The 1,137,157-nt window shown below is 47.0% G+C and overlaps 3 protein-coding genes, 7 long non-coding RNA genes and 1 pseudogene across 15 annotated transcripts; 4 read left to right on the forward strand and 7 right to left on the reverse strand.

Moving 5' to 3' along the window:
- Positions 1 to 3,695: 3,695 nt before the first annotated feature.
- NMNAT3 (nicotinamide nucleotide adenylyltransferase 3) lies at positions 3,696 to 120,068 on the reverse strand. 5 transcript variants are annotated; one of them, XR_011427043.1, is made up of 7 exons: positions 119,733 to 120,018; positions 71,511 to 71,660; positions 16,063 to 16,246; positions 10,775 to 10,857; positions 9,946 to 10,052; positions 8,535 to 8,585; positions 3,696 to 4,853 (listed from the first exon to the last, which is right to left on the reverse strand). XR_011427043.1 is itself a non-coding variant. In XM_070238229.1 (6 exons), the coding sequence occupies exons 2-5, from the start codon at positions 71,617 to 71,619 to the stop codon at positions 9,952 to 9,954; spliced, it is 477 nt and encodes a 158-aa protein (XP_070094330.1). In that variant the 5' UTR covers positions 71,620 to 71,660; positions 119,733 to 120,018; the 3' UTR covers positions 3,696 to 4,853; positions 9,946 to 9,951. The 5 variants fall into 5 exon arrangements, 3 of the variants coding, with proteins under 3 accessions (XP_070094330.1, XP_001917461.1, XP_005601016.1); XR_011427042.1 differs by having other exon boundaries at positions 8,535 to 8,657; XM_070238229.1 differs by lacking the exon at positions 8,535 to 8,585.
- Positions 120,069 to 234,048: 113,980 nt separating this feature from the next.
- LOC111768426 (uncharacterized) lies at positions 234,049 to 242,695 on the forward strand. Its single transcript, XR_011427375.1, has 6 exons — positions 234,049 to 234,901; positions 235,279 to 235,373; positions 235,849 to 236,571; positions 236,919 to 237,066; positions 237,999 to 238,238; positions 241,113 to 242,695. It is a non-coding gene; the product is annotated as an uncharacterized lncRNA (long non-coding RNA).
- On the reverse strand, positions 240,329 to 240,724 carry LOC106781799 (multifunctional methyltransferase subunit TRM112-like protein pseudogene; annotated as a pseudogene).
- Positions 242,696 to 310,656: 67,961 nt separating the features above from the next.
- Positions 310,657 to 863,045, forward strand: CLSTN2 (calsyntenin 2). 2 transcript variants are annotated; one of them, XM_070238231.1, is made up of 18 exons: positions 310,657 to 310,953; positions 524,592 to 524,714; positions 737,256 to 737,451; positions 738,202 to 738,410; positions 744,485 to 744,634; positions 768,956 to 769,141; positions 777,747 to 777,995; positions 785,215 to 785,336; positions 829,875 to 830,037; positions 842,152 to 842,318; positions 850,696 to 850,844; positions 852,831 to 853,048; positions 856,705 to 856,875; positions 857,340 to 857,485; positions 857,613 to 857,736; positions 858,441 to 858,625; positions 860,561 to 860,721; positions 862,830 to 863,045. In XM_070238231.1, exons 1-18 carry the CDS (start codon positions 310,830 to 310,832, stop codon positions 862,873 to 862,875), a joined length of 2,889 nt encoding a protein of 962 aa, XP_070094332.1. In that variant the 5' UTR covers positions 310,657 to 310,829; the 3' UTR covers positions 862,876 to 863,045. The 2 variants fall into 2 exon arrangements, with proteins under 2 accessions (XP_070094332.1, XP_023476786.2); XM_023621018.2 differs by having other exon boundaries at positions 310,692 to 310,953; positions 860,561 to 863,045.
- LOC138918128 (uncharacterized) lies at positions 644,737 to 647,329 on the reverse strand. Its single transcript, XR_011427125.1, has 3 exons — positions 646,964 to 647,329; positions 645,350 to 646,278; positions 644,737 to 644,941 (listed from the first exon to the last, which is right to left on the reverse strand). It is a non-coding gene; the product is annotated as an uncharacterized lncRNA (long non-coding RNA).
- Positions 698,166 to 699,253, forward strand: LOC138918261 (uncharacterized). The gene is made up of 2 exons (XR_011427376.1): positions 698,166 to 698,373; positions 698,830 to 699,253. It is a non-coding gene; the product is annotated as an uncharacterized lncRNA (long non-coding RNA).
- LOC138918085 (uncharacterized) lies at positions 778,617 to 785,908 on the reverse strand. The gene is made up of 3 exons (XR_011427044.1): positions 784,924 to 785,908; positions 784,415 to 784,580; positions 778,617 to 778,726 (listed from the first exon to the last, which is right to left on the reverse strand). It is a non-coding gene; the product is annotated as an uncharacterized lncRNA (long non-coding RNA).
- A 43,279-nt stretch (positions 863,046 to 906,324) lies between the features above and the next one.
- Positions 906,325 to 945,424, reverse strand: LOC111768428 (uncharacterized). Its single transcript, XR_002800796.2, has 5 exons — positions 945,239 to 945,424; positions 932,589 to 932,676; positions 927,636 to 927,769; positions 911,435 to 911,610; positions 906,325 to 909,756 (listed from the first exon to the last, which is right to left on the reverse strand). It is a non-coding gene; the product is annotated as an uncharacterized lncRNA (long non-coding RNA).
- Positions 945,425 to 945,473: 49 nt separating this feature from the next.
- On the forward strand, positions 945,474 to 968,139 carry TRIM42 (tripartite motif containing 42). The gene is made up of 5 exons (XM_001495006.6): positions 945,474 to 946,014; positions 949,800 to 950,497; positions 954,959 to 955,782; positions 958,766 to 958,990; positions 967,875 to 968,139. Exons 1-5 carry the CDS (start codon positions 945,503 to 945,505, stop codon positions 967,959 to 967,961), a joined length of 2,346 nt encoding a protein of 781 aa, XP_001495056.3. The 5' UTR covers positions 945,474 to 945,502; the 3' UTR covers positions 967,962 to 968,139.
- A 15,919-nt stretch (positions 968,140 to 984,058) lies between these two features.
- LOC138918262 (uncharacterized) lies at positions 984,059 to 985,346 on the reverse strand. Its single transcript, XR_011427377.1, has 3 exons — positions 985,248 to 985,346; positions 984,975 to 985,095; positions 984,059 to 984,271 (listed from the first exon to the last, which is right to left on the reverse strand). It is a non-coding gene; the product is annotated as an uncharacterized lncRNA (long non-coding RNA).
- A 16,122-nt stretch (positions 985,347 to 1,001,468) lies between these two features.
- On the reverse strand, positions 1,001,469 to 1,082,618 carry LOC111768429 (uncharacterized). The gene is made up of 4 exons (XR_002800801.2): positions 1,082,529 to 1,082,618; positions 1,048,227 to 1,048,291; positions 1,046,807 to 1,046,839; positions 1,001,469 to 1,001,867 (listed from the first exon to the last, which is right to left on the reverse strand). It is a non-coding gene; the product is annotated as an uncharacterized lncRNA (long non-coding RNA).
- Between the last annotated feature and the right edge of the window lie 54,539 nt (positions 1,082,619 to 1,137,157).

The following is a 1,137,157-nucleotide window of genomic DNA, read 5'->3' on the forward strand; positions in this document are numbered from 1 at the left end:
CCCCAGGTGCATTATTACAGATTGTTTAGTAGTCACACACGCGCGGATCTGTAATGCTGAGTTTTGGTCCAAGAAAATAACTTCATGACTGAAATTGAACACAGTCCCTGCATGGAGACTGTTGCAAAAACGGAAGGCAGGAACGTGGTTACACAGGAAGCATGAGAAGGACGATGAGGAAATCCATATTCACATATTAACCCAATCACCAAACCTTGCCCATCTGCAGCAACGTCGGTTTAAAATGGGAGTTCCCATCACTCTGTCCCAGGTGACCCAGACAGTATTATGAACTAGAATTCCTGTCCTCAGGCTGGATGCGGAGCTCCTCTCACAGGCAGCAGATGCCACCACAGGAGAACCTTGATCTAAGGCTGGAAATTCTATTTACCCAGGAGCCCAAACCACTGTTTTTCTGTTCTTGCAAAATAAACAAAACACTGCGGCAGACGAGATGCAAAGAAGGCCTGAGGGAGTGGGAAGGAATGTGAAGTCAGGCATGCAGGTCAGTGTCAACGCCATAAATCAGGAGCACAGCGGTGATAGAGATTTTCTCTACTGAGACCAAAAAAGGGAGGCTCCATGAATCAATGAGACAAAGCGAGAGTAGAGAAACTGAGAGATATATATAGAAAGTAGGTTCTGTTGTGCCATTTTATTTTAGAAGAGAACAATATAAAGGCTCAGAAAGGGATGTTTTGCCTGGTGGGAGCCACATGATGCAGCCATGAATCAGAGAAATGAAAGCATCTCCTCCAAACCTAGTTGGGCCTGGTGCCCTGAGCCCCTGGAAAGGCTGGACAGGGAGAAGCTGACATGCGAGGACACCTTGTGTGCACGTATAACAAACCCCTTCTTGGGCTGGCCTGGTGGTGTAGTGGTTAAGTTCGCATGCTCTGCTTCGGCAGCCTGGGATTTGCAAGTTCGGATCCTGGGCGCAGACCTAGCACCGCTCATCAGGCCATGCTGTGGCGGCATCCCACATAAATTAGAGGAAGATTGGCACAGATACCAGCTCAGTGACAATCTTCCTCAAGCAAAAAAAGATGGAGATTGGCAACAGATGTTAGCTCAGGGCTAATCTTCCTCACACACACAAATAAAAATAAACAAACCCCTTCTTAAGGAGGTAATGATGTATCTAGCTCATCATGCTGCTCATTTTGCCCTCTCCTGTCTCAGGACCTTTGTACATGCTGTTTATGCTACCTGAAAGCCCAGTTGCCTCCACCCATACCCGTCTTGTGAATTCATCTTTCAGGTCTCAAATCCATTCTCTCTTCCCTGCTGTCTGTCTACACTCTGTTATCAGGGTGAATCCCTGATGTTTTTTGGGGTCTAAACTTTGTACAATTTTGAAGGGCCTTTTTCAGAAAAAGAATAAAAACCATGAATATGAAATGAGCTACCCACATAATTAGGGCCCCTCCAGGGGGCTGGAAAGGCCTGCACAAGTGAGGGACGAGAGCTTAAGCTTCATTAGTTCTGAGTGAACCTACTGCCTCTGGCTCTTGGAGCACATGGTGTATTTGCCATCAGAGCTCTCACCACAGTTCGTAATCATATGGTTAGTTGTGTGAATCTCTGATTCCTTCCATCTCCCACTGGATTGGAAGCTTCTTGAGGGGAGAGACTGTGTCTGTTTTGCTCACATCGTACCCCTACTGTTTAGTCTAGCGCCTGGCACATGAGAAGTCCTCAATAAATATGATTCGAATTAATGAATCCCTGAATTTTGAGTCGTAATAACCATAATCATAAAACTTCTAGCTTCCATGCACTGGGAGTCGCCACCTGCCAGGCTCCGGGTGTCAGTACTGAGGGTGAGGGTATGTTGGGAGCCTCCACCTGTAAAAATTTGGGAGAGAAAGCCACTATGGGTGCTGGAAAGTACAGGGAGACCAAAGTTGGGGGTGCCTCTGAGTGAAGGATGTGGCTTCTAGTTCCTACTGTCCACAGCACTGTGTCCCCCAGAATAAACACGACTTCATAAGTGGTAGGGGACCCCCCAAAACTGGTCCTTAGAAAAGGCGACTATTCTAAAGCTGCTGCTTCTTGATTGTCCCTTTTGGGAAACGGAGAACCCCTTCTCATATACAACCCCCCACAGCCATGTCCTTAAACCGTGGGTCTCGACACCAGTGATTATTTTGCACCCCAAGGACATTTGGGAATGTCTGGGGGCATTTTTGTTGTTACCGTGCAGGTCTACCGCTAGCATCTAATGGATGGAGGGCAGGCGCTCTGCTAAACACCCAACAATGCACAGGGCAGCCTCCTAAACAAAGGAGGATGGGGCTCAGACGTCAATGTTGTCCAGGTTGAGAACGCCTGCCTCAAACCCACAGGCCCCTCTGTATTGCTTTTTCTGGACACTACAGCTGTTTGCAGGGTTTCTGGGTTTTTTTCCTTCTTTGCCTCCACACTCCACACAGAACAGTGGGGCAACACTGCTCAGAGGGTAAGGAGGATATTCACCAGAGTAAATGTGATGTAATTTCATACATTAGGTTGATTAAAAATAAATGAATATTTATTCTAACAGGCACGGTTCTAGGCCAGTGTATTGAATGGCCTGGGAATGTTACTGAAAGGCAGATTCTGAGTCAGCAGGTCTGGAGAGGAGCCTGAGAATCTGCATTTCTAACCACTCCCAGGGGATGCAAACCCTGCTGGCCTGGGACCACGCCTGCAGTACCAAATTTCTAGGCACTTGGGATATATCAGCAAACAAACAAAGACCCCTGTCCTTGGGGAGCTTCCAGTCTGGCTGGAAGTGGACTGGGTCCAAAGAAGGGTGGACAGACTGAAGTCAGAGGCACTCAGAGTCTTAGAAAATCAGAGCTGGAAGAGAATTTAGAGGATGTCTAATCAAACCTCCCTACTATACAGATAGGGAAACCGAGGCTCACATGGAGAAGGGAGCTAGTCAAAGTCACCCAGCTTGCTGTGGCAGCTTTTGGATAAGGCTGTTTGATTCCTATTCCTCTGAATTATCAGGCCTTTAGGGACTTCTTAAGGAGGAGCTCAGTGTGGGGAATGGCCAGCAGCTGTGGAGGTTGCTGGGGGGGGGGGGAGATGTGGGGGGGTGGGAGGTGGAGGTGGGGCAGGGGGACAGAAGTCGGGGGACCTCCCACAGGAAGGTCCCACTACTCTGGACCAGGAAGCGGATTTCCTGCTTCACTGCTCTCCATCATGACACACACGTGAGCCCTGGGATCTATGTGGGGAGATGTCAGATTCCTCCTGACCGACCCTTGTGTTTCTGCACGACTACATCTGCAGCCAGGACCCGCCAGGGTGGAAGGGTGGAGAAGAACATTCTGAAGGTTTCAGTCACTCAGTCAGCATGTGTAAAGAGTAAACTCAAACAGAATTAGGCCAATCAAAACCTCTTCCTAATCAGCAGTGGCATCATAAACCCTGAACACACGCGAAGCTCCCGTCCTCATCCTTCAGGGCCCGCCTGAACAGAGCCATCGACCCAGCACTTCAGACTAGAGACCCGTTTGCATGGTGCTGGAAAGCAATTGCTTCCTCCACTGCTAGTACCTGGGAACATAAACTTTTAAATTCATGCCAGTTCGATTGGAACAGGAGCAAATTTCACGGAATAGCTAGAAAGATGAGCAACAGCCGGTGCAGCAGACATGAATAATATAACAAAGGAGGAAGAAAGAGAAACTTTTCATTAGTACTTTTTGATGTCAATTTATTATTTATCCCTTTGCCAATATTCAAACAGGTAGGCAGTCATAAAACATTCACAAAGATCCTCTAAAACAGTCAGGGCGTCTGTTTTACCTCAGTTCCTTTTTAGAGACCTAGAAATCAGGAGCGCTGGCATTCATAGAGGAGCTGTGTTAAAAATATCTGCTGTATCAAAAATACTGTTTGAGAATCACTACTTAGAAAGACTTTAGTTTAAACTTTATCAACGGCCAGTAGGCAGGCGGCGGTGGCTCATGAGGGAAGACAATGTAAATCGGCAAAGTGCTGCTTCCACATTTTTGACTCAGTATTATTTTGTTTGAAACGAGGCGTTGACAAAGCCCACTGTTCGGTAATTAGCACGCTGTCAAGTCGCTCCCATCAAGCCCCGCAGGCTGCACCTGGTCCTAGTTAAAAATCGCACAGTGGGCAATTCTGATCGGACCCTCAGGGGCCCCTGCCATACGCAGAACCGCTTGCAACAATTTATGAAATAAGGCCTCTGCATCCAGAGGTTCTGAGAGCTCCTGCCTGATCCTGATGACCTGCCGCACCGGTTAACTTCTCTGTCCATCCTCGTGATGTACATACGTGCTCCTCCCAAAAGAAGGAGTCTCTTCCTGGGACAGAAGACGCCTCAGAAGTAAAATCATTGTCGAAATAGAACAAATGAAAAATGGAAAAGCAAAAAAAGGAAGACAAAGCCCTCAACGGCCCTCTCCTCAGGAGGAGCTCGTGGAGGAGGAGTGGCTGGCCTTCGCCCCTGGCCTTTCCCTCATTCCTCTAGGTGTTATTGTCTTTCCAGGAACTGTCCTTGGTATAGAGGTTGTGGTCCTTGATGTAGGCGATGACGGCATCGGGGAGCAGGTACTTCACGCTCTGCCCTTGGCTCAAGGCCCGCCTGATGTACGTGGCACTGATCTCATTCTGCACGGGCTCCCTGGCCAGGTGAATGTTGTGCTGGTACTTTTGCAGGATGGGCAGGCCCAAGATGTAGCGCTCTGCGTCATGACCTGCCCGGCCCACGCACACCAAGCCAAATTTCTCCACTATTTCCTGGATGTGTGCATCCTTCCAGAGGTTGGGGGTCTGGAAGGTCTTGAGGACATCTGCCCCGCAGAGGAGCTTTAGCTCAGGCACAGCTGGAAAAACAAGGGCGGATCCCAGCAAAGTTACAGAAGGGTCATGGCCAGTAAAGATAACATCATCTTCTGTTTGAAAATTACACAAAATTGCTGTTCTTGGAATGTATTGGGAACTCAGTGTCTCTGCGTTCGTGACTTAGAAAGAAAGAGCATGTAAATGAACTTGAATTTACTTCAGAGACATACAGTTACAAGTAATAATCTAATCAATAAATCTTCGTTTAATATTGGCAAAGCGCCAAGTAATACAAGACAGTTTTTTTCCCCCAGTGTTATTTCACAGGTCTGTCTGTGGTTGCTGGATCCCACAGCACAGTGGTCCAAAGGCAGCTGTGCTGGACCCTGAACCCCATGTTCTGATGGAAGGTAAGGTCATGCCCTGGGACCAATAAGGGCAAGTGACTGCCCTTCTCGAAATCTATTTCATCCTGGACACCTAGTCCTTCTGTAAGTAAAATCTCATCATAAAGCTTAATTATAAAGGATCTTTGGATAACCAAAAGGTCTCCAAGACCCCAGCTGCTGACCTTTTCATCTGTTTTCAATAAAACAAAGCTCCAGAAAAACTGATCAATGTGGATAATCCTTTGGTATTTGTTCTAACAGAACGATGATCGTGATGATGAAAGAATACCTAACATTTACTGGGGCTCACGATGAGCACTGTGGCTAAGCGCTTTATGTGTGTCATCTCATTTGATCCTCAGAACAGCTTCATGAGGTAGCTGCTGTTGTCGTGCCCGTTTTGTGTAGGGGGAAACTGAGGCACAGAGAGGCAAGTGACTTGTAGGCAGAGGAGTCAGATTCTGACCTGCCAGCCAGCCTGGGGGGGGGGGGGTTGGTGGGCGGGGGGGTGGGGTGGCATTTGTAACTGCGAGGCTCTGCTGCCTCCTGCTGGCGGGAGCTGTACATGCATCAGAACTGGGAAGCCCTTCCTGGATTTTCCTGGCCCGTTCATGCTCCTGTCCCTTTTGAATGGGCAAAGCTGGATGTGAAAACTGAAGTCCAGGCTAGAAGTGCACAGCAGGATCTCTGGTCCTCCTGGAAGCTGACTGTAGCTTCAGTAAACAGCAAAGGCTGGGCTCCTAGAGCGCTGGCATCTCTTGGTCACCATGAAACCTCAGCTGGGAGGGGCTTCAGGGGTCCCCCCTGCTGGGGAAAAGTCTGATGTAAGTGGGCAGTTTAGGCTCCTCTACTGTGAAACCTTTGAAGGAATCAGGACATAGACCAGAGAGATGAGTTTACAAAGGACAGCTAGACTAGCTGTGGACTGGAGAGCAACAAATTGGAGGTGTCACAGAGAGGTCTGAGTTCCGGCCTCAGCTGGGCACAGTTGGCTATGGGGCTGGAAGCATGATCCTTCCTTCTCTGGGCCTCAGTTTACCCATCCATGAAATGGTGAGCACCATTTTAGTCATTTTAAAGCAGCAGATGTTAATTATAGACACACAGTTTTCAAACACTCTGGGAGCATAATATTGGCATGATGACATGATACTCAGACAGTGATTAATGCGTGGATGCATGAATTCTCCATGGCTAAGAACTAGGACTCTGGAGCCAGACACCTTAGATTCCAGTCCGGGCTCTGCCATTCAACAGCTGGGTGACCTCAACTTTAAAATGAAGATATTAACAGTACTTACCTCACTGGATTATTTTAGGATTGAACGAGTTTATAAATGTAAAGCAGTTAGTATAGTGCTCAGAACAGTAAGTGTGATATGCGTTAACTATCATTCATTCATCCATCCATCCACCTACCCACCTACTTATCCACCAATCCCCAGTGACACATCCATTTGACACTTACAGAGTACCTCCTAAGTGCCTGGCCTTTTAAAGTCAATAAAACTGCATTTAAAAATTATTCAATAACTCACACTTTCTGCTAATTTGAACTAGTCCCATTGCTTACAACATACACGTGGATTTGAATTCTTCTGCATCTATGACGTTTTATTCTAATTTCTTATTATTCAACCATTGTAATATAGCAAGAGACCAGCGTTTGACCTTTCAAAAAATTAGGTGATTCTTATGTGGTCCTCCTATGGGGGAGATTAAATGATGTGCATTTAATTCCAGGGTCTCCTGAGGCCTGGGGCACACGCCCCTGTTCCCACAGGTCAGAGAACAGAGAAGATACTCCCTTCTTCTCCCAGTGGATTTTTGTGGGGACGATTTCCACATATCATCTTTGATATTTGATACTGTTTGATTCATTAACAATGATGGTAAGGAATACAATTCACTCTGAGCCCCTGCCTACAGAGGACAGTGCCCACACCTCCCCTCGTCCCTTAAGTCAAAGGCATGTCTGTGGGGCTGGTGCCTCAGACCCCAGCTGTGGGCAGTCTTGTCATCAGGCCTCAGAGAGGCACGCCCATACCCTTTCAAATCTAGTCACGTCATGGCTACAAAATCTTCAGATCCAGGGACTCTGACCGTCCAAGTCCAAAGTCCATAGTCTGAGGTGTTGAATAAGGGCTGCCAATTTGATTCGTCTTACAGTGATATAAATAGGATGGCATAGGCATTTTGTGGGCAACGTGCTGCCTTTGAATAGCCACAGGCTTTGAAAAGCAGATGAAGCTGAGATTTACACAGAATGTGAGGCAAGTGCCACCAGGACCTTTTTCTTTGAATGTCCAGTTGCTCCAACTCTTTGACATCAAAGAGCACCAACCCTGAGGTCAGTCAGCCTGGGTCTGAGTTCCAGATCTGCTGGGACCCGGGAAGGTTATAGCCAACGGGCTTGTTTCCCCAGCTGTGAAATGGGGATAATAAAACCTCGTCTGGAAGCTATGGAAGTTGAGTGATGGAGCGAATGCAATGCGAATTTCCTACCTAGAGCAGGGTGTGAACACAGCCACACAGGCGACACAGACACACACAGGAGTGTGGGACTGCTGGGTCTAAACAGGAGGACCCCAGAGATGAAGCCAGGTATTGGCATCTGAAGGGCAGCACCCAAATTAACCAGACAAGGCTGCCCCATAACAGTCAGTGTAAAATGGAGTCAGATGAAGTCCTGCTCTGGTTGTACGGAAAGGGGGTCTTCCAGAGGTTGCTGAGCTGTGCTCAGCCCCATCAGCTGAGGGTAGGGATCACCTTCACAAAAGACAAGACACAGCTGGGCTGTTACAGGATGGAGACGTCATCCCAAAGTGTAACACGTGAGCAGCCCAGACGCAGTGACAGCGTGACTCCAGGTGAGTCAAGGAGGCCTGCAAATCAAAGGAAGGAGGGATGGCAGGCTCCAGCAGCCGGGAAGTGCTGGGCTGTGTGGAACCTGCAATCCCAGAGCAGAACAGCACGCAGCAAAGTACGCAGCTCGGCTCACAGCTCCTTCAGAAATGGGTCACTACCAATGCACACATTGTCTCAGCCAAAGCCAAACTTACGATGGGAAAAACTTTCTTTTTTTAATCGGTCTGTTTTTTTTTCTGATTACAAACATGAAATCTGTGTCTATTGTGGAATGTATGGAAAACACATATTTAAAGTAGAAAACAACAACAATTCTGCTTTCTACGAAAACTGGCAATATTTTGGTATACTTCTTAGTCTTTTCTATCGATTTAGACATGCAAATAGATGTGAAAGTACATTTACATATTTTCATATACTTGAGATTATATATACAGTATTGTATCCTGATTTTTCCCCACTTACCTCATAAGTGTTTCTCCATATCACGAAAGCCTTTTGTACAGATTCTTCGTCCTAAGTATACAGTATCATTTACTTACGCATTCCCTTATATTTAAATCTTGAGGTTGCTCTTTTTTCCTGCCCCTATAAAAATTGCTGTGATAAACATCTTTCTGCATAAATCTTTGTCCCAATCTCTAATTATTTCCTCACCCAGGTTCCTGGAGGGGAATATATTGAGCAAAGGGTATGTACATTTTTAAAGCCCCGACATATTTTGGTAAACTGAAAAGCCCACTTTTCATTCAACATAAACTTCCTTTTGTAACAGTTACTTTAGAAGAGAACAAAGTGAGTAGGATTTAGGGTCTGAACAGAGAGAGAGGGGATAGGGACAAACTCCCCACATTATAGGGCTAAGCAGAGGAGGCTAGTAGCCCCTAGAAACAAACCCACAAAGAATGTGGGGTGAGTTCTGGCAGAGGGAGGGGACAGCCCATTGCAGGGAAAGCAGTGGTGCTGGTTTCATGGGGAAGGGGGAGTTCCAAACCGGGCCCCACAGGACAGATAGGTTCTCAACAGGCGAGCCAAGAAGGAAGGGGGAGAGGGGCAGGCCAGGCGAAGAGACAGGGATTCTGGAAGCCCCTGCAGAGAGGGGAAGCACAGGAAGCTGGAGCCTTCACTGGCGCCCCCCGCCTCTCACTGGAGCTCCAGCATCCCCCAACAGCACAGACACTTTGTGCCTTGCTCAGCTGCCCCTCTACCCAGGAATGCCCCCAACCCAGATAACCTATGATCCTATGAGTCTCAGTGCAGGTGTCTCCTCCTCCAGGCAGCCTTCCTCATCCGTGTCTGGACTCACCACCATTCATAGCTTGGCTCCAGCCCAGGTCAGGGGCCGGGGGAGGCTGTCTCTGTTCCTAGCCTGAGCCCAGAGCCTGGCCTGGGGAGACGCTCAGGAGGCGTCTCTAGAACCCTATTAAGAGTGACTGCTGAGCCAGAGATGATTCTGGAAGAAGGCAGAAGGCTGAGAGGTAACATTGCGCTGTGCTCATGACCGGGGGGGCGGTGGGGAGAAGCGCATGCAGGCAACAGAGGAGAGGCAGAGGCCAGAGGAACACAAACACTGTAAGCTGACAACAGGAGACTCCACAACTCTTTCCTTCTCCGAGTCCTACGCTAGTGCTGTTCCCCAAATCGGCCGTAAAGCAGACTGCCTATTAAGCATACCGATTCCAAGGGCCCATTCCCCCTCAGGAGGTCTGGGGCCGCCTTGGGAACTAGTGTTTTTAGTAAGGCTCTCAGGTGATTCTGCCGTGAGTGGTCCTTAGACCAGCATTTGGGGTTTCACTCAGGGTTCGGCGGCATTTTCAAATCTTTTTAGCAGAGCATTTCTGTGTTCTGGGGAGCACTAGTTCTAAGGAATACTTACATGCATTCAGAAGAGTCCCATGATTAAAAGGTGATAATGGCTGCAGGCTATATCCCTTTCCTGTAGAGTCACAACACACTTGAAGGGAGTAAAGGCTCTGAAAAGTCCTGCAGTAACCATTTTAAGTTTGTTTAACCATGACATTCCCGAGCCCTTCTGATCTGCAAATAGCATCCCACCAACCCAAGTTGGGGGAGCCCCCGTGGGAAACCCTGCAGATGGCTCTGATGGAATGTCGGCCCAGTGGGCCCAGTGACTCCCTGCTCCTGTCACATCCTGCCCTCCCATCTCCTGGTGCTCCTGTTGATTTGCACGAGGGGCGTTTAACCCCAGTACCAGGGCCGCCACTGGAGAAGGAAGACACTGAAACTGAAGCTGACAAGGTTCCATCAAACACCAGGAGCTGACAACAGGGCAGAAATCCAGGGTTACACAGTGAAAGGATAATCCAAATCGACTTTAAATTCCCTTAAAAATAGGTTTCCTCTTCTGAGTAAACCACTGCGTAACACTGCTACAAGGATCAGTCTCTTACTAGGGTTATTACGGCACACTTTGTGTTCAAAAGGCAAAGGCTTTGCAAAGAACCCCAGCGTCACTCCCCGGTTCATCCCTGTGTGGCCCTGACTGTAACCCGTGTTGCCAGCACTAGTTACCAGGCAGAAGATCCCACATTAGCAAGGAGTGGTGGCAGATTGTTTAATTTGACCTTTCAACCTGGGACGTGTCACCCCAACCAGGTGGGCCTCAGAATCCTTCTCTGTGCCCAGAGGGTGTCAGAGGGCCACCAGTCCTCTCCTGAGTCCCTGACAGACAAGGTCGCACCCACCTGTGGGGGCCGCGGGGTGAGCCTTGCCTCGGTCCAGGCCTTCCTTCTGGGGCAGAGATCTGAGCAGTTCGCGGTGGTGATGCCTGCATGGTAAACATACGCTCAGGGCGTGTCTATGCGGCCCACCGTCCCCCAAAGCCACCCAGGGGGCTCAGATTTTCGGTCTCAACCTGCTTTGGTCCATTTCAGGTGGCTCAGTCCACAAATATTTTTTGAGGGCTTACCATGTGCTGGGCCCTGGGCGAGGTGCCAGGACAGAAAGCAGAGGTGTTGGGGTCCTCCCAGAGCGCCCTAAGAAGACAGCTCCCTGCCTCCTGCGAGCCAGGGAGAAAGCGGGGAAGAGCATATTTCCACTCTTTCAACATTTTCTTTCAATATCTCACTTAAAAAAAGGTTGAGTAGGGATTAAGGACATGGTTTATTAGAATCAAACAGACCTGAGTTCAAAACACAAATTTTCACTTGTAAAGCAGGGATAAGAACACCTACTTTTTAGACTTTTGTGAAGGTAAATGAGTTGCTACCCAGGAAGCACTGGCTCAGGGCATGGCCCACAGCTGGCTCTCAAAAAACAGGCTTGCTCCTATCATAAGCTAGCATCTGAGAACTCAACCGGGCCATGGCTAAGAGTGTGGCTTGGAGCCAGACTGCATAGGCTGAATCCCAGCTCCCCCACGGGGCAGCTGTGTGACTCTGGGCCGGTGGGTTCAGGTCTCCGTGTGGATGGTTCAGCACCCGCAAAATGAGGAAGAGTGACAGCACCTGCCTCCAGTGGGTGGTTATGAAGATTCAAGGAGTAATGCACACAAAGTGCACTGAAGAGTGCACAGCACGAGCAGATCTCATTATACGTCAGCATTTCCAATATGATTAGACTTACACCCATTTGGCACGCGCGGTTCTTTTAGCAATCTATCTTCTGCAAATCAAGAGGTACCTGCATCTTCTTTTTTTAATCAAACATGGTAATCACTATGCCATGTATCAATCTGATCTTCATCTTCCACCTACTGGATTACGCAGTGACTAGAGCTGTATTTGGGAGGGACCAGTGCCTGGTGGAAACAGCAGGTGCTTTGCAGCCACCGTGGGTGGGTTCAAGTTTAGGTTCTCCTGCTTGTTCGACCTTGGATGAGTCACTAACACTCTCAGCCTCACTGACCTCGTCTGTTTCTTGGTCATGAAAGTTAATGCCTTATACACCGAGTATCACAAGAGCACGAAGGAGAGAGTGCTTCTACCTTCAAATGCTGGGCAAGTGGCTCAGGGCTGATTATTATGGGGAGAAGGGCAGCGGAAAGGTTAAGTCCTAGACTTAGACTGCCTTGGTTGGAATTCTGGTTCTAGCTGCTAGCTGTGGAATCTTGGTGGGCTCCTTGAGCAATCTGCCTCCAGTTTTCTCATCTGTTGCCATCCCAGAGAGCTGCTGCGAGGATTAACTGAAGAGCTTAGCACTGGCCCGTATACAGAAGGCCCAATAAACACCCGCTATTCTTACCATCATTACTCTCAGTCCACCTTCCCCACCTTGCTGTGAACAGGGAGCCCATTTGAGTCATCCTTACATATTCTTAGTGCCGAGGAATTGCTGACCTAAAGCCGGCTGAATTCAGGCACGATGGGAGAATAAACACATTTAATTCTGGCCCGAGGTCCTTCCTGGTGATTTCAGAGACTCAGCGGAGTCTTCAGGGCCCCAGTGGACCCTGTCTGTGTTTCATTATTGTCTTACTGCTTTGGTTTGGGAAGCTCCATCTCTGAGGAGTCACTCCTGGGTTAGTCTAGAATCTCACATCAGACTGAAGGAGGTTTGAGGCTCACCTCCACCTTCCAACTGTAGGCCTTTGAGGATGTTACTGACCCTTTCTGAGCCTCCAATTCCTCATCTGTAAAATGGGGCTAAGCCCCCTACTCCTCAGAGTTGCTGAGCTGAGTAGGTATTATATCCCTCAAAGAGCCTGGCACACATAGTAGGGGATCAAGAAAACGTGGAGATCATCATTTTATTTTACTTACCTTGAGCTCCTAGTTCAAGTTGACTTTACTTTGAATTTTAGCTGGGTCTCTGAACTCTGGTGGCAAATGATCACTCTCAGTGCCAAAGCCATCTTCCTCACAGACCTCCACTCTGCCTTTGTGGCACAGTGGCCACTGCTTCCTCCTGTTGCCTGCCTGACTGGCACCCTGGTGTGCCCAGCCCTGGGCCTGAGGACTGACCCCGAGAGCATGTTCCCTGTGCTCAGTCATCCCACTGTTCTCCAGGGATGTCCCATCAGAGGGTCACTGTGGCAGGAGCAAAGTCAGCCACACTGTGCTCCCACCTGTAGATCACTGGTTTTGAAGACGGCCATAAGCATGGCTTCAGAGTTGAACAGATCAGGGCTCCACCGCCTGCTAATCTGTCGTGTGACTGTGATTATCTTAGCCTCTCTGAACCTCACTTACCTCATCTGTAAAGTGAGGACAACATAAGGTCAAGTTTGCAAAGGGATACATGAGGTGACGATGGTGATGGCCCACATCAAGTGGCATTGTGACCAAGGCCTGCTTCCCACAACATGGGGAAAAGGTGAGTGAAATAAGTTATCAAATGCCCTACAAGCAGGAAAGTTGGCCTAGATTTAAAAAAAAAAATTAGGGTAAAAATCAGCAACCTGATAAGGAGAAAAAGAATGCTCAATAAGTCCCACAGTGAATTTACTTCATGGTGACAGTGAACAAATGTCACTACGAAGTAAATTCACTGTTGACTCTATCAAGAAGCTACTATGTGGAGCAAAGGGTGGGTAGTCTTCTACCATTTTTTACAATCACCTAATTTTACACTTTTAACTAGATTTTCAGTCTTTAAAAAATGCTTTTGGTAGTTTCAGAAAAACACTGTAATCAAACAAAATTCTTTATTTTTTTTGAAGATTGGCCCCTGAGCTAACATCTGTTGCCAATCTTATTTTTTTCTTCTTCTTCTTCTCTCCAGTGCCCTCCAGTACATAGTTGTATATCCTAGCTGTGAGTGCCTCTGGTTGTGCTATGTAGGACGCCGCCTCAGCATGGTCTGATGAGCGGAGCCATGTCCGTGCCCAGGATCCGAACCTGTGAAACCCTGGGCCGCTGCAGCAGAGTGTGCGAACTTAACCACTTGGCCATGGGGCCGACCCCACAAACAAATTTTCTAATGCAACAGATAGACTCTGGAGATGAAGCTCACTCCAGATACTGAAAAAAAATCTTAATCAGCTATCTGATAAAATGATGTTGACTATTTATATCAGTGGATTCTCAATGTTGGCTGCACAAAATAAATCACTGAGGACCTTTTAAAAAATATCCATGCCTAGATGCCACCCCAGACAAATCAAAATCTGGGCGGGGTGGGGTGGGGAGTTGGAGGTGATTTCTACAGAGTTGAGACCACTCGTTTGGATGGATCTTGGTACTAGTCATAGGCACGATTCACAGACTTGGTGACTGAGGCTGTGGCTTCAATCCTGGCCACACATTAAAATCACCCGGGAGCTCTTAAAAATCCTGCTGTCCCACCCAGACCAATGACATACGGTCTCCGGGGTAAGACTCAAGCTCCCCAGGTGATTCAATGTGCAGCTAGGGCTGAAAAGCACTGGACAAAAGGGTATAGTAAAAAAAGGAAAAGACTGTGTTCGGTAAAATCTTAGCTCCCGCCTGCATTTTGCAGCAGAAGCACTAGCAGTACTATGTAGTGCTGTGCTCAGTTCCGATTTCTCCGGAAATGGCTTCTCTGTTTGAGGACAAGTTATGGGCCGGGGTTAGGGATGCAGGGAAGAGAGCGAACAGCATCAGCACCTACCACAAACCAGGTGCTCTGCCTACACCTTCCCATTTAATTCACACAGCACCCCAGTGAAGCAGGTGGTGTCACTTCTACTTTATAGGTGAGGAATTGAGGCTCAGAGAGGCTACCTCACTTACGGCAAGTCACTTAGCTACTAATGTGGACTCCAAAACCTGGGCCCTCAGCCCCGCTGCCTCTTACAGGGTGGAGGCGGCGGGAAGCGTCAGTTTGTTCCTGACTACTGTTAAAGCCAAACGATTTGTCGGCTTATCTGTTGTTTTGTTTCCATTCCCCTCTGTTAGCCTAGATAAATGAGAGCTGACTCTACTGCTTATTCTGAGAGGATGATCTAGGTGAAAATTTATTCCTTATGTTAAAAAAAAGCCAGCCTGTGTCCTAACAATTATTTCCTATTTGCTCTCCTTTCAATTTGGCAACAGCTTCTGAAGTAGCTGCTGAATGCTTCTAGCTGGTTCTTTCCCAAGTAAATAAGAACCAGGATATGTACCTAAATGTTTACTTTTACGAAAAAGGTAAACATTTTTCTCCCAAGTGAATTTGAAGATGCAAAAAATGAAAACCAAAACAGATTATGAACAGGCCTGCCAATTATTCAGCCTTTCCCTTGTGCTTCCTATGCCCTAACGATCCTAGTGCTTCCAAACAGATAAACGACAGCCCACAGTGTGCAATCCCTTCCAGCAGAGCTGGCTGTCATAGTGACAGCCAGGCCACCTCAAGATCCCCTCTGACAGCCAGGACAGGGGACTTCCTGCCTCTCTAGCAAAATCCCCGACACAAGTAAAGCTTCCAGGACACAAGTCAGTGACCCATTGTCCTAACACGCAGGACCTGCTGGGGCTTTTAAACAGCAAATTACTTTCGCTGAATGCTAACAGCGATGCCAAAAGAAAAAAAAAACTCCTGAGCAACTATTTCTAGATTTATAGTCTTTCTTTTTCAATTTTACATAAAAGTCTAGATTTACAGAAGCCAGGATTTGTACCATTAGAAAAGATGGCTTATTAAGTAGACGCAGTTTTCAACCTACTCAGTGAAGACCAAAAAAAAAAAAGCCCCACTTAGTGAATACTCTTATGTGGTTCTGGGTCAGAAAAGTTATTTACACTTTTTAAATCCTTATTAGGTTTTATTGTCCCCATTTTGCAAGTGAGAAGTGTGTCTCAGGGAAGTCAAGTGCCTAAAGTCACACAGCTAAGTGGTGGCACTGCAGCCCGGATGCTACCGTCCTCTAAAACAAGATGGGGCGTTTCCACAAAGTGCCTCCTGTGGGGCAGTGGTTTTCTTGCCCAGGAACTCTCTGAGAATGTGTCTGTTGGCCTCTCTCCTGATAAGGAGTAACACATCTCAAACTTTGGCTGACAGCCCACTCCCCACTCTGTCCCAACCTTTCACCCCATGGGTTCTGCAGACGCATCCCGTGGCCCCGGACATCACAGAGCAGGCCCATCGTTACCTCAGCACCTTCACCGTCTCCAACCACTGCACCTGCTCACTCTCCCAGGGGTCCACCCGGATCCAGTCGGACGTCTGCAAGGCCAGCCGGGCCATGGCCACCCGGTGCCGGGCAGCCACGAGGTCTTTCTTCCCGTACTTGTCATTGACAGGAGAGATGATACCTGCTATCACCTGGTACATTCCTAGGCAAGGGAGAACAGTGGTGTTGCCAAAATGTTCGCCACCTGGCAGCCTAAATTCAGGCAGGTGCTAAAAATCTCTGTGCCTCGTCCTGAGTGGGAGCAGACCCTGGCATTCAATCCTGGGTGGTCCAGCTCCCTTAGGCAAGGCAAAGGCGCTACCTCAGGGACCATTTGCCTCTCCGCCAGAGTCTGCTACAGAAGGCTGTAAGGGTGGAGTCAGGCAAGGCTCCCATATAGCAATGTGGACAGTTAGGGTCAGAATATGTTTAAGGAACATCATGACTGTCCCCTCTGCGGGACTTAACAGGGGCACTATCATTCTCTAATCAGGTATGGGACAATAGTTACATATAGTTTCTTAGAAAAAATAGGGGATTTTGTGGATCAAAGATCGAAGGGATGGGGTTTAGCATGAACCAGGTAGATGGGTGACGGGAAGCAGACTGACTGCAGAGGCCCACTGCCGGCTTTGGAGGAAGGCGCTGCTAAGGGAATGGGAAAAGACGCGGGCTGTGCCGATGAGTGACGCTGCGTGGTGCAGGGACTGGAGAATGGGGCATTTGAAGTTTTAAACTACAGTGACATTGAAGAAGCTACAGAGAACCATCATGGAAAGAGAATGACTGGGACTCAAGACACCTTGGGTGTGAGCTGCAGCCCCATCGCTTACTAGGACGCCTTAGGCAAATTACCCAACTGTTGGAAAAAATAAAATACTCAGCCACTTGAACGTCAGGTTTCCTACTGTAAAATGGGATAATACTTGCTTGGCAGGACCTCGCGGTAAGGATAAAATTAGATAATGTTTGTGTAGTGGGATAATGTTTTAATAGTACATGATATATTAAAAATGTACTATAAAATATAACATGCACATAAAAGGGTATAAAACACATACGGTTTGATGAAGAGTTGTAAAGCCTACCCTGCTTTAATCATCACCTAGGTTAAGATACAGAACACTCTGGAACATCAGAAGTTCTTATCACAATCCCACTCTGACGGAAGTTAATCACTATTCTTATTTTTATAATATTAATTCTCTTGCTTTTCTTTATAGCTTGACCATGTATTTATGCATCCTTAAAAAACGGATTCATTTTGCCTGCTTCTGAAACTTTTATAAATGGAATCATACTGAACTTATTCTTAAGCCTTTTTCACTTTATGTAAGTGAAATTCATGCAGTCCACCCAAGATATTCCACTGGAGGATTATCTACCACGCAACGGATCTATTCTACTGCTGATGGACTTGTTTGACCAGACAATCACAAACGACGCTGCTGGGAACATCCTTGCACAAGTCTCCCTGTGCGCAAAAGCACACGTTATTTCTTAGGACACTCACGTAAGAGTGGCGGCACTGAGTCATGGGCTAGGTGCGTTTGCAGCTTTACTAGATAACGTCAGTTTCTAAGGTGGTTGCAGCTCTTTACCCTCCAACCAGTGGGTGTCTGAGAGTTTCATTTGCTCCACGCCAGGGCATCTGGGGTTACTGTCAGGATTTTCCCACTCTGACAGATGTGTAGTTATATCTCACTGTGGTTTTAATGTTCATTTTTCTGCTTCCTGAGGCTGAGTATTTATTCATATGTACTATTAAACATTCAAGCTTAATTTTTTGTGAAGTGCCTGTTTAAATCTTTTGCCCATATTTTGGGTTGTCTGCCTTTTTATCATTGATTTGTAGAATTCTCTATATATTCCAAATACTAGCCCTTTGTTCACTGGTTATATATGTCATATATATCTTCTCTTACTTTATGGCTTGTCTTATTCTTTTTATGGAATCTTTTGAAAACAAAAGTTCTTAATTTTAACGTAGTTGGGTTATTAGTTTTCTCCTTTATGGCTAGTGCATTTTGTGGTATGAAGACATTTTTCTGTATTATGTCATAAAATGTTTATAGTTTTGTTTTTCACACTTGGGTCTTTGTGCATGATGTGAGTGCTATTATTTTCAAATTGGACAGTCAATTATTCCAGCAACGTTTACCACTCTGCTGTGTGCATTGCCACCCATGTACAACATCAAGTGTCTGCAGGCACGAAACGGTCCCTGCTCTCTGTTCTGTCTTATTGCTCTATTTGCCTGTCCTTGTGCAACATCACACTGCTTTGCTTAGTTTATTGTACATCTTGAATCTACTTAAGAAAACCCTCCCACCTTGTTCTTTTTCACTTATGTTTTGGCAATTCTTCACTTTTTGCATTTTGCATATAATTTTTAGAAAGCTTATCAAGTTCCACAAAAATGAAACCGTCCCCACCAAAAAAAAAACCTGCTGAAATTTTATAGGAATTGAATCTGTAATTCAATTTAGAGAGAACTGACATCTTTACAATATTGAACCTTCTAATTCATGAGCATGGTATATCTCTCCATTTATTTAGGTCTTCTTAAATGTCTCTAAATAAAGTTTTACAATTTCTCTTGTAGAGTACTTACACATATTCTGTAATATTTATTTCTAGATATTTGAGTTTTTTGATGCCACGATAAACGGAATTTTTTAAAAATACTTTTTTTTTCTGTTTGTTGCTGATATGTAGAAATATAATTGATTTAGGTATCCTGAATGTGTATCTGGTAATCCTCCTAAACTCTCTTATTAAGTCTAATAGTTTATCTGCAGAGTCTTTTTACTCTTCTATGTCCAAAATAATACCATCTGAAAATACCGAGAATTTTGCTGCTCCATTTCCAATCCTTATACCTTTTATTTCTTTTTCTTATTGTCTTGTTTAAGACCTCTAGTATGATGCTGTATAGAGATGGCATTAGCAGGCATCTTTGTCTTACTCCCACTGTTAGAGGAAAAGCTTTCACGTTTCATTATTACATACGATGTTCGCTGTGAGTCTTCTGTAGATATCATTTTTCAGTTGTGGGAGAGACAATGCCACGTGTTCTTAAGACCCATTTTTATTTTTCCTCTCTTTAGGCACACACGAAGCTAACAATTCTGTTGCTCTTGAAATTAGGTTGGGTTTATGTGATTTCACTGAGTTATAATCAATGGGACGTGGGTGGAAGTGATGTATGCCCATCTAGCCTTGGCCATAAAAACTCTTGTATGACCTTCCAACTGTTTCATAGTGAATCTGAAAGCTACAATGAAGGTAGCAAAGTCATCAATAGGGCCTGCCAGGAGCCCTGAGACACAACTTGGAAAGAAACTGCCCTGCAGATCTGCTGTACCTACAAGGAATTTATCTGATGAGAGAGAAACTTTATTTAATATGTTAAGCTCCTGAAATTGGGGGATTTGTTATTGCAGCCTAGCCTGATCCTGGAAAACATGTTACTTTAAGAGACATTCCCAGCTATTCCTAGTTTAAGAGCTTTCATCATAAATGAGTTTTATTACATGCTTTTTCTGCAATTCTTGAAATGATTGTGTGATTTTTCTCCTTTAGTCAGTTAACCTAGTGGACTGCATTGATTAACTTTCTAGTCTTTACATTGCATTCCTGAGATAAACTCGATTAGGTCAAGATATATTATCTTTTTAATGTATTGATGGATTCAGTTTGCTAATTTTTTTAAGGAAGGAAGAGAGATCTATAATTTTCTGTTCCCCTAATGTCCTAATCAGGTTCTGGTACCAAGGTTATGCCTCATAAAGAGTGTTGGGGAGAATTCTCTCTTTTTATATGCTCTAAAGTGCTTGGGTAGGATTGAAATAACATTTTTTTCTTAAGTGTTTGGTAGAATTCATCAGTGAAATCTTATAAGGCTCGAGTTTAATTTATGTGAAATTTCTTGACTGCTGATTTAATTTCTTTAATGGTGATAAAACGATCCAGATTTTTATTTCATTATAATTTTTGGCAATTTACTTTTTCTAGGATTTTGTCTATTATATCTAAATTTTGAAATTTATTGGCATAAGGTTGTTCACAATATTCTTTTATCTGTTTAGCGTCTACACCATCTGTAGTGCTGTCCTTTTCATTCCTAATGTTGGTGGTGTCTCTATTATTCTTCCTTGCTCAGTCTTGCTAGAGGTTTGTCATTTTATGAGTTTTTTCAAAGAACCAACTTTTGGCTTTACTGACCTTCTCTGCTAAATGTTTGTTTTCCATATCTCAATTTCTGTTCTTATTTGTATTAATTCCATCCTCCTACCTTCTTGGTGTTATTTTGCTGGTCTTTTTCTAACTTCCTGTGGTGGATGGTCAGCTAACTGATACGCAGCTTGTCTTATTTTCTAATACGAACAGTTCTGGCTATAAATTTCCCTCTAAGCATGTCTTTACATGCATCCCACAGGTTTTTATATGTAGTGTTCTTCATGAACATTCAGTTCAAAATATTTTCTAATTTCCATTATTATGTCTTTTTTGATCCATGACTTATTTAGAACTATTTTTGCTAATTACCAAACATATTGAGATTTTGGTTATCTTTTTGTTATTGATTTCCAGCTTAGTTGCACTGCAGTCAGAGAACATATTCTATATTGATTTCAATCACTTGAAATGTGTTGATATTTGCTTTATGTCCTAGGTTATGGCCAGTTTTGGTAAATGTCCCACGCGTGCTTGAAAAGAACGTGTAATCTGTGATAGCTGGGTGCAATGTTCTGTCCATTTAGTCGAGACTGCTAATTGTTTTTGTTTAAATCTATGTTCTTACTGACTTTTTTGTCTGCCTCTTGTATTAGTTACTGGGAGAGGCATGTTAAATTCTCCCACTATGATTGTGGATGTTTCTATTTTTCATTTTAGTTCTTTCAATTTTTGTTTCACATATTTTAAGAATATGTTATTGCCTACATATTTCGTATTCTTACACATCTTTCTGTGACTTGAGCCTCTTTGTCTCTAGTCATGCTTCCTCACTTCAGGTCTACATGTCTGATATTAATATAGCCTCAACAGCTTTATTTTGGTTGGCATATGCATGGCATATTTTTTTTCCATCTTTTTTCTTTCAACCTTTCTATACTTCTAATCTAGGCAAGTCTTTTGTAAATAGCCTATAGCTGTCTTTAAAAAAATTTTTTGTCAAGTTTGACAATTATTGACTTTTAACTGGAACATTAAGTTTACTGACATTTAATGTGAATGTCGATATATTTAAGTTTCAAGTTACCATCTTATTTTGTATATTTTTTTTGTCACACAAATTTCATGGTTTTTTTCTCTTTTCCTGCCTCTCTTTGGACTTTATTTCGTTTTTTTTTCTCTCAGATTGGAAGTTACATATACAGTCTTATATGCCAAGTAAATCTAGACCTTTAACCTCTTCCTCAACAACATGAGGACTGCAGAACTCTGTAACTTCATTTACCACCTACTGACTTACGTGTCATTGTGGTAGATATTTTAAGTCTGTTTTTCCCTAACACTGTTAGACCTTATTATTCTGTTTTATACAACCAGTACTCATGTAAATTTACCTATATATTTGCCATTTTCTTTGCTTTCCATTTCTTCTTGCATATCAGACCTTCTAGCTAAGAATCACTCTCCTATTGACAGACCATATCCTGTAGAATTTCCTTAAGTTATTCTTGAAAAACATTTTCAAAATATTACCCTCATTCCTGAAAGATATTTTCACTGGGTTTAAAATAATTGATTAGCAATCATTTTTCTTCAGTACTCTCAAGTTACTGTTCCACTGTCTTCCAGCTTCAATTGTTGCTGTTGAGAAGCCATCTGTAATCTAACCTTCATTCTTATGAAGGTCATCTGTATATTTTGGTTGCTTTCAACTTTTTCTTTGTCTACATATGGATTTCTTTTTACTTATCTTGATTTGGAGTCACTGGATCTTTTAAATCTGTGGGTTGATGTCTTTTATTAGATCTGAAAAATTCTTAGTTATTATCTCTTCAGAAATGGCCTCTGCCCCCTTTCCTCTTCCCTTTTCTTCTAGCTCTCTGATTGTATATATGTAGCCTCCATATCTCCTACCTTCTCTTACGGAATTAAAAAAAACCAAAAAGAGAAAAAAAGAAACCCTCTTTTTCTCCACTCCATTTTGGATAATTTCATTTGATCACTATTCCAGTTCACTAGGTCTATATTTTGCTCTAATCTAATTCCAAATCATTCATTGAACTTTTGAGTCTTCTAATCTATGAAGATGTATGTCTCTTCATTTGTTTAGGTCTTTGATTTCTTTCTTAAGCATCTTGTAATTTTCAGGACACAAATTCTACACACGTTTTGTTGATTTATACCTAAGTATTTCACTGTAGATCAACTGTAAATGGCATTATGATTTTAATTCCGGTTTTCACGTTTGTTATTATATAAAATATAGAAATGTATCTATAGTATACAGAAATATGATTGATTTTTGTTTGTTGATCTTTATCTTGCAACTGAACTCACTTATTCTAGGAGCTTTTTTTCCCTTTCTTATAGATTCTTTGAGATTGTCTACATAGACAATCATGTCACATGCAAATAGGGAAAGTTTTATTTCTTCCTTTCCAATTTGTATGCCTTTTATTCCCTGATTTGAGACCTTTCCTTTTTTTTCTAATATAAGCATTTAGTGTTATAAATTTCCTTGTTAGTACTGTTTTAGCTGCATCAATATATTTTTTTTCCTCCCCAAAGCCTCAGCGCATGGTTTTATATCATAGTTGTAAGTGCTTCTAGCCATTCTATGTGAGCCACTGCCACAGCACGGCAACTGACAGATGGGTGGTGTAGTTCTGTGACTAGGCAGTGAACCCAGGCCACCAAAGCAGTGAGCACCTTGAACTTTAACCACTAGGCCATCAGGGCTGGCTCTGTATCAACATATTTTGGTATGTTGTATTTTCTCTTTCATTAGTTCTATGTATTTTTAAAAATTTCCTTGGAGACTTCCTTTTTGACTTATGGATTGTTTAGTTGTTTAATTTCCAAGTGTTTTAGTATTTTCCTATTGTCGTTCTTTTATTGATTTCAGTTTGATTCCATTAGGGTCAGAGACCATAATCTGTATGACTTCAACTCTTTCAAACTTGCTGAGGTTTTTCTTATGGCTCAGAATATGGCCTTTCTTAGTGAGCGCTCCACAGGTGTTTGAAAAAAATGTATATTCTGCTGATCTTGGATGAAGAGTTCTATACATATCAATTAGACCCTGTTGGTTGACTGTGTTGCTAAGTTCTTCTATGTCCTTGCTGATTTTCTGTCAATTGCTGAGAGCTGAGTGTGAAGTCCCCATCTAAAACCGTGAATGTTTCTGTTTTGCCTTTCAGCTCTATCAGTTTTTACTTCATGTATTTTGAGACTTTCTTTTTTGGTGTACACAAATTTAGGATTGTTATGTCTTCTTAGTGGCCCTTCACCGAGCATTTAATTTTGTTTATTTCAGTCATCATTTCTGGAAGTTCTCATTGGTTCTTCATCAAATCTGGTAAGTCACTTATAGTTTCTTTTTGCTTGAAATAAAAGCATAACTTTTAAAATCTGTATCCGACAATGCCAATTTCAAAGTCTGTACAAGTTGTTTTTGTTGTCTGTTGTTTCTGCTAGTGCTTATTCGTATTGTCTTTTTCTTTTGTGCTTCACTATTTGTGACTGCTTGCTGGTCAACACCCATGACTAGTTATTTAGAGAGCTCCCTAGGCCTAAGATAGATACGCCCTCCTCCAGAAAGGCTTCATGTCTGCTTTTGCCAGGCACCTGGAGTTATAGGAGTCCTAGATGATCTTAAATCAAGTTCTTGACTTGAGCTTCTTTGACTAATCCAGGCAAAAGGTTGCAAATCTGAGCAAAGGCTGATGTGTGGCCATTTCTTCTTAGCAATATTTTATCCTTTCCTTTTTCTTCTTCTGCTTGCCTTAGAACCAAGGGACCAAGGCTTCTCTGAAGTCCTCTAGGATTGGGGAAAGGATGTGGATTAAGATCTAGTTCACTCCAGCCCTGAGGGTGTAGCTCCTTTGGAGAGATCCATAACAATTCCTAAGGCTACTTGAGAAGAGTGGTAATGGAGGCTGAGAATTAACAGTCAGGAGGGCTACTGAGGGGAGCTACAGGGTGTGCCACCAAAACCCAGGGACCATGGTGTTGGCAGTACTGGGGAAAGCCCGAGCATGGGCCCAGATGGCAGCGGTAGTGCCTGAGCCCAGAGCAGCTGAGGAGACCTCAACAGTAGAGGCAGAGAGGATAGAGGCCAATGACCAAGGTCAAGGGCAGACCTCTCAGCTACAGGGCATTGAGGGTTGATGCTGCTTTTCAGATGCCAGGATGATAAGCCACCTAAGATGCTTAACTCACTCTTGGGGAAGTAGGCAGGAAAAGATGAACTTGATTAAAAATTGACCTGTAAGAGAATAAACTTTAAAATCGGAAGATATTTACCTTGAAGTGGCAAATTTTTTCACTATTCATGGAAATAGTGGCTTAAGAGAAAGTTGAGTGTTATAGAAAGAAAAGTAAGTTGTATTTCTGCACATCTGAGTCTCATGTTATACATGGAACATGTTAGTTCTTTCTCTTCTCCTCATTACAAAAAATGGGGGCTGGAGGACCAATTTCTGTCAGGTGCCAACTCTCTTGGGCAATTTATGTACATTTAACCTTCACCTTAATCTCTGCTTTACTGGAGGAAGCTGGGGGTGGCAGGCCAGGGGCCCCTCCAGGCAGCTCTGCCGGGTGTCTTGGAGACCCAGGTGTCACCTGTGGTGGTTTAGCTCATCTTGAGAAGCCAGGTCATGCACTGAGACATCAATGCTCTATTATAGCACCCAGGAGAGAAGGTCAATACAAACAACAATTTAAGCTAAAACTCCTCCTTGCCCTCCAAGTGGTCATGAGTTGAAGCCTTGTCCCTTTCCCACAATCCCAGTGTTGCTTCAAGTGACCCCTTCTTCCCCGGGTAGATACAGGTACTTCTCAGGTGATACCACTGCCCCGAGACGCACCTCCATTACAGCACTTGTATGGTAAAATCTGTTCGCCTTTGTCGTTCCCGTGAGACTGACAGCTCCCTAAGGACATGAACCTATCCTTTCACTGGGGGTAACATACCTAGCACATCACTTAGTAGGAAGTACTATCCTTACCTTGGGGTTACCATAGCAACACATGGCTGTGTCTTTAACATGGTGGATAGAATTCCTTGTTCATCTCCACCCCTTTTGGAAGCTCTAAGAAAATGGCAATAAAGGAACAAAAGAAGTATGAAATCACAAGGGCAAAGAGAATGGGAAAGGAGACAACAAGAGCTGGGAAAGGTCAATAAGATTTTGGAAGCTGGAAAGCTGAACAACAGTAAGAGAGCAAAGTCTGCAGGCAGGGAAGGCGGTAAGAGGCAAGTCGCCCAGCACAGCGGAAGCCCAGAGTGGCTCTGGAACTGGAGGAGCCTTTCCAGGTGGGGGTGCCAGGGGGCCTGAACGCAGGAAGGATGGTCAAGAGTTTGTCTAAGGAGCCCCTAGATCCAATTGCCTACCTTATTCTCATCCCGGCAGAAAGCGAGATATCTGCTTTCTGCTGAGGTTAGACCAGAGAGACCCTGGACTCCCAGATACAGGCAGAGCTGTGCGGAGGGCAAGTACCATTCTTAAAGTGGGAGGATTAAGCGTGGCTCCCAGAATACCAGGCTGGACATGTCTCTCTGGGCAACAGACCCACCCAGGAGAAGACTCTTACGGACTCTCCCATTCTGGGTCTTGGACCTCGGGCCTGACCATATGGCCATGAGGCCCACCAGCTTCACCCACACACTCAGAGCTCTCAGCCAGCATTTAGGGCCTGATCTGCAAATATGAGTGGACAGCCTAGGAAGAGACAAATTTTAGAAAGGTGCTGACTATGAAAGACAGAGACCAAAACAACCAGCAGGAGAAAAGGCACTCAGAGGACACACAGGCAATGCAGAGAGTAAAGGAAATTCCAAAAATCTCCAAATAACATAGTCAGAAAGATGACAGCCCACCCATGAAACAAGAATGGGGTGCTTTATAAAGGAACTATCAGAAAACAGCAAGAAGCTCTTAGAAATTAAAAAATATTCACTCATTCAACCACATTCACCAACTGCCTATGACATGCTGGCACTGTGCTAGGTCCTGGGGAAATGCACTGGTGATGAAGCAGACCAATTCTTGTCCTCAGGGAACTTACATTCTGGAGGATGAGAGCAGAATAAAATCAATCATTAGAGGAACTGGAAGACAAATTTGAGGAAATTATATGCCAAAAAGAAGATAAAATTAGAGGCTTGATCCAGGAGGTCCAACATCTAACTAACAGAAAGTCCTGAGGGAGAACAGATGGAGAAAACCATCAAAGAAATAATATAAATATCTTCCTTAACTAGAAGGACATAAATTTTCATAATCAAAGGCTCTCTGAGTACTCAGCACTTTGAACAAAAGAAGGTCCACACACTGGCAAACCATTATAAAACTTCAGACCACCAGGTTTAGTGAGAAGATTCTAGAAGTTTCCAGAGAGAAAACCAGAGGTTGACTACACAGGATGGGAAACAAGATAGCATTGGACTTCCAACAGCAAATCTGCGATCCAGAAGACAGTGGAGTCAAGTCTTTGAAACAGTAAAGGAAAATTATTTCCAACCTAGAATTTTATTTTTAGCCAACCAAACAATCAATTAGAACAGGAGAAAGAAAATTTTTCTATTAAGGGACAGATAGTAAGTAGTTTAGGCTTTGTGGGCCACATATAGTCTTTGTGTCATATATTCCAAAAGCTCATTCTCAGTTCATAGAAAGAATGAAAACAGACTATGGGCAAGATTTGGCCTGTGAGCTATAGATCACTGACCCCTGAATTGGAGTGTGAAATAAAGTTGTGTGCATATATACAAAGTCTCAGAAAATTTATCTCCCAGAGATCCTGTCTCAGAAAGATGCTGGAGGAGGCATTCCACCAAAACAAGAGTAAACCAAAAAAGCAGAAGGCATGGGATCCAAGAAACAAGGGTTCCAAATCAGGAGAGAGGCAAAGGACTCCCCAGGAAAACAGTGAAGGGAGAGCCCAGATGACAGTGGTGTAGCAGATACCTAGAGCTAGCCATCCAGACAGGAGCCAGAGGACTCCGGGAAGGATGTGAGCAGAAACACAATGGAAAAGACAGATGACCTGATGAGCCTGTTTGTACTAAGAAGGGTTTTGGACAATTTGGAACTGAGTTAGTAGCAGGTATAAGGAACTTAAGGAAACAAATAAAAGAAGCGAATCTTAACTCTAGGAAAAACCAGAGTTAATATGAGAGGCAATGGAATCACAGTGTGCTACATGGTTTAATTAAGGCCATTTACACAGACATAACTGTAAACGATAAATATTAATTTAACCCAAAATTATGAGCTAATCAATTTGGGAGTATGTGGTGGAGATGAAGCATGAGTGAGAGGGTAGAGGTGTCAGAGAATGAAATCTTCATTTTCATAATTGGAAACCAACAGATAATATCTAAATCAGAAAAATCAAGAAACAACAGTACAAGCTTACTATTTAGAAACAGGGAGTCAAACACTAGAGAAAACAGCTGAACGAGTCAAATGCCATCGCTGGGGGACCAGGAAGCAGGGGTGGGGAGGGAGGGAACAAAGTTACTATAAGCCTTACAGTAACTCCACTTTTATTACATACATGTTTATAAATATACAAAATAAGTTTAAAAATTAATGCACTTTGTAGAAATACCTCAGTATACTGAAAAGTATAAAGAATAAAAAATTAACAAAGCATATCTAAGAGGTCAATAATGTTTCTATTTTGGTGACTTTTCTTTGTCTTTTTCTTCTATATATTTTTCTGCATATGATGTAAACTCAATTTTTTATCTTCTTGATTTAGATCATGTCATGAGCATTCTTCTTGACCATTAGCACTCTTGAAAATATCATTTGCATAATAATAGAGATTAAAAAAATAATTTTTTTGGACTAGAATCAACATATTGTGACCATCTTTGCAGATCTTTGTTGCAAGTTTTGAATAATTTTTTGAGATAAATTATTAGATAGGAAAACTATCGGCTTGAATATTTTGGGGGCTTTTGCTACATCCTGCACAACTGCTGTTCTGAACCAGAGGAGAGAGCCACCAGCAGGGGCTGAGACCCACGTCACACCGTCCTGGCTGCTACTGGGACTACTCTTTGCCAATTTGTAGGACTTCTTTTGTGGTTTACAATTTGTATTTTAAATTACTTGTGTGATTTTTATTATTTATTAGACATTTATATTTCCCCTTTGTGAACTGCCTGTTCACATTCATTGCTCTTTTGTCTACTGATGTGTACGAGCTCTTTTTACTGAGCATATTGAACGCTGGCCTGTCGAGTCTGTTATCAGCCATATGGAGGGCTCCTGCACCACATCTGGGAGCTTCCGCCAACTCCAGTCTAGCTGCCAGGACTGAGGTGTGGGCCTTCAACCAAGTAAGAGCCCCCACGTGCGTGAAGTAGAACCTCAAGTCTTCGTCTCAGGGATACTGTCTTCTGTCGTTTCTCTGATTGTTATTGCTCCTGTGCTCTGTTCACTTGCATCCTTTCTCTGTTTCAACTCACAATTTTCATATCCTTATCCTTTTCTTGAGTTCTGGAAGAATTTCTTGGACTGGTGTTCTAATTCTCTATTTAATTGCCAGAAATCGCGTGCCCGCTGCCCTGTCTCCACTGAGCACTAATTTGGTGACGATGTGATATTTTTCATTCCAAAAGCCCTTCACTGTCCTCAGAAGGGGCTCCTTGTTCACGACAGCCTGCTCTCCGGCTATTATCACACTCTCCTCATGAAACTCACGGAGAACCAGAGATTTAAAAAGGTTGTCTTCTTAAGTGGAGGGCCACCTGGCCGGAATCTGTGGGCAAAGACCTTCTTTGGAAGTGCAGCGTCTTCTCACATGACCTGTGACTTCTCTCTGACCAGTCAGCCACCTCGGGAAAGCTCTGCCTGCCCAGTATGGCTGCTGGGCAGCCCTGTCAGAGCCTGCGTAGGTTCCTGTTTAACTATTATGTTCACAGCAAAAGGATAAAGGCAACATTTAGGTTTACTGCAATTTTTCTTTGCATCTTAGAAATACACTTGCTTGTGTAGTTCAAGGAGGGAGCTGCAGATCAAAGGAAAGAGCCATTGACAGGGAATTCTCCACTTCCAAGGTTGATCTTTAGTATTTTACTGACTGAAATATATAAGGTAGGAAACCAAATTTACTTTTTTCTACACATACTTAACTGATGGTCCCATTTCCTTTTATTAAATAACCTGCCCCCCTCTTATTTTTTGTTTTTCCCTTACCACATATTCTCTTTTTATGTAGACTTGATGTTTCATCGTACCGTCTAGAGTCAGTATCACACTCATTTAATCACTTTTTTAAAAATTACATTTTAATGTCTGGGAGAGCTTTCTGAGCTCTGGTTAGTCTTCCAGGAGACCCCTGTGAGACTTTTCTCAAGTTAAACAAAGAAAAATAGCCATGGGTAGTATTTCCTCTGGAAAGCCGATCAATAAACATCCATTCCCAGGGGCAGCTGGTCATATTTCCATTTAGTCAAGCTCTCAGCAGAGGGCAGAGTTGCTGCCCTCAGGGTCCTTCACTTCGAGTTCAGGTTAGCCGTGGGGACACGCGTCCTTGGCTGGTGCTCTTGTGAATGGATCTTCTTCTTCCTCATATTTTATTATATGTAACTGCAGTCTATTACAACTGTTACATAGAAAACTCCGTACTTCCACTTGTTTCTTTTGACTCTAGGCTACCTTACTGAACTTATTTGTTCTCATAGTTTTTCCCCTGGATTTTCTAGGGATACAGTAACTCCACCTGCAAATAATGAAAACCGAGTCTCCTCTATATAACTATATTTCTTATTTTTGACTGACGCCATTGGAAAATAACAGTGGTAAGCAGGCATTCTTTTCTGTTTCCTTGCTTCTGTGGGAATGCTTCCGAAGCGTTATGCCATTATGCATCATGCTAGGTAAGTATCCTTATAGTTCTAATTTACTAAGAGCTTAAAAAAAAAATCCCTGAGTAGGTGTTGGATATTCTTGAATGACTTTTAAGTGTGTATCGATATGATGATTTAGGTTTCATAAAAATATACTGCCTTAGTAATGTGATACATTAATAGATATCTTTATGGTATATTGTCCTTGAATACCTGGGATAAATGCTACCTGGTCATGTTGAATTATTCTTTTATTAGAAATTTGATAACCTACTACTTTATATGGGTATTTTGCATCCAAGATAATACTGTTAAACACTCACTGTAATGCCACAATATCCTTATCCAATTTTCTTTGTTCTAGAAAATGGCTACGGTAGATTGAATTATTGGCCCGCCCTACTTCCTCACTCTGCCATTACAGTATTACACACCCACACCTCTGCCGCAGTGTCACAAAGGCAGGATGTACTTCCCCACTTCTTGACTTTGGGCTTGGCCCTGAGACTTGCTTTGGCTAATGGGATATTAGCAGATGCTACATTAACAAAAACTTAAAACTTGCTTGCTTGTGCCATCCCTGTGAGAGAATACAGAAGGTAGCCACTACCCCTTCTATTCTCCTAGATGCCAGAATTATTGGAATACTTCAAACTTATGAGAATTAGATAGCATATGAGCAGTTTGTGGCACTTAGCTACTGCTTGGCAATGGTTATTTCCTCCACTCCCTGGCCTAGTGGGTCAGCAGAGGAGGGAATTGTGGCAGATTGTATTTTCCAAAGATAACCATGTTATCTCCCAGCCTGCATGCTCTTCTAGAACCCAGACACTCTTCCATCGAGAGGGGAAGTCTGTGCCCCTCCCCTGGGACCTAAGTGGGCACTTTTGCTTGTGGTAGAAGTGATACTGAGTGACTTCCAAGGCTGGGTCATAGAAATGCCATGCACTTCTATCTTGTGCTCTGGGGACATTTGGTTTTAGAACCCAACTACTAGGCTGGGAAAGCCCAAACTAGCCTATGCAGAGAGACCCCACAGCACAGCCATGTGTATGTGTTAGGGTCAATGTCAACGTCCCACCTGACATCCCTCCTGATACCCAGCATCAACTACCAGGTTGATGTGATGAAGTGAAGAAGTCTCCAGATGATTCCCGCTCTCAGCTGTCCAGTCACTCCCAGCTAAGTCCCCAAACATCGGGGAGCAGAGACAAGCCATCCGCACTGTGCTGTCCAAATTCCTGACCCACCGAATCTCTGAGTATAACGAAATGGTCAGTTTACAAACTAAGTTTGGGATAGTTTGTTATGCAGTAATAATACTGGGACAGGAACAGAGATTCAGAAAGTTTATAAGATTTTCCCATGTTTACACTACCGGAAAATGACAGGATTGGGATTTGAACCCAGGTCTGCCTGTACTTTTTCTATTGTACTGTACTCATGACTGATGGTGAGGTTTGGAGAGCCCTTAGCCAGCCAGGGTTAAGAAGGGTACCACTGGGTGGCCCCATCTCTGTCTATGTGCAGCCCCAAACCAGGTCCTTCTGGGGTACAACAGAGATTCCGCCCCCTCTAGGCTGACCTGAACAGATGAGACCACCTCCCCCAGCACGACCAGGCTTTAATAAAATGTTACTGCTGCTTAAAATGCTAGCAGCCTCACCAACCATGAAGCAAAGACTTAATAGTGTTCCAAAGTGTCAAGACTTCATTATTTCCACAGAGAATGCTCTGGCACATTGATCAGCATTTTATTAAGAATTACCATACACATTTAAACAAAACTACACTTGTCAAACCAACTGAGAAGAGCATTAGGTAACGCTCAGACTTGGCTGCCCCATCGTGCAGGCTGATCTCTAGTCCTCTTCCTCCCTTCGGCAGACTCCAGATATGGGCTTTTTTGGGGAGAAGCTCAGCATCCCTGCGGGCAGAGGCACAGTCCAACCCTAACCACTTCATGGACCCTTTTGTCCATTTGCTTCTTTCTTTGATTGTTTGGCTGAAAAGAACGCTGGGAAACAAAGTCTTGAAAGGCAGAAATCTTTTCAGAAAAATCAGAAGCAAGTGTTGTTAAAATCAAGTAAACAAAGAAAAGAAGCCAGAGTGATGATAAGCAGGTTGAAAACAAAAAGACCAGGATCTCAACTGGATGGATCTGCACGTTTTTAAAAAGAGGTTATTGTGATTAAACTTGGCCTCCAAGCTAGGTCTGGGAAACATGAGGCTACTGAGGCTTTGAGGCCATTTTGGCATCCTTTTCAAAATTTTCTTCATCAGATTTCAAGCTTATTTGACAAGTTTTGCTTTTTGTTGTTTGTTTCGTCAGCCAGATTGCTCTCAGCTCTCGTGGTCCAGGGGAACCTGAAACCACCTATTTATCGCTCTGCTGGCCACAAGCACCCACCAATTTTGACGGCCACTGTGTGCCTGCATCACAGAAGCCTGGAGCGGAGGGACCAGATCCAGGCATTCCCATCAGCCCAGAGTAGGGTCCTCCGGAACCAGAGTGGGCCGGCTGGAACCGTGGTGGCCTTTACTGAAGTGTAATCAACTTCCCTCCCTCTCTGGGGCCCTCAGAGCATGCGGCTCTTCTGTCTGCCCTGCATTTCCCTCACTTCTTTCTCTGCAAAGAGTCTTTCAACCAGCAAACTCACCCTGCACACTACGAAGCCCACTCTGGTCTCCAGAATCTTTCGATGCCTGTGCTTGTCAGCCTGAGGTTTCTCTTCCTTTCATTTCCAAATGTCCTGCTTGCTTTGTGTGCAACTTCCGAAAAACACAAAGCAGCAATATTTCAAAAGGTTTAAATGTCCCTTCTGCTCCTGGAAGGAAGGACTTTTTCGTCTTCTCTCCTGCTACTTTCTCTACCATTGTTTCTCCAAGTCTCAGGCACCCGGTGCTGGTCACCTGGCGGCGCCTTCTGGTTATCTGAGCGTGGACGAAGCCTCCGATGGGGTGTGGGCGCCCTGGGGTCCTGTGTGCTTTCAGGGTATTAGAACCTCCTTCTTTTGCGTGCTTCTGTTTCCCACCTTCTAACTCCTGGCTCCGTCTCTCTACCCGCTGAATGGAATGACTGTCCTTTCAGAGTAGGTTGGTTTTAAAAGACAACTCCCCAGAACTCCCAAATACTGGGATCTCATGGCTCCTCTCTTTGGGGACCTTGGATCTAGCAGGAACTTCACACAGGAAGAAAGGCAGGGGTTGGGGGAGCAGGTTGTCATCCGGCAGTTCCGGCTTGGTGTGCGGTCCACTGAAGGAGACAGCGGAGAGCAGCTGGAAGCACAGCCATGGGCAGCCTGTGTGTGTGGAATCTGTGCAAAGCAGCCTTGTTTCCCATTAATTAAGAACTAGTCTCAGGCAATCCGTCACTTCAACTGTCCTCTCCAGACAGGCTTACTAGTGGCGGGAACTTGAGGGCGGGCAGGCAGAGGGACACCTGAGCATGAGACTCAGCTCGTGCAAATTACTTAACCTCTTGGTTCCTAGTCTCTTCACCTGAATCAAATGAGCTAATGGAGGCGATGGAGACCAGTTCAGGGCAAACACACGGCCGAAGAGCACCCTAGAAATATCAGTTGAATCTGAATTTCCCCCCACCTCTCCCTTGTTTTCATGACAAACACCATTTCTCTTCATCTAAAGGCAAGAGGGGGCCACACTCATTTACTTAGGCAGCAGCCTGGCGGACTTTAAGCCAGGTAGTGCATCAGCACGTCAATTCTGAAATAAGTATGGTGGGAGCCTTGCCCTCAGGGGCAGCTCAGTCCCGGAGACACAGACAGTGACCATGAGGTGGTGAATGCGGGGCAGAGGTACACTGGGAGCCTGGAAAAGGCTCTGAACAGGTGGGGCAGATTTTCTGGAGGAGGGGACATCTAAGCTGACTCAGGCAGATGGGGATCTATGAAAGGTAAACTCATGTTAATCAAATCAATTCTTTCCTTTAACTGTATTGAAAAGACTTTTTAAAAATCTTCAGAACAACTGAAGCTTGACGACTCCTTGATTCTGCACTATCCCTGCCCATTTCTTGATACATTTTCAATTTACCTTCATGGTAATTTACACTCAAGGAAACTGTCCAAGATCTGCTAAGGGATTCAATAAAATAGGTCATGGAGTTAAATGCTGTGGTGAAACACAGGGCTTAATTTTATGGATAAAATTTAAATTGCTTAGCTGACTTTTTGCATTATTCGTGTTAAAATTAGCGATTACTCAGTGAATAGGAAGGGATCATGGTAGGAATCAGGAACCATCTTCCTAACTCGATAAGCACATGGGGTAGGGGTGTGGACTTTGCCCTCGAGGTTAACAGACCTTGCATTTAGGGAAGAGACCTGAGCAGCCCACCAGCCCACCTCCACCACCCAGGCTGCTCCTGAAACCGCTGCAGCAACAAGGAGCCCGAAACTGGAATTTTTCCTAAGAATGGCATTGGGAGGAATGAGGAGGACAACGTTTTAACATCAGTACTTTTCCTGGTATTTCTCAAAGTGAGGTCTCCATTGATGTCACTGTTAAAATGCGTTATTCCAGGCTGCCCTAGACATGCTCTCTGGCAGTGAGGATTAAGTACTTTAATTTATGCCAAGCATCCCAGGTGATTCTTATGCACCAGTGGAGAACCATGGGTCAACACTGACTGTCGAGGAGGGACCACATCCTTTCAGTTACCCAAAGTTCTTTTATTAATCAGCTCTGGGCTCTACAGTAAACAAGGACCGCTTTTCTATAATGACCAAATTACCAATTTTATGAATATGGGATTAAAAGATAAAGTCAATTATATCCCAATAAAAAAATGTTTAGAAAGAAAGGATATGGGTTTCTTAGGTTGTAAATGTTTTATGAAGTTTAATACAATTTCATTTTTGAGGTTTGTTTCTAATAATACCCTAATTTACATATCTAATATATTCATCGGTCAATTCTGATTATGTAAATTGTAGATGATTTTCTCCATTTGTAATATAAGACATAATTTAGAGTTGCAAAACTAACCTAAAGCTAACCATTCTCTCCAAGCACTAAAACATTAGTCCCTCTGGGGGAACATTTTTCTTAAAAGTTTTATTTTTCTTTTCAAGTGTTGTTTAGATTAGTGTTTCTCTAGCTCTTCTGTGTAATGGTTTACAGGCGCCTACCAGCAACCCCAAAGAAACAGTTCAGTGATCATATCAGCTCGGAAAACACAGGGGAGACAAAGTGAAGCAGGTTCGTTGCAGTTCGCAGATCCTCTGAGGCCCCCTAACGTGGATGTGCAAAGTAACTCCCAAGGAGGACAGATATCTCAGGGTTTACTAAGCTCGTTTAGGTTTCATGGACCATTCTGCTGCATGAGTGTTCAGACCCCACATTGTAAAATACTCAGTTAACTCCACTGGCAAATTCATGAGGGGGATCAGGCTGCTTTCACTGAGATGCACCGCCTGTAAGACCCAGGCCTAGGAAAGTGTTTTACAACTGGCGGTATATATTAGATCACTTGGGAGAAGCTTCCTCAAATACAAACCTCCCACCTCGACATCAGGCTTAAGCACTGATCTGAAGTATGGAATCACAATCTACTTGATTCACCAATAGTGCCACCATCATCAAATCATGATCAGCATTTACGACCAACACCACAATCCCTACCACTACCATCACATTGATAGTGCCACCACCATCGTACAATGACCAACAAGACCACTGCCATCCCATCACCACCACCACCACCACTACATGATGAACAACCAACACCACTGCCATTATTACAGCGTAATCTACACTGCCACCACTGCCACCACTGCAACCAGTACCATCACTGCAGCCACCAGAACTGCTGTCACAGCAGCCACCACCACTGTGCCCACTGTTGCCACCATCTTTCCTATGTCCAGACTGGAGAGGAGATAAAAACACAGTGTTATTATTTCAGGTTGCACTCAAAGGTTGGAAGGCTAGATATAATTGCACATAGTTATCCCTCAATTACCTCTGTGGCTGGAGTAAAAATTGTCACACAGGGCTGCCAGGTCCTGAGTGGGCCCCAGGAAAAGAATCCTAGGTTCAAACAGCACTTCCCCAGATAGCAAGAGCACCAGAGACAGATCGGGGATGATGCTGAGGGTGGCGCAGAGGGTGCCTGCCCGGCCTTCTTCCTCACTGTGGTTCATTCCTTAGACATCTTGGTATTAGAAATGATCACTTTGTGAATGTACTTATTGCTAACAAAAGTATACAAATATATGCAAACTTATATGTATATTCTACACATATGCAAACATGCACAGATAGAAAGATTTTTTTAAACACAAGATGGACTCCCTCAAATAGCATTAAGCTGTGCCCCACTCCAAGTGTCCACAGAGGGTCAGAACCATTGGCAGGAATGCTCTGACTCCTGTACTGGTACTGGGGGAGGTTGCTGGGGCTGAACTTGAAGGCACCCTCAGCTCTAAGAGCCCATCCCCATCATTATCATCATCATCATCATCATCATCATCGTCACCATCATCATTCTCTCCTTATTAAATGCCCAGGAGGCATCAGGCTCTGTGAAGAGTGTTTATAGGGTTTGATCCTCACAACAATCTCAAAAGGTGGTTGCATCATCCCTTCAGGTTTCTTACCTGGCTTGGCCAAGGTTGCACAGGCTGGAAATAATAGCACTGGGATTTGAAAGCAGGTCCATTTGTCTGGATCTGAAGTTTTGCTTGTTTACGTGTTTTGTGCTTATTTTAACTATACCAAGTACCTCTTAGATTAAGAGTCTTCGTTTTTAAAATTAGGGGAAAATAATGCCATTTCATGGGGTTGTTTTGGGGATTAAATAACAGAACGTACGTAAAAACAATTTGTAAAATCTAAGGAGCCCTTCAAATGTAATATTATTACCAGTATTTTGGTTTCATGTGATAAAATTAATGTTTTTACTGTATAACAAATTTGCTTAGTTATTTAGATAATGATTTCATCATAATTATTGGCATCTTTTATAATTTTACATATTTCAACTTTTTATTTTAAAATAATTTTAGACTTAACAAAGTTGCAAAATACTTAAAGACAGTACAAAGAGTTTCCAGACATCCTTCACTCAGCTTCTGCTACTGTTAACATCTCATATAACCATGGCACAATTATCTAAACCAGGAAATTAACATTAACAGCATTCACTAATCTAGAGATCTTATTCATATTTCCCCTATTGTCCCACAATGACCTTTTTTTGGTGTAGGGTCCAATCCAGGAACCCACGTTGCATGTAATTGTCCTGTATCCTGATTGGGGACAGCTCCTCAGTCTTTCATGTCCCGGACACATTAGAAAAGTACTGGCCAGTTAGTTTGTAGAACATCTCTCAGTTTGGCTTGCCTGATGTTGTCTCATGACTGGAACGAGCTTATGCACCTTATGCAAGAATCCCCCAGAAATGATGCTGTGCCCGTCTCAGTGCATCGTGTCAGGGGGTACATGATTCTAGTGATATTAACTTCCATACTTGGTTGAGGTGGTGTGTGCCAGATTTCCCTACTGTGAAGTTTCTATTTTCCCCTGTGTATTTGTAATTAACAAGTATCTTGTGGGAAAATACTTTGAGACTATGCAAATACCAGTTTCCCATCATACTTTCCCCACTAATTTTAGCATTCATTGATGATTCTGGTATGCAACAATCATTACTGTGATGTTTGCCAAATGGTGAGTTTCTATTTCCAACATGCCTTCTACAGGATTAAGCAGAATTCTACTGCAAAGAGGAACTATCCTTTCTCTCACATCTATTCATTCAATCACTTATTTATATCAATATGGACCCATGGAGATTTACTTTATTTTACGGGGTATAATCCATTATCAGTATTTACTTTGTTCCTCAAATTATCTCAGATTTGCCCAATGAAAACTCCTTTATATTGGCTCCTGTGTCTTTTTGACATGATCCTATCATCTATTAAGCACTTCCTTGCTTTCTGGTACCACAAGATATTCAGGCTCATCTTGTGCTTTCCCTTCTCCAGCTCTGTAAACAACCATTTCTCCAAGGAGCTCTGGTTTCTTTTATTGGAGAATGGAATTTAGAAACCAAGAGGCTTGTTGTGGTCTTTGCTACTGGGGTTTTGTGGTTTCTGGGCACCTTCTAGAAGACAGAGCTAGGAAATTATATACATTCACACACGTGTACACACCCCTCTCCACATTTATTTCTGTAACAATCCATCAGTGTATATATTAAAAACCCTGAGTTCATACTGAAACCTCCAGTTCAAATCCAAAACCGCAGAGTTCATTCCAGCCTCCCCTCCTTTCCTTATTTGTAACTCCTTTCTTCAACAATGAGAAACCTAGCTCTATCAGCCACAATAATTAACTCATTTGCATGATCCTAGTATTCACATAAAGTAGTTTCAAGATTGCTCACTTCTACTCATGTGGAAAATAAATTTTCTAACTGGAGAACAGTACTTATGTCACTTTTTGTCTTGAGTCTTGCAGTATCCATCACAATGCTGCTTTCCAAGTCACTGAGCTTGGTTCTTCTCTTTCCCTCTGCCTTCAGTGTGGTTATGTGATCATTTGTAAGAGTTGGACTCATTTGTTACTATTTGCATTTCCCCTTGGTTTCCCCTTGCATCCTGGTTGATGTTAATCATACCCGTTTTTTAGTTTTTTTGGTATGTGATTCCATGGTTCTGAGTCAGACTATAAAAAGAAGTACAGTCCCTCATCCTAGCTTCTACCCCGTTCCCATTCCCCTATTCTTTCCACTCCGTTCCCATCCACCCCCTGGAAGTAATCAATTGCATTAGTTTATAAAATCTATTCTTGAGTCTGTCCTCTCAAGATCTATTTTCCCTATAATTATCAGTGACTCATAAATCTCCCCAAGGTCTCTTTCTCAACAACCTCATCTTTAGAAATATTTATACAGACACATCTCTTCACTTCATTTTAATTAATGCCCTTTGTGCTGTTGGGAACGTTACTTCACTGCTGCTTTATCTGATACTGGCCTGGGTTTTCTGAATGCTCTTTGCATGACTTCTCTTTATGATCCGCTTAGCAAAGAAGCCAAACGCTGGTGCCTGGCTCCAAATGATCTTTGCTTCGCATTTGGAACACAGAGATGGCCACAGGTCCTGGCACATTAACCCTGGAGCTGTCTCCTCAGGGAGTGGAGAGCCCGCCTGACCGGCTGGTGTAGCAGCAGCAGCAGGGGGCAGAGACTGTCCCCCACAGGCCTAGAGCACCAGCTTTGCCTTTTAAGAGACGGGGGCTTTGTCTTTTACTTGCCGGGGAGGTCTCATGCAAAATATGTCACCTCTCCAGGTCTCAAGTTTCCTTGTACTTGTAAAATGGGACTATTGAGACTTACTTACAGGACTGTTCTGAGGATCACACGGCTATTTGAAAACCCATGGCAAGGAGGAGGTCCACTGAAGGACAGTGTCACTTCCTCACCTCACCCTTTCATCCTTACATCAATCAAATATGTGGTTTCAATCTGCTGCCTATCTTCCTCTTTTTGCTGAGGAAGACTGGCCCTGAGCTAACATCCATGCCATCTTCCTCTACTTTATACGTGGGATGCCTACCACAGCACGGCTTTTGCCAAGCGGTGCCATGTCCGCAGCCGGGATCTGAACCGGCGAACCCCAGGCTGCTAAAGCGGAACATGCACACTTAACCCCTGTGCCACCGGGCCGGCCCCTATATATAGTTTTAAGAAATAATGCAGAGCTATCTCATGTGATCTTCACCCAGTTTCCCCCAACAGTAACATCTTGCATCCTACAACTTCACTATATTTGTTAATTATTTCTAATAGTATTTTGGTGGATTCTTTAGGGTTTTCTCTCTGTAAAATCATGTCATGGGCAAATAGTGACAGTTTTACTTCTTCCTTTCCAATCTGGATACCTTTTCTTTCTTTTTGTTGCCTAACTGCCCTGGCTAGGACTTCCAATCCCGTGTTGAATAAGAGTGGTGAGAGTGGGCATCCTTGTCTTGTTCCTGTTCTTCGAGGGACAGCTTTCAGTTGTTCCCCATTGAGCATTTAGCTGTGGGATTGACATATGTGGCCTTCTTATGTTGAGGTACTTTCCTTTTACACCCATTTTATTCAGTTTTTATCATAAATGGATGCTAAATCTTGCCAAATGCTTTCTCTGTATCTGAGATGATCATGTGATTTTTATTCTTCATTTGTTTCATGTGGTATGTCACACTGATTTGCAAATGTTGAACCATCCCTGCATCCCTGGAACAAATTCCACTTGATTGTGGTATATGATCCTTTTAATGTATTGTATTCGATTTGCTAATATTTTGTTGACAATTTTTATATCTGTGTTTATCAGTGATATTGGCCTGTAATTTACCTTTTTTGTGTTCTCCTTGTTTGGTTTTGGTATCAGGGTAATGTTGGCCTCATAAAATGAGTTAGGAAGCATCCCTTCCTCTTCAATTTTTTGGAAGAGTTTGAGAAGGTCAGGCATTAAATCTTCTTTGAATGTTTGGTAGAATTCACCCAAGAAGCCGTCTGGTCCTGGACATTTGTTTTTTGGGAGGTTTTTGATTGCTGTTTCAGTCTCTTTTAGTAGTGATTGGTCTCTTCAGATTCTCTATTTCTTCTTGATTCACTTTTGGGAGGCTGTATGATTCAAAGAATTTATCCATTTCTTCTAGGCTATCCAATCTGTTGGTGTATAGTTTTTCATAGTATTCTCTTACAATCCTTTGCATTTCTGTGGTATCGTATTTTCTCCTATTTCATTTCTGATTTTCTTTCAGCCTTCTCTTTTTTTCTTAGTGAGTCTAGCTAAGGGTTTGCTAATTTTGTTTATCTTTTCAAAGAACCTGCTCTTAGTTTCATTGATCTTTTGTCTTTTTAGTCTCTATTTCATTTATTTCCACTCTGATTTTTATTATTTCCTTCCTTCTACTCACTTTGGGCTTCATTTGTTCTTCTTTTTCTTGTTCTTTTAGGTGTAGTGTTAGATTGTTTATTTGAGATTTTTCTTGTTTTTTGAGGTAGGCCTGTATTGGTATAAACTTCCCTTTAGTACTGCTTTTGCCGCATCCTATAGATTTTGGTATGTTGTGTTTTCATTTTCATTTATCTCCAGGTAATTTTTGACGTCTCCTTTAATTTCTTCATTGATCCAATAGTTGTTCAGTGCATCTTGCAGTATTATAGGACAATATCACAACAGGACACTGAGATTGATATAATCCTCCAATCTTATTCAGATTTCACCATTTCTACATGTACTAGTATGTGTGTCTATTTAGTTCTATGAAGTTTCATCACACCTCTAAGTTTCATGTATCCACTACCACAGTCGAACTACATAACAGATCCTGGACCACAAGGACTCATTGTGTTGTCCTTTTATAACCACACCCACTTCCCTCCTGTCACCTCCAAGTCCCCATCCCTAACCCTTGGCAACCACTAATCCATTCTCACTTATACAGCTTTGTCATTTCAAAAATGGTATATAAATGGAATCATAATATGGAAGCTTTCAGAATTGGCTTTTTTTCACTCAGCATTAATCCCTGGAGATTCACCAATGTTGTGTGTATGTCTAGTTTGTTTCTTTTTATTACTGAGTCTTATTCTATGCATCATAATTTAATTATTCACCCCTTGAAACAATCATCTGGATTGTTTTCAGTTTTTAGCTATTATAAATGAATCTGTAATGAACATCATGTACAGGTTTTCGTGTGAACATAAGTTTTCATTTCTCTGGGGTACATGCCCATGGGTGCAATTGCTGGGTCACATGGGAACTGAATGTTAGTTTTACAAGAAACTGCCAAACTGTTTTCTAGAGTTGTGCCATTTTACGACCCTACCAGCAATTATGAGTGGGCCAGTTTCTCTGCATCCTTTCTAGCATTTAGCGTTGTCATTATTTTCTATTTTATCCATTTTGATAGGTGTGTAGCAATACCATGTTGTGGTTTTAAAGTTGCATTTCCCTAATGGCTAATGCTGTTAAATATCTTTTCAGGTGCTTATTTGCCATCTGTATATCCTATTCAGTGAAATGTCTCTTCTAGTCTCTTGCCCATTTCCTAATTGGACTGTTTATGTTTTTACTAAGTTTTGAGAATTCTTTATATATTCTACATACTAGTCCTTTGTTGGATATGTGGTTTGCAACTTCAGTTCTTTTTGAGGAATGAGACAGGGTAAAACTAAATAAGAAAAAATTAAAGAAAAACGTTCATTTGTTTTCATTTTGTATTTTGTTGGGGGAAAGGAGAGGAGAATGGGAAAAATAGGGAGGACGTGGGAGGCATCTTATAGTCTCTGAGGACATGAGTAATGGTTCCCATTTTCACAGCATTGTGTATATAAGCAGTAGCAAGGTGGGATGGAAGTCAGAGGGCAGGGGGCTCTCCAAGTGTCTGAGGGCCTTTGTATAAAGCACACTATGGGTGAAGTGCTGGCACCCCTAACCTGGTGCAGCTGAGGCTGGTGTGAGAGCCTATGCCATGGGAACTGCCCCTTCAGAGACCCTCCCAGGATCTATTTCATTTAAGCCACATCCCAAGGTAGACATATAAGAGTAAGAAAAATGCTGATCTGTTATTAAATCAGAAAAGCACCTCCTTTTCAAAGAATTTGGAAAGTAACACTTATGTAGCCTCAAACCCTTGAAGCCTCAAGTGATAAGGAAAAAATTATCTTGCTTCCAAACAACTGGTGGAGTAATTCAACATTCTTAAATCTATCTCCTCCAGAAAAAATTTTAAATTAGAAACGTGAAAATGAACAGTTTTCCAGACCAGGCTGGAGAAGTGTCCATGAATACATATTAAAATCACTCTATTTGATTAATAAACGTCCGTGTGAGCCCAAGATTAAAGGAACATGATGAGCTTATATAATATTTACTCACGCTCTCATGGCATCTCCTAAAGCCCAGAAAACCCACCCTGGGGCTGTGACTGCCTTCCATGGAATTAGCATAGCTTCATTTTCCCCCTTATGTCAGATTGTACTGCACCCCCTTATCATGATTCATTTAATTCTCTCCACAGTCACTGTGTAACAGAGAATCAAAATTAAAAATCACAGGGGTAGCAAAAGTGATTGCATCACACTGGACACTGATCAGCCATCTTTATTCAACACAGAAAACTGCTGGTGTAAATGATATTGCAATAAATATGCTTCGATTAAAATGCAAGTCGCTGAAAGGGAAACCTGGGAGCCATAAAATACCTCTCCCCTCCTCAAGGTTGTCCAAAGGGGAAAAAAGGACAAGGCTTTCGACTGGGTTGTTATCTTTACGATGCAATTTAATCTAGGATGCCACAAACATGTGGGGCAGGATCGTTAGGAAATGACATCATAAAGTACCAAGAAAGGCTAAAGAAAACAGGAGAAGCTGTTTTGCCATTTTCTCACTTCCACACAGAGATATGCGAATATTATGTTAATCTGTCGGGTCGTGGCCACAGGAACGGGAGCTCCTTGAAGCTGGTACTGGGTTGGGGCTGCCCAGGATGCAAGTGGAGACACCAAACACGTATTGGATATGTCAGCATGGGCTACACACTTCATGCACAGCACCATTTTTAAGCCTTATACTGAAGAACCTTGTAAGGTTAGGAGATAGTATTCCCATGTTGCAGTTGAGGAAACACAGGTTGGAGGGGTGAAGTAAATTGCTCTGGTCAAGGACTAGTGAGCGGGTTTGACACCAAGGCTGACTTCAAAGCCAGTGCTCTTTCTGTGACCATACAGTCATAGGGAGGGGAGAGTGTCCCCTCTATGGTTCACCATTCTGCATTTCTTTCTCTTGGGGGTTGTGGCATCCAAGGGAAAGAGACCTAGAGATGAGACTCCCAGGGCCCAGGAGCAACCAAGTGAGAGCTAAGTGTGGCTATGTAGCAACCAGGGCTGGGTGGGGTTTGCATGTTGGCAGGTTGCCAGGCATAGGCACAGCCTTCCGGATCCTGCCCAGGCTGGGACACAAACTTGGCCAAGAGCAGATCTGTGCCACTTCCACTCCATGAGTGTAGAAAACCAATGCTCTTCTTTTTGGAGGCATCTATTGAGTCAATTATAGAAAAAGCATAAAGGATAAATTCTGGACTATAGTTTGGGACCCTGCATTCAAACCAGAGCAAAATCAGGGAATAGAGTCTGAAACTGATAGTTTCCAAGCACTTAGAAAAAGTGGTGACCACTCAGAGTTAGCAGGTGTTCACTGAGAATAAGTCATTTCTCTATTCGGTAGAGTTGCCAAATGAGCAGGCAGGTAACAGCCATGAAGGCAGAACCTTAGCCAGGCATTTGACAAGGTCTCACAAGATCATCTTGGCAACGAGGTGGGAAACGCTGGGCTAGGTTGCAGGAGTAGTTGTCCAGAGCTGTGTACTTGCCCCCAAGGCTGGGTCCTGCTCGCTCTGGTGAGGGGGGCCTGAACTCTCCGAGTCAGCCAGTCCTGGCACTTCACAATCCCATGGGCTACCCAGGTCCAGGTTGCTGAAAGTATTCGGCAGTCGCTTTTCCAGAGGCTCCCTGAGGAGCCCTGTGCCAAGGATCCTTCCATGGCCGAGACTTCACCTGGTAGGTACCTGGTAGCTGCCTGGTTGAAGACTTTCAGCAAGTTCCCTTCACCTAAAGTCTACATTATTTACCTGGCATTTCAGACTCCAAGAACTAGCCCAGCCCACTTCCCTACTCTTCACTAGTCCTCTCAGACCCTCTGCTCTCACCAAATCTGTCTCTGGGACTTACACACTCAGGAGGCCTCATAGAAGCCTACTGTTGCATCTCTGCAGCATGCGACAGTGAGAAGAACACTGGCCTTGGGGTCAGAGGCCTGGATTCAGGCCCTAGCACCCCCATGATTAGCTGTGTAAGTGACAATCTCTCCAAGCCTCAGTTTCCCTGTCTATAAAGGTAGGGATAATACCATCTCCTGACAATTGGACATCTTGTGTGTTCTGTCCTTGCACTTATGAAATCTCCTTTAATCCTCTGAGCCCGTGTGATGTTCTCTTGCACATTGCTGTTCTTGTGCTTATAGCATTCCTTCTCATCCCAGCCTCCCCTCATCCCATTTGATTCACCGGTTCTCAAGAGTAGGACTAGAAGCGCTCTCATCTTTGCAAAATCCTTCTATACTTGGAGATTTGCACATTATAAGGCTCTTCTCTCCCCCGTGGTCATTTTCACAAGGTTCCATACTTCCCTGCCGTGACTCAGCTGCCCATCCTCCCAAACTCTCCCACTGCACCCTCCATAATAGCACATTCCCCTGTATCCCCTTCTTCACCGAGGGTTCCTGGTTCTTTCCTTTGCCTCCATCTATTGATCTATAAAACCACGGTCACACTTTGGCCTTACCACTTGGCACATCATGATCCTCTCCATCCTACTGTGGCCATTACCCAGGGCAATTTCCAAGTCCACATGGACAAACGGTCTAACACATTGGTTCTCTGCCTCCTCATCTCCAAAGGTTTCTCTTCTGCACCCTGAAGCCACCTGAGGGTTCCTTTATGCACTAGACGTTGTTACCCCTAAGACTGCTCCAGAGTCCCTGATCCCTGTCCCTTCATCCCTTCGCAGTCTCCTATTTTACCACTTCCGATAAGACTGTGCTTCCACCTCACTAGGGCCTCCAACCCATTCATCCAGCAGATGGGAGCCTGCCCAGCCCATCTACCCTCTCCTGCACTTACTGCTGAGCCACTTGAGATCCCACATCAGTCCTTTCAAGGATGCTCACAGCAATATCTGAAGTTCCATGCCCTCCATACTTCCAGCACATCCAGCTAGCAAACTCCTTCCCTGGTTGAACCCAGTTATCCTCTTTCTCTGTGGTTGCCCTAGAGTAGCCAAAAGCTGCTGGAAAAAGCCAACCCATGGGGCCTCTTGCAGCAGTGACCCCAGATGGACTAGCCACACTGCCCGACAGTCCATCATGAAGTTCTGGCCCATGTGGTGTCCCATAGCACTTCCAACATCTTCTCTCCTCAAACCTCTGAGCTCCTGTCAACCCTCACTCTCAGCTGGGGACCATGCTGCCTAACTGGGGGGACAAGAGAAGCTACACAAGGGAGTGTCCCCATCTCCCTGCTACCAAACATCATTTACCAACATCCAGCCTTGTCCTGCCCATCTGCCCTCCAGTTACAACAGAGCAGCAGCCTGGGGCCAGTCCAGCTACCTGGGCTTGGGCTCCCAGCCCCTCCTGCCCCCACAGGAACACACCAGGGAGGTTGAAAATCAGTTGACTGCAGCCTAAATCTGCCCACTGCAGGCATGTCTTGCTTGGTCCACATATTCTAATTGTTTCTTATTTTTTAATGAACCCATATTTAACATTTTAGAGATTTTTTTAAAAACTTTTTATTTTGATATAACTTTAGGCTTAAGGAAAAGTGGCAAGAATATTACAAAGAATTTTCATCTACACTTCACCCAGATTCCCCAAATGGTAACAATTTACCCTATTTGCCTTCTCCTCCTCTCTCTCTCTACACACACACACAGACACAGACACACAGACACACATATTTTTTCTGAACCAGTTGAGTAAACTGCACATACGATGCCCCTTTATTCCTAAATACTTTTGTATTTCCCCTTAAACAAAAACATTCTTTTACATAACTAAAATAAAATGATCCAAATCAGGAAATTAACATTGATACAATACTATTATCTGACAGACCTAATTCATATTTCACCAATTTTCCCACTGATGTCCATTACAGCAATAATAAATGAGTAATAAATCGATCCATGATCATGGATTCAGCTGTCTTGTCTCTTTAGCTCTTCTTTCATTTGGAATAGCTCTTTACTCTGTCTTTCATGACACTGACATTTTGTACAGGCCAATTGTTTTGTAGACTGTCCCTTGCTTGAGGTTTGTCTCAGGTTTCCTCAGCAGGAGACTCAGGGTGCGCACTTGAGGCAGGAATGACACAGAAGTGATGGTGTGCCCTTCGCAGTGCATCAGATCAGGAGACACACAAGGTCACGTCCCATACTGGTGCTGGTAGCATTGATCATTTGGTTAACGGGGTGTCTGCCAGTTTTTTCTGCTGTAAAGTTATTATTTTTACCTTTCTGATTACTAAGTCTATTGTCAGGAGTTACTTTGAGACTATGTAAATACCCTGTTATTTCAAACCACTAGTTTTAGAACCCATTAATGATTCTTGCATGAATCAATTACTGTATGATTTTCTAACCCCACCATTCCTTCTATGTTTATTAGTTGGCATTCTACTGTAAGAAAGAGCTTTCCCTTCTCTCCCATGTATCTGTTTGTTCATTTAATTAACTAATAAATTGACTGATATCAGCTTAGACTCATGGACTGTCACTTTATTTGATGAGTTATAATCCTTCACCTCATTCATTTTTATGCTCAAATTGCACCAGATTTTACCAGTGGGAACCCCTTCAAGCTGGCTCCTGTGTGCTTTTGATATGTCCTTATTATGTGAGTACTTTCTTAGTTTCTGGTACCACAAGATGTTCCAAGTTCATGCTATACTTTTCCTGCCCCAGCCCCAGAATCAACCATTTTTCCAAGGAGCCCTTTTCCTAAAGAATGGTATTTAGAATCAAGATTAGATGCTAGGTTGTACTCTTGCTACTGGGGCACAGTTATTTCTAGTCCGTCTCAGCAGTCAGGGATAAGATATAGATGTATGTGTGTCTGTACACATACCGACAGACAAGTCTGTGTGTCTACCTGCCTGCCAATTATCGATCTATCATATATCTATCTAATCTTTCTATCTTATCTATCCATGAGTTCACACTTATACCTCCAATTCCAATCTCACATCACTGGGGTATTTCTATGTTCCCTCTGTCCATATTGTAACTCCCTTATCCAAAAGTGAGAAACCTGACTTCCATTACCCACAAGCTATTTACTTATTGCTTAATCCTAGGACACACAGAAAGTAGTTTCAGGATTGCTGGTCCATTACTCTGGGAAAAAGAAACCTACTCACTAGAGTTGAATATTTGCTTACAATTGAATATTTTGTTTTCCATATTTTGCAATTGCAAACAATCCATCAACCAACAATCTTTTATTTTTTTATTTTTATTTTTTTTAAAGATTTTATTTTTTCCTTTTTCTCCCCAAAGCCCCCCAGTACATAGTTGTATATTCTTCGTTGTGGGTCCTTCTAGTTGTGGCATGTGGGACGCTGCCTCAGCGTGGTCTGATGAGCAGTGCCATGTCCGTGCCCAGGATTCGAACCAACGAAACACTGGGCCGCCTGCAGCAGAGCGCACAGACTTAACCACTCGGCCACGGGGCCAGCCCCAACCAACAATCTTTTAAACATGACAATTCGTCTTTGCAGCTTCTCCTGAGAAATCAGAAGCTATGGCTCTTCCCCGCTTTGGACCAGGCACATGTGCTTCCCCTGGGCTGCTGGTCGGCTGGCTGCCTCTGCCTCTCGCTACAAAGAATCCCTCTGCACTCTTCCACATTCACACCCCCTTCACCTGGGGCCTTGTCGTTCCTGGGGGGACTGTCTCTCCTAGTGCCTCCACTTCCCCTTCTCTCATTGCACCTTGGGGCTGTCAATGCCACTGCTTCAAGAAAAGCGTTTTCACGGAGAACCAGCTCCGCAATGCTAAACCGCGATGCTAAACAGATGTGATTTTTCAGTCTTCATTTCCCTTGACCTCTTAGTCACATTAAACGCTGGGACCCCTCGACTTCCCTGTCTTCTGTGACAGAAACTGCTCTGGCTCCTTCCCACTTCCTGGCCACCTTGGGCTCCTTTGCAAGCCCATCTTCCTTTGTGGGGTTGCTAATGCTGCAGCCCCTCAGGGCTTGTCCCTCCCCATAACTCTCTCTCTGAGATCTCACTTACCCCATGGGGATTTTCATTTATTATATACAGGTGACTTGCAATTGTCCCTCTCCAGGCCTGTCTTCTCTGAGCTCTAATCACCACCTTCTCTTAGATGTTGCACAGGTCTCTCAAACTCATGTCTGAATCTACACTCGTCTCCTGCCCAAGTCTGGCCCAGTGCCAGGACTCTCTCTTGCCCTCAGATCCAATCCATTATCAGGTCAACTTTACCTAAAAATTACCTTTCACATCTGTCAACTGCTGTTCATTGCCATGTCACCCTCTTGTCAAAAGTATCACTTCAACTGCCTCCTAACTGGCTTCTTTCCATCCACTCCTTAGTAGGGAGTGGGGGGGGGGGGGGGGAGGGTGAGACGGAGGGACGCAGATCTTCTCACAGCTCTGAGCATGAAAATCACCTTCTTACAAGGCCCTTGTGGTTGCCCCTGCTCTCTCTCTCTCGCCTCGCCTTCCACAACACCTTCCTTTGTTCTCTGCTTTGCAGTCCTGACAACCTGTTCATTCCTCCGTAGCCATGTTCTCTTCCACCACAGGGTCTGCGCACAAGCACTTTCCTATGCCAATAATGCTCTTTCTCTGCATCCCCTGACCCCGGACAACCTCACTTTTAACCTAAAAAGTGCCTCATTATTCTTCTCCAGCTCAGTTCTTCCATTTCCCGAAACACTTCTCCTGGACTCTCTGCCTGTCAAACTGCTCACTGTCCAGAGCGACAGCAGTGGGAACTTCCCCTCAGTGGTACGTGTTCCCTGAGTGACTTTACCTCGGGCAATTTGACTGAGCCTGCCTCCCTGTTATGGATGAATGTCTGTGTTCCTCCCAAACTCATATGTTGAGACCCAACCCTCTGATGCAATGGTATTAGGAGGCGGGGCCTTTGGGAGGTAATTGGGACCAGATGAGGTCATGAGGGTGGAGCTCCATGAATGGGATTAGTGCCCTTCTAAGTGTCACGGGAGAGCTTGCTTCCTCTTTCTACATCTACATGTGAGGACACAATGAGAATTCAGCAGTCTGCAACCCAGAAGAGAGCTCTCACCGGAACCCCATCCTGCTGGTGCCCTCATCTTGGACTTTCAGAAATAAATTTCTGTTGTTTACAAACCATTCAGTCTATTATACTTTCGCTTACAACAGTCTGAACTGATTAAGGTGCTCCCCCAGGAGCACTGGGACCACTTCTGCTCCCATGTTGTCTCTGTATCTAGCACAGCTCCCAGTACAGAAAGGTGCTCAACAAGGAATTTGCTGAATGAATGGAGGCAGCATGGCATGGTGTTTAGAAGCAGAGACTCGGGGACAGACTGCCTCTACTGCTTACTGGCTGTGTGACTTTGGGCAAGTTACTCAACCTCTCTGAGCCTCAGCTTCCCCATCTGTAAAATAGGGAGAGTAAGAGTACCTAAGTCGTAGGGTTGTAATAAAGATTAAATGAGTTCATGTAATGCACTTAGAACATTACCCGGCAAATGGTAAGGATGACGTGTTTGTTAATTACATAAAACAAACAGGTGCTAAATAGCTGTTAACTAAATAAGCATTAATTAAACTGGCAGTTTGATTTTAAAAAAGAAATACAAATGGACTGTTGTTGAAATATAGGCTAATGGCCAAATCATATTGACTAGAAATAATAAACCATTTAAGTAACAGAAAACAAGATTTAAATTTAATTCAACTTCCATCAGTAAGTTTGTGACTACATGTTGGGAAAACAACTACTTACAACTGGGAATACATCCAACATCTTAAGAGAACGCAGGCTAGAATTATGAATATATTCAATGAATGCTTTAGGTATGTCTGATGTTATTGAGTAGTCATATGTTGAGCTGAATCATCTCTGTCGCAAATGAGCAAACCAAGAATAGAAATCCCAAATGACCTTTTCAAAACCACCCACACCCACTACACACATTCATCCATCAAGACTTTGAGACATCTCTCTGTGAGGGCTCTGCACAGCATATGGGGTAAGGCAAGGAAGTGCCTATGATTAAAGGACCCCACTACAAAATACAGAAAACCCACAGACACCACACATTTCTAGCAGCCCATCTCTTATTCCCAAACATTCGTTCAAGTAAAGGAGTGTAAAGGAGTTGCTGGTTCAACATTTTATCCTCTGTGCACGTACAACTTTGTCAGTGTACTAACAATGAAAATCTACAGATCTGAGTTTTCATCTAATGCATAATGTTTTCATTATAAAGGGTGTGCTGTCACAGGACTAAAGATAGTTAAAAGTTTTATATATTACAGTGCCTCTGTCGGTTTTATTATTTCAGGAGAGAAAGGAAGAAGTAAACACAGGAAGGATGGACCACAGCAGTCTGAAGAAGGTAGTCTGTGGGAGGGGAGAGAGTTCAAGACCAAAAAGGGACCAGAGCTACTGCAGAAACCAGGATGACACTATTAATTTCTATTTAAAGGTGCAAAACAAATTGCTTCCCCTTGTTTAATTCAATTTATATGCATGTGATATTGAATTAAAATTGTGAGTTGTTTTAGTGAAAATGCACCAACAGACGGGAGATTTAGTTTTCTTCATGAAAAAAGAAAGTTAGCTGTGGGGCCAGATTTTCATCTGGTCTTAATCGTGAGATGATTCTGATTAAGAGAAAAGGCACTGTTCAAATATTTGTCCCTGGAGAGATAATGGGTCGGGTTATGGCTCAATGCACCGATCTGCTGGCTGTGGGAGGCTGCAGCCAGTGGCTGGGGCTGTGGGTAGGGGAAGATGATGCCCGACTGTGCAGAGAGGGAAAATTCACACCACACCCCCTCACGGTGTGCCCGACTGTGCAGAAAGGGACAATTCATACCACACCCCCTCATGGTGTGCCCGACTGTGCAGAGAGGGAAAATTCACACCACACCCCCTCACGGTGTGCCCGACTGTGCAGAAAGGGACAATTCATACCACACCCCCTCATGGTGTGCCCGACTGTGCAGAGAGGGAAAATTCACACCACACCCCCTCACGGTGTGCCCGACTGTGCAGAGAGGGAAAATTCACACCACACCCCCTCACGGTGGCAAGAAAGTCCCCTTCCCCATGACCTGGGCCCTCCCTGCTGTCTCAGCCTCATCTTTCTCCCATGGCCGAAACATGATTCTCGTCTACCTCGGTGTCTGACCCAAGCTGCTGTCTCTGCCCCTAACGCCCCCTACACTGGCTACATCTTTCACATTCTTCAAGTCTCGGGTGTCACCTCCTCCAAGAAGCTTAACTGCCAGGTTGGACACGTCCCTCCTCTGCACCTCCTGCCACAATCACCCGCTATCATATGCCTCTAGCCACCTACATCATGTACTCCTTTTGGGCAGGGGATACAACTTCATCAACTCTACTTCCAGCAACAGTGCCTGGCCTGGAAAAGATGCAGTATCTGTGGAATGTTGAAAGGTGTCAACTCAACACATAACATTCAAAGATACAGGCAGGAGAATCCATTCTGGACTTTCAAAAATGACCAAGTACTTTCCAAAGAGGAATGACTGAGAATAAAGGCAACAAGGTGTTTGAGGTCTTTGCTGACCAAGGCCCCTCTATCTATTAATACCCTGAGTGATAGAAATCATATATAATATAAATACGTAAGGCATCCATATGAGTCATTATCCATGCATTCTGTGCTTACCATGACCTTTGGGGACCAGGAATATTCTCTGACACCTGGGCCATGCCAGAGCCTTATCACATGGCTGAGGAGAGTCTGCAAGTTCATTAAGTATCTGAAGTCTCCAACATACTGTAGAGATGTAGCTGTCTGTGAGGCCGCACAGTCCACAAAGCAGAGGACAGGCCTTGCCCTCATAAACCTCAGAGCCAAGACGATGCCCATGAAGCCAGGGGCATTTCTGATGAGTCAAGGTTGGCAGGAAAAGTCACTCAGTGGCTAAGAGTCAAGCAGATGTCTTTATCAAGCCAAATAGAAGCTATTTACCCTGGAAAGAACATTATTCCACACACTATTTTTAAGACATACAGGGATCACATTTCTTCTTTCCCTCAAAGATTGATCTTTTTTTTCCCCCATACACTTGCCTTAGGATAAATTGTGTGAAGTGGAATTGGTGGGCCAAGGGTATATACTTTTTTTTTCTAAGAGATAACACAACAGCAATTATTAATCTTAAAAAGTAGGCAATAATTCTGTAATATCATCTAATATCCAGTCAGTCTTCAGATTTTCCCAACTCGCTCATGAATATAAGTTGACTTGCTTGAATCAGGCTTCAAATAAGGACCATACATGGTATCTCGTTTACGTCTCTTAAATCTCTGTCAAATTATACAGTTTCCAATTCTTCTTTTTTTCTTGCTATTTATTTGTTAAAGAAATTGGGTCATTTGTCCTACAGAATTTATCACATTTTATATATAACTGAAGCAACCTTGGTATTTTTTTTTAACTTTGGTATTTTTTATTGAGGTGAAATGAACATACAATAAACCACACGCAGATAAAGAGCACAACTTGGTAAGTTTTCACATGTGTACGCACCTGTGAAACCAACACCACAGTCAAGATAATGAACATAACACACCATCCCCCAAAGTTTCCTTGTGCCCCTTGGTAATCCCTCCCTCCTGCCCCATGCCACTCCCCAACCCCCAAACTACTAACCTGTTTGCTGTCATTGTAGATTAGTTTGCAATTTCTAGAATTTTATATAAATGGAATACATACAGTATACACTATTTTTTGGTCTAGGGTCTTTCACTCAGTATAATTATTTTGAGATTCATCAGTGTTGTTCTTTTTTATTGCTGACTACTATTTCACTGTATGGATAAACCACAATCTGTTTATCTAGTCACATGTTGATGGATGTTTGGATTGATTCCAGGTTGGGCTTATCATAATTAAAGCTGCTCTGAACATTTGTGCAAAAGTCTTTGCATGAACATATGCTTTCATTTCTCTCGGGTAAATACCTAGGAATGGAACAGCTGAATCATGCTCAGTAAACACTTAAGAAACTGCCAAGCTGTTTTCCAAAGCTATTGCACCATTCACATTCCTACCAGCAGTGTATGAGAATTCCAAGTGCTCTACATCTTTGCCCATACTTGGTATGGCCGGTCTCTTTAGTTTTGGCCATTCTAATAGGGATGCAGTACTATCTCCTTGTGGTCTTAATCTGCATTTCCCTTAAGCAACTGAGCATGAACCTTCCATGTGCTTATTTGCTATCTCTTTATCCTCTTTGGTGAAGAGTCTGTTCAAATATTTTGCTCATTTTTATTGGGTTATTTTTTTTAATTACTGAATTGAGAAGTCCTTATATATTCGGGATACAAGTCTTTTTCCAGGTACATGCTTTACAAATCTTTTCTCCTAGTTTGTGACTAGTCTTTTCACTCTCTTAACAGTGTCTTTTGAAAAGCAGAAGCTTTTAATTTTGATGAAGTCTAATATATCTATTTTTTCCTACTTTAAATCATGTTTTTGGTGCCTTATCTAAGAATTCGTTAACCTAAAGTCACAAAGATTGTCTTCAGGAAATCTTATAGTTTTAGTCTACAGGGTGTTTTAATTTGTAGTCTTTGTCTGGCTTTGGTATCATGGTAATGTTGGCCTCATAGAACGAGTGAGGAAATCTTCCCTCCTCTTCAGTATTTTGGAAAAGTTTGAGAATGATTGTTCCTAGTTGTTTAAATGTTTGGTAGAATTCCCCAGTGAAAGCCATCAGGTGCAAGGCTTTTCTTTGTTGGGAGATTCTTGATTACTGATTCAATCTCCTTACTACTTATAGGTCTATTCAGATTTTCTTCACGGTAGTGTTAGCAGATTTTGTGTTTCTAGGAATTTGTCCATTTCATCCAGTTTATCCAATTTGTTGGCATACAACTGTTCATAATACTCTCTTATAATCCTCTTTATTTCTGTAGAATTGGTAGTAATGTTCCCACTTTCATTTCTGATTTTAGTAATTTGAGTCTACTCTTTTTCTTAGTTCATCTAGCAAAAGGTTTGCCAATTTTATTGATCTTTTTGAAGAACGAACTTTTGATTTCATTGATTTTCCTTATTGTTTTTCTATTCTCTTTATCTCTACTCTAATCTTTATTCTTTCTTTCTTTCTGGGTTTAGTTTGTTCTTTTTCTAGTTCCTTAAGTTGTAAAGTTAGGTTTTTGATTTGAGATCTTTGTTTTTTTAATGTAAGCATTTATACCTATAAATTTCCCCCTTAACATCACTTTGTGTGTGCACCATAAGTTTTGGTATGTTGTGTTTTTGTTTTCACTTGTCTCTAAGTATTTTCTAATCTCCCTTGTGATTTCTTCTTTGATCCAATGGTTGTTTTAAAGTGTGTTAATTTCCACAATTTTGTGAATTTTCCAGTTTTGCTTCTGTTGTTGATTTCTAACCTCACCCCATTGTGGATGGAGAAGATACTTTCTATGAAATTTATCTTTTTAAATCTCTTGAGACTTAATTTGTGGCCCAACATATGGTCTACCCTGGAAAATGTCCCATGTGCACTGGAGAACACGTATGCTGCTGTTGTTGGGTAGAGTGTTTCTGTGTATTTTTGTTACATGTAGCTGTCTTATTGTGTTGGTTAAATCTTCTGCTTCCTTACTTATCTTCTATCCAGTAGTTCTATCCATTATTGTGAGGGGAATTTTGAAACCTCCCACTATTATTGTATAAATGTCTATTTCTCTCTTCAGTTCTATCAGTTTTTGCTTCATATATTTTGATGGTCTATCATTAAGTGCAAAAAATGTTTATAATTGTTATATCTTCTTGCTGTATTGAAATTTTTATTGATATACAATGTCCTTCTTTGTCTTTTGTAAACGTTTTTGATTTAAAGTCTATTTTGTCTGTTATTAGTATATAGCCATCCCTACTCTCTTTTGGTTATTATTTGCATGGAACATCTTTTTCCATCCTTTCACTTTCAATCTATTTTTGTCTTTGGATCTAAAGTGAGCCTCTTGTACACACATAGTTGGATCATGTGTTTTTTACCCATTCTGCCTATCTCTGTCTTTTGATTGAAGAGTTTAACCCATTTACATTTAAAGTAATTACTGATAAGGTGGGACTTACTTCTGTCATTGTGCTATTTGTTTTTTATATGCCTTATAGCTTTTTTGTCTCTCATTTCCTCTATTACTATCTTATTTTGTGTTTAGTTGATTTGTTTGTAGTGAAATGTTCAAATTCCTTTCTCATTTCCTTTTGTATATATTCTATACCTATTTTATTTGTGGTTACAGTGGGGATTACATTAATATACAAATGTTATAACACTCTAATTTGAATTGAGACCAGCTTAACTTCAATGACATACAAAAACTCTGCTCTTTTACCGTGCTATCCCACCCCTTTTGGTTGTTGATGTCACAAAATTACATTTTCATACACTGTGTGATCCAAGACATAAACTAATACTCCTTTTAAATGCATTTGTCTCTCAAGTTATGTAGAAAACAAGATTTGAAGTTACAAACCAAAGTCAAAATACTAGCTTTTAGACTAAGTTTTTTGTTCTTTAAATGTATTAGTTTCTTAAATTATGTGGAAAACAAAAAGTTACAAACCATTGCTACAATAATACTAGCCTTTATAAGTGCCCATGTATTTACCTTTATTGAGATCTTTATTTCTTCAAACATGTTTGAGTTACCATCTCGTGTCCTTTCATTTCACCTTGCAGGACTCCCTTGAGTGTTTCTCGCAGGGTTGGTCTAGTGGTAATAAACTCTCCCAGCTTTTATTTGGGAATGTCTTGATATCTCCCTCACTTTTGATGGGCAGTTTTGCTGGACGTAGGATTCTTGGTTGACAGTTTTTTTCTTTTAGCAATTTGAATATACCAGCCCACTGTCTTCTGGCCTCCAAAGTTTCTGATGGGAAATCTGCTGAAAATCTTATTGAGGATCCCTTGTACGTGACGATTCACTTCTCTCTTGCACTTTCAAGATTCTCTCTGTCTTTGCCTTCTCAGTTTGATTATAATGTCTCAGTGTGGCTCTCTTTGAGTTCATCTTTCTTGGAGTTCTTTTGGAGCTTCTTGGTTGTTTATATTTATGTCTATCATCAAATTTGGGAAGTTTTCAGCTGTTATTTCTTCAAATGTTCTCTCTGCCCTTTTCTATCTCTTTTCCTTCTTAGACTCCCACAATGCCTATGCTGGTCTGCTTGATGGTCTCCTATATGTCCCTTAGGCTCTGTTCCCTTTTCTTTACCCTTTCTTCCTTCTATTCCCCAGACTTGATAACTTCCATTGTCCTATCTTCAAGTTAACTGTTTTCTCTGCCTGCTCAAATCTGTCTTTGAATCCCTCTAGTGAATTTTTCATTTCAGTTATAGTACTTTCCAGCTCCAGAAATTCTTTTTGTTTCCTTTTTAAAGAGGTTTTCTATCTCTTTATTGTTATTTCCATTTGGTTCATCCATAGTTTTTTGACTTTCTCCATGCCTCCCTTTATTTAGTTCTTTGAGCATCTTTAAGACAGTTGTTTTAAAGTCTTTGCCTAGTATATCTGCCATCAGGTCTTTCTCGAGGACAGTTTATGTTGATTTATTTTTTCCCTTGAATAGGCCATACTTTCCTATTTCTTTGTATGCCTTGTGATGTTTTTATTGAAAACTAGACATTTGAATCTCCTGATGTGGTAACTCTGGAAGTCAAATTCTCTCCCTTCCCCAGGGTTTGGGTTTTTTTTTTTCTTTTGGTGAGGAAGATTGTCTCTGAGATAACATCTGTGCCAATCTTCCTCTATTTTGTATGTGGGAAACTGCCACAGCATGGTTTGATGAGTGGTGTGTAGGTCTGTGCCTGGGATCCAAACCCACAAACCCCAGGCTGCTAAGTGGAGCACACTAACTTAACCATAACGCCACCAGGCCAGCCCTAGGGTTGCTTTTTTGGTTATTATTTTTACTGTTTCTGTTTTCTGATTGTTGTAAGCTGTGTCTGTGCCAAGGATCAGCTTGAGGTATAAACTTAAGGTCTTTTCAGGTCTTTTCTGTCTTTCCCTGGATATGTGTGGCCACTTTCTAATTTTCCCCATTTTTACCACTGTTTTTGAATGTCCTACTCTTTAGTGTCTGGCTCCCAAAAAGGGAAAAAGGAGGAAAATTAGGGAAGGGTAGAAAGGGTGCTGGTTCTTTAAATCCCCTGGAAGTTACTTTAGCCAGAGGGTGTGCGGCTTGCAACAGTGAGGGGAGGTGCAACAATAATGGCCACCTGCTTCTCTGGCTGCACCTCTGTGATCAGAGGCAGCAACCAGGGATCAGAGCACAGACCTTCAATATTTGGAGGACAGGGTCCTTTTTGCCCAACCTGGTTCCCTCAAGCTGTGCACAAGCTGCTCCAGAAACATGCACAGTTGCCTGCTGAGTGGCTGGGGTTGGGGGATGGGTTGCTGCTACTGTGCTAGGAGCTGAAATTGACCAAAATTAACCACAATTTACCCTCCCAAGTCTTCCCCTGGAAGTTGCAAGCCTTCAATAGACGGAGTTCCAAAATAGTTACATCAGACAGATTCTGTCCTGCAACCATTGTTTAGGTGGGGAGACAGATTCCTGTTGCTTGCTACCCCATCTCCTCAAGATCTTCTGAGGAATGGTCAGGTCACCTATTTCTTCTACTTCTTTTTAAAATATCTATTTATGCTTGAATGAGTCTTTTGAGGGATTTGTCTATCCAATTAAGTTGTCAAATTTAGAGGCATAAAGTTTATAATATTCCCTTATCCTTGTAGTAGTAGTAGAATCTGTAATTATGTCATATCTCCCATTCCTGATAATGGTAATTTGTGTCTTCCCTCTTTTTTTTTTTTTTGGTTTCTGATAGTTTGGCTAGAGGTTTTGTTACTGGCTCTTAGTTAATATCAGCTCTGATCTTGGTTCCCTTACAGTGAACCCAGCATATATGGGTTAAAACCAAAAGCACACATTCCCAGTTCCCTGGGTCTTTAGTTACACTCACATGTAAGTGCTTGTTTATTTAACCCCTGACTCCCTGAGCTTTACAACCAAATAGAAGCTACAAATTGTTAGAGTCCAGATGACCTCACCCTGGACTGTCGCTAAAGTTGTGGCTAATCACAGGAACTTTAAGTTCTTTTACAGAAAAACTAATGTCCAGAGACTATCAAGAAACTGAAGCTTCCCTGGCCTAACTCCTGGGCTTTCTGACACCAGAGTCTACCTTCCACCACGGAGATAAACAGCCAAGGACACTCATCTGAGAAATCCTTTGTCTCCTCTGCTGGCAGCAGCCCCAGACACAGGCTAATAGAAAACGCTGACCAAGAAGGCCACGGAGCCCCTCCCCTACTTAAAATCCCAAATAAAAACCCCTACTCGTTTCTTAATGGGGAGCTAGCAACTCTTAAGGCACTAACCCTTGCTGTGCTCCCTCTGCCTGGCAAAGTAAAGCCTTTCCTTTTCCACTCAGGACTCTGTTCTCATAATTTGGATTGGCTGTGATCAGGATCAGAGACCAAACTTTCAGTAACAGTTTATCAATTTTATTCATTTTCTCAAAGAAACAGCTATTGGTTTAATTGGTTTTCTCTAATGTGATTCTGTTTTCTATTTCGCGTCTGCTTGTAGCTTCACTATTTCCTTTCTAAAGCTACTTTGTGTTTCACTTGTACCTTCACTATTTCCTTTCTAATGCTACTTTGTGTTTCATTTTCTCCTCTATTTGTAATTTCATAAGGTAGGAGCTGAAGTCATTGATTTGAGACCTTTCTTTTTTTTTTTCTAATATGGTGTTTAGTGCTATAAAATTCCCAAGCATGGCTTTAGTGACATCCCAAAATTTTTGATACATTCTGCTTTCATTTTCATTCAGTTCAAAATATTTTCTAATTTCCATTTTGATTTCTTTTGTGACTCAAGGGGTTTTTAGAAGTATATCATTTCATTTCTATATTTGGTGATCACTCAAGATCTTTCCGTTATTGATTTCTCATTTAATTCCACTGTGGTCAGAGAATACACTTTGTATGATTTCAGTTGCTTTATATTTATTGAGACTTCTCTTATGGCCCAGAATATGGTCTATCTTGAAAAATGTTCTCTGTGTCCTTGAAAGGAATGTGTATTCTGCTGATGTTTGGTCACGTGTTCCGTAATGTGAACTAGGTCAAATTGGTTGATAGTGTTGTTCAAGTCTTCTATATCCTTAATAATTTTCTGTGTACTTATTCTATCAACAAGTGAAAAGAGAACTGAAATATCTGACTGTAATTGTAGATTCGTCTATTCTCCTTGCAGTTCTATAAGTTTTTGCTTCTTATGTATTGTGAAATTCTGTTATTATGTGAAAAAAAGGTTTAGGATTATTATTTCCTTTTAAAGGATTGAGCTCTTTATAATTATAAAATGACCTTCTTTATCCCTGATAATATTCTTTCCTCTGAAATCTCCTTTTGCTGATATTACTATAGCTATTTCAGTTTTCTTTTAATTAGTGTTAGCATGGGATAGTTTTCCATTTTACTTTGAAGCTATTTGTGTCTTTACATTTAGTGTGTTTGTTGTAAGCAACATATAGTTGTAGTTGGGTTTTGCTTATTTTATCCAAACTGACAATGTCTGCCTTTAGTAGGAGTTAGACTATTTATATTTAATGCAATTATTGATATGGTCAGCTTTAAGCCTATCATTTTGTTATTTGCTATTTGTCCTATCTATTCTTTGGTTCCCCTTTCCTCTTTTTCTTTCTTCCTTTGGATTAACTGAGTATATTCTGAGTACATTCGGTCTTACCTCCTTTGTATCTTTATTAGCTATAACTGTTTGCTATTTTATATTTTAGTGGTTGAATCAGGGTGTATAATCCATATCTTTAACTTATCACAATCTACCTTTAAGTGATATCACACCACTTCGCGTACAGTATAAGAACCTTACAATAGTATGCTTCCATTTCCCCCCCAAGTCTTTTTTTTTTCAAAATCGCAGTAACATTGGTTTATAACATTCTATAAATTTCAGGTGTACATCATTATATTTTGATTTCTCTGTGGATCACATCACGTTCACCATCCTAGGACTAATTACAATCCATCATCACACATGTGCCTAATCATCCCTTTTGCCCTCCCCCCGCTGCCCATCTGGTAACCAGCAATGTAATCTCTGTCTCTATGTGCTTATTTGCTGTTATTTTTATCTTCTATTTATGAGTGAGATCATACAGTATTTGACATTCTCCTTCTGACTTATTTTGCTTAGCATAATACCCTCAAGGTCTATCCATGTTGTCACAAATGGCCAGATTTCATCCTTTTTTATGGCTGAGTAGTATTCTCTTGTGTATCTATACCACAACTTCTTTAACCATTTGTCTCTTGATGGGCACCTAGGTTGCTTCCAAGTCTTGGCTACTGTGAAGAATGCTGCGATGAACATAGGGGTCCATGTATCTTTATGCATTCATGTTTTCACATTCTTTGGATAAATACCCAGCAGTGGAATAGCTGGATCATACGGCAGTTCTATTCTTAATTTTTTTTTTTTTTTAATATTGGCACCTGAGGGGCCGGCCCAGTGGCATAGCGGTTAAGTGCACACATTCCGCTTCGGCAGCCTGGGGTTCACCAGTTCGGATCTCAGTTGTGGACATGGCACCGCTTGGCATGCCATGCTGTGGTACATGTCCCACATATAAAGTAGAGGAAGATGGGCATGGATGTTAGCTCAGGGCCAGTCTTCCTCAGCAAAAAGAGGAGGATTGGCAGCAGATGTTACCTCAGGGCTAATCTTCCTCAAAAAACAAAAAAGATTGGCACCTGAGCTAACAACTGTTGCCAATCTTTTTTTTATTTTCCTTTCTGCTTTTTCTCCCCAAATCTCCCCAGTACATAGTTGTACATTTCAGTTGTGGGTACTTCTAGTTGGGGCATGTGGGATGCCACCTCAGTGTGGCCTGATGAGCAGCGCCATGTCCACGCCCAGGATCCGAACCAGCGAAACCCTCAGCTGCTGCAGCAGTGTGCGAACTTAACCACTTGGCCACAGGGCTGGCCCCCTATTCTTAATTTTTTGAGGAATCTCCATACTGTTTTCCACAGTGGTTGCACCAGTTTGTACTCCCACTGATACCGACTCTGATATCAGTTCCCCCACATTATACCCAACATATGTGGAGTTCAAACCAAAACACTCATTCCCTGCTTGCTTCCTGGCTTCCTGGCTCCAGAATCTGCTATCCTCCGTGGAGAGAGACACTGCCAAGGACAGCACGAGGATTCATTATCTTCTCCCCACAAAGAGATACAGGCTGGTGGGAAAGCTGCTGACCAGCAAGGTCATGGGCTCCCTCCTCTCTGCAAGTAATCTCAAGGCCATAGACAGGCTGGTGGGAAAGCTCCAACAAGCAAGGCCATATGCTCGCCCCTCCCACCTAAAACTCCAAATAAAAACCCTTCCTTTTAACTTTTTGGGAAGTTTGGGATTTCAGTGTTAACTGCCCTCTCTCCTTGCTCAGCACTGTGCAATAATAAAATTCCTACTTTCTTCAACTACACATGGTGTCAAAGATTGGCTTGTTGTGCAACGGGTAAGTGAATTCACTTCAGGTTCAATATCACCACCAGCAGTATATGAGGGTTCCCTTTTCTCCACATCCTCTCCAACACTTATTTCCTGTCTTGTTAATTATAGCCATTCTGATGGGCATGAGGTGCTATTTCACTGGAGTTTTTATTTGCATTTCCCTGATAATTAGTGATGTTGAACATCTTTTCATGTGCTTTTGGTCACCTGAGTATCTTCTTTAGAGACATGTCTGTTCAGATCTTTTGCCCATTTTTTAATTGGGTTGTTAGTTTTTTTGTTGTTGAGATGTATGAGTTCTTTACATATTTTGGATATTAAACCCTTATCAGATATACGGTTTGCAAATATCTTCTCCCAATCGTTAGGCTGTCTTTTCATTTTGTTGATGGCTTCCGTTGCTGGGCAGAAGTTTTTGAGTTTGATGCAGTCCCATTTATTTATTTTTTCTATTGTTTCCCTTGCTCCATGAGACATGGTACTTAAAAATATGCTGCTAAGACCGATGTTGAACAGCATACCATCTATGTTTTCTTCTAGAAGTTTCATGGTTTCAGGTTGTACCTTCAAGTCTTGAATCCATTTTGAGTTAATTTTTGTGTGTGGCATAAGATAACGGTCTACTTTCATTCTTTTGCATGTGGCTGTCTAGTTTACCAACACCACTTATCGAAGAGACTTTCCTTTCTCCATTGCATGTTCTTGGCTCCCTCGTTGAAAATTAGCTGTCCATAGATGTGCGGGTTTATTTCTGAGCTCTTGATTATGTTCCATTGATCTGTTTGTCTGTTTTTGTGCCAGTACCTGCTGCTTTGGTTACTATGGCTTTGCAGTATATTTTGAAATCAGGGAGTGTGATACCTCCAGCTTTGTTCTTTTTTCTCAGGATTCCTTTAGCTATTTGGGGTCTTTTGTTGTTCCACACAAATTTTAGGATTCTTTGTTCTATTTCTATGAAAAATGTCATTGGAACTTTCATAGGGATTGCACTGAATCTGGAGATTGCTATAGGAAGTATGGACATTTTAACTATGTCGATTCTTCCAATCTAAGAGCATGGACTATCTCTCCATTTCTTTATGTCTTCTTCAATTTCTTCCAAAGTTTTACAGTTTTCAGTGTACAGGTCTTTCACCTCTTTGGTTAAGTTTATTCCTAGGTATTTTATTTTTTTGTTGCAATTATAAACGGGATTTATTATTAATTTCATATTCTTAATTTCTCTTTCTGCTAATTCATCGTTAAAACATAGAAATGCAACTGATTTTTGTATGTTTAGTTTGTATCCTTCAACTTAACTGTATTCATTTATTATTCTAAAAGTTTTCTGGTGGGTTCTTTAGGGTTTTATCATCTGAAAATAGACACAGTTTCACTCCTTCCTTTCCAATGTGGATCCCTTTTATTTCTTTTTCTTGCCTGATTTCTCTAGCTAGGACTTCCAATGCTATGTTAAATAAGAGTGGAGAAAGTAGGCATCCTCGTCTCGTTCCTGTTCTTAGAGGGATAGCTTTCAGTTTTTCTCCATTAGGAATGACGTTAGCTGTGGGTTTGTCATATATGGCCTTTATTATGTTGAGGTACTTTCCTTCTATATTCAATTTAATCAGTGTTTTTATCATAAATGGATGCTCTATCTTGTCAAATGCTTTCCCTGCATCTACTGAGATGATCATGTGATTTTTATTCTTCATTTTGTTAATATGGTGTATCATGTTGACTGATTTGTGGATGTTGAACCATCCCTGCATCCCTGTTATAAATCCCACTTGATCATGGTGTATGATCCTTTTAATGTATTGCTGTATTTAATTTGCCAATAATTTGTTGAGGATTTTTGCATCGATGTTTATCAGTGATATCAGCCTACAACTTTCTTTTTTTGTGTTGTCCTTGTCTGGTTTTGGTCCAGGGTAATGTTGACTTTGTAGAATGAGTTAGGAAGTTTCCCTTCTTCTTCAATTTCTTGGAAGAGTTTGAGAAGGACAGGTATTAAGTCTTCTTTGAATGTTTGCTAGAATTCACCAGGGAAGCCGTCTAGTCCTGGACTTTTATTTCTTGGGAGGTTTTTTTTTTTCTTTTTCCCTGCTTTATCTCCCCAAATCCCCCCGGTACATAGTTGTATATCTTAGTTGCAGGTCCTTCTAGTTGTGGCTTGTGGGATGCCGCCTCAACATGGCCTGACGAGTGGTGCCACGTCTGCACCCAGGATCCGAACTGGCGAAACCCTGGGCCACTGCAGCAGAGTGCACAAACTTGACCACTCGGCCACAGGGCCAGCCCCTTGGGAGGTTTTTGACTACTGTTTCGATCTCCTTACTGGTGATTGGTCTATTCAAATTCTCTATTTCTTCTTAATGCAGTTTTGGAAGGTTGTAGGATTCTAAGAATTTATCCATTTCTTCTAGATTATCCAATTTGTTGGCAGATAGCTTTTTGTAATATTCTCTTATAATTCTTCATATTTCTGAGGTGTCCATTGTAATTTCTCCTCTTTCATTTCTGATTTTATTTATTTGGGTGTTCTGTTTTTCTTGGTGAGTCTAGCTAAAGATCTGTCAATTCAGCTCTTTGTTTCATTGATTTTTTCAGTCTCTATTTCATTTATTTCTGCTCTGATTTTTAATATTTCCTTCCTTCTACTGATTTTCGGCTGGCTTTGTCCTTCTTTTTCCAGTTCCTTTAGGTGTACTGTTAGATTGTTTATTTGAGATTTTTCTTGTTTGTTGAGATATGCCTGTATTGCTATAAACTTTCCTCTTAGAACCACTTTTGCTGTATCCCATAAATTTTGGCATGTTCTATTTTCATTTTCATTTGTCTTCAGGTATTTTTTTATTTCTCCTTTGATTTCTTCATTGACCCAATCGTTGTTCAGTAGCATTTTGTTTAATCTCCAGATATTTGTCAGTTTTCCAATTTTCCTCCTGTAGTTGATTTCTAGTTTCATACTGTTGTGGTCAGAAAAGATGCTTGGTATTATTTCAATCTTCATAAATTTATTAGACTTTGTGGCCTAATACATGATGTATCCTGGAGAATGTTCCATGTGAATTTGAAAAGAATGTGTCTTCTGTGGTTTTTGGATGGAATGTTCTGTATACATCTACTAAGTCCATCTGGTCTAATGTGTCATTTAAGGCCAATGTTTCCTTATTGATCTTCTGTTTGGATGATCTGTCCATTGGTGTAAGTGGTGTGTTAAAGTCCCCTACTATTATTGTGTTACTATTTCTCCTTTTATGTCTGTTAATAATTGCTTTATATATTTAGGTGTTCCTATGTTGGGTACATAGATATTTACAAGTGTTATATCCTCTTGTTAGATTGTTCCCTTTATCACTATGTAGTGTCCTTCTTTGTCTATTGTTACAGTTTTTGTTTCAAAGTCTAATTTTGTCTGATATAAGCAATGCTACCCCAGCTTTCTTTTCATTGCCATTTGTATGAAGTATCTTTTTCCATCTCTCCACTTTCAGTTTGCGGGTGTCTTTAGGTCTAAAGTGTGTCTCTTGGATGCAGCATATATATGGGTCTTGTTTTCTTATCCAATCAGCCACCCTATGTCTTTTGATTGGAGCATTTAGTCTGCTGACATTTAAAGCACTATTGATAAGAATGTACTTATTGCCATTTTGTTACTTTTTTTCTGGGTGTTTTAGTAGTTCTTCTTTGTTCCTTTCTTCTTCTCTTGTTCTCTTCCCTTGTGGTTTGATGGCTTTCTTTAGTACGTTTGGGTTCCTTTCTCTTAAGTTTTTATGTATTTATTATAGGATTCTAGTTCGTGATTACCATGATGTTCATATATAATAACCTATGTATAGAGCAATCTATATTAAGTTGATGATCTCTTAAGTTTGACCTCTTGCTAAAGGTGCTACTCTTTATTCCCCTCCTTCTGCATTTTATGTTTTTGATATTATATCTATCCTCCTTTTTTGTGCATGTGTATCTGTTACCCTCTTATCACGGAAATAGATAATTTTAGCACTTTTGTCATTATACCTTTATACTAGCTTCAGTCGTGGTTGATCTGCTACCTTGACTGTATATTTACTTTTACCAGTGATTTTACTGCTTTTTTGTTTTTGATAATTTTCTCATTCCTATTTGTGGTCTTCTCTTTTCCACTTAAGCAAGTCCCTTTAGCATTTCTTATAGAACTAGTTTTTTGGTGATAAACTCCTTTAATTTTGCTTGTCTGGGAAACTCTTTATCTCTCCTTTCATTCTGAATGATAAGCTCGCCAGGTAGAGTCTTCTTGGCTGTAGGTTTTCCTTTCAGCAATTTAAATATAGTGTGTCACTCCTTTCTAACCTGTAAGGTTTGTGCTGAGAAGTCAGCTGGTAGCCTTTTCTTTGTATGTAACTTGTTGCCTTTCTCTTGTGGCTTTTAGGAATCTCTCTTTATCTTTAATTATTGACATTTTAATTATAGTGTGTCTTGGTGTGGGCCTCTTTGGGTTTATTTCATTGGGTGCTCTCTGTGCTTCCTGTGTCTGGATGTCTGTATCCTTCCTTAGGTTAGGAAAGTTTTCAAGCTATTATTTCTTCAAATAGTTTCTTTGTCCCTTTGTCTCTCTCTCCTCCTTCTGGGACACATATAATATGGATGTTAGCATGCTTGATGTTGTTCCAGAGGTCCCTTAGACTGTCCTCGTTCTTTTTAATTCCTTTTTCTTTTATCTGTGCAGCTTGGCTGACTTCCTCTAGTCTTTCATCCAGCTTGCTGATCCATTCTTCTGTATCATCTACTCTGCTATTGAGTCCCTCTAGTGAATTTTTCATTTCCAATATCATATTCTTCATTTCTGATTGGTTCTTTTTTATATTTTCCAATTCTTTGTTGACGTTCTCACTGAGTTCATTCTTCTCCCAAGATCAGTGAGCATCCTTATGACTCTTAGTTTGTACCCTCTGTCAGGCAGATTGTTCATCTCTGTTTCGGTTAGTTATTTTTTCTGGGGTTTTGTCCTGTTCCCTTACTTGGAACATATTCCTTTGTCTCATTTTGCCTCTTTCTCTGTGCTTATATCTATGTATCAGGTAGGTCAGCTATATCTCCTGATCTTGGAGAGGTGGCTTTATGTAGGAGATGCCTAAGAGGTCCATCAGAGTGCTTCCCTATAATCACCAGTTTCAAATGTTCCAGGAGTGTCCCCTGTGTGGGCTATGTGTGTCATTCTGTTGTGGCAGGGTTGCTGTTGCTGCAGGTGCCTGGTGAGGTGAGGCTGTCCCCCTGGCTGGCTGGTTGTAATGCTAAGGTGTGTGTGGCTGATATGGTCCCTTTATTCACTTTACCTGGTGGGTGGAGCCCCAGCACAGTTGGCTGCAAGGTCTAATAGCACATTTCTGTTGCAGTTTTTCTGTTAAGTGAGTAGACCCCCCAGAGTGGCTGGTTGCTAGGCTCAGGGGCTTACAATTACTGTAGGCCTCTGGTCTGCAAGGCTGTTTGTCAGCTGTCTCAGGACTGCAGCTCAATGGGGCTGGCCCCAGGCATAGGAGCATCCAATTGTTTTAGGCTTTGGAAGGTGGGGTTGATGCCCTATGTGGCTGTTTGAGAAGCACACATATGCTGTAGCTGACAAGCCCTACCACCCACAGGGCCACACACCCGTCAACACAGTCCTGTCCTGTGTGTGCACCCTGACCCACTGAAGTGAACCCAGTTGCCCCACTGCAGAGACCCCATGCACTCCACCAATGCAGGCCCACTCCTTGTACATGCCCTGGCCCCTGAGGCAGACCCATTCGTCTGGCTGCAGAGGTTCCAGGCACCCTGCCTATGTGGGCCCACCAATTGCCTGAGGGCTTGCTGTTGGGTGGGGCCAGTCCCTAAGGTGGGCTAACTGCCCTGGCTGAGCTGGAATAAATTGGTGCTCTAGTGGGTGGGGCAGAACCCTGGGCTAACATTAACAGGTCAGGGGAAGAACTCCAATGGCGTCTGCCAGCGTCTGTGTCAGCATGCCTGTACTAGGTCACAATAATGGCTGCTGCCAATGTCTCAGTCCCTGGGGAGGTCTCACCTCTCACTGAGATGCATCCATAGCTTATCAAGTGCATCTCTTCACGAAAGGACTGTGCACCTTTCTTTCTGGTGATTTTAGATTCTTTTCCAAAATGGGTGAATTTGTGCATGGGCCCTTTAAGAGCAGACATTTTTTTCCCATTATGTCTGATAGCTTTTCTCATGGTATTCCCCGTTGTAGTTAATAGTCAACAAAGCCAGATATTATGACACTTGTCTCAGTTGTACTGAGTCCAAAGGATGCTTACAGTGGTAACGCTTCCCAGCTTAGCTCACCCACTCCTCGAGGGATGGCTGCATACCTTAGGGTTTCCCCTGGCCATGAAGTGCCGCGGTTCATGAAGGTGGTGTTTTTTCTCTCCAGAAAGGAATTTCTGTCTCTTTCACCTCAGTCAGCATTGTCCCTTATTGTAGGGGTTCTTTTTATCCAGTTTTTAGTTCTCTCTCAGGGTTAACTGTTCGAAGAGTAGTTGTAAATTTCTTGTGTCTGTGGGAGGAGGTGAGTTCTGAGTCTGCCCACACTACCACCTTGACACCATCTCTGCTCTGGGTTCTCTCAGCTCCAAGCCTCTGTGCAGTGGCTCCAGCTGCCTGGGACACCTTCTGCTCCTTCCTCCCCCTCCCAGACTTTATGATACTGTTGTCATATATTTTACTTCTACATATGCTGTATACCCGATAATATATTATTATTTTTGTTTAAACCATCTTTTAAAGAAATTTAAATAATAAGAAAAAAGTATATAATTGCCCATGTGGTTACCAGTGCTCTGTATTCCTTTGTGTAGATCCATATTTCCATTTGGTACCACTTTCCTTCTGCTTGAACAATTTTAACATTTCTTGCAGTGCAGGTTAGCTGGTGGTGAAATCTTTTAGCTTTTGTATATCTGAAAATGTCTTTATTTTTCCTTTGTTTTTGAAAGATTTTTTTGCAGATATAGTATCCTAGGCCAGAAGTTTTTTCTTTCAGTACTTTAAAGATTTGTTGCACTGAATTCCCTTTTGCTAAATTCAGTAACAAGAAATCTGCTCTCCTCCTTATCTTCATTCTTCTCTGGCCGCCTTTAAGATTTTCTCTGTATTACTGGTTTTGAGAAATTTGATTATCATAAACCTTGGTTGTGTTTTCTACCTGTTTCTTGTGTTTGGTGTTTGTTGAGCTACTTGGATCTGTTTGTTGAGCTACTTGATGAAATCTGTTTTCATCAAATTTGGAAAAATTTCAGTGATTACTTCTTCAAATATTTTTCCCTGTTCTTCCTCTTGTTTTTCATTTTGGGCTTCCAATTATGAGTAGATTCAGATGCTTTAAATTATCCCATATCTCACTGATATTCTTTTAAAAAATCTTTTTTTCTCTCTGTGTTTCATTTTGGATAGTTTCTATTGTTATATCTTCAAGTTCATTAACCTTCTCTTCTGCAATGTCTGATCTGTTGTTAATTCTAGCCAGTGTATTTTTTGTTTCACATACTATAGTTTTCGTCTCTAGATGTTTGATTTGAATCCTTTCTATATCTTCCATGTCTCTACTTAATTTCTGAACATATGGTACATAATTATAGTTACTATTTTAATGTCCTTGTCTGCTAATTCTAACACCTGTGTCTGTTCCCTCTCTATCCTGCCAGTACTGAACTTTGCCAGTCTTTAATCTTTGACAAACTCATAGGTTAAAACTATTTACTCCCACAAGAGATATTTATTGAGCACTGACTATAAGCCCAGTGACAGATGGTGGCAATTCTGTGGTATTCAAGCAGCCACAGTAGCTGCCTTCATGGTACTTACAACCTTGTGGGATTTATCATGTTTTTATTTACATTTTCACTGATTATTAGTGATGTTGTACATCTCTTACCAAGTTTATTGGCCATTTATATTTCTTCTTTGGTATACTGCCTACTAATGTTCACTGATCAGTTTTAACTGGATTGTTTGGATTTTTCATTCCTTTGTAAGAGCTATTTATTTACTAAGGATAAAAACCCACTTTCACTTTTGAATGATAAAAAAGATTATGTTTTGTAAACAAAGACATTTCCTTTAAAACATACTGATATTTGTATATAATTTCTTTGAAGAAGTGATTTACATGTTACTCAAATACTTTTTCCTATATTAAAAGTAAATAGGGATTGATTCTGGTGTAAAAACAATGCCCTTAAAGGTAAACATTTTTAAACAATACAAAAATACAAAATACACATACGAATACATAAAATATACGTAAATACATAATTACTTTCATATATATCTGACATCAGCATACAAATGACTTATATCCTTTAGAAATAATCATGCAGATTTCAAATGCCATTTTACTCTCTTAATAATGAAATACAAAGTAGAGAAGATGAAACATTCCCAGATTAAACATTTCCAGCTGATTAAATATTTCTGGCAAAGCCATGCCATCTGTATTAGAAATGCCCCATATACAAGCTTGTTAATTTGTAATCGTCTAAGATCTATTCTTTCAAAGGAGAAAATGTCAAAGTCTCCATTACAGGATCTTTGCTTACCCACTGAAGAGTAGCAGGAGTTCTTAAAGGCACCTGGCCATGTAGGTAAATGCTCCTGCAGCACCAGGAGGGATGCCCTGATTGGAATAAGGGTTCTATAAAGTGCCCAGAGTCTTTCTGGCAGTCATGGGCAACACGAGGTGGGCAGAGGGGTGGTGGACCCTGAGAACTGTTCAACTGTATGGCCAGGATATGACTTGGACACATGTCACACGGCTAAGGGATGTTAGCCCTTGGAATATATGACGGAGGAAATGTATGCCACCAGTTATGCTGTAAATTAATAAATTGAGCAGTTTTAGTAAAGTGATGATGACAGCAGCCAGCAAACCCCCATGAGGCCCAACCCACCAGTTCTTCTGTTGGACCTGGGGTCCCGACTTACCTGTCTGGTGCAGGTGGTCTCTGGCCACCTCAAACAAGCGCAGGTGCATGTTGGTGATAGGGTTGAAGGAGCCACAGGCCAGGAGCACCACAGGGATCCGGCTCTTCATCTTGTCAGGCCCATCCACACCTGCTGCAGTGGCCACCCTGCCTTCATGGGGAGAAAAACTCACATCAGGGAGCTGGCACCAAGCCAATTATCCAGATCAGTGTCTCTGAACCACACACACGCCATTACTTCTCACCTGTAACATGACTGAGGTAACAATAACAATAACAATGTTTATGGAGGGCTCACCACAGGCCAGGAACTGTGCCAAGGTATATCCTTGTCTCACCAAATCCTTTCAACTCAACCCTGTCTGGTGACTTATATGGCTCAGGGACCCTTGCAGCTGCAGGGCCAGGACTGGAACCCAGGCAGCCTGGCCCTAGAGACCATATTCTGCTCATCACCTCTACACCCTCCATGTGCTCTGATGGGTCACCTGGGGGTCAAAAGGAGGTATGTAAGACCCCCATAATGTCATCTCTGATAGTGAAAATAGAACTCACAAGGTCCCAGAGTAGACTGGTACTTGTAAAAACTTATTTAAAAATAATTTCAGACATAAAAAATGTTGCAAAACTTGTACAAAGAATTCCTATATACTCTTTACCCAGATTCCCCAAAGGTCAACACTTTACCACAGTTACTTTGTCTTCATTCTCTCTCTCCATACACACACACACATTTGTATATACCTATAAATATTTTTGTCTCAAACATTTGAGAATAAGCTGTAGACATAATACCTCTTTGCCTCTAAATAATTCAGTATGTGTTTTCTAAAAACAAAGACACATTCTCATATAACTGCAGAGCAGTGATTAAAATCAGGAAATTAACATTGTTACAGGACTATTATCTAATTTATAGATCTTTCCTGATTTCACTCATTGTCCTTTATCTGAAACCCAAGCATTTTGAGAGGGTCCAGCCCACCCTCTTGTCACCCTACTCGGTGGCTTTCACCACCAGAGTGAGGTTAATGAAAAGCAGAAAACAGCCTGGGCTCCAGGACAGGCTGGCAGACATGGCTCTCCTGCCTCTGAGACACTGCCTCCTGGAGTTGTGGTGAAGAGCTCCACAGGAGTTAGGTCTTGGCTGGACTCCTAGTTCTACCACTGACTGGCTATGTGATCTGGGGCAAATCATAGTCTCTCTCTCAGCCTCAGTTTCCTCATATGCAAGATGGGGATAATATTACTCTTATAAGGTTGTCAGGAGGATAAATGAACTATGTATGGAAAGTTTCTGGTGCATAAGAAGCATTTAAAAAATAATCACTGTGGCTGTGGTGATGATGATGACAATGATGACAATGATGACAACGCTGCTGCCGCTGCTGACAAGGGAGAAGGAGAAAGGAGCGGGCATTGTGCTTGTGGTTGGCAGCTTCTAAAATGACTCCCGATGGTCTTCACCTCTTAATATTCACCTGTAGACCAACCCCCCAACCCTTGAGTGTGGGCGGGACCGAGTAACTTGCTTCTGATGAACAGAATACAGCAATGGAATGGGATTCCACTTCTGAGAGAAGGTTACGAAAAGAACTCTGGCTTCCCTCTTGTTCCCTCTTTTGCTTTCTCACTTGCTCACTCTGATAAAGTCAGCTGCCCTGTTGCGAGCTGACTCATGGGGAAACCTACAGGGCAAGGAACTAAAGGAGACCTCCAAGAGCCCATGAGGAAACTGAATCCTGCCAAGAACCATGTGAGTGAACGTGGAAGTGGATCTTTCGCCAGTTGAGGCTTCAGATCAGACTGCAGCCCTGTGAACACCTTGATTGCAGCTTTGTAAGAGACTCTGAGCCAGAAGACTCAGTTAAGCTACATCTAGATTCTGACCCACAGAAACTGTGAGATAATAAGTGTGGGTTGTTTTAAGCTGCTAGGTTTTGGAGGAATTTGTAATGCAACAACATAACTTACACAGGGACCAACGGAGGAATGCATTCTCTTCCTTTCTTACTCCTCTTGTTATGGTGGCCTTGGCTGTAACCCTGCAGTTCTGGGGTAAAATGGAGAGTTCTCAGTCACTGGAACCTGGGACCCTCTTTGCATCTAAGGAAACTGTTTTAATCTAGCCCTTGTTGTCTGCTCCTCCAGACTTATATCCAACGACTGCCTGCCTCGTATTTTATACTCTAGCAACAATGAACTACTTGTCAGTGGTTTCTTTGTGAGCTCCTCATGGATTCCTGCTTTAAGATTTTGTACATGCTATTTTGGTTTCTTCCAACTGGAATACCCCCAGGACACTCCAATCTGTTACGACTCAACTCAGGTGATCACATTATTTATGATGTCAATCACTATATCTTGACTGCCTGCTAGGTGCCTGTATCAATTAGGGATGCATTTGACTGCAAGTCTCAGAAGCCTAACCTCAGTGGGTTAAACAAATGGAGTTTGTTTCTCACATTACAAAAAGTCTAGAAATAGGCAGCTGCTGGCACTGGATCACTGGCTCAACAATGACCTACAAGTCTCTCAGCTTTTCCCTCATGGTCACAAGATTGCTGCTGTAGCTAAAGCCATCGTGATTACCATCAAGCCACGAAAGAGAAAGGCACTATACTAGACTGGCATCCCTCTTACTCAAGAAAATAAAAGCTTTTTCAGAAACCGCCCCCCACTGATTTTGCTTCTGTCTCATTGGCCAGGACTAGGTCATATGGCCACTTGCGCTAACAGGGAGGCTGGAAAAGCAAGTATTTAGCTTTGCAGCCTCTCCAGGGGGAAGCAGCAAGGGAAAGGGAGTTGGGACTAGCTAATCCATAGTGTCTGCCACATAGTTGAGGACACAACCATCCAGGAGCTGACAGTGTAGAAGGCTGCCAAGATGGCTTCTCTGACACCTAGCTTGGGTTAGCTGATCTCTGACCTACCTGTAATCAATCACATATCACATTCTATTGGAAAAACCTGCTCTTGTGTCTTTCCTACCCATCAGACAGTAAGCCCCTTAACAGCAGGAGTGCCGTTTTCTTCATCTCTGGATCTCAGCCCCAAGCACAGAGCCTGGCCCAGAGGAGGGCTCGGTGAAGACTGAAAAGGGCTCTGGGTGGCTGGAGAGCGGACCAGAGTCCCAGCAGTGGGAGGGCCTCATGCACCTCCAAACGTAGAGAAGTCATTCTGGATGTATGCTGGGCAACAGTGTGAAGATGAAAGCCTCTGGACCTAGTGGCTGTGGCTTCTCTGAGCTTCCTGAGGTGGCAGGCACACCCTACCGCGTGAGAACAAGGCAGGCTGCCAGCCACTGCTGCTCGCTTCTCCTAGGGAGGTGGAAGATTTGATGAGATATTATTGCAGAGTGCGCTGAGCTATTTGCAAGAGCAGCCTTGTGAAGTATGTAAATGAAGAGGTGGGTTGTTTTTCACAACTATTATGAAGCCTTTCAAAGTTCTATTTCATTTTGAGAAAGTACAGTTTTTTAGAGCCTTTAAAACATGTAACTACAGCATCTCAGGTAACCTGGGGTTTTGCTCCATTTTTCCAAAAGTTCCCAGAAACTGTAAATTTGAACATTCATTTGAATGGTGGCATCAAAGGCAGGGAAGTGTGGTGTTGGGAAGAAGAATAAATGAGATTGAGTAAGTGTCTGTGTTTCCTTTCTTTCCTTGCCGTGGGCACCCAGGGCCACTGTCCACATAGTGCACCACCCTGTCCGAGCCACAGCTCGGTGGGAGGAGGCAGTGATCACACATTTCAGGCTCAGGCATGAGGTCAGTGCGTCTCCATCACTGTATACTCTCACTCACTTCAACTAAACCCAGAGAAACAAGGAGAAGGCTGAAATGGGCTCTCTCCAGGGGTCCACCAGGAGAACAAACCAGGCTTCCATTTGACTGTCAGTCTCATCAGACAGAAGGCCACATGCACGCCATGAAAGTGACTCATGTGCCCCGTCATCTAATAATATCCAGCAAGACAAAGCAAGTGTGGGAAACTTTTGCTACTGGGAAAGGCTTTTCATTAATACTCATTAAATGGAGGTCCATAGAGTGAGTGATAATTGCTGCGGAAGGATTTAATAAGTTGAGAAGACAGCATCCAGCCTTCTTGGAATTTATCACCAAACTGCAGACAAGGCAAACAGTTTCCACCTCTGGCCCTGCCCCCTCCAGCTGACCACCTCCCACTTGACAGTCATCCAGACAGAATTTCATCCGGCTGCTCAGACACAACACACTGCTCCCTTCTCCTTGCTTCTGCAAATGCTGTTCCGACCACCTGGACGCCCTCCTCACCCACGCCTGCAAAGTGTTCTCCTTGGAGTCTTTGCTCAGTGCCACCCTCACCAACCGTGCTAATTGTCCCTGTTACACACTTTATCACTTTCTTCTTTCAGCAACCACAGAGCTGCCACGGCTTTGTTTCCATGTCGCTCTTCCCCAAGGAGAAGATGAACTCCCATATTGTGGCTTCTTATTCATCTGGTCCCCTCACCTCCTGCCTTGTGCCTAGCACAGACACTCAGGAAATGGATGTGGAATGAATGAGAGAACCAGTGACTGTCCTCAACAAGCACCATCCTTTTCAGACGGCTACCTCCTCTCTTTGGTTCTGTCAGAGATATAAACTGACCCTTCTAGCTTCCTAGAGGCACTTAAGACCCCTCCCCAAGACTCCACTCCACCCAGCTCAGACTGAAATCAAACCAGGCATTCCTGCCCTGCTGTGCCACCTTCAGTGCTGTGATCTCATCCACAAGGACATGCTGGCCTCCTGCACACTGACCAAGGTCATCCCTCTGCCCTAGAGGATTACAGGTCCCCAGCTACCGCTTTAACAGGCAAAGGGACTATGCAGATGTGATTAAATTAAGGAACTTGAAATATCCTGAATTATTCAGCTGGGTGCAACTTTATCACGAGGGTCCTAATAAGAGAGAGGCAGGAGGGTCAGATAGATAAAGAAAGACATGAGGACCAAAGCAGCGATCAGAAAGGAGAGAGGATCTGATGCTGCTGGCTTTGAAGATGGAGGAAGGGGCTGTGACCCCCACAGCGCAAGCAGCCTCTAGAAGCAGGAATCGGCAGGAAACAGACTCTCGGCTAGAGCCTGCAGAAGGACTGCAGCTCCCCCGACAGCTTGATTCCAGACTTCAGACCTCCACTACTGTAAAAAGATAAAAGGGTGCTGTTTTAAGCCAATAATTTGTAGCAATTTGTTACAGCAGCTGTAGAAACTCATACACTCCCCTATTTAGGGGCCAGTTCTCTGAAGCGACCTTCAAGCTGGGGCGGGAAGGTGCAGGAACTGAGCCTGTGAGGATGTTAAAGGGTATGCTGGATACAGCAGCCAGCATTGCAAAGGTCCAGAAACCCCACCTAACGTGGGTGATGAACTATGCACGTTAATGTGGCCGTGTGTGGGTATGAGCTGACATATGGGTAGACTACAACGAGGCTGCAGAGGGTGTAAGGATCACACAGGCCCCCAAGGGGTCTAGATTTTATCCTACTGTCAATGAGGAACCTCTGAGGATTTTAAACAGGGGGGTGACTTACTCATATTTCTGTTTAGGAAAGAGCTCTCAAATTCTCTTTGCATCAGGAAGCCCCAGGATGGCCACTCCAAGAATCCTCTGCCTGGTGAGGGTCAGGTGGTCCCTAGCTTTCCAGAGGATGGCCTTTCCTGCTGCCAGCCTTTCACCATTCAATCCCCAGGTAATGGGATGCTGGCCAATGCCCCACAGGTAGTAAATCCTAACTAAGCATGCACCCCTTGGCCCATTTGTCACAGGCCGTGGCAGAGACACAGAACGGAGAGGCAAACGGGAAGGTTAAGTGCCGTCCCTGCAGATGTAATGTGCTAACGCTCATCGCCCAGGAGGCAGGCAATTTACCTTCCCCTGTGGTGAGCGCCTCTAACGGGCTGGCCTGGGAAAATGGCTGAAAACATCCCTGTTTATTATAGACATAAAGCAGATGGCTTCAGGCAGAATGGAAATGGATTCTGCAAACATCTTCCATTACACAGACCTCTTGACCGGACTCCTCATCTTAAAGAAAACAAGAGATGCAGTTTGTATTTGTGGGATTGACGAGCACATTTTTCAGGACCCGGGGAAATCATTTCCATCTGTGTGAGGGCGTCAACTTCTCCAGGGCAATCAACGTTCCTGCGAACTCTGGGCACTTTCCCTTTTCAGCTTTGTTGGCTTCACCCGCTATTGCTATGGGCACACAGTGCTGCTAGGAACAAAAGCAAAGTGAGCCTTCTTTGTCGGTATGAGGACCCTCTGCCAGCCACTCCTTGGAGGAAACAAACATGCCAATTAAGCTCTCGTCCTAACTGTCAGATGCCCAGGAAAGCAGGCAGCCTGGCTCTTCGGTTCTGAGAACTTTCAAAAGACGTGAAGGAGCACAAGGAATGGGACGAGGTCTCTTGTAAGCCCACACTCAGGACTGGGGACTAATTTCGATTCTTCTGGCTTACTGAGTCACTGTCCTAAAAACTTTATACACATCGATGCTGATTCAACGTGCCTGGAAGGGAAGAGTGTGTGCTTGCATTCTGGTGAAGAGTCTAACCAAATTCTCCCCAGCCTCAGTGGGCCACACGGAAATGGAGATAAGTCACATCCACCTAGGGCTGTCATGAGAGTTACTGGAACTGACCCACCTAGCACAGTACCTGGCCCATAGGGGGTTCTCCCAGAAGCATTAGCTCTTGTCTCTTTCCTTTCATTACGTTTGAAACAGAATTCACCATGACCACATTTACTTCCATATGCTTATTTATCTTGTTTGAAAAAGGCCCCACCGTTTTGGAGTCATCCATGATCAAAACCTGGCAGCCCTTAGGAGCACATCAGCATCCTCCTGCCTCTTAGGCAGCTCGCTCTGACTAGCTTGGCCTGGGAGATGTTACTGCAGAAGAATGCTCAAGAGAGAGGCCACTCCCACACACCACTGCCATAGACTTCCATCCAGCTCCAACCGTAACAACCTGGCTCTAAGCAACACTTGTTCCTAGAACTAAGAGTCAATACTGAGAAACAGAGAAACAGGGAGTTTAATGCCATTCTGGTAGAAATACTTCTGATGATGAAGAATAAATATGCCCCAAATCACAGCTGACTTGCCACCTTGAAACAAAGAAGGCAGAAGAGGGGGCGAAGGTGAGGAGCAGCACCTGGGTCTGCTGTGAGGCGCACAAAGCAGCAGATAATTAACATCACAACCTACCAACCATTGTGCTAGTGCCTTGGAGGTACTGGGATAAATAAAACCTGGCCCCTGTCCTCAAGGAGGTTACAATCTAGCAGGAAGAATAAACATCCAGGTCCTCAGGTAGGGCAGATTTTGCTGGCAACCTCTCAATATCCATTCTGCCTTCCTCTTTAGTAACAGAATCTCTGTCTTTAGCTGGGTGTATTGCCACATACCTCAGTCTTTTGCAGCAGAGTGAGGCCATGTGACCAAGGTCTGGCCAGTGATCTATGAATAGAAGTGTTAGGTGACACTTCCAGGAACTCTCTTTAAAAGGGAAAGGCACACCTTTCTCCTCTTCTCCACTCCTGCTGTCTAGAATGTGATGGCTGGAGTATGGCAGCTATATTGGACCCTGAGGACAAGGATCAACTCCAGGTTTGACAGTGAAGAAGCCAAGAGAAAGCAAGACCCTGATGACCCTGAAGCTGTTACACCAGCCCTGGACTGCTGACCTCCAGGTTTCTTTTACCTGAGGGAGACATAATCTTTCATTGTTTTCTACTTTTCTGTAATATGTAGCTAAATCTAATTCTAACTGATATACTGACACCTAATGAATGTTTATTGAATTAGGATATAAAGGGATGAAAAGTGTGAAAACTTTTAGAAGTTTCTATTGCTCCAGTTAAACCTATTTTATATGCAGAAACTCAAATGGATATTGGTTGAAAGGGAAAATACACCTAAGAAAAAAATCTACCGTAACTTAATTTTTTATATGAATTTTTCATGGGAAGAAAATTCCTTACTCAGGACTCTAGAAGGCTGAAATGTGGTGCAGCGAATCTGCTTTTCTGTAGATCACAAAAACCAGGCTCGGCCCTATCTCCTTGCCCCAAAAACAGATTCATTATGGTGCACTGTCGCACTCTGCTTCAAGTGGGCATTTGCCATATGGCTTGGCAGTTTAATGGCTTGCCGATACTTGACAAAAATGAAGCACAATCATTTTGCAAGGAGTTTGTGTTCCTAGATGGGTCTTTTCCAAATAACAGCTGTGCCTCAAAATTGAGTTACTCAATTTGCAATTGTGGACACAATACTCAAACATTTACAAGTGAGCAAAACCTCAAATCGCTTGGGCTATTTCCAGGCTTCAGAGTTGATAAAGTTTTTAGCAACATTATGAGTGTGCAGCTGTCAACAAGCTCAAGCCAGCGTCCCTGAACCACCAGGCCTGGCAGGCAGCAGTGATGTCCTACTTAGCAGCAGGCCACGTGGAGCCGACCATAAACACTCAGGAGAGAAAGAAGCCTCACCCCAAAGGCCACAGACTAAATCCTTATGCCTTTCTCTCCAGTCCCTACCACCTTTGTGTTGATGACATTCAAATTTACAGCTCTGGTCCTGACCTTGCTTATGGGCCTCTACGAGTCCACAAATAGCCACCTGGTACTGGCTTGATAACAAGCCAGACAGACATGGATTCAAAGACAGCTAGCACTTCCTAACTACTGACCTTGAGTGTAGCAGTCGGGAGAGCGCAGGTGAGATGCATTAACAGACACCCCCCGCCCCCAATCTTAGTAGCTTAAAACAACAAAGGTTTATTTCATGTTCCCGTTACGTGCCCATTCCATGTTGGGGGAACTCTGCTCTCACCCCATAAATTGTGTCTGCTGCCTTGGTGGGGCCCCATCCAGGATCCTGATTCCTGATTCCCACCTCAGATGTATCATTGGATTCCTCTGTCCTCTCTCTCCCCGCCTCTGCCCATGCCTAATCCAGGGTGCATGCCCAGGGCCCTGCTCCAGTCCAGCAGTGGGCAAGTAGCCACAGTTAGTGTTGGGAAAGCAGTCTCACCTCCTCTACAGCCCTGGGAGCTTCCCTGTAGGGCAGCAAAATGCAGAACTGTCCATGATCTTGGCAGGGGATAGCACCACAGCCCTTCCAGTGCTCAAACCGCAAAAGTGGCAGCCATGTGGGCTTCCCTCTCCCTTGCCTTGACAGACTGTCAGTTCCACCTCTGCAATATCTTTATTATCCATCTCTCTCTCTCAAATTCCACAGTCATTGCCTTGGATTAGGGCTCATTATTTCTCAATTGGACCTGAATGCACTCTTACCTGTCTGGTCTCCAGTCTCACCTCCTCTGAGCGGACTGTCCTCCACTCAGCTGCCCAAGGGATCTTTTAACATGAACATCCAATTCTCTGCTTGATCTCCTGCCACACAATTGCATTCGGGATAATGCTGAAACTCCTTAGGGTGGCATCCATGGCCCCTTATAATCTGGTCATAACCTGTTTCACCAGCCTCATTTACCTTCCAACCCTCTCCTGGTGTCTCCTCCGTCCAACTGCTTTCCGTTCTATCCTAAAGTCCCCTTGCACTGAATTTGAGGACCAGCCCTAAAATCAAATATAAAAATTCTAACAAAGAAGGCAACTTTGTTTTAGCTTGCTTGTTCATTCATTCACTAAAAAAGAAAACAAGCTGCCACCGCTATCAAGTTCCTCAAGGCAAGTGGAAGATGACAGGGAGATCCTGAAATAGCTGGAAAGGTGGGAAGCTGGCCAGGCTCTCCATGAAGGCAGAACAGACCAGTGAGGCCCAGTGAACCACAGCAGGGGAGATGCAGGCAAGAGACTTGCTGCTCAAGGATAGGTGTTCTCTCGACAATTTCACTGAGCATATCACCAAGTCCACAGCAACCTTTTCCATTACATCTCATGTAATATAACTTACTCCACAATTATAAGCTAAGCAGCCCATCTTCCCTTCTTTATCGAGCTACAAGCAGGCCTGCCACGGTCATGAGCAGATAACTGCAAATGCGAGCAGTGATCTATGAAGCCAGAACAGACCTGAGCCAGGTTTGCAGCTATGATTAATTAAAAATTTTAACCAAGTTCATCCAAGATATATTTAATGTTATACATAATAGCTTTTGAGTTGGCCGGAAATTAGGCCCAAATGGTGGGCAGTTATAGAGAGAAGGGCAGTCCCAAAGATTCTTAAAAAGACAAACTTTTTTTGTTTCTTCCCTCAGCTACTGCTTCAGAACCCACTAGCAGGACTGGCAGAACATGGCCTGTCCATGTCCCCACCAAAGCCCATGCATAGGCTCACATTTCTCATGCACACAAGGATCTGTGCACGAAAACAGTGAAGGGCAAGGGCCACTTCTTCTGGCCTTCAACCAAGCTTGCCAATGCTTGCATTTGGGGGACCTCGAAGAGAAAAAGCTTGGCATTTTCAAGCTCTGTGCCCTTGAACAAGCCCTTCAGTCCTCTATAAAATGAGGATAACCTAACACTCACGCATGGAGGTGCTGTGAAGATGGACTGAAGAGACACATCAGACTACACCTCCTACACAGCTTTAAGAGAAGGAGGACGCTTCCACGGCAGAGTCAGGGAATAGGATTCACGTGTGCTAACCCTGTGTAAAGACACCCCTGTCTGTGACAGATTCACCTGTTCCTGCACGAGGAGGCCAAATGAAGCCACTATTTGTCTGAGGGCACCCAGCCCTGCACAGTACAGGATCAGGGATGTAATGAAGCCAGTGTTCCAGCCCACCGGAGCCTGGGCTGGGGCAGTCTAAGAAGCCCAACATGTCTACCAGCAGGTCAAACACAACAACCCTGCTGACCTGCACCAGGCTCCCTCCTACAAACTCAGGACCAACTGTTGACCTTCTCCCCCACGTATGAATTAAAAAACCAGAAAAGAGGTGAACTTCCTTCTCTGATTTCTGGAGAACTAATGGTATTTATCTGGCACACTTTGGCAGTAGTGACCCATAGTGATCTACGAGGGTGCGTGCCACAGCACGGGGCTCCCGGCAGCTGGAGCAGAGAGGCTGCCCAGAGGCTGAGGCGGGGAGGGTCTGGCCCCAGGGACCAGGCAGAGCCGGGACTCCGGGTCAAGGGGCAGAGCTGGAGGGCAGTCAGGCCGGAGGAACTAGAGAGAGCGTCCCACGCCCGAGGCCGGGGTAAGGCCAGACTCGGGCATCTGGAGTATCAGCTCCAAAATTAAGACAGCGGGTCTTCATCCCACAGGCCTCTAGCTCTGTGAAATCTCCCGCATGGGCCGGTCTCACTACATCAATAAAATAGGAATTTCAGTGCAAAAGAAAACGTAGCCAAAATGAGATGATTTAAGCTCACTGTCCTCCACGAGCAGACGTTCCAGAGGGCGTGTGACGTGGCAGAGAACCTGCTGGTCCTTCCTGCGTCACAGGGATGCCTCTTCCTCCTTGCTAATGAACCCTGATTTCGTTCAGCTTCAGGGACGAGGGCGCAGATCCTGACAGAAACCACAGCTCCCGCCCGCAACGGCGGGCCACCCCCTTTGCCGTGATTGGCCAGGTGTGGGCACGTGACCCGGCCCTGGCCAATGAGATGTGAGAGGAAGCGCCTGGAGGCCTCCAGGAAAAGTTTTCCTGCCCCGTGACAGAGCGGCGATGAAGCTGCCCTCCTTCTGCCCTCCCTGCCCTGGACGCTGTGGGGTAGGGATGTGACGCCTGGGGCTGCACAGCCCTCCTGTCACCACGAAGGGAGGACCCGAGATGAAGGGCAACCCAGGGACGGTCTCATTAAGTCGCTGCATTAGCCTGGGTACTGCCTTTCTCTGGACTTCGTTACCAGAGGTGCTAAAATGTCTTTATCGCTGCGGCTGCTGCTGGCCAGATATTCGGTTACTTGAGGCCCGAAGCATCCACACAGATAGACCTCAGGGGGCCTCGGTGCTTCCGTTGCCCTCACGTGTGTGCACTTCTGTGGGCCAAGCGTGGTTCCGGTGTGTGAAGACAAGCACTTTCTGCAGAAGGTGGTCCCCAACGGCGAGGCAGCATCTTCATCTGGGCTACCGCTGGAGAGAGACTGCGCCTGCGCCCTAGGAAATCCCGCTGGGCGGGCCCTGGCCGGGGCAGGCATGCTGAGCCCCAACGTGGCACTGCACTGGGAGTTTTTTAGGGACTATTTTGAAAACACGATTTTTGGTTGACACTGTGACCTCACGACCTAATCTCAGGGGAGGCTGCCTCCTGAGCCTGTGAACAGAGTCCCTTCAACTGCTGTCACTGTCCCCACGGCACTGCAGGGACCTCTGAGGGCAGAGCTGTGTCGGGGGGACGGCCCCCCGGAGGATACCCTCCTCGGTCCTGCTCTCCCCGGGTGGGCACAGCTGCGCCTCTCCTGCTTTGGTGCTGGTTGCTTGCCTATCTGTGCCTATGGCCCAACACAGCCCGGTGACTAGAGGAAGCCTGAACACAGCCGCACGTCGTCTCTGTGCCTCTGCTCCTGCTGATCCCGCCGCCTGGAACGCCCTCTCTACCCGTTTCTATCCATGAAACTCTGTTTCTCAGAAACCCTGGCACTCAGCACGTATTAGGTCAACAGGGAAGGTCTCCTTAATCAACAACAAAACAACTTGATTAAAAAACAGGCACAGGACTTGCATGGACGCTTCTCCAAAGAAGATATACAAATGGCCCACAAACACATGAAAAGATGAACAACATCACTAGGGAAAGGCAAATCCAAACTATGAGATTCTACCTCACACCCATTAGGATGGCTGCTATCAAAAATACAGAAATAAGTGTTGGAGAGGATGTGGAGCAATTGGAACCCTCGTGCATTGTTGGTGAGAATAGGAAATGGCACAGCCATCGTGGAAAACAGTAAGGCAATTCCTCTAAAAATTAACAATAGAATTTCCATATGATCTGGCAATTTCACTTCTGAGTATATACCTGAAAGTATTGAAGGCAAAGTCTCAAAGAGATATTGGTTCACTCATGTTCATAGCAGCATGACTCACAACAGCTAAAATGTGGAAGTAACCAATCGCCCTCAAGGGGTGAGCAGATAAGCAAAATGTGGTATATACATACAGTAGACTATTATTTGGCCCTCAAAGGAAGGGCCACGTGCTGACACACGCTACAACATGGACCCTGAGGACATTATGTTAAGTGAAATAAGCCAATCAGAAAAAGACAAATACTGCCTATTTCCACTTGTACGAGCTTCCTAGAGCAGTCAAATCATAGAGACCAAAGTAGAAGTGTGGTTGCCAGGGGCTGGGGGGAGGGGGCATGGGGAGTTTGCAGTGGGTATAGTTTCCGTTTTGCAAGATGAAAGCGTTTTGGAGATGGTTGTGTAACTGTGTGAATGTACTTAACACTACTGAATTGCATACTGAAAAGAAGTTAAGATGGTGAATTTTATGTTGTAAGTATTTTACCAGAATTAACATTTTAAAATAAGAGGGCTCCTTTGGTGAGCCTTCTCTGATGCCAGGCTCCCACTGTGCTGCATGGGTCATCAACCTCTGCCTGGATTCCTTGTTTTCTGTTCTATCAGGATTGTTTTGAGACCTACCCAGCTGCCTAAACCAAGAGAATCACAGAGAAACCGAGCCAGAGCCCTGACTGACCTGCTCCTGAAGTCAGTCCCACCTGGTCATTGCAATTTCTTGAGCCAGTAACTCCTCTTTTTAATATTAAGCAAGTGTGAGTTGATGTCCTGTTGCTTGCAACCAAAATCAACCTAATTGATAATACACTTGATCTGAAATATCAGAACACCAAGAATAAAGAAAAGGTGCTAAAGATTTCTAAGGACTAAGAAGAAGAAAGTTCACAGACAAATGAATGAAAATCAGACTGGCGTCTGACCTGTCATTTGCAACATTAGATGCAAAAGATAACCAGCAACGCCTGCAGGCTTCTGAGAGAAGATGACTGAATCTGGAATTCTCTACTGGCTAGGCTCTCAGTTAAGTACCGGGATGGAATGCATACATTTTTAGATATGAATGGGCTCAAAGTTTACCTCTCGGATACTCTTTTTTTGCTGAGGAAGATTCGCCCTGCTAAACATCCATGTCAGGCTTCCTCCATTGTGTACGGGGGTTGCTGCTACAGCATGGCCTCCAACGAGTGGTGTAGGTCTGTGCCTGGGAAGTGAACCCTGGCTGCTGAAGTGGAGCGTTCTGACCTTAACCACTAGGCCACAGGGCTGGCCCCTCAAGTACTGTTTCTTAACAAGTTCTTTGAGGGTGTGTTCCAGCAAAACCAGGAAGAAAACCCACTGAAGTAGAAGACCATGGATCTGACCCATGAGGCTGGTGGAGCCAGGATGAGAATGCACTGGCTGCAGAGCAACGGCCTGGGGCAGAAGAAGAAAAGCTGGGCCTCTGAGAGAAAAGGTAAATGTTGGAGAGGTTGGGTAAACTGAGATTACAGTGAAGCATTTCTCTCTCAAGTATAACCAAAAAAACAAAAAATCCAAGTAAAACAAAAACTATATAACACGGTCCAAAAATAATGTATATTAAAATGTGACAATTTTAAGCCCTTGATGGAATATGATAAAAGCAAGCTCATTTGACCCTGATATTAGAAGTTTCCCTTTGGGTGGTCCAGGGCTACTTGACCCTGGAGTGAACATTTACATGGGTAAAATGATTTAAATGCTATTTAATGGTCAACTTTTACAGTCAGTCTAGTGAAAGGCTCAGAAGGCTTAATTGTGAATACAGAACAGAAGGTTAACACGAACACCCTTGGCAACGTAAGAATACAGCTACCAGAGAGGCAGTGGTTGGGGGAAAGAATGATGGAAAGAAGGGGAGAAGCACCAATATTTTCCTCTTACTTCATGGAGAGTCAAGATACCACAGTTTAGGAACAAGAAACAGATCTGGTTGTGAGTAAGCGATATGGGGAAATAGTGCTTTAAACAAGATAGGACATAAAATTCTCTCCCATAAAATGAAGTGGAAGGTAGGCAGTTCAGGGACAGTACAGCAGCTTTGATGTCATCAATATCCCAGGACCCCTCTAGACTTCTCTGTCATTCTTAGAACATACCTTTCATCGACCCTCAAGACTGTCTCATGGTCACATGATGGCTGCTGCAGCTCCAGCCATCATATCTGTGTTCCAAGTAAGAAGGAGGAAGAGGGGAGAAAGGCAATAGAGGCCTACCTGCTGAATCGGCCTCCTTATAAAGAGCTTTCCTGAAGTCCTACACAGCAACTTCTGCTTACATCTCACTGGCCAGAACACAGTGACATGACTCTCCCTATCACAATGAAAACTGAGAAGTGTAGTTTTTTTAGATGGCGCATTGCTGCTTTCAACAAACTGAGTTTGTTTGTAAAGAAGAAGGGAGGAATGGATATTAAGTAAGCAATTCACCATCTGTGACTCAAGAGATAGAAGTCTATTATCTAAAGTAAAAAGGTAACCAATAAAAGAATAAAAAATAACAGAACCATGAAAAGGAGAGGAAGGAGGAAGGGTAGGGTGCAGAGTATGAATGAGTGAAATCGGTCTTTCATAACGGGCCTCAATGGCTGTCTATCAGGATAGAATTTAGAATTGTGCATTTAACCCCTAAAATAATTTTAAAAGGCTAAAGAGTATACCTTTGGGAGGTAGGCAGGGGAGTAGAGATGGAGCTGAAACTTTTTAGTAAAAGCCCTTCTGAATTAGTTGAATTTTTTAAAAACCCTGTGCACGCAATATTTGGATGACAAAAGTGACAGCGTTTAGCCTATTCCACCGGGAAGCAAAGCATCCCTGGATTTCCCTTCCCCGCGGCAACCTGGCTCGGCGGGGGGCCTTTTGGCGCGCTTTCTAACTCCCCTCGCCGGCTCAGACAGTGCCCCAAACCTGCCATCTTCAGGGCCTTCTTTATTTCACTTTTTTCAATTGATGTGTTATTTTTTAAACTCTAGCCATTCACATTCGAGATTCTTCCTGAGAAGTCAGACAGGCGGATGCATCACCCCCTCTGTTTGCGCCGGGTTTCGGCCCCTCCGCCCACCTTCCGCCTGAAATGAGGCAGCAGCATCTCGCCTGCTCCTTCCCCTGGGCCGCTCCACGGGAGGGCTCCGCGCAGGGAAGCCTGCTCTCTACCTGCCGCTCTGCACTCTCCCCTCGCTGTCCCAAAGCCGCTGTCACATGTTAACCGGCAGGGGCCAAAGGGAGTTCTGCTGAAATGGCCCGTCGTTTGGGCCTTTTTGGACGAAATCCTAGGATGCACACGATAATGCTGAGCGATGCACTTTAATTTATGAGCACGCAGGTCTGCTGTGAAATTGGGGAATGGAAGTGAAACACGTTAGCATTCACACGGCAATGGCAGGGCCACGTCCAACACTGTAACAGGCCTTTCGCAGGGAGGGCGGAGGGTCTGAGGCGCAGCGCTCTCGGTCAGGTAAACGGGTGCACGGGGACCTCACCCTCGGATCTTAACATCCCAAGCACCTGAGAGGCCTGCGTGTCTCCTGGCCTTAGCCCCTAACACTGCCACCCTCTCCCTTGTTTTTAACAGCAGAACGTGTGTATGCACATCTTCTGGACAGATTTAAAAGCCGAATGTCATGGTTTGGATATGGTTTGACCTGCAGGAGGGAAGGCAGAACAGGCTTCTGGACTTGCTTCCGGCCAGGGCATGCAAACCATCATACAGTGAAATCTCTCCCAACAACCAGGGGAAGACGGGTGCGGCTGTCACCTAACGCGCAGCACTTGTACGTGTGGTTCCTGCCACGGCGTCTCCAGTTTAAGGAGCTCCTCAGCCAGAGATTTTCTGTCTGACCCGGACTTTCCAGCTCATTTTTCAATGCACAGAGTGAAATAACATCAATTTCTGCCTTCCTTATGAATGAAAATACATTCTTCCAAAGAGTTCAAAGGAAATATCAAGCGTGCCTCAGGAGTAAGTTAAAGTATTTTGGGAGAGAGGTTGGAAAATCCCATTGTGGGGGCCTGAATAATGTCACCCAAAGAGATGGGGTCGTAGTCCCTGGAACCTGTAGATGTGACCTTATTTGGAGAAAGGGTCTTTGCAGATGTCACTAAGTTAAGGATCTTGAGATGACATTATCCTGGATTGTCCGAGGGCCCTAGATGCCATCACATGAGTCCTTACGAGAGGGAGGGAAGGGGAGATTTGACACATGCAGACAGCCCACGTGAAGATGGAGCAGAGAGAAATTTGGAAATGCTGGCCTTGAAGGTTGGAGTGAGGCAGCCACAAGCCAAGGGCTGCCAGCAGCTCCCAGAAGCTGGAAGAGGCAGGGAACAGATCCCCTCCAGGGCCTCCGAAGGGGATGTGGCCCTCCTGATACCCTAATTTTGGCCCAATGATACTAATTTCAGACTTTTGGCCTCCAGAACTGTGAGAGAGTAAATTTCTATTGTTTGAAACCACGAAGTTTGTGGTAATCTGTTACAGAGCCCTAGAAAATGAACACACCCAAAGAGGTGCAGGAAGGGAGGGTTTCAGTTTGTCCAAAAACCATCCCAAACACTCTGTGGTTCTTTGGATGACACTTGGCAGAACTCAACTTCCTGCCTCCGGCCAGTGGGACATGAGAGGTTGAACGCAGGCCAGTCAGGGCCACAAAGCACAGGTTAAGAAAAGCAGCAGCCACATTCCCAGGTCCTTGGGGACAGCTCTGAGCAATGTCCCCTCCTGAAGCAGGGGGCTGAGCACACAAAGAAAACATGTCTAGTTCTTAAATCAAACATCTGAATAGCTAAGAGGGAAGAGGGGACCGAGGATTTAAGAAATCTCCCATGAGTTCCCCTCATAGCTCAGAGAGGGTTGCGTAGGCACATGTGTGCCCGGGGAGCACATCTTTAAACAAATGCAGTGTAATTATCAATAAACATGGCCAGATGCCTGCAAGCGAACGTTGCAAGGCTGTTCTCTGAAGGTTTGTGTGTAATAGTGAAAAACCAGAGACCTAAATGTCTACCAACAGAGAAATGGTTAAATCCCATATACTACCATGTAGCTATTAAAAGTAACATGTTTCTACATATACTGACATGGGAGGTTATTAAGGAATAAACGTTGGATTAAAAAAGCAAGTTGCAGACAGTATTACAGTATTATTTCATTTGGTTAAACAAAGCTATGTTGTTGTAATATGCAGAAATTATAATATACACACCTCTTTCTGTGTCTACATCCATTGGCTGTGTACACATCAAACAGGAAGTCACGACTTCTCAGGAAAGGGCAAGGCTGCTGAGGGGACAGCAGGAGGAGGGGACAGACTTGGACTTCTTACTGTATACAAATGTGCTTTTCCCCTAAGCATGTACCCTTCTCGTAGTTTTAAGAAAGAAAAGATGAACATGCAATAACGATACACCCCGAGACCCTCGTCTAGTAAAGAGTGGAGACCCTCAGTGACCATGTACTTGGCGAAGGCCTGTGCGGCAGGGTGTCTATGGAGACTGGCTGGGGCTTCTCGAGGTTGCCCGTAAGCCAGCTCACGTGGCAGGGCTGGAGGCAAAAACCCCAGCTTTTATGCCAGGCTCCCTAGTGGGGCTGCCATGTTTTTACTTAAAAAAAGAAACAAAGGCACAGTCACTAGACCAAAGTCCCAGCGCGTGTGTATTCTGTCTCATCCACAGGAGTGGGGGCCAAGTCACTATTCACCAACTCAGTGGTTTCCACCAAAGCCAAGGCAGGGGGGGTCTGTCTTTTGAACACTTTCTCCCGAGAAATTCTGCATGAGGATGTTTCTAAAGGTTGTTCTGCCCCCTGGAAGGGTGGTTTTCTCAGCGGGTGAGCAGACAGCTCCAGTGCTGGCTCTTGGGCGCAGCCCTCCGTGGACAGGAGGCCTTATGCCTTAGAAGAGGGCCCTCCTGGCCTCCCAAAGGACACCCCAACTATGCTCCCCCACATACAAGGGCAGAGCTTGCCGATCATAGAGTCCTGGTTCCTCGTCCACTGGAAACGCTGCTTTCGATTAACGTACCATTGGGCTGATCAACTGTGCACCAAAAAGGTGTTAACACAGCTAGGGGAAATATGTGCGGACCTCACCCCGTTCAACTTGAAGTGTGAGGACAGGCCTGGGAGTGGGTCTCAGGACCCAGAGCAAAGCTGAGATTTCTGAACACAAGAAATGACAGCACAAGTCCCTTTTGGAAACAAGCAGGCGCGTGGGTCACTTCCACCTCAGACACACGCCACGTGAGCTTTGAAGGCGACAGGTCTCCACAAGCACTTCTTAAGGGATGGTCCTTAGTGAGATAACTGCCTTTTTGTGGAATGAAAGGAATTGATCTTTTTTCTCCCCCACATAATATGAAGTTTTATTTTTCAAAATATGTTTCTCCAAGATTTGCTGCAAATCTTCAAAAGTCATGACATTTTATGATTCCATATTACAAACTTCAGGAAAGACTTTCATCTCCTGTATTTTAAAGAAACTGTCCCCAAAACAAAGACTGGGAGCTGGATTTTTCCTTCGGCAGAGGGACTGTTGCATCTTCATCAAAGGCTTATACTTCATCAAAATATTGAACTCTGTTGGTTTTGTGCTTCCATTTGCAGAATGTCAACATCTGGTCCAAACTCCCCATTTTATAGTCGAGGAAACTGAGGACCAGAGAGGTGAAGTTGCTTATTCCAGGTCACGCAGGAAGGTAATAATAAAAGAGCTAGCATCAGAGCTGGGCTGTGAGGCTCCCGTCATACTGCGGCTCTGCCTTATAAACCAAGCTCTTTGCTTATGGAGATTTTTAAGTTTCATCCAAGGAATGCATCATGACATATAAGCCTCATCATTAGGCCTAATGAGCCCAGCACCCTGGGACAAAAGCAGGGGATGCAGAAGATCCATTTGGGGCAGGTAATAAATTGAGAGAAATATGAGGTTGGCAAGGACCTCGAGCGATTGTCTACTCCATTTCCCTTCCTTGAGGCAGAAGTCACTGACTTCATTCCACGGGAGAAGCATCTATCCTGTTTCTACCCTCAGGGAAGATCTCATAACTTCACTAACAAGAAGGAATATCCGATTCCTCTCAACAGCAGGATCCAAGAAATAACCGTCAAAAACCACCACATGGTCTTCTACAGAAAAACCAAAATCTACCTACCACGAGACCTCAGAAGTGATTATTTAAAGTCATCTTCTAATTTAATCCAACACGAACATTTCTACTGTAAAGGAAAACATTTTGGAAAATAAGAGTACAGAGATGTCAAGAAACCTTAACTATGATTTGTGTAAGAATTTGTAAGAATGCAGGAGACTCGCTTGGGCCTGGCTGTATGAACAACGTTGACAGAAATGGTACTACAGAGAGACCTGCAGAGCATAAAACATCCGTAACACGAAGACTTCTGAGTTACAGACTATATAAGGGCTCCCACTCTATGATTTTCATCTCTAAGTTTTGTATAAAGTCCCATTTTTTGCAAAGCAGTTTTTGTATTGGCCTTAGCTTGAGAAAGTACATTTCTAAGTAATCTGAAGGGGAAAAAAATAAAAAAACAAAATAGATTAAAAATTCCACCAATGACTCCACATATATTCAAGCCAAATAATTCGAAAGCCAGGGGTTATTCTGAGAGGAGGAAGCCTGCCTAACATCCATGATACTAAGAGGGGAGCTGATAACCGGTGGCACTTCATCTGAAGACGATAACACCGCCCCAGCGCCAACAGTTTGAATGCCTCTCCACCAGCAACGACGAGATTCCTGGCTCCTGGGAATCAAGGGTGGATGGCAAAGGAAGCTGTGGGAGTTGAGGTGGCCCCAGCCTGTGGCACAGGGAAGGCTGTCCGTGTTGGAAGCTGGCAGGTCTGAGGACAGAGCACACACCAGAGGCCTGGCCTCAGGGTCCTGGGCAAGGCTGCTACATAGCCTCGCTTTATTCCACGCCCACTCTCACCGTCGCCCCAGTGGCCTGTCAAAGTTCCTCATGGCCATGACTCGGCACTGCTGTTCCAGCCACTTCTCTGCGTTCCAAAGCCAGTGTTTCTCTAAATGCTCCCCACTTCCTCCCCAAGGTGTTCAGGAATCGCCCATCTGCTGAGGGTCTGGGGATCCAGGTCCTCTGCTCCTCAGAGAATGCTCTATCTGGGGCCTGCTCCTGGATCTTTGTCCAGCCCTCAGCTTCCACCCAGCTTCAGGCCTCAAAGGGAAAACAGGTCCTCATGTAGAGCCCCGAAAGCTCAGGCTGGGCATGACGCTGGGAGGACAACATCGTGCCTGGGGAAGACTCCCACCCCCTGGGTCTGCCCTGAGCCAGCCAGCACCCAGCCCAGGTGTGGGGTCCCAAAGGAGATTCAGCAGCAGCTCAGCTCAGAGGCAGCCTGTGGCTTGGGAAGAACCATGCAAGCCAACAGCCGTGATCTGACGAAGTGTGGGTACCCACAAAACGCAAGGGGACCCAGAGTAAGGCTAAATGGCTCTGAGGGCACGAGCCAAGGAAAGCTATAGAGTTAGTGTCTGAGTAGGGTAATATCACTGCTAACGACTTATGGGGCCCTGTTGCTAGTTGCTGGACACATATTATATCCATTAGATGCTCTTATGCCTCCTTTGCAGATATGGAAACTGGGGCTCGGAAAAGTGAACTAATTTGTTCAAGGTTACAGGGCAAGGAGGGGCGAGCTGGGATTTGACCCCACATGCTGGCTCTAAAGCTGTCCCTAAGACCTGGGTGTAAACTAGGTGACAACAGCACCTCTCAGTCCTGCCTGGGCTGTGAGCAGACGCATGAGGGCACTTTACGGCTTGGATTCCTAGGTCCCCAACACCACAATGTTTAAGTGGACTGAAAAATTCTCAAAACCAAGTTAAATTCACTTTCATTTTGAAAGCAAAAGTGAAGAGATGCCCCGCAGCCTCTTTCCCTGGGAGAGGGATCGAGATGCAATCAATGGCCACCTCTCCCCTCGGTCTCGAGAGGCGGGGAGTCACTGTGGAACCCAGCACAGCTCTGCTTCTCAGGGAGCATACAGCTTCAGCTTAACTCTAGAAGTCCAGACGCAAATACAGAAAAGAAAAACCAGGGCTGATGCGTTTAACAAGCAAGATGCACGATCACTCAAGAGTAAAAAAATTCAAAGTAAACATGGCTTTCACGATAAGCATCTTACTCCTATTTTATTGAAACCATGGAGGTAGAATGTTAAAGGAACGGATGGATACAGGGAGAAAAAACACCAGATGCTCCAGTTTAAGGAACTGTTGATTCATAAATGTCACCTTATTGGTGTTATTCTGTCATTTTCTATGTCTACTCCATTTTACAAAAATACTTACGCTTGAATTGAAGGTTCCTAAGAGGTCATTCTGCAAATAAAATGAGACACAGAGACGGTTTTCAAAAAAATTCTGGTGCAAAAAAACCTCACACCTCTCAGTGTGTCATGGAATAATGCAAGAGGTAAACGATATTGTTAAAACCTCATAATTAAAAAAAATCTGTTTAATTAAAAAACAATAAAAAACTATAACTGCTTATTTGAGTTGAAACCTTTATTTTCTGAGCCATCAAACAGATCACTTATGAGCAGTTCCTCAGTTACCATTTTCCTAAATCAGAATCCTGTGTGCACTAAGAAAAGGCTGCATCTGAGACCCCCAACCCTTTCTCCTTCTATGGCCACACCCCTGTGTGGGGGCTGCTTTTGGCCTGACCTCTCCCTCCACCCACCTCTTTGCTGGGTTTCTGGCCTCTGTCCAGGGCCTAACATGCTGGCACCCCCATTTACCACCTCCTGGAAATCGACCTGCCATGACACACTGTTTCTCCATGAGAGTGGCTCCTCATCCCCCATTATCAACCCTGTCGATGGCACCTCGGGGTGAAAGCCCGATGCCTCCCTGCCCTCCCAGCACCGAAGCACCTCCCAGGTTGGCCCTTCCTCCTCTGTGTCTGAGACCAACAGGCTTGTTCTTAGCATTCCTGCCTTCAACCTGGTACACAGAAGGTGCTTAATAAATGCTTGCTGAATAAACGAGGGAGGCATCTAGCCAGGAGCCAGCTGCTTCCTTCTTTTCCTGGGAGCTCTTCTGTCCACCTGGAAAGTCCCTATCCCCTCAGTGTCTCCATACCACCTTCTCCAGTTTTCCATCAAGGAATGGTGCCATCACCCAGTAGTCGTGTGCAAGCAATTCTGGGCCCCTTTCTTTTCCTCCCACCACCCTCCTCTAATTCATCCATCACCGAATCCTGTACACTCCACTTCCTAGATCTTTGTCTGATCTCCCTTCCCCTCCATCCCCTCTATAATGCCCAGCTCTGGCCTTCCTTGCGTCTACGGGGCTGCCGCATGGCCTGTCCTGCTCCCCCCTCTCCCGTCCAGCCTCTCCTGAATACACATCTGAGCTGTCCCTCCCCTTCTCCCCTGTCCTCAGGCTGGAACCCAAGCTTGTTGACAAGGTGGAGAGGTGGCCCGTGATGTGGCTTTTGCTGGTCTATACTTCTCAGCTGCTAGCAGTCAGTGCTCAGCCCCAGCCCAGTGGTCACTGGGCACCCAGCCACCAGAGAAGCCCTCTGCCCCAGGCTTGGCTGGCTGGTAAAGCAGAACAAATGGTCAAAGCAGAGAATCATTCAAAAAATGTCAGCATGAACTTCAGCTTTAAATTAAACCCATACAAGTGATTTGATGCAGGGCCAAGGCCTTGATTTTGGAGCAGGGACTGGAGCTTTCACAAACCCCATCCGTCGGCGACAGTTCCTGTCCAGTTTCTTTTTGGTGGAGAGGGTACTGAAAAATGCACAAGCAGCACACGAGGGCAGAGTCTGTCTTGACTTTCCAATTCTCCTGCCTCCACCACGACCAATCTCCACCACCACTTATCTCTTATCTTTCCTAGTCTAGCTCTTCACCAACACCTCAGGGGGTGGCGGGTGGGGAGGGCAGCCACTCTCACCATTTTGAGTCTTTTTTTTTTCAGATTTTATTTTTCCTTTTTCTCCCCAAAGCCCCCCAGTACATAGTTGTGTATTTTAATTGTGGGTCCTTCTAGTTGTGGCATGTGGGATGCCGCCTCAGCATGGCTAGATGAGCAGTGTCATATCCGTGCCCAAGATCCAAACCAGCAAAACCCTGGGCCACCGAAGCAGAGCGCGAGAACTTAACCGCTTGGCTACGGGCTGGCCCCTGCTTTGAGTCTTTTCAAGGCATTCAAATCATCCCTCAAAAAAACCTTTTATACTCATAATCCATCAGTTTCTGTAATATTTAATAGTTATGTCACTTATTAGCAAGTACAGCTGGCACCAAACTGTCATAAAAACAAACACAACTGCCTGGTCCATGTAGCAGGCATGAGCTGGGGCAGGAGAACACGGGCAGGGGCCATAGCCCAGGCCTGGCGGGGGAAGGGAGGGCGTGCATATACGTCACCCACCTCCCCACTGGATTCTGAGCTCCAGATGGAGGGGCTGAAGCTCGCTGCCTTCTTGGTCTCTGTGTCCAGCACAGGCCTGGACCCTGATCTAGGCTGAGGAAACTGCTGAATGGAGAGCTGAGTCTCGCCTCAGACCAGCTCAACCCCCACTCCAGATCAACCAGCAAACCCAGGCTGCCGAGACATCCTCCCCTCCCTACTGGGACTCACTCCCTGCCCGAGTCCCACATGGTGACGTGTTCTAACTCAGACCCAGGGCATGAGGCATTTCAGAGCCAGATGCCAGGGAGCAGAGACACTGTCTAGTGCAGCCTCATGGGTCCCAGCTCAGGAATCTGGGGACAGGCTAGGAGATCTGTCAGGGGCACATGGGGCCTTGTGACCAGCACTTTGCCTCCCACCTCCAGCTTGGACTCCTTTCCTCTCTTGTCCCTGGGTCCCCGGAGCTGGCAGAGCCCTCAGCACACACAGTCCCGTGCTGGCACAGCTCCAGGCTAAGGACGGCTCTGGAACATCCCCGCTTGCCTCACTGTCTAATGGGTGAGAGTCATAGGGCAAGACTCACACCTATCATTCCCCTTTCTCTCCCATGGCCGGGGCACGAGAGGGACCCGATCACCTAAAGAGCGAGCCTTCAGCAAGTTAACACACAGATGAAAATAAAGTCAACTGCAGACCAGGGGGCTGATTTAAATGTAATGCTGAACCCCCCACCCGAGAGCCGGACCCGACTCAGAATAAGGGCGGCGAGGAGAAGCCCAGCAGTGGGCAGATGTCCGGCAGGTGGACCGACTGGATGCTGGGTTACAGAGCAAAGGCATAAATGGAGATGAGCCTGCTTCCTGGGCTCACAAACAATTCCCTAGCAAGACTGACCTCCTTTTCATGCTCAAAGAAGTTGTGTGCCTTTCAACGCTTCCAATAATATCACAAAGATAAGATGCAACACAGTAAAGACGCTGCTGTCCTGATTATGGGACTGAGGCATGCAGAATCTAAGGCAAGCAAAACCAGGATGTCTCTCAGGCCAATTCTACTTTTGACTTGAAAACTGGGCAAGCCCCCTTCTTGGCCCCTCTTACTTAGTTCATCACAAAAATCTACATGGACACAGAGGATCCAAATAAACCGGCTGGCCATGGGATTGATTTTATCAACAACTGTACGTGATAACCGTGCTTTTTCCAACACAAACGTTAAAATCATTCCAAACTCCTTGACTGCCATTAGTAATCCTGTCATTCAGCAAACATCAGTAGCAGGCAGGGTTCCAGGAACCAGTGAGACAGAAGGGAACACCACATTCCTGCCTAGAGGGCTCACCTGTCTGTGCCGGCGGGGCACAGCCAGATAACTGATGTTCCCCAACCAGGATGGTAAGAGCTGGCATATATGGAAACAGAGGGAGCCTGCATGCACAGAAGGGGACCCCCCGTCTAGCCAGGCTGAAGGAGGATTGCAAAGGGGGTATGGAAGTGTTCCAGGATGAAGTTACAGGTGTTTGGGGTTTTGAAGGATGAACAGGAGTTAGGCAGGTAAATGAGTTGGGAAGAGGAAACAATGTTTGCAAAGCTTGGGAATGTGGGAGGCCATGGGGCACATCAGGGCTGCAAGAATCACAGAGTAACCAAGGTTGTAGGGGCAGAGGGTAACGAGGTTCCCAGGTCCAGGTTGCCAAAGGCCTTGTGTTCTATGTTGACAAGGTCAAACCTGATCCTGTATTGGCGGCTGGTGAGTCCTTGCAAGGTCTTACACAGGTGAGTGATCAATCCATGAGTGACTACCTGAGGGTCCCCTGAGCAGCTGACAGCACACAGGGACGCCTTCCTCTATTTGCTGCTCCTGAGGCAACAGCAACTTAAAAGCCTCATTCGCAGGCAGCCTGCCTTGCCTTCCCTAACGCCCTTTCTCTGAGGCCACAGCCTCTCTCAACTGTGTTCTAATTTCAAGAAGTGATAAACATATGCTCATGTTTCCCTTTACAAGTTTTTGATTATCAGCCTGGCATTGTAGCTGCAAATTACCCATTTTCTATTGTAATTATTTTTACTTCTCTAGATGAAGAAGGAAAAGAAGCACTTTCAAATGACTAAAGTGCCTGAGCCACAGAGGGAGGGAAGAATTAAGCACTGCTGCATCTTTTGCCAACGGCAATATAATAGCAAGAGTTTGAAAAATGACATGCAGGCTCGTGGGCTGTGTGAGGCCCGGCCTCTGGATGGTGCATTTGGTCACTGTGATCAGTTTACCTACAACTCAGCCCAGATCGCAGCAAAGCGGGGCAGGGAGGGGCTCCACTGGAGGCAGAACTGCTCCTGGGGCTGCTCCCAAGAACAGCGCCTTGAAAACTGGCTGCTTCCGGTGCCAGGCAGGTACCTTATGCTCTTGGGCACTAAGGCCTGCTGTTTCTGCTTCCAGTAGGAATGATAAAAGATGGGAAAGTCACTAATTCAGATGCATCCAAGCAACTGAAACGTTTGGTCATATTACAATTAGAATTCCACAAGGATCCAGGCTGGCTACCTTGCACGGGGAACTTTTCTCAAGACCTGGCTTGGGGCCATGTCTGGCGGCCTTTCTGTCCTGGTGGGGACTGGCTGGGATGCAGGGGAGGAAGAGCCTTAGGGATGGATGGGAGGCAATGAATTTAGGTCACTAAGTGAAGTGAAGAGGATGCTAGCATGCAAAGTTGCAGACCTATTGGCAGCTTAAAGTCCCATTTAATTGGCATGTAACATTAATGGACAGAGTGGCACGTAAATGAGAACCGCGGCTTTGTGGTTTGAAGGTGCTGTTGACAATCTGTTTCCAAAGTGCAGTTAGGACAAACTAAATAGTTTTCTTGTTGCGAGGACTTGCTCATCAAGAAACCACGTCCGGACCATCTAAATTCCTAACAGCTGGGGCCGGCCCAGTGGCGCAGTGGTTAAGTGTGCGAGTTCCGCTTCAGCGGCCTGGGGTTCGCCTGTTCAGATCCGGGGTGTGGACATGGCACCACCTGGCAAAAACCATGCTATGGTAGGCATCCCACCTATAAAGTAGAGGAAGATGGGCATGGATGTTAGCTCAGGGCCAGTGTTCCTCAGCAAAAAGAGGAGGATTGGCAGATGTTAGCTCAGGGCTAATCTTCCTCAAAAACAAAAATAAAAATTTGTAAATTCCTACAGCTTCCATATGTGATGGTGCTCAGTCCTGGGGACCAGGGTGCAGAGGACACAGTCCCTGCTCTCAAGGCACTCTCTCCAGTGGGTGGGTCAGATATGGAAAAAACAAGCAGCTACTTAAACATTCAAAATGCCATTTGTGGTCAAAGCAAAAAATCCTATCACTGTAGCTGCGGAAGTTCCAAATATTGCTCTCTTTTCACATTTTAAACCCTCAAGAATGATAATAAATCACAATCATCATAAATCAATAATAATAGCAACAATGACAACAGCTAAAAGGTATTTAGTGCACTAGAGAGCAGGCACTTTTTAGGTCTACTAACTCATGTTTTGGCAGCACCGATACTGTGCCTGTAACTTCGCTGTCTTTTGTTTTATCTTTGCAAACACTGTGCAGAGAAGTATTATCATCTCATTTCTGAGGGGACATGGAAGCTTGGGCTCATCCAGAGATGTGGCACCAGGAAACACAGAGGACAAGCTCCTGTCTGATCACGAAGGCCGGGTCTTTCACTCCCCGCTGCCTTGAAGGCCTGGACACCAACCGGGCACAGACAACCCCAACCACCCCTCCAGCCCAGCCCCAGGCTCTCTGATCCAAGATGGGCTCATTCATTTTTGTAGGAAACAAGAGATGTAGTCAGCATATCAGCCATCCTTTAGACATCAATCATAAATTCTTCCCTCAGGAGCAAAGTGTTTTCCTTCCTGTGTATCTCAAGATTCTTGCCCGAGTAAGGAAAGAGCAGGTTAACGTGCAGGGACTCATTCCTCAACAGCAAAGGCAAGGGGCCTCCACTCAAAGTTCAGCCTCCACTCAAAGTTCAGCAGGGGTGCATGAGTCATGTCATGGGGGGGTGTGTATGCACGTGCGCACAGTAGGGAGTGTGCTGGGGTGTGGGGGGGTGTGTGTGATGGGGGCGTCACATGGGAGCATGCATTGTAGGGGCTTCTATGGTGCGGAGTCTGCCATGGAGGGGTTTGATGGAGGATGGGTCTATAGGGTGTCTCACAGGGAGGTGTGCTGTGGATGGGAGGGGTGGGGACGGGTGAGAGGGGCTATGCTGCACTGTGTGTGGTATAAACCATGTTGTGGGGTGGATGTTTCATGGCAGGGATGCTGTGGGCTGTGTATGTGGGGGTATGTATTGAGGGGCTGAGCCATGAGGGTGTACTGTGGGGGGTTTGCTGTGAGAGTGGGACATGGGGGTGTGATATGGAGTATGTTGTGGGGTTGTGCTGTGGGATGCATCATGGCGGGTAGAGGTGTCTTGTGTGGGGGGCAGTAGACTGTGTCATGGGGGTACAGTGATGGGACATTGTGGGGCTGTCTGTGAAGGTGTGTCATGGGTGTGCTGCGGTGTATCATGGTGGAGTGCTGAGGGCAGGGAGGACCCTGAAGTCCAGAGAGGTGCCTCAGGTCCCTGGTCACTGTTGTGGGGCACCAGAGAGAGCCCACTACCAGACCTGAGAAGGCCACTCCTGCCCGCTGCACCTGCCCAATCCCCATGATGGCAAGCTCACACCCCAGCACCCCCACTTTTCCCCCAGCACATCCCTGGGCTCAGGATACCCAGTGGGGCATGGGGTGGCCCAATTCTGGAGTTCTGCTGGGTGGAGGAGCCTGGGAAGCCCCCTCTCTTCCTCACCCACTTACACCCGCCTGTCAGGGGCAGGGCCCAGGTGGTATTTGCAAGTCGCATCCAAAGAAGCTTCCACACAGCTCACCCAGGGCTCACTGCCAAGGCGACCCTCCCAGGGAAGCTCCAGGATACCGCACAGGTGAAGGAAGGCAATGTCCTTGGCCTTCTGGGCAGCAGGGCCAGCACACAACGCCGCAGTCTCCCTCCCAGCGCAGCAGCCTCTCTGAAGCACCCCGCCTCCCACTCCGGCTCACTTCTCCCAGCCTCCGCCCATCTGACAGCAGCAGTGTCGATGGCTGGACCCACGGGGTGGCAAACGCTGAGAGCTCAGGCACGTAGGTGAGGCAGCGGCTGTTGTTTGGAACGTCCATGTTCATTCTTCCCCAATCTTATATGAAAGGCTTTCAAGCAGAGCAAAGCTTAAAGAACACCTGCATGTTTTCAAGTGAACACCTGGATGTCCCCCACCTAGATTCTACTGTTACCATCTCATTAGGCTTGTTTTGTCATGTATCTATCCCCTGACCCATTCATTAGTCCAGCTTATTTTGTTGATGCCTTTCAAAGTAAGCTGCGGATGGCAGTGCATGTCCCCTGAACACTTCACCACGCGTGCCAGTAACTAGAGTCAGCGTTTGTTTAGCATTCTCTTTTCCTTTCTGAGCATACAAGGAAATGCACAAATCTTGAGGTCACCATTTGAGGAACCTTAACAAATGCTGCACCCATGTGACTCCAACCCCTCTCAAGATACAGAACATCCCATCACTCCAGAAAGTCCCCTTGTGTCCCTTCCCACTCAGTCTCCCTGTCCCCCTTCCCCCAGGCAATCACTGTTGGAAATTTTTCCACCTTGGACCAGTTTTGCCTGTTTTAGAACTTTAGACATCACTGGAGTCAGACAGTGTATAGTCCTCTGTGTCGGCCTGCCACTCGGCATGATGTCTGTGAAGGTCACCCAGGTGGTGCCTATGGCTGCAGCGTGCTCTTTTTCATTGCTGAGTAGTACTCCATTCTTGGCTATACCCCAGGTTATCTGTTCTCCTACGGATGAATTCCTTTTTTTAAAGGGGAGATTATCACCTACTTGAGGTTATTCTGTAATGAAGTCACTTTCACTTGCATCCCAACCTGTTTCTCTTCTGAGGGAAAGATGAGGCCTGCTCAGAGATACACAGCTCTGCCTGACTCATGAGAGGGTATGAAGAACAGAAACAGCATATTCCAACGCCTTTGGGAAAAAAGATCGAAAAGCACCACTCTAGAGTAAAGACCACCCCCCCCCCAAAGTGTGATGGAAGGCAAGATGATTCTAGGCAAAAAGTTTAATGTTTGTTTTTACAGTTACATCCCATTTCCGGCCTGTGAAACTAGTTTTTCTATATAAAGGGAATACATAGTTTGCTTTTTAAATAAATATGTTTAAATTTAAAAAAACTTTATTTAAAGAAAAATATTAAGCAAATATACAGGGAGGTAAAGATATGGAGAAAATCATGAGACATATGCAGATGACTGAGGTGCACCTAGAGCAGTGGTCGTCAATCCTGGAGACACGTTAAAATCACCTGGGAGCTTTAAAAGCCACCCATGCCTGGGTTCCTCCCCCAGAGCCTCTCAGGTAATTGGTTGAGGTGTATCTAGGCATCAGTAGGTTTTAAACGCTCCCCAGGAAGTTCTGTGCAGCCAGGATGAAAAGAATGGTTTAGAAGGCTGTGGTTCTCAAAGTGTGGTATCAACAGTACTTGGGCACTTGTTAGACATGCAAATTCTCAGGCCCCACTCCAGACCTACTGAACCAGAAATTTAGGCCGGGGCCAGCAATCTGGGTCAGGTGGTTCTGACACAGCTCAGCTTTGAGAACCACCACTCAAGGGGTGATGTGACAAGCCCTAAAAGCTGCCTCTACCTAGCTCCCAAGACGGAGGTCTAGATCATGCTACCAATCCAGCCAACGTCAGCCAGCTCTGCCTGATCCAGACCCCAGGAAGCCCTTCTCCTCCCTAGAACAGAGAGGGTGGGTGGAGGCCAGGTGGTGAGCAGCTGCTGACCAATTACCAAAGCAATGACATCCTAGGGTCCACTGTGTCTTAACCTCAATTAATCCACACACCAGTTAATCAGCCGCCAGAAAATCCAATGTTGACTGTAATTTTATTTTCACCATGATTTTTGATTATCACTGACCTCCTTCCACTCCATTACCCTTGTTAATTGAGAATTGACTATGCAGTTAAAATGAATGTTTCCTCCACTAACAGAGCTGTACCAGATTCATCTTAAAGTCCCCTGCAGCTTAAAAAATGTGATGAGTCTACAGATATATTGATCTGATACAATTCATTTCACCAAGAAGTTATGAAATTACCACTCAGAGGTCACCTATTATGCGTTCCTATGTCCAAAGGCTTATAGGAAAGCAAGAGAGTTTTAGTTAAAGGATAACACCATCTTTAGAGAGCTAAACCAGAAGTTGGCCAAGTCTGGCCTCTCGGTTAACAGCAATGACTGTATTAAGAGATGCTCAGCACAGGTCTCCAGATTTGGCAAAGTCCTTGACAATACTGAGAAGATAAGGTAAGAACAAACATTGTGAGGGCTGCCCCTCTGCACCGGCTGGCTGTTTTGATAAGGAAAAATGCAAAGAAAGAGGAGGCTAATAGGAGATTAGGGAATCTGATTATCTTCTTCCAATGTTATGTTTGAAAAATAAACTTTCATGCAAAACCCAAAAGATTACAGAATTTGCCAACAAAAATGTGCTGGGGAATCTGCAGTGACAAATGGAATTCCTAAGTACAGCAGTCCCCCCTTATGCACGGTTTCGCTTCCCGTGATTTCAGTTACCCGCGGTCAACTGCAGGCCGAAAATATTAAATGGAAAATTCCGGAAATAAACAATTCATAAGTTTTAAACTGCACGCCCTTTCTGAGTAGCAGGATGAAATCTCGTGCCATCTCGCTCCCTCTCGCCTGGGACTTGAATCTTCCCTCTGTCCAGCACATCCACACTGTATACACTACCCGTCCCTTAGTGACTCAGTAGTCCTCTCGGTTATCAGATGACAGCTGTGGTATCGCAGTGCTTGTGTTCAAGTCACCCTTATTTGACTTAATGATGGCCCCAAAGTGCATGAGTAGTGATGCTGGCAATTCAGATATGCCAAAGACAAGCCATAAAGTGCTTCCTTTTAAGTGAAAAGGTGAAAGTTCTCGACTTAATAGGGAAAGAAAAATAATTGTATGCTGAGGTTGCTAAGATCTACAGTAACTTTTCTTACAGCATGTTGTTATAATTACTCTATTTTATTAGTAGTTGTTGTTGCTAATCTCTTAAGGAAACTTTATCACAGGAAAAAACACGATACATACAGGGTTCAGTACTATCCAGGGTTTCAGGCATCCACGGGGGTCTTAGAATGTATCCCCCACAGATAAGGGGGCCCTACTGCAGTGTGTACCACAGGAAAATGTTTGACAAAACACCACAGCCCTTTATGCATATGACGACACAGCAAAGGAAGGCTGCTGCCACGAAGGAGAGTGAGCCCAGCCGTGGAAGGACAGCCGCACGCTGCCGGGATCTGTGATCAGGCGTCACGAAGGGCTCGGCCAGCTGCCTCTCAGTTCCTTGACTGGGACTGACTATAAACAGCTCAAGAAAAGCAGCTGTAAGACTGGAGAGCCAGAATCAGGCCAGACGGGACCTCCTCTCAGGCCGCCCCTCCCATCGCTGCCCTGGGCTCGTCACGCCCTCCGCCTCTGCTCCAGAGCACCAGGCGGGTTCCACCTCAGCCCGAGACTGAGTGCATCCTAAGGGCTCGGCAAAGTGCTTTTTAATGGAAACTTTTCATTATAAGAAATTACAACACACAGAAAAGCAGAGCGAAGAGTATAATGAACAGCCACACAGAGGTCTCCAAACGATCGACACATTTCCACGTTTACTTCACCTTTTTCCCCTGAGGTATATTAAAGCACACTGAACACCAGGACATTTCACCTCTAAAGACTTCAAAAATAAAGGACACTTCCTAAAATAGGGCACTTTCTTACGTCTCCACAATACTATGATCACACCTGACAAAATTAACAGTAATTAACAAAAATCCCTCAATATCGTTTGATACCAGTCCAAACATCAGTGTATGTCTTTTCAGGAGATAAAATGCTGATGCAACTGCAGTGACCCTGAGAGAGAGCAGATGTGAGTGCCCCACCAGGCCCTCAGGAAGCAAATAAGTCCCACCCCTGTCCCACCTGGGGTGCCATCATTCCCAGAGGGAGGAGGAATTCCCTTGAGTGGGGGCCTCCTTTCGGAGAGTTGGGGGACCTTGCTCCCAAGCCCCTTCCAGTCAGCCTATGAGGGGTCATCTCTCTTGCCTCACTCAGTGACCAGTTTTGTCCAGGAGGCTGGATCTGGAGTCAGAGGAACCCAGCTTGTAGTCCCAGCCTTGCCAGTGACAAGCTGTCTGACCTAGAGCAAGTTGGCTCACCTCTTGGAGCCTCTGTTTCTCCACTGTGATATGGGAAAAAAGGCCTGCCTCAGCGGGCTGCCATGAAGATTGAATGACAGTGACACAGGCTGTCACAGAGCACCCAGCACACTGCCTGGGCCGTAACAAGCCCACCGCAGTTTAGCTGCTGACACTTGGGGTGGCAGCAACAATCTTTAAGGCCATAGGGGCAGCCAAAGGCATTAGGGTGAGTGAGGGCCAGGCAGAGAGGCCTGAATCCAGCCGCAGGGCTCCGCCTGATGGAAGAGATGGGCGGGTCAGCCCAGCCCTTGCTCCTGCTTCCTCCGCGTAGGATGGTGTTGCTAGGTGGCAGGCTGAGGAACTGGAGGAGGAAGGTTCCTGCAGGGGGCCTGGGCCACCCATCTTGGCCATCTCGTGCTTCCTACTGGCCTCCTACTAGGCCTGAACCTCACCTCAGAGGCACCAACCTTGGCTCTTCATAGACACCTGCTGATGAAGACATCAGCTTCTCTCCCTTTACTCTGTTAATGATCACCACTGCCTACCACCATCACCACTGTCCGCCATCAACATCTACTAACGTTCTAGGAGCTTTGCTGGGTAACTGTCCGACATTATCTTCCTGACTCCACGCTCCAGTCTTTTACCACCATCATCACTGTCTGCCAGCAACATCACTGTTTATTAAGCATCTACTAACATTCTAGGAGCTGTGCTGGGTAATTGTCAGACATTATCTTCCTGACTCCACACTCCAATCTTTTGAAAAAGGCATGATTATCCCCTTTTCCTTAGTGGCTTAAAACAACATACATTTTATTATCTTACAGTTTTGGAGGTCAGAAGTCCAAAAGGGGTCTAATTCGGCTAAAATCAAAGCGTCTTCAGGGCTGCGTTCCTTTCTGGAGGATCCAGTAGAGAATCCATTTCTTGCCTTTTCCAGCTTCCGGAGACTGCCACAGCCCTGGGCTCATGGCCCCTCCATCTTCCAAGCCAGCGCTGGCCGCCTGACCTTTCTCACCCTGCATCACTCCCGCTGACTCCCCTGCCTTCCTCTTTCACTTATAAGGACCCTTGTGATTACATCGGGCCCACGTGGATGATCCAAGATCATTCCAAGGTCAGCTGATCATCTGCAACCTTAATTCCCCCATGCCACGTAACTGAACATATTCACAGGTTTCAGGGATTGGGACATGGACATTTTGGGGACCATTATTCTGTCCCCCACAACAGGTGAGGAGACTGAAACTCAGAGAGGTAATGGGGCTTACTCAAGGTCACACAGCTATTAAGTGATACTAGACTCAGAAGTCAGATTATGGGCACTGACATCTAGCTCTGCTCTTGCTACTACACTGTGTGATCTTGGGCAAGTCACTTCACCCCTCTGGCCTGATTCCTTACCTATAAAATGAAAAGGCTGTCTAACTGCTAAGATTTCTTCTAGCAGCCAGTCTGTGACCCTCTGAGGATCTGGGCATTCCCCTAACAATGTACGTGGGAAAGTCCAGGGCCCCATGAAACCCTCACCCATCTGTCCACACTGAGACTCAAGTATGGACCATGAGAGGGAGAGATGCAGACCTGGTCATGGCGTGGACAGCCTTCTCCCTCCTGGCTGGAATTTTCCAAGCCTTTTGTCCTGGGAACCGTGGAGACACGTACTTAAGGGCACCTGATTGCCTTACCCCCAGGCCCTCCCAGCACAGCACAGAAATCTGATGTCAACTATTATGTGTTTTCCTCCCAATTCCCAGCTTAGAGGAGAGTAAAGATTAAGGTTTCTTTATATAAAGAAAAGAAAAACAGTGAGAAGATCAGACGGTAAACATGCAGGGATGTGCGGGCTCATTTGTTGAGAGTTCCCAAACCAAGGCAGAAAAAAGCTCCTCTTCTTTTCTTTTTTCTAATGCACTTTTTAAAAAAGCACTTTTTATTACAGAAAATTTCAAACATACACAAAAGCAGAGACATTAGCTCAAAGAACCTTCTCTTAACTCCTAGGCTTACCACCTCCAGTTTGGGCACAGACTGAAATTCAAATTCTGGATCACCATCTGCAGTGGGCAGCCCCATGTGTCATCTCTTTGTTTCAAAAACTGCTCTGCCACCACTCCTTATGGTGCTGGAAAGTCTGTCAATCAAGAGGGCCAGAAAACTTTAACTTCCTGGAAAAAGCAATTGGTCCAGGAGTAGACACATGTCCCTACAGGACAAGTCAGAGCTCCTTTTCAAATAAGGAAACTGGACAAAAGAGTGTCTTCTTCTGAAATCAGGAGCTATAAACTTCCATTGTCCCAACCTTAGAAAATGAATCCAACAAAGTGGTAGGAATTGCTTAAAGATAGAGATTCCTGGTGCCATCATCTGAGCACCTAGATCTAGCTGTACCTGATACCCTGAAACTTTTCTATTATAATAGCCACAATCGTAGTTTTGCTTAACCTGGTTTGAGTCAAGTTTCTATTCCTTACAACAGAAAGAATTCTGAACATCCACCCACCCCAGAAAGCCTTCTTTAAAGCAACAAGCACAACTGTCATTTTTTAAGGTTATAGTTTAGCCTCCTTAATTTAACAAAAACAATCTATATTCCTTAAGGAATACATTTCCTAACAGAAACAGTAAAATTATAGGATTTAAGGATACTTCCTCAACAAGGGAAGAATTCAATTTTGCTGGATTTTTATCAGGACAGCAACTCATTGATGATATCATCACTACGTGATGACCACCCACAACAGCTTTCCTCAACGACCCCTGCTGGTGCGACTTTTGGATAGGACAAGCTGTCAGAGAGTGGTCCTGAGCCGACCAGGGAGACTGCACAAAAACTGGGCTTTGGGTCTGAGTCTCCTGGGGTACACCCACGAAGCAGGCAGAACAGGATGGGACCCGATTCCAGTTTCAGCGACAGACTGAGGGAGGAGCCACACAGGCATGAAGTGGTAACTGCCACTCAGAGATACGGCTGCAAGCGAAATTAGAGGCGGTGGAACACAGGCCACCCAGAAACCTGTACTCCGTCACCTCCTCCTGCCCTTCCTTCTTGCCCGCTCCTCAGCACAGGCCTCCTCTGTATGGTGTGGACACAGCTCCCGGTGCTAGGCAGAGTGGCAATGAGCTACAATGGCCACCGTCCATGACCCGTGGGAGCCCACGGTCCCGGGAGAGGAGGCACGGTAAGTCACTATGGGATGAGATGGGGCCCTAGCAGAGGAGGATGCACATAAGTGGCCCGAGCTCTCGGGGAAGGCTTCCTAGTCTATCTCCCACAGGAAAGAGGGCAGCTGTCTGTGATTCCCTGCAGCAGTATCTATGAGAACAGCAAACGCAAGCAGCCCAGTGCCCATCCACAGGGAACCAATGATGTGAACGAGGCAGCGCCGCACAATTGAATACTGAGCATCAGAGAGATAGATGGACAGGAGAGTGAGAGAGAGGAAGGGAGGCAGGAGGGCGAGAACCCTCTACGTACCGATAAGGAAATCTCTCCCAGATACATCATCAAGCGAAAAAAAAAGAGCAAAGTGCAGAACAGCGAGGATAGAATACTGTGTTTTGTATACAAAGGGTGAAATACAAAAATACCTATACACTCTGAAAGAATATAAAGAAACATAACAGTGATTGTCTATGGGGAGGTAGGGGTATGGGATATGGGATGAGAAAGAACATTTTCATCATCTACATTTATATTTTTTCTTAACTTTCCAATCATGCAAATATGTTACCTATTCAGAAAAAAAAATTTAAAACAAAATGTGAAGCTTCTGTGGCATTTAAGGTAGTTCTCAAAGGCACAGTTAGACACGTTTGGGGCTGTAGCTTAATGTATTTTCCAACATAGCCATGAGGTGACCCTGACATGCCTCCACGGAGAGGGAGGTGTATGTTCCGTCCCCCTGGAGCTGGGCGGGCCAGGGAATATGGGAAAAGCTATGCTGTGAGACTTCCGGGGTGGGGGGAGGGTCACGAGAGGCGGTGCAGCTGCCCCCAGCCCTCCTGGGAGACCTGCTCTTAGACCCCAGCTGCCAGGCTGTGAGGAAGCCAGGCCGCACGCAAGGCGTTCCAGCCACCAGCCTGGTGCAGGCCCCAGCCTCCAGACCCTGAGTGAGGGGGCCTCAGAGGTGGCTCGAGCCCCAGTCGCTATCTGACTGCCACTGAATGAGAGCCCCAGAGCAGGATCTGCCTCATTGAGCCCATCAACCCCTGGGACTGTGACAGAGAACAACTAATTGACTGTTTTCTTTTAAGCCCTACATTCTGAGACGTTCTTGTTTGTGCCTTTGTCTTAGGCTTGATTTTCCAACATGGAAGCTTTCTGAGATGCTTGAAACAGTTTGCCCATAACCCAGGGAGGCAGCAGAAACCACCCGAGAGGGGCGAGCATTTGGTTGCCCTGTGAAAGTAGGAAAAGTCTAGAACAAATGAACATCAGACTCTGGATGCCTAGGAGAACCACAAGAGGCACCACTCAGCAGGCTGCTGGCTACAAAGGTCTGGGCTCCAGAGAGGGGATGTGATGGAGGCAATGATGCGGGAGGCGTCTACGTAAAGGTGGTAGTTAATAACCAGGGGTGTGGACGAAATCAGCCACGGGCAGTGTGCAGACAAGAGGGGGCTAAGGGAAGTGCCCTGGGATGCCCCACTGAGAACGCCAGCAGGGGAAAGGCAGCAGGTAGAGAACCAAAGAGGAAACACTCAGGCGGAGGGAGGAAAATCCAAGAAAGAAGGGGTCAGAGGTGGGTGTGGTCAGAGGCCTCAGATGTTGCACAGGAGACGGGGAGAGGGAAAGCCCGGGAGATCTGGCGAGGTGAGGGTCACTGGTGACCACAGCAGAGCAGTCTTCCCAAAGTGGCAGGGAAAAAACCTTAACATCTCAATGCATTCCCACTAATACAAATTACTTCAACCAAACTTTATGAGACCAAATAGCAAGTAATTTGGGGCTCCCTGCTTTATCTTCTGAGCAACATTAGGGGAAAAAAGGAAGAAAAGAAAAAATCAAAATGCACTTGATAGAAGGAAAAAAGGAAGGGAGATGAACATTGCCAAACCGAATAACTACTTTAGGTGACTAAAGAGGCACGAGGTGATCTAACCAACTGCCTCTTGAATTCATCTTTTTTTTTTTTTTTAAAGATTTTATTTTTTCCTTTTTCTCCCCAAAGCCCCCCAGTACATAGTTGTATATTTCTCGTTGTGGGTTCCTCTAGTTGTGGCATGTGGGACGCTGCCTCAGCGTGGTTTGATGAGCAGTGCCATGTCCGCGCCCAGGATTCGAACCAACGAAACACTGGGCCGCCTGCAGCGGAGCGTGCGAACTTAACCACTCGGCCACAGGGCCAGCCCCAGAATTCATCTTTTTTTTGAGAAAGATTGAAAGATTCCTTGGTGGACCATTCACAGCACCGGCAAGGCCAAGTGGAAAGGTATGCAACAACCTGGGGAGTCCAGAGGCCTCATCTAGTGACCAATCCTGCTGACTGGTCATGGCTGCAGGGAGCACTCTGGAGAGGAGGATGCAGGCTCGGGAATCAGGGAGGGACGTCTGCCATGTGCACAGGACACGGGAACAGGGCATGGATACCAAGGATCCGCCATCTCAGAACACACGCCGAACCGTCGCTTAAAGGGAAATGGCCTCATTTCTCAAAAACAGTGGGACCTCAAATCCTTTCCATGCAAATCCTAAAACGCCCATAACTCAGAGCATATAAACTTTAGCCACTAAATCCTACGGCGCTTGTTACACGAGCAATTTCAAATCATCCCTTGGAGTCAGGCCTTCATTTGGAGTGACAAATATTCCAACAGACTTAATAATAATAAAACATCTCCGTGTTTTATTGTTTCCAGAATGCCACATGGCCCCAAACTTCTACTGTTACTCCTCCTCCCTGCACAGAAGAAAACAAGCATACAAAATGGATTGGGACCCACAAAACTACAGAGTGAATGAAGTTGAAATGTCAGCACAACCATACTGTTCGCCTCAATCGTTAATAGATACTTTGATGAAGAGCTCCCTAAATCTTTAATTGGAGACGGAGTGTTTCTGTATAAAGGCAATGACTACAAAACATTTATCACAGTGCCTAAGCCATTACTACAGAAATTCTCTCCCATCCCCTGCTATCAATGTCAGTGTGGTGAATCCAGCATTAATCTTAAAACGTGGCATATAATCGTGGGTTGATACAAACGAGGGTAAATGTTTTCTCCCAGTGAATTTTTCTTTTAAGCTCATCTTCATGTCGTTGAGAAATAACAGGAAAAATAAAGCTACAACAGAGGGGGAACACTGCCACTATAAAGATAAATCTGATTACACACTCTGGCCCTCTTTTAAAGTGCTGGGTCTCATGCTGCCCGGCTGCAGGACACTAGCATTCTGCCCTGGAAATCAAATATTGGTGGTCTATCCCAGTTCACAGGGAAAAAAATATGGTAATATTTTCCTGATTTAAAGTGTCCTTCCCATGACTTTTCTTAAACTTTTGGGGTTGGCTACTACTTAATGCAGTCCTCAATTTAGTATAAAAGGGTCTCTGATTCAGCACAGAATTAAGGGCTCAGTTATTTTCAGTTTCACGCACTGATAACGTTCACGGTGTTCGGGGAAGAATGCCACAGCAGACGCGGTCAGGGCTCTGCCCTGAGCTCTCAGGCCTCACTGTTCCAGAGAAGCCGGCTTGACTTCTGCGCGTCCGCATCTGCATCCCTTTGCCTCGGTCCTTCGCCTGGTGACTGGAAGCGGCCAGAAGCACCCAAGAATGAATTCCCTCTGAGGAGCAATGCTCAACCAACGATGGACAGCAATGGTGTGTACGCACCCAGCCCCCAAGCCCCACGAGAGGCTAATTCTGGGCTGGGTCTTCTACACTGGCTGCCGGGGATCCCCAGCAGGTTTAACTGCAGCGGTCCACACTAGGGACCTGCTTGATGGTGTGCTTCTCTGGCTCATGTCTCTACTTCTTGCTAGCGCTTCCTGGGATCTCCTCCCAAAGGAACCACACAGTCTCGAATGCTTGTCTCAAGTAGACACGTGTCACCATTTCCCAATGTAAGGCCAACTGAATGAGTTCAAGAACTGCTGCTTTAGGACAAACCACTGGCCACATACTAGGCCCTTGCCAGCACTAGGCAGCAGAAGATACAAGGGCATAGGGCCAACACAAGGAGAGCCGACGTTAAGAATATAAAATCCAGTCCTTGAGGTACTAGAGTACCAAGCCCTGAGCAGGAGAGGCCAGAGTGATGCAGGGCTGCCTCAGGAAACTGCTGACCTAGGGTGTGTGAGAGTGTGTGTGTGTGTGTGTGTGTGTGTGTGCTGGGGGCAGAGGTTGCTGAAACTTCACCAAGGACGCCACCAAAAGTTGCAAACCTAAATCCCCCCTCCCCACCCCACCACTGGGGACCCGGAGGGGAGCCAGGACGAGACAGGCTGGCAGAGGGATATGAGGCTACACGGCGGGGAGGGGCAGTAGCCATCTTCAGCTTAAAAACCCGGGAAATCTGAGTCTGCAGGGCCAGAGTGAGCACATCTTTGGGCCATTCAGCCATTGGACCCAGAGCAAGTCCCTCGACCAGAGACATGGAGGCAGGGAGCCAAGCCTGGCTTTAGAAATTGTTGATTGAGAGATTCAATAAGGATAAGACCACAGACGTAGTGCCCTTAAAACCGCAAACAGCATTAAAGATCATTATTTAACTTGGCTCATTTCAGGATTTAAAAAAAAGTTATGGGAGTAATAAAACAACATAGAAACTTCGAAATATGAAGAAAGGTTATCCACACTTCCACTGTTCAGACAGAATTCCATCCCTTTGAGGCTTCCCTTGCAGACTGTTTTCCTGATCACGTCTTTAACATGATGGCGTTCTGTTCACTGAGCATGTAAAGGCTTCCCCCGTCACTAATCTGCATATTTTTAAATATTGCTTAATATTCCATCAACCTGCTGTTCTGTACTTTGACTATCCTCCCATACTGTTTATTCAGGTCACATCTAAGTTTTCGCCATTATAAATAATGATGCATCTTTACACAGTGGCATTTTCCACTTTTCAAATTATTTTAAGACAGAATCCCAGAAGAAGCCAAAGAGGAGCAGCATTTCAGTGACACCTGAGACAGGCAGCCCTCCTACTTCCATCATCTGCAGTCCTTTGTGGCTCAAAAAATGCAAAGTGGGTAACAGACACTGGCATCCTTTTTCCACAAAAAACATTAAGACAAGATTGACCAACGGCATCAAAGAAGTTACAAAGAAGGCCAGATGGGAGAATTAGAAAGCAAAGCAATCTCTGATACTAAGTATAGGGTTCGTGCAAAAAACATTTATTTCTGATCTTTAAAATGAACATTTGAAAGCCAATAATAACCCAAGTTAGACTCCTACCCAGGAATTCGTGGAACAGGCATTCTGTCCTGATGATCACCTGCCCACAGAGAAACGTCTAGCCTTCTAAAGCCTGTTCTTTACCTGGCCTGGTGTGATTCTCTTACTGACACTCACATTCCTTCTCTCCCATATAACACTTTGTTGTTGTTGTCGTCGTTGTTATGCCCCGTGGAGTCGTTTCTGACTCCTAGTGACCCTGTACAAAGCACAGGGAACCCTGCCCGGTCTTTCTGCGCCACCCTCTCACCTTCTGACGCTCTATCCAACAATGCTTGGCTGCTATGTACAGGGTCTTCATGGCCAATTTTTTCAGAAGTGGGTGGCCAGGTCCTTCTTCCTAGTCTGTTGAGTCTGGAAGCTCTGCTAAAACCTGTCTACCGTGGGTGAATGGCATAGCTTTCTGCAACACAGCAACATGCAGCCACCACAGTATGACAACCGACAGATGGGCAGTGTGGTTCCCTGACCAGGGAATGAATGTGGGCCACAGCGGTGAGAGTGCCCAATCTTAACCGCTAGAGCAGCTGGCTATATGCCACCTACTGAGCCCCAATTCAGACGAGTTTGCATTACTTGTTTTCATCACTCTCTTCCCAGCCAATTGCAAAGCCTTTTCAACGAGCAAGCTGGCTGACAGCAGAGCTGTGACGGCTGTGGTTAGGAAGCAATTAGGCTGAACGTGTCGGTCAGCCTGTCCCACCCTCCCCTCTCTTCCAAACACTGTGATTAGGTGGGAAGGACAGAATCAAGGCACTAAACCCTCACGCATCTGCCTTTAACATGTTAACTCTGCTTCTGCAAGTCGGTTCCAACACTCCTACCAAGCCTGTGTCCTGCCTTGACAGTTCATTTTTTATAAGAGGAAGCAAGCAAAGGGTGGGGGGTGTTGATGGAAGAGAGAAGGCAGGAAGGAAGAGTGGCTCTAATTTAAAACCATCTTAGGAGCTCTAAAAAGTTCCAGGTTGACTGATGGACACATTTACACCTCAGAACCTTTTCATAAATACCCAGCACTTAACATGCACTTCCAAGAGGCATAAATACTGTCACCGTGTCAGCCTTAGGGAAGAGAGATTTCCAGAGCCACTTCTTTTCTCCTGGCTCAGTCACACAGTTACAATCCTATTAGAGCCGCACCCTGAGAATACAGCAGTCAAACCCACTCCCTGAAGAGTGGCGCGGAGGCCTTCTTGATTTCTGCAAGGAGACGGTAGTTTCCCTCTTTGCTTCGGGGAAGGTGGCAGCTCATCTCTTGTAATAATGTCTACATCTGAGACTGGTGGGATCGAAGATGTACTTTGTCTTCAGCTCTGGCCAAACAAATAAAATAAGTCTCTAATAATATTCAGTCATGGAGAGAGAATGTTTCCTGGGGCTGTTTAGATCATGTCTTATTAAAAACAGGCCTTTTAGTGCTGTTTTCTCCTTGTTCTCAGTGGAACTAAATGGGCTCGAAGGCAGGCGCGGTGTTCCTCAGGCGGGAGCGCACGGCTCTGCAGGGGAAGGATGCCGCCAGCTCACCCTGCCTCAGCTGCATGCACACAGGTGGTCCCGCCCTCCGGACAAGAGCAGTCAGCTCGGCCCTTCTTTCCTCTTGAATGGCAGGTCACCAGCTACAATGTGATAAAAATCTACCCTGGAACCTCAGCCTGGTGGCCCGGGGTACCAAAGGAGGAGAAAACAACTAGGCTCTCAGACAGGGTCACTTAGAAGGGAGAGGGCCCCAATGCCCACCAGGCCAGACCTACCCTCAGGTGAGCTGCCGACACCCAGGGCGAGATGGATGATGCTTAGAACCAGTGCACCCAATGAGACAACATCCAAGGAGGGGCTGTCAGCTCCACTGGGTTAAATAAACTGGAGCATTTGCATTATCCTCCCATTTTGAAGCCAAATCACAATTACTTTTAAAAGTACACATTCTTATAAGATTATCTTGCCAGTATAAAACATTGTCTACCAGAATTTATAGAAAAATACCATCCAACGGTCTTCAAAGGTATATAAATAAATGAGCATTAGCCTCCAACCCACATTTATGGGCCCACTCTATCTATATTGATACTGGCTATATTTCTCTATCTGTCCCACCTTTACACATTCTTGTGATGCGCTAGGCTTCTTCTTCATGGCAGTTAATCCAGTTTATAATACGACACTGCGTGTGTGTTTATGTGCTCAATTCTGTCCTTATTAATAACTGGTCTCATGATGTCTGTGGCCGCATGAGGGTCGAGACTGTGCCATTTTGGCTCAGGATGCTGATCCCTGGGACACTGCCTGAAGAATTCACAGAAGGGAGGGAGGAAGGGAGGATGATCAGCCAGCACGGTGCTGGGTACCAGGAACACCTGATCCAACAGCTGTGGAAGTGCTCACAGCCCAGCAGAGGAGGCAATTCCAGGGAAGCTGGAGAAAGGCGTGCCCGGCAGAGGTGCCCACAGGGACTATGGGGAAGCAGGGTCAATTCAGAAAGGCTTTCGTGCAATAGGCTGTGCCCTGCAGCTGCTCCAGGGATCCCAGCTTTAGGGGCTGCTCTGGCCAAAGGCAGGGACAGCAGGGCAGCAGGGAGATGCAGATCAGACCTTCACTGGGCAGGATGCCGGGCCCAGCGATGGCACTCCTGGGTGGAAAGAGCCGACCGCTCTGACTTCCAGAAGACGCTGCCACCTCATCCAAGGCACTTTTTCCCAAAAACCCATCACTGAGAACCTTAGATCTCTCCAGATTCACACCAGCAACAGAACGCCTTTCTATTCCTAGTTCCTAGATTGGCTCTCTGGGTCTATGTGTATGTGAGAGAGACAACGATAAGGGAATCAGGAGCCCACTGTGGTTTGTTCACCACCACCATGCAGAACTGCACGGCTAAAACAGCGGGGCAGGAACTGCGTCCTGAGGCCTGCCCTGCAAAATGGGATCTGTCTGTCTTTACCAGGGAACCATGATAAACGAGCCAAGACAGACACTGGTCAGGGCAAACTACTTTATTTAAGAGCTTCGACAGCCCAAAGTGGAAGATTTATCTAGATGATAAATACCTGAACTTGAAAGGCACATAAATTATAATTGTGCAATTTATTTTCTTTTAAGATTTCACATAGTCAAGCGCTTTAAGTAATGAATGAGATGCACATAAAGTTGACTTCGTTTCACACAAGCTATCCGCTTAGTGTCTGCAGAGAGCCCTTGCTTCCAGATGGGACTGAGTTCACAATCAACACCAGCCGTCTGCGTCTGGGGCCTTCTGTTTCCTCACCACAGTGGAGATCACTGGGAGGGTTACAAAGATAATAATAGTAACAGCAGCTATTATTGACTGAGCACTTAACACACCATGTGCTGCGCAGTGAGGACGGCACTTCATTTACTTATATGTGAGCATTCCTAATGCTCAAACAGCCCTGTGGGTATTGCACCTGTAGGTACAATGACTCCCATTTTACAGGTGCAAAAGCTGAGCTTTAGAGAGCTTCTGTGATGCACGTGAGGTCACAGAGGCAATTTCATCTGACTCCAAAGCTGCAGGATTCACCACCAAGCTGCAACACACCGAGAAATGCTTGGCCCTTGGCAAGTGTTTAAAGACATTAGTTATCTTTCCCTCTCTTCATGCTCCTTTCTCTGAACCGACACAAACACAGGGAAGTTTGCCTTGCGGGTTTATGCTCATCCATTCATTCATTCTGGGCCCAGTCCTCTGCTGGGTAGGATTCCTAATTGGATTCCACAGCTCCTAGACCAGTCTCATACCCACATGAGGGTGGCGGAGAGACCCGGGCAGGGGCGGCCCCTTACAGGGGATCCACACCCAGGTGTGGGTTAGAGACAACCAAACAAGGCAATTTTAGGTCTTCGTCAACCCTAGTTTCCCCCATGCTTTTGCTGTGTTTTCTTTGGCCTGAGTCTTCAGGCTGCGGACAGGCTGGCTGTGCAGGATGCCCTTTATCACACAGAACACCCCCTTCTCCTGCCCGGGCTGATGCTTTCCAGTAAAACCACTGCAGCAGATAACCCAACTCCCCCGCTAATCACCCTGCACAGGCCCGCAGAGCCCTCCCTCAGCCCTGCCTCCCAGCCTCTGCCTTCCTCGTTTCACCAGTTTTTGCCCAGAATAAGGAATAAGGACAATAGCAGCAGCAGCAGTAGTAACTTCATACGTGTCAGGCACTGCTCTCTGCATTTCAGGTACATTAACTCATTGAATCCCCATGACAGCCCTGGGAGGCAGGGGCTCGTATTATTCCTATTTTAGTTCATTTAGGGGAATAGGGAGGGAGCTAATATTTCTTCAGGGCCAACTCTATGCCAAGCACTGTGTTAAGCTTGCACAGTCAGACAATAAGTGACCTGCCCAGGGCCAGTCACAGAGCTGGGAAGTAACAAATAAGAATCTGAACCCAGGTCTGTGACTGCCTCGCCGGGCACTCCCCTTCACTCTGTGCCTGGCACTGCCACGGGCTGCGAGGGAAACAGAGCGGCTGCACAAAGACTGCCCTCGCTCCACTCTCCCTCCAGCTCCCTTCTGTTAACATCTGTCCTCTGTTTCTTGATCGCTACCCACAAACGGTGCCAGACTCCTCTCTCAGCTGTGTTCCCCGACTCTCTGGGCCCCCAAGCCTGTTTTCATGGAGCAAATCCGGAGCCTACACCAACAGTGTAAACCAAGCCAAAGAAGGAATTGGGATCATTCAAGCCAATAAAATATACCAAGCAGTTGACAGATGTTTCTGGAAGCCCAAAGCCTTCCCCTAAATCCCTGGGGTTTCAAGATCAGAGGGGTCCTCAGCGAGGGACCAGCAGGGTTGCTGCCTCTGGGGAGTTTTCTGGCCAGTTTTGGGGGTGATGTCACCAATGTAAGTGAGGAAGTAACTGATGCTCAGTCGAGGAGTGTGGGCCTCCTGTTCTGGGGGCTCAAGGAGCTGGCAGTCACAGGTGAGTTTTCTGGGAGATGAGCACCTGGCCGGAAGCAGAGGGGTTCTCCCCAGCAGGGCCAGAGGGTCAGACCCCCTCCTCTGGGCTCCCAGAGCACAGAGACCCCCCAGGCTGGAACCGTCACTCTACTTCACCTGGCCCACCCCACATGAGCTCCAGGAGGCCTGTTCTGATTTCCTCTGAATCCTCTGAGCCAGGGTGAAGTGGGCAGCAGGTAAATGTTTCAAGAACGAATGACTACACCAGTCACCTTATTAGAGTACAAGGTGTTTGGGAGATTCTCCTCAGACAAGGAAACAGGACTCAAGGAGAGGGGAAGTCAGTCTGCTCCGGGGCAGGCACCCTGTGTGCGGTCCACACCAACATCCTGCTCCCTTCACACACGCCCTCACCTCTGCTTCACTCACTGCACACCTGGAACACCTGCGGAGACATTTACCACTTCACGTCTCCACCTCCATGGGTAGCAACAGCCCCATTTTACCCAGGAGGAAGTTAAGGAACTTGCTCTGCCCCAGCTCTCTGCAGGCTGGCCCCACTGACCTTCCTTCCTCAAACAAGCCACATTCTCTCCCAACAAACATGTTAGTTCTGTTGTTCTCCACCCTGGACTCCCTGGTCATCCTGCAGCTGAGCTGGAGCATCCTTTGGGGATGGGACCACCGCTCAGGCGCTCTCCCAGCAACCCCTGCACTTTCTACCTCCACAGGCTCACCACGGTTTTAACGTATACACTCGTGCGTGCGGATTATCTGTTCGCTGTGGGTCTCTCCCACTAGACAGTGAGCTCCACGGGGGGCGGGCACCACGTTCATTTGCCACCACTCTAGCCCCCGCACTTGGCCAGTGGCGGGCACTCGGTGGCGCATAAATATCTGTTGGATACTTATTTGTCCCGGTGGCGTGCACGAGTGCTGAAGGTGCAATGCGAACTCACGTCCGCCGGGCTCTGGTCAGCCACCGAGGTACTGGGTTAGGTGGGCAACGGTGCGGTGAGAACCGGCGGCGCGCGGTGGTGGAAAGGAGGCGTCCTGGGGTCCATCTGACCCCGGATGGGCTCCCGGGCTCCGCACCCCGCTGCCACCTCTCGCCCGGAGCGGGCGCCCAGGTCTCGGCGGGCGCCACGAGGGCAAAGGTGGGCTGAGCAGGCCCGGCCCTGGCTGCGCTTACCTGCGCGTCGCGGGGCTCCGCAGAGGCACTCAGCGAGCCTCGGGGAACTGCAGGGGGTCGGGGATCGGGCGCGCCGAGGCCAGGCTCTCCGCCCGCGCGCCGCCCTGTCCCCAAGGACCCGGCGGGGACAGAGCGAGGTCTCTGCGCGCGGCGCCCTTCACGGTGGGACAACCAGGACGAGCCTGCCCCGCCCCCGCGCTGGGGGGCGGGTCTAAGGCGAACTTGACCCTGCGCCACCCCTATCCCGCTGTGGGCGGAGTCAGGGAGAAACTGAGCTCTGCGCCCCGCCCCTCAGTGGGGGCGGCATCTCAGGAGACTGGGGCCCCAGCCCCGCCCCTTCGCTCCAATCCCGCCCACTCGCCCCACCCCTGCTCCCACCCACTCGCGCCTCTGTGTTGTGAGTGCGTTATTTTTCTGTTTTGTATTCTGTCTTATTTTTATTGTAATTTAATTTTACTTTCTTTTTCAAAGACTGAATTAAAAGATATATCAAAGTAATGCCTGAGCACTTTTTACAAGCTGGAATTATCTAGATGTTCTTATGGTGAAGGCAACAGTTCCCTCTCCCTTGTTGCCCACGCACGGCCCTTTAGATCAGTTCCTCCGTTAGTTCTTCTGGTGGTCACCCACTCGTCGCGAAAAAAATAAGCTTACATAGCGATTTCTCTATTTATTGACTTTCTGCCACGTTAGATGAAGATTTACTCTGTTACTGCACCCCTGCCTCCCTTCTGACGAATTTACACTTCTGTCCTCAAGTCCTGCCCTGGTGAGCTCTGAGACCTCAAGCTGGGAGTGGAGCAAGGTTTTCTGGGACCTGCAGCTTGTACAATTGTTGGGAGGTGGGGGGAGGAGAGGATGTTTTAGAAAGCCCTACAGGATTAAGGCTTGCAAGTGGGCATTTATTTGGAATGAGAAAAGCGATCACAACAAAATCCTGGGGCCCTGAGATCTCCTTAGGTAATTTACTTCCTGAATTTGCTCCCCCAGTGTGGCCTGGCTTTCTCTGCCCACACAGAACCCTCTATAACTGCCAGCCCTCCCAGGGGGTTGGGGTGAAGGTCAAGATTTGTCAGTTTCTGCCAACGGGATTTCCTAATGGAGTGACTTGGAGTGTGCAAAAAAGAGAGACGTCAAGGATGATGTCAAGGTTTTGTTGTGTGATTGCTGCACACTTAATTCCCAGGTTTTCCTAGCATCCCTAACAAGTTCTCACCTTAGTATGGAGAGTGTTTTGTAAAGCTGGCCTGGGCGCCTGCCCGGTCACCAGATCCTTACAATGCTCCCATGAGGTTGGCTGGATGGGCCCACTGTCTCCACTTTTAGGAGGGCCCGTACTTGTCCCTCTTGTATCAGCACAGGGGGCACACAGCTGGCACCCAGTAAGTGCCAGGTGAAGGGTTTGGTCCACTCCTCCCTACTCAGACTGAAGAAACAGTGTTCACAGCTTCCCTGACACCCCTTCTCCGCTCAGGGAGGTCAGCCGTCTCCTTCCTCTGCTCTGCCTCCCTTGCCTTCTGCTCATTCACCTTCTCCTTCCCTCATCCAGCTCCTGAGGATCAGGGACTTGGGACTAAGTCAGACTTAGGGTGTGAAATGTGGCTCCACAAGGTGACCTGGGGCAAAGTCACTTTTCCAATTCAAGCCTCGGTTTCCTTCTCTGAAATTGGAAGTAACAACCTCTACCACGTTGGGTTTTGGGGAGGATTAAGTGGTTCAATATCCATGTAGACAAGAATCATTATTTTCTTTGTTTTCGTTTTTTTAAACTTTGTTTACTTTTTTAACAACTCAGAAATTTTAGATCTTGGTCAAACTTACTACTCTTTTCTTTTTATTGCTTCGAGATTTTGTATCATACTTACAAAGGCCATTCCCACGCTGAGATGAAAAAAAATTTTCAAAGATAATTATCTTTGAATGTTCTCTTATTGATAACTCAGTTTGTCTCCCAGCAGGGTGGGAGGCTCATGAGAAAGGTTAGGGACTTCTAAGAATCTGTGTGTAGCATGTTGGTACCACAGGTGGGATTAAAATCAAGGGCTGTCATAAGGATCCAGGGCCCTGACCCTGGACACAGAGAGCAAGAGCAGGACCCAGCAATGGCTTCCCCATCCAAGGGTGCTTCTTTCCCTGGGGTAGTGAAGACTAGGGCTTGGTCTAGGTGGAAGCCTGGCTTTCTGGGCACAAAATAGTGGCTCCTAGTGGTGGGAGGTAAGAACTTCACATGATAGCCACACCACCTAATCTGCATTGGGAGGGGTGGTAGTTGAGAAATCCATTCTGGAGAGACAAATCTAGATGAGAGTAACGTCTTTTGCTTGAGGGCACAAAGGGCTACTGGGTCATGGGTTTAATGGGGATAATATACTTGGGTCTCTGTCTTATTGGTAAGTTTTACTTCTCCTGAATCCCATCTGCCATTATGGCTCAAGGCGTGTGGCCAGGTAATGCCGCTCCAGAAAGGCGGAGGATTTTGCTTAGAGGATGTCTCAGTTTGGGTCCCTCAGAAGCAGATCCCAACACAAGGGTTCAAGTGCAAGTAGTTTATTTGGGAGCTACAGGGAACGCCAGCAGAAGCGTGGAGAAGGAATACGAAGAAGGAAGGGCAGCCCAAGGATGCGTTGTTAAACCAGCTACATTTTACAGATATTTCTAGGCATAAAAATGTGCTCACTGAATGAGATCAAGCTATAATACCTGCCGCTTCCTTCTTTCACCTAACAGTGCTCTGACGAAGTTTCAGAAGGAGCACTTTGGGTAGTAATCAATGTGCAGACGGCCGAGAGTCATGTCTCAGGCCTAGAGTTGTGTCCTGAGGACATTCTGGAAAACTCACTCTTGGCTAGATGGCGATGGGGCTACAGGCTGGGTCGGCCTCTGCATTTGGATGAGCCCATAACCTTGACTTCTGAGTTCTCACTGAGAAAGGGCAAGCTTTGGCTGAGTAAAAATAAAATATAAAAAAGGAGACTGGCGGACTTTTAAAATGACCAAAGAGGACAAACTTTCCAGTCACTCCAAGTAGCTCAGAAAGTGGGTGTTTTCTCACAAGCAATGAGCAGATAATGCCAAAGCCAAGTCTTTCTTATACGGCCTTTGAAGGAGGCCTCCACGAAATTGGTAAATGTTCAGTTCAAAAGTGTTCTAGAATGCAGACTTTCAGCTAATCTAAATTGGATTCCTCTCAAATTGGGAAGAATTGTTGGAGAAGGGTGAGAAAAAATAAAATAAAAAAGTCGAGATGCATTGTATAATCTGATTCATATGTACAGGTGACTATTAGATTGAGAACTTTTGCTTTTTTATATTTGACTCAATGTCTGTGTTAAATATTTAAGCAAAGGTTAGCTTGAAAGGCTACACACTCATTTAAAAGTAGTAAGAAGAAAAAAGTTTCCCCTAGTCATTTTAATAATTCAGAATGGTGTTCTGTGTCTTCTGTTGGCATTTGAGGGCCCAAGATGGTAAATTCTTACCTGGAAATAGAAGCCTTGATCAAATATTTAAGATCTCACTTATTTTCATTTTCTGCATATTTTTTATTCCTGCTTCTCACATTTTTTTTTTTACCCATTCTGCAGCCGCACCATTCACACACTAAAGTTAATAGAAATGTTTCATGGATTATTAAATGCAGCTAAGCACTGAGCTTTTGCTAGAACATAAGGCCAAACTGGGGCCACTTTGCTGTTCTAACAATGTAATTTTTCCTTGAAGGTACGGACTATGAATTTACAGAGGCCTCTGCCCCATATGCTAAAGTTTTATAAGGCAGATGCATGTCTACTGCAAAAGAGACCTTAAAGTGGAAAACAAAGACGCCCTAAAAACTGGTTTTCCAGTGGTGCAGTTAAGCAGTCCTAGAATCAAGAGCAGTGAAATCATAGAATGGATAAGTGGACCCTTGAAATTATGACAGGATGACACTAAGTAGCACCTGTTTGCTAATGAAAACATCGCACTCTGGTGCCACCAGCAGTGGAGTGGGGTTTGGTGACCGTCTACCTAGTCTTAATTGTCTAAGAAATTTTCTGTAGCAGCACCCCAAAGCTGTCAGTAATCATTCCTCAGGGAGCTTTTATATTCTACCCCTGTTGCTAAAACTCTAATCCAGGCTTTGATGTCCGCCTGGGCCCACTTGGGACAAAGACAGCCTTCGGAAGGAAGTCACAGTACAGTGTTCACGATGGAAAGCACTTCAGGAATAACCTATCACTTTTCTAACCAGAGGTTCGATGGTTTTCTCAAGATCGCGTACAGCTGGTCAGAGATGGGGCTGGAGCATCGGTCAGGCCTTTTGTTTGCTATAAACAACAGAAAGAGTCTCTGCTATCTGAGTAGGAGGGAGTCTGTTGGTAGGAGTGGGCCTTCAGAGCTTACAGGAAGCTTGGAGATCCAGGCTTAGAAATGGATGGGAAGACAGTGGTTCTGAGAAGCTGAAAATGAAAACCCTAGAAAACGTCTCTTAGTGGAAACGGTCTGGTCAGGACGCCACTGCAGAGATAGGCGGTTAAATTCCAGCCACTTCTTCTGCCCTTCTTTCATTCCTCGATGAGTCAAAGTCCTGGGAGAGACTGTCTATTGGCCAAGGTTATGTCCATCTGGGGGAAGGTGTGGGCAAACCCCTCCGACTTTGGATGTTGAGGGGAAAGCACTTGAAGTTACTCTCCTGCTAAGGCTCTTAGTGGAGAGAAGCAGATCCCCAAAGGAAACCCCCAAAGATGCTGTTAGGATGAAGTCAGGGACGCAGGGAAGCCAGGAGACAGTGAAACCCTAATTTAGTTTAGAGTGGTTGACTCCTGTGCAGCTAGAGATGGCCATGAGAAGACAACAGGAGTTTGCTTGGGGTGACTAGAAAGATCTGCTTTCCAAACACAGGAGCTCCCCATTCCTCTCCTTTTTCCTTCTTCTTTCCTGGGATGTGGATATGAGCCTGGAGGCCAAGCAGCCATTTTGAGTCTGTGAGGTGACAAGCACAAACTCCAAAGTCACTTGCTACGGATGGCTGAATGAATAATTAGGAGTCTGATATGCTAAATACACCATGGCGCTGCTGTAGCAGCTCTGAACTGTCTACCTGCAAACTTCTTATTTTATAAAAAAATTAAAAACCTATTTGGCCAGGTTAGTGTAGTTGGATATCAGTAGCACACAGTGTAGCACAGTCTGATAATACAAATTTGTCCTAGAATTCTGGCCTCTTGATTCCCTGTGCAGCACCATTCACGTTCTACTTACAAAGACGTGATCACTGCCTTCAAGGAACTGACAGCTGAGTTGAGGTTAAAATAATACTCAAGCAAGAGAGCGAGAACCTGTGATGTATAATACATTCTGAGCAGTAAGGAACAGACTACAATGGCGAAGACAGAGTTCAAAGGCCAGGCCTTCTGTCCAGGCCCGCGCTCCAGCCGCCTACCCCTGGGCTGACTGTCCCTCCATTCTTGTCTGCAATCACCTTTGCCTCTTCCCTGCTCCTTCTTAGCTTATAAAGCGGTTCAAGTCTGTCCCATCCTAAAAATAATTCTCCCTTTACGCAGTGACCTCTCTCACAAATCAACCTCTTGCCTTCTCTTCTTATCCAAATTTCTCAAAGCAGTGGTCGGTCCACACCTTCTCTCTCCACTTTGTCCTCGACCCAGAGCATCTGCCTTCTGTCCCTGCCTCTGCGCTGAGACCTCTCTGCTGTTGCTAACTCCTGTGGGTCAATCTCTGTCCTCATTTCCTGGACCTGTGTGCTGCCTTTGCTAGCATTGGCCACTGCTGTCGTAGACGCGTCTCCCCCTTGGCTCTGTGGCCTTGCGTTCCCCTGGCTCTCCTCCTCCCTCTTGCAGTGTGCATACTGTCTTGCTGGGCCTGTTAGTCAAGGCATCAGACCACACTCGAGCTAATGGAGGACACTGCCTCTCCCTAGAGACTGAATCATGAGCAGAAAAAGTAAGACACTAAAAACCATGGCATTCTTCCATTGTAAGAGCTCCCGCCACACGGGGCCCCAGAGCTGCCAGGTTTCTGTCTGCCTGCTGCCTGATTCTTCATTTCCCTGTGGCTTTTCTGCAAGTCTTTTCTTTGACATTAGCCGGAGTCCGTTTCTGTTGCTGGTGCCCAAAGAGGCCTGAGAGTTACCTTGGGCTGTGCTCAGACCTTTAAACACACATGTACAGAACAGGCCATGGGCCCTGATCTGTACCTGCATCCTTAAGGAGCTCACTCTTCAGGGATCCGATCGACTATCACCTCCTCCTCCATGTAGCTGTCCCTGATTTGTGTCCTTGCAGTTGAACCATGTTGCTCTTTCCACTTTACCGCCTCAGCAAGGCCCTGACCTCCAGCGGTCCCTCAGGGTCTGGAGCGCTCAATGGCCCTTTCACTGTCAACTCTAACACTCACAGGTCCAGCCTGCCCAGCTGGTCCCTTGGGCCACAGGGCTACGTCCTGGCCTACCCCCCTCACCTAGTGTCCCCGAAATGGTGCTGTCCTGCATCAGGCAAGAGCTTTAGAAAGAGGTGATGTGACACCTTACAGCAGTCAGTCCTGAACTTTGATCCGTCCTCTGAGAAGGAGCTGGAAGAAACACTGCTCAGTGTCAGACCGCAGAGCTCCTGGTGGGAGAGCAGCCTCTCGTTGTCTCCTCCCTCCCACTCTTCCTCCTGCCCATCTGTGCCCATTTGGTTCTCCACGAAGCAGACCCTGAGATGGAGTTAAAGGTGCACGAGGTTTATGGGGGAGAGAAGGGGCAGAGGCAGGGTGGGACCGGGCAGCTGTCAGACCGTGATGCAGACCTGACAGTCTCTCCAGCTTGGAGCTGCGGAGCTCAGGTTGCCCACTAGACGAGTCCTGGGATGAGCAGAAATGGTCAGGTCCCTGGACCCCCGCTTGGGGTAGTCATTAGTTGGGGTCTGCCATGAGAATAGCTTGACCTTGGTTTAAAACCTGGGGCAGATGCTGAAGAAGCTAGCAGCCAGACCCTGTCGGGACACGGTGCTCCTCCCCCGAGGAAAGCAAGACGATCTGCGTTTCTGGCAAAATGAGGGGTTAGGGGTTTGGGCTGTATGTGCAGTGAGGGAGAGGTTTGTCTATATCCCAGACCCTAAATGAATAGCTCGAACTGAAGACCTCACCATTGAGGTCTCGTTCCCCAGCAGGAAAAGCTCAGCGGTGAATCTTGGCTCTGTGTCCTTCCCTCCCTAGCTGGGCCTTGCCCTGTCCCCTTGCCCACACCTCCTCTGTGTGCTGCTCAGGCCACGAGTGTCTGGAACAGTGCTGTGCTCAGACGGCTCAGTGGCTGAAAGAGTGAAGGAATGAACGAAGTGCGGGCTGAGTGAAGGAAAGAACGATGGCCCGGAGGAAAGAACACAAGAATGACGCAATGGCGGGAGAAATGAACAAATTGAATAAAGATACTTTAGCAACAGAACTAGCAGTTGAGTCACTTAGGGAAGAGACAATTAGTGTCCACCCCCAGGGGTTCTTTGCCAAATCACTTGACTGCTTCATCCAGTGGCAGAAATGCCTGCTTCCTCTCCTGCCTATATCCCAGTGATGACAGCTATTCTTTCTACTCTGAGCCTTCAGCTTTTTGGTTAAACCCTGTTCTTCCCTCCAAGGCAGCTTTGCTAAAGGTGCAGATTGTCTGTGAAGGCTGTGCGGCTCTCTGGATCTCAGACCACAGCGGGTAATTGACTGCGTTACCCTGACCTCCCTTCCATCAGCCTTTATTGCTTCCCGCTTTGCCCAGATGGCACCTGAGCCTCGAGCCTCCATTGGTGGCCACAGTTGGTCAGAGCTCACTGCCCCCCAAGGGGAGGAGCAAGCTGAACGCTCCCTTCCACTCGGTTCTCTACTGACTCACAGCTGTGTGCTAATTGGCTTGACTCTCCTTGGGTAGTCCCAGAGCCTATAATTGGGACTGATTCTGACAGCCTGCCCCATCAGGAGACTGGGCTGCAGAAATACACTCTAGAGGAGATCATTTTCAGAAAGGACAAACGGAACTTCACACTAATGCTGTAGTCGAGACTCCTGCTATGGGTCCCTTCCAAGAGGAGCAAGTAGGGAATGTATTAGTAACTGCCTATGCATTTGCAGTTTTGCATATATTGAGTCAGTCAGCTCAGGCTAAGTTACGCTGTGGTAACAAACAACCTCCCCATCTCAGTGGCTTACAAAAACGAAGATCTAGTTCTTGCTCAGGCCTCCTGTCCGTTGTGGGTCAACTACGCTCTGCTCTACTCCATGTTGACACATTGACCTCGGGGACGTGGCCTTGTGGCAGAGGGGAAAGAGCCATGGAGACCAAGAAGCTGGCTCTTACTGCTTTTGTACAGAAGTGACATGTTTTTCCATCCGTGTTTTATTAACCCAAGTACATCATATGCCACTTCCGAGTTCAACAGGCTCAGGATGGACGGTCCTCTGACAGGTCACAGGCCTGAAGTCAGTGGGGTGGCAAAGCAGAATCCTCCCCTCGCCCTGGGGGAGGCTAACACTGTGAATCATGGTGTATAGAACCCCCTGCATTTACAGTGAGGGGTCTGGCGAGGCAGCTCAGATGATCTAACCAGCTTTCAGGTGTGCAAAAGGTGCCGCGCCTGCTGGTGGAGTAAAAGATGGGTCTCTATAAGCTCATGATTGAGTGGCTGAGGACCTAAGGTCTGTCTGATTTCCACCTCCACTACTGCAACCTTGAATAAATTGCCTAACCTTTTTGAGCCCCCAAATGGGCTTATTAATATCTACTTATTAAGGCTATTGTGAAGATTAAATCAGATAGCTGGCAGGTGCGTAATACATTGGAGACTTTATCATGATAAAGTAGTTCATGCTTGCCTCGGACAATTTGGAAAATTCAGAAAAGTAGGAAGAAATAAATAACACTAAAGCATTTCTTGCCACCCAAAGACAGCCAGTGTTAAAACTTTGGCATATTTTCTTCAAAAGATGAAAGCATGCTATTTGTAAAGCTGCAGCTGTTTCTGCATTTGGGTGGAAGGACAAGGAAGGCATCTATTTGGGAAGACACCTTAATGGGGGCATGAGCTCCCCTTCCTTGCTCTCCTTGGCTAGTCTGGGTGAAAAACATTGAAAGAAAAGTTTTCTGAATTCCCTGCATACTAGTCAAACAGAAGTTTTCAGGTCCTTTGTTGAAAGCGGAGAGGAAAGGAGGTTCCGTTTTGGGGGCTCTGGAAACTGGAAAAAAAAAAAAGGACGTGAACACAGTGGGAGGCCTAGGAGGTTATCTGACACAGAGACACATACAGGGAGAAAGTGAGGAGGACCCAGAGAGAGAGAAAGACGAAGATGGATGGAATGGAGAGCAGAGACGGAGAAAGACACAGAGAGGGACACCAAATAGGAGCCAGAGAAGGAGCAGGTGTGTGCACACGCGCACATGCACACACACAGAGGCAGAGCATGAACCCAGTGACACTAGCATCAGCCGGCCTCTTCAGTGACAAGAAGCCAGGCTGATTTTGCTTGGTTCACATCCAGTGAACTTCAGAGACTGAAGCCCAATTTCTAGCTCTCAGCATTTTCCTGCCCTTTGCTGCAGCACCTCCTTACTATCCTCAAACCTTCAGGATAAAATTCTGTTTCACGATGCAGCCTGGAGTTGCTGGTGCCCTGGGGGATGCAGGAGAGGGGTCCTTGTCTGGAGAGGAATAAACCCTTAGGTGGCTTTGAGGAGAGGAGCAGGGCCCAGTGGAGCTGTGCTGACATCTCTCAAGGGATTGATACCTGAGCAAAGAGGGGGTTTTCAATAAGAGGTGAGGGATGACCCCTAGAAGAATGAAATCCCCTTTCTCAGGGGACCCTTGAAAACTCCAAGGAGGCTTTGGATGCCTGTATTTCTGTGAGATTGAGGTTTCAGTTATATTTGGATATTTTAAAAAATCACTTAATTGATATGTATTAAATATCAAATATAGTTAAATATCATGACAGCTTGATATTGAGATGTATGTCTAACATAGCTGAAATCATACTGTCCACATGTTGCGTATCCTGCCGTTTTCTCCGAGCGTGCTCCCACATCATTAAAAACTCTCCACAAACATTTTAGGGCATTGACTTTTTAACAGCCATTGTGTGGCCCTCCCTGGGCTCACCCTCCCTGGCCCTCCTCCCAGCGCCTGCTGCCCACAGCTTTGTTTGATGAATTCCTCCTGGCTGAGCTAGAGGAGGGGCCCCTGACAAGGTCCTTGGTGGGCTCAATTATGGAAAACATGGCCTGAGTCATGAGATGAGTGATTGCTGTATCCCTCCCACCTGTGACGGGAGCCATCCTGAAGATGCTTCCAGGGTGCAGACACAATGTTGTTATTTGCCATTGTGGTTAATGAAAAGACGAAATTGGAGCCTATGAGCACAACATGTAGGCAGCACCATAATTAGCCTTTTGGAAGGTGAAGGATCCACTTCAAAATAAAAGAAAATAGCTTTACTCCCACAATGAAATGGCTGCAATTTTCCAGCTAATGCAGAACCTCTAGTATTTCTGTAATTATGTCCCCCAGGTCTTCTATTCAATGTAATTTTTCCTTTCTTTTTCTCTCTTTTTCCTCTCTTTTTTTTTTCTCCTAAGTAAATTCCCTTTGATACAAAGAAGGCTAAATAATATCATTTGTAAACAGGAGGAAAAAGCTCTTACCCACATGATGAATGTATTTTATTTTGAAAAGTAAAAAATAAAAGGCCAAATAATTAACTTCTTACCTAGTAGAGCTGTGCTGTCTAAAACGCAGCTGACCCTCTCCGGGTGAGACTCGGTCTTGTTTCTTCATGAAGGGTCAGGTGCACCGATCAGGGGGAGGCCGGTTCCTGGGAGGTGACTGACAGCTGTGGCAAATCACAGGCAGGATGAGGCAGCAAGGGTGGTAGGGCCAGACCACCTGGGCTCTGCCCCGCAGCAGACCTTGAGACCATCACCTTGCCTCTCTGTGCCTCAGTTTCCTCATCTGTAAAATGCCTAAAAAGCCCTGCCTTGCAGGCCTCTTGTGAGCATGTGGAAATGCCTAGCGTAGCACCTCAATCACGGTCAGGGCTCAACCATAGTAATTTTCCTTTTACCCTGTGGCTGTTGAATGAATGAGCATTTAACACAGAGAGAGAGCCTGAGCCGACAAAGACTCATTGGCTTCGGAAGACTTATGACTCCAGGAGTCTAGGAGATGGCCAAAGTGAGAATCTTTTGATTTTCTCAAAGCAGCACTTGAGGAGTTTTGCAGCAAGCAATTGTGCCAGACAGGTGCTATCTCCCTGTTTTACACTGGAGGAGACAGAGCCTCAGCAGCGTGCCCAAGGCCACACATCTCGTAAGCGGCAGAGCCAAGACTCATCTCCCATTCTATGTGACTCCAGAGCCTACGCTCATTTCGCTGCTCCTTTGCTCAGATCCTGGCCTGGTTCCACTGCGCACTCATTTCTCAGCTGCAGAATGGGCATGTTGCTCGTTAAAGTGGTCCAGTGCGTGGCCTTTGTTGTCAGACCTAAATTCAAGCTCCAGGGCTCCCCATCTCCCAGCTGTCTGATTTTAGGCAAGGAACTTAACATCCCTGGGCTCCATCTATAAAATAAGAACCCTAACTGAACCTATCTCATAGAGGCTGTGGACATAAATGAGAGAGTTTGTAAAACAAGTGTGTGCAGCGCCCGGCATCTTGTAAGCCTCCAGTGAAACAACAGCTTTCCTGATATCTCTTCCTATGTTGTTGTGAAGATTCATTGAGGCCACAGCCGTGAAAGGCTTTATAACTTGGGAAGTCTAGATCCGCACTGGCGCTTATGACAAGCTTTGTTTCACCAACTTCCATGTTCCTCCTTGTAATGATGGCCCTTATAAGCCCGTATGAGAGAACCATCCCTATGCCTCTTAATGCTCTCAGCTCTGAACTGACCCCAGAACTGAGGGGATAGTTACTGTATGAAAATGTTTGCATGAGGCTCAGCAGCCAGTGCAGAGGCTTAAACAAGGATCTCCCTTCTGATTAGTTTCACTGCGGATCCTAGTCAAACAGAGTCCCTGGTCCCTCAGCACGGGCAGCACTGAGACCTCAGGGGCAGCGGGAGGGGGAGCAGCTGATCTGTGATTAAAAATTCAGTGCGGATTATCAGTCAACACACCGTGCCCTTCGGGAAGACTAAAAATTGACGGCAGTGTCAATTTACTGCCCCAGGCTGGGAATCTGCACCCTGATCTGGGGGTAGAGAAATCAGTGTCTTTGTCAGATCTGAAAGTCAGGTGGTGGTGGGAGGTCAGACCAGGTAGGGCTGGAAGGGAGGTATGACAGACCTGTGGGGGCCAGGATTCCTCTCTTCCTTTCTTTTTTCCTTCCTTCCTTCCTTTCTTCTATTCTTCCTTCCGTCCCTCCCATAAATAATTCTTGAGTCCCAGTTGAGCCAGATTGTAGTCTAGGCTCCCAGCCAGAAAATGAATCTGACCCAGCTCTGGCCTCAAAGAGTACAGAGAAGTAATGGACAATGACACTCATTGCTCAGCCGTGATAGAGGTAAGTGCACCAGTGCCGTGGGGGCCCAGAGTGAAGCTCAGCCTTGGGGGTGGGGGTGGGGGTGGGGAGGATGTCCAGAAAAGTCTTCCAGAAGAAATGGCATCTGAGCTGAGCTTTGATGAGTGTTGGACAGACACAGGTGGGACCAAGAAGAGCCTAGACAATGGTCAAGTGACACCTGGGAGATACAAATAATTCAGCATGAGTGGAGAAAGGAGTGGCAGGACAGGGAGAGCAAGGACGGAAATGTTGAGGTCAGAGAGGCAATCTGGGGCCCGACTGGCATCCTATAAGCCAGGCTGTGGTGAAAAGAATGAGTCAGACGGATCCGTTGTGTGTCTGATGGCCTCAAATCCTAATTCTGCCATTTAGCAGCTGTATAGCTGTGGGCCAGTTCCTCATCTATATAAATGGGAATTCCAACACCTACCTCATAGGGGTAAATCTCCAAGCCAGTGCCTGGTCCATTTGGACACTCAACAAATAGTACCTCATTCTTTTCCCCACATGTGGGAATTGGAGAGAATGTGGGACAGGAAACCAAGTGGGCCAGTGTCTGGCCAGACACCCTATCCTCCCTGGGAGACTTGTCAATTGCTGAGCCTTTGAAACACACTAGCTGGAACCTTAGAACTCATGTCCCCCAAGGGCTCCAGGTTCTGGCCTCTCTGTTGGGATGTGAGGTTGCAGAGGAGCCCTCTGTCGCTGCAGCCTGGAGGCAGTACCAGTCATCAGCCAATCTGGTGTGTGTGCCACATGGTTGAGGCTCTTGCCTTAGAGGCAATGGATGTTCACAGGCTGGATGAATCTACATGGGCTTTATTTATATCCTCTCACTAGAATAAAAGATCTTTGAAAGGACATGCACGGCACACTACAGCACCTGGCAGGACCTGGCACAGAGCTCGGTAGGTGTTGGTTGGATGAATGCATGAACTATCTGCTTCTCCTCGTTTTCTGTTTCTCCCCAGGGATGCCTGCCCCACTCAGTGCTATAAGAGGCCCCAAGTCATGGGGTCCAGGGGGGTTATCCTGGGAAGGAGGTCTTCCCATTGCCCTCCAATGTCCTGCTCCCTTCTGCACCCAGAGAAGAAGGCAGGCTCGGCCAAGTGCGTGGGTGTTTGCTCCATCTTCTCAGAAGGGCCCCTTTCCATGCTCTGGGTGGTAGGGTGCCATCTTGTCACACCACTGAGGCCTGGGACAGATAGGTGGTGGGATGGGAGGTTCCCGGAGCCATCAGAGGTCACATCTTACAGCTATGGCTCTGATGTTCTAAAATCCATCTTTACTCTCGTTCTTCCAACCTTCCAGCTTCCTCTCAGGAAGCCTGCCCTGAACTCTCCTGGCCTCCTTCCCACTTTTTACAGCAGGGTTTCCAGACCACACTTGCATCAGGACTTTGTGTAATCTAGAAGTAGAAACTCCAGACTAAAGCTACATCGGAACACGGTCCCCGCCCCAAACCTTGGTCCTCCATCATCCCACTCCCACCACTTCCCCAAAGTGACAGTTCCCTATAGTGACAGTTCACCTGTGTGAGCACCACCCTCTCACAAGGTGGTGGCATGCCAGGAGGCAGTCTTACCAGCTCCATTTTGCGTGTGGGCAAACAGGCTCTGAGAGGTAAGTTAAACTGCCGAGTTCACACAGCTGCCAAGAGGCACGGATGGCGGTCCCCGCTCCTCCTCCCAGCCCACTCTCTGCACCCCTGCACGATACTCCCCTTTCCATTCTGTTTGGATTGTGGGAGAGAAGGACTGTGCTTTATGTTTATATTTCATTGTTTCCTTAAGGATTATCGCAGTGCTGCGCACATACTAGAGACTGAAAGAACTCATGGCAAAAAGATCAAAAGCCTTTAGTCATTGATTATACAATCACAGGTTGCATTTCTGTCCCGTGTGAGGTGGTTAACGTGGTGATCTAGTACATAGGCTATGGCGCCAGACAGCCTGTGTTCCGAGCTCGGTTACACCACTGGCTGTGTGGCCTTGAGCAAATTGTTAATCTCTCTGTGCCTCAGCTTCCATATCTGTAATTTTGTGATAATTGCATTATATGATTGCTGTGATTAATAAATTAATAGGTATTAACATTTGCAACAGAGCCTGCACTTTAGTAAGTGCTATGTAAGTTTAAGGTATTATTATAGCTGAAAATATGGAGTGCTCATTTTCCAGCTTGACTCTTCTGAAAAAGGATGATAAAGGGAAAACAGTAGCTGGGGATCCTGGTCGTTCAAGAGGTTTTGAGGCCTGGGCAATGGATTTGAGGGTATTTTAACAACTTGGCTGATTACTGAAAAAAAAATTGATCAGCAGGCCAAACTTTTTCAATCTTTCGCAGGCTCAGATTTGATGATAACTGTGGCTTAAGTCACCAGCTTTGGCTGTCCCAAGAAACACAGGCAGCCTCAGCGCCCGGCCCCTGGGCCCATGCTCATTTGCATGCCTGCATTCAAGTCAACGAAGTGGAAAAAGTCAGAGCAATGAGGATGGCAGATCCTCTGCATCGAACGGAAGAGCCCCTTAACGGAATAAATGAATTTAGTCATCCATTACTTTAGGACGATCACTAAAATAAAAAAATAGATCTCATACCCCCAAGCAATGGAAACACCATGGACAAAATCAAGCGACAAGAAGGCAGTCTTGACATCCAATGCTGTGACTGGAATTTTTAAATAAATGGATAATTTTATGAAACAGTATGCTAGCTAGCAAATCATATGCCCAGCTTCTACAAAGCACTCAAAGTGATAATTCCCCTGTATCCCCATTTCCCTCATTCTAGAATACTCTTTCATGGCTGGGCAGAGGCAACTGGGCCTTCTCCTGCTGGAGGGCCAGTGCTCTGCTTCTGGTACAAAAAAAGCCAAGATAATTGCAGTGGGTAAGCACAGTTTGGAATAAGTTCTTCCCCTCCCCTTTTTACATCAGTGGCATTCATGTCACGTCCACCCCGCTCAGTGTCTGTGCCCAGGCAGAGAGCTGGTCCTTCCCAGGAGAGCACCCTGCAGGACAGGGTGCTCAGCTCATTGCAAGAGTATGCACCATTTGTGCTGTTTATGGTGCTGCTCAAATTCATAAATCCAAACCAATGAAGGCAGGGTGGCAATTCTTTAGGAGGGAGCAGGGATTTTCCTTCCACTACAGAGAAGTCAAGACATATGCATTTGCTAATACCTGCTCCCCCAGCCAACACATCTCAGCCCGATTTCCAACTGGGTAGCTCCCTGGCCTTAATGGGCTGTAAGGGCGTTCATTTTTGTTAATTTTGCAGCCGACAATTTCTTCACTGGTTCCAGCAGCCTGCAGACTGTGATTTGTTAGTTCTCATTAGAAGGGAAAGGATGTAGCCCCACTCTCCTCTGCTTTTATAAATCACATTTTCAGGTGGCTTTAGCATGCGATAACATTTCTGAGCACAGGGCCTGACATGAATAATCCCCAGGATGCGGCTCTGTGTTGGGCAGCAGCACCTGAATCTCTTCCACGATCCCATCTGCGATTCACGGAACATTCGTGCTGAGGCACAGACAAAGGTGAATTAGTTCCAGACAAAAATGCATCAATGCTCTATTGAACAGTCAATTATTAAACACATAATGGAATCTGTGGTTAGCAAGGCATGCTGAAGATGTGCCGTGTTTGCACAATTTCTATCAGGAAAGGAAGGCTGGCTTGTCGTTTTTGAAAAATGAAACAGTTCAATGGTATTTAAGGTAAACTTGGAAACACACATCTTTCCTTAGAGAGGACTGTGAGATTTCTGTTTTGTATCCACATTTTCTTCCTTTTCTCTCTTGAATTAAACCATGTGCCAGTCAACTCTTGAAACTCAACAGTCAGCAGTTCTGGAGGGGACAAATGGGGTAGATTGGTCAAAGTGGTACGCCATCCAACAATCTTTATATTTTCGGTTTGTTTTGGCCTTTATTCAATTTATGGGTGAATATGGATGTGCGTGTTCTGAAATGCATAGGACTTCAAGCAAAGTAGAGCATTGTACAGCTTGCCTGCCTACCCTGTATCCTTGGTCTCAAATTCTCAAATGGATGGAAACCATCCTCTACGAGGCATTCTTCTCTTCAGTCTAAGCTCTCTTCCACACTGCCGTGGGCTGTCCTGGGTGCGAGTGGCTGTTCAGTGGTTTGGATTCAGAGCACTGCCCTTGTAGTAGAGCTGGACGATTAAGGGCAAGGTCACACACAGGTGCTTCCTTTAGCACTGTCAGGAGTCAGAGGGTGCCGTTGCTCTAGGTCCTGCTACGAGCTATGTGTCTTCAAACAAACCACTTCCCTGTCTGGTTTTACTCTATAAAATTAGTGGGGTGATTTAAAAAAATCTTTGGTTGCTCTACACACATTGAAATCAGATACCAAATTTTGGATGCAAGTATGGTTTATTGAATAGTCTTAACTTAGGGTAGAAACATGCCATGATTTCACCTTTCTCTAATCATTGCCTTCCACTGGGTATTTTGACTCTTTCTTTTCTATTCTTAGCAACATCCTGGGCAGATTCCATCATTTTTCTGTCACTTTCAGTTATTAGAAGTTGAGTCCAGTTTAAAGTTTCCATCTGGAACTCCTTTTAGTTCCCCTCTCCCAGGGAAGACTTTATCATGTACTGTGGTCTGAATGTTTGTGTCCCCCCCAAAAGTCATATGCTGAAATCCTAACCCCCAAAGGTGGTGATATTAGGAGGTGGGGCCTTTGGGAGGTGCTGAATCCATGAGGGTGGAGCCCTCATGAATGGAATTAGTCCCTTATAAAATAGGCCCCTCAGAGATCCCTCACCTCTTCCATCCAGTGTGTCCATGAGGATACAATGAGAAGTCTGCAGCCCAGAACAGAGCCCTCACGGACCATGCTGGCACCGTGATCCCAGACTGCTGGCCTCCAGAACCATGAGAAATACGTTTCCGTTATATATAAGCTACCCAGGGTCCAGAGCTGAGGGCAAGGAGGAGAAAAAGAGGGAGCAGCAGTCTCCCCTCACCCCTGATGACTGGTCAGGGTGCTGCTGGCCTCACTGAGGTTTGGTGCAGTACTGACTCTGGCTAGAGGCCCCTATGGTGGTCCCCACATCAATGTGTACATGGGATTTGGGGGCAGTGTTCAGCTTCCCCGTAGCTGAGGACTCCTCCACAAAGGGAAAAGCAGTATTTCCTTTATGTCATCCTTAGTCCATGTTTCTAACACTCATTTCTGAGTGGGCCATGGATCATGGTCTCACTTGTGCCACTGGTTACTGGGCCTGCCCATAGCTTCTGTGTGCTCCTCTAACCTCAGTGCTCCTCTTGGAGTCATGAGGAGGAGGAGTCCTCTCCTGCACCAGCCACAGGTCACATGTGGTAGAGGTGGTGGTGGGCTGTCTACACCACGATCCTTACTTACTCTGCTGGTGTGGGCTGCTACAGACAGCCTGCCACCTTCATAAATTTCTAGCAGAAAAGTAGGCTGAAGCCTCCAACTAGACATACACTCCAAACTGTAGAGAACGCATGTCAGGGTTTCCCAAAACTTCATCACCAACCTCTACTCCATCCAGCGTCAACACTAGGGGGGCCTGTGAGTACTACACCCTGTGAAGCCGCTGATGGGTATCCAGTACCAGCTCTCCCCTCCTGCAGGCTCTTCAATTTCCATGACTCCATCTCTTGAAGCCCCAGGTTCCTGTCTTTGACAAGGAAGTGTGATCCTCTTCTCCACCGACCTCTAGTCTCCTTAGGACAGTCCTCCTTGCCCATATTAGATAGACTGGTAAAGGCCAGGGTGTCCTGTGGCTGGAGGTAGCAGGTTTGGTTCTGCCATTTCCCCCAGGCCCTGGGGTAGAGTGGGGTTGTCTGACTCTAATTGTTTTGGGCTCACTTTCGCATGTAGGATCCATGGTAACTCTGTTCCCCCAGTGTGGGGCTTTGCTGACAATCCTGAATCCACTGGAAAAAATCCACACTCAATATTTTGTTACTAGTATATGTGCTTGTGTTTTTCTGATTTCACTGGATCCTCACAGGGTCACAAGACCCAAAAAAGGTTAAGAGCTATTGAAATATTTGATGTCTAAGGGGCTTCTGGTTCTCAAAGATTATGATTTTAGTTGCAACTGAGGTGTGCTTGTGTTTCAACATTAACTTCAAAGATTGGTGAGAAGAGGCCACCCTTCCTGCACCTGTTCCTGTGGCAGAAATGACTGAAGGCTGGATGGCTGTGCGGTTCTGCAAGGAAGTTCTGAAAGGAGATCCCACGTGAAGGGGAGACCCATGCCTCTGAGCAGGGCAGGGTGTCTGCAGTCAGGGAGATCGTGGCTAATGTGCATCCCCTGAAGCAGGTTAGTCGGGAACGTGCCTCCACAAGGGTGGGATCCATAGTAGGCCTGAGAGATGGCGCTGTGGGACTGCCACACGGAGGGAGACCAGGAGACAGAAGAAATCCCCCTGTGGCAGACTCCATACGGAAGTTGAGAAGTAATGGCTCATGAGGTGAATTGTTTCCAGTCCTGCCACTTCTTGTTTGCTTGCCCCAGAATGTTTAATGAAGCCTAACCCTGGGGCCTGTTTCTGGGCTCAGCTCTGCCTCCAGGCACGAAGGAAGGGCCTTTGTTTCTGAGTAGGCCTCTCTCTTCTCTCACCCCAGACACGAGTGTGGGGACAGCAGCCATTCCTAGTTCAAGCTTCTTAGTTCTAGGCTATACTTTGGTAACAAATAAATCCCTAAATCTTAGTGCCTTGGCACCACGAGAGCTTGTTTCTTACTTAGATAAAGTCTGCTATGGGTCAGCAAGGGCTAGCCTCCACCTGGTGACTCAGGGCCCCAGACTTCCTCCATTTGGGATGCCGCCATTTTGACATATGTTCTCTAAGATCTCCATGGCAGAGGAAGAGAGGAATGGAGCAGATCTCTTCCTGAGTCACCCTTGGACGCCCTGGGCCTTAATTTCCTTAATGAATGCTGCATTTCTTCCCAGGCACTCTAGACATTTGTCCTGTGCAAGGGATGTTTCTATCTCCGCGATAGATTATTGTGACGTACTTGCTCAATAATGTTACAGTGAGTTAAAACTGGACTTGTCTGAGCTGCACTAGATCTGGTAATGACACTGTGCACTTATGCAGCCCTGTCATTTTCCAAGAGCTTTCAGATTTATCATCTCACTTCATTCCTTCAACATCTTCCTGAGGAGCAAAGCTTCCTCCCTACACTGTCCAGTTGGAGAAGCCAGGTTCAGCAGGACTCTGCCTCACCTGTGCCCAACAGGTGTGGCTGACCCACCTAGTGGTCCAATGGCACAGTGAAATTAGGGTGACAACAGATGGATGGAACCCTCATGTCCCTTTCGGACCCTCCCTCTCCTTTCTTTCTCCTTGGACCTCCTGTCCAAGCTGCCCCAGGGTATCTTTCTTCCCCATCTGTCTGGAACCTCTTCTTCTGTGCTCACTGCCACCATGCTAGATCTTACAGGAACCTGAGTATCTACTTTAATGACGTAGCAATAATTCAGTTAATTCCCACTGAATGCTTGATGACTGGATCTTAAGTGGAGCGTCCAGAGTTTGAGGTGGGGTGAATGTATCTTTTCGTAAAATTCCCAGAAGTTTTAGAACTGTCAAAAGTAGGAAACTTGGCATGTTAAATTATGAAATACAAATCACAACTCTGTTTGGTATGAAACAGTATAAAATTGCAATTTTTGAAAAAAAGAAAAAATAAAAGTAGAGACTGTGAGTTAAACAGGGTAGTTTGCACACATGCATTTATCCCTGCTCCCTCTTGAGATACTAATAAAATGGCAGAAAAAAGGAATAAAAATGGTATAAATCTGCCAAGACAAAGAGATTAGGAGCAAAGATGACAGTGGGTTAAAAGAGATCAACGAATGTGGGAAGATAGGACTCAGGTGGTGGAGCCAGCTGAAACATATGTGTCTGCAGCGGGATGCCTATGAGGACCTGATTGATTCACACTCAGAAGGTTGGAAGATGGGAAGGCCCAGGTACCTGGGAACGCAAGAGTGAGAGTCAAGATGGCTAGATAGAATACAAGTCTGTGTTGGGAGCAGGTAGACCCCCAGGCCTCCTCTTCTTTGGCTGGCTATGGGAGATGGCTCTGAAGAACCTCTACCAGGGAGGCCTGAACTCAGGATGTTCAACACAAAGTGGAGGGGGCTCCCGGGACAGCATTGAAAACAGAGGAATCAAGTCAATGTCCATAATTGATTGGGGAGAGCCAGCACCTTTCCTTTGCTCAGCTCCCATAAGAAGGCTGACTGCCTCGCTTGTAACCCCCATGCAAAAGTCAGGAAAAGTGTTCCAGAACAGAGAACAAAAAAGTAAAAATAGGACCAAAAAATATTAGAAAGAAAGAGAAGATTATGGACTCGATGTACAAGGTCTAAATCTAATTAATAGGAGTTACAGAAAGGGAGAACAGAAAAGATTGGTGGGAGGAAATTATTAAAGACATAATAAAAATATATTTCCCAGTCAGAAGGACTTGAGTTTCAGATAGAAAGGGTGTCACAAGCCCAGCACAGTGGCTGAAAAATGGCCCACACCAAGGCCAGAGTACCAGAGATGAAGATAAGATCCTAAAACCTTTCAGAGAAAGAGAGAGGGAGGGAGGGAGAAGAGAGAGAGGGAAAGAGAATGGATCACATAAAAATAAGTGAGAATCAAAATGGCATCAGACTTCTTAAAAGCAACCCAGGATGCTGGCAGATAAGGAGCAATCCCTCAAAATCCTTAGGGGAAGTGTTTTCTGGTCTAGAATTCTCTGGATGGCCAAACTATCAAGTATAAAACAATGGCATCTCATGCACGTTTTTTAGAAGGCTGTGCTGCACAAAAATGGAGGAGTCAAATGAAACAAATCAAAAACTGTGGGATCTAGGAGACAGAGGAGCCAACAGAGAGAGTGAAGGGGATTTACAAGCTGATGACGAAGAATGTCCTGGGCGACATCTGTGGGACAGCTCTAGAGAACAACTTTTCGGACTGGAGCCAGAGGATGAAGGGATCCAGGAGAGATGTTACCAGAAAAAAAAGTGGAATGTAGAGATGATCTCATATATTTATAACGAGAATTGTTTTACAGCTGGGTCAATGTTTAGCGTGAATTAGTGATTGATGCTCAGAAAACACGCAAATGCAAAGGTAAAGCAATTTCAACTTGAGGGAAAATGAAAATGTGTACAAGAAAACACATGTAATTATAATACCCTATTTGTTTCAGTCATGAACAATATGTATGTGGTTCTAGAAATGTACATACTATAGTAATTCATCTGGAAATTGTGATTCTATTGGGGTGCTGGGGAGGAAAGATCGTGGGAGGGCAGACGAGGGTGGGAGTGAGAGAGGGCTCGGACCTCAGCCTTTACAACAGAAATTGATGGATGTTGCCTAAAACAGACCACGGACTGGCTTTATAAGTGTCTTACTTAGCAAGATGAAGATACATATCAGGAAAAACACGCAGAAAAGCTGGATTTTTTTTTGCACTGGGGAGCAGGACTGGAGTCTGAAGGATGGTAAGGAGGTCAGACAGGGGCAGATTCAGGTTTGCGGTGCCCAAAACTTAACAAAATTTGGGGGCCCTCTAAGCAAAAGAATTAGAAATACAAAATTAAGAACAAAGATTCAGCAGAGGTTTGTCAAAATGAGGGGCTTTGAAGATTAAGCATTCATTGCTTCATGGTAGAGCCACCTCTGAAGTCAGGACACACTGTCGTTGTAAGCTTTATGGCATTATTCATTGCTTAATATCGTGTATGTATATTATTTATATACATTTTAAAAAAGAAAAACAATGAACACACTGCTAAAACCCAACTGAGGATGTCACTTGAATTAAACCATTTCTACTTGGCTTTATTTAGTGCTTTTGGGACCAAACCAATTCGTGCGCATTGATGCTCGCCTATCTCTGTGCATGGCTTGGTGCACGAAGTCCTTCCTCTTCCGTTTGAAAAGTTTTAAGGTGAATTTTCTCATAAAGCTTTGTGCTTGCTTAGCCAAGAGCCCTAGTGCTGATATGTTAAAAAAATCTCTCCCTCTTCTTTCACCTGCCCCTGAGCCCAAGGTTCAGTTGTGTGGGGCTCCTTGACACAAGGACAAGACCCTTGAGCTCTAGCAGCCATCACAGCTGTTGGCGAGTTCCCCTGAGGAGCTCTTGTTTCAGGGAAAAGCTCAATTGGAACCTTAGATGCCCTGTTTCAGTTGGCAGAGCTCAGGGTAGCGGGCAGAAAGGAGGCATCAGATGGCTGCAAATTTTGTTGACACGAGCCTCTGCTGGAGCACTCGTGTCCCCCTTCCAGCCCCCCAAAGCCATCTAAGAAGAAGGCTGTCATTCTGTCAAAATGGTCCGGTTGTATTTGATTATTCAGAATGTTCAGCCACATTCAATAGCCATGCACTGAACACCAAATGTGTACAGGGCACTGTGCAAGTCTCTGTGCTAGAAGGACCCCAAAGTGAGTATTGGAGGGACCCCCAAATGAACAACAACTGGCCCTGCCCTGAAAGAGTCTGTGACCCGGGACACAGGCTTGCCCAGTTCAGCTCAGCCTTGAGGCTGCCCTCCACTTTCCAGTGCTGAGAGGACCCTTTCCATACACCAGCCTCTGCTCTCTGAGTTGTGGATTCACACACAGAGGGGAAAGATGCAGTTCTGACCTCTGGGGGGGGGGGGGTCACTGTCTTGTCCTTGCTAACTTGCCCCTGCTTCTGAGAAAGCTGCAGTCTGTCTGTGAGCGTAAAGACAACTGTTTAAATCTGGAGCTGGGTGGGATGGAATTCAGAGAAGGCCAAGAAAGTGTCTATAATCAGGGAATTTCTTGTAGTTAGGAGTTTTGTCCTTTTTCTTTTCCCAAGGTTTATTAAATTTACAAACAAAGGAAGAAAAATAAATCCAGAGTCCAGACGTTCCCTTACTATGAGCATTATTGATCAAATGAACTTGAACTTGCCATCACTGCAGTTTTCCCTCCTCCTGGGGTGTGTACTTGCTGTGTCCTGAGCCAGGGATGCCTGGATGACTTCTATTACGTTAAGAGCGAGCCTGGGGTCCCTCCTCCAGGAAGCCTTCCAGGATATCCAGGTTGAGCCAAGCCCTTCCACTGTGCCCCCAAACCTCATGTGAGACCCTCTATAAAAGTGTGGATCACATGGGACAGAAACTGCCTGTTTCCTCACCAGACTGTGATCAAGGTTAGGAAATGATTTGCTGAATACTTCAGTGCCCGTTCCAGAAGCTAGCATGTGGTAGACGCTCCGAGGATGCCTCTTACAATCTGTGAGAAGCTGCTGCCCTTGTGAACATAACTGACTTCCTTCAGGCTGGCTGAGGGGTGAGGGAATAGCCAGGTGGGTGGAGGACTAGGGGCACAGAAGCTCCCCTCCGGGTATGAGTCTTTTTCAAATTCACTGCCTCTAGGCCAAGTAGGTGGGTGCCACTTCTCCTCGCTCCCAAGCTGGTGCCACTCTGCTTGCATGGCTGTAAGACAGATGCCCAGCACCGACCCCCATCACGTGTCCCATGAGAAATGGGCATTCAAAACCTCTGGTTTGCAGCACAGCAGCTTAAACTTGTCTTCCTAAGAGTTCATGTCTGTCCCTCTGGCTGTCTGATTATCTGTTTTTTTCCATCTTAATTTTGGAATAATGTGGAAAATATGATACAATTTGGGGCATGGGAGTCAAAAATATTTTAAAATGAGTATTTCAGGATTTGACTGGATTAAAATATTTACTAATCCCAACATAATTGAAAGTCAAATCTTTTTAATAGAGAAAGGGTTAAAATCCAGGCAGGCAAAAAAACTAACTTAAAAATGGGCAAAGAATCTGAATAGGCATTTTCCCAAAGAAGATATACAAACGGCATTACGCACATGAAAAGATGCTCGACGTAATTAGCCATTAGGAAAATGCAAATCAAAACCACAGCAAGATACCATTTCACACCCGCTAGGATGGCTTTAATCAAAAAGGCAGATAATAAGTGTTGGCAAGGATGTGCAGAAGTCGGGACGCTGACGTACTGCTGGCAAGAATACAAAATATTGGAAACTGTCTTTGGAAACTGTCTGGCAGTTCCTCAAATTGTTACACAGAGTTACCGTATGATCCAGCAGTTCCACTTCTAGGTCTGTACCCAAGGCTGATGGAAACACGTCCATACAAAAACTTGTACTCACATGTCCGCAGAAACGTTATTCTTAACAGCCAAAGAGTAGAAGCAAGCCAGATGTTCATGAGTGGATGAATGGATAAGCAAAATGTGCTGTGTACCTACAACGGAATATTATTTGCCCATAAAAAGGGGTGAAGTATTGACAGATGGTACAACATGGAACATTATGCTAAGTGAAATTTTATGCTAAGTGAAAGACGACACCAAAGACCACACATTGTATAATTTCATTTATATGAAATGTCCAAAGCAGACAAGTTTATAGAGACTGAAAATAGATTAGTGGTTGCCTGGGACTGGGGGAGGGGAACTAGCCAGCGGCTTCTAGTGGGTACAGGGTTTCTTTCTAGAGTAATGACAATGTTGTAAAATTGATTGTGGTGATGTTTGCACAACTCTGTGCATATGCTAAAAACCATTGAATTGTACACTTTCAGTAGGTGGATTGCATGGTATACAAATTACATCTCAATAGAGCTGTCATTAAAAAATCTGAACAGGACATGTCTCTGCAGCCTGTCGTGACCCCACAGCCTCCCTCGCCACTGAATTCACACGGGGCCTTCTCCCCAACCAGGGTTCATCCATGCTTCTGGGGCTCGTGTTAGGTGTTAGGCCAATCTCTCCCACCTGGATTGTGAGTTCTTTGAAGGTAAATTTGGTACCTTCTATCTTAATCCTCCCACTGGAGTAAACAGTGCTGAGCACCAGGAAGTTTGCTTGTTGATTGATTGGCGAATAGTGAGAAATTGATGAATGTCTCTTAAAATGCAAGGAGGGAATAGAGAAACAATCCCTCACACCTGTCATTATCAACAGGTGGTGATAAGGAGGTGGTGGTGCCTGTGTGTGTGTGTGTGTGTGTGTGTGCATGAATGCTTGAGTGAAAAACAGAGGGACAGAATGTTTGTGTGTTTCGGTGGGAGTTGTTCATACCTCTCCAGTTCCAGTCCTTCTAAAGCTGATAGGCAGGCAGGTCAGGAGGGAGAAGAGGGCAGCGAGGAATGGAGGCACCTGCATTTTAATTCCTGCTCAGCTGACACCTGGCCTGTGGCTGGGGTTCTGAGACTCGGCTGCCCACCTGTGAGAGGAGGGACTGGAGGTCAAGTCTCAGAGATGCTTTGTAGCCTGGACACCATGTGACTGAGTCTGGGGAAAGATCCTGATTGCAGTCTGGGATATTAGCTCTGCCACAAGCTTTCAAGGCTTTAAGTCGCTTTCCCTCCGTGGGCTATCATTTTCCTACGTGTGCTAATTTGGGGTGGGCTCTGTCTTCTTTGGCAGTGCACTTCCAAATGAGGGCACACCCAGATCGAGGCCTCAGGCTCTAGCTCTGCTGGTGGCCACGTTTACTTGAGTCGAGAATGTTGAGGAGTGGCTCCTTTCCCTTCTACTCCTTGGTCTCAACTTGAGTTTTCACTTTCCCTCTGGCCCAAAGAAGAAAAAGAGTGTTGTGATCAGAGCAGACGGGGTGGGGGGGGGGGGCGGGCGGGGAGGCAGGGGGAGGAGGAGGGGGAGAAGGTGGTGGGGAAGGGGGAAGAGGACAATGAGAAAGCCTCAGTTCCAGTGCTACAGACAGGCAGGGCAGAAGGTCTGGAATTGGCAGCAACATCTGATGAGGGATTCGACGAGGGTTGGGGTATAGCAGGGATAAAGTTGGGCATCAGTCAGCTATCCTTGGAGCCACTTCGGTGGATGTCATGGCAGAATCTACTTTGGGATGCTGGCTGGCTGCAGGTCCCTGTCTTTCTCCCCAGAATGGAGCACCTTCCCACCGCCTGGAGTGGTCTTTGTGTGTATCCTGCCTCTTCAGGGTCTTATCTCCCAGAGATAGCATCATAATAGCAGTCATGCCCATGTTTTCAGTATCAAGTACTGCAATTCCTTACCATATCCCCATGAGGCAATGATTATCATCCCCACTTCACAGATGGGGAACCAGAATTTAAGACACTTACCAGAGCTCCAGAGCCCAGGTGCATGTCCTCTGAAGACCTAGCTCCTTCCTCGCCGTGATGCTGCGCTTCAGTGACATGGGCTGGACTCTTCCGTCTTTGCACAAGCCCCTCCTCCCTGCCAAGCCCACCACTTGTGTACAAAGGCACTCAGCCAATATTCACTGACATTTAGGTTTGACCTGGACTTGATCCTGAAGAGACAAGGCTCCAAAAAAGAATTGTCCTAGGAGTGTCCCCAAAGGGTCTCAGTCGCTGTTCCCAACAGAGCAGTGGGCATCGGAGAAGGAACAGCCTCTCAGTCAGCTGATCCCACCTTACGTTCCTGCAACTAAGTGTCAGCTGCAGGAGGGAGGCATCTAGGGCTGTAGCGTCAAGCCAGTGCCATATTCCCAAATGGTCCTCTTGAGCCCATGTCCCTGCTGCCACTAGGTACCTCCCCGGGAGGGGGCTGTAGTCAGCAGCCACTTGGCTGGAGCAGGTCAGATTTCACACATGCTGACTCTCCGTGGCTACATTCTCTAGTATCAATAAAAGAATCTGTCAAAATGCTTGTTAAGACTATTTTTAAAAAGTCCAATTTAGCATCGAAGTGATGCCAGAAATGCAGCCTATAAAGAAAGACGACAAATGATCACTTCCTCCTCCAATTCTGGCCGAGGCCCGAAGCTGGAAGACTTGCTGAGGAATCTATTCTTGGATACTCAAGACAGAAGATTCTTTCTTTATTCTTTTTAAAAGTGCCAATCAAAATGCAATGTTATTAGCACTCTTTGCGAGTCAACGGAGAGCATGTGAGCAACGAGGTACACTGTGACCCACAGAAGAATTGTCGTTATGGAGATAAAGGCAGAGTGTTACGGTAATGTGTATGTATTGATATAGAGGAAAGTCAACCTCTTGTTGAATGCCACCTTCCAGCAGGGTTTATGGGGCAGCTATGGCATGCTGAAGACCCAGAGGCGGTGTACGACGAAGGCCCCAGACAACAATGGCAAACACTTCTGTAGCACTGACACTGTGCCAGACCCTGTTTTAAGTAGTGTTTTATGTATTTATATCATTTAATCCTTATAATCCCGCTGGTAGGTCTGTACTATTATTTATCTCCATTTTACAGATAAGGAAATTGAGGCTCGGAGAGGTTAAGTAAGGTCACACAGCTAGCGTACGAAAGAGCTGGGATTCAAAACTCAGGCGGCCAGGCTGCAGACTGTGGGATCTTACTCCTGCACTGCCTGCCTCTCAGATGCTCAGATGCATGCTTGAGGAGGTCACGCTGGCAGGGTCAGGAGAGGCATCCTGGAGGCAATGGACGCAGCCAACTTTGGTACTTGAAAGGGGGCATCCTGGGCCTCCTCTGACCATTTCCCCATTCCTACCCGCACTGTGCCATGTGCTCTCTCTTACTATTTTGCCAACCACGCTGTCCCCAGTCTTTGTGTCCCGGGCTCTCATCCTCATCTCTACCCTTCACCAGCTCTGTGAGGGCAGAAGCTCTGCCTTTGTCTCTGCGCCCTGGGCCCCCAGCCCAGTGAACCTGGCTGAATGGAGTTGTGGATTGGAAGTGGAAAGAGTGGAGAGGGCATCTCGGGGTGGGCAGCCGTATGAACGAAAGTGTGGCAGGGGGAATGAATGGGGGTCTGCGGAGGGTCTGGAGGGAGCAGAGGGTCCACAGGGAGCCCAGGTCAGAAAGGCAAGATGGTGGAGGGCCTTGAATGCCAGGGAGGAACCAAATCCAGCAAAAGTAGAGCCACTCTCGGGCAAGGAGGCTGCAGGCAGGGACAGTTTGGGGAATTTAAACTGCCGCTGAGGGCACGGGGAACACTGGAGGAGTCTAAGCTGTGGAGCATCGCCTGCAGACAAGAGCCCTGGGAAGGTTTCTGACGTCTCTGAGGGGAGGTTTAGAGGGGGCAGAGGCAAGAGGCGAAATCAGCAAAATCAGAACAAACCCTAAATCAATTAAAAGCAAACCCTGAATGGAAACTCGCCACGTTGTGAAACAGGTGCCAACTCCACTGCGTGTTGGGGAACACTTACCACAATGGCCCACCCAGCCTTTCCTCCCTCCCCGTGCTGCCTTGGAGAGAAGGCCAGCACTCTCTCCAAAGTCACCGGTTGGCTGTGCCCTCTTGGTCGCCATCAGCCCTGCACAGTGTATCTCCTCACAGTCATCTTTCTCATTACGTTGGCTGAGCCAACAACCCTTCATCTTTTCCCCAAGGCTGCAGTTTCGGACGTGTTTTCTTCTCGTGCAAGGAACCAAACTCTTTTATCCCACTCCATCATGCTGGAGTGGGAAAAAAGAATTGCTCACCCTCAGCAAAATTGATGCAAATGCCAACTCTGATTTGAAAACAGCCCCATCACTGGGAAGTTGAGTTTCTCTCTTATAAGCTCCTCTTGAGTTCCCAAGGGAAGTAGAATAATCATTTATAAGAATAATGAAATCATTTTCCTGGTCTGACAGTGTCTGCTTTCCGGCATGCTCATTTACGAAGCAGGTGCTGATTCCCAGGGCTCAGTCCTGCTAACAGACCCCTCCTTTAAGCCCCGGGGTCTTTTAGCACTGGAAGCCAGCTACTCACCCCTAGCTGGTAACTTAGACTCAAAACTGAGGGCTCTTTGTCGATTTCACACACACTATTCCCTCATCTTTTCATCTTTGCTAGGGTGTTCTCACCAAATCCGAATGTCCCCTTTCTCCCCTCAGCCCTAGAGTGACTGCCACCCAGGCACTAGTAATAGTAACTATTATTTACGATGCACTTGCTATGCTTTCTGCACAAGATCACATTTAACATCCACAATAACTTTCTGAGGATGCTATTTTTATCTATACTGATGGATGAAGACAGTAAGACACAGAGACTAAGGAACACGGTGAGTGCAGATGCAGGACACAAAACCAGGTAGGTCTGCGACTCCGGAGCCACTCCCTCCTCACACTCTCCTGTCCAGCTCCAGGCGGCATTTCCAAGGTCTCGTCCAATACAAAAGAGGTAGCAGTGGACGCCATTGTGGGTTTTAGGGAGAAGATAGTTGTGACAATGTCCAGGGTGGAGCTAATATCCTGCTGGTGGGATGAAAAGATCCGTGCAATGGCTGATTAAAAGACCCCACATGTGTCCTCATTGTCGCGTCCCTTTAGGCCTTTAAAGTACATGGTTTTGCTGCTGAACACAGAATTGATTAGAAACAATCACGGCTAATGTTCACGGAGCCCCTGCTACTTATCGGGTGCTGTGCCCGGTGCCATCTAACTGTTCGTTCCATGGTCCTTTGACGTATGTAGTGAGAGCACTTCCATTCTACAGCTGAAGAGACTGAGGCAGGGTCCAGGGAAGTAACTCGCTCAAGGTCAAGTCTACTAAATGGCAGAGGCAGGATTTGAAGCCGGGCAGTTCACTCCGGAACCATCGCTGGTGCTGGTTCTCCTTCTCCTGTGCTGCCCCTGCCTGCACCCCGGGTTCTTCCTCCTCTCCTCCTCTGTTGGAGCCTCGCCCACCTGCCAGGTGGAGCTCCTCATGCCCTTCGGTCCATCCCTCACTGGCACCACCTCCGCAGGGCTCCCCTCCAGGTCTGCTTGTTCATTTTCTCCTTAGCTCTTTATTTTCTCCCCCATCTCTGATCTCCACACCCGGTGTCCCCAACCTCCCATAATCTCTTACCCTAACAAGTTTTATGTAAAAAGTTAAATATGCATGTCTCCTTGTAAAATATCTCGAGTTGATTTATGCATGCTTGGCTTTTAATTTATTTAAAAAGTCTTGTGCCATAAACCCCATTCTGGTTCTGACTTTCCCCATTTACATCCATGCTTTTTAGATGTATCCGTGTTGGTTTGTGTGCACGCATCCGCAGCTCCTCACTGCTGCCTGGGATTGTATTTTCCAGCACGTTTCGCTTAATTACCCCTCCAGTGATGGACCCCCAAGTTTAACTTCCTTCTATTAGAAATAATAATGCTGTGGCTAAACATCCTCATACTGGTTCCCTTATTAGATCTGCGGAAAATTTCTGAGTTGTATAAATGGGAGTGGAATTGCAAGATCATGGGACATAAATACCCATAATTTCACTAAATTCTGTTAAGCAGCTTTCTAAAACAGCTGAACAAACTTAAAACTCCCAGCAAGCAGCACGCGTGTTCCCATCTCCTCCTGTCCTCATCTGAACTATGAATTACCCACTTTTCTAAGTTCTGTTACTCCGATGGCTGCAAAGGACTGTCTCATTCATGATTTAATCTGCATATCTTTGATTACTAGGGAGCAAGAGCATCACCTCATTATTCATTTTCTGTGAATTGCCTAGTCACATCCTTGCCCCTTTAAAAAAGAATTGGGTTTCCCGTCTTTTTTCTTGATTACTTGGAGTTCCTGGTGGAGTCTAGAGTAGATATTCATCCATTATTGGTATTAGATATTGCAATATCTTCTTCCAGTCTGTCATCGTTCTGTTAGTTTTGTCTGTGGTGCTCGTTGTTAAAATCCGTGATGACCAAGTTGTGATATGTACCCATTTTTGGTTGTTAAGCCATATGGCTTGTGCTTTGAGGTATTTGATTAGAGATATTCAACTCTATTTTCTTCTGTGAGGTTTGTAGTTTTACTTTCCATGCTTAGGTGTTTATTCCATCAGGAATTTATTGGCATAAAGTGACTATGTAGCTTTCTTTGTCTCCCTATGAAGCTAGTTTTCCAACATCACCGACTAAACAATCTTTCCTTCTCCCATTGTCTCTGGTACCACCTAGACCATCTATAAAGTTCCCATATATACATGGCAGGAGGTGCCCCTTGGCAGAGAGTGCCCCTCCTGATGCAGATCAGCATTTCTGGGTCCTGTCCAGGCAGTTCAGGGGAGATCTGGACACTGATGGGAGGCATGCTTAGAAAGGATTGCTCTCAGATGGGCTTGCTGATCTCCAGACTATTGTAATACACATCAGGATGCTGATAAGGACCCCGGGATGGCCTCAGTCTCTGACTCAACTCTGCCTTCAGAGAAACAGTCTATACTGCCTTTGTGAGAATGCGTGGAGCCAGACTTGGATCACAACGGTCTGAATTTGAAGCCCAACTATACCACCTACAAGCTGGGTGACCTTGGGAAAATAATTTAATTTCTCTGAAACTTAGTTTTATCACCTGTTAAATGGGAGACTAAGAGTATCTATTTCATAGAGCTATCAAGAAGATCAAATGAAGTGCCTTGCACATTTCCTGGTATGTGGCAAGTACTTAATAAATGATAGCTGCCTGGTACCAAAAGAAAAAGCTTCATAGAAAAGGTGATGCTTGAAAGATGAATAGATGTTTGCTAGGCAGCTATGCTGGCTGGGCTTCCAGATGGGAGGGAGCAGTTGAACAAAGGCCCCGAGGCGTGAAATAGCCTGACATTTCAGGAAAGTGTAAGTGGTTTGGTTTGGCTGGAGCATAATGTAGGGGAGAGGAGGGACGTGAATTATCTGTGGTATACACATAGACAGTTAATTATGGATTGTCTTAGGTGGGTATGTAATTGCTTCGTGTGTGTCTGGTCATCTGGAGAAGATGGCTGTTTCCTCGGGGTTGGAGGCTCCTGTGAGGTGTTCTGGACATCCTTGTCATGGGCTGCCTCTTCAGATTCTGGGTTTAGCCATCAGCGCAGTGAGTTGTGGCTGGGCTGGCAGGGAGTCTTCAAAAGTCTTGGTCTAGGGTAATCTGCAGAATCCTTGATGCTGAAGGACTCCAGCCGACCAGCAGCCAGAGACCTCTCCTGCCTCTCTGCAGGCCAGATGCAGGTGGAAGTTTGGGGCACCTCTGACCCTGCTGCTTCTTCAGTCACTGGCTGCCATCTGCTCCCAAATCCAATGCCTCTGGTTTTCCTTTTCTTTTACAGCAGCATCTCATTTCTGCTACCAATTTCCATATCAGGACTTAGGGAAGTGGAGCCACTTATCCATGTCATGGAATAAGAGATTTATTACAAGAATTAGACTTTGCACAATTGTGGGAGGAGCTGGGAAGCAAAGGTCCATTATGGGCTGACATATATCCCCTTTACATTCAAATGTTGAAGTCCTAACCCCTCAGTACCTGAGAATATAGGACTGTATTTAGAGATAGGGTCCTTAAAGAGGTAATTAAGATTAAATGAGGTCCCTAGGTAGGGTGCGCCCTAATCCAATCTGACTGATGTCCTGAAAATAAGAGGAGATTAGGACACAGACACACATGGGGGAAGACCGTGTGAAGACACAGAGAGTAGATGGCCATCTACAAGCCAGGGAGAGAGATCTCAGAAGAAACAACCCTGCTCACATGTTGATCTCAGACTTCCAGTCTCCAGAATCATGAGAAGATAAATTTCTGTCATTTAAGTCACCCAGCCTATGGTACTTTGTTACAGCAGCCTGAGCAAACTAACACAGTCTGGAAGAAGTTGGAGCATTATAAAAATTCACTATCGTCCATCCTCCCAAAGCCCTGATGTGCAGGGGAAAGTTGAGACTTGCAGGGAGAATGTGAGAACCAGGCAGTTCCAGCTGCTGCAGTGGAAATGTGAAGGGGGAACTCACGGAGAGGTTTATGGGAAGCTGTTGCATCTCTAGCCGCAACATCTCTGAGGTAACCAAGAATCTAGGGGTGAGCCTGGGGCCACTGTTGGTGATTAGGGCTAGAAATTGGGAAGAAGAGTGGTGGAGAACAAGTTGGAACTCATCAGACACCCCTGTGTCTGTCACCTCCTCTGACTTCAGAAACATTCAGGAGAAATTGTTATTGCTTGCTTCCACTTCCAAATTTCACGCCAGTTCTGCTCTTAGTCAACTTGAACTTGGAACTGTAGAGAGAAGGACATTCTGGAAAACAGCTTCCAACTTGACCCAGTTGACAAAAGAATGGTGCAGCTTGTTGACACTTTGAGATGCTCTGGGAAATGGGAAAGGGAATCTGAGATCTAACAGGCTGTGTAAGTACCACAAACTATAACCCTCAACATTCGCACCTTAAAGACTCTTAGAAGTCTTGATGAAAAGAAACCCATTTAATTTTGATCAAGCATTTCCAAAACTTCTTTAGCCACTCAACCTTCTTTCTCCCAGGCATGGCAACTATTGACTAGCTAGATACACTGTGTGAACGGATGTTGGTCTCTCCTGTCTGATGGCAGCCCTTGTCAAGCAGTTTCTACCTTCCTGCTCAATCCCCGTCTTGGCCATGCCCACCTCCCAGACAGCAGTTCCTTCCTCAGGCGGCTCTTCTGCCCAAGGGTCCTCCTCTGTCGCCTCTTGCTGGTTCCTGTCCTGCACCTGAGGCACAGAGCATCCACCCCATGTGTCAAGCCCACTGTGCTCTCCTTCTAGCCACTGTCAGCACGTTGAATGGGACAGGGCTGAGCAGGACTAACCTCGAGCTGATGCGCAGATCAGGTGGATGATGTGTGTGAAGGAGCTCAGGAGGAACTCAGCCATTGGGTTCCCAGCTGCCCAATAGTCAATACAGTTTGTCTCTAAAAATCATTATTTGTGACAGATTCATTTTTGAGCAAATGACAGCAGATTTCTTGCTATCTCCATGATAGCATTATGCTCACTCCCTTGCATGGCAAGACACTACCTCAAGCTGGAGAAGCTGGTATGGAGCGGAGTCAGGAAGGAAATCATGCGTGGCCCCGGGAATGTGGCACACACGTGATTCTCATCCATCCTGTGGGTCCAAGTGCGTACAACACGAAGCCCAGCTGCTTTCGGCAAATAATAGTGATGATAAATTGGATAATACTTTAAACAATCAGCCAGATGTTTCCAAATCAATAGCCTTAGGGTCCAGGCTATTGTGATGTTTACCCTTTGTCCTGCCAGGTCCTGTGGCTCTGAGCAGATCTGTTCTCCAATGCCAGAGGTGTTGTGACTGCCAGCTGTCAGCTGGGACAGAAACCCGAGCAGAGGCAGACTCTGCACTCTGCATTGATGCTCCTATTTTCTTTGTCAATTCAAACACTCGTTGAGGACTTGAGAGCTGAGTTTTACCTAAATCAAAACATGTCTTGGAATTGGAAAAATAAAAATAAAAAGGCAGACTTATTTCTGACAAGATTGCAGCAATTGGGCAGCTTGACAGGGCTTTAAATAGCATTTCTTGGGCAAGAGCTGAAGAGTCTAAAAAGAGTGCATTCCGTTGCTCGCCTCTCGAGACCCCACTCCCAGGGGTCAGTGGGCAGAGGAGCTATAATTACACCTCAAGTGGTTTTAATGACACAGAAGGGAATTCTGAAGCCCTAGGTTAGACCAAAAGCAGAGGCCTAAGTTCAGATGGGCAAAGTTCACAAATCTCCCAGCTTTCTCCGGATAAAAACAGTCCTGAGAATTCCTGAGGGACCAAATTCCATGGGGTGGAGGCGCCCAGAGATGGAAATAGACACGCCACCTCTTCTCCACCCTTCAAGTCTGTGTAATTTAGGGCTTGAAAGACAGTGGTATTTGGGGTGATTTTCTATGTTCTTTGGGAAAACTACTCCACGGGTGAAAATTCCCAGTCTCTCCCTGGGGAACTAGAGTCATCAGAAACCTCCCAGGTGTATGTGTGAGCGTGTGTATGTGCGCGTGTGCACGCGTGCGTGGGTGGGGAGATGCTGAAGTTGTCACACTGGCTTAAAACTGCTCCTACTGCTTCCCGCGGCCTCCTGGCTCTCCTGCCACGAGACTGATCAGGAAATCCCTGATGGTCACCCCGGGGGACTCCAGGGAGGAGATGCAGAAGGAGGAGGACACTGTGAAAGCTGGCTTTCTAGCACAAAACACCCTCCCTGAGGCCAGTTCAGTCTGGAGCACAGATACCGGCCAAGTAGATGCATTTCCCAAAGAACAGCAGAGGGAGCTTGGAGTGGAAGCCAACAGCCTCCAAGGCCTCAGACGGAGCATTAGCAATTCTGACTTCCATCTGCTTCTCTCTGATTTTGACCCCAAACAAATAACAAAGGACCCCTCCTTGAAGTTTTAAGTGGCTTTATGCTCCTCAGCTGGTCAGAGGCGCCTGGTCCCACTCGGGTCCCCACAGAGCGCTGCAGCCCTCAGTGAAGAGCGGTCTGCTCCCCTGCTCCTAGCGGTGCGAGTCCCACGCCCAGCCCCGCGTAGATAGCTGTGGAGGCACGGGGGCAGCTTCCCCCATGGTCACAACCAGAGCCCTGAGGGACAAGGGGCCTCTCAAGAAGGAGGCCGTTCTGGTCGGCATGTTTTCCAGGACGAATTTGAACAGAACCAGGTGGGACAGGCTCAACCCCTCATGGGAAAGGTGATAACTAAGATAACAGGATGGACTTCCTGGCCAGCGAGGTTCAGTGTTAGGCGTCAATCTATGGCCAGGAGAGAGCAAGACCATCTTCTGATTCAGGCATTGATCTGGTCTTTGTGCTGACACTTGCTGTTCTTCGCTTACTGTAATGTTGATGACGGGATGCTGGTGGCTGTGGGTACCACTTACTGAGACCCTAGCATAGGCCACTGTCTCCTCCAGTCCTCACAATAATAATGATGTGGTGGATAACATTATCCCTGCTTAGAAACTGGGGAAACCGAGGCTCGGCGAGATTAGACAGCACACCTCAGGTACACAGCAGCTAGTAGGTGGAAGGGCTGCGATTCATGCCCTTGTCCAACTACAAAATCTTGGCTTTTCTTTTCTTTTGTAAAGTTACTTCTTCTTTGAAAATATGCATTTGGCACAAATTCAAAAGAGTACAGATAAGAAATACAGAGAAAGGGCAAGTCATCTTTCCACTTCCTGTTCCACCCAGTTCTCCTCCCAGAGTGGACCACCAACCACCATCCCCAGCTCCTTGCATGTCCTTCTAGAGACTGTGCCTTTACAAACAGACAGATATTCAGAATAATATCCCCCCCGCCACTGTCCGGCATCTTGCTTCCTTCACTCAGCGAAGCATGTTGGATAGCTTTTCATTTTGGTAAACGCAATGACCTCTCTTTCACAGCTGCACTACAATTTAACCGTTCTTCTTTTGATGGACATTGAGGTTGTTTCCACTTATTTCCTATTACAAACAATGCTGGCACAAATATTCTTGCATGTATGCCGCCTTGCACACATGCAGGTGTATCTGCACAATAAATATCTAGAAGTGGGATTGCTGGGTCAAAGGGCATGCACATCTGAAGTTCCGTAAATATTGCCAACCTGCCTTCCATACAGCGTAACCAGTGGGTCAACCTCAGAGAATCTAGGAGCCATCAGATCTCAGAGAAGTGAAATACTCATGGTCCCGATCTGCAGGCCTGGCATTCTGTGCTTGCCAAATGTGTGGGCAAAAGAACCACTCCCCTCGGCCTGGGATTGCAAAGCCTTGCTGTGGGAGCTGCCAGCCCCCCTGGCCCCTGGCTATTCCTTCGCTTCTCTCTGATGGCTTTGCCCCTGTCTCCCAGGTTAGATAGGAAGATCCGCGGACAGGAGCTTCTTTTCCACCTTCATCCATTACATTTCAGCTGTGACAGTTTGAGGCTGGCGTTTCTGAGTGAGTGAGTACTATTTAATTGTTGAATTATTACCATGTAAAGGAGATAACTTTAGTGGGCTCTCAGAAGAACGCAAAAGTTCCGGTGCTTTTTCTATTCCCCACTCAACCTTCTCAAATTCTCCCAAACCAGGAACAGGATTAGTCTCAAAGGTGGGGTGAGGAGTGAACCCTGAGGGAGAAGCCAGTTGTGGGTAGGAATGAATTGAGCCACTACTAGCGGGATTTCAGGCACCGCATCGGATGACTGGCAGAGATCCACGGGGTGTGGGAGTTTCTCGGTGCCCCTCAAACCTCACCTGCAGGTGGCTGTCCATACCCAGGCCCAGCAGCTCCCGTCCTCCATCCTGGGCCCTCCCTAAATAGCAGGCTGCAGGGGAAGAGAAGCTTCCTTTTCCGGGACAAAAGGCTCCTGCCAACCACAGTCTTCATTTACATTTTGTTGACTTATTAAAGTGAGATCCAAATGCTTCATTGCTCTCAATTACATTTATTAACGGAAGCTAAAAGCTTCTGAGGGCAAAGCTTACTGGAACATATGGTCAACCTTCCACGCTGAGCGCCTGAGGCTGAGGAGCACAGAGAGGCGAGAGGCTGGGATGTTAATAACCATTTGGTTTTTCCTGATCGTCCCTTCCCCAAATAATTAGATTAAAAAGAGCACTCCTTGTTACCTTATGAGGAAAGATTTGACAATTTAAATGAGAAAAAATCAAGAAAAAGCTAGATGTACTCAAGTAATATTAACATCTATGAATATAGACTTCAGAGTTATTTCTCAAACTTTAACTTATTTCTCAACAGTTTTAATGGGTTGGGAAAGGTTATGGATTTTGGGCTCCACGAAAGACTCCAGTAATGCCCGGTTCACAGGTGAGGACAGTGAGTCTCAGGTAAGCAGCCTGCCTAGGGTGACCCTGTCCAGAGGAAGAGCTCAAGTTGTAAGAGGTGGAGAGATAGTGGCTGATGATTGCGGTCATCAGGAAAACTTTTTGGGAGGAGGTGGGGTTGGGTTTTGATTTTAAGGCTGGATAGAGTTTGATCATGTGAAGGGCAGAGAAAAGGTACCAAGGTAGGGGACACTGACTGAGCAAATGCGCAGAAACAAGAATAGAGGTGCTTTGTAGACAGTGAACATGACAGTTTGGCTTTAAAGAAGAGTCCACATAGGGTGGTGGGAAATACAATTACAAGTGGAGGCTGGGACTTTGGGGGAGATGGCTAAGATGTTAGCATTTTATCTTTGAGTGATCTTTTGAGGGTTAGTGCCTGGCAGAGTATCAGAACAGATGACCTGGCCGTTCAGCAAGGCGTGGATCTCAATCTGGTCCACCAGACATTCACTCGGCACTCACCGTGAGCGAAGCCTTGAGATTGGTGTTGAAGACACAGGAAATTGCCGAGTCCTGACCTTGAGCAGTTCAGCCTCACGAGGGAGCTTTGGTTCAAGGTGGGAGCCAAGGAAGGCAAATTAGAAGACAGGAAGATGGTCTCAGCTGTGAAAAGATGTGTGCTTTAGTCAGGATATTTGTGGTGGTGATGGGAGGAAGACCAGATGAAGGAAGGATTTTGAACAAGGAGCTAGACACCAAGGAGAATGATGGGATTTTGGTCATGAGGTGGGGAGGAGCCAACATTTGTTGAATGCTTTATCATAACCCTGTGAGCAGGGTTTCCAGCCTCAGCGCTGTTGACAGATTGGGCTGGATAATTCTTTGTTGTGGGGCCTGTCCTGTGGCTTGTAGGATGTTGAGCAGCATCCCTGGCCTTTATCTACCAGAGGCCAAGAGCACTCCCCACCAATTGGTGACAATCAAAAATGCCTCCAGACACTGTCAGATATCCCCTGGGGGCAAAATCGCTCCCAGTTGAGAACCTTTGTCCTATGAGGTAGGTGTATTATAATCCCCACTTTAAATGTGAGGAAACTGAGTCTCAGGAAAGTTAAGTGACTTCCCCAGGATCCCTTAGAAAGTGTAGCCAGCAGGGTTGGAACCCAAGCAGTCTGGCTGCAGAGCCTGCATTCTTCACCACAGTGAGGCTGGATAAGTTGGGGAGAGAGAAGTGGTTCCAGACAGGAGATGGGGAGAAAAACCTCTGGGCCTGGTGCCTCCCAGAAGTATTCCCCATCAGCGCTCTTGGAATGGGACTGGGGAGCAGGGTAGGCACAGCCCAGCACAGTAGGAAGTGACAACTGGTCAACTACAATTCTCCCAAGCCAATAACTCTCTGAATATTAAGAAGTCAAAGAGAGAAACATTTATCTTTCCATAAAGCTAGGCTTCCAGGCTCCGGGGTATCTGTTACTGATACGTTACAATATTTCAGAAGTGATTATGCAGCCTGCTTTGGATTAAAATCCATTCTGTGGTTAAAAAGTTGATAGGCTAAAAAAAACTTTCTAAATCTGGAGATGATGTTTGCTTCTCCCCAAATCTAATTCAGGCCACACGCTGCCACTATAAAATCTATTGATCTGTCAGTTCATCTCACATTGGAATAACATAAAGTAAATTTATAAACTCAAACACCTGGTGAATCAGTTAAAAGGCACATTGCTTCTCAGAGCATCTTCCCTGCCTCTTCCAGCTCATTTTCTGCTGCTTCTTAGCATTCATTTATTTATTTAACAAATGGGATATTGTGAATTGAACAGCATTAAGTTTGGAGCTAGATAGGTAAGATACAGTTTCTGCCCTCAAGGAGTTCACAGTCTGTTGATCAGTCTGGGGCAAGCATCAGAGACAGGGTGTAAGGCAGCCCAGGTAGTGGACAGGCATATGCAAAGGCCCAGAGGAATGACAGAGCTTGCATTTCAGAGGAATTGCATGTCGTTTAGTATGGCTGCGAGGCAGTGTAGGTAAGGACGCAGCGTGCATTCCAGGCAAGGTGCTTCCCACAGGATCCTCATTCCTTTTCATTCTGGCCTTTATTTCTGTTTTGTGGGCCCCCAGTCTACCTTCCAGCACTTTGCTACCTTGAAAGTGTCAAGTCCCCTCTCCACAAAGCCTTCCTAAGTACTGCCATATCCCCTGCCCCTCTCTGACTCCTCACGGCTCTCAGGGTCCATACCCTCCTTTTTTGTAATAATCAAATTTTTATCGATAGATTGAAGTGCTTTGAGGGTAGGAGTTGCGTCTTATAATTCTCTGGTTCCCCAGCAGACTTTTAGGAAAGGGCTGGTACTCAACAAACATTATATTGTTTATTTCCTTTGGAACATCAGAACATCAACTGGAAGAGCTGGCGTTGCTCATTCTGGGCTAATTGGACTGAACTCCTACCTGGGGATTCTGGTTCTGCAGGGCGTCACTTGATACCACTCTCTCCTGAGTTTCCTCCCCTTCTTTGGTTGGTTCTTCTTGGTCTCCCATGAGATGTGTGGCCCAGAATCCCCAAGGTTCTGGCCTTGGATCTGTGACCTCTTCACTGTCTACCTGCTGCCTGGCCAAGCTCCCACTCCATGACTTTAACTGCCAACCACTTGCTGACACCTCTCAGACCAACCAAGAATTCTGCCTGCATCCCAGACCTGTCTCTACCAGGACAGCTCCTGCCCCCAGGACCTCCGACCTTACCGACCTTACCGTATGCCAAACAAAATTCATCCTCCTCACCGCCCATCTCCCCAAGCCTGCTCCTTCTCTTTCTGTATTCTGTAGCCTGGTGAATGGCACCCAAGTCAATTCAAGATGCCAATCTAGGAATCTAGGTAACATTCTGGAATTTCTTTTCCTTCTCCTATCCTACCAGACACAAATCCAGTACAGTTTCTCATCAAATTACTTCTGGAACCTGCACCTTCCTCTCCATCTCTCTTCACTGTTGGTTTAGAATTCACTTCTCTTGCTGAGATACCAGCCTGTAACTGATTGGGAGCCCCACTATCTTTCTAAAATCCAGGACTGATCTGTCTATTCTTCTATTTAAACTTTTCAGGCAAATTTTATGGTATTTAAAAGTCCTGAGTTGAAAGTTCAAGATGCTTCATAACCTCACTCCTGCCACCCTGTCCAACATGTTACTAGATGGCAGACACTATGGAACACAGGGACTCCACAGTGTTAGTTGAATGAATAAACAATGTTTTGACTTTCTTGGATGTGATATGATCTGTGTTCTTAGCTTAGGGTTGGCTAACATAACCTCCCACCCAGCATTTCTGAGCCTGTCGTTCAGATTAACAGGGTCTGACTGGAGACCTCTCTGTGTGTACGGACACCTTATTATCTATCCCAGATAAGGTGAATTTCCTGTCCTGTAATTAGGTCAGTGTTAAATGTCCTGTCTTATCATGCAGGATATGTCAGGGATAAGTGCTCTTCAAAAGGGAGCTGGCCTTATTTTTATTAACAGGCTTGGCTGATTCCATAAAAAGGGGACTTAGAGCTTTACTTATAGTGTTTGTGAGAGAATCAGAACCCTAAGAGATTTTTATTTGGTAGGAATAAATCTGTCTAACCAGCAATGTTGCTGCACTATTTATTACTTTACTAGCAATAACAATATCTTATGTGTTAATGCTTCCATGAAACAAAAGTGCTTTCTCAAGCACTATCTCATTTTTATTTTTGATCTTTGAGAGGTTGGGATGGCAGGTTTTACTGTCTAAGGAGCAGAACTAAGATTTGAACTAGGGTTCAGTGGACTCCCAGTCTAGTGCTCATTAGACTAGGCCCACAGTGTCTTCTTTGGAAAACAACCCGCCTTGCTAACACTGCAGTTTCCAAAGTGGTCTTGTGTATGTTTTTTCTAGTTTATTTTATTTAAGGAAAATCTTTCACTTTCTGTCTTTATCCCCTTGATTTCTATCTCCCTTTTAGCACTGGTAAGATAGCTGAATAAAATAGTGGCTAAGTTTCTCTTTCTCTTCTAGCATTTTCTGATGACTAACCAGAGAAACTTTTGCTCTGGTATTAGTATTTTAGCACCTTGGACAGCGCCCAACCCGCTTGCAGCTATAGTCCATGTCTTCAAATTCTCACCTGAATTTCAGTCATGCAAGAAGGTCTAGAGATCTTCCGTACAACAATGTGCCTATAGCGAACGATATTGTACTATGCACTTAAGAATGGATTAAGAAGGCAGATTGCATGCTATCTGCATAACATAAATTCTCATCTGAGCACTTAAAGGTATCCTTGCCATGTTTGGGCACCAAAAACCACTGCAACCCAGAGAACCAGGGCAGGGGACTCTGCGAGCTCTAGAAGACAGCCCTGCACTTTCAGGTGATGAAAGTGAGTTCTCCTGGAGAGTTTACGAAGCAAGGGCCAGGCTGCACTAATGGTGGACGTATCTGGTCCCAGGAGACCTGAGTTCCTAGGGCTTTGAAATACAGGCGTCACCATGCAAGGATAAAGGAAACAGTGCTTAGTATAAAGCCAAGGAGGACAGCAGAGTAACTGCTCCATCCATTCAGGTGGTTCGCTCTCCTTCTGCTCTGATGACTGGACCCCTGCTCTTCAGAACTCAGCTCTGATGGCACCTCCTCTGGGAAACTTCTCTCATCCTTGTACTCAGAGTGAACTGCTCCTGCCTAGGTGATCCTACAGCACTTTGTACACTTTTTGGTTCTGTCTTTTAGAAACAGGCAGTGTAGTGTAGGGTCAAAAACTGGAGCTCTGCAACCACACTGCTGGGCTGAATCCTGATACTACCACGCACTAGCTGTGTGACCTTGGGTGAGCAATTTCACCTCTCTACTTTATCTGTGAAGTGGAGATGACAATGATGATCATCACCACGATCCTACCTGCCGCACAGAGTCGTCACAATGAACAACGTACACGAGTGCCCTGTGACCACGTTATCAGGATTAGCACAGTCTGGCCACAATGAGAGCTACTTGTTTGAGTCCTGCTGCACTGAGCACAGAATCGGTTTGAGTCGGCATTTGTTGAGTTCCAGATCTTATATAATAGGTGCTCAATAGGCATTTGTTGAATCACTTATTGAATTGAAAATAATCAAGACTTACACAGGAAAAGCAGGATTGAATCACCCAACCAATCAATGAAAATTTTGTTAAGTGCTGACCAAGGGACTAGCCAGTGTGAAGATTTATAGGCCTCAGTACAGTAAAAAACATGGTACCCTCTGTAATATAGTATCGGTGTTTATTGTAATTATAATTAATAAGTTCCTTTAAGGAACAAATAACAGCCCAGCCCAGAGCAGGATACTTAGTAGACATTTAAACAAATGTCTAGCGAATCAAATTTCCTTTCTGAGTTTAAACTAAAAGGATCAATTTACAAAAAAACAGTCACCCAAACCCTTTCTGAAAAGTTTCTTATGGCAAGTGGTGACATATCATGTGCATATCATGTGCCATTTGCCAAGCAGCCTAGAAGGTACTCTTCAAAACCTGATGACTCCCTTCGATCTTTTTAACTTTTTATTTTGAAATAATTATAGATCCACAGGGAGTTGCAAAGACGGTACAGAGAGTTTGCATGTCCCCTTCACTCAGTTTCCCCCAATGGTTGCATCTTATGTCACTGTGGTACAATATAAACACCAAGGAAATGACACTGGCACATTGTGTGTGTGTAGTTCTCTTTCTGAATTTAACTTTCTTTTAACCAAGAAAGCAAGAGAAAAGGCTTTATGGAGACAGCCCAAAGGCCCCCTGAGCAGCATTGGCCCAAGAGCCACTGGAGTGGCAGGACTCGGCCCCTCACACCCACAGGAAGGTGTGTGAGGGAGCCTGCAGACGGTCCAGGCTCTCCACCCCAGACAAGCACAGAGGCGGGGATGGAGGAGGGAGGGCATTCCAGACCTTGAGATTTATGTGCTGGTTTCCCCATACCCTGTCTCTGTTAGCTTTTCCCCTCGACTCGGAGATTACCTGTGCCTCAGGACATAATTCTTTGCTGGACCCCCATCCCAGCTGGGCTGGGTGCCTTCTGCTCGGCTCGTAAACCCAGCGTTCCGAGGGCCTCATCCACATTTATGAGGAGGAACCGAGGTACCGCTAAGCACGGCTGAGACACTCACAACTCACCCTGTTTATGAAGCTGCAAATAACCCGCTTACCGAGGTGTCGGCAACAGTATTTTATGGGGGTTTAGAACACTCATAAAGGACTTTTATTCAGCATGCTTAATTTTAAATAGATCTTTAAATTGTAGGGCATCTAAATGCCAGTGTTTTTGGAATATTCGTATACCGTCTTCCAGGAGAAAACCAGCAGAAATGGCCAGGACAGAGGGAAGGCCCAGGCCGCCATCCCCCGCTGCTTCAAAGGGAAGGTTTGGGAGTGGCGGGAGGGAGCTCTCTGTCCAGGGCGGGGCTGGGAGAGGCACACGGCAGGTCAGGGCTCTCTGGCAGCTGTGTGCGAGATTATGGCAGAGAACCCTCATCCTGCAAACACCGTGGCAGCTGGGAGTGAAGGGCCCCCACGCGATATATCTTCCTGCAGCAGTGCCTGCACCTGCTGAGGGAGGGCCCACCATGTGCCAGAGTCCTTTCAGAACTTAATTTAATCCTCATCACAGCCAATTAGGCAGATATTTTAATTTCCACTCCAGAGAGGACAAAAGTGAGGCCCCTATGACTGGTCTAGTAGGCTGTGGACCGAGAATTCCATTCCTGTGCCCTGGGGCCTCATTCCCAAGCTTCCTCCCTGAACACGAGATAAGAAGCAACACCCACATGAGAATCTAGTGAAATCCTCACTGCAAGCAGAGCCCAGTGCCAGGTGTAGAGCACGTGTCCAATCAATGGTAATTCCCACCACTATTTTATTTATTTTGGTTAACAAACACTTCCACAGCACGCTCTATGTGCTAGGCACTCTTTCAAGCACTTCACAAGTCTTAAATCATTTGATCATCAGAACAACCTTATGAAGTGGGATCTTATCATCCTATAGACAAGGGTGGAGGCACAGAGAGGTTACCTGAGTGGCCCAAGGTCACACAGCCAGGCAAGTGGCAGAGGGGGGGCTCAACCCCAAGCAGCCTGGCTCCAGAGCCTCTGCTCTGAACCACTGCTCTGTGCTGCCTCTGAGGTTAGGGTCCCGCCTCTGGGATCACAGTGAATGTCAATGGTCTACAAGCACTCCGGGGTCTAGACCAGAACTTCTCCCACTTGGGTGTGGACTAGCATCCCCTGGAGGGCTCACTGTAACACAGGTGGCTGGGCCCCTCTAGAGTATCTGATTCAGGGGTCTAGAGGAGACCTGAGAGTGTCCGTTTCTAATCAGTTCCCAGGTGATGCTGATGCTGCTGGTCTGGGGACCACACTTTGAGAACTACAGTATTGAGCAAAGGCTGGTTCGTCCTCTCCTGCACCCAGTGCACGGTGGGCTGTAATAGCCCCTCCCCTCCTCTCTGCCTGTTGTGTCTGTCCGGGTTTCACCTCCTCTGGTGTTTACTCTGATAACCCCGCTTTGCCCTGCTCTTCTTTCCTTAACCCTCTACAAATCCTATGGTTAGTGACCCTCCATCCAGCCCAGGACCGGCTTTGTGGGTGAACAACCAGTTCTTTCAAGTAGAGCCCTGCGTTTAGAAGGGTCCCACACTGGGGTCTAACGCTCTGTGGTTGCCGTCTTGAAATTCGTAATAATCTATCTTAGAATTTGTGTTTTGTAAGTGAAGCCGCATGGGACAATGGAGCATCCACCCAGGGGTGACTCTCATATGTGGTCCCACCTCCTGCTGCCTCTCTGCCTCCCTGAGATGAGTTCCCAGCTGCCTGCTCCCCTATTCCTGGTGTCCCAGGCCCCGCCTGGCCTCCCCCTGCCACCACTGGTCTGCTCAGGGTGGTGACCAGGCTGCACTGCTTGGAGGAGGCCCATGCTGTGCTGCGAGGCTCTCCCCCAGACTGGCCGGGGTGCGGCCACAGGGAGGCGTGGATCGGGTGGCGCCCCAGCATCTTAGGGGTGCAAAGTGGAAGCTCTCTCACTTGGGGCTGACAGAGCCAGCACACTTAGTAGAGACTTGCAAGAGCCTCTCTCTCACCTTCGAAGCAGGTGCTGATCCACGCCCTGGGTGGAGGTTGCAGTCCTCTGGGGGCAGCCTGTCTGCCGTGAGTTGAGGGTGTGGCTCTGTGGGAAGAAGAGACGGGTTCTTCACCCCTGGCCAGGGCCGTTTATTGCGTGTTGCCCTGGGCCCCCAGTTTATGTGGCAGCCCCTACCCAGCCCACAGCGGGCTGTCCTGCCCCAGAGCAGTGGGCCCTCTCCCTTCCCCCACAGTGTGCCAGCAGCAAGTGTGGCATCTTCCCTGTGTCCCCAGCATGGCACCGGCACGCAGTAGGTTGTGCTTGGCATTTGACCTGCTTGGTCTATCTGAGATGCACACAGGAAGGTGGCAGATGCCTCATATGGACTCATCTTGATCAGATAACTCATCGTGGTCTGCCTTTCCTTTTGATATAGTGACATAAAGGTAAATAAAGCAGAGGAAAGTCCCTGCCAGGGGACCGCCTGGGATAGAATGTAATGAGAGCTCCTCACCTTAGCCCATTTTCTCATTCACACATTCATTCATTCAGTCAGTCAACAAACTTTTGCTGAACAGTTAGGAGGTTTAAGAACCGGGGACGTGGAGATAGTAAGAAAAAGCCCTCCCTCCAGGAGCTTGTGCTACTGTGGGAAAGGGTAGGACACAGGATGGTGACGGCTCCAACAGGGAGCGCGTGAGGACAGGGAGCAGCCCCCATGTCTGCCACCCTCCCTCCTTCCTTCTGTCAGAACGACAGATTTTACTGGGGGATTCACTGTCTGCAAACCAGATCCAGAGAAATGGGAAAGCCCTTCCTTGGACCAGACGCACCCACTCACCAGGGTTTTCCTGGCCTCGGTGGTCTCATCCCACCTGGCACTATTCCACAGTTTCTCTCGCGTTTCCCTGTGAGTAGAGGAAGGGTGAGAAAGAGCGTCATTAGAAAGCTGTTTTCCTGTGATGTGTTGAGAAGAGTAACGAGTGGAGACAAGGAGGATGCACGTGGAAGATGCACGTGGAGGATGCACGTGGAAGAAAGTCCAGGGAGTCTGGCTTCCAGGTGGAGCAGCTGTGCGGGGCCCGGCAGAGAAGGGCCCCTCCTCTCACGACAAGGGCGGTGCTCACTCGGGTAAGCGTCGATGAGAGAGGCGGCGACTCTACCCGGACTCTATTTTCTCTACAAGTCTCTCCACAGAGGCAGCATTTAAGTAGGGTATTTGCAGCCTGGGAGGGTGCACATCTCGGTCACGTGTCCCATGGTCACACCTAACTTCAAGAGAGGGTGGGACACATGGTTTAGCTGTGTCCCCAAAGCACCCATCAGCCAGCCTCTGCTGGGGGTACCATATGTCATATGAGGTTAGCACCGCTGTCGTGCAGGAAAACTGTCCTAGGGCAAGTGGTAGCCTTTTGAGGAGAAAGCCTGGAAAGTCAAAAAGCATGTTGGGTATTGCGATGATGAGAAAGGGATGTGTCACTCTGGGGAGAACGGGTTTTAGTTCCTGCCACGCTTTGCATGTTCTAAGGCTTTGGCTGTCTTTGCCACCCATTAATGAGCTCATTTAAAAATAAGGTGGCAGCCACCCACAGGTGTGTCCATGCTTTTTACAAGGGCCAGGGCTGCCGCCAGGCTGTGAGCCCTCCCTGCCTGTGGAGCTCCCAGGCCAGCGGGCAGAGAGAGACCAAGTGCTGGGCACCAGTTCAGGCACTCTGCTCGGAGTCTGCCTGGAGGGGCTGCGGGAGGGGGAAGAGAAGCTTCTGGCAAGGAAAATAGGGGTCAGGAGAGACCTCGGAGAAGAAGCGAAGCAGGAACTGAATCCTGAGAGATGAGAGTCCTGCACTGAAGTGCTAAAGTTTTAAGATCATTGAGTTTGTGGTGAAAGAGATCTCAGGTCAGAATCCCAGCTCTGCTACTGCCTAGCTGTGTGACCATGGACAAGTTGCTCAACTTGTCTAAACCTCGGTTTCTTCATCTGTAGAATGGGTACAATAAACCGTACTTTGCAGCAATATGCTACCAGTTCTCTTTATGTGGTAGCTCCTGCAACAACTCAGGGGCTGGGCAGAGCAGGAAAGGCGTTCCAGTCATGGGGAGCAGCAACAGCACAGGTGACAGTGCTTCAGGTGGCTGGGGCTGGGTGTAGAGGTGAGGGTAGGGCTGGGTGGACGGTGGCTGCTCCTAAAGGGCCCTGCAGGACAGGGGGGTCTTTGAGGGGTTTTAAGCAAAGGAGTGGCAGAATCACATGAGGCACTGCTGCCTGCGTGTGCTGAAAGGCCCCTAAGAACACCCCTTCGGGGACCCTGTGTCCTGGCAAGTGTAGTTGTAGGGAGCTGAAGCGAGAGGAAGCCAGCATCTTGTCCTCTCCGCTGCTGTTGACTCGTCGTGCCCGCCTCTCTGGGCGGTAGGGGCAGTCAGTGGGCACGTCCCTGGGAGGGCAAATGGTATCCCAGCTTTGATACATATACCAGGAAAAGCTTCTAATGGAACCCTTCAATTAGAAGGGAGTCAAGAGCTGGCACAGAGAGAGGAGTCAAGCCCAGTTCACCAATTACACTAACTTCAGAACAAACAGAAGCTATGGGCTCAGCAAACGGCGTGGGAAATATCAACATGCATAAACAAGAAGGCACAGGAGCCATATGGTGGCCACGCTCCACCCACGCAGCTTCTCCAGAAGCCGCTTCATCCGGTGCCGTCTGAGGATGACTGGCAGGGACCAGGCGTGCGGATCAGAAATGAGCAGACGCATCAACTTTACAGCAACTGCCATCACGGCGGCCTCTATCTCTGCTGTGTGTGCCACCTTGGGCGCTGGTGCACACAGCAGCCTCTGGGCCGGATGGCTACCCATCTTGGGGGCATTCGTGGGCTCCTTTCTCTGGGGTCTTTGGTCTGGAGAGTGCCGACCCTGTGACCAGTGGTGCTGGATTTAGGGGTGAGTCGTGCCGCTCACTGGAAGGATAACCCCCAGTGGTTCAATGAATCTGTCTGACCTGATTTCCCTTAACTATGAATGGAGATAGGCCACCCCACAAGCAAGTAGGAGTCACTCATTCTTTCAGCAAATATTTCCTAAGCACTTACTCCGCTCCAGACTATGTGCTGGGCCCAGGGAATGCGGGATAGATAAGACAGGCCCTGAAGGAACCCCCAGTCTAGCAGGAAAGGCAGCCCCCCCAAACAGGCCTTCATGCCCAGGGCTTGATGGCGGCCAGCAGTGGGCATCTACCCCAGCCTGAAAGGCCAGGAGAGAAGCTTCCTAAAGAGTCTCCGTTTCTGTGTGAAGCAGGGCCCCAGGTTATGTGCTGAGATCAAGGGGCGCGAGGAGGTGGCAGGAACTTAAAGAAAATGAGAGGGTGTCAAATGGCTCATGAGAATATGAGAAGCCATGGACCAGGGCCGGCCAAGTGGTGTCTGAGAGGGCCACTGGGAGAGTCGAGGAATCTGTGTGCATGAACGTGTGCGGCAGACAGCCACAGGCACCAGTGCCATCCGTTTGCTAACAGAGGGCCTGCACTGCTAATCCGTCACTACGTGGACCCTCCACTTGAAGTCTTGTGGGTCACGTAGCCTCCCAGCTCTGTGTCCCTGAGGCGTCCGTGTGTATTCCTGCCTGTCCATTTGCTCACGGCCCCGGCTCCTTCCTCCCCATTCAGACAAGCCCACCCTATCCTCCAAGGCCCTGCTCTGGGCTCACCTCACCAGGAAGCCGTCTGGGATGCAGCTGTCACTGCGTCTGCTGTGTGAGTCCCTTCCCTTCCATCTGGGGGTGCACCAGCCCCTGCTGTCAAGGCCTCTCACTTGGCTGAGGCCATAGTCCCTTGGGTCTCTTGCTTAGGTGGCCTCCTGACTTCGGAGGTTCACTCATGGGCCCGATCAGAGAAGAATCGATGGGAGTGTCCACACTCAGCTGAGTGGTGAGGCGGCAGACAGACCATCTCAAGGGCTCTGAGTGACAAGGACGCTTCAGGTCCTGTAGGAGCAGGGACCACTTCCTGTCCGTCTCTGTATCCCAGATCCTGGCACACACAAGGAACTCTGCTTCCTCTTTTCCTTTCTTTTCCTTTTGATTCCCCAGCCTTTGCTGAGCACAGACACTATGTGAGGACTGGAGGATACAGAGTTGGAAAGACATCGTTCTCAAACCCCCAGTCTCAGCTCCTGCAGTCCCCGGTATCGCACAGCCACACCTAAATATCTGTTACTCTGGACCGGGGTTTCCACTGCAGAGAAACTTCCGACTCCCTGAGGATGGGTCCCCGATGCCTCTTCACGTCCACACCACTCCGTTCATGGAAACCAGTGAGCTTCTACTCCGCGCTCTGGGATCTTCCACCCTCGGGGCTCAGTGACCTTGGGGAGATGGAGCAAGGGCACCAGACCTCAGAGGGTCTCAGGGGAATTTTCCCAAAGCACAGATGCTTCTAGAATGCCTGAATGCTCCATCAGGACCACATTTTTCACTCTTCATGCTCAAATCTGCAGAGTGTACGACTATTGAGGAGCAGGGGCTGGGCAGGGGGCTGAATGTCTTCACGCTATTTGGGGAAGAGGAAAGCAGGAAGGTTTCAATCAGGGTGTCTGACAGAGAGCAGCCGAGACCCTAGCCCACCTAGCAGCGGGCCTGGTAAGGACCGTGTTCCTGTGGGAAGGACATGCCCGAACTCCCCCACCGCCAAGGGAGCCAGGCGGGAGCTTGTCTTGGTCAATAAAAATGCATACGCAGTGCTTCCAGGCGCTGCCAGCAGGTGGGGAGTGCCCTTCCTGGTGAATTTGCTGTCCTTCCAGGAGGCACCCGTGTATGGCAGGAGAGGAAGTGGAAGCTTGGAGAAGCGAGAGGGCTGGTGAGCGGTGGAGCTGGGATTCAAGCCTGGTCTGCCGCAGTCTCTCTCCCGTGTTCTTGAAAGCCGGCAGCAAGTCGGAACTGAAGCATCGCCAGAGTCCGGGGACTTATTTGGTCAGGGTGATGAATTCCTGAAGAATCAGATTCTGTTTATTAGACGTTTGCCACCTAAGTGACCACTACTGAGCGTGATGGGGGACGGTGGGGCGGGGACCTGGTCAGAAGGAGGAGAAGGTCCAGTCGACAACCCACCTGGGGCACTGGCCGCAGGCCCAGCCACATCCACGAGGGTGTGTTGGCCGTGCTGAGGAGTGCACTTGGCCCTGAGGACAGGAGAGCTTTGCTGGGTTTGCGGGAGGGGCAGGCAGCTAATGCGATAATTACAGGAGGACCACCAGATGGGAGAGGTGGCAGGCTGGAGGCTGTGAGATGAGTTAGGACTGACCTCACCCGGAAGGGCGAGGCCTAGGGCCTAAGATACAGCTACGATGGGCAAGCTTTTCTCTTTGGCCAGAGGAGAGCAGGAGGAAACGCAGCTGGAGAGAGGTCTGGGGCCTGCCAAGGAGCCTGGGCGTCATCGAGTGAGAACTGAGAGCCTTGGAAAGGCTGTGAACACTCCTGGGGGGTTGCAGGAGGATGGGCTGGCAGAGGCGGCAGGGTGGGTGGGCATCGGATCAGACAGTCCGGCAGGGGAAGTGAGCCCACACCACGCAGTTCAGTGGAGCAAAGTGAATACGGCACTAGCTTTAGCGGCAGCAGCTGCAGGCATTGGTGAGGTGGGGGCGGAGGACAAAGGGAAGAAGCTCGCCAGCCTATGATGAGGGCTGCCCAGTGGGTGCTGGAACCACAGAGATCCTGCGTCATGGCTGGAGGTGCCACCTGAAGCAGAGAGAGCAGGGGCTGCACACCCGGGCCTCTCGCTTCCTCCTGCCTTCCTCCCTAGCTGGGCAGCCAGAAGACAGCTCATCTGGGAGCCTGGGAAACACAGCCTCCAGGGGTCGGCCCCTCTGTCCTACAGAGCAGAGTGGGGGAAGAGCAAGGAATGAACCTGAGGAAAAACAGTCCGAGGACCAGCAGGACCAGCCTGGGCATGTTCTGTGACCACTGTCCCCACCCCCAGGCAAGGCTGTCCATAGGACAGACCCGCCACGGACATGCTCCCGTGAACTGATGGATCTCCTGACTCTTGTGCTCTGGTCCTTGTGTGACGTCTTTGGGGTCCTGGGGTGCAGACTCAGCAGCCTGGTGGTAACAGAGGACATGGAGTGTGACCCCCAGGACGGAACGATCAATGAGGTCCCGCCCGTGGGCTCCAGGCCTCACCTCCCACTACCTCTGTGATCCTCGCTGTCCACACCGCTCACTCCCTTTCTGCCCAGTCAGCATTTCCCTGCCTCTTCACAGTAATTGCCATTGACAGCTATCGACTGGTGGTGACAGGGCTGAAATCTGAAGGTGAGGGAGTGAGTGAATTCTTCATGTTCTGGCTGTGCTGCCCCAGAGGCAGCAAGATGAGGCGCTCATCTCTTGTCCAAATCCTGAAGCCCAGCAGTCCCTCCCTCTGCATTTCTCCTGCTTCTAAAGAGGGCCCCTTTGAGCTCCAGGTAAGGATCACCTCCTCCAGGATGGCTTCCCTGACTGCTCCAGCCCACGGTGGCGTCTTCCCCTCACTGAAGTCTGACAGCAGGGGTGACCGTCATCAACGCTTTAATGCCGGGACCAGGCTCTTAAAGCAGAGGTTCCCAAATTCAGTGTGCATCACGTCGCCTGGAGGGCTGGTCGAACCACAACTTCTGGGTCTCACCCTCACATTTCTGATTCAGTAGGTCTGAGATGGGGCTGGAGAATTTGCATTTCTAGCAGGTTCCCAGATGCTGCTGGTCTAAAGTGATAATTACTGGTGAGTGGGCCCATGCCATGTCCTTAGTGACGCAGTAAGAGCACGTGGGTGCAAGGGATCCCGTTTATCAAGAGCCTTACCTAGTGCTCTTTAGGTAAAAACAGGGGCTTAATAAGTCATTGCTCACACAGTAACTAAAAAAACATTTTTTTCTTGTGAGTGGCAGGGGAAGGGAAGAGAGAAGAGTTTAAGGTCATTGGGCTGAATTTAAGATGCTGTAAATCTTGAAATTTACCATGATAATGTCTCTTTCTTCTGCTGTTAAATGAGTCAATAGGGGACGTGTTTAGAGTAATATCTGTAACATGTTAAGTGCTATAGAAATGCTTTTTGTTATCATTATTGTGGGGGCCACTGGAACTCTACCGAACCCTTGACTCGAGTACTTCTCTGCACTTCCCTAATTTTCTACTACGAACATGTATTATTGCCATTATAAGCAGAAAATTGTTGTTTACAAACTCTAGGTATCTCCAACACAACCATACATAGGACGTGAGTTCAGTCACCTCACCACCAGTGTGAACATCGTTCTATCTGGCGCCAGGCGGCTACTAACCATTCATTCTTTCTTTCGTTTGTTTATTCAGTTTATATGCTAAATATCGATGGGGTATTTAGCGTGTGTTACCCTGTTCTAAGATTCAAAGACACAAAGGCAGTGGAGCAAGCAGTTAAGGGCGTGGCTTTGGGGTCTTGCCCTTGCTTGGCCACCTGCCAGGTAACTGGCCAATTTGCTTCCCGTCTGTGTGTCTCAGTGTCCTCATCTGTAAGTGGGGATCATAATGCTTCCAGGCTCTCTGTGAGGATGAACCGTGGGAAAGCCCATAACCAGCACGTGGCAGCACTTACTGAATGCAGGCTCTTGTTCCTGGGGTCCTTGCTCCGGCAGTCGGTTCCTGTCACAGTGTTGTAGTAACATCAACGATCCCAGGACACCCACATGGCTGGCTTTCTCCACTCCCCAAACTTTAGGTTTGGTGGGGATTTTCACCCTCGTCTTTGAGATGGGGACTGTGAAGTCTAGAGGAGGAAGGGACTGACTCAGAGTGCCACACAGGCACCCAAGCTCCTAGCCTGATGGCACCTCTGTGTCATGTCACTGGGCGTGTAGGGTGACGCAGCGTGGCAAACCTTCTCAGTTAATGGCTTTGCTTTGTCCTGTGCTTTAAGGAGCTGAGTCAGTTTGGCTGCTTTTAGTGCAAATTCTCCATCTCCAATGTCCACTAAACTAAGGGAGAACTTCTTTTCTAAGGAGTGAAGGCCAAAGGAGTGATTCTCACTTGGTCCACGTGGGGGGCATCTCCCACCTGCCGCTGCAGACATGAGGCCCCATGGCACCGCATGAAGTGTGTTGAGCCACAACAAGACCCCTTAGGAGCTGAAAGCTGCCACCTGCAACTAAATATTTCTGTCTTGGGAGCACAATGAAGCCTAACACACTAATGAAAACATCCTTCAACATTACTAATGTGATTAGAATAAGTTGGACGGCGATGGCATGCTGAATGAAGGAGTGGGTGACCCAGGAGAGTGAGAGTCAATGGATGGCGGGAGGTTGGCTCGCTTCGGGCAGGATGTGCTATTTTGGAGAGAGTGGTGTCACTTCTCCAAGGGAGAGACCTGGTGTGTCCATCAAAGGCCACTGGTGTCCTTCCCAAAAAGGAGCCAATGTGAATAGCTACAAACCCAGCTTCTCCGCAACGGAAGTGGGAGAGACAGTCTGTGGTCCCAACTCCAGCACCAACTAGCTGTGTGGCCTTGGCTAAGTCAGGTAACATCTCTAAGACTCAACGTTCTCATCTGTAAAATAAGTGTCATGATGACATCTTCCAGAGGTGTTGGGAACACAAAATTAGAGAGTATGTAAAGAAGACCTAGGGAGTGCTACATATATGGCAATTGTATAATAAATAAAAATTTGGTGAAGCACCATTTATGGTGCTAAAGTCTTCCCCAAACAACACTTTTCAGATAGGTGGAACTTATGTGGGTTGTGTGGTTCATCCTGTTATTGAGAAGGCTCTTTTTACGATCTAGTCCATGCCTCTGCCTTCTGAGACACTGCCTACTGCATCTTGATTTTCTGTTGTTTTATTTATCTTTTTGCTTCTTTTCACTATGAGGCTGTCAGCTATGTTTTTTTCTTTTATTTTTCATTATGGAAAATTTCAAACATATACAAAAGTAGAGAACATAGTATAATGAACTCCGTTTATGCATCATCCTGCTCCAATACTTACCAATTCATAGCTGGTCGTTTTTCCTCTGTGCTCTCTGCTCACTTCCTTCCCACCCCTCCACAAGTTATTTTAGAATGAATTCCAGCTATTGTAGCATTTCATTGCTAAATATTTCAGGTTATGCCTCTATAAGATAAAAACTCTAAAAAATCATAGCCACATACCATTATCACATTGAAAAAATTAGCAGTAATTCCTTAATTCCATCAAACGACCAATCTGTGCTCAAATATTTCTAAAGGCTTCACACGTTTTTTTAATAGTATGTTTGAATGGTGATATAAATAAGGCCTATACATTGTGACAGGTTGATATAACTCTTAAGCCTCTTTTAATCTATAGGTTCTCCTATATTTTTCTCCCTTGCAGTTTCTTTGTTGGAGAGGTTGGTCTGGGTCCTGTGTCCTGGAAAATTGATGGCACTTTGGATTTTGCTGCTTGTGTTCATGTGGCATACTTTAACAAGTTCCTCTGTTGCCTGTATTTCTTTAAATTGGAAGTTAGATCTAGAGGCTTGATTATACTCAGTTTCAGAATACGTGACCACTTCGTCGGCGGTGCTGTGTACTGCCATCAGGAGACATGCAGTGTCTGGCGTTTGCTCTCTGCGATGGTGGCAGACAGATGCTCGTTGCCTAGATCTGTTAATTCCTTGGTGGTGGCAAAATGTTGATACACCAATTCTATGATGCCGTCTTTGTTTATCAGCTGGAAAGATCTATAAATAGATGCTTCTCTCCATCAACTCTGCAGTTGCCCTGAGGGATCGTTCATTTGGGAAAAGCAAGATAAATAAATGCTTGATTGTTTCCCCCTCTTCACCAGTTTTTAAGATAATTAGTTGGTTCATTTGTGCCTTCAAACGATGACTAAAGATCTTATTTTTTATTTTTATGAATGCACGGATTTAAACCTATTTCCTGTCTTTTAATTTATTCCAGTTATTACCATTACTGAAGTTCAAGTTGCCTCCCCTTGGCCAGCGGGAGCCCCTTCGAGTTTGCTCCTGCTCCCTTCTGACGCGACCCCAGAAGGCTTTGATGGTTTCCTCGCTCAAGCATGATGAGGTGTCCTAGTCTCCGCTTGTGCAATTCCTGCCCCAGACCTTTAATCGAACATTTCTCCAAGGACTCTTGGTTTCTTTTACTGGGAAATGGGCATGAAGGTGCTCGGTGTTGCTGGTTTAATTCTTATTTCTAGGACTTTCCAGCAGACAGAGATAGGAAAAAAAGGTATGTGTATGTATATATATTTAAGATAAAATATACTGTAGGTTAGTACTGCTGCTACCACTTCAGGTTTACGACTATAGGATTTTACTTAACCTCATTGATTTTATGTCGATATGCTTTTTCTCCCATCCTGAAAATATCATTTCTCAATGTCACCAGATAATTACTCATTTGCTTTATTGCACAACATACACACAACAGTCTAAGAATAGCAATACAAATATCACCATGAACATTATGACCTGAACATGAAACATCGGCTCAAGGAATTATTCCACCAGGAACGGATGTAGAGTCAAATTGCTGTGTTTCCAAATCGCATGGAATAATCCTTCCCCGTGTGGCTATGCTACCAACTGAGTACAGAGTTAGGTTCACTTATTCCATTTTGCTTCTGATTTTAAGAGATTACTTTTCTAAAATTTAATCTTGTTTTAGACTTATGCGAAATATTTACGTGGTTCCAAAATTAAATCTTTAAAGCAGTGTATATTTAAAGAAACCTAGCTCTGATTTACTTTTAATAGAAGCAAATATGTTTTCTATGTTTGTAAATATTCCTTTTTTGCAGATAATTGATAGCATACTATACAATTTCTCTACCTCGCCTTTTGCACTTACTATATCCTAGAGATTTCTCCACAGTAGCGTATGGCTTATTCTCCCTCTTTTGTTATATGTGATATCATTTCTTGTCAGGATCACCTTGCCCATCTCTAGCAATCCACCTTCTACTGTGAAGTGTGGTCAGCTGGAGTGCAGAGAGGGCATCTCTCCCAGCTCACAAGGATTGTGTGCTAACTAAGAGTTACCAGGCTCTGAGTAAGGACCCGTGGAGCTCTGCAGTAAGGACTGGGTCTGGTCTTTCTGGTGGGTATTGTGACCACTGAGCCTCCAGAATAGCATTGGTTACTCTGTAAAAATTAGTTGAAGCAAATTGTTCCAAAGTTTTAAACATCTTTACAATGATCAGAACAGTCACTGTAACAATAAGCACCGCTACATTCACATCAGGCTTCTCCATAGCAGTTGGTTGATTCCTTCGGCTGGCAAAGACACTGGTGTCTGAAAATCATTATTTTGCTATTAGAATTTCTTCTGGAAAATCTCTCATTTTTGGGGATCATGCAGGCTTCAGGGTAAAAAGCATCATTTGGCAGGATTCATCTTAATGAAAGGTTGTTCTGTAAACCAGGAAGGGGCTCATTGTTTTGCTTCCTTCCCATTATTTGATTGATTCATTCATCCATTCATGTGGTCACTTAATTTATAAAACCGTTTTTTGTGCATCTGCTACATCCAGACAACATGTTGGAAACTGGAATTGAGGGAGTTTCCCTTCCTCCTCTGAGCCCATGGGCATCTTTCCTCATCTTTCTGGAACATTCCTACATGACCTGTCCATGCTTGGTCCTAGATGCTGATTTCTCCTTAAGGCTACGTTGAAACCCAGGCAGGTGGTGAGGACCGGCCAGTGTCTGCAAACACTTGTTCAGATGTAAGGAAGACACTGGGTGCCTTCAGTCGTGTGCCCTCAGTTCATCCTCTGACAGGATCTGCTTATTTCTCATGGTTAAATCTTGAATGAACTCAGGTCAAATATATTCAGCTCTTCATAAAACACTTGGTCATTTTTTTAAGTGAAAGCTTTTATCGGTTAAGCATTAATAATGTAGCTGTTTGTGGCAGGGAAATAATTGGCTCTTTTCTACATATAAGCTCGGCCCTGTTTTCTCACAGCTGACAGGGTGTTCAGTTCTGGGCCACAGTTTGCCTTGTCCTCTGCAGAACCTACTCTTATTTCAATAAAATATGAATGGGGTAGGCATAGTGCTGCTATTATAATGCTGTAGTATTTTGCTTAAAACAATTTGCTTTTAAATGCTCTTGCAAATTGCTCCACACACACCTCCAGCCTGGGTTATTAAACTGCCTCTGGGGTTACTGGGAGAAGAGTGCCAAGGAGACTGTGTAAAGCCCACAGGAGGCAAAGGCAGGATGCCTCAAAAATGGTACACACATGCAGGTGCTGCACACGCATTCTCATGTGCACTCGTATGCACACAGGCACACACATGACACACTCTCTCATGTGTGTGCACACATATACATGCACTACTTTACCTGCACACACTCACACACTTGTACACGTGCATACACGTTTGCAAACTCATGCATGCACACTCATGTACGCTCATGTACACACTCACATACCTATTAATACGTGTATATAGAGAAATGCACATTCACACACATGCACCCATTTCCACCCATACTCTCACATACTCATGCACATTCATGCACAAACACTCATAAAACACACACTCATAAACACGTGCACACACTCCCACCCAGGTTCAGATGAGCATGTGCACTTATGTCATTCTTCATCATTATGGAAGTTTGGAACGGCTATTTAAGATGGCAGCTATTCTGTTTTCTCAATGATGCCCTCTCTACTGTGTCCAGAAATGAGACATGTGGATGGGAAGTCACCAATTGCCACTAAGTCCTGAGTGTCCTACTGGGCAGCAGGCCCTCCATGGCTCAAACCTAAGGGTCGGGTTTTTGCAGCAAACTCTAGCCCCAGAACCAATGTCTGAGAATCAAGGGGAAGTTTTATACTCTCTGCTCCACCGCTGGGAAAGGGAGGCAGAAAGAGGGTCTGGGACTTTCCCAAGATCATCCAGGGAGATCACAGGCGGCTGAGCACAGCCCGGAAACCAACTCCCCTGAAACCTTGGCCAGTTAGGGTTCAAGCTGACTTGTTTGACACTCCCAGGAAAAGATGCTTGTTTTTGGTTTCTAAACATTTTCTCCCATTAATGAATCCTTTAATCAAACTCATTAGTTGTGTTTTTCATCACCTAAAATGACCCCTGGAATAAGGCCCCCTACATTGTTCAGAGGAAGTAGCTGTATATTTTGCATCTCATTTATCAAACTTTTATGAAGCAGCAATTATGTGCATGCTTCATCAGCCAGGCACGCTCTGAAATTGCTGGGAATGTAATTTTTCTGAGCACTATTTCATTGCTGCCTCTCCAAGTGACAGAAAACGAAGCTGATGGTACAGGGGGGCTCTGCCTTCAGAGAGGAGGTTCAAGAGCTGCTTGCTTCACGCAGGTCCCCACCCTGGCAGACCAGCTTCACACTGGACGGAAAGGGTCTAAAATTCAGACCCTCACTCCTGGCAGGCCCCTCCCTGTGTCATGTCACATCGTGCAGATCCGTGACCATGGCCAAGTCAGACCTTCCCCGGCCGGCCGTCGCTCACTCAGTGCCTCTCTTTTCAGCCTCTCCTCATGGGCTTTGAAGAAGCTGAGATATGAGGTTTCTTTTTATTAAGAATCATTTTGCATTCCTCTGAGCACCCTGGGGATCTCCTCTGTGAGGCTCTGCCGACTACTGTCCTGTTAACTCAGTTAACCCCGGCCCCTCCCCTTCTCCTGACAAGTGCTCTCAGTGTGCAGTCCCTCTACCAGCAGCATCAGCATTACTTGGGATCTTGTGGGAAATGCAGATCCCCAGGCCCCAGTCCAGACCCAAGGAATCTGAAGCCCGGGGGGCGGGGCCCAGCAATCTGTGTTTAACAAGTCCTGCCAGTGCTTCTGGTGTTTGCTCAAGTTTGAAAACCACCACTCCAGAAAAGGGGGGGAAAGAGACATATGTGTCAGGCCAGTGAACATGTTTAGAGCTGGCCTCAGCTCCGAGTGAAGGAGCAAACTGTTGTGAGCAGCCGCAGCCTTCCTGGGCAGGAGAGAAAAGAATTGACCGGCTGGACCATGCTGGGGCACCGGTGGGGGGCGGGAGTGGCAGAGTGAGGCAGTGAAGGGTCCCCTGCCCTCTTCACCATAGGAGGGCCTTGCTCAGAGCAATGCCTGACCCGGTGGCTCTCAAACTTTGCCACATGCTGGAACCACCTGGGGACCTTTAAAAACGACCAATGCCTGACTCCCGCCTCCAGACATTCTGGTTTAATTGATATGATGCGCGACCTGAGCGTGGGAATCACTCATGGGAACTGCCCAAGTGATGCTAACGTGCAGCAAAGCTTGGGAGCCAGTGGTCTAACCTGTGGGGCACGGCGCTGCAATGGTGGGATTTCAGCCAGCGGGGAGGGGGTTGTGGAGGGCATTCAGCTGTCTTTCTGGTGCCTCTCAGATTACAGTGTTTAGGAGGTCACCTACTCTGCCCGTGTAAAAGCTGGTCTTGGTGGTCAGAGCTGCCTAAAACAAATGCACAATGTGCACAGAGAGGAGGGTCCAGGAAAATCATGGCTTTTCTGAGGCAGAAAGCAAGCTGCCGCTCTCTCGGTTCATTAGGTTGCAGACGTGCCACACCCAGCCTGACCAGAGCCCCTCGGAGGCACAGCCTGTGCACACCCGATAACAGGAGGCTACAGTGTCCCCAGGAGTCCCTAACTACTTGTTGTTCTTTGTCAGCCATCCATGGCAGCAGGGTGGAATCTTGAGAAGGACGAAGGCCCTGGGTTCCTCTGGTGTTGGCTCCCGCTCTGCGGCTCCACTTCCCCGAGCTCCGGACCTCTCACTGCAGACCTGAGGATGATAAAGCCCATTGTCTCTGTTGTGGGATGAGGATGAGGATGAATTGACTCCATCAGTGAGGCCCCCGGCACCTTGCCGGCTCCTCCACCCCTGTGTGCATCCCCTCAATCTCTGACTGGGCTTACCTGAGAAGCTAATCCCCACCAGGTGTAGGTGTTCTCACCTGACTGCACATTGGAAATACTTGGGGACGTAAAATGCTCATGCCTGAGTCCCTGTCCCAGGGATTCTGGTGTAATTGGCCTGGTGTGGTCTGAGTCCTGGATTTAAAAAATTTCCCTAGGTGTTTTTACTGTGCAGTCAATGTGAGGCATCACTGGTTTCCCAGAATAAATAATGACTGATCTCCTGTGTGCTCCACGATGTCTGAATGAGGACCCTGGGGGAGCCCTAGCCCTGAGGGTCATGTAAGGGCAGTTTTGGGCTCTGAGGCAGGCTAGAGAGACAGGTGTTTGGTAAGAGGGGGTCCCATGGCACCCCAACCACAACCCTAAAGGCAGTCACCTCCTCTCCCCTCCCAGGAGGCTAGCCTTGGCTGAGCCATCTGAGGCTAGTCTGACGCCTGACTGCCCGCCCACTCTCACACTCCTTGGCTGCCACGGATTTATCTTCCCGCAGCCTCAGCAGCCAGCTTCTCACGGTGCTCATCCTGGAGGGTGGGAGGTGCTCACACACCTACGTCCACCAGAGTTCCCTCAGCCCTGCCAAGTCTCCTCTCCCTGCTGCCCGTCCTCACCCCTCCCTGGGGAGGGAGGCGCGGCTTCCCCTGTTTCTCTATTTCAGACTTAACCATGAGGCTTCATTTCTGGTTCTTGAAGAATCGAGCTTGTTTAGACCAGGTGGTCCAAACCCACGGAGGGACATGAGGAAGGACAGTGTTTTAGACGCCTCCCAAGAGTAAAATGACTTGGATGAGGCCAGGACAAGTACCTCGTGGGTGGTGTTGGTCTAGGGCAGCTTAAAATGAGAACAAAATCTTGCTAAACAAGAAGCAGCTTGGGAACATTTTTCAGCACTAAGCATTGGATATGCAGCAGGTGTCAAGCAAGCCCTTGTCCAAACGTGGCATAGAGAGACGGAGCATTTCACAAGTTATTATGAGCTGAACTTGCTGCTTCTCTCCCAATCACCATCTTCCCAGCATAACCACAGACCTGCCCACGCCATCTTATGCTATGATGTGGTGAGGGGGAGCTCATGGGACTGGATCCCACACCTTGCCTTAGAATGAACATTCCTGCCTGTCTCTAGGTGAGGCTCAAGGGTTGGGTATGTTTCAACCTTTGAAATTCCGAAGAGGTCATGTCTAAAGGCCTTGTTGCCCACAAACCGAACATCCACATGTGAGCTAGAAGGTGTGTACCAGATGTCTGACTTGTCCTGATGTGCCCTGAACCTGGCCGAGGGCTTGGCACCCACAGGTACTCAGTGAATATTTGTGAGGGATGGCGGACGGTGCTCCAGCCATGCAAGAACAATGGCTGATTTCTGGGGGAGCAGGGTCCTTCGTGTCCCCCTATCTGAAGGATCTGAAGCCAGACTGGGTTGAAGTTACAGGCTAGAAGTCTGGAGCATGGCGTAGTGGTGAGGGCATGGGAGTCATGCTGGAGGGGCTGCATTATCAGCTATGTTATTAGGGGCAATCTCTTTGAGCCTCAGTTTCCTCTTCTGTAAAAATGGGCATGATAATAGTGCCTCACTCAGCAGGTGGTTGGGAAGATGAAATGTGATATGTACGCGTGTCTCAGCGCTGAGCCTGGCACAGCAAGCCCCATTATGACGAGGCTGTCACGTGTGTCAGCCCTACCACGAGGTAAAGGCCACCCTGATGGCTCTGGGGCTTTGTTTCCCAACCACACTCATCATGGTCTAATGTGAGGTCTGTACATGGAAACCTCAGATCCTGGGAAAACCTCACATCCTATCAATCCAACTACCAGCACCAGCCTTTCCGTGGCTGTGCAGGGCTTCGAAGGTACAGGTAGGAATAGACAGAGGTGTGGAGCCAACCGAACTCAGGATCATGGGCCCAGGAGCAGGCAGGGTTTAGAAGATGGAGAGAGCTAGAGAAAGAGAGAAGACTGGCAGCTTGGGGTATGTGGGAAACCAATGGGGTCAGATGGATCTGGGTCCAGACCCCAGCTCTGTCCCTACTAGCTCTGTGTAAATGTCGACGACTCACGAACCTCTTCTGAGCCTCAGTTTTCTGCTGTGAGATGGGGTAATATCCACCCTGCGGTAAGAATCTGTGCTGAGGTGTGGAAGATGGCTGATGTATGGCAGGTTCTCGGTAGACAGCCAGTGCTGTATTTCTGGGTCAAACTTTCGAAGCTGGTTTTGTCTGCAGCCACACCCCTCCCCGTCTGACTCCTAACACTGCTGACAAAGCCCTTGGTTCTAGAGGACAAGACTACAAGGTTCCTTCCATCATGGGGTGGAGGATGAGGCCCCAGCTTACAGAGAACGGCTTGTTTTTGTATCTCTGAAGTCTGTTCAGCCCACGCGGCCCAGCCTCTGGGGTTTGCATTGCAGACAGTCCTCAGATTCCCGGTGCATTCCCCAACAGTTGGCCCAGGAGAAGAACACCACGATGGAACGTGGGCAGACCTTCGGCCCCACTCTCCTGCCCCGAGGTCTGCAGCAGCTGCTCGCCAAGTAAGCATCTCGGGTCAGACGAGGCCACTGACCCTCCGTTCACCTGAATAAACGCACTTCTTCAGGAATACCAGGGGTTTCACACAGGCCTCACGTGGCTTCCCTTGGGGCCTTTGAGCTTTAGAGACTCTCTAGGATCACACACTGGCAGTGTTGGATATTGGGCATGGCTGTGCCCTCAGAGCCCCAAAGCTGGGACGGCACATGGCATTTCCCCGTGGGTTGAACTGGTTGGTGGGGGAGCTTCCTCATCTGAGAGTGGGTTACTCTCTGCAGGGTTCTCGTGACTTTGCCCTCTGCAGCTTACTTCTTCACACTCAATACCTGGAGGCCCTTCTCCCTGATCTGAGATGCCCCACATCAAGGGTGGGAAAATGTGGCCCACCGCCTGTTTTTGTAAATAAAGTTTTATTGGAACACAGCTATGCCCATTTATTTACATATGATCTATGGCTGCTTTCATGCTACATCTGCAGAGCAGAGTAGTTGCAACAGATACCATATGGCTGCAAAACCTAAAATATTTACAATCCAGCTCTTCATAGAAGTTTGCCTACTTCTTCCTTATACCATCGAGGCAGACTTGGTACTACACCATATGCTGGGACTGGGATAGAGAGAGGGGACTGGTCCAGGGAGAGATGGGCAGAGCCTCCCTTCTGACAAGAAGCCCCCTCTCCTGGGAAATATCGTCAGCATCCGGCAGAGGGATATCTGAGGCTGTGTATTGCAGGGTGTCCAAGGCAGGTTCTCTAGACCCCTAGTCCATAAGATGTCCCCAGATAAAGGGTTTAGAAGTCAAAGATGTTTGAGAAACACATTCCTTAACCTCCTCTTGAAGGGTCACAACATATATTAGTGTGTTAAAGGCTCTGAGCAGTCCTGTAGGTAACAAATCTGTTTACTTTGTTTGACAATGTTTCTCTAATGGAAATTGATCATAGGATGATTTTCACATGTGTACCCCAATCATAACCCACGGAATCTAGAAACAGGTTTGGTAAATAATGGTCGAAGAGGAAAAGTCAATTTCATGAACTTTAGAAATTACTTGCTAATTCCAGAGTACTCTCATCTAGTTTTGGAAAAGTGTAGAGAGACCATGGGTGCAGCGTTTCTCTGCAGAAAACCACCCTTGTGGGTGTTGCAGAATCTGGGGTGCAGAGAGTTCTCTTTCCTTGTCTTGATGACTTCCAGGCCGGGGAGATGTATATTGTACAGGAGTTAGGGAGGGACCTAAACATGAGCATTGTGCATGGTGAGGTTGGATGGCAGAGAGAGGTCGTTTTGCAGCTTCCTGCTCCTCGTGTCCCCTGAACTGTGCTGATGTCGGTGCCAGCCACAGGGGAGAAGCCTGCCCCCATGACATTACCTTGTCCTCTGGGACGTGGAGAAGGACAGCATCTGGAGGGCAGGCAGCCCCGCCAGAGACAGCCCCAGAGGATGGCTTGAGCTGTGCCATGCCCAACCATTCCTGCCAGTCTCCCCATCTCACATACTGGCAGGAGCAACTGGGAAGTGGAGGAAGGATATACACCTCCAAGTGGTGCTTCTGGCTGGAGTTTGGGGTTGGACATTCCTATTTCAGGCCAAGGATATAGAAAGTCCCTCAAGAAACTCACTGTCTAGTGGAGGAGGAAGACTCGTAAGCTATCACAACACTCTGTCCTGGCTGCCAAACCCTGCTGTGAAATGCTGTCCTGGAGGTCTTTCAAGACGGCGAGTCAGCAAAGGAGAAGCCAGACACAGCCCTCAGACAGACAGGCCAAGGCAGGAAAGTGATGGGGACGTATTAAAACATTTAAACCAGGGCCAGAGAAGGAATTTTGGTTCAGTTTGCCATTGTGGGTTCAGGCTTTGTCTCTTGGGAGATTAGATATGAGACACAGGTTTATGCAATGGAAAATAAACAAATAAATTTGCAAAACAGAGTTAAACCCATTGAGACAGTGAACAGAATATCTAACAAGTAATTTAAAAAATCTGAATGAAGTAGCAATGAAAATCCATTTTCTCTGCATCAGAATAGCAAGACTTTTGAAAAGGAAAATAATTAAATGGTGGAAAGGCTGTGGGAGGTTGGCCCTGTCCCACACTGCCGGTGGGAATGAGCATCGCTGTGACATTTCTGCGTGCCACAAGAGCCTTCAAAATGTGGCCACCTTTTGCCCAGATGGCTTCATTTCTAGAAATCTGTCTAGGGGAATGATCAGAAGTGGAGATTTAGAAAAAGCTTTACAAACAAAGACGTTCATGCAATACAGTTTATAATATCAAAATATTGGAAGCCTTCTAAATGTTCAACAATAGGAGAAGGATTAAATAGATCGCATCTGATGGGATACTTTACAGACTGTAAAAATGATGCTTACAAAGATGGTTTTAATGACGTGAAATTCTTTTGTTATAGCATTAAATGAAAAATGCGAAACTATTTGTCGAAAATTATCTTAACCATTTAAATATATAACATAATGGACAGTCAAATTTTAAAAATACATATTTTTGAATCACGGGATTATGAGTAATTTTAAGTTTTTTGTCTTTTGTGTATTTTCCAAATTTTCTACAATAATTGTATATTAGGTTTGTAACCAGAATATGTGAGCAAATTCCTTAACCCTTCTGAGACGGGTAAGGACGTTGGCCTGGAGTAATCAGAAGATGCTTCTTGAAGAGCGGGGAGGTGAGAGAGGCCTTGTGTGAAATGACCAGTGCTGCTGCATGAGGTGGATCCTGTGGATCTGTGTCTTCCCACTTGACAGCTGGGGAGCAGAGACCTGTGGATAAACACCTTGCTCAAGGTCACTCCGGATGAGGACCCACCTACCAATTTCAGACACATGGGGTTTTCATTGGGCCCAGTTGCCTGGAGACAGGAGGCACCCGTGGGCATCTGCTGGTCCTCTCACCCTCGCCTCTGATCGTTTATCCGGAATGACCGCGGAAGCAAGCCTGGGACGCCTCCCCTGGCCACGCTGCCTTCCTCGCGTGCCTCTCCCCATATGTCTCAGCAGCCTTTGCTCCCAATCATGGGGCCGCTGCTTGGAGCTGGCCGTGTTTGGGAAAGCACGACTCCCAGGTTCCCTGAGACTAAATCACCCCCGATGTGTGCGCAGAGAGCCGGGAACGTGCACTCCTGTCAGAGTCTCGTGCTGGGGTGGCTCTGCAGGCCCTGGTGCGCCTTCCAAGAGCAGCTGTTTGTTTGAGCCACACTTGATCAGAACATGCATCTGACTGTGCAGGTTTCCTGGGGAAAAGCAGCAGCAGAGGCTGGTGCTGGGAAGCTGAATGTGTGGAAAAACAGCCCACAGAAAGAGTGTGGGTGACATGGTGGGAAGAACAGGAGCTCGAGTCAGACGGACCTGGGTGTGAGTGCTGCCACAGGCACCTGCCAGCTCAGGTTCCTTGGTCAAGTCACTGAATCTGTCTGAGCCTCAATTTTCCTCATCTGTCAAATGGGCATGATGATACCAGCCTCACAGGGGGAATTAAACAGTATGACAATGATGATCCATAACTGTACGACTGTGACTAATGACAATGATGACTTTATTTAAGAAAAACTTCACTACTTACCATTAAATATAATAGGGTAATATTTTATTTAATTCTAAACATGTTGTAACTGAATGGTGCGACACAGGACACAGAGGAGCGGTTTGGAAGATTGGAGCTGTTAGCCTGAGAGCTCCGAGAAGGATGAGACCTTGCAGTGGCCTTTAGGGAGACAGCATTGCGAAGTGGAGGGCAGTGCAAACCCACATGGAGACAGCTGCAGACCCCAAGCTTTGCAACCTTGAGACAACTGTAAAGGGGTCCGAGTTTGGCTTGGGTGGGGTCCTTGCTGCAGGAAGGAGGCAGACACCATGGCCCCCTCACTCTGCCCACAGGCCACACAACTCCCATCTGGGTGCCTCTGCTCACTTCGCTCCCAGCCTGGCCTGACTTCTTGGCCTCTCTGAGCCCCATCATGCTTCCAGATCTGCTCAAATCTTCTCTTCCCGCTCCCACCCCTGCCTCTCCATCCAACAGTCACTAAGTAGGTCAACATGGTTTCCTCTTCTCTCTGCCACTTCAGTGTGCCTCTATCTGAGAGGCTGTGCAGAGCAGTGGGAAAAGCAGGGGTTTGAGAGAGAACTGGACAGTCTCTGCCATGTATCAGTTCTGTGGCCAAGAGCAGGCTATGCAACTGCTCTGAACATCAGTTTTGTTACACGAAAATGTGAATCATAATTATAGTTATCAACTTCTGAGCACTTTTATGTGCCAGGCACTGTGCAAAGAGCTATAAAGGATTATTTCCCTAAGTCTCTGGCATATGACGTAGGCAGTGGTGTGCTGGTAAATGTTTAACAACTGGCTCTCTAGAAAGAGCAAGCCTTGATTGATAGTTTGCCAATTTCTGTGGTGTAAATATTTTCACCATGGTTAATTTCAACTTGACAACTTGACATCTGAACCCAGAGTTTGGACAAGAGGGGCACAACCAGCTCCCACAAACCATGAGAGCCGGCGTCCAGCAAACCTCGGGAGGGAGGGAGGCGCCGTCATCCCTGTTCTGTGGGCCAGGAAACCAAGCCTTCAGGGCTGGAGTGACCTGCCTCAGCTCCCCGAGGTGGTCAAGGCAGAGCAGCAGCTCTAACCTGGGCTGTCCACCTCCACACGGCACTGTCACAAGCAAGGATCACATGGAATGAAGGCACCTTTGATGTGGCATGGTTCCCAGTGCAGAGTAGGTTCTCAAAACCGATGTCTGCGGTGAAGTCATTGTCAATGAGACTGTCACCAGTTGGTCTTCCAAGCCTCCTCTGAGGCTGGGCGTCAACAGCGCTGGAGGCACTGGGGCGGAGGACTCCGAGGCTGCTGCTCCATCTCTATCTCCGTCTCCGTCTCCTTCCTGCCAGCAGTTCATAGCTTCACCTATTTCCCAGGTGAGAACCTTGAAAAGCTCCTTCTCAGTTAAATAATGACTGAGCTGCCAGCGGGCAGTGTGTTATTTGACACTATTTAGCACAAAGGCTCATAAACACATTCAAGACGGTCCATGCCCAAAAGAAAAGGAATGGTTGTAATCCCGCTGGTCACTCTGGTAGTGGGAAAGGAAGAGAGAGCACACGCTTCCTTGGTGGTCATCTGCCGGGGACAGAAGCTTCCAGGGCATCTGTGATTGTCCCTTTGTCATTTACAGAAACCTGTCTCTAACCCAAGGACGTGCACATGTACGTGCATGCACACCCAAACTCCCAAAGACTGCAGAGTCGGAGTGCAGACTGCTCTGGCAAGAGGGCTATAAATGTGGACCGAGGGTTCCTTTGGGTATCACCAAGGGAGATACTGAGGAAACCACATGTTTCCTTATACGAGGCACAGAAGAAGGGGCACAGCTTCCTTCGGGGCCTGGGCTGGAGGTGAGATTCTCCCACAGGATCAGCTTCATCACGGAGAGCAGACTCAGGGCATGTGGTTCTGAGTCTCAGAGCCCAAGCAATGGTGAGAACAACAAAACACGCACACCGGCTACTCACCCTGAGAATCGTCTGCTCTAATCCTTGGGGCAACACAGTGACATGGGGGCGATGCTACATCCCTACCTCATGGCTGAGCGGACTAAGGCTTAGGGAGGTTAAGCAATTGCTCCAGGTCAGGCACTCTGCTGAGGATTTACAGGTACAATATCCGATCATGCTGCTGGTGCTATTGGTTTTCCATTTGATAGAAATGCGGGCTCAGAGAGGTTAAGTAAACCACTCAGAGTCACAGAGCTATAGCAACAGAGTGAACGGGCACTCAGGTGCCCTTGACTCTGGAGTTTGTTTTCATGATGACTACCTGGTGGCCTCCCATGGAAATCCTGAGATTACTGACACCCTCCCCTGTCCTCCAAACCCTGGCCTCCAGCCTGTCTTCAGGGAGAAGCTTTGGTGCTGCAGCCCGGCATTCAGCCTCTCGGGGAGAAGTGGGCTCTTATTTCTTCGTACTAACCCCAAAATGCCTTCTCATTGCTTACAGGTGCTTCACAGGCTCCTTCTCTCTGTCCCAAAGCATGCCAAGTGGACAAGACCCATCCTTCTTGGTTGGGAGCATTGTTCCAGCCTGGCTTGAGGAAGGCTGTGCATTTCTTTGGCCTCTGGACCCCTTCACTCCACAGACCTTGTTTTGTACCTAGACCTACAACAGTCAGTTCCCAGCCCCTGTTCTCAGCCAGTGCCCAGGACTTTGGGGAGCTGGACAAATGGGCAATGCTTTCCCAGGGAGAAGGGTGGCCCTTCTGTTCTCATGGTCACTGCCCGGCTTCAGACCCCATTATCTCTCATCCAGGACTGGCTGCATAATTTTCAGGACCCTGGGCAAGATGAAAATGCAGGGCCCCTTGTTCAACAATTACTGAGACTTGTAAGACAGTGACATCAGAGCATCTAACCAAGCACAGTCCTTTCTAAGCACGGAGCCCTGTGTGACTGCACAGGTCGCTCACCTGTGACGCCGGCCCTGCTCCCACCTGGACTATGGCAACTGCCTCCTACCTGGTCTCCCTGCCCCTCCTCTCTTGCTGGATCTTCAAACCATTCTCCACACTGCAGCCCCAGTGACTGGCCTTGATGGTAATTTGTGGACGACAATGCACTGATTCAGTCTTCTAAAGAGTGAAGGCCAGGTGAACACGGCAGGGGCTCCAGTCCCGGGATTCTCAGCCTCAGCACCACTGACATGCTGGGCCAGATCACTCTCTATCGTGGGAGGTCGTCCTATGCACTGTAGGATATTTAGCAGCATCTAAATATCTAGATATTTTGCCTCTGCTTACTAAATGCCAGTAGCAGCCCCTCCCCTCCCTTGCATATCATGACAATCAAAAATGTCTCCAGACATTGGCGAATGTCTTGGGTGGGGGCAAAATCAGCCCCCGTGAGAACCAGTGCTCTCAGCCCAGAGGCAGCGAGTCGGGGCAGAGCCCACAGGAAGGGCACCAGCAGGCAGGAAGGAGCCACACACCATTCAGCTCTAGAAGTCACCATTCAGGCCAGGTTTGGCTCTGTCGGGGGCCTGGGGGCCATGGTCATCCTTCCTGCCACCTTTCTCTACCTCCTCGCTGAAATCTAAGCACACCCAGATGAAACATCAGGTCTGAGTCATTAAAACTTTAAAAACAATCTGTTCCAACTTTCAGCTTATATCATTCTTCGGGTGTTTTAAAGACTGCCCAGAGAGGCCAGTTGCCTGTTGTTATAGGTGAGGAAACCAAGTGCCAAGAGGCGCAGTGATTCGCCCAGCGGTGGACCGCCGATGCTTTTGCTGGCCGAGTTCCCATGCCCTTTTATAAGGTTGCATTGCCGCCATTGCTTTGCAGAACCAGATTCTCATGCCGCGCGGTGGGCTTGAACTCACTCTACCTTCCCGCTTTGGGGGTTATTACATGACCCCAAACTGGTCAATCAGAGTTAGTGCGGGGATTGGCATGAAACCCTTGGGCGTGGGGCCCCTCTTCCTCCAGGGTCGCTGAACTGTAGGGTGGAAGACTGAGGTCCTTGGGGTGCACTCGTGCAGGGAGTCTGAGTGAAACTGACACAGCTGGAGGAAGGCAGAGCTGAGCATGGGCGAGCCTGGTCTTGCCGGCCTCGGCTGAGCTTCTGAGTCTGGTCGCATCTGCGGGCAGATGCAGCCCTGGACTCTGCAGCTTTGTGAGCCCATAGAGTCCTTTTTGTACTTCAGCCAGTTTGAGTTGGTTCCTGACTCTTGTATCCAAAATGGATCGTGACACGTCTGGGGTTGCAAACACACCAAAGGCCCATGTCTGGGTCTCCCCCGACTGCGAGCTCGGGGCTTATTTATAGCAATGTGCTGCTCACAAAGGCTCATGCAAAAGCTTTGATGGAGTCGGTTTTGTGGGTGATGGCCTCAGGAATCAGCTCCTGCCCCAGCGAGGGTCACGATGAGACAGGGCTCTGGTGCCACACACTTACCATGCCACTGTGAGGTTTCTTTACCTCTCATTAATGCTTTCATAGGAAACAACTACCCAGAGACACAGCAAGGAGCAGGCCTCATAAATCTTTTAAACTGACATGAAAGAAAGGCTTTGATTTTCCCAAATCCAGGGTAGAAAGGGTAGCTTCTCTGTTTCAAAAATGTTTGTCTTTTAAGCATCTTGAGGCCCAGAGTTCATCAAGTGAATCTTCCTTTTGGCCATTCAAGTGAGCTGTTAAAAGCAGCCAGAATGGAGATCTATTTCTCTTTCATTTCACTACCCCATGGCTCCTGCTCTTACAATGGGGTCCCTCTCCTCCACGAGACCAGGCTGCTTCGGCTGGCACTCCAGGTTTGTGCATAATCTTGTCTGATCCTGGAACAGCTCCCATCCAGTGGGGGAGACCAGAGTGAACAGGATTGAAATACGCGGGGGCTGTGTGAGCACAGTCGGGGAGCCCAGTCCAGCTTGGGGATCAAGAAAGACTTCCTGGCAGAGGTGACATCTTGCCTGAGTCTTGGAGGATGATAGGGATTAGGCAGCTGGGAAAGGAGAGCCGACATTTCGGGTAAAACATAGGAGTGTGTCTGGAGGAGGGTGGGGAAGAAGAGCTTTGTCTATTCAGCCTCCTGTGGAAAACTCCCCGTGCCCAACACCCTCGGAGCACGGTGAAATCAATATCTTTGAAAGGGACTGAAGCAAGCACGGGTCACGGCCTCAGGTCCTGGTCCAGAAATAGGAGGGCACAGTCTTAAAACAAATCTGACGGGGGTGGGTATGCAGGCAAAATAGACACATGACAGCTGGTGGTGCAGGCAGGTGCAGGTGATTCATTTGTTACCATTGCCAGGCCACATTTGTCACTGTTCACTGTGAGCCAGTCCCTGGCTTGGCCTGGGGGACAGAGCCCCTGCCTTCGAGGAATTCACAGAGCAGATGAGGGAACAGATGACACCAGCACTATGTGATGAGGACTCTGGAGATTCTGGCCCCATGTGATGATATATCTCTGTCTCTGGTAGAGATAGTACAGGGGTTTGGGAGGGCAGCCCAATCTGCCTAGAGAAGTCCGAGAAGGCTTCCTGGATGAGGTGGCATCTAGGTAGGTTCCTGAAAGACAAATAGGAGTTAGCCAGTCAAAGAAGAGTGCACGGATGGGGACTTACCAAGTGGAGGGACTGTGGGGGGTAAAGTCCTGAAGGGGAGAGAAAAATTCTTCCTTCAGGAAATTGAAAATGGCTCAGCGTAGCTGGAGGGCAGAGTTCTGGGGGAGGGGGAGGATGGGAAGATGTGCCACTCAGGAGTAGACTGGAACAGATTGTGAGGGCAATGTGGGGCAGAGATGGGGAGAAGGATTGAGAAATGTCACACAGGTAGAATCAGCCATGTGGGGAGGGAGCTGTGAGAGCGAGAGCCGAGCCAGCGTTCTGCGCTTGGTGATGGGGAAGCGGATATAGAAGGAGCGGGTTTGGGGAAAAGCTGAAGAATTCCATTTCACCACCTGGAGCTCAGAAGCCTGCAGGATGTCCCAGGTGGCGGCTGGAACTGTGGGCCTGAAGCTCTGGGGGGAGGTGGGGGTGGAGAGACAGGTGCATAAGTCATGGGCAGGCAGTAGAGGTTGGAGCCAAGGGGTCCACGATGGTCATGGGGGTAGAGGATGGCGGAGGGAGGGGGATGGGGGGAGAGCACCACTGGACTGGAGGCTGATCGCCGGGTGCCAGCAGGAGTCAAGGACTGGCCAAAGCTGATCAAGCAGAGAGAAGGAGGGAGAGGGAACGAACCAGGGGCAGGGGGACGCAGGGCCGAGGAGGGGGTGGTCTCTAGTGTCCACAAGCATGGAGAAACGGTGGTGGGGCCTGGTTAGGTAGCATACTTCTGCTCACAGACAGGCTGGCACTTGGGGTCTGTGTCAGGTAGAGGAGACCTGGGTGACGGCACGCAGCTTGGTCACAGGGCAGGAGCTGGGTTCTAGAACACGTGCAAAGGCGGGTGGTGAGCTGAGTCGGAGCTGAGTCACTGAACAACCTAGTGGAGGGTGTGGAGTGGGTTTTTTGGGGGGTCAGGGTCTTTGCTTTTTCACTCTTTCCATTGTTCTTCTCTCTCAGATCATGGTATCCAGGCAGGATATCCAGCTCTCTCTGTACTTCATTCATTCATTGAGTTCCTTACGTCACTCATTCTTAGGTTAATGCTTAGAGAGGACTCACAGCCGTGCCTGGCACAGAGGAGGAGCTCAATAAATGTTAACCTTTTAAAGTTATTTGTCATTTACTGTTGTTGACTGTGGCGGAGCACCCTAAGGTGACCCTGGTGAGTCACACCCTTGTATGATGCCCTCCCCTGTGCAGGTGGAATCTGTGACTTGCTTCTAACCGGTAGAATCTGGCAAAGGTGCGGGGAAGTCCTGCTCTGACTGGGTTACATTGTATAGCAGACGTGATGGACTATATCTCTCCTGGGCACAGTGATGTGAGTCTCCCTCTTAGCCGCCCAGAGACAGAGGCCCTCCTGCTGGTCGGGAAGTGGAGCTGTTCTGCCATCAGCTGCCTCCCATGGCAGGGGCATGCGAGCGGCCTCCAGGAGCTGTGGCCCTCAGTCCCACACCCACAGGAACTGAATTCTGCACAACCTCATGAGTTGGTAGAGGACCCCAGCTCCAGGCAGGAACGCGGCCTGGCTGATGCCTTGATTACAGCCTCCTGAGACCCTGAGCAGAGGACCCTTCGAAGCTGTGTCCAGACTCCTGAGCCACGGGAACTGTGAGATAACAAATGTGTGTTGTTTTAAGCTGCCCGAGTGGTAGTAATTTGTTAATGCAGCGATAGAAAACGAATTCATTGATATGCACTCATTTAACAAACGATTATTCGGCGAGCACCAGCTGGCACAGGGTTAGGCACCGTGTCGGGGACAAGACACATAAGACACAGTGCTTATCTTTAAGGGCTCCCAGTGGGTTCCTGAAACAGTGGGTTCCCAAAGCAAGAGTTTGCCTGTGGACAGGGGACCAGGGGATGTGGAAGGACTTCTAGGCAAAAGGAGCCGCTTGTGGCAAGGCCCACAGGCCTGCAGGGCTGGTTGGTAAGGACTTCGGTGGAGGAAAACTCGGTACCTAGAGAAGACCTAAGCAGGTGTCACGTCTCCTACGGCCTTGACAGCCACGCTAGAGAAGCTATAGGAGAATTCTGAGCAGACGAATGACTTCTGGGAAAGGATGCTGGGATGAGGGCAGGCTCACTGGTCTTTGCTGTTGGTGCAAGCCCAGTCTGGGCCTGGGGTTCGGGATGTCATCTCCTCTCCACTCTTCAGAGCCTGCTGGGCAGGAGGTGGCTCCAGCCAGCTGGAGGCTGAAATACCACCTGTTAGGGCTCTCCGAACACCCTGTGGATGGCCCTTCCTCCCAGAGCTGTGATTACAGCCATGGCATTCAGGGGTTTCAGATCTTTCTCAATTGCTGGAGGAAATTCTTTTGCTCTGTGCCACATAGAAGAGGGAGGGGAGAGTTCAAAGCAACCTAGAGGAGGTGACACTGGCTTGTCACTCCAGCAGCAGAGATGCCATGAGACCTCTCCCTGTTTTTCCCACCAGGAATCCAGAAAACCAGAAAGAAGACATGAGTCTCCACGCAGGCACACAGTCCAGCTCTGAACTCAGCCTTTCTTCTCCGCCCAGAGCATTCCTGCTAAGAAGAAACACTGATGTCCTGTCTCCAAGGCACCACCCTCTGATTTCTCCTGCAAGGAAGCATTTTCCTCTTTCTCAGGACAGGGATGGAGCTGGGGCAGTGTATCAGGCTGGCTGTTTTACTGGGAGGAGCTGAGCGTGGGCTCTGCGCCCAGATCAGATGCCTTTCTCCCGCCTCTCCTAGCAGGCAGCCGTGCTGGCAGTGCCTGGTGGATCAGGTGCCCCTGAAATGCAGGCAAGAAGGCCAGTGAATGGCCGCGGTTTGGCTGGCCCCGAGACCACCAGGCAGTCGTTATCATCCTTTGGAGGTCTCAGTGCTGGGAGGCTGGTGTCGCCTCCCGTCTCAGCATGAGCCTTGGGAATCACATGCTCAGTGGCAGCTGTGTTGCTGTAGCTGTGACAGTAAATATCCAGAAAATTGAGTGCTTTCTGGTCCTCAATTTAAGAAGTCATTTGCTGGATGGTGCTAAGAACAGTCATTAAACTTGAGAAAGCACCCTTCTGCCTCACTGCTTAATTAGATGGAGGAGAGAAACAAAAACCTGGCTTCAGGAAGCCCCGGACTCTGAGCGAAAATGCCCCCCAAGGGAGGATGCTCAGAGAGTCTGGCTGCTGCTTCTCCCGCCCTCACCCTCGAGTGGCTGAGTGGGGAGTGAGCGGGTGTGCGTCTTCAGAGCCTGTCCTGCGTTCTCTCCTGGCAGAATCAAAGGGCAGGGGCAGGACCGGAATGGGGCCTTCAGGAAAGTCCTGCAGATGCAACTGTATGGACCAAATCCTGTCCCCTCAAAATTCATGTCAAGTCCTAACCCTCAATATGATGGACTTGGAGCTAGGGCTTTTAAAGAGGTAATTAAGGTTAAATGAAGTCTCAAGGATGGGACCCTAATCCCATAGGACTGGTGTCCTTATAAGAGGAAGAGACATCAGGGGGTGTGTGCACAGATAAGAGGCTGTCTGCAAGCCAAGGAAAGAGAAAGCCAGCCTCCAAGAAATCAAACCAAACGGAGCCTCAGGAGAAACCAAACCCACCAGCACCTTGATCTTGGACTTCCAGCCTCCAGAAACGTGAGAAAATAAACGTCTGCTGTTTCAGCACCCAGTCTGTGGCACTTTGTTACCGCAGGGACTGACACAGGGGTCATCTCCTGAGGTCAGAGCAGGCAGGGGGCAGGAGGGCAGAGTTTAGAGGGTAGGTGACCCCAGAGGCCCCACCCATGAGGCCCCTCGCTCCATGGCTCCGCCCAGAGGCGGCACTGCAGGCTCAGGCCAGGAGCCTGGCTGGGGCAGGGGCGGCTCCCAGGGCTCTGTTTGCAAGAGGCCCTGTGCTCTCGGGCTCCCCTCTCCTGCAGTCAGCCCCCTTTCTGGAACTGCCTTCGCTGGGCACTCCCCTCTGGTTTGGCTCCTGGGGTCGGAGGGCCAAGGGTCCCCTCTGCCGGGGAGGACACACCCCTCCTTGTTTTGCTGTGAACAGCCGGGGAGCCAACTCCGGTGTGGCTGGTGCAGGGTGGCCTGGGATACCTGGCTTAGGCCAGCGGGCAGGGCAAGCGAGGGAGCAGGAAGGCCCTGGAGGTCAGTATTGGGCCACAGGCCTGGAGAAAGGGGTCTGGAGCTGCTGGGGCTGTGAGTGTCAGTTCGGCTTGGCCAGTCTCCAGTCCTAGCAACGGGACTCCTCCTGCCCATGGGCCTGCCCGCACTGGGCTTGGGGCCAAAGCCCTCGAGTGATGGTGACTGGGCTGGAGTGGCTGCTCTGCTGGAGTCGTCAGGAACTTTTGGAAGTGGTGGGCAGGACACCGGACAGTGGGGGAGGACACAGGTTGGGAGTCCTGGCCATGGTGTTTCTCTCTAACCCAGAGCTGGACTCAGGAGTCTAGAGGGGTTCAAATCTTCCCCTGGGCTTCCAGAAGGCTTGTCACATCCAGCAGGGTTTGCCCCGTGGCTGGAGCACTGATCAAGGGGACGCTGCCCATCCCCCTCAGCAGAAGACTCCTCAACATGACCAGTCCTCTGGCTACAGTAGGATATTAGTGGCCTGAGTGTCTGACCGGGAGGCCCCAGCACAACCGGGTCCTCCACTCCTCCTTTCCTGACCCCAGGCTCAGCCATCACAGGCCTTCCTGGAACTGGCCATCTGACCTCCGTCTGTCCCCACAGCCAGTCTCGTCCTCATCCCCGGGCTGGGGAGGAACACGAGATTAAACACCCTGGCTTTGAGCTGTGGTGTCGCCAGGCACCAACCCCTGGGGTTCCAGTTGTGTGAGCCAACACAAACTCGTTTGAGAATACTTTCAGGTTGCATCCTGACAAATACATGAATTGGGGCATTCTCTTAACTTTGTCTCCTCTTCAAAATGAGGGTGATACAATCTACGTCAGGGGATGTGGTGGCGATTAGAGGCTGGGGTGCACAGTCGGCCGTCAGTCCGGGGCGGAGGGAGCTGTCGGGGAGCCGCGGAGGCCGCAATTATTAGTGACACCACAGCATCCTCAGTGTCACGTTGCTGTTCAGCCCTCTCTCTCTCAGTTTTCCCATCTCTCTGGTCTGTAATCAGCTGCGGCACCAGTTCCCCCGAACCTACTTACTACACCCTACCATCCTTGCATCGCCCACAGAGAGGGGACAAGCGGGTTACCAGGGGTTCTGCCCTCTGCCCTCTACCTCTTCCCACCCCCTGCACACTGGGTTGACCTTGCGCTACCACCGCACAGGCCTCCCAGCTCCCGCACCCATTGGAGGGGCTGAGACGACTCTTCCTGACGCCCATCCCGTCTGCCCGTTAGAGACTTGAGGGTTTGACATTGGACATGCTCTTTCTGCAGACAATCCCAGCGTGTCTGAGAAGGTGCAGTGCTCTCTATCAGATTGTACTGTGTGAGGAGTGGTCAGACAATAATCCAGGGACCTACGGACACGCACATCGAGTGTGAAGCCTTCATCAGTGAGTTTTACGCTTCTTGAAAATATGCTTTTGGTAAGAAAATGTAAGTTTTTAGAAAAAAGTTAATAGGCGTGCATTTGTTGGTGAAAAGTCCTGATGTCTGCACCTTACTTTGAGTAGTTCGGCCAAACTCCTTGAGAGAGAGAGTGGGTAAGGTGATGAAATGATGTGGCAAATACATACCCTGCTTACAACGAAGGGTACCTGGGCCTTCCTAACACTATTTGTTTAATTTTCTTTAGGATTAAAATTTTCTAAGTAAAATCGGAGAAAAAAGAACAGGTAAACGCCAGCTGATGCAGTACAAAGTAAAAGTGGGTGATGTTGTCAATAAACATCCTAAATCAGGTGTATGTATATTTTGAAACCGACACATTTTTTATTAGGCATTTCAGGTATTTTTGTTGAACCATCTGGCGTCTCGAGTCACATTCTCAGCGTTCCCAGCTTTGGTTCTGAGTGGTTCCTCCTGACCTGTTTCTCACACGTGCTGTTTTCCGCCTCCCCACACCCTTGGCTGTGACCTGGCATTTCATTCTCCTTTTTCCACCCTCTCCTTCACTGGCTCTGAGGGAGGGTCAATGGGGGAGCACGGCTAGCTCTCAGAGCTGACCACGCTGTCTCCAGGGGCCTTGGGTAAACCCCTCTCCTGGTGGTAGAAATTCCAGGGGACCTCCCTGATGCTCAGACAGAAATTGAACCAGCTTTATCTAAAGGAAACCAGGTTTCCCTGTGCTTATCTGCTATTGCAAAACATGAAAGCGGTAGGCTTGATTTTCTCCAAGCTCGGGACCATGTTTGGGATGGACTGCCTTCAAGTACAGGCCATGTGTGAGAGCCTTGGGTGTCCCGGGGGCGCCTCAAAGCAGTATGCAGACTGCTCCCCAGCAGCTGAAATGAAGCACCAGGAGAGGCCTGTGGACACATGGCACGTCTGCTCACAGGCTCTTGGTCCAGAAAGCAAACACAGGTTCCCAGCATGCATCCCCAAATCAAAATTCCAAGCGCAGGTCTTCCCAGGGACACAGAGTGATCTGTGGCTGGGCTGCTTCCCACAAAGGCGACTTTGTGTGGCATGCTCCTGCGTGAGTAGCAGCAGGGATTTCATTATTTAAAAATTGTGGAAAGTCACAAATGGCACAGGGCAAAAGCTGGTGACAACGAGATAGTGAACCGGACATCCTGCAGCACCTCCTCTCAAATGGTACAGTGCGCAGGCCCAGCTGAAGTCCTCCTCTTCCCAGGAGTCCTTCCCTGCCTTCTTGGCTGACTGGGAGCCATTCTCAGGGCTCCTTGCCCCTATTGCTCCCTGTGGCCCTTCCCTGTGCTGTGTCTTGTCCAGAGTGACCAGTCTGAGGTCTTCCATCAGCTTAGTGAGCTGCCCTGGCTGTCCCTGATAAGTTGACTTATCCATGACAGACAGGGCCTTCACCTTGAGCGACTTCAGGGTGTCCATTTACACAGAAGAAAAAAAGAATGGGTGAAAGCCATGTGCAGTGTGGCCTGTGCAATGAGGTAGCCTGGACTTGAGGTGTAACATCTCACCTCCTGAACGTTATACACAATACAGAAACCTTCTACTCCACCGGTGGAGCTCTCACATGGGCTGGCTGAAACACCTAAGTATCTATCCACCAGCGAAAGTCTGAACTAAGTTAGACAAGAACAACCTTCAAATGGACCCCAGGGTGAGAACGGCGCCCATTCAGAGGTCACGAAGCCTGGGCCTGCAGCGCTCCATCCTTCTCCCCAGCACTGGTTACGGCTGGCTGGGGCCCTGCTGATGGGAGCCGGCTGCCCTCTGGGGCAGGTCGCCTGGGGTTGGGGCAGCCTTGTGGGAGACTCACCCGGTGTCATGCTGAAGGCTGTCCATCCACAGGGGTGGGGCCTTGCTTCCTCCACCAGAGGTTCTACGACCAGAAAACACACAGGCTGGTGACCCTTTGGGGAGAGGGTGTAAATGGTGTCCAGGGCTGGGATTGCTCTCTCATAGCCACACTTTGGAGGAAACCATGAGCCCCTGCTTAGAGAGCAAGGCCCGGGAGAGGGGTCTTCCCCCCCAGAGTCCTGCATAGGGTAGAAGATGAATTGGATCCACCAGGACTGGTCTTCAACTCTTCTACATCCGCCCCCAGGAGGGACCCTGCCTCTGCCCCGACTTGACCCCAGAAAAGCTTCACAGGCCACGGCTTAGCTTTTGATTGGATGCCGTATCCGTCTCAGGCAGTCTGAAGATGGTCCAGTGATTTCACTACCTTAAAAGTTGCACACAATCTGATTGATAACTCAGAGCTCAGATGTTTCCAAAAGGAAAAAAGTCATTTCACAAATCAATTTCCCCAACTGTTCAATTTTTTTTGTCATGAGTTCTCAATTTAACCACTCGAAGTGGATCATTTAAAAAGAAAATCTATCCTCAGACCATAACATGCAAGAGACCAAGCGTACTCCTTAAAAACAAATGTCAGATAATCTTTTAATGTTTCTAATTATTTGCATTTATTTTAACCGGTTTTTCTGATCAAGAGCAATGGATGCACACTGTGGAAAAAATTTAACCATAACAGTGAAAATCCTTTGAAATCACCAACAACAGAGCCACAATTAGCATTTTGGTATTCATCCATCAGATGTTTTCCCTATTAGGTTGAACCACATGAAATTGCCAACATCCAATTATTTTTGGTTTGCAAAATGGCAGTTTCATATTGTTCTACCTAATATAAATATATGCATACCAGCCTTAGTATTTATTTCAAAACTTGATTATTTTTGCCAAAAATCTCTGAAACAATTCTCCATGTTTAAAAGTAACTTTTATAAAAGTAATACATGATTTTATTAAATGAGTCTCACAATTTATTTAATTAGTTTCCTGTTATTGGATATTTGTGTTATTCCCTCCCCCTGACTTTTTAAATTTGCTGTGGTAAATAAAACTACAATAAACATTCATGTTCCTGTCTGACTGCTTTCTAAGAACAAATTTTTAGATGTAGGTTTTCTGGGTCAACAAGTTTGAGTGTTTTAAATAATATTGATGGTGCAGACCAAAAGCTCGGATGGGGTTTTGGAAAGCGCGTTAGACAAGGCTTTCCACGTGGACACCTGGGTTTGAATTCTGCTTCATCTAATAGCCTAGCCCGATTTTATCCATTGGTGAATCGTGTTCTATTGACTTTAAAGAGTTGATATAAAGGTTAAATAAGACATCTTATATAAAGTGTCTACTGGATTCCTGGCCTATGGAAGAAACTCAGAAGAGGTTATCTCCGTTCTTGCTTAGCCTGCTTACCACGGACCATGGCGATGTTTTGTCCATGGGGACTGTACCTTTAATGATGGGACGAGGCCAGTAGGGGGCCTACTCCCAATTCCCCTTCCTTCTCATTTTCAACTTTTCTCTCTTTCCTCCCAATTTCCAAATCCTGGAGGCCAAAGAGTTTGTCTCGCTCTTCTCTAACTCACGGAAGGCTAAGACCTACCCCTGAATCCCTACCTCTAACATGAAAAGAAGGGGCCAGGAAGCAGCTCAGTGTAGGAATCACGGCACAGGGATGCCTGGGACCAAATCCCAACTCGCCCACCCTGAAGCTTTGTGATCTCAGGCATGTTAATTGACTGTTCTGTGCTCAGTTTCCCCCTTTGTAAAGCAAGGAAAGAAATGACAGTCCTTAGATGACAGGGAGAAGTTAACGTAGGTGAAGCGCTTAGAACCATGCCTGGCACATAGTCAGCATCCAGTAACTGTCGGCTCTTGCCACTCCCCCCACCCCAGAGAGCAAGCTCTGGAAGAGCAGAGATTTGGACTGTCTCCTTCACTGCCGGTTCCCCAGTGCCAACACTGCCTGGCGCGCAGTAGACCCTTAGTCAGTACTTCTTGAACAAATGAATGTTTCTCTGGAGCCCTTCATACCAAAGCATGGCTGTGGATGCTGTTTTGCCACTTATTTGATGTTTTTTCTCATGACAGAGCATTCTAGAACTTGCTCCTAACTTCTTTCTCTGTGGGAGAAAATGCTTCAGTTTCTCGGGCATCAATATTTAATGTGACTTTAGCCGCAGAAGCACGTTCCTTTAGTGCATTCGGAGTCCCTCCTGTGTCTACACGATCCGGCAGGCACATGCTTTATGCAACAAGTATTTATGGATCTGAATCACACAAATGCCAGGCCCGGGCATTTCACCATGTAGCGCCATGTGGGAGAGCAATCTGCAGACATCAGACGCCTGGCTCTGAGCAGAGAAGACGTATGCATTCACACATTGCCTGAATCCCGCCCTTAGCTGGGGCTCCAGTCTAGTGGGAGGCGTTTCTTGCCCTGAACCATGAGTGGTACAAAGAATGATGAGAGCAAGAAGAGAGTGGCAGAGAGAATTTATAGGACGATGCCGCTGCAGAGCAACGTCTCAGACCACTTCAGCTTAACAAACTCTTTACTGAGCACGTGGCAGGCACCAGGCAGGGGCTGGATAGCAGGAAAAAGATATAAACAAGACAGGGACGATAAGGAAACCATAAGCCTCTCAAGGGAAGGGATCCTGTCTTATTCATCTCTGTGTCCCAGGTTTGTCACAGGGTCCAGCCGAGAGCGGTCAGTAAATGTTGAATAAACACAGCAATGGAAAATGAGTGCTCAGCTATAGTTGGATTTTATCTCCCCTCAAACTGTTTGAGTGGAAGGAGCGCTGTTTCTAGGGGGAGATGGAGCAAACCCATGGAGATGCCTGCAGGGCAAAGCTCTAAGGGAAAAGTGACCGTGGATTACAAACAGTCATTTTTCTGCACCAAAAATGATTGAGATGGATGTCTCTTGAGAATGAAATAGTTTGAAATGGGGCTATATGGTAGTCAGAAAAATGGTCCCTCAAAGTGTCCACGTCCTGGGAACCTGTGAATATTTTAGCACGGGAGGACTTGTCAAAGGGACTTTGCAGATGTGGTTAAGTTAAGGATCTTGATATGGAAGATTATCTTTGATTATTTGATTATCTTTGATTATTTTGATTACTGGGTGGAACCAATGTAATCAATCACAAGGGTCCTTATAAGAGGGAGGCAGGAAGATCCGAGTTAGAAAAAGTGATGTGATGACAGGGGCAGAAAGAGAGACTGGAAGATGCTATGCTGCTGGCTTTAAAGATGGAGGAAGGGGCCACAACCCAAGGAATGTAGTAGGCAGCCTCTAGAAGCTGGAAAAAAACAAGGAAACAGATTCTGCCCTAAAGCCTCCAGAAGGGACGCAGCCCTGACGACACCTTGATGTTAGGACTGCTGACCTCCAAAACTGTAAGAAAATAAATTTGTATTGTTTAATCCACTAAATGTGTAGTAATTTGTTACAACCATAAAAGGAAACACATACAGGTTTTCCTGGAGAACCTATTTGATACAACATTGGCTATTTCACACAAGGATCATGCAAACTGGTTCACATATGGCAAGGCCTGTTTAGGACGGGCTCCTGAGAGGGCAGAGTGTCTGGATTTCAAAGGACAAAGACTGGGGTGAAAGGGAGAGGACTTTAGGAAGGGCCCAGCAGCAGAGGAGGAAAGATGCCAACAACCTAGGAAGAAGCACATGTCTTTCTTGTCGATCAGACGCAGGCATTTTGCTGAGGGTGGGGATAGGGGGTGAGAGATGAACCTGGAAAGATGGGCGGAGATGATTACTGAGGTCCCTAAATGCCTGACCACTATTTTGTAGTTTGTTGTAATAACAGCTCTGTCGTTCTTTCTGGAACTATCCCCAATCAGTCTGTCTTTCCCACCATTCCGCCAAACTGCTCTCATCCAGGCTACCAATGCCTTCCACGTCGCCAGCTCTACTCGTTGATTCTCATCGAACTTAACCTATCAGCCTATCAGCAGCAGTTGACACAGTGGATCACTCCCTTCTTCAGATTCTTTACCCACTTGGTATGCAGGACACCACACTCTCCTGGATTTCCTCCTGCTCTCGGGCTCTTCCTTCTCATTCCTCTTTGCTGGCTTCTGACCCTAACGATGCCCCATGGTCTCGTTCCTGATCCTCTTTTCTTTTTGACTTACACTCACAGTCTAAGATATCTCGTTTAGTCGCTTGACTTAACTACATGCCAATGACTATCGAGTTCTTATCTCCAACCAAGACCTATACCATGAAGTTCTGGTTCATGTACCCAATGGCCCACTGGACGTCTCTACTTGAATATTTAAAAAGCATCGCAAAAGTAACATGCCTCCAACTAAACTCTATTTTCACTCTAAAACAGTTCCTCCCACAGTCTTCTGGATCTCAGTAAGGTCCAACCCTGTTCTTCCAGTCGCTCAGGTCAAAAACTTAGGAGCCATCCTTTGTCCCTCTTCCTTTCACGCTATATCTAACTCATCAGCAAATGTTTTCAGCTCCACCTTTCAAATATAGCCCAGAGGTCTGTAATTTTGCATGATCCTGGCTTCCACGGTCGTAGTCCAAGTCCTCGTGAGTTTTTCCTGGACTATCGTCATAGACTCCTAGTTGTTCTGTTTCTTGATCTCTTTTCCGTGGAGCAGTCAGAGCAATGCTTCTGAAGCAAGAGTCAGATATGTGAGTGTTTTGCTCAGAATTCTCCAAAGTATGTCAAGCTCTTGGTGGGGTGGGCCAGCAGGGGATTGTGTATGATTTGGAGAGGTTATTCTGGCCGTCGTATAGAGAGAGCAAACTAGGATACAGGGACACTGGCCAGGCGGTGACTGCAGTCATCTGAGTCAGAGCTGAAGGGGCTCTCCTCTGGGACTGTGGGTCGAGACATGTCTCATATTGAAGAAGAAGTGACAGGCTTGGAGACATTGAGTATGGGATGAGAAGGATGGGGGAGTCAAGAGGGGTTTCTTTTCCTCTACCTCGCCATCTGGGTGGATGGGAGTGCCCCTGAGACTGGAGTCCAGGGAGGAGCAGGGAGGGTGGCAGAAGCGGTAGAGGTGGTGAATCTGTTTTGAACACGTGGATTTTGAGGGGCTTCTGGGATATCCAAAAGGATTTTTCTAGAAGACATTTTGAAGCCCAAGAGAGACTTCCGAGTTGGAGACAGAAGAACTGGCAAACCCTGGCCACAGAATGTATAACTTTTAATTGGGTCTTAATTAAAGTGAGCTCGGTTGTTAATGGTCTGGACCTTGCCTGCTTGGGGTTGGTAGCCTGGTCTAGGGTTGACTGGTAAGCAGGGAGGGAGAGAAAGAGAGCAGCCTCTGCTGTGTGCCTACCCTGTGTTCAGCATTGTCCTGGGCTCTTTCATGTGTATTATCTAATTTTAAAAATCCTTGAAACAGGAGTTTGAGCTGGTAATTGGTCAGACATTCTCTGAAGAATTTTGTGTGTGCAAAAACATTTAATTCTCACAATAAAGCTACGAAGCAGGTCCTATTATAGATAAAGAAACTGAGGCACAAAGAGCATAAGCAACTTGCCGAAGGTCTTGGAAGCGGCAGAGTTAGGCAGCATTGTTAGTCTATTTTAAGATAATGAACTAGACTCTGTGAGTTTGAACACTTGCCCAAGGTCACACTGTAATAAATGATGGAGCCGGGATGTGAGCCCATTCTTCTACATCTACTTGACCAAGTAAGCTGAGGTGTGAGGGGCTGGCTGTCTGGGTTTTTCCCAGGGCAATGAGGGAAGAAGAAGAGAGGAGTGAAGAGTAGCCATGTAGGCACGAAATCAGAACTGCTTATAAGGCCGGGGGGCTCAGGGGGCAGGTGGCCCTTCACAGCCTTCCACAGAGAAACTGCCCGCTGTCCCTGCATCAGGACCACAGCACCGCTCCTGGGCATCCCTTGTTGCCAACTGATTACAAGACTTATTGCTCACCCAGGGCAAGCTAAGGACCGCGCAGGGAAGAGAGGAGCATCCGGTTGCAGAGCAGTTCACAAAACTCCAGTAATGGGATGTATATCAGCCAGCTCTTATATATAACAAGTCACCCCACACTGAGTGACTTAAAACCATAAACATTTATTCCCACTCCTATGACTGTAGGTCAGCTGGGTGGGGGATTGGCTGATCTAGCCTGGGCCGGGCCTGGCCAGACTTGGCTCCAGGCTGCAGATGGTCTCGGTCAGCATCGCACGTCTCTCTTCCCCCTTGCACCAGTGGCCAGCCAGGGTATGTTTTTCTCATGGGGATGGCAAAAGCACAAGGAATCAGTACCAACCACTCAAGCACATTGCTGGCCTTGAATCTGCTAACATCCCGGGGACCACAGCAAGTCACACAGCCCAGCCCAGAGTCGAGGGTTGGGGAAGCACACTTCGCCCTTCGTGACGCCACAGTGACAGTAAGGATGTATAAGACTATTACAGGGGAGTGGAGAATGGGGTGGGGGTATGCGTGGGGAGAGGGGTACCTGGTAGGCGATGGGGCTCTTCTAATTAGAGTTACCCAGTTAACCCAAGAAGGATTAATTAGGTTCTCCCTGCTATTCACAAGCTGCACATGGAGTGCTTAAGGGAGCACCAGAGAGCCCACCAGGGAGAGGGGGCCAGTTGTGCTCACGGATGGAGAAGGCGGCCTGCTCCACCCCACTGTGTAAGGAGGCCAGGACGCCCTCTGACCAGAAACAGCAACACTGCTGCTTGCTCTCCCACCGCCAATGCTTTGTCCCCGTGCGTGAGGTTTGGGTGACAGCAAGCTGAGGACACAGGTGAGAGCCTGCGGGCAGAGTGGCAAACTGAAGGTGATGAGCAGGGGGTGGCGTGGTGGGGTGGGACGGGGCTGGGCTCCTCCACTGCCTTGAGAAGGAAGTAGTCTTGCCTCTGAGATGGAGAAACTGAGGCCTGACTGAATAAGGAACGGGTCCTGGGCTCCCACTGCATGAAGAGCTACAAGCCAGGGGCTTCCTGACTCTTGATTTAGACATCATCCCAACCAGGGTGAACTCAGGGAAGTTGTGGGTCCAACTGGGACTGCAGGCTGCTCCGGGGCCTCTGTGCCTCTCACTCAGAGTGAGTGTTGTCTCAGCATTTCTGGTGACAACAGCTCCCGGGTCAGAAACTCCAATGATGATGAGAATCAGGCAGGCAGGTGAGGAGCAAAGCACAACAGCGGGGGTGGGGAGCTCATACTCACCTGGAGAAGGTAAGTAATGCTTCCAGGGGGCTACACCACATGCAAAGATGGCCTTGGTGTTGGTGGACCATCCAGATTTTCAAGACTGTCTGGAAATCTGGATATTAAAGCAAATTTTTAAAAAATAAAATTACTAACACTGCAGCAAAAGAAAACCTACCTGTGCACCTCTCTAGGTCCTCGGACGACCAGTATGTAACCTCCACGAAGATTTCTTGGGTCGCATTATGTGCCAATCAGCTCAATAACCTCCTATAAAAATTGATTTCCCCCCAAACCAGCTCTGCCCACTCAGGGGAGCATTGGGGTGGTTCTCACTGTGATGCCTGGAGCCCCAGAGGCTGCCTCTGATTTCAGAGATCATATTTGATTTTACTCGTTCAACCAATATTTATTGAACTGAGCTCAGCACTGGAGATACAACGGTAAATAGGACAGACACGATCTGTGCTTGTCGGAACTCAGAGTGTAGTGGGAGGCGTGTGCAACAGACACCTAATCATATTAACAAACATAAGATAACTAAGTGAAACGTGCTGAAAATGAAAAGCAGAAGGCATGAGAGGAGAGTGAAACGGGGGTCAGATTTCCCTGGGGAGGGCGGTCAGAGAAGGCCAGGGACACCCAGGCCAGTGACGAGCGGGGAGAGCCGTCTGGGCCTGGAAAAAGCGTGTACAGGGCTGTGTGGGGCTGATGAATGATGGCTGCATAGTAAGAGGCTAGAGAGTGTGGGGAGGGGACAGGGACCTGGTCCCCCTGTGCCTTGTGGGATGAGGCAGGATTTCACCAGGGAGCAACCTGATTTATTTGTCTCAATGGTCACTGCGGTGCTGAGTGTGGAGGAAATAAGAGTGAATGAAGGGGAGATGGTGACAACAGCCCAGATGAAAGAGGACAGAGGACGGGGCTAGGATGGGGTCAGCGGAGAAGGATATAAACAGTGGGAAGATACTTGGAGGTAGAGCCCACTGGACACAGTGATCACTGTTTCTGTTAATATTACTGCTTGGGATGAGCCAAGAATTACTGGCTGCTGCGAGCAGCAAAGTCTCCGGCAGGCCAGGTCTGGGCTGAGGATGATAATTTGCTCATCATTTCTTGAGTGCTGTGGATTACTCCCCTACCCCGAGAGAAGCCTGCTGGCCTGCTATACCCAGAGTCCTCATCCAGTGTGGGCTCTGTGCCTGCAAATTAACGTTTGCCTTCTGAATTTGGTTTTTTTCAAGTTGTTTCCAAACGCCAACCACCCACTACCCGTGGGCTGAGTCCTGGGTGTGGGGGACACACCAGAGATTCCCCACTCATGCCTCCCAGGGCGTGGTGACAGTAGTGAGTTGATTAAGTGCCCAGCACTGTTCTAAATGCTTTACACATGGTTAATCAACTTAATTGGGTTAATTGTTATCCCCGTTTTGCAGATGAGAAGACTGAGGACCAGAGAGGCTAAGTAACTTGCTTTAGGTTGTATGTGTAGCAGGCGTCAGCACTGGCAATTGAACCCAGGCAGTCCGTCCCAAAGTCCACGCACTCAAGCCCTACTCTACGTGCGTGAACACAATACAGCATCTTCAAACAGAGGGATATCGTGTTTATGCCGCATTCTGTGTGGCCATGGAAGACTTGTAAAGTGACTTTGCCCACATCACTCCCATCAGTCCACCCAGCCACGCTGTCAGAGGGGATTTGTCCTGGACATGCTCCTCTTGGTGTTGGTGCGGTCAGAGTCCTTCTCCAGCGAGCGGCGCTCTGCTCCACCCCCAGCTGCAAGAAGCAGTGCGGTGTTGCACCACCTCCAGGGGGCTGCTGATTGCACCAGGGATCAGCCCGTGAGCCAGGTGGGATCTGTGTGCCAAGTGCCATAAGGTGACCAGAAACAAAGGGTTGTCCCATCAAGGGAGATGGTCCTGACCTAAGCTCATCAGTAGGTTCCCTGGAGGGCTTTGCCTGGAGGACGCAAATGCAATTGCCCCATAAATAACGAGAGGCCAACAGGGGACTCTAGTAAGGAAGATGGAGAAGACAGCAGGCAATGACAAAGACACTGGGGCCACACTTCCAGGCCTGAGCTTTCCTTCCCAAACAACCTCTCTGAACAGCAGTGCATTTTCTGATAAGGAGGTTTCTCAGAAGGCTGTAAACACCTCAGGAAGCATTTTCCTGATAAGGAGGCGGTAGGGCAAGGAGGAGGGCCATGCAGCTGTCAGAACCTGGCCAGCTGCTCTCAATTTGCACTTCCAGGGAAGATGGTGCAAGGAAAACCCAAACTGCCAGGCAGAAGAAACCTAGTTCCCTGATTACAGGCTCCCGTGACAGAAGGGCCTGTGTTTCATTGTTCCCATAGAGCAGGGGTGGTTGGGATACACGGCCCACCCCTCGAGGTCCCCAGATGCCATCTTTCCTGGGGACGGCGTGCCTTTGACAAAAGCTGTGCCTTTGTGATTGCTTTGTGTCCTTTTTCAGATTCTTAAATTTACGACATGCGACCTCCTGTGAGCCAGTCTAGGACAGTGTTTTCAAAGGTGTGTTCCATGGAGCTCCAGTCTTGTGACATCCTCCTTTCCATTCTTAACCTCCCTCTTCCCCCAAGGGTCCAGGTTTAAGCAAGTTTGGGAGGCTCTGCCTGCTAGTTTGCCCTTAGAGATTCATGGGGCACATCAGCGTGTTGCGTAGCTCTTAGAATTCCGTCACAAGAAAACTTTAACGTAGTCTTCTCTGAGGTTTCTCAAAATTAATTGACCACAAAAACCTTTTTCATACAATATCTACTGATAACCCAGGAAACCAGGATTCCGTGGAATAGACTTTGGGGAACGTTTGTCTAGGATACTGCAGGCATATCGTTCCACATCCAACAGTCTCCTGGCAGCTGATTCTGTCTCAGGCCTTGTGCCAGACTCTGGGGCCACAACAACATCAGCCTCAGGCCCTGTTCTCAGGGAGCTCCATGGGGTGAGGGAGACAAGAAGGACACAGAGAGGGGGCCCTCAGGCCATCTTGAGGCCGTGAAGGCTCCCTGGAGGAGGGGACACCTGAGCTGAGTCTCCAAGAACAAGCAATGTGGCAGCAGACAAAGGCCAAGGCCTGCAGGAGCCATACTCAGCACAGTGGGTAATTAATACAAATCATTCCAGAATGGACTAAGCACAATACTCGGTGTAGGAAATGCTTAACCATCACTTTCTAGTTAAGGGGGAAAAACTATGGATTTTGGTTCTCAGCATAAGCACCTTTAATGATTGAGCTATAGGCAGTTTTCAGGCTCGTTTCCTTTGTAATTGAGACACCGGTGATTTGGAAGAGCCGTCTTGGACCCCCGCACAAAACTTACTGACCTCTTTCTGACTCCACTGGAGCTTGTGGAGCCGCTGTTGCCAAGGGCCAGTCTAGCTAAGACTGGGCTGAGACTGGGCACAGACGCGGCTGCCTCTGCAGCATGCGAGCAGATGGAGGGAGACGGTCACGCTTTCTGGATAGTCATTAATGAGCCACTTAGAAACCGTACCAACTCACGCTGCAAAGATCCGATTCCTTCCAAGTGTGTAGGAAGAATGTGATATTTCCAATACCTGCTACGCACCTAGCAGTGGACTGGATGTTTCCATACAAGTTATCTCGTTTATTCCTTCCAATGATCCTGTGGGGGAGGGAGATAGTATGTTCATTTTACTTATGAAAAAACTGGTTTGGAGAATTAAAGTGGCTGGCGAGGGGCGTGGCTAGGACTCACACGGAGGAACGTTTGAGGACGGATCCAAGTGCCCATCCCACCATTTCACGGTGTCTTCTCAGGAGATGGGGAAGTGAAGCTTGTCAAAGATGAGCCTCTGGCCCATGCTGCCCTGGAGATGCAGACCAGGTGTGCAGCATCCCTGCCTCTGACCACCCATCCTGTGTTCTGGGAAGCCCGGGCCTAGACTCCGATTTCTCACCCACTCCTGACGCTCTCCCTCCCATCCTCTTGCACTGAGGGGGAAATTTTCACCATGACCTGTGAGGTGATTCTCCCTGTAAAACTCCCCCATCTCTATCAAAAAACCATCATTCCCAGCTGTGGTTTATTGGCTACTTCATTGGCATTTAGTGGAGAATACGGAAAATATTAGGGTCCCTTCCTCAGCTCTCTTTTCACTTGCCACGTCCTGGAGGTGGTGGTGTGCCTTTATATTTAGCATGCTGTTAAGGCTAATTGTACCTCTGAATCAAAGGAGATCACTCACATTAAATGGGAAATGATTAAGCGCAGCAGAGTCTGATTTTCTCGTAAGATGGGGCCCAAAAGAAACCTAAACGTAGAACTGAGATTTCCGTCAGCTGGAGAGACCCAGGCTCAGCCCTCACGGGGTGGAGAGGGGGAGGGGCTAAGCCAGAGTCTCCTGCTGAGTGGCCCAGAGTCGGGTGCTGTCCTTGGTGCTGAAACTTTTTTCCCAAAGTGATGAGAGTGGGCTCAGAAAACCACGTCATGCCTTAGTACCTTGGGTAAGTTGGGTCCTTATTTCTCTTCTAAAGTAATAGACTCCCTCTGGAGGAAGAAATTAACTCAGTTGCTCCTGATCTCATTGTATTATTCCAGCACCAATCGACATGGCTGAATGGCAGAAACAAGGAGGCCTTGGTTGAGTATGGGGCTCCATGGGACCTCTCCCTATTAGTCAACTGCCTCCACACTTCCAATGTGGAGCCACCAGCTCTGGGAAGCATACAACAGGTGAGGAAGTCCAGACTCTGGGATATAGTTTACTGGTTTAATGCTTTCTGATTTGTTTTTAGATGCAAAATATTTGATTGAAAATCTTAAGTGGGTTCCGAAGACGTACAATAGACTAAAATTCCTTGCTTTTGTTAAAGTAGAAGTGTCTGAAACTCTGCCCATATAGTGCTACCCCCAGGATGCCCCTCAAGAGTCTATATGGATAACCTATGGGTCCATGGTGCAAGCCTGAAAACCATTCATTTTAGTCCAATATTTCCTGGCCCTTGACTGCTTGTTTACTTCCTTTCTATCATTTGAAAGTAAGCCCTGGTCACCTCCTGCAGGAAGCTTTCCTTGATCCCTATGCTGAGTCAGGGGCTGTGCTCCCCCAGCCCTGTGCTCCCTTTATCCCTACACTGATCACTAGTTGGGTAACTGTGCATCTCCTCCACTGGACCCAGAGGTCCTCAAGGGCCTGGATCATGTGCCTGTTACATGGTAGATGCACACAAATACTAATAGGTTGATGTGTAATGAGCCTTCCGCTCAAGGCAAAGCAGGAATTCATCTACAGCATTCCCAAGAAATAATTTCACAGACCCTGTTTCAACACTTCCGGGGAGGGGAACTCACTCCAAACTGAGGTATCCCTTTCCATATTAAAACTACCGTGATAGTGAAAGGCTTCCTCTTCATTTTGAGCCAAAACATGTCTCCCTGTAGATTCTACTTTCTAGGGCTACATAGAACAAGCCTCACCCCTTTATCTAAACTGGATGCTCAAGTACTTAAATAGAGATATCACACCCCTCATTTCTGGGCTAAACTCTATCTATTCATCGTGGACATTATTTTAAGTCCTTTTATCTGTGTGCTGATTTCTTATGCACTGAAAAAGTTTGTCTATATCTCTCCTGGCATCTGTAGTGGGATTTTGAAGGTTGTATACGTATAAGCATCTCACCTTTACTGCTCTTAGCTTGTTCAATTATTATTTAGTTCATCCATTGCTTTGAGTGTCCTCTCTCCTGGGTTTCCTCCTCTACACTTTCAGGATCCTTCTCTGTCTCATGTTGAAAAACTTTTAAACTCAAATGTAAGGAAATGTCCTAGAGCCCTTTACTTCTTCTTTTAGCAGAGTGACTGTTGGTGTGAAGCCAGTATTTCTTGTATAAAGGTCACCTGGGGTTAGAATTAAGAAGCAGGATGCATGGGGTCAGGGAGTTTTGTCTGTTTTGTCCACTGCTGTGTCCCCAGAACATGGAAGAAAGTTTGGCATATTTTAGGTGCTCAATAAATATGTGTTGAATAATTGAAACATGTGAGACTAATGCTGGCATTTCCTGGACCCAGAGACAATGGGGGTGACAGCCAGAACTCATGTCAGAAGAATTAGCCGACTATCACTCAGGGTCCTCACGCTTCAATATATAGGGTAAGATTCTCCCCCACCCCTTGCTCATGTCTGCAGGTAGGGAGATGACTGGGATATATATACACACATATATATGTATACATATATATACATACACATATACACACATATGTATATATATACATGCACATATATTTAATAATAAGTGAAAACGTATTTTCTTAAAGCTAGTTTTAAATAGACGGAAATCTAACATTTTGAAAGCCAGGGTTTTCTTCTTTTTTTTAGTCAATATTATTGGGGTATAACTTAATACAGTAAAATCCACCCTTTTCAATGTACATCTCAATATATTTCAACTAATGCGTACGGTCATAACCACCACTGCAATCAACATACGGAACAGCTCCATCACCCCAAAAACATTCTGTCGGCCTCTTTGCATCCAGTCTCCTTCTTCCACCCCCAGCCTCTGGAAACCACTGATCTTATATCCGTTCCTACGATTTCGCCTTTTCCAGAGGCCGTGTAAATGGAATCACGCAGTATGGAGCCTCTGCGCTGACCTCTGTCACTCAGCATCACACTCTTCGGATTCATCCATGTTGCAGCGTGTGTCAGTAGTTTGTTCCTTTTTGTTGCTGCCTCTTCTATTTCCTGGAAGAGTTTGTGCAATTGACATTATTTTTCCTAAAGTGTTTGGTAGAATTCTGCCTGAAGCCATCTGGGCCAGAAAGGTATAGGGTAAGGAAGAGGAATTCCCTGGATGCTTTTGGTGCTTTGACATTGGGTGCAGGGGTCACTCTGCCCTTTCTTCCCCTCCTCGGGAGGGACTGGGGTGTCCACATATCAGCAGCAGATGCACCTGCCTGCTGCTCTTGTGGATTAGGATGTGCGTGGCAGGGAAGAGGGAAGGATGAAGGTTTAGCAGTGACTCGGGGAAGAAACTGGTGGGAGGAGTGAAATGCCAGAGAAACGGCATCCAGGGCTTCCAGAGCAGAGCGCAGGAAATAGGAGGACAACGTGCCTGAGACCTGCTCACGGCCTGCTTATTCAGGAGAGATCACGTCCTCAAGGTTCCATTGTTGTTTGTTCACTAGTTCCACCCTCCCTAGAAAGAGAGAAAAAGCAAGCTTCAGAAGGAGACGGCTTCTCAGGAGATTTCCAGCCTCGTGTCCAGACCAAAGTGGTTTGGACAAGCTTTAGATAAACATCTGATTACTTTTACAGGCTTGGTGAGGCAAAACTTCTGGATGCTCTGAAGCGTTCCCCATTCTACTGAGAATTCTCAGTGTTCAACACCGCGGGATCTTCCCAATGGGAACAACACTGATTTGATGAAAAATCTCACAGCTGCTTTCGGGTGAGTTTGCTGGGATGCAGCCCCTGTGACACCATTCCGCAGCTAGAGCTCGAAGGACGTGGAGGGTGAAGGGACATCCTACTTGAGTGCTCACGACGACACCTATTGCTGCTGTAACGCGTGGCCGTCACTGCATTCTGAGTGTAGTGCACTGCTCCAGAAGGCAGGGGCTTTAAAAAAATCAGCAAGGAGGGTTCTAGACGTAGACAAACGAGGCCCACCAGGGAAAGTGATACAGAGGGGACTTTGGGTGCCAGGACTAGGCATCCTTAGAAGGTTTTCTGGGGAACTTGGCCTCACCCCTAGTCCTTACACTCATCCCGCACTTAGGCCTCCACATTCCACCTCCCGCCATTAGCCTCCCACTCACGCCACCTTCCCAGCTCCTCAGTAGAGTTTTTTGTTTTTTGGGCTGGTTTTCTTTTCAAATAAGCTGCACATCTACTCACTCTTTTAACCAACATTTATTGAGCAAACTCTCTTTGTTTGATCCATGCTCAGTTAGGGGTCCCTTCTTTGTGCTCTCAGGGCATCAACTGATACCTAAGGTGTGACAACATTAAGGGGAGCACATTTCAGGATCAACGTGTGGCCCTTACTAACCATGTCTCCCCAAACTTATGGTAAATCCAGAGAGTGGAGGGGCTGAGTCAGCCATTCCTGCTCCCTCCCAGGGCCCAGCATGGAGTCAATGCTTACAACTGGACTCAGAGATGGATTGATTGACTGATGGTGAAGAGACAGCCGTACATTTCTGATTTCTCACCAGCAACTGTCTTCCTTTACAAAATAGATCCCCTGACATGATAACAAGTTCTATTAGCTTAAAGTAATTGCTTATGCTGTTCAAATTGCTCTGCTTAATTGCTTCTAAAAGTGAATAGAACTGAAGAAAGGAGGAGCTGAAAAAGCTGTCTTCTCCTCAGCTCCCCCTTCTTACTAGCACATATGAGTGGCTTCTAGTTTACAAGAAGCTGGATGATAAACTAGAGCCACATCTAGTTTCCATCAGGACCCAAAGGGTAAGGGGAAAAGGGAGGTGTCTGTTCTGAACAAAAGGTAAACTTTTTGTTGCATAGTCTCTTATTATTAAACCAAATTGTAGAAAACAGTGAGGACCTACCTCCTTCAGAAAACAAAACAAAACAAAAATTCTGTTATGTTTTGCCCAACTTACTGTTGTTTCTTTATATTTTCCCAGAGTTGGAATCCGGGGGAAACTGGTCCTCATGAATGTGCTCACTCTATCATCTATCTGTCTTTCTGTCTGTCTGTCTATCTATCTATCTATCCATCTATATTTTTAATGTTTAAGCAACTGAAGTGAATTAAGTAGTTCCACTGAGCGGGTAAGGTCTGAGCTCTCTAGAAGGAGATAGGCATGCAAATTAGGAAGAGTCCGATGAATTTTTGTGTGTTGGGTCCAAGAACTCTTGATCTCAAGATGTGAGATAGAGGAGAGATGTGTCTAGAAATACATGAGAAAATAGTAATTGCCTTCCTTGAATTGGAAGGAGAGAGCTGAGGCAGACAGAAGACCTCCCAGAAGTTGGCTTTCATGGGTTTTCAAAGTAGTTACGTTGGGAGGATATTAAGAAAATAGGTGGTGGTGGAGTGATGGAGTGGGGAGTGATGGAGAAAATAGTGTTTTTGAGAAGCATTAGGATGGAGACCAGCAATTTTCAGGCTTTTCTGTGCAGTCTGAATAACACCTCCTATTTTTTGCAAAATGATCAAAGATAAGAGGAAAGAAAAGGTCCACCCAATCTAATCTTCAGTAAAGGCTCTGGGCTGGTGAAAAACGGTTGTGTGGTTGGAAATGACTGAGGTGTCAGCCCAAATCCTCTTCATCAAAGTTCATTAGAAGAGGACCGACGACCATATGCTGGTGATGGTCCTGCTGTTCTACTTAAAGAAGAACTGGACAAGGTGGGTCAGGAGTCAGAGCCAACCACCACTTCAGCTGACGAGGTGGCCGGACGGTGCCTGCAGCCACACACAGAGGTTCCAGGGGGGGTGTAACTGAGGATGGGCCTGACAACATGGGGGCTTGGAAGAGGGTGCATGCCACCACCGAGCTGCCTGAAACATGAAAGACAGCGATGTGGGGTACAGGGTTTTGTGGGTTGACTTAGGTCTTTCCTCTGTCAGAATCAACTAGCCATTCTCCAACAAGAATTATTTCCTGAGAAAGACAGGATGTCAACTTTGAATGTAAGCCTCAGTTTCTGTCACCTGCAATATCAGGGTGATAATGTGCTCACCTCCTAAAGTAGATGTGAAGAATAAAGGAGACAATTTGAAGCCCTTGGCACAATGCTTGGCACGTGTAGATGCTCAATAAACTTTAGATACTGTTGGTATCAATGTTAGTGTAAGTATTTAATATTTTCCCCGGGACAGATCCTATGAGTTAGGAAAACAGAAACCACTCTAGATCTTTCAAATATGGGAATTTAACACAGGGAACTGTTTGTGCAAATAATGGAAAAGCTGAGAAGTAAAACCACCGGACAGTGAGGAATCCCAGAGGTTAGCCACAACAGGAAACTGCTGTTAATGTTAGTGCTGGAGGAACAAAGCAAGGAGAGCAGAGAGGCCAAGGCCGTCAAGCTGGACTTGGATGCATGGTGTGCATCTGTGCAGTGGGAGGAGGGAAAATAGGGGAAGAGTCTGTCCCTCCGGAGCTGGGATCATAGGAGAAAAGCAGCCATTGCTGTTCTCCCTTGCTGAGACACCACCAGAGGCGATGCAAGACCAGGGGTAATACTTTGCTTTCTTCATTCTTCCCACCCTCCAGTCTTCCACTAGCATCTCCCATCAGCTGAACCAACCTGGGAGCAAGTTGGCAAGGGAGGCTGGGAAACGCAGTTCTGTGCCATAGAGAATAGAGCAGGAAAAGAGAAGGGGGTGGACGTGAGAGCAAACAAGCCAATGACCAGTGTCCTTTATGAAGCCTGAAGAGTGGACCTGCTGCAATCCTAGGCACGTGGTAGAGATGGTCTTTAGTCTTCCCAGCCTTTTTCTCCTTGGGTTTGTCGTCTGCTGATTATTTTATGCTCGTCTTGCTCGTTTAAGTCTGCTCTCAGGGCAGTTCTTCTATTGAGGGGCTGGCGCCAGTTTAAAAAGCTGCCGCTCAGGGAATTTACACTATAGCATGGACCAAGACAGTGAAGCAAGGGAAGATGTTCTAATGGTGACACTCCAGGCTTTGGATGCGTGAGGGGTTTTTGTCTTTGCTTTGTTTTGTGTAACCCCAGGGCCTTCATTCCTAGAGTCCTAAGAATTACAACACAAGCTTGGTCATATATACAGATATTTCATTTGTCATCAGAATCCTGTGAGGCAGACGGACAGATATTGATTTCCCTATTTTATCAAAGAAATCTCAGAGTGCTGAAGAAACACGTTCAATGCGATCCGGCTTTAATCGGTAGGGCTGGGCTTCAAATCCAGGTGTCTCCGACTCCCAGCCAGGAGTCTCCCCACTTTGTGTGACAATTTTCTCAAGAGACAAAGAACGGGTTCAAGGACAATGTCATTTATTGGGGTAGTTCATTCTTTCCCCTAGTGAAATGCCTCCTTTATCACATATTGAATTCCCAGAGATATGGGATCCGTTTCTGGAATGTTTTATCATGCCCAGTTTAATCTATTTACCTAATCCTGCAAGAATACTGTGTTGTTTGGACTCCTTTAGCTGTCGAGTACGTTATAGCACACGGCACACTCGCCCTCTCGTCCTCCTTTTCCTTCCTCTTTTCCTTCACATTTTTCTTTCCCAGGATAAACTTGGAATCTATTTGTCAAGCTCCCCCCCACACACAAAATTTGTTGGACGATATTGAATAGTAAATTGATTTGGGGAGTATTGTCATCTCTGCCATGGTTAGTCTTTCTATGTGACAACATGGGATGGTAACTCCATTTCTTTCATTCTTATTGATGTCCTTTGGTAAAGTTTTACAGCTTTATTCAAGCCACTCTTGTGCATTTGTTAGATTTATTCCCGGACTTACTATGGTTTTGGTTGTGGACACGAATAGCATATTTCCTCCCTGACGTCTTGTAACTGGCTGTTGCTGACGTAGAGGAGGCCCCTGGCTGTGTGCGCTCGTGTCCAGTCACCTTCCCAACTCACTGTTGGTCTTGGCGGCTCCTCAGTGCACCAGCTGGGGTTTTCTAGGTAGGGAATCAGTTGTCCTCCTACCACATTTAAGCTGCTCTTCCTTTCACACCTGTATTCGCCCACAAGCACTCTATAATTCATCTCATGGCCTCTATATCCTATCTTGAACTGTAGTCATGTCTGTGTATTTTATTGCCTTTAGTAGATTGGCTGAGAGTAGAATTGTCTTGTTTAACTTTATGCCATATCTCCCCCTTCCCTCAAGACCCTAAGATATTACTTGGAATAAAGTAGATAATATGCTCACTAAATGTTTCTGTAATAATTACTCTTGCCTCATTGTGTAGTAAATTATGCATATTAAGTTCGGATTAGATTATGTGTTGAAATAACACTTCGCTTTGACCAACTGTATCCTTACCTGACTTTCTCATGTCCTTAGGCTTTTTCCCCAGTCCAGGCAACTAAACTGGAATCACCCTGCCCTGGGAGGGAGGACCTCAGAGTATAGCAGGGAACAAAGATGTCAAATTCTTGGCTTTGGAACTTAAAACTCAGGCCCAGACAAAAAGGCAAGCTTTGTGGTTCAATGGAGTTTCGTTCCTCTCCCTATTCATCCCAATGCACACAGACAAGCTTGCGCGCACACACACATACACACACACACACCCTGAGACTAGACAAAGATTCCGGGGAGAAGGGAGGAGGGATGGAGATGCTGCACGGAAGTCAGCAGGAAGGGCCCGTGCCTAGAGTCCCGTCCGCGCAGGCCCATCAGTGACCCAGGGAAGCTGTCAGTCCTTTTGTGCAGGAACAGGGGACGTTGCCCCAGCTGAGCAGCCTTGTCTGTTATCCTTTAAGATGCAGCCAGAGAGCATCACCCCCAGTGTTGGTCAGCAGGTCAACGTTGATGAACCAGCAGGCGTGACGCCCTCCCGGGCCCTGAGGGTTTTCTAAGTCTCCATCCTACCCACCCCATGCCAACACGGCTCTCCATGCGCCAAGGCACTCCTGAGCCTCCAGAGAGGAGAGAGGGCCTTGACACCTAAGGGGGTGGTAATGACCTGGAGAGCAAAGCTCTCCTCCTCTGCACCCATCCCCCCTTGGCAAAGGGGGCCCAGAAGGAACCTGCTCCAGGTCTCCCCCCTGGTGGAAATAGATGGGAAATGTCACCTATTGACACGTAATCTCTTGGGGGCAGAGATTGGCTGGGTCCATGATAATTCCTCCTCTGCACCTGCCCACCACCCCCATGGCCTGGCAGAGGGCCTGGCGTCTGAGGATGCTCCATCCCTGTCTGTTGGGGGAAGGGGTGGAAGCGGCCCAGGGGCTGCTCCAGAGATGCAGGTGGAGGGATCACTTAGAGCCACGGGACCAAACGTCCCTTCCTCCCCTCCTTCTCGACCAGCCGCCGGCCCCACGCTCCCTCCCGTAAGGTACCAGACAGGGGATGGGGCTGCCAGCTGTCTGCTGCAAGGGACTTCCCGGGAGCCTACTGCTCTCATGGTTCCAGGACCTCAGTCTACCCAGCTCTTAGCCCGGGGTTGGGGGGTGGGGGATTAGCCACAGGGAGCTGGGCCTGGGTTTCCAGGGAACAGAAGTGCCTCAAAGCTGGGTGTTGATGGTCCTGAGAGACCCTTTCTGGCTCACGCTCACATCTGGGATACGGAAGCAGTGGCAGGGTGCAGGGCTGCATAGTCTGGGGAAGCGAGATGGGCACCATTAGGGTGTTCTAGGTGGCCCACAGCCCAGAGTACAGTAACTTTAGAAAATCAGAGAATATCTAAACTGGGAGGGCTTCAGAGACACTAACTCCAACTTAGTTCTTGTACTGTTGGGGCTCCAAGAGGGGCAGTGGCAGGCCTGTGGTCCCACCAATGGTCAGTGTCACTTCCATGTACCACCCTCAGGCACCAGAAGTCCTTCTCACCCCTTTGATCATAAAGCAGCCTTAACTGCCTGTCTTTTTGTCTGATCCATTGTAGCTAGGTGTTTACGTCTTCATCACTGCCTTCAGAGAGGGTGCTATGAGAGCAGGGATGTCTTCCCCTCTCATGAAACACCCGGAATGTGGGCTGGTAAATGGCAGGCCGTCCATGGATGTTAGTTGAGTGAATATATGAACTTCCCCCCCTCACTGTTGAGTCAAAACTGGGAGCTGAAGATGAAACAAAGCCACTCTCCCTCTCCCCACCCCTGCTCCAACAGCTGGGTGCCCTGGAGTAAGCCAGATAGCCTCTCCAGGGCCCAGTAGGACCACACAGTAACAGTACACCAGGAGCTGTAGAATCTTCCACAACGTCAATGTGCTCTTCCTTCTCAGATGTGCTTGGCTCTCTCGGATCTCATATTAGTTTCCCAGGGCAGCCGTAACAAGTACTGCAAACTGGGGGCTTGAAACAACAGACATTTATTCTCTCCTGGTTCAGGAACCATAAATCCAAAGTCTAGGTGTCAGCAGGATTGGTTCCTTCTGGAGGCCCCAGGAAGGATCCTTCCTTGCTTCTCCAAGTTTCTGGTGGTTGCCAACAACCTTTGGGGCTCCTTGGCCTATAGATGCGTCACTCTGATCTCTGCCTCTGTCTTCGCATCACCTTCTTCTCTGCACCCTGTGTATCCTTTTCTGTCTATTACAAGGACACTGTCTTTGGATTTAGGGCCCACCCTAGGCCAGGATGGTCTCATCTTGATGCTTACCTTAACTACATCTGCAAAGACCCTATTTCCAAATAAGGTCATGTGCGGAGGTTCCTGGTGGACATGAGTTTTTGGACACAGTTTAACCTGCTATGGATCTGTAACTCCATCAGCCAGATCGGTTCTCTGTTCCAGTTCATCCAGGCACATGCCTTCTAGTAACAACCGGGTTTGCCAGCAACAGCCCCCAAGCCCTGCAAAGGAGCAGGAGGGGAAAGAGAAATGGCTGCTCGGTGAGGGTCTGCGTGAGCCCGGTACCCCACCAGGCCCTGTACAGCCCTCAGTTCATTTCATCTTCCTCGCAGCCCCCATGAGCTCTTACTGCGCTCACCTTCCTAAAGAGAAAAACAGGCTTGGCAGGGTTAAAGGGCATCTGAGATTGTAAAGGATATGCTATGGTTTAAGCCCAGGTCTGTCCGATCCAAAGCCCATTTCTTTCTGTTACACCCATTATCCACGAGTGACCACAGAAAGAGGCCTCACAATGTGACCTTACATTCTGGTAGGGGGAGAGATAATAACTACACAGGACAATATTAGGAAGAGATGAGCGCTCTGATGGCAACACGCCAGGGTGATGTGACAGGGACCTAGGAAAGGTGGTGTTCATCCAAGACTCCTCTGAGGAGAGACACCTAAACTGAGACTCAGTGCCAAGATTGAGCTGGTCATGGGCACAGGTCAGGCAGGGGGAATGGGAAGTGCAAAGGCCCTGAGGTGGGGATGAACTTAGCAAGTTAAAAGAACAGAAAAAGAATCCAGTGGGGCTGGGATGAAGTGGGGTGAGGGTGGATCAGAGGGGAGAAGGGCCAGATGAAGCAAGCCCTCGAAGCGGGATAAACATCATGTGTTTTCTCTGAGGTTGATGGGAAGCCTCGGGAAGGACTGGCTCACAGGTGCAGTGTGCTCTAATGGGCACTTTCAGAAGATCACTTGCACTCGTGTGTGGAGAACTAATTGTGCTGGGGACAAGAATGGTTAGGAGGCTATGGGAGCGTCATGGTGAGAGAGAATGGATGGACCAGGGTGGAGGCTGTGCAGACAGAAGGAAGGGGGTGGAGTAAGGGAGTCTGGCGATAGAGTGGGGCTGGGTGATGGAGGAGACAGAGGCTGTGATTTGAAGGAGGAAGGAGGGGATTCCTCTCTTTGACCTGAGCAAGTGGGTGGAAGGAGATGCCCCTTTCGAGGAAGGGATGTCTGGGGATGTGAGAATTTCGTTGCGTATGGGGGATAACAGTGGGAACGGGGAGCCGTCCTGCCGCTTCCACTTCCTTCTCCACCCCACCCCAGGTAACGTTGCAGGATGTCGGTCACCATCTACTTCCTAGTGTGCATTGGACGGTCACATACAGTTCCTTTCTGTCAGCTGCCTGAGACTATGGAAACCCAGGATGGTGCTGGGTGGAGTGTGAAGAGGGGCAATCCTGGAGCCTGGCGCAGCTCTGGGAAGCAGCTGGGGAGGGCAAGGACCCTTCTGGGGAAGGTTGAGGGCGGGCACTAAGGCCTTTTGAGGTCAGAAAAGCTGGAGGCATGGAAAAGAGGGGCTCAAAATTGGGGAAGTGGGAAGGGGAAGGGCAAACGTCACCAACTCGATGGTGACAGGAACAGCAGCCTGGGCAGTGGGGTCAGAAACTGGGAGGGGTGAGAGCAGACTGGAGGTGGCAGGTGGGGTAGCGGGGCCAAGAGGTGAGAACTAACAACATCGCCATTAGGGAGGCAAGGTAACTAACAGATGGCACCGTGCAGGCTCGGTGCCTCTGCGACCCAGTCAGGGTGGCCCCATCCCATAAACCATGCCCCCCGGGGAAAGGATCTGATTAACAGAGGACACCAAGGCGGTCCGTCCACAACCAGCGGGTAGGTGGCACTCCTCCTTCCCACCTCCACGCTTCCTGAGGGATCTCACGTTTAACAGGTAAGGAGAACGGTGACTGGACAATGACGCTCTAGTTGTGGTCTGTCAGGTGTCAGCCAGGAGTGCGAAGGCATCACCCACACACCCCAAGCTCCTCCACACCCCTCAGAACTCCCCGTGCACGTGCCAGCCTCCCGCCCCCTCTGCGAATAGGCTCTGCTCCTCTCTCTATCCATCAGAATAGCCTATTAATCAGAACTTCTCACTTCCCAGACACACATTTTCCATATCAGGGGGCTGTGGAGACACTAAGTTTAAATGTAAATATTTTAAAATTGTTATTTATTCTAAACCTCTTCCCCAAGGGGATGGGAGGCAGCTCATTCATGAATCAGGACAGTGAAGACGAAGCTTTCTAAGAGCTTGCTGGAAATACTCAACAGAAGAAAGAGGAAACGGCACCAGGAAATCCGAATAAGAGGGAGCGAGCTCTAAATTTAGCTCAAAGCTCATGGCCTCCCTGGGAAAAAGGCAGGCACGCTTGTTTATTTAGTTCTCTGTGTCTGACAAAAGCGAGTAACGCAGAATCGAAGGTCTGGCGAAGCGAGGTGCCATGTGGAGGGGAAGAGAGCCTTAGAGAGACCCGGGGCTAAGGTCCAGGGCGGACGTGGGACGAGACATCACCTTCTTTGAGCATGAGCTGTCTTATCTGTAAAATAAAGGCAGTTATTGAAAGCAGGGTGCCAGGAAGGCTCTCCCCACTTCCTGGCTCCTTATTCCAGGAGGCAACGTGTCATGGGGACCTTACATAAGATCCAGTGGGTAAGAGAAGAGACAGTGCCATCTGGAGAAATCCACCTCCTTCCTGCTGGTGGCCCCATCGTCTCTCAGGAACACTCCTCCCAAAGGAAAGAAACATACCCCTGGGCCCTGGAGGTGGGAGCAGAGAAGAGTTCCTGGCCTGGGACTGAGGGTCCAGGCCCCAGGGCTGCTGAAGCGGGGAGTTCTGTCTGCGTCTGCAGCTCGTCTTGGAGCGGAAAGCTGGCAGCCCTAGAGGCTGCTGAAGGAGCCTCCGTTCCTTGGAAGCCAGACACGACCACATTCCCTGAGGCTGGCCAGCTCCTCTGTCTGGACCGTCCCACTGTGTTCTGTGGAATCCCGCTCCCTCCGGTGCCTCTTCTGTGGGACTGCTGTCCTCATGGGACCCCTCTCTCATCCCCTCGTTTCACATCAGGCCTCCCGGGATGGAAACTCAGATTACAAAATTGTTTCTGCCTGCTCACCTCTCATTAAAACTGTCTCCACTCCCACCCAGGCAAGGCCTTGCTTTCTTCTAGGGACACGGAGAAGAGGAGCAGGGAAATACATTCTCAATAAGGTAACACCAATAATAATAATAACGACAGCAGCCAACATTTACTGAATGTTCACGTGTATGAGCACTTTACAAGGATTGTCTCATTTAATCCTCAGGACAACTCAGTTCTATCTCTATTTTACATCAAGGGAAATTGACACTCAGAGAAGTTCAGCAACTTGCCCAAGGTCACTCAGCTGCTGCACGGTGGGGAAGGGAGTCAATTCACGACTTATCCATGTAGTCGTTACTTCAGGCTTTCCCTAATGGGGACATTCCATTGCGAAAGAGCTCTTAACTTTTGTTGTGCAAAGGGAAGCCCTAATTGTAAAATGAGCTATTAGTGGAAGAGGTATTTGGGTTAATGAGTACCTTCCTAGGGCCTCTGAGATGACATCATGGGCATGTAGCCTCTCGGTACCTCAGTTTCCTCATCTATACATTATACTCAGGGGTTGTTGTGAGCTGTCAATGAGTTATTGTGTGTAAAATACTTAGAACAGTGCCTGGGACAGGTAGGTGCTACAGGACGATGATTATTAACACAGTCATTATTGTCAGGTGGTGGCCTCCATCTCCAGCCATGTCTGAGGACAGCCCTCTTACAGGGGGAGTAGGCGGGGTCCCAGGAGAAGGAGAGCAGCAGGTGCCCCCCTGCACTCCCATGTTCTGGCTCCTCTGGGCCACTAGACCTCAGCTGCCGGAGAGGAACGAGGAGCCCAGGCCACGCGGGTGAGAGGGCTCCTCCCGCCAGGCCGCTTTGGGTATTTCCCAGCATCCCGGGATACAGGCTGCTTGTGGTGCTGATGCTGATGATGATGCTGGGCCAAGCTGGGTGTGGTTTTCAGTAGCAGAAGGAGAGGAGGATTCTCTGGCATGCCTCGTCTCTGAGGGGGAAGGATGGATGGTTCACAGAGCTGACTGTCGGCTGCCACCTCTCAGTGCCTGTGTCCTGTCTCCTCTCATCCTTCTGTCCTTAGTTGGACAGTTTGGTGCCCGGCAGACAGGGCCTTGGTCGAGGAACCGTGAGGAACGGAGACTCTGCCCATGCTGCAGCAGCATGTGCCCCGATCCTCCTCACGGCTTGGGTCCACAGCTCGTCAGTTATGGCTCCCTGCTGCCCTGAGTGGGGTTCCCACACAGGTCTGGCCCTTCTGGGATATTCTCTTGGTGGCCCCTGCATTCATGTACATCTACAACCCGACTGCCAGCTTCCGGGAGCAGCTGTTGAGCATCTGACTCCTGCTCCGCAAGAGCCCTGGCGTCACAGGGCACAGAGGATCCTTGGGAGCCCGGGCTGCAGTGGCCGTCAGCTTCCCTCCTCCTGGGGAGGATGGGCCATTCTCACAGATTTGTAACACCCCAGGAAACTGAGAAAATGCGGGGTCATTTGGTGGATGCAGATTCAAACCCATCACAATTTCCAGATATTCCTAATTAACCTAATTAGTAAGGTCAATTGGGGTCAACCCTCCACAGTGCCAGCTCTTTCCCTGTATTATTATTCCATTCAGGAAACACTTCCGGAGCACCCAGTACAAGCCAAGCACTACTAGGGCCTAGGAACCAGAGGAGAATCAAGGAGGCGCAGCCCCTTTCTCCTGGGAGCTGAGGCCCAGAGGCATGAGATCCAGGGGCAAGATGCCATGCCACCACGTGAAGGTGGAAAGTGGGGGGCAGGAGGACAGAGCCACATGCACGGCCAGGCACAGTAACTAGCGCATGTGCTTTGGGCTTGTGCCCACTGAGAGCCAAGTCCAAGCTCTCCCCTTCATAGCCATGTGGACATGGCAAGTGAGGTGACCTGTCGAAGCCCCAGGTCTCACCTGGAAATCAGAGTTGGTACCTGTGCAGTAGCCCTGCTGTGAGGAGTATGGGGATGGATGTGTGTGCACGTATTAGCTGACTTCCACATGGCAACAGACCTGTGGCCAGGTGCTATTATGGACTTTATTGTACACTGTAAGTGCTTGACGCATTTTAGCTGCTGCTGCTGTCGTTATCATTATTATTGATGTATCTCAGATTAAGGAATGACAAACTCTATTGGCAGATGGCCAGTAAAGACCCTACAGGAGAGATGAGATCTCTGCAGAGATCTGAAGGGTGAAAAGATGTTTGCTAGGCCATCGTGGGGGAGAAGAGCATGGCAGATGTTGAGATCAACGTGTGCCAACAGCAGGGGGTGAGCCTGGGCATGGAGTGCTCAGGAAGCGAGGCAGCACCATTTCAGCCTGCCTGACTGCTCCCACGAACATTTCATTCCCTTCCCTCAGGCTTGTGGAATGGGAACATGGAAACATGTTCCTGCCCACTTCCCATAGGAGATGCCCACATCCACCCAGTCCCCTGCTGGCTCCAGCCAGGGTGGGCTGATGGGTCCCTACGCTGGGGATCTTTCTGTTCCATCTGCAGCTCCGGCCAGCAGAGCCTGGAGCCCGCACTCAGCTGGTGTGCGGAGAGCTAATTGGCAGGTGAGGCATTGCTGGAGGCCAGGCATCCTGGCCTGGGCTGTCCCTGACTCTGTGGCAGATGGCCTGCCTTCTCTGGCCCGTCAGAGACACCCCCTCGCAATTACCGCTCCACAGCTGCCACACACACAGGTTAGCCGCTGCTTCGAACGTGTGCCTGGAAGATTATGTAACCCGCTGGCAGGAGAAAGCCACCACCCTTGGCAACTTTAGCAAGATTAAATGTGTCAATAGTCGGCTTTGAATATGAAATAATGCAAATGTCTTCTTAGTCTCATTTGAATTAAAAAAAGTCAGGATTAGTTCATGTTCTGTCTGAGACGCTATAGATCGAGAGCATGTTTAACTCATTCATTCGTTCTGCAAATGGATATTCAGGGCTTAGTATGTTCCAGATGAATGTGATACATGGATAATGAAACACAACGAACGATTCCTGCCCTCCAGGAGTTCACATTCGAGGAGAGTGAGACAGACAATTAATAATAAACACAATAATTACACACATTCCCTAGTACGACAGAAGCTGAAAAATGTCATGGAATAAATTTAAAAAATAAAGCAGGGAAAGCAGATGAGGAGCTGGGGTCGGGGGCGATGTGCACAGTCAGTAAGGCGGCCACACAGGCTTCCACCGAGAAGGCGGGTTTCGCGTAGACTGTGCTTAGGTGCCTTCTCACTCCCCTGGTTGACGGTGTTTGGCAGGCGGGTCTGGGTGAAGCGGCTGAAACTGCTCAGGACTGTCTTGTGATGTCTTCTCGATCCTTATGGGGAACTCGCTGGGGAGGAGGAGAAGCATATCCTTCCCACATAGGGTGACCAGCTGTCCCGGGTTGTCTGGGATGGAGGGGTGCCCAGGATACGGGAGATTCAGAGCTAAAACCTAGGAAGTACCACGCAAACGGGGGCACATGGTCACCCTGTCCCCACACCGTGTCTCAGTAGAACCTTACTTATAATCCAGCCCCAGGAGCCCTCGGCCCAGCCACTCAGAGCGGACTAGCTACCCAAGGCTCCAGCCCTGTCTTACCCATCTTTAAAATCCCCCGCTGCCTAGTTAAAAATCTTTCTTGCCTTAAACCCAATCATCTCGTTTGATAAAGAACCTGGAACTAAGAGAGGTTTGAGATTTCATCAAGATCAAACAGCAGAAGAGCTTGCTCCTCTCTCCTGTGATTTTTGGCCTCCCTTTGGGGCCCGGAGGAAGAGGGAATGAGCCCCATTTCCAGTGTGCTTTTGGGAGACTCCAGGGAAAGGGGTCTTGCAGACATTGTGGAACTGAAAACATCTGCCTCAAGCGATGTTGGAATATTCCCCAAAGATTTCCATTGTTGAGGCTCCTCTGGGGTCACAGACATGCCAGGTGCATTGGATTCAGAGCCACTCCAAGACAGGGCTTCCGTGCTCAGCTGAGTGCTCCTGGCACTGAGCAGAGGGCTGGCCTCTGGGAGGATGCCACTCCACATCTTGTTGGTGTTATCATCCCATCCATCACCAGGCCCTTTGAACCCAACTTGTGCAGAACCAAACTCAGCAGTCCCATCTCCGCAGCCCCTAAACATGCCCCTTCTGCCAAGCTCCCACTGCAGGGAATGGTCTCAAAGGTCTCGCCATCCTCCATCACCCAAGCCAGAAGCCTGGCTGACTCTCCTCTCTCATTCATGCCCGCAGCCCGTGAATCACTCAGGCTTACCTCTGTGCTACCTCCCAAACCAACCCCTTGTCCTCATCCCCATGGCCGCTGCTCAAGGCCAAGCCACCATAGTCTAGCACATGGATGACAGCAAAGCCTTCTCATTGGTCTCCCTGTTTCCTCCACCAATCTTCTTCAACACCGACAAAGGGATCTTTTTTAAACGTACTCACCTGATTCTGCCACTTTCTTCCTTAAAAGACCTCCAGTGGTTTTCCACAATTGATTAGATAAAATCCAAACTCCTTAGCATGGCATGCTGTGCCCTCCAGAATCTTATCTGCCTACCACTCAGGCCTCACCTAGCCCCATTTCCCCACTTGATGCTCTGATTGGACTCAGTAACTTGACATTCCTCAAGAGGCTTTGTCACTCTGTTTCACTCACACCACTCCCTCTGCAGGACCCTCCCTTTCCATCTTATTTCAAGACTCAGCTGATGTCACCCTGCAGAAGACTTTTCCTGACCCTTCTAGTCATCACTGGTGTGCTGTGCCACCAACTGTCCTCAACACCCTCCCTGGCTTTCTAAGCTTGCCCTTGCATCACAAAGGCTGGAAGTCTGGAAACTACATTACCCAGATTCCCTTGCCAGCAGAATTCCAGTTTCAGTTCTTCAAATGAGAGGCTTGTGCATGAGATTTGGAAGTCAGAAGAAAAGGATAAGTCATTATTTACTTCCAGGAATGGCAGGGAGATGCATGGGCAGATGGCAGCTTTCGGTAGCTCCTTCACGTCCTCATTTCCTGAAAGCCAGCAATAGTTTTCCCTTGTCGTTGCTTCTGTAGACCTCCTAGCGGTTTATAAGATGTGAATCTCTTGTACTAAATCCCTCCCTCTTGAAATATGGAGAGTGGTTTCTATTTCCGACTGGATATGTCTGCTCCCTGCCTTCTCAGGTGTATTTAGTCTTTACACATCCAGGACCTAACTAGGATCTGGAGCTTAGTAAAGACTCAATATTGTCGTCACTAAGTTAAATTGAGTCATGAGAAGAAGTAAAAATACCATGGGTCATTTTACTCCTCATGGCTACTCCATGAGTCATGGCTCTTTGCTCACCTCCTAGCATCTGTTTCTCCCCATCCTCCTTGTCTGTCTTTGTAATGTCAGGTTGTGTGTTGAATGAAATACAACGAAAAGAGAAAAACCCTTGCAATATGACAGTCATGGGTTCAACTCCCACATCTGTTACGTACCACGTGTGTGATCTCAAGCAAGGAATTAACTCCTCTAAACTTCAGCTTTCCAATCTGTATGGTGAGACTAATTATGCTTTCAAGAGTACTTGTGAGAATAGACACTCAATAATCACCAATTCCCCTTCCTTCCAAGGTAGAAGAGACATGGACTTTCTGAGATGAAAGTGGCCTTAGAGATTATTTGTAACCTCATTCCTTTGTTTTACAGATGAGGAAACTGAGGTCCATAGAGGGAAAGTAACCGGCATTTGGTTATTAAGTATTATTAATAGTTATTAAGTGGCAGAGTGAGGGCCAAGATAAACTCTCCTGACTCCAGGTGCAGTTCGTTTTTCTACTACAGGTATAGATAACAATAATGACGATAATGACAATAAGAACTTCATGACTGCAGAAGGACATAGATGGGCCTTCCCTCAGTCAAGGTCCCCAAATAAAGAAAATGTAGAGAAAACCCCCTTTCCTCCCCAGACGTCCTATGACATACATGGATAAGCATTTGTTGTTTGGCTACTGAGGTTTTGAGGCCGTTTGTTACCAGGGAATAACCTGGCCTCTCCTGACTGATATAGGATGTGAGCTGCATGAAATCTTGGTGTACAGCTGATGTGCAATACAGCAACTCAACCTGCAGCCACAGCTAGTAAGATGCATGGGACTCTGACTTACCAGAAACATCGACGTTCCACGTGGCAAGTGAGAACTGGGGTGTGAGGCAGGGCTTTGGATTTGGGAGTTGTTAGGGCCAGGCACTGATGGAAGGCACGGGCTCTCCTGTCTCAGCAAGTGTTATTTTGAGTCTTGTGTTAAGCCATATCCAGGACCAAGAAAAGTACGTGTGAGCCAACCTCGGATCCACGTGTCTGGTTCATGGCTTCTTGGAGCCGCCTCCTGCCTCATGCTCTCACACTGGCTTTAGATAGGTCTTTACCTAAGGTCTGAGCATCCTGGTGGATTCAGGGACCTGAAATGTGGGGTTATCCTCAGGGAAGCAGAACATTTTAATCCATAAGTGGACAAAGAGGCTTGAGGATTCAGGTTATAAAAGGCTTACGCCATTGTCCTGGATTCAGGTGCCAAAAAAATCAAATGGAATTATTCCAACTCTTTTGCCCAAGAAAGGGATTAAAAGCTTTAGCTAGAAAGAGTTTGTGATGAAAGCAGCTGGGGAGTCCCTGCTTGAAGACTGGGATGGCTGCACGCGGGGGCTGAAGAAAGTGCATAGATTTGAGAGGGGAGATGGGAATGACCTGGGAGAAGGACTCCAGCATGTGAAGGGCAATTTTCAGGATGAGACACTCATACTATTGGGAAAGCGGGCCTGGCACCGGTTTGGAACAAATATGCCGGAAAACACGTGCAGTTGGTGTTAGAAGGGAAGCTAGGGGCCATGTAGGAAAGTCACGGCTGAGTGAAGCCCAGGTTAGATGTTGGGGTCTCCCCCTGACCATGGGCCCTGTGAGGGTAGGAGCTTTGTCTTGCTTGCTGCTGTATCCCAGCATCTGGGACAGTTCCTAGCGCACAGTAGGCCCTCTGTAGATATTTGTTGGATGAACGACTGTTGAGACAGTACATCCTGGCAGCCTTCCTCTTCTCAAAGAGGAAGTGACAAAGATAGGATATGTTTGAGTAATGAATACTTTTTCCCCCAACCCTGGCTTCCTCTCTTGCTATGGGGGACGTACCTGAGAACTCAGGAGAAGGCTAGGACCACAAAGGTCTGGGCCTGAAACAAAGAAATAGGAAAATCCAGAAAAGCACCAGGATCCAGCAAACAATTCCAGCCCTACATGTGGCAGACAAGGAAAGGGGCGGACTGAAGTGGCAGGCGTAAATTTCACAACTTAGTCTGAAAGGAGGCAGGCAACTCCAGAGGGAGAGAGGACGCCAGGGGCCTGTCCCGCTGCTGCAGGAAATGAGGCGGCGGAAAGAAGACCTCAGAAGATGAGCAGAGGCGAGGATTTGGAAAGGAGCCTACGGCACGAAGAGGTGGTCTTCTCCAGAAGCATCAACAGCAGCTTCAGTTGTTGGCCCTCCTGCAGCTGAGTCAAAAACTAGGGAGAAGGGTGGTCTTTTTGTTTTGTTCCTGGTTTCCTTTGCCTTGCAGAAGCTTTTTAGTCTGATGTAGTCCCATTTCTTTATTTTTTCTTCTGTTTCCCTTGCCTGAGTAGACATGGTGTTTGAAAAGATCCTTCTAAGACAATCTCAAAAAGTGTACTTCTTCTAGGAGTTTTATGGTTTCAGGTCTTACATACATGTCTTTAATCCATTTTGAGTTGACTTCTGTGTATGGTATAAGATAACGGTCTTCTTTAATTCTTTTGCATGTGGCTGTCCCGTTTTCCCAACACCATTTATGGAAGAGACTTTCCTTTCTCCATTGTATGTTCTTGGCTCCTTTGTTGAAGATTAGCTGTCCGTAGATGTGTGGTTTTATTTCTGGGCTTTCAATTCTGTTCCATTGATCTGTGTCTGTTTTTCTGCCAGTATCATGCTGTTTTGACTACTATCGCTTTGCAGTATATTTTGATGTCACGGATTGTGATGCCTCCAGCCTCACTCTTTTTTCTCAAGATTGCTTTGGCTATTCACAATATTTTGTGTTCTGTATAAATTTTAGGATTCTTTGTTCTATTTCTGCGAAGAGTGTCTTAGGGATTCTTGCATTGAATCTGCAGATTGCTTTAGGTAATATGGACATTTTAACTATGTTTATTCTTCCAATGAACAAAATGAAAAGACAACCCACCAACTGGGATAAATATTTGAAAATCATATGTCTGACAAGAGGCTAGTTTCTAAAATATATAAAGAACTCATACAACTCAACAACAAAAAACAATTCCATCAAAAAATGGGCAGAGGATGTGAACAGACATTTTTCCAAAGAAGATATACAGATGGCCAACAGGCACATGAAAAGATGTTCAACATCATTAAATATTAGGGAAGTGCAAACCAAAACTACAATGAGAGATCACCTTACACCTGTCAGAATGGCTATAGTTAACAAGACAAAAAGTAGCAAATGTTGGAGAGGATGTGGAGAAAACGGAACCCTCACACACTGCTGGTGGGAATGCCAACTGGTGCAGCCACTATGGAAAACAGTACGAAGATTCCTCAAAAAATTAAAAATAGAAATACCATACGATCCAGCTACCCCACTACTGGGTATTTATCCAAAGAACACGAAATCAACAATTGGAAGAGATTTATGCACCCCTGCATTCACTGCAGCATTATTCACAATAGCCAAGATGTGGAAGGAACCCAAGTGCCCATCAAGTGATGAATGGATAAAGAAGATGTGGTCTATATATACAATGGGATACTACTTACCATAAGGAAAGATGAAATCGTCCTATTTGCAACAACATAGACGGACCTTGAGGATACTATGCTAAGCGAAACAAGCCAGTCGGAGAAAGACAAACACCATATGATTTCACTCCTACGTGGAAGATAAACAAACACACGGATAAGGAGAACAGATTAGTGATTACCAGACAGGAAGGGGGTGAGGAGAAGGGTGAAAGGGGTAAAGAGACACATATGTATGACAAATAAAAACTAGACTGTTGGGGGTGAGCAAAATGCTGTTGCTGTAGAAACTGACATATAATAATGTACACCTGAAATTACACAATGTTATAAACCAATATGACTGCAATAAAATAATTTTTTTAAAAAACTAGAGAGAAGGGAAATGCCCTAATAGACAGGATTCACAAGGCGCACGCAGGGGGCAGAAGCAGCAGCCAGTGCGGAGCAGGCCAGGGCGTACCCAGGAGGCAGGTGACAGTCACGGAGAGGAGTGGGTGTGAGAAGAGCAGAGCCACACACACTTGGCTTGGGCAGGTTCCTGCTCAGGGGAGGGAACAGGTAGGTGAGACTGATGGGAGGAGGCAGCCCCTGGGGTACCAGGAACATGAGGCTCAAAGAAGAAACGGGAATTAGGACGTTTTATAAACATAGGTTGGACGCCGGAGGAGCCTGAAACTCAAGTAAGACCTGGAGGCAGGGGGTTGCCCCTTGGCAAATGCCAGTTTACTGGCAATTCTAGGGAGTCTGAAACCCAGAATATTCTCTTTCTGTGTCTCACATTTGTTCTCTCCATCTCCTTTCCCCCAGATATCACCAAGCATCTGCTACACCCCATGGCTGGCAGCAGACACGTGTCGCTTGGCTAAATTTGGTGGGTGTGGGGCTGGGGCTGGGCTGCTCCTGGGCGCCCTGTTGACTTTCCTGCTCTTGGAAAAGTGGACACACGAGGGACTTGGGATTGGATAACTCGGACCGGACCTCCGTTTTGCTCCAGGAGCCACCCCCACTCCGGGAGACGACTGGAGAGCAGCTGCTCCTGGAGGAGACACGCCGACTCCAGCTGGGGAGCCCCGCTGGCTGAGACTCCAGAGAAGTCAAATCTGGGAGGGAAGGCCTTTCATTTCTTTGGATTTTAATTTGCAAAAGGAAGGGAACTCCCGTGTTGAGCTTTGATTTCTTTCCTAGAATTTAATAAGGGACGGGGCGCCACAGAGCTCAAGTCCAGGGTATTTTTAAGCTGTTGGTATCGTGTTCCCTGGAGTATTTTTATGCTCTCATGTGGTGTTTGTGGTACGGCTTCCTCTGCTGAGCTATATCAGACAGCGTGGCTTGAAATCTGAGATGGGAAACGTAATCGGGGTGAATTTTTGGCCTAGGGTGCGTGGGGACTTGGAATAATTTTACTTAATACCCTGTTCTGACCATTTCAGAGGCTCTGGGCTAACAGCTGAAGCACCCACCCCACAGGGCCTGGGCAGTGATGGGCGGCATGGCCGGAAGCTGTGAGGGCACGGCTCCTCCGCTGGCCTGCACCCCTGAGAGCACAGGTGTCCGGGGCTGACTATAGGCTTGGCTGTTTAGCCCACTGGCTAAGTGGACAAAACTTGGATGGAGTTCGGCCAGAACCCTGATCCCACCTGCCTTCTGTTTCCATGGAGGAGAGGCTCTCTCCCTGCCGTCTGCTCACTCAGTTGTCCCAAGGACAGTGGAGTCGCTAACATATGGAAAGCTGCGTGCTGACCAGGAAGTGGAGTGGGAGTGTTAAAGGTAGCGCTCACAGACAGCAAGCTAACCCAGGAGGCGCCTCTGTGGGAATTTGAAAACGATGCCCCACTGGGCAGGCAGGTCCTGACAGGAATAGGGCTTGGTGAGGAGATGACATATTTGTGCAAAGACAAATGAGCCCCTTTAGCTTTTGCATGATGCTTGGAGTGGAACCGGGGCTACACTCCAGTTCCCACTTGTCCCCTCAGGGGGTGCTTTTGTGCAGTGCACAGACTGCACAGCCATACGTAGCCACCCTGCGTACCTTTTCCTAATCAGTCACCAGAGGCACTTGCACTTGAAAGTGTCCACTCCACAGGGAGCGGTAGGTGACATCTGCCTCTGGAACCCCAGCCCAGACCTCTGCTCTCTCTGTTCAGCTTCTCAGGGCCTGTGGTCTTCAAGTCACAAGCAGGCAGTGAAGAAAATGGTCCTCTTCAGCCCAGCTCATCCAGGGGGCTCCTGTGCCTTGGGGGTTAGTGAGTACCTCTCTGACTCAGCAGTAAAACATCCACAGGTCCCTTCCTAGCTAGCGTCTTGTGTGATGTTCTCTGTCGGCCAGAGCCTAACAGGGCAGGTCAGGTGAGAGGACGAATGAATCAAACTCCATCCTCATCCCTAAGAATAATGATAAATAACAATATTCTCTCCTTGTATAACAGCAACATGGGGGCAGGGGGTGTTCAAAAGCCTTTTTTAAGGTACTTTTACCTTGTGGCCTCTGTCAGGAATGAAGGATGTGTAAACCCACACTTGGATCCATTAGAGGAATCACTTTTGCCTCTCTCTGAAGCCCATCACTGCCTGGCTGAGAAACCCTATTTGTGTAACAGGGAACACACCATGACTGGGGGAGCCTCCTTACGACAGGGCTCTCATAAGAGAGATGGGGAGGTGGGGATAGACCAGGTGATTAAAGCAGAATTTTAACCAGAATGTTCCTCCAATAGTCAGGCCAAGCCTGCGCACGTATGACACGATCCAGAAGAGTTCTTTAATCAAGGGCTTTATGAGACGGACAAAAAAAATGGATGGAACGTGGCCGAGCCGGACCCACACACAGAGAGGAGAGATAAGGACTCCTGTGTTTGCTCTATGCTTAACTACAGGAGAGACGCCGTGGGTTCTGATCACACTTTCAAGTCCTGTAAGGAACTTGGGATAACCAGCCTGCCTGCCTGGACTCGCCTCTTTCAGCCTCCTCCGTTCCAGGCTGTGGGTCCTGCGCTCCAGAGCCGCCTGCCCTGGGAGTCCGCTTTTTCCCTCCAGGTGGTCAGGGCCAAGATCCTGGTCTGGGTTTCTGCAAGTCCTCAGCGTTCCTCTTCTGAGGAGGCTCCGCAGGATTCTGCCTTGGGTCTAGCTCAGGAAGGGCTACTGAGGCTGCGGCTATGCTCCTCTCTAAACTGACGCCCAGGTGCTGGGGTTTGTCGGGCGAGTGTCTCCTGGGACCTGGACTTTCAGTGCTAATGCTGGGGACATTCCAGGCAACCTGGGGCGTGTCGGTCACCCTACCCACTGCCCCGATCCTTCCTTCATCCTAGGGGCTGTGTTCTCTGCATCCGGGGAGAAGTCTCTGCGCGTTCTAACGCCGCCCCGTTGACCTCTCATCTTCCCCACTACCCACGGCTGAGGCCTGAGCCTGCTACGTGACTGTGCGCCGCGGAATGTGGCGTGTGAGTCTGAGTGATCGTGCGTAATTAAACGGAGCTCTTTCCTTTCTGTGTCCAGAGTCCCTCTCAGCCACAGGCGTCTGCCAGGCCTGCCTGAAAGGCTGTTGAGGTGTGCCTGGGGCTCACTCTAGCATCCAGCCCCTTCAGGCTTAGAAGTTTTGCTGTTTCTCTGGGTTAAAATATCATCTCTGCTGCTTCTATGGAAGACTGGCGTTTCTCTCTCGGTTCAGATTTGTTCCAGGCCGAACGTTCTGATGTTGGTCTGGGACTCGTGTCGCTCTCCTCAGTTTCTCTTGTTTCCTTGGTGCTCACATGGCCAACTAGGACGTTTTGGTTGTGTTTTTGGTTAGGAGAGGCTCGTCTGTTGCCACGGCACCTACAGTCATACAGAACCTTCCAGCGGTAACCACGTGACTTGATGAGACAGCCAAAATGCAATTTATAGGATCTGCTGGGAGTCATGTGGCAAATCCACGCCTATGGGCTTGGCGAGTGCGGGTAAGGCACTGATACCATCAGCTCCGGGCAGAGGTAATCTGTTTGCAATTCCAAACTCATTATTTCTTTATTTGCATTCAGTATCGCAAAGCCATTCATGAGAAACATATTTTTAAAGCATCATTACTATAAAATTTGTTAAACCGAGTGTAAACATTTTATCAGCAATATGTTCTGGAGGGGTTTTTTTCTCCTTCTTTTTCTTTTTTGTTTTTTAACTGAAACGTTATTTCACAGCTGCCTGACTCCCAGGCTGGGTCACAAGTTAATGATGTCTCTACCTTGGAATGAACTTGGGCTGTTGCCGGTTGTTCTGTCGTGAATTAGGCCATACTGAGTTTTTCATTCCTTATGGTTGCGGCAGGAGGCAGTGCATCATCATTATGAAGCTTTCTTTTTTACTTTATCTTGCACCATCAAGTGTAATCAGAGGACCAAGAGAGGGCCTGTGTCCCTCAGAAGGCTATTTCAGGCACAAAAACATTCAGTTTACTGGTCTCGGGGGGCCTTAGTGCTCCCTCCACGAGGCAGTCTACTCGACACAAATGTTATCCAGACAGCAGAGATGCTCTTGAAAAGAGAGACATTTCAAAGGGTAAAGCCAGATTCCTGTTTGGCAAACGGCATCCAAAAGTTAAAATGGCTGTGAGGGGCTGGCCCTGTGGCCTAGTGGTTGAGTTCGGTGCACTCCACTTTAGCAGCCCAGGGTCGGTTCCCAGGTGGGGACCTATACCACTCGTCAGTGGCTATGCCGTGGTGGTGACCCACGTACAAGAGGAAGATTGGCACAGATGTTAGCTCAGGGCAAATCGTCCTCAGCGGAAAAAAAAAAATGGCTTTGACCCTTTGACCCTGGACGTATTCTGATGTTACAAGTTTTTAAGTTTAGGTTCATAAGTTTAGGATTCAAAATTGTGTTTGTTTCCTCCCAGGCATGCTGTTTGCGAGTACAGAGCGGCACCAGAGAACAGGAGTGACTTGTGCTCAGAACAATTCAGTCATTTCCACGTAAGGGGGAAATGATCATCAGACATGTGGATCCATCGCAGTCACCTGAGTTGGAACCCTGGCTGCATTGAGCTGTGTGGCCTGAGACAAGTTACTCAGCCTTTCAGCTTCATCTTCCTTACCTCCAAAGTGGAGATAACCATGCTCATTGTAAGGATGAAAAGGTAGGCCAGATAAAAATTTCGGTCGTGGTTTTTTGTAGTATTATTACTTTTTCAGCTGTTTCTAAAGCTGTCATCGTTCAGGTGGCTGTGCTGCAGGGATCAGTGGGTGCCAGGGCTGTAAGAGCAGGGCCGTGAAGACCATCGCAGATTCGCTACCGACGAGAACGACCTCATCTATTCCAGTCTGTCCCCCACCACAAGGGTATTAGCTGCCCTGTATGTTTGAATCATCACTCCAAATGGATTTCTCTATACATGCGTTCCTCACCCCAGCCCTGTGGCTAGGACAGACCTGATTACCCACAGAGGCATTAAGAGAAAAGATCACTTTGAAGAAGAACGTAGACTTTTATAGATCATTTGGAAAGCAACTGCAGCCAGATAACAGCTAGCTGTATGCTTTGCCCGCAGTTTGAAGAAGGGCCCTTGGGGAGTGTGTTCCTGATACTCACGACCTTCAGGGCTGTGGAAAGGGAACGCCGGCGTTTATGCGCTCCCTGAGCTGGTGTGAAGTGGGGCGGGCCCCAGAGGCTCTGGGCTAGGCTGTGATTCCCAGTCCTCCATGGAGACTGGCCTCACCCTGGGCCCCATGTGAGTGGAGGCAAACAAATACAGTCTCAGCATCAGTACTTGGGGCCTGGTGGGCCCATTGGTGGGCTGAATCCTTTTTTTAAAAATGCTGAGTTTCTGTTCTCAAGGCCCTGGTTGCAAGGCCATCTCCCAGCCACCAATTCTCAGGCTTACCTATAATATGTTAGCTGTTGTGCAAAGTCTCAGGGGACCATGGTCTCTGCCATCAGGGAATTGGTAATCTGGTGGGGGAGATATGCAGGGAGATAGTTAACTACTGTTCTGACGATAAATGTTCTGAAAGAGGGAATATTATGTGTGAAGAGGGATCTAAAGAGATCCCGAGTGATCAGAGAGAGCCCCTTGGGAGACAAAGTTCCTGAAGGGTGAGTGGGAATTTGCTAAGCGAAGAACGAGTAAAGGTTTCATGAAAGAGAAGTGGTGTGTGACAATTTCAGGAGGTGGAGAATGCACAGTGCATTTGAATCACTGAAATTAATTTACTCCAGTTGAAGGACAAGCGCTCGCTGGGGTTTGGAGCGGTGAAGTAGCAAGATATACACCACAGAGGAGGGCAAGGTCAGGTCACGCACGGCCCAGGAGAACACAGAAAGGAGCTTGGAGTTGATTCTGACGACAATAGGAGAGCCACTGCAATTTTATGAAGAGGAACGGTCAGATTTACAGTAGAGAAATTCATTCTGCGGTGTGGAGTGTGGACGTAGGTGAGACGTGTTGACGGCCTTAAATAGGGAAGTGACAGTGAGTAATGGATAGTGGAGCAGAAGTGTATCAGGCTGAGGAAGATGAAGGAGTCAGAACTAAGACCTGGGTTTCTAGACTAAGCTGTTGAGAGGTTGGTGGTACAGGATTCCCATTTGATTTTTTTTTTTTAAGATTATAATTCTCTGGTCAAACGGTCTGTATTTTTATATATTTTCTGGAACCTAGTAATTATAGTTATTTTAAAGTATACGTCTGATGACTCCAATATCTGGATTGCCTGTGGGCCTACTGATATTGACTATTTTTCTCTCGGATTTCACAGACTTGGTCTTGCTTCCTAGCATGACCGTTAATTTTTATTTAATTCTGGACATTGTGTTTAAAAAGTTTTAGAGGGCTGGTCCCATGGCCTAGTGGTTAAATTCGGTGCACTCCACTTCGATGGCCCAGGTTCAGTTCTCGGGTGTGGACCTATGCCACTTGTCAACAGCCATGCTGTGATGGTGACCCACGTACAAAACAGAGGAAGACTGGCACAGGTGTTAGCTCAGGGTGAATCTTCCTCAGCAAAAAAAAAAAAAAAAAAAAAGTTTTAGAGACTTGAGATGATTTTTGCCTCCTCCAGAGAAGAATAAGTTGTCACTGTTTTCTTCTTCTTCCTATTTTTTCATTTTGAACCTTTAACGAGAAAAAAATATATATTGATACCAAGCTCAAGGAAAAGTGTGTTTGGTGTGTCACTGGGTCATGACAGAGACAGCAAACAGGACATCCATAAACAAAGATACACATGGTCACTGAATGAAAAGTTGGTTCCTGGCGTGGTTCAGTCTCAGTTTCCTCATCAGCATGCTGGGGATCCTGCGGCTGATGGGGAGCAGATGTCCATATGCTGGACGTTGCAGGATTCCCTCCAACACATCTGTCTCCTGCAGTATGTGCATCTTCCTCAGAAATTTCTCATCACGCTCATGCCCGTGTATTGGTCCTTTGGGAAGCTTGATCAGATGCAAAGTATTGGTCACCTCCAGAAATGCCACCCATTCCACCTTGGGGATCATATGTGCCACAGAGTCGGCGTTGAAGTCCTCAGGGTTGATACGGACCTTGGTGGCCTGGAGGTGCAGGGGAAAACCATGGGGCCCCACCCCCACACGCAGGCTCAGCAGGTTGTAGGTGAAGAGCTTCATGTCACCACAATTGCTTTCGTCAAGCTGGAGCCAGAAAGGGGATAAGAGCTTCTTGCAGCAGCTAGGATACTGTTAGATCATCTTGGTTCTGGGGAGGTCTTTCTATTTCTGGTTTGCCCTTGCTCCTAAGACACAACTTTTCTGGGGACTCAACTGAACCCCTGAGTGTTTACGGAGCCTTACTCACGGCAGGCCCCAAACTCCAAGCTTTGTCTCCCAGCACTGAGAGTCTACAGCATTCCCTGCTCAGGTTTTTACTGTTGTGGCAGCTTCTTTCCCCTTGGTTTCTCTGTGTCTCATCCAACACATAGCTTGGAAATCAGAAAATGACTCAAGGGAGATCCAGCTGGAATATCAGCTTACCTCTCTGGGGTTCTTCTTTCTCCAGGGTCTTGGGCCTCAGTCCTGGTTTCTCTGTAGCTTAAACTCCAAGTTTCATCTGTCCAGCCCAGCAAGACTGCCATAAGCGCTGGACTACTGCCAATGTCATTGTTGTTGCTGTTCTGTCTCTGCTCACGCCGGGAATTGATAAATGACTCAAGGAGAAAAAACTACGTTGAACATAGGCTCACCACGTGAGTCTCGGACACTTTGGTTATTCTCTGATGCCATCAAACATCTGATTTTGGATTGCAATCTACCTCTTACATTTTGTGTTAGTCAGAGACTCAGTCTGATACAATCTACTGTGTCTTAAGGAAGTATAAGTCTGGACTTATACTTAACATATTTCTTAAATGTGTATAAACACAAAACTAGATTCAAATTCTCATATTAATAGGCTCATACAAATAAAAACCAAAACAAATTAACAAATTTAAACCAACTTATAAAATTTGGTTAACCAATTTTAAAAATTGATTAAGTACAAGGCCAATAACATTAAAATTATTGTTAATTTAATGTAATGAATGATGGGTTAAGATACGTGACTACCTCCTAACATCAGGTTTTTAATTGTGCTATGTGATGACTCAATTCTCCTCTTTTCTCTGTTCCAGCAACTAAATAACTTAGACTCCAATTTATACCATGTGCCGTGACATTATTTGGCCTTCACTTTGCATAAACATTATATTTATGCATAGATTCAAATATGTTCTTTTCTCTTTGGCTCTGAGCACTTAAAATAGCGTTCTTTGGCTGTAACACAACGGTAGAAATGAACACAAACGTAGGCACTGAAATGGCACGGCAGTCCTGGCATCTGGGGGGTCATCTTGATGTTTCAGGATGTACTTATGTTAATGTTCTTAGATGACCGTTGAAATGGAAACACAAATCTGAAAAATTGGACTCCAGTTATGGAAACCGCTCAACCATGGGTCCCAACTCTCCTCCCTCATTGTTCTCAGCCTTTTCACACCCACAAGTGAGAATGCACCAGGCCCACAAACCCCCGGCTGAAAGCTCCAGGATCCCTTGCAAGTAGTCTACACTCACGGAAACCCTTCCCAGCCCCAGCCCTGGGCCAGCACCCGCCCCTCCACCTCATTAATAAGGAGCAGGTGGCTGAGGCACTGAGGAATCCCCAGTGACACAGGGACAACCTCAGTCTCAACCTAGTATTTCCCTTCTTTCAAAAGGTGTGCATTTGTGTGTGTGCGTATTTGAGAGAGAGAGTGTGTGTCACGGGTTGGGTTTTGCCCTTCAAAATTCGCATGTTGAAGTCTTAACCCATAGCACCTCAGAATGTGACTGTAATGGAGACACGGTCTTTAAAGAGGTAATTAAGTTAAAATGAAGTCATTAGGGTGGGCCCTAACCCATACAACTGGTTTAAGGACTTCTAAGAAGAGATTAGGACATAGAGCTACACAGACGGAAGAGCATGTGAAGACACTAGGAGAACGCGGCCATCTACTCGCCAAGCAGAGACGTCTCAGAAGAAACAACCCTGCCGACACCTTGATCTGGGACTTCTGGCCCCTAGATTTTTGACGAAATAAATTCTGTTGCCTAAGCCACCCAGTCTGTCGTCCTGTGTTATGACAGTCTTAGCGACTAACAGAAAGACGGGGAGGGAAGAGTGGAAGAGAAATAAAATGAAAGGGAGAGAGACGGGTTTGGCGGGCACGCAGACGAGATCCTGGGGGTTGATGGGTGCAGGGAGCAGAGGGCAAGGCCCAGGGTGCGCCCCGGTCTGGCTGCTTCCCACTCAGAAAGGGTCTGTGCTTTCAGAGAGGGCCAGACACTGCCTGGAGATTTGGGACTTTATTGTGGGATCTGTTACACAATGGCAGGGAGAGGCAGTGGGCGACACTGCTTTTACTTAGCTCCTGGTCTCTGTTCTGGGCCTGGCTGACCATGGGGTTGAACAGACAGGATGAAAAAGCCATAAATCCATAACCGAGAGCAGGAAAGGAGAGCAGGAAGCTGAGAGAGAACAGAATTAACCCAGATCTAGGTGCCATTCTAAAAATCTTCACACACACACATATACACACACGTGCACACACACATACACACACATATACACACTTACACATGCATACATACATACACATACACACCCAAATGCACACATACACTTACATACACACACATACACACATACATACACACACACACACACACACACACACACACACACACACATTAATGCAAACTCTCCACCAGGCAGCATTCAGCGTGGGATGGTGGAAAAGGTGTTGGACTTAGAGTCAGAGACTTCAATTTCAATTCCAGCTCCGCCACTGACTTGGGTACAACCTTGGACAAGACATTTAGACTCTCTAAACCCGTGTTTTTCAATTTCTCAAATGGAGACACTGACATCTCTTTCACCACATTATTAGAGAAATAAATGAGAAAAATACGTGGAAAGGGGCTGAGCCTAGTGTCCGGCACGTGGTGGGAACGCAAAAGATGCTGCTTTTCTCCTTTGAGCAGAAATAGACCCTTTCCTTCCACTATCAAAGTGCAGAGCCCTGCGTGTTTAGCAGTCACTGCAAAGGGTAAATAAAAGCTACCTGGGAGGCTGCGGAGCGCGGGGCTGGATCACTGAAGGCAGGGGACGCAGAGGTCGGTGTGCGGGGAAGCAGACGGGGACTAAGGAGGAAGACGTCTGGGGTCCAGGGAGGTGAACTTCATCATCAGAACAGCCCCCGAAAGGGAGACGAGGCCACGGAGACGAGGCCAGGGAGACGCTTTCGGCCCCTGCAGAAATGCCACCGGGTGGGGGCCCCTGGAAGTGGAGGGGGCGGAGGCGAGCCGGGCGTGGCCCTGCGCGGCTGCCCAGAGAGGCCTGCGGGAGGAGCTCAGGCGGCCCGAGGGGAAGGGCCCAGGTCTGGGAGCAGAGGCCTGCTCTCCGTCCGTCCGGTTTCGCTGGCCTGGCCTCCCTCCCAGTGAAAGGCGACGACCCAGGGAGACGGGAGCTCTCTAAGGAAGCCTGGGAGCGGAGACCAGGCAAGGCTGCTCTCTGTCTTAACTCCTGCTTCTCCTCAGAGAACAGCAAACGTAAAGGTTAACCCAAGGGAAAGGGCTGTGCAGGCGAAACCACCCAAGGCTTGACCGTCTCAACAGTGTTTCAGCGTAAGGAGAAGCTCAGGTGCCTGTGGCATGCCAGGCCCTTACACAGAGTCGGCATCTTCTCTAGGTGCCTGTTTGCGTTAAAGAGGCCGGAAGACGTAAAGTCACCAAACACCGCCACAGGCTGTTGATTCCAAAGTGGAAGAGCCCCAATTTATGAACGTAAGGCTCCCAACAGCGGGCAGGATGGGGGTCTCCTCCTTCGGGGTGGGTGTGGGCCCTTGGGTGAAACGCGCAGCTGTGTGGTGCTCCGGTCCTGGGGCTCAAGGGAGGAAGACATAGGGCCGTGACAGCTAGAATCGCCTCCGATATGTGGTTGTGCAGGGGGAGGGTGGGGTGGCTTTTAATTTTATCATGCGTGTGTCTGCCCAGTGTCTCGCCTAGGCCAGGCACTCAGTCAGTGTCCAATACATGCCTGTTGGAGAGAGAGAGTGAGAGGAGGAAAAGCAGCTCTCAGTAAAATCACTACCATTTACATAGTGCTTACTGGGTGCCGTGTTTCCCTAAAGATTTTCCACATGGACTCAGTCCTCCCATTATTGTTATGGGGTAAGTTTGTGTTACTGTTATTATCCTCATCATCCCCATTTTAAAGATGAGAGAACAGGTACAAGAAAGTTCAGTAATCTGCCTGAGGTCTAGGACTGCCAGTAAAATACAGGTGTCCAGTTAAGTTTGAATTTCAGATAAATGATGAATAAATTTTTAGTGTAAGTATGGGGATATTGACACTGAAAAATTGTTGTTTATCTGAAATTCCAAGTTAACTGGATGTCCTGTATTTTTATTTGCTAAATCTGTCAACCCTACCAAAGTGACATGACCCCTGAGTGGCAGAGCAAGGACTGACACCCGGTCTCCACCCCTCCCACTGCGCGGGATTTTCAATGTGCCAAGTGCTTTTTCACAGACATTATCTTTGGGGACTTAACTTTTTCTGGTTTTGGGTCTTTTTAGGTTTTCAACTTTTTGAGTCAGTTTTGGTAACATTATTTTCTTAGAAAATCATCCACTACCTTTACATTTCCAAAGTAGTTTGTCGTAGCACATTGTCAAAATTTTAAAACCTTCTTATTTTTTGTCATTTTATCTTTTTTGTCATTCCTGATGGGTTTATTGTCTTTTCCCTTGTCAAAGATATAACCTTTCCATTGTTTTACACTTTTTCCCAAAAACAAACTTTTTATTATTTATGACCACAGAGTTTTCTGTTTTCATTTTTATTTCCTTCTATCTCATTTAATTTTATTCTGAACTTGTCCTATTTTCTTGAACTATATGTTTAGTTTATTATTTAAAATTTTCCTTGTTTCCCAATACCTAAAATTAAGGCTACACATTTTCTACTAAATATCACTAATTGGCTAATTCCCATAAGGTTTTAATATGTAATCTTCTCAATTTTTTCCTAATTAAAATTCCAGTTTTGGTTTCTTCTTTAATTCACAGGTGATTTAGAAAAAAGATTTCCAAGTGGACTTTTATTTGTTTGTTTACTTTATATGGACTAAGTTTTTCTTGACATTTTCTAGTTTTGTTGTATGATTTCTGTTTGTTTCAGAAATAGCTGACATTTTCCTCGTGTCCTAATATATAATGAAGGTTCATAGGGTGTTTGAAAAGTGTGCCTTATCTATTTGTTGAGTATGAAGATCCATGTCTGTGTGTGTATCACGCCAAGTTTGTTAATTACTCAAGCCCTCTATAGTTTTAATTCATTATTTATCCACTAGATTTTGTAAGTTCTGAGAGAAGTGCGTTAGAGTTTCTTAATATGCTTGGGGATTTGCCCATTTGTTGTATTTCTGGAAGTCATTGCTTTGTATATTTTAAAGTTACATTATTGGTACATTAAAGCCTTTTGTCTGTTAGAACATCTTTGCGGATTTCACCTATCATTGCAAAATACCTATATTGTTTTACAAGACTTGTAACTTCAAAATCCACCTAATATGATACCAATATTGCCGTCCCTCTTTTCTATCTGTTGGCACCTGCCACGCCCCTTCACAGCCTCTCTCAGTCATTTTTAGGTGCAGGCCTAGAGCGTAAAATTGGAATTTGCTTTTTCACCCAATCTTACAGTCCTTGTAGTTTCTTTAAAACAATTTTATTGAGGATAACTGATGTATAGTAAACTATACATGCTTAAAGTGCACAGCTGTACGCCCATGAAATAATCACCATGGTGATTGTTTTTAATGACTGTCTAATGATTTTTTTCCTCATTATTTTTAATAGGGACATTAAATACAGCGGCCATAATTGAAATAAAGGAAGTATTTGGCTTTATTTTATCTCATTTTGTGCTTTCTGTACTATTATGTGTTATTTGTTCCTTCTTTTTTCCCTGACCAATTTTTACATCGTTGATGGAGTTTTTATTTTTAGTTATATTTTGGCCTCTGGTGATTTGGAAGCTTTTCTAGATGTTTCTGTTTTTTAGTGGGTACATATATTTTGAAGAGTATATTCAAGTCTGTATTTCTCTATCAACATACTTAATGTCCCGATTTCCCAAGAGGAGACTTTTTAATGTAGTTTTTATTCAATTTAATCCCAGCCACAGACCCCACACCACAACGAAGCGGTTAGTATGTGTTTTCTTCTCCATTCTCTCTATCTCCCTCCCACCAACTCCTGGGTTTTGTTGGAATCCTTTGGAATTTTGGTTCCTAACTTATTTTTCTGTTTTTCTATCTTTTAATCCCTTGTGCTGCCCCTGGCAATCCCCTCACAGTCATCTATCCGATTTGGCCATCACTGTCACGTGCTCAGTCCTCCTGACTGCTGCCCCACCCCTTTGTCCCACCGCTCACTCATTGATGCTTCTGGCATCTGACTCACTGTCCCCCTTCTCCATTCCTGTCATCGTTCTGGGGGCTTCATCACCCCTGTTGATGACTCAGCCAACATTCTCTGAGTCTCGTGCTCTCCTGTCCTCCAGTGGAGTGTCTCAGATGTCACCTCAGTCACTCACTCAGGTGTCCATTCCCCAGACTTTGTCATCATCAATAACTAGACTCCCTCAGCCACCATGATGTCGTGGCTCCCTTGCACCCCATCTCTCCAGCTCCCTTGTCTGGTTCTTCTGCGCAGCTTCTCTCCAGTCTGATCTCACCACTTTTTACTCTCCATGACCCTCTCATGTCCTCCTTTCTGTCCTCATCCAGCTTGGATTCCATGATCCAGCCCTATAGTCTCCCTCACAAATTCTTTTAACTCACTTGCCCCTTGGTCCTTGTAATGAGTTTAATAGTGGCCCCTGCAAAAGATACACCACTTGGAATCTATAAATGTGACCTTATTTGGAAAAAAGAGTCTTTGCAATGTGATTAACGATCTTGAGATGAGATCGTTCTGGATTAGGGTGGGCTCTAAATCCAATGACAAGTGCTTATAAGAGAAGAGAAAAGAGACACAGAAACACTCAGAGCAGAAGATAGAGGCAGAGATTGGAGTTATGTGTCTACAAGCCAAGGAATGCCAAGGAATGCCTGCAGCCATGAGAAACTAGGATGAACTCTCCCTCAGAGCCTCCGGAAGGATCCAACCGTGCCGACACCTTGATTTCAGACTTCTGGCCTCAAGAACTGTGAGCGAATAAAGTTCCGCTGTTGTAAGCCACCAGCCAGTTACGGCAGGCCTAGGAAACTAATGCGTTTCTGCTTAAGTACTTGACTGGAAAAGCCCCGAACTATTTAAAACCGACTCTCTGCTTTTTCCTCGCTTACACCCAGGCAGCTGAACATTGCTGGGAAAAACCCACCAAGTTCCTGGGAACCTGCACTCGACAGGCTTTTCTCCTCCCTCAGATGGCACTGCCTCTCAGGCTCCATTGCCGGCTCTGCCTCACCAACCAGAAGTCTGTGCAGGAGGGTCCCGGGCTCTGCCCTCAGTCTTCTCTAGCAGCACTCTCCCCTAAGAGATCCCAGGCACAGGCTTCAGAAACAGACACTGATGCTTCTCGTTGTTCTCTCCTCAACCTTAATTGCCTGTTTGAAGCTCCAGATTCATATATTGACCATCTCCCCTTGGATGTCTAATAGACAGCTCAGATTTAACCAGAGCAAACAAATCTGGGTTTCCCATTCCTCAAATTTGCTCCCTATTGCACTTGTCCACATCTCAGTAAATTACCTCGAACGCATGAGTCATCCTTATTCCTCTCTTTCTGACATAGCCCGTATCTAAAACGTCAGCTCCACATCCAAAATCTCTCCATATTCAATCACGTCATAGCCTCTCAATTCCTGAAGCTCCACTCCAAGTCACAGTGGTCTGTCTCCAAGACTACGGCAATGGCCTCTTAATTGAGCAGAAGCCTTGCCCCTAAATCCTAGAATATGAATCTGATTGTGTCACTTCCTTCCTCAACTTCTACCCGGAGGCTCCCATACCCATTACACCCCCAGCCCTGCCTATTACACTTGGAGAGCAATTCAAACTCTGTGCCATGGTCCCACACACCCTGCCTACCTGTGATGGTCAGAGCGTGCTGACTGCTATAACACGTTTACCCAAGACAGTGTAGACGTGGCTTGGACAGTGTAGGTGTTTGTTTCTTGCTCACATACCAGCACGAAGGCAGGGGAACAGATTGGTGGAGTTATTGTTCTATACATAGTCGTTCAGAGATACAGGCTGCCATCATCTTCAACACGTGGCTCTCTTTCAAAGCCTCCCTGGGTGTCCTTTCCATTCTAACTAGCTGGAAAGGGAAAACGAGCAGGGATGAGTGCTTATGGGTGGTGTTTATGAGGCAGAATTGAATATCATTTCTGTTCACACCACTTTCCAGGGAGGCTGGGAACCGTGCTCTAGCCCAGTGCTCTGGAATGAGAGGAAGAACCTGGATTTCAGTGTTCATGGCGGTCTCTGCCACGTGACCTCCTCCTGCCCCAGTTCCCTATGCCCAACCACCATGGTTTTCTTTCTGAATGAGCGAAACACACCAAGCTTATTTCCTTCTCAGAGACTGTTTCTTCCGCTCAGAATGCTCTTTTTCTAAAAGTATGCACAGTTGCCTCGTTACACTCAGCTCTCGATTCAAACGCCATCCCCACTCTGCCAACGCAGCTCCAGCTTCTCCTTCTCTCTCCTCCTCATTACACCACTCGATCTTCTTCACAACACTTAGTACCTGATTAGGAGCTTCCAGAGGGCAGACGCTCTGTCTTATTCACCACTTTATGCTGGAACAAAATAGGGACTCCATAAATATTTTTTTGACTGACTCCTACTCTTTGAATATTTTATCTTACCTTGAGATTTTTTGTTCTGTTTGTTTTTTTTAAATTAGATTACTCTGTTAAGTAATTTACTTAGAAGTATACTTGGGTGGCATACGACATGAGTCTCCTTGAGATGAAAAAGTCTTTCTCTTTTCATTTGAATATTTTATTGGATAGTGTGAGATTCTTGCATCACAATGCTTTCCTTGAAAAACTACATACATATAGTTCCACTGTCTTCTGGTGACCAAAGCTGCAGATGAGAACTCTGACGCTGCTCTGATTTCTTGCCTTTGAAACTAACCTTCTTGCTGTGTTTGGAAGCCCGCAAGCAAATCTCTTTATCCTCAGTCCCTTGATTTTACCAGGTGTATATCTTTTGTTTCATTATTCCTGCTGACACTATATGTGCCTTTCAATTTAAAAATTTATATCTTTTTCAACTCAGAGTATTTCCTCCTTTTTACATTTTTGCTTCTCCTAGTTCTGTTCGTGCATCTCCTTCTGAAACTCTGCATTTTGCATCTTACTTCTGGCTCTATCCTCATGTCTCTTCTTCTTTTCATGTTTTTTCTTTGTAATTTTTGCTCTTGTGTAGTGGGATAGTTACTCTACTTGATATTTTAGATTAACTCAGTTTTCAGTTGAATCAATTCTTTTTTTAATTCTGCAACTGAATTTTTCAATTCAGAATTTTTAAAAAATGTACTCAAGTTCCTTTTTTATTCTCTAATTGCGTAGCTTCATGCAGCTTCTATGAGCTTTTATTTAATTATCTGCTGTTTCTCTCACCAAGGCTCCCTTATTAGGAAGGTCTGGCTCTTCGCTTGGTCTCCCTTTGTGCTACCGTCTCCTGACCTGTGATCGTTCATTCCACGCCCTTGTCAGTGCGTATGGCTTCCTCTGGCGCCTGTTCCGCTCCATCTGAGGGCCTCTCAAACAGTGGTGCCCCTGAGGGTGGAAGGCAAGGAGGAGGAGGAGGAAATGCAGGATGTAGTTTTCTCCTGGCGCTGAGGACAGTGGCCGCAGCTCTCTCTGTGCCTTGGGGAGCTCACAGCTCGGTGTCTTGGGCCTATTCACACTGCTGAGTGGTCATGTCTTCACCCCAGACTTTGTCAGCAAGGACTCCTTCTCCATCGTCACTGGGTCTTACATCCTCCAGGTGACAGAAGCAAATCTCACAGTCCAAAAGTTGACCCCTGCCACACCTGTCCTGTCCCCTTGGCTCCTCTTTAGGATTTGGCATCAGGGCTATTCCCATCTTCATTGTCACTTTTGCTTTCCTGCTGCGTTACTGCTGCAGGGAATTTGCTGACGGAGGGCATCAGAAATTTGGGCTCAGGCTGCCATCTTCTCAGATTTTCTCCTTGACCCTACTCTGTAATTCAGCTGTCCAGTATGTAACTGTAATCCCGCTTTCTCTGTTGGCCTCACCTCCCCACTCCATCCCCAGGGCTGACAAGCTCAGGTCTGGGCCAAGGACCCAGCAGGAGCAAGGGCCCTTAGAGGCTATTACCGTCTCCCCTAGGGAGGTGGGGGTAGGTTGAAGGGGTTGGGGTCAGCAACAGAAGCGGGGAAATATAGGCAACATCTATTGTCCACCTCATGGTCAGACAGTCTGACCACGCCTCCTGCTCAGTGGTCATTATCCCGGCAGGAACCAGAGTGGGAAATTGGGACAGGAAGAGGACAATTGGTTGGGCCTCTGGTATAGGCCTCAGTCCCACAGGGGGTAGGAGGGGTCCCAGATGATTCCCACTCTCTAACCCACTCCCCAGGCAGGAGAGTAGCTGAGAAGCAGCATTTTTCCGAAGTGAATTTTCCTGAAGTGGTCATTCTGCTCTTCTGCTTGGAGGACGTAGCAGGCACGTGTGGGAAGTAAATTGGCCAGAGATTTGGGATGAAAATCTTGGCCATCTCTCTTTTCAAGAAATGTAAGTAGCATAGATTTCTGGTTGCTGGATAGGATTGAGAAATGTAGTATATTTGGAAAGTAGGTTAGAGTTCAGCTGGGTGGAATAAATGGATTCTTCTTTCATGTTTATAAGTCTTCAAATATTAGGCAATCTTAAAAGTTTATCAGAGAAGAGGGTCAGTGTTTCTTCCCAAATCACCCTGATAAAAATTGAAAGTCGAGGAACCTCATTTGTAATGAAAGGGAAAGCAAACACCGATGGTCTCCAAGACTTGTCGACTCGGGTCCCGCTGGTCTCACTGCTCTAAGTTAAATCAGCTGTTTAGCTGTCTCTCTCCTGTGTGCCTGCATCTGTGCTTTGTGCTGAGGATACTGAGACGTATAAGACACGATGTTCTCCAATTTCCCATATTGGGAAATGGATATGAATTGAGGAAAGGCAAGAAAATACAAGGAAAACAAAGCAGGTGGAATGATAAAGGGAACCACGAGATCCTAGAAGAGAGGAGGAGCCCCCAACCCAACCTGGGGTGGGAGATAGGAAAGCTTCCATTGAGATGCCTTGAGCCACCCTGGGAAGCCAACTGTCTACGCTTCGCTGAAGGAAACTGCGACACTATCCGCAGGTCAGAAAACAATCCAGCTGAAGAGAATCTGAACCACCACCCCCCCTCGTTCTACCTTCAGCCCCTACACAGAGGCACCAGGTGGGTCTGGTGAGTGTTTGAATCCTGGACGACCACAGCCAGGACCAAGGACCCATATGGGTGACCAGGAGTAGTGGGCCAGAGGACAAAGGATAGAGCACTAAAAGCCGAGTGCATCCAGCAGCCTAGAGGGCAGGAGCAGGCCAACATTGCAGGGCCGAGGGCTTGAAGGGTTGCAGGTTGGAGTGGAGATGGGAGTGTCTGCAATGACAAAAATCATGAAGCTGAGATACCACACTTGCTATGCATGCAACAAGGTGGCTAGGAAAATGACTGGGACTGGGAAGAGACGGAGGGAAGAGTTGAAGGGTTGGTCCATCAGAGACTCCAAAGGATGGGAAGCAGCCCCAGGTAACGAATGCTTTCCAAGCATCAATTTTCAAAAATTCCTTAAACTTATAAAAACCACCTGAAGGACCCTATGTAATCTTGAGTGTCCAAGAAGAATTTCCGCATTGGAGAAAACATTCCCATATTTTGAAACTTTTGTCAGTGTCTTGATGAGAATGACCAATAGGTGAGAATCACTGAACTTAGGTCTTCTCGTCCTCTTCCTCTTCCTCTTCCTCCTCCTCTTCCTCTCCTCCTGGCTTTATTGAGATATAATTGACGTACAATGAACTGCATATTTTTAAAGTGTAAAATTTGATAAATGTTGCCGTATGCACACACCTGTGAAAGCATCGCCACAATCAAACCCAAAAGTTTCATCAGGCTGTTTTGTGACCCCTCCTCCTTCCCACCCAACTCCAGGCAACCGCTGGTCTGCTTTCTGTCATTACACATTAGTTCACGTTTACTAGAGTTTTATCTAAACGCAGTTGTACAGTATGTACTCATTTTTTTGTCTGGCTTTTGCTCAGCATAACCATTTTGAGATTCTCTCATGTTGGTGTATCAAGAGTTCATTCTATTTTATTGCTGAGTAGTATTCCTATGGTATGGATGTACCACAATTTGTTATCCATTCACCTGTTAATGGACATTTGGGTCACTTCCAGTCTGGGGCTGTTACACATAAAGCTACTATGAACATTCAAGGACAAGTCTTTGTAGGAACTCAATCTTTCTTTTTTCTTGGGTAAACACCTAAGAGTACAATGGCTGGGTCACAGGGTAAATGTAAGTTTGACTTCTTAAGAAACTTGCCAAACTGTTTTCCAAAGTGGTTCTCTATTTTATACTCCCACCAGCAGTGTATAAAAAATTCTGCTTCCTCACCAGCACCTGCTGTAGTGCATATTTTTCCTTTTAGCCAGTTTAATGGATGTCTAGTGTTATTTCACTGTGTTTTTGCTGTGCATTTCCTCAATGACAATGAGTTCTTTTTTATGTGTTTCTTAGCCATTTATATATCTTCTTTGATGAAGGGCTTGTTAAAATCGTTTGTCCATTTAAAAAATTATGTTGTTTTCTTCTTCCTGAATTTTGAGAATTCTTTGTGTATGATAGATACGTGTCCTTTATCAGATATATGGTTTTCAAATATTTTCTCCCAGTCTTTGGCTTGTCTTTTTATTCTTTTTTTTTTTTTTCTTTTTCTCCCCAAAGCCCCCCAGTACATAGTTGTATATTCTTCGTTGTGGGTCTGTCTTTTTATTCTTTTAACCATGTCAGCAAAATCTTTTAATCTAGATAAAGTCTAACTTATTAACTTTTTTCTTTTATGGACTGTGCTTGTGGTGTCATGTCTAAGAAATATTTGCCTAGCCCAAGGCATTAGTCTTATTTTAAGGAGTTTTTCATGTTCAGGACTGTCCAAAATTGGAACTCAAATGCATTATTCAGGGAAAAATCTCAAGTCTCTAATTTACTCTTATTTTCTTTGAAACAATTGTATTCTCTTGAGACTGGCTTCATAGTCTATATCGGCTTATGGAGCTGTCACCCAGAATTATTCCCTCCCAGAGGCTTTATTCTATTCCAGGTTGTCAAGGGAAAGTGTTCTCTCCTGACGACCAGAATGGGGGCCTTCGTGGGCTCTGGTCCTGCCTTCCTTTACTGCTCCCCACCACGGTCTTGATCAGTAGGGAAATGTATCTCATAGCAAGGGGTGTGTTAAAATCTGACATTCTGTGTCTCGGGTTTTCCAGGCGTGTGCTTTCTTCGGATTCCAGAGACAGGAGGAGGAAATGTGTGCTCCCAGCAATACTGAGGCCCCTGTGCAAAATAGACTATGTCCACAGAAAGGGACGTGGAGACCACCACTGCTGAGTCCCTACTCCATGCATCAGCTTGCAGAACCCTTGCCATGACCTGTGAAGATGGGCATTCCTGTCTTCACTTCACAGCTAAGGACGTAGGCTCAGGGACGTGACAGAATCTGTCCAAGTGACCCTGAAAGTCAGTGGCAGAGTGGGAACTGGAACTTGTGTCACTACAACTAGAAAACCTCCTCTGGACACATCGAGCTACTCCAGGGAGCAGGGTCCAGTTTGCACTCAACTCATTGGAAAAAAGGGCTATTTAGTTAAAAGCTCCCTCCAGCAGACCTCAGCTTCCTGTAGCTGTGCTGTTATCTCTGATTGGGACTGTAGGGGCCACATGGAGATCACTTGCTGCCCTCCTTCTTCCGAGCAGCCAGGCACACTGGGAAGAGAGGACTAATTTAAACCCCAGTCTCACAACTTTCCAGCTGTGTGACCTCGAGTTAGCTTCTTAACATCTCTGAGCCTCAGTCTTCTTGTCAGTTAGAAAAAAAGAAACTTGATGCATAAAGTCCTGCTGCTTGGAGCAAGGCTGGGGTAAAGCTGCCTGGCACTGGAGGTGATGTACAAGGATGCGGAGACAGGGTGGCCCAGGCCAGCCGACATGTGCTGTCAGACTGTAGGGAAATATCCAGAATATCACCATTGGTAGGGACTGTGAGCAAGCAATATGTGTCCTGGTTCTGGATAGGAGTCAAGTTCAGAGACAGAGGTTAAAAAAAAATGAACTTTCCTACTCACGGTGAGCCTGTAAATAAAAATTCCAAAACCTAAGAAAAAATCTAATGCTAAGAAAGATTGACAATTGTGAGTTGAATTCACTCCAGATGAAATAAAAATGACAATGTGAAAATTACCTTTAGAAAAATATTTAGGATCCTCAAAGAAAAGAAATGACATCCATGAGTAAAATAGAAATTTATGAAAATAAATAGGCAAAGTGAAAGAGGACAAGTGGATATGAAAAAGAACAATTGAAATGCTGGAGATACAAACAAATGGAATATTAAAATAAAAATATTAATAGAATCAACTTTAGATTGCAAGTTGAAGAAATTGGAAGGTAGTAAACTCAAACTCATTTGGAACATGGCATAAAAAGATTAAAATAAAAAAACAGTTAAGAGACATGTAGAGACTTTAAAGTGTGGTCAATAGATTATTCAGGGAAAAAAAAAAGAAGGCAATGATACTGGAATTGATTATGCATCTTAAAAGAAGAAAACTTAGGTATAAATCTTCATGAGCTTGGATTAGGCAATAGTTTCTTATATGACTCTAAAACCACAAGCAACAACAACAAAAAATAGCTGAATTGAAAATCACCAAACCTAAACACCTCTGTTCTACAAAGGACACCATCAAGAAAATGAAAAGACAACCCACAGACAAGGGGAAAATTTTTGCCACTTTTATATCTGATAAGGAACTTGTACCTAAAAAATATAAGGAACTCCTACAACTCAATAATAAAGTGACAAATAACCCAATTTAGAAAGGGCAAAGGATCTGAATATTTATCCAAAGAAGATATATAAATGGACAAAAGCACTTGAAAAGATGTTCAACAACGTCAGGGAAATGCAAGTCAAACCACAGTGAGAAACCACTTCATACCCACTGGGATGGCTGGAATGAAACAGATAAGCATTGTGAGAATGTGGAGAAATGTGGGCCCTCATACACTGCTGCTGGGAGTGTAAAATGGTGCGGCCACTCTGGAAAACAGTCCAGCACTTCCTCAACAGGTGATGTATAGAGTTACCAGGTGATCTAGAAATCCCACTCCTGGGAATACCTGAGAAAGGAAAGCATATGAGTGCACAATAACTTGCGCCTGAATGTTTACAGCAGCATTACTCATAATGGCCCAAAAGTGGGAACAACCCAAATGTTCAACTGATCAATGGATAAATAAAATGTGGAATATCCATACGATGGAATATTATTTGGCAATCAAAAGGAATGAAGTACTGGTACATGCTATAGCATCAATGAATCATGAAAACGTTATGCTAAGTCAAAGAAGCCAGTCACGAAAGACCATATATTGTATGTTTCCATTTATTAGGAAAATCCAAAGAGACAGAAAGTAGAGTGAAATTATCTAGGGCTAGGATGGAGGGGTCCAGGGAAATGGGGAGTGACTGATAATGGGTATGAGGTTTCTTTTTAGGGTGACAAAATGTTCTAAAATTGATTGGGGTGATGGTTGTACAACTCCGTGAATATATTATAAACCATTGAATTGTTTACTTTGAATGAGTGAATTGCATATGAATTATATCTCAATAAATCTTTTTTATTTAAAAAATAAAAAGTAAACATAAATAGAGTAAAAACAAAATAGTCTATAGCTTTCAAACCAGCTAAGGGGAAAATGGAAAGAATAAAGAAAACTTTATTAATTCGACAGAAGGCAAGAAAGTTAAGCAAGGAAATTAAAACAGACAAAGAAGCAAGTAAATAAAAACTTACCTGGTAATAACTAAGTCTAAATATATCGGCATTCATAAGTCTAAAATTACCTATCAAAAGTAGATACAGTGAATTGATTACAAATAATAAAAATCAAACTTTTGTTGCTTATTAAAAACATCCCTTTTACAAAGTCATGGAGAACATTTAGAAATAAAGAGATGGGTAATAAATGCCTACAAATACAAATCAAAAGAAAGAAAGCTGCGTGGCATTTCTAATATAAGAGAAAATTGAATTTAACAGAGAGAGTATTAGGGAAAAAAAGGAAACCCACATATTGATCAAATATTCCAGCAAGAAAATATGACAATCATGAACATATAAGCCACCATGTATCGATACAGTGGGATATGTCATAGCAATGTAAATGAATGAGCTAGATCTTAACTGTATCAACATTAATTGTTCTGAAAAAATGCATCATTGAGTGAAAACAGCAAGCTGTATCTCAAAACATAAAGAACAACACTTATATGTTAAGTTTCAGAACCTAGAACAATGTATATTATATATGGATAAATAGTCCATGATTTTATAATTTGATAGCATATTTGAATAAATGCTTGAATCCAATCATTATTCCTTTAATGCAGGAATTGAAGGAAGTGGTTTTTCCCCTGCAGAATCTGAATTTGTACAGTTTTCATCAACAACTTAGTTAAATGCACACTCAGATTCAAATTCCAGAAAACACACAGGATGACCACAATATCCCTGGTCTGCGGTTCCATATCGGGCACAGGAAGATGAATGAGATACATCCCCTGCCCTGAGGGAGCTCCCAGCCATCAGGGTGGAAGGCAAGGTAAACAACAATGTGATGTGACAGAGGGAGGGAGGAAAAAAGCCAGAGAAAGCACACCTACTCCTCTGCAGGCTTGGGGAAGGGTTTCTGGAGGAGAGGCCTCCTGCACAGAGTCTTAAAGGGTGAGTGCTGCTCTCCAGGTGAAGGTGGTGGGTGAGGCTGGCGTGAACAAAAGCACGCCACCATAGCAGCGTGAGGTACACGGGAACCCTACGCAGTTCGGTGCTCCTGCTTCAGACATGGAGTGCAAGGTGCAGGTGTCGGGGGTAGGGAGCTGCCTGGCCAGAAAGATGGATGGAGCAGACCACCACAGACCGTGGAAGCATGCCACAGATGTGGAATTTGACCCCAGGGGTAAAGGGCAGCCACCACAGGGTTTTTTAAGCAGGGCAGGAGCACAGCCACATTTGCATTTTGGATACTTCACTCAGGCAGCTGGGCAGAGGGCTCAAACCCGGAGACAGGAGATGCCTCAAGAGACGGGGAAGATCTGAAACAGAACCTGGGGTTGGAGAAGTAGATGAACATGATGGGACCTAGTGGGATTGGCCTGAGAAGAGGAAGAATCTGGAAATACAGCCAGGTTGGGGCTTGAGTGACTGCTGGGGGTCATCAACAGGGGTTAAGGCGGGGGGGGGGGGGGGCGGGGAGGGGTGCGGGGTAAGACCATCATGAGTTTGTTCTCTGATGCTTCACAGTGCTGAGGGTCATGAGGAGTTCAGTCAAACCCCAGCATTCTCATGGCTGTGGACTGTGCAATTTATGCAGGTCAGTGACAAAAAGCAGGGGAAGAAGTGATTTGTAAATTATTTCAGCTTGTAGCTTTTTGATATTTCCTCGTGATAGTTATCTTGAATTCACATTATCTACTTAATGACAAGGAACACTGACACAACGATTGCAGTGCAAAGTCAAGCATCACTGAATTGTATTGAAATCAGAGGGTTGCTAACGTGTACCCCTGACATTTTAGCAGTATCAAATCTGATTTTGTCACATTTACAAGGTACCGTGAGCTGGGATCCAGAGGCGATGTGTTAGTGCCTAACATAGTGTTCCTTAATTATCAGCACTCTCACACTTCCCGCATAGCAGATTGGAATCGCTAGAAATAGCACAAACTTGAAAATTAGCGTTTTTCTCTTAAATAATCAGGATGCTATATTTATAGTTTTCATGGGACTGGCATCTTAACGAAGGTAAACCAATTTCACACTCGAAGGTGAGGTAGTTTTTCCCCCTTCTTCCTGTGTGATTCCCCCCTTCTCTAGGGTTTATTTTTTCAGTCTCTCAGAATTCCCCCTCCCCAAAGCCGTGTTTCTGCACTTGATTTGCCCTTGTGATAATTCACTGTGTTGGCAAGGAGCCCATGAAGGAATGGGAGATTTTGCTTTTCTTTACAGTTACTCATCAGCCGGTGACATTAGCAACACTTGATCACATGAATTGCACAATCTTTAAAACTTCAACTAAAGTCAAAATGCCTTCTTTAGGTCACTGAGCTCTAAATCACATATAAATTACTGTCCATCAACTGGCAGTTGAGTGGGAGAGGAAAAAGAAAGGAGGGAGAAAACGAAACAAGGGATAATAGATGGATGAAATTCTGAGTGGTCCTTGGCACAGAAGTAAAGTATATGGGATCAACTCTTGGAGGTCCCCTCCCCATCTGGGTCCTCATCCTTCTTCTGTATCCACCTTATCCTGCAGCACAGGCACACGATGCCTCTGGGGATCCCCTTGCAGGCCTCCTTCAATACAGATCCCACTCTGGAAACCATCCCCTACCACATCTAAACCACCATCTTGCATTTAGGTTGATACTGCCCATCTTAAGATGAAAGCAACATTTTGGAACTAATTAATCTTCCGTTATAAATGCCTGGCATCCAGCATCCTAGAGATTTTGAGTTACGGGCATTTTTTGGGAGTGTGAAGAGGTGAAGTGAGGAATTTCAAGCCCTGGGAAGAGTAAGGTATTCTGGAGCTTGGCTGCCTTCTTGGACTTGCAGCAGTTTTCAGCTAAACTGTGCACAAGGCCAGCCCTGGGAGAATGCAGAGCTTGCACTGTCAGCATCCCTCATGTTGCACGCACTTGTTTTACTTTGCGGTAAGCTTCGGCATGAATGATAGGTTCTCTCTGGCAAAGACATTGTAAACTTGAGGGAAGGAATTGTAGCTAATACATCTTTGTTTTTGCAACATTGTAGCTTTGCACACTGCCTGACTGATGTGAGTGTTCAATAAATAAATGCTGATAAAAGAAAGAGAGAAGGGCAGAAACAGAACAAGGAAGTCTTTAGAATAAGAACATAAAAGAATGTTAAAATAGAACATAGCTGAAAAGAAGGAACAAGAGACTAAAAGGAAACATACGAAAAAGTAAAATGTAAAACAAGAGAAATTTAGAATTCTAGATTCTTAGGTTTATGACTAGAAGAGATCTTAGAGGGCACTGAAATTTGTTCCCATCTGAAGCCAATTTCTGTGCCTGAATCGTGTGGCTTTGTCCTTCCGGTATCAGTAAGAACTCAGCGAGACCCAGGGGGTCTCTCTGAAGCTGATAGACACTATAGGAGTTGGTCACTGGCCCATGATGTAGGGCTTCATGCAGGGCAGCACAGCTCTGAAGGGAGCCTGTAGTGAGTATCGACTGTTTTTGCAACCTAGCATCATGCCCTCTTTCAAGGAATGTTACCCCCATTCACTTCTGGAGGACCAGCTCTCTCCACTCTCAGGCTAGGTGCTGTGGGAATTCATTCCCCCTTAGAGTCTGGAGTGGGCGTGGCACTCAGGCTCGGCCTATCACAGCCTTGCATTTCCCCTGGCCGCGGTGAGTGGTTCAGGGATGGGCACATGACCCAATCCCCATCCAGGTAATAGAACACAACCTTGGCACTTGCTGGAGTTTCTGAGAAAAAAGCCCCACTCCAAACTGTCATAAACCTAAAAAGCGATGCCTAGCAACTTCCGGCCTGGAGGGGTGAAGAAATCAGTGAATCCTCTCCTCAAAACACAGAACTAAAAAACTGGGGGAAAAAATGGTCAAAATAGCCATTTCACAGGTCTGGAAATTGACCAGAGGCGAACAACATATTGAGAAGTGTTTATTGAGGTCAAACCCGCTGACCTTCAGGTAAGAACAGCGGCAGCGTGCGGCGCTCTTCCCTGGGACTTAGTCCTCATTCCCTCCCCTGAACTTGGTTGCAGAGTGCTTCTACCAGGGTGGGATGGGGCAGAAGGCCAGTAGCCTGTCATAGCAGGGAGAAAACATTTGTAAATCATACATATTTACTAAAAATCGTTCAATTGCCAGTTCCAATGTGTGAATTTTATATTATGTGTAAATCTGTAAAGAAAAGAAAGAGATGCCTAGCTTCACTAATGATCAGAAACATGCAAATTAAAAGACCTAAGAAAGAACATTTTTCACCTATCAGATGGCAAAAATATTAAAGAGTTAAATTACGTATCACTGATAAATATGCAGAAAAAAGTTGGAATAATTGTTTTAGCTTTTTTGATAAAGAAATATGGAAATAACTATTACAATTAAAAACATCCATATTCTCGGGCTCTGCAATCCCACACCTAGAAATCTATCCCATAGGAATAAAGATATAGCATTCAAGTATATGTTTTAAAGGATTTTGTTGCAGCATTATATTTAGTAGCAAAATTTAAAAAATACGATCTGGAAACAAAGTGATTGCCCATCAATGTGGAACAAATAGAATAAATGTGATGCATCCATAGTGTGTTGCAAAGTTGTGTTACAGTTAATTTGAGGAGAAAGTGCATGGATGTGGTGAATCTAGGTAGGGACCTGATCCACGGGAGGCTGGAGGAGGAGAGCCTAGATGGAGTTTTCAGGAGTGACTTCCCTAACACCAGCACAGAAGTGGCCCACCAAGGTTCTGCACTCTCTGGCATAAACAGATAGCAACAGTGGTAGATTGCATTATTGTTCACAATTGTTTGCTCCCCTTCCTTGTAAGAACAGTATTCCTCTCCACCCCAATAACATAAAGCTTGGCCACGTGATTTGTGGGAGGAATGTGTGCCAGTTACAAATAAAAGCTTTAAATGCCTTTGCATGGTTTCACCACCTCTCTTTTCAATCTGTCACAACAATGGCATGTCCTAGATAGGGGCTACTCCACCAGCCTGGCTCCTAGAATAACGAAGACACAGGAGCAGAGTCAAATCAACCCCACAGCCAATGTGCAACATCAACGAGAGATCACTCTTTGTCATTAGCCACTAAGATTTTTTTTTAAAGCAGCATAACCTAGCAAAAGCTGACTGATAAAGCTAGACGTTCAGAAAGCTACACCCCATGGCTGGATCCAGGATAGTCTGCAGCAGTCACATAAAGCAGCAAAATACCTGCCCCACACTGACTCTTGCTCTCCGTGAAGCTGGGCACCAGTCACTGGGATTCCTAGTACCGCTCCGATGTGGCAGCCTCCATGACTCCAGCTGAGGTGACAGAATCAGCCAAAGCAAAAGTCTTCCACACTTTTGGCTTCCAGATCTCTCTCAGGGGCCTGTTTGCCAGAAACGAGGTCCGATGAGGAACTGTAGGTCTGAGGGTCAGGAGGTGTGGCCTGTTAGCATGCAGTAAGGCATCCTGGAACAGGATGAGAATGAAGTCTCGTGCGCTCACCATCGTGAAACGTCATTCAGGCTTTAAAAGGAGTGAGTTAACCCTGATCACTTGGGTTGTGGTCTCCAAATGGCGTTTCATACTGAAAGGAGGTTATCTAAGGCTAATGGGTCATGTCAAAAGAACCCAGGAGCCAATCATGGGGCCTCCCATTGGCTAAAGTTGGGAAAACTTGAGTAATTAAAAAAATTGCAAAAGATTAAAAGGCATCAAGTATATGTAAATGAGTTTTAATGACACTCAAACAATGCTATTGAAATAATAGATTTAGACAATTGACTCCCAATATCACAGGGTGGAAGGCTTTGGGGAATCTTTGTAATGGATGGATAGGCTGACAACACCAGAACCAACAATCTGTCTCAATGTCACTCACAGTCACACAACCTCATGTGATGCAACCGGAAGCCAAGAATTGAATCGACATCGTAGCAAGCCTCTAGATCTAACTGCCAGTTTACGGGGAAATAGGGGCTAGAGGATCACGTTAGTCAATGCTTTGAGGATGTGATCGTCTTAATTCAGAATGTGGTAAATTCTAGTGAGCAAAGGACCAGGGTTCTTCACACACAAAAATGGCCTGTTTAAAAGGGGAAAAAAAGAAACTGTTATGAATTAAAAGCGACTTAAGAGAAATATCAATGAAATGTAACTTGAAGACCTTCTTTAAGCCTGATCAAACAAACCAAGGATAAAAAGAGACATTGTTTTTAGACAATAAAGAAAATATGAACACAGATTATTGGATGATGTTAAACAATTATTCATTTTGTAAGGTTTAATACATATTGTGATTATTTGTTAAATGCTCATCTGTTAAAAATATTTGGTGAAGTATTTGTGGGTAAAATGTGATATCTGAAATTTCCTGTAAAATACAGCAGCCCTCACCAGAAAGAAAGGAAGGAAGGAAAGAAAGAAGACAGGAGGGAGGGAGGGGAGAGAGAGGAAGGAAGGGAGAAGGAAGGAAGGGAGGGAGGGAGGGAGGGAGAGAGGGACAATAGGTTTTTATTGTTGCCATAACAAATTACTGCAAAAAAACCCCATACATTTATTATCTTAGATGGATAAGATGTAGATGACCAGTCTGACATGGTTTTCCTGGAGCTAAAATCAAGGTGTTGGCAGGGCTATGTTCTAGAGAAGAATCCATTTCCTTGCCTTTCCCAGCTTCTAGAGACCCTGGTTTGTGGCCCTTTCTATCTTCAAAGCCAGCAAGGTTGCTTTTCTCTGGTCATTCTTTCATAGTTACATCTCCTTCTCCAAATACACGCAAAAACAGTTCTCAAATTTTAAGGATTCACTTGATTAGGTTGGGCCCACCTAGATAAACCAGGATAATCTCCTAATCTCAATGTTCTTAATTTAATCACACCTGCAAAGTCCCTCTTCCAGGTAAGGTAACGTATTCCTAGAGGATAGACTGTGAACATCTTTGGGGTGGGGGTGGGGTAGGAGGCCTTATTCTGCCTGCCGCAGGAAAGATTAATGAAACAAGATAGGCAAAATGTAAATATTGATAACTGTTGAAGCTGGGTGATGGCTACATGAGAGTTCATTATACTTTTCTCACTTCTTTTGTGTATGTGTGGAAATCTCCATAATAAAAACCTACAAAGAATGAGTTAGGTGTATTGCAGCTGCCTACAGAGGATTTACATGATGGATTATAGGTGGGAAAAGCAAACTTCAGAGAAGTACAATATAATCCTGGTTTTACAAAATCAATGATGACTGAAATTCTATACATGTGTCGCTTGTCTTTCTTTCTTTCTTTGTTTCTTCCTTTCTTTCTCTTCCTTCCTTCCTTTCTCTCTCTCTTTTTATCTCTTTCTATCTCATTTATCTATCTATGGTTAAATAAAGCTAGGAAAAGCTAGGATAGGATATTTAGGTAACCTGTTAATATATTGGTTCTGTAACAGGTGTATATTCGAGGAGAGTTGAGCAAAACTCAAAAAAAGTTCATTGAAAGCTGTCATTTGATTGAAAAATATATAAGTCCATTTATGAAAATTGCATATATGAAAATGCATATGTCTATCTATCTCTGTCTGCATAGAGAGATATGTGACTGGATGGTCACCCAAATCCAGTTATCTCAGGGGAGGAGGCATTTTGGGTGATTTTTATTTTCCTCTTAGACGTTTCTGTATTGTTTGAAAATATTTTACACTAAACATATATTCTAAAAAATCATGAAAGATACATTAAAGTGATTTTAATTGTGGAAAATAAAAGAAATGTGAATGAGTTTTATCAATATTCCTAGTGTCAGGAGCTTATCCTCCACCCCTGTTCCCTTCCTCTCTCCTACCTCCTCAACAGAGCTAGAATTGAAATTCTAAACAGAACCCACATTGAAGATGATGCCACATGGTTCAGAGAAAGGAAGAAGGGTATCACACCCCCAAACTTTAGACTTTGTCAGAAAATATATACAATTAAAGATACATATTAAAATTTTTTGAGCAACCACTAAAACACTAGAAACAGATATTGTGACCATCAAACCAACAAAGTAAAAAGGAGGTGTTGGTTTAGAGAAGTAAAATGTAATCAAATCAGTGGAAAAAGAGAAAAAATTGACAGGGAAAGCACGCTAAACAATAAAAATATGTATTAGCAATCCAGATGTAATAAACATATTCAACCAACCTTGTAAAATACAGGACTATTATGTTGAGTAAAAATCAAAACAAAGCTTTAAAATCCATTTATTTGCTACTTATAAGAGTGAAAAACAAAATTAATATAGAAACGTTAAATATAAAGGATAAAAACAGCATATTATGCAAATGGTAGCTAAAAGAAAGCTGCTCTATTCTACAAAATAGATTGCAAGGTGCAAGGCATTAAGACACTGCATGATAAATGGTGTAATTCATCAAGATATAATAATTATGACCCTACACTCCTAACAACATGGCCCCAAAATAGGCAGGATTACAAGAAGAAATGGACAATTCCCAGTCCTAGCGGGAGGTGTTAATACAGGGTTGTCACAAACTGATGGCTTAAGAAGACAAAAATTAGTCAGGGGTTCTAGGGCCCATGAAGCCCGTGCAGAGAGGCACAACACTATAGACCGAATGTCTGTGTCTCCCTAAATTCATGTTGAAAGCTAATCTCCAGTGTGATGGTATTTAGAGGTGGGGCCTTTGAGAGGTGATTAGGTCATAAGGGTGGAGCCCTCATGAATGGGATTAGTGCCTTTATAAAGGAGACCCCAGAGAGCACCCTTGCCCCTTCTGCCAAGTGAGGACACAGTGAGAAGACAGTTGTCTCTGAATGAGGAAGTGGGCCCTCATCAGACACTGACTATGCTGCTGCCTTGATCTGGGACTTCCTGGCTTTGAGGACTGTGAGAAGTTAACGTGTGTTGTTTGAGCTGCCCTATCTATGGTATTTTTGTTATATCAGCCCAAATGGGTTAAGACATGCAGACATAGAAGGAGGGAGGGAGGAGAGAGGTTTGGGGCCATGGAGCCCCCTTCCAGGCACCCCCAGGCACACCTCAGTGAAGATCACATAAGCCTCCAATTTTATTTTTGCCCTGAGCTCCTTCTAGTTTGTTTCTGAGAGAATCTGACGGCCTTCAGTCTAGGAAGGTCAGCCAAGTCTTTAAGGCCAAGTCAAAGCCGATTCAGACACTGGAATATAAATTGAAAAACGTTATTTGCGAACTAGATACATTTTTTCAAGTATATATAAGTTTTGGACCAGGGACAGATGAAAGAATGTTTCCCTCTGAAAATGAAGGATTGAGGAAAAACAATATTAACATGAATGATGTTTACAACGTGCTGTTAACATTCCTTGTGAGTGAAACTCAAGCGCTACGGTGATTACTCACCCTACAAACAGCTCTCTCGCTTTGCAAGTGGTTTGCCACCGGGCACCTTTGAGTAATGAGCTCCTCGGTGCATTCTGCACAGGTCTCCTTTTCCCAGCGTGCAGCCAGCAGCAGCTGGGGGCCGGGAGTCCTTCAGAGGAAGGCGCTCCTGGCCCAGTGCGCTAGGCTTCTTGCAGAAAGGAGTCGAGTTAGCTTCCTGCAGCTGGGAGTGGAACCCCAGCTCTGGAGGAGGCATTGTCACCAGGCTGTACACTCCAGGTGGCACTAAGGAACCAGGGGCCGCTGGCACTCTGCAGTTTCCCGCCCCAAAGTAGATGATTACAAAGTTATAAACCTACTGCAGGAATGGAACTGGAGGGTTGCGGTTACGATGCAGCCTTGGTGAGCAGGGCCGGACCAAGAGGACAGGGGCTTAGGGTCCACTGTGGGCAATACTCCTGAAAAAATTATGAGCCAGAGAGATCTTCAGTGGAATGAACAACTGGACACATTTTAGTAAAGTTGAAATTAAATGACTGATACAGGTCCACTGTACAAAAACGAGAAAACATAAACAAGCAAAAAGAAATAAAATGTCTCATAATTCCCCACCCAGAGATAGATAACTGAAATGAACATTTTGGTATTTTCACTTAAACTTTTTCCCAATGAATATACATCTACATATATATGTGTGGTTTCTTAACAAAAGTCGACTCATACAACATGTGATACTCACCTAATTGTAGAGTGAATATTTCTCGCCATAGGTATAAAATTCCACATATATATGTGTGTGTGTATATTATATATAATATTCCATTGCATGAAAGTACTATACTTTGTTTCTTGTTGGCCATTTAGCTTGTCCACATTTTTACCTGTTGCACTAGATGTGCTTGTACACCCATCTGTGTACACTTCTCTGTCTGCTTAGGATAAACCCCCAGAAATATTGTGTCCACAGCAAAGGGATTACATATTTGTCAAATCACCATACGAGGAAATTTACTCGTTGGTTCTCTCTCCACCAAGTATGGGAGCATCTAATTCTGTTTCACCAACCCTGTGCCTCAACATGTATCTTTCCAGTTTGATAAGTGTAAAAGGTACCTTGTATTTGTCTAAGTTTGCATTTATCTGATAGCTGGTGAGATCGTGCCATTTCTGAGCATAGGCCGTAAGAGACGTTGTATGTTTTTGCACACTCTCTTGTACCTCTGCCAGACACATGGAACAGAGTCAAATCACTCCAGTCACCCTAGCAAAGGCCAGCCCAGATGAGAAAACAGCTGAGTATGAGCAAGCCCAGACAAGACAAACCCACAGCTGATCCCACACTTCTGAGCTATGTATGTTGATTTCTGTAAACACTGAAGTTTAGCGATTATTTGTTATGCAGCCTTATTACAGCAAAAACTAACTGATACAGCTGATGATGGTTCCTACAAAAAAATTGGGATGCGTGCATTGGAGGGATGCAGCTAACCAGAAGAAGGATGGCTGAACTCACGCAGCAAAAGTAACAAATGCCCGTTATGCTGAGACATGGGGACTGACATCTCATTTTCAGCTGTTGACATTTCAGATGCAGAGCCTGAAGAGAGCAATGCTTAACTCAGAGGAACGAATCCATGAGGATGGCACTTCAGGTGGTGCCGGAGGGAGAGGAGTCTGGTCTCCCTTTGCTGGCCAGAATGGGTTTTGTAGGCAGACTAGAGTTCTTCCTGGCTCCTAAGAACATCATTTAGTGAGGGAGAAAATGAATAGTGGATGTGCTTTTAACAGAAAGGGAAATGAGTTGTTTGAGAAAAGATTTTTCCCTCCTCCCACCAAGGAATCTCTCCTCTTAACGGTCCAGTCAACCGTGTCTCTTAGGAGAGTCGTACACTAAGTGTTGTTTTTATGGAAGCTGATTGCCCAGCTTGGCCCTAAGAGCTAGATTCTGAGAGCTGGCTGGGATTATCAAGACAGACATAATTACAGTCTGGGGAAAAATCTCTTATTTGAGTGTGTAAATGAGGTTAGATTTCCATGGCACTTGACCCCCTTATTTATTTCTTGATTATATAGTACATTTCTTGGAGGAAATGGATTAAACTGCAGCAAGAGAAATTTATGCCTATAATAAGGATGGATTTCTTATTGTGATCGCCATTAGACTTGGGAAAGGAATTTTGTAGGGCAGTTGTAGGACAGCCTCACGAGCCCGAGGCTCCTGAGAACAGGTTCAGGCATTGGCTGATCTGGGGCTGGCAGCACTGGTTAGTCAGTTTGGTTTTCATCTTTTCTGGAAGCAGAAAGATCAGAGAGGCTAAAATTCTAAAATCTCATTGCTGCCTGGTTCCTCCTCCTGCCCCTCACTTTGTTCAGCCCCATTAGGTTCTGGGATTTCCTCTCTCTGACCCTCATACCTGCTTCCTAGTAAAGGGCCACCTTTGACCTTTGTTGTTTTTCCTGTTTGCCCCATACTCCCTTCCTCAAGTTCTGTCAGGGAGTCGTGGTCATGCCACAGTGGAAAGAACATGGGTCTGGGCTCGGACATCCAGACAGTCATCCACATACACTGGGTGAGGGCTCGTCATGGACCAGGGACATGCAGAGCACAAGATCCAAAGGAGTATCCTGCCTTCATCCTAACATGGGAGACAAAAATAAACCAACAAACGAAAATAAAGATAATGTGCTGTCAGGTAGGGATAAGTGGTAGAAACAAGGCAGAGTCAAGCATTAAAAATGACGGATAGAAGATGGTGCATTAGAGGCGAGGTGGTCAGGGAAGGCCTTTCTTAGCAGGTAGCATTGGAGCAGAGACCTGAGTGAAGTGATGAGTAAAGACATGTGAAAAGGAGGGGAAAGGCTAGTGCCAAGCCCTGAGGCTGAGATGTCCTGGGAGTGTTTAAGAAACAGCAAGGAGGTCAGTATGGCTGAGCAGAAAGAGCCAGATGGAGAGTGATCAGAGATGAGACTGGAAAGCTAGCCAGGGGCCGGGGCATCCCGGGGCTTGTAGGACAGGTAAGTGTTTTGAATTTCATTCTGAATGATGTGGGACTGGGGCAGCCTTGAAGGGTTTTGAGCTGGGAAGTGACATGACCTGACTTAGACTCAGATCTGACTTGGCTGCTCTGGCTGCCGTGTGGAGTGGACTGGAGGGGTGGGGTGGGAGCCGGGAGGCCAGCGAGGAGGCTACGGTGGCAGTCCAGTGAGCGACCATATTGGCTTGGGCCGGGGCAGTAGCAGCCCAGCGATGCCTCATTTTGACACTGAGTCTGAATTCTGGCACTGCTTCTTACAAACAGTGACCTTGGGCAAGTTGTTCAGCTTCTCTCAACTTCAATTTCTTCCTCTAAAAACTTTGAGGATGAAGACACTTCCTTTGTCATCACTTGGTTCACTGTGGGCCCTCATTACTCATTCAGTAACCCACATTCTCCCTTCTGGATAGTTCTCCTTCCACGGAGAAGGAATTCCTGCAGCCGGGTTTCAGCCTCGGCTGCAGAGTTGACTTAGTCCTCTTCATCAGTGTGTGGTCCATGATCATCATGGTCTGTGAAAGTTCCCTCTGCTGTTTTATTTTCTTCTTTATTCTCCATTCCCTGCTCCCATCTTCCTTTCTTTTCACCCTCAGTCAACCATTCCTTCTAAAGTGTTTAACGTGTATCCCTTTTGCAAAGTGCATATTGTTCTATGTGCACATATTTTAAATTCGCCTAAATATGTTGTATCATATATATCATGCTCTTTCTTATTTTACTGAGCTCTGTGTTTTCCAGATCCATCCTTGTTTTCAGGGACGTATTTGATCTATTGCTGCTGACTGCTGACTAGTGCATACGCCACGATGTGCGTCCACTATGATTTACCCAGCCACACTTCCAACCCCCTGCAACCTGAAACAACTCAACATCCTCACAGCCCCTTGGACTGTGTGAGAATTTCTTGAGATATAAGCCCAAGGAGCAGGGAAGCTGAGTCATAGAGATTTCTATATCTAATCTGACTAACTACTCACCGGAACTTTCTAGAATGCAACACCACTTCTACCAGCAGTACACGGAAATTTCCACAGCCTACATCCCCTCCAGCACTTGGTGTTATCCCATTTTCTAATGTTACCAGCCTAATAAGGATAAAGAAACAGCTCTTTGTTAATTAATTAACATTTCTCTGATTACTAATGAGTTTGAGCATCTCTTCATATGCTTATTAGCCTTTGAATTTCCTTTTCTACAAATTGCTAGATCATATCCCTTGAACATTTTTAATTTGGGATTGCTATCTATTTTTCCTTTGATTTACAGGAGTTTCCTGTATCTCTAAATAATAAATTCTTTGTTGATACTAAATGCCACAAATATGTTCTTTCATCCTGTCATCTATTAACCTTCCAAAATGTCTTTCTTTGAATTAAAAAATACTTAATTTTGATGTGATCAAATTCATCTATTTTTTTTGCTGTGTTTGTGGTTTTTGAAGCATTGCTTAGAAAGTGCTTTCCTATCTTGATGTCACAACAATATTCTGCATTTTATTCTGGGCATTTCAGATGTTTATTTTACACATTCAGATCTTTTATTCATTTGGAATAAAGTGATATCAGGTAGGGATCCAGCTTTATTTTTCTCGTGCTGCAGTTTTGTCCACGCTGTTATTAAACAATATTTTCTTTGATTTATAGTGTTATGTTTTCAAATGGGAGGTATGATAATGTGTCTGTTTTGGCTCTCTGTTCCCTTCCATTGGTCCACAATCTGTTTGTAAGACAATACCAGACTGCCTTTATTACTATGGCTTTATAGCAGATTTTATTATCTGGCAAAGCAGGTTTTTCCTCATTCCTCTTCTTTTTTATGTCATTTTAAAATAAAGACAGTTTTTCTTCTTCTTTTACAATGTTTATGCCTTTCTTTCTTACCTTATTGAACTGAATTAAAGTTGCTAGTCATCTGACCTTAAGATAACAGATTATTCTGGATTATCTGGATGGTCCCAAGGCAATCACAAGGGTCCTTCAAAGAGGAAGAAAGAGGGAGGAGAGAGTCATGGGGGATGTAACTGCAGAAAAATGATCAGAGAGATGCAGCATTTCTGGCTTTGACAACAGCGGAAGAGAACTATGAGCCAGGGAATGTGTGTGGCCTCTAGAAGCTGGAAAATACAAGTCAACAAATTCTTCCCCAGACCCTCCAGAAAGGAATGAAGCTCTGCCAACGCCTGGATTTTAGTTGAGTGAGACCCCATTTTGTACTCTGACCTCCAGAACTGTAAGACGTATGTATGTTTGTGTTGTTTCAAGCCACTATATTTGTGGTCATTTGTTACAGCAGCAACAGAAAACTAATACACCTTCAATTCCTAGTTTGTTGAGAGGCTTTGTTTAAATAAATGAGTTCTGACAGTTTCCTCTCTTGACCAATGCGTCCCATTATCTTGATTGCTCTTACGTTTTATAATTTTGACAATTCTAGTGCAGACATGGTGTGAAAAAGAGCAGTAGAGACTGAGGTAAGTCATTCTACCCTCAGGAAAAGGCATGGTCCCTCTCTCTGGCTGCTAGAGCGGAGGGAAGTGGGGGGCGGAGTCCATCGACCCTCCAGGAGAGCTGAGTCTGGGGCTTTCTTGCACCTTTCATTTGATTCTATTCATCACGGGCTTCAAATATTTTGAGGGTGGAGTCAGGACTTGCCCTTCAGGAGGGGTGGGGATGTGGGGACGCAAGGCTCTGGATATTCCTCTATACTTTAGAGCTCGCTGCCGGCTTCCTGAGCCGTGGAAGTGCTCTCTGCTGTGGGGCATTCACTCTGCTCTCCATCCCTACAGGTCTTTGTGTCTCAGGAGTCCTCTCTGGGCCTGGTTGCCCTGTGCCAGTTTTCAGCTGGCTGCTGCAGGTCACCTGCACCTGGGGAGGCTCAGGTCACTGCAGGGTCTCAGCCCTCCTGCCTGTCCCCAGGGACAGCAGCCCCTCCAAGGCCCAGAGTACCTCAGAGGAGATGCTTTCAGCTCTCCCATCTTCACGTAAAGTATAAAGTACACGTATAAAGTTCTTTTACAACTCCATCTGGAAAGTGGATTGTAACTGCCTTGAATTTAAGACAAATTTGGGGAGAATTGATATTCTTAGAACATTAAGTTGTTCCATGCATGACCTTGGAATGCGTCTCCATTTACTCAGGTCATATACGCATATATTTTTATTTATCAGAATTTTAAATTTTACTCCCTATGTGTCTTTTTTATTCTTATATATTTTATGGGTTTTGTTGTCTTTGTGAATTATAGCTTTTTAAAAATTATATTTGCTAGTTGGTTATTACTGATCTAAAGGAATGATACTGATTTTTGAGATTGCCTTTAAATCCAGCAGTTTCACCAAGCTCTCTTATACTGTTTGATTCTGCTAGTGTTTCTAATTAGATGTTTATAATACTTCCAAATAGTGAACAATTTATCTCTTTTTCAAAGCCCTTTTATCTCTTTTTCTTTTGCATTGGCCGGGGCTTTAGTGCTGTGTTGATCAGTAGCAAACAATCACTTTTATAGACCTGACACTTCCCTGCCCTGCTTCGGGCCTTCCTGGCTGGTTGAATCGAACCAGAAATTAACACCTGGCTGAAGCTGGGCCAATCAGATCCTCTCCCCCAAGAATTTGGAACTGGAATTCAGAGTTGGTGGTCAGCCTCTGTTAGGCAGGTGAATTGGAAAATGTTGTACAAGTTGGATGGGAGCAGCCAGGCTTGGTCACGTGCACACAGAAGCAGAGAGAGATGAAGACAAGCAAGTCAAAGGAAGCAGTTTAAGAGACAGTGCAGCCAGACAGAGAGAGACAGATGGAGTGCTAGGGACAGAGGCAGAGACAGACAGATGGACAGAGACAGACAGCAGCACACAGATACTCCAAACGCATGAAGAGAGAAAAGGAAAGAAAGGATCGTGGAGACACAAGACACAGGACAGGCACACGTACACACATAGCCACACATTCAGAGCAAGAAAGAGACAGACACACAGAGACGAATACAGACAGACACGGAGAGGAACGCAGAGACAGAGAGAGACAGACACACAGACAGACTGGACTCCCAGACTCAGTGAGGCCTAGGAGCCCATCAAAGACACAGGGTCAGAAAGCCTCCTGGCTCCTGGCGTCTGTCCGCAGGGCTCGCAGGCTGCAGCTCCTCGGGCTCCTGCCTGTAAGGTGCGCCCTCAGATCCGGTGAGATTCCTCTGAATGCTCCGAGGAAACCCCTCTTCACTGATGCTCACTCGAGGGGTTTCTCCCTGACATTAAACACGTAATTCCGCCCAGAGCTCTCCTCTGCACTCCAGTGGTACGCGAGCCTGACTGCACCTAGACAGTTCAGACCTCACAAACCGAACCCTGCCCAGCTGGAACTCTGGACTGTTCCTTCCAGAACATACCACTCAGCCCTTTGATTCCTCCCTTTTCCTCAGCCCCTATAGCCAACCAGCACTTCGTCCTGGTGGTTGTGTCTCTATCCGTCCCCATTTCTCCATCTCCATGGTCCCCGTCTGGTCTGGCTGCTGTCGTCCCTCCCCTCGATCACCAGCCTCCAGGCGGGTCTTCCTGCCTTCACTTTTGCTCCCTCCCACCCATTCTTCACACAGGTGCCAGAAGGCTGCTCTTGAAATGTAAGCTGTCTGATAATGTGCCCTGCTCAAGACCCTTTCAGAGCTTCCCATTTCACTTTGCATGAAATCCAGCACCTACCACAGCTTACCAGGCCCCCAGGGCTTCCCCTGCCTCTCTTCTCACCTCACGTGGCCCTCCCCCGTCCTGGGCTCCCCTCAATGCACCAAGCTCACACGGACCTCAAGGCCTTTGCACGTGCTGGGCTCTGCCTGGAATGACACTTTCCATGGCCAACTTCCTATTTAGGTCTCACCTTGAGTGTCACCTCCTCAGGGAGGATGGAGGGACAGCTTACTGGTGGAAGATCATCTAAGGTGGACGCTGCCCCTCTCTTCTAAAGCTTGCACTTTGATGCTGTCCTTCTCAGCACTTGGCTATCTTAGCCTTCACGGGTCTATTGACCCTGTGTGCGCACGCATATGTTTCCTTCTGCTCTCATTGCCTAAGAGCTGCATGAAGAGAGGGACCATCTATCTTGACCATCTGGTCCTCACGCAGTGACTGACACGTTATAGTTTTCTGTTGTTGTTGTTAGTGCCATCGAGTTCGTTCTGACTCCTAGTGACCCTGTGCACAGCAGAGCGGAACCCTGCCCCGTCTCTTGGCGCCATCCTCACCTTCTGACACTCTATCAGACAACTCTCCGCTGCTCTTCACAGGGTTTGCATGGCCAATTTTTTTGGAAGTGGGTGGCCAGGTCTCTCTTCCTAGTCTGTCTTAGCCTGGAAGTTTTGCTGAAACCTGTCCACCATGGTGACCCTGCTGCTATTTGAAATACTGGTGGTCTAGCTTTCAACATCACAATAATGGACAGCTGCCACAGAGTGACAACCAACAGACGGGTGGTGTGGTTCTCTGGCTGGGAAATGAACCTGGGCCGCAGCGGTGAGAGCGCCGTATCTTAACCACTAGACCACCACACATGGTAGTAATACAACAAACACTTGAATGAATGAGTCAAGGAAGGCAGAAAGAAGAAAAGGAACGAAGGAAGAAGCCCTCACTAAAATGGAAAGTGGGAAGGTGAGTGAAAATTGAATGGCAGTGACCAGAGCTAACATCCCATCTTGCGGGCATTGGTCCCAGCTGACACCAAGCACCTATACCACCGCAGAAAGTCCACTCTGGCATGCCTGGGTCATGGAGGCAGTGGGCAGAGTGGAAGGAGTGCCCGATGAGGAGTCTGGAAGACCTGCCTCCAGGCCCAGCTATGTGACCAGGGCTCGGGTTCCTGTGGTTGAGCTGGAGGATGTCTGTGGTCTCTTCTAGGTCCCAGCCCTCATGGGCTCTATGGTGACCTCTATGGTGTCTTCAGGTCTGTGAGAACATGCTCTGTTTTTCGGAACTGTAGCCTGTGGAGACAATGTTTGACACTCCAGCTTCCTCCTCCCTGTGCGGGGACTGCTCGTGGGAAGCACAGGGTCTAATGCTGCTGACCCTCCCATCCCACCAACGCCTTCAGGCCCGGCTGCCCGAGGGCCCTTCCTGCGGTCGGCTGGGGCACAGGCGCGGTCATCTCCAAGGAATGTGCTCCAGCAGGACATCTTGAGCCAGGAAGCCTGCCCCGGCCGACTCTGTTCTGCAGACATTTGTGCTTTCCCCCCAGGGAAGGATATGAAGAGCCTGGCGTGAAAGTCTCTAAATTACAAAGTCATTTTCTGGTTTCAGCTTCTTTTAATGTTACCTTACTTGCAAAAATTAGCAGACTTCATATGAACCAAACAATATTTCAGTACTTTATGAAGAGATAAAGCTACACGGGTTGGATGTGGTGTAGTTCTCTCTTTCCCAGTGCATCTTTGCCGGTGGGTGCTTCTCCTTCATTTGGGATGCCCTCCCACGCATCTGGAAGTCCTTGATCCTGACGGCAGGGAGGTTCCAAGCCCTCCTTGGTTGTGAGTCATCTTATTCTCCTCAAACTCCCAGGCCACTGGCCCTCTAAGCTCCTGCGATCCCGCTAGCAAGGGAGGTACATTTTGGGGTGTCTATCCACCTCCCGATTGCCTCCTGTTTGGACAGTGCCACCCCTGCCACAGGGGAGGGCGCCTGGAGCTGGTTACACCACATGACCCGTTTCCACACATCCCCCCACAGCTGATTAGACCAGGCTGGACACCCGACATGAGTCAGGCCACCTGGGCTCTCTGTCCTGGGGGTTCTACTTTGGGCCTGGAAGGCATTGACGTCAAACAGTGTTTTGGGGTGTGGCTGGAGCCCAGGCCTGTGGGGCGGCCGTGTGGGCTATGCTGCAGAGAGTGTCAGCCAAGAGAGAAGGACGAGACGGAAAGAAGGGCAGTGAGAGCTGCGTCCAGGCTCTGGCGCCAGCTCTTGGGGAGGCCCAGCTGCTCTGCCCTTTCCTGGGTCCCGGAGTCACATCTGGCTCCTTATCATGAACACTTCCGTGGCTTATGTCCTTGACCGGTTCTAGCTAATTTCACTATGTTGTTGCTCGCTGTGATGGCATGAGTCTGCCTCAGTTGGACTGTGTGTAGCGTATTGGAGTTGCTTCATCTTTCCTCTGAGCACTGAGCCCCTGGAGGGCGGGAGTCTGATCCACTCATCTTTGTCCCCTAATGGTGCCTAGTGCAGTGTGACATATACAGTAGGGATTTAATAACAAATTTGTCAAATAAACGGATGCTTCCTACCAGAAAATATATCCAAAAGACCTTATTTAGATTACCCATGAAAGAGAGCCACATGTGTCAATGACATTTTTCTAGAAACAGTGATTATTCTTAAAAGTGCTTGGTATTTAAATAATGGATACTCAAGTTACCATTTTAATGCAAACTTGGACAACTATGTCTCGTTAGTAACAGTTTTGTCAGAATCCTCTCCTCCAGAACCTTCAGTGGCTCCCACTGCCACCTAATTACATTCAAAGTCCTGGAGCTGGCATCCAAGACCCCCCAGAATACGGTCCTCGGTTCCTTTCCACCTTATCTCCTACCTCATTCTGCAGCCACATCAGGCCTCTCCCTGGTCCTTCCTCTCTCCGTTTTACTGCGTACAATGTCCTCCCCTCATCTTTGCTCTCAAAAATCTTAACTTCTTTCCAGAGATCAGTTGAGAATCTCACATCTCTTTATAAGGCCTCTTCTGATTGATACCAATTCAACCTGCTCTCTCTTCCTGCAGAACTTCTCAAGCAGTGGGCAGGGGACCATGGGAGGGAGGGAAATACACACGCAGTGGTGTGGGCTCAAAGAGCAGAGGGGCAAGAGGTGATTCAGACCACAAATAAAATCAGTCCATCAATTAAATTTCAACAAACTCTTCCTGAGTACTTACAATATGCAGGCGCTGAGCCGATTGCTAAGGTTTCCCTTAGTCTGCCAGTGGCCCCTTCCCCACAGTTGTCGACGTGGGCAGTTGGTGCTTCCCACTCCTTTGTGGAAGGATAGGGGACTACAGCTTCGAGTAGCCCTTGCCCACCAGGCTGAAGCTCATTCACTCGCTCCTGTAGAGACCTTCTGACACCTCCAATAAGTAAGAGCTTCAAGAGTTTAAGCAGTGGAGACTGTGGGAACACAGAGAAGTCTCTCTAAGGATATCAGGGAGGACTTCCTGGAAGAGGCAAACTGAGGTAAGTTTGAAAATTATGGGTGAGTTTATTTCCTGGGAACCCATCTTAAGCTGCTTCTGTGGTCTTCCCACCCCACCCTCCCCTGCCGCAGGCCTGGAGAGGTGGCTGAAGTTTGGATGGTTCTCTCACGGACCCTTTCTATAGACCAAAAATACCCCAGCAACACTTACATGCATAATTAACCCTTCTGCACTTTATTTGCTAGAGAGCCACATAGTCTCCTCCTTTTTTTCTGGTGCTAATTCAGACTTTCAGAAATCAAGTTTGCAGAAGGTGAGGGGCCGCCAGACACAGGGTGACAGTTAGTCAAGATCAGCATTTGCTGTTTTCTCTATTCAGCATCTTAATGCGGCGGGCAAACATCCACAGCGCACGGCTCACGCCCGCTGCACAAGTCTCCTGGGGTCATGGAAAACTCTATAATATTCCTTTTACAGAAATCGAAGTTTTCCCTTCAGGTAACTCATCAAGATTGACAGTACCTTGGACAAAATGAGGCGTTGGGTTAGGAATTCAATGCATGACAGTCTGGCCTCTTTCCAGGGGAAGACTGCTGCACAAATCAGAAAATCACAGCCTGGCTGTGTGATCAACATTTCGTTCCGGAAAGCACTTGATAGCCGGAGTGAGAAGGCTTTGAAGCTGTGGATGGCATTTCCCGAGGTGTCTGAACAGCCCCGGTCTCTGGGAACCCCAGTGGCTTTTCCAGACACATGTGGGGACGTTCAGGTCAGCTCTGTTCCTTCTGATCGGAGGTGATACAACCAAGGTGGTGGGTTCATTTCTACAAGGGACAGCTTGCTCCACTTTCTACAGCTATATTTTCAATCTCTAAACGTGCTCCGGTGAATCCATGCCATGTTAAAAAATAAAGATATCTATTAACCCCATATCCCATTCTTGCTCCAATCCTTATTTTTCAAACCCTAGCCAAGCAGCAGCAATAATGCATGTTGTGTTTACCATAATTACCATTTATTGCACACCTACGGTTTGTCAAACATACTGTGTTTTGCCTAACTTTACTTAATCACAACAACCCCAGAAGATCAATGTTAATACCCCTATTTCCAGGTGGAAAAATAGAGGTCCAGAGAGGTCAAGAAGATTGTTCAAGGCAACACAGCTTGGAAATGGCAGCATGGGGAGGAATTTCTCCACCTCTTCCCACTCACGCTTCACCCCACAGCAGCCCAGCTTCCCCTTCCACAGAGCCACCGCGATGGCTCACAGAGGCACCAGGGACTTGCTAAAGATAATGGAAGCTTTTCATCCTCATCTTGGCTGACGTCTCTGCAGCATTTACCATGGGCAGGTGTCTTCCCTCAGTCTCCATGGCCTTTTTGGGTCTTTTGGGAAAACTTTTTGGGTTTTCCTCCATCTGCTCTGGATGCTCCTTCTGTCTCCTGAGTGACTTTTCTAATCTCTGCCTCTCTTAATGTTGGTGTTGCTGGGAAGCCTGTGCTAGGTGCTTGTCTCGGCATCCCCACCCTTGGGTGGTCTTATGCATTCCCATCTTCACCAACCATCTGCAGGCTGCCAGCTCCCAAGTCTGCATCTTCAGCTTGGCCCTCTCTTTTCTGTCTCAGATCTGCGGGCTCCCACCGCCCACTGGCTCTTGATGTCCTGAGTGCCCTGCAAGCTCCTCAAGCTCGGTACACCCCCACGAGAACTTGTGACCCAGCAGTCCCCAGGGACAATCGGGATTGATCTCATCAGGCCTTCCATCAGCGTGGACCTTGGTCCCTGGGTCTCCTAACTCACCCACACAGCTCTGCCAGCTCTGTGTGGCCCACTGCCCTTGGCCAACCCCCTCTACGCGTCCCTTGTGCCCTCTGGAAGGCATAGCTCTCTTCTCCGAGTGACCCCTCCACCTTCTTGCTCACACTGACACCTGATTTTCCCCCGAGGACATAGCTTCCACAGGGAGGCTGTCTTTTCTCCTTCAGAGCCTAGACTTGAGGTAGACATCCTCCTCGCTCCTTATTGTCGTTTCCTCACAGTCATTTCTTCCTTCTTCCTAGATGGGCCGCCACCCTGTTTGACTTGCACATCACCAGACTGCACCCCCTCTGGCTCTGTTTGGTGCTATTTGACACTGAGCTCGTATGCCCTCTTCTCCAGGTATCAGTCATCGAAGATTTTTACACCTGGCTCACTGTGTCTCTCTCCTCCACTCGTCCAGCTGTCACTTTTGGTGCCTTCACATCCACGGATGGAGGCACCCAAATTCCTGACCTCTCAGTTGCTTGACTGCCTCATCCCCAATGATGTCCTCCTCTACTCCACCTCAGTCACCCTGTCCCATGGGCACATCCCAGACCTTCTTATTAGTCATTGCTGCAATCCCCAAAAGTCTTAGCTTAGAGCAAGGCAAACTCTGACCACTGAGCTTTCCAGCCGGTTTCCTGTAGAGCCTTCACTCAAGCAATTGTCTGACTCCCTGGGACTCTCACATGGAGGCTGGCCACATTTTCACTACCCATCACCCCGATTCCCCTTATTTTCAAACTTATGTTCCATCACTATTTACTCCCAAATACACCCTGGTTCCTCTTTCCTTTCACTGTACTTTCCTGGACAAACTTGAATCCTGTGGGTTAAACCCACCTTTCTCCTCATTCTATCTCCTGCTTCTAAGAAGCTGAACATGCTGGAGAGAAACATCAGGTCTCATTTTAAAGTTATTATCGCAGAGCTCAAGTGGGTCCCCAGATCTAGACAATTGTTTTATGCTCCTTCTCTCTTCTCAAATTTCCAGCATCTCCTGACTCTCAGCTTGTAACTTACTTCTTCATTCACTGATAAAATAGAAGAAATAGGAAGAAAACTGCCTTGATCTCCCACCAGAACATCCCTCAACCTTCCTGCATCTGCATCCAAGTGTTCTGCCTTTCCTCTTGTGACGAGGGATGCGTTACTCTTGCTCCGGTCCGGGGCCAACCATTCCACCTGCTTACTGGCTTCCTCAGGAGCTTTCTCCTGTAGTTTCTGTTCCCTCTTTCCTGTAATATCAAAATTGCCTTCTCTGTCAACTCATTCTCATCAATATACAAGCATGCTGTAATCTTAACAACAAAACCTTCCTCGACCCCAAATTCCTCTTCTTTGCTCTTCTTTATAGCAAAGCTCTTTGAAAGAATATGTATTCACTATCTCCACTACCTCACCTCCCATTTTTCTGAGCCCACCCCAAATGGCGTTTGTCCTCACCACTTTACTGAGTCATTCTCGCTGAGAGCAATAAGCTCCATGTTGCCAAATCTGATAATCTAGTCTCAGGCTGCCTGTTCCTCTCTCAGCAGCATTTGCTTTCACAATCACTCCCTCTTTCTCAAAACTCTTTCTTCTCCTGACCTCCAGGATACCTGAGTGGACTTCTCTCCTGAAATCTAGACTCTGTCTACCTACCCAACAGCTCCATTTGTATGTCTAATTAGCATTTCACACTTTACGGTATTGCTGAGTTCTACCCAATCCTATACTTGCAACTTGGCTCGGCCACTCATGAGTTGTGAGATATTGGGAAAAAGTGCTTAATATCTCTGTGCCTCAGTATCTTATTTGTAAAGTAGGCATAATAATATTACCTAGCTTATAATGTTGTAGTAAGGTTAAATGAGGTAGTAACATGAAAAGCACTGATCTTGGTGCCTGGCATATAGTAAATGGCAGCTCTTCCTACGTCCCTGCCCCACACTGCTGCCCGCCTTGGTGTTCTCCACTCAGCGAGTGGCATCACCCGAGTCAGGACCTGATATCACCCTCAGCTCCTTCCTACTCCTAACCTCCGCCATCAACCATTAACCAAGAACTCTCAAGTCTGCCTTTTAAGTATTTTTCAAATCCCCACCCTTTTCCCCATTCCTGCTGCCCCTTCCTGTTGGTTCCCCAGTCCTTTCTCCACCCTGAGCCAGAGTGAAGAGGTCACTTTAAAATGCAAGTCTGCTCTTATCACGCCCCTTCGATTCCTCCCCACTGACCTCAGGATAAGGTCGGATTTGCTCAGCCTTATGACCACCATGCAGGGCACTTCAGAATATGTTCTTGGCTTCCTTCTCCAGCTTCACCTCTCACCACTCCCTACCCGATCCCCAAACCCATGATTGAGTGTTTCTGACCCACTTGCCATCTCCAAAACTTGCCCTGAGCTCTCACCTCAAGGCTTCTGTATATGAGCTTCTTTTGCAGAGGACTCTGTGCCCCCCATCCCCGCTCTTTACCAGGCTGACTCACACCGGAGGCCTCAGTCCCAATATTTCCATCTGCAAGAGGCTGGGGCCGATTCCCCCTGTTCTGGTTAGCTGCCCCGTGCCATCAGTGCTCACCCAAATGCCTGCATTTCCTGTGCTCTCCCGTGCAAGTTATCTGTTTCTTACTGGACTTTGAGCTCCTGGGGGGAGGAAGCGCTTGCTCGAAACTCCTGGAAGAGTTTTGTACCTTTTTCATCCCTTGAACTTCTCAGAATACTCTCTTTTCCTGGTATCTTAGGGGAGCAGCACACCTACACTCAGAAGTGTGCCCAGGCATTTGTTTTGTTGAAATTTGAAATGAGGCCGTGGGAGTATATGGTCTCTAGGATTCTTCTCCAGTTCTGAAAGGCCAGGAAGGACTCTGGTGTATTGGGCTGAACGGGGCCAGGGTGTCACCCGCCAGGATGAAATGGCTGGAGATGCTGGAGGATTCTGAGACCATCCTGCCCAGTCGAACACAGCTGAGCACTGGACTGACTTTCTGCTTTTCCATCCAGTTGTTTAGAAACCATGTGGCCACTGTCTAAAACGAAAGTTATGAAACTGTTTTCTTTGGGGAACGACTTAACTGTTTTATGTTTATTTTCCACCCCAGCTTCTTGGAATAATGGAGATGTCAAGATCTGAGAACTAAATAGTGCCATTCCCCAAAGGCCACTTGCTCCGGTTTGTAATCCTGTCCCTGTCACGCCACAGTGAACGGCCCATCCCACGGTGACTTCCCCGGTGTGACAAGGAGTCCTCCTGCTCGGAAGCCCGCGCCGCGGCAGGCTCACTGGCGCTCTGGAGGAGCAGGGGTCGGGCAGTGGTCTGGCGTCCAGACCAACCTCGTGACGGGGAAACAAATCTAGCCACAGGTTTTCAGAGACATGACTTTGTTGATTCTGGAGTGCCTCATGCTGGATCTCGGTGCTAAGCGGAGTGATATAAAGATGAACAGGGTGCAGCCGGGCCTTGAGGAAGCCCCCATCTGGAGGAGGAGACAGCAAGGACAACAGCGTGGGACATGACAGGATGGAGGGAAGAAAGCCCTGGTGTGAGACCACAGAGGAGAGACACCTAACCCACCGGAGGCCTCAGGGAAGGTTTCTGGAAGGTTCTGGAGGAGGTGAATTTTAAGATGAGTCCTAAATAATGAATAGTGATTAGTCTGGAAGAAAAAAAGGGGATGAGGAGGCAACAGAGACAGAGGAAAAGCAAGTGTGAAATCCAGAGATATAAGACATGATGGCGCCAGAGGCCTGCAGTTCCTGTGCATTTCTCTGAGGAATGGCGGTGGGCTGTGAAAAGGGAGGGGGTTGGAGAGACGTGGCAGAGGCCACAGCACAAAGGCCTTGCGTGAGGGAGGGAATTCTCTGGTGCCCAAGAGCCTTCGCACTTCTGAAACTCTAGGACACTCTGGTGCTTGGCAATATTTGAGCCCAATAGACTGGAGGGACCGAAGATGCCAGAGGATTCTGAGACCATCTCTGCCTGTTCTAAAATGTCCAGGGAGTGGACTACACTTGTTCCTTTTTCCGGATAGTTGTTTGAAAACCATGTAGACACTATTTGAGTGGAAAGTTATTAAACTGCTATGCCAAAGAGATTTGCTTGAATTGTGAAGGGAATAGGGAGCCACTGAAGATTATTCAGCAAGGGAGTAACCTGGTTTTCAGTCTTTTAGAAAGGTCAGTCTGCAGGAGCAGAGAGGAGGCGGGGGCAGAAGGAGGGAGGACTGGGGAAGAAGTTGTTTTCTTGGCACCAGGATGGTCTGCAAGGAGTAGAAAAGCCATGAAGCCTTCGTGGTCTGCAGGCATCGCATTCTGCAGGGCGGCGAGGGTGAGGCACGCTGCATGAGTCCCCTGAGAAGCCAAACTTCAGCCCTCCTGCTCGGGCACTCTCTCTGCCGGTCCCCCTCCTCAGCCGCCAACTCCATGGTCACCTCACCAGGCCTCCTCACTGCCCCACCTCAGGCCCTTTAAACCAGCCCGAGCTGACTCGCCACAGACCCCAGCTCCTTACCCTCCCGCCCCAAACCTGTGGTTTTCCTGCTTGCTCTGTTTCAGACACTGGCACCACCACCCACTCAGCTTCCCGAGCTAGAAGCCTGGCCTGGAGTTCTCCCTCCACAGTCCACATGCAGCCCACCTCTCGGTTCTGCCAGTTCCACTTCCTAAGTATTTCCAGATACCACCCTTCTCAGTCCAGTCCCCTTAACCTCCAGCCTGGATACTGCCAAGGATTTCTATTAGCCTCCACAGGCCCCATCTCTCTGGTGGGGGCTTGTCATCAACACCAGCAGGACACTTCTAGAACCATGCAGATACCTCTCCTGACTCCCTGTGCCTCAGGAGCGCATCTGAGCCACTTTGTGTCGTCTATAAAGCTCCAGCCCGGCCCAGCCTCACAGCCAGGCTCCACACATAGATGCTCCCGCAGCCCCGAGCAGGCGTCTTTTCTCTCCAAACACTGCCTTTCCTGTTTGCCACCACCCTACTCATCCTCCTGCAGGGTCCCCGTCCTGAGATGTCCTCTGATCCCCCCCTTCCTCTTCATCTAGTTAGTCTCTCCTCCCCTTTCACCACAGACGAGGACTCAAACCCTCTGGGAAGCCCTGCCGGCCCCAGGCTGGGCTGGGGGCCTTCCTTCTGCTCCAACAGGCTCTTCGTTTCTTCTCTCAGGCATTTGCCACCTGCGCTGTGTTGTCTTCTCTTCACGCCTGTCTGTGTTCCCACAGGACAGTGACTCTGCTGGTTTATTCCTGTGAGGCCCGGAGCACAAGTCTTGACCCAGACTTAGTAGCCACTTAATACGTACCTGTTGAAGAGATGAAGCGATGGGCAACATGTTCCGAGCTTCTCCTGCACCAGGCCTGTGCCCACTTGACGTCAGTGATCTCATTGGCCCTCTTATCGTCCCTATCAGGGAGGCATTATTACTACCACCTCCCTTTATAGGTGAGGAAATGGCGGTTTAGAAGCTTACGTGTCAGAGCCAGAATTTAATCCCATACATATATTCTCTGGAGCTTGAGTTCTTTACTACAAATGAAATCGCCCACTCTGACAACCAAGAGGGCGGGTATCCCCTGGGGCCATCATCATGCCAGAGCAATTGCCCTCTGGAAAGGAAACGAGGCTGAGTAGAGGAGCACAGGGGCTGTGACAGCTTGGCCTTCAATGGCCGGGTAACCGACTGCATTTTTAACTCCGCCTCACTTATTCCCCAGCTACAAGCCTGACTGCCCTCCCTCGAGGGCCTCTGAGGTAACATGCCCCCAGCCCTGGGTGAATACTGGATTGTCCTCGCCTGTGGAAACAAACACTGCAGACAGACACATCCCACAACCCAACACTGCTGGATGTCAGGGAGCCTTTCCGGAGCCTGGCTCATCCTCCTCTCCAGCTGGAGCCGGTAGTCCATCCCAGGAGAGGCATGGGTCCTTTCCGTCTTGTCCTGTGTACGGCTCAGCCTAGCTCAGGCCTGGGCCCCAGCAAGGAGCTTGACAAACGCTTGCTGAATTCAGTTGAGAACCGTCCTGCAGGCAGTGACCTGTGATTCTGCCTGGCCTGCTGGGACTGTTCCAGCCACTCCCAGAAGAGGGTTTTGTGAAGATGGCCCCTGGCTCGGCGTCCCAGACTCCAGGTAGGGTAGACTCCCCACGAGACCCAGAGGATTAACCTACAAGAACAAATCATCATAATACCTTATGGTTCCTACAGAAGCCATTTTCACATGTGGTACCCTGTTAAGAAGCAGGATTGACTCGTGTTTATTTCCACATCAGTGAATCAAATCTCAGTTTTTATAAGGCTTGTGTATCCTGGAAAAAAATAGCTTGTGTGTGTGCATGTGTGCATGGTGAGTATTTTAAGGCTAAAGGGATTAGCTTCTCTGGGAGCTCAGAATTCTTGGGGTTTTCGTGTGTATAAATCTAAGCCTGCGATATCTGAGACGCAATTCTCTCTTCGATACCAAACCAGTGGTCACCTTGCTACTTCCTACAACAGATACCTGTAATTCAGTCTCCTTAATTTTAAATTTCTTTTGAAAAGCAAAAACCTTCCAATAAGAGGAAAGATTTCTGATATGTGCCATCTCTAGCTTCCTTTGGAGCGACTTGCATCAACCACAATCTCTCTGTTAGGAGAAGGAAGGGTCCAGCAGCCTCCATTGCCAATGTGTGTACTTCCATTTCTTTCCAAGCTGCCAAATGGCCTGGGCAGAGCCCTGGACACGAGGCCAGGCGGGCTCCATGGTTGGGAGGGCGGAGAGCCTAAAGCTTAGCAAAGAGCTTGGTAAGGAGTCCTCTTCCGGGCCAGGACATGTGGCACTCAGCAAATGGCAGCATCTGATGGCCTGCTAAGCACGTCACGGCCTGAGGACAGAGGCACAGAGTGGATTCCAAACTAGCTCCCAGCGAGCGCTTGGGGGAGATGGCCAAACGAGACACTTTCTCCAGCGTGGCCAGCAGCTAACCGGTTTAATCTGGAGATCTCTGTCCAGGCCACAGGAGCGCATCTCATCCATAAATCCCATCTCTTTTCTGAGTTATCAGTTTTGACAGGATATGTGCCCTGTTCTCTGAGAGCTGGCGGACCGTGTTCCACTGGTCAGAACTACCAGATTCATCCTTTTTCAGGAGTCCATTTTCATCTCCCTGCATGCAGTCCAATTTCATTTTTATTAGAAGTGAAAATTCCATGCCTCTCTGGAGCTTATCTCCCCTCTTTAGTCTTTGGACAGGCGTGAGGTCTGGGGTTTTCTCACCGGCTGGGGCCATCTCCACTCCACCAGGAGTGCACGTGCTCCTGGGGGAGGGTCAGCATGAATGGAGCTGAGTTGCCTCATGGGCTTTCTCAGCACCCCCTCCGTTCTATCCCACTCTCATCTCCTTGACTCTGCCGGGAGAGGCTCCCCACTTCCCCTGACCTATCCCAACCTGCCTGTGCGAATACGCCAGGTGGAAATAAACCCAGGGTTGCAGCAGAACTGCAAGGACAAGTCTCAAAGCAATGAGCACTTTGGATATTTCCAGATTTAGAAAACCATTCGTTTTCCTAAATCCCACTTTGCAGTTGGATGAGAGGGAGCTGGAGGGGCAGTGCTCGCAGGGGTAATCCAGACTGGAATCTCGATGCCTTTCTCTTCCTTCTTGGACTGAAAACCTGCCTGGCAGGAGGAGATCCAGGATCCGTAGACAGGCGGCCACATCTGATAAGGCTTTGCTTCTGCTGTGATGGCAGCTACACACCTCCCAGCGGCATGTGGCTGCTCTCCTTGGTATTTTAAGAAGCTGTCTGTCTTGGGCTCTAGTTAATCATCATTTCCCCATAATTTAATTAAAACTGGCAGGCAAAGATGGTCTCCTTTTTCGTAGCCTTGATTACATGTTGAGCCTGATTCCGGGACATTAGCCCCTGGAGTCTGGAATCTTGGAGTCTGGAAGTGAAGCATCTTTCTTCTGGGCCAGCCTTGGCGACAAAACGCCCTGGCCCCAGGCTCCGTCTCTGAGTCGGTCATTTGTTGTGGCCTCTAAAACCTCATTTGGGGCCTCAGCTTGCTCTCTGTTCTTTGGGGAGTCCTGTCTATGCTGGAAGTCCCTCTTCCATGAACTGGTGATAGCAACACAGCGCACAGCTGTGAAAACACGAGGGCAGGATCGCTGGCCCCGGGCAGTGTCTCCCTCGGAAAGCGCCCGGGCAGAGACTAATTCAGGAACATGCCCACACTTGCTTCCCGACCTGAGAGCGACAAATTAGGCCTCGGAGAGAGGCTGGCTTTTTAGCCAGTTCTCACCCCGGGTCTCCACACCTGTGTCCTGTGGAGCCACCGACAGTTGTCTCAAATACTCTTTGAGATATATTTGGAAAAGAGATGTTCACAGGCCGCATCTGTCCTGCTTTGTGATCACCCACTGTGCAACTTACTCCATCGTCCTCCTGCTTCCTGGGGAAATGCAGCCTCCTGGTGAGAAACAGAGTCCCTCTGCCACTCTGCAGCGGCCCAACGTCGGTGGCCCAGGCAGAGCAGAAGCTGCGGACTCGCTGAATAAAACCTAAGCGAGGCCTGTCACGCGGGCAGTGGGCAGGGGTGGAGTGGGGAGGTTGGGCTTGGTAACCCTGCTTCTGTCTTCTCAGTTCAGCTTCTCCTTGGAGACTCCTGGCAAGTCACTGCTGCCATCCCCACAGTGGCCTCAGGCAGTGCTAGTCCCCTTCTAAATTCTAATGACTTGCAGCTCCTCGCTTATTTCCCTGTGGGCAGCAGCTGGCAACAGGCAGGAATATTTAACCAAGACTCTACTACAAGCTCCTGGCTGACACTATGGAAATAAACACACGCAATAACTGGCAGCTCCGTCTATCTGGGGCTCCTATGGGAGGCCTCCTGGGCCACCTCCTTTAGCAGGGGCCATCTCTGTCCACCACTCTGGCCGGCATGTGCACACCCCTCAACTCCAGGCTCTTCCAGCGATGCTGTCCTTCTTCAGTCCAAGTCCTCCTTCCAAGTCCAGTGTTTTGTCAGAGGACCATCTGCTTTCAGGGCTGGTGCCCCTCACTCCCGTTCTCAGGGTTCCTGGCCCCCCAGCCCTCACTATCACAATGCAGCACAAGTTTCCCAGCCTCTCCGATGCACACAGAAGTGGTGGTGGGAGAGGGGGTGAGGGGTGGGTGGAAGCGGCATGTTACTTTCCAGAAGCAGTAAGCAGCGAGCAGTAGGGGTAAGTAGAAGCGGTAAGATTTGGGAAACCAGCAAATCTCTCCCCTGCCCCTCCTCATCGGCCAAACCACCTCATATAACCTTTTTTAGTGGGTGCCTGGCTAAAGGATTGAAGACCCCCATTAAAAACAATTCATTTTTACAAGAGATGTAACATACTTAATCATCGACAATTCTTTAATGCCATAAACTCTTGTTCTTGTCTATTTTCTTGCCTGCCTCCCTTTCATGATATGAGAGCCTTGTGGGGAAGATCTGTGGGTCTTTTCAACTTTTTTATGTGCATTGCCTAAAATACAGTGCTGCCTACAAGAGCTCTCACCAACACTGCATGAAGGAGTTGAAACCAGCAAGGGATGTTTTGTGATTGTTCTGTCTGGAACCTGTGGCCTGGAATGGAGACAAGGTTGGACTACAGGGTGTTTAACAATTACACTTTAATAGCTTCTATTGTAGATACTGTAGCATCTAATCAAAATAAAAATTTTTCTTTTTTCTTTTTCGGCTGAGGAAGATTAGCCCTGAGCTAACATCTGTGCCAATCCTCCTCTACTTTCTATGTGAGTCCCCACCACAGCATGGCTGATGAGTGGTGTAGGTCTGCGCCCAGGAGCCAAACCTGTGAACCCAGGCTGCCGAAGCACAACATGCTGAACTTAACCACTACACCATGGGGTCAGCCCCCAAAACAAAAGTTTCTTGAGTGCCAGCTGTGTGTCTGGTCTGTGCTAGACACTAGGATAAAGATGGAAATTCTTGGTTCCTGCCCTTGAGGGGCTTATAGCCCCAAAGGTACGCCATGCTGGCTTTTGTCATAATCATGTCTGTGCTTTGCTTTATGGTGTTCCCATATATGAACCCATCCATAAGAAATAAAAGTTCCTTGTGCCTAGGTTTGAGATTTGATATGAGTAGAATAATACTATATATGGATCACTATATGTGTAATACTAATGCTACTATATGTGTATGGTCAGTCATTTGTGTCTGGCTTCTCTTCTCGACATCATGTTTTTGGATTTATCTATATTTTTTGAGTGTGTAGCAGTCGTCTGTTCATGTTCATTGCTTTATCATATCCCATTGAATGAAGATGTCACAATTTATTTATCCCCCCTACTGTGGATTGACACTTGGCCTTTTTCCAGTGGAGATTATCACAGGTGTGTGGCAGTAAACACTCTTGGACACGTCTTCTGGTCCACATGTGCAAGGGTTTCTCTAGGGCGAGTATCTAGAAGTAGTACTCTTGGGTCACTGGATGGGGATCTCACAATTTACTACACATCAGTTTGTCAAACAGTTGTAGCATTTTCCACCCCACCAGCAGGATAACAGAGGTCCCATTGCTCCACATTGTCACCAATGTTTGATAAGAGCAGACTTTTAATTTCAGACAATCTGGTGGTTATAATTCTCATTGTAAATTGGTAAGAGTCTACATATATTCGGGATACTAGGCCTTAGTCAGTGAGATGTATCACAAATATCTTCCCCTAGCTGCAGCTCCTATTTTCACTCTATGGTACTAAATGAATACAAATTTTTAACTTAACATGATCACTTTTATTAATCTTTTTCTTTAAGGTTAGTATTTCTTATGTATTGTCTTAAAAAAACTCCTCTACCCCAAGGTCACAAAGATAGTCTCCCATATTATCTTCTAAAAACTTTACAGTTTTGCCTTTGATGTAGGTTTTCAATGCACTTGGAATTGGTGTGAGGTAGGGATCAAATTTCACTGGTTTTTCCTTATGTATATTCAATTGTCCCAGGACAGTTTATTGAAAAGGCATTATGTCCTCATTGGTATCTAATATTTCTTTATCCTTAACTGCATGGGTATGTTTCTTTAAACTTTTTTCTAGGTCACTGGGCTATCTGATTGTCTGTGAGCAAATAGCGCTCTATCTTAATTGGTATGACATTATAATAATTATTGATACAAGGTAAGGTAAAACCTACCACTTTGTTCAGCAAGAGCATCTTGATTTTTATTGTCCTTTTGTATTTATGAAGACATTTTAGATCATTTTATAAAGTTTATAAAGTTCCACAAAACAAACAGATAAATAACCCTTTTTAGATTCTTATTGGGATTTCATTCAATTGATATGACATTTTTTGGAGAGAAATGATATCTTTAATATAAAAAATACTTTCAATCTCATAATTTGATATCTCCAGTCATTTATCTAGGTCTGTTTGATGTCTCTTGATAATGTTTTATAATATTCTTTGTAGAGGTCTTTTGTTATAATTATTCCTGGTTATTTTTTGATGTTTGTATTTTTTAATTTTTTTCCTATGTTTTGAGGAAGATTAGCCCTGAGCTAACATCTGCCACCAATCCTCTTCTTTTTTTGTTGAGGAAGACTGGCCCTGAGCTAACATCCGTGCCCATTTTCCTCTACTTTATATGTGGGACACCTAGCACAGCATGGCTTAACAAGCGGTGCCATGTCCACACCTGGGATCTGAACCGGTGAATCCCGGGCTGCTGATGCAGAATATGCGAACTTAACTGCTGAGACACCTGGCCAGCCCCTGTATTTTTAAATTTTTAATTATTATGGCTGGTTTATAGAAAGGCAAATGATTTTTGCACGTTATTATTGTATCCAATAAACTTGCTAAAGGCTCTTATTGATTCTAATTATTTTTCTAAATATTTTTCTGTTTTCCACGTTCAGTCATATAATCTGCAAACAACAATTGTTTGTTTCCTTTTTTCCTCCAATCTTTATACCTTCTTCTTCTATTTTTGTCTCTTTTTTAAAATCATATTCACAAAGTCTTTCAATGAAAAACTGAACAAAAGAGATAAGAACAGCACCCTTGCCTTATTATCAGTCACAGAAGGGAAAGTTCTCAAAGTTTCACAATTAAATATGACATTTAACATAAGATTAATATATATATTAACATATAATATAGATTTGTATATAATTCACATGTAGACAGGTACATAGATATACATATATTCATTTTGTAAGGATATGGAAATTCCATCTACTCAGTTTTCTGAGACTTTTAAAAAGTCATGAATATATATTAAATTTTAAAAACAGCTTTCTGCATCTTTTACGTTAGCATTCCATTTATTTCTTTAAATATGTTAATATGGTGAATTACATTACTCCATTTTCTAAAATTAAATGAACGTTGCATTTCTCAAATAAGCTCCAATTTTTAATACTCTGTTAAGTCAGCTTGATAATTTTCTTTTTCTGGAGGAGGATGTGTATTTGCATCTAAGTTCACAAGTGAGTTTTTCTCGTAGTTTTCTTTTTTCGGTACTGTCCTTGTTAGATTTGGTTATCAAGATTACGTAAACTCCCAAAATGAATTTGGAGACATTCTTGCTTTTTTTTATAATTTAGAAAATTTAATGTGAGGTTGGAATTATTGGTTCCTTAAAAGGTGATTGCAATATTAGCATTTTTTATGAGAAAATATTTAAATTACTGGATCACTTCCTACATTGTTGAGTCAAGATTCTTAACTGAGTTTTTACTGTATTTGTATTGTATATAATGTTTATATTGTTACTTTGTATTTAAATTATTTTGAACTTTTCAAACTTTCTGGAAGTTTCAAGAGTACCTCAATGAAAATTCAAATGCCCTTCACTTAGATTCGCTGATTGTTAACATTTTGCCACATTGTTCTTCTCTGCTTCCTTGAACTCTCTCCCTCGCTGCTTCTGGCACAAACACACACGTAACTATATACACACATTCATTTTTTTCTGTGCCATTTAAAAGTCAGCTGTAGATATAAGACTTCACCCTTAACTATTTCACTATGCAGTGTGTTCTTCTACTACGGCTCACAGGTAATTTGACATTGACATTACTCCATTATCTAACATTCGGTCTATATTCATATTTCCCCTAACGTTCCAATAGTGTCATTTATAGGTTAAAAAGTTTTTTAATTGACCTAGGTGTACAGAAAATAATCACGTTATACTTTCCATTTCTCCTTAGTTTCCTTCACACTAGAATAATTCCCAAACCTATTAAAAACAGCTTTCATAACATTGACATTTGAAGACAATTTTCAGTTTTTTAGAAATTTATTTCATCAAAGCTTTAAATTTTATCAGCATGAATTATTTATAATATCCTATTATTATTTTTTTAACATCTGTAGCACACGTAGTTTTGTCCTCCTGTTTATTCTTAACATTGTTTATGTCTGTCTCCTCTCTTTTATCCTGGGTTACTTATTTCAGAGTTTTGCCTATTTCAATATTTTCAAAGCACCAACTTTGGCTTTATTGTTCCTCTTTGCATGGTTTGCTTTCTATTTCATTATTTTCTCCTTTTATCTTTATTATTCCTTTTATTTTGTTTGTTTTGGGAGTTATTTTAATATTCTTTTATTGACTTCTCATGTTGAATACTTAGCTATTTAAATGTGAGGAATTCTTGTTTTCTTATGCGGGCATTAAGCATACAACTTCCCTCTTACTACTGCTTTAGTTAAACCTTTTTAGTTAAACCTTTTTAATACTTTGTTCAGTTTTGTAATTCTGGTATGTTTTCTTCTTTGATTTATGAGTGTTTTAGTTGTGTCTTTAAGCTTCCAAGCAAACAGTTAAAGCCATTTGTCTCCCTAGAGTCTTGTTTTCGTTTTGTAACTTAATTGCATTCCAGACAGGGAACATGGTGTGTGTCGAATCTTTTGAATAGAATTGAGACTGGCAATATTGACCAGTATATAAGGTTTCTGTGTGTTCTAGAACATATATTCTCCAATTGTTAGATATGATGTGCTCTAATATCCTTTTTATTTATCTTAATAATTTTGGTATTTGAATCTCTATGTTTTTATTTATTTTTTGTCTACATAATGTCGGTTACATAAAGAAACTGGTTCAAGTTCCGACTGTGAATGGTAAATATTTCTACTTTTCCTTTAGTTCTTTCCACACCTTGCTTTATGTATTTCAAGGCTCTGTTATTAAGAACCTAGATGTTTAGAATTGTTTTATCTTCCTTGTGAATTGAACACTTGATAGTGAGGTAGTGAACCTTTTTATCGTAAAGTCTATTTTGGTGGATGTTAATATAACTCATCTTCTTCTGGTTAGTATTTGCTTCATATATCTTTACACATCCTTTGAATTTCATCTTAGCAAGTCCATATGTTTTAGACAATGTGTTTGATTACATCTCTTGAAATAAACATACAGTAGGATTTATTTTCCAATCAGACAATCTTTGCCTTTTAACTGAAGAGTTATTCCGTTTACATTTTTAAAAATTTGCATTTGTCTCCATGTGCTGTGTACTTTCTATTTATCCCACTATTTCCGTTTCCATTCTCCCCTACGCTTATGCTTTTCTTGGCTTCTTTGGATTGATTGAGTTGTTGTCACTGGTGTTGTTTTTCTACTAATTTTATTTCTTTCAGTCTACTTGTTTGGCAATTATATCTTCTTTTTTGCAGAAAGATTAGCCCTGGGCTAACATCTGCCGCCAATCCTCCTCTTTTTGCTGAGGAAGACTGGCCCTGAGCTAACATCCTTGCCCAACTTCCTCTACTTTATACAAGGGACGCCTGCCACAGCGTGGTTTGACAAGTAGCGCCATGTCTGCACCTGGGATCCGAACCGGCGAACCCCGGGCTGCCAAAGCAGAACATGTGCACTTAAGTGCTGCGCCACCGGGTGGCCCCCAGCAATTGTATCTTCTATGTTTACTCTTTCAGTGGTTGCGCTGCTATTTTAGCATGCACACGTAAATTAAGACAGTTTCTAGCGACCTCCTCCACCTGACCTTCATCCCACACAGCTGGCCTGGAACCACGCTGACCCAACCTGCATCCGCTAGTACACCAGACTCCTACAGAGAGGGGCCTTTCTGGCTTCCGGTTCCAGCCGCAGCCGGCAGCTTCCTTCAGCACCTCTCAAATTCTGAGACTTGATGTTCGCCTGATTGTGGCTTCTATTGCAGCCCAGAGGGCAGACGCTAGCAGGTCCAGCCACTGCTGAACCTCAGTGACCTCTCTGCCGTCCAGTGAGCCAAGCTTGGCCCTTTCTAGCCACATCTGGATCAGTCCTGGGGACATGGGGCAGACTCTCTCCCGGGCACTCTATCTACCCAAGGGATAGTGGTTGTTTCTTTTCCTGCCATGCCTGTATTCTTTAGAATTCTCTTTTGCTGTCACTAGCTAATTCCGTATTATTCCAGGCCCTGATAGTAATTCTTTGTCTTGAATTTTCTGTGTTCAAGTCACTGTGAGGTCTCTCTCTCCTGACAGGACTCTGATTAATATGTTCTTTACAACACAAAAGCTATTATTGTCCAATATTTAAATTCTGTCCTATTTTCTTCAAAATTGACATTACTCTCTTTTATTTTATACGATGATATTTGTTAATACTTAAACAGATATTTATCAGTACCTTTGCTCCCCGTTTGTATTAGTTTTCTATTGTTCCAGTAACAGATTGCCACAAACTTAGTGGCTTAAACAACACAAATTTATTATCTTACAGTTCTAGGGTCCAGAAATCCAAAATGGGTCTCACTGAGGCCCAGACTAAGGTCTTGGCAGAGCTGTTTTCCTTTCTGGAAGCTCTAGGGAGAATCAATTTTCTTGCTTTGTCTGGATTCTAAAAGGTGCCCACGCTCCGTGGCTCAGGACTCTTGTCCACCATCTTCAAAGTCAACATGCTGGGTCAAGCCCTTCTCATGCTGCCATCTCTCTGACCTCCTCGTCTGCCTCCCTGTTCTACATTTAAGGACCACAGTGATTTCATTGGGTCGGCTCAGATAATCCTGGATAATCTCCCTCCTTTAAGGTCAGCTGAATGACAACGTTAATTCCGTCTACTCCCTTAATTCTCCTTTGGAATATATTCACCGAATCCAAGGATTAGGATGTGGATGTCTTTGGGGGCATTATTCTGCCTACCACACCATTTCTTCTTGTACCTCAGAGTTTCCATCTGGGATTATTTCCCTATTCCTTTATAATTTCAGATAATGAGAGTAATTTTGGTGATAAGCTTTTTCTTTTTTTGTCTGAAAATGGCTTTATTTCATTTTCATTTTTTTTAAAGATTTTATTTTTTTTCCTTTTTCTCCCCAAAGCCCCCCGGTACATAGTTGTATACTCTTCGTTGTGGGTCCTTCTAGTTGTGGCATGTGGGATGCTGCTTCAGCGTGATTTGATGAGCAGTGCCATGTCCGCGCCCAGGATTTGAACCAACGAAACACTGGGCTGCCTGCAGTGGAGCATGTGAACTTAACCACTCGGCCACGGGGCCAGCCCCTCATTTTCATTTTTGAGAGATGATTTCGCTGTGCATAGAACTGTAGCTTGACAGTGTTTTTCTTTCGGCATTTTGTGTTCTGGGTCCAACTGTTGCTACAGAAAAGTCAGCGCCAATTTGCCTTTTGTTTGTAGGTGCCCTCTCTGGTTGCTGGAGATCTCTTGGTCTGTAGTGTTCTCAGCTTTCACTTTGACGTATTTTGGTGTGGATTTTTTTTTCTCCACGGAGCCCCAGTACATAGTTGTATATCCTGGTTCTAGGCCAGTCTACTTCTTCTATGTAGGACGCTGCCACAGCATGGCTTGATGAGCGGTGTGTAGATCCATGCCCAGGATTCCAACTGGCAAACCCCGGGCTGCTGAAGCAGATCACTCGAACTAACCACTCGGCCATGGGGCCAGCCCTCCTGGTGTGAATTTTTTTTTTTACTTTTTAAAATATAGCTTTATTCAGATATAATTCATGTACCATAAGTTCACCCTTTTAATATGTACAATTCAGTGGTTTTTAGTATATTTATATAGTTGTGCAACCATCATGACTAATTCCAGAATATTTTCATCACTCCAGAAAGAAACCCCATACCCATTAGCAGTCACTTGCCATTCTCCCCTCCTCCAGACCCTGGCTATATTTTCTCTTTGTAGCATTGCTTTCTGAAGCCCCAGAGAGTTCTTTCTTTTTTTTTTTTTAAGGAAGATTAGCCCTGAGCTAACATCTGCTGCCAATCCTCCTCTTTTTGCTGAGGAAGATTGGCCCTGAGCTAACATCTATGCCCATGTTCCTCTGCTTTATACGTGGGATGCCTGCCACAGCGTGGCTTGATAAGTGGTGTGTAGGTCTGCACCTGGGATCCAAACCAGTGAACCCCAGCTGCCCAAGTGGAACATGCAAATTTAACTGCTGCACCACTGGGGTGGCTCCCCTAGATATTTCTTGATGTGCTAAATAAGATTTTTTATTAGATGAATGCAATTCACAAATACATTGAAGAGGACCTAAGGCAAATTTGCAGAACTGTCATTTGTAAGCTCCACACTAACTAGTATTTCAACATCAGGGTTGGTTCCTTATAAGTCTTTAACCATTATCCATCATGGGTAAATTTTTCTTTTCTATTTTATTTTTTATTGAAGTTATGATAATTTACAACCTTGTGAAGTTTCAGTTGTACATTATTATTTGTCACTCATATTGTAGGTGCACCACTTTACCCTTTGTGCTCACTCCTCACCCCTCCTTTCCCCTGGTAACCACTAATCTGTTCTCTTTGTCCACGTGTTTGTTAATCTTCCACATATGAGTGGAGTCATATAGAGATTGTCTTTCTCTATCTGGTTTATTTTGCTTAACACAATACCTTCAAGGTCCATTCATGTTGTTGCGAATGGGATGATTTTATCCTTTTTTATGCTGAGTAGTATTCCATTGTACATATATATACCATTTCTTCTTTATCCATTCTTCAGTTGATGGGCACTTAGGTTGCTTCCACGTCTTGGCTATTGTGAATAATGCTGCAATGGACATAGGGATACATGGGTCTCTTTCAATTGCTGATTTCAAGTTCTTTGGATAGGTACCCAGTAGTGGGATGGCTGGGTTGTACAGTATTTCTCTTTTTAATTTTTTGAGAAATCTCCATACTATTTTCCATAGTGGCTGCACCAGTTTGCATTCCCACCAGCAGTGTATGAGGGTTCCTTTTCCTCCACAAACTCTCCAACATTTGTTATTTTTTGTTTTGGTTATTTTTGCCATTCTAACGGGTGTAAGGTGATATCTCAGTGTAGTTTTGACTTGCATTTCCCTGATGATCAGTAATGATGAGCATCTTTTCATGTGCCTATTGGCCATCCATACATCTTCTCTGGAGAAATGTCTGTTCATAGATGCTGCCCACTTTTTGATAAGGTTGTTTGATTTTTTTGTTGTTGAGTTGTGTAAGTTCTTTATATGTTATGGAGATAAACCCTTTGTCAGATATATGATTTGCAAATATTTTTTCCCAGTTGGTGGGTTGTGTTTTTATTTCAATCCTGTTTTCCTTTGCCTTGTAGAAGCTCTTTAGTCTGATGAAGTCCCATATGTTTATTCTTTCTATTGTTTCCCTTGTCTGAGAAGACACGATGTCTGAAAAGATCCTTTTAAGACTGATGTCAAAGAGTGTACCGCCTATATTTTCTTCCAGAAGTCTTATGATTTCAGTTCTTACCTTTAAGTCTTTGATCCATTTTGAGTTTATTTTTGTGAATGGCGTAAAAGAATGGTCTATTTTCATTCTTTTACATGTGGCTTTCCAGTTTTCCCAAAACCATTTGTTGAAGAGACTTTCTTTTCTCCATTGAATGCCCTCAGCTCCTTTGTTGAAGATAAGCTGTCCATAGATGTGTGGTGTTATTTCTGGGCTTTCAATTCTGTTCCATTGTTCTGTGTGCCTGTTTTTGTACCAGTACCATGCTGTTTTGATTACGATAGCTTTGCAGTATATTTTGAGGTCAGGGATTGTGATGCCTCCAGCTTTGTTCTTTTTTCTCAAGATTGCTTTAGCAATTTGGGGTCTTTTGTTGCCTCATGTGAATTTTAGGATTCTTTGTTCTATTTCTGTGAAAAATCCTGGTGTGCATTTTTAATAAATATTTATGTATTTTTGAATTTACTAGAATTGCTGTACTGGAGACATGGTAACTCTCAACAATTCTGGAATATTCTCAGACATTATCTACGTTTATATTGTCTCTTCCTTTTTTCTCTCTAGTCTTATCAATTATATTGAATACTCCCTTTATTTTTCCTGTATTTTAACCTTTCTTGTATATTTTTTAATCTCATAGTCCCCCTGGCCTGAATTTTGAGTAGTTTTTTGGATCTTTCTTGCAGTTTGAAATTTCTCGCTTCAGCTACGTATGTTTGTTGATTAATTTGTCCATTGTGTTTTTTATTTCTAATGATGTATCCTGTCCTTTCTATTTTGCTATTTTCAAGCTTGTCTTTTACTTCTTTAAATATATTAAACATACTTATTTAGACTTTTATAAATTCCAGTATCTATGTTTCTGTGTGTCTGTTTCTGCTATCTGTTGTTTCTGCTGGTTTGTAATCGTACATGTGGATGCAGATGTTGAACTTGTGCTGTTGCTTTACTCCAATGTGTCTTTATAAGGAGACGCCCCAGTGAAGACAGACACAGGGAGAGGCCATGTGACGGTGAGGACAGAGGCAGACCTCAGAGCAACGCTGCCACATCCAAGAACACTCAGGACTACAGGAGCTGGAAGAGGCAAGAAACTACCTTCCCCTCGAGGCTTCGGAGCGAGCACAGCTGACAGCTTGATTTCAGATTTCTGGCCCACAGACTGTGAGAGAATAAAGTTCTGTTGTTTTAAGCTCCCAGTTTGTGGTACTTCATGACAGCAGCCCTAGGAGATGAGACCAGACTGTAGGATGTTCGGGCGTTACTTAGTTATGTAGATTCTGCCATGCGCTTTGTAAAGTAGTTCTCCCAATTGTATTTCCACTGTCAACGTATTGCTATTCCCCTTGCTCTTTATTCTCATGGATGTATGGCATTATTAGACTTTTAAAACTTTTCCAATTTAATAAGTGTGAAGCGGTATCTGTTTTAGTCCATTCAGGCTGTATAACAAAATACCACAAACTGGGTGGCTTGCAAACAGCAGAAATTGATCTCTTCCAGTTCTGGAGGTGGGTCTGAGATCAGGGTGGTTGGACGAGGGGCTCCTTCTGGGTTGACATCTTCTCGTTGCATTTTCACCTGGCGGATGGGGCTAGGATGCTCTGTGGTCTCCTTTATCACCCCAGTCCTCACGACCTAATCACTCCCAAAGGCCCCACCTCCTAATGCCGTCACCTTGAGGGGTAGGTTTCAACATGCCAATTTTGGGGCAACACAAGCATTCAGCCTATAGCAGTATTTTTTTATTGCTTTTATAACAATATCTATTTATGACTTTTAATTTCTATTTCCCTGATGACCTGTGATATTGAGCACCTTTTTGTGTGTTTATTTGCCTTTCAGATTTATTTTTCTATGAATTGCCAGTTTATAAAATTTCTTCTAGTTTCTTAATTGCTTAGTTGATTCTTATTGATTTGCAGGACTTCTTCATGTATTCTAGTACCAATCCTTTGTTAGTCATAAGTGTTGCAAATATCAATTTTCACTTCATGGTTTCACATTTGGCTTTATTTGTGGTGTATTTTAAGGAACAAAAGTTCTTAATTTCAATGTACTGAATATATCAATACTTTTCTTCATGATTTGCGCTTTTAGTTTTATGTTTGAGAAATTCCTCCCTACTTTTGTCATAAAAATATTCTCTTAAATTTCTTCTGAACTTTATAATTTTTTATTTTTCAGGTAAGCCTTTGTTCCATCTGGAATTCTTTTATTACTATTGATGAAGAAGTCTATCTTATCCCCCATTGACTTCTAAGCATATATTAAATTTTTATACATGTGTTAATCTAATTTCTGGGCTCTCTATTCTGTTCCATTTCTCTGTCTGTCTCTTGCTTCAGCAATACCACACAATCCTAAGTACTATTGTTTTCCTTTTTCTAACTTTTTGCATTGGATGCTCAAATTAAAAATCTTCAGACTTCTTTCTTTTCCAAGATAAGCATTAAAGACTATTATTTCTAAATACCATGTAGCTTCATTCTATAAGTGTTAATATGTAGTATTTTCACTATTGCTCAGTTCTAAATGTTTTTTAATTCTTATTTTCCCTTTGATCCATTAACCATTTAGAAGATTCTCCCTCAATTTCCAAATACGTGAGCATTTTAAAACATTTTTTTCTCATTAATTGTATTTTAGTATAATGGTGATAAAAAATATTGTCTCCATGATATAGATTACTTGACATTTGTTGACAATGGCTTTGTAGACATCCAGTTTGTGCTTGAAAATTAAATTGTATTCTCTAATTGTTCATTGCCAAGTTTAAATCTGTCCATTACAGCAGAATTCCTCATTGTATTGTTCAGATTTTCTCTACTCTGACTACATTTTATGTCTGACCTACAAATTACAAAATGAAGTACATTAGCATTTTTAATTTTAATTGTGAATTCATGAATCTTCTTGTAATTCTGTAAATTTTTACTTTATACATTTTGAGATTACGTTATTAAGTACGTGGAAGATTAGAAGTATTATATCTTCCTGGCAAATTTAACATTTCATCTTTATGTAATGACCTTTGTTACTCTTAGTAATACTTTTTTTTTTTTGGTGAGGACGATTGGCCCCACGCTAATATCTCTTGCCAATTTTCCTCTTTTTGCTTGAGGAAGATTGTCATTGAGCTAACATCTGTGGCAGTTTTCCTCTATTTTTTGTATGTGGGACACCACCACAGCATGGCTTGATGAGCAATGTGTAGGTCTGTGCCTGGAATCCCAACATGTGAACCCCAGGCCGCCAAAGCAGAATGCACAGACCTAATAGCTGTGCCACCAGGCCAGCCCCTCGTAATACTTTTTTACATACATATAAATGTAAATACATGTGCTGTAATTTTCAACTTTTCTGGATACTTCTATTTTAGCTCTTTCACTTGTAAACAGCTTATAGCAGCATTTAAAAATATCTAATTTCAAATCTCTATTATTAATAGGTAAACTTAGTCCTTTCATATTTACTAATGGTATATTTGGACTTATCAAATCAATTAATTTTGTTCTAATAAATCTGCCTTTTCTATGTGTATTTTTTACTCCTTTACTGTGATTTATTGTATTGATCAACTTTTCTTCCATTTCCCTTTTCTCCTTAATAATATGGAAGTTATTTGTTCCATATCTAATCTTTAAGTGTGTACCTTTAAGTTTTTAACAAGAACACTTGGTGAGCCAAGTCTAAGAGTCATCCATGTCTCTGCTCTCCTGTTGAACAGTTCACAGAGGCTAGAGTGTTTTAATTCTGATCTCCATTCTAGTTTCCACGTTATTTTTGCCAGTGTTTTGTTGCTGTTTGTTTATAGGCCGCTCAAATTACTCATTATTTTAACTATCATTTTTGTCGTTTAACTCTTGTTTAGCTCTATCCACATGGTTTTTATTGTTCACGGTTCCTCCTTTCCTCTTGGCGTTTCCTCTTGTGAGGGCTTGTTGGTGAACCAGCACTCGGGGTCTGAAAGTGCCCTTATTTCATATTTACTCCTGAATAACAGCTCAGCCACTTAAAGAATTTGTTAATTACAGACTTGTTTCCAGCCCTGTGGAGAAGCAGGCATCTCATCAGTTCCTATGAAGAGTCTAAAAGAAGCCCTAATCTCTGCTTGTAAAGTGCGAAATTTCATCTTTGTGTGCATGAATTGTATTATATAACTCCTCAAAATCCTTAATCATTGTTTGTGTGGTTCCTCTTTGAAAAGCCCTCTCTCCCCCTCTCTCTTCCAGGCAGCTGCAGTATTAAATCAACCTTTAGACCAATTTTAGGGAAATGTATTTAGTTTGGATTTTAGTAGTCTGATTTAAGAGTATTCATCCCCAAACTCTAAATCCAAAAAACAGCTTGATATTTTTTACGATGAAGTCAGTTTCCAATATTTGGTTTCTCGTGGACTAAAGCCAGAATGGTTCCACACTCCGCCGTTCAGGCAAGGCTCGGGTTTTTAATGTCCTTCAATTTCTCAGCTGGCAAATACATACCATTTATCATGTGCCATCCACTCAATACCGCTTTCTGACATTCCCAGATGCTGTAGAACAGCGTGTGAAGGTGAAATAATATATCCTGTCCCCTTTGGACACATGATTCCCTACACATAACCATGCCAACCTGGAGAAAGTTTCTTAAACACTGAGAAATTGAAAGACATAAAACTTTAAAATTACTCAGGTGAGATGATTTCCTTGGAGTAGTCGAGCAGTCAGCTTGTCACCGTTAGAGTGGAAGGCTGTGACAGAGGGAGAGCAGGCACAGGTTGCTTGTGTCTTTGAACTGGGAAAGCATATGAATGCTTATCCCTTCTCCTCTCTTTCACAGGGACCACTCCACTGGGGTGTTTTGTGTGGAAGGCATTTCCCGACTCCTGGTCCAGTCAGCCCCAGGCATCTTAAGCACTGGTGTTTGAACACTTATTAACCCTCAGTATGCAGCTGGACATGGTATAGGAAAGCGCTCTGATCAGGACTCAAGAGAACTAGAATGTAGCCCAGGCTGTGTGACCTTAAGCCAGTGATGTAACCTCTCTCTACTTCCATTTTCTCCTGTTTAAAATGAACACCATATCTGCACTGCCCACCTCTCAAGATACTCTCTTACTCTCTACCACCACCCTCTCCAGTATGAATTTTTTGAGTTTTCCAGCAAGATGCTTCAGCTACTTGAAAATATGAGTTCTACATTTTTACAAGGAGAGTGTACTTTTAGGCGGTTTACAATTTTTGGTGAAATAGTCAAAAAAGAGGGACGCAGAAAAAATATGCTCTGTTCAGAGAAGGTAAACCATCCATTCATTCAATAACTATCTAACGCCCATGTGCCGGGCACATAAGTCTCTCCTCGCCTCAAGTCTATATTCTATTGAGAAAAGACAAAAAGAAAATGAGCGAGTAAATTCATATGAAGATGTCAGCAAGGAGTGATCACAGAGAATTAAAAGAGAGCGATATTATAGAGAGAAACTGGGGGCCTCCCTGGAGAGGTGACATTTAAGATGAGACCTCAGTGTCACGTGGTGGTCTCAGAGAAGTATAATCTCAGGAAGTGGCTCGGCCCTCAGGCGCGGGAGAGCTTGGTCCGTTCAAAGGACCAAAGGCCAGTGGACAAGGAGAGAGACGTCTGAGAAGCAAGCAGGAGCAGATCGAATGGGGCTTTGTGAGTTAGACTAAACGTTTTTCTTTTATTTCAAGTGTGACGGAGAGCCTCTTGAGGATTTTAAGACAAACAAGTGCTGGGGAGTTGGGAGAACACGTCCATTGGAGGCCGAGTGAGTCAGGTGGGGGGGAAGAGGGAGAGACTGCAGGGGGGTGAGTTAGTTTTCTAGGGAGGCCATACAAAGTACCGCAGCCTGGACGGCTCAAGCAATTCATTTTCTCCCGATTCTAGAGCCTAGCAGTCCAAGATCAAGATAGGGTTAAGGTTGGTTTCTACCGAGGCCTCTCTCCTTGGCTTGTAGAGGCTGTCTTCTCCCTGTATCTTCACATGGTGTTCCCTCTGTTACATGCGTGTGTCCAAATTTCCTTTTCTTATAAGGACACCAGTCATATTGGGTTAGAGTCCTCCCTAATGGCCTCGTTTTAACTCACTTGCCTCTTTAAAGACCCTGTCTCCAAATACGGTCCCATTCTGAGGTGCTGGGTGTTAGGACTTCAACATACGAATTTGGGGGCATGCAATTCAACCCCTAACAGATGAAGATGTAGTGTGAACAAAGGTGTAGAAGTGGGATTGGCATGGTGGCTTTTGACAGACAGTGAAGACAGCAGCCTGGAGCATAGTTTATGTGTAAGGGAGTCACAGGAAATCAGTGGAAGTGTCAGTGGAAGTGGCGGCCCTGCTGGTGAGGGTCTTTACTCCTGGTTAAGGAACTTTGACCTTCTACTAGGTTATGAGGAGCCTTGGAGAGTATCTGAGCAGTGGCAGAGAGCTGGGCAGAGATGGCTGGCAGCTGGTTGCATATGAAGGCCAGGCAGGAGACAATAGGGACAGGGGACAGCTTGGGGCATAAGACTCAAGTTAGGCTCTTAGAGACAGAAAGGAAAGAAAGGAGGAAGGAACATCCCCAGGGAAGACGTGCCATTGGTGGTTTAGACAGCAAAGAGACAGGCCTGGGTGCTGGGGAATTGTGAAAGCACGCTGAAAGGCCAAGACTGGCTTATGGTCAGGGTGACTCAGGGCAGCCCACCTGGTCTCTGTCCAAACCAGGCACCTACAGCCGTGATGGAGGCTGGACACATTGTCTCCCTAGACTGGAAAAACATGACTTCCAAGGTGGACAGACTTCAGCTCAAATCCCAGCTCCTTCATTTATAGCAGGGTGTGATGGTTGATTTTATGTGTCAACTTGACTGGACCATAGGGTGCCCAGGCATTTGATCAAACATTATTCTGGGTTCTCCTGTGAGGGTGTTTCTGGGTGAGATTAACATTTGCATCAGTAGACTGAGTAAAGCAGATTGCCCTCCCCAATGTGGGTGGGCCTCATCCAATCAGTTGAAGGCCTGAACAGAACAAAAAGGCTGAGCCTCCCAGAGTAAGAGAGAATTCCTCCTGACTGCCTTCAAAATGGGACATTGTCTTTTCCTGTCTTTGGACTTGAACTGAAATATCAGCTCTTCCTAGGTCTCAAGGCTGCCAGCCTTTGGACTGAAACTGTATCATTGGTTCTCCTGGTTCTTGGGCCTTTGAACTTGGACTGGAATTACCCAACTGGCTCTCCTGGGCATCCAGGACCCAATCTTGGGACTTGTCAGCTTCCAAAAATGCATGAGACAATTCCTTACAACAAATTTCGTTCTCTCTCTCTCTCTCTCCATATGTATCATTTCTCTCTCTCTCCATCTAGATATAGACACAGAGATAGATAAATATGTATATCTGTATCTATTTCTACACGTGCTCTCTCTCTAGGATGTATGTATCCTATTGGTTCTGTTTCTCTGGAGAACTCTGACTAATACACAGTGTAACTTAATCTCTGTGAGCCTTACTTTCCCCAGGTGTCTAAAGGGAATAGTAAATCACCTTCTAGTGTTGTTGGAGGACTAAATGAGGTAATGTGTATAATGTCTGGCTCACAACAGGTGCTCAACAAGTGGTAGGTTCCTTCTCATACCCCTTAGTGGAACAAAGCCCCGAAACGACAGAGCAGATAGATTGGGGTACTCACAGCACATCTGAACTGCTCTGGCAGGGCACGCGGGCTGGTGCTTCCTGTGGCAGTGCTGGCAAAGGTGTTGGTGTGGTTCCATGTGTGTCCATATCTGTCTACATTTTGCCTACAGAGAAAAGACCAAATCTTGGATTAAGGATCAGGTAAATGGCCGCCGACAACCTGTGTGGCCCTGGGTGAGTTTCCACATCAGTATTGATGGCTCTATTCACTGCATCTCTACCACTTGGCAGAGAAAGGGCTCAGCTCTTTACAGTTCTTTTAACCCTAAAAACAACCTTGTTGCATTAGTTGAGGAATCTAAGGTTCAAACAGAGTAAGTAACTTTCTTGAGTCATATCTAGTTAGAAAATGGTAGAGTTGGGCTTGGAACCCAGGTTTGTCTGATCTAGAAGTCATTCTTTTTCCACTAAGCTGTACTGGTTCCTCTTACTGGCCTCTACAAGTCTAAATATTTGAGCCACAAAATGGGACTATTTACACATCTTACCTCAACATACTTCTGCTTTCCATTCTTTGTTGTAGGGAACAAATGAAAATAAGTATGTTCCAGTCATGCTCCATGCATTATAAACCACCCCAAAACTTAGTGGCATAAATCATTTTATTACCCACATGGATTCTGTGGGTCAGGAATTCGGGTGGGGCATGGTGGGAATGGCTTGACTCGGTTGATATGTCTGAGGCCTCAGCTTGGGCGATCCAAACAGCTGAAAGTGACCCAGCAGTTAGGATATGGAATTCTCTGGAGGTTCTGGGATGACTCAAATGTTGGACTCAGCTGGGGCGGTCAGTGCACCTACGTGCGTCCTTCCCACATGGCCTGGGACCCTCACAACATGGCTGCCTCGGGGTAGTTGAACTTCATGCGGAGGCTCCAGGCTCCACAGGTGAGCATCCTGATGAACCAAGCAGAAGATGTGTCGCCTTCACGATCCTGTCTGGGAAGTCACCGTGCATCACTGCTGAATTCTGTTGGTAGGAGTAGTCACAACCCTGTTCAGAGTTAAGGAGAGAAGAGGTAGATCTCACTCCATGATGGGAGAAGTGTCACTGAATTCTATGGCGCTTTTCTTTTTTTTTTTAAAAGCCACCACAGGGTATAAAGGTCCAAGAAAAAAGTATAGGAGAGTGTTCTGGAATAATTCCTTGCTCTCATCAATGACGTCTTTGTTTTTAGTCAGAATACTCTGCCTTGCCAAGCTTCAAACGCTCATGTCTAAACAGTGTTGAACACGAACTGGATTTGGTCGTGAACAAGCTTGTCTTGGCTTTTCCTGAAGAGAAATGCCTAAACTTTAAAAAGCTCCTTTGGCAGCAGCAGCATTGGCACTAGCACCAAAACATCTGAGAGATGTGGAAAATTCTGTAACCTGTCCAGGCGCTTGTGGGTCATGAAGACCCAGCTTTGCCTGCCAAGATGGGGGCGGGGAGAGATAAATGACTCCAGTTCTTCAAGGAGCAGGTTTTCAACCTTTCTTTTAAAGTTAAGTACTTTTAGTTGAATTAAATTTGGGTCATGTAGAAAGCCTCAGTTTAATTTTCGTTTTAAAAATAAGTTTCCATAAGCTGGTATAATTTATTTATTTTCTTCACTTATCCAGTTTAAATTATTCAGGGGCTGTGTTTTGGTGCTTAATTGGGCAAAGCATTAATGACCCTGGTGCAAATGAGAGGGAATGGCTGTGTTTACGTCAGGCCTGTTCCTGTTAGAGTCTGTCTTCTGGAACAGGAGAGTTATTCATTTATTAGAAACTATTGACCCAAATAAATTGTCTGAGATGCATTACTGCATCGCCAGGTGGGGCCCTGGGCTTGCAGCTAAAGGTACCCAAGGCCTTCCAGCATCCTGCTCACCAGTTTTTGAGCAAGGTCTTTAAAGGAATATGCCCAATAGTGAGTCAAGAATAAAGAGTACAGCCTCAACAAATTCAGAGGTTTGTATCACTACTTTGGTGACAAGTGGTTCTTTAAATGGTCATTATTCAGAGGTGATGGTGGATAAAGATGAAAAAAAGTTGAATCCCCAAAGCTTCCTTTTTTGATTTGAAACTTTTTTGTTGCTTACTTATCCCATATGCCTCTCTCAAAACCGTGATGTGTGGGAGAAAGATGGGATTTGGAATGAGGCAGACATGAATTCATATTCTGCACAACTACGTGAATGTAGATAAGTTACTCAAACTTTCTGAGCCAGTAATCTGGTTATAATAAAACAGGGGAAATAACATCTGTTGTTGCAAGGATTAAATGAAGTATGGAATGTCAAATCCCCATTGCAAAGCCTGGCACCGAGTGAATGGGGACGCATTAATTGTTGGGTTGCTTTACCCACTTTTTGTGTCTGCAATGGCCCAGCGGAAGCAGAGGGCGGGCAGTGCCCCACACGGATGACATGGATTTGAGGCTCCTGTGGCCTGAGAATTTCCAAGGCTGAACTTACTTACCTTCAGCCTCTCTAAGCCAGGTCGTTGGTGCATTTTCCCAAATGAAATAAATCAGGGTTATGACTTGCATTTCAGAGACTTGGGAAGGAAGGATAAGAGGGAGATGTTTTTACATTTGTTGGACATTGGCTATGTGCTAGGCAACATACTGAGGGGTTGACATCCATTTTCTTATTTCCTTCTTGTAACGACCTTATGAAGCAGGTGTAATGCTCCTTAATCAACCACCCCAAAACATAGCGGCTTAATGCAACAACCATTTATTATTTCTCATGAGTCAGCTGGGCAGCTCTGATGTGGGCCAGGCTTGGCTAATCTTGGCTGGGCTTGCTCATGTGTCTGTGGTCAGCTGGTGGGTCAACTGGTGCTGACCAGCCTAGGATGGCCTTGGCTGGCTGGACAGCTCAGCTCTACTCCATGTGGTCTCTCACCCTCCTGTGGGTTACCCTGGGCTTGTTCTCATGGTGGTGGCAGGAGTCCAAGAGAGGACGAGGAAACATGCATGTTACTGTCCCACTGGCCAAAGCAAGTCATGTGGCCAAGCTCTGAGTTGGGATTGGAGAGCAAAGCCAAAGGGGACGGATTTGGAGAGGCATGAACATACGGGGGCCATGAGTGCACTTGATCTTCCACAATAGGCATCCTTAATACCCCCATTTCTAGAGGAGATAGAGGCTAGCATTGCTGTGTCTCTTGATGGCTGGTCTGCCCCCTGGTGTCTTTCTCTGCTGTGTCTTTTCTTGGCAATCTACTATATGGAGTGGGGACGCTTCCCAATCTGCTCTAGTTTCCCTTCTTTCTCATTATTTGGTCTGCATTTGAAATTTCATGTAAAAATTTTAAGACTAACCAATTGGTCTTCCTGAAACCCAGTAGAATGACATGAAGGGACAGCGCAGGTAAGTCTACTTGTTAGAGAAAATGAAGAGGAGCCAGATATGTAATTTGATGGAGTATAATCAGAAGAAAATGAGACAAATTTACATTTCTCCTCTATTTGCTGGTTTCCCCGATTTTGCCTGGGTCAGCTTCCCCTTCTCCCCGCCATCCTTTCTGGATCCTCACACCAAGTCTGAAAAAGGCAAGCTCCTGGAGTTGGCCTGGGGCATTGATTAGCTCTTTGACCTTGGGCAAGGAGGTTACCTACCTTCCCTGAGCCTCCATTGGCTCATGTGTGAAGTGAGAATAACGGCACAGGTGCTGGTTGAGTGGGTTAAAGGGGACCTGCCCGTGCAGTGCCTGCCTGCTCAGAGCCTCCCTGCAGCCACCGCGGTTCACGGCTGCCCCCAGCCGCTCTCGTGCCTGGAAATGCTACAGACTTGCCTTCACCACCACAGCAGCTCTGGGTGAGCTGCCAGGGCGGCGCAGAGAGGCTGAGCAGCATGAGGGTTGTTAATGGATTTTATGGCTTTGTTGAGTACCCTAAACTACAGTTATTAATTATAGGATGCTGTTTAGACACTGTTGCAATATATACATTTTGTTAATTGATTTGTATAGGCTCATATCTGGCAGCATAAAGAATGCGCAGGATCATAACACTTACAAAGCACTGTAATTGCCTTTTACTGCCTCTCCCTTCTCAGACAGGAACAAAGGCTTTGGTGAGGAGCACCAGCCACTCTCCTTGGTCTTTGGACTTCTGTCTAATCCAGTGCCCAGTGGCGGGTGATAAAACCTGCCTCGGTGCTCAGTAAATGCATTCAATCATTGAATAAATAAATAACTTTGTATATTTCTCTATCTTACTTCCTTACCTATTCCTTATGAACGCTGAACTGTGTGTGATATTGGCACCGCATATATGCAAATATGGTCAAGGATTTTTCTGGGCCATTAGTTAATGTTTATTGAGTACCTTTATGAACCTTGCAGGCCTAGGGGTTGGGGGGGGGGGGGTCGTTGAGACGTGCATGGCCCCGGCACTCAGGGAACTGACAGTGACTCAGTGGCATGAGGTGTCCCAAGGCATGACAGTCAATCAGGTGGCCTGGTCTTAAGATACGTAGAATGACAACCTAAAAGTGGTAACTTCTTGCCTAGGCACCATACTGCAGGGAAGTTTACCTGTGGCCCCCACTGCAGCCTCGGTAGGCCCAGCACCCCACGTTGGCCTTTTCTCATCCCGTCCATCGGCCTCTGAGAGCCGTGCCTGCCCCTGCCTCTCCAAGATGGTGCGGAGTCCGGCTCTTCTCCCCCGAGGTCCGCGGTGATTTACCCTGCGCGACAGCTCCGAGCTGCGCTCGCGCTTTTCAGCTCCAGCGTGTGCCTGGCGCCCTCCCCAGACCAGGCGGCACAGAGCGTCCAGAGACCCGGCCAAGGGCAGGACCTGCAGCAGCGCCCGCCCGGCCTGCTCACGGACGTCAGCTCCAAGGGCGTGGCAGGGCGGGGTCCCCTGCGCCCCAGTAGACGACGCTCAGGTCCTGGGTGACCACTTTCCGAGGGAGCCCGCCATCCCCTGTGGCAGTTATTTGGAGAGCCGGAGTGGGGGCGCAGGGCCGGAGGGCTCCCCGCGGCCGCCCCCCAGGGTCCTCCGGGAGCCGAGTCCTGCTGGAGCAGGAGCGCCCGGGAGCGAGAGGAGGGCGGAGGAAAGTTGAGGGTCAGGGGGCCGCGGAGCCGGGAGCGCGGAAGCCGGGGCCGGTGTCCGCGCCTCATGAATATGCAGGAGCCGCCTCCCTCCCTCCGTGACGTCACGGGCCGTCCCGGGGTGAGCGCCGGAGCAGCTCGGGGTCCGCGCCAGTGAGCGCGGCTGCTGCCGGCGGGCGAGCGGCGCGGCGGCGGGTGGGCACCGAGGCCGAGCGCGGCGGCGCCGACGCGCACCGAGCGGGCAGGGCGAGGCGGCGCGGCCCGGCGGGCACCGGAGGCGAAGCCGGCGCGGGCAGCAGGCGGCAGCGGCAGCTGGTCGGCGGCGGCGGCGAGGATGCTGCCTGGGAGGCTGTGCTGGGTGCCGCTCCTGCTGGCGCTGGGCGTGGGGAGCGGCAGCGGCAGCGGCGGCGGCGGCGGCGGCGGGGGCAGCCGGCGGCGCCGCCTCCTCGCGGCTAAAGGTGGGTGCTGGCGAAGTTTCTTCCTCTCCGAGGAGGAAGACAGGGCGGGCGTGAGGGTGCGAGCGGCGGGGACCGGGGCTCACGCTAGATCTGCACGCCCTCCCTTGCCGCAGCTTCCCCGGCCTCTGTGCGCCCAGGATGCCCGAAGTGAGCGCCCTGCGCCCTGGACCTGAGAGGTTCCACCAGCAGACGCCGGCCCAATCTCTGGGCGGGGTCCGGGGACCGAGGAGGAGCGAGGTCTGGGGAGTCTGGACAACTTTGGGGGCTGTCTGTGCTGGGGAGGGGGCGTAGTGGGTGAGTCGCGGGCTCCGGCCGGGAACAGCTCGAGCAGGGCGCTGGCGCGGGGAGGAGAGGAGAGGCAGTTGTCTACCTCTGCCCTGAGGGAGGGATAAGCGGCGGTGCCTTCAAAGCAGGGAGCAGAGCCTGTCTCCCAGCTCGCGGATGGGGTGGGAACTTGTAGGCTCCAGGGAAGGCCCCCCCTGGCTCGCCTCAGGTTCCCCCAGGGCGGCTCTGGCTCCCCTGGGAACGCGCGCCCGCTGGGTGGGCCGCGGAGTCCGGAAGAAGCGCTCCCCCCTACCTCGCCGACTCGGCTCCGGCTCCCGCGGGCACAGGCGCCCAACCTGGTGCCCCTCCCCCGCCCACCTTGTTAGGTTGGAGGTCGTGACCTCCCCACTCCTTCCGCCCCGAAGGAAGCCGGATCCCGGCGCACGCCTGGCGCCGTCAGGAGACTGGAGGCTGGCGAGCCGCGGACTCTGCTGCCTGGGAGCGCGGTGGGGAGCGCTGGGGTGGGGGCGCCAGGAGTGCGCCTCTGAGACAGAAGGTCACGTGCTCGTAGGACCCTAGGTGCGGGCAGAGGCGAGGGAGGTGTATCACTGGGCTGGGGGCGGGGCTGGGGGCGCAGGGGAGGCAGTGGTAGATGGGGGCTGGAGCGCCCAGCTTAGACAGAACTTGTTGATTCTCTGTGCTGTTGACAAGGAGGGCGTGCGCTTGGGTTGAGTGCTGAGGCCAAGTCTGCCAGGTAACCCGGAGAGGGGAGCGTGGTCGCTGGAATCTCGCCTGACCATCTTCTGAGGACCCAGGGGTTTGCGCCTGTAGGTGAAGAGACTCCGTGTTAGAGGCGAGCTGGCTTTGAACTCGAGCTTACCAGTGGCTCAGGGAGGGGATGTAGACCAGATCTAACTGCTCTTGGAGGCTGGAGGATGAGAGGCACATAGTTCCCCTCCTCTGGGCCTCGGAATGTCTCTCCCGCAACTTGAGAGTGATCAATTTCAGAATACGAGAGTTTCTGATCATCCCGTAATCTTCTAATTTTTTGGTGATGTGACTGAAATTATTGTATAAGCAGACATCCTGTTTCTTTTCAGCAATTTCCCCCTCTGGTGTATCCTTGAGAGGCAGTTTCTTTTCTTGGAAGACAAAGAAAAACATTACGAAAATGTTTCAAACGTAGTGTGGTGAAGGAATAGCTGATGTGAAGTGATCATTCTGAGAGACTGTTGTTTTGGTGAAAACAAGAATGAAAAACAATGAACTTCCAAACCTTTGGCCTCCTTCCCCCATATAGACACCTTGTTAAACAGGGAAATGGCATGTTTTTGAAGAATTCTCATCACTTTGTAGCAGAGCAAATGGTATATTCATAAGCAGATGTCTACAACGGGGAGCTCGCAGCCAGCGAGGGTTGGGGAGTGCCTCCGCTGGGCAGGGGAGCTGGCGTCCTTGCACACTGCACTGCCGAGTTCTCAGGTCCACATGGAGAGCTTTGCAGGCAGAAGAGAGAAAGATTAAAAAGAAGAAAAATCCAGCCTCTCAGTGATTCATGTTTTATAATGTGAATACTTATGTGCATTTTAACCAACACTTTTCATCGTCCCCACTTAGAACATAGTCATTTCGTGGTGAAAATAAGCCATTTGTCTTTCCCGTGTAAAAAAGTTGATTGGCCCTGCGCAGGCTGAGGTACTGTCTGAATGCCCTGTTCTTCCTTCTTTCCCCTTGCAACCACTGGGGGGCTGCAAAGAGCGCCGTTAGCTGCATTTTTTTTTTTTTAAAAAGACAAATGGGTAATGTTTGATCAAAACAGAGACATTTATGATGACACTTTAGTTGGTATTTACAGGACTGACTTTCCTTATTACAGTGCACTTGCATGTTACGTTTCCAAATCTCACACAGTCTCTGAAGAACATTAAGATAAAGGTGTGCTTCACAGGGTCTGCACCCTGCCACTGACTTTGCCATTTCTAAGGTTCATATCATTGTTATTCCCGTCACTGAAAGGGAGAAAAGTCAGGAAGGCATGTGAAGAAGATTGAACGAAAAATAGCTTTCTTCTTCCTTCTAGTTCTGTATTCATGTGTAGAAGAAAATTGGGAGTTTGGTGTCCCACTGAGCGGTGGAGTTGAGCGCACCCTCTGGACACTGTCTGGAAGCGCGCCCTCCCAGCTTCCCGCTCCTGTGAGATGTCGCCTCCGTGGTTCACAGCGTGTTCTGCCTTTGTGCTCCTTGCTTCTTGCTGTGGGGAGTCGAGCAGCTAATTCCCGACCACTGTTTGTGGTTTTCACAGAATCACTGTACTTTCAGTGCAAACATATTTCCAATTTCAGACGTAATACAGTGGCCAGGCAGTTATTATAATCCCTTCCCTTTACTCTCCTATATCTTGGCTACTCAAAAAAGACAAACACTTCTTAGCTTCCTTGAAAAGACCACATCCCATGCACAGGTTTTATGCACAAAGCTGGGAAGGTATTATGAACCCAGGAAGTCTCTGGGGGCAGAGAAAGATGTGTCTTATCCAGGGAAAAGAAGACAAAGCGATCTAGACAAACATCTTAAGGTTCGTGCTAAACTTGGTGATGTAGCAGTGGTCTCAGGGCTCAAGGACCTGGTAACGGTCCCGCTTCAAGTCTGCATCCAGGCACAGGTCGTTCAGGAGAATACTTGCATATAGACCCTCAGTTATGGTAGTGCCCACCTGTGTGCCCAGAGGCTGCCCAGTGCTCTGGAGGAGCCTTAGCAGACATCAGATGACCACCCCCACTCCCATCTCACCTTTAGCCTTCTTTGCGAGCTTTGCTCTAGTTGGAGAGAGGAGATTTTTATGTGGAAATTTTAAGAGAATGACAGCAGACAGAATTTGTCCAAAGTGTGGTACTATGTGATGGGGGCAGTCAAGGGAGGTGGGGGTAGGAAGAGAGCCTGCAAAAACAGCATTTGGTGATAGGGAGGGGAGAAGACAGAGCTGAGTTGTAACAGTAACAGTATCACTGTCAGGAGCACAGTGTGGGAGCCCCTCCCTAGTGGGTAACGGGCGCTGTGCTAATCCCTTCCCTGGGCCGTCTCTAATTTTTACAACCTCTGCAGGGCTGGTGTTAGCCCATTTCACAGATGAAGAAACCAAGCCTGAGAGAGGGTAAATGACTTGCCAAGACAACTAGTTAGAGGGTGTGGCACTAGGATGTGCATAAGAAGGGTCCTCATGCCCAGTGGCCCCTGACTGATCATCAGATATTTTCCCCTTTGGTTTTAAAAACAGATCTAGCAGCGACAAGGAAGCTGAGCTCTTGGTGTCTCTGAGTCCCCTGGAGCCCTTGTGGTCCTGCTCACAGCCGTGGGAGAGTCCAGGGTTGTTGTTTAAAAGGGGCCTGCCGGTGAAGTGAGGGAAGTGGGCCTTGCTTTGTCATCTGGGGAAACTAGTGTTCTTGCTAGTAGCATCATCCTCCCTCCTGCAGATTCAAAAAGCATCCTTGCGTACTCTAGATTGCACAGTGCACAACTTCCTGCAGGGTGAAGCTGGTCTGGAATGTTTATGGTGAATTGTCCTAGATCATCTCTGGCCAGGTAGCACGTGTCTCCTTGGAGTGTGACAGTTATTTCCCCAAATGAAATGCCACGAAAAGCCCTCAGCAGTGCATCAGAGGGTGCACTCTGACCTGCCGTCATCCTGAGTCACCTTTGGTTCCTGGACCAGGATGTGCTCGTTCCTGTCCTGGACCTTCTGGACTGTCCTCAGGCCAGAAGGTCTTCCTCAGCCTAATTCCTGTTGTTATTCAAGACATGGCCAGGCTTGGGCATGGCCTCCGCTGGGAAGCTTCCTAGACTGGTTCCCAGGCTGGTCACCCCCAGAAGACTGTGGCTCTCCCTCTGGCATGCTGTGCTCCTTGTCTGGCTCCAGCACTGCCCTGTGAGCTCCAAGGGCTGGAATCTCATCCTGGCTCTGCCCGCATCTCCAGGGCCCCCCGCTGCTTGGCCTCGGGGTGTGAGCAGAGCAGTCGGTAGTGACTGGCATTGGGAATCCACTTGTTTGCAATTGTGATTCTGTCGTGTCTTGACATAGACATTTTCTCTCTCTGATATGAAGTAAAATTTGGGCTTGGTAGCCAGAGAAACCTGGGTTCCAGTCCTGGTCCTTACCTTCCTAGCTGGATAGTCTTGGGCAAATTAGTTAACCCCTTTGAGCCTCAGTTTGCTTATCTATACCATGGGGATACGAGCATCTACCTTGCAAGGTGGTTGTCAGGACAGTGCTTAGAAAGCCCACTTCACGGCACGTAAATGGCGCTTAATACGCAGTGACTGTAATTACTGATCACTTCATCACTGGTTCTAGTGTCTGAGATTTGGTGAAATCCCCTCTTTCTGACCCCTTGGCAATCAGTAGCTTTGTTCACATCTTCTCTCAGCTCAAACTCGGTGCTCTCTGTCTCTGGCTCTGTATGTGCATGTGTGTGGAAGTATCATATATAAATATAAATACATGTTCACACGTGCACAGACACACATGCACATTTGGCTTGAATTGTGAAAACGTCTGCCTCGTTCACTAGTCTGTGAAAGCCTTGGAGGCCAGGGCCCCTGTCTCACTCATCCCAGCTCAGAATAAGGACTCGGCAAGGTGTGCTATATAAATAAATAAACGTGTCTCCCAGTGCCGGCACTGGAGGTGAGGGGTTCTCGTTTCTGGAGGAGGAGCTTCTGGGATGTGATTTGGGCTGTAAGGAGAGGCCCCTGCCCAGGTGGCGCTTTCCGCCCAGCCCTGCTGTCCAGGAAGCTCAGCAGCGTCCTTTCTTTGTTGAAGACAGTGACGACCTCTGTGACGATGCATGTTTTGTGTGGAAGGGGGTAACTGAAGCTATGATGACGAAATGACAGTTTGAAACAGATTCTCATTTTATTATTTGTTACCTAGCCCTTTGCTTCCTGTGGAAATGCTTCCACGGGAATGGTAGGTTGGAGGATGGACCATGGGAGGACTGAACTGGGGGAGGAGTTCTGAGCTGAGGACACAGGCACAGAACAGGACAGAGGTCACCCTGTTAATCAGCTGGGGCTGCTATAACAAAAGTGCTGTAGACTGGCTGGTTTAGAAACAACGGAGGTTGATTTCTACAGTTCTGAAGGCTGGAAGTTGGGGATCAGGGCACCAGCAGGATGGGGTTTTGGTGAGAGCTCTCTTCTGGGTTGTAGACTGCCGAGTTCTCATTGTGTCTCCACATGTGGATGCAGAGAGAGGAAGCAGGCTGTCCCGTGACTCTTATAAGGGCACTAATCCCGTTCATGGAGCTCCACCCTCATGACCTCATCTGGTCCTAATGTGGTATGATTTGGGTTGTAAGGAGAGGTCCTCCCAAAGGCCCTACCTCCCAATACCATCACTTTGGGGGTAGGGTTTCAACATATGAATTTCAGGGGCAACACAGACATTCCTCCGTAACAATCATGCTGTGAGCTTTAGTGGGGCAAGAGGTAGAAGGCAGGAGGGGGCCCTGGTCAGAGGAGGACACCTGGGGTGAGCTTTAGGCCAACCCAAACATGCACTGGGCCCTGTGCGTGAGCCTCATTAGCCAGTAGCTACTTCTCAATCTCCTGCTACTCTCTGTGAGGGGAACGAAATATAAAGCAAGTTCCAGATATCAAAGAGCTCACACTCCGTCTGGTGCAAACATCACAGATGACACGAACTATTGGAGAACTTGATAGCTTATGGGAAAAGGATAGACTGTGTATAGCAGAGCCTGAAAAAGTCTCGTAGGAAAGGAAGAAATTGGCAAGGATAGGCGAAGTCAGGAAAGATTTATGGAGACAATGAGGGGGTCTCGATGGGTGAGTAGGCATGGGGTAAGCAGATGGGAGGCGGGCAGGACAGGTGGATGCAAGGTGCTAAGAAAGCCCATGATTGGTCTGCAGGCAGGAGTGAGGAGGGACCTCAGGCCTGGACAAATAGATTTCTGTATACAGGTTACAAAGCTAATAAAAGACTGAATGTTTACTGAATGCATATTATGTCTCAGGCACTATTTTAAGCACTTCGCATGTGTCAGTTGGTTTGAGCTTAACCCCAACCCTATGAAGCAAGTGGAATTACATTCCACCTTTACAGAGGAGGCAACTGAGGCCCAGAGAAGTGAAGTAACTTGCCCAAGGTCTCACGGCTCAGAGATGGTGGAACTGAGATTTGAATGCAGAACAGTTTGGTAGACATGGATTGCCCACCTCACACGGGCTTGCCTCCCAGAGTGATGTGAGGTCTGCTCGAGGAAGGCTCTGAATGAGATCTGAGAGGCTCTGCTACCCTGGAAGGCATCTCCTCACTGTCCGAGAACATTTGGTTTCACTACAAAATTGCTGAAAGAGTTGGTTTCTCTAGAAGCCTCACTCTCTGATTGACTTCTCCATCAGGAGCGACCCTGACCCCTCTCTTCTTGTCCAGGCAGCTTGAAGCATTGCTCACCTCCCGTTATGCCTGGTCTCAAGGGGAGAAGACAGCTGTCTGCATTGCATGGTCTGAGATGTGCTTGGAGAGGACTCTTGCACCAGAAAGACCTCCCCAGCTGGTTGTTCACTTGGGTTAACATGGCCCCCTTCTGACTCCTTTTTTTAAGTGGCAGGATTAATAAAGGGTACCACAGGGCTGGACACTGGGGCGGTGAGGAAGGGATGCTGAAAGGTGACTGTGGAAGGGTGGGAGAGACGGTGTAGCAGGTCCCTGACTGCTCGAAAGACTGCCTTTTCTTCTGATGTCCTGGCAGTGCTTTATATATGTCAGCTGCCTTTTTCTCAAATACCAACTTTACAGATTGGTACATGAACCCCACAGGGCTTGCAGCAGCAGAGCCAGGAATCAGACAGAGGGGTCGCCTGCTGGCAGATGGTTGTAATCCAGCACCAGGGAGCCAGGTGATACCTTGGACGATGTCACCTGAAGCCCACTTCTGCTTCTTAGTGGTTTCTAGTCCTTGGAACAGGCACTCGTCTCTGATGCCTTCTCCTCTTGTCCCTAGTTCAGTGCCCTCTGCTCATGTCATTACTCCCAGGGCCATCTCTGGCCCTGACCAGTTTTTCTCCTAGCTCATCTTGAGCCCCGCTCAGAGACTTGCTCAACGTCTGTCCCCTCTAGGATTCCCTGGGTAACGCCAGCCCCATGTGTGCCAACCCAGCCTCTCATCTTCCCTCCAGGAATCTGGTGCTTACTCTGTGGCTTCTCTTTGGGTGAAAGGTACAACATCTGTGCGCTCACCCAAGCCAGAGCCCCAGGAGTCGTCCAGCAGGCTTATCTCTCCTCCTCCATCACACCCTATCCTTCATCATGTCCAGTCGATTCTACCCATGAAGATCCAGAACCTTCCTGCTCCCCTCCATGTCCATTACTACTGCGTTATTCAGCATCTCTTGAGAATGAAAGCACTAGGTTTTAATTTTGATTCTCTCCTCACATCATCTATCACACTGCTGCCAGGATGGGTAGATGAACTCTCGTCCCACCAGGCCTACAAAAAATTCCGTCCTTCGCCATCCATGCCAGGGTCTGTTAGGGTCCCAGGGTTTTGAGAACAGTTCACACTCTTGGAATGACTTCAGATTTCCATCCCTTACAGGTTACCAGTTGTGATGCCCATTGTCTGAACAGCATGGCTTCTTGACGTCCCCAGCTCTCTACTTCCACAGGCGGCGGAATCCTTGCCACCCCTGGGCTCCAGCACCTGGAGTCCAGTTCTCATATCACATTTCCTTGGAACTGCCCTGGGGGTGCTGCGGGGCTAGGAGAGGGAGCCGGCCACCAGTTCCCATCCTGGAGGAAACCAGCTCCTCTCCCACCTTCTACCTCTCCCATCCCTTCCAGAACTCCTTCAAGGAGCTCAGACATTCATAAAGTAAAGGCCAGGACAGGAAGCGTCTACAGAGAACTTCTGCCTGCACTCTTGCAACCCAGGCCTCCTTGGGAGCGAGGATGCAGAGGGGCCTAGTGCCTTCTTAGAACAGGAAGCCTCACCCCCGTTGGCCTCTTATATCTTCTCAAGAGAGATCCAAACTCTCCAGCCCCACAAAGAGGCCCATCGATGGTTTTTCCCCTCACTTCTCATCTGGCCTCCTCTCCTCTCCATGAACTTTCCAGCAATTTCCAGATAGTTAATACTGCCATCTCTCAAGAGCTTACTATGTGTCAGGCACCGTTTTGAGTACTTTATAGGCACAGCTGTGCACTGAATCATGATGCTTCAGTCAGTGACAGACCACGAATGTGACAGGGGTCCCATAAGATTAGTACCATATAGCCCAGATGTGCAGTAGGCTGTACCATCTAGGTTTGTGTAAGTACACTGCATGATGTTCACACAACGATGCAATGGCCTAACGACACATTTATCAGAACGTATTCCCGTCATTAAGCGACACGTGACTGTATTAATACTCATTCAGCCCTCCAGCCACTCAATCCAGTGTGTGCTCTTATTATCCCTATTTTATAGGTGAGGAAACTGAGGCCAGGCAGGTCGCGCTACTTACCCAGTTCACTCAAGCCAGTAGAGCTGGGGTTTGAGTCCACGAAGTCTAGTTTCAGAGTCTGCCCTCTTATCCATTGTGTCAGTGATTCTCAGCCCTGGATGCACAGTGGACCCACTTGAGAGAGTTTTAAAATAACACTGATGCCTGGAACCCAGCCCCAGAGATTCTGGTGAAGTTGCTCTAGGCTAGCACCTGAGGTTTCGTTTTAAGCCCTCCACTGTTTCTTCTGCCCAGCTGAGGTTGACAAGCACCCCCTCCACGGCTAACAGCTCCCCCGGGGGGACGCGTTGTTTCTTTGCATGGGTTGCAAGGCTGCTCCCGGGTGGGGGCCTTGTTCCTCCGCATTTCACCACCTCTACTTTCCCCATCCAAGTGCTGTCACCCTCCTGTCTCCCCAGGCAGACCATGAGCCCCTCGAATAGGAAGCGCCTGGTCACCTGTGTGTGCCCAGCGCCCAGCGCTGTCCGAGGTCCGGAGTGAATGCTGAGTGTTGAGGGAGTGGCTGTGTGCAGGTGATGGCACCCACGCCGCTGCACGTCCCCAGGACTCTGTCCACATACTTCTCCCGGTCAGTGCCCCTCCGGCTTCAGTCACTGGTGGGAACCCCTCCTCAGACCTCTTCCCTCTGGTTCCCTGACTGTCCTTCCAGATCAGCGACAGTGTTTGCTCTGTAAAGGCTGGAAACTCTCAGTCTGCAGGCGACTCAGGGGAACGTGGACCACGGCAACATGTGTGAGGGGGTCAGGTCCGGCAGATGCCATTGCACTTTCACCGGGAAAGCTGTCAATGCCACTCTCACAGCTTCCAAAAGTGCTTAATTGGCTGCAATTTGACTTAAATTTTGCTGATTAAATAAAAAAAACCCCGCATCGTTTTTGTGACTTCTGCCGCTTTGCATTTCCATGACGTCTGGTGCATTATATAGTTAAATCTGCAGTCTTCAAAGAAGTCTGACAGGAAAATCGCTGTGGAGCATGAAGGAAGGGCCTGGTCTCCATGTCAGGTGACCTGGATCCAGTGACCAGTGTGGGTTGGGGTGGATCGCTCAGCCCTCGGGGATCTGCTTTTCCGTGTGCAGAAAGGACACCACGGCCCCTCCCTCCTCTCCCCAAGAAAGTTCTGAGTATCCACATGAAGGGCTCTGAACACCCTTTGAAAGGATAAAGTGCCTAAGAAAATAAGGGGATCAGATTTAAGAAATTTGTTTTGAGACTTTGGGACTCAACCCCCCTCCCAAACAAAACCCTACATCTGTCTGTCTTTATAGCAGTTTAGTTAAGTGTGTTTTCAGGAGAAGTTTGAATTTAGTGTTAACTCCCTTCTTAGTTCTTTGATGTACAGCCTGCATATGTCACACAGCTGGTGGTCACCATGGTTACGCAAGGAATGCAGCAGTGGCAGACCCATAAATTTTCAGGGAGGAATCAGTCAAAACTGTTAATATCATGTCAAGTTGATGTGTCGTTTTCCAATTTGCATGGATAACTGCATTGCAGCAAATTAATTAAAACAGATAAATGTTAATCTAATGCATGTCTCCTTGTAATTAATGAAATATAACCATTACAGGGGTATTTGATTTATTATTTTAATTTGTAAAATGCTGAATTCTCCTATAAAGTTAGGTATAGTAATAGGGGAAGCTGACCCATATATAGCATTAGGGAAAATAATCACATTTCTATAAATTAATCACTCTCTAAAAGGATATAGTTCATTAACACCATGAACTGAAAGTGTTAGATGTAAATTAGATTAACCTTTTTAGTGACACTTCCATTTATATTGCGTATTCTCTTCAAACTCAAAGCACTTTACATATATTAATTCAATTAACCCTCCCCAGACCCTTGTTAAGTAAGTACATATATCAAAGCTGGAAGGGAGGAGAAATGAAACCCTTCAAAGATATTGAAGTCCTGGCCTTAGGGTGCAATATTTATGGCTTCCTCTGCAGCGAGACAGTTTATCCTGGACTTCTGTAGCTTGAGAACGCGGGTACATTCAGGCTGTCTCTCTCGTGCTGCCAGGAAACACTTAGCACATCGCTCCCTACCTGAAGCCAGAGATGCTTCTGCCTGATACTCAGGCCAAATGCTCTAAGGAAACTTCCGCTTTATTATTAAAGTGTACCCCAGCAGCTCTGCATTTGGCTGTGGACAGGGCGTCTCCAAGTGGGTGTGAGTGGCTAGACCTTAGTGCCCAACTCGGGCATGCACAGGGTCATCTTCCCCTGGGCTGGCTGCTGCTCCCCCTTTAAGCTTCTTCCCTTGGGTGTGTGAACACTGAGGATGGGCTGGTGAACAAGACCTTGGGATGCTAACAGGAGAAGAAACAAGGAGCGACAGGGAGATGGGAATGGGGCTTAACCTCTTCATCTGGGGTCTCTCCTCAGGCCTGCCTGGGCTGGGGTCAGAGACTGCTGTCCCTTTATCTTCTGAGTTGGAGAGTGAGGACCTGAGAGAGGAAGGGTTTGCTCTCCATCTTGCTAAAAGTGTTCTCAAGGAAAGTTTCCTGAGTGAGGATCTGGGTCTTGTGCTGTAGCTTGCACCAAGCAAGCCCCATCTCCTGTGGGGTCCACGCCTATTTGCAGGACTTTCATTGCCCCCGTCCTCCTGGAGATGTGCACATGAGACAGGATGGGGATGGGGTCTTGCATTATAAAAGCTCATGAACAATCAGAGGAGGAGACTCTGTAAGCATTTGCTTAGCTTGATTGCAAGTGTGTGTTTGGTGGTTTGAGGTTCTGAATGTTTATTTTTCCAACTCTGCTCCTTCAAGATCTCAACTCACAATCGCTCTCCTAGGGGCAGATTTTCGCTATAGTCCACAAACCCTTTGAAATGCAGTGCGTTTCAGATAACAGCCTGCCCTGTAGCTGGTAGTTACAGACTTACCATGGGTCAGGTCAACCTGAAGGAATGAATCACTAACGATTAGACGTGAAATGGAAAGTAGGAGAACAATGTTGAAGTGTGGGGGATTATTTTCTCTGCCTCTGGAGTTAGAAAATCACTTAGTCTGCTTCTCCGAGGTAGCATGCAAAGACAGTTTAAGCCCACACAGTCCTAGAATCTCGGTTCATTGTGCTCTGCCGGCACTTTTTGGCACACTTCTCTTTGCTGCGAATATGCCCCAGCTTCTCCCCTCCAGACCATGTCTGGGAGGGCTTAAGAATCAGGACTTAGAGCCAAGAACTAAAAGACAAGCCATCACTCAGGAAATGCTGGGGATGAGAGAAAACACTGAGTTTGCAGTTCATGGTATTTTAAGAATTTTCTTTTCTCCCTTCCTTCAAATTTCACATTTAAGACCTGGATTTTAGCTTCTTAGCTTTCTTTTTGGTATTTTTTTCCCAAAGGAAAATCAATTATTTCGGCTCTGTTGCACCATCATCAGAAATATCAAGCTGGTTGCATCTTGCTTGATTATTAATTTTAAAATTATATTTAAGACTTTTTAGTGATTTGTTCTTCTTTTAATTAGATTCATGAATAAGCATGTTTTGTCGCACCTGCATCTTTTTCCTCTTTGAACACCCCTCTGCCTCCCCTTCTTCCTAATCTTCCAGTAGTTAAATTCCAGCCCTCCTACGTAGAGGGATTCAAGTCAGAAACCAGCCAAGTATCTTTGCAGCTGTAGTTTTCCTGGAGTTTTGCTTTCAGATGTGTCCTACCAGTGGGCTTTGTCCCAGAGCCCACGGGGCAGATGGGAAGGGCTGGCAGAATTGTTGCATCAACCTTCAGCACCTTCTCATCCCAGTGTTTCCTGGTGCTGTGATATCTCTTCCTGTCCCCCACCCCCACCCCCCAATCTCTCTCTTTAAGACCTTGGTGGCACCAAGGACAGCTTTTGGAGGTAGGGTTTGGCTGCTCCCTGGAAGCCACTTCTTAAAATACTACCAATAAAGATGAGAATCATCATCATCCTAGTCTTAAACAATTTATTTTCTCAGACCAATGGGAAATGTGAGTAAAAGCATCTTTAGAAAGCTTTGCTCCTTCTGTTGGACCAGAACCACCCCATCTTACTAAAGACGGAGGGCTTGCTGTGCAGCCACAGCTTCAAAACCGGTCACCTGGCTCACACTTCCAACCAGATGGGCTCCCATTTGGAAAGTGGGAGCTGTCACTGCCTCTGCCCTGAGTCTTGAAGGTACTGGTGCCCTAAAGCTCTACTCAGATCATCTTATCAGAGAGTTTCCTGTAAGGTGATGGGACGTGGTGCATGATCTCATTTGATGATGTTTGCATTTAGAAAGAGGGCACTGCTCAACCATAGGATTGAGCAGTCGCATACTGGTGGCATGTTCACCAGCACGGCAGCCTGTCTGGAAGGCCTGGGGGATGTGAGAGGCAGATGGGTCTCTGTCATGGTGCTCAAACCATGTTAGAGTGATATCAGCTCCTGTGCCCAAATTGTGCGAACCCTCCAGGCATGGGTCTGTGAGACATACCTTCTGTCATCTAAAAGCTGGCAGCAGCTGGCTACAGACCCTCAGGAAACTGGGCTCTTGCCCATGCTGACTGCCAGCTCTGGTGGATCTTGAGTCTCTTTTCAGCCTTGGGTCCTGGCATGAAAGGACCTGGTGCTTGGTGTGGGTAGCTTTTGTGGCTCTGGGTAAAGATGTGCACTTTGATATCCTCTCTCTCCAGAACTGAGGAAGCCTTGATTTCTGGAGAGCTTGAGCCCTGCCAATCCCCAGCCAACCCTCCTGAGCACCTAAGCAGGTACCCCAAGAGGCATGAGAGGACATTGTCATCCACTGTGGTACAAGAGCCTCAGATGTGCAGGCTGATGGTGCTCACATCCATTCAAAGAAGCATCGCCTGGGTACAGGCATGCAGCCCAGGTCTCCCCTCAGTTAACCACGAAGACTCGGCTGCTTCTCCAGCTCGACTGTGTCTGTTAAAGGCAGGGCAGGGCTTCCCCTGTGCAGCTCCCGGCACTTCACACATGACTCAGGAGTCTGTAGAACACTGGTCCTTCTCCATCTGTGGTTCTGAGTGTGTTTTTTGGTGTCCTGGGATGTTCTCGTCTCTTGTCCTTGCTCCTGTGACAGGCACTATAGCCCTGATTCTTGTCTTTCTACTTCAACCAGCTCAGGACAGGGGTGAGGGGTGGGGAGGCAGGGGCCTTGCTGCTCGGAGAGTGCATGGTAATTTGGGTTCTACAGCCCACCGGCTTGTGCACTGATCCCTCTTCAATCTGGTTCTCCGCAGCCCTTGGTGGATCCTCCAACACACGCCTGTCACTCACCCCCTGCTCAGAATTCCTCTGTGTCACTCCGTCACTTTCAGGATGAAGTCCACTTTCCTTGGCTTATCTCAAAAGACCTGCCTGTTCCTGGGCTATGTGAACTCGTGTGCATGGAGCCCAGCACCCAGCACAGCCTGAGCGAGCAAGTGAGCGCATCTTCTCTCTACACTTTCTCCTCACGCTTCAGCCCCGTCTGCCTCACGGGCCTTCTTGTGCCTCTGCGCATCCTGCCCCATCTGCCACTGTGCTTTTGTCCTGCCTGGCAGCCTGGCAGCTCCCCTTACACTGCTGGTGCCTCTTTGGGGAATCCATGCTTGGGCACCCCCTGGGGAGGTGTTCTTTCTTCCCCTGTCCCCCATACAGACACAGCTCCCATATGGACCTCCACCATGGCACTTCTCGGAGTGTGTCCTCATTGCCCACCTGCCTGCCCATCATTATACTGTGCATTCCTCAAGGTCAGGGTCTGTGACGTCCTCAATCATGTCCCCAGAGGTTTAGGGTCTGCACAGTGTTGGTGGATAAGTGATGGCTGGAGCTCCCTAGAATCCAGCTCATTGCCTCGTAGGGGATGCAGGGCTGGGACGGAATTTTCCTTGATTCTCCTTTCCCCTTTATCCCCTGGGTCCCAAGTGCCCATCTTCCCAGTGCAAGCTCACTGGAGTAGGGCTGGTGGAGTAGGAGGATTTGGTTAGGAAAGGCCAGCATTGCAGACTGGGCACTGGCCATCACTGGCGTGTGCTGGCACCTTCAGGGATGGGGTGATGGAGCCAGGCTGGGGGTGGGTGGCCTGTTGGGTGTGGGACAGGTTAGGGACTGGGAAGCTAGATGGTTCAGAGCTTGAACCTCTGAGGCTGATGATTCTGGGGCCATTTCCAGAGTGTATATCCTTCTGGGATAATTAATACAAATTGACTTTCCCATCAGTGAAGTAGCTTAGTCATGAGCTCCTTCTTTAATCTGTAGCATTGAATACACACATTTGGGAGAACATCTTTTGTCACTTGGAGTGATGAGAATTTAGTTGTAACCATCCACTGCTGTGGGTCCCACACTCTCCCCAGCACACTCTCCTGTGTCGCTCCATGGACCCTCCTTGCTCCTGTCAGCATTCTCGTAAACTCCAGATTGTGGAAGTCCTACATATATAAAGCATGCTTTGTTTTCCAATCAGGTCATTGAAAGCGATTTGTAGTTTATGATATCAGATGCATGTGTATGGAGAGGCAAGGATAAGGTTTTTAATCAGAAAAGCTTTGTCATCAATTAAAAGGGGACAGCCACACATGATGAGGCCTGTGGAGTTCTGCCACCACAGCTAGGGAAGCAGGCAAGCAGGAAGAGGTGCCCACTTCTGACTATGCTGAGATTTCCAGGCTGTGTACGTAGTCCACAAAAAATGAGCAAATGGGAATTTCTCCAAAGTCAAGACATTTACTCTGGATCTGAGGATATACTGGTTCAGTTCTGAACATTAAAGCTTTGACACTATGCCCCGGGAAACCCCACCTTCCCATTCAAACCAAAACCCAGAGCTTCTGAGACTGCTGTTGGGAAGGGAAGCTGCGGGGGGCACTCCCTCAGTGTGTGGGCTGTGGAGTCGGGTGTGGGCAGGTGGCTAACAGCCAGAGGCTGACCTGAAGTCCCCCATCTCCTTGGGGCAGGTGTTCTTCTGAGATAATGCTGCCACTCCCTGCGTGGGCTGGGGGGGGTGGGGGGACCTGGACAGAATAGAGCTGCCCCCTTCCTGTAACTCCGGCTCAAGTGGGAACAACACTTCCCTTCAAATATCAAGGCTGGAGTTTGGACCCGACAGGGTTTTATTAAAGGCTCAGGATGCGTAACCAAGAAATAGACAGAAAGGATCACGAATCTACAGCTCTTCAGAGGTCTGCATCTCTTCAGAGCCAGTGGCCCCTTCTTACAAGAAATATTTTGTAATACCCTTGTTATTATTCTGAAATGAAATTTACTGATACTATTACCTGCTTGTATACATAATTTAACAAATCAATAATATATATATATTGTATTTATATTTAATGCCTTAACTGAAATATAAAAGAACTAAAAGGAAAATAATGTATAATAAAACAATAGGTAATGCTTGGGCTGAACTATACTAGAGGAAGTAGTGAATTAGATGCTTGCTGTGAATTCCACAACTACAAATGCAAATAGATCCAAGTGTGTTGTGTTGGCAATTCAAATATCATGGGCAGTATTGGGGTGATATGACGTTAAGAAATGGTGAGATACTTCTGGTAAAGTTCTGAACCAAACAAAGTACACTCTGGTCTCAATTCATAGGAGGGTTGTATTCCTGGAAAACTTGGGGTTTGTTAAAGCTACACAAAAGATATTTATCAGACCCACTCCAGTGCCACTGGTATAAGGAAGAGAACTGTGGAGGTCTATGTGGTGTGCTGGAAGACGTTCAGGCTGAGAGCTGCCTGGATACCTACCACACACACACACACACACACACACACAGAGCTGCTTCTAAGAGGTACCAAAGATGGGTCCTGTATGTGCTTCAGGCTGAAATTCCCTTAAAGAGTAGACAACTTCTGGAACTACAGTCTTTCTGGGGACCTTTTGGAGGAGAAGAGGAAAGTGCCACCAGCTGATGGACAACTGAACAAGGTTGTCATATGTCACATGAAGACCTTATGAAGAATAAGATCTTCCCGGTGGGGCGGGTTGGAAGAGCACGTTGAGCCCGTAAACCACATGATGTGGTAGAACATCAGTTAGACCAGAGGAAGGGGACCTCCACTTTGTCTAGTTAAGTATGGAGACATCTCTTGGTCTTTCCCCTCTCCTGCATCTCTACCCCACAAGCAGAAGAGTAGGATGGAGGGGAGGGGAGAGAGCCCACCACAGCCGGCCCTCTCCATCATGAGACTTTGGGAAGCCTTGCTTTGTGGGGGAGGGCAGAGAGTAGATCTTTGCATCAGATAGGAGAATGAAATGAAAATGAACTGGATTAAGTCTTAGTAACTGAAAGGGAAGGAAAAGCTGTAGGATTGGGTGGGGGCAACTTTAAGGCAGTTGCCGCCTAGTGGGAAGAGGAGCTTGACGTAGCACAGTCGGGGGCAAAAATAACATCATTTTATGTTTACAACCCCATGGATTAAACTCCGATAGAGTGGCAAGAGTATTTATTATGGTCAATACTGATATTGCAGAGATAAAACACTGTTCTCCTGGATGGAAAATTCTTCCTTTAGTGTTCTCATTGATAATTTAGAAGGATGAGAGTTTTAATTTTGTTTTGTTTTTAGTCGCTGGGTGTCTGTTATTTTTTCTCCTTTCTTTCACATAAGCTTGAGGTATTGCCAAGAGAAAGGCTGAATTTCCAAAGAGAGTTTCAGTAACTCTGAGATGAAAACGCATTTTAATATTTTGATTTGATGGGAAATGGTATATCCCCTTAATAAGTAGTTCAGTGACATTTGGTGGTTCTGTAATATTTGACTTGGAGTTGAGTTTATAAAAATTTCAGCCCAACAGTAACTTCAGGGCACTAAGGGATGTATGTATTTCTGAAATGAGAAGACCTGGTTGACATTCTGATTCTAAAATCAACATCATCTCTTATGCGTTGCCGTATTTTCAATTACAATGGACGATGGGCTGTGAATTTAAAAGTGGCTTCCTTGCAAGCTCCCGCACAGACCCAGCTTGTGTGGAGACAGGAGAAGAGTGTGAGTTGGAGAGGAGATCCTCACACCCGCCCTGCCAGCTGCCATGAGCTTACTGCCATGCCCCCTGCTCCCAGACTGTGTTCTTGGGGACTTTTTAGAAAGTGGAATCTTTTCCAACTTCATGGGGAATTAACATCCTGATTCACCTGAAATGGTTGAACTTGGGAAAAGTACATCACGGCAGTAAAAGCCTGAGGTTCTATGAAATTCCTCTGACGGCCAGACCAAAGTGTTTCTGACAAAAGATTTGGGGATAAAACAAGTGTGTAGGGCATGGTGTTCTGTTATCTTTTTGGCATTTCAGGATGAATTCAGACCTTCTCCACCTGTTTGTTTCCCATTCCAGCATCATCGCACTCTCCAAGTAGGAAGATGCCCTAGACAGACTGTGTCAAGTCCCTGGTATGGCACGCATAGGCAGTGATTGAGGTCAGAGGTTACACTCAGGCAGTCCTAGGAGGCGGTGGTTTTGTGGATTACTGTTTTTGTTTTTTTGCCAGGAGGCTCAGGAGCAGACCTCCCTACAACAGGGGGTGGTCACCAAGCCAGGTCTGCGGAGGCCCCTGTTCCACTCATAGGCAGCCCAGGTGGGGAAGGGCTGGTCCTGTTCCCCACCCCATTCATCTGGGCTGGGGAATGGAACAGCTGTCAAGTTAGGTGGAACCTGCTACCAGTGGCATAGCATTGGGGCCTCCTCACCAGAGGGGCCGTGAACTCTAGGCTGAGCCTTCTGGCAGGCCTTGCCTCCTTCTCCAGCATGCATGGTCATCAGGCTCAATCAGGTGCAGGTTGGATAGAGACTAGACAGTAGCCACCAGCGGGTGTGTGGGAAGGGGGTTTGTGTGGTCACGAGGGTTGTTGTAAAGATGTTGTCAGTACCCTGCCCATGTTCCCTCTGTTCCTGCCATTTTCATGCGTTCAGGCTCAACCTCCAGCAGCCCTCTCTGCCTGTTGGCTTTCTCTGGCCTAGACCCCTCTCTGCCTGTGTGTGTGGCGGGTCAGAAGTCCCAGGGAAGTAACACCCCCAGGTCCTCAACCAATGACTGACAGGAGTTGGTGGATCACTGCATCTACTCCCTCTTGCCTCAGGGAGGAGAACGTTTACCGCCTTTCACACCTCCCTGGAGGGCTCTAGGAGGTCTAGGCTCCATGGCCCTCACTGGCGACTTGTTCCACCCTTTGTGTCTCAGTCTGCCCTACTGGGCTTTCCTGAGATCACCTCCCGGATAAACTACCTGTTTATGTTTGTCTTGGGTCCTTATCTCTGGCAGGGGCTCCCGAGGGACCCCAAACTGAGAGAGAGATGCACAAAAGAAGGTATTTTGTAGCTCGTCCTTGCTGTGCCCCTGTCTGTAGTAAACCTCGCATTCCAGGATCTGAACCCTGGGATTCCTTTGCACATCAGTCGGACTTGCCTAGCAGCTGTGAGATCTTTGGGGACATTTGGGGGACTCTGCTGACCCTGCCTGGTGTCTCCCTTCGCTGAACTTTGAGTGTTCACGGGCAGCACACCCACCTGGGGTTAGGAGGTTTCACAGCAACACACTGGGTGGTGTTCTGCAGCCGGGGCAGCCCTGGGCCCCAGCGCTTGAGGGCACGCTTGCCGCAGCTCCTTCCCCAAGATCAGGGCTGAGGTAGGCGCAGGCCTCCCGAGGTGAAGTGAGCTGAGTTAGGCTGAGTGCCTGCAGCACACATCATCCCCGCGTCTGGGGAACATCTGGCACCTCTGATCGCAGCCACATTTCTCAAGTGTGTATTTTCAGCATTTTCCCAGAACACCAATAGGTGAATTTGCACAGTAGTTACCTCTGTCTGCAATGCGTCCTTTGCTGATGTGGAACAGCCAGCAGAACTGAAAGTCTCTGCCTGCATCCACCCCAGCGTGCCCATCGGTCTGGATTACAGCGGTCGTTCAGTGAGTTCAGGTAAGGCACTGAAAAGTCTTATTGGTACAAATTCTGCACTTTCTCCCAGAGACTTACTGCACTGAGCCATTGTCGGCTGAGTAGTTCGATGTGAATTAGTCCGTCAGCTTAGCTTTGGTCACGTGGGCCTGCTCCAGTGGATGGGATTTAGTGTTTGTTATTTTTTTGACAGCCAAATCACTTTATTTCAGAGGTGAGTGTTATTGGCGTATAGAATATATGTAAATAGGCCATTTCAGGCACTAAGTACCGCATCTGATTTATTTTAAAAGTTCTCTTAATTCTGGGTGGCTGACTGGTGCCTCATGTGTGAATCCTGATTTGGTGTTTGGGTCCTGATTATGCCACTTAGAAGCTCTGGGATCTTGGAAAAGGTGCATAACTTCTCCGAGAGTCAGATTCCTCGCCTCTGAGTTGGGAATATTACCTAGCTCGAGACACTGCTGTAAAGATGAAGTAAGCCCAAGGACGTAAAAAGCCTGGCGTACAAGAGGCTGGTGTCTTGGTTATCTACTGCTGTCTAACAAACTACCCCACAGCTTAGCGACGTAAAGCAGGGACCGTTTTATTTTGCACGCAGTTCCTGTGGCTCAGGAATTTAGACAGGCAGTAGTGGGGACTGCTTGTCTCTGCCGCATGGTGTCCGTGGCCTTGAGTGCCTGGTGCTGGTTGGGATTGTCTGGAGGTTTCTTCACTCACGTGGCTGGTGCCTGGGTGGGGTGACTCAAGGACTGGGCTCAGCTGGGCCTCCTGACTGGAGCCCGCACATGGATCACGTGTGGCTTGGCTTCCTCCGTGCAGGAAGACCTCGGCATAGCCGTGCGTCTTACCTGGTGCCTCCGGGCTCCAGTGCACAAAGTGGAAGCTGCAAGGCCTCTGCGGGTCCAGTGGGATCCCTCTCCTACGTCATCTAGAAGCAGGGGTTTCTTCTCATCTCGGGTGTTTCCCTCACTAGATGATGACTTGCGTCTTCTCCTTGATTCTGTTTGTCCCTGACTTGGCCTTGGCCAAAGTGGTCTCTACTCTCTCACGCCCCAGGAGAGAAAGGATGTGGACACTCATGTCCTGGGCAACAGGCGCGGAGCACCCCCTTTGTGGGGGACAGCGTGCAGGGTGGAACCCTGGAGGAAAGTTGGGTCTCTGTCGAAGGTTAGACCCTAAGGCTGGAGGGAAGTAGGGTGACAGGGTGGTGAGACCTTATGGATAGTTTCCTCTGTTCTAGAGACTGTGCACACGTCAGCTCAGGTCATCCTCACAGGGACTCTGTGAGATGGGTCTCCTAAAGTCCCCATTTTATAGTTGAAGAGGCTGGGTAAGTTGAAAATAGTGGCATTGGGACTTGAAGCCAGGCATGCCTGACTTCAGAGCCCAGGCTCTCCCTATTGCTGTGGTCGGCAGCCTCCCACTTGGCCACACGTTTTCCTATTTTGTTCTCTATTTATTGTGTGTTAATTGTTTTCCCTGACTCCATTCTGTACTCACTGAGGGCAAGAGTGTGTCTTCTCCTCTTCTGCTCCCCTCCTGTGCACAATGGGGGTCCTCAGAAGATGGCACTGGGCCTTGTCAGAGAGGCCACCATCGCTTTTCAGGGCCTGGCACGATGATTGTCTTGTTGGCTGCACCAGCTGGGCTGGGTGGATCATCTCCCAGTCTCCAAAGGAAATTTTTTTCTAGTTTATTGTTGCAGTATTGGTTTTGAAATTGAAACACAGAAGGTCTACGAAAGGGATGTCCCATTTGGAACAGGCTCTCTTTTTTTCCTGTTTTCAGGTTAAAAGCAATAACCATGAAACAAACTGGAAGAAAACTCTCCAAAGAATATTGCCAATGGCTCTGACAGGTTAAAGCTGCTGGATAAATGTGGAATTTACATGACAAAAGCCTGAGCACAATGCTGATTGTCACTCGCTGGCAACAGGATTCTCTGAAAAGCTAAAAATCTTAATTAAAAAACCGCATAATTTATTTTTGCTGGTAAGTGTCCTTTTGCCTCAGGAGCTACTCAGGCTGGAATATTGCTCTCCCTAAACTCGACTTCACCAAGGCTGGTCTGCTTGGTCCTTGACCCCTCACCCCCTCCTCCTCTTCCTGGCTTAGCAGGCTACCTGGAGCATGGAAGGCACTGGTGAATGGTGAATGCTGTCGATTGGAAAGATAGTTCTCTGCCCTCAAGAAGATCTAACAAGTGACAGATTAAAATATTAAGTGATGATTCTGGATATGAGGGCAACACGGACATTGAATGAGGCTGGAGAGCCAGGGCTGGTGGAGGTGATGTGGGGAGGCGATACATGTGCTGAGCAAGAGGCCTCTGTGCCCTGGGGCTGCCCAACTCTCCAGCCTCATCTCCAGGCTGTGCCAGCCATACCTGACACTTAGAGCTCAGGGGAGAAACCAGGGGTTTCTCTCTCAAGGCAGCCTCTTCCTCTCCCTGTGGGAGCCGGGATGCCCTCACCTCCTCCCCACCCACGGCCTCCGTCTCAGATCTCCACTGGTGGACAGAGATCTAGTCTTCTCCTCTGGGACTTGTACTATGAAGCTCTCTCTACCTTTCTCCTGCCACAATTGTGTCCTAACTCTAACTCTAACTTGTACATGCCTCAAGTTGAATTCATGCAATCCTTACTATTTTTTTTTGAGTAACTAGATTTACCTACCAGATAGTGAGGTCTGAGAAGGGGCAAGGCTCATGTCTTATTTCATCCCTGTTCCCCAGCCTGGTAACTAACTCTTGACTCGGGGAGCAGGCAAAGGAGTGAATAAATGTTGATTCAATGAGATGGCCTTGGAGTGTGTGGGACTCTCAGGTTTCCCGAGAGTGGAAATGACGTCTACCAGTTAGGACCCAAAGTCAGCAGAGAGCCTCTGCCGTGTAGGGCACGAGCTGAGACCGGCCTGTTTGCATCGGCTTCTATCTGAAGGCCTGGGGAGAATGGGGTCCCCTTTTCTTTTTTTATGAATCAGAAAATATATTTTTTTTATTGAGGTATAATTGACATATAACATTATGTTAGTTTCCAGTGAACAATATAATGATTCGATATTTGTATATATTGCAAAATGATCACCACTGTTTAAGTCTAGTGAACATCCTTGGGGACCCCCTTTCTGATGTTGGGCCCCCCTGAGCTCCGGGGCCTGGGCTGGCTCAGGGAGAGTCTTGGGTGCTCACATTCTCAGGATCGCCACAGGAGCCCCGTGTCAAACTCATCAAAGGCAGGTACTTCCCCTTGTTTTCCTGATTCCTTTTTCCTGCTGAGTTACTGCCTATGAGAAAGCCGCAGTCGACCCACCCGTGGGGAACCTTGTGTTTGATATTGATCCGACTGCAAACGCAGCCAGGGCCGCACAGAAACAGGCTTCGCCAGGGCGCCCAGGCTGTTGCTCTCCTTCCCAAGGAGACCATGGGGCGGCTCTCACTCAGAAGGCTGTCAGAGCAATTACTGGCTCCTGCCTGCTTTGCAGTCTGGGTGCGTTGTTGCTCCTGGACAGGGTTATGGCCACCAGAACGCTTGCCCCATAGTGAGGTCTCCCAGGAGCCTCGGGGTGCGGGACTGTCAGTGAGGACCGAGAATATCGCTGGCCCACTCTTGGGAGGGCTTCTTGGCCGCCTGGTGTATGTGCCCCACCTCCAGTGCCTGTCCAGCGGGTGGAGTGAGTTATGTATGCTCATTTGTCCTGGCTTTATCTTTCTGCTTTCCGTGGTTCCCCCTCCTCTGCCTCAGTGATGCCTTTTCTCCTTTGGCACAGCATACAGTTCTGTATGAAAGACTGAAATCCATTGGAGAACGTGGTGGGGCATCAATGAATAAAATAATAACTTTGATTTCTGTCCAGGGAACGTGATGAACTTGAAGATGTGGCTGGCCATGATGTACCAGGTGGGCTGGGAGAATGAGCATTGGGGAGGACAGATGAACCAGGAACCTGCAGAGGAACGCACCTGGCAGCCTCCTTCCAAGGGGTCAGCGTGTGTCTTTGTTGAGTTGGGATTAGACAGTGGTCTCATGCAAAGGAAACCCGACGTGTCTGAGAAAATAGATACTCCATGAAGCATTGGGCCAGCCCAGCGTGTCTCCACAGGTGTACCATATTTCGTTAATTCCACGGCGACTATTGTCTTTTTCCAGTGTTAACGTCTCTGAAATCAGAATGGGTCTCACAGTTGATGGTGTCCTAGATTTGATGAAATGTGATAAATGACCGTGTGATTCATTTGCCTGTTTGCTGTCCTTCTGTTTCTTGGCTCTGTATGATAGGGAACTACATTCCCCAGCTGTCTTGCTGGTTGCTTCTGGCTGGTACAACCAACTGGAGGCCCTGGTAAAGGCTGGAGAGTGGGGAGAAGGGAGAAGCCAAAGTATTTCTCTCTTTCTCTCTCTGCCTCGGGTGATCTCACTGTCAGAGGCTAGCTCTCCTTGCCTGTAGCTCTCATTCCTGCCACACATCTCCTGCCCCTGCTGACTCCCTTCCTGCAGGGGAGGCTGCCAAGCTTCCAGGTTCTGCCATGTGGCCCACCTCCTGAGCTCTGGCAACCCTGCCTCCTCTGTTTGTCCCTCTAGCCCTGGGTTGGTAGTGGCCTCCTGTTTTGCCATTTGCTGTTTAGCGTCCCTGTTCTCCATCACTTGGGTAACCGATTATCTGCATTACATTTCCTCTCTTTGAAGTTCCTAGAATAGTTATGCTGTCTTGGTTAGGTCCTGACTGGTCCAATGATACATCATCACAAGATTAAACAGATATCGAGGGGCCATTATTTCTCTTCCCCAAATGCCCACATTCTACTGTATGTGGTCTAGTTAAGGTTACCACTGGTCCCTTTGCTGCCTGGCTCAGAAGCTTCTGACAGTGTGGCTCTCTCCATTTGTTGAATCTCCCTCTTTCCTTGTTTCCTGGAGCATCCACTCCTTTCCTGTTGCTTCTTGAATTTCCACAGTCTCCTTTGCCCAGTCATGTCTTCTCCATCTCCCTTAGACATTGGCTTCTGCAGAGTCCCACGATCATCCCTCAGCCATCTTTTTTTTTTTTTTTTTTTGACTCCACCTGCCTGCAACCGTGGCTTTAAATACAGCCTGTCTCAGCATGGAACTGTCTCCAAGCTTCAGACACAGAATCCCACTATTCTCAAGCCACATTCTCTGGGTTGTCTTACAAATCCCTCAAACTCAAATTGTCTTTGGCTGACCTCAGCTTCTCCACCCCTGAGCCCATACCAGCTCATTTCCCTGTGTTCAGTATCTTGAGGGCTGGAGCCTCATCCATCCAGACAGGAAACATCAGGGCTCATCCTGGACTCCTCTCCACTTTACCTCCCAAAGCCAGCAGGTTTCCAAAACCCTATATCCAGTAGTGTGTGTAGATGTTTACAACCAGCTCTTTGGGAGGAAAAAAAAAAAACCTCTCTGATTTGTAGCATTTGCCAGTTTCTTAGTTAGAAATTCTTTAGTTAGAATTTCTTTAAGTTCTCCCATCATGACTATGATTTCAAGCTACCAGTGTGACATCACTGAACACAGACTTGGGAAGTGATGTGCACAGTCAGTTCTGGTGAGCTGTTGTGAGCCAGCTCAGCATACCACTGCACTACATCCATCCTTTTATTCCCCTCTACTCTGTCTCACCCTATTCAGGCCCCTGTTTATGTCTCCTCACTACATTTTCAATCTCTTCCCCCTTCCGTGCATCCTTCACCAGTTCTGAGCATATTAGCCCCTAATTGAAAAGCTCTGGGAGTTTCCATTGCTTAGAAGAATACCAGAGATGGAGTCTTCCTGGCTTTGATTCTGGAGGACATGGCCATGTCATCTCTCCACCCCAGCTCTCCTCCCAGGCCTAGCATTAGGCTTGAGCCACCAAGGAGCCAGTGCCCACCCACCTGCTGACTCTCTTGATGTTTTGCCTTTCTTTTCCTTCTGCACCTTCTATCACTTTAGCTGTTCTAGGTGTTCAGCCATTTGAGAATATATGCTTGGTGGGTCATATGATAGTGACCATGAGAGAAGCCAGGAGGTGATTCAGCTTTACATCTGGGAGCTGGGAATGGGGCTGGGGACTCTTGAGATGGGGGGCCGATCTCCTCAGTGTGTCAGTCCTCTTCGGCTGCTGCAAAGACTCTGGTGAAATAAGTTATAGTTTAGAGGGTCGTGTCTTCGGGAAATTATTAAACAGGTCTTGAAAAACTGAAAATTCTCTTGGATATATGTTACATTAGAGAAAAATGGATTCAAATGCATGGCTTCCCTTTGCCTACTTGCTAACTCTTTATTCTAGAAATAACAGGAATTTACCAAATGTCTGCTTTGGTTGGGCATTGGAAATACAGAGATGAGCAGGACGTGGCCAGAGCTCCCAGGCCCGTGAGTGACCGTGGAGTCCTAGTACTTGTGTCTGTTGCTCATATAGGGGAGTCAGGGAAAGATCCTCGGGGTCACTCTCAGCCAAAGGTAGTGCTTCAGTCTCGTCTTCCTCTTTAAAAAATGGAACCAGTGTCCCACCAACCTTACCACCCACCTCCCAGGGCTCTTGTTTTGTTGAGGTTTTGCTTAAAACAGGAGGTGACTCCGAAAAGCTGACATTGTACAAGAACATGATATGGTATTATTATTCATTTATGTCATCATTGTGCGTGTGTCCCTGCGTCCTCAGCTCTTTTCTGGGTATTATGGCAAGGTGGGGTATAAAGGTAAAAAAAGACCCACCTCCGCCTCCAGGGAGCTTCCACTCAGAATGGGGATAGAAGTGGAGTTTTAACAAAGTATGGAATAAACTTGGGTGACGGCATATGTATTGTTCATCAGTTGGTTCTCTAGGTGGTCTAAAAGCAGAGAAAGGACCGTGGATCCAAGTCATAGAGCGGCAATTTACATGCAGACATTTCTACATTTTCACAGATGCAAGGATTAGAGAAATGCAATCTGGTTCTCATTCCTATAACAGGGGCTGCTTTTCAAGGAACGAGAAAGACTAGAGGGTTTCTTTGAATATTGTTTATTTATTTTATAATTAAAAAATATATTCTCCTTGTAGAAAACCAAGGAAATGCATGAAAAAGGGTAACAACATTTAAAAATTTGCATTAAAAGATTAAAAATTACCTATATTCCCCATCACTCAGAGATAATCCTAAAGGATTATTTCAGAGATTTTTCTATGCATATTTTTACATAATTTAGTTCATACCGTGTAAACAATTTATATCTTGCTTTTTTTCACTTAACATCATCACATAAGTATTTTTCCAGGTTATTAAAAGCTCCTCATGAGCATTGCCTTTAACGGCTACATAATAATTCAATATGTGAGTGTACCATAATTTATTTGAGCGGTCATTTTGTCAGATGTATTAGTGGCTTCCATTTTTTCATTATAAATAATCCTGCAGTGAAGGTTTTGTCCCTCTTTTTATGTCCTTAGGGTACAGTTCTAGAAGAAGTAGCAATGGTAGGGACATATTAAGGTTCCTGGTACGTTTTGCCAAACCTCTTTCCAAGAAGGATCCATCAGTTTGTATTCCTATTTATATCCCTTTATTTTTCTGTCATCTATTATCATTTTCTTAACAGGCGTGATTAATGTACAGTAAACTGCACATATTTAAAGTGTACGATTTGATAAGTTTTGACAGAGATGTATGCCCAGGAAGCCGTCATCACAACCAAGATAATGAACCAATCCCCCGAGAATTTCTCTGGTGCCCCTTTCTACTCTCTTCCCGCTGCCTGTCCCACCTTGCTCTCACCCCACACAGCCATTGTAATGCTTTCTGTCACTGTAGATTAGTTGGCATTTTCCAGAATTTCTATGAATGGTGTTATACAATGTGTACTTTTCTTTTTTGTCTGGCTTCTTTACTTGACGTGATTATTTTGAGATCCATGGTGGCATATATTAATAGTTCATTCCTTTTTATTACTGAATAGTATTCCACGGTGTGGATGAACCACAGTGAGTTTATCCTTTGAGCTGCTGGGAATCTGGGTGGTTTCCAGATAAAGCTGTTGTGGACACTCCTGTGCAAGTCTTTAGTGAACATATGCTTTAACTTCCCTGGGTAGATACCTAGGAATGGAGTGGGTGAGTTATACAGCAGCCGTATGTGAACTAGCATCTTTTGTCAGTCGTGATTACCTCTTAGGGTAAAACACTGATGAATTATTGTTATCACTACTAAATTACTTTAATTGGCTCATTGGACACTGCACTGGTTCCCTCATCATGAGATCGGGGAGGAGTGGAAGTGGGGAGGGGACAGAGACCCCTTCCTGCCCCTCTCTTAGGTATTCGGCAGAGAGAAACCAACGGGGACACTGTGCACACAGGGGCTTCGTCAGCCCCTGCTCCCCACACTGGGTCTTAGCCCTAGATCTGCTCACGATGGCTCCAGATGCCTCTCCATTTTACTCAGAAGAACGGACTCAGGTCCTTCTGGTCTTTGGTTGGAGTGTTCTACTTGGAGTCACCTTTCTTTCTCTTTACAGGACTTCGTAATGCGGTACCCTAGTCCTCTGCCAATCACATCACCTCCTTTTCCTCTCTACACAAGAGCCTTCCTGCTATCAAGAGTGGGAGTGGGTGTAGCGGGGAGGGGCTGTGGGAGTAACGGTGGTGCAGGACTGACTGGCGACTCGCTGAAGATAGACCGGCCTTTCTTGCTTGCTGCCCTTGGCATGAAGAGACATTCAGTAGATAATTGTTGAACAAAAGAATGTGTGAATTTACGTACTGAAGGAAAAACTAAGCATCATCAGCAGGCAGAGGAGGGAGTGGTCAAACCTGCCTCCCTTGGGCAATCAGAGAAGGTTCCTTGAAGCATAGGCAGACCCGCTTGTGAGAAAATAATAAAAGATAAAATATAAAATCCTAGACTGTGTGGTTCAGAGAGTGGCAGTAGAGGAAGGGAACCACATTTCTTGTTCCAGGAACTTTCCATATACCATAACATTGAACGCTCATAACAAACGTGGGCTAGAATTATCACCTCCATTTTTCTGAGGAGGTAACTGAGACTCAGAGTTTGGGAAGCCTGCCCAATGTCCCAGCTAATGGGGAGCCAGCTGGCAGAGTACACACCCTCTTTGAAGGACTGAGATAAACCCTGAAATGGCAAGAAGAAGGGTGAGATCCTTTTTTAACTCTGTGGAGTGAGGCACCCACTCTTGCTCCATTGGTCCTGCAAACTCGAACCCCTGTGTTCTTGCTGTAGCGGAAAGGGCCTGAACCCCCTTTTCTGCTCTTCTTTCTGGGAGCACATTATGTGGTGGAATGTGGGCTGGGACCCTTCCCTCTGCCCACCGAGGCAGCCCAAGGACGCCCAGATCACACATGGCCTACCCTGGGGCCCTGCACCCCAGCATCTCCAGGGTTATTTAGGAGCCAGGAGGATGGGCAGAGATTGGTATGGTCTCCGTGCTAGTCTTTCCTCGTTCTTTTCTTTGTCTGATGCTTAGAGTTACTCCCCACATTGATCCTAAAGAGATGTGTTTCTGATGTATCTGATAAGGTCTTGTTTGCATTCCGTGGACTGTCAGTTTAGTGTTTATTTCTTTGCTTGGGAACTGCAGTCATATCCACAAGGCGTTTGCTTCCTGGCTTCACTTTCTGGCCAGTGGGGAGGGACCATAGCTGTGGTCTGTGCATCTCTCAGGACAGCTTGTCAGCTTTTCCTGGGCAGCGTCTTGCACACCACTGGGACCAGTGCTGGAGAAGGGCCTCGCCCTTGTGGGGTCCTTGTATGTGGCCCAGGGCTTGGCACACAGTAGGAGCTCAGCAGACATTGGCGTGAATGGCATTATAGGTAGACATAGATGACGCTGCCAGGACAGCCCTGGGAGCTGGCTCCCCCTCTCCTTACCTTGACTTCACCTTAGGGCAGAGGTTCCCCAAATTTCTCGGCTCACAGCACCCTTTGTGTCTCAGTAATTTCTTTTACAGTGACCCTAGGCTCAAGGAAATACCCAACAGTTCTGCTTATCAAACAGATTGGTGCCCAGAATTTAATAAATCCTTATGTTCTAACAGCTTAGTGCCTGTGGGGGCCCATACAACATCTCAGACCAGGGAGTCACACAGGACACTGCCATCCTCAGGTCTCGTTCCACATTGGTTTTCACACAGTACCTTCCTTTTATCACAGCAATCCTGCAAGCCAAGGTCCGCAAAGATACGGCTTCATGGAAGGGATGATGAGCAGACTGAACTACCGCGAGATAGTCATTTGCATGGTGTCTGACAGCTGTCACTGTATTCCCCTGAAAATCAGGAATATCCAGTGCTATCTCTGTGAATTTGCTGTGGCTCCCCATGCTACCTCGGCACACAGTTTGGGAACTGTGGCCCTGATGTCACTGTCCTCTCGCAGCTCCCCTCAGTGTTTGTTGGGTGCTGACAGAATCCTGTCTCAGGGAGAGAGCCCTGCAGAAAGTGCTCTCGAGGGTCTTGTCTAGGCGGAGAACCATCACAGTGTCTTCCAGCCTTGGCCCTGCTGGAGGTCGGGGCAGGAGTTATGCATGACACGTGAAGAGCTGCGTGCATCTAAGTGGGTGCATGACGAGATAAGGTGGACATGGGATATGGTGCAAACGCATGTTCTAATCCAGCCTGGAGAGCCAGAGGAAGCTTCGGGTGGAGGCGACACTGGAGCTTGATCTGAAGTGTGAGCAGTGGGGGAGGGGAGAAAGCATTCAGGGTGACCAGCTGCTGTGCCTCAGCACCCGGTATGGGGCCAGGCCACCCAGGAGGAGCGGGGGAGGCTGTGGAGTTGGGAGATGTGCATTTCGGGGGCTGGTTTGCCTTCTGAAGGGGGAGTGAGATGTGCGCATGCCCTGAAAGGCTAGTCCGTGTCTTCTTTCCGGAACCTGCAGGCTGTGCAGCTCCAAACCTTTTCAGTGATGACTTTTCTTCTCTCTTTCTTCATTTTTATTTAAACAAAAGAGAAACGCATTTTGTGGGTGCTATAAACTGCTTTTTCCATGAGGATTAATTTCCTTTGCCAGCCACATGCCTCTGGCCCATGCGGATGGCTCGCTTCTCTTCGGCTGGGGAATGACCTGCTTTGTCCTTCAGAACAGTGAGTTGACAAATACCATCTGATGTTTCTCCCAGGCGCCCCCATCTATCCTGATGGCAGCTTCAGACACTGCTGCCACGGGTGATGTTTTGTGCTTTGGGAGTTTTCTTCAGTGATTTCATTTCACGTGCTTTTGATTTTAGTTCCCACAAAGTTTACACGGTGTCATTTGGCGAAGAAAGTGCTTTTCTGCAATTCTATTCGAAGGCTGTTTGAAAGAATTAATGAAAGGCTCCATCACTTGCCCCAGTCTGGTTGCAGGCGTGGTTCTGCAGGTGAGCGACTGGCTTTGATTGATCCTTTGACAACAGAGCTGTCTGAACCGACCTCTCTGCCTTGGAACATCACGCGCTGTCTGTCACTAACTTTGCAGTGACCTGGAGGGGAGACACAGGGGCACGAAGGGGGCGTTTGGATGTTTGAGCAAACCGCGGGTCCTGTGCAGCTCTGGGCAGAAACCAGGCTGATGTGTCTCTACTCTCATGCTCCTCCCAGGGGAGGAGTGGGAATGTGTCCTCCGCACCTGGGGCTGGGCTTCTGGGTCATGGTCTTGGGGCCTCTCCTCTGATGAGCACTGAGGGAGAAGATGTGTGGGTAAGTGACAATGGTCCATCCAGATATGGGGCAGGATGGCCAGCTCTGTTATATGGTATCAAGAGACAGGGAGGCAAACACATTCCTTTCTCAGGGTGCCAACCTCGGGTCTGGTCGAGTCCTCTTGAGAATCAGGTAAGGCACCAGAGCATGGCTTTCTTCCATTCTGGGACCCATGCCTCCCTCTTGCAGGAGCCCAGAGCCCTCACATAGCCGCATGTGTTCTCCAGCAGCCCCCCACATCCTCCTGCATCCTCGTGGAGCTCCAGTATACCCCAGTAGTGTTCTGAGGTGTGCCCATTCACTCACCACCTATAAAACCCAGGCCCTTCTCTGTCACTTCTCTCTTTCGAGATCTACTTGCTCTGACAATCTGTTGGACAGTGGTTTGATGACTGACCTACTAAGGGGGCATTCTCCTCTTTGTCCCTGGAGTGTGCCGGCACTTCATCAACACGCTGGTGGAGGACAGGAAGGTGCTGGAAGAGCTGGGGCCAGGGCCAGGAGAATGGACCAGCTAGTTAAAGGGGTGCCCTGGGCTCTGACTTACTGTGACCAAATGACAGAGGAAGACCTGGGCTCTGTGGGGCCAGTGTTGCCATCCAGGTAGGTCTTAGCTGTGGGTAGGGATGACATTGAATTCCAATCTTAGCACCCTGTCTGGGGGGGCTGCAACAGCCTTCTGCCCAGTCTTCAGTTCCTGCTGTCTCCCCACAATCTACAACCCGCCCTCCAGAGAGGTAGTCCTCAAACCAAGGTGTCACTGTCCCACTCTGTTAAGACCCCTTCAGTCACTCCAGTCATACTCAGGATGGAGTCAAAGCCGCTTCCCCTGCATCTGTGGTCCTTTACCATCTAGGCCCAGCCTCACCCTTTACCTTGTGCTTGTTTGTGGTTCCCTCACACACACCATGATGGCTGTCATCTCCTGCTCTTGCTGATGCTGTTCCCTCTGCCTGGGACGGCCCTTTGTTTCCTCCCTGCCTCCCACCTGGACTGCCTGTTTATCCCCATGCATCTTTTCAGACTCACCAAGCCAGGGCTCACCTTCTCAGAAAGCCCTCCCAGGATGCTGCTGGCTGGGGTTGGAGCCTCCTGTCTGAGCTTGCATAGCACCATCCTATCCCTTGGAGCATGGACCACACTGCATTCTTGTGATTTGTTTATTAATTTGTCTCCCCTACTTGAGCATGAGATGGTTGAAGTCAACCATTGCAATGCTCATAGGCACATAATGTTTGTTGATGGACTCACTGAGTGAAGGGAAGGTGCTCAGAGTCATGCCTGTGGCTGAATCATTTTGGGGTCTGTTTGTGCTCCGTGGCAAATCCCAACCCAGAGGCTGGAGGATTGAGGAGAAAGGTCATTAGTAAGAGTGAGGCAGGGGGTCAGCACCCTACCATGCAGCCAGGCTCCTAGGCTGTCCCCTTTGGGAAACCAGAGTATAGATCAGGAGAGGAAAATGTGTAGGGCATAGACGTGTGTAAACATGTTGTGGGTTTAGGAAGGCTGCAGCTTGTTAAGGGTCTGCCTGATGCAGTGGGGCTGGCTCCCACACCAGTGCTCCTGAACGCCTGCTCCTGATCAGGGAAGAAGTCAGGCACTGACTTGGAAGCCAGAGGGATGAGAGACGAATGGGATGGATTTTGAGAACAGTGGAATAAGAGCTACTTTTGAGGGATCTTGTGTTTAGGAGGCCTCCTGCCATTCCTCTGCCTTCTTCCATGACTGGTCTAACAGCAACATGCAAGTTGGCCTCGTCTTTTCAAGTCATACCTGTTAGGATGTGATTAATTCAGTTGGTTATGCCTTCACCTGACCTGGGCACTATCATCTTCCAGTTGCATCTCAGTAACACCAAGGCTCCCAAGGAAAGACCAACAGGGAATGGTCATGGCTGTCACCCATGTTTGTCTTTCAGGAACAAGCTTAGGGAATTTGGCATATGGGACTCAAGGTGGCTGCAGGAAAAAGTCCCATACATTTCCTGGGATCTTAAATGTGGTTTTTTTCTGTATAATTTTGTTCCCAAGACTATGGTGCCTTTCTGTCTTCCCTCCTGCGATAGAAAAGTCTGTTTTGTTATTAAAAGTGGTTGCAATTTATTCTTCTCCTACAAAATGAGAACTCCCCGTTTGCCAGGAATAAAGTATTCCAACTGTGTTTTGGATATTTTGAAGTTACTGCAAATAGCTATTTAAAAATGATGAAATGGCTCTGTGTTTTTACACATCTCCACTAATATTTACACATGAGAACATGCATGCAGAAACTACCCATTTGTCAGGAGGTCACTTTGCCAAGTGGTCCTGCTGGTTCTGTTGGAGTGAAGAGAACCACGTGAGGTGATTCACACCTCTTAGGCCCCACAGTCTCACATTCAGTTTCTCTGAAAGTGGGAGTGCATGCAGGGTGTTGGGGCTACTGAAGTATTTTGTAATACAGAATCCGTGCTGTGTGACCCTTGGCAAGTTATATAACCTCCGCTTCTGCAAAACGGGCAACAGTGCTAGTTGTGAAGATAAAATAAGGATGTGTATATGTATGATATATATATGACACATATATGTGTGTATATATATCTGTATAGCAGCAAACATAATTAAATATTTGGCATAATCAAACTACTTAATAATTGGTTGTTTGGTTTAGAGTAGATTGAGAAACCCAAATGGGACTCTCCACTTGGGTGGCATGTACGCCTTCCTGAAGATGTGAGGTCCTTGGAGAGTTTAGCACTCCCACTGGAGGCCACAGGGACCACATAATTAGCTAGAGGCCATAGAGTAAACTGGGGGCCAGAGTTAAGTAGAATCCCACCGTGCCAAGGACTGGGCCCCTTGGAGCTATGGAGTAGTAGTTAGTGGAATCCTGGGGATTATTGAGAATTCGTCTTCAGACCTGTTCTCTTTTGTGGTCCTTTTCATGTGTTACTCAAGTTTCAAGAATTATAATTGACTGAGGACTCTTGGCATAAACATTACGATCCTCATGACCAACATTTTCTGAGAGCTCCGATAACTACTTTCTTTTCTCTTTTTCTTAAGAGGAAGACAGAAGGTAACTTTTTTATGACTTTGTGTTCTCGTTAGTTTGGATCTCAAAGTGTTCCAGAAAGTCAATACGTAGAATATATTGCTGCATAAAATAAGGGGAAAATGTAAAAAGAAATTAAATTTATTTTAAGAAACTCAAATGAAAAATTATTGACATTTTAATTCAAATTCCTGTTGGTAAGTCTGTTCTCTATCAGCAGCAGAAGACATAAACTCTTTTTATTTGTTCATAACTTTGAGCTATAAAAAACATCATTATTAACGTTTTTTCTCATGTGGTACCATAGCCTTCAAGTGTAAGAGCTTGGAAAAGCACAGAGCACATGCAGTGTTACTAACATCCTGAAATTGTGGAGGGCTCTGTCTCTGACGCTTCTTTACCCCCTGCATGTGTTTGCATGCATTCTCTCACTTGAGACTCACAGCCTGCCTTTGAGATGGGCGGGGAGGGTTTTATTATTCTCATTCATCAGAGCTGGATACTAAGGCATGGAGAGTTAAGTGACTTGCCCAAGGTCACCTAACTAGTAGATGACAGGGCCGCTGACAAAAGCTAGGCCGCCCACATTGTCAGTCACTGCCAAGTCTTGTCCCTTCTTCCATCTGCTGGCTCTCACTCCTGGTCTCACTGTCTGCCCTGGGTCAGTTATTGATTCTCGGGAAGGTTGCATCCTCCTCCTACTTGATCTCTCAATCCATCTGGTCCCTCAAGTGTTTTCTGTTCTATGGTAGACCTCGAGAGCCTCCCTTGTGCCACAGCTAGATGCCTCTTCCTAGAGCATATCCACAGTCATATCATTACCAGTTGGAGAATCTTCAGAGGCTTCCTGTCACCAACCACATAAATCACCTCCTCCCTGCACCCAGCATCATCCCCTCCTTCCTGCACCAGCATCATCACCTCCTGCCTGCACCCACTGTCATCACCTCCTTCCTGCACCAGCATCATCACCTCCTCCCTGAACCCACCATCATCACCTTCTCCTTGCACCCACCTGTCTTTCTACCCTCGCTGTGCCTACTCCCTGGTATCCTCTAAGCTCCAACCTAACTCGGGGCTTGTCTTCACCTGGGCCTTGCCTGCTGTCCTGCCTCCCTGCTTTGTGCATGCCTCGTGCTCCGCCTGAGACACCTCCCACCACGACTCTATGGATCTATGCCTCTGGGCCCATTTCAAATGAGACTTTCCCAAAGAAACCATCATCCACTTGCCCCAAATTCAGTGCTCTCTCCTCCCTAATCCTATAGGCCTTTGGACCTACCTCATGGCATTGATGGACTCTCCCCTGTGACGCTGTAGACTGGCTTTGTTCCCTTTATTGGAGTCTGTGAACAACTTGAAGGCAGGGACCTATGGACAGAGTGACTTAAAAGATGAGACACCAGCTTTGGAGTCAGACCCATCTGGGTTTCAGTCACTCTGTTCTCCTGCGACCAGCCGTGGGAACTTCCGTCTGTCATTATGCCATTGCCGGAATCACCTGTGGGGCTTAAGAAACGTGATGTCTGCTTCCCGGTCTTAGAGATTTTGCTGTAGTTTGGGCTGGGGGATAGCTTGGGCATCAGAATCTTTAAAAGATCCTCAGTTTATTCTGATGAGCAACACAATCTGAGAGTCACTGATTTAACCTGCCAGAGTGGGTAGTTAGAACTGACTCGGATAAGACACCTCTCACCCAGAGTTCCTGGCACCGGCTGAGGCGGCATGCGTAAAGCATCTGGTGGGTGTGCTCTCCATATGCTGCTAATAAACGTGGGTCATTAGAATTACGATTCAATGTTGTAGCCTCCAAACACAACATCCCCAACAGAGGACGTGCTCAAAGCCTAGTTCTTAAATAGGAAACATAAGAAAAGCTTGTGCTTTTGTGACACACGTGTGATCTGTCAGTAACCTCTGGTGACCACTTCAGTGACAGTGCTTGCTGCAAGTGGCCTGCAGACCTCTTTGCACTGCTCACGCTGAACACAGATGCAGTTGGCCGTGGCAGATGCATTTCCACCTGAGGCTGCCTCCTGCAGTCCCACTAGGAAGGAGCTGACTAGGTGCTGATGCTGTTGTTCCAAGGGGAATTGCAGCCTCTCTTCACCAAGTCGCGATGGTCAGTGGCCGGGACAGGATGCACGGTTTAGAAATAGCTCTTAAATGTTATGGTGGGATTCGGCTTCCAGAAAAGCTAAAGTAATGAGGAGAAGACCCATTGTACACCTGCCCTTTGCCCTGTGTCAGATGCATTGCACAATGTTATGGAGGGCTGATGGTCTTTGTCAAAACTTGAGTAGACAATGCTGCCTTTAATGGAGAATTTTTGCCTTGAGGAAATCAATCAAAGGGAAGATGATGGTTTGGAATTATCAGGCTTTCCTGGCGTTCATTTGCTCTTCTCAGGACTGAATAGCAATTAGTAGTCCATCCTGATGCCAGAGAAAAAAATGACCACTGAAGATTTGGGATCTTAGGGCTGTGAAATGAAACGCTTATAGAATAAATAGTACCCCTGATGATGAGGGGTATTGAAGAGCTTCAGTGCTCTGCAGGGCTGGAAGGAAATGAGAGGCCCCATAAAAGAGCAGTCAATTATTTTAAAGATGAGCTGGCATCTTTTAATTCTTCACCAGATAATGAAATATCTATTTGAGCCTGAAGCTATTGTATCATTTCTGGTGCATTCAACAAAATTTATTCAACAGTCATTTATTGAGTGCTTCTCTGTGCCAGGCCCTGGGCTGGGGGCTAGAGATATACAGAAGAATGAGCCACAGCCACTGTCCGTGGAGAGATCAGTGTCTACTGGGGAGTAGGATGGAGAGCAATGCAGCCTTCCTGGAGGAAGTGTGGCCTGAGCCAGGATTGCAGGAAGGGGAGAGGTTACCCAGGCCAGAAGAGTTGCTGAATAGGGTGAGGGGTGTCTGTCCAGGTGAACTGGTCTTACCCAGGGATGCAGCCCTGCCTTTATTAGCAGGTAGGTGCATGGATTCTGAGCCCACATGTGGCTGCGGAGTGCATACCAGGCTCAGGCCACAGTTCCAGAGGGCTGGGCAGGACTGAGCTTCCTCAATCAGCAGGCAGTGGAGTCGGGAGGACAGGAGACAGACTCCAGCCCCAGCTCTGCCTCTTGCCTGTGTATGGCATCAGCCAGTGAGGCCCACTGGGCTCCAGTGTCGCCATCTGCCGAATGCAGCCTCTGATAGTCTCTGAGTCCCTGACCACAGGTGCTAAGGAGGGTCAAGGAGACTCTGTCTCCACCCTGGGGACAGGGCTCTGGGGATGGGGTCCTAGAGGATGTAGGTTTCACAATTTGGGAGGTCTTCATTTTTCCCTCTTTCAGGCCTCCTAAAAGCCTTTCAGTCCTCTGCCCTTCCCCCAGGCTGCAGGCAGGGGCTGCATGAAGAAGGAAGTCATGATGTTGTTATGAACATCTCTGTGAGGATCTGAATTCTCTGCAAGTTTGGAGTCTAGTGGAGAGGAGAGTGCATGGGCTGTGGATCCCACAGCGGGCTGTACGTTCAGCTCCATCACTTGCTAACTGTGCCGCCGGGCGCCTTCTCGGAATCTTGCTTCCTCCTCAGTAAAATGAGGGTAATTCCAGTTACTCAAAGGCTTGTGAGGATTCCACAAGATCATCTAAGAAAGCCCTTAGCAGAAGGCACAGCCCACTGCCAGCACTCAGTAAACTGTATCGATAACATCCGGAATTCCATGACAGTTCCCACAGTGAAAGGGATGCACGATGAGGGAGGTGGGAACAATGCTAGAGGCACCCCCACTGCCTCAGTCCAGGACAAAGAGTGGGAGGATTGTAGAACCATTGCTTTCTCCTGCCTTCGCCCGCAGTTAGCTCTCAGCAGTGTTCACTGAAAGAATGAATGAATGAATGAATGAAAGAAACAACAGAACTGGCCCTCTGGTAGGAATTTTGTCTGCACATCTGTCTTTATTGTTAGAAATTAATTGCACCTTTGGTCTACCTTGAAAAATACACAGGATTCCTGCAGAGTTTTATCTGAGTGAGATGTTGGGTCGTCGCATTCTTGATCAGGCTGGTGGGAAAGGAACCCACACTTATTTGGCGTTCACTGTGAGCTGAACACTGAGGGCTTTCGGTATGGACACCTGGGGTAAGGCCTTGAAGCCAGGGACCCTTGATCTGGGGGCTGCAGCCCTGAGGTGGGCTCTGGCAGGATGTGGCCTGCTGAGTTTCCTTCATCACTGAAGAGCCAGATCTCGGTGACTGGCTTCAGGGGAGGCGTGTGGCTGAGAAGCAAGTCAGGTGTCTGGGCCTCCCAAGCGTGGCTGAGGACAGGGTGGGAGGGCTCACCTCAGGGGATGGCTGCAAGAGGGGATCTGTCTGACCTAAAGGCATGGCGTTGGGGGAGGTGGGGGCTGAAGGCTTGTCCTCAGGAACAAGGGGCCGTCAGCTAGTCTGCAACACCTGAGATTGGGCTGTGGGGCAGAGGGAGGCTGAGAACTGGGATTCTGAACCCTGCCCGGCTGGGAAAGAGGGGCATTGTCAGGAAGCTGATATTGTCCCCTCGGGCATGCTTCTGGGACAGGATGAGCCTGTGGTTATGCCAGGAGGAAGAGTTTAGCTTGAAATTTGTGAAGTCTGGTGCTGGGATTGGGGTGGAAGCTGCTGAATTATCCATGACAATCCAGTCTTTGTCGTTCCTGTCCCAAGTGGCTGATTTTGTGGTTCTGCCCGAGCCCAGGGTGTTGTAAGCCTGAGAGAGCAATCCTATATAAACCTGGGGAAGCCTTGCAATGACAGGGTGAAGCTGCAGTTATGGGGCCTCAAGATGACGCTGCTTGTCCTGTGAGAACCAGCATGGGGTGGGAGCCATGGGGCAAAGACTAAAATCTCTGGTCCTCTGGACTCACCCAAGTCACCTTCAGCTGCCAGACTCTTTCTCTGTACCCCTGCCCACGTCTAGATGTGGTCCCAGATATGCTGTCAGTTGTCCTACTCTGGGGGAAGTGATCCGCCAGGCCTGCTTCAGACCCTGCTCCCCTGGAGGTCACTGTGCGATCTCCCCAGAGCCCTGGGAGGGGAAGATGGGGTGTCCATGGAAGAACAGCAGTGTCCGTCAGGGAGCTGCATTGGCTGAATTTACACTCTTGCTAAATATTTTACAGCGTATGTTGCACTGAGTAAATTGAAATTGGGCAGGAAGGTTTTTAACCAATTCATCAGTCCAGGTAAATCCCTGTTAGGAGGTAGAAATGAGCTCTTGTGGGGATAATAGCCATAGGAAAAGAAAGTACAATAATATTCTTCTCTTTCCAAATTATATATAAAGTCAATTGCTGGCTCCCTGCTAATGAGGCTAACGTTGCTTGGTAATGTATTCCCGGGAGACCAGGCCTGCAGGGTGTGCTGACAGCTCTCCGGCCTGGCCGGTACAGAGGTCTCGGATATTCGTCTTAGAGGAGGGGGTGTGCTGGTTGCCCAGGTTCAGCTGGGCCCCAGTGCTGTGGCCCAAGAGTGGGGCTCTAAGCAGCAGGTGGGGGCGCTCCCCCACCCTGAGCACAGGCCAGGCACAGCTCAGGCTTTAGCTCTTAGTCTCCGGGATGCTGGGTCACTCTGCAGAGGAGGAGGCTAAGGCTCTGAGGGAGGAAGTGTCTCCTGAAATGCCTCTCAGCTGGTTGGAGACAAGCTGGAGTGGTGACCTTGCCCTGGGCCCCCGGGCTCAGCTGGGAGAGCTGGAGCCCTAACTGGGGGTGGGGGTGGGGGTGGGGGTAGGGATTGAGGCAGGCACAGCCTGAAGAACTAGAGCAGGAGGGGAGCAGGAGGTGGGGCTGCGGGAGGCTGCTGGGCAGCACCTCCTGCAAAGGGGAAGCCAGTGAGGTCCCTCAGGGCTGGGAGGGGGAGGGGAGCTGCAGGACCTGTGTTTGACTGTGCCCTCTCTCAGGGCAGAGATCATCTGTCATGGGCCCACTGGCTCCCGAGAGCATGGAGTGGGTTCTTATTAAGTGTAATGAATGAATGAATGATACTGTTATTCCCAGTATTAATTGCAAATATGAAATAGGACCATGGGTAGAGGTCATTCAACTTAATCAGGACTAAGGAACCGATAGAGACCTTACAAAGTAAGATTCAAGAAATCTTGGTTCTAAGAAAGGACCTGTGATGTCTGAGTCTTAGACACCTGTGGTGATAGGAGTGAAAAGCCGCAAGTTTCTTAAAACACAATTTCATGAAGATCAGGACTGCATCTTGCTCAGACGTGTGTCCCAGCATCCAGGCCAGGCTGACACAGAGTGGGGCTCCGTGAGTGCTTGTCCAGTGAACGCGTGAATGAATGGACCATTTCCTCACCACATTTTCTATAGGGAGTGCATCCTCAGGTGAATCAGAATGGCCCCAACATCCTGTGTGCAGACCCTTCTCCTGGGCCTCTGGGGAGACGGAATCGTGGCGCAGTCAGTACAGCAGCAGCCACAGCACAAGAGCCGCCCCGACAGCAAGCCTTCATTGAGCGCTTATGATGTGCCAGGCACTTGCTGAGGGCTTTTGACACCTTTCTTCCCGTAATTCTTGTGACACAGTTAGGAGGTAGGTACTAGGATGCAGAGGCTGAGGCTTAGGGGTAGCATGAAGCTGACCTTTCCACGAGGGAGTTCAAATCAAAAGGCTGAAGAATATAAAACTAACCGAATCACTATGACCCATGTGTGTAAATCATTGACATTTCTGAATCTTTCTGAGACTCCATCATCAAATATTTCTGCAGGATAGTCTGGGCCGGCCGACCAGCCTGGAAACTTTGGGAAGAGCCTGTCTGGCTACCCTGAGGTCAGGAGCCTCCCCACCTGATGGTGCCCTGAGCGCCCACACCCTGATCCCCTTCTCTGGGACCACCCAGGGATTCAGGCTCAGCCAGGATGGGCAGAGCCATCTAAATTTGCCACAAATCTGAATATTAAGGTGAGAATTACTAACATCTGCCACTTAAGGGAGCAGCTGCTGTGTTCCAGGCACTGTGCCAGGTGCTGCACACGTGGGATGTCACAGAATCCTTAAAACAATGCAGGGAGTAGGTTCTACTCTCCTCAGTATACAGATGCGGGAAACTGAGCCTCGGGGGGCTTAAACAACTTGTCAAGGCCACTCAGCCAGTGATGATAGAGCCAGGACTCAAATGGAATCTGCCTGAGCCCAAAGTCCCAGCCTTTTCTACCCACCCCCACACAGTGTGCCAAGCAACAGCCCTGTGATGGATTCTCCCAGCTGGCAGATGGCTGGGTCAGAAGAAAGAACAATGGTTCCCGGTGCTGGCTCAGCATGCGGCCTTCCATGGACAAGTCATCTCACCTCTCCAACCCTCTTCTTCCACTTCTGTAATAGAATGGTGCTGAATATGCCGAGGGTTGATGACTCTGGGGGAGTTTGTGCTCTGCTATGTGTATATTGGTATGAGTGCGTGTGTATGGGTGGGTGGGTGCTGCGCACTTGGGAGCACGCTAGCTACTTAGAGACCTGCAACCCTCCCGGCACTCATCGTTCCTAGAAGGCAAATGTGCAGTCTGCTCCTTCGGAGACCTGCAGTAATGAAGTACCCGCCCCCTCCATCTGCCTCCTCTTTCTGCTCTAGCCAGTTGCCACCTGGGCCCCGGGCCTGGGAAGGACCAGCAGGCACTTGCAACTAGGAGTCAGTAGGGGAGAAAAGACAACCTCAGACCCTCCAGGGCCTGCCTGGCAGGGCTAACATTTGATTCATAGGTGAGAAGCAGAGTCACTGTTATTCCTGCTGCTTTCTCAAGTCTTCCTGGGTCCTTCTCTGATCTCTCATCCACACCGCATCGCCTACACCAGTTCACCGGAGGGCTGAGCAGTGCTTCAGAGCCCCACAGGTAAGCCAACTGAAGGGGCGTGTAGGGATGGGAGAGGGACTGAGGGAGGAAGGGCCACTGTGAATACCAGCTCCCAGTGGGGAGAACCCGATGAGCCAGGACGGTCTTGCTGAGCCCCTCCTGCCCTGGCCTCCACAAGTCCCCCTCAGTCTCACTATTCTGCCCTCTCGTCTCTTGTTCCTTCCAGAATCCAAGATTGGACTTGAGTAAAATGGTGGTGTTAGCCATAGCAGTGTTAACTAGTGTGGATTTTCATACCTGTGCCTTCTTTTCCTCACCCTTGAATTTTCAAGGAACCTGCTAGATTAAGTATTGTGGCGTCAGGATTGCCCAGGCTCTGCTGGCATTGTTCTAATCCACACGCTTTGCAGCATTTCAGGGACTGCCTTTCCTTCTGCTTTTACCAGGTCCCTGGCCTGCAGGCTGGGGGCAACGCCCCGACCAGGCAGCCTGGCCACTGCAGGGCAGCCTGGCACAGAACAGACCTGCCACTGTTTCTGTACGCTTGGCCAGGGCAGAGGTCAGCCACATTATTTTTTATTCTTCACCTGCTGAGAAAAAAATGGCTTTGGAATTGAGGTTACTTTCCATGCTCTCGGCTCAGCATGTTCTTAATGTTCCCCTTGCTGGCCTGTTTCTGTTCCACGTGGCAACATGGGAGGGCACTGATATTTCTCGTTTTGACAGTGGGAGGGGCTGATACTGAGGAAGGCCCCCAAACAGCAGCATCGGCTTCTGGGGGACCTTGTGTTGTGTTCAAACATCAGAAAAAGGGCTTGTGCAAGGTTGAGAGAGGACCAAAAGGGACGTTTCGTCTTAATAGAACTAGGAAGCAGGGAGGAGCGAGGGATCTTTGCGCTCGTCTGTTCAATAGCTTGAGACACTGCGGTTCAACAAAACCCGGCACCTGCTGTTGCCAGGTGCCTGCGCCTGCCCTGGGCTATAAAACCCTTTTCTCGTGGGATAGTTATCAATCTGTTTTTGCAATGTTGCTTCTGGGATAATATCTCCTTTCTCACTAAAAAATCCTGGATGTGTGAGTGCACGGGGCTGGGAGAGGCAGAGAGAGTGACCATATCAATCTAAAGCTTACAGGTTTCTGCTTAGTCACTTCTGTTGTTTCTGCCCAGAAAGTACATAGAAAATAAGAAAGACAAATCAAGATAGTTATTAATTTTGAAAACATAGAGGTTCTTTTTATGAAAAAGGAGAAGCGATGAGAGGCATCTGGGTGACTTAGCTATGAATGACATTTCTGTCATCGTGGTCATGTAAACACTGAGTGTCACAGCTGACTGTTGGCAGGGCTGGGGGTGGTGTGTGTGTGCATGTGCGTGTGTGTGCGTGTGTGTGTTTATGCATGTGTGTGTGCCTGTGTGTATTATATGTATGTATATGTGTGTATACGAATGTTTGTATGTGTATGCATGTGTCTGTGTGTGTAGGTGCATGTGTGTGTGTATATGTCTATGTGTGTCTATATGCACGTGCGCAGTGTCTGTGTGTATTTATATGCATGTGTTTATGTGTGTGTACACATGTGCGTGTGCCTGTGTGTGGATGTGTGTTTAGATGTACGGAGGGAAGAAAGACCAAGAGCTAAATCCTCATCTTCCAAAGTGGAAAGTCGATAAATAATGCTTAGAAGTGAAAAATGAGGTAGCAACATAAACATGTTTATTTAGAGATACGGAGGTAAATAATGAAAGAACTGGCTAAATTAGTTAAAAGCAGTTGCCTCCGGGAAGTGGGAAATGGGGCAGAGGGAAGATTGAGGATAACTGCTTTTTTTTGGTAACAAGCCCTGTAGAACATTTGACTCTTTTAACTGTGTGTATGTACAACTTTGATAAAAAGTAATCACAAATTTTAAGAAAAGGAGAATATTAATAGATGGACAGAGAATAGTGGTGGCTCCCATGCTCACACCCCAGGATGTGGACACCCACTTGGGCGGCTGTGGCCGTGACAGCTGTGAGCGCTTGACTCTCTTACTTCCAAGGCCCGTCCAGCAGTGGCCTCTGATCCATGATAAATGACGGGGTTCCAGCTGGTCAGCAGTGTCTGCTGGGCTCCCTGCCTCCTCTGGGAGGGCTCCATTAGCAAGGACCACTGCCCAGCACAGTAGAGCCCTTGAGATTTGTCACCTGTTCACGGAGGGTGTCCACGGTGAATGTGGGACAATTTTGTCATTTGTCATTTACATTTCCTTCCTCATGGAACTCAACATGACGTTAGTCCACTTCTTTCTCATCATGCAAGTGGCTGAAAAGCAAGTTCCCATAGAGAGCTCCAGATGGGGCTTCTTACTTGGTTCTCTGAGGACTAATTTTTAATTTTTGAGAATTGAGCTCTTCACTCTGCTTTCTACTACGTCACTGTTGTCGTCATCATCGGCCAGTGTGTATTTCCAAGACCGAGCCCGCGGCTTCTCTGAAATTCACCCCTCCAGTCCCCAGTGACCCTCCTTTTCAGTAAACAGCATTTCCGCCCCCGCTTGTTCAGGCCATCTTGGAGTCCTCATTGACTCTTGTCTGTTTCTCTCACCCCATCTCATCCATCAGGAAATCCTGCAAGTTCTTACAACTCTAATGCCTTCCAGGGGCACCTGCAGTAGAATTTAAAGTCCTCACAATGATTAGCAAGATTCTCCATGATCTGCCCACCTGTCTGGCTTCATTTCCCATTATTCTGTTCCCAGCTTTCTCTGCTTCAGCCCCATGGTGCTTCTTGTAGTTCCTTGACTACTGCTCCTGCCTCAGGGCCTTTGTACTTCTGTTCCCTGCAAGACTCTTCCCGCAGATATCCATATGCCTCATGCCTTCATTTCATTGAGGCCTCTGCTTAAATGTAAGCTCATCAGAAAGGCCTTCCAAGACTATCTTAGGTAAGAGGGTACCCCCTTCCCCTGCACATCACTGTCTATCCCCTTCTGCTTTATATTTCTTCATAGCATTTGACATTTCTACACCAAATATATGTTTATTTAGAGATATGGAGGTAAATAATGTATATATATATATATATATATACTTGTCTATTTATCTTCCTTTAGATTATAATCTCCATGACAGCATTTATCATTTTGGTCCCCTGGTATATCCACAGCCCCAGAACAGTGCCACCACACAGTTGGCACTTGGTAGATATTTGTTGAATGTCCCAGTGAATGAATTGTGCACCCATTGTGGGCAGAACACTTCCAGGAACTACATAGAAACATTGGGCTTGTACCTGCATCAGATTTTTCACACCCATGAAAGCTACGTGAGCACAGGGAGTGGCCCATACTGACTTCCAGCAGGAATTGTGGAGGTAGCGTGCCGCCTCTTCGTTCCCTCTTAGAACCCTCACCTAGAAGGCTGGGATGAATGGTGTGTGGTATTATGGGGGAGGGGGCAGAGAATTCCCTGCAGTCAGGAAAGCTTTATGGGTATGTTTGATTGGCCACATCAAAGTGATCTCTGTCTACGGGTCACCTGCACATATTTGAGTTTACTGATGTGTCTCAGTGGCATCATCTCTTTTCTCTCAGCTTTTTGGAAAATGTCATTCTCTCAAATGACTTTTTGAGCAGATCTGGCTGTGTGCATGGGAAGTGATGCAGCCCCTACTCCCAGATTGCCCTCTTTGTAAAAACGTAGTGATATTTAACAAATATTTTTGAGCCTCTGCTGTATTCTTAGCTCTGTTCTAGACAGTAGAGATACAGATGGAATGTCACCCCTAGAGTTTAAGCATCTTTGCAGGGGCAGGAGTGACCCATGGAAGAGAGCACACATCTACGTGGGTATTCATGCCCTTTGAAAGTATAGGCCCCCCGTGTAACTTTCATCATTGCCTACGCTTCAAGATGGCTATGCCAAGCGTCCATTACTTGGACTTTCTTCTTCGGCAAATGGAATACCAGACATTAATTAAATGTCAATGACTATTCCTGCCAGCTCAATCTTCTGTCATTAGAATTAAATGGTAAGAGAGGTTAGGCAGACTAAATCAAAGGAACAGAAAGAGTTCAGACTTCCAAACTGTGTCCCTGCATTTGCTAAGTCGATTTCAATTAGTTGCATAAAGCTGTTTCGCTGCCTTGTGAAGCAAGATGGTTGCCTTTTCAGAGAGAATCTTTGCTCTTCCCACTTACCACGTTGACTTTGGGCAACCTCATGGCCCTGAGAGCCACTGTCTCCCTTGGGCTCATGATGCAAGATGAGCAGGTGAGAAGGCGGGTTTCCAGGCTGGGGCTCCCAGGTGGAGAAGGCAGTTCTGTCTGTTTCCAAGGCTGCCCCGCCCTGTCTCCTCCTTCTCTTGCTGGTCAATATCTGTCCTGCCTTCACACATGGCTGGTAGGAGAGTTGCCATAATTTGCGTGTTCCCTTCCTTCTACTGGCAGAGAAAGGAGGAATAGACCTAAGCAATGAGGACCTTGCTAATTCAGCCAATAAGAGTTTATTTGCTATTCAGGGGAAGCCAATGCACCGTGAGCAGCTTTTCCCAGCTGAATTAAACGTTCCTCAGCAAATTAAAACATACTACTAATTTCTTGTGTCTTCGTGTGTTTGTTTCTGGTTGAATTTTTGTATCTTCAGGTATTATTATTTTTAGATTACAGGTGGCCAAATGAACTTATTCTTTAGAGAAGTCTTTTGGTATTAATTTTTAATATATTTATGCTTGTGAATGATAGTGTATCATATTAATATTAAAACATCTTAAATTTCTTTTAGTTACAAAGTTCTCATGGGTTCTTAAGCAAATGTAGTATCCTTGGTGTTAAAATGCTTCTGTGGGGGCTTAATTTCTACTGATAATTGTTGATAGTTAGAAATGCTAGACGGTCTGTTGACAATGCTCAGAGCTGCTTCTTTATTTGACATCTGCAACTTACAAACTTTCACAGATCTGAGAAAGCTGTGCACCAGGGCAAATGCTTGCCAATTTGGCTCCACGCTGGGTGGCAGGATTCAGAAGCCAACCTGATTGTGAATAGAGGTCCATCCATAGTTTTATTGCATTGCTACTAAAAATCCTCCCGTGATGTATTTACATCATGGCTAAAGTCTAAAACCAGCTTTTGTTGCATCCTGTGAAGAAGAAATGTGCATGTGACAAGAGCATAAGAGAAAAACATTATTGAGGATTTGATAAAAATTAATAGGAGCTAGAAGTAACTGAATAATATTGAGATAAATTGACTAATGTTGACATTGGGCAGATTCCGGATATTAGTTCAAGAAAAATATATATCTTGATGGCTGTGCATCAAGGTTCCAAAATGTACAATACTCTGAAGCAGTTATTGATACTTTAGCAACAAAAGCAATAAATAAAAACCTCAGAGATTAGCTCTTTCCTATGTGAAGTCTGCTTCTAATCTGGCACTTTTCCCCCTAAAATTAATGGCAGGATTTGGGGTTGGTTTTGGCACATTCTGTCTGCATATTATGATCGGTGAAACTTGATTATGTATGTGTTGCTCACCTTTAATAAGCAGCCACTCATGTGGAAATCTGTTTACAGAAGGAGTGGACTGGAAAAAAAGATGGGAGGGTTGGCTTTCATCTGATTTAATATAATCTAATCACATTAAAATCTTAATTAGAAAAGAAGTTTTAAGCTGTGGGTCTCATCTGGAGAAATATGCCTGAAAGTGCTCCTTCGAGAGCAATGAGCTCTTCCCTGAGTTTGCTGTCATAACTCGGTTCACATATTCATTCCAAGGCCTTGAAATAAGCCCCTGTTTTAACCTTACAGCCGTGAGAATCCACATGCCATTATGTTGTGAACTTAGAGGATAGGAGAAATTATTCTGTATTACTAAGACTGTAATCCATTGGATTTCTGAAAGTATAGAATTTTATCTGTAGAGCCCATTTTTATTAAATCTTTAAATACCCATGTAATTTAAATTTCTTGGAGAATCAAAATACCACTTTTCTTTCACTAAATTAGAGTATTAAACTATGTAATAATTTAATATATACTTTTAAAATATATTTTAAAAATTAACTCCTGGATTGTTTAGAAGATACTGTTATCTCTTGTTTTGTTTTGCGTAAAGTACCTCATGTTTTAAATGGGAGCTTACCCAATCAATAGCATGTTATTAACTTTGCATATTTGTAAAAACATGAAATTAAAATCTAACAGTCTGAGGCTTCTAAAAATAAATATATGAAGCAGTGTTATTTCTTAATCATTTGTAATTTGATTCAAACTTCCAAATGTTCTCCCTTCATTACATTTCTTTTTTTTCTCTCTGGGTTCTCTCTCAGAACGAAAAGTAAAACTTATTGGAGTCAGTCCATAAATTGATCCATCTATTTAATGAGCCAAGCAGTGGTTATTTATAACAATGGCATGGTCGCAAATACTCGCCATGGGAGTGGAGCGGGGAGCAGGAGAGAACTTGTGGGGAAACGCGTTTGAGGAAGCCATGGAGATGAGAGGTTGCAGGCATCCATTGCATGGCAACTGAGGGATTAGTCAATTATAGTCTCAGTGAAGAGCCCAGGTTCTTACTCTAGGATGACCCATGGTCATGGAGGCTGCAGGTGGGCAGTGTCCCTCACAAGCGAGGAGTGTCATCAAAGATGCTGCTCCAAGAGAGTAAAGCATCATTTACCAGAAAGAAATGTCTAGTCACTCTCTCTGCTCCTGTTCTCCCTTCACCCCATTCCAGCTTGGTTTCTGTAGTCACACACCGTTGAGACTGTTCTCTACTCCCACTCCAATGGGCCCTTCTCCATTCTTCTATTATTGGCCCTCGCAGCAGCATTTAATGTAGGTAACCACCTCTTCCTTCCTGAAACTACCTTCTCTTGGCTGCTGGGCACCAGACTCTTTTCCTCTTCCCTCCTACACTGCTCCCTCCTGATCTCCTTTCCTCTTTCCAACTCCTCCGACCATTTCCTGTTGGCAGTTCCTTGGCCTCTGTCAAGGTGCTCTTCTCAGCTCTCCCTGCATCGCTCCCTGGTGATCCATCCGGTCCAGTCCTGTGATGGCATGTCTTAAATACCATCACAACATGAAAGTTTCCAAAAGCTTCACCTCTTACTCCAGCCTTCTGTCTCCAGTTCTCTGCTTGATATTTCTACTTGGGTTCCAGTTGAAGATCTCAAAGGTCAAAACAGAACTCTTGTCCTCATATTCGCCATCCCCAATCTCTGGCACACCTTTTCATTTTCATATTTGCACCATACACTTGTTACAACCAAAAGACTTTTCTTTACCCATTCCATCCAAACCAGCAACAATGTCATCAGCTCTACCTCCAAAATGTGTCCCAGCTCTGCCTGCTTCCCTCTGTCTCCACTGCCACAACCAAGTACAAGTCACTGTTATCTGTCACCTTCACCTGCATCAGCTGTTACCTGGTCTCCTGCTTCTGGTTTCACACTCTCTCAACAATTCATTCTCCACCGACAGTTCTCCACTCAAGAGGTTTTTAAAGACAAACAAGATCGTATCACATTCCTGCTTACAACCGTCCAGTGGCTGCCCACTGTTCTCTGCCTCAACTCTAAACTCGCTGTCCGATGTATGAGGCTCACAAGGGCAGAGTGGAGGGGACTGAGCCTACCACTGAGGAGACCCCTCAGGAGCTGACCATTTCCATCTAAGTGAGGAATAAAAAGGAATGGCCCAAATAAAGTGGTGTGGAACAGAAATAGGGCTTTTTGAGCTTTGTTCCTCGTAAAACCTCTTAAATATTCCTCTCAGCTTTCTATCAGTCAACCTTTTGATAAACAGGCCTTCTGGTTTGTTCTCTAGATTGAGGTTCCTAATCGTGGATCTGTGGGTGTATACATCTCGAAACTCCGACATTGTTGGCAAAATTATGTGTGATTGTGTGTTTGTGTTCTCATCTGCATTATTTTTCCTAGAGAGAGAATCCAGTGCTTTCATCAGCTTCTCAAAGAGGTCTGTAGCTGTCACTAAAAATAGCTTATTTAAATTCTGTGACTTAGGGATGAAGTCGAGGAGAGAGGAAGGTAACAGGTCTTGGTTGCTCTGAGATTGCCTTGGGGTCTGTGTTTAGGGCCTGGTTGCCGCGAGGTCCAGGGTGTGTTATCCAGGCTGCAGCCCTGTCCCGTGGGACTTCCTGCGCTGATGAGATGTTCTGTATCCGTGCCACTCAGGACGTCACCTACCAGCAGCACATACGCTGAAATGTAGCTGGCGGGACTGAGGAACTGAATTTTTAAACTTTATCTAATTTTAATTAGTTTAAATTTAAATAGCCACACATGGCTAGTGGCTACTGCATTGGACGATGCAAACTCAAGCCTTGTTGTCCAAGCGTGGCTAGAAATTAACTGATTACTCCTGATGCCGTTTAGGACCCCAGAGCTTCCCAGGCTCCTCACCATCTCTCCTCTTGTGTCGTCCTGACCCTGGGAGGTAGATAGACATGTTTTCTTCTACGATACTGAGAAAACACAGTCCTGTTTGCATAATTTGTCTGTGTTTCCAGGAATAGAATGGAATTTTTATAGAGCAAGTTCCAAAATGTATTGAAAAATTTAAAGTAAGTTATTCCATGTGCGGAAAGGTTTTGCTGTGAATCATTACTGTAATTATTAATAATAACAGCTACTTTTCATTGCGTGTCTTCATTGCATGCTTTTGCAGTACTGGTTGTTGTACTGTGCGATGTCATTACTCTCAGCCCAGTCTTCTGAGGGCGTGTGGTGAGGCTCAGAGACTCAGCAGCTTGCCCCCTGTGAGTGGCGGAGCTGGGCGTCTGCACTCCTGCAGGCAGTGCCAGCCCCTGCTCCTCATCGCTTGACACCGGGTCCAGCATGCTATGGGGAGAGGGTGTGTTCAGTGCAGCCCTGCTGCCCGGCTCTGTGGAGCACGTTCACGTTCTGTCGTGTCTGGAAGTAGAGACTCCGGTTTCCCCTCTCCGTCAACCCAGACAGTTCAGAGCCTAACAAATTTTCTCTGTTGTGCTGGGTGGGTTCCTCCAGTCCTCCTTTTCTTTCTGGAGTTGTGCATTGCTGTATTGCTTGATGGCGCTCAGCTCTGCCGTTACTGGCAGGTCAGTGTTGGTGCGCTCTTGCTGTCCATCAGGAGAGGTACGTCTCTTGGGATTAACGCAGCTCTGGCACCAGAACATGGAGCGCCAGAGAGCTGGGTTTGTCAACAGCATTCACTGCACACACGGGGCTGGCTGTGGGCTGGTGTTCCTGAGCCGTATTTGAAAGATGGCAGAGGTGTCTGAGAAACAGGGTTGGTATGATGGCTGGGGATCGACAAGGAAAGACATCTGATCGTCCTCGGCAATTCTGCCCCTGCACCTTCTTTGATTTAAGGGTATATCATATGTGCCTATTATCTAGCTGGATGCTGTTTAAAAGATTCCCCTTGGCATAACTAGCCAAAGAAGAGAAGGCATCCTTAGTGATTATAGTTCCTCTCTCTTTTGGAGAGTCAGGTATTTTTAATCCAATTAAAGCAAACTGAAAGTATAACTGCCTTTTCTTTTCTGCTTATACCTTTTGAAAAGCTATTAAGCTTTTCAAAATTGTCAGGTCGGGTCCAGGACCTCTCTGGGGCTTCAGGTCTGATGTTGCAACCCCTGTCACCACTCTCCTTTGCCCCTCTTGGCCCAGGTGTGTGCGGGCCTCGCAGGCACCTTTGCAGACACCTAGGGCCCCACATTACCACTGCGGGGTCAGGATGCCTCTTTCCCGCAGGCATCACAGACCCCTGCTTCCTCCTCTGCTCGGTGTCCTCAGCCTGCTCTCTTCCTCTCCCTTGCCTTTATGAGGGTTTTCACTCCTGTGTGGTTTTCTGCTCCCCGCTTTGGGAATGCCACTGCCCTCTGCGTGGCTATGCCCCTTCCCTGCATGTGGGCTGTCACAGAGCCCTCCCACCCTCCCTCCCTCTGAGCCTCTCTTTGCTCTGTCGCCCTCATTTTCCTGTGCCTGAAGTAAAGATTGTCTTCTCCTGGGACCAGGACCCTCGGTACCTGCACAGGTGAGCGCATCCCAGAAACTCCCTGAGCCTTCTGGTTCCTTGGCTCCAAAAGGGGATGTGAGAATCAGTTGGGACAATGTGTGCCACTGTTCTGCAGTGGGTCTTACTGCATCTGGGTGGTGGCAAGTGGCCAGCTCCCCTCCCCGCCCCCACACTCGGCAAACCTTCTAGAAAGTACTTTTCCCACCCCCTCCCTTCTAAAAGATCCTGGCCAGCAGCAGTGTAGTCCATGTGCAAGCAAATTAGCAGATTTGAAAACTGTGATATAAAAGTTTTAGAAGTGTCACTTTCTGCACAAATTTGGAAATAATTTGACCCTCTCATTTTTTTTTTTTCTTCCAAATTGCATGATTTCCAAGCCAGATGGCTGAACTATAAACTGCACTCACCCTTGAACTGGCAAACAGAAATACCCCTTCTTTGTCCACCTCCTGGCAATGCTCTGTTGCTGGCATGCGTGGGCAGGCTGCGGTTCGTTTTGGTAGCTATTGTGCTGTTATTTTAACATTCACTGTTATCATCATTGCAATCCTTTTTAATACCCTATAGGGGTATAAACACCATTCAAGTGTCCATTAAGAAGCATTGTTAGTCCTGAAAATTGCATCTGAATGTCAATAAGTTCAGTCCAGAAGGTGGGCCTGATCAAATACCAGGGAGGAGGCCAGACCACTGCTGTGATGTGCTGCATGGTAATGTGGGTGCGAGCCCCTCCCTGGGATGTGAGGACCAACGCCGAGAAAAGAAAAGCCAGCTTTAAAGTAAAATATGGGAGCACGCTTACAGATTCCTGTGCTTCTAGAGTTCATCCTCCTTACTCTGTATTTATCCAGAGGTCTGGAAACGGACGTGTTTTAAATTTTCTGACATTTTCAGAAATGTACCCTTTCCTTAAAATGCAATTGTCCTGCAAGATCAAAGAGGTCATCCACCATGTAAGAGATGATTCTAACTTTTTATTGCCAGGTTCCTGGTCTATCAATAAATTACTAACTGCTTAATAAAGAGGAGAAAGCTTGCTACAGAGAGGGCCAAGGTGTAGCGCCCCCACCCCACCCCAGTCCTGGCTGTGGTAGAGCTGAACAGGTAGATGCTGTGTGACACAGGTAGGCTCAGGAAGGTCCAGACAGGGTGTGGCTGGAGTTCTCCCTGGAGTGGTATAGCTCACACGTTTCCCCACATGTCCCATGACTGCCATTGTTGGTTCGCAGGATGAGTTCGCAGGATGAGTTCGCAGGATGAGGGTACAGAGACAGACCGTTCTTATGTTAATAGCTATGTCTTTACTTTAATATTGTCTTAAAGCACAGCTACCATATCAAACTCTTGATATAAAGTTTCCTTTTTAAAATAAAATTATTTAAATGAACAAAATAGGTCTATTTAGAGAAGCATTTTAAGTAAATAATACTACAGGTGGCACGTGGCTACAGCAGAAATCATGAGAGTGTTACGCAAATGATGGAATTTTGGAAAATGCTAGTTTTAGTGTGTTTAGGTAAATACGAGCGTCATGTTGATGGAAATCCTGGCGAGCACATATTGCTCTTTTGGGGCAATATATTGCATAATTGGATGTAGTGCTATTTTATATGCGGCTAATTTCAGAAGCTAAAACAACCATATCTATTAAGTGCTATTTTATTTGATTAATAAAAATGCTAGATTGTTTTAGGATTGCATAAATATAAAATGCTAATTGGGTATGAAATGCTTATTTATGTGATCGTGGGCATTGCCATAAAACTATAAGACAGTTATTACTGTTTAATATTGCTTTAATTAGAAGTGCTCTTCTAAAAGTTAGAAGACAATACGCTTCTCCCCATGGCAGTTCTTGAGCAACCAAAATGATGTCTCAATGAGATGAGAAGTCAAAACAGAACAGGGAGATTTCCTTTTTCCCAAGAAGGCATAAGAGGATGTTAAGTTATACTTTGAAGGCCAGGGTTTAAATAAGCTGCTGCAGAGTTGTTGAATTTAATTTGATATTTATTGAATATCTACTATGTACCATGCTCTGTTAGGTCCCTGGGGAGGTGGTGATGTTTATAGGAGCCAAGATTGTTTCAGGAGCAAGTAATAGAAAACATCGCTCAAACCAGATTAAACAGACAGACAAATATTTATATAGGTTCACACAATGAAAAGTCTAGGTGTGGACTTCAGGCATGGCTGAATCCAGGTGCTCAGGCAGTGTTTTTAGGACATAGGCCTCCTCCATCTCTCAGCTCTGCTTTCTTCTTTACTCTCCCGGGTTCTCTCTATGTGGTAGACCCTAACAACTTGAGGCCTAGTTTCAGATCTAATAAAAAGAGAGCTTTACTCTGCAATAGCTTAGACATCAGTTTAAGAACTGAGACCTGGCCAGGCCTGCTTGGTTGTTCTGTTTTTTGGGCTGTGGTTGGGATCACTTGTGTGGACGGAGGGCAGAGGTCCAGTTCTTCTGGTACCAGCAACCAGAAGGATGGGAATGGACAGCAAATGTTCTGTCTTCAAAGGACTCACTGGCAACTGGGAAGAAAGTGCACTTGAGCAAGACTTTTACCAAAAGGGCAAGCAGGGAGAGAACACTTTAGGAAGGAGGTGAGAATCTGCAAAGGCGGGGAGGTATGAGTGGGGTGGGACATTTGGGAAACTAAGATTCGGGGATTGCGGGTGCAGTGACTCTTAAAGATGGGAAAGGATGACCTGTCGTCATATCAGAACCTTCTGGGAATTAAAAGAATGTATCCTGCTCCTTGGCAGCCCCCTCCTCTGACTGTGAGAAATGCTGGGAGAGGGGCATGGTGGGCGAGGAGCCTCGGCTGGAGGCTCTGGGTCTGCCTGTACAAAGCTCGGAGGAGAGGGCACCCAGAGCCAAGCTCCCCTGCAGCAGGGCCAGCCTTTTGTGCTCCTGTCTCTGTTGGCAAAATAGAGAGCCCCAGCCAGCAAGGACTCAGCTCAGCAAGGACTTACTGAGGACCTACGGTGTGCCAGGATCACTAGTCAAATCAGAGCTCTGCTGCCCGTTATCTGCTACCCCACTAAGTATTGACGGGGTCCCTCCTGGGTACCAAGGAGTCGATGAGGTGCCGTGGGAGATCAACCAAGAGAAACGGGGGTCCGCCCTCAAGGAGAAGTGGGGAGAGAAGAGGCACAGGGGTTTCTGGGGGCTCTGGAGAGGAGGAGGGGGCTCCTGGGGACAGAAAACGGGGCAGCAGGAGGGCTGGCGAGTTGAAGGCTGCTCTCCTCCGTACCCCCTTGTCTCCTGTGCCGTTTCTCTCCTCTCTCTCCCCTCTTCCCTGGAGGAGCCCAGCTCCGCTCGAGAGAAGTTTGGAGGCACAGTAACGTCTGTCAGGGCTCAAGGCCACCTGTGGTCTAGAACAGTCCCTGTCTCTCCTCTCCTGCTTCCCCGTTGCTCTGTCTCAGGGTGCTCATGTGCCCTTTGGGGTCCTCTCTTGTATCCTCTGGGGATGAACAGGGAGTTCATAATTTCACGTTCTCTTCTTGCCGTCCCGCCCGTCTTCCCAAGCCCATTTCCAGTTCCCCTATAAGGGAGGAGGGCTGACTGGTCAGTGCCTGAGGTCGTAACTGGGCCACAGCCCCTGGTGTGTGTGGTGGTGGGGGGCAGCCACTGAGGAAAGGCTGGGACTACGGTCTTCTTCCTCCTTTATGCTCCCATACGGAGATCTAGCCTGGTCTTTCCTCCTTTCCTCCTTTTCCAAGAATACCTCTTGTGGGTAGTTTGGGCCAAACCCTTCTTCTGGGCCTGGTGGTCTCTCTCTCTTTCTCCTTCTACCTGAGAAGGTTCTAGAACACACTGGTTCCAGGATTCAGATCCTTGTGACTCTAGATCCATGTGGCCTCAGCTTCGTGTCTCAACTCAGCCTCACCACAGACCTCTGTACTGGGGGACCCTCCTGGGGGGCCCTTGGTTTCCCATTACCACTGCTTTCTCCCCTGAAACCTGCCAGGAAGAGGAGTGAGTGCTGCCAGCCCCCAGCTAATCCTGGGTCTGTGGATAAGGAGCAAATGGGCACCAAAACCTTACCTTAACCCCCAACACACCCTCTCCTGGAGGACCTTTTGCCCAGAGAGTATGTCCCCACCTCTCCCACTCCCTGAAAAGAAACTCATACACTGTGCCTGCATCTTCCTGACCATTAATTTATTAAACCATGTGCCCAAAACAGTGGACAAAAGTGTGGGCTTTGTGGATAAGCATATCTTGGCTTAAATCCTGACTTTGCCACAAACCAATTTATGATTTTCAGCCAGTCTGAACCTCAGTTTCCTCATCTGTCAAATGGGGATAAAAATACTGACCTGGTGGGGTCGGGGGAAATCGAGGAAAGCACGGGGCAAGCGAAGGGTAGACAGCAGGCTGCTGCAGAAACGAGGCATGTGACCGTGCAGTGCATCTGCAGCAGGAGGCTGCTCCCCACGAGCTGCAAGGAATGGGGATGGGCAGCCCCATTACTTGCGTTGCCCAATCCAGGGGACGCCTGTGGTTGGGTCTTCACAGGGATGTAGGGACGTCCTCCCACTGGGGTGCTGACTCCGCCTAGCTCAGTCCCCAGAGGTGAGGCTCAGCTGCCTTTCATACCTGCCAGTGTCGGGAGGGGAGAGCGAGGCTCACTCGCCGAGGTCTTCAGGCAGACCCAGCACTTTGATGCGATGCTGGAACCAGGCCAGGTCTTGGGTTTGGGCCTTGTGTTTTTCTGGACTGAAGGGCATTTGCCTCTAAGAAATTTCCACTTGTCTATGCCCAACCTCATCTTTGAGTTGGCTTAGAAACTGCCGTTGACCTTTCCTTGTGTTTCTATAACACTTCATACTTTTAATCATACTTTCGCATCCGTATCACTTGATCCCTACCCACCCTTGGTAGGTATTATACCAGTTGACAGATGAGGAGACTGAGACATGATGTCTTACTTCGGATCTCCCAGTTTCTGATCTCACGTTTACTCCAGTGCTCTGAGCTGCTACATCTGGCATTCCGTCTGTTATTTCTACATGGAGACGATTTTTTATGAGGTCTTAATGCTACTGTTCTGCCCTAGTTCAGGTCCTGGGCTGTAAGCAAACCTTCCGGAATGTGCAGTGCCCTTGAGAAGACTGGTCACTTTTGCCTCCCCCTTCCTAACCACCATCTCCTCCAGCCTCTGCTCCATTCAATGCTTGTCTGATGCTATTACCAGGTGCATCCTTCCTGTGAGTGTTCCCTGTTGCTTACCTGAGACTCTTGGATTGGAGAAATTGACTAGACAATTAACAGCATTTAGGGAGAATATACTCTGTCCATACACTGCTAGGCGGTGAAAGTGCCGCAAGAATTAAGAGATGTATCTTTTGCCAGTAGGGACTTTACAAGGGAGAGATGGTCCCCTCCTTATCATTTCTTCTCCTTCTTTCCTTCCTTAGAATCTTGATGTCCTTCCTAAATGACTCATCGCTCAGGCTCAAAAGACTTGGGCTTTGAACCAAAAGAAAACCATGCATTACTGGTGTCTTGATCCTCATCTCTCTGACTTTTGCTGAGTGCCTGTTCTCAGCTGTGGCTCTGACTCTGAGAAGCCTTGGGGGCATTTGGAGAGTTGAAGGCTGGTGGGATGCCAGCCACGCCCCTGGGTCTTCCTTGGCATCTGTCTATCCAGGCTAAGGTCCTGCTTGCAGCGAGCATCCAGGGATGCATTAGAGGAATGATGTTTCTTTCTTGAGCTCCGAACATCCAATTTCCCCTCAGGGACCCCAAATGACCCAGTCATCCGTGAACAGAGATATTTCTTTGGGAAATTGGTTTCCATTTCCAGCCTCCACACCTCATGGCATAACATATTTCCCACATGTCAAGTTAAATGTGCTGTTGTCTATCCTGATTTTCCCTTTGTCTCAGGAACTGAGCAGGCAGGGGCTTGTGCCCAAGGCTGTGTCAACCAGGGAGCCACATGGCAGTTTTATGGACTTTGCGTCCTGCTCCATCAGCTGACTTTTCTTCTTTCTCTTGCCTGTGATCCCTTGAATTCTTCTTCTCTGCATTGTCTGCAGTTCTGGATATCCTGATGTGTACAGAACTCATCCGCTTTTCTACATCCTTCCTCGCAAGAGAGTATGGGGAGAGTTGTGTGGAGAAGGAATGTGAAGTCTTGGCAGGGCCTTATGGATGTCTGTCATGGTCATGACGAGGAAAAGTGGTCGTAGGGTCAAGACGGCTGCGTATCTATCTTCTCTCTGGGTTCAGGTATAAAGGGGGCTGGAGAATCTTCTGGCTATAGATTTTCAATCTGTAGTAGTGTGGACCATAGGTATTTTTTATAGATGGCAGTGTTTTGGCAATCGCCAATATTCAATTGCACCTGTATCCCAGATTTTTTAAATTGGGCCTCAGGTATACAGAATTGGGTTAAACATAGTTCTTTTCATGGCACATTGTTATCACTGGCCCTCTTTTATTTATTAAAAAATATAATAAACACTTGTGAACTCACAACTCAAAGTGAGAGTATTGTATAATATTGTATATGTATTGTATATTACCAATAACTCACAACTGCCCATGGCTCCTGCTCCATCCTGGCTCTGTACTCCCCTACCCGACAGAGCTGACCGTGATTCTGAATGTTGTGCATATTATTTTCTTATTTATTTTTTTTGTCTTTTAAAACCGCACATGATACCTAAACCTCAAATTGTTTAGTTTTACTTGTATGGAATTTTATAAAAAAAAGTACCTCACTGGATATTGTCTTCTGGGGCTGTTTTTTCCCAGCCAACTTTAAGACGTTCCTGTGAGCATCTGTACAATATTCCAGTGTGTGAGATAGCCACACTTTAGTTGTCCATTCTGCGGTGGATGGGCCTTTGGGTAGGTGACTGTCCAAATTTACAAGATGATGTTCAGTTGCCTTTCAAAATACTTGTATCGCTTTATACTCCTACTGGCAATGTATAAAATATCCATGTTAAACCACATTTTCTTGAACACTGAGAATGGTCAGATTTCTTCTGTTTCCAATTACGAATGTATAATGAAGTCTTGCAATCTTAATCTTCCACTTTCCTGACTGGCACTAAGGCTGAGTGTTTCTTCTGACGTCATTGGCTATCAGTGTTTTCATTTCTGTGAAAGTGCATATTGCTAATTTTTCTGTTGGGATGTATGTATTTTTCTTATTTTTTTAGGTGATTTTTGTAGATTCTTGATACTATTGTTGGTCGTCTATTCCACAGGTATCTTCTCTGGGTCGTAGCTGTCCTTTATCTTTCTTTGAGTCATATTTTGATGAATAAAAGTTTTTAATTTTGATGAAGTCAAACGTATCACTCTTTTCTTTTGTTGCTAGAACCTTATAAATCTTGTTTAAGAAATCTCTTCCTATCCCAGGATCAGAAAGAGACACACGCATCCACACGCACACAGAGTTGATTTTTGTGAATGATGAGTTGGAGATCCAATTTCAATTTTTACGCGTGGAGAGCCGCACTTTCCAGCTCCATGGATTGAGTTATCCCTCTTTTCCCTGTGACGATCATACTGTCTCCTTCATCTGTTCAAGTTACACATATGGGAGGATCTCTTCCTGAGCTCTCTGTTCTGGTTCATTGGTCATTTTTTCTAGTCTTATACCAACACCATTCTGTCTGAGTCACTACACCTCTATATTTCGTCTTTGTATCTGGTAAGGGAAGTTTCTCCACCTTATCTTCCGCAGAAGTGGTATGGCTGTGCTTTGTCTGTTTCTCTTCAGTATACATTTAGTATCAATTTGTCAGGTCTCTTGAAAAGGCTTGTTATTTTGAATTGAGTTGCATCAAATTTAAAGCATCTAGTTATTAATGCCTCTAGTTATGAAAACGTCCTTTCCGTGAATGTGGTATATCTCTGTGGGAGGGAGAGACTGGAGTTCATGGTTTTCTTAGAACCCTGGATTTACAGGCCGCATGCTTCGAGGATAGTGCCACCTTCTTTCTTCTTGCCAATCAGAGGCTTGTACAGCCTTATATTAGAAAACATATTCATGGGTATCTGATCTGGTCAAAAAGTTTTCTTTCCTGTCCCCAGGGAGATTGTGAGCATTAAGATGAAATCATGTCTGTAGAGGGTCTGGGGTAGTGTCTGGTCCAGGATGATACCTCAGTAATCAGAACAGAACGTGCTGTAGGGAAACGGGCCTCGCTGAGCTGAGGAATCAGACAGACCTGGCTTTGCATCCTTGCCCTCACCAACTAGGAGGCCTGGAGCAGGGACTTCACATTTGCTAACCTCGGTTTCCTTTAGTGAAATTGGGGATAATAGTATCTATGACATAGGGCTTCTGGGAAGGTTCTGTCAAGTCTGCAGTTCAGTGTTTGGTACTTGGTGAAAGACAGGGCTCAGTAAAGAGTGGTTACCGTCCCTGACTCAAGGCCAGGCTGAGACATGGACCATCTCCCTTCAGCTTCAGGAAGTGCACGGGGCCTTCCCCACCGGGTCCCGCCGCCTGCCCTGGCCTGGCGCCCAGTGTGGTCTCAGAGGCGGACAGCCCCATTGCCTCAGCTGACTTTCTGACTTACATTCTAGTCACACACAGAGGGTACACAAGATCTAAATAGGTTTATGGAAACCTGAGGCCAAATTTAAAATGAGATGACCTCTGATGGGAAGAGCAGGAGCTTCAGACGCTGCTCTCCTCTTGTGCCTGGGCTTTGTGATTTTTTTGTTCTGAATCCTCCAATGACCCCATTATGTTCAGCTGTCTCGGTAGCCGGCCTGCCTGGGGCAGACAGGCAGCTGTGCCGGCCCTTTGGAGAGGAGCTGTCTCCAGGCATCAGCTGCTCGGGCAGTCTTGGTGGTGATGGCCTGAGGTGCCCTGAAGTCTTCTGATCCTGACTCCCGGGGAATCTGGGGCTGGGGAATAAATCCAGCATCCCATACCCGCCTGCCTTCAGCCCTGGGCTGTTCCTCCACCTGTGCAGCTCTTTAAGGAGAAATCTGAACCTTGTTTGGGGCCCCTGAGGTTATCTGCTTGGTCAGAGGAGGGCAGCTGTTCTGGGGGCCTCAAATCGATCTCAGATGTGCCCAACAGGCATGCGACCTATTAAGATAGTTTCTGATACATCCCAGTGAGCTCGGATGCTCCAGCTGACAACCCTCAACTAAATCAGAGACAGGCAGTTTTGTCATTTATTTAACTTCCGCTAAGTTACATGACAGAGTGCAACAAGAAAAGTAGATGTTCCTAAGTTTCATTCTCTGTGTGAATTATATGCAAGGAACATTTTCAATTCCAGATCTTCCCTTTTTTCTAAGATCTCTGTTGTCACACAAATGAAAGGTAAGAGACAGTATGTCTAATGAGTGTTGACAACGTGCTGATCACTGTGATGGGCACTTTATATAATCATCTCCTTTAAGCTTCACGGCAGCGCTGCGGGAGTAGCGGTGGTTAACAACATAACTGCATTGTGGATGAGGGACTGAACCCCAGACATTGCTGTTTGCATTCAGTCAGCCAAGTATAAAAGGTTCCCGACATACGGTGGCACTCAGCAGGTGTTACCCATCCCTTGGGTCATACTTAAGGGTTGAGGAAGAACCTGGTTAGTTGGGTTACACTGAGGAAGATATTTAGCTTGTACTTACTGTAGAAGGTTGTTGTGATATGAGTTAATATATATGTGAATTGTAAAGACCAGTGCCTGGCACATAGTATGCACTCATTAAATATTAGCTATAATTGAAATAATATGTAATAAGTCACAATAGTCAATAATTAATGCAATAATTAATGCAATTGAGAATAATATTACTGATTATTAGAATTACCTGCTCATTTTATCCCTGTCTGGATCCGTGAAACAGGGGATCAGATGGGAGACTTACCAGAGTGTCAGGGCCCGGATGAGCGTTGTTCCTACCACAGTCTGTAGGTTGTCCCATCTCAGTGGTCAGGACTGGGTAAGGGCAGCATGAAGTGTCTCTAAGAGCTGAGCTGTTCATGTGATCTCTGGGTCCTGGCAGGGGATGGCGCTTACTCTGGTGGAGCAGCCCAGGTTTTTCTCTGGCCTATATTGTCTTTCCTTTCTCCAGTTTCCCATCCTGTGCCATCTCTTACCAGGCCTGGGAGACAGGAAAAGCTACTCCATGAGTCTGCATCCCTGCATTTTCATCATCCACACTGACCAATGGCTTGTGAGCCTAGGGGACCTGTATTAGGGGGCTTTATTCCAGGGGTCTATGGTTATTGATATGCATCTTGATTCTGGGTCAGAGATGGTTGGGAGAAGCACGTAGATAATACTTCAAAATATGCTACCTCACTTCAAAAAGCCTACGGTGTCGACTTATTTGTTCCTGTTTTGTACGTGCAGAAACTGAAGCTCACAAGCGTCACTTAGCAAGCGTACCATTTACTCATCCAGTAAGTGATCCACTAAGTAACCTCAGAGGAGGGTGGGGTTCAACCTAGGTCTATCTGAAGTCAAGACAACTAAGTACAACTTTAACTACATGTAGGTTAGACAGTTTGACTGTTTCCCACATGCTCTTGGGCCCTTTTCTCTTTTTTCCCTCGTTCTTTTTTCTCTCTGCACTAGGGTGGCTATCTACTAATCTTGTCTTTCTGTATCCAGTTTGCTGTTAAATCTGCCTGATGAATTCTTAACTCGATCTATTTCAGTTCTAAAATGCCTTTTAAAAGTCTTTCTTACACACTCCAATTTCTGTTGCAATTCTCCATCTTTTCATCCATTTTGTTCATCTTTTCTTCTATTTTCATCTTGTTAACAGTTCTTTTAAAGTCCTTGTCTGCTAACTCAAATATTGGGATAATCTGTGAGTCTGTTTCTGTGATCTTTCTTCCCTTGATTATTGGTTAAATTTTCTTGCTTTTTCATACGTCCAGTAATTTTTTATTGTATGCTGGTCATTACATACAAAAAACTGTAGAGGCTGAATATTATTTTCTGCTGGAGAGGGCTCCTCCTTTTTTCTGTTAGGTGGGTAGGGTGAGAAAATGATTCCTTTGGTCCAATAAAACTTACACAATATACATTGCACACCAATCAGGGCTCAGTGCCTCTTTAAGGTTTCCATTGTCAGGCAGTCTTTCTCATTGCAAAGATGAACCTGCAGTTTCTCTTACACCAATTAATTAAACAAGTACCTTCATTAATATACAGTCATCCTGTTTATTCACGGTAAAGCCAAAGAGAGAGAGAGTCAATCAGTTGGAAGGTGATTTTCTTAATGTAAGCAGATGACTAATCTGGCCTTGGTTTCCATTTATGACAGGTGCCATCTGGAGAGCCCTCCAGGAGGGGTGCAGACATTGATGAGATGGGATGTGGGAAAAGTCGGTGTAAATCCACCTCTGGCCATCTGGATCCCAACAGGGAAACCCTGTATAGTAATCAGCACTAAAAGCCACTCACAGGGGCAGCAGGAAGGGTGGAAGTCTTTCTTAATGGACCCTCTCTGATGCTTGGGCCCTCTCAGGGACCTAGTTTCCTGTCTTCGTGGCCTTCCAGTAATTCACTAGCATAATGAAGCTCTTCATCTGGGAGTGAAGACTTGGGGAAGATGTCTGAATTGGAAAAAGAAACAAATTTCTAGTTAGGATGATCAGATTGCTAGCCTCTTCAACCAGTACAAGTAAAATTGAGTGTGAAGAACTTTTTGTACTAATTTGGTTGTGACCTTTCAGGTTGACCTCCATCCCCTCATGTCAGGCTTGGTCTTGGTCCTAAACCACATGCATGGGCTGGTTTTTGTCCCCCTCCTCACTCCAGATCCTCGCAGCTTGTGTTGTGAATATGGGTTCCCATGTTCACAGCATTTCCTGTCTGTACTCCTATGATGGCTTGGCCTCCCTCCCTGTCTTTAGTGTTGATCCAGCCTCTGGCTACATTTCCTCAGGCTGCCCAAAGTAGTCCCACCAGGCTCCTCGATCTTCTCTCACCCTTGGCCCACCAGGACACGCACACAGAGCCCCACTTGCCTTTCTTTGTGTCTCTGTTGTGTCTCTGTTGACCCCAGTAAACCTTTTAACTGACAGCCTGGTATGCGCTCATCCCTGAACTGAGGCTGTGACAGTAAGTGAAGCAAAATTCGTGCTGTTGAGCAGCTGCATTCTACCTGAGGAGACAAGTTTCTCCGTTCTTAACAAGATAGGACTGTGTTTAATTTTGTGCTAAATGGTGTGGTGCTGATAAGTGCTGGAGAAAATCTGATGAGAGAAAACTTAATGTAGCTTGGAGGGAGAAGAGGTAGATCTTGACCTGGGATGTGTGTTCCCACGCACTTGTGGACTTTGGCCAACGTCCTCACCAGCTGGCAAGGTGTCTGGCAAACAACGACGAAAGAAATGAAAAGATAAATAGAGTTGTAGGGGCGCCAACCCCCACACACCAGAATGGTGATAACTCACGGTCTCTAATGTTGGCAGCTTAGTCGGAACAATATTGCATATTTGATCTAGTCTGGAGTTCACAATATCTAAGTTCATTCATGCTACTGCTAATATTAGCAAAATTATGGTTCAGGAGCCAGAGTTGATATATTGATATTCAATATGACATACGCATTCTTGAAAAACAGCTCCTAGTTAAATCCACGTTGAGGTTTTGTGGTTTCTCAGTGAGGTTTCCATGGATCCCTGAGTGTTAATGAGAGTGTGGTATTCATGAGCAGATGAAGAAGGCTGGCCGATGGCTTTGCATCCAATTAGACGTTTTTCCTGTGAGATATTTTGTTTCATTCTTTCTGAAAAATTTAAATTGCAAGAAAAATTCTTTTGGCCACAGAATTCGTAATAATCTTCCTCCCACAAATCTAAAATAATCTGATGAAAAATTCAAAGCCTGGTTTTTAAAATACCTCCCAGGCTTACTTCAGCACGGGGCTCCTCTGGCAGGGAAGCCTTTCCTTGGTCTTTACGCAAAAGTTCATGGAAGCGATGGGTCTCCAGATCTCTTGGAACCTCTGCAGGCATCATGGGATCTACCCTGAATCTCTCTGGCTGGCTCTAGGGAGCCTCCCCATGCCATTTCTCCTCGAAATAAGATACACAGGAGGTGCTGTCTTCTCATCAAGCAGGGTCCACGTCACTGCCTCCTGAATTTGTGTCCCCACCACGTCTCACCAGCTGTGCGGCACTTCCTATGCTGGGTGCTTTTTCTGCCTCCGTTTTCCCGTTTGTCAAATGCAAACATACCTAACTCTTAATAGGACTATTTAGAGGCTTATCTATGGTTTTTTAAAGTGCGTTGTCTGGTGTATTATTGACACTCAGTAAATAATACCTCTATCAGTGGAGACTAGCATGAAATGAGGGAGCACTCATCTTAGGTGGAAAACTTAAGGAGGCACCAAGGAAAAGAAAAAACACTTCAGAAATAAAGATAGATAATTTTTTAGAAAATTGAAATTAATGCAAAATCCATGATGAACGAAATGTCAGCATTTTAAGTAAATATAAGATCAGCATTGCTGAGTTTTTCTTTGGCTCCAGTATGGCTCAGCCCGGCACTTGTAGTGATGTGTAACTACACACCTATGCCTGTTCCTGTCCCTTCACTCCTGTTCCACCCGCCAGGAAGTCCCTCTTCCTCTGTCGCCCACTAGGGATCTGAAAATGAGATGGAATTGGGTGGGGGATGGTCCACCTTGCAGGGCTAGTTTCACCAAGCCTCTGGGCTTGCTGAGGACACAGTGTTCAGAAAACCATGGGTGTGTCCAGGAGTGTGCAGGCCTGAATTGGGACTGAAGAATCAGAGTCCAGGCCGGGGAGTGGAAACCAGACGCAGCGGGCGGCAGAGGCAGGTGAGCTGCGGTTGGTGTGGTTAGCACAGTGTGAGTGGCGCCCGACGGGCTGCCTGCCAGGGCTGCCTTCTCATGGGGCAGCCCCTTCCCTTCCCTCATCCCATTCCAGCTTCTTTTTGAGCTTATGGTAATCCAGTTAGAGGAAAGCTGTTCAGCCCTATCATATATGAATTTAGCTCCTTCTTTTGTTTGTGCTACTAGCAGTTCTGAAGAGGAGAGAAAGAGAACAGTTGAAATAGTGCTGGAGATTCCACCCACCATTCCACACCAAGTGGGTGAGCCCCAGAGTGAGCGCACCGGGGGTGGCGGGAGGCTCCGTCTGGCCTCAGTTCCTGTGTACCCATCACGTTGTGAAAACCTTGCAATGCCGAGTGTGTCCTTGTGTTTGTGCACCTGTGTGTGCATATGTGAGACTGTGCACCATGGTAACCCTGTGTCAGCCAGGTAACCGCTTCCTGTGGCTTTCAAAAGAAGAAGCAGCGACGTTGTCCAGTAGTGGAGGAAAGATGCTGGCTTGTTCTCTCGGTACCTTCTGGGCAATTGAAGGGGTTTCCTGTTAATCCAGCTTCTGCTACGTTTCCTCAGCCTGCTCCAAATAGTGCTGCCAGGCTCATAGATCTTCTCTCACACTTTGCCCACCAGGACTGACACACACAGCCCCACCAGCCTGACCAGCCATGATTTTCACAGCACATGCTGACTTAAAACCTAGCCTTTGGGTGAGATGCAGTTTTGTTATTTTGTGTGTTCATCTGTTCACTCCTTTAACTGCCTGTAGTTACTGAGTTAGGACTCCCAGTCACATACTGTGCCGGCTGCAGAGGTGCCAAGCCTAGGAGGGTATGGGCCCAGCTTCAGGAGCTCATGTTCCAGTGGAGAGTGACCCCATGTGAACAGCTGATTCCAGAATAGTGCGAGTAGTGTTGGGGGACAGAGTTTTGTGGGGTGATGGCCCCTCTTCTTTCCCAAGTCCTTGAGTGGACCCCGTGAGTGTCCCATGCTTCTTCATGGGAGCAACTAGAGCTGTCCAGCTTTCCCAGCAGCTACAGCCTGGGTCTTTGCAGCTGCTGGTGTGACCATGTCCCTGGCAACCTTTTCCCTCTGGCCAGTGCTCCCAGGCTCAGCCCTCCTCCCGCTCCTGCAGTGCGCCTCTCCTGACCTCCTCAGCCTCCTGTGAACTCCTTCCAAGCTGTGCTGGGTGAGGAGGTGCAGCCTGGTGGGTGAGGCAACCCCCTAGAAGGTGGGAGCCGCACTGTTTATGTGAGGCCTGGGAACCCACGTGGGACACAGGCAGCTGTTCTTGCAATTTATGAGGGTCTCCAGGGCCCAGAGCCCACCGTTTGGCCAGCTCTCCATAGCACCTGCTGTCTGCTTTCTTTAAATCTGCCAGGATCACAGCCGATGCTTGGCCTCCATCAGGACTTCCAGAGTTTCAAAGTTAACAGAATTATCCTAATGATATGAACAATCAGAGGATTACAATTTGGCTGCAAAAGGACATCAGAGAGTCAGTAGTGTTATTTTCCCAGGATGTGCTTCTGGGGATGGCGACGGCATAGCTGGCTGCGATTCTGCCTCACCACTGGTCTGGTTGTACAATGCTACATTCTCTATTATGCTAAAACATCTGGGAGAAACATGGATGATAGAATCAGTCACCCCAGGAATTGATCCAAATGGCATTTGTTTTGCAGATTTTTCCAAATATTTAGATGTTTGGCATACGTAGACTTTTTTTGTTTGATTTTTTTGGCATCATACGAGCGTAAGCCCGTTGACTTCATTTCTGTATCAATATCAATGTTTTCCTTTGCTAATATTTAATGTGCTGTGTCACGGAGAGCTGAATAAATATGAAATATGGAATGGACTTGTGCTAAACAAATTTTGACTGTGACATTGAGGAAAGGTTTATCTTTCTCCATTGTTTGCTGGAAGAAAATTTTCTTGTCCATTATATTTATCCAGCCGCACTGTTTTCTGTTCTTCCTTTTTGTTTTTTTTTTTAGTGAGGAAGATTGGCTCTGAGCTAACATCCATTGCCAGTCATCCTCTTTTTTGCTTGAGGAAGATTGTCCCTGAGCGCATCTGGGCCTGTCTTCTTCCACTTTGTATGTGTGGCACCTTCACAGTGTGGCTGATGAGTGGAGTAAGTCCACACCTGGGATGTGAACCCGTGAACCCTGGCTGCTTTGGCAGAACGTGTGGGACTTTAACCACTCTGCCACAGGGCCGGCCAGCTTCTGTCCCATTTCCTAAATTACAAGTTTCAATTTTTAAAACTGACCTTGGTGAATCATGCTTGCTTTCAAAAGATTTTTTTTATGCATTTCTTTTCATTGTGCAAGTAATTCATGTGGGTTGTACAAAAAATTAGATTGTTCAGATAAGCAGATAGAGAAAACAATTTAAAATCATCAATAAGCCCCTCACCCAGAAATAATGACTTCAAACATTTTGTTTGGTGTTTGTTTGTTCAGATATATTTATTTGCCATTTGTTCAGTAAATATTTGTTGAATTCCTAATTTGGACTCAATACGTGGAATCATTTTACAAGTATTCTTTGAGGCCTGCTTATTTCTGCTAGATGCATACATCTTTCCTAGTCAATAGATGTGGGTTTACATTGTCTTTTTAAGTGTTTTTCAGTTGTAAAGGAATATTGACGTATTTTGTTATTTTTCAGTTTCAGTTATTATAAGTTTCTATTGTTATGAACATTGCTGCAACAAAGGTGCTTGTAAATATTTCCTTGGATGCTTGTCTGATTAGTTTGGAAAGATCTTCATATGTATTTATATCCAATTATAAAAGGAGATGTAGAATTCACTTATACTCTCTCCCCCCATGCCCCAGTATTCGTGAGTCCCTGGTGACGAAGTTACTGTCTCCTCAGTGGGTTTTCTCCCATGTTGCAGCCCGGCTCGCACTTCGTTTCATGGAGTTTGCATTTGATTGTGCTTCAGTTTTTCCGTTTAAATGTGATACTCTGAGAAAGTCTTCCCTTCCTCTCCATCAGACTAGATTTGTATTCTTATTGCTGCCACCCAGCCCTCCTGCAGTATCTGTACCTCTGTCCTATTGAGATCACTGAGGACAGGGATGCTGTCTATTGGGCTCACACTGGCTTTCCAACCCGTTAGCCTGGTGCTCAGCCCATAAATATCTGTTGAGTGAGTGAGAGTAACTGTCTGCGGTTGTCTAGGCTTTTCTTTGATTTTTTTTTCTACCCCGTAGGAGACTTCTGTGCCCTGCCACCAGTTAGGAGGCCTTGGTTTTACTCTTTGTGTTGGTGTAGAGACTTTCTGTCGTAACTTGGATGAGAAAATATTGACTCACATACATGAAAATTCCAGAGCTGGGGCTGGCTTCAGGTATGGCTGGATCTGTAAACTCAGTGATGCTCCCAGAATTCACCTGCACATTTCGAGGACTGGCTTTCCTGGCAGCCGACCTCGCCCTCCGGCAGGTGTTCCTCTCTCTGGTGAGGGGATGGCCCTCGGTTGCTCCAGGTGTAGATCTTATTTCTTCCTGAGGATTCCATCAGACCTCCCAGGGGGCACTCTGAGTGGCCTGACTAGGGGCACAGGCCCTTTTTAAACCTTCTGTTGTGCTCGAGGGGAGGGGGTCTTCGGGGCCCCTGGGTCCTACAGGAAACCAGAAGGAAAGAGAGGAAGGCCACACTCTAAAGTTGCTGTGAGGTCTTCAGCAGCGAGACCTCTCGGAGCCTTGCGTTGTTGTTTCTGATGCTGTTCATGTAGAAAATTAGAAAAGTAGTGCTGGCGTGTTGTTATGAGGGCCCGATGGAACAAAGGCTGTGAAGGCACTTTGGCAATTATAAGACAATTTGAAAAAAGAAAAGCTCTTCCTAGTCTAGATTCGGAAATTGTCTTTACCCGCCAGGTGCAGTTGGGCGAACTGTGTGTTCCAGGGGTTACAGAGGGTGCCAGCTGGAGGTGTGGTCTACGGCAGAACGTTTCTGGATTCTGTAATCGCCTGATTGGTGGCATGGTTGTGTTAGGGTCAGGTCTGTCACAGCTCTTCTGCTGGCATTTTGGTGGATGCCTGGCTTTAGGAAGGGGCCTCGGCAGAGCTGAGGAGCCAGTGACGGTGCAGGGGGAGAGAGCTCGCCTCTGCTCCAGGACACGCCTGCCTGCAGCCTTGTCCTGCAGACCACCAGCTCCTCCAACTCCATTTCTCTTAACCTCAGACCACTGATCTGCCCATTTTTTGCTATATGACTTCAGACCCACTGCTGAGTCACTCTGAACCTTGGACTCCATTCTCTGTAGAACTATCCCAATTGTGCACTTTAAAATGAGGTAATTTGTGGATGCCATGTGGCCCAGGGCCTAGAATTTGGAGTATGTTTACTCAGTGCTCACTGTCTCCCTGGCCTGGTCCTTCTGATGGCTCCCCACAGGACCAGTAGAGACATTTTGCCTTGGAGGATGTGCCAGAATGTAACCTTGGTCCTTCCTAAACCTCTGGACCACTGAGACCCCTTTCCCTGGTGGCCGCCGCCCTCACAGCAGAGTTTCACTGAGTCGCTGCACGAGGGTGAGTATCTGGAGAGTGGGATCCAGGTGCTGAGCTCAGGGTTGGGTGGCCAGGGTGGGGGGTGTGGCTTGGGAGTGGGCACTGTGAGGAAGAGGACCCCAGCTCTGGGGTGCAGAATGGACCTAGCAGGAGAGGGGGCTGGAGAAGCCTCTGGGAGATGTGAGGGTCATTGCAGGAACTCAGCAGAGGAAATCTGAGGTTCTGATTTTGCTCGAGGTGTGGAGGAAACCTTGAAGAATGCAGGGGGAAGACAGGAGACGTGACTTAGCTCTGGGTAAGGTGCACAAGGTGAAAGCTAGCCTGGGCGCTCCCGCCTCAAGCATGTGGTTGCCACCCGCTTTCTCTCCATTATACAGCACAGGCTGTGTCCAGAGTGGGGGCTTCAAAAGCGCATCTGAAACAATGACAAGAAAAAGAGCCGGGGCAGTTGGGTTAGAAGGTCCACTGAGCGAGGGGTGGTGCTACCGAACCTGAAGTGAGTTCGCTCACCCGTCGCGTAGCAAGCCAATCTGTGACACCGGGGGTGGTGGAAGAAAGTAGGAACTTTATTTTTGCACAGCGCTGAGCAAGGAGAGAGGGCAGCTAACGCTGAAATCCCAGACTCCCCGAAAAAGCTAAAAGGAAGGGTTTTTATTTGGGGTTTTCGGTAGGGGAGGGAGAGCATATGGCCTTGCTGGTCGGAGCGTTCCCACCAGCCTGTCTCTGGCCTTGAGACACTTGCAGAGAGGAGGGAGCTCATGGCCTTGCTGGTCAGAAGCTTTCCCACCAGCCCATATCTCTTTGTGGGGAGGAGATGGTCCAGGTGCTTGTCCTTGACGGTGTCTGTCTCCATGGAGCATAGTGGATTCTGGAGCCAGGAAGCCAGAGAGTAAGCACGGAATGAGTTTTTTGGTTTTAACCCCATATATGCTGGGTTTAGTGTGGGGAAACTGATATCAGGGTCGATATCAGCGGGAGTGGAGGGAGAAGAAATACAGAATGAACTCATGTATCAGGAAGGACGCCTTCACTGCCAGCGACAGAAAACACAAGACAAACACCAATTTCCCTCTCAGGACAAGGTGTCTTCAGGCAGGCTCTCCAGAGCTTGAGTGATCACTCAGCAGTGCCACTGAAGTAAGTCCCTGGCACTTTCTTCCTCCATTCGACTCGGCCTGAGTACTTGCTGTCCCCCGGGCCTCGGGGCAGTGGCAGGAGCTCCAGGTACACGTCAGTGTTGGGGGACGAGGGGGAGGGAAGCTGAAAGGAGGAGACATCGCCAGCTGCATCAGGCCATATTTTCAGGAAGGCAGAAGCTTTCTCAGACCCCCCCCAGCAGACTTCTCTTTCTACCTCACCGGACAGAACCGTGTCTCGTGACCACTGCCAGCTGCAAGGAAGGAGAGTCATTAGCTGCTGCAGCCTCTGCAGTAGTTGGGGGGTTGGAAAAGTGCGTGGGGTGAGCCCCAGCAAGTTCTCTTGATCCTGTGGGCTTAAGCCTGGGTGACTGAGGGGCTGCAGGCTGAATTAACACGGTGAGGGAGCTCCGCAGGCAGGAGGGACTTTGGAGGGAAACCGATGAGCCCGACATTCCCAGGTGCAACTAAATAGAAACCCAGCTGGCCCTGGAAATGCAGCCTGGCGGCGGGCTGGAGATAGACATGGAGGTGGCCGTCCCAACTGTGGGGTGAACGTGACCCCAGAGTCCTGTCCAGGCAGCAGGAGGGAGAGGGGCCAGGGGCTGTGCTGGCGGTGCAGCCTGGTGGAGGCCGGAGGAGAGGGGCCCGACCAGTGGATGGATGGGTCCAGGAGCCTCTGTGGGAGGGGAACTGCTTCAGGAGAGCACCACTGGGCGGAGTGTGGTGAGCACAGAGTCAGTAGGAAAACCAAGTCAGTTTAGGTGGGAGTGGTTTAGAGAGAGCTTTGTTGGGACTTGAGTCTAATTCTGGGTGAGGGAAGGCAGTCGAGGGGCTGCACCTCCAGAAGCCTGGGGCTGAGGGCCGAGTCTGCAGGCTGTGTGTCTCAGGTCCCTGTCCTTGCCCCGGGGAGGTGCTGAGCGGCTGGGAAATCAGCTGGGTTCCGGCTTCAAAAGAGGGCTGGTTCCTTCTCCCAGCTCTTTGTTGTGGCTCACAAGGATCTGGAGGGCATCGCTGGGAGTGTGGGAATAGAAAGCCGTGCATGGAATCGTGTGGGTGATATGGAAACATGGCCATTTGGGAGCCAAATATTGAAATATCTTTCTTTCTGAGGCTTTTGCAACCCAAATATATAAAACTGCATATATGAACACACCGTGGTACATTACAGACAATCTGATGCTTGGGTCTAAAGTTTTAATTTAAGAAAATTTAATTGCAAAGCTCTAAAAATAATCAGAAATGTAAATAGCAGAGCAGGCCTGTCATAATCACCAAACTTAAAACCATAACTGGAAAGAGTATAAGATGATGTAGAAAAGGTACCAGTTGATAAAAGAATCTGATTCTTCCAGATGTCAGCAGCCTGTGCTAGAGGTGGGGGCAGGGTCCATGTGTGCCTGGAATACCCAGACCCCATGGTCTGAGCCTCCTTCCACAGCCTGGCTGGAGCTCGGCCCTGGGCCATGTCTCCCTCCCTAGTATTTCTGCAGCTCCCCTGGGAATGGCGACATTTACAATAACCAGGGCTGGTCACTCCTTGCTCTGTCTGCCAGCCTCAAGGACCAGGCCAGTGCTCTGCCCTTTTGCTGAATGGAAAGCTGTTTTCTTCTCTCTGCTATTGTGTCCCCTGGTGCCATTTTCCCATCCCACAGCCAAGAGAACCTCAGATGCCCTCATCTCTCTCAGTCATTGTCAGGGGGTGGGGCTGGCTGTGCCCAGGTCAATTTGCCTGGGGTGAGGGTGGTGGTGAGACTTGTAAATTGACCCAAGAAGGCCATGCTTGAGGAGGGACCAGCACAGATGGGAAGCCAGTGGCCCTGTGGGAAGCTGGGGGTAGGTAGGTAGTGTTGAGGGCCTGTGATGGCAGGGAGGATGTGATTTTGAATAGGGGGTTCAGCATGGTCTTGGTGGGAAGGTGGCATTGAGCAAAGATATGATGGAGGTGAGGGAGTGAGCCATGTGGGTGTAGGGGGGAGCACCCAGCAAGGGACCAAGCAAGTATAAAAGTCTGCAGTAGGGCATGCGCCTAGTGTGACTGTGCTGAGGGACAGTGAGGAGGCCACCAGGACTGGAGGAGAGTGAAGGATGGGGGAGAGGGGACATGTGGTCTGAGGTGTGATGGGGGATGGGCGGATGGGCTCATGCAGAGCCTTGTGGCCATTGTGGGGACTGTGGATTTTCCTCTGAGTGAGATGAGGGTCTTTGTAGGGGTCTGAAGGGAGGAGGGACATGACCTGACTTAGTATTAAGTGAGCATTTTGAGAAGCGTGAAGGATCTGCTTCTAAGCTCACAATTTCACCTGCTACAGTTTCGTGGATGCTGTTAGACATGAGACACCTGGTCAGAGATAAAGGATTTTATCACTCGCAGCACAGCAGCGAGCACAGCTTGAGCTTCTTGTTCTCATCCATTCCCCTTGCTCCCCAAGTCCCAAGGGGATGATTTGGAGCAGCCAAGGTGGATGCTGTGCACACAGTGGGTCTGTGTCACCCCCAGTCTGTCAGGGGCTGTTGGCCTACCTGCCCAAGCTTTGCCGTGGAGTAAGAGAATATCTTTATTATTCTGTTCGGGAAAAAAACTGCCCTCTGTCCAGGAGGGAGGTGCTATCTCTGTCTTCCAAGGCTTTTTGTATGTAGACATCCTGGCAAGGCTAGCCCAGGACAAACGCAGTAACGCCGTGGAGAGTTACCCCCAGCCCTGTGATGATGATAAACTGAGAGGAGGCAGAGAAGCAGCAAGACCCATGCAGAGGCTGCTGCTGTGACCTGAGAGAGAGATGATGGCGCTGGACAGGGTCATAGCAATGGAAGTGTTGGGGGGAAAAATGCCAAATTCTGGGCATACAGTGCAGGTAAAGTCAACAGGATTTCCTGACAGATTGGAGGAGGGGCAAGAAAGAAGAAAGAGACAAGGAGGACTCCAGTTTGGGGCCTTAGCAATGGAAGGATGGGGTTTCTGTCACCCGAGCTGGGGCACATGGTGGGAGGGAGGCACATGTTCGGGTGGAAAGATCAGCAGTTCTGGAGATGCTGGGTCTGATTACCTATTCGTCAGTGGCTTAGAAAGCAGGGCTGTGACAGCGGGCTGAGGGCCCCTTGATCACACCTACCTGCCCAAAGCAGTGGCTGTCGTGGTGACATAGCAGCAACTGCCCTGGTCAGGAGAGGACTCCAGGCAGAAGGTGCTCTCAGCCACCGCTGTCTCTTTCCAGTCACTTGTCCTCTCATGCCACTGGGGTGATCTTCCCTTTCAGCTCCCCATGTGACACCTGCAGGGCTGTGCCTGAGGTGAGCGCACTGTGCCAGGAGGTGCAGAGCGGGCACCTGGCCAGCCTAGGAGGGCAGGGTGTCTGGGAGAGGGGGGTGCTGGTGATGTGTGGGGTCTGGGGGACTGGGGCTGTTGTCCAGGTGAAGGCGGCGAGCTCCCTACACAAGGGCGTGCGCATGGGGCCTGGAGAGGAACGAGAGCTGGGGCCTTCCAAGAGCTTCAGGATCCGAAGATTCCCCCGTCCCCCGGTGCCCGCCTCCCCCAGCTCCCAGGCACACGTGTGGGGCTTTGCACACAGTGGAGGCCCACGGAGGCTTGAGGCACCACCCAGGCCCAGGGGTGGGCAGTGGTGCCCCTCGGCCCCTGGACCTCTGCATGAAGGGACTCCTTTCCAGGATTGGGGAGGGAGGGAGCATTCCAGAGGCAACAAAGCGGGAGGAGCCCTGCAATGTGATTTTCTCCATCATTTGAGCCTCCTGCACAAGCAAAGGCTGACCTTGGGTCTGACTCTGGCCTTTGCTTCCACCTGCAAGTGACAGGGACAGGTGTCCCTGTGGGAGCCGGCCAGGGCCTGGGAACGGCTTTTTGCCTCGTCCTGGAGTATTGATGAGCATGGGGCCTGTGCCAGAGATTGTTTCCCTAAGTGACTCTGACTGTGGAGGGAGATGCGCTCCCGGTGACCTTGCAGACCCTCCAGAGTACAGTCTGTTTTTGTGTTTTCTCTTCTTTAAGGAAGGAAGGTGTGGAGCGGTTTGTACCTTTGAGGCTGAGTAATGGATCTACAATTACCAAGTATAACTTCAGAGCACTCCTTTCTCCACATTTTTAAATAAAAGTTGTCTTTCTTTCCTTGGATCCCATTGTAGCGGCTGAGCGGTTGGCTGTGGTCACTTCGCATGTGAGTCTGGAAGATGCTTTTCATCTGACACAGGCTTCCACTCAGATGAACTCACCCCCAGATGAAAACCCAGCTTCCGTAGATGAGGCCTCGGGTCTGAGGGCATCTGTACTGCAACTCCAGGAGCAACAGTATTTATAGCCGTCTTTGCCAGAGAAGGGAAGTCCCTCCCGCTGAGAGGGCTGGGGGCGGCTCTAACAGGCAGCTGTACAGAAGCTGGAGGCGTTTGATCTGAGGACGTTCAAGGGGTGCCGTGTTCTAGGGCCGCAGCCTGTCTATGGGGCAGCAAGGAGCCCTGGGTCCCTGGAGCTGTGGGTTCCAGAGAATCCCTGTGCTTTGGTGGCTTTCTGGGCTAGAATGTGGGAGGGGGATGGTAGAAGAAAGAGGGAGGTCAGTGTTCAGGAGGGCTCAGGTTCAAGACTGAACTCCCTATTTCCCACCCATGTGGCCTTGAGCGGGTGTTACCCTCTGTGTCTGGTGTTCTTCCTCTGTGGAGAAGCCCCGGTTGTGTGTGAACAGCAGCACTTCCAAATTGGGGAGGGGTTGTCCTTGGGGCTTGTTTGCTTCAGAATCTTTTTTTTTTCCCCGAGGAAGATTAGCCCTGAGCTAACTATTGCCAGTCCTCCTCTTTTTTCTGAGGAAGACTGGCCCTGAGCTAACATCCATGCCCATCTTCCTCTACTTTATATTTGGGACGCCTACCACAGCATGGCTTGCCACATGGTGCCATGTCCACACCCAGGATCCGAACTGGCGAACCCTGGGCCGCCGAAGTGGAATGTGTGCACTTAACCACTGCATCACCAGGCCGGCCCCTGCTTCAGAATCTTTATTCGTCTGCCCCACATCACTCCAGACAAGGCGAGCACCCAAGGAGAAAGTGTGTGTGACTGTGGAGACCCAACCCCAGGACAGGGCCTGCCACCCCCATCCCTTCCCCGTGGTCCCTGCCTTGTAGGAGCTCCCGCCCCCCAAGTGCACGCTCTGTGCTGGGTGTACAGCACAGGGCCTGCCCTCAGTAGGTGCTGGGCCCTGCTCAAAGATAGGGTGATAGTGCCACATGGTATGGGAGCCTCAGCTTTTACGTTCTTTGATGTCACTCGTCGATTAAACGCTTACTGAGCTGATGCGCAGCTCACCTTACCCTCCCGGTTAATGGATTGTCATACGTCTGTGGGACCTCAACCCCCTCTAGGCCTCTCTCTTCCCACCGCTGTGTGAGGGCTCCGATTAGACGATCAGGGGGCTCCCCAGCTCTGAAGGCCTGGTTTCCTCTGTGTGGAGTCACTCAGGGGCCTCTGCACGGGTCATGGGGGAGGGATGTAAGTCCTGCTTGCTTCCCAAAGCCCCAACCCTGTCAATACAGAAAAGAGACGGTGGGATGGTTAAGTTTATGTGTCAACTTGGCTGGGCCACAGTGCCCAGATACTCGGTCAGACATTCTGGATGTTTCTGGGAGAGTGTTTTTGGATGAGATTAACATTTAGGTTGGTGGACTCTGAGGAAAGCAGATTGCCCTCCATAGTGTGGGTGGGCCGCCTCCAATCAGTCGAAGGGCTGAAGAGAACAAAAGACCGAGGTCCCCTGAGGAAGAAGGAATTCTGCCAGCAGGTGGCCTTTGGGCTTGAACTGGAACGTCAGCTCTTCCCTTGGAGTCTGCTGGCCTAGCCTCCAGATTTTGGACTTGTCAGCTGCCATAATCACATAAGGCAATTCCTTAAAATTTTTTCTCTCTCTCTCTTTGTGTGTGTGTGTGTGTGTGTAAATATATATATATATATATATATATATATATATGTATGTATGCACACACACCCCCATTGGTTCTGTCTCTCTGGAGAACCCTGACTAATACAGATGGCACTGTTGGCCTTTTTAAGAAATGTTTGTTAGACGCATTCCCAGGCCAGGCAGGTTGAGTCCCAGCCTGATTTTGGTGGGAGTCACTGAAAAGTGTAAGGCAGAAGAAGGACATGATTGGATTTATATTTTGGAAGGATGCTGGGGAGGATCAGATGATGGGTGGGGAGCCCCGGGGTGAGGGGAACCCACGTTCTTATCCAGGTGAGAAATGATGAATTTGGTGGCAGAAGTGAGGATGGAGAGGAGGGCCAGAGTGGAGAGATATTTGGGCGGAGGAACCAAACGGGAATCAGGAGCGACTGCATGAGCTGAGGGACGAGGGAGAGGCTCGGGGGAGGGTCTGTTCCTGGGTGCCCTGGGCGTGTGGGTGGTGACGGTGCGTAGGGAGGAGGGTCGGGTCATGGCAGCAGGTGAGAGAAGGTGATGAGCTTTATTTGGAGCATGTGGAATTGGAGGAACCTCTGGCCCGTCCTGCGGGAGAGGCCCAGGGAGCACGGATCTGGGATGTCACAACTTGGGGGAGGGGGTGTTGAAACCCCGTGGGCTGTGTAGCAGCTTATCCATGTTTCTACCGGAGCATCATTCTCACAGACAGCCATCTGAGCGCCTTGTCCAGCCTGCGCCCAGCCTGGGTCTGTCACCCGGGGGCCCAAGACACAAAGAGCAGGTTGATGATGCTGAGAGGGAACATTCAGTAGCTGTCACCAGAACTCAGCAAAGGTGTTAAACACCATGTGGTGCCAGCCAAGAAACACAAATAAAAAAGACTCCGAGAAGACCTCATGCTGAAAGCTTATTGCTTGCGCTAGAGGGAGTAGGGGAGAGGGGGTTTTCCGTGTGTGCGTGTGTGTGCATGTGCGCATACTGAGGTAGAACCCTTGTTGTGTATGTATGTACATTTATGCATAATTGAATCTCTATAAACCTACCATCAAGTGTCTCATTTTACAGCTTCAGAGACCCCTCCCTCTACCCCATGTGACAACAGTATTGTCCCCAGTGACAGATGAGACAGTGAGGGCGACCTGCCTGCAGACTCAGTGTGCTGCGAGGTGGGGAGGCAGGGGTTCTGGCCCCACGTCTCCCCTTTGGGTACTGTGTGGGCCCTGTCCGGGGATGGCAGACCCCAGGCCAGACAGGCTCTGGGCGCTCTGGTGTGAGCGTCTCCTCCTCCCGAGGCAGGAGTCCGACACCAGGGTTATAAATGCCTCTGTCCTGGTGCGTGCGTTATCTAAATTGTTATGTATCACCCTGGGTAATGGCGAAAGTAGAGCCTGCTGTTAGCCCAGTGAATAAATCCTGGTGTTGATCAATCGCTGCATGCTCTGGCCTCTTTAATAGGCACAGTTCCCACGGAGCCTTGGCAGACTGCTCCATCTTCTAATTGCGGATGGAAAACGGTTGCTGATCTCTGCTGTGCCGTAAAAATGTAAACTATAAATGACTTAAATGCTTGTGCGCTCCCTTCTCCACCCAGCACTCGTTTGCACCTTGTATTTAGGTAGAAATCGGACAAAAAAACTACTCTCCTGCGAGATGATAACTTTTATGACGTGGGGCTCCATGCTTCTCCCGTCTGACGCCCCGAAGGCTGCCCGGAGCCGTGGTGTCCCCCGGGCCCTCTCTACGGGGGCAGCATCGTTGTTAGCCACGCAGACAGTCCCCAGCCTCTGAAGTGCCACGATGTTGTTATGTGCTCTTAAGCACTCTGAGTTATTGCCTCTGTGCTTGTTAATGCTCCTGTGGGCTGAAGGGATTGGAAGCTTCCAGAAGAGCTTAACTCCAGCACAGAGCCCGGGGAGAAAGTGGATTCTAATGGCAGATGTATGCCACTGAGGGGCTGAAAACAGTTCAGGAGTTCCAGGTCGGCTCAGACTCAGTGCTGTGATTGACCTGCGGCCTTGCCGGGAGCCGGGCCTGCTCCACACTAGACTTGGTGTTCAGACCCCAGTGGGCCCCGTTCTGTTAGGAAGATCTCCTGCCAGAATCAGAGCCAGAGTCAGGGTATGGAGTGTGTACCTGATGTTCTGGTATGGTCTGGGTGGGCTGTGTGTGCATGAGAGTGTCTCTGGGTGTTGGGGCTGCTTTTAAATCTGTGTTCCAGGAGCCCTAAGGAGGTGCCTGTGACCACTTTGGAATTATTTGAGGGGCACCATGAAGTCTCCTCTCTTCGTGGGTCCAAAAGTGTTTACTCATCCGCATGCCACCCAACCTGATACCCCACCCACAGGAGACGCAGTTCTTTGGGATTTAAGACCCCCGTTAAAGTCCAGAGGAGAGACATCCCTGAGAGCGTTCTCCATTGTTAATACATTAGTTCAGCTTAGAGTGTGTGGACGTTAGAGCCGTTGCGTGTTAAACGTGGGGTAATGCCATCCAACACCCTCGCCTCTGGGCTGAGATGAGCAGAGACCAGAGTGGGGTGTGGTTCACCCACAGGCAGAGGGTGGAGCTGGGACCCGGGACAACTCTCCTGTAGGGAAGTCCCTGAAGGAGTGTGGCACATGCCAGGCTGTTTTGATAGTGAAGATTCTATTGGGAACTCTGCGTCCACTGCAGGGTGGTGGGGTCACGAGGAGGCAGTGGGAATGGGGAGCAGCGTGTGACTGGGGAGCAGCCTGGATGCCCGAGAGGGCTCTGGAGGAGATGGGAGAAGCACAGCGGCCCTGGAGGCCCAGCCGCTGTGCTCATGGCCCCTCATTCTCCTAGAGGACTCTAGGAGGAGCCGGGCAGCCTGCTGGGGTGAGGGGACAAGGGGCACAGGCCAGCTTGTCTTCCAGGTGAGAGGAACGAGAATCACTCCTGCACTGATGGTGTGCTGCCTGGGTCTGCCTCAGACTGTGTCCACACAGCCCGCTGTGCTCCCCTTCTGCTGCCTGCAGTACCAGCTCCTTCGCCTTAAATCCAAGGAAGAGAGGAGGAGCAGGCATCAGGAGGCTGATCAGCTCGTGTGGGCACTGGGTTGTTTCCCCTGGACTGATGTAATGGCCCATGCGTGACCTCTCAGCAGAAGGGCTCAGTCATTTTTAAGTAAGATTTTTAAATACATCAAATGATGAAATCTGGGCAAATTGAGGAGCACCACTAAAGAAACGCTGTAGATTCTCTTGGGCCTCTAATATGTTTTATGAAGCCCCAAATGTTTATGAAGTTCAATTTCTCCTTGGGCCCTGGCCCCTCTGATAATGTCAGAGATGAACTGTGCTCAGGCTCCACCTCTAGAGGGAGGGACAGACAGATGGACAGGCAGAGAGTCATGGCGTCATGAGGTAGGTGCAAGGACAAGTCTATATATAATGTGCGGGAGGGATCTGCAGAAAAGAGAGCTGAGCCCCACCCTGGAGACAGAGGCAGGCCACCCAGGAGAGGTGCCAGCTGAGCAGAGAAACAGGGGAGAGGTCACCCTGCGGAGAGGACCGCATGTGGGCAGCCCAGACAGCATGGCAGCGTGGGCAAGCAGCGTCCTGAGGCCGGAATGGACACTGGGAGACATGGGTGTCAGGAGCTGAGGCTAACAGTGAATAAGGGCCCTGCTCGATGCTCAGCCTGGTGGTGACAGGAGTGCTGAGGGGTCTTAAGCAGGGAGTGATGTCATTGCAGAAGGACACATGGTGGTGGTGTGTAGAGAACGGATGGGAAGTGGTTGTGGCAGGCTGGTGTTATCTAACAGCGCCAGATCCCCTTTGTAAAATAAGACAAATGCTGGTGCGACTTGTAGCATTTTAGACAGTTTTATTGTTGATGTGATGCTGGCTGGCCCCATGGGAGCTGGGTCATGGACCTCTCCAGGCAGGCCCAGAAGTGGCCCCTCTGAACAGACATATGAAACCAAGAACCTCCTTCCCCCTGCGTGAGCCCCTCTGGGGATTGGTGCCCTCAAGATCCCACCGTAATACCTCCAATCCGGGAAGGGTGATGGGTGAGTGAAGCAGTGATGCAGAATTGAGAGGAAAATGTTCAGGCTTCCGTGGTGACCTCTGCCCTTCGCTGGGAGATGTGTGTCCCAGGAGGCCCCTCCCTCCCAGGCTGCTGATCATCCCATCTTGACTCCTGGATGCCACACTCACCCCAGGTCAACGAGTCAGTGAGCAGACACACGGAATTTCAAGATCGCACCCCCAGGGGCAGGGGACAGGCCCAGGACAGCAAGAGGAGAGGCTGTCCTGCAGGAGACTTTCTGGGGGGCTGCTGGTGCTGGTGTCCAGGTGTGTGACGGGGGGCATAAATGAGGGCAGGCGTGGCCTGGGAAATCAGTCCCCAAGAGGAACTCCAGGCCGCACCAAGCGTCACCGGAAGAAATGCACGATCTCAGAGGCGGTCTCCCTTGAAGAAACACTAGTTTGGGAGATGAATTTCTGGTATGGTTGTGAAAATGTTGTCTCTTTTATTCAAAAAGTATTTATTGGATGCCTACTATGTGCCAGCTCTGCTGGGCAGTGGGGATACACGGGGGACTATGACAGAGCCACCCCAGCCTTTCTGGAGTAACTGAGTGGTGGGAGAGATGAGGAGTTAAATAAACCCCACAGAGGCGATTTCAGTGCTGCCGCGAGACGCACCATGATGGAGACGCACCATGATGGAGACGCACAGAGGCTCATTATTTGTGAGTCTCATGATGCTTCTTCCTCCATTATGGCCAAAGCAGGGAGTTAGGAGGTGGGGAGAAGCCTGGGGAGAAGCTCGACAATTGGGAGCGAGGACCTAGAGCAAGGCTCAAAAGAGGTGGCTCCCCTCCCACCCGAGAACGGGGCTGGCTCCTGGCTCCACCTTCTTGGCTTGGGACTCCTTCCTGAAATGCAGACACTGTGGAGAGAGCAGGTGGAACTCTCTCAAACAGAAGAAACTTGGCACTGTTTTTCTTGTCTTAAAGAAAAATGACTGTTTGGCCCTGGACCACCCTCAGTTTCTCTGAGCCTGTTTCCCCATTTGTAGTGCAGGAGAGCAGCCTGGATGATCCTCTGAGGGTGGGGCTGCTCTGTGTCCCCGACGCTGTGGGTATTGCTGCCCCATCTGGGGGAGCCCCTAATGCCCCCATTGCCTCAGCAGGGTGCTGCAGGGACCTGCACAGGTCAGCTCTGTGGGGGACAGCTGCCCTGTGCCCAGTGTCCTGGCCGTATCTTCAGCGAGCAGGGATGGCAGCCGCTGGTGTAGCTTTCAGTGCCGTGGCTGAATCTGCTGCCCCAGGAGGTGCTCAAGCGGGGCACCAGGGCGCCTTCGTGGCAGCTGGGGTCCCAGAGGAGCTCCCAACAGACTTGTTTACCAGGAGACTTTCCCTGGATGCTACCCACCCCCTCCCCCTGCCCCCCAGGCCCGCTGCTTCTCAGCAGGAGTCTGGTCCCCAGGGAAAGGAGCTCAGGCTGGAGGCTCTGCACCTGGGTGTGGCCTCCGCTTTCACAGACCTGGGGTTCAGGCCCCGCTCCAAGCCTCAGTGCACTCTCCTCCGCAACTCACGGGGTAGGGCAGGCCCTGGGGACCATGGGTGTTTGGAGGCAGTCAGCAGGAGGTTAAGCGCTCAGCCTCTGAAGCCAGGCTGTCTGGGCTTGAACCCCAGCTCCACTAACTGTGGTGTGGCCAGTCTGGGTCTTGGTTTCCTCATCTGCAAAAAGGGGACAAATCCTGGTACCTACTTTGTAGAAGGGAGGATTCAGTGAGGGGCGTACGTGAAGCCCTCACCTCACTTCCTGATGCAGCATGAGCACTCATTACACTCCAGCTGCTTTTTGGTTACAACTAAGATGCTATACAGCGTGAGTGTGGGGGCAGGAGTGTTCCATGGCATGGGTGTCCCGTGGTGCAGGGCTCCTGCCTGTGGTGCCCACCTGTTTTCTTCTCTCGTGTCTCTGTGTCTGCAGATACAAGAGTTTACCCTCCACCAGGGATCTGGACTGAGCCACGGGTGGGCGGGGCCCGGCTCAGCTGGGTGTCCTTTTTCCTGTGAAGAGAGATTTTCTTTTGCCTGGAGATCAGTAAGGGTGATAAATGAGTTTTCTGCAGCCCCCTGGGCAGCTTTGAGCCGTCCCCGGTGGAGGGTTGGCCACCAGTAGACACCCTGGGGCTCTGACTGTCGGCTGGAGCAGGATGTGCCCTCAGCTCACACAGCTGGCTCTGCCTGAGGACAGGACAGGACTATCTGTTTTGAGTCTCATGGTCCTGCGGGTGAAGGAGACACACACTTTGGACATAGAGATGTACAGCCTCAAATCGCATCTCTGTAGCCTCAAGACAGTGGCTTGGGCTTTCTGAGCCTCAGTTTTGTCATCTATACAATGGGGATGGTAACCCTTATCTTGCAGGATTGTTTCAAGACTCGGGATACTGCATAGTTAGCACCTGGCATATATTTGCTGCTCAATAAATAGCAGTTGCTGCTATTTTTGTAAAGTGCCAGGGATTTGGCCCTTTAGAGTGAACCTTGGTGATCACTTAGAAAATTATTCACAACTAGAATATACAACTATGTAATGGGGGGCTTTGGGGGAAAGAAGAAGAAGAAGAAAAAAAGAAGATTGGCAACAGATGTTAGCTCAGGTGCCAATGTTTAAGAAAAAAAAAAAGAAAATTATTGAACTTGACTTAGAATTTTAGAGCTGGAAGGACCCATAGTCAACTTCTTCCGTTTGGCAGGTGAGAAATTAAGGCCCAGGGAGGGGGGGGTAACTTGCCCAGGGTCTCCCTGGTCAGGAACCTTGCTCTTCCCCACATCCTTTCCCAGCAGCTCCTATTATTTGTTTGTAAACAGGGACTTGGAAAGTGATCACAGTTTTGTTCCCCAAGTAGTTTTGTTTCCGTTTACTATCTTGGGTATGTTAGAAATTTGCTCAGCAAAGTTTTGTCTGTGGGTGTGCTGATCTTAAAATACACCCACAACAAGGGTGGCTGTACAGAAAGGCAATTCACGTTCCTTCAGGTGTTTGCTTTGGGAGAGTGGAGGTCTGGGGCTCCCGGTCTGCCTCCTGACTCTGCTGCTTGTCTAGTTGAATGACTTCAGCAAGTCGCTCATCCTATCTGGCCTCAGCTTCCCCATCCGAGAGGAAAACAAACAAACAAATAGGTGACCATACCAGGGTTTTGTTACTGCTAATATTAGAGATGGTTATTTCTAATCTCCTACTGCCTCCCAATGGATGTTCTCCTTGATGGGGTTGGTAGATGAGGAGGAGGCTGTTGAATTGTTCTTCACGAACAAAGCAGGAGGAGGAGAGAGAGAGATGAGGTAGCTGATGGCCAAAGAGATGTCCAAGGAAGACTTAAAAACGTTTCAGTGTGACATATGATGTAAGCCTCTCCAAAATCTTCAGTAATGTCCGTCTTGCTGGGTGTACTACCCGAGACTGGGTTTGTTTTATCGTGATGAGAAAAGCATTGATTCCTGCTTCAGCAAAGGCATGGGATGGGCATGGAAGCAGCTCATGGGGCCATGCATGGAAATGATACATGGACCCAGGGCTGGCGCTCCTGAGAACGGAGGAAGTACGCGTGGAGTTATGTGTGATCGAGGACCAGGACCTTGGCTGCTGCTGCTAATAGTGAAGGCGATCTCTCCCCACTCCCTCCAGGTGGGGCCCAGGCCTGCTCGGTCCTAGAGGTGGGAGTGATGGGAGGCGTTTGCAGGTCCATCTTCTCTCCAGCATCTCCCCTCACCCCCTGCATCCCCCCAGTGGGGCGGGAGGAGATTAAGTTCCTAACCCCACTGGCAGGGTTTTGATAACTTCTCTTGTATGAATTCAAGCCTCAGCACTTCAGTACTCTTGACATGAGGATATATCGCTATGGAAAATATTGGAGTTGGGAACTATTAAAGTGTTTTCTGAAGTTAGGCCATGGACTGCAGATTTATAGAGAAGGGTTTTGTTAGGGGGAAAAGTGCCGAGAGCATAAAAGCCGGCCGTACCCAATATCTTTCCCAGACAGAAATGATATTTCAGTAGGTAAAATAAATAGTATATGAAAGTGCTTGCAAATACATCACTGCGCCCTTTATGTTCTCTGTGGGGTGTGTATGTGCTAAATGTGTCCCAAGGCTCGGGAAGCAGAACAAAACTAAATGGACAAAAAAAATTTGCCTTCACATGAAAGGCCATCTTTTCTCTGCGTCCTCTCCTGGACGCAGAATGCTGTGGGGCTGGAGGAATGGGACTGCCACTTGTTTCATGTTGGATTGGTCACAGGGACAGGAGCAGGGTGGCCGGAGTCTACTCCTGAGAAACTCAGGGCCCTCAGCCCCCGACTGCAGGGTGACGCTCTAGGGCTGGGTGGTCTGGCTATGAGACCTTCTCTGTCCCCAAGGGCCTCCCTTCTCCATTAGCTCGCTCTTCCCAGTCAGGAATAGCTGAGATCCGAGAGATGGCTCCTCATTTTACAGATGGGTGCAAGGACCCATAGAGGGGAGGAGAGGTCCCCCATCTCAGAGGCCGCCTCAGTTGACACTGCCCATGGTGCCTGGGGCACCACCTTTCCTCCTGGCTAAGGACCCAGATTCCCAAGCTGGAGGTGTAAAGGTGACCACAGGAGGTCCATCCTGCAGCCACCGTGGGTAAGAGCCTAACCTCACTGAATTAGCGCTGAGGAAATCACAGCTCGGGTTCAGGGCTGGCAGGGCACTTCCCCTTGAGCTGTGTATTTCAGTAGAACTTTGAAAAACAAGTGTGGTCTTTCTCCTGCAGTTTTCAGCCTAGGGGCCCCGTGAGAGCCACACTGACCCAGTGGGCCAGGTGGAGGGGCGGGAGAAACAGCTCTTCCTTAGACTCAGCAGTGGGTTGAATAGTGGCCCTCCCAAATCATGTCCATCCAGAACCTCAGAAGGTGGCCTTATTTGGAAATAGGGTCTTTGCAGATGTAGCTAGTTAAGATGAGGTTGTCCTGGATTAAAGTGGGACTTAAATCCAATGACTGGTGTCTTTACAAGATGAGGACAGGCCACAGAGAAGGCCATGTGAAGGCTGAGGCAGTCTCAAGCCAAGGAATGCCAGGAGCCCCCAGAAGCTGGGAGAGGCTAGGCAGGATCCTTCCTTAGAGCCTTCAGGGGGAGCGCGGCCCTAACGACACCCTGCTTTTGGCCTTCTGGCCTCTGAGACTGTGAGAGAGTAAGTCTCTGGTGTTCTAAGCGACCCGTTGTATCGTGGTTTGTTACTGCAGCCCCAGCAATGTGAACAGGTAGAGAGGCGTGATCCCGCGTCTGCCTCTAGGAAGACAGCAGATGGATCGTGGGGGTCTAGCCAAGGGGGTAGAGTCTGGGAAAATGAGAATGTTCCAAACTGGGTTTTGAGTCTTGGAGGCACTGTTAGTCAGGGTTCTCCAAGAAAACGAACCCATAGGTGTATATAAAGATTTGTTGTGAGGAATTGAGGAATTGGCTCATGTAATTACGGAGGATGAGAAGTCACATAACCTGCTGTTTGCAAGCTGGAGACCCAGGAAAGCTGTAATCGAGTCTGAGAATCAGGAGCTCCGAGAGCAGAAGCTCCGTATCCCAGCTCAAGCCGACGGGCAGGAAGGCATGCACCCCTCCCTCCTCTGCCTTTTTGTTCTGTTCAGGCCCTCAACAGAGCGGATGATGCCCACCCACACTGGGGAGGGCGCACTGCTTTATGCAGGACCCCGATTCCATGCTGATTTCATCTGGAAACATCCTCGCAGACACACTCAAATATGACGTTTTGCCAGCTCTCGGGGCACCCTGTGATTCAGTCAAGTTGACCCATGAATTTGACCATCACAGAGGCTGTGGTCAAGAGGAGCAGGATGTCTACAGGGTGAATGGTGGAGCTTCTGCGTTGCACTTAAAAAGCGTGCTGACCACCCTGGGGCAGGCTGTGCAGAGCCGGAGGCCTTCCCTCTGGGGCTGCACAATGGGCTCAGTGGGTCACGTCCCCATTCATGCTGATGTCTTGTCTTAACATTGTTTCCCTTTTCTCTTTCCCTCCCTCCTCCCCAGACTCTCACAGGATCTGGAACAGTCTCATTTCAAGAATCCATAACAATTTCTCAGGCTTTCTAGAGCTTTCTCTCAGTCTGCCTGGAGTGAAAGTGGGAGTGGTCTGGAATAAATCAAGGAAGGATGCACTGATTTTTGAAGAGAAATGATTTCTCTCCTTTGTTTTTTTCCTACATTTTACATTTTAAGGATGGCAAAAATAATGAGTTTTGTGACTAAAAGTCTGGAATACACGTGGTGTGTATGTGTTCTTAAATTCACAGTTGAATTTAGGTCTGTAAAGGACACTGAGGACAGCTGAGCAACTGATGGGGTATCTGGCCCGTGTTGCAAGGCCTGTGCCCCACGTGTTGATTTTTGTATGTGTGTGAGGAAGATTGGCTCTGAGCTAACATCTGTGCCAATCTGCCTCTATTTTATGTGGGAAGCTGCCACAGCATGGCTGATGAGTGGTGCTAGGTCCACACCCAGGATCCAAACCTGAGAACCCTGGGCTGCTGAAGCAGAGCACACGAACTTAACCACTGAACACTGGGCTGGCCCCCCACATGTTGATTCTTAACTTTATTGTTTGAAATTTGAAGTCATCCTCATAAAAGTATTGTCAAGCCTTCAGAGCGGTCTTCCTAAAACCATTTGAGTCAATGAATTAAGGACTTGGTAGGGAATTTGGGCTTGGGGAATCTCTGTATATGAGAAATACACAGATACAAAACTCAGAGATGAGAAATGCTATATTGCAGATGTCGAAATATTGTAAATTTTAAAATTAAATTTCCTTCAAAGCTTTAGAGCATGGAGTATTTTCATCTCTTGTGTTGGGATCATTATTCTTTGATCCTTCTAGAATTCCTCCTTATTTCTGCTCCCCGTTTGCTGATCCCTCTGCATCACCTGGTTAGTGTAACACTGAGATTTCCAAAGACCCAGTTGGAGACATCGATGACTTTTACGGTTGCCAGAATATAGTCCCCTAGAGTTCCTGAAGGCTGAGTTCAGAGAAGCCAAAGCTATTTCTGAGAGGTCACAGCTTCAGCTGGTCCTCTTAGCATTTCTCCTTGGCCCCACATTTTCTGCCTTTTGTTCAGTGATAAAACACACTGTCCACCACCGCCGTTGGCAGCGCCAAGAATTGTCAGGAGCTGTGTGCTGGCAAAAACAGCAGAGCAAGGGGCAGCCACAGGACCAGGAGGAGAAATTGCCTTTTCCTGTCTGCAGGGCTTGCAAAGTTCCAAGCACCATCCTCACTGCTTCACATACCCCACGTCACATCATCCTCTGTGAGATGGACGTTACACCCATCACAGAGATGGAATTAAAGAGTTAGGCAGTTTCCCCAATGTCATGCCTCTAGTGAGATGTAGAATGCATCCCCCCAGCTGGCTGCCCTCAGAGCCCCTGCTCTTTCTTCTTATCCTGACGCTGACTCCTTAAAAATAGCTACATGGCGAGCTGTTTCATCGGGAAGCTACGCCGTAAACAGAAGGCGGAGTGGGGTTCACACCTGCAGCCTCCATCTTCCCTGTCTTCCAATGAGTCCGGGAGGTTTACTCTCACCAGACAGATGGGAGACCCAGAGAACATCGGGGCCAGAGGGACTGTGGAGGACTGTCCCCACATCCTCCCATTGAGGAAACAGCCCCGGGGTGGGCAGGACACCAGGCTGGTTAGATACCCTGACACTCAGTGTTCTTCCACACTCCTCTTCAGTCTTTTAACAAGAAAAATGGTCCCACGACCTCACTGGAGATAATTTAACTGAAATAAAAATTCCTTAATACGATTTTTGGAATCATTAATTAAAACGTGCACGCCCAACAACATTTTTACTGAGGACCCAAAATGGCAGATAAATTGCATCTTCTGCCTTGTATTCCCTTCGGTGGGACACATTATTAAAGTCAGAGAAGCAGCATAACGGCTCTGCAGCATGAATTAGGCTGAGAGGAAGAGGAGCCGCAGACAGACGGGTGCATTTCCTGCCTTTTTCAGGTCGGCCCTTCTGTTGGGGGGGATGTGTCAGGATGTGTCATGCTGCCTCTTCTTGCTTTTATTCCTCTTGGAAAAATCTCGACAGTGCCATGGCAGAAGCCTAGGACCCCTTTCTGCCAAAGACCTCAATGGACATGCCTAATGTTTTTAAGGGGCTGCAAGTAATTGCAACTGAAGACTGGCATTCCTAGGAAGCCAGTGTGGGCTCATGTTTTGCTTCTGTTTGGTTCTGCTATAAATCAAACTGGGTTTCACACTTGGCGCACGTGGAGGGAAACCGTTCTTGGACTGAGAAGATGTGAAGAGCCTTGTTTGGTCGTTCTTGGTTTTTGGTAATGAGGAGCAACAGACATCCCTCAAGTGGGGGGCGCGGGAGAGGGCTGCCATTTCCATGGGCTGGTTGAGGTGCTGGCTGCCCAAGTCCTGGTGGCCGCCTGGAAGGGTCCCAGGGAGGCATTCCTTACACCTGGACTCTCACTGTTCGAACGTAGGAGATGGATAGTTTGGATAAATGTTTTGAGATGGGGCAGGTATCTCTTGCTGTCCAAACTCTTGCCGCTTTGCTATCCAACTTCCAGGCACTAAACAGGTCCAGATAATTATCTTTCTATTTGGGAGAAGCATCCAAATTCTCTTCATCCAACTGTATAGGTTTGAAGATTGAGAGATATTTGTAGTCTCAGTATTCCAGGCATTTCTTAACAAGAACAGCATACATGAGTTGGAGCTTGGTGTGATGGAGAGGAGACAAACTCAGAAGCTGTTTCTTAGAGCTGGGTCCCCACTGCTACAACTAAATGGTGTGGTGCTGTCCAAAGCTGGCTGGGGGAAGAAATCGGGCGGCTGGCAGCTTGTGTGATTTGAGATGTGCTGGGGGAGACTCCTAGGACTTTGAGTGACTCCATGCTAAGCCTGAAGAGTTCTGTCCAAAGTCACATGGTTCGTAAGAGGCAAAGGTGGGACCCAAACCAGCCAGTCCTGCTCTAGCATTTGTGCCCTCAGCTGCCGCACAACTGACTAGTGACATTGGGCAAGTCGTCCTCTTCCTGGACCTCAGGGCTGCTCTGTAAAATGGGGAGGTTAGACAAGGATTTCCAAACCACTCACCGGTCCTAGCACTCCCTAGCACTGGGAATACTGGGACATGCTGCTGGGCACCCAGAATGAGCACTAGTAGAGGTGGGAGGAACCCTTTGACCTCCTTCCACACCCCCACCCCAGACAAAAGGAGGGTTCTGCCCCCGGACATATTGCATGGGGCCTGTCATGAAAATTACGTCTGTGCAAAATGAACAGGCTTGCTGGGGAGAAGAGGCCCATAAATTTATTCATAGGGGAAAAATTAATTTGTTAAAAATATATCTCACTTGTAGCCTTTGTATGAGTCTGCCTAAAATTTATTCTAATTCCCCTGCTCTGTCTTTGCTCCCACAGAGCCTAGGTTCTAGGGCCAGGAAGGACCATTGCTGGGCGGTCTGAAGCTGGTACAGGGCTGCGGGGATGTCTGTGTGAGGTGTGGTGCAGGGTCTGCAGGGGCCCGGGAGCCAGGAAACCCAGCTTCCAGCCCCGCATCCACCACTTGCCATCTGCATAACCTTGGGCAAGTCACTTGGTCTCACTGCCGCTCAAGTTCTGCGTTTACAAAATGGCAATCGAGGATAACAAAATACCCCGCCGGGCTTGTTGTGAGAAATGAGATGGCATGTGAGCAGAGTGCAAAGTGCTTAGAGACAGGAGAGGCAGCCTGGCGTTGGGGGCAGAGCCAGGACACTGGAGTCAGACGGGCCCAGTAGAATCCGGCTGCACCAGTTACCAGCCAGTCAGCCAGCGTGAGCCCCTTCACCGCTCTGAGCCTCGGTTTCCTTATTTGTAAAATTGGAATCATGACCCCTTTAGAGGGTTGTATCAATATTAAAAACGACATAGGAGCCCTGGCCCTTAGTAGATAGCATGTAGAAATTATAATATGCTCTGAGACACATTGTAAGAGAACACTGATGCTGCTCAGATCCCCTTTGTAGCCCACAGGGACAAAGCATGTCTGGCAGGGTCAACCCAGCTGGATCGGGAACCAAGCGGGAATCCATTTCTATGTGCCCAAAGACTATAGCTTCACAATGGTAGCCACAACGTTGTTGAACACCTGCCTCGTGCCAGGCACTGGGCCTCAGAGAAGAGCCAGCCTCTTCTGCTGTGCCTTCCTGGGACGCCAGGCATGCCATCTTTTTTCTCATTCCTGTGGTGCATTTATCTGTCTCCTCCAGAGGCCATTAGCACATTTTTAAAGTGCATGCAAAACACCTGATAATTTAGTTTGGGAGCCGAGAAATAAACACAAATACCGCTTATCATTCTGTGAGCCTCCTTCACTCAGTATCGATACCACTAATGAAACCTGCAGCCGTCAGTTTAATCAACAAATTAGCGGACTGAAAAAAGAAGAGAGGCAGAATATTCTTCAGGGCTCCTGGACTCTCAGGTGGGCCAGGAAATATCTGAAATTGTGTTTTATGTCTGTGCAAAGTTACCTTTTTTGTGTACAGGTGTGCACATCTGAGTGAAACGATGGGTTTTACTGGGGACAGGATCCATAGCGCTCTTCATATTCTTAAAGGGCTGAAGATCAAAAGGTTACAGCCCATTAATCTACTGAGCCGTTATTTTTTTAGACAGGAGGAGGTTGAAATAATTAGTTGTGTCGTAATATATGGAAGAAAATGTCCCTCATTAGCCCTTTAACAGCTTGAAAGGGTACAAAGTCTCAATACTTCACTGATGAACGTTTTCAATTAGTGTTGAGTAAATTTGCATTTTGTAAATGTGATCAAATGTGTACGACTCTGTATTAGAAACATTTCTAGGCTCTGACAGAAAGCACAAAGCCAGAGCACGGGGTTAAGGCTGACAATCCCGCGTCAACTGTCTATTTGTTTAGAGATGGCTCTGCAGTGCATAGAAATTAATAAGTAATTTGCTTGGTGACAGCCTGAGGCAACTGAATGAATGCTTAAATCTGAGTCTGTGCAGTGTGGAAAGGAGCAAATGATTTTTATAGAGGGTGCCTGCGGCGGTGTGGGAGAGGGTGGTGCTATGGGGAAGCATCTAATGGGAATTCTCATATTTCAGTCATTAACCTAGAGCCCGGATGTCATCATCCTGTCAGAGGAAGAGGAAATAAAAATCCCAGAGGTCACGCAGTCTCGAATGTCAAATTGGAATCCAAGTCTGAAATGGTCCTTCTCCTTTGCACAGAGGTACCCTGTGGGTTTCCTTGGGAATGATTCTTGTCCTGCCATAAGGCCTCCACCTGGGCAGCGTGCCTGCAAATGCGGGGCCTGGCCACAGAGGGCTCGCAGCTTTGGGAGCCTGTCCTGCTTTCCTCTCCTTCGTCAGAACATCTCCTTCTGCTGGAATTCCAGCCTCTAGAGATCCAAGAGAGTGAGGAGCATAGAGAGGGCAGGGGGAATTTTTTGGAGTTTGGTACCCGTTGATATCAAGCAACTTTTTCCTCCAACTTCCTTATTAGATAGTGTTGGGTAGAGACTCTTAAGTCCAATAAGACCTAGATCCTAATGCACATTTCTCATCCACGAAGTGGGGTTATAATGCTACCTCACAGGGTGTTGTTAGGCATATTACTGATGCAAAGCCCAGGGTTCAAAGTGGGTGCACAGCAGAGGTCAGGACTGAAGCCTTGTTATCCCCGTCTGGTCAATGCCTTCTGGGCTCTGGGGTCCCATTCTTGACCCTCTTATGCCCCTAGTGGCCTTTATGGGAATTCCTGGGAGCCTACCCTCACCTGGTTTAGGGATGATTGACACACTAAGGACATTCTTTTCTGCCTAATCACACATATAGGAATTTTTCTGAAATAAACATTTTCCTTGAGGAGTTTTAAATTCCGGCCAGCCAGGATGCCAGCCCCATGGTCTATGTCAGCTAAGGAAGTTTTGCTGAATCTCTGCATCCTTAGGAATTCTGAACAGTCCCAAGACTTGGAAGAGGGCTTGGAGATCCCAGTAGCACCGTGTCAAGGGAATCACTATGTAGCAATGGCCCATGAGTTGGATGTCTTCCTTCATTGTGCTATAGGCTTTTCGTGAATTATGTAGGGCACTAGGAAATGGATGACTGTCATAGCATCCTTGATGATGTTCCTTCCCACCCCGCCCCTGCCATCCATTCCCAGCACGGCGGCCATGTGAGCACAGAGGGCAATGGAGCGTAGTGGCGAGAGGGCAGGCTTTGGAGTCAGAGCCTGAATCCTGGATTTGTGTTCTGGCTCTAAATCTTACTAGCTGTGGGAACTTGCTCCATCTGGGGTAGTAACGTACCTGCCTCAGAGCGCTGTCATGCAGATTGAATGAGAGAATCCATGTAAACCCAGGATGGTACCTGGTTCCTGGAAGTGCTCGGTGATGCTAGCAGTTATTACTGCTTTCTCAGTTGTCTGCCTAAAACACTTCATTGACCTAAGACTGAAAGTTTTAACATGGCCCTTAAGTCCCCACAAAATCTGTCCTCTGCCTGTCTCCCCAGACTCATCCTGAGCTCCTCGCCTGGGGTCCAGTCATGGTTGTTTTCTTTTCATGCCTGGCAAGTACCACCTCAGGACAGCTCTTTTCTCTCTGGTGCCTTTTCTCCCCAGCTCACCTCCCCAGTTGAGTGGGTGACATGTGCTGCTTTTACGTCCTTCTCATCTCAGCTGGAAGAGGCCTGCTCTGAGCACCAGCACAGGGCCAGGCCCCCCGTCACATGCTCACAAAGTACCCTGTTCTTTCTCCTCATGGTGCTTAGCACGACTTATAATTACACATTTGTATCTTTGTTTGATTAAAACTCATCTCTCCCAGTAAACTGTGAGCTCTGTGAGGGCAGGGGCATGGTTCGTTTGGCTGTCTTTGTTTCCCAGGGCCTGGCCTGGAATTCGACACCAACTAGATGTTGATGGCGTCTGGTGAGTGAGTGGTTGAGCATTTATCTTCTGAAGCACTAGCATCATAAACGTGCTACTTAGGTTTTGTTTCACTTTTTAGAACTGCTTCCATTCCATTATCTAAGACATTTATAGCCCAGCCCCAAATCCACAGAGTGACTTATGCTGCTTTTAATTAGGACCAGCTCCGAGACAGCTTGGCTCAAGCCTAGAAGAACCCCATGGCCTTGTCAAGTGTTTGTCCTGAAGAATCAGATGGCATTATACATCTATACCTTTTCTTGTTGCTCTTTCTATTTGAAGTAAGTGGGAAGTGCTGATATCCTGGGGCACTGTGCCTTAATACAGATATATAGTCAAAAGCCCCCAGTCTGGGCACAACTCAAGGCATTTGGGAAGACTTAGATTTTTGCTTTAAGGTTCCACTTTCCTTCCTGGCTATGCATGAAGTGAACACAGTGTCAGTGTTCAAATCACAGCATCATGTGGAATGTTCTGCCCACCCCCAAATTCTGATCAAATCTGTAAGGATGCCAGATCTGTTTTCATGGAAGGTTGACCATCAGATAAAATGCAAGACGTCTGTCACTCATCAGAATGTTTCCAATATTTAGCATGTCGTCATTAATTTTGACCTACATTTTAGATTATATTTATTTATGGATGGGGGTATATTTATTCTAATTCTTGAATGTTTTGTACACTGTTAGATGTAAAAAGCAATAAGACTTTTTTGATTAAAGCATGTGATAATTATAAAGAAGTACAAAATATAGGAATGTATAAAGAAAATAAAAATCTTACATAATTCCTGCACCCTGAGATAATTACAGTTTGCATTTTGGAGTACATAATTTTAGTCTTTTCTCTTGTGTTGTATGTACAACTATATTTATATACTAAATTGGAATCATAAAGAACATGCAATTTTGTAGCTTCCTTTTTCTGAAAATGAATACATTAAGGACATGTTTTAACATTCTTAATTATTATTTTCAAACTTTTGACTTAAAAGACCCCCTCCCCATGTACGCCCACTCTTTTCCTTTCTTGCAGTTTATCTTTTAATTTGCTCTGTAGAGTTTCCCGTAATCAGATGTTCCTGTGGTGTCCTTATAACATGTTCCTCTCTCCTCTGTATTTCCTATAAATTGATCGCTAGTGTTCTGGTTTGAAGTTTTGGCGAGATGACCTCATTTGTGGTATGGCACGTTTTCATCAGATGGTACGTAATGTCTGATTGTCTTTTGTGATGTTGGTAATCATAGATGATTATTGCCTCATTAATTATTTCACTGGGACTTGCAGAATGTGATATTCTAATTTTATCATTCCTTCTGCACTTGTTAGCTCAAATAGTTCTGTTAGATAAGCTTGCCTTCCTTATTTAGCGGATTTCTTCAGCAGATTTCAGAATAAGGAGTTGGTTCCTTAATGTTCTTTACTCAGTGGTAACTAACGTGTGCTTGTGTTCTCTGAAAACATGGGTTTAAGCGTGTTTGATGTGCTTCAATCCATTTCAGTTAACATTATTATTAATGCTTAAATTAAGCCTCTTCAGGCTGGCACCTGTGTCCTCAGAGACACAGTTCCATAGTTTTGGATGACATCCTTGCTTTCTGTCATGGCAAGATATTGTAGGCCCGTCTTCTTCATCTTCTCTTCTAGACCTTGAATTAGCCATTTCTCTAAGGAGTCTGTTCCTTTTACTGGAAAATGTTTTTTAGATAGGAGGGGTGCTCATTGCTACTGGGTTTTTCGTTGTTTCTGGTCTTTTCATTAGATAGAGCTAGGGAAGATGTATTTGGTTAACCTATATGAAATTGTCATGTTATTGGTTAAGGTGATCTAATATTGGCAGTTTCACATGGTTTAACCTATTTTTAAGAGAAAACACATCCTGAGTTCAAACTGACATATCCCACTGAGTTTGTCTTTGCTTCACTTCATGGATCCTGACAGTCTGAGCCACAGATGTCTTATGGGGTTAGTTCCTACATACTGCTCTTCTTCTCTTAAGGGTTTCTGGGCTACTCTTGGTTTAGAACTTCATTCGTTCATTCATCTATTCATTCATTCATTGGCTGTGTAATGGACACACGTCCATCTCTTGCATATACCACAATTTATTTAATCCATTTTCTCTTCCTGGATGTTTTGATTCCAGTTTTTGTGTGTTTTAAATATGGCTGTGGTGAACATACTTGAATATGAATCTTCATTGACTATTTCTGATTATTTCCTTAAGATAAATTCCTAAATATGGGATTTCTGGGTCAAGAGGTAGAGACCTTTTATGGCTTTTGGTACATTTTGCCAAATTGCTTTTCTCTTCTGCTTCTACCACTGTTTACTGTTAGATTTTTTGATCAAATTCTTTATTCCTAGCCACATGGATGTTTCTAATTTGTACTTTCATCTTTGCATGTTAATACTGTGTTATTAATACTAACAATATTAAAAAGCATGCTGAGTTATTTCTAAGTAAATTGGAGTTTTTAATTTATTTGATAGCCATGCATGACATTCCTATAGCTAATTCAGATTTAGGGCCTGTCTTAAGAACACTATTGATTTCCCTCTCCACAACAATGCTTTGATGTCTTTCCACTGCCACCAGGTAATTTGTGGGGCTGAAAACAACTCAAGGGCTGAGATTCTAAGCTCTGGGGGACAGTTCTGTTTTATGTATGTTCTCTCTATATGTGTGTGTGTGTGTTTGTACACATATAGAAAGTAAAGACGTAGATATACTATAAAGTATTTAACTTATTAAAGTATAAGCAAATGAAGTAAACAATATCAACTAGATTAAAGGACAACAGTAACAACAACTTCTAAGTATCAAAAATGTTGAACTATGCCTAATTATTTTGAGTTCGATAAATTGGAGCTTTCCTTCCCTTATTTTAAGCTGTTTTAAAAAATCACAGCTCCAAAATTAAATACCACTTTGTATAATAATATTCATTGTTCATCTGCTGTAAGCCAGGCGTGTACCGGGTGAGCCTCCAACGTTCATAGCATTGCTCACTAAGTTGAACTCCCCTGGTCTGATTCTCCCGCGTGTTACCCGTCAGCCATTTTCGGTAGCTGGGCCTTGTCTTCCTCATCTTCTTTGGTGTCTGATTCTTCAGCAGTGCCCTCTTTCACACAGCTGAGGCAGTCTTCTTCCTGACATAGACTGCGCCGCTCAATCCACGTGCTCTCCAGCTCCTCTTTGCCATTTATCTTAGAAGCACCTCACAAAAGTTTTAGTCAGCACTCCTGGGGTGCTAATGTGCAAACGAAAGAACAGTCTTAACCTTCTCAAGGAGCCAGACCATGCTTGCAGAGGTTAGATAGAGTCAAATTATTTCACAGAACTGTGACAAGGTGTGCTCTATACGGAGCAGGTTTCCATCCCTGGTATCATTGTCCTGTGCTGCTTCTGTGCCTGGGAGGTGGAAAGAAGGCGAGTGACTGATGTCTCCACACATGCACGTTAGTATTCCTCACCAAGCAGCCTGATCCTACCTTATCTGAATTCCGCCAGAAGTCTGAATGTTTTATTCAGTGCTGGTGGCTTTTCCCATTGGTGAAAAGAAGGTTCGAGTAGCCAAGCAATTTGAAGAGATTAAAGAAGATGGAATACTTCTTTAGAAATGTGCCTTTACTTCTTATTTAGTTTGAACCCAGTGGTAAGAGAAAAAGAATAAAGTCTTGGCTTGGAGGCTGTTGATAATGCAGTGCGAGTGACAGTCCCGTTCAAGGGGAGAGAGTATTTTTCATGATTACAAGGCAGAGTGTGCTGGAGCTGGCTGTTAGGCAGGCCGAGCAGGGAACCAGTCATGTCTACATGATGGGGGATGAGGCTTTGACATCCACCTCCTGTGGCCAACGGCAGTGATAAATGAAGGAAATAAGTGCCCCCCAACTCAGGAGGCCCGAGTGGAGAAGAGGCACCGTAATAAAGACTGGAGATACTGTCCATGGAGCCTCTGTGAGCTCTCCATAAGGTATATTATGTCTTCCATTTATCACGTTAAATCCAGACAGCAGTGGGGAGGTGTAACTGCTCATTTTTATCATCTTGAGATATGCAAGATGTGATTGTTACTTTAACAAACTCAAAGCAAGTTTATTTGGAACCACTTCCCAAGGCCAGGTAGGTTCTGTCTATGAGGGTCACTTGGTGACGTACAGCCAGCTCATGGCTGACATGACCATCTACTCTACACAAGTGACCATTTGGTTCACATATACAGGGTGTTTATTTTTCAAAGACCAGAGGGGTCAGCAGAAGAGGCTTCTAGGCAAGCCCTGTTCTCTCCACATCCAGAAAGTCGGGAACCAAAAAGAGAACTCAGCTCCATCTTAGTATCTCTGTAGAGGACCATCCTAGAGGAAATGCATTCTTCGTTTTATACGTGATGGAGAGGGGTAGGTGGTGCAGGTGGAAAGATGAGAAGCTGGGCTTCGGTGGAGGTTTCATCGTATGAGGGCCTATGGCTCTTCATGCTCCTGCCTATCTCCTTAGATTCATGTCCTTTCAGTGCTTACATCCTGCACAAACTCTGTGTAAAACCCCAGTCCCTCTTCCTTCCAAGCTTTTGCACATGTTGTTCCTCCTTCCAGAAAGGTGTTTCCCCACCTTCTGGATCTGACCAGTTCCTATGGAGTTTTGAAGGCACATGTGTGTCATTTAAGACCGTTGGTGTCATTGCTTCTCTCAACTCACCAGGCAAAACCTGCATAGAGACTGAGACTTTGTCTTCCTGGGTCTCCACTGTGTCTTCAGCATCCCTAACAATAGTTTCTGCAGAGTGAGGGAGGCACACCTTTGCTGGGGCGGGGCGGGCGCCGAGCTGCCCTCCATCATGATCCCTCTCTTCTGCTCCATCCACACCCCAGCCCTGAGTCTTTATTTCATTTTTAATATATAACAGCTTTATTGAAATGGAGTTTACATGCCATAGAATTCACCCCGAGTATGATTCAATGATTTTGCATATATTCACAGAGTCATGCAACCATCAGCACAATCAATTTTAGAACATTTTAGTCCATGAAACTCTATACACATTAGCAGTCAATACACAGTTAAGTTCATTGATTCATTTTTCATTTGAAACCAAAAAAAACCCCCGTCCCATTAGTGATTTCTCCCTACTACTCCAACCTCCCTCTCTCCCAGCCCCCAGCAGTCACTAATTTCCTTTCCATCTCTATGGATGTGCCTATTCTGGCCATTTCATAAAAATCAAATCATACAGTATATGGCATTTTGTTTCCAACTTCTTTCATTTTGCACAATGTCATTAAGGTCATCTGTGCTGTAGCATGTGTCAGTAGTTTATTCTTTTTTATTGCCAAGTAACATTCCATTGTATGGATACGCCACATTTTATCTATCTGTTCATCAATTACCAGGTCCCAGCCCTGACTCTTAACCACAGCACTGGTTCACCTCCTCGAAGAGACCTTTCCTGGCTCATCTCTATCACAGAATTGGGAAAATTTCCTTTCTGTGTCTGCCACTCAAATATGACACTGAGGGCAGGGACTTGCCTTTCTCTTCTGCATCCCTGCAACATGGCACCTGGCCCGGCTTGGTGTTGCCCACCTTTAGCTGTCCCTTCTGGGGGAGTTTGCACATCTTCATACTGCCTCTGTTATTTTTTATAAAATAAGAGACAAGAATATTTAGTAAACATCCATGTTGCTTCCATCCAGATTACTAACGTTGTATTTCCTTCGAGTCACTTCCTCTCTTTTTTAAAAAAAGGAATTAAAACTTTTCCTAATTTATGTTCCCTTTGATCATCAGTCTTAGCCGTATTCCCTCCTCTTCCTTCCCTCTTTACCTGCCATGGGAAACACTATCCTTCTAGTCAATTTGGTATATCTTTACAAATATATACATGTAGCCAGGAAAAAATTCACTAGTTATGTTTTGGATATCTTGTAAGTTTTCCATAAATGATGCCACAAAATGTACATTGCTCTACAACATCCCTTTCATTCAGCTGTAACGTCTTGACTCTCTCTCTGTGTTAATATATAGATCTGGTTCATTCTTTCTAACTGCCATATAATATTCCACTTGTGCTTTTTATTTACATAATATTTTCTTTTAACTAACTGACTTCTTATGTAAATTAAGAAGGAAACTTTATGTCACCACTATAAATGGGAAAGGATTATTACTTGCCTTAAAGAATGATACAAGGAAATAAAGAAATGCATGGCTATTAAAGTATAAAAAATTGACCAGAAGGATATCGTTCCCATGGTGACTGAAAGGAGAAAGGGGGAGGAGGGAATATGGCTCAGGATTATGCTCTAAAGAGACATAAATTTATCTGAGATAGTGTCATTATTTATTTAAATAGAAAGGGGATATTTCTTGCTTTAAATATTGGTAAGATGAAATTAAAAACATACATGGCTATTAAAATTAAAACAACACTCTCCAGTGTAACCCCGATTGTCAACTTGTATATGGTTGTACACAGAGCATACTTTGAGAAATATAGCTTGGTTCCTCGTTAAGTGACTGGATGAATGAATGCAGGCAAGAATGAATGCTCTGCAGTGGCATTTCAGGCATGGTGCCAGCAGCCCAGTGGTGAGCTGCGGTAAGATTGAAGGCTTTCCTCAAGTCCTGCCTACACACAGGATGACCCTTGAACTTGGCCAATGTCCTGCTAGCAGTAATGGCAGCTGACCTGACGTAGCACTTTCCAGGGGCCAACACTGTTCCACGTAGTTTATATAGATTTTCCTTATTTTGCAAATAAGGAAACTGAGGCAAAGAGACATTAAATAGATTGCTTAGGGTCACGTAGGTTGTGAGCAGAAGAGCGGGATGTGAACTTGGACAGGGTGACCTCAGCCTCCGCCATCCTCCCCTCTGCCCTCTTGGGCCTCTCTCCGTAAGTGATGGGCCCGTGCTGAGCCCCACTCTGGGGATGGTCCTGTGATAAAGGCCTCAGAGCAGGCTGGAGGGGGAGCAAACTCTGCGTCCACTTCTGCCGGGGCCACAGCCCTCCAGCTGCTGCAGTTTCCCCTCCAGCCCTACCACACCCAGGGAGAAAGACCAGCCTCCATCCTGCCCACGGCTCCCGCTCATCCAGACCCTGTCTCCTGGTCTCCGGCCCCCACCTGGTTTGCCATCTCCATTCCCTCCTAGCATGACCAGCTCCCTTTGCGAGCCTGCACTAGGGAGCCCCTGCCTGTGCTGATCCTTGCACACTGGGCCCATCTCTTGGGGAGGCACACACAGGCGGTGCTGGCTGGAACTCGATTTGAACCAGAGAGAAAATTAAAGGGACCTGGCAGCAAGGGGGCAGGGAGTTAATTCTGACGGAGGCACAGGAGGCCTCTCCACCGAGGACACAGTGACCAGCATGCCCTGCAGCGGGCCGGCTCTGAAGAGGAATAAATACATCGCTGTCCGCTCTCAGCCCTCTGACTGGCCTTTGACTGACTTCTTTGTCTTCCTGAAGGCCGTTGCCAAGGAAATCCCGGAATTTAACAGTGAAATCAAGAAAACCATCTTTTAAGGCAAGTTTTCCAGCCCCAGGTGCATAAAATCAATGTGTGATAAACAGTTTTAGTCTCCCTTCTTAAACTACCAATTATCATCTCCAGATTAGAAATATTATTTCCAGAATGAGGAATCAGAACCAGCCATTTACTAAATGCTGATTAGGGGCTACACGTTTTACCTTTGCTGTCTTATTTCATCTTCTGGCCTCTCTGAGTGGGGCTCTGACCTCCCTCAGGGGAGGACACTGACACTCAGGGAGACCAGGCGAGGGGTCCAGGGATGGAGTTAGAAGGTGCTGGACCTGGGCCATGGTCTGTCCAGCTCCAAAGCTTCCTGTTGACCTCATTGCTTTGAGAGAAGCACGTTGGGGGCCCAGTGGCTGGACGTGATCTTAAAAGAACCGCGGGAAGGGGAGGCAGGCTGTGCCCCAGCACAAAGCCTCGAGACATTGTTAGCCCCAGTGACCCCGGGAAAGGTGCCCCCACTCCAGCTACTGCACTTGGCCAGGCTTACTCCCTCTCAACCGTGGTTCCATCACCTCCTAAAGCTGCCTTATGTGCTAACCTTGTACTAAATCTGTCGGGTCAGCTGGCGGGAGGGGGCAGCATCATTATTCCCTGTGGAAGGCAGCGGGGTACAGCGGGAGGGAGCAGGGCACAAGCAGCCCACGGACTCGGCGTTCAGCTGCGCTTTGACAAAGGTCTGCAGGCAGCAGCCTGCTGAGGCTCGGCCCTGCTCTTGCTCCTCTCATCCTAGCCTAGAGCCCGGGAGCTTGTTACTCTGCCCTTGTCCCTCTAGGCCTGTTCTCCACCTCCTTTGTTCGGTCCTGTGCCCCTGGGAGATGGCTTCCTCCAGCTGCCTTCCATCTTGTGCGGGCTGAGTTTGACCAGAAGGAGTTCCCAGGTTAGGCACCAGGGGAAGGTTGCTCCAAATGTCCCCAGGCCTCGATGTCCCCATTGGTAGAATGGGGATGATATCAGTCTCGCTCAGAGTTCAGAGGGTTAAAGGAGCTCATCTATGAGATTGTTAGTCCAGTGCCTGAAACCCAGCGAACCCTCCACCTGTCTGTATTATTTTCTCAGACTTACACTAGATGACCTTGGACGAGTCAGTGAAGCTCTTTGAGTGTCTGTTTCTCACCTGTGAACGATGCTAACAACCTCTCACCAGGCCTGCTGTGTAGGTTAAGCAGGACACAGAGGCCCACTGGGAGGAATTAACTGAAGAGTTTAAGGAAGGGACTATTTAGTAGACTGAACCATATGAAATTGCCAATGATTTTGCCATTTTTGACCTATAAACACAGCAGTTTCACATGGCCCCAAAATGTGGACAGCTTTAAAAGGACATCAGTAAGGGACAGTGAAGCCCCCAGGGCTAACAATGTGGGAGCTGTTACCACCCCCAGGCTGAAGGGGGCGGGGGGAGCAGTTACCCGGAGTTACTAGGCCCTGCTGAGAGCTGTGGCCATAGAAGAGAGCCTGCCCGTGGAGCTGTGACCCTCTGCAGAAAAGCAGGGACCACGCGGGACCAATGGAGAGGGAGCCAGAGTCCCCATCCTCTCATTTACCCGGCCCTTTGATTTTCACCTGGTGCCTCGCTTTGGTCAAACCCAGCCAGACAAGTGTGCAGGGCAGCGTGGATGAAGCAGTCCATAGACATCAGCCTCCCGGACACGGAAGACAGAGGTGGAGATGGGTCTGCAGAGCGAGAGGCGCAGCACCAGCTCCTGTGCTTTGGGTTCGGATGAGAGGAGATGCTCCAAGGGCCCAGCCCTGGTCTGCAGCCGGGTGGCTGCTTCCTTGTCATCCGTTCCTATTATTGTTGGGGGTTTGAATGCCAAGCCAGGGTGAATAGGGACGCAAAGGTTCATTAACACCAGAGAAGGGAACACAGCGTGACGGAAGCCCACACAGAGGGCGCCACTGGAAGCTGGGCCGGGTTCCACACAGCCTCTGGGGTTCCCTGGCTGGGACCTGAGGCCGGCGTGCCCCCTCCCTGTCCGCTGCCCTCCCTCCAGGCCTCCTTCAGCTCCAGGGGAACAGGAAACACGGCCTCCAACTCCCATTCAAAGCCCAGGCCAGGGGGAAGGTGTTAGCAGCTTCAAGGTCTTTGGTAGAATGGGGTTGAAAGGGCGCATCGCTCCAGGGAGAGGCTTTCAGGAAGAGCCTTCAATCTTGTGCCCTGTGCAATTGGCACAAGTTTGCAGACCTTCAGGACTTTTTGTGATGAAAGGAAAACAATCAGACCTGTGTGAAATATCACAGACTTTTATGAAGCCCCGCTAAGATCAAAGTTGAAAGCCCTTCCTGCCTTCGGTCAGTTCTTGATCCATCCTTGGTGTGGCCGCTGTGCATCTTCCTAAACAACTCTGACCGCTCATCCGTTCCCCAGCTGCACGCTTTCCCAACAGGCAGGGAAGCGGGAGGAGCAAGAGGGCTCTCGGGGGCTGCAAGCGGCGTGAGGGGCGCTTGTGCACATCGTGTTCCTCCATCTGTGGTCTGAGTGTGTGATCATCTCCAGAGAAAGTGGTTCTCAACCCGCTGCACCTGGAGTCAGCTGGGAAACTTGCAAAAAGTATAAAGCCTGTGTCCCCCCTCATTTACATCAGACATGGGATATCCTTTGGCTGGAGTGCAGCCTGGGTCCCAGGGTTGTTGTAGAAACTCCGCAGGTAGCTCTAATGTGCACTTTCCTGCGCGGGCCACTGCCTTCGAGCAGGGGTGCTCTGTGCTGCCTCACAATCCACTGGAGGGTGTCGAAAATAATCCATAACCAATCTATAAATGAAAGTTTGGGAGAGTTTATTCTGAGCTAAAATCTGAGGACCATGGCCTGGGGCCTTTCTTCCCAAAGGAAGGAAGGTCACCAAAGAAGTGAGGTATACAGAGTGGTTATACACCCCCATACAGGATGTTTCACATATGATTGAAATGTCCCTCCCACAATAGTCACAAGATTGCCGTGTTGGCACAGCGCTTGATGGACACAGCAGGTTGTGGGTCTGCTATCTCGGAGGGCATAGCAGGAGGCAAGTCTATTGTCTTCAGCTGGGTGGTCACAGGTGAGCGCAGCAATTGGTTCCTAGCCTAAGGAGACGCCAACGTTGGGAGGGGGACGGAAGTTGCACCTTTATCTCAAGGGCCTTTGTTCTTGCCATAGGGAATACCTAAAGCAGATATACAATGCATGCTCAACAGCCAAGGTCAGGCCCTTTTGGAAAGGCAAGGTCAGGCCGAATTAGGTTTACACCAAATGGCTTCCTCATATATTCCAATATGTCCTATTACTTGCCGTTTTTATTTGTCAAGGGCTGTGGAACACCCATCGCTGGGCCCCACCCCCAGAGTTGCTGGTGCAGGAGGTCTGGGCCGGGGCCTGAGAATCTGCATTCCTCTCACGTTCCCAGGTGGTGCTGATGCTGCTGGTCTGGGCACCACACTCTAGAACCACTGCCTTAGCGGAAACTGAGGCCCAGAGAGTTTAGATGACTTGCCTGAGGTCGAACGCCCCTCAGTGGATGGAGAATGAAGTCGGTTTACCCCTCTTCAGGGCTGGCTGGTTGAGCCTGTGCAGGGGGCCAGTATTACCTTCAGGTACCTCTGGCATCAAATTATCACAGTGTCCAAGTCCGCTCCTCCCACCCCCAGGTTTATTCTCATAGGCCTGTGTTTACTGGACTCACCAGATCCTAGGAATCCCTGGGGGAGGGGGGAGGGGAAAGGGGAGCATTTGTGTAAAATGTTTGTTTCTAGCCAGCTTATCTTCCACCAGCATTAAGTGGGGTTGGAAACACCCCCTAAGGTAAGCACTGGCGTCCTTGAGCTTCTCTTTTGCAGTATAGCCCTTCTCTTCTCCCTCCCAGAAAACTTCCCTGCCCAGCTCGTCAGTGTGAAGATTCTTTGCTTGGTATGGGCTCCAGAGCCCAATAAACCTGGGTTCCAAGCGCAGCTTGTTAATTCATAGGCTGTGTGGCCTTGGGCACATTCCCTAACCTCTCTGAGCCCACTTTCCTTCTCTGACAGCCGGAAATCTATACAATGAGGATTAAGGAGCATACCTTGCTTATGGGCATAGCTCGCTTCTCCCTCCCGTGTTCAGGGCAGAAGCAGACCATGTGGTAGGGATAGATATGGCTGCCATCAAGAAAGCACAGCCAACAGTGGGCCTGCAGGGGTGAGCACAGCCCCTCCCATGGATGCCGCTGGCGGTCAGGACCCCGTGCATCCACCTGGGTTCCCTGTCACTCCTGGGTTCAGGGAGGACCTGGGGCCTGAACACAAGCCGCCCCCTGCCCAAGAGGCCAGTCCTCCCACTTGGCAGCCCCGCTGTGCCCCTGCTGTGCCCCTACCCCGCCATCCTCTGGGCTCCAGGCAGGAGGTAATTTCACGCCCCTGGTCTCTGCACCCTGGTGACGGATGTGTGTAAGTGACCTTGGCCCCTCCAGCCACCGTTGGGGCATACGATGATGTAATTGAATTTGTATACACCATCAATTTTATTAGAGGAAAGCAATCTAGTTCCAATTCTGGTGCTCCGGAGTTACTGGATTACTTCCGAGGATAAACTTGCTGGTCAGCTGAGCGGGGACAGAGGTCAGCACCATGGGAACTCTCTCCCTAGCTTTCATTGGGTGAGATAAACAAGAGTGTGCAGCAAGTCCCAGAGCACCAGATGCCCCGTGCGCAGTGTGGCGGGGAGCCCGAGGGAAGGGTCGGTGCACAGGCCAGCTCTGTATGGCCCACAACGATGGGAGGCCACAGAGAGGCGTCTAGTTGTCTTTCCTGTTTGATTTTCTGCCTCTGTCTCCCCAACTTCTGTCGTCCTCCTCTCCTTCTTCCCGTCCTCCTGCCACGGTCCTGCCTCCATTCCTGCTCCTCTGAGCTGTGAGGCTTGAGGGAAACATCTAGCTCCCCGCAGGAGCCTCAGTTTCTTCATCCTGCAGTGGAATCGAGCGTATCTATCTCTGAGGGTTCTTGGAGGCTGGAATGAGATGATCACGAAAGTGGTTGGCATGCAGTCAGGACTTGGTGCATGCAAGGAACCTTTCCATCATTGGAAAGCCCTCTTAGGTGACTGGGTGCCTCATCTGTGGACACATATTTTCTAGGTGCGTACTCTGAGTGAGGCCTGGGCCCAACACCGGTGGGCCACTGGGCAGTCCTCAGGCAGCTACAGTCTGGCTGGGAATCCCCAGGACACCCAGACATTTCTCTCCCATGGACTAGGCAGTGAGTGGCCATGGACAAGGGCTGGTGGCGACCAAGAGGACCAGAGAGTTCATGGGAGGGAGAGATTTTGAGGGGCCTGTAGGGTCAGGGAAGGCTTCCTGGAGGAGGTGAGGGTAAGCTGGGCCTTCAAGAATGGGTCAGATTTAGGGAGGATGAGCAGAGGGAGGATGAGCAGAGCAAGTAGACCAGGCATTTTTCAGGAGCCTTCCCTATGCCAAGAACTTTACGCTGTCATTTTAACCCAAGAAATAGGCCTGCTTTTCCCTCCGTGATGGATGCTGAAACTCAGTGATAACAAGGGGGTAGGTGATTGCAGCCCATGGGCCGGGCGAGGAATGTAAGACGCGTCAGTCCCAGGCCACGTGGTCATTGAGTGGTGGGAGTGACTGTCAGACCGAGATCATCTGACCCCACACACTTCAGTAGCCGCCTCTCACACCAATGACAGACCCACCTGCCCCCTATCTCTGCAGGGACCCTTCCCTACCTGGTAACCGAAGCCCCACCTGTTGACTCACAGACGGTGCAGGTGGGTCTGTCTGCAGGAGAGCCGCCACACAAGAGTCTGCATCATCTGCATCATGTGTGTGTGTGTGTTTTCTTCATGGACTAATTTATTAGCAGAGTTGATTCACTGAGAGCTCCCCATGCAATTAAGCGTTTGTTGACCGCTGTTAACTCCCTGTGAAGGACGGCCCTGACTGGGATGGGGAGGAGAAGGGCGTTGGGAAGAAAACCTAAAGCCGATGTCACAAGAGGCACTTCTCCTGTTCGATCCCCGGGGACAAAGCCAGCTCGCCCTCGGTGGGTGGCAGGGACTAGTTCACCCCAAATCTGATTTCCACCCAACTTCGCAGAAACATGGCTATTTCTGCAACACACCTGGGAAACGCCTGTAGGTTTATGTATTGTTGTTTCTGGACTTGACAGAAAAATTGGCTTTGATTTTGTTGAAGGTTTTCTGTTTCATTAGTCTTGGGTTTTCCCTCTAGATAGGAAGGCAGCTCAGTGATGTGTAAAGCCTCCATTTTTATCTTTTTTTCTCAGAATTTCATTCCACTTCGTCGCCGGCTGCATCCTGTCTGAGGCTTCCCAGAGATGGATGGCAGTGTCTGGAAGCCATTTTCTTCTTCCTTCTGTCTTGTTTGCTTAAAGCCTGGTTCGGAGGTGCCTGCCTCTCCCTGGAGGGGGCCCTGCATTTTCACCTGGTGCTGAGCCACTGTCACACGGCAAACAAGTTCTGTTTGTCCTTCCGGATTGCAGCGTCTGGGCAGGGCTTCGGAGGTGGGAAAGGGCGTGTTCTTGGGAAAAAGCTTCGTGGAGGAAGAGGAGCTTAGACTTCAGAATCACACAGCTGTGTTCAAGTCCCCGTGTGGCGCCTACTAGCGGTGAGACCCCAGGCAGGTCAGCCAGCTTCCTTTAGCCCTGATTTCCGCACAAACAGCAAGGAAATAAAAATGCTCACCTTTAGGGTTGTGGAGAACATTGAAAGAGGGATAAAACTAATGCATCTAGCACAATACATAGCATGTAGTAGATGCTCAGTAGGTGGTTCCTTTTCTCTTCCATCTTCTTGAACAAGAAAACAAAACGTGCTCTGGTTGAGTGCTGATCTTAGAAAGGTGGTAACAAGTAGGAGGAAACATCCCATTTTCAGCGCCTCGTTAATCGTCTCCCAGTCTGCTCAGAGTCTGGAGTTGTCCTTGGCACAACAGCTGTAAAGAAGGAGGAAGCAGGGCCCCAGCTCAAAGGAGCTGAGTAGGGAGATAAGATGAGTGGGAGTCCAGTAGCAAGGGTGGCCCTCCCGCTGGCCCTGACATCAGGAGCAGATGTGCGCAGTGGCACCTGCCATTCCTATAAAGAGAAGGTCTGGGAAGAGGCTAAACTTGAGCGTGACAATGGCTTTGGGCTAAATTTTGGTGGGGAGAGGGAGCCTAGTATGGAGGGGGCATTTGGGGAAGGAAGATAGCTTGTTCACAGAGGAAGCTGGGCCACACTAAGGAAGTCATGTCAGGGAGGCAGAAGCCTATAGAGTGGACACTGGAGTGAGTGACTAGCGTGAGCCATGTGGATTCTGAGTTAGGAAACGTCATGATAACATTCAGTGTTATGGCCTCAGCGTCCGGTACAATGCCTGGTACACAGCAGGTGCTCAATCGATAGTTGTTGGATGAATGACTGTTCGGATGATCAAGACTCAGCTCAGGCATCACCTCCTCCAGGAAGCCTTCCCTAACCCTCCTGCCATCCCCCTCTCTGGGTTAGCTGACCCCCTCTCTGCCTTCAAGGGCCCCAGGTGCACCTCTCCATCATAGACCATGCCCCACTGGGTTGACCTTGTCTGTATCCGGTCTGTCACCCCCACTGGACTCCAGGCTTTCTGAGGACAGGCCTGTGCTCTGTATCCTCAGCCTGGCTCATGGAACACATGGGTTGGCTCCGTGCCCACAGCCATGGCTTGGAGGAATAGCGCACAGCTCCTGGATGGAAACTGAGAAGGAGAGAAGAGGGGACGTTTGCAAAGCTCGGAGACCCTTAGGGCAAGAAATTGGACCGTTTAATTCAATGTAGTTAGCGGCACCTACAGCTGTGGACCTAAACCCAAAGAAGTCTAGAAAAGATCATATTTGGAGAAAGTCAGGCTACTTAGTAATAAACTGTTTGGAAAAAAAGGTGAACTATTTTGTGGCATTGAACAGTGCTGGGTGCCTAGAATAATGCCTTGGAAATTGTTCAGTGAAATGCTGTCATTTTATGGACGTGTTGAAAACATGACACCAATGCCCAACATCACTTGGCTTGAACTTGGAGGGCAGGGCAGGGCCCAGGATCCTGACTCTCGAATCCTCCTTGCCAGAGCTCCTGCCTCATGCCGGAGCCTCCCCCTGTCACAGGGACTTCTCATGCCCTCCCCACTCCGCAGCTTCGATAGCAATTTCCCCAGGACATATTGGCCTGCTCTTCTCTGTCCCGGGCACTTTACATGCAGGAGCTCATGTAATCCTTGTGATCCATGAGGCAGGTGTCATTCTTCCCATTTTAGAGTTGAGGAATTCGAGACCCAGAGCAGTGGCATGGAACATTCCAGGCCACTCAGCTGTGACCCAGTGGAGCTGAGATTTGAACGCAGTGTTCCTGACTCCTGAGTTAATGCCTGTCTAGGGGTGCCATGTTGAAAAGAATTGCTAAAGCAGGGCAGGTGCAGCAGCCACTGCTGGGAGCGTTTGTAACAGCAGATGGTTCCTAGCTGGGCAGATCAAGCTGGAAAGACATGGGCGCCTTTCATGCCATCTCTCTGCCCTCCTTGGCTTTCCCTGACAATAGCAATGTCTTTTCTTCCTAGATCCCTTTGGTCCCTGATACCACCAAACTGAATTCCTTAGCATGGAAATGTTACATCCCAGGAATTGATTTTCCTGCATAATATTTCTAGCAAAGTTAGTTTCCTCATTAGTCATATTTACGTTCTGTTTTAATTGCCTCCTCGAGAGCAAATGTATTCATTTTATCTTATGTTATAGTTCTCACTTTAACAACCTCTTAACAAAGCAGAGAGAAGATCAGAGCACATGAAGAGTACCTTGCTTTCTTAAAATATGCCACCTCCCAAAAATGTAGGGCCCAATTATCGCTGTGGCCATAAGCTAATTATCAGATACAAAATATGGATCACAACTAATTATCAGGATCTGACCTTATTTCAAAGTCATGGATTCCTGTAAACTAGGTTACCATTACTAATGAAATAGAGATTTAAGTAGGAATTTAATGACTGTGGTAACGAGAAGGTATGAAAGTTTGTAGTTCTAACAAATGGCAAAGGCAGAGAGAATTTTCCTAGGCTATGTCTGGCGAAATTTTCCAGAAGTCCACCCTTTGCAAGGCCTTATTAGTAGGACACAGATGATGCAAAGTCCTTTCATTAGCATTCTAGAATCTTCTATTTTTTCAAAAACTGAGCACTGTATGCCTGCTGTCTGCAGAGCTCTATGCTACATGAGGTGAAAGACTGTGAGGCAGCTGCCCTCAACGGGTCCAATCGCATAGGTGGAAATGAGATGTGGTCCCAATTTCCAGGCAGGGGAGTGCTGAAATCCTGTGTGGGTAGCTGTGGGTGAAAGCATTGAGGGAAAGCTCTTGTCTGGCCTAGTAACATTGGAGCTGGGTTTTGGTGGGCCTCTAGGATTTCATTAGATGGAAATGAGAATGGAGGAAGATCATGGATGGAAGACATGACATGAGCAAATGTTGAGAGGGGCGTGGAAAGACACACAGTATGATTAAGGAATTAAGGAACAGTAATAAGACTTGTGTGTCCACAACAGAGGTCTTCATGGTGACGTTGTGAGCTGGGACAGTCCAGAGGGCGTGTACTAACTTTGGGAAGTACTTGCACGTGTTTACTTTCCTGGGGAGGGCTGATCTATAACTTTTGTTGGCTTCTCAAAAAGGCCAGTGATTCCACTAAAATTTTAGACCCACTGGCCTGGAGCACAGCTTTTGTGAACTGAGCATTGGTGAACAGAGGGAGAAATGTGGGAATGTGTACTAGGACAGACTTTGGGGGGGCTTGAAAGCCAGGGCTGTACATCTGGATATTATTTGGGACTCATCTGGGGTGGGGTGCAGGAGGGAGTGGAGGTGCGGGAGGCTAGGTGGGAGCTGGGCGGAGGCTGGAAGGGGCAGAAGCTAGAGGGAGGCCGCAGTGCTTCCAGAGGACAGGAGGAGGGCCTGGGCCAGGGGGAGGGGAGATGGCAGAAAGCAGACTGGAGAAGCTGAGGAGGAAAGGATGAAAGGGTTTGATGTCAGAGGGAAGGCAGGGGAAGCCACACGGCAGCAGAGTGTGGTGGTGGGGTGTGAGCTCTGGGGCCAGATGGCCTGGTTCAAACACAACTCCACTGCTGCCTGCCTGTGCAACTTGGGGCAACTTACTGAACCTTCCTGTCCTCCGTTTCCTTAGCTGTAATGCTAGCTCCTCCCTCTGAGCTTTGTGGGGAAGGATCAAGTGAGCAAAGGCAGGCCAAGTGCCTGGAACAGCCGTGAGGACTGCCCTAGGAGTGTCAGCTCTTATTTGCAGAAGGCTGGCAGCTCCGTGAGGGCAGGACTTCCCTGCTGCATGACTGCTGTCTCCCCTGGGCCTGGAACTATGTGTGGAACCCAGCAGGGCTCCAGAGATGTGTGTTCAGTGCTAAGTGAATGACTCAGGGTGACGTGGCAGGAAACTGGGACCCATGCATGCTCTCGATGGATAGGTGTGCTCATGAGCAGGGGTCCAGTGAGAGCTAGCTACATGGGGACCGTGGAGGTGCCAGGGGCCCACAAGATCCCACCCAGGCTGCCTCCTCAGGCCTGTCTCGAGCCCTTGCACACTCACCCTGCACACTGACCATCTTGTCCAGTCCTTGTGGTGGCCTCCTCTGAGCATGACAGGATGAATATGATTCTCCCATCTTCAGGTGAGAGAGTGGGTCTGGGCCATGAAGAAACGGGACCTTACAAGACACTCGCTTGGAAGCCACTGAGGTGGGCCTGCTTCTTGGCCCTGTGTCTTCCCCTTCCCCATCCTCTGCTGCTTCCAGGGATCCTCAATCTGTGATTTCCCAAACGGCAGTGGAAGCAGTTACTTCACTAAGAAAACAAAATGTCCAAAGACAGTATTTTAAACACCAACAATTAAGGACTCTTGGTGATGTAGAAAGAGCTCATTCAGGATGTGAATAGTTTTCCTTAGCAATGGGGTTCAGGATCACGTGTCTCTGACAGATTTCAGGAGGAGCTGCCTTCATGCCCTGACCCTGCCGCTGACTGGCTCTGTGGCCTTCAATGAACTGCTTAATCTCTCTGAGCCTCGGTTTCCTCATCTGTAAAGTGGGGATAATGAGGCCCCTTGGTGGGCTGTTAGGAGAATGACATAACATGTTTATAAATAACTCAGCAAGAGTCTTGGCTTAAAGGAAGAGTTCCATAAAGTGTTGTCATCATTCATTCCTGTATTATTATGCCTTACTTGTGCCGACTGCCTGGCCCCGAATTGGATAACATAGGTACTGTTGGGAGACCTGAGAGGCTGACTCTCCAGATATAGGGGAAGGAACTTGGCAGTGAGAGTCAGATGTGGTATCCCTCGGGGGTGGGGGGTACATGAGGAAGGGGGCCAGGGGTCAGGGGGGCAAGCCTCCCATGGCTGTCACCAGGGCTGCCCCACTGCCAATTTGCAGAATTGACAAGAAACTGCCTTGATGCAGTCCCCAAAATCCTCTTAACGAATAAACTCAGAATGGCAAGGGCAGGCTCGGCTTTCCCAGATCTCTGGAAGCCCTCGACCTCAGGGGTCCCAGCTCTGCCGCTCCCTGCTGTCTGAGTGACCTGAACCTCGCAGTGGCCGGGCCAGATGGGATGACTGACATAGGAGGGCCTGATGACTGGCCGGCCCAGATGAGGTGCTTTGTGTCTGGCTGTTAAGTGAGCCCCTCGCGTCTCGGCCCATCCCCAGTGGGCTGCCCCGTGTGGGAAGCGGAGTAACAAGGCCTGTGGTTGCCCTGAGTAACTTATGTTAACCAGTGGTGGGCAGCACAGGGAAACACCTGGGCCTCACAAACATCAATACTGAGTTCTGGATCTGAGTTTGCTGGCTGTGCCGTTCCTATCATCCATCTGACATTTCCCAGCCTCTCTTAGGGCCAGGTCTGTGCCACGCTGAAGGAATCTGGAAATGGATGAGTCACAGTCCCTGCCCGCCATGAATTTCCAGGCTGGAGAGAGAGACAAGAGTGAAGAGACCACAAGTGGACCCTGGGTCGGTGCCCTGGGAGAGGGGAACAGGCGGAGACCCCCGCACTCAGCCTGGGGGCCGAGAATCATGATTCCCCGAGGCTTTTCCCCAAAGACTCCCACCTTCTCATTTCACATGGGATTAGTAACGTTGATCTTTTCTCAAAGTGAGCTTTCCTGGATCAAATTCTGTTCTGTAACCAATGTGGTGAGTGAACCTCGAAAGGAGAGGAAGTAAAGGCAGGCAGCTAAATGCATGTGAACGGACAGTTCCCTTTCTCGGGAGCATCAGTCAGTTGCTAACACAGGTCCACAGATCCATTCAGCGCCTGTGCTCTGTAACGATGTGGGAATGAGGAGAAAAGCTCTATCAAACAGCCCAGCCCTGCAGAGACTCAATTCTCCCATCCCCTCTGTGATGTTCCTGACTTTCCAGATAGAGGATCTCTCCAGATGGCCCTGGGGGATTCCACAGCTCTGGCCGGCACACAGGAACCTGGCTCACATCTCCCTCCACCAGCCCAGCTCTTCTCCAAGTCTGGGGCAGGTGTTCACCTACAGCTGAGGTACGAAGTCCCCCGCACCGCTCTTCTGGGCTGGAACCCTTCCAAGGTACTCTCTCCACTTTTCCTCTCCTATCAAAACTCCTGCCAGGCTGTAAGACCAGAAGAAAGTCTGTCTGTCTCTCCAAGAAATCCCATCCAGAATGTTGCAGCCTCCTGGGACGTGATACAGTTGCATTCTGCACCAGGCAGATGGACAGTCCAGCCGAGGCCTGAATGGGCCATGCTGTTTCTTGCCATGGTGCCTTTGCATATGCTGTTCTCTCAGCCCGGAACTCCTTTTGCACCTATACTTCTTCTTCAAGACTCGGCTAAGGGCCCCAGAAGAGTGTACTCGCCTCTCCTAACACTGATCACACAGTATCGAAAATGGCTGTTTATGCAGCAGCCTCCTTTACAGATGGAGAGTTCCTGCCTGCCAGCAGTCCCCAAGCTGTAGAAATTGCATTCCCATTATTATTATATTATTATTATTATTCCTAAATAGTGCTGGTGGTGAAGTGGAGAGAAGGAATTCCAAGTGAGGGCTCAGCATGAGCAAAAGAGTCAGGTATTCAGGGAAGGCTGAGAAAATGGCCAGTGTGTGCTGGGAGTTCCAGGCTCCCAGTTTGTAAAATGCTGGATGCAATGATGTCAGTTCTCCCCAGACGTGAGCATCCTCCTCTGAGAGGCACCTTCTCTCTGGTTCGAAGTTACTGACCTCGGCGAGTCTCAGGTAGCAGGGAAAAGCCCTTCTCCAAGGGAGGGCTTCCTATTCTGCAGGCAGGCACTCCCACCCTTCTGAGGGACGATACCCAGGGATTCTATGATCTTCCTAAGCTGCTCAAACACAATGATAAAAAACACACGTACGTGATGTGGGTTTTAACTGTATAGACAAATCAAGCCCCCCGCCCTCGTATGTGGCCACTGAAGGATCATTTAATCTATTACTTGGTTCCATGTGAGCAGGCTTCAGGAAAACAAATAGTAAATGTCTGTAATTGCTGCTCTGAGGGCCTCCCTGGCTGAGCAGGCAGGGCGGCAGACTGTGCAGGCCGGCCTTCCATGCTCCCTTGCCCCCCGGCTGATCCACACCCCTGCTCCCACAGCTGCCAGGAGGGATCATATGGCTGAGCTGCATGCTCCCTGCCTGCACCCCCATGTCTCCCCATTTTTGTAAGATCATCCTATGCTGGCAATTGGAAGATTTGGGTTCTGGTCCCAACTCTGCTGTGTGACCTTGGGTGGATCACTTCTCCTCTCTGGGCCTATTTCCTCATCTATGACCAGAGTTCTTAAATGTGTTTTTGTACCATGGACCTCTGTGGCAGTCTGGTGAAGCGTATGAGCCCTTCTCGGAATAATGTTTTTTCAGTCAGTAAAATAAAATGCATTGGACTATAAAGGAAACATATTGAAATTATTATCAAAAGATTTATAAATTGTGATATTGGAATATATATACTTATTTCTTAACACACTGAGTGACAAAATCTAGTCGTGGGTATAATACTTAACCCTAATTCTGAAGTAGTGATGAATGTCACTGGTATTTTGAGATGTCTGTGATGACTGTCATGTGCCGTGCAAACACCTGTGATTTCTATTGGTCACAGAGTCTCAGGTCCTAGGTCCACAGGTCTGCTGTGGTCTGTGGTCTGCTGCCTATGTGCATAATGAAGGAGATCCTAGAGTTCTGTGAGATTAGTGAAGATGAAGATGGAAGGGTTTCCTATCCAAGTTTTAGTACCCTGTGAACTTCTATAGTGAACCCCTGGACTGGATGGTCTCTCTGGGCTCTTCCAGCCCTGGCAATTTACTGGTGTCTGACTCTGCAGGAGGTAGGCCCCTATCTTCCAGCTTGAGCCCCAAGCTAAAGGGAGGAAGGAGTAAAGGAACCTCCCCATCCCCATGTTAACTGAGCACCTGCCACATGCTGGGTACCACCCTAACTTCATACGCACTGTAGTCCCCAGGCCTGGGTCAAGCCACCCCTCATCTTAGGGAATGAGAAGTGTGTAGGAAAAGAGTGTTGGAAATAAATCATTTAAAAGTTAAATATGTAAACAGAGGTTCGAAACCCTGGCAGAACGCCACAGTCCGTCCTCACACCGTTCCTCCAGAAGCTGGCTCTGAAATAGCACTGTCTGATCTCCATCAGGAGAGCCACGCTCGCCTGCGGTACCTTCTCACTCTTCTGTAGGAGGTGCCATCCTGCACCACCAACCCTGATGGGCACTAACTTCATTATTCTTTCTGAGCCTTGCTCCTTTACCTGTGAAGGGGCCTGGTAACTATTTCATAGGATTAAATAACACAATTATGGAGTAATACCCCTGGAGGAGTGTAGACACTGGCCCTGTCTGGACAAGTCTAGCCGTGACCTCTGGGTACTGTTATTGTATCTGGAGTGCCTATGTACGAAGACCCTGCAGGGCCTTTGCTCCTGCTGCTCTGGACCTGGTCCGAAAGCTGGAGCACTAACCGTTTGCCACCCTACACCCTGCCCAGGGAGCGGGTGTGAAAAAGGAGCAGAGCAGAGCACTCTGGGAGGCGCCCTCCCAGCATGACCAAGGGGGTGCCTGTGCACCCTGTTGCAGGCCTTGCCTCTAGCTGCTAAAACCCTTTACTTCCCTCCCCAGCCCTAGAAAAGGCCACTGACAATTGTACATTCCCTTTTGCTGAATAAGGATCTTGGGGAGAATCTATTTATGCAAAAGGTCTTGATTCTCATTTCTCCTTTTCTGGTTTCATTGCTAATTATCTCCATGCTTCAGGTTCTTCCTCTAAAAAGTAGGGTGAGAATGTGTTCCCTGCCTGTGGAGAGTCATGTTGTAGCACTTACGATGAAAGTCAAAGCAAAATAAAACCTAATCACATGGAAAGAAAAAACAGAACTTTCTTAAACGACTTGCGGGTACAAATGAAAATCAAAACCACAATTACAAGCTATTAATAGAGCAATACCATATATCAAAACCTGTGGAATGTGACCAAAGCTGTACTTAGAAGCAAATCCATAGCCTTAAATGCTTCATAATCAATGAGAAAGAATGAAAATAAATAAAGCATTCAACATAAGTTAAAAAAAGGAAATCTGAGGAAATTAGGAAGCAATAAGCCGTAAATATGATAGAAATTAATGTATCAGAAAATAGAAAAACATTAGAATTTATAAGTGAATCTAAAGGCTGATTCTTTGAAGATACCAATAAAATGCACATTCTCTTAGATATAATCTAGAAAATAAGAGAGATAGCACAAATATACAAAGACAAGAAAGGAAATATAATTATGGATATGGAATAGATTAAATCAAATGACAGAAGATAAGATATACAGCTCTGAGCTAAGATGTTGGGAAGTCTCTGAAATATATGGCATCTGAGAAAAATGTATGTTATCAGATTTGACTCAAAAAGTTGACTTGGCTAACAGCCATAGAAGCAATTTAAAATGATGTTTAATGAATTATCCAAAAAAAAAAAAAAAAAGAAATGAGTTTTGGAGAAGGGTCAAAACAGATGTAGTCAGGGTTTTACTGGAGCAGGTGAGTAGATGGGGCAAGACAATGGACAGGACACCGTTGAAGCCACAGGGAGATCATAATGAAGTCAGGTGGTCAAGGTCAAGGGCAGGTGTGGGGAGGTCAGGGCGGGTGAGCCAGGGCCTGGGTTAGATTGGACCTGGAGACCAATCCGCAGTGTTCACTTTTTGAGGCTCAGGTCTGGTCATCTGGTCCCTGCCTTTCTCCATCTTCATGGTCATCCAGGGAGATAGTCCCTCACCACCAAGTTTTGTGACTGTCAATGGGAAGGGGTTTGGGAAAGTCTGAGCACTTGGACTAAAGCGATTTTAATAATAACTTGAGGGAAAGGACTAAGGACTACCCTCATCAGGGTCAAGAAGTTGATTCCTACAAAGCTATTGTGTCAAGAACTTCAAGACTTCAGGGGCTTCCTACAGGCTTGAATTGTTATGCTGAGAGAGGATGCCCAGTGGGCTGGGCTGGGGGCAGAGGGAAATGCCTGGGGAAGCAAATTCACATTTCTCTCTGGGTCACCATCCAGCCTTAACGGGCCTCCCATACGCTTCATAGAGTCTGTCTGGAACCAGAAGGTCAGAAGACACTGGGATTTTAAAGGCTCAGTTCCCAGGGCCCATTAAATGCATCATCAGGCTTTGCTTCATTCCTTAAAGGATGATGTTGGCAAATACAGCCTTGGGAGTGAGGGCACCAGACCAATAAGCGACAAAATGCTGCATGGGGACATTAGATCTCGATTGCCTACTTTTACTGTCCCATAGAGGGATTAATCTTATGTGATCTGCTCAACCGTGGTGGAGAGAGAAAGGAACTAATGGTTATCTAGTTCTCATGATTTGCCATGCATTTTACTTTCACTCTCCCATCACCCACTGATATGCAGATATTATTATCCCCATTCAACAGAGTGGGTAACTGAAGAAATTAAATAACTTGCCAGTGGTCTTCCAGCTAGACGGCAGCGGAGATGAAGTTTACACCTCAATTCCAATGGCTCTGATTTTTTCACTCCACCATCCTACAATTTTCCAGGTAGGCACAAACCCAGAAAGAACATTTGCTGAAATGTTCCATCCTGGTCCCCATGGAGCCTGTGTGGGGGCCCCCAGCAGCCTGTCTGCCTGCAGGAGCAGATGTGAGCTGGAGAAGCCGTCTCCCACTTCCTACTTCTTTAGCAAGACTCCACAGCCTCTGTCCTGGGATTTTTTCAAGACTCTCTTCCTGGTTTTTCTCTGACGCCTGAAATTCTGTTTGCAGGCACCAAAGTTTTGTTCCATAATAAGAAAAGAGGCCTAGGGAGAACAGGATCCTGTGGAAGAAGACAAGTGGCTTTATATTAACATAAAAGTGTGACTGATTTCTAGGAGCTGCTTTCCTGGAAGAAAGTCTAGACAGGACAGTGGTTAGCACTGAAAGCACTAAAACTTTTGTGCAGCAATGTTTCCATCAGAAAGGAATAGTCACAAACAGGAGAGGGTGGTGCTTGTCAAGACAGACTCTTTCCATTTTACAGCTTTGCCACTTTGGGGGAAAACCCTCTGCTTAGGCTCCTAGTATATTAAACCAAAGGTACAGCTGGTTATTAGCTTACATTCATCTGTGACCACTAAGACCTCTAGATCCTCTTCTAATGCATTAGCTACTTTGCCCTTCACCCACAGACACTCACAGATGCTTAGGAGTCAGAAGATGGCAAGGAGGTAGGCTGTGCATCACTGTTCTTTCCCCTTCTGTGCCTATCACCCTGGACCAGTTGTCAGCAGCACTCCTCTCCCTCACATTTCCATGTCAACGAGTTTGGTAATTTATCATCCATGTATTTTAATCAGAGGAAGAGATGCGTGGAATGCATTTCATCAATCTTATGGAAGGTGAGATTTGACCCTGTACCCACCGCATCCCCAGTCTATGTGATTCCATGATGGATTATACAAGCTAACAGGGGATAATGGGACAGTGTCTCACTAGTTCAGAGAGGGACGTGGTGATGCTACACAAGCTCACTGGGCCTCAGCATTCTCCTCCCTCCACCGGGGACCCTGTGGTCTACTTGGAGGTCAGGTCTGAAGATCACTGGGGACCCTGTGGCCTACCCGGAGGTCAGGTCTGAAGACCCTGAGTGTAAAGCTCCTAGGGCAGTGCCATCACATGGTTGGGGCTGAACAGCTTTGCCTTCCTTATCTCTCTCAATTTTTGTTTTTAGAATAGTTATTGCTGCTCTTCCCTGCAACTCTCAAATTCTTGTTCACTTATCTAGCTCTATTGCTGGGGCGATGCGTGCCTTCGTCTGCTTCCCACAGTTCCAGACACATAACATCCCTGTCTCTGCAGTCCTCTGTTGATGACGCCACTTCAGGCCCGAGGAGCACCCACTTTGTGCCAAGCAAGTTACATAAATGATCTTATTTAAACCTCCAGAAAGCCCAGGCAGGTAGGCAGGTAGGCCCATTTTAGAAAGGGAAACATGGCGTCTCAGAAGGGTTCAAGGATTTCCCAGCCACCACACATCACGAAGAGATGGTGTTTGGGTGGAAATTTGAGCGTGTCTTACAAGTAAATTCTTGGATCGCAGGCACTGTCACCCCCTCTGATCACAAGGGCTCCCTTGTGAGTGGCCATTTGGGGAAGGGCACTTTCCTGGGAGAATGGGGCTGCTTCCATTGTTTTGATTTTGATATCTTTGCCTCATTGGCTTCAGATAATGGAGCTCTTGAAATAACCAGTCTCCTCACCTCATCCTGCCGCCTTCCTATAAAGGATAAGGAGTGGCGATGTGTGTTCGGTTACCTTCTCTCTGGTTGGTGCGAAGGCTCTGCCATCTTGACAGAGGTCGTGAAAACAGTCTTGACAGTGTTTGTTCGAGACCCCCTTGGTTCTCTTCCAGGCTCTGTGCTGGGCACTACGAACACAGCTCTATTTCTCTAGGACTCCCAAGCCCGTGGCAGTGGCAGACACTTATACTCAGATACTTCTCAGGAGATGGTTTAAAGGGTGGCAAAAACTCTAGTCCAGAACAGGGCTAGCCTTGGGGCAGTTATGCTGGAGGCAGGGTCTGTCCTGGGCATATGCCACTCTTGCTGTGGGGACCCATTGCACTGAAATTTGGTGGAAAGGGCATGGAGCTGCCTGCTTTGGAATGCCAGGCCTACCTCTTATAAGCCCCAGGAATCTAGACAATTCATTTAACCTCTCTGGGCCTCAGAATCTTCATCTATAAATAGATCCAAGGAACTCTTTCAGAGTTAAGTTCCAGATAAACCGACACCTGGAGGTTCTTGGCACAGTGCCTGGCACATGGTAGTCTACCGTGAGGCTCCATATGGACTGTTCACCTCAAGTTTTTATGCCTTTACCTTCTTCTTCCTATCCAGATGGACTTTAAGAATCCCTGAGTACTTGGATTTTAGATGCATTTGGTAGTAATGTGCTTTCGTTTCTCTTTCCATTGAAGAACAGTACGTATTTGTTGAATTGAAGTCTACCTTGTGACAGCTTGCTTCCTGGGCTCACATTAGCTGGAGCATCATCTTTTGAATCATCCTCATGGGATGACCAATTTCTGATGGGGTATCTAGTTCCTGATGGAGTGGCCAGTATCCGAAGATATGGCCAATTCCTAATGTGATGGCCAGTTTGTAAGAGGCCAGTTCCTGGTGGGGGAGGGGTCCAATGTCTGCCTCAAGAAAGGGCTATTATCATTTATTGAACATCTGCTGGGGACCCGACCCAATGCCGGGAATGTATGAGTTATATGTGATTTAAAGCACTCCATGGGATCAGCATGTACATGGCAGTGACTAAGAGCCTGGGTTCTAACATCATATTACCTAGTGCATATTTCATTTTTGCCTCTTTAAGCATGTGGCTTAACCACTGTGTGTCTCTCTGATGATAATAGAATCTCTATCACAGGGTTTGGAGGAGGAATTGTCTCCTTCCGCACAGTAGGTGTCCAGTAATGTTTAGCTGCCCTTATTTTCGTCCATATCTTGCAGACAGGGAAATCAAGGCTTAGGAGGTGACAGTGAGAGAGTCTTCCTCTTCCAAGAGGAATGCTCAAGTTTAAATCTTGCCTGAGATCCAATTCTGGATCTCATAATTGTCTGTATTCACGTTCAGTTCATGCCAGCTCTTTGCCATGTGAGGACATAAGCCCCCCTCTCATTGGGAGTGATGCCCATGGGGACATCCTGGGTACAGCATGACACTGAGACATCAGGTTAATGGCAGGGCCACAGCAGACTTCTTCTAAAATAGACTGCTGAGACCCCCACAGAAAGCAGACCTCGCTGATGGGGAAGGATAGAGTTCACAGAGTCTCCATAGGCTTCACAGGCAGATGCTGAGCCTGACTGATGCCAACTGGCTGTATGAGAAGTGAGTTATGACCCTCCCATTGATGTATAACAAGCTCTGTGTTGTAAGAGTGGTTTTCAGCTCTTAGGTGTTGTCTTTTTCAATTCCTGTAGCCATGCTAGGGAGGTGTGCATGTTGCCCTTTACCGTAAGAAAGCTGAGGTCAGAGAAATTCACATGTTGCCTTATAGTATACGTTAGCAAAGACAAGATTTGAACTTGAGTTTGTTGGATCCTGTAGTCTGTGCTCTCCCTCCAGCCATGCTGCCTTTCTCCATGAGGATAGGACTACAGGGCCAGCAGAAGGCCAGGAGAGGGCCCTGGTAGGGGATTAGGGAGCAGTTGGCAACAGACAGCCCATGATCTCAGTAAGCAGTTAGGCAGAGCAAGGCTCTGTGGGAAGGATGTGAGATTGGGCCTGGTGTAGAAAGTCTGTGGTGAGAGGGTACCTCAGCCTGAAAGTCAAGGACAGTGGGTGAGGGCAAGATTGATGGCCACAGGCTTTCTGGGGTGCCTTGCCCTCAAGCAGCACTGCCAAGATGGACAATAGTGGGAAAGTGCTCCATAAACCTGGCTGCCACCCCTGCTCTCAGATAGACAGGGCAGGTTGGTGGTTCTCACTCTCCCTGGCCCCACAGGCAGTATATTCCTGGTCACCTGTATTTGGACTCCATTTCAATGCCAAAGTGTTGGGCTTTACCCACCTTAAGTCAAGGATCTCATGTTTGGGGCAGGGGAATGGATGGTGATCTTGAGATTCTGGTGAAAGGTATAGACTCTCTTCCCAGGAAAATACACTGCTTCACAAGTGTTGCATGCAATTTCAGAGGGTATCTGGGTCCCATGGGATTTCTCCATCAATCCCAGCAAAATCTCTAGATCAATTATAAGCTCTGCATTCAACTTGTGGGTTGAACAGAAGTCAGTGGGAACAAACAATTTCAAAGGTAAAAACCGATAAAATACCTCACACTAAGCTTAACAAGAAGCATGCAGGAGCTGTGAGGAAAACTTCAGAATCTTACCGAGAAGCAAAAATGAAGCTGTGAATAAGTGGAAAGAAAAAATGTGGTGTTGGATAGTAAGAGTCTGCATTTTAAAATGTAAACTCTCCCACTACTGATCATTAACTTCTATTCAATCCCAACCAATACTCCAAAAATGGTTTGGTTGTTTAGGTTTCAAAAATGATAGTAGGGTTCGTTCAGAACAGAAGTTGGCAAATGATGGTTTGCCTACATCCAGCTCACAGCTGTTTTTATAAAGTAAGTTTCGTTGGAGCACGGCCACACTCATTTGTTTACATATGGCCTGTGGCTGCTTTCCAGCTACAAAGACAGAGTTGAGTGGCTACTATAGAGACTGTGTGGCCCACAAAAGGCCTAACATATTTACTGTCTCTTTAAGAAAAAGTTTGTGGACTGCTCCCCAGAAAATTAAACACATGAAAATATAAGGAAAGATTGATATGGGCAGACTAGCCTTACCAAATTTAAAAATGTTTTATAAATACACACCACTTAAATCCAAGAATAGAAAATTGTTCAGTGCAACAGAAGATGGCAGAAATAGGCCTAATATTGGGAGAATTTATATCTAATATATGATAAGATGACATTTCAAATCAGCAGGAAAAGATGGACTATTTGAAAAGCTATGCTGATCTCTAGAAAAAGGAAAAGATCTCCATACTTTCCTCATGCCTTATGCCAAAGAAATTCTAGATGAATACAATATTTAATAATAATCAATAGGATCATAAAAAGGCTAAAAGGAAACAAAAGCTACAATGGAAAGAAAGTTGATATATTTTACTTTAAAAAAATTGCTAAAGCCCACCCAGTAAATTTACTATAGCAAAGCCAACGATGCATGAAAAATGAGAGAAAATATCCTTGACACAAGAGACAGAAATTATATGCAAAGAGTGCCAACAAATCAATGAGGAAATAGTAAAACATTCAAACAGAAAATCAGCAAAGAGCATCAACAGGCAATTCGTCCATACACCGTAAAGAAATGAAAAATATCAAATAAACATATGGAAAAATACTCATTCTTCTCTTGATTATAGAAGTGTAAATGAAAACAACTCTGATACATCTTAATTTATCTCTCAGATTAGCAGATTGGCAAAGATATAAAAAGTGTCAAGGGTGTGTGGAAACAGGCATTTGCATACATAGTTTGGGAAGAGTAATTGCAGTCTCATCGAAGGGTAATTTGACTGCATTTATGAACACTGTAAATTCGTCTACACTCTGACCTGGTGTTGCCTTATTTAGAAGGTTATCTCGCAGGTATACTCAAACACGCAAAGATACTTGGCAAAGGAGATTAATTGCACATTGTTTGTATTAGTAAAATAACAGGAAACAACCTAAAAACCCATCATTAGGGTTTCATTGTGTCAGTGTTTCTCAAACCTGAGTAACGTATCGATTCCATTTAAGAGAAAAAGAAATTCTCAGAAGCTTTTCTGTTGAATTTAATTATTTTCATTACGATATTTCTCTAAAATGTGGAACTATTGAACTAAGTATGAACTTCATAGCTCTATAGTTCTTATAATTCTATAAATCAAAAAAGTATAAATCATATACAAACAAATACAAAACCAATAAAGTTCAAGTTAACAATATTAAGTTTATAAGATGCGTGGTGTATTCTTCTGAAACTGAAGGGTGGATGTTGTGTTAACAGTGGGGTTGTATAGACGCGGATTCAATTTTATGTATACAATCTATATTTTCAGTTCAATAATACTAATGAAGGGAGGACCTTACATAAATAGGCTTAAAAGCTATATTCATACATTTGGCTTTGCTTGTTAGTTCAGGCTATTCGGATTCATGATTAATCAAAACCTTCAGATGCCAGTTTTAATGAGCTGTCGTCAATAATCCTGGGAAGCTACCCAGTTTATTTGAAGATAAGGTTAGCAGCGTGGCTTTTTGAATTATGTGCTAAATAGTCTTTAATCTAATTATCAGTGGAGCTGAGACAAGAACCGTTCTTCCTGGAGTACTTCCTGCTGTGCTTGTTGCTAATGAGCCAGGCAGGCTGCAGGTGCACAGGCAGAGGCCGCTGTGGGGCCTCGTCTGGGTTCTGGTTTGCCTGTTCTACCCGAGGACTCAGTTTGCCCCCTCACTTCTCTCTTTTCAGATTACTCTGAAATCCTCATACCCACAGACTGCCATGATGTCGCTGATGTTCATTTGCAGTGACCCTAGTGGTAAACACAATTTTAGACGCTGTGACTTTGGGCAGTTCTTGGTTAAAAGACGGTCATCCAGATGACCCGAGACACGGCTTTGACTCATTTACTTATGAGATATCATCAAAATGAAATGCAGAATCAGCACGGTCTGAGCTGCTGACTCCCAGGCTCACTGTAATATGGTGACGTTAGAAAGTTACAGAGGAGGAATTGGGGAGAGAGAAAGTAGTCCCTACTCCACGGTCCTGGTCACAGTTAGGACCCAGATTGTGTTTCCTGGGTAGGCTTGTGGCGTGCCTGTTGAAAACGTGCCTCAGCTTTGGAACCAGGACAACTTGGGTTCAGATCTGGGCTCAGACGTTTCCTTACCAGCTGCCTGATTTGGAGCTTGCCGAGTGGTGAGGCCAGAGCTGGCACTGTGGGCAGCTGGGCCCTCAGCTCAGTGCCACCCACCTCCTTCTGCCAGGCCCAGTTGACCCCTGCTCCTCATTCATGATGCCCCTAACACCCCGCCAGTCAGGGTCCCTTAGGGCAGTGGTCGGGGCAGTGGAGGGGTGGGGGGAAAGGGGCACCAGGGCTCTCTTTAAAGATCTGGAAGACGCAGCTCTGGGCAGTTAAGTGGATGTTGGCGGAGGGCATTTAAGCATTTAAAATCCTTACATCAGATGTTTTCATGCACTTCCCTGCCAAGAAGTGCAAAGGGTGCTTGGTTTAACTGTGGTTATTTACAGCCCAAAGAGAGTGGCTGGCAGTTCGCGGGAAGCCAAGGGTTTTATTTCTCACTCCTGTTTTCCATTTCTGGGATTTATGGTCCTTGGACCTGGCAGAACTTGCCTGAAGAGCTCTGAACTCAGTCTACTCCTGCCCTGCCCCTGTGGAAAGCAGGCCCCCCTCACCCCCCACCAACTCTAGAGGCCCCATAGGGCTGTGCCCTGGTGAGAGGAGGCCCAGACGCTGGTCCTGCTGCCTGGGGTGGCTGGCCAGCCAGGCTGTCCTCTTCCGTTTCTGGTCCCAGGAGCACCAGCCCCAGGGCTCTTGGCATGAAAAACTGAGGTCAAAGCTGCAACTCAGTGTTGTTTGTTTCCATCTGCCGTCGCCTCTGATTTTCCTTAGGTAAAATGTTTCTTTTTGAAAAATCGCCCCCTTCTGCTCAGGGCTGTATCATCCATTTTTGTCTTGATTCTTTGGCACTTTGGTATCTGAGAACTATTTCCTCACCTTGCCCACCCCCTGCCCGTGGTGCTGCTGGACGGGAGGCCCACTTTGGAGTGTGCATTGGCCTGGCATTGACCGAAGGTGCCCCTCCCTCTGGGCAGCTCGTCGACAACCTGGGTGGAAAGGTAGCTGTTCTCGGCACATAGAGGTGCTTTGTGAAAGACCACTGAGAGGATGGAGGGTTGTCCCGCCCTGTCTGCAGCAGCGCACTTCTGCCTCCCTGCCCAAACCAGTGCGTTAAATTATGTCCGCAGAGGGGTAAAATAATACTGATATTCATAGTAATTCTCATGCAGCTGAGCAGGTACCAGTCTCTTTTAACATTCACGACAACCTTGTGAGGGAGGTACTATGGTTACTCCCATCTTACAAATGAGGAAATAGACACAGAGAAGTTAAGCAATCCGCACAAGGTCACAAAGCTAGTTAGTTGCAGAGATGGGATGCAAACTCAGCTCCATTTGACTCCTGAGCACTAGTGACCACTACAAGATGCAGTCTTCCTTCCGGATCACTCGAGTCCCTTTGGCGTTAAAAGCTCTGATTATAGGAACCATCAGGGGTTCCACTCCTACCCCTGTGCAGTAGCTTCCCAGGCCTTCAGTCAGTCAGGGCTTCCCTCTCCTCTGTACCTCCTGCTTGGAACACCCACTTGCCCCAAATCGCTTCCTGATACTTTGTCAGGACACATGTCTTGTGTCTCCCCTGCGTTTTCAGCATCTTGAAGCAGACACAACTCCGGGAGCCCCAGCCACGCCCCGCAGAATGCCTCCACCAGTAATCCTGATCCTCGTTATTTTTTCCTTCCTTTTTACCAGCCTCACGAGAAGTTTATCATTTTTATTAGCTTCTTCAAAGAATCTGCTGTTGGCTTTCTTGACCCTCTCTAAATTACGCTTATTATTTTATTAGGAGTTGCTTCAATCTTTATTACTTTCTTTGGGTTCCTTTTACTCGTCTTTTTCCAGTTTAGGAAGATGGATGTTTCAACTCATCCATGTTTGTCCTTTCTTCACTTTAAGGTTGCGCATTTTCCTGTCAATACTCCTTCAGCTCAATCCTGCATGCTTGGATGTGTATATTTTTTATATCATTGAATTAAAAATATTTTCTGTTTATATTATGATTTCGTTTTTTGATTCATGGGTTATTTAGAAGTGTTTTTTTAACTTCCAAATAAAGGGATTTTTGGGGTTTATCTTTTGATGATTGATTTCTCCTTAAATACTAATACTCTTATGTCAGCACAGAAACACCCTCCCAGGTATCATTCCTGACCCTGTGGCCCGACCTTACTCCTCATTACTGCAGCTCCCTACACTCTCCCTGCTCAGGCAGCATCAGTCTCTGCACTTCACAGATGAAAAATTGATGTTAACGACTCCTGTGAGTTGGAGTTGGGGCTACGAGAGGAAGGTGATCCAGCCCAACCCAGCTCTTTCTGATTCCAAAGCTCAGCTTTGCCACCACCTCGTCTCCATTTCACCGTCATTAGGGGTGTGAACAAGTGAGAACGTTAGGGGTGGTGGAGGGATGGGGGGTCCACGTCGTCACCACTCGGCGGGCACCAACTTCTCCTGCTCCGCACTTACACGTTCACTTCCTGCCTTGTGCTCATCTTCACTCATAAAAGGACTCCTGCCAGCCGGCCTGGGTGATTTTTGACAAACTCAGGCTCTGGTCCCTGGCTCTCTTTATTTCAGCCGCCCACAGCAAGGAGCAATGCTCCCCTAGTCAGAGCAGCAAAAACTGAGTTATAAAAATGCAGAAATAGCTTGCAGGGAAGCGTCTGCCTTGGGAAGTGAGTGACATGTCGTTTGAGCCGCCGATGGATGTCAGAGCCTGCCTCCCACGCGCCGCCTCACAGGCGGACCTGTCTGCAAGCGGCTCCTTTATGATCCCATCATAAAACAAGCCCATCCGAGTGGTTCATCTTTAGCACATATTAAGGAGAAAAATGAGGACTCTGGTCATTATTTGGCACACAGGTTTTCATTATCGTGTTGTCCCCCGGCGTGTTTTTCTCTGCCCTCCTGGAGGTAATCTCTTTGCTGTCAAATTACTCAAGCATCCAGAGAGAGACTTTGCTCCTGCACATGTCCTTTCCAGAGATCATCAATAAATAATAAATAAACTTGGGAGTTTCTAGAGCCTTCTATTTTATAATGAGGTCATTTGAGCTTGCAGTAGAGAGAGGGTGCGTTCTTTAAGGAGAAATGGAGAGGATATGGTTCCGATATTTGGACGGTCAGAGATCTAACCTGCCAGGTGTCACTTCTTTAAAAGACTTTAAAAAGTGGAGTTTATACTGAATTCAGAACTGGCCAAGGGCTGGGGCAGGCTTGGGGTGATCCCAGCCCCAGGGCCGTCCCCCGGGAAGATGGCCCTGAAGGGTAGCCAGTTTAGTTTGTGGGGTTTGTTCAGAGTGTGTGTGGGGCAAGAAGGACTGTTCATTTTTTATTAAAATAACAGTGTTTTCTTAATACCAAAGCAATGTATGTTCACCCTGAATAACCCTCTTATAATTTCAGCATTTATAGATAATCTCTTTAACTTTCTTAAGCACATTTTTTCAGACTTTTCTTGAGGGAAAATATATATTTGTACAAAATGGATCTCACGGTGTGCATTTTCTTTGGAATCTTACATTTTCAAGTAACTATATATTGGAGACATATTTCTGTATCAATAAATATTCTGGTACAGTGTGTTAATGGCTGCATTATATTTCATTGTGTGAACATACCATAATTTATTTAACCAATATTGTATTGTTGGGCTTTTCTTTCTACCATAAACAGTGCTGCAATAAACAACCTCAGAGCTGATTTGGTATGCGCATCTTTAATCTTTATAACCCTGGGATAAATCCCTCCGAGAATTGTTGGGTCAGGTGGCAGGCCCTTCTTTTTAATGCTTTTGATCTGCATTGCCTAAGAGCATTCCACTAGAACCGAGCCCATTATTCTCTCACTCACACAGTTCGAATGTCGAGAGTCTCTATGTCTTCTGTTCCCAGTGTACAGCACAGTGGACAAACGGGGTGACTGTTCCAGGCCTGGTGGTTATGCACGCATGTTCTGAGCACAGCCTCATGATAGCACCTAACACTCTCAACTGAAATCATCTGCTTACTCTTCTGTCTCTCCTACTGGCCTAGAAGCTGCTTGAGACGCAGGATTCTCATTTATCTTTATAACTCCAATGCCTGGTACCTAGGAGGAGCTCAGTAAATATTATTCCGTTCATTCATTTCATAAGCGTGTATTGAATGCCGGCTATGTGCCAGGCACTCTTCTAGGCCCCAGGGACACCTCATGAGCAGAGCAGAGTAAGATCCTCTTCTCCTGGAGCTGAGCTGCATGGTCAGTGACTGCCCTCTCACCAGCAGTGGTTTTTCCACTCTTTGAGGCCCAGCTTCTCTCTGAAGTCTCCTCTGATCCCCCGGGGCCACACTGTGCCTCCTCTGAGCTCTACAGCAGTGAGTGCCTTGCATGATTGATTTGGCACTTAGCCTATGCAGTGTGAATTGTGGTCTGTATTTTTATAGCCCTCTTTAGCCTCCCCTGCTTGACTGAGAACTCCTTGAAGGGTGAGAACACCATGAAAATGGAGGCCACAGTTTCTGTGTTCATGGGTTCATAGCTGCAAACACTGCCTTGCATAGAGCTGGCTTATGGAGTGATGCTCTGCCCACCCAACCCGGCCCAGCCAGGACTTTGCTTGGGAGCTGCTGGTTACCCTCTGCTCTACTCTGGCTCCCCAGCCTTTCATGCTTGAATTGCATTTTCCACTTCTGAACTGACAAGGACAACTAACTCTAAGATGAGTGGAAAAGGCCAAAATTTCTCAATGAAATGGAAAGCATATAAAACTATTTAGAAGCAAACCCAAGCAAAAAATGCATTCTGATCAACTACACATGACACCTAAGAGGGCCTCCTTGTCAGCCTCAAGTTCTCTGAGCCGCAGCCAGTGCTGGGTTCTGGTCCTAGTTCTGTTCTGGGTCTTTCTGTCCCAGCTGGTCTCTGCAACTGCTGACTCTTCCTTCTTTCTTTGCCAGATGCCCTCCCCTCTGATCTGTCCCAGGCCATACCTGGCTGATTGATTAGTTTCCTGTCACAGAGGCCTCGTACACATCGGGGCTCTCAGTCTTTCTGTCAGCATCTGCTCAAAGTTCCTTCCTTAAGGCAAAGTCCTTGGAGTCTAAGAGTTCTGTTGGTGTTTCTGCTGCTCCAGTTATTTCTGTTTCTGTTGGTACCACGCAGAAGTTTTCTGTAGGAGCCATGGGAATGGGCTCTGCTAATGCCCTGTGCAGAGGCCTGCCCTGCAGCCATGGAGGCCTTCCTGCCCAATCCCATCCTGCCTGTGGTGGGAGTGGTTTTGTCAGCCTCCCCTTCATTTAGAGGGGAGGGAAAACCTTACTCAGACCTTATGGTTTGAAATACTCAACTCTAGCATCCTCTTTGCCCACTGCTCACAAAGCCCTTTCTTCTGTGTCCTTTCATCCAAAATCAGCTACCCACCTGGCTGAAGCTGCCAGCGTTCGGAATGGCTGACTTGCTCTTCTGCTGGAATTTAACTATTGGATCATTTACATGCAGGCTCTTCTGGAATCCGGTTCAGATTTGATTGTTATTAAAGCTTGCAGCTACATCTCAGGGGAAGTGGTAGGAAATGAATCAACCCTGAGATGTTGCTGAGATTGGTGGAGAAATTCCCCTGCAAAGGGTCAACTGAGAAGCTTAATTTGGGGTAGCAGGGGTGGAGAGGGAGGAGGGAAGAGAGAGGAGATCACCCCGCCCCCCAGTCATCCTTTGGGTCAATGTTAGGAGATGCTTGCCTCAGCCCTCCTGTGATCAGGTCTAGTCCTTAACTTTGCCACTGTGCTTGGTTTGTCTCCTCAACCAGGTGGTAAGCACAGAGGCGCTGAACTAGCTTCCTCTGGCTGATTGGTTGATGGGAGAATTGGGAATTAGGATCCAAAGCTGCCTGGTGCACGGTGTCTATCACTGTGGTTTAGGGGAGATGGTTGGGGCAGAACTGACCCGTATTTTTGCCAACGTGGAACCGAAGTGTGGTACAATCTACTGCTGGGAGCATTAGAAAATTACAGATAACTTTTCAATCCAGGATGGCAAGGTGACAGCAGCCTGAGGAGCTCCCTGTAATGAGTATATTGTCTTCAACAGGGGGCCTTGATGACTGATAGGTGAAAAGCTGTGCCACGGCTGGAATTATTATGCTCACTCACAAAAGAGGCGAGAGTGACAGCACAGTGATCTATTAGTGCTGTCTGTGGGGCGAATGGTACGCTTTCCTGCTGCTCCTGGCCTAAAAGGAGAGCAACGAAAAGAGAAATGGTGCAGGGAAAATCAATAGTATTAGCAGAGTCGTGGTAATAAATGCAGTCCTTTATTTCTGGGATGGTTTTTACTGAACTGGTTATGAAAGGGATACTTTTTCTTTTTAGTTTATAAGATGGAGAGAATGAGAATTTGGGGAAAAAAATTCAACTTTCTGGTAGACACAGCAGCCACGTTGGGTTGATTAAAGCTACTTTTCATAATCCTTGAAAAGGAGAACTGAGAAATAAGTGTATATGCAGGAGGAGCTCTGGGAATGCTGGGGGTAGAGTGTGATCTTTGATGTCGGGAAGACCTGTTTTTGAATCCTGGCTCTGCCTGTTATTAGCTGCATCACCAATGGCCAGTTTCTTCACGTGTGAAACAGGATAAGTTTATCTCTCCAGCCAGGGTGGTTCTGAGGCTCAAATAGCATCATGCATGTTTGTAAAGGCATCTTGACACAGCTCCAGGTAGGAAACAGCACTTGTCCAACCACGGCTGTGGTTCGCTGATGCCATCACCATCTTGGCAGTTCATATTTCATCGTAGTCTCACAGTTCAACGGCCTCTGAGCCACAGGCCAAGAAAGAGTTGTGTTCAACTCTTGTCGTGCGGTGTGTTCAACTTTTTGAATCTGTTGATTAACAATAATCACATTAGTATCAAAATTTTAAGGAGCGAGCTCAAAGCTCTAAGGGGTATAGAAATTCCCTCCAAAAGATAACAAAGTAAGCCCTAGAAATACCAAGCAGAGGTGGAAAGGCCATATATCGTGGACACTGTAAAAAAGATTACTAGGGTGGATGGAAAGGTGGAATAAGAGTCTGTATATACATAGGTTATTCTTCCCAAAACTAGGTTCAAATAGTTATTTTTATAAAGCTAGAAAAAAAAATTCTGAGGAAGAATACATTGGTTTTCATATTTAGCATTTTAAATGGTCCAGGGCATATAAGTTTGATTATTTTTGATTATTTGGCAGGGAGGAATTAAAGTATACTTACTTTGTGGCAGATGTGTTCAGATCCATTCTTTTCTCAATTCAGTGATTTGAGGCATTGTATCCACATCTTACAGATGAGACTGAGAATAAAATATGTAGCGTAGACTCAAGTTGCACAGCTGGAGGGAGGCCCGGGTTCGTACTCCGTCTCATGGTCTTCCTGCTGCCGTATGGAAGAGAGACGATATTGGCACCTGGGAAACCTTCTTTGAAACTTCTTCCTCCCCCAGGCCTAGTGGGGGCCCCTCCTTAGGCCCTGACAGCAGTTGGGTCTTCCGCCATCACCCCACTTAACTCACTGCACGATGCTTGTCTCCGCTCTAGTCTTTATCTCTAGAGCAAACTCCAAAATTGCAAAAAGTGTGTGCTCTTCATCTCTGGACCTCCAGGACCTCCTAGGGATGGCTGGCACATAGTAGGTGCCCAGGGAACATTGGGTCAATGAGTATTGGAAGATAGCAACCAGCTGTCCAGCTCCCAGCCCTTTCCTTTGCACCACAGTGGGTCTCAGCCTCATCTATTCAGGGTGCTGTTTGGGCTGATCTTCATCCCAACTCAGCCTTCTTTCCCTGGTCCCTGGGTCTTTGTTCTTCAAGACTAATGCTCTCCCAGCTCACGACTCCTGTGGTCTCCTCGGATCCTCAGCTTCCCCGACCCCAGCTTCCCTCTGGTTGTTTCCACTCTGTCCCGGGTGCTTCCTTCACAGGCTTCCACAACCCCACCTGCAGCTCGAGCTTCTTGACTGTGTCTGCTCATCCTGCATCGGTGAAGCCACCACTCCAGACACCCTCAAGTCAGTTCTCTCCTAGGGGCTAGAGCTCTGTGAGCCGACACAGGCTGGGCAAGATCCACAGTTTGCCACAAGAATAAGATGAGTGCAAGGTGTGCTACAAGAGTGTGTGCAGTGGTGTAATGGGGGAGATTTCAGTCCACTCCTGCCGCTTCTCCGCTATGGGACACCTAATTCTCTGAGCCTCTTTTTCCTCATCTCTACACTAAGGCTAAAGGTACCTGTCATGTAGTAGGTTTACCAAAACACAAATCTGATTCAGGCACTGTGAGAATGCTGTGTGTGGGAGGGAGTCACTAAGGTGCACAGTGATTCTAGGGGTGTCATAAACGCGCTATTTCTTTGTGGAAAATGGGCTCCAAAAGAAAGGACGATGCTCCTGTTGATGACAGAATGGAACAAAAGGTGAGGATGTGTGAGAAGGTGATGGCTCTCCGCAAGAAAAGAGACAGTCAATGGGGGAAATTTTGTGCTATAGTGGCATTTGTCAGTTTGAGCTTTTTTGCCCCCTTAGGGAAAATCCCTCACAGATGTCAAGATATGACTAAAAATGAACAATGAAGAAAAGAGAGAGAATATGCAAGTATTGAAAGCACTGGGAAGTTTCTTTTGTTCTTTTGTTTTCAAAGATTAATTTCTTCATGCCAAGGTTGATGTTTCTCCTTCCCCATGTCTGTCATTAGTATTCTCCGCGAAAAGTTAAACACTTGAAACGGATAAAGATTACCTGCCAATGCTTTCCCCATGAATCAGGTTGAAAATGCAAACTGTGACATGAGGCAGAGACATTTATTTTATTTAGTAGGGAATCCGGAGAGGAAATTGCTGGGTGTCTGTGCTGCAGCCCCAGGCGCTGGCGGGTCGCACTGGCAAATTCCTCACCCCCACTCCCCCGCCCCAGCCCCACTCGTGTCCTCCCCTTCCCTTCCCTCTGCTCCTTCCCCTCCCCTTTGCCAAGCTGTGCCCCAGTATCATGCCACCCCTACCTCGTTTGGTAGCACCTTCTGGACTCTCCAGAGAGGTGGACAACAGGATCTGCCCGGTAGAGCTCTGCTCATTTTGACCCACTGGGTTTAGCCGCCATTCTACGCTGCAGATCAGAGAGAGCGTGGAGTTAAATTATCAAGCTCTGCAACTTAATAGCTGTTTGGCCTTCAGCAAGTTGCTAAACCCCTCTGGATTTAACTTATTTATTATTATTTTTTATATTAAAGGCAGTTATAACTACCTACTGACTGATGCACTTTACTAACTGTAATCCACTCCATTGCTCACCGCCCTCCAGCGGCCCGGAGTGAGTGTAGGGCAGGGCGTTGCTCTCCAGTCTTTGGAGACAACAAGCCTGTTAGGAGGCTGGAAGGGCTGAAAGTCCTCAACTGGAGCAGCAGGTGGGGGCCAACTACAGCTCCAGACTCGTGGCAGGTGGGGGCCCAGGGAGGGGCATCTCCAGCGGTGTGGTTCGGCTCCGCAGGGCAGCAGAGGGATGCAGGTGTGCGATCCTTCCCGCTCCTCCCTGTGCACTTTCTCCTGACGTCATTTGAGGGCGCTCGGTTCCTCCCCTGTGGCTGGCTCTTCTCGCCTTCTCTGCTCCTCCTTGCCCTCAGGGGGCTGTGTGCTGCATCTGGAGGGCGGGCGGGGGGAATGATGGCAATGCACGTGGCCTTTTGCACTGGGGTTTACCTATTGCGAAACGGGTGGGCCCTGCTTCCAGGCTCTGCAGGTGGCAGGCAGAGGAGTCTGGGAGCTGCATCCTTGGAATGGGTGTGTCTCCATTCTGTCTCATTTCTGGGATCAGAGTGAGGTAGGTTCACCCTGGATCTTAAGGTGCTCTGCAACCTGACTCCTGTTTACTTCTCTACGCCTCTGCCCACAGTTTAGGGCTTCTGCACACACCCCTCCAAGCGGAGGAGTGGCTTCCTGGTCTCCATCACACCCCATCATGCCTTCAGGTTCTGCTCTTGCCCCCAACCCCTTTCTGGAGTGCCCTTGCTATTTTCTGTGCTTCTTCAAATCCTTAGTTCAATCCATGAACCTTCCCATGATCTACCGTAGTTTCCTGCTTATTACTCATTCTGGGACTTGACCTTTGCCAGGGGCTGTGTTAGTTGCTGAGGATACGAGGAGGAATTGTGCATGGTCCCTGGCTGCAGTGAACTCATATCCAGGCTGGATCTTTTATATGTGGTCCATGTTTGTCTCAGTAATGAGCACAGGGCTTGGAGTGTGCAGAAAATCTGTGTACTTTCCTAATAGGTGCAGCCCTTCACAACATCCTCATCTCTACCCCAGGGCCTTTGCACATGCTATTTCCTCTGCCTGGGTCCGTCTTACCTTCCTTTGGAACATCAACCTCCAGTAGGTCTTAGCAGAAATATTATTTCCTCATGGAAGCCTTTTGATTGCTGAATACTATATGGGGGTCATTTTTATAAGCATTTGTGGCTTGAACTTTTCTGTCATACCATTTATCACAGTTTTCACTGATCTGCTTGTGTGATGATTTGAATATTTTTTTAACTTTTTATTGAGATTATGATATTTTACAACCTTGTGAAATTTCAGTTGTACGTTATTGCTTGTCAGTCATGTTGTAGGTACACCACTTCACCCTTTTGTGCCCACCCCCCACCCTCCCTTTCCCCTGGTAACCACTAATCTGTTCTCTTTGTCTACATGTTTAACTTCCAAAATAAGTGGAGTCAAACAGAGTTCATCTTTCTCTGGCTTATTTCACTTAACATAATACCCTCAAGGTCCATCCATGTTGTTGTGAATGGGACAATTTTATCCTTTTTTATGGCTGAGTAGTATTCCATTGTGTATATATATATATATATATATATATATATATATATATATATATACCATATCTTCTTTATCCAGTCATCAGTTGATGGGCATTTAGGTTGCTTCCACGTCTTGGCTATTGTGAATAATGCTGCAATGAACATAGGGGTGCATGGGACTTTTAGAATTGCTGATTTCAAGTTCTTTGGATAGATACCCAGTAGTGGGATGGCTGGGTCATGTGGTATTCTATTTTTAATTTTTTGAGAAATCTCCATATTGTTTTCCATAGTGGCTGCAGCAGTTTGCATTCCCACCAGCAGTGTGTGAGGGTTCCTTTTTCTCCACAACCTCTCCAACATTTGTTACTTTTTGTTTTAGTTATTTTTGCCATTCTAACGGGTGTAAGGTGATATCTTAGTGTAGTTTTGATTTGCATTTCCCTGATGATCAGTGATAATGAGCATCTTTTCATGTGTCTATTGGCTATCCGTATATCTTCTTTGGAGAAGTGTCTGTTCATGTCCCCTGCCCATTTTTTGATCGGGTTGTTTGGTTTTTTGTTGTTGAGTTGTGTGAATTCTTTATATAGTATGGAGATTAACCCTATGTTGGATATATGACTTGCAAATGTTATTTCCCAATTGGTGGGTTGTTTTTTTGTTTCAATCCTGTTTCCTTTGCCTTGAAGAAGCTCTTTAGTCTGATGAAGTCCCTTTGTTTATTCTTTCTATTGTTTCCCTTGTCTGAGAAGACATGGTGTCCGAAAAGATCCTTTTAATACTGATGTCAAAGAGTGTACTGCCTATATTTTCTTCTGGAAGCCTTATGGTTTCAGGTCTTACCTTTAGGTCTTTGATCCATTTTGAGTTTATTTTTGTGAATGGTATAAAATAATGGTCAATTTTCATTCTTTTACATGTGGTTTTCCCAGCACCATTTGTTGAAAAGACTTTCTTTTCTCCATTGTATGCCCTCAGCTTCTTTGTTGAAGATAAGCTGTCCATAGATGTGTGGTTTTATTTCTGGGCTTTCAATGCTGTTCCATTGATCTGTGCACTGTTTTTGTACCAGTACCATGCTGTTTGGATTACTGTAGCTTTGTAGTATGTTTTGAAGTCAGAGATTGTGATGCCTCCTTCTTTGTTCTTCTTTCTCAGGATTGCTTTAGTGATTTTGGGTCTTTTGTTGCCCCATATGAATGTTAGGGTTCTTTGTTCTATTTCTGTGAAGAATGTCATTGGGATTCTGATTGGGATAGTGTTGAATCTGTAGATTGCTTTAGGTAGTATGGACATTTTAACTATATTTATCCTTCCAATCCATGATTTTAATGTTTTATGTCTCCTTGTCAAGATTGTAAGCAATATGAGGTAAGGGTGATGTAACTTGTGCCCCACTCTGTGCCCAGTACCTGGCATAGTGGCAAGTCTACTATGTTGCTATTTGATTAATTTGTATCAAATAAATGGCTGGATGGATGAATGAATGGATGAATTAATTAATAGATGTTTGGATGGATGAATGATTGAAAATAAAACCAGGCCTTTCCAGTCAGCAATTCTGGCCATTCCAAGACATCCAGATGTCTGCTGTTTTTTCCCTCTCCAACCAATGGCCACACTTTGTCCCTCCAATCTTCTAACACCCCCGGATCCCTTGTTCCAGAGTGTCTTTGCATTTCCAGAGGCAGAACCTAGTTCTTGTGTTGCGCGGTGCGTGGTGCATTTGTGTTTTCAGTTTAGGATTTCCCATCTGCTGGCTTTGAGTCTAGCCTTGCTCGGGAGTCCTCCCTCAGCGTAGAAATACTACCCAATTCTGGTGGAAACGCTGCCTAAGAGGCACCTGGAGGAGGATACAGCTGTGGGTACTAAAATAAACAGGAGTGAGAACATTGGCATCCATGTGTCCTAAGCTCAGTAATCTTTTTTGAGGACTTTTTCCTTCTTTCCTTTTTCAAATAGTAAGCTGTGATCCTCTGCCTCCATTCAGTAGCTATCAAAGGTGGACTCCTGATATGGTATTTTTGATGTGTCACATAAACCAGAGATCAGTAGGAGACATTCTTCATTGCCTTTAGAAGGCTCTTACCAAAGAGGAGTAGCAGGTTCTTTTGATCTGGGATTGTAGACTTCGTGATGCTGTATACAACCCCAGAGGAGCAGGAGGTCAAAAACCAATAAGTCAGCGTATCTGGATTGCCTTTTGCCTTTCTTGTGGCAAATGGGGCACATGTGCATCCTCCTCCTGCCCTCCTGAGAGGCACCGACGCATGCTTGCAACATCACTACTCCGTGCTGGTGACCAAAAGATGGAGAAGTGTGTATGGGGCTGGGACTGAGGATGTGATCATATTACATAAATAAGCACAGCCTCCTTTCTTACTAGCCCAAGGAAGTGGCCAGGGTACCAGGCAGGGAATGGGAAGATGGGGTTCCTGTTCAGCAAAGCCCTTAACCAGCTGTGAGTTCTGGTAAGTTCTTTACTATCTATGGCCTTTCACTGAGGTGAGGAGTGGGGGTGTATATGGATAAATATGCATTCATATGTATTCCAGCTGCCTGACAAAATCTAATTTCCTACAGTAGCTGAGAGTCTGCCAACATCTGTCAGAAACCAAGCCAGCAGACACTGTGATAGAATGTGCTGCTGTTTTATGGCTGTTTTACCCAATTCACAGGTTCAAGGAGACAATATTTGAGGTGTCTCTGATATACCCATGGTATAAGACACAATGATGTAGGATACAACCTATTATTGAACTTGAGAAAATTCCAGAAGCACAAATTCTAGGGGCTTGAGGGAAGCCTGAAGGCAATCCTCCCCTCAGATACTTGAATCCCCTTGCCAACATCTGCAGCAAGTATTGCCCACCGCTGCTCACCCCCGTCCACTGACAGGGAATGCAGTGCCCTCCAAATGGAGCCCAGTTGCTTTTTGAGTTAGGCCTCAACCAACCTGTGTGCCTGTGTGTGTGTGCATGTAAGTACGAGTGTGTGTGCTTGTGTGTAAGTATATGTGAGTGTGACATATACACAGCATGTGTAATCCTTGAGTTTGTTTCCTCTGTGTGTGTCTGAATCTCCCACTGTTTACCACTCCAGCATTCCCAAAGAGAAATGGAAGTTTGCGAGGATTGTCAGATACTTTGGATTCTTGCAGCCTCCCTCAGCCGGTACAGTTAATTGAGGGTTGATTTTGTTTGCAAATGTTATGCATTATGCATCCGGGGTCTCTGTGGACACCTCATTTTCTGCCTTAGAAAAGAAATCAACAAACAGATGGATGTCATTGCGGTTGCATTGTTGCACTGAAAGAAAAATGGCGGATTGGAGCATTTTGTTCATCTGTCTGCACAGGAGCCTTCTCCTGCCAGCAACTGGAAAGCCTCCCTGTCTCCCGGGGACAGTGTTTTTGACCAGCATTAGATCCGCTTGCTTTCCTCATTGTGTGTACGTAGGCAGGGCTGTGGTATAAGCTGATATTCAGCATACTAGGGACATTGCTCCAAGTCTTCTGCTCACAGCCCTGCCCTTCTGGGACCACCCTCTCCTTGAAGCAGGGAGGGGCTAGTGGGCTGTGGACACCTTTTATGAGAATCCACGTCCTCTGGGGGCAACTCACTCTCTCCAGAGAGCTGACACAACTAGTGGTCTGTGGCTAGGTGCTGGCTCCATCTGGTGAGACTCAGGTGTCACTTTGATACTCCTGGCTCTCAACATCCCAGCCAAGGCTCTGCTTCCTCTTGTGACCCTTCCTCCATTTCTGCCCCAGGATCCCACACAAGCCTGAGTGAATACAGGCTCAATAAACTGGGTCTAGAGACTGAAAACCTGGCCCCTGCACACTCCCTAGGCTTTGTAGCCTCAGAGGAGGTTTTGAACTATGACCTCCTGGGTGACACAGTTGTGTATTCACCAGAGCCTGTGCCTTAGCCCTTCAGGCAAATCCTCCATCAACCAGGCTACATGAAACCAGCAGCAGTTGCAATTTTCTGGGGTTACTCCTGGAGATTCCCTCGGATGGGCATTGACCCATTAGTGAGAAGTGTGATGTCTTTATATGTGTTCAACCAACTGCAACTCTATCCTGGGCTCTTTTCCACTTAATTCATAAGAATATCAATATTAGACTTTGCCGACTACCTTAAGGACATTTGGACATATTATGCCAATGGCAGGAATGGCGAAGAGATCTCCTCTGGGGTGACAATGCCAACAGACTAGATGTGATCCCTCTGAAGTACTACCTGGAGGTGGTACCTCTGCTCAGTGACAGTGTGTGCGACATTGATTAGCAATGTCTGCTGTGAGCTGGGATAGCAGAGTGGTAGTGTGTGTAATGCACAGATCACAAGCTCTGGAGCTGCACTTCAATTCAAATCCCAGCTCTGATACTTCCTGCAGTTGGGGGTCTTAGGCATATTACTTTAACCCTCTAGGCCTCAATATCTTCATCTGTAAATTGAAGATATTGATAGCACCTACCTTATAGGGCTTTCCTGCAGATAGAATCACCTAATGTGTGTAAAGAGCTTAGAATGGTGTCTGGCACATAGTAGGTGCAGTGTAAATGTTTTCCATTATTGTAATTATTAATGCATACCCTTGACCTCAATCTAGTGAAGGGACTAAGGTTAGCCTGGTATATTTGTCATTAATAAGTTCATTTTTAGTCCTCAGGATTACCACTTTCTTTTCTAAGGGCTTATAAGCCATCTCTTTAAGATGATTTTTACAATTTTCCTGGGCGTCACTGTGTGTCTTATGATACGTATTTTTTAATCCATGCTGTCACATTTCCTGAAAGTTAAGACTTCTGCCATTGCCTCATCTTCAGGCATTGCTCTCTGTTATTCCACAGCTGCCTTTGATGGATCCTAGTGACGTATTAAGTGTCGTTGTGTATCACACACAGTTCTGAGAGCTCCTCATTCAGTCTCGTTTACTCCTCACAACAGCCTCTTCAGGTCTCACTATGATCATCTCTACTGTATGGATAAAATGCCGAGGTTTAGAGAACTCAAATATCTTGCCTGAGATTGCTCAGCGGGCAAGTGGCGGAGCCTGAATTCAAACCCAGGTCACTGCTCACACGAGAGATGGTTTGAAAACCTCTTGTCTTATGAAGGTTTTAAAAACGGAGGGATGAGGATCATAGCTGACATCTGAGACACGATTTGGGAGTTGGGGTGAAGTTCTGGATCAGGAACCGGTGTCATTTAAGACCAAGCAGACAGGAATTGCGATGTGCCCATTTTGCCTTTGTTGAGTTTCAGGGAATGAGGTAGAAAGAAGACCCCGATATTGGATCAAGTTTTCCCAGAAGGTCAAGGGACAGGTCGTTGAGATTAGGACAGAGTCCAGGTAGGGGCGTGGTCAAGGACCAGGCAAGTGAGCCTATTAAAGGTTAAAAATATGAATTGTGGCCATGCTTCTTGTTGAATTTATCTTTTTAAGATTCTAGGTAAATTTATAATATCCTCTACCTTTTCAACCGTTTCTCAGTGTTCTGCATTGGAATGGTCCCTTTTTCTACCTCCCAGAATCATTCTCTCAGATGAGCCCATCCTTCTCCCCATCCATGCAGCCATCTATCCCTTCAGCCATCCAGTCATCCCTGAGCTGGGTTGTTGTGTTGTGGATAAAGAGGTGAATAAGATAGACCCTGTTTTGGGGGAATGTACTTTCAAAGTCAAGCAGAAGAAACAAAGAGGTAAACACAGCTGCACAGGCAGATTGAGGCTTACAGAGAGAGCATCCTTCGGTGCTGCAGGTCCCAAAGGGACACCTAACCAGCCGGAGATGGGAGAGAAATGTCGCTGAAAGCTTCTCAGAGGAGGTGAGCTTGGGGTTGACTGGGGGAGGTAAGTTGTTTGTAGCATGGGATGGAGTTTGAGAAAGCAGTATATGGCGGGGCGGGGAGATATGGTAACGTCTGGAACATTTGGGAAACTTGAAAATGTTGGCATGGTTAGAGTATAAATTGCAGGGGTGGCAGTAATGTGGGGCCAGACTCGGGCCTTACCCCTGTGGGTCTCCTAGCCCAGGTTCAGCAGTCTGGATTTTAAGGAGTTTGGAGCCATTGATCTCCGTGGTCTGGACGGAAGCCTGAAGGCAGGAGAGTTTGGTTTCTCCGCAGCCCTTCATTGTGCTGCGACGTCTCTGACTCGGATTCTTTTGTGGCCCATTATTCTTTTCCCCCTAAGAAAACCAGATGCAAACACAATCACTTGGTTAAAATAAGATTTAGAACACTTTTATCAGGGAAGAGATGGAGCTGTCATAAAAGTCTCTGTCCCACAGGCAGCATTTTCTATTAACAGTGGAAGATTTAACAGATGTCCATTATCTGAGAATGGGATTTGTTCTGATAATGGCCAGACAATGAGTTCCAGACAGAGTTTATAATCCAGAGTCTCCTTTATTCTTGTGCAGAATATGTATATCAAGGTTGGCTTTTATGCGACACCTGGACATGCCATAACTTGCTGGGGGAGACATTTTTCTGAAAGTCTTGTATTTTTAATCTAGAATATAGCTGAGCCACAATCCCTCACCCCACTTCACATTTATGTCCACTAAGTCAACACTGACATTTGAGCTGACCTTCACAGAATTATAACTGCAGAAAAGCAAAGGAGGCCAGCTCTCCATGGCAGCTGTCACTTGGGTCCCTGCTCTCACTCCCGCCAACTCCACATCCTTCCACCCCAATGTCTCTGAGGTGCCTGGGAGACCTTCAATGCCGGTTGACATGACCCGCTGTGGTGGATGTGGTGTCACGCAGCATCCTGGGGTCTCTCCCTGGGCGAGATTCTCACAGTTTGCAGAAGGATATCTGAGGTAAAACATACAAATGGGATTTCACTGGTGCTTGCCTGATTCTCCTATTTTCTCAGTCTCTTTAGTCTGTGTCCCAGCCTCCTGGGCATCTGTCAGCTTAGAGGCTACTCATGGACGACACAGGCTGAACTCAATTAAACAAGCTGCCTGAGCCCCGGTCTCTGTTCACCTTTGCACCTTGCGTTCCGCTTGCCCAGACCTGTTGGGATTCCTGCTCAGGGCTTGTTTTTCCATGTATGGCTTTGTGTGCCCTTCAGGAATCAAGGTTGGTCCTTCTGCTTTTTTGGGGGTTGACCTCTGACTTCCCCTCTTGGCTAAGAATATCAGATTTGACCTTGGATCAGGTGGTCTCCGAGTGCCCTGATTGAACACGTAGGTGTTCCCCTCAGGGAAGGCCCTCGATGCTGTGCCCCACCCTGGCTTCTCCAGGAGGGCACTGGTCCCAGAATAGCCCTTCTGATGTGCCTGGTGGTGAAAGGAGCGCACTAGTTCAGCAGGCTCTACACATCCAAGACATGAAGAGGAGTGAAGCCCTGCATTTTCCAGGCTCCTCCATTTGGGGGGGGGGTCTTCCTTTTCAGCTTCTCTATATTGATCAGTCTGTTCCATTCAGGGTCAATGAGAAAAAAGGCATTATCAAAGAATGAACACATGCAGGTCAAATGCTTACTGGTGTCTAGCATGGTGTCAGGTGATGTGTGGGAGAGCTGAGATGAAATCATGACACCTTTGCTCTGGGAATTTCAGTCCTGTTGGAGACACATACTAGCACACAGAATGTAATTAGGGAACAATGAATTCTCATGGGAGGAGAGGGCTAGACCAGCCAGGGAAGTCTTCCTGGAGGAGGTGAGGCTGAATGTGATCTTTGAAGAATAGGGCAAATTTAGTCTAGGGAGAGCAGTGAAGTTTCTGAAGGGGGAGTTAAGGCTCAGAGGCAGACTGGACATAACATGGGCAAGAAAGACAGGAAACCCAAAAGGAACAATATCCCATTAGGGATTCTGTTGATGATGCACTTGAAAGTTACATAGTGTCTTAGGTTTCGGTTCTGAATGGGAACAGCAGCCCCCTGCATTCACCTTTATTGCCTCGCTGCATAATAACGCGATTTTCATTTGCTTTGTCTGATTTCCCATCTTCTGGTATTCCCAGGCCCCAGTACTGCCCAGCACATAGTAGGTGTTCAGTAAATGTCTGTTGAACAAACAAGGATGCAATTATTCAAGCCTGGCTGTGCCTCAAAATCACCTGTGGGATTTTTAAAGCGAGTGCGTCCTGGGCTTCCTGCCTGCGCCTGGATCCGCGGCTCCCTCCGAGTCTGTCCTGGAGGCTGTGGGAGTGATTCCGAATCCGACTCGATGAGACTGCCGGGCTCCTGGGACTGTGGTGTGTGCCCCTCAAACCTCCCGGCCTTGTGGAAATGTTTAGCCCTGGGATGTGGTCTCACTGTTTAATTGGCTGAGGAATCGTCTCAGAATCGTCCCCTGGGAACATACTTTTGGACGAGCTGGGTAATCCTGCCAGGAGCAAAGTGCAGCTTGATAAGAGGATCAGGATGACACCGATGCCGTGTTTTGCTCTGAGCCCCGGGCGGGAGTAGAGAACAGTTTATGGCAAGAAGCTGGTGTTCGTTTAGCAGGTGCACGGTGTTTACAAACGTTATTCCTCTCCTCCTGGAGAAGTTACTGTTTTTCCCATGGGGAATCAAGTCTTCGTGAGTTTGAAGGTCTTGCCTGCGGTAACAGAGCTGGGAGGCAGAGTGGGTGCCCACTGAGGGTGGAGGGCTCCTGGGCCTGTGTGCACGGGCACTGCCGTGTGCTCCAGGCTGGGGGTTCCGGACACTGAGATGAAGTCACTTTGCAGAGAGCAGTGGCTGGGAGTCAGATGACCTATGCCTGATTCTTGCCTCCATGGCCTCAAACAAGTCACTTACAACCCTTGGGGGTTGCACTCACAGAGAAAGCTCTGCCCACTATGAGCTCGCTCAGTGCTTATCTTCCTCTGTGTTCAGAGAAGGGGCTGCGTGCCAGAGAAGATAATCCTGAGAGAGCCTCCGCCCGCCCCTGCCCTGCACACTGTGTCTCCGGCCGTCAGGGGGGAAGGCGAGTCGGGTGCTGTCTGGAGAGTGGATGCTCTTCGTAGCAGGGAGTCCTCCTCTCTGAGCAAGCCAGCCAGGGGGCCAAGGACCAGGACCGAAGGGTGGGTGGGTGCCGCTTTGCTCTTCTGGAGCCACCAGACCCATCTATCCTTCCCCACGCTGTGTGTACACCATCTGGGCTCCTGGGAGGATCTAAGCCCTTTGATACCCATGGTGTTCAGATGGGAGCTGCAGAGCTGTACAGAGAGAGCGGGGGAAGAGAGAGAAACAGAGAGAGAGACAGAGAGGAGAGAGAGAGAGGGAGCGTAAAGGTCACAGGCTTTAGGCCCTTTCTGCTACGTGACTCCCTCACCCGCAGCACAGCCCAGGTTTCCTCAGCTGACGGGGCACGGGCATTGCCCACTGTGGTTGCTCCCCAAGCCATTATTTCACAGATATTATTATTACTTAAGGCTAAGTAAGAACCAGAGTCTACTTACAGTCAAGTAAAGGGTAGTTGAAGTTATAAGTAGTGGCACCAGGCCACCCAGCTAGGAGGCGGCCCAGAGATGTTGCACACCTGTCTTGGTTGGAAGATGTGCTTGCTGCCTTTCGACTCCCCTCTCAGTCTCTTCTTTGAACCTCTCTCCCACTGGCCCCCTTCCCTCCTGCTTCCCACTCATCCTTCAGTGCTGGAGTCCAGCTTCCCTCGGGTCCCCTCCGAGCTGTGCACATTTCACATTCCTGGGTGTTGTTTCAATGTCCCTCGAGGCCAAGGACTGCGGGTTGGCAGAGCGTGGGGTGGACTCAGCCTCAGTGTCCGCAGGCGTGGGGAGTGACAGTGGTCTGATCATTTTAAAGATGCGGAGGGAAGAAACCACAGTGATCTTCCACTGTACCTCCCCTCGAGAAGTGTTTCCCCACAAGCATATGGCAAAGTGATTTTGAATGGCACAGGGTAAACAGGCTTCGTTTACAGTTCTGTGTTTATTTCACTCTGTATTAAAATGTATACCATTAGCATGTCAAACCTGTTATTTCTAGGATGCAAGTAATAACGTCTTAAGACGAGGATAACTCAGTAAAGTGAGTTTATAAGAAGTCAAATAAATAGTAAGAACAAAGAGAAAATAAAAGTGCAGATAGTCTCCAGATGTGGAAAGAATCTAAGAAGGGACCATGGGAGTGACTACACTGTTGGATTCACTTCCCTGGGGGATCTGCAGTCACCTGGGGGATCCAGAATAATGTGGGGGATCCACAATCACCTGGGGAATCCACAATAACTTGGGAGATCCACAGTCATTTGGGGGGTCCACAATCACCTAGGAGATCCATAATCACCTAGGAGATCCACAATCACCTGGGGGATCCACAATCACCTGGGGGATACACAGTCACCTGGGGGATCCACAATCACTTGGGGGTCCATGATCACCTAGGAGATCCACGATCACCTGGGGGATCCATGATCACCTGGGGGATCCAGAATCACCTGGGAGATCCACAGTCACCTGGGGGATCGATGATCACTTGTGGGTCCATGATCACCTAGAAGATCGAGGATCACCTGGGGGATCCACAATCACCTGGGGGATCCACAGTCACCTGGGGGATCCACGATCACTTGGGGGTCCATGATCACCTAGAAGATCCATGATCACCTGGGGGATCCACAGTCACCTGGGGATCCACAGTCACTTGGGGGATTCACAGTCACCTGGGGATCCACAGTAGAGGATCTCATGGCTGAGGATGCAGCCCCTTCTGAAACCAGCCCATCGATTCCATAGGAGAAATTCACACTCTTCTCAATAACAGAGCTTTGACTTGGTTTGCTGTCACTAATATTCTTCTTCTTTTAAGCAACACACCAGCTCCCAACCCCAAATGCTCGGGTAAAGCAGAAGCACATGCTGCATGGAGTTGACAGCCAGGCCTTCCTGGCTAACACATCTTCCTAATCCAGTGGGGTGGGGGGCAGATGACCTTGACTAAGGTCACAGACTCAGAAAGGGGCACAGCCAAGCCAAACCTGCGTCTGTCTGGCTTCAGAGCCGTGCCCTTTCTCTTACTTTCCTAGAGGAGCTGTAAAATCTCTTCAAATTCTACAAAATCTATGACTTGAATTAAGGGCATTTTAATTTCTCTCCATGCCCTTTGAAAAATAAAATTGACCTTATATTTTCCTGGGGCTGGTTGATTCCTTTAACTCTCACAGGCATTTTAATTAGCATCAATTCCATGTATTCAAGGAAATGAATTTTTATTTCAAATGGTGCAGGAGCCTCTGTAGGGAAGAAAGGAAAAACATATTAGCAAATGAAATGTTCAGCGCTCAAAACTCTTTCTAATTTAAAAATGCAACATCATAAATGCCTAAATGAAGCGGCTAGAGTGTTGTGCAATGTTAATATTATATCCTTCAGTCTGCGGCAGCAGTGGCAGACAAATGTTGGAAAAAAGCAGACAAGAGCCCCCCTCTCCCAATGTCTGTGCCCCCAAGTTACACTGCCGTTAAGCTCTCTTTGGCAGTTTTCTGAGGTCTCTTGAACACAATCTGCTCCTTGTGGAGGTTTCATTTGCAGCGAACTAACTTTGCATGAGTGACGACGTTCTGACACATCAGTGATCCTGCTGCAGCCAGGACATAGTCGTTGCCAGAACCAGTGGGACTACACTGCCCTTTTGAGGTCTTGAAGTGACTTAAATTAAGACCAAGACTGATTAGAGAACCTTAAGCAGATTTTATTGACTGCATGATGGCCCCACATTATGGGAGGCTGGTGGTGTCTTCAACCCTACAAGAAACTTTCACAAAGATTTTATGAGATAAATTTCTCTAACCCTTTCTGATTAGTTCTGTCCCCCTCCCAACACCACACCATAACTGCTCATATATTAAGGATATCTGGGGCTAGGAGCAGTCATGATGGAGAGAATGTTAATGAGTGGTAGAATAAATTAACTTGCAAGGTTGCCTTTTGGTCTGAAAGCTCTCCGTGAATTACTACAGTGTGGGGAGGACAGTCTCCAAAACTGTCTTCTCAGGTGGCCATGTCCCTTATTTGGTACACCAGATTGCTTGACCATATTCTTTGATGCTCTCAAGCCAAACATCAAAAATTAAAAATTACTTAGATGGTACCCCTCTCTTGCTAACCGGGACGTTGTGTGTGGGTGTTTGACACAGGAAGGAAGCCCAGTGTCGCTGGAGGAGAACTGAGGAACCAGTGCACTGTTTACAACTATTCCACTCCTGCTAACGTCAGCTAATGGAGAGTGAGCAACATGCATTTTCTGCCTCATGTGATAATTAGCATCAGGCCTTGGCGTGATTATTAATATTATTCCACTTCAGCTACAAACACCCCCAAGTTCTCATAAAGTGCACGGAGCCCTTGCCTCATGTCCTGATTCTGACGGTGGCACTACACTAAAATTTCTGGACAAAACCGGAGAGGAAGAGTGAGTGGCTGGATGAGAACACCTGGGGGCTTGGGACCGTGTTACTGACCAGTGACAAACATCTGTGTCTCTTTAGTGCTTTATGTTTTCTAAGGACAGCGACAGCCACTCTAAACTCTAAATTAGCTTTAGGACTCAGAAGCAATGGAGCTACTAGCTGGCGCCCACACTGTGGTGAGTGGGTTGCTGTTTATTTGTCTGCGATGGGCTCTTGTTTCTAATGGTTGTACAGTTGTGTCGAGCTGCCCTCCTAGGAGATTAGACACAATGGGTAGATGAGGAAATTTGAGGACACTGGATGGCGATTTAGTCAGCTTCTTGGAAAAACAAAAGCTCCTTTCCCAGAGACCAGATTCTAAGGGAAAGTAATTTGATTTTTACCAAATGACTTCAAAGTCCAGTTTCAGAGTTCTCAGACTGCATCGTCTTTTCTCCTGCCTTCCTGCTCCTGAAATCTCATTTTCCCTCTGGTGTCCTGTGGTTTCATGCTGTCCCTAGTTCTCCGAACAGCTCAGGGCATAACTAATTCTGCGTCTAATTCCTGCTCCTTCCCCTCTCAAGCCACTGCTATCTGATGAAAATCATGTTCTGCTTAGAAGTTTCCCAGCTTTCCCAGTGGAAGGTTTCTGATTAATTGACATTAATGGCTTATAGTACATTATGTCTCTCAAGAGCATTTGGGACGTGCCAGAGGATACATGTCATAGCTGGAAGGGGTACGGCTCTGATGACCGATTGTGGCACTGGTGGTGGGGTGCTGGGAGAGTCTCGGAATGGAATACTTTCCTGGTAGTCCACTCTTTTGTTGGCTGGCCCCCATTCCCCTGGCTGCTTCTTGTGATAGTCGGATGTGGGAAGTCTTCTAGGTTGTGATCCAGGACCATATCATCTAGGATCATTAGCTGGCCATGTGCTTCAGTGCAGGTGGAGATCCGTGAAATCCTCCTTCGAAAATGCCCAGAGTTAGATGTGGCCCATGATGGAAGCCGAGCAGTGGAGCTGGGCTCTTGGTTCAGAGTTGGTCTTGTTTCATCTCACGAGGAGTCTGTGGTCTAGTCAGCTGTGCTGTGGGAGAAAGAAGATAAGAAGGGTTCTCATCCTCTTGGACTTGATATTCTGTTTGGAGAGGCATGAAGTGGAAGAGACAGTAGAGAGGGGTGGGTAGAGCTCTTGTCTGGGTGCAGGAGACTGGGGTTCTCGCCCTTGCTCTGTTATTAACCCTGAGTAGACAGCCCTGGTTAAACTTGTCCATTCCACCTTCTTTCTCTGAGCCTCGGTTTCTTCTTCTGTAAGATGGGGGATTGACTGGCCGAGCTCTCTGGCTCCTCCCAGCCCCAATATTGGGTATGATATTGTAGGATTATCACTTCAAGTGAATGGACACTTTTTGAGTACTTACAATGTGCCAGGGAGTTTATATATGTTTTTCTAATATCATAACAACTGTACTATTACCTTCACTTTTTATGTGAATATGCCAAGCCTCAGGGCTTGAGTGACTTATCCAGGCCTACAAACTAGAAGCGCTGGGGCTGGAGCTCGGGTTTGCCTGTCTCCAAGCCCAACAGCCCTTCCCCTCTCCAGCCCGCCTTTAAACTGGGGAGGTACCAGCCGTCTGGTTTGGACTTTCCACTTCTTTGCTTATGGGCTTCTTTGCCCAGCCTTACTTAGGAGCTGCTGTTTCCCTAGGATAACCATGGTCAGGATAATAACAATAGCAGCTAGTATTTTTCAGCCATCTGTACCTGCCCTTGAGCAGCATGCAAGCAAGTGGAGGAGGTAAGGCACATTCATAGGAAACATTTAGGTAAAACCACACAAAGTACTCAAATGGATACATAGTTGCACGTGTGCTTTCAAATTCTGGTAAAGAAATAGATGGGGTGGGCTGGAGAACCCACAGGTACCCCTCTTCCCAACCATCCTCAATCCGGGGCAGTTATAAGGCTGGAAGCTGCCAGCATTAAAGTCTACAGAAGGGATCCAGTGAGTAATTTGCGTACTTGTACATTTTCATTGTCACAGGTGCTGGGGGTTTTCAGGAAGTGATTTAAGATCAGGAGATAAAGAATGTAATTATTTCCCCAAAATGCAAATGGGCAGCTTTGATTACATTGGATGTGAGCCGTTGTATTTTTGTTCTTCATCTAAAATACAATGAAACTTTATTTCCTGCTATTCCTCTCAGAGAAGTGAATTTCCTAAATGCTAAGCAGAATGCAGTGATATAAGACATTGGGCAGAATATTCCTGAAAACAGCCCTGGGAAGATAATATAAGCTGAATAAATTTGTCTGTTCAGCTGAAAGGCCAGTAATGGTGAGAGTGTGGAGCGAAGACGCAGAGACCAATGAGGAGCTTTATTCTGTGCAACCGTGAGAGCCAAGTGGAGGTTTCAAGAACTCCACAAACCAACCATATTAAGTACTGCAGCTTGCTGGATACCTCCTTCTGTTGTTTTTACAACTGCACTGGGCCTTCCACAACCCAAGTTGGTATTTTCTACCAACTTTCACAAAGATGGTACAATCTGCAAAGTTAGAATAAGCCTTTTCCACACCATTAAATTTTAACATTTCACATTTCCAAGTATTTGGCTACTAACACAGCTTTACTTTTAATGAGAAATCTCAAAGCTGATTTCTCGCCAGCTGTCACTGTTGAATTGCTTGATGTTAAATCCTTCGGCAAGACCGAGGGAGAGGGAGAAAGCTATCAAGTGGCATTAATGGCTTAATCAAAATATGTTTGTTTGGAAATGTATAGACACTGCATATTTACTATTTTGAAGGCAGTCAATTTTTTTTTTTTTTTTTTGCTGAAGATTTTATTCATTCCCCTGGCTTTGGAGGCAATTACTCTGAATACTCAAAAACACATAATCCTCCCTAAATGGGGTTCACTGTTTGATAATAGACATGAAGTCTCTTGTCCTTCTTCCATCTGGCTTCCAAACATCTTATTCTGTGGCCCTGAATTACTGAGCTGTAGACTCTGTGCTCCTCAAAGTATTGTTGTTATTATTATTATTTTATTATCATTATTTGACATTATGTGAAAGCTTTAGGAGTTCGAGTGCTCTCTGAGCAGTTGGGGAGAGGTAACATTCACTGGACTGCCTCGTCAAAAATCGAAGAGCAAACACTTTCCAGGCCAGATCCTGAATCTAGGACTAAACCATGGGTTCAATGCATACTTAGAGGTGAGATCATACATGGACACCTGAGCCGATAAGAGTCACATGTTGGGATGGAGAGCCGAGTGAGGGGTGTGTCAAACGCCACAGCGCAGAGGAGGGCACAAGAATCTGCAGGTTCACAGTGGCCCACACAGTCTCATCCAATAGCTGCTTTCTCTCCTAGGGCAGCTTTTAATGAACAAAAGGGTGGAAAAGGCTGCCAGCTTTTAAGGAGCTCTCCTGGAAATCCCACTCTGTTAGTTTGCTAACTATCTGCTGTAGCAAATTACCGTCAACTTGGGGGCTTCAAACAATAGAAATTTGTTCTCTCACAGACCAGAGGTTAGAAGTCTGAAATCCAGGTGTCGTAGGGCTGGTCCCTCTGAAGCTTCTAGAGGACAATCGTTTCCTGCCTTTTGCAGCTTCTGGCGGCTCTAGGCATTCCTTGGCTTGTGGCTGCATTGCTGTAATCTCTGATTCCATCTTCACCTGGCCTTCTCCTCTTCTCCATGTGTCTCTCCTTTGTGTGTCTCTTGTAAGGACTCTTATCATTGGAGTTAGGGCCCTCCTGAATAATCCAGGACAGTTTCATTTCTACGTCTTCAAAGACCCTTTTTCCAAATAAGGTCACATTCACAGGGTCCTGGAAGTGGCCATATCTTTGAGGCCCACTATTCAACCTCCTGCACCCACCAAACTGCTGCTTCCATCTCATTGGCAAGACCCGGGTCTCACGGCCACCCCTACTGCAAGGGAGGGTGAGAGCTGTGTGTTTTCAGCGGATGCACTTCTGCTGTGGAACGCCAGTCAGTGTAATGCTTCAGGTCCAAGCAGAGCTGGCAGAGCAGATGAAATCTATTTGCTAACCCTGAAGAAAATGGCTGCTGCAGGTTAAGTGGGAAGATGAACACGGGAGCCAAAGGTGGATTTAGGAGACTGGGTCAGTCAGTTTCTGTTGGCCAGGCTCTGGGTTGCCCTGTAAGGAGATGTCCCCGAGGCAGTAGTTTACTGCTCTTGCTACTCAATTACTTTGACAATTGGTAATCAGATCTCACAGAGACCTGTCTAAGGTTGGCAGTGTTGGGCTTTTCTCCTGTTCCTTCCTCCTGGGAGCTTCCGCAAATTATTTTTCCTCCCATCTCCCATAGAAACACATGCTGAATAACTCATTCTAAAATCCCATATCACCATCCTTGTAAATTGCATTTCTTTTTTTTTTTTTAACCAGGCAACTTTTGTGAACTCTTTTTTGGAAAGTCCTAGCCCTTGTTATTTACTCTGATGACTCTTCTCATCCTTTGCTGTGAACTCATTTCCCTTCTTGACTTGACATGAGGCTTCTTCTGTTATTTCTCTCCTTCCCTCTGTGATGTGGAGGTGGCTCCCCACCCAAGCCCCTTGGCTATCTGTACCAAGGTCTTCAGATTGTCATCTGCCTTGTCCCTAAGGCAATGCACCTCATCCTCCACTTATTAACATCAGGCAGTGATCAAGGTGGACCTCTTTTTTTAAGCAAAAGAAAATGACTTAAAACATTGCTTTCAATATTCACTTTCACACTCTAAAGTTAGAAGGGAAGGACTGGAAACTATGAGAGCCTCTTAAATTCTCTTTGAAACATGGCCTTGTGATAGGAAAATATAAATTTGCAATCACTGAAGGCTCTCATTTCCTTTTCTTTCTTAAATGTACTTCTGATTGCGCAGCTTCCCACACAGCCCAGTATACCACTGAGGTCCAGGCTGCGTGGGGGAGGCACACACGGTGCTGTCTGTGGATGGGGGATGATTTTATGCACATGCACAGCAGACGTGGGCTGTGAGGCTCCCATTCTGACCAGATGTGACAGGCTTCATTGGCTGCCAGGTTGCTGTAGCGGGTTTTGAGGCCACTGTAAACCCTGGAGTGATACTTCCCGAGGGCACCTGCCCATGTGTGGTGACAATGACCCTCCTGCTCAGACCTTGTACCCCTGATGCTCCGAGAGAGGATGCCCAGACAGTCCAGTCTGCACTGGTAGCTTTTGTGACGCCCCTTGTAGTCAGGATGTGTCACTGCAGGCCCTTGTGCGCGGCAGAGGGAAAGGCAAGGTTGTAGGGAACCTGTTAGGAAAAGGGCAGCAGATGAGCTGAAGTCAAACTGGGGTTTCACTCTTGATGCTGGAGACCATAGATGACATGTCCTTTAACCACTCTGTCAGTTTTTCATTTCTAAAGTGGGGTAGCTAATATCCACTCTATCATGAGGATTGTTATAAGGATCAAATGAGGCAGTGGACCTAGTGCATAGTAAGCACTCACTAGGTGAGTGTGAGTGTCTGTATCCCGTCTCCCCCAGTGGTCTGCATTGCTTCATGCTGGCCACAGACTGACCTTGGTTGCCATTTTATCAGTCAGTCACCAAACAGTGGTAGTAATATTAACGTTAATATCGGTCATCACTGTATTTGCTAAGCCGTGCCAAAGTGCCAGTGTATGTGCTCTCTCCTAGGGGATAGCTCAGAGAGTTCCATCTTACAGCTATGCCATCTGGACCATATGGCGAAGAGAGGGGGCAGAATGATAGAAAAGACACAACTGCTTTTAGCTGCACTGGCCCAGAAGTGACACTGCTCGGTTCTGTTCATTGTCCAATGGCCAGAACTTGCTAATGCAGCTCCAACCCAATTGCGAGGAGGCAGGGACTTGTAGGTGAGCACGTGGGTATTTGATGGACACCACCCACCTCTGCCACACTCTGGGTCTACAGTGTCTTTCATATCTAGTGTCTGCAGCTCACTTGCATCTTCCTTGAGGACTTCTTTGTTCAAATTCTTGAGGAAAGAGGCTATTTTTCCAGGTCCTCATTTCAGGCCAGACCACAGATGTCGTACAGAGGTTGCTGGGTAGTCAGTGGGCTTCCTATAAACAGCTGTTCCCCCTTGGGACAATCATTTGTGACTAGGAGGAATATAGTCACATGGTCTGCCGCCACTTTGGCAGGGGCTGTGTTAGGAACATGTCTCTGAGACGTGGATGGAGCTGGCATTCCCAAATAGAAGTTATACCAACGAGCTTGGCCAGATCTTCCTGGGACCATCTAGGACCAATAGGCCATGATTTGAGGCCAAGAAACCTGTTGTGCTGAAGCCTCATTTCAGCCAACTCACAGCTTCTGCAATCATTGCTTTGTTTGTGGGTCATGAGTTCAAGCCAGACCACACATGTCATACAGAGGTCTCTGGACTGAGCAGCCTACTTCAGGCCCATGGAAAGAAGGGCGGTGGGTAGATAGAGAGACATATTGCAGAGACTCTTGCCTCCGATTCTAAGTAGAAACTTTAAAAATCTTACTGTGGGTTGTTTAGCAAGATTTCCTATAAGAAGGAGGTAATTTCCTTGTATAGACAACAAAAACTCAACTCTCAACTGGAAACCATTGTCTTCCCATGACCCAGGTGGCTCCTTTGTTATTTCATGTTCTTAATGATGCTGATATTAAGAGCTGAGGAAGAGAAACCTCAGCTCCACCCATGTGGTGATGGAAGTGCCTTGGAGAGAGAGCTGTAATTGTGGTGTTCAGAATGGACCATGCAATAAACCAAGAATCAACAGGTAGAAGAGTTACAGAATGACCACCGGTTGAGTTGAAAGAGCACTGGAGTCAAGTTGGGGTCCAATACCTGGGTCCAAAACTTACTGTGTGATAAACAGTTTTCTCAATCCCTCTGGCCCTCAGTTTCCTCACCTGTCAGATAGGAGTATTAATATCTATTTTTGTTGTGAACATTTGAATAAAGTGTGAAAATCACGTTGCTTATTGGCCGGAAGAGAAGAGCTGCTCAATTAAAGGGAGAGCTAGCATTATTATTTAATAGTCCATTGAATGCAGACCTCTCCTGGGCCTGACCTTGCTCACAGGGCCCAGGCATCAGTTGTAGCTTAGTCTGTGGGGTTGGAGCAGCTGAACAGAACACGTGGAGATCTCCTTTTGACAAGATGCTGGTCTGAACCTTTGGCCAAGCCAGGGACTCCTAATTTCTGCATTGCTTTTGCACTCCCTTCTGCACTCTTTGCTGCAGAGCTGAGTGAATGATGCACAACCGGCCTACTGTGAGTGGAGAAGAGGCAGCCACACCCTCCACAGCGAGCTTTCAGAGAGACAGGAAGCCTCTGTCCACATTTGCTCTCATCCTCCACGCCTGCCGTGCTGCCTCCAAGTCCATCATCACGACCTCTTTGTGGCATCATTTAGAGATCATACGTTTATCTTTCCATCAGTGGCATGGATGAGGGAGTTATGCATTCGTGTATTTTTCGGGGTCCTTTTGAAGAAAGTGTTTTAGCTGTGATCTCAGAATCCTAGTCACAAAATTAAGTCTAAACCGGGTAGTATGCTCAGCCATGTCTAGATTGTCAAAAATAAAATACAAAGTAATTTCCCAAGGGGGCATATATTATTTTCCCTTGTTTTCTGTGGTCTTGCTGAAGTCCTGGAGAATCACACTCAACATGACAGGCATTTACAGAGTACCTACTGTGTACTCACTCCCAGCTGGGCTCTCGAGGAGTTTTTGAACTCGTTGGGAAGAGAAGATAAACACATGAAAAAAGGATTCACAGTAGCAGGGTCGTTTGCAACAATAGAGAACAATACCTGCCAGTAATTGAAAACCGTGGTCCTCGGATCTCCAGGGCACCACGCATGATTGATAGAAGAGGTGGAGGGAGCTGTGAAAGCTGATTAGAACTTTATCTTCACCTTGTTCTTATCGGGGAACGAGGAGATAGTTGTTCACATTAAAGGCTGGTAAATTTAGCCGAATGGAAGGAAGTGTACAGCTTTAATCAGAATATTGCCAACTTGTGCAATTCACTGTCATGCGGTTCAGAAGCGCATTGTGCCTCCCTGCTGACTCCAAGGGTCAAATGGCACCCTTCAAAGGATGACCCGGATTCTTCCACAGACAGTCCCTCCCTCCCGCCCTCTGCTTCACAGAGCCGCGGGTGAAGGGCACAAGAGAAAAAAAAACTCTCTGAAGTATACCACCTACACTTGGGAGATCATTGTTCTACTCCAAGTGGGAGCTGCCCGCAGCAGAAGTTTCTATACTGTTTCCAGCACAAATACCAGAAAAGATCTAAGATTCTTTGTTGCCAACTAAGCAACACCCAGCTGAGAGGAGCCTCCACTTTTCTTGCTTCCCACCCCAAGCCCACTGACTTAGTATGGTGGAGTTCTTTGGGCTGACTTATATTTGACAACTGTGCAAAATCGAACACTCCTAGCTCATACTGAATACCCATTGATTGACCTCAGAATGAGTAGCTGTTCATAATTAAGGAAAAACCCAAAGTCAGATAGGATAAAAAGAGAAACTGTTGCTGAAACGGGAAACAAAAGGCAAAATCTGACCTTCTTTTGGTAACAGGGAAGGAATCTTATTCCAGGGCAAAGACTTGGGGTGGCTTAGAAAGAAGTGTTCTGTTCAAGTCTTGAGATATTTCCTGGTTCAGGTTAAGCAGTGACTAATATCAGTTAAGAAATAGTCAGATAACGACCAAGTTTATCGAGAGGCTTATTTCTTTTTATTTTTTAAGATTGGCACCTGACATCTGTTGCCAATCTTCTTTGTTGTTTTCTACTTCTTCTCCCCAAAGCCCCCCAGTACATAGTTGTATATTTTTCAGTTGTGGGTCCTTCCGGTCGTGCTATGTGGGACACTGCCTCAGCATGGCCTGATGAGCGGTGCCACGTCGGCGCCCAGGATCCAAACCGGTGAAACCCTGGGCTGCCAAAGTGGAGGGCACGAACTTAACCACTCCATCAGGGGGCTGGCCCCAGAGGCTTATTTCTTTGAATTCCTCCTTTTAAAATGTATCATCTTTAAATACTCTGATCTCTTTGACTTTAACTGTTTTACTAAAGCTACTGACAAAGTGCATTCATGTGCCTGTTAATAACTAAGCTAATGACAGATGCTGGTTGAACGTGAGGCTTCATCAGGGCTCATGCTTCAAGTACAGACAAAGTTCCTGGAATGAAGCCATCATATCCTAAAACAGCCCTAAACTCTCAACCTGACGTTTAAAGGGTCAGCACAGGACACACATCTTTGCAGTTTCAGTAGAAACAGTAATTGGACAGTAACCTGTTCCTCCTCTCCTAAGCCCCTGGTCCCCTGTTGAAGGACAGCACATGTACATTTCCCCCAAGCTACTCAGCTTTGAGTCCTTTTCCCTCTTCAGAGCACAGGGAAAGGTTTGACGCCGACTCCTAGCATCTACACCAGGTAGATTTCTTAGAGTCATTCATCAGACAAACCTTTATAGAGCATCTGATCGGTGCCAGGCTCCTTCCATGATGCAGGCCTTTCGCCTGGGAACGGGAGGCAGCATGGGTCACTGTTTCATCAGACCCCGGGCACCCAGAGTCCAGCTTACTTGAGACTGTAAGATGTCACAGGTCTCATAGTCACCTGAGGTCATACCTCTTGTGTCCTGGGACCAGCACCTGCTTTCCCCCTGTTCCCTGGCATCTGTACCACCCCTGAGAGAGGGCTGCTGTGGTTCGGTTTGCTGGGGTGCAGCAACTAGGGCCCCCTTTGAGCAGAGGCCATGCTCAGTGACTTAAGAGATGGTGGGGCCTGAGTCCAGTCTCCTTTGGTGCAAAACTGCCCCCACTCAGTCTAAGAAGGGCCGAGCTGGCGGGCCTGATTTTCCCTGCAGAGCACCTGCAGAACGTGGTAACTTCCATGGGAAAGATCAGCAGGGGCCCTTCCTTTCAAATAGCCAGGGATACGGCAGGCACTCAAGGTTGCTTTATATTATCAGATCTGATCTTTCCATCCCTTACCTGTTCTACTTCCTTTTACACACATTCCAACCCTCAGCAACTCACCTTCCAGACAGACAGATTCTCTGAGTAATAGGTAACCAGGCCTATCTCTTCTCTGGAGAGAGGTCCCCCCGCCAGGTGACCCACATGGTTCTTAATATGTCCTTCTCTCCGAGAGCCAATTCCAGGAACCCTCCCCAGAGCCTGCCAGAATTCTCCCAGGAAGGGACAGATTTGATCAAAAAGTGTTTTCTTCCCACAGGTCCTCAACCTGGACCCTGCAGACCAGACACCCACTGCCTGTCATCCCAGACACACAGCCCGAGCTGGAGTTGGGCCCCACTTCTCCCAGCATCCATGTCCCGCCCCATCCCTCTGGGCAGCACCCCTCACAGCACCACATGCCAGTTTCTGCCTAGAATTCTAGGCAGTGGTCCTTTCTAGAAGACAGGGTCCTCTCTGGGATGGCCCACAAAGATGTGCGAGGGTCAGTTACATCTCCCCAAACCACCTTTCCATGGTGGACAGTGTGCAGGGCCCTCCTTCTTTACCCATAATTTATACAGAAGAAAGGCCACTTGCAGAATGAACCTTCATAAAAAGCAAGACAGGAAAATTTCATGGTAGATTCTTAGAGCACTGTTATGAGAAATAGAACTAGAAATTATAAAAGCATGTTAATTTTATTTTATATTTAACAAAAATGGTGTTACAACCTTTGCGCTTCCCCTAACACTGTGGTTAAGCAGCAGGGGGCACGTTTGAGTGGGAATTCACTGTACAAGTGATCGTTCAGTTAATGATGTGAGAACTTCTTTTTTACACAACCTCGCTGACGGGACCTTGATGATAAAGGTTCCCTTTAAGAGGACTACAGTCTGTGTCAGTTCTTTCGCTGAGTGCTGGCACAGCTGGAAAAAGGCAGAAAAGAAGAGACTAGAGGTCCCCCTGTGTCAGAATTTCTGCAGCGCCCCCAGAAAACTTGCACAATCAAGTGGTCCTTAGCGATGGCATCTGCTTGGGGAGCCCACGACCTGCCCTGGATCCTCAAGAGTAGCTGGTCCTCTGGGCTCTTTGAATCTCCGCCCACTTCTCGGATTCTTCCCACCCTTCCCCCCAATACAAGGACACGTGGCTTCCCCGAGCTCTTCCCAAGTTGCCCTCATTCCTACAGGAGCAGCTCCCCTGTTGCTCTTGCACATCCAAGAACAGCTCCTGGGAAACGTCTTATAGGGCCAGTTTTCAGGGGAGAGGATCCCTGCCATTCCACCTCCAGTGTGAGTGCAGACTCACCTGTCATTTAAGCAGGGACTGTGGATCAGATATCTCCCAAGGGTGACAGCAATATTCTGAGAACACCAGCATCTAAGCCCTACAGCACAAGGAAACTTCCTTGCTTGTCTCTCTAGCCAGTGGCTCCCCCTTCAGGTGGAGTTGATGAAGTCCACAGGCAGAGCAGGGTTTGTTTCCTTACCTCTCTCCACCTTGGAAATGTACCCAAGGAAGTGTGCAGGAGCCACGATACTCTCTAAGGCTGCTCTCCTTGTTACTCCAAGAGGAATGGATTCACCCATTCTGTTGGGGATTAATAAAATGATTCTGTTCTACTCAATATCTTAATTCTCACAAGACTCAGGGACATAGGTATCCCTCTTCCAGTTTGATAGCTAACAAAATGGAGACTCAAAAAAGTTAAGGGAGCTCCTGGAAGCAACCAAGCCAGCCAGTAGCAATGCAGGACCTCAAACCGAGTCAGCCCATTGTCCTCATGTGCCGCCATGCTGGAGCAGTGAGGGGTTGATAACAGACCCCTCACAAAAGAGTGGCCTGTTGTGTTCCAGACATTAGGTGTCCCTCTCCAGTTTGCAGGAAATATAGAAATTAATTTTTCAGACAGGATCTTCTTGTGAAATTTTAATGTTAACTCTTCTAGTAATTATGCAAATACAGGTAGAACCACCATATCAACAAGTCTGGGAGCTGACACTGGCCATTTCAAGCACTCAGTCATAGCTTGCATGGGGAAATTGGTATGCGTTTGGCATAAAATATGCTTGCTTTTTAAAGTATTAAATCTCAGTACTTAATAGTGTATTATGTGCAACTACTTAGAAATTAAGTTCTTCGTCATACCTGCCCAAGCCTTAGGGAGAAAGCTCTTTTGGGATTCCTGGAGCCAGTGGAACCTGGGCAGCCTGCCGCAGTGGGAGTGGGGCTGAATCCACCCCTCCCTGCCTCTCTCCAGCCTCCCTTTATCAGGCACTTCTGTCTCCTGCCAACCAATGCTGTCCCTGCAGCTAGGTGTCCTGTCTCTTCTTGCAAGGAGCATGCAGCTGAAAACACTTTGGACATACTCACTTTAGAAGATGAGCTCGGAGAGGGGATCCCTTCAACCAAAGGGAAAGGAAGGGGTCAGCATTTGTTGCACCCTTGCTAGGTGCCAGACCTTGGGAGAGTTCTGTTTATACCTTCTCATCCTGGGGACAGTCCTATGAGCGGTATCATGATCCCATTTCAAAGGTGGGAAAGTGCGCCTCACTGGGGTCAAGTAACATACTCAAGCCAGGCAGCTATGAATGGGAGAGCTCAGATTTGAACACGAGAGGCTGGGACAGGTGGAGTGCGTGGTGGAATCCCAGGCTCTGTGGTTCACAGTAAGGGAGTTAGTTCTAGGCGTGTGGACCTTTCTTAGCTCTCAGCATGTTACCTATGGAAACGACTCCTTTCTCTTCCTTGCCCAGATCTAACAGGAGAAGACCACCTGCACTCTTGCCCCTTCCCTAGTGTGAGACTACTGGCACCAGAGCAATTCTGTTCTCCCAGAAATCCAGCTATTAGTGTGGAGGACTGCAGCTCCGGGCTGGGCCAGGAACCTCAGCACAGGTGTGGACAGCATCTCTGACTGCTCCCCAGGAAGGTCTGGCACTCGTGCTGGGGGAGCCTTAGCTGGACCTGTGCCCTTAGGAGCCTTGATTTGCTCTAACTGGGAGAGGTGCTCCCGCCTGACTGGGGGGTAACTGGCTCAGTCTTGGGTAGAAGAGGGAGAGTCCCCTTCCTGTGGGCTCTAGCAGCCAGCGATGGAGGTGGTGGAGCATGAGCCTTTTATGGAAAGACTGCCCCTTGATCTTTTCAAGGCGATGTGAGTTTAGGGAGGTCCCCATGGTGTCTGTGTAAGCACTGGGCCCTGTGCAACTCTTCAGAAGGACTTGGAGAATTCTTAAGGGACTGAGGAATTCACAGGGTTGGTGAAAGGCGCACTGTTTCAGGCAGAAGAATTTTGAGGTGGCACAGAGGGAAGAATAAGGGATCAGCCTAGAGCAAGAGTGACTATGAGGACTTGGGTTTCATGTGACCTATTCACGAGGCCGTGCTCAAGTTCTGGCTTTGCAGTCAACCCCCAAGTGACCTAGGGGAGGTCATGCTTCTCTGTGGGACTTGATTTCTGCAGCAACAATTAAAAAGAATTTGTTAAAGGCTCTCTGAGTTTCCTCCCAGTTCAACTATTTGATCATGGTCATCCCTCCAATTCTGTTGTCATGCTGACCCTCAGCCTTCCCAGGCCCACGATTCTGACTTGTGTATATGCCAATTTTATACCAGGTTTTGCTAAAATACTTATTTATTTTAAAGGGTTGCCAATTTCAAGTTGCTATCACCATATCTTAAAATTTGCAAATACTAGAATAATTTCACCTTAATATTCAGGTTTTACCTTGAATTTCTCAATCCTTTTAGTTTGAGGAGTACACTACTTAGATGGATCTGTGCTTCTTTGGGCTTTTTAATGAGCATGAACTTCTTGAATTCCAAACGGATGTTAAGATGATGAGCATCTTCCTTAAAGAGCGGCCTGCTTCGAGAGCGTTAATACAGGACATTCAAAAGATTGGGGAATGGGCCACTTTGCAAGAGAAACTTCAGAGCATATTTGCACAGTAATAATCTGGCAATAAGCAAAGAGGGAAGTGTAAACATTAGACACCACAGGGCATCACGTTATTGAATTAAGAAATTAATTTCTACCCTACCGTAGAGAGGATAGCACATTGATTCTAAGGTCAGGACTTTTCATTTTGCTGTTACTTCAAATGCTTTTATTCTTTATTATTAGAGAAAAACAAGAAAGCTAATTATGGATGTTGTAAAATAATTCCCTTGGAGGGTAGATATGTTGCTGCAAATGCTGGGATCATTATTATCATTATTTCTATTGTGGATATGGGAAAGCTGAGGTTCCTCAAGATTCGTTGACCTCAGTCAGGCAGGGAGTAAGGGCTCAGCTTTCTAGCTCTCAGTCCTGAGTTCTCTCTGCTGCCCCTCAACCTCTGGGGTGACTCTGAGTTGCCCGCTTGAGAGCCCTGCCTCCTGGCCAGGCAGTAAGCCTCTAGGGGGCTGGGCTTTGGCTTCTACCCCTGCTCCCCTCATGGCTCCCAGGCTGGGATGGGACTTGCAGTTGGCTCCCGCTCCCAGGAAAGAAAAGCAGGCTGGATTCCAGAGCCATTATCCAGTTTCTGATTGTGCCCCAGAGGGGTCCTGGGCTCCTCATCTCCATTCTCTTCTTCTTTTCAGGAGAGGAAGCTGCATATCCAAGGCTTAGTGTGTATCACTCTATGCTTCCCATCTCACGGGCTTTCGTTCTTGACGTCACTGTTCCAAGGAGGGGCAGTGATCCTATTGGTTAGTCTGAAGTAGTCCTGTAGTCCCCACAGACACAGCCCATCCTGCTCCATGTGTCTGTTCTTGTCCTGCCCTCCACATCTGGGATTGTGTTTCACTGTTCGTCGTCTGTGGCCCGTTCCCCCAGTCCATGGTGAAGAGCTCATGGAAGTTGACTCAGAAAGACGCCATCTTTGTTAGCCAAGTCAGAGAGGTGATCTTCCCAGTGGAAATACGAGTCGCCAGGGCAAGCCACCTGGGGAGATCCCATAGGCAAGTCTACCTTGGGTCAACAATTGAAGCCATGTGATGGAGGAGCTGGGTCCCTGCTTAGGTCTGAACTAGGATGTCTCAGCTTAGCAAAGTGCCCCCACCTCCACAGAGGAGATACCCTCTTCCCTCCTAGTGGGCTTTCTCCTTATCTGGGACCCAGCTCTCTTTTTCCTTGCCCCCACCTCCTGATACACAATAGCACATTGGCCTATAAGACCTTGCCTAGCACCTAGACTCCCTGTGTCTCTGGGACCTACAAGAGGAGAAAAATCACTATCCCTTCAAACAGTCAAAGTATAGTTGAAAGACAAGGTACATGTGTGGGAGCAGCTCGAGAGTATCATCCTCATCATATACGGAGTGCCCACTCCGCATCACAGCCACTGTGCTAAGGGCATTACAAGCACTACCTCATTTACTCCCAAGAACTTCCCTGAAACGTTCCTCTACAGAAGAGGAAACTGAGGTTTAGCGAGTACAAGTGACTTGTGCAAGCCACACAGCTCATGGGCTGCAGAACTGGGTTTCAAACCCAAGGTCTGACCCCAGGGCTCTCCCCCGTGTGCCCCCTCACCATACAAGAGTGTGTGCAAAGTGAAAGAGTGAAGATGTCAAGTGTCACTGGCATGGCTCAGCTCAAAACCCCAGAGAAAGGAATGGAAGGGATCCTTTATTTTGGTGAAAACAATGTCTTCCTTCAAAGTAGAATCTGCTTTCATTTCCTGCTTAAGGAGAAGAGAAAGAGCCATCTTGATGGAATTTTTGCTTCTGTGAGGTGGTGGCAAAGAAAAGAGAAAGTGTCCCTAATGACTTGTCTTCTAAGAGAGTTCAGGAACACCATTGTTTTTGAAGCTTATTTTGTTTTGGAAATCACAGACAAAGTGAGGGGACAGGGAGGAGGAGCAAATATTAAGAGTGTTTTTCACTATACTCCAAATAACTACTTTCCCCTTGAATTTCCAGGCATAACATATACATTTTTAAAGCCTGCAGTAATAAGGAGGCTTATAATTCACAGGAACACGTCTTCAGGGGGAGAAGTCTCAGTGAGCGAGCGGTGCAGGTGCACAGCCACGCAGTGTGTATTCTGCACGATGCCATGATTTCCTCCCTAAGCTCAGTAAACGGAAGAGAGCTACTCAGCCCTCTGTCAATGTGGCTGAGTCTGAGGGCTGCACTCACTCTCACCTCTGGCTTCCGATGGATGGGTACAGTCCAGCGGGTGTTGGGTTCCCAGCAAAGGCAGGATGAAGCTGTGCTCAGACTGCAGTCTGACTCAGCAACACCGGGGGAGGGAGGAAGCGCAGACAGTCTGCCCTTTCGAGCTGTAGCAGATCCTGCTTATTGACACCATGGAAAGGTAAATTAGAAATTTCTCTCTGCTTTGCAAACATGCCTTTGGAGACAGAACATGAGAAGTACACGCCGTAAAAATCCCTTTGCGGCTGGTTTTCATTTAACCAAACTGTGAAGTGCAAATGCTTATTACAGAAAATAGCTCATAATCTGTTTGTAGTAATTTTCTGGAGAGGCCCTGAGATGCCAAATCCATCCTTCTGATGGCTGCCTCAGTGTTCTGCTGGAGCCCGTGCTGCCAGCTCTTGGGAACCAATTGTTAAATATTCTGGAATTTTTGGAGCCAATTCTTAAGCCACCAGTGGCTTGAAATTGGCCATGGTTGGAGTTTTTTCACCATGGAAATCGGCAGATGCTACAGATTGAGGTTTTCGCTTTTGTTTTCTGGAGGGCTGGTTTACTAGCTCACCACTGGGCTCAACTGATATCAAAGTCAGACCTGTGCTCCTCAAAGGTCTGTGGAGACCCTCTGAAGCCTGGGGGTCCAGCCACAGAGTTCCTGCAGACCCCGCCTAGATCCTGCAGTTCTCTGGGTTCCGGGGACTTCCCTCCAGTTTCGGGATGGGAGCTGCTTCCGAATCATCGGCAAGGCTGGGTTCTCACGCTGCACACACCTGAGCTTCCATCTCAGGGCGGTGGTAGCCTGAGAGCCTGTCCCCTCTCCTGTGCTCATCTTGCCACCAGCCACATTCCTCTCCGCCCCTTTCCTGCCCTGTTTCTGCGCCAGTCTCACAGGCCGGAAATGGAGCTGTGGGGTTTAGAGTTTCAGTCGCCTACATGCGTTAGCCTTGGGTTAAACTTGTCAAAGCTTCCTGGGAAACATCTTATTTAGCTTTGTAATAACCCTCCAGGTTGAGTTGGGCTGACCATTCTTATCTGACAGAGAAGAACGACAAGGCAGGGGGTAGCTGGATGTGTAGATTGTGCAGAATTATGAAACTAATTGGTGGTAATGCACGACTCTTAGATTGAGCAAAATGGTTAATTTTAAACAACGAAGTAAATGAAGCAAATGCGTGTGTGTGTGTGTGTGTGTGTGTGCGCACGCACGCACGCATCACCTATGAGTCAATGACAGGAAACATGGGAAGTTATTTCTATCTGTGGGGAAGGCACCTGCCGGGTGGGTCAGCCAGTGAACACGGGGTGCTCTGTGGCTCTGCGGTGGCCTGCACTAACTTACGGCTGCCTCTGAGCAGACAGCGACAGTTACAGCCCATCAGTCTCCTGGCTGGCCTTTAGGATAAGGCCCCCATCCCTTGCCCCTGCCCACAAGTCTCCAAACAGCCGCTCCCTGGCAGCTCTCATCTTACTCCTGCTTGCTCTAGGCGTTCCGTCTCAGTGGCTGTGCTCCCTGCCCCATCTACAGCTCTAAGCTCTAAGCTTTAGAGCTTTGCATCTGTTGGTCATTGCTAAGGAAGCTCCCCACTATACCTGTCCTCACGCATGGGCTGTGTTAGGTCTACCCCGTGATGCTCCTACTGCCCCCTGCGTCTATCATGACCCTTATCAGGCAGCATCCTATATTTTCTCTGTCTCCTATTTGTGTCCATCAAGCCTGCAAGCTCTTGGGGATGGGTTTTCATGAGACTAGTCTCTGAAGCTACATCCTCCAGCCCAAGCTTCTCAATAAATTTGTGTTGGGAGAATGAAGGGATGGTCTTAGACAAAGGGACAATAACTTCCACAGTAAGATCCATCAATTTCCACAGCAGAACCTGTGCATCCAAATGAGTGCCTTCCTTCAAAGGGCCACCACACACCTGTTCCAGACTTGTGGACTACTGGATTCTAAGGATCTTGGAGGCAGGATATAATACTTCCATCATTTCTACCCCTCGTGCCTGGTACACAGTAGGTGTGTCACTCAAATATTTGTTGGATGAACCAAAACAACGAATGAATAACAAATGGATTGATATTGGTTTCACCATCCTGGCTGCACAATGACCTTTGCCCTCTGCCCGCAGTTTCTCCATCATTAACAAGGTTCACACTCCCCGATGCCTGATGTCAGCTTGTCCAGGAGCCATCTCTGGACACCCCTCAGTGACAGTAGCTGCAGCCGCCCCTCTCCTGCCCTGATGTGTCCTATTCCTTGATTTTTCTGGACCGCCTCCTGGACCTGGATACTCTCTGTTTTCCTTCTTTATAACAAGGCCTCTGGTTTAGCTAACACTCTTCATTTGCAGTATGCTTTCTGATGATTATATCAATTGTTGTCTCAAGGGAGGAAGCGCCAGCCCATTTTACAGTTGAGGAAACTGGGGCTCCAGGAGTCACCAGGCTTATTCTAAATCACCCACTGTGAGCAAGTGAGAGGTGCATCTGGGAACTGCACCTCGTTCCTCAGCCCCAAGCCGATTTATTTTCTTTCTGTGATTCTGTCTTTGCCTTCCCAATTACAGGACACGGTAGCAGGGTGCATGGCATTTCCTTAAAAAAACATAGCTTTTCTCTGTGCATGCGTTTACAGTGTTCAAAGGTACAAACTCATGAAATACTGGGCAGATTTATTCCTTGCTTGGAGAGGCCACATATTTCCTGGACCTTCACCCCTTCCTCTGCTCACCAGGGCCAGAAAGAGAGCTCATTCTTCACTCGCCCGGGCACAGAGCTGAGCAGAGAAATGTGATCAGAAGGTGGTCCACAAAGGGCAGGCAGAAAAAGTCCCTGCCTGCTTTTAATGAGATTTTCTCCCCAAACCAGCTGGTCCACTTAGGATCTCTGCATCTTGAAGAGCAGCCTGGGTCTTTGCGTGTGGCATGCTTTTCAAGTGAAGGTACCAGAGCCATATCCTCATTGGTCACCAAGGTGTCCCATGCCCCAAGAGATGGGTTGAAACATTGAAACATCAAGGATGTCTTTACCGAGAAACTATTCCCATCCTGTTGTTCTCGCTGAACAGCCACTCGTCAGGGGCTGTCATTCTTCAGGAAATAAAAAGTGGCTTCCTAGGTTTGATCAGAAATCTTCTGAAGAGGAGCCTGCTGGAGTGACTGGGAGTGGGCTCGGTGTGATGCTGAGAAATCCTGGGAGCAGGGAGCTTCCTGCATCGTTTCCATGGGAAACGTAAAGCCAGTGTCTTTGCCAGAAACAGAAGCCTGTATCCACTGTCCTGGGCAGGAGTGGCTTCTGGCTCAGTGGACAAAGTGTCTGGTGCGTTGGCGCTTAATGCGGGGCACATACGCATCCCTCACCCCTCTCAGACTAACCTGCTCCATTCGAGGAACAGCCGAGGTGGGGAAACCTAGTGGTTCCCGCCACAGTCTCACGCATCCCCCGTTCACGACGTCTCCTCGTCTAAATGTCCCGGCTCTGTTACTGACTTCATATTTTTCTCCAGAGGAACTGACTTTTTTCACTCAGTTAAATTTATTTTAAAAGGAAACTTTATATTTCGACCACGAATGGAAAACTAATATCACTTGCTATAAATCTATAAAAGTAAATATGGTGAAATCAAAGCAACGTTATTAAATTCTAGCGAGATGCTGCTGCCTGCGGGAAGCTGTAAGCGTGAGGCCTGCTCAAGCTGGAGATGGTGCAGCAGGTGTCGAGATGCAGCTGCCTTCTCCTTACAGGGGCTGAAAAGGGACTGACTCCCTCCCTTTGAGCACGGCCGATATTAGGCTGGGGGCTGTGAAGTGCCCAGGTGCAGAATTCAGCAGGTGCTCAGTCTCAGGCTGAGCCTGCACGGGCACCCATGCTGGGAGCAGGCACCTCCTGAAATTCTGCCCCTGAGCACCTCCCTTTGCCTTACTCTGGTCCCAGCCCGCTGCAAATGGGTGCCATTCATCACCAGGTCCCCTCACCATCTCAACTCATCACTGTCCCCAGAGCACCAGCCACAGCCGTGGGAAACCTCGACTCCTTCCAACCTCCTGCCCAGGCAGAAGCAGGTTTGAACTGGCACGTGTGCTCAGATAGCTCTTACTGTGGCTGAACTCTCTCCTGAGTACCCACACCACCTGTTTAATACCCACTGGCAAGGTACACTCAGTATTTTTATCAGGTTTTCCAGCTCTGGTTTCCAGACTCTACCGCTTTGCCCCTTTGGAACCCTGGGTACCATTTGCTTTTGCTCAGTCTTCTGCATCTCTCCTGCACTCTTGATTCCCCCTCTTCCTCTTGCTCCAGCGTCCCACCCAGGCAGGGGAACAGTTTTCCTAGGATGGCCCTGAGGGCACCATGCTCTTCCTGGGTAAAAAGCCTTTCTCAGCCTGCTTCCTCCTCAGCCTTCAAAGCCCTGTTCAGGTGTCCGCACTCCCTCTGCCCACAGCATGATGAAGAATGACCCCTGCTCGGCTGGCTTCTTCTCTCGTATTGTGTGTTACATCGTGGTGGCCCCTGCAGCCTGTGACCTCTTTGAAGGCGGGGATGTGCCTTATACAGCTCAGGGCCCTCAGTGCATGTACCCAGAGCTTGCTCTAGCACAGGGCCAAGGGCACAGGCCTTGGAACAAGGCAGCTGGCTCCACCAAACCTCCTGAAGCCCCACCTGTAAGACACCCGGCAGGACCATCCACCAGGATCATGGTGAGGATGTCGTGAGGCAAGGCAGGCAGATCCTTGACCCAGGACAGCCCCCATGACTGCGGGCTCCCCTGGAAGGGAGCTAATTGAAGAGGTGGCTCTCCTGTTAGGGGAGGGGAGGGGGAGCAGAGATCCATTTTCTGTGTATAGCACTTATCATTGCCCCCTCTCCTTTTAATGGAGATTCTAACATCAACCACATAGGCCCAGTGCTTTTAGCTCCGCAGAGAACTTTCACAGCCATAGATATATAGGATTAGCGAGCAACCCTGGGACAAGAGGGAAAGATGTAGTTATGCCCATTTTACAGACAGGAAAATCAGGGCCATGCCTGAAGGCACAAAGAGCTCGGGGCAGAGTCAGGCCGGGACTTGGGGCTCCCAGACGGCTTCCGTATTCCTTGCATTCAGTCCCTTTGATCTAGGTAACTTTGTTATCGGGGTGCCCTGCTGCTAATTGCCTCCTTCTTAGGCCATCTTGTGGGCTGAATTGTGTCTCCCCAAATCCATCTGTGGAGGCCCTAACCCTCAGTTCCTCAGAATGTGACTGTACTTGGAGATAGAGGAGGAAATTAAAGAGGAAATTAAGGTGAAATGAAGTCATGTTGCTGGGCCCTAATGCAATCTGCCTGGTGTCCTTACAAGAAGAGGAGATTAGGACACACAGAGGGAAGACCATGTGGGGACATGGTGAGACGGCAGCCACATGCAAGCCCAGGGCCGAAATACCCCAACCTCCCTCTCCTCCCTCCCTTGGATGTCCTGCTGGTCAAACCCAACGAGAAGCCAGAGGCAAGCGAGGCAGGCCGGCCTCCTGGGGCCCAGAGCGAGGGGAGCAGGGCGGAGAGCGGGTCTGGAGGGCAGAGGGGAGATCTCAGCACATGCATCCTGCACAGTGTCTGACACACAGTATGGACACAACATACTAAGTCCCTTCTCCCTCTGGGCTGAAAACCTCGCTGGATTCAGAGCAAAGGGAGGCCACAAGGGCAGGTGGAGCTTAAGAACAAGGTGATCTGAGCCTCAAGTCTCGGAGCAAGTTCTCATGAGGTGCCAGCGATCCACCAGCACCGAGTCCTCAGTGCCCTTCTCAGCCCTACCTGCGTGTCATGAGAAGGCTGCTGCGCAGGAGGTGCTGTGGTTGGAGAAAGAGCACGAAGCTCGGCTCAGACACCCTTCAGTGGGCTCAGAGGGAGGAAGCACATCACTTGTCATTGGGACTGTCCCCAGCAGGGCAACGCCCAGCTCTGCAGATGACCCCTGGATGAGCAAGATCTAGGGCATCTGGACGAGGATGGCGCTGCTGACACGAGAGCAGGTGAGGCCAGGAAGCTCGAGCTTGCTCTTACCTTCCCTCTGGAGGAAACGAACTCTCACCATGTCTGAATTGGTGGGAAAGGACACAAGCCGTTTGAAGATGCCACCAGTAATAGCTTTAGGGGGTGTAAAAGTCAGCTGTAATGGGGGAATCGTTAATTATATTTTTGATCCAACCAGGAGCAGAGTGAAACCAAGCACATTACATCTCCCTGCGGTTTTTTCTGCTGTGGCTCTGAGGCCAGACGTTTCTCACGCTGCCCTTAGAAAAGCGCTGAGGTTTGTCTACCATTCCGGCTTTCCTGGGCGCACACCAGCTTTCAGCACACATGTGCAGCCAGAGGACATCTCTCCCCGCTGCACGAGCTTGTAAACGCGTCCTTAACAGTATGAATCTGTTAGCTGTGCAGGTCTGGCATTTAGGAGGAGGCAAGCCTGGCTGGCCCCTCTTAACTCACGAGCTAGCACACGCAGTGGACGGATGTGCGGGAGGAACATTTGGTACCCAACAGAAGCTAAGCAGCGAGGAGTGGCGGCAACTGCTAATGGAGTCCCGTTAGCTGAGTCACGGACTCCTGGATTCAGAGTGGAACTACTTTATTAGACAATAAAGAATGTCTTTACTCCCAAGAAACGGCTTCTTAGGAAATTCCCACGGAGAAACCTCTTGAGCTCTCTGCTCTGTACCACATGAGCTCCTCTAATGGCCTGGAAATGAGGAATTAATGGCACAGAGGGTGTGCCACTCAGGGTCATGTAGGGACAGCATCTGTCTGAGGGGCAGCAAAGCAGTGGGCAGAGCATGTTGCTCCAGAGGCCGCAGGGACAAGTACACCCGCTGGTCACCTTGGTCTCCTGGAGCAAGGGTCCACAAACTTCTTCCGTAAAGGCCATATGTTTTAGTCACATTCTTGTTGCTGCTGCTGCTGCTGCATTTCCTTCTCTTCTTCTTCCTCCTCTTCCTCTTCTTCTTTCACAATCTTTTAAAAATGTAAAAACCATACTCAGCTGTACAAACATGTGGGCTGTACAAAACAAGGCCATAGCTGGGTGTGGCCATCGGGCTGTTTGTCCATCCTTGTCATGGAGGTTGGAGAGCCAGTCAGTTCCTGCACCTCGCGGATGGGGTCCCAGCACAGAGGAAGGAGCCTCGTTTGGAAATTGGTCACTCAGGCAGTGCATCTCCACTGAGCGCCTCCTGCATGCCAGGCGCTGTTCCAGGACATGTAGGGTATGTCAGTGGGCAAAGTAAACAGGGACCCCTGCCCTTGTGAGTCTCACTTCTAGGGGGAGAGAGAGACAATTAACAAACATAATAAATAAGTATGTAGGAGGGTGATAACGTGCTAAGAATGTGAATAGAACAGTGGGAATGGCTGGAGGAAGGCGGATGGGGAAGAAATGGGTCTGGTCCATCTTGTTTCAAAATCTAGCCTGCCCAATCCTTGGCTGTGTGAACTTGGGTGATTTTGTTAACTCCTCTGAGTCTCAGTTCTCTCTTCTGTAAAATGAGGGTAATCTTCAAGGGCAGTTGTGGGGAGCAGATGAGCATTTCAGCACAGGGCCACAGTCGGAGGCGTCCAGCAAACAGGAGCAGACGTCATCGCCCTCATCCTCATCACATTATAAGTGGCAGTAGCAGTCGTAGTGGCGGTGGTACTGGTGGTACCTGCAGCACCTGAGCCAAGCTCCCAGATCATCCACCCATTCATGTCAAAGCCGCCGAACAAGCACGGTCATGGCTGGAAGGCTCATGAAGTCATCGAGTCCAGAGTCCTCATTGCACCCATGAAGAAACTGAACCTCAGGAGAGGTGGGCTTGCTGAAGGCAACGGGGATGCAGGAGGACATCTGCCCACCTGTGAAAAATCCGCCTCTACTATAGAAGGGCCTAGATGAGAGGCCGAGGGACTTCTGGTTTCCATTAGAATAAGAAGGTGAAGGAACTGTTCAAAGCTGAGCCCTGAGTCAGGGGTTGAGGTGGGCTTGCTTTCGATATTCTCTGAGGTCCACAGGGCCCAGTGGATGAGTTTGAAGATCAAGGAGGGATATTGGGTGCTGTAAGGGGAGGCCCAGGCTGGTATGGTCTCTCCATCACTTGCTTCTCCTCCCAATCCTTTTGCCATTTTTTTTCCAATTACCTGGGCCTTTAAGACTTGAGGGTCATCCTTTCCAAATTCATTCATTCATGCACTCTTGCATGCATTCATTTAAATGTTCTCTGAGAGCCTGGGCTATTCTGAGGACACAGATGGTCATATCTAGACCCTGCCCAACACAGTGTGACCCTGAGACTGTGTGCAGACACACAAGTGGGCTGGCATCTGTCAGGAGGTGCAAGGACTGTGTTTCTAGCAATGGTTAAAATAATGCAATGAGCAATTTACTGGCTTCAAAACATTTAGAGCAGGTTCAAGGTTATCACTATAATGTCACTCTTACTCACTTGCACACGAGGATGCATTCTTGAGTGGAGGAGAAGGGGGTGACATTAGGGCCAGTGGGCTGGGATATATGGGAATGCCCTACTGCATTATCTTAACCCCGGAAGGTAGTAACAGTCTGGGGACAACCTGCCGAGGTTCAGTTCCCAGATCCACTGCTCACCAGCCGCTTGACCTGGGGCACAGTGCTTAACCTTCCTAAGCCTCTGGTTTCTCATCTGTAAAGTGGGAATGATAACATTTCTAATGATGGAATTATTAGGAGGATTAGCTGAAGATTTGTGCCCATAAAACTCTTAGGATGGGGCTAGTCCCGTACATGGGAGGGTCTCAGTACATTCTAGGTTTAATTATTATTAACCTGCTCAGTCTATATTCTGAGTTAAGCATGTTACGGTAGGAAAGATGTTGAAAACCATTGGTCTGATGGCAGGCGACTCTAGGACAGGTGGCTCAGTGGAACGACAGTGAGAAGTACAAGGTGCCGTGGAAGGAGGGAGGCGAGGCTGTCAGGAATCACGGCCCATCTTGGGTCTCTTTTCCTACAGGAAGTGATTTCCCTGACCATTATGGAGGGAAAGGGCAAGGCTAATCCCAAGGGCTCGAGGAGACCAGGGTGGAATAAGATGAGGACCGGCTTCATGGGTTGTTGTGAGCATTAGATGAGCTACTGTTTGTAAAGCAGTCGGGCAGTGCTGGGCACAGGGTAGGGCCTGTGTAAGTGTTCCTCTTGTTATTTTTCTCTGCTGTCATTTATAAGCTTCTAGAATTTTTGTGTTTCCCCCCAGATCCTGCAATCTCACACTGACTTGTAAATCCAAGTGCCATCTCCATTTAAATAATAATATTAATAATAATAATGGTGCATTTAGAATTGGCCAAGTCTTAGGAAGCAAGTACTCACATCACAATAGGATTCTCTGCTTTAATAAATAATGGATTCATTGCAGAGGTTCTTAACCTGTGGTTTTTGAACTGCTTGAAAATTTATGCATGTTTGTGAAAACATGCATTTGTATATTTTTCTAGGTTGAAGGTCTATAGCTTTCATCAGATTTCCTAAGAGATCCGAGTCCCCCAAATAGATTAAGAAACATTGAGCTCTCCCAATTAAAATAGAATTGCATTTGCAAAAAAAAATTCAATTTAAATAAATTTGCCGTAAGTCCAACTCTCAGGCAAGTGCGGAGCTATCCAGTTGGCCGACCCCCTCCCCCTGGGCCTGACCCTGCTCTGTGGTTGATACCATAGGTAATGAGACAATGCCTTCAATATGGTTTCTGCTCTCGAAGACGGCATCAGACTGCATCCTGGCAGGAAACAGATGGCACGTTCAAACTAGGTAGTTCGAAGAAAGGCTAATAAAGGAACTATTTACAAAAGTGTGAGCAAGATGTGAATGACGAGATATTGCGGTGCCCTAGTCTAGACATGGCAGGGCATGGTAATGGCCCCCAGGCCTGAAGTGGGGGGACTCATTAGGGAGCCTGAAGATAAAGGTTGGCAGGGAGGGTCTTGAGACAGGAGCTGTGACTGTCCTTTTGGTGGAAGGACTTCGTCATGTTGCAGTGACCTAAGGGGTGGGAGCTGGGGCAGTAAATACCCCAGCCTCTCCCCTCCCTTCCTTCAGTTCCCACAGTGGTCCTCACTGCTGAACCCAACCCCCTGGGCTGGCACGGGAGCTCATGGATGTGGGCCACATGGCCCCAGGCTACAGAGCTTGGCGAGAACGGAATGTCCGTTTGGAGGGGCAAATGGAAGATGTCCAGCTCAGGGACCTTGTCAGAGGAGGGGACGGAGCTGAGTGGCTTGTCTGAGGTTAACACGTGAGATAATCAGAAACGCAGACACGATGCATAATTCAATTCTCAGCGGGAAGAGTTGATAGTAAGTGTTCCCACAGTTAGGACGTCGGACAGCATGAAGTCGTCACATTTAGGGGATGTGAATCTTAGGATATCTAAAAACTTATAATCCTGGAAACGTGGTGGCCATCTCAGTTTCCCTGCCAGCAGCACAGAGCTGATCCGATTTGGGTGTTTAGTGTTTGTCAAATTGAATTGATTCCTACCATTTATTTATTTATTTTTAAACTTTTCTTTTGAACTAATTATAGACTCATAGGAAGTTGTAAAAATAGCACAGAGAGGTCCGTGTACTCCTCCCCCAGGCTCCATCAGGGTGACATCTTATATGACTACAGCACGGTATCAAAACCAGATTCCTTCAACTTATGTCATTGTGTGAGGGTCACATTTGGTGAAGGTTTTACTCAGAGGCACCCACTCTGTAGATCTGCAAACACCTCTCGTTGCCACTCCCTTGGCAGCCTAGTGGGGCTCTTGAGAGAATTTGTGGTACCAGCATATAGTTTCCAAGCCCTTAACAAGCTGTGTGGCCTTAGTCAAATGTCTTAACCTCTCTGTGCCCTCATTTGAAAAACTGGGAAAATAAGATCTACCTCATGAGGTTGTCAGGAGATTAAGATAGACAAGGCATGCAAATGTCTGACACATTCTAGGTGCTCCTTGTCTGTAGCTACCACTGTCTGCCTATCTGCAAAGAAATACTCATAAGGACTCCGGGGTCTGTGGATCTGAGTTCAAACCCAGATTTTTTCCCAATTAGTTGTGATGATTTGAGATGGTTGGTTAATCCTTCTTGGTCTTAGTTTTCCCATTCTTTAAAAGAGGAATATACCTACCCCGTGGGGAAGTGGTGAGGATTCAAGGAGAGAAGCGGGTACGGTGTGTACACAGTGGGTACTCAGCACTCATGCTCTCGTTATTGGTGGTAGGGAAGGACTGTAGCTTCTTTCTCTATCTGCAGCATCTAGCAAGCACTGGCTCAGACGAGGTGCGCAGTCAGCTGTTGACAGCGGAGGCATGTATGAGCGACTGCATCTCGAGTGCCTCGTGCTCTCGAGCCCCTAATCAGGCGCCACGTCTCCTGGGCCGCGTGTGCTGACGCTCGGCGCCGCTCCGCGCCCTTGCTCCGGAGCCCCATCCATCACTGCCGACTTCTGCGCGCCCGCGCGGCCGGTGATGCATCGCCCGGCCTCTTATCACGCGGAGGAAGCCGCTTTCCAGGCCCCTCCCGTGTAAATGCCACCGGGCCCCATTCATCACGGGACGCCGCGTTCTCCTGGTGAACCAGACGGCCTAACGCACAGCGACGGCGCGTTCCCACCGCGGCGTGCTGAGCAGCCTGAGCCCGGCGCCTGGAGAGACTGGTGCCGGGTTTGGCCTGCTGACATTCAGGAGATAAAGCTCCTGCGTCATAATGTGATTGTGACTACCATGGGTTTCCGGATGAGGGCGAGGGCGAGAAAGTGGAGGCAGAGCAGGAGCTTTAGGGTCCGAGAGAGGCGGGCAGCTCCCGTCCACCCCTTACCACGTGCACTTGGATATGTTACACAACCTGCGCGCCTCAGTTGCCATATTTGCCTTGTGGGCGTGGCGGTAACAGACTCAGAGTGGTGGTGAGAACCACAGCGTTTGGTGCCCTCTGCAATTACGCCCTGATATGGCTACACGCGGCTCCCCAAGTAATGAGCGCACCAGTGATTTTCTCAGAGAGGCATTGAGGGAAGCTTCGCCAGTGCTCAGAGTAGATAATAAATGCACATTCCAGGAAGCCCTGCTGGGAATCAGAGGTCATGCCCTTAGGGAGGGTTGCTGGGGGGTATAATGGAGGAACCTTCATGATTTTCCTCGTTCATTCTTTCAGTAAACATTCACAGTTAGAAACTATATGCCACATTCCGGAAAAGACACAAGTGGAATAGCCCCTGCTCTTAGGGGCTCCTGTTCTTCTAATGGCAAAGAAAACGTGAAACAAATGAGAAGTGTGGCAGCAAGATGAGCTCTGGGATAGAAGCACAGGCACACGGCCTGGGGGCTGACATGCTTGCCTGCGGGTCCTGGAGGATGGTTGGCGGGAAGTGGGAGCTGGCTGTGCTTTTCTGTGTGGAGATGCAGATTTTATATTTTGTGTCTTTATTTTCATGAAGCTTTGACATTTGAAATGTAGTGGCCCCATCTAAAGCAATATTTGGATCCTCTGTTTAACTGGTTTCGGCACTGATGGGCAGTTTACACCATAGTTCCCTCTTCCTGGGCTCTTAATGTTGCTTCTCTCTCTGACTGGACTGAGTTCATTCCCGCGGGCATACTGTGATACTGTCACCGCCTGGAAAGGCACATTAGGGGTGTGCTTTCTGAGCCTGGACAGACCAAAGGTAATCTTTCCACTGCCTTCATACGTGAGGGACAGCGTGGCTGCTCTTCCTCCATTGGGTCACAACCACTTTGTCCCTCACCACTGGATAGATCTGTGACCAAAGGAGAGACAAGGCATCCTGACCCTATTCCTGTGGCAGCAGACCCATTTTATAATTCCTGCTTGGGTGCTTATTAGACCACGTTTTGTCCTTTCAAATCCAAATTTTCACAGGTTACTAAGAGTGAATTCCTTCAAGGATTTTTTTTTTTAATGCAATGAGCCTCTTGGATCATTTTTTGACTCAGCAAATTTCTCTTCTTTTCTATCTTTAGTTGTGGCTTCTACAGAGTAGACTCTGCACTATGTTTTTCTTCTGGGATACAAGTTATGTGGATGTTCGATGATCGCAGTTGTCTGTAGTTATTTTCTCTCTTGTGATTTGTACCTGTGTGTCCTTTTCTTCTCTATTCTGAGAGAGATTGTCAAGTTTCTGGACCACATCTAGGACATCCACAGGCGGGCCGCAGAGGCAGCGGGCAGGCCTGGCTCCCTTTGGCGATTTCAGGCGTGATGTTAATACTCCCAGTGCTGTCTATAATTCTGCTTCTGCTTGAAGATGGTGGAGGTGTGAGATGGGATGAGATGGCCTGGCTATGGCTGGATGGTGAGAGACCTTGTGTCCTGCTGCTGATGGGGAGCCAGTTAAGGCTTTTCCTGGCCCAGGCAGTCTTGTGTTTTGGGAAGCTCACTCTGGTGTTTGTGTAGAGAAGGTTGGACTGCAAGGAGAGAGACAGAGCTAGGAACACTAGACAGAGAGAGGCCTAAAATTGCCCTACACTTGACCAGTGTCTTGTCTGAACTAGCTGGCAGATGGGGAATTGATGTAGACACAGGCAGCGATGTTGGAAACATTGAGGACTAAATAGATCATTGCAGCTATGCTTGTGTGTGATTTAAAAGCAGGTGATACAACACCCTCAAAGTAATAAGCTTCTCCCAGAGATGAATTAGGATTCAGTCTGGCAATTACATTAAGGTTTCTGATGGATAGCTCACATGGAGAGCTGCAATTATGATACATATCGCTATTCTGCATGGCGGGCTCACATAACTCATCACGTTGGTTGAAGTTTAACAGGAGGAAAGAATGTAAAAGACTCCTCATGTTAAGGGGAAATGCTGTCCTCTGATTTCTATGATTTTTACCCATGGCACTTAAATAATTAATTCTTTTTCCTGTGTTTGAAGGTGAATAATACATGGATCCGTGTGTACCTTCCTTCTTATTTTTTCAAGCTAATACAGGTAACTTCACTTAAAATGCATAAATCTTCTAAAAATACTTTGTAAACCAACTTCATCTCCCCAGGCAGGAAAAGAAGAGAAAATAATTCTCCTGTGCAATGAAATGTAGAGGAGAGAAGGTGTGGGGTAGGAGAAAATGCCTGGACCCGGGGCTTTGGTGGACCCAATCTCTTGTCCCAGCTCTGTCACTTTCTAGGTGTGAGAAATTATCTAGTGTGTCTGAAATGCAGTTTCCTGGCTGAATGTCGAGCACAGTAGGGTGTCATGAAAATGAAATGAGATGACTTGTGAAAGAGTAGCACAAAATAGTCACTCCAGAGAAGTGAGTTCTTTTTAAACATTTTTATATTTCTTAAAGTTGAAATACGTTCTTAATAGCAAAGGACATCCAAAACAGTTCTTAGGAGAACAACTCCTAACATCCACAGCTCCAAAATGATCGCTCCCTTGGCATTACATCTGTGTCCCTGTGGGAGAGAGCAAACCTACCCCTTAGTCCACCCCAGGGATGTCCAATATCAAAGATATTGTGTTGAAAGGTGTGTTCACTGTCTTTGGAAAGTGATATATTCTTGTCCTCATTTTAAAGGATTTTTAAATGAAGATGGGGTAAATTCTTCAAATGTTTGCTTAATGGAGCAAGCGTCTATCTACTGACCTTGAAACCACACAGAGGCCTGATTCTTCAGTGGAATCACAGACAAGGTCCTGATCCATGCCTAGGCTACTTGCTTTTATAGCCAAGGTGTCTCCAGAGAGACCTGGAGGCAGCTGATACTTGAGGAATCAATAACTAGGGACTGGGGTAGAAGCATGCCCCAAGATTATGTTTTGGAAAGGCCCGGGTCCTCTCACAACATCTGAAGGCTGACTCCTGGAGAATGGCAAAAGTGGGGCTGCCAGGAGCCTACCTTCTTGCCAGTTTGAGAGCATGCACTGATAACATGGCTGGGAGGCCAACCACATCACTCAGAATTGAAAAAGCTTGGGAGGTAGGAATACAGATACTCCATACAGGGCATTCAATGCAGCGTAGAAAACCTGGGGCATTCTCCCTGGAAATGAGATAATAGGATCTGTCCTTACTACAATAGCCACAGCCTGCCGTGGAGGCAACAGGACACATCTGGCTGCAATTTGGACCTCGGGAAGTCAGAGCTTTGATGGGATAGCCCCTCAACCATGGCCCTTGGGTAGCTGGTTGCAGTTGGAGTGGATTGAGAACTGGCTTGATATTAAAGCTCTCACCTGCCTTGGAGCCCCATCTCCATCACTTACTTATGGGCCTCCAGGATATAACTTCACTGCCCATGAATCTCAGTCTCCTCAGCTGGTCACGCTGTGGTAAGTACTGAAGACGCCTTTACTTTTCCCTCGCTTATATGCTTATACTCCAAGCTGACTGTTTCCCTTCCAGACACAGAAGAAGTCTTTCCACTGGAGCTGCAGACCTTTCTGCAGCCCGAGTCTGTCTGTCTCCTGCTTGGATGGCTCTCTGCTCTCCGGCTGATATCAGACAGGGTGACTCTACTCCATGAGTCAGGACAGTCCCAGCGCCCGCCCCAGCCGACTGGCGTCCTGGGAAGAGCAACCATGCGCAGGGCTCCTGAGGCCATCCCAATGGTCTGGGGAGCTAAATTAAGACATTCCCCTTAAATAATGTTTCCGTAGAAACCTGGCCTGTGCTCAAGCTGAGAAAGCTTGGGTTTTTAACCAGGCCTCTTTGGGCAGAGGGAGTTATGACTTGGGCATCGGCTTAGGAGAAGATAGTCTGACACTTGCTGAGCTCCATCCTTACTCATTTCTCCCAGTGCAGTGCGGGGGCCACCAGGCAACACATTTTGCAATGCCGATCACCAGTGTGGAGCTGGGCTGGGGCGGGGGGGCGGCAAGGGAGGAACAGCTGTCACTTAGCATCCAAGATGCATGCACTGTCATTCCATTAATCCATCAGGGAGCGTCATAGTCATCAAAAGCTCCAAAATCCTTGCAGCAAACCCCTACATGATGCCTTGAGAAGAATTTCCCAAGCTGGGTTGTAAAAAGAAGATTGGAAGGTGCATATAAGAACATTTTAAAATGGAAAACACATGAAATTTTTTGCCCCAGGATGTATTCACTTTGCAAACAAAAGTGGGTTCAAGAAAGGTTTAGATAACATTTCTAGGAGGGTGTTCCACATAATAACAGTCCAAGGTGATGCTTTTTAAAAGAATCAGCTATATTGGGGATATACTGGGTATCAAGGTCATCTCTTGAAGTTATACAAAGCCGATTTACATATAGAGAACTCTGAGATCTGTAGTAGAGATACCTGTTTAATTTTACTTCATTCAGTGTTTCCCACTTGTTGATTCTGGAAACTTTTTGATGTTCCTGGTAGTTCTCCATCCCTCTGTTGTGGCACACACTTGGGAAACTCTGGAAAGTCTCCATTACACTCCTCCTCAGTGTAATCCTCATGGCCATCCTCAATGGTAGGCTCTGGAGCTGAATGGAGAATGAGGCTGTCCTGTTGTGTCCTTTCTGGTGTGTTTCTGTTCGCACATTCTCTAAACATAGACTAGTTTGGACAGGAGAACTTCATGAGCACCCGTGCTTCTAGGAGCAGTAAGGGAAAGGATCCGAAGGGGGGAAATGAGAGCAGAGATCACAGGACCATGTGGTCAGCCGGTGGCGCTGCCTTGTCATAGGCTGAGCGCAGAACCACAGCAGAGCAACACGCTCGCACGTGGAACATTAACATCTGGCTTTTTGACAAATCGAGATGTTAATTTCGTGGAAACATACTGAATTGGAATATATGTCTCAACCTTTTTTTGCAGGGTGCCTGTGTTGTGTGGGTCTCTTCCTGTCTGGGGATCCTCCGTGATCTGGCTTAAATCCTAATTCTAAAATCTGCTAAGCCCAAACTAAGTGATATTTCTGCTGTTCACCTTGAGAACCTTGGTGAATGCAGGAGGAGATTTAGGTCTCTATCTTGGAGCATTAAGATGATAAGTCATTATTTGTCTTGGACTCAAGAAGATTTGAGGGTTTTGCATCCAGGACGGCAGCGTGAGGGTCGCTGTCATTCTTAACGAGCAGTTCATTCAGAGCTTATGGAACAGAGTGAGGCTGGCTATGCCCATTAGCGCCGGCTTCCCCGAACTGATGTGGATGGATGCCAGCGCTCTAGTAATTAAAAATATGTATCACTCTTGGTCTTCAAGCCCCAGAAGGATCTTGGATTCCTATGGAGCACAGTAGGCAAGTCTCCTCATCGATTCGTTTGCACTTATAGTCAGCAATCGTGTGGTGTTGTGGTACGAGGACAGGCTTTGGAAGCAGGCAGACTTAAGTGCATGACAGCTGTACCTTGGAGAAAGTTACTTAACCTTCCTGAACTTCAAGATCCACATCTGTAAAATGGGGTATTTTATTTATATCTGTAAAGTGGTATTTGTTTCGTAGGAATCGTTGTATGGATTAAATAAGGTGATGGTTCCTTGCTTTGTGAGTGAGAGGTGTGACACTTAATATATAGTAGTTATTTTTGTTGATACTGTTACTATTATTTGGTCTGTGGCCATGCCACCAACTTTAACGCAGGTGGAAGCTTGACCACGTATGTAGGAACAAACACAGGTTTGGGAATCAAAGGGACTTGAGCTGGAATCTTGCCTCTGTATTTATTAAGCAGCTTTGTGAGTTTGGGAAAATCACTTGGTCTCTCTGAGCTTTAGCTTCCCTGTCTATAAAACGTGGTGACTCTCAGCTGCCCTGTGGGGTTGTTGGGAGAATTGGGTGGGAAAACTTAAGGATGCCCCTGAGCACAGACCTGGCAGGGCGCAGGTGGGTGATGAACGACGGCTATTCTTCCTCTCGGCTTTGGGGAGGGAAGTTGTGGATGGAGAGAACCAGGGCAGCTGGGTTTAACCTCAGGAGTGGGCTGTGGAGAATGGGTGGCAAAAATATGGCAGGGCACTGGGAGATGGCTGAAGTCAGTTTATAAAAGAAATGGCTGTAGAAATGTAGGGCTATTTGATACTCTGTGCATTTTTTTTAAAATCATAATCAATCTCTAGATTATATTGGAGATTATTTATTCAACAAATATTTATTGAAAACCCACCATGTGTCAGGACTTGGGCTAGATACTGGGGATGCGTTGGTTTAATCTGAAGGGGGAGTTTATTTATTGGTGAGGGCTACCTCTGTCATCGGGGGCAAGACGTCCATCCTCCTCCTGAGCCGGACTCAGGAGCCCAGTGATAGAAAGTCATGTAGACAGGTAGCTGATGACTTTGGCAGATATCAGATCACTGGAGTTCCAAACATAGTTTACTTGTTCTTTGCTCTGTTTCATCGTACATGCAATTGCTCTGCTTGCTTAGAAAGTTCCCACCATCTCCAGCCTCCCAACCTGCATCACTCTTACATGTGCTTCTCAGCAAAGCTGAAGGATCACCTCCTCCGTGAAGCCTTCTGGGACCACAGACTAGGTTAGCTGCAGTGCCCACCCTGTGCTTCCTTCCTTCTAGTTTAGCACTCACCACTGAGTGTCCTCTGTTGGGAATGTCTTGCTTCTAGACCATACGCTCTGATGGCAGAGACTGTCTAGCCCAGGGACTGTGTGTGTTAGGGGCAGTAATGATGGGATTTGAACGTGTGTGGCATAGCCGACTTGCAAGTCACAAAGAGACCTAGTAATAATAGTAGCTGTTATTATGACTCTGCTAATATTTACATAATGCTTCGCAGTTTACAGAGCACTCCCTCAGAATTTCCTCACTTAATTCTCACCCAGCCTCACGAGGCGACAAGGTGAGCTGAGCAGGCTCTGATGCCCTGTCGCCTGTCCTGCAGACGGGAATCACCACTGAAGGACTGATTGTGTGGGCTGTGCCATGTCAGGGTAGGAATTCAAATCCAAGTCTGTATGGTTCCGAGTCCTTTTGCCTTCTTTATTACCACAGGTCGTTTTGTTAATTTTCTTGCTTAACAGAAGTCCTGAGGAAAGGACACAGCACAAACATACAACACACGTATGTGCACACACAGCATCCAGTGGCCGGTGCAGCAAGGGAGGGGCTCTTCAGTAAGGAGCCACCAAGTGGGGCCTCTCCTTCCCCTAAATTACTTACCTTTGCCTGATTTCCTGAGACCTGACATCTGTCCATGGGGACAAACGTCTAATGTAATACAGCAGGGCTGGGGTGTGAATATTGCAAATACCCAGAACGGCAGATGGTGGATTTCTCCTGAGACCCAGGTGCCTGAAGGGAGGATGAAGTACCTTGCACTAAGGGACAGGGACAGGCAGACAAGGAAACAAGTTTGCTGCCCCCACGGAGCTGCTTGCCATGACCCTTTGCTGTGTTGGTCCACCTGTCTGACTCTTGTCCAGCCAAGTGGGGACCCCAGGCAGCCACTGGGCCAGTCCTTGGGGAGGAGCATCCTTCCTGGGTCCGAGACTCCTGAGGTAGGTGCACTTCCAGGTGCCCTGAGGCAGCACGACTGGGGACAGTGCTGGGATCAGGGTTTAGTGAAGCCAGGTGGACGTGGGAACCTCAGTCTGAACTCAAATCTGAAGGACAGATTCACCAAGCGGGGCGCTGGAAGACATGTCAACATCTTCTCCTGGAGCTTGGCGGGCCCTGGAAGCACACGCACGCTTGTTCTGAATGGCTTTCTCCTTGAGCAATTTCTTATCCCTGGGCTCCCCTCTGCTCTTACCAAGGCCAGAATGGCTGTCTGAGGTGCTTCTTTACTCCTGGCTCAGCCAGGCCAGGTAGGAAAGATGGAGGAATGTGCAAAATTAGAAGTGATAGATGAGCCTTTTTCTGATTCTGAGTTACTTTGTTGTGATGGCTCCAAATCAAAGTCCATTTAAGAGGCCGTGTTGGCATTTTCTAATGTTCTCTCTCCCAGAAAGGCTGTGTGGTACGATGGAAAGAGCAGTGTGTTTAGAACAAAAAAGACCCAGGTCCAATTCCAGCTCCATCATCTACTGTTAGTGATGTTAGGCAAGTTAATTACTTTTGTGCATTTGGGTTTTCTCTCTGCAGAATGTGAATAATCATACGTCTCTGGCAGCGTGGGTGCTAAGGATCAGAGATGATGTCAAGTGCCTACCACGTCGTAGGTGCTCAGCAGATGCAGCTTTCTGGGCGGAAGGAGGGAGAGCAAGCCACAGTAGAGAGGACTCCTGAGGGAGAGGTCCATGGCCAGGGGTCAGGTCTCGGCTCAGTTCCTGACCACCCTACAATCAGTCAGGCTACTGAACGCCTCTCAGAATCTCATGAGGGCAGTGTCGTCCTTGCATTTACAAGATTGAAATTGTAACATTTGTCCTTCCTTTCTCCATTTGCCCGTTGTTTCTTGGACCTTTCAGTCCAAGTGACTTCCGACTCCTGAGCCGGCTTCCTGCTTCTGCAATGAGAATAGCTGAGTCTTGGGACCTGAGGGAGGGGACCAAGAGGACAAAGGGGTGCAGATGAAGAAGACAAGAGGCTGGCCTCTACTTCCTGCCTGACTGCAGCTCACCAGTCCTGCAGGCTGGCCCACCTGGTTCAGTGGTTCACAGCCTTGCGCTGCACACTGGAATCATCTGAGGTGCTTTAAAAGCTGCTCCTGCCTGGGTCTCACCCCTCCTGGAGATGCTGATGTGATTGGTTGAGGCTGCAGTCTGGGTATCGGGATTTTTCGAAACTGCCCAGGTGATTTTAATGTGTGCCAGGGTTGAAAAGCACTGCTTTTGGAGAAAGCAGATCTAACGGCATATAAGTGGCAGCCCGTATTTAACCGGCTCTGGCCTGATCAGCATGTATTGAGTGCCTGCTTTTAAGGCGAGTTCATTACTCTGTGTAATAGCAACCACTCAAATTCTTATTGGATTAGATTGAATTGGACGTCTTCTTGGCTCATATTTAAGTCAGTGGAACCACGCTCTCCTCCTTCACCTGATGACTTGTCCCAAATGATCATGGTTATGTCATGACTGGTCTGACCACTGGCCATTTCCTTACTTCAGCTCCATATCTGAAAGCCAGTACTGATGAAGCACATTCCTTCCTCTCTGGCTGGGGATGGACTAACGTTTATTGAGCATCTACAAAGCTTCTTAAACTTTACGTGTATCAAGATCACCCAGAAGCCTTATTAAAACACAGACTGCAGGGCCCCCTCCCAGGGCTTTTGACTCAGTGGGTTGAGGTGGGGTCGAGAATCTGCATTTCTGGCAAGTTCCCAGGTGAAGCTGATGCTGCTGGTCCAGGGACCACACTTTGAGAACCCCTGGTCTAGGCAGCCTGGGTCCTGTTATTATTTACCTCCAATCTCCCAAACTCCTTGAGTAGCCACGACCATCCCATTTCAGACAGCTAGAGGGCTAAGTAACTTGTTAAAGGTCAGAGTCAGGATTTGAACTCAGGACTGCCTACCTCCCAAATCTGCCCCTCTCCACCTACCACTCCGTCTCCTGACAGGCCGTTATTGGGCTCCTACAATAGTCTCAGCCACATTCCAGGCACCACTGACGGGACAAGAGACCCCTCCTTAACTCACTGCAGACCTTTTTGGTGGTCTGCATCAGGGAAGGAAACTCAGAGAGCCCCTCCAGGTATGCACCAAAGCAATGGCCGTAGGAGAGTGCCGGTGACCTGGGACCCAACGGCTTCACTCCGCAGACACCTGCTGTGGAGTCGGCCAGGGCCAGGGAGGGCTGTGGGCTGCAGAGGTCAGGAAAGGCTCTTGGAGGTGAAGTGGGCCTTGAAGGTCACGGTGTTCTAGGTCCCGCCCCTTCTTCAACTGTGGCTTTTGTCACAGGGTGAGCCTGAGAGGAGGTGGGTCTCTGCTCTGGTTTAATGCCTGTTCTCTGGACCTGGACTGTGTCCCAAGTCCCTCCCTGTGCTCCTGGGCAGACCGCTGATTCTGGAGGTCCCTCTGCCCTTGTGCAGGCCTGCTCTGCCTTTTGCTTTCTCTAGGTTGACCCTGCTTGCCTTCAGCAGGACTGGATGGTGCCAGGGACCACGGTGGAGCTCCTCTGGGAGGGCACAGTCAGGAGTGACAGCGACAGGCTCATCACAGGGGCTGTTTTAGAGGATGCGTGGCTGTGGCTGTGTGTTCCCGAAGTCACTCTGGTTGAGTTTCTGGGAAGCTGGCCTGTCTTAGGAGAATAATGGCAATAATAACAAGTGAGAGAACCCCCTGGCCCGGCCCCCACTGATCTCCTGAGGGTGATGACCGGGCTAGAGAGCACGCACAGTCCCAGAAGTCGAGCCAGTCAGCTCCCAGCCTGCGGGCCTGCTTGGACTTGGCAAGTGCACCACACACAGCAAACCTCCACACACAGCTAGTGGGACCCGTGTCTATGCTCCATCCAGCTGCAATGTCACAAGGGACCTTTTCTTGACTCCCTGGCATGAGTTCCATTGCATCAAGAGCCGTGCTCACCTCAGGAAGAGGTCTTGTCCTGAGTAGTTTCCAACCTTGTCTCCCCTGATCAATGGAGAAACCAAAACAACAGAATAAGCACATTATATCTTTGGGCCTCAGTTTCCCCAGCTGTAAAATGGGAATAATAACCCCTGTCCCATCCACCTCATGGGAAGTCAGAGGTGCTGATCCATTTGAAAGGGCTTTGGGGTGTTGCAGGCAACTTTAAACTCTGTAAGTGCAAGGAGTAGCAGACCAACCTGGCCTTGAAAGCACCTCTACTTTTTGCTAATATTGTGACCAGTGAGCTCTCAGGGCCCCCTTTTCTCATCTGTCTGGTGGGGATGATAATACCCTCGTCACAGCAGGACTGTTGGGCTGCGATGAACTGAGATAATGTGTGTAAAGCATCTAACACAGTACCTGGCATGTGGAATACAACCTGAAACCACGGCTGCTGTTATCATATAATCATCACATATATGGATATAGATATTTCTGCCAGGTAGACCCGATTCTTTCGTGGGATTCCCTTCCCATCTCTTTCATTGCAGTGGTTCTCAGTACCTCTGTTTAAACCCAGAACCAGTTTTGCTAAGCCTTGCCGGGGCCTGGATGAAGAGGACCTCCCACAGCCCCGTGGCTCACTCTGTCTGCGTTGCACCCCGTTCCGCGTGCTGGGTGAGCCCATTCCCCCTAAGGCAGGATGGGCTCCAGTGGGGAAGCCTGCCTAACCATTCATGTGGGAGCTTCGGATGCTCTGATAGCATTCTTCCAATTGTTTCCTCGCTTGACATCTTTGAAGGAAGGGTGCAGAAGGATGTGTTATGATTCCAGTTTTCCCAGCCAGCGAAGGCACGTGCGGGGAGCTGTGCTAATTAGCATGCTCTCTCCCTCACAGAGTGCCTCTGTGCTGTCTGTCAGCTTCTGCTTCGTAGATCCTAAACACCGTTAAGGCCGATGATAGCATGACTGACAACTTAATAGATGTCTTTCTGAGCTGAGCGTGCTCCCCAGTGCTCCAGCCAGATAAAATTACCAGAAGCCTTCAAGACCATCCTTTTCAGGCTGAGGCTGGGAGAGAGACGTGCTAACAGGAGCCTCTCTCCTCAAGTGAAAGGCATGGAACTCAGTCCCACTGAAGGTGGGGACCGGAAGCCTGTCAACAGGCTGCCGGCTGACTTGCTGGAGGACTGCTGTTTTCACAGTTCCGTATTTCTGATGACAGGTAAAAATTATGAGGGGAGGAGACAGATTCGTCTCTTGTTAATGTGAGCAGGCCTCCAAATGAGGGTTGGTGTTAAAGTGGTCCCCCCAGGAGATGGCACGCTTGTTCTGGTTACATCGAAAGTACTTAAAATGTCTTTTTTAAGAAAGATTACCTTCAGAGCCTATAAAACCAAAAATACCGAAGTAGCGCAGCTCAGGTTGGCCAGATTAGGCTCAAAGTGCTATTTGTTCTGAAAGTTAGTGATCCTGGGCTCCTTTTTTTTTTTTTTAAGCTTTATTGAGATATAATTGATATACAAAAAATTGCACACATTTAATGTATATATCTGATGAGTCTGGACATATGCATACACCTGTGATACCATCACCACAACCAAGGTACCAAACGTATCCAACACCTCCAAAAATTTCCTTGTGTTCTTTTGTGGGCTTTTGGGTTTTTGTTTTTGTTTTTTTGATAGGAATGCTTAACATGAGATCTATCCTCAATGTACTTGAAAGTGCACAATACCATACTATTAACTATAGGTACTATTTTGTACCCCCAATCTCTGGAACTCATTTATCTTGCATAACAGAAACTTTCTACCCATCAAAAAATGATTCCCCATTTCCCCCTCCTGCAGCCCCTGGCAGCCACCGTTCTATCCTCTATCCTCTGCTCCTGTGAATTTGACTCACTTAGTAACCTCATATGAGTGGCATCGTGCCGTGTTCGATCTTCTGTAACTGGCTTTTTTCATGTAGCGTAATGTCCTCTATGTTGATCCATGGTGTTGCGAATAGCAGGGTTTCCCTCCTTTTTAAGGCTGAATAATAATGGATAAAGAGGTGGTTTATACATGTGCTGGGCTCCTCTTTACATCTCCAGCCCCGTGGTACCTTGCACCTGAAATTCGGGTCACAGGAAACCCTTTGTTTTCACCCAATAGGCTGCACCTTCTCCTGGCTCTGGGCCTTCACGTGTGATTTTTCTTTTGCCTGAAATGACTTCCCTTTCTTTGGGGGCTTGATAACTCCTGTCAGCTTCGAAGAGTCGTTTCGATTCAGGTCTTCTGTGAACGAGGTTCACGCCTCTGATTTTCCCCCAAGAAGACCGTCTCCTGCCCCCGCACCCCGGCTGCTCCTTGTCTGCTCCTTGGCAGACTGAGCATCTTGGACGAGCTGAGTTACGGGATTGTTCCCCACACTGTGATTCTTTTAGATCAGAGGATGTGTCTTTACTAAACCCTCTGTAAGCTGGCTTCTAGCGGAGCATCTGGCACATGGCGTCACGTCAGTAAACGTTTATTCAATGACTCCAGACAGCTGTAGACAGGAAGCATGGGTTGATGGAGAGAGGGTAAGCTATGACGTGAGAGAGCCTTAATTTCAAATTCCTTTTCTGGCCCTTAGGAGTGAGGGAGCCATGGGGAAATCCTCATCGTCTCTGAGCTTAATGTCTCTTGATCCGTATAAGGCAGAAAATGATTCCTAAAGGCATATGGTTTCTGGGAGAAATAAATGGTGTGCGTCAGGTGCTCTGCACAGCACATACAGGTCATGCAAAGCATTTGCTGGAAGGATCATGGCTCCTCAAGGCAGTTCTCAGAGAAAAGCCCTCCAAATGGTTCCAGCAAGGCTGAATCATTGGAATAAGTACATAGGCTCCCCTGGGGCTCCTTAGAAGAAATCTCTCTCCTGTCTCAGCAGACACTGGTGTGTGGTGGGAAATGTAGCCTGGCTCTCCACCAGCAGAGGCTCCTGCTCAGACAGCCCCAGCCAGGGCTTCCCGTGCCACCAGCCCCCAGCCCCAGGGCCCTGGTAGCAAATTTTAATATACTTCCAGCTTCATCTGCATGTTCTGTTCAACCTTCTTCAGTTTAATAAGTTCCAGGCAAGATTTCAGTGCCTCTTCCAAGCACAGGAGGGTTTCTTAGGTTCAAAGAATATCTTTCCTGGAGCCAGCAGAGTGATCTTTCTGACACATCCCACCCATGTGAGACAGATGGCTTTCTAGAACATTCTGCCCCATGAAAATCATTGCCCGTGAGTGAGATTGCGCAGCTTCTGTGACGGCTTGTCATTTCAAAATGCTTTTCCACAGACGCCTAGTTTCTGGGAGGTGGTTGGAGGGCCTTGGACATGGGGTGCCAAAGTGTTCGCAGCTGCAGTCCAGACTCTGGGAAGAACTTCCCCCAGAACCCCTGAGCCCACCTGTCTCTCCCTGGTGAGGTGCAATCCCCCATGGTCCCTGCTGGTTTAGAAAGCCTGTTAGAAAATATATACAAAGGGGCACAGAATCCATTACAGAAATGAAAATGAACAAAACTGGAGACAAGGGGAATTGAGTAAGTTCAACTAAGCATATAATAGCATACAATAGCTGGGACGCCCCAAAGTTGCTGAACACGCGATAAGAGAGGAGGAATTGAACTGTAGTGAAATGCAGCGTGCAACACAGGTTGTTTTTATTAGGAAGAGGCTGTGATAGCAGTAGCAGGAGCTCAGCAAAGCGTTGATAGGATGTTGCTGAGAAGCAGGAGGGCCAGATAGCGCAGACAAAGCAAGAGAGCGCGCAGTGGCGCCTGGGGAGGTGAAATGAAAGGGTTTTGCGGAGTAGGCAGGGCTGTGGAGACAAATGGGAGCACTTCTCCTGCACAAAGCCTCCTGGAGGTTTTGCTAAATAAAGCAGGTAATTCACAGGAAGTTCAACTAGGGGAACGAAAACTCGAAAGAAATCGTGTTACAGCTACAAAGTGGCAAAAGTAATCTAGTCAACCTTTTGCTAGCAACATGCAGAAGAAAATATCTTAATCCCAAAGAGTAATGGTGCTGGAAATAAGAAAGTTTTCGCGTGCTGGGATGGAACAGTGAGGGAGACATTGCTGTTCTGTTGGAATAATGTCAGTCTACAATCTGAGACTTTAACCGCAATGACAATATCCCCTTCTTCCTCCTGTACTACCTCCTCCCGGCTCTCCAGCAATAGGGCCACCTGGGAATGCAGCCCGTTCTCAAAACAAGTCCTCAGTCACCTGTGCATTTATTCGTCAACATTTACTTAGTACCTACTCGGTGCCAGTCTCTGTTTCAGGTGCTGGATATACAGAGACAAGGTAAGCACCTTGTACCATGAAAGGAGCATGTTGACTCTCAACCTGTTGAGTTAATTAATGATTGAATGAGTGAATCGACAAACGGATGGATGGATGAGTGGGTGCTTTTGGACACTCCTCTTTCCTAGCAGAGGCCACGGTCTAATAGATGGAAGCAAGGAAGTGCAACAAAACTACTTCCATACACGTAGATAGAGTCTGTACAGGACCCACTGGGTCCCCTGGGGAGTGGGCTGCTCTCCCTGGGAAGTCAGGCAGAGTGGCTGAGGGAAAGCCTTCAAAGATGGACTCACTGTCTCATGGCTGCCTGGTTCCTTGCCTGCAACCCCTAATGCAGACCCCTCCTTGAGGCAGTCCTTGCTGTTGGGAATGGTTCAGTTTTTCTGCTGGATCCTTGGCCCAGTTGCTTGTACAGTTTGCCCCTTGCCCACTGATTTGGTCCACCATGATAAGCAGGTAGCCTCATCACCTGAAATCATCCTGTGTCAGGGGAAGCTAATGGTGCACTTTCCAGAACCTCTGGAACTCATAAAGAGGATCACAGTAAAAACAAATGGATAAGCAGGAAAGGACAGGATTCATGGGGGTGCCGGATCCCCCACACCGCTCCTGCAGCTGCTCCATACCACCTGCTGTGGCCCCTGAGCTACCTCTGAGGGACCCTGGAGCTGCCAGGAACCTTGTAAGGACCTCAGAGGGTCTTCTCCTCCCAGCTGGAGGCGGGTGAGGAAGGTAAAGACGATGAGTGTCGTCACAGGGCCCCAAGGAGAGCTCAGAGGACTCTCACTTCGCTGGAGAGATGGGAGTGGACCTCCGTGTTTTCCCAGAGCCTTTAATTGCTAATGACTTTGAGTGGTAGTTGTTAAAGTGATTCTTTGTGTTCAGCCTTTTTTTGTTCAAAGTCATTACTCATTGCCGTTAGTTTGGATATTTGAGACAGCCCAGCCTGGCATATTCCCCATCATGGCACTTTATAAATGTTCATGCTGATTAGAACTTTTATTTTTCATAATGACCCACTAATGTAATGATAATGCAAGTAATAGTCCATATCTAATGGCTTCTTGTCCAAGGGCTGAGGGAATTCATGTAATGTATTTAGTACCAAACTCCTAAAAGAAAACTATTTAAGCTGTTGCTTTCACTTATGCATTTTTATGAATCTCTGGGTAATAAAAGGAAATGGCTCAGCTGGAAAGCTGGGAGAAAAGGAAGAAGTTCGGGTCACTTGAGATGGCATTTTTGATTGTCTACACGCCGTTTCCTAATCACAGAGCTGCTAAGAAACTTCAAGTTCTAGGCCAAGCACAGGATGAGGAGACTGAGTGGGAAGCTGGGGGTTTTGCGATACGTGGGTCTGTTCCAGACGCAGTGGCACTGGGCCAGCAGACTTCTTGGTGGCCCATAAGCAGGCCATGGGTACAGCTCATTGCTGGTGGGCAGGGCTTTATTTTGGGAGAGGAGCTGGAGTGTTACCCTCCAAGCCAGAGAGAGGAGAGCCCGTAAGCCTCCTAGAAGACTAGAAACTCCTTCCCATGGAGCCCGACAGAAAAATGAAAAAGCTCACAAGACTACCCCACATACCATCAGCCTTTTCTTCTCACCTGAGCTCTTCACTCCCTTAGTCGTGTCTGCTTCTGGCCATCCCGCCTCCCATCTGTGCAGTCTTGTGTGTATTCCCCAAAACCTGCTCTCAGTAACACCTCAAGGGTGAAGGTGGGTAGCTCATGGGCCCACTCTCCCAGGGGTGCCGGCGCGCTAAGTGTTAGCTTTAAATGTGCAATGAAGAACTTTGGGTGCAGGTAAATGGGTATCAGACAACAGGCTCGGAAAGAGTGTGGTCTGGGGAAGCTGTCCTGTGACTGAAATCATCTCATAGATAAGGATGGATGCCTCCACTTCTCCCGTGAGTAGGGTTGCCACATAAAACACTGGGCACCCAATAGGTTGAATATCAGATAAAGAGTCAATGACTTTTTAGTAGAAGCGTGTCCCAAATATTGCATGAACATACTTATACTAAAATAATCATTTCTTGTCTGTCTGAAATTCAAATTTAACTGGGTGTCCTGCATTTTTACTTGTTAAATTAGGCAGCTTCATCCATGAGTCCTAGCCTTGGTACCATCTCCTGGGGCCCTGAATGTGGCCTAGGATAAGACACTACCCCAGCAACAAAGGTACAGGCGACTACGCTTGTGGTACACTCCACTCCGGCCTGGACTGACCCGAACGCAATGGTTCTGGCTTTTGTCCTCCTGGTCTTTTCAACTAAGAGTAGGTACTCGTGGTCCACATGTACCCAGCCTGTGGGAGGTGAGGGGGCACAGTGTGAGTCCCTACCCACTTTCTTGGAAGGAGTGAACGTTGTACAGTGACACAAACATAAGCTGTGAAATCAGAACTGAGTTCAAATCCAACTATAGAACTTTGGTCAAATGATGCTTTCTCCATGCCTCAGTTTCTCGTCTGTAAAATGGAGATGATATTTACATCTTGGGTTGTTGCGCGTTTTCAAAGTGCTACATGGAAAACACCTGTACGGTGAACCCTGCCATGTGCTGCCTGGACATCCGTTCAATAAAGCACTAGTTGCCCCAGCTGCTGGGAGAACTGTTGGCAGAAAGAGCTTTCAGCTGTCAGCCCCCTCAGGCCTTGTCTCAGCTGCAGAGAGGCACCTCGCCCAAAGTTAAATCCCTTCCTGGGGTGGCCCCCATCCAGGGACCACTGAACGTGAGAGTGTAAAGGCCCGTCCATCTCAGCCCAACTCCGGCCACCTGGGAAAGGGCCAGTCAAGCTCTGGAGCATCGCTGGGGTTCGTTGAGCCTGCATCACAGCTCCCCTTCTTCCTCTGCCCTTCCTCCTTCCTGTCCTTCTCTCCCACAGCTGTGATCCCAAGGACACCCCTAACCAAACATCCTGCACACTGAGCTCTGTCTTAGAGTCTGATCCCAGGGACCCAACCTGCAACAGCCCCATACAGTTCCCTGGACATATACAGATGCTCACCCCGTGGGGAACACCAATGGCGACAACCGAAGAGTGGCAGCAGTGGAGTCAAACATACCACCTTGATCTAGTTTTACGTGGCATCACCTGCACCCTGTTCTTAGAAAGGGCTTCCTTCTTTTGATGATGTCACTGACATTGGATTGTGATTTTTGCAGTGTGAGGCCCATGCCTGTCCCTGTGCCTCTCTTAGTAGCTGATATGGGCCTGGAAACACAGCAGGTGTTCAATAAATGCTCGGGCAACATTTAGCTTCTTGGCCTCAGAAGATCAGATGGAGCAGTAAACTTCTTTTGGAAAAGTCGTTTACAAATGTAAGCTGCTTCAGGAGGGTTTGGCTATAAGCATGTGCAGAAGAGGTACATGAGTGGTTGAAGTGCAAGGTGAGGGATTTGGGGGTGTCCTTGACCCGTGAAATAAGGTCATGTAGGAAGAGTGGTGAATCCCCTGAAAACCCTAGGAAATGATGGGAGAGGAGCTCTGGGCTTACGGTGGGGATGGAAAGAGGGCAGGGCACCCCCAGGAAATGAGAAGTGGCTCAAGGTATTGGGGGAGATTTGGCAATAAGTGGGAATCAGAGGAAGTGGAGATTACAAAATGAACAGTGCGCCAGGCTAAGGAGTGTGATCTTTATATACAGGGTAATGGGAGTTACTGCAAGGACCGGGGCAGGGAGGCAATGCGATCCAATCTGATCTGCAATTTAGAGGTCACTCTGCCCACAGTAGGGAGGATGCTGTGGAGGGAGTGATAAGGGGGACAGTCAGAGGTAGTCACAACACTCCCAGGGCAATGACAGGGGTTTGGCCTAGGCAGTGGGGTTGGAAAGCAGACACACATGAGGTGTGTCTGTGAGGGATGATATATAGACATGGTAAGAGATGAATTAACAGATGAGAGAGAAGGGAGGAGTCTAAGTGGCTATCCAGGTTTTTGACCTTCCTTCACCTCCTGCCAACCCAACTCTTCATGCGAGACCCAGCTGAGGTCCAGCCCCACCTCCTGGAAGCCTGCAGAGATGAATTTGTCATTGACCGTGTCTTCCTCTGAAGTTCTTACAAAATTACATCTGAGCTAACCAATTACATAGTGAGAGTCCTGAATCCTGTTGCCATTATCCTCTATCATCAGGAGCTTCTCCAAGCCGTAGCCGTCTGTGGTCTCCCTCATCACACACACTAGATTGTCTCTTTATAGTTTTTTCTCAGAGTCTTTTCCCATGCATTTCTCTCTGCTTGGGACATTCTTCTATCCCTCTCAGCTGTCAGGTCTCAGCTCACTGGTCAACTTTTGAAGGGTCGTCCTTCCAGCAAGCCCTTGACATATATTCTCATAGGATCTTCTTCTTCTCTTTCTTAGCACTTACCCCAATTATAAGTACTAGTGTAATTACTCAGTAATTACTCAATACCTAGCACAGCCCCTCCCACACACTATAGTTACTCCTTAAATACTTGTTGAATGAAATTGTTACATGTAGAGTACACTGTGTACAAGGGACACATGTTCACAGTTCATTAGCCTGGCCCTATGCCTGGGTGGACGCCATTTTGAAAGTGACTTTCAGAGGGAAGAAGTTAGTGCCTCCCTCAACCCCTAGGGTTAAGCAGCCCCCATATGGGAACGCTCTGCTTTACAGCTGGTTCCTTTCCCTTGTGCTGTAGGAAATCCCATTTTCTCCTACTCCATGCTCAGAGTTGGAGACAATCTACATATCCAAGATAGGAATGCTTCGTGAATCCAAGAGACACTTAAAGAGAGCCTACTCTACACAAACCCTGGGGACAGGCCCTGGAGTCAAGGTCTGTCCCCACAGGCACTAAATTCAGCTCCAGCGTTCCCGAAGGAAGCCTGATCTACCTGTGACTGGAGCCACGCTGGCCGCGGAGCTTGGGTGCCTGCCTGGTCTCCGTGGTATCTCGGAGAGCTTGGTTTGTGAAGATTTCGGAACTGCATGCCAGGGCACGATGTGGGGCTTGCTAAACTCCAGTAGAGGAGGAGATGAGGTTTCAACTTCCTCTGTTGAGGGGGGGATCCTGGCACCTTGTCCTCTGCAGGGCTCCTTACAGCTCCGTTGCTGGGCGCTGTCGCTCAGACTGTGTAGGCAGAGGCTGCTTTATTTATAAAGACTTACGAGTGGAGGAGCAGCTGCACCCAGTGGCACGGGGAATGCAAGGGGCTGCCAGGCAGTGAAAAAAAACAGATCACCCTACACGACAGCACGGGAATACTTTGCCTTTGACTGTGTCTTTCCTCAGGGCCGGAGCCACCTACCTTGGCGGGAATTTGGTGAGAGCTCCAGCTTGGGGCTTCAGCATCCTGCCCTGCAGCGGGGCAGAGCGCGGCTGCCCCCTCCAGGGCTGGGGCGGGCCCTGCTAACTGGTCTCTGCTGGCTCAGGCAGCCAGCGCTGTGGAAAGAGCTAGGAGGGCTGAGGGCGCCTGTGTATTTGGATGAAGGAGGTTAAGAGGAAATCAAGGCGCAGATGAGTCAGAGGCCCTTCTCAAAATCCTTACCTCGCCCCTGAATTCCTTCTTTGAGAGCCTCATCCTTTTGAGATTAAAAGGCCTTTGGAGTTCTCAGATTCTCTTTGGACAAAAGTGAGAGCCTTGAAATGGAGAGTGTCTGAGCATGAGCCACCCTGGAGCCGTGGGGACCATGGAGAGGGTGGAACAGAGGAAGCTGAACTGAGCAGGGAGAGGGCTCTCCAGAAGGATCTGGTGTCAGACACTTTTCTGACCTCGCTGACAGCTGTGATGGGTGCTGGTTCATCCACTTACTCGCCGTGTATTTATTGGTATCTACTGTGGGCCAGGCACTGTCTAAGCTCTGGAGAAACAGTGATGGGCAAAACAGATAAGGACTCAGGGCTTTCCTTCCAGAGGGTGTGATAGACAATAAAAAAGGTTGATTTGATGGGGCCGGCCCTGTGGCGGAGTGGTTAAGCTCGTGTGCTCTGCTTTGGCGGCCCAGGGTTTCGCCAGTTTGAATCCTGGGCACGGACATGGCACCGCTCATTAGGCCATGCTGAGGCGGCATCCCACATGCCACAACTAGAAGGACCTGCAACTAAAAAATGCACAACTATGTACTGGGGGGCTTTGGGAGAAAAAGGAAAAAAATCTTTAAAAAAAAAGTCAATTTGAAATTACAAAGGTAATTTCAGGTGCAATTGTTGTGATGAAACGAAAAAAGGTGTGATAGGATGAATGATGGGGGCAGGGAGAAGATATTCCAGAAGAGATCTTCAGGAAGGGGTTCTTTGAGATCTGAGCCGAATGATGAGAGGGAGCTAGTCATGCGATGAGGGGAAAGCATTCCAGGCAGAGGGAACAGCATGTGCAAATACCCCGGGGTAGGACTGAGCTCAGTAAATTTTAGGAATAAAAAGGAAACCAGTGTGGCTGGGGCATAGCCACCATTGAGGAAAAGTGGTGGGAGATGGGTCGGGAGTGGGTCTTATACACCATGGAAAGAAGTTTGAACTTTATTCTAAGTGTGATGGGCAGCTGTGGGAGGGTTTGAGCAGAAACAGCCATAGCCTTTGAAACCATCACTCTAGAAGCTCTGTGGAAAAGGGATTTATGGGTAAGAGTGAAAACATTGAGGGAAAGTAGAGAGTTCTTGCAGAGTTTCAGGCAAGAGATGGTATTGGTTGGGAAGGGGATGTTGGCAGGTGGGAGGAAGAGAAGTTCCACATTCTATTACGTTGGTGCAGAAATGGCAGAACCTGCTGAGGGATTATGTGTGGATATGGAGGGACCATTGGTTAGGGAAAGGCAGGAATCAAGACGTCTCCTGGGTTTTTGCTTGAGCAGCAGTGAGGGTGCCATTTTCTGAGATGGTGCCACCAGGTGAGGAGCAGGAAATGAAAAGTTGCCTCCTGTTCCCAAGTGGAGCCAGAGGTGAGGGTCCTGAATAGGAATGATAAATTATGCCTGGTCAGGGACTCATCTTTAAGAGAAGAGCAGGTAACTCACGTTCAGAAGCTGAACGTCCTTGTCCTCCCTTTCTCACGAAGCCAGGGGCTGGGTGCAGGGCAACCTGAGCGTGCCTAGGGATTCTGTGTGCTGGGTGCATTGGGAAATCCTAGAGGATGAGAGCCAAATGGCCACTGTGCACTCATCAGTCCTGTTCATTACACACTTGCTGAGTGCCCGTCATCAGTGATCCCCACAGTCAAGGGATCCCAGAATTCCAGGACAGAGTAATGCAGGTTTGCTGCACTGTGATTATGATCTGTCTCAAAAACCATTTCCAAGTTTCTTAGGCCCAAGATATAAGAATAAGAAGCTGATTTTATATTCTTATTCATTCTTTCTCTCTCTCTCTCATTTTTTTCCTTAAAACAGGTTTGTTCCCAACCCTCCTGGGGTCAATCTTACTTATCTTCTTACCCTGCATTCTCAGGAGAGATACCTCAGTCGGGTGTATAATATTCCTTGCATTCCATAGCTCCCCCACCCCATTGTCCACCACTTCTAGGACAGGGATGGCAAATGCGTTTCATCTTAAATGCTGCCTCTTGTGGATTGGTAGAGGCGGCCAGAAACGTGGTGTTGACAAAGAGTCTGAGGTCGTGCCCAGGCTCAGTGGAATTGATTACCCATACTTGCCATCGGTATGAGAGGAGGACAGATTTGGCCTACTTGTTCCAAGGTGTCGCAATTACAGTCTACTCTGTGTCCACTCCCCTACCCCCAGATGTTTCTAGGAATACGCTTCTTCTCAATTTCATCATTCATGCCTAGAACCAGGCCTTCATACCATAGGTTCTCAATAAGTATTTATTGAATGAATGAATGGTTTTTGGCATTTTGTTTTTTTAAAAAAGTTAACTTTGAGAGGGCCGAGATCATGACCAGGCACCCTGTGTGGCAGCCATGAGAAAGCATCTCGCCTACCTCCCACTACAGGGAGGGTAATGAAGGCCCCAGCTGCCAGGCGCTGAATTATCTTGGCTCTGAGGCTGTGCCTTCCAGGGGTTCTTCCCAGCCAATGACTGAGTGTGGGGTATGAAGGCAGACCCGCTCCCAGGAGACCTGGGATTCCTCTGACTGCTGACTTTGGCTTGAGGAGGCCCCAAGGGCATCAGCTTTATAGAGTTCCACGTAGACTGTGTGACAGTATAAGACACTGTCACCCAACGTTCTCTTCCTCTCTCCTGCACTGGAGTTACGCTTGCATCAAGGTCTAATCTCTTTCCTAGCATTTTCTGGCTCTTTCCCTATTTTCCTTCAAGCGTTTTCCCCTATAAAATCCCTGCATGTTTAATCCTGTCTTGGTATCTCTTTCTTGGAGGACCTGGATGAACACATCCTACTAACATCAGAAAGGACCAGGGCTCTCTTAACCCTATCAGATATCAGCTGGGTAGCAGCAGAAGTCTTGCCCATGTCCTTTGTGAAGTAGAGTGAGTTTCTGGAAAAATATCCAATAGAAGGAGGCATCACTGTTGAGAAGTTCAATCCTCATTAAAAAGAAAGACATGAGAAAATGATGTTGAGGATTAACATATAACTGTTTTTGTAATTATCTCCATTTTCACTAATACGCAGCACACCAAATAATGTTCTAATAATGACATGATACTCATCTTAAATTTGGTACAAAGAGCTCTGCACAATTAATTCCATTTATCATTCTGTGTTCATAAGGATCTTTTAGACTCTCCCAACCCTAAATCCATTAATTGCAAGTACATTTGTGTGCCTTGTTGCAGATAATATGCATGTCTTGTTCCCCATCCAAATGTCCTGTGATAATTTGATATCATGAGTCAGGAGTTACTTTTCCTGCTAGAACCTTCTCAATTCCATAGAATTCCATGGAATTCTTCTCATTACATGCTGTACTGTTCTGGGCCAGTGTTTACCTTCTGCCAGTCTCCTTTGTGGACTCTGTCCATCCATCCTCTTTGTTTTCCTTTTCCTTGTTTGTTCCTTGTTCATTTATCCTTAGAAGTAGTGTTGGTGTATGTAGAAATCAAAATTCTCTTGATCAATCAACAGTTATTCAGAAGTAAGTATATCCAAACCAGAAGTCTTGGTTCAGAGAATTTATATTTGGGAAGGAATTACCGTACATGAGTCTTTGCCTAAATTGACACAAGCAGTGAGAGCTTATTCATTCGTTGATCTTTTAATACACATTTGTTGAGTGCTTACCACATGCCACGCCCCACACTTAGTATGGTGAAATCGAGGATCTCACACATCTCCTTGGGAAGGATGCCTTAAGCATTGAGAGACTCTCCCAATGGGAAAATACCTGTTCTATTTACCTCTAGGAGAAATTGACACCTTTAACAGTGATGTTACCCTTTAAAATTGCTAAGATCATGATTTCTCTTTTGAGACACAGTGGTTGCCTCCCAAACACTCTGAAAATTCAGAGTCCAGATTTATTTCAGAAATTCATCACGATGCTTTTAACCTTTGGTGCCTTTTGCAGGAATGATTTATGAAGTTTGTTTTTTTTTATGGTAGTTTCTCCAACCAGGTTGCAAGAGATAGAAAGACTATGGTTTCAGACAGTTCTCTTGACAGTATGCACTCAAGTTCATGCAGCAAGAGAAGATGCTCCTCTTCCTTTTCCAAAAGAATCAGAGGCTCTGTTACCTACACAATATTGCACCAATTGGTGTGCAAGCCGGTCAGTCACCCGGTTGCTTTGCTTTCACAACCCGCACTAGAGAAAGGACTGATCTTGTCTTTGCATTGACTGACTTTCGCCCAACTGAGTTGAATCTAAGAATTGGTTGTGCGAGTCTCGCCTTGACGACTCTAGATCTCTCTTCTTCCCCCCTCCCCTCTTTGTTCTCTCTGTCTTCTGTTCCTCACTCACACTCTCTCTCTTTCTTCCCACGTGAGTAGTACGTATGATGTTTTAAGTCCTTTGCGAGGTCATATAGCAAACTTTTTGGTCTCAGCATGCTTTAACACTCTTAAATATCATCAACAACCCCAAAGATCTTTTGTTTTTGTGGATTATACCTATTGCTATTTATGATATTAGTAATTAAAGCTGATAAAATTTTAAATATATATATATTTGTTAATTCAGTTAAAATAATAAACTCATTGCATATTGACAAAAATGACGTACTTTTTATTAAACATAACTTTATTATCCAAAATAAAAAAATAACAAGGAGAGTGCCATTATTTTACTTGTTTGCAAATGTCTGCTTAATGGAAAACAGCTGGTTTCTCATAGCTGCTTCTGCGTTCACTGTGTTTGGGTATCATGATATGTTGCCTCTGGAAAACTCCTCCAGAGAGAACGAGAGCAAAGAAAGCAAATACTATGTTAGTACTTTTATGAAAATGGTTTTGACCTTGTGAACCCTGAGAGGGTCTCAGGGACCCCCAAGAGTTCCTGGGCCATACTTGGAGAACTGTTGTGCTAGGGTTGGAGGTCCAGATGTGAAAGACTCAGCATCTTTCCCCACATTCTGGTAGAGGAAAGACACAAAAGGATGTTTACAGCCCCAGGTAGTCCTCATTGTGCTAGAGACAGGCAGGGCGCGCTGGGAGGATGAGGGGGGAGATCCAGTTCAGTCTGGGTGTGTCTTTAGGAGCGGCGGGATGGAGGAGGCTCAGAGGATGCTTCCCAAGTTAGTGGTGCCTGAGCTGAGCTGAGCTGAGCTGAGTTGGGCAGGAGGGAAAGCAGCCATTGGAGTGCAAATGGACGACCCTGACACTCAGGCTCATCGTGAGGGGCACCTGGAGGATTTGGTTTGCTGGTGGTGGAGAGGAGCCTTTTTTATTGCCTATCCTCTATCTCTAATATTCCACGACTTCCCAGGAAGGAGCCAGAGCTGGAGAAGTGCAGGTAACAGTCCACATAAATAAGTGCAATTGGCCTGCCAGTGCTTTCTTTCTGAAGCATGGAGAAGCAGGTGAGCATTTTGCAGTGAATATACTGTAAACCAGAGAACTGCCATTTGTCCTTCTGAACATCTTGGGATCTAAGGCATGAAATGGAATTTGCAATAAAAACGTATCACACATTTGCTGCCCTCTAGAACAAAGTTGATAGCATAAGCCACATAGGTTTTATTTATTAGTTTGTCAGTAAAGAAACAAAAATATGGTGTTTCCATATGAGGTTAAACGGAATTTGCACTGTTGCATCAAATCTTCTTACTCATTTTGAATATAGCATTTAAACAGATTCTTTTTAATGTGTGATGGTTAGTTTTATGTGTCAATTTGGCTAGGTTATAGAACCTAGTTACTGAATGAAACACTAAACTGGGTGTTGCTGCAAAGATATCTTGGAGATGTGGTTAACATCTACAATCACTTGATTTTAAGTTAAGGAAGTTACCTTCAATAATGTGGGTGGGCCTCAGCCAATCAGGTGAAGGGTTTAAGAGCAAAAACTGAGTTTTCCCAGAAAAGAAGAAATTCTGCCTGAAGACAGCAGCATCAACTCCTGCCTGAGCTTCCAGCCTGCAGGCCTCCCCTACAGACTTCAGACTTGCCAGCCCCACAGTCGTATGAGCCAATTCCTTTATATATACATATATATAAACCCACACATGTATCTATGTCTATGTCTGTGTCTCTCTCTATCTCCATGTCTACTCTCCATCTCCTCTTGGTTCTGTTTGTCTGGAGAACCCTGACTGTTCTCCAACTGGATTCACTCTCAGCTGTTTTGTCCCCTTGTGCCTCTTAAGATTCAGGGCTCCACCCACAGGAGATGGAAACAAATGTGCGTTGTTCCCTTGACCTCTGGTCAAGGGGAGGAATGACCAAAGCGGGGCGGGAATCCCAGTTCTTCCTTTAGGGACCGTGACCTTGTGTGATTTCCGTAAGCTCCCTGAGCCTCTATAATTTTGTCCGTGAAATGGAGCTGGCGCTGCCGTCTCGCAGGGTGGTTGTGAGGATTTAGTGAGATCCTGAGTGGAGAGCCTGGCACATAGTGAACCCTCCTGAGAGACAGGATGGTGGCAGCTCCTGGTTAGCTATGGGGTGGTGATGGTTGAACAATGGCAATTACAGAGAGAGTTTTAGACAATTACGTTTAGCAGCATACGTTGGAAAGCAAGTTGAGGGCTGGTTTTAGGGGTTAAGGATGTTTAAAATGCAGTGAAGTATGAGATATTGAAGTGACGGCAATCTTGGGTAATTATAGATGTAATAATCTAGTGCACACTTCGGTCCAATCGTGTTGTTCAGTAGGTAAGACAGTTTGTGTGGCAAGATGAGCTGGCTCTAGCAACTGAATGGGAACATTAAATCCTCACAGTCTTTCTCCCCACTTCCTATTCTAAACGATCTTTTCCTGAATGGCTCCCGATCTGCTTCACAGATCGAATCTCATCTTCCTGGCTCGTGGGAGGTAAACCCAGTGCTCTGTTTGGTCCTCAGCCCACCAACAGGTTTGTTGGGTGACTTGGGTATCGTCGATCTGGGCACACTAAGTCCCACAGGGGTCCTGATCCCAGCCTTTGGGAGTTGAGGTTCAGAATCCGAGAGGCTTTCCTGGGGATGTATAAGATGCTAGTCACCACTGAATCAGCTCTGACTCAGGGTCTCATCTTATCTTCCTCCCAACAGCCCTGGTATTACCTCCATTTTGTGAAGGAGCGTGGAGGACTGGGAAGATTGAAAGATTTGGCTAAGGTATCCAGTTGGTTCCATAGTGTCAGAACTAGGACATTAAGCCCAGTACCCCTTGCACCCAGCCTCAGGGTCTGTCTTAGGACAGGCTTTGGGCAATTGGCTATATCCAGATGGCTCGCATAGAAACAACTGAAAAGCTCGCTCTTGTAAGATTACACAGCTCCCAGGGCAAAATTCTTCCCAGCCTTGCTCCTGGCGCACATGCCAGTACCCCGTGGGATAATGCATATAGTTCATCCTTAAACTGGAGAAATGTAATTAATGACTGAGAATACCCGCATTCCAAATAACTGAGTATTTATGGATAGAAAATGACAGATAGAAGGAAAGAAAAACATAAGACTGGTGGATAAATGGATGGATAGATGGAATAGAAGGAAAGAAGAGAGGAAGGGAAGGCAAGCAATGTTCCACCCTCACTGAAAGCACCTATCAAGCAGTTAAGGATTAATGGCTCAGTTGTCTTGTCCTCAAATGCTTTTTCAACTCAATTAAAACAGTGAAATGTAATCCTCATCTTCTGTGAATCTTTGCATGTGTGAGTCACACACATGGGATTTGTATTTAAAACTCTTTAATTGGTACCTCTAGCAAGAGATGTACATTGCCTCTAATTAAGTGATGGCAAATGTTACCCTATGATTTCAGAGGCACACCTCTTGCTGTCTGGGTGATGTAGGAATTTCTGCTCATTGGAATCAAAGCGCTGCTAATTGCTTCAGACACTGGAGGTGCCAGCAGGGCAAAGGCGTGCTCACCTCATTTATCAGTGTGCTGGGTACTGTGTTAGGACCTGTGGACATCATGACTAGGATGCTACCACTCCCTCAAGAGGGCTCACAGTTCTGCGGGAAAGAGGGACGGGGAAATAGCTAATGGCAATGCCATGGACCTGTGGCATGACAGCAGGCAGTACAGGGTGATGTGGGGGTACAGAGGAGGACACCTGGAGGAGGTGGGGCTGGAGCTGCATCTGGAAGGATGTACAGGCAGGAGTCACGAGAAAGGAGTGTGAGGAGAGGGGTAGACGGCACCATGAGGGGAAAGTCATGGGTAATTGAGGGGGCTGGGCTCTTGGGTGGCTCCACCTAATGTTGTGGTGGACAGGAGAGCTGCTGAGGCATCCTGGGCAGGGAAATGCGGGGTGAGATTCGCCTTGCGGCAGGCTTGCCTCTCACCTGGACAGGATCCTATCCCACCCTCACTCTGAGGCGGGGGATAAAAATGCTTTTAAAAATGTCTTATGATTATGTAGTTAGGAGTCATTTTATGGCAGGAACAGACGCCCACTCAAACTAGTACAAGTTAAAAAAAAATGGTGGTCGGGGAAGAGCTACTGAGAGGCTTCACTTGGCAACCTCAGACACCCCGCGGCAGGCTGATGAGCCCATGAAGGGTGAGCAGGGCCCGGACTGGAAAACATGAGTAGGGGCCAGCCTCTGTATCTCCTGCAGCTGCTTGAGCTGCTGCTCTGCCCTCTGCTTGTCAATTCCTGTTTCCGCTGCCTCTTGGCAGATTGGCTTTCTCTGATTTTAATGGTTTCTCAGCTCCCCCTAAACTTTGAGTGGTCTTTGCATGAAACACCAGCCCCAGCTCCTTATGAACTTTCAAGTGCCCATTGTCAAATAAACGGTAGTTTCTGGGCCTCTTGAATGAAAGTTTCAAGATCCAATCAATTGGACTAGCCTACTCCACCCATCAGTTTCCCCGTGGTCAGATGCCCACCCTGGTCTAGGCAGCTCTCCCAGGGGATCAGGTCAGAAGGGGAAGTTGGGCGTGACAGGCAAAACACCAGGCTGACCACTAGAAGATCTATTTGCCAGGGTATAGTTGACCTTACTAGAGCTTTTTGCAATCAGTATGGCATGTTTTTTATTCACAGTTCATTTTTCCCAGAGAAGTATTGGAGTTCTGGGGATTGAGGAGCTAGCAATGGCCAGAGGGTCAACTTTAGGATGAAAGTAGAAAGATTCAAAGGGTACATCATCAGCCACTTGGCCCCACGGCTCAGATCAAGCATTAAGGCACTTTTTCACGGGTGGGAGCAAAGAGAAGAGAGCCAAGGAATTCTGAAAACGCGTGTGTGCTCTAGTTGAAGGCGCATTGGGTGGCAAGACCTGATTTCTCTGTAAATGGAGCAGAAATGTCACACTGATGTTTCTTCTGGACGAGTGAAAAGACATAGGCATTTTCCAGACACTGAAACATGGCAAGAGACAAGACAGGCAAGAAGCAGTCCTAAGGGGGTACGATACGACAGAGCGCAGCCCCGAAAAGACTCATGTGGCAAACGGGGATGTTATCTTGTCCGTTCTTCTCAAGTTACATCCAAGTGAGGCAAAGCATGAGCTGACTGGCCTCAGTCTATTGGGACAAAAAGGCCAAACATTTGTCAGAGGAGGGGACAGATTAATAAGAAATCATAGCCAAGCCACAAGCATCAATACCTACTGCTTCTTTCTGGGAAGGAAGTGGATGGTTCTCTAGTGTCTCGTGAAGCCAGGGTTTGGAAGTCCTCCTGGATGATTCTGCACATGCCAATAAGCCCTGGGTGAGGTAGATGCTATCCATCAGTCCAGCCTGTGGCTGCCTTGCCCCTCGAACTTTGTTTTCCAGCCAAACCTGACTATTCACATGTCCCTCGTGGGGTACCAGGTGCTTCTACCATCAGGCCTTTGCCTGTTCATCTTCCTCTGCCTGAGACCCTCTCTCAACATCCTTTATCCCTGCTTAACTCCTACTGCTCATGACCTAGAATCTACTCTCTCCAGGAAGTAATTCTGGATTACCGTGGCTGGGTTAGTGCTTCTCCTTTTTTTCTCCATAGCACTCTGCTGTCCTCTTCTCCCCTCCCTCTTACCATCCAGGTTATCATGGATCCCTCTCTGGCCTGAGAGTCCCTTGAGGGTAAGGACTTTATTTTTGCCCCATATTGCATTGAGGTATAATTCACATGTAAAAAATCCACCCTTTTAAAATGTGCGGTTTGATAACTTTTGACAAAAGCACGCAGAAGTGTAACCACCACCACACCTGAGAGACAGAAGAATTCCATCATCCTGGAAAGCTCCCTTGTGCCCCTTTGCAAGCAAACTCCATCCCACCTCCAGACCTTAGCAACCACTGATTCGTTGTCCATCCTTATACTTTGACATTTTCTAGAATGTCACATGAATGGCATCAAGCGGCCTGTAGTCTTTCGTGTCTGACTTCTTTCACTTCATTTCACCAGTGAAATGCTTTGGAGCGTCATCTGTTTTGTTGTATGGATCAGTAGCTGATTTCTTTTTATTGCTGAGTAGGTGCCCATCATATGGATATGCTGCAAAATTTGTTTATCCTTTCGCTAGTTGATGGCACTGTTCTGGGTAAAAATCCTATGAATATTTACATACAGGGCTTTTTGTGTAATTTATGTTTTCCTTTCTCTTGGGTAGATCCTAGGAATGGAATTGCTGAGTCATTTTATAAGAAATAGCTAAAGTATTTTCCAAAGCGACTACGTTATTTTACATCCTTTCCAGCGATGTATGAGAGTTTCAGTTGCTTCACGTCGTCAGAACTTGGCATGGACGGCCTCAGTTTAACCATCTAGTCATGGTGTGGTGACACACCATTGTGGCTGTAATTTACGCATCCCTGATGACTGTTAATGTTGAGCATCTTTTCATGTTCTTATTTGCTGTCCATACATTTATTTTGGTGACAGATCTGTTCAAATTTTTGCCCCTTTTTTGCAGATTATTTGTCTTATTATTGAGTTACAGGAGTTCTTTATATATTTTGGATACGAGTCCTTTATGAGATTTGTTTGGCAAATAGTTACTCCCAGTCTGTGGCTTAAAAAAACAAACTTTCTTAAAAGTGTTTTTCAAAGAATAGAAGTTTATATTTTTTATAAAATTTGATGTATCAATTTTGTCTTTGGTTCATGCTCTTTTTGTCACTTCTAATAAATCTTTGTCTAACTGAAGGACACTAAGTTTTTATTCCATGCTTTCTTTTAAACCATTTATAATTTTAACTCCTGCCTTTAGGTCCATGATCCATTTAGAGATAATATTCTGTGCATGGTGTGCAGTATGACTGAAATTCTTTTTTGTTTGTTTGTTTGTTTGGATTTGGATATCCAATTTTTCCAGCAGCATTTAACGAAAAGACCATCCTTTCCCTGCATTGAATTATCTTGGAAGTTTTGTCAGAAATTAATTCACCTTAAGTATATGTGTCTGTTTCTGCACTCTTTATCCTTTCTATTGATCTATATGTCTATCTTTATGTCAATACCACTCTATCTTGATTAAGCTAGCTTTACAATAAATCTTAAAATCAGGTAGTATAAGTCCTCCAACTTTTCTCTTCTTTTTCAAAACTCTTTTGGCTATATCAGGTCTTTTTCATTTCCATATATACTTTAGAATTAGTTTATCCATTACAAAATTCTGCTATTATTTTGATTTTGATTTGATTGATTCTATAGATCAATTAAGGGAAAATTTACATCTTAACTATATTGAGCCTACCAAATCATGAGTGCTGTCTGTCTCTCCGTTAAGACCTCTTCTTCAAATTCTCTCAGCAATGTCTTAGTTTTTGGTCTACAGATCTTGTATGTATTTTGTGAAAGTTATTTCTAAGTGTTTCATGTTTTTTGATGCTATCATATTAGTATTTTTTAATTAAATTTCCAATTGTGTATTAGTACATAAAAATATAAAAGTACATAAAAATATAATTGATATTTATATATCAACTTTCTATACTGTGGCCTTCCTAAACTCACTTATTAGTTCTAGTAGAATTTTAGTAGCTTCCATAGATTTGCTTCATTGATGATCATGTTCCCTGTGAATAAAGACAATTTTACTTTTTAATTTCCCATCTAATTTTTTTCTTGCCTTATTGCACAGGTAATAACCTCCGTACAATGTGAATAGTACAATATCAGTAAGAGTGGACATCCTTGTATTCTTCCTGCTCTTGAGGGGAAAGCATTCACTCTTTAACTATTAAGTGTCATGTTGGCTATAACTTTTTATAAAAGTTTTTGATCATACTGAGGAAGTTCTCTTCTATTCCGCATTTGCTGATAGTTTTAATTATGAATGGATGTTGAATTTTGTCAAATGCTTATTTCAGGAACTTCCCTCCCCCCATTTCATCCCCAATGCTTAAACCTATTTTTGCACATTTTGTGTACTCCATAAATATTTGTTTATTGAGCCGGGCTAAATACCTGTGAGTGTGCAAGGCCACAGTTCAGCCACTTAGAAGCATAAGAGGAGCTAGGGGAACTTCAGAGTATCTGAATGCCTATTCATGTCGTGGGTATACTAGACTGGCCTAAATGATCTCACGCAATTTTCACAACATTCCTATGAAGTAGGTATCTCTATTTTACAAATAAGGAATGAGTAATAGATGGAATGATTGAAAATCTATAATATAGTTGAGGTTGGGAAAGAATTCCTGCATTTCATAACTCAATAGAAATAAAAAGACAATCATTGGGTTCAGAAAACAAAAAATATACAAAGGAGTCTAGTTTCAAATATGATGCAAGTTAAAATGGAGTGTAATTCTGCCATTTGATGGAGCGAAAGAATCAAGAGTCAAGTTGGTCTGGATACAAGGCTTGTTGTCCTTGGAATGACTATTGGACAACTAAGAAGAAAAATAACTCTTGTACAATAATTGGCTCAGCCATGAACCATATCCTCATAGTCAAAATAATATAAATTTAAGTTATTAGTTTAACTCTGAGGATTTGATCTACAGACAAAGCAAAGAAGATTTAATTTTGGTTACACATCAAAATGCGAATGTTTATCAACCTTGACAAAGCAAAAGTTGAGATAGATCTGAAGGAAGTCAGAAAGTGGGAGAGAAATGAGGAAATTTTAGGGATGTTAACATTCTTATTTTCCAAAAAGGGAACATTTAAACCTCCTGAGCATGTTTCTCACCTGCAAAATGAGATATAAAGTCTTATCTAATGGGGTTGTTGTGAGGATTAATGAATATGTCAAATGCTAATACGTGATAGGTGCTCAACTAACTATGGCAATGATAGAGGGAAGGAAAGGGAGGCAGGCCTGCGGGTAGAAGGGAATAAACCCATCCCCACTAATGAGGGAAAACCTCGACTTTCAGGTCTATAAATCACTTCTCCTGCCAATACTGTCACTGCCCAGAGAGAAAGGTGGTGAGTCTAAGTAATGAAAGGTCAGGGGCTGTGTGTCCAGCCTAGGACATCTGAATGACATGACAACCCTGTGAGTGGTGTCCTCTTCCCCATTTTACAGTTGAGGGAGTTAAAACTCTGAGTGGCCAATGACTTGCATAGGACTAGCCCTGAAATGGCTAAGCCAGGCCTGAGACCCAGAAACTGTGACTTAGATTCCATTGTCTGCCATCGAGCCAAGTGGCCCAATGAGTTTGAAACACGAGGTGAGCTCCAGGTGTATCCTCTGTACACATTTCTAATGAATAGGCCCCTAGGTTTCATTAAAGAGAAAAAAAAGCATTAATTGTTTCTCCCAACAGCTGCGAATTATTTACACTGCATTTGTGTTGATGGCTAATGAAAGAGCAAAGGAGTGTGTGGACAGCCCAAGGTGGCTGTTATTCTTCCAGGGTCCATAATGAAGCCAACACGTGAGCATGGATGAGCCTGCCGCCCCCTCCAGAGCTGCAGTAGGCAGAGCTGCTCTCTGCCCTGTGCATGACTCAACCAGCAGAGATGGGTCTCAGGGCCCAAGACCTGAGACCAGCAAGGCTATGTCCTTGCCCCACTAAACCACCTCTCGGTCAGTTCACGGTTGCTGTAGAATGGGTGAGAAGGAGCAGAGTGGTGGCCCGGGTTGAGGCTACTACCAATTCTGGAGCAACTCCTAACTGACCTTTTGAAGCATGATGGGGTGCAAAGGGGACAGGAGCCACCACAACAGAGTTGTTCGCAGTTCTATAAGCTCTTGCTTTGCCATGGCTCTTGAAAAATATGTAATATAATATGTTTAGATACATTATAATGTGTTATCTATTATAGTGTATATTACATATATATTATCATGTGAATGTGTACATGCATGTGTGTGTGCTTTTTACATGCCACGAAGTATGAGAGAGTTTTTGGCTTCCCCAGTTGTTAGTTAGTAGCCCTGTGGCCGTCTTGGGAAAATCGCACCTTGTGAAAGTGGTGTCTGCATCATTTTTCTGAGGATCGCCCTACCTCTCAGGTTGCTGTGGGCAGCATTACGTACATGGCGACACCTTTTAAACTGTGAAGCAGGGGTGAGGACTGGCATCAGGACCCCTTGATGAGTCCAGGGCTCCCTCTAACCCGTGATTTTGTTTCTAAAGCACCTACTCTGCACCCAGACTTCTGGAGTGTATGTGGGCAAACAAAAGGCAAACCAAGGAGATCAGACTAATATTTTAGAAAGATTATTCTTGCTGCCAGTGTGGAGGAGGAATTGGAGTGGGACAGGACTTCTTACTGGAAGACCAGTCAGGAGGCCACTGCAGCCATCCAGATAGGAAACAGCTGGGCCGGAGCCGAATCAAGGAGATGGAACTGGCAGAAGTGGGATATTCACCAGAGAAAATTCTCACGTAGGAATGTTGCATCAATCCTAGCACAGTCTTATTTAAATTCCTCACCCTTCATTAGTACCTGTGGACTATAAGAATCCTGAATTCGTTTGTTAGGACTGCCTTAACAAAGTACCACAAACTGTGTGGCTTAGAACGACAGAAATTTATTGTCTCACAGTTCTAGAGGCCAGAAGTCCAAAATCGAGTTGTTGGCAGGCTCATGCTTGCTCTGAGAGTGTAAGGGAGGAACCTGTCCCAGGCGTCTCTCATAGCTTTCCGTACTTCCTTGGCTTCTGGCAGCACAACTCCAGCCTTCAGATGGCATTCTCCCTCTGTGCACGTGTCTCTGTGTCCAAATTTCCCCTTTTGATAAGGCCACCGGTCATTTTGCATTAGGGCCCTCCCCAATGACGGCGTTTTAGCTTGATTACCTCCGTGAAGACCACATTCCAAGGTACTGAAGATTAGGTCTCCAGCCTATCATTTTTTCAGAACACAATTCAACCAGTAACATATATTTGATATGTATTCTAAGTGCATTAATCTTTCATTAGATAATATATCATTCAGCTGGTCGAATTATTGAAGAGCAACTTAAATTGCTAGATCATTTAGAGCATTGAGATAGACACAGTCTTAAATGATCAGAAAATATTCAAGTATCTGTTGCATCTTTACACATATGTTGGTACTTGTATATTTATGCATATAAAATGCAGTAACAGCTCTAATGATGAATTGGATTAGGTCAAGGTCAGAAATCCCAGCACACAGCCATAATCTGCTAGTTTGTTGATCGATAATGGACTTTAATTCTGAAACATCTATTAATAGATAGTAGCATTTGAGAATTAAAGCTTTTAATCAATTTTTAACAAAATCTATCTACACCAGGCATCCAGAAATAGAAATAATGGGATTTTGGTTAGGCGAAAGATCCATGGTCTTAAAGGCAAAAACTGTATGTGAATCTCTGTGCTGCCCTTAATCTTTGTGTGCCTCTTGTGAATTGTTGAACCTCTCCCTGAACCTCACTTCTCTGAAGCTTCCTTGGGTATAAAATGAGACTAACACGCTCTGTGTCCTTCATGTGGTTGTTAGATGAGAGCCTATGATTGGGCAAATGTACAATATTAATAATATTATTATGGGTTAGTTATTCAACCGGTCATCTTAAAAGTCAATCTTTTTGTTTTATTTTTTCCATTGTTTTCTAGTCAACAAGCACAAGCCATGGATCGAGACTTCGTATCATGGAGTCATAACTGAGAACAATGACACAGTCATTTTGGACCCACCACTTGTAGCCCTGGATAAAGATGCACCAGTTCCTTTTGCAGGTGAGATGATGGCTTGGCATGGCTGGGCTTGGCTCACTTTCGACACTTGTTGGGAAACCTCCACGAAGTCCAGGTTCAGGATCTATAGCTATTGTCGCCACCCTGTGCCTCTCATAGATCAGCTTGTGATTTAAAGCTGTATGCCTCTGCTGATTTCTGGTGTGGATTTTGTATCTCCTTATGGTTTTTTTCCTTGGTTTTGCCTCCACTGCAAGACCCTTATTTCTTCTTCTGAGAGATGGTATATTGCTGATGTGGCCCCTGGAGTTGGAAAAGTTGGGCTAGGAAGGGCCATAGGGGAATCTTCCCTCTAGAAAGATGATAAAGTGTGTGACCTGCTGTCCCCACTACCCACATAGCGTGGACAGGTGGAGAATTGTAGCTTGGTAGATAGGTAAGAGAAAAGGGAAGAAAAAGGACCAGGAAATATTTGCTAAGGGCAGGATGGGGCCATGCCTTTGAGCTTCAAAGTGGGTGTGGCTTTTGGAGGAAGAATCTGGAGGCAGTGACATTTTGCCCCCTGCAGCTTGTGGCTGGAGAATCTTCTCACTGTCATCAAGACTACTGCTGCTTCCTCCTCTAACCTCCTGCAAGGCCAAGGCCCAGGAGGGGTGTGTTGTGAAGAATCTGGCTGTGTCTCATGTTTCCATCGATTTTGGCAAAGTTAAGGGGATGGGTGATGGCAAGGGGAGGAGGGATTGAACAAAGAATTTCTGAAGATGCCTGCATCATGAGTAATATTGTTAACATTTTATAACTGTCAGGAGAAAGACAGGAAATTTAATGAAGGTTTTCAAGATTTCTAGAAGATTGCTTTATGATAGATGGGTGCCAGGCTGAGGTTTTCCCCATGATGAAGTCTATTTTTTCTGACAGTTTGTCTGCTGCATTATGAGCTACTTGGGCAGAAAAAATTGGCTCTTTCACACTTCTAAGAGATAAGCTCTGTGAAGGCCCTTTTTTCATTACAGAATATTATAAAGTAAGGAGCGAGGGGGTGGGTTAAATGGGGAAACTCAGCGTTATGTGAAGATAAACCCATAAGCGTTCTTGCAGAGCATGGGGGAGATACTTCTGACTTTCAGAAGAAGGTTTTATCTTTATTTTATGTAGAATGATAACTTCCAAGGGCACCTACCTGTGACTTCCATGGCGTTTAGATTTGGGACATTTCCATGTATCTTCCAGCCATCCTCAGAGGTCTCAGCTCAACCAAATTCCACTTGGAAGTGTAAATCACAAAAGATGAACTATCTTCCCCAAAGCTTCTTTGCCAGCCTGGGAATATTCCAACTCATCCCCTTCTTGGACATAACTGAACGGTATTGAGCTTAATCAACAATTCTTCACAACCCCCTAGAAATGCAATTTTAAAACAAACACTAGCAAAAATGTTCGGATCATGGAAATATTTGGTTTGGCATGCATTGTGTGCTTAAAAAAATAGAGACAACATTTAGAAATTGGGAGATGTAGCATAAAAATGCAGGATTCTGGTTTATCTTGGTAAGTCAGATCGGAAATACACAGCTGAGTCGCGGCTCCCCTCTCCAGACTGAGCGTGTGCTCCTGGCTTCCCTGTGCCTCTTTGCTCACAGCCCGTGTGGAGGTCCTTCACCAAGCAGCTCCTCCCATTCACCTCTCCATTCAAGTGTGCGGCTCTCTTTAAAGCATAACAGAGAAAACCAATGACGTTACACGGGAAGTAAATGGATGCCATTAGGTCGCTTCAGTGTAGTGAGGCTAACACTTTAAAAGCTGAGGGATGTGTCTGATTATTCCTTATGTCTGCCCTCAGTGTAGCCCTGTTCTCATCCAGTAGTGACCTGGGAAGCTGACGTTGTTGAGTAAGCTGTTCTCATCCAGTAGTGACCTGGGAAACTGACGTTGTTGAATAAGCTGATCTACAGTAAAGTTATAAGCTCTCTAATGTGCAGAGCAAAAGGGAGGGAAAAAATGCTTAAAGCAAATCTGATATTTGAAAGTTTGGATTTACAAAAGATTACTTACCTTCCTTGGTTGTAGGGCTAGAAGGACGATTAATAATTTCACCTGACGATTCATCAAAGGATTTCCTTAAGTCATAAATCCATCAGATGCCATTAAACTTGAATTTGTATTCTGACCATTGGATGTGCCCACAGGTTTTCAGGCAGATCTTGAATCTAAGGGTTGCTTCTAAGCCAAGCCCTGAGCAGTTATTTCCATCTGAAGCCAATTTCTATACTCCTCCTGATATTTGCAGCTGCATAAAAAAAAATCTAGCTTAATGCATCAAAATACAATCTTCCAAACTCTTAAGAGTAAAAAATAAAGGTGCTTTTTAGAATGGTCAAAGCTGTTTTTCTCAGTGTTATTTATGATCGCTCTAAGACAGGACACGGGCACTAGCCATCCATCCCCACTGCAGGCATTTATTTTAAAACATTTATCTTAAAAGGAAAATACTGAAGATTTATTTTGGATCCCTATCATTCTCATAAAATTGAAAACTTCCTATCTGCCAGCTCCATCACTTCTCAAAGTCAACTGCAGCTCTCGTCCCCTTATCAACGGCTGTCGTACTGGGTGTCAGTTTCCCACTCCTTCCCAGTGGTCTTTATTTCCAATTTAGCCTATGAGCTGAGCTTTAAGCTTATTCGGACGCGGTTCCATCCATATCATTTTTGCTCTGTCTTGTTTCTCTTGTGATTTCCTCTTTAAAAAAAGTTTTTTAAAGAAAAATTTCCTATGTAAAATATCATTTAAATGAAAATCATGATTGCATTTTGCATATAAATGCGAAGTTCAGGGATGTAAAATAGCTTTTATTGTATATCTCCTAATTAGAGTGTTTATTATAGAAAATGTGAAAAAAATAGCAAAGTACAAAAAAGTATGAAAAATGTTTTCTTACCCCAGAGAGCCTCTGTTAACATTTTAGTGTACTTCCTTCCAGTCATTTTTCTACTTTTTTCCTCAAAAGTTGTGATAACACCTCATATTCAATACTATAACTTACAATAGTCTTACTGTCTTCATCTGTAAAATAATATAAGCTTCTCCATACAATAACGTATTGATTAAACTTAAAGAATGTCTATGATGCATGTTGCAATGATTCAACATATAGTGGAAGTTTAATAAATTTGAGTTTCCTTTTCCAGATCCTTCTCTCTGCCCATTTCTTAGAGGAGATAACTAATGCACAGAGTGTTCAAGCAACTTTCCCAGTATCCCAGAGCAGACCGGTGCTTCTCACCACTCGCTCTGAGTTCCTTTTTCCTATGATATAGTCTTTTGATCCCTGCCCCACATGATCAGTAGAGGCACCGACTCTCCATCACCGAAACCCCCCTCAGACCCCAGTCAAGTCCGTTAGACCCGACTCTATTCTCAACCTAGTGTCTGAGCCCAGTGGACGTGACCTTCTTAGAGAATCAGAGACAGAAAAATCCTTGAGTAGTAATGCAAATCCTGTCCACTGCATGGCAAAAAATGATAATGAAAGCAAACTGGGCACATTGTGAACTTATTAATTTCTACATGAGCCCCACTGAGGCCTGTTAGGAAACTGTGGAGACTTTTAAATTTGAAGGGAATTAGATTGCCTTTCAGAGATAATAGAACTGCTCATTTATCTACATTGGGCCAGTCTGCACTTGTCTTTCGTAAGGCCAGGGCAGCAGAGAATGATCAGGCATAATTGGCTGGCTTCTCAGGCTGGGTGACTCTCTGAAGGCTGCCCAGAAGGTTCCTGGGACGTGGTTTGGCTGGTTCGATTATGTGGTTGCAGCAGAAGGTGCTCTTGCCTCCGTGGTTAACTCCGTTTGCCCTCCTTGTTCTGCACAGCATCTGCCCATCCATCTGCCTCCTTGTCTTTGGACCTGCTCGGGGTGCTTGTCCGTGCTCCAGGCCCCACAGGTGCCTGAGGCAGGACCCTCGCTGAAGGCTTGTGTATCCATGCTGTCTTATGGTGAGAAGGGAATGCAGACTGTGCACAGTCAAGGCTTTGAGCAAACCCACGTGGTTTTACATTTAGGCTCTGCCCTTGGCTAGCTGCATGCACTCACGTGAGTTACTGAACTCCTCCCAGGGGCAGATTCCTCATATTTAAAATGAGGGTAAAGCAGTACCTACTCCTGGGTCACTATGTGGACACTAACACAAAATGCCTAAAGCACTCTCTGGCAGCCAGTAGATGTCCAGGATACCCCAGTTCTGATAATCTGAGCTGTGGTAACAATGAGAGTAATCAGAGTAATTGTAATCTTATTATTATCAATAAACCACAAGTGTTTTATTCATTTTAGGTTGATTACAATGATGTGATTATAATCTGTGATAATGATGCTAAGGAAAGGAGAAAAGTAAGTTTGAAGTTTGTTCTAGAGACTTGATGGACTATCAATCTGTGCTGCCTAGATTGTGTGGTTATGTGGCAGTATGGGGACAATCGGTTAAATAATGTAGGGGAAAGTCCTTTGGGAAGAGTAGTGCAGAACTCTGTAAACGTTAGTTGGGAATTAATTTCCTTACATTCTACCTATAATTTATCTCTGTGCAGTAATCTATTGCAAGGTATACTTTTAGATTACTGCAAAGCATGCGCCCTTTTATTATAAACACACCCCCCACCTGCACATATGTGTGCCAGCCGCTGCACACACAGTTACATTCAAGCCTCACACCAACCCTATAGAACAGGTAGGTCAGCGACTGTGATTCTGTCTTACCAAATGAGGACCTTGAGACTTAGAGAAATGAAATAACTAATCAAGATTACTCGCTAAGGATGGATCAGCCTTTCATGCAGCTCCAGACCCTCAGATGCCAAGTCCTGCCTTCTTTCCCCTCTGCCAATTGTCCAGCAGAAGTAGAAGATTTACATGGTCCCTGCTCACAGCGTTCAAGAATCCTGAATCCCGTGCGCAGTGAGTCATTCCCTTCTAAGTTCTTTTTCAATCTTTCTGATTACGTTAGGGAGAACGGCATAGTTTGGGACGCCCCAGGATGTCTTCAGCCCCTCTCAAACACTTGCTAATCTCTCTTTTCGACAAAGAAGGAGCAAGTTTGTCTCATAACATTCCATAGGCAACAGCATCGAGCTAGAATTTTAATAACATTCTGTTGTATTTTGTTTAGGTTACTTTCTATTTGAGGCTGGCTTTTCAGTTGTTTTCCTTTTAAGTAAATTCATTTATTATTATAAATTCATCTGAGTTTTTTGTAAACCCAAATATAAAGAAAAATGTCAGTAAATAAGTAGTTAGGTAGTTTATGGCAGTGGAAAAACCATGAGACGGGTCTAAGTACCACGTGGGACACCGTGCAATAACCACACCTGGGCCTCACTCCGCCACCCAGCAGCCTCAGGACCACCCTCCCCGGACCCAGACATCCTCAGTCTGCCCTGCCCCTGGCTCTCTGAGCTGTGGTCCTGGCAGCAGGGGGCCACCACTGTCAGCCTCACAGTGGACGTGCCTCTCTGTTCCAAGTTGGTTTGTGTGGGGTCTTTCCTGAGGGCCAGAGGCAGGGTGCTCCTGGTGTCCCAGCATGCTCTATGAGTGTTCACTTAGCCTGAGCCAGAGGTCGATTCATAGCAGTCTCTGCAGTGAATTGGGTTCAGACCTCTCTGGAATCCATAATCTGGGCTACTGCCTTGGATCTCACAGACTTGGAATCAAGAATAAACAGGAAGCAGAAGGATGTGGACCAGCGTCTATCCTTTCGAGTACATGTGAAAATTACTAAAAAGAATAAAGAATAAAACAAAAATAACCCACGTTCCTGAGACCCTACTAGGCTTTTTTCTATTCATATAAGGATAAACAGTTCTTATTAATTGAGATCACAGTATATACAGCTCAGAGTCTTTGTGTTTTCACTTTCACAGACATTTCCCAAGCTGACTAAAATATATTCAAAAATGTTTCTTAAGAGTATACATAATTATACATCATATAGCCATATCATAGTTTATTTAACCATTTCACTATTTTTGTATATTCAGGTTGTTTACAATATTTTTCCATTTTTAAAAACTAACACCGCCATGGGCAAGTTTGTTTGAAATACCTTTCTTAAACAAACACAGGAGTCATGATTTTGTGCTTATGGTTTAGTTCATAGATGGTGAGAAAAAAGCAGATATGTTCTATTTTCAGTGACAGATTGCGGTTGTGTGGTTAAATGTTTTTGCTGATACGATCTGTGATTGCCCAATTTTTGAGCAGATGGTGGGGTTCAGATTAGATGAAGTAAGAACTGGACCCAGCTCCACTCCTGTGTGCAGCCTGTGGCGGAGCCCTTGGTCCCGTGTCCGCAGGCCTCAGCCTCCATCCCCGAGAGAAATTCTCCTGCTCACCATAGTAACTGCGATCTAAGGGTTTCCAATTGCAGGCAAGATGTGATTTGAGAACTCATCAGGGCCATACAGAAGTTGCTTTAAAGCTGAATAAAATGGAGGGATGAGGGCACAGCCACCAGTAAATAGGCCAGAAGACCTGGTCAAGTTGATGCTTGTGGTCTCTAGGGAGGGTGACAATGAAAGGGTCCATTTATAGTACCTAGGAACAGCAAAGCTCATTGGACCCCATGGTCCTGACTCTGTTGGTGCTGGAGGGGCCTGACTGGGAGAAAGAAAGACAGATGTATCCATCACTCTGGAATTAAAATATTGGTTTGGCTCTGTTCCTTGGTTCTCTTTGTTCTGCCAGCTTGGCAGCTGCCAGCCTTGAGAGTGACTGATAGGAGATTGGGGCATATTTGGGGACCTTTCTTGGGTATCCCTTCATAGACACTACATTCACTCCAGTTTTTCCCTTTCATACTTTGTACTTTAGGGCCAGTCAAGGAGGAAGAAGAGAGTGAGGGTCCCAGGTAAATACTGACAGCAGGAGAGAGGCTCCATGGAGGTAGGAGGCTATCCACCTGTGACCTTAAACTCAATGAGAAGACTCTGGCAAGGTCCTGCTCCAATTCAAACTAATGTTTCAAGGAAAACTAGTGTGTGTTTGTGGGTCATTCTCCATCAGTCACGCTGAAGAGTAAGGGACATTTAGGGAGGCACACGAGGCTGTTTGCCTGGGACTGAGGATTTCCTGGGACGTGGGACTTTCAGTGTTAAAACCGAGAAGGTCCTGGTCACCCCAATAGGATGTGGAGTTCCAGGTTAGAAAGCTGGAGTGTTGAAAATAGGAGAAAGCTTGAGGGAAGCCCTTGAATGTAGGAATTTCAGGTCTTCTGGGATTCTGAATTAATGGCAGTATTATACTAGAACAAGATGAAAAGTGAAATTATTAGTAATAGCAGGACCAGCCTTTAGAGTAACTGTGCGAATTAGAAACAAGTGCCCTTTCCTACAGGCATATGACTAGCAAGTGGAGAAAGAGATGGATTTCAGCCCCTGCTTGTCACCTTGGCTGTCCATCCTTGTACAGAAAACAAGCTGCGCACACACCACTGAAAATTGGCTAACACTTATTAATCGCTGACTATGTACCAAGCACTGAACAAGGTCTTCTACACACACTCTCTCATAGAATTTTTGCAAGAGCCCTCTGAAATAAGCATTGTCATGATCCCTATTTTACAGAAGGAGAGACTGAGGCTAAACCCAGATATGTAATTTACTCAGAACACAGTATTCATGGTGAAGTTGTAGGTCCAACCAGATGTCTCAGTTAGGTGTTGCTGTGCACCAACCACCCCAAAACTTAGGAGCATCAAAAAGCAGCCATTAATTCTTTCTTGTGACTCCACGTGTTGATCGGGCAGGTCTGCTCATCTGAGCCCATCTCAGCTGCGCTCAGCTGGGCTCGTTCAGGTGTCTGTGGGCAGCAGCTGGGTAGGCTGTAGGCTGGCTGGTCTGGAGTAGCCTTACCTGGGATGACACTGGTCTCCCCCATGTATTCTGCCAGCAGGCTAGCAGAGGCATCAGACACGTGAGCATGTCTCTGTGGTGACTGCAGAGAAGCATAACGTGCACAGAAATGTGCAAGCATTTTTGCAAGCAGCTACTTGGGACAAGTCTGTTGCTGTCCCACTGGCTAAACAAATCACATGGCCAAGCCCAGAGTCAGAGTAGGAGTAGACTACCAAGGGCACGGGGGGTGACAAGTTAGGGTCATCAGTGTGGTCAGTCTGTCACAGCATGCCATTAGCCCACAGTTATTCACATCCCTTCTTCATGCAAAATATACTCACCCTATCCTGGGACTCCTAAAAGTTGTATCCAGTCATGGCATCTGGCTTGAAGCCCAAGACTTTGTCCTCCTCATCAGGTCTGGATGCACTCCTCTAGGTCCAGAGACCTGTGAGCTAGAAGGAAAGTTATCTTTCCCCACGCACCCTTCAGGGGAGGGAAAAGCTCAACAGGCTCCCACTCACGGAAGGGAAGAACGGAAGTACGCGGCACTCACTGGGCTGGCCCGGAGGAATCCTGACGTTCTGCTGGAAAAGTGTTGCCAGGCCTCCCGATTTTGAGGGTGATTCTGTTCACTAGGAGCGTCTCCCCAGTCCGCTGTTGTCTGCACTTCCCTGTTAACCGCTGTGCTCTTCCACCATCATTTGGTTCTGCTCCATCCCATGGCCAGTGGACTCAGCAGGAGTGGGCACAGTGCTGCTGAGGTCAGGGTCCTGGCTTCAGTCCCTGGGGACACTCAGCTTCATTTGTCACCACGTCAGCCTCCCTGACTCTGTCCAGCCTCAGCAAAAGACCATGGGTCAAACCTAGAACTCCAAAGTCAGGGCTCCACATACAGTAAATCAGGTCAGGCCCATGAATGGGCTAGTTACAGCCTGTGACTTGCTACCTCGATAGAAAAGACCTCTAGGCCAGTCGGCTTCCTGTTTGAGTGCTGAGGGGCCATGTTGGAGGCTGAGGTTGCAGATGAAGCTTCCATGACACGTGCAAATCACAGTTATGAGCAATGGTCAGCACACTGAGGGGTGGAGCCGGTCCCAGAGGGAACTGTGGCCTCAGTTCCCGAGCGGTCCTGACGTCTGGTGATCTTGGATTTCCATAAAATTACCCTCATTGCTGCACTGGTATATCTGCTCTCTCCTGAGATGACTGAGTGTGTCGCTGTCTTTGGCAATGAAAGAGGCCAGATGAAAACCACCCGTTAATATGGTTTTCTGCACTGAGGGCATGGGGCATTGTTTGAACTATGAGAGAAAAAACAGCCCAAGAAAGTTCATATAAGGGAGCAGCGTAGAGAAGAATGAACTGGGAATTTGAACACATTGAGGAAATCCTCTTAAAAAGCTGTAACTGGTGATCATCACAGTGAAATCAATGATGATTGAAAACAAGCTCCAGTTCTCAGTAATTGGACCATTTAATAACCAAGCTCAGACAAGTTAATACCAATTCACATCCCTTCTCCAGAAACCATGTCCGCAGCTTATGACAGTGGCCATATTGAATAGACCTGGAATCAGACCCCATCACCAATATTAATTATGCACATGGATTTGTAAGGTCAATGGTTTTACTTTACTAGGAATTTGGGGCCTGTGAATGCAAGTCCTAAATGTCTTAGACTCTCTTGAGATTCCAAATCAGAGACCAGGATTACAAGTGGCATTTATGGCACATTCTCCCTGGCACAGTGTCCGGCGTGAGATCGCTGCATACCTTGGCGTGAGTTCAGAGCTTGATTTTATTATCTTGTAGCTGCCTGTAATCACATATGGGGCATCAAAGGCCAGCTGTCCCCCATGAACCTTGACAGTCTATATAAACTAATTACTTTTTTATGAGCCATCCTTTCAGAGGTTTGGAGAGAGGGCCTATTAAGCTAAGTTCAATATGATCTACAAACTTTAAAAATTATTATTTATTTAAGTTCCAGCCGAGTGCCCTGGTAAATGACATCCTTGCAGTGTTGGCTTGGGTGGCCATGGCCTTACAATACATTGTATTTTTCTTAGTGGAAAAGTAAATCCAAGTGTGGCAAGAGTTCTTTCAGCACATTAATGATACTAAGAGCAAAATTTCAAGGGCAAATTAGAAAAAAAGCAATTTGGAAAGTGAGGGCACATTAGCAAAAGCCCCTCTCCTAGTCCCATCGGGCTGTGGATTGCAAGGATCAACACTTGACGCCCTTTATCCCTAAGTCCGCTGCACAAAGAGCACCGCTAGGCCCTTTCCCTTTCTTGTGTCTCTCTCAGAGTCCCTCAAGGGGTGAGATGCCAGCTCTAGATTCACTGCACCCACCCCTCTGCCATCACCCCGCCTCGGCTGCTCCTGGGGCCATCGCTCCGGTGCTGTTCCCTCTCACCTGTCATGCCGCTCCACTTCACAGCCGTGCTCCACACCAGCCTCACATGTGGCGGGCTGGCCATGCCATTTGGGGTGTCTTCTATCTCAACGTCTGCCACTTGGCACTCCATCACTGCCTGCCTCTGGATGCTTGTTATTCTGATGCTGCCCTCAGTGGTCCGCCATGATGCTAACAGGCCCCTGGGTCGGCCCACGTGGTAGGGCACTGATCCACACTGACCTCCCTTCATCGCCTTTCTCCCAGCCCTGGAGGAAGTGGCCTTTCTCCTCCTCTGGCCCACTCTTGCTCCGGGGTTCCCACAGAAATGTTGTTTGGGCTCCTAGTGCTACAGTTCTTTCTGTTTTACCACAAAGCCCTCATTTTCCAGAGATGGATGAGTACTCCCAAGCTTCAAGTGAGCAGGGTGGGTTCACATACAGGCCCAGGCTATGCTCTGGTACGTAATCTTCCACTCAACTCTTTGCCGCGGATTCTGCCCTCTGCCATCAGATTTCTTTCTCATTTGTAGTGTTTTTCTTTCCTCTTTCACAAGCTCAGGTGTTCCTGCCTGCTACTTGGTTTCCCCTGGGCCTCGCCACTCACCCCTCCTCTCATGCCCACATCCAGTCCGTCAGACATGACTCTAAATGTCTGAACTTAATTTACAAGGAGGGTCCTGAGCCAAATGCAACCCTGTGTGTGCAGCCAGAAAGCAGGGACGTGGCGAGAAGGGCCATGCAATTCCACATGCCCCATTCCAGGGTCACACCTCAACCCCACCAGGACTCCTACACTAACATCATGTGAAACGGACTCTGCGCCTGACGGGCATCCTTGTGGCTCCCAACTCCTGTAGCTCTCTCTTTGGCCACGGCAATTGTCACACTGGCACAGAGGCTGTGACTGTCTGCTCATGAGTCGGCCTTCTCACTGGTCTTGAGCAGCTTGTCTGAATCCATTTTGTGTCCCTGGCACCTAGCACTGTGTTCAACTGAAGCCTGTGGAATGAATGAATGAGATTGATGTTGGAGCACGTGCTTAGCTAACAAAGCACCTTCTTTTCCTGTTTTTGATGTGTTTGCTCCTGGGCTCAGCCCGGGTTCTGCTGCACTATTGACGCAATCTGTTTACCTGCCTGCTCCTCAGACCAGAGTGGGCTTGTTTATCCTTACGTCCTGGCACACAATGCAGCTTAGAGGATCTCAGTAAATAGTTGCTGGTTTGAGTTGAAAGCACTGAGTGGCTTACAGCCTGCTGCTAAGCAGCATGGGGGCAGGGCTGGGGACACTGGCATTCAGAGAAGTCCCATCAGGCTGCCTACGTTGCACCCTGCAGGGCCTGGAACTGACTCTGGTGCACTTGGGAGCACAGCCTCCCCCGCTGGTGTGTTTCCCAGATCACCACTCACACACTCGATTGGAGCCAGTGTGGGAAGAGGCCCGGCTCAGGGCATCTGGAGGGGAGGAGACTGTGGGGATCCAGAGAGATTCCCTGTGGCAGTGCAGGGCTACCTCACCCCAGGGAAGAGCAGCTGCTACTAAGTGCTGGCTAATTCCTTTTTTTTTAAGTTGATGTTTAAAAATTAAGTTCTTTGTTTTGCAGTAAATGTAGTTTTACATGCAGTTTTACATACAGACAGATCCTCTGTGCTCTTAACCCAGTTTCCCCAGTAATAACATCATGGAATGCTATAATACAATATCGCAACCAGGGTATTGACATCGACAGTCAAGATACAGAACATTTCCATCACCACAAGTGTCATCCTTTTATAGTCACACCTACTATCTTCCCACCCACTCCCTCCTTAACTCCTGACAACCACTAATCTGTTCCCATTTCAACAATTTTGTCATTTCCAGTATGTAATATAAATGAAATCATGCAGTAGGCAACCTTTTAGAACTGGTGCTTTTTTTCAGTCAGCAGCACTCTCTGGGAATTCATCCAGGTGGCTGCCTGTATCAGTAGTCCGTCCTTGATATTGCTGAGTGGTATTCCATGGTATACATGTGCCAAGTCTGTTTAACCATTCACCCACTGAAGGACATCTGGGTTGTTTCCACTTTGGGGCTATTTTGAATAAAGCTGCTATAAACATATGTATACACATTTTTGTGTGAACATAAGTCTTCTCTGGGATAAATGTCAGGGAGTGCAATTGCTGGATGGTATTGAAGTTGCATGTTTAGTTTTTTGAGAAACTGTTAAGCTGTTTTCCAGAGTGGCGGCGCCATTTTACTTTCCTACCAGCAGTGTATGAGTGTTCCGCCTTCTCTGCCTCCTCCCAGGCATTTGTTGTTATCACTGATTCTTATTATAGTCATTCAGATAGGTATGTAGTATTATCTCATTGTGGCTTTAATTTGCATTTCTCTAATGGCTAGTGATGTTGACTATCTTTTCATGTGCTTATGTCCCATGTGTACATGTGCATATCCTCTTCCACGAATTGTCTCTCCATGGTTTTTGTCCAATTTTCTAATTGGATTGTTGTGTTTTTACTATTGAGTTTTGAGAGTTCTTGACATATTCTAAATACTCATTGTTTGTCAGATATCTGGTTTGTAAATATTTTCTCCCGTTATGTAGCTTGTCTTTTCATCCTTTGAACTTTCATTTCATTAATTTTGTGCCTGTCTTTATTGTTTTCTTCATTCTACTTGTTGGGTTTTTTGCTACTCTTTATCTAAGCTTTTGAGGTAGGAGGTTAGATTATTGATTTGAGATGGTTTCTCTTTTCTAATGCAGACATTTAATGCTATAAATTTCCCTCTCAGCACTGCTTTAGCTGTGTCCTACAAGTTTGGATGTGTAGTATTTTTATTAATCTCAATATGTTAGTTTTGTTTCCATTGAGATTTCTTTGAGCTATGAGTTATTTAGAAGTGTAAGTTTCCAAATGTTTGGAGATTTTCCTGCTACCTTTCTGTTGTTGATTTATGTTTTGATTCTATTGTAGTCAGAGAGCACCTGATGTCTGATTTCAACTCTTTTAAATTTTTCAAGGCTGGTTTTATGGCCCAGTATATAGCCTATCTCAGTATATGTTCTGTGGGCACTTGAAAAGAATGTATATTCTGCTGTTATTGGGTGAAGTATTCTATAAAGGTCAATTAGACCCTGTTGGTTGATAGTATTATTGAGTTTTTCTATATCTTAGCTGATCTCCCATCCAGTTCTATCAATTAAGAGAGGGCTGTTGAAGTCTTCAACTATTATTATGAACTCGTCTATTTTTCCTTTCAGTTCTATCAGTTTTTGCGTCACATATTTTACAGCTCTGTTGTCAGGGCGTACACATTTAGGATTGCTATGTCTTCTTGGTGATTGACCCTTTAATCATTATACAATGTCACTGTCTGTCTCCAGCAATTTTCTTTGCTCTTAAGTTTACTTTATTTGATATTAATATAGCCACTCTGCTTTTCTTTGACTAATATTTGCATGATATATCTTTTTCCATTTTTTTACTTTCAGTCTGCCTCTATCATTATATTTGAAGTAAGTTTCTTGTAGGCAGTATATTGGGTCTTGTTTTTAATTTACTCTACCAACCTCTATCTTTTAATTGGTGTGTTTAGATCATTTATATTTAATGTAGTTATTCATATGTTAGGGTTTAAGTCTGCCATTTTATTTATTGTTTTCTGTATGTTCTCCCTGTTTTTCATATCTCTGTTTTCTTTTTTCTGCTTTCCTGTTACTTGACTTGATTTAGAATTCATTTTGATTTATTATGGTGTTTTTGAGTGTGATTTTGTATATGACTTTTTTAGTGGTTACTCTAGCCAGTTTATCAGTCTAGCGGTGTCATTATTTTGTGAGTTCAATTGACATACTAAAATCTTAGCTTCATTTATGTCCCTTTAACCTCCCCTGTTTATAATACAATTGTCTTAAATATTTCTTCAACATACATTTAGAGCCGCATCAGACAGTTTTATAATTTTTGCTTCAACTGCCAAATGTTATCTAGAAAATTCAAGAGGAGAAGGAAGGGCTATTGTATTTACCTATAATTTTGCTTATTGTGTTCTTTCTTTTTTCCTGATATTCCAAGGTTTCTTCTCCTTCGTCTTCTTTTTTTTTGAGGAAGATTAGCCCTGAGCTAACATCTGCCACCAATCCTCCTCTTTTTGCTGAGGAAGACTGGCCCTGAGCTAACATCTGTGCCCATCTTCTTCTACTTTATACATGAGATGCCTACTACAACATGGCTTTTGCCAAGTGGTGCCATGTCCGCACCTGGGATCCGAACCGGCAAACCCCGGGCTACCAAAGTGGAATGTGTGCACTTAACCGCTGCGCCACCGGGCCGGCCCCAGCAAGGTTTCTTCTTTTACAGTTTCTTTTCTGTTTTGAAAAACTTCCTTTTGCCCTTCTTTTAGAATAGATCTTCTCATGACAAAGTCTCAGGTTTTCTTCATCTGAGAATGTCTTGATTTCTCCTTCATTCCTGAAGCATATTTTTGCTGGGTTTAGGATTCTGGGTTGATAATCCTTTTCCTTCAGCACTTGAAAAATATTGTGCCCTTCCTCTGGCTTCCTTGGTTTCTCGTTAGAAATCTACTGTTATTCTAACTGCTTTTCCCCTGATTGGTAAGATATCATTCTGGCTGCTTTCAATATTGTTTTCTATGTCTTTTATTTTCAGAAGTTTAATTATGTCACTTTGGTGTGGACTTCTTTGAGTTTATCCTGTTTGATATTCACTTGACTTCTTTAATCTATAGGTTTGTGTCTCTCATCAAAAGGGGGAGTTTTCAGCCATTATTTCTTTGAGTTTTTTTTCAGCACTGCTTTCTCTTTTCTTTCCTGGTAAGACTCCAATGACATGAATGTTAGATCTTTTGTTATAGTTCCACAGGTCCCTGAAGCTCTGGGTGTTTTTTGTTTTTGTTTTCTGTTTTCCCTTTCTTGCTCAGAATGGGTATTTCTATTTTTCTCTCTTCTAGTGCACGTATTTTTTCCTCCATTCTGCTGATAAGTCCATCCACTGAGCTTTTCGTTTAAGTTATCGTGTTTTTGCATTCTGAAATTTTCATTTGGTTCCTATTTATATCTTCCATGTCTTTGCTGAGGTTTTCTAATTCCTTGCTTAGGCCTTCTGTTTTATTTTGATTCATGCATGTTAGTAATTGACCAGTCAAGCATTTTTATCATGACTGCTTCAAAATCTTTGTCAGATAATTCTCTTGTCTCTGTTGTCTCAGCAGCGTCATCAATTGATTGTCTGGTTTTCATTCAGTTTGAGATCTTCCTGGTTGTTGCTATAATGAGTGATTTTCTGTGACAACCTGGAAAATTTTATATTGTTCTCTGAGACTGGATCTTATTTAATCCTTCTGTTTTAATTGGCTTTTTCTTTGGCGGGCACCACCTCCTTACTGCAAACTGGTTACTTGGCTTTCATGGACACCTGAGGGGGGCTCCCTCATTACTTCTGGTCAGGAGTGGGAGTTCCAGCTTCCCACATGGTCTCCAGTGACACTGCAGTGGACACGGCCTCATTACTGCTGGGCAATGGTAAAAGTCCTGACTCTCCTCCCAGTGGGGAGGGAGGAGGGCTCCTCATTACTGCCAGATGAGAGTGGATGTCCAGTCTCCAAATGGGGCCTCACACTGACACTGTGGGAGGGGCCACATTACTGGCCACTGGGGGTGAAAGTCCCAGCTGACTAATTGACCTTCTCTGACACCTCTTCAGCCAGAATGTTGGAGTACCTCCTTATAGCCTCAAGAGGGTGGAGGTCTAGGATTCCTACTCAGCCTTTTCTGGCGTGAGTGGGGGTGAGGCCATAGTGTTTATCTGAGTAGAGTGACAGGTGTCTGAAAGTTACCTGTCTTGCTAGGCTGCTCCTCTCCTGGTCCTTTGGCTAGAGAGAGCAACCTCTTGTTTGGGCTTTTTTGTTTTTTGCTGTACTTGTTGGTGTTTCTGAGTTGCAGACTTCTTTAGCTCCAAGTTTGGGATATTTGAGGCAAAAAGAAAACCCAGGGAACTCACCAGCATGTCATTTCTCAGGTCCCATGCACCCTAACCATTCTGCCTTCTTCGTTCCAACTTTCAGAGTCTTTGCATGTTTTTGTTTTATGTATCTTGTCCAGGGTCTTTAGTTGTACTTAGTGGGAAGAATAGGTAAAAATCTAACCTTCTTCATCTATAAATGTAAGCCCAAGGCTACCAGGCCTTGTCATTTTCTAAAAGAAGCCCAAAATCTAAAGTTTTGGGTGAAATTTCCAAATTTTTGTTAAAAAGTAAATAATTCAGTTTTATCTTTAAAGCACTGTGTGGAAAGTCAATCTACAGATTAAACAAGAACACTAGCTGGATTTGGCCCCAGGTCGCCAGCTTGTGGCCTCTGGTTTAAGCTACCCAGGCAATGAGAGATGGAGAACTGTGGGTTTGGTACACTTGGAGGTTTGCACACTGCCAAAGAGGGGCATTTGCCCTATCCCACATTTGTTCATTCAGTCATGCATAAGAAATTATTGAGTGTCTACTGTGTGTGAACTTCAGTGGTGAATGACACAGACAAGGGCTTCTCACCGTGGAGCCTACATGAACAAACAAAACACACCCTTCTATAGTGATGGAGTCGTGAGGGAGAAGAGGTCTTCTGAAATAGGTGTAACTCTATAGGCAGCTGCCTAGGTGGGCTATCTTTCTGATGGTTAGTCCTAGTGGATTTCCTCAGGAATCAAAACTCATCTTTCTTGTTATCCAAGAGGAATGCCTGGGGGCAGCCCCACTGGGTCCAATGACAGCTGAAAGAGACAGAACGGGTGCCTTTTAGCTACATCAGCGTACTCTGTTCTGGAAGCTGGCTGTGGTCAGAGATGGTAGAGCTTTCCCAAACTTCATGGTCGGGGAAGATGGGTGAAAAATCCAGATTCACACCAAGGGAAGTCAAGGAAATAGAAGGGCTGACATCTGGATGTAGGATTCGGGCATGAGTTATCATTGTGTGGACAGCTCCTAGAGATGGGAGTGAAGGTCCCAGGCAGTTGTCTCAGTATGTGCTTGTCTAGTCAAACCAGGGGCTGGAATGGAATGAGTACCACTTGCCATTTCTAGGGAAGAAAGGAGATGGGGTGGACCCAAGAAGTCACCAGCACAAATTCCTTTGACTCTTTTTGGTCATCAGAGCGGGTATGAGATAACCGGTCCTGAATCTGAAGATGCACATGTGTCTTCAAGTCCCCTGGAATCCCAACCAACATAAATACCCATAGAGGAGCAGAAACAGAGAAGCAGCCTGAAGAGCTGGAGCTGTCCCGCTTGCATGTATTGTACACTGTTAGGTTTCTGCACACACAGATGTCGTGGTGAAGCCAAAGTTTGAAAACCCAGAATTGAACTTTCTGTTTGTGTTCCTATCTGAACATTATCTGTGATCACAGTGGCAGCATGGTTATTTTCTTATGAAAAAAAATTACTTCTTTCCTCTTACACTCAGGCCTTTTTCATCTCAAAACCTTGAAATCTTCAGAGGTCTTTGACAATTCCACATTTTTTATGAGTTTTAGCAATAAAAGAAGTTGACTTACTCATCTAGGAAAAGGATGATAAATACTAATTGAATTTTACTTTGCAGAATCCTGCAGCTGGAGATAAGGAAGCTTAAAGACATGACAAAAACAAACAGATAGCACGTCATTTGTTTTCCTGCACAGCAAATACAGCCCTGCCTGACTCGCAAGCACTCCCCTTTCCTCCAAATGTGATGAGGCCATGGTCTCAGCTTGTTGCAGCCAAGGCAGCAGTCCCCAATACGAGATGATTGTTCAGTAACATTTATAGCAAATTGCCGAGAGGAGAAAGAGCTTGATGGAGACAGACTGGTGTCAGACTATCACATCTCTCAAAAATAAAAATAGTAGCCACTGCCAGCCTACTGTGTGCCTGGCACTTTACTCAGGCACTTCCATACATAACTTCACTCACATTCACCAATCACATGAGCTCGTCAAGTTGACACTATTTTTACCTTAAAGAAAAGGAAACTCAGGCTCAGAAAGGTAAGTGACTGGCTGAGATCACACAGCTGGATAAATGTTACAGCCAGAATTCACGTAGACTGGTGTCATGTGTTCCCATCTCCATTGGGGTCATTTTGCCCCCCAGAAGACACTCAATGTTCAGAGATATTTTTTGGTTTTCTTAATGGATTGGGGAATTGCTATGGCATCTAGTGGGTAGAAACCAGGAAGCTGCTAAACATCCTACAATGCACATGACTGCCAGCCCCCATACCAAAGAGTTATCTGATCCAAAGCATCAGTAGTGTTGAGACTGGGGGACCCGGGTGTAGAAGGCAGGACACCTCAGTTTTAGTTTCTATTCGGCATCTGGCTCAGAACGTAACTTTGGAAAACCTACTTCCTCTCTTTGAGCCTCAGTTTTCTCCTGTGTGAATCAGGGGATAGACTGTTATGATAGATTACGTCTAAGGTATTTCCAGCTTGAATACCCTATGGATCCTGGGAAACTTAAGAATTTCATTTGTGGCTCTTGAAGTGGTCTTGAAAGTGCCTGTGAATTGTACTGAGGCTTCAAGGAAAAGTAAGGAGAGTTTTTGGGGCTGGCCCAGTGGTGCAGCAGTTAAGCTCACATGTTCTGCTTCGGCAGCCCGGGGTTCGCTTGTTCGGATCCCAGGTGTAGACCTACACATGGCTTGTCAAGCCATGTTGTGGCAGGCGTCCCAAATATAAAGTAGAGGAAGATGGGCACAGATGTTAGCTCAGGGCCAGTCTTCCTCAGCAAAAAGAGGAGGATTGGTGGCAGATGTTAGCTCAGGGCTAATTTTCCTCAAAAAAAAAAAAAAAAAGGAAAAAAGTAAGGAGAGTTTTGGAAGGCACCAATTAATTATATAGTAAGGATTCATTTGGATACTGTATGCCTTCTGCAGTAGGAAAAATGTCTTCGTATCATAATTACATCTGGGTCTTAGTTGATGGTCCTGTTAAGTTTTGACTTTTTGCCATAATTAAGTTGCCCATTCTGAACCAGCCAATGATCATGTCTCCCTGGGCTGGCCCAGGTGGGTATTTCATGGTGTGTTGGTGCCTGTGGGGAGGGCAGATCAGCCAACAGTGGGACTAAATGTTTGTGTTACCAACAATTTTTTGTACTGTGGACACCCAGATCCTGGCAGTCACCAGAACAGTGGAGCCCCCGGCACGGGCAGATCACCTGAGCCTTCCTGTGGCTCCGTGCTCCCGGAGCCGCCAGCTGGCCAGTGGAGGTCAGAGGAAAAAAATTACCCAAAGGCCAAAAATTATTTCTTTGCCAACATACCATACACACACATACATATACACACCTACATACACTTAGATTAACCCTCACATCTGGCAACAGCTTAAATCTTTCAACCATTTCACTTGTGTTTGTTTTATGAGGATTTAACTCCATCCGGTGTCTCGTAATTGTGGAGGACAGACCTTCAGTGTATTGAAGATTCATTGCTAACGCTTGTGCGAAGGTCAGTGGAAGGAAAGCAGGTAGGAATTTGCTTGAATTTTAGAGAGGAGGGCATTTGAGAATTGGTAAATTAAATTGGTAAATTAAATTCCCAACTCTCTGTGAGTCATGGGGTAGAATGTAGGTGTGGGCATCATTCAGTTTCTGCCTTAAAGGACCCGGCAGTCTCTTGATGGGGAGGCATATAAGAGCTGGGTTGGAGGTAAATGACACTGCTGTCACCTTAGATGCTTTGAGGCTGGGCCCGAGTCACAGGCTTCAGGCCTTGGTGAGTCACAAGGGTGAGCTTTTTGCAGGCTGAATTACTTCTGCATCGTCAATTACTTCTGCATCATCTGGGCCGAGCAGAGTGTCAGGCACGCAAAGGCCTCAGGGCGCACTGCTGAGCACAACAGACCCAGCACAATTTCCTCTCGTAGCTCTATTTATACTGCACTGAAGGCGTCACCATACCCGCTCCACCTGGCTTGGGAGCTCTGTGGAGGCAGGAGCCTTGGTCATCCCAGTATCCCCTGCACTGGCCCAGGGAATCCGCGAGGAATGGATGAATTCGTGCACAACCCAGGGGCACTACAAAGGGCCCTGTCTTCCAAGGACTGAAAACTCCCTGAGGGCTAGGGATGGTCCCGTGAGGCTCCCTGGATGGCAGGGCACCTGAGAGAGGAGGCAGAGAAAAGTAGAGGGGAGATTCCGGAGTGTGAGGGGAGAGTTGGGATGTGTTTTTCCGGTGAGAATAGTCAGCTATTTTGGGGTCTGAAGGCTTGTATGCGCTTTCACTTGCTGCGTGACAAAGTGCCACGAATTTAGCGGCTTAAAACCACACCCATTTATAATCTCGCAGTTTCCATGAGTCAGGAAACCGGGCACAGTGTGGCCAGGTTCTCTGCTCAGGTCTCATGGGTCTGAAAACAAGGGGTCGGCCGAGTTCCCATCTGGAGCTGGGGGCCTCTGCCAGGCTCCCTGGTTGTTGGCAGAATTCAGCTTCTTGTGGCTGTAGGACTGAAGTCCCTGCTTTCTTGCTGGCTGCCAGCCAGGGATGTCCCCAGACCCTAAAAGCTCTTGTAAGCATACTAGCCCGCAGTATGTGCCTGGCACTGCACAGAGATGGTTTCATTTAACCCTCTACACCAGGGCTCAGCAAACTTTTCCTTAAAGGATCCAATAGGAAATATTTTAGGCTTTTCAGGTCAAGTGGGAACATCAAGTCTACTAGGTAACAACTTAATGTAACCATTTAAAATGTAACAATTTAAAGACATAAAAACCATTCTTAGACTGCAGGCTGTAAAAAACACGTGGACTGATTTAGCCAGAGGTTGGTAGTTTTTGACTCCCTGCCCCACTTTAGAGATGAATAAACTGAGACCCAGGCCCTTTAGGTTATTTGTCCCACTCTCTCAGTGCCCAGGTGGGTCTCATTCTGATTCCCAGTCTTATTCCTCAAGGCCTGATCAGAACCCATGCATGCAGGGATTAATCATCTGCTCGTCTTCCATCTGGATGCTGACTCCCTCCCTTTGTCTCAAGTCCCCACAAAAGCCACAGGGCCAGAAGGTGGACAATCACAGTCGGCTACGTGCAGGTGGTGGAGTCTTGGGCAGTCTTTCTGTCTGGAGCCTCAGTTTCCTCTTCTCTATAGCAGGCGGGGTGTTGCCCACTTGTTCTGACTAGTTCTGGCACCTTGGCCCCTGGCCGAAGGCGATGGGCAAAGCGGTTATGGCTGTCCTGGGGAGGCCATGTAGGAAGGCTTCGTGGCTGTCCAGGCTCACTCCATCAGAGTAACCCTTTATCTAATCATCCATGTCCTCGCCTGAACATCAGTCACCTGAGGGGCTGTGTAAAAACACATTTGTGGGCTTCGTCCCTAGAGAATTCAATTCGGTAAGTCTAGACTGGATCTGGGAATCAGAATTGTAAAACTTTCTACAATTTTGATGCAGAGCCAGATTCGGAGGCCACTAAATAGGTAAGTGGGTGCTTATCAAACTTGGATATGTCCTGGTGGTTATCATCACCAGGGATGGTTGAGACACACTGAGCTTCTTTTCTCCCGGTCTCCTTCCACCGCAGAGTCCCCGCACTTGCCTGTAGCTCTGAGAGGTCGAGTCAGTGGTCCAGGGGTGAGTTCTGGATAGCTAGATGGCTAACAAGCACCACAGGGGGCTCTGATGTTCTCCAAAGTTTGGGACCCACTAGAATGCACAGACTAAATGAGTGCACCTGGCCGTCAGGTGGCTGCAGTAGAGTTCGCTTCTAGCAATCCCTTAATTAGACTTTAATGACATTTAATCCAAATCAGACGGTGGGTGTTAGATATTGCAAAGGTCTTTTAAATTTAGCGGCACTGAACCCAAACACTGTGTACAAATAGAGTTCAGATTCTGGCTGCAGGGCATTATTTAGGCTAGGATTGGAGCAGCTGCTGGCTGTTTCCAGACACCCCCAAGGCGACCTTTGGTGCAGGCACGAAGGCAGCTGAGCCCAGAGAAGTCTGCGTTCTTCATGTAGCTGCATGCTTTTTCCCCTGGGGGGAGCTGTATAAAGCAGTCCTGAGTTTGTCCTTGGTCAAGGTCATCAGAAAAGCCAGGATTTCTTTGTTCTTTGTAAATAGTGTTGGCTGTGGTATGATGCAGCGGTTTGTGCACATTTTAAAATCACAGTCCTTGTGAGATCTAATGAAAGATACAGAACTTAGTGCCCTGAAAAATGTTTGGAGAATTTCACATAATTTTCAAGGGATTCATGGAACCTAAACCACTCCATCCTTAGACTCCAGGTGATGCCCTCCGATGGTAGAAGGAAGTCTTAGGAGGGGATGAGATGGGGCCTGTGTTTAAAACAGAGTTAACTTGCTGGTCAGTGGTCAGTACACCATATGACATATCCAAGTTTATTTCTAAATCTGTGAAATGGGAGTGCTACCACAATGTTCTGTATATCTACAGGATAGTTGTGAAGAAAACCAAAATATATCATGGATGTGAAAGCATCTAGAAGCATTAATAGAGTTATTTCAACATGTGAGATCCTGTTACTAGGTTAAAAAAAAGTGTGTTTCTAGTTCTGAGGCATCAGAGTTTTTCCTCACTCTCATTAAGGCCCTGTGTGTATATAATCAAACATTTGAAAGAGCATCAAAGACAGAACATTTCTCAATGATTGAACTGAATTGAACAAATGTTATTGAGTCCCTCCCTGGTCTTTACGCTAGCGTGCCTCTCCTCCCCCACCTGCCTCTGCTTTTCAGGACCCACACCTTCTTTAGTTCGGCTCACCTCCTCTGCTGAGCCTCCCCAGCCCTTCTTCTATGCCAGCTGACCCATCACTCAGTACCTCTACGGTCCTTGATAACATGACACTGGAACTGCTCGTTCATCGAGCTCTCTCCTCTCCCAGCTGTGAGCACCTGAAGTTGGGGAAGGGACCAATTCGCCTCTAGGTCTCCCGTCCTAGCACAGAGCAAAAGTAGTCTGTTAAATGAAAAGCTAGAGGAATGAATAAAAAGTCCTATACTTGTTGCTTGAGGTGAATATAATAAACATTTACTCAATGGAGGAAGTTGACGTGAGAGCCATGCATAAGGCCACTATGGAGTTTAAAGACTGGTGTGGTCTCAGTTCAGTTGGGGGCATCAGAGGAGGCTTCGGTGTGGGAGGTAAATCTTGAAATGGCCATTGGAAGATGACTGGGTCCCTGGGACTGCATTCAAAGGGAGAAAGACAGCCAGGAGCAGAGACACGGGGGGAGAAAGATGTGGCCATGTCAAGGTAGCAGCTGTCAGTCCCTTTGCCTGGCACTTAGGCCTCGTGTATGGGGGACCTGGGAGCCACAGTGAGGAAGGAGCAATGAGACAAAAATGTGGAGCTCATTCACTGCTAGCCTGGAAGTTTGTCCTCAGTGGGGAGCCAGGCAGCCTTCTGAATGACAGGGCTGGAAGGGAGGCGTGGGAAACCAAAGTGGCATATCTTGGCCACTACGAGAGGAACTGTGAATACTCTATAATTTTTGGTAGTGCAAAATACTAATTATTTATTCAAAAATATTTATTGAGCGCCTACTGTGTGCTAAGATCTGCTCTAGAAACTTAGGATATAAATCAGTGAACTAAGAAGAGCTCTGTGCCCTTGCACAGCTCCCGTCCTAGCAGAGGTGAGAGCAAGACACAGACACTAGGCAACAGACATAGCAAATAAGTAAATTATATAATAGGTCAGGTAAAGAAAGAAAAGCAGAAAACCTTAAAATGTCAATCAGGGAGGGGAGATCCAGAGTGTTCGGGGAGGCCTTACTGTGAAGACGGAATTGAGGGACAGGGGCTGTGTCATGTGTCAGCAGGGTGGGGGTTTCAGACAGAGGAACCTGCAATACAGAGGCCGGAGATGGGAGCTGCCTGACTGGTTAGGGAAAGGCTGGAGGTCAGGGGGTACTGGTGGGTGGGGAGGGGAGACGGAGCAAGGCTTGTGGACCATGGTCAGAACTTGGGCGTTTCCTTTGAGTGACGTGGGAGCCATTGCAGGGTTTTGAGCAGAGGAGTGACACGATCTGACTTGTATTCTGGTAGGACCTCTCCGGCTACTGTGTTGAGAACAGATTGTAGGAGCACCGGGCGTTATCAGGAAGGCCAGTGAGGGGTCTGCTGCAGTAACCCAGCCGCGAGTGCTGCTGGCTTACGTATGTCAGGGGGTGAGGAGTTGTGGGATATTTTGGTGGGTCTGATTTGAAGGTAGAACCAACAGGATTTCCTGATGCGTTCTATCTGAGGTGCGAGGGAAACAACAAAGTCTAAGAGGGCTCCAGGGTTTGGGGCCCAAACAACTGGAAGGATGGAGGTGCCATTGCCTGAAGTGGGAAAGGCTATGGGTCGAGTGGGTTTGGGAAGGATACTGGGCATTCACTTTAGAGTGTTCCATTTGCTGTGTCTTCTAGCATCCAAGGGAGATGTGAAGTAAGCAACTGGATACCCAAGTCTGGGGTTTGGGAGAAAGGTCTGGCTGGAGGCGTAAATCGAGAATTATTGGTATACAGCTAGCCTTTGAAACCATGGGATATTAAGATGTTCAGGAGAAGAGCTGAGATGAGCAAAGGAGACTGAGCAGAAATGGCCATTGCTTTAGGAGGAAACCAAGAGAGTAAAGTGTCTAGAAATAGTGAAGAAAGTGTGGCTGGAGTGTGGATGAGATGCTCCCCAAACCAGTTCCTGTTTTTCCTGGGCACATAACTAGACTTCATTTGCCACTGTCCCTTGGAGTTAGTGCATCCATGGGCTGAGTTCTGGACAGTGAAATGTGGGTGGAAATGATGTATGCCACCCCTAAGCCTGGCCAATAGGATCTCCTGGTCTCTCAGAGCAATGGAAGACCCCATGGCCCCAGGGGAGGGTGGAACCTCCAGATGGGAGGATCTGGTCCCCTGATAATGTGTGGAGCAATAACCACCCCCCCCAACACACACACCCTGGAATGTGTCACGAGTGGGAGATAAACCTTTGTTCTTTTCAGCCACTGAGATGTAGGGTTGGTTTTACAGCAGTGAGTGTGCACTGACGAAGATAGAGAGGGATCAAGTGCTGCTGGTAGGGCAGGGAAGATGAGGGCTGAGAAAGGATCATGGCATGTAGAACCTGGAGGACGTTGGTGACCCTGAAAAGGGCAGTTTCAGGGGAAAGGTGAATGGAAGTCTAATTGGGGTTGGTTCAATAGAAAATGGGAAGAAAGAAATTGGTGACAGTGAGCTGGACCCACCCTCTTTTGAAGAGCATGAGTGTAAAGGAGAACCAAGGATGGGGCTAGCTGATGGAGGAAAAGGGGCCAAGAGAAGGGGTTTTTTTTAAGAGGAGAGAAATCAGCACACCCTGTGCCATTTGTTGGTGGAAAATGTCAGCTCTCTTCCTGCCACCTGGTGCTGTTGGGCCCATTGCCGTGCCTCTGCCGCTCACTCACCTGGGATGGTTATTTGTTTCTGCCTGAATAGCAAATGGTATCGTTTTGAAAGGCCTCCTGGTGCCTGATTGATTTGTTAGGGAGCCTGACAGCCTTAATGGACTTTTCTGACAAGACAATGGCTTCTCCTGGCAGTGCTTGTCTTGGAGAGGTTCCAGGATGGTAATGAACAGGGCTATGTACAAGACGGAGGAGGAGGAGGAGGAGGAGGAGGGAAAGGCTGCAGGGACTTGACTTAACCTGGAACCTGCAGCACGAGAAGGATATAAGCTCCAAGCTTGTGTTTTATTTGGAGGAGGGAACAAAGATAGGAGAGAAATGTGTCTCTTCAGGGTCTTGTTAGTAGCAGGCAGCTAGGACTATGCTACAAAGATAGTTGCTCATGCAACCAATCTCCACGGATCTCCCCTTTCCTCCTGCTCCCCTTTTTCCAAAGGAAAAGCATCTTTTGGGATGCAGAGTGACACGTTAGAAAGGCTCGACTTTAAATTCCTGCTCCATCACTTTCTTCCTGTGTGATCTTGAGTAAGTCACTTAACTTTGCAAATCTTCATTTTCCCCTTCTGGAATATAGAAATCATAATATCTCAAAATAGCTTATGGGATGTGGCAGGTGTTTACAAGTGGTGGCTGTTGTTATTTGGGACTGGGCTGCTTGGGTTATCATCCGGGTCCTTCTCTCCGACTTGCACAGGTTCCTTACTCTCTCTGGGCCTCCCTCTCCTCAGCCATGAAGTGAAGGTAGTCCCAACATCTGCCTTATGGATTTGAGGGTGTATTAATGAGTGAGAACATGTAGAAGACTTGGTGTCTGGCGCATAGTAGCTTCTCTGTGAATTAGCTAGTAGGAGTATTTGCACATGTGTGTGTGGTTTTGTGTTAATTTGGGAAAAGGCACATTCCTTGGCTGATTGGTTGTACTTAACATGGAACCTGGGCAGAACTTGGGGGTGAGCTGAGGGATCTGGAAATAGGATAACAGTGTGATGTTCAGCCTGTCTATCACTCCAGGTATGCCCAGTTGTCTGCTGAGGGCCCCCGTCCCCCTTCTGAGGGGCACCATGGCTACCTTGAGGGCCTTGAAGTTGCCTGGGGTCTTACTGCGCTGGTTGCTGCCCCCCCCCCAGGCAGCCAGACTGCAGCGGTGCCTCTGATTGGTCAGCCCTGCCTGTCCCCCATTCTGGCTCCATGAGGCCTTTGGGAAGGAACTGGCAATCCCTACTGACAATGCACTGGTGGACCTCATGGCATTATTGACCTGCTAATCATTCTTACGGGCTCAAAATGTGGTGGGGAGTGAGGGAATTGGGAGGCGTGTGAGAAGAGGGAAGGCATTTTTTATAAGGTGTGCCCTCTGTCCCACCCCCGACAAGGTAGACATTGTTATCTGCATCTTAAAGTTGGGGAAATTGAAAGTCAGAGAGGTTTTGTAACTTGCCCAAGATTACACAGCATCCAAAGGGATTTTCTGGGATCTGAACCTAGGTCCCTCTGATGCCCAAATAAAATATAAAATTTTTTTATCATATGCCTATGTATGGTTCAACTCAGTTCAAATGCTTATGGAGCTCACAGGGAGTCCTCCTTGCTGGAAGTGGGGAGTATATGCACAGAGGCAGATGACATTATGCCTGCCCGTGAGGAGTGCTCCGTGTAGACAAGAAGGCAGAACATGCTCATGGAGCCCCTGAGCGCGTGCTAAATGTTCAGTGATCAGGTTAGCCAAACAGTGAAGCAGAGGTTCGGAGAAAGGCAGTGCTGAGTACTTCCTGAGACACAGAAGGTGGGAATATCGGAGACGTACGAAACTGAGTTGGAAAGCAGATAGGGTTAGGAAAGCCACAGAGGAAGGGTGAGGAGACTGAGAATTGGGGGTAGTTGCTGCTCGATCCTGACCCCACACATGTTCTCTGCATGTTCACGACGCAGGTCTCAGTTGGTCAATGAGCTAATCAGTCAGAACACTGCCTTCTGCCACTCATGGTGACTGAGCACCCAGTGTATGCACTGTTCTGAGGCTGGAGCCCAGAGGACAATAGGCAAAGTTCCTGCCCTAAGGAGCTCTTACTCCTTGATTAGTGCAAACAGCCATGCCTCACAAAGCTCCAAACCAGCGGTCCCCACGGTCAGCCCCAGGCGGCCACACAGGGCAGTAGAGCTCCCCTGGGCAGCACCCTCCCATGGGCGTGCACAGTGCCCCTGGAGGCTGGGAGCTTCATCTTCTGTCCCTGAAGAAAATGTACCAGAATGCACAGGAGTCAGGGCTTTTATTATAGATATAACCTTGAATCCACTCCTATTAAAAAAAATAAAAGGGAAATCATTCACAAACTTCAGAGCATTCGCTTTTATTAGTAACAAATTACCATGGAAATACTGCTGAGATCCATAGCTATAAACAACTCCAAATTAGTCTGTTCGTGGGGGCAGGAGGGCGCGTCGTCCGGGGGAGTTGGGGAGTTGAGAGAGGCCGGGTGGGAACCACAGGGACACCTTCTCCTTCTCCGGAGTGGAGACCTGGGCTCCGCAGGAGGCAGAGGCCTGCAGGGAAGGCCCCTTCTCACGTGGGGGCAGCCCTGCAGGGCCCCTCCGCTCAGCCTCCCCCAGGTTGGGGGCAGAGGCCGAGGATGAGTGGCAGGGCAGGGATTTGGCAAGGCGGCCCCATCCAGCAGGAAATGAGCTTGAAGTGTTCCAGGCTTCCTCGGTACCCATCTGCTCTTATCAAATACGTGGACACCTGACACAAGAAAGCCAAACAAGTCTCTCATGGTCCAGACCCGAATTAGTTCCCCAAACCAACTCCACAGGGCTTCTTATTTTAAATAATGAAGTATCTGATAAACGTGCTGCCAAGTGGATTCAGCGCAGCCGAGGAGAGGGGCTGAGACCAGGGTTAGAATCTCCCAGCAAAGCTCCCCATGGACTCTTCCGGGAGACCTTTGTATTTGGCCTGTTAGAATCCCTAGGAGGGTCTGGTGGGCTTTTCTCTTTGAAGCACTGTCCAGGGTCCTTCCAGAGAATCCTCAGCGGCCAGTAGGCACCTGGTGGGCCTGAAATGGCACATGTGGGATCCACAACACAGCTGCCTGAGCCAGGAATTCCTAGTCCCAGGAGGAATGAGAGCCTGCCCCGGCCCTGGTGGTATTGTTTCCCTCTTTCTCCTGAATTCCTAATTCTTTACCCATCCTGGTGCTCAGTATGTACCCAGAACCCTACTGGGGGAGGGTGGGAGGGTGGGAGATTCACAAACTTTTCTTAACCTCCTATTTCTCCATCACTACTGACCCATCACGTGTCCCATTTCCAACCTCTAACGTGCCAGCATTTTAGCTAAGAAGCTAACAAACAGCAGAGAGAAGGGCTTTGAGAGGAGGTCCTCCCTCCCAGGAATGTTGTGCCTCACGATGAGTTAGTGCAAGAGAGTGTTCCAGAATCACCAGGTGATCCTCAGTGAGAAACTTCCCCTCTCTAAAGCCCCATTCTTTAATTTGTAGAGGAAGGGGTTCGTCTAAGTGATCTGCCCTTTTCATCGTATCATTATATTTTCATGTCTTAATGGCATGATTTCAGACATCAGAGAAAACTTGCTGCGACCTTTAACTTAGACTACACGTGACCTACCCTTTTTGTCTTCCAGTGTCTTTAAGAGGGGATCATGATAATGACACCTTCCTTAGGGAGCTGTTTCAAAAATTAAATAAGATGACACTTGGGAACATGCTCCACACCTTTAGAAGGTCAAAACCCTGTGAGGACTGACACTGAGGGGGTTTTAAAGTAACAGAGCACAGGGTAGATAGAGGTTTTAGTGCTCGGTGACGATCCTCCTGCATACCCCTGATGCTCTTGTTTGACTGTTGCACGAAGTACATTCCCGGGAGATGAACTCATGGGTCAACTGTATACGCTGTCATTATTGTTGGTACCCAGGGCAGAACTGGCTTCCAAGAAGGGACTGACATACCAGCAACGAAGAAAGGAACTGCTCTCCTCTCTGTTTTGCCACTTTAATAAGCAGAATAGTGGCCACGTTTTATTTTGCATTTTGTCGATTACTGGGGAGTATGAACATTTCCAAAATGGTTATGGTGTAGATGTCTTTTTTGTTTTGTGAGTTTCATGTTCGTATATATTTATAATTGAAGTGATTATTGCTTCCCTATTAAAATGCAAAAATGTCTATCTCTAACTTCCTCCTTTTCACAGTAACCCATTGCCATGGGTTTTTTTTGCAAGAAATATTACTCTTTTGTGCTTTTAAATTTTGATTAGGTTGTTTCAGATATAAATTTTAAACTACATTAGTTGAATCCATCGATGGTTTCTTTGTGGTCTTTTCACCCATTAGTTTTTGCATAAGCAAAAAGAACAGGATTCTTCATCCCAAAATCCAAATAGTACTAATCAGTTCTTTTCTAAGGTGACAGATAGCTCATTTTAAAATGAACTCTGTAAACTATTTGAAATTTGTTTTGATGTCAGATCAGAGGTGAGGTTCTAACTTAATTTCTTATTAGTAAACATATTTCACTGTCTTGAAAATAATTATTAATCCTTAACTTAGTGAATTTAACTGGCTGTATCTGGGAAAGGGTTTCTTTTCACTGATTTTTTTCTTTTTTTGAAATACAATGAGGTTGATTAATCTTACAATTATGATTAATCATTTTTGTTTTATTTTAGGCAAGGGAAACTTTCAGTAACCTTGTTTACGGATTCTGTTCCCCACAAATGCAGACAATGCTCAGAAGCTCTGTCCTCTGTGTGTTTTGTGTGTTCCGCTATTGTTGTTTGTTGTTTTGATATTTTCGTGTCTTCTTAGACATCTTTTCACTTTACTTTTTGCATCATGGACTCCATTTTCCAGTGTTCATTTTGCTTTTTTGTGCTACCAAGGCAAGTTTTCATTCTCATGCTGCTTTTTTAAAAATTCTGTTGCAATGCCTTTTATTTTACTCATCTTTTTTAGTTAATTCTATTGGGTTTTCATATTATTTGCTATCTTTTAACCCAGCTTTGCATATAAAGACCCTGTGACTTTTAGTGAGCTGTGTAACTTCTCTGTACTTCTCAGGGAGTAATTAGGAGAATAAAATGGGTCAGTACTCATAAAGTGCTTGTGGCCGTGCCTGGCACGCAGAAAGGACTCAATTAAGCTTACTTATGATTATTAATACCTGCCACCACCACTTTCTCGCTGTTTCACAGTCTGCAAAGATACAGTGTATGGAAAATGACAGTTCCCAGTTTGAAGTGCCCCCAGGTTTCTTCATATGTTTGTCACCCACACAACACCTTCCTATGAGACCATATATTTAAGAAAAATATGTCACTACTGTTCCATCTGTGCCACACCCATTTCTTGCTCTCAGACTTTTGAAACTTAGGGACTCCAACTATCTATAGAGTGAAAAGTCACGATGTGTGCACTATTGACAGGAGAAGTCGGCATGGAGAGTTGAGGGCGATGTTTCGGAGACAGCCTTCTGTCTGATCAAACCAGGATTGGTTTAGTAGAGGAAAGACGGCTCCGCACTGGGGTGGCCGTTGACTGCATTTCTGGATCGGGGTGCATGTGGATGAGTGACTGGAAGCCCTCCTGCTCTCAGGCCAGCCAGCTCGCTTCCTTTCAGCCCATCGCTTTGGTCGCCGCTGATGGATTTTTTCGTTTCCATTTCATTGGTGAAAGATAGCCTTTTCTTCTCAATTCTGGCAGCAGGTTAATCGCCAGGGCCAGATTTTGGTGCTTTTGTGAGTGGAGTGGTGGTCTTTGCTGTGGCTTCATATGTACTTCCATGGGGTACCAAAGGGGACTGCATCAGCTGCTGCTAATCAGGGCCCCTTCTAGGCCAGACCGTGGATCCCCGTTGAAGTGCAGCAGTGTCTGTGTTGCTGTCGGCACCTGCAGCTCCCGCCAGCTGAGGACACAGAGCACCTGGGTGTGTGGTGGCTGAGAAGGTAACAGGGCCCCTGCACATTGTTCTTTCCTGTGGGCTGGAGGCTAGAGAGGACCAGTGGCATATGTTGAGGGACCAGAAGCCAGCATGTTGAAAGGGAGTGAGCTCTTAGTTCAGTGATGGTGGAAGAGGGCTTTTCAGTGGTTCAACTTGTAAGTGGTTCTAACTTTTTATGTACATATTGGTGCCTTAATTAATCAAGTTCTCACCACAAGCATAGATTTCAAGGACTTTTCTAAGCACTTGCAGGCTGCAAATGGAGGCCATTCAGGTACTCATTCATTCACTCCCTTATTCATATTTATTGAGCTCCTGCCGTGTACTAAGTGCTAGGGATGCAGTGGTGAACAAGACAGAATGTTCCCTGTCTCCTCTGAGAAAACCTACTCTTCATTGCACACCTACTGTGTCGCCTTCACTTATCAGGGGCCTTTACGTGCATCACTGCATCTGTGTAATGACTCTGGAAGTTGCTGCCATTATTCCCATTTCACAAATGAGGAATTGGGGCACAGGGAACTAGTTTGTATGTCACTGGAGTGCCAGGAGCTGACCCTCTGTTTGACTGACCCTAAAGCCCTTGGCTTATGCTTCCTAAATCCACCGATTCCCACGTCCCATGAATGATCAGAACCAGGATGCAGTGTTCAACCTGATAGAAGCAGCGGCAGCTGGAGCATGCTGTACATCTGGATGCTAAGAAACATCTAGAAGTGTTACACACTTTTAGGCAGGTGTTTGGCAACGGTGAGCCAGTCAACCCGCATGATACACACCCAGCAGGAAAGAGGCGAACCCCCTTGCAGTGCAAACTCCTGAAGTCTGAGAGCCATTTTCAGTTTTGCTCTTGTAATCCTTGGGGAAGTCACGTGCTAGCCTGAGCTGAGGTCACAGAGGCTCCAGGAAACATCCAGCTGCTTCTCTTTTGGTTGATAATTCACTGCCGTGAAGCCGCACTGTGTCCTGACCAGTCTCCACGCCCTTCCTGAGGCATGAGGCCACTCACCTGGGCATTCCTCCCAGGTCATCTGGGGGCCCTGTCCATGCAGTGGACCTGAGGGAGGAGCGGCTTTATGGAAACCTGCAGAATGGACCTACTCACAACTTTTGAGGTGGAATTTGGGGACAGGGAGGGGCTTATAACAGACACGTAGACAGCCATGAAGCCAAGGGTAACTCAGCATTTCCTCAGCTTCCTAGGAAGCCTCGAGTCTCCAAATTCATGACATCTCCCCCGAAGTGTTCCATCAACAGTAACCAGAGGATCTTCTTACTACGTTAACGTGAGGGTGATTTTTAAGGAAGGTTTTGTAGACATAGGGTTGGGGGAGGTCTCATCCTCTGGACAAACAGAGCCAGGCTCCTGTGGTGGGTCCATGGAGAGGAACAGAAGGAGTTGTGGCTGACTGCCAGGAGTGGGGACCTCGTCCCAGCTCTGCTGCTCACTGGCTGTGTGCCTTTGCTAGAGCATTCCCCTCCCCTGCCTCAGTTTCCTCCTCCACAAATTGAACAATTCAGTTTATACTATTTTTAAAGTTCAAGCTCTGTTATTTCAGATTCATTCTGGAGTGACTGGTTTGCAGGGAAAAGCAATGCGTTCTCAATTATCCATGACTGGTAGACAGAAGGAGAAGACCCCCAACCACGTAATTTGTGCTGGGTAATTCATATATATCCCTTTAATCCCCACCATAAAAAACTAGAGGTAGTTGTAATAGTTACAGTGGTGCAATGGAGTGGAGTCATAATGCACATTTCATTTACCTGAATGGAAGCAGATGCGGATAGTGGGAGAGAAATCTTCATTATCTCTACATCCGTCAGCCTAGTTGCCATTGAGCTCTCTCTCTCAGCCTTTCCAATTAGACCTTCAGCTACAGTGATTCGGGAAAATATGGGGAAAGAAAAAAAATTATAAAGGAAAGCTTTGGACTTCCAAGTGCCTGGTGTTCACAAGCTAAAGAGGATTTGCGGTTTTGTTGTTTTATTTTTCAAGTGCAATCTTGACTGCACTTGACTTTTAATTCTCAGCATGCCTGCTGACTTTCGACCCTAAACCTGCATAGATTTTCCCTGCGTCGTCCATATTAGGTATCAGATGAAGAGACTGATGCCCAGGGTTAAGTAACCTGCCAAACGTCAAGGATCTAGTGAGGAGCCAGGATTCTAACACAGTTGCCCCAAGTGACCAAGCCCGTCTCTGTCTCCCGCTTCCCCGTGGCTGCAGTGAACCAGCTGCGTGCACGTCCGCTTCCCGAGGACTGAGCCGGGTGCTTCTGTGGGCGCTCCCCTGGATGAGCATTCATTTACACTTGGCTTTCTCATGCATTATGCTAATCATTTTTAACAGAGATTTCCCTTCTGGATTTGGTTTGGCTCAGTCCAGTGTTGAAATGAATTTGCAGGCTGAGGGGAGCTGGTGACTGATGACAGAAAGGCGGCCATCAGTGTCCTGTGCAAGAATGGAAAATCAGTTTGGGGTTAACATTTTTCATTTGCCACAAGTAATCCACAAAGCAATTAATCTGCATACAGATAATTGCAAGTTGATGCCATTGTAGCTCTTTGAAATCAAGGCTGTGGCGTATGAAAGTAGAAGGCTTATGTGCTGTGTTCTGAGGACCACCCAGTGCCACCTGGCCCAGAAGATTCCTTTAGCTAGCCTGAAATTCCACCATTAACCTCTCATCTGCTTATAATTCTTTGATGTCTCCTCACTCCTCACAAGCCAAAGTCTAAACTCTTTAATGTGACCCGTAAGTCCCTCTATCACCCACATTCTGCCTGTATCTTTAGCTTCATCTCGCATCATTCCTCCCACCCCCCAGCGGTGGTAGCAAACCTTCTCCTTGTTCTGGAGTAGGCCATGCTGCTCTTCACTCTAGACCTTGCCACATATTGTCCCTTAGGCTGGAAACACTCATCCTGCACTCGAAGAGCCACCAGGCCTCAGCCCTCAGGCTCTGGGAAGCCCACGTTGATGCCTGGGCTGTGTGTTCCGACTTAGCCCCCTCATACTCTATTGCAATGGCTGTCTCCCCTACCAGAAGCTCCTTAGGGGAAGAACTCCGTCTGTCTTTCCACGATGCTCTCTTCCCTTACAGTGTCGGGGCAGAGGGGCTGCTCATGGCTATGGATGAATGAATGAACCAACCATCAATCAAGCTTAAACTTCAAATTCCCTATCTGGAGAAATAGCCTCACAGCCATCAGCACTTTTCCTTTCATTTTTAATGCCAGAAGTAATGCATTAATATAGTCTCCTTCTCTAAAGAAAAAAAAGAAGAAAACATTGCAAATGAGGCTGAACTCCTCTCTCACTACCATTTCCAGCCCCAGGCCCCTCCCCTATGTTTACTGTTAATTTTCCTAGTGTGTGTGTGTGTGTGTGTGTGTGTGTGCATGTTTTGTATTCACGTACCCACATATCCTCCAAAGAAAATATATAATATTATATGGAAATATCTATTTGCAGCTTGCTTTTTCTAATTTATAACGTGTTGTAAATTTGGTCCTGGGCTAGCACCTAATTCATTCTTTTTAGAGGCTGTCAAGATTTCGGCACATGGATGGGATGAAACAGTTTATTTAGTTACTCCCCTATTGTCCATCAACATTTAAGTACAACGTAATCCTGGAATCTTCGAGAGAGAGAGGGACTGTGGGATCACATAATTTGATCTTCTCTAGAACCTGGAGTCCTTCCAATAGCAGCCCCGTGCAGATGTCTCTCACTCTTGCTTAGATACTTAAAGGAACAGAATACTCAGCACCAGAGAAGGCAACCCTAATTAGCACTTTTGTTCTTGTATTAAGCCAAAATCTACCCCCTGTAACTCCTACCCTTCTTTCTTAGTTCTGTCCTCTGGAAACTCAATCACTCACTGTACCTCCTCCGCATCACCACACTTGCCCTCTGAATGTGTGATGGGAACTGTCATGTCTCCCACTAACCATTCTTCTTAATCCTTTGCCAAATCCTTTGCGATTTTGTTTCTAGACCCCGTTAACATCTGGCAGCCTCCTGAATGCACCCAGTTTGGAAAATCCTGTATTACAGTATCACTCTTGGGAAGGAATGCATCCCACTACATATAGTCTAACCAGCCCTGGGCTCTGGGATTATCACCTCCCTCAGCCTAAGCATTGTACTTCTATTAATGTCACCCATTATCTGCATAGCTTCAGGCACCAAGAAAAGAGGAGGTAGAAAGAGTAGATTTGGCTCAGACTGGGAGTGGGCACCGGGATGACTTTGGGTGAGTATTGTTCTCCTGGAATGCAGGCCTGGGCAGGGGTAGGGGGGCAACAAGAGGATGCCGAGTGCCTGCGTGAACAAAGGGGACAGGGCGCATAATCCCTCCGCTAGACCATTTTGCTTGGCGTGAGTTATGGAGGGAGCCAGTCCTAAGGAAGCCAGGGACCCAGCCCTGCCTGCTGATTCTTATCAGGGTAAAGCGAGGAGCACCTGGCCCCCTAGGCCTGGGCAGGCAGGCCCAGAGATGCCCCAGGATGTGGGGCGGGAGCACTGTGCTGGCGAGTAGCTGGTGGTGCCCAGCATCCACTCCTCTCTGCTCAGTCCTGGAGACGCCTGGTCTACCCACATTCACCTGTTGTGAAGTCTCACCTTTTGATGCAAATGCAGGGCCCCCTGGTGGGACTAGCAGGAGGGGGAGCCTCACTTCCCTTCACAGAGGGTCGCTGTTGGCTTAGGAAGATCAGGGCTCAAACCCAGCCGTGCTCTCTATCGCTCAGCACACTTGGGTTGCAAGCAACAGAAACAGCCGCTGCTGGCCGAAGCAGAAGATCTGCTGGATGGATGTGAGAGCAGAGGAAACGCACAGACCTCATGGGAGGTTGAAGGCCCATAGCTATTCCCATCCTTGAGCCAATCCATTCAAGATTCAGTGATCTGGAAAGTTCAACTGGCCTGGCAGCTTCATTTATGGTTCTAATCTAAAATAAAGAGCCATTCTAACAGGTCTTAGATAATCCAAGCCTCAGTCTCCTTATTGATAAAAGAAAAAAAGGGATGCATATGCCCACCTCCTTTGACAGGGTTTTGAGTACCTAGCACAGAGTGGATGATTGACATTCTTTAGCTTCAAGACGTCCCAGGGAGTGGTATCAGAGCTTGCATCCTCTCCAAATGGCTCAGCACCACCCTTACCAGCTCAGCTGACTTCTTTCTAACACATGCTCATTGCTTGCAGGCTTTCAGTAAAGAATCTCCTAATTATTTAAATAGTATCTTCAAGGATCACTTCCAGAGATGGAGGGAAAATTCCCACTCCCATTGATTGCTCATGTGGCGGACAGCTTTGAGAACAGGGCGAGTGCAGCATCGGGGAGAAATTCAATAACTGCGTAGTTTAATGAAAGCAATCTTTCTTTGACTGTCTGAAGCCTTATCTGTTTTCTTACACTTTGGAAAAGCACAGACGCCATATATTTTGGAAGTCTTTATACAACATAATAAAATCAGACTATTTATTACATGTGCGTTAATCAGAATGTATCAAATTTTTATCAGGCAACCAAAATAACTAACACTTATGGGTTGTGCATTATGATGTAAATCTAGGGCAGAGGGATGAATATTTTAGTAACTGCGCTTAGACTGGATCCCCTGGTAGAAACAGGAGACCTGATGATTCTCTTTTCCGCCGTTGCGCTTATGTGCGCTGGTCGGTTGGATGACCAGCAAAGCTGTCTGTTACTTTACTGCCTCCTTCTCCCCTCGTCCTGCTCTGGCCTCATCCTTTTCCTTCCTCTTCTCTTTGCGCCTCTCGCACCATGCGCCCCCTCCTTCTCTTCATTCCCTCTCTCCTCCCGTTTGCTCCAGTCCTCCCTGGGCCTCAGCACCCACCACTACAGGCTCATTCTCTGGGATAAAACAGTTTCTTGAGTGAAATGTAAGGAGCACACAGAACAGGAGGTGCCAACTTGCTCTTAGCCAGACACCCTTTAACTGCACAGTTTATCCATCCTCATCGCCATGATGCTCCATGCGAGAGGTGTCAGGAGTTTGCGAGAAGGAAACGTTGGATGTGGAGCTGGGACGGATGGAAATCCCTACGTGGCATTTAACTCCCTGGGTCACCTTGGAAAACCTGAGACTCAGTGTTCACTTAAGCAGTTCGTACAAGGCCAGGCATCTAGTAAATGTTGCATAATTAAGAGGGTCGGTAGAGCCTGGTGATAGCACGCACAAGAACTTAACCTCTCTGTGCCCCAGGTTCCTTATTTGAAAAATCAGGATAATAGTGCCGCCTTTCAAACTGCATTGTTGTAAGATTAAACAGGTTAATTTGTATAAAATGCTTAAAACAGTGCTTGGCATGTAGTGTGTACTCGATGTGTGTTATGTAATATAAAGTAGATGTATAGGTCTGGGCTTGGTCAGGAAAATGGAAAACACTCTCTGTCTTTCCAACAGGAGGGGATGTCCTGGAGGGAATAGAGGACACAGGTCTGTGGAGAAGCTGGTGGGCGGGTGGGCGGAGGGAAAGCTGCCACTAGCGTTCAGGAGTCAGGAATTGCAGCACCAATGGGGTTGATTCGCAGGAGGACGCCCAGTGCTGCTGGTGTGCCCCCGCGCCGTCCGCCGGCTGCTGAGAGCCCACGTGGCCGCCCGCCACTGCTTCAGGAGCAAGAGGATTCCTCCTCGACCTTCGACTCCACGTGTGCCTCTCTGCTGTTACTCTCACCCGGGTAGAACACCTGTCACCTGCTGTCTGGAATTCTAGAAAGTCTGGTTCCCAGGGCTCCTGGCCTGTGATACAGGGGGAAAGCACCAAGGAGAGAAAACGGTGCCAAGTTGTCCAGAACAGTCAGGCAGAGGGGACACAATACCCAGGGTTGGTATGAAGTTATGTGACATGTGGAGTGTAAAAGCATTTTGTACACTTCAAAGTTCCATGCAGGTGGCAATTTCGATGGCAATGGGAGAGAAGTGGGAGGACTGTGCCCTGAGATGAACCCAAGAGCAGGCGAGAAAACCTGGGAAGCCACGTGGCTGTGGACAAAAAGGATGCTCCATGGATATTTTGACACATTTAAGAATTTACTGTATGCCTGGCTCTATTGTAAAGGCTCTGCGTGTACTCACTCATTTAATCCTTATAAAAATCCACGCAGGAGGTGTATCATTATGCATATTTTGCAGATAAGGAGCCATGGTCCAGAGAAAAGTAACTTGCCCAGGGTCACATTGATAGTAAATGGTCAAGCCAGAATTTGGATCCTACCAGTTTGACTCCAGGGCACAATTTCTTAACTGCCCCAGTTATCTTGAAAGGAGGGGATGTGTGAGCTGACGTCAGCTGACTTCCTGGTTCTGGTTCCCAGCAGTTGGGTCTGGCTATATATCCGCCAGTCTCATTTTTACATCCTCAGAGCAAAGGTTATTTTAAAAAGCACGGGTTCTCATTTCCTGCTTCTAGAAGTCAAGGTGAGGGATATGTTCTCCTATAAAGAAGAATTTGACAAGGTAACTAGGCAACTTTGCCCCAGGATGGCTGTCCATGGAACAGAGGGTAAGCTCCCCTGAGAACTGGCTTTTCTTGTTAGAATCCTTCCTTATTCAACCCACAGTGGCACCTCCTCCATAGTTTTCTGAGATCCAGGAAAAACTGATTATCATTAAACAGTCACCATAAAAAGAAGTTTTGTTAATTACTTTGTACATGGCCACAATAGGAAATAGGAAAATGCAAAAGGCAGAATAATCCTTGCTGTACAATATGATTATGGTAGTTTTCTGCACTTTTTCAAGATCTGGGAGAAATAAAAATGGTTGGTGTCTTGAGAGACAGTTGTGCCCTTGGATCTGTACATGACACTTTTCTTCCAATTGTCTTCCCTCACCTTCGGTTTTCTCCCAGTCAGCTGCTTCTAGAGAATAAAGGAGCGTGTTTGCCTTAGAAAGCCAGAGCACTGTTGTTGGACTAGAAAATGAAACTAAGAAATGTCAAGTACAGAGGAAGCTTGGAAATTGTGCTTTAGATTTTGAAAGTTCTCTACAGCAGAAAGAAAGGAAGGAACCAAACCACGCTCTGTTACAGCTCAAAGCACATGAGCACCTCGTGTGGCCCTGGAATGAGCCAGCTCCGCCTCAAGACCTTTGCTAATGACTCAGCATTCGTGAACAGACCCTTTTTCTATCTGCCCCAGCAGAAGGATGACCAGGAATAGGACCTGTGGTCCTTTTCCAGGAACACATTATGGGCCTGGAACTCAGGAAGTAAAAGCACAACTAAATAAATGTTGATGAGCAAATGTAACAGTTATTTTTAAAAACAATGTTTTATATTATTTGGCTCCCATCAGCAGAAATTTCCCAGTTCTTGTCAAAAAAAATGACCACCCCTGTTAGCTGAGAGATTCTAGTATTTGGGAATGAACTCTCCAGAGGTGCTGTCATTGCTATTGTCTTCCCATATTAATGTTCATGCTGTGTGAGCGAAGATACAACCTCCCGCGTCCCCTTGGTCTCAGAGCTGTTAGGGACGTGGGGTGTTGCTCTTGGTGTAGTCAGGCATTCATGAGTCTTTGCTTGCTTAGTTTATTCTTACTTCTTGAGTTGGAAAGACCCACCCCAGGACCCAGCAGGACCTAAAAGCAAGTGAGACGGCAGAGTATGAGACAGAGGGCGCTGAGACCATGGAGAGCTGGAGCGGGCTTGCTCTCACGAAGGCAGGACCTGGCCAACTGTTGGCCCATATGGCCAGCTGTCCTGATTTTCAAGAATCTGAGTTGTTGCATCAAACTTCCTGAATTTTAGACATCAGCAACTAGTTCACATTTTTAAAAACGTTGAGTAGGTCAAGCAAGCAAGTCTTTGGGCCAAATTTAGCCCACAGCAACTTTCTCCCCAGAAAGCTTTCAAGGCGGGTGGCAGCTTTATAAAATAATTAAAGCCCCATGAAAGGTGGAGTAAAGATAGTGTTTGAGGCGAGATCTGCTGAGGGAAATGAGGACTTGAGTTTGCTTCTAACAGCGGAGTGAGGGGAGTCCCTGGGGCCGTGGATATAGAAACAGGCTGCGCACACATGGTTGGGTGCGGCAGGATCGAATGGTGCAACTATCTGAAGCATGTCAGTGACCAACACGAGCAGAGGCGGCAGAGAGGAACCCAACCTGGGGGGAGCAGGAGACCACAACTGACAGCGTTTGGTTCACACGCAAGATTATCGTAGATGGTGAACGGACCCGCTTTTTTTTATTTTAACAATTGTGAATTTATTTTGACACCAGTAGCACATCAACTCCAACCATGCTCTGGCTCATTTGGGTAGCACTACGGCAACCATCATGCATGAGTTGCAGGAATGACAGACATTCAGGTGCCCAGGTGCATTTGTCTCTGAAGAGTGAGGTGTACCGCCTCTCCTGAAGAGCAGGAACCAGAACGGGGGCAGAGAGGCCTCGCACGCGGGGCCCAGGACTTTGGAGTTTCTCTCTCATCAAAGACCTTCTGTGGCCCACCTTCCTGGAGAGCACATCCTGGACCTCTGGGCTCCCACATTAGTTGCGCATGAGTGAGTTTTAATTAAAGCCCAGGGCTTTAAAAGCTCCAGATTTCCCGCAGGTAACCTTGCAGACCACAGATCCTTCATTCAGAGAATTCAGAGCTCCTTAAGAAAACAAGATGGCTTTTTATCTGGGAGTGATCTTGTTTCAGAGTTCTCTCTCTTGATGTATTTTTAAATGTTTTATGGATGCTGCTTGCTGCTCATTCAGAGCAAGCCCTGTCTTCATGTCCTAGAGGCTAGTAAACAGTGGGAGGGATCCCCGTGGTGGCTCGATGGAGGGGCAGCGCCCAGCCCTGCCAGACCCGCCAGTGGATTCAGCTCTGGCATCAGGGCCTCCCGCACATCCACTTGGTAAAGTGAGTCATCAGGAAGGCACCTGCTTGGAAGCCTGGCTTCTTCCAAGCTCCCTAGCTGACCTCAGCACCTCCCTGGGGACATGCCATGTCAGGTAGAGGGACACAAGAATGCCTCTGAAAGATGGCATCGTCACTATCATATCTGCCACTTACCTACGGCTTTCTCTGTGCTCCACACGGTTCCCAGACCTTTGGCCATATTTACTCATCCCGCATGGCTCCAACCCCAGGGGCGGTGGGCACTGCTGTTGTCCTCATTTATGGGTGGGGGAGTGGAAGACAAGAGGGCTTAGGTTATGTTGTCAACAGCTGTAAGAGGCAGAGCCAGGCATAGGGTTCTGGATGCTGTGCTCTGACCTGCTATGCTCCCCGGCCTCTCATGGTTTCCCTGCGGCCAGGAAAATTACTTCCAGATGAAAATAGTCTAGGGCCTCAGCTCAGCTTTAACCATCAGCACAGGTGCAGACTGTGCCAAATCACCTGTTGCCTGGTCCGCAGAGGCCCACAGGCTTGTCTGCCCACAGCGTCCCCTGGCGGAGGTTGCCCACCTTCCAGTGCCATCTCATTATAGCTCATAATACTCTACAATCTGGGGGCTGGCCCCGTGGCCGAGTGGTTAAGTTCTCTCGCTCCGCTGCAGGCGACCCAGTGTTTCGTTGGTTCGAATCCTGGGTGCGGACATGGCACTGCTCACCAAACCACGCTGAGTCAGCGTCCCACATGCCACGACTAGAAGGACCCACAACGAAGAATATACAACTATGTAACGGGGGACTTTGGGGAGAAAAAGGAAAAAAATAAAATCTTTAAAAAAAAAAAAAAAAAAACTCTACAATCTGCTCTCAGTATCCTTGGGTTGCACATCCCTCAGATTCAACCAACCGTGGGTCAAAAGGCCTAGGATGGTTGCATCTGTACCGAACATGTACAGATTTTTTTCCTTTCTCATGTCCCTAAACAACACAGTATAATAACTATTTACATAGTATTTACACTGTATTCAGTATTGCAAGTAATCTTGTTGTTAGTGTCATCCCGTCGATTCTGACTCACAGTGACCCTGTGCACAGCAGACTCACAGTGACCCTGTGCACAGCAGAGCAGAACCCGTCCTGGTCTTTGCACCATCCTCTCACCCTCCGGTGCTCTATCAGACAATGCTCTGTCTGCTATTCACAGGGTTTTCCTGGCCAACATTTCTTCAGAAGTAAGTGGCCGGGTCCTTCTTCCTAGTCTGTCTTCATCTGGAAGCTCCGCTGAAACCTGTCCTCCGTCCTCCATGGGTGACCCCGCTGGTATTTGAAATCCGGGTGGCATAGCTTTCAGCATCACGGCTACAGCCGACACAGTATGACAACCGACAGACAGGTAGTGTGGTTTCCTGACTGGGAAGTGGACCTGGGCCACAGCAGTGAAAACACCGCATCTTAACCACTAGACCACAGGGGCTGGCACGAGTAATCTAGAGATGACTTAAAGTATACGAGAGGATGCGTGCAGGTTATATGCAAAGGCTACACTGTTTTACATGAGGCACTTGAGCATCTGCAGATTTTGGTATCCATGGGGGTCCTGGACCCATCCCCCAAGGAACTGAGGGACGACTGTATGTCGGTATTATGATGTATTTGGTCACTAGCCTTTAACTCTGGTAGCAGGAAGTGTGAGTTCCCTGGGAAAATAGAATTGTGGACATTATCAGGACCACTATGTGGAATTTGGCCTCTCATCTTCCCACCTGAGCCACATGGTTAGTTTACAGACATTTTCCATTTTTGGCCTTAAATTGGTCTGGATGTATTTAGCTTTGGGACGAGGCCTCCTTGCCTGGGCAGCAGAGTGAGCACCCCTCCCACGTCTGTTACTATTAACACTGTGACTCACGGAGAAGATTCTGGGTGCATTCAGAGGCAAATTCCCCCAGAACCATTTCCGTGCAATTCAGTAGGAATGTCTTCAGTGCCCCGGGCTGAAGATCCATGAGCAGAATTGGCACTTGCTTCCGAGATGCTTTCTATCTAATTGAAAATCCAAAGGCAAAAGCCCATGAACTCAGAGAAGAGGAAGAACAGAAGAAGACTGAATATCACTTTGAGCTTATTTATGATGGAGACGGGGCAGCTTCCATCCGGAGAAGGAAAGGAGGGTGACATGTACGGATGCCGCTGCGTGCCCGGGCTCCTCACACAGCGCTTCCACCCACACCGCATCCTTGGATCCTCACAACCCGCTGATGAGTTGGGTATTATTCTCTGCATTCGTAGATTTGGACACTGGGGCCAGGAAGGACAGAAAGTAAACTGAGGCACAGGCTCTGTGGGACTGGGGGTTTAGGACTGTGAGAAGACCAGGTCGAGGGCAGGTGAAGAGGAGGGGACAGGCAAGAAGGTAGCCTGGCCTAGGACACACATGTGCCCAGTCCCACACTGAGTGTGACCTCAAGTGTACACCAAACAAAACACAAATCATGGGCCAAACCTTGTTCTTCTTCATGTCTCTGCAATGTTGAGCCTTTATCAGTTGCTGAAAAGAATGTTTTATGTTACTGAAAATGAATAACATTATTTGAGGGCTCTTACGGACCAGAAACCCGATGGATACTTAGGGGGATAATAACTTTACACTCATGCTCGCTGTCCTCAAGTCTTTCCCTATGACTTTGGTTCTCAGTTATCACCCCGGATGCTCCTCAGAGTGTGTCTCCAGCTGAGAGCTAAACACCCCATCAGAATATGGGGCACATGCTTGAGACACGGAATTCCAGGAGGCGGGAGGACAGGCCGGACTTGGAGGCCCCTGAGGGTCTCACTCCAATTCCAGCAGACCCCGGGGCTTCCAGTGACAGCATCTCCTTCAGGTGGTTGAAGATGAACTGTGCTGAAGGCGCTTGTGATGAGACCCAGGTATGCAGGGTCTGCGAGACTCACAGGGCGGCCAGGATTGGGGCCCCAGCACCACAGGCCCCCAAACTAGATTTTTGTCAGTGCCCCGGAGTTGATCCAACATCAAGAGGCTGGCTCCCCACATCACCTAAGCACACCGAGGCCGATGTGAAAACCAGAAGGCCAGCGAGGCAGATAGTCACATGGAAGACCGGCATTTATGTTTGCTCAACTTGTGTGTGTTCTCCTATAAAAACAAAAATTTAACCAGGGGCTGGCCCCGGGGCCGAGTGGTTAAGTTCGCGTGCTCTGCTGCAGGTGGCCCAGTGTTTCGTTGGTTCGAATCCTGGGCGCGGACATGGCACTGCTCTTCAAACCATGCTGAGGCAGCGTCCCACATGCTGCAACTAGAAGGACCCACAACGAAGAGTATACAACTATGTACTGGGGGGCTTTGGGGAGAAAAAGGAAAAAATAAAATTAAAAAAAAAAAAAAATATATATATATATAACCAGACCCTGTGGATCCAAGACCAGGGTTGGACAACTCACAATTTTAGTAACTTTATTCATTTTGAAATTCTGTTGTGTCCATCTTCATTCCAAGAGGAGACCACTTGCAGGGCCAGGACAGATTGGGGGGGTGCCCTCCCCACAGTTGTTTCTCGAGTGGGCAGTGCTCTATCTTCAGGGCGGCTCATTCTTTCCTGGCTTTAGCCAGGTTAGTGGTTCTAGCTCAGGAAGCATTTTATCATTAAAGAGCCTTTTGTGTCTCTATGATCTCAAGAGTATGTATTACTGCGTTCAGCAGTAAGGGGCCCGGAGTTTAGGGGGCCCCTGTTGTCTCTCCGTCTAAAGCCTGGATCTTTGATAGATTTAGACCATAGCCTAGGCCACCGCAGTCATTGCTTCAACTCCCTGCTTCTCATTTTCCTTCTGTGTGATATGGAGAAGTAGCATCAGATGGCACATGAGAATGCCTAGCACAGAGCTGGGCTCCAACAGGGCTGTCTTTGTGGTCATTAGATCAGAAGGGCAGCCTTCAGGGCCTCCCATGGCTTCCCTGCCTTCTTCTCCCTCCTCAGTGGTTAGAACTTGGAGAATGTCTTGAATGACGGGGTTGTGCTCGGGAGGGGAGGACACATTGCCAGGTGGGCGCTAAGCACCAGTGCCCAGAGGAGGCCCCTGCAGAAAAGCCCACCTCCTGCCTCTGTTTACCACCATGTGGGCCAAGGACCCCAGGCCTCCCCCGGCAGGAGCACTAAGAGGTGGTCCAGGGCAGGGTGGGTCTTGGTCCCTCCAGGCTTCTGCTGCACAAATGACCACATCTTGGGGGCATTTTTCATGTCGTTTGGCAGAGCAGGTGGTGACAGGTGAGCCACTGGTCCGCATTCCAGCCACCTCTAGGGTTGCTGTGGAGCTAACCCCTGCTGGACGCTTTCATGGACTGAGGATAAATGCTCTTTCATGGAGCATGAAGACTCTCACTGGGATTATTTCTCAGACTTTAAGAGCTAGGACTCCAGGGCTTGGGGAAGAGCGTCAGAGAGCAGCCTCCAGTGGCCTCAGGAGGGAGGGAAGGAGGAATCCAGCCTGCTCATTGGGTGAAGCCTGTGTTCCAAGCACTCCTTCACTGTTAGCTCTGTAGCATTGTGACTTCACTTTTCACTGGTATGGGGCCTGAGACACAGTAGGTCCTCAGTAAGTGTTCACTGAATGAGTGGACAGATTTGACTTCCACCTAGCCCTCACTCACCTGCCAACAAGTCTCAACTCCAGAGCCTGGAGAGGGAAGGTGCTTCTCGACCCACTTTCGCTTCATTCCCTGTGTCGACCCATGACCACATCGGACTGCCCACGTGACTGGAAGAAGATCCCTGTCCAGGGGACCTACTGTTAGTCCACACTGGCTGGGAGCAGGACCTGGCACTGCACACACAGATTCGGGAGTCAGCAAGCACACCTGGCCGGGCACTGGGCAGGTGCTCACAACTGGAGGCCCTCACAACTGTAGACCACCCACCATTCCCAGGCTTGGCCCCGAGGCCCCCTGGAGGCTCACAGACAAGCTCCAGGCAGGAACCCACAGTGAGCCGGGACAAGGGACTGAGAGAGGGCGCTACCCCAGAACAGACACAGCGATACACTGCAGGGGTCCCAGGGAGACAGGCCAACCATCCCTTACCTGAAATTCAAAAAAGGTCTGAAAACTGAAAGTCTCCTCATAAGTTTGATGCCAAAACTCCTTTGGTGGAAAAATCTGATGGAAATGATACAAGGATATTTATAATATTTATTTATCTCACAATGTGAATGTTTCTATATTTAGCCACAGGAATATTAGCCTGTTTGATTGTGAGGTATTGCCCTCAATCCTGCATGGGGTGCTAAATAATGTAAATTGTATGCACCATATTACCTTTCTAAATGCCAAGAAGTCTGAATTCCCCAACCCATCTGGCCTCAAAGATTTTGGATAAGGAAATGTAAATATGGAATAGCAATAATGGCAGCTAATGCTGCTACACCAGATCTTGCAGCTAAATGCCTTACATCTATTCTTTTGATCCTTGCCATAATATTCAGAGATGGATGCTATCATTTTTATCCCTATTGTAGAGATGGGAAAACTGAGGCCCAGAGAAATAAAATAACTTGCCCAAAGCAGACAAACTTAGTAAGTGGCAGAATTAAGAATCAAACCCAGGCAATCTGGCTTGAAAATCTGTCTTCTTAACCACTGTCCTGTGCTGAGTTGTGGTAGTGTTGACTTCTATTCACAGACAGAGCTGACATCTTACCCGGAGGCAGCAATCAGTCTCCATCTTTGGCTCAGACATGAGATGCATGAAGAAATCATCAACAGGGCAGAGCAAAAGTTGGCTATTCGGATGTGCTTACAGCACAGTCACTAATCACAACAGTAATTTAATTCCTTTGTGCTGCGCAGGCATCTGAACACCAGCAGTGGCCATGTGTCCTCAAGGTAGGGCCGTGCCTGACCGAGTGCTGGTTGTGACGGGCCCCTGAAAAGTGGCCAGCTCACAGCCCCTGGGCCGGCTCCTTATAGGGCTCGGAGCCTGCTGCCAGCCTTTGGAGGAGCTGAAAGAGACCCTTGAGTGCTGGGGTGCTCATTCAGTGCTTTCTGAGAGATGCACTTCTAGTCTTCCAAGAGGGATCCTCAGAATGCCTGTTGCACCTGGCTTTTCCCCGCATCAACATTGTTTCCTAGGCAGGTTGGGTATTTTCTGTCTGCTACGGTGCTGGTAGAAGTGTCTCATAGGCACACTAGGAACACTGAGAGGTTGACTTGCCCTCTCTCCTGGGCCTCCATCTACTGTGCTGAAATAAAGGCTCCTAATTTCTTTTTTGGCAGCCTTAGCGATATTTGATTGCTTCCAAGGTTGTCACCTCCTGCCCCTACCCCCTGTTCCTGTGGCTGCTTTATTCCAATGCCGCAGTGTTCAGGGTTGACTCTTTCAAAGAAAACCACGTGTAACTAAATGAAGATCAAGTCAAGTAGTTCAGGTGAATCTTGTTTTTGGTGACAATGCAGTTCCCATAGGGTTGTGTGTGACCCTCTGTGGCCAGGAAGGTTCTGGAAATGTGTGTTATCCCTGAGCACTCTGGAAGGCTGTCTCCGAGCTGGGTTAGCTTGGAGGAACAGGGTGTTTTGATGGGGCCACTTAGGCTAGCCCCTGTCTGGCGAGTGGTCCCTGGATGGATTTTGGATTCATTTACTTACTTATCCATTCCTTCCTGGAAGCAACGGAGAGAAACAGTTACCAGGGTGGGCTGTGGGGTCATATAATCTAGAGTCAAGTCCCAGCCTGCCCCCTCCTACGTGTGTGGCCTTGGACCATCGTAACCCTCAGTGTTCTCATCTATAGCAGGGAGCAACAATGAGACCTAGTTCTCAGGATTGTTTTGAGAGTTAAATGAAATCATACCTGAAAGGAGTTTAGCACAGTACCTGGAACTCAAATAATTGTTATCATGTTTAGGCATCTAACCAGTGTTCATGGAGCACTTCCTGTGAGCCAGGCACTGTCCTGCAGAGGGACACAATGGGAAGCCCTCTCATGTGGAAGCTTCTCGTGTTCATTGCGTTCATGTGCACACAGGCCTCAGACAGGAACCAAGCACATCACCCTTTCTCAGTCTAACGCAGAATGTGTTAGTTTGGGTGAAGCTTCCTGAGAAAATGTGGTCCCCTGGTCAGATAAGTTACAAAAATCCTGATCGTCATCTTATCATCAGTAATTATAACTGTACCGTCCTACTTGGAAGAGTCATGTAGAGCCCCCTGCACAGCCTCATAGCAAAGGGTCGGAGCGATCCTGCAGTGAAGACACTTGCTTAGCTTTCGTTGAGCCAGCATTCCCCAAACTTATAAGACCACAAAATCTGTGTTTGCTAATTCTTCTTAGACTGACAGCCGTGGGTTTATGTTCTGAGGAGCATAGGAAGGAAAATGCTGAGCTCGAGATGGCTGAAGACGCAAGTCCCCAGGCAGTGAGAAGTACCCTGTAGGATGGGGGATCTGGACCTCCACCAAGCAGCCCAAATCTAGAGGCCTCCCTCGCCCTGCTCTCCAGGGCGGGAGGCTCTGTCCACTAGCAAGCACCAGCCAGCCCTCAGGGCCTATCCCAGGCTGACCAGCCTCTGTGTGGATTCAGTATCAGCTCCTAGAGGAGCATCAGTAGAGAAGCATCCTGGTCAGTGGCCTCCCAGCTCCGGGCCACAGGCCCACGCCCCCACTGCAGAGCTCTCTGCTGCAGGCCGCAGCAAAGAAGGGCTCCTCACCTTGTGCCCCCACCGTATCCTTCCCCCTGGGAGTCACTCCTGTGGAGATGTGGAGCTCAGGGCTTGAGTGCTAAGTGCTAACTTCCTGCCTCATGAGGAAAGGTCTATAAATCTCTGGCTGGTGTTTGCCCTCTTTGGAATAAACTCCTAATTGATTTCTAAAGATTGCTGTTTGCAAATTAAATTACACTTCCCTTATACGTTATATAAAGAAGCATAAACCAGTCACCTCTCCAGGGCACACCCCCCTCCTCGGGCTCCTGGGGTGCGATTCCATTACTTCAATTGCTCTGCTTCTATTCCACTCAAGCCGCATGAATTATTTCTCTTGCTTGTTTAATTGCCCATGTCTTATTACAGAGACAATTTATTGTTTTAGTGCAGCATAAAGTTCAAATATTTTATGCAAGATAAATATGGCCACTGACATTTTTATTCCCTTCTCAAATTCACACATGCAAAAATCATGCTGGAAACTTCAAAATGTTTGTGACCCATACCCCAAGGGTCGAAATCTCCATAAGTCGGTTGTTTTTAAAAAAGAAGACTCTGAGGAATGTGTTTCCTTCTGTAACATTGCTGGGGATTTTACTGGGTGATAATGACACAAACTCTTGAAGAACTTCCCCTAGGTGGGAAAATGCCTTTGAAAACACATTGGGAATGAAAGGTTGATGCACACAACCAGCTCAATCTCCAGAGAACTATGCTGAGTGAAAAAAGCTGACCTCAAAAAGGCTACAACTGCATGATTCCATTTGTAAAACATTTTTGAAATACAAAATAATTGAAATGGAGAATAGCTTAGTGGTTTCTAGGGGTTAAGGAGGAGTGAGAAAAGAAGGATGACAGGTGTGGCTGTGAAAGGATAATGTGATGGGTCCTCGTGGGAATGGGAATGGAATGTTCTCTATCTTGACTGCATCCATCCCAGTATCCTGGTTGTGATATTGTACTGTAGTTTTGCAAGATGTTGTTACTGGGAAAAACGGAGTAAAGGATAAACAGGATTTCTCTGTATAATTTATTACAACTGCACGTGAATCTATAATTATCTCAAAATAAGTTTAATTTAAAAAGCACATTGAAAGATAAGGGGGATTGGTGACTAGATAAATGGATAGATAGGTGATGGATTCATTTGTACAAATGGGTATTGTACAAATGAATATGGATACTCAGTGTATAGTTCTTTCAACGTTGCTCCATGTTTGGAAATTTTTATAGTGAGATGTTGGAAAAAACATTGGAAACGTGAGCAATAACCTGAAGGAGAACAGATACAGGACAGGACCCAACTGTGCAGTGCTGGAGATCAAAGCTGACCACTTGGCCTGCGGTGTGGAGCAGAGAAAGAACAATTCTACTTCATCTGTTGAAACATTGTTGCGTCCCAGAGATAAATCCCACTTTGTTATGGTAGATGATCCTTTTACTATGCTGTTGAATTCAGTTTGCTAGTATATTGTTGAGGATTTTTGCGTCGATCTTTGTCAGAGCTATTGGCCTGTAATTTTCGTTTCTTGTGGTGTCTTTGTCTGGCTTCAGTGTCTCAATATATTTTCTAATTCCTCTTTTGATTTCTTCTTTGATCCACTGGTTGTTCAAGAGTGTGTTGTTTAATTTCCACGTATTTGTGAATTTTTCAGTCTTCTCTTATTGATTTCTAGTTTCATTCCATTGTGGTCAGAAAAGATACTTGGTATGATTTCAGTCTTGTTAAATTTGTTAAGACATTTTTTGTGATTTAACACATGATCTGTTCTGGAGAATGGTCTGTGTGCACTTGAGAAGAATATGTATTTTGCTTCTATTGAGTGGAATGTTCTTACATTTCCGTTAGATATACTTGGTCTGTAATGTTATTTAAGTTCACTGTTTCTTTATTGATCTTCTGCCTGTATGTTCTATCCATTTTTGAAAGTGAACTATTGAAGTCTCCTGCTATTATTGTATTGCTATTTTTTCCTTCAATTCTGTGAATTTCTGCTTCATATATTTGGGTGCTCTGATGTTAGGTTCATATATGTTTATAATTATTTTATCTTCCTGATGAATTGCCCCTTTTATCATTATATAATGTCCTTCTTTACCTCTTGTGACAGTTTTGACTCAGTCTTTTATCTAAGTGTGGCCATCCCTGCTGTCTTTTGGTGGATATTTACATGGAATATCTTTTTCCATCCTTTTACTTTCAGTCTATGTGAGTCCTTAAATCTGAAATGAGCCTCTTTTAGAGAGCATATAGTTAGATCTTGATTTTTTTAATCCGTTCAGTCAACCTATGTCTTTTGATTAGGGAGTTTAAACTATTTACATTTAAAGTAATTACGGGTAAGGAAGGACATACTATCGCCATTTTGTTCATTGTTTTCTGTCTTTCTTATAGCAGTTTTGTCCCTCTCTTGCTCTCTTATAATCTTTCTTTGTGTTCCTTTGATTTTTTTTTTGTAGGGACATGCTTTGATTCCTTTGTCATTTTCTTTTGTGTATTTTCTATAGGTATTTTCTTTGCAGTTATCATGGGCGTACATAAAACATCTTGTAGTCATAACAGCTGATTTTGCACTAACCTGGGGTGCAAGATCCTCTTAACTGGTTTGTGCTTTTCTCACAAAGGAAATTGGTCCCTGTATTGTTGTTGGGTCAGTGGATCCATGGGAAAAGGAGAGTCTGAGGCTGTCCATTCCACCATCTTGCTCCCTAGCATCCTGAATTGTCTTTCTTTAATGAAGCAAAAACCATATTGATGCTCCTCACATGGTTATTTAATAGAGCTCAAAATCATTCAGGCAGAGAAGGAAGGAAGTACCCCAGTAAGTGAAGGAGGACATGGGGAAGCTGCCGGGCTCACTCTGGTAGCCTTTTCATACTGTACCCACTCTCGTCTTCCCCACAAATTCCTCCAGACTCCTCTGGACCCAGCTTTCCAGTCTTCTCCTTGTGAAGATCTTCTCTTACAAAGGGAAATTAAGCTCTCACTCTGAAATGTAAAGTCCTTCTGCCCTATGAGGACATAGAGCCTTCAGCTGGCCAGTTTTCTCTCACATTCATACCCTCTCTCGTGATTGTCGCTCTGAACAACATGTGAAGTGGGAGCTCAAATCTATTTTTTGTTTTTGATATAAAACCATTATAGAATCTATCACACTATATTGAAATTATTGCTTTCCTATCCGTCTTCTCTAATAGTCTGTGAACAGCTTGAAGGATGTGTCAGATTCATCTCTTTGCCCCCAGGGTAAGGCTTGATAAAGTAGATGCTCAGCCAGTGTTTCCTGATGACTGGATGGATGGAGCACTAACAGAATGTCAGGCCTCCATGAGCAGGGGCAGGAGGTAGTTTTGGCATTGATTTCTGATGTATGGAACAATACATCCTGACATTAGTGACATGAGGAAGGTTTTACATGGCAGGATAGTGTGGTCCAACAGGCAGCTAGCCTAAATGCAAAGGGATATGTCAAACCCATGGGTGTTTTAGACCTACCTGTAATACCCTCAGTCAGTAAAGCTAGTCTGGTCCCTGAAGCATGCCTCAAACAGTAAATGTAGTCATTTCAGAAAACACCATTGGATATTATGTAAACCCTATGATGACGCCGAGGTGATGTCTGTAGAGGGAACCCTCCCAAACGACCCTCAGGATATCGGGGTCTCCCTGAGGTCTCGGGTGTAATAATACGAGGACAAAGAGACTTATAGACTCTCAGGAGACTTCATTGGCAGGTTAGTCTGGCAGTTCCTGAAGGCACTGAGACATCTCAAACTTGGCTTTTAAAGGGGAGAATAATTCTCTCATTTTTTTATGAGTCAACTATCTCTCCACATTGAAACATCTATTGTAGACTCCTCCTAATTCAGACCTTTCTCATCTGTATAACAGTCGAATACCACAGTGAGCATCGGAAAGGAAGGTGTTATCAAGAGATGGGGGGCCCATTATCAAGAAGCAATAAGTGTCTTAGCTTCTTCGGGGAGGTTCCCACTACCTCATATCGCCCAACGGTCCTTCCTGCCTGAAGGAGACCTAATCTCACCCTCTTCAGGTTCCAGAGCTGTTAATGTCCTTTCCATCATCCAACTTCGTGAGTCCATAAATCCCGACTCTCTAAGTTCTACATGTCTACGTCTATTTCCTTCACAAAAAGGAGATTGAAAAAAAGCTTTGTGATTTAAAAAAAAGCAGACTCTCCCATAAGCAGCGAATTAACCATCACAAAAATATTTTCCACAGGAAAACACAAGGGGAGACAAATTCAGGTCAAGGCAAGTCTGAAAGATCCAGTGACTGTGCCCTTAAACTGGTTTGCCCATTATAGCTCATTTCAGGTCTAGAAAAGTACTCCACACTGAGGTGTTCATTAAAGGCCTGTATTTCTCTCACCTGGTCCCCAGTTCAAGTCTGCTCCACATTCTGCCACTCAACTCTGTTGTCTCTGCCTTGTTTGTCTTTTCTGGATAAGATTGAGAATGAGTTCTATGAGGTACTGGACTGTAAGATCCGTTTGGATAGGACTGTAATGTTCAGTGCATTTTTGTGTTGCAACATCAAACGTGATGCCTGGGACGTGGCAGTTACCCCGCTAGCCTTTGCTGAACGAAAGGCTTCAGGTCAATTCAAGTTGTGTAGATAGTGGTTAAGAGTACAGACTTGAGAGCCAGACTTCCTATGTTCAAATCTCAGATCTGCCATTTTCCAGCTTTGTGATCTTGGGCAAGTTCTTTGTGCCTCAATTTCCTCCTTGGAAAAATAAGGATAATAACGGTACTGGATTATTGGTACTGGATATCATTGAATTATTGTGAGAGTTGATGAATGAATATATTTAAAATGTTTATAGCATCTAGAGCACAGTACATACTAAATAAATGTCATTCGTTTTATTACTGAAACCTGTGATGTCACTTATGGGATAGAAATACATAGGCTTCAAAGAAGAAAACAAACGTATGTTTCAATCTTACCTCCAAAACTTATTGGTACAGCAAACCTAGTCAAGATGCTTTACCCCGCTGATCCCCAGTCCTCTTATCTGTGGGACAAGAATAATCAGATCTAGCCATACAGCTGTTGGAAGCATTCCAAGAGATAATCCACAAGCCATCCTTGACAATGAATGTTATGCCACTCTCTCCTGGTCTTCCTTTCCTCATCCCTGTCCCTTCCCCATCATGGTCTCCCTGCTCTGCCCGTCTCTCCCCAGGGATCCCTCCCAAGCCCTCTGCTCTTACTCCATGCACTCTGTTTGTGTGATCTCATACCTGCCGTGGTTTTGATCACAATTTCTACAGGCTGATGTTCCAAATTCCTACCTCCTGCCCAGATCTCTCCCCTAAGTTTCACTCCCATACACCCACCTCGTCAACATCTTCGCTTGTCTATTCCTTAGACACTCAGAGTCAAAAGGTGAATTCATTACCCCTCCTCCAAACCTGACCCTCTTCCTGTATGGAATATTGCAGTGAATGGCACCAACACCCACCGGTTACTCAGCCAGAAACTTGGTTGTCTTCTTTAACTCTTTCTCACCACTGATATTTCAGCAGTCACCAAGCTTGATCAGTTCTGCTTCTGGAATTCCTCTTTCTAGTACTACCCACTTCTCTTTGACTCTTGTCACTGCCTTAGTTCAGAATACCAGCTCTTTCCTGGGTGACTGCCAGAGCTTCCTCCTGGCCTTTCCTCTGTATTCCGCACCCCTACCCAGTCCTTCCATTTTTCATAGTGAAGCCTTAGTAAAAGTTCTCTAGATTTCTAGAAGAGAAATCCAGACATTATTTCTCCCTAGTTGAAAAGGCTTCAGTGCACCCCGTTACCCTAAGAATTGGGCCACGTTCTTCAGAGGGTGCCAAGGTCTTTGATAATCTGGCCCCAGATTCCCCCTCACCCCATTACCCTCCAGTCCCTTCTCAGACTCAATTCTCTGCTCCTGCGTTCACATTGCTTTACTTTCCTCTACTTCCTCCTGCCTCTAGGCTTTGTATATTGTTCATTCTGCCCCTCCTCCTTCTCTTGGTTGACTCTACATCCTCCAAGCCTTCAATATTAACAAGTCTTACCTTCTTCCAGAAAGCTGCTTCTGATCCCCTTCTCCTGGTCTGTGGGAGGTGCCCTCCTCTGAGCTCATGCGGTGGCCCATGGCTATCTCCATTCCAGCATGCCCCACATTGGTTTGGGCTGTCTGTTTACATCTTCCTCCCCCACTGGGCTATGAACTTTTGAGAACAGGGACACTGCATAGCTTATCCTGTATTTATTCATACTGCCTGGCATATGGTCGTTATTCAGTAAAGATGAATGAATCAAAAAGAGTTGATGGATATGAGTTGACATTTCCTTCTACTCTGCAGACCCTATCTGATAAGAGTTTAATATGAAGGGGCAAAAAGTCTTCCTTGCCATAAGTAGTCTGATACTTTTCTTCACTCTGTTAGTGGTTGTGACGTTCATCATAGACACCCAAAATCCAACGCTTTCTTGCCCCCATTGAAATGTCCTGCATCCGGGTGACTATGAGAATGTCTGTTCAGCTTGCGGTGCATTTTCCTTCCTTCACCCTGGCTTCCACAGTCCCTCTTTCAGAGGGTAGTATCTGGTGCTGTAGAATAGGGATGACATACTATATAGCCTGAGGGCCAAATTCAGCTCATCACCTGTTTTTGTAAATAAAGTTTTATTTGAACTCAGTCCCACTTGTTCATTTATGTACTGTTTATGGCTGCTTTTGTGCTACAATGGCAGAGTTGGGTAGTCATGACAGAGACCATATGGCCTGCAGAGCCTAAAATGTTTACTCCCTGACCCTTACAAAAAAAGTTTGCTGATGCCTGCTTTAGAGCTTTGCCCGAGAGCATCCAGGCCCATTCTGCCCTGTGCTGAGATTCAAATATGCAAGGCATAACCCAAGAAAGGGTCACGGTCTTCAATCCAATTTCCACAGCTGAAAGGCATTTCTAATACTTTCCCTTTGATAGTGCTTTATGTTTTTCTAAGTAGTCTCAGATTCATTAGGGAAAAGATCTTCAAATTCAAATATTACTGCTCCCAGGTGAGGCCCATGCTGATGCTCTGTGGACCACACTTGGAGTTGCAAGGCTGTAGAGCATACAGACTCACTGCTTACACCTAAATCTGGCTCGCCACTTACCAATGGTGTGGCCTTGAGCAACTGAGTACTTAACCCTCTGGGTCTCCGTAAAATGTGCTCAATGAAAGTGACAGCCAACAGCAAGGTGATAGTGGAGACTAGATGGGACATGGAAAGCTCTCATCACAGTGTTTGGTTTATTTAAATTGTTTAATAAATATCAGCACTTGTGATCTTGTTCTGTTGTGTCCTAGAACCATGGCAAGTAATTCCAGGGAGATCTCCTGGATTTCTGAGTTCCCTCCTAAAAAGGAATAGCCTAGCTATCTAGCAATAGCCAGATTCCTAAAACTTTCTTTCCTCCATACTACTCCTCTGCACGAAATCTTCTATATCTCAGTGCCCATGTGAGAAGACCAAAACTGGCGTTCTGTCGATTTCTTCCATTCTGATGTCGTTCAGCCTTCTGTCCCCATGAGTGGGTCTTCGCAGTGCTCTGCACGCTGCCCTGATCACTCCTGCTCTTCTGCTTAATTCATGCTGTTCCCCTAAGCTCGCATTCTCTCATCCCTCCTCTCTGCCTGTCTCTCAAAGCCCAGCAGCAGCACCGCTTCCTACAGGAAGCCGCCTCTGACTGTGGCCACCAGTCACAATGCTCTCCTCTTTCCTGAGCTCACACAGCCCCGGGAGAGACAACTGCGCTGTATGTGAGCCTTGTCTCCCCAGCCTTTATTTAGCTGTGTGACTCACTCAGCCTCTCTGAGCCTCAATTTCCTCAACCACAAAATAGGAATAATAATATTTATCTTTAAAGGTTGTTGCAAGGATTAACTATAATATAATAAATGTTTCTTGCACACAGGAGGTTCGAAATATACTCATTTTGTCCTCCATGACTTTAGCATATGGCTCTTTGCACACAGCCGGTCACATGAGCTGATTAATGTAAGTTGCCCCAGACAGCAATGTTGCTCCCAGTGATTGGCCTCCAAGGGCCAGATGGGGGCCCTGACAGTGCCACCCAGCTCTTTCTACCCTCTCCTTTCCCTGAAGACTTTCAGGTCAGCCACGTAAACCCCCAACCAGAAGGGTGGTGGTAGAGGGAGCTTAAGTGCTGCTGGGCGGGGAAGTGGATTGGTCTGTTAGGCAGACATTTAAATGCATGCTTGGTGAGAATAATGTCAACTGATAAATCAAGGCCTAAGATATGTTCAGTGCTGTGCAGCTCTGGGGACCCACTTGTTGGTCTGAGTCGCTATGTATAGTGTATAGTATGTCTATCTATCTATCCATCCATCTATCTATCTATCTTCTATCTAATTTTCTATGTCTTTCCTTATCTGCCCATGCTTTCTTTTCTTTTGCTTCTTAACCATATGAAATATATTTATAATAGTTGTTTTAATGTCCTTGATACTAATTCTATCATCTGTGTCTCTTCTGGGTCTATTTCCGTCTGCTGGTTGTTCTCCTCAGACGTTTTTTTGTTTCTTTGCCTGCCTCGTAAATTCTGATTGGATTCTGCCCATTGTGAATTTTATGGTGAGTTGTGGGATTTTTTCTTACACCTTTTTATATTTGGGGACTTCATTCTGGGATGCAGTTAAGTTACTCAGAATCAGTTTGCGCTTTTTGAGGCTTGCTTTTAAACATTGTTAGCTGAGACCAGGTCCACTGTTCGTCTAGCGATAAGATGTTCCCTCTTTGAGGCAATCAATACTCCACACCTCGAGTATCAGGGTTTTCCTCCCTGGATGGTGGGAGCACAGACAATTACCAGCACTCAGAGCTCAGGGATGTTCGGCCTGCTCTTTCTCAGCGGCTCTTTCCCGGCCTTGGTAGCTCCCTCACATGCTTGCTCCCATTGGTACTCAGTCAGAGTTGCGAGGGAAACCCTCTGACATCTCCAGAGCTCTTTTTCTCTCTGCATCTCCTTCCTCTCTGATACTTTTCCCCACAAATTCTCGCCTTGTCCTTCTCAAACCTCAGAATCTGACTTTGTGACTCAGGGGAACTGCTGAGCCCTCTCTGGACACTCTCCCTGTGCTGCAGCCTGGAAACTCTTGCCAGACGGTAAGCTGGGCATCAGGCTCTCTTCTCTCAGTCTCTCTTCTCTCAAAGGTCACAGTGCTGTGCTGCCTATTGTCTAATATCTGAAAACCATTGTTTTACACATTTTTCCAGCGTTCTGGTTTTTTCAGGCAGTAGGTTTCTGTTATTCCCTCATAGTGGGAGGTGGAAGTCCTATTAGATATCCTTTTTATCTTTGTTTTATAGATGGTGAAACTGAGGCACAGAGAGATTGAGTTATTTGCCCAAGCTGGCATAGTTAACAATTGGAGTAGCCAGTCATTTGAAGTCATAGTCTTAAATTCTAGGCTCTACTGTCTCAAAAGTATTTCTGCAAATCAAGTAAATCTTTACAAATGATAGTTTAGTATTTCCCAATTACAGAAGAAGGAAATCAGCATGTGTTTTCGCCCAAATCCAGCCAGGATTCAAAGGGCCATCCTGCTCATCCATGTGCTCAGAGCTAAACGTGGATGCTTTCCCAGCATCTACCCCAATGCCGTATTTGCATCCTGTCTCAGATCTGAGGACAGAAGACGTTTCTCCTGACCCTGTGGGGCCACAGAATAGATTGCCAGAGCCTCCAGTTGTGACAGATACTTGTATTGAAGAGAAATATAATCTGACTTTTGACTGCTATCTGGAAAATTCCTGTTTTCAGAGCACAAACCATTTACCCAAACAGTGTAAAGAGATTATGGTTCACTCTCTTCACTGAATTATGCATGGTTTTTGGCTAGGTAAAGTTCTGTGTTCTATTTTAAGAACATTTCCTGCACAGAGTGGAAAAAAACCTATACTGTCCAGAAGCAACTACTTTTGATATATTTTCCTTCTATGGGGAAAGAGAAATAATGTCTGAACCTCATCCATTTTTCCTGCATCTTGTTTTGTAATTGGTAATCAGAGTTTTCTCTTTATTTTTAGAAGTGGAACTTTCCCTTCAGGTTCCAAGACATTAAAAGGAAAAAATAGAAACAAATTTGGCCCAAATTTTTAAAAAATCTATTGCAGCATATTCCTTTGACATCTTTTTAGAATTAGGCTGACTAATCCTGCTTAATACATGAGAAGAGTCTGCTATGAAGCACTGTGCCTTCTCAGAACCCATGTCAAAACCATTTTAATTTGAGTTAGGGATGATTAAAAAATGTCAGCTTTAAAAGGACTATTTCAAGAATGCCTCAGAGCCTTGGTTTCTGCTACAAAGAAATTCGTGGTGCATTGAAATAATAGAATGACTAAGGCAAAAGGAATTTGAATTCCAGAGTTTTAGTTCAGCATTCACGGTGTAAAGTGCAGTGGATGTAGATTTGAAAGGGAAGTTAGATCGTCCAGCTGAATTGAAGACATTCATTTGGGGGAAAAATCAAAGTGACACATAGAAACAAATGTTCTGTACATTTCTCAGATGTGCTCTGCATCTCATCGTCTATCGCAGCAATCTGTGCCATATTTGCATTACAGGAAGGGCTCAATAACCACAGATTTTGCTGCCCATCTCCCCCAAATTGACTGTGAGGAAGGGGAAGGGTGGTTGGTGGCATGAAAAGCAAAATGAGATAACTCCACCATTTTGATTCGTCCAGACCTGCAACTCAATTTTTCTTTAAGGTTGCAGAATAGACACACACACATATGAATATATACACAATACATATGTGAGCTCTATTTGTTGATGGTAAATTGCCATCAGTTGTAAGATGCACTGTTATTTTATGACCACTAAGAAAGGATAAACATTGCCAGCTACATGGGACATGTGCTTTCTTAAAACTTTGCAAAATTTTTATTTTAAAACTTATTAAGACTTTTCTTTTTCGAGGGGAGGAAGATTGGCCCTGAGCTAATATCTGTTGCCAATCTTCCTCTTTTTGCTTGAGGAAAATTGTCGTTGAGCTAACATCTGTGCCAATCTTCCTCTGTTTTATGCGGGATGTCGCCACAGTGTGGCTTGATGAGCAGTGTGCAGGTCTGCACCCGGGATCCAAACCCATGAACCCCGGGCCACTGAAGTGGAGTGTGTGAACTCAACCACCACGCCACTGGGCCAGCCTCAAGAGTTTTTAAAACAAACAGAAGAATGTTATCACTCCCATGCATACTTTAAAATGATAATATAATATAGGTAAAATTAAATAGTTGAGGTGTCCCCCAATTATTTTTACCTTCAGAGGCCGAATTTCTAATCAGCTGTGATTCAGCGGTGTGCAAGCCCATGTTTTTCCATATGATATCATCCTCTGTGCCAGTAGAGCATTGCTAATACAGCATTTCTTGATAGCGCTCCATTATTGTATCCAGGACTTTCTCCAAGTGCTAAAAGCCATTCTGCAAATTTTGATGTGTACACACTTGCAATGACAACTACATCTTGACTATAGGCTAGCCAGAAATTGTGAGAGGCCATTGATTCATTGATTACAAGATACATACTGATTTCAATGATGATAAAATATGAAAAAATATGCAACTTAGATGAAATTATATATGTGTGTATACATGTATGTATGTGCATATGTATATACAGATACAAACATGTATATATAAACACTTTTAAAAGAAAAAAGGGAAAATCCTATGTTGTAGGATGTCACTCCAGAGAATGGGCACAGACATGCCATCTGGGCATTTACCTCTGGCCTTGGCATTTCTCCAAGCCCCAGCCCCGGCCTTAATTGCACTTGGACGTTCTGCTCTTTTTATGGTAGTACTTACTGAGGAAGTTATCACCAACAAAGAAAATAAGCATGGAGACCACATGGCATTGTGGGAAGAGGATGAGATTTGGAAACAAAGGGATAAGATTTGAGCCCCACTGAGCTGTAATATTTACCAGCTGTGAGAACTTGGCCAGGCCTGAGCCTCATTTCTTCATCTGAAATAATGATGTAGTAATACTCACTTGACAGGTTTGCTGAGAAGGCGGATAATATAACATTTATACAGATGTAAAATGATACACACACGAATCTCACTTATTCTACCAGTGAGCTGACACACATCCTGAGGACCAAGAGGCAGGGCCTTTGCTGATGGTAGATAATTGTTGACCTTGCTCCTAGCAAAGCTGCAGAATAGGGAGCTAGGGAGGAAGTGAGCCAGCTTTGCGAGATTGAAGCAATGAAGAATGACCAGGGGATAAGGGATGTTCTGGAGCTGGAGTAAAAGAGGAAGCCAGAGTTTCCTGTGGTCCTGCTAGAGCCTCTGCCTCTGTACTCACCCTCTCCGTCAGTCAGCCTTCCTCTTCCCACATGATATGCTGACCATCGTCATGCAGAGTGGGAGAAGTGGTATGAATCCCCCTGCCATTAGGTTGTAATGTACCAACATTCTAGGAGTTGACGAATTACGACTGTTGACAATGTAACAGAACGTGAAAAATGAGAGTGCATGAAATCTGCTGTAGAAATCATGATTTGCAAGTTAAGGTTCTAGGTGTTCAGTTAATATTTTTAGCAAGATAGTAAATTTTTTTTAAAAAAAGGAATATTAAGAGTGCTGTCTCATGGTGTGACATAGCCATTTTGTCAAATTGTGACTGTCCATCTCTTCATCTATGGTCAGGATGGTAAATAGGTTTCATATCTCCTGTTATCTCCAATCAATTGGCAGTGACTGCTGGGGATGCTCTGTTGGCGGATATTCTAAGGCTGTGTCCATGGTCATTGAGTAAATGTTCTATGAGGACTTAAATATTAGTATCTGTCATGGATGAGGGAAAGGAGAATGGACTCAATGATCTGTGAATCCATTGACCCTGGCCTGTGGTCCAGGCCACTCATCCAGATCTGTTTGTTAGAATAAACATTTAAGAACAGGCCAAGGAGGGAGTTGATCCTCACTTAGCTCCAATATTGATATTAATGCCCTGCAACTGTTTCTAGGCATCTTGTCCCGATCCTAGTGTCCCAGACTCTTCTGGCATAAGTGATTAGACTATGACTTCATTCAATGATTCATTCGTTCGTTAAACACATTTTGATTGGGCACTTATTGTGTATCATGAATTGTGCTGGAACCTGGAAATATAAAAATGAACAAGACAAATGGGGGCATGGAGTCCTGCTGTCAGGGAGGGAGACAGGCCTTCGACAAGCACACACGCTATTCAGTACAGTTGCCCTACGTGCTACCGAGGACCTGTATAGTGTACTATGAAGACATAAAAGTGGGGGAACCCTGGCCTATTCCAGGAATCAGTGATTCCCTTGAGAAAGACTCATAGAAACCACGTTGCTGATTGTAAATGCATCTTCAGTATTTTCCAGGAACCCTGTCTATGAGACGTATGAGCAGAAATATGAAGAAAGCACATTTGAGATATAACACTGGAAAAGATGGCCCTGTGTCTTCCATGGGCCAACTTCTGAGAGTTTTTATACTTAAAGAACCATTTTGCAAGCCTGCTGTGCCTCATCCCAAATGTCCGTTCTCTGTGCTCTGGCCTCCCAAGACCAGGGAGGTTTACTTTTCCCTGCATAAGACAGAGACACGGGCCTCCGCCACAGTGCCTTCCCACTTGGCTGGGCACTACAGGGTTTTTATGGGCCTTGAGGGTTTTGACAATCAGCCATCACCTTCCCTTGGGGAAACTTACAGGAGCCAGAGCCCACAGGACTCTGAACTTTATGAGAGGACACGACTCCCGTTTCTCAGGCTGCTGTGTCTGGCATTCACAGAGGCAATGGGGCCTGACGGAGTCCTCACTGCCCAACAGCCTGTGGAGGAAAAGTGCTCAGCCCCCAAGTGATGCTCTCCCAAAGGAACACGGCAACATCACCACCCCTTCCTTGGATGAAGGGCTTGAGCTGACCCATGTCTCCCTCATTTTGGACTCACCTACAGGAGTACTCATGCACTGCTATGGTTATCTGTACTTTTTATATGCTTGTTTTTATCCACAGCCACTTCTTTCTCTTCTACCTGATTCACTGCTAAGCTCTGATTCTTCCAAAACCCTTGCCAAGCCACTGCAGCCCACCGTAATTTTCTCCTTCCCTGATTTTCCAAACCACGTTTTGGGGGCAAAGGGCTTTTCAGGTCTCTGAGCTTTGCCCACCCCGTCATGCTGGAGTGCAGCATGAGCTCAGCAACACGGGAGCTGGATGCAATAAAGCCCACACCGGTCATGGGCAGGGACAGAGTGTGCTCTCATCCTCCTCAAGTTAGGGTATGATTGCTCAGTATCCAAGGGGTAATGTGAGACTCAGCATTTTAATCCAGTCTTTAGAAAGAAAGCCATGGATGGGTAAATGACCAGCTAGTGGTGTGCTTCTCACAAGTGGATCATGAGGGGCGTTGATGTCCCAAAACACCCTGGGTGCTGTTGCTCTCATCTGTCCGTGATTTAGCAGATGGCAGAGGTTTTGGTGAACACAGGGTGGAGAAGTGGGAGGACACGTGGCACGTGTACATATGTGTGCATGACCACAAAGGAGTGCTATGCTGTGTGGATACCTGTTTGTTCCCCATGTGGCTGTCAGGACATAGTGAAAGTGCCCCATTTGAGCTGTGTGTGGCTGAGGCACACAGGTAACAATCACCACTGTATATATACAGGGCCTCCACAGTTTCCATGGTCTTGACCTTCACAGGGAGTGCTGAGAACTTGGATGTAGACTCCGGCAGAGGGAAAGGCGCTTAGAGTCTTGCTCCTCAGTGTGTGGTCCATGGACCAGCAGCATCAACATCACCCAGGAGCGTACTAGATACGCAGAATCTCAGGTCTCTAGGTCTACTGAGTCAGTCTGCATCCTAACGTAACCTCCAGGTGATTCATGGGCATGTTAACATCTGAGAAGCACATGCTCAGGGTTTAGCTCCCTGCACTGCACAGGTGGGAAAACAGACCTAGCGCAAGGCTCCACAGTCAGCCCTTGTCAGAGCTGGGGCCACAGCCGGGCCTGGTAAAACTCAGAGCAGACCTGGGCCCTCCTTGCTGCAGCCCAGGCCTGTGTCTGCAGTTCTTGCAGCTCGTCTCTGTTAGGAACTAGATCTGTCTGTCAGAAACGCCAGGAGGAGGGTGGAAAGGAACGTAGTCTGGGTTGAGTGCTAGGGAGAAGCGCTAGCCTCTGAACTCAGTCGTGGCTGAGAGAGGCAGAGTCGTCAGGATTCCGTAGCAGCATGACAGAGGCTTCCCGGCGCTGCCTACACCTGGGGGTGGCCCCCGGAGTAGTCCCAACATGGTCGGGAATGAAGTGGATGCAGAGCAGGCTGCCTGATGGGTGGGTGTTGTGATGTGATAGTTAGCAAGAGGGGAATTACTTCAGTGCGAAGCCAAACTCACATCACAGCCGTTCAGGACTTTATGCCGCATGGGACCCTGCCCCACACCTTCAGGAAATGCCTTCCTTGCTGTCCTTTCCTTCACGTCTGACGGAAGTTACACTCTTTGTGGGAACGGTCTCTGTCTTAGGCATCACATGCACACACACACACACTCTCACATAAAACATACACACTCTCATACACAAACACACACATATTCACACAATCACACACACTTTCACACTCACACACATGCTCACAGCACCAGGCACAGGCTTTACACTTGGTCCAGGATCTGGTTCATCTGTGGGGCCTCAGCCCCTAAGCGCATGCCTGGCACACAGTAGCTGCTTAATCAAAGGTTACTGATGCACGCTCACCCACAGGAAGAGGACAAGGATGGCCTTTCCCCGAGACCAAGGCCTCGCTCCTCTGAAGCAGAGGCTGGTCCTGTTGAACTCCTTCCCCAACAGATTTCCTTTTCTATTTGTGTTTACATTTGATGAGGCTTATAGCTCTAGGTTGATGTTTATTGCAATTTGTTCTCTGTAACATTTGCTCCTACAGAAGGTTAACTGTATTTTATATTACAAAAAAGTCCCATAACCCCAAACGCTTTGAAATGTCAGGGTTTAAAAATGCCGTGGTGTGGCTTGCTGCAGGACTTCTCAGACCTGAGCCAGGCTGGCATGTGGGGCGGCCCTGGGAAGCGGGACTGTATGGGGCTCCCCGGGCTGCCTCACCACAACGCCACTCACTCACAGAGGGTCTTGGTTCCTCAGGTCACATTGGGAAACGCTGATCTAGTTGTTGGTGTGCGTGTCATTTGTCTCCTAACTTGACAACCCCGTGTCACAGGGCTGGCCATGTGTTCTGTACTTGGCTTTTCATCCTCAAGGCTGAGGGCATAGTAGGTGTTCAAGGAATGTCTGTTGAATGAATAACTAGATGAAAAGTGTGCCTGTGAGAAAGGCGAATACACTCAGTTCCGGGATAAAACATAGTCCATCAACTTAGTTCTGATCCAGTGCAGGGAACACATACAGATAACAGCTCCTGAGCCAGGCCCTGTGCGAGGCGTGGTGAATACAGATATGAAGGAAACTCAGCTGCAGCCCCAAGAAGCTCAAGGCTTGGAGGAGAGACCCAACTGTGGATAAGTGGAACAAATGATGGGCATACGAGGCTCGGTGGCTGCAAAGGAAGAGGAATGTTTAATCCTTTCCCTGCATGATGACTAAAGTTGGAAGGATAACAATGAGCTTACCAGGTCAACCAGAAGAGGGGAGCGCAATCCAAGGAGAGAGTCCAGTGTGGTCAAGGGCTTCTACACCTTGGTGGAAACATACTGTGGTGTCCCAGGGACGAGTAACTTCCAAAAAGGAAGATGCAGTGACTGACAAGTGTTGGGGTTGAGGATGTTCTTGGTCACAATGCATGCTTCTTTCCTTCTCCGGAGGCAGTGCAGCTCTTCAAGGACGGTGTCTTGCTCTGATTCCTGACATTTCCTGACGTTAGGGATGCATGGTGGCTTTGGACAGTGGCCTCACCCTTTGTGAACTCCTGGTTAATTGCAGTTCTCCTCAGAACTGAGGGAGGCTGCCGTAGAACGTGGCCCTGCCCTGAACCTGCGTGGCTGGTGGCATCTGCCGAGGGCACGTGCATCATTGATAGTCCTATTCTCTTAAAGTCTTCTTCTTGTTATGCAGTACAGATATGCGTAGCTTTTTTTTTAAAGCTTGCAATCAATAAACTGTGAATCTGTGACTGTAAATAAGACAACTTGTAAAAATGCATTTACGTTGATCCTTCCAACTTAAAATTTATTTTGCTCTTACTTCAGTTTATTTATGAGCCAGGAACGACACTGATGGAGAATCTGTTTCCACACTAATAACACTAAAATAGATTTAGATGCATATCAGATGGAAGCTGAGTATCATTTTTAATTATGATTAAGGTGACGTTTTATTATTTTTCCCAGGAGAGGCATGAATTTTGACTCTGCATGAAATGTTAATTGAATGCACTTCCTGCCCCCGCAATCGGAGGACATTCCTGGTGAACAATTGTGGTTCTGAGTGGGCAGATGCTACTGGAGAAGCTTTTGCCGCCATGAATTCAGAATCATTCTAGGTGCCTCTTCCTGTCCCTGCCTGGAAGCCAGGAGAAGGGACCAGACACATGTGGCTTTGAAACCCAGCTGTACCACTAGGTAGCTGTGCACACTTTGATGAGTTATTTCATCTTTCTAAGCCTGAGTTTCCTCAACTGTGCAATGGGCGTGACACCCACCTCATAGGATGAGGATTTCATGAAACATGGTGTAGAATGCACAGCGAAATGCATAGTGAGATGCACTTAACACTGTTGTTGCTGTTGCTGTTATATTATTATTTTATTGAAGTCTCAATAAAAGTGGCAAATCTCAAATTAATAACTCAGTCCCAGGAATGGCTGGGCAGAGAGTGAGAGGGGCATGCCTGGGCAGGTAGGAAGGTGAGTCTGGAGGAGTTCCAGGAGGGGTTCTGGGCTCTTGAGCAGCTGTCTGTGGGGCTGCTTATGTCTGGGGCATCCTCACTTGCTTCTGAGAGGCGGCGTAACGTAGTAAAAAGGGAGTGGGCTGTGAGTTCAGATGGCCTCCGGATCTAATCCTAGGGTTATTAAAATGGGAATAATATGCAATTTTTAGTTATTGTGAGGATTATGAATAATGGATGAAAGCATCATCAAGATTCTTGGTGGGCATAGTTAGGAACTGATACCACAAAACGTAGAATGGGGAACACATTTGTGATGGGCTTACGAAGATTCCTCTTCTAATTAGGGGTGAATGCCATTGAGATTTTGGTTGGTTTTCAGAAAGATGAGCTGAAGATCATGAAGGGGCCTTGACATAGACCTTGGGGTCTAGGCGTGGTTATCAGTGATATCTGTCCCACGAGGGTCCAGTTCTTAACACTGTGTCTCCTTTGTGGCTGTGGTGAGAACTCAGCTGCCTAGCAATTAGGACCTAATTCTTGGTAGGGTGACCAACTTGTTAGATTTTCTTGGGACTTTCCCAGTTTTAGCACTAAAAGTCTTGCATCCCGGGAAATTCTTTAGTTCCAGGCAAATGAGACAGTTCATGCCCCGACTTGTCACCCTCAGATGAGGAGTGCCCTTTGGAAAGCCCCAGCAGCCTTGTGGTACCCAGAACTACATTAGTGTCAAGCCACTTTTTCCCTAAGCCTAAAAAGAATCAACTTCCAACTGGCATGTTAAACAGAGTTCTTTCATTTAGAAAACAGGCACGAGAACACAGATCACCTGGGTCTCTCCAGTAAGAAAATGTGGCGGGAATTACTGACTTCGCTGTGGCGCCCCCTCCTCTTGGCTTTGGCTGCTTGTTTGTCTGCCTGAGCAGGTATCGTCGGAGGGCGAAATGCGGGCCTTTCAGTGTGTGGAGGGGTGTGGGGGCACATGGACCCGTGGACTGTGAGACATCTCGCCCCTCAAACCCTCCCCAGACAAAACCTTTGCCCTCCTTGATGTGGCAAGAAATTAAGGCAGAGCAGCTCCAGCCCCTGGCAGGCCCCCCGTGCCCCCGCCCAGTTAGTACCCCACAGGAACTGCTCTTCCTGCCTTCTAGAGCTTTCCATACATACCGAGTCCCAGGCCACACGTGCAGGAGCCTCTGATTTAATAGATCCTGGAGGAGGCCAGGCATCAGGATTCGTTCAAAGCTGCCTGCGGTGATTCTAACATGCTGCCAGGACTGAGATCACTCTTCTAATCAAACAGGATGTATGAGCAGTAGGCGGTCCTGGACGGACGCCAGCGCATTCCAGACCTGCTACCTTCCAGGCATCTGAGGGCATAAATTAGTGGGCGTGTAAGAAGGGAACTTCAAAGACCCGGCTGCGGGGTCTTTGAGCAGAGATGAGCAGAGATGAGGGGCAATGATGTCCATCCCCTGGGCAGAACAAAGCCTTAGGTTAAAACCCCATGGAACAGTGGGATACAAGTTAAGCTGAAGGGGCCATTTTAAAGTGGGGACTCATGCCATGCTGCTTAGGGGCCACGTGAGGGAGTGCCACCCATCAGGAACAAGGCACCTCCCCCTGATTCCTACAGGCCATGACAGCTGGGTCAGCAGAGTGGCAGCAGCCCCAAGAGCGGAGGAGGAGGGCGCAGCGTATTTGGACAGCAGGAGAGAAGACTAAGGACCTTCCTCCAATGCTATGGGCAGCGGCCTCGGCTGGGCAGTGATGCCTTAGGTGGGCTTGCTCTCCAGCACGTGTGAGGCACACCCTGAGCACTTCCGTCCATATGTACCTGGGAAGACGTCCATCAGCAGTCAGAAAGAGGGCTGGACGAAATGCTGCGGACACAAAGCTGGGGCTGATGGACTAGGGACATTCAGGTGTTAGCTGATAACAGATTCCCAGGGGCTGAGGGCTGGCAAGAGCAGTTTCACCAGCTCACACCAATGCAGGATCAGTGCACGAACAAAAGAGCCTTATAGAATCCCTCCAGTTGAGGGCTTCCATAATATCTTTGCAGATTAGCATATTACAAAAATTTTATCTACACACAAGAGACAGAAGGAACGACACTCCACAGACTTGGAGGTGAGATTTCAACCTCAGTTCTCCCACTAACTGTGTGACCCTGGACAAGTCACTTTCCGTCCTTGGGCCTCCATTTGTCCAATTTTAAAATGAGGGACATGGATTAAGTGATCTCTAGGAGGCCTCCTGGCACTGGCACTTTAGGAATGCATTCTTTTTTAGCTCAGTATCTGTATTAGTCTGGGTTCTCCAAAGAAACAAAAGATTGAGTTGATGACAGATAGATAGATGGACAGGCAGATTTATTGTGAAGAATTGGTTCATGAAGCTATTATGAAGGCTGAGCAGTCCCATGAAACTGGAGGAGACCCAGAAAAGCCAGTTGTTTAATTCGGTCCAAGTCCGAAGGCCTGAGAATCGGAGGAGCCGATGGTGTAAATCTCCATCCAAGGTTCAGAGGAGATGAGACGAGATGCCCCAGCTCAACAGTGAGGGTTCTGCTTTTTACTCTATTCAGGTCCTGCGTGCTTGGATGAGGCCCCCTACGTTGGGGATGGCCATCTACTGTACCGAATCCACCAAGTCAAATGCCAGTCTCGTCTGGAAACACCTTCACAGTGACATCCCGAAATAACATTTAATCTGGGCCCCCCATGGCTAGTTAGGTTGACACATAAAATTAACCACCATACTATCTATGTAAAGAGAGACACGTCATGGAGGAAGGGTTTTCCCATGGGGTCTTTGAGTCCTTGCTCCAGTCACAGTCTCTATCCACTCCCCGCTTCTCCTAGCCACGTCCCTACAACTCCTCAAGCCACACGGGGCCTGAGATGCCAGCCAGCATGGCTTAAGTGAAGTCCTCTGTGAGATGTTACTCTAACAAACAGGGTCCCAGGAGAGACTGTCCTGCCCCTAAAGTTATTTCCCTGTTCAGACAACTCTAGCTGAGAGTCTGAGCCTAGATGGAGCCAAATTGACAGGGACAGATGTTCTGTCTGGAGTAATTGCCCTACAGCTCACGTGAGAGCATTCAGTCCACGTGCTCAGCCTGGAGTCTGCAGAGTCTGACAAGGCTGGGGATTGAGCGAACGCTCTGCAGAGGGCTTATCTGGCACCATAGTGCTTTGGGGGCTGGAACTCTCAGGAGGAAACGGTCCAAGGGCCTCTGGTCTAACTAGCAGATATGCGCTGGGCTACAGGGATGACAGCAAATGGCTTCCATACTGGGCACCAACGATGTTCCAAGTACAGTGTAGGCACTTTGCATGTTTTATCTAATTTAATTGTCTTCCAAACCCTATGGCATTATTATCTCCATTTTACAGATGAGAAAATTAAGGCTTAGTGGGGTTCATAAGGGGAGAGCTCATTTGTACCCTGAGTGGTACGACATGAAAGCCTATTTTCTGTCCTTCGTTACGTGCTAAATTCTGGCTATCTTCATTTCACCCACTATTCTCGGAAACTGCTGTAACTCCTGGCTCCCAGCCAAGAGAACATGGGAGTACAGGAGGTTAGAGATGTCAGGCAGGGGTTGGGAAAGGCATGAGTTTAGGACAGTCACCAAAGAGCCCCACCCAGCAAGGCAACAGGCTGGTGGCAGCATCAGCACCAACGTAGCCATGCATCCTGGCCTATAGACTGCAGCTGGCAGGCAGAGCGCAGAGAGATAGCAGTGTGACCTATGATGCTAGCCAGGAATCATGACAGTTTAAGAAATAGCAAGTGCCCCTTCCAAGAGGTACCTGCTTAATTTTTTAAAAACTCTTCTTTGCATTTATTTTGTGCTGAATTTGTTCCTGAGCCATAAATTTTTGTTTCTTCAATTTATTCTGGAATATCTTTTTCTTCTGTGCAACCTCCTCATGTGGCTTAGAAACAATCTATTCTTCCTTGGGAAGGGTCATCTTAATGTGGCAAGTGGGGCTCATGTCTAGTTGACCTGACCTTGAGTTCTCTAAGAGCAGGGGCCCATCTAGGGAGCTTCCTTCGCCTAGATGAGCTCAGCAGCCAGAGAATCTACATCTAAACCCTTAAATTCAACATCACCCTCTCCGTATTTAAGCACGTGTAGCAAAATTGCAGCATTCTTTTTGGCTTGGGCACACCTGCCAGCTCCACCATTTAACAATGGAATGGCGTACATTGCTTCTGTAAAGTGACGTTGCAGATACTTGGTGGCTTTGGGGATATGTATACCCTCGATGGCCTGGGCAGTTTCATGGGTGTTCTTAAAGTGGACACAAAGATTTGAACCTCTTAATTTGCAAGATTTTGTGGGATTTTCTGGGTCAAGTGACTAGTGATCCAGGTCACTTCCAGGACAAGCCTGCTTAATTTTCTATTAGAAACTTTGGAATAACTTGTGTTACGGAGGGATATATCAAAACAAGACTGATGGACAACATACTAGAAAGACAGACATTATTGACAACCAACTGTTCAGTGCCAGCAGCAGGCATGTCTGAGGGGTCCTGCGTTCACTCAGCATGAGATCACTGTGCCCACCGTGTGCTCAGCTCTGTTCCAGGATCGAGGAATACTGAGTGGGCCAGAGCTGATCCTGTCTTCCAGGAGCCCATACTCCTTCGGGGCCCTCCAAAGAATAGGCCAGCCCTGGTGGTGGAGCAGGGTGGATCACCTGAGAGTAAGCTAGAGAGGATGTGCCTGTCAGACGGTTAAGGCTGAGTCACACTATTTGGCTGTGTCTCTTTGGGAGGCTGGGGCTAATGCTTATGAAGCTTTCATAGAGAAGAAATGAGAAAAATCTATTTCAATTACTTTTTAGAAGTCAAATTTACATAATCATTTGATGTACTGCTGTTCATGATGGGCTTCCCTAGAGCGGCATCGGGCGCTGCCCCTGCGAGTGCCTCAGCCCCTGGCGTTGCAGCCAGACATTCTCCACATGGGGAGAGTCAGGCTGCACTCGGCTGCAACTGGCTGGGCCCCTGGCCAGGGAGAATCAGGCCAAATGGGTGTGGAAACCCACCCAGGGAGGGAAAAGAAAGGAAAGCATTCTCTTATTTAATCACTCGTTTTCCAAACTTGAGAGTAAAACGCTAAAATTAAATCCATTTTATATTAGTCTTCATTAACGTGAAATGTGGTTTTAAGCAGACCTTAATTCAAAGCTTGGTTTTTCAGTGGAAGAGAATATTGCTTTTTGTGTGACCTTTGATAAATCCAGAAATGACAATATAGAATTATAAAGGATTAGTTAAGCAGCTGAATTCCGAGAAGAGCCTTTTTCCCACTGGCTGGTTCTCCGTGTGGCACATGTGTCCACACTGTGACATTTGTGCCAGACATATGTTGTCTGTGACTCCAGCAGGCTGCACGTGTGTGGAGATGCGTGAGTGCGTGGTCCCCTCTGTGGGTGCCAGAACAATGTCTCCTCTGGCTGGCTTGCTCTGAGGCCAGCCTGGCACTCAGGCACTGTCTGTGCAAAGAAGGAAGGAAGGAAAGAAGAAAGGAAGGAAGGAAGGAGTGACATTATCAAAGGTAACTCCATTGTTCTCAGTACTATGATTTGGCATCTCCTCTGGGGCAAGGCCATTGAGTTTGCCATTTGTAAAAACTTTTTAGAAAGAATAATCATATTATAAGTATCTTCTTCTAGTACAGTTTGCTCTGGCCTGTACAATTTATTCAGCATCTGTTTCTATATTTTGGTAGTTTGCCTAGTTATTAAATGAATGTTTTCTAAGACTCTGAAGGGCTAATTTGCCTTCTTTGAAATTTTGGCAGGAAGAGCTAAAAATGTTTCGTGAGGTTTGGAGACAACATCTTTACTCTAGCCTGGTTTCGACACCTGGCTCCTTGACTGGGAGGGCAGGGGAAAAGCAAAGTCACCAAGGGCAGCTCCTGGGTGCCTCCCTCTGGCACCTACTGAATCAAAGTCTGCATTTTAACAAGATCTCTGCATCATTCAGATGTATGTGAAAGTTTGAGAAGCACATCTGTAGAGGATCATGGGAAGGGGCACAGTTCTGTAAGGTGCGAGCAAGTTAGAAAGTGAGGTGCACAGACACATCTTGCTGAGTTGATTGTGTTGTCTGAGGACAGTTTGAGGACAGCTATGGTGCAGAGACTTGAAGGGCATACCTGGGCAGCTGAGGAAGCCTGTGAGCTTCTCTTCAGCCTTGACCCAGCCCATTTAATGAAAGCCAGTGATGGCTGGATCTGCCGGCCAGGGGGTCTCCACGGATGCCAGGAAGACCAAGCCAACATGCTAAGTTAACACCAATCCCTGGATCTCCCCAACTCCCAGCCTAAGCTACCTCAGTCAGCTGAATGTGCATTTCTGCCTAAGACTGTCTGTTTATACATGAGCAGGTACGATCCCTAGGATCCATCTGGCCACCTGGGCAGACCAGGTACACTAGGCAAGGGACAGTTGGAGCCCTACCCCAAGGTCAAGGCAGAGGGATGGAGAGCAGAAGACAGATTTGAGGTTACAAAGTTACAGTTACAAAGACAGGGTCAGCAAATCTTGGTCATGGGCAAGATGTTGGAGTAGGATGGGGGCTGGTCAGGGTCAGCGCTTGAGCTCTGCCATGGTCACTGCCATGTTCTTCAGTGGCTGGGAGGGTGGCCCATGGGAATTAGACCGCAGGGTACCTGCAGGAGCTGTCTCCATCTCCAGGAAACCTGTTGTCGGCCACTCTGAGCTCAGGGGCGCTGTGCACGTGGCATCCAAGGAGTTGATGTCCCTAATTAGTGTTGGCAGCAGCTACATTTGTTTATGATGTTACATAATCAAATTTATATAATTGTTCTTTTATAACTCACTTGAAAAACTCAAAATAGCGCGGTGAACAGGGGCCCCTGACAGGCTGGCATTCCAGCCTCTCCTCAAAGGGAAGAGTGTGTGTGCTGAGAGAGAACACAGCCAGAAACTTGAAGTGGAGGAGCTGTTGCTAGATCTGCCAAAATCAGGGATGGCTCCCTTCTCTGGACAGCCCTTGGCTGAGGTCTTGTCATCACCAGGAGATAGAAAGTTCAGGATCGCAGGAAATAGGCACCTACCAAAGGGTTTCAGTCTTCGTTTTTTTTCTCTCAGGTAGAGCACCACCTAGACATGACGGTTGCCATTTTGTCCCTCTGGCAGCTGTGGGATTCTTTGATTGAGCAAGCGCTGGAATCAGAGCTCCGTGCTTGAAAGTCAGGGTGGACTGTCAGTGTTCTGCTCAAAGCCACGGGCGGGCCTTTGTTGGGGGCAGTTGGGTTACTTTTCACAGAGGTCAGGGAGCCTTGTTCTGCTTCCTTTGAAACTTTCCTCAGGGCAGAAATTGTGGACCCTCTACCTAATTTGGGCACATTTCCCCCCATTCTTTTCTAGAAATCATAAAGTAAGGAGGGACTCTTTACAAGATATTTGCAGACTTCCCATGTTCCCACCTCTTATTACAAATATGTGACAAATTGAGAAGTGACACAGATCCTTGCAAACCTTATCTAAGAGATGGAAATAGTCCTATTAGTAATCTTCTTGGCTTCCAGAAAGAAGGAAAAGTCATCACATATGGGGCGAGGACATCTTGGGCCCCATGGAGGGGACCTTATGCAAGTTTCCCATAACTAACTTACAAGAGAGGTTCTCAGTCTAGGACTCATCATGGCTCCAGGGAGTCTGTGAACTATCTGAAATGATTGTGGGGACAATTTTTGGACATGTACATTTATACATTTTTATGGAAAGCAGACCATGCCATTCATAAAGTTTCAAAGGCTGTGATTTAAAATAGTTTAAGAAGGTAGAGTTTTTTTAATGGTTTCAAGTTTATGCAGTGCCTTTGGATATACCCCGTGTGGTGCTAATGCCATCTCTGTGAATGGGGCAGAGCAGAGACCATTGCCTCTAGTCTATAGTGAGAAAACTGAGGCGTAGAAATGTTCGGTGCTCATTAGCCACATGCCTACTGATTCTCAGAAACTAGACACATAACCAGGGTTCTCACTCCTGTTCTTTTGACTCTAGTAAAAGCTTTAAAAACAGACCTTACTGGCTCCATCTACATACCCCATGCCATTTGGACATTAGGAAGCATGTAAGATCCTTAAATCCTGAATCTGGAAAACTGATTTCCACGTGTACAAGTCAGATCTTTGCCAACCCTAAATATTGCATTCCATGGAAATGCCTTTCCCCAAATTATGCTGATATGTGGGTCATGGGTAGTGTAAGATGACTATTTCTAGGTCAAAGTTAGTTGTAGCTATGGCAGCTGAAGATAAGAGACCTTTCCTCAGAAATATCCCCAAAAGCCCCCTCATCCATTTTTCACCCTACTCCTCTCCTGGGCACTGGGACCTCCCTTTTCAAAACGCAGATGCCTACCCCCCTTTTGATGAAGGTGGACCTTAAACTTCAATTTGAGTTACACTGCTCCAAAAAGCAACCTTAAGAACACAGTGTTTTTAATTCACATTCGGACTAATTCCTAGAAGAAAACAGGTATTTGAATGATTGCAACCTGCTCCAACACATGAATGGAAATCTGACACTTCACCTCTCTGAGTTCTGTAAAATGGGTATGGTCACATCAGCCTCACCAGGTTAGTTGTGCAGGTTGAACGAGATGAAATGAGAAAGTGCCATCACTACGCCTGCCCCAGAGTCGGAGCACAAAAGTGGTCATTTGCCTTGGCATCCTTCAGAATGAGCTTCAGGTCGGTATTTCTGTTCTCTGTCGTTCATGCTTTACATCCTAGAGGAACATGTTCTGGACCTGACATCCTAGGAGAGGGGTGTTTCCCAGGCTTTTCAGTACTTCTCTTTTGAACGTGGCTGTCCCCAGTTAGTAGTTTCTGATTGTTCAAGACTTCTATTTGATTCAGTCCAGCAGAAAGACAGCCAAATCAATATCATTAACTAGAAATATCCTCAGAGCCACAGTACCATGTTTGTATGCACTGAGTTTGTTTGTTTGTTTTTAATTTGTGTCCTGACTCAAGAAGTGGATGTCCTTCCCAGCAAGCACACACCAGGCCTGCATCTGCTCGATGCCTGACTCCGTGCTACAAGCTGGAATTGGATTGACGCTCCCAGGTCTGCTGGGGAGGCCAGCTTAAGGCGCAGGAAGCTTTTGACAGCAACGTGTGGTGTAGAAAGGCATACAGTGGACACTTAATAAATATTTTTAAAATAAATGAGTGTATTCATGAAACTGAATTCGCTGTTCACTGGAATGGTTGAGGAGGGTGTGGAGGAGCAGTGTCAAACTTTTAAAGCAAATATGCTTCAAACTAGTGAAGAGCCCTACAATAATTAAGTGTGTGCTCCGTCAATAGCCCTGGGTGCACACTGCATGTGGAAAAGTCCCTGGGGATCACTTAAGAGATTTAAATAATTTAATAAGAGAGAGTGTTTAGGCAAAAAGTAGAAACCATGAGACAGTAGACAAGACATAATCAACAGTAACACAGTCTGCCTGTGCAGTGAGAAAGGTCTTGTGTTACTTGGAGAAATGATGGAAAGGGTTTACTATAGATCATAGGTGTCATGATAGTATCTTCTTGTATTTTAAATGCATTATTGCTCAGTTGTTTATAAAGAAGAAAATTAATCACTGGTAATCTCACTGGCTTAGACTGGCAAACATTGTTAGAATTCCATCCTATTTCTTTCCAGTGTTCTGTGTGTAGGAGGGGTGTGTGTGTGTGTCTGCTACAAGATCACATTCTATGTACAAAATTATTTTTCTGTATAATATTAAATATTCCTGTGTCATTAAAAAGGTCTTGATAATGTGTTTTTAAATGGCTGCAAACCATTCTGACATAAAGATGTGTCACAATTTAATTAACAGTTCTCTTGCTGCTGGGCATGTAGATGGTTTCCAAACCTTTGCAGATATAAACATAAATATTTTAAAAAGTATTACAGTGATCACTTTTGTGCTGAAATATCAGTCTCCATTTCAGATGGTTTCCTTCAGATGAAATGCCAATAGACAAACTGCTGGGTCAAAGGATATGAACATCTTTAAGGTTCTTCACATGTATTCTTTTCAGATTTGTCATTTTACTTTCCCACTAGCAGCGTTCAGGTGCCCTCTCTTTCACAAATTCTGCCAATATTGGATATTATTGTATATTTTTCCTAGTTTGGTTGCAAAATTATCTCATCTTTGAATTTGTTATTCTTTAATTACTTGACTGAGCACTTTCCCCAATGCTTAATAGCATTTTTAATTTCCTCTCTTACACATTCTCTGTTCATAGCTTCTCAGCCTCCGTTTATTGTGTTAAGCTCCCTTTAGTAAAGTTATTTAAGCAGACCTTGAGATTAAGAAAAGAAGGTCCTTGTGGAAACTTCTATCTACCAGTTTGCTAATTCCAGATGGGCAGTGACTTCCTCACAGCTATATGTGGCTGAAGTTACTTTAATGCTTTGTGCTTAGGTCAAGTATTTATACAGGACGTAGGTTTTTTATTTGACAGCTAATCCATGGCCCAGCTTTGGGAAGGCATTATTTCCTCCATGTGGCCATAGATAATGGATGAGGTCATTTCCAATTCATTTGTCTTTTCCTCTTTTCTTCTTCTGGCTCTCTGGAGTCAAACCTTGGGAAAGCTGTATATGCGCCACAATGAGAATGAAAAGTCGTGTTTCTGACCGGAGGTTTGTCATTCCCATTTGCCACTGTGATATGCATTCTTTTCAAACCTGAAGCGAGGATGAATTTTCTGCTTGCGGTTAAATTCCATTACTTCCTCTTTATTCATCTTTTTTTTTTTCTTCCTTTAATGCCTTTTGTGGAAACTTCCATCTTAATATCTTTGAACCGTTTTCTATGGGGTGCAAGACCTCTTTGAGTCTTAACAATGTGTTGGAAATTTCCATTACTCTGACACTTGTCATATGATTACTAGAAGCTGTCTGATGTACTTAAGAAGGGTCTTCTGTGTATTATCTTTATCCTCAAAACTTGTGTTCACACTCTCGGTTTTCTCATTGATGAAAATCATGACATGCATATAACATTGTGACTGTATGTGTGGAGGAGGCACCAAGCAACGTGTAGATGTATCCTTGGCAATAGATGGAGAAGCACACCAATTTTGGGTCTGTACGTACTATTGACTCGCAATTGGCTCAGTCCCTTTGGTAACTGTCTCTTAGCCTCCATGTCTCTCTTATGGCTTCTCTTAGCTGTCAGAATATCTTTAGAGCTTGCTCTGCTAATTATCAGTGATATTGACAGTTCTCTCAAGGTCAATCATACAGCCAGGCTAATTAGTATAATGCTGTAAAAACTACAGATTTCAGAGTTGCCCTGTTTTGCCTGATCAGCTGTGTGACCTCAGTAAGCTTCTTAACCTCTCTGAAGCCCAGTTTCTTGATTTAGAAAATGGAGATTATAGTCAAAATTTTGCAGCATCATGCTGTTTATATATACTATGTTTATATATAGTATGTTTATGTGAGTGTTTATTTGTAGTAAGCAATAATTCAGTAGAGTATGAAAAAATGGACAATGTGGAAGCAAGAGGGGCTGATGGCTGGAATGAAGGCAAATGGCACTCAGACTCAGCATACGGTAAGGCTGGCCTTTGAGAGGGATAAAGACACGTCTTTCTGTTCCTTATGAGAGCAACAGAACATTCATATTAACTTCTCATTGACAACTCTAAGAAGGGGAAAGATCCCTGAAAGAAGGTTTAAGGTTGAACTCTGATAGTCTGGGAACATTTGAAGGCGTGGTTCTATCGGCATTCATTGCCAATGCCATACTACATATTTTCCTCCATATGTCATGATCATATACAGTCAGTCCTTATTATTCACAGATTCCATATTTGTGGATTCACCTACTTGCTAAAAATTATTTGCGATCCCAATATCAATACTCACGGTGCCTTCATGGTCATTTGTGGGTACGTGCAAAGTGACGAAAGATTGAGTTGCCCCGTGCACACCTTTCCTGCTGAGGTTGAACCAGGCAACGCTCTGCCTTCTTGTTTCAGCTCACATGCTGTCAACGTCATTTTCATGGTCTATTTAGTGCCATGTATTTTGCATTTTTGTGCTATTTGTTGGTGACTTTGCTGTTTAAAATGGCCTCTAAGCAGAACGTTGAAATCCTGTCTAGCGTTCCTAAGCGCAAGGAGGCTGTGCTGTGCCTCGTGGTGGAACTATGTGCGTTAGGTGAGCTTCATGCAGGCTTGAGTGATAGTGCTGGCCGTGAGTTCACTGTTAATGAATCAACAGTATATGTTAAGTAAGGTGTCTTTAAACTGAAACACACGTGAGACAGGGTTGTATATTCATCAGTTGTTGGAAATGTTATGGCCATAGGCTCTCAGGAAGCTCCCCCTGCACTTTGTCTAGCGACAGTGATTCAGTATTCGTGAATTCAGTGTTTGGAGCGACTTCGTAGACTGTCACTGCTGCAAACCACGAGAAGTGGCTCTGGTTGACGGTGAGCCCTGTGAGGCTGACTCTACTGCATTGCCTTCCCTTGACCTGCCAGCAAGAGATCCTCTCTCTCCTGTTAGGGAAGCGACCCAGGAGCGTGGGACAGAGAGAGAAGAGAGTAAGAACTGGTCAATGTTTTTTAGGGCAACTGAAAAACTGGTGAACCATGGCTGTTAATTGAGCACTAGGCCAGTGGGGGAGCCTAAGAGGACAGGCATGCTTCACACACGTTTACTGGGAGCTTTCTCTGCGTCAGACTAGATGCTGAGAGTACAGAAGTGGCCTAGAGAGGTCCCTGCCCCCAAGGAGCTCATTGTCTTTGATCCATACCCCTACACCCCCAATACCGATAAAGCGTTGGGTATGTGCTGGCCATCGTTGTAGTGCATCACTCATTATTGCAGTCCATTTAATCTCCGTGATCACTCTGTGAGCAGGGACTATTACTGTTGTCATTTTTTAGAGGACGTAACTGAAGTCAGAGAACTTGCCTGAATTCGCTCAGTACATGGCAGAGCCAGGAATTGGGTCCAAACAGGGGGGCTGCAGACACCCAGGCCCTCAACCACGGTCTGTCCCCTTCCTAGTTGGGGACAGATGTGGAAACAAAGACGGCTCCAAGTTGTAGGTGCTCCCGCTGGCGATTCTCTCAGGGGCCGAGGGAGCCCAGGAAGGAGCCTGAGGCCGACGGACGCTAGCAGCAGAGAGCAGGCGTGAACTACCAACTTCTCGACAGAGGGGAGAGGGCTCGGAGACTCGGGGGTGGGAGAGGTTACACGGGCTCCCCGAGGTCAGAGTTCTAAACCACAGCTGTGTGCCGGCCGTCTGAGGCCCCTTGAGGCCATCCTTGTTTGGACAAAAACAAGCTTTTGTCAAAAAAAAGGCAATCACTCTGGCTTGCCTGTCCCCGCTGAGTGTGATGAAGTGCGGTTTGAATGCACTTTCCTTCGGCACTGACTTCGAAAGCGATTCTCCCACTGCAAATAGGAAATAAAAGCCGGTTTTATCTGGAAGAAAAATAAAACCATCAGTGCTTTGCGTCTTCTTAGGTAAGGGCTAGATTTTCTTCATTCTTCCTCCTCCCACACAGAGCTCCTGAAGAACAAGGTTGTAAGTCAGCAAGCATATTACACATCAAAGCGCTCTTTAGGTCTAGAGGCCCAGGAACATTAGGCAGATGGAGGCACCTGCCAGTCGGAGTCTCCCTCCTGTGACCTGCAGCGTTTCAGAAAGCTGAAGTTTCATAAATTCAGAAGCATTCCCGCACTGAGGAAATCAGGCTGTAGGATCCTGGGCCCCTCGCGAGGCGGGCACGGCTGGTGTAGGCATCAACGTTGCATTGCTTCCGCTCAGCCAGCCACGGGGACCTGCTATGATTTGTGGTGTCCCTAACAAGCCTTCAGTGCTGCCCCTGACACCGTTCAATAGTCTAAGGCCAGAAACAGGCCGCTGGATTGCTGAGGGTGTCTTAATCCATTATCCTACTGTCTGGTCCCTCTCTCTGCACTCAGTGATGGCTTGCCCGTTTCCCTCCCACCCCACCACCCACCCCATTGTCCTTTGACTTCCCTCGTTGCCAGAGGGAATACAGAGATGTGGTAAATGAAACCAATAAAAGTGTAAGTGGGGAAAGAAAGAAAGAGAGAGTGAGAGAGAGAGACAGAGGAAAGAAGGAAGGAAGGAAGGAAGGAAAGATGGGCTGAGGGGGAAGGGAGGGTGGAGGGAATGAGGGAAGAGAAAAATAGCACTGGAAATCCCACGGCAACAGTGAGATCCAGAACAACCATAGCAAACTTGGAAAAGTATTGAGTTCGTATTATAAGAAAGTGTTACCGAAAGTTTGGTCTCTGATCCTGATGCCAATCCAAATAACCAGAACAGAGTCCTGAGTGGAAAAGGAAAGGCTTCCCTTTGCCAGGCACAGGGAGCACAGCAAGGGCTAGTGCCTCAAGAATTGCTAGCTCCCTGTTAAGAAATGGGTAGGGGTTTTTATTTGAGGTTTTACGTAGGAGAGGGGGGCCGTGGCCTTCTTGGTCAGCACTTTCCCGTGGGCCTGTGTCTGAGGCTGCTTCCAGTGGAGGAGACAAAGAATTTCTCAGATGAGTGTCCTTGGCTGTTTATCTCCGTGGTGGAAGGTAGACTCTGGTGTCAGGAAGCCCAGGAGTTGGGCCTGGGAAGCTTCAGTTTCTTGATAGTCTCTGGACATTAGTTTTTCTGTAAAAGAACTTAAAGTTCCTGTGATTAGCCACAACTTTAGTGACAGTCCAGGGTGAGGTCATCTGGACTCTAACAATTTGTAGCTTCTATTTGGTTGTAAAGCTCAGGGAGTCAGGGGTTAAAGGAACAAGCACTTACATGTGAGTGTAACTAAAGACCCAGGGAACTGGGAATGTGTGCTTTTGGTTTTAACCCATATATGCTGGGTTCACTGTAGGGGAGCCGATGCCAGGGCTGATATTAACTAAGAGCCGGTAACAAAGGTAGTTTTGGTGTTCTTGCAAAACTAAGAGAAGATCTTCCAACTTTAAGTGCAAGAAATGCCAGGCTTCACCCACACGTGTGTGCATGCCTAAAGAGCAATTCCAGCTCTCAGCTGCTGGAGAACAATTTGAGGATGTATCAGTTGGTATTGTTTACATACTAGTTGTTAAAACTCATCATTTGTTTTAAGTAGGTTGTTCTGCCTTGAGTAGAGGCTGAATAAACAAGAATATGTCTAGGTTTCCACTGCTCTGTTTTCGTTTCATCCATCTTGCTTGTGTTCGGCATTAAAGCTCCGGCAATTTCGTGCTGTGCTAATGGTCACCACAGACGATGCTGATTAGTCTAACAAGTGATCATCCTTCACAGTAAGTTTGAAGAGACCCAGTTCATAGGTCTCCTGGTGGTTGTACCTGGCCATGGATGTTAATCAATGATTTGTCTTTAGCTGCATGGAGAGCAGGAAGAGAGCTGTGGCATTTCATGTGCCAACTCTGATTGTTAGTCATTGTCTGGAACCTTGTATTGGAAAGAATTCCAAGGTTGAAATTGACTCAGTAGGGAAGAATACCATGATCAATTAGCAATGTCCACCATCAGTCAAGTGGAGAGAATTGGGACAAGTGAGACCCGTGTCTTTCATTCCTGGATTAGAGCTGCAATATTCAGAAACCAGCTATACCTGGGAGTCCTAGGTGGATGGAGGATGGACCATGTTCCTCCCAGGCCATCAAGTTGAGTGTGTAGCTGGGGGAGATCATGCATCTTCCTGTCTGTTACAACACTGGGGTCCATCATTACAACCCACCAAGTTTCTTCTGATCATCTATCTGTCTCGAGAAGCCTCAGCTCCTTCCTTCAGAAGGAGGATGAGGAGAACGCAGCCTAAGAAGCAAATATAGATAAATGAGATTTTGGAGCAGAACCAGCTGTGTGCTTCTCCTCTGTAATATTCTGTGATGTGGAATGCCTCTGCTCAGCTTGGTCCACAGGTTCGAATCCCTAGGTCTGCTGCACGTCTCTGAGTTTCAGAGCAGGATGAATGCCTGTTGGTGCTGAGGGAACGGTGACGGTCGGCGAGAAAAGTAGGACCTCGCTGAAGCGGAGAGAGTCAAGCAATAGCCATTACCAAAGGAAGCCGAAGGTGAGTGGCCACATCCTTTGCCAGTTGGGAACATATCTACCTTCTCAAGGTGCAGGCTGCTTAAAGCCACCGGGCCGCCTCCTTCAGGCAGAAGTCCAGGTTGTTTGCCCTGCCCCGGGCCAGCACACAGGCGAGGCTTTGAGAGTACAAGGAAGGGCTTTACCATCTTTTGGATACCCCAACTTCACACTGAGCTCTGGAGGCGCAAGAATTATGTTGTGGCTCAGAAGCCCTGGCGAAGGGATGGAACAGTGTGGGAAAGGGCCTCTGGAGAACACCCTGAAAGACTGTATTCATAGAAGGCATAGCTATTCTTGGACTCTAATCAATTCTGTGAAATGAAGTTATACCCACATTGACATCCATTAGCTCCTGTCACATAAGCATATTGTTTGTCCTTAAGAAACAGACTGCATAAAATGGGGAGTGAATTGGAGGCAGAGGAAAATAATACTTAATGTCACGCTTTGAATCTGCTGGTGAAAAGGCTTGTCAGCATGTCCCTGTGGCTGCCCTCACGTGGCTTACTGTCTAGCAAGGGTAGTTGAGTAACTGCACAATGAAGACCCAACAGGGAGGGACCGAGGGCTCCGGATCTTCAGAGGAGGAAGGAATCATCCAGCAGATGACAGGGCCATGTCAGGAAAGGGGCACTGGACGTGTGTTCATGCATTCGTTCACTCAGCATGTGTCTTGACTTTGATGCTGTGTAACCTTAAGCAACCCACTTGACCTCTCAAAGTCTCATTTTCTATATGTGCAGGATGGAAACCATAATATGCGCCTGCCTTGATTGTTGTGAGCAGCCGTCAAATGAGATAATGTGTGTGGTGGTGGCTCTGAGCCCTGGAAGGCCCTACACAGATGTTAAATATGATTATTCAAAGGAGATTTGTCTTTGATTAATTGATTAGAGAAATCTTTTGTGGGACACTGCCTCAGCTTGGCCTGATGAGTGGTGCATGTCCGTGCCCAGGATCCGAACCGATAAAACCCTGGGCCACCGAAGTGGAGCACGCGAACTTAACCACTCGGCCACAGGGCTGGCCTCTAGAGAAATCTAATAAATCTGCTTGTGGGTAAACCTTCTACTCCACAACCTCTTCTCTCTTCTCTCCCTTCTCCCTCTCTCCCTCTCCCTGCTCCGGCCCGTCTCTCTCTCACACTCATATCTACCTTCCACCATGAGCCCTCCTATACACCAGCTTGCTCTCTCTTTGCCAAGAGACCCTCACCTTCATTCTTTTCAGGATTCTAGTCGAGAGGCAGGTCTCCTGTAGAGTTGGACACCACTGAGAACTTAATTGTGTCCTTTAGGCCCTACCTTGTTTAGTTTCTTGATTTTTTTTTAAAGGACATAGCAAATAAACAGTCAAGAAGTGTTTGTCCCCAATAGCTTTATTGGAAAGCGTTATTGGGCCCAATGACCCGAGCTGAGCATTTGCATTAATTAAATTGACCATAAACCCAGCTTCATGTTCCGTTTCACCTCTCTCCTGGCACGATGGCGCCTGAGTGTTTTGGAACTCAGATATATCCCCGCTGGCAGGCCTGGCCGAAAGATCAGCAGCAATCAATGTTGGTAATCAAAGAAGATTAAACTCGGTATTAATTAACAGAAATCTGATGATCAACACTCGCAGGGCACAGTGGCCCAAGCCTGTGGTGCATTCACAGAAATGGAGGTAATTAAACAGTGGACCCTTCTGGAAGGAAAAACTTTCATTATTGTTGAATTAAATTCTGTGTGCATAGCCCAATTCTTTAACCAATGGGGGCTCAAACCCAGTAGTGTAGGAAGTTGGGACAGTGTGAAATGCAGCTCCCAACCTGTGTTCCCAGGAGGCTTCTCGCCCCGTAGGAATTTGGAGTAGTGTTAAGAAAGGGAGCTTACTCCTGGGTTCAAAGCCCAGCCCCATCACTCAGTAGCTGTGTGATCCCAGGAAAGTTACTTAACCTCTCTGAGTCTCCAGTTCCTCATTTGTAAAATGGTGATAATAACTGTACATATCTCAGAGGGTTTTTGTAAGGTTTTGATGAGGTCCAAAGCGGTGAAGAAAAAAGACAAATCAAGGGGTAGGAAATGCAGAATGGTTTCTGGAGCACATGCTCCTTACTGGGCCCCCATCTTTACAGATACACATTTAAACCTTAAAGCCGACATGGGAGGTGCACAATATTAAGCCCATCTTCACGGATGAATGTGTCAAGGAAATTAGAAAAGAGCAAATCCTGGGACTGCACCATGTCCTCGTGTGTGAGGATTGGATGGCTCTCATTTATCCAGAGGACTGACTATGGGGCCTCTACTCATTCTTTGCCTTGTTCACTCACCTACGATACTTGGCACCTCCTGACACAGGTGAAGAGATGGAGACTCAGAGAGGTCAAGAGTCTGTGCCAGAGCTGGACTCACCTGGATGCACCTGGCTCCGGAGCCCAGGCTACGCCTCACTCTGCCTGGGGGCGTCTGCTTCCCGTTTACGGAAGACGGCAGTCATGCACTTCCCATGTCAGCCACCTTTGTGACAAAGTCCTTGTTTGGGATGTGCCTGCAGTCTGGTTGTGAGGACAGAATTCACAAGCAGAGAACAGAAGAGCGTATATGACCCCCTGTCAATGCGACATTAACCCCAGTGTCCCGCACCCGAACAGTTCATGCACTGGGCCGATAAAGAACGCGATCCTCTCCTGGGAGGCCAGGCTGTGTGGGTAATGGAGGGAGGGAGGGGATGTTAGTGTTGTGCAGGGATCCACTCTGTCCACCTTGTGGGTCTGTGGATCTGTGACTGGAAACTCTCGTCCAGAAAGGGCAAGGGCCATAGGGACACTCAGCATTTCCAAATGATTTCATTACAGCACACAGAATGGTTGGAGCTTCACTTTAGCCAGCTGCTGATAACAGAATTCTGGAACCTGCGGTCCAGAGCAGTCCCAAGGGAGGGCTTACAGCTCCCTCGCCATCATCACTGCTCTCCAACAGACCCAGTAAGACATCTGCATTTGACCCCTCATCCCAGCATGGAGGGAAGTTAGCACCATTGGATAATCGGGCAACAACGTAATAATTTAAGAGAAATTACTCTCTGACATCCTCATGCCAGCTAATTCTTCACCAGCGTCTCTGGGTGATTTCCTTTCTGGGGAGCAGCATAATCACTTTGCTCTGGCTCACCAAACAGCTGATGGCTCGGTGCATCATTGCCCCCAGTCGAATGGATTTAGAGCGTCATTGCATTCTGCGATCGTTTATCCCTAGATCTCTCAGAGGTCACCTCTGTTCACCAGGGCCCTGGGCACCCAGGAGGGCAGAAGCCTGAATGCCAGCTAATGTCCAAGCAGGAAAGGGCCAGTCGCAGGTTCTCCTCCAGGCTAATTGTTTATTTTCTTGAAAAGTCTGCCTGTTTAGTCACATAAAGCTGCTCGCTCAGCCTGACTAGTTTCCTGAGAAGGGAAGCTTGTGAAATTCAAATTGTGTGTGCCTGTGTAATGCAGATGCACAAATATGTGTGGTTCCCAGCTGAGGCCAAATGCATTTGCTTAAACCAATGAACACTTAGCTTCTAGAATAAAAGTACAAACAGAAAACAACTCTGCATTCAACAACCCCCTTACTTAACATTTCTTACTAGTTGTGATAATAGCAGTGTTGAAAGGTGCTACCAGGGCTGTTTTTCAAAGTGAACCCATTAACTTTCTACCCTTCTAGAATGGGGAAGGGGGAAAAGGAGAAGCTGGATAGAGAACCACCTTCCCTATTTTTGTTTTGCTCACACCTAGATTCATAAAAGCCTGTGGAGTGATGTGGGAAAAGAAAACTCAAGAGGTTTTAGAATAAGTTAAATCCAGGTCCACTCTCCTTCAGGACTAGCTGAGTGACCTTGGGAAAGTTTCTTAGTGTTGCTGGCCTCTCTTTCTTCCGCTCTGATATGAGACACAGAGTGACAATTTAATCAATGTGCATAGGACATGAATAAGGTCAGTAATTAATACCTCACGGGATAAATGTGAAAAGAAATAAGATCCTGTGTGGGAAGGGGCGTGTACAGTGTGCAGAACACAATAGACAATCAATAAGATAATAATTAGAATGTTTATTTAAAATGTAATATTTGGTATTTTACATTTCATTGTGTTGATTACTATATGGGAAAATCATGAAATGTTTAAGGAAGGTTGTGATTGGCAATGTTCTTTTAGTCTTGGCTCAATTTTGAAAAGCTTGAAGGAAATAGCTCTTACACACTGACCCAGTTCTTTGGGGGTTCAGACCCCAACCCCATGTCCTCCTTTTCTCCCTCACTCCATTGTCCTTTCTGACATATTCGGATAAAGACAAAGAGCACCCAAGACGAAGCACTGATGTCACATTTTGAGGGCAAACTTTCTAGAGAATGACTTTGCCTTTGACATCAGAATCACCATCTTTGAATTCCTGCTGGTTGGAAAATACACTCACTTACCTCTTTTTCTTAAAAATCTTCATCACCCACAATGCCATGAGATACTTCACTCACGTTCGTTCAGTGAATCCTCACAACAATGTGTGGCCGAGGAAACTGAAGCCTCACAGGTATATGTGGCCTCAGTATGACTCCAAAATTCTTATTTTTTCAGTATCACATATGAATAGGGATAATACATACTAAGGTGCAGAGGAAAACCCTAGACAAGCTGTTGTGAGGATTCAGCGCGCTGCCCCGTCGGAGCCCAGCTTCTGGTACAAAGTCGGTTCCTAAGGGCTGCTCTCTCTTGGCCCCCTTTCCTCACCCCCAGTCGGGGCCTCTGCAGAAGGCCCCTGGAGCAGTCCCTCCAGATGCCTCACCCACGCTGTTGACTCATGGCGGTGGGGTCAGCACTGGAAAAGCCTTCAAAACGCTCCATCCTGGCCGTCGAATTGTGGGGGGTGTTTGCAGTGATCAGTTCACATTGCTGGGAAGTGCGTCCTCCCCCTCACCTCACCGTGTCAGCACCCGTGGTTCTCTGGGGTCGGCATTGATTCCAAAAGGAGACAGGACTGGAGCAGCTCAAAAACCCTCGGAGGATGTTTGATGGGTGAACTCACAGCGCCATGGAAATGAGGCTGTTGGCATCCTCAGTGACGTGTCGAGCAGAGTTTGTAATGCAGACCCCCCACCCCCCCACCTCCTATCCCCCCCTCCCCACCCCCCTGTCTCCAGGGTGGGAGCCAGAAGGAGCCTGCCTGCCACGCTTAACCTGGCAGCACCTGCGTGTCGACAGCAAGCTTAACAGACAGGGCTCAGGGCCCAGGGCCCTCGTGGTCCCGCCCCAGGCCCCTCGTGGGTGGGCCAGGACTTGAACCATGGGGCATGCACCAGGGCAAGGCTGTGCAGGTGAACGCGAGGTTCTGCTTCCGAGATAAGGAAGGTCGGGGAACAGAGGGCCTTGGCACTGCCTCTGCTGGGCACCTGAGAGGAGCTCTGACTGAGGACAACTTAGACGCAGACCCTCCTGCTCGTGAGGGAGGCTGGGACAGCTCCCCGAAGGCTGACTGAGGCTACCCCAACTCTGTCCATTCAACATTTTGATAGTAATCATTTGTGTGAATCAGCCATATTAGGGCCTACTTTATAAAAGTGCCAACCGTGGGCCGGGGTCTTCACACAGTCCTGGCAGCACAGAAAGGCAGAAACAGTCATTTCCATGTGTTCTGGAGGGCCTGCGTGTTCGGGGTGTTGGGAGAGTGGAGACAGGGCAGATCCGTCAGGCGTGTCACGCCCCAGGTCTTCACGGGGGATGCAGAGTGGACAGTTCCCAGAGTCCCCAGAAGTAGCCTCTTCAGGGTGGGGGGTGGGGGGTGTGTACGTATCTTCAGGGAGGCAAGTCAGAGGTCTGGGCCTGCGAGAAAGTGGTTTCATCAGAGCTGGGGAGCAAGGCAAAGCTGTTGGGGGTCAGAGGGCAAAGGACAGGCACAGATCGCAAAGCAGAGGGAGGGCTGAGCCAGGGCAGGTGGGTCAGAAGGACCTGGGAACTGGGAAAGTTCCAAATACTTGCTTTTGTGTGGCAGCAACTTGTGCACAGCATGGAGGCTGGCTGTGCCCAGGCAGCCAGAGGGGGCAGGAGGCACTCCTTGGCTTTGGCTCTCAGTGGCCAGCACCTGAGTCTTCTTTGGTGGACTGCCTATGGACTCCTGGAAGCTCTGTGCCTGCAGACAGAGAGAGGGAAGTGCCTGGGGATCTATGCACCCTCCCCAGCGTGCCCTGAACCAGTGATGTCTGGGGAATTATGAAAGTCCACCTCGCTTGCCTTAGGTCAGGACAACTCTGAGCTGTACCTTACACTGCAGAGCTCCCTGCAGGATCTGAAAGAAGCCACCCTCCTTGAGACTCTGCCTGAAATCGCATCCTTGCCTGACTTCCTCCCTTCCCTGTGTCCAACCCCACTTCCTTACAGGTCTCCCCCTGGGGGAACATCTTAATGAATCACTTACACAAGAACCTGCATCTCAGGGTCTGCTTCTCAGGAGCCCCAACTAGGAGGCCATCTGACTCATGTCCATGATGGCCTGTCACCTTGCAGGCAGGTTCTGAGCTCCCCATGCACCCCGTGCAGTTCTCACCACTGTGCTCAGATTCCACCCCCTTGACCTGCAGCTGGGGATGCAGCAGAGCCGTGCACAAGCCACAGTGAGAACGTACGAAGCGGTGCAGACAACTGTGGAAAGATCGAGGGCTCTGTGGGCTGTGACCATTCGAGGAGAGCTTCCTAGATGATCTGGGCTTATGCTTAGTCTTGGAGGGTAGAAGTTGGAGAGGCCAAGGGAGGATGGAAGCAGGGGAACACATGAGCAAAGATACAGAGGTGGTGGCCAGCACTGGGGGACGAGAGAGCAGAGACAGGAGAGGCCGGGCTGCCTGGGCTCTATCGTGGGTTGGGCAGAGAACCTGGATACAAACTAGAAAACTGTCTCTCCTATTCCAGCCAGTAAGCAAACAATGCACCTTTCTTCTGCCCACCCAGCATAGCTCCATGGGCGTGGGAACAGTGGGGAATAGCCCAAGCTGGCCGTAGGGTCTGGAGAGCGGGCCAGTTGGCAGCACCTGAACCATTCACAGGAACTGAGGATGCCATGGCATGTGTGTGCCCTCAGCATGCCCAGTACAAAGGCCCCGAGACTCTCCTTACCTTCCAGCAGGTGGCCTTTCCGGGGTGGGTTATTTTCATGCCTCCCTGCTCACCCCCCAAGCCCACATTCGGCCGGGTTAGGAGAAAGGGTCTGGAGTGGAGCAAAGGGCAAGAGTGGAGGGAAGGGAACCCCATGCAGCCGAGTGCTGTCTTCATCTGGGTTTCCCCTGAGACAAGGACTTGGTGCAGGTGGTCTGTTTGGGGTGTGACGCCAGGAAGCTCAAGTACAGGAGTGGAGAAAGGAGACAGGGAAGGGAGAAAAGCCCATAAATGATGCAGTAATGCTCAGGTTACTGCTGTGGGCATCAGGCTCCCTCCCACTGGGGACCCTTGAGATTTAGTTAGGGTGACCCAGTCTGCCCAGACTGACCCAGTGTTAGCACTGGAAGTCCTGCACCCTGGGAATCCCCTCGGCCCCCTGCAGACCAGGATGATTGGTCACTGGTATCATGTAGAATGTGCACCAAAGGATGGGGAAGTTGGAGAATGTGTTAACACAAGGCCCTCATTGGTTGAGTGTTGCCTCTGGGGATTGGCACTGGCTGCCCCTCGTAAGCACTGAGCAAGCTGTCATGGCCCTGGAGAAAGCCCCCGACAGAGAAGCAGGAGGATGCAGGCCTTTTAGGTAAGAAGCTGTCAACATACACAGAACAGCCCATGGTGTTGCAGGTGAACTGGGACATGGGCCAGGGGGACATGGGTCGAAGCATCAGTGGGTCAGCTACAAGGACCTGTGATCTCAGGTCTGTGTTCAACCGTCTCATTGTCCCTGGAGCTCTGCCAGGTAGGGATGACGAGGTAAGCGGCAGGTCTGGGGAGTTACATCATTTCCGCCGAGGTCTCTGGCCTTATTTCCGCACACAGGGAGGTATGCCCAGCCTCAAAGCCCATGCTCCTTGCCTTTCGCATGTGCCCTCCAGCTGTCTGTTTATCCTCCAGACATCTCCAAGTGCGTGAACCCCGAGACAGATTCCTTCTGAATACTTCTGCAGATGGCTGCTGCAAAGAGAGGCTACTGAAAGCCATCTTAGAATTTAGTTAGTAATAGCTCACCTTGAAAAATAACAAGGTTAAGGCTGAAGAATGTTCTATTCAATTCTGTTGTAATTAAGAGAATTTTTCTGCATTGCATGCTGCATAATTGAATTATACCACCGATTACTTTTTAAAAATAATTATTTGGAGATTTGTTTCCCCTACCGGTACACTTTTCTTTTTTTTAAATAGTATACTTTGCCACTTAATAATGCAGATGGATGCTGGGGGAGAGATGGCAGAGGAGATATTGTTTGTGTTCAGTGGCTTCATCATTACTATTGATTGCACGGCCTTATTATTCACCTTGAAGACACTACAATTAATAGAAATGGAAATGAAGGAATATCCTTGTTCCGTGAGGCTTTATTGAAGGAGGAAATAAACAATACATGTAGACAAGTAATAATTCTTGTCGGCCGTGACAGCGATGCTTTCAGAGGAAGGATTAACCTGCATCTGAAACAAGCAGCCCAGGCTCGCCCTCCCCGTGCTGGGAGACAGTCGAGTGTGCAGGCCAGTGTCAGGTCTGCGGCACGCCCTGCCGCAAACCCGGGTCTGGCCCCACCAACCAGTCTGCAGCCTGTGAAATGAGGTGGCGGGCATGGTCAGGGTGGTCTGAGATGGCCCTTCCCAGAGCTCCTTCAGCTACTTGGTATTCAAGACTGACCGCTCTGAATTGGGTTATGGTAAGTCATGTTCTAGATCCCTGGATAGTCCTGGCCTGAATAATAATGAGGTGAGTGGGGGCAGCCCCAGGTACTCACGGCTGTAATCCCAGGTCTGGCCACTGCCTCTTCCTGCCTGCCTGCCCAGCACTCTTTGCCTTCATGCTCTGGTGCATGAGACTGCTGGCGATCCCCCGCCACTCCCCACGGCTTCTCTCAGGCCACCCCTCGTCCGCAAATCCAGGCCTTTCTTCCCACCCAGGCCAATGGCTGCTCACCCTTCAGGACTGGCTTGCTGCTGTCTCTGACCTCCTCCAGCTCTCTCCTCTCTGGGTTCCCAGCACAGGGCTGTCTCCTGGCCAGACTGTGAACTCTGCAAGGATGGGCCCTGGGCCTCTTCCTTTCTGTCCTCGGGCCCCAGTGCACAGCATGGCTCAGAGTGGTGCCAGGAACTGTCTGCTGACTCGAGTGAACTTATCTGTGCACATTTACAATATCTCAACAATGCCCCCAAACGTGTTTTCTTTTTCAATTGAGGTATAATTTTTACATAGTGAAATGCACTAATCTTACAGGCACAGAAATATTGTTTTTTACATATATACACCAGCATGTAGCTACTGTACAGATAAAGGTATGGAAGCTTCCCAGCACCCCAGAGACCCCCTTCTTGCTCCTTCCAATCCTCCTGCTCCCCGTGCCTGCCGCAACCCCCTCAGGGTAACCGCATCTCTGATTTCTCCCCGCATTGGTCAGCTGTACCTGTTGCAGGTCTTCATATGAATAGAATCAGGCAGCAGGGACATGTGTATCTGGCTTCTTTCCCTCAACATTATGTCTGTGAGGTTCATCCTGATGGCATTTTATGTGCCCTGAGCTCGTCCCCTGCAGGGCATCCCTATTCAGATGCCCACTGGGGAGCCCTGGCTGGGGGAAGGCAGGGATGAGCCCAGGGCTGCAGACAGAGCTCCCACGCGCTGCTGCAGGCTCAGTGCCAGAGCTCAGGGTCCCTGGACTGGTCACGTCACTCCTGGGTGACCAGGCTTATGCCTATGAGCTGACTCTGCCACAAGCCTTGGTTCATTGAGAAGCAACAGCAGAACATGTACTTGCAGAGGATGAGCAAGGAGATAAATGGAGGAGGAAGGAACTGTCAGACGGCTGTGCTCTCAGGAACCCCCAGTCTGCTTTGCAAAGTCACTGTCTGTGAAGTGACCCGCCTTCTTGATCACAGCATCAGTGCAGCTCTGTCTCTTCTCAGGCCCTAATGGGGAACATTCAGGAAAGCAGATGACATCTCCTTAACTGCAGTGGACATGAGCCTCTCGAGGTCAGATGCCTGCCTTGTTTGTCCTCGTGTCCCAAGGACCTAGCAGACGCCTTGTAGACAGTATGTGCTCAGTAAAAGTTGCTGCCAAATGAACAAAGGAGGGGAAAACAGGCAAATCGTCCCATATTTTGCTCCTCCAAATACCCTTGAGATGCTGATCAGGCCTCTTTCCTCACGCTGCCCTGCGGGATCCGCACCCCTCGGTGCCCCCTCAGTCTGTCCAGAGGCGAGCAGGACTTGCAGGAGCACAGCGGGCCATCACCTGGCTGTCGCCCCAGCCCCAGGCTTGCTCCACTCTCTTGTCAGCCCCCCTACAGTCTGTTGCTCCTGGACCAGGGCCCTGCTTTGTTACCTCTGTGCCTGCAGCCCCAGCACAGGGCCTGGGCCGGAGAAGGGAGCTCAGTGAGTTGTGCAGGCATCAAACCAAGGGATCCGCGTCCTCTCTTAAGTAAAGGGAAGTTTTAGCAAGGAAGAAGAAATGTCCGTTACATCCTGAGATTCCTGAGTCTTACCTAATGTGTCCAAAAAGAAAGAAATATTTCCCCTTGAATATCCGCATTCTCGCCCCCTCTCCTGCCCCGTAAGTGCGATGCTGACTCCGTCATGTCAGGTCCTGGGTATTTTTTGTGCAGAGTCACGGTAATGGGTAAGCTGGGAAATTGGGGAGAAGAAATTCTAGCTGGATTTATCTGCATTGCAAAAGGTATAAAATGACTGGTGGCGGGGAGTAGGGGGCATTGGAAGGCACAGGGAGAGAGGATGGCGAGAGGCAGGGAGGGCCGGTTTGGGGGAATTTTTGACTTGGACGAGTGAGGAAAGTCATTGAAAAGCAGCTGCCTTACCTGTGAGGAGCTGAGAAAGAGAGAATGTTCAGGATGTCTTGCCATGCGTCGGATCCTGAGACAGCGCAGTAGAGACCTGCGTTTCTGTTCACTTGTTCTGGGTGTAGATCTGGAGGGTCCTCTGGTGTGCCACCCTGCAACACGGGGCTGTGGGCAGGCCGCTCTGTGTGGACTTCTTGTGCAGTGACACTCCAGGGGTGGGAGGTGAGGTGCACTGGGCCTGGGGCGGGAGAGCCGGGCTGTTTTGGGGGAACTTCGAGAACTGGTGCAAGTTACCTGACATGTCTGGGGTCAGCCCCAGCCTCTGTAAAATGAGGATTTTGATGCCCTCAGCTTGATCTGGGATGTAAATAACTTTCATTCATTCACAGGCCAATTCTGAGTAGTTGGTAGAGTCCTCCCCGGGCGAGAGGGTTAAGAAGAATTTTGACGTAGGATCCAGGCTTAGGAAGAGAGAGCGCATGACTGACATGATTGCCTAGCAATACCTGTCCTGGACACCACAGAGAGCACAGCGGCCGTGCTTTAGTTTCCTAAGGCTCCTTTCAAGGCTCGTGTCGAAGGGTGAATGTGAGTCCACGTGTGTCCGTGCGTGTGGCACATAGCTTCACAAGGGGTGGGGCAGCATCATTAAATATTTAAAATCTCATTCAGAGAGCGCTTTGCATGGAGTAGGAACTGCATAAATGCTTTTGAGTGGATTCTTAAATAAATGCATTGGGTGCCTCAAATGCTGCCATATAATGTGAACAAATTCTTTTCATTTTAGCAAATATTTATTTAGTGCCAATAATGTGGCAGGTGCAGCAGGAGGAGCCACGAAGGAGCATGTTCCTGCCCTCAGTGAGCTCGTGGACTTTGAGGAACTTTTGGAAATGAAGAGAAAACAAACAAACGAAAAGCGTGAGGCTCAAGTGATCACATCAGCCTCGGACAACTGGTGCCTGAGAAAGCGTCTCTAGGTTGCTTCTCCCTTAGGGTGGAGCAGGGCTCAGGTCTGTAAGCACTGCTGTTTCACCCATACCTCTTAATCCAGAAACATGGTGGGGGGGGGGGGGCACTTCCAGTCACCTAATTGATTTACTCTGAGAGATGCTCCCAGGCCCCATTCACAGTTCACTCATTGAGATTTTATGGCAAAAAGGTCTTTGATTTAGAAAGGTTGGTAGTCTGATTCCTCAACCCCTAGCTGATTAGAAGTGGCAAGCCTTGAGATTGGGGTTGGGGAGTGGAGAATCCTAGGGGGAGCCCTCTGATGGAGATTGGAAAAGAAACGATCAAAGAGACAGCGAGAGAAGAGCCTGGAAACCACAAGAAGCAGGGAGCAGACGCAAAACCAGTGAAAGCCCAGCCCTGGGGGGATCCAACCCCCTCAACCACTGGCCCTCGAGGCAGAAGCTGCTGCATCAGATTAGCTAAGTGGTCCAAAGAGGACAGGAGTGTGGGGATGGGGACGCTTCCTAGAGAGGCAGGCAGTTGGCCATGCCAGTCCCAGAGAAATAAAGCTCAACAGTGGGATCATTTCAGGCACTGAGCACTCCAGCGAGAAGCTACATATCCTAGTTGGCAAGGATGGTGGGCATGTACTGCGCCAGGGCTTCGCACATATTCCCCGAAGCATCACAAAGAGCCGCCTCCCCCTCAAAGGCTGCAGGTCCCGGCAGGTGGCACAATGGTTGCAGTGGGCCTGGAGGGGCTGTGCTGGGCCGGAGAGCATGCAGTGTCCACGGAACTGCCACCTACTGTGGCATACGGGGATGAAGGCCAGGTGAGGCAGAGCTTCTGATCCTTCAAGAAGCTGGAATTGGGGCTTCCTGTGAAAGCTCCCAAGTTTATAACTCATCTGTGACCTTTTTTTTTTATGCAAAGATTTCTTCCTTTCCCCCCTCCCCTTCCCTGTGTGATCTCTAGCTGCTTGCAGGGGGATTATTGTCCTGTGTACACCAAGGAAACCAACTTAGGGAGTGCTGAGGTGATTTGCTAAAGTTCCTGGAGCTGATGGTCAGAGGAACTGAGTTTTGCGACTAGGCCTGAGTTCAAAAGAGACCTACATTTCTCTCGCTGTGCTGTCGCCCAGTGCGTGTATCACTTTAGAATTTCGACTATCCTGACTTTTACCATTTGCAACCCATCCAGGCCAAGCTGAACAATGGACTATTAGGTTGCAAAAGTCTCTGAGCTGCTGTTTCCACAGGGAAAGTGATGATCACTTTCAAAATGACTTTCTCCCCTAAAACTGAGCTGTCCTCTCCCCCAGAAATGATCTAAAGCGATACTCAGCAGAGCTGGGGATGAGGTATAATCCCCGAGTCACGGTGTTCCGACCTCCTATTTTCCTATTGCGGGCAGAGGTTTATTTCTTTGTCCTTTAGATACACGATCGATCGATAGATGGTCAATAGATAGATTTCATAATACAGAAGGTTCTAAGGACTAATACAGCAAAACATTGTTTTCCTACTACCCAGCTAAAGAAATGAAACATCAACAGCTCAGGTGAAGCCCTAAGGGTCCCTCTCTGACCAAATCTTCCCGATTTCATCAGCTGGATGTTGGTGTTTATCGTGCCCGTGCATTCGCTCATCTTTCTGCAGCAAAGTCTGTGTACTCTTTTAGGTTACACACGTGCATACACAGATACTAGCACACCCGTATAATCAGATATGTGCACCAGGATGTGTACACATGAGTGCACGCACCCACACCCACACCCAACGCAGTTTCCACTTTCCCTAAGGTGATTAAATGCTTCCGTTTCAGCCCCGGATCTTGCCGGGCCTCTCCAGTGAGCCTGTGGGGTCAGTGGAGCTGATTGCATTACCTTCGTTTTATGGAGGAGGAATAAGGACCTCAGGAGCGTTTAGGAGATAGGCACGAGTCCCCTAGACGTGCACCCTGGACCTCCTCCCTTCTGGCCTGAGGGCACATCCCCTTCCCAGCCATAGCAGGGTCTCCTCTTTGCTCTGAATTGCTCGGTTCCAGGCAAAGATGGATGAGTCCAAACGGAGAAGCCGTTCCTCCTCAGACTGAAAATAACAGGCCTCTACTGAAATTTGTTTTTCCAATTTATTTAATGCATTCTTTTTTCCTTTTAACTTCTCTCATTAATTGATAATGTTTCCTGCCCAATCAGTTTCTTTGATGGCTTTTCCCTTTAAAGCTTAGGGCCGGGAGCTGGGTGGGTGGCATTCGCGTTATGACTTGTTTAGGAAATTGATATTGGCATTTTCCGCATGACTTGCCTTTCTTTAGTGAGTTACTTTGCTCGAATTCTGTTAGAAGCTCTGACTGTAAAGGAGATACAGGCTAATTAAAAATTGGAAGCTGGTAATTTCACCTTGGGCAGCTAGTATGTGCTTTTGGCAGGAATTGATGCAATTATTGATCAAGTAAAATTGTCATCCAAAAGATCATCTTTTTTCTTTTTAAAGAGAAAACAGCGAGATATTTATCATTGAAATCAAGCCTTTACTCCAAAGCTGCAGTAATGATAAATAAAAACCAGGTATATTTTTATCACAATGAAGAATTATATGTATTTTAAAACCTAGATGCTATTAGATTTCTTAACTGAAAGAATAAATTGGGCTTCTAATTTATTGCTGGGCTAAAAGGCGCCACTGGGCCCACCACAATCACTCAGTGAATGCTGGTCACACTGAACTGAACTGAAAAGACCTCAAGACACCATCCGCCTTAACCATTCTTCCAGTAAAACAGCCAATTGTGGGGCTGTCCCATGTATACAGTATTGATGGAGTCCTGGAGGAAATGTAAGAGTTTATTTCCTAAGCAAGTCGCATTATTCACAAACTGCAGGGGGTTGTGGGGATCGAGTTCTCAAACCAGGGCCCTGTGCTGCCACTTTGAGTTTTCGAGCTCAAGAGCCACTCCGTCCCAATTGTACCCTGTGCTGGGCACCAAGAGAAAAGCTCCAGCAGTGCAAACTCTCCCTCAAAGTCCACGCAAACCGCTGTCTGGAAGGGCACCTGCTCAGGGCTCTGTTCTCCGGTAATCTTCAGGCTCCATCCCTCAATGTAAAGACTCCCCCTGTCAGCAGCCCATGTTTGCTGGGCTGGCGGCAGAGCCCCCTGCGTGCTCAGCCGGCTCAGCTTAGCCGGATGCCAGGGGATGAACAGAGCTGGGGACCAGCAGCAGGGCTGGGAGTCAGGACAGGCTTTGTCCTCGTGGCTCCCTGTCCTGGCCTGCCACCTCCACCTGCCACCACTTCTCCAAGAAAGCTGAGCCTGAAGCAAAGGCTTGCGTGACTCCAGGGGGCAAGACTGGGAGACTGCGTGGAGTGCGTCAGAGAAGGAGGAAGAGTGGATACAAAGGAACATTCTTGAATTAGTCATCCCTGTGGCCCTTCTGAGGAGCCGTGTGGAGCAGGGCTGTCTCATAGGACCTTCTGTAATGCTGGGGATGTTCCCTCTGCTGTCCAATGTTGTATCCACCAGCCACATGTGACTGCTGGGCGACCGAAGTGTGGCTCGTGAGACTGAGGAACTGATTTTTTACATTTACTTCATTTTAATTCATTTTTATTATTGATTATGTACAGACTGTGCTTTAAAGTTGTCAGCCCAAGGGGCAGAGAGGGTGTCACTTACCCACTGGCTCTGTCTCCTGTTTCCTCAGGGGTGTCACACCCCACACTTCCCATCAGCCTGCGGGGTGAGGCGGCTCCTGCAGGCACGCCTGGCTGCTGCAACAGGTCAGCCACAGGTGCCTTGTGGGAGCTCGGGGTGCCGGTGAGGCAGGAGCCGAGGGGACACTCTCACAGCAAGCTGTCTGCAGCGGGCGTGCTAGAGCAGTGGTTCTCAAACCTGAGTGAGCCCTGGCGCCCCCGAGAGGCTGCGGGACGCAGATTGCTGATGGCCACTCCTACAGTTCCCGATGCGCAAGCTGCGATGTGATCAGGTGATCACATTTCCAGAATTTCTGGGCTAAAGTAAAAGTGAACCAGAGCATGTGAGTGGGAGCTAAGATAACTAACCTTCGGTGTGCCTGGTTCCTGGGACAGGGGAGTTTCGGTGTTAAAACCACAACAGTCCCGGAAAAACGGGGACCAGGTGATCAGCCCAGTCGGAGGACAAGAGGCGTCCTGGCACTTTGCCACCTGTGCCTCAGTGCCCTCACCTGCCAGATGGGAAGCGTAGGCACAGTCCTGCCCTCCTCCCAGGGTGTTCGTGAGAATCAGGGTGGTGTGGTCATCCGTATGAACTCTTAGAGTCGGGCTTTCAGATCAGCTGCTTCGCCAGCAGCCGAGGGTCAGGGTGGGCCCTGGAGCACCAGATGCTCGACCTTATCCCCAGCCTCTGAGCAGCATCCAGAATTTCACCCCTGGTGAAGAAGCCCACCTCTCTGTCCAGGTCCTGATTCTGACAGTGGCCGCAGCCTGTGGAATGAACCATAGGGCAGAGCTCTGCCCAGGCCCTGATTCATACCTGGCTGTGGGGTTCTTTCCTTGTTAGGTGTGACGATTTCAAGGAGAGCTGGAGAGACCCTTTGGGCCATTTCTCCTTCACAAGTAAATTAAATATTTCTTGATTGTGCCCTCTGTTCAGCCCAGATAGATATGTTTGGAATGGAGGGGGCAGACGGGAGATTTGTAAAGCTTGCTCCCTGCTCTGGTGATGTCCCTGGCAAATTAGGGGAAGGAATGTCTTGATGACGCCCATCCCGACTCCCAGTTGCAGACAGACAGACACAGTATATCTCCCTCTCACCCTACTTCCTGCCTACCCGTGGGCATGTGGTGCGCCTGTCTGCCTCTCTACCGGCCTTGACTGTGGGCACCCCGAGGGCAGGCCCTGTGTCTCGCCTCTCTCCCGGTCCCCACGCTCAGCTCTGACCCTGACAGGGAGCTGGCAGTTGAGGCTGTTTGCTGCAGGAGGGAGGAGCCTGCCAGGCTCTACATGCTGAGATGTGAGACATACGTGCCGAGAAGAGGGGCCGAAGGGCAGTGGAGCAGCAGCAGAGGTCCTGATGGAGGTGGGGCGGGCAGTGGACCATCAGGATGGGTAGGCTTCGTAGAGGCGGGGAGCTAAGAGACTCTGTACAGAACAGCGTTAGCCTGGGCACTGACGCTGGAGAGATCCTGGAAAGTGTGGGTGGCAGGGAGGTCCCAGCCTGGCTGGAAAGAGGAATTGGCTCAATCTGAGGAGAGAGAATGAAGGGCCTTAACAGCCCAGCTGAGGAGCAGGCATAATGTATCGAAGTAGAATATAATAGGGAGCAAGGGTTTCTGAGAACTAGAGGCAGTGAGATCTTTCTGGCTTCTCGATTTTCTAGGACGTTGTATGATCTGTTAAGGCGTGCCTGAACAGCTTCAAAAGTGCAGTTAGTGAGCTGTTCCTCAGCAACAGGAAGCAGTAAATTACTAACGTACCAACGACGTGGATGAATCTCAAAATCGTCACGCTGAGTGAAAGAAGCTAGGCCAAAAAAAGGTCATTCTGTATGATTCCATTTCTACAAGACTCTAGAAAATGAAAAGTAATCTTGGAAAGCAGAAAGCAGATCAGTGGCTGCCTGGAGATGGGAGCTGAGGGCCGGTGAACTGTAAAGGGTATGTGGAAATTTTGGGGGTTGATGAAAATGCTTATCTTGACCTTAGTGAGGGTTTCACAGTATCTACACATATTGAAACTGATCAAAACATATACTTCAAATGTGTGCAGTTTCTTATACTCCAAGTATATCTCACTGAAGTTATTTAAAAAAAGTTTATCCAGTTAATGTAAAGAGAAACCATAACAATCTGGAAGTTGAAAAAACATACTATTTTAAAGAAAAGAGAATACTTTTTATATGTCAGTTCATGTAATTCTCTCAAACAGCCCAGTGATGTAGGCATTAAATTCCCATTTTATAAATTCTGAACTGAGGTTCAGAGATGTTCAGTGACTTACCCAGGGTCACACAGCTTGTTAGTGATGGGCAGAGCCAGAATTTGAACACTGCTCTGTCTGATCTCAGACAAATCAGTGTGCCATATACTATATCTGCGCCTCTCAAACTCACTTCTTCATCTGAGAGCTCAGGAGGAGAGAGGGAAGAACTGATGAGCCAAATGGCACTTCCAAAACCTCAGACGACTCAGTTTCTCATCTTTCAGAATGATTTTGCCTTGGGAGAAGACTCTACCCTATGATTATTAAGGTGATTTGAGCTCAAATTTTTAACCCAACCAACTAACCTCTATTCATTTCCTCTTCTCAGTAGACAAGGGGTAACACTAGGAGACAGGGGGTCAAAGATGATGTGGGCAACTTACATTTCAGATAGATACCTATTATAATCTTTCAGTGTTTAATCTTTAACACATATCACATAAACAAAAATAGAAGTGAAAATTTGAGGAAAGTAAGAAAGGAAGGTGGAAAGAAAGGCAGAAGGAAGGAAGGGGTGGAGGGAAGGTCTCTCCTTTGGATACGCCAGGATCAGGGGACAACAGCTGACCCTCCTGGCCTTCCCCTCTTGGCCAGGACCCTGGGCAGTGACAGGTGTTGGTGGCCCCAGCTCCCTAGGATCCTCTCAGATGCCTAGGTTTTTTGAGAAAGATTCTATTGCAATCATTGAACACCGGTTCCTGGGTGCTCTGGAAGGAGTCTTCAGTGCCGGCTGAGAAAAAGGGCAGCTGATTGGGACACTTCCATTCCTGAGTTTTTTGGTGGAATTCAGCCTCCCAAGTCCAGGACCTTATTTCTGAGGTTTGTATGTTGGATTGAGGAAATGCTGATCTATTGTTTTGATGTTCTTTCTTCCCACCGCTCCAGTTAGCGTCTCCTGCTTCCCCCCAACACCACTGACTACTTATCTCTTGTGATGTCATCATCCATGCCATGGAAGGTCCCATTAGCACATTCCAAGGGGTTTATATGAAAAGACTGTGAACCAGGCCTGGACGCTAATGAATTAATCTATAAGTGGGGAAAATCCGGCTGCTTCTGAGCAGGCCATGACACTCTCACAGCCCCCTGAATGAGCTAGAGTCTTTCCATCCATCCTTCATACCTGCCTCCCCATCCCCAGCAGCCTCTCCAGACGGCTCCCCACCTCCCCGCCCTCCCTCGCCCTGCTCCTCCTCATCCAGGCCATGCTGCTGCTGCTGCTGCGTTACTGCCCTGATTGCACTGTACTGAAGTCCTCTGGGATCTCCCCTGGCTGCTCCCTGAGGAGGGGGACCATGCTTATTCTCCTTTGTGTCCACAGGACACAGCACAAAATAGCCCCAGTATTGCTAATATGGGCGCTCACTGTGTGCCAGGCACAGCTCCAAGGGCTTCACCTGTATTCAATCCTTTAATCTTCCAGACTCTATGAGATAAGCCATGTTATTGTGCCCACTGAATAGATGGGGAAACTGAGGCACAGGGCAGTTCAGTTATGTGTGCAAGGTCGCACAGCTAGGAAACAGAGGTACTAGGATGCAAAACCAGACAGCCTGGTTCAGAGTCCAATTTCAAAGTTTGTTGACATCCATTGAGTTGTATTTTTAGAAATGGGAGTCTTTCTTCAGGTAATTAGTTAATCTCTGTTTGCAACTGACCAAAAACTTAAGCTGAAGGAACAGCACATACAGAGACCGTAGCCAGATTCCACAGCACAGTCGCATCTGTGGCACAGTCCCAACCCGGCCTCTGTTCTATTTCAGAGCCTCCATGGCTCCTCATTGCCTTCCGAGTTAAGGCCAAACACTTGAGCAAACTGTGACTCCTTTCCTTCTTGAACAGACAGTGCTTGGCACATCATGGGTGACTTAATTAACATTTGTTGAATGAATGAATGAACGAACGAATGAATGGATGCACTAAAAGATACACCTGTATGGGGACAGAGTTTAGCAACTGTTGCCTTTCTAAAATCACATCCCTGCCAACTTTTTCATGAACTAAAACTAGAACCCTATCAATAGCCTCATATATAAGTTTCATACACATTGGACAAGATTTACAAACCCAGAACATAGGATTTTATCAGGATCCTCATACACGCTAAATGATGACAAATTTTCATATTAAGTTGTGAAATTGTGTTTTCAGGTTAGTAACAGGGCTTGTGAGGCGTGTTAAATAGTCTCTGAAGCCTCTTTGACCAGTCTCCTAGGTGCTGAACAGACATTTTTAAGGTTTTTAAAACCAGACTTTATGTAAAAGGTGGAGAAATAAAGATCAAAAGTCCCTTTAGGGCTCTAATTTTGCTAATAGCCTTCAGAAAAGATTTTCATTATCTTTTTGCATTTTGAAGATAATGATGGATTCTGGAATAGTCTCAGAACTCCCATTTTATGAATTTTTGGAGCCTGGTTTAGAATGTGATTGAGTTCATCGGGCAGTCATTTCCTGCGCCTCTCCCACGAGGCAGGCACTGCAGTTGGCCTGGGCAGGGGTGGGGGGGTTGCTGGGGGATGGTGATACAGGGAGCTTCAGACGGGACCAAGAGGACAGTCCTGCCGTCAGGGAGCTTCCCCTTCCTGGGAGCGCTATACAGCTCTGAGGCACAGAGAGCCGCAGAGCATCATGGGAGAGGAGCTCGTTGACTTGGACTACAGAAGACCAGTTCAGGCCCCTTGGGAGGCTGGCCTTTGAGGTGGGGTTGAGGGGCAGGTGCAGAGAATGTAAATGAAGAGAAAGAGAAGGTAGGAAGAAAGGGGCATCTTCGAGACGTTCACAGTCCAAGGCGGGAGATGGACCCAAACACACCCCATCATACTGCTACCAACAGATGGCGCGGGAAAAACTCTTCCCTGGCTGGGAGCATCACAGGGTCCTGGCTCAGCCTCCGCTTTGGAGCGGGTATGGAAAATTCAATGTGTAGGCGTGAGTATTCTGACTCACACTTTCTCCTCTGTCCTCAAACCACGCTTAACCTCTACTCCTCTGGCTGATGACACCACCCCACACTTTACGGTGAAAATAGGTCTTCTGATGGCTTCAGTGGGAGGAGGTCCTTGCTCCTCTGAGGTCCCTGAGGACCTCCCACTTTCACCAGTGCCTACTGCCTGTCCTCTCCTCTTTGCAACACTTCTCCCTCGGATTCTGTGAGCCCATCGTCTCACTGGACGTTCCTTCTCGGTCCCTTTGCTTCTCCCCCTTCTTCCACCAGGTAGCCAAATACTCCTTGACTGTTTCTACCTTTGCCACCCTCTTCATGCCGGGCCTCTGGGGACCTCCGGACCCACCGAACCTACTTGGCATCTCTGCTCCACTGTCTCACAGAGACTGGAGTCCAATGTCACAAGCAGAGCTCTGCCCTCTTCTCCGACCTGGAAATGTTGTCCCTCAGTCCTCTCCATCTAAAAAACAAGCCCCAGCCGCCACCCAACTCACGGTCGTCCTTGATTCCTCCCTGCCCGTGCGCACCACAAGACAAGTCTTAGCAGTTGCAGCCTCAGAATGTACCCCGGATCAGTGCACCCTGCCCGCTCCACGGCCTGTCGTCTCCCCCGTGGAGAAGCTCATGAGCCTCCCAGCTGGTCCGAGCTGGACCCCTGCTCCAGCTCTCTCGCCTCCTCAGTGCATCCTCCATTCAAAGCTGGAGGGTCTCTTAAAGCAAATTCCAGATTCTATTTCTCTTTTGTTTAATTCAATTCAAAGACTTGCCGACGTCCTGAGATAAAAAACGGCCCCTCCTGTCATGGCCTATGAAGCACCCACAGCCTGTCCGAGCCTGCCTCCCACGCTCTTCTCTTGTGGCTCATCCCCTTAATCAGGATGCTCAGACCCTGTGGCCTCTCTCCATTCCTCCAACAGGCTGGGTCTCTGCGCTTGCTGCCCCCTCTCCGGGATGCTGTTGCTCCGTCCTGCCCACAGCTGTCCGCTGCTTCTGCCCCTTTGTGACTATCTTAGCCCACATAGCTCCTCCTCAGTTAGGCCTTCTCTGACTCACCCGGTTGGCTATGCCATTGATATTTGTTTCTTTTCTATCTGCCCCCGTAAAATAGAGCCCCCCCTACATGCAGGAACGTCCTCTGCCTTGAACACAACTGTGTCCTGAGGGTCTCACTCATGCTGGCCAGGCTGTGTCTCCTCAGCAAACCTCTGAGGAAGAATAAACCCATGGCCACCCCTGCCCGCATGCTGCAACGCCCATCTCTGTTAACCCAGTGTGCCTGCGGGCCTCTCAGAACAGCCACTACACGGAGAAAGGAATTGAGCTGGGTGCAGAGTCAGAAGACTTGGATGTAAATCCGCTTTCCAACCTGTCTTAGTCAAGTGACGTTAAGCAAGTTACTTAACCTCTCTGAGGCTCAGTTTCATCACTTGCCAGATGAGGATGAGAATTACGCTTTATCCCTCAGAGCTCTTGGGAGAACCGCACAAGATCACGTGTGTGGCCGTGCTTTATGAATGACAGAGCACTTTGCAGTACCGGGTATGTAAAATAGGAATAGTGCTTGCAGGTGGCTATTGTCATTTGCATTTTTAGCCAATGGGGAAGCAGGGACTCCATGAGGCTGGGGACCCATTTTCATCCCCACCCACAATGTGTGAGTGTATCAACCCCTGCAATCAATGAACATTCATTTTCTCCCTCCTTACCTCCCTTCTCTCTGAACTTTTCTAGTTTTATACATATTTTGCCAATTTTCTAGAAAAAAATGATACCTTGTTTTTTCTTATATTGATTTTATTATAAGCAAGGATGAACATATGATCATATTTTCATAAGTTCATTGACTATTTATATTTCTTCTGTAAACCGCCTATTTGTTTTCTTTAGGGAGGTATTGAACTTTTCCTTATGACTTTGAAATCAGTTTGTATATTAGAAGTTTTAGCCTTTTATCCATCCCATAAGTTAAAATATTTCCCCTAGTTTTTAAACTTATCTTTCAATCCCATCTATTATAGTTTTTTCCTTTATAGAAAGGATTATAAAAGGACTTACCCACATTTTTGTTCAAGATTTATGTACTTGTATTATTTGCATATAAATCTTTGATCTATCTGGAATTTATTTTGGTTTAAAAAGTGATGGAAAGATCTAGCTTTATTTCTTCCCTGAAGAGCTGTACCACTGCCCCAGCTCTTCTCTGTTGAATAGTCACTCTGCCCGCTGGCTCTGATCTCCAGTGCAGCCTTTCACCTGGATTCGTTTGTGAATGCTCCATGCTAATCCCTGATACATTTGTCTTTTCTTGCACCTACAACCCACAGCTTCCTACCTTTAACAGTCTTAGGATCTGGAAGGGTCTTCTGTTCTGAAGTTCCCTCGTACTCCTCGCATATTTGTTCTTGAAGATGATCTTTAGAATCTTTAGAATCACTGGGTCAGTTGCCTAAAAGCCATCCTGTTGGAAAGTTAATGGAGATGGGGCATGTAGGTTTGAGATGTGGATACATACTCGTAAGTTACCCTCTGGGAAGTTCTCACCATCCCTCACACCTCTGCCCACATCAGGCATTTCCCTCCTTGCCTCCATTGCTGTAGTGGAATATGACATCCCATTGTCATTTAATTTGCATTTCTTTGATTATCGATAAAGTTGAGCATCTTTTCAGATGTTTACGACTCATTTGTTCTATTTTTTATGGATTGCCTAATTCATACCCTTTCGTACTTTAATTGGGATGCTCATCATTTTCTTACCAATTTTTAAGAGCTCTTTATAAATGATTGATACCAACTGTCTGTCATATGCAATGCAAACATTTTTAAAATTCATTTGACATTTGTTTGTTTTCCCTATACGAGTTTTTGGATTTTTATGTTGTGCCTGACATATAATAGGAGCTTAATAAATACTAGTTGAACGTTGAATTAATAAGGTCAAATCTGCCAATTTTTTCTTCATGGTTTCTGGCTCTGACCATCTCTCCCGTGAGGGATGTGTTTTATTATTTCTAATCACAGCAAAGGCTATATTGTCACATCCATTTTTTTTCCGTTAGTTCCTCATAACCGCCCTGTTAGGTAGAGAGGAAAGGTGTAACTTGAGTTAATTTTCAAATTTAGAACCCGAGGTTCAGGAGAAAAACAGGAACAAGTGTGATGGAGCCAGCAGGAGCAGCTCTGCCCCCTCGGCCGGCCAGACAGAGGGACGGACAGACAGGGCTGGACTTCAGGAGCATCTCCTGGGTGTGCCTATTCCCTTCCGGGGAAATTTCGACCTTCCACCTGTCCTCTGTGAGGAACTCTCTGGGCCTTTCTTTGAGTAATTAGCTTCTTACTAATATTTTGACTAATTAGGAAACGTTTGGATTCAGTTTGACTTGTTTGTTTGCCAAGGGTTTGGGCCAGTTTGGCATTTAGTCAGCAGCCTCAGCCCTTGAAGTGATCTCTGCCTCAACCCTGAGAATCACTCATGCATGGTAATCACACAGCCGCCCAAGGGCTGGAGGCGGTGGACTCTCACGCCCACTGGCTTTAAGCAGGTGCAAAGACCCCTGGAAAAATGGCCACCTCTGGCATCAAAATTATAACCAATATTAATTGTTATTATTCAGAAGGATGCCTTTGTTCCTACGTCTTTTTTTCCAGAAGATTTCCTCCAATAACATTTACTTGATTTTCACAATGAACTTGAGAAGTCATACTATGGCAACCTTTTCAGTCAAGGGCCAGATAGTAAATATTTGAGGCTTTGCAGGCCAAGGGGCAAAATTGAGCAACCGTTTTCTTGAAAGGTTGGAGTCCTTTTTACATTTTACATTTAAAAATATAGAAACCAGTCTTAGCTTGCAGGCTGTACAAAAACAGGCATAGGGCTGAGTTTGGCCTGGGGGCCAGAGTTTGCTGACCTCCAACATACAGTATCATGACTAGTGAATTGGTGATGAAACCTAGGCTCAAAGCAGCTGTGTGACTCTACATGGGTCATCTCTTTCTGAGCACACGGGATAACGTGTAGGGCTTTGAGTTCCACAATGATGGCTCAACATAATAGTCATTCCTTCATTCAATACCAACAATATATTAAGCATCTATTGTGTGCTGGGCCTCATGCTAAGAGGTGAGATGATGTAAAGAACAGTCATTTAAAGCTCCAGCTTTGATGTAAACAGGCCTGTACCTGATTCCTGGCCCTGCCACATCCATGCTGCATGACTTTGAGTAAATTACTTAATATCTCTGATCCTCAGTTTTCTTATCTGTAAAATGGGCACAATATAGTTCTTCTGTAACATTCATATATTAGCTCATTGGACTGTTGGAAATATTTAAGGGAATAATCTCTGTAGTCTTTAAAACAATGCCTGGAATATGGTATCCATTAAATGGAAGTTAATAACACTAGGAATGATAACAATAACTGTAATTGACACTGGGCTATCAACCTTCACTGTGTAGAGAGAGAGAGAGACAAGCACAGAACACATAGCTGCAGTACACCGTGATAAGAACCAAGGAGGGCCGGCCCCGTGGCCAAGTGGTTAAGTTCACTCGCTCCGCTTCGGCGGCCCAGGGTTTCGCTGGTTCGGATCCTGTGCACGGACATCGCACTGCTCATCGGGCCACGTTGAGGGGGCATCCCACATGCCACAACTAGAAGGACCCACAACTAAAATTTACAACTATGTACTGGGGGGATTCGGGGATAAAGAGCAGGAAAAACAAAAAGAAGATTGGCAACAGTTATTAGCTCAGGTGCCAATCTTTAAAAAAAAAAGTACTGAGGGGCTGCAAGAGAGGTCAGCAGGGAGCAGCTGCTTGTAGTGTGCATGGCGGGGTGCGGAGGGTTTGTGCGGGAACAGACTGTGCAGAAGGAGCGGGAAGCACAGAGCAATTAAGAAGCTCTGGCTGGGAGCCCACCTGCTTCGCACTGGGGAGGCCTCGGTCAACGGCCAGGTTCCATTGATGGGGAAGATGAAGGCCAGGGAGGGAGGGAGCCTGTCCAGGATCACACAAGGAGAGCCCTGCTGTTAATCATTCGGAGAACCTTTACTGGACAGCGAAGGGAAGTGCACTGGCCGGAGAAGTTCACTGTCCAGTGGGGCAGCAGTTGGGCTGGGAGTGGGGATGATGAAGACACAGGAGCCAGGATATAAACCAGGCTATAAGGCATGACCCAAAGGGAATGCAAATAAGCCGCTGTTGGGGTAAAGAGGCAGGAGGGCAGAACCCAACCAGGCAGAATGGGGAGAGCAGAGCCCTGGAGCTGTGCTCCGAATGGGAGGGGTTTGAAGAGGCAAGGAAGGCACTTCAGGTGTGAGCAAAAGCTAGGGTGGGAGATCTGAGGTCTGGGCCTGCGCTGAACAGAAATATCTGCCTCCCCTTTAAGATAAAGAGACTCTGGGAATAGTGCCATGCCAGGTGGTGGACACAGAGTGAGCATCCAAGGCTGGGTTGCCCCGACGTTTCCCCCTCTCCTTGGCCTCAGCGCCTCACCATCACCTGGACTCTCCAGGCTGAGGTGCCCACTTGCTCCCCTCCACTCAGCCTGGTACTACTGGTTTCTAACAGCCAAGTGCCCAGTGCTTCCTCCTGCAGGAAGCCCTGCCAAATTACTCCAGGACAAGTTTTCACTAACTGTAGTACATGTCCCAACTGAATGGGGACAGGCCATGTCCCAGCAGCCATGTTATAGGAAGGGGCTGTGCCCCTGGGTAGCCATTTGTTCCCCAGATCCTGACTTGTAGGTTATATCTATCAATACTTAACCTTATTAGAATTAAAACTGACATAGTTGGGTATGGCCTGGTGGCGAGGTGGTTAAATTTGCACGTTCCACTTCGGTAGCCCGGGATTCGCTGGTTCGGATGCCGGAAGCGGACGTGGCACCGCTTGGCATGCTATGCTGTGGTAGGCATCCCACATATAAAGTAGAGGAAGATGGGCACGGATGTTAGCTCAGAGCCAGTCTTCCTCAGCAAAAAGAAGAGGATTGGCAGCAGATGTTAGCTCAGGGCTAATCTTCCTCAAAAAAAAAAAAAAACCAACAAAAACTGACATATTTAAGAAATGCTCACTTACTCGTTCAACAATCATAAACTCATTACACGTTAACATAAATAACATCTTTTCTGAAAAAATAACTATATCTTCCAAAGCAAATCCAGTCATTGCCTTACATCATGGCAAATCTCTTTAATGTCTAGCTTAATAAAAGACAGCAGAATTCTCACTTCTGTTTTTTCATTCGATCTGTTGCAATATTATACCTTGTGCAGCTTTTGTAAAACTTCTCTGTACATTCATGAGATAAAGTGAAAAAGACAACATCTCTATGAAGTCATGAAAATAGTTTTGAGTTCGTGGACTCTTCTTACAGGGGTCCCTGGACTGCACTTTGAGTATTTCTCTTTTGGAGGTAAGCTCACTGATGTATAATTGGCTAACCTGCTAGGCTTTAGGCTTCTGCTGTGTAGACAGGGGGCCAACAACCCCCCACCCCCACCCGTTGCCCAGCAGGACAAATGGGAAATGTACAAGAGCAACCCAGCACTGGGGTGGAATTTCCTCAAACTCTTGCAGGAATTGTTTTGGAGAAGAATCTTTGCTATTACGGTGCTCAGATTTCTGCAAAAGCTTCAGGTTTGTTTTTAAAGCGAATGGTAAGAAGGCATATATAAAAATATTCTGTGGACTGGCCTTTTTTTCCATCAGTAACATGGTTTCAATGCTGTTATAGAGAACAACATTAACATTTTTTTATTAAAAAGCCACTAGGCCTACATCTTAATATTTGGAACATTGTAATCATTTAAGGCTTGGTTCGGTTTTGCTAGTTGTTGTTGTTTTTCAAAAAAAAAAAAAAATCCCAGATTCTTTTGCAAGGCTGGGTGAGCCGTCAGAAGGCCCCTGACATTGGAGACCACTTGTTAGCTGTGCTGACATACAGGGGCCGTATTTATGAGCTACATAATTGAATAAAGATGGGTTTATAGATGGAAGAAAAAAGAATGCGAGAGAAAATGGTAAATAACTGTGTTCATTTGGCTCCCTTGGGATTGGGCTTGTTTTCTGCTTCCTTGCTATTAATGAAAAGAAATCCAATTTGTTCTACATGGTGAGATTTGTAATTTAGATGCTTATTAATTCTGGGTTTGCGTAGGAGCTCTTTGAAAATGTGATCTTCAAAGCATTTACTCTCAAAGGCCAGTAAACCTTGGCTGAAAACAAGCCAAACACATGTGGTTAAAGTCTTTTCTGTGTTTAACACAAGTTTATTGAATACCTGCCATGTGAAAAACCATCATCTAGATGTTGAGATGGTTGGGGTATAGAAGAAGTGCCCTCACTGTGGCCCACCATCCGGCTGGGGCAGCGAGGCAGGAGTACAGAGCAGATGGTAGGTCAGGCGGGGGGCTGGGAATGGGAATGGTGGCTGGTAGGGAAGGGTGGTGTGGGCCCAGTGTGGAACTGGGGAGTCAGGGTTCCAAATGAGGACCCTGGCATTCTGGTGTGGGCCAAAGCTGTGCCGGCCCTAGAGAGGCTGTCAGACCTGGAGACGGTGCAGGACTGCGATTCCCCAGCCACTGTGGAGTCCCCAGGCTTGGTCCAGCCCTGCACTGCACACAGCCCTTGAAGAGGATGTAATCTTGCCGGGGATACAGATGAATACAGGATAAATGATGCCAGGAACACCTGAGGCGTTCTTGGGTGAATTCAGACCTCAGATAGGCAATTTAGTTTCCCCATGTTCACAAGAGGAAGCAAGAGCGTAAGCATCTCTGAGTTGAGCCATTTAAGCCACTTAAGGGCTGATGTTGCGCCAAGCGTACCACTCGGCTTGGGGAACCAGAGAAGATCAAGATGCAGTCTCTCTCATTCAGGGACCTGATCTTCTCCTCCCCCAGGTGCCTAGCAAGATGTTGAGGACACAGTATGTGCTCAGTGAGTATTTCACTGATTTGAATCCAAAAGCAAGGTCAGGCTCTCGTCTCAGTTCTGCCACTGCTCAACTTTGTGATCTTTCACAAGTCATTTAGCTTTTTCGGATAGTTTTTTACCTATAAAAGATGGATAATCTCTAAATAATACTTTCAGGATCTTTTCCAAGTTTAATTATAATAATAGCATCCTCCAAGCATAGAGCTCTCTACGGTTTACAAAACACGTTTATTTCCAAAATTTAAAATGAGTCCAGCTGAAGGTTAATTGGGGCAAAGGAGGTGGTGGTGGCTTCTAGAGATGTCTGCAAAAAATGTCAGACCAAATTTGAGCCTGAGAGGACAATTTGGTGTCCTGGCCTGACCCCAGCCATTGTGACCTGGCTCCAGTCACTGAGAGGCCCCAAAAGAGGCAGCACCGCCCCTGTGTCCTAGGAGGTGTCGACCCGCTCTGACTGGACATGTGAGGACACCAGCTACGACCAGGAACGCCGCTGGGGACTTACACAGGGTCACCATTCACGGGGCAGGGCTTGCGGCTTTGGCACTTTAAGATGCTGAAGTCCTGGGAAAATGAAGTCCACAGTGGGACTGCCGCTTTTCCTCTACAATTTTAAGCAAGTGATTTCTTTCTCTGAGTCTCCTTTTCTCTGTCTTTGAACTGCTGATCAGAAACCCTCCTCATTAGGGGGACTGTATGGATTAAATGGACGATACCGTGGTACTTGGAAGAGGATGTGTGTGAGCTGGGTGGGTACCTCAGAGATTGACAGTGGGAAGATTAAATGACTCCAGACTGTAACTACATGAAAGTTCATTTCTTTGGATTTCCTGATAACTGTAGCTAACCTAAAAGCCCTTCATGCTTCTTTCCTCATCCTGATAATCTTCCAAAATGCTGGGTTCTGTTTCAGACGGAGTCCTTGCAGACGGCGGGGCTCTGCCCGGAGCCCCTGTTTGAAGTTCGGACACTGCGGATGGCTCTGCAGGCTGTGGTGGGGTGGAGATGGGGAGGAGGCACCCAGCCTCCTGGAACCGGGGCAAGGGCAGCGGTGTTGGGTGCAGAGAAAGCGGGCGTTGGATCCAGGAAGATCTGGGTCCCAACACCAACCCCGCTACTGAGGCGGTGGGTCACCTTGGGCAAAATGCTCATCCTCTCTGTCTCCTCAGGGAGGAGAAGCTGATGATAGTTTCTTTCCTTACCTATTGTTGTAAATCTGAAACAACCATGTACATCAGGTGGTAGTGCCCTGCCCGGCATGTGAGCAGAAGGTTTGCATTATGGTTTTCTTCTCCCGGGAGGACAGAATTAGGCAAGCTGTCGGATACATACACATGCGCACACACACACACTCTCACACACACACTGTGTGCGATGCTCCTCCCTTCCATACAAATCACTGGGAAGCCTCCGCTCTGAGCCGAGGATCCAGGAAATGGATTCAGGCTGTCACCACAGAAGACAGGGTCAGAAGGGGCTCTATTTGTATATTCATAGCCTGATATGCTCATTTCCAACAAGGAGTTGAGTTAGAAATTGCATCTCTTAATACTTCAGAGACCCCAAACAGGTTCCTTTAAACTCCATTATCTCTAGATAATGTCTTCTAAAATCCTTTAGTTGCTGTGTTTATAAGTGTAGTGGGTTGAGGGCATTTTGAGTCTCCTGCCTCCGAAGGGAAAGTAGACTCTCCTTTTCTTGCCTTACTACACCCCTGGCGAGGGCAGCCACCGCGGGAGGAGAGCAGGGGAGCATGGTCAGGCAGCAAGGATGGGCCCCTTACAAGTGCCCCAGGAGGAGCCCAAGGAGGCCTTGGTGAACTCACCTCTCCATCCCGGAGGGCCACGTCCTCATCAGGCAAAGCACGTCAACATGCTCACGGGCCCAAGAAGAACCTGGGAAGCCCTAAACGGAGCCCCCTGCAGCCATGGAAACCCAGAGGCTTGAAAATATTTTAGCAGAACGAAATACTTCTAATATTTTGTTAAATAAAAAAAAGCAAGCCATGGGATTGTATGTACAGTCTGATCGTGAATTAGTTTTTTTTGAGTGCACAAAACAAAGCCTGGCAGGATAGACAGCAAAAAGTGATGGAGGACTTTTTAGTTTTTTTCTTTATACTTCTCCCTCTTTCCAGGGATTTTTGCAGTGAACATATGTTGCTTTTACAATCAAGGAAATAGTATTTTGAAGTGTCTGTCTCTCTACTCTGACTATGAACGGACTGTGTAGACATCCCCACCCCCAGACACTTGCTCATGCTGTGCCCTTCTCCCCACAGAAAGTTCTCCTCCTTTGCACACAGATCCAGGTGCTATTCATCTTTGAAGGTCCAGTCTCCTACAGATTGCCCTTGCCAAGTAGATGCACCACATGCATTTTGTGCACCACCTCTATTCCCACAGGGCCCCCATGGTGTTCATGTCAAACACAAAGTGCCTAGGACAGTTCTGTGCACACACATGACACTCAATAATCCCTGAACCAACAAGCCACATCCGTGGAGAATCTCTCCTATTCTTACGGATTTCTTTTGTTACAAAGACTCACCATGACCTCTCTCATTTGAAGATATGAATCCTCATAGCATCACACTCCTAAGAGGATAGCAGCATGTCCAGGAAAAAGAGCCACAGGCCTTACAGTTAACTGATCTTGGCTACACAGCCAACTGATCCTAGCTCCACTGCCCACTGATCCTGGTTCCACAGCCAACTGATCCTGGCTCCACCACCAAATGATCCTGGCTCCACTGCCAACTGATCCTGGCTCCACCACCAACTGATCCTGGCTCCACTACCAACTGATCCTGGCTCCACCACCAACTGATCCTGGCTCCACCACCAACTGATCCTGGCTCCACAGCCAACTGATCCTGGGTCCAGTACCAAATGATCCTGACTCCACCACCAACTGATCCTGGCTCTACCACCAAATGGTCCTGGCTCCACAGTCAATTAATCCTGGCCACACAGCCAACTGATCCTGGTTCCATAGCCAACTGATGATGGCTCCACCACCCATTGATCTTGGCTCCTCAGCCTGTTCATCCTGGCTTGACAGCCAACTGATCTTTGCTCCACAGCCAACTGATGATGGCATCACGACCAACTGATCATGCTCCACAGCCAATGGATGCTAGCACCACAGCCAACCGATCTTGGATCTGCAGCCAACTGATGGTAGCTCCACCACCTACTGATATTAGCTCCACAGCCACTGATGATGGCTCCTCTACCAACTGATGCTGGCACCACAGCCAACTGATGATGGCTCCACCACCAACAGATCCTGGCTCCACAGAAACTGATTTTGGCTCTACCACCAACTGATTTTGGCTCCACGGCCAACTGATCTTGGCTGCATGGCCAACTGATCCTGGCTCCATGGCCAACTGATCCACATTCTACAGCCAAATGGTGATGGCTCACCACCAACTGATGCTGGCACCACAGCCAGCTGATCTTGGATCCACAGCCAACTGATGGTGGCTCCTCCACCTACTGATATTTGCTCCACAGCCAACTGATGATCGCTCCACCAGCAACTCGTTATGGCTCCATATCAAACTGATCCTGGCTCTACAGCCAACTGATGATGGCTCCACCACCAACCAATCCTGGCTCCACTGCCAACTGATCCTGGCTCCGCAGCCAACCTATCCTGACTCCAGAACTAAGTGATGAAGGCTCTACCACCAACTGATCCTGGCTCCACTGCCAACTGATTCTGGCTCCAACACCAAGTGATCATTGCTCTTCCACCCACTGATCCTGGCTCCACAGCCAACTGATCTTAGCTCCAGCACCAACTGATTCTGGCTCCACTGCTTATTGGTTTGGGGCATGTTGCTGAAACTCTGAGTCTCAGTTTCCACCTCTGTCAAACAGAAGCAAAATGTAGCACCTGATTTGCAGGACTTGAGGATGAGAGAAAATGAACGTAATGAGAGCAAGTCTTGCCTTGCACATTTTTGTCCCAGCCTCCTCTTTGCACTACTCTTGCTGTACCTAAAGAGCAGGATTTCCCCAGTTCACCCTGCGTGTTCCAGACCCCCAGTCCTGTCACTACTCTGAGCATCTGGTCTCAGCACCCACATAACTTGGCTTTTCCAGTGAATTTATGTCTCAGTCACCAAAGTGCTCTTCTGCTTACTCGGGGCAATTTGTTTCATCCCCATTAGGTTTCTGGCTTGTATTTATTTTTTCATTTCTTTCTACCTGAAAAACACTGAGTAACTCAGAATCCTTCAACCTGGGGACATCTCTCCAGTCCTGTCTAATGAGTCAATTGTGACTAGTCCATAGGACCCCAGGCTGCCCCTCCTCTGCCCTCCTTGCTCTCCATATCCCCCAACCCCGGGGACTCCTGGCCTCTGGTTTACCCTGACCCCTTTGGTGGAGTATAGACAGTGCTGCTGACTACCCCAAGTCCATGCCTCGCTTCCCCAAGCTGCACAAACAGAAAAAGTGAGGCTGAGCCTCCTCAGATGGCCCTCTCAGGATTGGCATAAGGTATGAGTGTGCAGCACAGTTGGTCATGTCCCTAGGATTAGGCCTGTTTCAGAGCAGGGCATGGAGTGAGTGCCCATTAAATGTGTGTTGACTGAATGTTTTTATAATTGGTTCGTTGTGTCTTGCTCTTTCACCCTCCTCAGCATTTCCTTTATCTTGTTAAATCTACTTCCCTAAAATGGCCAGACCCTAGTTTGTGAATTTTCTGCTTTCTTCCACCATTCATGGGAGCAGAGGGGTCACAGTCATTTCTACTTTTTGAGGCTTCTGGTGTATTAAAAAGCAGAGCATTGCCAAACCAATGAACAACACCAGATGCATTTAAATGTTGACATTTACCAATTACAGTTGTACGATGAAGGCTTCCTGTGGGTCTGTCGGTGTAGCCTTTTGACAGGGTCTGCAGACCCAACAGCAAGTCTCAACGTGAGGCTCTTCTTGAATGTGAAGGATGGATAAAGCACCTGCCCTCCCCCCAGGATAGGCCCCACCTGCATTTGCTGAACTTGGAGCCTATCAACTCCATCTCGGGCCTTTTGGAAAAGTGCACCCGGGGATGGCCATTCACCTGAGAGTTGGCTCTTGGCAGCAATGGAAGGCTACAAAGCCTTTAATTCTAGAACTCTCACGGGACCAACATCAACCCAGGAGTTAGACAAAATGGGACTGGAGAATGAGCACAGGCTTTGGGGCCAGGAGGTCTCAGGTACCCAGGCCTGCTCCACTCATGTTAGATGTTGGGACCTAGGCAAGTTGCTTAACCACAATGTAGGTGTAAGAATCGTCGATTCCGAGTGTTGCTCAACACTGTGGAAGGAAACGTGGGTGAGGGCCTGCACAGCGCCCACATGTAGTAGGCTCTCTCCATAAATGATCCCCATTGTTCTCAGTCCTCATCAGTCCGTCATGGAAGGCGCTCTACCTTCTATGGATAGCATGGTGTTCACGGAGGATCCCGCGTCTCCTTTGGGAGAGTCTATCTGGTTAATTCTAGCAAGCACGTTTTTGAAGTAAATGAAAATTCCAAAGCATTGTGTGAGGCGTTAAAATCAGATTAGTTGGCCTTCCCCAAGAGAACTGGTGAATTTTTCAAAACCATCCTGCTCATTTCTCAGCCAACTGGTGCGCTGCGTGTTTGATGTTGACAGAGGCCCCTCATCGTACAGTGCCAAATTATTAAACGATGTTTAACATTTCAGAGGCACACTCCTCACTCCAGTTTTACGCTAAGCCATCTAGTATTCTCAGAAAATTTGCATTCGTTGGCATTTTGGATCTCTTCCCACTCTCCCCCATCCCACTGCTTCCCGAGAGCCCCTGGACTGTGGATCCGAAGGCAAACTCACCACTAAAAGTCAAGTCCTAACTGGATTAATCCAAAGCCTGTGCAGAACAGGTGATGTGCATCCTGATTCAATATTTCCCTGGCTGTGTGATCTTTGAACCATGGTTGCATCAGTTGTTCATTCATATGTTTATTCAACAAATACTTGTTGAGCGCATGCTATGTGCTTGGCTCTGTTTTAGGTGCCAGGGACACAGTGGTGAACAAGGCTGGCCTGGTCCCTGTCCTTATGGAAAGTATAGCCAGGTGGGAGAGTCAGACGCTAAGCACATGATTAAGCAGCTAATTATTTGAATTACAATCTTGATGAGTGAGACAAAGTGGAAGTTCAGGGTACTGGGAGCACGTAACTAGGGATCCAAGGGAAGTCTTCTCCGAGGAAGGCCCATTTAGGCTAAAACTAAAACTGAAGGCTGAGTAGGTGGTGGGGGCAGGGGAGCAATGAGCACACCTGTGAAGGGCCTGTGGCGGCAAGATGCTCAGGACATATGGGTAATGGGAAGACATCTGGTCCACCTGCTGCTCCCACACGAGGGTGGTCCCAGGTGAAGCTGGTGAGAGGCAGCACCAGGTTCTGCAGTCCTGGCAGGCCCTGATCAGGACTGTGGCCTCCACTGGTCAATTGGCTCTGGGGCTTTCTGAGACAAGACAAGGTGCAAAAGACCCTGGACACTGGGTATCTAGAGAAGGGAAGGAGGTGGGTGCCCCGGAGGCTTTGGGTGTGCAGTGGGGTGAAGGGAAGCTCTGCAGACTAGTCTTAGCACAGATGTCACAATATCATGGAGGGCTGGTCCTGTCTCGAGCAGGGCATAGCTGATGGCAACGTAGGCAGGCCAGAGGGCGCAGGACCTGGGGATTCCAGCAGACCTGTTGGACATCCTAGGGTCCCTCAGTGATCAGGTCATTCAGGTAAGGGTTTCAGGTCACAGCTGGAAGAGGCGGGCAGCCACAAGAGTCACCCCACATGCCGTAGCAGGAAGTATCCCCCAGTGACTGCATCTTTCTTTAGCCCCTCTCTCCTTCCCCGTCCTGTAGGCTTCAATAGCCTGAGTGTCTGCATCCTGCTTTGGCACCTGGCCCTGTCCTCTCATTGTCTCAGGCCTGGGTTCTGCCCCCTCCTCCTCCCACCGTGCATGTACAAACACACATGCCCACTTCTTCCAGGACAGAAGCCTCGGAGTTTGGGCGGGACTGACACTTCTGGCTGTTGCTGCTTGTAGCCTGGTCATCCTTCTGGGGCTCTCTGCCCTGACCTCCCTGCGTCACCTCCAGGAAGGTCTGGTCTTGTTGGGGTTAGAGCCTTCCGTCTTCTCTCTCTCCATCCTCCTCCTCCACCTGCTCCATCTCTCTCCCTCTTCTGACTTGGCTTTCCTCCCCTTACGGCTTCTGCTGCAGGAGCTGAGGTCTGAACATCTGTTCCCTGAGCTGCTAGAGCAGTCTCCCAACTTTTCTCCCCATCTCCTGCCTGGTTTCATCCTGTCTAGACTCAGTGCTATAGCCAGAGATATAGTTATGAAGCATGCATCCGATTGTGTGCTCTAAAGCCTTTGGTGACCACCCAGGCCCACGCTGGTCTGGCTGTCTCCCATCTCCCAGCACCTCTCCCACCACTCCTGGCGAGCCATCTCTCCCTGGTTTTATACACTGCTTCGGTTCCCAGGCTCTCACGGACCTTCATGCTTTTATTGCTTCTGTCCGCTTTCTGGAAAGGCCCCACCCACTTCCTGTAGACAGTCCCTACTGGTCCTTCAGCCCTCACTTCAGGGCTTGGTCGCCTCTGGAAACCTTCCTCAGTGTCTGCAAACACAGTTGCTACGCCATTTCTGGGCTGCTGCCATGCGCCCTGCTCTCCCCCATCATGGTGTTAACTCACTGATTATGGTGGTCTGTTTACAGATCTCCCTTACAGACTTAGGCTAGCATCTCCTGTCCTATCCTGTTCTGCCCTGCCCTGTCCTGTCCTGTTTCAATACACTGCCCTCCAACTTCCCTCCACCCCGTTCTATTCTATTTCATTCCATTCAAGAGGGAATGAGTATGAGATAACACAAGAAAAGTGCTTAGAACAGTGCCTGTCACAGAGCAAGCACTAAATAAATGTTACCTGTTATGATCATGCCACAGCACGGTCTTATTTATTATTTTTAATCTTTAGTTCATTTATTTATGCATTAGTTCCATGAATGTTAATTGAGCACCTCGTACAAACCAACCTCTATGTTAGGTGCTGTGGATTCAAGAACAAACAGAAACAGACGCAGACGCTGCTCTCCTGGGGCATCCTGGGGGCTGAGGGAATAGCCTGTGCCCGGGCCCTGTGGAGAAGGGAGCATGGCAGGTCAGAGAGTCTGGAGGAAGGCCAGTGCTGCCAGAGCAGAGAGAGGAGGGAAGCAGTAAGCAAGATGCAGCTGGGAGTCCATAGAGTTCTCATTTCAAAAGTAATGGGAAATCATTGAATCGGGGCTAATCTGATCAGATTTGCCTGACTCAGAATTACGAAGACTGAACATACCTAATAAATGCTGTCTGAATAAATAGATGGTGGATGGGTGTGTGAATTAATAACTGCGGCTAAGTTTATGAATGCCTACTATGTTCTAGACACTATCCTAAGAGTTGTGTATGTAATAATTCATGTAATCCCCACAAGAACCCTGTGAGGTAGGTGCTATTTTAATCATTTTCATCCAGCTGATAAGGAAAGACAGACAGAGTTAAGTCACCTGCCAGAGTCACATGGCCAGTGAGCGTGGGCTGGATTTCCACCTGGGCACTGAGCCCCGGATCCTGGACTCTGGGGATGGAAAGATGGAGGCACAAGTCTGTACTGACAAACCACCCCAGGAATGAAAAGCCTTATCTTCATATGCATCTCTAATTATGAAGATTATTCCAGTTACTTCTCCACACATGCGTCGTCAATGTTCTTCACTTCTCATTAGAGTCACCTAATTAGAGGTAATCCAATTAAGCCTGCTTCTGCTTTCTGTGGTTCCCCGGACTCACAGCACCTTCCCTTTCTCCCCCGCAGTCTGTCGCTGTCTTCCCCAAATGGTTGGAAGCAACATAGACATTTATTTTTAATGAGAAGGCCGAGAGTTTCATTAGGATGCGGATCCGAGATCTCCTCCTGATAGCTGTTTGCTCTGTGCTAGTTTTTCTAACAAGTAATTGGTTTCAGATTGCTAGGTGGGCATTACTTTACAAAACGGGATCCCAGTTACACAAAAATAAATGATTTCCTATCTTCTGGCATGCGCGAGTCCTGTGCAGTGTGACTTTCCTCGCAAGGCTGGTTTGGGGAGCTGTCACTTGGCGATTCTCTCCTCAGTGCTGGGCCCTTGACCTGCTCTATCATCATGGCAAGTGAGGAGTCTGACTTTATTTTTTTTTCAAGTAGTTTTCCCCCAGGGAAATAAACAAACTGTTTGGCAGCCGTGGTTCTGACCTTCAGTCTACAACTCTCTGCAGGATTCGAACTGTGAGCTTGTTGGAAGCAATCGCTCTGTGTTAGGAACACGCAAGAAAATTCTAAGCCCTCTTTTAAAATAATCAGGAAGCCAAACACCTTCTGATGTCTCCTCTGTCATGTTGTTAGCTCTGTTGAAAGTCAGGGTAAGCCGGCGAGCTGTGATCAGCAGGGAAGTGAACTCTGTAAAACCACAATGAAATTATAATTAATTGGGGTTAAGGAAAATATTGGGGATTTTCAGAGGAACACAGTTGGGTTTGCCTTGGTTTTAGAGTCTGACGACGGGTACCTGGGAGAAAGATGGGAATTTGCATTCGTTTTGAAAATGGAGAGCAAAACCTTTTCAGGGTTGACATTTTCAGCAATCAGATTAGTTGTTAGCTTGTCTCCAAAGGTCTCCACCCTAATCCTGGGCAATTTCTATTTCGTGTTATTCGCATATTTGTTAATTTCTTTGTGAACATAAAGAAAACATTTTAAAGAAGCTGTCCAAGGGCTCTGGGGGAAAAAAGTTCAGGCAATTACGTTCGATGAATCAAATAATGTGCGATTCCTGGTGCCAGGTGCGGGGTATAAAGGCGGGTGGATCAGGCACCATCACCCCCAGCCGGAAATTCTACTCTAGCCAAAGGGATGGAAAACCAAGTGCGACAGATTATTTTCCGGCTCTTCATTGAAGCCTCTGTATGTCAGAAGCCATGCATTTCATGGTGCTTAATGGTTATAATAACCCTGAAAATTAGGGACTGTTAGTTCCTTTTACAGATAAGGAAACAGGCTCAGCGAGGTTGGCCGGGGATACAGGACAAAGTGGTGGTGGACGCAGGGCTTCCTTACTACAAAGTCCACAGCTCCTTCCACTCACCAGTGCAGCCCCCGTGTCCTCACAGGAGGCCAGAAGGCAGGGATCCTTTCTGCAGGGGGAGGCACCTCCCGGAAGGCTCCACAGAAGAGATGGCAGTTCAGTGGAGCACAGCGTCATTTTGAATTAATGACAAATTGCGGCTGAGAGAGGCTGAGAGCAGAGGAGCTGAGAGCACCTAGAGGAGGTGGCAGAGCGCTCAGTGCTTTGGAAGAAGCTCGAATGGGTTATAAAGTTGTAGCAAAGGGGCCATGATGACGGCAGGAAGGAGGCGACTCAGAGACTGACGGAGGATTTCACAGCTTTCGAGTGCATCCATGCCAGCTACTCAGAGGCCATTCCTGTATTCACAAAGGAAAGTGTGTCATTGGTAAAAGTCTAGACATCACAATGGCTTTGTGACACCAAGCACAGTGCATGGATCTCCAAATTACAGCAAATGCACCCCCCGATTTCCCTGCATTTGGTTCTTGGGCCTTTGAGAAGGTGACATCTGCCAGTGTGGGAATACTGAGGGCAGGTTGAAGTGTGAAGAACAGGAACAGGCCCTCCTTTCTGGGCTGGCCCTTTTTCCCTTTGACCCAGCCAAATCCCAGTTCTCAGGTGGCCACAAGGCCGAGGGACTAGCGTGGGCGGAACATCTGGTTCAAGGAAAGGGTGTGCTCTGGACCACTGGGATTTTTGACAGCAGTAAACACTGTCACTTGTAGGGCGCACATCAGCAGGTGACAGGCCCTGGACATTTCCCACATACAGTCTCATGGAATCCCACAACCATCCCATGAGGTGGTTTCTCTTTTTTTTTTTGGCTCCATCTTCCATTTGAAAAATTAAATAGCCATCCTCAAAGCCAAGCTTCCAGGGACGAGCTGGGCAAAGACAGAATCTCCTGAATTTCACTCAAAGCCCGGCACTCTTTCCTGATACCTGAGAGCCCCTACGCTTCCTGGCATGGAGCCTCCCTTGGCTGCTGGCATGGAGTCACTCCTGGGATCACTGTTCACAGGCAGGAGCCCTGGGATGGGGGAGGTACCAGGTCGTCCCTTGAACCCATGACTTCACCTGTGTCCTTTCTTTTGCCTCCTACCTCTTCTCCCTCCTTAATCTGGATAAGAGCTGCTTGTTGCCAAGACCCCACCATGTGGCCCCTCCCTGAAGACCCCATAGGACCACCCTTGGGAGCCTTGAACGCTCTTCTCTTTACCTCGGTGGTCCCCTGCAGTGGCCCAGTTTTTCATGTTCCAGTGCGGTTGTTTAAATCAGCCAATCTTACAAAATGAAACAAACAAGCAACACCAGCAATAAAAATGAGTTTTTACCTAAGAATCTGGATTTCTATGTGTTTAATCTTTGAGGAAACCCAGAACATCTAGGAAAGGGGGCACATATTCCTGAGAGGAAACCGTCTTTCTGAGTGAGCAGGAAGGTGCCTGTGTCCCCTATTTGCCGTAGTCCCTCCTTCCCTGTTTTCCGTACACAAGGCTTCGGCTTCTTGGTTGTGCGCCTGGCCTGACTCCTAGGGCGCTGGAGTCACTATCTTTGTAAATATCTGTCTCCCTAAAGGGAGCCCACCTGTGCTCCTCAGGGCAGGGCTTCTGCTCTGCTCCGCCACCTTCTGGCACAAAGCAGGCACCGAGAATGTCCCTGAGGGAACCCTTGGTTGGACTAAGTTTCTGTTTATGTCCTTTAGAGGAGGGAGCTAGATCCCTTCCCAGCCGATGTCAGGGAATTGCTCGAGTGGCCTGAAAGTTGTAGTTGCTTCCTGGTAAGGATGGGATGCATAGGACCAAATTACACACAGCTGAGAGGGGAAGGGGTGAAGACCCAGGGGCACCGCCTTCACTCACATCCTGGATCCTGCCCCCGATCCCAGAACCCCTACATGCACCAACCGGAGGCAGAAGCTCGGAAGCCCTCCCTGAACTAAGGAAATGAAGCGTGTGTAGAATGGTGGAAACCCTTGGCCACCGCCCTTGCAGACGTCCAGTTCTGGACAACACCTGTGACTTCCCAGCCGATCCTGAATCCTGTGATTGGGAAAGGTATATGCCAAGAGGATTTGCTTAGAAGAAATCATGTCAGGCCTAATTAATGACTCCAGAGCAATCAACAAGGCTCCTCTGATTTAAAGCCCCACAGACCAATCCACATTAATTGGATTTGATTGTATTTGCTATTTTAATTAGTAGGCAAATTATGAAAATGTTTATTTGTTCATGTGGATCCTGTTATCCTCTCATGACTGTCTTTTTTGCCTTCCACCTGTGCCAAACGTGAGCCCTTCCATTGTTCCCTTGTTCAGGTCCTTAGCTGTCAAACCGGTTTCCAATTAGTAAAGGGCAATTAAAAGTTTCAAGTGTCCTGGGGAGGCTCCAGGAAATGGTTGTTTCCTGAATATGGGGGCTCTCTCTAGCAACTTGCCTTCCAAGGGGACCCAGCTGCCACTTCTGTCTGAGCAAAAATCCCAAGTCAGAGCTGATGTCTTTGAGCAAGGTCACAACCCACCTGTTCTAATCAGTTTCTGGAGCCTGTGCTGTGGGCTCAGTGTGGTACAGGGTCTGGAGTAGAGGGTAGGGAGGATAAAAAGCGGAGAGTGTTCGCCACTGCCTCCGAGATGACTTCTGTCTCTCTGAGGCAATGGGTGAGGTAGGAGGGGAGCTCAGAGGAAGGAGAAAGTCAGGATGAGCTTGCAGAGGAGCATGCATTTCCCCGGGCTCTGGGACTGCACTCTGTAGAGTCATGCAGCTCGTTATATTGTGATCCTGGTGCAATGCACATTAGCCATATGGGGCAGGGACTGTTACAACTCCCATCTCAGACAAAGATAGCAAAGCACAGGGGGAATTGGAAGTCTTGAGACTCGTTTGCTCATTCTGTAATCATTTGCTGAGTACCCCATGTGTTGGGCTCTGCATGAGGTGCCAGGAGTATGGTAGTAAATGAAACCCAGCCATGATCTTCACAACCCGGTCTGGGGACAGATAAATTAGCATATGGTTACAGTTCATTGTGAGCGGTGGGGAGAAGGAAAGAAGCCCCTTCTAGAGGGCAGTGCGGAGAACGGCATCTCACCTGGCCTGATTCATGACCCCAGTCTCCAACCTGGAGGAGAACCAAGTCCATGCAATGACAGCTGGTTGAGCTTGGGTGAGCCTCAGACCTAGAGAGTGTGATCAAGCCTGAATTCAATGATGGATGTCAGGTGCCCAGCATGGTGTCGGCTCAAGTAGCACTTGTTAAATGGTGCTTGTACTCTTGCAATTATTTCCTGTCTTTTCTGTGGATCCCCTTCTTCAACCCACACTATCTTCTTTTCTCAACATCTCCTGGTGTCTGTCACCCATTTTGCCTCTCGATTGCATGCCATTTTAATCATGGTTAGTTCTGCTAGTGTGTCAGCACCCTGAGGCCAGGAACTGTGTCTTGGGTCCCTCAGAGCCATGTGGGACACAAGCAGGCGCTCAGTGAATTCCTGTTGGGGCATGATTGATGGAGGGGCTCACACATGTCCCAGGGGGGTGGGGATGTGTGATCCGAAGCCGTAACTGCCTTGGAGGCGATTGCTGTTCTGATCTGTCGCCGCGTTTGTGAAGTTAATATTTCATTTCACATAGTTAGTGGAGGCATTGCTAAATTGTTCTACCACTCAACTTTTGAAGAGACACCTCACATCAATCTCATCAAACTACTCCGAGTGTTAAACTCCCTGTGAATGCAAATAAAGCGTGCCATGGAATAATGCAGGGCAGGCTGTCGGCATGTTGATGGGAAAATTGTCTCACTTTAGAGACAATTGGAGGAAATCAAGAAAATAAGTTTTTGGGGTTGGTTGGAGTCATAATAAAGTGAATTATTAGAGGCATTTTTGTTTGAGAGTTTTGGTGATTTCCCTGATTGGTGGATCCTCTGGGAACGTCACTTCTTTATAACAAAGCTGAGCCTTAAAAAACAAACAAGCAAACAAAACGATCTGCATGAATTATACCCAGGGAGGGTTGAGTGGACCAGATGGCTTGCCTGTCAACCAGGGTGTTGCTCTTTGCATCATCCTGAGAAAGTGCAGCTGGTGAAGTTCAGGGAATCCTCTGGGAGAGCACGTCTAAGAAGTCGCCTCAGATGTCTGGAGGCCACAGCTTACTGATGCAACTGGAGCTAAGGGGTGAGGCCTTAGAGGCCAGAGACCTCAGCTAGTGGCCTCCCAGCTGAGTCTGCCTCCTCCCTGGAGGGTCCTTGCTCAGCCCCAGTCCACGCGGAGGAGCCTGAAGCCTGGTGGCCATAGGCCCCCTGTTCTGGTGTCAGACCCACCAGTGACCAGCTTTGCCAGAGTCACCACTCCTCCAGGCTCTCTTTCCTCACAAGCAAAATAGAAAACCCATCTCCTTGATTTTCCCTCGGGGCCACTGAAGCTCCAGTGAGACAGTGTGTGTGAAACCTCGGCCTGTAACTCACCCTCCCAATGCTGAGGGCTCGTTACTGCCGTCTGACGCAGTGTTCAGTTGTTAGAGAAATGAGAAATACTGACATTCACGTTAACAATGCAACCGTGTCCTCCCTCACGTTTAATGCGGATTGGTTAGTTCCTGGAAGCCTCGCAGTTGTGTCCCTCTTGTAATCAAGGCTCCTAGAGACTGTGTCCCCTCAGTTCTGATAAGATCCATGCCGAACACAGCCCTGAGGGACTCTTACCCACTCTGTCCCCTTCCGTGGGGACACAGCAGCTAGGGGGTAGCTGGGAGGCCATGGACGGCAGGGAAGACCCCAGGAATTTAGTCAACAATAGTCATAATGATAACAATGGTAACACCTACTACGAAACATGCATTAATTGCTTGCTGCTGTAAGCCAGGACCCCCTTGTGCTGACGTGCAGGCTGTGCACCTCATCGACAGCACCCTCTAGAACTGTGCAGTTTAGTATGCTGTGACCCTGGTGCAATGTGTATTAGCCGTATGGGGCAGGGACTGTCACGACTCCCATCATTAGACAAAGACAGCAAGGACCAGGGAAATGAGTTGACCTGTCCAAAGTCTTTCAGCTTGTGAGTGAGGGGGCCTTGGGGACTGGCTCCACAGGTCATGCTCTTTGTCAGTCTCTCGGGCGGTCTCCCAGGAATGGTGCTGCTCAGGTGAACCTTGGGTGGAGGCAGACGTGTGGTCCAATGACCAGCCAAGGCCGTGTGGCAGGGAGAAGGGGCAAGGAGGCACTGGGAGGACCAAGTGGTGAGATGAATTCCAAAGATTGTGAGGAGAGCTGAGGGCAAGGTCGGGATCAGCAGAGATGGAGCAGGCAGATCAGGAATCTGGGTTGCCCAACAAAGGATGGTGTCAGGATGCTGCATTTCTGCCAAAGCTGCTCGTGGTACCTGGCAGAGCAGAGCTCTTGTTGAAGATCTCCTCTGGCATAACCACTCCTAGGAGATTATCAGGGGCCCCTCTGGACTCAGGTTGTGACCTATATGTTAGTGATTAATTGTGAAAACTTTGCTACTGCTGGAAGATAATTATTTTCTTCACACTGTTGAATAAACAGACCCTGGGGTGAAGGTCTCCCCATGCTGGGGTTCCAGGGAGTTATTGTGATGCAGGAAAGGGTCCAGGGATCCAGGGCCCTCCTCAGAGCCACCATTCCCTACTGGAGGACCTTAGGTGTGTCATTTAATAAACATGTCTAATGCCTGCTCTGTACCCAGCTAAGGAGGAAACTGGAGAAAGAGTAAAGTGGAAAATTTGAACTTTAAAATAATTTTTAAAGGCAATCCATCCTGCAAACCAGTCTATGCTCTGAGTTCTGGCAGGACAATATTGACTTAATATATTTTTCTTTCCTTCAATGAAGGTGAACTGTAAAATTTCTACATCTTATTAACATAAAAACGTATATGTAGGAGTAGTTAAGAATTTGGACTTTGGAGGGTCTGGCCTGGTGGTGTAGTGGTTAAGTTCTCACACTTCACTTTGGTGATCTGGGGTTCATGGGTTTCGATCCTGGATGTGGACCCCTGCACCACTCATCAAGCCACTCTGTGGTGGCATCCCACATACAAAATAGAGGAAGACTGGCACAGATGTTGGCTCAGGGACAATCTTCATCAAGGAAAAAGAGGAAAGTTGGTAATGGACGTTAGCTCAGGGCCAATCTTCCTCACCAAAAAAAAGAAAAAAAAATTTGGACTGTGGAATCAAATTATCCTCGGATTTTACGTTGTTTACTAGCTGTATAACCTTAGGAAACTTAGTTGCTTAAGCCTCAGTTTCTTCATCAGTAGAATGAAAATAATAATAGTCCTAGGTCAGTTGGGATATTTCCCAGGTTAAGAGTAATTCCACCTTATTCTGAGTCAAGAATTAAAGAAATGTCTCATTTCACACGACAGGAAGCCCAGAGGCAGGGTGGACAGATCCAGCAGCTCAGTGACGATATCAGGGACCCAGGGCTCCTGTCCCTCTGCTCTCTTGTGCTCAGCAGGGGTGCTGTGCTGAGGGCGGTCCCCTGAGGTCACAAGGTGGCCAGCAGTGGCACTTGGCTCTGCGTGTCCCTCCGTTCTCACCCCCAGGAGGGTGAGAGAGAATCAGTTCCACAGCCATGGCACCTGTGTCCTTACCCTCAGTCTGTCTGAGCCATGGTCACAGTCCCCTCCCAGTTGAGTGACCAGAGAAACGCCGAGCACTGACTTGCTTCTTAAGTAATCAGGCTGCCCCCGTGGGGCTGGGGATGGGCTGGCTGCAGAACAAATCAGGTTCCAGTTAGGAAGGGGGCGAGGGAGTGGATGCTGGGAAGGCAGCCAACAGCTCCCGCCAGAGTGCCACGATAGAGGTTTGTCACGAAGAATAAGAAGCTGGCACGGGGCAGTTCGGAGCGTGTGCCTTGGCATTACTGTAGATCACTTTAATAATAAGCAAAGGTGCAGACCCTTAGAGGGATTTCTGTCTGTGTCTCTTTCAGATAATAATCGCTTTGCTCTTTTGAAGCGTGCACTGGGCTGATGCTTTGAGAAGTGGCAACTCAGCCACTTCCCCTCAGAGAAAAGGCCACTCTGGCTGCAAACACTTCATTGCGGCTTTATGCCTTTAGCATTTTATTGCAAGTGTGTGCCCAGCAGTCTCTGAATGCTGTATTCCAGTGTCCCAAACAGACGTCCTTGTCCTACCATGAGAGGCGTTAGTGTCTGAAGTGTCATCTCAGAGCCTGATGTGTGTCCAGGCTGTGACCACAGGCAACCACATGTTGTGTCTTCCCCAAGTGCAGCTGCTCCGACAGCCCTTGGGCTTGGGTCGCTCCAGGACCCTGCATGGTGCAAGTCAGCCAGGAGAGAGGAAGAGGTTGTGATAGGGCTGATAGAGAAAATGACGGGGTGATAAAAGACACGGTCTTGATTTGGTGAGTTTCACATGCAGGTGTCGCATGCTCCAGGGCACACTGTTGGCACTGAGTGGACACCTTGGGCCTGGCCAAACCAAGTCAGGCCAGCAGTATCCCTGAGAGCTGGGAAGCAGCGAGCAGGCCCCGCCTCCAGACAGGTAACGCTTGTGCTTCCTTTCCATTTGGGTGTGGGGGGACTCAAGTTATGTATCTTCTGGATTATGCAAGATTCAGGAGCATCTCATTATTAGTGCTGGAGCTCTGAACCATGTCGGGTAGGAAAAGGCCATCGTGTGGGATGCAATTCGAGCCTTAAGCAGCTCCAGAAATGCAAGAATAGATGGCAGAAGTGAGAGAAGGCGGAAGCATCAGTAAATGCAGTCCCTAAGAACCTGGGTTGCTTCTGTTTGCTTGTTTGTTTCATGGGAGGTGAGCAGAGGCAACAGAGAGAAGTATCTGAAGTCATCTTTATTGGGTGCCAGGAGCAACAGGCCACCAAAAGGCCCCACACGAAGAGAGAACCTCAGTGTGCTCCCTGAGCTTCTCGGGGACACGGAGCTGAAATCAATGGGCTTGGTTACAAAGGGTAGAGGGCAAGAGTATCCTAGGTGACTGATGGTGAGGGATTGTGGTAGACGGTTGTGGAAAAGAATAGCTTCCCTCAGCTGTACAGGTACTTGGGGCAGAGTGCAACTTGTTCCTAGAATGGGGCCTTGGGGCCTTGAGGACGAGGTTAGAAAAAGATCTGCCCCTGGAGCCTTGGACCCAGAGTAAGTCCAGACTCATGCTCACTCCTCCTCAACCTGCCTCTCTCCTCTTTGACAATCCCTTCAAGGCTTCCTGCCCAGTGAACTCAATCTCCTCCGTAATCACCTGCTAGATGGGGTCCGGCCCAGCCAGTTGGTGAGCGTGTGCCCCGCAGCCCTGAACCTGTCTCCTCCTCCTTCTCTGGGACCTCCACACTCCCAGCAGCGGCCTGTGTGGTCCAGTGCTTCTCCACCTCCTTCCCCGCTTGCTTCCTCCACCCTCGGGTATGGATTCCTGCTCAGACCGCCACCCTCCCTCAGCAGGGCTGGAGAGAAACCAGGGGACTCTAGAAGCTAGTAACTTATCACCCCTTCAAGCTGATAGTCCTTAAAATGTTGCTGCTCATTTATTTAGAAGTGAGGCTGAAGGCAGTGATGGGAAGGAGCTGAGGGGGTGCAGACCCCCTGAGAAACCGGAGCCCTCAAATGACCAGAGCCACCCTCCTGAGAAGGCAGTCAGGGGACGTCAGTGGTTCCCAGCACCATGCAACCCCCAGAGATGCTCAGATTGTTCTCCTTGAAAAGAGTTCTGGGAAATTCATTTTCCCCATTTCTGTTATTTTGGTATCCAATGCAGACCGGCACTCAGGGGGCCACCCCTGCTCCCGGCTTCCCGGGGCGTCCAGGCTCCAAGGGAAGCAGGGCTGTGTATCTTTGTCCAATGCAGGATTGGCACTTGGAGCAGAGAGGATAAACTGGTGCCTAACTCCACGCCAGACACGAGTCTCCTTCTAGCGCCCTTTGTGGCCCCATCTCTCCAGACTGCAGGCCCCCAGGAGAAGGGAAGCCCTGGGGTGGGGTCTGTGCTCAGGGGCAGAGCCCTGGTCATAGCTAAGTTCCCAGAACAAAGACTTGGTCAGTGAAGGGACAGAGACAGAACATCAGAGTTGGGGGGAGGTGGGAGCTTCTCTGGGCTGCAGTATATACATTGCTGGTCTGCACCAGGCTGAACTAGTCTGGCTGCAACTTCCCCACCTGAACACTGAGATGTGAACCAACACCAAGTGATTTTCCTGTGTGCCGTTTAGGAGTCACTGAATAAATAATGTATTGAGCACCTAGCCCCATGGCAAGCTCCGTGCTGAGGGCTGAGGATGCAGACCCAAGTATGATACATTTTCTGCTTAAAGTACCTGAGTCTAGTAGGGGTGATGGATGAGAAAACAGCCAAATGGGATGCAGAGTGATAGACGCCGAGTAGGGGATCATCTCCAGGGACCGCAGGAGTCTAGAGGAGGAGCCTCAAACCAGCCTGAAGGTAGGGGGAGGCAGCACACTTTCTAGAGCAGATGGCAATGAACTGAGCCTTTAGAATGAACTCTCTTGTTATCATTTCTTGTTGAACCTTAAAAATAAATTAAGAGAAAGATTTCCCCGAAATGCAGGTTGTGAAAGATACAGAGTGTGTGAGAGAAGGCATGGTGCATCTCAGACTCACACATCCTCCTGGAAGCTCTGAGTCCCAGCTGGAAAGCCTCAGAGGGTTGTCTGGGTTACAACGTTCTGATGGAATCAGTGAATCAAAAAGTAAATCCCTGATTTGTAAACCAGCAGCCCTGTCATGCGAAATCCTGTTTCTCTAAGCAGAAGTTTCTCACTCCCGGAAAATCACGTACATTGTCTGAATTAAAATCTAAGGGAGAAATAGAAAGCACACCTCGTGCTGGGTTGATTTTCTCTAATGATCCGATCCATGCCCCTCTTTTGGGTGGGAAGTTATTACAGCCATAAATATTTGTAATTCTTTCTCTGATGTATTGTATTTGTTAACAGCACCACAGGGTAGATGCTGTGCTTGAGAAAATAAGAACAGTGAATGGTGGGGACTAAAGAGAAAACCAGGAAAGGGGAGAGGACTGTCTCCTTGAGCAGATTTCCCCAGCAGGGGCTGCAGTGAAGGCGGGTCTGGACCACTGGTCAGGGAACTTGGCTTCCAAGTCAGCCTCTGACACCAGCTTTGGACAGAGCACTTAAACCTTTCTGAAGCTGTCTGCTCTTCCACAAGATATCTGGGGGAGGATAAAATAAATTAATAGATGCAAAACGACTTTATGAAGCAGTAAGCTCCACACATGCACATTTCAACAAAGGGCACAGAAGCTGAGGAAGCTACCTGCTTCCTTGTCATCCTCGTGGACGATGTTCCTGACACTCTTCACTTCTCTAACCTACCTGTCAGCAGGGCTCCAGATTCACACAAATATGGGTTCAAATCCCAGCTCTGTGATTTGAGGCAAGTCGTATAGATTCTCTGATATTTAGTCTCTTCATCTGTTCAACAAGGGGAATTACTGTTCAATTAAAGATAAAGCCTGTAAAATAACTTTATAAATGGTAGCCATTATTATGATAGGTGTTAGCTTTACTTTGTCAGTTAGAATGCTTTCAGCTGCAATTAGTAAAAAGTCCAACTCGACTAGAAGAAACAAGGAAGAACATATATTTTCTCACAATAATAAGAAGCCTGGGATCAGGACAGCACCAGGATGAGTTGAACAACAGCTCAGTGACATCACTAAGGATCCAAGTTCTGGTGTTGGCTTCTGTCCTAAGACTGGTCCCCAGCATCACATCCCCACCCAACAGTGTTCACAGGCCATGCCCAGAACGGAGGTCCTCCTGATATCTATAGAATGGGAAACTCAATAGGAAATAGAATAGTAGGGAAAATGAGTAGATCTGTGAGGGGCAGCCAGATACAAGTGTCTGCCACACCTCTTCAAGTAGGGCTCAATGGTAGGACATGATCTTACACTTATACTGTCATGTCTCTCCCGTACCACCTTGAAAAGGACATGTGCACACTGGCCCTTCACTGAAGTGTTGCTACTAATTAAAAACAGTTAATGGAGCACTCAGATATTTAAAAATCATCATGCTTACAATATTTACCCTTTATGTGGAAATCTGTCAATTGTAGGATAATTTCTAAAAACAAGAAATAAAACAATTTGTTTAACAATAGAGGAGTGATTAAATAATCAATAGCATACCCCTCTCATTCTGCAGTGTTGTAAGTGATTTTTAGATGAGATATAAAAATTCTATCTTATAATGTTGAGTGAGTGAAGTAAAAATGCATATAGCCCACATTATTTCCACTAGGAAAGCAAAGATGTACAACATAAAATTATGTGTAGGGGAAAAAATCCACTAGAAGAAATAAGACCAAAATGTTGACTGATTTTTCTAGGGTTGTGGAAGACTGATTGATTGGTTTTCTTTTTCTTTTCCTACAGTGTTCCAAAATTTCTATAATTCACATGTTTTCTCTTTTAACAGGGAGAAAAATAATTTTAAAAATACTGATGGTTAGCCTGACCGCAGAGAATGCCTTCTTGGCATGGATATGCATGTATATTTATATCTTTCTGCTCTATCCAAATCAATGTGAAAAGGCAGCCCAGACGGTGTGGGAAAGTCTCTGAATCTCATGCATTTTTAGCAGATTTATTGAAACAAGTGAGAGATGAGGGAGAGGACCTCTTTGCCCTGAGAACAAGTTATATAAACTAGAAGTGATGCTGACCACAGAAATGTGGGTTAGGGGACCCTTTTGGGACTGCAAATGTGTCACAAAAATGCTGAAAACTTGGGAAACCACAGTTAATATTTGTGACAAATTAAAGAGGATTGGCATGCATCCTTATTAAGAGATTTATTTTGATTACAAAGAGATTAAAGAGCTGAAGCTGCCTCCAAAACAAGAAGTTTGGTGAGATAGATCAGAAAGCATGAGATGGAGTTGCCAGACAGCCTGTTTGATGTGTAAGCGGACAGTGCAGTTCAACTTGCTATGGGTGGGTTGCTCATGACGACCACCCTCCTTCCCCAAACACCTCTCCCATAGCTTATTACTAGGTCAAGGCTTTTAAGAAGCCAGATAAATACTTTTCCTCATCACAGTCCTACCACACAACAAAGTGTTAGCCACAGGCAGGAAGTACCATTTTAATACATGTCAGAATCCCACCCTCCACACATCATATTCAAACTCCTCCTTGCTGCTTGGCACTGTACCTAAAATGCCACCATTATGACTTTACTCTTTTGAACCTTGAATAGTCCCTAGTTTCTCAAAGTTTCCCAAACAGCACTTTCCCCCTGAGGGATAAAGCTTTATGTCAGTTGGAGCATCTTGTGGATTAGTGGCTGCCCACCAATAGGAGGGGATTCTGGATGTGAAGTTGGGGAGACAAGACAAGAGGAAGAAACAGGCCCCAAAAAGCAAGATCTTCACAGCTATTCATGTCTTGTGCCTGAAGCTTCCAGAAGCCATGTTCCCATTGGTTGTTGCAGGCATCTGAGGCTGTGAACGCCTAATTCTTCCATAAAACTGAGGAACAGAGGACCTGGAATGTGCTGAGCATTTTCCATACATGATATCATTTCATCCTTCTAGCTTTTCCTCATTTTCAGAAGAAAATCAGCTCTGATTAGTCAAGGAATTTGGAAGCTCGCATGTTAGTACATGGCAGATAGGAAATTCAAGGCCATGTCTTATTCCTCCAAGCCAGATTCCTCTCAAGGACTCAAGAGCCTAAGAGACAGAATTCTCCAGAAGCTACCACTCTGTCCCCAGCTTCCCCTTCATCCAGGCAGGACTTGCTATGGTGCTGTCCGTGGTACTGAACTCCATGACCCACTGCCAGTTATGAGGGACTGGCATGAATGAATGGAAATGAAAGCTTAGAGCCTCATTAGAATCTATAGCTTTCTTTTTGCTTCTGCCCCTCCAGACAAAATTCTCTCATTGACCTGTGTAATTTGGTGTGACATTTTCCCAAAGTGCTCTCTACAACCGTACTTAGCTTTACACATCAATTTTAAGAGTGAAAGGTTGACTTTCTAGATGTGAAATATTTTATACATGACCTTTTATCCATCATTGCTAAGATTAATACAAAATATTTGCCCTGAAGAATAACTAAAAATGCAATCAAATAAGATTATCTATTGTACAGAAAAAATAACACCTCATTAAAGTGATTGTCTATGTAGCTCTTGGTAAATAGGTCAGTATCGTTAAAGCAATGCCAGAAAGCACAGAAGAGAAAGAAGATGAGTTTATTTTGTCTCATCCCTGAATGAGCCAGAATTCATTCTTATGGGGAAAACTGAGAATCATTAGAGTTGAAACCAGGCTTACTGGTACCCAGTCAAAATCTGATACTCTATCATTCACTAGGATAACAAATGCTCTTAATGCTCTTCACAAAGTATCCATCATCCTGCCCTCCAGAGGGACAACAATGTGGAGAATAACCCCAAACACTCACAGCCTGCCCTCATTTCCCCAGCAACAGGTGCCGTTTATGAAGTGCCCTCATGCAAGAGAGGGACCCCAAAGTCTCCTTGTACTCGTGTGAGATCAGTGTGCTGTTGGACTCAGGTTTGAAATGTGAATCTTCTGAGTTCTGCTAGCCAGACCTCCCTGATACCTCTCCTTGGACTTTAGGAAATAGAGTCAGGGAAAAACTCTGGACATGCTGCCTTGTGTACTTGAGAGAATATGGGCTTTGGGGTCAAGTGGCTCTCTGTTCATGTACTGGCTTGCTGACAAACAGCTGTGCGATCTTGGGCAAGTCATTTCACCTTCATTAACCTCAGATCCCTAATCTATAAAGTAGGCATAACTGTAAAACCTACCTCCTAGTGTTTTTGTGTGGATGAATTGACATGAGTACCATGCACTCAATAAATGTTAATTGCCTTGCCAGTCCATAGAATACTGTGGGATCTGAAGAATTCAGTGCAGTTTGTTCATTTCTGACTATAGTTTCAGACATATTTACCCACAGGTCCAATTTGTGTGGTGAAATTGTACTTAGAAACACAACATGTAAACTAATTAAAAGCTGAACTGTGGAGTGAAGACCTGGAGTCCCAGCACCTCAGGCCAATTGCACTTCAATCCCTGTACCTTGAAGTGGTCCCAGAAGCCTGTAGGAATTGCAGGAGGATGGTTTGTCAGTCATCTGGGTACTCATTATGCCTTCTTTCACCTGCACCAGCCTTGCTGCTGTTCTACCTTCTTCAGAAAGAGATTAGTTGTCTTCTCTAGCCCTAAACTAGAAAGATCCAGGAGCTGAACCCTGCTCCCAACCAAACCAGCTCAGACAGACATTTCCTGGCACCCTGAAAAGTAGATAATGCTGTCTGTGTTTGGATCTTGCCCACAGTTCCCAGGATGGGACTGCACACCAGATAATTAGCACATACATCAACCCCTTAAGCCAAGTCTTGCCCATTCTTCAAAACTCAGTGCAGACCCACCCTCCACAGAGAAGACTCACTGAGCATCCAGTCCACACAGACCTCCTCCTTCAGCGACCTCCTCATTGGATTGTAAAATGTCTGGACTTTTTCGGATCATGTGTGTCAGCTGTCTTCCCATGGTTCTCACCACTCTGTTTTTCCCAATTTTACCTAAACTAAAAACCCTACAGAGCTCAGCACATGCACGATGGATAGAAGAGAACTGAGACATTTCCTCACAGCACAATTCTTGATATTGTTTGTACGTAGGGAGGCTACCTTGAGACACAGGATAAGAAGAATCCTGATGAGAAGCAGGATAGTAGAGTGGTTAAGTCAATGGACTCTGGAGCCCAGCAGTCTAGATTCAAACTGTGGCTCTGTCACTGGTACCTTTGGGCAAATGGCTTAACCTTTCCATGCCTCAGTTTCTTCAGGAGTAAAATGAAGAATGATAGTAATTCTTTCCTCATAGAGTTGCTGTGAGCGTTCAATGAGTTAGGATATGTAAAGGCCTCTGAACAGTGCCTGGCATCTGGTGAGTGTTTAATAAACTTCTCGTTGGCACTTTGCCCCGTGTTTTGTAATGAAGTGAGTTAATTGGGATTGTCGAAAGAGCACTGGACCGAGAGAAAGGATCTAAATTCTAGTCTTGTTCCTCCATCACTTTGGTGTGTGACTTTCACCAAGTAACCTGCGCCCTTTGGGCTTCAGTTTCCCCTATTTCTATTATCAGTGGGTTGGACTAGATCATCAATGGGGCCTCCTTTCTTCTATATCTTTTTTATATTTAATTGTGGTAAAATATACATAACATAATGTTTACCATCTTAACCATTTTTAAGTGTACAGTTCAGTGGCATTAAGTACGTTCACATTGTTATGCAATCATCACCACCATTCGTCTCCAAAACTCTTTTCATCTTGCAAAACTGAAACTCTGTACTCAATAAACAATAGCTCCCCAATCTGCTGTCTCCCCAGCCCCTGGCAAGCACCATTCGACTTTCTGTCTCTATGAATTTGATTACTCCAGGTGCCTCATATAAGTGGAATCAAACAATATTTGTTCTTTTGTGATGGCTTATTTCACTTAGCATGGTGTTGCCAAGTTTTATCCATGTTGTGACACGTGTCAGAATTTCTTTCTTTTTCAAGGCTGGATAATGTTCCATTGCATTTGTATATCACGTTTTGTTTATCCATTCAGCCATTGATGGGCACTTGGGTTACTTCCACCTTTTGGCTCTTGTGAATGATGCTACAGTGAACATAAGTGTACAAATGTCTCTTCCAGTCTCTTTCAATTCTTTTGGGTCTATACCCAGAAGTGGAATTGCTGAATCATATGGTAATTCTATTTTTAATTTTTGGGGGAACCACCATACTGTTTTTATTAGCAGCTGTGCCATCTTCCATTCCCACCAACAGTGGACAAGGGTCCCAATTTCTTCACGTCCTCACCAACGCTTGTTATTTTCTGGGTTGTTTTGTTTTTGATAACAGCCATTCTAATGGGTGTGAGGTATTTTCTCTATCTTTGACTTTATGACTTTGGGTTGATGAGGAAGAAATGGCTGGTCCTGGGGTCTACGGCACCCTATCCCCTCACTTGGTGCCTCCTTCCCATGTCTGCTGCCTGTGCTAGGCACTTGGTATTCACAGAGCAGTTTCCAACACTTTTGTGAAAAGCTTGTGACTTGGCTTATAAATACAAGTGACATGCACTTTGAATTAAAAAAGAAATTCAACCCAACCTCATAAAAAAAATCGGCCTCTTTCCTTTGATTTTATAGGCGTAAGCACTTTGGGTCATATTTATGGGGTTAAGATCCAAGCTCTGATCGATGGCCTCTCGTCTGCTTCCTGTATTCACAGCATGGCCCCAGCAAAGCAGGCGTGGGGAATCTGTGGCTGTGTGCCACTAAAATATAAATGTTCCTTCAGTTCTAATGGATGCTGAAGAATGCAGCTTATATCATTACGCCTTCCATAAAATATTAAATGTAAGTAATTCAATGTTACCCAGGAGCCAGGGCCATGCTGGTGCCTTTCCTTCCTCCGTTCAGGGAGGAATGGCCCTGAGTACCAGCTTGGCCCCGGTGTACTAGTGGGTACATGCTTACACCTTTATTGTTGGTGGCTGGAGGCTGCCTTTCTTAGGATCTCTTGTTGCTGGCTGCTGCAGTGAATGAATGGCAGAGAGCCAGGCCTTCACTCAACCTTTTTGGCTTGTCCTAGGAGAGAGAGGGTCGGAGGGACTACTCCTCTTCCTGACTTCTTCTAGTAAAGAGGGGCTTCCAACTGTCTGATGTGACCCAAGGATAGGCTGTGGCAGATACTTTTCATGCCCCACGTCATGCCCCCTTAGCCCATCTGATTTCAGTGCAGTCATGATGGACAGTTTAGTGCAGGCTGTCAGAATCTCTACATCCAGGTACTGCCTGGAAGTGTGGGAAGGTGACAACTCTCAACCAATGGGAGGCAGGAGGATGGGGGTAGTCCACAAATACCCCCAACTGCTTATTCTTTGGAGGGATAGTTTTTTTTCTTTCAGTTTTATTGAGATATAATTGACCTGCAGCACTGTGTAAGTTTAAGATGTGTAGCGTAATGACTTGACTTACCTATGTGGCAAAATGATTACCACCATAAGTTAACACCCATCATCACATATAGATATAAGAAAAAAAGAGGAAAGAAAAGAAAAAACATGGTTTTTTTCCTTGAGATGAGAACTTCCAGTATCTACTGTCTTAGCAAATTTCAATAATACCTACAGCAGTGTTAGCTATAGTCGTCAGGGCCTACATTACAACCATATTACTTACTTACCTTATAACTGGAAGTTTGTACCTTTTGAGCACCTTCACCCAATTCCCCCACCTCCACTCCCCACTTCTGGCAACCACAAATCTGATCTCTGTTTCTATGAGCTTGGTCTTTTAGATTCTGCATGTGAGTTCATACAGTATTTGTCTTTCTCTGTCTGCGTTATTTCACTTAGGATAACACCCTCAAGTTCCATCCATGTTGTCACAAATAGCAGGATTTCCTTCTTTTTTATAGCTGAAGAGTATTCTATTGTATATGCATATTACCTTTTCCTTATCCTTGCGTGTGTTGAAGGGCACTTAGGCTGTTTCCATGTTTGGGCTATTGTGAATAATACTGCACTGAACATGGATGTGGAGATATCTCTTTGAGACAGTGTTTTCATTTTCTTTCAGTAAATACCAAGAAGTGGAATTGCTGAATCATATGGTGGTTCTATTTTTGATTTTTTGAGGAGCCTCTATACTGTTTTCCATGGTGGCTGCACAAGTTTACATTCCCACCCGCAGTGTACAGGGTTTCATTTTCTGCACATCCTCACCAGCATTTGTAGGAGGGACAATTTTGGTGTGCATTCTACATGTTTCTTCAAAGTGTCTTCTGAATTATCAAGCCCCAGTATGCCCACAGCAATAAGTAGCCCAGTTCTATACCTTTCCATGGTTCTCTCTCTTGTTTTCCTTGCCCTCCTCTTTTCTGGCTTTCTGAGACACCTCCCAAGTAAATTAGCTGGCCCACGCCCTTGTCTCGGGCTCTGCTCTCAGGGGGACCCACATCACAACATGGGAGGATTTCAGGAAAGGGAAGTGAACTTTGAGGCGGGGGACTGACTAAAAGGCCAATTAGCCTTGAAAGTCAGGTTCTGTGAAAAGAATTGGGCTTCATTTGTGCTTCTCGTTCTCTACACATCTTACCTGGACTGTCAAAGTCAGGCCACTGCATGTGGTTGTGCATGTTGGGCACTGCACAAGGGAACCTAATGCAGGAGTTTGAAATTTGGCATTTGTTCTACTCACCAGGCCCCACCTTCAAGTGCTTCGCTACATCCACCAAACTAAAAGCCTCCTTTTCCTTAACACAGAGGTACTGACCATTCCCCAGGCCATGTGGCTTCAGGTTGGCATCTGCACAAAGAGGCTACCTTTCTCCAGTTCACACAAAGGTGCCTTACAGGCTAGCTGTGGTCCTCAGTCACCTGGAGTTCTGCCCTATGGCTGACAACTTTTATCCATACAGCGAACACTGCGGCCAGCACAATCTCTCCCACTCCCCATAGGACATTTTCATTTCTGCATCTGCCTTTGGTTGATGCTGACTTCCTCCCTCACTCTTCTCCCAAAATGTACTCTCGTGTTCTCCAGTGTTTGTTCTTCAAGTCTCCAGTATTCTAGTAGCTTCCAGGCTCACTTGTGTCACTGCAGTACTTGGTAGAATTCATCCATTTGTTCATTTATTCATTCATTTATTTTTCACGAATGTATTCAATGTTTTCTAATAACATGCTTGACTCTGGGTCTGCAGACATGAATCAATCTGACCCCTGTCCTGGGCAGGGACAAACAAGGAGCCAGACAGAGACAGAACAGTGACAAGTGCAGTAAAAGAGGGAAGCTCAGGGGCTCTGGGAGCAGCGAGGCGTCCCTCCCCCAGCCTGGGGCAGAGCACAGCAACTGACAGTATTGGGCAGAGAGGAGACATACGATAAATTTGTTTGCTGAGTTAATTTGAAATTCCATTATGAATCGGGATGGCTGAGAGGAAGACAAAGAAAGCCTGAGCTTATAATCAGAGACATGGTTGGTGAGCTCACTAGACCAGGCCATAAAGATGGTTGTTAGGGCAGAAATGCTGGCCCCAGAAGTACTTACAGCTCCACCTTTGCCCTGCTGTTGAGACTGTTTTGAGCAGATCGGATAAAAGGCTAGAAGCATGTTAAAGAATCACGCATGGATTTTGTGTCTGGATAGTAGTCACTTTTTGATCAGGAGGGGCAAACTGGGGTTGTAGAGAGTGCAACCGAAGAAGGCGCGGGTAGAAGCCTCATTTCAGCTTTCTCTTAACTCACATGTGACCATGAGTCCAGCTGCTTCACTTCTTGGGCCTCAGTTTGCTCATCTGCAAAAGGAAGATGCCCTTCTCCCTGGAGGGGTGTCACACTCTGATTGAGCCGTTGCATATAAAGGGGCATTGGGGAAAGTATCAAAATGTGACCCCAAAGGGAGGAAGCACCGCCGTGGAGTCATTGCTTATCATCCATTACAGAAAGACTTTCTAGAATGAGCAAAACCGGTCATCCACTCCAGCCACTGAGAAATGACTCATTCTCATGGATGTGACCTGAATAAATGAAGGGAGCGTGGCAGCTCTGGAATATTAAAATGCAAGAACAGCCCGGTGGCCTCATTCCTCACTGCCCGACTGAAAGTTTCTGCTCCGTGTGTTACTTGTGCGTTTACTATCCCATGTTCATTCGGTGAGCACACAGTGTTTGCTGAAGGCCTGCTCTGTGCCAGGCCCTGCGCTAGGCTGTGGAGGCACAAATGGAAGGACAGGGTCCCTGCCTTAGGGCACCTCAGAGCCATGCGGGGAGGCCCATTGAAAAAAGCAATTGCAGCATGTTCAGATCAGCGACAGAGTGAAGGAACACCCCATACAAGGCAGAGAGGGGTCACTAAATCCCCCCAGAGGAATCCAGAAAGCTTCAGGGAGGAGGCAGCATTTCACATGAGTCTTAAAGGATGGATAAGGCATTTGCAGAAGGTGGCAGGGGAGACGAACCTTGGAGTTTGGGCTGAATGTCAACCGGCAGAGGTTGGAGGGATGGTGTGGGACTCAACCCGCCAGGAAGCTTAAAGCTGAGCCAGCGTCTAGGAAGCTGACCCTGGAAATCAGCCTTTTCTTTACCTGAGAGCCTCAGGAACGTGCTGTCATTGTTAGCCCTTGTCGCTGCCTCTTGGGCAGTCAGGCCCCGGGCCTGAGTCTCCAGGGGAGCCGGCTATTCCAGGAGGGTGTAAAGGCCAACAGAGGAGCATCTGGGGGGCTTCCTGAAGGAATGACTGGCTCCTTACCCTGACCAGACATTTCTTTGGCTGAAGGTTACCTTGTGGAGACTTGAAGCCCAGAGAATCTTCTCTCTCTAGTTGGGAAAATGCTGCTGAGTGGCCTGCTTTGTGGATAGTAAGTTGCCTCCTTGTCGTGATTAAAATCCAAGCGTGGAACAGGCAGCCTGCCTCTGGCCACCCAGGACCTTGAGACCTGGTGAGCCTTTTGGTGCCATGGCAGAAAATGGAGCCAAGGCACAAGGAGTACTCATCTTTTAAGGATCATATACTGTTAGGATGGCAGTAGTTGAAAGAAATAGCACTTCAGTACAAGCTTCTAATGCTTAAAAAGACCAGCGTGGCAGGTAGGGGAGAATTCGCTGTGGGAACGCAGAGCTGTGTGCCCTTGCTCAGAAGATGTGGAAGGCAAAGGAAGCCCCATGGAGACTTGAAGTGGCTTTTCTCTGCCATGAGCCAAGGGCTCAGTACAAACCCCAGTTCTGAGGCCCTGCCTTCCTCCGCAGGCCCCGGGTCCACCGTGCTCAGTTGCTCTGGATTGAGACAGTCAGAGTCTCAATGATAGTTAAAGACAGGATAAATCAGATTGGAAGCCACAGAGACCGCGCTTCTGACTGATTGCCATTATTTGTAATAAAGACAGAAGGGAGAATACAGTTACTTAAAAAGGTCTTTTCAGACGGCTGCTGATTCCCGCAATGCTGATGTTAATTCAATCATACACCTATAGTTTGGGGGCCATGGGCTTCAGGAAGTCAGTTCTTCCAAGAGGAGGGGAAAAATGAACTTGCAAGAGACTTAAATATGACCCGGGGTGGCTGGGGGTTGGGGGGTCAGCAAGGGGTGGGAAGGCCCTGGATGGCCTTCTCTCCTGGGACCTTCCCCGCTATCAGAGCCCCTCCCTCTCCCTCAGAACTGAAGCTCTGGGCCGCAGCAGAGTCTGAGTTAAGCTAGATTCTAGGAAACTGCTCTTTCGTCTTTGAGTGTCATGGTTGGGCCTTTGGAAGCAGCTGGGGAGCTAGGTTAGATGAGTTGAGTACTGCTCTTTTGATTATTGGTTAATCTATTGTCCATCAGCAGAGTTATTTGTGGATCGAATACTGTTGAATTGGGTTATTGATGAATAAGTTAGTGGTGATCAGTAATAGCTACCACCGAGAGCTGACCGTGTTGGGCACTGTGAAGGCACTTTGAACATCTTATCTCAGGTAATTCTTATAATAACCCAGAAAGAACAGATATTTGTCTCCCCATTTGACAGAGGTGGACACTGACGCTCCATGTCACAACCAAGATCACAGAGCAGATACATGGTGGAGACAGGATTTGAACTCAGGAACAACCAGTTATTGGGCATTTCTGGAGCCTAACGTGTGAGGGGAGAAGAAGATGAGACTGGACAGCAGTTGGAGATGAGTCGTGAAGCATCCTGAGTACCTTTCTAAGGGACTCGGCCTTTGTTCTTTATGGTTTTTGGGGCTCTGCCTGTGGACCGCCTCTCAGGGTATCCCCTAAGTGTGGACAAGCCCCATGGTGTGGCAGTGCTCTCCCATTGCTCAGCGCCCGGGTTCTGGGTTCTGTGTGGCAGAGCGCCCCACTCCTCACCGAGGTGTGGCTGGAACTGCTGCTCTGCCAAGTGCACAGCCACCCAGCTTTCATCAGCCTGTCAGAGCCAGGGTAGACTTGCCAAGATTTTGTGGAAAGCCAACTGCTTTCCATGCCTTGACAGCTGAAGTCCCGGAGGGGGAGAGCTCTTGTGCTTTCTTTCATGGAGCCATTTGCTGCTGCTCTGTGAACTGTGCTGCAAAGAATCGGCTGCCCAAGGCTTCCATCATCGGCATTCACTGGAAATGGGCTAATGCACCTGCTGAGTGCCCCTCATCCCAACCAAATCGCACAGCTTCGCAGGCAAGGAAGGGGCCAGCGGTCCTTACACTACTCACCTCCTCTGGCCCCAGAAGATGAGCCCTTGAGGGAAGAGCGAGCAGCTGTCTCTTCCAGTCGGTAGCGTTGCTACCGTCTCTAGGAGGACCGTTGCCCCTCTGGGTGCTCAGCAGGCAGATTCAGGATCCAAATTTCAGGAATTTGGAGCTTACTTCTTGGGAGCTGTCATTCAGCTCTCTCTCTAATTCTAGAGCCCGGTTACTGCCCATTCTGCGTTGGCGGATGTATTAATTTCCTACAGCTGCCATAACAAACACAAACCAAGTGGAATAAGCAACAAAAATTTCCTTTCTCACAGTTCTGGAGGCTAGAAGTCTGAAATCAAGGTGTTGGCAAAGTTGGTTCCTTCTAAGGGCTGTGGAAGAGCTGTTCTCAGCCTCTCCCCCAGCTTCCGGTGGCCTCAGGTGTTCCTTTGCTTGTAGGTGGCGCTCTTCCTGTATCTTCACATCATCTTCCCTCTGTATGTGTCTGTCTCCGCGTCCAAATTTCCCCTTTTATTAAGGACACAGTCATATTGGATTAGGGCCCACCCTAATGAGCTCATTTTAATTGGATCATCTGTGAAGACCCGATTTCCAAATAAGATCACAGTCACAGGTTCCAGGGGTTAGGACTTCCACATCTCTTGAGGGGACACAGTTCAACCCATGACAGCTGGCATGGTGCTTTTGTGTCTGAATCTGCATGGGAAAAGTGGAGGCGTTGGCTACCACAGCTGATGGAGGTACACCCAGGTTGTGGGCCTGCCCTCCTGAGATGGAGAATACAGTCAACTTCAATCTGGTTTCTTGAGCCCTGGACCACGCCCATGAAGAAAGCATCTGTATGGGTGGAATGGAACTGAGCCTCCTCACTTGACATTGACTTGCATCTTCCCCTCAGAGGCCCTTGGGCACTAACTGAGCTGTTACTGTTGGCCTGGAACTAGCTTAAGGGGTTTATACACGTTAACTGATTTAACCCCATGACTTCCAGATGAGGTGGGTACTCACATGATGCCTGTTTTACAGACAGCAGGTAACTGGCCAGGACTCAGTGACGTGACAGAGTTAGGATGAAAGACCAGGCACTCTGATTCCAGAGCCTGTGCTCTTAATCCTAAATTCCTGATAATACAGATTTCCAAGCTTTTCCCTCAGAGCTTCCAATTCAGCTAATCTGAGATGGAGTCCGGGAATCTGAGTTTGAAGGGCACCTGCAGCGATTCTGATACAGATGGTTCATGGACTGCATGTTGATAAACAGTGTCCTCCTGCTTCTCTGGGGATGACTTTGTCAGGAAGAGTCATTAATCTGCAGGCCTCAGGGCAGCAGGAGCGAGCACCCTGGTTTTTCTCCATTTCCTGCCTGCTCTCTCTCTCCTTTCAGGCACTTAATGATGGGTCTCCATATGCACCCACTCCACTCTTCTCACACATAGCCAGGAGAGTCTGTTTGGAATGCAAACCTGGGCCCATAGGTTTGTCCATGACACCATAGCCCTTAGAATAAAACCTGAATCCGTAAGACTGCCACAGGCCTTCCATGAGCCAACCCTGCTTGTGCTGGGCTCAAGGCCCAACTCTCCCATTGGAGCAAGCATTTTAATCCCTCTGAGCCTCCTTTATAAAGCAAGAATAATAACATCTCTTCCACAAGGGTGGCAGCAAGGATGAAATGTGGTAAAGCACACAACATGTCCAGTTCCACTCCATACCCCTAGGGGGTGCTCAGTAAGTGATGGCTTTCATCCTAAGTGCTCCCTTAGAATTGTCAGGCGCTGTGTGACGCTGAACTCAGAGAGCTCTTATCTGGGGGACCCTAGGAGGATGTCTAATAATTGCGCAAAGGCTAGTGCCCTTTACTGCACAGTGCTGGGCGCTAGTCCCTGAGTGGCTTTTACTGCCTGAGGCTCAAGGGAACATGTCTTGTAGAACAGCCAGTGGAGGTGCGGACTGTCCTCCTTCCAGGCCTGAGGATGTCAGTGCACAGGTGCCGCGCCCTCCCCATTCCCCCATGGCCTGGCCAGCTGCTCTCTTCATCTGATGTGCACCGTGCTTGTCTGCTTTCTCCAAACAGACAGTGGGGCGGGATTTATGGGCTCTTAGCTGATGAGGTGGGGGGCAGAGATGAGGGTTCTGGCCGCCTGACACAGATCCACATATGCTGCTCTATTAGGAGGGAGTGGGAACGTGTCACGCTGTGCGGTGGCTCCTGTGTCAGCGGGCGTGAGCAGCACCACGTCATCTGCTTCTTGGATGGAGGTTTGAACGTGGGTTTCAGATGGCCCGTCCGGGTTGGAATGTGTCCTGAACTTTGGGACCTGGTCTGTACCGTAAGGGGCTGGTTGGATTGAGGGATCTCAAGAGTATTTTTCCTGTTTGGACTGTTTGGGCTTTTTTGAAATCGCAAGAAGAGCCCTGGGCCTCATGACCAGTGTTCTGTGTGGAGGACAGAAGAGTGCTGGTGACCGTGGTTCTCTCTCTCTCTCTGTTTCTCTCTCTCCCCTTTCTCCAAGGAAAAGATATTAAGAAGACCCTTTGGAATTACAGTGAGATTTGCAAAGAGTAATTACAGGGATTTAGTTTTACTAATCAGTTGCTCTTAGAATTTTAAAGCTGGAAGGGACCCTCCATCTCAGGGGTTCCCAAGCCTGGCTGCACCTCAGCATTCACCTGGGGAACTTTTAAAAGATAACAATTCCCAGGCCATAAACTAGACCTACTAAATGAAATCCCTGGGGCTGGGGCCCAGGAACCTTTGTGTCCAGCTGGCATTGTGCTTCCTCAGAGCCATGGGGGCCTTGAAATGGAGGCTTAGAAGTTTTAATCCTTAGTTGAATTGCATGTACCCTGTGGTTCCCCAAGGCACACTTAGGACCACTACACCACCCAGGTAATCAAGCTATGCAAAAACAAGTCTTTGGGGCACGTGTTACATGCTTAATGGATGTTCTTCTAGCCTCTGCACTGTGGTTGGTCATACACCACGTCGCTTAGTTTCCTCATCTCTGAAGGGTAGACGTGGTCCAGGCAACACCGCTGCCTTCTGCAAAAGGAGCCCGAGTTTGGGAGTTGGAAGTGGTGCAGACCCTGGCTCCACCGCTTACTGATTGTATGGCCTTGGGCAAGCTACGAGTTTCCCTCAGACACCCAGTTTCCTTTCCTCAAAATGAGGACACACAGGTCGACCTTGGAGGATTTCTGTGAGAATTGAAAGAGAAGGTGATTGAGACGTGAGTGGTGTGTGATGCAATGTCAGGAGGTGGGTTCTTCTCTCACTCCCTCTCCTCAACTGGAATGGATCCCTCCATAATCTTGTTGAAACTGGTACTTTGCCCAGCGGGTATCTTCCTAAAACATGCATTTTGTCCTGGCCCAGGCTAGTGCATGAAGTGGACCTGACTGAGAAGTCCTAATGTGCTTCCTCCATGCACGTCACCTTCCGTGCACATGGAACATTGTGGTAACGTGTGCTGGCTAGATCTGCAAATGAGGGCCAGTGAGTGAACAAAAACGGTTGAAAAGCTTATAGCATAGCCCTATTTTTTATTAAAAAAATTAAAATTAAAATAATAAAAATATGAATACATATAGAGTGATGGTACATGCAAAGAGAAGGCTAGAAACATATTATTAACAATAGTTTTATCTGGAGGGTGCAATTACAGATGATTTTCATTTCCTCTTTGTTTTTTAATAAACTTTATTTTTTTAGAGCAGTTTTAGATTTACGGATACATTTCAAATGATAGCACAGAGAATTCCCACAAACCCTACTCTCAGTTTACCCTACTATTAACATTTTACATTACTGTGGTACATTTGGTACAATTAATGACCCCAAATTGATATACTGTTATTAAGCTAAGTCCACACCTTATTCAGATTTTCTTACTTTTGCCTAATGCCCTTCTTTCGTTCTTGGATCTCATCCAGCGTGCCCTACTACGTTTACTCCTCAAGCCTCCTTAGGCTCCTCTTGGCTGAGACGCTTTCTCGGACTGTCCTTGTTTTTGACCTTGACAGTTGTGAGGTTCACTGATTTAGTGTTTTGAAGAGTATCCCTTGATTGGGACTCATCTCACATTTTTCTCACGATTGGACTGAGGAGGGAGACCATGGAGATAAAGTGCCATTTTGTCACCTCGCGTCAGGAGCACGTGCTCTCAGCCTGACTTGGCGCTGCCCTCGATCGCCGCTGAGGTGGAGTGTGTCGGCTCTCTCTGAGAATGTAAAGCTACTCCCTGCCCCGGTTCCCATACTTTACTCTTTCATTTCCTTTCTATTTTTCCATATTATCTGAAATGTTTTTTTCTTTCAGTGAGCATAATTGCTTTGATAATCAGGGAGAAAAAAGATATTTTCATTTAGGAAAAGAATAATTGACAGCCTTGAGACTTTGCTCCTTTCTTTACATTTTGTTTTGGCTTGGTTTTCATGCTGTTGCACCCCACTCCTCCAGAAGTCTCTTCCCGAATTTGTCTGGTTGCCAGCCTCGGTTCCCGCCGGGTGTGACTGCCCCCGGCCCCCACTGCCCGCCGTGCGGAGGGTGGGTCATGCAGAGTGACTTCCGACGGTGCCCGTGAGCAGCCCCATGAACCAGCCATGGAGCCGTGCCCTCGCTGTAGGAGTAAAGGATCCTTCTAGCCGCACTTTCTCCTTGCTGCCGAGGGTAAGCAGGGCGTGAATCTTGCTGAAGGAGGAGGTTCCTACCCAGCCACCTGGAAACACCCCAGCAATTTAGGGGGACGGTCTGTTCCACAGTTCCCTCCACTCGAAACACCCAGCACAGGGCCGGGCACACGGGGTTCACTTATCGGTGGGATAAATGACTGAATCGCAGCCATTTCCTCCCTCCTCTTACCCATGGCTTTTTGTCAGAGAAGCTCGTGACAGTGATACGTTGAAATTAGACAGCTTTTCCTGTGATGACAGTTTCCCGGCCACCTGCAGCAGGCACACTGTCCTAAAATTTACAATCCTTAGTGAGTTGTTTTTGTTTTTTTTATAAAAGAAATAGTTCTCCAGAGTGAGTCTGAGAGCAGGTGGCTAATTGCTCTGCTTTAAAGGGAGCCTGGCGCTGAAGGCAAGGTTCCGAGAGGACGTTGTGGGGGCTGGTCCCCTGGGCAGACAGCCTGCAGACTCCACTGCTTCATCTATTTAACATCTCAAAGAGGAGAGAAGAGTCTTCAATCAGACCTTGTCATATGTTGGCCCAGGCAGCATTCCTCTGTGAAAATGGAACATTCTCAGCAAACTGCACAGATCTGAGTGGTTGCTGTCTTCTAAAGCAGAGGTTCTTGACCTCAGCACTAGTGATGTGGACAGGGTAACTTTTTGTTGTGGGGGCTGTCCTGTGCATTGCAGGACATTTAGCACATCCCCAGCCCCTACCCACTAGACCACAGTAGCACCACTCTTCAAGTTGTGACAATCAAACATGTCTTCAGACATTGCCAAGTGTCCCCAGGGAGGAATCACCCTCAGTTGAGAACCACTATTCTAAAGGGATGGCTGTCTCTCTAGGTGCTGCACCATGAGACACGTTTGTACCCCATGGGTTTGGTTGTGTTTCTGCCTGAGGGCTGGGAGGTACAGGCACTTCCTGCTTTGTAGAGCTGATAACTTTCTAACCATTAACTGCAGAAAGTACCAGGGGAAACCAGGGAGGCAGTCCCCATCATGGTTGCTGTTTCAGTTATCTATTGCACCCCAGACACCTACGCCTGGCCTCTCCATGTGGTCTGGGCTTCCTCACAACATGGCGGCTTCAGGGCACTCAGATGCTCACGTGGTCTTGGGACTCCAAAGCTGACTATCACAAGAGAATCCAGTGAAAACTGTGTTGCCTTAATGACTAAGCCTTGGAACTCACATGGCGTAGCTTCTGCTGTGGTCAGAGGCACCTCAGAGGGGAGGCGTGTAAGAGTCACGTTGTATGAGGAGCTCAGGGCAGGGTAAGTGGTTGAGGCCATCTGCCCCAGTGCCCTCCCAGACTTTACCTTTCCATAGAGTGTGTTTCCCCCACCCCATCTCATGGGCCCCGCCCCTGACCCTCTCCTCTCAGGCTCTACTCTGCTTTCATTCACCATAATCAAAGTGATTGAAGTGAAATTACCCTCCAGGTCCGCTAGAAAAAGGTGATACTGGGGTTTTGTTTGGTTTATTCCCTCTGAATATCCCCAGTGGCTCTGAGAACCTTTTGATTCTCAATTCTAGAGGCCCTAAGAATAGCTAACTCCATTTCACCTTGAGAAAGCTCATTTTAAGGTAAAACCACAGCATTGGTTATTGTGAGGTTAGTTCAATAAAGAATTGTGGTGCTGATGTGCTTGAAATAAGATTGCGCATAAATCTTCGCTTTTAAGAGACTGTCTTAGAAAGTGAACTTGTGTCTTCCAGAGTCTACCATGTGCAGTGCACAATCTGGGTTCTTAATAAGTGTTAACTGAACAAATGTTTCTGACCTCAGTGACTGGGCATTTTATTATATTCAATATCGTCTATTTTAGAGGCTCATGAGATTTTCCTTGAGCATGGAAGTTCTAGACAAAATGTAATTAAAATATGAAGGTTTACTCCTTTTTAATCCTCATACAAGTTCTGGTTACATTGAGTAAATTCATATGACTATTCTGTTAACTTCAACGAGTTTCCCGGCTGTAGCCATAGCTAATTTTTTGCCTGTGATAGTTTTGACCTAGTGCTGTAAGTAGTCTGTCATTGCTGATGTGTGTGCTGCTTATTATTCTTTCCTGGCTGAGGACTCATTGGTTTGCTCATCCAACTGGGTCTTCACTGAGTATCTGCTATGTGCTCACACTTACGCTAAGTGTCGGACGTGGATGACCATCCAAAAGAAGGCAGTTCTTGCCCTCATGTCTCAGGACTGCTTCTTGCTTCCTTTGTTTCTCTGCTGTGCTTATTTCCAGTTGGCTATGATCGGCATGTTCTTCCTTCTCCAGCCTCTTCTTTGCCCATCCTTTGCCTTGCCCAGCGTATCAGTCTGCTATATTTTCAGTAATGCTACATAACAAGCTGTCCCAATTCTCACTGGCATATAACAGTAAGTGTTTATTGACTTCTCACTTCTGTGTCATCATCTGGAGTTCGGCCCATTTAAGCTGAGCTCAGCTGAGATAGGTTCAGATCTGCTCTTCATGTATCTTGTTATTGGCCTAAAGCTATCCAGGAATTGTTCTCATAGCAAAAGGCAGGAGCACAAGAGAGCAAACCTCACTGTGCAAGCACATTTTGAGCCTCTGTTCACATCTTGTCTACTCACATACCAGTGGCCCAAACGAGTCATATTCTCAGCCCAAAGTCAAGTTGCATTTCAGCAGACTCCCCACAGGAGGCAGGAGTAGAGCGTGTATTTCCTGCCCAGTGATCTGCTCTATCACATGAGCACTTCTTCCACAGCTGTCATGTTCTTTCTGGCCTCTGGGCCTTTGGTATGCCATTCTCTCTTCTTGAAATACCCTCCCCTTTGGGATCAAACTACCCAACTCCCTGAGTTCCTACTCATCTTTTGAGATTCCGGTCAGGGGCCACCTCCTCTGGGACACCTTCCCTGATAACACACTTTGGTTCCTAGACTCTCCTCTGTGTTCCCATAGCATTCGACACATACAGACCCCATTACAGTGCACCAAGTGGGTTTATCTGTTTGTCTTTATCTCACTCACCATCCCATGAATGTTGAACCCCATGTTATTCTCCATGATTTCCCCAGCATGCAGCACAGGCTCAAAGGGGTTGAAGAGCAAATGTGTGCGGTGTTTGTGGCACTGGGTGAGGGGATGGTGACCTCTCTACACTGACAGCTCTGAGAAAGCCCAGAAAGAACTGGGGTTTCAGCATTTCCAAGTGGGAGGGCCTTTTGGAATGAATAGTACGAGCAGTCTGGGCACATCTGACTGTCCAAGAAATGCCATCTGCTTTTGAGGCATGTGGAACCTGGGAAATCAGTGTGGACCATGTGGCTTAGGTTCTGTTCTGGATGGCATTATATCCTGATTTGCCCTTTTTGCCCTCTGGTCTCCCATCTTACCTTACGTGAGGAGCAGGTCTGGTCAGCTGCAAGTTTGTTCCCTAGGTAGTAGTTTTGGGAGTTCGAGACAGTGAGGCATTGGGTGGATACAGGCTGTTTTATGCAGGATCTGCCATTCATTTGTCATTGGTGCTCCTGTGTTGATTTTTTTGGTAGAGGAGGTGGGGCCGGGAGCATGGAGCAGAAGGCTGTGCATGTGGTTAAAGGCAGTAACGTGTATGGCTGCCGCTCAACTTTGGATTTTTCCAGAGGCATAGAGAGAGTGAAGGGGACAGACTTGCAGGCTGCTTTCAACCCATCCAGACTTCAGTTTCTTCAGAATGGGGCTGGAAATGGGAATTTATATGTTTACCGGTGGGACTCGTAAGTCACAGCTGCTCCTCATTTAAAGGAATCCAAAGCCTTTCACTGTGACTGATCCATTTTGAAGGTAACTCAATTATCTGTGTTTGCTGGTTCAATATGGTACTCTAAGATATAATAGCCCATCATCTCGGCTTACTGAAACCACACGTGGCTTCCAGGCTGGGTCTTTTTCCAAAGAAGTGACTGGAGACGTTCAGAAGCCTCTTCCAAATCAATACACAGAATATAAGAGATGGCAGGGCCTGGCAGAACCCCAACCCCTGCTAGCTCTTCTTGTGCCATTGCTAACTCCCCTAGGCGTGCACACTTTCAGGTGAGTCTCACCATCTCAAAGGTGTTTATTCCATGCCAGTTGAATTGGCTGTAAAATTCATCAGACAAGATATCACATTGTTCGTTCAAATGTAGAACTTCATATTAGCCAAGTCCATGCAGCCACCCTGCATATAATAACCCAAACAAGTTCTTTTGGCTATCTTCATTGAGAAAAGGGCTAGAAGGAGCGATAATAAAAACTTTTGGAGTAGGTGCATCATGTGCTGTCACCTCCATCTTGTTTCCAGTGACCCACTCTGCTTGTTGCTGCCTTTCAACCCACTCTGCGTACCCACAGCCCTGTGCCATGCTCTGCCTCTGCCCTTTCAGATGTTCTGGTCAGTGTCTCCTTCTGGAACAATGCTTTGCACAGAGGAGTTGTTCAATAAGCACGTAGGATTGAATTATGAGAATTAAGTAAGTAAGTTTGGGAACAAGTGTCAAATATGCAGAAAATCTGGCGGAGCCATTTTCAATCCCTACTTATCCAAAATTGGGACTGAAAACTTTCTTTGACTCTTTGTAGAGTCAGCTTCCCCTTGTCCCCAAAGACTCTTAGCCAAAGACTTTACCCTTCAGCATCTCATGGTGCTCAACTACAACAATGGGATAATGACAACTTTGATTGTGGCTGTGAGGATTATGGGTAATGGATAGAATGTGAAATGCACATGTCTCTTTGTAGATGCTCCAGAATCTGGAATAATGGCTAATATTGGGACCCTGCATCTGCCAATCCACTGAACCTGCCTAAGCCAGCAGCACAGACTTCCCTGTACTAACACGTTAGCCTGCCATGTTTTTCTTTTCTTCTAATAAGTAGATAGTAAACACTGGAAGAATATCTTATCTAACCTTTATTTTCTACAACTTTTCTCTCCTGGGAGAGATTTCACAGCTCTACTGAAATTTTGTTTTATTTTCTTTAATGGGTCCAGATCCTGTTTTCTCCTGAGAATCATACACGTATTTTGAACGGAGTCGTTTTTCTTGATGGTTTTCTCACAAAACACCGTTGACTGAAACATTGAGTAAAATATGTTAGTTGGTGTCTCCTAATAGACCAAAAAAAGAGAAGAAAAAACCGTGTGCCGTTGAACTTTTCCTTGTTGAACAGGAACAATTAAATCATTTTAGGGACGCGGAATCTGAGAGTTGAAGATCCTAAGGAGATCCTGCAGGATTGCTAATGCTTGAGCCCACTGGGGTTTTGTTTAATGGCTATTTACAAGCTGGTGTTCCAGGGTCCACCATATTGGTGAGCTCCAGTCATTTTCCTGGAGTCCTAAACCAGAGAGTGAGCAAAGGCGAGTCACGTGGAACGGACTTACTAACGCATCATGGGTCCTCTGTGTTTTGGTGAAGCAAACAGCCGATTCTTTACTAAAACACAGACTACAACACTTCTTTCTTGCTAAGCATGGCTGGAGCTCTGTGTAAATGAGGCCTCATTTTTCTCCCTAAAGCGGCAGAGAGTTAGAAGTCATAGCAAATATGCTTTTATGATCTCCAGTTAATGCTTCCTTCACCTGCCTCTCAGGAATTGTAAATGAGTCAACCGTGTGTGCTCGTTTTCGCACGAATTTTCCTCAAATGCTCACAGATCTACTGCATATCTGCTAGAGTGTCCTACCCTGAATTCCTCTTCAGGGAGAAAAGCATAGAGATGCAACCTTTAAATAATTTATATGTGGAAACTCTTCATCGCTTTTGACCAAGAAAGAAAGATAACTTTTGACCCAACAGCCAAGTCCAATCAACTAATTCTGGTCGCTCTTAGAGCTGGGTTGAGAAGGATTCTGATGATTAATATTAGCTCAGTAGGAAGGATGCTGTGATGAATTAGCATTGACTGTCACTTGAGTGGAAAGGAAGAGTGACAGCACAGGTTTCGAGTATCGGCTCCGTCTCCTAGGCTTGCAAAGTTAACCACTTGCGGTCAAGTTATGGAGCTCTGGCCCTCAGAATTGTTCCTCTTGAAATGGTGGTGTTACCAAAATGAGGTGCAGCTCCAGTTCTTTGGCCTCAAACTCTCAGAAAGAAGCTGAATCATTCTGTCTAATCCCATGGCCTTGGATAGGCTGAACTCTGTAGTTTCACTTTGGGAGCACTGAGCCCCCAAACAAGTTTTTAAACTTGTAGAACATCCGTTCCAAGTTAAGCGGGCTTCTTCTTTCTCTGACCACCTTTCATAGTCAAGCCTCAATTTAGGGTCAATCAGCAAAGCCTGTCTTCAATTGCCTTGCATCCTGCTTTCTCTGTCCTCGTGTCCAGGCAGCCAGGGCCCTCACCCCACCAGGCTCAGCGCCAGTCTGCTCTCAAGAAGGGATGTGCTATCAGCCATGTACATCTCAGCCTGAGTCTCACTGTTTTTCTTTCTCTCAGAGAATCACAGTTTGAAATTTCTTTGAGGAATGAAAGACACGGCCCCCCATTATAGGAAGGTAGGTCGGAGTCACAGATGGGGGACATCATTTCATGCAGGAAGGACTATATATTACGCTCCAAGTCACCACACATAGAATGGCCTCATCTGCCTAGCACGTGAGGCCAGCCCTGCTGCTGTTTGACCTGGAGGGAATTCCTTCCCTGAAGTTTCCACTGCGTCGGTGACACACACACACACGCACACATATACACACACTCACACACCCACATGCACATGTACCAGTAAATTCTCTGAAGTCCAGAAGTCCAGCTAGTCTCTCCCCCTGCTCTCCCAGCCTCCTCCTCTCTGTCCCCTCTTCCCCGTTCCTGTTATGGCACAAATGGGGTCCCAGTGACTTTGCCAAGACTGGCTGTCAGTCATTACTGTGGTTGACTGTGTTTTCCTCACTCTTTACCATAAATGTACACTCTGCTTTGTCATTGGGTCAGAATCCAATTACTTTTGAAGCACTGAAGGAATTTAGTGTGGGGGGGGAAAGCCACGTTCCCTTTTGTAAAATGAAAATCTGTTCACAACAGGAATAATTCGTTTATTTATTCAAGAAAGACTTGTGGGTTGCTTTTTATATGATCTTGTAGATTCGCTAAGAAGACAGGAGATGGCATTCTGGCGGGAGTCCTATCTACGGCTGCAGGAGTGAGTGTGGTGTGAGGGTTGGGAGTGGCCAGATCTGAAATCCATGAAGCTGAAAGGACTTTTTGAAATGATTGTTCAGACATTTGAGAGTCCAGGTGTTTGAATGTGATTGCAAGGTAACAGAACTCGGAATTGAAGCAACAAGTACCCTTTACCCTTTACTTGCTATTTTTCCACTTTGATTCCTTGCATGGGTCTACAAATATATATGCTTGTGGGGGAGTGGGCATCCGCATGCTTCCCCATCCATGACTCTGTGCACTTGGCTGGCTTGTGAACAGAGGACAAGCATTTTAGGTCATAGTGCCTTTCTCCAAAGCCTTTTCTGACTCTCCCCGCCTCTCACCATGTTGACATCCCATAAGACTGAGAGGTCATTTGGATGATCAGTTTTGAAACTTTGCCTGAAGTCCGGGAAGGAGAGCCAAGAGTCAGGCAGAGGCTGAGGGATAGCAAACCTCTTTCTACACACACACACACACACACAGACACACACTGCATTCCCCAGGGAAACCGAGCTGGCTGCAACAGCAAGTGTGGTTCTGCTTCTTGGCTTGGTGGCAGCTTAAAGTGTGGGTGAGCAGAAAGAAAGGTAATAGCTTTGGAAAGCTGAAAGGAGCGCATCTCAGAAAACCGAGTCTTTCTTTAATGATGCCAAGAACACTACCTGCCAGAAATCCAGGCTAATTGCAGAAGGAATAACAGCTAGAGGAGTTTCACTCATGCAAAACAAACTTGGAAATGCGGGTACTATGTGGAAGCTAAAAAGTCAGCTACAGATTTCTACCTTCAGCTCAAAGCTTGGCCGTGGCTGTTAGGCTCCTGAAAGCCCTATAGTGAGGGACTAGATCTCATGGAGAAAATGGGGTGTGGGGTGGGGGTGGGGCGTGACTTGTGAAAGCCCCTCTACGTGTTTTTTGTTTCCAAAAGTAAAACCTTAAAGGACACACTAAATAATGAGCATCTTAACAACATACTACCATCTCAAAATGGTAATGTGTGTGATTATGTTCCATTTACTCCCTGCTTACTAGAAACTTCTCAGGTTCTCTTTGCCCAGATGTTTTGACAAGATAATTCTAAGTTCATGTTAGTCTTTTGCAGATACTACGCACATAATAAGGCCCTTATTTGTTTTTTTTTTAGGGGTACTTTTTTTGAGTTCATAATAGTTAACATCATTGTGAAATTTCAGTTGTACATTATTTCTTGTCTGTCACCACATAAGTGCTCCCCTTCACCCCCTGCGCCCAACCCCCAACCCCCTTCCCCTGGTAACCACTGATCTGTTTTCTTTGTCCATGTGTTTGTTTATGTTCCACATATGTGTGAAATCACATGGTGTTTGTCTTTCTCAGTCTGGCTTATTTCACTTAGCGTAATACCCTCCAGGTTCTTCCATGTTATTGCGAATGGGATGAATTTGTCTTTTTTTATGGCTGGATATTATTCCGTTGTATACATATAGCACATCTTCTTTATCCAATCATCAGTCGATGGGCACTTGGGTTGCTTCCATGTCTTGGCTATCGTGAATAGTGCTGCGATGAACAGGGGTGCATATGTTACTGTGGATTGTTGATTTCAAGTAGAAACCCAGTAGTGGGATAGCTGGGTCATATGGGATTTCTATTTTTAGTTTTTTGAGGAATCTCCATACTGTTTTCCATGGTGGCTGCACCAGTTCGCATTCCCACCAGCAGTGTGTGAGCATTCCCTGTTCTCCACACCCTCTCCAACATTTATTTTTAGTCTTAGTGATTATAGCCATTTTAACAGGTGTAAGGTGGTATCTTAGTATAGCTTTGATTTGCATTTCCCTGATAATTAGCGATTTTGAACATCTTTAATGAGGTCCTTATTTTGGTCCCTTTCTCCATCCAGGTTATCAATGAGATTCTGCCTTTGACTCCAGATTACTGAAGCCTAGAGCTCTTGGTAGTTCTGGAGAGTTAGAGATTAGATGCTCAAGATGGTGAAAATCATTGAGTAAAGTTATCAAAAGGCTGATAGTTGTTTCACAAATCTGGGGACCCCTCAACACCAGTCCCCACCCCAACCTCTCCTGTCCACAGCTGAGCAGTTTCTTCTCTCGGATCCCACAGAAGCCTTAGTCCTTGTTTCTTTAGCATCCCTCATTTCACTCCCAAATGAGAGAATTCATGTCAAGGAAAGGGTACTCAGGACACTGCAGGTGAAGAGAGAGAGGCCAGTAACGAGGGCTGGATGAGGGAAGGCTTCCCAGAGAAGGGGACAACCCAGGTAAGCATTGAATTATGATTAGAAGTGGATGGAACAGCTTGTCAAAATGAATTTCTCACAATGGAGAGAGAGGGAGAGCAAGCATGTATCAGAGTTTCATTTAACTTTTTAATGAGAGAAACAGCAAGATGACAAAATCAGTACAAAAGAGAATATGAGAGCTGGGGTTTTATATAGTCTGTGAGATAAAAAGGAAGGCTGAGAAGAGACAGGTAAACTGGATGCGAAGCTGGGTAATTCCTGCAGGACAATAAAACTCTAACTTTCGAGATTCTTCTCTAACAGCATCTGCCCCTTATTTGTGTGCTGTACATTGACCTCTAACCTTTACAAAGTACAAAATTTATCTGGTCCTAATCAACGGTAAATGGTAAGAAGAAACACAGTCGAGTCCCCCTAGAGTAGGGGTCAGCAAACTACTTCTATAAAGGCCCAGAGAGTAAATATTTTAGACTTTGTGGGCCATAAGGTCTCTGCTATAACTACTCAATTCTGCCATTGCAGCACAAAAGCTGCCCTCGACAATATTTAAATGAATGGATGTGGCTGTGTTTCAATAAAACTTTATTTACAAAGACACGTGGTTGTCTGGATTTGGCCTTCAGGCTGTAGAGTCTGACCTGTGCTTCAGGATGACTTTAAAGGGTCGTATAGTCATCTTTTTAACTTATTTGCCAGTTTGGGTATTTTCTTTTTTTTAGATTTTCTTTTTTTCCTTTTTCTCCCCAAAGCCCCCCAGTACATAGTTGTATATTCTCCGTTGTGGGTCCTTCTAGCTGTGGCATGTGGGACACCGCCCCAGCGTGGCCCGATGAGCAGCGCCATGTCCGCGCCCACGACTCGAACCAACAAAACACTGGGCCGCCTGCAGCGGAGCGCACAAACTTAACCACTTGGCCACGGGGCCAGCCCCTGGGTATTTTTTCTTAGTAGGTTTAAAGTCAAGGAAGAATCGAGTGCTGAGGCTTTGGAGCAGGAGCTCCCAGATTGTACCCGGGGAGCTATAAGCAGGTAGATATTCCTGGAGCAGCGAGATGGGTGTTTCAGCCATACAAAGAGGGAAACAGCTGGAGAGTCAGGGAGGGAATCCCCCATCTTCTGCCCTGGAGTGACAAGTGTACCTGAGGAACTCCCCTGGGCAGGAGAGTGAGACAGACCTGGTTCTCATCCCGACTCTAATCCCAATGAGTGACCTGAGAGGGCTGAGTTAATCTGACTAAGCAATTTTCCTGAGTCAAAATAAGGATAATATTGGACCTACCCAGAGGGTAGCTGTTAAAAGAAATAGTGCATTTGCCAGTACTCAATAAATGATAGCTTTTAATTACAAAATAATCATTAACATTCTTTATTAATCAAAGCCCAGGGGAGGTCCTAGGGCTACAGACGCCTCCACAATCATTAGTTGGAAAGGGTACGTGCTGGGGTCACAAAGGCCTAATGGAAAGTCCTATTGCGCATGTCCTTAAGGCTGTTGGTCATTGAAATTTTCTCCTATGACCAACTCAGGCATTCCCTTCAGTACGCAGCTAGGCTCAGAAACCCAGGGTTTCCTGGAATTCCTATTAAGAATCTCCTCACCCCCCACCCCCAAAAGCAATTTATAAAAAACAAGCCTCTGGGGACCGTCACCTGGTAAACATGGCCACAGTTCGTGTACTGAGAGCAAAGCTGCTGGGTTGGCAGCCACATTTGCATTCCGAGAGTGGATGTGCTAATTAGCAATAATTCCTACCTATTCATTAAAGCTGTCAGAGATCCTCTAGGAAATATAGCAGCCCCCTCACTATGGCCCTGCTAGCAGTGTCCCGTGTTTACTCAAAGCCCTCCTTCAAATTATACCTATTATTCAGAGGTTTTTTTGCTAATTGAGACCAGTTATCTCCTTCAGAGCAGAGGAATTCATCTCTCTCCACCAAAACTCCTGGTGTCCTCAGCCAGGCCTTATCTTTTCCGGAAGCTACCGCTACCTCACTCAAGTTCTAGTAATGCCTGCTCTCCATTAGCAGCTGGAAAGCTCACTCAGATGGCCTCCATGAAATATTAATGGATAATGATGACAAAGTATTTACTCTGGACCATTTATGTATTTCTTTGTCACTTCTAAATAGTAATACTCTAAGAGGAATGATACAAATGCCATGTGGAGCTGTCCATCTTTGCCTGGGTTCAACCAGACAGGCTGCCTGGGGTCCTGGCAGACCGACAGCCCCGCATGCTGAGGCCGCAGCAGACTGCAGACGCTGAACTATAAGAGTGGACCTGGGGCTGGTGGGAAGGCTGAGCTCACTGAAGAATGGCCAGCCTGGGAAATCGGCCCCTGTTCATCGTCACACACAACCCACTCAGGAAAGTGCTGCTTGTTAGCTGTGGCTTCTTGCATCTGGACAGTAACTAGGCACATAGCCTTGGTATCTGGGAGAGGGGAGGGGTGGGGGAGGTGAGGCTGGAAATAGTTAGAAAAGACCCTCCTAAAAATGGCCTGTGGGACTCCTCACACTGACCTCCGTGTGATGATATCCCCCATAGGTGCAGCAATAGGGGTGGGATGTTGGGCCACCCAAGGACACTGGACTTCCATCTGGGAGTGAGCCGTTGCCTCCTGTTTTTGCAAGATTACACATCTTTTGTGGTTCAAGACACCTTATGCCCTTTAATGGTAAAGAAACTTTACATCCTGTAATTGCTAATGGTACCTTTCTCCCCACCACACTGCCATCTCTTGTGGCCACCATGTAAACTTTATTCCCGTGTCACTCCACCCACATTGACCCACACTGACTTCAGATCCACACTGACAAATGTCCTAGCACTTTGGGTGGTCCTGTGGGGGAAGGAGGATTTCTGCCGATTCCACAGTCCTCCCTGACTCCCCCTCCCAGCCCATTGGACATCTCTTGAGGCACTGTGAGAGTCCGCTTCCAAAAAGACGCAGCCCCAGCCTGCATTGTGGCTGTAGGCATGTCCTTGGTTTAATGTGGAAGGCGTGACTCTGGAGTGGGCCTGGATTAAGTAGGTCTACCCATGCTTGGTGAAATCAAGCCCTTAATGTCTCCCTTCTAACTCCCTTCTGTGAGATAGACTCGGAGACAGACCTCGCTGCTTCCCTACTTGCATACTCGTCACTGTCTTCATGCCCCCCATGTCAACACTGACCTTTAGGAGGTGACATTTTGGGAGGAGGTGCCCCCGCCCCACACTGGCTGTCCTCCTGCTGGCTGACAGACACTCTTCAGGCCCATCATTTGCACCAGCCTGTGCCACACTCTAAGAGGTGTCTGAAGAAGTGCGAGGGCTGGTCCCGTCCTTGGGAGATGCAGAGTCACTTGGCAGAGGGAAGCTGCACAGGGACTCTCACTGTGTTGTCAGAAGAAAAGAAGCTAAAACTGGAACCAACAAAGTCATAGAAGCAGACAACAGATTGGTGCTTACCAGAGGGGAAGCAGTCAGCTGTATGGTGATGGATGGTAACTAGCCTTTTGGGGTGATCACTTTGTAGTGTATACAGATGTCGAATTACAACGTTGTACACCTAAAACTTACATGATGTTATATACCAGTCTTACCTCAACAACAACAAGCAAAAAACATGTTCAGAAGAGCAGATAAGGTAATGTGTAAGTCCAAGGTGTTTTACAGAAAGAAAGTGGCATTGCTATTGAATTGTGCATGGGTATAAGAATTACTTTTCTTAGATTGTCATTTCTTATTTAAGAATGGCATTTCTTATTTAATTTTTTAAACTTAAATATGAACTTTCACTCTTCTGGATAAACAGTTTGACTCAGGAAATTTCTCTACCATTCCACCTATTTTTTGTGGTCATTTGAGCCTTGCTTTTTTATCTGTAAAATGGGAATATTAATACCAATCTCATAGGATTGTTGTGAGGCTACAATGAGAAAATGCCCTTAGCTTTTAGCCTGGTGTCTGGCATAAGGAGGGTGCTTGGTAAATATGTCAGTAGGTGGAGGGCTGTCAGCAATATGGGCGTATCTGACACAATGCTGGGGCAGCTGGGACACGCTGTCAGATTTCAGAGGTGAAGGGCCAGTGTGGTTTGGAGCAGCCTAGGGAGTGTCCTGGAGAAGAAGGTGTAGTGTTGCCCCCTGGGGATCAGGGAGGATGAAGGGGACCTGGCCAGGACTGAACGCTGGGCAGGTGACGGACGGCAGGCTGGGCTGGCTCTGCTCCCTGTCCCCTACTCACAGCACCTCCCACTCCCAGGAGGAATGGGGATGGACCGTCATGTCCAGGACATCACAGGGGAGATGTTTATATTCTACGCCAGGGCTGCGCTGATTTCCTTGGTAGATGAACATCTGTTTGTTGCCTTCAAAAAATGTAAATTAACGTAAGCTTTTGTCCTTGAATAAGAATGAATGAAAAGTTAACCATAGTATTTTTTGAGCATCTGGCAAAACTCATGTTAGCGATGACACAGCTCAGACATCCCCACCTCCCTGCCGGCAGTACCTCCATCACCCAGCACTGGCCACGCTGAATTCTGACCATCTGTTTCTCCACTGACTGTGAGCTCCTCCAGGGAAGAGAATGGCCAACAGCACACAGAGCCTTGGACCCACCACTCAATAGATATGGGAACTTAAAGAGAAGACGAACATGGGTGTAAACTATCATCAGAGGGAGCAGAAAGCAGGAAGTGCGCTGGGAGTCTGTGGAGTGAGAGATCGCCTGCAGTGGACAGCCCTGGAGTGGATGCACAAAGCAGGCCACAGCTGAGCTTCTCCCTGGAGGTGCCCTTAGCCAAAGCTCCTACGACTGGTAAAACTCACTGCAAACTAAGGCAGGATTGCGGGATTTTTCCTGCAAGGACCTGAGCTGGGTGACACCTAGGAAACAGTTGTCTTCGATTAAAAAGAAAACTTTAAAACATTGCACTAATGTCGATATTATCATTTCAAACAGTGACAAGGAGAAAGGGAACTGAGCATTAACATGAGCTGGGTACCAGTTACTCATGTAACCTGCCACGTTACGGATGGTGTCAGTCCTGACAACCAGCCAGGTAGTTGGCGTCCTCATTTTACAGGTGAGGAAACTGAGGCTTAGAGAAAACACGGCCCCAGGCCCCATGGTTAGTAAAAAGCAAAGCTGATCCAAGCTTGGGACTCAGCTCAACTGTGTACTGGGGGGCTCTAGGGAGAAGGGAAAAAACAGATTGGCAACAGATGTTAGCTCAGGTGCCAATCTTTAAAAAAAAAAAAAGATGCCCTGACAGAAGGGGCCAGAGAGATGGACTGAGGCACGTTTCTCAACGCTGCCCCTGGGCCAACAACGTGAGAGCCCCCTCCATGGGCACACACTCCAGACACCCTGTTGCACGGACACACACCCTCATAGTTACGGTGCTTACTCTTTCACGTCCAGATGCGCAGGTGTGAAGACAGACCCCAGAGGCCTTCTGCGAGAGGTCGCCACAACCTGTGGTGTTGCCCTCTCCTCCGACCCCAGCTGAGGACCTCTCCAGAAATCCATCTGTAGACAGAAAGCTGATGCACCTTCTTTGGAGTGTGGTGGGCTGGCATCTTGATGACCATGTCTCCAACCTCCCGGGGAGTCAGATGAGCTGCAGGAGGGCACCTGCTGCCCACAGTCGGGACACGCCTTGGTGGAGGATGAGTGTGGCCAGAAAGGGCCTTGCCGGCCCTCCCCCACACTGGGATGTATAGTCTCAGCTTTGAGCTGGCCCTGGCAAAAACCAGACAGGCCTGAGAGAGAGCAGGGTCTGGTCTAAGCACAGAGCCCCAGAGACTCGTGAGGCCCCATCCTGAGGGTGGCCCAGGAGAGGCCACACCCCAAATCCCTCTACCTCCCTTAAGTCTGAGAATCACAGGTCGCCCCACCCAGGCCAAATGCTGGCTCAGATGTGAGACGACTGTCTGTGGTTCTTAAGACAGAATGAAAATCCATAGGTACCTCTGGAGCAGGGCGAGGCCTTAGCAGGAGGCTGCTGTATAGCTGTGCGACCCCTCTCAGCCCTACCCATGTTCATGGAGCACCTACTGTGCATTCCTCCTGCTGCTCTGATGTCTCCTCCTCCAGGAAGCCTTCCGGGCCTTAGGCTGGGCTGGGTGGTGCCTCGGGTATGTGCCCCCCACCCCAGCATAGAGATTTTTATTATTGTTATCGCTTTAGCACTTGCCTCGTTGACCCAAGATGGTCTCTTTTTTTTTTTTTTGAGGAAGATTAGCCCTGAGCTAACATCTGCCAATCCTCCTCTTTTTTTGCTGAGGAAGACTGGCCCTGAGCTAACATCTGTGCCCATCTTCCTGTATTTCATATGTGGGACGCCTACCAAAGCATGGCTTGCCAAGCGGTGCCATGTCCACACCCAGGATTTGAACTGGCGAACTCCAGTCCCCTGAAGTGGAACGTACGCTGAAGTGGAATGTATGCACTTAACCGCTGAGCCACCGGGCCGGCCCCCAAGATGGTCTCTTTATGTGAGGGACAGGGACACCAAGCCCAGGAAGAGAAGAGACTGCAGGAGATGCTGCTTGCAGGGGTCAGAGCTGAGTGGAGACTCTTTGGCCTAACTCATTTTGTACTTTCTCCACGTGCCTTTAGAATGAGGTTTAGGGGATATCTGGGACCCAGACTGTCTCATGCAGAGCACAGAGGACCGTGGTTTGAGAGCCTCTGGGCGCCATCATTTCCAGTGTGGCCAAGGGCCACCAGGGTGCATGGGGGGTTCAGACTTCTCCATCTGAGCTGCTAAATCCGGTGCTGAACTAAAACCCTGGGCAACCTAATATGGAGGAAAATAGGATCCATTTCTGGCTTGCAGGGCAGAAAGGCAGACTCTGTTATGGATTCTGACAGCCCATTAGCCAGTAGCAAGGGGTTAAGCGTGAAGTGCCCTGGCAGGACTGTCTCTCCCTGTCTCAGCGGGAGCCAGGCTGACACGGAGAGGCTGCTCTCACCACCGCCATAGTGGGCTCAGTTGTCTTTGATTCTCCGTTAGAGCTGAGGGCTGCGGAGCGCCTGCTGGGCAAGCTGGGGCTCCCCACGCTCCATGTATCAGAAGGTGGCCCATAAACGGGTCCCCGCCTCTCAGGACTCTGTGCAACCCGGCTCTCCAGTCTTGCAGAGTCTTGGAGAAATGTGGCCAACCCCCTTCTACCTCCCCTTGGAAAAACTTTCTGGAAGCTTCTTGGCTTTACAGAGCAGTTAGAGCTCCTGGAGGCAGCTCCGGGCTGGGGGTCCACAGGCTGGCTGGGTTCTGGTCCCAGTATGTGGCTAAATAGTCGGTGACCCTTGGAGAGACTCTTAACTGTCCTTTTAGGGGGAGTGTTTTTCATCTATAAAATGCCTAAAATACCTGTCTTGCTATGGCGCTCGTCTTTAAAGAGCATTGCTTAATGAGCATGAAAGCACTTAGGAAAACATGAGGCCACATCCCAGGCAGGGCATTAGGAGTGCCTTTCAGCCCTGGAAATGTCATTTGAGACTGTGACCCTTTCTCAGGTCATGCCTTGCATACTTGAATCTGCACAGAGCTGGAAGGGACCCAAGAGATTATTCTAGATTAATATTATTCTAGTTCCCAATCCTGGCAGCTCATACTGTCACCTGGGTGCTTTTCTAGATGTGTCAATCCTCTACCACCACCCACCCCATCACTCAAACCCCCCAACTCCCGTATTTTGATCCTGTTAGTCTGGGAGTGAGAGAACAGCACAATGTTTTTTAAATGCCACAGATGCCATGCACCTGAGGGAGGGAAAGGCTAGTTTGACCCAGCCCTCCGTTTTGCAGGTTCTGATGCAGTGAGGCCAGGGAGCAGTGGGCTTCCCACACAGGTGCACAAGAGGCAGAATAAACCCAGGAGCAGAGGCCACAGCCAAATGGCCCTCCCAGGCAGGGCCGGCAGCCAAACCTCCTCCAGACCTCCAGCCATCCACACCAAGAGCAAAGATCCTGTCGTTCAAAGGCATCGCCTTCGAGTCTGCGATCACCCCATGACCCACTCACAACCTTGGCAACAAACGCTGCCCCAGGAATCCGTACAGAAACAGGCGGTGGCGGTGTGTTGCTGGTGTTTGTGGGGAAAAGCAGCCTTTGTTCCGGCTCTCCCTCTGGACTCTGAGCTCTTCAGGGTGGGGGCTGACTCTGTTCATCTCTGCATCCGCTGATAGCGGACATCAAACCAGAAAACACGCTGGTGGGGGAGTGAGTGACCGAGCAAAAGCATTTGAAGCGCTCCCTACAAGGCTCACATTTAAACCACGAACGTCATCTCAGGAACCCATTTCCGCACTCAACTAGCTCTTCTGTCCTAAATTTTAATTGAGTCAGCCTAAAAATCACTTTGATAGTTTGCCAGGGCTGCACTGATGCAAAACATTATGTGTACTCACATTAAGAAAGGAAAAGGGAAAAGAAATGGGGCTTTTGATCCTCTGCCTAACTCACAGTAAACCAGCTCTGGTGCTAATTGTTTATAATAACTTAATGACATAATTACTTCCACGTAGGTTGCCCGGAATAGTGAAAACGCAGAAGGAGCACAAATCCTTTGAACTGGGTTTTAAAAGAAAGCTGGCTCCACCTCTTGTCAGTTGGGCGAGGTTGGTCATCTTGCTTGACCTCTGGCCCTCAGCAGCCCATCTTTAAAGGGGCACAGTAATATCTATCTTGCTGAGTTAGGGCAGTGGAGACATAATAGACTCTCTCCCAATTACCTCCTGTTGACCTGAACTAGTCACTTGGTCCCAACCTAACTGCAAGGGGGCTTAGAAATGTGCAGGAAACGTCTGCTGCCTCTCCATGGGCAGTAAGGCTCGGTATAGATTAGTTTTTCCCTCCTATTGCTTCCTCCACCCCCACCCTGGGAGCACATTTTTAATTTAGGAAGAAAGAACAATGGACTAGAGAACCACTGCTCTAGAAATCAGTGCCCCAGCTTGGAGCCCTTATCGCCTTCCTTCCTTTATTTATTTATATAATCCTTCCTTTCTTTATTCCTTCACTCTCCCATTCATCAACAGATATTTATCAGGTTCCGCTGATAATGTGCCAGGCAGTTGTCAATAGAGCTGAGGACAGACAGCCTCTGCTTTCGTGGCACTAACGTTCTGGCAGGGAGGCTTGAGCTGGGCGTGGATGATAAACATGAGAAAATGACTGAATAAGTGGAATGAATCCAGAGAGTGGTAAGCATTATGATAAAACAAGACTGACTGATGTGATGAGGAGAACCTGGAGGGGGAGGAGAGGCATGTGAGAGGAGAGAGGCCAAGAAGAGCCCCTCAGGGAGTTGTCATTTGAGTAGAAACTTGAAGGTCTGAAATAGTCGGCCACACAAGGTCTCCTTCACTGAAAAATGAGGATGTGGTATCAAAATCAGAAGAGAAGGGTGTGACTTCCGGAATGGGAGAGTGAGGAGCTCGGCAAATACTCTCCCCCAAAAAAGGACAATGAAAGTTAAAAAAAAAAAAACAATCATCAAAAACCACCATTTCAGGACTCTGGAAATTGACCAAAGACAAACAACAAACTGGGGGACTATTATGAACAATTTTGTGTCAATAAATTAGACAACTTCAATGAAATGGAAAAATCCCTAAAAGATGCAAATAATTAAAACTAACTCAAAAAAAAAAAAAGAAAAAGAAAAAGAAAATCCGAATAGACCTATAACAAGCAAATAAATTGCATTAGTCATTAAAAATCTTCCCACAGGGGAAGCCCAGGCCCAGATGACTTCATTAGTGGAGTCTATCATATATTTAAAGAAGAAATAATGCCAATCCTTCACAAATTCTTCAGGAAACAGAGGAGGATGAAGGGCCAGGATTATCCTGAAACCAAAGTCAGATAAAGACATCATAAGAAAACACAGCAATATCTCTCATGGACATAGATGCAAAAATTCTCAAAATATTGACAAATCCACTCCAACAACACATAAAAAAGTTTATACACTGTGACCAAGTCAGATTTATCCCAGGAATCAAAGATTGGTTTAACATCTAAAAATCAATTAATTAATACACCATCTTGTTAAAATGGACAAAATTAGCAGGAAGAAAAACCACGTGATCATCTCAACAGACACAGAAAAAGCATATGAAAAATTTAACATCCACTCAAACTAAAAATAGAGAAACTTCATCAACCTAATAAAGGGCATTTACAAAAAATCTATAGCTAATATCATACTTAATGGTGAAAGACTGAAAGCTTTCCCCATAAAATGGGAACAAGGTAAGGATGTCTGTTCTCAACACTTCTATTCAACATTGAACTGATGTTTCTAAGCCTGTCAAATAAGACAAAAAAAAAAAAAAGATATTAAAGACATTTATATTGTAAAGGAAGAAGTAAAAATTGTCTTTGTTCACAGACAACATGAGCCTAGATGTAGAAAATCCTACAGAATCAACAAAATTCTACCAGAACTAACGAGCAAGTTCAGCAAGTTTGCAGATACAAGATCAGTATAAAGAACTCGATGGTATTTTTATATACTAGCAATGAACAATCTGAAAATGAAATTAAGAAAATAATTCCATTCAAAAAACCATCAAAAACAATAAAATGCTGAGGAATAAATTTAACAAAAGAAGTACAAGACTGGTACACTGAAAACTATAAAAACATTGCTGAGAAAAAAATAAGAAACAGCTAAATAAGTGGAGTGACATTCCAAGTTCATGGATTGGAAGATTCCATGTTGTTACAATGGCAGTTCTCCACAAATGGATCTGCATATTCAATGCAATCCCTATCAAAATCTCAGCAGGCTTTCTTTGCAGAAATTGACAAGATGATCCTGGAAATGCAAAGGACACAGAACAGCCAAAATCCTTTTGAAAATGAAGAACAAAGTTGGAAGACTGAGACTTTGTGATTTCAAAACTTCCTTTACGTCTACGGTAATTAAAACAGTGGGATACTGTTGGAAGGATACGAATATAGATCAATGGAACAGAATTGAGAGTCTAGAAATAACCCCTTACATTTGTGATCAAGTGATTTTCAACACAGATGCCACATTAATTCAATGGGGGAAGGGGTAATCTTTTTAACAAATGGTGCTAGGATAATTGGATACCCACATGCAAAAGGATGAATATATACCCTTACCCCACAACATACACAAAAACTAACTCAAAATGGATCATTAATTAACTTAAACGTAAGAGGTAAAACTATAAACTTTCAGATAAAAACATAGGAGAAAATCTTCATGGCCTTGGGTTAGGCAAGGAATTCTTAGATATAATACCAAAACCATGATCTATAAAAAAATTGATAAATTGGACTTTATCAAAATTAAAACTTTTTTGCTTCAAAAGGCTCCATAAGGATATGAAAAGACAAGCCACAGACTTGGAGAAAATATATATCTGATAAAGGACTTGAATGCAGAATATATAAAAAGATCTTACAATTCAATGATAAGAAGACAAACAACCTGATTTTAAAATTGGCAAGAGATTTGAATAGACATTTCACCAAAGAAGATATATGAATGAAAAGTGAAAAGGTACTCAACATCGTTAGTCATTAGGGAAATGCGAATTAAAACCACAGTAATCTACCACTTCAGGCTCCTGGAAATGGATCTAACAATAATAGTAATAATAAACCAGACAATAAGTATTGACAAGAATGTGCAGAAACTGTACCCTTTATACACTGCAGGGTCAGGGTAAGGAAAGTAAAGTCGTGGAGTTACTTTAGAACCCTCTTTGTCATTTTCTTAAAAAGTTAAACGTAAATGACCCAAAAACTCCACTTGGAAATCCATCTAGGAGATAAGAAAAATATATGTCTACATACAGACTTGCACATGAATATTAATAGTGGCATTATTTATAATAGCTTAAAATCAGAAACAACCCAAATGTCCATCAACTGGTGAATGGATAAACAAAATATGGTATATCCATACACTAGAATATCGTTCATCAATAAATAGTAATGCATTACCTGTACACAGTGTGACGTGGATGAATTGCAAAAACGTTATGCTAAGTAGAAGAAGCTAGTCACAATGGACTCTTATGTTACTGTATTATGACAGAATACCACATGATTCCATTGATATGAAATGTTCAGGAAAGGTAAACTCACAAAGAGAGAAAGCAGATCCGTCTCAGGCAGTTGCCCGGGATGTGGGGTGTAAGACTTCAAGGTGACTGCAAATGGGCACAAGGGGCATCTTTTTGGTGTGGTAGAAATGTTCTCAAAATCGATTGTGGTGATAGTTACACACCTCTCTAAAATTACTAAAAATCATTGAAATATTCTAACAGGTAAATTTTAAGATCTGTAAATTATACTTCAATTAAGTTGCTAAAAGACAAATGACACATCAAAACTTCTGCTTCTCAGCCATGACTGATAGATAGCAGGCTTGGGTTCAGTGGCAGCTCATGGTGGAGATGCCTGACAGTCAGAGGGCCTGGCGTGTATTTAGGATCCCGTCTGTCTGCATTTCTCTCTGCCTCCATTCCACTGGAGCAGGGCTCCTGTGGGTGGAGGCGGGGATGGTGGGTAACAATATGAAGGGCACACAAAGCCCTTTGGGACTCCATCCTGCGGACAATGGGCAACCATCCACAACTTTAAGTTCAGGGGTAACGAGATCCAAATTGGATTTTACAAAGATCTCTCCCATTGCTCAATGAAGGGCCAACTGGGGCTGGGGAGCTCGGAGGGTCAAGACCAAGTGGGTCACTCTTGCAATGGCCCAAGTTGGGAGGTGAGAAACAGTGGGAGGCTGGACCCAACGGGGAGGCTCTCCCGTCCCTGACCTTCACCAGCCCCATGTCCCTGACTGACTTGAGCCTCCCCTGGTTTTCTCATCTGTGAGCGGAGATAGGGTAAACTGCAGGATCCCAGCACCATCCTGGCCCACGTCAGCACAACTCCATGTGTGTTTAATGAATGCATGTCCTTCTTGATCCTTCCTTGTTGCATCTTTTTCTAAGTCCTGATTCTAACCCTCCAGGCTCACATTTTCAGAGTTACTCATCTAGTCCACTTCCTTCCCAGAAGTCGATTCCAAGGAGTGGACTTAGTTGTTTAGGTGTGAAACAGGCAGTCATGGGCATCAGATACATTTACCCAGATTCCATGAGAGAGGCCCTGTCGAGACCCCTGGGGTCCTGAGCGGCATTGACCTCTCTCCTTGGCCTAAGTGCCCTCAGAGTAGGGGGCTGGGGTTTGGTGTGTTCTGTCCTGGCGTAGCAAAGGGTCCCTCCATCTCCACCCCCTGTGGAGGAAGGGAGCTTGAGGGACACCAGTGGTTACCATGGAAACTGCCTGATGTCCCCAGAATCGTACCTTTCCCTTTGTGCACCATTTGATCTCTTGTCTGACCTGGTGGTGACCAACTTAGTACTTGTATGTGTGAGGCTGGAGCCTGTTTGAAGGTCAGTTAGGACACAATAGTGAAACAAGGGGGCCTGTGTCCAAAGTGCCAGGAGCAGGAGAGGGATGGGGTAAGGCATGCGCAGCTAATAATGAAGGTACTCAATTCGAATTTCATGCTGTTGCTTACCTTTGAGGAAAGTGTGGATTACAACCCAAGTGAAATTCACTCATTCATTCACTGAAGATTGATTGAGTGCCCACAGTTGTCCAGCCCTGCACTGGGCACCGGGCACACAATTCCTGGAGGACGTGTGTGCCAGCTGAGACCTGAATCATGAGTATGAGTTAGCAGGGAACTGGGAAGAGAAGAGCAGTGTCCCAGGCAGAGCATGGACCCTCTCGTGCACCGAGGCTGGAGAGAGCAAGGAGATGCCTGTAGGATTGATCATCTCAGGGGAGAAATTAATAAATGAGCACATTCTTACAGAAATCCATGAATAAATAGCTGTCCCCTGAAATTGGTGGAGGCCGAGAGCATTTGGCATGGATACAGAGGTGGGGATGCTTGCATTGCTGGAGCCAGGACAGCCCCAGCTCTCACAGGAGCCTTCACCTAAGCAGAGATGGTATGCTAGGGGAAGAAATTCCCATTTCAAAGGGATTCTTCAAAGGAACCCCTACAGGGTCCCCAAAGCGAAGAATTCTCTTAGTAGCTTTAAAGTGGGATATGGCTTACACAGAGTTTCAGAAATTGATCAATAAATAAATGGTATTGTTGCAGAGCTCTTTACCATTTAATAAGTACCTCCACATGTTATCGCCTACATCCTTCCCACAGCCCAGGGAGGATGGCAGAGCTGGGAAGGACTGTCATTCTGAGAGCAAGTTTATTTGGGGGAAACTGAGGCCCAGAGAGGTGAAGCGAAGGACCGAAATACACACAGACGGTAAACGGAGGTGCCAGAACTAGGACTTCAGAATCCGAGCCCTGGAGCCCCGCTTCCTCTCACGGTTCTGTCCTCTGTCCACTTGGCACTCATGGAGAGCCTGCAACAACCCATGCTCTGCCCTGGGTCTGGTGCTGTGGAGACAGATGGAGACAGACAGCTGCCCATTCGAAGCAAAAACTTTCTCCTTTGTTTTTTTTTTTTTTTAAAAAAAAAAAAGATTCACAAAGCTGCTGGAAGGGCCTGGAAAATGTCTAGAAAGAAAAGGAGCTGCAACCTCACACCCTAAGCCTGGCGAGAAAGGGTCTCCCCAGGAGCTGGTGTTCTGCCCTTGGGGCACCACACCCCAGGCCACCGCCTCACCCTGGTTCTCAGAGGTAGGCTGGCACCTACAGAGGCAGAACGGCTGCTGATCTACGAGCTGGCCAAAGACAAGCTGACCTGGGAAGGGAAGAACACAGCCGCTCGCGGTGATGGCCTGAAATACTCCTCTGCCGCATGTCACAGAGGCCGCATGTCACAGAGGCCGCATGTCACAGAGGCCGCATGTCACAGAGGCACTGTGCACACCTTCCCTGATAGAACTGACCCGCGGGATGGATGAGGCACAGCATCCCCACCACTCCTTTCCGCCCCTCCCACCTAGAAGGCACTGGTTATGGTTCATGCTGGAGGAGCCTGGCCAGGCAAGCAGAGATGCTGTGTGAGTGGGAGGAGACCACTCCGGTCTAGGCAGCGGCCCTAGCCTGGAGCAATCAGTCTAATTACCTTGTCGCTCCTGAAACCAACGGTGAGCCACAGGAGGACAAGAGACAGGATTCATTCTGCCTTAAGAGAGCATTTAAGAAGACAGGCATCAGATATTCGGAAAGAAAAATATATAATCAAAACCAAGACAGTTAAAATGTGTGAGCAGTGGGCCAAACTGCCCAGGGTTTACTTCAGACAGACTACAGAGGACCCCACGAGGCTAGGGCCATTGCATTGTCATGAGCTCACCCTTGCCTTCCCTCTCTCCTCCACCCCCTCTGAGTCCCACCTGCCCTGGGCCTTAACTCTCACCTCATTCCCTCTGGAAACCCCTCCACCTTCTGCACCAGCTCAGACCCTGCCTCTTCCCAGAGCCTGCAGAGCCCTCCCCGGCAGGCGTCACTTCCCTCTCGAAACTCCAACCCAGGTTGCTCTTGTTCGAGATTTGTCCTTGCACCTGGGACCTTCCTTGCATATTGTGCTTTTTCCCTTCCAGCCTCCAAGACCAGCTGGCGATTGGGAGAGGTGGAAGATACAATGATCTGGGTGCTGGGAATTCCAGGGTGCTCTTACTGGCCAACCGAGAGTAGAAACAGCACTAGGAGTCAGCTGGGGGGCCTGGGTAACATCTGCAGGAGGGAAGACAAAGGCGTGGCTGCTGCGGCTAGGCAGGAAGATTCCAGGGCCACTCTGCACTCCACTCCACTCGCGCTGAGATGGCCTGGAGGGGAGCTGGTGGTGCTGAGCCTCCACCTGGACTCACACCTCCACCCGGGACCAGGTGAGCCAACAGGCACCTGAGGAGTGCTTTAGGCACCAGCAAAGGAGGGGGACACACAAAAAGGAGAGAAGTTCAGCTGCAGAGAAATGCATCCAGATCTTCAGAATTATAGAACTTAGAAACTACTTTACTTCCATCACCTGCATTAGTTTCGGGTTATTTGTTTATATTTTGAACTGGGAAGGTTGTGGGCTCCGTAGCATTTATTTATTTTTCTTTTTTGAGAAAGATTAGCCCTGAGCTAACATCTCCCACCAATTCTCCTCTTTTTGCTGAGAAAGACTGGCCCTGAGCTAACATCCGTGCCCATCTTCCTCTACTTTATATGTGGGACGCCTACCACAGCATGGCTTGCCAAGTGGTGCCGTGTCCACACACAGGATCCAAACCGGTGAACCCTGGGCCAGTGAAGCAGAATGGGCACACTTAACCACTGCACCACCAGGCCGGCCCCTCCATAGCATTTTTAATGCATGAAGTTCCTGAAGCTCTTATCCGCCTCCTGGCTCTACCGCTTAGTAAATGTGTGGCACTAGGGATGGTCGGGAACCTCTCTGAGCCTCAGCCTCTTCATCTGTGAAACTGGACCAGTAGTGACTGCCTCCTAGGATGTTTGGGTAGGTTAGGCAGGCCTGTAAGTTCTGAGTGCAGGGCCTGGGACAGAGTGATTGCTGGGGGCTGTCATTACCTCCGTCTGGGCACAGGGCAAGGCAGTCGTGAATATGTTGCCTCACTGGGGCCAAGGAGGGAAGCGCCGTCTTGCCCTCCAGACCCTGAAATCTGTACCACAGAGGACCTTGGAAGCTTCCAGGTGGTTATTTTTGGAAAAACAAATCAAGGAAAGCCTAATTAAGATAGAAAATTGTAAATATGTGAAGCTCATTACCCAAGTTTGAGGGGAGACGGGCCACCAGGGAGATGTGAAAAGATTCGTTCATGCCCGTGCTCCACACACCTTTGCTGAGAGCCTAAAGTGAGCCAGTCACGGAGCGCTGGGAGCTCAGATGAGGGGCACTCATGTGAGCCAGGGATGGAGGTGCTCAAGCAGGCCTCCCAGCAAGGTGGCCCGGCCGAGTTTTGAGGGAGGAGCAGGGTGTTCCATTCTAGGGACCCCGTGTGCCCTGTGGAGCCCTCCTTTCCTGCCATGCTCTGTGTCCTGCCCTCTGGCTTCCGGCTGGTTCAGCCAGTGGGGCCAGGCGGGAGCCCATGGGAAGCACAGTAACATCATCACGTTATTCATTGCCCCGCATCCTCCCTGTTTGGCCAATGCGGGCTGACTGTGCCTTGACCAAAGGCCAGAGGTCCTGTCAGGGGGCCCTGTCATCACAGCCTCTGGCTTCAGGTCTCTGAAGCTGCTTCCTCACCCCAGAGGCTGAGGGGTGCTATCTATGTCCCTGGCTCCTGCCCCGTGCCCTGAGGTTTCTCTACATCTGAACCTCACCCATGTGAGTGGTCCCTTCACCCACCTGTCCTGTTTCCTCCTGGGACTGCGACTGGTTACAGGTAGAGATTAGACAAAGGGAGGCAGTGAGGAACCCACCACATGTGAAAAGACCGGACTGGACCCTGCAAAGCCTTCTGGCTGGGAGGCTGGCGGGCGGGCCCTGTGACTCGGAGGCCTTTGTGCTAAGCTAAAAAGCTTTCAGATTAGTTGAAGGTGAATGCTAACCATGAAGGGATTAAATGCAGGGCTAGCATGATTAGCATGGCTTTCTAGGGAGCACTTTCTCGCTATCTTACGGCGGGTGGACACAGGGAGCCGGATTAGAGCTGGGCACTAGGTCGGAGGCTGCTGCCAGCCTTGGGGGAGAGATCATGAGGAGAGGGAAAGACACGCTGGTGAGAGAATGAGGAGGTGGGGTTCCGGGGAGTAATTCCATGGGAAACAAGGGACGAGGGAAAGGGAAAAATCTAGGAATTTCCCAGATTTCTGCATCAACAGACTCGGTGGATGGTAGTTCCATTTATCAAGATATTAAAAATAAAGGGAGAAGAACAAGATTTGAGGGAAAGAGAATGAATCCTTAAGAATGCTTTAAGAAAGAATCTAGGTTTCTTCTACATGTCCTGAAGGAAGTGCTGAATGCAGTGCTGTATAGAAAGCGAGATGTCCCCAGCTCCCCCAGGCTGTGACCGCCAGCACCCGCTTTGTCTGACCCACTCCCCTTCCGCCCTCCAGACGCACTCACCTGTTAGCTCCCTGGCAGCAGCTCCTTGACACATGGCCCTAATCATCTCCCCAGTTTCTCTCTCTCAGAGCCCATCCCAGCTGCATGGGGATTTTCTGCAAGGAGTGGAAGGAACTACACAGCCAGATTCTAGATCTACCACTTTTAGTAGCTGGATAGCCCCACATCTCATGCTGAACTCCTCTGCCCTTCTGTTTCCTCATCTATAAAGAAGACCTTCTATGCAGGGTTGTGGTGAGAATTAAAGAGGCTAATTTACAGATACAGCACCTGGTATGCGGTAGGTACTCAATAAATGCTTGTGTGCAAGAGCTTTCAGAAGGGGACAAGGAGGGCTTCCTGGAGGAGATGGCTTCAGGGGACTAAAGCTGGCCTGGAGGTAGATGGCTTTGGGGGATATGCAGAGGAGGAGGCAGGGCCTCTGCGACTCCCGAGGAAAGACTCAAATGTGGGAACTAGCCAGCAGAAGGACAGAAGCCATCCTGGCTAGAGGAGACAGCACTGGGGGAAGGATGGCTGGGACCCTGAACCCATCCGTTGGTGGGCACACTCTTTGGCCTGAATCAAACCCCACTCCTCAGTGGGTCAGAGCTAGATATTCTCATCTTTCCTACTGGTTCCAAATCACTATTAATTCTCAACAGGTCCTTGTCTCAACTTAAGCTTGAAGGCCCCCAAGATGATCCTTGGGAGTGCTCACAAAGCTGTGCCAGCACCCAGCAGAGACCCCAGCTCTGTAGGCTCTGCCTCTGTCTTACCTGTGCTAAGAAGGCAGAGAAGTTGCCCTTTCTCTCCAGAGAACCCACTTGTTTGCTATTGATTTGCTACAGGAATTTTGGAGTTAGTTTTCATAGCATCATCATTCATTGGTTTCATACAGTGTTCTATGTGAGCTTTAAATAAAAACAATCAGGCAAGAAGTTAGAAAGAGGTGAGCGATGCCTTCCTGTCCCGTAACCAGGGTGGCCTTGCCCCCCTCCCAGCCAGCGCAAGGTGGAGGCATTTTAACTGACAGTTTACTCTAGGACAGTGCAGACCCTGAGGGCGAGGACTCCCCATCCCTCTGGGTCACAGTGCCCACCTCAAATAGAAGTTCAGTAGCAGATTTTAAAGTGAATGAATTTCTGGCTCAATTGTGGCTGCTCTGTTACCTGGCAACGCCTAAGACCAAGTGTTTAGGCGAGGAAGAATAACTGGCACATTCATCAGCTGGATTCTAGGCACTTCAGTTGTTACAGCTTACTGCTGGTTGTCTTGAGTAAAATTCATCAGCAGCCACTATAAGTCAACACTGGGTGAGTGAGAGAGATTTACGTGTCACGGGTCTTCATGAACTTCATGCTTGCGTTTCACACCAGCCAGAGGGGCACAGCAGCTCTAGGGCTTTCCGCCTCTAACGTCTCCAATTAATCCTGGAGGCAGCATCAGCTAACAGGGACGACCCACCACGGAACGTCTGCCTGTGGATAGAGCCTCTGTCGCCAGTGCACCCCATCCTTTTGGTCTGGGAACTGAATCTGATCAGTTGATAGGTCTGACTTGCATTGCCCAATGCGTTGGGGTTTTTGGGGGGCTTTTTTGAAGAAGATTGGTCCTGAGCTAACATCTGTGCCCATCTTCTTCTATTTTATGTGGGGGACGCCTGCCACAGCAAGCCTTGATGAGTGGTGTGTAGGTCCGTGCCTGGGATCCGAACCAGTGAACCCCAGGCTGCTGAAGCGGAGGACGCGAACTTAACCGCTGCACCACTGGGCCAGCCCCCAATGTGTTTTTTGTTTGTTTTAATATTTAAAAAAATGACTGGCTCTCAATATTTAAAAATCAGGAGATTTCACATAAAAATCTGCAAAATATCTAAAGGTGCCAGCACAGGTCCTCCATTTCTACTTGGCCACAGTCAGTGGGAGCAAAATACTAGCCCACTGGCTCTGGGTGCAGTGTTAGCATTTCTATAACCACAGCTCTCCCCGCCGTTTATCACCCTGAACTCAGCCTGCATCACTCATTTCTGCCTTGTTTTACCTCCAGGAGTTGAAATCCCTAATTGCAGATGGTGGAGGATTAAGGCTGTAGATGGACACACATGCCCCACCATGGATAGCGCCATGAAGGCAGACAGTAGGCCCCTAAAAGTTGTTTCATGGGATTATTTTATGTTACAGATGTGTATTGTATATCAAAGAGTGAAACTACATATTTATTCCGGGAATTAAGAAGGATTATTTCCATGGGGCTGTCAGGTCGTTTCTTCAGTCTGAGCGTCCTCTACTTCATGGAGGGTCGACTTCCATGTCTTGTCCAGAAACGTTCCCTGTCAGTCTAACCAAGGAACTAGCCAGGGTGGGTTACAGATGACAGGACGTGTGAACAGATCGCTGAGGGGGCCCCAGGGTGTTCCGGGGCTGACTTCTCAACCCTGGCTCTGCCTTAGCGTGCACAGCCTGGGCCTCCCAGAGTCTGATTCGGTTGCTCTTGGGGGAGGCCTGGGACTGGCATGTGTTACAGCTCCCTTGGTGAACCTCATGGGCAGTGAAGGTGCAGAATCATTGTTTCCGAGGAAGTCTGTCTTCTTAAGGTCAATAATCACAGGACTGAAGTGCAGTTCAGGATTGAAAGCTTGGGGGCTCTCCCTGCCCCACAGAATCAAAGACCCAAGGTGGCTTTGTTTTCATCGTGTATCCTTCACCCAACACAGTGCCTAGCACATGGTAGATGCTCAGTGTATATTTATGGAAGGAAGGAAGAAAGGGAGGGAGGGCAGGAATTGTCATGGAATGCTTATGACCCTACTTGGTCCTGACATTGCAGTTCTAGAATATGGTTGTTGTGTCAGGTTTGAAGGAGGAAGGAGGAGACCCCAATATAACTCCACTGGCCCGAGAGAACTTTATTAACCCAGCATGCCCTCACCCTGGGCATCTGGAGTCAAGCTTAAGTGGAAAGTGCATGCAGCTGAAAAAACAGAACCATTCAGGCTTACAGAAGGACAAATACATATTTCAAGGATGAGGCATCTTCTGGGAGCTGAGTGGCTTTTTCTAATGCTAAGCTCCCAGTGGGGGGCCATGCTGGGTCCACGAGCACACATTATTTCTTCCATCAGATCCCCAATACAGACCCCACACCCCCAGCCAAACACACACACCACACCCACCTCCAGCGCCTTGGCCGCGAAAGCATGGTGACTCCAGATAGCAAACAGCCATCTGAAAGTCTGTGATTTCCACAAGTTTGTGTCTCATAAAAATTTAAACATCTGCTAAGCGAAAACAACACCTTTTGCCGTCTTTCTGGCAAACACCTTCTGCAGGATTTTCTCACTTCTCAGAGGCGACATATTTCACTGGCAATTCCCCTGGCACTGAAGCTGCTAAAAGATAAAGGGACCCAGGCATGGAGTGCCCTCCAGGAGTCCAGGCAAGTACCTCTGGATGCAGGATCTGAGAGGGCTTCGGGGAGTGGAGGGATTCGGGACCACAGCAGCATGTAGGTCAAGCCTTGAAGATAAGGAGTGGAAGGGCCTAGAAGACATGGCCCTGGAAGGTTCTTGCAAACAATCTACAGAGGACTAAGGAGAAAACGTGCTTGGCTGGAACACAGGGAGTTAGGGAATGGGCAGAGGGTGGGAGACAGGGGGATGTCATGTACTAAGGACCAGACACGTGCCAGGCATCTTCATACATAAGCGAGTTTCCCCAGGCCTCACCAATCTTTGATGCCAATAAGAACTCCACCCCAGGAACCAGCCACATGGTATGAACATGCATGTTCATACATCCAGGCTGTGTGTGACGCTAGCGTGAGGCAGGCTTTAGAATGTGCCAAGTTCTGCAGTTCCCACCTCAGATGAACTCACTGGGCCATCCCACCTTCCTCCCTGTTATGGGTTGCACTGTGTCCCCCGCCAAATTTATTCACTGACGTACTAATCCCAGTACCTCAGCACGTGACCGTATTTGGGAATAGGGTCTTTGCAGATGTAATTAGATAAGATGAGGTCATACCGCAGTAGCCTGGGCCCCTAGTCCAAAATGACTGGTGTCCTAATAAAAAGGGGAATTTGGAGATAGACATGCACACAAGGAGAACACTGTCTGGAGATGAAGGCAGAGACTGGGGTGATGCCGGCAAGGAGACAGATTCTCCCTCTCAACCCTCAGGCAAGACCAACTCTGCCAACACCTTGACCTCACACTTCTAGCTTCCAGAACCAAGAGACAATAAATCTGTTGTTTAAGCCACCTGGTTTGTGGGACAATCTGAGCAAACAAATACCCTCTCAAACCTTGGCTTTCATCGGCGCCACCAAGTGGCTGCCTGGAATCTTCCAGCCCCCGATGCCCTGCCCTCCAGCTGGTCCCCTATGTCTGGGCATTTGAGTCCAGTCTAAGCTCAAGCTGGAGCCTCAGTGTCCATCATCTAACGTAATCCTTCCTAAAGAAAGCCTGGGAAGGGGTTTATATCCTTACTTTCAGTTAAGTAAGTGATGCTCAGGGATTATGGACTAGCCTAGGGCCACGTATTCACTAATTTCAGGGTTTCTCCATAAAACCAGTTATGGTACAACAGCCAAGTAGCACATGTTCAGCAAATCTGTGGTCAGAGAGCTCCGCATTAAACGGTGGCACTGCCAGTAAGTGGGCAGGCTGTCCGCACCTAAGCCTAACCCCAGGGACATGCTCGTGATGTCCGTCTCTCCCTTCCTGGGCAGACATGGAGCTGTTGTAATACGCTGATGCTTCGCGATGGGCCTTCGGTGGCCAGAGAGACCAAGCCAGTAACTCCTGCCTGGCAAGAGGGTTTGTAACTGGGGATCTGGGTGGAGCAGGAGCGCCTGCAAGGCGCCAGGATGAACCTGGGGAAGAGTGTGCAGCAGGTGGGGAAGTCCCAGAGCTGGGAGGGAGGAACAGGAGCACTGCCTGGAACTCCGACTTAAACACGCACGCCCTTGCCCTGGCTACGGTGCTCCTCACAGGTTCCAGGATGGAATCCACACTCCTTACTCTATAAGAAGGTCCCTGATTTGGCCTCTGCCTTTCTGTTGGCCTCATTTCCAGTTGCTTCTCTAAAGTCATCCTTTTCTTCAGCCCTGCTGGCTGCTTGTTCTTCTCCTGAGCGTAGCACGCTGTGTCTCGTCTCCCAGCCTCTGCTGGTGTCATTTATTTTGCTGTAGCACATTTTCCCACTTCCCCACTTGGGTATCACCTCCTTCTGGAAGCCATCTCTGAATGCCTCCTTCTTGGACCAGGTGAGGTGTCCCTCATGTGCTCCCGAATATCTTGGTCCACCCCTCTTTCATAGCATCTCACCCAGGAGAGTAAGTCTGTTCAGCTCTCTGCTTCTCCTACTGGACTGCTCTCTTCTCAAGGGCAGGGTCTGCACCCTCCCTTCTGCCTGCATCCTGGTACCCAGCACAGTCCACACTGAGTGTTTTTGAACGATGAGATGACTGAATAAAGGGAGGCCTGTGTGGGTGGGTAAGCCAGTGAGCAGCCACTGTGAATTACTTGCGCCCGTTTTTTATGGGAGCAAACCTTGATGCCTTTGTCAGAGTGAACATGAGGGCGCTTGGTGGAGGAAAGGGAAGCGGAAGGTGGCGAGGCCCTTGCCAACACGTTTTGCTGACTTAACAATGCTAGGCCATTTGGGGTCAACCTGTGATGCAATAAAACCCCTGCACCACAGAGATTCTGTTCTAGAGGCAAGCGCGAGGGAGGCGTGTCTGAACACAAGGCTCAGGTGACAGGCGGCTCCGTCACCATGCGGGTGAGACAGCCGCTTGACCATCTTCCCTGAAGGTCCCTGTGAAGCTTGAGTGCAGCGATGCTCTCCAGAAACAGTTCCAAGATTGAGTCGTCTTGGGAACACTGGTTCTCTGAGGGTTTCACAATGCAAATTAGCATATTAAAGGCTCTGAGAAGCCTTGCAGTTAAGAAACTGTTTTCACTCAGCATTTTCCAAACGTAGGTAGCCATGGGGGAACTGTGAGTGTGTATAACATACTGTAAGAAACAGCAGAACATGCTCTAGCAAAGAGGGTTGTAGTACTGTTTCAGCATTGATAATGCGAGAGGTATGTCATCGGAACTTTGAGGACTGTTGTCCCTTATTCTTGGGAGAAGCTCAGCTGGGCCATCAGGGAAATAGGACCTCTTTCCCCTGCTGCTTCTTGAGTGACCACCAGGCATAAACACATGCCCAGTGTTCCCAACTACATTTTCAAATGGAAAATGATAGGCTTTCTCTTCGCTGCGCTCCCACGAAAGGTCCCTCTGAGTGTTGCTCTCATATGTGCTGCCTGCCACACTGAGCGGGAGAAGCAGAGCCCAGAGCCCAGAATTCTCTCCCTTCCTGCTCGGTCGGGCTGTGGGGCTGCACAGCCAGGGCGTGGAGACCAGCTTTGGGAGAAAGTGCTCCCTGAGCATGCGGGGCTCTGGCAGTCAGTACTGTTGGCGCAGGAGGGAGAGAACTCTATTTTAGGGCAAAGGAACAATCACGCTGACCTACATACACTGTCACGCGGGAGGTTGTGACAGCGGAGAGTCAGGAAGGCATAATTGTCTCTTTGAAGAGTGAGGTGGAGTCTGTCTTCCCAATCAGCAAGAGGGAAAGGCGTCGGAGCAAAGAGACTGGAGGCTCCCTGCCAACACTGGAGCGTGAAAATGGGCCAATTATACCTGCCAGAACTTTCTAGAGCCCTCCCTCGTGGGCAGGACATGTTGAGTGCCCTCAGCTCTTTTCCCTTCCTGACTGCTCCTGCTCTGGACCCTTCCCTCTGTCTTCACTGCCGGCTTCCTGCCGCAGGCCTTCATCACTGGGCCCGGTGGCCTCCACTGCCGCTGACAGTCTTTCTGTCCAGCCCATTTCCCCTCTGCTCCTCTGCAGGGAGGTCCTCCCACAGGACTGCCTCCCTCATCCACCGGACACCTTCAGTGGCCGCCCCCTAAGTTTAGGATGTGCCACAAACTCCTTCCCTCTGGCTTCCACATCACAGCCCTTTAGGATCTGGTCCTTATTTACTACTGAACTTGGTGACCTTCAATCCTTTGGCAGAAACCCAGTGGATCAACCTATCTGTTCTATACCGTTGCTCAGCCGCTCTCGCCTCCTCTTCTCCCTCCACTGTCTCTTCCTCCTCCTCCTCTTCTCAGACTATCCAAATACTGCCATTCTTTACAACCCAACTGAAGTTCCCCATCCTGCCGGGTGTGTCTCCACAGAGTGATCTCTGATAGGACCTGCGACTAAACGCTCTTGTAGCGTTAGCCTTCCTCTCACGGTTTGTTAGCTCATTTTTCTAGGCATCTTTTTTTTTTGCCCTAATGAGTAGCAATATTGTATATTTGTTTGCTACTTCATTAATTTCTTTTCTTTGGATTGGCTGGTTCTTTGAAAACATTAGTAAAATTGATTAACCTCTGCTAAGGATGATCCTGTTAAAAAGAATGAAGACATTATCTTTAGCAGGAATGAAAAAAGAGGACCTCTGATGTTAAATGATAATTAAATGGTGTTATAAATGACTATGACAATAAATTTAAAAAATTAAATGATATAAATGCATTTCTAAAAATATAACTTTTCAAGTTGATGCAAGAAGAAATAGAAAGCCTAAATGATCCTATTATAATCCTTCAATAAATGGAATTTTTCATAGTCAGATACCCATTCGTTCTCTTTGACCATGATGGATGCCCCCTTATAGCTCCTGATAGGTTTGTAATATATCTCAATATTGCCTGTCTGCTGCTGGCCACCAGACCCTTTCAGTACACTGGTGAGAACCCGGAGAAGGAGGCCAGCTGCTCACAGATGACTCTACTGCCCAGTGATTTCCTCTGGCCATGCCAGCCCCACCCAAAGCCTCTGCATTTTGCAGAATTTCAGACAGACAAGGCCTTTAGCCTGCTGCCTTCCTTTCGCCATCCAGGAACCAGGGTGGCGGTTCTAAATCTTGACGCTTAGACTCTGCAACAGACCATATGTATGGGCACTGCTCTTTGTTGCTCACAAGACGTGGTTGAGGGACTGAAGGACAGCGGATCTGGTTCAGCTTCACTGCGGCTTGGGTCGCGTTTTCCCTCTGGTGCATTAAAGGAGCCGGTGTGGGGGGGAGGCACACACTGAAGGAGAGAGGGAGAAAGGGAAGGGACAGAACAAGTGTCCTGCTCTCTGACCCCTGGGGCTCTCTGTCCAGAGAACACTTGCTGGGGATGCCGGGCCGTGGAAGACAGTCATGGGAGGCCTGTGCCCCAGCAGGGACTAAGGTGGCTGGAAAGGCCCTGATGGTCTTGCTCCTGGAGACTCAAGCCCTTGGCGTCTGCCCCGGGCCCAGCGAGCTCCATTTTGTTTTATTGCCTGATTATCCTGGTTTTATAGTTTGCAGATTATATTCCTTCAGTATTCACTTGCTCTTTTGTTTCTTGTATTTTAATTGTCCTCAGCTGACATACAGTTTAATGACTGTCTTTTATTCACTTTTACTTTCATCCACGGCTTATCTTTTATCTAGTTCTCTCATCATACTCAACTTTTATTTTGAGCTTGAGTTTTATGTCTTTCGTTTTTATTTTAGCCTTGTTATTTGCCTTTTATGCTGTTTTAAATGACTTTGACTTGATTCATCTTTTTGTTGATAGCATACTGTTACTTTACTGTCTTTTATGCTCTTTGATTACAAAACAGCATGTTGGAGGCTGAGCCACGAAGGAACCAGTTGTGAGGCTGGTCCAGTATCTTAGGAAGTGCATCCTCAGGGGCCAGAAACAGCCCACTGCCCATGCTACCTCCAGGCAGCGCAGGCTCATGGAAGGATACAGGCAAATCCCAAAGAGATGAGGTGCAAGAAGGATAGTCAAGCCTCATTAGAAATGGAAAATCATCATCAACAACCACATTTGCGATCTGCCTCTTACTCTGGGGTCCCTTGTTTCTTCCTCTCGGCTCTTCCGCTTCACGTGCTCCCTCCAAACAGTTGAGGTCTGCTTTCTCAAGGCCCAGCCTAACCACCAAGCTCAAGTCTGCATGTCTCATAGTCCAGAGCCTGTTACCATCCAGCTGGCTCAGTCACTGGGAACCTATTCCAAATGCCAGGGAGAGAGGATCTGACTGAGCCGTTGGGCTTGGCTCAGTTTTCAGCTTCCAGCGCTCACCCCGCCTCCGCCCGCTTTAGCTGTCAGGAGAGCAGCAGCGGATGCTCCTTCTGGGCTGAGGCAGGCGGGGTCCCTAACCCAGGGCAGTGAGGGAGAGGGGAGGGAGGGAGGCTGGGGGCTTGTCTCCTTCCAAATGCTCCTGTGGCAGCAGCACAGCCTTCTCACAAAGAGTCCCCTCCCTTTTGCATCGTCCCGCTCTCTCTTCTTTGTTCAACTACTTTAAAAGTATTTAGTTGAACAATCCAGGAGATGACTGGCCAGAATTCCAAATCGCCCTCCCAAGACATAAGCCCTCCATGGCCTTTGCTTTTAAAGGCTGGAATAAGTTGTTTTTCACATCACATTCTGCACAGTCCCTGTAAGGGGCTGTGCTCTGAATCCAGGGTCTCCTCTGACTGTCCCATCCCAGAAGTTCTGGCCAGACTTGCCAGCAGTCTTGCAGTGTCGCGGTTCAGTTGAAAGAAGCCACCACGTTATCTGCAGCGTTCTTATAAGACTCCCTGGAGGGAGGCGTCTGGAAGGATCCGGGAGCTGGGTTTGGGATCGTTCTTCTTCCAACATTTCTTGATGGGTCTTGAATTCCTGCCGGTTGGACTTAGAGGAAGGAACGTCTCATGCTGGGGGTGCTCCCGTATTCCTGTCTCCTGGTAGCAGACCCCTGTAGGAGCTACTCTGCACGGCACATAGGAGATGCTCAGTAAATATTTTATGAGTGACCTGCAAAGCCATCTGACCCTAACGGAGCAAGGGAACTAATGTCTGCCCCTACCTATCATGCACCAGGCACTCCACACACTTAGGCTATACGGGCCTGTGCCACACCTTCCTGACCTGATGCAGTCTTTCCGAAGACCAAGAGTTCTCTGCAGGAACTAGGAAAGTTGGGCTCAAAATGCAGCGACCTTAATCTGTTTGTCTATCATTAGGGTTATATGGTCTTTCTGGCAGAGACCTGACACCTAGGCTTTCTCACTGGCACTAGGACCCGACTGCCCATTTGATCCTGGCTGTGGGCAAAGCAGCAAGGAGGCCTTGAGGACCCACCAGGAAGGCCTCTTTAGAGACTAGTACCCAGAGGGAACTGAGCGTGGGAATCAGACAGACCATGTCTGAAGCCTGAGGGTCACTTACTGGCTGTGTGGCCTCGGGTGAGTCATATAACTTCTCTGAGCTCCAGTTTATTTTTCTGTAAAATTTGGTAAAATAACCAGCTCTCAGGAGTGTAGACAGGATTAAGTGTGCTAACATGCGTGAAATGCCACATCTAGCGTTTGATGTATAGTAGATGCTCACTTATAGATGGCTTTGTTTTCTCCAGTGCCTGCTACAATCAGTGTGACTTATAGCACAGGCTGAGCCTGCCTGCTCCCTGCTGAAAGGCTGCAGGCCTGAAGGCGTCAGCGGTCTCGTTGACTGTCAGCGTCAGCTTAGCAGCTGGGCTTCCCCTGCAATAGCACGATAGCACGTTCCGCCCTTTCCACTCCATTCCCACCCTGCCGTCTGGAGGGAGAGGTGCTAATTCAAACCCCCCCAAGGGCCCCACCTTCTGGGGGAAGGAAGAGGCAGAGATGAGTCACTTTCCCCTGCAGATGCTGCTGGGCATCTCAGCAGGAGCTGCGACCATCTCATTTAGCAGGCCGGAGCCTGCTGTTTCTTGCTAACAGTCTCCGGTACCAGCCTGGCCAAAAAAGGAGACCATCTCTAGACCACGTTGAGGGACATTGTTCCCAGAGTGGCAAAGGGGACTGACCCCGGGGAGGCCACGGTCACTGTGGAGGTCACCAAGGGGAGAGCGGGAGATAGTGACTCTTCAGAGACTTGCTGGGGGTCCTAGGACAGTCACTCAGCCAGGGGCCACCCTACATGTGGAGAAGTTGACTCCATTCCCTGGGAGGCTGGCATTAGCCTAGTGGAGCGTAAGTGCTAAAATGCGTTCCACTGGGGAAGGGGAAATGAGAGGCTGCATCTTTAAGTGAAATAGCAACACATAGCAAGAGCTTTAAATACTCATGCCCTTTGACACAGTAGTTCCCCTTCCAGGAATTCATCACCATTTTGCCGATGATATTTTAAAAATATATGAAACCGTTTATCCCAGAGCTATTTGTGGTTGTAAGATGTTGGCAACAGTCTACATTTCAACATTTGGATGTATGTGTTTGCCGTGCCCGTAGAATGGAATATCACACAGCCATTAAAAGTAATGCTTGCAAGGAGTGTGATAAGCTGGGGACCTGCTCTTTTGATGTGAAACAAAGATACAGGATACAGATTTGTGCATACGATGTCATCTCTACTGGTTAAAAAAAGTTCACTGGAAGAAGATTGGAAGTAGATGTGCCTAAAAGTTGCTGTCGATTGCCTCCCAGAAGTATGATTACCATGATGTTTTTACCTTTTTATGTTTCTAAACTTTATGTACTGAGCATAAAGATAAAAATTGGAAATGAAACAAAAATGAAACCAAGAGATACCACTATGGGGGATACTAAACCCAAGGAAGCGGTGGAATTTCAGGCACCCCTAGGGCTGCGTTTGTTGCAATAAAAGCTGTCTTGTGCCTGTGGAATGACCCCACCTGGACAGTGGTCTATATACCTGACCCTTGAGCCACTCGGACGATGCTGGGCTGTGGGAGCAGCTGGAAATATTGGTGAGGGGCAGCTGGGAGTGTGTGCCTGTCACAGAGCCAGGCGACCCCATCAGCACCTGCCCCTGATCCAGGGCCCTGGTCCTTTGGGAGCAGGGCCCCTGTGTGGCCCAGCCCCGTTTCCTGAGAAGACCTGATGCATCCACATGTGTTCCAGACTGGCCCAGCCAGGTGTAGATGGCAGTGCTGATCCACTTGGCCCCCTCGAGGGACGACACCTACCAATGAGATAGTCACAGCTTTATTTATAGCCCTTTTATTGAAGTCCTTGAGAATTTCTTTTTTTTTAAAGATTTTTATTTTTTTCCTTTTTCTCCCCAAAGCCCCCCAGTACCTAGTTGCATAATCTTCATTGTGGGTCCTTCTAGTTGTGGCATGTGGGACGCTGCCTCAGCGTGGTTTGATGAGCAGTGCCATGTCTGCGCCCAGGATTCACACCAACGAAACACTGGGCCGCCTGCAGCGGAGCACGCGAACTTAACCACTCAGCCACGGGGCCAGCCCCTCGAATTTCTTTTTTTAATTCAGCGATCCTCCAAGTTTTAGAAACAGTGACAAGAATTATTTTTGTTTCCTCTTAAGAAACTCTGGTCAGAGTCGTGGAGCCTTGTCCAGCACCTTCAGCAAACTCTGGAGGCCTTAACCACCGACCCCAGCCCCCCAAAACACCCCCTTGTCTGCGCCCCCCAGAGGGTCTCTGTGGCCGACTCTGATGCACAATTCCTCATTTATTTACAAGCACACTCTGAGCTCCACTGTGTGCCAGAACCCCATCTGCTCACGCAGAGCTAGTAGGCTGAATGGGACACAGATGTGAGACCATCTGTGGCTGGACTGTGGGTTCCTTCCAGTATCTTCTCTCTCTCTTCATCCCCTCCCAGCTCCCACACAGGACCAAGGTGGACTTGAAGGGAAACTAAAGAAAAGTGTGATCACGGGCTTCCACACTTCCTCCTTCCAGCTTCTGGCGTGTGCTGGCCATCCTCGGCCTTCCTTGGCTTGTGGATGCACCCCTCCAGCCCCATGGCCGTCTTCTCCCTGTGTGTCTTCACATGGTCTTCCCTCCGTGTGTGTCTGTCTGTGTCCAAATTTCCCCCTTTAATCAGGATGCCACCTTGTTGGATTAGAGCCCACCCTAATGGCCTCATTTGATCTTGGTTACCTATGTAATGACCCCATTTCCAAATAAGGTTGCCTTCTGAAGATAGGGTTTCAGCATGTCTTTCAGGGGGATGCAATTTAATCCACAACAGTTTCTGAGGCTGACTCAGCCACGCGCTAAGCGTGTATCCTGGGAAACCACACAACCTCTCCAAACCTCAGTCATCTCCTGCTCTGCAAAATGGGAGTAGAACGAGCACCTGCTCCAAGGTCATTGCAAGGTCTGAATGAAGGAATGTGTGTAAACCACGAAGCGTGACGCCTGGCTCGTCCTAGGCATGACTTCTCATTGTTGTTATCAAGCTTCCACTCACTGGCCACGTGGCTACTCCACTCAGGGGAGAGCCCAGGCCTGAGCCCACCAGGGCTGACCCTGCGGCCCTGGCTCCACACTGCGGAGGGTCTGAGGGTGGCACACCAGCAGGTGCCTCCCAGGCTGACCAGCGAGGTATCCCCAGCAAGAGCCCAGGGCCAGACACAAGGCTGGTGGTGTATGAAAGTTTGCTGACTTGAACAATCAGAGCTTGCCATATTAAAACAACCTCACAGAGGCCACCTTTGCCTCGACGCCTGCTGGATACAAGAAAGTAAGAGGTCTTCAAAGAATGCACTTGGGGTCAGACTGGAAAGCTCTGAATTGGAAAACATGACGTGTCCATTCCTACCTCTCTGAGTCTTCTCGTGCCACTGATGCCGCCCTCACATGTTCAGACTTCCATAGAGGAAACTTGTACCCTCCTAACCCAGGGCCTTTGCACTACTGTTTCTTCTACCCAGAATGCACTATGCAGCTACCTCCACCCTCCTTCCCAGTTCCACAATATGTCTGACTAATTTCTTCTCATTCTTTACTTAGTCACTATCCCACCCCTCAATTTTTTCCTGTTTGTTCCCTTCCTAACATTTAATTTAATTTGTTATCACATCTTCAGGCTTGTACTTATTCATCTGATATTTGCCTTTTCCTTTAGGCCAGGTCCCAGATGACAGGGACCCTGTCAGTTTTATTCTCATGGGCTACCTCCCGCCTATCTCAGGTCCCGCACACAGCGGGTCCTGGGGCTGTTTTGTGGCTATCTGACAGATGGAAACAGTCACTGTCTCTCCCAGATAACATGCGGCCCCATAAGGCCAAGGGAGGCCGATCAGCCAGGGAAAATGAATCATTCACAGTCTCTGCTTTGAATTGAGTAATATTAATCAACGTGATTTGTCAAGGAAGCTGGTTCATCTTCATGGAAGGTGACAAGCACCCCTGCAGCCAGCACCTTCTTTGTTTGTGTTGCGGGTATGCTCTGCCTCATTCCTTCTGGGGCTCAGGTCCATGGGGTAACGCTGCTAAAAACCTCCCTTCTACGAAGAAGTGATAAGAAACCAAGAGGAAGGCCCGGAGGCTGTGGTTCTTTGCATAAACCTCAAGGCTTCAAGCATCCTTCACATGTGCTCTGTGGGAGCAGCGAGATGCTCCTGTCCCCTAAGGAGGAGGAATGGAGGAAACCCCACTCAGAGGCTTGGGGATTATCCCCTAGATGACGGTCAGGTGACCAGGAAATGGATTCTTCAGCTCAGGGATGTCACCACAGCCAAATCTCCAGCATCACTGAGCTCCGTGCACTTTGAGGGCTGTCATCTTCAGGGCAAGCTGGAGAGTTAGGGCTTCTGACTCTAGGAGAGGCTCACAGCCTGGACAATGAGAGTAGCTGCAATGTGGTTTTGAAATAAATCCCAACGATCGAACCAGTGGGAGATGCTGAGTGTGAGAACAGACAGCGTTTCAGAGTTGTTTCACAGGAGGAATGATCAGGTCGTGTCACTGCCAATGCCTAAGCAGTTTGCAAGTTGCTGGTGCCGATCAATTTTGATGTCCCTGTTGGACATCAGTAATTGACTGTCTCTGCATTGTTACAGAGCGGACGGCAGCAAAGTAACACCAAGACATTTTGGCTGGTTCCAGAGACACGAGGAAGACCACAGGGGAATATGGAAGGTCTTCTCGTCTTCCTGATGAACTCCTTATCATCCTTCTAGCCCAATGTAGAGGTCTCCTCCTCCAGGAAGCCTTCCCTTCCTCCTAGAGTTGGTTGAGTGCCCCCTCCTCTCCTGTCTGATGTATTTATCACACTCTATGTTAGTCACATGCACACATGTCCTTCTCCTCACAGTGAGGGCCACACGGTCAAACTAGAAGTAGCACACAAACAGCGCCTTCTCTTTGTGGCTGTTTGCATTGTTTTTCAAACTGTGAGTAATAGTTAAGTCTTCTTTATAAGTAATTTTAAGTAAAAATAAACAAATCTAGTTAAAATTATGAAGTAAAAATGTTATAGGCCTTCCTCAATTATAGCCAAGATCATGAAGGTGATCGTTGAAAAGCTGAAGGTCGAGAAACATTAGAATAAAAGCTCTGAGATGTTTCTCTAAGCCCGTGGGGTGCTCTGTGCCTCCAGCCCCTTCCTACGGAGACGTCAGCGTGGAGGACAGCCGTGGAGTCCTAGTTCTTTTGCCTCCTCGGCAGTGTCTGGTATGTAACAGGTGCTCATTAATTATTCCTAATAGCCCACACAGGAGTGCGATTGGCTGGGAGAGGAACAAGTGATTGAATTCTAAGCTTATACTGGAAGTTCTAGGCCAAATAGCATTCGCCAAGCAGGAATAGGATGAAAAAGTTCTGCTGATAAATTTGTGCAGAACCATGCCTGCAGACTTCCCAGTCGATAAAAACGTAGGCTGTTCTGAGGAGCTGCAGATTGCCTTCTGTCAATTTTATTTTTCTGGGCTATGCAGAATTTCAGATCTCACTGGGGATGGTATAATTATGTGACCTTCGCTGCTGGGAGCCAGGAAATGAAATTCTCCTGGGTCTTCTACAAATACCCCCTACCTAGAGAGGGAGGAATTCCATCGCTCTTTCCATTTCTAGGTAGCTTAGAAAGTGAACTACATCCACATGTGTTTTGTGTGGAAAGTAAGAAGCAGCACGAGGGTATTTACTGTACAGCAAGATGGATCACGAGGCTGTAATTTATCTTGCACTGGCCCAAGGGGGAAATGAAGCATCCTATTAGCATCGCTAGTCCCTGTGAAACACAATAGGCAAATCGGAGCCAGAGCAAAGCACCGATCATACAAATATCCAAGTACGGCAAAGGAAAATGTCAAGGCAGCATTTGGCTCTGCTGGAAATGGGTTACATTTAGAACACATTAGCTCCTGACACCCAGAGTCCGGGTAATCTACAGCTCTTTCAAGTTATTTACTGTAAACTTGGAAGCAGCCACCCTTTCCCATTTGCATTGGCTTTCTGTTGCCGGAGAAAAAAATGGTAGAAGAAAAGAAAATGAGAGAGTTGTCAAGAGGCAGTGTGCTGAGCGTGTGTCCATGAACTGGGAATGCCTGGGCCATCCTGGCTCTCTGCCCGGGGAGCACACTCGGCTTTGCCACTGTGTTCCTGCTCCAGCTGATTCCTTGGAAAATAATGGTGTTATTTTTCTCGGAGTTAGAAACTAAAGCAGCTGAAGCCGGGAGTCACAAGTCTTAATTATCCTCCCTGGCCTTGTCTTCGGGAACCTAAAATTGATTTTCAAATTTCTCTTCTGAGTTTGATCTAACATTTTAATCTGCATGCCTTCTATGGGGGCTTTGCCAGCAGTATTGATGACAAGGAAATGAAGAATTAGCCAGCCATATCAGAGACACTTGTTAGCAGCTGAGCAGTCCTGGTCGTGATGAGGGGTGCCCGGGGGTCGTCTGGTACTTTGTGGGAAGGCCCTTCATCTCCCACTCACCTTGATCAGAGTAAAAGCTGGAGACACGCCTGACAGGCGGTGGCCTCTGAACCTTTTGTTTTAGACCATGAAGCTGTCCCCTGAGATGCTGACTTATTAGCTCCAGGAATTGATAGAACAGTAAAAGAGTCCACATACTTCTGTAATATTGATTGGGCTGCCATTACTCTTTCTTCTGCAGCTCAAAATATGGATTTTCCTGACACTTGCCTTAACTTGAATTAAGCATTTAAAATATGCCTCTGCCCCTTTGGGGTTCCCCACCTGAACATTTGGGAACTTCGGTACAACTATGGATTATGGGCAAAACTTGTCAGGGAACGGAAATATGAGGGCTCGTGTACCCGCAGTTCTTCGTTGATTTTGGGGTCTTTGTTGTACAAGGAGGCAGCTTGGTGTAGAATGTGAGCGCCAGAGCCAGGAAAACATGGGATCAGGTCCCGGTTTGACCTTGAACAAGTCATTCAGTTGCTCTGTGCCTCAGTTGACTCATCTTTCAAATGGGGTGAATACCCCCTGGCAGCAGGATTGTTGGTAGGGTGAGAGGTCGTGCAGGCAGCATGCCCAGTGATGGGCAGTGGATTTTCAAAGGATGGAGCAGTATATCCAGCCCAGAAGAAGCAAGCCGTGGGATTAGCTCAGGGTGGCATCAGCCATGAGAGGAGCCGTGGCTACCAGAACCATGGCCCACCAGAGATGGCTCACTGGAGCAGGCCCCAGAAGCAAGCTGGATTCTGGGGCATGAGCCAGACAGACCTTGAAATGAGGCTGATTAGAGGAGGTGAGGCTTGACGCCTGACAAAGAGAAAATTGGGGGCGGGGGGGGGGGTCCTGGGAATGACCCTCATTGGGATCTTTCCGCTACCAGATGGTGACTGTCTCCGAGCCTCTTTCTCTCCTGTGAGGTCAAAGTCAGAAGAAAGTGAGTGTCAACTTCCACATGACGGTGCTGCCACTGATGTTAGCAATTGCCAACATTTCCCGTGCAGTTTCTCCATGGCGGCATTATGCAAACATTATGCGCTTTGCCTTGTTGATTGCAAACTCCACAGTCGCTCGGTGTAGTAGGATCTGTTATTACTCCCATTCATGGATGAGAAGATTGAGGCTTAGAGAAGCGTGACATATGGGGAAGCACCAAGAGGGGGCACTCATCTGCACTTGAGAAGCCAGAGCAGGCTCCTCAAAGGAGGTAATGCTTAAACTGGGTTTTGAAGATTGTGTAGGAGTTCTCCTGGTAGCTACGACAGAGAGTTCTCTGTTTCGACCAACAGCAACTAGTATGGCTCATTTCTTGACAACAAAGGCTGCTGATGGCAATGACGGCTGCTTACTAACCTCTCTACTGGGCAGCTTGAAAGCCTGTCTGTTTCCACAGGTTCCCATTGGAAGATAAGCTGCAAAAGCCTGGTTGTTAGGGTGTTTTCTGCTCCTCCTTAATTTCCAGATTAAAAATTTCACACAGTGGTTGCTCACTGGCTCACTGATATTCTCACCTTTAACCAGCAATTTCGGAGCAGGGCTTCTCTGCCTGAGGCGGCCCACACCAAGCAGGTGTGGAGCTGCCAGACAGACAGGATGCCTTTTCCTACTGAGAGATGCAAGAATAAACATTAATATTAATATTAATTTTAAAAATATTAATATTAAAAGCTTTTTAGATACTTTATAGAGTGAATTGCAAAATTACCATGACTTTTAAGAAATGAAACCTTAGCTTTCTCAGAAACGTCACAGTTGACATGGGCCATCTTTCAGCCTGGCGGTTCCTTCTCCGTGATGAGGTGGCGATGAAATGCTGATGGGCCCAGGATTAAGCCTGCATGTTTCTGGCCAGCATAACATTGGGGTCAATCTTTCACTCGCCCAGAACCGAACTCCTGCGTTCTTGTGGAAGGGACCGGGGCCGGTTCCCTGGTGTACAATCCAGTAGCGTCTGCTCTTCATGAGGGTGAGCACCATGATGTTCCTCACGCTTCGCCAGCAATAGCTGAAATCTTACAGCAGTTTAATGTCTGGCCTGAAATTAAAATAATGGGAGACACAACCATAAGAAACCCACTATAGGCCGTACAAGTCATAAAACTGTAATGCTGTGAAAGCATGGCAGCAAGAAATCACTGGTGATGTGAAGGGAGCAAAATAAATATCAGCCAGGTTTTTAATTAACTGCCTCTAAATAATGAAAATGAGCAAATTAGACTCACTTTTAGTAGCAAAATATTGTTGTAATGTGAATATTCCTATTGATGGATAGCATGGCGGCTTTGATGGAGATGTGCAAATCTGGCGGCCGCTCTCTCAAGTGTCTCCTGGAAACCACGTACCTTTTAGCGTGTGTCTGCTTTGTCCCTGGTGGACAAGTGTCAACAGTTATTTTTGCTTCTTGAACTTTGGGAGAGGAAAGTGTGAAGAAGCCAGATACAGAGGTCCCCCCTCCTCCAGATTCCTATAACGATATTTATTGTTATACCACTAAGGCGACAGCTGTGAGAAGAGGTGAAGTCTGAAGACAAGGAGCTGAATTTAAATGTTGACTTATGATTACTCTGTGACATTGGGCAAGTTTCTGAACCTCTCTGTGTGCCAGTCTGCCCCTCTGTCTAATGGGAGAAAACTGGGTACTTGCACAAAGAGTTGCTCTAAAGCCATTGGCACAGTAGCTGGCGCATAATAAGCGCTCAAGAACTGCTCAGTGCTGAGAGCGAGTCTCCTCCCTTGTTCCTGATTTTAGGAAGAAAGGACTGAATATTTCACAGTCTGATGGTAGCTGTCGATTTATCCTAGATGTCCTTTATCAGTTTGAGCAAGTTTCCTTCTATTTCTAGTTTACTGGGTGATTTTATTATGTATGGGTGTTGAATTTTGGCTAATTCTTTTTTACATCTATTGAAATAACCATATAGTTTTTCTCCTTTATCCTGTTAATATGGTGAATTACATTGACTGAATCTTGTATTTCTGGGATCAATTCTACTTAGTCCTAATCCTTTTATAGAGCTGGATTAAATCTGATACTATATTCTCAAGGATTTTTGTGTCCGTGTTCATGACAGATAGAGGTCTGTAATTTTCTTTACTTATAACGTCTGTGTTGGGCTTTGGTATTAGGGTAATGGCAGCCTCTTAGAACGAGAAAGTGTTCCCTCTTCCTTGATTTTCCAAAAACAAATTATGTATGATTGTTGTTTTTAATTTGAGTATGTGACAGAATTCACCAATGAAACAATCTCAGCCTGGAGTTTTCTTTGTGGAAAGATTTTTTATTAAAAAGTCCATTTTTTTGGTGAGGAAGATGGGCCCTGAGCTAACATCAGTTGTCAATCTTTCCTTTTTGGTTTTTGAGGAAGATTGTCCCTGAGCTAACATCTGTGCCAGTCTTCCTCTATTTTGTATGTGGGTCGCCGCCACAGCATGGCTTGATGAGCAGTGTATATGTCCCCGCCCAGGATTCAAACCTGGGAACTCTGGGCCGCCAAAGAGCAGTGGGCACACTTAACCACTACACCACTGGGCCAGCCCTCAAATTTTTTAATATATGATTTAAATATGATAATAATCAATAGGGTTTTTTTTACTTACTTACTTTGGATTTACTTCATTCTTCTTTTTCTAGCTTGTTGGTTTTAGACCTTTTTCTTTTATAATATATGCATTTAAAGCCGTGAATTTCTCTCTAAACACTGATTTATCTGCATCCCACAGATTTTGCAATGTTGTGTTTATATTATCTTCCATTCCAGTTATTTACTAATTTCCCTTTCAGTTTCTTCTTTGATTCATGTATTGTTTAAATATGAATTGTTTAATTTTCAAATATCTGGGGTTTCTCTAGATCTGTTATTGTTAAATGCTATTGATTTCCAATTTAGTTCCATTGTGGCCAGAGAACGTACTGTAGGATTTCAGCCTGTTAAATTGGTTGGGACTCATTTGATGGCCCAGCATGTGGCCTTTGTGCTCATGACATTGAGGTTGGAATGAATGTGTCTTCCCGCAGTTGGACGTGATATGCTGTAAATATCAGTTAGGACAAAGTGGTTGAGAGTGTTGTTTAGATTACCCACGACTTTATTGATTGTCTTTTGTCTTGTTGTTCTGTCAATTACTAAAATTCTCCTAATACGATTGAGGAGATGGATGGATCCTGTCCATTTTTGCTTCATATGTTTTGAGGCTCTGTAATTAGGTGCATATGCTTTTATGACTGCTGTCTCTTCCCTTTATGATTATGAAATGTCCTTCTTCAGTAATACGCTCTGTTTGACATCAATTTCATCTAATATTAATTTAGCTGCTCCAGCCTTCCTGTACTTCCTATTTGTATTGAATTTCTCTCCCACTCATTCCTTTTGACCTTTCCGTTTTTATATTTAGAGTGTATTTCTTGTAGACAGCACACATATAGTTGGGCCATGCATTTTCATCCATTCTAATGATCTCTGCCTTTTTATGGAATGTTTAATGTAATTATTGATATGGTTGGATTTAGATCTCCCATTTTATTATTTGTTTTTCATTTAACTGCTGATGTTTGTTTTTCTGTTGCTCCTTTCCTGCCTTCTTTGGGTTTATTTGACTATTCTTTAGAATCTCACTTTAATTTATCTATTGAGCTTTTAGCTATATCATTTTTCTTTATTTTAAGTGATTACTTGCTCTCTCTATATATCTATAAATTTTCACAGTCTTCCAAGAATTGATATTTTGCCAGTTCGTGCAAACTGCAGAAACCCTGCAACCATGGAGGGCCATTTACCACCCTCTCCTCCATCCTTTATGCTTTCGCAGTCACACGTATCATATCTGTACGTGTTATGAGCCCCACAGACAATGTTGTAATTTTACTTTAAGCAATCGTATGTATTTTAAACCAAGTAGGAGGAAGAAATAGTCTCTTAGACTTACTGAAAACTTACAATTCCCGATGATCTTCCTTCATCTCTGAAGACCCGTGTTTACCCAGGTATCATTTCTCTTTTGCCAGAAAAGATTCCTTTAGCATTTCTTGTAGGCTCAGTCCAGTGGAGATGAACCAAAATGTCTTTCTTCATTTCACCTTCTTTCTTGAAGGCTATTTTTGCTTGTTACAGAATCATGGGCTGGTAGTTTTTATTCTTTAGTCCTTTAAGGATGTTGTTCCCTGTCTTCTAGCTTCCATGGTTTGGAATCAGTTCACAGCCATTCAAATTATTGTTCCCCCGTATGTAATGTCATTTTTCTGTGGTTGCTTTCTCTTTATATTCAGCTTCAATGTACTTCAGCTTTAATGTAATATTTAGTCCTCTTGGGGTTTACCGGCTTCTTGCACATGTAAATATATGTCTTTCACCAAATGTGGAAAGATTTTAGCCATTATTTCTCTTGAATATTATCTTTGCATCTTTCTCCCTCTCCTCTCTTTCTGGGACTCCAGTGACCTGTTATGTTAGACTTTCTGATATCAACCCATAGGTCCCTGAGGTTATATTTTCTCTCGGTAAATTTTATTTTTCTACTTCATATTTCTCACAGGTCACCAAGGTCTGTTTATTTCCTTTCAGTCTTTGTTCTCTCTTTCCTTCATATTGGATGCTTTTATGTTGCTCTGTCACGCATTCACTGATCCATCCTTCTATCATTTTCATTCTTCCATTAGGTCCATCCAGTGAATATTTTCTTTCATATATTATCTCTTTTAGTTATAGAATTTGTACTTGACTCTTTTTTCTATGCTGTGTTTGTCTGATGAGATTTATATCTTTTCATTCATTGCAGCATATTCTCTTTTATAGCCTTGCGCATCCTATCAGCACTTATTTAATGGACTTGTTTGTGAATACATATTGAGTTATCTTGGGGCTGGCCCCTGTGGTCTTTTTCCTTAAGAAAGGCTCCCATTTTTCTGGCTTTTCATGTGTCCGGTAAGTTGGGATCACGTCCGGGACATTTTGAATCATACGTTGGGAAGACTGGATGGTCACATTCCTTCAGAAGTTGTTGATGTTTTGTTTTAACAGGCAGTTCATTTAGTTCCACTCACACCGTAAGCTCTCCCTTGCCTGCTGTGGGCAGCAGGTCAGAGCTCAGTGCAGACGCCTTCCAGTCTGTCCCCAGAGGCGTGATTCTGAGGCCAGCCAGAGACTGGGGTGGAGTTGGAACATGGTGTTGGGTTCCCCTTCCCTGGCTCCCTCCGCTCCGATTCCTCCTCCAGCAATCCTGTTTACCTGGCCAGAAGATAGCAGGCTTTCTCTCAGAGTTTAAGCCGCTCCCCCCTCCCCCGCTGCAGCTGCCCTCAGGGCAAACGATCAAAACAGAAAACTTGTGAACATACTTAGTAATACTGAACGGTACACTGAAAAATGGTTAAGATGGTACATGTTATGTTGCGTGTATTTTACCACAATTTTTTAAATGATTAAAAAACAGAAAACTCCAGCCAGATGGGTAGCACAGCACTTAAGTTCACACGTTCCACTTTGGCAGCCCTGGGTTCACTTGTTTGGATCCCAGGTGCAGACCTACACGCTGCTCATCAAGCCGTGCTGTGGCAGGCGTCCCACGTATAAAGTAGAGGAAGATGGGCATAGATGTTAGCTCAGGGCCAGTCTTCCTCAGCAAAAGGAGGAGGATTGACAGTAGATGTTAGCTCAGGGCTAAGCCTCCTCAAAAAAAAAAAAAAAACCCAAAACAGACAACTCTCCCAGTGCTAGTAATTTCCTCCAATTTCCTACTCCCCTCCAAAATCTGCCTATTTTTGATCACTCTCCAGGCCCTTAGGTATTTTTTTGAGGGAGAGGGTGGTATTTTTCCAGGATTATAGGTGTTGTGGGAGAAACTGTGTTAGGAGCTTGGCCATCCACCCCAGAACCAGAACTCCTTAAGTCCTTGTACTTGTGCCTTTTACAACCCAAGTTTTCTATCCTCCCATTTGCAAGGAAATAAGCACAGCACATTACAATTTTGTGTGAATTTGAATTCTTCTAATTAGGAAAAGTTCAATAAGAATATTGACTTATGACTTGATAGCAATATATAATTATTACTTTAGAAAATATTTTATTAATATAATACTAATGTAATATTAAATTTACTTTATAAAAATAAAACTTTCTTGGGGCCGGCCCCATGGCCCAGTGGTTAGGTTTGCGCACTCTGCTTCGGCAGCCCAGGGTTTCACCAGTTCACTGGAATCCTGGGCACGAACGTGGCACCGCTTGTTGGGCCATGCTAGGGCAGCGTCCCACATGCCACAACTGGAAGGACCCACAACTAAAAATATACAACTATGTACCGGGGGCTTTGGGGAGAAAAAGGAAAAATAAAATTTTTTAAAAAAATGATAAAACTTTCTTTATAAAGGATTACACATTTTCAATTCTAGTGACTAAGTGAATTATAAACTAGAATCCTATTGCCAAAAGGCTTCTACCTTATGTGATAATTAATAAAAGCCATTTGTCAGTATGTATATCCGAATTTCGACAAGTGACCAACGTGCTATTATTTAAATATTCGATGTCATTAAGATGTCAAAATATTTTTTGTCCTATAACAATGCCATCCAAGCAATCGTTAAAAGGCGATGCTAATTCAAGCCCTGACAATCAGCACTTTGGGAACTTGAGCTAAATTTGGCTTAATCATCTGAAGAAGGCCAAATGGGCTATTTTTTAAGAGGGAGAATTATCCCAAATGTTAGGAATAATGCTGAGAAATAAAAATCAGCATTAAGGCGGAACAATTCTACAGTTATTGTGGTAGAATGCATCCTCTCTACTTTACACTTATTTCTATGGAAAACTAGCTTTTCATGATGTAGACTATTAATTATGAGCAGAACTGTCCAACAGAAACGTAAGGCAAGCCACACATATAATGATGTATTTTCTAGTAGCCTCATTACAAAAGCAAAAAGAAGCAGTTGAAATAGATTTTAATAGTATATGTTATATAACCCAAAATATCCAATACTATCATGTCAATATGTTATCAAATAGAAAATTATTGATGAGAAATTTTATATTCTGTTTTTCAAATCAGTGTGCATTTTACACGTACAAGACATTTCAATTTAGGCTCTGAATTTTCATCAGAAATACTTAACCTGTATTTCTATTTCATATAATCCATAGTTGAAAAAAATTGATCCATGTACTTAAACATACTTAAAAGTTTTTCAGTAACTAAATTGAGTATCTGTTCTTAAATTTCCATTTAAAATGGTAAAAATTAAATAAATTTAAAAATCCAGTTCCTTGGTCACACTGAGCCGCATTTCAAGACTCCAAGAGCCACGTTGTGGCTAGTGGCTCCCACATTGAGAAGTGCAGAGCAGAGCGTTCCACCAGTCATGCTTACATCCTGGGCCTGTCCGAGTGCCCGTGACGCTGTTTGAGAAAGACCCAGAGTGCATAGAAGAAAAAGATAAATTAAAAAGAATATATTGTTTGGAGCAAGCAAAGCCTTCGAGTTGGTTTGGCTTTGCCCCTCTGGCTGGTTCAGCCCTGAGGCCGTACGTGAGACCCCTGTTTGGATGCTGAGGAAAAGGGGGCAGGAAGAGAATCCCAAGATTTTACCTGTCGGCGTGATTCATACGAGTTCCATTTGAATATTAGGTCTTCTTCTTGTTAATTGAGGAGGCTTTAAATTCACCCCCATATCTTGAGAAATCATTGGCACTCATTAATCGCAAACACTTTTAGTTATTTAGTCCTACCTATAGCTTCTGTTTCTCAAACCCAACTGTAAGCTCTGGGAGGGTGAGGACAGAGTTTTAAGCATTTGGGGACCTCAGCACCTGCTAAGATTTCTTCCCTGCAGGAGGCAAACACTTCAAAACACGTTGTTGATGGAGATATTCAGACAGTGGCAAAGGGCCATTATATTCGTATGGGACTTTTTCACTCTCCGCCGCTCTTCAACATCCAATCTTTTCCCTAAAGGACAGCGGGAGTGAGCTGAGACAGAGTCTACGCAATGACCCTGGAGTGGGTTGGACTGAAATGCACCCTGAGGGCCAACGAGATCCCTTCATTTTTTAGTAAGTTTCTCTCCCCTCATTCGACAGGCTTCCATTCATACTTGGCAGTGGGAAAGGCATTTATTCCCATCTGGTAATTGCGTCCAGGCCAGTAATTTTTGAGACACAAACTCTGTCTTGGCAAACATTAAAAATTCAGCCATTCTAGGGGCTGGCCCGGTGGCGCAGCAGTTAAGTTCACGCATTCTGCTTCGGCGGCCCAGGGTTCGCCGGTTCGGATCCTAGGTCCAGACCTACGCACCGCTTGTCAAGCCACGCTGTGGCAGGCGTCCCACTTATAAAGTAGTGGAAGGGGGCATGGATGTTGGATGTTAGCTCAGGGCCAGTCTTCCTCAGCAAAAAGAGGAAGATTGGCGGTGGATGTTAGATCAGGGCTGATCTTCCTCAAAAAAAAAAAAAAAATTAAAAAAAATTTCAGCCATTCTAAATGCAGTCACTGTCCTATTCAAAGTGGCTTCCTTGCTCCCTCCCTCCTCCTGCCATCTGACAACACCTAACCAGAACTGTGGACACCTGAGGGTCAACTAGTGAGGTCAGTGGAGGGCTGGGCATCGCTAACCCGGGTAGGGCACCTGGTGGAACCAGGAATGTGCCCATCTGGTCTGGTCTCCCATCACTTTCTGCTGCCTTCCTCATACAGCTGTGGAGAGAATTATATAGCTTCGCACAAATTGCTCAACCTAGTTCATGCCAGAGTAAATCCTCAGTTTAAAAAAAACAGTGCTATTCTGATTATAATGTGGTTACCATGGGAAGCAAATGACTTTATTCCCATTTCACAGATGGGGAAGTGGAGGTCTGGAAAGACTAACTTTTTCAAAGTTACAGAGATGACAACTGAAGAGTCAGGCTTTGACTCTGGGTTTACCTGACTGTTAGGCACTAACCTACACTACCCTTCTGCCAGGAACAGAAGCTCTGAAATGCCACTGCAAAGAGAGAGACACGATCGTGTCCACAGGGCAGAGACTTACTGCAGCGGAGTTGTTTAGGCTGAAGCTCCTTCCTCCTTGCAGCTGCATTGTTCCTCTGTGGGGGCTACATGACAGCAAACCATCGATTCTGGAAGTATTTAGGGGGGAGCTTGACAGATCCATCATCATTTGTGTTCTCACACACCCAGAACAGACACTTATTGCAACCTTTGCAGTACTTCATTGCACGTGACTCTTTGTCCATCTCCCGCCTCCTGTCTGCAAAGACAGAGCAGGTCTCTGCTTCACGTAAATCCCCAGCCCCTGGCCAGGCAGGTCAGCAAACGCAGAGATGCAGGTTGTTTTCATTGTAGCCCTAAATAAGTGCCTAGTCCATCATAAACGCTCAATAAATGTGAGGTGCAGTGAATTTTACAAATTGCTATTATCCATTTTCTTATTACTATATCATTTATACCCAGGGAAAGTTTGCTGAGTGAATGATGGATACAGCACATTTTTGTACCTGGAGTCCTTCAACTCCAGACCGTTGGGCACCAGACAGCCCTAGTGACTGCCTGACATGTCTTCAAGCTCTTCTTGACCTAGTTGTGACAAGCTGAGCCATGGGGGCCTCTCTAAATCTCTCAGCATATATATTAGTTGTTACAGCATTTCTTCATTCAACAAATGTTGCCAAAGACAGAAAAATGCATTGTCTTCATTGGGTTTTCAGCAACATAATAACCGTGCTGTGTTAATCTTCCAAAAAGGGGGGCAGAGGTGGAGTGGATTTTGATCTCAGCACAAAGCTTTAGGAAAATGACTTTTTAAATAAAAGAGTATATTTTATTTTGCTCAATGCTAAGTAGCCAGAAAGCTATAAATGGAGACATCCCCCTCTCCTTTGGTTTCTAACAGAAACAAGGTAAGTTGCCAATATGCATCTTGGCGGCTTGAAGGCAGGATTTATTGTAATTGGAATAATGAAAAGTAGATGGACGTTTATACTTCCCAAAGCTCTTTCACATTCGCGTGACACTGCAGCCTCGTGGCACTGACAGGATTAGGCATGGTGATGTCCTCAGCTGTACTCAAGAGGCACTTGGGAGCCACTCAAGGTCACCCAGCTGAGAAGAGCAGAGCAGGGACTCACTCAAGGTCATCTTCCTGCCCAAGATCTCCCTGCCACCCAGACCTATGAGGGAGCAGCCTAAGTGACAATCCGTTGAACTGTTCCCTTTCTCTTTCTGCTTTTGGAAATTTTAAGTTTTTATGTGAAGTAGGAGGGCTTGAAATCAACATTTTTTAAAGTCTAAATTTATTTCCAGATTTAGCCCTAATTTGGTATTCTGGGCATGATTACCTCTTGTTGGGATTAGCATTTGTCCTTTCCCATTTTATTATACTTAAAGTGACTACAGATGACTCCATGGAGAGGTGTGGAGGACGCTTTAAAAAACTCACCCGCCCAGCCTCCGGCAGCGTGGCCAGTGTTCACTGCCTGCCGAGCACGCATGCTGGGAGGACAGAGTGCAGCTGAGAGCAGGCGGTATCATCCTCCATCTGGAGGGACCTCGCCGGGCTGGAGGAGAAGCCTTTACAAGATCCATCATTTTCCTCAAACTGGGGTCAGGAACTGGCCTGATGTTTGCTCCAGGAAGACTGGCTGCATGCTCGGGGTACCGTGTTTCTCAAGGGGACGCTACGGCCCTTTTGGGTGAGACGGTTCTTGGTGATCTGGGGCTGACCCACTCAGAGCAGGATATTTAGCACCCTTGACTCGCCCAATAAAGGCCATTAGCAACCTCCACTCACTGTGACGAGCCGAATCAGACAGACAAGACCCCCTTCGCACACCAGTAAACTGCCCCCATGCGGCAGTACTAGCCCTGGATGAGATTTTGCAAATGCACAGGATGCAGTTGTTGGCCAACGATGTTCAGGAAAATAAATATGTGTAACCTATGGCTAATGGTGTAAGGTGCTTCAAGGAGCCAGACTGCTTTTGAATGACACATGTGACATATATTCAAAATATTCCTGCTGATGAGTCGATCTCCACATTCTGCCTCTTCAGTTCTAAATGTGAACAGGGAGTTTGCCAGAAGTGTGTGACTTTCTTCAATAATGACAGTGGTAAGAGCTAACACTTGCCTAGTACTTACCCCTATGCCAGGCACCAAGTGCTTTGCGTATATTAACTCAGTCTTCCCAACAACCAACAATGCTATGCGGTAACTATAACTAATATCATCCCATTTTACAGATGAGGAAACAGGCACAGAGAGGTAATCAACCACGGTTGCACAGGTCATAAACTGCACAGGTAGGATTCCAGCCCAGCCTGTCTGGCTCCAGAGCCAGGATTTAACCATCCGTGCTTGGATGAAGATCTGGAAATGAAGTTTCTTGCCCAAGCTCTGTGGACATCAAGATCTGCCTAGTCACTTGCAATAGACAAATGCCCCAGCTGTGAGGTACAGAGAAAACTGCGTTGTTCTGAGGTTGAGAGCCCTGTGAGAGGCAATGGGTCCCCGTTCAAGCATCAAGCACAGGATATGGGAGAGGCATCTGGGTGGAAACTATGGCTGGTAAATTACAAGAGCAGCAGTTCTCAACTTTTTGGTCTCATGACCTCTTTACATTCTTGAGCGTTGTTAAGGACCCTCAAGAGCCTCTGTCTCTGTGGGTTATATCTATCGATATTCACTGTACTAGAAATGAAAACTGAGAAACTTTCAAATGCTTATTTATTACTTCATTTAAAAATAACAATAAGAAGCTCATTACATATTAACATAAATAACATAATTTGACAAAGAAAAAACATTTTCCAAGCAATAAGAAGAATAGCACTGTTTGCATTTTTGCAACCTTTTCAGCGTCTAGCTTAATAGAGGATGGCTAGTCCTCATGTTGGCTTCTGCCTCCAATCGGTTGTGATCCGTTGTTAGGTCGAAGCATGTGAAAAAACCACAGCCTTACCCAGGTATGTAGTTGAGTAATAATCTTCTCAGATAATTGTAGACGCTGTTCTCTGATAGTACACCAGAACTCCATAAGTAACAGTTTCTCAAAGGCTAGTCATAATAAGGAATCTGAAATCACATTAATGAACTTACCATACACCATTGCATTAAAATGCATTGGGCCATCTCGCACTTTGAATGAATCTTTCGCCCACACAACTGTAGGACATTGCGCACTGGTTATCTGGAAGGTACTGATTCATTGTTAAGTGGATCTTTCAAAAGTTGACATATTTCCTTATACAATATCAAAAAGTTGTATTCATTCATATCACTACCCATCTCATCAGAAAACTATTAAAGTATGGGTAAATTGTTGAACTCACTGTGGCAGACACAAGTTTTCCAAAATTGAAAGCTCAAATCTTATCATTGGCAACAAATGCTACTAGTTCTTTTCCTTGAAGTGACAGGCTCACTTTAAAAGGATGTCTGCCACACGCTCAGGCCTGAAGAAACGTAGTTTGTCTGTCAATCATTCTTTCAAGTAAAAATGGCATTCCGTGAAAAAGGGTCCTAGTTCAGCTCCCCACTCAGCTCAAATCACACAAAAGCTTTTCCTAGAGGCAAACCAGCAGACTTTGCTGTACAAAGGCGCTCTGTGTGTACTTTCCATTTTGTCGCACAGAGTATTAAGGAGACGTGCACTCAAGGATTAAGATTTAATGAAGTCTTTACTGGTTTTGTTTACTGTGACCTATATTGTGAAGAATGCAGTTGGATGCTGCTCAGGCACCAGCACTGTTAGGCACCATTGCTTCTATAGCACCAGAGCAAATTACCAACACAACGGAAAAAGAAAATAGTGTCTTAGTGTTAATAGGATGCTAATTTTGACTTTGTGGACCTGCAGAAAGGGCCTGGGGGATCCCGGGGTCCACAGATAGAGCACTGAGAACCACCATCGTAGAATATCACGCTCACTCGTGATGAGCGACAGGAAACAACAAAGAGAGGGCTGGACTGAGACCCTCAGGGTCATGATTTCAGCCCTTCGTCTGCTCCTTACTGTCCCAGTGACTTTGGGAGAACCACTCAATCTCTCTGAGACTCAGTTTCCTCATCTGAAAAATAGAATCAACACAACCTGTTGTTCAAAACTATTTGAGGGTAAAAACAAAATATATTCTAAAAACCTATCTCACTCATTCATTCATTCACCAATTTCATTCATTTCCCCCAGAATCTCATGGGAGGAATTAAGAGACAGCTACACCAGTTTCTCTGGTGTGTTGAAGGCATGTTGCTGCAGAGGAGAAGGTAGCCGTGAGCTACAACAGATGGCTGAGGGGCTGGAGCCCTCCTGTCCCGCCGGGCTCTGCAGGGGCTCATCTTGTGGGTCTGGCCTCCCCAGCGGGCTCTTGGTGAAGCCGAGTTCTGCCACCTTAGGCCATGGCCAGCGTGGGAGAGTGCCGAGAGCCCGGCAGCCTGATGCTGCTGCTGGCTTGTCCCCACAGAGCCCGTTGCTGGTGCAAAGCACATGCTTATCTGTGTGCTGCACTCCCACGCATGGCTCCTGGCACACCAGCTCTCCCGCCTGAGAAGCTACTGGAAAGCTAGACTGTAGAAGGGATATCTGTATATGGAAACCAGTAGGTCTGCTCTACTTAAGTCCGTCATCCTCCCACTGCAGTGCCCAATTAGCAATAACAAATTCTAGTGACGGGCCCCACAAAGATCAAGACAAAACGCACTGAGATGGGAATTGTGATTTTAAACATCCTTGCTCCTCAGGACTTCATCTCGGCATGTTTCTTCCACAGTCTCTCTCTCTCAACTGGTAGGGTTTTAAAATAATGTCCTATTTGATGTCATGCTAAGTAAAGAAAAATTAAAATTTTAAATTATTAGCATGAATTTTACCATTTATCTTTATACTGTGCAATGCCAGTTTCAAATGCAAATGTAAGAGCAGTTAACTGCTGTGCAGAATCTCCAGAATTGCAGGCTTGGTGTTTCGTAGCTTGTGTGTGCATATGTAGTCAGTTCTTTATCAGAGCAGTGTAAATGCCGTACAAACCCAACTCCGGTGTTTTTATTTCACTTCTTTGTCTGTGTACTTTCTACCAACGCACTCTCTCTTTGGCTTACTGGGCGTAAGGAGGCCGGGAAAGAAAAAGAGCTGTGGGTCATCTTATCGTTCATTCTCCTCCCTGTCATCATTTGCAGCATAAGTGGTTGGCTACCACAGGGAAGCAACCTGAGTCAGAAAGGATATAAGGTTCTTCAGCTGATCATGTCTCTTAAAACACCCCTGCTGGGGCTGGCCCGGTGGCGCAGTGGTTAAGTTTGCACATTCTGCTTTGGTGGCCCGGGGTTCACTGGTTCGGATGCCAAGTGTGGACATGGCACCGCTTGGCAAGCCATGCTGTGGCAGGCGTCGCACGTGTAAGGTGGAGGAAGATGGGCACGGATGTTAGCTCAGGGCCAGTCTTCCTCAGCAAAAAGAGGAGGATTGGTGGCAGATGTTAACTCAGGGCTAATCTTCCTCAAAAACAAAACAAAACAAAACACACACCCCTGCCCTCTTTCTGTGTTCAAAACAATTTAGGTTCGAACGGAAGGGGTAGCCTCTGGGGGCTGTCAGCTGCCCACTTACTCAGTCCTGGACATCGCGTGCTTAACTTGTTTCCGCTCTGAGTCCCGCTGAGCCCCCAGGCGTCATGGGTCCACCGGAACTCCATGCTCACGGGGCATCCCGAATACTGTATGTGAATGGGGCAGCAAGAATGGTGAATGTGCATACTGCACACGTCTCCTCTGCTCTCAGCGTGCACCACTGTCCCGTCAGACTTCACTTATGAAACATAAGCTCAGAGATAAAATTATTAAGATTTTGAGATGGCAACAGTAGCAATTAAAACCAAGCTCTCTTGAGCTCAGGGGCCTGTGTGGCTCTCAGGTCACATGCCCATGAAGCTGGCCCTGCCCATGGCCTCTACTCCTGCCATACTGGCCCCTGCAGTCCCTTGGCCTCACCTTGTTCCTTCCTGCTGAACAGCCCTATGGTGTGCTGCCCCCTCTGCCTGAAACTCGGTTCCCTCCCTCGTGGCCTGGGCATGTGCCTTTTCTCTTCCTGTTAGCTCAGCTCAGCCGCCACATCCTTAGGTTGGCGTGCTCCACCACCCCCCCCACCACCCCCCCCACCCCCCCCGCCGCCCTGCTGACCAGGTCAGGACTCTCTCCTTCAATCACTGTCGCAGTCACATTCTGCATTTAGGTACATGATTACCCAACTCCTTATTTCCCTTCGCCACTGGGCAGCCAGCACCTTATACCCCAGGAGAGGTCTGATTCTGTTCATTATTGTTTCACCAGTGCTGGGCACCTAGTCCCTAATCAGTATTTATGAGATAAATGAATAGATGAATAAACCAATGAATGTTTTTGCAACCAGAACAAAAGTGTCAGATGACGAGGTGGGATGAATGAGGGGGGTGTGATTTCTAGATCTTGTTCAAAAGGGGTCAAATCCTATCCCAGTCTGAGCTGGTGGAGCTCAGTGAGCATCACATCGCCTGGTCCACTGGATTGTCCCTTCTACTAGGTCGTGAGTACTTGAGGGCAGGGGAGCCCACCACAGAAAGAAATGATCACTATGCGATGTGATGGGGTGTTGACTAACGCTACAGTGGCAATCATATTGCAATATACAAAGGTATAAATTTTTTTTTAAAAGATATCCAAGTCATTTTCTTTACATCTCTGGCCGCAGCACAGTTCCTGGCAGTTAACTGGCTCTCAAAAAATACTGTTCATATTGAATTGAATTGAGCTGAGCATATATTGCCCTGAGGTTTAGTTTATCTCACCCTCCCCGTGTGTCTCCTCTTCCCTCTCTTCCTTCTTTTCCTCCTTCCTCTCCTTTCTTCTTCTTAAGGATTTCTGAGTCTTGAGAACTACTTTAGTTGTGATCAAATGTTTCCAACAGAAAATTACCCTCATTTACTTTTGGTTTAACTGGACTCTTCGAAGAGAAATGGTCGACTGGTCTTATAATCATGGCAGTGGTTGGGCCTTCCACAGAATGCCCCAGAACCAGTGTGGGTGCTTTTGCTGGTAGTATTCCCATATTGGCATCAATCTTGGGATAGAATCCCAAGGCAGGCACTCTAGAAGTTCCTCCATTCAACTCCAGCCAATTCAGAACAGAAATTAAGCTGGAGGCTGGGAGGAAACCCATCCTCTCGCCCTGACGGCTGCCGAGCCTCCTTGTGGGAAGGCGGTACAGAGACGGCATGGTGGTGGAATGGGAACCAGCCTTCTTGCTAGAGCCTGGTCCACAACCTGTCTGCCTTGTCCATTATCCCACAGCTACATTTGAGAAAGGGCCAGGAGGGGAGGTAGTGAAAGTTCAGTGTTCATAATGAAATTGAGGATCGATGAAATAATAAAAAACAAAACCCTAAAGGTAAGATCGGTATTGATCGACCATTTCAGAAAACATTGTTTGAGAGAGATCAGGGCATGCTTCCTATACGTAAAGTGGGGATTTCTATCCTGAGTAAGACTCGAATGGGAATACAGAATGTCACTAGACGCATCGCCAAGGTGTCCCCTTACAAGTTATGGGGCTGCTGGGAGATGGTGCAGTGGAGCAGAAAGGCGTGGACTTAGGAGTCAGCCATACCTGGGTTTTACATCCAACTTTAGCTCTGTGACCATGAGCAGGTAATAACCTCTCTGACCTTCTTTTTTTTAATTTGTATAAATTAGTATGAAACATCTGCTTTGCAGGTTTGTTATGAAGATCAAATGAGATCACCTGGGTGGAGGTACAAAGCTTGGGACCTGGCACAGAGCAGGCATGCGATCCTGTTATTCCTTCTTACGGTGTCAGGTCTTTGGGACAGTTGGTCACCCTGAGAGTGAGGGCCCCTCTTGAGCTGGGCACCCAAGACACCTCACCCTGGTCCCAGCAGTGCAGCTAGGGCGGTGTCAGACCAGCGTTGGGGCATCTCAGGGTAGCTGCCTTCCCCCCAACACCATCTCCTGGGCCATTTTACAGATGACACAGTTGAGACCCAGAGAGTTAGTATAATTTGACTAAGTTGGCAAACCCAGGCCTGTGAACCCAGGCCTCTGGCTCTAAGCCTGTGTTTCACTCCCCAGCAGTCTACAGCAAATGCCTTACTGCCGATGTCTCATGACACTCACATGCCCCTTTGCACTATGAAGGGCCTTTCTGGACATCTACACATCGTCTCCCCAGCAAGCCTGGAAGCTCCCTCAATACAGGAAGAGGACGTGTCTCAAAGTCTCAGTACTTCCCAAGGCACTTATTACAGGGCTAACCTACAGTCGGGGTTCAAGAAATAAATATCCATCAATTGAGAGAAAGAAGATATTTTCATGGCCTTATAATTTTAATGCAGAGAAACAGTTATAATACACATTAGCCCAGCTGAGGGGGAGAAACGCATTAATTTCACAACATGTTCAGCTCTTTAAGAAGTTCACTTTTCAGGCTCCACAGGGATTCTGGAATTCACATAGACTCACCCACTGTTTCAAGAGAAAATTACAACTCCCAGCGGTGGCCATCTCCCAACAGGGAAGCAGTGGGTGGAGAGACAAAAGGAGGGGCGGGGGAGGGGGCGTGGCAACAGCAACGTGGGCTGCTTAAACCAGGAGTAAAGGACAGGAGAACCGGAGGAGAGCCATGCAGCTAAGATTTCGGGAGCAAATAAATCACCTGGGCCCTGTTGAAATGCAGATCTGACTCAAGCCGTCTGGTGGGACCTGGGAGTCTGCATTTCTAACAAGCTCCCAGAGATGCTCATGCTGCCTGTTCATGGACCACCCTTTCAAGTAGTGAGGATGGAGTCCCAGGACAAAAGGTTGTGAAAGCCTTGGCTTTTTTCTCCTTTCCTCTGCAATCTGTCCTTTGACTGTGGGCAAATTCCTTAACCTCAGACTGGGCAGAGGGCAAGTGGGAACCTGCTAGGAAAAGTGGCAGATGGGGGTAATCACCAGCTCCCCAGCATGGGGACTCTCCCCTTTTTTCTGCCAGATGCCCTTGATGGGTGACATTTCCATGCATGGAACACCTGAATTTTACCATCCATAAATGAATGTATTGGTCTGCATCTCGGGAGGCCTCTTCTGGTTTGACAGCCCTCTGTGTGGAGGAAATGGCCTGGAGGTTTTGGGTTTGCAAATCTGGCCCAGCAGAAGCTCTGTCTTCAGGCTGGCAGTTCTCAAGATCCCCACTCATGGTCTTCCATCTTCTGCAGGGGAAATCTGTGCATTCAAGATCCACGGCCAGGAGCTGCCCTTTGAGGCCGTGGTGCTCAACAAGACATCAGGAGAGGGCCGGCTCCGGGCCAAGAGCCCCATCGACTGCGAGCTGCAGAAGGAGTACACGTTCATCATCCAGGCCTATGACTGCGGCGCGGGGCCCCGGGAGACGGCCTGGAAGAAGTCGCACAAGTGAGTGTCCTGGCAGAGCTCCCCGGCCCCTCCCGTCCCTGCCCACCATCTCCTTCACACGCTGCTCTTCAGATACGTGTTACCCATTGGTCACACCACTGTGCTCTAGGCTGCTCCGCTGCTTGCTGGTTCCCCAGGCCCCTGCAGACATCAGCACAGGCCACTTTCTGCACGTGGAATTCTCTATCCCTCTGCTTCACCTGAAGATACACCTGTTCCACCATCAGGACCGAGTTCAGGTGTCACTTCTGGGAACCCTTCCCTGAGCCAGCCCGTCCCTGCCGACCTGGTTAGGACCTTTCACTGGGTTTCTGCCACGGTCTTCTTTCTGTTGCAGCCCTTTTCATTTGGGGTTGTAACTCTCTCCCGGATGGAGTGGGACTCAAAGCCTAACCCAGGGAGAGTGGTGAAATTGCTCCTGAATGGAGGAGTGAGTGAAGTGAGGAAGGAATGGATGGGGAACGGGGAGATGATCAAAGGAAAGTTGTTGCTTACAGCTGGGTATCAAGGAAGGTCAAAGATGGGGAAGATTCTCTCTGGGTGGACTCATGTCTGAGGATCGGGGCAAGGACAGGTAGGAGGGTTTCCCACGGGAGGGAGGACAGAACGCTCAGACAACAGCTGCCCCTTCTGGCTTGTGCTTGCTCCACTCACTTGGCCTTGGGGTCTAGGCAGTGCCCGTGGGAGGTGTGGGAGGATGGCGGGACTCTTTCTTTACCGCCATCCCTTCCTTCCTGTGTGTGGTTCCAGGGCTGTGGTTCACATCCAGGTGAAGGACGTCAATGAGTTTGCTCCCACCTTCAAAGAGCCGGCCTACAAGGCCGTCGTGACGGAGGGCAAGATCTACGACAGTATCCTGCAGGTGGAGGCTGCCGACGAGGACTGTTCACCCCAGTACAGCCAGATCTGCAACTACGAGATCGTCACCGCTGATGTGCCTTTTGCCATTGACAGAAATGGTGAGTGTCCTGAGAAGACCCCAGTGGGGGGCGGGGAAATGGCTCCATCACCCCCACTCTGAAGGCCAAGTGGAGGCTCTGAATGTACTTGGCAAGCAAGGCCTCCCTTGCTACCTCTGATGCAGGCTCTGTAACCCAGAACTCAGTCCGCGCTAGACAGGTGGCCTGACACGATCGGCAGCCCTACTGGGCCTGGATCACCCCCAGGACACCTCAGAAACCTACTCAGGGAACATAGTCTTTAAAACTTGCAGCACCATACAACTGAATACCAAAGATCGGTTGGTTTTCTGGTGGAATCTTCCAGTTGTCATTCACATGTGAGCCAGGCCATCAACTTGGTCATATCTGAGTCCTTTTCCTAGATAACGAGTTATAACATTACTCCCACGTTATAACATTACTCCTCACCACAGCAATCTGCTTCCTGCTGCCAGACAAAGAGATGCTAGCAGAGAGGGTGGAGACTTTGAAACACCTTCTAAGCAGCAGATCCATTCAGGAATCTGCAAAGCTGTTGCTAGTGTCCTTTGAGAATTTCTACCCTAGTGAGAATGGAGCATGAAAGAACCCTCCTACCATACCCCAACCCCAAACTGACCTGAACACAGTCCTATAAAGCCATTTGGCTATTTCCTCAATTAATAAAAACTCACTGTAGTGTAAACACCACAGCCAGAGGCCCCCATCAACTCAGGCCACCGTGACTGTAATTTTTCAATACCTTGATTTTAATCAAATGATAATTATTTGCCAAGTATATCGTTTAATTATTAGCATGAGTGTGTGGGTATATGTATGTTATCCCTGCTTTGTTTTGAATAGGATTTAAATAGTGCACAAAGATGCAGCAGTTGCAAAACCTGGAGTTTGTCCACCCGGTCAACATTAATTGAGTGCCAGGTATGGTGCTGGGAAATGGGAATGAAGACAGAGTGGAACTCAAAACAGACAGGGGCCTGCTCACATGGAGCTTACCATCTAGTGAAAAAAAAATCAAAATAAAAAATAGAAAATCAGGTGGCATCAAAGGTGAGGTTGGGACACCAAGCAGCCCTGCACCTGCATTAGGAAATAAATTAGCTCTGAGCATCCTGGTGGCCAAGGCCTAAAGGGAAATACTATCAGCCACCTGCTTGCAAGTCGTCAGGAAAAGCCCAGCGCTTCTTGTTGCGACCAGGGAGAAACTTAGCTATGACACAGGCTTCTGCATCCTGGAACTACAACAGCTTCCATGGGAGAAGGAAGCCGAGGAGACACCCTCATTTCTCACCTCTAGTAGCTTATGAAGATGAAACCAATATTCATGAACTAATATTCATATTACTAAAAAATAGTAATAGGCAATTTCCTTATAAAATGCTAACACATCTGGAAATGACAGTTATGCACCTAGACATTGCTAGATGCTAATTGTGCAGAACACAGATCAGTGCACAAAAGAGTAAAGGAAAAAATATCAGACTTTAAAGTTTGGTTCAAGACTCAGAAGACGGTCATTTCAATTAGGAGAGCCCATCAGAGCTGCTTCCTGATAGGTTTTCCTACGGGCCCTGTGAAAAGACTGGCCTGCCCCCACCGCACAGACTCACATCTCACACATCTCACACATACACTACTCCATATAATGTAAAACTGCTTTGTATTTTTCTGTTCTCCTGTGATCAGCTGTTTGGTCTAGTCCATGAAAGCTTTGGAACCTGGGGAGTGGCGAGTCCTTGGTGAAGGGCACGACTAGACAATGGTGGGGTCTTTGATGAGTGGTCGAGCTCCATTGGCCTCCTGCCTTAGCTCTGGAGAAGCACAGCCCAAGGAGAGATGAGATGCAAATTCTTTCAGTGGAGGGTAGACTGCCCCAGTCATGAAGATAATTACTCATCTTGATGAGCCATTTCGCTAACATATGCCAATTTATTTCCTTAGCTGTCTCATTAAAAGTGAGGAACAGTCCTTTGCCAGGGCTCTGCCTCCAATGTTGGTTTACAACATAAGATAAAGAGGCGAGTGGGCACTCCCAGGGAGTATGGGCCTCCGACAGTGAGGTTTACAAGAGCAGTTCTCCAAGTAATGAAGGCAGGACCCAGGGGCAGACACAGAAGAGGCTCCTGTTCTAATGAGCTTCCCAGTTGGCCCTTATCCATCACTTCCACCGGCGACCTTCCGGGCTTCTTGAAGAAGTTCTCGGCATGCACATCAGACAAAGTACTGCTGAGTTTGGGGCCCACTCATTGAGGCCCGATGGCTTCAGGTGGATGGCACCTGGTCCCTCCAACCTGCCAGACTCTTTGCCTGTGGGGGAAGGAAGGGGAGCAGGGCAGCAGGAGGATAGGAGACATTACATGGAGTCAGCCTGACCCGTCTTAACTCAAGACTCAACCTCTTCCAGCCGAACTCCTTGACTTTTCTCCCCTTGAATTCCTCCCCTGTGAAATCATGGCATAATAAGAAGGCCTCCTCATGGGGTTGGCAGAGGGCTTGGCAGCGTGTGGGGATAAGCTTCTCAGGGTACCTGGCACATGGTGAGTGCCACAGTTACTAGGTATTCACCTGGGTGATTGGGACATGAAGGTTCGTTACCCCCAATAGATTTCCAGACTGAAATATGAGCAGGAAACTCTGAGTTGGTGACATCAACTCCCTCTTGGGAAGTTCTGGATTCATTTCACATGGCTTCCAGGCCCCAATCTTCTGGCACTAGGCCAGACTTTCTGAGACAGATAGGGCCTGACTAATTTCCACTGAACAGGTGGAAAAACTGAGTCCTAAAGCATAAAGAGCTTGCCTAACAGCACCTGTCACCCTGCTGGCAGAGTTGAGACTGGAGCCTGCGTCCCCTGAGTGTTGGCCCCACAGCCTTTCCACCAGACGGCTCTTCCTCAGAGATATTTGACAGGAGCACATGGCAATGGGATTTAAGTTCAAAAACGCAAAGTGTGTCTTAATCGTATAACAATGACTCCAATGTGTGTGTGTGTGTCTAAGTTACTTAAGCCTTGCCCCAGATCCTCATCAGTAGATGGGAGTTACCTCTTGTGCCTGTGGAAGAGGGTGGATGTAATGAATCAAGGTGCTCACTTGTGCTGGCATGAACCAAGCTCTCCGCCATGTTAGAGAATGACCCAGGAGGAGCAGCGGTGGGCTCAGTGACGCCCAGTCCCCCCTTGGCCAGCTTTCCTCTCTTCAAGCCCTGTTTGGTCCACACACAGCCCCAGCTGGGCTCTCTGTCAGCAGGCTGCCTGCTGAGTCACGGAACTCTGATGCCTCTGAGCCCTTTGTCCGCGAGTTGGCTTGTTCTAAAGTCAGTGAAAACACTTCTTTTCCACCAGAATAGAAAGTAACGCATGCCTTTTGTGGGAAATTTGGAAACCATAGGCAAGTATGAAGAAGGGAATCAGTCACCCATAATCCCACCACTGATACCTCTACTGACATCCCACCAGCCGTTCTTCTATGAAGATTTTAAACAAAAGAAAGGCCACACTTTCCCTACTTTTCCTTGTCCTCACCTTTTTCACCTAACATTTGACAATGTGGATTTTTTCCATCCTTAAAAACTCTTCATAACTATCACTCTTAGTGCTGAACAGCATTCCATCTTATGCAGACTTAGCTCTTCCCTTACCATCGGACTTTCAGTTGCTTTACTATTTTCCAACGTAATAAATAATGCTTAGACGAACATATTTGCACCTGTATCTGCAATTTGTATCATTTTCCTGGAATCGATGCTTACATGTGGAATTGCACGCCCAAAACATATGAACACTTGCAAAGTGACTGGCCTGAATAGCATCCAAAAGGGTTGTTCGGGGTCAAATTCCACCGCAAGGAGGTGCAGGTCGGCATGCCTGCCTCAGCGCACTGCCCACCCCACCTGAGTTTTAGAACAATGCCTTCACTAAAATGCAAGTAGGTACTGAGTGTCTTTTTGAGGATTAGCTTCCCAGGTTCATGTGGACCCGAGAACTAGGCCCAAGGACCACTACTCACCTGGGTTGACTGTGGACTCAGGTCTCCTGAGAAGGCACTACTAGGAGAAATAATTCAAATGTGGGGGCAAAAAATACAATTGGAACAGTAGCAAGATGGATGGCTTTTTCTGAGCTTTCAAAAAAATTGTAAACGAATGTCTTATCCAAATATGACCCTCCTCTACACCACAATTGGTTGCAATACTGTACCCTCATTTTTGACCTAATCCTTTAAATTCTGCCTCTGAAACCCGTTCTCACATGCAAGAAGTCAGAGGTGGTGGAGAAAGTAAATTAGTTTCTCAGACAGTTTCATTAAGACTCGGGACGGAAGTGGAGCTGCAGCAAATTGAGCCAAGGATTGCTGGCTTGTGTGTTTATTTTTCTAGCACAATCAATAGTGTTCGGTCTGCTTAATGTCACACGGATTGTAAAGCCTGAGCTTTCTTCTTCTCAGAGGCGTATCTTTTGAGAGCCATTTACCTTTAAAGAAAGAGAAAGTTAAAACTTTTTGTTCAGAATTCAATTTGATGTTGCTGAAACATGCTTCTCATGGTTGTATCGATGTGCTTCCACCTGACGGAATTTCTCCCCTGAGGATGACTATCACCAAAAACTAGTGTGTTAACAGAACCCTCAGGGAGTGTTACCAACGCAGTACTGAGCCGTCGCAGACCTGTGCGGGCCCCGAGCTGAGAGCAAAACAAATATTGGGGGAAAAATGAAAGGGATTCTGGACACCAGCCACAAGGCCAAAAATACATCAAACCCTTTTATACTCAGAGATTTTTGACTGGCTTTGTTGAACTAAATTTTACTTCAAATCAGTGGCTGCCATTGCATTTTAGGAATAATCCAGAGCAGATAGCGGAACAAATGATTCTAATTCTTGGTCCAATGTCTTGGGCGACTTCGTCCCCCCCACACTCACGTATACTTACAATTGTAGCACCTGCTCCTGGGCTGGTACTAAGTCTGTTTTACTAAGATTGGGTGATTGGAGGGTCAACTTTTCCAATCTTTAAAACATCATGTGACTTTTCTAATTTTGCAGACTTTCTTGCCTTGGTCTCTGCTGTCTCAATTCCACATGAACATCAGTTGGAATGGAAGAAAGCTCTTTAGGGAGTTTCCTTCAGTTTTGATGAAATATAAAAATATCCCTGAGTCAGCCATTCTGTGTTTGTTTATTTGCTCATGGCTTTGTTTGTTTTTTAATTTCCATTTTCTTAATTTCATTTCTGGTAAAGGATGATGCTAACATTTGAGTCCTAATTTGCTGTCAGCTCCACCATCAGAAAAAAAGGAAGAATGAAATTATTCTCAACAAAGGAAGACTTTAATCTCTTGGAATCAAAGACTAAAAAGTATTAAATGCACCTTGGGCCTTTGTTATTTCCTTGGAAACAAAACTGTATTTCAGCAAAAACAGTCAATTAAAATTTTTCTCATTAATTATCAAATAATTATTTCTGAATCATAATATCAAACCCACAGGAACGAAAACACACAAATGGCTCAGAAAAATTGTTTGCTCTCTCTCGGAGAAGAAAAATATCTTTGCCACCTGGGCAGAGAATTCGCTATTCTGTGTAGCTTTCAGAAGAGAAAGTCCATGTTTTCTTATTGATTTTACTTCCTATTTGGTAGCTAAATAATGTGAGGAGAGGCAGTGAACATTCCTGGCAATGAGCCCAGATGTTAAAAAACGTGTGTCAGGACATTTCTGAATTCCGTCTTTTCCCAGAGACTTCATGGCAGATGCGCTCTCGGTACCCTGCAGGAGGGACACGGCCACATGGGCGTCCTTTAGGAGTTTTCTGACAGCCCATTACTTATAAACACAGCCAGTTGGATTCCAGCTGTGTGCTTGGAATTCCCTAGAAGTCCCATCCCACAGCTGGGGGGCCTCCTTGGAATCTGCCACCAAGGCATAAGCAGGCCACATGTGGAAGCCATGCCCTATTTGCCCTTGTTTTCGCAAACAGGTAGGAAAAGCGGTAATTTCATTCTGGTGAAGGTTGGAGGAGTGGAGAAGGGATTTTGAAGAACGGCGGTCTGTTTCACTTGATCTGAAACGATTTTGAATCTCTGTGTCCTCAGGCAACATCAGGAACACTGAGAAGCTGAGCTATGACAAGCAGCACCAGTATGAGATCCTGGTGACCGCCTACGACTGCGGACAGAAGCCGGCTGCTCAGGACACCCTGGTGCAGGTGGACGTGAAGCCAGTTTGCAAGCCTGGCTGGCAAGGTGGGCCTGCTCGTGTCAGTGCTGCTGAGTGAAGGCAGGCTGGCCTGGTGTATAGAAGGTGCTGGACCTGTCCTCAAATCATCACAACACACAACTAGAGGAGTGCTTAAAATGTGGTCGCTCTGCCGCGAGAAATAGAGCAGCTTGTTTATTCTCACAACTCCTCAGTGACCTATTATCCCCATTTTACAGCCAAGAATGTCCAAGGCACCTTGTCTAACACCATGTGCCCAGTTTGTCCAGTGCACCCTTTCTCAAATCTCATGGCATCTTGAATCAATAGTAATTATCCCGCAGTGCTCAGGAGAAAGTGCCGGCGAGCCTATTCACTTTATCTAAGGGTGCTGGGTCTAGCAGCTGCGTTTCAAACTGTGATCATCACTCAGCACCTGGAGAAGGTTGCCGTGTTCCGTGGGCTGGCACAGAGGGTGTGCAGGCAGAGGCTGGAGATCCAGAATCCAACCTGTGGAGTAGGGGCTTTCTAAACTGTTGGCTCTGGGAATGGAGAAGCGGTGGACTTAGATGGAGGTGGATCTTGGTGCCAGTTTAGATCTTTTAGGATGCAAAGACAGAGCAGAGGGTCAGGTTACCCTTAGATGACGAGGTTTATCACTGAGCCTAGGGGAAATAAGGAGGGTAAGGCCAGCTGTAGAGGGCATCTCACAGGGAATTGGATAGTTCACGGAATAACAGTAGCTCTAGGGGTAACATCAGTAGTTCCGATGGCCGAGCAGGGATGCTGGTGTCATCTCTGTGCTCAGCTGCTCCTGTTTCTGCTTCCTGTGTTGATGCTGCTGCAGGCTGCTGATTCCTCATGACTCATGGTGCTTCATGGAGTCCTCCATCCTCCATTTTGTGGCTTCTGTCTACCACCTTCTCTTCGGGTGTCCTTAAGCTTCAGGACCCCTGTTATATTCTACCTCTTTCTCTGTATCTTTCATTCTTTTTTTTTCTTTTTCTTATTCTTCCCAAAGCCCCCAAGTACACAGTTGTGTATTCTAGTTGCAGATCCTTCTAGTTCTGCTATGTGGGACACCGCCTCAGCATGGCCTGATGAGGCGTACCATGTGTGCGCCCAGGATCTGAACCTGCGAAACTGTGGGCCGCCAAAGTGGAGCGCACAAACTCAACCACTCAGCCACAGGGCCGGCCCCTGTATCTTTCATTCTTAAATTCCCCTAAAGAGTGCGCGATTAGCTGTGTTAGTCATTCATATCCCTATGGAGCAGACTGATGCCAGGCCACTGGTCAGACTTTGAATGGCTGCCTTTTAGTCAGGCATTCATTCCTAATACAATTCATTTGGGTCATATCGACAAGATATCATGGTACAAAACATGGACACCTGAAGACCTACGTGGCGTCACTCCCCTGCACAACTCTATCTCCCTTAATCCTTCAACCAGAAAGGTGGGAGGGGTCAATTAAGCCCACCTCTGGAGAGAGCCAGAGTCGTTTGCCTGTGAACCAAGTAGAGAAGATGAAATGCTCAGTAGAGGAGCCCCAGGTAAGACACATGGGATATAAAGAACAAAGTCGAGCCATCTTTGTCAAGCAAGAGACACAGAAAGAGGAACAAGCCATCAAGGGAAACTCAGGAAGCCTGAGCTCTGGTTGAGTATAATTCACTAGACCCTAGGAGCCTGCAGCCAGGATTCCATCTCTCTCATCCACCACTGGATCGCTCAGGCTTAGCGTGTGTCTGGTCCCAGTGATAGGTGTTCAAGAAATAGCCATTGAGTAAATGAATGAGTGAATACATAGATGAATGAATGAAAAGCTATTTGAGCAAAGAAGAACTCTCCTTGTTTTATTTTAACTTATAAGGGCTGACTCCAGTGAAAGTCTAGCTTTTGAAAAGGAAACCTGGAAAGAGTATAAAAGGTTCCTAAGCATGGAACATGCTCACGATGGGATTTTAAGTGGGGAAAGCAAAGCACAGAGTCAGATCTGGAGAATGATCCCAATGTCTCTTGTCTTTGATAAATGAAACACGTATAGATTTGGGATTACATTTTTGTACCTATATTTAAATGCAATTTCCTAACAGAGTTTGTTCGTGTTTCAGTGCTAAATGTATGCAAAGAAAAGCACTTGATAATGTTTGGTTCTGTGTGTGAAGAATATGTGGGACACCTGTTCTCTGGTGCGCGATGCTGTTGGCAGCTCTAGGCAGTGTGTCCCTGGAGGCAAGGATCGTGCCTGTGCGTTGTTGTGTCTCCAGCGCCCAGCACAGGGCCAGCCCCAAAGCAGGCGATTGGCAAGTGCTGAATGGATGAATGAATGGTGAAAAACGTACCTTTCTGTGAAACAAAGACAAGAGGGAGGCAGCAACTCCCTGCATCAGTTCACCATGTCAGGCAAAGCAGTTTAAGCATGTGTACCATCAGAATCTACTGTATGGTGGATCCCCTGCATAAGTTACCCAGCCTTCATGGCAGAAGTGGACACTGGATTCTGCACCATGCCCCTCCTCCTCCCTCCAGCTTCCCCCACCCCGCACCCCCACCCCCGTCCCAGAGCCAGCCATTAAATCTCTCTCTCCAGCCACCATCCTAGCAGGCTTTCAGATCATAGACAGATCCTCCAGGTTCTCTGATATGTGTGGCCTTCCAGACCTGGAGAGGAATCTTCCCTCCTCCCAGGGTACTGGTCCTCTTTGACCCTTCACTCGTTCCTTCACATGAGCAACCCTCATCTCTGACCATCCCGTCTTGGGATCTGTTCTCTCTGCTACCCCTGACCAGGGCTGCAGGGCTGCAGGTACCTTTCTCCAAGGAAGAGCATACCACCACTGGTCCCCGGTCTGTGTCCCTTATCCAGCCCCCTCTCCTAGCTGTATGGAGCAATCTGATTTATTGGGTTTTACTGGTTTTCTTTGCTAGCTGCAGATGAGGCAGGCTGCTCTTTACTGTGAGAGGTCATCAGGTCCCTAGGGAAAAGAGTTGGCTCTTCTTGAAGTGGGTGTGGGGTGAAGCCTGCACTGTGTGGCAGAGGAGGACAGAGAGGGGAGGCCATTCAGGGCAGCAGTGAAGAACATGAGGAAGCCAGTCTGGCTTGAGTAGGGGGTTGGGACTGGAGAGAAGGGGGAAGCAAGATTGGAGAGGTCAGGGGCAGGGTAGGGTGGGTGGTCAAGATTTTGAATGCCAGGGTGAGGAGCCACAATGATCCTCCAGCCCCCCAGACCCAGCTGTGAGTGAGGGGTCTGCAGGCGTGTGCCAGGGCATAATTGCCCAGGAGAACAGAGGCTCCTCCCCCCGCTGACTTATCACAAGCAACAAGAGTCACCAAACACAGTTTGGCAATTTAAATTCTTGTCCCTGTTCTAAGTCATTTCCCTCCAGGCAGGAGGGCCTTGCAGCACAGTGAAAGCAATCCATCATGGCCAGGAGCCCCGCGTCTCCCCTGAGGCACTCCCTGTCAGAACCCTCACCCACACTTGCCACAGTCAGCTTCCCCCAGCAAGCTATCCTGGAGGAGCAAGGGACCCTGCCCACTGCTGGAGCCTTCCCTTCCTTCCTAGGGCCCATGAGGGATTGCTCCCAGACTCCAGTGATGCCCCAGGGCAGCGGCCCCCGTTTCCATCACAATAACCCCTTCCAGGAATGTAGGACCAAGGCTTTCCCAACATGCTGCTGGCCTTACCTAGCTGTGTGTGAAGGACATCCCAGACCCTGGCTGTCCTGTCACCTGCCTTTCAGATCTTGGCCAAGGAATCATCTGCTTGGGCTATGGTTTTCCATTTGGGGGTCTTTTTTCTTTATGTTGGTCTTGCCTTCCCAGAAACAATATGGGATCCCTGGGGGCAGAACCATACTTCTCATAGCCCCAGGCACTCACTGAACTTTCCGTCCATTGCCTCAGCATAAACTAAAAGCCTGTTTACCGTCATCACTCACCAGTGGGCAGCAGGGCTTACGAAGGCTCAGTCAGCAGCAAGGGAGGAAGGCAGGCTTTGCATCCAGACACCGACTCCAGGGCGCCAGGCACGTGTGTCTTGCTCTTGCGTGAGCTTTGTCGTCTCTGCTGTCTTCTGAGATTGTAATTCTGAAGAGGTGGCGGGGTCAGCTTACTCTGCAGGGATCTGTGCAGCTTTGCCTAAGGGAACGTCACCCCCATTCTCAGCTGCCCAGGAAGAAGATGGTCCTCAAAGCATCAGCTAGACCTGTGTGAGCGGAAGGGAGAACTAAATTGCTATGTTTTGTCCTGAGCTTTGAGAACTCGTGGTCTCCCCATAGCAGCTCTTATTCACAGAGATGGCAGATTCTATTAGGAACCAGGAAACAGGTGCACCAGCAGCGGACCACACACTAAGGACAGGCTTGTGCCTGCCTCTGCTGCCAGTCTCCTGCATCTGCCATATTCTTGGTGTCTGTCTCCCTCTTCCAACTGGTTATACATACCCAAGCCTGGGCCTGTGTGTGCACCGACAACCATACTTCGGGAAAGTTCTGCATCTGTTCATGGATCAGAACACTACAGAGGATGTAGCGCCCCCAGAAACTATGGCAGCAATAACAGCAGTGCACCCAGTCCACGTGCAGGGGCCACAGACTGTGTCCTCAAGGATTGTTTATAATTCAGTTGCTGGTTTGGGGTTTTTGTTGGTTGGTTGGTTATGTTATGTTATGTTGTGTTGTGTTATGTTGTGGAACACACGGCTTCTTCACACCTTCCTTTATTATTCTTTATAACCCGTGGCTCATCTCTTTCTATGTTTCAAGCTGGAAACATTGTCTTCACAACACTTAGTATCTTTTGCCTTTTGCTGTTGCAAATCAGATCTTGTATTTAGCACCTGCCCCTGCCAGTCGGGACCCAAAGTTCACTATTTCGCTCTCTCTTTATGCAAAACAACTCCCCTTTGAAGAGAGCCACTGGAGACTTTCTGGCGGCCCCACGCCATTTCTTTCCCAGACCTGTTGCTGACTGACATCCAGCCATTCTGGATCCGAGGCTCCCATATCAAGAATTAGCTCTCCAGACTCTAGCTCCATGGAACCCTGTCTCCGTGTGCCCGCCTCATCCCTCAGCATCATCTCTCGGCAGCCAGTCACACCTCGCCCAGCACCGGCTCACCCAGCAGCGCCCGTTCCCAGAGTTTCTCCCACAGGTCCACCTCCTGTTCCTTCTACCTTCACAGTAGGGTGTCCTGTTTAAATTAGAAAGAAAAGGAGATGCAGCTATATAATTGAACCATTTCTTCTCTATTCTTTAGGGTTTAAATAATTCTCAGGTGCATGAGGTCATTTCGGTGTTCCCACCATTCCACAGCCAAGCCTTCATTAGGAGGAGGGGTGGTCTCTGTCAGAGGAGTGCTTCTCCAACCTGGGAGACTGGGCAAAATGCAGATTCTGACTTAATAAGTCTGGGGGAGGTCTGGATGTGGCTGGTCCGTGGCCTTCACTTTGAGTAGGAAGATCATGCAGAAAATATTTACTAAACGCCTAGAGTGTGTCTAACACTTTTTTGTTGAAAAGATAGTAGCGTGAAAGCTGCTGGTTGGGGTGGATTTTCCGTTCACTATCTGCATTGTGAGATAACTGAAGTTGATGTACACATTACACATGGGGAATATTTTTGAAGGGAATTCATTCACCCGTTCCTGACGGCCCACTGTGTGCTGAAGGCTGGGGATACAGAGACAGACACGATCCACCAGGGCATGTAGTACAGGGGAGGTGATGAAATACTGAGAACCAAAGCTCTGGTGGAGGGAGCTATGGGGACACACAGGAGAGACACTTAACCATGCAGGGGCCTTGGGCGAGATGCACCTGGGCCAAGTCTTGAAGGATAGTAGTTTTAGCACACAGAAGGGTGTTCCAGACCAGGGAGCAGATGTCAGGAAGGTGGGAAGGAGCATGATGTGGCTGGGGCATGGGGAAGAAGAGTGGACAGGCCGATGGGGACCAAATCACAGAGGGAGGGTCTCCTGTATCACCCCAGGGGCAGTGGGGAACCCAGAGGCTTTCATACCCCAGCGTGGTGAAGGGGATCCTGAGGATGAAAGACTTCTTGGCCAACCACATGGATGGCGGCTGGGATAGAGATGGGGCATGGAGACCAGCTGAAAAGGACAGTTATTCCTGTGTGCACTTTTAAGTGGAGCACTTCTGGAAAAGTATCTAAACTCGTGCATTTATTCCAAAACCAATTCAAAGTTCTGGGCAGCAAAGGAGGTTAGATTTTCAGGCAAATCCCATGAGACACCATAGGCAATGGGACAAGGTTGGCAGTCAGGCATGTCTGAAGCAGAAACGACCCCTACTAAGCCTTGTCAAATATATGTCCCAGTGCCCTCTGAAGCACTTGGCTGCCACTCTGCCAAGGAGAAGGAAGCCCAGAGCCCAGGAGTCAGCTAGCTTCACCCTGCCCCTTCCAAAAGTCAGATCAATTATTGATCAAGTACACTGAAGAGCTGGCTTAGGTTTTGCTACATGAAGGGCATTGATTTCCAATCACAGGATGATAAGCCCAGGAAGGAGCTTAGATTTGCTTAGAGAAACAGAATCAGGCAGCACTCAGAAGGTGCAACTGTGTCCATCAGAGGATTGCGTGACGACGTTGCCCTCATTGCAGGCTGAGGTATGAGGGCATTTCCAGAAAGATGGCTGCTTGTCCTTAGTTCTCTCCTTCACTGTCCTGCCAGGATGTCTGAGATTCCATCATTAGGGTGCCAATTTTTTGTACTAAAGGATAATCCCCACTAAAAATGCAAATGCCTGTTGCAAGAATAACTGTTAAGCCAGGAGTCAGCAAAGTATGGCTGGCAAACCAAATCTTGCAGACCACCCGTTTTTGTACAATTGTGAGCTAAAAAGAGTTTTTACATCTTAAGCGGTTGAAAAAAATCAAAAGAAGAATAATATTTTGTGGCACATGAAAATTACATGAAATTCAAATTTTAGTGCCCATAAATAAAGTTTTATTGGCACATGGCCACCCTCATTCATTTACATATTATCTCTTGGCTGCTTTTGCACTAACAGCAGAGCTAAGGAGTTTCCAGAGAGACCAGATGGCCCTCAAAGCCTAAATATTTACTATGTGACCTTTTACAGAAAAAATTTGCTGACACCTGTGTGAAGCTATTATTGTCCATTCACACCTTAGTGAGAATTAGTATTTTTGGAGTACCTAGGACAGCCTAGAAAGAACAAAACATCAAATGGACAAATTCAGACAGAAGCAAAGGAGTATGAAAGTCCAAAGCAAGGTTTGCAGCACAGAGGACAGAAACAACACTGCAAGATGAGCAAATTTAGCCCATTTTACGGATGAGGAAAACTTAGGCTAAGAGAGATTCAGTGACTTTCCAAAGACCTCACAGCTGGTAAATGGCAGAGATGGAATTCAAATTCATGTGGGTCCAACCCAGAGGGCAATGAGGCATCAGGAGGAAAGAATAAGGAGCTTGGGAACTTCCAAAGGGGCATGTAACCAGCTTGAAAAGGGCACCTCAGAAAACTGCTCAGAGGAGACACAACCTGTGTCCCTGAGGCAACACATTTAATCCCTCAGTCACCTTCTCTGCAAAATGGCGATGAGACTCACCTTGAAAGGGTCGCTGGAGTTCAATGAAACAATGTACACGCAGCACCTGAGGGGTGCCCCACGTTCATCCTTCCTCTCCCTGCCCTGCCTCACTCACACTTCCTTCTCTGCGCCTGGTCCAGGGCACCATCCCCTTGAAACTATGAGTCATCTGAAAATAAACCCACACTTGCTATGGTCCGTCTCTCAGATCCCATCTGCCTGACCCTAAAGCTGCCTCTGGGGATCTCAGGAGCCAGAGAAACACAATGTGAGTCTGAGACCTGGATGTTCAGCTTCCAACCCAAAGATGCTGAGCCCAAGCTGGCTCCTCATCCCAGAGCAGGAAGCCTGCCTTCTCCTGTAAGAGAATGGGGCATGAAGCTTGCCCACCATCTACCCTTCCGTTCAACAGGACAGAAGCTGACTTGACTTGAGGTTTACCCCAGGGGCTCAGCTCCTTCGTCCCCTGTGCCTTCTGCCCTCAGTCTCCTCCTGTCCTCTTGACTCTCCTGGTCATCCATGTTCTTCCCTCTCCCTGGGTCCTCATTGTCTACCTTCCTCTCCTCCCTCTTTGTTCCCCTACATTCCTCCTCTGATTCCTCCTCGCCCCGTTTCCCAAGCATAGGCCCTGAACGCAACCCTGGGGAAGGTGATGGGGTGCACGGGTGCAGGGGTCAGGTGCACAGCCGTGAAGATGGACCTGGATGAGGAGTGAGTCAAGTCAGCCCTTGGCTCTATTGTGAGCCGGCCACAGGCTGTGCTGAAGCCACTCCCTGGCTGAGCCTGGGTTTCTCAACAGTAAATTAAGAATCATAATTCTTGGCCCTATTATTTTGCAGGATTGTTAAGAAGGCCACAGGAGGTTCTATGTGTATTAGTGCTTTGCAAAAATTAAATCACCATGCCAAAAACATTATGATTAAAACTGGTAAAATAGGTACTGTCATATAAATGCATATGCTCACGTTGAATACCCATAGAATTGGGTAAGGCTGTGTGGCTTGAGAATCATGTCCTTGATTTTAGAGCTTAATATTGGAACCAAAGTGTGACAGCTGGGTTGGGGCAAAAGCACAGTCTGGGGGGCCGGGAGCCCAGGCCTCAGTCCCAGCTCGGCTCTAACCACTCTGCAACTTTGGAGAGTCGTTCCTGCCTGCTTCAGCTTCCCCACGTCTACATAGGACAGTAACGCCTTCTGGTGAGAAGATGAAAGGCTGCTGGCAGAGCACCGTACTCAGAACCACACAGTCGGGGCTCAGTGAACAGTAGCTCTTTTCAATTCCCTGTATTTTGATTTTTAAAATCATAGTGTAGTATTTACCCTCCAGATGATTAGAGCAGCCATCATTGAGGCCTGAATTCCCTAACTCGGGGGGAGCGACCCCAGGCCAGCTGCTCCTGGCTTGGCTCTGCCGATCTGCCAGGCGAGCATCCTGTGCTCCTGGCGAGGGCCTCAAGAGGCACTCCTCTGTGAATAACGACCTGTTTTGACATCACTGACACAGCCGGTCATTAAGGTGCAACAAATGGCTCTGTGCAGGATGCTGATTTACCTACTTAGTGGCGTCTTAATGTGCTTAAAGACCTGCTGGATAAATGCGCCCGCCTCAGCCTGCTTCCGCCTGGCTCCCGGGGCTCCATGTGAGCACCGCGTAGACAGGCCTCCGAGGCTTCTGGGTGCTACAGTCTCAGCTCTGAGGGGCAGGGGTGGGGGCGGACTGCACTCTGCCAAATGGTACTCAGTCACAATACTGGCCACCCCTGACTGAGCATTTCCCGCTTGCCAGGCCCTGTCTCCAGGAGTTGCACGTACTCTCTCATTTGCTCCTCATCACACCCGGAAAGCTGTTATTTTCCCATTTTGCGGATGAGTACACTGAGGTTAAGATCCTTGCTACACAGCTAGTACTATCCAGGCCCAGCATCAACCCCGGTCCTGTGTGTCTGCAGGCATGGGGTCCCTGCCCATTCACCACAATGCATCTCAAAAGCAAAGGAGAATGGTGGCCACCTTTTCAGATCACTGGAGGAAAGCTGTTTTGAGGAAAATTCTGCAGTTAGAACCCTTCCCTTGTGTTATAAGGAAAATGTGCAACTGGAGAGCAGGGCAGCCTTGAGAGAGGACCCTGGCTTGCAGGTTGATGGGGGATGAGGTGGGTACCACTCCTCCTCACAAGCCCACCTCCGGGACCTGCCTTCATTCAGGACAGCAGAGCCATCTCTGAGCCTTCTGAGATGACCCCTCGGGGACCGCAGAGGGGACAGGGCTTGCCCAAGAACACACAGATGCTGAGAGGCGGGACCACGGCTGGCATCGGTTCTCCTGACTCAGAACCCCACGCTCTCCTCCATCTCTCTGTGGACCTGGGTTGCCCTAGAGCCACGCAGAATCAGCCTACTCCCTCTTCCACTGACGGTTCTTTTAAAGGTGTGCAGCCGGCTAGGATGTCTCCCTGCAGGGAATCAGCAGAGGGTAGAGCTTCAGAGGGCTGGCCCTGAAGCCGGATTTATCAGGGTTCAAATCCCATTGGCTCAGGGACATTGGTCCAGTGACTGGACCTCTCTGAACCCTCAAATGTGGCTTCTTCAAAATGAGGCTAATAACAGGACCTATCTCAGAGGGTTGTCACGAGGCGGAACTGTGCTGGGTATACAGGAAGAGCTCAATGCTACCAATGAGGGGCAGGAAGGAGGCGAAGAAATGGAAGACACTAAAGTGGGTTTAGGAGTTAGGCCAGCCTCTGGGTGCCATTTGTTGGCTGTGTGACCTTGGGCAGGTCGTGCAGACTGATAACACGTGTAAGAGGCCCAGCAAAGAGCCTGTTAAATGGAGATTTCCTTCCTGCTCTCTGCATCGCCAAGGGATGCCAGACTAGACACTGATATCGTTGTCTGCACACCAACCAGACACTTGGGTTCTAGAGATGAATGTGACCCACAGCAAGCCACCCCACATCTCCTTGCCACATTTGTCCTCATCTCTAAAATGCGCAGAATAGTGCATCCTTCTCCACATACCCATTTCACGTGGCTCTTGGTGGACAGAGTGACAGGATGAAGGGCTATGAGTCAGCCTCGTCTGCCAGGGAGCCCTGGATTCATATTGCCGAGTGTGTCATGACCCTTGAAATGCCCGTACAGGGGTGTGGAGCATGGACCCCACTCTAGCCACGCGGAGGCACAGCCATGGTCCTGGCACAATAGAGGAGCTCTCAAAGCTTCCATTCACCTGAATGAACTTCCCCAGGGCCTACTCTGTGCTGGGCGGGTGCTGAGCCCCTGGGGACCATGAGCTGGAATGGTGGGGCCTGGGCAGGCAGGTGAACAGATCACTCCAACATGGGGGAGTCTGGGCAATGACCAGGAACCAGGGGCTGTGAGGGCAGAAGGCAGGGCTGCCTGACCCTTTAGAAAGGCTTCCCAGAGGAGGTGGTGCTGAAGCCGAGCTCCGAGGGGTCAGTGCAAATTCACCAGGTGGGCTGGGGGAGCGGGGAAGGAGGCAGCGATGGGAAGGGGCAGGGAGCAGTGTCCCCAGGAGATCTTGATGCTTAGACGCTGCCCCTTCCAGGATTCTGTTTACATCCCTGTTCTGCTCAGCAGCTCTTGCTTTATGACGGACAAGAGATAAGAGTTTCAGTTGCAGCCAAGGGTTTGGAGAAAACCAAGCAGAGGTGTATGGACTAGTGTCGTTTCCTTATTTGTTTTCATGAGAGATGTGCTGAGATTTCCAGTGTGGACAGTGCATGTAGACAGAACATTCCAGAGAGACTCTAAGGCTGTGGCATGACAGCCTGAGTTCACCTGGCCCAAAGGGACGAGGTGGACCTCAGCAGGGGAGGTCCCTTCTCCTGATCTCTCCCTGGAGCCCAGCAGCCTCAGCCCCTGAGGCCTGGATGCCTTCAGAGCACCCATGGTTGGTGCCCTCGGCCGGGGGCTAGTGTCCACTGGTCAGGCGGGGCAGAGCTGGCCCTGCCATGGGAGCAGCAGGCATGGGCAAGTGGGCCCGAGCAGAAGTGGGAGCTCAGGGGAGCTGTGGGGCCTGCAGACGTGGGCCAGTGTGGGGAACTAGTCTGCGTCTCCAGAAACTAGTACCCTCTGAGGAGGACTTATTTCTGATAACCTGGTCGGTGGAGGTTGATATTTAGAGTAAAATGTGACCTCATTTTAGCCACCGTTTAAGACAAGTGGGTTTTTGGTTAGCCTTGTTTCAGTAACGAGGCATTTGCTACAGGCCAGAAGCCAAGATGGCTTTGTTGCCCCTCTATGTCTTCCAATGTCAATGTCTGTCTCTGACCTGAAACTCTGCATCCCGGGGAGATGGCAGCCAGCCGCACAGAGGCAGAACTGGGCCGGCCAGAGGAGGGGCCGTCCAGCCGCTGGGAGGTCTGGTTAATGACAGCCTCTCATTGGCTGAATCTCCCACCACCCATGGGCGTCTCCCGGGCCCAGGAGCAAACGCTGACAGCATGTCACCCCCTACCAGCTGCCCAGGATTTAGCTCTTCAGGCCTTTCCCCTGTGGATTTGTAACCTTCCTTGTTCGTTACCAGAGGAGAGACACAGTACTCCACAGCTAGGGTGTGAGCCGGCCCCTTGTGCCCGTGCGGGCGGGAGCCCTTTGTGCCAACGCAAAGAGGCAGGGGGTCTGTCTGCCCGGTGGGCAGCACCCGACAAGGGGGAAGGATGTTTCTCAGACAATGTTTACGAGTTCTGCGTTCAGTTAGAGAACTTGAGGTGACAAATGGCAATTGGGCTACCAAGACTTTTTAATGTAAACATTTTTTAAATTATGAAGTGTTTTATGCTCGTTTGAAAATGATTTTTAAATAGTATAATACTCACAGTAAAAATACCCCATAATCTAATTTTTTAAAAATACGTATGTTTAATCAGTAGCTTGTTTCTTTTATTTATTTATTTTTTGGAGGAGATTGGCCCTGAGCTAACATCTGTTGCCAGTCTTCCTCTTTTTTTCCTTTTCTCCCGAAAGCCCAAGTACATAGTTATATATCCCAGTTGTAGGTCCTTCTAGTTCTTCTCTGTGGGATGTTGCCACAGCATGGCTTGATGACCGATGTATAGGGCCACCAAAGCAGAGCACAAGAACTTAGCCACTCAGCCACGGGGCTGGCTCCTGCCCGTAATCTAATTAATTAGTTGTATCAGTATTATGGTACTTTGCTCCCTTCACACAGTCATTTGAACTTTGTGTTCTTTTTCCTCTTAACTTTGTGCCACGTGCACTGTCCCGCGTCATAAACCCTCGCCATCCCTCTGCGGCTGCATAACACTCCCGAGTAGAAGGTCAAGCGCACGGGACCATGTCCTCACAGGTGGACAGGGCAGTGTGATGGTCGGGACTCAACTTGGTTCTGTTTTTCTTTTTTGTGCATCGGTGAAGATCTTCACGCAGAAGTCTGCATTTTGGATTACTTTCTCTGGGGTGTGTTACCTGCGCCAAAGGCTGTGGGCATTTCTTGGCCTGAGTTGCATTTTGCTAAGCACCTCCCTAACCATTGGTGATGGCTACATGCCCCCAGCAGCGTGAGGGACACCTCTCCCCACCCTCGTGTGCGTGGACTCTCGGGTGTCTAGTGTATGTGACGGGCTCTGCGGATTTGTACTGTATTTCCTGAAGAGACGACAATTTGGTTCCAACTGTAGAATGTCATCCAGTAAAAGGAAAAGCCCTGTGGGCTCTCATATCACCTAGAGTCATGGTCCTTTTATTTAAAAACAAATAAGTTTTTCAACCATGTGCAACTGACCTATCGATTAAAGAGATTTACGTGACTGGAATATGAAAAGTATACATAAGCCATCTTTACAAAAAGACTGAAAATATGTGCGTGAGAAATCATTCTCTTGCCTTGTAAATTCTTTTCAAAGCCATTAAAGTAAAGATTCTTGAAGAACAGCTACTCTATCTTGTACCAATAATACATTTGTCCCAAGATAAGAAAATTGCCTGGAAAACGCTCCTGTTTATTGGACATAAGAGAGAAGAGTTCTATAAATGCAAGAGAAAGTATTCTGGTTGGTTGAGCTAATGATTTTCCCCTTGGGAGAATTATCTTTCACGAGGACTGCTCCTAAATTGCCTGGTTTCTGCATCAATTCTGCCGGACGTGTTTCTGTTAGGGAGCTGAGAAGCACCTGAGCCGAGGATCTTTGGGGATAAAGGGGCTGGAGAGAAAGCGGCAGACAAGCTTTGGGTGGGGTCTTGGTTTCTGAACCATGGGGTTCCCTCAATGGCATCATCAGCTGCTACCCCAACATCCCTGGAGAGCTTGGAGCCAGGTGAGAGGGGAGGTCACAGGTTTCAAAGAGGTGGTGCCTGACACTAGCAAGCTCAGAGGCTTGTTGGGGAATCAGGTGCTCACACCGGCATCAGAGAACCACGCAGAAGAGAGAACGGATCCCCTCGCCACACGGGCGCTGGCTGGATTGGGGATCAGCGTTCAGGGGCTCACACCAGGCACGGGGCCAGAGCAGAACTTGCCCGAGGGCTTGTGTGGATCCAGGGCCTGGAGAAGCAGGACACAGAGTGCACCCCGCACCCAGCCCAGCAGAATGGCAACCACATCTCCAGTCCAGAGGCTGGCACGAGCAGGCAAATCCACAAAGGATGCAGCGAGAAGAAAGTCTGACCAGAGCAAGAGGGCCGAGGGATTCCTGAGCCCTGGACCTGGGAACTGGCACCTCTCATGATGCATCCTTGTCATTCGTGCCCCAGACATTGTGAGCACCTGCTGTGTCCCAGGCACTGCAGATGTAAAAACTAACAACATCGACACAGTCCTTGGGCTTGTGGAACTTGTGGTGGAGGAGCGAGGGGTGTCAAGAGTTGCAGACCAAAGAAAAGGTCACAGAAATCAATGAACAGTTTCTTCTACAGCTCAGAGCCAGTCGGTGGGGCGGGGAGGGGCACTCTGTCCACCGGGAGGAGGACATCCAGGAGCAGCAATCTAATGCACCACGACGGGGAGTGGCTCCAGAGCCCTGGGTCCTGCGTCTGTGGTTCTTGTGGGACTGGAACCTGTGCCCTGCCCTGCAGGATGTGACGATGGAAACGAAAGCTGGTTCTGAACTCACTCTGTGTGAGGTCCTACCCTGCTGGGGCGGTTTCCAGGCAGCAAACAGCCCTGGCTTTGGGCATCCTGCGGAGGGAGCAGAGGTCCTCGCCCAGCTGCTCCCCTGGCTGCTGGGACTCATGGATGTGGGGAGAGGAGGGGTGGGAGTGTATTGCCCAGTGTTGTTTGGGCTGGTGGTTTTCAAGTCTCTCCGTGCATCCAGGTCACTTTAGGTGTTGGTTACAATGACAGATTCCAGGGCCTCTGCCTTAAAACTATCCACTGGAATCTCCTAAGGTGGGGCCTAGGAATTAGTGTCTGTACAAGTTTTTCAGGTGGTTCTCCTGAGGCCAAGGCCTGACTCTGCACCTCTCTATAGATAGAAATTTGGGGAGCATAGTGTGAGCCCCACATAGATGAAGTAGATTGAAAGGTCTGTGAATTGCTGAGGAGAGAGTGTTGTCTAGGCTGGAGCAATCACAGAGGACTTCCTGGAAGAGGAATTGGATGTCTTGTGGTTGGCAGTGGTGACAAGTGTAGATTAGAAGGACGAAGAGAGTTAAGGTAGGAAGTTGTCCTAGAGATTGGTCCGGGTGAGAAGTGATGATGGCCATAAGACTAGAGTGGAGAGACCTTGTTCTTGGAAGCCATCCAAAATTCAGAAGCAGGAGGCCTTAATGGCCCTTTGGGTGTGTGGGGCAAATGTTCCAGTGCTCTGCAGCCTTGCCTCCTGGATCCGAAGGCTTTGGAAGTGAGTTTCAGGAAATAGCCCTGCTAGGTGTTCTTAGAGCAGTGCTTCTCGAGTCCTCTGTGCTGCAGGACCAGAGTGTTTTTCCATGAGTCACGGACGATGATTTTGTAAAATGTAATAGAAACAAATTTCCATAAAAATGAAATAAATAGCAAAGACATTCAAAATGTAAGCCAAATTTTTAGTTACTATTAGATTCAACAAATATAAAATTACTCTGTCAAATTGCTATAAAAGTTTCTAAATGCTTGTTCTCGGTTCTATCCGTCCGTCTTCACAGACCTGTGATGGGCAGGCCAGGGATGGCGCGGTCTGTAGATCATGGCGAGTGGCATTGTTCCAGAGCCTGCCCTTGCCCTTACCCTCCACAGACCCTGACGTGGTTTAGGCTCGGATCACATTGGCAGTGCAGCCTGCTCAGCGCGCCGTCTTTACCTGGTCCTGACCTGATGGCACGGGTCCTCCTGGGAGGCAGTGACAGGCCAGGGACGAGGGTCTGACAGAAGCCTCGGGCCTCAACAAGAAGCTGGCAGGCAAGAGGCTGTCTGCACTATTCCAGGTGCTCCCAGAATAAGGCCTGACAGTGTCCGCCTGCATCCATGACTCTGAAGCCACCCAAGTGAAGGTGCGAGGGCTCCTCAGGCCCGGGAGTCACAGTTGATTGGGGCAAAATCGAGTCCCCTCTGTCCTCGGAACCCTGGGGAGAACTTCATGGTTGAGACAAAACTGGAGGACACATTTCTGGTTGTTTCATTCGACCCTTATCAAGACACCTGGGGAGCCTGAAAGGGTGGAAATACACGAGAGTTTCCAAAACTGGAGACACATATAAGTGCAACTTCATCATCACACACACTTGTCCACCCACTCAAACTCCGGCTGGGGTGTGGGCGTGCACACACACTTACACACACAGCAGCCAAATCTTGAATCAACAAAGACCCCCCCTTCCTCACCTTTGGCAGCCCAAGGAGGAATGGACTGTGAGTGTGAGTGTGAGTGTGTGTGTGTGTGCGCGCGTGCGTGCACATCTGTTCTGATTTTCATATGTCAAGGCACTCACTCATTTGATAGATATTGATCGAGCCCCCGTGTGTGCCGGGCACTGCTCCGTGACTCACCAGTTATGCTCCAGAGCAGGAACAGGCCATAAATGAGTAAATATAAATTCTCAGGAGGGAGGGACAGGCAGGGGCCTCATCAAGGTGGGCCAAGATGTCACGTGTGAGATGAGAGGCAGAGGAAGAGAAGGACCAGCCTCAGGAAGGGCAGGGCCTGGGCACCCAGCAGAGGGACGGCCCTGAGGCTCAGCCCTGATGTGGCCACAAGGGTATTTCCCCCTCCCTCCTTCTCTTCTACAGTTAATTAAGGTATCTCTTTTTAGTAGGAATTAAAAGGGAATAAAATGCTCTTGTGAAAACAAAATATAGTAAATGGGAAGAGGTCAGTAATAAAGGAAGAAAGAGCATCCTTCACATTTATAATTGAGTTCAGAGCATTTGTTTTGCTTATTTTTAAATTGTGCCTGTGTGCAACTGTTTTTAATCAGAGAAGAGAAAGCCGCCTAATTTAATGCTCAAAAATGTATATGCGTGTTATACGTTGGGCACAGGGCTAAATAAACCCCATCAACAACTCTGAAATCCGTGCTAATATCACGTGTTTGCACACATGGACTCAGGCGGACAAGGAAATGACGTGGTCCAAGAGGCAGAGGTGGGATTCACACCTGGGCCTGACCCCAAAGCCTGGGTTCCTCCCTTTGGGGTGGTTGATTAATCTTCCCATTCTACAGATGGAGAAATGGTTGCTCAGCTGGAAAGGTAGGACCAGCTACATGTGCAAATGAAAATGGAGGACTCTTGTTTCAAAGTTATTAAAAATTTTAAGACAGCGACAGCAGAGTGTCAAACCAAGTACAGGACCCCTCTGAGCATGAAGTTGGTCTTGGAGCCGGGAGTGGATGCCCAGCCTCCCTCATTTCTCACCACCTCTGCCTCCTTCCAGCTGCATGTGCCACCTCGGGTTGTAGACCCACGTCAACAGCTGGGAGATGCAGACAGAAGATGAATTCAGAAAGGCAAGCCGTCCTTTTGGGGCTTGGCACAGGTCCCACTCTACCACATGTATCATCTCACTTCATTGTCCCAACGACCCCATGAGACGTAGCTGTGATTTCCCCATCTTACAGATGAGGAAACTGAAGCACAGAGAATATCTTGCAGAAGGTTCGGTAGCTGGTGAGCAGAGGAGGCGGGGTCAGAACCCAGATGTCTGACTCCTCACCCCTCCTCTGTGCCCTGCCATCTAAGTGTCACTCTGGTGCTACCCAAAGTCAGTCTTGGACGCTGAGGAATCCACCCCAGGAGGCACGTGGGGAGAGGAGAGGGAAGGGCAGTCTCAGAAGTCACTTCTGTCGGTGACTTTTACAAAGGCCTTGGCAGAGTCTTTATTACTTACCCTGCACAAACCCACTCAACGGCCCAGTAATCTGGCCCCGAAAGCTCCTTCCTGACTCATCTCGCACTGCGCCCCCTGGAGGCCCACCCCAGCCTCACATATGTCCACGCTGTCTGAGTCGTGCAAAGCCGCTGAGTCATGTGACTTGAGGTGGGGGCACTGTTCTTGTCGTTGCCCATGTAAATGGCACCTAAAGCCATGGAGGAAACATCCTGGAGTTCTCTCTGCCCCCCCGCCTTCTCCTTGCTAGACAGTGCTGTGTTACCCACGCCTTTATGAGCTGTACTCTGATGCTCTGACATCTGGGCCCTCTCAGGGTCAGCCAGTTCCTAGAGACAGTAAGCAACTTACCCTTTTGCTTTTCAAACGTAGACAAACCAATCCAGAACCCACACCCCCAACCACCTCCTTTATTGGGCTCTCACACTTGGTGCCACCATCCGCCTGCCCTAATCAACCCAGGACCAGGGCCAGACAGCTGGGGAGAGGGCCTGTGCCCCAAAGGCTGCTGAAATCATTCAGACTGGCCAACCCCAGTCCCACTTACCCTGCCTTGCCTGTTCCTTCCATGGAGACCACAAGAAAGACTCCTGCCCCGTTTGCCTCTCTCCCTCTGCTTCCTGACTGAGCCAGGTGCTTCTCCGTGTGGCCCCCAGGGGTGTGGCGTGCCCCTTTCCTGGGGATCTGTGAGTATAACAAGCTCTCTTTTCCACGGCAGTCATATCCTGACCTGTTGGCCTTTTTGTCGTTAGTGCCATTGAGTCTATTCCAGCTCCTAGCGACCCTGTGCACAGCAGAGTGGAACCCTGCCCGGTACTTCTGTGCCGTCCTCTCACCTTCCATGGCTCTGTCAGACAGTGCTCTGCTGCTATGCACAGGGTTTTCATGGTCAAATGTTTCCTAAGTGGCGGCCAGGTGCTTCTTCCTAGTCTGTCTAGTCTGGAAGCTCCGCTGAAACCTGTCCACCATGGGTGACCCTGCTGATATTTGAAATACCAATGGCATAGCTTTCAGCAACACGCAGCCATCACAGTATGGCAATCAACAGACAGGTGGTGCGGTTCCCTGACTGGGGAACAAACCTGGACCGGGGGGTGAGGGCGCTGAATCTTGGCCACTAGACCACCACTGTTGGCTTTACCATACTTCAGTAATAATAAAACCTATGTTATAACAAATGCCCACGTCAGTTGCTCTGCAAAGTGTCCTTCCATGGCCCTGTCAGCATAATTTACCTCCTCCTCTCTGTCCCCTGGGCCTGCTCTTTGTTCCTCTGTCTCCTTTAAAGCTGGCTGTGTGCCTGCCACTGCCCTGACTGAGAGCTCCATCAAGTTGGGGGTACGAGTCCCACTTCTCTGCCTCCCTGCCTGGGGCTCTGCCAGACACATAGGTGCTCGGTACACACATGGCATCTGGAATAATGATAAGAATGATGCCATTAGTAGTCACAATAGCTCTCTGTTCCTGGTGCTTTGCACACATTTTCTCCAATTCCCAAAGTCACTCTCTGCAAGGTAGATTTGTGTTGATCTCATTCTACAGATGAGAAAACAAGGTTCAGAGAGGTTCAGTGATTTACCCAAGGCCACACAGCCAAGGAGTTGCAGAGCTAGGGTTCAAACCTGAGTCTGTCCAGCCGCAGGGTTAACACTCTTAATTAAGTTGAATTGAGCTGAATTGAAATTAATTCCCCATTGTGTGACCCTGTCAGAGGTGACCCTCTGCATGGATCAATCAAGAGGTGGCAGTCAGGAGTGTTCTGATGTTCTGAAAATGCACCCCAGGCCACACCCAGCTGCCAAGTGACCTTTCCAAAGCAAGTCTGGATACTTCACGCTCTCACTAAACACAGATTTACGGCTCTTCGCTGCCCCAAAATGAAACCCAAACCCCCTGCCCAGCCTCAGTCCTCTGACCTCCACTCACCTCTCCAGCCCCTCTCTCCTTCCCAGCCCAGTTCAGAGGCAGGGATGGCCAGTGGAGATAAGTGCTCCCTGCTCAGCAAAGCTAGCTCCCTGGCTCCTCCCGCTAGGAAAGGAAGTCCCTTGGTGCCAAATCAACATCACCCGTCTCTTGGAGAAAGTCTTGAAAGATGCCAGATGGTGGATGCCCACAGAGACTGGCTGGGCTGTCAGCTGCCTGAACAATCCCTGTTCAGGGGACCCCCCCATCCCTCCCACTCGCAGCATCCCCACGCCCAGCAGTTTCCTAGAAAACCAGGTGCTTCTTCAGCTGCTGAAAGCTGATTCGGGGAAGAGCTGGAGGCCCCGGAGCACGCACGGTTAGGGAAGAAGAGTGTCTGGCCCACGCCTGCGTCTCCTCTCATCCTCTGCCTCCCTTCTGAGGGCGGAATTGGAACAACAGACCTGAATGTTCTGGATTACGGGAGCCCCAAAGCCTGTGCTTTCCAGAGTCTCGGATTAGCTTTTTTCCACCTCCAGGTGTCCAATATGACAGTGCCAAGTGTGAATGTTCTCCTGATAAGAACACATATGTTCCCCAAATTTAGCGAGAGTTATAATAAAATCATCATGTTTCTAAACCCTTAATCCACAGAGGAGTTTAATTCCTGAGGGCATCCCACTGCTGGCTTTTTCCGGAATACTTCCAGTATCAGTGAGCCTGGTTTTTAAAACAACAGGTCATCTACTTCCTTTCTCTTCACTTCGGAAAAAAATTGAACCACAATTCATGATCTAGTCCCTAGGCCCTTTATATACAGACAACATTTTTAAAATCAGGACGCATGGAGCTAGATTAAAGCAGGACAGCTCAGAGAAGTTTGGGAAGCTTGTGAATCCAGGGATGGGCTATTTCTATCACGAGCTTCAACGAGAAGGTCTCTGTGCTGGGCCCTTGGCCTTAAATGCTCACGACAAGCCCTTGAGGAGGTGTAATTATCTCAAATCCACAAATGAGGCCGTGGAGGCTCAGAGGTGGCAACTGCTCTGCAGAGGCCGCATGGCCTGCCTCTGGGGGAGATGAGATTCAAGTCCAGCTCTCTCCAGTCTTCAGTGTCAGGGCAGCCCCTCTGCCCCCACAAGCTGCCCTCAGGGTCAAGCAGTGATGAAACTGACAATACTCCTTGATTCCTCGATCCTTTGCCAACATCGGACATTGTCACCTTTTTTTTTTATATTACCATAAATTGAATGTTCAAGAATGAATCTGTGAAAATTACTGTTGTTCTCAGTCATGGCACATCCTCACAATCGTGGAGGAGCTATTGATAAGGAGCAGTGTGGCCATGGGCAAGTCACACCAACGGCAGGCCACAGTCTTGTCATCTGTGCAATCAAGATAATGCCGCTCACCCACTGGGTTGCTGGGGGGATGACACGAAAGAAAAGGTGCAGAGGAGCTTCCTGCCTTACAGGTGCTTAATAACCGTCTGTCCTCTCGCTTCCTGCAGCAGCGTTATTGGATAAACGACGGTTTACCAACAGTACGTCTCTTGGACAGGTCCCTGTGTTCGGTGCTGAAACAACTTTGCATTTCATTCCCCCGAAATCCTGGGTGGCAGGTACCACTTTTACAGAAAAGGAAACTGAGGCTTCAGGAGGGTTAAGTGATTTGCCCAAAGTTACACAAGAAGTGGGAGGGCTGGAATTTGAACCTTGGCGCGCTGCATTTGGAGGTCATACTATTAAGCACCATGCTGTCCTACCCTCCAGGAAATGAGGACGAAGAGACGTTCCTGTGGCAAAGGCCGAATCGAGTAACTTGCCTTTAGCTCTCTTAATCCTCATCCCAACTCCTTCTTGGAAAATGAAAGATGTGTGTGTGATCTTCCCGCTCTCTCAAGGACACTATGCCAGAAAGCTTCATCGATTTCTTTGACTGTGTGGTTGCAATTTCGCCTGCTCCTCGTAAACCCTCTAAAGCGAGCCTCATGGAGTCACCAAAGCAACTGGCAGAGTGATGCTCCTAAAGCCCTTTCTGACCTGACTTCTCCCCAGAGGGGACCTCGCCGCCCAGCCGAAGAGGGGCCCGAGGAAGGAAGACTCTGCGAGGACTGTGCCTCCCCTGACTGTCCCTTCATTGCTTATTTGCTCCTTTCTAAATGTTTACTTGCATTCCTTCTAAAAAGGATTTGAAGTGGAATTTCTCATCGAAGCTGACCACCAAAATATCTAGATGAGAAAGAGGTGCCCACAGCCCCCACAGAATCAAGAGAATCAATACCCAGATCCAGTGTCTCGGCTTCTCCAACGGAAAAGGCTTCCGGAAGGAGGCGTTGTGGGGATCTCTTACACACCAGCAGAAACAGCGGGCGCTCCAGCACTGGTGCTGTGGGGCTCACACCAAGGGTGCCTGCACAAAACCGCTTTCTGCATTGCTTTATCTGCATCTCTAAAGAAAGGGAGGGATCCAGGGAGAGAGGAGTGAGGGAGGGAAGGAAAAGAGGCCTCCTCCTTGACACCTTTTCTTCTTACTGGGAAGCGGATTTCTCCTTCCTCAATCCTGGACCAGCCGCCTTGCCGAGAACAAAAAGACCCCAACACGGTATGGGCCGCTGTTGGGATGCATGGTTCTGCAGGACGGAAGGGAGAGACCACACCAGAGAAGCTGCCAACAGGCCATGCGTCCTGGCTGTGGCTCAAGGAAGGCTGCCACGGTGACAGTCGAGGTTGGGTGTCTGGGACTCCCCAGGGCTACATGCAGACGTCTCCTCTACTCTGAGCTGAGTGTGGACAGTCAAAACTAAACATCCCAATCCCTGCCTTTAAGGAGTTCCCAGTAACTGGGGGAGGCAGGCACACAAATGGATAATTTCAATGTTATCCTATAGGATTCATTCACACTTTCTACCACTATCTAGTGAGCATCTACTCTGCTGGCACTGTGCAGAGTGGTAGAGATTTAGAATGACCATGAAGCTGGGGTCTGATGCCGTAGACTAATGCTGGGGATGCTGTGAGAGCACAGAGGAGGGTTTCTACCCAGTTTGGAGAAATCCTGAAAGGTTGCGTGGAGGAGGTGACAAGACAGAAGGTAACAGAAAGGGTGCTCCATGTAGAAGAAACAGCACGATCAAATGCACAGTGGCAGGACACAGTTAGTACCAGGGGCACCATAAGGCTGGTCAGGTGTGGACTGCTTCTGACAGCACTGTGACTTTCAGATACACCGGACAAAAAGCCCTGCTCTCCTCCTGGGGTGTATCCTTAAGACTGAACTTGGGGCCTCTGGAGCATGGGCTATGGCAGCTCCATGACCTCATCCTCCAGGAGGTGATGGGCCAGTCCAGACGCGGCTTCTAGGGGCTCTGAGGAAAAACAGGTAGTTGGATGCATTCTCTTTCAAGTGTAGTCACTCTCGTCTAAACATGCTCCCATGGCAAGTTCTCTGGTGGCAGAGCTCACGACCATGGGGTGCAGTCTCTGCTCGTGGTGGCCTCTGAGAAGACCCCTTAAGGGCAGCTAGTTAACACGGGGGTTCAGAGCTACACCCAGCTGACAGGGTTGCAGGGCAGGGGATGTGCCCCCAGTGGACCAAACATCTCCCTTCCTTTTGGGGGAACAGCATCAGTCAGGGCCCTACTACATGCCGTGCACACATCATCACACTTGGTCCTCACCCAGTGCTGTAACGTCAGTGCTGTGGTCCCTATTTTCCTGATGAGGTGCCCGAGGCTTAGAGACCTTCATTAACCTGCCCACGAACTTCCTAACCTGACAGAGTCAAGCCAAGGTCATTGTTGCCTCTGCTTCAAACATGCCTCTCTGAGGCCTCCCCGGCGCATCCATCCTCGACACTCAGGCCTCAGCTCAGACAGGGACTCTCTCCATCTCAAGAGCCCTTCTCTGTCAGCGGCTTTTCCTTTCCTGGCTGGGACTGCATGGGGCTATTCATCGTCCACCTCTCTCCCCCAGCTCCACGAGGCAGGGGCCCTGCCTGACTCCTTCACTGTGGTGTCCTTGGTGCTCCGAGCAGAGCCTGGTACCTGGAAACCCCAAACAAATGGTTGCTCAGTGAAGGAAGCCCACAAGCCAGCCCTCTGCGCTCTGCTGGTATTGCTCAAGATGGCGGCCAGTGGCTCACTGGGAGCTTGGGAGGAGGCCAAGAACTACAATAAATATGGCCCTTCAGCTTGAAGAGACCTGGCGTCTGCTGGTGGCAGTGGGTGTGGGACAGGTTGCAGCTGGTGCGTTACTAGCAAGTGGTGGAAGGAGGGTTTTCTGAACGGGGTGGAAGGTTGTAACCACAAATGCAGGTGGGTGTGGCTCGTGACACACGGTGAACCGAGTAGCTGGTGGGTGTTTGAGATGTGTACAAGTGCGCTTACGTTCGTTCCTACGTGGCTCAGCAGCATTCTGCATGCACCTGGTATTTCTCAGGGAGGAAATCGTGCATAAGCAAATGTGAAATTCCTGTTATCTTCAAATTGTTCCATAATATATCAATTGTGTTGAAACAAATTCACATTTTCAAGGTAAGTGTTATAGCAGGACTGGCTGTGCCGTGATTTACTTTAATCTTTTCCTTGTTTATTCAGACTGGACCAAGAGGATTGAGTATCAGCCGGGCTCGGGGAGCGTGCCGCTGTTCCCCAGCATCCACCTGGAGACGTGCGACGGGGCCGTGTCCTCCATCCAGATCACCACAGAGCTACAGACCAATTACATCGGCAAGGGCTGTGACCGGGAGACCTACTCGGAGAAATCCCTTCAGAAATTATGTGGTAGGTTTTTCCCTGATGGCATTTTTTTAAGTTAATTGCTTTTAAATGATATACACTAATAAAGGGTATCTTATTATATTATGAAAGTATCAGCCCCTCCCCGCCACACTGGTATATGTACCTCCAGGATGGATGGTAAGTTGACTTATTGTGGTTAAAGGATCTGAAGGCAGGCACAGCTTTCAGCTTCCGGCACACCTGATCCAGACCCCACCGTATATCAGTTGTGTGGCTGTGATGTGACAAAGCCTCTGTTCGTCATCAGTAAAGCAGGGATCAGTGACACAATGTGTTTAAGAATACCCAGCATGGAGCCTGAAGAAACAGGGGTCTCCTTCCGCCATGTCGGTTTATAGAGAGGCGCCTGACCAGGAGCCCCAGGAAGGGTGGTGTCAGTCACTTGGGAAGAGGTTAGTCTCCTCCCTGTGGGACCAGTTACATAATTTGCAAGGCCCAGTGTCAGGGAGAGAGGGCTTGCTGTGGGTGGGCTGGGAGGTGGCGCCACAAGAAAGGTAGGCGGGGAACTAGGAAACGAGGATGGCGGAGGGCGCTACAAAAGGCCGCTTAGCTTCCTGGAGCACCTACCGTGTGCACACTGCAGACTCTTCACGTGCATTACTTTTGTGAATTCTCTCTTCAGTATGAGGAGGGTATCATTTATCCCATTTGAAAGATGGAAAATTTGGGGCCCAAAGAGGAAAAATGACTCATTCAAGGTCACACAGGTAGAAAGTGACAGAGCCAGAATTTGAAGTTGGGTCTATCCCAGCTTCATGAAGAACATGACGGGCTCTTCAGCTCCATCCCTGGGAAGGCGGGCCAGGCCTTTGGAGCTGGAACGTGGCTCTCTCAAGGGAGCCTGTGGAAGGAGAGGACGCTCAGCACAGTGGGATGGTCCCATGTGCTTCGGAAACCAGACTGATGGTGTAAGGATGGGCCTCCTTCATCCCCACCGTGTATATTTCACTTCTTTCTTGTTCTCGCCAAGAAAATTCAGGAACTCGCACTTGACTCTGCAGCTGTGCTGTGGGAAGCTTAGGGAAGAGTACTCTCAGACTGGGTCTGTATTTGGGGATAACTACATCTCCGCAAAGGGAAAAGAAGGCTCCTGAACACACAGCCTCGCCTGCCATCCTTCCTGGTGACCCCTCCACTGCTATCTTTGGGGGCAGTTTTCCTCCATCAACATTGCCATATGCACGCATGCACACACACACAGGCACACACACACAAACGCACACGCGCACACACATGTGCGCACACTCACATATACACACATGCTCTCACCCACACTGCTGTTGACGAAAGAACCAAATGAAAATTTCAGCGCTGAAGGTGAAACAAACTGTGCTTGGGTCTCACCATGTCCCATTTATCACGTCACCAGGCTGGCAAGGAAGGCCTGTGGGAATGCAGGCTTCTCCGAATGATGCAGTGGACCAGGGGAAGCACCCCAGCTTCAATATTCCAAATAGCTCTTGGGAAAATGGATATAAAGGGCCTGCAGTATGCAGAAAACTGGCCCAGTCCCTCCTTCACTCTGCGTGCGGAGGAGCCATCTCAGATGACATCTTACTTTGAATGAATATCTCATTTCGCTCCCCGTGCACCTGAATCATATGCCAGCTCGACCCCATGCCACCGCGGGTTACAGTCATTTCCTAAACTCCTCCGGGTTGGAAGGAGATGATGGAATCAGCTTGTTAAAGATCAGGTGGGCCCAAGGGCACGCACTTGTGATTTGATTTTGAATGTTGCTGGGAAGAGATGAGCAGACACTGAGAATGAGAAGGATTTTCTGAGGGAAGAAACTTCAGAGCAAAATTGCATGTGCTGCGAACACGGCTTGTTGCTCCGGGCTGCCAGCCTCGCCTCTGCAGCAAGGCAGGTCCATGCAGTCGGGAAAGCAGCTCCCCCAAGATGCGAGCTCCTCTGGTCCTGGGAGCGACCCTTTGTTAAGAGAAGCCTGTGTGTCTTTCTGGTGACCTTCTTGGTTGTGCCACCTGCCACATTTAGGGGCACTCTGTCCCAGGAACCCTGACAGGCAGGGCACTCCGGCCACCATACTAGGAGTCCAGATCTTGACCTCTACTGAGGGAGAGCTCAGGAAAAAAGAGCAGAAGCAAATGAGGGAGACTCAGATGCGCATCTGGTGCTGGAGTCTGCTCCTCCTAAGGAGGCAGCTCGTCAGGCTCCATGCTCCCTCTCAACTGCCCAGGAGGTGCGGGCACTGTAATTCCTGACTCCTGCAGAGCACGTCAGGTTCTCGAGACGAGCTTCTGTGTGTTTCCAGTGGATGGTAGACAAGTTGCTTGCAGGGTTTCCCAACTAGGGAACTGCCATGATACTTTAAGCCTCGGCATTCATGCATTTTTCATCCTATAAATCTTTATTGACTTTGGATGGAAACAGGGAGACCAATTAGGATGTTACTGCCATAGTCTAAGCAAAAGATAACGAGTTCTGCCCCAGGGGAGTGGCAGAGGGCAGTAGTAGCCGTAGTCTTAATCTGAATGGAAGACAGATTTAGGAGGCAAGATCAGCAAGAGGCAATGACTGATTAGCTGTCTGGATGAAAGAGAAGGAATCTAAGATGACTCCAGTGTAAGCCAGCATCTAACCGGACAAGGGTGCCCCAGCCAAAACTAGGAATCCAGGGCAAGCACAGATTCAGGGATGATGAGGATGGGTGCCTGGGGGACATCCAGGTGTAGGTGCCCAACTCTAGCCTGACTCTCCATCCTCCCGAGGACCTGCCTCCACCTGCCATGCCATCCTTAGCGCCCATTTCCTCCTGCTGTTCTGCCGTTTCTTGGCCAGGACACCTCTGCTCCATGCCTGGCTGGTTCTCATCCCTAAGGCTTCATTCATGTTTTCTTCCTGCTAGAATCTCTCTCCCCTTCACCGTTCCAAATGCTTCCCTTCGGTCAGTATTCTCCCGCCCTCTGTGCACACTAGGGAGGCAGTCCTTGGCTGCTGCCTGGTTGCCGTTGAGTTCTGGCGCCTCTTCTATGGTGCTGTCATTGTGCAGAGTGACCCAGGTGGGGTGTCTCCCAGAGGGGCATTGTGGATGTCTGGTCACCGCCGGCCTGCTTCCTCCTCCTGCAGAGTCAGTTCCACTAGGAGCAGTGACAGGATTCTGTTTAAGGGGAAGTCGGACAATAGCTGGCAGGAAGCCTGCTGCCAGGAAGTCCCTGACAGGTGCAGCAGCATTAGGAATGGCTTCTCCGTGCCTGGTGAGACACTGGACGCCAGGCATATTGCCTCCTGAGGTTTACACGTCCATTCTGCCTCGAAACAGCGACAATGCAGGGCCCTGAACCAGCGTCCCCTTCAGCTTGTGGGGCCAGACATAGCCCAAGATGGGCCCCCACGGCCCTTGCTCTACATAAAGCCAGGCTTCTTGGAGAATTTAGGTTATCACTCCCTCTGAATTCAGAGGTTCACCATGCAGTTCTGGCCATCTCAGTATCCGGCTTTCCAGAGGTGAAGCGTCACAGGACTGCCGGGTATGAAATGCTTGATGACGCCCTCAGGGGGACCTCTTGGCCAAATTAAATGTGACATTGACAACAGCCCAAGAAAAGGCCTGCTCCCATGCCCCTAAGTCACTACAGATCACAGTAAATAGAAAAGCAGTTGTTATGCACACGCCCTCCGGAGCCCAGAGACCAGGGCCGCTCCTCCAAGGGAGCACAGGGCTCCTGGTAGCTGGCTGGCATCTTCCACACGGAATGCCCAGGTCAGCTCTTTGTATGTGGAGTCAAGAACTGCGAGGACGGCCCTGCTGCGGGAAAGGCCGCAGCATGAGGCCATGCTACCAAATCAAGTGACTGATCTGTCAGAGCAGCTCGGACCACCAGACGTGAAGTTGTCCTCATGGTTTATACATGTTTGAGCCCAGGAGGTGTGCACAGAGGATTCACTCATTCATTCATTCATTCGTTTGTGTATTTATTAAGTCAACAAATATTTGTTGAATGTCCAAATGCTATAACTCTTGAGGTCATGTAGAAGTTAATGAGACCGCTTAACCATTCAGTGTCCTAGGGAAGACAGACATTTAAAAAGCTAAGTCCATAGTTTTCTACGACACCTTGAAGCTTAACAGAGCTCGTCCTCACTAAGGATCGTGGTCAGAGGCCTTTAAACCCTCAGAATAGCCCAACTATAGGAAGCTGTCGTCAGTTTCTCCAAGACACCTTTAAAGAGCTGGAGCTCCTGGGGAGACAATATCAGTCCCCCAGTTATAGCCAGTGCTTCTAATCTCAGACAGCTGAAGCGGACTTCTTACTCTGAGGAAAACTGGTGCATACCTGTTGGGAGTCAATTTAAGTCACCAACCGTACATCAGCAACGGGCTGCACGCATGAATGACGATGGCGAGCAGGGGGCTTCTCTCTGGATGTGGTTATTTCTTTGAGGTCATTTAAGCAGCTACCTTGCAGCATGCCCTCCTCTGTTGGAGAGAAGGTTTTGCCTGCAGTGGCCCTGCCCAAGCTGGTCAGCAACTGGCAATCCATGGCCTTGGCCCGGGAGCCTGGCTGAACACCCCTCATCGGAAGCCCAGCTTGCCTCACCTGGAGATCCAAGTTTCTGATTCCCCGGCCTGGGAGGAAGCCCTCTTGCCTAGGATTCCAGACATGGAATGATAGTCTGATTGTAGGAGCAGAGAAGACGTGAGCTCCTGAAAGGACATCAGAAAGGACATGCCGAAGGCGTGACAGAGAGATGGGACTGCAGCTGCTGATCTAAGTCACTTAGGTGGATATTGGTCCCCGTGTTGCAGGGCCAAGGGGTATCAGGGGTCAGAGAAGCACAAAGAGACAGAACGCGTTCTCCCAGCGCACAGCCCTAGCACGGCGTTTGTACGAGGGCCTCCCTGGCCTCCCCTGAGACTCCACCACCGAACTGCTCCGCTCGATGAAAATAAGGCTCCCTACTGGATCCCTAAAAGTGGGGCCCCTTTCTGTCTGGTTCATTGCTGTGTTCTCACAACGTGCCTGACCTAGCTGAGATGTGACGCAAACACTTACTGAAATAATATAGAGTTGATATTGCCAATTGTGAGAATACCCTACAGAATGAGGCCTGTGTCCTTGATGACAATGGTTCCTCGCCTCTGAGGCCCCCCCCTCACTTACCCCTGCCCCTTCCCCCACTGCAATAGAGCATGAGGAGCGTGGCCTGAGGGCTCCACATCAGTCACCGTTGCTGCAGGCCCACGTGAAGTGCTAAGGACACTGCCTTCACCAAGGCCGTCCAGAGGAGAATGCAAACCCTACAACGAAGGATCCCAAAAGTAACCCCTGCACCTGTGCACCATTCGGGCTCCCACTCCGCGGTCTGCCCTGAAATCTGCCCCGTTCACCCCTGTCTTTATCCGCTTGCTGGCTCAGCGAGGCTTCCCCTCCCAGGTGGGGCTCAGGGACCTTGCTTTGGACCTCACCACTGCTTCCAAGCCCCCCTTGCTCAAGTTGCACCAGATAAATGTGAACTCTCAGCAGCCTGGTGGGTCCCAGGGACCTTCTCGAGGATTCCCAAGGAGCGTCTTAAATACATCCTGATGTGCAGATGATGCCACACCATCTTTGCAAGTGATGCATCCTGTTTACCCACTGCTTCCACGGGATCCCTTGGGAAGAGGAGAGCAAGAAGAACTTTGGGAGAAAGTAAATCTCTCTGTTTGTTTAATTGCACTGAGAAATGAAATACAAGCTGTTAAGTTTGTGGCAGTCTGCGCCATCTGGTGAAATGCAGCTTGATGCTGTCGGGGAGGCGGCATCCGTGGGTTAGGCGAGGTGGCCTGCTGCTCCCCTCACCAGGGAAGAGAGGAAACTCCACATTGATGACCTTGCCAGGGCACATGCTGTCTTCAGTGTGCCTCTCTGTGGACAGCTGCCTGAGTAGGGAGGTGGGGTCCCAGGACACTGGACTGTGTTTGGCTGGACGCTATACTGTGAGGTAGAAAGAACATTAGCTGGCTGTCTGAGAGCTTGGCCTGCCCATTGATAGCTATGTGACTGTGTGATCTTGGTCAAATTGTTTTCCCTCTCTGGGCCTCAGTTTCCATGTTTGTAAAGTGCAACGGAAGTTACAGGATCTTCCTAGAGCTTCACTGAGGTGGTGCAGTGGGGAGTGTGGGCCTTGGTGCTAGAAAGCCCTGATGACGAGTCTGCTCCCTGGCTGGTTGTGATTCCAGGCTCGCTGAGCCTCAGGTTTCTTATCTGTAAACTGAATCATATTCACCACATAGACGAGTAACGAAGAAAAAGTATTAAAGGACTTAAACCAGGTCGGGCCCTCACCTCCCAAAAGTTCCTAGGAAAATAATAATAAAGGCATGGGAGCAAAGCTGGCCGGGGCAGACCCCCAGCACACACCTGTGCACTGGGCCCTACTCCACGGCGCTGGCTTCTTGGCTTGAGCTAGAAGTCAGGAGCCTTGAGTGCTCAGCCTGCATCTCTCTGGCCACGCGAAATTTCAGGAACCAACACATACGCTGAGTATGCCCAGTTACTGGGCTGTCTTCACACTGCACAAATCCTGGTGTCAGAGCCAACTTACTGATGGGTCAAAGAAGCCGCTGCCATGTTGCATATTCTGGGCCTTCTAGAAAAGGAACTTATCCCAAAAGACCATGCATCTCCCACTCCCAGACCACCCCAAAATCTCTACCTACCATCACCTTGATAGATTTCTTTCTTTCAAATACCTATGGAGGGTGATAACCCTCAAGACTTTGTTAGTCATTAAAACATTAGTGTGAATTAGCTTATCAGATAAGCAAAATAAATACCAAACAAAGATCTAGGAGCATGGGACGGAAACAAGTAAATATTGATGAGAGAGAGGTGTGGGGTACTGCCAAGAGCCTAGATGGGCAGGCTCACATGAGTATTGAGTAGATGGCCAGAAGCATCTCTTGGAGGCACTAGGTGGGAAGAAAGGCAGTTATAAACATGAATGGAGTGCCTACTATGTGTCAGGCACAGTACCAACCAAAAACTCTAGGAAATACCCATGTGAATAATGCAGTCAACAATGCCCACACTTCCCCTTGATAAGCATAAGCTATAGGGTGGTCATGAATTTTGGGAAAACGGAATCTCCCACCATCTCAGACACCGCAATTCCTGGAGGCCTTTCCCAGGGCGAGCCTCTCACAGTGCTGAGCAGAGCATCTGCTTCCAAGGATACATATTTTTCACATAGCATAACCTTCCGTTGCAAACCAATGGGTGCTCAACCCTAGACCCAGTGATCTGTCCCAAGGCTGGAGGGAAAACTAGCTGAGTTGAATGTTTTCAAAGAAGTATATGGTTTCCAATATGGCACCTTCCTACGGGATTTTCAAGGGTCATTTTAACTGGAGGAGATGTTTGTGATGGCTAATTTTGGAACCTAATCCCAAGGTGAGACGACGCTCTGATACACAGAATTCAGAAGTCCAATGATCCCTGACAAATGGCAGGTAATCACACAACCACTGTCCATTAAACCCATCAGCGTTTACAGCTGACTGGTCAGCGCCACGCCAGGGGAGAGCCCCACGCACGTGGCCCCCAGCATCAGGCACATCTTAGACCCCCTCACGCTTATTCCCTGACAGTATCAGCCCTTCTCAAAGCTGTCAGCGTGATTCTAAGACACAAATCTGCCCATGACACTCCCACTGCTTCAGGTTACGCCCTCATGCCTTAGCCTGGAATCCGAGTGGTGCGGAAATGATGATAACGCTGATAATCAGGATAACGTCACAGCTGACGTGGAGTGAGCCTTCACCGCGTGGCGGGCATGCTGCTGCCAGCTCCACCGCAGTCTCTCATTCGTTCAGTCCTCTCGGCCCTGGGATGGGGAGAGTCAGAAAGGGTCATGACTTGCTCACAGTCACAAGGCTGGCAGGTCATGCTGCCAGGCGTCAAATTTAAGTTTTGCTGGCTTTAGAACTCGTGTTCTCAACCACTGTACCATTTGGCCTGAACAAGTGGTTGTAAAAAAGTGTAGTGACTACAAAGTGGCTTACGCTCCTTCTCATGGGATCAGGACCTAGAACTTTCCCCCGTCACATCCCTGATCACACTGTGTCACAGTTGCTTCTTGGCTCGGAGCTCCTCCAGGGTGGGGACTGTGCTGGTTCACCTTTACACTGCCAGCACCTGGCAGAGTTCTCAGCACCTGGTCGGTGGTCCATAAATGGCTGACAGTTTAATGGATGGAGGAGTGCACGAAGAGATCCATTGATCCACATCAAAGCCTGGCCTTCTCCGGGAAACTTGTCCGCTTATAACAGCTCCCAGGGCAATCTCATTTCCCTAAATGCCTCCAGCCCCTTTTCCTTGTATAATAGTTAATTCCACTGTCTTGCCACATGCAACCCTTTCGTCTGTAAGTTACTGATGCCTCCCCAAGCCAGCCAGAAGCAATTCAGGTCAAGGCTGCCATTTGGCCTTCTTTTCTCAAGTCTCCTAGCTCAGGGCTGGGCACAGACCTCTGAGTAAGCACCCTGAGCAGCCCATCCTGACTCAGGAGCAGAAAACAGACGGTCAGGTCACCTACCCCATGAGGAATGACCCTTTGTCCTTTCTGTCCCCTGCCCCTGCAGGAGCCTCCTCTGGCATCATTGACCTCTTGCCATCCCCCAGCACTACCACCAACTGGACCGCAGGACTGCTGGTGGACAGCAGCGAGATGATCTTCAGGTTTGATGGCAGGCAGGGTGCCAAGATCCCTGATGGGATCGTGCCCAAGAACCTGACGGACCAGTTCACCATCACCATGTGGATGAAACACGGTCCCAGCCCTGGCGTGAGAGCCGAGAAGGAAACCATCCTCTGCAACTCAGATAAAACCGGTGAGTCCCCAGCTCAGCCCTCCTGGTGGCTGCCCGCCACATCCCTGTTGGTTAGGCACAGACACAGCCACTGAGAACGTGGGAGGAAAACAGGAGTGGGAGAGAGGTCCAGGGAAAATATTCTGGTCTCTGGTTGTCTGGCTGCTGATTTCCCGGGCTTGGGGTAGAACCGGACCAGAAAAGGGAGAAAAGTGGATGTACAGACACAAAGAATGCAAAAATTGGAATTGGTGGCTTTCAAACTGGGTTCTTTGGAACCCCAGCCTCCCCAGGAACCATTAGGGCTACTAATGGTGAGATGGGGGTGGGGAGGAAGCTGCGTCCTTCCTTCAAGCAAAGCAGCTCCATCTGCACGATATTATGAGTAAGACCTCCAGAAGATTATTTTCAATGATAGGACCCTGCTAATTTAAAATAGCAGTTTTAATATCTTTGCCATATGTAATAATGATAGCTAAACTTTGCTAGGCGTTTTCGGCATGCTGAGCCTGTCTGAGGCAGTTCCCAGCTTGGTGGTTAAAAGCACCCCACCACTTATTGGCTGTGTGACCTCAGGTATGTGGTTTAACCCCTCTGTGCCTCACTTCCCCGTCTATAAAATGGGCATTATAGTATTACCTACCTCACAGGGTTTGTATGAGGATCAAATGACTTACTGTACATACAGCGTCTGGTACACAGGAAGTGCCATCTGTGTTAGCTGTTAATACTCCAAACAGGGCCTCACGTCTCTACAAACAAGTTTATAAAAGCATTATTGTGCTTCTCATTTTAAGGAAAAGGAGACATCCCTGAGAGGTTAAGTAACTTGTCCAGAGTTACGCAGCCGGGAAGCATGGGTGTTGGCATGTAAGCTTAGATCCAGCTCACTGTGATCATCTGCTTTTGTCACCACACCCCACACGCAAACACACATGCACAAATATCTTACAACTCCATCCTGAATTATAGTTCCACAGTGTCCCATCTCAATGTCACTTTTGTTAAAATGCCCAAAATAAATAAGCGGAGCAAATATTGCAGTGAGAAGACCGTGTCAGAGCACGGTCGCCAGCTTGGCCCCTGCTGTCGGACAGCCACGGTTCATGTCTCAGCTTTTCTACCACTTGACGTGTGACTTGGAGAGGTTGCTAATTTATCCGAGCCTCAGTTTGCCCATATGTCAAATGGGGAAAATAACCGTGAAATAACATGTGAGATCACTTGGCAGTGCCCGATATACAGTCAGTGCTCGACTAGCGTACTTGATGTTGTTAGCATCATCATCGTATTGCTTCTGCTTTATTCACATTGTGCTCCTAGGAGGACCCCACATTTCCCCTCTCAGTCGATCTTTACAATAAATGTTCACCTATTTCCTGGATGTGGAAACTGAGACAGAGAGAGTTGCCTGGCTTTCCCTAGTCATATAGGAAGTCTGTGTCGGAGCCAGTGCCGGGGACCGGTTCTTCTGGGGCCTTCATGCAGGAAGGACCCTGCAGACCTGCATGAGATGGAGCTGAGGTTTGGGAACCACTCAGGACTCAGCCCGTGGGCTGAGGAATCACCCTGTGACCTGGTCCCCTCAGTGCCTGCCGGGGTGCTCCCGTCATGAGCCAGGAGCCAGGCTCAATGAGACCACGGCTTGGCAGTGTACATATGAATGCAAAACAGCATGAGCTGGGGTTAGCAGCCACACACATAGTCCTTCTGGAAGGTATCACATATCCCTGGAGGCAGGTCAGACAGGTGTCAATGTTCCTGCTTACAGAGGAAGAAATTGGAATACGGAAGGTTGAGCGACTGGCCCTGGATAACACAGCAATTACCAAGAGAATCAGGCTTGGACCTGGGTCCTCTGGCCCCACATCCCAGGCCCATGCTACTGGACCGCGGTTCTCAATCCTGCTACACAATAGAGTAACCTGGCGCATGCGGAAATGCTTGGATGCCAGGGCCCCGCCCCAGCTCAATAAATCGGAGTTCCTGGGGGTTCTTTTGTGCAGCCACGGCTGAAACTCTGCACTAGACGAGGGTGCCTTGCTTGCATCAGACCCCTCCACCCAACAGGCGTTTTGTCCCCTCAAATCAGCAAGACCTGACACTGCTCAGCTTTGTCCTTAGTATAAAATAACACCTGTCAAATCAGCTCAACACTGGCATGGAGAAGAACGAGGAGATTTTTCTCCAATTTCTCTGACTTAAAAAAAAGTCTATAAATACCTCCGTGCCTAAATTAAAAAAATTAGGAATAAATTAAAGCTTGATTAGGGCTTTTATATATCAGAAATTTTTTTTCAAGTTACAAAAGCAACACATATTTATAGCAGAAAACCTGAAAACACAGAAAAACATAAAAGAGAATAGATAAGTCACCTAAAATCCTAATACTTGGAGATATTTATTGATAACATTTGGTATATTTCATTATCAAATTAAATCTTATTTTTATTTCTATGTATATGTAGAATGTCCTCACAATTTTCAATCTATTTTTTATAATACATGTGATACTATTATGTTCTCTGTTCCTTTTACCTGACATTATATCCAGATAATTTCTCTATCTGATAAAATATTCTTTAAAAATAGGAATTACATGACAGTCTAAAATTCTGTAATGGGGCTTTATTATACTTCATTTAACCAGCTCCCTTTGGTTAGACATTTAGATTATCTCCTTTTAAATGCAAATAAAACAATGCTCTTATGAACATTCTTGTACATACATTTGTGGACTTTTTTTTTTTTTAAGATTGGCACCTGAGCTAACAACTGTTGCCAATCTTTTTTGTTTTTTCTGCTTTATCTCCCCAAATCCCCCCAGTACATAGTTGTATATCTCAGTTGCAGGTCCTTCTAGCCGTGGCATGTGGGATGCTCCCTCAACGTGGCCTGATGAGCGGTGCCATGTCCGCACCCAGGATCCGAACAAGCGAAACCCTGGGCCACTGCAGCAGAGCCTGCAAACTTAACCACTCGGCCGCGGGCAGGCCCCTGCACATTTCTTATTATTTCCTGACCGGAAGTTGAATTACTGAGTCAAATGATATAAACGTTAGGAAGGCGATTGATGTAAATTCCCAAATTGCCCTTCATAAAGACTGCGTTAGTTTCTATCTTGTCCTCTAAGTGAAACTCGCTAATGCTGGCCCATTATGAAGTAATTTATGAATAGTTGGATATCAGAATTGATTCTCATCAAGGGCTAATTGCAGTTTTAAAAAAGTGAGAAAGCCAACCACTATCACCACCAACAATAAAACCCAGCTCGGTGGCTAACACTCACCGCGGTGCTCCCTCACGGCACCGTCCAGCCGCCCCAGGTGGCGGGCGGATGAGGAAACTTAGCTGTGCCCCGACATTCGAGGACCCAGAATCCTTCCGTCGTTTGGTGCTGCCATTTTCAACCACAGACAGAAAGTTAGAATAGACTTGAGCGCAGAAGCGTTTTATTGGCTAGACCACAGAGTGGCGTGCCTCGCTGCTACTCAACATTCTGTTGGCCAGAATTTGGTCACGCGGCCCCACCTAACCATGGGGGAAGCTGTGCAGTGAGTTTAGCTGTGTGTCTGGGAGCAAAGGAAGCAGGATTAGGTGAACACATAGCAGTGTCTCTCCCACGATGACTGCCTGGGGTGCTGTGCCCTCTTCCACCCCACCTTTGTGGAACCTCTCTCTCCATTCCCCGTGCCCTTTGCTGCCCTCTCTCAGTAACTCCCCTCCCCCACAAGGCTGCTCCTCCTGCCAGGATCCCCTCTTCCTGCCAGTGCAGCCGTCTTGCTAGCTCTAAGTTTCAGCTGAGAGCAATGAGTGATAAGTAGCCACATACAGTGCTGGCCACTTCCCTACAAGGCAAGAGAGTTAACCTGGCCCAGCAAACAGCAGAGGAGCATGGAAGAGGTACCAGCCAGGTAGAGAGTGCTAGCCTGGGCCTCTTGCCTGCTGGGAAAGGGAGAGGTGCTTCCACACTTCCAGAGATGCCCAGGCAACCACTTGGAGGGACCGAGGTTGTCTGCTGTAGAGGAAGTGGGAATCACTCCCAGCAGCCCGTTGGCTGAGCTGCAAACCCTCATAGACCTACTCTGGGCTGGTGTGGGAGCAGAGCCCAGGAGAACGCTGGGAAAGTGCAACTCACATTCCCAGGAGTTGAGGGTGTATGAAAGCTGGGGCCTGATGCTTGCCCAGGGGTTCTGAGGCAAGAGGCTGATGGGGACACCCTCCTTGGTGGGGTGAGGAGAGCAGGGCAGCAGGGGAGCGGGTGCCTCCTACAATTTGGCAAAACACAGGTGTTTTTGTTCTTATTCGTGTGGACCAAATGGGCATCCAGAAATGTGCAGGGCCAGAGCCAGGAGTACTGCAGGACAGGAAGACGGGGTCCCAGCAGGAGAAGCAGATGTGGGGAGCGGTTACTGAGAGGGGGGAGCAGACAGACATCATGAAAGGCCGACTGGAAAGAGCATCGCTCACACCAGGAATGGAGAGGTGAGGGCCAACAAGGTGGGGTTGGAGCGGGCACAAATGTCGCAGCCACCCAGAAAGGGACTGTGTGGCTTATCAGATAAATTCCTATGTAAAGGTTGTAACAGGTCCATTCTTATTGAGGGTGGGGGGTGAGGGTGGGGGGGGGGAGAGGAAGGGGCTGAAGAAAGTATTCTACCAGGGCCCAAACCCACTCCAGGGGCCACGGGCACCGTGTGGAGATCTCCACAGGGCCTTTCAAAAAACCAGTCCGTGCGCCCATGAGGGAGCCCATATGTAGGCACTGTGTGGCAGAGACATCACTGAGGAAATGACAAACGCCACTGGCTCTTTGAAGAGACTTTCTACTTCTTTTCTTCTCATCCACCTTCCCCACTGCTGACCATGATTGGAGCCAGGAGGAGGCTGGAGGATGAGGTGGTGGAACAAGAAGAAAGAAAGAAGACACAATGATACCCCATCCTTTCCCCACCATTGGCCGCCAAGCTGTGGGGCGAGGCTGAGCAGAGGAGAGGGAAGAGCTTTGAAATGGATGCGGCTTCAGGATCTGCCAGAGATGTGGGCAAAGAGAAGAGAAGAGAGCTGCAGCCGAGAACACCGAAGGACAGGGAAAGAAATGAGGCTGATTCCTGAGTGGATCCTGCACCACCCATTGAACAACCAGTCACTGTGGGTGGCAGACTAACGGAGGTGGAGGGAGGGAGGAACCTCCTAGGCTAGAGATGTTCCAGGCCTCCAGTGAGGTCTGTCCTTTCATTCTTCTTGTTCCACCTCCTCACTCACATCATCCAAATAAAACCAACAGGAAAAAATGTTTTCCTGATAGTTATCAACAGAAACTGCAGGAATCAGGCAACTGTGATGGGGACAAGAAATATTTAGTAAAATTCCCATAACCAGGCCTGAGTGTTTTGCCAATCCAAAGGCTGAGTGGTCACCTTGGCGTGGGCCTACACCAACCCTGTCATACTTGGCAGCTGACCATTCTCTTCCCTTTCATTCTCTGGTTCCCTTCTGAACAACAGCAATGCTTTCGTGAAAACAGCATCTGACACTACTTTGTTATGTTGTCATCATCACAAGGCAGTGTAATAGTCCTTATAATAACTAACAGTCATTGAGCATCTGTTCTGGGCAGATGCTTTAACACGTTTCCTCATTGTATCAATTAGGATGCTTTCAGTTATAAGGAACAGGAAATACAGATGCAACTGATATCAAGTAATTTTTAAAAGTTGAAATAATAAAGGGAGTGGGAGATTCTTGTAACTGAAACATCCAGAGCTAGGATGGCTTCAGGCAAAGGGTGATCAAGGCCCTGGCTCCTTTTCTCTGCAATTTCTTAGCTCTGTCCCCATAAGAATATCAGTTTCATGGTAGGAAATATGACTGCGGCAGCTCCAAGCCTCCCAGTTGTGTACTACAACTTCCAGAGAAAAAGAGATTATCTCTTCTATTTGCTTCTGCTAAAAATGAGATAGTTCTTTCCCAGAACTTAGTGAAGCTCCTGAATCACTGGCCTGAATCGAGTGCCTTGCCAGTTCTTGACAGCAGCCCTGTGGCTGGGAGAATGGCCTGACTGCTGGACTTAGGCCTGGGTCTTGAACCAGTCACTGTGGGAAGAGGATTAGCAAGAGTCTGTCTGGCTGGGAGTAATCAGAGCCCATGCCTAGAAGTGTAGTTGGTGTCTATTCCTCCCTCTCAAACCTCAAGGGCGAGGTCTGCACAGGATGTACGACAATCAGTCACAATATCCTATTCTCCCCATAGGACAGGATCCTAGTCTTATGACATGTTAGGATAATCCAGCATCCCTGTCATCATACAGTCAAGGAAACTGAGGCTCTGAGAGGCTGAGTAACTCTCCCAGCATCAGCCAGAGATACAACTCCACCAAAGTCTGTCTGAACCTGGGGGCCTGTGCTCTCCCCACTACGCCTGGTCACCCGCTCACTCACCTGGCATTTATGGAGCACGTGCCTCGTGGTGGATTTCTGTGTGTGCTACTCTGTAGTGAAGTGTTGAGTTCTCTGAGTGTCAGTCAAAGGACAGCGCCTCCCCTCCCAGGGGGTGTTGCCTGGTGGCTACAGGACATCATGGCTGGGACCCATCACATGAGGTTTCCTAAGCAGGAAAGGAAATTTTTATATCAGGGGAAGTAAAGTCTCATCGATTGTCTGTGTTTGGGGAGAGAGGTATTTATTCCTGGCTTGGGGAAAGCACAGAACTCTGTCTAACGCTGGGAAATCAATCTGTCCCCTGTCCCAGCCCCTGAAGGTGAGGCAGCTCCCGAAACCGCACACAGATTAGGCCCCCGTAGTCAAGCTGGATGAAATAGAGTAAAAACCCAGAACTCTGGGCGAAACCAGCTGTGTTAAAGGTGCCCAGGCTGGCTGACCTGGTTGTCAGGGAGCCCCCTCACCTCTCCCAAAAGTGTCTGCACCAAAAAAACCAGCTGTTAACCTACGTCGTTTTTATCCAGGGCCTGAGGCAGTGTCTGAGCGTAAGTTAGGTCCATATTTAAAGCCCAAATGTCTTTTCAGGAGAAGCTTTCTGTCAGCTTTCTTGACTTCCTCTTTCGTTCCGGTGAGCTCTGCCATGTGTGTTCTAGAACATTCATCAGAACCAGTTGTAAAAGAGAAAACTGGAATGCCCGTTCCTTTGCCCTCCGAGGAGTGCTCAGCCATGTAGTGGAAGACTCCTCTGGCCGAGACTGACACGGGGCTTCACTCACCCCGGTCCTCCTTCTGATTTTCAGAAATGAACCGGCACCACTACGCCCTGTACGTGCACAACTGCCGCCTCGTCTTCCTCCTGAGGAAGGACTTCGACCAGGCTGACACCTTCCGCCCCGCAGAGTTCCACTGGAAGCTGGACCAGGTAGGGTGCTCACCTCGCTGCAGCTCACCTTTTGCAGGTATGGTTGGCGTGCTCCAGTGATGATGGCGGTGGGTGGGCACCTTGGGGTTCTGGTTGCTTGTTGATTTTTGGAAAAATCAGCTCAGGAAGACACACAGCATCTTAGAGACAGGATGGAACCTGCCACCTTAAAGACGACTCGGAGGCGGGGCAGCCACACGTCCCAGCTAGGATCCCATACCCGTCAGTGGACCTGCCAAGAGGCATGTTGTCCATTTGCTCCACGCTGAGATCCTGGGAAGCTGGTTGTCCTGAGCCCCAGGTCCAGCTGATGATCTTTGTTGCGCATCTTTATATCATAAGTGCTCCGTGTCTCCTCTTTGATGCTCTTCGCTCTCCTTTGGGTGACGGTGCAGCCTTGCTTTTGGTGATACAAATTGAGAGCAGGGGCCTGAGGACTTTCAAGTAAACAGTGACAGCATGCTGTGAGCAGTGCGTGTTCTTTTCTGAAGTGGAAAAAATCTGTGACTCACTCTGGAACCTCATGACTGGTGATCACAAGGGCCACTGTGTCACCCTTGTCAACGACATGTGAAGTGTCTGGTTTGAATCAAAAGCTTCAAAGTGCCTGTTTCCAAGGGCCGTGCAGGGCTGAGATCATGGAGGTGGCGCTCGCTTCTCTGGGTGACTGTGCTGCTGAGGAGGGGTCTGTGGAGCAGGCCTAGGGTTGGCCCTCGCTTAGATTTGAAGAGGGAGGTGTGAACTTTTTACAATGGTCTGAGGTTTTCAAGACAGAGAGCGCCAGGAGGCAGAGAAGGAGATTGCAGAATGGGTCTGCTTGATGAAGCAGAGGAAATGATGAGACACTTTCTGTGGCCTTACTGCCTGGCGCCCCAGCATCTCTCTTTGCTTTCTTTCTGCCCCACCCATATTCCGAGAGCTCTTGGGGCCCTCAGTCTTCTTTTCTGCCTCCAAAACTCTCTGTGTGCTGCCTGCCTCATCCTGCCCAGGGCTGAATGCTCCATAATCCTTTCCCTTCTCTCTCCTTCCTACCCGAGACTCCCTCCCGCTCCCCCTCTGCTACCTAAGACCCCAGGACCCCAGCGAGGCTGACCTCAGAGAGGGTTCCTGGGAGGCATCCCAGGAGGAACTCATTCACCTGGAGATGAGGGTGGTTGCTGCCGCCTTTCATCCTGTACACAGGATGTACAGACATAAGCTCTCTAAGAGAGACATTCATTAACCTCAGGGAATCTCTTCATGGTGGCTCCGCAGGCAACAGGCAACGTGACAAGGTCAAGGATGCCAAGCTGGTGGGGAAGATGTGTCGGGGAGCACAGTGGCCATTGCTTAATCCACTCCCAATAAAGCCCCTCCTGCTGGATCCTGGGGCTTTGCAAATATGATATCCAGGTTAGCGCCTGTTCCTCTGAATTAGGAATCTGAGTCTTGCAGAAATTATGGAATCTTGATATTGTCTATTTGATTTCCCAGCAACCCCTCAGCTACCTTCTAAAGTGCCATATGGCTTGTATAGGATGTTTTTAAATACATAATACGAATTGAGGTGAATTAAAATAAATTCAATATTTATTTGAAATATTTATTGGAGGGTTTTTAATGAGAACATTGCTGTACTTGCCGGGATAATTATAGATGCCCCGCGGCATATTCTGAGATGGAATCGAGAAGCACAGATACAGGCAAATGAAGTCACAGGGTTTGAAATTAAAAATAGACGAGGAAGGAATTCTGGTTCTCCAGATAAAGATGCAGGGACCCTAGCAACTCTGCAATCTGTTCCCACAATGGTGAATTTAAGGAGGGGCTGAGATTCACTGAACACCTTCCAAACTACTCTGATCTCTTTTACTACCATCTGCCGGGGCCCGCTCTGTGCCAGGCACGCTGCGTGTGTGAGGTCCTCCTCATCTCTGCCCCAGTCCTGCCCAGTGGGTAACATGAGGCAGGAGACCCAGATCCAGTGACTTGCCCAAGGTCACCCAGCAAACCATGGTTTGCACCTGCCCTTTCCGTTTGCTATGCTCCCTCTTTGATGAGCTTGCTAATTTAAAATTTAAAAATGTTTTCCTTTCTAAATTTAAAATATTTTTAATTTAGGGATCACAATTATCACTAAAATGGGAAATGTTTATACATAGTGTTGATGAAACCCTGTGAAATTGTCAGATCTTCACTTCGCTCAAGCTCTGTCTTCTTCCTTGTCTGAGTCTGCTCAGGCTGCCATCACAGACCAGAGACTCAGTGACTTAAACCACAGACATTTATTTCTCAGAGTTCTGGAGGCGGGGAGGTCCGAGATCAAGGTGCTGGCTGATTCCGTTCCTCAGTGAGGGCCCTCTCCCTGGCTTGTAGACAGCGCCTTCTCACTGTGTCCTCACATGACGGAGGGAGAGAGCTTGGTACCTTTTCCTCTTCTGAGGAGGCATGAGCCCTATCAGATTAGGACCCCACCCTCAGGACCCCACTTAACCTTCACTACCTCCTAGAGGGCCTCTTGCCAACAAATATAGTCACATTGAGAGTTAGGGCTTCAACATAGGAATCTGGGGGTACACAGTTCAGTCTGAAGCATTCTTCTACTAAAGAAATTAGCAGTGCAGGGCCAGCCCCGTGGCTGAGTGGTTAAAGTTCCGTGTGCTCTGCATCCGTGGCCTGGGTTTGCAGGTTCAGATCCTGGGCGCGGACCTCCTCCACTCATCAGCCACACTGTGGAGGCGTCCCACATACAGAAAAGAGGAAGATTGGCACAGATGTTAGCTCAGGGGGGTTCTTCCTCACAAAAGAAAAAAGAGATTATCAGCAAAAAAATTTAAAGGCTGCCTATTGATGATTAGAAGCCCCAGCTCACCTGGACAGTTGTCGTCCCTCTGAAAGGAGCCACAGTGGGCAAGATATAGGAAACCTCAGCCATACTCATGTGGGCAATCCGTGGTGTATATAGACCATGGTCTCTCTCTCCCCTTACTCAGCTCCTCTTGTGAACAGAATCTTACCAGAAGTTTCTTAGATGTAAACAACTTGATGTTCAGAATGTGCACACCTGATAAAGTCTCCTCCCCCAGGAAGCCATCCTGGGTCACTCCCTGGGTGGTTTGCCTCTCCCCTGTGCGCTCCAGACTCCATGCAGAACTGCATCCCCATACTCACCGTACCCCAGTTACCCAGCTATCCTGCCCTTCTCCTCGCCCTGCGCTGAGCTCCTGAGGGCGGCGCTGTGTCTCCCTCTCTCCAATTCTCCAGTACATATCAGGACCCTGAGCACACAGATGGTGCCCAGTAAACGTTTGCATAACAGTGGATAGGTGTCAAGACCAAAAGAAGGAGGAGATGAAGTGAGGGAGGGGAAGCGGGGAGGAAAGAAGAGAATCCAGAGATCTTTTAAAACTTCCTGGGGATTAATTGATCTTTGGATCTACTTTGTGGAAGCATTTTAAAATTCTAAAACTTTGCCATTTTTTACTCTCTAGCTCTCAAATGTTGTTCAGCCTTGATCTTGGTATCTTATTTCAAAGATTGTCTGGAATTTACCACCAGTGGCCCTGTGACTATTACAGAATTTTCTGGCCTTGACCAGAAGGATCTCAAGCCAGTCTGATATATTGTGCATATTCAAATTCCTGGCCCACTTTGGGGATTCCAGAAGCATATGTTCTAATACCTGAAGGGGCCACACTTATTTCTTTAATCAACAGTTTATTCGAGCACAAACTATGTGGCAGGCTCTGTGTTGGGTACCAAGGTTCAATAGCTGAAATAGGAGACTGCTCGCTAGAAGTTTCCACGATAATGGGGCAAAGATGTAACAGAGAGTTGACAATCCCATGCAACGTGTGCTGGGGCAGGGGACAGCAGGCCAGGTGTGGGGAGCCTGTGGGAGCCCATTTCCAGGGCACCTGCCATGGACCTGAAGATAAAGACCTGGGTCAGCCCCTGAGAGGGGACACCATCTGAAGGAGGTGGGGGGCTCAGTGGTGTGGAGCCAGGCGGTCAGCCTGGCAGAGAGGTGAGCAGGAGGGCCATCTTCCGAGCACTGTAAGCTTTCCACGTGGCAGGGCACAGGGACAGGCAGAAGGGGAAGACTGGCAGGGGTTCGAACCCAAGTTTAGAGGAGCAGGTGGGATATAAATCTCAAGAGACTTTTTGTATCATGTTACTGAGTTGGTACTTTATCCCCAAAGGAATGGGCCACAATCTAAGCATTTTGTTATTCAATAGAAGACCGAGAATTTGAGGGTTGGGTAAATGTGAAGAGTGCTAATATGACATTCATAAAATTTATCAAAGTTAAGCAGATACAGCTCAGGCCAGCCGTTCAGCGGGGCCAGTGGCAGAGGCTGCCTTAGACCGAGGGTTTCCCCTTCCTCTCTCCACAGCCAGGCCCGGAGATCAAGTGCTTGACAGGTGCTCCTGGTGCGCATTGACCCCAGGGCGTGCTGTGCAGGACGGTCTCCACCTAGCTGTTCAGGAGGGTTCCGAGAGAGGCAGTTGCCAACGAAGAGCTTTGTGCTTCCAGCAGCCCAGCCCCTTTGCCCCCCACCTCAAAGGGCCTTTGCAAGGGTGGAGGGCTGCCAGGTAAACCCATTAACAAGCAGCTCCAGGAAATGGCCCTGACAATGCAGGGCGCCTCACTAAAGGGGTGGTAACAGTGAGGAGAGTGTCATTTTAATGAGATTTTTACTCATGACCTGCTAATGCAAATCCCTGGAGCCTGCAGTGAGTCACGTGCTAAACCCAGACGGGGGCCGAGGCGAACGCCAGCTTCCAGCACACAGAGCAAAGGGTTATTAATGCGCAGCCCCGCCCGACTTTAACATGATGTGGATACGGTTGACTCAGTGTCACGAATGCTAATGATCTTCCCTCTGGACTTGTTGGTGCTTGGAGTGAAACCTGGTGATGTTTTACAGCATGTTCCACTTACTGAAAGACACAGCCTGAGTGACAGCCGCACTCGACCAGCAAAAGGACAGGCACCCCCAACTCAGATGAGGAAAACAAGGTGTCTCTGCAGAATTGCAAGGAGCACGAAATGCGGAAGTGGAGAGTCACTCTGTTGGCCATCGCCTTCCCTGTACCAGAACTTATAACAGGCCCAAGGAGAGAGAAGGAGGACACCTGGGGAGCACTCTCCTGCAGGAGTCCCAAACTCTAATAATTTCGGGCAGAGAGAAGCAACAATGAGTGAGGATGCCTGGCCAGGTGAAGGTGGGTCCCGGTTAAAGATGCAGCCACCACGCAGCTCCAGGCCATACAAGAATCCAGGCCTGGAACCAACTTCCAATTGTTTAGGAGTGGGAAATGAGATTTTTATGTAAAATCTCCTAATTTTTAATACTTTCTCGTTTAAGAACACATATCATCAGACCAAACAACTAGGCTGCATTTATCTTTATACTCTGGCCGCTTGTTTGAGACTACTGATATGTTTTTTAAAAAAAGAACACTACTATTTTGACACCAAAAAATCGTATCATAACATGTCAACTTGAGAAGTTTAGATCTTCTTAAATGAGGCCCACTCGTCCTTTGTAATCGCCTCCTGTTCTCCTCGCCCCCCACCCCACCCGCCTGTGAAGAATGCTGGACTCCCAGTAGTGGGGCTGGGGAGGGGCATCTCTGGTCCCCAACAGCCCCCACCACACCCAGAGGGAAGGGGCAGTGTGAGTGGGGCAGGGTCCCTTAGACCCAGGCCCCTAGTGTTGACGGTGGTCTTCCTTCCTCCTACATAAAGAAGACAGTACATCACAGGCCCAAGTTCCCCCAGAAACAAATGGCAGCGCTATGATTGGAGCCAATGCTCACATTCGTCTTGGGCCAAAGCCTTTGCCTGTCAAGTCCGTTCTACTGGCATAGAGTTCTAAATCTCCTGGAAGAAGCTACAAGTGAACACATCCTTTATTCTTGGTGAAAGAAGAGTTGTTAGAGTGATGCCGAGTCAGTTTACTCACATCTCTCTGTTCATTCAGCCACACTGGGAGTCCAATGAGCTAGTTCGATCTTTATTATAGCCAAGTGCCAAGGAGTTAATCGGAGAATGATCAGCTCAATCCAGACCAGTCATCTTACTGAGCAAAATAATTGCGCATCATCAGCACTCTGATTCCATTGTTAAAGACTGTCTCTGGGACACGTTGCCACGTTTCTTCTAACACAATCACGCCACCCCACTCACTGTCCTGCCCTGTACACCGGCCTTCAGTGGACCCGCTTTTCCTTTAGGAACACGTGTCCTAAACAGAGGCGGAAGAATGTCCAGAACCTCTTTTTCCAACATGCCAGCTTGCAGGGTTTCTGAATGAATAATGGATGTGGGAGAGTCACAGATACACGGACTCTCCCTCTTTTGTTTCTCTATAACACATATGGGTCCTGGCAAGCCCCCCTTCTCTCAGAGTCCCCCTCTCCGCCTCTTCCCATCTCCAAGATCTTCTAGACAGTTGGGGAGAGATGGCTTCCATGGCTTCATGGTGTTGGCATCCGACACTGTTGGTCCTCTCGGCTCGGGACTGTACGGTGACTGGATTTTCTGCTCACTGAAGGGTGACTGCTGACGTGGTCAGCCCATTTGTTCTGTTTTCTTTACAGAGGGTGCCATTGTGCTGTACCCATCACTCCAGTCCCCTAGCTAAGCCAGGTGCCCTCTACCTTGAAGCCTATCTAGTGGCAGCCTTTCTTCATGCCCGGGGTCTGTGCTGCCCTGCTGGCCTGCCTACCTCCATGCCACGGCACCTCAGCTGGGCTCCTCCGGGTCCCCTATGAGCCTCTTATGGTAGACAGAATAACAGCTCCCAAAGACGTCCACCTCCTAGTCCCTGAAACCTGTGAATATGTTACCTTACGCAACAAAAGGATATCTTCAGACGTGATGCACTTAAAGCTCCTGTGACAGGGCGGTAATCCTGGGTTATCCAGGTGGGCCACAAGTGACCACAAGGGGCCTTCCTAGGAGAAGGGCAGGAGGGTGAGAGCCAGATATGTAATGATGGAAGCAGAGTGGTGATGTGGGGTGATGTGGGGCCATGAGCAAGGAATACAGCAGCCTCGATGAGCTGGAAATAGAGACAAAGATAAAGCATTCTCCCTTGGAGCCGCCAGAAGGAATGCAGCCCTGACAGCACCTTGATTTTAGCCAGTGAAACTCATTGCGGACTTCTGGCCTCCAAAACTGTAAGATAGTACATTTGTGTTGTTTTAAGCCGCAAAGTTTGAGATTATTTGTTACAGCAGCAATAGCATCCCTCGGAGCCATGGGGAGCCCAGGAGCAGCCTCAGGCCATAGATCCAGCCACCTCTCATTCCCCACACCTTACAGAGGAGACCTTAGGCCAGGCTTCCCAGGCAGGTCCAGAGACTCCTCTGTAGCTGCAGCGTGTGGGGCTCCTGCCACAGGTCTCCTCAGACCCCCTCCCCTTGTGGTATGGCCCTAGGAGGGGGCAGCAGAGAAACTACTTGATCCTGCTTGTCAGCAGACCCCTTCCCACAGGCCTCTGAGTGGGGAGCCCAAAGGGCCGATTTAGCCTTTCCTTCCCCCAAACCATAGTCTTCCTGTAGTAGCCTAAGGCACCGGCCCTCACAAGCCCTGGTACGTGGAAAAGGTACCTTCTCTGCCTTTAGAGAAGAAACACTGAGTTTTCTATGCGTGGTTCTGGAAACGCTGAAACAAACCTACAAAATCCTTTCTCTTGACAGAGCCTCACCTGGAAGCTGAAAGCTGACAGAGTTGATACAGGAATGAATTCTCTAGATAATGCCTGCCCTTCCCCCGAGGCACAGACACCTGCTTCCCTGGAAGGCCCCTCTCAAGCTCCCCCCTCCTGCACTGTCCTTCCAGGATCCTGCCTCAGGGCTTCTCCATGCTACGGGAGCCTACTGGGCTCCAGTGGGCATAGTCCTGGAGCTGTCACCTAGGGAGCACCCCTCACCCCGAGTGGGCACAGGAGCAGCCAGGCTTCGGGGTGGGGAGCACTTATGGGCAGCCCCCTGCACTCTTCTCAGAAGTCTCAGGGGAAGCAAGCCCCCCTGCCTGTGGTGATGACCTTGGCCATGACCTTGACGATGCCCCCTTGTGTTGGCTTGTCTTTCCATGACTCACTCCCCCACTTCACCTTTCCTCCCCAATGGAACCACCTCCCAAATGCACCGTTCACCCCTGCAACACAGGAAGCTTCTGGTCTGTAGTGGACAGTTAGCAAACAGTGACTGCTCTCATTATCGGGAAGAACAGGACCTCTGCAGCCCCAGAGGCAGAACCATGACCAGAAGGAGGAAGTTCCCAAGGGACCCAAGTGAAGGGAGTAAGGGCAGGGAAGTGGAGCTTAGCGAAGCACAGATTAGTGTTGTCACATGTTGGGGAGCTGACCGGCTACCTGACCAGCAGGGAGCCCTGAGGACACGGAGATGATTCCTCGTGTGTCTTATTGTGGACATAGTGTCCACAAACCCACTGAGGGTCTCCATAGCCGTATTTATCAATACGTCTTGAGCCATTTGCTTGAAGAGCTGATTTCTCAGGGCTTTCTTGGATTTCCTTTATTATTCCAAGGAATTTCTTTGATTCCTCTTCTGAAGAGCCTGTGCTAAAAGAGAATCCACACTCTTGGAGAATTCAGAGCTGCAGAAACATCACTGTCTTCCCGGCTGCAGGCCGCTGGCTTCTCCACTTTCTCGTCCTGACTTGAAAGAGAAGGCTGTACAACTGCTACATTTAACCAAATCAAAGATGCTCATTATTCTCTACCTTTCTCCCTTCGCTCTCACACCTGGCTCCTCTCTGGTCCCTCTTCCCCTGACGAGCACCTGCTCTGCAATTCCTTTTGCTCCCAAGAAATCATTATTTGTTTTTAAGCCTGTACATCTGCCCAGAGGCAATGGCTGCATTTTTTCAGTAGACATTCTGTAACACATATTTAAAATCAGTGTCTCTAATTTTACTGTTAAAAAGAGGGAAATAATGTCAACACAAGCAAAAATACTTAGTAAGTCAGGTCACGTTTTCAATAGTAAATTAACATGCTTGTGCCCTGGGGTGGTCCCGAGGGAAGCAACAATGACCTGGTCACCACACTGGCTTCCTAGACTGCTTCCGGGATCAGGTGCCAGTGGGAGGGGCGGGACTCTCCTCCTTGGCATAAAACCCTAGTGTCTGCATTCATTGTATGAAAGATAGTTTTCTGTCATTTCTGCACTATGGAAAGATGAGAAATTGGCAAAACTGAATCCTAATATAAAATGGAAAATTCTAATGCCAACGTCCTCATTTAGGAGACGTGAGGCAAAGGCACTGATCACTGTGGAGTCCCTAAGTAGTGAGGAGGAGAATTGGAATCAGCGTTACTTCAGGTCTTACATTGTCCCAGATGCTTTCTTTTAATTCAGACAAAAATCTTTTACTTTAAGCATAACACCCAGGTAAAGGATGAAGAATGAGAAACTTAGCAGGGTGCTTTCCAAATTACTTGTCTAATAAATGGAAGAACCTTGAATATGACCTCAAAACACACATACTCCAAGACGATAAAAGGCACCATTATTGACTTGGGAGAATTTACAACCTTAGTGAATACACATGATGACAAGAATGAACCATTATCCATGCTGATACCTGAATGTTTAGAACAGGGTGTGGATGTCCATCCAGAAACTGATTCCAAGCCCAACTTATCAGGAATCATGTTTAGCATCTTTTGAAGTACAGATCTGCTTACTCTGAGGCAGAGTGATAAGAGGGCTGTTTATCCCATAAAGCAAGAGAAGACAGTGGAGCTGACTTCCCAGGAGGTCTACTCCTCTGAGGAAGTCTTGCCAAGCAATAACCCTGGAGGCCCAGCAGGGAGATTAATTTGTCCTACCTTCCCTGCTTCCTCCCCATCTCCTTTGAGTCATCTGTTTCCATCCTTATTGTCTAAACATGCAAATATTGCTGCACTTACTGCTCATTAGTTTAGCTAAGGGAAGTGCCCTTTAATTATGCTTTTAAATAATGAACCTCCTCTATCACCTTGACAATCAGTGCATATTTAGAAGGAAGCAAGGCCTCATTATGAAGCAGCTACTACATCCCTTGGTTACTTAGAAGATGGTAGCTTTCTTGAGGCAATAGAAACAGGAGTCAAAACACAAATGAGCCTTGTGATGGCATTAACTCCTTGTAGCCTTAGGTGCGAGAATGGCAGTCAGCCAGTAACATATTACATGTGAGGGAAAGAAGAGAAACCAGCATTTTTTGAGAGGCTGTCATGTGCCAATCCTTAAACTCCTTATTAAGTCTAAGCTGTACAATTGCTTTTGAAGTTATTTCTTAACTTCATTTTATAGATACTGAAATTGAGGCTGGGAAAGTAATTTGCCTAAGGTATTGGGCCAAGTCTACCAACCTCCGAAGCTGCATGTTCTTTTCCATTATGTGTTTGTCTTGTTGAGAAGTGTTTAGATAGCTTGGCAAAATTGGGTGTCCTCCAGGTCTTCACCATACTTCTCCATCTGCTGATCTCAGCAGAAACTCACAGGAATAGTTTTCTTCCACACAATTCCCAGGCACAGGTAGACTGGACAACACTTTGTGTGCACCTATTTGCATGGCTCTGAAGAATAAAACAGAATGTGTCATGGACAGGCAGGTCATTTCCACTATCTCACTGGCCAATTACATATTCATCTTTCAAGACTAGACTCAAGGGTCACATCCCTAATAAGACTGTCCTGTGACTGCCTCTTCCATAGAGAATTGACCTCACCTCCACGGGGGCCCCAGAATTTTATCACAGCATTTTCCATACTTTATTAAACTTATTTATTTGTTGGTTCGTTTTCTCCACTACACGGGGATATCATGTCTTATTCACCCCTTCAATCTTTAATAGTGTCTAACACAAATATATGTTGAATAAGTGATTCTTAAATTAAAAAAAAGTAAATCCTTATATGACTGTCATAATCGGATCTTCTACACTGTAATTTCCAAACACTGGTCCACAGACCTACAAGTGCCAATTTGACTATGTATCATCTGAGGAACATTGGAAAAAAGCTTCCGGAAAAAACCAAGATGTTCTTTAACAGGTAAATGGATAGATAACCTGTTGTATATCCATATGTACAATGCTATTCAGCAATAAAAAGGAACAAACTATTGATTCACACAACATGGATGAATTTCAAAAATGTTATGCTAAGTGAAAGAAACTAGACAACGACGACTACATATTGCATGACTTCATTTACATGAAATGTCCATAAAGGGCAATTTTGTAAGCAGAAAGCAGGTCAGTAGTTGCCTAGGGCTTGGGGTCAGAGCAGGAATCAAGTGCAAATGGGCACAAACAGTTTTGGGTGATACAAATACTCTGAAACTGATACTGAACCTCTTAATCTCGAGTTCATATGTCCAATGTGCAGCGAGACAAACCCTGAGACATCGGTGCTTGGAGATGGAGAAAGATTTTATTTGAATCAGCCAAAACAAGAAGGTGGGAGCTTGGATTTGTTCAAATCTGCCTCAATCAGAGCAAAAAGCAGGGGGTTTTATAGAGCTAAGTGGTTTGGCAGGAGGAGCTTCAGAGAAATGAAAGCGTCCCTCCAGATAAGCCCCTAGGCAATCTGGAATGGCTGCTGGGGGCTGGCCATCTGGTGATCTCAACTTCCCCGAAAGCTTTCTCTTTCTTCTGTGAAACAAACTCACAAATCCTTGAGACCCAAATCACCCCTCAACAAACTGACAAGATTCATCTACGTCTGTCTTGGGAACAAGGTCAAAAGACAATCACGTTATTTGAATATCTACAGTAACCCTCAGGTACCCAGCTTCAAAACCAAAAAACAATTGTGATGATTATTGCACAGCTCTTAAATTGACTAAAAATTATTGAATCGCACACTTACAAGGAGTGAATTTTATGATATATGTCATACCACAATAAAGCTATTAAAATAATAATTGAAAAAAGTAAAGAAGAATGAAAGGAAGGAAGGAAGACTCAGTTCCTTAAGCCTGCTGTGTTATAGGGTGAAGTTCAACAATGCCAAAATGGCTGGAAATTTAGGGGGTTAATACCAGAAAGGAGGAACATGCAGGGAGAAATCCTGGAATCTAAATATAAACTTCCCTCAAATCCTTGGCTGACCCCTGAACTGTGTACACACAGAGGAAACTTCAGGAACCCAGTGAAAAGCAATAGCAGGAAAGATGAAAAAACTTAGCAGAGGTGTTAGCTACTGCCTACTGCAAATGAAACAGATTTTCGAATTCCTTCAAATTAAAAAGGCTAGGTAGACACCTAGAGTTTTCCAGTGAAATCCCGGAAGAGACATATTTCAAGAGTAAAAATTATGTGCCAGGATTAAGAGACTAGTCCTGGCTTAAGGGCAAACCCAAACAGACATATATAGCATAAAACCAAACCCTATGAATACAAGGGGACCATCTAGTAATTTAACAAAATCAACAATCCCAGAGAAAGATAACAATCCAGAGTTTCTACAATATACAATCCACAGTTCCCAGTATAAAATTTAAATTATTATACATGTGAGTAATCAGGAAAATGTGACCTAACGTCCAGAGTATGATCATTCAAGAAAAACAGACCCAGAGATGGCACAGATATTGGAATTAACTGAAAGTAATTTTAAAGCGGCTATCTTAAATATGTTTAAAAACTTAAAAGTAAAGATTGTCATAGTGAATGAACAGATAGGGAATCTCAGCAAAGAAATAGAAACTATACAGAAATGTAAAATCTAGAGTGGAGAATAAAATATCTGAAATTAAAGGGTGGATTTAGCAGCAGATTGGAGATGGAAGAAGAAAGAGCCAATGAACCAAAAGAGGGATCAAAAGAAATTGTCCAATGTGAAGAACAAAGAGGAGAGAGAAAGATTTTTTAACTCTAGAGCCAGAATGGGGGGAAGAGAGGAGAAAAGAAAAGAGAAAAGCCTCAAAAGGACCAAAGGACAAGAGTCAGTGAATGGGGCATAAGATTTAGTTGTGAAATCATGGCTGAAAATTTTTCCAAATTTGGTGCATAACATTATCTTAAAGATTGAATAAGAAAAGTAAGCTCCAAACTGGATAAATACAAAGAAAACCAGACCTAATTACATCCTCAACCTATGGAAAGCCAAAAGTAAAGGGAAAATCTTGAAAGCACCCAGAGAAAAAGAAAAAATACATTACATATGGGAGAACAACAATATGAATTAAAATGGACATTGTACTGGAAATGATGGCGACCAAAAGTCAATGGGATGACAAAGGAAGTCTTCAAGATAGAAAGGAATGGTATCAGATGGAAAAACAGATCCACAAGAAGGAAAGAAGGGCACTGAAAATGGTAAATATGTGAGTAAATATAAAAGACTGTTTTTCCTTTCCTCTTAATTTCTTTAAATGACTTTTAATGCAATAATTATAACAGTGTATTGGGAGTATCGAATCTATGTGGATGTAGAACTCATAACCACAATAGAACAAATGATGGGAGAGGAGGTAAATCGAGTTATACTGGGGCGTGGTTCTCACATTTGGTGGGAAGTGATACAGTGTTAACTCTATGCTATGATTAGCTAAAAATGCCTGTGAACAAAGGCCTTCTTTACGTTAGAGATTATGAGGTTAAGGAGTGCTCATGGAAAAAATACAAACTCAGGACATTGTAGATCTTGAAGCAGACAAAAAAGAAGCTGGGCAATGGTGAGATCAAGGGCAAAGAAGAGTTGATGGTGCATGGACCACACTAGGGAGGGAGAAACTGAACCTGGAATTTCCAGACAATGCTTAAGGAGAGTGCTCGAGAAGTGGCATGAATGATGTAGGAGGGCCCAATCTCATCTTCCAACACTGAATTGAAATTGGGCACAACATTTAAGAATTCAGGGTTGTTTGTTTGCCATGAAACAAGGTTCTAAAGAGAGCCTCGAGAGAAAATTCTGAGGTTTGGATTTTAGAAAGTAAGCAAGAGAACCAACAGGTGTCAGTTTAAGGGATCTGGAAAGTGACCTAGGAGGATGGGGATAGAAAGCAAGGTGGAATTTGCTGCTCTTAGGAATGCAAGAAATGGCATCAACTTTGTCTCTGTGTGTATCAAGCGTATTTTTTTCCCTGTATTTTGATGCTTTAACATCTTGGGGCCTTATGGACCCAGCGAGGGCCTCCCCCTCCCAGGGTTAGCTCATTCAAAGAGAGTAAATGACTTGCCTGCCAGCACACCTTTGATATGCAAACCAACCAGTGCTGAGTCCACACCTCCACCTGCCTCCTTTTGTTGGGCTCCTACAGACCAGGACGGTATCCACCTGTCCCAAAGCATTCCAGGGCCAGGTACCAGACAACTAGGGACCACCCTTATGGCCCAGAGCCCATTGAAATTATTCAAACTAGCCAATCCTCAACCTGTTCAGCTTGTTTACCTTGCTTTGCCCATTCCTTCTGCAAAAAAACACAATAAAGCCTCCCGTCCACACTTCTTCTCACTCTGTCTGCTCCCTGAGCAGCCCTGGTGCCTCCCCATTTGCATGACTCCTGTTTCTAGGGATCTGTGAATATGAAAACTTCTTCCTTCATGACAGTCATTTCTGTGTCTGCATGTCTTACCATATCCGATTAAAACAAATCTTGGGTACGTTTTAAAACAGGGTGTACGTAAGGCACTAGGGGGCTAGAGACCTGTGTTGTGTCATCTGGATAATCAGCCTCCCTAGGATGGAGTCAGTGTCCTTCTCTCCCTTTTTAAACAGAAATATCACTCTTTATTTGAATTGTTCATGCTGGTCATGGAAGTGAATAGAGTGAAGAGGTCTGCAAAAGTAATGATTTTAGCCAGAACTTAGAGGTTGAGGGGAAATTGTAAATGGTACTCGCGAATTGGGGTACCAAAGATTTCAGAAATGATGGCTCATTTGCACTGGGAGTCTCCCATATTTATCTGGCATTACCCTGAGTCCTCATCCCTTACCTACGGACCTCTGGGCCATTTTGCCGTCAAGAGCCAAACCAGCTTGTAAGGACAGCCCAATGGAGGCTCTCCAGTCAATTTCCGTATGAACTTCTGAGCTAACTGAAGGTACAAACATCGTTTGGCCTTCCTTCCTCTCTATCAGGAGGGATGAGTTGTCATTCTTTTCAACACTGTCCTGACACCAACGTCCAAGATAAAGACAAAGGACAGCACCAGAGCCATCCCTATGTTGACCCCATGGATCCATATGCCTTCCTCTCTTTGGCGGATGGGTGGTAACTTCCCGTGTGCTCATGCAAAGAGAGATCTCTTTCCTCTCCCGCTAGGGAAGCCTAACACCCACTTCCGACGTTACATGAAATGTTAGATCCCGTGCACCCCTTGTCTTTCTGTGTGGGTGCCATGGAAACTGAAAGCTTGGTATCAGCCTTGTAACTTGGTCTGCTTCTGTTAAAAAGGCCACATGCCTTTCCATCAAGCACAACCTTGTCAAACCTTGTTATCACAGCCACAAATACAAGGGGACTATGAGGCTTTTGCTATGCGGGCACAAAGCAGAGATTCTTAGACCTATGCTGTAGACTCAGATAATAAGTGAGCCCATAACTGAGGCAGACATGTGAGTTGAGACTTGAATTCCCTGAAGAATTATCTGATATCATCCACTTATTTTTGCATCTATAAACATGAATAAAATAAGCTGCACAAGCCAAGAGCAAAAATACACCTTCAGGTTTATTCCAAAATACTAAAAATATCCCTCTGCCATATCTAGCCAAAATATGACACCTTGAGAACCAAAAAAAATGGAAAAAAGGATTTCTTAGTGGGGCAGAGCACAGAGCTAGGCTGTCTCTACACTCTGCACCACGACGTCAGGCGTTCATTCGCTCGCCCATTTATCAACAAATCTCAATCAGGGTTAAGTTTCTAAATGAACAAACTTGTATTTCGGGGACAAATCTTCCTCCTGGAGCAGTGAAAGGCACACTGACTTGGGAGCCCCCTAGACCTGAGTTCACTGCTGAGCCGTGCCTCTTGTTATCTGTGTGACCCTGGGTGAGTCACTTCACCTCTCTGAGCCTCAGTTTCCTCATCTGTGAAATAAGGATAATTGTAAACACCTCAGGTGTAACTGTGAGGATAAACGCTACAGTGAACGTACAGCAAAGTTAGTGAGGAAGTGGGGGCAGATCATGTGAGCCATGGAAGGGCTTTGTTGGGCCAGCACTGTCATAACACAGAGAGAGAGAAACTGCACATGGGGTGAGCGCTGTCCTGCGGCTGAGTTCATTTAACATGCACCCTTTTTTGTTAGCAGCTACTCCGTACTAGGCACTGATCCGGTGAGAGCTGGGCACTTGGTAAACAGAACTATGATAGACCCCTGCTCTCATTTTCCAGACTGTAGCCTTAAAATATCATTTGCACTAAAACATACCAAGATTTCTTGAAGAAGTGGCTGGTTCCAGGTTTGGGGCAGAAAAGGAAGCGGAGGAGCCTGGGTCCAGTTTCCTGTTTGCAGGAAATACTGGGACAGAGCAGCATTTTGAACCGCGTGTGAGTGTGCAGTCCACAAAATCCAGACGGGGAAACTGCAGGTCAAATAGCCCGGGTTCTGCAAAAGGTAAGCTGTAAGGAACAGAAAGCAATGGAGGAGCGATCTGTAGATTAACAAAGACTTTAAAATGTAACAAATTAGTTTTTTTAATGGGAAAAGCTAAACTATAGTGTCTAGAGATACAGATTTGGGGGATAAAACGGTCGAGAAGTAAAGACGGTAGAGGTCGGGATGGTGGGCCCTCCTGGAGGAGGGTGGTTGTGACTCAAGTGGCGCCCAGGGAAGGGGCTTCTGGGTACCTGGAAAAATTCTCTCTCGGCCTGGGTAGTGCTTATAAGGATGTTTGCTCTATAATGGTTCATTACGTTCTACACTTGTTTTGTGTGGCTCTGTGTGTCTTGTTTGATGTTACAATAAAAAGTGATTTAAACAGGAAGAAGTAAGTGTTGAGGCCTGCTGTGTGCTGGAGACACTGCCGGGGGCTACGGCAGTGAGTGAGGCACAGTCCTGGCCCTGGAGGAGCTCGGAGTTTGGTGGGAGGGAAGCGTGTTTAGGATACATGATCGGGGCTAGGAGAGAGGGGTACAGAGGAGTGGCAGGGAAGCATCACCCACCAGCCCTGGGACGGCGGAGGGCTTGGAGTGAAGAGCAGCGACAGGACCTACTGCCCACTGGCCCATTCTGAGGACACAGCGGGTGGTGACACTGTCTTGGCTCTAAAGAGTTCCCATACGGGCTGGCTCGGGGGTGTAGGCAAACAAAGTGCCAGGCACCCCGCCACACACTTTACACAGCTCCCCCTCAGCGTCTGGGTTAATCCCCGCCAGGCATTAGCACCCGTTACTGAGACGTGAGGTAACTGTGGCTTAGAGAGAATAGAAAACAGCTCACCCTAGATCAACTGGCTAGTCAATAGAAGAGCAGAGAATTTAAACAAATCTATACTCTTTTGCCCGGGAAGTAGTGGGTCTAGGGTCCCTGGCAGGTCCAGCTGGTTAGTTTGTGGGCATGGACAGCCCAGGCCAGGAGTTAAAGGGGTTGGCAACAGAAGAGCACAAATTATAAAATTTTAAAAGTCGTCTTTGCTCAATGAAACAGCAAAGTTGTTTTCTTCTTTTTTTAGCCCTGAGTGAACAATATGTATTGCCAATCCTCCTCTTTTTGCTTGAGGAAGATTGTCGCTGAGCTAACGTCTGTGCGAATCTTCCTCTACTTTGTATGTGGGTTGCCTCCATAGCATGGCTTGATGAGCGGTGTGTAGGTTTGCTCCCAAGATTGGAACCCATGAGCCTTGGGCCGCCGAAGCGGAGCACGTGAACTTAACCACTACGCCACCAGGCCAGCCCTCAAAGTTGTTTTTTGTTGTAATGAGAATACCAAGTGTGCGTATGCTGCTAGGGGCAAGTGTAAATTGGCACAGGCTTGCTGGGAGCATCTGAAGCCTGCAGTCCCTTTCCCAGGTGACAGACGAGGCTTTCCATTCAAATACCCATGGAGGAGGAAGGACAGTGGCACGGTGTGTACTGGAGAGAATATGGGGCTCGTGAGAGCAGAAGACAGTGTGTAGAAGCAAGACCATGAGTTTTGGGCAGAAAACCTCAAGTTCCATCTCACCATGGCCACCCTCCAGCAGTGGGAACTTAGCCCCTCCAAGGCCCCACGGCCTTATGGATAAAATGGGTTAATGAGCATTAGATATGTGCGTAAAGAGCCAGTTTCATGTTAGATGATAATAAATTACATTGTTTTATCCTTGTCATTATTTTCACCTTATTTTGCCCATGCTGGAAATCAGAGTCTTGGCTTAACCAGTTTAAATCTCTTCTGGAAGGTTCTGGAATTCAGGACTTTATGGAAATAAGAGGCCATGCCCTATGGTGTACTTGGCTATGAATGGTGACCTGGCTTGGTGGTGAAGTGCCTAGATTTGGGAACGTGACTTCCTGGGTTTGAATCCCAGATCTGCTACTTCTGATTGTGTGGCCTTGGGAAAGTTAACTAAGTTCACCGTGACTCAGTTTCCCCAATCTCTCCCCATAGCGTTGGGAGGATTAATTGTGGTAATACAGCGCATTGCCCCTGGTGTAGCTTTCTGACTCCAGGCTGGTGAGAGGCCCTCCCCAAGCATCCAGCAGAGTGGTCCCTGGGGTCTGTCTGGGGCCTTCCCTGGACATCCCCAGCTACCCTGGGGCTTCTCGGCTTATGCTTTGAGATCCCTGTTCCCGTTGCAGAGGGTCTAGCCTTTGCTTGAGCACTGACTGAGAGCAGTCCAAAGACATTAAAGGTTTAGGTCTTTCTTCCAAGGCTTTGCTTCCTTCTACTGCTCAGCCGAGAGCACCAGGGGGCATGGCAGCCTTGGTCTCTGCTCTGTGGACCATATGGGCTCCACACCAATCGCTTCTTCCATGTGCCCCACCTCCACAGAGATGGGAGGGGGCTTTTAGACCTCCTTATGAAGGAAGGCTCCCTTCTCCTGGAGTCAGGATTGTACCCCTCGGGGCCTCGTGTTACACACTTCTCCCTAGAAGAAGCAGCTAATGGGCAACACTGCGAATCATATCCATGCAGACTAGGGGCTTCCCACTGACTTTCATTCCAGAACTCTGAGGCTGAGCCACAGAGAAGGCTCTCGTCCTCGCTGCCTGAACTACCCAGAACCAGTTCAGGGTGTGGCACATCTCCTGGGACTATGATCTGAGCAGACTCTTGGCTTTCAAGAGCAGGATTCTGTGACTTCCCACCTTTTGGTAAATGGGGACTCTGTTCCCCAAGCAGTGTCATAAGCTGAACATTGGCACCATCATCAGCTCAGTCATCACAGGGCGGGCCCCAGACCTCACAAAGGTTGCACAGCCCAGCCTGCCTGGCTGTGATGACAGGGGCAGGCTCTCACATGGCCGGGGAGCATTCACATTCATGGTTGATTAAAGAAGCGAGGAGCCTTCCTCATTACACTTTATGACTCGAGGCTGCTCCTTTCTGCATTTCATCCAACAACAGCTTATCTAGGGAGAGAGAGGCAGGACATTTAAAGGCTGTTCATTTAATAAGATTTTAGCAGTCTTAACCTCCTGCAAGTCATTTGTCCCTAATACACTTAAGGCTTTTTATCTGTGGAGCAAAGCACAATTGGTCACTTAATGTCTTGAAAAACATACTTTACATCACAACGAGAGTCAAGTGTTAATTTGTCTTTCCGTGTCTCCGTGTGTCTCATCCTTCTGGCAGCCCTCCAACATTTTGTTCTCTGGGCCACCTCTGCCCTCTTTCTAAAGACATTGCTAGGGCCCTGGCACCAATCCCTTCCCACACATTTCCTGAATGCCCATTTCACCCTTGTCCTAGGTCTGCTGGTGCTGTTCAGGTACCATGGTGTACAGGAAAGCTAATCACAGCCAACTCATCACGAGCACTTGAGTGTTTTACCTGAATCAATTCACCTAATTTGGGAGAGAGTAGTACATCACCACTGGCATTAAAGGGGAGATATTAGAAATACGTGGAGGGATTTTTTAAAAATTTTCTTGCTGCCCATTTAGTTTAATGTGTAAGAGATAAGTGTAACTTTCACATTACAACCGTGATTTCAGAGCTATGAAATGATACAAAATTACCTTTTTAAGTCAGTTTATTTAAGTAAAAGTGACTTGATTTGAAGAAAAATATTAAGAAAATGATAGGAGAAGAGGTATATGAATCTGCACACTTCTTTCACGAATACCCTTTGAGCGCCTACTTAGTGACAAGCATTGTTCTAGAACCTGAGGACGCACAGTGAACAAAGCAGACAAAAAAGCAGAAAGACCCAGACATTCACTGCGCAGAAGTTATCCAAACGGCCAGTAAACACATGAAAAGGTGCTCAGCTTTATTAAACATCAGAGAAATGCAAATTAAATCCTCAGGGAGCCATGCTAGACATCCACTGGAATGGCTAAGAAAGGAGAAAAGAAAAAAGACAATACCAAGATTTGGCAGGAATTTAGAACAACTGGAACTCTTGTGTATTGCTTGTGGGGATGTAAATTGATATAACCAGGTTGGAAAAGTGCTTGGCGGTATCTCCTAAAGTGGATCCAGAAGTTCCACTCCAAATTGTTACAGCAGAAATACATACATATGTTCCCTAAAAGACGTGTACAATATTTGGGAAATGAATGGGTCTCAGAAAATGCCAGTTGAATGAATTGGAACCTGTTCTGGAACACTCTATTCAGAGGCAGATAAGACATTGTCCTTGTCTTTGAGTAGCCCCAGAGTAGATTGTCTTCATCAAACACACTTTTTCTGAGTGCTTACTGTGATCTGGGTTTCAGGACTAACTCAGATATGGCCCTTATCCTCTCAGGAAAACATAGTCACTGACCTCAGCAATCAGGAGATCTTGGCCTTTTGCGCTCATCTCAAGGACATTTGGTTGAATGAATATCATTATGGGAAATTATGGTTTATATTCTATAACTGTTTGTTTATGTAATTATGTACTCTCTCTCCATGAAAGCAGGAACCTCATCTGTCTTATTTCCTGCTGTGCCCCCCAGGACTAGAACAGCACCTGGCTCAGAGTAGGGGCTCAGTGAGTATATGCTGGATGCAAGGATGGATGGATGGATGGATGGATAGATGGATGGATGTAAGGATGGTGGGTGGATGGATGGGTGGATGAATGGGTGATGGAAAGATGGAAGGATGGTGGATGGGTGGATAGGTAGATGGTGGATGGGGGGGGATAGAGGCTGGAGGGATAGAAGAGTGGGTGGGTGGATGGGTGGATGGATGGAGGGAGGGATGAAGATTAACATAGGTGGGAAGAGCTCAGGAGTCTGTAGGTAAACTCTGTTTCTGCTAGAGGCAGGGGCTTCCCACCATGTAAGGAATATTCCACAAAGAGTTTGACAAACCCTACTCATCTCTGCCAAGGACACCCACCTGCAGTTTGAATTATTACAATCAACCATGGACTTTTTTTTTTAACTTAAGACGTAGATTAATATTTCAAGAGAACACAGTTCTAATTTATAGCCAAGACCTTTGGTTTAATCAGCAAATGAAAAAAAAAAAAATTCTGTGAACATCCTTGGCTGGCTCAGTTTTCCCATCACTCCCGGCTGGGTTTACCTCCTTGGCCCTTAATTATTCCATTCGCTCACATGGCTTTATCTCTGACACTTTGGGATGAAAATGCGATTTGCCATTCAGAGGTTTCAGCACAAATCACCCTCCAGTCAGCAAATTGAGAGTCTGATAGAGGAATAGAGGGTTGGGCAAGGCTTTGAAAGGATGTCTTTAAAGTGTTTTCAATTAAATCTGTGTTATTATTTAGGACAGTGGAGAATCGTTTACGTGCATTACAGGGTTTCTCTGGAATCTCAGTCGTGCTGTTCTTGTAACTGTAGCATTAGCCACAGAACCCGGGGGCAATGTGACAAGTTTGCTTCTTCAGTCAAATATTGTGTGAGCAGCACCTACTGGATAGCTGCTTTATATAGGCATTAAGCCAGGTCTTGTGGGGTCACTAAGAAATAGTTGGCAAAGCCCTGCCCTATCATATCAGGGGTTACCAGGTTGTAATACAACAGAAGGGGGAAAAAGATGGTCGAAGGAATGAACATTATTGAGCCTCTCTAGGCTGGATCTGCTCTCGGTACTTGGTCTGCATTCACTCAATCCTCACAGCAGTCTGTAAACAAGAATCATTACTCCCATTTCACAGACCGGAGACCTGAGGCTCAGAGCATTGAAGTGGCTTGCCCTAAGCCACACAGCAACTTAATTGGCCCCTCTGAAAACCTGTGTTCTTTCCACTACAGCACACTGTCTTCTGGAGAGGCCGGGGGGCTGGTGCCCACCGTTCATGGAGGGCGGCCTTACCCACAGCTGTGAATCCCGGTGCCATCATACCAGCCAGAGGAGGGAAACACGCCCGTAGGCTCGCTCTCCCCCGGGGATCCCCGCCCATTTTCTGCCAGCCTTCCCAGACCCCCAGACTACAGGACCGCCTATTAAAATTCTGTCACTTCCTGTGCTCTTCCTTCAAAGCACTTGTCACAGCTTAAAATATGATTATTTATTTGTTTATTTGTCTCCCGCACAGACTGTGAGCTTTATGAGGGCAGGAACCTCCTCTGTTGTGGTTACCACTGAGCTCCAGCTTTGGCACAGTAATTGGCACAGAGTATCTGTAGACTGAAATAAGAAAAGAGGAAGGAGGAGGGGAAAGAAAGAGACATTAGATCCTCTTCTTTCAGGAGCCCCCCGTGACTGCTATGGCTTTCCCGATGTTCTGTTCTCGGTACTTCTCTAGCTTTTGTAGTCAGTGAAACAAACAGACAAAACAGCCTGGAGTTTACTTATTCTCCAAACTGACTGAAAGATAAGAAGCTGAGCAGGTCTCAGTCTCTAGGATCCCCAGACCATGAAGCCCTGAGTTACTTTGCGGGGTCTTTGAATTCCATGCCCTGCCAGGTTCCACACACACACAGCCTGCGTGTACTTTGCGGCTTCACATGCGATGGTCATTCATAAAACAACATATTCACGTATATATAAATACAAATGGTAGCTTTAGGTCATTGTATTATTCTCTCAGGCCGTGGATATTAATACAACTATGTGTAAAGCCTGAAATGTTTGAAATTGAAAAACAGACCCTCATTGATTAAAAAAAAAAAAAGGAGGAGCAACAGCTGAAGATGCTCTACACTTAGTCCTTGAGTTAAGACAGACGTCTGAGAATCACGCTGTAGCTGGGCCTCCTTCCGGAGCCTCTCAGAACAGTTTTACCGATAGCAATTTCTACCGAACACTCACTGTGTGCTGAGTGTCAAATTGAGCACATATCGTGCATTATATTATTTATCCTTACCACGACCTATTTTACAGATGAAGAATGCTGAGACTCAGGGAGTTTAATTTGCTGGAGGTCATGCAGGTAGTCAGTGACAGAAGTGGGAATCATACCTAAACCCATGCCACTTCTAACCCCTTGGCGTCAACCGTGCGCTATTCCATCTGACTGGCTCCAGCTCTTACTGGAGTACACCTGGAGTGATGCTCAGACCACGTTGAAGGTGTATAAGAACCAGCCCCCAAAACTCGTTATTAGATTAATAAAGGGTGATGTTTAGGACAACAGTCTCTACGTCATACAATGTCTTCTTTTGAGAATTCACAAGAGAAATTCCTGTCTGGAGTCAGTATAAGAAAAAGCTCTACTTCTCTTTTAAAAAAAGGTATCTTTTCGTTTCTTGGACGTGATAAGACAATGTGACTCATCAAGCTTCCTCTTTGCATTAGCTTCCACAAAGCTTTGACCCAGCCGGCTGCCTGGTCTGCTAAAGAATGTAGACCCTTTCAGCATACAGTTAGGGGACAAATGACATACACTCACTCCAAGACTTCATCTTAACTTTCTGCCTTAGCCTAAGTCCCTAGAAAGCAAAGTCTGAGGCCAAAGCTTATGAGCTTCTCCTTTAGCACAAGCAGCACAAGCCCAGGGGGCTGAGAGTGTGGGAAAGGGAGGGAGGCAGGCAATGAGGGAGGTAAAGCAAAAGGGTGTGTTATCAAGCTGGGGACAAGTTCGGCTGATTGCTCTCCCAAAGCAACTAGTAACTCTTAATCATTAACTACTTGCCTTATGTGGGGAGAGAAAGGGAGAAGAATTTGTCCACCAGCACCTGTCTCCCATTGGCCCAATATTTGCCCCAGGAGCGTTCCTGCCCTGTACGTCTGGGTGGCATGAGTCCCACTGCACCTCATGCCTCAGAGACACCCGGGGAGTCCCACAGCAGGGTGGGGGGCTGTGGAGTTGTGCCCTAGGGAAGTCCATCACTGGCCAGGGGCTGGGCGGACCATGTGGAGTTATTTGCCACCATGGCAGCTGGAGCCAACAAGTGGCCATGTCCCCTCTCCCCGTCCTCCCCGCAGAGAGATGGTGCTGAGAGCTGAGGTGTCTGACAGAGTTTCCGACCCACATTTTCCCCTCCATGTCTTCTTATTTCCTGACTTTTTAAAAATCGTGTATTGATTTTATCCTCACAAGCCACATTCAATATGTTTTGTTTGGGCCAGGGTATAAATAATATCCAACAATTTTTTGCTGTGTGCTCATCCATTCTCTCAGTAAAAGTCACGTCCTCAAGGTGTCCCTTCCCTCTCATCCTCTGAAGTGCCCCCAAGAGAGTCTAAAGTGAATGCTTAAGGCTGAATCAGCGCAGCCACTAGCCATCCTCACCACCTCTCTTCACAGAACAAGGTAGCCTTCACCTCACATCTCATGCCAAGTACAAGGCTTGTGCTTCCGGAAGTATTTCCTCTGAGTCTCGGTTATATTTGTCATTGGAAGCCCCAAGAATCTGCAAAGACAGCATGTCCTCGGAATCCCCAACACTGGGCACGGAGTCTGGCATTGTGGGCACTTGGATGTTTCTGCACTAAACCAAATAGTTAGCAATAATTTTAATAATCACCATCTATCAAGCATTTACTGTATGCCCCACACTGCACTAGCTGGCTTACCTCGTTTAGCCTTCTCGTAACTCAGCTCTTTCCAGCTGGGGCTCAGTCATACGATCTCATGAGGAAACCAGTTTTCTGTGATGATGGATTTGCCAGGAAAAATCGCATATAGTTCTCTGACTCTGTGAAAGTCAACCCAGTGTTGAGCCCTCAGTGGGTTTGCTGCCTCCAGATGATTCTTTCTCCTGATTCTCCTGGTCTCAAGCTTTGCCTTTTCACTGAATGACTTGTGGCCTCATCTATTGACCGCAGTGAAAACAGTCCACCTTTCTAGAACTCAGCAGCAAGGCCGCCTTTAATTACCTAGTGTCTTCAAGGTCCCTAACGTGTAATTAGCCTGACTGGGCCTTGTAATTAAATGGTCAGCCGCGCATGTGGGAGGACACTTTCGGCTCTGGCATTCTCTTCTTTTTTTTCTGGGCTGAGGGCTTGAGAACTGCAACCCAAGAGAGGAAGACCCATCTGGGCACCAAGCAGCCCTCTGGCTCAGATGCTGGGTATCATTTAGAGCCAGGGAGGCTGGTCTTTGTGCAGGGCAGCTCCACTCCCTGGCAGAATTGCCCTCAGTGTAGTGGGTGGTATAAACCCTCCATCTCCCAATCTCTCTCCCTGATGCCTCTGATGGGCCTACCCAGGTGCCTGAAGTTCTGCCCATTGCCATGCATGGGCTCCAGATACCTAAGACCCCTGTAAAAACGCAGATGTTCTCATGGAGGGGAGGGCAAGCTGTGGAAATCAGAATATTTCATGGGGAGTCAGGGAGGCTCAGGTTAGGGGCCCCCAAAGTGGAGGCTCAGGAATTCGGAGTCAGCTTGTGATCCCCAGGAATTCTGGTCATAAATATCTCCTTGTTCACCCACTCAGCGTAGCACACAGACATCTCTTCTAACTGAGTATCAGAGGCTGGCCCCAAAACCAGCCTTGCTGGTAATTGTTTAAGGACCCAGAAAATACCTGGGAATTGAGAAGACAAACCAAGCAGCATATATACATACATGTATGACCACAGAGGAAAAGCATATTCCAAAATTAGGAATACACTCAGAACCTGTGAGGGAGAGAGAAACTTTCTAATGGGCGTGGGCAATCACTCCATGGAACCAATGCCAACCCTTCACCAGGGTTCTCCAACCGTGAATCTAAAACCTGGACTGAGTTAGGAGGGGGAGAAATTGGGGTAGGCGTTCCTGAATCAGAGTGTGGGGTCTGCATGTGATTAGTGTTGCATTGTTATTGTTGGTCTGGCTTCCATGTTGTTTAGTTGGTTGGAGGAAATGCCTAGGAAGCAAGGCCGCCTAGAACTCGGGGGACCTGGGTGCTGGTCCCCATCCCCCTCCTTGAGCTCCCTCAATGACCTCATCGTGCGTCTGCAGGCTTTACTCTTTTCATTTGTGGAACACATGCTACTCACCCATTCGGCCTCCTAGGGACGCTGAGGACAACATGGGATAATACCGTGGAGTACTTTGACAATAATGAAGTATTATTTCATTAATGAAAAGTGATTAGTGCTATTGCCGTTAACAATGGTTATTAAGTATCTATTATTAATACAAATTAATCCTGAGTCTGGTGAGGAATGAGGTGGGTATGGATAAATAAATAAGATCTAAATTAATGGGTTTAGAGGGAGTAATGATAGTGATTGAGTACCAGTCTCGCTCCCCTCAATTCTGGTTGAGTGTTGGGGTGAAGGAGAGGACCCCCGGAGGCTGTTAATGGAGTGAGTCTGGCTGCTGGGAGAGCCGGCCCTTCACTGAACACGGCTTGGGCACGAGGCACCCCCTCCCCAGATCAATCAGTGCCCTCCTGACCTTGCTTTTGTTCTCTCGCTCTCTCCTGCCTACCTGATGGCTTGCCACAGTGCCTGAAGTTCCATCGCTTCCTCCTTCAGCTAAGGGACTGAGATCTAACCCAGGCAGGGCCGTGTGCAAGAGCAGTCCCCATCCACTGCTCTAACGCCCTTTGCAGGCCATCAGCCCCCATGGCCATCACGCAAGGATGAAGGCCCTGCGTCAGTCCTCCGGCAAACCTGTAGGAGCAGCCCTCTGATGCCTGGACTCAGGGCTACGTGCAGGGAGGAGGGACACCCCTGGCAGCTAAATGCTTAGGGACTCAATGGGATGCCTTCGGAGGCCTCCCACAATGCCCACCTCCACTGGACCTGCAGGAATCCCTCCTGGACACGCTCTTCCAATTCACATCCATTAATGACTTTTTTCTTTCCTGATAGTACCACACAGTGGTTTAGAGGAAAGCTGCTCCAACTTCAGTGCGCATGCAAATCACCTAGCGATCCTGTGGGATTGCAGGTTCTGATTCAGAAGAGCAGGAGCGGCTTTAGGATTCTGGTCTCTAACCAGCTCCCAGGTGATGCCTGTGCTGCCAGCAGATCTGAGGCTGCTCATTGGTGGCCCACACTCTGAGCAGCAAGGCTTTCCGGCAAGGCTCTGCACACAACTCCTTGTGTGGTCTTGGACAAGTTATTTAACCTCTCTGAGCCTTAGTTAGTTTGTAAACTGGGGGATTTAATAGTATTACCTCCAAGAGTTGTTGGGAGAACTAAATAAGGCAACGCATGCAAAGTTCTTAGCCCAGTGAGCAGCACAAAGTAGATGAGAGAGGGTGGTCCTCACAGCAGTGGTGACTCCAGGGTGACAGTTTGGGAACTTCTCCTAAGTGGCCTTTCCCTGGGGAGACATTCAGCGAATTGCAAGAGCACAGCTTTCAGGCTTAGCCACCCAGGCCCAAGGCCGAGCAATTCCACCCTCTGAATGGAAAGACTTGCAGCAAGGGGGCACACCTTGGCCAGGCTGAGCGGTCGGAGGTGCAGAGTCCTGTCTGCGTGAGGGGTGGACGCAGGACGGCTGCTGGGTGCCCCACATCACAGTGCGCCATTTCCACGCACAGGGTCTGTGGGCATTTCAGGGAACAGAGCCCTTAGGAAATAGCGTTGAGCTCAGGGGGGAACCTGGCTTTGGGGCAGTTCGGTGGGTCTCCAGTCGTGCACCGTGGGGCCCGCCCAGCCCTTTTACATGTCTTTAGGCAGATGAGATTTCTGGTTGGTTTTTTATCTAAAGTCGTCACAGATGAGACATAGTGAGAAACACTCTTCAAAACACTGAGGAATTCAGAGGTCAGGGCTCATGGGCCTGGCAGCAGGAAAGGATCTGGGGGGCTGAGCAGGGCAGGAGCAGTGTGGGGAATGGAGTGTGGAGTCGGGGAGCTGGCCTTGGCAGGCTGACTAGGGTGGGAGGAGGAGGAGAAGGAGGGGCAAGCAGAACGGAAGTGGGGTGCAAGAATGGAGTCTGGTGCAGACAGCACTGTGAGAAAACAGCGTTTGGAGAAGCGAGCGTCAGGAGTCAGGTAAGATGAGTGCATATCTTCCCTGTTCTGCCTGCGCAAGTTACCACACACTTAGTGGCTTCAAATAAGAGAAATTTAATTTATTATCTTATAGTTTGGGGGTCAGAAGTCTGAAATGGGTCTCGCAGGCTAAAATCCAGGTGTTGGGAAGGCTGAGTTCCTTCTGGAGGCTCTGGGAGAATCAGTTTCCTTGTCCCTTCCAGCTTGTAGAGGCCGCCCGCATTCCTTGGCTGGTGGCCCCTTCCACCACCTTTAAAGTCGGCACTTACACATTCCAGCCTCCACTTCCATTATCACATCACCTTCTCTGGCTCTCCTGCCTCCTCTTTCACTTCTGAGGACCTTTGTGATTACATGGGACCTTATAAGATTACATAAAGCTTTATAAAATGGGAAATTGTCCTGGGTTATTCAGGGGGAATAATGCGGGATAACTTTCCATCTCACAATTTTTCACTTGATCACCCTTGAAAAGTCCCTTTGCCGTGTAAGACAACATATTCACAACTTCTGGGGATTAGGGTGTGGGGATTAGGATTTGGGGGCCCTTATTCTGCCTGCATGTTGGGGTGACTTAAATGTGTCTGTCTCTCAGGATTTTGTGGGAAATGCAATTTAGTAAGGAAGTTCCTAAAAAACAAAATGAAATGTTTACCCCAGAGTTTGGGACAGGAAAAAAGAACATTTCAGGACTCAGCTGTATGAGCTGGTTTGTAAGGAGAGTTTCCCCTGCACACAGGGTGCAGTGGTAGAATCTGCTTCATCGGGGCTCCCCAACAAAGAACCACAGGGCATACCCGGCAGCCTGCCTGCCACAAGGACAAGGAGAGCTTGCCCATCTTTGGCCTTCCCTCCTTCTCCTCAGCCCCTCCCTCCCGTACCAGATAAACCCGTGAACTCCCTTAGAACCTCAGTGTACGTAGGAAGAACTCTCCTGTGTGTTTCTCCTTTACTGTCACACTACTACCAGATGTGTGGTTTTTCTTCCCAAAACTAAGCAATTCCCTATGACACCAGCTGGGTGTCCTACAATTCAGTTCACTTCTGACACCAACCAGAGTTAGAGCAGACCCCAAGGTTGAGGGCTCAGTCCCACGAGACTGCCCCTACTTCCGGTCCCCGGGTTACCCACAATTCCGTCCGACTTGCCTACAAATGGGGGTTCGCATGACCCCCTCCTTGGATTTGATCATTTGATAGAACAGTTCGCAGTACTCGGGGAAACACTTACTTGCATTTACCAGTTTATTATATAATAAAGGATATGATAAAGGATTCAGATGAACAACCAGATGAAGAGACACACCGGGTGAGGTCTGGAAGGGTCCCAAGCACAAGAGTTTCTGTTCCCCACGGGGTTGGGGTGTGTCACCCTCCCAGTACATACATGTGTTCACCAACCCTGAAGCTTTCTGAACCCCTTACTATTGGGATTTTTGTGGAGGCTTCATCACATAGGCCAATCGATCATTAACTCAGTCTCCAGCTCCTCTCCCCTCTCTGGAGATTGGGGCCTGGGGCTGAAAGGTCCAAGCTTCTAATCACAGTTTTGTCTTTCTGGTGTTGGCCCCCTTCCAGGAGCCCATCAAGAATTACCCCATTAGAACAAAAAAGACACTCCTATCACCCAGGAAATTCCAGGATTTAGGAGCCCTGTGTCAGATGGTCCTGTCACTGTCACTCAGGAAATTACAAAGGTCTTAGGAGCTCTGTGTCAGGAACTGGGGGCAGAGACATATATATATGTCTCTCTATATATCTGATTATCTCACACTCAGGCATAAGCATAATGCTCTATAAAGTGGTCTGAAGTCTGAGCGCCTCCCCCACTTCTGTCGGATCACTAGAGAGGGAGCCTCAGAGGCCTCCCGGCTCCCCGAGCGGATCTCAGCTTCTTCTGCACAGAGAGGGTACCTGTTACACAGCAGGCTGCTTGCATATTTATTGAATGGATGAATCAATGAATCAATGAATCAATGAATATGGTTTACAGACCCTGTAGTAGGAGGCTTTTTAAATTATTATTTAACCAAAGATTCTCCTTTTAAAAGTAGCACTTCCTGAACACATACAACACCTCAACATTTGCTATTATTATCACATGGGGTTCAAAGAATTTTCTGTCCTCATACCAAAAAAATGTGGTGACCCGCTAGGTAGCCACTTTGCTTGTTCTGTCATGGTGAGGGAGAGGCCTGAACGCAGTCTACATCCCTTGAGCGCTTTCTGAGACCCCGGCCCTGCACCTGGGGAACATGGTGGGAACAAGAGAAGGCTGTTATGGGATGAATTGCGTCCCTCAGAAAAGATGTTAAAGTCCTAACCTCCAGGGCCTCAGAATGTGACCTTACTTGCAAATAGGATCGTTGCAGATGTAATTAGTTAAGATGAGGTCATACTGGAGTAGGGTGGCCCGGTTCCAATATGACTGGTGTCCTTATGAGAACATGGCCGTGTGAAGACACAGAGACTCAGGGAGAGGCCGTGTGAAGACAGAGGATCGGAGCCATGCCTCTACAAGCCAAGGAAGGCCTGTGGCTACCGGAAGCTAGAAGAGAGCCTGAACAGATCTTCCCTCAGAACCTTCAGAACAAGGCGCCGGCACCTTGATTTCAGACTTCAGCCTCCAGAACTGTGAGACCAGTAAGTTCCCGTGGTTTGAAGCCACCTGGTCTGCGGGGCTTTGCTGTAGCAGACATAGCAAACCAACGCAAAGGCCACACACAGTCGTGGACTAGCCTTCCCAGTCTTGTTTGCAGACTTTGTAAAATGTGGTCCCTGAACAGGAGCTTGGATGGAAGCCACGATGAATGAGCCACACGCATCCCGGTTAATGCAGAGGGCCATTTATGTTTTCTGACGTCTGCCTTGCACCTAATCAGCACTCGAGAAGTCCGTGCTGAGAGGTTAATGTGGGCGTGGAGGTGGTCCTGCTACCCGTCCTCTCTCCCAAGCATGGGACGGTTGGTGCTGGGCAGGTTTTTGTGTTTGCATGAGTTTTCATTTTGGCAAGGAGTGGCGCGGGGAGAAGGGATATTGCTGGATTTTAAACTGTTCCCAAAGCTTTGCATGAGATCGAAACCCAGGTGTGAAAATTCCACTTGGCAGATATTCATAATAGCCTGGTCTTAAGATCTTGGATGTTCTAATGTATTTAAAACTGCGACTGTTCCCCTAAAGATTTCTACAAATTCTCCCACATTTAATCGACTGGTAGTTCAAAGGAAGTACCCAATTTGTTTGCTGTGGAATCCCAAGCAGAGGCAACCTGTTCGCACACGCCTTCTCTGCGGCCCGTGTGAAATGCAAATCGACCTCCCCCACAGAAATCACTCTGCAAGGGGAACAGGTGACCCACTGCGGAGAGAATGGATCTCTTGTGGCTCAGCAACGTGATGCTCATGGCTTCAGCCCACTGACAGCCTGTGATTACAATCAGGCACTCCGACTTCCACCAGCGCAAGAGCAGCGTGGGAGACCCATGTGGTGGAGGAGCTGGGCTGGAGATTCAGCAGCTCCATTGGAAATGCTCCACCGGAGAGCTGACAGACACGCCCAGGCAAGCACGTGGCTGGAGGCAAGGCCAGCCAGCCCCAGGCGTCTGGTTTACAGAGCCAGTACCTGGGGAAGTCCCGGTGAGTTTTGAGATGCAGGATGTGCTTGCTGGCTGGCTCATGGTGTTTCTTTGGAGATGGAAACATTTAACCAATTCCATTGAAGATCAGCTCAATTTTCCAAAGGGGCAGAATGTATTATTTGAATTATTCAGGGGAGGTTTGTTCACCAGCCCTGCAATATGAGATATGTCAACTAAATTATAATTATGTTTCTCTAAAGATATCCACTGAGATTACTTTTTTTTTTACTAACTTGCAAGGAGGAGTCAGTCTGTGTATTTACAGACAGCCAGCTTCAATGTTCTGAGTGGCAGAATGAAAAATTAATTTTCTTCAAATACATTACTGAACAGTTAACTGCATCTCAATAGCCTATTTGTTTAATATACTGGGGTCCTCTCATCTTTGGCAAGAAAGAACTTTCAAAAGCACAGGCCCGAGGACAGGAAGCAGGAGTTCTGGGCTCCAGCCCTGCCGCTAACAAGCTGTTTCACCCTGAGCAAGTTCCTGAGACTCTCTGGGCCGGGCAGGCTGGTCGAAGTCTCCAGGAACCCTCCCACCTACTCTTCTGCAGCTGCCCACAAACGTCAGCCTCATGAGGGTGAAGCGGGTGAGGCGCGACCGCTCCCTGCTTTTTGTCTGCCTGATAAGGAACGAGAGGAGAAATTAAGCAGGGAAAGAAATATTTCTGCACCAAAGTATTCCCTCCTTTCATTCCTCCTGCAGATCATTGGTTCCTGTTCCAAATCTCCAGGAAACTGAGAGAGCCCTGCTGGGAGATGTCTCCCTCTTCTGCCGGTTCCTCCTCCTCTTTGCCGATGGGCCTGGAGGCTGAGGGCTGTGTAGGGCGGGGCCTGTTCTCCCTGATGTGACATGAATCTTCACCACCCACCTCTCTTTCTTCACACTCCCCTCCCAAAGGTGCTGCCTGGCCCCGGGGTCCTTTAAGCGCTCCCCTCACCTTCTCTTCCATAAGGTCTTTCAGCACTTGGTACCCAGGATTTGATCCCCATTGTGGCTGGAAGGCTGTGGGCCCAGTAACAGAGGAAGAGGCCTCAGGGGAGAACAGGTGCATACCTGGAGCTTCAGCCATGGTCCCTGTCGTCATGGATCCCAGAGTCGAGGGCTGGCCTGACCAATAGGATAGCCACTAGCTGGGTGTGCCTGTGGAGCACTGAAGCATGGCTGGTCTGAGCTGAGGCGTGCTGTTGGTGTGACACACACGAGGGACTGCAAACACTTAGCAAGAAAAACAGAATGTAAAGTATCTTAATAATTTTTAATATTGATTACATGTTGAAATGATAAATGGATAGTAGATTAAATAGAGTATATTGTTAAAGTTAATTTCACCGGCTTTTTTTAATGTAGCTACTAGAAAATGTGCAGTTACACATGTGCCTTGAGTGTGTGAGGGACCGGGAGGGTGGGGCGAGCGGGGAGGGTGCGGGCTGGCACAGTCAAGTAGCCTGGGGGCACGGTGGGGAGAGATACAACACTAGGAGGGTTGGGCACGTGCTGGGCTTACTGGGAGGAGGGCAGAGAGCTCATGCTAGGAACAAGGTAAGTAACTGAGGAATATGGGGCGGACAGAAGACCAATGGTCATGCCTACCTGGTTTTAGCACTCGCTATGTCAGGTGCTGCTCTAAGTGTTTCACAAGTGCTAACTCATTTAATCCTCACAGCCCCATGAGATAGTTACCGCTGTTATCATTTCCATTTTATAGATGAAGGAAATGAGGCACAGAGGGGGAATGTAACTCGCCTGAGATCACACAGCCAGAGTTTGAGCCTGGGCAGCCTGGCTCCAGAGCCTCAGCACTGAACTGTACGGTACCCCCTGTCTAGGGTCGGGCTGAGGAGCGAGCACATGGTCTGTGGGTGTCCCCACAGGCTTGGGGCAGCTCAGAGCCTAGTGTGAGGAGACAGGAAGTCTGATCCGGGGTCAGGGGGTTTGGGGCTCATCAAGGGTGTGCTGGCAGCCGTGGGGCTGGAGAGGGGCAGAGACGGACGCTTCCCCACCTGGCACGTGCTCTGCCAGGCTCTCTGCCCTCCATGTCACAAGCTCTCCTTTACCCTCTGTGCTCCAGCGGCAGGGCCATCGTCTCGCTGCTCCCCCTGCCTTGAATGTTGCACCCCCATGGGTCCATTCACCCTCCTTCTCTCCTTCACCTTCACTTCCTGAGCTCCATAACTAGGTCGGATCTCCCAATTGCGGGCTCATACAACCCCTGGTACCTTCCCTTCGTTGTATATCTTTCAGATATTACGTTACGCCTATTTATGTGAGTATTTTATTTTGTGTCTATTCCCATAGGGAGGGAAGTGCATCTATCTTTGCCCACTTTATATACTCAACACCTAGAATAATTCCCGACCCATAATTACTACCAATAAACATGCGTTGAATAAATGATCAAATCTTCCTACAACATAGGTGTTCTACCCATTTTATAGATGATGAAACTGGCACTCAGCAAGTGTAAGAAACTTGCCCCAGGTCCCATTCCAGGTGAGAGAGTAGAGCTGAAATATCCCCTGAGCTGACTCAGTTCAAAGCCACTGCCACTGGTGGGAAAGCAAGGACAGTCCCACACCCCCAGGATGCGCATCAAAGCAACATGCACGGGCCCTTCCCTAGGCAGTGTCTTTTGGGGACTCCCCATATCTGATGACCTCCACCCTCCTTCCTTCGCCCCACAAGGCTCTCATCTTCTACCCAGAACCTTCCAGGTCTACGGGGCCTTCTCCACCCTTTCTCTTGGACTGCCATCTGGCGAGGTTGCCAAGAGTCCACGTATTTGACACTGACATGCCCTTATCTCCAGGGCCATGCCCCAGTTTTCCATGCTGGACCCTCCTGTCCCCATTTTCTAGAGGAACCATTTCCAGTGTTGCTGGCTGTTCCGTATTCATTCGTTCATTCCTTCATTCAGTCACTCAGTGAACTCTCGGTATCAAGCAGCCATTGTACCCCTTACGCTGCACCTCAAGCAGCTCAGTCTTCTGCAGCAGGGGTAACACCCTCAGGATGGGACTCCAACCGCTGCAACCCCAGCCTAAAGTGACTTCTTTCCAGACAGTTTCTTTTCCGAGGCGAGCCATCTGCTTGGTCTTTGTGCGGTTGACTGTGATCAGGGAAAGAGCACCTGAGGAGAAACTGTCCCTTTCCTAATTGTCAACTTTAAGACGCGTGCTTCCTGGCCTGTTGAATATTACACCCGCTCCACACACGGGTGCTCACCGCCTACAACAGGCGGGTGGTGCCTCGGCCCCAGGGCCCCACAGGTGTCAGCTGTTGAGGAAAACATCCCCGGATGAATCCGTGGTGCATCCCAGAAGCAAAACCCGGGGAGGAGAAATAAAGTTCAATGGACTTAAGAGAGACTTTTTTCTCTTGGGGGTTAAGATAGTCCTAATGCGAGCAGACACCCAGATGCTTTGGAAAGCAGTGGGAGGAAGGAGGGGCAGGGGGAGCAACTGGAGAATGGGAAGGGACCGGCAGAATCGTCCTGTTGCGTCACGTTCCCAGTGCCTGTAAGGTGCCTAGGACATAGTGGGAGTGTCCCACATTCCATCGTGTGTGCTGAGTGCATTTCACAGCATGCGTCTCCTGAGATTTTGTGTTCCAAGGTGATGTTCATCAGGGGCTCACTAAACCTTCTGCTAATTCAGTACTGAACCCAAGCACTACCCGACTCTTGATCCAACGTCTTCTTTGTTTCTAACAGGGAAACAAAATAAATGAGGCCAAAAAATGTGGGGAACTGCCTCTTGCGTCCCTAGCACTAGCATGTGAAATTCTCTGAGGCAGAGGTTCTGGGACTTCGCCCGCAGCATCACGAGGAGAGTCTGTTGGGACACAGGCTGTCTGCCGGCCCGCTCCGGACAGTCCGATTCAGTGGGTCTCGGTGGGGCCTGAGAATCTGCATTTCTAACAAGTTCCTAGTGTCTTAGTCAGCTCAGGCTGCTGTAACAAAACACCACAGACTGGCTGGTTTAAACAGCAGATGTTTATTTTCTCACAGCCCTGGAGGCTGGGTGGTCCAAGCTCAAGGTGCTGGCTGATGCTGTTCCTGGTGAGGGCCCTCTTCCTGGCTGTCAGATGGCCGGCTTCTCACTGTGTGCTCACGTGGCAGAGGGAGAACTCTAGTCTCTCTTCCTCCTCTTGTAAGAACTAATCTCCCACCCCTGTGACCTCAGCTAAACCTGATCACCTCGCAAAGGCCCCGTCTCCCTACCCTCACAATGAGGGCTCGGACTTCAACATAGGAATTTGGGGGACACAAACGTTCAGCCCATCACGCTAGGGGATGCTGATGCTGCTGGTCCAGGGACCACACCTGGAGAACCCCTGCTCGAAGCAGTCTTGCTAGAAGAAATCTGTTTAAGCGTGTTAAATGAGGTTTTTCCAAACACTTTTGACCCTGGTTGCCTTTGTTCACGGCACCTCTTTCAGAACACTGTTTTAAAACAAAAGCCCAGTTGGGAAGGAAGCTGGAAGGGTCAGAGGAGAACACACTTTCCCGAGTGACAGCTGGGGAGGGGCCTCATCTCCCCTGGCTGGTCCCATTCCTCCTCCTCGCTCCTGCAGGAGACAGAGCAGCGGAATGCACGATCCCACTTCATTGTGAGCAGACTTTCTGCCCTGACCTCTTGCTGCCATGTCAGCCCCGCCAACCCTGCCTCCACCTCCGTGGGGCCTCTCAGAATTTGCCGACCAGCCCTAGGCTGGCCAAGAGAAGCTTCGACTTGGATGAGAGACTAATTGAAGTGCACTTTTTAGTACATGGAAATGAGGGCGTTAGTAAGACCTGGAAGTTAAGGCATCTTCCCAGGGTGTCGTCTGGGGATGGGGAAGGCAGATCTGATTGACACTGTTTAAACGCAGTGATGGGAAAGAATAAACCAGCTGGTCCAGTAGGCTGATTACATAGGCAGAACTCATAGCAGGGGGCCAGGCATGTCGTCTGTGCATAATACAGGTGTGCTTTCTCTCCCCAGGGTGACTTTAAATCCTGGGTGCCAGCAAGTCTCAATTTACATGTTGCAAGCACAAATTGCAAGGACAGTTTTTCAGTTTTTCAGGATTGTTTCGGGGATTTGCCCAAATGTTGCTCAGCCGAATTGCAAATGGGGTGGTCTCTTTGACACAGGCTACCTTCCATGTGCCCTGCCCCCCTGTGCTCCACCGCCCTGAGTCAGCAATTGCTTTTTGACAGAAGGCCCAGCGGGTGCTTTCCGAGCTGTCAGGATCACCTTCCCCTGAAAACACACTGTACTTCTCCCTGCCTGTCCCGAAGTGCAGGTGCGCTCCGGGAAGATCTTAAATAGCTTTGCAAATAAGAGTGGCATCTTTGCTTTGGCATGAGGTTGATCTTGGCACCAACCAAAACCTCGTCTTTCTAATGCTCCAAACAGTGGCCTGAGGCCAAATGGCTTTGCAAGTCCACAGCGAGAACCGATTTGCATGGTGTCAACCCTCCTGGTTCAAAAGCTCTCCATTTCAGAAGACGAGGTTCAGTTTTGACCTACCCTTTGATATGTCCTGTGGAGCAGGTGCTCATGCAGCCCTATGTGTCCGCTGTCCTCTAAATTTAACACTTGATGAGGCTGTTGAAGTAAAGAATGGCTTTCTGGAAGGCAAGCCACTAAAGTAATACACTTTAGCATGGTGGAGAAACCAGCCCACTGCTCTCCGGCAGCCTCCCCTCTGGCCACGCGCATCTGTCAGGTGCATTTGTTTGTTGGAATTTATCCGTCCATCACCATAGCATCCATATCTCTTAACTGATTCATCAAAGTTTTCACTTCGCTGTAATCTCCTCTATCTTCCAGTTCACTAATGCTGTGATCAGCTTTCTGGTCTGTGTTTAACCTGTTGATTTGCTTCTATTTCAACACTATGTCTTGTATTTCTGGGATTTTATTTAGTTCGTTTTCAGACCCGCCTCCCCTGAGTCCCTTTCCCAATGCTCCATTTTCTGTGTTTCCTGGAATGTAAGTTGGATCATTTTTCTCACACAAGCAAAGGCTCGCTTCCTACTTGTCTTGCAGGTTTTCACTCTGAGCTCATATCCTGCTCATGCCCTAGGTTGTAGGCACCTTGCTATGGAGAGGCTTTGAGTCTGTCTTTGCTCGGGGCCCTGAGGACTTCAAAGATGCCTATTTAAGTTAGTTTCTGAGTTCCGGGTTCCACACCATGTGGGCTGTGTACATTTGGACCCAATGCACAGGCACAGAGCAGGTGCAGGGGTCTCACTTCTCGGAGGGCCCTCGTTCCAGAGTGGCTGGCTTCCTCCCTGCATTCCTAGGTCGGTGGCAGCGGTTTTCCCAGGACCCAGGCTTCAGACAGCCCTTTGCATCTGCAGGCTTTCTGCAGACATACATGCCAACTCGGGTTTCCTTTGCACAGAGGACCTGAGTTTCCCTTCCTTGTTCCTCCTGGGCCTTGGAACCATGGCTGATCAGGCCGGGGTGTGGGGAGTCACAGCCCCTCAGTGGCCGTGCAGTTTCAACTCTCAGTTGCAGCTTTGGGTTTTTTGGTTTTTATACTTTAGGAGTTCTCTTTCTGGCTCTCTGATTTTTGTTTTATTTTGTTACCGTTGTTTTTATATTTTATCCAGCATCTCAATGCATTTAGAAAAGGAAAGGGGCTTCCGTATCTGCTCCGGCTGAAAATATGTGCTAAGCATTGTGTATGCTTTATTTTAGCTCAATTTGCACAACCACTCTATGATGTAAATACTATTATTACCCTCACTTTACAGATGAAGGAGCCAAGGATTAGGAAGTTTGGATTGTATTCCCAAAGTCCGGAATGTGATTCTGCAGAGATTCCTAAAGCAGGCATGACTCCCAACCCATAACCCACAGGCTCAGCATGCACGGACTCCTTCCTGCGCCTCCCTTGCTGCCCTGCCCATCTCATTCTGTGGCTGCCTCCAGCCCACAGGCAGCCGGTCACCAACGGGCTGCTCTCTCTGTCAGACCCGAAATCCCACCAGAGCTTTCTCACCACCCCCTGCTCCACGTGATCCTTCCCCTGTTCAAATGCTTTCCATCCTGCAAGAGCCTGTCCCAGACACACTTCCTCAGCCTTTCCCCTCCCTAGTGTGTACTTTAAGTTCTGAGTAGGATGAGGTAGAGAGGTGAGGATGGATGAGAGAAGCATCATCAGAACTTGGCTGTAAGTTAACTGCAGGGAGGGAAAGAGCAGGGGTTCGAAGCCCCCGCCCCACCCCCCCCCCCCATTTTCTGGCGTGGATGATGTACCGGAAGAGGGAGTGTTTGCTGAGGCGGTGAGCGCAGGAGACGGAAGAGGGAAGGCTGGGGCTCAGGGGATGGTGAGCTCAATTTTGGACACGATGAGCGTGAAGTGCATGTAGAACATGAAGTCGGGCCATTTGGGGACAATCGGACATGTAAGTCCATCACTCCAGAGATAAGTGTCTGCTCAAGATCCTGATTTGTCAGTGACTATTGAAGCTAAGCCACTGGTTGTGTGTGAAATGGAAAGACACACAGGGTGTGTGTGACACACAGTGGGCTGTGTGTTACATCTAACTCCCAATACAAACTCCTTGAGATTAGAAACCATGCCATTTCTTTCTTTTTCTTTTCTAAAGATGCCTAAGAGAGCACTAGCCCTCCTACGTTATAGGGCTGGAGCGAGGATTAAATGGTATAAGGAATAGGAAAAGCTGCCTTAAAATTGAAAAGCATGTTCCAAGATTAATTGTTGTTATGACTACCATCCTCCTCCTCCCACTCAAAACCCCCAGACCTCCTGTTGCCTACAGAATAGAAGCAGTCCACGTCCTCGGGCCTCAGTTCCGAATCCATCCTTGCATCTCTACTCCCACTCCTCACCTTCCCAAACCAACCCCACCCCCCCAAGCTCTGTGTCTTTGCTCCTTCCCTCCTCTCAGTGCAGTCAGACCCCCGCTCCCTCACAGGGTTAACCTGGCACCCTGCACAAACCTGTGGGGCGCGAGTCACATCTGTTATAAGCCCTTTTTGTCAATTCTGTGGCTGGACTGGAAGCTCCATAAAGGCAGGTGCTCTCTTTTTTTGACAAAGCAGGATGCGCTTGCAGTAAATGTCTGCAGGAATGAATGAATGAGTGAATCTCCACATGCCTCAAACCTGCATCTTTTTTGGCAATAGAAAAAACAAAGGAAGGGGCTGACCCCATGGCCAAGTGTTTAAGCTCGTGCGCTCCCCTTTGGCAGCCCAGGGCTTCGCCCATTCGGATCCTGGGTGCAGACCTAGCACTGCTCGTCAAGCCACGCTGAGGCGGCATCCCACGTAGCAGAACCAGAAGGACCTGCAACTAGAATATACAACTATGTACTGGGGGGCTTTGGGGAGAAGAAGAAAGAAAGAAAGAAGGAAAGGAAGGGAGGGAGGGAGAAAGGAAGGAAAGAAGGAAGAAAGGAAAGGAAGGAAGAGGAAAAAAAAGAAAAGACAAAGGGATGAATAAAAGAATAAGAGGTTTCTGCTCCATTTGCCTGGAATTTTTCCTTGCCGTCTATTCCTAATGAAATCTTAACAGTCCTTTAATATCCATGCTAAATACTACCCTCTTCCCACCAGAAGTCATCTCTTCATCCCCTGGGGTCCCACAGTGCTTTGCCCGTGGTGCATGACACTGATCTCAATTCCCATTACATTCGAGTCTTTTGTGTACTTGTCGCGGCCCTCCCCCACGATTAGACTGAACATCTTGAAGGCAGAACACAGATCTGATAAGTGCTGCATCCTGCGCAGCCCTCAGCACGCGCCCCAGCAGGGAGTCGTTGATAGGCAAATGTATCTCATGTTCAATAGCTGCATTCAAAAATGATTTACTGGGGAAACCAACGTGGAATTTCTAGGGCGGCCTTTTCTAGGACATTTGGACCTACCCATCAACAGCCTGATCTCCTCCCCTCTCACAGGGGGCTTCCTGGGCCCCGACTCACCCTGGAGTACTAGTCTATTCCCAACTCAGACCTCCTTTGGTATTGTCCCTACTACCCTTCCTTGACATTTGTCCCTGGGTCTCTGGTGTCTGATTCACTCACCAGCTAACAGCAGCTGCAGCCGCCTACCTGGGGGACACACCTGCAGGTTTTCGGAGAGCAAAGTGCCTTTGGTCCAGCTGAGGCCTTGGGCATCATCTCAGGAGATGGCACTGGACTTGCATGGTGCCGGCTGCGTTCACTAGTGATTCATGAACAGTCGGGAATTCAAGTTCTTCTCTCCTCCCAGGAAAGGTCACTTTGCCTAATTTCCTTCTTTTGTGGTTGAGCTGTGCATTGACACATTTATTTGTGCTTCCTCCTGGCTTGATCATTTTTCAATTACACTCTGTCCCTGCAGTTCTAGCAGAGGGTTAATGCGGGTTCTTCGTGATCATAGATCCACATTTATGAAGCCCTAATTAGGCGCTTCCTCTAGCTACCTTCGTAGATGGCTTGGTGTGGGAAGTCTGCAGGCAAAGCCTTGTCTGAGCCAGCTGCCTGTTTGGATGCTCACGTAGGAGCTGGCTGGAGTGCTCCCAATCGTTCCTGCCTCCGAGTCTTAGCCCAGGCTGCTCCCCCATCCCGGAAGGTCCTCCCTTCTGACCTCGGAGAATGTAAATCTTGCTATCATTTGTGACTCATATTAAAGTGAGATAAAATATATCCCTTTCAAATTGCCAGGAATTTCTGTTTTTTAAATACTCAACGTGGTAAGGGTATAATGCACGAGTATTCTCATACTCTGCGGGCAGGAGTATAAATAGACACAACCTTTTGCAGAAAGAAAATTGACAATATGTGTCAAGAGCCTTCAAAATACCTCCAGCCTTTGGCTCAGTAATTCCGTTTCCAGGAATCTTTCCCAAGGATATAATCGGAGATGCGGACGAATATTTATGCACAAAGGAATTCATTAGAGCATCATTTATAATTGCTGATACATAATTAATACCTGATGATCCAGGAATATTTTAGTATAGTAGAGTACATCCTGATTATACAGCCATCTAAAGTAAAGTTGGTTAAGACATTTTAATGCTGATGTTAAGCAAAACCAGCAAACTTTCAAATTTTATATATGGTGTGATCCAAATAGACCTTGCCCAACTGTTGTTTCACAAGATGTTTATAAGAATGCTATAAATAGAAAGTTCTGTTTTTCAGCAAGGTTGGGAAGTTATTACAGGCATCAACTTTGAGGCTCGCTGGGAGCCTTGGATATGCTAATAACACGGAAAATCCAAGAAAGCGAGGCTTGCTGTACAGGGTCACGGTTTTCTGTGGGGCATCATGAGGACTGCTGTGCACTGGAGCTCACTTCGGAAAACGCCTAGGGGAAGACCGTAAGATGAGAGGGGTCGCCGCCGCTGTGCGTTATGGAATTGTTTTATTTCCTCCTTGGAATTTTATTGTGTTGTCCTACAAAAATGCTGTAAACATTATGAAAGAAAGCGAGCCAGAGGATCATCCTCTGCCCAGCTTGGGCAGGTGTGGAGTGCTGTAGAGTCAGTGGCACATGGGTTCAACATGGCAGCCTAGACAGGGGAGCCCCCCGTGCTGCCTGGTTAACTCTGATGTTCTGCCTCCATGTCACAGGGCACGGGGTGTAGTCAGGGTCACGGCACTGCCACCCACTCGCGTCCCATCCTGGGCCTGGCCAGAGGTTTCCCAATGCCTCAAAGAACATCCCCAGGATGTGAACCATACTCCAGGTCCTGCTGGCTGGCTATCCTTGATGGCAAACAATCAGTCCAGGGTGCATTGGGCTTCCCTGGATTGGATGCTTCCTCATTCAAATACTCCCCATGGTCCCCACTCTTCCATCACCCCTAGGCTCTCTCTCTAGGTCTTCCTTCATGTCCCTCCTATGCCCCTTAGTCGGCCCCACCCCAGTCCCAGGCCTAACCCAGGAGCCCTGCACCCTGCCCAACGTCTGGTCTCAGGCATCGAGCAGAAGGGGAGTGTAAACAGGGTTAGGACCTCTAGTGACGTGTAACAGGTACTGAGCTGTACACTCAGTGGAGTGTAACAGGATTTTGGAGACATCTGCCTGGATCCCTCCTGACTACCTTCCCAGGACCCCTAAAAAATTCACCAGCCTTTATCAGGCTAATGGGCTTCAAAAGGAGAAATTTTCTGAAACATGAGATAGGACAATATAAAAAGAACATCAAGAAAAAAATCTATTTTCCAAAATGAAAGGGAAAAGATCATTTAGCATCCCTGTTGGTGTTATCTATTCATGAGAAACAGCACATTTAATCCAGAGTGGGATGTCGGGAGGGCTTTGATGCCCTCACATTGGGGCCATCTTCATGCAGAACTCATCTGTCTCTGCTGCCACAAATGGCAGGGGCAACGTAGACTAGAGGACACAGATGAGAGACATTTCAGAGGTGGACTCCACAGGGTGCAGAGGCATTAGAGGGAGAGAGAGTGTGGGGGAGAGAGAGTCTAGTGTGACTCCCACGGCACTCGCTTAGGGGATCAGAGGGAGGGGAGCACCATTCTGCAACCTGGCCATCTTTTACGCTTCCTATCTCCCTTCCCAAGATGTGCCAGTCTTGGTTTCTATTTTGGATCCTGCTGTAGGAGTTCAGTCTCTTGGGGTCAGGAATTGTGACTCTATCCTAGCCCCCAATGTCTCTACCTATCCATTAAAGTTAGGTTTTGGTTCCCAGTCCTAAGACCAGGAGTCTTAGTTACAAAAGATGAGGGGACACAAATGTAAGAGTGTGCTCTGCATGGACTCCTGGCCAGGAGGACCATTCGCGGTCCTTCTCTGCCTCCCCAGGTACTCCCAGATAGGATGCAGCTGAGTCCCCTTGGGAAGACTGTCTCTCTCAGAATGTGTTTTGCTTGAGTTGAAGGGGACGTGAGATTACGACAGCTCCCCAGGGGGCAAGCCTTCAAATAGAGGCAGAGGAATTATCTGTTCTTCTGCATCTCATCCTTCCTCCTCTTACCCTGTTCATTGCCTTCTCTCTTACTCTTTTCTAACTCTAATTCTTTCCTCTTCTGTTTTCTTCTTTCTCTCTCCCTTCCTCCTCCCCTTCTGTATCTTCATTTTTATTTCTACCTTTCTGTCTAGCACCTTTCTTTTTATAACTCCACCTATCACAAAACTTAGAAAAACAATTTCAATTTAACTTTTTCCTCTACTGAAGAACTAAGAAAAATTTCATACAAAGCAAATTTAAGCTGACACCCCCACCTGTCCACCAAGAACTAGACAGCTGGTAGTTACATGCGCAAGATAATCTCCCCGTAGTCAACTATTTGCCTGATGATTGAATTCTCAGGTGTTCCTCTACCCTATGGCTTGCTCCATTATGTTTGTCATGAGCTTCTATAATCACAGTGCATATCAACCAGTATGTTTATTGAGTTCTTTGCAGTAAAAAATTGTTGACCCAAAAATGCCTTCTCACCCTTTCATAATTAGAGTGAAAGCTTGTTTGATGTTGTATTGCGTATTCAATTGTAAGTATTGCTTCTCTTTCTTTTCATTAGATTTGTGACAAAGAGTGGCATTACTATGTCATCAATGTGGAGTTTCCTGTGGTTACTTTATACATGGATGGAGCAACGTATGAACCATACCTGGTGACCAACGATTGGCCCATTCATCCATCTCACATAGCCATGCAACTTACAGTCGGCGCTTGTTGGCAAGGTAACCCTAAGTCGAGCCTTTCCCCCTGGCCCATCTGTGTACTGTCCATAAAAGTACTAATAGAGAAAAGGGAAAATCAAGTAGTATGAGAATTAGCCAGGAAAATTTACTATCCCTTACTAATAAAAGAGGACTTAGAAAAATAAGGATTAATCCCCACACTAAACTTGTGGAATAATAAAGCTCTTAGCTTGAGACCAGATTTTGATTTTAGATGGCCATGAGCAGTTTATGGTTGCATCTGATTCGCTAATGCCTTGTATCATTCTAGAACCTTATCTGGTTTCAAACTGGGCCTGAATGTAGAATCTTGTATCAAAATTGTCAGTTGACTCTGTTGAGTGCTACGTTGAACAGGAGCCAAAGATCTCCCTTTCTCCCCATACAAGATGTCCAAGCCCCTGAACCTCGGTTCAGGGAACTCAGAAATATGCAGGGCAGTGGGGGTGGATTGTCCACAGGGGTGAGGCCACGGGAGGCCACTCTGAAGTTCGGCTCAGCTCTGAGCCCCTTCCTGCTCACTGAGGACAGAGGCCCCTTGTTGCCTTCCCCCTCCAAGGTCTCTGCTCCCTCCTCACTTCCTTAGCTGCTGCCTCTCCTCCAGTCCCCAAACCCAGGCTCCTCTCTTTTTTGGAAGCAGGAAATCCAGCTCTCCAAGCATGCATGCAGCCTTTCTGTCTCTCACACAGGACTGCTGGAGTCTGTTTTTGCTCCCTTAAAGGCTGGAGTCTTTGAGGTGCCAGTGAAAGAGCAGAGGGGAAGAAAAATGCTCCCCAAATAAGCAGACTTGTACTTTGAGATGACCCAACATTATGTTGAAAGTTACTAATATTTGTGACTTTGACCATTCACCATGGGGGCGGTGGGGAGAGGTGGGCTAGGGTATAAGAATATGCCTTCAGAGGACCAGCTGACCAAAGAGTGAACTAGGAGTGACATAGGCCCCTCCAGGTTAGGACAAAGAGTGGGTTCTGGGCAGCTCCATGCAAGAGAAGATGGAAAGAAGTGCACATAGTGCAGCTCTGGGAGCACTAGGGATAAAAAACCCAGGAAGGAAATAAAGCATGAATGAGGCAAGGGAAGGGGATGTATTTTTGAGCTGAGGTCACCTACCTGGCATCTGACATATGTCATATGAGAGTAAAAAGTTCATTAAATATTTCAATAGAACTCGATGAGACCTTCACCAGTATTGCAGAAATCCCCAGGATGTCAGGAAAGGGAGCCTGTGTCATGTGGCAAGAGCCCATGAAACTAATTAGTATAGCAAGGCACTGATTCAGAGGTTGCACAGGAATAGTCACTGGACACAGCTGTGCTAGAGTCGTGGCTCTCTCATGTGGCTCAGTGCCCCAGCCGGACACCACAGCCAGTCTGTGGATATTTTGGAACATAACCTGGATGCTGCGCATAAGATAGGAGGGCCCTAGTCATGTTCTGACCATGAACCTTCCTGTGACTCTTCCCAAGAGGCCCTCAGAGGCCACATCTGGATGCCGGTCACCCCAACCCGCAATGGAAACCTGCCCCCAACTCTACAAGGCCACTGCTGCCCAGTTGCATGCCCACTGGGTAGGGAAACAGTCCCACAAAAGTAAAAAGTGACTTTTAAAAGAATTAAGATGATCTCTTTGAATCAGTTAGAATAGGCTAGGTTGTGCTGCAGTGACAGGCAAACCCCAATTCTCACTTAAAATAATTCCCACTTCCTATTTACTGCAAATCAATGGGAGCTCTTCTCTGCTTTTTCCTCAGTCTGGGACCCAGGCAGACAGAGCAACCACATTGCTGGGTACTGAGGAAGAAGGAAAGAAAGCATGATGAATGGTGCACATGCTTAAAGCTCCTACCTACGAGTGACACCAATCATCTATACCCACATTTATTCATATGGCCACACCTAACTCCCAGAGCAGGGAAGTGAAATCTGTAATGTGTCTGGGGAAAAACTGGAAATATTTTATGAACAATATTGATGAACACCACAGTGTCTCCACTTAGTCAACAGACATTTGTTTGGCTGTCCTTCCCACTTGAAAAATATACCTGCCCTTCCCTAAATGAGACCACCCACCTGTTACCGCCTCCAAGCTCAATATCCAGGCTCTCTGAGTGATTCCTGGTGATGTCTTCATCAGGATGAGATGCACAGGAGGCTCTATATCAGACCCAGATGTGGCTCCACTTGATCTGGAGACTTCTACACTAATAGGAAAAATTATTTGCTACCACCACAACCATCATCTCCTATACACACACACACACACACACATACTATGCAACAGTGGAATGAGACAGAATAACCAAAAAACGCTTCCACTGAGAAAGAGGAAGAATTTGAGAAATACAGCAGTCTTTGGTCCATAGCAATTTTGAAATCCCTCTGGCCTGATGCTGTAAGGCCCCTCTCCTAGGGTGGCGGGTGTCTTTGTGGACCTTGACTCCATTCTCTAGGAGGCGTTTCTCTCTCCAGTGTCCTCCTAGCCACATCTGAAGAGGGCATTGTCAGTCCATAAATAATAGCTCTAATACTATATCTGACTAGTATTTATTTGAAAGCTATTCTACAAAAATGCTTTTCAAACATTAAACTAAAGTATACATTTATTTTCAAAGATGTAAGAGAAAGAATGACCACTAGGATGTTCACTGAGTATTTCTGTCCTCTCCCCAGATAGATGCTAGAACCGTGCTTTGTTGGAGTTAGGTGGGGTCATGTGACTTGCTTTAGCCAATTAAATGTGAGTGGAAGTGCTTTAGATCATTTCCTGGTGGAAACATTTAGAGGCAGTGTTGCAAGGAAGCCCCTTATGTAGATGAGGTGTTTACAGTCCTGTGAGAAAGTATTACTGGTCCTGACTTGTAGATGAGGGAAGCCAAGGCTCTGAGAGCTGAAGTAGCTTACCCAAAGTCACCTGGCCAAATCTGCCCGACCCCAAGTCATCAAAGCCTGTTCTCTTTTCACTGTGGCTCGTTGCCCCTGCTGTTAATCATTTTGTTGAGTAATTACGTGTTTGGGAAAAACCAGAGTTGATGTATATTGATACAAATGCTATAAACCCTTTCCCTTCTGAGCCATCTGAACACTCTGGAATCAAAACCCACAGGAATTCTGCGTGTCCTTTGCGAATCTCCTGCTGTATACCCCCTGAAGTGACCCTTCACAGAACAGGGAAAAAGCATTTAGGGTTTTGGAGTTTGAGTCAGATCCCAGCCCTGCCACTTACTGACTGTGTGGACCCGGCAGAATCCCTAACTTTCCTGAGCTCCTTCTTGCTTATCCACAAAACTAGAGTAATATTTACCTCACAGGATTGTCATGAGGATTAGGTGCTGGGCACGTGGAGTGTGCTTGGCGTGTTTCAGTTCAATGAATGTGTAAGTTTGAAAACATCTGCTGGTCCCCTCCCCCACCCCCTTCTCTGCCCCTTACACCTAAATCCAACATGGGAGACAGTCTGCAAGACCTTTCAGAAGATAGCTCTATCCTCATTGCTTATTCTTTATGGGGTCAGTATGTGTGTGTGGCCTTATTACCAAATGACAAATATTATGAACTCAGATGCCAGAGTCTGGATTTGGGTCAGCTGTTGAGCAGAGTGCTAAGAAATGCCACTTGCCCAAAAGCTGACGACCTTGGTCCCCTCTGGCTTCTGTGATTCCAGCTTCCCCATGTTTCCTTGTGTGCCCTGACTCCTCTCCGCTTCCCCAAGACTAACCCTCACACACAGACCTTGTCCAACCAGGTCCATCTATAAGTTAGAAAGAAGGTCCGTGAAGCTGGAAAATAGTGGGTCAGAAGACAAGTAATGGAAGATGGGGCTTGTGATGTAGGCAGAAATCCAATCAGGCAGCTTTCAGAGCCATGGAGAAGATTTGGGTATCTTCCCCGAGAGGAATGACAGTTCATTGGTGAATTTTCAGGATAAGGGAAAATCCTTAAAAATCTTTAAAATCAGGCTTTATGGGGTGAGTAAGAGTTCAGTAGGAAGATAAGGAAGGCGACAGCAGACACTATGGCAGGGAAGCCTGACGCAGGCGTGCACAGGGCTCCCTTCCCCTGGAACATACATGGACCAGAATGAGTGGAGAAGAGGTTGGGAAAAGGGGTTGAGACCAGACCGTAGGACACCGTACCACCTTGCTAAGGACCTTGGATCCCCATGGATGCTTGCTCCTTGTTGGAGCCTCGCTTTTGCCTTGTAAGGACACATCAAAAGATCTTTCAATAGGACATGGTGCTACAAAATTAACGGCCTACGACGCAGCCCTTCTCAGTGTGTTTCTAAGCCTGCCAGAGTCTCCTTGTGTACACGTTAGAAGCCCTCTGTGTGGAACTTGGACTGCCTTTGGGCCTGCAATTGTGGAGAGTTCTTCAGGTGTCTTGAGGTTGGCAAGGAAACTGGTTCCCACCGTTTGTGAAATGTCCAGTTGAGGTTTAACAATGGGAACAGAAAATAACCTGATAGCGGCTGGCTGGCGGGTGCTCCTGGGAACTGGCTCCATCACCGTCGCCGGGCAGTGCTCTGCAGCCCCAATTAGCCTACTGTGGCCTGTTAGTGAAGCTGAAAGCCAAAGTAATCAGTGGAACTTCATTTTCGTTGGTACTTTTTCCAGTAATTAAGCAACAAAAAAATTGAGACTTCATTTACACTTAAGAAATGTTGCCAGTAGGGCCTAGAGCATGTGGCGTATCTTAATTATAGAGAAAGGCTTTTGCAGTCAGGATGGGCCTCGCGACACAAAGGAGTCCTCCTTTCTGTGTGGCCAGTGCATGCCATCTTGCCATCGCTTCCGTGCTCAGTGTCACAGAGTTCGCAGAACAGAGTCAGACCCTCCCCCATGGCCGAGCTCAGTCTCTGCTGACTCAGCAGCGGCTGCCTTTAGACAAATATCAGGTTCCTTGTCTCCCTCTGGGTCACGCCATGGAAGAAAATCCTTTAAAAGCCTAATTAATTTGTCCTTTTCCTTAGATTTTCTGCTCATCCTATTTCTCCCAACAAAATTTCAAGTTCTATTCATAAGTAATAAGCGTTATATACTCACATCTACTCCTCCCCTGGAACTCTAAACTGGGCCCGCCCCCCCAGGTACTGTAAGCCTCTGTTCAAGGGAGGGAGTCAGGAAGGCTGCTGACTGTGCCAGACCAGGGCCTTAGGAAGCCCCAGGGTTACAGAGAGATGCCCCAGCAAGTGACACTCCAGGGCACCTCTCCCCTAACACTGCAACCAGCGCAGCTCTGTTTTACCTATTTTGTATGACCTCTGGGCAAGACTTCATTTAACAAAATGGCTGCACGTGTTTGAAGAAGCTCAGTTCCAGCTCACTAAGGAGGCCACCGTCCTGCTCCCTGCCTGAGCCTCGTCTGTTCCTGGTGGGCCTCATCACAGGCTTCCCTGCCTGTGCTCTGTCCCCAGGGACCACCCCATCCCTACCTCTGCTGGAGACTCTCCTCCAGTGTTCCAGACCTTGACATCCCCAGAGTGTCCAGCTTTGCCTGGTCCCACGTGAGGAGGGCCTTGTCCCCAAGCTCCTGGTCTTGCTAAGTCCTCCTCCCTACTTACCAATAAAGCAGCAGAAGGCAGAGAAGGGGATGGGTCTAAAAATCAGAACCTGTTAAAGGGCAGATACAGAACCCCCATTGTGGCTTTGGGGAGGAGCCAAAGCAAAGATATAGGAATGGTCAAAAAAGGGATGAAAACGCAGAAATAACCCTGAGAGTTGCAGTAATCAATAGCATATGGTCCTCAGATAGAGCAGAATTAGAGCCACATGTGGTCCTGAGATCTGGTATACATTTCCGTGTCATTTTTCTGCCAGACACTAAAATGAGTTCACAGACCTGGAGTACATGCCTTCACTTAATAAGCTTGGTCTAATTTAGTTCAAATTCTCTTAATAAAGTCTGTGCTGAAATTATTCTGCCTCCCCAGGGTCTCTGCTGCTGGAAGACAGAGGCACGTGCTAGCGTAGTCTGCCTTACATTCAGGTGGCATTTCCCAAGGAGGGCTCATGGAGCTCTAGTCCCGTAGGATGCCCCTTCCACAAGGAGGCCAAGGTCAAGTTTGGGAAACCACATAAACCATTCCCACATGACAGTGTTGGAGAGTCACAGTGCACGTTAGCTTATTCAAAGCTCTCAAAAGCACACCAATAATGTAACCTGGTTGATATTATTTAATCCATGTTTCTCAATCTTATTTCACCACGCAGCTCACTCCGTGAAATAGTGTTCCTGGAGTACTCCGTGGGGAACATCTCTCTGGAGTTATTATGCAGGCCTCCATCCCCTGCGAGGTCATGAGTTGCAGACGGCAAGGACTGTGTGCTCTCACAGGCTCTCCTCTCCTTCCCCTTCCCCCTATCCAGGACCTAGAGAAAGTCAATAAGTAATGTTGGTTGAATTGCATCCATTTTAGAGGCTATTTTGTCAAAGATTTGGGGTTCATGTTCTGACACACAGGGACTAATGACAGGGTGTCTCTCAGCCTGTCTTAATATTGTCTGTATTAAAAACTCAAGGAACCATTGTTCTGGGCCCTGGAGTTAACTTGACATGAGGGTTTATTGGTTTAAAGATGACACAGCTTTAAAATCCAGTGATTCATGTCTGGAAACACAGTATAGCTGAGTTATAATTCTAACTTTATATCTTATTTTGAAGATTATGTTGATTAAGAGATAAGGGTCTTAGAGCAAAAACAGTATCATTTTAGCTTCTCTGAGAGACATATCAGAGAGGAGAAAAAAAGAGAAAGAGGCCACTGAAAAGAGACAGAGAGAACTCACATGACATAATCTCATCTTGGAGTCCTCAGTTCTTGCTGCCCCTGGGACGGGTGCCATTTCTGAGCTCCCGCACTGTGCTGAGCTTCTTTCACAGCCCTGCGGCGTGGCTATGATGATGCTCCCCATTGTGCAGACGAGGAAACTAAGACTTGGAGAAGACAAGTGCCTTGCTAAGGGTCACATAGAGCCTGGATTTGCAGCCAGGTCTGTGCCAGCAGAGCTCTCACCCTTAATTAAGCTGCTACACCATCTCTGCTTCTGGGGACGTGTAAAGCCAGATGGCGTTTCATTACCAAGTACAGGAGACCAGAGGATTCTGGAATCTGGGGTCAAAAATATTTGCCCAAACTCCCTGGGAATTTTTCCTACAGATCAGACAAAGTCAAGCGGAGGCCCAAAGATAGTTATAGGCCCATCAAGTCTCATGGTTCAGCACAGGAAAGCTGAATTTGGAGTCAGAAGAGGAGAATTCCAGACCCTCACTGCTGCTGCTTATCTGCTCTGGGTCTTTGAAAACAGTGTCTTGCCTTCATGCTCCTCAGTTCTTCAGCTAGAGATGAAGGAGATATATTGGGTGATGTCTGAGGGCCCTTCCAACTCCATGGATTTAGATCCTCAGCCCCAGAGAGTTGACTTTTGGAGTCGTCTACAAGTCGTATGTTTTGCCCACTTAGAACATGCCATACAAATGTTTGCTGGAAAGGCTAGAAAGATGGATACATAAAAGCTGAAGTGTTGAGAAGGCCTGCTGAGAATGCGTCATGACCAGCCATGATGGCAGATCGTCTGTCTCCACAAGTCACAGCTGCAGCCCCTGGGGTGGTGTGGACAGTTCTCAAGCTGCAGCTTGTGGGGATCTATTACACACTTCACTTAGTGTTTGTATTCTCTGGGTGTCTCCATCACTGAAAGGAGGAAATGAGAGAAAACAAGATTTCAGAGTTTCACCATTTGCATTGCTCAAAATTGGTACCCAACCATCCGTGAAACTGTGTCCATTGAGGGGCATCCCATCCACAAGCCATACACAGAGCAGCAGTTGACTCAAGCAGGAGGGAACCTGGCCCCCACTCCCTTCCATGTGTTTCTCAGACTAAATGGCTGTGGGAATGACAGCAGGAAAGAAAAGACCAACAGCATCCCACTCCCACTTTGCAAAAGGAGGAGACTTAGTACGTTCATACAACACAGATCTTTTACTCATACTTAGAGGAAAGTGAACATTAGTGATTCAAAAGCTATGTTTATAGGGTGGGCTCCACCTTTCAGTTGAAAGAAAGCTGAGTGGGAGTTCATTCTCACTGCAAACTCTGGCTCAGAATAACATAGGCTACAGTAAATCACGTTTGCCAAATACTACCATTTTTCAAGACAACCGTGTTTCCCAGCAAATGACACAAATCGTTGGGAGTTGCTGCTGAGTTCATCCAGTGTCCACAGAACCCAGCATAACTGGACATTCTCCCCCAATGTGGTGTCAGTCCCAACCTGCCCCCATCTTTGTGAAGCAACACAGTTATTACGTCTTCCAAAAAGTACATCTTGAGCCCTCCCAGCCGCATCTCATTTTTGGCCTGCAGGTCAAAGGCTTGGGAACAAGCAAGATCTGAGTTTGAATCTAGGTTTCACTATTGTCTGGCTGTGTGGCCTTGAGAAGGTTACCTAACTTTGAAAACATTATCTACAAAAAGAGTTGTAAGTTTAGCAGGTAAGAATCTGAATGTACAAAGAAAAACTTACTTTTTCTGCATCCATCTAGTTTCATTTCAAACCCCTATTCCATCTGAGTGGGGAGATTTGACCTCGGCAGATTTGGAATTCTTCCATTTCCTTAGGGTGCAAGCTGATTTCAGGGGGACATATAAGCTGTTGAGAGGCCTCCAGTCATCTTTCCATGCAGGTGTCTGCTGAAATGGTCCTCACTTCTCTGGTCCCCAGTCACTAATGGTCCTTGAGGACAGCTCTCTCAGGATTTCTTTGCCTTATTTAAGGGCACAGAAATGTCTCTGCTGCTTCTCATCTTCTCTGTAATACCATCCATAGTCCATCCGTCCATATGTCCAAACACCAGACTGGCTTTACCTCCCAACATCACACACCCTTTCCAGGGCTCAGCCCAGGGGTCAGGCTTCAGGGCCCTCACTCTGCATCTCTGTTGTCTTATACCCCTCTGCCCCTCCCTGCCACCTCCCACTCCCAGTCTGGGGTATCATGTCCTAGTCTACGGGAAGCCAGATTTTCTGCTTCTCTTTTTTCCCAAATGTTAATCCATATGCAGATGTTCCCCCCCCCCCAAGGGTTTAGCTTTCGGGAAACAAAACTGGGGAGAGACTCAGCTTCAAGCCCCATGCATTCTTCTCCCTGTCACAACCCTTCCTGTGGCCATGAGCACAAACCAGAGATGTATTTCAATGGAGGGTAAGAGGGGAGAAATTAAAAGACCGGAGACTAACATCTCAGAAGTGCTATCCTGCCACTTAAGTATTAAACAGAATAGCACATGAAAGAACTTGCCATGTTTTAAGGACCTAATAAATGATGGCTATTGTTTTTCCCCTGTGATCTGTTGGACACATTATCTATATCCTTTGTTTGGAAATTAATCATGCACTGTCTTAGAATATCTATTGTACTGCCAATTTACTCTTATATTTTTATTTTACTTTCCCAGTGTCTATACTTTATTCTCCCAACTAAATGTAAGCTCTTGGAGAGCATGGTCCACATCTCATAATTAACTGAATCTAACAGAAGGCTAGGCATACAGCAAACACTTTAAAATGTGTGCAGATCTCACCTCAGGAATCCAAAATCATGTTCACAAACATTTAGAGAAGGTTCTTTGTGTTAGAAGTCAGGTTATTTTTTTTCTTAAAATAATTCATGAGCATGTGTATGTCTAAATGTTAACAGAGGCACCATGTGGTGTAGGCAGCCACCCTAGATGTTAAAAAAGAAAGAGATTTTCAGTGTGTCTATTATTTTTCAAAATCCTGCATTTGCACCCTGAGTGCAAATATATTTCAGAGTTTATGCTGGCCTCCTAATGCCAAATGCTAATTGAATTGATTTCCTGGAGCTGCGTCCCTAATAAATGGAATGCATCACGGATCTGGGATTCTTGAGTCAAAAATACAGAAGATGAATGTTTCGCTGCGAGAAAACAGTGTGTAGGAAAATGTTTTAGCATCCAAGAGAGTCGCAAAGTTTGGTCTTTGAGGATGGAGCTGCTGAGTGAGCAGTTGAGGGGGGCTAGATGATGGACCACAGTGGGCTCTCTCTCAGCCTCGCTCTGGACTGGGCTGACCAGCCCCAGCAGGATGCTCCAGCTGGTCCTGTGCAGGGATGGCCGTACTCACACTGTCGAGACACACACTGCACCACTTCCTACTTGTGTGGTCTTGGGCCACTTACTCCTCCTCTCTAAGCCTGAGTTTGCTCATCTGTAACTACAGAATATGTACCAACCTCCCAAGACTTTGATGAAGATTCAATAAGATGATGTATGCTGAGGACTGCACACGTGTTGGAAACATAGTTCACATCCAGGAAATGATAGTTATTGCATCTGCTGCTCTAAGGGGCTGAGGGCGGGGAGAGGGCATGGTGGGCAGGGGCTGAGGACAGGGCAAGGGCATGGTGGGTGGGGGCTGAGGGTTAGTTTTCTGTGAGCCACAGGGGTAAGGGGGCTTAAGGGGCCTTGAAGGACTGGTGGGATTTGTGTATCCGAGCAGTTTGGAGATGGTATCTCAGAGGGAGGAAGAATGGGTGCGTGCAAACATCAAGGGTTGTATCAGTCTAGGCCCAACCAGGAGAGAGAAACCACACTGTAATTTCAACAGGGAAATATAAAGAATTATTAACCATAACATAGGATTGGAATAATGAAGGAGCGGCTACTAACAAGTAGAGAGAACTCTAAAGCGTAGAGAGAAGCAGGCATCAGGAGCATCCACACCCCCAGGGCTTGGACAGAGCACCCTAGGGAGCTCCCTCCACCCCATCCCCACAGCCTGCCATCCAGACTTGCTGACACAGCATGGCTCACTCAAGGACAGAGAAATGCAGAGGCACCATGGTGTAGGGTGCTGGGAAAGTGTCCACAGGGTGGTGTCTCAGTGGAGCACACTCTCCTGGGAGAAGGTGCTGGCTGTGCATTGCAGGAGCCAGGCCCTGGGGAAGCTGCTGGAGCTGAGAGAGTGCAGAGAACCAGGAGGCAAACACAGAAGTGTCCCCTACAAGCAAGCGGAGGCTCAGAGAGGTTACAAAACCTTCCCAGGACTTAGCAAGGTTGGAATTCAATCCAGATCCCCCTTTCCTATATGTCCTGCCACCTCTCTGAACAGAAGTGCAAGATCAAGGCTAAGTCTGTTGGAGTCGGCTGCCTGGAGACGGAAGGGGTCTGTGCCCATGGAGTCAGTGGGGAAGGCCTCCTGGTGGAGGCGAGGATTCAAGATGGACCTTAGGGGAGGGCTGATTTGGAAAACCATGGAGAAAATGGGAGAAAGTGAGTCTCAGGCTGGCTTTGCAACATGAGCCTCATTGAGCAATTTCACACGTCCAAGAGTAGACCCCAGCCCAGACAGGATGCAGCTGAGCCAGTAGAGAGAACAGGAGAATACAGGAGGTAGGCGATGAGAAGAAAGTCAGAGGAAGGACGGAATAGAGGAAGTCCTTCTATGTCAAAGAGCATGAATCTGGGCAGATGCGAAATCAGCTCTTAGCAAGAGAGCCAGAGCCCATGGATGGGGTGTCTCTGGGAGTCCTCCACTGCATGCCAAGCTCTCAGCGGAATATAGGGGAGCACATGCCAGCTTTGGAGTCAGACAGACCAGGACTAGAGTACCGGCTCCAGCATTTAGCTGTGTGTCCTGGGACAAGTCCCTCAACCTTCTGAGTCTCAGGGTTCTTCATGTGTCTGTTGGAAACAGTGATACCGTCCTTGCCGCTTGTTCAGGTGAAGTCCTCAGCAGACAGCCTGGCACAGCAGGCCTTTAATCACTGGTAGCTTCCTTTTCCCTCCTCTTTTTACTCTGTCAGCCCTTCCTGTCTTCTAAGACAGTTCCTGCCTCTGAAAGTAACTGTTTTAAAATTCAGAAATTCCAGGATTCCTAAGTCAGGTGCCGCTGGGGAGTGCCATGGTCTTGGCGGCAAATAACATCTCTGGTTGAGCTTCTGGCCCCTGAGCTCACCACTCGGAAGGAAGAGCTCAGGTTTCGGGGACACAGTCACTGTGTCCTCGGCTCCCTGGCCAGGTGGTGCCTTGAAGTGGTGTTTCAGACTCAATCTCCAGAGGGCAAATAAGGGCGCTTCTCTTTCTTTTAGGAGGAGAAGTGGCCAAACCACGTTTTGCCCAGTTCTTCCACGGCAGCCTGGCCAGTCTGACCATCCGCCCTGGCAAAATGGAGAGTCAGAAGGTGATTTCCTGCCTGCAGGCCTGCAAGGAAGGGCTGGATATTAATTCCCTGGAAAGCCTCGGCCGAGGAATAAAGGTAAGGAAGGAGACGGCTTCACCTTCAGGAAGACGCCAATTGGTGAGTGGAGGCTGCCCAGCACCAGTGCATCTTGGGAAAGGGAGTCCTTGCCTGTCAAGTTGCACAGAGATGGTACCACAGGCAAAGGGGCTGCCACGGGGGGAGATTAGCCACCGTGACCCCACCATGGACTTCTGCCATCTCTGGAAATTCCGAGATGAAGCCCTGTGTGCAGTCAGTTCACTACCCCAAAGCGGGCACATGTTCAGTGTCTAGCTGGAGGGAGTTGTCACATGTAATTTGTTCCTGGACTAGTGGTTGCTTTGTCATTTATTTGCCCAAAGGAACTGAAGTAGCATGCAAGAATACATTCCAAAAACATAAAAAGTTCGGACCATGTAAAATACGAATTAGAAAAGGAGGTCAACCCTGAGTGGGGTGCAATTAGAAAGCAGAAATGGAGGTCGCTGGGTCTTACAGGGTTAGGTCGAGGCACAGATTGGCCTCCGAGCCATCTCTAGCGGTCAAAGGGAATGTGAGCAGTCATGATTTTTATTATCCACGCAAAATAAAAACATTCGAGTGATCCAAGAGAAGCAAAGATACATCCCGAGAAAAGCTCCCCCCGAGGGGGCAGGATGTGGCCGGCAGTCCTCAGCGAGTGCCTCCCTGACAAGCAGAGGATGGTTATGGCCTCACCTGGACTTTAGGAGTGCCTGCTGGCATCAGGCCTCTGGGTCCTGGTCAAAGAGCAAGGTAAACATCATCATAGCACCACTCAGTCATAGCGGACCCCAGTGAGAGCAGGCAGCCCCTCTGCCTCCTCTCTGAAAGTTGGTTGGCCCACCCTCTGCTTCTGGGGTACAGGCCAGCCTCTCCCCGACCCCCAGGCCCCAGCAGCTGTGAAGCCTTCCCAAGGAGGGCATGGCCAGGGCAGAGGTTTCCCACCCCCCCCCCCATTGGCACCCAGTGCTGCCCCGTGGAGCTCCGCCCGGGGCCTGCCTCTTCTGCACAGGGGAGTCACCCGTGCAAGACAAAGCCCTCTTAATTACACTGTCCATGTGGGGCTGTGGGGCTGTGGGGCTCTGACTTGGGTAGTCCTGGAGGGGCTGGTGACCTGAGCACAGCCTGATTCTCTTTAAGTCTCTTCAGCAAACATTCCACGGACAGCCATGTGATTCGGTTATGGGCTGAGCAAGACACAAAAATCCATGTTCCAGGGTTGGCCCAGTGGCACAGCGGTTAAGTTCGAAGATTCCACTCCGGTGGCCCTGGTGTTCGTCGGTTCAGATCCCGGGTGCCGACATGGCACCGCTTGGCAAGCCATGCTGTGGTAGGCGTCCCACATATAAAGTAGAGGAAGATGGGCACAGATGTTAGCTCAGGGCCAGTCTTCCTCAGCAAAAAGAGGAGGACTGGCAGCACATGTTAGCTCAGGGCTGATCTTCCTCAAAAAAAAAAAAATACGTGTTCCAAGCTTCTTGTCTTCAGGGAACTCACTGGCCAAGCAGACGTTTGTGATCCAGTGTGGCGACTGCTACAGGGATCGCGAGCACTAACATTTACTGAGGGTCCCCCACGTGCCAGACACTGTTCCAAAAGGTTTATGGATATTGACTCATTTAAGCCCCAGAACAACCCTATGACAAAGGTACCATGAATATTCTCATTTTGCACATGAGAAACTGACGACTGGAAGAGAAAGGAAACTTGCCTAAGATCCCAGAGCTAATAATGAGCAGAGCCAGAACTTGAACCCCGCAGTCCCACTCCAGAACCGGGGAAGGGCAGTTCAGGAAGGCTCCTTGGAGGAGGCAAAGTCTGAGCAGAATGTTTCAGGATGGGTAAACCAACCAGGAAAAAGGCAGAGGGTCAGGGGAGAGGGCAGGACGGTGACTCTAGGCAGATGCAAGAGCATGAGTAATGGCAGAGGGGGAACCCACAGTGTGCCCTGGAACTCCAAGAAGGCCACTGTTACAGGTGCCCAGCCTGCAGGAGGAAAGGCAGACAGCGTGACCAGAGAGGTAGCAGAGGCCAGGTCACGGGGCCTTGCTAACTGTGTTTAGAGGTTTATTTTATTTACTTGTTTAATCTGTCAGCAACAGGCAGCCATGGAAGGGCTCCAGGTGGGGGAGCATGATCTGGCAGTTGTGGGGTTATGATGCTCACCCTGGAGACTGGGTCAGAGGGGGAAGACAGGAGGGGTACACAGGCAAGGTAAGGCAAGAATGGCTTTCCACAGCATTGTTTAATGTGTAGTAAACACACGCGTGCACACACACGCACACACACACAGGTGTTCTTAATAGCCGATCACCCGTCATTGAAGGAAACTCACAAGACCGCCTCTATTGGAAAGGCAGCTTTCCACTGGTCTGTTTCATGGCAGCTGGCCCAGGCAAGCCCCTCATGGCACATTTCCCACAGATATCCTCCTGTGCAGAGCCTGGGGTTCGATCCTTGACCTACTGCTTGTGTTGTTTCCTTAGTGTTTTGTCAATCCAGTGATGCAGAAATCCATCCTCCAGCCCTCCCCTCTCTGATTCTGGATTTGCTCCCTGCCTCTGAGTTGATCTCTGCTTTGCATCATCCCATGTGGCTACAGTTTCAGGATTCCAAGCACTGAGGAACAAGTAAACCCAAGATGCTAGACTTAAAAGCCACGCATTCTTAGAATTATAAATTAAGAACCCCAGCAATTTCTACATAGCAGTCATCACCTGTGAAAAGAGGACGTGCTAAACTAAGTGGCACAAAGAGCTGGGGGTGGGGAGGCTAATCCAACTTCTCAAGATGCCACCTGCTCAGAACCAGTCACTGCAAACGGTTCTTTTCCACCCTCAGGGCGAGGCTGGCAAGAACTAGAGTGGTGTGTGAGCAGTGAATGATAAGACACAATTTACGGCGCACCCACTGGGGCTATTTTAAGTTCATTATCTCTACTCCTCACAACAAATTAAATATTACGACCCCATTTCAGAAATAAGGAGATTGGGGCTCAGGGACTTGTCCAAAATAAGTCCATGCTCTTTCTTCCACACCAGCAACTCAGATTAGAAGGCATTCTTAAACATTATGAAAGCTGCCTTCCTTCCTGCCCTTCCTCCATTTATCCCTCATTTCGTTTCTGAATAATGACTATTCTTTCCCTGCTCCTGGCCTCCTCCCTTCTCTCTGGCTAGTCAGAAGAAGCGAGGTCCTCCTGTGAGGAGGGCAGCTTCCCAGCTGCTCAGGGTGACCGGCGCTGACTCCTCCTCTCCCTCATTTCCCGGACCATGCCTATTTCTGACTACCTCTCCGGCATGTCTGGAGTCACTAAATGATTGGGGTAGCTGCTGTCTTGTATCCACACGAGGCACTGTGGAATAGGCACATTCCTGAAGAATACCCTGTTCTCATTTTCATAGCATAATCCCTGCCAATTTGCCATCTCCACAGAGTGGAAGAGTGAGAAAGAGCGAGAACTTTGGAACAAGACACTCCTAGGTTCAAATCACAGTATGGATATCTACTAGCCGGGTGACCTTGGGCAATGCATTTTAATTCTTTAAGCCCCAATTCCCTCTTGTATAAGATGGAGTTAATATTATTTTGTAGTGATGTTGTGAGAATTGAATTTTATATATTTTTATATATCTCTAGATGTATATTTTATACATTTATATATATTAGATATAGACATAGAAAAGATATACATAGAGATTAAATAGATAAACATATACATATGTATATACATATAGATCTATCTCCCCGAGCAAACCTAAGAGACTTTCCAAATCACAGCTCCCTTCTCCTGCTGGGCTGGCACTTGGCGTGGCTGCTGCTCCAGCTTCTTTTGAAAGGTAAGCCTGGGTGACAGTTGTGGCAGAGGAGCCTCTAACGTGGCAAATTTCCATCTGGCCCAGCCCAGAGGGGCTGGCAGGTGTCCAAGGGAACGGTAGGGTAACTGGAGTGCCATGGCCAGTCTGCCCTCAGGTGCAGACCCGGGATTTGGGCAGGGACCTCACTGATGTCCCAGCCTGCTAGGTGGCTGATGACACCGGCCAACCCTCTAGGAGAGCAGACCATTGCAGCTTCATGACTCAATGACAGGAATCACCGTGGCTACAGCACAGCTTCCCAGGGGCGAGTGAGCACTGTCACCCTTTGCTAGGTCCCCAGGAAGCCATCTCCTGCCTCTGTGGTAATACCAATAGCATCCTGTGTCCTGCACAACCAGAGACCGACCCTTGGTCACACACACCACAGGGCTGCAAACACTGCAGTTTAAGAAAACAAAACAGACAAACAAAACCTATTTTAGTGGAGGTTTTATTGATCCTTCGAGAATGTTGTTGCCGGCTAGGCCACTGCCGGCCAGCCTGCCCTGTAGCAGTCCCTGGGATGCTCTGGCAGCAAGACCAGGGTGTTAACTGGAGGTCCAACACATTCCCTAAACCGTCCTCCAGCTGGGGGGAGAGGTGGGGGGCTGCAGTGGGAACGTGCCCTCTGTTGACTGCCAGGGGATGCTGCCAATCCATCCTTCTGGGAGAACCGCTTGATTTTCCTGTTCAGCCGTCAGGCGAGGCTCGGAGATCGGCCTCTCCTGCAGCGCTCATGGCCTTCCCTCCCACGTCCGTGTGCCAGACGCCGTGGCGATGCCGAGAATCAGTAACCCCTGCCCCCCAGGTACTCATAGCCTGCTGAGGGAGGCAGACAGGCAGGCAGACAGACAGACAGACAGCAACAGCACCACAAGGCTCTGCTGTAGCAGGGGTGGTGCAGGGCAGGGGACAGAAAAACGTGTGGAACAGAAGTGATGTTTTTAGAAGAACCGTGAATCTGCTCAAATCAGAAACCCATGACTTGTGCAACAGTCAGAGCTAACAGTGACTCCCCAGCGCAGGGCAGCTCCATGGCTGAGCTCACTGAGCTCGTGAGGCAGCCGCTTCGAGAGAGAAGCCCGCCCAGAGGCTGACCCAGGCATCGCCCGCGCATATTCCCCGGGGGCTCCCGAACCCAGCACCGCAGCGGTGCATGTGACCAGACATCACGGCTCAGAGGGACGCTGCTCCAGGCTTTGAGGACAGGAGCTACAAGATGGTAGGGAGGGAGAGCTGTGAACGCAGGGGTGCCAGCCAGGGGCAGAGACTTAGTGCAGACATAATTACAATATTAAGATTTATAATAAAAGCCATCACAGACTGAACACCTTTTAAATGCTAGATACTTTATATATGTTATCTCATTTAAGCCCCAGACAAGGAGATATTAATATCCCCGTTATTTTAAATGAGGAAATAAAGTCCAGAAAGGGGAAGTAAATAGTCCGAGGTTGTACTCTATAGCTTGTACTGGAGCTGGAGTATGACAGTCCCCACAGCTCAGGATGAAAGATGCCACAGCCTAGGGGAGAGAGAACCGTGCCTGGGAGGGCTGAATTCTTCCTAAACGGGATAAGCAACTGCAGTAGCAAATGACTCCAAAATCTCCACGGCTTAATGCTGAAAAGTTAATTTTTCTCTCACTCTAAGTTGCAGAGGTGAGGCAGGGTTTCTGCCCAGAAGGCCATGGGCCACCAAAGCAGAGGAAGAAAAAGGGTGGAGCATCCCACATGGCTTTTCACAGCCTCAGCCCAGAAACCCCGCCCCACTCCCTCACATTGGCCAGACGAAGTCACATGGCCCCACCCGCCTGGCTCAGGGCCACTGGGAAGTGCAGCCTCCAGGATGCCCAGGAACGAAAGGAGAACAGGGTTTGGCAGCACTGATAGGGACTCCCACGAAGGCTTGACTGAAAAAAGAGTCCCTTTGAGGAGTAACATGAGATGGTACTGAGTAAAATGTGGGCCGGGGGAACCATTCACTCGTTCATGGAACAGGGGCTTACAGGGCGCTAGGACTGGGTTCTGGGATTCAGGATGATTCCGAGCCCCCGTCCTCAGTGAGCTCATGGTCACTGCACTACAATAATCATCCTGCTATTTCCTAAGCACTATAGGAGCCCAGTGAGGACCAAAATGAGGGAAGCCGGGGAGGTCTTGAGGAGGAGGAAAGGAGAAAGCACTCATGTGATAGCTGAAGAAGACAAAGACTGAGCTACCAGTTGGCTAGGGGCCACAGTGCAAGGGACTTACATGAGCCAGTGTCATCCTTAGTGCTCATGAGATGTCTACTTCCTGTTGGGGTCCATGCACAGAATGAGGAACTCATAAAGACATCAAGACTGAACAGGGAAAGCTAATATAGATAGATTTTTCCCTTAAACTCATGGAAACAGTCTCTTTCATGGTAGAGAAATGCAAATTAAAACTGCACTAAGAACCCATTTATCACGTATCAGATTGGCAAAAATCCCAAAGTCTGACAGCATACTCTGTTGTGGAGGTTTTGAGAAAAGAGGCATTCTCCTCCACTGTTAGAGGGAGTGTATCTTGATATAATCCCTAGCAACTGGGAATTTGGCAACATTTGTTGGAATTTAAAGTGCATATACTCTTTGGCTTAGCAATTTCACTTGTAGAGATTTATTCTACAGATGTATTTACACACTTGTAAAATGTTACATGTACGACAAATTTCATTGTGGCATTATTAGCAAGAGATTGGAAACAACCCAAATGTTCATACTAGGAGACTGGTTAAATAAATTATAGTTTATTTAATTTTAAATAATATTCAGCTGTAAAAATAAAAAAGAATAAGGAATCTTATTATGTACTGACACAGAAAGATCTCCAAGATATGAACTAAGTGCAAAAAAGTAAAGTAGAGTATAGTATGAAATAAGTTACCTTGGTGTAAGAAAGGAGAAAAATGGGAATGCATATCCCTTGACTGTATATTCATAAGAATACTTAAGTGTAACTGTCAGGATAGGCGAGGTTATGCTGCAGTAACAAATGACTTAAAAGATTCAGTGGCTTATACAACAAATTTTGTCGTTGTTCACATTTCATGTCCATTATAGATTGGCTGCAGCTCTGATCCATACCACCCACTGTGAAACCCAGGCTGGTGGACCTCAGGGAGCTTTGCAGGTTTCATGGCAGAGGGAATGGGAGATGGCAAACCATGAGCTGGCTGTTAAATCTTCCACATGGGAGTGAAGCTAAAAATACTTCTGCTGACATTTTGTTGGCCAAGCACATCACATGCCCACTACTGGGTGCAACAGGTCAAAAGTGTATATCCTGCAAAGAAGGGTACCATAAGTCACATGATCAAGCCTGTTGACCATAGGGCAGGCATGAGTAGCCTCTCACTGGGAGGGGAAGCAACTAGTTATGAACGATAAGGCAATCTGTCACTGAGAAAATTACTATAACGGTGATTACCTGTGGGATGGGATTGGGGAAACTGGGTGGATGAGAGATAGGAATAAGAAGGACACTTTCACTTTGCCACTTTGCACATGTATATATATGAACCATATAGATATATTATCTATTCAAAAAACTAAATCATTGTTGCCAAGTAGCTACATAAAAATACATCCACGTCTTTCTTTCCTGTGAGATGAGCATTGGATACATAATCTGAATCCACAGACATGTTCCCGACATCTTATTCATAGCAGTTCCTAATAATTCTTGCTCAGAAGTGTGTCAAGCTCAATAACTCAGACCAGTAGGAAAGCAGTTCTCTATGCTCCATTCAAAGAAGAGGGACAGCCCAGGGCATGCGGGAGAAGCAGAGTCTGGACCTAGTTTATCTAGTTGGAGGACCCAAGTGACTCAGCGGGGAGCATCATAGTCCCTGGGACACCAGAGGCTCAGAATGGAAGGAATAGACAGACCTGGGGCAGAGGGCAGGCATGTAAACAGCAAGTGAGTAAAATTCATGGGAAACTAGAGTTTAGCACCAGGAAAGCAAGACCAAGAATCAGATCTAAGAGAGAAGGAAAGCCATGAACTGCAAAATGAGCTTTCAATTTGAAAGCTAAGAAGATGGGGCCTGGGTCAGGAAGTGGAATTCAGGGTGAACTGAGGAGCAGCTCAAGGCCAAAGACAACAACAGCCAGAGGAGCCCAAGCCCCAAGTTTCTGGGCTGTTGGCTGAGGGGGTGGGCAGTCCAAGGGCTCAAAGTTTCTGCTCAGGACCCCAGGGAACCACAGAGCGTGGGTCACCCCCACCAAGGGCTGGGCTGCAAGAGCCTGTGACTGGATTTCAGAATTCCCTCCTGTGGCTCAGCCAATATTCCTGGGAGTTTATAATCCACAGGGGTGTTACAGGGGAGGCTCTCAAAGCCGACCAGGGGGTTAACACAGTCATGAGTGCACACAGCTGCCGTGCTGGCAGATGCCCGGCAGACGCCTGTGCTGGCCTGAGTGGCCTTTTCATGGAGCTGGAGTGTCTCCATGGGACCGTGCACATGGTTGATCATTCTCTCCTGTGACACCCTCTTCTGTCTTCCAGTATCACTTCAACCCCTCGCAGTCCGTCCTGGTGATGGAAGGGGACGACATTGGGAACATCAACCGTGCCCTCCAGAAGGTCTCCTACATCAACTCCAGGCAGTTCCCGACCGCGGGTGTGCGGCGCCTGAAGGTCTCTTCCGAAGTGCAGTGAGTGGACGCGGGTCAGCCGGGCCTGCTGAGGCGAGGGGGGCGGGGGCCCCTTGGGAATGTTCCCTTGCATGACAGGATGCACCCCTCTCCAGCTGGTCGCAGTTTCTCTGCTCTCCCTGTGAGGACGCCCCAGTGGACCTGTGTCCTCCTTCTTAAAGAAAATGTTCTGTTGTTTTCCCAACTGAAATCCAGCTTGAGCTGTCTTATTCTGTTTCTGATCTAATGCCCGGAAGGCACTGCTTCCTGTAAATTCTCAGAGAACTGGGTTTTAAGTGGAGTGATTTAAGGCCACAGTGCCTGGTACGTGGTAGGTGCTTCACAAATGTTTATTAATTGAATTAAGTCGACCAGCCCACCTTTGTAGCACTCCTAAATACTGGGAGCATGTGAGAGAAAGAGCAGGTACGGTTCTTGTCCCCTGGGATCAGAGTTAAATTAAGGAGCTGAGACTATTGCTATGGCCTTTAGATACCTCCCTTACTGGCCTACCAAATCATTTCTCAGCCACAGCAGCTGCCTGGGAGGGCAGCTAGGAAGGGGACCCCAGGAACACTCCTGGGAAGCAGAAGGGGAGTCCGCTGGCGCTTGGAGGCAGGGGAGGGGCCCAGAAAGACAGAAACAAGAGAGGGAAAGATGGGTCTGCTGACTGTCATGTTGTGGGGCCTGGGACAGGTGCCAGGATAAAGCCCAGCTGGCAATTACCTTCAATAGTCCTAGCGATGGTGGAAGGGCTCCCACCTCCACACTAAAGGCCACTTCTGGAGGCCTGGGGTAAGAGCAGGCACCTGCAGGTTGGCTCCACATTGCAGTGAAGAGGGACCAGACTGGCCACTCTCCAGCTCCGGGGCCAGGCTTCCCATAAGCTGGGGAGGGGAGGGATATCCTCTGTAAGCTTTGGGTTTGGTGTAGGAAAGGCCAGAGAAAACTGGGAGCAGGAGCTCACCACCACTCCCACGTCTCACTCACCCCAGAGAAGAGGATGGAGAGGCTCTGCATGGGATCCAGCCCCTGCCCTTCCGTCGGGACCTTTCCCAAAGGATGCAAGAGGATGGCTGCCACCAGCTGGAGGCCTCTGCACATTCCCAGAGCTCCATCTGGACCCTGGCTTCTCCACTGTAGCCTAGGTCTCTGGCCTAAATGACCAGTGGAGAGTGCCAGTGACATGCATGTCTGATGAGGTCTGATGAGCACATTGGATCTGTCAACATTTACTGAGTTCCAACCATGAGGCAGGCTCTGGGGTGGCTTCTTTTCTACACGTCGTCTGCATTTAATCCTTACTACTAGAAGGTAATTAATTATCGTCATCCCCATTGTATAGATGAAGAAACTGAGGCTCACAAGAGTCAAGCACCTTGCCCAGCGTCACCCAGCCCGGGAGTGGCAGAGCCAGGCTGTGGACCCTTGTCTGTCTGCCTTCCCAGGCCTTGCTCTTGTCACACCATTCTGGCAGTCAGATATTTTTGTGGCAGTATATCAGGAAAAAGGAGCGTGATTACACTAGCATTCTGCTGGCATACCTGGAACAGGTGCTCTCATGTGACATCCTCATAGAGAGAGAACATATATGCAGCGCAGGGGAGTCTAGCCCTGGGGTCCCACTTAGTAAGATGGCTGTAAGCATCCAGTTAGACAACAATTTGCTTACCAAATCCTTATGCACATAACAAGCGGTTTCTATCTAATTAAAGTTGCCATTGATTACTTTGCTAAAGGATAATTAAAGGCTTAACAGTTACTTGTTGCTGGTATAGCAAATTCCCATTTCTCCCAGAAGCCAATCTTTTTAAGTCTCTAGATTGCTAGTGTTTTGACTATAACTTGGCTTTAAATTTGAATGTCTGTTGACATCCTCAGAGACTCTTAGGCAGTCAGGATGCCTCGTCAAGGACTAGAGGTGGCTGTATGTATCCTCGTCCACGGCCGATGACAGATGATTTCAGCATCTGCTCTTCAGTGGCGTGACTGCAGCTGTTTTCGCAGGTGCTTTGGGGAAGACGTGTGCATCAGCATCCCCGACGTGGACGCCTACGTGATGGTGCTGCAGGCTGTCGAGCCCCAGATCACCCTCCACGGCACGGACCGCTTCTGGAGACCCGCTGCCCAGTTTGAAAGTGCCCGTGGGGTGCTCCTCTTCCCCGACATCAAGATTGTGAGCACCTTCGCCAAAGCCGAGGCCCCGGGGGATTTAAAGACCACAGGTATGGGTGCATACTGGGTTGTGGGCAGTGGGCCTTAAGTTCTCACAGCCAGGCAGAATCCTACTTCAGGACAACAGCATTGTTCCCCACGGCAGGGTAATTTAGAATAGCAGAACAAACAAACCTGGAAGCAACGCAGATAAATAACAGGAGGGGCATGAGTGGCTTAGCAAGTTACGGGATTCCCATATAAGCCATATGATGTTAGAGGAAAGGCGTTTATGCTAAACGGTAAGTGAAAAAAGGCAAGATGCAAATTACAGAGCATCTACACGTAGAATGAGGTCAACCATGTAAAGAAAAAAACACATAGGAAAATGCCAAGAAAGAAACACAGCTAATGCTAACAGTGATATTCTCTGAGAAGCGTGAGAAGAGCCAATTTGTTTCTGGTTGCCTTCACGTTTTGCAACTGAAAAATGTTCTATCATGTGCATGCATCATTTTGATAATCCGAAGGAAAGCTAAAGAAGCACGAAGAGAACATATGACTGCATCTTAATACACCCACAGTAAAGTCAAGTCCTGTTCAGCAATGTTAGTCTAAGCTCTCAGGAAACTTTCTGGTCGTTCTTTCCAGCAGTTTCGTTATTGGGAGGGCTGTTCGGTGAAAGCAGAACAATTTGAATTATGTGCCAGGGAGAACACTTAGTTGCATCGAAAGCTACAGTATGTTCTGCTGGTGGGGAGGGAGGAAGGAAGGATAATGAAGGAAGAGAGGGAGGGAAGGAGGAAGGAAGGAAAGAAGGAAGGAAAACCCAGGGCCCAGATCTCTAGGGGAAATGTCTGTGTGAGAACTGTCCCTTGCTGCCTCCTCCAAGAGAAGAATTTAAACTCTCCGCCTTCCCCTCCAAAAGCAGCTGCTAATGATGTGCTGGTGCCAGGGGGCCTGAGTCCCTGAAGGGCTGCTCCTATAATAATCCTAATTACCCACTGCCTTAAACCACCCTGGTCCCTAGCGAACGGGGTGCCCCACACAGCAGCCCCCCTGAGCTCACAAAAACAGACGGTGTTTGCCACCTGTCCCAGCAGGCGGTTTCCTAGTCACACTCCAAGGGGCATCAGGTTGTGCGATCTTCGCTTTCTCCCTCATTTGTGGCTAAAATCTGACAGAAAAAGGAAGGGCCTCTGCCCTGGCGGCTGCAGGCTGTAACTGAGAGCATCTGGCTTCGCAGGCCTGGCACCAGTATGCAGGCAAGGTGGGAGAAAGGAGAGCCGTGACCTGGGTCCACAGCTCAGCATCTGGTTGTGAGAGGAGCAGGCAGGTGCATAGCCAAGTGCCCGAGAGCTGTTTCTAGTGCTTTTTACATTTCACTCATTGTTAGAATAATCATCATGGTGCCCTTAAACACGCAGGCTAATGGCCTTTGCCACCAGGTCTCAGTGACCCACTCCAGCAGCATCTTCTGCCCCCACTGACCCACTCTGTGCTGTTTCAGCACCAAAGGCTCGGCGGGGGGCGGGGGGGGGTGCCCGGGGGGTGCGGTCCTGCACTCCCCTCTCTCTCACACCTGTGTCAGTTCCCACCTTTGCTCACCCTCCACCTCCCTGGAAGGTCCCTCCCCCTCCCTTTCCCCCATTATGGCTGGCAAGCCTGTCTACCTGCAACACCTCCTTTGGAAGGCCTCCCCCTCTCCACCCTGACCCTGGACGGGGTTAGGGCTCCTGCTCTGTGCACCCCCACCCACTGCTGCTTCCTGCGAAGACACGTTTGCTGGCGCTCGGTGGTGTTATCTGTTTATCACTCCAGACAGGAGCTCCTGAGGGCCCACCCATGGCTGGTTCCCCTCTCAGCACCTGAGCCCAGCACAGACCCTTCCCCACAGTGGGCATCATGGAAACCGCAGATGGAAGATAACTACCTCAGTGCAAGCACAGGAGAACAAGGAGAGATGGCAGGGACAACACGCCCTCTACCTGGTGTGAGCAACCAGCCCGCCAAGTTGGGAGGGAGAATGAGGAGGACCTAGCCTGACCTGATCAGAACCTGGCCAAAAAACCCCAGAAACCAGAGAAGGCCATTCGAAGTAGAGCTATACATACACTATTGTTAATGATAGACCTTGTAAGCATGTATTAATGTGCTTTTAGATTGTGCCAGCAATCCGTGAAGCCACTGAGATTGGCAAGCATTTAAAAATTAAGCATACAAAACCATTTATAATAATACATATCTAGTGAGAGCAAAAATTCTTTTTGTTATCACTAAAAACTTAAACAAAATATGAAGAATAATTCTCTCATCTTTAGTGAATCCTTTTTTAACTTCTTTTTTTTTTTTTTTTTTTTGGAGGAAGATTAGCCCTCAGCTAACTACTGCCAGTCCTCCTCTTTTTGCTGAGGAAGCCTGGCTCTGAGCTAACATCCGTGCCTGTCTTCCTCTAGTTTATACGTGGGACGCCTACCACAGCATGGCTGCCAAGCAGTGCCATGTCCGCACCCAGGATCCGAACCAGCGAACCCCGGGCCGCCGAGAAGCGGAACGTGCGAACTTAACCGCTGCGCCACCGGGCCGGCCCCTTTTAACTTCTATTTTTATAAATGTTTTACAATGAACAAAATATATTAGTCCACTTTATAAATCAATAAATATGCTTGTTTAAATGATCTCTGTTCACAAATTTTTCAATAAAAGTCTTCCAAGATCAAAACTATTTGCAGACCTCTGGCCCAGAGGTTAAGACTTAACCAACTGTGGAATCTGAAAGTCATGGTTTCTGTCCCAGCTCCTCCTCTGCTTTCTGTGCAACTTCGGGCACCCTGGGCAATCCACGCCGCCCCCTGGACCTTCCGTTTCCCCATCCATGTAACGAGGATGCTAATGGTACCCCTCTAATGTCTGTCTGTTAGCATTCCGTTTGCACAGTGCCTGGCACGTAGCAAGGACTCCATAATTTTAAGGTAGAATTTTAATTTGAGATTGCCAACCTGTCCAGCATTCAAACACTCAGACATTCCTTTGGGAAATTTGGGGTCATAAAATCAGTCAAGGACAGCTAGTCTGACCAACAGCTTGCCAACTAGACTAAACAATTTACTTAATTATTTCATTATACTAACGATGCAGCTCCCCTTGAGCGGTGTGTAGTAATACTGCTCCATGCCCACCCCTGGATTAGATACTGAGGGGTCAGTCATAGAAGGCGTGTCTGCCTCAAGAACCTCAGAGTCTGCTGGGGGTGACAGAGGCACCTGCCATGACCACAGGGGAAAGCTATGAGAGCACAGGGGAGGGCACTTATCCCTGGTCCCGAATAAGAGCTGTTGCTTATTGAGCACCTCCTGTGCGCCAGAGCTACACAGTGCAGACTGTGTGTTTTCAATCCTCTCAAGACCCATGCCCTCTTCAAGGATGAGGAAACTGAGGAGTGGATAGCTTCTCTAATACTATGCAGCTTCTCAGTAGCAGCGCTGGTACCCGAACTCACATCTTTTGACTACTGTATTTATGCTCTTCACACAAAGTCGTGTGCCCAGCCTAGGGGGCTGCCTGGACATCCATCTGAGCAGTGGAGGTGGTACTTGGGGTTACACAGCCTCTTCTCCTGACCCAGCCTGAAGCTGGGGTGCAGTCCCAGAGGAGGAAGGTGACGTGCCAGGGCCATTCTCCGAGCTATCCTCACACCTGTGTTTTCCATGTGTCTGTCTTCCCACAGCCCCCAAATCAGCAGTCTTGGACGAAATGCTTCACAACTTAGATTTCTGTGACATTTTGGTGCTGGACGGGGACTTGGACCCGAGACAGGAGTGCTTGGAGCTCAACCACAGTGAGCTCCACCAGCGACACCTGGACGCCACCAACTCCACCGCGGGCTACTCCATCTATGGTAAGGCCGTGCTCAGCCCCTTGGCCGGTGGTCTCCTCTCAGAGTGGCCTCGTGCAGGGAGTCATGAGGCGAAGGCGGCTCTGTCTCCTGTGCAGGTGGGGTCAGGTAGGGACCCTTGACCTCAGAGCTTGGCGAGCCCCTCCAGCACCTTGAGGACCTGGCCCACATCCCACTCATAGGGAAATTGCTTTAGAAACTAGGTGGATGCCTTCTCCTATAATGTGTGATCTCAGCAAATATTACAGCAACATTTGGCAGATTGAGGCCAACCAGTCTATGTGGGAATCCTGTGGATCAGTTTAATTGGCCCCTTAGAACTTCTGCTTCAGCACGTTGTCTGCCCCCAAACATCTCGAGCTCTCAGCCTGGCCAGTTTCAGGAGACCCACAAACCCCAGCAGCCGCAGCCTGTCTCCCCCGTCTCCTCTTCTGCCTCCTCGTGACAGGCGTGGTCTCTCGGCACAGGTGTGGGCTCCCTGAGCCGCTATGAGCAGGTGCTGCATCACATCCGTTACCGCAACTGGCGGCCGGCCTCCCTCGGGGCCCGGCGCTTCAGGCTCAAGTGCTCGGAGCTCAACGGGCGCTACACCAGCAATGAGTTCAACCTGGAGGTGAGTGAGTCCTGCAGTTGCAGGGGAGCCGGGCTCACCCATATGTCCCCTCCTTTATCCAGGAGGGCTGCTGCCACTGGCCCACCTGCCACTCCTGCTCAACAGCACCTCTCCCTGCTCTCCCCAGGTCAGCGTCCTCCACGAGGTCAGAGTTTCAGACGAGGAGCACGTCAACCACCTGATCGTGCAGCCTCCCTTCCTCCAGTCCGTCCACCACCCTGAGTCCCGGAGTAGCATCCAGCGCAGTGCAGGTAGGTCACCTGGGAGGAGGGACCTCAGGATACTAGGTGGTCATTGTGACTCAAGACCATGCACTAAACAGACAGTTGGGCGTGCAGCAGCCATAGATGCCCAGAACTGAGTAGGGAGCCCGTCAAGGACACAAAAGTTACAGACAATATATAATAACAGGTTTGCATAAAGAGCTGGGCTAGAATTTTGCAAGTCCTCTTAGGCCCAACTCAAAGCTACACGCTGCCTGAAGCCTTCCATGGACCTTCTATCTGCTCACACACCCACGTGCACCATATTGTCGTCTCCTACCCTGACTTCTGCTCCAGCACTTGCCTGCCATATTGTGTCTCTGTCTGGTAGGCACTTCTGTTTGTCCCCACTGAACTCCACAGTGCCTGGCTCTGCGTGGGAGCTGTCCTAGAATTTAAGGGAAAGAGCAAGAGATAGAAGAGAACTTGCATTTATTGAGCACCTACTATGTGCCCATGTGGAAACTCACATAGATTATTTCATTTACTCCTCACAACTACCATGGGACAGGAATTATTCAGACCATTATGTAGATAGCAAAAGTGATGCCCAGGCAGAGTAAGGTGCTGACCCAGAGTTTACAGCTGGGAGGGCAGGTTTTAACCTAAGCGTGGATGTTTCGTTCATGCTCCACCCAAGACTGAGCTAGTCCTTTGCTCAGCATGTCGTGTGGATTTCCTCCTCGTTCCAGTGGTCCCGAGCATCGCCACAGTGGTCATCATCATCTCCGTGTGCATGCTGGTGTTCGTTGTGGCCATGGGCGTGTACCGGGTCCGCGTCGCCCACCAGCACTTCACCCAGGAGACTGAGGCTGCCAAGGAGGCCGAGATGGACTGGGACGACTCTGCGCTCACCATCACAGTCAACCCCATGGAGGTGATCCCCGTGCAGAGGCTGGGAGCGCGGGGCAGATGCCTCCCCTCACCCAGCTCCATGTTTCCTATCCCAAAGCCCCGCCCAGCTAGCCCAGCCCCACTGATCCCTCCCTTCTCTGAGCTCCTCCAGCCCTCTCCACCTGAAGGGATGGAACTTTCCCACCAGCTGCATTCACGGACTAAAAACGTGTGGCTTGCTCTCCCCCTGCAAACAGAAGCAGACATTTCTCAAGGCAAGCAGCCATGTGGTGTCTATCCCTTGCCTCCCCCGTAGTATTTAGCTCAGAGCTGACTAACACTTAGGGACTCAGTATTGAATTTTTGATTAACTAACGGTGTAAATTAGATAGCTTCGCTCCATCTGCCTGCAGAGCTCATTTAAAGGCTCAGAATAGGTTAAACCAAAAAATACGCCAGGAATATACCTGCCGTTTCTAGAGCCCCCATTGTGCCAGAACTGCATGGGGCGCTCTACATAAACCACCTCATTTAATCTTCCCAGCAACCTGTGAAGTAGGAGGCATCATCCTCATTTGTCAAGGGGGGAACCAACTCAGAGAGGAAAGTCAAGTGCTCAGACTCACGTCACTGGTAATGGCAGCACCAGCATTCAAACTCCAGGTTGCTGACTCTGAAGCTCCTATCTTTCCGGTTCACCAGCAGCCCCCAGAATCCACGCATGAGTGTCTGAGGTCCCTGTTCTGGACATAGGAATATCAAGGGGGGCGCTTACCTCCCGCCCTTTGTTCTGCCCTGGGCACTGCTAGAGGTGGAGGCAGTGGAGGGAGAGCGGGGGAGAGTCAGGAGGAGTCACTGAGGAATGAAAAGCTTACCCCAGCCTGGTTCCCAGTCTGCCCCTCAGCAGGCCTCACGCTCCAGTTTCAGAGCCAGCGTGCCGATGCAGCTCAGCTTCTCCCAGCACGTGCTGTGGGTGTCGTACTGAGCGCACCGGGCTGGCGCTTCCAGCATTTCTTTCCTAGAAGAGTTGAGCCTTGGGGGTGGGAAACAAGACCATTATTCCCGGAGCAGCTGAATAGCGGGCAAGAGTGTGCCCACCAGGGGCTGACCTGGCGATGCCAGCGGTCAGTGAAGCACACGCAGGGGGAGCCTTCGGGGCTGGAGCATTCAGGGGTGACTTCCTGGAGGAGGTTAGCCTGAGGGAGGCCTGGAAGAGTGGGTAGGATCTGTGGGGGGTTGGGGGGGCAGCAAAGGTAAAGAGAAGATGCTTCAGAGAGGGGATGAGGCAAGCAAGCACACACATCTTTTATGGCTGCTTCATCAACTCGAATCATATATCTGGAAACAAGATTTGGCTGGAATCACCAAAAAGCTGGGGGGAGGGAAATGGGACTGGAAAAGAGAGGGGTCGAGTTTGAGGACACAAGTCAGAAGGTGAGGGGCAGGCATGGAACGTGAGCATCATGAGCGCTGTCCTTCCCAAAGGAATACTTTCCAGGGGCAGCACACCTGAGTCTCGGCTTATAAGACCCTCGGCTCCCAGAGACATCACATTGCCACCTGGAAAAGGGGCGTAAGCTTGAATGCCACTCTCCTACTGAGAGGCAAACCTTTAAGACTTGGAAAGCTCCATACAGAAAGGTTCCGGAAATGCCAGGAAACAAACCTTGGCCTGAAAGGCTCGCTGAATGATGGCTGGGATTGGCTTATGGGTCCAGTGTTTAAAACACACAATAATTGACCTCGAGTCCATGTCTTGGAGTTCACTGCTATTTCTTGTCTTTGTCCCCAGCCCTCTGAGTTGCCTTTTACCAGAGGACCCTTCCAGAAAGCCTGTCTCCAGGCCCAAGGGTTTAGCATTAAGGGAGAGGAATTCCGGGGGGCCCCAAGTGTTTCCTTAGTGGAGGGAGAAACATAAGCTCCAGAGTGGCCTCTGTTCCGCCCCGATGAGCATTTCCCTTCTCCCCCTGACATGCAGAAACATGAAGAACCAGGGCGAGGGGAAGATGAGACGGAGGACGAGGAGGAGGAGGAGGAAGTGGAGGAAGACCTAAGCTCCAGCAGCAGCGACTCCGACGACAGCGACGAGGAGGAAGAGGAAGGGCTGGGCAGGGGCAGACGTGGGCAGAGCGGAGCCAGGCAAGCCCAGCTGGAGTGGGACGACTCCACCCTCCACTACTAGTGCCCGGCTGTCTGCGCCCGCCCACCGGTCCCTTTTGTAAGCCCCACCCCGATGTATGCCCGAGTCTATCACACGTCGCCTCTGATTTCTATGACAGGTCTGGGCAGGCCTTCCCCAGCGTCCTGGAACCCGCCCTGTAAGCCTTGGGCACTCCCTGTGTCCCAGCCCTGGGGTGGTTTCAAGAAGCCCCGTGTCATCATCAGTGGGGACTTCAGGGTGGACTTTGTCCTGTAGCCCCCACTTCTCCAGCCCTGGGCTCACCCAGCACCCTGTCTGCCAAGCTGCAGAGTCCTGCCTTGGCTCTTCTCTGCAAGGGAGAAGGTCAGCCTTCGTGTCGCTTCCCTCCCCTGGGCCCCATGTTCCCAGTGCCCTGGATTCCAGCTCACTGTGCGTGCGCCTGACTCGGTCATCTCTCTCTACACAGACCGGCAGGTTCTCCTTACCTGACTTCAGGTGGCTTTCTAAGGCGGGGCAGTCAGACTTCACACACCCGAGGTCTTAGTCCTTAATGCTTTAGAGGAACGTCCTTGTTGAGGCAGAATTATTTACAAAAGGTTGACACGCACATACGCACGCGCGCGCGTGTGCGCATGCTCTCCCCGGTCTGAAGAGCCTTTCCCTTTGTCCTTTCTGAGGCCACATAAGCTTAGATGAAAAGTCTGAAAGCAAGAATAGGTCCTTGGCCACAGCAGGGCCTGGTCCCCAACCAAAGCTGTCTGAGAAGCTGCCTGCCTGGCAGCCACGGAGCCCCGCATGGCCGTCCTGCTGGGCACTGCCCCAGGTGACAGCTGTGACAAGCCTGCATCCAGGGATCAGAAGGAGCGCTGATGAGATGACACAACTGGGCTTCATGGTGGCCACAGATCTGGGAGACGGGGCTGGCTGGGCCCACCTAGGCCAGAAGGGGGCCCGAGGTTGACAAGACTCTCAGCACCTAGTCTTATGGTCCCTTGTCCCCTATTTCACACTGTTTTGCCTCTTGAAAAAAACACATTCTTCTTGGATATATTAGAACAAGTGTGAACTGTGCCGCATCTAAAATGAAAGTTTGGAGATTTAACGGCTAGGAATTAGAGATAGATTTGCAATCATAACAGCTTCTTCTTTCTTCTTCTCATAAAAGGAGCAATGCTTTGGGTGGAGGGCAAATATATCCAAAAACCTCATTTCTTTCTTTCTTCTTTTTTTAATAAGGAAATCTTTTCTATCTCCATCCTAACATGGACACCTCGTGAAGAGAATTGTTGCTATAGTAACTGGTCTGTGATCTTTTGTGGCAAGAGAATAGCAGGAAGAATTAGGGCCGGGCCACGTAGGCCTTCCATGAGGCCTGGGGACGTCTTTCTTCCTAATGTCTCGGGCTTTGTCCTCAGTATGTATGCTCTGTCCCCCTCCTCCCACCCTCCCATTCTACGCCCTGCATCATCGAAACAGAGAAACGTAAGAAAGGGGACAGCTGTCAGTGTCCTCTAGTCTGACCTCCACCCAGTAAGGATCCATAACAGGCCTTTGCAAGCTTCTGATTCGAGAAAACTACATTACGCAGCTTTTTCCATCACCAAAAGTGTCTTTGAGCCTCACAATAATTCTGATGTAGTTGGGACATCTGTTATCAGACACGTTTTCATGAGGAGCAAACCGAGGTTCAGAGTTTCAGTGTCTTGCTCAGAGTTATTCAGAGATTTAGATAAGAAGCTGGACCCACCACCCTGATTCTACTTCTGTTCATGCTTATGCAGCTAACAGGCCTTGTGAGGACCTACTATGTGCTAGGCATTCTATCAGCAGCTGTAGGAAGGGGATATAGCTGAATGATAAGCTCCTCCCCTCAGAGGACTGGACAGTTGCAGAGGAGAAACAGACAGGCATAGAAATTATGCGAGAGACAGACGCAGAGGGAAGAGAAAAGTCACAGAAAGAAGAGGGACACGCTGGCAAACTCAACAGTGCTCTTATTTTTCCATTCTTAGGAAAAAACATTGACAGAAGTTTGGGGTTTTATATTCGTTGAATGGAAATAGACACGTCTGCGAATTCTCCCAACCAAATAGCTCTTTTCTTTCAGGTTCTGTCTGCACATCTACAAGGAGAAAGTCTGCAGGATCGGTTAGTCCTCACGATCCCCTTAGTTAAATAGAAAGAGATTCTTCAGTCGGGCATTTAGGAGCTAACAGAATTCTCCCAATATCACGGCGGTAAAATGAATACTTTTATTTGTTTAAAACCAGTTCTTTTTGAATTGGATTTTGACTTAAAATATTAAAGTCTGGTGTTTATGGGAGCACTTTGCCCTGCTCAGTCTTTCAGTTTGGTTGGAGCAGGGAAGGTGTTTCTCAGGCCCTCCAGCTGTCTCCGATGGCTCTGTCACTTATTCATGGTTGAGTAAGCTGTTTGGGGCGTGTGAAATCTTTACATACTTTTAGTTTTTTGTGTGGGGAGGGAGCAGGTGAAAGTGACACTTGGCTAGGGCAGCAGAGTTGAATCATTTCCAACTGGACTCTTGTCGAGAAACAATGGGGACACTGAGTCAGAGCACTTTCCATCAACTCCTGCTGTCAGGTCACGCTCTGCCTGCCAGTTCTGAAGACGAGGCGCTTGAAAGGATGCTGCTGGGTCAGTGGGCATCACCATGTTCCCAATGGCCAACTCGTCACCATGGGTGAGAACAAGAAAGGGTGGTTGTAGAAAAGTAGCAGAAGCTTCCGGGCATGTCCAGGTGAGTGGTGAGCAGTGTAACCTGCCCTCCGCCAGAGATTCTGACCACAAGTGGAAAATGTCGTTAATCAGCCCAGCGTCTTGCAGGCTCCATATGCTGGCCTCCAGGAACCAAAACTCCCAGGTGACCCATACCTTCTGGGGCCTCTCGTCCAGACATCCACAGCAGCAGATGTAGGCTTGCACCCAGGAGGAACAGCTGAGTGGTTTGGCCACAGGCCAGACAGTTGCTTATCTTGCCAAGTGGATGACCAGATTCTGCTCTCTCGAGCTGGGAAATGGAGAGGCTGGCAGCTCTCAAGTGACTCTGTTTATAGGGCGGAGGAGAAGAGGAGGTTGAGATAGAAAAGGCCAGGACAGACTGAGTTGCCCAATGGAGTAAGGCAATCAGTGAGTTGGTCACCTGTCTTAAAGAATACTAAAATATGTATTCTAGTAGGTTTAATCAAATGCTATAAATCTGACCAAGGACCGAATTCATCTAGATACCAAAAATGAAATGTCAGTGGGATCTCATTTCACTACCACTTTCTTGAATGGCTGACTCATCCTATCAAACAGAGTTTAGACCACCCATCCCTGCATGTTGCAAAGGCTGTACCTTGTGGATGTGACCCCTCCAGGGAGGGGGCTCCTGGTGGGAAGCAGTACCCTCCATGCCCATACAGAGAGCAGAGGTCCACAGACTCTCTGTAACAAGCCAGATAGTAAATACTTGAGGCTTTGCAGGCCTCTGTTGCCAGTATTCAACCCTGGCATTTTATCGTGAAACCTGCCGCAGACAATACGCAAATGAATGGATGGATACGGCTATGTTCCAACACACTTTATTTATGAACCCTAAAAATGTAGGCAATTTGAATTCATCTTATTTTTACATGTCATGAAATTTTATTACTCTTTTGATTTTTATTTGCAACCATTTAAAAATGGAAAAACCTTTCCGAGCCCACCGGCCATATAAAAACTAGCAACTGGCCCGCGTTGGTCCATGGACCGTAGTTTGCACAGCCCACCATAAGTGCACGGAAAGTACCCCTCCACTTGCCAAGGGAGAGCAAACTGCTGTCTCAGACCCTCCCTTCAACTACCTGGTGGTCTTTACCTCCAAAATGGACAACCAACAACTACACAGTCCTTAGCGAAGCTGTTTTAAAAAGTCCATGTTCCAGGGGCCAAATGAAAACAAAAACACTTATCACTTCCCGAATTGACTCAAAGGCAGGGAAGCATTCCTCAAGAGCTGCAAGCCCTGTGTCCAGGGACTGACCGAGTGCTGAATGCTGACCCCATTTGAGCTGAGAGCTAGCTCCCGGGCCCGGCGCCTTCTCCGCATGGTTCAGCCTGCAGTGATTTCTGAGCAGCCATGCTCATTATCTCAACCGATTTCCATCTCAGCCGCGCTCATGCCACTGCTCTAAAAATGATCCTAAAGACTTGTGACTGTTTGAATCAACAGCAACATAATCAGTAGAAAGCCCGCCTCAGCACACTTCGAAATTAGCAGTCTTCTTGGCTCTGTGATTCAAAATGAGCAAGAAGAAGAAAAAGAGGACTTTTTCTTAGCCATCCCCTCATTTAAATGAACTAAATCGCTTTTACAAAAAAAGTGAGGGAATGGCCTGATTCTTTGAAAGAATTTCCCAGTGGAAAGTAGATGATTTTCAGGTAAGATAACTCTCAGACCTGTGGGGGACCCCCAGGCCCCGTGCAATGTGCTGTCCAGAGTACGGATGGTACAGGATTCTCCATCCGCATCAGACCTTTATCGAGGCTGACAAGCCAAAGCCCTTGGCACAATTTAATTTTCATGTACCCAGTTTCCGTTGTCCAGCTGTAGGCGAAGGAAATGCGCAATGAGAGTTTTGAAGTCTACTCCAGCCCCTTCATTTCCCGTCTGTATTTGCTTTACTTTGTAAATTCATTCTAAACCTGCTTTATAGATCTTGCTCTGGTTTTCCCTCTGGCACCAACTGGAAGTGGGTGTTGGCTTTATAAGGGCTGTGGATTAGAAGCCAAACCTGACTCTATCCCAGGGAGACAAGAAGAGACGGAAGAAGTTACCTCCACCAGCACCCCGGAAAGCACTCCGACATCCCCGTCACCATTGTGAACAGATGGGATTCTGTGTTGGCAGCTTTGTTCAAGGTAATTCAGCAAATCGTCGCTGAGCGCCCATGGCGCACCAGGCCCTGTGCCAGGCACAGGGGAAGGAGGATGGAGGTGGCGTGGCCCTGCCCACGAGGGTCTCCTGGCTCCTGAGCTGTTGGGATGTTCTCTTTGCAGTGTTGGAGGCAATCTGAGAGCAGTCAGGACTCTTGCGGACAGAAGTGTGGAGTGGGGAGAGTTGGGTAACCTGCTCTGGCAGTTATCCACCCTGAGTTGGACGGCAGGTGTAACTCTGGGAGCCCTGGCACACGTTGCTGAGACCAGCTGAGGAGCCCCCAGGGAACCAGGCAATGTTTCCCTGAATGTTTCTACTTCTCACCAGCCTGACTCAGTTCACCTATGGATGAAAGCTGGTCACCCTGCCCATCCGGCGGATATAACAGGGCTGACGGCTGAGACTCAGTGAAACAAGACCAAAGGAAGTTTTAAGTATGAACAGCAGGCAAGCAGACCTCAGAAGTAACCCAGGTAGAGGGGCCGGTGTGAGCCAAGGCCCCAAGGCATGAAAAGCCTGATGTGAGGGAGCACCTCTGAGGCCTGAAGTCAGAGCTGCAGAGGGAACAAGGGCCCGACTCTGGAGGACCTGCCAAGGCTTCACACGACACTGTGGAGCAGAGGTTCTCAAGGTGCGTCTCTGGACCAGAGTCTGAGCATCACCTGGGAATGAGGGAGAAATGCAGATTCTCAGGCCCCACCCAGGTCTACTGAATCAGAAACTCTGGGCTGGGGCCCAGCCATCTGTGTTTTCAGGAGCTCTCTGATTCTGATGCACACTAAGGTTTGAGAACCACTGATGGAGAGGGTGAGGAGAATGACTTTCACTGGCATTGGGAGGAGATGACTATTAACGAGATGATTAATTACTGTGTAGTGATGCAGAGGGGACCCAAGCAGATGGCCCCACCTACCCTCCAGGCCCCTCCAGGCTCCACTCCCTATTCCCTGAAACAGTGGTTTCAGGGAACCCCACTTAGTCGCAATTCCACTCCTCCCCTCACACATTAGCTACTTCCTGCTGGCCTGGCCCCTTTCGTCCTGGAGAGAGACATGGCCCAGGAGAGGCTGTAGTGAGGCCTCCCATCTCTAGGGATGCTGTCTTCCAGGTTCCTGTAAACTGAGCAGCTTCCTCCAGGGCCATATTTGAGGGGGAAACAATTAAACCATGGCAATGACCCTGCATCACCAGAACAACTGTTCTGCACACAGCACCTCTACTGGCGGAGCCATGCAGGGCCCGGCAGAGAGTGGAGCTGGGTCACGGCCAGGTCGCTGCAGACCACTCCATTTGTAATGGGACTGGGGCATGCAGCATCACAATCCGACACTAAATTGGACGGGAAATGAATGGCTTTTCTTGGAAGGGCAGTGACTCATTCTGGATGTTACTAAAAGTGAAAAACTAAAACCAAAACAAACCTGCAGCCTCTCTACAGACTGAATCTGTCTTGGTCCTCGAATTTCTAAGACCTGCAGAGGTCCCAGTCTCCACCAATGCCCTTTCCCCCCTACCAGATGCCTGAGGTCCGGCAACTATTGATTTAGTTTTTTGATTTATGGCTTAAACTCTGTGACGGTCCACAAACCTTTGGGAGGAGCTAGTTGGCGCTCTCTCGGTTATTTACATCTAACTGTGTGCAGTATCTGTCCACGTATAAGGATTTCTGAGACTGGGAGTCAGAGGGCCCGGGCACTGGGCGTTGGGGTGGAAGGATGGAGGAGGAATGGGCTGGGAAGGAGCCCAGACACCCAGCCTCGGAGAGCTAGCACTGCTGTGTAGTTCCTGAGTACCCCCTAATGCCCTAGAGGACATTTCATTCCTCCCGCCCAGCTTGGAAAGGTTTTCTGATGAAATACCCAAGCATCTCCTGAAGCCGCAGAGACCACATGGAGAATAACTCCGCTCTAATGGATTAGAATATGCTAACAAGAACAAAGAGGGCTTGCAGGGTGTTTGTGGTGAGAGAGAATGGGGAAACCAGATAGCCCTGAGCGCAGAAGACGAAGGGTCTCTTCCTGTCACTTAGATCCAGAAGAGGTTGTCTGTACAGCCTGGCCTCTCTTTTGAATTCCCTGACGAAATGTTGCTCTCCCAAGACTTTAAGGCAATTTTGTGTGTTTCCCAGAGGTTGGTCCCTTATTACAAAGCCTCCTGTAGGACAAAAGGACATGGAACAGGATGGCAGGAAGTGTGTGGAGAGGCCTTTGGTGGTTCTGGAAGCAGGGATGGATTCTGTTCTCGTTGACAGACTTGGACCTATGTCTGGTCAAGCCAGATAGGAAGACATTATGGACTGAGGGTCAGGAGCGCAGATGCAACCACACAGATGGAGTGAGTGAGTCGTGAGGGGTTTCATTGGGAAGGCTGGGCAGAGATGAGGCACACAGTATGTCAGTGGGCAGGTCACACCAGCCGTTTACACTCGTCAGAAACAATCGAGAGACCTGAGTCCCAACACCAGCTAGTTCCTCCCATTCTGAGGAGCAGAGAGGGGCTGGTGCCTCTGGACCACGGAGGTGACACATCTCCAGAGTCAGGGTCCCACTCCAAGAGAACTTTCAGTCGAATGAAGTGGAACCCAGTCCTCACGGCCCAGGCGCCTGACGGGGCACCAGACCAGGACCCTGAAAGACAGAGTTGCGTGGGGCCAGTATGGCTCCTCGACTCTTGCCTTCTCTGCTGTCACAGGTGCCCTCCTCAAAGCAAGAAGAGGAACTTATCTCTCCTGGCACCCTGGTGTCCAGAGTAGCCCCTGGCCCACAGCATGTGCTCAATAAACGGTGAATTCAGTGGAATACCAGAGACCACTTGACCTCAGTGAACGGACTGGGTTTGAAAAATTAAGATGCTCCAGTGGAGAAAGATTCCTCCATTTTTCTTTTAGTGTTTAAGCCAGGGTCCTTCATAAAGTCAGATCGAGGAGGCGTGGAAGTGCAGTAGAGGGAGGATGACATTCCTGCTTCCCAAATGGAGAGAGAACGGGAATGGGGCTGTTTGGAGAGTGACCCCTTCCCAGCTATAACAGTAAAAGGAGCCCCTAAGCAGAGAACAGGGGCAGGTGGGCCTTGACAAGCCCACTTGCTGCACCCTGTAGGTCGTGGCAGCGTCCCAGCTGAGGAGAGAAAGCCCTCGTCTATTAATGACCCAGCCCTGTGCTGCGCTCCAGTCCCTTTTATCAGACTCACTGCAGAGGAGATTCATCAAGATGAAGCTCAGTTCCCAACAGACTAATGAAAAGAGAGCAACAAACGTGAGAAGAGCCCAAATGCAGACAGTGTGTATTAATCACAGGCAATAGAAACATGTCGGCTTTAATGTCGGTCTGCTTTTATCTTGAAATGAAAATGCATCTCTGCTGCCCAGACCCTTTATTCTGAGCAATTCAGAACAGAAGTGGGACACACACACAAATATTGAGGGTTCTTTTCCCAGCAGAAAGAGCTATCAGAGAAATGAGCCCACAGGTTGTGTCTATTTGCAGAAGCAAAGAATTCACCACAAGTCTCAGCTACAGACTCCAGCCACTGTGTGGAAAAGGGAGGGGGAGGGATGGGGAGGCAGCTGCCCTTGGCAAGGGTTCATTAGGGCATCTGGGACGAGGGGCTCTGCTTGTGCCTGTGGGTCACAAACATTAATGTCACGTGCACCATCCACTCCTGGAGACGAAAGTACATCCATCGTGGTCAACGTGGAGCACCCACCCCCCCGGCTCCCTTATTTGGCTGCAAAGGAACTGCTGATGAGCAGGATTCAAGAGAGGTCATGTTCATCTTCACTAGTAAACTTCAAGTGATGGAGACGGCAACAGCTTTTTGCAGGTCAGGAAGTTAGCCTTGATACCCACGACTCATCACTCAAAAAAGCAGGAGAAGAGAGATTGAGGGGAACAGGTGAGGCTGGGTGGGAGCGACAGCAGCAGGAACCCCTCACCCAGGAGGCCAGGGCTCTGCTATGTCTTGAAAGCTGTACCCAAGTTTCAGCAAACTATGGGTAAGTCTGGCCGGGTGACCGCAGAGGCAGTCAGGGCAATTGCTTCCAAAGTCAGAGCTGATTGAAGGTGATTTCAGTTCTTAATTGAACTAGTCGTGACGGATCACTCCACTTGATGCCTCCAGCCTGACCGCAGTAGCTTCTAAAAATGGCTGTTGCTGCCCTGAGCTGGACAGGCTGGGAAGGAGATTGAAGAAAACTAGTTGGTGAGTTCAGAACAGAAATTGCATGTAGAAGTTGGTTGTTTTCAAAGAAATCTGTAGGTATTAGAGTTTGATGTGTTACATTATTGGAATGGACATTATCATGTCGATAAGGTAAGATTCAGAATGACTTGGTGGGGCATTAGTTTAGAAAATTAGTTAACATATTGAATATAAATTATCAGAGACAAGTAGGCTAAGGACAGCTAAATATATGTGTCATATGCATATACACATCTATAATACAGAAATAAGTAAGATATAGAATGAAGATGTTGATGGTCCCAACACATTTTAAATTCTTGAGAAGCATTGGTTTGAATGTTACACTTTTTCTTGTTGTTGTTGTTTACTTTGAGCTCTCAAAGCTCTGGAAACAGTGCCTGGCACATAGTAGGAGTTTGTTAAGCATTTGGAAATTGAAAGTCCAGCTTGTCACTACGCAGTAGACACTTACCACTATCACTAGACCCCAAATTAAAGGAGCCACAGAGAAGCAGGTCTGCCACACCCCCCCCGGGTCATCAATGCCTGGCTGAGGAGAAGCCTCGGGGAACTCACAGATTCAGAGCAACGTTCAGGCAGCTGCAGGCACTGGGTCTTGCTGTCTGGTAGTAAGCAGTGGTGGGATGTTTGACATAGTAGGTCTGAACCCCTTGGACCAGATCTGCATATCACTCAACAAGCTATTTCTCTGGGCAGTGGGGTGGGGCTCCCTTCCTATTGCCTCTGTCATTTCCTAAACACTTGGTGGAGTGCTGTTGAATTTTGCCAACTTCAGGCACAATTCTGGAACTAAAAGTAAAGGTTCTGGGGGCTCAGCCAGTCTAAAAGGTCTAGTGATTTCTTCTCCCAGCCCTTCCCTTCTGCCATATCTGAGATGCCACCACCAATTAGGAGCCTTAGATGGCCATTTATGCCCAGCCGCCCAGCCACAGTGTGTATGGGAAAGGTCTGAGATGGAGGTGAGCCTTTCTCTCCTCGGAGCCTCTGAGGTGTTGACACAGTAGAGAGAGGAACGACCAGCAGCGTCATTTTACAGAATCGCCTTCAATCGCTGTTCCTGTCTGGGTGGTTAAGGCCAGTCTAGCCAGAGCGTCTCCCACAGTGACCAGCTGCACCTCCGGGGCTGGCAGTGTGTACCTGACACACTTCTGAGCTCTTCCAGCTGCCTCAAAGAGTGAATCCTTTTATTCTAGAAAATGCATTTATTTGCTAAATATGCTATTGTGTGTGTATGAGCGCGATACAATGCGAACTTCGGACTATCTCGTTAGAAAGACTGTATGCATTTATAGATCATCGAACCTAATTTCAGGAGAGCACATTGTCATCTTGCTCAGTGAATGAAGTTGCCGGGTCGCAGATCAGAGAAAATGCCCTTCCCCGCCCCCACGCCCTCTCTGAGCACCCCTCCCCTGCCTCACTGAGCTGTCTTGTACTCCAGGCTCACAGAGAGAGGGGCGCTGAGAACCTGTCTGTACATAACGATGTAGGAAGAAACAAGAACCGTCACGGGGTCTGTTGGGCTTCTTCCTAAGACTGTGATCTTACCCATGTTTGAATCACAAACTTTAAATTTCTAACAATTAAGATTCTTGCAGTTTCCGAGTAATTTGTTAAATGCCTATTCAACACAGACAGATATTTATTTTCAGCCTTGGCTTGTAAATGCCTACAAACTGATTCATGTTGGTGGTCATTATGACACTTTCTGTGAATTGGTGAATAAACATGATTTTAGAATTTCACAGTAAAGATGACCTCTGAGAGTTTTCATTCTTCAGACTAGTTGATGAGGTGGGACACCGACAATCGCTCTGGCTGGGTCAACATTCTCTGGGGCTCTGTTCTAAATCCACGCTTGGGGAAGATAGGGAGGTGGGATGTGAGGGATGGTGACATGGCAAATTGGTCCCTATCAGGCCTCCGTCAGGGCACCCTGTCATACCCAGAGCTGACCTCGGCTGCACGTTGCTGGAGACCAGTACAAAGACAATCCTCATGTATTTGTTGAACATCTACAAAGGGCTGGAGCTCTTTGTGCATAATCTTAATTGATCCCTGGAGTAGGTAGTTCTTGCTACAGAAGATGAGACCCAGAGGAGGCAGGGGCGTTGCGGAGGGCCGGTGGGCCCGGGCACAGCTCTGTCTCTCTCAGCCTGTTCCTTCCTGCTCCTCCAAGCTGACCTTCCCTTGCCCAGGTGCCACCCAGGGCCACCACGCCCTCGGAGTCCACTGAAGATGGCTCCCCTCCCCACCCAAAGCCGGTGGAGATCCAGAGCACTTCCCCAGGATTCTGTGAGTTGCAGCTACAGCTGCCTCTCCCTCCTGTTTCATATTGGCCCAGCCCAGGGGTTAAGCCTTACCCTTTCCTTCCAGAGGGAAGGAGGGAAAATTCACGCAAAGTTTTCTTGGAAGTGTTGGGGTCATGGAGAGGAGTCACATTGCACACGACACAGCAAACATCGCATATCACAATAGGCATCACCACGTTGTAAACTCCTTCTGGCTACCCTCCCCAAGCCATGTGCCATCTGCCAGCCATCTCCAACCTGCCCTCTCCTGCCCCTGCTCGCAGCTATCCCTACCCTTCTCAGAAGTAAAAATTGACTTCTGTTCTTTTTCTCTTTGAAGAGAAGCTTCGTCACCTTTTCTTCATACTCTGGTCTCCTGCCACAAACCCTGCCCATCCTTGTAGCTCAAGCAGCTTATCACGATCTTCCCGCAAATACAGATTGTTAACACCCTAAGAGGAGTTCTTCTGTCTGGTGGTAAGACAGCCTGTTGATCATGTTGAACTATATTTTTTCTATTACATCTCAGAGAGTCCACAGGGAGGCTAAGAAGGCTTTGTCTGTTTGGGGGTGCTTGCATCTTCACCTTGGTAATTTACACACACACGCGCGCACGCATGCACGCACACACACACAAACACTCATCCTTGGGCCTCCCTGACAGTTCTCATGACTCCCTTATTCTCAAAATCATCCAGACCCACATTCTTACTGTCTGATAGGTAGATTCTTCATTTTCTTTCTAAGCTTATTCCCTCTCGTCCCCTTCAGAAGCATCCGCTCGTCCCTCTGCCCCCACAGCAGCTGCTCCCGGATTCTGTCCCTCTCAGACTCCGTGCCTGCCACGAGACTGAAGCTCTGCTGGGAGCTGCCCTCCCCGGCTGACAGGCCACAGAAACTCCTCAGAACTCACCCTTTCCATACAAGGCCCTGGAGCTTGAGGGCTTCCCCAGTCCCTCGCGGCAAACGAGCTGTATTCTTTACCCTGAAAAGGGCCTGGTTTATCAGGTTTGAATATAGGGCTTCATCTCAGGTTAACCTGACAGAGGGTCCATGGCAAAAGCTTACAAACACCAACAAAAACAAACTTAGAAATTGCTAAACCATGGAGAAAAGTCCTGGGGAGAAATTCCATCTCAATCATGCCTGAGTTCACGCTCTAGCAGAGATCCTGGGATAGAAAGCAGCCGGAGAGAATTTATGAAACTGAGCTGAATTGAGCCTCCAATGCAAAGTCCTCAGTGACCTTCCTCTTTCATCCTCCTATCACCTGACTGCCCAGCATGAGTCCTGGGTCTTAGTATTTCCAAAGCACATGGTGAGCGTTCCCATCTCCATGCTGTTACTCCTCCTGGTCCTGCTACCTGGAATGCCATCCCTCCTCCCATATTTTAGGCCATGGAAATCTTATCCCTAACAGGAGGTCCCACTTCTAAGCTCCAGAGCTATTGATCAGTGATGCCATCCTGATGTCCCCAGTGGAATGTGATCCTACCGTCCTCTGCACCCCCAGAGCATGTCCTGCCTTATTGTCAAGTGCCCCTCGTGGAGGGTTGGGGAACAGGGCACAGGACATGCTGTTCTAAGCCAAACTCAAATGCCTGCAGAGGTAAGGCAGGAAGTGTAAGTGAGCACAGCTGCCTGGAGGGGGCCTGAGGAGAAAAGAAAAATGCACACCAAGCCCAGAGGGGTCGCTGCTCCTCAGCTCCTGTGGACGTCTCAATGCACGGATGGTCGCCCGTTATTGCCGGGTCTTCTGATTTCCTCTTTCAGGAGAGTCAGAAACACAGGTTTTCATGGGAAATCTACCAGATTTTAAATTTTGGCAACTAATTCGCGTTTCAGCAAATGGCATGTGGACCAAGTGAACTAGATCGGCAGGCTGAATTCAGCACACAGGTGACCGGTTTGCAACCTCTGTTCGAGGCTGCATTAGAGTGGATCAGGTGTCTGACTAATCAGAAAAACAGAATCGTCACAACACCCTCAATTCAGCGTATTCGGTCCTGTGGGTGATGGCTGCTCACCAATGCCACTGCAAGGGTGGCAGAAGGAACAGATAGGGAAGCAAAGCTCAGCCGTGTGGGTATTCAAAGGCAGGACCACGGTGAAGAGGTCTCCGGGCAGTAGTGTGCTGGTAAACGGCTAACAAGCAGCTTTGGGGGTAGGGGGGTCTAATTTGTAGCATTCACTGATTCCTATGAAGTAAATACTCCCACCATGGCTGATTTTAAGCTACCAACGTGATGTCACTGAACTCAGAGTTGGGAAGATGCTGACAATTGGCTTTTTGGAGCCAGCTCCAGCCCATCACTGTTCACAGGTGAGGTATCCAGAAAACCCAGACGCACCTCTCCCCATGAACTAAAGGACTGACCTAGCATTGGGAAAACTCCATGTTCCTCATCAAAACTTCTTTACACCACCAGCAATGAAACACTGCCACTGTCATTTATGGCTATAATCTCTGTTAATTGCCAGATGACTTGAGTAGGGCTGCTGGTTACATTAATCTCTTCTTAGGCATTGAAGACGGAGTGTGGGTGGGGGAGGAAGCAGAATGACGAGACAGTGTTCCAGAAGACAGAGGGAGCCTGCACAGAGAGGACAAGAAACCAGCCAGGTTATCTCTCCTCTGTCGTAAACCTCCATCAGACTGTAGCCCCTGGCTTTTCGAGACTGAGAAATGCCAGGGGACACGCAGGAGGGGAGAAGAGATGAAATGAGGGCACTCGGATGAAAGTGGAGTTGGCAGTACCCGGTCTCCGCCTAAGAGGGCAGAGACTTTTCAAAAGGGGCCTGACCTCCAGCGCTCCTTTTTGCTCTTTTTGGAATCTTTAATGAATTTTAAAGTCTTCTCTAGAACCAGCATTGCCTTTCCTGAGGCCAAACTTGAATTTCAGGCAGCTTGGTGGAGGGTCCGGTCACCCCAGAAGCTGCTTGCGTTCATCAGGATTCAAAAGGATACGTAGCTTTTGGCTCCTGTTACCCAACAGCGAGAAGAGCTGCGGTGGGGCTGGGCCTCGCTGATGACTGGAAACGTATGGCTTGCTAACGTGATTAGTATATATTATATATATAATTATTAGGGCTTGCTGAGGTTATTAATATATGTTATATATAATTACATACATTTTTATATACTCATATAAAATTATGTATGTTATATAATATAAATTAGTATATTGTATATATATGTTGTGTTGTATACGTATATTATAATAAGTTATAATATATATGTTATTGTATATAATTATACACTTTTATAATTTTATATAATCCGTATTAATAAACTTAGCAAGCCCTGATATATATTCTATATCAATATATATTATGTAATACAATTATATATTATGTACATAGTTATTTAATTATGTTTTATAATTAAATTACATAATTATAGTTAGACATTATGAAGTATATAATTATATATTGTATACTATTAATACATGAGTATCAATATCACTATTATGTCTATTTTATTAAGCACTAGCTGGGTGTCCCTCACGGCACGGCTGCCCCTTCTTGCAGGCTGGCAGATTCTCTCACCAATTTTCATAACTAGGGAGGATCTGTGGCTGCTGGCAGCTCCCAGGCTCCCATCTACGCTGCCACACCTTCAGAGAAGAAGGGACTCAGTTTCCTTAGAAGCAGCTCCAAATCTTGGATAAGCACTGTTTTGGCCCATTTTGTGTCATGTATGGCCCCTGTGGCTGTGGGTGGGGCTACGGTCCATGTTTGACAGCCCTCTGCTCCCAGGAGCACATAACTGGGAGACGGAAGGAGCGTTCCTCAAAGAAGACACAGAGAACTCTCACCAGAAGAGGGGAGGAGCTGGCAGACGCAGCAAAGAACTTTGCATTAACTGCTTCCATTTGAGAATTTCTGAACCTGGATTTCCCCCTGTGTGCTGCACAGAATATTTGGCCCATAGATGTTCCTTAATAGATACTACTAGAAAAAAACTTCCTGATAAAGTTCTGTTCCTGAAAAGAATGGATTAAACAGATTTCTTTCACTCCAGAAATTTTCAGAATGAGCATTGGGAATCCTCTAGAAGAGAATATAGGAGTGTTTCTCAAACCAATCTGACTATGGAATCCTTTACCTCATAAAGCATCCTCGGGACTGGCATTCACTTTGGGAAATGTTGCCTGTAGGCTCAGATAAGGGCGTGGAGCCAAGGCCTGGGTTCTTACCTTTGTTAGTGCCTCATCCAGGGGAACCGTCCTGAACCAAGCATTTAATTTCACCCTGGGTATGACACCTCTGAGACCCTGCTCGATTTCCCTCAGGTCTATCTGCTCCAACAGCCCACTTAATAGTATACTTAAATGTCTAAACTTCTAAACTTTTTAAACTTCTTGCACACGAAGGCAAGATCTCCGATTCAATCAGCTCTCTTCCAAGGCCAAGAAAAGTCACGGCGCCCAAGCATGTGGAGATTGCCCCCAACAGAGGGCACCAGAGCATGGATGTGATGGTAGCAGCAACGGGCGCTGGCCAGCAGAGCAGAGACGCGGATGGACTGGAACCAGCTGGTGTCAGGCACATCAGGCTACTCAGCTGCTGAAGGGAGATAGAGAAGATTAACAACCCAACGTTGTCTTTGAAGGCCCAGTACTATGAACGGCACATGGCGTCCCTGGGAAATGCCTTCTCTGCCTCTCCACTGGTTGTTCATTGTGTTAGCAGCCTGGCTTAACACTCACTCTGGGTCAGTCCCACCAATCTGTGACCAGAACATGTTAGCAAAGTAAACCACCGGACAAAGAGCCAAAGAGCCTCTCTGAGTCTTCTTCGTGATCTTAAAATAAAGCTGAATGAATTAAGGCTTAGGAATGCTTTCCGTTGTAACGAATCTTGTCACGGGAATCATTATTAATACACATACTTTATTAAACAATAACTAGGTGCCCGGAACTGTGCTGTGCATTATGTATTTTAACCTCACAAAAATTGTATTACATTTATATCTCCATTTGCAAATGAGAAAATACAGCACAAAGAGGCTAAGTGTATAATCCAAAGGCTACTTGATGCCAACGTTCAGGGTCGCCCAGGCGCAAACTGGTGCTTTTAACCAGCTTTAACCATATATCCACCAAGACAGCCTGCTTTGGGCCAGTCCAAAGCAAGTGTCTATATTCTGTGAGTCCCAGCATTGCCGTAACTATAGAGCTACTTGGAAACCTTGAACAGGGCAAGCTCTGGGTGCTAACACACATTGGTCACGTTGCAGAGACTTCCCTTTGTGCCTACGGACTTCACCAGTACCCTCGCTGGGCACAGGCCCCACAGCCTTGGCTCCCAGGATCCATGAGCACAGCCCTCTGACCTTGCTCAGGGCCTCAGCCCAGTTCTCTCTTCCCTAAACAGCAGGAAGGGAGCCCGGAAGCCCTCTGTGAATTGGCCTTGACCTTCCTTCCTCAAGGCCATATAGTCAATCATTTTTCTTGTTGTATGCTTCACTTTATCTGCCTTCATCCTTCTAATTAGCACCAACATTTACAGTCACTCATTAATTGCAGAATCATGTCATGAGTGCCTACTGTTTTCTTGGGACTCAAATAAACACCACACACACGTGCACAAACATACATATACCAGCAAATGCACCTATGCACATACATACATAGCTATGGCCTTCTCTTTTCATGATACCTTCATAGAACCACTTACTGGTCATGGCACCACTGTTGTGTGACATCTCCCTGAGCCTTCATCTCTCATTCATAAAATGGTGCTAATGATACCTTTCTTAAAGGACTCTCACGCTAATTAAATGAGATAACTTCCATCAAGTGTCTGCCACAATGTCCAGCCCTTTGGGCATTCACTAAATAATTACTGCCACCACAACTATAACCACTGCTATTCTGACATCCCCTAGTAACAGTCAGTGCAAGTCATACCCTCATTCATTCAGTCCTTCCTCCATCCACTCACTCATTCACTCATTCATTCATTCAGTGGTTCTGGGGTCTGGCATGGACAATACTCTCCATGGGTGGACTCCTCTTTTCTCCTCAATGTAGAAATTTTCAGTAAAAGGGGAAATAGAAAGGGCAGGGAGATGTACAAAGATTTGCTGAGCATGCACTTTGGACCAGGGATTTCACCGTATTTTCTAATTTAATCCTCCCAGCAACCCCCTGTGGAAAGTAACTTCATCCCCATTTTATAAAGGAAGGAACCGGGTTCCAGAGAGATTAGGTCTCTCGTCAAGGTCACACAGCTGGTGAGCGGCAGAGCCCAGATTCCCTCTCAGATGTGGTATTCCAAATATCGTGCTGGTGCAGCTGAGCCAGTGTCTGCCCACACTGCGAGGGAATGACCCGCCCACAGGAGGGAAATGTTGCCTTTGCAAAAGCAGAGTGTGCAGGTGCCAGAGCCCACTAATGAACACAGTTTTCCTTTTTAGCACCCAGGGCTACAAATAGTCCCAAAGCACGCCCCAGACGGGAGCTGAGAAGTCCTGGTTAGACAACCACAGTTCCAAAGATAAACTGAGTGTTGATAAAATGAATGTTAAAAAATGTAAACCAGAGAGAATCGAAAAACCAGCAGGAGAGCAAACTATGCAGAAACAAGGACAAATATGTATCCTCTCCCAGAGCAGTGACAGCAGAAAGCTGTCCCCAAGGTCTCTGTTGATCTCTGTGTCCTGGAATCTATGATGATCTGGAGACACAAAGCAATTTGGAGTCTTCATTCATTCATTTGTCCATTTGTTGCCCAAAGATGTTCCACAGCTCCTTGCTCCGTGCCTCCTGGGAGCCACGCACTGTACTGGGCACCGGGGACACCAGCAGCACCAGCTGCCCACCCTCACTGAATGTGCAGAAATTATTATTAAATAAATGTGCAATTGTACTTACAGGCGCTGCACAGGAGGCACCTCTGGAGCTATGAGCATCTCCGATAGGGCAAACTGCCGTAATCAAGAAGGCCAGTTTCCCTAAAGAAGCAGTGATTAAGCTGAGAGAAGAAGGAGAAAGGGAATGTGTTTTAGTCAAGGGTCTTAGCTGCAAACAAGAAAGTCACCTCTAACTGGTTGAGGGCAGTGGGTATTTATAAACAGAATCGTTGGGCAGACGAGAGAATCTGAGCTGCTAGAGACGCCCCCCAGCAGTGCCTCCCCAGCAGAAATGAACCAAGGCACGAGGACAGATATGGGTCCACGTCTGCAAGTATCCCCACTATGCGTTCTTCTCTCCATTTCCTCCCCTAAGACTTTCGCTCCAGAACTCTCCTGTGAGTCCACCTCCCAAAGTGCCGTGTCTCAGCCGGGACGAGCCACCTGATGGAGAATCAGTGAGTGCGGAGAACAGGCATGGGGATATTTCCAAATGGGCTCAGACTTTCTCAGTCCAGATTATACTACTTCCCTGCTCAAAATCCACCAAGAGTTCTCCATGATCTCAGGAGAAAGTGGAACTCAGTGCACAGCTTGTGATACAGTTAATGAGCCGGCCACAACCTCCTTATGACAGCCATGCGTTGAGCAGAGTTCTGCGTTCCAGGGCCCGTCCACGTGTCTGTCAGACTTGACTAAGCACAGGGTAAGGCTGCTGGAAAGTGAAAACTGATCCCACAGAGTGGGCTGCTGTCTGAAAAATGCAGCTATTTATCTGCAACGCTGCTGACGGGCAGCTACAAGCCCTCTTGGACAAGACATGTTAAAAAAATCGAAAAAGTGCATAGTGTATTTTCCTTCTGTTCATGAATGATAAAATAACTTTTTACTTTATAAAAATATGTTAACTCTGTCACTTGGCCAGAGGGCCTTTTGAATAAAAAGGCCCTCTGGGGCACTCTATCTCTTGACAGTAGCCAGAAGGTTATCATGAAATCCTGGTTCCAACAGATTTTGACCCAAACACAACTTGAAGCAAGCTTCTTTCTCCTTGTAAGGTGTCTCCAACGTAGACTGGGTCCGCCACAGGGGCAGTGAGACAGACCCCTCGCCACAGGAAACTCTGAAGTGCTTTCAGAGATGGGCAACCTGTGTGTGTGCCCAGCCTGCCAGCACCGGTTTGCTGCCAGATTCCTCAGCTGTTCATATAAGAGGAAATATGATGTCTAACTTCACGGAAAAAGGTGGCATCAATGAGCTGCATTGAAGAATAGCCGCTTCCAGCTGAGAACATGAATTTAAGGTAACGATTTCAGAACTGTGTGCTGGCTGGGATGGGACCCCTGAATTTTCCCGGGGGCTGGGGAACACGCTCACCTTACACGGTCAGCCCATCTGGAAGTCTGCCTGAGCTTCCGCAGTAAGGACCCTGGGGAGATTTGATCTGTATGCAGCGAAAATCTTAACCCAAGACAAATGGATTTGAACCGATTCTTCCTCTGACATAAACTTCCCCTGGGGAAAGCTAAGGCACACCAGCCTGAGGGTGCTTCTCTCCGGTGTGGGAGGTGACGTGGGAAGGGAGAGTCTGAGGATGTGACCTCCCAGGATAACGGCTCAGGTTACGTGTACATCGTAGGCATTACACAGTCTGGGGTCTTCCGTTTTAGACAAAATCCTACACCTTAAAAACATCCTCAAAAATCACAGAACCCAGGGCTCCCAGGACTCGTATTTTGACTAATACACCAGAGAGAGAGGAGAGAGGGAGACAAGGGCGGGTGGGAGGGAGGAAGAGCTGAGAAAGCCAGCCCTGTCACCTCCTTCAGCTCCTTCATAGATTCAGGTGACTAGAAAATGAGAGTTCTCACCCAGAAATGATACGAAAGATTATAAATCTTTGTAAATTTAGATGTAAAAGATAAATAGTAGGCACAAAGAAGGCAGTGAGCATTTAAAAAAAAAAATCAGCTACTCCAAAGAAATCTTCAGTTACAAACTAACCAGACAACTATTATATAATCAGTGATCATTTCTTCAAAAATATTTCATTATAAACATAGTGTGTGTGTGAGAGAGAGAGAAATAAAGAGCAAGAGAGAGACAGAGAATGATTAGTTAACACTTGAAATATTCTGAACAGGAATGCACACTCCAGAGAGGGTTGCTGAAACTCCTTAGATACCATTATTAAAACCTATATAGGAGGCTTGTTTACCAGCTAAAAAGAGATCAGAAGTATTTTTTCAGAACCCACTAGAAAAACGGACAAAGGATATGAACAGACAATTCACAGAAGGGGATGCTCAAGGGGCTAAAAGGCATATCAAGATATTCTCAAATCCATTAGCAATGACAGAAATGCAAATTTAAAGAAAAATCAGACAGCACAGACCCATCAGGTTGCCAAAATCAGAGAGAGAGAGAGCGTCAAAAGTGGGCGAGGGGAGCCGGCTCTGGGGCCGAGTGGTTAAGTTCACGCGCTCTGCTGTGGCGGCCCAGGGTTCGGATCCTGGGCGCGGACATGGCACCGCTCATCAGGCCACGTTGAGGCGGTGTCCCACATCCCACAACCAGAAGGACCTGCAACTAAGATATACAACTGTGTACAGGGGGTGTTGGGGAGATAAAGCAGGAAAAAAACCAAAAGATTGGCAACAGTTGTTAGCCCAGGTGTCAATCTTCAAAAAAAAAAAAAAGTGGGCGAGGCCTAGAAACACTTGTGCACCACTGGTGGGCACACAGGCAGAGGCAGCCCCTCTGGAAACCAACCAGCACCATTGCCAGGGACCCTGAATTCCATTCTCACAATCCCCAGAGAAGCTGGTTCAGATCCACCTGGTAAGTAGGGATGTTTGTTACACATCATTTGTGGTACCAGGGAGTTGAGGCCATCTGAAGACACGGATAAGTAAATGTAGTGGGATGTGAAGCGGCAATGAGAAATAACAGACTGTCTTACATGTAGAGTAGCAGAGAGTATAGTGTGCTCCCCAGCCTCTGTCAGAACAGAAGCATTCATTCCTCCAGCCCCTGGAACGGTTGGTCACTGATGCTCTTATCTGCATCACTCTACAAAAATTGCTCTCAGCCAAAGCAAATCCCTCACCCCCATCACACTTCCAGGGCAGCCCACATCCAATAACGGGTTGATGTCTTAGGGCCAGCCCCTTGCCTTAAGCCAGGGCAACTTCGTCCAGGCCATCCCAGCTCCAGAGTCCCCATGAGGTCCCCATGATCTACATCAGATCACTTCCTCCCTCTGCCCAGTCCTGCTTCCCTCCCTCCCTGTCTCACAGGGGTTGATCCTGAAACACAGAACATTCTCAGTAAAATGCCTTCACGCAAATCTCTATCTCAGAGTCTGTTCCCTAGGAAGCTCAGCATAACACATGCAGTAACAGGGGAGATCATGTAAGAATAGTGGTAGGGAAGACAAAATTAATAACAATTAAGAAATCGAGTGAGATCTCTAACCCAATAGAGTCAATATAAACTAACAATAGGTGCACACGAGGGGCTGGCCCCGTGGCCGAGTGGTTAAGTTCACGCGCTCCGCTGCAGGCGGCCCAGTGTTTCGTTGGTTCGAATCCTGGGCGCGGACATGGCACTGCTCGTCAGACCACGCTGAGACAGCGTCCCACATGCCACAACTAGAAGAACCCACAACGAAGAATATACAACTATGTACCGGGGGGCTTTGGGGAGAAAAAGGAAATAATAAAATCTTTAAAAAAAAAAAATAGGTGCACACGAAACTCTACATGTTCTCAAGAACACATGCAGATGAAAGAACATACACTGACACATTAGACAGGCTGCCTATGTGGGGGAGGAGGGAACAGGAGTGGGAATGGGGCCAGAAACAGAGACCAGTGATGGCAGCACGACATGCGCTGAAGGGTTCATTAAGTCAACCCTTTCGCACCTGAGGTCCAATTAGTACTTCTACTGCTTTTAGTATTGTTAGTATTATTATTATTGCTATGAAATAATTTGGATTGATGAAATGAAGGGTGGGTCAGGGTGGTTGGCTGCAGAGATGGCTTGGGTCTCCACAGCCCTTGTGTTAACAACAGGTAAGAAAGCAAACTCAACAGCCCGCTTCCTTCAGAGCAGCAGTGAGGTCCAGAGCTCTGCAGGCCCTGAGAGCCCCACTTTCTGGAGCATTCCTTCCGGCCACCCAGCTTATGGCTGGCTGTCCTGCCAGCAGGATGTCTTGAAATATCTCTGGGTCTGCCCTGGAGCCCACCGTTCGCTCAAGGCTCTCAGAGCAGCACTAAGGATGCAGAGCGGAGCCTTCCTTGTTTACAGGCACAGTTCATGTGACTGTTCTGTGACTTCTTGCACTTTCATCAGAATTGAGTTTAGAATTTGTTTTTGTTGTGATATTTCTGCAGCAAAATTGTAGAGGAGAGAAATATAGCCCCACCAATCTCTAATTGCCAGACTCAACCAGTATTTACCAGAAGAACCTGTAACTGTTGAACAGCCAAATCAGCTGTGTGACAGGGACGGGCTGGCTCTTTCCCAAACCCCATCCGCCCTCTTCCTGGAAAGCAGTTCCCGGGCCCTGCTCCTTGCCACAGGGCGACCGTTACCATGGTCCTGTGATGAAGCTCCAGCAACGGCATGTGCGTGGAAGTGACACCAGCCACGCCAAGCCCGGCCCTTAGAAACTTGCCGTGAACAACCAGTCCTCCAGGCTCCTTCCCTTCTGCCCTTGGATGCAGATCAACGTGTATCCTTGGAAGCCACGGTCAACGCCGGCAGAACCAGATAGACCACTTGAGGGGAGGCAGTTGGCTGATGGGGACACTTGCTTTGGACTTGACATGAGCAAGTTCAACAGAAATTGAAACGTACAGAACAAAGCTGAGAAATCTAACATTTCATGGTCTAGGCATCATCATATACACTTGGGTTTGTGTGTGAAGGCTTCCAGCATTTCCTTAATCAGGTCTGTTTACATCTGCCTGTCCATCCCAAGAATTAACCAAAAGAGTCCTCTTCATTTTATTTTAAAAATAACCAAAGATCCTTTTATTTAAATAGAAAAAAAGGATGAATACCCAGGTGTCAGATAGAGAAAGTTGTAAGAATGGAGCTAAGTGTTCTAAGATGACTCTCTTTATAGGAGAAAATCATAAAAAGAGGCCAATTATAAGTAAATTGAATGTTACTCATACACTGGTCAAATAAATGTGTGCCTGTTAAGTTTTTAATTATCTAAGTAACATTATTTTAACTCAGGTAAGTTCAGCAAACTCTGCTAGTTGCCTGTTCTGTATCCACTCCCACTTTCTCGCTTATGAACAGAATCAGTAAAACTACGTGCCTTGTGTCGAAGCATCACTCTTCACTCAGTTCTGGCCAATAAGATGTAAGGGAGACCCGAGGGAGACGATCTTGCCTGAATTAAAAGGCAAGGCTTCGTTAGGAGGTGGCCTTCGCCCTTCTTCTTCTCCCTGATTCCTGACTGGGACATGGATGAGAGGATTTGAAAGGCAGCAGCCAGCTGTAACCACAGGACACCAAGCCCGAGGCAAGAGGTGGGCACACTGAGGGGGACAGAGTGGAGAGAGGCAAAGGACCCGGTGGCTCTGCTGAGCCAGAGTAACAGCCTGGATCCCCACCGCCTCCCCTCCCCAGCCCAGCTGCCTGCTAAGCCAAAGTCAGTTTGGTTTCTGCTATTTGCAGACAATGGATTCCTGACACCATACATTAATCTTTCTTCTCATTTGCAAATACAGTCGAACTGACCTGTGGGAAGGGAAATAACCAAATCCAGCCAGTTCTAACCATCCTGTCCCACCCAAGGGCGGGGGAAGAAAAAACTGAGAAACTCGTGAAGTTCACGGTCCAGAGACACAAACTCACTAAAAAACTGAGCCCCAGTCACAGGACTAGAGCGCTTCCCCTCCCCACCCCCCTCCCCCACATTGCTAAAGGCCTATTTACTGGAGTTCATTTGACCCAGTACAGCATGTCCAGCTGTCCAGAAAAAAACCACAAGGCATACCAAAAGGCAAAAAATATAATGTGGAGAGACAGAGCAAGCATCTTTTTTGTATTTTTCAAATACAAAGACTTCTATTTAAAAAAATCTGTGAACCCAGTGCCCTATAATTTATGCAAATATTCTGTAGTTTATAGTTTTAAAATGATATTCAGAGATTATAAGTCTTAAAAAGAGAGAGTGTCTAAGTAAGAGTGTCTCCTAAACATGCAATATAAAATACGTAATTGAAAATATAAAATCCCATTTGTCAAAATATCTTTTTAAAACTTCTTTTAAAAAGTCTTCTTGACAAATAAATATTCTGGGGAGGAATAAAATGAAATATATGCAAGTGTTTTTAAAGAGGTACATATTATAACTTTTATCAATTTCAAGATGTATTTGAAATAAAAAATAAGTTGCTATTATGATTAAACTGTGTTTGAATTACTAGTTTTATTTTTAAGTATAACCTTTAAATAGGAAAGTAACATATGCTATGGAAACTGGTAACATTCCAAAATTATACTGAAGTATAATAATATGAGCTTAAAACAAATATGAAATAACATGAAAATTTTTTCCAAAGTGTGAAATAATTGAAAAAAATATACATATATGTCTCTGCTCCCACTTCCTGGCATAGAGCTTCTAAACTCATGCAATTTCCTAAGTGATAAGAGCACTAGGAGCATCTCTTGTTCTGATATTTGCTCTTTGACCCTGGTTCCTGATGCACGGCTCCTAAGTTCTTTGGAATTTCCTGGGCAATAGGAGTGTCTTTTGTTCTAATGAGGTGACTCTTGGTGGGCTCCTGGATGGGGTCCATCACCAGAAAGACCGAACCGTGATTTCAATCTTAGAACTTTCAGCTCCACCCCACCCATCCTGTAGGAAGGGAGAGGGGGCTGGAGATTGAGTTAATGGTTGATCACGCCTACATGATGAAGCCTCCATAATAGTCCCAATAGGACGGGGTTCAGAAAGCTTCTGGGTTGGTGAACACATCCACGTGCCGAGAGAGTGGCGCACCCCAACTCCACGGGGGTATGAGCTCCTGTGTTCAGGACCCTTCCAGACCTCACGTCTCTTCATCTGGCTGTTAATTTATATCCTTTACACTTGGTCCTCCAGATGCACAGGTTCCACATCTGCGGATTCAACCAAACTCCGATGGAAAGGCCTGTGATCGTTGCGTCTTGTACTGAACATATTCAGACTTTTTTTCCCTGTCATTATTCCCTGAACAATACAGTGTAACAGCTATTTACACAGCATTTATATTGTATGAGGTATTATAAGTAATCTAGAGATGATTTAAAGCACATGGGAGGATATTTGTAGGTTATATGCAAATACTACACCTCTTTACACAAGGGACTTGAGCATCCGAGGATTTTGGTATCCGAGGGGGTCCTGGAACCAATTTCCCTCAGATACGGAGGGAGGACTGTATATTGTTTACAATAAACTGGTAAACATAAGTGTTTCCCTGAGTTCCGTGAGCCATTCCAGCAAATTACCGAGCCCAAGGAGATGGTTGAATGCTTTTAGTTCCCAAAAGACCGCACTGCATAATAAAACTGGGAAATTTAACAGTTCATAGTCTAGCAATTTTCTTATATGTTGGAATGAGAAAAAAACATCTATTGGTAAATTAAGTTTTTGTTGAAACTCAGTTCTTTATACCTGACTGTGTCTTTCAGATCTGCAGTATTTGTGCACTTACTACAGAAAGCAAAGATAGAAACATATCATGACATATTTAAAATACGCTGAGATTGAGTTTTACAGCAAAAGCAAAATAGTTAAAACTTTTTAAGACTGTAATTTTCTAAATTTCCTACACTTCACAATAACAATAAAAAATACCCTCGTTACTCTTAATCAAATTAATATTAGAAAATATATAAATGTAATGTCAATGTGGTATTACAATTAATGTTACAAATAATACGTCAAAATGTAAATAAATAGGATTTGAAGAAAAGTAATTGCTTCCAATAAAACCAGACATAGATGTATTTCCATTTATATTTGCTTAGATAATTTTTGATAGAAGTATTTTACTATTATTTGTTAATATTAATTGTAAGGCGTTTTATTGTTATTTTGTTTACATTTTCTGACCTAAAGTGCCTTTTGAGACTTTGGATTTATATGATGTGGAGTGTGGCAGGGACACGTACCGCCCACCATATATGGATGTATTCCTGCACAGGTCCAACCCCCAGGCAATTAGATGGGGCTGCACGACTAGTCCTGCCCAAAGGGCTGTGAATCAAAGTGGTCCATCTCTCTTCTGGGACAAAGCATTGTAGAGCCAGGACATGACACAATGCCTCTCCCTTTCCCACTAAAGTGACTGAGGAAGCCAAATATTCCAGATGGTGTAGCTTCAAGATGGTGGACTTTCTGTCAGCCTGGATCCTGAGCAACCATGTGGAGAGAACTCCCACTGACCCATGGTAGATATGAACTATGTGTAGGAAATAAACTTTTGTTGTGTTATGCCACACAGCATTATTCTGGCAAATTAACTGAGATGATCAATATCTGTATTCACCTAAATAGAAGGTGACACAAAACTATAATGAGTGAAATAATGTCATTAGTAAATACACATCTACATGCAAAAGCTAGGTTTACATTTTAGGCCATGGAGTTAGAGAGTGATGGGATCATTTTAGGCAAAACCTCAATTATTTTGTAATTTGTCTCTGTTCTCTATTAATTGTACAGAATGTCTGCCTCAGATACTGAGAGTCCTATGGTTTTATATTTCCTCAAGTCCCTCTGAGGAAAAATAAAAGAGAATGAAGTAGTTCTCTCCTCCAAATTCCTGATGCAATAGCCAGATGATGCCAGCACGGAAATTACCTGGAACTGTGAAATGGAAAACGTGTTTCCCATTACTCGGGCTTCCCCAACCACCAAGTGTTCCTTGGAAGCTCTGATCTATCCTGTTCTCGGATCACGCCCAAACTGAGGAAAACTTCCCTAGAGACTCATCTTTCTCCTGCACTTCCCCATTTCTTCCAGGTCGCCTGTGCACATTCCTCCTCTTCTTGGACTTCAACGTTAGTGTTCCGGGGTTTGGTGCTGTGTCCTTGACACTTTCATGCCACACTCTCTCCTGTGAAGAGCTCGTCCATGTTGTGGCTTCACTGACTTCTGAAAGTCACCACTATGGCAGATCCCTCTCCAGCACCGTGGGTGCATCTGGTGCCCCTTCGCAGGGCATCTTCGCGAGACGTCCTGTAAGAACCTCGAGCAGCTCATCATCTTCCCCAGCAAATCTGCTGCTCTTCCTCTCCTCTCTTAACGTCATATAGACTCAGACACTTGGATTATTATCCTTGGAAATCCCCACTCACCCAAAGTATTTTTTCCCCTCTATTCCTTACTTTTTCCTAATATTCGGACCTCCCCTTCTCACACACAGCTACTCTTACCCGTACTACTGCATCAGCCCAGTCTTACCCCACTCCTGTTCAATTCAACACTGTTTCAAGTGAGCTTTCTAAATGCAAATCTCACCTCCATCTTTCAATACGTCCCCATCACCCAGGGTAGAGTCCCCTTAGCATGGTAGTCCAGGTGCCTTGTGACCTCAGCCCTGCTTTTCTACTAAGCCTCTTTTCTCTGCACTCCTCTCCTGGCACTCTGAGTTCCAGCCATACCGAATGCTTTTGCATTTCTAGACTCTATGTCTGGACCACAACTCTAGACCCTTGCTCGTGCTGTGCCCTCCACCTGAAACGCCTCTCTCACCTGGTTTGTCTGGCTAAGAACTGGTCACCATTTGGGTTTCAGTTTGGACACCATCTCCCCAAGGATGCCTTCCCTGCCCCCCGGGCTGACCCAGGACCCCTCCTCTCTGATTCTCCACTTCCCTGTGCTTCCTTCTGGCATGGAACGATCATGTTATTCTGCCGCGGCCTGTCTACTACTCTCTCTCCTTCTCCCTCCCTCCAGTATGAGCTCTGTGGGCGAACAGAGGTGGACTGAGGATGCTCTAGCCTCAGTGCTTCTCTCTTGCCCAGCTCTTTCCGAAGGCCCTGACACGGGCCCCACTAATGTGTGCCTATGGTCACGACTTGTCAAAAATAAGATATTTAAATACAATTCATTAACACTGCCATCGTTCTCCATCCATCTGCCCCTCTGTGTCACATCTCTTCATGCAGGTGTCAGGAGTGGCTGTGGGATGGATTTAACTTGTATTTAGCGGCTATTTTACAAAAGCACTGCACAGTCACTTCTGCGGAATACTCTTACGGCCCACCGTCCCGACTACTCCAGCATCACGTACAAAGGCACAGGTCCAGAGACTGCATGACGATATAAACATGTTCCACAGCACCTGGAGGTGGAAGCAGAAGTTCAAATCATGTGGAGCCACAGCTGGGCTGTGTAATACTCATAAATCACAGGAAGAATACAATTATGAGCAAAGGCTCCAGGGCTCATCCACACCTAGATAAAAATGTCTTCCTTCTCAGGAATAGATTCAATAATGCTGTATATACAGTGATAAGTTTGGCACACATTTGAAAATTCTTTTTTATGTAATGATACATTTTATCATAATTCTTGTGCTGTAGGGTGCAAACTTGTAGCAATACTACAAAGAGAGAACTTGTCTACGTGGGAAATAGCATGTTTTAAACGCCCCTACGTATCAAGGCCTATCTTAGTGTATCTGACACAATTTGTCCTCCAAAAAATCTGGACGTTTCAGGCCAAACTGCATACAAAATTACCACTGATGCAGGAAAATGACCTGAAGAAACTCACCTAGTAAAACCCCCGCACAATCTATGTTTGTAGCATAAAAGCAAGTTGATTTCACAATTATGTAGTTAAATACAAAATACTGGTATTTAGAAAAGCATTTGAATTTGAATGTTCCTTAATTACAGATCAATTTTGTATATTTTTTTCAGAATTAATGATTGCTCCAAAAGTCAAATATGACAGAAAGGAAGTGTCGTAGTGGAAGCCAACAGTATCAACTGAAAGACAGACTAGCAGAGGCTTCAAAATGTCAAAACCTCTTATACCACAAGAGACTAAAATGCTGATGGTCCAGATGAGGACACGGAAGGAATCCTGATATCCAAACGGTATAGATAATGAACTAACAAAAAAGATAGAAGAGGTTATGAGAATCAGAACACTACCAAACCAGAAACGAAAGGGCAGAAGAAATAAGACATACAATCCACACACGGGAGGCAGAAGTTTTTTCCAAATTTACAACCATCCTTACATGTACATGACATTACTACCATGATGCATAAGGATGAAAGAAACTTTCCTCAGCTACCAATAATACAGAGCAATTTTCGGTAAACTATGCAACACTGAATCATCTTTCTGTCCTCCTTGGATAATAACATTACAAAATTGTTGCTATACAAAGAGACGATCAAAGAATATGCTACCAGAATATGTTAGTAAAAAATATTATAGAGCTGTGTCTGTTAATTCCAGCACATTATTTTAAAAATATGAAATTGGATGTAATTTCTTTCTTATTCTAAGTAAATACTCACTTTTTACCTACTTTTGTATTCATGATCTTGGATTGTTTTCAGTAAAGGGCACACAAGCTGGGTCCATGCCAAGTGGGTGGGGCTCTGTGTTTCTGCCTCTATCCCCTGTCTCAGCCTGTGCCTGACACCATGGACTTCTCAGTGAATAAAAGAGAGGCAAGCTTATGAGCCAGTTATATTACTATTGGCCTGCCCGTGACTCCCTGAGTCACTCCACAGTTTATCGCTCTGCCAGTGTGGACTCCCTTCTTGTCTCAAGGGCTGTGAGACCTGGGGCTGGGGGACCTGCCTCCATCTTGGCCAAGTCATCACCCCTGCGGAAGCAGCCTGCACTCCACAGACGAGCGAATATCCCAGGAACTCTGGTTTGATGTACACAGCCCAGCAAAGAGCCCTACCTCTGTGACGGGGTCCCTGCAGTTAAGCCAACACTGTGGGAATGAAGAATCACTGGAAACAGAAGGCCCCTGTTGCATGTCCCCACTCTGTGGACTGTCTTTAGGTTCGTTGGCTTGCTCATGAAACCTAAAGCAGTAGAAAACTCTGTTCTCCTCTCCTGCCACCGGTTCCTCCGAAAGGATCGCTCAAGCGAGGGTGCCCAGGCTCGCATATGGCCAGGACTTCACGTCTATTTTCCTATTGGCTGCCTGAGTCCAAGACGAGAGCTGTTATTAATCCTTCTGCTTCAGGGCTTTAGGAGCTTGTTAAAGGCATTTTTCTCCCGGGTGTGATTAAAGGACCCGGGGCACCGTTGCGATGGCCTGCCTCAAACAGCGCCTTCCACAGGGAGGCTGCCAACTTGATCATTTCTTTGAAGCTCCACGTTCTGCTGCCATCTCCCACCTACCCAAGTGCCGAGCAGAAGCTGTGCATGGAGCCAGGCCTCCGCCACGTGACCAGCCCTATGCCCAGGGCAGAAAAAGACATTCACACCCAGCGTGCAACTGTCAGAGGAAACTGCAGGGCCTCAGCCTTTCCTGCTCTGGTACAAATAGCTCTAGCACACAAGCACAGCCTGAGTGCCGTATTTTTGTAGTTCATCTTCTCAGCAACCTAGGAGTTTGTAGTGTTATTAACTCCACTTTGCAGATGTGGAAATTGAGGCCAGATGGACGACATGACTTGCCCAAGGGCAAGCAGCTGGTAATAGTATTAAAACAGACAATTAGACCCTGAGTTTAACACCGTTTTCTTAATTGTAAAATAACAGTAACGACAGCAACCACGTGGTCTCCCACCCACCTGGCACCAGACCCTGAGCGAGGCATCAGAGAGTCAAAGATGAAAGGACACATTTTCTTCTCCCACTGCCTTTTAGGAGCTCGCGGGTTGGTGGGTGGGAGTGGAGATGGCTATCTGACCAGGGGCTTCAGGGCACAGGGAAAACACAGGCACAGTGAGTGTAGATGGAAGGAAGCCCAGCAAGGAAGGAAACGTTTGCTGAAGCAGGGCTACAAGGAGCCACTTCACTTCCCACGATAATTTTCTACAGAAATCCTTCCATGTTACATTTAAACCAGAGCTTGTTTTAAAGAAGGATGGGAACAGAAAGGTGCCGAACCAACATCAAATCTTCATTTCTGTCTTTCCCTGAATGCAAGTCTGTAAAATTGCCCGGCCCACTTGTTCTCCAGCACCCAATGCTGCCTTTTCCGGAATGCAGCCTTCCCACCACAGAGGGACCGCCACGCGGTCCTAGGACCCAAGAAAACCCCAGGCTGAGTTGGAGATTTGGCGCCCTGCTCTCTCTTGCCTCCTGTTCGCCACAGCTGCTCCCCGCACAGGCCCAGGACCCGTGGCCGGCGCTCAGGCTGAGCTCAGCGCTCTGGGGACCGCGTGCAGGAAGCTCAGTGACTCAGGATCGCAGCTCTAAATTCCTATTAAGCACTCTAGATTTAATAGCTGCTATTAATACAAATTATGCTTCATTAAGCATGAAGCTGAGGAGAACTCGGCTCAGGGCTCCAGCTCAATACAGGGCTGAAGGACACACAGAACGGCTATTTTTAATCCTGGCAATGTCAGTGGGGAGAGAGCAGCCTGACGCTGCAGGTACCTGTTGCCACTGCTGCAAATGGAGTTTTTCATTTGCAAATAAATATCGCTTGTTTTCAGCTCCAGGTGTGTGACAGACATAAACTTTTCCAATCCTTCAGGAAGGATAATACCCTGACCATTTTTCCCTTAAGAAAACTCTTTTCTAGAAAACCTGAGAAGGAACAGGCAGGGAGAAGCTCTCAGCAGGTTCCCTAGCAGACTCCTGCCCCACCTCGGAGGAGGCCCTGGTTCTCCTGGACTCCAGGTATGTAGTGCTCGCCATGCTGCCCTTGCTCTTACCTTGCTGGTTTTATAGACTGTGGTATGTCCAGAGGCAGCGCAAGAACAGGCACAAATCATACTTGTGGCATTCCTCTAGAGCAGGGGTCAGTAAATGCTTCCTGCAAAGGGCCAGAGAGCAGCAACGTTAGACTTCGTGGGCCCTGTGATCTCTGCTGCAACTATTCAGCCCTGCCATTGTGGTACGAAAGCAGCCATAGACTGCGCATAAAGGACAGCGCCTAACAGTTGTCGACGAAAAAACCCATAACCAATCTATAAACCAAAACTGGGGTGAGTTTATTATGAGCCAGATCTTAGGACTAGCTTAGCCCAGGGTCTTCCTTCTCCAAGGAAGGAGGGGACCAAAGAAGTGGGGTGTACAGAGTGGTCATATACCATCTTGGAACAAAGAGCATCCATCATGGAAGACAGGAATGTCCCTTTTACAACAGTCAAGAGGTTGCCTGGCCGGCACAGCACAGCTATTCACACAGCACGAAGTAGGCTGCTCTCTCGATGGACACAGCAGGGTGGGCGCAGCAATCAATGCCTAGCCTTAAGGAAATGCCAGTGTGGGGGAGGTTGCGTCTTTATCTTAAGGCCATTTGTTCTTGTCTTTGGGGCACAGCAAATGCTTAAAGCAGATACACAATGCATGCTCAACAGCCATGACAGGCCCTTTTGGAAAAACAAGGTCAGGCCAAATTAAGTTTATACCAAATGGCTTCCTCCTATACTCCAATATCCTATTGCTTGCCATTTGTTTATCAAGTGTTCCAATAAAACTTTATTTATGAAACTGGGGTTGGGGTAGATTTGGCCCTCAGGATGTAGAGTCTCCCACCTCTGATTCAAATTTTCTTTCATCCTGGATGTTTTTGCAATAGATGTAACTTTAGTCTTTTATGAAAATGCTTATATGAACTATAGCTGTTTACTTATAAAACTGTAACAATTGGTGTTCTGGGTTTTTCAAAATCTCTGTACATGATACCAGTGCTGGATTATGGCATTAATGTGTTCGGACTGGTTGACTTCACTATGATCTCCACTACGCTCAGCCAGGTCTGTGATGTACATTCACGGGGGTGCAGTTTGCAATCAGCACTTTTGCTGAGAAGTCAGTTCGCATGCTTTCATATTTTATATACCATGTGATCATTTTATTTGTTCTAAGAATGTGACGATGAGTGCACTGCAATGAGCTCTACTAATGAAATGCCCCCAGTTTATCCACTGCGGTGGGAGTATGAGAGTTCTCCAGAGAAACAGAGCCAATAGAAGATACACAGTGTAGGGGATCAGAGTTGGCCACCCCAAAATGTGTCTCTTTGCCTTGATTATTTTTAAGGACAAAAAGACTCTGAAAGATACTTTGATCTTCCCCTCTAACAGCCTAAAAGAATTTAAGATACAAGGTTGTTCCAGGACGGAACTAATCCCATAACATAACTGCAGTGTAATGTAAAATGTGTTCCTCAGGTCACATTGTCTATATTTGGCCCACTTGCATTTCCATCTCCATGTAAATTGCCTTCTCCCTTTTGAAGACCCAAACCACTACCCCCAGCCTCCTCCTTTGTCTTTAGTGAAGGCGGTAGGCTTTGGCCATTCTGGTGAGTTACTCAGCTTTCCTAGGTTTCGCCCATGTATACATGTTATTAAACTTTGTTTGACGTTCTCCCGTTATCCTGTCTTGTGTCAATTTAATTCTTAGACCAGCCAGAAAGACCTAGAGGGTGGAGGAACTGTCTTCCTCCCCTACTACAGCCCTGCGTTGCTTAACGATGGGATAAGTTCTGAGAACTGTGTCATTAGGTGATTTTGTCATTGGATGCACATCATAGAGTGTACTTACAGAAATCCAGATGGTATAGCCTAATATACACTTAGACTATATGATACTAACCTTATGGGACCACCATTGCATATGCGGTCCATCGTTGACCAAAAGGTCGTTATGCGGCACATAACTGAATACACACACACACACACACACACATATATACACCTACATATACATTGTGTGAACCAATACTATATATATATGGTTACAGAGGATAAGAAGTCCCACAATCTGCCGTCTGCAAGCTGGAGAAGCCAGGAAGGCCAGTGCAAAGGCCTGGGAGCCATAGAGCCGATGGTGTAGATTATGGTTGGAGTCTGAAGGCCTGAGAACCAGGAGCTGAGGGCAGAAGACTGATGTTCAGCTCATAGTCAGGCAGAGTGCATTCTCCCTTCCGCTGCCCGTTCGTTCTATTCAGGCCCTCAGCAAAGTGGATGGTGCCCACCCACACTGAGGAGGGCCGTCAGCCTTACTCAGTCCAACAACTCAAATGCTAATTGCGTCCAGAAACACCCTCACAGACACACCCAGAAACACCATTTAACCAGCTCTCTGGGCATCCCATGGCCCAGTCAGGCTGACACATAAAATTACCCACTGCAATAGGTTAGAAACTTGCTCAGTCAGATACACATGGTTCCCACCTCCTGTGGAGAAGTGCTTTGCCCCTGAGTTTGATGTGATTTGCTTTGGCCAATGGGACGTCACAGGACATTAAGGAAGGAGAGGCTCCATGTCATAGACTTGGGCCAGCCTTCCACCATACCCACATTCCAGAAGGAAGATAGAGCCACTTCGAAGAGTAAGTGAGGAACAGGGACTGCATAGCCCATCAATAAAAGGTGCCTTAAAAAAGAAGGCTTGAATAAGATTGCTAGGAAAAAAAGAAAAAAACAAAACAAACTTTTTTTTAAAAAGATTGTTGGGCCACTTGCAAAACCAGTTACTGTCCTACAGAGGAATAAAACCATAGTTTAGGGGGTTTTTCCTCTCTCAAACAGAACTACAAGTTAGCACGCAATTTTACAAGGTCTGGACTCTAATAAATAACAAATAGCAGGATCAAACACAGGAACATTCTGGTAAATAACTGAATAATCCTTGGTTGAGCCTGTTAACCATTAAAAGGACATCTGCCTACACTTTTGCCTTATTTTCAAGCTTTGGGTAAATTTTCTGTACTGGAAATCCAGTGTTCTGCATACGTGTGCTCGGGAGCTCCTTCTGTGCAGCAGACCTGGTGACGCTCCCGCTGATGTGGTCACGTAAACAAGCCGCGTGTTCTGTGCACTGTGTTTCCGCAGCTGTTCCACCTGCAACAGTGGTGAATGGGCAGAAAGCCCGAGAAGGAGAAAGACTCCACTCATTCTCCCGATATGGTGGCTTTCATGGGTTGTCTTGGACAGATGACAGCTGTGGCAGCCCCCCGTTCTGCTGTGTTCCTTGCCTTGGGGCCACCAAGGGGGTTTGAACTCCTACAGATAGGTTAGGGAGAGTGGTCAAGGGGTTTTACTGATCTCACCATGTCTAGCAGGTTGTCACCAAAGCAAATAAGATAACAGCTTAAAACCTTCACAACGAGGCAAATGATCACAGATATTTTATTGTTTGTAATATTATAATATCTTCTTTAGGTCTGTCCTTTCCTGTTAACACAACAGCCCTTAGAGGGGATTAATGAGGCACACGTCAGCTATGAACCTCACTCAGGCGGTGGTACATGGGAGCAGTTAAATGCACTTGTACGTATCTTGGTCCGTGATGAGCATCACTCCTACCTCACACACTCAGAACAGCTATAAGGGCTGCCGGACAGACTCCAAGAAGGCGTCCTGCATCTCTCAGGGCTTTGTCAGAAGTCTTAAGTTTCTTCCCCTCAAAAGACTGGAGACCAGGGGTTGACAGACTTCTGCTGCAAAGGTCGGATAGTAAATACTTTGGGCTTTACAGGCTGTACGACCTCTGTTGCAACTACCTGACTTAGGTGTGAAAGTAGCGATAGACAATATGTAAACAAACGAACAAGTGTGGCTGTGTTCCAACAACGTACAAGAATGGGGGCAGGCTACCTTTGGCCCATGGGACATATTTTGCAAACCCCTGCTCTAGACTGTAGCAGGCTCCCTAAACCGACGTGGCAGAGACCCTGCCCACGGTTGCATAGCCCTGATATGCCCACTTCCTACACTGTTGTACCTGCATCCTTAAAGCGAAGTAAACTGTTGGTTTGCTTTTCCCACCATCTGTGGAGCTTGATCATTTACATGCAATTAGCACAACCATCCCCTCCCCTGGGCAGCGGCTGAGGGGCTGCACACAGCAATGGCTCCTTAAAAGTGGGCAAGGAAAATGTGAAGGGTCAGAGACAGTGTGCTGCTGCAGGAGATGTAGACTTGAGCTGCAGCTCAACTCAGCGGAAGGGGCCTGGGCCCACAGCACTGGCTTCAAAGGCCTCCGTCTCAGCTGACGGGGCGAGGAGGTGGGGTGGGGCGTGCCGAGCGCTCACCAAGGAGCTGTGGGGTTCAGGCAGCCCCTGGCCAGCCCCAAACCAGGCCAGCGGGTGGCACGGACATGGACATGAAGGTGGAAGTGGCCAGAGGCTGAGATGGGGCCTGAGCAACGGCCGGAAACTGAGCAGCTGGAAAGCTGGACCCCAGACTGTGAGGACGGGGTAGTGAGATGGCAGCTGCAGCCAGAAGCCACAGGCCAAAGCCCCTTTCTGCTTAAGCAGCAGCAGCCCAGGAGCTAGAAAAACTCTGTCAATGTAGGCTTCAGCCCACCCTATCAGAAGCGCCCTCAAATCCCGTAGAAAAACTCCTATAGTGAACTGTATAGAACTAACTTTTTGCCTTTGAAAAAAAAAAAAAGTGGGAAGAAAAAGATTCTGAAAACAAGGTCTTCAATGCTGAACTTCAATGTCCTTCGATAAACTGCTAGTAAGTAACCTGTACAAAGTTTCTCTTTCCTTTGAACAAAAGAGGGGAAATGAATTCTGAAAACAAAGCTTTTGAAACAATGTCTCTGAAACAGCCCCATCTCTGCTCCAAAACTGGTCCCACCAGTCTAGAAAAGCCAGCGATGACCAAATGGGGGCAGGTGACGCTAAGCGGGCTGTGCCTGCTGCTGTAACTTACCTGTAACATGCATCCTCCTGTGGGAGAGACACAGCAAAGGCCCTCCTGCACCCTCCACCCCATGCCTCAGGGGTGGATACGAAGATCCCACTGGGCAGGTGAAAAGGCTATATGGGTCAAGGTGTTGATATCCTACCCCTTTCCAAGTCGTAAATCACGCTCCAGGTAATTAACGTGAAGATTAACCAAGACTAAACATCGATCTTCACCACAGCCGCCATGGTGTAGCTAATTCAAGGTTTAAATAACAAAAATTCGTGGCATTGGAGGTTGATTTCAGAGTTCAAATTCATGTGGAGAGTATATCTGGGCTACAAACTCTGCCTGGTGTTAATCATTGTTAATCACCTGGACGTGCAGGTGTGTCCTTTTAAGTTGAGAATGTGCTTGTTGGCATTTGTATCATTATTCTGAGCTTCTCCTGTGCCTCACACATCCATGAGGGTTATAAAAGGTGGCCGTCTCCTTCCCAAGCTGGGCCACACCCTTCAAACCAAGGTAGTTGTGTGAGTTTGATCATTTACCCAACACATGACTCACATCCCATAATTTAAAACAGAAAGGAGAATGAGACTTGGATCCAGATAGCATTTCAAGTACATGATTTGAAGTCCCTTCCTTTCCTCCACTCTGAGCACATAGTAATGACAGATGAAATATAAAAAGAAACTGCTAAAATCATAGCCAGGTTCAAAATCAAGATGACCGCATCTGTGGACGTGAAATGGAAGAGAGATGCAGAGTGGTGAGTAGAAGCTGGCACTACTGTCCTTCGGTCTGAGAGTTTTATTCTTGCAGAGAAAATAGGAGTACGTCTGTTCAACACCCCGAGAAGGACCCAAATCATGCCTACTGCTCAGGGCTTCTGGGAAAGGTTTTCTCCCATATAAAGTGTTTGTAGGGAAAAAGCTGCTGTTTTCAGCCTGCATCTCCCATCTCACCTGAGATGTCATTGTGCAATGACAGGATGACTGAAGCTGAGACAGCCTCTTCCAGCTGTTGAGAAGGAAAGATGCTGACGTGGAACCCTGACGTTGTTGGACCACTCAGTGAACCCTGGGCCACCTAGACTCTGTATACTTGTATAGTAAATAATACCTTTCTTGTGGTTTAACCAGTGTTGGTTGGATTTCCTCTTACATGAAGTCAAATGCATCATAACTGAAATAGTGTGTGTGTGTGGAACGGGTTGTGGGACAGGACCTCCCTCTTAGGATGAGCCTACAAACGAAAATTCCAAACCCATGAGAAAATGAAATGCAACGAAAGACAGGAAGCAAAATAAACTAATAAGTAATCAACGTGAATTCACTCCAGGTGAAAATACAATTATAGACAGTCTGACAATGACTTTAAATAAATATGTCTGAGATCCTCAGCAAGAAGAAATACCATCAATAAAAGGGACAGAAATTATGAGACAAAATCAGGCAGAAATTAAAATGACAGCAAACTATTAAAAACTAATTAGAAATCTTGAAAACTAGATATATAGCTACTGAATAAACTCAGTAGGTGAGGTGCACTCCAGTCTGGCCACAGTATGAGAAGTGACTCTGGGGAAATGACCTAGAGGATAGCCATAATTGAAATAATTATCAGAAAGGCAGTTAAGACACATGGAAGACAGTGAAGAAGAAATATTTGAGAGATAAAAGTAGAATATTTCCAGGATTTAAGAGAGACATAAGTTCTCAAATTAAAAGTTTGCTCCATGGGGCTGGCCCCGTGGTGTAGTGGTTAAAGGTTCATCACACTCCACTTTGGCAGCCCGGGTTCGTGGGTTCGGATCCTGGTCGTGGGCCTACACCACTTGTCAGCCATGCTGTGGCAGGAACCCACATACAAAGTAGAAGAAGACGGGCACAGATGTTAGCTCAGGGCTAATCTTCCTCAGGAAAAAAAAAAAAAACAAAGTTTTCTCTGAGCACAAAGCAGGATAAACACAAATTAATCCAAAAGTAGACGTCATAGTGAAAAGATAAAGAGAAAAATCTTTTAAATGCCCAGACAAAGAAAAACTGCTGACTAAATAAGCTGTGGGGATTAGACTGTCCTGGGGCCTGGCTGCTGTGTTTGCTAATACCCCCTCAAATCTTGATCCCATCTGTAATCTCCTAGTCCAGCCCCCATGCCATTCCCCACATTTCGTCAATATTCACGACCCATTCCCCTCCCATCTCAGCTTTTTGATTCATAGCCCCTCTTGCTCAACTTGATCTCAGCCATTCTTCCTCCAAACCATCACCTTTCTTTTATTTATACCTCTATTATTTTTCCAAATTGGGTTTGTGATGCCTTTCAAATCTATATGCAATAGACAAAAAAGAGAAACTGGTTATCGACAATTAGAATAAAACACTGAAGCCAGAATTCCTAAAAATGTACATCACACTGTCCTTCACTCTTGCTAAGGTCACATGGTTTAATAGGAGCTTCCCAGTGTCCAAAGCAAAAAGAGGGAAACATTCAGTGCAATATTTATGGTTTCCATGACAACAAAGTTTACCAGTTAGTAAGGAGAAGCATCATTTTTCCATACAGAAGCCAGGGAAACAGGACCCTGTTGCAAACTGTTTTGCTTGCCCTCTCAATACCATTTCTATGGCACCAAAGCAGGTGGGCAGGCGTTAAGTAACAGAAACCCAATTCCCTAGCCTGTTGAAGCTTCGGAAGGACTTGGGCTGGAACACACAGCATGATTCGGCTATATGGCTTCTCCCCACAAGGAAGCCTCAGCTGACCAAGGGAGGCAATCCCCTAAGCATGCATCTTTGGGAAACACATACTCATCACACATGGGGTTCTTCATATTCAATGCAACCTGCACAGATTCTTTAAAGCTTCCTTTTGTTTTTCTGCTTTTGCCTATTTTTAAACATTTTAAGGATGTTTTAGTTAATTCCTCTAAGGACACATCAATTTGATTTAGTAAAAAATCTTTGAAATATTAAAGAAGACAAGATAGAAAAAGCCTCAAAGAATGTAGAAATTACATAAAGGAGCAAACTGTCCAATTTTGTGATGTTTTACACAAATATTTAAGCACATATGTCATTAGATGAGACACATATAAAAGAAATTTGATTGAAGGTTTCCCACGTGTGACAACCACCTTAAAAATTTACATGACATTCCCAAAAATAAATTGTTAAACAAAAATAAATGTTTCTAAAACTGTCAATAATAAAAAGAAAATTGGGATCAACCGTGCGAGAGGAAAGACTGAATTACCGCTTAAATCTCTCTGTAAACTATGATATTACAAAATGATTGACAGAGGAAAAGTCAATCAAAGAGGATGCCGCCGAAAATGTAGCAAGACAGGCTCATCCAGGAGACGCTCCTATTTACGAGATGAGGATGCCGAGGGCCAGAGTGGTTGCTCCACGGCCCCAACCCCTAAGGAACCGGCAGGGGCTAGAAGCTGATCTCCAGCTCCTCAGCACAGGCCCCTGACCCGGATCTTGCAGAGTCACCGACACACTGCACGTAGGGCAAAGCTCCGATTCTGAGCGCCGGTGATTGGGTCCAAATCTGGCCCTGTAACTTGCCTCTCCACACCATTGTGACTCTCCACGCAGCCGCTTTTTCCCTTTGGAGCCTGAATTAATAAATGAAGGATTCTTTGGCCTATAAATGTGCGTGCAAATCCAGGCATTCTGTCCGTTCACCAAACATTACCCACAGCCCTGCGGCCGGGTAAAATCTTCATTCCCTGGCTCAGAAGTTCCAGCCTTCAATTTCTTCAGCTTCCTGGCTTTCCCCCAGAGGCCTGGACTGAGAAATGAAGTTGTTCCGAGCAGCAGCCAATGGCCTGACTTCAGCCTTTCCCTTGAAAGTTACTGAATTAGGGCTGCAGAGTCTGGAAGACAGGCTGCTGCCCCCATTTCCCAGTTCCCTGGGTGTTTTGCTGGGCTCTGTTCTAGAGACAGCTCGTGTGGAACATATTCCCCAAATGCAAGATAGCCCATCACAGCCCAGACAATCACTGCTCCACACCCCAAAGCAGCCCAGCCCTATCTGTCAAAACGGCCTCTCCATCAGCCACATAACCACCTGTGATGCTTAATTTTCTGTGTCATCTTGGCTGGGCCACAGTGCTCAGATATTTGGTCAAAGATTACTCTGGATGTTTCTGTGACAGTGACTTTGGAGGAGATCAACGTTTAAATCAGTAGACTTTGAGTAAAGTGTAATGTCCTCCATAATATGGGTGTGCCTCATCCAATCAGTTGAAGGCCTGATTATAACAAAGACTGACCTCCCACAAGCCCATTCGGCCAGCAGAAGGCCTTCACACTGGAACTGCAAAATTGGCTTTTTCCTGGGTCTCCATAATCACGTGAGCCTGTTCCTTAAAATAAATCTCTCTCTCTCCATATATATATGTATATATATGTATATCCTACTGATTCTGTTTCTCTGGAAAACCCTGACTAATGCAGCAGCCAAGAAGGTTTAAAGTAGCATGTCATCCAAAACTCCAGTGCAATATGCCGAATCTTTGAATTTAGCCAATGGCAAAAATTCCTTTTTTGGTTCTTAATCTTACATTTAAAGAGAATTATACAGATCAGATGTTGCAAACTTTGGGGCCAAATTTAACCCACAATGGGTTTAGTTACACCCAGATGAAATGTTTGTTCATCAAACCTACTTAACAATTAAAAATCAGGATATTTCGTGTTTACTTCTACATTCAGATTTCTGCTTCTCTTGCAAACTCGGGGGTGCCCCACGTGGAGCTGGCACTCCTGTTGGGCAACCTTGGCTGAGTGGAGGAGCTACTGGTTCCTCAGACTCTGTTCCCGCCCCTCAGCTCTGCACGCCTCACCCTCAGTCTGACACCCAGCCTCTCCCTCTTCCACGCTACCTACCTGGCTCCCGTAGGCATTTGGGTTTGTGATCCTTGATGACAACACAAGGATAACCAAGCCAGGGTGAGTCTAAGAGAAAAAAAAGACATGGATCCTTCCCTTCCCTCCATCTTTCCCCAGAGCCACTGCTCACTGGCTGGGTGACTTTTGTCAAGCCTATAACTCTTAGGAGCCTCGCTTTTCCCCTGGGGAAAATGGGGCTAATGGTACAGATCCTGCATGATGTTTATAAGGATTAAATCGTGCACTATTTGCGCAGCACCTGGTAGCTATTATTTTATTAGTTTATTCAGACACACACCATACTTTATTTGATAAAGATGAGCCTAAAGCCAGCCAGGGCCTCTAGAGATGAGAAACATCCTATGCATTACGCAACTTGTATAGTTTGAAAATGCAGTTTTTGATATTTCGTTAATTCCTCGAGATGATCTTGGGAGGTTGCCACTGTCATTACCCACATTTAACAGGTGAAAGTGGTGGGGTTCAGGAGTCCCAGCCCCCATGCTCCCCTGAATACATCTTTCTATTATGCATTATGATAATTACCTATGCCCGTGTCTGCTCTTCCTCCTAGGCCACATGAACCTGGAAATGAGGGACAAATGGGAGTCCCCACTGTCGCCCTGGTGGATAACAAGGGCCGGGCCCAGGGAAACTGACTCTGTCAGTTCATCTGCAGAGGAAAAGCCCCACATCAGAGAATCAGCAAGAGGCTCCAGCAGGGACTGCCCTGCCCCGACTCCCAGCCCCTGTTCTCTCCCCTCGGCAGGAAACCATGATGTCTTTCCTTTCACTTCCTTAAACTTCTCTTGGGCCCGCCACTTCTTCATCGGATGGAAATTGGGAGTTCCATCTGTGCAGCCAAATGTGGACCCCAGGGTACCGATGTGGGCTCCAGCAGAAAGAAATGTGACACCACATTTCTGTGATCTGCTAGAGGAAATGGGTGTCTCCCACAAAGCTGCGACACTCTGCAGCCCAGGCTGCTACCCTCTCTAGGCCCTCGGGCACTGGGCAACAACATGGAAACGTAATCAGCACAAGAAACACCTCCACAACTTTTAAAATCAGATTCACTGAAGTCTAACTTACACAAATTCACCCATTTTAAGTGCACATAAGTTTTGACAAAAGTATACAATCTTGTAACTAACACCACGGTCAAGATACAGAATATTTTTATCCTCCCAAAAAGTTCTCTTCTGCATCCCAAAAGTTCCTGGCTTCAGGCAACCACTGATCTGCATCCTGCCACTGTGGTTTGGCTCTTTCTAGAACGTCATAAAATGGAAGTATATAGTCTTTGGGGTCTGCTCACCATATGCTTTCAAAATTCAGCTTTGTTCCCGCATCTATGATTCGGTTGTTGCTTTTTTATTATTGCTGAGTAGTAGACCATTGTATAAATATACCGCAATTTATTTATTCACCTGTTAATGGATATTTGCCTTGTTTCCAGTTTTTATTTTATTTTGAATAAAGCTGCTATGAACTTTCATTCCCCAATCTTTATGTGGAATATGTTTTCATTTCTCTAGGGTAAATATCTAGAATTGGGATGGCTGGGTCATACAGTAGATGTACGTCTAATTTTATAAGACACCACCAAACTGGTTTCCAATGTGGCTGTACCACTTTGCTCTCGCATCAGCAATTTACAAGAGTTCCGGTTGTTCCACATTCTCTCTGACGCTTAGTGTTGTCAGTCTTTTTGAATCTAGCCATGCTCATGTGTGTGAGTGGTTTTAATTGAGGTTTTAATTTGGATTTCCTTTATAACGAATGATGTTAAGCATATTTTCATATGCTTATTTGCCATTCCTTTGTCTTCTTTGGTAAAGAGTCATCAAATCTTTGCCCATTTTTTAAAAATTGAGTTGTTTGTATTCTCAATATTGAGTTTTAAGAGTTCTTTAATCCTATATATGGTTGACAAATATTTTCCCCAGTCTGAGACCTGCATTTTCATCTTCTTAACAGGATCTTCCAAAAGACAAACGTTTTTTATTTTCATGGAGTCTAATCACATTTTTTCTGTTATAGTTTCTGCTTTTTGTGTTTTATCTAAGAAATCTTTATCTAAGGTAAGGTTACAAACATTTTTTCCTATGCTTACTTCTAGGAATTTTATAGATTAACTTTTATATTATAGTATGATGCATTTGGGGTTAAATTTTGTATATGCTATGAGGTCAGGATCAAAGTTCATTTGTGTCCCCATATGAGTATACAATTGGTTCCACTCCATTTGTTGCAAGACTGGCCTTTCTCCATTGAATTATCGTAGCGCCTTTGTTGAAAATCAATTGAGCATCTATGCATGGGTCTATTTCTGGACTCTTCCTTCTATTCCATTGAGTTATGTGTTTACCCTTACGCCAAATGCACACGACCTTGATCACTGTAGCTTTATGTAGTAAGTCTGGAAGTTAGGTCCGATGAGTCTTCCCCTGCTGTTTTCTCTGTAAAGGTGGCTTTGGCTATTCTAGATTCCTTGCATTTCTATAAAAATTGTAGACTCAGCTTCTGAAAGAAGCTGTAAAGACCCTGCTAGGACTTCGATTGGGATTGCTTTGGATCCATAGATCAGTCTGAGGACAACTGACATCTTAACAAGATTGAGTCATCAAATTCACAAACATAGTATATTGCTCCATTTCTCAAGTCTTTTTTAAAGCATGCATAAGATATACACATAAGCATACATAATCAAATACATTGGTGGTATTATTATTTTGACAAACTGTTATCTACTAGATCAATTAAGAATAAGAAAAATAAAAGTTTTATTTTACTTTCACTTATTCCTTCTTTAATGCTCTTCCACACTATATGTAAATCCAAGTTACTGCTCTATATTATTTTCCTTCTCTTTAAAGCACTTTTTACTATTTCTTGCAGGGTAGGTCTACTGGCAACAAATTCTTTGAATTTTTCTTTGTCTGAGAAAGACTTCCATTTCTCCTTCACTTTTAAAGGGTAATTTTACAGGATACAGAATTCTAGGTTGGTGGGTTTTTTCCTCTCAATACTTTAAGTATTTCACTCCACTCTCTTCTTGCTTTCATGATTCCTGAGAAGTCAGATGTAACTCTTCATCTCTGTTCCTCTATAGGTAAGATTTTTTGCCTCTGGGTTCTTTCAGGATTTTTTCATTATCTCTGATTTTCTGTAGTTTGAAAATGATATGCCTATGTGTAGTTTTTTGGTGTTTATCCTGCCTGGTGTTCTCTGAGCTTCCCGGAGCTGTGGTTTGCTGTCTGACATTAATTTGGGGGAAATTCTAGTCATTATTGTTTCAAATATTTTTTCTGTTCCCTTCTATCTTTCTTCTCCTTCACATGTATCTTACACCTTTCGTAGCTGTCCCACAGTCCTTGGATATTGTTCTGTTCTTTCCAGTCTTTGTTCTCTTTGCTTTTTGGTTTTGAGGGATTCTACTGACAGATCCTCTCGCTCAGAGATTCTTTCCCCAGCTGTGTCCAGTCTACTAATAAGCCCATCAAAGGCATTCTTCATTTCTATTACAGTGTTTTTATCTCTAGCATTTCATTTTGGTTCCTTCTTAGGATTTCCATCTCTCTGTTTACATTGCCCATTTGTTCTTTCATGCTGTCTGCTTTATCCATTAGAGTCCTTAGCATATTAATCATAGTTGTTTTAAATTCCTCGTCTGATAATTCCAACATCCCTGCCATGTCTGGTTCTGATGCTTGCTGTCTCTTCAAATTGTGTTTTTTGCCTTTTGGTATGCCTTGTGGTTTTTTCTTGACAGCTGGATGTGATGCACTGGGTCAAAGGAACTCCAGTAAATAGGCCTTTAGTGATGTGGTGGGGGGGGGGGGTGTGGGGAGGGGAAGCGCTCTAGTCCTGTGACTGGGGCTCAGTCTTTTAGTGAGTTTGTGTCTCTGGACTGTGAACTTCACAAGAGTTTCTCAGTATTTTCCTCCCCCTTTGAGTGGAACAGAATGGCTGGAACTGGCTGGATTTGGTTATTTCCCTTCCCACAAGTCAGTTAGACTCTGTAACTCCCTCGAAGGTTAGGCTCTGATTAACTAGTTTCTCCTGAGGGCAGGCCTTGTTAAGAACAACAGAGCATTCTGGCCTATTTCAAAACGCTTCCTTTTCCCCTGCTCCTCCTGGACGCACAGGGCCATTTTTCTCCGATATTGCCTGTGGGAAGTTGGTCAAGCTCCTGGAAGTAAATCTCACAATATTTTGGGGGCCCCCTATGACTGGGCTCCCCTGGAGTTTTCAACTCTCAGACTTTTCCATACTGAATCTCCAGCAATTAGTCAGTCCCAGTTCAGGTTTCCCACGCCAGGCCCTGGTCCCCTTGGTGGTTTCCACTGGCGAGTCTGTGCTCCAGTAAGCCGTGACTCCCCGCATCCACCTGTCCTTTCAGTCTTAGGAGCAGTGGTCTGCCCCATGTCCTCCCCTCCTCTTACGAATCCAAGAAGAGTTGTTGATTTTTCAGTTAGTTCAGGCTTTTCCTTGTTGTTGGAACAGAATGGCGACTTCTAAGCCCCTTTCCCACAGAACTAGAATCCAGAGTCTCCCAAGTCTTTTAAAATTTTTTGCAGCAATAATTTTTCAGTATACTGAAAATATATTCAATATATACAAAATTTGTGTGTATTTTAAAAATTTTCCCCTCGATATTTTATATTTTCCCTAAATGATTTTGTATTTTCAAAGCTATTTTCAATGGCATTTTTAATTTCAATTCTGATGCTTTTGTTGCCCATATATAGAAATACAATTTATTTTTGTACATTGACATTGTGGCCTACAAGCCTGTAAAATCACTTAGTAGTGTAACAGCCTTTTTAAACATTTATTAAGATTCTCTACGGAGATAATTATGTCATCTGTGAATAAAGACAGTTTTACATCTTCTTTCCCAACCCACATGCCTCTTATTTCTTTTTCCTGCCTTATTGCACCAGCTATGACTTCCAGCATGATGTTAAATAGATGGGATGAAAGTGGTCATGCTTTCCTTGTTTCCCAAACAGGGGGAAATCAATCTTTTACCATTGAGTATGAAATGAACTGCAGGATTTTCATAAATGCTCTATCAGCTTGGGGAAATTCTATGTATTCCCAGTCTTCCGAGTGTTTTCATCATGTATTGTTGTATTTTATCAAATTTTTTTCTGTATCTATTGAGATGAATAATTTCTTTCTGTGTTAGTCTGTTACTATGGTGAATTATATTGAGAGGATTTTCAAATAATAAACCAACCTGCTGGTTTATCCCAAACTGGAAATGACACATGTCAATAGGACAGTGGTTAAACAAATTGTGGTTTACACACATACCCTTCTCCTTTATTTTCTTTATCATATCAGCATAGAAAGACAAATATATAGACAAACAGACAAACGATATGGACAAATCACAGGAATGGAATCCCAAATTGCTGATGAGTTTATGAAGAAATTCTCAATCTCGCAGGTAATCAGAGAATTGCACATTAAAATAAGAAAACTCCATGTTTTACCCAGTGATCTCGACAGCCACAGGCTGCTGGTTGCCTCCCTTTCAGTGGGACACAAGAGTTGATGCCATGATAAAACACCAAAATATTATTGACAAAAATGAAACAATTACTATCTAGGGCCTGGCTGGGAGAAGTAACTGGTGTTGCTGCGTTTGAGGGCAATCTGGCAGGTCTGAGTGACAAGAAGCAGCCCCACACCTTGGTACTTATCTGGAAGAAACACTTACACAAGTCCAAGGACAAGGAGAAACATGCAAGGATGTTTATTACTGTGCTCTTTATGATAGCAAAGAGAAAAAAGCAATCTAGTTGTCCCTCTGGATAAATAATTGTGGGATTTGTCTATGATAGAATTCTATGTGGGAGGAGGAGGTAATGGATTTGATTTTAATACAGCAACATGGATAAATCTAAAAAACATATTGAGTAGAAAAAGTAAACAACAAAATGAGGTTTATAGCACAGAGCTATTTACATAAATTAAAACATACTGCATTATATATTTTTAAGAATAGACTTATCTGAATAAACATGTGGAAGGTGGATTGAATTGCTGCATACAAAATATTCTTGAATAGGCTTCTATGGAATAAGGGAACTGGAGTGGGCTTGGGGGAAAAAGGAAATAAAATAAATGAAGGAGAGTTCTTGCACCAAAGAATGAAAATATGTCTTGAGTTGAATGGGGCACGCATGTCTCACAAGAAGAATAAAAAGTTTTCAATTTTAAATGACATTTCAGCCCCTGAAACAGACCAGTGGGGGACAGATTTGGGATCCCAGATGCCTCCGTGGAGCCCTTCCACAGACCAGAAAAAAGCAGCCATGTCCTTGACAAGACCCAAAGCTAAAACTGTCAAACTACACAGTCTGGGTGATCTGTCGCACTGTTCTGGCCCCAGCAGGCGGCTCAGTCCTGTCTCTCCAGATGTGTTATTTTGCTCATGTCAATGATTACATCCCAACATCAAGAAAAATGAAACTCTTACACATTCCAAAGGGGCTTAAAAGTCCAACACCACCTCAAACTCCTCTCACCTTGATCCCTTGGACACACAAGGGAAGCCCCTCTCTCCACACACAAGAGGAAAGGTCCGCCCTGAGTTTCGCCATCCCCTAAAGGAGTACGGGCAGGAGTCATGAGTCCTCTGTTGCTTCTGCTGGGGCTGTTGCAACGAGTTGCCCTACCTGAGTTAAATTGCAATAAAGATAGAAAGTGAGGAAAACATGCTGGTTTCAAATTAGTTTTACAGAGAGAGATGCCAGGTTCTAGTTTGGGTGGGTGAATAGCTGGCATCAACTCTTTCGCGTCCCACGGAGAAGGAAGCAACCAGAAGCCTATGTCTGTCAAGATCCTTGGGAAAAATATGGTAAAGACAGAGAATTTACCTTATCTATCTATCTTTCTATCTGTCTGTCTGTCTATCTATCTACCACTGTGACAAGGCTATGGAAACATCATAGAGCAGATGACTCTGTAATCATTGCCTTTGCTGAAAATGGTGTATTTCTGCGGAAAAAAGAAAGAAAGAAAATGTTATTTATTTAAATACTTCAAATCATAGTAAACTTTTGTTACTCACTTTAAGCATTCAGTCACTTGGCAAACACTGTTACATCTCAAGTAATACCTTGCCTTAAGCAAGCAGCACATTTATAAGTGCTACATTTGGACCAACTATTTAACATGAAGCTCCTAGCACTATATTTATAAGACAATTCATTAGTTTCAAAAAGAATGATGGGCAGTGAATTGCACGGCATTTCCATTGCAATACCATATCCAGTGCAGCTGTGGCCCCGGATGTGTATTCTCGGTGTAAATGTGTTTTCTTCTCTTCCACACACTCACCATAGCATGGATGCACTTGACCTTTGCCGTGGTGAGAATATAACCGGCCCTGCAGAGGACATTCTTGGCCACCCCTTTCCCCAGCATCCCTCACCACCCCCACTGTGTAGCAGGCACGAGGTCTGAGCGAGATTGATCTACCACCCCCATTCCTGACATTGGCCCCAAAGTCCTAAATCACTCAGCATAACCGCCTCCTCTTCACCAGAGTGATGGTCCAATTAGAATAAAACTCAAGACTTTTGATGGATATAAAAAGAGAAGCTCTCTTGCTCTGGATAAAGCAGTGTGTGGATGTGAAGCCTAGAAGAGCGGCAGCCATCTTGAACTCTAAGGCAAGCCAGTCTGGGAATGAGTCGACCTACAACACGGCAGAGCAGAAAGAAAGTCAGAGAAATGGAGCCAGCACCCTGCTCAGACTGTGCCTGAAAGCTGCCCTTTCTACCTTTGGACATTTTAGGTACATAAATCATTATTTGTTTTAGATAGTTCTTTTTTTCCCATTAGTTTGAAACCAAATACATCCTTACCATACTGATCCCAAAGTGCTAAAGATAAGTAGGGGGTGGGGCGGAGGCCATTTATTTCTTGGAAGTCTTCTTCCCCATTTGTGTAGCTGGAATGCCACCTTATCTCCAGGAGCTTTCTTTGCTCATTTGTGGCATAGACCAGCTAATAAGGAGCCACTTTTTCTTTCTAAACCCGCCTTCCTCTACTTCCGGGTTCTCTTCCACACTTGTGACCCAATCTAGATCTAGCCATAACATGGTTGTGGGCACTCTGAGACAACCGCCAAAAGCCTTTGCCCTCTCAACTTTCTCCAACTGACCGTGCTGAGGGAGGGGCTGAGAGCTGCACGTCCTAAACCATGGACCCACGGGAGCAGGAAGAGCCAGATGCTCTTGGACTGAATGGCTTTGACTCACCTGTGTCCGTTTCTCCACTGTCCAGCTTTACGGTCTATGCAGCATGGTTCTCTCCCTAACACTGTTTATTTGTTTTAGATAGTTCACTGTCGTGATCACTGTCCTGGCACAATTTCCCTGTTCTGTGTTCACTCTAAAATATGTGCAATAATAATAATGAATATTTCATGATTAATAATTTTGCTTGCCTTCTTGGAAATTGGATGAGCTTTTGGGGAATGACTTGGTCAGCCTGGGTCTGTTAATAAAAGATGCCCAAAGAAATTTGTGCTGAGGTCTCGTTTTCACACTGTAAGTTTTGCTCTGCAAGGAGAGGCATTCCAATGTCTTTGAAGCTATGGGTGTTTCCCTTAGAATTACGATGATGGAGGTGGCATCTCTCCCACTGGAGCCACTAGTAAAGGACTTACCCAGCATTTCATCCTTTAGCCTTTCCGACCTCCTTCCTCAGGTCAGCTGCTCAGATTCAGCAGGAACGTAAGCTAATGGGAAACAACACAGTCTTTTCCAAAGGCTTCTCTTCCTTCCTCTGTCAGTGGGCTGACTTGACATTTTGTTGGCAGCCTTCAGAGCACTTCACAATTCTCTGGAAAACGTTGAAAGCAATTTATAGGTTCTCAGCACATACAATAAAAAGCTTTTCAAGACAATCTCTCTTAAAATTGCCAACAATATCTAGACTAGGTGAGACACTGTTTTTTCTCTGTTGGTTGCCCCTGGGAGATATTACCAAATAATTATAAAGACCAGAGGGATTGAGGTAGCAGTTCAGTGACCAAAAATCATTCATATTCTGTGACAGGCTTGTCATTGCACAAAAAATATGTCCCAGAAATGACAATACACTGGCATTGTATTACTTCTCTCAATCTGATTTTCTATCTAGAAATTCAAAAATTCTTGGTCAGAGCAGGTGTTGTGAATATCTGCGGTTTTTGCCTCCCACGATCCATTTGCCACTGTGCTGGTAACTACCCTGTCTCCCTGTGAGGAACCACTCCCTCCCACACTCAGTCCAGGGGCTGGAGGTGGTTCAGCTCATGCCCAGCTCCAGGGGTGAACATATAACTTGAGTCTAAGCCAATCAGCACACTGCATTTCCCTGGCCACAGCAATTGGTTTAGGAATGGTCACATGACCCAACCAGACCCAATCAGATGCTGCTGGGGCTTTTGAGAGAGAGACACTGACTTCACTTCTGGATTTGATTTAAACTTTAAGGAGGAAAGAGTTTGAGACTTGTTGCCACCATCATGTTACCACATGAACCAAAGACTGTAGCCAAGACAAAAAGAGGCAGAGCTGAGACTGGAGAGAAACTGAGTTCTGATATAACGCTGTTTGATTCCTGAAATCCAGCTGTGCTGGAGCCCACTCTAACTCTGGATGGTTCAGTTAAATGAGCCAAAAATTTGTTTTTCTTTTTTCTGCTTAAGCAGGTTTGGATTGGGTATTGTTTTACTTCAAAACCAAGCCAAACAGGGGCCAGCCAGGTGGCACAGCGGTTAAGTGTGCACATTCTGCTTCAACGGCCCAGGGTTCACCAGTTCGGATCCCAGGTGTGGACATGGCACCACTTGTCAAGCCATGCTGTGGTAGCCTCCCACATAGAAAGTAGAGGAAGATGGGCACGGATGTTAGCTCAGGGCCAGTCTTCCTCAGCAAAAAGAGGAGAATTGGCAGCAGATGTTAGCTCAGGGCTAATCGCCCAAAAAAACCAAGGCAAACAAAAAACCCTGAGCACCCCACCTCATATCCTGATTTTAGGTCTGAAAAATACATTTAGTGAAGGTAAAAGTGTAAACTGAGCAATGTGGAAAGAGTCTGTATTTTTACATTTCCTAAAGTAGCTAGCACATTCTGGCCACACTCTACCTTCCAAGATAGTGTGTATGTGCGTGTGTGTGTGTGTGTGTGTGTGTTGGACTAATTGAATTAATGGATACATAAGGAAAGTCAAGAACAATTCCTGCCAAGTCTTAGAAAAATCTCTGGGTTTCAAAGCAGCAGCCCCTGGAATTTGGGATCTCTAGGGTGAAGAGGCAACTGCTGATCAATGTGGAATGAACAGAGGTCACTCAAGCCTGAGCCACAAAAAAATGCCTGTGAGCAAGAAGGCTGTCACTGACCAGACTCTTGGCAAGGCCACCCATCTCCCTGAAACAGGGACAGACCAAACCGAGGGGAAGGCCCCTTCTTCCCACTTCCATATTATAGATGCCCCCCAGGAGCAGGGAACAATCAGATCCAGGGCCTCAAAGCAGTTCCCGCCTCAAAGGGGTGTGAAGGTGTGGCTGAAAGGGGCAGCATGAATTTATGGAAGAAACTCATGCGGAGCCTGAGGGCCACGGCAGGAAGAAGAGGGCTTCCTCCTGACACTGACTCCTCAGCAACTCAAAACTCTTTTCAGACAAGGAAGGCCCAGGACTCCAAGAAAGAGGAGTCCTCACGAGACCTGGAAAGGAAGCAAGAACCTAGACGTGAGCAGGAACAGCTTTAGAAAACTAAATTGAGCAAAGTTTTGTTCTCACTCACTGCAGCCTCTGTCCCCCACCAGCACCTTTTTCCGAGAGGTCCAGGGCTCTTCCGTGGCTTTAGTCATAGAAGAGCTGGTCAGAGACTCTCCGTACAAAGGAGTTAGGAATTAGTGTGAGCAAAGGGACACCAAGAATAGAAAACCAAAGAAAAAGAGGGGGGCGGAGAGGGAGGCCAGCCTTCAGTTCAGCTCAAAGGTGAAACTTCTCAGGCATCGACAAGGCGCCTACACATCCCCACACTTCCTTCTCCAAACGTGGAATGGAATTCCACTGCTGGAGTTGTGTTCTTTCAGCTTCTGACTTTAATCTCAATAAATACAGACCTCTTTGGAGAGAAAGTAGCTCTCATGTTAAACTGTTGTCAGTTGTTTGCTCGTCTGTGTGAAAGCTTTGTACTAGAGAAGAAAGTGTGATAACTAGGACCATAAGTACATGATGAGGATGAGGAAACGCGATGACACTGAAAGGGAATTGGTATTTGGGCAAGCGGTGCGCTGGAGTGGGCAGAGCACAGACTTTGGAGTCAGAAAGACCTGGATTCAAATCTGGATTCTATTACCACTGTTATCTTGGGCTGATTACTTCACTTCTTTGACACTCAACTACCTTCTTGTGAAATTGGCATATAAATGCCTGTCTCCATGCCTTTGATCATTGCATCCTCTCTGTCTTGAATTCCCACATATTCCTTGCCATTTGCCTGGCTAACTCCTAATTCAGGCAATACATCACCTGTGTCCCCTCCTGAGGAAGACTGAAATGGGGAGGGGCCCCTTGTCTGGGTCCGACAGCATCCACCTGCAGAGCAGAGGTTGCAGCAGTTGTAACTCCTGCTACTCTGTACTGTGACTTCTCCCTCTGTCTCCACTAAAGAGATGGGGCCCTAAGATCCAGAGCCTACGTCTCATTCACTGGTGCATGCCAGTGCTTAGGAAACTTGCAAAAAAGATCAGAGAGAGGGATCTGAAGGGCTCTCACCCAGGAGAGCTGGAGACTTTGGGCTTGGGTGGGCCAGGGGAGGCTGTTCCTTCCCCACAAAGGGAAAGAATGCAGTCAGGGTGGAGAGAGAGATGGGCAGCCACACCACTTCTCTTCTTCTCAAACCAGCTTCCTAACCGGGAGCAGAAGCCTAAATGGAGACAAGGCAAGAATTATGACACTGTTATTGGACAAAGATGAATTCAGGGTTAAAAGCATTGTGTGGTGGCAGAAGCAGTCACTTCATAATGCTGAAGGCTGCAATCCACTGTGGAGAGGAAGGCTGCCATTTATGGTGGAGATAATGTTGTCATGAGCCGTTAGCAACCAAATAACAAAGCACCAACACTTGTGAAGTAAAACCATAGGAAATACAAAGAGAAACTGACAAAAATATAAAAGGAATAAAAGGTTTTAATACACCTCTTTAGATCCTTGACAGGTCAAGTGTATGAAAATAAGTAAGGATATATAAAGTATGTGAACAATATAATTAAAATTATGTCTTTCTAGGTTTCTATGGTGTATTTACAAAAATTACCTTCTTTTAGGCATAAACTCCAAGAAGCTGTTATAATGCAAATTACATTCTAAGATTGCAATACAATAAAACAAAAAATAAGTAGCAAACATAGAAACGCCAAACCCTTGGAAATTAGGGGAAAAACATCTCTCAGTTAACTATTGGGTCAAAGATAACAGATAATTTACAATTGTCAAATATCTAAAAAATAAAATAATAACATTACAAATTAGAATTGGGATACATTTCAAATTGTGTGCACAGGGAAAGTCATAACCGCAAACACTTATAATACTAAATTAACAAGAATGAAAATGAATTAAATAAGTATCAACATGCAAAGTTAAAAGGGAAAGACAAAAAGAAGTTCAAGGAAAATATAAACTCAAAAAAACAACGAATTTGTGACCAAAAGATAGTAGAATTAAATATTTTAAGAGAAAATTCTATGAGGAAAAAATTCAATACAACTAATAGTACACCATTAAGTAGTGTAATCAAGAATGAGAGAGAGAAAGCACAAAACTATACAATTAGGAATGAATAAAGGAGAAAATACAAATGCAGAGAAAAATCCAAAGACACATAGGAGAACATTTTGTTCAACTCTGTTTTAGTAACTTTGAAAATATGAATGGAATGTATGATTTTTTAAAAGAAAATATAAATACCAAACTGCCAAATTAAGAGGGAGAAAACCACGACAGAAAATAAGAAATATGTCAAAGAGCTAACCCTCTGAATTTCTCACATCTGCCCCAAATACTACACCCAAAACAATTTTACAAATGAATCCTGGCAAATATTTAAGGAGCAGACAACCCTCATATTAAAAAAAAAAAAAAAATGTCCTAAAGTAGACCCAAAGGAAGGGGACAAAGTCTCTCCCACTAGATGAACGAAGTCACATTTTTGAGAAGAGCATGTAAGATGGGGGATATTGTCGTGTCCATAAACGGAAAATTTGGTCTCACTCTCATACACAATTGTGGACTCCTCTAGCACCTGAGCTGTCATTCAAAGCACTAAAACTTAGAGTCTTGACTGTTATGAGACACAACAAAGGAAGCGTCCCTGATGTTGTCTTGCTATCCTGCTGTATTTACTATCCTATTTCTTTCTTTTTTTTTTAAATTGAGAATATGATAGTTTACAACCTTGTGAAATTTCAGTTGTACATTATTGTTTGTCAGTCATATTGTAGGTGCACCACTTCACCCTTTGTGCCCACCCCTCACCCCTCCTTTCCCCTGGTAGCCACTAATCTGTTTTCTTTGTCCACGGGTTTGTTTATGTTCCACATATGAATGAAGTCATACAGAGATTGTCTTTCAATCTGGCTTATTTCACTTAACACAATACCCTTAAGGTCCATCCATGTTGTTGTGAATGGGATGATTTTATCCTTTTTATGGCTGAGTAGTATTCCATTGTATATATATATACCAGTTCTTCTTTATCCATTCACCAGTCGATAGGCACTTAGGTTGTTTCCATGTCTTGGCTATTGTGAATAATGCTGCAATGAACATAGGGGTGCACGGGTCTCTTTGAATTGCTGATTTCAAGTTCTTTGGATAGATACCCAGTAGTGCAATAGCAGGGTCATATGGTATTTCTATTTTTAATTTTTTGAGAAATCTCCATACTGTTTTCCATAGTGGCTGCACCAGTTTGCACTCCCACCAGCAGTGTATGAGGGTTCATTTTTCTCTACAACCTCTCCAACATTTGTTATTTTTTGTTTTGGTTATTTTAGCCATTCTAATGGGTGTAAGGTGATATCTTAGTGTAGTTTGGATTTGCGTTTCCCTGATGATCAGTGATGATGAGCATCTTTTCATGTGCCTATTGGCCATCCTTATATCTTCTTTGGAGAAATGTCTGTTCATATCCCCTGCCCAATTTTTGATCAGGTTGTTAGATTTTTTGTTGTTGAGTTGTGTGAGTTCTTTATGTATTATAGAGATCAACCCTTTGTCAGATATTTGATTTGCAAATATTTTTTTCCAAGTTGGTGGGTTGTGTTTTTGTTTCAATCCTGTTTTCCCTTGCTTTGTAGAAGCTCTTTAGTCTGATGAAGTCCCATTTGTTTATTCTTTCTATTGTTTCCTTGTCTGAGAAGACACAGTGTCTGAAAAGATCCTTTTAAGATTGATGTCAAAGAGTGTACTGCCCATATTTTCTTCTAGAACTCTTAGAGTTTCTTAAAGGTCTTACCTTTAAGTCTTTGATCCATTTTGAGTTTATTTTTGTGAATGGCATAAAGGAATGGTCTATTTTCATTCTTTCATATGTGGCTTTCCAGTTTTCCCAGCACCATTTGTTGAAGAGACTTTCTTTTCTCCATTGTATTCCCTCAGCTCCTTTGTCGACGATTAGCTGTCCATAGATGTGCAGTTTTATTTCTGGGTTTTCAATTCTGTCCCATTGATCTGTGTGCCTGTTTTTGTACCAGTACCATGCTGTTTTGATTACTGTAGCTTTGTAGTTTATTTTGAAGTCAGGGATTGTGATACCTCCAGCTTTGTTCTTCTTTCTCAGGATTGCTTTAGCAATTCGGGGTCTTTTGTTGCCCCATATGAATTTTAAGATTCTTTGTTCTATTTCTTTGAAGAATGTCATTGGGATTCTGATTGGGATTGCATTGAATCTGTAGATTGCTTTAGGTAGTATGGACATTTTAACTATGTTTATTCTTCCAATCCATGTGCATGGAATGTCTTTCCTTCTTTTTATGTTGCCATCAATTTTTTTCAGTAAAGTCTTGTAGTTTTCATTGTATAGGTCTTTCACGTCCTTGGTTAAATTTCTTCCAGGATATGTTATTCTTTTTGTTGAGACTGTGAATGGGATTGTGTTCTTGAGTTCTCTTTCGGTTAGCTCATTATTAGTGTATAGAAATCCTACTGATTTATGTAAGTTGATTTTGTACCCTGGAACTTTGCTGTAATTGTTGATTACTTCTGGTAGCTTGCCAATGGGTTTTTTAGGGTTTTCTTTATATAAGATCATGTCATCTGCAAACAGCAAGAGTTTCACTTCTTCATTTCCTAATTGGATTCCTTTTTCCTGCCTAATTGCTCTGGCCAAAACTTCCAGTACTATGTTGAATAAGAGTGGTGAGAGTGGGCACCCTTGTCTTGTTCCTGTTCTCAGAGGGATGGCTTTCGGTTTTTCCCTATTTAGTATGATGTTGGCTGTGGGTTTGTCATATATGGCCTTTATTATGTTGAGGTACTTTCCTTCTATACCCATTTTACTGAGAGTTTTTATCATAAATGGATGTTGGAACTTGTCAAATGTTTTCTCTGCATCAATTGAGATAATCATGTGGTTTTTGTTTCTCCTTTTGTTAACGTGGTGTCTCACATTGATTGACTTGCAGATGTTGAACCATCCCTGTGTCCCTGGTATAAATCTCAATTGATCATGGTGTATGATATTTTTAATGTATTGCTGTGTTCAGTTTGCCAATATTTTGTTGAGGATTTTTGCATCTATGTTCTTCAGTGATATTGGCCTGTAGTTTTCCTTCTTTGTGTTGTCTTTGTCTGATTTTGGGATCAGAGTGGTGTTGGCCTCGTAGAATGTGTTACGAAGTGCTCCATCTTCCTCAATTTTCTGAAATAGTTTGAGAAGGATAGGTATTAAATCTTCTATGAATGTTTGGTAGAATTCTCCAGAGAAGCCATCTGGTCCTGGACTTTTATTTTGGGGGAGGTTTTTGATTACTGTTTCAATCTCTTTACTTGTGATTGGTCTATTCAGATTCTCTATTTCTTCTTGATTCAGTCTTGGAAGTTTGTAAGAGTCTAAGAATTTATTCATTTCTTCTAGGTTGTCCAATTTGTTGGCATATAGTTTTTCATAGTATTCTCTCATAATCTTTTGTATTTCTGTGGTATCCGTTGTGATTTCTCCTCGTTCATTTCTGATTTTATTTATGTGAGTCTTCTCTCTTTTTTTCTTGGTGAACCTGGCTAAGGGCTTGTCAATTTTGTTTGTTTTCTCAAAGAACCAGCTCTTTGTTTCATTGATCCTCTCTACTGTCTTTTTTGTTTCAATTTCATTTATTTCTGCTCTAATTTTTATTATTTCTGTCCTTCTACTGACTTTGGGCTTTGTTTGTTCTTTTTTTTCTAATTCTGTTACGTGTAGTTTGAGATTGCTTATTTGAGATTTTTCTTGTTTTTTGAGGTGAGCCTGTATTGCAATGAATTTCTCTCTTAGGACGGCTTTTGCTGCATCCCAAATGAGTTGGTATGGTGTGTTTTCATTTTCATTTGTTTCCAGATAATGTTTGATTTCTCCTTTGATTTCTTCAATGATTCATTCATTGTTCAGTAGCATGTTGTTTAATCTCCACGTCTTTGTCCCTTTCCCAGCTTTATTCTTGTAATTGATTTCTAGTTTCATAGCATTATGGTCAGAAAGGATGCTTGATATTATTTCAGTCCTCTTAAATTTGTTGAGGCTTTCTTTATTTCCCAACATATGGTCTATCCTTCAGAATGTTCCATGTACATTTGAAAAGAATGTGTAACCTATTTTTGGATGGAATGTTCTATATATATCTATTAAGTCCATCTGGTCTAGGTTTTCATTTAATTCTACAATTTCCTTGCTGACTTTCTGTCTGGATGATCTATCCATTGGTGTTAGTGGGGTGTTGAGGTCCCTACTATTACCATATCATTGTTGATATCTCCTTTTAGTTTTGTTAATAGTTGCTTTGCATACTTTGGTGCTTCTACGTTAGGTGCACATATATTTACAAGTGTTATGTCTTCTTGGCAGAGTCACCCTTTTATCATTATAAACTGCCCCTCTTTGTTTTTCTTTACCTGTTTTGCCTTGAAGTCCACTTTGTCTGACATAAGTATGGTGACACCTGCTTTCTTAGGTTCACTATTAGCTTGGAGTATCGTCTTCCATCCCTTCACTCTGAGTCTGTGTTTGTGTTTGGGGCTGAGGCTGGAGGGAGCATATTGTTGCATCTTGTTCTTTAATCCATCCTGCCACTCTGTGTCTTTTGATTGGAGAATTCAATCTATTTACATTTAGAGTGATTATTGAAATGTGGGGGCCTATGCTGCCATTTTATAGCTCATTTCCCAGTTCTCTTGCATTTCCTTTGTTTCTTGTCCCATGAATTTTGGACTACCAATTCAGTTAGGTTGTTTCTATGTTGGTTTTCTTCTTATTTTCAATTTGTGTCTCTGTTCTAATTATTTGTTTTGTGGTTACTATGTGGTTTGTATAAAACATCTCATAGATGAGATAGTCCATTTTCTGGATAGCTTCTTATTTCCATAGACTAAGCCAGTTCCATCCCCTCCTCTTCCCCTTCTAGGTTGTTATTGTCACATCTTTTTTTCTTCTTGTGTTGTGAGTTTGTGGTTAAAATGACAAGATTATATTTATTCTTTTTGTTTTCCTTCCTTTTATCCTTAATGTTATACATCAGCATTTGCTAACCTGTTCTGATGGAGAGCTACAATTTTCTGATTTTGTCTTTCTACTTATCTCCTTTGCTCAGGGTTTTGTAACCCTTTTTTTTTTTCCAGGTATAAGGGTCTTCCTAAGCATTTCTTGTAAGGGGGTCTTGCGGAGATGAACTCCCTTAACTTTTGTTTAGCTGGGAAAGTTTTTATTTCTCCATCATATCTGAAGGATATTTTTGCTGGATAGAGTATTCTTGGCTGCAAGTTTTTGTCTTTCAGAGTTTTTAATATATCATTCCAAGTTCTCCTAGCCTGCAAGGTATCTGCTGAGAAATCTGCTGACAGCCTGATAGGGGTTCCTTTGTAGGTTATTTTCTTCTGCCTTGCTGCCCTTAATATTTTCCCTTTGTTGTTGACTTTCGCAAGCTTCACTACTATATGCCTTGGGGTTGGTCTTTTTACATTGATAAATTTTGGAACTCTATTAGCTTCTGTCACATGGATTTCCAGCTCCCTCCCCAGGTTTGGGAAGTTCTCAGCTATTATTTCTTTGAACAAGCTTTCTGCTCCATTCTCCTCCTCTTCTTCCTCTGGAATACCTGTAATCCTTATGTTGCATTTCCTAATTGAGTTGTATATTTCTCAGAGAGTTTCTTTATTTCTTTTTAGTCTTAGTTCTCTCTCCTCCTCCATCTGAAGCATTTCTATATTCGTATCCTCCAAATTGCTAATTCTGTCCTCCATATCATCAATCCTACTGTTCAGGGAGTCCAGATTTTTCTTAATCTCCTCCATTGTGTTTTTCATCTCCAACATTTCTAATTGGTTCTTCTCTATAGTATCAAGCTCTTTTGGGACATAGCTCCTGAACTCGTTGAGTTGTCTATCTGTACTCTCTTTTAACTCATTGAATTTTCTAATGATAGCTATTTTGAATTCTTTGTCATTTAGGTTATAGATTTCTGTGTCTTTGGGATTGTTTTCTGGGTGCTTGTCATTTTCCTTCTGTTCTGAATATTTAATATATTTTTTCATACTGGTTGATGGTGTTCATTTGTGCCTCCACATAGAGATAGAGTTTAGTTACTGCTTCCACTTGCTGCCATCGGTAGGGAGGGGCAGCAGCTGTGTAATCTGCACTGGATCCCTGTTAGCTGCTCCTGACCAGGCCTGGGCCCCTCCTCATGATCACAGTGGCCCTGTGGGGTCTCCCATCAACTGTGGGAAAATCACACGGGGGCTTCAGGTTGCCGGTGCCTGCTCCCACAGACCTGCCTAGACACACTCTCTTCTTAGGGACTGCAGTGGTGTTATGGGCTTTCGTGGCAGCCAGGAGCTGGTTCACCCAGACTTGAAGCTCTGCCACTGTCTGGTGCCGCTGGATCTCACTTGCCCACTCTGGGCTGTGGCAGAGCTATGGGCATCTAATATAGCTGGTGGTTAGCTCACCTGGCTGCACCACTTCTGCTCCTAGGTTGCCCAGCTTTTGTGTTTGGCAGGTGGTGCCTCTCCACTAGGGCTGAGTATAGATTCTCCCTGGGGCCACTGTGGGGCCATGGATTTTCCCCCTGGACCAAGGAGCAGTCATGCTGGGGCTTCAGATTGTCACCATCTGCTCGCACAGTCCCGCTGGATTTCACTTGCCCCATCGGGGCTGCAGCAGAGCTATGGGTCTTTTTTGCAGCCGGTGGGTAGCTCACCCAGCTGTGCCAGTCCTGCCCCAAGATGGCCCAGCCTTTGTGCTTGGTGGACGGGGCCTCTCTAGTAGGGCCAACAAGAGACTCTCCCTGCAGCTGCTGTGGGAGCATGGATTTTCCCATTGGTCTACATGGCAATCACAGGGGGATTAGGGCTGTAGTTACCTGTCTCCAAAGTTGCACCAATGTGCACACCCACCCTCAGGGCCATGGCACTGCTATGAGCATGTCAGCTGGGAGAGAGTCACTCACAGGAACTAGGCACTGTGGGGGCTGGAGCATTCTCACCCAGCTCCACCTCCTCCCCAGGGGCAGTCCATCCACCTTCAGCTGTATAGCAGTGCAGGGCTCTCAGGTGTCCTGAGGTGCTGTGTAAGTATCCTCTGTTGATCAATGAATGTCCATTTAGTTGCAGTTCGAAGGGGGAGAGACAAAGAAAACTGCTCACTCCGCCATGTTGCTGACATCACTCCTCTATCTTTCTTTTGAAGCTGAAGCTGACTGCAGCCTGTTGAAGTCAGGTGAGTATAATTTTCAGGTTGAGCCCAAGACCACTAAGATGGGCTTTGTACTTCAAAACTGTCTTTAAGCTCTTCCTCTACTTTTGAAGAAAACCAAATTGGAAACTGTGGGCATACATACTCAAAAACAGATACATGCTCAAATAAAATGCCATGGCCCTATGTCAAAAACTTGGTGAATTGGTGTGCAAGCATATATTTTATGGTAAAATTAAAAGTAAAAGTTTAAGATATGGAAATTGCGCTTCTCTGTAACTTCTATCAGATAAACTCTCTTGCAGATAATAAACAAACTTGGGGGAAAATTAACCTATTTGAAAGCATTAAAGAGCAACCAAAAGCAGGCAGAAATTGGAGGAGCTTGATAAAATTGGCCAGCTCTGGATATTGATTTGTGCAGATTTTCACCAACAGGCATTCCCCAATCCATACTAAGTGGGGCTGGAAGTCAGGCAACAGCCACAGTCCTGCAGCCTGAGGACTCAGAGGACAGAGGATGGAGTTCAGGACTGCCAGGAAGGCTGGAAAGCACGGGAGCTACAGACATAAAGCCCAACAGTCTGCATGTAAAGCCTACTCAAATACTCAGTTGACCCATGAATTACACGTGCCTGGGAGAAAACTCCAGGGGCCTCGGCAAAGCAACAGCTGCAAGGCAGAAAGAACCGAATATATATTCCAGCTGCTGCCCACCATAGGAGAGACAGGGTTTGGAGTTTGAATCCAACAAAGAAAACTGCTTCCTAAAGGAAAAGCCAACAATCTACAGAGGAAAACAAGAGAATCCAGAATTTCAGCAATGATGTCCATAGACAATATGAGGAAACAGGCAAATGTGAGCCATTGTCAAAAAAACAAAAGAAAACCAGTCAATATCAACTGACTCTGAGATGACCGACATTGGAATTATCACATAAGGACTTTAAAGCAGCTGATATAAGTATTTTCAAGCACTTAAAGGAGAACACGATCAAAATGGATGAATAGAGGAGGATTCTCTGCAGAAAAATGGAAACTATGTAAAGGAACCAAATAGAAAGTCAAAAACTGAGAAGTATAATATCTGACATGAAAATTTGCTTGATGGATTTAACAGCAAATTGAGAATGGCGGAAGAAAGGGTCACTGAACTTGAAAACAGGTCAGTATCAAGTTTCCAATGTGAAAAGCAGGGAAAACAGAGAATTTTTTTTTTAAAACGAAAGGGCCATGGTGACCTGTGGGACAATATCAAGGAGTCTAATGTATACGCAGCTGGAGTTCCAGAAGGGGAGAAGAGAAACAATGGGCAAGAAAAAGATATTTGAAGTAATGAGGACTCAAATTTCTCCACATTTGTTTAACATCAACTTATAGATCCAAGAAGCTCAGAGAAACCCAAACAAAATAAACACTAAGAAAATCAGAGTTAGGCATGCCATGGTTAAACTGCTGGAGACCAAAAATAAAGTAAAAATCTTGAAAGCAGCCAGAGAAAACAACATAGTACATAAAAAAGAAAAATGTGAATAATGGCTCGTTCTGAAACAACAAAGATCAGAATACAAAGAAATGACATCTGTAGAATGCTGAAAGAAAAAATTCAGAATTCTATATTCTGCCAAAAATATTCCTCAAAAAATAAAAGGGAATAAAGACATTTTGAGATAAACTAAGACCGAGAACATTTGTTGTCATGAGAATAATACTTCAAGAAATGCTAAATAAAGTTCTTCAGACTAAAAGGAACTGACATCAGATAGAAATTCAAATCTATGCAAACAACTGAAGAAAACTGGAAATGGTAAAGATGTGTATAAATACAAGATATTATAGGAATCTTAATTCCTTTAAAGGACATTTAACTATTTAAAACAAAAATTATAACAGCCTGTATTGCAGGCTTTGTGGTCTAGTGGTTAGATTTGGTTCTCTTACAGCCATGGCCTGGGCTCATTTCCCAGTCAGGGAAACACTCCACATTTCTGTCAGTTGTCAGACTGCGGCAGCTTCACATTGCTGTGATGCTGAAAGCTATGGTATTTCAAATACTAGCAGGGTCACCCATGGTGGACAGGTTTCAGGAGAGCCTCCAGACTAAGATAGACTTGGAAGAAAGACCTGGCCACCCATTTCTTTAAAAATTGGCCATGAAAAGCTTATGAATAGCAGTGCAGCATTGTCTGATACAGTACTGGAAGATGAAAGGATGGCACAAAATGACTGGGCAGGGTTCTGCTCTGCTGTATACAGAGTTGCTGGGAGTCAGAACCAACCCAATGGCACTAACAATAAAAAATTGCAGGCTTTGTAACATACAAATGTAATATATCACAAGAATAGCACAAAGGACTGGGGGTAAAATGAAACTACACTGTTAAAAAATATTATTAAGAAACATAAGTGTAATACTAAAATGTATTTTACTAACCCAAAAAAAGACAACAGAGGGAGAACAACAGATCAAAGCAAGAGATGGGACAAATAGAAAATAATAAGATGGTAATAAGTAAATCTAATATCAATAACTTCATTAAATATAAATGGACTAAATACTACAATTAAAAGTCTGATATTGTCAGATTAAATAAAAAAGCAAGACCCAGCTATATGCTGTTGACATAAGATGCACTTTAAATGTAAAGGAAAAAATACTCCATCCAACACTGAACACACAAAAAAATGGAGGTTAATTAACATAAGACAGAATAGTATTTTTTAAAAGGTCTATTAACAGAGATAAAGAAGGCTATCTTGATTATGATAAAAAAGCCAATTTATTAGGAACTGATAAACATCATATAAGTTTATGTGACTAATAACCAAGCTTCCAAATACATAAAGCAAAATCTGACAGAACTAAAGAAATAGATAAAACCACAATCATATTTGGAGATTTTTAACACACCTCTCTGAGTAATTTATGGAAGAACTAGTCAAAAAAATCACTAAAAATATAGATGCTAAGAATACTATCAAGTACATGGACTAAGTAGCATTCATAGAACAAGTGAAGAATACAGATTCTTTCCAAATGCACATGAGATGTTCTCCATTTATAACATATTTTGGGTCATTTAAGGCTTAAGATATTTCAAAAGATTGAAATCTTACAGAGTATGATCTTGTCCACATTAGAATTAAATTAGAATCCTTAACAATATATATCTAGAATGACCCTAAATATTATAAATTAAACAACACATTTCTATAGCTCTTAGGTCAAAGAAGAAATTGCAAAGAAAGTTAGAAATATTAAAAACTGAATAATAATAAAAATGCAACATATCAACTTTTGTGTTGATACAGCTAAAGAGTGATTATCAGGTTATCAGTGATTATAGCTTCAAATGCTCAAATTAGAAGTGAAGACAGTTTTAAAATGAATAATCTAAGCTTCTACATTAAGAAGGTAGGAAAAGGATGAGAAAATTAAGCTAAATCAAGTAGAAGGAAAGACATAACAAAATCAATAAAATAGAAAACAAATAATGGAGAAAATCAACAAAACCATGAGTTGGCTTTTGAAAAGATTAATAAATTGAAAAACCCTTAATTAAGCTGACAAGAAAAAAAAATAGAAAACTAATTACCAATATCAGAAATTGAAGTACGAATATGATTACAGATCTTGTAAACATTAAAAAATAACATTATGTGGGGAGCCGGCCTCGTGGCCAAGTGGCTAAGTTTGTGTGCTCCAATTTGGCAGCCCAGGGTTTCGCCAGTTTGGCTCCTGGACGGACACAGACCTAGCACTGCTCATCAAGCCATGCTGAGGCGGCGTGCCACATGTCAGAACTAGAAGAACCTACAACTATAATATACAAATACATACTAGGGGGGCTTGGGGGAGTAGAAGAGAGAGAGAAAAAAAGGTTGGCAACTGATATTAGCTCAGGTGCCAATCTTTAAAAAAAAAGAGGGGGGGAGAAGATTATGAATTCTATACCAATATAGTCAATAAATTAGAAAAAATAGGTGTTTCTTTAAAAACACAACCTACCAAAACTGACAAGAGTTAAGATAAAATATGAATGCCCTGCCTTATAACTATTGTTGAATTTGTAAGAAAAAAATTTCTGCAAAGAAAACTCAAAGACGTTGAATTTGTAAGAAAAAAATTTCTGCAAAGAAAACTCAAAAGACAGATGGTCTCACCGGCGAATTAAGAAAATAAAGAAGAAATACCATTTGATTGTCTCAATAAAAGCAGAAAATTATTTGGCAAAATAACATCCATTAATAATTTTAAAACTAGGAACAGAAGGAATTATAAAAGGAATATACGAAAAACTACAGTCAACATCACACCCAATGGTAAAAACATTGAATACTTTCCCCCCAAGACTGGGAACAAGGCAAGGACGTCCATCATCACCATCGCTATTCAACCTTGTACTGGAAAGTCCTTGCTAGCGCCATAAGGAATGAATATATATATCACCACAAAAAATGAAAAGAACTAAAATGCTTATGCACAGATGACATGATTGTGTAGAGCATCTTAAGAAATCTACAATGAAATTATTAAGATTAATAAGTGGATTTAGCAAGGTCGTAGCATACAAGTTCAATATACAAAAATCAAGTACAACAGCAAACAACTGGAAAATGAAATGTACAAACTTCAGTTATAATACAGTCAACAAACATACTTTAGGAATAAATTTAACACAGAATGTGCAATACCACTGCTATTTTAATGGCTTCATTATTTTAACGGAATTAATGGGATGTGGAAGTAACAGAGGCCAGGTGGTAGAACTTAATCACCAGAAGCAAGGTTGGTGTCATCACCATCCTGGGAAACTGAGAGGAAGTGGCTATCAGAATGTTTTGACTGTATGGGACTTTTGGCAATAGCTAATTGATCACAGCCTCCCTAGGAATGAAACAGGCCCACAGCCTATTAAAGAATTACTGTACCTATATAGCTGGAAACACTCTTGGTCTGGCAGCAAGCAGCCTGATGAATGGCCTTACAGAAAGTTAGAGCCTCTTGCGAGATCCTAGGCCCAAAGCTTCTTGAAGGGCAGGCTGGGCCCTCTTGAGAAGGGTCCCTGCAACACATCCAGAAGTATATAGCGTTAATCTTTCCACAAGCCTTACCCAGAAAGACTTGTGGGCATTTATTAGGGTTACTGTGGATTGAGGAAAATACGTGGAACTTTCAGCGTTACTGCATATTGGCTCGGAGTTGAGGCTAATACATCAACCATTGTGAGGCAGCCTTAATATTGAGGCTCACAGAGGTTGGGTGATAACAGAGTTTGGCCCGAGAACATCTCACCGTAGTCCAGTGGATCTACAGGCTCGGCCTGTGGTCATCTCCCCCTTTCCTGAATGTATAATAAGCGCAGACAGACTCAGCAACTGGCACAAGCCCCGTACTGACTCCCTGAATTATAGACTGGTGACATCATGGCAGAAGGATGCGATTGGAATCCCCGGGAACTTCATCTCTCTACCAGAAGAGTTCATTCAAAAGCAATACTGCGTCCCATTTGGAATTTCAGAGATTAATGACAGCAAAGACTTGGGATCTAAGACTTGGAAGTCGAAATTAAGACCTGGTCATGTTGGACTCTGCATGCTAGTGATCCAACAGGCAAAGAGGTAGATTCCTCTCTTCCCAGGATGATTAATCCAGCTGTGGAGGGGAAATTGGGCTGCTGCAGGGAGTGTCCATACCTGGAACCCAAGTAGCAAACCCCTTCTACTCAATAAAGACGGGTCTTGTAGGACCAGCAAGGACTCAGATCTTCACATAAATAACATTGACCAGCGATTGTTAAGCAAACTCGGGACTGTCATAGAACGGGGTCTGAGTAATAAGGCTCATGCTCCCTTTCACATAATCAGCACAAGAAAAACCTGAGGTTCTGAGTGTAGCTCAGGGCTAATACAGAGTAAATAGGTTGTTTCCTTAATTCAATCAAGAGACTACTTAGTTCCCTGTGGAATTTGAAACCTCTTATTGCAAATTAAACATGAGAGTATGTCATAGCAAAGAAATGTAGCTTACCATTTGGGAGTATAAATGTCCCCAAAATTGGTTAGTGAATAATAATCAATCTCAATGATTTCATAAAAAGAAAGCAATACTGCGAAGCACCTGTTTCCTGTCTTAGTCAGCTTCGGCTGCTCTTGACCGAGTGGTTTAACAACAAACTTTCTTTCTCACAGTTCTGGAGGCTGGAAGTCCGAGATCAAGGCACAGAATCCATGTCTGGTGAGGGTCCACTCCTGGTTCATCGACGGCCGTCGTTTTGCTGTGTCCTCACATGATGGAAGGGACGAGGCTGCTCTCTGGGTGCTCCCTGCTCTCCTTCATAAGGGACTGATCCCATTCCTGAGAGCTCCACCTCTTGACCTAATCAACCCCCAAGGGCCCCACCTCCAAAGGCTACATCATTGGGGATTAGGTTTCAACATACGAATTCGGGGGACACAGACATTCTGTCTAGCAGTTCCCACGTGAGCCTCTGTTTCCTTGAGCTTTACCACAAGTGAACTCAACTTGGGAGCTTCCCACCAGCTGGAGAGCTCCTTACTGAACTGCAGCGGGCTTCCTCAGACGGAAGAAAAACACTCTGCAACACCCGAGGAGGACAAGGAGAAACTGAGGCAGCATGAGTTAGGGATGGTGGGGGAGTATTCTTGCATCAACAGGGGCTGGAGCAGAAGACCCCTGAGGTCCCTTCCAGTCCTGCCAGCGTGAGTCTCTTACTAGGGGGACACTCAAGCCAACTGCCAGCATCTTCTCGCCCCACCTTTTCCCAACTCCTCCAAACTGCCCTAGTCCCTAATAAGATTGAACAGGTGGTGGGTTGGAAACCAAAGATCCATCTGATACTTTGCTTTGGGCCAGGCACAGAAAAATATCTTTCCTTATCCCAAAATGTCACTTTAATCTGTTTTCCTTACCACAGGCTTGCTGCTTTTGGATGTCAGCCTCTGGAAAACCATAGCAGGGATTCCTCACACACCAGGCAGTGTGAGAGACTCTGCAGCATCTCACTGAGGTGTAGAAACGACCCATAAAGTAGGTACGCTTGTCATCATCCTTCCCATTTCACACAGGAACAAACAGCAACTTTGAGAAATTAAGTGATCCCTCCAAAGCTACAGAGCTAATTAGTGACCCAACCCGGTCAGCTCAAAAGGCCACACCCGTGGACCCTCAAATTGGAGCGTGTTGATGCTGCTGGTCCAAGGACCACACTTGGAGTGCAGGCACGGCTCTATTCTGGCTCCCCCTAGAGTGGTTTGCTACTGTTTAGCACCTGCCACAAGCCAGGCAATGCACAAGATGCTCTATGGCCTTCACTCAGTGAATTCCCACAACCATCCTACGAGGCAGATATTACTATAATTCCCATATTACTGAAGAGGAAATTGAGGCATAGCAAGCGAAAGTGCTTACCCAGGGTGAGACAGATCTCAGACGCACAGGCAGGATTCACACCCAGACCTGGCCGACCCCAACTGTTCTCTTGACCCTTCCCCAGGTTTCTCGGATCTACATGTCCCCATGGAAACTGCACGGTGTACTCCCAGGGCAGCAGTTCACAGAGGAAGAAATAAAATATTGCCCAAGAAAATTAGGAGGCCACAGCCAATAAGGACTGCAGCAGAAATATTGCTACAAACTATGGTACGATCCCGTGCTTTTGATAATTCTCTCAAGAGAAGATGCATTATGCTAGTTTATCATTTTAAATAAATCCTCAACAAGCTCTTTGCCTGTCAGTCTGTATCTGTGGAGGCTGTTTTTGTAACATCTGATAAATGAGCAATTAGAGACTTTAAAAGGCTCTTAAATGTGTGGAGCTGGTAAACCTGAACTCCCAGGAATGGTAAATGTCACTTCAAATGTCATTGCTGCACGCTCCCTGTCTACCTCTGTTTCGACAGCTGTGCTATGGCACTTCTCTCCTAGTTTGAGGACACCTGACTGCCAGCAGGATGTAATGGGAGCACTGGGGAGCCGGGACCTAGGTCGCTTGGATTCTAGACCCAGCTGTCCTTGGATGACCTTGACCAAGTCAACATTTCTCTCAGTTATTTGTTAATAAAATGAGAGGGTTGAAACTAGAATATTGTTAAGAGCTCTCCAAGCTCTAACATTCTACAGCTTCATGAATCTGTGCCCTTGACTATGCACAGCTTCATTCTTTACAATTTCGAAGATAGGATCCTAAACAAGGGCAAGTTTAGCCCTCCATGCAGATTAGTTATCATTGTCATCATAATTATTATTCAGTGAAGTCAGAAAGTCTATATGTAGCAAAAAAAGCAGAACCAGGGATCTAAACTTCCGCCATTAGATATTTATTTCTTTGGGTTGGAGGATTTTAAAATATCTCAGAAGGAGGGCTGCTTTAAGACAGCGGATTGTTTTTAAGAAGCAGAAATCTTTTTTTTAAATACAGCTGTTCAATGAGACCCTATATACAAACCATAGATATGGAGTTTTTCTGGATGGAGTGGGGAACAGCATAGGGTTGGGGGGATGGGCAGGGGTATCTGGGAGTCTCTCCACTGAGCTTTTCCTTCACTCTCACATGGGCCCCAAGGCCCTCCCTCCCAAACCTAGGATTCCTCAGAGGACCATTCAAAACTCGTTTCTCTAAGCCAACACCAGCTCACACTCCTTAACGATTAAAGAGCCAGTAGAGATTAAGATGAGTGATTGGGAACGGGGAACTGTGGGGTGGGCGAGGCAGGCCAGACTCAGGGATGGAAGGGAGAGGAAAGAAATTAACCTTTATTGGGGGCCTTCTGTCCACCATGTATTTTGCTAGATTCTTTAAATAGGCAATAAGCAGAAAGTATTTAAATTATACATATTTACAGAGGCCAGGTACCCATGTCATGGTTTTCTAAAGCCAATCCCTCCACCTGTGCACCAGATTCCATGCCCACTTCTCTGCTCAGGACATTGTTCCAGCAATTCTCTCCTCTCTCCTATCTCAGTCATCTCCCACCTGGATCATAGCCATGGCCTCCTAACTCCTCCGCCCATCCACAGTGTGCTGTCCACGCAGCCACTGGGCCCAGAACCTGCAATCGTTTCCCGGGATGCTCAGAGTAAAAGCAAAGCCCTCATGGACCTCCAGGGCCACCTGATCTGGACCTGATCCCATCTGACCCAGAGATGATCCTGGTCACTCTCTCACACTCTCTGCTGCAGCCATGCTGGCTGTTCCTGGAAAATCCCAAGCACACTCCTGCCGCAGTGCCTTTGCACTGGCTGTCCCCTCTACCTGGAACTCTCTTCCCTGGATATCTATGTGGCCCACTCTCTACCTCCTCAAGCCTCCTCTCTAAAGTCTCCTTCTCAGCAAGTTTCCCTGTTTGACGCTGTAGCCCACCCGCCCTTGAAGCTTGGGCGCTTCAATCTCCCTTCCTGTTATGTAAATTCCTATGTTGAAGTCCTATCCCCCAGTAGCTCCAAATGTAACCTCATTCGGAAATGGGGTCTTTGCCGATATAATTAGTTAAGATGAGGTCACACCAGACTAGGGTGGGCCCCTAATCCAATATGAGTGGTGTCCCCATAAAAAGGGAAAACTCGGACCCTGATTCAGACCTGCACAGAGGGAGAAGCCCTGTGAAGACTGGAGTTTGCTGCCACAAGCCAGGAACCACCAGAGGCCGGGAGGGGGCCTGGAGCAGACCCTTCCCCAGAGCCTGCACGGGGGCACGGCCTTGCTGCCACCTCAGTCTCAGACCTCTGGCCTCCAGAACTGCGAGACAATAAATTTCTGTTTGCTGCCCTGATTGTGTGATTTGTTACACAGCCCTAGCAAACGAATACACTCTGCTCTGCTTTTCCTTTTTTCCATGGAAATTCTAAAGTCTCACGTAACTTACACATTTATTCATTTTAGTGTCCGTTGTCCATCTCCCCCTTCCAGATTATAAGCTCTGAGGGGGCAGAGATCTTGGTCGATTTTGTTCCCTGAAGTATAAAACAGTAGGCGTTAAGTGAATGCTTTCAAATGAATGAATATATAAACAAATTTCCCTCCTTTCTTCTGTGTTCTCCAAACACATCACAAAATTCTCCCTTACTCTTTTATGCTTCAGCTCTCAGACTTTTTCCCTGACTGACACCCCTCTCCCACCTTACTCACTCTCACTGCCCATCTTCCCACCTCTGGGGACAATAACAGCATGTTGGTTTGGGTCTTATAGGGAGAGGCGTGTGGCCCAAGAGGGTGCGGTTACATTCGTGTTGCACATTCTTAACCCCCATGGCAGCCCTTGAAGCAGACACTGCAATCCCATCTCACGGATGAGGAAACTGAGGTTCATAAAAGATAAGCAATATGCCCACAGCATCCTGTGCATCAAACACTGACCCACATTGACCTTTCTCCTTTCCTTATTAGCATACAGCTTCCAAGGGGCAGGAGCAGCATCTTTGCCTCTGTATCTCAAACTCCTAGGCCAGGCCAGGCACACGGTAGGTGCTCCACCAATGCTGCTGAACTCTCCACTGCGACACCATTGGGAAGTGGCAGAGCTGGGCTGGAATGCAGCCTGACCCCACAGCCCCTGCTCCTGCCGTATTGCCCCCCCGCCAGCAGAACACAGGCCACATCACATCAGCCTTTTATTTTTACGAGAGTTTTTCAGCAGCCTTATCTCCCCACAATCCACCCAAAACGCTTTCCCACTCCCCGAGGCCCCCAGCAACCCATGTTAACACCTCACGGGACACCCTCCCGTATACAAATACACACATGTTGGGTTTTTGTCTTTATTTGTTAAAAAACGAGCTCTCATACATTCGTGTGTGCGTCTTGCTTTTCTCATTCAACAATATTCCTGAAAACTCCAGGTAAACCGCTTTGCCTCTAAATTACTCTTTTTAATGACTAAATGGTATCACAATTTATTCAACCACAAACATTGTTGGGTATTCAATATATTTCTAGGATTTTTTTTCTTTTTGCTAGTTTTGCTACATTAAATATCCTTACATGGATAACATCTATGGATAGATTTCCAGGAGTGAGACTATTATATTAAAAAGTAAATGCATATGTGCTTCTACTTGTTATAATGGAAACTTTCAAACCCAGAAAGGTAAAGGAAATAATATAGTGAAGCCCCACAAATCTATTGTCCAGACTCAGAAGTTATCAGCTCATGTCCAGTGTGGTCTCATTCAATCCCTTTCCCACTTCCCCACGGTCTAGATTATTGGGGGGGACAGATATATTATCACTTAATCTGTAAATATTTCTGTCTACAACTCTAAGAGTTGAGGACTCTTTGGAATAACATAACCACAATGCATTTATCAAAGCTACAAAATTGGTAATCATTTCTTCCTATCATCTAGTCTTTGAGCAGTGTTCAAATTCCCTCACTTGAACCATAAATAATAAATATTTTCACAGTTCACTCAAATCAGGATTTTAATAAAGTTCAAAATTATAGCTGGTTAATGTGCCTCTTGTCTCTTAGGTCCCTTTTAATTTATACATTTCCCCCTTCATATCTGTGTGTGTGTGTGTGTGTGTGTGTGTGTGTGTGTGTCCCTTGCAACATCTTTGTTGAAGACACCAGGTCATTTGTTCTGTACAGCTTTCCACAGTCTGCATTTTGCAAATTGCCTCACCATGATACCATCTGCCCCCAACAATCGGCGCTTAGATCTAGAAGTTTGATATGATTCGGGTTAGAACTCGTTGCCAGCACTTTATCGGCAGTGTTCTGCACTTGCATCAGGACACGCAGTGTCTGGCTGTCACTCTCCTGTGCTGTTAGCAGTCACTGACAATATTGTCTAGATTCATCTTTTCAGTAGGAGTTGCAAGGACGATATCTTAATTCCATCATTCTTCATTTATTAGCTAGGATACTTCTATAAAGAGAAAATTCCGCTTATCAACTCATTCATTATCCTGAGGCACAGTTCATATAACAAAGTCTAGATAAGTTTTTCTTTCCCTTTATTTACCAGGTTTCAAAAGAGTGAGTTAGTTTCCCAGTATCTTCTAAATGAGAGTCGTTGAGATTTTTGTTTTGCTGCAGTTATCTTTATGAACTTGTAGGTTTTTAAATGTGAACAAAGGGTTAACAAACTCATTCTCTTTCTCTCTGGAAAAATGACCTTGGGTTAACTTTCTAGCTGTGTTCCCCTGGAAACCCAATAAAGGTGAATGTCATCTGTTTTACCAGGCACACTGCTTATGGCAAAACGACTTCTTACTAGTAAGCTACACCTGGCCTGGGAGGACTGTGAATTAACTATAGACACCTAATGGGAATCCACACATCGAGCTGCTCCACATGCAGTGCATTCTTGCAATGGGGCATGTCCCTTGCTAAGACCTCTGGAAGCTATTCCCATGGGAGGAAACAATACATATTGTCTCATATGGGGAATGGGGCTTGTAAGCCAGAATGGCTCCCACACGCATCCACTTAGGCCAAGTTCCCCATGAAACAGACTATGAGACAGAGATTTATGCACAGGAAGTATATTGGGGAGGGCAGTTGGGGAGTGAGAGAGACAGCACTGAGCAGAGGAAAAGCTGAAATACAATGTAGTTGCAACTGTAAACCTCAGCCCATCCAATAGGACTTCCTCAGTAGCCGGGATGGCCCAGTGAAGTTGTCCCAGTTTAAGCGGGGCAGCTCCCCGCTACTGAAAGCAATTCCCAGAGAAAGATGCAGGTGTGAGCTGGGTGCAGCCAACACTCCAGACAAGTGGAGGAATGAGGATCTCAGTCTTAACAAGGATGGCTGGGCAGTGCACCCTGGCATCACTGGACCCGCTCACGTGGTCTCATTCCTTCACACCCGACGCTGCCCTGCTGGCTGGCTGCCCTTCCCATCCTAGATCCTCCAGCAGAGCTAAGTACATTGGTGCCAGAGGGGACCTGTTCAGTTTCGTGAAATGTGGATCTAAACTCACATTTATCTTGTACGCTTACTGCCCCAGTCCTGGAATGACCCATTTCTCAAAGAGCCCTGGGTCGTTTAGTGACATTCCGAGACCACAGTCTGGGAGACAGGTGGGTTCTCTGCTGCTGGCTAAGTCACTGTTTCCGCGCCTTTTCAGTGGCCAGAGTTAGGAAATAGTGTTTTTCAGATAAAATATATCATGAGTTGATATTGATATTTCCAATTCCAATTCAGGACTACAAGATTTCATTAATTTCAGCCGTCACCCATCTGTAAGTCTTTTCTCCCATGCCAAAAACTGTGACCCTCATTGACATCAACATAATTCCTCATTGGCTTTATTAGACAATACACACACAACACTCAGAATAACAATGCCAACATGATCACTGAAGGAATTTAAGATTTCTCTTTGTATTTGTTTTGTTTGCTTGTTTGTCCTTGGGATAACCCCCACTGGGGATGTCCAATCAAATTACCATGTTTTAATCTAACTTAAAATAATTCCTCTTCATCTGGTTATGCCACCAACTCAATGCCCAGGTTCATTTGTCTCATTTTGCTTTAATTTTTAGGATTATTCTTTTTAGTTTAATACTGTTTTGTAAAATATTTAAGTGGTTTCAAAATCAATTCTATAAATTAAGGTTTATAGTCCTCCCAACCTTGTTTCTGCACTCCCTCATAGATCTCAGTTTTTGTTTATCCTTCCATATCATATGAAAAGATAAACCAGTGCCTTCAGACCTTTTCTGAGATGAATGGTAACATATTACACACATATTTCTACACCCGGATTTTTGCACTCGATAAGATATTTTTGAAACAGTCAATAGAGGTCTTTCCCATCGTTTCCTCTAACTGCCCTAGACAGCCTTGTGTGGAGGCACTTTATTTGATTAGTTCCCTATTGATGGATATTTGGATTGTTTCCAGTTTTGTGCTGTTACGAGTAGCGCCATAATAAATAACCCCATGAACGAACTTTTCTGTATTTTTGTCAGTATGTTTTCAGGAGATTCTTAGAATTGGAATTGTTGAGTCAACAGGCAGATATAATTTTGAGAGTTATAGTGTTTCTGCGGTTTATAACACTCTCACCAATAATATATGAGGCCTGCAGTCCCCCTAGAGGTTTGCCAACAGAGTATGTTCTCAAGTTTTTGGAATTTTGGTAATCTGACAGGTGAAAAATGGTATCTCAGTACTGTAAGTTTATTTTGCATTTCACTTACTATGAGCAGAGAGAAGCAACTTTATATATGATTAAAGGCTATTAATATTTTTTCTGTAAAGTTCATATTTTTGCTCATTTTTCTGTAGCAAATTTGATCTTTTCCATCTAAAATTTTTTGAGGCTCTTTAGATGTTAAGGACATCAAATCTTTGCCTATGAATAGGGTATACATTTTTTCCAATTTGTCTTTGATCTTTCTACTTTGTTAATGGTTGGTGGGTTTGGTATTTCTGTGGGGTTTTTGTTTCCTTTTTTGTTTGTGTTTTTGTCCATTTAGTCCTTTAAAATATTTTTATTTATGTAATCAAATTTATCAATCTTTTTCCTTTATTGCTTTTGCATTTTGTCATAACTAGGAAGGTTTTCCCCAGTCTGAGGTTATAAAGTACTTGACCCGTGTTTTCTTCTATCTCTGATCTATTCAGAATTTATCCTGGTGTGAGGAACAGGTCCACTTTTAATTTTTTGCATTTGACTATCCAGCCCTCCTAACCCCATTATTAAATACCTCGTCTTTTCCCCCGCTGATTTGAGATGCTGCCTTTATATGCATGTCAAATTTCCGTATGCACTTTAGTCCATTTGGATTTTTCTATTCTCTTCCAGTGGTCTGTCTACTCCTTCACCAACACCAATACTGTTTTAATTACAGAAGCATTACAGCATCTTTAAATATGTGGTGCAACAAGACGTCTTTATTTCTATTCTCCATCAGTTTCCCTGGCTATTCTTGCTTGTTTGTTCTTCCAAATAAACATTATAATCCACACTTCTAGCTTCAGAAGAAATTCTGATCATATTTTTAATTGGAATTGCATTGAATTTGTTAAGTAATTTAGAGAAACTGACATGTGTATGTCGAGTCTTCCTACCCACGAATATGGTACATATTTCCATTTGCTCATGTCTATATTTAAGGCTTTTGGGGGTATTTTATAGCTTTCCTTATATACGTTCTGAACTTCTCTGGTCAAGTTTACACATAGGTTTCCTTTGTTTTTTTGTTTTTGTTTTGTTTGTGAATGTAAATTGGGTCTTCTTTTCACTTACATCTTTTTGGGAGGGGTTGTACGTATGAAAGTCATTGATTTTAGTACATTGATTTTGTTTTTCCCTCAGCTTTATTGGGGTATAATTTACAAGTAAAATTGTATACAGTTAAAGTGTACAAAGTGTACGACTTGATATACACGTACATTGTGAAACGATTACCACAATCAAGTGAATTAATACATCCATGACCTTTGGTGTGATGAGGATGCTTAAGATCTACTCTCTTCGCAAATTTCAAGTATTCAATACAATAATATTAACTACAGCCACCAGGCTGCACATTAGATCCTCAGAACTTACATGCCTTATGAACGAAAGGTTGTACTCCACGACCAAAATCTGCCCATATCCCCACACCCGCCCTCGCCCCTGGAAACCACCATTCTACTTTTTTTCTATGAGTTCAACCTTTTTCTTTTTGTTTTAGATTCCGCATATAAGAGAGATCATACAGTAATTGTCTTTCTCTGTCTGACTTATTTCACTTAGCATGATGTCCTCTGGGTTCATCTATGCTGTCACAAATGGCAGGATTTCCTTTTTTTATGGCTAATATTCCACTGTGTGTGTATACACACACACATACTTATATATACACCACGTTTTCTTTATCCATTCATCTCTTGATGGACTCAAGTTGTTTCCACATCTTGACTATTGTGAATAATGCTGCAACGAACATGAGAGTGCAGATATCTCTTCTAGATACTTCAACACTTCATTTCCTTCAGCTATATATCCAGAAATGGGATAGTTACAATGATAGTTTCTGGATCATACAGTAGTTCTGTTCTTAGTTTTTTGAGGAATCTCCATACTGTTTTCCACAGTGGCTGTATCATTTTACATTCCCACCCACAGAGTACAAGGGTTCTCTTTTCTCTGCATCCTCACCATCATTTGTTATCTTCTTGCCTTTTTGATGATAGCCATCCTAACTGATGAGAGACGATATCTCATTGTGGATTTGATTTGCATTTCTCTGATGATGAGTGATGCTGAGCACCTTTTCATGTACCTGTTGGCCATTTGTATGTCTTCTTTGGAAAAATGTCTGTTCAGGTCTTTTGCCTATTTTTTAATTGGATTATCTTTCTTTTGTTCTTGAGTTGTATAAACTCTTCATATATTTTATAAGCTAACCCCTTATCAGATATATGGTTTGCAAATATTTTCATGCATTCCATAGGTTGCCTCTTCACTCTATCGATTGTTTTCTTTGCTGTACAGAAGCTTTCTAATTTGATGTAGTCCCACTTGTCTATTTTTGCTTTTGTTGCCTGTGCTTTTGGTATTATATCCAAAAAATCACATAAGTATCTCTATTCACAGATAACACGAAGTTATATATAAATATGACTCCTTAAAAATCAACAAAAGAGGATTAGAGGTAATGGCGCATTCATAAAAGTTTCAGGATACATGAACACTATAGAAAAGTCAGTTGTATTTCTCTACCACAACAATGAACAATCCAAAAACAAAATTAAGAAAACAATTCCATTCACAGTAGTATCAAAAGAATAATATACTTAGGAATTAACTTAACCGTAGAAGAACGAGACCTATACACTGAAAACTAAAAACATTGTTGACAGGGAGTCAGAAGGATCAGAGTCAGAGGAGCTCTGATGAAGGAAGCAGAGATCAGAGAGGGGTTTGAACATCCTAGCATGCTGGCTTTGAATACGGAGGAAGGAGGCCACAGGCCAAGGAGTGCAGGTGGCCTTCCGAAGCTGGGAAAGACAAAGAAACAGATTTTTCTCCTAGAGCCTCCAGAAGGAACACAACCTTACTGACATTTTGATTTTAGCCCAGTGAGACCTGTTTTGGACTTCTGATCTCTAGAACCTTAAGATAATAAATAGTATTGGCTTAAGCCAAAAACGAAAAAAGAAAATCATTGTTGACAGAAATTAAATAAGTTCTAAATAAGTAGAAGGACATCTGCATTCATGGATTGAACAGCTTAATATAGTTAATCTTACAATACTCCCCAAATTGATCTACAGATTAAACACAATGCCTATCAAGATTCTAACTCTGTGCAAAACTGGAAGAGCTGACCCTAAGATTTTTATTTGAATACAGAATACCCAAGACAATCTTTAAAAGAAGAACAAAAGTGGAGAACTCACACTTCCCAGGTTCAAAACTTACTACAAACCTGCTGTAATCAGAACAAGGTGCTTGGTATAAGAATAGACCTATAGATCAAAGGACTAGAACAGAGAGTCCAATAATAAACCATACATCTATGGTTATTGATTTTCTCGCATCAAATATAGAAATTAATTCAAAATAGATCAAAGACCTAAGAACTCAAACATAAAGCTATGAGGAGAGAACATAGGTGTAAATCTCCATGATCTCGGATTAGGAAAAGGTTTCTTAAATGAGACCAAAAGAGCAAGCAACAACAACAAAAATATAAATAAATGAGACTTTGTCAAAATGAAAACTTATGTGCTTCAAAGGGCACTATCAAAAAAATGAAAAGACAAGAGTGACATTAGCATCATGATGGAGTGAGTCCTCCCAGTGGTCTCTCCCCTCCATGATACAACAAAAAAGACATCCATACTCCAACAGAGGACATCCACACAACACAAAAGGTGTCTGAGAGACCCACGCAGCCACACGTCAGAGGGCGGACAGGCTGAAGGCCCCCTTGGAGGAGATGAAATGGGGTAAGAGAAAACTTCACCCCCGCCCCAAAAGACTGTGATCTGGGACTGAGCATGGCCACCGAGTGGGAAGGAAGAGGGGAGGGGACGCCTGTTCTGGGGAACATCAAAGACCCCGAGGTCCCTGGCAGCCTAGGAGAAGCCCCCTACCAGGGTGAAAGCTATCACAGGGTGACCTCATCAAGTCAATACCCCAGGGGAGCAGATAGTGAGAGCAGAACAAGAAAACCCCAAGAGCATGCAGAAGAAAGCGCCCCTCCCCCCCACTTGGTACTGGGCCACCCAGTGCCAGCTCCAGTGCCTGGGACCCTGGCAGAACACAGAGGACTCAGAGTATGCAGCTCTTGATCCCCACCAGTGGCAATAGGTGGTAACTGCAACCAAATAATACCAGGATGCTAAAGAACAAAGCCATGCCCTCTAGCAGCATCAAACATTACATTAAATCTCCAGACCAGAGAGAAAATAACAAGTACCCAGAAGTCAGTCCTGAAGACACAGAAATATGTAATCTAAATGACAGAGAATTCAAAATAGCTGTCATCAAAAAACTCAATGAGTTAAAAGAGAATGTAGAGAAACAATTCAATGAATTCAGGAGCTACTTCACAAAAGAGATTGAAAGTATAAAGGAAAATCTATCTAGAAATAGAATCTAGAAATATTGGAGGTGAAAGACACAATCGATGAGACAAAAGAAAATATAGATTCCCTGAACACTCAAGTGGATATCATAGAGGAGCGAATCAGCATAATTGAGGACAGACATACTGAAATGCTCCAGACAGAGCAGGAGAGAGAACTAAGACTAACGAGAAATGAAGGAAGTCTCCAAGAAATATCTGACTCAATTAGGAAATGCAACATAAGAATTATAGGCATTCAAGAGGGAGAAGAGAAGGAGAATGGAGCAGAAAGCTTGCTCAAAGAAATAATAGCAAAGAACTTCCCAAACCGGAGGAAGGAGATGGAAATCCATGTGAAAGAAGCTATCAGATCTCCTAAATATGTCAACGTAAAAAGACCTACTGCAAGGCATATACTAGTGAAACTGGCAAAAGTGAATGACAAAGAAAAAATACTAAGGACAGCAAGGCAGAAATAACCTACAAAGGAACCCCTATCAGATTTTTAGTGGATTTCTCTGCAGAAACCTTACAGGCTAGGAGAGACTGGAATGACATCAAAATCTTTGAAGAACAAAAGTTTTCAGCCAAGAATACTCTATCCAGCGAAAATATCCTTCAGATGTGATGGAGAAATAAAAACTGTCCTAGATAAACAAAAGCTAAGGGAGTTCCACAAAAACCCCCCTACAAGAAATCCTCAAGAAGGCCATCATACCTGAAAAAAGGGGGTAGAAAGGGGTTACAAAGCACAGAGTAAGGAGATAAATAAGTAGACAAAATCAGAAAATTGTAGCTATACATCAGAACAGATTAGCAAATACTTAAGTATAACTTTAAAGATAAAGGGAAGGAAAATGCCAAAAAACAAAGATAATCTTGTCAATTTAACCACAAACTCACAACACAAGATGGAATAAGATGTGAAAAAAACAACTTAGAACAGGAAGAGGAAAGGGACCAAATCAGTTTAGTCTAAGGGAAATAAGAGGCCATCAGAAAGTGGACTTTTTTTTTTTTTAAAAGATTTTATTTTTTTCCTTTTTTCTCCCCAAAGCCCCCGGTACATAGTTGTATATTCTTCGTTGTGGGTCCTTCTAGTTGTGGCATGTGGGACGCTGCCTCAGCATGGTTTGATGAGCAGTGCCATGTCCGCGCCCAGGATTCGAACCAACAAAACACTGGGCCGCCTGCAGTGGAGCACACGAACTTAACCACTCAGCCACGGGGCCAGCCCCAGAAAGTGGACTATCTTAACTATGAGATTTTGAATACAAACTTTATGGTAACCACTAAACAAAAAAGCAGAACAGAGACACAATAATAAATAAGGAGAAAACAAAGAAACATAACATAAAAAACTACATAACTCAACTGGTAGACTGAAACACATGGGATGAGAAACAAAGGAAATGCAGGAGAACCAGAAAGTTAGTGCTAAAATGGCAGCATTAAGCCCTCATATATCGATAATCACCCTAAACATAAATGGATTGAATTCTCTAATAAAAAGACACAGAGTGGCAAGATGGATTAAAGAACAAGACCCAGCAATATGCTGCCTCCAGGAAACACCTCTCAGCTCCAACAACAAACACAGGCTCAGAGTGAAAAGATGGAAGACGATACTCCAAGCTAACGGCAAACAAAAGAAAGCAGGTGTTGCAATACTTACAGCAGACAAAGTAGACTTCAAGATAAGACAGGTAAAGAGACAAAGAGGGGAAGTATATAATGATCAAAGGGACACTCCACCAAGAAGACATAACACTTATAAATATCTATGCACCCAACACAGGAGCACCAAAGTACATAAAGCAACTACTAACAAACCTAAAAGGAGATATTAAATATAACACAATAATAGTAGGGGACTTGAACACTCCACTAACACCAACGGATAGATCATCCAGACAGAAAATCAACAAGAAAACAGTGGAATTAAATGAAAAGCTAGAGCAGTTGGACTTAATAGGCATATATAGAACACTCCATCCAAAAACAGCAGAATACACATTCTTCTCAAGTGCGCATGGAACATTCTCAAGGATAGACCATATGCTGGGAAATAAGGCAAGCCTCAATAAATTTAAGAAGATTGAAATAATAACCAGCATCTTTTCCAATCACAATGCTATGAAGCTAGAAATTAACTACAAGAAAAAAGCTGAGAAAGGGACAAAGATGTGGAGACTAAACAAGATGCTATTGAGCAACCAATGGATCAAAGAAATTAAAGGAGAAATAAAAAAATATCTGGAGACAAACGAAAATGAAAACACACCATACCAACTCATATGGGATGCAGCAAAAGTGGTACCAAGAGGGAAATTCATCACAATACAGGCTCACCTTAACAAACAAGAGAAATCCAAAATAAGCAATCTCAAACTACACCTAACTGAATTAGAAAAAGAAGAACAAAGACAGCCCAAAGTCAGCAGAAGGAGAGAAGTAATAAAAATCAGAGCAGAAATAAATGCTATTGAAACAAAAAAGGCAGTAGAAAGGGTCAATGAAACAAAAAGCTGCTTCCTTGACAAGATAAACAAAATTGACAAACCCCTAACCAGACTTACAAAGAAAAAAAGAGAGAAAGCTCAGGTAAACAAAATCAAAAATGAAAGAGGAGAAATGACAACGGACACCACAGAAATACATGGGATTACACGAGAATACTATGAAAAACTATATTCCAACAAAAATGGGTAATCTAGAGGAAATGGACAAATTCTTAGACTCTTACAAGCTCCCAAAGATGAATCAAGAAGAAACAAATAATCTGAATAGACCAAACACAAGGAAAGAGACTGAAACAGTAATCAAAAGCATCCCAAAGAATAAAACCCCAGGATCAGATGGCTTCCCTGGGGAATTCTACCAAACTTTCAGAGAGGATTTAATACCTATCCTTCTCAAGCTATTGCAAAAAATTAGGGAAGATGGAACCCATCCTAACACATTCTACAAGGCCAACATCACTCTGATACCAAAGCCTGTCAAGGACAACACAAAAAAGGAAAACTACAGGCCAATATTGCTGATGAACATAGACTCAAAAATCCTCAACAAAATATTGGCAACATTAATACAGACAGCAATACATCAAAAAGATCACACATCATGATCAAGTGGGATTTATACCAGGGACACAGGGATGGTTCAACATCCACAATCAATCAACGTGATACACCACATTAACAAAATGAGGAATAAAAACCACATGATCATCTCAATAGATTCAGAGAAAGCATTTGACAAGATCCAACAGCCATTTATGATAAAAACTCTTAACAAAATAGGGATAGAAGGAAATTACTTCAACATAATAAAGGCCATATATGACAAACACACAGCCAACATCATACTCAAAGGGGAAAAACTGGAAGCCATCCCCCCGAGACAGGAACAAGACAAGGATGCCCACTCTCACCACCCTTATTCAACATAGTACTGGAGGTTTGGGCCAGAGCAATTAGGCAAGAGAAAGGAATAAAATGAATTGAGTGGAAAGTAAAATTCTCCCCTAAAATATAAGGTCATTTCTAGAGATAGTGAGCACATACTAAAAGATGAGTTAAAGATTTTCACATAGAGTTCCAGCCTCTTGATAAAAGGGATATAGCGGGATGGGAGCAGGGGGCAGGAAACAGCTTGAGCCTCAGCCAATCCCCATGAAGCTGCAAAAAAGCCAAGAAATGTTCAGAATAATTTATGCATGAAGACTCACGAAAATCAGCAGTGATCATGCAGCAACTGACAGACTCGATGACTACTGAAGGAAGCACCTAAGTCAACTTATATCTTTTTTCCTTTAATTCTTTCTCCAAATGGTGATTCCCTTTAAAGGTGGCATCGCTCTTATTTGTAAACACTGTGCTTTGTTCATCAAATAAAGAGTTCTATCAATGCAGAGAAAGCCCAAGGAGAGGAACATCATGCCAGTTCACTTTTCCAATTAATCATACCAAGGCCTTTCAGCCGATAAAGACGTACCTTGAAGTCAACTTGCCCAAGCTGCAGAAAAAGCACCAAGCAAAGAGAAATAGCTTCTGAAATCCACATCATAACCTGAAAGGCGACGAGTGACAGCTAACCCTTCAGGACGGCTCAATGCAACACTCCTCTGGAGCTGGTCCTATGAAGGCATGGCGTGTCCGTCAGCCCAGATCTCACCCTGCCACCTACCTGGCCTGGTGCGATATGGGAGGCAGACAGGGATTGTGACATAAGCAAATGGCTTGAAGCTGATATATGTAAATGCCAGCCCTTGAGCTTCCCAGTAGGAACACAGCCTGTGAAGGCCTCATAACAGCCAACCTCTTGCAACCTCCAAGCCGACGGCCTCACCAGGGGGAAGAGGAACTTCCCCGCAGGAGAACCACCGGCAAGATTCTGTCCCCAGAGGATGGTGGCCATCATGTAAGCACCATGGAGACTGCCATGTGTGTTTGCTCTCCATGTTGTACATGGCAGAGATGTTGTCCTCGATTATGCTCCTGTCTATGCTGCAAGTTCCTCTTCACCTCGGAGCGGAATTGCACCTGCTTTCCCTGCCCTTACAAGGATGAGCGGAACTGCCAGTGCTGCCACTGCACCTGCTCCGAGAATCCCAACTGCCACTGGTGCTGCTGCTCCTGGGCCAACGACCCCAACTGCAAGTGCTGCTGCACGGCCAACAGCAACCTCAAGTGCTACTACTACGAGAGCCGCTGCTGCCGCAATGCCACCATCACGTTCCGCAAGGGCCGCCTCAAGAGCATCCGCATCTCGTAAGTGCCGGGCGCCCGATGTGGGCCACACTGCCAGCTGTGGGCTCCACGGGGCAGGCCAGTGGTGGTGCCTCAAGTCCATTTCTCTGTCTGAAAAAAGGAGGTCAAAAATTTTGTAGCAATTAAGCGTGTCCTAAATAGCTACTGACCACAGATAGACCTGAGCTCCAAATCCAAGCTCCCCCAGCTGTGCAAACGAGCATTGTGCCCTCCCGAACCTCATCTGTACAAAACAGTCATAGCTAATGCTCAGTGCTTATGCCAGACACTGCAGGCAGGGGCCCATCTGACCCTCAGCCCACGCCCACTGTACCGATGAGGAAACGGAGCCTTTGAGAGGATAGGACGCCCAGGATCACACAGCTAGTAAGACACAGTCAGGATTTGAACCCCAGAGTCTCTGCTCCTCACTTTAAAATGCCGTGCTACAAAATGGAGAGAACAATACCCATCACGATTGGATGGGTCTGAGGATTAATGGACGTGCTGTGTAATCTGTCACGTGACATAAAAATATAAATATAGCTCTCCGTCTTCCTCCTCTGAACTCTTCATATCTGCAACACTTATTGGAAAAGTCATAACTTCCACAGGCCATTTTTGACCCCTATGGCCTGTATAAGTCCCCCAGACAGCCGTGAACTCCTGCCAGCCTTCCCTTCGTTCCTATGCAGAAGTCACGGCACTGAGGGTCTCAATTACTCATCTGGGGCATTCACCCTCTGTGCCAGGCAGTGCACATCCTCCTCCTGCTCCAACCAAGCCAGGCTTTCTATGCCACGCGTGAGGGGGATCTGGGAGTAGCAGGCAGGCTCCCTAGAGGAGGAAAGATCAAAGCTGAGCACTGGAAGATGACACGATTTAGAAAGGCAGAAAAATGAGAGCAGGTGTGAAGCCTTTTAAGGCTGGAAAAGCCATACTGAGAGCAACGGTTCAGTGCATTCAGGGGAAGAGTATGGTCCATCTTGCAGTTCACACTTAGTAGATGCTTAATAGATGTCACTCTCTGCTCGGGGACCTCTCGCGGTGCTTGCATGAATAGAGAACGCGGGGGTCCTGGATGCGGGCCCAGGAGCTGTGAGGTGCAGAAAGTAGTGTCCACACTCCTCTCTCCTCTCAACTGCCCCATTTTCTGCACATCAGCAACAGAGAGTCACTGAGCCCATTTCAACAGGGGAGGGATGACATTGGTTCTTTGGGAAGATGGCTTAAGCCAGTAGCTCCCAAACTCCGCTTTGCATTGCAATCACCTGGGGATCTTTAAAAAATACTCATGCCTGGCCCCCACCCCCAGCCATTCTGATTTTATTGGTCTGGGGTACCACTTGGGCATCAGAATTGTAAAGGTCCCCTCCCAGGTGATTCTAAAGTGCAGAATTGCCAGGAAGGGACAAGAAGGGAACCTGGGAGACTTGCTGGGTGATATGGTGACAACCCAGGAGCAAGAAGAACAGGACTGAATTTGGGAGAGGGAGGGCTGTGCAGAGGACGCTGGAGATCTCAGCAGGCAGGCAAGGCTGCCAGGCTTGGTGACTGTTCTGGAAGGAACCATGGCCACTGGATGCCCAGGTCCAAGCCTGAGGCTTTCAGAGGATGGTCAGAGATGCTACTGCACGTGTCAAGAGGTTGGCTCCGGTGCACTGAGTCTGATCTTCATGTGGCCTCTCTTCTGAACCACTGCCTTTCCTGTTCCTCATCACTACTTCCTGCTCAGCATCTCGCTCCTCCTGCCTCACTTTTGTCTCATCCATCCCTCTCCGCCTTTACTCATCTCTTCGTCTCACTTCCCTTTTCACCTCCACCCCATCTCCCCGGGTGTCTCTTAGCCTTGCCTTCTCTCTCTTTCTCTTCCCCCAACACATCCCTCCCTCCCTCCTTCTGATTTCTCTTGCTCCCTCCCCTTATATGACACCTGATTCTCAGAGTCCCTGCTTATCAAACTAGAGAAGTCCATCCAGCTACCCTGTGTACAACTGACATGCCCCTCCAGGTGACCCCTTCAGGGCCCAGTTGGAGGCTGAGGAAGCAGGGAGGGAACAGGGCTGAGAACATTGAGGCTGGCAGACCTGGAGCCCAGCATCCAAGTCCCTAAGGGAGGAGCTTTCCAGGTGTCTGAGTCTTCACAAATTGCACTCTCTGTCACTACGAAGCCACTCCATTCCAACATGCCTGGGAAGCACCTTTAACTGTCTGGGCTCTGAGACATGGGTCCCTGGCCAAGGGAATGGGGAAGGAGACAGGGGCATATTGGACTGCAAGAAGGAACAGCAGAAGAGAACACAGCCACAACGTCAAGATCAACTCCCAAACATCACTAACGTGAACAGAGGTGAAGAGATAGGAACAGTCCAAATTGTGTATCTGTTTACACCTCCACCCCCGCACTGAACTCATTTCTTTTCACAAGCTGCTTTGGCCCTGATCGCAGCTTCTTAGAACATGCACTTGAAGTTTGAAAGTATGCTTTTACTTCATCCATAGTTCTTACAGTTAAATATATGAAATCGGGCATGGACATTAGACAAATAAAGAATCCACATGCACATACAAACAGTAGAAGCACACACTTTTCATGGACCTGACCATTGCCTTCCTCCAGTGTGGACAGGAGCTGGCTAGCAGCAGAGGGGAGCAATTCCAGGGCCATGTTTGTTGAAGGCTTACTATGGGTCAGGAGTTAAGCACTCACTATGGATTATCTCATGCAGACTTTGTAAAATTCTCATGAAGGTAGCAGTATTGTGAGCTCTGATTTACAGATGAGGAAACCGAGGATGAGAGAGGTTAAGAAACTCATCGCAGAGGTCAGCTCCAAAGTGATGGATTCCCTCATGTACAGTCTGCCCCTCGAGCCCAGACCCCTAACTCTGACCTATTGGTCAGGAGGTCAGAACACACAGGTTCTAGGCTTGGCTCTGGGACTGCCTCCTGGTGTCCTGGGAAGGACACTTCACCGTCCTCTTCTGTGTTCCATCCTATGTACGACAATAATAATGATGTCAATGCCCTCTAAGCAAAACCCACCAAGAACACACCTGTAGCTGGAGGAAAGTGGATTGATCAACTCATTGCAACAGGGGAGAGGTGTCTGGGTAAGAAGACATCAATAAGCTATTATAGGATTTAGGCTCCTGTTAGGTGAGGACTGAGGGTGAATCTCCTATTGGGTCTTTTAATAAATCTTACCTGAAAGGTGGGAAGACCAGAGTGAAAAAGCAGCAGGCACTCCCATTAACCAGCCGAGGGGAGGTCTGGTCATTTTGTGGTCTGGACAATGTCCTTGCTTTTGTCTGAGTTCACATACGATGAAGTGGTCTTGTTTCTGCCTTGCTCCATCACAGTCCTGGGATGGCCTTATCTGATGCTGGTCTTCTGTGATATTGTTGACGGCCAGAACACCAGGGCCCGGCTGATAGCGTCAGGCCAGTCTTGGCTGCTTTTCTCTGGCTCAAAAATAAAAACAACAGTTGTATATCACTGTGTTCCAGGGACTGCTCTAAGGCTTTGCAGGTATTAAATTCCATTTTAATCCTCTCAAGAACCTATAAAGTGAGTACTAATTTAATATTGAGGAAACAGGCAGAGAGAGGTTGATTAACTTTCCTGAGGTCACCCAGCTAAAAGATGGTGGAGGCAGGTGTAGAACCCAGAACCCTGGCATGGAGCCCAGCTCCTCACCATCGTACTGGGCTGCCTGTCAGCGACCCCCGGTTCTTTCAGAGGCGGAGAAACAAAGGGAGCTCTGGAGCCTCCTCCTGAAGCACTGTGTTTGCATCTCCTTTCAGCTCCAAGACCGCCTTGCGCGTGGGGACCAGCGATTCCCAGCTCGACGAGGTGAAGACGACGCCCGCCAACAGCAACCTCGTGGACCACCTCTCGTGCCCCATGTGCGGCCGGCTGCGCCTGCACTCCTTCATGCTGCCCTGCCACCACAGCCTGTGCGAGAAGTGCCTGCGGCAGCTGCAGAAGCACGCCGAGGTCACCGAGAACTTCTTCATCCTCATCTGCCCCGTGTGCGACCGCTCGCACTGCATGCCCTACAGCCACAAGATGCAGCTGCCCGAGAACTACCTGCGCGGGCGCCTCACCAAGCGCTACATGCAGCAGCACGGCTACCTCAAGTGGCGCTTCGACCGCTCCACCGGGCCCATCCTCTGCCAGGTCTGCCGCAGCCGGCGCATCGCCTACAAGCGCTGCCTCACCTGCCGCCTCAACCTGTGCAACGACTGCCTCAAGACCTTCCACTCGGACGTGGCCATGCAGGACCACGTCTTCGTGGACACCAGCACGGAGGACCAGGACGAGAAGATCTGCATCCACCACCCGTCCAGCCGCATCATCGAGTACTGCCGCAGCGACAACGAGCTGCTCTGCACCTTCTGCAAGACCGCCTTCCACAACGGCCACGACACCATCAGCCTCATCGACGCCTGCTCCGAGAGGTCCGCCGCGCTCTTCAGCGCCATCGCCAAGTTCAAAGCAGGTCCCGGGCCCCTTCTCTCCCCTCCAGAATAGCTCCTAGTTCAGGAAGTGATGGGGAGACGGCTGGGCTGTGGGTTTAATGAGAGCCTTAGCTCCACCCGGTGGAGCAGTGGAAGTACCGGGAAACCACAAACCAGGCTGCGAGGCACTGGCCTGCTGTCCACACCTGACAGCTCCCACCGGCCGCTTGACCTCCCTGTGCCTGGGCTTTCTCGTCTATAAAATGGGGATAATAGTAGTCACTCCCTCACTGGGTGGTTGTGAGGATTAAATGAGTTACTCCACGCAAAGCTTGCATAAGATTATCTGGCACATGATCAGTGCGTACAGATTCTACCATCTTGATTATAAGCTTCATGATCTTGGTCCTCATTTTCCCCTTTGGAAAATGAGTTTGATCCTATAGTATCTTGTTCTGTGAGCCTTTCTAAGGTGTTTTGTCGCTAAAGTTGGATTTCTTCAGTATTTTCCCAGTTTGCAGGGGGAAAGAATTAAGACAATATTGAGAATTATCTCGATTTTAAATTTTTTCGTACAGATTTTTTTTTTCCCCAAAACGTGTAAACAACAAAGTAAATGAACTGGTAGAAAACACATAATGACAAGAGAACTCGGAAATAGCCAATAACGTTCTGGTCAACAGCTTGTTTCTCCTCTGCAGGCCTGCTCACAGCTAATTTCTATTGGCCACAGATAGTATAGTTACAGTTTCTATAAGAGGACTGCCCCCAGTTTCCACGATGGAACCCAGTGCAGCAGTCTCTTACGGGGTTCAGCAGAGAGCCCCGTTACCTCTGGGCGTGCATCCACCTGACTACACACGAGGAGCTCGGGCATCCTTGTAAGCTCTCTGCCCTCGGGAATGGCTCCCTGGTTAGAGCCCTCCTGTACATAGGCCTTGTGGAAGAGTTATGTCTAACCTCCTCAATAATCCTGCAGTGCAGGCATTGAAATTCCCTCCATGGATAAGACAATTGGGGTTCTAAGAAGCAATTGCCCTGTGGCAGTTAGTAAATGGCAGCCCCCGTCTGCCTGACTCCAGTGCCCCTAAGTCCACAACATTCATCTGACAACCTGCTCTGTGCCCAAAAGTGACCAAGGTCTGCAGATAGAGAGAATGAGAAACAACAGTGACCACCACCCTCCCACCCTGTGGCCTCTTTCCCGAAGGCGTGGTCTCCAGTCCAGAGACCAGAGTGTGCCAGGTCAGCCCAGCCCCGGCCCTTGCCAGATATTTCGGTGTTCGTTGAATAAACGTGCCTGAACATGAGAACGAGGCAGCTTTGCCCTGAGCCGCACAGAGAGCCCCCAGTGGACATGGAGGTGGGTCAGAGGTGGACGAGTTCCGTCCCCCAGGGCCTCTCACCTCCATGAACGTCAGGAACATCTCGATTTCTCCATTGCCCCGCCCCTAGACACAGTGTGAACTGACGTTTCTTCAGTTGGGGAACTCCGCTAGGCAGGCCTCCAGGGATGAAACGCTACAGGAGCCACGTCGCTGCGCACGTGGGCAGCCCCACTGGTTCCTGGAGGGTTCTCTTACGGTAGGACTCACTGCCTGAGCCCAGCTCCACCTCTGGGGCCCCAGAGAGACCTGGGAGAGTCTTCTCAGAGTCCAGGGCACCTGAACTTCAGAAAACAAAGTTTGATTCGGAGTGAGGGGACACCACTACAATCTCCAGAGAGCCCAGAGGCTGGGAAGGAGTCAGGGCCCCCTTCAGGACGTAGCCATTCAGATACGGGTAAGAATTAAGCCCGTCCATCTTGCTAAAGGAACCAACACAAACAAAAAACGTGTTTTAACCATGGCTCAAATTTGGGCCTAAGGACTCAATTCAGTTCCTGGGGAGGTGCCATAAATCTGCATTTCAAACAGATGTCCAGGTCATTCAAGGGCAGATACTCTAAGGACATGCTTAGAGAAACTCTAGGCCCTGGAGAGAAGATCCAGTTTGGGTTGATTGCTTACAGCTGTGGTGTCAACCCAGGCCATGCCCTGGAACCACTGAGGAGCGTCAGTGGCCGCTGATGCCCGTGTCCCGTCCTCGCAGAGGTGCTGGCCGAGCCCAGGGAGTTGTCATGAGCTCCTGTGTAATTCTAACGTGCTGCCGGGGTTGAGGACCACTGGATGAAAGCGAGCACGCAATTTTAGCTCCTTGCTGCTCAGAGCGGGGCCCATGGACCAGCAGCACAGGCACCACCTGGGGGCTTGCTAGACATGCAGAACCTTGGGGTCCACCCCAGACCAATCACATCGGAATCTGCATGTTTGACAAGATCCCCACAAGATTCCCTGGATGAGATTCCAAACCTAGCCACAAACTGCCTCGCGGGGACTCCTGGATCCCAGCTCAGGCCAATTCACTCAGCAGGGGAGGCCAAGAAAGGTTTTTCAAGTTCCCCAGGTGATCCTGGTGCCCACAGAGGGCTGAGAACCACAGCTGGAACAATTAATAACGTGGACTTCGGAGTTAGACGAATAGAGTTAGGGACAGGCCCTGGTTTCTCCCGTCTACTTGCTGTGTGACACTGGACAGTCACTTAACCTCTCTGAGCCTTAGTTTCCTCATCTATAAATGGGAACAGTATCTTCCTCATAGGAAGATATGTGTAATGTGTGATAATATATGGATATAATCCATAATATGTATAATGTATGATAATATATGGATATGGTCCATAATCAATGGTTACTAAATAGTAACTAGTTTTAGTGCGTTGCCTGAAAGAGAACTTGATTTGACTTTGCTCTAAGACCAGCTCTTGCAAAGCTGTCATATTGTAGGGGTTGGAGGTGCTTCTGGCCTCCTCCTTCTTTTCTCTTCTCCTGGTGCTGCCTCTTTTCTCCCATCTAAGAAATTTTTATCCTGCCTCTCTGCACTTGCTCTACATAAACTTAACCAATCCCTAATAATGCAAGGAATTTCCTATCCAAGTGTCTTCGACAGTGAGTAACTGTTGAATAGTCAAAGAAGTGAATGCATACAGTGGAATTTCAGTGGCCATACGCCACAGGAGGGCCAGGAGCACCGCTCAGCCCCACTGCAACCACACCTGATAGTTTCTCATTCAGCCCCATCTGCATCGCCGCCTCATCCCTCTGGGCTAGTGCGAGGGGGGAGGTGGGCAGAGGAAATGGGGGCTTCAGAAAGTAGGCCAGGGAGTGACACTGATGATCTTCCCCCCAAAGATGTTAGAAAACAGGAGAGGATGGCCTTCACACAGCAAATGCCTTTGAGCACCTCTGCGAACCCTGGTCATAGTGGTACCCGAGCCGGCGTGGGCATGTCTCGGTCTGACAGAGCTCTGGGGCTTCTCTGACTCAAATGCACATCACTGTTGCAATGGCCACCACCCACGGAGGTCCAGCTTCCTGCGGCCCCAGGACTGTGCTAAGAGCCAAGTGCAAAAAGGGCTTGGTCCCCCGACGCCTGAGTAAACTTTGGGGAGGATTACCGCCCAGTACTACACTGCAGAGCTGGCCTTTCACGGGAGACCCTTACCGCTGGAATAGGCCACAGAAGGCTGACAAGTCTTCAAATCACTGCCTAATGCCTAAATCTCTGTAAAGCCAGAGATTTACAGGTGCTCCGATAGCAATGTGCCATGTGCCCCCTACCGTAGCCTCCTCTGCACTGCAGTATCATGGGGTCGATGAGTGCCATGAGCATCAGCGCCCTCTCACATTCATACTCTAGGCACTGTCTCGCTAGTGCCTAGAGAGGCATATGACATGTACCAGGTGTCCAGGAAACGTTTGTTGAATGACTGAATGAACTTAAAATCCAAATACCCTGTGAGAGGCTGCAGGATGAACTGGGTTCTCCTTGAAGAGTAACAGCAGACCCTTTCTTGAAAGGAAGTGAGGGAAAGGAAAGAGACGGAGGCCAGCTGACCCCAAGAGAGTCGAAGTCCCCCGGCAGAGGAAAGGAGCATGTGGAGGACGACCTCGGTGAACAGAAACCGCTGATTTCTCACTGTTGTCTAGGCCTGGGTTTTTGGTGAATGAGGCAGGTAGTAGTCATCAGAAATTTAGCTCTTTCTCCTCCCCCTGCAAAGCTCAGCTTTCACAATGGGAGAACCAGTTGCTTTGTGAGGTCGCCTCTTCTTGAGTCCACCTTGCTGACAAGTGATGTCTGGTGAAAACTCGTATCAAGGGTGGCTGTGAACTTGCAACCTCAGACCCGAGGCCACGGGGATGACTGTCACAAGGCAGGAGGGTGCCAGGGGAGGATGGCTGTCAGAACTGAGGGGGCATTAGACGAGGAGGAAAAGGGGTATATTGGGGGAAGCCGAGTGCGTTTCGTCACCTCCTCTAGCGTTTCAGTCCCGTCGCACGGGCCTCCCTTCCGCTCCACCCACGTCCCCGGAGTCCGAGGTCATTTGCTCCACTTTGCTACTGGCTTTGACATCTGGGGAGACGAAAAATTTAACTAAAGTAACTAACTTGCTTGTTTTGCAGTCCGATATGAAATCGATAACGACCTGATGGAATTCAACATTTTAAAAAGCAGCTTCAAAGCCGACAAGGAGGTAAAGCGAAAAGAGATCAGAAACGGATTTCTCAAGCTGCGCAGCATCCTGCAGGAGAAAGAGAAATCCATCATGGAGCAGATAGAGAACCTGGAAGTCTCCAGGCAGAAGGAGATCGAAAAATACGTGTACGTCACGACCATGAAAGTGAACGAGATGGACGGCCTGATCGCCTACTCCAAGGAGGCGCTGAAGGAGACGGGCCAGGTGGCGTTCCTGCAGTCCGCCAAGATCCTGGTGGACCAGATCGAGGACGGCATCCAGAGCACCTACAGGCCCGACCCGCAGCTCCGCCTACACTCCGTGCACGGCATGCCCTTGGACTTCGCTGAGCTCTCCAGTGCGATCCACGAGCTGTTCCCCACGGGACCCAAGAAGGTCTGCTCCTCAGGGGACTCCCTGCCCTCCCCCTACCCCACCCACTCGGAAATGATGATTGCCAGGAAGGTCACTTTTAGCACCCACAGCTTTGGCAACCAGCAGATATACCAGCGAAGCACCTCCTTGCTGTCCATCAACACCACCAGCGGTGAGAAAGCCAAGACGGGTTTGGAGGTCTATGGGAGAGCCCAGTCGGCAGCACCTGCCAAGCCCACCGACGGCCTCTACACCTACTGGAGCGCCGGGGTGGAAAACCAGCCTGTGCAGAATAGCAGCAGCTTCCACAACTGGTACTCGTGCAACGATGGCTCTGTGAAGACCCCAGGCCCGATCGTGATCTACCAGACTCTGGTGTATCCAAGAGCTGCCAAGGTCAGAAAGGCTCTGGGCCCCGCAGGGAAGGCGGGAGGGTGTGGGGTACCGAATGGAAGTGGGTAGCAGGAAAGATTGCAGTTACCTCTTTGACCTCGAGGGTCCAGTCAGTCAGATCTGCTCCTCGGGACTCTTTGTGGTCAGCCCATGCAAAAGGAATAAGTTTCCGAAATCTTAAGTAACCCAAGATTGGCTTAAAGCAAGCAATGCATTTAAGTCTCAGTCAGAAATACATCCGAAAGCCCCAATCGCACTTCAAAGGCAGCTTCTCTATTGAAAGAGAACTCAATTTGGGAAACAAAGTAATTCCAAGAGACTGCTCAGAGAGTGTGCTATTTCCCAAAGAGAAGCCTGTAGTAGTAGAGAGAGCCCAGAAATTGGAATTAGAAATGCAGGCTCCGTTATCTATCAGCTGTGATTTCTCTAAACTGCTACCTTTCCTAAGGAAAATATCCAGTCTCTCCATGATTTGGAAAGAGTGGAAGAATAATCCCCAGTGGAATTCCAGTTCTTACCCTGGGATTCAGCCTCTTTGGGAGCTGTGGGGTGTGGGTCTCTCACAGACCTCTACACCTGCCATCACCTGGCTTCAGGAGACATGACTTCTCCTCCACTCTCTTGGCCGAACATGGATACAAGACCTTTCCCTTATCCAGCTGAACCTAAATTAAACTGTTCACAGAACATTTTACTGAAGTTTAGGGAAGGGAAAGATTAACTTGCAACTAGATATTCTGTTAGAGCTCATCTTGCCTCCTCTTGGGGTTCCTCAGACCAGCCTATGGCCTGCTGCCACAGGGCGGAGCCTATCTTTTGCCCCATAATCTGAGAACACTCCCCAAAACTTTTAGCACCCTTGAAGTCTAAACTAGCAGCTCTCAGACATTAACATGCACCTGGGGATCTTGTTAAAATGCAGATTCTGTTTCCGTGGGTCTCAGTGGGGCATGAGATTCTGCATTTCTAACAGACTTCCACGTGTTGCCAGTGTGTAGACCACACTTTAGTGTCGAGGGTCTAAAAACAAGAAAATGAAAGCCAGATACTGACCAAGCTTTATTTTCCATTCTCCTGAGACATCACAGTCTATGTTTCAGAGTCTATAACTGACGCCAAGGATGACCTTACACTGCAGGGTAGAACCTCCCTCCCGTGGGCTATCAACACGGCAAAGTGTCTCTGCCCTCCACATGAGAGACGCCCACAGCCGAACCTACGTTTCCAGATGATCCTAGAGCAGGAAAGCCTGCAGCGTGCGTGAGCTGAGCTCAGGGATGGCATTGGGTCTCAGCTCCATGCAACTCAGACCTCTTGGGAGGTTGGCAGCAGCTTGATCTGGAGGGGGAGGATGCTCTGGTGACGGCTTCTCTGTACTTGGGCTTGGGGAACAGTCACCCCATGCCACCTGTTAGTCATCCCTGCAGGAGCTCAAGAAAGGGGTCAGCGCAGCAAAACCTAGACAAGTCATTGGCTGTCAAGAGAAGACAGCTAAACCTACTGCCAGACAGTGGTATCCGATGTAAGAATATCATAGATCCCTATTTTAGGGCCGTGGAATGGAATTCATACAAGAATCCCAGTGCTCAGTAATGCAGAAGAGGATGCAACAAATCTGTGTTGACATCTCTCTCAAATGGTGGTTGGCTAACAGCCCCCTGCAGGCTTTTGGCATAGAAAATAATGCTAAAGTTAGTCTTATAACTTGTCAATACTTGTCTTAAAAATCCTACAGTTTTTAAATAAAAGCTCAATTTTCTTTCTAGAAATCCCTTCCAAGGAAACGGTTAAAGATTCAGATGGAGATTCACGCCCATAGGGTTTTCATTGCACCATTATTTGAGTATAAAATTAGAAACAACCTAAATGTTCAACTATAGAAGGATTAAATCATTTATGGGGCAGTTATTAAAATGATGCTTTACTGAATTTTTAATGAAATGGGAAAATCTATAAAATATAATCAGTGAAAGAAAGAATAAAAACTATTTAATCTAAATTATATGTATTTGTGTGTTTATGTATATTCCAAAATTGGAAAGAAATAATAATAAGTTATTAACTGAACTGCGGGATTATAGGTAATGTTTTTTCCTTCCCTTATACTTTTTCTATATTTTCCAAGTGTTTTACAATGAATATGTTTGTTTTGATAATCAGGAAAAATAAGTTAATTGTTATTAATAGGCACACAAATTTAATGAAAGTTTTAAGTATAAATACACAAAAATTATAAATTAATTATATAAATTCATAAAAATTAAAAAAATTATATACTTATAAGAGTAATTATAAATATTTAAAAATTTAAATAGAGCATGCAATATCTGTTAAAAAATACAATTATTATAGAATATTTATATGCCAGGCACAATCTGCTAATTAGCACTTGTTAATATATCTCTTTCCAAGAGTTGGTATTTTTGCTTTGAGTGTGAACATATATTCTCCATTACTTGGATAAGTCATTGCACCTCCCTGGGACTCTACTTCTTGTGTATAAAATAAAGGGTTGGAATAGATACACTTTTCATCTTCTAGCTTTCTGTGATTCCACTGGAATTTGCTAAATGTAACTTTTCTGAGCCTCAACTGTAAAATGACATAATAAAATCTCCCTTCCGGGAGTTGTGAGGACTAAATGAGTTAGGTAACGTCTGTCACAGAACCCCATGCCTGACAGGTGTTCAGTGAACGGTAGCTACTTTGGCTAGTGGTGTCCGGAGGACAGTGGGTACCTCCGTGACGAGTGACAGTAACAGAACCCAGAGGAGCATTGTTCTGTTCTTCAAATGCATTAGAAGCATTGTGTCAGGCCTCATCATGAAGCCTTTCAAGACTGTTGCACAAGGTCTAATTCAAAGTCTTCAGCAGGTGGAGGGGTTGAGGTCGGCTTAAACTCACCCCACAGATCGTCAACAACACACATCTTCAGGGGAAAGGAAGCTGAATGGTGTGTACCAGCCCCATGTTCATTTCTTCGTAGGTTTATTGGACATGCCCAACAGAAGACGTGGACTCTTTTGAGATGGAATTCTACGAACTCATTACTTCCCCTCCCAACAACGTGCGGACAGAGCTCTGTGGACAAATTCAAGACATAACGCAGCAGAACCTGGAGCTGCACAACCTGACCCCCAACACCGAGTATCTGTTTAAAGTTCGAGCCATCAACGACAACGGTCCTGGGCAGTGGAGCGACATCTGCAAGGTACTGTGCATGTTATTTCTCAGATGATGTTCTTGAGAAGCTCTGGATGCAGGTCTCTTAGGATGCTCACGACATCACAGAATCCACCGTGTGACCCACCCACCCCCAATCCCAGAAAACATGTTAACTCAGAGCCAGAGACAGCTTCTGGCCTCCACCGCCTGCAAACGAGGCCTGAGCACCTTTAGTTCAGTTTGATTCAAAAGATATCGGTGCCAGGCACTGTGTCAGGGTGTAGAGATTCAGGGGAAAATAAGACATAATCCTTGCCTTCGAGGAGCTCGGGTCTAGTTAACAAATAAGTGTGGTGTGAGAAGGACAAAAAGGTTACGCGTTGACCCCGTGGTGAGTCAAAGCAAGGATAGGGTGCTGGGTTTAACAAATGCGAATACAGGATGCCCGGTTACATTTGAGTTTCAGGCAAACAACGAATAACTTTTTAGTATAAGAATGTCCCATGCAATATTTAGGACATACTTATCTTTAAAAAATTTTATCTGTTGTTTATCTGAAAGTCAAGGAATAGCTACTGAGCAGGTCAGGATGGACTCCAAAAAAGAAGGGACAAGATTATTCTTATCTTCCTTGTGATGCAAGGCTGATTCTTCTTATATCTCTGGGGGACATACATTCATGAGTATAATTTTATTGCTATTCAAGGGAGAAAGGGGAGGAAAATACCAAGACTGCCCAGAGCTATCTCACTGTACAACCGTGGTGGTATTCTTTGCAATCAGAGTGGATCATGTCTTAATCAGGATTCTTTAGAAGTAAAGAGAATAAATCCATCCATTTCAGCTTTTGAAAATGGAAATTTATGGGCAGAGAGTGGGGGGTCTCCTGAGACCACTTCCAGCCAGGACATGCATCTGGTACCCACGGGAACTCAGAAGTCGTCAGTTTCTCTGAATCTCTCTCTCTCTCTCAATCTCTCCTGCCCCCACTCTCACCCTTCCATCTCTGTTTCTCTCTGAATCTGTACCATTTTCAGTTCGAAGTTTCTCCTCCCCTAAACTCAGCTTGCGTGTGATTTTGGATTGTCATGGTCCAACCTCCGTGTGACCAACACAATCTGACTAGGTACATTCCCTGTATCTCTGGCCAAATGTTTGCAGAAGAGAATCTGATTGCTTGCTCCCTCCAGTGATAAAGGGAAGCAGGAGGTAGGGTGGGAGGGATTATGCTGTTGGTCAGCACAGCAGAGCAAGTCTGCTGGGGGTGGGAGCTCTCTACTACATCCTGATTGCCAGCTCCAGGGGTGACGCTCTGCTTCTGGAGCCCAGCACCCACATGCACTCCCTCCCCCTCCCACAGAGGTCAGACACACACGGAAGGGAGTGGGATGAGAAACTCCAGACCCCAGCCAGTTATGCTGTCGGTAACCCCAGAGCCCAATTCTTGTTGACACCCTTCTCTCCAGAGCACACCCACAGCTGCTACCACGTTTTGCAGAATGTCTCTTTGACTATGGATTTTTCCTTCAATCTAATTCCATCTGCATTCTCATTTTTTAGAAATTCCTCAAAAATGTTTTGCCCATGAACGTCACTAAGTACTGTTACTAATTTTTTTTGGTGCGGAAGATTGACCCTGAGCTAATATCTGTTGCCAATCTTCCTCTTTTTGCTTGAGGAAGATTGTTGCTGGGCTGATGTCTGTGCCAATCTTCCTCTATTTTGTACGTGGGACACCACCACAGCATGGCTTGATGAGCGGTGCGTAGGTCCACACCCAGGATCCAAACCTGCGAACCTCTGGCCACCAAAGCGGAACACGCCAACTTAACCATTATGCCACCAGGCCAGCTCCCTAATTTTTTAAAAAATATATCTTCTGTCATTTTTAGATGCTAGGGACAGGGACGGGGTGGAGAGACTGACATGTGTTGGCTTTTCTTGGGTAAATGTTTTGTCATCCCTTTTAAACTCTGAACTCCTTGAGAACAAAATTCATGTCCAATCCATCTTTCTTTCTCCCACTATCCTCACCACAGCACTGTGCACATCACAGGCTCTTAATGGTTATTGAATGAATACATGAGTGAAAACGTGACCAAGCAAATGAAGACATGAATGAATGTCTAAATTAAAGAGTGAAGAAATAAACTGATAAATAAAGTTAATAATTACAAAGTACCCTAAGATGCCTGAAAGCTAAGTGCTTTATACAAGCAGTCAAGAAATAACATTCCCCCTGAAATTGTGTTTATGCGGTTAATTTGCACTTCCTCTATGGGAAGGAAACTCATTCCAGTTTCTTTGCTTTTTAACACAATTTCTAAATGAGCAGAGCACTAATTAATGAGGTTTTCTGGAAGCTTCATTTTTATCTGACTCGCAGAGCTGCAATATAGATTTTTCCTTTGCGATGATATTAGCATTCCAGGGGAAACACCGATTTCCTTAACATTTGTCATGATTTGCATAAGTAAAGGCTTCAATAGCAAATGAAAGTAAGATGCTGTGTTTGAATGACATTTATAAAGCTTCATAAAAGTAATGACTTCAGCTCTCTCCTATAAAATCGAAATATTTTTCCTTTGGCATCAGTTCTATGCTGGTTTTCCTGAAAGGTTTCATTTAAAATGCTGTAATGAAGCAGCAGAATCATTTCTTATCCAAAATGCAATATTTCCATCAAATGTACTTTTGTAAAGGAAGTGAAATAACACCTTTTATATTTGATTTTCACAGTCTGTGGCTTGTTGATTTTTTTTAAGGGGTTTTATTTAGAGTACAATACATGAAGCATGAAAATTAACTTTAAGGCTTCTTAAAGGTCCCATTTATTGGAGGCCAGCTCTGTATCAGACACCGCATATTCATTATCACTGATCACCCCGACCACTCAGAAGACGGGCATTTACTGCCTCCATTTTACAGATACAGAAACTGTGGCTCAGAGAGCGAAAGTGCCTGACCTCATGTAACTCGAAGGAGGAATTGAGTGGGAACCTAGGTCTCGTCTGAGGGGGAGCCCTTCCTCCCCCTGCACCATAGTCAGCAGCAGCCAAGTCTGGGCAGGGTGGGCTCCCCCCTGGGATCCTGGCACCTCACCTGGGGAGAACGTCCTCAAGGCCAAAAGCAGTGAGGGCCCGACTTGCATTCATTTGAGAGGCAAGACCCTGCATTGGAAAGAGCGTCAGGCTTGGGCTGGCGTACGTGGGTCCAAGCCCCAGCTCCACTGCAAGCTCCATGAAGACAGGCACCCTCTTACTCACCCCTCCTGGCCCATGTCCCCAGCTGAGAGCCTCTAAAATCCAAGAGCCTAACTCATGTTTTTGACGGGGTGGAGAAATGTATTTTTAGGCAAGTCAAGTGCCCTTTGGCCTCAGTTTCTCCTCCTGCTCTTCCTCTGGTCCTCAGTGCACCTGCTGACCACCATCCCCAGTTCCGCAAATGGCCTCCTTACTTTAACTGTCTCCCCCTGACTTCAAATCTCAGCTGACCTCCAGGAGGTCTTCCCGTGACGAATCGAACCTTCTGTCTGTGCCCTGGTTTCCTGTTGCCGCTATAACAAATCAGTGGCTTAAACGATACACATTTACTTGTTATCTTACAATTCTGGAGGACAGAAATCCAAAATGGGTGTCACTGGGAAAAGTCAAGATGTCGGCAGGGCTGTGCTCCTTCTGGAAGCTCCAGGGAAGAATTCACGTCCTCGTCTTTTCCCGTTTCTGGCAGCCGCCCATGTTCCTTGGCTCACGGCCCCTTCCTCCATTCTCAGAGTCGGCACCATGAGGCGGAGCCCTTCTCGCACTGCCGTCTCTCTGCTTCTCTTCTGCCTCCCTCTGCCACTCGGAAGCACTCGTGATTGCTTTGGGCCCGCCCCGTGATTCAGGATAACCTCCTTATCTTAAAGCCAACTGACTAGCAACCTTGATTGCCCTCTGCCATGTAACGTAACATATTCACAGGTTGCCGGGATTGGGACATGGACATCTTGGGGGGCCATTATTCTGCCTACCACATCTGTAAACCCAGATTACATCAGCTTTGGAGGCAAAATTTCAGGCCCCACAATAGTCACAGACTGCTACTGTTCTGAGTCTCTCCCTGTAGCTCTTCAGAAAATGTGCCGACCCCTCCCCGCACACATCCTCTCAAATTCCTTCTCCATTTGCACTGGGGTTCGTTTCCCTTCCCCCTTGCCGCCCCCTCTGCTGTGCCTCATATGCTCAGGGCTCAGGAAGTGGTCCTGCCAGCCCCCCTGAGCCTCTGCAGGGCAGCTTCCTCCCTGTGGCTCTGTGGACCTCCAGCCACAGAGCGGGGCTGCCTGGTCTCCCCGGGCATCTGACCTTGGGTTCCTGAAATCCCCCTTCTGGTTTTTCCTCTGTGCTTACTGCAGACCCTCTGCCTTGGCTGAGACCTGCATCTTCACGGGCTGGGGTTGGAGGACAATCTGAGGGGCCAGCACGGCCCCTCACTCAGAATAACTACCCTAGACCTACCCTGCACCCACTCACACACTCACAGTGGCTCCCTGCCCTGAAATGAAATCAGTATGGCTCCCATTGTCTGTCTCCTTAGCATTTATTCGTTTCTAAAGAGCTCCTTGATCCTTCACGTAAATAGAACCCTATTGGGCCCTTCCTACTCGCCCTGCAGACAGGCTTGAACGCTGGAAGGAGTTTAATATAGGCTCACACTGGACCTACTATTTTAACCCAATAGACGGAAGGTTGGATTAACCATCCACCTCAGTTCATGGTCCATTATCAACGCTGGTCTCTGCAAGGCCCTTTTCTAGTTCATGTATTTATTCCTTTTTGTGACCATGCCTCCCTAGACATCCATTCTATGTTTTGTGTGTATCTTGTTGCTTTGATGTCCTCTTGCATGATGTATATGGTGTTAAATGTGTTGTTAACTTACACAAACAGGACTGTGTTACGTGGCTCACTTTGTTTCTCGTCTCTTTTCCCTGAACACTGTGTTTTTATGACCCATCTGTGTTGTTCTGCACAATCAGCCCCTTATTTCTGATGCTGTGCATCCTTCACAACGCGCATTTGTTCCCCACATCTTACCTCTCCGCTCAGCCGGGACGGACGCCCAGGTCACCCCCCATAACGCTGCCATGACCTGCCTCATTCGTGAACTTGGTGGGCGGGATGGGATGGGAGAATTTCTCCGGGACATTGTGTTAGTTTTCTGGGGCTGCCTATCAAAATGCCACAGACTGGGCTGCTTCAAAAACAGATATGAATTCTCTCACAGTTCTGGAAGCCAGAAATTCAAGATCAAGGTGCTGGCAGGTCTGGTTTCTTCTGAGGGCTCTCTCCTTGGCTTTCAGACGTCTGCCTTCTCCCTGTGTCCCCACACAGCCTTTTCTCTGTGTGAGTGTGCCTCTGGCACTTCTCTGCATGCCCAAAGTTCCTCTTCTTATAGGGACACCAATCAGATCGGATTTGGGCACCCCCAGTGACCTCGTTTTAAATTAATCACCTCTTTAAAGGCCCTGTCTCCAAATACAGTCACATTCTGAAGTCCTGCGGTAGGACTTCAACCTGGGAATTTGGGGAGGGCACAATTCAGCCCACAATTCAGTGTATAGCACGAGAGAGTTGTAGGGCACGGAGTGCGTGCGTACTTGATTTGACTGCAGGCATGCGCACTCCCATAAGGAGCCAATAAGGACCCCAGTTTCCTAAGCCCGCCTACATTTGGTGTGATCCAGCCTTCCGTTCTTCTGCCACCCCAATAGGAGCAAAGTGCTTCCTCTTTATTGTTTTAAATGTCATTTCATGTGCTCGTTAGTTTTCAGGATTTCCTCTTCTGTAAATAGCCTGATAAAAACCCTTTGCCCATTTTTCTACTGCATTTTTCTTTTTCTAGGTGATTTGCAGGATGTTCTTATATATCCTAGATAATGGTTTTAGACATTGCTAATATCTTCCCCATGCTGACATTTCTCTGTTAACTGTGTTCACAGTGTACTTCATGAAACTGCAGAAATCTTCAATTTTGATGTCATCAAAGTCATCACTTTCCCTTATGGCTTGACCTTTTGAAGTTTTGTTTAAAGAGTCTTTCCATGGCTTAGATCACAAAGATAATCTTCCACATGTTCTTTTATTGACTTTAAAGTGTCGCCTTTCGAATTGGGGTCTTTAATCCATCTGGGGCCCACCCTTGGATGTGGTGCTAGGGAGAGGGGCGCTTTTTCGGCCATCGAGACAGCTGTTTGCCCAGCATCATCTACAAAGCAATGTCTTCTCCATTAGTTACACTAAAGGCACCACTCTGATCTTATAGTAAATCGCCATGTATTTAGGGATGCGTCCCGAGCTCTCTATCGTGTCCCCTTGGTCTATTTGTCTGTTCTTCTGTCAGTACCACAGCAGTTTAATTGCTGTTTAACCTCAGCTTTGCTCTGTGTCTTGTTTAACTGCTAAGGTGAGTCTGCTTCTTCTTTTTTAAGGTTTATTTAGCTGATCACAGAAATGCGTGCCTTCATATAAATTTTGGAGTAAATTCCTAAAAAACAATCCCGATAGAACATGACTAGGTAGGTATTGAATCTCTACGTTAATTTGGAGACAAGTGATATTTTTGTAATATATCTGAGCATTAATTCAAATCGTCCCCCATGGACGTTACCACGGCTTCTAAGTTCTTCCCATTCAGCTACTGTATGTTCCTGGTTAAACCAGATAGTTTATGGACTTTGTTGATATTATGAATGTTATTTTATATTTGATTATATTTTCTAATGTATTGCTGGCTTACAATAAATCTGTTGGTGTTTGTAGCTTAATCTTGGTTCCAACAATCTTGATAAACTCTCTTATTATTCTGAGAGTCTAGCTGTTGATTGATTCTGCTTGTTTTTTCATGCATATGATCCTATTGTCTATAAAAAATGGTAGTTTTTTCTCTTCCCTTACAGTCCTTGAACAAGTATTTCTTTTTCTCTCCCTATAGCTTTGTCCAGGGCCATTGGTCCTGCAGAAAATGGTAGCTGTGATAGTTGATAATGTCTTATTCTTGATCTTAACGTTTCTCCATTGAACCATGATGATTTTTTATCTAGTTGTCGTCATGTATAATCCTTATTAAATCAGGAAAATTTTCTTCTACTTCTAAATTTCTGAGCTTGTGCAACTTTATGAATTTTTTTGTATCGTTTGAGATAATCACATGCTTTTTCTCCTTTAGGCATTAATGAAATGAGTTATATTGATTTTCTGATACTAAACTCTACGTACATTCATGGAATAAACCCTATGTGATCATGATTTATTATTTTTTAATACACTTGATTTTAGTTAGCTCATATCTTGTTTTGGCTTATTGCGTCTATGATCATAAGTGAACTGGACCTATAATGTTTTGCTTATATTGTTTTTATCTGGTTCTGCAATCAATATTTTACTAGCTTGATAAAATGAGCTAGGACACTTTTGCTTTCTTCATATTTTGTAGAACAACTCTTTCTTAAAACTTTGGTAGAATTCATTTGGAAAACCATAATGAGCATTTTGGGTGGAGAAGGGGATGTCAACTATCATTTCAGTTTCTTTAGTATCTTAAGTTCTGTTCTCTGTTTCTTTCATCCTGTTTCATCTGCTTTCCTTGTTCATAGACACACCTCCAGCCCCACTGCCCCGTTCACTTGTCATGCATAGTCTTTATCTCTGGAGACCCTGACTACGCTTTAAGGCAGAGCTCAAACCCCCTATTTTTTATGAGTCAATTCCCTACCCATCACAACACTATTCTTCCTCCCTCATTGCCTCCTGATGGCTCTGCGTACAGCTCACACTATTTATATTACCTTTATCACGGTTATGTATTATCTCCATTTTTACCCAGAAATGGATGACCTAATGCCATGTATATAATATGGTCTTTACCTTGCATGAAGCCTTGGTTTCTCCAAAGCTGAAAATAAATTCTGTAAAACCAGAGAGCATAATGGTAATAAGTGTCTAATTTTTTTTGCCCTTTCCTTTTGAATACAAATATTAAAAGTTGAAAGCTTTGATTATAGAGACTTTGTACTTTGTACAAACATTGTTCTTTGCCACCCAAACCGCCCCCTACCGCAGCTGCCCTGTGAGTCTGATTTATCTAGACAGCCCCAGTTGATCCTGTGGGCTGGCTCTCATCCCTGGCTCTCAGCCTCACTCCCTAAATGCCTCCTCAGTAAATGTGTATCAGGAAGGAATGGGAATGCTGCCAGACCAGAGAAATGGAGACACACATTACCTTCAAAGTGAGGACTGGAGACCCACGTCTAAGCTGAGTTGGTGAGATTTCGAGGAGGGTCCTTCTGTCCAGTGCAATCTGCCTTTTCTAGGGCACTGACAATTCACTGTGATCAAAGACAGTATGAAGCATCAAAGACAGATTTACAAATCATGGTTCTATTCACCCTTCATCCACTTTTTTAAGAACCTTCTCTTTACCATAACCAGTGTTGGGATTATAGAGATGAAAGACTGTCATTTCCCCCACCCCCCAGGTCAAGGTGCTCAGTCTGGTAAGAAAGGCAAACACAGCCACTGAAATTTACAAATGACAATAGCTGTGACAGAAGCAATTTCCAGAGCTGGGGGAGGACAGGCGAGCTCTTCTATGGAGAAGCCCCTGTGGGGTCAGCACTCAGTCACACGAGGTGCCTTAAAGGAAGGGGTACCTGGTCTGTAAAATCCTGATCCCACCACATATTACCTGTGGGACTTTAGAAAAGCCACGTGGTCCTTCTGAGCCTTAGTTTCTTCATCTATAAAATGGGGCTGATGGCAGCTGCCTCAGGTGGTTGTCGTGAGAGTCGATGAGATGATGTATGTAGTGTCTGGCACACAGCAAGGGCCAGGCTCCTGGGAGCTGCGGTCTCCCTTGTGGCTGGTGCCAGGGCTCTCTGCTTCTGCTTGCAGGTGGTAACACCAGATGGGCGTGGGAAGAACCGAGCTAAGTGGGGCCTGCTGAAGAATATCCAGTCTGCCCTCCAGAAGCACTTCTGAGCCCCCACAGTGCAGGCAGCAACCTCAGAGACACACCACAAGACAAAAATATATGCACACACACAGATGTATATGTATTTTTCTCACCACACTCTTCAATGAGGTTGTAGACGATGTTCCGGGACCTCTGAGCTATTTCAGCAGGAATCTCCTAAGAGCTAATAAAACGAATGCCTGATGTCGTGGCTTGTTGTTTGCTCATTATCATGAAACTAAGATATGAAACAGTCAGCAAGTCTCTATGTCTCTGTGAGCTCGGGCCTAACCCAGGATCAGAATTTTGTGGTGTTTTGTGCGGGGCAGCCTGCCAGGCCTCTGGGTGGCATAAAGGGCACACTCTTCACAGTCAGGCCCCCTGGGTGGCATTCTGACCCCTGCCGAACTGGCATTCGAGGTTTGGGCAACTCACTGATTGATGGGGAGCTCATTTCTTCACCGTGCCATCTATTTCAATGTTAAGCAGCCAACATTGTTAGAATGCTCTTCCTAATTATCGAGCCTGAACTTGCTTCCCATAACTTTAACCCCGTGGTCTGAGGTCTGCCTCTGAGCCGTAAAGAATGAGAGCTCTCCCTCTTCTCACTCCTCCTGGTCCCCAGAGCAAAGGAGGGGCAGCAGAGTGACTGGTCAGATGGTTCTTTGAAGCAAGGCAGGAAAGAAGGACAGAGTCAAGTGTCGGCTCCAGCCTCGCTGCATTTGGCCTGGCCCTTCAGACAATATGAAGCCCCCGGGGTTTTTTGTCTAACAAAACCCCATCTGCCTAGAACAACCCTCTCCTGAACCATACCCCATTTCTCCCCAGAAAACACCATCAGTCTTTCAAGACTCAGTTCAACCACTTCTTCTGGGAAGTATCTGCTGATTCTCCAGCTGGGGATGACACCTCTCTTCTCCCCTGGGTTCTCACTACACGCAGAGCCCTCCTCCCCACTCCCATCCCCCAGAGAGACATCTATTCCAGCCATGAAACTTAGGAGTTCTTATTCGTCCCCAGTCTTTAGGGCAGAGAGAGTATCTCGTTCATTCTGTTCCAGCGCCTGGCTCAGGGTGGCTCACATTGCACGCTAGACCAGGTTACATGTGCTGCTGAAAGGCAGGCACACAGAGTGACCCTCCTCTGAGCCCCCTTTTCAGTTTGCATGGTGGGGGTCTACACACAGAAGTGGGAGTGGGCATGGAAAGAGACAGGGAGTGACTGCTCTCCACCTCCGTTAATCTCGTCCTTTTCAGGAGCTGTCCCACCAGCTGGGGCGGTCGGCCCGTCTAGCTTCACGCACAGGACAGACCACTGCTTTGTAACCTTTTATTTTGTCCACAGGCTCAGTGTCAGAGCCAGAAAAGGCCCTTTCCCCAGGAGAGGACCCTAGTGAGCATCTTGTGATAATGTGAGATGAAGCTGAGCAGATTCCTGCCCTGCCCCCAACAGTATTACAAAAAGGAGCACCCCAGGGAGCTTCGTTATGATCCTATTACTGTAGATGATGGCTTGAATCCACCATCAGATTTGGTATTACCATATAATTATTTCTGTAAAAGGCTCAGAATCATCATTAGCACGGGGAGCAAATTAAATGACATGCCAGCAGGGATTTTACTACTGATAAACTAAAATAAAATTAAACTAAAAAAATAGAATGGTATGAATATTGCATTACAATGATCACACCTCCCCACAGAGCCGACAGGGATGGCCAGAATCAGATCAGCCACAGTGCCCTGATCCTGCCTCTCTAGGGAACACGTACACTTGGGTTCAGAGACAAGACGGTTTGCTGGATTCTCTGAGAGGCGCCTTAACCAGCAGCTGGGCCATTCTGCCAAATGCAAGAGGGGATTTCTTTATTTTCTCTCTTTTAAAGACTTTGCAACTTTCTCTTTAATGCTTTTTTTATTGGCCCTGAGCTAACATCTGTTGCCAATCTTCCTCTTTTTTTTTCCTCCCCAAAGCCCCAGTACACAGTTGTTTGTCCTAGTTGAAGGTCATTCTAGTTCTTCCGTGTGGGATGCTGCCCAAGCATGCCTTGACAAGCGTGTGGAGGTCTGCACCCGGGATCCAAACTGGTGAACCCTGGGCCACCAAAGCAGAGCACACGAACTTAACCACTCCGCCATGGGGCCGCCCCAAGATGGGATTTGTTTTTTGTTTTTTGTTTTTTGTTTTTTGAGGAAGATTAGCCCTGAGCTAACATCTGCTGCTAATCCTCCTCTTTTTGCTCAGGAAGACTGGCCCTGAGTTAACATCCATGCCCATCTTCCTCTACTTTATATGTGGGACGCCTACCACAGCATGGCTTGATAAGCAGTATATAAGTCTGCACCCAGGATCCAAAGCGGCGAACACTGGGCCGCCAAAGCAGAACACGCACACTTTACTGCTGAGCCACCGGGCCAGCCCCAAGATGGAATTTCTTAATGGCACAGAAACCCCTGCACATCCTTAGCCCCCGAGGTGATGATTCACACGGTGCCCTGCTTTCAGGACCTTCTTGAGGTACACAGAGGGAGGAAGGATCTGGTTTTCACAGCAGCTCTTGACTGACTTGCTGTGTGACCTCAAGCAAGGCCCTGTCTCACTCTGGGCGTCAGCTTCTCCATCTACACAATGATGGGGTTTCATGAGATATCTTACAGATGATCTTTAACAAAATGAGAATAATGCTCCTTGACCCACCTCTTAAGATTGTTATCAGATTCAGATGAGTACTGTAGGTGACAGCATGTTCCAAAGCAGAATATCATGAAAGGGGATGCAGTTTTATAGGGTGCAACACGTGTGTGTGTAGTGCACATATACGTATGTGTCTGTATGCCACATGGAACCAAGAGATTCATAAACGTGTACCACTATGTTGAGCCATACTCTCTCCGTATATCTACACAATTCAATATTCCAGCAGTCTTTCTTCAGAGGAGACTCTGTGGCTACAGATAATTAGTGGCAGCGTCTACTTGAAAACAGCTGGCAGTGCATTAGGACAGTTGCTAGCTAAGTAAATGGTAGTTTTCTTGCACTTCTCCTCTTTCTCCTTCTTTTCTTTTCATTTCCTTTTTTTGATACCCACTCTAGATTCACTCATTCATTCATTTAGCACACGTGTAATGAGAGCTGAGGACAAGGTGTGGGAAGGCAGTGGTGAATGAACCAGATATGAGGAGCCATCACAGAGAGTGTGTGCCCCACGTATTTCACAGCCTGGTGAGGAAGAGAGGAAGTAAAGATATAAACATGTAGATGACCGGAAGTGATGAAAAGTGCTGGGAGTGAAAGGGGCTCGGAGCTGGGAGATATCAGCTCTAACGAGAGTGTAATGGACTGAACGTCGTGTCCCCCAAGTCCTTGTCAAACCCTAATCCCCATGTGATGGCGTTTGGAGGTGGGGCCATGGGAGGCAATGAAGTCATGAGGGTGGGGTCCCCATGAATGGCACTAGTGCCCTCATAAGAAGAGGCCAGAGAGCCCGCTCACTCTCTTTCTACCATGTGAGAAGACAACGAGGTCAGCAGTCCGTGACTCGGAAGAGAACCCAACAACACTGGCACCCTGATCTCGGACCTCCAGCGTCCAGAACTGTGAGAAATAAATTTCTGTTGTTTATAAAGCGCCTAGTCTATGAGACTCTGTTATAGCAGCCCGCACTGACCAAGACAGAGGGTGTTCATTAAGGGTTCCCCAAGAGGTGAATTTAAAGCTGCTTCCTTATGAATGGGGAGGAGCCAGCTATGCAATGAGCAGAGGAGAAAAGTATTCCAGACAGAGGGGCAGCTGGTGCCAAGGCCCTGTGGCAGGAAAGGGCTTGGCATGTTCAAGAAACAGGAACACAAGGGGCCAGTCCAGTGGCTGAGTGGTTGAGTTCGTGCGCTCCGCTTCAGCGACCCAGGGTTTCTCCTGTTCGGATCCCAGGTGCGGACACGGCACCACTCATCAAGTCACGCTGAGGTGGCATCCAACATAGCACAACCAGAGGCACTCACAACTAGAATATACAGCTATATACTGGGGGGCTTTGGGGAGAAGAAGAAGAAGGGAAAAAAAGGAAGATTGGCAACAGATGTTAGCTATGGTGCCAATCTTTAAAAAAAAAAACAAACAAAACAGAAACAGGAACACAGCCAGGGCGGCTGGAGTGCAGGAAACAAGGAGGGCAGGCAGTAAATGGCTTTGGCAGGACTTGTGAGCCAGTACAGAGGGTATGTGCCTCAGGAAGCTGTTGAAGGCTGGTCAGGCAATGTCACGACCCTATCAATATTTTAGTGGTATTACATTTGGTTCTGTGGGGATATGGGTTGTGCGGGGCCAGGAGAAAGGCAGGAGGACGGTTAGCCCAGGCACGGTTCCCTGGACGAGGGGACAATTCAAGGCAGAATCAACGGCACCGTCTGACCAATGGATGTGTGGGGAGCAGGAGAGAGCGGCCAAGGATGAGGCTCGAGGTTCTGGGTCAGCACCGGGGCGACGATGGATCCAGACAGGGGAGAAGGGCAGTTCTCGGGGAAATACCAGAGTTCTGCCTGGGATGAGTAAAGATGCTGGAGAGACAAGCGAGTGGAATCAAACAGCGGCAGCTGATACTGTGTCAGTCCTGTTCAGTGAGGAAAACGGAAACCACCCCGGTCCTTGTAGCAGAGAGAATTGAATACAGGAATTGGTTAACAAGGTATTGGAGGACTCAGGGCAGAAAAGGGACACTGGGCGAACACAGAGGTGGCAACTGCAGCTCCACTATCACCCCCAGGGCTGGGGAAGGAAGGGAAGAGGGCGGGGTCATCAGAACCCGAGGCTCAGAGGGGAGCCCTGCTGGGCTGGGACCCCCATCTTGGAGCAGGTCTCGCTGCCAGGCTGGGGCGGTGTAGGAGGGAGTTCCAGGAGGCCAGTTCTGGCAGCGGGGGGAAAAAGCTGGAAACTGACAGCAACAGCTAACCTGCCACTGCCCAGGAAGGGCCATCCATGCAGTGACGCCGACCAGGAGGGCGAGCAAGACAGAGAGCAGCATTTTCCTTCTCCCTTGAAGGCTGCCAGTGGACCAGCTGGCAAGGGGAAATGCCGCCTGCAGAGCTCCAGCCCCAGCAGCACAGGCGGAGTCCAGACAGGTGGGTTTGGGGCCGAGAGACAACAGCTTAATAATCAGCACAGTTTATGTAAGACTAGAACTCAAAGGAGACGCCTGGGCTAGGGACACAAACTCGGGAGTCATCAATGGACATGACTCTATGATCTTCTAGAACACTAATGACGTCGAGTGCCCTGATCTCGGCTAGGCTCTGCAGGGTAGACCAGAGAGATGCAAAGCTAGTCCCTGTCTTCAGGTTGCTTCCTAACCACAAGGTGACCATGAGGCCAACCGGAAAGCAATTAGGCGTTTGGATGTGTCACTTTGCCTCTGGAGCCATGGGTCCCAACCCCAGGTGAGCACTGGAATCACCTATGGAGCTTTTAAAAAGTGTGGCAGCCCAGCTCCCATCCCAGACCCACCGATCAGACTGCGCAGGGCAGGGGCCTGGACGTGTGTGTTTTCTAAAAGCCTCTGAGTGATTCCGAGGAGCAGCCCTTTCCCACGCCAACAAGCACTGGGGACCCACTAGGTGGTGGCCCGAGCTGTAGTAGGCACAGAGTTAGCTTTTGAAGAATGGGCAGGAATTGGATAAGGCACAGGCCAGAGGAAAGGCAACTCTGAGGACGGCTTGCAAAAGAGCAGGGAGGCAGGAACGGAGGGGACCTGCCCAACGGGTCCGCAGCAAATGCTCGCTGATGTGAGTTGCCAAACTCGAACTTCCCACGTGCTGCATGTCTCTCTTCCTGTGTTGGGAGATAATGACGAACGCTATGTGGGGAAACGCTGTTATCAGATCATTTCCACAGTTGCCCTACTCCAAAATAAACAAGGGGCTTTATGCAGGGAACAAAGAGAAAATATGAATCCCAAGGTGGTAAGAGTACCCTACACACAAGTCCGCCTGTTTCTGCCCATTGCCATGTCTTCCTGGTACAAGCCATCACCAGCACCCAGCCCCATACACTCAGCCGTGCCACACACACACTCAGATTCACACAAGCACATATGCACACATATAACACACACACAGGCAACACACCACCCCCACACTGCCTGCCTCTGAACCACGCCATCCCTTCCAGGGTCAGTGAAAATTCCTGAACCAATAGGGACTTGCAATGAGGTTTTAATGACTAGAAGATCAAGGCAGCGTGTTTCTGAGGGAACCCTTCAATATCTAGGACAGGAGACACGATGTGGGGGCGGGGCGGGCTGAGATGACAGAACAGACAGAACGGGGTGGAATGAGGCACTTCCCTGTCACCCTGGTTTCCAAATGATCTGTGAGGACATTTTTGTTTGAAATCAAAGGGTTTCTTTGCCGGCGAACGACCAGAAGGATCAGGTTTCTAGAAGTTCTCAGCAAAGCTAGTACATTATCCAAGGCAAATAATTGACTGAATCTAGGAAAAAATGCAATTTGGGGAGAAGCCCAAGGGACATGTGTTACTGCAAAGCCGAACTGGCCCAGAAGCTTGAATCTTTTATAGCATTTTGTAGAAGCAAAATAGGATCCAAACCGAGTTCTTCAGATGCTGTGAATCTGTGCGTGACTTCATTTCCATTCCTCTAATTCCATCAGAAGCTACAACTTCTAAATTTTCCTTCAGGAAAAAAATCATTTAGCTCAGAAATAATGCTTTCTATATAAAACTGTAGCTGTTTCAGGGTTTCTTTCTTTGATTTTGTTTCCTTCCAAGAAAATCAGAATAAAGGGAGTCATTCGTCTCAATAAAGCCAGACATGGGAAGTTTCTCTCCGAGTACCAAAGCAGACACCAAATTTATTTAATAAAAATTGACCAAGGGCTACGCCTGGTCCTGGGCATTTGGAGCAAATAGGGCCACTCTGCCCTCCATGGGCTTCCACACATGAGACCCCGGGAGAAAATCAGCTTCTACCCCGTGCGGGCTTTGGTGTCCAGGCCAGGTTTCATGGAAGGAGTGGAACACCCCTGGGGTCATGAAAATTGAAGGGAATTAAAAGAGTGGAGAAATGAGCAATGGGCAGACCAAGCAGGAGCAGAGCATGAGCAAAGGCGTAGAAGCTGGACCAGTGCATCACACACACATACACACACACACACACACACACACATATACACACACATGTGAAACAATAAGAAATACGGGTAGCCGTCTCTGCCCCAGTTCCTGACACAGAGCTCCTAAAACCCTTGTAAACAGAGGTGCTAGGAGCATCTCTTGTTCCAACATCTAGTCTCTGACCCCAGTTCCTGACGCAGAGCTTCTAAATCCCTTGTAAATTCCCAAGTGCTAGGAGCATCTTTTGTTCTAATATTTGATTTTTGACCCTGGTTCCTGAAACACGGCTCCTAAAGCCCTTGGAATTTCCCGGGTGATGGGAACATCTTTTGTTCCAGTGAGGGACTCTTGGTGGGCTCCTGGATGGCGGCTGGTCATCAGAGACACCAAACCATGATTCGAAGCTTCCCCTCTGGGAAGGGAGAGGGGCTGGAGGTTGAGTTAATGATCGATCGTGCCGACGTGATGAAGCCTCCATAACAACCGCAATAGTGTGGGGTTCGGGGAGCTTCTGGGTCCACGTACCGGGAGGGTAGTGCCCCCCAGCTCTACAGCAGAAGCTCCTGTGCTCGAGATGCTTCCATTCCTCGCCCTATGGATCCCTCCAGCTGGCTGTTCATCTATATCCTTTATCATCTCCTTTATTATATAAGGAACTGATTGATATGTGGGTAAGCGTTTCCCTGAGTCCTGTGAGCTGTTCTAGCAAATGAAAGAAACCAAAGAGGACTTGTGAGGGCCCTGATGTGTAGCCAGTCAGTCAGAGGAACAGGTGACAACCCGGGACTCTCGACTGGCGTCTGAAGTGGGGACAGTCTTGTGGGTGAGCCTTTAACTTGTGGGATCTGGCGCTGACTCCAGCTAGAGAGTGTCAGAACTGAAGCGGGTTACAGGACGCCCAGCGGGGGTTGCGGGGAATCGCTTGGTGTGAGGAAAATCCCCACACGTTTGGTGACAGAAGCGTCAGAAGGGAAGTGTGGCAGGAGTGCGAGAGTGGAGAAATACACAGGAGCGGGCTTTTCCTCTTCGGTAAGTGAAAAGCTTGGATGGGGATTTGTGGCCAGATTATAGGAGTCAACGAAAAGCAGATTTTGAGTTTGTCCTGTGACTAAGGAGGAGCATACATGGGTTGTTGAGCTGAAAATGAATAATAATAGTAATAACTAACATTTATGACTATATTCGAGGCACTGGACCAAGCATTTTACATGTATTGGCTGATTTAATTCTCACGAAAATCCTGTGAGGCAGGCACTATGATTATCTCCATTTTACTGGTGAGGAAACAGGCACAGAGAGGTTAAGTAACTTGCCCAAGGTCACACAGCTCCTAAGTGGTACACAGAGGTTGAGATAGCCCACAGCCCCTGCCCTGGAGGCAGTGATGGGTGAGGGTTCTGCCCTCCCTCACGCTGTGCCCTGTCTCATGGAGAGCTAGTCTGAGAACGACACTGAAAGGCAGGAGAAGCTGAGGTGGGAGACGGAGGGGGCCTGGCGGTGTTCTGAGTCTGGATCAGGATCCACTCCCATCTCGAATCCTCCCTTGCGGCTTAAGCTGGTTGGAGGAGGGGCTCTGCCACTTACAATGTGCTTTCCCTTCACCATTGATTGTTTTCAGATCAGGGCTCTTCCTCAGCTGGAAAACTGTGCCTTCCTCAGCAGCACCTTACTAAGTACTTAGCTCCAGGCACTGTGCTGAGGCTGGGGACACCGAGCTGAGGGAGACACAACCCCCCGACACCTGCTGGAGGGAAACCATGTGAAGAGGACTGCAGCATGCAGGACAGGGCAGGTCACGGTGGGAGGAGGCCCAAGATGGTCCCCAGAGTCAGGAAGGCTCCCAGAGGAGGCAACACCAAGGAGCACTGTGGAGGGGAGGGGAGCTAGCCAGACGGCACTGGGGACAGAAAAGAGGGACCAGGTCCTTGCCCAGGCACAGACACCCACCAAGATGCTGCGTAAGGTCCAGACAGACCCTCCCCCTGCATCATTGCCGCATCTCAGGAGAGGCCTTTGTGCCCATCCCCCCACAAAGAACTGTAACAGAAAGGCCGCTGACGTCCAAGCGCAGACACTCAGAGTCCCGAACTAAAGTGTTTGCTCCCCAGCTTAAAAAAAGCTGCAGGTCCGTGTGGGCAAAGCAAATGGCTGGGGTTTAGAGAAAGGAAAGATCCGGCTTTTCTGGGCATGAGCCCAGGGCCCCTCTGGGTTTCAAGGTGAGAATCCACCTGTCGGGTTGGAGGGACCTCACCTCAGGCCTCGCCTGTGAGACTGGATTTTCTCAATGGGTTGGCCCCAACTCTGAATACAAGGTCTTCTCTCCCAGCCCTCCAGGGACAGCCGGGATGGGAAGGTCGAGTCCCTGACCCATTTGCAAGGATTCCCAGCAGGACACCTCATTGGAGCAATTGTCACCCTCCCAGGGTGATGCCCCAGAGAGAGCACCCAGACCTGGGCCCGGGTCCTGTCTCTGCCACTCGCTCTCTGTAGGACCCTGTCCAGGTATTTACACTCTGGCCTCAGGACTTTACCCTGTAAAAGGCTTGCTAACACCCACTGGGAGGATGGTCACGAAGACTACAGGGGTCTAGGATGACAATACGCCCCACTGGCTCAGGTACAGTGCCCGGCCTGCGGCGGGCGCTCAGTAATTGAGACCTGTTGCTACAATGGCAAGGATGACCCACGCCATTGCCATCCTTCCATCCAGCTGAGTCTTGACGCACCCTGCCTCTTCACAGGCAGAGCAGTTCTGAACTTCTTCCACGTTCCTGGACTCTCCTTAAGAATCTGGAACAGTGACAGACCCTGGCAAAAAGCACATGCACACGGATTTGGCACAGGACTTCAGCGGAGCCGAGAAGCCCCTAATCCCAGCTTGATGCCCTGCAGAGGTCCGGGCTCCAGATCCAGAGGCCCCGCAGTCAGGGGAACTCACCTCTCTCGGAGCTCAGTTATTTTGTCCTGAGATGACAGTGAGGTGGGCTCTTGGCACTTTTTTCCAGGCTGGTTTTGGAAGACCTGTCACCATCACCACCGTGAACAGCTTAGAGAGATCCCCTGGCCTAGAGAGGCCCAGCGTGCGGGTCACAGAGCAACCGAAGAGGCCCAGGAATCGGCCTGCGCCCACGCACTGTGCGCAGCCCGAGGAAATAGCGGCACCCACCCCATGCGCAAGCTCGCATTTTCAGACGTAGGAATTTGCTGTGGCAAAGAACAAACGCAAAATACAAAGGGTTACTAAAAGCACCAGCACCCACCAGTGGAGGTACCAGAAATATTTTGACATTTAGGCAGACCTTCAGACTTGACAAGGTCAGAAATCCCCGCTCCGGTCCAGCCGCCCTTCCCTGGCCCCCAGTCCAGAGGAGGCATCCATCACAGACGGTTGCCTAGGCAATGCCTGAGCAGTTGGCCTCCTGCGGTAACTAATATAATTAAAGTGGAAACCTTTTAGAGCACAATTTAAACAGAAGAGAATCATGCCAAACCAAGGGCCCCTTTATTTAGCTTCTGCAAATACATCTCATTTCTGGGGTCCCCGGGTCACACACTCTGCTCTCGGCCACTTTTCCAATTCTCCAGACCCACACCCTCCCACTCAAAGAGAAGGGTTTTGGTTGAGTTTCTTTGTCATTGTTTCTTTTATCTTGCTCTCTTAAAGTCACAGAATCTAAAGTTAGATAAAAAGATTAAATAGTTTTGCCTGATTTTCAAATTGGGGGAGATTATGTTTCAATTTGCTCCCAACTGCTACTCAATCAAAAAAGCAGGTTTAAACGGTCTTCAACCTACTACACTTTAGCCAGTGAAAACACGATGAAATCTAACAATAGTAACAAACAGGGATGCCTGACAGCACGAGAGTTAAATAAATGAACCTTATCAAAGGCCTCTCCATCACCTCTGTGTTCCTCCTCTGATTCCAAGCCTGTGCTTTGTCCAACCCCTCCCCTCTCCTTCCTTCATCTTCCAAGGGCTTCTGTCTTGAAATGAAAGTGAACAAACCTATTGCTCCGTTTTCTCCACGTCTTCCTTTGAAAATGACTGCTCACCTGCAATTCAGGAAGTTTCCACCACGGGGTGGTACTCCATTACCGCAGACTAGGCAATAGTTGTATAAGTGGGAGCCATGACACCAACGTTTGTTCTAAAAGCCTTTAGGTGGTGGGATTGTAGGGAAAATCTTTTTCTGCATCTTTATGCTTTTCCTTTCCTTTCAAAAGAGAATATACTTCTTTGATAATCAGAAAGGAAATAAGTTGAAAACATTTTAAAGTTATTACAATTTAATAGTATCACTCAAATAGCAGCCACTGCTCCATCTCGGCTAGACGAGAGGATGGGTCACTCAGAGTGCGCTGAACATAAAGTAGGATCAGAGAGCTGGTCCCCACCCCTCTACAGTGGAGGGGACGGAGTGACCCCCTCAAGGGAGGAAGAGGAGAGACTGGGGGTGCCCGCAAGAAGGAAGGCTGGCAGTTTGCTCTCCAGCGAGAAGCTGAGTTGCAGAAAGTGAATCCCCTCTCAATGACAGTGGCAAACTAGGTTTCTATGGAGCAGACATTCCCTCCAACCAACCCTCTCCGTGGGAGGGCTCTTTCCCGCCCCACTGATGTTGGGCTTGGCCACGTTACTTGCTTTGGCCCGTCATGAGCAGAGTATCCCCACGCCCTCCTCCTGTGTGGACTCTGCACTCAGTCAGGGGGCTCGCTCTGGCCAAGGAGATATCAGCAGACATGGTGCAGGCAGAGGTTCAAAGTGTGCGTGCATCATTTGGTTTGTTCTCTAGCCCTTCGGTCGTCTCCCGGGTGTAGCTTCCCCAGGGTAGCTGCTTCCCCTTCAGCTTTGGCCCAGAAGGAACACACATGGGTCAAACCTGAGCCCAACTAGCAGCAAGAAGCCAACACCAACCAGAACACCACTGGAAACTGAGCTGCCCAGATAGGTCAACTTGTATCAGTCAAGCTGCAGCCCATGACTGTGAGAATAGGGGCTTAATGTTGCACGTCTCTGAGTTGGAAGGTGGTTTGTTACATGGCATTATCACACAGTAGCTAACCCATACAATGGTGAGCGTTCTTCAGTCACTTGACAATTTCTTCTGGGAGTTTGTGCCGCAGTGGGCCTAGAGACTCCTGTTTAATTCCTGCCTGGAAACTTATGAGGGCACAACCTGGAAGAAGCTGCTCATAATGTCAGGGCACAGAGAGCTGGGACAGAGTTGGGCAGGCTGCATGGGCACCATTAGATGGGGCAAGGATGTATGTGATTCCCATGTATCAAGTGGGCACAGAAGTTAGTGGGTTGGAGCCATCGTGATGGAATCCTACTCAAAAGCAGTGTCTGCCAGGTCGGGAAAATCCATCAGTAAGGGGCTGTGGATGCACCTTTGGGGGCTAAAGTAGAGGGAACAGGAGACGGAAGCAGGGCTGTAGAAGGACAGTGAGAGAGTGAAAAAGTCACGTGCCCTTGGTGCAGGTCTCCAAGCTTAGATCCTTCTAAACTGGAGGAGAGAGGAAGCGAGACGTGAAAAAGAAGTTTTTGTTTAGATTTGACTGGACCTTTTAATACCTGAAAACAGGGCTCTCATAACTGAGAAGTGACCAGAAATCTATGGAATCTTCTAGAGGTAACATTATAGGGAGAGAAAGACATCTGACAGAACGTATTGGAAGACAGTGATGGGACTTTAAATTGTTCAATAAAATGGTTATACCAACTATGTAAATTACATATAAAAGTGTTACGCATTCTATATTAAGCGTGTCAATAGAGATGTTCCTGTTTAGAGAGAACGACTGGCCAGGGACGCTCTGGGCCAGGGCTGTCTCTCTGGCGGGGGCTCCCGCAGTGGGAACAGACTGCAGTCTCCTCCTCTCCTGGCTCCCTTGGCTCTAACGATATGGCTCCTCCTCGGCAAATCTCCCTTCAAATGTTCAGCCTGTGGCAAGGAGGTAGTTTTACAGCTTTTTATTTAACATCCCCCTGAGAATTATCGTTTGCTTTTACAGGATATTACCAAGAAAAGAAGGCAACAAAAACGCATTTTAATTTTCAAGCAATTTGGCTCTTCTCTCAGATAATGGAGGAATCAGAAGCTGTAGGGCGGAGCACTGAACCCCGGAGTCAGAAGACGGGGATTGTCTGGTCAGCGGCCCAACTCCCCATGTGACCATAAGCAAGGCCCTCCACCTCTGGCCTTCATTTTCCTCTCGTCTAGAGCCTCTGCAAGGTTTGCCTCAAACATCCTACATGCCAGGATGTCTTCTGTGGTGGAAAAACCCTGAGCTAGATTGACAATCAGAACACGTGTGTTCTAGTCCTTCCTATTCCACCAAGGAGCACCGCGATCCCAGGAACAGGACTCAGTGTCATGACCATCAGTTGTCTTATCTTTAAAATAAGAAAATAAGTCTTGCCTGACATCCCTCCCAGGTTTTACTGTTGTTTCGATGCTTTGGTTATCTAGTGCTGCATAATATACTACTGCAAAATGTAGTGGCTACAACCAACCATCTATTTCACTCATGATTGTGTGGGTCAAGGATTTGGGGAAGGACCCAGCTGGGTCGTTCATCTTAGCCCTGGGCCTCTGGGGCTCGAGATTCCGTTTCCCAGTATGCCTCTTCACTTGCACATTTGGCACAACGATACTTCTTGCTATCTCTCTCCTTCTCTCTCTCTCTCTGTCTCTCTCTGTCTCTCTCTCTCTCTCCACATGGTGTCTCATCCCAGAGCCTGAATAAGGCAGGCAGGAAGCAGAAGCTTCCAGCCAGTTCAGAGCTACTCCCAGAACCACCACAGCATAACTTCTGCCGGATTTATTCTACTGGTCAAAGGAGTCCCAGTCCAGCCTAGAATCAAGGATTGAGACATCAACTTCACCTCTTGATGGAGGATGGCAAGGTCGCATTGCAGAAGAGCAAATGAGACGGTAGACATTGGGAAATGGAATCTGTCACGTATTGTTTTTGTTGTTATTCTGGGGAAAAATTTTGATAGATGTGGAAAGTCTTTGAAAAATTAAATCTCCATGCATCTATCAAGTGCCATTACTCTCCGAATTTCAATTTTCCATTTTTAATATACTTTGGTCAATGTGACTTTGAGGTCAGCAATGGGTCCCTTCCAAATCCAGCTGCAGTGGTCTCCAAACCTGTCCCTTAGATCAACCCCAGGTAGAGACCCAGGGGAAGTCCTTCAACAGAGGGACGGGGCTCTTTGGGTTGAACAGAGACTTGAAGCATCAGCCATGACACACCAGATTATGATCTAGTAACTACCCACCCTAAAATCAACGGCTCACACTAAGAAGAGTGTACCTCTCTCTCACTGCATGCCTATCATAGGTCAGCCAGCGCTTGGCTGCTCTGAGACACGGTTGACAGAGCATGCGCCACTGCAGCCTCTCTGGGCACCGAGGCAGAGTGAGCATGGCTTACCCCAGAAGTGAGACATGTCACCTCCACTCAGATTCCCCTGGCAAATGCTCATGGCCACACCTGACCTCAGAGAGGCAGGTGCGGTGCAACCCCACCATGCCCTTGAAGGCAGAGAACTGGAAATCCTGGAAAACGGCATTCCTAAGGACCACGCTTGGATTGGACGTTTTCAGGATTCTACTCAGGGATGTTGTCAGAGCCCCTTCTCGAAATGCACAAGCACCTGTATGAAGATGCAGAGAGAAAATACATGCTGTTATGCTATACAGCAATCTCCCCTGAGCCTTGGTTTCTCTTTCCAGTTTCAGTTACCTGCAGTCAACCACAGTCCAAAAATAGTAAATGGAAAATTCCAGAAATAAACAATTCATACGCTTTACATTGTGTGCCGTTCTAAGTAGTGTGATGAAATCCCACACCATCCTCCTCCCTCCTGCCTGGGACGTGAATCATCGTTCGTCCAGTGTATCCACACTGTACACGCTGTCCGCTTGCTAGTCACGCAGTGGTCCTCGCGGGTGTCAGATCACTGGTCACAGTATCGCAGTGCTTGTGTTCAAGTCACCCTTACTTGACTTAATAATGGCCCGAAAGCACAAGAGTAGTGATGCTGGCAATTCAGATGTGCCAAAGGGCAGCCGTAAAGTGCTTCCTTTAAGAGAAAAGGTGAAGGTTCTCAGCTGAATAAGGAAAGGAAAATAATCGTAAGCTGAGGTGGCTAAGAGCTATGGTAACTTTTATTACAGTATCTTGTTATAATTGCTCCATTTGATTATTAGTTATTGCTCTTAATCTTTCACCGTGCCTAATTTATAAATTAAACTTTATCATAGATATGTATGCACAGTCACGAGCCATGTAACAACGCTGCAGTCAAGGACAGCCCACATATTCGATGGGGGTCTCGGAAGATTGGTACCAAACGGCCTAGGTGTGTAGAGGCCATAGCACCTAGGTGTGTGTAAGTACACACTATGATGTTCGCACAATGACGAAGTCACCTAACAACGCGTTACCCAGAACAAACCTCTGTCGTTAAGCGACTGCATGACTGTCCAGGAAAAGACGTGCAGTATACATGGGGTTTGGTATTATCTGTGTTTCAGGCACCCATGGGGGGTCTTAGAATGCGCTCCCTGTGGAGAAGGGGGCTTCTATATATTCTCCTGCTCTAATATGCTGCATTTTTTGGCCAAGCTTTTCTTTGCTGTTTCCTGTAAGATGTTTCCCAGAGCAGTGGCAGCTGAAATCCTGACCTTGCTGGAGATTCACGGAGAACAAATCGTTCCCAGGGCGAGTCCACAATAGTACCCACCTGCCAGCTCCACAGAGTACACGGAGATGCCCGGGCCGCCCACCCAGAGGCTCCTGGTCTTGGCTTGGGTCGCGGCGTGTTCATGAAAGTCCACACAGCAGAGCAGAGAGAGCGGAGAGTAGAAGCCACATCACCCACGTTCAAAACCACCGCTTTCTCAGTTGTGACCTGGAGCGATTTACTCAACGTCTTTGAGCCTCAGTTTGCTCAGCTGCAAAATGATGACAGTAATGGTACCTACCTTCCAGAGCTGCTCGGAGAGTCAAGGAAGATAACACGTGTAGAACACTTAGCGCCTGGAGCTTCTAAAACTGCTGTTCCTGCTGTGATCGGCGTTGCTCTTCGGCCCAGCTCTGCAGGCCTATGACCGGTGTTGACCCCTGCCAGGGTCTGATGGTCACACTCACGTGGCCAGGTCCTTGGTGCTCATGCAGGAGAGCATAACCGGTAAGTGCTGTGAGGATGAAATCAAAAAACACATGAAAAGCAGAGGTCCTCACATTGAATTGTCATGGGATGAAGTAGTTTTGAACATAGAACAAAGGGATAGTTATTCTTCTTACCGAAAAATATCTTCCCCATCAACCTGCCAAGATACCTGATAGTTTATCATTAGAAATTCATTCCTTTGGCTTAACCATGGCCTCATCTAAGTGCCTCACAAACATTCACTGAGTAAATGAGGGACAGAGGTAGCCAAGGCATTTCTAACAAAGACCCTGGTGAAAAGGGATAGAAAGTTCGCCTGCCCAGTAATCTCCCGGTCACCGAACAAGAGTTACTACAATTCCACCATGTGTGGAATGTGTCATGACATTTAAAATCCTTGTTAAAATGATTTTTTTCGACTGTATCACTAAAATGGTTTCTGAGCCAGCATTCTTGTCTCTAGTCGGGCTCCTCTGATCCAGACTCTACATTACCGCCAGGGTAATCTTTCTACAAAGAGACGCGATCACGTCATGCACTCGTTCTAATGCCCTTTGCTTCAGCACAGATATCGGCCCCTGACGTGGCGTGGGAGGCCCCCTACATCACACCCTCGGCCCCTCGTTAGCCTCGTCTTTTACTGCGGCCTCCAGCTCCCTCACCTCCAACCAACGCTCTAACCCCCAACACAGATTGGCTGGCCAGGATGGACAACATTCTTTCCTTACCTGTCAGTTTACAGGAGTTGTCCCCTTTGCCTCCATCACATTGAACAGAAATCGTGGTCTAGGGGGAGCTTTCCGCCCTCAGCATTATCACGTGAACCAATGATCACAACACTCTTTCTTTCTAGACACAAGAAGGGACATGTGACTCAGGCCAGCCAACCAGAGAACGGCTTTCCCTTGGAAATAAATTGGTCCAGGTACGGCCAAGTGATCCACATAAGGCAATCGGGGTCTTCTCTTGTGATTTATTAAATGAAGAGAAGTGGGTCTTACCTTGTTGGTCAGGGAGTTGAAATAATGTACACCAGGGGCTGCCAGAAACCATCGTCTCCTCCTGCCGCCAATGTGGAGAGATCATTAGCTGGAGGAGCTGAAGCAGAAAAGGAAGCAGGAGAGAGAGGGAGATTGAGAGAGAATGCCAGAGCTCGTTTTCATCCCTGGATCCAGTCAAACCCGCTGTGGTGTCCACAAATATGCCCACAAATTTGACACTGCTCCCTCCACAGACGGACTCGAATTCCCCTCTCCTTGTGCGTGGGCTGGATTTAGCGACTCCTTCTAACGGATAGAATGGGGTAGAAAACACAGAGCGGGACTTTGAGGGCAGGTCTTAAAGGCATTGTGGCTTCCATCTTGCCCTCTCTTGGGTGACTTGCTCTCGGAGAAGCGGGCTGCCGTGTCAGAGGACATTCAAGCCTCCCTACAGAAAGGTCCACGTGGTGAGGAACCGAGCCATCCTGCCAGCAGCCGGAGAGGAAATGAAGGCCTTTGCCCACAGCCATGTGAGTGAGCCGTCTGGGAAGTGGCTCTTCCAGCCCTAGTCCAGACTTCAGATGCCGGCCAATGTCTTGTCTAAAATCTCATGAGAGACTCCGAGCCAGAACCACCCAGCTACGCCACTCCCAAGATCCTGACCCTCGGAAATTGTGAGATAATCAGTGTTTGTTATTTTCAGCCAGTGAGTGTTGTGGTCATTTGTTTCTCACCATTAGGTAACTAACACATGATGTCCACCTTGGACATCTCATATTTTTTCTGCAGTTGAGTTGGGTTTCTATCTTTTACATCTGCAATTTCCCAAATTACAATCTCCTCTTCCCCTGCTCTCCCAACTTCTTCGCCTGGCTAAGTCGTCTTACCTGTCAGATCCTTACTGGGTATCACCTCCCCTGTCCTCCTCCCCATGCTCCGCCCCTCCGAGCTAGCAGAGGGTCCCTTCTCTGCATCCCCCATGCTTCCTTCCACTCAGTGCAGCCATTGTCATTTTTGCAGGTCTCCCCAGCTGGACTCTGGGCTCCTGAGGGCAGGGACCATGTCTTTTCACCACTGGCCACCACGTCCCCATTACCAAGAGGAGTTTTCATACCTCTAGACCCTCAGTCAAAGTAGTAGACCAGGTTGGTACCCGACTCGGATCCCCTTTACTGCCAGGTAGGGTGGACAGCTAGTGCTGGACTGCCCAGGGCTTTCCAGGTTTTAGCACTGAAATCCTGCATCCCGGGAACCCTCAGTCCTGGGCAATCAAGATGGCTGGTCACCCTGGAGTGTCAGTTACACCTGCTCCCGGCTCCTGCTGCAAGAGCTGGTGCCAAGAGCTTACACAGGTGACCATCTCCAGAATGGTCTTTGGCTGACAGGAACCGCCTCACCCAGAGACTCCGGGAGGTGACATCACCAACCTCAGCGGGGCTGTGACTGGCTGATAAAGAGGTCCAAGAGCACAGCACCCCTGTCTCAGGGTGGGGCAACTCTGTGATGCTATTTACACTCCGGAGCCCCCTCAGTGCTTTAGCCCCAGACAATACTGCCCCTGAAACCTTGCCCTTGCTCAGCCCTTTCCCTGCCTGTCCTGCATCCCCACTTGCTTATGTGATTCTCCCGAGGGCACATGTGCCCAAACCCCTGCATCAGGCTCTGCTTCAAGGGAACCCAAACTAAGGTGGTAATAGTTGTGAATGAATGAATGACTGAAGAGAACCTTAGTCACTTACCATCTCTGAGCCTCAGTTTCCTAACCTATAAATGGGGATAATACCATCAACTTATAGACTTGTCATGAGAATTAGAGGAAGCGGTGTTAGCAAAGGGCCTGGAACCGTGCCTGCCCCCATGAGGGGCTGTTCCATAGTAACCCTCAACTCCCCTCCCCACGTGAGAGCCCATCACAAGGGTAGGGTCCCACACTGCCATTGGGGGAGCCAGGCCCTTCCCTCTGCCGACGGTGACCAACAGCTCTCCTGAGCCTGAGGCAGCCCATGGGTGTGGCTGTGGAGAAGGAGGTTGTTCCTGGACCCAAGGGAGATGCTGTCTCTGCAGAGAGCCAGGCAGGCAGGCAGGGAGGGTTTGACAGGCCCTCGGACAGCGGGCTGCGGTTGAAAGCTGTCTGGGCCGAAGCACATCTTCTTAGTTCCTCGGAGATAAAGTAGGCAGGCCGAGGCTGCGAGCAGGGAAATGTGTTCCTGTCTCGGGGAGAGGAGGCGCCCAGACGCTTCCCACCTTAAGCCTCTCCAAGTCCATTTCCCCTGTTGGCGAAGAGGCTCGAACATGCACGGGATTCTGGTGACAGCAGTGGCCGCGTGTAAAGGCAGTAGACAGAGGCCCAGCATAGTCAGGCAGCAGTCAGGCCCCCACCCAGCCCCCGCGGGCACCTGCCCCTGCTAGACACAGACCCCTAGTCTGCCTCCCTGGAAATTGGGGTTCCAGGCAAAACAGTGACCTGGGCTCGGGTTGGAGGTTTAGCTGAGGGAAGACCTTTGACTTTGCTCTGGAACCACAGGCCTCTGAGTGGATAGGCAAGCCCTGATTATGGCCCTTTAGGGGAAACTGCCACTCCTCCACCCCCTAAACATGAGTGGCAGGTCTCTGGTGCCAAACGGCAGCTCTCAGGATGGGGAAAGAACTCACCCCAGAAAACGCTTAATTCTCAGCTTAAAGAGACCCAGCTTCAGAATCAGGCAGAAATAAGCACAAAGCCTGGCCCTGCTCTCATTGGCTCTGTGGCCTCCGGTGAAGTCACATCTTCACGTCTCTGAGCCTCCATGCACTCATCTATAAGACGGGTGTAGTGGCCTCTGCTCCCCCAGGAGCACAGGCTCACCACAGGCGCTCACCCTGTAGAAGCCGAGGCCTCCTTGAGCCTGAGAACTGAGTCCGGCACTTGAGCTGCTTTCTGGACCCCCAGAGCCCGGCTTCAGAATCCCCAAGCTGTCCTCTCTGCCCAGCCCCTCCCCTCCCCTTCAGACTATGCTGGACCCGAACCCCAGTAAAACCCCGGGAGAGATGGACACCGCATCCTAAAAGGGGAATTCCAGATGGCCTACTATCCAACCCAAAGAAACAAGTCAGTCATGATGGAATTTCCACATGACAAGGTTGGATCTAGATAGTTCCTAAACAAACCAAAGCAAAACATAGTGCTCCAAACAAAACCATATATATATATATATATATATACATATATATATATAGTAATATTATATATTGTATATAATTATTATCTTGGTTCTACGGCGACTGAAGGGCTCTCACTTGGGGTCTCACACAGTGCATGGGTTGGAGCCCTCTGAAGTCTTGACTGGGCAGAATGTCCAAGACGGCTCGCTCACATGGCTGGCAGTCGGTGCTGGCGGCTGCCTAGGAGCTCAGCTGGCGCTGTGGACCAGAGCGACTGCACATGCCCTCTCCACGTAATGATGGCAGCTGGGTTCTGAGAGGCCGATCCCCGAGAGCCCAACCTCCAGGAGGCCCAGGGGAAGCTGCGAGGCTTCGCTTCTGGTAACCTGGCGTTGGGAATCACATAGCACCACTACCACTGCCTCTGCTGGTCGAGAGCTAGCCACAGCCAGCCCAGACGCAAGGTGTGGACGTCAGGTGGCCGGCTCACTGGGCGCCATCTTTGGAGACCAGTTAGCACAGAAATAAACGTTAATTAAGGATGAGAAAAGGAGGATCAGCATTTATCAAAGTTCTGCTCTGTGCCAGGCCTTTCAAAAACAGCCCCTGTGTAGTCCTCACAACAGCCCCAGAAAGGTGTTCCTGCTCCCAGTTTAAAGAAAAGGAAACTGGCAGTCAGAGAGGTGACGAGTTTACCCGCGGTCATAAAGCCACAGGGTGGCCAGGCCAGAGTCTGAACTCAGGTCTGCGGGCCCTGGAGCCTGGCCCTCCTCAGACCAGCCTGGGCTGCGAGGGTTCCCCAAGCAGCTGTTTCCCGGAGGTTCTGCCTCAAGAAACCGAGGGCTTCACACATTGGTAATTCCCTCCTTTCCACTTGGACAAGTCACCCTTTCACTGGAACAGAAATGACTCTGGCTCCACGCAAAGCCCCGCTCCCTGTTCTGGCGGGAGACAGGGAGGTCCCTCCATTGCTGAGGCCTGGCTCGCCTGCCCCCTTGCTCTGTGTTAGCTCAGACTCCGGGCAACCAGGACAGAGGTGGCCAGTCCTCCCCCCTCCCAACTTCCCTCTTCCTGTGCTGCTCTGAGCCCCATTTCTCCATGGATCTCCCAGCCTGCCCTGCCTCTGTCTTCGCTAAGGTTCCCTGACTTTTATGGACATGAGCCAGAGCTGGGTCATTAAGCCTGAATCTTTTGAAATACTAGAGATTCACAGTCAAATCTAATGTCTGCAGTGGGTGAGGAGCGAACTACACACAACCTGGCACCACAGATTCTGAGCCTGTAACTCGGAGCTTGAGGCCACCCTGGGAGGACAGGGTTAACCCGACGGGACCCCAGAAGACCAGGACACACATAACTCTGTACTGAGTACTCTTGTGTAACCAGCCGAGAGGCAGGGTCGTGGGGAGGCAAGTGAGGAGGGAAGAGCCCCACCTCCAAGATCTTTAAGAATTCAGCCGCGTCCTGGCACATAAATTCCTGTTGATAAATGCCTAAAAGAATGGAGTAAATAAACCAGAGAGCATGACACAGATTTCATAGGGGTATGTGCAAAACCCCCCAAAAGGCACTATGGGAGGAAAAGCTAATTCTATTCATCTTCACTGAGCCCCTATTTTATGCCTCCACCATTAGAATGATCTCGCCCACTTAACCCCCTGGAGTGGAGAGAACACGGCGTTGGGGGGAGGGTGAGGGGGCAGGCTCTGCCCAGGGGAGCTTGCACACGGGCCACAGGCAGAGACAGGGAGCCCGCTGCCCTTGGACCCAGGACGCGACAGGGATGCGCCTGCAGGCCCTCGAAGGCATGGTGACCCTGAGCCTGGTAACATGGGCCATCTGACCCGAGGACTGGTCCGTCACATTCGCAGAGGGCATCAAAGCAGACGGACAGCAGGTTTGAAAGGTCCCCCTTCAGTTCCTCCCTAACAAACACAGGCTGAAATGCGAGATGAGGGCTGGAATCTTCCCCACGCCCTCTGCACAGACGTGTCGGCCAAACCAGGACGGACTGCAATGCGGGGGACTGTTCGCAAAGGCAGCCTTCCTCGGATGCGGGCCTGGGAACGTGCTCCGGTGAATGGCCTGCCCGCAGGTGTGACATCATCAGCATCCCTAGGCAGTGTCCCTCTCCTCGGGTGTCAGTCCAGGTCCCAGGAGCCCACGTGGAAGGCCTCATAGAGAAGAAAGGATGCACCTCCTCCCATCGGTTCATTTCAATCCTGGTTCCAGGAATCACTGTTTCCCCAGAGACAGGGCACCGATGCCCTTGCCTCTTGTCCTTGAGGGCAGGGGCCCGGGAAAGTAAGATCGCCTCTCCCTTCCAAGAGCACGGAGCACCTTCCTAACTGTTGCACACACGTGCTCGTGGTGTCCCTATTTCATGCTGAAATAAAGCAGCTCTAGCTCACTTACCTCATCTGTTTGATGAGGGGTTGAGTTAAATAAAGGCTCCTCCCGGGCCTTAAATCCATGATTTTTATGTCCGAGTGATGGAGCGAAGTTAAAATGGATTCATCCCTAGAGAATGACCTGCAATTTTTTTCATTAGAGCTATTCTCCACTGCTTTCAACCCCAGGGGTCGTTATGCTTTCACTGGTACTGGTTTCAATCTCTGCTCTGCCACTGTGTCACCTTGGGCAAGTTACTTAACAGCTCTGAGGCTCTGTCTCCTCATATGAAAATGGGGTTGAAGTTAGCTGACTCACAATGTCATTACGAAGATCAAATGAGATAATGTCTGCAAAGCACCTAGCTCGGAACCAACTCAGGAGATGCCCAGCAAATGCTAATTCTCTTCTGACTCCTCCAACATCCACTGCTCGGAAAGACAGCCCCACAAGAACATCCCGACCCAGGCCCTTTGCTATAGGAGTCTGGTTTCTTCTGTCCCATCCAGGTCCTTCCCTGGCAGGTGCTGGTGGCCTGAGCTGGCTTGCACCAGCTTGCAGGAGCTGATTATGCTCATCCCTTCCCCCGAACTCTGTTCAGGGACCCCATGTAGGCAGAGTGAAATCAGCCATGGTGGGAGCTTACGCACCGCAATCAGCAATGCTACAAATCACAGCTCCCACCCCCCCACCCCCGCCCCATCTACCCCACACCTCTCCTCCACCCCAGCCAGTTTACCAGCACACCCTGCTGGCAGGCTACCCTCCACTGTCTTACTCAGCCAGGCCCGCCCAGAGCCCACGGAAGCAGGAGGCTGGACATTGTGGGGACAGCCTCCCTCTGTACTAAATCTAGTTTTTTTCAACAGGTTACATGGGGCCACTCCGAGGCCCACTGATAGCCAGGCACCATTGAGTCTCCAATGAAAGGAAAAACCAGCAAAAAGAACATGTACTCAGAGGCCGGTCAACCTTTTACTGGATCAGATGAACCCAATTGAAAAACAACTGCCAGAAAGCTTTGGCCGGGACAGGATAATAGTGACCGTTTCTGAAATAAAACCACTTTGTTGTTTAAACGTACAGAGTTGACAGGTTCTTTTCTCTCCATGAACTGAAAAGAACATTTTCTAAAAAAATTTAAAAACAGGTAACTCACGTGTAAGGAAATGGCAAAAAAAATAAATAAATAAAGGCCACAGATTGTTCATAATAATAATACATACACTCTACCGCCCTCCCAGCTCCCCAGGCCCCTCTTTAAGCACTTTACAAATGTTAATTCATCAAATCCCCCAATAATCCAGTGAGACATACACTAGCATTAGCCCCATTTTATAGATGAAGGACCTGAGGCAAAGAGAGAAACCCTGTGAAGTCGAGATCTACAACCGTTGACAAGGTGGCCCCGACAGGTGTACACCGAGGCGTTTGCTGAGGCAGGTGGAGGTGGGGGGAGAAGGGGCCCTGGCTTGCTCAAGCCCACCGCCTATTGTTCCTTCTCTCTGACCTTCTTCTTGGCCTGGACCACCCACCCCCTCTTCAGTCTGGCAACCTCCTGCTCATCTTTACTTTACATTGCCATAAGCTGTGGCAGAGGAGGTCTGCTCTTCCTCTCTGGGCCTTCTCTCCTTCCCACCTACCCCCTTCCTGGAGAAGAGATCAAAACCAGGATGGCCCATCACAATAATGCTGTTGATACAAGAAGAGAAAGCCTTGCTTGTCTCGGGGGCTCCCTGGAAGACTCCAAAGCTCTCAGCTTCTTCCCTCAGGTTGCACAAGACTCAAGGTTCTCCAGCAGGGCCCCCAGGAAGGGCGTGACCCTACAGATGGTAAAAAGAAGGGAAGGTGAGGTGGGAGGGAGGCCCTGAATGCCCACCCAGCTGCAACCGTGAGACTGCCCAGGGACTCTGGGAGAACTAGGGCGAAGCAATCTGCATCAACACCCCCAAATCTGAGTGCAAGCTCATCAGCTAAGACAAAGACTCAGAGATGCCGTGGCATAGCTGAGAGGTCACTAACAAATTCACACAGTACAGCAGGACATAAAGTGAAATGTGAAAATCAAGAGCATCCTCAAGCATTATCGACGTAAAAAGGAAAAAATTATAACAGATCAAGGAACGTTAAAGAACGTAAAACTTTAAGAAGTCACCCAAACGTTGATTTTTACATGAATAGGGAAATCAATCTAAAAGTATAAGAAAACAGAAAAATCGATATTCGATGACCATGACAAAGAGCTATATTTTAAATACTGAGTCGTAAGTCAAGAAAAATAGAAATGAATACCTTCATTTAGGCTTTTACTTGATGACTATGCTATTTTCCCCAAATTAGTAGAGTCACTTAAGAATCAAATTTTGAACAATTATATATCGAAACTATATTGGGACCTTTCTATAAAGAAGATGTACCTGTTATTCCTTTTCACCTTTTTTTTACATTAACAAACATAATATTCCTTCATTTGAAAAAAATTAAGTCCCTCTTTAATCTTGCCCCAATTCCCAGGGTAACTGGTGAGCTTCCAGGCTCATTTCTTCACTCACATACACGTACTGTTTTCTACGTAATTGGAATCATACTCCACATATTATCCTGTGACTTAACGCCTTAGGAAACCTCCCTGCCAACACGTGCACGCTGACAGCAGTCTCGTTTGCCTTTAAATTGTAGCCCATAATCTGATGCCATCGTTCCCCATCGAAGGACCGTTACACGGTTTCCAGTTTTCTACTCACAAAACTATTGCAATGAACCTTGGACATGTTCGAGCTCATTTCAGTATTGCTGAAGGATACATTCCTAAAAGTGGAGTTGCTAGGTCAAAAGGTGTGATAGGGACATTTTGCCAAATTTCTCTCTGATAATGGAGTAGCAACGAGCCTCACACTAACAATGAATGTGAATTGTCGAATTTAGAAAATAATTGGAAGAGAGTTGCCATCTTTGGAGTATCATCTCCTCCTGCCTAGAAACAAGGCATATTGGTTTGTTATCTTACACCTTCTCTCACATAACCTCTTGGTGTATATCTTAAGCATTCAGACTTCTGAACTTGCTATGGATCTAATGGTTTCTCAATTGACTTGACTAAATTTTATATTAAAAAATCCACGTTATTTCATCTTTTTGTGAGTTGTTGTATCAACTACTTGTCTTTACATAGCCTGCTCCAGGAAGCCTTTACTCTGCCCTCACTCTGCGTCCCTCTGACGTGGGTAGCACTTAGCACAAGCACTGGAATCATCTATGTATTGATATCTTCCCCCTTGAAGGTAAGCTTCTTGTCACCACCATTTTTAGTGTGTATATTGTGCCAGGGCCTGGGCTAAGCACTTTACATTCATTGTGTCATTTAATTCTTATTTCATACCTCTGGAGAGGTTATCATTATTCCCATCTCGCCAAAGAGGAAACTGAGGCTCGGACAAGCGGGGCAGCGCTCCCAGGTCCACACAGTCAATAGTTGAGAAGCTGAAATTTTAACCCCCATCAGATTGTCACAAGCCAGCCCCCTCGCTCTGCTGTGACATCTTCTTAAGAACAGGAACTCATGTTATATTCATCTCCTCGTGCTTTCTTCTGGCACAGCGTATGACGCATCCGAGATCCTTGCCCAATGTCACTCCTTTGATGCATCAGTTATGTAAGAAACATTCTGAATAGCTCCCTAAGCTTGGACAAAACCCATCAGGTCTCTACCTGTGGTCTGCAATGTGTGGAAGATGCTTTTACCAACAATACAGGATTGAGGTTCCAACACCAACAAAAGAGAACATTCTGGTAGGAGGAGCCATCAGACACCTCCTGTGCCTCATCTCACATCCTCTTTGCCTCCTTTTTCACTCCGCCCATCACGGCAGCCGCCAGCTGCAAGCACTGACTCCCTAGCTGCGTGTCTCTCTCCTGCCCCAGACTTCTCTGCCTGCCCTGTGAACCACCCATTGTGACGTAGTCACCACTCTGAAGCATGAGCCAGGCAAGAATGGCAAAGGCTGTTGACACTGCCCGATAAGGACTCCTCTCCCGCCCCTCAGGTGGACCACTCTGGGCGCGTCCAGGACAGCTCCAGGGAGGGTGTGAGCAGGCTTGAGCCCGTGTTGGCAGCAGTGACCAGCTTGATGCATGCCCTTGGACTGGCTTGCCCACCTGCTTTCTCTCACTTCTTTCAGTCCCCCTCTCCCGTCCCCTGGAATCACTTACCGAAATAAACTTCCTGCACACAAACCCTTGTCTCAGGCTCTGCTTTCAAGGCTGCCTAGTCCAAGGTAACAGAGGACACAGTACACATGCCAGCTCACACAGACGTTGCACACACATGCTCACCCACACCTCCTTGGTCACGTGCATGCACACATGTACGCTACACACACCACTCTGGATCCTTCCGGGTTAGGTGTTTTTATCCACATAAAGGAACTCATCTGTAGTCAAGGAAAATGGAGACTTTGTTCTTCCAGCCTCCTCAGGGCTCTGCTTTTAAATGCCATTATTCCTACACTCCAGCGGGTTACTTCACTAAAACTCCAGAGTCCACTCACCTCGTGCCAGTGAAGCCCACGCCACGCTCACGGAAGAACAATCTTCTTTTAGTTTCTCTATGTGTGCCTAATCCCCAGCTTGTCTCCTTCCACCAACAGGAGGGAGGACGGATAGAGGCCAAGAGCTAGTCAGGGTTTGGTGACTGACAGCATAGGAAAGGAGCACAGGTGTCCCCACAAGAGGCTGGCGGGGCCAAAGTTACAGCCAGGCTCTGACTTGTAGTGTGACCCCAGCAGGTTTCATAATTTCTCTGAGCCTCAGTTTCCCCATATGTGAAATGAGGAGTTTTTTCCCCCAAAAAAACCGTAGAATTCAGAATTTTTACTAATTCACGATCACCTCCCCAGGTACTCAGAACACTGGTACTGGGCGACTCTGTGGAGAGAAGGATGAGGGATTGAAGGTTAATGGACCAGGCACCGAGCTGGCCATGACATCATGACAGCCCTGATTTCATTTAACATTCACAGCAGCCTGCACTCGTAGCTCCACTCTACAATGTGGCCACTGGCATTCCAGAGTTCAAGCAATGCTCTCAGGGTCCATCAGATGATCAACGGCAGCACCAGGCTTGGACTGGGGCCTCTGAGCCCAAACCCATTTGCTCCCGCTGCTCCACGCCCCTGCTAACTGAAGGGGACGGGAAACAATATGGTGCACAGTCAGCATTCAAAGATTCCTGTGGGTCTCCTCTCACCTCCTAAATTGAAAGCTCCTTAGAGGGCAGGGTCCCATGGATGAAAATTCTCCCCTTAGCCCATGTATGAGGTTTTTATAGCTGCTGTAACAAATTGCCACAAACTTGGTGGCTTAAACCACACACATTTCTTCTACAGTTCTGGAAGTCCAAGATGGTTTCATTAGCCAAACCAAGGTGTCAGCAGGGCCACATTCCCTCCAGAGGCTCTAGGGGATAATCCCTTGCCTTTTCCTGCCTCTGCAGCTGCATTCCTTGACTCATGGGACCTTCCTCCATCTGCAAAGCCGGTATCTTCTCACTCTGACTCTGCTTCCTTCTGCTTCTGTCCCACAGCCTTCCTCTCTTCTGTCGGTAGCCAAGTCTTCCTCTCCATTCCTCTTCTAGGGAAACTCGATATTACATTCAGGGGCCACCTGGACAATCCAGGATAATCTCCCCATCTCAAGACCCTTAACTTAATCACATCTGCGAAGACCCTTTCTCCACAGAGGGGAACATTCACAGGTTCAGGGATTAGGGCCTGCATATCTCTGAGGACCATTATCCAGCCTATCACAGCCCAGTTCAGAGAAAGTCTACGTGACTTTCTGAAGCCAAAGAAAGCCAGCCAAGTTTGGAGCCACCCTAGGAAAGGAACCCGGAAAGCTACTAAACAAGCAAGGCTGCAGCTGAGTCGTCACACGCACATACTTCAGATCCACGCAAAGGAGGCCAACCCACGGGACACTCATGAAACCTACAAAGTGCAAGAGCGTCCCTGATGCCTCGGCCTGCCTTGCCACACCTGCCTACTGTCCCCATCTGCTCAGGGTCCTCACATTTCGAGGCTCTCCTCCATAGCAGTGGACTCTCGGGAGAAAAGGATCAGGAATTTACTCTCCCAAGGGTTTGCAGCCTTAGCTTAACTTTTAGTAGTAGGATGAAAGGCCTTATCCTCTGCAGAGGGAATTTCCAGCAACAGAGACCAACTGGGGGCTTCCTACTGTTCCTGCAGGCAGCCAAGTAGGCCCTTTTAGCTTTTTTCTCACCAAGGAAACACTCAGTGACAAGCCAGAGACTTCATTTGCCCAGAAAATGCATTTCCATTGCAGCATCTTCAGCTGAGTGAAGATTCTGCTGCAGACTTGTCTTTCCTCCTGCATCGCTTCTCGCTAGCAATACCTGCTGTGCTTGCTTAACAGACCACAGCATCTGGGACTCCAGCTGCAGGAACGGCAGCCTCAGGGAGCCAGGGTACAGAGAACAGGTGAAAAGCAGGGTCCTCAAGTCTTTGTGGTCCAAATCCAAAAGCTGGATTCTCTGCATCGGTGGCTTTCTGCCTTCCTGCCTGCCTGCTGGCCTCATCCCAGTCACGAAAGCAGAAGGGAACAGTCAAGTCTGGCCCCAACTCCCTGCCACCTCCAGGCACCCCTCCTCCTCCCACGTGGCCCTCAACTCATCATTTGCCAGGTTTGATAGATCATGGAGGATGTTGAGAGGCTGAAAAACACTATAAACGTAAAGGAAATGAGAACTAATGGTGAGATTCAGGGTCCCACAACACGCCAGAGAGGGGGCTATTTGGGGGCAGGGAAGTCCCCCAGGTGACCCCCAGATCAAAACAAACAGGCCATGGCAGCGCCTTGTTTGCACATGTCCTCCTGGGCAAATACATTGTGCCTCGGGCCTCCTCTGGTTCTTACTGGAGGACAATTGGAGGGATTCACTGCAACCAATGTACCCAAGATGCGCTGCTTCTGGCCATCCACCAGGCCACTGCCCCAGCCACGCTGCCTCCATGCCCTCGAGAGTCAGAGCGGATTAAGTGTAGCCATCATGGCCCCAGCACATGAGTCCCTATGAGTCTCAAAGGGACTGTGGGCCTGGGACCTACGGACAGGGGTCCAGGAAAACAGGTTGGGTTTTCCAACCCCACCGTCAACCCCGCAGAGCTTGGCCAGCACTAACTTAGACACTCAAGTGTGTTACTTAACTTCCTGAGCCTCACTTTCCCCCACGTGGAAAGCGGAAATGCTGCCTCCTGGGGCTGTTGGGGAAACTAAATGAAGTCCATGTGTGAATGCAGAACACCGTGACTACTATCTAGCAGGCACTCGGTAAATGCGTCTATTCTTATCTTGATTTTCACAAAGTCACTGTTGGGTCACAACCTACAGCTCTCTGAGAACAAGAGAAACACCTCACAGAACTCTGCTTTTCTGGCTCTGCTATTAAACACCTCCGGCCCTTTAAATACGGCAGCGTGTTCCACTTGCTGTTCAACAGCCACAAATAACTACCAGGTGCTCCCCGCGTGCAGGAAACGCTACAAGCTCAAGGTGTGGAGTTGGGCCTCAAGGGAATCACCCCCTCCATGAGGAGTCAAGTAAAAACAGGTACAGAAAATGGTGGGTCTCTCCTATCTGTCAGTTCCCATTAAATCAGAAGAGCTTGCAGAAGAAGCTTCCAGAGAGGGTCTTACCCTTTGGGGCAGGAGGCACGCCAACAGCCTCTTTGGGACCTGGACCTTGAAGAAAGGGTAAGATGTGAACATGGGGCGAAGCGCAGAGAGGCGTCCCACACCAAGAGCTTGGTGCACAGGGGAGGAGTGAGGGGAATTTAGCTTGGGGACCCTTGTTCTGTCTGTCTCCAGCTGCCTTTGTGACAGCCACCAAGATGGCGCGCGGGGGCTGGAGTGCGGCTCTGTAAGTGGGCACCGCCCGAGCGGCGTGAGCAGCTCAGCCTACAAGCCGGCTCGCCAGTTGGTGCAGAACCCGCTCCTACCGACATGCCGGCCCTTCTTGGCCGGCTGGGGAAGGAATCGCCTCAGAATTCGCTCCTGAAACAGATTTTCTCAATTCAAATTGGCTACAGTGGTGGTGTTAATCCCCTTGTTATGGGATTAGAATATATCACTGCACTGAGATTAGAGCCTGACAGATATGTTGGAGGAGTTTGGATTCAGTTCAAAGTTCCAAGCGACACGGTCTGCCCAGTCTGTTCTGAGGTCTTTGGCTGGAACAATGGCGCCACTTTGTGGCCACAATCATCTCTATTTCGGAGGGTTTCCTTCTGGGCACACCTCACAGCTCCTGAAGCCTTGCATGAGCTGGGACCAGGGATACAAGGATGACCAATGCAGGCTCGCTCCTCCCGCAGGGGGCCTGCAGGCTGGTGGCCTCACCAGTCCAGACCCCATGGACTCAGTCAACTACGGCCCCCAGGGACTGTCTGGTGGGCAGCATGGCCTGGCCTTTCTGAACCTGGAGCTGATCCTAAGGTAAATGCTACAGAGTGGGACTTCAGGGATTATAAAACGGCCTCTTGGACCCACCTACTGTCTAACACCTTAAGTCCCTTTCACAGTTGACAAAATCTGTTCCTCTGCTTACTTGTTCCTTCAGCATATCTTTACCATTTGCCTCCATGAGGCAGACACTATGCTTAGGGCTGAGTCACAGAAATGCTTAAGGACCAGCACCTACCTTCTACTAGAGGCCGAACAGATAAAGACAAGCCCCCCCGCTGTCCCCCTCGTGGACCTTGGAGCCCTCTCCCAGGCTGGCAGAGCCCTGCGTCGTCTTCCATCTCTCTTCCCCGACACAGTGCGCTCTGCCCTGCTCCCCACAGCTCCTTGGACACCCGCGCTCAGTCCTGCCACCTCACCTTTTCTTCTTGGCTGCTCCACCTGGAGGAAATGCCTTCTCTCTCTCCTCAGGGATGGCTGCTTCTGGAGGCTTCAGGCAGGAGGGCCAAGCTAGTGCTGTCAGAGAAAGATGACTTCCAACAGCAGGTACTGATGTGAGCGGCTTCAGCTCCAGGTGGACAGAGGATGCTAGACCTGGGGAGAATGGAGAGAGCGGCCCCAGGGCAGAGAGGGGAGGGGGCTTTCCACGAGCAGAGGCTCTGGTTCCACCCAGGGACTATAAGATAGGCTCAGAATAGTGAGCCGGTTTGCATCTAGCAGCTATTAGCATTAGAAAATGAGAAGACCGCGTGTTTTACCCTGACACTCAAGAAAAGGTAGGAGAGGGAGAGAGGGGAGTTCTGCAGATGGCGAGTGGTGAGGGGACTCTATGGGGTGAGGAGTGAGTGGAAATGTCCCTGGATGTGATGACCATAAGATAATGTAAGTATGGGAGTGACTAATGTCAAACCTTAGACTGACTGTGTAGACGGGTAGAAACCCGTCTTCAGCCCACCTCCACATCCTCCGGGAAGATTACTATGTTCGCAATAGTGGAAAACTTTGTGTGGATGTGTTTTACTTAGGCTCAGGATGTTACCTAAGAAAAGGAATGTGTTTTCATGTCTGGGTCAATGCTATGTCCCACGTAGAAAGCACCCATGGGCCACAGAACCTGAGTGACAAGGGGAAAATGGGCCCAAAAGCCCCCTGGAAATCCACCCCATCCAGAAGAGGACTATGAGCTTCCGCAGTTATGGAACACAGTTCTAAGCCAACCTGAGGCCACAGCAACTAAGAATCCAGCAGACGTCGGGTCCACCCGTGCATTTCTACATCCTTTTTCGAATGTAGAAATTACGGGCCCATTTTCTTGTCCATTGTTTCCCTGTTTTCTCTTGCTGACACCCTGGTCTTGAGATGTGTTGTTGTGTGGAGGGACTAGTGTAGTGTTATGAAATAAATAAAGGCTGTAGAGCTAGAAATGTGTGAGAGCCAGTCCCAGTTCCCTTCTTCCTATCAATATGACCTTAGCAAATTGCTCAACCTCTGTGAGCCTCAAGTCCACATCTAGAAGATGGGGTTGTTGGGAGGCTGAGAGATAATGTAGAGAAGCAATGTTTTCGAGGGGCAGCAGCTTCATCACTGTGGCTGCAAGCCCCTGGTATATTGTGGATATTACTTAGTGAGGAGCCGGGCCAAAGAGGGGAAAGGAAACCTGGTTTGGGTCGAGGAGTGATGCCCCCAAGACTAAATCAACAGCACAAGCTCTGAGAATGAGGTGGTGAGTGTGCGGGACTCAGATCTGGTCACAGCTCCACATGGAATCAGAAATACACGCTCTCTGTCCTTCACAGCCCCTTTTCATTTGTAGGTATTTATGGGCTTCAATGTCAGAACTTGAATTACAAGATGGCGGGAGTCCCTGAGCTTGCTATCCATTTGTGGGGTGAATCTGGGCTCTTGCTAGCAATGCAATGGACATCTCTTGGGTTATCTTCCTACTATTGCTTTTCTAGAAATTCATCCTTCCTCACCCCATCCATAGAGTTGCAGCCAAAGTTCCATGTTAAAGTGTGACCTACCCCCTGCTTACAGTGGACTGGTCTGGGGAGGGATGCTGCATTCGGGGAAGAGGGCAGACTCTCTCTAGATGGCTGGGCTGTAGCATGGACCCTTGGGAGCTGGTAGAGGTGACCACGTCCCACCACGAGAACTGGGAAACTGAGAAAGCTGGACTACAGCAAGACAGAACAGCAAAGAGAGAAGCATGAATAAGTGACACAGAGCAAAGACTCCCGGCTTGGAACAGCACCCCAGGCCAGCTCTGGTCCTGCTGCCTGGCTTTATTTCTGAGGCTGGATTCAGCCACACATCCTGAGATTCTCCCAACCAAGTCCGTTTTCACTCAGAGTAGATGGAGTGGAATTTCCAGAGCCGACATCCAGAATAGGCCCAACTACCGTGCAAACCAAGGTTGCATTTGGAGGAGAGGAAGGACGATGATGTTGAATGCACATCTCCCCAGATGATGAAGGAATTGCCTCCAAGCTCAGCAGGTGGGACGACCTACTCTGTGTTGTACACCTTATCAGCTGACGCTTCCCGTGGATGATAACTCCGTTCAGGCACAGCAGTAACATTTACTACTTAACAGGCTGCTTGTAGAGATTTCCCTCCGCAATGAGAACCTTTCCTATTACAGGAGAAAAATGAAAGGGGAGTCATTTATTCCATATGAAAAACAGTCGCTTTAAAAAATGGAAACACTGTCAATCAGGCTGAACCACAAGCTGTGATTAAAGCTTCCAGACTCCTGCCCGTTAGTGTGAGCACATCTGAATTTCAGCCCAACGCTGAGACTGCAGCACAGGACGTCTGATGGATTCCACCTTTAACATAACGCCAGACATGTCGTAAAAGTAAAATACTTATTGCCTAAGTTCAAGCAAATTTTGGTCTTTTATTCAGGTAACAGTCACAGCACCTCATTAACAAGCTTAACTCAAAACTACGTCTCCCTAATCACAGAAATGAAGATAAAGCTGGAGTCATTATCGCTGTTCTGCTGGTGCATGAAGTATGGTTTATGGAAGAGAAGCTGGACATTTCTGGAAAGAGCAAGTTTCTCTCCCAGCCACTGCTCTGTGGCCACGATGGATTTGTTTTGCTCTTTCAATCCAAACAGTGACTGAGCCCCATGCGCTGGGGGCTGGAAATAAAAATGAGACGTAGTCCCCGCCCTCAAGGAATTCACCTGCTCGTGACCCATGCCCTCAAGTAGGGGGACAATTAGCTTTAACCAGGAGGCTGTGGGCACATGCAGGAGAGGCCTGGGGTGGGAGGGGCTGTCAGGCGAGGCTCCGAGGATGAGCAGGTTCGTCCTCAGAAGAGGAGGAAGGCCCCTCCAGGTAGGAGAGCAGTAGATCAGGGCCCGGCTGGGAGGAGCCTGGCACGCTGGGGGAAGACTGCGTCCAGTGGGCAGCTCTCCACCTGCCCACGCTCACCCGGGGGCATGCAGCGACCTCTTCCCAGCGCCTGAGAGGCCCAGGAATTGAGGAGCATTCCTGCCCTGAGTGGCAGGGGTGCCCTGAAGGGTAGGCAGGCCTGAACACAGGACAAGAGAAGCGGACGAGAGACCCATGTCTCCTCAGTGATCCAACATGTGTCCAGAGACGGCTCTGGTCCCACTGTTGAGACACGCAAGGAGGAGGTTTGAGGGTTTTAGCCCAATGCTCAGATGGATTGAAGGGAGTGGCCAGGAAAGGACTCAACTCAAAACCTATCCACTTTGACCTCTCAGTGACAGGTGCCATTGCTGACCCCAGGCTGGGGCCTCTGCTGACCTCAGAGGTGGTGGGATCACCACTTCCTAGGAGCTCAGGACATCTTCAGTGAATCCAATCCTTCTTTGGTACCCCTTCCCCAACATTCATCAGCAATTCCTCACACCTCTGCCTCCAAAATATACCCCACCCAGTGATGCCTGTCCTCCTCTCTGCCACCACCCCAGTCCAGGCCACCATCAGCTCTCATCTGGACAGCTGCAACAAAGGGGCGTGGTGTTCCATTATGAGCCATATCACAGTGCTCCCCTACTCAGGACCCTCCAAAGAATTTTCTTCCCACTTGTAATAAATCTAAATAAGCTCTTTTCCTCAGGCTACGGGCCCTACCTGTTGGGTGAGACGTCCAGTCTCACCTTAGAGCACCCCATGGTGCTCACTAGGCCCAGCCCCATCACCCCTCTTTCTGGGCCAGCTTTGCTCTAGCTCTTCCCTATGCCTGGAATGTGCTTCTCATCCAACGTTACTGCCTCAAGAAGCCAATGCAATGCCTAATTGATCGTCTTCACACAACTTACCACTGTTTCCTAATGGTCTGCTCTCCCATCCCTGCTACACCATAGGCCCCGTAAGAGGAGGGACTTGTACATCTGCAGTCTTCACGACTGTATTCCTAGAACATGACCCATCCCACAAAGGGTGCTCCATGCGTGTTTGCTGACTGAATGAGTCAGTATGTCTGCCAATACCCCTCAAAGCTTTGGACCCTGTAGAAGCTATGGCCCCTGGAATTTGCCAGGCCAGGGCAGTGCTGTCCTTTAGACCACTCTGATGCCAGGGAGGGGTTCATGAGCCCCAAGGACTCCCAAGAAATGGGATCAAAGGCCTGCATTCCATCTTGGTCAAGTCTTCATGATGGAGCCCTCAGACCTCTGCCTCTGTGCTCATCACTCTACTTTGTGACTGTGCAGTGTTAGTCAGGGTTCTCGAGAGAAACAGAACCAACAGGAGGTGGACACGTAGACAGATAGATAGGTAGACAGATACATAGATACATACACAGATAGATGATTGATAGATAATAGATGGATAGATACATAGATACAAAGATACATAGATGAATGATGATAGATACATAGATACATAAATAGATACATAGATAGATGATAAATACATACATACATACATGCATAGATACATAGATACATAGATACGTAGATAGATGATAGACACATACATACATACATATATAGATGGATGATAGATACATACAAACATACATAGATAGATAACATAAATACATAGATATATACGTAGATAAATAGATGATAGATACATACATACATAGATAGATACATAGATAGATAGATGATAGATTGATAGGTAGGTAACACATAAATATAGGATATATAGATTTATTGTAAGGAATTTGCTCACATGGTTATACAAGCTGAGAAGCCCCAGATTTACAGTCAGCAAGCTAGAGACCCAGAAGAGCCAATGGTGTAAGTCTAGTCTGAAAGCCAGCGGGCTCAAGATCTAGGAAGAGCTAACATTTCAATTCAAGTCCAAAAGCAGGAAAAAACGATATCTCACTCAAAGGCAGTCAGGCAGGAGGAGTTCCCTCTTAGTCAACCATTTTGTTCTATTCAGGCCTTCAACTGGTTGGGTGAGGCCCACCCACATTTGGGAGGGCAAACCTGCTTTACTCGGGCTACTGATTCAAATGTTAGTCACATCCAGAAACACCCTCACAGATGCACCCAGAATAATGTTTGGCCAAATGTCTGGGCACCCCATGGCCCAGGCAAGTTGACACATAAAATTAACCATCTATCTGTTCTCTCCCCCACTGAATGTGAGTCACTTGAGAAGAACTGGGTCTGGTTTATCTCGGAATCCTGAGAATCAGGTTTAACGTCTGAAAACTGGTAGGTGCTCAGCAAATGTTTGTGGAACGAATGAATGAATCTCTAATTCCCAGTCCCTAGCCCCAGGTCAGCTCTAAGTCAAGGCTCATAAACTTGGTCAAATCAAAGTGCCTCTGTGCAAAGGACAGAAAGATCAAGGTGATGTCAAAGCCTGGACCACCAGGCTTTCCAGAGCATATCATTCAGACAATGAGAACTCACCCGGGGATCTCAGCAGAGACCAAGCGCAGACAGGCAATTTTAGAGCTCAGCATCTGGACTCTACCCACTGGCCCTCAGCCCTGATGGCTTTGCCAGTTCTGACCTGAGACCCTCGTCAGGAACAATGATTCCTGGTGGTCTCAGTCTCCACCTCTGTGAAGTGAAGGGGACATTAGTAGCTTCTTCAGAGATTGTTGTGAAGATCAAATGCAATAATCTATGTACAGCAAGTGTGAATTTGTTTCATGACACTTGGAGAAATATAGGCTTCGTTATTTTCTGAATCAGATAAATTTGACTTGATTGCAAGAAATTCAGATAAGTAAAATCATACATCAAGAACTCCCACAACTCAACAACGAAAAAATAAAGAACCCTGTTAAAAAATGGGCAAAGGACTTGAATAGGCATTTCTGCAAAGAAGATGTGTTACAAATGGCCAACAGGCACATGAGAAGATAGGCAACATCACTAGTTATTAGGGAACTGCAAGTGAAAACTGCAGTGAGATACCACCCCATGCCCATCAGGATGATGACTATCAAAAAAAAGAGAAAATAGGGGCCGGCCCCTTGGCCGAGTGGTTAAGTTCACATGCTCTGCTTCGGCAGCCCAGGGTTTCGCTGGTTTGGATCCTGGGCGCGGACATGGCACTGCTCATCAAGCCATGCTGAGGCGGCATCCCACATGCCACAACTAGAAGGACCCACAACTAAAATATACAACTATATACTGGGGGGATTTCAGGAGAAAAAGCAGGGGAAAAAAATATATTGGCAATAGTTGTTAGCTCAGGTGCCAATCTTTAAAAGAAAAAAGAGAGAGAGAGAGAGAAAATAATAAGTGTTGGTGAGAATGTGGAGAAATTGCAACACTTGTACACTGTTGGTGGGAATGCAAAATGGTTCAGCCGCTATGGAAAACAGTATGGTAGTTCCTCAAAAAATTGCAAATAGAATTACTATATGATCCAGCAATTCTATTTCTAGCTATATATTCAAAAGAATTGAAAGCAGATCTCAAAGAGATAGTTGTACACCCATGTTCATAGCAGCATTATTCATAACCCCAAAACACGGAAGCAACCCATGTGTCCATCAACTGACAAATGGATGAGCAAAATGTGGAATATACATACAACGGAATAGTATTCAGCCTCACAAAGGAAGGAAATTCTGGGCCCAGCCCAGTGGCTGAGTGAGTGGTTAAAGTTCTGCACGCTCCACTTTGGCAGCCCAGGTTCATGGGTTCAGATCCCAGGCATGGACCTACTCCACTCACCAGCCACACTGTGGAGGTGTCCCACATACAAAAAAAATAATAAAAAAGAGGAAGATTGGCACAGATGTTAGCTCAGAGCTAATCTTCCTCAGCAAAAAAAACAAAGAAAATTTTTAAAAAGGGAGGAAATTCTGACACATGCTACAACATGCATAAAACTTGGGGACATCATGCTGAATGAAATAAGCCATCACAAAAAAACAAATATTGTATTATTTCATTTATACGAGGTATCTGAAGTAGTCAAATTCATAGAGACAGAAAGCAGAATGGTTGCCACCAGGGGCTGGGGGGGAGGGGAACGGGGAGTTGCAGTTTAATGAGCATAGAGTTTCAGTTTTGCAAAATGAAGAGCATTCTGGAGACTGATTGCGTAACAGTGTGAATGTAACACCAATGAACTGTACACTTAAAAATTGCTCAGATGATAATTTTTATATTACCTGTATTTTATCACAATTGCAAATTTTTAAAATAAATAAAATCATATTAATGCTGCCAATGATAAGAGGAAATAGGGCCTTTACGGCTTCAGGTCATCCATGTGCCCTGACACACTGCCCAATTTGGGTAAGGCCCTTTGGCTCTCAGTCTTTCCATTTACAGACATGAAAACTGGGGCCCAGAGAGAGGAAGGAGCTTGCTCGTGGTCACACAGCTGGTGAGCAGGGCAGGGACTCCGCCCCAGCCAGTCCCACTCCGGAGCCCAGCTCTTTGCTGTTATGCCATCCTCTCTAGGCCAACACATACCTCTTAGGGATCTTGGGCAAGTCAACTCACAGGGCTATCGTAAGAATTATATAGAGGGCTTAGCATGGTGCTAACAGGTAGTGAGCACTCAAAAAATGTAAAAGTAGAAAGTTAAACTCAAGTTTCCATGATTCCAAAGAAAAGATTTCTTCTTCTAGATAAAGCTCTCATATCAGAAAGCAAAATTCGAATCCACAGTCATACCACCGGATTCGAGTCACAGTGACAGACATCAGGAGTTCCACCTCCACGACCAGTGAGTCACCATTCTGTGCTAGCACTTTGGGACTTTCTCCCCTATGGCCACGGCCAACAACTCAGCTGATTCTCAGAAGAACCCCAGGAAATCAGCAGAGCAGGTGAGATCCAGAGGCCCAGAGAGATCGTGGATCCAGGACTAGTCCTCCAATTGGCTTCTTTCTACAAGATCATCGTTCCTCTCATGAACTGTGAACTGGCATTTATAGGAATAACCTGTCAGCCAGCCCTTAACAGGCACCGCAGAGAGCAGGCCCTGCCTTAGACACCATCAAGGCTCAAAAGAGAAGCCTGCCCGCTGCCCGTGAAGAATTGGCACTCTACTGAAGCCACGATTGTGGCCCAACAGAGGAAGAGGTTATCACTGTGCACCGTGGCTGGAAATCTATCTCCCACCTGGAGAGCCAGAGCAGACAGCTTCAGGGGGAAGCTGGGAGGTGGTCAGGTGGTCCTCCTCAGTCCTCAGGTCCATCATGGCCCATCATGTCAAGCCAGGCACATCCAACAGCTGTGATCCCAACTCAGTCCCTTCTCCCTGAGGACCCACAGCTGTTAAATCTGCTCCAAGAAGCCACAGATCTGGCCAAGTCAGGAGGACCAGAGAATACCATCTGCATCTCAGAAGACAAAAGTCACATCCACGAACATATAGAGAGTACTTAGTACCTGCAGGACCCTGCTCCTCCGGGTTACCTGCATCCCAGGAGGAAGTCGTCATGAAAGGAGGTGTTGATGTTTTCTGGTTTATTGTTTCATATAATTGGATTGGCAGGTTGTTTTGTTGTTATTGTTGTTTGTTCTCTTACTGTGGCTTTTGTTTGTTTGTTGTTGTTTCACTATAATGGAACAGAGGCTTATCCAATGTGGTTGTCCTATGGCCACCTGAAGAAAACGTCCGGGAAATTCCTCGAATGAACTCTTTGGGCATATATAAGTTGGTTGTCTTGGAAAAGACATGACTGTTCTCCAGAAAATGCAATCTTCACGTCACAGATTCCTCTTAGGATCCGAAAAGTTCCTTCACTTCTTGTGATCATTGGACCTCGCCATTGACCACAGCTTGATGCTTCAGGGCCAGGGGAGCCCTCTGAATGTCAGCTACTGTTGCTGCTGCTGCTTGAGGCAACTGTGAGGAGGACAACCAAACTCTTCCTCTAGGGTTTACCCCAGCCATCCCACCCAACTCCATCACTCATCCTCTCACATATTCATTCAACGTGTATTTATTGAGCATCTGCTATGTGTGTGGAACTGTGTAAGGCAAAGCAGACATGATCCCTGACTCAGATAGCTCATGACTTAGTGGGAATATCGACATTAAACAGATAAATACATAAAAGTTTTCATAGCAACTGTGGTACATGCTGGGGAGAGAGAAACGCAGCGTGTTTGCTCACTCATCCACTAGATATTCACTGAACACTAAGATGGGCAGACCCCTATCTCAGGTGCTTCCTGGAACACATAACAAGATGAAAGCTGGGAGGTAAGAGAAGGTCCCCCAAGGAAACGTTGTTCAAGCTGAGACCTGAAGGCTAGGTAGAGTTTGCCTGGCAAAGACAAGACGGGAAGAGCATGCCAGTCAGAGGAACACCATGACGGGTCCTGGGGCAGGGCATGCCTCTGAGAATGTCAGGAGTCACAGGGGCCTGGAGCACTGGGGCTGGAGCACATGGGGTGAGGCTGGACAGAGGGGCAGCGGCACAGCTGGCCAGGCTCTGCGGACCCCACTGAGAGCTACCGCCTGATCTGAAGGGCAGGCTTCAAGCTGAGAACTAATGTTCCCGTCATCAACACTGTAGCACGTGGTCTTCTCCTCTTTATCAGGGTCCTGGAACGTCAGACCTCAGCATGCTGTCCTTCAAAGACACCATCAGGGAAATTCATATCGGAGGCACGATGACCACGCACCTCCATGCCTTTCAACATGTTGTTCCCCGGTTCTCCTTTTTTCTGCTTTTCTTCCTGGTAAACCCCTACTCATGCTTCATAATTCAGTCTGGCCATCGCCTTGTCTGTAAAACAATCTGACTTCCCCAGGCCTCGACTGCAGCTTATCCTCACCTCCGGACAACGACTGACTCAGCTTGTGAGCCGGAACAGGGACGTCGCCAATGCTGTTTGTGACCCCCCCAACAGGTGGTGAGGTGCAGAAAGTGAGAGCATTGAGAAAATTGTGAGCAGTTACACAGAACAATGCTATGACTGCTGAAGCTAATAATTATAAAATGGAGCTTCGTTTTCTATGTCTTTTTATTCATTTTGTTCTAATGATTCATTTTTATTGTATTTTATAAAAGTGTTGATCCACAATGGATCTAAATTTATTGAATTTATTAAAAATGAAGCGAGGGGCCTTCTCCGCAGACAGCGTGAGAAGCACCGTCCAGAGAGCCTGGCGCTGAAGGCCTTTCTCCACCGCCCTCTTCCTCCTCCCCATCTCCTTCTCCGACTCTGCATCCCTCTTAAAAAGATCCTGGTAATCCAAACAGGGAGTGAAGAAGTGAAACTCTCGCTGTTTGCAGACGACGTGATCCTATATATAGGAAACCCAAAAAACTCCGTAGGAAAAATAATAGAAATAATTAACAACTACAGTGAAGTTGCAAGGTACAGAACCAACTCACAAAAATCAGTTGCTTTTCTATACTCCAGTAACGAACTTCCAGAAAGAGAACTCAAGAATACAATTCCATTTGCAATCGCAACTAAAAGGATAAAGTGCCTAGGAATAAATTCAGCCAAGGAGGTGAAGGACTTATACAATGAAAACTATAAGACGCTACTGAAAGAAATTGATAATGACATAAAGAGATGGAAAGAGATTCCTTGCTCGTGGATTAGAGGAATAAACATAGTTAAAATGTCCATACTACCCAAAGCAATCTACAGTTCAATGCAATCCCAATCAGAATCCCAATGACATTCTTCACAGAAATAGAGCAAAGAATCCTAAAATTCATAGGGGGCAACCAAAGACCCAGAATTGCTAAGGAAATCCTGTGAAAAAAGAACACAGCTGGAGGCATCACAATCCCTGACTTCAAAATGTACTACAAAGCCTTAGTGATCAAAACGGCATGGTACTGGTACAAAAACAGGCACACAGATCAACAGAACAGAACTGAAAGCCCAGAAATAAAACCACACATCTACAGACAGCTAATCTTCGACAAAGGTGTCAAGAACATACAATGGAGAAAAGATAGTCTCTTCAACAAATGATGTTGGGAAAACTGGACAGTCACATGCAAAAGAATGAAAGTAGACCACTATCTCACACCACACACAAAACTAAACCCAAAATGGATCAAAGACTTGAAGATATGTCCTGAAACCATAAAACTCCTGGAAGATAATATCAGTAGCACACTCTTTGACACTGAACTAAAAAGGATCTTTTCAAATACCATGTCTTCTCAGACAAGGGAAACAAAGAAAAAATAAACAAGTGGGAGTTCATCAGACTAAAGAGCTTCTGCAGGGCAAAGGAAACTAGAATCAAAACAGAGACAACCCACCAACTGGGAGAAAATATTTGCAAATCATATATCTGGCAAGGGGTTAATCTCCGTAATATATAAGGAACTCACACAACTGAACAATAAAAAAAACAAACAACCCGATCAAAAAATGGGCAGAGGAGGTGAACAGACATTTTTCCAAAGAAGATATACAGATTGCCAATAAGCACATGAAAAGATGTTCAACATCACTAATCATCAGGAAAATGCAAATCAAAGCTACACTAAGATGCCACCTTACACCTGTTAAAATGGCTATAATCACTAAGACTAAAAATAACAAATGTTGGAGAGGGTGTGGAGAAAAGGGAACCCTTATACATTGCTGGAGGGAATGCAAACTGGTGCAGCCACTATGGAAAACAGTACAGAGAGTCCTCAAAAAACTAAAAATAGAAATACCATTCTATAGAAAAATCCAGCTATCCTACTATTGGGAATCTACCAAAACAACTTGAAATCAACAATCCAAAGTAACACATGCACCCCTATGTTCATTGCAGCATTATTCACAATAGCCAAGAAGTGGAAACAATCCAAGTGCCCATTGACCGATGATTGGATAAAGAAGATGTGGTATATACATACAATGGAATACTATGCAGCCACAAAAAAGACAAATTCATCCCATTTGCAATAACATGGAAGGACCTGGAAGGAATTAGGCTAAGCGAAATAAGCCAGTCTGAGAAAGATAAACACCAGATGATTTCACTCATGTGTGGAATATAAACAAATACATGGACAAAGAAAACAGTTCAGTGGTTACCAGGAAAAGGGGAGTGGGAGGTGGACACAGAGGGTAAAGGGTAGCACTTACGTGGTGACAGACAAGAAATAACGTACGACTGAAATCTCACATTGATGTAAGCTATTATGAACTGAATAAAAAAAAAAAAGAATCCCTGTGCTTACTTTGAGCCCACCTGGATAATCCAAGATAATCTCCCCATCTCAGGATTCTTAACTGGCTCGCATCCTCAGTGTCTTCCGCCACATAAGGTGACACATTCAAGGGCTCTAGGGGTTAGGACATGGATTCTGTGGAGGGCCATTATTCTGTCTCCCACAATGGCCAAGATCACACAGCTACTATGGCAAATATTTCCAGGACTCAAACCCCAGTCTTGGCCACAGAACCCATGTTTAGTATTTTGTTTTGTTTTTCCTCACTACCCCACTCTACCTTCTAATATATATGCCCATGTTGGTAGAAATACTTTGTTTGAAAGTTTTAGAAAATAGAGAGTGAGCCCTGATGTGTGGGTGGCAATAGGACCCATGCCATTGCACCTCCCTCGGCTGTGGTGACGTCTGAGTCCTCTGCAGACAGTCGTTGCAAACCTGAGGGACTGCCCCATTTAAGCTCCGATCCAGACACAGCGTCGGAAGTGTGAGCAGCCGCCGGGTCAGGAAGACCTGTGACGAGTCACCTGGAGAGTGCGCACACATCGCAGGAAAGACAGGGCTGTCCCCAGCAAGGACAGTGTTCCTTTGCAGTGTTGAATTTTTATTCCCGGGCAGATAGATAAATAGATTGGTGATTCTTATTAGCAAGAAGAATCACCTGCACCGAGTTTCTCTAGGAAGACGTTAAGATAACCCGGCAGCAGCAACCCGCTGCCGGTCCAAATCAATTCTTCGTGGTAAACTTTTATAAATCAAACACAGAGGACTCCAGAATCCCTCAAGAGCTTGTTGTGTGATGTGTTGATTGATGCAAATGCTGGCACAAGCCACTGTGCAGGGGGTGTTAATCACAGCGTTTTGCTCACCCCATCGATTCCAGCTGGTCCCACCTCAAGCCCCAAGACCTCAGTGGCCCCTGGAGGCTGTGATTGCCCCCCAGGGCAGCACATTGGGGAGGGCAGCAGAGACATCCATGGGATGCTCAGGACCTGCCGCTCCCTCCTTGCTGTGCTCCTGGGGCACAAATGGGGTTGGGGTGTCCGGGCCTGAGCAGGAGCAGGTGTGTGGTGCATTCCTGTCCGTTGATGTGGCACAAGTTGCTGAGGGACCATTCCAGGGTCAAGGGAGTGCTAGGCCAGAGCCAAGATCCCACCCCAACAAGCCAGGCGAGACACAGGACAAAGACACAAAGACAGATGGGGCCAAGTGAGGGCCTGGAGGATGAAGGAGAGAGGAGCTGGAGTCATTCCTGACCATCTGAGAAGCTTTCTACAGAAGCCCCGAGCCTGGAGCAGTCGGAGAGCATTTAAAGGCACCCTCTGGAGCAAGGTCAGTGCGGCCTCTCTGCTCCCCTCAGGACTGCACCCACCTCTGTCTTGGCATGTCACATTGTTCATTTGATCTGTCTTTACTTGTCTGCAGGCCTGCTATTTATGGATGTTCAGACTGTGAGCCGTACAAGGCACACACCCAAGGAACGCCACTGAGATCTAGACATACACTCACCTATCCGAAGCGCAGTGGCCAGTGTGTACACTCAGAGCTCCCCATGTGTGTACTGGGACAGCAGCCGTGAGCCACCTCCGACATTAACCCACCCTGGGCACAGCCAGCCTTGTGCACACTCCCTGACTCACCCCCGTGTGCGCAGCGTGCCCAACTGCACTTCAGGCCCTCCTGGTATCACTTCTCTCGCCTACCCGTTGCTCTGGGAGGTGCAGTTCCACTCCCTGCACCCCTGCTGGTCCTGACTCAGTCGCCTGCTGGCAGCAGGCAGGGATCTGGGCGTGTGCGCCTCAGCATCCAGAAAGCTCTCCAGGCAGAGACATGGCTGAAGGGCACCACTGTTCAGGGGAAACAGTAGACAAACTTACCGATTTTTTTTTTTTTTTTTACTTGAAGACAAAAGCACGCTTTTCTTAAAAAAAAGAAGCATTTTTTAAAAATGTTTCACAAAGGTGCTTTATGCTCTAGCAGCGACCCTGCTTGTCCGCCCTCCAAAATGTGTGAGGTCAATGAGAGTCTGGACTGGGCACACTTTGTGCCCCCAGCAGCCAGCAGGTGACTGGCTCTTAGACTGATTTATGGACAGATGGAGGGAAAAAGGAAAGATGGGAAAGAGGAAGGGAGAGAGGAGGGAAGAAGGAAGGGAGGGGGAGGGAGGGAGAAGGAGGAGGGGAGAGAGGGAGATGGAGGGAGGGAGAAAGGGAGGGAGGGAAGAGCAGGGAGAGAGAAATATTTGGATAGATGAACGGATGGGTGGATGGATGGATGAGTGGATGAGTGGATGGATGGATGGATGGACTTCCTACACCCGTTAGACACAGAGATGTAGCCTGCTTTTCCTGCTCCTTCTGTTTTGACCATTTCTGGCCACCCCCACCACTGCCCCCTGCTCTCCTGCCTCCCCAATGCCCTCTGTGTTATCCCAGAGCCTATCCACATCTTCTAGACAGAATCACTGCTGGGCCCACACGCTGCCCTTCCCTAGATGTGGCCTAGGTCTCTACCCCTTCCCCACCACCCTACTGTACTGAGGGAGCTCAGACATGGGAGCCAGACCGCTGGCTGGAGGGCACCCCATGGGGTGGCTGTGAGCACTCTGTCCACAGCACTGATCCCCAGAGTAAGTGGGTCCTCCTCTCCCATCTCCCCGGGCAGCAGGGTATCCCAGGAGGACCTTGCTGCACCTCCTCCCTCCTGGAAGACAGAAGCCCCTCTTCCATCCAGCCCGGTCTCCTCAAACCCTACTTGCAGAAGTAGCTTCTTTTTTCTTTGGGGAGATATTTTTCCTGACATTCTTAGTGCTGTGAGGTTTTACGAGGCCCTTTCCAGGGAACACTGAGCATTTTCAAGGCTCCGAGATGTGGACTCCAAAATGAATCCCTTTGCGGGGCCTCTAAATGGGCACTCGACAGGCCAAGGCTGGAAAGGTTATTTTTTTGAGCACCCAACCTGTGCCGGACATGGTCCTGTGCCCTGGGAATAGCAGTGGACAAGAGAGATCCCAGTCTTCATGGAACTTCCAGTCCAGAGGGAGGAGACAGAACGAATAAACCAGTGATGGCGCATCATGCATCGCACAGGGTAGCCAGTGCCCGGATGGGGCCGGCAGGCTCTTGAGCCTGGTGGTCTCTGCAGAGATGACTTTAGACTGGAGACCTGAGTGATAAGGAGGAGCCACCAAGTGCAGAGGCACAGGACAGGCGAGGAGAGAAGAGGCTTGGCCTCTTGGGAGAACAGATGGAGGCCAGCATGGCCGCAGGTCACACATGGAGAGGAGGAGCTCCGAAAGGTGGGCACGGACCTGATCGAATACACACGCGGTCACGGTGACTGCCACTCACATTAATGACGACCCTGTGTTGAGTGCTTGCTGTGTGTCCAAGACAGTGCTGAGTCCTCCACCTCACTTATGCCATTTAATCGTCACAGCAAGCCCTGAGATGGCACTTGTTAACCCATCCAACAGATACTAGCAATGATGACATGCCCTGAGCCTCTAGTCTGGGCCATGCTGTCGACGCTTTACGTGAGTTATCTCGCCGATTCCTCGTGACAACCCCTGAGCTGCAAGTGCTCCTATTTCTCCCATTGTCCGGAAAACTGAGACTTGGAGCCTCTGAGTGGCTTGTTCAAGGTCCCACCACCGCGCGGTTCACACTGACTGCAGACTCACAACGGACCACACCAAGTGAGTTCTGTACACATGGCCGCTGTCCTCTGTCTGCTCGCACTTGAGATCTGCCTCGATGTTCAACTTTGGGAAAATGAAGGGCATGATTCTCACCAGAGGAAAACATGGGAGGGGTGGTCAGGATTTGTCCTTTCACCTGGGCTCTGGGCCTCTGGGAAGGATGCTGTAGACAGGCCTCAAGAAGCCCATGGTGTCCTCTCCAGCCAGCAGCGGCTTCCGGCCTCCCCCAAGTGGGCTTGGCCCACCCTCCATTACCGGGAATTCCATCCACTCCGCCAGGGCCTTTAAAACCTCTGCCACACCCGAAGAACATTCCACCTCCAAAACAAACCTGCAGAGCAGCAGCATTTCATTCTTCTCTGTCACAGCCCAGACCAAACCCAATCGACTTTACAGCAATTTGCCTCCCAGAACTCTGTCAGTCGTCTCTGACAGCGTTCAAGCCCATAGATCATCTGAAATGTTTTTATAACACAAAAATCCAATCCTATATAGCAGGCAATCAGCAGTCTTCAAATAATTACCCCTAACTAAAGAGAAACCGAAGGAATAGCAAATGAAATCTGATTAATGGGTGGTAAAGACCAACGTTCTCTAAATAATTCCTTAAAATAAATTTCAATGGGATAATCTCTCCATGAAGCTATTTCTTTAGGGGATTAAGATAAACAGACTTTTTTCGAAAGCATCTCACGACTAAATTACATAGCATGTTTGGGAGGTTCTGGTTATTTTTCCTAAGTAGAGAGTTTTCTGTGTTCTTCTATTCTCCCTCAAGGCCATCACAGAAAGAGAATAAAACTTCGTTTTCCCCCTGCAATTATGTAGCTGTATTATTTTTGTAATAGGGTTCTCAAAAACAAGCTCCCTAAACGCAATTCTCCAGCTGAAGTTCACAGGGTTGAAATCGAAAGATAAATCCTCTTTGCTCCTTACTGGACGTTTTTTTAAAGGTCAATGTTGATGACAATTTAGAAAACTCAATTTCTCCTCCAGTGTCAAGGTTTCTAAGACATACCTGGTAGAAATCCGGAGCAGGGCCAACCTGGTGCATAAGTGAAATAGGAGGCTGGAGAGGCCCAATTCTCACCCCAGCCCTGGCCCCCACTGGCCTCATGCCTTGAGCTCTGAAGTCACAGAATGTAGGGGTTGGGCTAAAGATGGGGAAACCAAAAAGTGATCCTGTCCAGCTAATGAGGAGAGGAGGGGTCGGAGGATGATCAAAGGACCCTTCCAAGATGAGAAGGATGGGTTGGTCAGGTAGAGAGAACAGAATATGCAAACACCAGGAGAGGAAAATTGAGAGCCAGCTGGAGCAAGTGGCCTTACACCAGAAAAGAGCTATTTTTCCCAAGAGACCGAAAGGAAGGAGGCAAAGCTGGCTGGAGGTACAGATAGTTTGGGAGGTGGAACAAGAATCCCCTTTTGAGCATCTACTTTCTCAGTTTAGTGGGATGCCCAGCCAACCCCCAAAGGTGAAGGGAGAGGTATGGCATGGAAGGTTTGAAGAGAGAGGAGACAGTGTGGATGAGCTTCTGAGAGGAACAGAGGAGAGCACTGCCAGGGAAACAGGATCTTTCTGTGCAGAGTTGAGCACCCAGCTCGGGTAACGGACCATGAGTTTCTGGCGGCCCAACCACCAAAACTGTGTAATTATGCCCAATAGCGCTTGGCAGCCTAGCAATGGAGTGGAGAAAATAGACAGCCAGATTGATCCAGTGTGGAGGGCATTGGCTGTGGTGGTACTGAAGGATAAGTTAGGTAAAGAGAGGGAAGATCTTGGCAAGAGAGAAATTGAAGTGATGGACCCCAAGGTTAGGGGTAGATTGGGAAGGAAGTGACTAAATGAAGGGTGAAAATAGAAGGAAATTCTAAGTATCAAGAGGGTAGAAATCTCAATGTGGACAAAGATCAGATGCTGTGGGAGGAGCCCAGTGAGAGCAATGGAAAGATGGGATGGGTGGTCAGAGTACAAGCACAGTTCAGGATGTCAGAGTAGAGGAGATCCAAGTGATAACAAGGGTATGGCCCGTGTAATGGCCGCTGGAATAGATGGCTGAAGTGGAGAGGAGATGAAGGCTTCTTGAGTTATGGAGATCAAGACTCTGAGGGGCAGAGCACGGAATAGACCACCCAGGAGGATAACGAAGTCCCAAAGAATGACAGCGGGGCTCGGCAGAAGGGAAAATCTCTGCCTAGTGCATTGGTGGAATCTTGGGACAATCCACTTTGAGAGACTGGGACCCATTCTCCTCCCACCCTCAATCCAAGGGAGAATTTTTGTAACAGAACTTTCTCCCTTCAATCATCAAACTGTATCATAAATTACCTGAAGTCTGTAGACTTTAAACTAAAAGCAGGAGGACACAGTTCGATAAGAGGTAGGGTCTAAAAGCAAGTGTTGTGTTTGAAATGTTACCTCCCAAATATGTCTTAAACCCACCAGCTTCTCTCACTTTGCATGTCCCTTGGTCTCTAGTTTGAGCTACCACCACCACCTGCTCTTCTAATGAACTCTTACTGATCCTCCTACACTCATACCCCTACCCAAAAAATCTCTCTCTGAACTTCAGAGCTGGTTATCTCCTACCACATTAGTGGTTCCCAAAACCCCCCTCCCACAGAGGCATCTTATGGAGATGTGCATATACAGCAGAAATGAAAGGAATTTCTTGGTTGAAAGGGGATGGGGACTTTAGGGACCTTGGTCCATTTAGCCTCCCCCTCACTTGGCCATCCATGTCCCCATGAGTCTTTATGCTTATTTTTATGTTTACTTACATGAAACAAAAGACTGTGTAAGAAGAATGGCAATAACATTTGACACAAAATAATAGAGCAGGTACCATCCCATTAAGGGTACAGTATGATGCAGTAGTTACAAATAGGGGTTCAAGATGTGGGCACTGGGTTTGAAATCTGGCTCCTTCACTTCCTGTGTGATCTTCCTAAATTACTCATCTCTTAGCTCCCCTGTTTCCAGTACAGTTAAATGAGAATAATAACAGTACTTAATAATTGTTCATAACTTACACACCTATCAGCCCTTGCTAGAAAATTCTCAGGCCTCCCCTCCCAGCAGTGTCAAGAAGATACTGGTAGCTCTGCTAGCTCTGCAGAATGGGATGTGCCTGCCAAGAGGGACCCAACTGGGTGGTCCTCTTTCCAGTGCCCACTGGTGGCTCAGGGGGTTAACCCTCCACTTCTGGCCACTTTGGAGGCCCCAGACACCAGAACCACCATAACTGCAGATGATGGAAGAACCCCTGGAGAAACCTTTACTTGACCTTTCTGAGAGGTTCTTCTCTGACTCTATTCCTCAAAGCCCAGGGCTGTCAAACCTTGATCACCTCACCCCACGACTCATCCTGGCAGCTAACAGAGCCACTGCTGTTCAAGGGCTGAAATTTACTCTCCTCTCAGCATCCTTTCTCTTTCTGTGATTTCATGCCTGCCTCTTCCCTTCTGTCTTAGTCAGCTCAGGCTGTTCTAGCAAAGTACCATGGACTAGGGGGCTTAAACAACAGATCTTATTTCTCACACTTCTGGGGGCTGATAAGTACAAGATGGAGATGCTGGCAGATTTGGTTCCTGGTGAGCCCTCTTTGGCTCGCAGATGGTCGCCTTCCTAGCATGTCTTCACATGGTAGAGAGAGGGAGAGCTCTGGTCTCTCTTCCTCTTCTTACAAGGACACTAATCCCATCATGGGGTCCCCACACTCATGACCTCATCTAAACCCAAGTACTTCCCCAAAGCCCCACCTCCAAATACCATCGCATTGGGGGTTAGGGCTTCAAAATACACATTCGAGGGGATGCAACCATTCAGTCCATAACACCTTCCCTTCATCTTCCTTTTTTCCCAACCCCTCCATGGGGGGGCTAATAACCTCCACAAAAGGACGCAGTTATGAAACCCCAAATTCTTATGAAAACTAACAAAAATACACAGAAATAAAATCACATCTCATAGAGTGTAAATGTGCAGTGGGAAAAGCACAATCTAAAGTCACAAGACTGGGCTGGAGCCCAGCTTGGCCACTAGCTTGCCCTGTGTTTTGGGGTCTCCTCAGTTGAGCCTATTGTTTCACCTGTGATATAAGAATAATAATACTTATCCCAGAGAGCTTTTATGAGGAATTAATGGGTTAGTTCACTTAAAGTGCTTAGAATAGTGCCTGGCACATATTAAGTTCACGATACATGTTTTCATTATGTCAAGGTCATGAGTGAGCTATGCGACCCTCGGTGATGAATCAACACAAAAAAGTGAGGGGCAAGTGGCCAAGGTTAGCCCATCCCTGACTCCCACATCTGGAGAACATGGGCTCAGGAGGCCAAACTTGCCAGCTGTCTTAGTTTGAGTTGCCCTAGAAGCAGACCCTGAGCCAAGCGTTGGAGAACAAGGCGTCTACAGTGCACTAAGCTGTACACACTGCTGAGAATGCTCAGCGTGAAAGCTCCAGGGGTTTCCATCAGCAAAGGTGAATGTCTGAGTAAAGAACTCTACGTGGCCCTGATACACTGATGCTGCGCCTTGAGTGTTCCATGGCACACTCTTTACAAGGCCAGTGGGGGCAGGTGGGGAAGGGGCCAAGCAGGAAGAGAGAGGGCCTCATATTTGCTGGGCACCTGCCACGGGCCAGCGCTGTGCTGGGTCTCTGCACCTCATGGAATCCACAGCCGGCCCGGCAAGCAGCAGTGCAGGGATGGCCTTTTCCCCTCCCCTCATCAGCCCTGGGAGCCAGCCAACTGAAGGGTGACAATTGATTCATCTCAGTGCTGTTGTGACTTGAGTTCGTCTGCTTACAAATGAGGTGGAACAGCATTGCGTGTTTATTGCTCCCCAGCTTTCAGCGTGTACATCACTGCCTTCCTCAGCACGCACAGACCACTCCTCTCCTGTTTATAACACTGTTCTCCCGGGAGAGCCGACTGCTGATCTCAGATGCGGTTTTGAGGAGCCAGCTGTGTTCCAAGGCAGCTCGTACTCACCAGAGAACCAAAATCCAAAGGGCAGAGAAGAGAGGTAAAGGCAGCAGTTTCTCCAGGGCCTTTGGAATGGACCCCCGCCATCCCTGACTCTGAACTTGGCAAAGATGGAAGGCAGAGGCAGGGCTGCCTGTGCTTATCCTCCACTTACAACCCCCCTCCCTCCACTCCCTGCCCTGCCCCGGGCCGGAAGCTGACCTCCAGGGACTGCACAGCTGCTCCTCTGCTCTCTGGCTTCCGGGTGAGTCTGGCCAGTGAAAGGCACCCTCAGGAAAGAAGACAAGAGGCAGTTAGGGAATTCTCCCATCGCACCCTGTGTTGGGTCCCTAGGGCTGCCACAACAAATTCCCACAGACTTGGATGGCTTGAAACAACAGAAACGTATTCTGTCACAGTTCTGAAGGAGGAAAGTCCAAAATCAAGGTGTTGGCAGGGTTGTTCCTACTGGAGGCTCCGAGGGAGAACCTGTTTGTGCTTCTCTCCTAGCTTCTGGCGGTTGCCTGCAATCCCTGGTGTTCCTTGGCTGGGAGACACATCGCTCTGACCTCTGCCTCCATCTTCACATGGCATTATGCTCTCTGGGTCTGGGTCTGGGCCTGGGTCTCTGCCTTCTCTTGTCAGGAGACCAGTCATATCGGATTAAGGCCCACCCTAATATCCTCATCTCAAACTGATTACATCTGCAAAGACCCTACCTCCAGTAAGGTCATGCTCACAGATACTGGGGTTAGCATTTCAACGTATCTTTTGGGGGGACACAATTCAACCTATAACACAGCCCCACCTGGCCACTGCTCTGGCTCTGGCTGCTTCCTCTCATCCACCACCTCTATCTAGCAGCCCATCTCTCACAAGGACACCACTCCCTCCCCGAACCCTTTCAGGACACAGCGCTAGTATCTGGAGCCTCACCATCTTTTGTCCTTACCCTGCCACACGTCTGTCCATGGTTCCTTCACTAACCGCCCCCCCGTCAGCTGCACTCTGAGTGCCCACAGCCAAACTGTGAAGTCGAGAAGATCCAAAAAGAGCCTCACAAGAACCATGTGGGGAGTTGGCCCTGTGTCTCTGGTGTGGGACAGGTGCAGAGACAGGTGCAATACCTAGGTCCAAAGAAGCGTAAGAGACACGGCTGAGGTGGCCCAGGGCCAAACTGGTTTCCACCAGCAGCAGGGCAGAGCAGTGTGCTGTATTTTACCCCCGGGCATTGTTATGGAAGCTGAATGGGTCATTGTGAAAAGACCAAGGCTGCTTTCCATCTCAGGACAAGGCCACTCAGCAGGTGAGAGCTTTCCTGCCCCTCAGCTTCCATCTAACTCGGGAGGAGCAAGAGGCAGTCTAGGGACGAGGGTGAGGTGGTTAGAAGAGCAATTCAGGGAAAAAGAGAAGCTGACTGGAGATGCTGGTTACACCCCAGCTGCACCTCCCCAACAAGGTCCCCATCCTGAAGTAGGCTCAAAGCTGGGGAAGTTTAACCTGGAAGAAAGTTCTGAATTTTGGGTACTGCTCTGGAGGGAACATTGTAATTATTAAGAGAAGACTGCTCTTGTGATTCAAAGTGAACAGAGGATGCTTTTCCCTAAGAGCGACGAGAAGAATTATGGAACTTCACTGCGATTTCATCCAAGGTGCAAGGAAGTATGGTCCACAGAGCAGGTCTGAGGGGACAGTGGTGGGAAAGAATAAATATATAAAAATACTGGTCTCCTGCTTGCCCCCTGATAGATTCTACTCATTCTATATGCTTGATAGAAGGAGCTAGAGCTAGAGATATGAACATAAATACACATCAAATAAAATCAGAAAAGAGGAAGTGTAAATAAAACTAAAAGATGAATCAAGGGAGACAGCATACATAAATATGGAGTTCTCAGGGTCAGACACTGGTAAAAAATTGGACTGCAAATATGGCTCTGAGTTTCCTGGCAGCCAAAGCAAGACAATCAATTACAAAATTGAATCTGTCCACAAAAAATAAAGCAGAGTAGTTTTCCAGATGAAACAATGCCTTTCTTGTACTCAAGCCCTAAATTTTTCATGTGGCTCTTCAAACAAGGTCCACTGATTTAGTGGACAATATGCTCACCAACAAGCTATGATAAATACCATAGAAGGTCTCGCCCATCAGTTTCTTACACCATCCATCAAAGGAAGCCAAGCACAGGGCAGAAAAAGCAGGTTAGTGGGAAGCTAACACAATGGGGTACCGGTAGAACAGTGCACACCTGACGGATTTCACAAAGTGGGAGATGGGGGCAGCAGGGGCAGTTGGAAGGGACCTGTGCCAGCAGTGGGGTCATCTTTCGTCATCCACTTTCCTCCGTGCCCAGGAAGGAAAATCTATCCATCACTCGTAGCGAACACTGGCACAAATGGCCTAAGCTGCTCGGCTGGCTGAAGCAAGCTCAGGCTTTGCAGGTACCCAGAAGGCACCATGTAAAAGAAGTCTATTTTCTTTTTGAGGCGAATTTTTAATTTTTTTCCATGTCTTGATTCACAAAACACAATCAGGAGCTCATTCATGTTAATTCCGGCTGCAACTGAACACTCAGGATGAATGGTGTCAGCAGACGGAATGATGTCCCCACAAGATTAGATATGTGCATCCTGAAAGGCTGTGTTTCCGAAGTATAGAGCTATTCTAACGAGGAATTGATCTGGATGTGCGAGTATACTGTTATTCAAATAACTTTCAGACATAACAGAGCTTAAAGAAAAATGCCATTTTCTACCTCAGCAGAGCATGTAACGGTTTGTCGCTGCACGTAAAGTTTAATTTGTACAAAAGCTCCATACGTCCTCCACAGGCCTCCCTCTCTGGGACCTCCTTTCTCCTCTCTGCCTGCCTGTGAAGTTTTAGGAATGAATGACAGACAGGAGAAAGGACAGACAGCTGGGCAGCACCCAACTCCACTTAAACCAAAAGAAAGACCAAAGGTGGTCTTCAGGAAGAAACACGCAAACCCTGTGAGCATCGCCATGGTTGGGAAACCAGTAAGAGTCAGCCAGAGAGAGAAGCAGCAGGCGGCGGGCAACGGGCGGCGGAGAGTGCCCAGGGCATCCAGCCTGAGAGGGACTGCAGATCCCCGGGCACAGGGGGCTTTCAGGTACTCTGAGAGGCTGCATATGGGCGGAGGGTCCTCAAGCTCCCAAGGGCCAGGAAATGGGACTGGAGTGATGGGTCCAATCTCAAAGGGCCATCCTTATGTGCCCTGTGGAGAGGTTTGGGTTTTCTTTCTCCTAAAGGCGACGGGAGACAGACCAGGGAAGGCCTTTGAGCAGAGGACTGACACTGACCATAGACTGTCAGAAAGCTGGAACGAGCGTGTCCCCAGACAGCAGCCTGACATCTAACACACCAGCTGTATCGCACACTCCAGCACAGCATCACTGTCCATGTGGTCATTGTTTACAAATGTCTCAGGTGTGTGACTTCCTCCCCAGGTGGGTTGCCAGCTGCCAGAGGCAGGAGCCACGTGCTTTTCTGAGTCCCGATGAGTCCTGGCCCCACAGCTCACGCTCCACCAATGGATCTCCCACCTCCTAGCACACGTGGCCTTGGGCCACCCCCCAGCCTCGCTCCAGCATTAGCGAGTTCCGTTCCCTTCTCTAGCTCCACTAGTAAGCTAGAACTTTCTCAGGGAGCCTATGCCTTTGCTGTAATTAGGCCTCTCTCCCTCCAGGACCCCTTCCCTGGATTCACGCAGCCAGGGCCTGTGCTTGGGCAACGGGACGCACACAGGGGCTCCAGGACAGAGCGCAGCTTGCACAGCCAGACCAGCAGCCCTGTTTCTCCAGGCCAGGCAGCGTGCCTTGCTCCCCACCCTCAGGGACTAGGACTGTGTCACACCAAGCTGCAGACACACACTAATATTTGATGAAAGACTGTTTAAAACCTTTCAAGCCAATACACATGGGATGATCTTAAAAAAAAAATCTTGTGCTCAATTTGTGGTTCGGATGTGTGTGTTTATACACACATTTTAGAAGGTCTGGAAGGAAACAGCCAACTGTTACGAGAGATTCTCCTGGGGAAACGCAGGGGAGGGAGTTTATTTCATTTTGTGGTTGTTTCTTATAAGAAGCATATGTTATAAAGCCATTTTTTTAAGCTAAAAAAAATCCTTCAAGACTCAGGTCGGGCCCCAACTCCCACAGGAAAGCTCCCCGGATTCCCAGATCTGTTGTCTGGTCCTATCTCTGAACACCCCTTGAGCAGAGCAGAGACCCCCCCAGCCAAGTCCCTTGCCACGTACAGTCCAATGCCACTCACTCATCTATGAGGACACAGGGTGAATGAGATTTTCCCACTTAGCTCAGAATCACAGCCCTGTGGCTGAGGGTCTTCAGTACTAAGTGCCCTTGGTTATGAAGAAAGCACCAAGGTGCTTGTTAAGAAACAACCTAATGGGGCCCAGCCCTGTGACCAAGTGCTTAAAGTTCTGTGTGCTCTGCTTCAGGGGCCCAGGTTCACAGGTTCGGATCCCAGGTGCAGACCTACTCCACTCACCAGCCATGCTGTGGTGGCGTCCCACATATAAAAAATAGAGGAAGATTGGCACAGATGTTAGCTCAGGGCAAATCTTCCTCAGCAAAAAAGAAAAAGCAAAGAAAAGAAACTACCTAGAGGTCCTGTAACTCTGACCCTACCACTCCACCCTCCCTTACATAAAGACTAGAAGGTCAAAGGAGGTCATTGATGGGGGAAGTCATTGATGCTTAGGGGAGATGGCTATGAGCGGGGAGGTGGGTGTCTTGGTCCAACCCCAACCAGGTGAGGAGAGCTCTTGGGGCACCACTTGGAAAGGTAGAGGATGCTGCTGAAAGGGAGCCTGGCTGCCCCTCTCCAGCCAGATGCCTGCCCCAAGGCTGCCCCAGCACAGAACGTGGCCATGTGGTGCCTGGACTTCAGGAGAGAGGGGCTGCAGTCTCCTGGATGTTACCTAGAGAACTCTGAAGGTGGGAGGCTGAGCAGAGCAGCCCATGACAGCCACATGAGGTAACAGAGTTGGAGGGACAAGGATGTAACTCCCATGGGCCAAGCCAGTGCCATGGGAGGAAATGGGATGTTGCCACCCCAGGGGGCAGGCTGTCAGGGCAAGGGGCCCCAGCAGGAAGAGCCCATGTGGTGGGCAGGAGCTGAGGGGAGGGCAGGGACCTGTGACGTGAGGGGCTTCTGAAAATCCCACACAGTTACCTGCAAGAGAGCCAGCACACCCCTGCCTGTCCCTGGAGACTACCACAACCAGCCCGGTGAGCCGAGAGGGAACCTCAAGAGCAGAGCCCGTTAAGCACAAAGGCTTCGGCCCTTTTCTTTAATTCTCCCTCATCCTGCCCACCAAGAAGAGCTAAAGATGTAAAACGAATGAAAGAAGACCTACGTCACCGGCCACAGCTGAACTGGAGGAGGGAGACACTCCGGAGGGGAGAGAGGCTCAAGTGGCGGTTTGACCAGAAAGGACTGGCTGCTGCATGGATGTGAGTGTCCATTGTCAGGAGGACCATTCCCATCGCTAAAGGGACCCTAATATCACAGCATCTGCCAGAGCTGTTGTGGGGAGGTGGGGAAAGGAATTACAACAGAGCATGTTTGAAGGCTGTGATTGGAAAAAAATTGATTTTTGTTTTGTACCCCAGAAATTTTAGACAATCTAAAATGCAGTTGCAGGTCAGTATGTGTATCCCCAACAAGACATGATCTCTTGGAGGGAAAGGCTTGTGGAGCCTATGTCTGGCGTCCCGTTGGCCAGCATGGGGAGCCCATGCAACCCCTAAGAGATCTAGGTTGATCAGGGGGCAGTGATTGGATTCAGCAAAACTCACAACCCAGATAGCACTCCCATCCGCAAACCCTGGCCACAGTTAAACAATATTTAACATTTTTAACTAGAAGACCCTGCAAAGCCTTTACTATGGTGATGTGCATCTCAACTCCCCTAGAGGGGAATGAAATATGCAACTTTTTCAAGCTTATCTACCCACCAAACATTCCGATTGCTAGAACCTTTGCTGAGCAATACTTAGAGAATACTGCCCTGCGCAGCACTGGCCCAGCATCTGCCAGAGACAGCATCTCCCGACCTCCAGCCCCAAGCTGTGGCACCCTCCTTTCTCCTGTTAGCATTCTTTCATTCCAGAAACACTAGCATGTGTCCTCTGCAGCAATTTACTGGGTGCTGGAGACACAGCAGAGGACAAGACAGACGCCGCCATTTTCCTTCCGGAGCTGATGCTGTAGTGAGGGAGAGCAGTGCACACGAACAATGAATGGGCATGGAGACACAAGCAATGAGGAGCACCCGGAGCTACGGGAGCCCGTGACAGGATGATCTGATGCAGGAGTGGGTGTCAGGGAAGAGATGCCTGAGAAAAGGACATTCAAACAGAGAACCGGAGGTTGAATATGAATAAGATAGCAGGTAAGAGAGAGAAGTGAGGGGGAATTCCAGGTTGGAGAAGCAGCATGCACAGGGCCAAGAAAAACTTAGGTATTTCCAAACCCACGTTTCAACCCCTAAACCCAGTGGCACCATACACTCTGAAGGAAAAAAAAATACACAAAAGGAAAACTGCACTTTAGAAATTTCTTGAAAGTCAAAATATAAATCAGCGATCTCTTTGTTTTGCAGGAATCACTAAGACTTGCCCACATTCCCCTTCCATGCAGGGTCTATAGCCTTTAAATTACTTCCTGGCACCCTCTCTGCCAGTCTGGGCATCTAATATCTCCTCCAGTGAGCAGGTATTGATGGATGTGCCACAGTTTTCCTTTATTGTATGGTTCAATCTATCATAATGCATTTTATAAATTAGTATTCTTAAATTTCCATCATACGTCTGTGTCTTTTGATTTATATAATACAGATCTGATATATGGATCATAGCAGTAATTTATAGCTCAGATAACTAATTTGTTGACCCAGCACCAAAATGTATAAGTCACCTAGCACTTTTCTCAGTGACACAGATGGGTCCTAAATGATTCAGGTGATTTATGCTGGCAGGGGACTAATTCAGGGCATGAAACCGTGGAAAGCCCCAGCTTTCAATCGCTCCAAGGACCACTGTTCTCCTCAAAGGCCCCAAGAGGAGGATGGTCAGATGCCCTTGAACACACACACCTGGCTCCAGGAATTTACCCTGAAGGAAATAAACAGTCTAGAAGAAAGAAATGCCTAGGAGAATGCCTCTTGTAAAGCAATTTAGAATGGCAAAATGTTGGAAAAAATACAGATGTCCAGTAATAGGAAATAATTTGACAAATTATGAGTCTTCAACTGAATGTGTATAATGTGAGACAGTGAATAAAAATGATTTCCAGAATTCAGTGGTTCTCAAACAGGGATGATTTTGCCTCCCAGGGAACACTTGGCAATGTGTGGAGACATTTTTGATTGTCACAACTGCGGGGTTCAGGTCTACTGGAATCTAGTGTGTCGGGGTCAGGGTGCTGCTAAGTATCCTATAATGCACACGACAGCTCCCTACCACAAACAATGATCTGATGCAAAATGTCAGTAGTGCCAAAGTTGAGAAACCTTATCGTAATTACATGCAACATAAGCAAGATGTTTTACTGATATTAGAGAATGGCCAGAACCCAAAATTGTATCCATGCTATAGCTTCAGCTGTAAAAACTGCATATGCATATGCACTGGGACCACAGAGGGACAAGATAAAAAGAAAGCAGGTGTATTGTTAGGAGGATGGAACTATGAGCAATTCTTTACAATTATTTTATCTTTTGCAAATGAGTTTTTTGAGGAATAAAAACAGAAAAAGTACTTTATGGTAAGTGATATTAGAAAGAAAGGAGATAGATGAGAAGTAAAAGGAAGAGAGATAAAAAAAAATACAGAACTCAAACATGAAACAGCTGATGTAGGTTCACCAACCTGACTGAAATTCAGAATTCTTTATAGAGATGTTTAAACCAAAATGCAGCCCCTCTTTGTTTCCAGCAATGCTCATTATATGATATCAATATAGTGATACAATTTTCTTATGCTTGGTATTTGCATGGCATATATTTTTCTTGCTTTTACTTCAATCTGCTTATGTCTTTGTATTTCAAGTGTGTATCTTTTAAACAGTATAGGTTTGGGACTTGCTTTCTTATCCAGTCTGAGAATCTCTGCCTTTTAAACAGTATGTTTAGTCCATTTACATTTAATGTAATTCCTATTTTCTACTTGTCTACTCTGTTCTCTCTTCATTTGCTCCTCCTTTTATTTGGGTTAATCAAGCCTTTTTTATTTCTTCATTCTATCTCCTCCATTGGCTATTTAGCTATAACTCTTTTTGTTGTGTTTGGTGATTGCTCTCATAATTAAAATATGCATCCTTATCATAGACTGTCTGGAATTAATATTACACCACTTCCTTTATAACGAAGAAACTTACAAAGTTTAATTCTCTTTACACCTCCGCCTGCCCTCATACTACTGTTGTTGCATCTGTCACTTCTACATACATTTTAAATGCCACATACATTGTTATTTTTACTTTAAACACTCAATTGACTTTAAGGAATATAGAAAATAAAGAAAAATAGTATTTGCTATTTACTATTTCCAGTGACCTTCTTTCCTTCTTATAGATTCAAATTTCCTTCTGCTATAATTTCCCTTCCACCTGAAAAACTTCCTTAGTATTTCTCGTAGTGCTGGCAACAAATTCTCTCAGTTTTTATCTGAAAATGCTTTATTCCATCTTCATTTTTTTTTTTACCAGCTTATCATTATAAAAGCTTTCAAGCATAAAGGAAAGTTGAAAAACTTTTATACCATATATTTTCTATCTATATTCTATAACTGACATTCAATTATAATTGTTTTATTACATATCTGTCATCTAACCATCTATCCATCATTCACTTTATTTTTTATGCAAGTTGAAGAAATCAGTACCCTTTAAATATTTTAGCATATGTATCATAACTACAATTACTGTTAATTTACATTTTTTTCTTGTGAGGTAAAATTTACACACAGTGAAAGCACAAATGTTAATTGTACCATTTGATAACATCTGACATATGCATACACACATTCAATCCAAACATCTTTCACGATACAGAACATTACTATCACCCATGAAAATTCCCTTATGCTCCTTCCAGGCAGGTCCCTGCGCCCTACCACCAAGGCAACAGCTGTTGATTTTTTTCCACCATGAATTCAGTTCAGTAATTTAGTACTTCATTCAAATGTAATCATTCAGTATACACTCTTTTTTGAGGTTTATTCTGGATGAATTTAAGAATTTATCCAGATAGTTGCATGTATCAATGGTTCATTCATTTTATTTTTGAATAGTGTTTAACCATTTTTATGTGATTTCTGTTTCTATCTCCCATTTCTTGTTCCTCTGCTCCTCCTTTCCTGCTTTCCTTTGAGTTAATTAAATAATTTTTACTGTTCTTCTTTGGCTTTTTAACTATGTCTCTTTGCATTATATTTTTTAGTGGTTGCTGTAGGGATTACAACATACATCCTTAATTTTTCACAGTCTACTTAGAGTTAACATTGTACCATTTCACGTAAAATGTAGAAACCTTGCAACAATGCACATCCGTTTATCTACTGTGGTAGGCAGATTTTAAAGACGACCTCCCAAGATACCCATCCCCCAGCTGTTGAATCAAAAACTAATCCAGGTACTGCGGTGAAGAGATTTTGCAGATGTAAGTAAAGTCCCAGGTCAGTTCACTTTAAGATACAGAGATGATCCAGGTGGGCTTGACCCAGTCAGTGAGTCTTTTAAAAGCAGAGCCTGTTTTCTGACTGGGGGCAGAAGAGATCTGAAGCAGAAGGGACTCTGAAGAGCTATTGCTGGCCTTAAGATGGAGAGGGTCACATACCAAGGAGTGTGGACAGACTTTAGGAACTGACAGCCAGCAAAGAAACAGGAACTTCAGCCCTACAACTGCAAGAAACCAAATTGCACCAACAAACTAAATGAGCTTGGAAGTCGATTCCTCTCTAGAGCCTCAAAATACAAGCCCAGCCCAACCAAAACCTGGATTTTGACCTTGTGAGACCCAAGCAGAGAATCTAGCTGAGCCATACAGGACTTCCGACCTACAAAACTGCGCTAATAAATTTAGTTGGTTTAGTTCATTGCATTTGTAGTAATTTGCTACACGCAATAGAAAACTAATACCTCCATCCTCTATCCTTTACCTTATAGTTTTTTTACCTATTACTTTGACATATTATTACAAACCCCACAAGACAATGTTATAATTCTGCCTGTAAGCTGTCATAACTCTTTTTTTAGTTAAGAGAAAAATAGTCTTTTATATTTACCATTCTGATGTTCCTTTCTAAATATCTCAGTTTCCATCTAGTACCCCTACCCTCCAAGCTAAAACACTTTCTTTAGCACTTTGTGTAGTGTAGGCCTGCTATCAATTAGTTCTCTTAGGGGTGTGTGTGTGTGTGTGTGTGTGTGTGTGTGTTTGTGTGTGTGTGTATAATCTGAAAGTGCCTTTGTTTTGCCTTCATCCTTGAAAGGCATTTTTGATGAACAAAGAATTCTATCATGACGGATTTTTTTCCAGAACTTCACAGATTTGTTCCACTGTCTTCCAGCCTCTATTTTTTTCCAGAGTAAGTTAATGGATGTTTGGATCATTGTTACCCTGTATGACTGAATCATTTTCTGTAGACGCTTTCCAGATTTTTTTCTTAATTTTTTGTTTTTAGCAGTTTTAAAATGATGTGTCTGAGCATGATTTTCCTTGTACTTATCTTGCTTAGTTTGATGAGCTTCCTGTCTTTGAGAGTTTTGGTTTTTATCAACTTTAACAAATTTTCAACCAACTTTTCTTCAAAAAATGTTTCTGTCCCATTCTCTCTCCTCTCCTTCTGGAACTATAATGACATGCATTTTAGACTACTTGCTGCTGTCCCACAGGTCACTATGTCTCTGTTTAAAATTTTCCCACCCTTTTCCACTCTGCTTTGGTTTGGATGATTTTTATTGACATGTCTTCACATTCATTGGTCCTTTCTTCAGTTGTGTCTCAATATGCTGTTCCATCCAGTTAAGTGTTTTTAGATTTTTTTTGAGGAAGATTAGCCCTGAGCTAACATCTGCTGCTAATCCTCCTCTTTTTTGCTGAGGAAGATTGGCTGTGAGCTAACATCAATGCCCATCTTCCTCTATTTTATATGTGGGACACCTGCCACAGCATGGCTTGACATGCAGTGCCATGTCCACACCCAGGATCTAAACTGGTAAACTCTGGGCTACCAAAGCAGAACATGTGAACTTAACTGTTGCACCACTGGGCTGGCCCCTCAAATATTATATTTTTTAAATTTTAGCATTTCTACTTAGTTCTCTTTTACAGTTTTTACCTCTTTTCTGAAATTCTCCCATCTGTTTACTCATGATATCAATTTTTTCCTGTAGCTTCTTTAACATATTTATTATAGTTATTTTGAAGTTCCTATCTGCTAATTCTGACATCTGATATTGTTTCTATAATAACAGTAGGGGCTAAAGCATATTAAGTGTGTGCTTTTGCTAGGCAGCTAGGATAAATCTCTGATCAGTTTGAGCTGATTAGTAGTTGAGCTAGTTTGGGGCAACACTGCATCTTTAATGCCTCTAATGGGGCCTTGGAGCTCAAGCACCAGCAATCTATGGAAATATCTCTTTGCTTTTGATCCTAGCCCCCATTCTCTGCAGCAGCCAGGATTTGTTTATCTCATCAGAAATTGTATTGTTTGTTTAGGGTGAATGTTTGATCACAGTTTTGATTAAGGTCAGTTCATGTCTGTCTTTAAATTCTTTGAAGATAAGTGCAGGTCTCTCCCTAAAGCACCACAAGGCTGCTAGACCTCAAGATTGTGAAGTCACAAGACTATGAGAGTGCACAGCATGACACTATGAGACCTCAGAATCTCAGGGCCAGGAAATCTCAAGACCACAAGACTGAACGATGGTGAGACTTCAAGATCACAAGATTTTGAAAATATAGGACTGCAAAATTACAAGAGCCCTTTCTGTTTTCCAGCCCTGCCCCCAGCCTCTGTTTACTCCACAGAATTTCTATGTGAGAGAATTACTGGCACGTTATCTTTGCATTTACGGTTGCTCCAGATTCAAATTCAAATGCCAGCCATAGATTTGTCAAGAGTTTGGCTGTTTCTCCTCATCCCAGCAAAGACTCTATTTTCTCTGTCAGGCCTGCTCCTTTGCCCCCAATGGCCCTAACTTCAGCAACTGATGCCAAGTATAAGCGTTTCCTCTGTCCTTTGCTCACCTAGAAAGGACTAATCTCCCTGGAGTTTAGTTCTTTCAAATTTCTTTGCACCCACAGCTCTTTGGTGGCTCTAAAGATATGAATGATTCTGTGGCTTATCCATGATTTCTTTAACGGTGTTAATGAAGTCCTTTTCGCCCTTTACCATTCCAATCAGAAGCAAAAATCGCCATCCTGTTCATTTCTGCTGCAAAATGTTGTATACATCCTTTCCCATCTTTTCCTTCCCACTGCCATTACCCACTTTCCATTACCATGGAAAACTTTCTGGAATTGGCCTTAGGAGAATGTTCTCAGATACTCTTGTTCATGTGTGGAGGGAGAAGTTGTAACCCTGGAGACCACAAGGCTGAAGTCATGAAAGGGAAGTTCGGTCATCCCCAATGATGCCAGCGCCTCAGCCCTTCACTCACCCTCAGTAGCCTCTCAGGGGTCTGTGATACCGCAATGTTACTTCTTTTAAGATTATTTCTATCACTGGCCTGAAATAATGGGTTCTTTGAATTTCTTCCATTCCATGAAGACCTCTTTCCATTCTAAATTTATCTCTTTCAGTCTTTGAGGAAAACCCTCTAATCTGAATAGATACCTAGTCTATTACAATTCAATTTCAGACTCCCACCTCATTATAGGGGAAGGGTCAACCCGTGTGCAAGGCATGTATCCCAAAGCCTCACCCCATTCCTTCCCACTGCTGGGGGTCCCCAAGCCCGTTGTGGGCCACCACAGCAGAAACTGCTTGGATGTTAAGCCTAGCTCTGCCACCTACTGCTCGTGTGACCTTGGCTAGCTTCTTAGCCTGTCTGTGTGTCAGTTTTCTCATCTGTGAAATGAGTATAAACATAATAGTACCTACCCCTTAGTATCATTCTGAGCATTAAATAAGCTGTTATTGTAGAATATGTTATGTGTCAAGGGCTATGCTAATCATTTCCCATCCATTTTCTCATTTAAACTTACAACAGCCCTTTGAGGTCCATACTGTTATAATCCCTGTGTAGCTGATGAGAAGAACGAGGTTTAGACAGGCAAAGTACGTCGCCCAATATCATACAGCTAATAACTGAAAGGGTCTAGATTCAAACCCAAGTCTGCCCCGAGCCTAAGCTCTCAACCACTCTACAGATGTTCCTCAGACTCGCCAGAGCCTAAGAATCCCCTGGGGCCCAAAGTGAAAATACAGATTCCCACACCTAACCCCAGACCCAGTGAAGCATCTCTGTGGCGGGGCCCAGGACTCTGTCCTTTAGCAAGGGCCCCAGGTGACTCTCAGAAGGTCTGGGAGGCAGCGCATACACTCTACCCACATGCACCTCTACAACCCTCGCTAAGGACAGCCCTCTCCTCTTTGTTTAAACAACGGGTGCAACATGATAGCTCGTGGAAAACCAGACCGGTACACGTATAATTAAGTCTGCAAAATGTCTTCATTCCATTTATAGAGCTGAGCGTGGGCATCCCGGGAGCACAGAGGAGGAACACGCAGCTCACGGGCAGGGATTCCCAGAAGAGGCGGTGCCTGAGCTGAGTCTCGAAACAAATACAGAAGTTAGCCAGCAAAGGAGGCAAAGGCATTCCAGGACAAACTCACAGCACAGGCACGGGTACAAAGGCATAAAAATACGCTTCTAGGTTCAGGGGACCCAGTGTTCAAGGAACACATGGTTAAGCAGCCAGAAACCTGGCAGAGGCATAAGTGGGGCCCAGGCCTGCAGGGCCACTGACCTTGGTTTTGCCTGGCCTGTGCCTATCTCTTGCTGTTTCACACCATGTAAACACCAGAACTCTCACGGGAACAAGGCTTGCATTGTTTACTCCTTCCTTTCTCTCTCCCCATCAGTTTCATAAAAAGTTGGCAGAATCTGACTCACCACTCTTGCCTCCCCATCCCAGTCCAGACCCTGTCTCTCACTTGCTTTCCCATCTGGGAAACCTTCAATTGAATCTCTCTATGGGACCCTGTGCCATCATCATGGCGTGGTTTTTCCTTCTAACTTGGAACTGATGGATTAACAGACTGTGGCTGCTTTTTATTGCTCTTAAGCAAAACTCATCAAAGATCTATATGCTCATTCCCAGGACACTTACCAGGCTAATGCAACACAGGAAAGGAGCATGCGATGTTGGCGAAGTCCATGCAAGCCGTCCCCCTATGGCTGGTGTTGAAGGAAATAGGAGCGTGTCAACTGACACCACCAGTGACCCAAAATTTCTGCCCCCAGAAAGCAATAACGAGAGTGCGAACGCCTCCCAGCTTTGACATGTTTGCCCAGGAGTGCTGGCAGAGACTCAAAGCAGAGGGCAGGCACCCACTCCGCTGCCTGCCCTAAGGACCAATGACAATAATGGCAAACCCTTACACAGCACTCACCATGTGCCAGGCACTGTTCTAAGTACCCACGTATGCTAGCTCATTGATGCCTTCAACACCCCTAAGAGGAAGGTATAAGTATCTCTATTTTACAGGTAAAGAATTGGAGACACAGAGATGAAGTGACTGGCCCAGTGCCACACACTGGGAAGTGGCAGAACTGGGATTTGAGCCCAGAGTCTCTAGTCTGGGACCCTGGACCAGTGAGGTAAGTGACCACCCGGCAGCATGAACAAGAGCCAGTTATGACTTGTCACTGCAGGTTGTAGGTGTCTGTTCCTCCACGTCCTAAATGGTCAGAATGTGTGATGTGGCCAGGAGAGGGGAGGTCTGAAGACTCCATGAGAGGTGAATGACCAGCAAACACCAGCGTGGAGCTCTTGCTCTCTAACAAGTGAGAGCAGGAAGCTAAAGGATGAAAGAAACCAAGGGATGTCACACATGGTCCAGGGAGTCTGAAAAGGTTTGGAGTTGAGCGGGGAAGGGAATGAGGTCTTACCAGGCCCACTGAAATCACCCCATGGGCAGGCTGACAGCCGTGTTCACCGTGGCTGCCTCTATGGGATTCTTTGATGTTCAATTTGACTAAACTCCATTCGCATTTACTGAGCACCCACCATGTATCAGAGACTGTGTTATGTGTTATGAAAAGGCCTGTTGTGAAAGCCATAGTCCTCTTGGAGCTCAGAACCCAGGTGGAGAGGATGTACCTATCAATGGCACTTGTTTGTAGTAGCAAAATATTGGAAATAAACTAAACGTCTGTGAATAGGGGATTAGTAAAGCATGGTTCCTCCACAGAGTAGTAAGCTGTGTAGGAAAGGATAAGGATGCTTCCCATGCTGTGGCATGGACAGGGCTCCAGGATACATTAAATGAAAAAAGCCAGGTATGGAATATAGTGTGCTACTTTCCTCATAAAAATGGAGGGAACTTAGACTATATATGAATGTCTGCTTACATAAGCATAAGGACACTCTGGAAGGACACCCAGAAGTCTACTCACAGTGGCTCCTGTGGTTGAGGGTGGAGGGACTGGGCAGGGGCTGAAGTGGAAAAAGAGAGTTTCACTTCTTTATATTTTATTTTAAATTTTATTTTCAAACTGAATTTTAGAACTAATGAAAAAATTAAATTAAAAAATAAATGTCATTACTGCCCCTGACAACACTCTTAACATTGCCTCCCCATGCGAAGAAGAACCCAGTTCTCTCTTCCTTTCCCATCACGCCCCAGTGCTGGGTCCCTGGAAGACGATAATAAACAGTGGTGGGAAGAAACAATAGGTAACAGGAGCCTGCCCTTCTCCCCACGTGAGAGGGCAGATTCCCATCAATCTGACACCCCCTGAGCGACTGTCAATCTGAAATGGCGTTGTGCCGGCTCGCTCCAAACGGTGGCTGCAGCTCCTCGTTAACCTCCTGCCCCATCAGCAGCATAAGAGGATGGTTTCAAAGCAAAGCCTCAGAGCCTGCTGGACTCTCAAAGGCAACAGAGGACTCTGAAGGCCATCCGCAGCTAAATGTTTTTGCTTCTTGCCTCTTTCCTCTTTAATTACAGCATAATTTGCATTTATATGATTTCATTCTGCCATTTTGTGGGCAGCGTTGATGATGATGGACACTCCATAACTTCCCATCATAGTTGGAGAGTCAGGAGGGCGGCCGCCGTCTCCAATAAAATCCTTTCCAATTAAACAGTTCATTGGACATGTCACAGTTTGGGGTTCTCGTTATCCTCTGATGTGCACGTCTCGTGGATATTTCTTTAAACCCATCATCGTAATAAGGTCTTAGTGCGGGGGACACCCGGAGAATTATGCTCCCCCACTGAGTGACTGTAATGACATTGACTTGAAAATGCATCTCCCTAGACTTGCAGGAGAAGCAGAGCCGTTCCCTTAATTGGATCGTTCTGGGCTTTTCTTTCCCCAGTCTTGTGTCCAAATGGTATCAGATGTTCCATGTGATGAAACACACCAAAGATATTGACAAAATAATGTCGGACCACTAACAGGGTACAACTACGGAGGGCAAATGTGTCTGAAAGTTTCTCCACTCAACACCCTAGTTGGAGGTCTCTGCTCTGGACTCTGGATGGTGGCTCACCTGGCTGACATGGGTCACCTAGCCAGCACGGCTCACCGGGCCAGCTCACCTGGTTGAAAATACAAGGTCAGCAATCATTTATTTACAGCCAAAATACCGGAAAGAAAATTCACCAAAATATCTCTGAGTGGCCTGATTACTGATGCATTTTATTGAATTCTTAATTCTTTTGCTGTGCTTTCCAAGTTGTGAGGTTTTTTTTAACCAGTCAGTACCTTTTATTTTTATAACAATATATTTTAAAATAATACTTATAACTATAGAAGGGGGAAATGAACAAATTGAAAATGTTGTTTATTTACAACTGATTCTATAGCCACAACTGCGACAAAGAGAAAGAGAAACAAACACAGAGAAGCCCCTTTGATAGTGTCTGACGGCATCCCGTGCCTTTAGGGCAGGCTGACAAGCCTGTCTGCATCAGTGCCCCACCCCCCACATCCCATCCACCCTAACCAACAAATGTGAACCAGCGCCAGCCAGCAACCACCGAGGACCACCCCACTTTGTTCCTGAACCACTTCTGTTTCTTTCACATCCAGCCTGACTCCAGCTGTCCACTGAGGCCTTTTACATCCCTCCCACTGTGCCATGGTTTTGGCATTGGTTTTGGCTTTGACTCACACAAGGTCTGGTTCTTTCTACCCGAGGCAGGAACCCCAGGCAGCAATAAGCCGCCTCCCAGAACAGGCCCCCGGGGGGTACTCTGACTTTAGTAGGGGATGGGAGATTTACTCTGCAGGTGAGATTGCGCCCCGTAGCTTGAGTCATGCTGTCTGGGGACCCTAATTAGTGAGCTGCTTAGTCCCACAAAAGGCAGGAATGCAGCTTTTCTTAACCTCCTCCTCCAAACACTCATTATGGCTCTTCTTTAAAGCTGAGGCCTCAGAGAGAAGGATTACCACAAGAAAGTGTTGCCTCTGGAGGGACTCCGGGGAGAGAATGAAAAGTCTGAGGCTTAGCCGGGTCTAATGCTTTAGGGTCTGCCAACCCTGGGGCTGCACCTCTCCCTGGACTAAATGGGACTTCAATTATTTTTAATTAGGATAAAATGAAAGTTTTCAAAACCCTAGGTGACAGAGACTGGCCAAAGCGTTTCACATGCCTTTTAACTCTGTCAAATGGGAAATCCAAGCACTCTCTTGCTATCACCTGCATTCCACCCAATCATTTCCCTAAATAGCAGAATATCTGCTAATCTGAAAGTCTTTGACCCCAGATCTGACATTTCTCCCTCAGTGACTGAAGCCAGTGACAAAGGGGTTGCCTGCAACTTATAGCTGAATCCCCAAGGCCCAAGCAAACTGTCCCAGGAAAAGGTGGACTTGAATGTCATGACCCTTTTTATCACTTTTTTGGGCAAAAATTGTAGGTTTAAGGCAAAGTCCAATTGCAACTTTCTTTTGCCTTACTTGGGAGTCAAAGGAACACATTTCTTTTGAATTTATTTATTACTTTCCATAGAGCAGTAAAAGCCAAACACACATTCCCTTTGATATAAACTACATATATATCAAAAGATTAAATAAATAAGATTTCTAAACAAAAGAGCTTAAACAAAAGAATGAGAATGATTCTCCCTCCCCCAGTGTGGATATGCATCAAATCTTCCAAGTGAGGGTGCAATGGTGTTGGCTCACCTTACTTAAGGACAAGAGTCTAAAATCTTAATGCTATTGATTCTTACAAGAAGGAAAAATCATATATGGCCATACCAGGAGCTTCAGGAGTTCATTCAGGGACTCAGCTAAAGAGCCCATATAATACTAAAGACAGCCTTTGGTTACTGCAACCACCAACTCCTGTTTACACCCTAAGAGACATCATGATTTCGGCAAAAATCTCACATTTCCAAAGTATCTGGTAGCAAATGACATGCATGGCATGTTCCAAAAATAAGTAGAAATGTGCTCATAAATGACCAAGGAAACCACTTCCAGCCCTTTTTGCAGAAATTAGGCCCCTCTATTTCTCTGTGGCACACTCTACCCAAGGTCCCACTCACCAGCATGTTCTGTTCACTAAGGCAAAAGCATGAATAAAGCCACTCAGCTCTCAGACAGCATACTCTAATGCCCAACAACATCTCCAAAAACACAGTTTTCTGGAAATTCCAGAGCCAGCAAAAAGGAATTAAGTCCACCTCAACCCTCTCTCCCACAGGTTACGACTAAAAATTCAGACAAAGTACAAAAAGCAACTACTTGCAGACTCTGAAAAGCTAACAAAAGTAAGTAGATTAGGGAAGGAAGCCAACACTTAAAGAATGATCCATTTCAGGGGATGAGTTTCCTAGCTTTTCCCTCTTTCGTCTTCTGACTTTGACCAAAATGTGGTCCCACTGCAGAACTAGGCAGCAGACAGGGGTCCTAAAACATTGAGAGAAAACCAGAACAGAGGACCTGGGAAAAGGGCCCCTGGAAGCTAAAAGAGAGTGGAGGAAATCTTAGAGAGTAGGGAGCTGGAGCAGGGTCTCCCTTTATTCAGTCACAAGTCCCAGGATCACCTCTAAGCTGTGCATGCACAAGATAACCCAAAGCATCACAGCAAAGACCGTGAAATCTGAACCACAACATCATCCACTGCCCACGCCCAGAAAGGCACACGCATAGTAGAGACCAAAAGCAGCACAACAAAGGCTTTGAAAACCATGTTAACATTGGAACCACTGCCCACAGATGGCAAGATAGAACTTGCTGTTTGAACCCAACCAGTTTGATTGCCTGCTAAAACAGTAAAATCAACATTCTGCAGAGAATTTAACACGACCCAAAGATTCACAACATGGTGGTCCAAATGTCAAAAATACAATAAAAAATTACTCAACATACAAAGAATCAGGACAATGTGACCAACCCTTAAGAGAAAATACAATCAACAGATGCCAATTCTGAGCTGATCCAGATGTTGGGATCATCAGACAAATGCTTTAGAAGAGCTCTTATAAACACGCTCTATGAGGTAAAGATGAACACTCCTGAAATGAATGGAAAGATGGACATTCTCAGCAGAAAAATTAAAACTTTTTTTTTAACGATTGTCACCTGAGCTAACATCTTTTGCCAATCTTCATTTTTTTTTCTTTCTCCCCAAAGCCTCCCAGTACGTAGCTGTATATTCTAGTTGTAGGTCCTTCTAGTCGTGCTATGTGGGACACCGTCTCAGCACGGCTTGATGAGCGATACTAGGTCTGCTCCTAGGATCAGAACCAACGAGACCCTGGACCACCAAAGCAGAGCACACAAACTTAACCACTCAGTCACAGGCCGGCCTCTAAAACTATTTTTAAAAAGGAAATTTTAGAACTAGAAGAAAGTATGATTATATGAAATTGAAAAGTCATTGAATGAGCTCAAAAGCAGAATGGAGATGACAAAGGAAAGAGTCAGAAAACTCAAAAGTAAATTAGTAGAAGCCATGCTGTGGTAGGTGTCCCACATATAAAGTAGAGGAAGATGGGCATGATGTTAGCTCAGGGTCAGTCTTTCTCAGCAAAAAGAGGAGGATTGGCAGCAGATGTTAGCTCAGGGCTAATCCTCCTCAAAAAGAAAATAGATTAGTAGAAATTATCTGATCTGAACAACAAAGAAAACAAAAGATTAAAAAAATGAATACAGGCTCAGGAACCTATGGGACCATACTAGACAGTCTAACATTTGTGACACTGGAGTGCTAGAATTAGAAGAGAAAGAGATTGATGCAGAAAAAAAAATTGAAGAAATAATGACCAAAAACTTACCAAATTTTGTGAAAGATATGGGAACAAATCTCTCTCTATGAATGGGCACAGAATGGAAAGATACTTATGTTCCATATGAATGGTCACCAAAGGGCATTCACTGCAGAGAAGACTTCGTAACACAGACAAGATGAAATGTTCTATGGATATCAATCACCCCAACGTTTGCTCAGTAGATCATGTACAAAATGCACATGGTGGCAGGAATGGCAGCTACACACAAGCTCAACAACATAGACTTCTCCGCACCAGGCTGACAGCTACTGCTAATACCAAGGGTCCAACTTGCCAACAGCTGAACCCAATCCTGAGCCCCTGATATGGCACAATTCCCTAAGGGGACTAGCCAGCCACATAGACGCCAGTTCATTACACTGCACCTATTTCATCACGGAGAGGGCAGCAGTAATATGTCCTCACTAGACCAGGCATATACTTTGTATATGAATTTGTCTTCTCTAACTGTGATGCTTTTGTCAATTTGACAGTTTCTTACAAAATGAAACATACTCTTACCATATGATTCAGCAAAATTGAAAATTTACGTCCACACAAAAACCTGTACATGGATATTTACAACAGTTTATTCATAATTGTCAAAGCTTGGAAGCAAGCAAGATGACCTTCAGTAGGCAAATGGATAAACTGTGGTACATACAGACAATGGAATATTATTCAGTGCTCAAAAAAAAATGAGCTATCAAGCCATGAAAAGACATGGAGGAACCTTAAAGGCATACCACTAAGTAATAAAAGGCAATCTGAAAATGATACATACTTATGATTCCAAGTATAAGGCATCTGGAAAAGGCAAATCTATGGAGACAATAAAAAGATCAGTGGTTGCCAAAGGTTAGGGAGACAGAAGAGATGAATAGGTGGAGGACAGAGGATTTTTAGGAGAGTGAAACTACCCTGTATGACACTATGATGGTAGATATGTGTCATTATACACTTGTCCAAACCCAGAGAATGTACAACACCAAGAATGAACCCCAATGTAAACTACGGACTTTGGGTGACAGGATGTGTCAATTCAAGTTCATTGGTTGAAAAACCATGCCAATCTAGTAGGGGATGTTGATCTTGCGGAAGGCTATCCATGTACGGGAGCAAGAGCTATACATGAAACCTCTTAGCTCCCACTCAATTTTGCTGTGAACCTAAAACTGCTCTAAAAAATACAGTATTTTTTTAAAGGCACTCCCAAATGGTTATGTAGGGGATCAGAATTGGTCCCCCAAGAATGTGTCTCTTTGCCTTGATTATTTTTAAGGGCAAAAAGACTCTGAAAGAAACTTTGACCTTTCCCCTAACTGCCTAAAAGAATTTAAAATAGAAGGGCCTGTTCCAGGAAGGAGCGAATACTGTAAGATAACTGTAGTATAATGCAAATGTGTCTCTCAGGTCATATTGTCTATAATTGGCCCATTTGCATTTCCATCTCCATGTAAATTGCTTCCTTCCCCTTGAAGACCCAAACCACTGCCCCCAACATCCTCCTTCGTCTTTAGTTGAAGATGATATTTAAAGTGGTGGCTTCAGTCATTCTGGTGAGTTGCTCAGTTCTCCTGGGTTTCTCCCATGCGTACACATTATAAAGCTTTGTTTGATTTTCTCCTGCTATTCTGTCTCATGTCAATTTAATTTGTAGACCAGCCAGAAGACCTAGAGGATAGAGGAATTGTCTTCCTCCCCTACAGTTACATACTGCTATATAAATGATTCCATTAATACAACATTCTGGAAATAACAAAATTACACATTTGGAGAACAGATTAGTGGTTAGCAGGGGTTAAAAAGCCGCTGGGTGTGAGGAAAGTCGGTGTGGCTGGAAAAGGTCAACATGAGGGATTGTCATCCTTGTAATGACTGACTGCATCAATGTGAATATCCTATTTGTGATTGTGTACTGGTTCTGCAAGATGTTACCACTAGGGGGAACAGGGTAAAGGGTACACAGGATCTCTCTCTATTATTTATTACAACTGCAAGTGAATCTATAATTATCGCAAAATAAAAAGTTAAATTTTTAAAAAAAGGGATGGACCACTAATACACTCAACAACATGGATGAACCTCAAAACATTACGCTGAGTGAAAGAAGTCAAACACAGAAGAATACATGCTGCATGATTCCATTCTTGCAAAATATAAACTATTCTATAAGTGACAAAAAATCGACCAGGGGTTGCCTGGGGCCGGGGGGAGGGAAGATGGAAGGCAAAGAGACAAGAAGGTGATGAGATGTTTTTCTTTTGATTGTGGTAGTGGTTTTATGAGTGTAAACAACTGATAAAACTCATTGAATTGTACACTTTAAATGGATGTGGTCTATCTTAAATAAATTATTTCTCAATAATGTTGATAAGAAATAGAAATAAGTTAAAAGTCCAGCAACCAAGGTCTACAGGCCATGGCGTTATAACTGTGAAGGCCTCAACCGGACCAGGGAGGACTTCCTTATGGCTCACCAATGTCCTGAGGAAGCTTTAAGAGTCATCTAGCAATTAATCAAAAAACATCTTTTTATTCCTATTACATATGAAAAGCACACAGGGCGTTCTCCACAGAAAACACAGCACGGTCCTTGAACACGTGAAGAGGACCATCCAGTCAGAGAGACATGGCACACACGAGGAATGGAGGTGGCCATGCAGAGTACAACTGTGAGCCCTGAACAAGCCCAGGAAGAGGACAGCAGGCCCAAGGAGGATGGGAGAAGTGAGCCAGAGATGGAAAAGGACCAAGTGAAGATTCCTCCTTCCATTAACCAGTGGCCTCACCACGTGTGTCCTCACTCACCTCGACTTGAAATACCAGTCACGTTTGCCTCTTGCTTCATCCCCTTAGCCAGGCAGACATGGGGTCCTGGTGTCTCTGGCGCCTCTCTCCTCCTTCTTCTCATTACCACTTTCCCTGGTCATCACCTTAACAGCTTATGCCTGAAGCATTGCAGAGCCTCCTCCCCCGCTCCCCAGCGCTTGGTCCTTGCACGCCTTGCACAATAACTGTCTGAGGTTGGGTTTCCTGGAAGCAGAGCATAAGCTGGGGATTCTTGTTCAAGTGATGTGTTAGGGGAATTCTCTCAAAGAAGGGCGATGAGGAAAGCAGGATGAGGCAGAGGAAGGAACTAGGCAAGGATGTGGTCTCAGCTTGATCCCTTGGGTGAGTTCAGGAGCACTGTTTGTACAAGAGCTGGTCCCACCTTGAGGCAAAGTAGATGCCCCCCTGTGACTGCCAGCCACTGACTGGGGGGCGAGGGGATGTTTTTCAGGCAGAGTGGCTCAATTTGGCCAAGGACAACTCTTTGGAAAGAGGACAGCTGTGGGCTGTTAGCAGCAAACACTCAGAAGCTGTGGGATGACACCGACCTGAAAAAGAGATTTGGCAGAGCACCAATAGCATCCACTACAATGACCTTCCCAACAAACTTATCTGATTTCATCATGTCTTTGATTAAAACTGTCAGATGATTCCATCTGCACTGGGTTGGGTGGGGGCACATAGCCCACACTCTGTCTATCTTCACCTAAGACTACCACAATCTAGTCCAAATCAAATCAACCTTCTCAATAGCTCTCTCCCTCTTGTCCTCTCTCCGTCTCCCTCTCTCTCATCCACAGAGGTGAAGTAGGCTAGTGAGCAGAAGCAATCATCCAGATAATTCCATTTCCTAATCCGTTCATTTTAGAGTGATCCAAACTGCCTGTACGGGTTGATCAAACAAAGCTGACGAGAGCATGCCCTCCTCTGCCACTTTGGTTCTGAAGACACTGTCACTGAGACCCTGTTTTCCTGCCTCTAGACATGAAGGGCTTGCAGAAGGTGGCCTGACACGTGAACGGACCATCAGGCTGCCAGAGTGACATCCCAGCTCGATGCTCTTTTATCCCACACGTCTAATTGGGCTCCATCACAATCACAGCCTCCTCAGGAGGATGGGAGCTGATGCAGTGAGATGGAAATCAGAAGGCGCTGTCAGCTCCCATCTCTGGGGCCTCAGGACCATGTCAACATGCTGATCCCAGACCAAGGCCACGGCCTCACACAGGGACATCAGGCTGGAAGCAGAGACAGTGTCAGTCAAGCAGAGCCACCATTCAAAGATGACAGCATGCCAGGCAGAAAAGTGCTGCCCTGCATTGGGACAGACCTGTCCCCTAGGGGCTGGCAGAGCTGGCCACTTAGCCCAGCACCTCTGAGATCAGAGGCTACACAGCATGCCTAAACTGTGACAATCACAGCCCCCTGTCCTCGAGTGCAGTTCATGAATCCTCATGCCACGCCATGCGGAGGTACTGCTCTCCCCTTTTCAAGGGCGGGATGCTGAGGCTTCAAGAGATGAAGCCGCTGCCCAAGGCTACGTGCTAGCCCCACTAGGACCCGAGAGTCACATTCAAACCTATTTTTTTCTCCTAACCATTCTGCTCCAGAGAAAAGACAACATGACAAAAGAGGAAACAGGCTCAGGCGAGAAAGACTAGGTCCACGTGGCTCTCCTCAGCCCAGGTAAGAAGGAGGCCCTGAAACAGGGTTTTTGTTTGTTTTTTTGAGGAAGATTAGCCCTGAGCTAACTACTACCAATCCTCCTCTTTTTGCTGAGGAAGACTGGCCCTGAGCTAACATCCATGCCCATCTTCCTCTACTTTATATGTGGGACGCCTACCACAGCATGGCGTGCCAAGCGGTGCCATGTCCACACTTGGGATCCGAACCGGCGAACCCCGGGCCACAGAGAAGCGGAATGTGTGAACTTAACCGCTGCACCACTGGGCTGGCCCCTGAAACAGGGTTTTAATGGCCCTTTCTGAGGTGTTTTTCTTGAGGGTGGAGAAAAAGGGGTCTCTTTGCACAGTTTTAGGGCCCAGGAAAGAAAGGCTTGGAGGGGACCTCGCACAGGAGGAAAGCAAAGGCACAAAGTACGGAACAAGCCTGTCGGTGAATTCAGGGGCCAAGTATGGAGGAGAGTGGAGCCGGTGATCAGGGCGGAAGAAGGCTTGTGCTGGATGGGAAGGGACTTTGAGGAAAGAGCAGGAGTCTTTGATGGGAGCCGGGAGGAGCTTCGGAAGTGGACACACTGACCACTGCTCCTTTCCCATTGCCTAGCACGGCACCTACTTTACAGAGCACAGTAAAAGAAGAAAGGAGCAAATGAACAAATCAATGGAAAATTCTGGTGACACAGACAAAGGTGTGGCTGCTGAAAGCTATCCTGCTGAGCACCTACCCCATTTATCACACATTTACCAGAGAAAATTCTTCTCCAGACAGGGTGGAACCGGGGCTGCCGCTCCCCTGAGTCAGGGCCCGGCCAGCTGCTCGCTCAGGAGTCCTGTGGGCTGCCTGCGACCGCCCTTAATGAGATGTGATTGCTGAAGGGAAGCAGCTAATTGCATGATGTTTTATTAATCCTTTCTCTATGAAATATTAATTGTGAGCCATCACAGATACAAAAATCTGTCTGCTTTTTAATGACTGGGGTTTGCGGAATCTCCAGATGAATGTTACAGGGTTTCTGTTGAGGGACGATGGTGACAAGCGTGATGCCAGATCCTGTAGAAGGAGAGTAGCTGACAGCCCAAAACACATGGGGATGTCAAAAGCGAGCTGCTCTGCCGGCAACCGGGGTTCTGCCCACGGGCAGAGGGGAGCTGAGCTAATTTGTGCTCTGCAGTGAATTAAGCTAAGGAGAGATTTACAGCCAAATATCCAAATACTTACCCCAAATGTGGGCCAAAAGGAGGTAAGACACCTGCAAGAGGAAGCCGTGAGCACCAACCCAGCAAGGAGCGGGTTGTAAGACTTACCTCTTCCTTCTGTTTTCCCTGAGGTTGGTTCACCTGGGAGGAAAAGCATCAGAGAACATGAGCCTTAAGCCAGATGTGGGGACAGAATTCTGAGGGTGGAGGGTCCTGGAAGCAGGAGGGAAGACATTGGCTGCCAGGGATAGAGTGGGACCCATGGAGAGAGCTTTACGAGGAGCCTCAGCCCACTTCCCACCTAGTCCTGGGGGGCTGCAGTGGGATGCCCGCTGGCCTGGAGCCAGGCCCCAAGGATTGTACTCCCCCCCCAAGGGTCTTCTGCGCGAGTGGGAGAAGTAGGAATGGCCGCTCCCCTGCACCACCCCCACAGCCAGGACCCAGCAGCAGGCACATAGGCTAGTTCCATAGCAACAGGACAGATGGTTCCAGGGCCACGCAAGAGGATGCCCGGCCTGGCAGAAGGGTCACTGGGATATACCTCCAGGAGCCAAAAGGAGGCAAGCCTGCCCCTCTGGGAGGCTCCCAAGAGATGGAGGGGCTACGTGAACAATGCCCCAAAACCCCACACAGCACTGTCATGGAGGCAACCAGCAAAGGCCCCAGCAATGGCTGGAGCCAGCCTGAACCAAAGTAAGCGACACTGCCCGTGGCCGAACGCAGGAGGCTAAGGAAGAAGCCTTGGCCTCCCCCATCTCTCTTCCCCACCCCAGAACCCCTGATGAGATGCACTTGGTGGAGGGGAGGTGAGGGCAAATGTCAGGACCAGATCACACACCCTCTCCTCCGTCTAAGAGGCAGGGCCACAGCTCTAGCCTGGACTGGAGAAAGAGAAGAACTTGTCCAAAGTTTGGAACTGAGGTGTGTTAAATAATGGACAGGAATAAGCTTTGACTTCCCAAAGGAGTAGGACCTGCAAGTGTCAGAAAGTGTTCAAATGCGACAAAGACCATGTTACAGAACCACAAAGGGGCAAGCAGATCTCCTTGCTACTCCAACTGAGGTCCACAGACCAGCAGCACTGGCTGCTTAGAGAAGCAGAACCTCTGTCCCTAAGCCCAGACCTGCTGAACCAGAATCTGCATTTTACCAGGATCCCCAGGTGATTGATAAGTGCATTAAAGTTTGAGAATCACAGGTAGTCAGATGAAATAAAACATTTGGTGTTTACGTCTCAATGAATTGAGATTCCTCAATCATTGGTTACATTAGACAGGATGTTTCTGTTGTTTGCAATCAAAAACTTAAAAAGAAATCATCACTCGTTACTATGCACACCGTCTCCTGGGATCAGCCCTTCTCAAAGTGATAAGTGGAAAAAGTTGGTCCTGGGAAACTTGAACCTGCCTTGGAGCCTTCTGATGCCCAGGGCATCCTGTTACTCCCCAGCACAGAGCACTTTCGGCACCACACCCACCCAGAGCCACCACATGAGCACGAGGGTGTCTCCCGCACATGTCTGGCTTACCATGGTCTGAAGCAACATGGCAGCCCTGCTCTTCACCCTCCTGGAAGCCTGCTCTCCATTCTGACCTTTGTAAAAACCAAAGAGTAAAATCAGCATTAGAATCAGAGCCGTGAACTGCCTTTCTCAGCTCAGGTTTGCTCCCATACAGAACTGTGGGCCCTTCAGCCTCCCTTCACAGCAGCCCCAAGGGCATCTCACGTGTGTGCAGAAAGAGTCTCCTGGGTCACCGTTGAGAGCCCACCACGGTGCTCCTCTCTGCTCTGGTTCCCTGCAGTGCTCCCTGCAGACACAGAGCACAACAGCCCCGGGTGCTCAGTGGAGCCGCACTGGAGGTCTTGACCGAGGGCACCTCGCCTATAACTGGGGCACAGTTGTGCGGGAGGACTTTCCGCAGTTCTGCTGGAGGACAATCCCAATTATAGACCCTAGGGTGCTCCCCAATCACTCCCACCTGAAGCTGCTTCTCAAAGGATGCACTGTTTTCCTAAAATACATATATATGCGTGTACATGTACATATACATATCACCTGTTAATGTTCGTCTCCCCCTCTAGACGGTAGGCTCTATGAGGGCGGGTCTATCTCTCTATGGTTCACCATTGTTATTCGTCACCAACCACGTCTCCTGACACAGGGTAGGTGCTCAACTAATGCTTACTGAATGAATAAATAGATAAGGGACTTTGTCGAATAAATAATAACTTCCCACTTTCAGCAAATCTCAACCACTCTGAGCCTCGGTTTCCTCACCTGCATAATGGATTGGAGTATCCACCTGTGATGGTTGTCAGGAAGCTGACCTCTGTCTATAAAAACATCTAGCACAGGGCTTTGTACCAAGTAGACTTTCAAAAATATTTGTTTCCTTATCATTTGCATGATGATGGTGAAGTAGTATTAATTGCAAATCTTATATAGCACTGACTAAATGCTGAGTGAGACTTAAATACACGCTTGTCTCTTACCCAGTTCGCACCATCTGGCAAAACGCCACCTCCGCTCCAATGCCTTCCCCGGCCCCGCCCACTCTTCTGCCTCCTCTGTTACCCTGCACCTGATGAGCACGCCCCCAGAGCTCTTACGTTGGTCCCCACACCCAGCTCTTCATGACTGTGCCCTTCCTGAGGGCAGGGCCTTGTCCTTTCCAGCTCTGCAGGCCTCGAACATGAATGAATGAATGAATGAATGAATGAACGAACGAATGCTCTCAGGCCTCTTCTGCACTCTCCACCAGCTTTTTAGGTTGAGAAACATGCTTACTCACTTTGAACATGGGCTTTGAAATCTGCCAGTCCTGAACTTGAATCCAGGGTCAACTAATTACTATTTAAGTGACTTTAGGCAATTTCATAGCTGCTCCACACCTCCACTTCCTTGTATGAAATGTGCAGTTCCTAACACCTACTCTCAGAGAGGTTTTGGGAATTCACTTAGAAATGTGTATTGGTGGGTAAACCAACGTTGGTCGTTTATTAAACACTCCATCAATTGAAATGGATATTCTCACCTGGCGTCCTAATGTGTACTTAGATGTGAATGGTACACGAGTTCTCAATTTGCTCTCATTCCTAGAGTAATTGTAAAGATCACCTCAGGTATGCTACATTAAGTACTTTCTGTTAATCCTTACAAACAAATCAGGAATAGTGAAATTATAGGCCCTTAGATTATTTTGGAACTCAGCAACCTTGGGAAACATCACCCATGGACATCATTACTGTTCCTTTAGGCTGGCAATAGCGTTAATAAACCCACCACAGTTTTTTTCAGTCTCCACCATGCCACTATGGGGGGAGCTGAGAGGAGGTGAGGGATGGATGCAAAGACGTGGGCCATGTGATTCTCCCCTTCAAGGAGGTCGAAGGGAAAACACAAGACCAAGGCCAGTGGAGCCACTTCACATCAGAGGAGCACTCGGCACCCTCCTCTCCGAGGTCCTAGTGCTGGATCCACATCAGTTACAGTGCGTGTCTTTAAATAATTTTAAAATTCTGTTAACCAGCATCCATCTAACACTTACCATATGCTAAGCACTGTTCTGAGCACTCAAGTTATCTCTTCCCCTCACAGACCCTCTGCGGTAGATATTATTATTACATTTCATGGTACAGATGAGGACCCTGTGGCACAGAGAGACCAACTCACTTCCTGGGATCTCACCGCTAGTAAACGGCACAGCAGGGACACACGCTGTCAGCCGCTGGGTCGTCCTGCCTCTGCCTAGCAGCTGCCACTTCTGATCAACACTAACGGTGCTGAAGATGAAGACGGTAATAACAAATGACGATATCCTCACAGGCAGAGGAGTCTTAATGAAGACTTGGTCATCTGAAGCCTTGAAAAGATGATGATGCCTCTATCCCCATACAGCATTAAAACAAAAAATTATAGCACTCGGTGAAAGTAAAGTCACAAAATTTTCATGTATACTGAAATAAAATAGCTTCTCTCTAGGTAATATGATAGCAAAATTCTGGAGTTTATTCAAGCTGAACCTTTGCTGTTTTTTCTGTGACCCTGCTTGGCTGGTGACCTAAATACACGCTTGGTGCCTCCCAGCCCTGAGGGCAGGGTCCAGGCCTGATGCTCCTACTTCCCCAGTGTGCAGGAGAGGGCCGCTAGTTCCTTCTCTCTAAAGGGTTGTTGAATGAATGCTTAACTGTATCTGCCAGTCTAGTTGGGTTGCCAGATTAAATGCAGGATGCGTCCTTAAACTCGAATTTGAGATAAACGATTAATAACTTTTTAGTATATGTATGTCCCATGTAATATTCAACTGGCATCCTGTATTTTTGTTAGTTAAATCTGGCAATCTTACCCACTAGAAATAAGATAAATTTGGAGAAGGGACAGTGACTGCGGCTTGGAGCCAAAGAAGGGGCTGTCGTGGAAGACACAGAGGTTGAGATGAGTCTAGAAGGAAACAGGAAGCACAGCGTAAATGGCATGCCCTGGAGCTGTGCCATCCAGTGATGAAGGGCATTCCTGGCAGGGAAACCAGCGTGACAGAAGGCCTAGAAGCTGAAGTGCACACGGCAAAGGAGGGGACGGTGAGGACACTGCCCGGAGCTCCTACAATCCAGCATTTCCAAACGATTCCTCCTGCTTGGTTTTTCCCACTTTTTCCACTACACCTAATTACCACTGCCCATTCCCCTCCATGCTCTCCCCACCATCTAGCCTTTGCCCCTGCAGTCCCTCTGCCTGGCACTCCTTCCCCTCCCCTCTGCCTGGCCACAGCCTTGTGCACTCAAGAGCTCGGAGTGTCAGCCGACTCACCTCTGCCTCAAATCCTTCTGAGTCAGTCTTAACAAACCTCCCGATGCTTGCATCATTTTCCTATAATCTCCCAGCATGCTTGGGACGGCAGCCTGTGACGGAGGTGGCCGTCCCCTCCTCTTTGGAACACTTTCTTTCCTTGGCTTCCAGAGAAGCACACACTCCTTGTCTTTTTTACCTCACTAGCTGCCCCTTCTCTGTTTCCTTTGTTACATCTTTCTTATCTCCCCAACCTCTAACAATAGAGGCCCCCCAAGACTCAGCCCTCAGCCCTCACTTCTTCTCTCTCTAGGCTCACTCACTTGGTGATCTTAACCTGTCTCATGGCTTTAAATAACAACTCCCCAAACTCTCCCTTGAAATCCATACTTGTATAACAATCTGCTTACAGAAACTCTCCACTTGGATGATTGCCAGACATAGCAAACTTAACAGATCTTTGCTTCCCAAAATGTGTACTTGCCAAAACAAGTCTTTCTCATGTCAGTCAATGGCAAATCTGGCTTACCAAAATCCTTTGACTCATCATTGATCCTTTTCTTCTCTCACATCCCCCTCCAAATCATCAGCAAACCTGTCAGGCTATCTTTTAAGTACACTCAGACTCCGACCACCTCTCTTCTTCCACCCTGGCAAGCTGCCATCACCTCCTGCCTGGACCATTGCAGTAGCCTCCTAATTGATCTCCCTCCTTCTACTCGTGCCCCTCTACTGTCAGATCTCCACATGCAGCCAAAGGCATCCTGTTCAATGTCAGTCTTGCATGGGACAAGATTCTACTTTACCAGGCCCACAGGTACCTCCACAATTTCATCCATCTTTGCTCTCCTCCTGCAGCTCTAGGCACCTGGTCTTTCCACAGTTCCCCAAACACTCCTAGCACACATCCTCCAGGGAGCCTTTGCCCTAGTTGCTGCCTCTGCCCAGAATGCTGTCCCCCAACCCTGCCAACTGGATAGCCACTCCTTCAATTCATCAGTTCTTGCTCAAATATCACCTTAACAGAGAGGTCCACACCACCCTATCTAAAATAGCACACACTCACACATACATTCAAGAACATACACTCCATCATCTCACTCTGTTTCATTTTTTTCCATTACACCTAATATAATGTATTTTTATTTATTTACTCATTACTCATCTCTACTAAAATGCAAGCTCTATGAGGTCAGGTGCTTTGCCCACTTGGTTTACAGAGCCTAGAACTGTTTAGACCTTGAATTGCTCAAGAAACACTTATTGATCGAATTAAAAAATTGATTTCCTGAGTATGATGGCAGCGGCAGCCAAAGGCAGTCAAGAATCCTCTGTGCCTGCAGCTCCCCCAGATCAGACAGGGGGACCCTTCGACAGCCTTAGGGAGGGTTTGGAACAGCTCCACTCACACTTTCAGGTCTCAGCTTATGTGTCACTTCTTTTCTGATACCCTCCTCCCCTCAGTTCTATCTTGCTATCTGCTCCCATAGCATCCTGTATTTCTCATTTCAAGGAACATGTCATATCATGTTATTATTGTGTCTTAATTGTCTTCCTTATAAGATTGCACATTTTCTGAAGACACACATGGAATTCTCAATAAATCCTTGTTGAATGAATCGATGGATGAAGTTGAATGAGCAGTGTGTGGCCATAAAGTTGGAGCTAAGGGAACTGAGCTGGGCATCAAGAAGAGGGCGAATTGAAAGGAGCAGGGATGGAGTGATAAGCTTGAAATACTTCAAAATAAAAAAAGAGGAAGGCGGGTGGGGAGGGAGAGAGAAAGGAAGGGAAGGAAGAAAGCTTGTTTTTTGTTCCTGCCAAATGTCAGCAAAGTAATTTTAGCCCTAGCAGTGTCTACACATACACAACCTAGCTGGCATAATCTACTCAAATGACCTTCTCTGTGAAGCCTACAGCATCTGCCTATCTAACTGTGCTGCATTCACTTTTCCAGCTGCCATTTTGATGAGATGTTCCCATAGGCATTCTCTTCCTTTAGGCAGGTGCCCCAGAGAAGAATGGAATTGACTCTGCTAATGGAGGGAGGGTAGAAGGGCAAGGAGGTGCAGAGCAAGAGACAAGAGACTTCTGCATGTTCTGTGGTTTTGCCAGCCCCCTGCAAGCCTTTCTTGGACTCATTCACTGCCTGTCTAACCTCATTTCTCTCCTGCCATCTGCACCCTCACACTGGGATACTTAGCCTGTCTCACCTCACTAAAGCCTTCCTACCAACAAGACCCAGCGCAGGCCTACCTTCCAGACCAACCCAGCCAGTACATAGCTCTCCTTTCTCTGACCTTATCAGCATTTGTTTGAAATAGGTTCTATGAATAATTTCTTAATGTGTTCTGTTGGTATGCATATAGTAAGTGCTAGATGAGCAGTAGCAATCAACAGCACACAATTATAATTAATATGGCTTTTTAACCAAACAGTAGGGTCATCAAGGGCAGGAATCATATATTTTCTTACTTTTGAACCCCCCAAGAAGACATAACCCACAGCTGAACAAAACTAAGTACCCAGAAAATACTTCTCTAAACCTGCCTTGTTTAAAGGTATCGTAGAATAAAACCAAGGAGCCATAGAAATGGTTTCCCTGTGGTAAGAGAAGAAACGCTATCTCCAAAATGTCTTTAAAATGCTGTCCATTGCCCTGGCCCTATCTGAGGAGCATCTGGTTTATTCCAGGAGAGGAGGCGTAATGGATGGAAGGTACGTTTCTGCTGAGTTAGGGGTTATCATGCTCCCTGCATCCAGGCGCCAGATTGATGGGATATGCCTCTATGATTTATAATACACCAATCTCACTGGAGAGTGAAGCACAATTAATCTTAGAATCTTGCAGCTTGCACTTAATAACTTTAGAACCTTACCTGTGTACTTGGCCAGCATAGCAAGCGTCTGCACCTCCCCCAGATGCTAGGACAACTGGGCACTGGGAACTCACAAACACCCTTCTCTGCAAGTCAATGGAATGCCCTGGCAAATGTTGTCTTTAGATTTCCCAGAGAAAAGAGATCATACAGTGGGGACGTTTTAAATTAGAGTTACAATGCTCAATTACAATATCCTTAAGCATATATAACATCAAAACTACAGAAACACCTGATGTGTCAGAAATGTAGCTGTTCAACGTCCATTCCCTTTTGTGTTGTCAGCAAACCAGCTTTGGTCCTGGTTGCAGCTACACACAACCTCGCTGGCATAATCTGGTCCCTTGACCATCTCCATGTAGCCTACAGCAGCTGCCTATCAAGCTGTGTTGCATTATTCACTTTTCCACTTGCCCTTTTGATGAGCTCTTCCCATGGGAATTCTCTCCCTCCAGGTGGGCTGCCCCAAAGAGGAATGGGGCTGCTGAGATCCAACAAACAACAGATTCCCAAGCAACTAATGCAGATATTACAAGGTCTGTGCACTGATATCACTTCTCTCATGGGAGAGTCCCTCATGTCATGCCCAAAGTAAATTTACTTTTAATTTATATATAATTCCAGCAAACTTTGTTGTCTGAATTCTGAGCTTTCATCAAATTAAAAGAAGAAGGACTATGACAGGCAAACACAATGACAGCTACAAGACAGGGCATCTAAAGAAAATCTACTCACAAGAAAAATGGGGAAGAAACTACATATGACAAAAAACCCCAAACACACATTTTGGAGCTTCATCTTACAGAAGTCAATACCCTCCACCCCCTCAATGAAATGACCATGTTTCAGTACAATACAGCCACAATAACCCCTAGTACCCAATCATCCACACAGAGCAGGTTCTTTAAGCTCCAAGAAAGCCAGAAATACATTAGTGTTTAGAAAGATTTCCTTCCAAAATGATTCAAGTGGAAAAGTTTAGTGCTTAAAGTTTTAACTCAGATTTAACTCAAAGAACGTATTCCTTAACTTTCTGGATAGCCAAGGTCATGTGGGTTTTTAAAATCTGTAATCACATTTATTATTAAATGAGAGGAGGGGGAGGACTCTTTCAAGGACTCTCAAACCTCAGTTCTTCAGCGTTTCACACCAGAAACCCATGATGGTAGATAACCTTAAACTAATTGTGGGGGCTTCCATATGGGCATGGGTGCATAAACCAGCTTACTTATCCATCCTCTCCACAAAATCACATGAAAGGAGCCAGGAGAGCTTAAAAATAGCCGCAAACTCCATTTTCGGTGAAACTAGAAGCCAAATACAATCTACACACTCCAAAATATGCTTAAGAGTTGACAAAAGCAACTGAAATCAGACAGAAACCACATGGGAAGGAAGAGAAAAGAAGAAAATTTGAGTTGAGAGAGAACTTAATGATGGCAGATCTCAAAAGTGCCAGCAGAAATAAAACTCCTGGAGGGAAGAACTCACAATGCAGTGGGTGAGCTACACACCCTGTTTGCAGCAAAGTGAAGGAACTGAGGGAAGCAGAAATCTCAGGAGGAGTCCCCCTCCTCCTGTTAGAGATACAGAGGAAGTAAGACCACACAAAAAATAACACAGTCAAACCATATTTCCAGCCATCAGTCTTTTGGGTAAACAGCAAAAAAAAAAAAAGGAGAAAGCTTTGAGTTGTGAAGCGTTGCATCAGAAACCTTATGTAAACAACTGGAAGTGAAAAAACTCAACACATTTAGTGATAAGTGATTTTTTTTTAAAGAACTGGCATAGCATTCATACAAAGTTACTGTAAGGTAAAAATTTGATGAGAAGCAAAATTTACCAACAGATGAACAACACTCATCAAAAAAATGTTGCTATGAACCAAAAACAAGTCCATAAATATTTCACCATGATTTTTTAAAAATTAATAAAGCAACCTTCTCTCTAAAAGAATTCTAAAAGAATATCACAAAATAAAAATGTCAAAAGTCAGGAGAGTTGTAGCAGGAAAATAGGAGGAAATGAACTGTGAGCTGGCAGAACCCTAGAAAGTAATTGACAAAAAATTTAAAACTATCAGAGCAATGAAGACAAAATTGGAAAGTTTATGAGAAACTATACACTGTGGAAAAGACATTAAAGGACATAAAGGACAGATAAAAGAAATGCAACCAAGATTAAATCAAATAAAGATAGAATTAAAGGGGCTTCGGGAGAAAATGACAGCTACGTCAGGCAAAGGAGATCCAACATACACATAATTAGAGTCCATAGGAAGAAAACAGAAACTATGAAGCTGAATAAATAAAAGAAAACTTGACTCTACACACTAGAAGGATATACCATGGACCAGAGAAAACTGAATCAGAACAGTCAACCATGAACCATATCCTGTAAGACTGGAGAGAAATAGAGAAAGAGGGGAGAGAAGAGGAGACCAAGGGAAGAAGGGAAAAAGGGACGGAGGGAGGGGTGAAGGAGAGGAGAGGCAGAAAGAATCTTCTGGGCATCCAGCAAAGAGATAAACCACTAAACAGGGGGAAATTCAGACATGTCTCAGGTTTCTCCAAAGCAACAGTCAAAATGGGAAGGGAATGTTATCGTCCTACAAGATAGGATTTTATATCCAGCAAGGACATCCTTTCAAAAGCAAACAAAGCTACCAATTTTGTAATCTTTGAATTTACGTAATATTGTCCCATGAACCTTTCTTGAGGAATCTATAAGAGATCAAACGTCAACCAACCAAGAGATAACAGAGGAGCAAACTGCAGCAGAAAGACAGGTGATGAGGGGGCTGGACCAGTGGCGTAGTGGTTAAGTTCGCGTGCTCCACTTTGGTGGCCCAGGGTTTGCAGGTTTGGATCCCAGACATGGATTTGGGACTGCTCGTCAAGCCACCGTGCAGCAGCATCCCACATAAAACAGAGGAAGATTGGCACAGATGTTAGCTCAGGGACAATCTTGCTCACACACACACAAAAAAAAGACAGATGACAAGCACTATATATCACAACTGCAAATTAAGGTTAGACATCGGATGTTAGCTAGACTTATTGTCATGATCAATTTGCAATACGTACAAATAACAAGTCATTATGTTGTACACTTGAAATTAATATAATGTTATAGGTCAATTATACCTCAATAAAGAGATAAAAGTTAATAAATAAATAAGATTAAACAAAGCTGGGGATTGAAGTGACAGATAGAATATAAATGCTATATGCCACAACAATGGATAAATGATACAACTAATAAAAAACAGAAAGGGGAAGGGATAGAGAAAATGAAAAGTAGAGTAGGTTTGCAGATTGTTGCATTTGTAATAGTGGGAGCCAAAGAATATGATTCAAAGCTGACAAACCAAGTAAGAAGTAGGTGTAAACATCTTTAACAAGACAAGGGGAGACACTAAGATAACTAACAGTGGGTGGTGGCGAGGGTAGGAAAATCAAGCATAGTAATTTTATCATTATTCATACAAAAGAACTAATCAACACTGTCTAGAGAAATAGAGCACTAATGATACTATTTAAAGTTATAATTATAAAAATAGCCATGAGAACAAAAATACAAATCCTCCTGAACATCAGAATTGCAATTGCTTTCTTTTGTTTTTGGTGAGGAAGGTTGGCCCTGAGCTAACATTTGTTGCCACTCTTCCTCTTTTTGCATGAGGGAGATTGTCCTTGAGCTAAGATCTGTGCCAGTCCTCCTCTATTTTGTACGTGGGATGCCACACAGCATGACTCGATGAGTGGTGTGTAGATCCACACCCAAGATTCAAATCTGTGAACCCCAGGCCACTGAAGCAGAGTGTGCGAACTTAACCACTGCACCACTGGGCCGGGCCCCAGAATTGCAATTGTTTTAAAAGGCAAAGAAAACTCACTTTGCAACAACTTGCTGATAAATAGTAAAAGAGAAATGTAATATAAAATAATGCACCGTACTAAGATTGAATGTATCTGACATTAACAAATGTAAATAGGCTTCACTTATCTACTTAAAAATATATTTCAGATAAGATCACAAAGCAAAGTTAAAGCCTAATTTATATGCAAGATGTACACAAAGAATAAAGTGATTCAGAAAAGTAGAAAATAAAGGATGGGCAAAGGTGTAACAAGAAAAAGCAAGCCAACAACAAAAAAGCAGAGGACACAACCTAAATGTCAGACAAAGCTAAGCTCAGAGCATAAGGTGCTAAACAACACAGAGGAAGGCGCCATCTATAAGGCTACAGGTTGCAACTCACAAGGAATATGTAACAGTTATGAATATGTATGCAAAGAGACACAGAGAAGCAATGGTCAAAAACAGTAATTACACCACGGGCAAGGAGGACTAGGTTTTAAAGAAACGGACTAGAGGTAGGGAGATTTTAATTCCTCTCTGCATCTCTGACAGATCCAGTAGGTAAAAATATTAAATCAGTATTTGGATGACCTACATAACATAAGTATGCAGTAGACCTGATTGATATATATTGAACACTATGTCCTGAAACGGCCTTGGAAAACACATGAAAACCAACCATCATTTAAGTCACAAAGAAAACTGAATTAGATTCTAACACACAAAAATGAACAGACAATACTCTCTGATCACAATATGATAAAACTAGAAATTAAGAACATCAGAAAGTAAAAGATTAAAAAAATGTTTTTTAACTCTTAATCCATTGCTCAAAGAGGGAATAAAAACTGAATTTCCAGAATTTCTAGAAAACAAAATTATAAAATCTTTTATCGGTATCTACGGGATAGAACTAAAATAGTATTCAGAGCAATAGTCAAATATTTAAATTATTATACAAACAAGATAAAAACCAAAATAAATGAATTAAGCATCTCTCTTAAGTAATTTATAAATAAAACAAAATGAAGGTAAAGAAAGCAAAAAAGTGAGGTTATTAAAGATAAAAAGCTGAAATTGAATTTAAAAAGAAGAAACCTAAGAAATAAATTCCAAAGTGAATTCTTTTGACCCTATTTCACATCACATGCAAAAATTCACTCAAATTGCATCCAAGGCCTAAAAGTAAGAACTAAAACTATCAAAATCTTAGAAGAAAACAAAGGCATAAATCTTTATGAGCCTGGATTAGGCAACGGTTTCTTAGAAAAGACAGCAAGAACATAAGCAACAAAGAAAAGATAGATAGTTGGAGTCTTCAAAAACTTAAAGCTTTCGTGCTTCAAAGAACACTATCAATAAAGTGAAAAACCAACCCACAGAACGAGACAAAAATTTTGTAAATCATGCATCTGATAAGAGACTTGTATCTAGCCTATATATACCTTATGTACATCCACATATCTTAAAATTCAACAACAAAATGACAAAAAAAAAAAACAATTTAAAAATGGGCACAGAATCTCCATAGAGATATCTCCAAAGAAGGTATATCAATACCCAATAAGCACCAGAAAATATTCTCAACGTCATTAGCCATCAGGGAAATTCCAACTAAACCACAATGAGATGCCACTTCATATCCACCAAGATGGCTAAAATCAAAAAGATAAATAATAACAAATGTTAATAAGGATATGGAGAAATCAGAACCCTCACGTAGGGTGAATGTAACATGGCGCACCCACTTTGGAAACAGTCTGGGATTTCCTCAAAAGCTTGAACATAGAGTTACCATATGACCCAGCAATTCCACTCCTACGCATCCACCCAAGAGAACTGAAAACATAGGCTCATACAAAAACTTGCACACAAATATCCATCAACTGATGAACAGATAAATAAAAGTGGTGTATCCATGCAATGGAAAAGCATTGGGCAATAAAAAGAAATTAAATACTGATCTATACTGATACACGGATGAACCTTGAAAACATTAAGCTAAGTGAAAAAAAGCCAGCCAGAAAAGACCACATATTGTATTTATATGAAATGTCCAGAATAGGCAATCCATAGAGACAGAAAGAGAAAGTAGATTAGTGGTTGTGAGGGGATGAGGCCTGAGGGGAAATGGGAAGTTACTGCTGATGAGTACGGGGTTTCTTTCGCGGTGAGGAAGATGTTCTGAAATTGATTGTGGTCATGGCTGCACAAATCTGTGAATATACTAAAAAGTATTGAATTGTACACCTTGAGTGAATTATATTGCATATGAATTATAACTCAATAAAGGTGTTACTAAAAATAACGACAATACGGAGCTTGAAAGTGGGGATACTGTAGCAGTATTATCCAGCTAAATGGGACCACTCTAGATGTTTCATGAATTGTTTCAAATCATCAAAATGTCATGAAAATAGTGGAATCGCTAGCATTGGCTTGCAAATAGGTAAGACAGGGGTTTAATAAAGGGATATAAGTCGAGAGAATGGGAACTAGCTAATTTTAACCTAACGCCGAATATGGGATTTTTTGAAATCTTACACTGTCAATTACATGACAAACTAACACTAGAATAGTTTTGGTACCCTGTCACAGCAGGAGGCCCAATGAGTGAGCTTAGATTTAGCACTGGCTAGAGATAATTCTCAAAGGGGAGAGAAAACAAGATTGAGAGTTCACAGAACAACCAAGTTAAAATCATTTGAGGGTAAAAATGGTGGAGTTTATTGACCACCAAGAGGACTGGGTGAGCCCACACCATAGATTCTTTTCAACAAATGACCTCCTTCTGAGGGAAAGCTTCATCAATGAGAGAGGGGAGAAAGAGAAAAGAGAGAGGGGGAAAGTGTTGAGAAAACGATCCGACCCAAAGATGTGGGTGAAGATGCCCTTCCTCTCCCAGCAAGGCAGGCAGCACGGACGTGTTTTCCTGTCTCCCACCTGCCCTCCGAGCCCGGCCCCAGCCCCCGCCCCTCTTCAACACTCCCTTCCACCTGCTGCTTCTGGGTGCTCATCTGCTGGTCATAATATCGATGGCTGGAAAAAACCTAAAATGTCCCCTCCAGATGTCTTTGAAAGCTAGAGAAATTACTTGCCAGTGTGCATTGCAGATGCCCTGGCCAGCAGGAAGGAGGAGGGGGTTTCTGAGTCATTACCTCTTGCCCCTCAGATCTCACTCAGGGGCAACATGCCTTCTTCCTTGTCCCCTCCGCTAAGCTCAGGAAACTCACAAATTGTTTGGCCAAGTTGGATGATGCTGTTTCCAAGACTGTCACCAGTTCACCTGGAAATTCTCTGAGGAGAGGAAGCACCTCTTTAGTCTCTGTATTCCTAGTGCTGAACACAGTGGGTCTTAACAATCACCTTATACGAATGCCTGTTACAGACTGAATGTTTGTGTGCCCCTAAAATTCATGTGTCAAGATCCAGTCCCCATTGCGATGGCATTTGGAGGTGGGGCTTTTGGAAGGTAATTAGGTTTGAACGAGGTCACAAGGGTGGAGGCCCCACGACGGGACTAGAGTCTTCATAAAAAGAAGGGAGACCAGAACTCTCGCTCTCTCCGCCATGTGAGGGGACAGCCGTCTGCCAGCCAGGAAGAGCACTCTCACTAGGAGCCAAATCTGATGGCACCTTGGTCTTGGACTTACCAGACTCCAGAACTGTGAGGAATATGTTTAAGCTACCCATCTCTGGCACTTTGGCATAGCAGCCCAAACTGACTCAGATGCGGGTATTAATTAATGCGGGCAGGCTTTAGATCATTTGGGGGGTTTGTGTTTCACATTCAAGAGACATCTTACCCAAACTCAGTGAAGTGGTAGCAAAAGTACAGGCTGGTATTCAGACGGTGCACCCCCGGCCACCAGCCTGCTGAGACAGAGAGAGGTCTGGAGCCCAGCTCTCCTGATGTCCCGTGCAGAGCCTTTCCCACGTCACTGTGCTGCTTGTCCAAGTGACAAGAGTCAAATGAAATGCAGGAACAGGGCTCACTACAGCAGGTCAGAGGGGCGAAGGTATCCCTCTGTGAGCCAAATGCCTATGTAGGAAGCCAGCGAGCGCCCATCGGGGCCCTGGTCCACTGTATAATGGAGCTCTTCCTGAACCTCCGTTTCCCCATCTGTACAACATGGATATGGGACCAGAGGATCTCAGAGACCTCTGTCTGCTCTAAATTTTTCCAAAGACTGACTAAAGGACAGCAAGCAGCATTAGCACCTCTCCACTAGCCCCCATAGATGAGCCAAAGTGTTTAGAGTAGGTGGTTGGGTAGGTGAGAAATTGAATGGGAGCCTCCTTAACAAAGAGAACAGAGAAACATGTCACTGAGTTAGCACTGCCCAAAAACCCCGTTTTTGTTTCAAATGCAAAAACTTTATTTCCTTATATTTTTTTGAGGAAGATTAGCCCTGAACTAACATCTGCTGCCAATCCTTCTCTTTTTGCTGAGGAAGACTGGCCCTGAGCTAACATCCATGCCCATCTTTCTCTACTTTCTATGTGGGACGCCTACCACAGCATGGTTTGCTAAGTGGTGCCATGTCCACACCCGGGATCCGAACCGGCGAACCCCGGGCTGCAGAAGCGGAACGTGCACACTTAACCGCTGCGCCACTGGGCTGGCCTCGAATTCAAAAACTTTTAAAAGTCACACTAGGTTAACTCTGAAGCCATTTGCCCCTGACTGCCCATTTACCTGTTCCTGGGAGGTGTGCCACAAAAGAGCTCACACCACAGAGGGGTGAGGGCCTCTGAGGTAAGGGAAATTACCTCACAGATTAGTTCTGCATAGGCAGTTCCTTGAATATACATATCTGTCAAAACCCAGAAGCTGCCCTGTGATCAGAGAAAGGGGAAAGGCCCTGAAAGCTCCCTGAGTCACTCCCAGAGCTCCCGTGATCCACCAGAATCAGGAACTCCTCCACAGGCGACAGGGGGAAAGTAGGCACCGGACGCAGAGCCAGGCCGCAGCTCCCTCTCAGTACGCCCTGGATATCAACACAGTAGGGTGATGCTTCAAGCACAGGAAACCCAGAATCCCCAGATTCCCTGGGCTCTGGGGGCAGATGGAACCACATGAACAGGAATACCTCAAACTCCATTGGTTCCTATCACCTCAGCCTGTCATCAGGAACTCCGATTCCCGGCAAGGTTACCCTGGACCAGGTCTGGGTCTTCCAGGGGCTGTATCACGTGTGCTCCCCAACACCAGAGGCAGTCGACTGCTGGCAGATGCCATTGCCGCCCTTCCCACATCCACCAGGCGCCTGCCAGCTAACGCAACACAAGCAAGCTGGTTGCATCACATCTCCCCTGGTGTGAGTGAGAGAGACGGTGATGCGCAGGAATTGCTCCATTCTTCCAGAAACCGAGGGTCCAGCTCATCATGCCTGGTTCCATCCCTTAGATGAATTTGTTCAAAAATCTCTAAAGGCATCATGCAAATGGGCTTTTGGCACACCTGTTGCATCCATGTTCCAGGCATTTCTCATTTAGACTCTGGCTGTAAGACTTCCTATCTGACTGCCCAGCTCAAACTCTCCAATGGGTCCCTGTGACTTCAGGTTAAATTTCAACTCCGTGATGTGGCACATAGAGCCCCACTCTGTGCACGGAAGTATCCTTGGCACTAGAGGGTCACAGAAGGTGAGCGTTGTTCTCTGGGAGGCAGTGCAGTGTGGAGGTTAGAACCCGGCGCAGGCATTGAGATGCGATCCCAGCTCCGCCTCCTAGCAGCTGGTTGGCAGCAACAAGTTCTTTGTTTGTTAGGAGATCCTCCCAAGCTGCATGGCCTGCTTCCCATTGACTTCTGCTGGCCCTGAGGCCACACTTGACCAGCTCAGGGGCTCACCCACCAGCCTCTGAAACAACGAGCAACCCCCAATGCCCAAGAAATCAGCCACCGATACCTTCAACTTGAGTTAAGACCAAGGCTTACTTTATCTGTTCACCAGGTGGCCACTCGTGGGGGAGGCTAACCAAGTGGTATCCAACAGACGGATCTCAACTGGGTACTCTCCTTGAGCTCGCCTAACATGTGATTCTGTGTAAAGACAGAACCAGTCAGTCCTCCTCCAGCCTCGGGTCTGTCCAGTCAGGCTTTTCCTGATTTTATTGCCCCTCTTCCACGTCTTACCCACTGGGGCTGGCGGAAGGGAGACAGTAGGACACGGCATGTGGGCTTCACGGATGTGAAGCTACTCAGGACTCTCCTGAGGCGTGTGGGGTTTCAGGCGTGTGTTTCTGGCGCTAACCTTCACATCCCTTTCTCCAGTGCCTCATCTGAACCTCAGTTTCTTCATCAGTAAAATGGTGCAAAAATACAAATCACATCTGCCTATTGTGAGGATAGCATGAGACAATATGTTAAATCACTAGGAGACAGATTATGGGAAACTTCATATTCTGGACCTGTGCTGACAATAGAAACATAATGTGGGAGCTGGCCCCATGGCCAAGTAGTCAAGTTCGTGTGCTCCACTTCAGGGCCCAGGGTTCGCCAGTTAAGATCCTGTGCGCGGACATGGCACCACTCACCAGGCCATGCTGAGGCAGCGTCCCACATAGCACAACTAGAAGGATCTACAACAAGATTATACAAGTATGACTGGGGGGCTTTGGGGAGAAGAAGAAGAAAAAAAACAAGATTGGCAACAGATGTTAGCTCAGGGACAATCTTCCTCAACAAAAAAAGCATACCTAAAAAAACAAAAAAGAAACATAATGCAAGCCACATATTAATTTTAGATTTTCTGATAGCCTCATTAAAAATTTTAAGTAAATATTATCAATTTTAATACTTTAACTCTATATATCCAAAATATTATAATTTCAACATATAATTAATAAAACATCTAATGAGGCATTTCATATTTTTTTTCTTTCTTTTGTGCTAGGTCTTTGAAATTCTGTATGTATTATACATCTAACCACACATCTCAATTCAGAGAGGACACATTTCAGGTGCTCAATAGCTACATGTGGCCAGTAGATGCCATAGTGGACACACAGCTGTAGATGAAAGTTGGACTTCATTCTATGGACAACAGGGAGCCAGGACAGATTTTTGCCAGGGGAGTGAAATGCACAAGAAAGCAGTTGAGGGAGCTTTAATCCAGCCTTGGCCTAGGGACGCAGCTGTTCTGCCTCGGAGGTCCAAGCAATAGACCAAGAGACAGCAGCTCTATTTTCTGTCTCCCTGGTACCTACACAAGACCCAATGGAGAGTCCTTGGTAATTGGGTTGGATGAAACAATCAATCAATAAATCACTAGGATGGGGCAGCTGCCTGGATCTGCACAGCAAGCTAAAGGGAAGGGTCAGGACGAGTCTGAAGGTCAGAGCTGGGGATGAGGACAGAAGGAGGGGGCACTGAGAGAAATAAAGAGGCTGGACAAGGAACCGGGGAGGTGGCAGAATGACTCTCACTTTAGACCTGGTGGTGTTCAGCCTGACAGAAGGCTGCTGAGACTAAAGGACTTGTCAGAGAGAAGGAGGAGCTGGAGCTCAGAAGATGTAAGTCACTCGGGCACCAACCTCCAGGTGGCTGGGAGGCACCGGGCGGTCCTGAGCCACTGGGAGGGGAGAAGACAGTGACGAAGTGAGATGACAGTGAAGGCTTAGATGCATGCGACAACAAGGGAAAAAGTTCCAGTTCTTGTGGACACTCGAGGTCTCAGATGCTTGGAACAGCTGGTACAGGGTGCTGGAGAAGAGAAAGATCGTCGGGAGAAGTCGTGAGTGGTCACAAGCAGCAGGCTTTAGACAGCATTTGCATTTCATTATTTAACTGTGTTCTCAGGGGACCTGGGGTGAGGCTGCTCAGCAAAAGCAGCTGCTTTCACTTTAAACAGTTTTAGATCAAAGCCCTCGGCGCACCAGCTCTCTGTGTGACACCGGTAATGAAGAAGAAAGTCCCCCGGCAGCTCAAAGGAAAATAAATAACGAAAATAAAAGATTTTGACACTCATCCAGAAGGAGCTGGCTTCCCAATATTCATGATTTCCATGGGCATGTGTGTCAAGGACGGGAAATGTCAGGGGTAATGAGCTAACAGCACATGGTCCGTCCAGGACTCGAGCATGCTCAGTGAGCCGCCCGTGATGGGGACACCAGCAGGACCCCCTCACTCTTGCTCTTGTCTCTGCTCCTCTTGCTTTGTTCTCTCAGGTCAGCTGCCTCAGCAGCTCCAAGTTAACATCCTTAGAGCCTCACAGCTAATGAGCAAAGAAAGTCTTTCCTCAGCCTCGGATAGCAGAACCTTAGAGAAGTGCTCTGGTTCACCAGGCTTGCGCCACATGCCCCTTACCACGGAGAACCACTGCTGGCCCAGGCGCTTCCCCATGCTTCACCTACGCCCACCCAGGTGTGTTTCTAGACGAAATAAGAGGAACAGGTGGGCAAGCAAAGCAGAATCCTTGCAGTCACAGATAGGAAGGCCACAACAAACTGAGGCCAAAAGGCCAACCTTCCAGCTTGGACCTCATCCACTATTACTGATTAAATGAGTATATACTGCATTAGGCACACTGCAGTAACAGAAACAGACATGGCCCCTGTCCTAGCGGACACACAATCTAGCAAGAGAGGAAGACAATAAATAGGTAAACAGAAAAATAACTGCCATTTGTCACAAGTGCTATGAAGGAAACCAACAGAGTGAAGTGACAAAGAAAATTAGTCCACTATTCGGATAGGATGTTTAGAGAAGGTTCTTAGAAGGGAGGCCATTACGCTGTGATCAAGACCGAAAAGGAGGGGCCGGCCCCATGGCCAAGCGGTTAAGTTCGCACTCCGCTTTGGTGGCCCAGGGGTTCGCTGGTTCGGATCCTGGGCGTGGACATGGCACTGCTCATCAGGCCATGCTGAGGTGTCATTCCACATGCCACAACTAGAAGGACCCACAACTAAAATATACACAGCTATGTACCGGAGGGCTTTGGGGAGAAAAAGGAAAAATAAAATCTTTAAAAAAAAAAGACTGAAAAGGAGCTAGCCAGGGAGAGGGAGAAGATGACGGTCCCAGGCTCGGGGAGGGAGCCGTGTGGGCAGAGGTCCTGAAACGGGAAAGCCCCTGTCCCATGTGGGGAGAAGTCCGATGTGGCTAGAGCAGAGTGGACAGGAGAGAGAGGCAAGATCTGACCTGAGGAGCAGGCAGAGTGCCATCGCGCAGGGCCTGCCGTGCCCTGGAAAGGAGTTCGGGTTTTCCTCTGAGGCCCTGCAAGGCCATCAAAGGACCTTCAAGCCTCACATCTTTATGAAATGATTTGCATTTTAAAAGAGTGAAAACAGAGAGATTGGCTGAGAGGCCGTGACTACAGTAATCCAGCAAAAGTCGATGTGGCTGAAACTACAGTAGTGGTGATGGCGGTGGAAAAACTGGAAAGATGCGAAACCTGTGTAGGAGGAGGAAAGAGGCAGGGCTTGGTGTGAGGGCGAGGGAAGAATCACAGGATTTCCTGAACTGAGCAGGCGCCTGAACGATGGAGTCATTTGCTGAGAGAGGGCAAACTCGAGTTAAACGATTTGAATATGGCGGAGATGGGGAGCTCAGCTTTGGGTAACTGCTTCTGAATTGACTGTGAGACATCAAAGCGTTAAGCAGGCATTTGGACATTTAAATCTGGGGTTCGTCAGAAATTTGGGCTGGAGAAATTTAAAAGGTATCAAAATGGGGCTGGCCCTGTGGCCGAGTGGTTAAGTTCACGCGCTCCGCTGCAGGCAGCCCAGTGTTTCGTTGGTTCGAAGCCTGGGCGCGGACATGGCACTGCTCATCAAACCACGCTGAGGCAGCGTCCCACATACCACAACTAGAAGGACCCACAGTGAAGAATATACAACTATGTACTGCGGGGCTTTGCGGAGAAAAAGGAAAAAATAAAATCTTTAAAAAAAGATATCAAAATATGGATGATATTTAAAACTGAGGGCATCAATGAGGCGACTTCAGGAAGGTTACTTTAGGAGTGACTATGAAGACAAATGAGAGCAAGACCCAAGACTGACTAGTAGGAAACTTGGAACATGAAGATAGAAGAGGAGAGCCAACGAAAGAGATGAAAGGAGATGATCAGACAAATAGGAGGGAAACTAGGAGAGAACGATTCCAGAGACAGGAAAGGAGAGAGTGATTCAAGGAGGAGGAAGTAGTTGCGTCAAAGCTGCTGAGAGGTCAGCACAATGAGAACAGAAGGGTGCCCTTGAATTGGCAAGACGGACGTCAGGGAGTATTTTGCCAAGAGCGTTGCGATGGAGGATGCAGTGACGCTGGACAGGAGGGTTGGAGAGGCAGTGGGAGTGTAGGGAGTGGAGACAACTTGTGTACACACCCTTTCAAGTTTGTGAGAGAAGCAGAGAAGTGCAATGGTAGCTGAAAGGAGATTTGCAGTCACAGAACATCTTTAAGGAACCAGAGACAGATACAAAGAAGCACTTCCTCCATCTGCTTTCTAAATTGGCTGTCTGCAGTAAGTTCTCGTGTGAACACAGTGTTTTCAGACCTTAAAAAGTGTATTCCAAGGAGACTAGATGTTCCCCAAGGTCCCTTCCACATCTGTCCTTCTAAAATCCTACAAGTATTCCTTTTTCAAAGCTCAGAAAGAAAATACCCAGGACTGGTGCCCTGGTCCCACTCACAGTTCTGGAGGCTGGAAGTCCAAGATCGAGGAGCCAGCCGATTTAGTGTCGGGTGAGGGCCCTCTCCCCGGTTCATAGACAGCCATTCCTTGCTGGATCCTCACATGGCAGAAAGGGTGAGAGAGCTCTCTGGGGTCTCTTTCATAAGGGCACTAATCCCTCGCAGGAGGGCTACACCCTGGTGACCTAACCACTTCCCGAGGTCCCATCTCCTAAACCATTGCATTGGGGATTAGGTTTCCCCATGTGAACTTTGAGGGCACAACTCTTCAGTCTACAGCAACTGGTATCCAGGCAGCAACTTCTCCTTGTCTTCTCAGTTCATTCGGTTATTAATTTATCCTTTCATTTCCCTACAAGGGGAGCACCACAGGGCAAGGATTTTTATTGTTGTTCACAGATAGGCACATGGCAGGTGCTCAATAAATATTTGTGTAAGGAATAAACAAATGGGTGGATTCAATAAGTAGCCATTGAGTGCCTATACACGAGGAACTCATTCAACATTCAGTCAACAAACTGTAAGCACCTGACGTGTGCCAGGCTCCGTGCTAAACATACCTCAGTCCGCTCCTCCTTAAAGTGGGAGAAATGAGACTGTTCTGCCTGCCTCACAAGAACATTCTGAGAATCAAGTGAGAAATACTAGCTGAAAAACCCCCAACGTTGCAAATGCTATAGTACCTTACAAAGATAAAATGTTGTTATTAAACATGGCTTCTGCCCTCAAGGATCCGGTGGTGAAATTGAGGAAACGAGAAAGAAACACAGGTAGCAGATGGAATCTCTGTTTAGTGGGCACAAAGTGTGCTTCGGGCACTGGGGTGCTTCACCTGCCTTCTCTCGCCCGACTGTCACACCCACACCCTGAGGCGGGCGTCATTACCACCTTGACGCGGATGCAGAGACTGACATCTGAGAGGTGAAGGAAACTGCAGAAACTACCCAGATAGTCAGAGGCAAAAATGGATGAAGAGCCAAGTCTGTCTATTTCCAAAACCTTCACCCTCTCAAAAATATCTTCTTTCACATAAATTAAATCTTAGGCAGCATTTAAAGTCATGTCCCTGAATACTGGCAATGGGATGCGCGGGGGAGGCAGGACCTACTGTTCACTGTGTGTTTATGGGACACTAAGCTCTGTATACATATTACATTTGTGATGTGGGGCCTGCCCTATTTTGCACACCAACACAAATGTCAGCGGAAGTCCCTGGCCACTAACATTTAACTAAACTTGGCCCAAGCATCTCCATCACACTGTGGAAAACCCATTGCTATTTTCTAGACTTTTGAAAACTCCCAGGGAGTTCACATTCTTGAGGCAAATTCCTGTTCCAAACGCCCTCATTTCACCACACCCGCCACCTTCAACCTGTCTCCCGTTCCGCTCAGCACCAATCCGGATGTAAGACGCAGACCCTTTATTTCACTCAAATCGCTCAGACAGGCATTAAAGAGCACGTGGCAGCCTCAGCAGGACGTTTACAGAGACAGAGTAGTTCGTCATCCCAGAAAAGCAAACAGCTTACAACTGACCATCAGACATCCCTGCTCCTCATAGCCTCTGTTCAGGTGCCTCTGGGGGGGTTCTCACTGTCCACCTTTCCCTGGAGGTTCCAGCCTTTCCCTCAAAACACTCCTTACATTTGAATGCCCCTAGGGGACACTCGTGGAATTGCTTCCTTATTCTAAATCCCCATCCTCTGACCCACCCATATGGGTCCTGGGGGCTGCAGAGTTCTTACATGGCCCCCTGTGATCGGTCAAGGTGTGGCTCTCTAATCCATATTCAGCCAGCGAGACCCTTCCCCAGGACTTCTGGAGTTGGGACCTGAGAGGTGGGCAAGTCGGCCTACTCTGGTCACTGAGGCTATAACAGAACTCACTGGAGGTGCTGGCTGCCATGTTTCAGCAGGTGAAGAAAGTCACTTAGCAGGGAAAAAGAATGAAGTGCATTTACGATAAGTATCCAAGAGCAGCCATAAGAAAAGATGAAGAGAGACAGTCGTGACAATGGCTGAGATGCCGGTTTCAGAGTTCCGGGAGCCCACACGTTCCCTCTCTTCAGCCCCTCACTCCGGCTTTTGCAGGAACTGGGGGAGGGTTGGAAGTGCTGGTCTCTTCCTCTCTCCTCCACCAGCCTTTGGATGTCAATGAGAGCAGTAGAGAGATTCACACCCCCCATGTGAACTATACCCATCAGCCTAGAAGACGGAATCAGCTTCCTTTGACTGAAGAACTCAGCAAACACTGTCCACTCCTGCCCAGTTCTGCGTGCAGCGAGGGCAGACTTTAATGCTGCCCTCCAGGTGCCCTGCCCAGCCCCAGGGAGGGTCAGGGGTCAGGTTCTTACCACCACCTCCACCAGGTAGCTGCTGTGGCGGCCTTGTCCGTCGTCCCATGATGCCCAAAGGGAGCAGAGTCTCAAGGAATTTAAAGAACTTGCCAAAGTCACAGCTGGTGAGAAGCAGAAGCAGAATTTGAAACCGAGTCTGTGTCTGTCTCATTAACACCCCGTTGGGACAGAAATGCAGACCCAGGAGAGCAGGGCTGGGGTGTGGGGATGGAAGAAGCCCATCCTTCAGGGGCCTATGGAGCTCTGCCATTCCCATTATTGTTATTGCTTTTACCCCTTCCTCCTTTTCTCTCCTCTTACCATCCCTTTCCTCCTCCTCCTTCCTTCTCCTCCAAGCCTTCTGGGGCCCCAGGACCCCGATTGGCAGGAAGGGACACAGGTGTCCCCACTCTGCTGGCCGACCACCTCTCTGAGGCCTGTCGGGAGACCTTGACCACTGACTCGTTCCGGAGAACAAGATGATCTTTGTACAGAGGTCACTGTGCTCCACTAAGGACAGGGCGCCGCAGAGAAAATTCCGTGTGAGAAACTAAAGAGACAGGAAGGAGGGCAGCGCTGCACCCACCGCAGCCTTGAGTGGCCTTGCCGGGCCTTCTCCGGATGCTCTCCCTTCTCGTTCTTCGAAAAAGAAAGTGAATCAGTTACACTACAGTCTTCTATTTGCACAAGATGACTGTTCTCACTCTGCCCTCCCCAACCCCAGCCTCTGTGCCGGTTTCCACAGAGGCGGTCTGTGTGACCTTTGGAAAGTCACTTAAAAAACACCCAAAAAGTCAAAAAGTGTGTGTGTGAACATGTGCTTGCACAAAGGAAAAAGACCAGGATGAAACGCATCAAAATGTTCTGGAGGGGGCAATTTCAAGTAATTTCCTGTTTATACTTTTCTGTATTTTCCCCTATTTGCACAATGAACCAGTATTAATTTTATAATTAGAAAACCCCTCACTGACTATCTCTGGGCTTCAGTCCCCAAGGGTGTTGAGTGTGGCTCCCACCTGCCCTGCTTCTGTCAGAGCGCTATTCCGGGACTGATGAGATAATGCCTAAAACTGCATGATCCACATCACAGCTGAGGTTACAAACAGGAGCACGTTTCTTTCATTTTTCTAATTAATCACTGGAGCAGCTGCCAGCCCTTATTATTAAGCAATACAGTGTCTGCCCTCTCAGGCCTCTCCTCTGTGGCACTTAAGAATGGGTTCCACTGTAAGCATCAGGAAGTCCAACTAACAGTGCTTACGCAAACAGGAAATCCAGAGTTAGGCAGCCCCAACCGCTGGGCTGGACCACTGCTCAAGGATGTCCTCAAGGACCCAGGCTCCTGGCTCACCATCCTTCATTTGTGATTCATTCTTGTAGTCACAGGAAGGCTGCCATGCCTTCACATAGGAAGAAGGGCAAAGGGCGAAGGACAAAGAGATTTCATCTTTTCACTTGGAATGGGAATTCTGCCTATATCCTATTGGCCAGACTAGATCCCATGACCACCCCTAGCTCAGAGGAAGCTGGGAAGTTGAGTAAGTTCCCTTGTCATGCTCTGTAGTAGAGAAAAGCAAAGGAGGAGGAAGTTATGAATGGTTTCTGGTTAACCAAGCCGCTGAGTCTACCACACCACTGAATTCATTCAACCCGAGGGCTTCAGTTCCACTTCCGAAGGCCAGGTGGAGCAAGAACTGGAAAGTCTGATCCGTCCACAAGGAAGCCCAAGTTTTCATCCATCATTGAGTGCATTTCTGCCTTGCAGGGTTGCTGGGAACAACTGGTCCCACACAATCCATTGACCCCTTGTCCACTGCAGAGGTGATGCTGTTACATGGGCCTTGGGGGCTCTCATGCCTGGTTCTCACATTGCCGTTGTTTATGATGCACTCACACGCACAGCCAGTGTTCCTCAACTATTACTCTGGTGGGAGGGAGGCTGGGTCAGAGGGCTGCTCGCCTCAGCCACACCTTGTGTCAGAAGTGGCCCCTCAAGGTCCCTTAGACTCCAGTTTCGAGGCTGGGTCACCAGTCCAGACTCCCCAGAGGATGTCTGTTTTCTTACTGGAGATGTCAGACTAGATCCTCCCAGCTAGGACAGCTGAACTTCTCAATGGAGGCAATCAGAATCTCAATGCCGTCCCCACAGGAGACCCCTTGGCCCCTACGCAAATTTGCACACCTTTTGTCCCCAAACCAGCTCTGACTGCAAGAATCACTGACAGGGCTCATCTCCATCAGGCCCCATCAGGCCCTGTTCTGCCCTTTGACCAGGTCACTGGGGGACTTACACTAACATAACCAAAAGGGCCCACACCAGGGGCTCTTCCTGAACACAAATCTGCCCCAAAGAGATTTGTGGTGAACGCCTAGACAGAGAGACAACTAGGCTAAATTATGTTGTATCCAGCTGGATACACCCACTACATGCATGCAAAAGGGCCTTAAGACAGAAGGAGACCTCAGACTTCTAGGTCTGCAATATGGTGGACTCTTGTGAGCCATCCTCAAAGAGACAGCAGGACATCTGGGAAACACAACCCAAATATTCTTTTACATTCTCAGCTGAACTCACAAAAAAAGAAAGGCAGGTCTTCAGGGCCCAGAAATATAAAGGATCTCAAAACCAGAGAGGCAAACATGTTAGCTACCCTGTGGCTGCTCGGGGCCGGGTTGGGGGAGGAGGGTGTCTTAGTTTTTGTTTATTTGTTTACTTTTTTGTTGAGGTATAATTAGCATATAGTAAAATGTGAAATTCACACATGTAGAACTTAAAGAATTTTTACATATGTGCGCAACCGTGTAACCTCCACCCTGATCAGGATATAGAATATTTCCACAGAAGGCTCCCTCACGGCCCCCTCCAGTCAACATTTCCCCTCAAGTGCGACCACTATTCTGACTTGTCACCAAAGATTAGTTTGCCTGTTCTAGAATTCTCTAGGAATGGACTCATACATTGGCTATTCTTTTTTGTCTGGATTCTTTTATTCAATAGTGTGTCTGCGACACTCATCCATGATATTGCATGTATCAGCAGTGTTTTCTTTTTAATTACTGTGTAGTAGTCCATTGTAAAAATAATCCACTATTTCTTTATCAGTTCCACTGTTGATTGGCATTTGGGTTGTTTCCACTTTGGAACTATCATGACTAAAGCTGCTATGAACACCCTTGTGTATGTCTTCTGGTGGACACACAGGGCGTGGGTTTTAATGCTCATCCGGGACACTGTGAGATGAGACCAACAACCTAAGCAAAGTAAGGAAATGAAGCTTAGAAGCCAACATGAAGCCAGGACCATCAAAGGTCTATACTTTTAGCGACAGTGTAGACTAGGAAAAAGTCTCCCCATCAGTTCAAGGAGAAGAGAGGACAGCTGTCTGCCTCTGTCTGAGATCTAGGTGGGAAAAAAAAAAGTCCTCTCCTGGGAATTTATAATCATAGTCCAGTACCTCACATAGCTTTAAAGTTAAATTTTACACTATCAGTATAATCCAGAAAACCCCAAGCTGATGAATTAGCATAGAAATTTGTTACAAGCTGGTAATATCCCCAGGGCTCCTGATAGAAGTGAATGAAAAACCATTGTCAAAGGATACAATTTCATCCTACACTGTGGATGATCCAACGGATAAACGTTCACTGAAGATAAGCTCAAAATTCAAAAGCAAACGAGGAACCAGCTGAGCTTGAGTGAGAGTCAGTAAACATATTCAAAGGAAAAAAGAAGGATGCTTTTTTTTACACTCAAAAGATCTTTGGATAATAGAACAACATAATAGAGATTATAAATAAAAGTGTTTAAAATAATAACCCAAAATAAAGAAATTGGGATCAGAGGAGGAGAACAAGGAATTATTGAAAAAAAAAAAGCAGGCAAATTTTAAAAATAAGCAAATGGAATTCCTGGACATTAAATCATTAAATATTCAACCATTTATACTAAAAACCCTTGACTTCTAGACTTTAAATGGGTGAATTGTATGGTATGTGAGCAACACCTAGAAAAAGCTTTTTAAAAATTTAACCATTTAAATGATGTTTAAAAAACTTGAGACATTTAGCAAATCAGTACCAGAGAAGCTGAATAGAGAAGTAATGAACTGGAAGAGAAACTTGAGGAAATTGCACAGGCTCAGCACAAAGAGATAAAAAGATGCAAAAATATGAAAGAGCATTTAAGAGAGCCAAGGATAGGATGGTAATGTCCACCTATATCCAATAGGATTTCCAGAAGAAGACAGAATAAATGAGGGAGATAATATTTGAAGACATTATAGGAAATAATGGTTGAGAATTTTCCAGAATTGATGAAGACACGACTTCTCAGATTTAAGAACCATAATGAGTGAGAAAAAAATAAATCTAAATAAATGTAAACCTAGAAACATCACAGCGAAACTATAGAACACCCAAGACATAGAGAAAACCTTACAAGCAACCGGAGATAAAAGACAAATTCCCAACAAAATAATAACAATTAGACTGGTATGGACTTCAAAATAACAGATTTCCTACAAAATAGCAATAATTAAACCGGTACGACATGAACAATGGCATCAACAAAGGTCAGAAGACTATGGGAAAACAGCTTCAAAATGCTGAGAGCACACAATCGTCAACCTACAACAGTCCTCAGCTAGACGAGTACTCCACAAGGAGCTTATTCCAAACAAATAAGGACGGAGTTTACCACTTCACACCCAACCTGAAAAAAAATTGAAGAAACTACTAAAGATGAAGGAAATTCAACAGAGAAAGAAGATACAAAAAGGAATTATGCTTACTATATTTTCCCATATATTTATAATGTTTCATATTTAAGATTGTGTGCATAGAAAGAGAGAGCACAAGAGTGCTCCATAGGTGAAATATATGATGATTATTAATACTGTCCATTTGGGGAACCCGTCCCCTTCCAGACCAGACACTGATAATTAAACACATCATGGTAAAGGGTGTGGCTCCAGAGACGATAAGCAGACACGTGAGTGGGGGAGGCAAGAATGAGGATCAAGGTCATTTCAAGGTGCAGAGAGACAAAAGCAAGCAAGAATGGGGACCGCACCAGGCATCACTAAGGAGTTGGTAGGATGGGGTGAGGGAGAAAGGACAGGCCCTAGGCAACAGACTGGAGTGTAATTCCTAACTCCCTGCCCTCTCATAGAATGAAGATGACAAAGAAGCCTGCTGCACGGAGCGATCCAGGCAGGTGTGCATCTGGACAGACCACAGAAGGGTGGGGATGGAGGAAGCACTGTTCGCGTTGTCATTGAGGCATCCGAGACTCCAGCCCTCCGTTGAAAAGCAGCCGGAATCCTTGATAGCCTGACCTGATGCCCTCTCTCAGATTCCGCAAGAGAGGTAAGGGCGCACGCTGGTCACTGAGAGCTTGCTTCGGCCTGCTCAGGTGAAACTAGGACGAGACAGATCCGATAAATGAGAACTTCTCTCTCCCTCTAAGAAAATCATATCTAACTAAGAGGAAGCTATGAACCATTTCCTAGGACCCAGAAGCACTTTTAAAATTAAGATGCTTTGTGTAAAACGATAAGAAAACTGAGTATTCAAGTTTTTGAACTAAGCAAAGAGCTTTTGGTAAGCTGATTGATGGACAGAGGAGGGGCCCTAAGTGAGACGAGACACAACCGCGTTCTGCTCTGTATTACGGCCCGGATGCCCTTTTGAGTGTTACCGAGCTTATCTTTACTCATCTAAACATTAGCCCGTGGTTTGTATAGATGCCTAAGCGTGAAACTTGTTAAGGAAAATTGTGGAATGTCATAAAACTTGATAAGAGTCAGAGATACTCATAGTTCATTAATTGTATTTATGACTCATCCTAAATCGAGATGTGGAGATGTTAACTCAAAATGAACATTTTAAGATTCTTTTCCTGTCTCTCTGGGTTTTCCAAAACATAAAATTCCAGCAGTCTTCATTTTTGAGATAGGCAGTTATAATTTATTTCCCTTCCGAAGAAGTTTATAATAAATTTAAACAAAATTAAAAGTGCCTCCACTATTTTCTAGACCTAAGCACAAGGCAGAGCTTTTGAAAATGTTTCCTTCTTGTTGCTATTCTATCACCTGACTCAGGCTAGACATGAATTTTGTAATACAGTTCTAGGCCAGGCATCTTCAAGCACCAGACCTCTACTCTTGCTTCTGTGAGATGGGGCAGAGGTCATGGGTGGAGGGCAGGCTTGGCGTGACAGCGGGAGAAGCAGACGGGTTGCCAGGGTGAGAAGCTTCTGAGGGCGACCATCACACCTCTCCACACAGCCTGTCTCCCCCGCTGACCGCTTCCTCTGCACCAGGAAATAAGTTTCCTTCTGCAATCAGAGAAGGCAGTGATTTAATTCAGATATTAAATTATTCATTGAGAGAAAATTGTGATGGAGCTGGGGGAGGAGGAACTGAGTGCTTAATTAGCGCAGACTCCAAATAAGGCACACTGCGACTGGATATTCGTGTCCTCCCAAAATTCAGGTGTTAAATCCTGACTCCCAGTATGACGGTATTGGGGGGGGGGGGGCCTCTGGGAGGTGACTAGGACGTGAGGGTGGAGCCCTCATGAACGGGATTAGGGCCCTTATAAAACAGACCCTCTCGCCCCTTCGCCATGTGTGGACACGGCAAGAACCAGCTGTCAAAGAACCAGGAAAAGAGCCCTCAGGAGACACCAAATCTGCCAACTCCTTGATCTTGGGCTTCCAGCCTCCAGAACTGTGAGAAATAAATCTCTGTGGTTTATAAGCCACCCCGTCTATGGTATCCTGTTACAGCAGGCTGGCGGACTAAGACATACACACATTGCCTCTTTTCAGTGCCTACAGGCCTGTGAGGTAGACAGTACTAATATTCCCATTTTGCAGATGAGGACCCCAAAGCTTAGATGTGCTCAGCGACTCCCCAGTCCCACAGCTAGGAAAGGAAGAGCAGGGATTTGAAGCCAGGCAGTGAGACTCCTGCTGCGGCGCTCTTGGCCACCGTGCTAGGACCCTGAGAAACGGCACAGGAAACAGCAAATGCAAACTGACCCCGTCCAGGCTGGGTGTGCAAGTGTCGAGAAGGCCGAAGATGAGCGTGCTGGGGGGCTCTCTCAATCGCCTGTACCTGCATGCTGTGTCTGCTTCCACATTCTTGATCCCCAACTACGAAATGCTTTCCACACATTTTCATCTGAATGTCAGTCTAATTTACGAGATGGACGTCACCGATTTTTTGCCTAGCCTGGGTTTCCTGAGAAGTGGCTCTTCCTCCCCCACCCAGGTGCCCTGGAAGGCCTGCACCCCGCCCCACAGGACAGGAAGTAATGAGGGGAGGCAGGATTCTTTCCTTTTTCTTGGTGTCACCGTTGAAGTCCAAAGCTGAGGGGGAAAGGCGATAAATTCCCCCACGTCCTCAGCGACTGGGGCAGCACTGGGCCTTCTGACAGGTTTCACTTCCGCTGCTCACTTCACCTCAACCTCTCCCGCCCACCCCCAGTCAGGGGAAGAAGAGAAATGAAGGAGAAGGGTGCGGTCCTCAGCCTTTGGAGGACACAGTGACCACGGAGAGAGTCTGTTCCCGCCCCAGCCCTGGAGATCCTCTCCCCACTGAGACCAAAGGAGGAGCCTCTGTTAGGAGTGGGGAGCCAAGCCGAGGACCTCTGCAGAGGGGCTGTGAGTGGGCGGCCTGGGCAGGGGCTCAGGGTTGGGGGAAGACGTCAGGTGGAGCCAGGTCTCCAACATCAAGAAGGTGTCCAGTGAGGAGGTCCCACGGCCCCCCAAAGAACTCCGTGATGCACCCCCAAGACAGCCTGCGTTGGGGTGTTCTCCACACAGAGGGCGCTAATAGCCAGTTGCGTTGACGGGAGAAGCAGCACTGCCCAGCAGAGAGGCCTGCAGTCTCCCCGCCGATAAGGAGACAGTGCCCTCTCCTTCCTCACTGGAGAAGCCAGAACTTAGAACAGAAGAGAGGAGGGGGATATGACGGCTGATGACACAGTCGTTCCCCCGAAACATTTAGAGACACAGCTCCGGGAGGGAGAGAAGGTTTTGAATCAGACATGAGATGGCTTTTTTTTTTAAGTGAATGGGACTGAATCTTTAATACTGGAATGAGACACTTTTAATAACTAAAAGTGGCTGAAAAGCTGTAAAATCTGGTCCAGATGTTAATGATGGGACAGCAACTGCCATCTGGAAATAAGGGGAGGACATCATAGCACAGCTGGAGGACAGATACTAGAAAAAGTTATTTTTACACCACAACAGTTGAGATGCCTCAAAAACAGGTGACGTCCACTTCACACCCACTAGGGTGACTAGAATTGAAAAGTCAGACAACAACAAGTGTTGACAAGGACGTGGAGAAACCAGAACCCTCATACATGCCGGTGGGAATGTCAAATGGTACAGCCACTTTGGAAAACAGTACTGCAGTTTATCAAAAAGTTAAACATGAAGTTATTATATCCAAGAGAATAAAAATATACGTCAACACAAAACTTGAATGCAAATGTTCATAGCAACTTTACTCATAATAGCTAAAAAGTAGAGACAACCCAAGTGACCATTGGCCGATAATTGTGATATACCCATACAGTGGAATATCATTCAGCCATAAGAAGGAATGAAGTACTCATGCTACAACATGGGTGAGCCTTGAAAACATTACACTAAATGAAAGAAGCCAGTCACAAAAGACCATATACGATTCCATGTATATGAAATGCCCAGAAGAGGTAAATCTGAAGACTCAGAAAGCAGAATAGTGGTTCCCCAGGGCTGGAAGGGATGGAGGGTAACAGCTCAGGGCGCAGGGTTTCTTCTGGGGGTTATGACAATGTTCTAAACTTGATGGTGGTGACGGTTGCACAACTCTGAATATACTAAAAACCACTGACTTGCACACTTTAAATGGGTGAATTATATCTCAATAAAGCTGTTACCAAACAGTGGTGACACAGCGGAAGACAGCAACCAGACAGAAACAGAGAAGCAGGGTTGGCAGGTGGATGGGTCTGGCCTGGAGCAGAGGTTCTCACACTGAGAGTGCCCTGGAGTCCACTCCAGGAGTGGTCCTGGCCCAGGCACTGGGAGCTGGCCCCAGGTAGTCCCAGGCAGAATGTCCTGACCACTGCGGAGGGCACAGCCCTGGAGGGCTACCCTCACGGTTAGGGGACCTGGAGGCAGGAGAATGTGAGAGAAGGCGGCTGAGCTTTAGACAGCTGGGTGTCCATGCAAGTGAGTTCCTCCTCTGAGCCTCAGCCCTATCATCTACATCCCGCTTCTCAGTGTGCAGCCTAGACGGGCATGACCACACCGTTAGACACACAGGCTCTCAGGCCATGCCCCAGAACTGCTGAACCAGGATCTGTGTTTTATTATACTATGGGAATAACAATACCTCCTTCTAAAGGATTTTGTTAGGATCCTTATTAACAGCAATTACCGCCATTTACCAGACATCATTACTTGGATAATTGAGAGAGGTGCCTAATTTAGTGCCCGCACACAGTAGGTGTCCAATGTGCAGAAGCTATTGTATAAAAGAGCCCAACTTGGGAGGAGGAAAGAGCTTGAAGGCTGGAATCAGACACGTCCGGTCCTCATACTGACTCTGCCCCTCTCCTACGTGGAGAATTTGGGCAAGTTACTTAATTCATCAGTGCATCAACTTGCTGATCTGTAACGTGGGCTGAACTCACAGGGTGGTTGTGAAGATTCAGAGGGAAAAAGTGTTCAGTGGCTACCCTGCAGCCAGCAGCACACAGGAGTCCAGCAGACGTTTGATCGTTTCCTCCTCTCTCTGCAACCAGATCTCACAGGACTTCACTGTGGAGGAGACCCCACCACCCTGCACCCCCTCAGTCTGGCATCCAGCCCTCCCTCTCTCTGTTCCTCACCCATGCATCCACGGAGAAGTTCTCCCTGTGCACCAGCCACGGGCCAGGCGCTGTACTAGGAGCACAGACATTGCCCCTGTGGTCCCCGAGCTCATGAAACCCGATCTGGCCTTGTAGAGAGAAAAAAGCAGGCCTGTTTACCCACCTGCTTTGAGAGCTGTAAAAACAAAGCCCGGCGTCTCCCGGCAGCCATCTGAAACAATTAGTCTCGACTCCCAACCCTAATGTGCTTCCACACTGTGAAAAAGCACTTTTTCAAGAGGGGCAGGAGACATAAATTAGTATAATAATGCAATTAAAATGCATTTTCCTTCCACTTATTTAAAATACTCTTCTTTACGTCTGGCGAAAATATATGCTTCCTCGGAGGTATTTGAGGAGATTCAAAGATGCTGTTGAGATGCAATGAGAAATGCCCCCCACAGAAAATAAAAATAGACCACCTTGCAGGCCAGGAAGAGCAACCCTCCCTGGGGTGGGGGGGGGACCGTCTGTGTCTACAGGAGACTCACACTTTGGGGCTCCAGAGACCCCTGGACGGAATTTCCCTGGACAGATAAACACTCATTTGCTCATTCATTCATCAACAGTTTTTTTCTGCACCTCCTCCGCGCCTAGCACTAGGAATAGCCCAGGGTGGATAGGACCTGGGGCCTACCCTCAAGGGGACAGTCTAGGAGGAAGGCAGCCAAGCAAAAAGAGTAGGACCCGGGGCCACCAGTGCTGCGACAGCCACATGCATGGAGAAGGGGCCCCACACAGCCTGGGTATGGTGGGAGGGGGCCTCCCGTAAGCGACCCTTGAGACCCTTGCAACCCTTGCAACCCTTGCTCTGAGTCCCCAAGGATGAGAAGGAATTAACCAGGATGGGGAAGGGAGAAGGGGTCCTTCAGGCAGCCTGACCAGCAGGGACAAAGGCATGGAATGTGGGAGAGCAGGGTGGGTGAGGAGCATTAAGCCATTTGGGAAGATTAGGAGGCAGGGAGTGAGAGGAGGGGCAAAAGAATAGGTTCGGCTAAGGTGTGGGGACTTTGTCCCGAGGGCCTGAGGAAACCAGGTGAGCCCCCAGACAGCAGGAGTGGAGAATCCAGTAGCCCAGGAATCACAATATGAAGCCAGACGCCCACTCTGCCAGGGACACAGCAGTCCCACTCCGTCCTTGGGAAAGCACTGCATGGTATCACGAGTTATTGGATTTGTGTCGCCACCTGCTGGCAAGATTTCTTCAATGCAGCTGATTCAACCAAGCATTCAAAGAGAGAATATCTTTTAAAAACAGTAACAGACATACAGAACTTCCTTGAAGTTACGAAAGACTAAATTAGAAATACTTTTTATAGAAAGAATATTATTAGATTTTCATTGAAAAACCAGAGAGGAGAGCATCATATGAGAGTCATGGGTTCAAATCCCAGCTCTGCGACTTACGTGGAAAAATCACTTCACTTCTCTGAGCTTTGTTTGTAACATAAAGTGCAGATAATATCTAACTCACAGTTGCTGAGGGGAAGAAAAGATATCAACTGTGTAAAGAGAAGTGTAACAGGAGCTGGAGTTAGAGTGGTGGAAAGCCAGCATGTGACCTATAGCCACCTCCTCCACCTCCTCCTCCACATGCTCCACCACCTCCTCCTCCTCCACATGCTCCTCCTCCTCCTCCACCACCTCCTCCTCCACCACATGCTCCACCTCCTCCTTCTCCACATGCTCCACTTCCTCCTCCTCCACATGCTCCACCTCCTCCTCCACCTCCTCTTCCTCCTCCTCCACATGCTCCTCCTCCTCCACATGCTCCACCTCCTCCTCCACCTCCTCTTCCTCCTCCTGCACATGCTCCACCTCCTCCTCCACCTCCTCCTCCTCCTCCACCTCCTCCTCCACATGCTCCTCCTCCTCCACATGCTCCACCTCCTCCTCCACATGCTCCACTTCCTCCTCCTCCACATGCTCCTCCTCCTCCACGTGCTCCTCCTCCTCCTCCACATGCTCCACCTCCTCCTCCACCTCCTCTTCCTCCTCCTCCACATGCTCCACCTCCTCCTCCACCTCCTCCTCCTCCTCCACCTCCTCCTGCACATGCTCCACCTCCTCCTCTTCCTCCTCCTCCTCCACATGCTCCACCTCCTCCTCCACCTCCTCCTCCTCCACATGCTCCACCTCCTCCTCCTCTTCCTCCTCCTCTGCTGCCCATGCTGGAAAGATTTGCTTCCTCCTTTAGGCCTAAAACATGAGGGAATGCACACAGCCCCACAACCACACCCCAGGCAGGACCACTCCCTACTCTCTTTTCCTCTTTCTCACAGCCCCCAGGAGGCTGGCTGCCCCTCTCTCTGCCCCGTGGTCTCCACCCTCAGCTTGGCTGCCTCATGGGCAAGGGTTTCCCCACTGTCCCCCTCCCCACACTCCTTGTGAAGCATGCCGACATCTGACGAGCTGATAACCCCAGGGAAACAGACCAGGAGCAGCAAAAAGGACAGACTAAGCAATGACCAAGCTGAAGAAATCGTCGATGTCTTACCCTCCGAGGTGATAACAAGAGACTCTGCAGCTCACTGAACCCGTTTCCTCCTTTAAGCAAAGGGGAAACATACGGCCATGCGACAAGTCATGTCGAGTGACTGGCACAGTCCTAGCACACAGAAGACTTTCAAATATGGACGTTGTTGTTAGGATTGTGGTAGATGATCTTATTGTCGAATGGCTTCAAACATCAGATTGAGGGGAGAGGGCGAGAGACATAACCATTTTGGTCTTTTCCAACCTCAAACTTGGCTCCAATATTTTAGGTCATCTTGCAGATTTGGGAGTGGAACACAGAACAGGTAAAGCTTTATACTGACAGGAAAAGAGTCCACTGTCTGGGACCTTGCAGGGAGACCCATATGGAAATCTGTAGCACTGGGGCCTCTGGGGAAAGAGGGCACTGGATTTTTATGGGGGTACGAGGGTCCTGAAAGGAAATGTGCAATGAGAGATGCTTCTGTTAGTCAACACCACTTCACCCAGACCCCCAAGCTAGAACCGTAATAACCGTACACCCACCATCCATTGTCACCTATCATGCCTTACTTACGTCCTTCCTCATGCTAAGCCTTTCTACCTAAAAATTCATCCTAATTTGATGCTCTCAACCACCTTGTGACTTATTACTCCCATTTTACAGATGAGAAATTGGGTTTGGAGATGTTAAGTGACTGGTCACCAAGGCTGGTGAGCTACAAGCCAGGATTTCAACGCTGCCCAGATCCAAAGCCTGTTCACTGTCTGCCCTCTTCACTCTGCCAGGAAGTTCTGTCCATTCTCTCTTCAAAATGTCCCAAGGACTTGCCCTTCTTCTCCATTTTCTGAAGTTCAGGAGCTGGTCATGTCACACCTGTATTTCAGCCTCCTAATTTACACTCCTGCCCCATGCTCCACCACATTACTTCCTGCCATCACAGACCCTAGGCCAACTCTCTCCAACAGAACTTCCTGTGATGACGGAAATATTCTAGATGAGTGCTGTCCAATACGCCAGCCCCTGGCCACAGATGGCTACTGAGCATTTGAAGTGTGGTTACTGTGATTGAGTAACTAGATTTCTTATTTGATTTTATTTTAAAGCTTTTAACATTTTTTTTGAGGTCCTTTATCTTGCTCTCTCTCTGTTTTTTTTAGAGATTGGCACCTGAGCTAACATCTGTTGCCAATATTCTTGTTCTTGTTCTTCTTCTTCTCCCCAAAGGCCCCCAGTACCTAGTTGTATATTCTAGTTGTAGGTCCTTTAAGTTCTGCTGTGTGGGACACCACCTCAGCATGGCCTCATGAGCAGTGCTAGGTCCGTGCCCAGGATCCGAACTGGTGAAACCCTGGGCTGCCAAAGCAGAGCATGCAAACTTAACCACTCAGCCATGGGGCCAGCCCCCTGGATTTATTTTAATTGATTTAAATTTAATTACGCACATGTGGCCAGTGGCTACCATATTGGATAACACAGTGCTAGAGTGCTAGATATTGCACCCTGGGTAGAGTGGGACTCCATAGAAAATGTGAGCTGTGTGACAGTTTAAGCCTGTAATCCACCAGAACCCAAAATGATGGTTTACGCTCTTTCTCAGCCTAGTCAGTGTAGAATGCTATAAGGCACCTTGGCCTAGGCAATCATTTTCTGATAAGAATATCTGCCTTTGGTTGGGCACCTCCTGTGCCCTAGTCCCTGTACAAGGCAATTGACACACATTTTATCTAAACTTCATGACATCCCTGCAGGTAGGTATTATTACCCTCATTGATTCATAGAGTCAACAAGCACCTACTATGTGTCAGACTCTATGCCAGGATTATGCCACTATACTGGGATTAACCAGACAGACCCCTCGGAGTTCACATTTTATAAACAAAGGGGCTGAGGCTCAGTAAAGCTGAATAATTCGCTCTCTGTCACATCGCTGGAATTGGAACCCAGGCTGCCTGACTCCACTGCTCCTTGGCTCCTCCTTCCTCCCAGGATTTGAATTCAATTTGATTTGAAACTCAAATCAAGGCTCAGTGCTTCTCCCCATGGAGAGAAAAGGTGACCCCAAAGGAAAACAATCAATTTTAGCAAGAGTAAACATAGCAACATACACCCAGCTCTACAGAAGTGCAATAAGGTAGGCAATAGTTTTTATGGAAAAAAATTTCTCCCTGGAAAGGGGTGAACCATCCATAAACCCAGCATGAAGAATAATGTAATGAAGATGGAGGCCGTGTGGAAGCAGGCGCCCAGCCCCACTCCTACTGAAAACATCCCCAGTCTTCTTAGTCAGGCTACATGCGGAGCTTGGAACCATGTCTTTAGATGGGCATTGACAAGCTTCAGTAAAATAATGACCCGTGAGAAACAGCTAAATGTTTAGAGGACAAAGAATAAAAGAATAAAGAGAGAGAATGAACCACTGGTACACGCAACGCAGATGAATCTCACAGACATAACGTTGAATGAAGGAGACCAGAGACAAAACATCACATAGTGTATCCTTCCATTTATATAAAATGTCAGAGCAGATAAAGCCACTCTCTGGCAATAGACATGAGAAGAGTGGCTACCTGTGGGCGGTAATGGAGAAGAGTTGGGGAGAGGCCCCTGGGAGCTGAATGGGCAAGAGCACTTGGGAACAATTCACTGAGCCACACATGCAATATCATGCACTTCACTGCACGGACATTATAATTCAACATAAAAGTTCGTGGAAAGAAGAGAAGAAGAATGATGGTGAAGACATTGTCAGACAAATAAACATGGTGATTCATTGCCAATAGAGCCTCACAAAAAAGTTTCCAAAGGGTGCACTTTTGGAAAAAGGAGAGTAATCCCAGAAGGAAGATCTGATATGCTGGAAGGAGTGATGAGCAAAGAAATTAGGAAATAAATGAGTAAATCTAAGCAAGCATAGATTATATAAAAGAATAATAATAATGTCTAATTTGTGGGGTTAACATAAAAATACAAAGTAGATTTAAAATACTGAATAAAAGTAGATGTCAGCTGGATGAAGGTGATTAAAATTAGCGTGAACTGATGAATAAATAAAAGGCAATAGGGTATATTGGAGTATATGAGGAAGCCCTTTGCTGTAAAACTAATTCAGCCTGAACTTGTTTTTCCAAAAGTGCCTGAAGTAGCCTGTTGAGCATGCATTGTACATCTGCTTTAAACAGTGACCATGTCCCAAAGACAAGAACAATGCCCTTAAAGATAGGGATGTGGCTTACCCCGATATGGGCATTTCCTTAAGAATAATCATCTTTTCCTGGAAGCTAAGGATTAATTACTGACCTGCTGTGCTCACCTTGTGATCACTGACCTGCTGTGCCAGCTAAGCATCTCATAACAATAGTAAAAGAGATGTTCCTGTCATATGTGATGTATGCTCTTTATTCCAAGATGGTGTATAACCACTCTGTACACCCCACTTCTTTGATGCCCTTCCTTCCTTGGGGAAGGAAGCCCCCCAGGCTATAGTCCTCAGATCTGGCTCATAATAAACTCACCCTAAATTTGGATTTATAGATTGATTACGGATTATTTGTGTCAAGAGAACTAAGATTGAGGAGGAAAGATGAGAAACTGTTTAACTTTTGGCTTTGTTCTATTAAGTAAGAAACCCACTGATAACAAGGATCTGTGCTTCACTTACACAACCATTCTGGCCAAGAGCCGGTAAGCAGAAGACAGACACTGCTCGAACACAGAGCCCATCTATAAAAGGGGAGACCAGGGCCCACAGAAGTTTGCACAACAAATATAGTTGCATTTCTCCCAACTCTTCCCCCAAAGGGAGCTCCAGCCATTTACTGGACTAGCCATACACCTGGGCAAGGGATGCCCAGGACCTTGGAGTGCTATTGTGTACCAGCTGTGAGGTGACACTGACACCAAGGTGCCCAAGATGCTGGGTAGAATGACAGAGATTAGTGCCACTCCCAAAGACTTAAAGGACACATACGCTGCTTTTAATTCATTGATGTAATCCCTGCCAAACCAGATGGCTCATAGCAAGTGACGTTGGGCTACTATGAGCTTAACTACAGGCAGCCACATTTGCAGCGCTGGGCCGGATACGGTATCTCTATTAGAACAGATGAACACAGCCGCTGGTACTTGGGTGCATGGATTGATCTGGCCCGATCAGGAGGGATGATAAGATCACTTCCCATTCGCCTAGGACGGACAGCAGTCCACTTTCACAAGCTTGCTGTTGGACTGTGTAACGCTCTTGCTCTGTCACATTGTAATCTGAAGGAATCTTGATCATCCTGACCTTCCAGGCTTGGCCCACTATATTGATGACATCACATTAATTGGACATGGAGACTAGGAAGTAACAAGCACTCTGGACATCCTGGAAAGATGCGTTCTTACCAGAGAGTGAGGGATACACCCTAACAAAGGTTCAGAGACTTGCCTCACTGGTGAAGTTTTTTGGAGTCCATGGTCTGGAATATGCCAAAATATCCTGTCCAAAGTAAAGGACAATTTACTGCACTTTTTGCCACCTACCACTAAGAAAGAAACTCAATGCTCGTTTTAGGTTTTAGAAACAGCATATGCCGCACTTGGCAATACTGCCTGAACCTGTGTCAGGTGGGGCCCAGAGCAAGAGGGAGCTTTGCAGTGGACTCAGGCTGCAGTACATGCAGCCCTACTGCTTGGGCATATGGTTTAGCAGATCCCATGATGCTAGAGGCATCTGTGGTAGTTAAGGACACTCTATGGAGTCTCTGGAAAGCCCTGAGAGGAGACGTGTGGCCCAGAGCCCTAGGGCTCTGGAGCAAGGCCATGCTGTCTACAACAGAGAGCTATTTGCCGTTCAAAAAACAGCTTCTGGCACAATGTCGGACTCTGGGAGAAACTGAGCGTCTGACCATAGAACATCATAGGCTAGGGCAGTTGTCGGACCCGCCAAATCATAAGCTGAGGCAGGCACAATTGCAATCTGTCATACAATGAAAATAGTACATTTAGAACCAGGCTCAAGCAGGTACAGAGAAAACAAAGTGTGTGGACAGGCGGTCCAGCTCCCATGAACTCTGCCTCTCTGGCACTGATGCCTCACCTTCAGCTCACATCTATGGTCCCTTGGGGCTTTCTCTACAGCCAGTTGACAGAGGAGAAAAAAAATAAAAGGCCTGAAAACAGGGCAACACAATATGTTGGTATAACCTAAAAATGGACTCCTGCTACACAGAGTGGCCTGGAAAAGAGTGATGAGGCAAAGTCCTCCAAGTGGGCAGAGTTTAAAGGTCATCCACTTTGTGTGGGGGAACAAGTAGCCTGGAGTGAGGATGTACACAGGCTTCTGGGGAATGGCAAATGGCTTGGCTGCTTGGTCAAGGGCCTGGAGGGAGCAAGATTGGAAGACTGGAAACAGGATGTCTGAGGAGGAGGCATGTGGATGGAGCTATGGGAATGGGCACATGGTGGGTGGTCCCACATCGATGCCCACCAGAAAGCACGTGTGGCAGAAGCAGCAGCACTGAATAAGCAGGTGAACAGGATGAACTGTCCAGTGAGTGACAGCGAGACTCTGTCCTCAGCCATCTCAGTCCTTACAAAGGGGTCCACGAATGAATGGATTAGTCATGGTGGCCTGACATGGTGGGGTCCCTCTCACGAAGGCTGATCTAGCCACCGCCACTGCTGGATGCCTGACTGTCAGCAGTTCAGACCAGTGCTGAGCCTTGATCGGGTACCATCCCTCAAGGACGTAAGCAGCCATTTGGTGGCGAGTTCAGTATCTTGGATCTCTTCTACCCTGGAGGGGGCAATTCATCCTTACTAGGAATGACATATATTCTGATTATGGGGTTTGCCTTCTCTACCGATAGTGCATCGGCCAGCTCCGTTATCTGCAAGCCACAGATCAGCTGCATCTAGGGGAACGAAAAGTCTAATAAAATACCCCAAATTCTGGCAAGACTGGGCCAATAAAGGAGGAAGAACAAATAATATTGCAGATAAACAAGAAGACCAAACTATGGATGCTGTTGAGATTTAAAATAAGGACTAAGATAAATAACCAGAGGAGAGAGGAAAATTCTTCCGTACAAGAGAATGCCAATTAATAAGCATAGGAATGGAGGTGTTAAAAAATCACTATTTTGCGACCATAATAGTAATGATTGATGCAGGAAAGAATCAATAACGGATGCTAAAAATCACGTATGAAAGTTTGATGAGGAACAAGATATTTCCACCATTTCAAAGTACCTCCCACAAATTACTTATTTAAAACAGAAAGTAAAATAGTAACTTTACAGTGGAGAAAACTGTTGGACATCACCTTAACCCAGCCATCAATTCACAGCACAAATCATCATCTTTGATAGGGGCCGGCCTGGTGGCGCAGCAGTTAAGTGGGCACATTCCTCTTCAGCGGCCCAGGGTTCACTGGTTTGGATCCTGAGTGCGGACATGGCGCTGCTTGGCAAGCCATGCTGTGGTAGACATCCCACATATAAAGTAGAGGAAGATGGGCACGGATGTTAGCTCAGGGTCAGTCTTCCTAAGCAAAAAGAGGAGGATTGGCACAGATGTTAGCTCAGGGCTAATCTTCCTCAAAAAAAAAAAAAAAAAGCAATGGGATATATTGGAGTATATGAGGAAGCCATTTGGTTTAAAACTAATTCAGCCTGACCTTGTTTTCCCAAAAAGACCTAACACGGCCTGTTGAGCATGTATCGTACATCTGCTTTAAACATTTAAATGTCCCAAGGACAAGAACAATGCCCTTAAAAATGGAGATGTGGATTCTCCCTGATATTGGCATTTCTTTAAGGATAAGCATCTCTTCCTGGAAACTAAGGACTAATTACCAACCTGCTATGATCACTGACCTGCTGACCACTGACCTGCTATGCCAGCTAAGCATATCATAACAATAGTAAAAGAGATATTCCTGTCATGTGTGGTGGACGCTCTTTGTTCCAAGATGGTATATAACCACTCTGGACACCCCACTTCTTTGGTGCCCTTCCTTCCTTGGAGAAGGAAGCGCCCTGGGCTATAGTCCTCAGACCTAGCTCATAATAAACTCAGCCCAATTTTGGATAGATTGATTATGGATTATTTGCATTGATTTAACCTGGATATCAAAAGCATACACTGACAAAATAATCAAGGTTGACACAGATAAAAAAATTATAAACAAAATATCAGCAAACTGAATCCAGCAACCCATGAAAAATATAATACATTCATTACCAAGTTGAGTTTGTCCTAGGAATTCAAAGTATGTTTAATGTTATAAAGGGATTAATATAATTAATTAAATTAACATATTAAAGGAAAAATAAAATACATATTTTCTTATATTTTTAAAAATGAATAAGCAATTCCTGTATAATCAAGAACCTGGCTGGCCTTTGTCCCCCATTCCTGGGAGATAATCTCTATACCCTGAAAATTTCCTGAGTGCTGGGAGGATCTTTGTTATTCATGATGGTCCCTAGACCACCCCTGAATTTATGGTAACAAGATGACTCATGTCGCTACGGTGGGACACTTACGCTAAGAAGATGACTCATTATGGGGGCTGGCTACCCAGAAAGACCAACCATGTGGTTAGAAGGTTGAGGCTTTGAACCAGGAGATATCACCCAGACCTGAGGGAAGGACTAGAGACTGAATTCAATCAATAACGTCTACATAATGAAATCCCAATAAAAACTCAATAAAATGTAACTCGAGTGAGCTTCTCTGGTTGGCAATACTCTGTGCATATCATTACACATCGATGTGCTGGGAGGGTGACTTGTCCTGACTCCACAGGGAGAGGACGTTGCAAGCTTCCCATTTGGGAGTCTCCCAGACTCACCCTAGTTCTGATTTGTATCCTTTTTGCTATAATAAAACTGTAATTGTAAGTACAGCACCTTCCTGAGCTCTGTGAGTCACTCTAGCAAATTATCAAACCTGTGGGGGTCATAAGAACCCCCAAATCTGTAACCACTTATCAAGAAGTGAGGGTGGCCCTGGAACTCCCCAGCTCGGGGCCGGTGTCTGAAGGGAGAGCAGCCTGTGGAGCACTATACCCTCAACCTATGAAGTGTCAGAAGTCATCGCAGCAATGAACAGATAAAACAAAACCTACTAATAAAAGGTCTCATAAAGGGGAAGGAAGAGAACAGATGGGACGGGAGAGGGTAGCAGCTAGACTTCTCTGAATGTTGATGTTAAAAACAGACAACAGGCCCAAAACATCACCAAACCAAGACTTAACTATCACAATTTTGTCTCTCTCAGAAATGGAGTCTTAAACCAGTCAACCAGGAATCACCGGTCAACACTAGTTACGCAACCTGCCTGACGGACCTCTGCCATCCCCCAGGGGAAAATAACTTTGCAATAACCAACCTGCTTTTTTGACTAGTCTAGCTTCCTTGTTCCTCTCCCTTCTGCCTATAAAAGTCTCTCATTTTGTACATCTCCTCAGAGCGCCCTTCTATCTGCTAGATTGGATGCTGCCCGATTCAGGAATCATTGAATAAAGCCAATCAGATCTTTAAAATTTACTCAGTTGAATTTTACTTTTTAACAATGGTCTGACTTTGGAATCATGTAAATATTTTACATAATTAAAACACAAAATTGGATCAAAAAATAAAAACAATCCCCTAAAAATTAAAAACTAAAACAAAGGAAACTCAGTCTATATCAAATTGGTAGCATAACCACACAGAGTTATTTCCAGTGACTTTAAACAGTGTCTTGACTATCCATCCCTAGGAAAATTGATCAGAAGGTCAAAAAAGAAAAAGTCAAAACTGCACTCAGGGGTCTTGCTGTCAGCTGTCACATTAGTCTTGTGATTCTGAAAAGATGTAGAATCAATCAGCACATCCCAACCGCAAGATTACGGTCTCTGAATATCATCACCCTTTAAAAGGAACCAAAGATCTTTGGACAAATGACTTCTCCACATCTGGGGAAGGAAATATACAAAAAGAGCCTGGTACATCTCATCGTAACAGAAATCAAGGAACTTTTCCAAGGCTACTGGGGGCATGTCAATAGCACATTGGGGCCAACTTGAAGGAGCTCCCACTGGCCAAAGATGGGATAATTTGAGCATCAAAAATAATAATGATTTTAATAGATTGAGACACACCAAATACGTAAAAATATACTTTAAAAAACACAACATGGGGCTAGCCGGGTAGCGTAGTGGTTGGGTGTACACGCTCTGCTTCAGCGGCCCGGGGTTTGCAGGTTCGAACCCTGGGCGAAGACGTAGCACAGCTTGTCAACCATGCTGTGGTGGCATCCATCCCACATAAAATAGAGGAAGACGGGCACAGATGTTAGCTCAGTGACAATCTTCCTCAAGCAAGAAGAGCAAGATTGGCAACAGATGTTAGTCCAGGGCCACTCTTCTTCTTCAAAAAAAAAAACCAACACACAACAAATACACAAAAACTCATTGATTTATAATGATAGTTTTATAAAGCCGTCGTTGGATGTCTGTGGAGGTGGCTGGGATGCCGACTCCTTCTGAAATGGACACATAAAAAGAAAGAATCAAACACTTATCCTGCCGTTCCTGTTCAGACTGGTTTTCAGGGAAACCAAATAATTGAGGAAAGTTCTTTATAGAAGAATCATAGGTAACAAATGTGGGAAGAGTTAATGACTTAGAAAATCACTATATTTTGCAATCTCTAATGATGGAGATAATGATCAACAATGGCTGCCAAAAGCACTAGGTGAAAGGTGCATGGCGGACTTTATAATGGACGGGTTAGGCGGACATCATCTGGACCAGCTGATCAGTATTAAGATCACTAAAAGTGAGACAACCACACATTCAGCATCTCCTGATGTGCTGCTGTAGGAGGCACACAGCACCATCTATAGAGAAATTTTGCCAAATAAATATTGTAAAATTTTAAACGTTTTTAAAAAGAAAAAGAGCCTAAATCTAATCAAGTCTCTGATTACTATCTAATTACTAGGTTTCAGAAATGCAGGGGACGGAATAACATGTAAAAGAACAGTTCAAAAATCAAATCAGATAAATACAAAAGGAAAGAAATTCTATAGTACACATGATATAGTTTCTTTATCAAATAAATAGAATTTTTTAAAAAGAAGAGAAAACTTTTATAGTCTGAAAAAGATTTAAGAAACACTAACCAAGTGAAGTGTGCATCTTTTTGAATGCTGGTTCAAATAAGCCAACAATAAAAATACAATCGTTTGGAAAATCAGGAAAAATTGAACTCAGACTGGATATTAGGTGATATTAAGGAATTATTATGATGGGAGGATGGGAGCAGCAATAATGGGAATTGTGTCTCGGCTTCTTAGAAGTCCTTATCTGCCAGAGGTACACACTGCTATATTTATAGATTAAATGATATGATGTCTTGGAATTACTTTCAAATACTCCAAAAAAAAAAGTGGGGAGAAGAGATTATCCAAGAATGCCGGAAATTGATCATTGTTGAAGTTGAGTGATGGGTCGTGAGGATTAACTGTAATATTCTCTCTATTTTTGTGTACGTTTGAAAATCTCTGTAATAAAAAGTTAAGCATAAATATATGGTCACCTTAATAGCTGCAGAAAAAGCTCATTTGACCACATTTGAGACCTGTTCATAATTGCTATTCTTAGAAAACTAGGAATAGAAGGGAATTTATTTAACCTGGTGAAGTGTGTGCCTATCATAATCTACAGCAAACATTATTGTTAATTATGAAACAGAAGCGTTTTTAAAATCAAGAATAAAATCAGGACGCCCCTACTATTACCACTTCTCAGCAGCATTGAATCAAAGAAACTAATCAGTACGACAAGTCAAGAAAAAGAAATGAGATACGAGGATTGGAAAGGAAAAAATGAGTTAATTTTCTCAAATGAAATGATTGTTTATCTGAAAAGACCCAAAGTGACAATAAACAAATTATTAGAATAATTCTCAGAATAACTAAGAGTTTAGCAAAGGAATGAGAAAGAAAACAGTCAGAATGGTATTTACCCTCAGCGGGGAGAGAGAGGACTCAAGTGGGATACGACACAGACAGCTTTTAAAAGCATTGGTGATCTTCTATTTCTTAAGACGATGGTGGAGAGAAGGCTGTTTATTATTCCATAAACCTTCTAATGAGTCATGTGTGATTCTGTTTGTATGAAATACTACACAATAAAAAATTAAAAGTAAATAAAGAATAATGGATTTCCTATTTCTGGAATTTCTAAACCATGAAACATATGGCCATGTCTGTTGGGCATGTCATAGAGATCATTCTTGCTTTGACTGGGAAAATCACAGTAACTTGCTCTTAAACATCATTTGCCATTTTCAAAAATTCTCCAACAGGGGCTGGCCCCGTGGCCAAGTGGTTAAGTTCACACGCTCCGCTTTGGCAGCCCAGGGTTTCGCCGGGTCGGATCCTGGGCACAGACATGGCACTGCTGATCACGCCATGCTGAGGCAGCATCCCACATGCCACAACCAGAAGGACCCACAAGTAAAAATATACAACCAGGTACCAGGGGGCTTTGGGGAGAAAAAGGAAAAATAAAACCTTAAAAAAAAAAAATTCTCCAACAGTCACCACATCAGCAGACTGTTACTGTGTGGCAGCGTGAACTTAGGGTTGCCAAATATTCAGATATTTACCAAAAGGGTGGAAATAAAAATTTTTAATGGATGGAACTATTTTGAGACGCTATAGACCCACACTGCAAAGGCCAAACGAAAGAGATCTACCCGCAGGGTGCCAGGCCATTCGACCCTGAGTGAATAATGCCATTCCCTTTTAGACAGGGCCTAAGTACACCCCACAACTCCCCACTCTTCTCACATCCTGCCATCTTCATTCTACATTTCCTGCCTGGCCCAGCAGGTGACTGGGTTTGTGCACCCTTCTGCGAGAATCCGAGAATCCGGCATTGATAGAAATCGGCTTGTATTTATCTGGATTGACCACCAGAGAGCAGACATGGACAATAAGAGGAGAAACCATACCTTTTGCTACTACTTGTACTTTCAGGGAAAAGAATCCAAGGATTAACCGTGAAAGTCATTTTACATGTTTATCTGAATTTGGAAGTATTCTGCAAACATAAAGCATGAGGGTGGGAATGTTCACTTCTTGCTAAAGCTGATCAAAATCAGTAGCAGCGGTTTGAGTGGGGCCTCATGGGAGATGCTGCTCTAAGAGTCGGGGCTTGGCACTGCTCAGGCGTGTGGCTCCAGACAACAGGAACTTGGCTTATTTCAGAAATTCCTTCCAAATGAGTGAACGATTCAGAATGCTCCCTCACAGTCACACTTTTCTACTGAACACATCTCTTGAGAAACTCTCTCCAGTCTGCTCTTCTCAGACAGGAAATGAGGAGAGACTCTATGCGGGACAAGGGGGAGACAAGCCAGCCTCTGTCACAAGCAGGGGACAGTTATGCAGTGTGTGGTGTGCTGGTAAACGTGTAGCAGCCAGCTTTCAAAACAAACGACAAAGCTCTGATTTGTAGCATTTGCCATTTCCACGGTGAAAATAGTCCTACCTTGGCCAATTTGAGCTACCAACATGGCGTCACCAAACACAGAGTTGGGAAGAGATACATGCGATGGGCTCTCACAGGCCAGACCAAGCTGGCTTGTTCACACCATTGACTCCCACCACCCTTCACCTGCATTTCAAAGTCAAATCTTAACTGTAGAAGCAGGCCTACCCTAACACTGGCAGGGTTTCCGGTGAGGGCACAAATGGAGGCTTGTATGTCTAAATATTAGAGTTACACATCAAACTAACAAACTGTAAATTAAAATATGCCTTAGCCTGCTGCCATGACAAATGTACTTTCATAACTTCCTGGAAAGGTAGGTTTAAATCTAGAATTCTATGCCTAACATGGCCAGAGAGAAGAACCGTCCCCAGCCCTCTACGTGAGGCCCAAGCTCCTTCCCTCTCACCCCCAGCACACACAAGCCCCACCCCTGCTTCCAAGCTCCATCGCACCTGTGCAGACAGATGCACCTTGGCCGTCCCTTGGGCCCAGCGTGAGCACACTGGCAGTGTGGTCTGTGCACTGGAGAATGGGCCCAGGAAAGAGGCCACACCAGCATAAAAGTGGACTTGAGGTCAATGGGGCAGGTAATTATGGAGTCTCAAGTACCTGAAGCATGGAGGAAAAGGGGTGGTCACCAGGTGGGCATGTCCCTTTGATTCTTCATCCCCTGGGGAAGGCCACGGGAGATCAGGGCTAAAGCAAGCCCTTTAAAGTACAGGACCCGGGCCTGAGAGTGATTACTGCACAGACGCCCCTCCCACTGTCCAGGGCTTCCAATGATCTTCCATGTTTAATATTCCTACCTCAACAGGGCTCCTGAAGTTTCGATCACTCAGGCTGAGCACCGAGTGGTTACAGTTGGCTTATCATTGGAGCTATACGGTGAAGGAAGGAAAAGATCCTTCTGCCCCAATATTCCCAAAAGGATAGCTCCTTCCATTTGGGTCTTCACTTACACTTTAGAGCAGGGCCGCAAACCAGGACCCAAGGGCCAAATCCTGCAGGCCGTTTTTGCATGACCCACGAGCCCAGAATGGCTTTTACATTTTGAAAGAGTTGGGAAAAACTCAAAAGAAGAATAATATTTCATGACGTGGGAAAATTATATGATTTTCTCATTTCAGTGTCCAGCAATAAAGTTTTCCGGGAACACAGCCCTGGCCATTTGTGCACACAGCGTGACTGTTTTCGCACCACAGCAGCAGAAGTGAACGGTCGTGTCAGAGACCATGGCCACAAAGCCTACACCCTTTCCAGAGTTTGCCAACTCCTGCTGTAGGGTTCGGTTTCTTTCCTTTGTTTCTCCAGAGAAGATTGGTGATATGCAGAGTAAGAAGGACGTGAGCCCCCCAGAAGGAGCAACGGGGAGGGGACAAGGGAAAGACCAGAGCAGACGTTCTGATGGGACCAACTGCAGAGCTTCGCCTGCTTCCAGGCGGAAAGAGAAGCTGTACCGAGGCAGCAGGCTGCGGGAGGGCAGGAGGGGCGGACAGAGGAGGGAGAGGGGCACAGTCCCTTCTAACGCTTCGTCACCGTCCAGCCAGTCTTTGCTTCTGTTTTTCCCATGATCTCCTTTACAGCCTCCACTTAATTGGAACATTTAATCTCAACAGCGGAGGTCACTACACTTCCTCTGCTGTGTGATTATCTTTGTGGTTGAAATGGCATTGGGGGCTCATCATTAAAACATCTAGAGCAGCTCTGTCTACAAGAAATAATATAAGCCAGAATATAATTTTAAATTTTCTGGCAGCTTCATTTAAAAAAAAGGTAAAAGAACTGGTGATGTTAATAAAGCACTTTACTTGATTCACTGCATCCAAAATGTTATCAATTCAACATGTAATCAATATAAAATTATTCATGAGCTATTCTGCATTCCTTTTTCATGCTAAATCTTTTAAATCTAGGGGAGCACTTTACACTTACAGCACATCTCAATTTGAAAATCTCATGCTAAATTTTCATCAGAAATACTTGATCTGTTTTTATGTTTTATAAAACTCAGTTGAAAAAGCAAGTCATATGCTCTAACTATTCTAAACATACTCAGACATTTTCTAATAACTGAGTCAAGTTTCAGTTTTTAAATATAAATTTAAATTGGCTGAAATTCAGTTCCTCAGTTGTGCTAGCCACCGCCGGCTAGTGCCCGCTGTATTGCACAGAACAGCTCTACACAAACCCACAACACAGAGGGCCATGCACGCTGCTCTGTGATAGGTTTCTAGCAACAGCAGGGCAACGGTAAATATTTGCAGAGCACTTATTCTCTCCCTTTAAGCTCTCCAAACAACAGGGGAACAAGGTGTGTGATTTCTCCACATTGACTGCCTGCAAAGGTGACCCTACCCAGGAGCATCCACTTGGAGGAAGCAGCTTATCTCCTGCGACCCCCAAAGAGTCACCAGGAAGAAGGGAGGGTCTTCGGTGGCCAATCTAGTTTGGAAAGGGCTAAGTTTCCCAAAAGTCCCAAAGGTTGTGATATTTCCACACTCCCCATGAAATCCATAAGCAAGTCTTGTTGGCTTTGCCTTTAAAACATAAATTTGAGTTGGAGGACTCACATTTCTCAATTCCAAAACCTACAAGCTACAGTAATCAAGACTGTGTGGTAACTGGCATAAGGATACATATATTTATATATATATCAATGGTATAGAATTGAGAGTCCAGAAATAAACCCATACATCTATGGATTATACAACAAAGATGCCAGACCTATTGAATGGGGAAAGGACAGTCTTTTCAGTAAACGGTGCTGGGACAACTGGATATTCACATAGAAAAGAAGTAGCTTAGTGGTTGCTAGGGGATAGAGGGAGGGAAGAATTGGAGTGACTACTAAGGGTATGCAGTTTCTCTTGGGGTGATGAAAATGTCCTGGAATTAGATAGGAGTGATGGTTGCTCAACCTTGAGAATTACTAAAAACCACTGACTTGCATGCTTTGAAGTGGTGAATTTTACAGTATGTGAATAGTATCTCAATTTAAAGATGTGCATGTATACACTCTTACCCTCCGCTCTCCCCATCAGCACCGCCACTCTCTCCTCCAGGTCCCCATCACCTTTCATTCACCGGCAGCAGCCCCTACCTGTTCTTCCTCCATCCTCGCCTGTTCCACCGCTTCTTCACGCAGCAGCCAGCCCGATACTGTGTGTGGATGTGTGTTGCGATTTTAAAAATGTATTTATTTATTATGTGTCTAACTTTTTATTTTGTAATAATGTCATACTCATAGAAAAATTGCAAACATCATACAAAGAGTTCCCATGTACCTTTCACCCAGTTTCCCCAACTTACAGAACCATAGAATAATCATCCACACCAAGAAATTTATACCATCCTATTAACTAATCTAGAAACCTTATTTAAATTTCACCAATTGTCCAACTAATGGCCTTTTTCTGCTCCAGAATCCAATCCAGGCACCCATATTGCATTCAGCTGTCCAGTCCCTCAGTCTTTCTTTATCTTTGATAACCTTGACACTTTTGAAGAATCTGGGCCAGTTATTCTGTAGACTGTCTCTCTGTTTGGATTTGTCGGATGTTTACTCACGATTAATTTCAAGCTAGGCATTTTTGGCGAGAACACCACAGAAGTGATGTGTCCTTCTCAGCCATCTTATCAGAAGGCACATGGTGTCCATTTTCCCATTACTAGTGACCACTTGGTTAAGGGGGTGTCTCCAGGTTTGACACCCCCTGATTTTTCCCTTTGTAATTAACAAGTATTTTGTGGGAGATACTATGAGACTATGCAAATACCCTCTTTCTCATCATACTTTGCCCACTAAACTTAGTACTGAATGAGGATTCCTGCCTGCATTATTATTACTGTTGTGTTTGTCAAATGATGGTTTTCCATGTCCATCATTTCTTCTATATTAAGTATTCTCCTGTAAAAATAAGCTGTTCCTTATTATTTATTTATTTATTTGTGTCAGTATAAACTCATGGATATTTATTTTATTCTATGAGTTATAATTCACTATTATCACTCATTATTTTATTGCACAAATTGTCCCAGATTTGGCCATTGGCAGCTCTTTCAAGTTGGCTCCTATCTCATTTTGAAATGCTCCCATCACTTTCTGAGTACTACTTTGCTTTCTGACACTGAAAAAGATTCCAGGCTTATCTTGTACTTTCCGTGGCCCTGGCCTGCAGCCTCATCTTTTTAAAGATAATTTCAGCCACGTCACCCGCTGCTTCACACCCATCAGTGACTCCCTGAGAATAAAATCCTTACCGTGGTTTCAAGGCCCTTTTTACTTCTTAAGCCTCGGTCCCTGCTGCTCTCCCCTGGCTCACTTGCACTCCAGTCACATGGGTGTTCTGACAGTACATAGCATGTGCCCAGCTATGGCAACCTCAGGGCCTTTGCATGGCTGGCTCTTTGTCACTCTTCAGCTTTCACCTCACATCACCTCCACAGAAAGGATTCCTTGACCTCTCTACCTAAAAGAGCTCCCGTCCTCAAATTACTCATTTTCTCACCACCCGCCCACCTCTCCTTAGCACTTGGTGTAAGCTCTGTTGCATTTGCTTGAAAAAGTATATATCGTCAACACTTTTTCCTTATTCTTGGCAGTGTAAAATAAGGATTAAATAAATATGAATGTAACAGTTGTAAATGCAGACTGATAAAGGAAAGTCCAACTGGGCACCAAATGTGACCGTTGCCACTGGTGACATGATTTCCAAGCCTTTGAACAACCCTTGGCCAAGTTCCAGACAAAACAAGGTACAGTCTTCTCTGATTTATACAACAGCTGCACCTCTGGGAAATTCAGTGTTTATCAAAATCGAGCAGAAAGTACTTTTGTGTTTACATGTGAGACGGGATTAGGTTTTAGTCTCAGAGCATTATAAACAGGTTTTTCACGCTCTCGAATGTCAGGCAGGGCACTGGAGAGTCGTGTGCAACCTACCACACTTGTTCACTGAGCCAGACTGTCCTGGGCTTCGCAGGGTATATGGCCTCCCTGACCTTGCCCTGACCTTGCCAGCAGATGCCCTAATCACTGTGCCAATCAAAGAGATTCATATTTGGTTGAGATTCCTAAAACATTCCCAGAGTGGTGAGGGGCGGTATTTCTTAAGAAACCGTAACACAGGACCAAGCCCATAGACAAGGTAGGCAGAGGGACTGGTGGGGTGGGGGGCTTCTGTGTGTGATCAGCCCACCTCACCACAGCAGCAATCACCATACTAGAAACAGGAAGACGTCCCTGGGGGAAGGAAAGAGAGCGTGAAGTCCTCCCTGATCCCAACTAGGAGCCACTCCTTCTTCCTCTCATCCCACAGCACACTCCTCCCTGGCCACTGAGGGCCTCTGCTCTGCGTTAGCATTGTCGGGCACACGGCCGTCCTGTCTAACAGCCTGCGGGCTCCAGGAGAGCTTCTTCTGATCACTCCTGCATCTCCAGCATCCAGCATGGAGCCCAGCAGGCAGCCTGTCAATGTCTGTGGAAGATATAAATGTGTATGTGTTTTAGCCAGGGAAGAATGGGGGACAGAGCAGGCCCGAGGCAAGTCCTCTCGCAGAGCTGCTCCCAAATGCAGCGCTAGCCATCTGGGAGTACTGAGCCTCTGCCGTGCGCCAGGCCCTGGGCTAGGCCCGAGGTGCAAAGATGAGCAAGACAAATGCCTGCCCTTGGGGAGGAAACGGACCCCCACACCTGTGGCAACCATGGCAATGGAGGAACGCATGGAACTGGGGGACACGGAAGAGGGACAACTAACTGTGCCCGGGGTAGCTGGGGCCAGGGACCAGGTCCGTGGATGGTGTCTGAGTGGAGTGAGTAGGGGTTAGCCAGCTGAGGACAGAGACTGCTCCAAGCAGAGGGAGCCGAACTTGCCAGGTCACACTGGGAGAGCTCCGGTAACCCACGCCTCCTCCAGCACGCCTCCGGCACTGCCTTCCTCTGCTCGCCAGCACATCAGGGCTCTGGACACAGATGGGGGCAAGTTCTGGAGGATGATTTACTTTAAAAGACAAACAAGCTGTGTATACAGCAGCCAGCCCAGCCTCTCCCTTCCCAAACCTCAAGAACTAAGTTCTTACGGGGCTTACGAAAGTCCTCTTGGACTCTCCTGAGGATTCCAGCTCTTGGGAGCCCATTTTCCCTAGGGATCTGATGCTCCCAGACCAACATCTATTTAGGGGGTGAGCTGATTCATTGGCCTATCACATCCCGGCCCTAGGGCCCCTCTGTGGGGAAGGCAGGGGACCTCCCACCCTGGGCCAGACGTAGTTCTAGGTGCTCCACAGACGTTGCCTCATGCAACCCTCCCAACACACCACACAGAGGCATTAATACCCCTGCTCACAGAATGAGGAACCTGAGGCTCAGAGAGGCCGCACAACTGACCAACATCACACAGCTCATCAGTGGCCTACCAGTCTTCCCCCATCCCCATGCCCTTGCTGCGGGCTGCTAACAACTTAGCGGTGCCTTGAGGGCTGAAGGTGTGGCCTGTGTGAGGCTTTGGGGGTCACAGTTTTCAAGGATACTCCTTGACCAGGAAGAGGAACCAGCCTGGTGTATCATGGAGGCACAGTCTGGGGTCTGGCTCAGCTGACCGTCAGTGAGACCAGAAAATACACCTCTAGCAGGCTGGTGAGACTTACATTTTGCGTGGACGCCTGGCACGCAGCAGAGGTTCTCTCCCCATGCGGTCTCTGTCGTGATCTGACCACGCTGTTCTTATCCCTGCACACTTTGGCTTCCAGCCTTCGTCCACAGTTGGCGCCTCTCTCTGTCAATCACGCTCCCAGCAGCAGACAGGCAGCGAACCCGAACGATACAAATGAAGAGACTCTACGAAGCGCTAGGAGGCAGGGACAAGGCAGCTGACAAGGGTCTGTGAGCTACCGAAACACTAGCTGTGCTGAGAATCCAGACCAGAAGGGACAAAAGAAGGGGACAGAAACACGGGAGTCCCATCAAAGCTGGGAGTGCAGAGGAAGGTGTGCCCACCAGGAACTGGGGCCAGATGTCAGCGGTTCTCAGAGTCTGAGAGCATCGAAATCCCTGGACGGCTTGTTAGACTATTGGTTGCTGGACCCTTCAGAAGGTTCAGGGAAGGGCCAAGAACTTGCATTTCTAACAAGCTCTTAGGTGATGCAGATGCTGCTGGTGTGTTGACCACTCTGAGAACCACGGCCACGGAGGAACAGAATCACAGCGGGGGGAAGAGAGGGAGGCATAAATACCCTGACATCTCTCCTCCCACCTTCCAAGGCCCTGCCAGTGTCTTCCATCGGCCAAACCCAACCTGACTCCAGAGAGTGAGGAGCTGGAGGGTAGAGGCTGGAGAGGTCTGACTGCTGGACCCAGAGCGGGGAGGAGAATGGATCTGAGCGGTGGAAAACAAGGAATAGTTAGAAACTCCCCAGCGCACCCCTTGCCCCGGGAGTCAGAGGACCCCATTCTCATCCAGCACTATGTTCTGCCCTGTGGCTTCTCCCAATATTATTCTTGAGCGCTGGAATACATTCTATTTTGCTCAGTGGCTTAAAGAAAATGATGATTCTCTCAACTCAATTAAATAAATAAGCTATCATGTCATGTTGCCATACAGCAATTTTATGCATTTGTTGTGCTGCGCAGTACTGAGATTCACAAGGCGTGAGGTTCTTCACCCCTTTCATTTCAGCCTTTTTCGCAGCTGCTTCCAGGAGGAGGCCTGTTTTCGGATTAATACATGGCATTTTGTTCTTAGAATTTAAGGGGTTTTTTTTAACCTATGCAAATGATAATAAAATAGTATTTCTTGAACTTCCTCACAATTTCTCTTCTTACATCTCCTGCTCCCAACTTTGAGGAGTAAACATTTTTTTTTTTTTTTTTTTAGCAATGAGCCTGAATCTCTGAAGATTTGGTATGAACAGTTCAGGAGGAAGAAAATCTGTTTAATTAGATTCCATTTTCTGTTTGTGAATGAAAACATTAACCATTGTTGGTAGTTCTTTTTTTTTTTTGGAGGAAGATTAGCCCTGAGCTAACTACTGCCAGACTGGCCCTGAGCTAACATCTGTGCCCATCTTCCTCTATTTTATATGTGGGACGCCTAACACCCCATGGCCTGCCAAGTGGTGTCATGTCCACACCCAGGATCCGAACTGGCGAACCCCCGGGCACTGAGAAGCGGAACGTGCAAACTTAACCACTGCACCACGGGGCCAGCCCCTGTGGTTCTTTAAAAGCCCCAAGTCTCGGGAGCCATCCTGAGACTGAGATAATTTACACACAGCAACTCCCAGAATTCAGGTAGGATTGAGAAGAATGAAAGTCAGGTTGGTAGGTGCTCCAGGCCAGGAGCCTGGGAGGGCTGAAACCTCTCAAAGTGTGACTTGAAGAAAGGACATCTTTGTAGCTTCTGAGTCACTGAAGACCTTCTCCCTGCCCGATGCCCTCATGCGCCCCTCAGCCTCCCCCAGGGTCCCGGCTGCCCTGCCTTCCTCACTGAGGAGCCAGGCTCTCCACCTACAAAGGTGAACGGTGTATCTTTTGCACCAACTCTCATCCACTGACAGTGGCGGCCTGTAGCGCTGTGTTGTGAAGAACTGTGGTGCTTACGTTCTAGGAAAACAAGTAAACAAACGAGGGAACAAGATAATTACACACTGCGGAGAGGAAGGGAATCATAACAATGAGAGTAGCTGGTGGAGGCAACTTTCAGTAGAGGGGTGGTCGTGGGGAGACTGCTCCATGTGTTTGAAATTAAACTGATAGTACACATTGAAAAGTGGAAATGAACCTGGCACACATTTGCCAAAGGAAGCAAAGGCCTGGAGGAAGGAAACAGCTTAGAAAATTCCAGAAACAGGACGAGGCCAGCATAGCTGGAATATGTTAATGTTCAAGGGAGGGTGCAGCATGAGGTAAGTTTAGAGAAGCTGGCCGCAGGCATGTGGAGCCTTGGAGATGAAGTGTAACAGTTATCTCCAGCTGTGTAACAAACCAACCCAAAACTGAATACGGTAAAACAACAGCCATTTTATTTTGCTCACAATTCTGGAAGGCATCCATTTGGGCTTGAACCAGCAGAAGAACCACTTGTCTCACCCGGTCTCACTTATGTGGCTGCTACCATTTGGTGGCTCGAGTGGTACTGGATGATCTTTGATGGCTTCCCACACATCTGGTGGTCAGAGCCGGCTATTGGCTGGTCAGTCTAGGGGGCCTGAGATGGAAGAGCTCATCTCTGTCAACATGATCTGTCGCCCTCCAGTAGGCTAGACCAGGCTTCTCCACATGTTGGTCTCGGGGGAGCGCTCCAAGAGGACAAAAGTAGAAGCCACAAGGCCTTTTGAGGCTTAGGATTAAAAGTCAAATAATGTCACTTGTACCTCATTCTAGTGGTCAACACAAGTCACAAAGCCAGCCTAGATTCAAAGGGTAGGAGCATGGACTTCTCCTCTGTATGGGAGGAGTGACAAACTCACATAGCAAAGGGGCATGCCCACAGAGATGGGAGGTATTTATGACCAATTTCACAATATACTCCACCAAGGAAAGAAGTTTACATTTTAGTCTAAGAACAATGGGAAATCACTGATGAGTTTCAAATATGAGACTCAAGTAAATCTGGTTTGTGCTTTAAAAGGATCACTTTGGTGAAAGGGTAGAGTAAGGATGAGAGTGAGGCAAGAAGGTAAGCAGAGAGACAGGTTAAGTGGCTTTGGAGAGGGTCCAGGGAGGAATCTGGGCCAGGGCGGGGGTGGTGGAAATGGCGAGAAGTGGACATGAGTGAAATCTATTCGAGAAGCAAAGATAGGACTTGTTTGTCAACGTAGAGGTGAGACAGAAGCAAAGCTGACTCTGAGGTTTTTGGCTGAGCCAGTGGTGGCGCCATTGACAGGGATGGGGAGAGAAGGGAGAAGCAGGTGGGGATGGCTCAGGAGAGAACTGAAGGTCTGGTTGGGAGAAAGTCAAGTTTGAGACACGAAGTGGTCAGGTTGAGTAGGCGGTTGGATATTCAGATCTGAGGCTCAGCAAGGAGGTTGGGTTGGAGACGTCAATTAGGGAGTCGTGATGGTCAGTTTATGGGTCATCTTGCCTAGGCTAGAGTCTTCATTTATTCAATCAAATACTAATCGGGTGTTGCTGTGAAGCTATGTTGTAGACGTGACTCAAGTTCATGATCAGTGGAATGTGAGTGCAGGAGATTATCCTAGATAATCCAGATGGGCCTGATTCAATTAACTGAAAGTCATTAAGCGCAGAGCTGGAGCTTCCCAAAAGGAGGAAGACAGTCTGCCTGTGGACAGCAGCTTCACTCCATGCCCAAGAGCTCCAGCCTGCTCTTCCTGACAGCGTGGCCTACGGATCTGGGGCCTGCCTAGCAAACCCATAAAATCACGTAAGAAATTCCTTGCAAAAAATCTCTTAAGATATATTCCTACTGGTTCTGGTTCTCAGGTTGAACCCTGGCTGATACTGGGGTCATCAACAAATATAATATAGATGATACCTTATGCCATGGGACTGTGTGAGATCTCCTAAAGAAAGAAAAGAGAGGAGGGCCAAGGAGAGACCAGTCCAGGGTACACCATCATTTAGAGGCCAGTTAAAAAAGGAAAAGAGAGAAAAAGAGACTGAGAAGCAAGAGCCCATGGAGTAGGAGCAAACCCTTGCAAGCGTGCTGTCACTAAAGCCAGGAGAAGAAAGTGTTTCAAGAACGAGGGAGCAGCCTGGAGTTGATGCCCTTAGGATGTCTCTCGCATGTTGACTCTGTCTAGCCACGCGAGCCGTTTGTGCTCAGTGTCCATCGCACACATCTTGCAAGGCATGGCACCATGAATCTGACTGCCGGCATCTGAGCTGAATGGATTGCAGCAGTTTCCATTACTGCTGGGACAGCTGCAATTGGTTATCAAGCTTACAAAAGACTTTATGTTAAAGACCATTGCAGCAGGGGCTGGCCCTGCGGCCGAGTGGTTAAGTTCTTGTGCTCTGCTTCCGTGGCTCCAGGTTTCGCTGGTTCGAATCCTGGGTGCAGACATGGCACCGCTCATCTAAGCCATGCTGAGGCGGCGTCCCACATGCCACAACTAGAGGCACTCACAGCTAGAATCTACAACTATGTACTGGAGGGCTTTGGAGAGAAGAATAAAAATAAAAAATAAAAAAAGAAGATTGGCAACAGTTGTTAGCTCAGGTGCCAATCTTTAAAAAAAAAAAGGATCATCACAGCAAATCTATGGTAAACCTTCACATCCAGAGAGAGTACATAATCCCAAAATTGTACCCTCTTTTGATACAGAGGATTCAGAAGATAAAGTCACGTACTGCTGTTGTTGGAGGTCAAAAAGTTCCCATTCTGTGATGGATCTCACACAAAACACAATGAAGAGACGAAACAACATGGGACTTCTGATACTAAGAAAAAGGAAACTTCAATGGACAGTTTTGATGCTGCAAACCAACATGTCAGGATGTGACCTGATTGTTTAATCAGAATGACTACCACTTCGGTGTAATTCACCTCCCCTGGGTTTCTAGATGTGGTATACTGCAAACTGCAGCTTTCATAGTACAGCATTTGCCTTACTTGTTGAACCATTGTGGTGCACATTTGTTTAAACAAAAAAAGTAAAAACCAACCTCGGGGCCTGTGGGTTAAAAAAAAAAAGGAGTGAGGAATGAGGAAGTGGTCAACTGGGTTTAACGCTATTGAGAGGTGAGGGCAGATGAAAACAGAAAAGCGTTTATCAGGTTTGGAAATATGGAGGTCATGGGCAAATTTAGCAAGAGTGACCATTTCTGTAGAATAGTGAGACCAGAGCCAGATGTGCCGTCATCCCCAATCTCCCCGGTAGCCCTTAAAGCTAAGGATCGTCAACCTGCCATGTCACTCAACGTGGTGCGTGACGTTGAGGAGTGAAGCTCTGGAGCCTGAGCACCGGGGTCAAACCCTGGCTCCTCCACTTCCTGACTCTGTTACCTGAGCACGTTATTTAAGCAGTCTGTACCTCAGTTTCCTCATCTGCATAATAAGAACAATGATAACATCTCCTTCATGGGGTTATTTGAGAATTGTATGCTTTAATACATGTAAAGCCCTTAGAAAGCTTGTGAAATATTTCACCTTATTACTACCTTGTACACACGAAGGAACAGAAACTCTCAGAGCTTTCTGTAGATCCCAAGACTAATAACAAGGGAGGAGGGACATGAGCCCCGTGCTCCTGACTCCACACTCTGAGTGAGGATTTGAAGAGCGACCCCCCTCAGGCACCTGCACCTCAGATCCAGGTCCCTTTAAGAACAAGAGGCCTCTTCTGGAGGTAGGTCAGCAGGACCCAGTAAACAAGTCACACCCTCCCGGTGACACTTGGCCCCTCATACGCCCAGAGACTGAGCTGGTCCTTTACGGATAATATACGCACTCCTTAACCATGTGAAACGAGCATCCTATCTAGTAGACAACAACCATACAGCTAGATCTAGTAACTGGGGTTACTGCGCCACATGTTTCCAAACATGATCATCATCGTCCCAACCTATTCACTCCTTTTCAGCCTGGAGGTTACTTATCTATATCAGGCTTATTCATTCTTTATCAACGTTTCAATTATTTCTAGGAGACTAGAAAATAAATTACAGCACACAAACGTAATTACTATTGACAAGCTCCTTAGGAAAGGAATAGGATGTTCTGAATCCAGAATCAAAATAACGTTAACACCCTTTGACATACCAATTTCACGTCTGGGAATTTGTCCTGAGGGAATAATCCAAGAGAAGGAAAGGAAATAATGGGCACGAAGATGCTGTATTATTCTGTGGAATATTATATAGCCTTCGTATCTCCATTACTTACGCTTTAATGTGAAATTTTAAAAAATACAAAATTATGTCTTTACTCTTATCACACAACAGGAACTGCACAAAAATCATGTCTGCAGCTTGGAAGAAAATAATAAAGAACATTGTTTTGGTCCTTCTCTCAACATCAGCTTTATGACCTTGGGCAAGAACTTCAGCTTCCTAAGACTCAGTTTCCTCATCTGTAAAATGAATATAATAATAATAAATATCTATTAAGCATCTACTATGTACCAGGCACTGTGTGTGCTAAGTGTTCTAAGCACTTAGCCCTATCTTATTTAACCCCACAGTGACCCTGTGAAGAGGAATGACTCTTATCATCATTTTCCAAATATAGAAACAGAAGCTCAGAGATGTGAAATGACTTGCCCAAGGTCACAGAGTTAGAGGAGATGTGGGATTTGAACCCAGATTCATTCTCAGTTGATCTCTGAGCCGGAGCTCACGATCACCAGGCTATCATTGAAGGTAATTGTGAAAATTAGAGTTAATATGTAAAAAGCTTTTCCCATATAGTAGCTGCTACTTGCATAGATCTATTTGTCTTGTGGATAACCGAGGTAGTGAGTTACCTCACTATCTCAGTGGGTAATGAGAAACAGTTGCAGTGGGGGGAGGGGACATCAGAGGTGCCCAGCTGTGGCAGCAGCCCAGACTGGGTCAGGGTCCAGAGAATAATAATGATGTTAGCTAATTTACATTAAGTGCTTGCTTTGCACCAGACACTGTTCTAATTATTAACTCGTTTAACCCTGTAACAACCCCATGAAGTAGGCAGTACTATTATTCCCATTTTATAAGTAAGGAAAGTAAGGCACAGAGAGATTAAGCAACTTGCCTGAGGTCACGTAGCTAGTAAGTGGAGGAACCAGGAATCAAATCCCAGGTGACGCTGGCTCTCTAGCCCACCTCTTTGCCACCTTGCTATAGCTGACTCTGAAAGATGGATCAACTGTTTGCCCCACAATGTGGCCATCTCAGATCTGGGGATTATTATCTGGGAATATTTTCTCCATTTCATTGGAAGTTCAATTACTGTTGCTATAGTGTTTATATGGTTTCTTTTACAAATAAAAATGTCTGAAAGTGGACAAAGGACTTGATAGACATTTCTACAAAGAAAATATACAAATGGCCAGTAAGCACATGAAAAGATGTTCAACAACACTGATCATCAGGGAAACGCAAATCAAAACCACAATGAGACACCACCTCACACTCATAAGGATGGCTACTACAAACAAAAACAAAAACAAAAAATGCTAGCAAAGACGTGGAAAAATTGGAACCCTGTGCATTACTGGTGAGAATGTGTAATGGCACAGCTGCTGTGAAAAACTGTATGGCAGTTCCTCGAAAAATTAAACATAGAATTACCATATGCTCTAACATTTCCACTTCTGGGTATATACCCAAAAGAATTGAAAGCAGAAACTCAAATAGATATCTGTACGTGTTCATGGGAGCATTATTCAGAATAAACAAAAGGTGGAAGCAACCTGTTGTGGGCTGAATTATGTCCTCCCCCAAATTCGTATGTTGAAATCCTAACTTCCACTACCTCAGAACGGCACTATATTTGGAGAGAGGGCCTTTAAAGAGGAAATTAAGGTTAAATGAGGTCATTAGTGTGGACCCTAACCCAATATGACTGGCGCCCTTGTAAGAAGAACAAGTTAGGACAGACACCCACAGAGGGAAGACCATGTGGAGACACAGGGAGAAGACAGCCGTCTACAAGCCAAGGAGAGGGGACTCAAAAGATACAACCCTGTCAACACCTTGATCTTGGACTCCTGGCATCCAGAACTATGAGAAAATAAGTTCGTCTTGTTTAAGCCTCATTCTCTGGTCCTTTGTTATGGCAGCCCAGCAAACTAACGTACAACTAAGTGTCCATCAAGAGAGGGATGAATAATCAAAATGTGGTAATATACATACAGTGGAATATTATTCAGACTTAAGAAGGAAGGAAATTCTGACACATGCTACAGCATGGATGAACCTGGAAGACATTATGCGAAGTGAAATCAGACAGTCCGAAAAAGGACAAATATTGTATGATTCTGCCACCTACTAATTTTCCCGAGGAACTCAGGGGTGGGTTTGGAAGCATTTAATTGTTTTTCCAAATTGTTTTCCTTTTTCCTTTTGTCAGGTTAAGAGATGTAATCACCAACCACCCTGAACCAGACCAAGCCCCACCACAAGAGCTAAGCTTATGACATTTTGCTTTATTTATTTATTGTTTTAAGTATTGGCACCTGAGCTAACATCTATTGCCAATCATCTTTTATTTTATCTTTTTCTTCTTCTCCTCCCCAAAGCCCGCTGGTACATAGCTGTATATTCTAGTTGTGAGTGCCTCTGGTTGTGCTACGTGGGATGCTGCCTCAGCACGGCCTGATGAGCAGTGCCATGTCCACACCCAGGATCTGAATCAGCAAAACCCTGGGCTGCTGAAGTGGAGCGCAAGAACTCAACGACTCGGCCACAGGGCTGGCCCCACTTTTGCCTTATTTTTAATGCTGAGATCTCTCCAGGGGGAGCTTAGGCCTGATTACTATAACCTGCCATGTATGTGGGAGCATGTTTCCCAACAGAGCCTGCACCAGCGAAAACCTACTTCTCCATTTGAATATTCACTCGCCATGCAAAATAAAAGGTCCCTGCTTCCCTTTGCTCAGGGAGCCGTGACTTCGGACATGATTGCATGTGGTCTCTTATTTGCTGCAAATACACTTGACTTTGTGTGACAACTACTTCTGGAGGAGAGTCTGATTTTAACTCACCAGGAGGCGAACTCTCTTTGGTTTCGGTAACAATTCCACTTACATGAAGCGCCTAGAGTAGCCAAACTCATAGACACAGGAAGTAGAAAGTGGTTGCTATGGGTGAAGGGGGAATGGGCAGTTGGTGTTTAATGGGTACAGAGTTTCCGTTTGGGACGATGGAAAAGTTCTGGAGACACATGGTGGCGATGGTTGCACAACAATGTCAGTGTACTTAATGTCACTAAACTGTACACTTAAAAAAAATTTAATGATAAATTTTATGTTATGTACATTTTGCCACAATTTTTAAATTTTTTTAATGAAAACTAAGAATTTCTAAGAACAAAATAAAATGAAAATCCTATTAGTACAATTAGGAAAACAGAAACCACTCTAGATATTTTAAAGAGAAGATATTTAAAGAGAAGTTAATACCAGGAATTGATTACAAGGTGTTGGAAGGAGCCAAAGAGGGAAATCACTCAAAGATTAGCAACTAGCAAAAGCAGCTACTAACCCTAGAACTAAAGAAGTGAATGTCACCCGGAGCCCAGGAACACGGCACCCAGGAGGCTGTCACACCCAGGAGCCTGTGCACGCTGGCTGCAGCTTCTGCCCCCACTACACCCAGAGACAGTTTTGGGGAATTGCTGGGCATAAAAAGGATCTCTCCTTTAAGAAATCATGAGCTACAGGGACCCTGTAAGCCTGATGTGCTGGAATCATCTTCCACCTAAGGAGACAGGGCCTGCTTGGGAATAGAATGTCAGCTTTTTCTTTCTTTTTCTTTCTTTCTTTCTTTCTCTCTCTCTTTCTGTCTCTTTCTTTCTTTCTTTCTTTCTTGTCTGTCTGTCTTTCTGTCTTTTTTCTCTTTCTTTTTTCCTTCTCTTTCTTTTTCTTTTTTCTTTCTTTCTCTCTCTCTCTCTTTCTTTCTCTCTCTTTCTCTCTCTCTGTCTTTCTGTCTGTCTTTCTTTCTGTCTTTCTTTCTTTCTTGTCTGTCTGTCTTTCTTTCTGTCTTTTTTATCTTTCTTTTTTTTCCCTCTTTCTTCTTTCTTTCTCTCTCTCTCTCTCTCTCTGCCCCTCCCTCCCTCCCTCTCTCTCTCTCTTTCCCTCTTCCTCTCTTTGCTAAGATTTGACCTGAGCTAACATTCGCTGCCAGTCTTCCTCTTTTTATATGTGAGCTGCTGCCACAGCACGGCCACTGACAGAGAAGTGGTGTAGGTCCACACCCAGAACCGAACCCAGGCTGCCGGAGCAGAGCATGCTGATCTTAACCACTCGGCCACCGGGGCTGGCCCTAATGTCAACTTTTTTAGCCACTGTGTCAACTACTGGGTAGTGTTGGACCTGGGATAAATTCAAAATCCTAAGATAGCTTCTTCTGCTCCTTTTAAAAATTTTATCTTCAAAGTTTTCTCATATTGAAATGCTGTTGATTCAGCTTTCCTCACTGTAGGCTTATGCAGTGGAATTTTTAGTTTTTTGGGGTTTTTTTTTACCCTAAATGCAAGTTCAACGAGTTGGGTGATTTCTTGTATGTCACTCCAGAGTTCCATTCAGGAGCTGCCTGCATAGTGTGGGTCCCTTCACTGTGGCCCTGTAATTATGTGCTTTGAAACTTCTGTAAATAATTGCCTTGGATGGGGTCCAGGAAGCTTTCTACTGAGTTCTGTTGTGTACAGAAGGGTGTCTCTGTGACCTGCCAATGTGTTTGTTTGCTTAGTGATGACAGGGGTCACCAACGCCTGGAAAAACCTAGAAACCACAGCCTCTATCCCGGTCGTTAGGTGAAAATCAGAACACCCTGTGTATAACCAAATGCTTTTGGAGTTTCCTGTGCCTATAGTTATTAATATGGTATTTATATCACTGGAATTCTTTCTGTTGCAGGTGACAAAAACCCAAATCAAACTAGGCGCGAAAGGCAACTTTTTGGCTTCTGTGAGTGAACATGGTGGGGAAATCCTCAGGCAAGATCAGATCCGGATGCAGGACTCTCTCTCGCCATCTCTAGAAGCTCTTGTCTTCTTTCCCGAGGTCACCATGTATCTCAAACAAACACAGGCCCAGTACTTGGTTAGATCACACCTGGAGAGTGGTGTGCCATTCGGAAAGTCAATCTCCCAGCAAGGAGTCAACAAATGCAAGGGGACATAGGTGGTGACACACCAAGGAAGGGATGGTCGTGGGAGCCGTCTGCTCCAGCAGAAGGAAAGAATGTTATCATTAATATTGTTTAAAATCACCTGCACCCATGATAATAGAAACTGACTTCTAGTTTTTATTACTGTTTTAAAATTATCTACAGGCAGTACTCCCTTTAATTCCTGCACCCAAGCCAATGGCTCCCACTGCCCTGACTTTGGTACACCTCTAGACATAGGAGTCTCTCCTCTCAGCACACTTCCTTGAAGAGCTTATGGACTCTTTCAGCCTCACCCATCACCTCCTGGCTGGGGACTTCTCAATCTCTCTCCCATGGTGGCATCATCAGCCACAGGACATTTCCCCATAAACATCCCACTATGTCTAACACTGAACTCCACCTTCCTTCTCCCCTGGGCTGTGCTTCTGATCTCAGAAGATGCATCTGTATAAGAAGCAGTTAAGATAGCCATCAGGAATGCATGAGACACATCCCTAATCTTAAGGCAAGTCAGCAAGGGCCTCCCTCAAATTGCCCCTTCTTGACATCTCTCAGGGACAAGGCTCTGTGCTGGACATCCTCCAGGGCTGACTGAATGTTACCTGACGTTGGCACCAAGTCCTTTATTCACAAATCTCCTTCACAAATGTCCAAGACACATAAGCCTATGCTTTCCCCAGCCACTTCCTAGACAGGGCAGAGAACAAAGCACAAGTCATGTTCCTCCCTTCTCGCCCTCTGTTCCCACGTGGACTCCTGCTTTGGTGGCCCAGGCCTGGAGGAGCCATTCATGAATGCCTGAGTGGCCTCCAGTGTACGGCTGGCAGGCCCTGAGGCCCATTTGGGGCAGTGAAGCAACGCTTGGGGATAGGGGCACCCCACAGAGTTCAATCATTTCTGAAATTTACCTCCAAACCTGACCACTGGATACCAGAATTTCAAAGGGATTATTTGGATTCATTTCCACAACACTCCAACCTTTAACCCCCAACCCTGACAAGGCTAGTCTGCACATCATATTCATTAAAATATTTGCCAAATGCCAACACTTTCTTTTACATTTACACACTTTTCTATTCTTTCCAACCACCCTGGAAAGCCAGAAGAGTTATTTCCCCACTTTAGAGAAGATGAAATTAAAGCTCACGGAAATTAACACAGCTTGGATAAGACCCCACAGCTGGCGAGTGGGGGAGCCAGGACCCAAACCTGGATCCATGCTCCAAGATGACATGTGATGCTCGTTGGGAGGGAGAGATGTCGTCGCCACCCTGGGCAGGGCTACTCCACTCACAAACCGCCCCCCCTCCCGCCCCCACCTGTCCCAGTAATTAAATTAGCAACCTAGATTCCTCCCTTTGAGTAACAGAGTGGAATTGTTATGCGTTGGCTGGTGTGAATTCACTTATCAGATTGCCTCCTGAGATTACAAGCGCCAAGGAGGTGGGCATTTTGCCTGGAAGAAAAGGAAGATGCAGGCAGACCGCCAGGTGCTGTGTGGTAAGGGGAGACGTGCCAGGTGGGCCCTTGTGAGGGACTGAGCCCCTTAGGGCATGGGGATTACTAGAATAGAACCATGAGCAGCAAAATGACAGTAGGTCTGCCTTCTGGCTGTGTCTAGATTTTCTGTCCCCATCAGGGTCAGAGGTCAGGTGCAGGTATGATCCCTCTGGCTACATTCACCCACCTGCAATCACAAGACCAACTGTGTTCTGCAGAAGGACAAACAAGAGAAAGGACAGCAGAGATTATATATGAGGTTGTCACTTACACTGGTGTCTTCCCTAAAGCCCTTGACTTGACTCTGTCATGATCTTGACATCAGCTCTAACGATGTTTTTAGCCATTCATTCAAACAACATCCTTGAGCACACCATGCTGGCTTCCAGGGAGCCAATGGGACCTGGCCACACCCTCCAGGCCATCACTGACTTCCTAGCCTCTTCCTAAAACCCCAAACTCCCCAGTCAACTTCACCCTGGATTTTCTTAACCAACAATCCACTGACTCTTGGAAGCAATCAATGGAACCTTTACATGTTTTTGTTTATGACTGAAGTTTTCTGGGGAACCACCCTTTCCTTGGCTTCATCAGAAACCCACAATATGACCCACTGCTTAGGTCATTCCCAGAGCAGCATGGCAATGCTATTCATCTGCAGAAACTTCCAACAACACAGTGTGCTGGAAATCCTTCCCATTTGCAAAAGCAGCTTCCTCTATCAAAGGAACAGGGGGTGGGGGGGGCACTAATGAACTAACCCTGTAGTTTGACTTTCTCTATATAGTAAGTTCATTTTTTAAATGAGGACTAATTTTATGCACATTTGGTAACGGGAAGCTAGAGCTGTCAACACAGATGTTTATACATGTCACGTAGGCCCTAAAATAGCACTTGAAGCAGCCACTGGATTCCGTAAAGCTGATGCCTTAATGGAACCATTCTTCCTTTGTTACTAAATAGTCTCCACACTGATAAACATGTTGTCAACTGCAGCAAAGAAACGCAGGTTTGGAGGTTTTTTAAAATAGTAGCACTACTGTCTCGCAGGAAGAACTGTTTACAGTCTATTTCCAGATTAATATTGGATTGGTATCTTTCAAGCAGAATTTTAAAGGTGAGAGCTTGTTTTGCTCTGCAGAAGTAAGATTCATTCACACTGTTTTAAAGAAATGAATCCAACCTGGTTTGACGGCTTCCCTGCGGGTTGCCAGCTGTCCTAAGGGTTTCAGCAGTCAATTTGGAAACCCAACAAAATCATCTCAAGTGAAATAACATACAAAACTTTCTATGCAGATGCCTGATAGTATCTGTACTCAGCTACTTTGCTCCCTGCTCTTTCCCTTTTCTTTCCCTCCTGAAAATTTTCCGAGCTCAGAGCAGGGGATTCACTTTGCAGCCAGCTTCCCAAGGATACTTGGTATCTTGAACAACCATCAAACAATTAATGAGTAACAAATGTATAGGGCTCTATAGAGGCACTTAGAAAAAGACGGTTAAAACCTAACTGTGAGACAGGACTGACACACATGAAATAAACAGAAAGTAACATAACAAGATAGGTAATTAAGTATTACGTTACGACTCAGAGTGCTATTTGAGTCTAGAGAACAGAGATGGCAATCTTGATTTGATTACTGTGATAGATCTGAAGTAGAGGTAAAAATTGAGTTGGACCTTGAAAGAAGATGGTAGTGGTAATATTAAAACCAGTACCATTAACTGAGAAAAAAATAAAATAAATGAAGTACCAATTTTTATAACCCATTGCCAGCAAATGCTTTGTATAAATTACGTCATTTGATCTCCAGAGCAACTCGTTTGACAGATGAGGAAACAGGCTCAGAGAGTTTAAGGACCTTAGCCAATGATGGAATCAGATTTGTCTGAAACCTAAACCCATATTCTTTCCACCACACCACATATACCACCTCCCCAAGATGTGGACAACAGCTCCCTTCCTTTTCTCTTGATGAAAACTGTCTTTTAATATTTTGGAATGGTAAAACTAGAGCAATGAGACTCAAGAAGAGCGATCCTCTTGATGCGGGCTCGGTGAACAGAGGAGCCGAAAGCAAGATTTATTGGACTCTCAAGGTCTGGTAGTAGTGCTCCTTTATTCAGAAAGAGCTGAAGAGTAGTGAAGAAAGAGTAGGGAAGAGCTGCAGCATGGGGACAGGACCCAGGGGCAGGGAAGAGCTGCAAACTTGGGTTGAGGGGAGGGCTAAATTCATAAGGCATAGGTATGTGAGTTATCTCTTTACAAGACAAAGGAAAGATTATGTAAAAAAGTCGTTAAAATGGTATCAGTGCAGATGGGGTCTGGTTATCAGGTGGTCCTATAACTGTGAATTCCAATCAGGTTGGATCAGGTCAGGAGGTCCCATGCTTCCCGGAGGATGATATAGATCGGTATGTAGGGCAGGGCGCCTTGGGCTTCTCTCCATGGGACAGCCTTGATCCTTATCACTCTGCCTGCAGCCAGACTCTCAAAAGGTAGACTCGGTTCATTAGCTGAGTCAGAGAAGATATAGTCATTCACCTGGCTCAGAGTGTGTTCTAAATCCCCTAAGGAGTGGAGTAAGCAGTAGGGACTTCCACAAACTAGAAACAAAAACAGCTAGAAGCCAAAAGGAAAGCCCCCTCTTCCCAAGTAGGAAGAAGCAAGGAAATGTCTAGCTTTCTAAGAGACCTGATCCAGTGCTAAGGAACTTCAGGTAAAGATGAGGGGCCCTGCCCCAGGGAAGACACAGGGATGCCCAGGGAACCAAGTCTACATGCTATTCCACCTAGGATCTCAGGTGATGCAATCCAGTTTAACCACAGGATATGTGGTACCCAGCCTCCAAGATGGCCCCAATGATCCCACCCCCTGGATTCACATTCTTGTGTCCTCCCCTCCCATACTATACTAAGATTGGTCCATGTGATCAATAACATGTGATGGAAGAGATGGGATGTCACTTCTAAGATTAGATTATAAGACTGTGGGTTCTATGGGCTCTCTTCTTCTCCTCCTTCTTCTTTTTTCTCTATTTCTCTCTCTCTCACTGAAGTCAGCTACCATATTCTAAGCATCCCTATGAAAAGACTACATGGTAAGAAACTGAAGCTTGACAACAACCATGTGAGGGAGCTTGGAAGCAGAATCTCCAACTTGAGTCAAACCTAACATGACTCTGGCCCGGGAGATGGCTTCACGGAAAGCACATGAGAGACCCTGGTCCATAACCACCTGGCTAAGCTTCCCCCGATTCCTGACCTCAGAAACCGTAGGAGATAATAAATGTTTGCTCTTTGAAGCAGCTAAATTTTATATTAGATTTTAGATAGCTAATACAGAGTAGGATTGGCCTTAATCAGAAAGAAGAGATGCTCCTGACAAACATAGCCCAACAGAGGAAAATAAGCTGTAGGATTCTCCTGCCTCCAGCTCCCAAAGCTCCCTCTCCTGTTTCAGGTTTCCACGTGGGCTATTCCTCCTGTCTGGGGCATCTTCCACCACACGTCTTCCTGTCTGCCTTTCAGGTATGGGCTCAACGTCACTCCTGCAGGAATCTGCCCTTGCCTCCTCAGCTGGGTTGGCTGCTCTGCCCTTGAGCATCCCACTGCTTCCCCCCGCCCCATGCTTCCCTCTGTTACAGCCATGGTTTGTTATGGCCTGTTTACTTGTCTGTCCCCCACACTAAACTGAGCAGCTTGAAGGCAGGGCTGATCCCAGCATCTAGCTGAATACTCAGCACATAGAGGGTACCCAGAAGGTTTAGAAGGACTTCTAGGAGCTCAGAGGGATAGAAGCTGCTGGAGAGGAGAAATAAGCAAATACAGAGTAATGGAGACTGGCTTAGAAGCAAGGGCAGACTCTTTGAGACACACAGGAAAGGGACTTCCTCTCAGAGAAGCCCGGGCCAGGGCAGAGGTCAAGGCAGTCAAGCTGCCTGCCTCAGAGAAGAAACACCATTCAGACGGGGCTGAGGAGGCTGACTTGGGGCCCAAGGCCAGGAAGCCAGCTCTGGACAGCAACCAGCCAGGCCTGGACATTATGCCAACCCATCAACTTTGGCCTAGACGCCAGGCTATCTTTATTTAGGATCCAGATAGAGCTGCCATGAGGGAAATGAGTCCGGGGCCAGGTGTACGATCAGCAGAATCAGCTGGTCTAATCGGGACCAGGCCTTGGTTAATCAGAAACCAGGCTTAGGTATAAGGCAGTGGAGGAGGGGAGCAGGGCACGGGAGAAGTTCTCTATTTGTTTACCTTTTAAGATATTTTTTTTTAAAGATTGGCACCTGAGCTAACAACTGTTGCCAATCTTCTTTTATTCCCCCCTGCTTTTTCTCCCCAAATCTGCCCAGTACATAGTTGTATATTTTCGTTGTGGGTCCTTCTAGTTGTGGCACGCGGGATGCCGCCTCAGCATGGCCTGATAAGCGGTGCCATGTCCACGCCCAGGATCCGAACCAGCAAAACCCTGGGTCACCGAAGTGGAGCACACGAACTTAACCACTTGGCCATGGGGCCAGCCCCTGTTTACCTTTTAAGATTTAATTTGGGGAAACCCAGTTCAAACTCCTAAGAAAAGGATTTTCCTATATCTTGATCAAGATGCAGGGGTAGGAAGGAGGCTATCCTGGGAATAAAAATCCTCTTGGATCCTGGGTCCCCCATCCAGCCTTGCTCTGCACAAATACCCTCAATCGAGGCCTGTGAGGTCAGTTTCACCAGCAGCAGCGGTTACAACAGCAGCAGCACGACAGTCTGAGATCAAAGTTCCATGGTGAGGTGATGGTTGCATCTCCCAGTCCCAGGGGCCCTGCCCAAATGGGATATGCCTTGTTATTATAAATCACCTCCTCCAGTAAGCCAAGGCTTCCATGATTAACCCACCCAACTCCAATCACCACCCATGGTCCTCAGAATGTATTTGCTCTTAGATCCCTCACCAGGCTCGGTGTTGAGACAACATAGGTTTATATTTATACCCCATTTCAGTTACTTTAAGAATAAGAGAAGTCAAGTTATAAATATTTCCCCCAGTTTGTCATGTTTTCTTACTTTGCATGTGGTATTTCTTTGCCCCATAGAAAATTTTCAGTTCTATAATCAAACTTATCAATCGTCCCTTTTTGCCATCCAGGTTTTGTGCCATGTTTAGACAAGCCTTCCTCATCCCAAAATTATATCTTTTGAAGTCTCCCATGTTTTCTTCTAAAATTTTTATGGTTTCATTTTTTAAATCAGTTTTATCGAGGTATAATTTACAACAAAATGCACCAATTTCAAGTATACAGTTCAATGAGTTTTGACAAATACGTGCAGCCAAGTAATCAGCAATATAATTGAGAGCATTTCCATCACCTCCCTGATTGCCCTCCCTCCAGGCGTCTCCATCTCCTTTACAGTCAATCCCCAACCCCAACCCCCACCCCAGACAATCACCGTCTGCTCTCTCTCCCTTTAGATTAGCTTTGCCTCTTCTAGAATGGCATATGGGGATTGTACATATGTCTTTTGTATCTGGCTTCTTTCACTAAGCTTAATGTCTGTGAGATTTATCCAAGTTGTTATATGTATCTTCTTTCTTTTTCATTGTTGAATAGTATTTCATTGTATGGATAAACCACAATTCATTTATCCTTTCAAGTGTTTTCAATTTTCCAGTTTTGTATTGTAGAGAAGGAAAACAACTCCTCTCCCCTCTAGGTCCTTCTGGCTGGCCTATGAATTAAATTGACATGAGACAGAACAACAGGAGAAAATCAAACAAAGTTTAATAACATGTATACATGGGAGAAACACAGGAAAGCTGAGTAACTCGCCAGAATGGCTGAGGTCACGACCTTAAATACTATCTTCAGCTGAAGACAAAGGAGGATGTTGGGTGTGGGGGGAGTCGGTTATGGGAGATTACCAGAAAAAGCACAGTAAACAAGAGTAAGGTTATTATGTAGATTTAAGTCCTTGCTTTCTGCATTGGTAAGTTTCTAGAGATAAGGTCATCCTCCTCTTCCTGGTACAGAGAGAGATACCTTTACAGACGGAGATGACCCTTACAAATGTAAGTGTCTCTTACAAACGGTAACTTCTACTTGGTTTTCAGAGCTTCTCCCCTGTCCTCAGTTTCTTAAAAGTAACCAGGCCAAAAAGATCCTCATACCAAAGAGACACTGTTGGGGTGGCAAATTCTGCTCCCCTACAGGGTTATTGTGAATAAAGCTTCTTGGCTTCACTTTTTTGTTTTGTTTCTGATGGTTTAACTTTTTTTTAATAGACTTTATTTTTTAGACCAGCTTTGGGTTCATAGCAAAATTGAGCAGAAAGTAAAGATTTCCCATATACCACCTGACTCTACACAAACACACACACAGCCTCCCCAACTGTCAACATGATGCAGGCTCGGTGAGTCAATGAGTTGAAAGAAAGATTTCTTGGACTCTCAAGGTCTGGCAGTTTTGCTCTTTTATTCAGAGAATAGCGTGGAGTAGCATGGGGACTGGACCCATGGGCAGCAAGAGCTGCAATGCGCTGAGGGTTAGAACTAAATTTATAAGGCATTGGTATGTGAGTTATTTCTTTACAAGACAAGGGAAAGATCATGAAAAAAATCCTTAAAATGGTCTCAGTGCCGGTGGGGTCTGGTTATCGGGCGGTCCTATAACTTCAGCTCAGAATCAGATGGCATTAAGTCAGGACAGTCCTAGCTTCCTGGAGGATGATATAGATCGGAATGTAGGGCAGGACGCCTTGGGCTTCTCCCTGGGGCAGGCGCAGCCTTGATCCTCATCAAACACCACCACCAGAGTGATACATTGTTAGCATTGATGAACCTACACCGATAAATCTTTGTCACCCAAGGCCCATAGTTTGCATTATAGTTCATTCTTGATGTTGTATATTCTATGGCTTTCGACAAATGTATAATTACTTCTATCTACCATTACAGTATCATATAGAATAGTTTCACTGCCTTAAAAATAACCCTCTAAGCTCTGCCTAGTCATTCCTCTCTCCCTCAGCCCCTGGCAACCACTGATCTTTTTACTGTTTCCACAGTTTTGCCTTTTCCAGAATGTCATAGAGTTGGAATCAGACAGTATGTAGGCTTTTCAGACTGGCTTCTTTCACTTAGTAACATGCATTTAAGGTTCCTCCATGTCTTTTCATGACTTGGTAGCTTTGTTTCCTTTTAAGGTTTGACAAATAAAAATGGCAAGCAATAGGATATATTGGAGAATATGAGGAAGCCATTTGGTGTAAACCTAATTCTGCCTGACCTTGTCTTTCCAAAAGGGCCTGACCATGGCAGTTGAGCACGCATTGTATATCTGCTTTAGATATTCCCTATGGCAAGAGCAAAGGCCCTTGAGATAAAGGTGCAACTTCCCTCCCCCTCCCAACATTGGCATTCCCTTAAGGATTAAGCATCTTTCCTTAGGCTAGAAACTGATTGCTGCACTCAGCTGTGACCACCCAGCTGAGACAATAGGCTTGCCTCCTGCTATGCCCTCCAAGAGAGCAGACCCACTACCTGCTGTGTCCATCAAGCGCTGTGCTGACAGGGCAATCTTGTGACTATTGTGGGAGGGACATTGCAATCATATGTGAAACATCCTGTTTGGGGGTATATAACCACTCTGTATACCTCACTTCTTTGGTGCCCTTTCTTCCTTTGGGAAGAAAGGCCCCAGGCCATGGTCCTCAGATTTTAGCTCAGAATAAACTCTCCCAAATTTTCATTTATAGATTGGTTATGGATTATTTTCGTCGACAGGTTAAATAATATTCCATTGTCTGGATGTGCCACCATTTATTTATCCATTCACCTACGACAGACATCTTGGTTGCTTCTTGGTTTTGGCAATTATCAATAAAGCTGCTATAAACATCTGTGTTCAGGTTTTTGTGTGGATATGAGTTTTCAACCTCCTTGAGTAAATATCAAGGAGCATGACTGCTGAACGACACTGTAAAAGTATTTCAGTTTTATAAGAAACTGCCAAACTGTCTTTGAAAGTTGTTACTGAAACCAAAGTGGGTTCCCTCCTGGCGAGTTAAATCAGACTCTCCACGAGAAGTAGTTGTCTCACAAAGTAAAGTATATTTGCAGCAAATAGGAGACCATGAGAAAGCATTTCCAGAGTCATGGTGTCCGCAAACAAAGGGAAGCAGAGACATTTACTTCGGATGGGAATGAACATTCAAATGGGAGAGGTGGGTATTCGCTTGTGCAGGCCCAGTTGGAAAACATGCTTCTACATACACTGCAGGTTATGGTAATAAGGCCTGAGCTCCTGCTGGAAAGATCTCAGCATTAAAAATAAAGCAAAGATCATAGGCATAGCTCTAGTGGTGAGGCTTGGTCTGGTTCAGGGTGGTTGGTGATTGCATCTCCTTAACATAACAAAAGGAAAAAGCAAGTTGGAAAAACGTTTAAAATATCCAAACCCACCCTTGAGTTCCTTGGGGTAACCAGTCAGTGACAAAGTGACTGTACCATTTTGCGTTCCCACCAGCAATGAACAAGAGTTTCTGTTGCTCCACATCCTTATCAGCATTTGGTGTTGTCAGTGTTTTGAATTTCGGCCATTCTAATATGTGTGCAGTAGTCTCATTGTTTTAACTTGAATTTCCTTGATGACATATGACATTGAGCATCTTTTCATATGCTTACTTGCCATCTGTATATCTTCTTTGGTGAAGTGTCCATATCTTTTGCCCATTTTTCAATCGGACTGTTCATGTTCTCACTGTTGAGTTTTACGAGTTCTTTGCATATTTTGGATAACAGTCCTTTATAAGATATGTGTTCTGCAATTATTTGCTCCCAGTCTGTGGCTTACCTTCTCATTCTCTTGACTTAGTTTCACTTTTTGTATTTAAATCTTTGATCCATCTGGAATTTATTTTGATAAGGAGTGAGACTGGAAATCCACGTTTTGTTTGTTTCTTGCAGATGGATAATCCATGATTTATTGAACAATTAATCTTTTTCCCACTAATTGGAAATACCACTTTTATACTAAATTCTCATACATATTTGGGTCTAAAAAACAGAATGCTTTTTAAAGTCTGCATCTAGTGGTTACTTAAAACAAGAGATGCCTATATATTAGCTAACATTTCTTCAAATATGACAAAGTACCCAAGTCATTTTCAGGCATGTGTTCACTATATACTAGAGTTCACTGTAAATGGTGGCTGTGAAAACTATATTGGCCTGGAGTTTTCCCAAGGACAAATGGGGGCTCCCTAAGAACAGAGACCCTTAGCCTGGGAGCTCTTTGAACTTGTCTCCTCTCTCAAACTGGCCATTCCCTAAGGGCAGCACTCCAGCTACCTCCTCTATCAGCATTCCACCATGTTTCTTCCTCCATCAGGGGAAAGGGTCCTCCTGCTCCTATTAAGATGGGCCTGCTCTGGAGCAGAGGCTGCATCATCTCTAAAAATCACTGCATACCTGCCCCACACTGGCCACGCCCTCCTCCTTGTTGACTATTTCTCAGAACTATTCCTGGCCCTGACGCTCCCTGAGGAGAAGGTGGCAATGTCTGTTGTGAGCCAAGTAAAAATAAATACCACCTCTGTTTGGTGTCCACGGCTGACATTCCTGCCAGTCAGCAGAAAACCGCTTTGGGGTAGAGAGTGGCCTCCTCTCACCCGCAGCCAGGCAGCTCAGGTCAGGTCTGCTCCCCCCGCCCCGTGGCCCAGGCAGGAAGAGGAGGCGTTCAGCTTGACCTCTCCATCCCATACCCCACGTCCTCCAGGACTGCTTCTGCTTTCCCAGTGCGGCCAGCTGCTGCCCTCCCCACCATGGGCATCTCCCTCCCTTTCTTTCCCTTTGCATATTTTATTTTCCTTTTCATAAAAATAAGTCTGCAGCTTTCCTCAGGAGGACTGAAGGATGGAGCCAAGCACAGAGCCTCTGGGTGGAGTGGTTATCTCTGGTGGGACAGAGTAGAGGATCATGTGACAGAACTCACCTCAAAACCAGAATTGGGGAAGTGTCAGTACTTTCAAGACTGCCACAAGTCAAAGTTACTCACTGCCCCTCAGACTTTGTGTTAGCAAGAGTTCATGATTAATATTTCATGGAGAACAAATTAATAAAACATGCAATTAAATGTTCCTTTTTAGCAACGCTATCTTATTAAAGGCCCACAGCCGCAGGTCTCCACTGTGGGGCTCACCCTGCTGCCAGAGCTGGAACAGGCTCAGCTGCTCAGGGAGACGAAGGAGCCAGCAGCCCTGCTCTGAGCCCAACAGGGAGCAGGGAGTGGCCTTGGGAGGGCCCAAGGCAGGGAAAAGAGGAGGGAACTCAGGCTGTCAGAAGGGCTCAGGGACTGGAGAGTATATTTCCGACTCTGATGCTCACTGATGGTTTCCCTAGAACCTACATGTCGTCATCTCTGCCAGGATGGTGGCAATTCCTTCTCTGGAATTGTCTTGAGCAGGGAACGAAACTGCATATAAAGCAAGTATCTGTCACATAGTAGAGGCTCAATGAATGGCATTTATTATTCTAATCAAGCCATCCAAGACTCGTTGGAATGGCCTTGCTCTATTCCTGGAAAGTGTTCATAAATTAGTCCCTTCTTACATTTGTATAAAAGGGTAACTTCTCCTTCCTCACTCGCTGGCTCTTCCCCTCACCGGCCTACTCATTATTCCCCTGAGAGCGCTCTATCCAAGTCACCACCTCGAAAGCTCCTAATGCATTTCCTGTTGCCTTTCTCACCCTCTTTCCCTTCAGTTTTCACACATCACCAGAACGATCTTCTGAAATTGAAAACTGGGTCCTTGCACTATTGTGCTTAAAACCCCCCAGTGGGTTTCCATCTCACTTAGAATGAAATCTTTGCCATGACCTTCAAGGGCCTAGGGAGCTGGCCCCTGGCCCCTATCCAGCTCCATCTCCAGCCAGGCTTTCCCTGCTCACTCTCCTCCTGCCCCATTGCCTTCCTTCTCCTTAAACTCTCTCAGGGCCTTTGCACTTGCTAGTCCTGGAAATGCACTTCACCCCTGTTACAGGCTGAATTGTATCCTCCCAAATTCATATCTGGAAGTCCTAACCCCCAGCACCTCAGAATGTGACAGTATTTCAAGATAGGGCCTTTAAAGAGGAAATTAAGGTGAAATGAGATCATATGGGTGGGCCTGATTCCAACATGATTCCAACATGACTAGTGTCCTTATAAGAAGAGAAGATGAGGACACAGACACACACAGACTGAGAGACAACAATGTGAGGCCACAGGGAAAAGGCAGTCATCTACAAGCCCCAGAGAGAGGCCTCAGAAGAAACCAAACTTGCCAACACCTCGATCTTGGACTTCCAGCCTCCAGAACTATGAGAAAATAAATTTCTGTTGTTTAAGCACTCAATCTGTGGTATTTTTGTCATGGCAGCCCTAGAAAATGAACACAACCTGCATCTTCACATGGCTGGTTCCTGCTTACCATTCCCAGCTCTCAACATTAATATCATGTCCCCAGAGAGTATGTCCATAACCACTCAAACTACAACCTCCCACCACTTGTTTTTCTTCATAGTAAAATAGTTTCACAGTATGAAATTATTTTCTTTGTTGAACAGCTTATTGCCCGTTGAACACTAGAATATACATTCAGTGAGAGCTGGCACTTTGTCTGATAGCGCTGCTAGGACAGTACTTGACACAGGGCAGGTACACGGAAAATATTTATTCAAGGTCCAAAGAGGCTGCCAACCTGGGGAAGCGTGGTGCCGGTTGAGTGCCAGGAATCCTGGCGCTCAGGGAGAGCACGGGCCTGAGGAGTGCACAGGGCATGCTGTGGAAGCACAAAGCCGGGAGGGAGGTGTTCGGACACGTCTGAAATCCCAGAGGAGTGAAACGACCTGTGAGTGTGGGCCACACCAGCAGTCAGCTGGCCTCGAGGGACCTGGGCTTGAGGGAAGAGGTGGGAGAGTGGGAGGGAGAGGGACTTCATCATGGAGTGCCCAGCTAAGGTAGCTGAACTTTCTTCTCTCTCTTTCTCTCACTTTCTCTCTCTCTCTCTCCTTCTTCCTCCTCTTCTTCCTCTCTTTTCTATCTCTCTCTCTCTGCCTCCCCCTCTCTTATAAGTAGGAAAAACTAAATAAATCCAACCTCACAGGTGTGTTGTGAGAACAGAACGAGATAACACATGTGAAAGCATCCACGAATGTGTCAGATCCCTAACTGATAAAAGTTAGTTGCATAACTGTAATAAACGTTTCATTTCTTGGACTCGAATGGATGGTGCACTATTTCACACACACAGCCACAATTTTACCACCTTATCACTTGTTTAATCACCTCCTATTACCTACACACATCTAGCGACTCACCACATTCTGTTTACACATTCTCTTTTTGCCCATCAAAGAGTGGAATCACGCACCCACTTAATTTATAGGAATCAAATGACATGAGCAGTGAATGCCCTCAAGCCTGAAACAAGCCTATAGTTCAGCTAACATCACAGCTCCTAATTTAATTCCATATGGTCAGAGGACATAATTTGTATGACTTGAGTCCTCTTAAACTTTTCCAGGCACATTCTGTTGGCCCAGAATATGGTCTATCTGGCCAATGTTCCCTGTGCACTTGAAAAGAATGTGTATTCTGCTATTGAGAGAAGTTTTCTATAAATGTCAATTAGGACAAGCTGGTTGATAGTATTGTTCAGAGCTAGTATTTCCTTGCTGTTTGTCTGTCTTCTTGTTCTATCAATTACCTAGAGGGGGTATTGAAATCTCTGACTATAATTGTGGAGTTGTCTATTTGTCCTCTGCAGTTCCATCAGTTTTTGCCCTTGGCCCTGGGTACTGACCCGATGTTGACTTCTTGTCAGGTACCATGGGGAAGAGAAAATATCAACTACACTTTTTGGCTTCAGGGGCTGAAAAACCCAAACCAGCATGTGTAAAACCACTAAAGAACATTCTAAGCGAAACCAGTGGACAGTTAGCCATTAATGATTAGGTGACTAGTAACTAAGTTTTTTTGGGCAATTATTAATTGTAGTCTTTAGTTGTTTGCCCACCCACTGTTAGCTGTGCTGCTTAGGCAATATGTTATCTGACTCCCACTAGGATCCTCATAGACGACATCCCTGAGGCTTGGGTCACTATGATAACGGATGCTGGAGTGGTTTCTCAGGAACTAAGAGTTGACCCCTGTCCAGTTCAAGCTGGTCAAGACCAGCAATCCACCAACTAGGCCTGTGCAGGTGTCTCATAGGTGAATTTCTGATGTCAGGGAACTAAAAATTCCACCCTCCGATCATGCTAACACCACCATTTTGTGAACACACATCCTATAAGGAGCCATGAAGTTAGACCACGCTTGCACAGATCATCAATTACGTCACTTCTCCTTACTTCCAATCATCTGTCCCCACATCTCAGACCATCCTGCCCCCTACCCCATAAAAATCCCAGTACTCACTACTAGGAGACTATTGCGAGGATTCCTGGGCATGACAGGATTCTGCCGTATCCAGATCCCTAACTTTTGGACATCCTTCTCAAGGGTGGAGACAATGAACCCCTTAACTGGACTGGAGAATGCCATAAAGCCTTCCAAACCATGAGAGAGAAGCTGCTTACCGCCCCTGCTCTAGGCCTCCCAGACATTAGAAAGTCATTTGACCCATTTGTTCATGAGAGGCAAGGAGTTAACCTCAGAGTACTGACCCAGAATCTGGGAAACATGAGAAAACTTGTTGCCTATTTCTTCAAACAGTTGGATATAACAACTGAAGGATGGACCATCTGCCCAAGATCAGTAACAACCACCTGTGACTTGTTACAGGAGGCAGAAAAGTTTACTTTGGGTCAGCCCACCATTGCCCACACTCCTCACTGTGTACCTCCTCTTTTGGAACAAAAGGGAGGTTACTGGCTCACCTCTGGGGGGCTAGGCAAGTATTGAGCCATACTGCTCGACAATCCTAACATCGCTCTGAAAGCAGTCTTGACCTTCAATCCAGCCACTCCACCTCCAGCTAGTACTGAAGAACCTGTACATGATTGTATTCAGACCATTGAACCAGTTTATTCCAGCCATCCTGATCTGACAGACCTGCCATTGGAAAACCCAGACCTTGAGATGTTCACAGATGGGAGCAGCTTCACGGAGCAAGGACAATGCCGAGCTGGAGATGCGGTGGTAACCCATCAAAAGACTCTGGAAGCAGCTGCCGTTCCTCCAAGGACCTCCATGCAAAAAGCAGAACTTATAGCTCTGATGAGAGTCCTTCATCTAGGTAAGGAAAGAGAGTGACCATTTTTACTGATTTCAAGCATGCCTTCTTGGTGGTCCATGACCATGGAGCCATCTGGAAAGAAAGAGGATTATTAACTGCAGGGAAAAAGAAGATTAAACATGCTAAATAAATTTTAGACTTACTAGAAGCTGTCTTGGAACAAAAAGCAGGAGCCAGTGTCCGGGACAACAGAAATTGGAATAATCAGGCAGATCAGGCTGCGAAACTAGTGACCAGAACAAAAACGGCCCTGATTCCTGAAGTAGATTTGACAAAATGCCACCCAAAATACTCTCCTGAAGACTGAGAAAGGGCCAACGAATGGAATTCAACTGGGATTCTGCCTATTCTCAGGACGCCGACTACAGGTACACCAAAAAAGGGTGGAATCATAACAGGCAAGGAATAGTCCTTGTCCCTGAACATCTTATGGAAGATGTAATAGTCACATACATCAGAGCACCCACTTTGAGAGGGACACCACCCTCCAATGGATTCAGAAATTCATCATAGGACCGAATATGCAAAGGACCATTCAAAAAGTAATTCAGAAATGTATGACATGTGCCCCAACAAACCCAAACACGGGACCCCCACCAATGCTAAAAGGAGTCCAATCCAGAGGCACCAGAGCCGAGGAAGATTGGCAGACTGACTTCACAGTGAGGCCAAGAGCCACCAGGAATCTCAGGTATTTACTGGTATTCGTGGACATGCTTACTGACTGGGTAGAAGCATTTCCCTGTCGGCCTGAAAAGGCCTCTGAGGTGGTTAAAGCCCTATTAAAAGAAATGATTGCTAGGTTTGGATTACCTATGTCTATTCAGAGTGACAATGGAGGGGTATTCATAGCAAGGATTACACAGGAGGTATCTGTGCCCTGAATATTCGCTGGAAACCACACGCTTCTTGGCAGCCTCAGTCTACTAGCAAAACAGAAAAGATGAATCACACCCTTAAAATGACTGTAGCTAAAATTTGCCAAGAGACTAGTTTAACTTGGGCCAAGGCCCTGCCAGTTGCCCTGCTCCAGGTGGGGGTAGGCCCTAGAAGCAATCTCCAATTGAGCCCTATGAAATGTTACATGGGAGACCCTTCTCATATTTTAAATATGGCTTGGGGGATCCAGAGGGAACTGAGAGGGAAGAACTAGACACTGTCAGGTCTGTACAGTCTTTGGGAGCTACTCTAACTGCTATACCTAAGTTTGCCTCTAGGGTAATGTATCCCTCAGATGTCCCTCCACATCGCCTGTGTCCTGGAGACTGGGTCTCATTAAAGTCCTGGAGAAACAAGCATCCAGAGGACCAACTCCACCCTCACTGGGCTGGGCCCTAGGAAGTGCTGCTGGCAGCCTACTCCTCAATAAAGCCGAGAGGAATTAAGCCATGGATCCACCACACTCCAGTCAAGTTGTCCCCAGGAGAACCCTCAGACTTGCCACGTCCCATCTACCAGAATGCCATGGGAAATGGGAAGCACACCCTGGAAGAACATCATAGCCAAGATCATCCTAACCTCAGCTGGTTCCGTATTCCAGACACTGACTTCTCCTCACTACCTGCCTCTTATTCTTACGAACCCTTGACTGATTTAAAGTTACTTTTCAGGAGAAAGAAGTCACAAGAGAGGTGTCCACAGTCAACTGAGGTTCTTACATCCTAGCCACGGTTATTTTGATAATTGCTCTTTTTCTCATACTTAGGCATTGATTATAACCCGAAGTGTAACAGATAATGTCTGAAACTAATAAGTCAAGAGAAACAGCATGGGGGCCAGCACCAGGGCCAAGTGGTTAAGTTTGTGCACTCTGCTTCAGGGGTTTTGCAGGTCCAGATCCTGGGCTTGGACCTAGCACCACTCATCAAGCCATGCTGAGGCGGCATCCCACATAGTAAAACTGGAGGGACCTACGACTAGAATATACAACTACGTAGTGGGGGACTTTGGGGAGAAGAAGAAAAAAAAAGATTGGTAACAGATGTTGTTAGCTCAAGGCCAATCTTAAGAAAGAAAAAAAAAGAAAAACAGCATGATCTGCTACTATTGAGAAACGGAACTAAAGAAAAAGTTGAAAGCGGTTACCTCCAGGAGCAAAATGAGGAGACAGAGAGGAACGGGGAAGGGAGTCTGATGTTTTTCATTATAACTTTTCTAACAAACTATATGTTTACATTTTTATAACTATGTGCATTGCTTGTATTATTTTTTTTACTGTGGCAAAATATCCATAACATAAAATTTACCATTTTAACCATTTCTGAGTGCTAAGCAAATGGCAAGCAATGGATATATTGGAGTATTTGAGGAAGCCATTTGGTGCAAACCTAATTCGGCTTGAACTTGTTTTTCCAAAAGGGCCTGACGTGGCCGTGGCCGTTGAGCATGCATTGTATATCTGCCTTAAGCATTTGCTGTGCCCCAAAGACAAGAACAAATGGCCTTAAGATAAGGATGCAACCTCCCCGACACTGGCATTTCCTTAAGGCTAGGAATTGATTGCTGCATCCACCCTGCTGTGTCCACCAAGACGGCAGCCTGCTACCTGCTGTGTGAATAGTTGTGCTGTGCTGGCCAGGCAACCTCTTGACTGTTGTAAAAGGGACATTCCTATCTTCTATGATGGATGCTCTTTGTTCCAAGATGGGATATAACCACTCTGTACACCTCCCTTCTTTGGTCCCCTTCCTTCCTTGGAGAAGGAAGGCCCCAGGCTAAGCTAGTCCTCAGATCTTGCTTATAAGTAAACTCATCCAATTTGACTTAGAGATTCATTATGGATTATTTTCGTCGACATGAGTGTACAACTCAGTGGCACCAAGTACATTCCCATTATTGTGCAACATCAGCACTATCCCATTGCACAACTTTCCCGTCATCTCAGACCAAGACTTCACACCCACTCAACACTAACTCTCCAATCCCCACTTCCCCCAGCCCCTCGTAACCACTATTTTACTTTCTTTCTCTATGAATTTGACTATTCTAGGTGTCTCATGTAGGTGGAATTAGACAAATTGTCCTTTGGGGACTGGCCTATTTCACTCATCATAATGTTCTCAAGGTTCATCCATGTTGTAGCATGTGTCAGAATTTCCCTCCTCTATAAGGCTGAATAAATATTCCATTGTAAGCATACACCATATTTCGTTTATCCATTCATCTGAGGATGGACACTTGGGCTGTTTCCACCTTCTGGCTATTGCGAATAGTGCTGGTATGAACATCGCGTGATCATATATCTGCTTTCAATTCTTTTGGGTATGTACCTAGAGGCGGAAATGCTGGGTCACATAGTGATTCCATATTTAAGTTTTTGAGAAACTCCCATACCATTTTTCACAGCAGATGCACCATTTTACATTCCCACCAGCATCGCACAAGGGTTCCAATTTCTCCACATCCTTGCCGACACTTGGTATTTCCTGTTTTTGTTTGTCTGTTTGGTTTTGTTTTTGTAATAGTCATCCTAACGGGGGTGAAGTATTATCTCATTGTGATCTTGATTTGCATTTCCCTAATGACTAGTGATGTTGAGCATCTTTTCATGTGCTTATTTATTGGCCATTTGTGTATCTTTTTGGGGGAAACAGCTATTCAAGTCTTTTGCCCATATTTTGAATTGGGCTGTGTGCCTTTATTACTTTGTAATAAACACAAAGAATTAATGTTAAAAGCAAGATCCAAATGCAACAGGCAAGCTGGGTCTCAAAGCAGGGACAGTCCCTTAGATGAGTTCTTAAGTGGGAGGCAGGGTACTACTCCTGTCTTACCGCAAACTGTTGACGTCCCAGGCACTGTCCAGACAAAATTAAAAAGTGCACTACACCCTTATCTCAACAAAATCTATGCATTTCTTTGCAAATTCTCCCCACACTTCTAATACTCCTGTCTCGGAGAGTAGGAAAAGTAGGTTGTTGGGTTTTTCTTTCAAGCCTCCTGGGACACGCTCCTGAATTGGTCCCTGAAGGATACTGTTTCTTACAAGCAAACTGTTGATTCATTCTGAGGAAAATCCATTTCTACAAGCTCCTGACCTATCTCCAGTGCTAGCTCTGCTTATCACCTGTGTATCTAAGAAGAACCTTTAGCCATCACTGAATAGACATGTTACATAGGGTGGCTGATGGGAGTGGTGGCTCAATGGGACATCAAACCTGCATTCAGGAGCACCCGCTCTCATGACTCCATCTGGAGTCCAGATGTAAGCACACATTTTGTCCTCTGGGCACCACATCTGCTTAAGTTCAAAAGTCCTTTGGGGCGGCCGGCCTGTGGCCAAGTGTTTAAGTTTGCGCGCTCCACTTTGGCAGCCCAGGGTTTCGCCAGTTTGGATCCTGGGCGTGGACATGGCACCACTCATCAAGCCACGCTGAGGTGGTGTTCCACATAGCACAACCAGAAGGACCTACAACTAGAATATACAACTATGTACTGGGGGGCTTTGGGGAGAAGAAGAAGAAGAAGAAAGAAGAAGATTGGCAACTGATGTTAGCTCAGGGCCAATCTTTAGGGGGAAAAAGTCCTTTTGAGGGGGTAGGAAACATAGCTAATATTCCCAAGCAACCAGAAAACAATTGAGATGGTGTAGAATAAAGGATGCGAGTACAGACTCTGGAGCTAGACTCCCTAGCTTTCCGTCCCAAGTTGGCTACTTGCTAGTTGAGGCTCCGCGACCAATCCTCTAACCTCTCTGTATCTAGGTCCCTCATCTGTGAAATGTACCTCATTCGGTTCTGGAGAGGATTAACTTAAATACCTGTACAGTGCTTGCAACAATGCCCAGCGCACACTGAGTGCTGTACAACTCTGAGGCTCTTTGAGACACTTGCCATCACGGCAGAGAGTACCCAGAAGGACAGGCACCCAGCTCTCACCGACCATGTCCTCTGAGGAGTGGGATTTACAAAGGGAGGTTGAGGAGAGGATTTTAACTTCTACCTCGTGCACTTCTGTATTGTTTGAATGTATTACTTTTTACTAAAAGCAAATAAGGAAAAAAATTAAATAAAATGGCATCCAGCTAAGAGAACATACAACAATCTCTCTCAACCTCCCACTAAAATAGCTAAGGAGACACAAAAATTCAAAAACAAAATCCTACCTAACATTTAAAACTAATGTTGCCAATCCAAGGCTTGAAACACATATGAGTTTTCTGTACCTACCGGACCAAGAGAAGTTAAGTGGGAGAAAAAATGGCATCAGCAGTCCATCTATGTTCTACTCTACAAATAGCTGTTAAGAACTTTCTTCAGCCCATTAGCAATTAAAGTTCAAGGTCAGTACCAAACAGGAAATAGAGTAGCGGTCCCCTCTACTTCACAGGAGCTTATTTGTTTGTTGTGAGGCAAGCATTCAGCTGCAGCCGCCCATTCCCCATCAGGTTCTCTTTCAGTAAAAGCTCCAGCTCCCAGCAGACCCCTTGCAGAAACAGGGAGCTGGAGGAGGTGAAGGTGTGCCTGCCACCAGAGCATGGGCTTCGCCCCACCTACACTGCCCTAAAGTCATTCTGGAAAAGCACCTGAAGCTTGTTTGTGCAAGGGGCAGGGGCTCAAGAAACCTCGTCTTTGTGCTGATCTTGAAGGAATCACTTACAGACGTGCTCTAGTCACCTAGAAAGAGGAAGGAAGGTTATAAAAGAGCAGGCAGATGATTGTTCTGGGGAACCTCAACAAGCATGACAGCCAGCTCAGCCCTGGAATTCACTGCAAGAAATGATGACCTCAGCAACCACACCCACATGGGCAGCCTCCCTGACATACCAGCCAGCACGTGCCAGGAGCAGAGTCTCCTTCATGATGGCATCTGAAGGAGGTGCAAAAGGAAACAGTCGGATTATGAGCTGTTATTTTTCATCATGGGAGTACCTGTTACTGCACAGAACTGTGGCTCCCTCCTAACCAGTTTTAGAAGCTTTATTAAATGTAATTACTACAGCATTCACTATGTCAAAAACAAGGAGCTACAGCTACTGTCTTAAAGAAATACCTCTAAAATGGTGCAGTCACTTCGGAAAACAGTCTGGCAGCTACTCAAAGGGTTAAACAGAGTCGCCATCCGACCTAGCAATTCCACTTCCAGGTAAACTCCCAAGAGAACTGAAAACATGTTCATGCTAAAACTTGTACACAAATGTTCGTGGCAGCATTATTCGTGATAGCCAAAAATGGAAACAATCCAAATGTCCACCAATTGAGAATGGATAGACAAAATGTGGCCTATTCACACAATGGCGTATTATTCAGTCACATAAGGGAATGAAGTACTGAGACATGCCACAACATGAATGAACCTTGAAAACATTATGCTTAGTGAAAGAAACCAGATGCAAAAGGCCAAATATTGTGTGATTCTACATATATGAAAAGTCCAGATTAGGCAAATACAGAGAGAGAGAAAGTAGATGTGGTTGCCAAAGGATAGGGGAAGAGAATAACGGAAGTGCTAACAAGTGTGGGGTTTCTTTTCATGTGAGGAAAATGTTCCAGAATTAGGAAGTACTGATAATTTTACAATCATGAGGATATACTAAAAACCACTAAATTGTACACTTTAAATAGGTGAGTTTTACGGCATGTGAATGATACCTCAATAAAACTGCTTTAAAAAAGAAAGAATTCCCCCATAAATGTTAATGCAACAGTTTTGGGGAAGTATGTACGGGTGCCAACTTTTATTTCTCCATTTCTGGGTTTTTTTTCCAAATTTTCCCTCTCTAATGGGCAGCCACTATTTCACCAAGTGAAGCTCTGGAATCAGATGGATTCTGCTGGATTCACTTCCAAGCTCCTTCTGGATAAACTGGATGATCTTGGGCAAGTCATTTAATTATTCTACACCTCGGGCTCCTCATGAAAAATTGGGATAACATCCCTTACCTCATAGGTGGTTGCCAGGGTTTAACAAGAGAATGCTGGAAAGCACTTAGATTAGAGCCTGGCACATTAGTACGTGCTCAAGACACATCAGTTGCCATTTTTGTTATTAAGAATACAGGCAGTAAAATACTACTTATCATTAGAGGTAGCACCTATGGAGCACTGCTGTGCGTGCTTTGCATATTTAACGCATTTAGTCCTCACAACCACCTTGCGAGCTGGGGACTCTGATGGCCATATTACAGAGGAGTGTTTACTGTGGAGTGGAGGAACACCCGCCAGTCGCGTGCAGTCTGTACATTTTCTAGGAATTTAGGAGTAGGTAAAGAGCATAGAGAGCTGAGGCAATTAGGGAGGACTTCATGAAGGAAGTGGCCCTGGAAGGAAAGAAGAGTAGGCCCTGGAGGGCCTTGCAGGTGGAATGGAAGTTACCAAAGAGGTGGGAAATATGAACATGTGTTCAATGTGGGTGATGAGTAAAGAATATGTGTTGTATTATTTTCTGTACTTTTCTGCACCTTAGAAATAAATTACTAATTAACAAAAGTTTAAAATATTTAATCACCATGTTCTGGAGAAATATTATTTCCTTCTTATGTA

The sequence above is a fragment of the Equus caballus genome, chromosome 16 (assembly GCF_041296265.1).
Source record: "Equus caballus isolate H_3958 breed thoroughbred chromosome 16, TB-T2T, whole genome shotgun sequence".
Classification (NCBI taxonomy): Eukaryota; Metazoa; Chordata; class Mammalia; order Perissodactyla; family Equidae; genus Equus; species Equus caballus.

What these genes read in the sequence shown, in the direction of transcription:
- NMNAT3 (XM_001917426.4), bottom strand. Translation starts at nt 71,619, where the DNA reads ATGAAGAGCCGGATCCCTGTGGTGCTCCTGGCCTGTGGCTCCTTCAAC. An exon ending in AGACCACCTGCACCAGACAG is followed by an intron (nt 16,247 to 71,510) that starts GTAAGTCGGGAC and finishes TCCCTTGCCTAG; the next exon opens with GAATGTACCAGGTGATAGCA. An exon ending in GAGACGGTGAAGGTGCTGAG is followed by an intron (nt 10,858 to 16,062) that starts GTAACGATGGGC and finishes TTTACCATGCAG; the next exon opens with GCATCACCACCGCGAACTGC.
- CLSTN2 (XM_070238231.1), top strand. Translation starts at nt 310,830, where the DNA reads ATGCTGCCTGGGAGGCTGTGCTGGGTGCCGCTCCTGCTGGCGCTGGGC. An exon ending in GGGGGATTTAAAGACCACAG is followed by an intron (nt 853,049 to 856,704) that starts GTATGGGTGCAT and finishes GTCTTCCCACAG; the next exon opens with CCCCCAAATCAGCAGTCTTG. An exon ending in GCAATGAGTTCAACCTGGAG is followed by an intron (nt 857,486 to 857,612) that starts GTGAGTGAGTCC and finishes TGCTCTCCCCAG; the next exon opens with GTCAGCGTCCTCCACGAGGT.
- TRIM42 (XM_001495006.6), top strand. Translation starts at nt 945,503, where the DNA reads ATGCCAGCCCTTGAGCTTCCCAGTAGGAACACAGCCTGTGAAGGCCTC. An exon ending in CTCAAGAGCATCCGCATCTC is followed by an intron (nt 946,015 to 949,799) that starts GTAAGTGCCGGG and finishes ATCTCCTTTCAG; the next exon opens with CTCCAAGACCGCCTTGCGCG. An exon ending in AGTGGAGCGACATCTGCAAG is followed by an intron (nt 958,991 to 967,874) that starts GTACTGTGCATG and finishes TTCTGCTTGCAG; the next exon opens with GTGGTAACACCAGATGGGCG.